This window comes from Triturus cristatus, chromosome 7 (assembly GCF_964204655.1).
Source record: "Triturus cristatus chromosome 7, aTriCri1.1, whole genome shotgun sequence".
NCBI lineage: Eukaryota > Metazoa > Chordata > Amphibia > Caudata > Salamandridae > Triturus > Triturus cristatus.
The window spans coordinates 1,780,458,164-1,781,611,596 of NC_140590.1; the positions used below are offsets into that span (position 1 = coordinate 1,780,458,164).

The following is a 1,153,433-nucleotide window of genomic DNA, read 5'->3' on the forward strand; positions in this document are numbered from 1 at the left end:
CCTCCATATCCTGTCTAACAGGTTGTTTGGAAAAGTACTGAAAGACTGAATATGGGTCACAGCACTTTGTATGGTTTCTCAGCTGCATCAACTGTGTGCATCTGTCAGCTGTAAATTGCCCGGTCATGAAGGTGTATATGCACATGGATATTTATTTACGTACATATTTACTACTCTACACCATTTGCTGCATACCATTTCTGAGTGGATTTACACCTCTGCATAGATGTATAAGTGTCCACCCCCTCCAGTGAGGGCTGGGCCCTCAGAATACAGAATCTCCCTGTCTTGTTGGTGGACATGTCCCTCACTAGGGCTGGCAGAATCCCTTTCAGAGGGCGATGGCAAGTCACGTGTGCCTGTGCTCAACTGTGGAGGCTGTGGCCCTTTGCTCCTGCTGTACCAGGGCCTGACCTACTATTGGTCCTGACCAGCTGTATTAAGTACCACCCCTTCAGTGCTTGACACTCATTAGTAGTGCAATTTGATCAGGCCAAGGTATCCCTGGAAGATGCAAAGCATACATAAGGTCAAGGCGCACAGTACGTACAGTATCCCCAGTAACTGATTTAAAATCAAGTACTCACTCTCTGACAAAGTAGCATTTAATAGGATACAAAGTATGTAGGCAGTACACTAAATAACATCCACATTTCCTTAAGCTTGGCATGTAAGTGTCTTCCTGGATAGAGTTCCCCCTCCTGTTCTAATGGAGTAATTGGGTTAGTCACTCCCCATTTGATAATGGAGGCAACTTTCATCAGTGGCCTGTACTAGTCAATAAGCAACAAAGTCTAGTTCTAGAGTCAATAAAGCAGTGCTCAGGGTTAAAATCATGCACGTCCCAGCCATGAATGGTGACCTAGAAGGATTGTACCACTGAATTCTGAGACCAACAATATAGTGTAGACAGACATACGAGGAAAAAACAATTGAAGGTAAGTGCATAAAGAATATAGATTTGCTAATCCCAACACCAGATCTAGGTACCTTGACCACGAAGGTACACATATACATAGTTAGGTATAGAAAATATTGACTTACTTTTCGATATTTTTCTTTTTGATATTCTGTCCTTGACATTCTGCCCCAATTTTATTTTGGGTTCAATATTCAGGATACACACCCAACCAAGGGCACAATGAGTTCAATGAGGACTCGTACACGTCCTCTTGTACTCGGCCTTTTGATGCAGGGGGAATACAGCATCGAGCAGACTCTCCCATATGATATTTTGTGGTGTCCAAATGACCCCCGTGGTGTCAGCCATTTCCTCTTCTGTCGTGTAGCTCCTAGGAATCCCCAGGACCTGCGAGTTTTGGATGACCTAAACTGAGGGCTTGGTGTCCCAACCACTTCCAGACACCGTCACAGGATATGTCAGCTGTTAGACCTGCTAGCTCTACAGTGCCACTACCACTGCCTTGTATCTTACTGTGGTGTAGGTGGTCTCTGGCAACCACTGAACATGACAACCCTGATTACTCAGGGATCGCGGAAAACAGTACAGTACTTTTCGCTCAGTCACTCATGCTTGCTTTCTCTCAGGAAATACACAGGATGACGATTAGGACGTTTCATTAAGTATTCATTGGTCCAGCGACAGCCTTGTGTAAAACATATGTGCTGTGACAATCGGGAAACAGAAGCATACGAAAGAGATTGCTTTACCAATATAGTAAGAAGTAGATACACTTCTACCATAGTGCTAATAAGAAGAACATAAGCAATTCGGATAAAAACAGTAGCACTTGCATATACCTAAAATGCGCGCCCTAAGTAATTTGCCTAAATGTACCTAGACTAACCTGGATGTGTAGGTGCATATGTGTATGTATATGTGTAGACCCAAGAAGCCCCTAGGGAAGCACCAACCCCCTCACCTGATGGTTGAGAATGAAGGACCCCGTCTCTGCGTCGAGGATCACAGCCCGCAAGGGGATGTCAGACTGCTGCATGTCGAAGATTCAGTATGCAGGACCCCGTATCAGCTTGGAAGGAATTCTATTATTTGTAGGGGGGATCAAGGGTCTTTTATACTAATGTAGTCACTTCAGGGTTTTTTCTAGAATCATTATGTTTTTGAAACAATCATGGATTTTTTTAAATGATCATAAATGTTTTGAAAACAATCACCAATGCTTTTTCTAAACAAGTGTGATCATGAAAAGCTGGCTGTTGGCCAAGGATGAAAAAAGTGGTAACGCTTATACAGAATAATTCTGCCATGCCTGGGGACATGTTTATGTAGGTCAGGTACAGGGATTATGATAGAATAATTAGAGCCTGGTGTCGAAGAGACAGGAGCAAGCTACTAGGTAAAAGGTCACCTGTTTAGAATCGTTATTGTCGTAAGGATGGAACAAATGTAAGTAACATAGGGTATACATGATAGGGTATCCTAAAGGACATGACACTGCGACTTCTTTGACTTTTGGTAAGTGTTACCTCGAGCAGTTCTCTCTAGGGCACTACCTTTATTGTAGATCTTTTCAGTGAGGATCTTCTTGGCATTATGTTCTAGGACAATGGCCCTAATCTTCAAGGTATTAGGGGGGGTCTTCAACTTGATGACGAGAGGGGCACACAGACTGACCTCGCAATGTTCTCAACTAGACCAGGCATCTCATACTTTACTTACTGGGATCCAAACACCAAGATCCAAGCTGGTATTCTCTCCCACCAAGTGCCCTTCTGCTCCTCACAGGGTGTGCCGATTTTGGCAGGCAGGACAAAGGCAAGTTCTCCAGCTCAGGGCAAGTGTTCTTGACTTCCTACGTGATAGCCACAGCAGGAGCTTCTTCACATGCCAAGGGAGTACCTAGGGACCACACAGGGCTGTCAGACTCCCTTAAAATATGTCTCACAAAGGTCTAAGTTCTTCCTTATATTATGAACCCCTATTCCTGCATGACTAAACCTTCTCAGACCGACCACCTGTCCTAACAATGAGCCCAGACCCCACTGACCAGGGATTTATTCCTGAATGAAAGTGACCCTTTGATATGCACAGAGAATGCTCTACTCCTTGTGTGTGCCTCTCGATTCCAGCCCTCTGGAAAGTCAGCAATCCACAGGTCTTGTATGGGGTTGTAGTCCTCAAATCCAACTAGCCTTTCTATCACCTGGCCTTCCTAAATGGAATACCCAATACTCCATTTTACCAAGCACAGGCACACATGTAACACAGCACATACACACCAGCATCACCAGCTGCATGGCACTACACACAGTCATCATGTAGGCCAAGGGTGAGTTAAGGTAAAAGCAGCAGAACTGTACATGAGTGGGCCGGCAGGCATCACTCCAGTGACACAACTGATTACTCCACAACCAAAATGGGAAAGCTGACACCATCATACTTATGTCACTTAACTCCTGGCAGGGGTAGTAGTCCTCTACCACTATGAGGGTAACGCCTAATGCACCTTTCCCAGTCTGACAAGGCAGCATTGCCATTTTACAGGCCTAGGTCATGGCACACATGCATGATCCGTTTTCACCCATGACCAAAAATCTGTACCGGTGGTCTAGATATCCTTATGGCGAACATGCTCAGGGTGAATGTCTGTCGAACAGTTTTAGGTCTGGCATTAGCGAAGACATTTTGTTAAAAACAATATTTCTACTATACATATGTAAAGGGGCTTTCAGTTAGCACTCTTGATTTACTGGTCTGCTTTACTGTCATTCACATTTTGCTCCCGCCCACCACAGTAGATGGCATGGAGCTCAGGGTCAGCCAACTTTAGCCATTGGATACCGGACTGTGAGTGATGGGAATTTTGTCTTGGGCAATGCATTGCTGGAAAACAAGTAGTGCCCTTCAGTTTTAAGGACAATAGCTGTGATGTGTCTTTTTATGTGTTGTTAAAGCTGCCACAATGATGTACTCATGTACTTTTTCAAAAAGCAGTTGTTTTTAAACTCTGTCGATGCCAGTGCAGGCAGACCATCAAAGCTCACACAGCTTCCGCCTGATTGCATGGTCGCCTTGGAGCAGCAAAATCTCATCAGCCGTGCACACTTCCACTTCAAAGAGGGGCATCGCCCTTGCCACCATCCCATGTAGCTGCTCTGTAATTGTGGGTTAGTTCATGCCTCTAAGGGGAGATCACTTCTCATGCTAAGGGGCAGAGGGCGAGCAGAACAAAGACTCTGCTGCCTCCTGTCATGCCACCCCTGAGTCGTCCCCACAGAGTAAAATGCTTGTGCCCCATTGAAAGTCTCAAACCAGAGGGGAAGGTTGACATATTGGCACCCACTTCAGGATGCCTCAGAGTCCTGCTTTCTTCACACTGGCTGGAATGTCAAATATATTCTTGTTTACGTTGCGTTTGTTGTACAGTGATGTAAGGAGCCATGCCTTGACTATCTATTAATCTTTACTTATTTATTACTGGCTTGTCAATATGGCTGTTGCATTTACTGCTGTTTTTGTTGTCTTTGTTGGTGTTGATGGGTGACTGGCTTTTTTTGAAACACATTGCCCCTGCTTCCATCTGTTTAATCTGTCCATAACTAAAGATTGTTCCTTTCTTATTGGTGTTATGTAGGTGAGCCCGAGGGCAGCAGTTTAGGAGGTTAACCTATACTTTCAAAATGGAAAAGGGTTGCTAAATGCCAATCTGTAAAAATGCCACGTTGTATATCAAGGTACCTTAATATTTATTTGAAAAAGTGGCACCTGCAATTCACTGACAGCAAAAGCTGTTCACTCATTTAGCCAGCAAAACCCACCTCACACCCAGCCTGAACCCTGCTATTCTTGGCATACTTCACAACATTGCAACCTTCAGTTGGTGCCAAACATTTTTTTCTTTTGTTAGCTCCTGCTGGGTCATCTATTATCACAAAGGGGCTTATGTACGAGCCCCTAGTGCTGCCCATACATCACTTTTTGGGACGCACCTGCAGCGCAGTGTGCTGCCCCATATTTACAAGGGCACGTAAAGCCACCCTGTGTGGCTTTTCATTTCCTTGTAAATATGGCCCCTTTTCACGCAGCATATTACGTGAAAGGGGCATTCCATTGGTGTTGCTGAGGGTTTTCCCATGGAACTTGACACATTCCCAGATTTACGAGAAATTGTAAACCTGGGAATGCGTCAGAATGCTACACCTTCCCAGGGAAGGCGCAGGGAGGCACAACGAGGAGAAGTGATTTCATTTTTCCTAGTTGTTTCCTGTTAGACTTGGGGGTCTCTAGTTGGCACAGGTATGCACTTGTGACATATAGGGACCCTCGCCTCTAGTCAGGGTAAGAGGGTAAACTCCTAAAATAACCCCTGCTCACCCCCTTGGTAGCTTGGCACAAGCAGACAGGCTTATCTCAGAGGCAGTGTGTAAAGCATTTGTGAACACATACAGTAATAAAGTGATAACACTACAGATGGACACCACACAGGTTTTAAATCACAAATAAGTATTCTTTATATAGATTTACCACAAGACCATAAACAACAAAAATCCACAATACTGTTACTTTAAGATGGTAGAATTTAGCTTAGTTCTCTTTAGTTATTAAATGCAGCACTTTAAGTCAATGTACCTTTTAGATGCGACACGCAGGGCAACGAAAGTGTTGCAATGATGTTGATGCGATGAAAGTTTTGGTGCAAAGAAATAAAGACGTGAAGATCTTCAAGATGTGGCACGCTTCTCCGATGTTGCGAAAAGACTCGATTCGATGCGTCAGCTGCAGCGGCGACACCACTCTACGCAATGCGACGACAGTGGATTTGGCGTCGACACACTTCTCCGACGTTGCGAGTCGCTTCCGCTCGAGGCGACAACTGCAGCGGCGACACATTTTATGCGATGCGATGACCACAGCTCCGATGGCGGCCCGCTTCTCAGTGGATGCGAGGTGCTTTTTTTGATGCGGTGCAATGCGACAGCAACAGCGGCGTCATCCAAGAAGCGACGGTAGCGGCTGCGACGGCGACACGCTTCTTCCTCGATGCGAGACTCTTTTCTTGATGCGGTGCAATGCGTCAGCTACGATGGCTGCAATGGCGATGGCGACACGCTTCTCCGGTGTTGCGAGACACTTCTTCAATGATGCGAGACTCTTCCGCTCGATGCGACAACTGCAGCGGCGGCACCCCTTTACGCGATGCGACAACAGCTCCAACAGCGGCACACTTCTCCTTCTTGAGTCGCGCTTCCAGCTCCTTGCGACATGCAGTCCCTCAGAAGGCCCCAAAACAGCAGCAGGCACTTCCAAAGAACTCTGGGGAGCTGGTGGTGGAAGTCTGTAGTCCCTGAGACTTCAGCAGGAGGCAAGCTCTTTTCCAAGCCCTTGGAGATCCTTCACAAGTTGAGCAAAAGTACACACAAAGTTCCTTTCTCCTCTCTTTGGCAGTAGGCAACCCCTGCAGGCCAATCCCCCAGTTTCAGGGATAGTCTCTCCTCAGTTTCTTCTTGGTTCCTCTCCTCAGCAGAGGTTTCTTCTTGTTTTCCCAAAGTGATCTAAATTCTTGGGATCAGGGTCCCAATACTTATACCCCAAAATCCTTTGTGCTCTGAGGGCAGAGGGGCATTTGCCTTGTTCAAACCGGGTCTGGTCAGTCCTGGAGCACTTTGTTTACCTGACTCCTTCTTTCCTTTCAGAGTGTAGGGCAGAGACATCAGACGCACCACAGGAGGTGGAGCCAGCATTGTGGAGGGAAGGAACAGCCCTATTCAGGTCCCAGGTGCAACTCCTCCGACCCATCTAAATAGAGATCTCTCTATTCAGCCCTGTGCTAACTCACCGTGTCTCCGGGAATTCCCCAGCCCCCTGGAATTCCCCATCCCCTGTCACTCAAACTCCAGACAAGGAATACACAGCCTAGCAGAGGCAGGTTTGAATGGTTAGACAAGAAAATACCTACTTTCTAAAAGTGGTATTTTCAAACACAGAATGTTACAACCAACTTCACTAACAGATGTATTTTATCATTCTGAGTTCAGGCATACTAAATTCGAATTTCTACCATGTTCCCTGAGTGAGTTAGGATTATAAAATGTAATAACCAAACTGCCCATTCTGGCCTATGGAGAACAAGTAGCCTTGCAATAATGAAAATGGCTGTAATTCACTATTAGAACATTCCACACGCACCAGGGCATGTCCTACCTTATCCTTACAATGCACCCTGCCCGTGGGCCTACCATAGGAGTGTCTGATATGACGAAAAGGGAAGGTTTAGGGACTGGCAAGTGGGTGCACTTGCCCAGTCAGCATGACAATACCAGACTGCATGCAGTCTCTGCAATGGCAGAACGTAGACACATTTTTACAGGCTGCTTCTGTGGGTGGCACAACCAGTGCTGCAAGTCCACCAGCAGCATTTGGATTTACAAGCCCTGGGCACTCCTGGTGCACTGTACTAGGGTCTGACAGGTAAACCAAACCAACCAATCATGGAATCACAAATTCGTACATCAATTTACAATAGGGAGAGCATATGCACTTTAGCACTGATCAGCAGTGGTAAAGTGCCCCGAGTCATAAAACAGCCAACAACAGGTCAGAAACAATATAGGAGGAAGGCAAAAAGTTTAGGGATGTCCCTGCAAAAAGGGCCAAGTCCAACACAACCCCTTCCAGCCAAAACGCAGGGTAGACCAATCAATACCTTGATGGGCTTCCCTGCTTTGGGCGATAGAACCTGGACCTGGCCTGCAATTGCAGGTGCAGACTCCAGTTCTACGCCAATCTGAACCTATTGGATTCCCTCTGTCCATACTCAAAGGGTCCACCAAGCTAATCCATGGGGAACCCTTCTCCTCACCTGTGGACACCATCTGTACAGCACCTAACCTTAGCTTGCTCACAGGTGTGTCCCAACAGACAGACAGCAAGCCACTGTGGCCACTGACTGTAGTCAGTGATGAGACCCAAGCCTTATGCCTCTCAGGGCTCTCAAACCTCTGTGGAGTCAGAGAGCGGGGGACAGTAGCCCCAGGTGCTTGGCACCCTTTGTCCATTCTCCCTCCTGTCAGGTCAGGTATGACATCCTGGCACTGACCCACCAGCCCCAGGCCTGTACCCGGCGGCAGGACAGGAGACTGGGGTGGGCATTCCCACACCCGGTCCTACTCCTCCTTGTAGGGGCTCTGTACCCTCCCACCTGGAGTGGTACCCCCTTCCAGAATTGCCAGGGCACCTGTGGCAGGTGTCCTGCTCAATTCGCCCACCGGTTCAGGGGTTCTATCCTGCAACTGGGCGTCCAGGTCAGGGGGGACACCCTGAACCTGGTCCTCCAATCTAGGGTCTAAACCCTCCAGTTGAACCGGGGTCAGAGGCAAGGACTCCCTCCCTCTGTACCCCCATCAAGAGTACTACCCCCTCCCATCAGGAGGGGTACCCCCAGAAGACAAACCCTTTCAGGACACTGTTTAAATGTTGTCCCACCCTCCAGGACAGACAACACCTGAACCTGGCTCTCCAACCAAGGGTCTAAACCCTCAGGCTGCACCGGGGTCAGAGGCGAGGACTCCCTACCGCTGCACCCCCTTCCAGAGTGCTGTACCCTCCCACCTGGAGTGGTACACCTATAAGCTACATCAGTCAGGACACTGATTACAGTTGCCCCTTCCTCCCGGTCAGACAACACCTGAACCTGGCTTCCCAACCCAGGGACCAACCACTGCGGTTGAACACTTGCCTGGCAAACCAGGACTTCCAGCGGAGTGCATATACCCTCCCCGAGGGTGACACATAACTCATGTGTCATGTGACAGTCTGCCTGGAGCAGATCTCCTGACCCCTGTCCATCTGACAGCACGTGAAGATCCCCCGGGACAGAAGTGGGGTCAAGATGGTTGTAGGAGAGTAAGATCTGCTTCACATGGGTACCCCCACTTTATGCTGGTGTTTCACTGTTTTTCGACCTTAGTCTGGCTGTGGCCCTGCTAATCAGGACCACAGCCTACCTGCTTCCTCTCTAAAATGGTTTCCATGTACATTAGGTACATATCTAATTGGATTCTGGAGTGCCTTATAAGCCCCTAGTATATGGTATACTATGTACCTAGGACATAGGTACCTCAGAGGTCTACCAGGGGCTGCAGCATTTATTATGCCACCCCTGGGAAGCACTTCAAAATGACACCACAGATCTGCTACTGCAACCTGGGTAAGGGTGTGCTTGAACCCCTTACTGTGGTATAGGCAACCTATACCACTACCCTATACAGACACATATAAACCTATAAGACACTCCTATGGCAGGCCTTGACAATCCTGAAGGCAGAGTGCTTGGTTTTATGTGAGAGGGTGCCCAAGCATGAGCTGAGCCCCTCTGCAGCTTTCAGAAATACTTCCTTATGGCTGTTCTGTGATACAGACATACCATATACTCTTAAGTGCATTATAACCTCGCGGTAAATGCTAACTTTGGAATGGCGGTAATAAAACATGTCGTGTTTGGTGTCAAACGCTTTGGAATACTACCCCCCCCACCAATTCTGGTGGCGGGGGTAGCATTCCACCCTTCTAGAGGGAGAGACATGTTCACACTGGCTAAACCCGGTAGGACTTTCCTGAGCCCTGGCATCACAAAATGGATGCCTCTGCCACAGACACGGGTCTGGCCTCCTGCTGCTGACCGAAACTCTGGCAGGGGAGGCCTGGACAATAGTTTTCCTGTCGAGTGGAGGTGTAATCACCTCCCCAGACAGGCTGATGTGTATTGGGGATGGGTGGGAGCACTCTCTGGTGCTTTGAAGTCCTGCACTGGGGGCACACTTGGTGTCCCTGTGCATACTCCAGTTCAAACTGGTTGCAGGGGCTACCTACCCCTGCTCTGGTGCAAAACTGGACAACGGAAATGGGTGTAACCACCCCTCTTTCCGTGCCCACCCATAGGGGGGCCTTAGAGTTAGTCCATCCCCTAAACTCACTATAAGTATAGGAATCCAGTCCCTAGGACTTTAGATTACCCTGGACAAAACTCTGCAATGTACATCCTGGACCTTCGACGTTCTAACCTGACTACAAGACTGAAGAGATCTCCCTTGGGGTCAAAGAGTGACTCCCCTGCTTGGCAGGCACCAAAAAAGCAACTGACCGGTCTGCAATTCTGAAGCTCCTGCCGGATGTTGAAGTCTCTGCATCCCCAGAGGTAGATTTCCAGACTTCCCCGATGCTACTCTGAGTCCACAGCAAAGCTGAGGTCCGTGGCTATCGTGGGTGATGTGGAACCGTGACCCCTGGACACCATGAACTTTTGCAGCAACACTATCTTCCTGGTCCTCCTTGAAGTTGTGCTTTGGGCTCCAAGTAGCCCAAGTCTTGAGCATCTCCTGCACTGAAGATTGTTGGCCTCCACTCCACGAGTGACCCGTGGGCCAGCTTCAAGTGCGACTGCTCGGGGCTCCTTCACGATCATTAGCCTGTTGGCTAGCAGGTCCCCATGAAGGCAACTCCTCTTTTGCTTGGGCTTCCCTGGTTGTTTCAGACGTGCCCTTACTTACCCTTGCTGGGTGAGTCCATCAGACCTTGCTGGTCTGCACCGCAGTCCTTTCTCTGATTTCCAGTGACTTGCCGTTGCCAATGTTTGTTAGGTCCAATCTGGTCGCCGACACCACAGCACTTGACAGACGTTGTGGGACAGCTCAAATCTGGCTTGTGGACTTCGTCAACGCATCCTGGACCTCGTGGCTGAAGAGTCAAGACACCCATCAACTCACCTGAAGCACCCGACATCTGTGGGCATTGGTCCATCCTGCCCTAGGTCACTGGAAAGTGACCCAGACGCTGTCCCCTCTGCTTTCAGGTTCCTTATATCCTAGATCCAGGCTTGCATCTCTGCGGACACTTCTCCTCTTCACGGCAGCAGCAGTTCTTTGCAGGCTTCCATTGGAATCGACGACCCGACCCGACACCAAAAGACACCTATGCACCCGGCTTCCGTGGGTGAGGTAACTTGAGTACTCTGGTGCTCTCGTGGGTGCTAGCCCTAGAACTTCTTAAGTCCAAAAGGGTTTGGTCCTGACTCCATTAGAAGTGTCCCTAATCTTTAAAATTCCAATCGCTACATTGCCCATAGAAGATAATAGGAACCCGCGGTTGTGTTTTCACACTGCATACAGTCCCCGTGGGTCCCCTTTTTCACTACCTTGGGTGGTTCCTTGGGGTCCCAGCGATTTTAGAGGCAATATGCCTAGTGCCTATTCCAGTCGTGGTTCTTATACCACTTTTTTGGTATATGGTTTGGTACGCCCCTAGGGCCCAAACGTGTATTTGTGCTTTTACTGAAGCTTGCTCACTTGTAAACTAAGTACTTCGAACTCCGGTCTCATAAAGAGACTAGAGGGGTGTGTTTTATCTTAAATACATATATTTTGAATATATACCTGGTGTGGTTGTCCTTTCATTTGATCATTCAGGAGATTATAGACTGGTAAAACAAGCTGCTTTACATTCCTTGAAGACTTAGCCTGAAGGCTGCCCTCCATAGCTACCACTAGGATAGCTTTCAATAAAGGTTGTCTTTAACCTATCACCATAAGGGGTAGTTTGGACTGATACAAGGTGCCCACTAGAACTAGTGGACAGCATATATCAGGCCACCTTCTCACATTGGTGTGCAGCGTGTGGGATTCCAGCTTGCTATTGTTTTTCCAGATAATCTCAATTGAATTGATCAACTGAAAACCACTAAAGGTACCTGAGGTACATATAATATCACGTTTAGCTACAGTAAGTTCTACTGAACTTAGAGTTGTGTGTTAAGGGATAGCACACCCTTTCTACAACTCAAGAGTTTAGTAGGCCACACTAGTGTAGGTAGTGCAATACACCACACCACATTAGTAATGTCTAACTAGCCAGGAACCAGTGGGTCCCTACCAGGAACCAGTGAGCTCCTTCCCTATAAATATGAGGATCTCTCCTTTGCTCAGCTTAGGGCCTTATGTTCCATTAGGATGCTGAATACAGGCAAAAGTCCATCCACACAGAATCTCATAAAGATACTGAAACTGGATGATATCACAGGGCCTAGTGGGCCTGATGATTTAGACAGTGTGGGTGGGGCAGCACCTGAGGGTGGGTCCAGGGGTGGAAACTCCCCTGACCCTAACTCTAATGCTGACCAGACTGGTGACAATGACCAGACTCTGGTGAAAACAGACCACCAGGATGAGGAGGATGACAATAATGCCACTATGCCACTTCCTTCATTCCTCCTGGTAGGCCTAACAACAGGGCTAGAAGGGATAGATATCTGTCAAGGGGATCTATACAGTCTAACTCCTCTATAGGAAGCTCTGTTTCTTCTCACAGAGCGAGGGAAACCTCCCAGGAGAGGAGAGAGAGACTGCTGAAGTATGAGCAAGACAAGTTCAACCTCAGAAATCAGCAGATGGCCTTAGATAGGGAAGCCCTGGAGCTCTACAGAGCTAGTAAAAAGGAGGGACTAGAGTCCCTTGGTGGCAGCAATTTCCCTAGAGATAGGGAGAGGTCTTATGACCATAGAAACCTAAGTAAGATTGTCCCTCCCTAGCAGAGTGGGGATGACATCCACAAATGGATAACTGCCATGGAGAGGACCTGTAAAGTACAGAAGGTCCCTCAAGGTCAGTGGGCAGCAATCTTATGGCTCTCCTTTTCAGACAAAGGTAGAGACATGCTCCTCACTGTAAGAGAAGAGGGTGGTGATGATTACCAGGTCTTGAAAAGTGCTCTAATAGATGGGTTTGGCCTAACCACTGAGCAATACAGGTTAAAGTTCAGAGACACCCAAAAGGCACAAAATCAGGACTGGGTTGACTTTGTTGACTGTGCTGCTAAGGCTCTGGGAGGTTGGTTATTGGGCAGTAAAGTGTGCGACTTCATAGGATTGTACAATCTGATAATGAGGGAGCAGATTCTTAATAACTGTCAAAATCAGCTGCTGCACCAGTACCTGGTAGACTCTGATCTGACCTCTCCCCAAGAAGGCAGACAAATGGGTCAGAACCAGGGTGAGGCAGAAGGTCTAGAACCAAGGTGGTGACTCAAAGAAGCAAGATTTCAAAAACTCTGATAAGGGTGGGGACAAGGGTAATGACCAGAAGTCTTCTCAAGGGCCCCAGAAATCTTCTTCAGGTGGGGATTCACAGTCATGAAAGAGTAAAGGCCAAAAGAAGCCCTGGTGCAAAATCTTTAAGCAGAAAACTCACTGGACTAGTGACTGCACCAAGGCCAAAGAAAATACTCCAGCCCCCACCAATGCTCCTAAAGCACCTGCTCCCCCTAGTACAGTTACAATTGGTGGTGGGAATACACAGAATAAGGGTGTAGTAGGGTTGATCCTGGGTTCTGAGATGGGCTCTGGCCTAGTCAGAGTACCAACTCGGGCTGTGCTTGTCAGTGATGTGGCATGGATATGTACCCCTTTGTGAGTCCCAATAACTTGGGCAAATACAGACAGCAGCCTTTAATTAATGGAGTAGAAGCTTGGGCATTCAGGGACACAGGAACAAGTGTCACAATGGTGACAAAAGATCTTATGGATCCTGGGAAGATTATACTTGGTGAAATGTACCAAGTGACCAATGCTAGCAATGTCAGAACAGACCATTCTCTGGCAGTTGTTATCTTCTCCTGGGGAGGGGTAACTGGCCTTAAGAAGGTTGTGGTAAGTGCGGACCTATCAGTACAATGCTTGCTTGGCAATGATCTAGAAACTTCAGCTTGGGCTGAAGTGGAGCTCAGGACACATGCAGAAATGTTAGGGATCCCTGCACATGTATTTGCTGTGACCAGGTCACAGGCAAAAATGTCAAAAGCTGGACAGGCCCTGGATTCTGGAATAATGGACCAGGTGCCTCAAAAGAGGAGGAGCAATACGGTCAAGGCAGAGCCTTCCCACCTGTCTCAGGATACTGATTAGTCTCCTCAGGGAGATGATCTTGAGCCTGCAGAAGGAACTGTCCCAGAGGAGCTTGAACTTGACCAGGTTGAGTTCTTGGGGACAGGTGGCCCTTCCAGGTCTGATCTGAGCCAGGAGCAGAAAACCTGCCCCTCTCTTGAAACCCTCAGACAGCAAGCTGCTGATAAGGCTGCTGGGAATGCTAGTGGCACCCATAAAGTTTATTGGGATGATGGACTTCTTTACTCAGAGAGTAGAGACCCCAAGCCTGGTGCATCCAGGAGGTTGGTTATACCTCTGCAGTTTAGGGGTTTCCTATTGACACTATCCCATGATATTCCCTTAGCAGGACACCTAGGCCAGAACAAGACTTGAGACAGAATTGTTCCTTACTTTCACTGGCCCCACATGTCTGAAGACACAAAGGAGTTTTGTCGCACCTGTGTAACCTGCCAAGCCAGTGGCAAAGCAGGTGGCACTACAAGGGCCCCCCTGATACCACTACCTGTGGTGGGGGTGCCCTTTGAACGGGTAGGGATTGACATTGTTGGTCCCATGGATCCCCAAACAGCATCTGGGCACAGATTTATACTGGTGGTAGTGGATCATGCCACCAGGTATCCAGAAGCAATTCCCCTAAGGACCACTACAGCACCTGTAGTGGCAAGAGCTCTCTTGAGTGTGTTCTCAAGAGTAGGCTTTCCTAAGGAGGTAGTATCTGACAGGGGTGCAAACTTCATGTCTAGTTACTTGACTGCAATGTGGAAGGAGTGTGGAGTGAACTACAAGTTCACCACACCCTATCACCCACAATGCAGTGGTTTAGTTGAGAGATTCAACAAAACCTTAAAGGGCATGATCAAAGGACTCCCAGAGAAGCTTAGGCGAAAAATGGGACCTGCTCTTGCCCTGCCTTTTATTTGCATACAGGGAGGTGCCTCAAAAGGGGGTTGGCTACAGCCCATTTGAACTTCTGTTTGGTCACCCTGTCAGGGGTCCATTGATTTTGATGAAGGAAGGATGGGAGTTACCTCTCAAGCCCCCAAAGCAAGACATAGTGGACTATGTACTTGGTCTCCGCTCCAGGATGGCTGAGTACATGAAAAAGGCAGACAAAAACCTTGAGGCTAGCCAGGAACTGAAAAAAGCCTGGCATGACCAAAAGGCTGTACTGACTGTTTACCTGATGTGTACAGGCCCCAGCTAGGCCCGCAGAATACAAGGGTTCGCTCTCCTGTAACGAAAACTAGAAGGAAGTTGGCACGGAAACTGCAAATACAAAGACAAAGTTTATTAACCCTTAAGGGTGGTCCTACAACCTATACAACACTCTTCAGTATTGCATAGAGTAGCACAAAGAACTTGCGTACACAGTCCCCTTTTATACACAACAGAGGGGCTCATAAGTGGGTGGATACAACATGAAGCAAAGAGTATTACCTTTTATGGACTTTCGATACAGAATCAATATGTGGGCGGGGTAAGCAATGCCCTGAGCCCGCGAAAACATGGTCAAGCAAGGACTAACTGATAACAGATGTGGTCAAGTCTGGGCATGCGCCAGACGGACAAAGGAGCTATTTATAGACTGTTACTAGGCAGATTACAAGAGCAACTAACATGAAGATAGGACTCTTCTCGTGCAGAGCACGTGGAGACACGACAATACAAAATGGAGTCCAGACATTAGTCAACATAAGAAGAGAAACTTGTTCTAAGGAAGGGGAATTCATGTCTTTAGTGAATGCTTAATCAGATCGCTGTTTTAGTTTTCAACAGACGACCCTTTCAGCATTTACTGAAGAAATTCGGCTTATTAGGATAATCATCATATATATCAATTTTCATCATCTCTTCCACTTCTTTGGTTAAATGTTTCTGATAGGTGACATTGGCAATAGCTTTCTTATCAGGAATACAGAATGACACACATAGAGAACAGAGTAAAGGACCACACTGGACACAGATGCAGCAGGAAAACAGAACTGCTACAATAATACAGAGACCAGTTAAAACCTTCCATCCCCATGTAGTGATCAAGGCCCTGAACCATCCAGAAAAGGTCCAAGTGCCCTTTTCTGTGTGAATCTCAGCTGCGATTTTATGCAATTTATTAATAGCGTTATAAACTGATGGCGTATGGTCAGGAATGAACACACAACAACTACTCCCGATAATTTTACATGCTCCACCTCGGTCAGCTAACACAACATCTAATACCATACGATTCTGCAATGCAACAATTCTAGTAATTTGTAATTCTTCCGTAAGATTCCCAAGAGCAGCAGCGGTTTGATTCGTCACAGCCTCTACAACTCTCGTTAATCTTCGAACCTTCCTACTATTTAGGGCAGCTCCAACAAAGAAAACAATCCTAAGTTAAAATCAACATACTGCTGTAAGCTAGTATCAGTTTGATCAACATCATCAATGGATAGAGTACGTTTATACCTATTTACAGTCACATTATTCAACAACTTCAAATCTTTATGATAAGATGCAGGTGCTAAAAATACAGGGGGTAATAAGAACGCTACATAACATACTCCGGACCAGCCGGCTGGTAAGCGATAATAGCCCTTATTCCCACATACGAAGTATGTGTTATGGGAGGCTAAGAAAGTACTATTATTTAATCCATCTATATTCAGGACAATAATACAATCGCTAACACCAACAGGAATATAACCCACACTATGAACACACAGGTCCGCTTGAGCTTGTGCCACTTGAATCACGAATTTCTCATTCCCAACAGTGTCTCTGGTGTTCGTGAAAATGTAGGGGATCGATTCATTGTCTGGTCGATATTCTTCCCATTCCCATATTGTCCCATTCGCTTGTGGATAGCCATCTTTATCTTGATGACATTCCCTATTAAGTCTGAAAAGTAATCGTCCCACTGTAGGTTTCCGTGTGGCAAAAAGCAAAGTATACCATTCTCTACAAGAGCCATTATGAGAGAAAGGAAGAGGTACGAACGGCGTTCCTCCTTTCTTCTGATGAGCTGGCATCATACCACATATCCAACAGTTCGTAGCATTTGTGGCAACATGGGTATGATGCAACATCTGGATGAAAGTGTTATTCAAATAAGACTGACGATGCTTCAATTCTTGATACGGAAGGGTATAAAAGTAGTGCTCCTCAGGCACTGGAGTGGTCAAAACAAGCAACTCACGGGCAGGAGTCACGTCCTCAACAAACCATGTGGTTATACCCACAATAGCCACAATAATAATAAAGCTTATCGCACAGAGAATCTTCTTCTTCTCCATCTTGTAGTAATAGATCAATATCTTCCTGAAACTAAAAGGTTGTCAGAACTCTTCCCCTTAGGCAGCCGTTGATTTCTTCACCAGCGGGCCAAGACGGGTGTCACTACACTAATGCAGGGCTGATCCCCCCCCCTTGCCTCATTGGCTCTCCGTTTCACTAACCTAAGGGCCGTTCTGACAACTTTGGATACAGCAATCACTTCCTTGGTCTGAGGTGATATCTTCCTCCTCCAGGAATCGCTTGGTCCGGGAAGAGCTCCTCAGTGTCGTTCGGTTCCACAGCACGGCCTTTCTCCGCAGTCAGGATTTCTCGATGGTCGGTCAACACAGCAGGCTCCACCAATGCAGGCGGCACTTTACGACAGTGCAAGGAGTGGATCCAGTTCTTCCGATTGGAAACCCGCACAGCTGTCCTCGTTGCGAGCAAGACTTGCTCAGGACCAACCCATCTCGGCTCCAGACTGTTCGTCCTTTCGAACACCTTGATCATAACCTGATCGCCAGGTCGGAGATTATGGCCTTCACCGGTGGACCGATCAGGGAGCGCCTCTCGAACCTGTTGATGAATAGAAACCAAATTATCCGTTAACTGTGCCAGATAATCATTCATCATTACACAAGGTACATCATACACTAACTTCGGTTTTGGTGGACCCCAAATATTCATTGGGCGTCCAAACACGATCTCGTAGGGTGTGAGACCGGTCCGAGAATGCGGTATCGATCTAATTGACAATAATGCCAGCGGTAAAGCATCTGGCCAAGTCAAAGAAGTCAAAGCTTGGATCTTCGCGATCTTAAGCTTCAAAGTACCGTTATATTTCTCAACCAATCCCGCAGACTGAGGGTGAAATACTGCATGGAACTTCTGAGTAATGCCTAGGCCTTTCAGGACATACTTGATAACGTCTGCTATAAAATGAGGTCCGTTATCACTCCACAACAATCTACAAACCCCATATCGAGGGAAGAACTCCTTCAATAGCATCTTGGCTGTAGTCATTGCAGTATTGTCTTTCGTAGGGTATGCCTCAACCCATTTACTGAAGGCACAAACCACTACTAGAACATACTTCAGATTGTTACAGCGCTCAAGCTGAATGTAATCCATCTGCAAAACCTCAAAGGGTGCAGTGGGTGTCGCAAATCCTCCTGCTGGAGTTCGTGTACCCTTTCCTGGGTTGTACCTCAGGCAAATCATGCAGGTCTGCGCTACCCTCTTTGCCGTACTAGCGATCTCCGGATGCTCCCAAACTCGTGTGAGTAATTTGACAATTGCGGAAGCTCCGACATGCGCTAGTCCATGTGCCATCTGAACCATAGGTTGTACGAAGGCTGTGGGTAACTTCCATTTATCCATCTGCTTACTTCTCCAACACCCTTCATCATCTAATTCTCCATCATTGGACCATTGCTCCCGTTCCTTATCGGAAGCGGTCCTCTGTATTTCCAGCACTTCTCTCCTAGCATCGTGCCATCTTTCTGCCTGCGACTTCATAACATACATTGCAGTAGCACCAGGCTGCATCGCAGTCTCTCGTGCCACCCGGTTTGCTAAAGCATTCCCCTCTCCAACTTTATCAACCACCTTCTTATGGGCACTACATTTAACTATAGCAATCTTCTTTGGATATGTTAATGCAGTCAAAAGATTGTGAACTAACTCCCCGTACATTATCTGTGCTCCATGTGACGTTAGAAACCCTCTCTCCTTCCAGAGTAGGCCGAAGTCGTGCGCTACTCCGAAGGCATAGCGGCTATCTGTATAAACATTCACACACAATCCTGTACTGAGCTCACATGCTCGCGTTAATGCTATCAGTTCCGCTGCTTGAGCTGATTTCTGCGGTATGCGTGCTGTCTCCACTATTGTTTGTAATGTGGTAATTGCATACGCTGCTGAAGTCGTACCATCTGGTAGCTTCAGGCATGATCCGTCCACCCACAGTTCTCCACCTACATCTGTAAAGGGCGTATCCTGGAGATCAATACGACCCTTTGTCTGTTCCTCAGTCACAAGAATACAATCATGTGCTTTCCGTGCTTCAGACTGAGTTTCCGGGAACGGCAACAATGTTGCCGGATTTAATGTTGCACATCTCTTTAACGTAATATGAGGAGCCAAAAGCGTCAACTCATGTCCCGTTAAACGAGCACTAGTCAAATGCTGCGTCTTTGTCTGATTAAGCAGGGCATCAACAGCGTGGGGAACTAATACCAACAGTTTGTGAGATAACACAATTCCCTCGCTTTGGCGTATTGACACAGCTGTCGCCGCAACCGAGCGAAAACAACCAGGTAATGCTCGGGCAACAGGATCAAGTACAGCCGAAAAATATGCACAAGGACGCTGCTTGTCGCCGTGCATCTGCACTAAAACTGATAGTGCACATCCATTTTTCTCATGCACATACAGTGAAAAGGGCTTCGTATAATCAGGGGTGCTGAACAAAGGGCTTGTCGTAATTGCTGGAAAGCAACTTCACACTCATTTGACCAGGGAAGAGGAATCGGTGTGTCTTTTGTCAAAAGGGCTAACAATGGTTTAGCTATGTGTGAAAACCCCAATATCCATTGCCTACAGAAAGAAGCAAGACCCAAAAATGCACGCACATCCTTCTGTGTGGAAGGCACTGGCGTGTCCAAAATTGCTTGAATACGATCTGGTGTGAGTGCACGCCCCTCCTTAGACAAAAGGTGACCCAAATAAGTCACCTTTGGTCTACAGAATTGCAATTTCTTCCTCGACACTTTGTGATTGTGCGATGCCAAAAAGGAAAGCAAAGATAACGTACACTTCTCACACAGCTCAGGTGTGTCAGCCGCCAACAAGATGTCATCGACATATTGGATAAGGGCGACACCCTCAGGCAGAACAAAGGAATCCAATTGCCTTTTCAATGCTTGACTGTAAATACTAGGGCTCTCTGTATAACCCTGAGGAACTCTACAAAATCTATAAGACCTATTATTCAAAGTGAAGCCGAAAAGGTATCGGCTATCAGGGTGAATAGGAATCGAAAAGAAGGCATTTTTCAAATCAATAACTGAAAACGTGGTCGCCGTTGGCGGGACCAGAGTAAGTAACGTCGTGATATCAGAAACCACTGGATACTGAGGTATCACTATCTTATTCACTTCCCTTAAGTCAATGATAAAACGATAAACCCTAGTATCGGTATCTTTCTTCAAAATGGGTAAAATAGGACTATTGCAGACATTATAGGGAACTTCCTCCACTACTCCCACCTTAATCAAATCCTGCACAATCTGTATGAGTGCCTCCTCCCCCTCCTGGGAAATACGATACTGAGGGAGGCGTGGTAACACCGCACCCTCCTGGACACTAATGTGGACAGGCGGAATCACCATCTGTCCCACATCAGTATCCGAAGTGGCCCACAAAGAAAGAGGGAGGGACGCTAATGCAGCCTCCTCCGCAACCACACACATCCGTTCTGTCATAGGGTGATTATCGTTTAAGATCACTCGCACTCCAGTAGGGGAGCAGTGGATCGTGGCTCTGAAGTGCTTGAGCATATCAAGACCCATAATGTTGTCAGGCGTGTTCGGGGCAAGCAAAAACGGACAGGGTGCAGAAAAGTGGTCAACATGGAATGCAAGGGGTCGGGAAAGAGGGCTTCGAGAGAGTGTACCATCAAACCCTACCGATGTAACCATTAAGCCAGATGGGGGAGCCCTCGGAACCAATCGTTTGGACAGTGCACTGCGAGTAGCTCCTGTATCAACTAGGAACCGATCAGTGGGGGCGCTAGGTGGCGCTAAACCAAGAGGGCCGCACTGTAGTGAGGCTCCTGCCCGACCGGGCACTTTCACTATCCTGCAGTCTATCCTGACCGTCCAAACGGGTTTCAAACCTGCACCGTTCTGCCTGCGAGACCCTGCTGACTCCAGCGGTGCAAAGATCGCCCCGCCCGCGCTATCGGGCGCCACGATACTTGCTGCTGATCCTGAGGGCGGGGAGCTGACCCTGCCGGTGACTGGCGGCCTGCCGGCATCGGCCGGCTACGCAACACCGAGGCCCTGGGGTCTGACGCGGACTGTGGCGCGGCTGCTCGCGGAGGCCGCCGGGACCCGGGAGACGGAGCGTGTGCCTCCCGGCTGGGGCCCCGCCTGCTGGACAACTGGGCAGACGGACTGGGAGAGGCGAATGCCCTGGAGACCCTGGCCCGCTACTGACTACCACCCTGTGCTGCGGATGCTCGTGACTGCCGCTCCGGCCTGAGGGCGCTGTTGGAGCCGGGAGCGGTGCGGCCTGCCTCGCTGCGATCTGCCGGCCATCGCGACTCCCTGTGTCTGGACTGCCTCGCGCTCTGGGGGTGAGGACCGCTGCCCTACTGCTGCCTGAGAGCTGGGACAACGAGGGACGCCGAGGCTGCGCTGCTTGGGGCGCTCTATCGGCCTCCTCCTGTGGGCGCCTCCTCCGCGACCTGCGGACATTTTGGGGTTGCCACCACTGATATCGGACTAGCGCCAGCGCCATTCAACCAGCCTGGAGTACAGTGAATACAGCGGTGGGACGCTGCGTGACCTCCAGGTACGTGCCGAGTTCCTTCCCCCTACACTGTGGCCTGGGCGCGCAGGATCGGCACCCCAAATACTGCCACTACCGTGTGGGGGTTGCGCCGTGGCTCCTGGTTGTGGTTGTGGACCCGCCGCGGCATGTAGTTTTCGGCCTGTTGTCCTTTCCACTCACGCTGCTTACAGCCTAGCTCCCGCATTGTGGACGTGGGACACTGGAGGGGGAGCCTCCCCCACCCCTGCTGACGGTCCTTGAGCGGGACAGAACCGTGTGGCCTGTGAGTCAGGGGGGCGACCCCCACCATAACGTCCGCCTGCCGGCCGTTCGGGGCCCTGCCTGAGTTGCGGACTTTCCGTGCTTTCTGTGCTCCTCGAGACGCCCCCCCTCTTCCTCCTGTGTGTGGCTGATCCGGCCCTCTTGCTGTCCGCCGGGGGCCCGTTGTCCGAGCTCTATCTTCAGCTGGCATATAGCTGGGGAGCGCTTGTGGAGGGACCCCCCTCGCATCCCGGCCGGCCCTGCCCCCCCTCTGGGCTGTATCTAGGGGGGTGCGCTAGATTGACGGCGCCATGGGCCGCAACGACACTCGCCAGTCCAAGCTTCCATACGAGACCAAGAAACACCCCCCGCCGACGCCCGGCGCGGAGGGAGGCCCTCCTGTCTCTGAGGCCCCAGACGAGGACTGGAAATCCCTATTACTGGGCATGAAGCAAAGCCTATCGACCATTGACTCCAAAATTGATACCATGAATGCCCGATTGGATGGGGTCGTGGCTAAACTAGACCAGCACGACACCCGAATCCGGGAAGCGGAGGAGCGGATCTCTTCCCTGGAGGACGGGGCCACCTCCTCGGGCAAACAGATGGCGGCAATGGACAGACTCCTCAAAATCATCGCGGACAAGAATGAGGACCTTGAGGCCCGGTCCCGCCGCAATAACGTCCGCATTCTAGGCCTTGCGGAGTCCACCAATACTGGGAAAATGGAGGCCTTTGTCGAGAACCTTGTGATTGAGCTCTTTGGGAGGGACTCCTTCTCCCCACACCTCATCGTAGAACGGGCGCACAGATCCTTAGCCGCCCGTCCCCCCCCTGGGGCCCTTCCACGGCCTATCATCACGCGATTCCTCAACTATAGGGATAGAGACGCCGTCCTGCGCCGTGTGCGGGAGATTGGTTCAGTACGATACGGCAATGCGACCCTATCCGTCTTTCCCGATTTCACGGCGGCTGTGCAAGAGTCCCGACGCAAATTCGCAGGGGTTAAAAAGAAATTACAAGTCCAGGAAATTCCGTATGCCATGCTTTACCCTGCAAAACTGAAAGTATCACACCAAGGAAGGCAATTCTTTTTTCAACAACCGCAACACGTGGAAGACTTTCTTAAGCAACTCAAGACTGACACGACTCGCGAGAAGACGCCGCAGAGGCGCTCTAGATCGTCCTCGCCGATGGAGCAGCGGGACTGACCACACCTGTGGAGGCAATTTGGACACTGGGGTAGGACTCTGCTGACCTTGCCTGATCGTACTTCTGCAGACTCCGGTGAGGTATTCTCTACCATCACTCATGCTCGAACTGGTCGCTGTTACATGTTGTGCCCGGTCACCCACCTCCGTCCCACACTGAGAGGCCGGACTTGTCGTCTGGGTTCTCGTGGGTGAAAGAAGGGGGATGGGAGGCAGGTTGGGCGCCCCTAGTCATTGCCCCCCCGATGGGTGAGCCCCTTTGCTCCCCCCCCCTTAGCGGGGTAGGGGATGCTCTTCTACAGTTTTTACTTGTTGGGTTGGTATTGAGGGGGATGGGGAGGGAAGGGTGGGGTCATTATTCCCGGCTAGTTGGGGTTGCCGGTGTGGGTGGGCATATGTTTTGTTTTCATTTTCTCTTCGCTGCCTCACGTGTGGTGACCGTGCGGAAAGAGGAAGTTGGGGAAGATTCTTGGGGGGCCTTTTTTGGTTGCTACATTGACTGCTGTAAGATGTTGCATTATATGAACACATGTCAAGCTTTATTGGGTCTGGATCAATGGGAGACGTAGGCGACACAGGGCCAACACAGCCGCTTCAGCTGCTCTCCTGGAATGTGCGCGGGCTAAATGATCCGCGAAAGCGTAGACAGGTCTTGGGCTACCTAGACAGGCAGGGTGTTTCTATTGCCATGCTTCAGGAGACGCATTTGCGGCCTGGGGGGAGCCCGCCTTTCGCATCGCGCTGGGCTGCATGCAGGGTGTTCTCGTCTTACTCGACCTATGCTAGGGGTGTGACCATATTGGTGCGACGCAGCCTGGGGTTTATACCGGCGGGAACTATTGTGGGGCCTTGTGGCAGATACTGCATGTTATGGGGGAGACTACACTCTCACACAATACTGTTTGCTTGCTACTACGGCCCCAATGTGGACGACCCGGGGACGCTTCTGGACATGTGGGGGAAGATACAAACACTGGGCGTCTCTCACGTCGTCTTGGGAGGGGATTTCAATACTGCGCTTCAGCCCGCGATGGACAGGTCACACCCCCACCCGTCCCATTACACTCATACACAACGCACTTTAGTAAACATAACGGACGAGCATCGTCTGGTTGATGCGTGGCGACACCTTCACCCCTCACTTAGACAGGGTACACATCACTCTGCTGTGCATTCAACTTGGTCTCGCATCGACTACATATTCCTGTCAGCTGGCGTCGCCCCGTGGCTGGTCAAGGCGCGCCACCTGGCTAGTACATTTTCTGATCACTCCCCTGCATTATTGTCGCTGCTTATTCCCCTCGACGTCTCCCCCTACCTGAACTGGCGCCTCAACCCTGCGCACCTCACAGATTCGGCCTTTCTGGCGGAATTAGGAGAAGACATAACAGACTTCTTTAACCGCAATACTGACTCAGTCTCCAAATTCACTACGGTGTGGGAGGCTTTTAAAGTTACTGTGAGGGGGTGGTGCATGGTGGAGGGGTCCTCAAGTACCTGCGCGGTGAAGTGCGCAAACGGGAGACTGAGCTGCTGCTTCTAGAGAACGAGATGGCGCGGAGCGCGAATAATCGGGAGGTCGCAGCTCGTCTCAGAGAGAAACTGAATGAGTACACTGACGCTGCTGCTAAAGAATGCAAGTTCCTAGGGAAGCCTTATGTTGCGCGGACATATGGCGAGGGCGACAGACCCGGTAGGGCATTGGCCTGTGCGGTCCGGCCCCCTAGGTTCCGTAACTACGTGTCCTCCTTACTGGATGGGCGCGGGGTTCTGCAGAGAGACCTAGCGGCCCAGCTCCAAGTCCTTACTGACCATTACAAGGGGTTGTACACCTCCCACAGGACAACGCCGCTTGCACTGCATGAATACCTCGATGACACCGCAATAGCGTGGCTGGGTCCGTCCCAGCAGAAGTTCCTGCATCATGAACTGGAACTGGATGAGATAAAAGACGCGATAATGTCCATGAAGTCTGGCAAGGCGCCTGGCTCGGACGGCTTGCCGATAGACTTCTACAAGGCCTTCATCCATATCCTTGCCCCTGTATTGAAGCAGGTGTACTACTCCGCCCTTGAGGAGGGTATCTTGCCGGGGACGATGCGCGAGGCACTCATCACATCTCTGCTGAAGCCAGGTAAATCCCCAGAGCATTGTGACTCGTACAGGCCCCTCTCTTTGTTGAACACGGATAGTAAGATACTGGCGAAGGTGTTAGCCACGCGGCTTAACCTTCTGATGGAGCGTCTGGTCCTTCCTGACCAGGCCGGGTTCATCCCGAATCGGGCAACCTCCCACAATCTGCGCACTCTGCAGGCGGTGATGCAGGACATCGACCCTGGGTGCGAGGCCGCGGCGGTCTTCCTGGACGCCACTAAGGCGTTTGACTCCCTTGAGTGGGACTACCTCCTGGCCCTATTGGAACGGATGGGGGTACCCTTTAACTTCCTGGACTGGATCCGGTTGTTGTACCACCAGCCCCAGGCTGCGGTCCTGCTCAATGGGTCCCGCTCTGCTCCCTTCATTATTCGCAAAGGCACCCGTCAGGGGTGTCCACTCTCTCCAGTCCTATTTGCTATCGCTATAGAGCCGCTGGCGGCCAAGCTCCGACAGCATCACAAGCATCGATCCCTTATTTATCCGGAGCGCCAATTACTGATTGCATTATATGCGGATGATATGACGCTGTACGTCCATAAACCGCGAGAGAATCTTAACCCCCTGTTGCGCGAGGTGACTAAATTCGGCGCTATCGCGGGCATACAAATAAACTGGGCGAAGTCTGCTCTGTTCCCCTTGACCGACAACACTGCGCAGTTCCTCTTGGATTACCCTTTGGTGTGGGAGGCGGACGAGATAACATACCTGGGGGTGAGGGTGACCAGGAACTGGGATGCCCTTATCAGAGCGAACTATGGGACTGTCATGGACAAACTCTCTGACAAGATCACACAATGGATCCATCTCCGGCTGTCCATGGCGGGACGCATCTCTCTGATTAAGATGGTAGTACTTCCCAAATTGCTATATCTCTTTACCAATATACCATATAGCCCGGGGGCATGTTTTTTCCGGACCCTCAATTCCCAGTTGTCCCGTCTGATCTGGGGCGGGAAGCAGGCCAGGATCGGCCTACGTACACTTATGTTGCCCTCTCATCAGGGTGGGTTTGATGTTCCAAATTTTCGGAGATACTATGATTGCGCCCAGGGCCACTTTGCAGTTTACTGGTTCCATCCCCCCCCCTTCATGGCTCATCTGGCAGTGGAAGATGGGTTTATGAGACCTGAGCAACCATCCGGGTATCTATTCACAGAGGCTTGAATGGGGACTCGCGACCCCACCACGGTGGATTGCACGGTGCAGGCCTGGAAGCGTATGGCAGATTACATGGAGGTTAAATTCCTGTACTCTCCTCGTATGGTACTGGCGCACGACCCCAGACTCAGTGTGGCCCGCGAGGAGCTTGGTCGTAGGCTGCTCGTGCGGCTAGCAATACATACTTGGGGCGACCTATACCACCAGGGGAGCTTCCGCTCTGCGGCTCACTTTTTTGGGGACACTGTCCCTTCTGTAATGGACACCTTCCTTTACACTCGCCTTCGTCAGAGTGTCAGGGCTGTCACGCCTAACTTCCCGGATGAACCGGAAACCGTTGCACCCTTACATGCTCTGCTCCAGGCGACTGCCCCGGCACATGTGGTCTCGCTGTTATATAAACACGTGCAGGTGGCTCCTTCTCCCCCCCCTCTTAGGGCGCGGACCGAGTGGGACGGCGATCTGGGTGCTCCCATGTCGGATGACCAGTGGGAGGAAAGTTGCTCTCATACTACGGCTGTGACAGGTAATGCCCGCCTCCGCTTGGTTCACTTTAAATTCTTACATCGCCTTTATTTCACCCCTGCCAAATTGTTCCGTTTTGGACTCCGGGACAATGATCGCTGTCTGCGCTGCCGAGGTCCGGGCGCGGATTTCATGCACTTGGCATGGTCATGCCGGGCGGCGGCTACGTACTGGACTGCTGTGTTCGCGGCCCTTTCCGTGATGGTCGGGGTGGATGTTGCGCCCTGCCCTATGATTGCCCTTTTGGGCCGCTCCTGTCCCGCATTAAAGGCGCATCGGAAATTTTTTGTGCTGGGACTCCTGCTGGCTAAACGCCATGTGGCTTGCAGATGGGGATGAGGGCGAGCGCCCAAGTTCAAGCTCTGGTTGGCCGAGATGTCAACCTGGCAGGAACACCTTCACAACTATGCTGGCCTCTTGCCTCACAAATCCCGTCCTAAAGACTTATGGGGACCCCTTATTGCATACCTCTTGCGGCCTCAGGGCTCGGTCGGGGTGGGGGGGGAGCTGCGGGGGTACCCAGTGGGAGATGGCCCACCTGCTGCGCGCTGCACTGCTCCTGCCCCCGCTGCGGCCCAGGGTTGATAGTTCTCCGCACCTTATTTGCTCTTTCCCTTCCAGCGCATGCCACACATAAAGGTTCCAGACGCGCCCTGCTTGGTTACACGCTCTCTGGGTCCTTACACACCACACGCCGGGCACCGGGTGGGGGTGGGTGTTACTTCCTACGACTCCACTGGGCCCTTGGTGGGGAGGCCCTAGATCCCTGATGGCTCATACAGCAGGACATTCTAGCGAGTAGCACCAAGTTTTGCTCCCTGATTCGTTCACGCTAAACCCTCCCAGTGCAGCTGAGCGGCTAGCCGGGGCGGAGCTGCGCTGAGCGCGGGATTCTCACTGCAGTGGGACGCGCGGTGCCGCGGCTCTGCGCTGCAATGTCCTTTATGCCACATACTGTGTATGGTGGACACATTCTGGGAGGGTACCGATGCTGGTTGTGGTTCAAGTTGGTTAATATGGATAATCGAAACCTCAAATACTTCCTGTGGACTTCACATTGCTATGCAACTACGCCTCACCGTACATGTAGACAACTTGAGTTCCTATACCGCTGCCGGCCCTTTAAGGGTTGTAGGCGTTTGAGCTGTGTAACATAGTCGGTACTAGCCAGATAATGTTTCCTGCTTTGATATTGAAATGTCGCTACCGGCCTGGCTTTCCCAGGATGTAGGTAACAAGGTGTGTAGTGCTTGATTATGATCAATAAAGGTTTTCCCAAAAAAAAAAAAAAACAAATCTAGGAACCGATCAGTAGAACCCAAAACATTTGCTGAAACATACAACCTTCTGATCAACCGGCACTTCAACTGATTCCAACCCCCATCCATCGCAATCCTACGCATGCTGTGAGTCATAGTACCCAGAACGGTCATTCCCAGACATCTGATACTGATTTCGCCGGTCAAATACATTAGGTCTATCTCGTTGCTGCACGTTAGGCTCAAAGCGAGCACGATCATTAGAATTCCCCCTGAAATTCGAAAAGCCCCCTCTACCTCTCAGTGGTCCCCGACCACGTCCCTGACGAGATGCATATAATACCGGACAATCTCTAGCCCAATGACCCGACTGTTTACAATACGCACATTGATTCCTATTAACATTTGACCGACCCGAAGGGGGACCATAGAATCCTCCTCTACCTCTTTCTACACCCCGACGAGGCGGACCATATACTTGTGCTAACATCACCTTAGTTTTCAAATCTTTCGATTTCTTCTCCTCATTCCCCTTCGCTTCTTGTTCCTGACGCTCATAATACTGAGCCATAGTCAGGAGGGATGCCGGAGACGAAGTGGACCAAGAACTTTCACTCGCTTTTAAACGAGCTGCTATTCCCGGTAATAAATTCGCCACATATTTATCAACAAAAAGATGTCGACCTGTATCATCCGTAAGCGACTGACCGCTGAAATCATGGAATGTCTCCTCAAAGCGTGTAAAGAAATCTGAAACTGATTCATCGACCTTCTGTTTACATGAGGCTAACATATTCCAGTCAATCTTTTTAGGGGGAATGATTGTTTTCAATTTAGTCAAGATAGCAGCAGGAAGGTCTAAAATAATCTGCAGTGGTTTTTGCGCGGGTTTTCTCTCCCTATCCTCATCCTCAATCTCGGACCACTTAGCCTTAAAAGCGGGAACATCATCCACCTTCCGCACAGATCTCCACATATCCGGTGGTAAAATGAGCCCAAAGAACAAATCTATATCCGCTAAAGTCATAGTACAAGAATTCAAGGCCCCTTCGACCTCTTCATAAAAGGCCGCTGGATTCTTGCGGGGGTCAGGCAATGCATTCTTTAATGCCATAACATCAGCCCTATGCCAGGGAGTATAAACCCAATTATACACAAAATATCCCTTAGCATCGGGGGAAGAAATATCTGAATTATTTCCCGCTCCTTTAGGAGGAACATACAAAGGTGCCGCCTCTCGCATCGGTTTAGCATGCACTAGTTCACTCTCATCTGAATGGGAGGTAGATGATTGGTCGCCGCCGATATGTGAATCCAATTGCTCCTTTTCCCCTGCCTGCAGGCGCGCTCTCTTTAAGTTCAAACGCCGCGTCCCGCAATGTAAACAGCCGTCGGACCGCATCAGGTACCTTAGAGGGAGAAAAAACACCGTTACGTAATGCTTTAGAATCTGATACTACATCATCAGGCTCGAAAACATCTGAATATTTCCGAAAGGCAGCAATCACGTCATGAGAAAAAGTTTCAAGAAAATACAGCTGCTCTTTATCCCGCCAATGTTCCAAAGATTCCAATAATTCAGAAAGAGATAGCTTGTTCTTAAGCGCACGAAGAGAAATTTTCCGAAGCTCACCCATACGCTCAGTTGATAACATGGACCGCGTGTCTACCTTATCCGAAACCGATCCAGAATCCTGTGATCTCGGGGCAGACGCGCCAACATAAGGGGGCGGAGAACGATCTAATAAATAAAAATCATCTTCAAGATTAGTAAGGACAGGATAGAGTGGCTGGCGGACAGCATATTGACCCGAGACTTGCAACCTACGCTCTTTCTCTTGTCTCTCCGCCAGTTCTCTTTCTTCCCGACGCTTCGCTTCCTGCGCTCTCACATGATCATTTTTCCGTTGCTCTTTATCAAACAGCGCTTTCTCACGTTTCTCTCGCTTACGCACTTCCTTCAACCATAACCGTACACATTCAAACATGTCTTGCCGAGCACGCCGTTTACACATACACTGTTCCACATACTCAATCTTTCGCATATCAAACGATCCATACAAAGGCCATCGTAACTCAGGATCCTTTTTAGTGTATTTCCTCCACACTGTGCTGTACATTATAGAGGAAAGACCATGCTTCACATACATGTCCCTATTAGGAGTCCCCTCTGGGGGGGCTGGAGCAGATTCCTCGAGATTTAACCGGTTTCCAAAGCAGCAGCACCACTTACGGAGTGCGCTAAAAGCAGGCATGCTCAAAAATAATGCAAAATATGCAGTATTATCAAAAAAATGGCACTTAAACTTTGCGCCGTTCAAATTTACACAACTCCGGAGAAATATCTCCACATTACCTGCCTATATGTGTTGCAACACATATATTCTCACAGTAATCAATACAAAATATGACCGGTCATCACAAATCAAACTCAAATAGCAAACCCAGGCTTCAAAACTCGGAGCAAGTACCGTACAACGGTTCTTACCAATCAAGAGTGTCCATATTCCAACTGCCAAGTTCCAAAATTCGCCCAAACGGCTGTCGCGGCAAACCGACAGAAGAGGTCTCAGTCGAGGACCGGCGCCACCCAGAAGGTCAGTTCGGAAGGGAAGGAAGAAAACCTCGGGATACCAGGGCTAAAACCGCCGCTGGCAGTGATCACATCCCCGGCCAAATTCCTCACCTTCGTCATGACCAATCCTTCGAGCATCCGAGTCGCCGATGAGCCCCACGTGACGGGCGCCAATTGATGTGTACAGGCCCCAGCTAGGCCCGCAGAATACAAGGGTTTGCTCTCCTGTAACGAAAACTAGAAGGAAGTTGGCACGGAAACTGCAAATACAAAGACAAAGTTTATTAACCCTTAAGGGTGGTCCTACAACCTATACAACACTCTTCAGTATTGCATAGAGTAGCACAAAGAACTTGCGTACACAGTCCCCTTTTATACACAACAGAGGGGCTCATAAGTGGGTGGATACAACATGAAGCAAAGAGTATTACCTTTTATGGACATTTTCGATACAGAATCAATATGTGGGCGGGGTAAGCAATGCCCTGAGCCCGCGAAAACATGGTCAAGCAAGGACTAACTGATAACAGATGTGGTCAAGTCTGGGCATGCGCCAGACGGACAAAGGAGCTATTTATAGACTGTTACTAGGCAGATTACAAGAGCAACTAACATGAAGATAGGACTCTTCTCGTGCAGAGCACGTGGAGACACGACAATACAAAATGGAGTCCAGACATTAGTCAACATAAGAAGAGAAACTTGTTCTAAGGAAGGGGAATTCATGTCTTTAGTGAATGCTTAATCAGATCGCTGTTTTAGTTTTCAACATACCAGCCAGGACAGAAAGTGTGGGTGTTGGAGCCTGTGGCCCCAGCAGCTCTCCAGGACAAGTGGAGTGGACCCCACACTAATGTTGAACCGAAGGGAGAGGTTACTTATTTAGTAGACCTAGGAACTCCCAGGAGTCCCCACCGGGTTCTCCATGTCAACAGGCTAAAGCCATATGTGGACAGGGCTGACATGGGCTTGCTCATGGCAACCGATGAGGGACAGGAGGAAGAGAGTGACCCACTCCCTGACCTCTTCTCACAGAACCCTGATGATGGGTCAGTTGATGGTGTAGCCTTGGCAGGCAGCCTCACTGCCCAGCAACAAGCTGATTGCAGACAGGTGCTCAATCCGTTCAGACACATGTTTTCACTGACTCCAAGTCAGACTACCTGGTGCACTCATAAAGTGGACACTGGGGACAGTCTGCATATTAAAAATAAGGTTTATAGGCCCTGACCATGTCAGGGACTGTATCAGGACAGAAGTCCAGAAAATGTTGGATTTGGGTGTTATTGAACCCTCAGATAGCCCTTGGGCTAGTCAAGTGGTCCTTGTGCCAAAACCTCACACCAGTGGTGGAAAAAGAGAGATGAGGTTGTGTGTGGACTGCAGGGGTCTCAATGCGGTCACTAGGACTGATGCCCATCCAATGCCAAGGGCAGATGAGCTTATAGATACGTTGGCCTCAGCCAAGTACCTTAGCACATTTGACTTGACAGCTGGCTACTGGCAGATCAGACTAGCTGATGTAAAGCCAAAGACAGCATTTTCTACCCATAGTGGGCACTATCAATTTGTGGTAATGCCCTTTGGTTTGAAGAATGCAGCTGCCACTTTCCAAAGGTTGGTGAATACAGTTCTCACAGGTCTGGAAGCCTTTAGTGCAGCATATCTAGATGATATTGCTGTCTTTAGCTCCACCTGGGAGGATCACCTGGTCCACCTAAGGAATGTTTTGGAGGCCCTGCAAAAGCAGGCCTAACTATCAAGGCTACTAAGTGCCAGATAGGGCAGAGTCAGGTTGTGTACCTGGGCCACCTTGTAGGTGGAGGCCAGGTTCAACCATTGCAGAGCAAAATCCAGACCATATTGGACTGGATTGCTCCAACTACCCAGACTCAGGTGAGAGCCTTCTTGGGCCTGATTGGGTACTATAGGAGATTTGTCAAAGGGTATGGATCAATAGTGACACCCTTGAATGACATAACTTCTAAGAAAAATGCCCAAAAAGGTGCAGTGGACAGCTAGCTGTCAAAAGGCAATTGATGATCTGAAGCAGGCCATGTGTACTGCTCCCATTCTGCAGAGTCCTGACTACTCCAAAAAGTTCATTGTTCAAACTGATGCATCTGAATTGGGGGTTGGGGCTGTACTGTCACAATTGAATGAAGAAGGTCAGGATCAGCCAATAACTTTCATAAGCAGAAGGTTGACCCCTAGAGAGAAAGGTTGGTCAGCCATTGAGAGGGAGGCCTTTGCTGTGGTTTGGGCTCTAAAGAAGTTGAGGCCATACTTGTTTGGTACTCACTTCCATGTTCAGACAGACCATAAGCCCTTCTTATGGCTAAAACAAATAAAGGGTGAAAACCCCAAACTGCGTAGGTGGTCCATTTCCCTACAGGGGATGGACTTTACAGTGGAACATAGACCTGGGAGTAACCATGCCAATGCAGATGGACTCTCTAGGTATTTCCACTTAGAACATGAAGACTCAACTGGTCAAGGTTAGTTTAATGTCCCTGCGTTTGGGTTGGGGGGGGGGTTGTGTAGGAGAGTAGGATCTGCTTCACGTGGGTACCCCCACTTTTTGCTGGTGTTTCACTGTTTTTCGACCTTAGTCTGGCTGTGGCCTTGCTAATCAGGACCCTAGCCTAGCTGCTTCTTCTCCAAAATGGTTTCCATGTACATTAGGTAAATATATAATTTGATTCTGAAGTGCCTTATAAGCCCCTAGCATATGGTATACTATGTACCTAGGGCATAGGTACCTCAGTGGCCTACAAGGGGCTGCAGCATATATTATGCCACCCCTGGGAAGCACACCAAAATGACACCACAGGTCTGCTACTGCAACCTGGGTAAGGGTGTGCTTGCACCCCTTACTGTAGTATAGGCTACCTATACCACTACCCTATACAGACACATATAAACCTATAAGCCACTCCTATGGCAGGCCTTGACAATCCTGAGTGCTTGGTTTTATGTGAGAGGGTGCCCAAGCATGAGCTGAGCCCCTCTACAGCTTTCGGAAATACTTACTTATGGCTGTTCTGTGATACATGAACTTATATATGTGAGTTAGCGCACACCAAATATATAATGACGGATGACAATTAATACAATTAATACAATTCCAGACATGAAGCGAATTTATAAAAATTGTTTCTTTCAAAAATCTTTGGCTGATTGTTTAATAGATTGCAGTTCTAAGAGTTAAAGCTCATGTTGTTTCTTCGTACATTGAGATTGAAAATTTGAGCTGACACCCTCACGTACTCATTATCACAAGCCAATGACATTTATTCACTCATACAAGATGCACCGTCCTTTAATGCTCAAACTGGTTCCGTGTCACAACAGATTCGTCAACTCGAATTTGTCACTCGCAGGGCCCTGAGCCAAAGACTACACGCTTCTACACTTATCCAGTACCACAAAGTGCAACGTATTCCACGTGGACTACGCTTGCCCATTAAACCACTGTTATACAAATTCCAATTCAATAAAGTTTTCATGGAGAAATGGCAGGCTGTGCTTAATAAATGCTCACTTGACCTTATCTTACTACTCATTGAAGAACTTGCTCGAACAATTTGAGAACTCGATGAAGAAATTGTTTCTCTAAAATCTGATCTTTCAACACGCTGCGAGGCTGACTACTGGAAATTGACCCTGGATGACATCAATAACAAACTCGACACCTATGGCAAAGAATTGCAAGAGCGCAAATTACGTAAGTTTCGGCGAGACACAATAGATTATAAACTGAATGAGGTTTACACCTGGGCGGAAGTATATGCCCGCAGAAGACCGTTCCAAAAACCCAATACCTTATCTCAGGAATCTGTTGTTTCAGACCGTGAGCTTGAAACTACACGCATACCAGTCTCACTTCCAGATGAGATACCAACCACAAGTTCTCAACCTTTGGCTAAGGACTCAACCTCTTCTTTTTTAGCCAGCGGCCCATCCTCCAGTCGACCACCAGACCCAAAAAAATCAGGAGGAGTAACAGAAAAAGAATCAGAAGCCCGGAACTTAAGGAGCAAAGGCAAACACTTACCATAAACATTTCGTCTGTCACTTTATCTCCAGCACAGGAAAAAGTTCTGGACAAAGGCATGTCCTTTGTACCTGTCTACCATACCAATCCTCTTGATGTAGAGGTCTCGGTTTTCAAATTCATGAGAAACTTGAGATTGAAACATTTCTTCTGTAACATAGTACCTTCTCAAGACGCTATTGACGGACAAACAGAGGACCTTGGTTCAGAAATGCAACGATTCAAACCTAAAAGCACCTTCATGCCACCAGTATCTCACAAAATTCTTGACTCGTTTGAAACGCTTATTCGTAGTGACCTCACTAAATTGAAATTCCGTCCACCTTTTTCCACCAATCTGAAAAAACACGAAGTTGCCATCATCAACAAATTAGCCAAGGATGACAGACTTACATTTCAACCCGCAGATAAGGGCGGTGCCCTGGTCATTATGGACCGTGCATTTTATGAACAGAAAGTCTGTCTTCACCTGCAAGATACCACCACCTACATAAAACTTGACAAAGATCCTACCACTCTACTTCAAAACACCTTGGCCCAGATTCTTGATCAAGCGGAAAAAATGGCTTGGATTACCCAAAAAATCCGGAGTTTCCTGACTGTGTCTCACCCCAGACGGCCTAAACTCTACATGCTCCCGAAGATACACAAAAATCTTCAAGATCCGCCATTTAGACCTATCGTTTCTGGGTGCGATTCTATTTTCATGCCTGCGGGCCAATTGGTTGATCATTTCCTCCAAATATTCGTACAGACGTAGAAAAGTTTCATTAAGGATACCACTCATTTTTTAACCCTCCTCAGTGAAGTCAACAACAATTTCTCAGAGTCATGGCTGCTTTGCACGATTGATGTTACATCTTTATACACATCGATTCCACTAACCGAGGGCATTCAAGCCAGTGAATGGGCCCTACTTCAACTACCAGAAATTGCCACAGAAAAAGTTTTTGTCCTTGAGCTCCTCACTTTGTCTCCAACATAGCTATCTACAATGGAAAGACGACTTCTACCTTCAGATAAGCGGTAAATCAATGGGTTTTTCTGGCGTACCTGCCTACGCTAATGTGTTTATGGCCAAGTTGGAACATGATCATATCTTTTCCAACGCCACATGGAGCGACAACCTAGTATTCTATGTAAGATTCATTGATGATATCTTTTTGATTTGGCGGAGTTCTGAAATTTCATTGATTCAACAAATTGCTGAATTGAATCTCAAAAACCCACGCATTCAGTTCACGCATAATATTAGCATTGAAAGCTTGCCGTTTCTTGATGTATTGATCACTAAAAAATCCAACACTTTGTCCACGTCAGTCTACTCCAAACCGACTGATAGAAATAACCTCTTGTTGCATTCTAGCTTTCATCCACCTTCTCTCATCTGCAACTTGCCGTACTCCCAGCTCATAAGGATTAAGAGAATTGTCTCTGACAGCCAACATCTGGATTTAGCGCTCCAAACACAAGTCACCAAATTCAAAGAGCGGGGTTACCCCCAGACTGTCCTTGAGTCTGCTATATCTAGAACTCTCACCAAAACACGGTCAGAACTCCTTTCTCCTGCAGTGAAAAGCGCCCACAATCGTCATGTTTTTGTATCCACATTTTCCACCAGTTCCCGACGCATTCGTCAAATCATCAAAAACAGATGGGACATTTTAAAACATGAACCAGATTTCAATGGGCTGTTCTCCACAGATCCATTATTTGCATACACTCGCTGCAGAAACATTAAAGATATGCTTTCATCTAGCTCTACAGTAAATTCTGATCAGTTTAAAGGCATGTCACAATTGTGTCAATTGTCACAATGTCATTACTGGTAACTCTATTCACCACCCACGCTCAGGTAAAACCATCAACCTTAGATTCACTGGCACTTGTGACAGTACTAATGTCATTTACACCATCAAATGTCCATGTGGCCTATTGTATGTTGGCAAAACTTCACGCAAAGTGAAAGTCAGGATTTCTGAACACAAAAGTTTAATCCGCACTAAAAGCCTCAAATCTCACCTAACCACACATTGGTTAAAACACCATCACACCATTGCACAATTGAGATACACCATTCTTGAAATTATGCCCTGCAAAACGCAAGTCAACACTGAGAGGTTATTAGCGCAGAGAGAAGTTTGGTGGACCAAGTTCTTACAAACCTTGTTACCTCATGGTCTCAATGACAAATTAGAAATGCAATGCTTTTTATAATGTCTTTGGCCGCCAGTGCGCCACATTCTTCCCCTCAGATTGTACGTCTTTTTCAGTCCGAGCAATTCAACATTCTCTCTCTTTTGATCAGTTACGTCTTTCTTTTCTTGCCACCAGTCATGTTATTCCCACCATCACACAATTCACACTATTCTCTTGCTTTTACGTCTGGTGACATCCCATGTTTTTTCTCTTTGTCCCCTTTCTTCACACAGCTTTCGTCTCTACTTTGATAGTTTCTCATCCGTTCTTCTTACTATTTCTTTTTATCACCTATTGTGAGTCCCTTTTCAGTCTGTCGTTATTACCCATCTTTACCTTTTGTGACCTTGATCTTTGAGTCTGTCCTGTCTTTTTCCTTTTTTTATATGTCCCTCTGCCAATAGCAGTAGTTTTTACTGTTTTTATTTTCCCACCATCTGGTTTCTTATTTTTTGGTCCTTATTTCTATGTGCCTCTATATTTGTGCTTCTGTCTTCTTCCAGTTACATTGCGTTGTTTGATCTATCTTATCTTGCTCCCATCGAGTCCTTCTTCTTTATTTACATTTCGTTTTCATGCCCATTAGCACTAACATCTCGCTGTCATTCAGGTCACTTTTTTTTTTTTTTGGTGTCATTTCATTACACCCCTTTCTCACCATCGAGGACACTGTTCATTTGGACACCACTGGTCTAATGGCGTTATACTTTTACACACTTTCTTCCGTTTTCATTGCTTTATCAGCCTTTCGCACTTCGTTGTGTGCACATCTCTTGGTTCTCGTTTTAGTTTGTTTCCAGGCCACGCAGTCCTCTCTCTATCTCTATGCTCACTGTACGGCATCATGTTACGCTGTGTGTGTCGCTTTTATTCACGTACACATACGCGAGTGGTTGCTTCTCCCCGGTTCTGGTTCGCAGCGGTCCCAGTTATCCAGTTTGACACAACGGCTCATTGGTAAGTTTCTCTCCGTTTCCCCAGTCATTTTCGTTCGCGTTTGCCCATGAACACAATGGCAACAGTTTGCGCTTTCTGTTTCTCATTTCAGCTTTTGCTACACTAGACGTACGCGGCATACTCTTGTTCAGGTACCTTCTTTGTCTTCCCTCAGCATGCATCCTTTGCCTCACTTGTGTTTCTATTTTCATTTTTTCCTGTACTTTTTCATACTTTCGCGTCATTTGTTTTCAGAGTAGTGACATTTTTGCCACGCTGGTTCTTAGTGCTCAACTATTTCCTGACCAGTTACCTTTGGACATTGCTTTCAGTAAGTCCTCTTTATTACATTACCCTCTGTAACCTCTTTGTCTCCCTTTACTTGGGCTTCAACCGTGCACTTTCTGTGTTTTAGCGTCTCATACTTTGAAGCATCCCTTTCTCCTGACTGACACTGCGAACTTCCTTGTTTAAAGGAATAGTTCTCTTCGTTTCTTCATATGCAGTAAGAGTCCATTGAGCTTTCTGGGAGTAATAATTTAATTTTTATTGTGTTTCACAGCATTCATGCATGCTTGACTATCATTATCGTTTATTAGATATTTTTCACGAATATTTTACCAGTACACTTCTTTCAGTCACTGTTGTCACTTTTTGCACAATTTTAACCTTTCACGCATTTTCCACCAGTGTGTGTGTGTGTTCGTTGTTTACCCATACGTTTAATGCGTGACCCTATTTCTTTTCATTCTTATGCACTGCGCATGTTGAATTGACTTGGTTTGATACAGACCAGCGGTTTCTTCCTGTTGTCCCACCCACAATGCATCTTGTATTGGTGTTTGTAATTGCGATTAAGACATTTTCAAATTGTTATGTGTTACAATCAAATTTCTTTTTTTCACAGCCGCCCCTGAAGAAGGGATGTTTTCATCCCGAAATGCATTGGGCACTCCTTCATGAATTGACGTCTAACTTTATTGCTACTGTGCAGTTTACACATTTGAATGTATTCTTGCTTGCAATGTTATTCCAACATTGCCGTTTTGTGCAATTCTTCTGTTCTTTTTGATCGATTTATAAAAATTGTTTCTTTCAAAAACCTTTGGCTGATTGTTTAATAGATTGCAGCTCTAAAGAGTAAAGCTCATGTTGTTTCTTCGTACATTGAGATTGATAATTTGACACACTTGTCTGCTTTAGTTTTTCTGCTGTGCACTCAGTACACTGGTGTCAGTTCACCAGCAGTTCATTTGTTCTGTGATACAACCATACCATAATCTCTTAAGTGCATAATAACCTCGCGGTAAATGCTAACTTTGGAATGGCTGCATCAAAACATGTCGTGTTTGGTGTCAAACGCTTTGGAATACTACCCCCCGCCAATTCTGGTGGCGGGGGTAGCATTCCACCCTTCTAGAGGGAGAGACATGTTCACACTGGCTAAACCCTAGAACTAGTGGACAGCATATATCAGGCCACCTTCTCACAATGGTCATTCACTGGTGACGCAGCCCTTCTGGCTGGCCCCTGACCCACTGGTTCTTCCACTGGGGACTCTTTCCTCCTCTCACCCCTCAATCTGGACTTCTGCACCTTCCACTTAGGAGTGGTACTGCCAGACACCAGAACTGATGGAGGCCTGCTTACAGACACTCCCAGTTCACTAGACACTAGGAAATCCCCCTCAACGGGCGGCCCCTCAGGACAGCCTAGGCTCCCCACCTGGTGTTCTCTTAAAGAACCATCCAGGCTCCGAGACTGGGTTTCGGGCACCTTGGGACACCCAGCCCCACACTCACTCCTTCTCCACTGAGACAGGACGTGAGTCCCTACACCCCTCCCACTACAAAGGGACATAGCTGGGCTACACTGAACCTCTTCCCCCACTCTGGGCGGGAAGATACCTGAACCACTCTCCTTAGGATCACCCCCAAATGCCTCTCCAGACCCTCTGGAATCCACCAAAAGGTCTGCCTCCAATGTGAGCTCCCTGTGGTCAGAGAAGTCACTCTCCAACAGGTGTTGGCATAGCTCTGGAAAACAGGGACTTACAATATGCTCTCTCACAATTGGATCACACAGCCCCCTACAAGGGTTAACCCAACTATCCTTCAACTCACCATCCAGTGCCTCGCACACGTACTCCACCTAACTCTCCTGAGATTGGCAAGACAGTATCTGACTGTCTGTCATTCAACCTACACTCTTCTGGGCAGTCTTCACATTCACACACCAGGACTTCAACCATGGGGGAACCCCTCTCCTGCACCTCTCATCTAGAGTCAGTAGAGTGTCCCTCCCGCCGCTAGGACTATGAAGCCCTGTGCCAGTTCCCCAATCTATCCCAGGGACACTGAGCACCACTGGAGCTACCTCATATCCTTGAACCTCCTGGTGTAAATTAACCCCCTCCTTCAAGTCAGGCGCCACATCTCTGGGTGTGTGTACTACTCTCTCAGCATTAGAAAATTCAATTTTGCTGCCACCATCTGAGCTGGATTCCTCCTCCAACTCAGCAAAGCACAATCTCTGAGCTACACACATTTCTTGTTGCTGGGTTGAGACACTCATGGCCTCAAGCCTCTCGAGCTCCAAATCAAGCTCCCCTCATACTCAACTCATGCTCAAACTGTATTCTCATTTCCTCTAGGTCTAATTTCCTAATTTGCAATTCCAATTCCAACTGCTTATTTAACTTGAGTTTCATCAGCTCCATTTCGTGCATCCTACACTCTTTTCTATCTGCCAACTCCTCTGGAGACAGGCTTCTGGCAGAAACACTGCTACCCGCTGGGGAAGGGGTTCTCCTTCCTCTTGGATCCACTGGCCCTTCCAGCTGCTCCTCTGCATTATCACCATCATTGGCATCCCTTGCTTCTACCCAGGCCATCAGCGCCTTGTAGAACTCTGGCTTATTTTTGCACCCAGTAGTGGAAACATTGAATTTCTGGCAGAAGAACTTCAGCTGTTTTACTTTGTAGCTTTCCAGTTTCTCTTCTTCCCACTCCCACTCATCATCACCAGAGACTACAGATTCTGCTCTCTCCATCATGATCAAACTTGGCAGTACTCAAAAAACTAGAAAGTCCCAAAAAGAAATCTACCAACAAGTATGTGGTCGCGTTTTGGTCTGCACTCACTAGTAGTGTTCACCAATCACTGTATATGAGTCACAAATGCAAGTCCAGAATCCTCACTGCTGACCACCAACGTTAGACTTGGGGTCTCTAGTTGGCACAGGTATGCACTTGTGACAAATAGGGACCCTCGCCACTAGTCAGGGTAAGGGGGTACACTCCTAAAATAACCCCTGCTCACCCCCTTGGTAGCTTGGCACGAGCAGACAGGCTTATCTCAGAGGCAGTGTGTAAAGCATTTGTGAACACATACAGTAATCAAGTGACAACACTACAGATGGACACCACACAGGTTTTAAATCAAAAATAAGTATTCTTTATATAGATTTACCACAAGACCATAAACAACAAAAATCCACAATACTGTTACTTTAAGATGGTAGAATTTAGCTTAGTTCTCTTTAGTTATTAAATGCAGCACTTTAAGTCAATGTACCTTTTAGATGCGACACGCAGGGCAACGAAAGTGTTGCAATGATGTTGATGCGATGAAAGTTTTGGTGCAAAGAAATAAAGACGTGAAGATCTTCAAGATGTGGCACGCTTCTCCGATGTTGCGAAAAGACTCGATTCGATGCGTCAGCTGCAGCGGCGACACCACTCTACGCAATGCGACGACAGTGGATTTGGCGTCGACACACTTCTCCGACGTTGCGAGTCGCTTCCGCTCGAGGCGACAACTGCAGCGGCGACACATTTTATGCGATGCGATGACCACAGCTCCGATGGCGGCCCGCTTCTCAGTGGATGCGAGGTGCTTTTTTTGATGCGGCTCCGTTGAATGGCGAAAACAAGTAGTTACCAGTCTCTGATGGCAGCGGATTATTAAAAGCCCGATTACGCTAAACAAATGGAACACGCGAACGCTAGACTAACCGACTAGTTGGGAAGGATTTGAAATCGTAGGCTCCAGGCACTAGCTGATTGAATCATCTTTTGGACATAAAGCAGGCCAAGACCACACGTGTATAGTTATTCTCAAGAATACATGGGTCCTGATGAGAACCTCATAATGTCAGAGGTTTGAAACGCGTAGACCAGTCGACCAGTCGGTCCTTTACACACTCCACACAAAAGTCTTGCCCTTGATGTCTTTTTTTGGGTTTGAAGTGTTTACTAAGAAAATAAATGTCTTAAAAAGTCTGACACGGATAAATAATCTGTGTCCAAAAGGGAGTAGTTGTTTAAGGACCTTTCAGTTTAGTAGAGTATGAGTCAGCTTTTTGGTATGAATGGATTGGCCAAGTATGGTAGATGATTGAATGTTTAAACTTTCTAGGGTGCGGTTTAATGTATTGTATTGTCATTTATATTGAATATATAAGTTTGTATTAGGTACGTTTGTCTTTATCACACAATAAAAGAATGTGTAATAAACAAAAAACTTTTTGAAGAATAGGCAATTCATAAAGCCCCATTTTTTGTGTTTCAATTCATGAAAGTGTATAAAAATATTGTGTTATTTAAACTAAATCCAGGTAGGACTAGGTGTTTTGTTCTTTAGTATTTCCGGCTCAGTTCTGCTGGTCTTTTGAGCCAAAGCCCAGTTTTGGTTTGTAGCTTGACTATATGCTGGCAGTGAAATTGTGGTTCATAGGGACCGGAGGCAGATCCTTCTCTTTTTTAGGGCCATCCACTTGGAATAAACTGCCTCCTGAACTTCAGGCCATCCCATCTATCCCCATGTTCAGAAATAAACTAAAGACATGACTTTTTAATTTAGGTTAAACCTGCTTTGGGTCCCCGATGTTGTAATTATAGAAGTGCTGAGCGCCAGGACACTCTCCGGAGTAACAGTGCACTATACAAATGCCCTTTCATTTATTCATTCATAGCTGGCCTGAAACTGGAACATTCATCATCCATATTTTCATGTGTTCATGAATATAACATGATATTTCTACATCCTGGGAAAGATAGCTACTGGAAAAAGTGGGGATTAATTTGGTACTGAGAATTGATAAGACAAATAATAGTGCTAGGCCAAAAGGATAACTGGCAGTATTTGTGAAGATCTCGAAGTTATGATATTGTCCAATTACTCGATGTAAGTAATTCCTTGAGTGCAATGAGTGTGTAGAGTCCATGGCTATATGTACCCATAAATGTAGTTTAATTTCACTGCCACTCTCTGCACAAGAGGACACGGGGTGACATATTATGAGCCTATCATGAATTTAACAAATGATTTCTTTACAGCTTAGGTGGCTTTGTTTGTCAGGGGAGCTTTAAACGAAACTGCCATCAGATGTACAGTGGATTTTGGATTTGGGTGAACTCTATGGATTAAGTGGCAATCCCTTTGATAATGGCAAACACAGAAAAAACTGCACAGTGCCCCAGAGATGGAAAAAGGCTGTGGTGAAAGCCCTATTGAAAAAACCAGGACTGGATCCATCCAATTTGACCAACTTCAGGCCTATTTCACTTCTGCCTAGTTTTTCTAAAATTGCAGAAAAGTTGGTCAACCGTCAGCTCTCTTACCATCTTGAGTCTAACCACCTGCTAGGAGACTCCCAGACTGGTTTACGCCCCGGCCATGGAACAGACACTGCCCTGCTGGCAGTAGTGGAGGAGGCAAGGAGCACTCTGGATACAGGAGGGTCAGTGGCAGTGATCCTCTTGGACTTGAGTGCTGCCTTTGACACCGTGAGTCATCAGGTGCTCCTCCAACGTCTGTCAGAGGTAGGTGTCTCAGGGACGGCCCTGAAATGGTTGGAATCTTTTCTTTCTGACCGTTTCTACCAAGTCTGGGAAGGGTCAGAGCAATCTGCCCTTATCCCTCTTCAATGTGGAGTCCCGCAGGGCTCATCATTGAGCCCTACCTTATTTAATATATATATGACTCCACTTGAAAGAGTGGTCGCCCCCTCGGGGGTGAAGATCATCAGCTATGCTGATGATACTCAGCTGGTGGTGGGCCTCACTCAGCTGGCGGAACATCCTGAGGTGTTACACGACTGCCTTGCCGATGTTTTTCGATGGATGTCTATCTCCGCTCTCAAGCTTAATGGAGGTAAAACTGAGCTGATGCTCCTGGGCAACTCCAGCCCCTCCATTATTGCTAGCTGCTGGCCCCGGTCTCTTGGCGACCCACCATCCCCCAAGAAGGAGATCAAGTCCTTGGGAGTATGGTTGGAAGAAGACCTGTCCTTCAGGACTCATGCCAGGAAGACTGCAGGGGTCTGCTTTGGCTTACTGAGATCAGCCCGAAAGGTGCTACCTCTGCTTCCTGATCCAGCAAGGAAGCTATTGATACGTGGCCTGATTCTATCGAGGCTCGATTATGGGAATGCGTTGTTTCTCGGTGCTCCTGAAGCGACCTTCAAAATCCTCCAACAGGTGCAAAATGCAGCTGCGAGAGTCCTTATGGATGTTTCCAGGAGGCAGTCTGCTGCCCCGGCCCTCAAAGCGCTTCACTGGCTCCCCGTGAAAGAGCGGGTGAGATTTAAAGCGCTATGTACAGCCCACAAAATTCTACATGGCAAAGGCCCCCCCATCCTTGCTAATATGGCCCGTTCTTACAAACCTCCACGTCTGCTACGTTCGGACCAAAAACACCTCTTGCAGTCAGCGAGAGTAAGAAGAGCTCGTTCTGGGGGCAGGCGCTTCTCTGTGCAAGTGGCCTCCCTCTGGAACTCTCTCCCCCTCAAGATTCGCTCAGAACCTAAGATCCTATCTTTTAGGAAACTTCTTAAGACTCATTTGTTTCCTTAGCAGTGATTAGCTGTGTCTTCCTTCTGATCTTTTGCGCCGGGATGCCCCTGGGTAAGCTGAGCGCATTATAAATTTCATATTATTATTATTATTATTATTACATTGAGAGAGTTTTTCATGATTTATACCCCTATGGGGAACTCAGTCATTGACTATTCTTGCCTTATATTTCAATGTTGACGCATATTGGATGTACCACTGGTTTTCGGTTCCAAGACGTTCTTGGTTTTTCGGGAGGGGGGAGGGGTTGGGTTATGCCCTTTTATGATGAGAAGATAATGGTAACACAGTTCTGACAGGAAGTAAAATGAGAGATTCGCGAGGCTGTACTACAGTAATTGTGGGATCCTAAGCTCTCTGCACTTTCTGCTGTTTGTTTGGAAAGCCTCACAGACTGGCATTGCCCAGGAGGGTATTAGACATGTCTGTAAAATTAAATGTGCAGTCTCCGTACGTAAACCAGGGATGCCTGCTTCACCTGGCACATCTCCTGAATCTGGAACATGAGTCTGTCTGAGCCCTACTTAAGAGAGGCAGAGAAGATAGATTACCCAGGAGGTGGACTGGTCTCGACCATCAAGGATGAGGTGCTGGGGGTAAAGTCAGACACTGCTGCTTTGTGAGGCCTTTGGACTTGACTCCTGTCTAAATACAAGGCTGGTTTCCCCGGTGCAAAGCCAAATAGCACTGCTCTGAGGCAGGAAACAAAGGCTTTTTCCCAACGTGAGGGATGAGAGATAACCACTCCCACTCTTGGATACATTTACACCCTCCTTAAAACTGATGTGTGCAGGCATGGTGGGCACACCATGGCAAAGTAGCAGGTGAGACCACTGCTCTGTAAGAGTGTGCAGAGCTCAATTCTATGAATTCGCAAGTGTGGCTACTGCATAAACTGCCTTTATTGGTATATAACATGGGCACAGACTGGCTAGGATACAGGAATTGGCTTTGATAAATTAAGGTTAGCTCTTTTGCGTTGTATATTTTCAGTTTTCGCATTGGCTGGAAAATATATCTGCATCACTTGTCTAATGGAATCCTGGCACTACGTTTCCAGACTAGGTAGGAATTTCAACTTTATTGAAGAGTATTTACGTTATGATTTTTCCTGAAGTTAGCATGGATGGCTGAAAGGCAGACCCGCCAACAATAAACCTAAACGTTTTAAAAGGAGACGACATCCCTAAGTTCAAACAAGACCAATTGGCTATGCCAAGCGGCCATGCGGCTGCGAAAGTGATCGCGATTAAACATCAAAGCGAAAGTAATCGCGGTCAAGCGTGGCGCGCGCGCCCCCGCCCGCGCACTTGCACTGTAGCTCTAGGCTGGCCTGGTAGCACTTTTTGGAGCCCTCTCAATAAGTCTCGCCAGACCAGCGCATGCGCTGGGTCAGGCGAGACCTAAAAATGTCCCAATAAGAGCTATTTGCAGGGTGAAATGTATCCGAAAGCCAAAGGCGTATTACTCAAATTAAAAACCTCGACGCTGGCTTTCTTCCTCTCCAAGGTGAGAGTGGTGGGTGAGATGTGAACTGGCGCAAGTTGCGCAGATCTGCGGGCGCAGCGGATGTCTGTCCCGGATCAGCAGCGTCTCTCTTCCCGACCCGTCTGCCACTTCCATCCAGTCACACGGACAGACAGCAGCCCCTACCTGGCTCCTCGCGTAGGGTCTTCACGAGACAGGTCGAGGGCACCCATCGCCCACGGTAAGAGACCCCAGCTGGCAGGGGTGAGAGAACCCCAGCGCTGCCCTGGAGCCTCCGCGCAGACAGTCCATCCTGGGCAGCGGTGAACTCGCGCGGGATCCGCACAATTACATCCGCTCGCAATTTAGACATGGATTAGCATGAACTTCTTTTTATATAATGGGGGGAGCAAAAAGGAGAAAGAAGTTAAACTAAACGCGGCAGTTATACAACAGCTTTGGGAAGAAGGTCATTTAGGAGACACTGGTGTATAATTAGGGGATAATTTATGCTATGGACACAAAATAAACCCCGTTCATAATGCATTGCAAACTCACTGTTTGAATTTTACAGCAGCAATTTCGAATAAAGTAGGGCGTGTCATCATGGAACATTTCCGCTCGATTCCTGATTAGGAGCATAATTGCTTCTCTTCAGATGCGGAAAATACCTACAATTGCAACAATTTAATCATTAATAGTCTTGGCAATGAAATAAAAAATCAATTGGGATTGTACGCTGCTGACACGTCCAGGAGGCAGCCACTTGCGCGGGAAAGTCTGTGCTGCAATTAAGGCTTGCTGGAAGCCCGGAACGCGAGGGTCATTTGCATACATTGGGAGCGTCGGGCGCGGCAGCCTCTGTGCCCTGCTGGCAGAGTATGGCTGCTGACTCACAGCTCCTCTTGCAGATAACCGAGTTATCCGACTGAAAGGGCTCTGGTGAAATTTTCGCATTAGGCGTCCATTATCCGCCAGGAGCTGTTTTGCGGGCGGTGGGACAGGTCTCCCGCAGGGACGGGCAATTAGAGCCCCTTTCAGAGGTATTGAGACAGGGGCGAGATGAGCTGCGCCCCTTTTCTGATCACACGCAAACGCTACTGTGCTTCGATCATGCTCGAGCTGAGTGGCCAAAAATCCACTGCATATGTAAAAGGAAAGTTTGCTTGAAAGAACCCAGGTAGCCGGGGCCACAGGGAAAGCAGTATGGGGTGCGCGCCCTCGTGCACATGCTGCAGGCCCTGGAGGGGCTGTAGGTCTGACAAGGAGCTGGCAGGCACCAGGGGAGGCTGATCATGAAGGTGGGCATAGCAAACAACAAATATGTGTGTGCAGCACACAGGGAAGCGTGCTCTCACAAGGTGGGTGCAGCACCAGAGTTTACAAGAAATATGTTAATGTGGAAACAAAAACAAGTGTATTAGGGGAAGGAGGATTCAAATGGGGTACAAAGTATCACAGTCCGCCAATGTCCATGAGTGGGGTGCTCTGTACCGGATTAGTGATTAGTTCTGGAGCAGGGTTTACTATTGAAAATTTATTGAGATTTAAACTCCAGTTTATGTTATATGTCATGATTAAAATTACTAATTTTTAATCATTAATATTAATTTTGTTGAAAGTCTTGATTAACCAACATTACTAATGAAGAGAAAATTACACGCGGGAATGCATATATGTTGTTTTTTTTAATATGTGAACTAAATTGGTGAGCAAATTAATTAAATGAGTGTCGTAAAAGTGCTATATGTTTCGTGTTTGCGCTTTAAAATAACGTGCTCTAATGCTTCTTTGTGTTGCAGACGGCTAGATAATTACATACACATAAGGGTATTAGTGGGGATTAACACTGTATAATCACTACGATGTGGTAACGTTGTTTTGTGTTTCTTTTAATTAAGATGGTCCGTTTTGGCCTAATCCAAGATGGCCGCTATTTACAGCCTGCACTCGAGTGACTGAGATTTGACAAGAGGCCTTGCTGAACATGGTTGAAAGTCACCTGACCACAGCCTCTGTCTGAATTAAAAGTTTCCGTGAGGACAGCAGCTCCGGGTTGCTTCCATTTGCCCTTGGAAAAGAATAAAGTCACAATGAACTGAGATAACTTGCGGTGGCTTCACTATGGTACCAAGGAAAAGCATTCATAAATGTATCGTTCTCTCAGCTCGAGTTTCCTTCTTCCGTGTTTTTATTTTTGTGGTTTTTCTGAGCGGAGGTTTTCTAAATGTTGCCAAGCGACATCCTTTCCTGCTCGCTCTGCTCAACGGCTTAACGGACATTCAGAGTTTGTTACTTTTATTTTGCAAGTTTTATTATAAATAATGTTAGACTAGGGAGGGTCTGAGGCCACTTCTTCCTGAACCTATGTTCGTGAGGATCGATGCTGATCGTGAGGACGGCGACTCGGGAGACTATACTGAAAGACCTGTCCTGACCCATTTAGCTAGAATAGGTAATTATGAGAATAATGATTTTGCTATTGCTTGACTTTCATTTGAATTAATTTAGATAAACAACCATTTGTTTGAATTCCAGTGTCGGGTGGTCATTTTCTTGTCATTTACTGAGTTTCAAATGTATTCCCTATGTTTAAAATCATGACTCAGGACAATTTCTTTATGGTCGCATTGACCTCGCTTTAGGTGCAGATTGGTTTAGATTTCTCTTATATTCAGTGTGGATAGAGTAATAGAATAAATGTCAGTGTGATGGGCCCTAGCGTATGATGAGTATGTGCGTGCGACTGTGGATATACTCTGTCCGTGGAAGTAGGGAGATTTTATATGCGTCGATCTGCAGCAGTTTCCTGGTAGCAGTATGATGGTTAGATTATTGTCTTGATCTGATAGATTGCTTGTACATAGGCTTTTGATTCATTGATTTATTGATTGATGTTGGTATATGTACTAATACTATATGTTGAAGTCGTCGTATTGAGTTCTATGTAGTGTGTACGGCTTCTGGAACGTGGGGAGCTGGTGACGGTTCCGTAGTAGGGCAGAGGGAAGTGAGTGCTGCTCTCGGGAAAAACGGGATTGTTGGCCCTGTACGTATGCGGGGAGAAACGTGTGACAATTGAAGTTGCGCGTCACATTGTCTGGGTTCGGAATCAGTGACATCGTCGTGTGTTACTATTAGGGACATATTTTCAGTATAAAAGGAGTGTGTATGGTAGCGAAGGTTATCTGTGAAATTTTGGTCTTAAGTCCCAGGGATCCGTAAGGTTCGCCGTTAAAGCTTACTGCTGGAGTAGTAATAGGTATTCTCTGAGCTTGTCTGAAGGACTGGGCAGAGGTAAGCGCTGCTTGGTTAACGCGTGTTATAATTCTGTAGTGGGACAGACTGTTCGCTGTTCTCGGGAAAGGCAGGATTCTGTGTGCATGTGCTACATTTTTCTGGTGTGAAAGTGCGTGAATGTATGAGCATTTAATTGATTGTGAGACTTTTAGGAGCAGTCCTAGAGGAAACAGTTAATGGATGCATGTTAGAAGGGCAGAGTAGAGGGATGTGCTACTGTGTCAACGAGAGTAATTATTCCGTGGTAGAGCAGAGGCAAGCGCTGTTCTAGAGAGAAGCGGGATACTTGTGAGAAAGACTTTTCTTTACTATTCTGTGGTTAGCGAAGCAGACAATGGAGATGTTTATATGTTGTAACTAATAGATTTTGTAGAATTCTGAAACGAAGTCTACTGAGAAGACTTTGTAAAGGAGGGGTAGACAAGTGACAGGAGACAGAGCAGAAGCGTTTGCAGCGACTGCTGACGTCATACAGACCGCACTGTGATTGGGCAGTGGATTAGAATAGTGTTCGCGCTGGGATTGGTGCGTTGGTGTGAGCCGCGCAGGGATTGGAAGGAGTACAGGGTGACGTAGACGCTCCAGGATTGGTGCGTTGGTGTGAGTCGCGCTGTTATTGGAAAAAAGATCGTACAATTGCGTAAAGGACTAGAGGGTTGTAGTAAGCGCGAAAATGTATTATCAACCGGAGGAAAAGAAAAATAAATCCTTGTTCGGTAAAATTAAAAGATGGTTCGACAAGGATAAGAACATAATAACTAAAGAAGGTGAATTGCTACCTCCGACAAGAACTCCTGCATCCTTCATGGTTGCAAAATATGGGTATCATACCTGTATATGGTTAGATAACTGGGCTAAGTATACTAAAGAAGATGGTGTCTTAGCGTTCCCGGAACATGGTTCATTTAATTTGGCCGTGTTGAGAAATTTACGGGAAAAAATGATGTGTCTAGAGCCTAGACCAAGGCCGACACAGTTCGAGGCGTTGGTGGAATGGGAAGATGAGGTGCATGAGCGAGAAAAGCAGAGGAGTGGAGGTAATTATAGGTATATGTTCAGGAGGAAATATGATCGTGAGACTCATCATGATCGAATGAGGAGATGCGAGATGCTAGTATGTCAGAAGGATTATATCCTATGAGAACTGTTGAAGAAGCGGAAGGGAGGAAAGGTGCAGAAAAGGTGCCTGATACAGAAGTGAGAAGGTATGGGCCTAATGATTATGAGGATGAGGTCTTGGATGACATGATTTACAAGAGACCACCTCCATATAGACCAGAACCAGAAGAGAGCACGCCAGTTGCTACTCCAATAAGAGATACTTTACGAATTGTTAAAACTGAGGTTGTGACACCTGATCTGAAAAGTGGTAGCTCTTTCATGGGAAGGGAGAAAGAGAGAGCGCGAGAGAATCGAAGATGAGAAAACAAGGGAATTAGCCAGAACCACATCTGAGCTGACTGAGAAAATTAGAGAGTTGACGAAAAATCTTGAAGCAGTTACAGTACCTGTAACAATTGGTCCGGTTGTGCCTATTTTTGATAAACAAAGAATGGGTGAAAACGGTTTGACGGTTCCCTATGTAGGTAATGGTTTGGTTGGTTCTTGCACTTTGGAGGAATCAAGAATGAGAATGGGAGAAAATAATTTGAGACAGTTGAGACATGACACCTGTAGTGGAGGATCAGATGTGCAGCCTAATTCAGGATTGAATATTGGTTGTTTAGGAGGAACGATTTTGGAACCACAGAGGATGGTAGAACAAGTGGGTGCAGTGAAAAAGTCTACTGAAATAACAGCTGAAGATTTGAATGATTGGTTGAAAGTTCTTCAAAAGAAGGATAAAGATTCACAGGCAATTGATGTAGCCAGGTTGCGCATAGAATTGGAGGAGCTTATTGCAGGAACAATTCCTACAGAAATATTAAACCATCATGATGGAGAGTTGTTATTTATGTGCAAGAGTATCACCTGGAGGGCTAAGAGTACACATGACAGGTTAAGGGCAATAGCGAGTGAACAAGGAGTTGACATGGATAAGGTGAAAGCTTTGCAGAAGCCTTACAGGGTGGATTTCACCGATAAAGACATTGAAAATCTAAATGTTGTTGGTAGAACAGGGCAGATTAAGGAAATGATTGCCTTATTGCGAAAATGAGGTGATGTGGAAATATGGAAGGATAGGTGGTACAAGAAAAGGGAAGATTCAGTGGACAGGACTTACTCAGCTTTTCCCATGAGAGAAAAAGAGAAAACAGTGGATGCTTATCCTATGAGAGAGATTCCTGGAGGAGGATACGTACATGTCCCATGGACTAGACAGGATATTTTATCATTTACAAATGATTTCCCTCGATTGAGAGAAAAGCCCGTCGAGTGGTATAGGCAGGTAGACAGGTTTGTGAAATTGTCAAAGGTGCTGTGGATTGACCTGAATAGTCTGTTTGATATAATTGTTCCAGCAGACTTGTGGGCAGAGTGTAAAATAGTTGTAGATTGGCCTGCAAAGGAGTATCCAAGAGATCCGAAAACGGGAGCACCAGACCCAGAGGTAATGAAGAAATACGAGCAGGTTATTGTGTTCCTGAAAAATAAGGTACCCCCGAAAGAGACAGACTGGGTTAAGATAGATCGAACACATCAGGAAGCAAAAGAATCAGTTCATGCTTTTTACGAAAGGCTGATACTGGCTTTTAAACAGTTCAGTGGAGATGAACACCTGGGTGACAAGGATTTGAGTCATTTTGTATAGAGATTTGTATATGGCCTGAGACCTGAAATCAGTGAAAGAATACGTGAGCATACAGTTGATTGGCAGAGTAAAAAGATTGATGAAATCTTGAGACATGCAAAGTACTTCAGTGATGAGATTGAGGCAAAACAGAGAAAGCTGAAAGAGAAAGCAATGTGGGCACAGGTGAAGGTGGCTGAAAGAAAAGAAGCACAGATGGTGGAACAAGCAAATAATCCAGGAAATAGACCCAGATATGCAGGAAAAGGGAAGGGGAATCTAGAAGAGGCAAAGAAAAAGTTCCCTTGTCACAACTGTGGACAATTGGGGCATTGGAGATCCGAGTGTACCAATCCACCATTAGTGAGTAATGAGAATAAACCCTTGAATCAACAGGTGCAGAACGAGGGGTGTAATCAATAGCAGCAACAGCAGAAGGTTGTCAGACAGCAGAGCCAAGAGCCAAAACCGCCCTTGCCGCAGAATAGAGGGTCCCAAAAGTATAACCAGGACTCAGGATTCTACAATGATGAGCAGGTAAACAAACCGAGACGTTCTAACCTGGTACAGCAGTACTGGTTAAAGAATGAGGGGAGTGAGTCTGAAGGGGACTATTGACGGTGCCGAAGAGAGGAGGAAGAGTGCATACTTGGTGCAACTCTAGAAATAGACCAGGCAGGACCATTTGTAGATGGGAAAATAAATGGGGAGAGTGTTACTTTTTTGGTAGACACAGGAGCGACGAGATCAACTGTCAGGTCAACAGATATTAGAAATCTTCCTCTCTCGGACGAAGCAATCCAAGTGGTTGGTGTAGCTAATACACAGATTAAGACTCGTCTTACCGAACCAGTAAGGGTAAGAATAGGGAAATTTTCAGAAATGCACAGGTTCGTAGTCTGTGACACTAGTCCAGTGAACTTGTTAGGTAGGGACCTATTGTGCAAGATGAATTGTGCAATTTTCTGTACTCCGGATGGAATAGCTTTTGAGACACCAGATGAGGATGTTTTGTACTGGATGACTCTAGATAATAGAGAGAGTGAGATTGTTGGTACATATGCTGTGTTTAATCCAGATGATTTACCTCATGAGTTGAGACACACAGTAAAAACAGCGGTTTGGGATTTTACTGGAGAAGATGTGGGATTGATGAATAATGTAGATCCAGTGAAGATTTCAGTGAAAGAGGGGATTGTTTATCCTAATATCCCACAGTACAGATTGACACCAGAGATAATTGAAGGAATAACTCCTATAATTGACAAGATGATTCAACAGGGTGTTTTAAGAGAGTTACTGAGTAGCCCGTGTAATTCACCGATAATGGGGCTAAAGAAACCTAATGGAAAGTTCAGGATTGTACAAGATTTGAGAAAAGTTAACAAAATTGTGGTGGCATGTTGTCCCATTGTGCCAAATCCGTCAGTGATTTTGTATCAGATTCCTCATGATGCCGAGTGGTACATGGTAATTGATTTGTGTCATGCTTTCTTTTCAATTCCATTGCATCATGACAGCCAGCCGATTTTTGCATTTCGGTTTGGACAGCGTATTTTAGCATGGTGTCGTATCCCACAGGGGTATACAGAGAGTCCTTCGATATTCACTCAGTTGTTGAAAAAATCGTTGGAGAGTTTGATCATGCCTGAAAGCTCAGTACTAGTGCAGTACATCGATGACCTACTTGTGGCATCGAAGACACGTGAAGCTTGTGAAGTAGATACCATAGCTTTACTGAATCATCTGGCAGATGGAGGGTTAAAGGTATCTCCAGCCAAATTGCAATTTGGACACAATATTGAGAAAGGTCTGAGAAAGGTGACCGATGACAGGATCAAAATTATCAGAGGAATGAGAGCCCCAATGACCCAGAGAGAAGTGAGGATGTTTCTTCGGATGGTGGGTTATTGTCGTCAGTGGATAAGTAATTTCTCCCTGATAGCAAAGCCACTGATTAAACTGACCAAAAGTGAAGTGAAAGACCCATTGGAATTGGATGCAGAACAAATGGCAGCATTTGAGGAGTTAAAGAGCAGAATGTGTGAAGCTCCTGCTTTGGGGATGCCAGACTATGAGAAAGAGTTTGAGTTGTACTGCAGTGAGAGGAATGGATGTGCACTTTCAGTGTTAATTCAGAAACATGGACAACTGAGAAGGCCGATTGCGTACTTCTCATCGACACTTGACCCCGTAGCTGTGGGTTTGCCAGGTTGCCTGAAAGCAGTAGCTGCTACATGCAGAAGCTTGGAACAGAGTGAGGGTATAATAATGGGATATCCTGTAAGGGTATTTGTACCTCATGATGTGGCAATTCTTTTGACAAGAAGCAGGACTCAATATATGTCACACAGTCGGCTGACTAAATATGAGAAAATCATTCTGGGAGCATCAAATGTGACTCTCGAGAGATGTGTGAATGTGAATCCAGCGACTGTTGCCAGATGCTGACAATGTGAATGTTGGAGATGATGTTCATCATGATTGTTTGTATGTGCTTGACTATTGCATGAAACCCAGACCCGACATAAGAGATTTGCCATTGCCAGAGAGTGATCATGTGCTGTTTGTGGATGGATCATGTCTGAGAACTGATGATGGTGTGCTGAGTGCAGCATATGCGGTGTGCAAGGTTTCAGAAGTTATGGAAGCTTCGTCTTTGAAAGGAGTAAGATCTGCTCAAGTGGCTGAATTGGTGGCATTGACAAAAGCTTGCAAGATTGGGAAGAATCTGAGAGTGACTGTGATGACTGATAGTCAGTATGGATTTGGAGTGGTTCATGATTTTGGCCAACTTTGGCTTCAGAGAGGTTTCTTGACGTCGAGTGGGACTCCAATAAAGAATGCTGAAGTGATTGGGAAGTTGCTTGAGGCGATACAGTTGCCTAAAGAGCTAGCAGTTGTGAAGTGTGCTGCTCATGGACAAGGAGATGATTTTGTTACTCTTGGTAATCGTTTTGCCAATGACATAGCACAGTATTGTGCAAAGAACAATAATTTGATTAACAGGGGACGAGAAAAGGAGATGTCTTTTTGTTCTGTGATGTTTACTAATGTCCTAGAAACGTGGGATGAAGTGAAACAGTTGCAGGATGAGGCAGGAGATGAGGAAATGAGAGATTGGATCAAGGCAGGTTGTGCCCCAAGAGAGGCAGATCATGTTTGGATCTATAGAGATGGTAGACCAGTCATGCCAAATAGCATGCTGTCAACAATGGCAAGGATGTACCATGGTCAGGGACATCTGGGAAGGGACGCAATGATTAGGTCATTCAAGCAAACCTGGTACAATGCAAAGTTCAGGCTAATTGCAGAAAGCATCTGTCAAAGATGTTTGATTTGTCAGCAGTTCAATACTGGGAAAAAGACAGTGGTGAGTCTAGGAACAATAGGCAGAGAAGGAGGTCCTTTTACCAGAATGCAAATAGATTTCATTGAAATGCCCCAAGTGAACAGATTGAGGTATGTTCTAGTGGTAGTCTGTTTGTTCTCAAGATGGGTGGAGGCCTATCCGACTAGGAGGAATGATGGGATAACAGTGGCAAAGTTACTGTTAAGAGAGTTGATTCCTAGGTACGGGTTCCCAGAGACAATTGAGTCAGACAGAGGTGGACACTTCTACAATGAGCTCATGGGTTTAATTTGTGAAGCATTGAGCATACAGCAGAAGCTACATGGTGCATACAGACCAGAGGCTTCTGGTGTCGTTGAACAGATGAATGGCACAATCAAAAAACGAATTGGTAAGATGTGTTTAGCCACTGGAATGAAATGGCCTAATGTCTTGCCTCTAGTGCTAATGACTATTAGGTCTACTCCGGATAGAACCACAGGGTTGAGTCCGCACGAAATATTAATGGGACGTGCGATGAGACATGCATTTGTGCCTGTCAACAAGTTGATGACAATAACTGATGACATGATTTTGGATTACTGTAAAGGCCTGGCTGACGCAGTTCATTCTGTGTTTCACCAGGTTGGAGAAGACGCTACCACACTTGAGAAGAAGCAAGCCCATGATCTGAGTCCAGGGGACTGGGTGAGGATTAAGGTGCACAGGAGAAGAAATTGCTTGGTTCCAAGGTGGGGAAGGCCAAGACAAGTCATTCTGACTACGACAACTGCAGTGAAGTGTGCTGGTGTGAAGAACTGGGTTCATGCAAGTCATACTCTGAGAGTTCCAAATCCAAAGGATGGGACTGGTAAGGAGTATTTTGAAGAGTCAGATTCCAGTGATGATGCAGAAACTGAACCAGTGAGAAGAAAAAAGAATCCTGAAAGGGGGGGAAGGAGAAAGAGAGTCAGGTGATTCTTTTTTCTTTCCAAGAGAGGCTTCAAGACAAACATTGAGGGTCTCAGAGGAGAGATCAGATTCTGTGAGAGTGCCTGAAGTTCCAACGAACAGTGGAGAAGAAAGAGGAGAAGAGAGCAATTCCACAGCGACTACACCTGAATCAGATGTTGAAAATCCACTTAAGATTACTCCTGAAGAAGTAGGGTCAGTAGAAGAGAGGGACAGATTGCGGAAGACCCCTGAGGAGGTGTAGGGAACACTTCTGATAAGCTAGGTGAAGGGACAAGTAGACAGCAAGAAGATTGCGTGTCGGAGACCCGAGGAGGGACAGAATTAGGGAAATCTCAATCAGTGGTGGAAAAGACTGGAGCAAAAGAGAATTGTTCATGGACAAGAGGCAAATGAGACAGAATCAGATGAGAGTGAGAATGAGAAATCAGAGGGTCGAGTTCTGAGAAAGAGAACTTGCATTGGAGAAAGAAATAATAAAGAAGTGAGACCGAAAAGGGTTGTAAGAGGAGATCTTTGGCCCAATAGAATAAAGAGGCTAAGGTACAGACTGACACGAGCAAGTGCAAGTTCAAGTTAATCGAAAGCTGAACAGGTAAACGAGGTGTCGAGTCAGAATCAAGCAGAAGTTGGAAAACAAAAACAAAAGGTCTCAAAAGAAACGGAAGAGATCAAGAGAGTCAGAAAACCTAACCAGAAGTATAGGTCACCGGAATGGACGTACTTGGCACTGTCTGAAGGTGAAGAGGCAGACATTCAAGGAAATCCAGAGGGGACCGTACGAGAAGTGGTTGAGGAGGAGAAAACTGTTGGAATCCTGAAAGTTATCCTGACTGACATTGGAGAAGAGTCGGATGCACAGGATGTTGTTGAAGATCTGATACAATTTGATGTTGCTGAAGAACAAGTGAAAAGTGATGAAAATCCAAATTGAGTGAGATAAAAGAGTCACTTGGAGAAAAAGTGAAAAGTAGAAAATCTCAAATTAACTGTTTGAAATAATCTAGAGTTCTAGAAACTCAGTAGTGGAGTAGAAGAGGCTAAGTCAAAAGACACTGCCAAAGTAGTAAAATGGCTAACACAGAAAATAATCAAAGTAGATGTGCCTTTTTGAAAAGATGGTGTAGAATGTGCTGCTGCTGTACTGGATTATTAATGCTATTATGGGGTGTGCTAGCTTTATTAGTTACTTTTAGGGTTACAATAGACACTTTTGGGATGCATACTGAGAATGAGACTAACACAGAGAAGAATTCACAAAAAGTAGTTCCAACTAGAAGTAGTAACATTTACATACATAAAGATAGGTCAATTAATGATTTTTCTAGCAATGTTTTTTCAAAGTTGTTGTACGAATACGTAAAGACAATGCAAGTTAGGGATTGCTACGTTTGTATGCAATTACCTGCATCCGTTTCAGAAGGTGTTACTTATCACCATTTACCAGCTACGTATGGGATTTCATGTAGTGTGCTAAGTAGTGTTTTTTATTTGTTAGGGAAAATAGATTATGAGATGTCTAACAAAGATAACATTTTTGGCCAGTTACTTATGGATAAGGAGCTGAATCCAGCTAAAGAAGCTAACATTTTTGGTGAGATTTTTATTGAGGCAGAAGAATTAACATTAGATTACATTTTTAGAAACAATTTAACTTGCAGTTTGAAGGAAGAGGAAAAGGCTTTCCTAGACTTGGTAGAGGAAAGGAGAGTGAGCATGCATGAGAAGGCAGGGAAATATGAAGTGAGTGAGACAATATGGGATATTGAGATGGGAAAGGAGTTGAAGAATGGGGCCAGTCCAACTTTGGCATTAGATGCACCACAGAAGGGTAAACTATGCATTACCAGAAGGAGATCCCAATATGATAGTCATTTTGTTGGGACTAGTGAGTGTCATGATACATATTTTATTGCAACAGGATGGGGTTTTAAAGGTGGTGAAGATCCAGTTTTCCTGGGAGTGTATTATATTTGTGGGAACAGGGCTTATTACAGGTTGCCTTACCATTGGTATGGCACGTGTTATGTTGGCCTGGTCTTTCCAAAGATTTTTCATATAGATAGGATAGAAGATGTAGAACACATTAATCTACTAATACGTTTTAAGAGAGAAACTTGGTCAGAAATTGTAGGTGATATTTTTGGAGCTTTGATTCCAGCAGTGGGAATTTCTTTAAATGCATATGGAATTCGGAAACTGTCGACAGTGGTGGATCGCTTATCGACAAGTACCGCTGGAGGGTTTCTTTTGGTAAATACGGAGCTGATTGCCGTACGTGCCATGTCTATGCAAAATCGACTTGCCCTTGATATTTTATTGGCCAGGGAGGGTGGAGTTTGTGCAATGCTGAAAGTTCAACATTGTTGCACTTACATTCCAGACGAAAGCAGAGATCTAAAGGTCTATATCAAAAATTACTGATTTGCATGAAGAATTAGTACCACTGGAAGCTGAAAGTATCTGGACTAAAATAGCTAATAAGCTACTAGCTGTTAAGAGTTTTATTGCTAAAATAGGTAGTACCATTATTGGTAAGGTATTATTTCCTTTGACATGTGTGATTGTTGCCTTATTGATGCTTAGATTAGGGTGTTTGTGTTGTAAAAACAGGGGAGGGAAGAAGAGAATAATTAGAGGTAATTCTGCAAAGAAACAAAAGAGGTCAAAGAGAGACCCACAAGAAATAGAATTAGAAGAATTGAGGGAGAGTGTTTATTTGGAGTCGAAGAGGGATGATGAAAGAGAACCTGGTGTTTAATGTTGTGTCATAAAACACATTTCCAATTTCTCCTAAAATTGGGACTAAATTTTTGTTTTTGGGTTGGTTTTTTGTGGTGATATAGATCACCAAAGGGGGGATTGCTGGAGCAGGGTTTTCTATTGAAAATTTATTGAGATTTAAACTCCAGTTTATGATATGTCATGATTAAAATTACTAATTTATAATCATTAATATTAATTTTGTTGAAAGTCTTGATTAACCAACATTACTAATGAAGAGAAAATTACACGCGGGAATGCATATATGTTGTTTTTTTTAATATGTGAACTAAATTGGTGAGCAAATTAATTAAATGAGTGTCGTAAAAGTGCTATTTGTTTCGTGTTTGCGCTTTTTAATAACGTGCTCTAATGCTTCTTTGTGTTGCAGATGGCTAGATAATTACATACACATAAGGGTATTAGTGGGGATTAACACTGTATAATCACTACGATGTGGTAACGTTGTTTTGTGTTTCTTTTAATTAAAATGGTCCGTTTTGGCCTAAACCAAGATGGCCGCTATTTACAGCCTGCACTCGAGTGACTGAGATTTGACAAGAGGCCTTGCTGAACATGGTTGAAAGTCACCTGACCACAGCCTCTGTCTGAATTAAAAGTTTCCGTGAGGACAGCAGCTCCGGGTTGCTTCCATTTGCCCTTGGAAAAGAATAAAGTCACAATGAACTGAGATAACTTGCGGTGGATTCACTATGGTACCAAGGAAAAGCATTCATAAATGTATCGTTCCCTCAGCTCGAGTTTCCTTCTTCCGTGTTTTTATTTTTGTGATTTTTCTGAGCGGAGGTTTTCTAAATGTTGCCAAGCGACATCCTTTCCTGCTCGCTCTGCTCAACGGATATTCAGAGTTTGTTACTTTTATTTTGCAAGTTTTATTATAAATAATGTTAGACTAGGGAGGGTCTAAGTCCACTTCTTCCTGAACCTATGTTCGTGAGGATCGATGCTGATCGTGAGGACGGCGACTCGGGAGACTATACTGAGAGACCTGTCCTGACCCATTTAGCTAGAATAGGTAGTTATGAGAATAATGATTTTGCTATTGATTGACTTTCATTTGAATTAATTTAGATAAACAACCATTTGTTTGAATTCCAGTGTCGGGTGGTCATTTTCTTGTCATTTACTGAGTTTCAAATGTATTCCCTATGTTTAAAATCATGACTCAGGACAATTTCTTTATGGTCGCATTGACCTCGCTTTAGGTGCAGATTGGTTTAGATTTCTCTTATATTCAGTGTGGATAGAGTAATAGAATAAATGTCAGTGTGATGGGCCCTAGCGTATGAGTGCATGTGCGTGCGACTGTGGATTTACTCTGTCCGTGGAAGTAGGGAGATTTTATATGCGTCGATCTGCAGCAGGTGCAGCACCAGAGTTTACAAGAAATATGTTAATGTGGAAACAAAAACAAGTGTATTAGGGGAAGGAGGATTCAAATGGGGTACAAAGTATCACAGTCCGCCAATGTCCATGAGTGGGGTGCTCTGTACCGGATTATATGAACAGTTGGTCTCTGGGGTCGCGTGCACCAAGCATCAGTGTGCACCGAGAAGCACTGGTTCCAACAAGGCGCTTTTGGGACAACAGGTAAAGGCACAGTCAGGGTACACTCTGTTCTGTTTCCAACACTGCATGACGGGTGAGGCGATAATGCACACATCTGACATGGAAAACAGCCGAGCAGTGATACCTCGTTGCACGCTGTTGTTCCCAAACTCCCCTCGGACAGCGTGAGCAGAGTGACCTCAACAGTCCCAAGCCAGCCTCCTCCTCCCAGATGGCATCGGCCGAGAGGCCCTGGTAAGCCCTGCCCACCTTCCCTCTCCACAGAAAGCACCAGCATAGAGGCCTCAGCAGCCCAGCCCTTTTCAGCCCCCCACCCCCTCCCCAACCCGCCTTACGGAGAGCATCAACAGAGAGACCTCGCAGCCCAGCCCTCTTCTGCGCCCCTACCCCACCTTCATCAGCATCAGCAAAGAGGCCTCGCAGCCCAGCCCTCTTCTGAGCCCCTACCCCGCCTTCATCAGCATCAGCAGAGAGGCCTCGCAGCCCACCCCTCTTCTGCCTCCCTACCCCGCCTTCATCAGCAGAGAGGCCTCGCAGCCCAACCCTCTTCTGCCCCCTACCCCGCCTGCATCAGCAGAGAGGCCTAGCAGCCCAGCTCTCTTCTGCCCCCTACCCCGCCTTCATCAGCATCAGCAGAGAGACCTAGCAGCACAGCCCTCTTCTGCCCTACTACCCCGCCTTCATCAGCATCAGCAGAGGGGCCTCGCAGCCCAGCCCTCTTCTGCCCCCCTACCCCGCCTTCATCAGCATCAGCAGAGAGGCCTCGCAGCCCAGCTCTCTTCTGCCCCTACCACGCCTTCATCAGCATCAGCAGAGAGACCTAGCAGCCCAGCCCTCTTCTGAGCCCCTACACCACCTTCATCAGCAGAGAGGCCTAGCAGACCAGCCCTCTTCTGCCCCCTACCCGCCTTCATCAGCATCAGCAGAGAGGCCTCTCAGCCCAGCCCTCTTCTGCCCCCTACCCGCCTTCATCAGCATACGCAGAGAGGCCTCACAGCCCAGCCCTCTTCTGCGCCCCTACCCCACCTTCATCAGCATCCGCAGAGAGGCCTAGCAGCCCACCCTCTTCTGCCCCCCTACCCCGCCTTCATCAGCATCAGCATCAGCAGAGAGGCCTCGCAGCCCAGCCCTCTTCTGCCCCCCTACTCCGCCTTCATCAGCATCAGCAGAGACGCCTCACAGCCCAGCCCTCTTCTGCCTCCAACCCGCCTTCATCAGCAGAGAGGCCTCGCAGCCCAGCCCTCTTCTGCCTCCAACCCGCCTTCATCAGCAGAGAGGCCTCGCAGCCCAGCCCTCTTCTGCCCCCCTACACTGCCTTCATCAGCATCAGCAGAGAGGCCTCCGCAGCCCAGCCCTCTTCTGAGCCCTTACCCCGCCTTAATCAGCATCAGCAGAGAGGCCTCGCAGCCCAGCCCTCTTCTGCCCCCCTACCCCGCCTTCATCAGCATCAGCAGAGAGGCCTCCGCAGCCCAGCCCTCTTCTGCCCCCCTACCCCACCTTCATCAGCAGAGAGGCCTTGCAGCCCAGCCCTCTTCTGCCTCTCTACCCCGCCTTCATAAGCATCAGCAGAGAGGCCTCACAGCCCAACCCTCTTCTGCCCCCTACCCCGCCTTCATCAGCATCAGCAGAGAGGCCTAGCAGCCCAGCCCTCTTCTGCCCCCCTACCCCGCCTTCATCAGCATCGAGGCCTCGCAGCCCATCCCTCTTCTGCCCCCCATCCCGCCTTCATCAGCATCAGCAGAGAGGCCTCCGCAGCCCAGCCCTCTTCTGCCCCCTACCCTGCCTTCATCAGCATCAGCAGAGAGGCTTCACAGCCCAGCCCTCTTCTGAGCCCCTACCCCACCGTCATCAGCATCAGCAGAGAGGCCTCGCAGCCCACCCCTCTTCTGCCTCCCTACCCCGCCTTCATCAGCAGAGAGGCCTCGCAGCCCAGCCCCTCATTCTATGCTACACCACTCAATACCCGTGTTTTTCTGTGTAATGGCCATGCAGCAGGCTGTAGAGATTCAGGATGTTTGCGATTGATGGAGTTGTATAAGGATTTCTCTTTATGATTTTTATATGGGAACTGAATATATATTGACGGTGAAGAGAAGCTTATTATTAGAGTGAGACAAACCCTGGAGCAGCATTTTTAAAGAAGCATTTGGTAATGTAAGGCTCAAAAGTACCACATTTGTTGTTGACTGTCAAGAAGTTCAGCTGACCTGAACAAAAGACTGTGGTAGAGAATTCATTAAGAGCAGGGGAAAGATGGTCCATTGATGTAAAGAATGGACTACATGGAGTGAATGAAGGTGGGCAGGTCTCCATAGTCCAACTCCTCCCATCCCCCATCAAGCGATATTACTGACAAGCAAGCTCAATTGAGCCTTAGAAACAGAAAATGCATTGAGGTCGGGAGAAGGGGGTTGAAAACCTTATTACTGTGATGTAAGATGCTCAAAGAGGGTTTCTTAGTAACGAGGCATAAGGGCTGACTCTTGTCTTGGGGAATTTTTTTACAGTTAATTGATGATTTTGGGGTACTTCTCAAGAGACAGTTTTTTTGCTGCTGCACTGTGTTTGTAGGCGTGTGTATGCAATGGTGTATCTGTGTGACCATGTTCTCGCGTGTGTGCATGCGCGCATAATTTCATGGTCTGTGTTGTAAACGAATTTCTTTGTCAGAAGTGCTGTGTGCAGGGCTAAATGGTGTTGGTGAATGAATGAATTAAAATAAGCTAATCACACCTGCTAATTGAAACTGCACTTTCAGCACTACTAGGCAGATATCAAAACAATGACATTGGTACACTGTGTACCTTTTGGTTGTGCTTCTTGTCCTCTCTCTCCCTCCCTATCTGAAGTACAACTACACAAAGCTCCATTGTAGAGGGAAATCCGAATACTCGACCGGTGCACAGCAGGTGTAGGCTGCTTTGCTTTTCATTTATCTTTCCTATCAGGACACACAGCCTTGTGTATGGATGCTGTTAAACGGATGCAATATACCTGTTCCCTAAAAATAATAAATAAAAAAAACTCCAGAGCAATGTTGATGATTTTTTATTATTTGTTTTAAGACCAGAACATTTTCAATTCAATTATACTTTATTCAGATAAGACCATATCCATAAAAGCACATCAAATGCGGCGAGTTAAAAACACAAATTCATATCACACTAAAAAATTTCAGTAGCATTGGTCAAAAATACACAATATTTTAAAACACATATGACAAGTTTCAAAAAGCTCTTTAAAGGTTACTCATCGTTTTGCGGGCCCACACAGCGGTTCTCAGAAAGGTGCCAACGCGAAAAACTAACTCATCATCTTCGCATTTAAGTATGCTCCTGTATGCATCTACTAATTGGATAGGCAGAGATTTAAAGAAAAAAACGGTATTAAAAGCCATTTTGCATACTTTATATAAAACTCACAGAAAAATAAAAAATGCGAGGTTGTTTGGCCACTCTGTCCAACACACGGACTAGGCAGGGAGTCGAGATTTGCATTATACCTGAGAGGGAAACAAAGCAGGAATTTTACAGTGCCCCCCTGTAAACGGTAGAGGAGACCCCTCTCTCAGTGACATATGGGCAAAGTGAGATAGCTAGGAGGGGGTACACAGTGTGCTCGATGGTCATAAAGTCATCAACATTAAGTTTCTTAGATTCCCTCTCCAATATTTCCGTACTATAAAGTGTATATAGTGCCGTCCTGAGGGCTTTTTTATGTACATTCTCAGTTGTGCTTGGACTTAAAAAGAGCTTGCCATAATAGTGCTTCTTAGGCTCTGGTTCACCCCGGCAAGCCACAGGTTGTCCATCCCTTTCTCGCAACTAATACAGTCACCTTTAATCTCTCTTGTGAGGGATGTTGCTGGATTTTTCCATATGGCGCACCAGAATAAGGCAGGCAGGCCCTTCTAAAATCCTCAATTTAACTTAATTTCTGTTCACTATGGCAAACATACTTAGAGGTGGAGATTGGTGCACCCAACAATTTCTGACAAAATCTATTTTCTTCTCGCCGAATGCTGTGACTTATAGCAATGCCCCAAACCTCTGCACCATAAGTGGCTGTGGGTATGCACTGGGATTAAAAAAAAAATTACATCGCTAAAATAGCCCCTGTTCTCTTTGGCCGAGGGAGGCTAAGAATAGAGTTGGTGGCCTTTGAGAACTTGTTCTTACAAAACGCCAAGTGTTCAGACCAAGAACCGTTCGCAGCAAACACCAACGCAAGATATGGAAAGTGCTAGTGCATTTCAAGTTTTGGCTACCCACAGATATGGAATTTAATACATTTTTTCTTGGCCCACAGGACATTATGAAAGATTTCTTAAAATTGGTACATAAATTTAAACTGGCCATAAAATCAGCAAATCCCTGAACTAAAGTGCGTAGAGCGTTGGGTGTGCAGCCCATAAACCGTGTCATCGGCATACAATAACACGTTCAGTGTTTTTCCATTTACTCTGGGAACGTCATTAGTCAATGTAATCTGGTATTGTGCAAATTAATATATATAAATTACAAAAAGAAGAGGGGCTAAGATGTACCCTTGCCTGACCCCTCTACTTACTTTAATATCATTTGAAACCTCACCCCCGCCACTGATCCTTTAGGTCTTTATGTAAGTATGCCAAAAAAATGCACCAATGCCTCATCCAAACCATAAGCTAAAAGAATAGACCATAGACGTGACCTATTAACAGAATCAAAGGCAGAGGTCAAGTTCATAAAGGCCAAATATATTGAAGATCGCTGGGCTATGGTATATTTTCGAATAATTAAATTAAGATTTAGGCATTGATTATTAGTGCCCAATTTGCTCCTAAATCCCAGTTGATATGACTCTAAAATACGATTTTTCTCGATCCAATCTAAGATCTTATTATATAAAACTCTGCCTAAGATTTTCAGGGTATTGTTTATCAAGGAAATTGGTCTGTTACAACTGGGTTGAGAGCCGTCGCCCTTTTTAAAAACAATGATGCTTGTTGACCATGAGCTTGGTAATGGGGTATTGGTTAAATTATTAAAAACATTTAACAGGAGCGGCGCTCAGAAATCGGGTTTGTGTTTGATGAGGTCGATGGGTAGCCGTCCGGGCCTGGGGCTTTATTACCCACGATCTGGTGGATGGCTTCCTTGACCTCAGACAACGATATTGAGATCTTGGTTGGGGCCCTGTGCTTAAAGGGGTCTACTTCTCGTGCGGGGCTGTGTAGATCGTAGAGAAACGATTTTCCCATGTTTCACTTGTTATGTTACAGCTTATCGGGGTATTAACTGTCCCGTTGCCCTCAAATCTTTAACAGCAGCTAGAACGTGTTCCCATTTTTTAGGCTGGCGACTTTGGCAAGTGCTTCCCAGCACTGTTTTAGTATTTCTTCCTTCCTTTTAGAGGTCGCTAGCTTATACTTCCGCCTTGACAATTTAACAAGTGAGTTACACCTCGGGCTGGTTGAGAGGGGCTTGCGTAACAGTCTATTGGCCTCCGAGCACTCGTGGTTAAACCATCTAGGTCCGCGTTGCATAGAAGTGATGGGCTTCGATAATAGGGATTTAGGAGCCACACAAAGTTTATTGAAAGAGCTGACAGCCTCAGGGTAGGGGTCCTGTGCTAACAAACAAGTGCTATTGTGGTAAGTTCCTTGTGATGCTGAAGGGAGGCAATACATTCAAATACATTTATCAAATTTCTATTTGGTATTGGATGAAAGTCATTGTTATAAAAATTAATTAGGCTGAGAGAGATGCCCTTTTCTACAATAAAACTAGAAAATTGTTACATTTAGAGCATAAAGTCTTAGCACTGCCACCTACAGCAATGTTTACCCAGATCAATAAGCCCCACGAAGGTCAGCCAAACTTGGGAGTGGTGGCTACAATGTTGTGGCATTTAAACCCGTCAATATGTAGTTCTTGGGTCACTCATGTCTCTTGAAACATGACTATGTCCTGCTGTCTTAGCAATTTTAGTCAATCCGGATCTTGCAACCTAGACTGAAGGCCGGCGACATTCCAGCTCAAGATGCTCAGATCTGAATTTGCCAAGAACTTGGGTGGGGCATATGAGTCATCAGTCTCAATTACAAGTGGGGGAAATGCAAGCCCATGGGAAATATCAGGAGATTCCAGTGGTGACAGTAGTCAATCCTGGGTGTTCAGTTCAGACAAGGCCAAAAACCTGTTGTTTGTGATAGGGAAGGGAGACTCATTTATGGGGGGACCAAAGATCGGTTTATAAAAATAGCCTAAAGGTAGTGGGCAGATGTTGGTACGGTTAGTTGTTGTGATCTCATGAGCTCTCAATAGGGATCTCACCATAGATGGTCTACTAAAATTGATCACAATACAATCTCCTTCAATGTTCTTGGGAGGCGTGCCAATCCACCCAACTCTGCGTGCCATGATGATCTCATTCATATCAGATGGGTGGAAGCTCCTATTCTTTGATAACCAGTCCACACATTTATTACCCAGGTAAACCCAGGACTCCCTCTGATCCCTCTTAAGAGTTGGGACACCTACCAGCACCAACACATCAGTGCAAGCGGCCGGTGGTAAACCTAAAACATCTGGGTTTGCCTCTGGGGATTTTTACTGAAAGTATCTGTTGCATTGCTACTTGGTATGCCTGACATTATCACTTGTGCACCCTCTGATCTGTTAATAAAGCCTGGGATAGAGTTGGGAGGCAAAATTGTGACTAAATCATCTGTAGGCGATAAGCCATTACTATTTGAAATACAATTCGGTACTGCAGTCACCTTGGATTGAAAACATTCTCTAACCTGTCTCCATGTGGTGCATGTGCTACTAACTAAAAGGCTGGGGGGGGGGGAGGGATGGCAGTGACAATAGCAGTGGTAGTAGAACGCTGATTGTCAATGGGAGCAATGCTAGCAATGAGGCCGTCCCCTGGAGTGGCCATAGTTTGTGCTGTTTCCAACGGTTGACTAAACTTTTTCATGGCTGTGTCCAGGTGATCTAACTATTCCAGAGGTGAACTGCGTTTTATATCTAACAACTTGTTAGTTCGCTTGGACATAGTATCTGTGACAATATTAACAATGATATCCCCAAAACCCCCATAGTCAGATGCCACTTCAGTCTGTGTGCAGGTGGAATGGTGCAACTTCCCATTTAACACTGCCTCAGGAGTGCCAGTCCTAAGGGATGACTGCATCCATGCAGACAAACAGGTACGGGAGGAGCCAGTTCGTGGGCGTTGTTTTCTTTTGGTACAAACAGGCTTCCCACTCTTCCTCTTACATTTGGCGGCCAGAATTGATGGGGAAATACTGGCACCCTCCCAGGAGCAAATTAATAAAACTCACCAGACATAGCAGGTTTGCTCAGAAACAGAGTGAAATGTATGTATTGGTACCAAAAGCATGCATCATTGCTAAATAGCAAGGAAGAAGTCAGGACTCCTGCCTTAGGGGCTCTCAGACCACTTCTTCCCAGAGCGGCTGGCTTCTGGGTGCTATATAGTTTGGTAATGCCATGTCAGCAGAACTAGAATAAGGCACCAAGCCAAATATGGCTAACATGGATGTGCAATGTCTGCACCATGCAAATTATAAAGAGTCAGATATGGGCAGACCAGAAAGGCTGGCTCGGCACTGTGTAAGCAACTTGCACAACCAGATTAAGAAATATCATGTAGTCAGGACAGGCAAAGTGACCTCTAAAGGGGTACAGAATAGCTTGTTGAAGCTTGTCCAGTCAAGGTCAGATAGGAAGCCCTTTGGAGCTCCAGGCCTCATGTTAATGTGATATATCTAAGCATGATATCTTTTGAAGTGCATACACATGAATTTATATGGAGACATATATATTTAGCAACAAGAATTGCCATGTTTATAGGGGTGTCTGTGTTTGGCTGAAGCTCAACTGTGTCACGATAATTTGGACTTCCACTTGCAGGCTGGATTTTATGGATACCTGTCCCGAGAATCTGTGGGAAATGCGATACAGTAACAGGTCCCGGTTCAGGTGCAGGATCGATTGAAGCCCCTCTAGGATGGGAGCTAATCAGTGAGCCCTCACTACCCAGAGACAGGCTGCCCTCCGTCATTTCAATCTCGCCTGATACAATGTTAACCACCCTTTCAGGCATGCTATTAACGCTGCTGGTAATGGGGCATGCAGATGATGCCCCAATGCGCTTTCCCATGGTGTGAAATCAGAGTCAATTCTTAGCAGTTATAGGTACTTAGATGATCCCAATGAATTGCGGCTAGCAAACACTGACCTGGTGAATCTTGGTGAATGAAGCTTGTAACTTGAAAGGGTGGTGGCCCTGCCCTGCCTCTTCCTGTCGCTGACGGGCACAGACGGGCCCTCCCTTGGCCGTGCTAGAGCAGCACGGGCATGGGAAAGACGGCGTCAGTGCCTCCTGGCGCTTGGGGTTGTGGGGCTTGAAGTCTCCCCCGGCAGAAGTGGCGTCAGTGTTGGTGGCGGCTGCACGACTGGCGGCTGGCTCCTCACCCCTCCTGCCTCAACTGGGAAGGATTCTTGTGGGACGAAGAGAGGGCCCGCCTTTTCACTGCGCCGCCCTTCTGCATTTGTTTAGTTTAATTGTCAGTGGTCATTGGGGCAGCTATAGAACATGTTAAAAGTGTTTTCTGCTTACATTTGCTATTTGAAGTACGTACTGATTCGATGAAAACAAAACCGGCTTTAGATGATTTTATAATTTTGGACCGGCATAAAAGCAGCCAAATGGCAAACCTAGTCGCAACTTCCACGATTCTGTTTTAGTTGCTGCCATTTCAAGCAGTCATCTGCTCTAATGCAAAGTTCAAGCTAAGTAAAGTGAGAGGGCCGATCACGCCACTGAAAAGTTTGGAAGATTGATAGCTATTGATAAATACAGCAGGACAGCCATGCGCAATGTAAAGAATGACAGCGGGCGAGCAGCCCTGCAGCAAAAAGCTCAGAATGCATAGATAGCTCCACCCTAAGCAGGCAGCAACCAGGGCCCTCCCAGATCTTTATCACCCTGCATCTACCCTCTGTCCCCTGACAAATCACATGGAGCCACTTTGGTACTCAAAGGGCAGTGAACATCAGACTCCCAGCCAGGCCTGGGACTCCCCCACAGGGCAGCATTTGGGAAGGAGGCTTCACCTTTTATTCCTATTTTATATATATTCAATTTAGTCCGTTTATGCCGCTAATACATGCCGCCTCTTAATTATTTCACCTCTATTTAGACGTATTTAACTTCTCACTACAAAGTGCACCCTTCAAGTTATTAACATCTCACGTGCACAACAAGTTTGCATATACCAGTTACTTGAACGGTCTTAACTGCGGCTCTGCAAATAGAGTTTTTATTCACCAATTCAATTGCACTCATTTATTGAATTTGGGAGGATAGAAGCCCGAGTCAGGTGTGTCTCAAACTCGAGAGAAGCAGGAAATACACCGGAAGCCTCAGCAAGCAACAACTCACTGAGCTGTCTTAACATCCCAACCGAAAGGTAAGATCCGGCCATCGGTCCCCAAACCGTGCTGAGCCTTGGCACCCTGCCAAGGGAACGCTGGGGTGGCAGATTTAACAGGGAAGCCGCAAGGGAACGCTGGGGTGGCAGATTTAACAGGGAAGCCGCAAGGGAACGCTGGGGTGGCAGATTTAACAGGGAAGCCGCAAGGGAACGCTGGGGTGGCAGATTTAAAAGGGAAGCCGCAGCTCTGTGGGCGGGACAAAGAGCGCCACATGCTTCCTCTATAGGGTCAAGCACGTTCAGGAAGAAGTCTCTGCAAGGTGGGCTTGGTTGTCAATCTTCCCAAACAGTACAAAGACGCCTGTGGTGAGAGACTGCCGAGGCTTGCATGCCTTCTTTCAAGATATAGAAAACAAGCATTTGCAATGCAAAATGTTCTCACGTTTATGCGACTTTGAGCTATTGACATTGTAAATTACAATGCCTTTTTTATGTTTTGGGTTTTAAAAAATAAATAAAAGGCATTGTCATTTACAATGCCAATAGCCTAAACTTGTGTAAATGCTAGACCTATTGCATTGCAAATGCTTGTTTTGGTCAATTATGAGCCAAGGCCATAAAAAACCCACTCCACTGTACCTGCGAAAGTGCAAGGTTCACTGTACCCCTGTCTGCAACCATGCTTCCTCATTCATACAAAAGAAAAAAACAGCAATTAGTTAAGTGGTTTGCAGGAAGGGTGTTGTGTTAACATGTATTACTAGTAATTAAGTGCCCCCTGCAGTACGTTTTAAAAAATTTGCAAGTCACCTCGGAATTCAGCGATCTTATAAAGGAATTTGGCATTCTACCTAACACAATTGTGGTCATGGAACTCCTCAGTGACTCCTCAGTGATTTGCAATATCTTTATGACATATGGCAGGGGGTACTTTATCCCATATATATTTACACCATTATATCGCTATCCTTCGGAATGCCCAGCACGATTATACTGGCACATTTTTTATAACAGGAAAAATATCGAGAAGAGTGGAGCCCATTGTTGCAGGAGAGAACTACATTTCACTGAGAGGCAAAACTTAAATTGTTTTTTTAAATATTGCATAACTGGTATTAGAGTAGACGCCTGAAAAAATGTATTGTGACAAGTTGTTTTCACATGTAAACTGTGGGAGGTGTTACAATGATTCCTGCGACGTATATCATTTTTACAGCCATTAGACGTTGCTCTGTTCTACTGGAAACAATAAAGAAAAAAAGGGAAATGTGTATTTTTCATCATAACACTTAATTCGGATTTGTTTACCCATTGTTTTCTTCAAATGTGCTAGGATAACTTCCAAGGCCATGGTTTGCATTTTATAACTGTGCATTAATTAATTAAATCATTCATTTCCTCTCAATGGGTGGTCTGTGGCTGGCTCCCTCATGATTCTCACAGGTAGCTCCACAGTTGCCCCCTTAAAGTTTCTCTCCTGGGTCACATTATTTTCCAATCCCAATAAATCACCAGATGTCAGATGTGATAACAACGTGTGGCATTGTCTTCTAGCATCCTACAATAGGTAACATTGCTTGTCCCGCAGTCCCGCCTCCCCTCTCTGCCCATTGGCTACCCAGCCTCCCGCCTCCCTGCTGACCCTCCCTCCGGGCTCCTACTTAGGGATCCTCACCGCGCTGGTCAGTGTGACCCCCCTGTGACCCACAGGCGGTCGCTCCTATCCCCTGCTGCTGCCTACGCCTGCCGCTGCCTACGCCTGCCGCTGCCTTTCACCCACTGCAACCCCCGTTGGCGCCACTTACCTCCTTCCGCCGCTCTCAGGTACCGGCCTCCGCTCGCTGCCTGCTTGTTTTTCTTCTTTTTCGCCGTTTCCGCCGCCACTGCCCCGGTCACTCTTTCCCCTCCTCCCGCTTCCCTGTTCCGGTCCCCGCAGTCCCGCCTCCCCTCTCTGCCCATTGGCTACCCAGCCTCCCGCCTCCCTGCTGACCCTCCCTCCGGGCTCCTACTTAGGGATCCTCACCGCGCTGGTCAGTGTGACCCCCCTGTGACCCACAGGCGGTCGCTCCTATCCCCTGCTGCTGCCTACGCCTGCCGCTGCCTACGCCTGCCGCTGCCTTTCATCCACTGCAACCCCCGTTGGCGCCACTTACCTCCTTCCGCCGCTCTCAGGTACCGGCCTCCGCTCGCTGCCTGCTTGTTTTTCTTCTTTTTCGCCGTTCCGCCGCCACTGCCCTGGTCACTCTTTCCCCTCCTCCCGCTTCCCTGTTCCGGTCCCCGCAGTCCCGCCTCCCCTCTCTGCCCATTGGCTACCCAGCCTCCCGCCTCCCTGCTGACCCTCCCTCCGGGCTCCTACTTATGACGCCCCTTCCGCGACCGCGCAGCGGACGCGCGCAGCGGGAGCGCCGATTGAGCGCCGAAGGTGCGCCAAAGGTAAGCCCGTCTGCGCCCGTCCGCGCCTGGACCGCGCCCAGCGCCAGACTCCCTGGTCCCCGCGCCCGCCAGCCCCCCCGCAGGATCTACGACTTCGCTACGCTCATCGCACTCAAAACCGCCCGAGCCCCCGGATGCTACCGAGCGTCCCCGCGACGCACCCATGGACCCTTCACCTGCCGATCCTGCAACTTCTCTTGCCTCCAAACAAGCACCACGCCCACCAAGACGGACAACAGCAACCACCTCAAGTGCATCCTGCTCAACACCCGCTCCGTCCACAGACACGCCGTGGAACTCTGGAACCTCCTCGACACCGCATCTCCGGACGTCGCCTTCCTCACGGAAACCTGGATGAACGACTCTTCAGCCCCCGACATCGCCATAGCCATCCCGGACGGCTACAAGATCATCAGGAAGGATCGCGTCAACCAGACCGGAGGAGGCATCGCCATCGTACACAAGAGCACCATTCGCATCTCGACTGACTCCATCGACGTATTCAACGCCGCCGAATACCTGCACTTCCAGATCCACACCGACCCCAAGACTACCCTCAGAGGCACCCTCATCTACAGACCCCCGGGACCACGCACACAGTTCTGCGAAGACATCGCCGACTTCATCAGCCCTCACGCCCTCCCCTCCGCCGACTACATCCTCCTCGGGGACCTCAACTTCCACCTGGAGAACAACAATGACCACAACACCACCGCCCTGCTGGATAACCTCGCCAACCTCGGACTTCAGCAACTGGTCAACACCCCCACCCACTTCGCCGGCCACACGCTCGACCCACTCTTCTCGTCCAGCAAGCACGTCACCTTCAGCCACTCCACCGGACTTCACTGGACCGACTACAGCTGCGTCCATTTCAGCTTCAGAAAGAACACGGTCCACAATCACCCGAAGCAGGCTCCCCACAGAAACTGGAGCAAGATCACCGCCGACCAGCTCGCCACCTCCCTCAGCCAGAGCCCACCTGCCAGGACCACGGACCCTAACACAGCTGCCCTCGACCTCACGCAGTGGCTGACCTCCTGTGCCGACGACCTCGCCCCACTGAAGAACCCCCCCTCCAGACCCAGAAGCAAGAAGGCCCCCTGGTTCACCGATGAACTCAAGGACTCCAAGAAGGCCTGCCGCACCCTCGAGAAGGCCTGGCTCCTCAACAAGACCGCCGACAACAGAACAGCACTCAAACTCGCCACTCGCAGACATCACCAGCTCATCCGCACCACCAAGAAGAAATCTCTGCGGGAACGACTGGACAAGAACGCCCATGACAGCAAGGAGCTCTTCAACATCGTCAAGGAGTTCTCCAACCCCAGCACCGGCAACAACGACATCACTCCCTCACAGGACCTCTGCGACTCCCTCGCCTCGTACTTCCACCGCAAGATCGCCGACATCCACAACAGCTTCGACATTTCACCCCCGCACCCATCGGTTGTACCTTCGCGCCCCGCCGCCACCCTCCAGACATGGACCGAGGTGACCCCCGAAGACACGTCACGCATGATGAACACCATCCACTCCGGATCTTCGACCGACCCGTGCCCCCATCATGTCTTCAACAAGGCAGCCTCTACCATCGCACCCCACCTCCGAGACATCATCAACACCTCCTTCAACACAGCAACCTTCCCGGAGAGCTGGAAGCACGCCGAACTCAGCGCTCTGCTGAAGAAACCAACAGCAGACCCGACCGACCTCAAGAACTACCGCCCCATCTCGCTCCTTCCTTTCCCGGCCAAAGTCATCGAGAAGGTCGTCAACAAGCAACTGGCAGCCTTCCTCGAGACGAACGGATCCCTCGACCCATCACAGTCCGGATTCAGAGCCAACCACAGCACCGAGACCGCCCTCATCGCAGCCACCGACGACATCCGAGCCCTGCTCGACAACGGCGAAACAGCGGCACTCATCCTCCTAGACCTCTCCGCAGCATTTGACACTGTCTGCCACCGCACACTAGTCCAACGCCTCAACGACACCGGCATCCAAGGGAAGGCTCTGGAATGGATCATCTCATACCTCTCCGGCAGAACACAGAGAGTACGCCTCCCTCCGTTCCGCTCCGAGGCCACCGAAGTCATCTGCGGCGTCCCGCAAGGATCGTCGCTCAGCCCTACTCTCTTCAACATCTACATGAAACCCCTCGCTGCCATCGCACGCCAACACAACCTCAACATCATTTCCTACGCCGATGACACCCAGCTGATTCTCTCCCTCTCCAGAGACCCCGACACCGCCAAAGCCAGCCTGCACGAAGGGATGACAGACGTCGCTGAATGGATGAACATCAGCCGCCTGAAACTGAACACGGACAAGACAGAAGTCCTCATTCTGGGACCATCACCCTCCGCATGGGACGACTCCTGGTGGCCCCCGGCACTAGGCACCGCACCTGAACCGACGGACCACGCACGCAACTTGGGCGTCATACTGGATTCCTCCCTATCGATGACCAGACAAGTCAACGCCGTCTCCTCAGCTTGCTTCCACAACCTCCGCTTGCTCCGAAAGATCTTCCGATGGATCCCGACCGAGACCAGGAAGACGGTCACCCACGCTCTCGTCACCAGCAGACTAGACTACGGAAACACCCTCTACGCCGGTACTACAGCCAAGCTTCAGAAAAGACTTCAGCGTATCCAGAACGCCTCCGCCCGACTCATCCTGGACGTCCCCCGACGCAGCCACATCTCGTGCCACCTGAGAGACCTGCACTGGCTCCCTGTCAACAAGAGGATCACGTTCAGACTCCTCACCCATGCACACAAGTCCCTCCACGACCTAGGCCCAGGGTACCTCAACAGCCGCCTCACCTTCTACACGCCCACCCGCCGGCTACGTTCCGCTAACCTGGCCCTCGCCGTCGTCCCTCGCATCCAGAGAGCCACCGCTGGAGGAAGGTCATTCTCCTACCTGGCAGCTAAGACTTGGAACTCCCTACCCGTCCACCTGCGGATGACCCAGGACCACCTGGCCTTCAGGAAACAGCTCAAGACCTGGCTGTTCGAGCAGTAGCAGACCCCCTTCCCCAAGCGCCTTGAGACCCTTACGGGTGAGTAGTGCGCGATATAAGTTCCATGATTGATTGATTGATTGAAAGAAAGGGAAAGAGTAGACTTGCTCTCCTAAAAAACAAACCTGTGAAAATTTAGTAATAACTGCAGCGTTTGACTACAGAAATTGCTTTAATTTCAAGCGGAGGGGAAGTTATACTAAATTGACAAACTCTGCAACTTTAGAAAGTGCAAAAGCCTCAAGGTTCAAATCTATTTTGGAGAAATTTCAGTTTCATTCTCCGTTAAGGTGGAAAACAGCAAAATGCATTATAAACACTAATGGCCGCCTATATCATACTCACCGCCACGATCCCATTTTTCAAATATTTTTATTAGGCTTTTAAATTATCCAATACAGCAATAAAATATGTCAAGCTTTTTTGCACTACATACATTAAGAGATATTAATTCATGAGATTCGACATTTACAACGCGGGCCTAACCAGGCGTGCCACTTCCATGTACGCAGAACGAGGCTCGCCTTAACCGCGCATGTGCGTGGTGAAGACGTCCAGCTCTCTAGATGCAGAGCGCATGGACCGGGAGAGGGACAGAAAGGATCGGGACAGCAAGGACTGGGACGCAACTTTGTAAGTAGGGCTGGGGCTAGGGGGAGCAGAGTATTTTTTAGTGCTGGGGCCAGTTTTAGGGCTTAGGTTGTGGGGCTGGGGTAGGTTTTAGGGCTGGGGCTGAGTTGTAGTGCTCAGTGTGGGGGAAAAGGTGACATTTTCAGTGCTGGGGCCAGTTTTAGGGCTTAAGACAGGGGGGCTGGAATAGCTTTCTGGGCTGGGAGCTGGAATTTTGGGCCCAGGGTAGGGGGCCGGGGTAATTTTTAGGTCTATGACAGGTAGATTGTAGGGCTGGGTGCCGGGTTTTGGGGCTCAGTGCAGGGGGTGGCTGGGGTGTGATCTTTACCAAGTATATATTCCTCTTCCAGTCATGCCTTTACAATGAAATTACTTTTAAAGACTTGAGTGGTAAACGCATGGTTGGTAAAGACGCGGTCGTTGTTAAGACCGCTTTGTAAGGCACGTGTGGTTTAGGGAGTTGTTGTTCCTTCATACAACCTAAATTCCTCATCTTAAAAGCATGTCATTCTAAGAGTAATAGCAAAATGTGGTATCTGCTTCCAGCTTGTTGCTCAGCCAGTGTATGGTGTAGAATGCTAGCATGAGTGTATGATGTCATAGAGTGTTGTGTGCGTGCATGAATGTCAGTTGAGAGTAGGGCCGAGCAGCAAGCAGGCTGCTCCTGTTGGGGTTTGGTTTCCTGTATCTTACTTCATTTATTTATTATCTAATAAACTACATGAAGATACCATCCTGAATACGGACCATTCTTCCATTACGACACTGGCGACGATCAGAAGAACCTACATGTGTTTCCTTAAGGACTTCTGAATTTTGAAAAACGAAGCAACTACAAGGTATGATCTTGTAACTACATATGAACTTTAAAGCTTACTGGCACCATCTTGCGAACCCCAACAGTGACCTTCCACCAGTCGCCCTCAACACCTACGTGCCAGTCTCCACTTTAATTCTTCCTTTCTGCCTACTGTAACTTACCAGGGAGTGTTCTTCCTATTTACGCGCATTAAGACTTTCAATACTGCTTTTACTGCTGCCCTGGAGCGTTATGGTACTACCTTGTGAATGCACTTTTTGAAACCAATATTTCTGTCTACCTTCTCCTTCTGCTATTTGCCGTCCTGATGCCAACCTTCCGTCCTCTCTTCTGATTCCTACTCACAGCGGACTCCTCTGAAGTTTATGCCAGGATATATAGCCTTTGTGAGCAAAGATTGAAACCCAGCTGGTTCTCGCAACAGCTACCGCTGTCAGCTGTGCGTTGTGTCAACCGTGGAATTTAGCGTTTTTGATGTAGTTTGCCTGCCGCGGATAGTTTGGAACTGTTCCACCCGTTTGTGTTGTGAAGATTATCATAGGAGATACAACGGTTGAGCTGCTAGTTTTGTGAACTGAAGACTTAGATCTACTTCTATCTCCCCTAATGTGCTTCGCTTCGGCAAACCTGTTTTAACTGATTAATACAACTAAAGGAAGAGGTCATCAGCACACGCATTCTTTCGTTTGTTTGAGATGAAGTTTACGGTGTTTGGAACATTGGCTGTGAGTACTTTGGTTATTTTTCATGGTTGTGCCTTGCCTCCTGTATGCACCCTTCCTTGGCAGTTGAACCGCCTCTGCCATATTTTCGAAAACGACACGAGCGCATACAGATCCGCGCGCTCTTACCTTCATTACTTCCACGCTGCAATACCTCATTTGTGACGTTCCAGAGAAATAGGGAGCTGCTTAAATGGCGTTTTGCTGCACTGGCGTGCAGTGAACCACCCGACGCGACGTCTAATTGCCTGCCGCCATTTTGGGTTTGTCCTTTCCTTCATTATGTGGTTTACTGTGTTCATCCTGCCAACCACGTTTTAACCCCTTCGATGCTCATGACGGAACGGTTCCGTCATGAGCATCGGTTGGGCTGTGCTCATGACGGAACCGTTCCGTCATGAGGACAGCCCCCGGGGGAAGCGCTGGCGCTCCCCCCCTTGTCCCTCGATCTTGGCCCCCTTTACGGGGGTGGCAGCGGAAGAGCTTCCGCTGCCACCCCCGACCCCCCCCGAGCCCCCCCACGCTTTCTGATGACGTCAGCGCGCACAGCGCGCGCCGGCGTCATCAGGAAGCGTTGGACGCGCTGGAATCCATTTCTTCCAGCGCGTCCGAGGGGAGCAGAGGTAGGTGTTTGGCGTCTGGTGGGGGCCGCGGCGGTGAAATCTCTAGTATTGAGGCATCGGGGGAGAGGAAAGAGTATTTCCTCTCCCCCGATCTCTCAATACAGGGCATTCCTGCTCCACGATCGCGCACAGCGTCGCGATCGTGGAGTAGGGATGCCCCACTAGACACCAGGGATTTTGTATTTGGAGTTTGGGAAGCGACCCCTTAGGCAAGGGTCGCTTCCTTGGGGACGAAAATTTTGCAAAGTCTTTTCTGCCCCCCCTGGGGGCAGATCGGCCCGCTTTCTGCGCGTTTCTGCCCCCGGGGGGGGCAGAAAAGCCCACTAGTCACCAGGGATGCTGTTCCTACTATGTAGGAAGCGACCCCTTGGGCAAGGGTCGCTTCCTTGGGGGCAAATTTTGTTGAAGTCTTTTCTGCCCCCCCTGGGGGCAGATCGGTCCGCTTTCTGCGCGTTTCTGCCCCCGGGGGGGGCAGAAAAGCCCACTAGACACCAGGGATATTGGTTATGCTATGTAGGAAGCGACCCCTTAGGCAAGGGTCGCTTCCTTTGGGGGCCAAATAATTTGAAGACTTTTCTGCCCCCCCTGGGGGCAGATCGGTCTTCTTTCTGCCCGTTTCTCCCCCTAGGGGGGGCAGAAAAGCCCACTAGACACCAGGGATGTCTATTTCGTTATGTAGGAAGCGACCCCTTGGGCAAGGGTCGCTTCCTAGGGTGGTAAAGTGATTAGGAGACTTTTCTGCCCCCCCTGGGGGCAGATCGGTCGTCTTTCTGCCCGTTTCTGCCCCCAGGGGGGGCAGAAAAGCCCACTAGACACCAGGGATGTCTTTTTCTTTATGTAGGAAGCGACCCCTTGGGCAAGGGTCGCTTCCTTTGCGGCCTAATTTTTTAGAATACTTTTCTGCCCCCCCCTGGGGGCAGATTGGTCGTCTTTCTGTCCGTTTCTGCTCTTTGGGGGGGGGCAGAAAAGCCCACTAGACACCAGGGATATAAATATTATTGTAGGAAGCGACCCCTTGGGCAAGGGTCGCTTCCTTGGGCCCCTAAATGTTTTGAAGACTTTTCTGCCCCCTCTGTGGGCAGTTCGGTTTTATTTTTTTGCCGTTTCTGCTCCCATTGGAGGCAGAAAAGCCCACTAGACACCAGGGAATTAGTTCAATTAGAAATAGAAGTGACCCCTCGCTTCCAGGGTGCAATTTGTTATATGTATTTGGGTCACCTGCCCCGGGACTGAATAGCCTTTTTTTTCCTGCTGTTTTCTGCCTGACCTGGCACACAAACCGATTGACCATTTGGGTAGTGACATGGCATGTTATAATGTTTATTGTTATATGTTTTGTGATTTCCAATTGTAATGTTTTTTTTGTTTACTTTTTTGTTCTAGGTGAAGGCTTTTCTTCTGTTCACGGTGACATTTTGGTTCTGGTGGTTTTGCTGTTTGTGTAGTTTGGTAAGAGACTGTTTTTTTGTACAATGCAAATGTGTTTGATTTCTCTGCCTGTTTTTTTTTGCAAATGGTGTAATAATAGCAGTATGTTTGGTTTTTGAGTTTCAAAAACTTTTTGCATTGGTGCATGATGTGTATTTTGTTGTCTTGTGAGTAATTTGTTTTTTTTTCTTCTTTCTAGTTTGATATCGTTGGTCTTTGCTGTGTCACTGCAGAGTTTGTTTCTGGTGAGTGTAGCTGTCTCTTTTGATTTTGGATTGTATAGTTTTTGAGTACATTGATCTTATTGATATAAGGTACACATTTCTTTACTTACTTGGTTTGCACATTGTTGGTTGTTGTTGACTTGTTTGTGCAGTCTTCCATCTTAGTAGGTATAATGGCTAGCCGCAGGATGACTGCTCAGCAGGTTGTTGGTTTGCTGTTTGAGTCTTCCTCTGATATTGGGTCAGAGACTGACTCTGCTTCTGAGGGAGAGGGGGCAGGGGACGATTCTGGCAGTGAGTTTTCTCTCCGTATGGGGTCATCGGATGATGAAGATACTCTTAGCGCGGATGAAGTGCCTGTGTTAGAGGAGGAGACTGATGTGCCGATAGTGCGGCAAGAGGCATCTGGGCTGCAGCCTGCGCCTGCAAGGCTTCCCGTTGGTGTAGTGCGGCAAGAGACATCTGGGCTGCAGGCTGGGACTGCAAGGCTTCCCGTTGGTGTAGTGCGGCAAGAGGCATCTGGGCTGCAGGCTGGGGCTGCAAGCCTTTCCGTTGGTGTAGTGCGGCAAGAGACATCTGGGCTGCAGGCTGGGGCTGCAAGTCTTCCCGTTGAAAGTGATGACCTCTGGGTGGCCCCTGGCATGGTGCAGCCGGAATTTCCTGAGTTTACTGGTGTTCCAGGGTCTAGAGTGAATACCGAGAACTTTTTGCCTGTAAATTTTTTTCAGTTGTTTATGGACGATGTGTTTTTGGCAGAGATTGTTGAGCAGACTAATTTGTATGCCGAACAGTTTTTGAGGGACAACAGTGCCAGTCTTAAGCCACACTCTAGAGCTACCCGGTGGACTCCCACAAATGTTGAAGAGATGAAGAAGTTCTTGGGTTTAACTTTTTTGATGGGCTTGCTAAGGAAGCCATCATTGGCTTCATATTGGTCTAGCAGTCCCTTGATGGCAACGTCTATTTTTCCGGCAGTCATGAGTCGTGACAGGTATTTGCTTCTGCTTCGGATGATGCACTTTGTAGATAATGGTTTAGCGTTGCCACGAGATCACCCTGATTGTGACCGTCTTTTTAAGATTAGGCCTGTCCTTGATCACTTTGTTGATCGATTTTCTGAGATTTATGCCCCTGGTAGAGAAATTGCAGTGGATGAGTCTTTGGTGTTGTTCAAGGGCCGCTTGGTTTTTAGGCAATACATTCCTAGTAAGAGGGCACGCTATGGAATAAAGCTGTATATGCTGTGTGACAGTAGGACTGGATATGTCTCTAATTTCAGGGTGTACACCGGTAAGGAATCTAGGTTTAACCTCCCTGGTTGTCCGTCCACTTTTGGAGTGACTGAGAAAATTGTTTGGGAACTTGGAAGAGGATTTTTTAACAAAGGCCACCATTTATATGTAGATAACTTCTACACTGGTGTACGGTTGTTCAGGGAATTGGCCAAAGTGGACACTTTTGCTTGTGGCACAGTCCGCTGTAACCGTAAAGGTTTTCCGAAAGAACTTGTTTGTCAAAAGCTTGTGCGGGGACAGTGCAGTGCGTTGCGTTGCCAGGAGCTTCTTGCTGTGAAGTTTACAGACAGGAGAGATGTCTACATGCTGACTTCCATCCATGATGAAAGCACTGCACCTGTGACTGTTTGGGGTCAGGTCGCTGAAGCGCGCAAACCTGTATGTGTTTTAGACTATAATAGGTACATGGGTGGTGTTGACAGAGTAGATCAGAGGTTGGAACCTTACACTGCTCTTCGTAAGGCTTACATTTGGTACAAGAAGTTGGCTATCCATCTTTTCCACTTGGCAATGTTTAATGCTTTTGTTGTGTTCCAGGATTCTTGCCCTGAGTCAACGATGACTTTTGTTAAGTTTCAGGAGTCTGTAATAGGCAGCCTTGTTGTAGTGGAACAGGCAAGTGTTCCTAGAGTTGGACTGGTGGAGGATGTTGCTAGATTGAAAGAACGCCACTTTCCAGATCACATTCCTCCCACACCCGCAAAAGATTTTCCCAGTAGGAGATGTAGAGTCTGTTGGCGAAGAGGTACGCGGAAGGAGTGTCGTATGTACTGCCCCGATTGTCCCTCTCATCCTGCACTGTGTCTCTCTGCTTGTTTTAGAGCGTACCACACGCGAAAAAATTTTTGGGAGGATTCTTGAGTGGTAAAGTGAACTGGCTGGTCTGTATTCTTTGGATAATTTGATTCTGTTTCAATGTTGGTGTTAGTGCAATGTATTTAGTTGCTGATTTTCTGTTAGAAGATTTTTATCTATTTGCAATTTGTTTGTGTTTTTATTTTTTTCTAAAAAAATCCAAAATGTGATGGCGGTGTGTGTAGGCTTGCGCTTGGCTGTTGGTGTGTGTGGACTGGCACTTGGTTGGTGGTGTGCGTGGAATGGTGCTTGGCTGACGGTGTGCGTGGACTGGCGGTGTGCATGGACTGGCGGTGTGCATGGACTGGTGCGTGGCTGGTGGTGTGCGTGGCTGGTGGTGTGCGTGGAATGGTGCTTGGCTGGCGGTGTGCGTGGAATGGTGCTTGGCTGGTGGTGTGCGTGGAATGGTGCTTGGCTGGCGCTGTGCGTGGACTGGTTCTTGGCTGGCAGTGTGTGTGGACTGGTGGTGTGTGCGGACTGGTGTTTGGCTGGTGGTGTCCGTGGACTGGAGCTTGGCTGGTGGTGTCCGTGGACTGGAGCTTGTCTGGTGGTGTGTGTGGACTGGAGCTTGGCTGGCGGTGTGTGTGGAATGGTGCTTGTCTGGTGGTGTCCGTGGACTGGAGCTTGGCTGGCGGTGTAGGTGGATTGGCGATTGGCTGCCGGTGTGCCTGGACTGGCGATTGGATGGTGGTGTGCCTGGACTGGCGCTTGGCTAGCGGTGTGCGTGGACTGGCGTTTGGCTAGCGGTGTGTGTCGACCGGTGCTTGGCTGGCTGTGTGTGAGTAGTGACTTTCTGCTGGTCACTACACACACTGCTAGCTGAGTGCCACTCCACGCAATCCTTCTGCCTGTGTAGTTGCTGTGTCTGGATTGTGGGCGTGTGAAAGTGATGGGCCCTTGAATGGCGCTGTGTGCCGGTGTGAGTTTTGTTATGTGATGGGCCCGCGGCTGGCGGTGTGAATGGTTTTGTATGTCTCACACGTATGAAAGGTGTATGAATGGCCTGTAAAGAGGTTGGTGCCTTGTCGTGGCTTTACAGCTCACGAGCTGTGAGTCAATGGTTCAGTTTCTTGCCCTTTCAATTATTACCAGTGCATTTCATTTTTTGTGAAATCACTTGGTAATACAATTTTATCTACTGAACCATCACTCACCCTCGTGCCAAATCCAACCAGTATGTGCGTGTGCTTGCGGGTTAGATGACTGTGCAGTAATATTTGTTTTTTTGAAGCAGGGTGTACCTTGTCCCTTTTTGGTGATTTTTGTACTGTGTTGCTTTTGTACCTGGTGGTGCGAATGGTCTTGTTTGTATCACGTATGAAAGGTGTGTGAATGGCCTGTAAAGCGGTTGGTGACTTGACGTGGCTTTACAGCTCACGAGCTGCAAGTCATTGGTTTGGTTTTTTGTGAATTTAATTATTGACAGTGCATTTCATATTTGTGAAATCTCTTGTTAATAAAATTTAATACACTGAACCATGACTTGCCCTCGTGCCAAATCCAACCAGTATGTGTGTGTGTTTGAGGAATAGATGGTTGTGCAGGAATCTTTTTTTTTTGTTTCTCTGCCAAGGTACACTTTCCATGTAAGAATAACCCACCAACTGTAGATATTGTCGAAAACCTTTGGGAGTTCATGGTGATGTCGCTCTAGTGATTTGAAAAATATTTTTTATCCCCATTGTCCTGTAAACCTCAAATTGTCTGCCACATTTTCTTTGCAGTATTATTCCTAAATTCTCACGCTGTAGTAACAATAGGTAATCTGGTTATGCAAGGGGGGTTACTTTTGTTTTTTGCCCAGGGCTCGGCGGCCATCTAGGGAAACCTACCAAACCCAGGCATTTTTGAAAACTAGACACCCGGCGGCTTCCAGGGAGGTATGGCTTGCGTGGATCCCCCAACGTTTCCTTACCCAGAATCCCCTGCAAACCTCAATTTTTGCCCAAAAAATCACTTTTTTCACACATTTTGGGGTGGGAAAGTAGTGGCATCACCGGGCTCACACAAATTTACCACCACCCAGCGTTCCCCCAGGTCTCCCGGTAAAAATGGTGCCTCACTTGTGTGGGAGGCCCAAGTACCCGCGGCAGGCAAGGGCCCCAAAGGTAGTGAGGCCACCTCAAGATGGCCTATCGCCAAACCACCTGGTTTTGCAAGGGGGGTCACTTTGGTTTTTGGCCCGGTGCGCGGCGGCCATCTAGGGAAACCTACCAAACCCAGGCATTTTTGAAAACTAGACACCCGGCGGCTTCCAGGGAGGTATGGCTTGCGTGGATCCCCCAACGTTTCCTTACCCAGAATCCCCTGCAAACCTCAATTTTTGCTCAAAAAATCACTTTTTTCACACATTTTGGGGTGGGAAATAGTGGCATCACCGGGCTCACACAAATTTACCACCACCCAGCGTTCCCCCAGGTCTCCCGGTAAAAATGGTGCCTCACTTGTGTGGGAGGCCCAAGTACCCGCGGCAGGCAAGGGCCCCAAACGTAGTGAGGCGACCTCAAGATGGCCTATCGCCAAACCACCTGGTTTTGCAAGGGGGGTCACTTTGGTTTTTGGCCCGGTGCGCGGCGGCCATCTAGGGAAACCTACCAAACCCAGGCATTTTTGAAAACTAGACACCCGGCGGCTTCCAGGGAGGTATGGCTTGCGTGGATCCCCCAACGTTTCCTTACCCAGAATCCCCTGCAAACCTCAATTTTTGCTCAAAAAATCACTTTTTTCACACATTTTGGGGTGGGAAAGTAGTGGCATCACCGGGCTCACACAAATTTACCACCACCCAGCGTTCCCCCAGGTCTCCCGGTAAAAATGGTGCCTCACTTGTGTGGGAGGCCCAAGTACCCGCGGCAGGCAAGGGCCCCAAACGTAGTGAGGCCACCTCAAGATGGCCTATCGCCAAACCACCTGGTTTTGCAAGGGGGGTCACTTTGGTTTTTGGCCCGGTGCGCGGTGGCCATCTAGGGAAACCTACCAAACCCAGGCATTTTTGAAAACTAGACACCCGGCGGCTTCCAGGGAGGTATGGCTTGCGTGGATCCCCCAACGTTTCCTTACCCAGAATCCCCTGCAAACCTCAATTTTTGCTCAAAAAATCACTTTTTTCACACATTTTGGGGTGGGAAAGTAGTGGCATCACCGGGCTCACACAAATTTACCACCACCCAGCGTTCCCCCAGGTCTCCCGGTAAAAATGGTGCCTCACTTGTGTGGGAGGCCCAAGTACCCGCGGCAGGCAAGGGCCCCAAACGTAGTGAGGCGACCTCAAGATGGCCTATCGCCAAACCACCTGGTTTTGCAAGGGGGGTCACTGTGGTTTTTGGCCCGGTGCGCGGCGGCCATCTAGGGAAACCTACCAAACCCAGGCATTTTTGAAAACTAGACACCCGGCGGCTTCCAGGGAGGTATGGCTTGCGTGGATCCCCCAACGTTTCCTTACCCAGAATCCCCTGCAAACCTCAATTTTTGCTCAAAAAATCACTTTTTTCACACATTTTGGGGTGGGAAAGTAGTGGCATCACCGGGCTCACACAAATTTACCACCACCCAGCGTTCCCCCAGGTCTCCCAGTAAAAATGGTGCCTCACTTGTGTGGGAGGCCCAAGTACCCGCGGCAGGCAAGGGCCCCAAAGGTAGTGAGGCCACCTCAAGATGGCCTATCGCCAAACCACCTGGTTTTGCAAGGGGGGTCACTTTGGTTTTTGGCCCGGTGCGCGGCGGCCATCTAGGGAAACCTACCAAACCCAGGCATTTTTGAAAACTAGACACCCGGCGGCTTCCAGGGAGGTATGGCTTGCGTGGATCCCCCAACGTTTCCTTACCCAGAATCCCCTGCAAACCTCAATTTTTGCTCAAAAAATCACTTTTTTCACACATTTTGGGATGGGAAAGTAGTGGCATCACCGGGCTCACACAAATTTACCACCACCCAGCGTTCCCCCAGGTCTCCCGGTAAAAATGGTGCCTCACTTGTGTGGGAGGCCCAAGTACCCGCGGCAGGCAAGGGCCCCAAACGTAGTGAGGCAACATCAACATTGCCTATCCCAAAGGTCGCCTCACTACGTTTGTTGTCCTGGCCTGCCGCGGGTACTTGGGCCTCCCACACAAGTGAGGCACCATTTTTACCGGGAGACCTGGGGGAACGCTGGGTGGTGGTAAATTTGTGTGAGCCCGGTGATGCCACTACTTTCCCACCCCAAAATGTGTGAAAAAAGTGATTTTTTGAGCAAAAATTGAGGTTTGCAGGGGATTCTGGGTAAGGAAACGTTGGGGGATCCACGCAAGCCATACCTCCCTGGAAGCCGCCGGGTGTCTAGTTTTCAAAAATGCCTGGGTTTGGTAGGTTTCCCTAGATGGCCGCCGCGCACCGGGCCAAAAACCAAAGTGACCCCCCTTGCAAAACCAGGTGGTTTGGCGATAGGCCATCTTGAGGTGGCCTCACTACGTTTGGGGCCCTTGCCTGCCGCGGGTACTTGGGCCTCCCACACAAGTGAGGCACCATTTTTACCGGGAGACCTGGGGGAACGCTGGGTGGTGGTAAATTTGTGTGAGCCCGGTGATGCCACTACTTTCCCACCCCAAAATGTGTGAAAAAAGTGATTTTTTGAGCAAAAATTGAGGTTTGCAGGGGATTCTGGGTAAGGAAACGTTGGGGGATCCACGCAAGCCATACCTCCCTGGAAGCCGCCGGGTGTCTAGTTTTCAAAAATGCCTGGGTTTGGTAGGTTTCCCTAGATGGCCGCCGCGCACCGGGCCAAAAACCAAAGTGACCCCCCTTGCAAAACCAGGTGGTTTGGCGATAGGCCATCTTGAGGTGGCCTCACTACGTTTGGGGCCCTTGCCTGCCGCGGGTACTTGGGCCTCCCACACAAGTGAGGCACCATTTTTACCGGGAGACCTGGGGGAACGCTGGGTGGTGGTAAATTTGTGTGAGCCCGGTGATGCCACTACTTTCCCACCCCAAAATGTGTGAAAAAAGTGATTTTTTGAGCAAAAATTGAGGTTTGCAGGGGATTCTGGGTAAGGAAACGTTGGGGGATCCACGCAAGCCATACCTCCCTGGAAGCCGCCGGGTGTCTAGTTTTCAAAAATGCCTGGGTTTGGTAGGTTTCCCTAGATGGCCGCCGCGCACCGGGCCAAAAACCAAAGTGACCCCCCTTGCAAAACCAGGTGGTTTGGCGATAGGCCATCTTGAGGTCGCCTCACTACGTTTGGGGCCCTTGCCTGCCGCGGGTACTTGGGCCTCCCACACAAGTGAGGCACCATTTTTACCGGGAGACCTGGGGGAACGCTGGGTGGTGGTAAATTTGTGTGAGCCCGGTGATGCCACTACTTTCCCACCCCAAAATGTGTGAAAAAAGTGATTTTTTGAGCAAAAATTGAGGTTTGCAGGGGATTCTGGGTAAGGAAACGTTGGGGGATCCACGCAAGCCATACCTCCCTGGAAGCCGCCGGGTGTCTAGTTTTCAAAAATGCCTGGGTTTGGTAGGTTTCCCTAGATGGCCGCCGCGCACCGGGCCAAAAACCAAAGTGACCCCCCTTGCAAAACCAGGTGGTTTGGCGATAGGCCATCTTGAGGTGGCCTCACTACCTTTGGGGCCCTTGCCTGCCGCGGGTACTTGGGCCTCCCACACAAGTGAGGCACCATTTTTACCGGGAGACCTGGGGGAACGCTGGGTGGTGGTAAATTTGTGTGAGCCCGGTGATGCCACTACTTTCCCACCCCAAAATGTGTGAAAAAAGTGATTTTTTGAGCAAAAATTGAGGTTTGCAGGGGATTCTGGGTAAGGAAACGTTGGGGGATCCACGCAAGCCATACCTCCCTGGAAGCCGCCGGGTGTCTAGTTTTCAAAAATGCCTGGGTTTGGTAGGTTTCCCTAGATGGCCGCCGCGCACCGGGCCAAAAACCAAAGTGACCCCCCTTGCAAAACCAGGTGGTTTGGCGATAGGCCATCTTGAGGTGGCCTCACTACCTTTGGGGCCCTTGCCTGCCGCGGGTACTTGGGCCTCCCACACAAGTGAGGCACCATTTTTACCGGGAGACCTGGGGGAACGCTGGGTGGTGGTAAATTTGTGTGAGCCCGGTGATGCCACTACTTTCCCACCCCAAAATGTGTGAAAAAAGTGATTTTTTGAGCAAAAATTGAGGTTTGCAGGGGATTCTGGGTAAGGAAACGTTGGGGGATCCACGCAAGCCATACCTCCCTGGAAGCCGCCGGGTGTCTAGTTTTCAAAAATGCCTGGGTTTGGTAGGTTTCCCTAGATGGCCGCCGCGCACCGGGCCAAAAACCAAAGTGACCCCCCTTGCAAAACCAGGTGGTTTGGCGATAGGCCATCTTGAGGTCGCCTCACTACGTTTGGGGCCCTTGCCTGCCGCGGGTACTTGGGCCTCCCACACAAGTGAGGCACCATTTTTACCGGGAGACCTGGGGGAACGCTGGGTGGTGGTAAATTTGTGTGAGCCCGGTGATGCCACTACTTTCCCACCCCAAAATGTGTGAAAAAAGTGATTTTTTGAGCAAAAATTGAGGTTTGCAGGGGATTCTGGGTAAGGAAACGTTGGGGGATCCACGCAAGCCATACCTCCCTGGAAACCGCCGGGTGTCTAGTTTTCAGAAATGTATAGGTTTGGTAGGTTTCCCTAGGTGCCGGCAGGGCTAGGGTACAAAATCTACAGCTAGTCACTTTGCCAAAAAAAGGGTCATTTTTCACTCCAAAACCACTTTGCGTTTTGCGCCGTTTCCTGTCGCGGGCACTAGGCTGACCCGCACAAGTGAGGTACCATTTTTCTCGTAGGACTTTGGGGAACGCGGGGTGGGTGGAAATTTGTGGATCCACGCAGATTCCAGAACTTTCCATCACAGAAATGTGGGGAAAATGTGTTTTTTTTTTTAATTTTTTACGTTTGCAAGGGATTCTGGGTAACAGACCATGGTGGGAGGCAGTCAAGTCACCCCATCCTGGATTCCCCTGGGTGTCTAGTTTTCAGAAATGTATAGGTTTGCTAGGTTTCCCTAGGTGCCGGCAGGGCTAGGGTACAAAATCTACAGCTAGTCACTTTGCCAAAAAAAGGGTCATTTTTCACTCCAAAACCACGTTGCGTTTTGCGCCGTTTCCTGTCGCGGGCACTAGGCCGACCCGCACAAGTGAGGTACCATTTTTCTCGTAGGACTTTGGGGAACGCGGGGTGGGTGGAAATTTGTGGATCCACGCAGATTCCAGAACTTTCCATCACAGAAATGTGGGGAAAATGTGTTTTTTTTGTCAATTTTTTACGTTTGCAAGGGATTCTGGGTAACAGACCATGGTGGGAGGCAGTCAAGTCACCCCATCCTGGATTCCCCTGGGTGTCTAGTTTTCAGAAATGTATAGGTTTGCTAGGTTTCCCTAGGTGCCGGCAGGGCTAGGGTACAAAATCTACAGCTAGTCACTTTGCCAAAAAAAGGGTCATTTTTCACTCCAAAACCACGTTGCGTTTTGCGCCGTTTCCTGTCGCGGGCACTAGGCCGACCCGCACAAGTGAGGTACCATTTTTCTCGTAGGACTTTGGGGAACGCGGGGTGGGTGGAAATTTGTGGATCCACGCAGATTCCAGAACTTTCCATCACAGAAATGTGGGGAAAATGTGTTTTTGTTGTCAATTTTTTACGTTTGCAAGGGATTCTGGGTAACAGACCATGGTGGGAGGCAGTCAAGTCACCCCATCCTGGATTCCCCTGGGTGTCTAGTTTTCAGAAATGTATAGGTTTGCTAGGTTTCCCTAGGTGCCGGCAGGGCTAGGGTACAAAATCTACAGCTAGTCACTTTGCCAAAAAAAGGGTCATTTTTCACTCCAAAACCACGTTGCGTTTTGCGCCGTTTCCTGTCGCGGGCACTAGGCCGACCCGCACAAGTGAGGTACCATTTTTCTCGTAGGACTTTGGGGAACGCGGGGTGGGTGGAAATTTGTGGATCCACGCAGATTCCAGAACTTTCCATCACAGAAATGTGGGGAAAATGTGTTTTTTTTGTCAATTTTTTACGTTTGCAAGGGATTCTGGGTAACAGACCATGGTGGGAGGCAGTCAAGTCACCCCATCCTGGATTCCCCTGGGTGTCTAGTTTTCAGAAATGTATAGGTTTGCTAGGTTTCCCTAGGTGCCGGCAGGGCTAGGGTACAAAATCTACAGCTAGTCACTTTGCCAAAAAAAGGGTCATTTTTCACTCAAAAACCATGTTGCGTTTTGCGCCGTTTCCTGTCGCGGGCACTAGGCCGACCCGCACAAGTGAGGTACCATTTTTCTCGTAGGACTTTGGGGAACGCGGGGTGGGTGGAAATTTGTGGATCCACGCAGATTCCAGAACTTTCCATCACAGAAATGTGGGGAAAATGTGTTTTTTTTGTCAATTTTTTACGTTTGCAAGGGATTCTGGGTAACAGACCATGGTGGGAGGCAGTCAAGTCACCCCATCCTGGATTCCCCTGGGTGTCTAGTTTTCAGAAATGTATAGGTTTGCTAGGTTTCCCTAGGTGCCGGCAGGGCTAGGGTACAAAATCTACAGCTAGTCACTTTGCCAAAAAAAGGGTCATTTTTCACTCCAAAACCACGTTGCGTTTTGCGCCGTTTCCTGTCGCGGGCACTAGGCCGACCCGCACAAGTGAGGTACCATTTTTCTCGTAGGACTTTGGGGAACGCGGGGTGGGTGGAAATTTGTGGATCCACGCAGATTCCAGAACTTTCCATCACAGAAATGTGGGGAAAATGTGTTTTTTTTGTCAATTTTTTACGTTTGCAAGGGATTCTGGGTAACAGACCATGGTGGGAGGCAGTCAAGTCACCCCATCCTGGATTCCCCTGGGTGTCTAGTTTTCAGAAATGTATAGGTTTGCTAGGTTTCCCTAGGTGCCGGCAGGGCTAGGGTACAAAATCTACAGCTAGTCACTTTGCCAAAAAAAGGGTCATTTTTCACTCCAAAACCACGTTGCGTTTTGCGCCGTTTCCTGTCGCGGGCACTAGGCCGACCCGCACAAGTGAGGTACCATTTTTCTCGTAGGACTTTGGGGAACGCGGGGTGGGTGGAAATTTGTGGATCCACGCAGATTCCAGAACTTTCCATCACAGAAATGTGGGGAAAATGTGTTTTTTTTGTCAATTTTTTACGTTTGCAAGGGATTCTGGGTAACAGACCATGGTGGGAGGCAGTCAAGTCACCCCATCCTGGATTCCCCTGGGTGTCTAGTTTTCAGAAATGTATAGGTTTGCTAGGTTTCCCTAGGTGCCGGCAGGGCTAGGGTACAAAATCTACAGCTAGTCACTTTGCCAAAAAAAGGGTCATTTTTCACTCCAAAACCACGTTGCGTTTTGCGCCGTTTCCTGTCGCGGGCACTAGGCCGACCCGCACAAGTGAGGTACCATTTTTCTCGTAGGACTTTGGGGAACGCGGGGTGGGTGGAAATTTGTGGATCCACGCAGATTCCAGAACTTTCCATCACAGAAATGTGGGGAAAATGTGTTTTTTTTGTCAATTTTTTACGTTTGCAAGGGATTCTGGGTAACAGACCATGGTGGGAGGCAGTCAAGTCACCCCATCCTGGATTCCCCTGGGTGTCTAGTTTTCAGAAATGTATAGGTTTGCTAGGTTTCCCTAGGTGCCGGCAGGGCTAGGGTACAAAATCTACAGCTAGTCACTTTGCCAAAAAAAGGGTCATTTTTCACTCCAAAACCACGTTGCGTTTTGCGCCGTTTCCTGTCGCGGGCACTAGGCCGACCCGCACAAGTGAGGTACCATTTTTCTCGTAGGACTTTGGGGAACGCGGGGTGGGTGGAAATTTGTGGATCCACGCAGATTCCAGAACTTTCCATCACAGAAATGTGGGGAAAATGTGTTTTTTTTGTCAATTTTTTACGTTTGCAAGGGATTCTGGGTAACAGACCATGGTGGGAGGCAGTCAAGTCACCCCATCCTGGATTCCCCTGGGTGTCTAGTTTTCAGAAATGTATAGGTTTGCTAGGTTTCCCTAGGTGCCGCAGGGCTAGGGTACAAAATCTACAGCTAGTCACTTTGCCAAAAAAAGGGTCATTTTTCACTCCAAAACCACGTTGCGTTTTGCGCCGTTTCCTGTCGCGGGCACTAGGCCGACCCGCACAAGTGAGGTACCATTTTTCTCGTAGGACTTTGGGGAACGCGGGGTGGGTGGAAATTTGTGGATCCACGCAGATTCCAGAACTTTCCATCACAGAAATGTGGGGAAAATGTGTTTTTTTTGTCAATTTTTTACGTTTGCAAGGGATTCTGGGTAACAGACCATGGTGGGAGGCAGTCAAGTCACCCCATCCTGGATTCCCCTGGGTGTCTAGTTTTCAGAAATGTATAGGTTTGCTAGGTTTCCCTAGGTGCCGGCAGGGCTAGGGTACAAAATCTACAGCTAGTCACTTTGCCAAAAAAAGGGTCATTTTTCACTCCAAAACCATGTTGCGTTTTGCGCCGTTTCCTGTCGCGGGCACTAGGCCGACCCGCACAAGTGAGGTACCATTTTTCTCGTAGGACTTTGGGGAACGCGGGGTGGGTGGAAATTTGTGGATCCACGCAGATTCCAGAACTTTCCATCACAGAAATGTGGGGAAAATGTGTTTTTTTTGTCAATTTTTTACGTTTGCAAGGGATTCTGGGTAACAGACCATGGTGGGAGGCAGTCAAGTCACCCCATCCTGGATTCCCCTGGGTGTCTAGTTTTCAGAAATGTATAGGTTTGCTAGGTTTCCCTAGGTGCCGGCAGGGCTAGGGTACAAAATCTACAGCTAGTCACTTTGCCAAAAAAAGGGTCATTTTTCACTCCAAAAACAACGTTGCGTTTTGCGCCTTTTCCTGTCGCGGGCACTAGGCCGACCCGCACAAGTGAGGTACCATTTTTCTCGTAGGACTTTGGGGAACGCGGGGTGGGTGGAAATTTGTGGATCCACGCAGATTCCAGAACTTTCCATCACAGAAATGTGGGGAAAATGTGTTTTTTTTGTCAATTTTTTACGTTTGCAAGGGATTCTGGGTAACAGACCATGGTGGGAGGCAGTCAAGTCACCCCATCCTGGATTCCCCTGGGTGTCTAGTTTTCAGAAATGTATAGGTTTGCTAGGTTTCCCTAGGTGCCGGCAGGGCTAGGGTACAAAATCTACAGCTAGTCACTTTGCCAAAAAAAGGGTCATTTTTCACTCCAAAACCACGTTGCGTTTTGCGCCGTTTCCTGTCGCGGGCACTAGGCCGACCCGCACAAGTGAGGTACCATTTTTCTCGTAGGACTTTGGGGAACGCGGGGTGGGTGGAAATTTGTGGATCCACGCAGATTCCAGAACTTTGCATCACAGAAATGTGGGGAAAATGTGGTTTTTTTTTCAATTTTTTACGTTTGCAAGGGATTCTGGGTAACAGACCATGGTGGGAGGCAGTCAAGTCACCCCATCCTGGATTCCCCTGGGTGTCTAGTTTTCAGAAATGTATAGGTTTGCTAGGTTTCCCTAGGTGCCGGCAGGGCTAGGGTACAAAATCTACAGCTGGTCACTTTGCCAAAAAAAGGGTCATTTTTCACTCCAAAACCACATTGCGTTTTGCGCCGTTTCCTGTCGCGGGCACTAGGCCGACCCGCACAAGTGAGGTACCATTTTTCTTGTAGGACTTTGGGGAACGCGGGGTGGGTGGAAATTTGTGGATCCACGCAGATTCCAGAACTTTGCATCACAGAAATGTGGGGAAAATGTGGTTTTTTTTTCAATTTTTTACGTTTGCAAGGGATTCTGGGTAACAGACCATGGTGGGAGGCAGTCAAGTCACCCCATCCTGGATTCCCCTGGGTGTCTAGTTTTCAAAAATGTATAGGTTTGCTAGGTTTCTCTAGGTGCCGGCAGGGCTAGGGTTCAAAAACTACAGCTAGACTCTTTGCAAAAAAAGTGTAAATTTTCAGTGTGAAAATGTGGTGTGTTCACCTTAGGTTTTGAGCCACTTCCTGTCGTGGGCACTATGCCTACCCACACAAGTGAGGTACCATTTTTCTCGGGAGACTTAGGGTAGTTCAAATTTGTAAAGCTACTGTTATTACCTGTTGATTTTTGATGCATTTCTCCCTTCCAAATGAAAGACATTGTGTAAAAAAAAAGTCATTTTGAAAAATGACCAATAATTGTCATGCAAATATGAGTATTCCCAATTTCGAAAATGTGCAAATATGCACTGTTTCTGAACTCTGTAATTTGTTCCCATTTCAGAAATACATAGGTGACTTTCATACCGATTTTTCCAAGTATACATTTTCCCACAATAATTGCTATATACCCGGACCAAAAAAAAAAAACATTACAAAATGCTGCTCATTTTTCTACTCTGGGTTCGTTGGGCTCTTGATGAACCTACAAGTCCTATATGTCCACACAACCAGGAAGGTCTACCGGATGTAACGGTACATTGCTTTCAAAGAGATGTCATAATTCGAAGAAGTTACAGGTAAAAACGTTGACTCAAGAGGCTGCTTTTTTCAACAAATTTTTAATTTCTCCTATATTTGCCTGTAAATTTCTATAAAGAAACCTTGATGGATCTACGCAAATGACCCCTTGCTGAATTCAGAATTTTGTCTACTTTTCAAAAATGTATAGCTTTCCAGGATCCATTATTGTTTTGTTACCCTTTTCTACCGTTAACTGGAAGGAGGTTGAAAGCACAAAAAATAGCAAAAATAGGGTATGTCCCAGAAAAATGCCAAAACTGTGTAAAAAATGTTGGTTTTCTAACAAAAGTCTGTCATTCCCTAAAAGCTGGAGAAATTGTGATTTCAGCCCCACAAACCCTTTTTTGATACCATTTGCAGAGAAAAACCCAGAAGCTTTCATTTGCAGCCCGTTTTTCACATTTTTCACAAAAAAAAAAAAAAATTACTGTATTTTGACTAATTTCTGTGACCCCTCTAGGAGAATCCACAAACCCTGGGTACCTTTAGAATCCCCAAGATGTTGGAAGAAAAGGACGCAAATTTGGCGTGGATACCTAATGTGGTCAAAAAGTTACAGGGGCCTAAGCGCGCACTACCTCAAATAGCCCAAAAAGGGCTTAGCACAGGAGGGGAAAAGGCCTAGCAGCGAAGGGGTTAATATGGACAACGTTTGCAGCGTTCCTCATTTCTGCATTCTGCAATACTTCGAGGTGGAGTTTTACAATTATTTGTTTTACGTTAGGGTTTGAAGACCGTGAGTATAACTTTTGCTGTTCTATTGATTACGGAGTAGTGCCATCTAGCGGTCATTCACCACCTCTGCACCTCTTCAAGGAAAATAAGTCTAGACACGTAGAATACATTTCCTCCAGTGTTTTGCTCGCATCAACTGTTCTTCAAAGGTCTAACGTTTCTTCACAAGGTACTGTTTCCGTATAATGCATCAGCTGCACACTACCAATGACAACGGTGACCACTTTATTTGTTTTATCTTATTTTCTTTATTGGAACCCTGCTTAAAGTTTAAAATGTTATCATTTCTCATATGAACCAGTTTGCAACTTGCATTTCTTTTGTTTTCCCATTACGCTGACATTTGTCACATTTTGTTAGTGTTATTTTACATTACGTTACAGTAATTTAGAGTGTTAGAATTTACAATGTCAGAATTTACATTGCTTAGCGCAATTTGTTTTAATAGCCTACTGGCTGTGTACCTTACTTTACAGTGATTCCTTTTCAATTCTTATTGGAGAATTTTCAGTGTTTTTATCATAGTTTTATTGCAACGTTTATAGGTTTAAAAATTCCATAGGGAATTTCTTATTGAGATCTAAGAGTGATTTTGCTCTTATGTTACGTGACTTGTCAGGTCACCAGTTTTAGGTATCATAGTATGTTACATTTCTATGTTACGTGACTTGCCAGGTCACCAACACTGCTATCCTTAATGGTATGTTACCTTGCCATGTTTCGTGCCTCGGGTTACCTTATTTTACATGTGCCTTATCCTTCGTGATTCCTGTTTCGTGATTCGTCAGGTCACTTACTATGTTATCCAAGGGTTACCTTATTTTACATGTGCCTTATCCTTCGTGATTCCTGTTTCTTGATTTGTCAGGTCACTTACTAGGTTATCCAATATGTTACCTTATTTTACATGTTCCTTATCCTTCGTGATTGTCATTCACAATGTTTCTTACATACATTAGTGGATACATTACTTTACGTTGCATTTCCTTACTGTGCCTTTCTTTAGGGCATATGTTGTGTATGTAATTGTGTTGTAATAGGTTATGTTTGTTAATTCTGGTATCTTATCTACATATTCTTGTTCTTGGGATCTATGTCACTCTGTATTTTCATCTTACATGGTACCTGTACGTTGATTTTACATTGTAACGCTTTACTATTTTACTATTCTCTTGTGTATTTTCTAATTCCAAATGAGTTTTCCTTTCACATCTCTTATTCATTTGAGAGTGTTTTATTGTCTTTGACTTTCACTGTTCACTGTCTGTTTTCTTTTGCTGTTTCTTCTTGCCATCTTCATTCTGGTATGGCCAACTGGTATGTTAGGTGGTGATTTAGAGCGTCAATTCTTTTTGTTATGTGCGTTTCATTTCTATTGCTACGGTATTGTTGTCCTTCCGTATTTTGTTAGTTTCTCCTTAGCTTGTTGACATTTCCTACTTTTCCTCTTCTTTTGCACTTCCTACACATGTTTTCTTTGTCGTTCTATTAAAGGGGGAAGATGGGTGTGTGTTATTTGGATTGTTCCTGTTATTCCTTGTCGAGGTTTGCATTCCCTTTTTGCTTCCTTATTTTAGTGTTTATCTTCTCATCGTTAGTCTGCATATTAATTCTATTGGGTTATTGCAGAAACCTCTATCATTATATTTGCTATGTATTCTCATTTAGTTACTTATGTTTATTGACATTCAGACTTCTTGCTTCTTCCCTGTAATGTCGCTATTATGCTTATTCTTCCATTTTCAATTTTGTGTTTTTATTAAAGGGGGAAGATGTGTGGTATCTGCTTCCAGCTTGCTGCTCAGCCAGTGTATGGTGTAGAATGCTAGCATGAGTGTATGATGTCATAGAGTGTTGTGTGCGTGCATGAATGCCAGTTGAGAGTAGGGCTGAGCAGCAAGCAGGCTGCTCCTGTTGGGGTTTGTTCATTGTACCTTACTTCATTATTTGTTACCTAATAAACTACATGAAGATACCATTCTGAATACGGACCATTCTTCCATTACAACACAAAATTATTTAAACCATTAATTACAAAATCTTACATCTAACCACCGACAAACAGGAATTAGGGGCCACATGTGGGAACGTTTGAAATTGCGAGTTCCTAATTAGGATTCCATTTGACTCACAATTAGGAAATCGCAATTTCCCATGCATGAAATTCTTTAGAGTTTCATTTGCAATTCCCAGTGGGTTGCTAACTAGGAATCGCAATAATCACAGGGATGGTGGCCAGATGGGGTCAGCAGACCACAATGTCTGTGATTGCTTTAAACAAAAAAAGATATCTTTTTTTAAATGCAGCCCCTTTTCCTTAAAAGAAAATTGGTGGTAAACTGCAATGTTTTGCGACTGCATTTGGGTCACGAAACATTCAAATATACCACTGCAATACGGTGTTTGGAAGGGACACCCTAACACACCCCTTCCTAATGCCGAATCACAAAGCCAAACTGTAATTCGATAACAGGTTGCCAAATTGAAATTTGCCCTCGGTACATACAAAAATGATTTTCAGTGGTCGCAGAAAGCACGATTCTGTGAATCGGACCGTTGTGACTGCTAAAGAGCTTTGTACATCTGGCCCAAGGTACCTTGAATGAACTAAAAGCTTCATGGCAGCCATCCGCACAAGGAAAATACACTCTCTTCCCATGGCCTGCACTCCACGGACTTAAAAGATAACAAGAGTGAGACTTCCATCTACTAAGTCAAGCACTATGTAATTACCCCCCACAGAATTTTTGGTTTTACCAGACTTGTTGATGATCCTCTTAGCCCAGTATATACCGAGACTTTGCTTAACAAACCATGGTAAGTGAAGAGAGTGAGACTTCAATAAGAATGAACCATTTTATGACTGGCGGTGGGAACAGTGATATAATAATAATAATAGTGCTATAGTACTACTACTACTACTACTACTACTACTACTACTACTAATAATAATAATATTAATAACACCTGTAAGCAATATCTAAGAAGTTGTGAGATTGTAAATTACTAACTTAACTGATCTGGTCCTATAAATATTTTGCCAAGTGTTTTTCACACCTGTTTAATAAAGATCAAGTGATAAAAACCATAATGCAGTGAGGTTGGTTTAGTCTGATATTGCAAGTAGTTTGCGTCAAACAGCATTACAAAAAAATAAGGTTGAATGCTATGGCTACCACATGTTGAGCATTTGCTCAGATTGGCATCATTGAATGCATAGTCTAGCTGAACTAGGGTGTCTGCCAGTTCTTGTTAAACCTGACATCATTAAGGTGGTCTTCCCCCAAACTGTACCTGCTTGCCTCATATTTTTGCTGATTCTTTTTGTTGGCCTTAGGACTCTGAGCACTTTACCACTGTCTACCAGTGGTAAAATGCATGTGCTTTTCCCCTAAACATGGTTTGATTGATGTATTAACATTTGGCACATTTAATTTATATGTAATACCCTAGAACAGTGCACTACCATGTGCCCAGGGCCTGTAAATTCAACGCAGTTAATGGGCCTGCAGCACTGTTTGTGCCAACCACACAAGTAGCACTTTAGACATGTTTTCAACCTGCCAGTGCAGAGCCTGTGTGTGCTGTTTATACTGCAATGTCGACTTGGCATTTAAAATCTCTTAACAAGCCTTAGGCTCCCCTGTTTGAACATATAAGTCACCCCTAAGTTAGGCCCTAGGAAGCCAATATGGCAGGGTGCTATGTAACTACAAGGAAATACATCTACATTTACATTTTGCATGTCCTGGTAGTAAAAAAATCCCAAACTTATTTTTCACTAGTGAGACGTCTACCCCTCTCATAAAGTTAACATTGGGGATGGCATTTTAAATTTAATAAGCTGTAACTCCTAATTTGAGAGAAGGTGGAGTTGCCATGTTTAGCACCTTTGGTTGGTAATCAAATAAACCCTCTTTAATGGTGAAGTTGGATTTGTTGTTACCCTTCTGAAAAATGCTACTTTTAGAAAGCTGGATATTTCCCTGCTCTTAGCCATTTGGTTTCTGTTGCCTGTCTGTAATCACTGGCTGGGATGGGTGACAGTTCAATTTGTGTATTCCCTCCAGACAGTCCTAGTCAAAGGATGCTGGATGTGATTTCATGCATCTTCCTAGGAGGAAGGGAGGGTGGAGCTTGACACAGCCTCACACTTACTCCTGAATAGGCTGGGCATTGAATACACAAAGGGCTGCATACCCCCCCTGTAGTGAGTTTGGAGAGAGGGCAGGAGGAAAGGACCTCTGTACACTTCAAAGACCCACCCTTCAAAGGCACAACTCAATATAAGTACCTCTGACCCTACCAACTAAGTATACTTCTGGGCTGGAAACCAATTTGCTAAGAAAAACAACTGCGTGCTTAGGATTGCTACACTGCCGGACCGCCGCTTTGGAAGACTGCTGCCTTGCTGTACTCTCTGCTGCCTGCTGCTCTGGAAGACTGAACCTTCATCACTTGGCCTAGAGTGACTCCAATAGCTAGCTGACTAGCCTCTTGTTCTTCCAAGACTCAGGGACATCAAAGTCATTAATCCTGCTCCTGTGCCTTTGGACATTGGAGGTGAACCCAGGTGCTTGCTCCAGTGGAACCGACGTATCTTCTGCTGCGATGAGCAGAACCGACTCATCGCCACTGCTGTGGGAACAGAACCAGCACATCGCACTTGGAACCGCTGCTTCGGCACGGCGACAGCGAGAGATGATCACCTTGTCTGCATGGAGCAACCCAACACATTGGCTTTGGAACCAACGGATCTTGGACCGACGCTTCAAAACCAGTGCATTGCCACTGTTGCATGGAGAAAATCCACGCATCTCCTCGACTGTGGGATCGACACTGATGCATCGCTCGACTACACCCCAAGTCTTGAAGTTTGCAACCAGGATTAAGGCACTTATGCTCAGCAAGCCCTGCGTAGGTCCTATATCCGGCACGCAGTTTATCGCAGTCAGCCTGAAATCTTGAAATTGTCCCACTCCAGCGAAACCAATTAACTCTTTAGGCGCCTATTGCTTCTAAACACTATTTTTGTATTTAATCTTAAAAAAATAATATTTTGATCTCTACTTATTGTTTTTTCCGTTTTGGTCTTGTTTTATTTTTAAAATCATACTTTATTTTTCTAAACTAGTGTGAAGTATTTTTGTTGTGTTTTCACTGTTTTACTGTTTGAAGTTTGCACAAATAATTTACACATTGACTCTTAAGTTCAGCCTGACTTCTCTGTGCCAAGCTACCATAGGGCGAGCTCAGGCTCATCAAGGGCCTCATGTAGGTAAATAAATTTTACCGGTTCTTAAATACCGAGCCGTACCGAATCGGTAAATTAGAACCGGTAAGTTATATGTAGGTAAAAATTCGGTAACAGTTACCGATTCGGTAACAGTCGGTAAATACGAATCGGAATTCACCGATTCGGTAAATACCGAGGCGATAATTACCGAATCGGAAAATACCGAGGTGGTATCTACCGAATCGGAAAATACCGAGGTGGTATCTACCGAATCGGAAAATACCGAATCGGTACGTACGGATTCGGTAAATAACATCACATGACTTGACGAAACAGCTAATCCTGTGCAACGACAGCCCACCCAACCAGGAACTGCCCACACCCAGGCAGGTGTACACAATTAGCCGAAGTGGCCACACCCAGGCAGGTGTACATAATTAGCCGACCCTGGAGAGGCTCGGAGTGCAGAGGAGAGGCAGGGAGCAGTTGCATGTGCGAGCGGGAAACGAACAGCATGTCCAGCCAGAGCACACAGAAAGACGGAGGGGAAAGGAGGAGGAAGCTCAAATTCAGCCCCAAGGAACTCCAGGTGCTGGTGGAGGAGGTGGTGAAGCAGCACCAGAAGCTGTTTGGGAGGCAATCCCTGCAAGTGCCTGAGGCCGAAAAGCGCAACATATGGCTGGCCATCCAGGCGCAGGTCAATGCTGTGGGAGTGACCCACAGGGAAATTGAGGTCCTCAAAAAGCGCTGGTATGACCTGAGGATTGTGACCAAGAGGAAGATGGGCGACATCCAGAAGGAGGCCAGCCAGACCGGAGGTGGAACCAACAGGGCACCTGCCCTCACCGAACTGGAGGAGCTGGTGGCGGCCACACTCGAGCAAGAGAGCGTCGTGGGTCTTGGGGACGCCGACAGCTCTGCCAGAGCCGCAACACACCAAGGTAAGACGAAAGCACAGCAATGTAGCCGCCCCTACCCCTATCCCACATCCCCCATTGTGACACGAGAATCACACTGCAGTCCACACGTGTCAGTGCAGACAGGCAATGCATTCCGGGAGATGTAGTCAGGGCAACACTAACCATGACGTAAATGTCACAGGGCAACAAGGCATGTCACGCACTCGAGGCACAAGGAGACAGAGGACAGATTGGAATGTGAAATGATTTATTGTGACGCTTGCAATGCAGCCCTTCGGGGACACTGAGCCAATGTTGTTTTTCTGTCCACAGATGTGACATCATGCAGTACAGGGCATGCTGCAGGGGAGACGGCACACCGGCCACAAAAATCACCGCTAGCCAGCACGAGTGCAGACCAGGGAGCAGGCCCACTTGCAGCCGCACCACCTACGCAGCCAGCCTCGCCGCACACAGAGCCAGCATCACCTCACCGAGAGCCAGCATCACCACCACCAGAGCCAGCATCGCCACTCATGTTCGATTCACCGGCCACATCTCCGCTTGCAGGTGTGAGAATGAGGAGGCGTCCAGCAGCCAGGCTACGAGCCTTAGACACCTCGTCAGACGACAGCATGGGCCCAGAAGACCGCACCGGGCCCCAGGAAGGGAGCCATCCCACTGTGCCCCAAACCTCACAGGCAGCACAGACGGGAGCAAGAGGGCGCCGCAGGTCGCGTGTCCAGAGTCCACCAGCACCCACTGACGGCCATGGTGTCTTCTCGGGGCTCGAGGGCCAAATGTTGAAGCAACAGCGCCTGCAATCAAAGGCAGTAATGTCAGTCCAGAGGCACATGCGGGTGATGAGGACAAGCTTAGTCAACATGGACACAAACATTGGCGGCATGGCTGCGGGCATTCGGGACATGTCCCAGTCAATCCAGCAGTTGTGCAGCAAATTAGATGCTGACATCGAAGCACGGCGCCGGGAACGCCAGAGAAGGGACACTACCAGCAGGGCACTCAACCGTCTGGCAACTGCGACTTCCCTACTTTGCCGGCGCTCTGTGACGATGCAGGAGGGCCTAACACAGTGCTGCAGCGACCTGTCACGGGGGATGGTGCAGGTGACAAGTGCACTAGGGGTGCTATTGACAAGTCAGGCGTCGACAACTGCTGCAGGGGATGCTGCGGAGAGCATCGACACCAGCAGCAGCATCACACCCCCCGTCCCAGAAGCACGCAGGAGCAGCAGGCGGCTTGGGGTTGGCTCTAGTGAGGATGCACAGGCCGTGCAATCCACCACTGCAGCGCGTATGCGCAAACATTGATGTGGCCCTGCTTATCCACTTGCCATTGGGTGACGTAACCCTGGACATACTCATTGTATAGATGGCATATTGCCAGATTGGCCTGTTCATGTGTTCATGGCGTGGTGCCACATTAAACTACGTCATGACTTCTCACGACTCGCTGTGTCCCCTCACTTACTCAGAAATAGTTGCATGTGATCTCTGCCCGTCTCTCTCTCCCATCGATTGCAGTTGGCACTCTAGCTGCGCTGCCCTCTGGCTGGCCTGACTCATCCTCGTTGTCCTCAAAATATGTTAGTTCCACATCTGTACCTTTTTTCGTGGCAAGGTTGTGCAGCATTGCACAAGTGGCAATTATCTTGCAGCAGGTGATGGGTTTGTACTGGCGTGCGCCTCCGCTCTTGTGGAGGCAGCGGAACCTGCTCTTCAGCAGTCCAAACGTGCGCTCCACCACATTGCGTGTAGATTTGTGGGCCACGTTGTATCGTCTCTCACTCTGGGTTGCTGGGTGTAGGTAGGGAGTGAGGATGAATGAACGGCATGCATATGCACTGTCGCCTGGATGAGTAAAAGGGAACCATCAGTTACATGCCTCTATACACTCTGATTTGCAGGTTTCAAGGGGCGTCACTGTTACTTACCCAGCAGGTATCCCTCTCCGAATTCTCCGGCTCTCAGTCGTGTGTAGATCCCACTATTCTGGAAGATGTAAGAGTCGTGGGTGCTCCCAAGAAACTTTGCAACAATATCTGTGATGATGTTCCCTGCATCACAGATCACCTGCACATTGATGGAGTGGGTGGACTTCCTGTTCCTGTAGATGTGCTCTGTGTCAGCTGGAGGACAGATTGGGATGTGTGTACCATCAATACAGCCGATGACATGGGGGAACTGTGCCATGTGATAAAAGTCTGTTTTTGTTTTCTGCAGTGCAGCCTGTGTGTTTGGGAAGCTGATGTAGTGGTGCATTCTCTGCATCATGGCATCCAGGAACTTCCTGAAGAAACGTGACAGGCAACTCTGGGATACCCCACCCACCGCAGCTATCACCACCTGATAACTGCCGGATGCCAACAGATGTAGGCTGCAGAGCACCTGCACATGTGGGGGTATGGCGTGCGCCCTTCTTATTGGCTGGTCCAGGAGTGGGTGAAGGTCCCTGATTAAGTCCATGATGGTTTCGGGGTGTAGCCTGTACCTCTCATGTATCTCTGCATCAGTCAGCTGGAATAGTGTGATGCGCTGTCTGTAGATGCGTTCCTCCCGTCGCCAAACCCTCAGTCCTGCTGCCTGTAGACGTAGGCGCCTTGCAATGACGTACATGGCGGCCATGTTGTCCACGCTGTTGCATTTTGGGATTGCTTATGTGCATTGTTGATGGTTACCACCTGCTTTCCATCCGTGTTAATTACCGACTCTTATTTACCGATTTTCCTGGATTTCTTAATTACCGACTGCTCCTACATGTCATTTTCAATTTTTACCACTTCATATTTACCACTTCATATTTACCGATTCGTTAATAATGTATTCGGTAAATATGAATCGGTATTTTAGTATTCGGTAACTATGAATCGGTATTTACCGCCTCATATTTACCGAAAAGTGGTTTTTGGACTCCTACATCTCACTTGTCTGAATACCGGTCGGTAACGGCATATTTACCGAAAATCGGCCGTTACCGACCGGTATTTGGCTACCTACATGAGGCCCTTAGAGTGTTATTTGACTTACCTAGACTAGGATTGTGGTTCCTGCTTAGACAGGGTGCTCACCTCTGCCAACCAGAAACCTAGGGGCAGATTTATGAGCCCCTTGCGCCACTTTTGCGTCACTTTTAACATGGGAAAAGTGACGCAAAAGTGGCGCAAGGGGCTCATAAATCTGCCCCCTAATTTCTAATACATGTACTCTGATTATAGACAGTATGCCAAAATAAAATGTTTGAAAATGTGGTAGAATGCCTTTAGGTGCTGCATCTGCAAAAGAAAAATTATCCTGTTACCTTTCTGGGCAGAAACACATTTCAACCTGAGTTATCACAGTTTGTTAAACTGTTGCATCTCAGGGTTAGTGAAGGTAAACTGTTCCTGTGATCCTACAGGCCTCTGCTCAGACTACATTAACTCACCCTCAAGCATGATTAGAAACAGTGTATTTAACATTGTTGGTAAAGGAGCAGTATTTCACAAAGTCTTGAAAAACTATTTACTTTCTATTCTCAGTTTTCTCAAATGTCCTTTATTTAGGTTTTAACACTTCCCTTTTTAGGTCTTGCCTACGCAGCGCGCATGCGCTGCATAGGAGGAGACCTTTAGAAATCGATTCCGTTTTTCAGGCAAAAACGTGCACGCATTGCATTGCTTTGAATGGCAACGCGAGCACGTTTGGTGATTCCCTTGCGGGAGTGAGCTTGGAAACCATCTGTTTGTAATTAACAGATGGTACCTGCTCGCTTCCGCAAGGGAAACAGGCGCAGGCCCCCTCCTCTCTCCCCTTCTCCCCGCTGCCTCCTCCTCAAACTTTTTTTCTTTTACTTTCAGCGCGAGGCGCGCGCGCTTGTTGTTTCTTTTACCAGTCATCATGCTCTGTAATGTATCCCCCTCACCACCCTTCTACTCCTTCAAAATTGCCAATAGAAAGAAAATTAAAGAGAACAAGCAGGAGGGGGCGCAAAATGTGGGTTTGCCCAGGGCGCTCTCTGAGGAGTAGACCACGACACCCCGAGAAAAGAGTGCATTCTTTGGCTTGGCTGGTGGCAGAAACTGGGCTAGCAGGGGCAGAGCTGTCTGTACACACAAACAGGTCGGTGTCAAAACTAAACAAACCTCTCTTCCACTAAGTGTTCAGGATCCGGGGAAGGAGGTGAGTAACGTGCTGCTAAGCGGTGGAAACTCTGACAAGGAGCATGATGGACTTTTGAAAATATTTACAATCTCGAGTCTAAATGAATGCCTGCATGCCTGGCCTTCTGTGCGGAGTGTGTCCGGGGCGGACGGGGCTGACACACCTTCAGTGGCTCCTCAAAGTTTGGGCCCCTCTAGCCTTGTGGGCATTTTCCCCTTGTCTACCCCCTCGCTCCCTCTGTCACGCTTCATGTCACTCCACTCTCTCCTCACGGCTTCCCCTGTTTCGCTCCCACTGCCAAACCCTCCTTTGTACCTCCCTCGCGCGCGTTTCTGCCTCGCCACCCCTGGCACGTTGCACTTTCCAGGTGTTTCTTTCCCGTCCCTCTCATTGTGTCACATGTTTCTCTCCAATCTGCTTCACGTTCCTGCTTCTCTCGTCTTTCTCTTCCCCCTCTACAGATTTCCCCGCCCTCTATTTCTGTAACCTCGTCTCCTGTTTCTCTCTCCTCCAATCTTGTAATGACTTCTCTCTCTTAAGCCTCTACCTTCTGTGTAGAGTTCTTCTCTCTTTGGGTTCTCTCTCCCCTCAACCATCTGTTTCTCTCTCCCCTTTACTGTCACCTTTCCGCTTCTCATTTGTTGACGATTCACTACACCCCACCCCTCTCTCACACACACACACAGGATTGTCTCTAGCTTTCCTTTGTTTCTCACACTTGTGTGGGGACCCGTCTTGCACTCTCAGGGCACGACAGTTCACTTTCCTCCCCTGCCTGTGTTTCCCATAATTTCTCACCAGCAATGCTTCTCACCCCTTATCCTCTTGGGTCTCTGTTGTAACACTTAATTCTCCACTATTCCATGGATCTGACACCCCCCTTACTCCATACTTCAGCCTCCGCCTGCACACACACAGTTATGCAGTTTCAACTTTGCGTCCGCGAGATCCCCCCCCCCCAGATATCCCCGGAACACTCTGCAACCCTAGCCCCTTCTTTTGTTTTTCCTCTTCTTTAGGGGTTCACACCTCTCTCACCTGCTTTTCACCTCACCTCTACTCCACCCTCTGATTCTCTACCTATCTCCACTCTCTTTCTGCCCGCTGTCTTGTGTCTCACTCTGTCTCCCCTCACAGACGGGTCTCTGCAGTTTGCCCCCCGTGTTCCCTAACACTCTCCAGATGGCGCTCTGCTGCACACCACCCTATCTGGGAGTTGTTCTTGGCAGCGGCGGCTGCAGCTGAATTGCAGGAATACTTTCCTTTATTTAGGAGCAACCAGGGGTTGGGAGCGCAGCTTTTCACATCTGGATCTCATTGGCACCCATTTGGACACAATGTGTTGCCCTTAGATATATATATATATATTTTAAATTCTTGTAACTCTTTGTCCTCCACGGGCTACGAACGTGAAGCCAAGAGCCACGTGTCCGGAGTAGGAAAGGGAGGTTGCGGTCAGAGATCAGGCCGCCTGACGGTCCTGTGATATCACTTAAAGAAGCTGTATGTATATTTATTTCTGTAATTTTTGTCAACTTCCTCGTAATATAGTGGTACAGTTGGGAATTTAGTGAACCAGGTCTGCTTTGGAGCAACAGGAAAGTGGGGAGTCTTAAACCCATCAATCGTGCAGATCCGAAAAGGAGCCCCCTGCCCTCATCCGCCATCTTAAAAGCTGGTCTCGTGTCTGTGCCATCTTAACTCAATGTGGCCTGCTACCAGCATCCCGGCATGTCATATTATTCTCACTAGTACATCAGTCTGGGTTCATTGTGCACTCAGGTGTGTCGTGTTCACTAGTACATCACTATGGTTGTTATTTATTCAGTATCTCAAGCAGGATGCACTCTGTTCACCAGTTTACGGCAATGGACGTTATTTATTGTATACCATAAGCATAGTGCATAATACATGACAATGCATTGTGTTTCCAAATTACCACCATCAGGCTACACTAGTGGATAACAATAACATTTTTCTACTACACTACATTCTGGGTGAATCACGCTCATTCGTAGACCATAATGCACTTTGTTAATTTATCACAATCATGGTGCAGTTATTCACTAGTGCATCAAAGTGCATTTGCTTCTTGGATACCAGAATGAAGGTGCATTGTGTATGCTAGTACATCATTGTGATTTTTCCTTACAGTATCAAGCAAGATACATTGAGTCTGGAGGCCATTACAATACCCTTTGTTCTTAGTATACCTCGATGACGTTGCCTTGTGAATGGTAGTACGTCAGACTAGTCTTTATTGATTGTGCTCCACATCAAATAGTACTGTGTTCTTTAGTATATCACAATGCCATGTTTTTATAGAAATTCCAATGATATCAGTAGTATATTGGGTATTAGTTGTGAATCGTCTACTACAAACAGTGTAAACTGTGCACAAAAGTACACTCGCAGGTCCTTTGTTCATAATAACCCACACACAGGATGCATTTTGCATGCTGTATCATTAGGCCCTTGTTTACATAACAATACAGACAAGGTACATTTAGCTCACCAGTATATCACAATCACCTTTGTACGAAATATACCACAATCCAGGTGCATTGTGCTCACTAGTGCATTGCAGTACCCTTCATTTATACCCCAATTTGGGTGAATTGTGTTTACTGGTACATCACAATGCCTTTTGTTTATATTACAACACAACCAGGCTACATTGTGCACACTAGTACACCACAATGTACTTTGTTTACACCAGCCACTGTCAGTGGCACAAGGTCTCTCTCTCTCTCTCTAAATCTCTCTCTCTCTAAATCTCTCGCTCTAAATCTCTCTCTCTCTAAATCCCCCCCCTCTCTCTCTCTCTCTCTCTCTCTCTCTCTCTCTTTCTCTCTCTTTCTCTCTTTCTCTCTCTCTTTCTCCCTCTCTCTTTCTCTCTCTCTCTTTAAATCTCTCTCTCTCTCTCTCTCTCTCTCTAATTCTCTCTCTCTTTAAATCTCTCTCTAAATCTCTCAATCTCTCTAAATATCTCTCTCTCTCTCTCTCTCTCTAAATCTCTTTCTCTCTCTCTCTCTCTCTCTCTCTCTCTCTCAATCTCTCTCTCTCTCTCTAAATCTCTCTCTCTCCAAATCTCTCTCTCTCTCTAAATCTCTCTTTCTCTAACTCTCTCTCTCTCTCTCTCTAAATCTCTCTCTCTGAATCTCTCTCTCTCTAAATCTCACTCTTTAAATCTCTCTCTCTAAATAGCTCTCTCTCTCTTTAAATATCTCGACATCTCTCTCTAAATCCCTCTCTAAATCCCTCTCTCTAAATCTCTCTCTAAACCTCTCTCTCTCTAAATCTCTCTCTCTCTAAATCTCTCTCTCTCTCTCTAACCCCTCGCTCTCTAAATCTCTCTCTCTCTCTCTCTCTCTCTCTCTAAATCTCTCTCTCTCTCTCTCTAAATCTCTCTCTAAACCTCTCTCTCTCTAAACCTCTCTCTCTCTAAATCTCTCTCTCTCTAAATCTCTCTCTCTCTCTCTCTAAATCTGTCTCTCTCTCTAAACCTCTCTCTCTCTATCAAAATCTCTCTCTCTCGCTCTCTAAATCTCTCTCTCTAAATCTCTCTCACTCTCACTCTGGTTGGTTGACATGCTAGCTGTCTATTTGGGAGTAGGATGTAGCTGATACTCAACAGTTACTATGTAAACAAGCATTGACATAGCCAATAGGTCTCACTTTTGGGACCTGTTGGACTTGGCCCTTCTGGCAAGGTTACCCCCAGAACTTTTTGCATTATCCTAGCCTTTTTCCTGTGTTGTATTAGTGGATTTAGGCCTCTAGGGGCTTTAACACGGTGAGTGCGGGCGTCCCCCTCCTCTGCTACGTGCTGATGTGGCTCACTGGTTAGAGGCTGCAGACCCGGAAGCAGAGGTCGGCCCGGGACCAGGGTTCGATTCCTGACGTGGCAGGGTCTTGGGCCAAGGTCAGCGGACTCGATAATTCTCCCCTCGGTGCCTACTCTAACCATGGATCCCACTCAGCAACTCTGGGCAATAGCTTGCTTAATCTCCACTTACGGCCCCATCAGCGCCAGGGATGCTTGTCTTCACCTTGGAGATGCCCAGTAGGGACCATCTCACAGAGAAAGCCAGGATGGGTTCCCCAGCGATATACAGCGCCGGGACGCCCCGTTGCTGGGGCAGCTGTGCGCTTTACAAGTATACAACATTTACATTTATTCAGAGCCAGAGAGGCTCCAACGTGGTCTGGGGCCGTTTTTTGGTTAGGGCTCACGAGCCCCGAGAAGGCTCCAACGTTACGGGGGCAGATTATGTGTTTAAGAGCCTAGGGAGGCTCCAACGAAGGGGCATTGTTTGTCTAGAGTGCTGGTGCGCTCCAACATACGCCGCATTGAGTTCCACGAGCCCAGTGAGGCTCCAACATACGGGGGCAGTTCTTTTGGTGGTAAGAGCGGCCCCGGAAGGCAGCGGGCCGCTCCAACGTGACTGGAGCATTATTCTTGTGGAGCTTGCACACTCCCACGGGTGGCATTGTTATGCCCAGAGCCTAGGTGGCTCCAGCCCAGCATAGTGTGTCCTAGAGCTTGCGCTCCAATGTGTGGCATAGTTCATTTTCCCAGCTGCCCAGCACTTAGTAGGCAGCTGCAACGTTAAGGTGGTGGCCTGTGCGCTTTGTCTTGACTGCGTGCGCAGTCTTGCCCTGACTCAGCTGGACAAAGGGCGTTTGAGCACCTGAAAGGCCAGGTTGGCGTGGGGACAGTTTTCTTGCGTTGTGCCCTCACCGAGGGTACATGATCATTGTTACCTGTGTACTTTTGCGCCTGTGCATTGCCGTTATGCTATGTTCATTCCTAATGTGATTTATGCAATGCTTTGTGTATACCTCTAAATGTGATCTTTTCTGGTCATGAGGTTGTTCTTGCTAGTGAGACTATGTCTCCCCATGTGCTGTACGCCCCTAGTGTAGTTAGCATTAGGTGGTTAGGTCTAATGCGTTAGGCTACTGAGAAATTGCATAATGTGTTTATGCCCCTGTGATTGATGCAGGATAGGTTTTATACCTGATGCTAGTGTGATGACGCTGAGGTCATTATTGTACCAGTAGTTACTGGTTGTGCTCTACCGTGCTAATTTGTGTTACAGTTAGTATATGTCCTATATGTACAAATTGGTGATTTGTGCTGATTCTGACAGTGGTCCATGTGGCACTGTCCCGTGTAAATAGTCCCTTGTAAAATTCTGCCCAGTGCCAGTTGGCACAGTGTAAATTGTGTGAATATTATCTAATGTGTTTTGGTATAATACAAAGGCTATTTTTATATAATACCTTGTGTGGAGTTTCCTTTGTGGTGGGCCTTGGGTGTTGTTGCTGGGTGCGCGCGCAAACGCTTTACACATTGCCTCCGGGATAAGCCTGACTGCTCCTGCCAAGCTACCAAGGGGGTGAGCAGGGGTTATCTTTGGCGTGTAACTTCCTTGCCCTGACTAAAGTGGTGGTTTCTGCTTGGCTTTGGCGCAAGCCCTAGCCAACCAGAAATCGCCATTTCTAACAGGACCTTATAAGTATTTAGTTATGCAGCACAATATCCTTGGTGCAACAACATCAACCGCTGCATGGCTAAACACTTATTAGATCCCCAAGGCGAGACCTATTGGCTAAGCCAATGCTTGTTCTATTATGTCCCTAACCTTGTGTTTCCTCTACTAAGGAACTGCTATAATTCTTAATCTTTATCTATCAGTTGATTTTTCCACATCATTTTATTTTTGCATTTAAATGAACTAATACAAATGATTATTTAAAAAAGGTGAAATGGCACTAAATATACAATGAAATCATTGTGTGTTGTTTATGTGGTAAGCGCGTCTGAGCTTATAAACATACAACTCCCTTCAAGAGCAGTCCTTGCCAGCTTATTGTCATTACCACCAATGAGTCAAAGCCAAGGTATAAGAAATGTAGTAAACGCCCAGTTTTAATTAGCACCTGAGTTTAAGGTAACATGTGTTGCATGGATTACCCAATGCATCTGGTGCCAGCAGAGCAGGATAAGCCCACTCCCCTTCTCATCATGTGTGCATCTTAATGAGCATGACATTGTGCTGCAGGAGCTCTAGCAGCCTCAAAACAATGTTATAATGGGAGACAATTTTTTGGACAGTGCATGAGGGGACAGCTCCTGTTTGGATTCCCCGCCCGCACCCTGGTGGAGTGTTTTGGCAGTGTGCATTTGGTCTTGGATGGGAAGTGTGGGCATAAGCCAGTAATGCACATAAATAAAGGAGTGAAGCAGTTACACCTAAAAAAATCCCTTTTAAAGTCAATAATAATTGGCCTCACACACTGCTCAGGGATTTGTCAGCTTTATATAAGATCTCTTACTGCATTCTGTTTGTCATATTGTCTCACATCAAGGACTTTCACAACAGCAGCATCACTTCTCATTTGCTCTTTTCATAAAACCAATGAGGTGGTTTGGGGGTGGGGCAGACTGCAAAGAGACACAGAGTGGCCTCCGTCTCACCACACAAGGAGGGGGAGGCAGATGGGACAAAATAAACATCTTGACAGCTGGAAATCACAATACAGGGTGTCACAGGAAAAGCTAGAGACTGTCGAAGTTTCTTTCATGTAAAGATTTTGGGAATAATAAATCACTTTGATAATAATTAATTTATGAAGTATTCTAGACGCCAATGATGAAGTAATAACGTGTCACTGGAAATGAGATAAATATGGTACTAAGAGGTGTTTATTAATGTGACTTTGTTGTGCCACATTTTCACAGTCACCTTTTTTGTGAATATGGATGCTGCTGTGATCCTCTCCCCCCCCCCCTCCATCAAGTCCCCCAGTGTCTCCTCTCCCCACAGTCTCTGCAGGGCACAGAACACTGTGACGTCACTGGTTATTTTCATTAGAATGCATGCACTGTGAATTACATGTCCTTGTGTTCCTAAGGTAAGGAATGTCCAAGCAGTTTTTGGTCCCTCTGTGGGCCTGGCAGAATACACTGATGTATTGAGTATTGTTTACATGATGTTTCATATTGTGTTGTACCTTGCCAGACAGCAACAGCACAGAAGTTGCTCAACCCTTTCTTAAAAGTGGGTTAATGTCATGTAGTTATTTCTTATGTGTCGTGTTCTGAAATGTATTATCTCTAGTCCTGCCTCTGTGAAACTTCAGTCTTTGCTCATTTTGCATTCTGAAAATGTTTGTAAAAAACCTTGGTTTTCGGTGAGCCAGATTCCTGTTCGACTAGGGACTCTGTCAATTTGAATGTAGATGGCATTCCGTTTGTGACAGAGACATCCCGATTTATTACAGAGATTTATAGACTTTCCCTTTTCCACTAGAGATGCTGTTGGTTTCCCCTTTGATTCTGACAGTTACATTGTAAGAGTGTTTCTTTTTCCTCTAGGGATGCTGTCCATTTCTTTTCTGTTTTTGCTGTTTATTTGGGGCTTAGAATAATTTTGATTACTGATTATGTACTCTGCAATCGTCTTCATAGCATTCACCATTTATTCTGTACCACTTGATTTTTGGACATTTTGGAATAAAACCATGTAACTTTTTCTTTATTTAGATCTCAGTTATTACTTGGTCCCACTTACTTAATTTTGTTAATCTGTTAATTAATGTTAAGCCACTCACCATCAACAAGATGCTTATGCTTCTTTAGGCCCCACCATGCAGGGGCACACTCCTTAGATGTAGGCAGTACTTTTTGGGCTACGCACAAGGTAATCCGGTCTCCAGGCACAATACTTAGATCCATGATCACACCGTACTACCAGTTGGAATCCAGCAGATGATGTGGGAGCCTAGTCACAAGTAGATGGTGTGGATCCCTCGCGGGAGGACTTTCATGTCCCTGAGACCTCCACAAGAAAAAAGGGGGCAAGCCAACAAGCCCTTGGAGAGCAAACGTCAGGGTGCCACATAGCAGTAGGTAGTCAGTGCAGGCCAGATCCTAATCTTTAGTGGGGCCATGGTCCGGCTTCCCAGAGGCCAAGTGTCAAAACCTCTCCCCCAATCAATCCAGCCTGGTCCTTAAATGGCAGAGGTCTGTTGTTCCAGTTGCATGCCCAATGTTTATAACTGTCTGAGTCAGACTAAAAGGCACACAAAGAGTTGTAGAACAGAAAAATGCCCAATTTCTAAAAGAGGCATTTCTAATCTATTAACCCCTTCAGTGCTCGCCCCTTTCCCCGCCCTGTGCCGGCGCTTTCATTAGCGGGCGGGGTTTATGACGAGCTGGTCTCGTCATGGGCACAGCGCAACCGCGGCCCATGACGAGACCAGCTCGTCATAGGCATTGAAGAGGTTAATGACAAATTACTATTTATCGCAGGAGAAGGTTTGTCTCTGAGAATCCAATGATTGGAAACATTATGAGGCTGCCCCACTGTGAGCCGCTTTTGTTGTTTGAAGTAATTTCACAGCTTCCTGCATGTTAATCTTTGGGAAAAGCAACCTCCGAGTCAGTAAAAAACCCATTATATGGGTATTCTTCACTACCTGGGCAGGTAAACACACATGTGTACCTGCCCTGCCTTTCACCCACCACTTGCTTCACCCTTTAAGACTTACCCCAGGGCTTCCCTAGTAGAAATGAAAGGTTCTGTCAGGATTGGCCAGTAGTTTAGAAAGGCCAACCTGAGCATGAAGACAATTGCGCACATACAAGCCTGAAATGGCAGGCTTGACACATGTTTAAAAACTTCATAGGTGTAAGTGTGCACCCACAGACCTGCAATGGCAGGCTTGAGGCATGCTTAAAAAAACATCAGGTAAGCACCACTTCCTAACGTGTGTAGTAAGGGCATGCACACTTTCATACTGCATTTACAGTGCAAAAGTTCCTAGAGCCCTAGGGCCACCAAAGGAGGATCAGCATTATCCCTGTATTGTCCCATGGGAAGAGCTAACCTCCTATGTAGGGAAAACCCACATATGGGCTCTACACTACCTGGGCAGGGAACACCCATGTGTACCTGCCCTGCCCTGCCTTTTGCTTACCACTTGCTCCACCACACAGGGTTTACCCTTGGGGCGCTCCAGTGGAAGTGGAAGGCCCACTCAGGGTTGGCTAACAAGTTAGAAATGCCAACATGAGCATAGGCCTGCAAAGGCAGGCTTGATACATGTTTGAAAGGCTATTCTGGTGGATGGCACAATCATTGCTGCGTCCCACTATTAGCCAGTGCAGTACCTGCCATGGGTATGTGGTGTACCTTTTCACAGGGCACTCACAGGTACAACACCTAAACCAATAAAGGAAGCACCAGTTCCTAGTATGGGTAGGAAGGATGTACACACTTTCAAATTGCATCACATCAAGAGAATCAGCAAAAACCAGGAGGACAAAAAGCGATGCCCACCAGCATGTCCAAAATAAGTTACAAACATTGCAGAATGTGGCAGCCCGTACACTCCTAAAAATTACTAAATACCATTTGGTTTTCATATCTATCATGAAACTTCACTGGCTCACTGTGGGGCACAGGGTGGTGTTTACGGCCCTCTGCATTGTCTACAAAGCATTGCATGATCAAAGTCCTGACCTTGTTAAGAATAGTTTCTCATGGTACTCACCACCTGGATGACTGCGTTCAGTCTCTGCTAAATTGTTGTCAGTATCCAGGTTCAAGCCCTCCACTTGGGGCGGCAGAGGCTTTGTGCTGGGAGCCGCGAAAGCCTGGAATAAACTACCTCTGCATATTAAATCAATTCCAAACTTGCTGGCGTTTAGGAATACGTTAAAAACCTGGGGGCAGATTTACAAGCCCCTTGCGCCTCTTTTACGCCGCCGTTGCGTCACTTTTGTGACGCAGCGGCAGCGCAAAACCAGCGCCATGCTGCGGGGTATTTACAACGTGACGCATCTGGGAGATGCGTCATGTTGTAAAGCCCTGCGCCAGAAGTAGGTGTTCCTGCGCGGGGGGGGGGGGCGTTCCGTCGCAGGAACGCCTCCTAAAAGTGGTTGAGTGAAATCTACAAGATTTCACTCAGTCACTTTTGAGCCCATGCTGCGTCAAAACCCTGCGCCTGCTTGAAGCAGACATAAAGATTGACGCAGCATTGTGAAGATAGAGCACCCCAGAGCCTTGCTGGAGCTGCGTTGCGCTTGCGACGCAACTCCAGCAATACGCTGCCTTTACGGCACAGATGCGTCACGCATCGGTCAGTTTTTTGCCCCATGGTGCGCCGCATTGTAAATGTGGCGCATCCATGGTGGCGGAGCCGTGACGCACAATAACTGGCGCATCCCTGCTGATATGCAGGGATGCGGCAGTTATTGTAAATCTGCCCCCTGGCTCTTTACGACCTACTAAAATAACATTTTGGATCCGTTTTCTGCAGTTTTCAGCCAGTGCCAAGACGCCTGAGGGATTCCAAGCACTTAATAAGACCATTTAACATAACATTAACATAAAATGTTTTAGGGAAATTCCCTAAGAAGGGCCATGTCCAACAGTCTGTGAATAGCAGAACAAACCGGGCCGGCATTGGTGGGGCCCTGTGCAACTGTCTTTGTAGACCCCCAACATTATTTTTTTAAAGGTATGTCCATGCAGGTATACACTGAGAGCCTGGTTTGCAAAGGCAAACGTATTCTTATGTGCATGTGTACGTTTTATTTGGTATTCACAAACTACCAGCTAATAGTATGTTTCTGATTGCGGACACTCCGCACATAAAACGAAGTCCGATAGTCCTGTCCTATCTTTCTATGCAGTCGTAAACGTACTATTAACTCATGACTTGTGAAGCTCAAACAAAATATAAACATGCACAAAAGCGTAAGTTTACCTAAGTGAATCAGCCGATCTAATGTCATGTTTATGTTGAGGAGTCATACCTATGCCTCAAGGCACATCATTGGATTTGAAAATGTAGCATTTACTACACTTCTTTAAACAGGATAAGCATTCGGACTTGAGGCATACTAAGTACAGGCGTGCCATGGGGTGTGCTCTGCTGAATCCAAGCAGCTCACACAGATGCAAGGCACAGCGCGGCGCACACCAGTGCACACTGCTTGAGCCAGTAAAAAGCATGCGTTTAATGAATAGATGAGTTGAAAAGGCAAACAACTGACATTTGTTTCTTCAGAGGGCACTAAAAGACACTAATATAAGTTTAGGCCCTGATGAATGGACACATTTCCATCTAGACTCTGAGGGTGCAAATTCATTTGGTACATTAGTAGGGGCCATATGTAGGTAACATACTATTTACCGATTCATAAATACCGAATTTTACCGATTCGGTATTTAAGAATCGGTAAATAGTATGTAGGTAATAATTCGGTAAATTTTACCGAATCGGAAAAATTTGGTAATTATGAATCGGTATTAACCGATTCGGTAATGAGGCATACCTTCCCATTGATTCCTATGGGCCTGGAGGCCCATAGCAATCAATGGGAAGCCATTCACTATTACCGATTCGGTAAATACCGATTCGGTAATGGGGGGAGCATATTCAAGGGTGGCAGGGTGTCACATTGACCCCCTGTTGCACCCCTGAATCGTGCATGTGTGGCGCACATACATGCCCTAAGGGCATGTATGTCTGCCACATGGCACTTTTAAATATGCAAAATATTATTTTTTGCAAGGTATTCGTTATTTATCACCAACCTGTATTTGGTGGTAAATAACGAATTCTTAATACTAATTTTCACTCTTTAGAGTGCTCCCTACATATGATTTCAGGATTCGTTATTTACCAAATCGGTATTTTACCGATTCGGTAAATGACCGAATCCTGAAATCATGCCTCCTACATCTCAAATAGCTAAATACCGGTCGGTAACGGGATATTTACCGAATTTCGGCCGTTACCGACCGGTATTTAGCTACCTACATGAGGCCCTAGGTCCTTAAAGCACTGAATCAACAGAGTTTTCCTGGGTGGGGTGAAGAGAGTGGAATAACATCGAAAAGTGTTTTAAGTTGTTCTGCCACCTGCTCCCAAACAAAAGAAAGTATTTAAATGACACCAGCAGATAACTGGTGGGAGCTCACATGGCATGTTGCCAAGTGATGGACATGTGAATAGCCAATAGACTGAAGTTACTTATGTCCAAGATGCCTCTATTCTGAGTTATGTGCCAGTTTAGCAGAATCATAATTAAAAACACCACCCGTATGAGCTTGTTCAGTGCTCCGTGCATTAAGAATTAGGACCATTCCACTCTGGTGTGTTTCCAAGCGCCTGGATCACTGTTTGCACTGCCCTAACGCTTGTTTGCACACATTGTACACCCTCTTAAGTACGCAATGTACCACAAGTATATACTTGCACACACACAATGATATGACCTTGCAGCACAAAGTTGTGTGTTCGCCTCAAGTCTTCATTAGCAACACTTCCTCATGAGTTTCGAGTTAGAACAACCTCTAAAAATCAGGGCTAGTAAAGAGCCCCCCCCCCCAAATAGACTGAAAGGGAAAATGTCTATACTAATTCGATTAATCAATTAATTAGAACCATATTAATTGTTTGAAGTGATTTACTAAACCAACCTTATTAATAACTGAAATACACGTAGGATTTGCATGTGCATGGCCAAATTAATACGTAAACTAAAATATGTACGCATACTAATATTAGAGAAATTAGAATATTGCATGTTATATGTTGCTTTGTGACGTAAATTGTAAGTCGCATAAATAGTAAGTATAACTGCTTTGAATGTTGCTATTATGCTAGATAATTACATACACATAGGGGAATTAGTGAGGCTTTAACATTTTATTAGCCATTTCTATGTATTAATTACGTTTTGTGTTTGTTTTGCTTAAGTTGACCATTTGGGCCTGCCACAAAATGGCCGCCTCCTGCACACGACGTGACCTAAGCCGCTCCATGAGGTTCTGGGTGAAGTGCGCCTGTGCCAATGCCAGCAACAGTGGCCTCGTCTTGACCCTAGCCAGACTGTACCCATCAAGGTCATCCTGGGAAGCCTGCCAGGACCCTGGGAACAATGGACTGTCTTTAAAACCGGAACCAGCAAGTGTGATGACAAAATGGACTAAACTTCATCAGAACTTCAACGGATGACGCTAAATCCTCCAATCAGAAAAGTCGAAAACCAATATTTGTTACTTTCTGACAGTGATTTTATTATAAAAGACGATAGAATAGTAAGGTTAATAAGGCTCTTTTTAGTTTCCTGATGTGATGCTGACGGAGAGGACGGTGACGCTGCAGGACAGCTGTTTTTCCCTGAAGCTTTGACGGACTGAATTGCTGCCCAATTTCCTGATGAACTGAACTTTCTAAATTTAATGGGCATAGATTGACAGGTACGCGCTTATGGTCTCAACCCAATCTATGGGACTGTAGCGTGCTGCAGAAAGACTGGAATTGACTTGGAGGACGACGATTAGCCAGAATAGGTAAATATGATGATTGGCGGTTTGAATAACAAATGATTTAACTTGCATTAATTAGATAAAGATTGATTTTGAATAATTACCAAATGAGTTGGGTTGTTTATTCATAGAGAATGTATTACTTCAAAGTAAATAGAGAATTAGATATTCACCCTACCAGCAACTAGCAGATTCATAGACACCGTATGTAAGGAATACCAAAGGTGGAATTTAGGACGAATGAGTTGAATAAGGTTATGTAGATTTATTGCTCTTTAGGTTAAAGGTATTTCCTTTCATGTCAGCGTATGGAAGAACAATCATCTCCCGAGAAAGACAGACCGATGATGAGTGAATGTAGGTGTTATGGGCCCCACCAGTGAATGTATTGATTCAGGGTGTTAGTGAGATCTTTGGTCTGTGACGGAGGGAGGGATTTTGGATTCCACGCTGCATCAGTTTTTCTGGTAGCAGAGTTATGGTTTGTTATTATTTTGGTTTAGTGATTTTTTGCTTGTACATTGCTTATTGCTTATTGATTGGTATTGGTTTATGTACTAACACTCTATGTTGAGTTGCGTTGAGTTTTATGTCGTTAGCACGGCTTCTGGGATGTAGAGATGGAAAACCACTTGAACGGTGAAGCTAGTCCAACTATGGCTTTAGATTGGCCTCAGAAAGGAAAATTGTGTATTAGAAGGAATCAAACTGTGTATGATAATTACTTTGTAGGTAACAGTGAGTGCCATGATACATAAATCATGGGTGGATGGGGATTTAAAGGTGGAAAGGATCCAGTCTTCCCTGGATTATATTTTATCTGTGGGAACAGGGCATATTATCGTTTGCCAGACCATTGGTATGGCACGTGTTACGTAGGCCTGGTTTTTCCAAAAATCTTTCATATGGATAGAGGAGGAGATGGTGTACATAGTTTAGGTAATCATTTAGTACGTAGTAAGAGAGAATCTTGGACAGAACTTGTGGGTGATATTTTTGGAGCATTGATACCATCAGTGGGAATATCTCTGAATGCTAATAAGATTAGAACATTATCAACAGTAGTGGATCGCTTGTCAACAAGCACCGCTGGAGGATTTTTATTGGTAGACACTGAAATGGTTGCCATGCGTGCTATGGTGATGCAAAATCGACTTGCCCTTGATATATTATTGGCAAAAGAGGGTGGAGTCTGTGGAATGTTGAAAGTTCGACATTGTTGTACTTACATTCCTGACGAAAGTAAAGATCTGAAAATTTATGTTAAGAATATTACAGAATTGCATGACGAAATTGCACCACTGGAGGTTGAAGGTGTTTTGGGAAAAGATCGGAAAGAAGATATCAGCTATTAAAAATTTCTTCGTCAAGCTAGGTAGTACATTTATAGGTAAAATATTGTTTCCACTAACATGTGTGATTTTCATAATATTAGTAATAAGGTTAGGTTGTATTTGCTGTAAAAATAATAAAAACCAGAAAAGATTAAAAAGAGAAAAGTTAAGAAGAAAAGACAAGAAACAAGAAAGAGAATTTGAGGAGATAGAATTAGAAGAGTGGAAGGAGAGCATGTATGAATCAGCAAAAAGAGGAGACATAGGGGAAACTGAATTATGATTAAGAGCAAGAAAGCATTTAAGTTCCGTAAAAGAAAATACAACATTTTTGTTGGGGGGGGATTGCTGGAGCGGGTAATGCAAAATTTTGTATACCCTCCCCAATTTGCATGTCTATAATAATTAGATTAATCAATTAATTATAACCGTATTAATTGTTTGGCAGGCGGGCCCGGGTGCTGCCTTTTCCCGTCTCAGAATCGCCGGACCTCACGGAGGTCTGACCGAGGAAACTCGGAGCAAAAGGACCATCGGGAAGGGGCTGAGAGGCATGTGCATACCTGGGGCCCTGGCGGGCGAGCCCGGGTGCTGCCTTCCCCTGTCTCAGGATCACCAGATCTCGCGGAGGTCTGACCCAGCAAACTCGGAGAAAAAGGACCGTCCCAAAGGGGCTGAGAGGCAGGTGCGTACCTGGGCCCCTTGGGGCCACGGCGGGTGGGCCCGGGTGCTGCCTTCCCCTGTTTCCGAATTGCCGGACCTCACGGAGGTCTGACTGACCCTCTCCCTAGTAATCCAGAGGACAATTACCCCCCTTTCTTGTAATCCGTGCACACGAGGTGACAGAGGGGACCCAAGGCATGAATGTACCCGACCTCCTGGAGCCCTCGCTGGGATCGTGGAGGCAAATGAGCCCTCATCGGGACTTCCAGGCAAGCCCGGCCATCTGGTCGCCCCACTGGAAAGCATTGCGGGTGACCAGATGGCCGAGGGGATAGGGGTGACCAGATGGCCGAGGGGATAGGTGCGACCAGATGGCCGAGGGGATAGGTGCGACCAGATGGCCGAGGGGATAGGTGCGACCAGATGGCCGAGGGGAAAGGGGCGACCAGATGGCCGGGCTCGAAAGGGAAGCTATCTGGTCGCTCTGTGCCCCAACAAAAGGGTGAGCGGGCGCCGGGGCATGGGGGACTGGAGGCCCAGGGCCCCAGCTGGGCCCCAGCCATGGAGGCTGTGAGGGGGACCTGACGGGTCCTCCGACCCGCGGTCCGCGGACACCTTGCCAAGCAGGGGAGGCCTGCACGGGACCGACGGACCCCAGTCCTGGGCCCTTGGTGGAGCAGCAGGCCGGGAGACGGGGCCCAGGGCCAGAGCACCCGACCTGGGGCCCGACGAGCCCCTGGACCCAGCTGGGGCTCCCAGGCCCGGAGGCACAAGGGAAGCCTCCCCGGGCCCACGGACCCCGTCCTGGGCACCCTGCCATGCGGCAGCACCGAGGGCGGAGCCCGGGGTGGGGAGGCCGCCCACCCCGGGGCCCTCAAGGGCCCCGGCAGGAGCTCCTGAACCCAGCAAAGCAAGGGGAGGCTCCCCGGGTGTAACGGAACCCCGTCCCAGGCCTTTGGCAGAGCGGCAGGCTGGGGGTCGGGGCCCAGGGCCAGAGCACCCGACCTGGGGCCTGGTGGGGCCCCTGGACCCAGCCGGGGCTCGCAGGCCCAGAGGCGCATGGGAAGCCTCCTCGGGCCCACCAGACACCATCCCAGGCACCCTGCCATGCAGCGGGACTGAGGACAGAACCCAGGGTAGGGGCCACCCTCCCCGGGGCCGAGGGAGCCCCTAAACCCAGCCGAGCAAGGGGAGGCTCCCCAGGCACAATGGAACCCTGCCCCAGGGCTGGAGCACACGAGTCAGGGCCCGGCGGGACCCCTGGACCCAGCCGGGGCTCCTGGAGGTGAAGGGGAAGCCTCCCCGGACCCGCGGGACCTCGTTCAGGTACCTTGCCATGATGCAGGACCGAGGACGGAGCCTGGGGTGGGAAGGCTGCCCTCCCCGGGGCCTCTGGACCCAACACAGCAGGGGGAGGCCCGCCGGACCCCATCCGGGGCAGCCTGCCACACGGCAGGCCCAGGGACAGACCCAGGGCTGGGGTGGCATCCTGGCCCGTCCAGCTGCCGGCTGAGGACTGCTAGGCCGAGAGGGCTTCCAGAGTACCCTGTCCCTAGTAATACGGAGGAAGGCTACCCCCCTTTCTGGTAACCTGTGCGCACCGCAAGATGGAGGGGACCCTAGGCGCGGATGCACCTGACCTCCTGGAGCCCTGGCTTGGATCGAGGAGGCAAATAAGTCCTCATCGGGACTTCCAGGCCGGCCCGGCCATCTGGTCACCCTTATTGGAAAGCATTGAATGAGGGGAAAGGTGCGACCAGATGGCCGGGACCAACAGGACTCCCATCTGCCCGCCCCAAGCCTTTGCGGTAGGACTCCCACCTGCCCACGCAGGGCTCAGGGGACTCTACTTCCCAGACGCCTGGTGGGGAGGACTGTACAGGGACCAATGAAGCCCGTCCCGGGCACTTTGCCACGCGGTGGGCCAGGGCAGGGAGCCCCGGACACCTGGGAGGTGTCGTACGGGCCCAGCCCATTTGGTCCCCGGAAGAGAACCTCCAGTCCGGAAGGGGTGTTCCCGGCATACACTGCCCCTACTAATCCGGAGGAAGGCTACCCCCCTTTCTGGTAACCCGCGCGCTCCGAGGTGCGAACGCGCTCAACCTCCTGGAGCCCTGGCTGGGATCCGGGAGGCAAATGAGCCCTCATCGGGACTTCCAGGCCGGCCCAGCCGTCTGGTTGCCTCATTGGAAAGCATTGCGCGTGACCAGATGGCCGAGGGGAAAGGTGCGACCAGATGGCCGGGACCTGAAAGGACTCACGTTTGCCCGCCCGAGCCTTCGTGGTAGGGTTCCCGCCTGCCTACGCAGGGCTCGGGGGGCTTCGCTGGGGAGGACCACCGGAGCTCTCAGGCCCGGATGCCCAGGGGAGGACTGCCCGGGACCCGTGGAGCCCGTCCCAGGCACTTTGCCATGCCGTGGGCCGGAGGAAGGAGCCCCGGACCCCTGGGAGATGTTGCCCGGGCATAGCCTATCTGGTCCCCAGCAGAGAACCACCAGCCCGGGAGGGGTGTTCCGGCATACCCTGCCCCTACTAATCCGGAGGAAAGCCACCCCTCTTTCTGGGAACCCGTGCATACAGAGTGACGGTGGGGACCCAGGTCGTGGACCAGCCCGGCCTCCTGGAGCCCTGGCTGGGATCAGGGAGGCGAATGAGCCCCCATCGGGACTTCCAGGGCAGCCCGGCCATCTGGTTGCCCCATTGGAAAGCATTGCATGCGACCAAATGGCCGAGGGGAAAGGTGCAACCAGATGGCCGGGACCGAAAGGACTCCCATCTCCCTGCCCCGAGCCGAGCCTTCCCGGTAGGGCACCCCGCCTGCCCTAGGAGGGCTCGGAGGCTCGGCTGCCAGGGGGCTCGGAGACCCTGGCTGGGCCTCAGGCATGGGGAGGCCCACAGGAGCTCTTGGGGCCCACACGCCCGGGGGAGGACGGCCCGGGACCCATGGAGCCTGTCCCGGAGGGGTGTTCTGGAATACCTTGCCCTTAGTAATCCGAAGGAAGGCTACCCCTCTTTCTGGTAAACCGTGCACACCCCGAGACTGAGGGGACCCAAGGCGCAGACGTGCCCGACATCCTGGAGCCCTGGCTGGGATCGGAGAGGCAAATGAGCTCTCATCGGGACTTCCAGGGAAGCCCGGCCATCTGGTCGCCCCATTGGAATCCATTGCGCGCTACTTTTCCAACACATTCCCTACTGGACTTGCTCTAGATGGTGCTCCAACATAAGGAATATACCAACACCTTCCCTACTGGACTTGCTCTAGATGGCGCTCCAACATAAGGAATATACCAACACCTTCCCTACTGGACTCATGTCGGCCGAAGCCTTCATGAGCACCGAACTAGATATTTGTTTATGTTGAGTATGTGTTGAACCACGGTGCTCATCGATCTGAATGCTAGACTATGTTCATGGTGGGGGGGAGAGGGGATTCTGAGGATCTCATGAGCAAATCCAGACATGCGGTGGGTCTCAGGCTGATTAATGGCGATTAATTCCTTATTGTGGAATGTGAGGGGCCTTAACTCCCCCAATAAGAGACACAGCATGTGGAAATTTCTGATTGACCATCATGTTAAAATAGCTGCCCTGCAGGAAACCCAACTTCAAAAAAGGGATGCGCAACGGCTGAAGCACAGAGCCTTCCCACAAGTCTTTCGCTCCTCAGCACATGCGAAGCATAGCGGGGCAGTTATACTTTTCACTTCTCAGTCCCATTTATCCTCCAGGCTTCCAGATCAGACAAAGCAGTGCAATTCCTGATGGTCAGGGGAGAGGTAACAGGAGGATCATGTACAATTGCTATGGTCTATGCACCCAATGAGAGGCAACAAGACTTCCTGGGTACATTTCTATCCATACTAGAAGGATTCACTACGGGTGACACAAACCTCCTGGGAGATTTTAATATAATATGGGACCCGACACTAGACACAACACATCCACATAGGGCAACAGGGTGGGTGTTCAGCAAAAAATTTAAAGCTGGTCTACAGGATTTTGGCCTCTTAGACGCGTGGAGGGGTCTTCACCTCTTGACTGTGAGAAGTTGGCCTGGCATATGCTGGTCACTAGTTATAGTGGCCACCTTGCACCAGTCCAATTCGACTCTTACGGTAGATGGGTTTAAGACAACCTTTTAAAGAAAGCTATCCTAGTGGTAGCTGTGGAGAGCAGCCTTCAGGCTAAGTCTCTGAGGAATGTAAAGCAGCTTGTTTTACCTTATAATCTCTTGAATTACCAAATGAAAGGACACCACACAGGTATATATATCAAATATATATGTATTTATTGCTAGACACACTCTACTAATCTCTTTATAAGATTAGAAGCCAGGTACACATTCAAATGTCAACAGTTCTCAATAAATTATGCACAAATATGGCTGGAGCCCTAGGGGCGTACCAGACCATATACTAAAAAAATGGGTTAACAAAGTTGACAAGGCCTAGGGCCTTGGGAATCGCTGGGGCTTCACTACTGCAGTGTTAGCAGGTAAGTAACAAGCCCACAGGAGACACGTGCAGTGTCAAAACACAGCTGCGGGTTTCCTATTGGTTTCAATGGAGCAAGTTGCGGTTTGTATTTTAAAGTTTTAGGGCACTTCGAGGAAGTCAACAAGCAAGCCACTTACAAGGTAAGTATTTCGAGGGACAACACACATTTGGGCACTGGAGTGCATGAGTTACCTCACCCAGGGAAGCCGGGTGCATAGGTGTCTTTTGGTGTCGGGTTGAGATGCTGTTTTCTATGGAGACCAATAAAGACTTGCTGCTTGTGACGACTGGAGAGGTGTCCGCTGGAATCCGAAGGTGGATTGAAGATGAAGAGGACCTGAAAATTGAAGGGACAGTGTTCAAGGTCACTTGCCAGTGACCGGTGGCCAGCAAGATAGATGACCACAGATGTCGCGTTGATTCAGGTTGTCGATGGTGTTTTGACTCTTTGCTCACGAGGTCTAGGAGGGATCGATGATGACCAGCAGTTGGATTCAGAGTGTCCCATAATGTCTGCAGCTGATGACAGTGTCAGCAACCAGATTGGAGCCAACAAGCCTTGGCAACTGCAAGTCTCGTGTAGACAAAAGATAGTTGATGATGCAGACCAGCAAGGTCTGGTGGACTCATCCAGCAAAGGTAAGTGAGGGCCGGCCTGGAGCAATCAGGAGAGCCCTTTTAGTCGATGAGAGTCTTCGGGGGACTCACTAGCTAACGGGCAAGTGACTGCAAAGATGCTGCCTCAGGAAATGCTTCACAGGAGCCCACGGTCACTCGGGACGAGGTAGGCAGCTGATATTTGGTGCAAGACCTGCTGGGGGCTTGGGCCACAAATGATCCAAGGCAAAAGTTTGTGGAACGTTGTTTAGGGTTTGCACTCGACAATAGTGCATGGTCTCAGGTATTGCTGTTCCTCGTCACTCGTAGGGTCCACTCGCCACAGCTTTGCTGGGGACTCACAGGGGCCATCAAGAAGTCAGGAAATCTATGTCCGGGGCAGCAGGGACTTCGAACTCCGGCGGGAGCGGGAAACTTTGCAACTGTTGATTCAAGTTACTGGTGCCTGCCAAGCAGGGGAGTCAATCCTTGACTCCAAGGGAGATTCTTCTGTCTTCCAAAGGTAGTGGAATGTCGAAGGGCCAGGATTCTTCTTTGTAGAGCGTCGTCCAGTGTTATCTGAATTGCATTGGCAATGCTTGCTATCTTATAGTGAAGATATGGGAGGGACTAGCTCTATGACCACTCCTCTAGGAGGGTCAGGGTAGTGGGTGGTTACACCCACTTCCCTTTGTCCAGTTTCACGCCAGAGCAGGGGCAGGTAGCCCCTGAACCGGTTTGAGCTGGCATATGCACAGAGGAGCCTACTGCTCCCCCAGTGCAGGACTTCAAAGCACCCAGCTCCAATACACTAAATCCTGTCTGGGAGGTGGTGACACCTCCCTGTGACAGGATGCCTTTTGTTGGGCTTCCTCCACTGCGAGTTTCGGTCAGCAGCAGGAGGGCAGCCCAGTGTCTGTGCTGGTGACATCCATTTTGTGATGCCAGGGCTCTTTTAGATTTCTACCGTTTAGTACAGTGGGTACATGTCATCCCCTCTAGAAGGGTGGGATCATACTCCCACGCCAGTTACTGGTGTGGGGGTTTGATTCCAAGTTGTTTGACAACAAACACAACATGTTTTGATGCAGTCATTCCAAAGTTAGCATTTACCGCGAGGTTATAATGAACTTAAGAGTATATGTTTAACCGCATCCACAAACAGCAGCAGAGAATAGACTCTGCCAGCTGCAGAGGGGTCCTGCTCAGGCAGAAGCACCCCCTCACATAGTAAACCAAGCACCCTGCCCTCAGGAGTGATAGGGCCTGCAATAGGGGTGGCTGATATGTGTGTGTATGGTGAGATATAGGAACCTATACCTCAGTGAGGAGTGCTAACACTACCTCACACAGGCTGCAGTAGCAGGCCTGTGGTGTCAGATTGAGAATACTTCCCAGGGGTGGCATAATACATGTTGCAGCCCCTGGTAGGCCTGTGAAGTACCAATGCCCTAGGTACCATATACTAAGGGCTCATAAGGTACCACAGTATCCAATCACTAGTGCATCTAATATGCACATCAAGTTGCTACGAGAGATCAGAGAGACTGGGGCCCTGATTAGCAGGGACCCAGCCAGACTATAGCCAGAAACCAGTGTATACATCAGAAACAAAGTGGGGGCAACATAAGTGCAAATCCTACTCTCCTACACAACCCCCCCCCCAAACGCAGGGACATTAAACTAACCTTCACCAGATGAGTCTTCATGTTCTAAGTGGAAATACCTTGAGAGTCCATCTGCATTGGCATGTTGGGTCCCAGGTCTATGTTCCACTGTATAGTCCATCCCCTGTAGGGAAATGGACCACCTGAGCAGTTTAGGATTTTCACCTTTCATCTGTTTGAGCCATAGGAGGGACTTATGGTCAGTCTGAGCTATGAAGTGAGTGCCAAACAAGTATGGCCTCAGCTTCTTCAGGGCCCACACCACAGCAAAGGCCTCCCTCTCAATAGCTGACCAACGTTTCTCTCTAGGGGTCAGCCTTCTGCTTATGAAAGCTACTGGCTGGTCTTGACCTTCATCATTAAGTTGAGACAGTACAGCTCCCACTCCCAGCTCTGAAGCATCTGTTTGAACAATGAACTTCTTTTTGTAATCAGTCAGTCATTAGGCTTTATTTCGATATGAAAAATATCTTAAAAAGCAGTACATAAACATGAGAACAATAAAACAGTAAAAGGAGCCAATACATAGGAAATAACCATACAATTCATACTACAAATGGCCCCAATAAATTAAATAAAATCATTTTAAGATACAGATTAAACAAGGTACAAAAGCCTAGCTGATCTAATGCGCCAAGCCCATCCTAGGAACTTGGCTAAACCGCAAGCAAAGAGGGGCCGTGGATCGTTTTTCAGTATACGTAGGGCCTCCTTGTGATTCCTTGTTCTAAGTTCTCTACAGAGTGGTTTTAACCATCTGTTGCGGGGAGCTACATAGGCCGGACATACAAAGAACAGATGTGGGACTGACTCTATCCTGTTGTCACAGAATGGGCAGGAAGAAATTGTTTGGGCCGGAGCCTTCCACTTACAAGTTAGTTCCCCAACGGGGAGTAGGCCTATCCTAAATTGGAAGTACAGAGCCTTATCCCTACGCTTTGTAATAATATCCAAATATGGTTCGCCAAAAGGCATGTCTTTTACCAAAAGGAAGTCCAAGGTGGTCCTACACAGGTTGGCATTGCTAATTCTGCCATCAGCTACCCAACTCCAGTATATTTTCTTCAGGACAGACTTTGGGGGAGCAGTTCTATTGTCCCAGGCATCGCCAAGGCCCAAGTTGACGAGAAGACGCTTGACTTCCCTCAACCAATGAATCTTGGACCAGCCGGGAGACCCCAACACATCGGTTAAGCCATCTGTGTAGCTAGCCATTTCTGGGACTCTCCAGATTCTCGCCCATAAAAGAAAAGGGTGCAGCCTAGCCTGATCACTAATTGCTCGAGTACCCATATCTAAAAGCAATGGGAGGGTTGGGGTACTATAGGGGAGCCCCATTAAATCTTTGAGGAATTTACTTTCTGAGCGGGATAACTGATCAGCCTTATGTACCCCCCAGAGTTCGGCCCCATATAGTGCTGCGTTAACACCCCTAGCCCTGTAGATATCTAGTATGGGTGCAATAGGTTTTAGGGTTGAAGCACGTTGTTCCTTTAGGAGGACGCCCACCACCCTCTTGTGAGTCAGCAACATCCTTTGGAGGTGGCATTTCCAACTCATCGAATCACAGAGGCGAATGCCAAGGTAATCGAACTCAGTAACCCTCTCAAGGGAAACAGAATCTAGGGTCGGTGGATTGGATATCTTTCTCGGTGGGTTGAGAACCAGGTACTTAGTTTTCTCTGTATCAATAACTAGCCCCCTTGTGTCACAGAAGGATTTGAAGTTAGTTAGCAGGCTCTGCAGGCCGACCGGGGTTTTAGAGATCAGGAGGGTATCATCTGCAAATAGAAGGGTAGGTATTCTACTGCCAGCCAGGGATGGTGCGTCCGCTGGAACTTTCAGCAGATGCTCCACCACTCCATTTACATACAATGAAAACAGAGTGGGGGCTAGGACAAATCCCGGCGTACCCCTCTATTTACAGGTATTCGAGCTGTTTTTTGTCCCTGATTACCCCACCTGATCTGTGCAAAATTATCGGCATGCAGTTTTACCAGTAGGCTTAGTAGGTATGGTGGGATGCCCTGGTCATTAAGCACACTCCAGAGTTGGCTGCGTGGGACCAGGTCAAAGGCAGTCTGCAGATCTATAAAGGCAAGATACAGACTGCCTTTGCCCAGAACAACCACTTTCCAGTAAAGCATCAAAAGACGGAAAGATTGCTCTATCGTCCCCATTCCTGATCTAAATCCGGCCTGAAAGTCAGAGAGAATACCTTTTTCCTCGACCCATTGTAATACCCTACCCAGAACCACTTTTCCCGCCACTTTCTGCGAGGAGTCTAAAAGGCTTATGGGTCGGTAATTAGCCGGGTCTGTCCGGCTCCCTTTTTTAAAGATTGGTACGACTTCAGCACCTTTCCATGAGCCCGGAAAGGTTGCCCCATCAAAACTAGCATTCAGTAGGGCAGCGATGAGTTTTCCCCACTCCGCCGGGTTGATGCGTAACAAATCCCCATGCCATCCGGGCCTGCTGCTTTGTTGGGGACAAGGCATTTAATCGCCCCTACCACTTCCTTAGCTGTGAACAGGTGCTCATCGTTAAACTCACAGGATACTAAAGGATACTGTTCTGGCAAACTTGCCCCCATACCCGGGACCACTGTGTAGAGCTGGGAGAAGTGGTCGAACCACGCGCCCTCTGGTATATTACATGTAATTAATGAGTCCACGGGTTTATCCCTAGCTCTTAGTAGGTCCCAAAAACCCTTTGAGTCCTTCCTTAGGCTAGCGGCCTTCAGGTCGTACCAAAACTGGTTCTCCCATTCTGCCTTAGCCTTTTTTTATGACCCTCCTTTGGTTGCCCCTTGCGACACTAATCAGGGCTCTATTCTTTGATTTCACCGCCTTAATTAATTCCCTTTTAGCATCTCGGCAAGCTAGTGAAAACCACCCAGCATTACCCTTCGTACCACCTCTTTTATTGAACCTTTTTCCCGCATTGTGGGCTAGGAACAGTTCGCCTAATGCGTGCGTGGTCTGGGCAAACAGTATGGAAACCTCCTGCGCACTGATAGAGGGAGAGTCTAAACGTGGAGGGATATTTGCCATTATAGAGTTTACCTCCAATATCTTCCCATCATTACCAACAATATTATTCCATTTCAGGCGCCTACCACAATTAGAGGGACACACTTCATGTGTAGTTCTCCACACGTGTGGAATTGGGGGAGGGGAGTGTCCCAACCACAGAGGGGACAAAGACAGGGACAGCGGGTTGTGATCGCTGTCAATGGACGGCAAAACCGCCATATCCAGCAAATGAGGCCACAAACAATAGTTCAGCAGAAGGTAGTCAATCCGTGAGGAATGCCCTACTCTGTTGAACGTGTGGGCCCCCAATTGGTCTGAATTAGATCTACCATTAGTTGCTCTGAGGCCATGCTCCAAACAAAGGGCATTAAGATCGATGGCACTTTGATTCCATCTCCTGATTGGCGTGATTTGCAGCGATGGAATACCTCTCCTAACGTCGTCATCTCTATTGCCCAGCACATCGTCCACAGCAAGGGGTTCAAACGTGCAGTTAAGGTCCCCGGCTAACATGACAAAGGAATCAGCTTTAGCATTTCTTAGTTCCACGTCAATGCCAGTTGATGGCAAGGTGGACGAACCGCCCCGTGCACCTCTGACATCTTTTTGTAATCTGGACTCTGTAAGATGGGGGCAGTGCACATTGCCTGCTTGAGGTCATCAAATGCCTTTTGACAGCTAGCTGTCCACTGAACCTTTTTTGGCATTTTCTTGGAGGTCAGATCATTTAAGGGGGTCACTATAGATCCATAGCCCTTAACCAACCTCCTGTAATACCAGTCAGGCCCAAGAAGGCTCTCACCTGTGTCTGGGTGGTTGGAGCTACCCATTCCATTATGGTCTGGATCTTGCTCTGCAATGGTTGAACCTGGCCTCCACCTACAAGGTGGCCCAGGTACACAACCTGACTCTGCCCTATCGGGCACTTAGTGGCCTTGATAGTGAGGCCTGCTTTCTGCAGGGCCTCCAGTACATTCCTGAGGTGGACCAGGTGATCCTGCCAGGTGGAACTAAAGACAGCAATATCATCAAGATAAGCTGAGCAATAGGTATCCATACCAGTCAGAACTTTATTCACCAACCTCTGAAATGTGGCAGGTGCATTCTTCAAACCAAAGGGCATTACCAAAAAGTGATAGTGCCCACCAGGGGTCGAAAATGCTGTTTTAGCCTTGGCATCATCAGCTAACTTGATTTGCCAATAGCCAGCTGTAAGGTCAAATGTACTGAGATACTTGGCTAAGGCCAGTGTCTATTAGTTCATCTGCCCTTGGTATTGGGTAGGCATCAGTCCTGGTGACTGCATTGAGGCCTCTGTAGTCAACACAAAACTTCATCTCTTTCTTACCACCCTGGGTATGAGGTTTTGGCACAAGTACTACTGGGCTAGCCCAAGGGCTATCTGAGGGCTCAATAACACCTAGCTCCAACATTTTCTGGACTTGAGTCCTGATACAATCCCTGACATGGTCAGGTTGCCTGTAGATTTTACTCTTTACAGGCAGACTGTCTCCAGTGTCCCCCTCATGGGTGCACCAGGAAGTCTGACTTGGGGTCAGGCTAAACATATATCTAAACTGATGTAGCACTTGTCTACATTCAGTTTGCTGATGTTCAGTGAGGCTGCTTGCCAAAGCAACACCATCAACTGACCCATCATCAGGGTTCTGTGAGAGCAGGTCGGGGAGAGGGTCACTCTCCTCCTCCTGGTCCTCATCAGTTGCCATGAGCAAGCCCATGTCAGCCCTGTCCATATGGCTTAAGTCTGTTGACATGGAGCACCCTAAGGGGGCTCCTGGGAGTGCCAAGATCCACCAAGTAGGTGACCTCTCCCTTTTTCTCAACAATTGTATGGGGGCCACTCCATTTGTCGTGGAGAGCTGCTGGGGCCACAGGCTCCAACACCCATACTTACTGGCCTGGCTGGTAAACAGTCAGGACAGCCTTTTGGTCATGCCAAGCTTTTTGTAATTCTTGGCTTGCCTCAAGGTTTTTAGTGGCCTTCTTCATATACTCTGCCATCTGGGAGCGGAGACCAAGTACATAGTCCATCACATCCTGTTTGGGAGGTTTGAGAGGTAACTCCCATCCCTCCTTCACCAAACATAATGGTCCTCTAACAGGGTGCCCAAACAGAAGTTCAAAAGGGCTGTAGCCAACCCCCTTCTGTGGAACCTCCCTGTATGCAAATAGAAGGCAGGGAAGTAAAAGGTCCCATTTTCGCCTAAGCTTTTCTGGGAGGCCTTTAATCATTCCCTTTAGGGTTTTGTTGAATCTCTCAACTAACCCATTGCATTGTGGGTGAAAGGGAGTAGTGAATTTGTAATTGACACCACACTACTTCCACATTGCAGTTAGATATCCTGACACAAAGTTAGAATCTCTGTCAGAAATGACCTCCTTAGGGAAACCCACTCTGGAGAAAACTCCAATGAGGGCTGTGGTAGTCCTTAGGGGTATAGCTTCTGGATACCTGGTGGCATGATCCACTACCACCAGAATAAATCTGTGCCCAGATGCAGTTGGTGGGTCAAGGGGACCAACAATGTCAATCCCTACCCTTTTAAAGGGAACCCCCACCACAGGTAGTGTTATCAGGGGGGCCTTTGTTGTGTCACCTGACTTGCCACTGGCTTCGCAAGTGACACAGGAGCGACAAAACTCCTTGGTGTCCTCAGACATGTGTGGCCAATGAAAATGTGGTACAAGCCTGTCCCAGGTCTTGTTTTGGCCCAAGTGTCCTGCTAATGGGATGTCATGTGCTAGGGTCAAGAGGAACCCCCTAAACTTCTGAGGCATTAACAACCTCCTGGTGGCTCCAGGGATAGGATCTCTAGCACAGATTAAAGGAGCCCCTCATCCCAATAAACCTTATGGGACCCACTAGCACTCCCAGCAGCCTCAGCAGCAGCCTGCTGTCTGAGGGGTTCAAGAGTGGGGCAGAACTGTTGCTCTTTGCTCAGATCTTCCCTGGAAGGTCCCCCTGCCCCCAAGAACTCAACCTGACCAGGCTCAAGTTCCTCTGGGGCAGTTCCTTCTTCAGGATCTCCTTCTCCCTCAGGAGGGGAATCTGAGATCTGAGACAGAGGGGAAGGCCCAGCCTTAATCCTACTGCTCCTCCTCTTTTGTAGCATCTGGTCCACAGTTTCAGGATCCAGAGCTGGTTCAGCTTTATGCATTTTGGCTTGTGACCTGGTCACAGCAAATACCTCTGCAGGTATGCCCAACATCTCAGCATGAGTCCATAATTCTACTTCAGACCAGGCTGAAGTCTCCAGATCATTGCCCAACAAACATTCGACAGGGAGGTCTGCACTGACTACTACCTTTTTGAGGCCAGTTACCCCTCCCCAGGAGATATTCACAACTGCCAGACTATGGTTGGTCTTGGCATTGCTTGCATTGGTTACCTGGTACATTTCACCCAGGATGATCTGTGCAGGGTCCACTAGATACTCCGCCACCATGGTGACACTAGCATCTGTGTCCCTGATACCAAAGCCTGTTTGCCATTTATGATAGGCTGCTGTTTGTACTTGCCAAGATTACTGGAGCTCACCAGGAAGGACATATCAAGATCTCCCTCACAAACTTGCAATGCCTGTGTCGGTACTCTGACTGGGCCAGAGTCCACATCAGAACTAGGCCTGGGCTAAAATTTCGTTCCGTTCGCGGAAATTGCGATAATTTGAATTCGGAAAGCGCGAAAATGTCAAAATTTCCGCATTCCGCAGCTTGGCGATAATTTGTTTCTTGCTCGCGCTGTAAAATAATACATTCTCGCGTGTGCGCGATCGCCTTACCTGAATCCCTGCGTTCGCCGACAAGTTTTCTTGATCCGGTCGCATTCTCCATGAGATGTTGTATTGTTTTTAGCCATTTGCACTGTCTCACGACAGTTCGCGCCCGCAGTGACGTCATGCGTCGCGCGATCACGTCTTTCTTCTCGCGATCATGCACCGCGAGACAACTGAAAACAAGATGGCCATGCTCGCAAGCAACCACATGGGTAAGTTGGGGAGCCGCAACCATGCAGAAAATCTCGCGAACATGCGGGAAAAAAACTTGCGCACCTTCGCGATATTTCCGCGTGTTTGCGATAATTTTTAACATTTTCACGATAATTTGCGAAAGTTGATTTCGCAAATTCCACCCACCCCTAATCAGAACCCAGGGTCAACCCTACTACACCCTTATTCTGAGTACTACCTTCACCAATGACTGCACTAGGGGGAACAGTTGCCTTAGGGGCTGGAGTGGTGGTGGTTTGGTCTTTGGACTTGGTACAATCAGAAGTCCAGTGCCCTTTCTGTTTACAGAATTTGCACCAGGGCTTCTTTTGGCCTTTTCCCTTAGCAGATTGTGACTCCCTACCAGATGCATATTTTTGGGGCCCTTGTGAAGACTTCTGGTCTTTTGACTTATCCCCACCTTTATCTGAGCCTTTAGGATCTTGCTTCTTAGTTTCACAACCTTGGTTCTGGGTTCTCTGCCTCACCCTGGTTCTGACCCATTTGTCTGCCTTCTTTCCCAATTCTTGGGGAGAGGTCAGATCAGAGTCCACCAGGTACTGATGCAACAAATGTTTTTGGCAATTATTAAGGATCTGTTCTCTCATTATAAGATTATACAATCCCTTAAAATCAGTTACTCTACTACCAACCAGCCAACCTTCTAGAGCCTTGGTTGCACAATCAACAAAGTCAGTCCAATCATGAGTCTGTGCTTTCTGGGTGTCTCTGAACTTCAACCTGTACTGTTCAGTGGTTAAGCCAAACCCATCTATTAAAGCACTCTTCAGGGCTTCATAATCATTAGCATCCTCTTCTCTAACAGTGAGGAGTTTGTCTCTACCTTTATCTGAAAAGGAGAGCCACAAGATTGCTGCCCATTGTTTCTGGGGGACCTGTTGAACTTTACAGGCCCTCTCCATAGCAGTTATCTATTTGTGGATATCAACCCCACTCTGGTAGGGAGGAACAACCTTGGACAGCTTCCTATGGTCTGGAATGTAATCTCTGCCTCTAGGGACACTGTTGCTGCCACCAGGGGTTTCTAACCCCTCTTTCTTGGAAGCTCTCTGGAGCTCAAAGGCTTCTCTATCTAAGGCCAATTGCTTGGTTCTGAGGGCAAGCCTAGCTTCCTCATACTGGAGCATCTTGAACCTTCTGTCAGAGGAGGTCTTTCTGGGATAGTTTGAGTTCCTTTGTTGAGCAGATTCTCTTCCAGAGTGATATGAATGGTCAGAGTCCCTTGAGGGGGACCTAGGCCTTTCTTCCACTCTGTCAGTTCTCTTAGGGAGAATTCCTCTGTTCTGTTCAGACCTTTCTGGGTCTGGCCCTTCACCCACAGACTCCAGGTCATCTTGATTTTCATCATCAGACCCAGAGACTATGGTTGACCCACCCCCTGATGCAGACCCACTAGCTCCTAGAGCTAGTCTAAGGTAATCTGCTACTAACAGATCTATCAGGTGCTGTGAGGAGGGACTCCTGCCTAGCCTCAGTTGTCTTTCAAAGCATAATGCCTTCAGGTCAGTGTAGGCTATGTCTTTGTACTGAGAAGGGGTGGACCCACTGGCTCCACCTTGGTAGGACATACTAGTGTTGTGCAGTGTTGTACTACCTACACTAGTTGAGGCCTACTGAACCTAGCTTGAGCTGTAGCAAGGGTGTGCTTAGCCCTTCACAAACAGCTCTAAGTTCAGTAGAACTTATTGATACTAGCTTGACTTTATATGTACCTTGAGTACCTTTAGTGGTTTTCAGTCAGTAATTCAAATAGAGATTTTCTGGTAAAACAATGGCAAGCTGGAATCCCACACGCTGCCCACCAATGTGAGAAGTTGGCCTGGCATCTGCTGGTCACTAGTTATAGTGGCCACCTTGCACCAGTCCAATTCAACTCTTATGGTAGATAGGTTTAAGACAACCTTTTAAAGAAAGCTACCCTAGTGGTAGCTGTGGAGAGCAGCCTTCAGGCTAAGTCTCTTAGGAATGTAAAGCAGCTTGTTTTACCTTATAATCTCTTGAATTACCAAATGAAAGGACACCACACAGGTATATATATCAAATATATATGTATTTATTGCTAGACACACTCTACTAATCTCTTTATGAGATTAGAAGCCATGTACACATTCAAATGTCAACAGTTCTCAATAAATTAAGCACAAATATGGCTGGAGCCCTAGGGGCGTACCAGCCCATATACTAAAAAAATGGGTTAACAAAGTCGACTTGCAAAATGACAAAGCCTAGGGCCTTGGGAATTGCTGGGGCCTCACTACTGCAGTGTTAGCAGGTAAGTAGCAAGCCCACAGGAGACGCGTGCAGTGTCTAAACACAGCCACGGGTTTCCTATTGGTTTCAATAAAGCAAGTCGCGGTTTGTATTTTAAAGTTTTAGGGCACTTCGAGGAAGTCAACAAGCAAGCCACTAACAAGGTAAGTATTTCGAGGGCTAACACACACTTGGACACCAGAGTGCACGAGTTACCTCACCCAGGGAAGCCGGGTGCATAGGTGTCTTTTGGTGTCGGGTCGAGATGCTGTTTTCAATGGAGACCAATGAAGACTTGCTGCTTGTGACGACTGGAGAGGTGTCCGCTTGAATCCGAAGGTGGATTGAAGATGAAGAGGACCTGAAAATTGAAGGGAGAGTGTTCAAGGTCAATTGCCAGTGACCGGTGGCCAGCAAGATGGATGACCACAGATGTCGCGTTGATTCAGGTTGTCGATGGTGTTTTGACTCTTCGCTCACAAGGTCCAGGAGGGATTGACGATAACCAGCAGATGTATTGGGAGTGTCCCATGACGTCTGCAGCTGATGACAGTGTCGCCAACCGGATTGGAGCCAACAATCCTTGGCAACTGCAAGTCTCGTGTAGACTGAAGATAGTCGATGATGCAGACCAGCAAGATCTGGTGGACCCACCCAGCAAAGGTAAGTGAGGGCAGGCCTTGAGCAACCAGAAGAGCCCTTTTAGTCAATGAGAAAGTCTTCGGGGCACCCATTAGCCAACGGGCAAGTGACCGTGAAGATGCCACCTCAGGAAATGCTTCACAGGAGCCCACGGTCACTCCGGATGAGGTAGGCAGCTGTTTTTTGGTGCAAGACCTGCTGGGGGCTTGGGCCACAAATGATCCAATGCACAAGTTTGTAGAACATTGTTTAGGGTTTCCACTTGACAATAGTGCATGGTCCCCAGGTATTGTTGTTCCTCGTCACTCGTGGGGTCCACTTGCCACAGCTTCACTGGGGACTCACAGGGGCCGTCATAAAGTCAGGGAATCTACTTCTGGGGCAGCAGGGACTTCGAACTCCGGCAGGAGCAGGAAAGTTTGCAACCATTGATTCAAGTTTCTGGTGCCTGCCAAGCAGGGGAGTCACTCCTTGACTCCAAGGGAGATTCTTCTGTCTTCCAAAGGTAGTGGAACGTTGAAGGGCCAGGATTCTTCTTTGTAGAGTGTCGTCCAGGGTTATCTGAATTGCATTGGCAATGCTTGCTATCTTATAGTGAAGATATGGGAGGGACTAGCTCTATGACCACTCCTCTAGGAGGGTCAGGGTAGTGGGTGGTTACACCCACTTCCCTTTGTCCAGTTTCATGCCAGAGCAGGGGCAGTTAGCCGCTGAACCGGTTTGAGCTGGCATATGCACAGAGGAGCCTACTGCTCCCCCAGTGCAGGACTTCAAGGCACTCTAAGAGTGCACCCACCCAGCTCCAATACACTAAATCCTGTCTGGGAGGTGGTGACACCTCCCTGTGACAGGATGCCTTTTGTTGGGCTTCCACCACTGCGAGTTTCGGTCAGCAGCAGGAGGGCAGCCCAGTATCTGTGCTGGTGGCATCCATTTTGTGATGCCAGGGCTCTTTCAGATTTCTACCGTTTAGTACAGTGGGTACATGTCATCCCCTCTAGAAGGGTGGGATCATACTCCCACACCAGTTACTGTTGTGGGGGTATGATTCCAAGTTGTTTGACACCAAACACGACATGTTTTGATGCAGTCATTCCAAAGTTAGCATTTACCGCGAGGTTATAATGCGCTTAAGAGTATATGGTTTAACCGCATCCACAAACAGCAGCAGAGAATAGACTCTGCCAGCTGCAGAGGGGTCCTGCTCAGGCAGAAGCACCCCCTCACATAGTAAACCAAGCACCCTGCCCTCAGGATTGATAGGGCCTGCAATAGGGGTGGTTTATATGTGTGTGTATGGTGAGTTATAGGAACCTATACCTCAGTGAGGAGTGCTAACACTACCTCACACAGGCTGCAGTAGCAGGCCTGTGGTGTCAGATTGAGAATGCTTCCCCGGGGTGGCATAATACATGCTGCAGCCCCTGGTAGGCCTGTGAAGTACCAATGCTCTAGGTACCATATACTAGGGGCTCATAAGGTACCACAGTATCCAATCACTAGTGCATCTAGTATGCACACCAAGTTGTTTAGAGATACCAGTGAGACTGGGGCCCTAATTAGCAGGGACCCAGCCAGACTATAGCCAGAAACCAGTGTATACATCAGAAAAAAAGTGGGGGCAACATAAGTGCAGATCCTACTCTCCTACATTGACGCAAGATTATTCAGTCTTCTCTCATTCCCACAGGACCTACTCCAGAATTGAACATGCTTTCATTAGCCAGTCTCTGTTCCATACACTCTCAGGGATCCAGTTCCACCCGATTTGTCTCTCAGACCATGCCCCCTTTGAGCTGGTCCTGGATTGTCCCGCCCCTCGCTCAAAACATGCTAGGTGGTATTTCCCCAACTTTCTCGACAGGGATCGACTTCTCAGGATCAAATTGAGGAAGGCAATTACAGAGTTTTTTTACATTAACAACCCCACACTGACTTCTCATGTGAATAACTGGGACGCATTCAAGGCGGTCATAAGGGGTAAATGCATTAGGTTAGCCACCATGCTTAAAAACCAAGGCAAGGGGGAGAGATTCCTCTTAGAGGGGGAGCTACAAAAAGCCAAAAACACACACAAGGTCAGTCCATCAGTTCAATCCCTACGAAGGGTCACACAGCTTAAGGGGAAGTTGCAAGCCATTTACACTAATGGGGCTTAAAAATGTATCCTGCGCCTGCAAGCCCAAAGCTACAAAGGGGGAAACAAAGTTGGTGCCCTGATGGCGCGTCAACTTAGAGCTAAGCAAGAAAAAGAATATATTACACACATAGGGGATAATTCTGGTATCTCCCAGCACAGCAAAGAGGGCAAAGCCAGAGCCTTCAGGGAATTCTACTGCTCCTTATATACCGCTGACCTGCTGGAAGCCCGGGATCAGGAGAGGTACCTTGAGAATCTTGCTCTGCTGCAGGTATCAGAATCCACGAATGATGACCTCAGCAGGCCTATCTCATGCGAGGAGGTTCAGAGTGCAATAGGCACGCTCAAATTGGCCCAGATGGGTTGAATGCTCAATTCTATCGTACTTTTGCTCCGGAGCTGATTCCTGACCCTGTTTAATGATATAGCGACCACACAATAGGTAACTCCTTCCAAGGGGTAGGCTCTGATTACCGTCATCCCCAAACCAGGAAAAGATCCTAAAAGTTGTGCCTCCTACAGGCCTATTGCACTTCTCAACCTAGACACCAATTTATACTCTTAAATACAGGCCACTCGCCTAAAAGACGTTATACCTTCCATCATTAAGGCAGATCAAGTGGGTTTTATTAAGGGAAGGCAGACTCATGATAATTTGCTTGAAAAGGTATCCCGGCTGCCCTTCTTTCGCTAGACACGGAGAAGGCCTTCGAACGGGTCGATTGGACCTTTCTGACTCGAACATTGAGGTTCTTTGGGTTCAACGAGACCTTTATAGGTATGATGCGGGCCAACTATCAGTCTCCCAGATCCCGGGTGCTGGTGAAGGGTGTGGCTTCGGAATCCTTTGATCTCTTGCAGGGAACTAGGCAGGGATGCCTGCTGTCCCCCCTGCTTTTTGCCCTCAGCATTGAGCCTCTAGCGGAATGAATCAGGGTTGATCCAGACATAGGAGGGGTTCAACTTTAGTCAGAGGAGCAAAAGAGATCTCTCTTTGCAGATGATGTCCTGATTCCAGTCACAAAGCAGATGACTTCTCTACCGTCCATCCAAACAGAACTTAACTTTTTCGAAAAAGCCACAGGTTTTAAAGTAAACCTATCAAAGTCCTATATACTCAAATTGACATTGCCCAGGGAAACTATGAGGGTCATAGAAGAGGCGTCCCCTTTTCATTGCACACATAAAGACATTACATATCTGGGCATCAAAGTTACCCCAAAGCTGTCGAATCTTTACAGGGCCAACTACCCTCCCTTGTTTGCGACAGCTTAAAGCAGACTTGGTCAGGTGGTGAACCTCCTACACCTCCTTGATAGAATTGATGAATGCCATCAAAATGAACGTCCTTCCTAGGCTGCTCCATCTCTTTCAAGGCATACCGATACTGGTTGAAAGGGGTCTTTTTTGTTGACCTGAAAAAGATGATCACTAAGTTTGTCTGGCAGGGTCAGAGGGCTTGATTGTCCCACCGTTTGTTAACGAAAGCACGCATGTAGGGGGGTTGGCTCTACCGGACTTCTTGGGGTACTACAGGGCGGCCTAGTTCCTGGTGCTCACAGACTGGTCCCTCCGAGAGTCTGAAAAACTTTGGCTCCATATGGACTGACCAATATCGGGCAGGAAAATATGGGACCTCTTGTGGAAACAGAAACAAAATTGGCCTTTAAATGCTTATCTTAGCACCCCACAGCTACCACCCTGCAGGTATGGGATGACCTCACTCGGTCTTTGCCCCTGACTACTTTCCCCTCCCCCTACACCCCCATTTACTTCAATCCCAAGTTCCCACTGGCTCACCAGGAGGGGCCTTTCGAGGGCTGGCGGGAGGGTGGCTGCCTTATGATATCCGACCTCTACAAAAAAGTGAAGTTCATGCCCTATGAGGAATGTGCTAAAACATTCAAGCTACAACCTTCTGAAAAATACCACTACATACAACTTAAACACTGGGTGTAGCAACCTCAGGTATGATTGGCCACAACCAGAGACGTGCTCCCAATTGAGAAATTCGCACAATCAGGAGCATCCACAAAGGGGAGCATCTCCTTCCTTTACTCACTTTTACAGGCTTTGAGCCCACATTTGCCTCTGAGACACCAAACATTTTGGGATTCCATCCTTGCTACTCCCCTGGGGGAAAAACAATGGGGCTCCTTATACAAGGGCATTTCCAAATACAACCGTTCCATGTTCCTCAGAGAGTCTCATTATAAAATTATGTATGAGGAGTATTTGCATCCCCAGAAATTACACAAAATATTCCCTAATACCTCAGATAGATGTTGGAGGGGATGTGGGCTCTTGGGGGACTTCTGACATATCTGGTGGGATTACCCCACAATTCAGCCCTTCTGGATAGAAATCATATCCAATTCTTTCCGCCAAAATGTATCACACTCTCCTGGGGATTCGTGACCCCAGTCTGAAACATCAAACGCAAGGGGATTGCTCCGCTATGTGGTTGTGCTTGTGCAAGATGGCAATAGCTGCAGCATGGAAGAAGGTGGGGGCCCCCTCCCTCATGCAATGGCATGCCAGGTTATGGAGAGCCCTGGCAATGGAAAGAATGGCATATATAGTGGAGGATTCTAGAAAAGGGTTCGACTATATCTTGGCCCCCCTACTAGAATATTTGTTGGAGGGTCTGCCTTTATTTGCTTGTGGTCCCAGACTGAGAGCCCTCCACATCTTTCATATTTAATAATCCAAGGGACCGCTTCTCCTGGGTAATGAGACTGGACAGACTCGGTTCATGCTCGGCCCTCGTTGGACAACCCTCACATATGGACGGCTTCGAACTATAATTGCCGTAATATATATGTTTGTTTGTATTTGTATTTTTTAGTCTTTTTCAAAGAACTTGTTTTGGTGGGAAGCACGAGCGCCAAATAACAATATGTCCCATATTGGTTCACAGGCAAGATGTGGTACATGGCAACTTCATGGCAACTTCAGAAGCAACCAGCACGGGACACAAAGGGTTGATGTCAATTCACGTTGAGACCTAGGACACAAGATTGATGGTTTTTTTTTAGTTTCCTGTAACTCTTGAATTGTAAGCTATGCTGGTGGCCTCCACCATTGTTTGTCTTGTACTGATTTAAAACCAATAAAAATTTTTTGAAATAAATGTTTGTGTATAGGTATGTGTGTGTTCATGTGTGTGTGTGTGTTGGTTACCTGATGACAAGAGGCTCTCAGCAGACAGCTAAATCTGTCTGTAAGTGATACCAAGAAAGGACAGTGCATAAATATGTATGTTTCCAAAGGGTCTTGGCTTCTTTAGTAATAAAAACACATCTTTGCTTTTCTGTCCAAGCCAAGGACAGAAAATATTGGCAAATACTAAAGATACTCTGGAGTTTAAATGGAGGGAAAATATTGCAATAACCAATAAGAGTGCCAGGGTTTTTTCCTATTTCTTGAAGTCACACCCAACCCAATCTGCAGCTGAAATTTGGTCTCCCATGCAACCTTGAGAGTCTGGGAACTTGGTTGCTTGCCCATCCATGCCTGGACCACACCCAGCTCAATCACCCTGGGCAACTACTCTCTAACGGTACTCTGCTGTTCCCCTCTGGTCCACTCAACCCAGGTTGCCTGTCCCCCTGTTGCTGCTACACCACACATCACAGACGGAGCCTTCATTTGCACGCACTATTGTTTTGCGTTCAGCAACCCACCCGTCATGCTAGCACCACCCATACACAACCAAGCTACACACAACATCCCTTTTACTCCCACTAGCAAACATGCACCCTTAGACAAGCTATCATAAATGTTCCTCAATACCCACTCGCTCAGAAAACACACCATGGAAATCTAGGACATTGTGCACAACAGCACCCTGAAATTCCTCTTCCTTACAGAAATGTGGCTGACCGATATGTAGGCACCCAACATCGCCATGGCCATCCCGGTAGGATACAAGCTCCCACAACAGGACCGCCCACACAAACCAGGAGGAGGAATCATTGTAATTTTCAAAGAAACCGTCAGCTGATCCAGAGTCACAGAAAATCGACCCCTTCATAGAGTACCTGCACCTCAAACTGTGGATCTCAGCAACTTTCACCGGAAACGGAACCCTTGTCTACCATCCACCTGGACCACAAGCTAGCTTAATCGACAAAATTGTAGGCTGTATCACCCCCCTAACCATCAATTTTAAAGGCTCTATCCAACTAGGAAACCTCAAGTTCCACCTTAAAGACCGGAATGACCCTAACTCAATCACTCTCCTCGAAAGCCTAGGAAACCTCACACTGACAGCATGTCACTAGACCCACACATTCTGCCATACACACCTTTGACCCTGTCTTCGCCACATTGAACTGCATCAAAATCACCGCAACCATACCTCTGACCTGGACGGATCATGCCATGTCCAAACCAACATCTCTTGCTAAATGAAGCCTGCCACCACCAGCCTGGCAATACCATGCTGCAACAATACCTCTGAATCAAATTGTTCCAACACCCTGCTCATGAACCAGCCCATCCCCACATGCTACCTAAACAGCACCATCAAACAGCTCAACAAGTGTATCTCAGACTGTGCTGACTCCCTTGCACCGGCAAAGCCAAAAGAGAACATGGAAGCAGAAAAGCTGGTACACTAAGGAACTTTGATCAGCCAAACAATACTGCAAAAACCTAGAAAGAAGCTGGAGAACACATCACAAAGAAACAGAAAGAGTGTTTTCAAAGCAGTGCTAGGACGCTATAACCTGCAGATCAGAGAAACCAAGGAGAAGGCCCAACTTGAGAGCACAGGTAACAGCTCCAATAGCTGTAAAGAGAGCTTCTTGATCGTTAAAGACTTCACCAAACCATCCTCCACCACAAACAGCACCCTCTCCCTCACAAGACCTACCCATCAACCTATTGGAATTTTTCAGTAACAAAATTGAAACCATCTATAACAACTAAAACAACCAAACCCTGGAAGTCTCACCTCCAGCCTTCCCACAAAAATCCTCAGAAACACCCAAACTACATTGATAACCATCACCACGGAAGAGACATCATGGACACCATCCATTCTGGGGCCCCAATAGTCCCTTCCCTCACCACATTTATGACAGGTTTGCCTGTCTGATAAGCAAAGTATTCACCCGCACCCGGAATACCTCCATCACACATTGCAATGTTCCCAGAAACCTGGAAATACTCAGTAGTCAGTGTACTACTAAGGAAACGCTTGCCAGCCCACACCCAGCTAGCAAACTACAGCCGATCTCCATATTACTCCACCCAACCAAGGTATTGGAGAAAGCCATCAAGAAGCATCTTGTCCACTACCTCAACATGCACAAACTTCTAGATACCACTCAATCAGGCATCAGGCCCAATCACTGTACAAAAACTCCTATAATTGCAGCAACTCACAACATCAGGGTAATCCTCAGCTGAGGAGAAACTGTGACCTTCTTCCTGCTCGACCACTCAGCAGCTCTTGACATGGTCTCCCATTCCAACCTGATCAGAAGACTCTCATGAAGAGGCATCCAGTGACTTGCCTTTAACTGGATCTGATAATCCTCACAGCAATTACAAAAGCAGAAATACTTGTCCTCAACATACCTAGCTGCACCCACATCATTCCACACCTCAGGAAACTTCACGTGCTTCCCATACACAAACGCAACCAGTTCAAACTCCTCAAACAGACTTACAAAGCACAGCATAGCATAGGCCCCACCTACCTGAACAGCGGCATACATTTCCATCAACCTTTCAGGCTTTCAGGCTCAGCTAGACTCTCACTGGCACATGTACCTTCTGTACACAAAAGTAGAGCCGGAGGTTGCGCCTTCCTGTACATCTCCCCCAAAGCATGGAATAACCTCCCACAGCACATCAGAGCCTCCTCATCCCTTCTTGAGTCCTGCGAGAAGCTGGATCTTCAAATATTTTGAAGTGGGAGGCCACAGCCTACCCAAATGCAATGCTCCTGGATATCCTCTCGGGTGATTAGCATACTGTGCAAATAGGAATAACATAAAACAACATGCATAAACTTCTATCCTAATGGAGGTGACATGAGGACGGTGACTAGATAGAATACAGTTATCACAGTTGCAATATGGATAGAGTATGCAAATGTATTTGTCATTTTGTATGACAACACCTTAAATTGATGGATATACGAGAAGTACAAATAAAAACAAACTAGAGAAATTATGATTCAACTAAGTACAATTTTTACAATCCTCTTTCCAAAAATGATGTGCTATTGAGTATAGTTTATATATCCTAAAACATGTTTGTAATAATTAGCTTATCACACATAGATAAAGAAAAGAAGAGTATAGCACAATAAACCCAAGTGTCTTAGTCTTAACTGCAAAGTTTTTCACCCAAGAAGAATGATTTGTTCCCAGCTTTAAAGTCACGGATGGATAGTGTGTCTGAAAGTAGATATTGCATGACCCTAGCATGTTAGTAACATTGGATCAGGGGATCCAGTCCAGTAAGACAGTCCTTTTGTACAGAAGTGGTAACCAGGGGCCTGACCTTTGACGAAATTGGAATGTAGGTTCCAGGTAAATAAGGCATGCTCACGCCAATGCAGGGCCTCTTCACTTTTTCTGGACCTTGCTAGTGGCCATGACGTCCAAGAGTTGAAGAACAGGATTAAAGGTTATAGTTCCTTCATCCTTTGTGACTCCTCTTCTGTCAGTAGGATGAAAACAGCAGCCCCTCCTAAGACCTCTCCTTAAAAACTTTGAGGAGCACTCTGACCAACTCAGTGCACTGTGGAGACCTCTCCAAGCATCATTTTTAGAACACATTTGGGCATCTTTATTTTGCGGTCTACAAAATCAAGGATTGATTCCAATGAAAAAAACACTAACGGAAGCAACTGCAAGCTTACTAGTTGAAACTGGATCTGTAAGCTTAGTTAAAGAACCGTGGGCCAGATGTCTGAATATCAGGACACAAAATACTGGTCACGAATTCTGAACAGTATTTTTGCAACCATTAAGGATTTTAAAGAACAGTCCTATTTACTTATAGGTATGTTCTGAAAAATACTAAGTTGTAGCGGATCGCGTTTCGATCTATCTACCTCATCAATTTTAGTGATGTACGTAACAAATTGTGACTGACAACCATGTCTTTGACTGCTTTTCATTATTTTTCAATGTAGCCAATTTTCTTTTCTAAAATAAATGGGTCTAGCTTTAAATAAAGGTTTTCTTTTATTTTGAAAGTTTGTTCCTATTATGAATGTTTTACCACCTCCTGTGTGGGGGTCAGTACATTTTGAATGGATTTCAGTAGCAAAGCATTGACATATAAGATACCAATTCTGTATTTGGAAGGGATGCATTCCACACACCAATTTCATAATCCCATTTTAGTCGTTGGAAAAACTAGCATTGGTACTTAGGAAACTGCATTTTTACAGTTGCAAAGAATGAATTGGAATATTTGTGAATGTTGAAATGCTTAGTACATCTGGCCCCCTTTCTCGTCATCTCTGCCTTGTTTATCAGTGAAAATTGATGTCCATGCCTTCTACTGCTCAGTGTACAATCAACATTTGCCAGCTACTAGGGCATTAATGAGAGGAAAGCAAGATGCCACCACGTTTTGGGTGAAGAGAATGCTAACAAAGAGAGCAAAGGTCTGGAGTAGGTTTATACCCTTACTGTATTGTGTAAATATTTCATTTCATACATAGGAGTAACTGTCGGTAGTCAGATTTCGAATGCCATTTCATTATTTCCAGTGAAAAAGTGTCAACCACATGTTTAACCTCTAGGAATCTAGGATGGTAAAGATCACAGAGAATACTGACAGGAGAAATGCAGTGATATGAAGGACTCCTGTAAATGAGCTGTGTCCGGTGCCAGTCGGAAACGTGTAAGTTGGAGTAGATGGAGATGGAGCATGACTGGTAGACTCTGAGCCGTTGCAGGAAGCTGTTGATGGGTCACTGATATTGTGAACATAGCCATAATTTCCCAAGTAAAATCCCTGAAAGGAGAAACAAAGTGGAGAGGATTCATTATCACAGAGCACATACATCAGCCACTGGGCATTATCAGTGTCATAAATATTGTCTCAAGTTTTACAAATTCCTTGCAGAGCGGCACAAATAAATGTACAGTCTAGTACATAGTTGCTTGGTGATGGTGGCTATTTACAATTGTGGATCTTCTTAGGCGAACAGAGATACTTGTGGTTGTCTTTTGAGGGGGTGACTAATGCAAATGTAACAGTAAGCCATAAAACCCAAGCTGACATCATCAAACAAAGGGGCATTCTGCAGAACCGTGTGAGGAGAACTGCTTTTTTCTCTAGACTGGATGCCTCCTTTAAATGCGCCAAGGCACTGCTCATGACGTCACATATTACATCACTCATGACATGGTCAGTGGCATCACTCATGACATCACTGATGACATCATCCTTGTGATAGAGTGGCGGTCGCGCGAGTTATAGTTATCTGAACTAACTATAACGGGGGAATTTCATTGGTTTTTTACGAGTGAAATGTCCACCTAACTATAACATGTGTGAAACCTATGGTTTTTAAAGTGAATTTGCAAGGTTTTTTAAATGCTAATTCCTAACTATAACGTGTGTGAAACCTATGGTTTTTTAAGTAAATTTGTAAGTTTTTTTAAATGCTAAGTTATGTATGTATTATTATATTTTTTATATATTTATTTTACAATAAACTACCTATGTATATAGTTATAGATTGACTGTATCCTGTAATATGGAATGGCTCGTTTAACAAGTTTTTTTTTTTTTTTAAGGTTTTTCACCGTGCGCGCACGGTGCGCACATGGTGCGCGCACCCCGCGATTTTTAAAGAAAAAAATAAAATGTTTTTTTCACCCTTCGGGGTCCTTCAGGGACCCCCTGACAAAGGCTAGGGGGTCAGGAACTCTCTACCCTGCCCCCTTTTCACGTTCGCCACCTCTCTTTTTCACTGTCGCACCCAAAACAAACAAAATGGCAGCCGACGCTTCCTGATTTCGACCGATTCGAACGTTGACTGACATGTAACCACCAATCAGAATTACTCTCACGCATATAGATATATCTGTACTTTTAACTGCAATTTTCTTAGGAACTACTAAACAGATTGACTCCATATATGCAAAAGGCACATGCCTGACCTTATGACTACCTCTTTGCCAAATTTCAAGTAATTCTGTTCAGCCGTTCGGGCTGTACCTTCAACTAAAGGTCCTATGGGAAAATGCATGGGGAAAACGCGTTTTGGGACCCCCCTTTTTTCTCAGCCCCCGCTTGACGAATCACCCCGAGACTTTCACGGTAGGAGCTGAGCGGAGCGCCCCATTAGTTTTGAAAATTTTGCGAGGATTCGTCAACCGGCGCCAAAGTTATTCAAAATAGAATTTTGAGATTTCCTATGGAAACTCGGTCCTAACTATAACTATCTACTGGCGACCGCCAGTAGATAATATCTATATATTATCTACTGGCGGTCGCCAGTAGATAGTTATAGTTAGGACCGAGTTTCCATAGGAAATCTCAAAATTCTATTTTGAATAACTTTGGCGCCGGTTGACTTATCTTCGTGAAATTTTCAATACTAATGGGGCGCTCCGCTCAGCTCCTACCCAGAAAGTCTCGGGGTGATTCGTCAAGCGGGGGCTGAGAAAAAAGGGGGGTCCCAAAACACGTTTTCCCCATGCATTTTCCCATAGGACCTTTAGTCGAAGGTACAGCCCGAACGGCTGAACAGAATTACTTGAAATTTGGCAAAGAGGTAGTCCCCAGGTCAGGCATGTGCCTTTTGCTTAAATGGTGTAAATCCGTTCAGTAGTTCCTGAGAAAATCAAAAGTAAAATCACATATATATCTGGGCGGAGCCTAACCACACATCTCATCGTGAGATCTGATTGGCTGTCAGCACTTCATCCAAGAAGTGTTGGCAGCCATCTTGGGACCAATATTCATGATAGCACCTCATTAAAAAGCATTGCAGTTAATAGAAGGTTTTAAGACTTTAGTTAAATTATAAATCATTTGTTGATGGTACCATACTCATTTTAGGAATTGTGGTGTGTTCTAAGGTGATTTTACCATGTGAAAAAGCCTTCTGCTGTGATATCATGAATCATGTTTGAGAGAAAACATTTTCCTCATGCTTTTCCCACAGAGGTTTGGAAGGTGATCTATAAGCTAACTGAGAGCATATTTTCTGTAAATTCACATTATCTTTCTTAGTCATGTGAGAATGAAGTCTGACATTCTCAGTAAAACATGTACATCCAACAAGTGCAGAGACTGTCAGTTGATTCCTTTGTGTTCTACTGCAGCTTCCCAGAGTGTTCTAAAGAACAACTAGAGCGCTAACAGTCCTACTTATGACAAACGTATGGCACACCTGAAGCCATCTTGGTTGGAATAAAGTGGTAATTCTTAAAACATTTAATTTAAAAAGGAACAAAATGAGGGGGTTCATTTTGCCATAGAAAGTATGATTAGTGCTGCAGAAAGAAAAATTAGTGCACATTTTGAGTGACTTCTCAAATCCTCTTCTATTTCATTAAAAAATTCTGACATGCAGACTGAAACATGCACTTTCAATACCAGCAGCAGACTTCCCTGGTGAGCAGTAGCTTTACTACAGTGATCTAATAAGCAACTAGAGTGCTAACATTCTGAATTTATGGCACATTTGTGACACATCTGAATGCCTTCTTGATGGAATCAAAGTAAAAAACTGAAAGTATTTCCTACTAAGGAGAATGTAGTAAATGAGGAAATTAGGAAACATCATAACAGATAAGTCTCCCAAAATGGCCACCAGAGACAAAAGAGCCCAAATGTAGCCCAAATATCACCCAGATGTAGCCCAAGTATAGCCCAATGACAGAATGTCCCAGAGTGTTCTAACGAACAACTAGAGCGCTAACAGTCTTACTTATGACAAAAGTATGGCACACCTGAAGCCATCTTGAATGGAATAAAGTGATAACACTTAAAACATTTAATTTACAAAGGAACACAATGAGGGGATTCATTTTGCCATATAAATTATGATTAGTGCTGCAGAAAGAAAAATTAGGGCACATTTTGACTTCTCAAATCCTCTTCTATGTCATAAAAAAATTCTGACATGCAGACTGAAACATGCACTTTGAATACCAGCAGCAGACTTCCCTGGTGAGCAGTAGCTTTACTACAGTGATCTGATGAGCAACTAGAGTGCTAACATTCAGAATTTATGGCAAATGTGTGACTCATCTGAATGCCTTCTTGATGGAACCAAGTAAAAAACTGAAAGTATTTCCTACTGAGGAGACTGCAGTAAATGAGGAAATTAGGAAACTTCATAACAAATAAATCTCCCAAGGTGGCCACCAGAGACAAAAGAGCCCAAATGTAGCCCAAACATAACCCAGATGTAGCCCAAGTATAGCCCAATGACAGAATGTCCCAGAGTGTTCTAACGAACAACTAGAGCGCTAACAGTCTTACTTATGACAAAAGTATGGCACACCTGAAGCCATCTTGATTGGAATACAGTGGTAACACTTAAAACATTTAATTTACAAAGGAACAAAATGAGGGGGTTCATTTTGCCATAGAAATTATGATTAGTTCTGCAGAAAGAAAAATTAGGGCACATTTTGACTTCTCAAATCCTCTTCTATTTCATAAACAAATTCTGACATGCAGACTGAAACATGCACTTTGAATACCAGCAGCAGACTTCCCTGGTGAGCAGTAGTTTTACTACAGTGATCTAATGAGCAACTAGAGTGCTAACATTCAGAATTTATGGCAAATGTGTGACACATCTGAATGCCTTCTTGATCGAATCAAAGTAAAAAACTGAAAGCATTTCCTACTGAGGAGACTGCAGTAAATGAGGAAATTAGGAAACTTCATAACATATAAATCCCATAAGATGGCCACCAGACACAAAAGAGCCTAAATGCAGCACAAATATCACCCAGATGTAGCCCACATGTAGCCCAATGACAGAAGTGTGCAAAACACAAATTTTTTGTGTATTTGCAGTTTTATATAGTGCAGACTTGTTAGGTATTGGAGTGCTTTACATGAGCATTGGTTACATCACACAAGTTCAAATTCATTTTGGTTGTAGACATGGGGAGATTAAGTGATTTGACCACAATCACAGAATGTTGAGCTGAAGCAGAAACTCCAACCTGGTTCCCCAGTTGCAAAGTCTGCAGCTCTGGAAGTAACACCACATCCTCTCGCCAAGGTGCAACATTTAATCAAGTGGTCAACTGGATAAAAAAAATAAAGATTACAAATAATTTAAAAGTTCTTTGTCGCTATTTGAAAACTCAGAAAATATGTCCTCATTTTAGTTTTTTAGAGCACTAACCATAATTTTGATGCAAATAAGACCCTCTCATATATGTAATTTCTAAAGGAAATGCTCTAGGTATTACAGTTTTGATTACATCAAGATGACGTCAGGCGTTCCACACTTTTTTAATAAATATAGAATGTTAGCAATCTAGTAGTTCATTGGGATACTGTTGAGAGGCAGAGGCCAGGGGCACGGACTCTGAAAATTGAAGGCAAGTAGGAGAGTGCAGAGGCAACAATTTGACCACACTGGGCAGGCAGGAAGGGCAGTGGCAGCACAACAGACTATGGAGGGCAGTGGAAAAGGGGGCAGGGGCAACAAACCAACAATACAGGACTGGCAAGAGAGGCTGTGGCAATATAATAGACCATTGTGGGCAGAAGGAAGAGGCAGTGGTAGTACAACTATACATGCCAACAGACCCGTTTCAGCCAGGAAACGTCCAATGTTTTTAAGCTCAAATGGGCTTTAAATCAATACCCCAGTTTTTTTTCAAAAAGTTCAAAATGTTCGCAAGTATGGTACATTGAATCATGGTAGGCAGGAGGAATTGGGGTTGGGGCATGGACTCGGATAACAGAGGACAGGAGGGACATGGAGAGGTGTACCAAACTGACCCTACAGGGCAGGCATCAGGGTTTGCAGCAGCACAATACACCACACAGCGCATGCGGGACGGGAGTGCAGCACAACAATCCATAGAAAGCAATAGGGAGGGGACAGGACCATGCACATGGACAACAGAGAACAGATAGGAAAGAGGCAATGGTAGCTAGCTGACCATAATGGACAGACAGGAGAGAAAGCTGCAGCATAACAGACCATAAAGGGCAGGAGGGATGGATCAGGGGCATTACAATGGAACAGACAAGCCAGGAGGGAGGGAATAGGGGGTCTGCACATGGAAACAGAGGGCTGGGGGCAAGGTGGCAGGGCAGGAGCAGCACGATGACCATGGAGGTCAGGCAGGATGGGCACTAGAAACAAGACACACCCTGGAGAGCAACAATGAGACTATGGTGGCATACACACAGACCATGGAGGGAAGGTGGGAGGGGGTCAGGGGCAGCTAGATGACCACACAGGGAAGGTGGGAGGGGCCATGGCAGCACAGAAGACCATGCATGGCAAGCGGGAGGGTTAGTGGCAACACAATGGCTATGACGGGCAAGAAGGAGGGTGCAGGGGCATGCACAAAGGACCATGGAGGATAGAAGGGAGGGTCAGGACCTGGGCACAGACAAGAGAGTTCAGGGGAAGGGGCCTCACAACAGACCGCGCAGGGCAGGCAGGAGGAGCAGTTGCAGCACAACAGATCAGGGAGGGCAGAAGGGTGTGGCAGTAAAATGGACCATGGAGGACAGGAGGAAGGGGATAGGGGCATGGCATGTGGACAGGCAGGGTGGAGGTGGCAGGGACAGGTTACAGTCATCTGACAATGCTAGGCAGGTGGGAGGGGAGTGGCAGCTCAACAGAACACTCAGAGTAGATAGGAGTGGCAGGTCCATGGAACATAGTGGGCAAAAAGGATGGAGCAGGGGCATGCACAAAGACATCGGAGGGCAGGGGGAAGGAGAATAGGGGAAGCAAGCTAAGCACAGAGGCTAAGCAGGAGGTCAATGATGGGCCATAGAAGTGGACAATGGAGGGCAGGAGGAGTGGACTGGTACATCATGCTAAATGGAGGGCAGTGGCAGCACATCAGACCATGCATGGCAGGAGGGAGGAGGCTAGTCCATGGATTCAGACAACAGAGGATATGGAGGAGGTGGCTGGGGCAGCAAGCTAACTGTTCAGAGAAGGTGGGTATTAGAAACTTTATTGTTTTTAAAATGTGTGTCTGTGCAAACTACTTAAAATATGAACAAGTATGCAGCATAATCTCACTTTTATTCAGGAAGAAGAGGACATTTGTGACTGTGACTCCGGGCTCACTTGGCAGAAACACCCCCTGACCCTCCACCCCCATCGCAAAATATAATGCCCGTGATAAGGGTAGGTGGACGCAGTGTTATATGGAACATAGTCCTGAGAGCACGATTGAAAATGAAAACTAGATGTAGTATATGGTATAAACTATGCACCAAAAAGTGTGATATAAGATGAACCGGGGCGTGAAATATAATATGCAATACATTGTGCGCAATGGCAGATTCATTGGCGAGCGCGAGATAGCACAGGCACAAGCGCGTGCTATGCGATATGCGCCTTGGAGTGTAATATGCACAGGGCAGTGTTGTGTAACATAACTAGTCTCTAAAGTTGTAATATAAAATATGTGCTGGGGAGTGTAACGTTGCATATGCACTGTGACCAAGATATGGATCCCAGATTGTAATATGTATGGCATAGCGCTGTGCGTTATAACATACACATCAAGGAAGGCACGATAGATGGGACAATAAAACCCGTGCGAAGGCAAGTGTGGCATGACATATTCACGGGTGGTGTTACAGTGCACATGGGCTAGAGAGTGTCATAGCATACGCACTAGCTGGTGGAATACAACACAGAGGTGTGAGGCAATCAGAGGGCACTGGTGGGTGTAACACAGCATTGGGCTCAGCCAGGAGCACGCTGTGACTCTCAAGTGAGGTTTGTCTCCTTTCCAGAGAGTAAAATAAAAAGTATTACACATCCGGCGGTGGATGTGTTTTTTATTAACCGTGAGGGGGGTTTCTTGCATAGTTTGGTCGAATTTTTGTCGAATCCCCTTTGAATGGCTTGGTGTGCATGTATATTAAATGTGCCCGTCAATAGCTACCCATGTTTGTATAAATAAACGACAAGGGTGTCTACTTGGAGACTACTCACCGGCGGGGGTGCCGGGATTAGGCACAGTAGGGCGTCAGACACGTCAGAGCTTCACTAGCGGTGTAAATACATTTCATGTGGATTCATTCTATGCATAGTCGCCTTTTAATGAATATCACGCAAATCGTCATGGTGATAGGTACATACAGTATGTCCAGCATGTCCTAGGTGTTTCTATAAATATATATATTTTTAAAATAATAAAAAACAAAGGCCGGCCCGGGGGGATGGGGTCCCTGGAGCCATAAGTGGCCTGAGGAGGGGGGCAACGCAGCCCCCTCCTAAAGAATTTAAATTAAAAAAAGGCCGTGACCCGGGGGTTGGGGTCCCCGGGGCCGATTAAGGCCTTGGGAGGGCCAAATTAATTTTTTTCAACAAAAAAAATTAGGGTGCAGGCCCTGGGGGATGAGGTCCCCAGGGCCAGTAAATTAGAAAAAGAAGGGGGGCCACACAGCCCTCCTTCTTAAAAAAATAAAATAAATAAAAGACCGGCATCACACTGGAGGCCATGCCCCCTCCTTGCAGCACTCTGCAAACGCGCCCCCTGGCCAGTTGTAAGTTGGGGAATTAATTCCTCTTCAATACTGAGGGTCCCTGAGGGCCAACTAGCCCAACAGGTATCTCCAGTGTGCGCCAGGGAGCTGCGTTGCAGACATGTGTTCTGAGGCCACGCCCCTTTTTACACCTCTATGCAACGCAGCTCTGTGGCGCTTACTGGAGGTACCTAGTGGGCTAGTTTGACACTAGGGACCCTTAGGATTCAAGGGGACTTAATCTCTCAACTTAGAACGGCCACAGGGCGCATTTACACAGTGGTGAAGGAAGGGGACGGGGCCTGAGGTGATGTGTGCAAACACGCCCTGTGGCGCGTTTTAAGTTGGGGAAATAATTCCCTTTCAATCCTGAGGGACCCTGGGGGCCAACTAGCCCACCAGGTGCTTCCAGTAAGTGCCACTGCTCTGCGTTGCAGAGAGGTGGTGCAGGCCGTGCCCCTTTTTACACCTCTCTGCAATGGCGCTTACTGGACGTACCGAGTGGGCTATTTTACCCCTAGGGATCCTCAGGATTCAAGGGGACTTAATCTCCCAATTTAAAAAACGGCCACAGGGTATGTTTACACAGTGGGGAAGGAAGGGGACGGGGGCCTGAGGTGACGTGTGCAAACACGCCCTATGGCGCGTTTTAAGTTGGGGAAATAATTCCCCTTCAATCCTGAGGGCCCCTGGGGGCTAACTAGCCCACCAGGTGCTTCCAGTAAGCGCCACTGAGCTGCGTTGCAGAGAGGTGGTCCAGGCCGTGCCACTTTTCACACCTCTCTGCAACGCAGCTCTGTGGCGCATACTGGAGGTACCTAGTGGGCTAATTGGACCCTAGGGACCCTCAGGATTCAAATTAACTTAATCTCCCAACTAAAAACGGCCACAGGGCGTGTTTACACAGTGGTGAAGGGAGGGGACGGGGCCTGAGTTAACGTGTGCAAACAAGCCCTGTGGCGCGTTTTAAATTGGGGAAATAATTCCCCTTCAATCCTGAGGGCCCCTGGGGCTAACTAGCCCACCAGGTGCTTCCAGTAAGCGCCACTGAGCTGCGTTGCAGAGAGGTGGTCCAGGCCGTGCCACTTTTTACACCTCTCTGCAACGCAGCTCTGTGGCGCATACTGGAGGTACCTAGTGGGCTAGTTGGACCCTAGGGACCCTCAGGAATCAAATTAACTTAATCTCCCAACTAAAAACGGCCACAGGGCGTGTTTACACAGTGGTGAAGGGAGGGGACGGGGCCTGAGTTAACGTGTGCAAACAAGCCCTGTGGCGCGTTTTAAGTTGGGGAAATAATTCCCCTTTAATCCTGAGGGACCCTGGGGGCCAACTAGCCCACCAGGTGCTTCCAGTAAGCACCACTCCGCTGCGTTGCAGAGAGGTGGTCTAGGCCGTGCCCCTTTTTACATCTCTCTGCAAAGCAGCTCTGTGGCACTTACTGGAGGTACCTAGTGGTCTAGTTGGACCCTAGGGAGCCTCAGGATTCAAGGGGACTTAATCTCCCAACTTAAAACGGCCACGGGGCGTGTTTACACAGTGGGGAAGTGAGGGGACGGGGCCTGAGGTGACATGTGCAAACACGCCCTGTGGCGCGTTTTAAGAGGTAGTTTTAATCCCCTGCCCTATTATATACTAGGGGCTTACAGAGGAGGTCATGCTGATCACAGGGGGACCCCAACGCATAGTGTTCCCTAGTGTATGTAGGTGTTTTCACTGTATTCTGAGTGTCTTTTAACATAGCACTGGCTCTAGGACTGGTTAGTCAGACTCGGTTACCACTAGTATCCGTCTGAAAAAGTTGAGGGTACAGGATGAATTTGCAACAAGGCTTCTTTCTGCTGTTCTGTTTGTTCTTTCTGCACGTTATCCTTCTTCCTGCACTTTTCTTCGTCTTTGAAGACTTCTGTTGCTTCTTTCTGCATTTCTTTTTTATCTTTCTGTGCGTTTTTTCTTCTTTCTTCACATGTCCTATCTCTGTAGGCATAGTTAGAAATTAGCATTTAAAAAACCTTTGAAATTCACTGAAAAAACCATAGGTTTCATGCACATTATAGTTAGGAATTAGCATTTAAAAAACCTTAGAAATTCACTGAAAAAACCATAGGTTTCAGGGGCGTTATAGTTAGCTGGACTTTTCACTCGTACAAAACCATTGAAATTCCCCCGTTATAGTTAGTTCAGCTAACTATAACTCGCGCGCCCGCAATGCACTGCTGATGACGTCACATATTACATCACTCATGACATGGTCAGTGACATCACTCATGATGATTATTAACCCTCCAGTGGGTTTTCAGAAACGAATCCGTTTTAAAATAGGAGCACTCTTGGTCTTTCCGCAATTGCGTGAGGGTTAATAATCATAACAAGAAGAAGATTGTAATGGCAGATAGCGAAATAAAACCTACAAGTCCCATGATGCCTTAGAACTGCACAACGGAGCCAGCCCACCTGGGGGCAGGTAATTACCATTTAAATGAGGGACTTGTAAAGAAAACATGATTCCTGCCATCAATCACAGTGCCGGTCCGTGAACAAGAAGCAGGAGCTTCGAAACGCGTAGGACCTCTTTAAACTGAACTTGTGAAAGGAATGCCGGTTTGCAGGAAAATAAAGGATCTTTTGCAAACAATGGGGCACTGCTTTGTCTTTGAGTGCGCCTCCAAGCAAGTGGCAAACATGTTTTGAAAGATATTACAGCCAGCCTCGGTCGTGGAGTCCGCACCACCATGAAAAATATATGGGCTGCAGCGTGATACTGGAACCACGCAATTGCGGAAAGGCCAAGAGTGCTCCTATTTTAAACCGGATTCGTTTCTGAAAACCTACTGGAGGGTTAATAATCAGAACAAGAAGAAGATTGTATGGCAGATAGCGAAATAAAACCTACAAGTCCCATGATGCCTTAGAACTGCACAACGGAGCCAGCCCACCTGGGGGCAGGTAATTACCATTTAAATGAGGGACTTGTAAAGAAAACGTGATTCCTGCCATCAATCACAGTGCCGGTCCGTGAACAAGAAGCAGGAGCTTCGAAACGCGTAGGACCTCTTTAAACTGAACTTGTGAAAGGAATGCCGGTTTGCAGGAAAATAAAGGATCTTTTGCAAACAATGGGGCACTGCTTTGTCTTTGAGTGCGCCTCCAAGCAAGTGGCAAACATGTTTTGAAAGATATTACGGCCAGCCTCGGTCGTGGAGTCCGCACCACCATGAAAAATATATGGGCTGCAGCGTGATACTGGAATCACGCAATTGTGGAAAGACCAAGAGTGCTCCTATTTTAAACCGGATTCGTTTCTGAAAACCCACTGGAGGGTTAATAATCATAACAAGAAGAAGATTGTATGGCAGATAGCGAAATAAAACCTACAAGTCCCATGATGCCTTAGAACTGCACAACGGAGCCAGCCCACCTGGGGGCAGGTAATTACCATTTAAATGAGGGACTTGTAAAGAAAACGTGATTCCTGCCATCAATCACAGTGCCGGTCCGTGAACAAGAAGCAGGAGCTTCGAAACGCGTAGGACCTCTTTAAACTGAACTTGTGAAAGGAATGCCGGTTTGCAGGAAAATAATGGATCTTTTGCAAACAATGGGGCACTGCTTTGTCTTTGAGTGCGCCTCCAAGCAAGTGGCAAGCATGTTTTGAGATATATATATGTATATATATATATTCACTGAAAAAACCATAGGTTTCAGGGACATTGAAGTTAGTTGGACATTTCACTCATACACAACCATTGAAATTCCCCAGTTGTAGTTAGTTGAGCTAACTATAACTCGTGTCCCCCCAATGCACTGCTGATGACGTCACATATTGCATCATACATGACATGGTCAGTGACATCACTGATGACATCTCAAATGACATCACTGATGACATCACTGATGACTTCATGCAGTGACTATGTGTTTCTATAAAATGTAAATATGTTTTCTATATATGCCAAAGTGTATTGAAGAATGAATGGGTGTATAAGAGTCAGGATGGATGATTCAGTAGGTGTGTGACTGACTGTATAAGTGAGTGATTAATTGTGTCTTACTGAATGCATGTGTTAGTGACTAATACAGACATTCACACAGTTTAGTTTGTCAGTTGGTGTGTAAGCGGTTCCGTGGGTTGCTGAGTACCTAAATGAGGATCTATATGGGTTACTGATTAGTTGTTTGAGTATCTCTATGGGTGCCTGAGTGTCTGTGTGGGTAGGTGGGGTTGGGTGTAACTGTCCATAAATGTGTGAGTGGATGATTCACTGGGTGAATAGGTTCAAGAGTGCATCTGTGAAGAGCTGTATGGATGGGTGAGTGTGTATGGGTGTGTTGGTGAGTGATTGGATGCCTCAGTGGTATATGTGTGAGTAACTGCATATGTGAAAGACAGTATATGTGAGTGTTGGAGTGTATAAATGACTATATGTGAGAGTGAGTGATTGTGAGAGTGGCTGTATGGATCCTTGTGTGCTTATAATAGTTATTGTATTAGAGTGTAAGTATGTGTTAGTATACGTTTAAACGAGTGAGGTGGTGTGTGTATAACTATACAGGTGACTGAATGAAAGTGTGATTAGTTATTTCCATGACTGACTAGGTGTGTGAGTAACTCTATGAATGAGAGGCGGTGTGTGAGTGTCTGTATAGATATGTGAGTGCATATGATAATGCTGTATTGATGGCTGACTGTATGTATGAGTGACTGTATGGGTGAATGAGTGGATGTGTGTGTAGAGCTAGGAATTAATGAGTGGATATGTACTAACTGGTATTGGTGTGTTGATGGTTTCAAAAATGATACTCTGTATTTTAGAGTGGGTGTATCAAGGGTTATATTAGGTGTGATGAGGTGCATCAGACTTTCATGTGGATGATGTAATCAGTGATGTCATTTGAGATGTCATCAGTGATGTCATCAGTGATGTCACTGACCATGTCATGAATGATGTAATATGTGACCTCATTAGCAGTGCATTGCGGGGGCGCGAGTTACAGTTAGCTCAGCTAACTATAACGGGGGAATTTCTATGGTTTTGTATGAGTGAAATGTCCTACTAACTATAACGTCCCTGAAACCTATGGTTTTTTCAGTGAATTTCTATGGTTTTTTAAATGCTAATTTCTAACTATAACGTGCCTGACACCTATGGTTTTTTCAGTGAATTTCAATGTTTTTTTAAATGCTAATTTCTTACTATAATGTGCCTGAAACCTATGGTTTTTTCAGTGAATTTCAAAGGTTTTTTAAATGCTAATTTCTGATTATAATGTTCATTAAACCTATCTTTTTTCTGTGTTTTTAAATTATCATCCCATTCTCAACCTGGTCAAAACTGCAAATCTCACCACTTTTCCATCAAAACCTTCCGCCCAAAAAATCATCACAAATGAGAGCCACAACTAAAGCTAATGATATGCAAAGTAGGCGTTCCCGTGGGAAAAAAAACCAAAACACCACTTCCCCATATTTTCAACGACCAGCCAAATCTGCAATGCAATCCAAAAAGCAGTCAATAAGCAGAGTTAGCAGTAAGAAATTTACATCAGCCTTTAACTGGTGGAAGGAGGTCAACTATCTACAACGTGAATTGGACCCAACTCACAGCCACATCTAAAGAGCAGCACGTGATACAGCTACTGATCATGCAGCTCCGACACCCAACAAGGCCACAACACCCACTGCCACCACCACCAGGACCTCCCCCCGGACCACTCCCCCCTACTACCACTGAGGCAGCGCAAAACAGGACAACGGACCTTTCCAAAACGCCATGGCCTCTCAGCCGCACAATAGCTGAATGTTGGGAGATGTGGGAACCAAGTATGTGTGAAGGAGGCAAGTCACCCATCAATAATAATGCACACAATACCAAGTATAGCGGTGATGTGCTGGACAGACCTCACTATGCAAAGCACAAACCTCTCCATGTGGACACATACTACTGATAATTGTAGTGTTGTGCACAGTGGACGCAACCATGTTACCTCAGGCAATGGGGAAGATCTCGGTCATGTAGCTGTGTTGTCTCCCCCTGGAAGCGTAAGCGGAGTGGGCTGGTCTAACGTATTTAACGTACGGCACTCCAGTGTAGGAGTATGAATAAATAGGCTGGGGCTCTGTGCATGGTTCACTTGTGAGAAGGCCAAAGTGTCTGCCAGAGCGGCGGCCCTCACCCTGCCACATGGCTGCTGCCATGACCACGGGCCTCCTCGACACAGGCCCCCTGCGAACCCAGCGGCACAGCACCACAGACTTATGTCTGTACTGACTACTGCCTTCGATCTACACTGCAGACAGCAGAGCTCACAATTCAGATGCAGTGGCGATTGCAGATGACGCAGTCCAGTAGGCAAGACACATTGCTGCCACTGTCGCCCGCCCGGACCACGCATGATCGCAGGCTTCATACACGCTGAGCGCCAAAGGTACCATTAACTCAGTGCACCATAAGTCATCGCAAGGAAAAGTGAACAGTTTTATGTCAGCAGTGAGGCATGCTATCACTCGAAAATCGAATTGAGGCAGAATTCAATAGACAAAAGACATTGGTCCGAGTGCGGCCCCCCCAGACCACGTGTCATCGCAGGGTACATACACGCTCAGCGCCAAAGGTACTTCTAACTCACTGCACCACAAGTCATCGCCACGTGGCCTTATTGAGGCAGAATTCAACGTAAGCATATGGTGCTACTAACCCTGTTTAAAAGAAGCTGGCGACACGTGGTGCTACTAACCCTGTTCAACACAAGCCACGATACGTGGTGCCACTAACCCTGTTCAACACAAGCCACGACACTTGGTGCCACTAACCCACGACACTTGGTGCCACTAACCCTATTCAACAGAAGCCGGCGACATGTGGTGCCACTAGCCCTGTTCAACACATGCCGATCCCACGTGTGGAACTGTGTCCTGAGTCCTGAATGGCAGTGACCCCAAGTCTGTGGCAGCGACCACAGCACCAGACTCCCTATAATCAGTTAGGCATATTTCCATATGCAAGGCCGGCGACACGTGGTGCCACTAACCCTGTACAACACAAGGCGCGACACATGGTGCCACTAACCCTGTTCAACACAAGCCGATCCCACTAGTGGAACTGTGTCCTGAGTCCTGAATGGCAGTGACCCCAAGTCCATGGTAGAGACCACAGCACCAGACTCCCTTTGATCAGTTAGGCATATTTCCATATGCAAGGCCGGCGACACGTGGTGCCACTAACCCTGTTCAACACAAGCCGGCGACACGTGGTGCCACTAACCCTGTTCAACACAAGCCAATCCCACATGTGGAACTGTGTCCTGAATTGCAGTGACCCCAACTTTGTGGCAGCGACCACAGCACCAGACTCCCTTCAGTTTTATTTGTTGTTGTTTTCTTTAAATAAAATGTTTTATATGTAAACCTATACATGACTAATATTCTTGTTTGTCTAACCGCCCAGGGACACTTCCGGGCCCAAGAAGGTTGTTGGGAGTATGTTGGTAATGTGGGAAGAGGGTGCGTTACCTGCTGATGTGGGGAGAGGCAGCGTGAAAGGGGTATCTCTCACAGAAAGAACTAAGATATGTTTTCAGAAATGACTCCTACAGATGCCAGCTGACGGACTGATTCACACAATGGTTTTTCAATGCTTATGCAGTGTGAGTTATTAACAGTTTGCACCCAGGCTCGCAGAGGGACAACTGCGGCCTGTCCGCTCGACTCACAGATGCAGTACTACGAGCCGTCCGCTCCCACAGGAACAGCAGCGTAGTAGCTCGCAGAGGTACAGGCACAGCAGCGTACTAGCTCGCAAAGGTAGAGAGCTGCGAGCCGACGGACTGGCTTCTAACGGCATAGCTGCGAAGTGGTGATGTTGGGCAGAGGGAGCATGAAAGAGTTATCTCGCTGAAACAGATCTCCAGTATATTAAATTTCCCCCGAGACCTTTCTTTTATATTTTCACTCGATGCGAGAAAGCGCGCTTTCTGGACCAAGACCTTTCTCCCTGCCAAATGTGGCATAATTCTGTTCAGCAGTTTGACCTGTAGCCTTGTCTAAAGTTTCCTATAGAAAATCCATTGAGAAAACACGTTTTCACCCCCCCCCCACATAGCTACTTGTAGCAGGCGTACTCGCTGTTGGTGTGCAGGTCAGTGGTCTAGTTGTCAACATGTCACTGCCACTCCCTGGGGGTAGGTTTGCACACACACCACACCCATCCGGCACATGCGTCACAGGCCATGTGACCACGCAAATATAATGGATCGACAACGTCACATCCTTTATTGCCGGTGGTGACTGGATAGCAGACGTTCCACGGGTCTCAATCATAAAGAGTCCATGAAAAGTTACGCAGTTGGTTAGTCGCACCCTAAGCTGTATATCCGCCAGGGGTCTACTACCACGTGGTGCGGCCTTGAGTTCCACAGGGTTAGTGCCACCCGAAGCTGATGTGGCCGTCAGGGGCCTACCACCATGTGGCGCGGACTTCAGTTGCCCAGGGTTAGTGCCACCCGAAGCTAATGTGGCCGTCAGGGGCCTACCACCACATGGAGCAGACTTGAGTTGCACTGGGTTAGTGCCACCCGAAGCTGATGTGGCCGTCAGGGGCCTACCACCACGTGGCGCGGACTTGAGTTGCACAGGGTTAGTTGCACCCTAAGTTGTATGGCTGTCAGCGGCCTACCACCACGTGGCGCTGACTTGCGTTGCACAGTGTTAGCGGCACCAAAAGCTGATGTGGTCTCTGCCATTTATGACTCAGGACTCAGAGGCATGTGTGAGATCTGCCAGGCCGCGGAGAAGCTGATGTGGTCTCCGCCATTCAGGACTCAGCGACATCTGTGAGATCTGCCGGGCCGCGGAGCTTTGAGGGGCACGTGGAGTGCCCACTGGTAGGCACTCCGGTGGCAGCAGGTAATTATTTGGTCATGGATGTGCAGGGGTGGCAGTATCTCTCTCTCTCTCACTTCCCTCTCTTCACTCTCTCTCTCACTCTCTTCCTTCCTTTCCTTCTCTTTCTCTATCTCCCGTCTCCCTTTCTCACGCCCTTTCTTTCCTTCCCTCTCTTTTTCTCTCTGGCTTTTTTTTTACTTCTCTGTGTCTCACTCCTTGGATATGCGCATTACACACGTCCTTATTTTGTGCTTTATTTTCCAGGCTATGTCGTCGACATTCATGGTCCCGACAGGAGTCTTCCGCCTTGTTGTTTTGTGTTCAGTTTGTTAAATTTAGTTTATTCTTTATATATACGTTTACAAAAAAATAAGGTTTGGTTGTTACTTAAGTGCTGTGTGACTCTTTCTTGTTCTTATTACTGTTATTTCGTGGTGTCCACCATGGTGTTAAATTTTGGGGCAGTTATCACGGGAATACTGGTGATGTCTGCAGTTTGCACCAGCTTCTGAATAGTGTGTTAGATTTATCTCAACTTTAGTTGCATTAAAGTGCTGATAATGAAATGCAGAGTAGGCGTTCCCGTGCAAAAAGACACGAGGTGCACCTTTGCGATTTATTCTAAACACTAAAATACTGTATTGAATTGCACTGTGGCAGTGGGTGCACTTGCAGTGTACACACAAAATCAATGAAGAAATGTCATTGTATTTATATTGATTGGGAATAGTGGGTCAGGTGCTGGATCTTGACGAGATACACTGCCCAGTTTGTTTATTTTTCTGTACACGAAAAAATCACGTCACAACTTTCACAACAACTGCGATGCGAAACAAATTCCGGCGATAAGCCGCGTTAGCACCAGGGATTTTACACCTGCTTTCTGCTGGTGTTAAGCAGGACGACTACCTGCAGCATGAAAGGGAACACAGCCAAGACCACACTGAAACACCCACAGGTGCCATAGAGTCAATGAGCATGATACACGGATAACCGTAAGGTCCACAACAGTCATCTCAACAACCCCCGAACCGCCAACGCCCCCCGAACCCGCATCTGAGCAAGTGTGTCTGTGTGGTCATTGTGTTAGCATGATAGACATGGGCCCTGCAACATCACAGTGTCAGCAGTTGTTACCATGTCACCTGAGCGTTGTCAGTGAGCCTGGACATGTAACTACGCATGCATCCTCCTGCATGCACAAGCGGCGTGTGCTGGTCCGGCGTACACAGGCAAAAAGAACTATTGATGGACAGAATGCAGAACAATGTCATACATTCACCTCAGTACAGAGATCTGGGCCTAAATCCACCGTTTTTTTGCTCACCATGCCATTCCAGTTTGGACCCAGCCATATGCAACTCAGTATTGACCCTGTGCCCAATGGGAAAAGTCCAGCCCGAACTGCCAGGCCAGGTCCTCCCTGGACTGGAAACAAGCATCCTAGGACCGGTTTCGGGGTTTCACCCCTCTTCAGCCAGGATAGCTTGATTCCAGTGGCATGGAGAGCATGGGACTCACGTCTGAGCATACCCGTCCTACTCAGGGAGACAAATGCAGAAAGAACTATTGATGGACAGAATTCAGAACAATGTCATACATTCACCCCAGTACAGAGATCTGGGCCTAAATCCATAGTTTTTTTGCTCACCACACCATTCCAGTTTGGACCCAGCCATATGCAAATCAGTCTTGACCCTGTGCCCAATGGGAACAGTCCAGCCCGAACTGCCAGGCCAGGTCCTCCCTGGACTGGAAACAAGCATCCTAGGATCAGCGCAGGGGTCTGCCTATCCAGCAAGGGGAACGGGCGTCTCGGACATGTCCTTGTTCAGGAAGTGCAGTAAGTGTGACTCTGTGTTCTGGTGTGGCTGCCACAAGGACCACAGCAGTCGATGTTGTAAAGTGGCATGCACCACCTCCAAACTGCAGTGTCACGTGTGGTTGGAATGCCGCAGGACATGCGCGAATAGTCATTACAATGGTGTGCCGTAGGAGTGCACGGGATACAACAGTGCACCGTACAAAAGTGTGGGGGCTTGTGGGAGGGAGGATCAGCTGTTTGGCAACGTAACACACAGTGAACCTGCCGATGTGCCAAGTGCTGGGCATCTCATCCATGATGACCAGGGTCGCAGACATCCCACAACACCCACGACTGGCCTTTGTACACATTCTTTATGAATGCAGCTGGAGAAGTTACTGTAGGGATGAAAGATTCTTTGTTTGAGCTATCTTGGGCTAGCACATCTGCTGCTCCGATAAGGAACTTGCAAGTGGCCAGCCCCCCGACAGATACGATAATATTTGCATCTTTCTCCCACACTATGCACTGCCCGATTTGAGGAACGAGTACACATCCCACACTCAAAAGTCCTTTTCGTAGTTAGTGTGCACGAAATGGCCTTCACACGTACTCCCACCACACCCCTACCCTGCACCCGTTGCACACAGACCCGGCTCATTGCACCAAGCTGTGCCATTTCATCCACAAGACTGGCACACAGCAAGCCAGTGCAGCTACAAGCGCAGCCACTGACGCAATGGTAGAGCATCCCGAACACATGGTCAAATCCATTCACGTCCACCTATACCTTGCACGTCTGCTGCATGTCCTGGGTGCACTGCCTTTGGCAGTACTGCGGATCGCTTACCGGCTGAGCTTCCACATTGCGGACGTCACCTGAGTTTAACCTGTATTGCAGTGTCTCACGTGCGTATCCGAGTGGTGCATGAACTTGTGCCTCTCCAACGAGTCGGTAGCTAACATGTATTACGATGGGTGTGTGCGCCCCCTGTTGGTCCACGACCAGGAGTGTCATGGTGATGCCCGTTTATGGTATGCATGGATGTTTGGCATGCATGTTGGGAACTGGGCCTGGGAGATTGCACGTGTCGTAGTATACAGTGAGCAAATTGACCCACTCCCTATTTCTGCTTTGGTGCACATTGGGTACAGTGGTTGGAGTCAGCACATCTGTACCGGTCAGCTGATGGATTACGTCGACGGCATGCCTAATATTGTGACCAACCATCACTCATTAGAGATAGGGGCTTATGCAGCTGCACGCACGTTCATGGACGAGTGACAAGGGACCTGCAACCATGACTCGATGTGCCACATTGCACGTGTCCCCCCGCATCATTGTACATTGCACATCTGGTCACATGTCCCAAAACAACAGTGGACATGGCTTCATTGGCGTCAAATCATGCCCGAGGCGCGGACAACCAACACTGCTTGATACTGACATGTGTTGGTGATGGACTACCCCGAGTTGCATATCGTGGCACTACTCTTGGCCGTACTGACACACACTTTTTTTAAAAAGATTCCACATTTTCACTTGTCTCCAAATGTGTTGTGTCTTCATTTGTATGCCAATGTTTGTGTCACGGACTATCTGGCTGCCTGCCATATGTGAATTGCTACCCCATCCGGACTGTGGGTCTGTACTTATGCGTGCTCATGTGCCTGTTTGTACTGACGCTTTTGGATGCCTATCCGCCACAGGCGAGTGCATTTGTGTCCTGTGTTCGATTGTGCGAATGTTTGTGTTTGGACAATATTGTGTTGGATGTTGGTGTACTCTGCTTCCTATGTGTGTGTGCTCCATTGTGTGTGAGATGTCGCTTCATATGAGCTTTTGTTCACCCTTCTCCTTTTCAGGCAGTGTGGTTTTCAATTCTATGCTTGTTCAGTGGTGTGATGTTGGCGGGTTGTGTGACTTGTGCTCCTTGTTGGTGTGTTTCATTTTGGCCATGGTTTGTCTATAGTTGTGCTGTACTTAATTGTGCATGTGTTCCATTGTGCCCATCTCCCCCCACTCCCTGCTTCTTCCTCTTCCTGGTGCTGTTGTGTTTGTAATTTTGTTGCTCCACACATAAATACATGTAATGAACAAATTAGAATAGTTCCTTGATTCTTTTAGGTTTCAAAACTTCTCTCTATTGTTTTTTTAAAATTTTCCATATAAACAGTTTTTTTAATACTCAAGGACACATAGAAGTCAGAAGTGCAACGTATTCTATCAACACACTTTCTAGAACATTCTACAACACGTGCAGGTTAAACGTTCATTCATTTTTTTAAACCTAACAATATTTTTTTGCAACATTTTCTCGAACCTTTAACGGCACGTGCAGGTTAAAAGTTCACGATTGTTTTAAATTCGAACAGTGCCTTCCAAATGCAAGTAGCAGGTGTGGTTGAGTTGAGCAAATTTTATCCTACTATATGTACTCCATGTTTAAACTGCTTTTTCTTAACCAATCACAAAGATGCTTTTCCACAAAACGTATGTGCACCCTACTTTTAAAAAACAATGTTTTTCATCTCCCAATCAGATATCGTTTGTATGGCAAAAAAAAGTAGTTCCCCATCTTTAAACATATCTCTTATTCTACAAACGGACTGCATGAGCTACAGACATCTATCCATTCCTCCCAGATATACCTTCAAAATGCTAGTGTAGATCGTAGGACATAGCTATTTTTTCTGGTGCAAGAGGTATGCAGAACAGAGACGTATTGACTTAGACCTAGGTTTACATAATGTGGACATTAAATGGTTTGGACAGAGAGGATTGAAGTGGCACCAATTGTTGCCTTTGGTTAAAACCTGTTTGCATCTCCAACACCCTGACCTCATGATTGTGCACTGTAGTGGAAACGACCTAGGCACATTGACTGGGGTAGGTTTGGAAATGCTAATGAAGGATACCTTTCGACAACTGATGTTGGTTTTGCCTCAAACTGTCTTTGTATATTCCAATATATGCCAAAGACAGAAGTAGAAATGGTCAAACAATTTTGTCCTCAGATTGAAAAATCTAGGAAGAATGTCAACAAAGCTGTGTCTGCATACCTCAGAGACCATAGAACGGGGTTGATCTACAACAACATACGTTTTCATATGGCTGATATCTACAGAAGTGATGGAGTACACTTCACACATCAGGGAAATCGAGTTTTTCTGAATAACCTGAAGCTGTGCATCCTCACTTATATGTAGCTCCAACTAATAAACACAAGGGCTCTTTTTAGAGCCGCCTTAAATTCCCAATATCGGTTCACAGAGTGACAGCTGCGATCCGGCTAGCACAGGGAGACCTGCGGGCTGTCAAGCAGCCTCGCAGAGGGACACCTGCGGCCCGTGGGCTCAGCTCGCACAGGGAGAGCTACGGGCCATCGGCTCGGCTCGCACAGTGTGAGCCACGGGCCGTCGGCTTTCAAGCACACACCAGCGTGCTGGCTTGCAGAGGGAGAGCTCTGATCTCACTCGCAAAGGGACCCCAACAGGCCAACGGCCCTGCTAGCAGAGACACACCTATCACCTAACGGACTGACTCGCACATGTACAGCTAGGGACACGACGGCTCGCAGACGCACAGCTGCAAGCCGACGGACTGCTACTGTTTTATGCTTTAGGGTAGTACAGTGGTGTTTGGGTAGTGTAGGGGGTTGTGCTGGGGTAGTATTTTAGGGTTTTGGGTAGTCCAGTGGTGTTTGAGTAGGGGGTCGTGCTGGGGGTAGATTTAGGGTTTAGGGTAATGCACCGGTGTTTGGGTATTGTAGGGGATCAGGCTGGGGTAGTGTTTTAGAGTTTACGACAGTGCAGTGGTGTTTGGGTAGTCTTTGGGTAGTGTAGAGGGTCGTGCCGACAGACTGACTCACAGAGCTCTGAGCTGACGGATGGGCTACTAAAGGCATACCCGCGACCTGGTGATATGAGGAGAGGCAGCGTAAAAGGCATATCTCACACAGACACAGATGCCAGTGTTGCCTCGCACAGGTAAAACTGCGGACCCGATGGCTTCTACACAGAGAGATGCGAGCTGATGGAGTAAATCATAAAATGGCTGCCAACACTTCCTGGTTTCAACCATTCACAGCCAATAAGCCTTAAGCTGGTGCTTGTAACCCCTAAGCCAATCACATGTCAGAATTCTCAAATTTTGATATCTGTTAAATTTGATATTTCTTAAAAACAACTGAAAGGATTTACACCATTTAAACAAAAATGTGCTTTTTGGACCATCACCTTTCTCCCTGCCATATTTGGCGTAATTCTGTTCAGCAGTTTCACCAGTAGTCTTCTGTAAAGTTTTGTATGGAAATTCCATGGAGAAAACACGTTTTAGGACCCTCTTTTTTGTCGGCCCATTCTACACCATTCACCCCCAAACTTTCAATATAGGAGCTAATCAAAAAAAGAGAAACTTTTTGGATAATTTCATAAATATTCGTCAAACGACGCCAAAGTTACAAGCACATAGAAGACTCCAGGAGGGGGGCCGCGCAACACCCCTCCCAACATAAGTGAAGCCCCAGGGCTGCATGGACCCCAGCAGACCCCCGCAACCCCTGCAAGCCCCTGCTATTATTTTTTAAGAAATACCTCCGCAACCTAGCCCACCCAAGGGCCTCATTAAAATAAAATGCGAGAACCCGCGATCCCAGAGAAAATTTTTGCCAATTTTTTATTTGAAAAAAAAAAGATTTTTGGGACCCCCTGAACAGACCTAGTGGGTCAGGTGTTTTCTACCCTGCCCCTTCTCTTGTTTTATACCTTTGTTTCTCTGTTTTCGGATGACTCGCTTCTACCGAGCCACAAGATGGCTGCCAACACTTCCTGGTTTGGAGTGCTAGCAGCTAATCACAGTGAAGCTCGCGCATGCGACTTAGGCTCCGCCCAGATATCTAAACTTTTATTTTTCTAATTTCTCAGCAACTACTGAACGGACTTACACCATTTTTAAAAAGGTCGCTTTCTGACCCAAGCACTACCTTTCTGCCAAATTTGGGTAATTTCGTTCAGCAGTTCGAGCTGTAGCTCGTTGCAAAATGTCCTATGGAAATTAACATAGAGAAAAAGAGTTTTGGGACCCCCCTTTTTTCTCAGCCCCCGCCTGACGCATCACCCCCATACTTTCAGGATAGGAGCTGACCTGGATAGACCTTTTTTTGGGAGAATTTCAGGAAGATTTGTCAAACGATGACAAAGTTGTTAGCAAATCAAAACATGCTTTTCCTATGGAAGCTAGGTTCTAACTATAACTACCTACATATATATATATTCACTGAAAAAACCATGGGTTTCACACACGTTATAGTTAGGAATTAGCATTTAAAAAACCTTAGAAATTCAATGAAAAAACCAAAGGTTTCACACATGTTATAGTTAGCTGGACATTTCACTCGTAAAAAACCATTGAAATTCCCCCGTTATAGTTAGTTCAGCTAACTATAACTCGCGCGCCCGCAATGCACTACTGATGACGTCACATATTACATCACTCATGACATGGTCACTGACATCACTCATGACATCACTGATGACATCTCAAATGACATCACTGATGACATCACTGATGACATCATCCTTGTGATAGAGTGGCAGACCTCCTCTCCCCCTAATATAACCATTGAAACACACATTCAAAAATAGAAACTAAAATGTTCAAAATAATGAACATATCAATATCAGTTACAACAACCTATTCAGTAATTCTAAGAACCACATACACATACAGTAATTCACCAACAGTCCTCTACAGTCACTCATACATGTACTCACTCATCATATGTACTCATACACCTGTACATCCCGTTACACAATGCCACTCATCCATAGAGTAACTCACACACATAGTCACTCATGCTAATAAAGAATCAATCATCCATTTACTTGCATATACAGTTATACACACACCACCACACTTACTTCTACAGAAACTTACATATACTTACTCTTTTAAACAATCACTTATAGAAACACATACTTATTCATACAGGAACTCTTCCAATCTCTCACTCTCACATATACTCACTTATATACACCAATAGTCACATATACTAGTTTAAAACATATGTAGTTACTCATAAAGACACTATTGAGACAGTCATTCACTCACTAACACACCCATGCACACACTCATCCACCCATACAGTCCTGCACACATGCTGTATTCAACACATACAAACAGTGAGTCACTCATTCATGCACCTATGCACTAAGTAATACCCCCCACCGAACCATACAGAAACTCAGACACTCATAGTGATAAAAAACCAACTAATAACCTATATAGACACTCATGTAGCTACTCACCAACCCATGCAGCCACTTATACACAAAGTAAGAAACTGATACAGATATTTAAATATTTAAAGATTACTCAGTAAGCCATGTATTCACTATGATACACTTAAACAGTCAGTTACACAAAAAAAATTCCCAAAAAAAGTATCCATTTAGACACTTATATACCCATTTATTCTTCCTTTGACCTTGAGATATACATAAATATAAAAAATATATAATTTTCATAAAAACACACAATCACTGGATGATGTCATCAGTGATGTCATCAGTGATGTCATTTGAGATGTCATCAGTGATGTCATGAGTGATGTCAGTGACCATGTCATGAGTGATGTAATATGTGACGTCATCAGTAGTGCATTGCGGGCGCGCGAGTTATAGTTAGCTGAACTAACTATAACGGGGGAATTTCAATGGTTTTTTACGAGTGAAATGTCCAGCTAACTATAACATGTGTGAAACCTTTGGTTTTTTCATTGAATTTCTAAGGTTTTTTAAATGCTAATTCCTAACTATAACGTGTGTGAAACCCATGGTTTTTTCAGTGAATTTCAAAGGTTTTTTAAATGCTAATTTCTAACTATGCCTACAGAGATAGGACATGTGAAGAAAGAAGAAAAAATGCACAGAAAGAAACAAAAGAAGTGCAGAAAGAAGCAACAGAAGTCCTCAAATACGAAGATAAGTGCAGGAAGAAGGATAACGTGCAGAAAGAACAAAAAGAAGAGCAGAAAGAAGCCTTGTTGCAAAATCATCCTGTACCCTCAACTTTTTCAGACGGATACTGGTGGTAACTGAGTCTGACTAACCAGTCCTAGAGCCAGTGCTATGTTAAAAGACACTTAGAATACAGTGAAAACACCTACATACACTAGGGAACATTATGCGTTGGGGTCCCCCTGTGATTAGCATGACCTCCTCTGTAAGCCCCTAGTGTATAATAGGGCATGGGGATTAAAACTACCTCTTAAAACAGGCCACAGGGCGTTTTTGCACACATTAACTCAGGCCCCGTCCCCTCCCTTCACCACTGTGTAAACACGCCCTGTGTCCATTTTTAGTTGGGAGATTAAGTTCATTTGAATCCTGAGGGTCCCTAGGGTCCAACTAGCCCACTAGGTACCTCCAGTAAGTGCCACAGAGCTGCGTTGCAGAGAGGTGTAAAAAGTGGCACGGCCTGGACCACCTCTCTGCAATGCAGCTCAGTGGCGCTTACTGGAAGCACTTGGTGGGCTAGTTAGCCCCCAGGGGCCCTCAGTATTGAAGGGAAATTATATCCCCAATTTAAAACATGCCATAGTGCGTGTTTGCACACGTCACCTCAGGCCCCGTCCCCTCCCTTCACCACTGTGTAAACGCGCCCTGTGGCTGTTCTAAGTTGAGAGTCCCCCTGAATCCTAAGGGTCCCTAGGGTCAAACTAGACCACTAGGTACCTCCAGTAAGCGCCACAGAGCTGCGTTGCAGAGAGGTGTAAAAAGGGGCTTGGCCTCAGAACACCTGGCTGCAGCGCAGCTCCCTGGCGCATACTGGAGATGCCTGTTGGGGGCGCGTTTGCAGAGTGCTGCACGGAGGGGGCATGGCCTCCGGCACGATGCCAGTCTTTTATTTATTTTAGTTTTTTAAGAAGGGGGGCTTTTTGGTTCCCCTTCTTATTCTAATTTATTGGCCCTGATGACCCCATCCCCCAGGGCCAGTCTCCTAATTATATTTTTTTGACCCCAATCCCCAGGGCCGGCCACTGTTTTTTATTATTTTTAAAAAATATATATTTTTAGACACATCTAGGACATGCTGGACAAACCGTACGTACCTATCACCTTGACGATTTGCGTGATATTCATTAAAAGGCGACTATGCATGCAATGAATCCACGTGGAATGTATTTACACCACTAGTGAAGCTCTGACATGTCTGATGCCCTACCGTGCCTAATCCTGGTAGACACCCTTGTCGTTTATTTATACAAACATGGGTAGCTATTGACGGGCACATTTAATACACATGCACACCAAGCCATTCAAAGGGGATTCGACAAAAATTCGACCAAAACTATGCAAGAAACCCCCCTCACGGTTAATAAAACACACATCCACTGCCGGATGTGTAATACTTTTTATTTTACTCTCTGGAAAGGGGACGAACATCACTTGAGAGTCACAGCGTGCTCCTGACAGAGCCCAATGCTGTGTTACACCCACCATTGCCTGCCGAGTGCCACACACCTCTGTGTTGTATTCCACTAGCTAGTGCATATGCTATGACACTCTCTAGCCCATGTGCACTGTAACACCACCCCGTGAATATGTCATGCCACACTTGTCTTCGCACGGGTTATATTGCCCCATCTAACGTGCCTTTCTCGATGCCTATGTTATAACGCACAGTGCTATGCCATACATATTACAATCTGGGATCCATATATTTGTCACAGTGCATATGCAACGTTACACTCCCCAGCACATATTTTATATTACAACTTTAGAGACTAGTTAGGTTACACAACACTGCCCTGTGCATATTACACTCCAAGGCGCATATCGCATAGCACGCGCTAGTGCCTGTGCTATCTCGCGCTCTCCAATGAATCTGTCATTGCGCACAATGTATTGCAAATTATATTTCACGCCCGGTTCATCTTATATCACACTTTTTGGTGCATAGTTTATACCATACACTATATCTAGTTTTCATTTTCAATCGTGCTCTCAGGACTATGTTCTATATAACACTGTGTTCACCTACCCTTTTCACGGGCATTACATTTTGCGATAGGGGGTGGAGGGTCAGGGGGTGTTTCTGCCAAGTGAGCCCGGAGTCACAGTCACAAACGTCCTCTTCTTCCTGAATAAAAGTGAGATTATGCTGCATACTTGTTCATATTTTAAGTAGTTCGCACAGACACAATGTTTTAAAAACAATAAAGTTCCTAATACCCGCCTTCTCTGAACAGTTAGCTTGCTGCCCCATCCCCTTCCTCCCTATCCTCTGTTGTGTGAATCCATGGACTAGCCTCCTCCCTCCTGCCATGCATGGTCTGATGTGCTGCCACTGCCCTCAATTTAGTATGATGTACCAGTCCAGTCCTCCTGCCCTCCATTGCCCTATTCTATGCCCCATCATTGACCTCCTGCTTAAACTCTGTGCTTAGCTTGCTGCCCCTATTCTCCTTCCCCCTGCCCTCCGATGTCTTTGTGCATGCCCCTGCTCCATCCTTTTTGCCCACCATGTCCCATGGACCTGCCACTCCTATCTACTCTGAGTGTTCTGTTGAGCTGCCACTCCCCTCCCACCTGCCTAGCATTGTCAGATGACTGTAACCTGTCCCTGCCACCTCCACCCTGCCTGTCCACATGCCATGCCCCTATCCTCTTCCTCCTGTCCTACATGGTCCATTGTACTGCCACACCCTTCTGCCCTCCCTGGTCTGTTGTGCTGCAACTGCTCCTCCTGCCTGCCCCGTGTGGTCTGTTGTGAGGTCCCTTCCCCTGAACTTTCTTGTCTGTGCACAGGTCCTGACCCTCCCTTCTATCCTCCATTGTCCTTTGTGCATGCCCCTCCACCCTCCTTCTTGCCCATCATAGCCATTGTGCTGCCACTAACCCTCCCACTTGCCATGCATGGTCTTCTGTGCTGCCATGGCCCCTCCCACCTTCCCTGTGTGGTCAGTTAGCTGCCCCTGACCCCCTCCCACCTTCCCTCCATGGTCTGTGTGTATGCCATCACAGTCTCACTGTTGCTCTTCATGGTGTGTCTTGCTTCTAGTGCCCATCCTGCCTGACCTCCATGGCTATCTTGCTGCTCCTGCCCTGCCCCCTTGCCCCCAGCCCTACTCCCTCCCTCCTGGCTTGTCTGTTCCATTGTAATGCCCCTGATCCATCCCTCCTGCCCTTTATGGTCTGTTATGCTGCAGCTTTCTCTCCTGTCTGTCCATTATGGTCAGCTAGCTACCATTGCCTCTTGCCCCTCTGTTCTCTGTTGTCCATGTGCATGGTCCTGTCCCCTCCCTCTTGCTTTCTATGGATTGTTGTGCTGCACTCCCGTCCTGCATGCCCTGTGTGGTGTATTGTGCTGCTGCAAACCCTGATGCCTGCCCTGCAGGGTCAGTTTGGTGCACCTCTCCATGTCCCTCCTGTCCTCTGTTATCCAAGTCCATGTCCCTATCCCATTTCCTTCCATGATCCAATGTACCATACTTGCGAACATTTTGAACTTGGTAAGAGGGAGATTTTGAAAAAAAACTGGGGTATTGATTTTCCTCTTTGAGTTACATTGAAAAAGAGGATATTGTAGACAGGAGACAGATCAAATAAAGCCCATTTGAGCTTAAAAACATTGGACGTTTCCTGGCTGAATCGGGTCTGTTGGCATGTATGGTTGTACTACCATTGCCTCTTCCTTCTGCCCACAATGGTCTATTACATTGCCACAGCCTTGAAGGAGGGTAGATTTTGTATCACAGGGGGCCCCTGGCCCGTTCTGTCCACACCTGAAGTATGAGACCCTTGTCCTTGCCCTGCCAGCTGCATTTGTAGGCCGTATTAAATTGACCAGCGGGTCCTGTATTGCTATATAATTATCCTGAGACATCCTTACCACTCAGCCAGCATAAAACCCCTGTGTAGGCCCTTCTGTTCAATATGTAGGCCTCTTTGTTAAATTGACCATAGCTCTGCAATTTTAGTGTATAGCAGTCTGAAGGCAGGTCTGCGAGGCCTTCTGATCCAAACTAGTAGCCCCCACCCTACCCGAGTGCTCCGTGCTCGGTATCAAAGTTCAACATCCCCCTGAAGCTGTCGACATACAGTAGGCTGCATCCTGGACTGGTACTTGCTTCCTGGGCAGGTTTCCCGCTTTTAAGGAAGTGGCAACCGCAGAGCGTCAAGTTAGGAGAACTGAGGAGATTTTATACATGAATATATTGAATTCCCGTACAATACCCATTATTTTCTGCTTGCTCTATGGAACTTACGATAAGCGATTGGCCTGAGAGACTGACCTTTTCACCCAGTCCATTGTCAGCATTAAGTGGGTAAATGACGAAATGTCTGGTAAAATCTGCAGTCGAAGCTTTTGGGTAGCATACGTAGGTAGATGTAGCGTGCAAAGGAGCCCACAAAATGATATAAAAAGGGAGCACCCACAGATATCGACGGACTACCTCGCCGTCTGTATGTAGGTTAACAGGCAGTGCAGGTTTTCCCCAAGAGCTGGGAGCTCTTGTCTTCCTTTGCTTAAAATGTCTTGCTCTGCTTTGCTTGAAGTATCTTATTCTATTTTACCTATATGAAATGTCATGTTATGTTTAACCATTGTTCTCTTTACTTTTGCATTTAAAAGATTTTGTATTGTAATTGCAGGAATGCTTGCTCTAAGAGTAAACGTGAGTGTTCCTAGGTAACATTTTCCTTGGTGTAACTTGTTTCTCATGATGCATTTATAGATGTGTTTTCTCTCTCTCTCTGTCAGTACATTAATTGAGATACAGAGAATATTATGACAGCTGTATGATTATCTGGATTCTGTTTTTTGTACTTTATGTCTCTATTCTGCGGTTTCTTTGAAGTTGCATCTTCTCATTAAACTGCCATTGTATTCTGCCTCCAATTCCATGTCTCATATGTCTGTTTTCTTCATTTTTGGAGCAAGCGTTCCTAGGCACCCCGGCTCAAATTAAGGTGCCCCTTTTGTCCCTGACTCACTCTCCTGCTCAGTTCTGTGGTGGCTCCCGGGGATCGGGGACCGCCCCTAGCTTCCTTGACCCGTAATAGATCTTCCCTCCAACAGCCTCTCTTGCAAGTCCTGTATTGTTGGTTTGTTGCCCCTGCCCCCCTTTCCACTGCCCTCCATAGTCTGTTGTGCTTCCACGGCCCTTCCTGCCTGCTCAGTGTGGTTAAATTGTTGCCTTTGCACCCTCCTACCTGCCTTCAATTTTCAGAGTCCGTGCCCCTGGCCTCTGCCTCTCAACAGTATCCTAATGAACAACTAGATTGCTAACATTCTATATTTATTACAAAAGTGTGGAACGCCTGACATCATCTTGATGTAATCAAAACTGTAATACCTAGAGCATTTCCTTTAGAAATTACATATATGAGAGGGTCTTATTGGCATCAAAATTATGGTTAGTGCTCTAAAAGACTAAAATAAGGACATATTTTCTGAGTTTTCAAATAGCGACAAAGCACTTTTAAATTATTTGTTATCTTTATGTTTTTTTATCCAGTTGACCACTTGATTAAATGTTGCACTTAGGGGAGAGGATGTGGTGTTACTTCCAGAACTGCAGACTTTGCAACTGGGGAACCAGGTTGAAGTTTCTGCTTCAGCTCGACATTCTGTGATTCTGGTCAAATCACTTAGTCTCCCCATGTCTACAACCAAAATGAATTTGTTCTTGTTTGATGTAACCAATGCTCATGTAAAGCACTCCAATACCTGACAAGTCTGCACTATATAACACTGCAAAAACACAAAATAATAAGTGTTTTGCACACTTCTGTCATTGGGCTATATTTGGGCTACATCTGGTTGATTTTGGGCTACATTTGGGCTCTTTTGTCTCCGGTGGCCATCTTGGGAGATTTATTTGTTATGAAGTTTCCTAATTTCCTCATGTACTGCAGTCTCCTCAGTAGGAAATGCTTTCAGTTTTTTACTTTGATTCAATCATGAAGGTATTCAGATATGTCACACATTTGCCATAAATTCTGAATGTTAGCACTCTAGTTGCTCATTAGATCACTGTAGTAAAACTACTCCACCATGGAAGTCTGCTCCTGGTATTAAAAGTGCATGTTTCAGTCTGCATGTCAGAATTTTTTAATGAAATAGAAGAGGATTTGAGAAGTCACTCAAAATGTGCCCTCATTTTCTTTCTTCAGTATTAATCATAATTTCTATGGCAAAATGAACCTCCTCATTGTGTTCCTTTTTAAATTAAATGTTTTAAGTGTTACCAGTTTATTCCAATCAAGATGGCTTCAGGTGTGCCATACTTTTGTCATAATGAAGACAGTAAGCGCTCTAGTTGTTTTTAAGAACATTCTGGGACATTCTGTCATTGGGCTATACTTGGGCTACATCTGGGTGATATTTGGGCTACATTTGGGCTCTTTTGTCTCTGGTGGCCATCTTGGGAGGCTTATTTGTTATGAAGTTTCCTAATTTCCTCATTTACTGCAGTCTCCTCAGTAGGAAATACTTTCAGTTTTTTACTTTGATTCCATCAAGAAGGCATTCAGATGTGTCACACATTTGCCATAAATTCAGAATGTTAGCACTCTTTTTGCTCATTAGATCACTGTAGTAAAGCTACTGCTCACCAGGGAAAACTGCTGCTGGTATGTATTGAAAGGGCATGTTTCAGTCTGCATGTCAGAATTTTTTAATGAAATAGAAGAGGATTTGAGAAGTCACTCAAAATGTGCCCTAATTTTTCTTTCTGCAGCACTAATCATACTTTTTATGGAAAAATGAACCCCCTCATTTTGTTCCTTTTTAAATTAAATGTTTTAAGAGTTACCACTTTAATCCAAGCAAGATGGCTTCAGGTGTGCCATACGTTTATCATAAGTCGGACTGTTAGCGCTCTAGTAGTTCTTTGGAACACTCTGGGAAGCTGCAGTAGAACACAAAGGAATCAACTGACAGTCTCTGCCCTTGTTGGATGTACATGTTTTATTGAGAATATCAGACTTCATTCTCACATGACTGAGAAAGATAATGTGAATTTACAGAAAATAAGCTCTCAGTTTAGCCTATAGATCACCTTCCAAACCTCTGTGGTAAAAGCATGAGAAAATATTTTTCTCTCAATCATGATATCCCAGCAGAAGGCTTTTTCACATGGTGAAATCACCTTAGAACATACCACAATTCCTAAAATGAGTATGGTACCATCAACAAATGATTTATAATGTAACTAAAGTCTTAAAACCTTCTATTAACTGCAATGCTTTTTAATGAGGTGCTATCATGTATATTTGTCCCAAGATGGCTGCCAACACTTCTTGGATGAAGTGCTGACAGCCAATCAGATCTCAGGATGAGATGTGTGGTTAGGCTCCGCCCACATATATATATGCTTTTAAATGCTATTTACTCAGGAAATACTGAACAGATTTACACCAGACCTGCAAAAGGCACTTCCTTGACCTTATGGCTACCTCTCTGCCAAATTTCTAGTAATTCTGTTCAGCCGTTCGGGCTGTAGCTCGTTCTAAAGGTCCTATGGAAAAATGCATGGGAAAAACGCGTTTTGGGACCCCCCTTTTATCTCAGCCCCCGCTTGACGAATCCCCCCGAGACTTTCAGGGTAGGAGCGGAGCGTAGCGCCCCACCTATTTTGAGAAATTCGCGAGGATTCATCGACCGGCGCCAAAGTTATTCAAAATAGAATGTTGCGGATTTCCTATGGAAAAGGGGTCCTAACTATAACTACCTACTGGCGACCGCCAGTAGGTAATATATATATATATATATATATATATTCACTGAAAAAACCATAGGTTTTACACACGTTATAGTTAGGAATTAGCATTTAAAAAACCTTGCAAATTCACTTAAAAAACCATAGGTTTCTCACATGTTATAGTTAGCTGGGCATTTTCCTCGTAAAAAACCAATGAAATTCCCCCGTTATAGTTAGTGCAGGCAACTATAACTCACGCGACCGCAATCCTCTGCTGATGACGTCAGATATTACATCACTGTATTTAGACACTTATTTACCCATGTCTTCTTCCATTAATTTTTAGCTATACATATATTACAAATATTTTTTTTTCAGAAAGACACATATGTCATCAGTGATGTAATATCTGACGTCATCAGCAGAGGATTGCGGTCGCGTGAGTTATAGTTGCCTGCACTAACTATAACGGGGGAATTTCATTGGTTTTTTACGAGGAAAATGCCCAGCTAACTATAACATGTGTGAAACCTATGGTTTTTTAAGTGAATTTGCAAGGTTTTTTAAATGCTAATTCCTAACTATAACGTGTGTAAAACCTATGGTTTTTTCAGTGAATTTCAAAGGTTTTTTAAATGCTAAGTTATGTATTTATTAATATATTTTTTTACACAAAACTTTTTCACGGCGCGTGCACCGTGCGCTTCGTGCACCGTGCGCGCGCGGTGCGCTTCGTGCACCGCGCGCCCACTTTACGCAGTTCAGGCCGTGCGCGGACCTTATGGCTACCTCTCTGCCAAATTTCACGTAATTCTGTTCAGCCGTTCGGGCTGTAGCTGCGACTAAAGTCCCTATGGAAAAATCCATGGGGAAAACGTGTTTTGGGACCCCCCCTTTTTCTCGGCCCCCGCTCGACGAATCACCCCGAGACTTTCAGGGTAGGAGCGGAGCGGAGCGCCCCATTAGTTTTGAAAATTTCGCGAAGATTCGTCAATCGGCGCCAAAGTTATTCAAAATAGAATTTTGAGATTTCCTATGGAAACTCGGTCCTAACTATAACTATCTACTGGCGACCGCCAGTAGATAATATATATATATATATATATATATATATATATATATATATATATATATATATATATATATATATATATATATATATATATTGGCAGTTTGTCCCTTTTGTTGCTGATTCTCGCTGAATCCAAAAAACGGAAACTGACTCCACTTTATTTCATGCGTTTCTTTAATATTTCTTGTGCTTTGCTGTCATGATGAGTTTCGGCCTCGTAGGGCCTTGATCACATGTTTTTTTTGTCATTTCCAACCAGTATTTAAAGTGCTATGTGCTCATATAACAAGTGAAGACAGGCTGCTTGTCCGTACTTCGCGTTTTACAGCACAATCCTAAATAGACATGAGACCTTGCTTCGAGCCTAAGTTCCACGCTTTTGCTACCATGTGCAAATTGTGCAATTTGTTAGCATAAATACATAATAGTTTTTTTTGAGCATTATTAATACACCATTGAAAGCAATTAAAAGCAATTAAAAGCAATCTAGGTGACACATTGACAAGCCTAAATGTGGGTTTTTAAATAGCAGTCCTATAACCTCCATGTTATCACTCTGCTAAATATTCCCAAAAATGTTTATATACAACGTGTCCTATAAATCACTTAAATTCATTGATTTTAATTTTTGAGGATCATAAAACCAATTATGTGCAAAATCTGCATAGACAGATTGACTATTGCCCCTGTGGGCCAGCCTAAATGTCGACCCAAGTCAAAGATTTTTGCTGCCCTATTGAAATTTTTTCATTGATATATATCAATACAGATTGAAAACTCTTTTAAAATTTCTGGTGTAAAATTCAAAGCAATAAACAGATGTGTTAAACCACTTAAATGCGAAAAGTATCTGAAATATTGCTGAAAATTAATTTCTGTTTAATTTTGCGGATCCCCAAACTTACTAAGTGCAAATGCTACGCTGGCAGGTAGCATTTGCCCTTGTGGCCATGTATTCATGTATTCCTGCTCTATGTACTGTAATGATCTAAAGTGCAATGTGCTAAAGTGTCCCAAAAAAGTGCTCATCTGCATACTGTTTGTATGCAGGTAAAGTGCAATTGTGCCATTTAAAAATACATTAAATTGTGAATTAAAATGGTTACTTAACCACTCATATCCATAAAAACAAAAGAGAGGGAAAGGAATTTTCTTCATATATTGCAGTTAGATGGAGCAGCGGCGAATACTATAATTGATATCCATAATGGTTAGTCTTAATAGGAACAGTACTATGTGTAGTAGCATGCTAGTCACTAGCTTTGTTTTTTTCTCTCCATTGTATTCTCCCCTCGTTACTTCAGAGCCAAGTATATAGGTCCTCCGTGGTGTTTAATCCTAGAGGACTCTTGCTGTCCAGTTCTAAAATATAATTGGTTTCTAGTCTTCTGAGACTAGCTTCCCTATTGCCACCTCTTCTTAGTGGGAGTATGCAATCTATTACAAAATACCTCAGGTGGTCAAGATTTTTATCATGGACATCACTGAAGTGGCGAGCTACCGGATAAGATATATCCGAATTCGTTATGGCTCTAAGGTGCTGGAGAATTCTTTTGTGGACCGGCAGTTTCGTGCTGCCCACGTACCGCAGCCCACAAGAGCACTCCAGCACATAGATTGCAAACTCCGTTTTACACTTCAGGTGCTTGTCAATAGTCAGATATCTGTCTCTGAAGGGAGCGCTGAAGGACGTTTTGCTGGTGCCAAATTTACAGGCCCTGGAAGCAGTGCACCTTACAAAACCCTTGCTACCAGTAAGCCAACTGGTGCCTGTTTTTCATTTCAGGACTACTGCTGACTAGAAAGTCACTGGTGATTAATGGCAATTGAGATAGTTTAGCTCCTAGGACAGGATCATTGTGAACCAGATACCAATTCTTTTTGATGATCCTAGCAAGGTTGTCTTTTTGTTTATTAAACGTTAAAATAAGCCTTGGGTTGCCTGTGTCTTGTCCTACCTTCTGTGTCTGTTTGGCCTTAGTCTTCGAAGGTTTGAATAAGAGGTCTTCCTTGGACATTGATCTAGTGCGGCTGATGGCAATATCAATAACTGATTTGCTGTACCCTCTGGCTAAGAACCTGGATTTGCATTCTTGCTGGGCCTCGATGAGATCTTGTTCATTGTTGCACATCCTGCGTATGCACAACAGTTCCCCATCGGGAATGCTGCATATGGTGTGTTTGGGATGCAAGCTACTTGAATGTAATATTGTATTACCCACTGTGGGTGTATGGTGTAGCCTGGTGTTTAAGCTACCTTCCCTCGTATAGACCTCCACATCTAAAAAACACACTGTTTTCGCACTAATAGTATGTGTGAGGTGCAAATTGATATTATTATTGTTCAATTGTAAAATGAATTCTTCTGCACCCTGTGCATCACCTCGCCAGATTACAAAAAGATCGTCAATATAACGAAACCATTTGACAACATGGTTATTTATGACATCAACATATGAGGTGGCCACAATTTTCTCCTCCCACCACCCCATATGGAGGCAGACGTAGCTAGGGGAAAAACTAGCCCCCATTGCTACGCCTCTGGTCTGATGGTACACCTGTTGCTGAAACAGAAAATAATTGTTTTCCAGGCAGAATTTAGTGAGATCAACAATCATTTTGTTGTGTGTATATAGTTCCATTGATCTTGTGCTCAGGAAATGTTCCAATGCCCTAATGCCATCACTGTGATTGATAGAAATATATAAGTTTGAAACATCCAAGGTTATCATCAGATAATCGTCTTGCCAATGAACCTCATGTACTTTTTTTTAAAAATCGGTAGTGTCCTTTACATACGATGGCAACGTTCTCACCAAATCCCGCAAAAAAGAATCAATATATATAGACACGTTTTCAAGTAGGCTTTGTTTGGCCGATATTATTGGCCTGCCTGGGGGTTTTAGTTTGTCCTTGTGAACTTTTGGTATAAAATATATGACTGGTAGTATGGGATAATATTTTTTCAGAAACTTATATTCCTCTTGATCAATCATACCCATACTCTTCCAAGCCAGCAAGTTTGAAAATAATTTGTTCTGTGCTGTTGTAACGCATTGTTTATTTGCCAATCTATAGGAACTCCTGTCTCCCAATTGTCTCATGGCCTCTTCCAGATAATATTGCGTGGGCCAAAGGACAACGTTGCCCCCCTTGTCCGAGTTTCTCACAACCACTGTGTCGTTCTGTTGTAATTTTTGAATCAACTGTTTGTATTTTTGTTGATGTTTGCTTACTTTTCTGTTTATAAGTTGACTTTTGCCATACAGCAATTTGACCTCTTTGGTGATTTGTTCATTAAATATGTCAATGTTATCTCGGAGCATGATGGGCACAAAAGTCGATTTTGGTTTGAAGCCTGACGGGACGGTGGCCATGATGTTAGTTTGTTGCCCGTCCATGAAAGACAGTGTGGACTCAAGTTGTTCTTGGCTTTCTACATTACGTTCCAGGGCTTGGAGACTGCATAATAACGTGACATCAGAGGCTGCTAATTTGATGACATTGCTAGGTGAGGAACATTTGAGGGTGTTTTCCGTATGTTTGTTATGTCTTAGGAGATGAAACTTCTGTAACTTCAGTTTTTGTATGTATTTGTAAATGTATATATATTTCCCCTTTTTGGTTCAGCTGCTGTGCTGAAAGTTTTGGGGTGAACCGTCAAGCGGGGCTGAGACCAATGAGAAGTCTCAAAATGCGTTTTCCCCATGCATTTTCCTTTATGCATTTTGAACCTGACTACAGCCCGAATTGCTGAGCGGAATGACACCTAATTCGGCACAAAGCATGATGTTGGTCCAGAAAGCATACTTTTTGTGATTTGGTGATATTTAAGTTTAAAAAATATAGATATCACGGGATGCAAGTCCTTGCAGTGGGCTCGCGGATCCTACTGAACTTTGTTTGGCTGCTAACACTTCAACCAGGAAGTTCTGGCAGCCATCTTGGCACTCGATGTGAAGTGGAGTCTCACAAAAAAAGTAAAAAATAAAGAAAAGAGGGCAATGTAGGCATACCCTGGTCCTCACAGGGACCCCATCAGGCATTAAAATAGAGATGGGCTTTTTTTGTTTACTCAAATTTTACGGTGGATACGTGGATTTCCAGAAAAATTGTAAAAAAAACAGCAGGGCTCTGGTGCATTTTTTAAAGGAAGCCACTGGGTGGGCCAAATCCACTGGCTTATGAAAAATAAAGAAGGAGGTACATAGGTCCCCCTCTCAGGTTTTAATGAAACCCCAGGGACCACCACATCCCTGGGGTTTTGTTTTAAATTATGTGGGGTGCCTGCATGGCACCCCTGTGCACCAGGGGCCACCACATCCCCAGGGATTCTTTACTTATTAAACGGGGAGGGCCTCTCTGACCACCAAGACACAGGGACCACCACCTCAATGGAGCTTTACAAGAAAAAATGGGTGAGGGCCACTTGGACTCCCACCTCTCTGGGGCAAAGAGTGAAGAAAGGAGGGTGTCCGTGTGGCCTCCCACCTGTAGCCAAAGATGGCCCTGGGGACCACCACTACCCATATATATATAGATAGTAATATATTCAGGTGTATCCCAGTTATTATTTGGCGTATGTCACAGGTTATCATCTGTTTTTGCCCACTTGGGCAGAATTGAGCACTTCAGGTGCATATATTATTTTGATGGCGACTGCTATGCCCACTGGGCCTTGATTAGTTTGACCACGTTGACATATGCTCTAAAACAGGCACAGTCAATAAGTGTATGCCTCAATACAAGGCATTACAGGTGAAGGGTAGGCGAATGACATTGCTAGTGCACACAAATTGTTTATTATAAATGTATTTTTTGCAATTACGGCTTACTTAATGACAATTTTAAGGATTGCTCTTTCGCATCGTTACGAAATTTTCCATGTGTGAAATTAATTTTTATGCCACATTGAACTGCTTAACTTTATTAACAAAACAAACATACAATCACAGTATTTTTTCTACGTTGAGGAATAATTTTGTACACCATGTTTCTTTAAATAGCCTGCAAAATGCGCACACGCCTAACCCGTGAGCAAGGAGTGTTTGGAACTCCGAAACACGTTGGGTTTGTTTCTTTGTTGCCAACATACGCTTCACAGTAAACCGAGTGGCAGCTCTGTGTATTTTTTCCTGGGTGACGTTTACTGGGAAGTGTTACAGTCTCCGTTGGATAATTAGAGGCTCGCTACCTCGCTGACCACTCCTCACCTGAAGAGGCAGGAGCTTTCTCAACTTTTTGGCTGGATATATATATATACATTTTTTACACTGAAAAAAACAAGTGTTACAGCATGGTTATTCACAAACCTTTCCCACAAAGTGCTGTTGTTGCATGCCCAAGGGGTGGGTTGGGTGATGAAAGTGGAGTGTAGGAGGACATGAAGCAGATGCAGGGTGTGGACAATAAAGTGAGGCTTCCCATGACTTCTGTCTGCCACCTATGCTCCATTCTCATGCATCAAGAATTAAAGTCAAAGCATTAGCTTATAATATAAAACATACTCCTGGACCTTTCGGCGGCCTTTGACACGGTTGACCACAAACTACTCATCAACATACTCAGAGAAAGGGTAGGAGCAGAAGGGGTGGTCTTACAATGGTTCACCTCCTTCCTGCATAACCGCTCTCAAAGAATACAAATCGGAAACTTCACGTCTGACCTACAGCCTATAACCAGAGGCGTTCCCCAAGGTTCAGTTCTCTCACCTGCACTGTTCAACACTTACATGGAGCCACTCATCATCATCCTCAAAAAAGCCAACATACCCTTCCACCTCTACGCTGATGACACCCAGATCTACCTCGAAACCTCCACCATAGCGGACATGCAAAGACTCAATGACACCCTAAGAGAAGTCCATAAATGGCTGTCCCAAAACCATCTGAAACTCAAACAAGATAAAACGGAAATCCTCCTCATAGCCAACAAAGAGCAGACCCCCCGAATCACGGAAAGTCTATCGATGCTCTCAACTGCACTCTCATGCTGGCAGACTCCGTGAAGTCACTGGGAATAACTTTAGACCCCAACCTTGACATGGTTAAACACATCAAGAACACCGCAAGATGTGCCTTCTTCAACTTAAAACTACTAAACAGAATTAAACCCTTCATCCCTCGAAATGACCTTAAGCAAGTCATGCAATCCCTCGTGCTATCCAGACTAGACTACGGGAACGTCACCTTCACAGGCAAGGCTAAGTTACACCTTGCTCCTCTTAGATCTACCCTAAATGCAGCAGCCAGAATGGTGACGGGAGTAAGGAAATACGAACACATCTCCCCCACTCTCAAAGAGCTCAACTGGCTCCCAATAGAATTGCGTGCTAACTTCAGAACTGCCTGTCTCACCCACAAAGCTCTCCACACTGGCAAACCCACCTATCTAGCCCCCAAACTCAACAAAGCGGGACAGACAAGAAATCCCAGGAGCACCAACACTATGCTACTCATTCCCCCGAAAACCCGCAAACAAAAGACCTTATCTCGATCTTTCTCTGGGAATGCACCCAGAATTTGGAATGTCATCCCTATACATATCAGGACTAACCCTTCCTTCAAAGAATTCAAAAGCCAGCTCAAAGTGCTCTTCCTCAATTGAGCTCTCTCGAATTGACAAAGGTCCTACAATTACCGATCCCACATAAACTGAGGATCCAGTCACTACGATAAGATCAACTCCTTAGAGCATCTTATTCTTGCCCGGCACATTACTCTCCCTGACTATTATCACCTTCACTACTACTCTGCATTTGAATGATACATGACTTATGCCGATCAATGACCCATCTTTGAACACTGTGTTTATTGTTCCGCTCTTTGTATACCCAACTGTTATTCGACAAATGTTGTAAAGCGCTCCGATACCTTCGGGTCTGGCTAGTGCTATATAAAACTCCAAAATAAATAAATAAATAAGAGATACTCATCTGGTGGCTGAATTCCAAAATGTGAAACCAGAAAACCTGGTATCAGTCCTGGCTTCTCCACTTGATGAAATTGCGTGATCCTAGGCAATTTTTAAATTTCACTTTGATTCCTATTTCTTTATTTACACATATGGGAACCCCTTAAAATGCATGAGTTCAGGAATATGATATGTACAGTACAAAACCTTCTCAAGTTTTATTTAATAAACTATAATGGTGTTCCAATTATATAACAACCAAGGCTACACACAAAGCGCATGAAATTTTCCAAGATCATGTTTGAAAACTAAAACTGCAAATAAATGCCTCTCAATGCAGTGACAATCTGATCTACTAAGGTAAAACTCTCATGCATGTTAATAAAATGCACTTGTTTGCAGAGAGTTTAAAACTAAAGGTGTCTTTAAAACTAAAGGTGTTCCTAAAGAGAAGTTGTTTAGGGCACTTTCTTTTCTTCCTTATGGTTACTTTAGCTAATGTGTAAAACATAAATGAAATATGCCCGTTTGTTTTGCAGCTTTCTGAATTTTCCTGCTCTGTTAAGTGAACAGGAGCTCAGCTCTGCTGTTCACCAGGGGACCCGCAATTAAAGGTCAGGAGGGCTGCATGCAGTCTCCGGGCCTTACTTTGAGTATCCCGGTGTAACAGGGACGATATAGTTAGGAATTAGCATTTAAAAAATCCTTAGTAATTCACTGAAAAAAACAAAGTTCAGAAGATATATATATATATATATATATATATATATATATATATATATATATATATTCACTGAAAAAACCATAGGTTTCAGGGGCGTTATAGTTAGCTGGACTTTTCACTCATACAAAACCATTGAAATTCCCCCGTTATAGTTAGTTCAGCTAACTATAACTCGCGCGCCCGCAATGCACTGCTGATGACGTCACATATTACATCACTCATGACATGGTCAGTGACATCACTCATGACATCACTGATGACATCTTAAATGACATCACTGATGACATCATCTTTGTGATAGAGTGGCAGACCTCCTCTCCCCCTAATATAACCTTTGATACACACATTCAAAAATAGAAACTAACATTTTCAAAACAATGGACATACCAATATCAGTTACAACAACCTATTCAGTAATTCTAAGATCCACATACACATGCACTCATTCACCAACAGTCCTATACAGTTACTCATACATGTATTCACTGATCATATGTACTCATACACCTATACATCCTGTTACACAACGCCTCTCATCCATAGAGTTACTCACACACATAGTCACTCATGCTAATAAAGAATCAAACATCCATTTACTTGCATATACAGTTATACACACACCACCACCACACTTACTTCTACAGAAACTTACACATACTTAGTCTTTTAAACAATCACTTATAGAAACACATACTTATTCATAGAGGAACTCTTTCAATCTCTCACTCTCACATATACTCACTTATATACACCAATAGTCACATATACTAGTTTAAAACATATGTAGTTACTCATAAAGACACTATTGAGACAGTCATTCACTCACTAAAACACCCATGCACACACTCATCCACCCATACAGTCCTGCACACATGCTGTCTTCAACACATACAAACAGCGAGTCACTCATTCATGCACTTATGCACTACGTAATACCCCTCACCAAACCATACAGACACTCAGACACTCATACTGATACTCAAAAAACCAACTAATAACCTATATAGACACTCATGTAGCTACTCACCAACCCATGCAGCCACTTATACACAAAGTGAGAGACTGATACAGATATTTACATATTTAAACATTACTCACTAAGCCATGTATTCACTAAGATACACTTAATCAGTCAGTTATACAATCTATTTTTCAAAAACAAATCATCCATTTAGACACTTATATATCCATTTATTCTTCCATCGACCTTGAGATATACATATATAAAACATATGTAATTTTCAGAAAAACACACATTCACTGGATGATGTCATCAGTGATGTCATCAGTGATGTCATTTGAGATGTCATCAGTGATGTCATGAGTGATGTCACTGACCATGTCATGAGTGATGTAATATGTGACGTCATCAGCAGTGCATTGCGGGCGCGCGAGTTATAGTTAGCTGAACTAACTATAACGGGGGAATTTCAATGGTTTTGTACTAGTGAAAAGTCCAGCTAACTACAACGCCCCTGAAACCTATGGTTTTTTCAGTGAATTTCTAAGGTTTTTAAATGCTAATTCCTAACTATAACATGCCTGAAACCTATGGTTTTTTCAGTGAATTTTAAAGTTTTCTAAAAGCTAATTTCTAACTATGGCTACAGAGATAGGACATGTGAAGAAAGAAGAAAAAACGCACAGAAAGAAAAAAAAGAAATGCAGAAAGAAGCAACAGAAGTCCTCAAAGATGAAAAAAAGTGCAGGAAGAAGGATAACGTGCAGAAAGAACAAACAGAAGAACAGAAAGAAGCCTTGTTGCAAAATCATCCTGTATCCTCAACTTTTTCAGACGGATACTGGTGTTAACTGAGTCTGACTAACCTGTCCTAGAGCCAGTGCTATGTTAAACAACACTCAGAATACAGTGAAAACACCTACATACACTAGGGAACACTATGCGTTGGGGTCCCCCTGTGATCAGCATGACCTCCTCTGTTAGCCCCTAGTATATAATAGGGCAGGTGATTAAAACTACCTCTTAAAACGTGCCACAGGGCGTGTTTGCACATGTCACCTCAGGCCCCGTCCCCTCACTTCCCCACTGTGTAAACACGCCCTGTGGCCGTTTTAAGTTGGGAGATTAAGTCCCCTTGAATCCTAAGGGTCCCTAGGGTCAAACTAGCCCACTAGGTACCTCCAGTAAGTGCCACAGAGCTGCGTTGCATAGAGGTGTAAAAAGGGGCGTGGCCTCAGAACACCTGTCTGCAACGCAGCTCCCTGGCGCATACTGGAGATACCTGTTGGGCTAGTTGGCCCTCAGGGACCCTCAGTATTGAAGGGGAATTAATTCCCCAACTTACAGCTGGCCAGGGGGTGCGTTTGCAGAGTGCTGCTAGGAGGGGGAGTGGCCTCCGGCGCGATGCCGGTCTTTTATTTATTTTTTAAAAAGGAGGGCTGTGTGGCACCCCTTCTTTTTCTAATTTACTGGCCTTGGGAACCCCATACCCCAGGGCCTGCACCCTAATTTTTTTGTTTAAAAAACATTTTTTGGCCCTCCCAAGGCCTTAATCGGCCCCGGGGACCCCAACCCCCGGGTCATGGCCTTTTTTAAAAAAAAATTCTTTAGGAGGGGGCTGCGTTGCCCCCCTCCTCAGGCCACTTATGGCCCTGGGGACCCCATCCCCCAGGGCCGGCCTTTGTTTTTTATTATTTAAAAAAAAATATATATTTATAGAAACACTTAGGACATGCTGGACAAACCGTATGTACCTATCACCATGACGATTTGCGTGATAATCATTTAAAGGCAACTATGCATAGAATGAATCCACATGGAATGTATTTACACCGCTAGTGAAGCTCTGACCTGTCTGACACCCTACCGTGCCTAATCCCGGCGCCCCCGCCGGTGGGTACTCTCCAAGTAGACACCCTTGTCGTTTATTTATACAAACATGGGTAGCTATTGACGGGCACATTTTAATATACACGCACACAAAGTCATTCAAAGGGGATTCAACAAAAATTCGACCAAACTATGCAAGAAACCCCCCTCACGGTTAATAAAACACACATCCATGTGTAATACTTTTTATTTTACTCTCTGGAAAGGAGACGAACCTCACTTGAGAGTCACAGCGTGCTCCTGGCTGAGCCCAATGCTGTGTTACACCCACCAGTGCCCACCGAGTGCCTCACACCTCTGTGTTGTATTCCACCAGCTAGTGCGTATGCTATGACACTCTGGGCACTGTAACACCACCCCGTGAATATGTCGTGCCACACTTGCCTTCGCACGGGTAATATTGCCCCATCTAACGTGCCTTCCTCGATGCCTATGTTATAACGCACAGCGCTATGCCATACATATTACAATCTGGGATCCATATCTTTGTCAAAGTGCATATGCAACGTTACACTTCCCAGCACATATTTTATATTACAACTTTAGAGACTAGTTAGGTTACACAACACTGCCCTGTGCATATTACACTCCAAGTCGCATATCGCATAGCACGAGCAAGTGCCTGTGCTATCTTGCGCTCTCCAATGAATCTGTCATTGCGCACAATGTATTGCATATTATATTTCACGCCCCGGTTCATCTTATATCACACTTTTTGGTGCATAGTTTATACCATATACTATATCTAGTTTTCATTTTCAATCGTGCTCTCAGGACCATGTTCTATATAACACTGCGTCCACCTACCCTTTTCACGGACATTACATTTTGCGATGAGGGGCGGAGGGCATGGGGCTGTTTCTGCCAAGTGAGCCCGGAGTCACAGTCCCAAATGTCCTCTTCTTCCTGAATAAAAGTGAGATTATGCTGCATACTTGTTCATATTTTAAGTAGTTCGCAAAGACACACATTTCAAAAACAATAAAGTTCCTAATACCCACCTTCTCTGAACAGTTAGCTTGCTGCCCCATCCACCTCCTCCCTATCCTCTGTTGTCTGAATCCATGGACTAGCCTCCTCCCTCCTGCCATGCATGGTCTGATGTGCTGCCACTGCCCTCCATTTAGCATGATGTACCAGTCCACTCCTCCTGCCCTCCATTGCCCAATTCTATGGCCCATCATTGACCTCCTGCTTAGCCTCTGTGCTTAGCTTGCTGCCCCTATTCTCCTTCCCCCTGCCCTCCGATGTCTTTGTGAATGCCCCTGCTCCATCCTTTTTGCCCACCATGTTCCATGGACCTGCCACTCCTATCTACTCTGAGTGTTCTGTTGAGCTGCCACTTCCCTCCCACCTGCCTAGCATTGTCAGATGACTGTAACCTGTCCCTGACACCTCCTCCCTGCCTGTCCACATGCCATGCCCCTATCCCCTTCCTCCTGTCCTCCATGGTCCATTTTACTGCCACACCCTTCTGCCCTCCCTGGTCTGTTGTGCTGCAACTGCTCCTCCTGCCTGCCCCGTGCGGTCTGTTGTGAGGCCCCTTCCCCTGAACTCTCTTGTCTGTGCCCAGGTCCTGACCCTCCCTTCTATCCTCCATGGTCCTTTGTGCATGCCACTGCACCCTCCTTCTTGCCCATCATAGCCATTGTGCTGCCACTAACCCTCCTGCTTGCCATGCATGGTCTTCTGTGCTGCCATGGCCCCTCCCACCTTCCCTGTGTGGTCAGCTAGCTGCCCCTGACCCCCTCCCACCTTCCCTCCATGGTCTGTGTGTGTGACATCATAGTCTCATTGTTGCTCTCCATGGTGTGTCTTATTTCTAGTGCCCATCCTGCCTGACCTCCATGGTCATCTTGCTGCTCCTGCCCTGCCCCCTTGCCCCCAGCCCTCTGTTTTCATGTGCAGACCCCTATTCCCTCCCTCCTGGCTTGCCTGTTCCATTGTAATGCCCCTGATCTGTCCCTCCTGCCCTTTATGGTCTGTTATGCTGCAGCTTTCTCTCCTGTCTGTCCATTATGGTCAGCTAGCTACCATTGCCTCTTTCCCCTCTGTTCTCTGTTGTCCATGTGCATGGTCCTGTTCCCTCCCAATTGCTTTCCATGGATTGATGTGCTGCACTCCCTGATGCCTGCCCTGTAGGGTCAGTTTGGTGCACCTCTCCATGTCCCTCCTGTCCTCTGTTATCCGAGTCCATGTCCCTACCCCAATTCCTCCTGCCTACCATGATCCAATGTACCATACTTGCAAACATTTTGAACTTGGTAAGAGGGAGATTTTGAAAAAAAAACTGGGGTATTGATTTTCCCCTTTGAGTTACATTAAAAAAGAGGAGATTGTAGACAGGAGACAGATGAAGTAAAGCCCATTTCAGCTTAAAAACATTGGATGTTTCCTGGCTGAAACGGGTCTGTTGACATGTATGGTTGTACTACCACTGCCTCTTCCTTCTGCCCACAATGGTCTATTATATTGCCACAGCCTCTCTTGCCAGTCCTGTATTGTTGGTTTGTTGCCCCTGCCCCCTTTTCCACTGCCCTCCATAGTCTGTTGTGCTGCCACTGCCCTTCCTGCCTGCCCAGTGTGGTCAAATTGTTGCCTCTGCACTCTCCTACTTGCCTTCAATTTTCAGAGTCCGTGCCCCTGGCCTCTGCCTCTCAACAGTATCCCAATGAACTACTAGATTGCTAACATTCTATATTTATTACAAAAGTGTGGAACGCCTGACGTCATCTTGATGTAATCAAAACTGTAATACCTAGAGTATTTCCTTTAGAAATTACATATATGAGAGGGTCTTATTTGCATCAAAATTATGGTTAGTGCTCTAAAAAACTAAAATGAGGGCATATTTTCTGAGTTTTCAAATAGCGACAAAGAACTTTTAAATTATTTGTAATCTTTATGTTTTTTTATCCAGTTGACCACTTGATTAAATGTTGAACCTAGGGGAGAGGATGTGGTGTTACTTCCAGAGCTGCAGACTTCCAGAGCTGCAACTGGGGAACCAGGTTGGAGTTTCTGCTTCAGCTCAACATTCTGTGATTCTGGTCAAATCACTTAATCTCCCCATGTCTACAATCAAAATGAATTTGATCTTGTGTGATGTAACCAATGCTCATGTAAAGCACTCCAATACCTGACAAGTCTGCACTGTATAAAACTGCAAATACACAAAAAATAAGTGTTTTGCACACTTCTGTCATTGGGCTACATGTGGGATACATCTGGGTGATATTTGTGCTGCATTTAGTCTCTTTTGTGTCTGGTGGCCATCTTGGGAGATTTATTTGTTATGAAGTTTCCTAATTCCCTCATTTACTGCAGTCTCCTCAGTAGGAAATGCTTTCAGTTTTTTACTTTGATTCCATCAAGAAGGTATTCAGATATGTCACACATTTGCCATAAATTCTGAATGTAGGCACTCCAGTTGCTCATTAGATCACTGTAGTAAAGCTACTGCTCACCACGGAAGTCTGCTGCTGGTATTAAAAGTGTATGTTTCAGTCTGCATGCCAGAATATTTTTATGAAATAGAAGAGAATTTGAGAAGTCAAAATGTGCCCTAATTTTTCTTTCTGCAGAACTATTCATAATTTCTATGGGAAAATGAACCCCCTCATTTTGTTCCATTGTAAATTAAATGTTTTAAGTGTTACCACTTTATTCCAATCAAGATGGCTTCAGGTGTGCCATACTTTTGTCATAAGTAAGACTGTTAGCGCTCTAGTTGTTTGTTAGAACACTCTGGGACATTCTGTCATTGGGCTATACTTGGGCTACATCTGGGTGATATTCGGGCTACATTTGCGCTCTTTTGTCTCTGGTGGCCATCTTGGGAGATTTATTTGTTATGAAGTTTACTAACTTCCTCATTTACTGCAGTCTCCTCAGTAGGAAATACTTTCAGTTTTTTAGTTTGGTTCCATCAAGAAGGCATTTAGATGTGTCACACATTTGCCATGAATTCAGAATGTTAGCACTCTAGTTGCTTATTAGATCACTGTAGTAAAGCTACTGCTCACCAGGGAAGTCTGCTGCTGGTATTGAAAGTGCATGTTTCAGTCTGCATGTCAGAATTTTTTAATGAAATAGAAGAGGATTTGAGAAGTCACTCAAAATGTGCCCTAATTTTTCTTTCTGCAGCACTAATCATACGTTCTATGGCAAAATGAACCCCCTCATTTTGTTCCTTTTTAAATTAAATGTTTTAAGAGTTACCACTTTATTCCTTTTTTTTTTTTTTTATTAAATATTTTTATTTTCATCATCACGGTAGGCACAAAATAAAATACAGTAATACAGAAGCATATATAGTAGTATACATCAACAGTATAATAAATTCAAAAAGACAATAAAATGAATAGCATATGACATGACATATGGACATATGGAGAAGGAAGGCAACAAAAATAGAGTAAGCAGGTAATCAAGAAGAACCATATAGTCACAAATTGAGATGATCACCAAATGATATAAAGCAATATAGTCATGAGGGCACACAGGAACATTTACTTCGCGAATTACAAAGCCACAAATATATAATAGATTGATCAAAAAGACATTGGTCGCCAAAGTGCTTCTAATTTAACCAAGGAGCGAAGTCCCCTTGTATTTGCTAAGGCAGCCTCCAAGCCGTAGGTGTCCTTAATTATCGACCAAAAATCCTCAACCTGAGGTGGTGTGGGGGAGATCCAAGCCCTAGCGATAGCTAGTCTAGCAGCCGCCATTAAGATTGAGAAGAGACATGCTAAGCCTGAGTTATTTTCTTTACAACCCAGCATGATCTCAAGACCAGTCAATGGTTGATTCAGACCAAGTTTTAGCTGAAGTAGCTGTTCAATTTTCTGCCAATAAACCGTCAATGAAGGGCATGAGATAAACATATGCAACAAGTCGGCAGCGTATAATCTGCATTTAGGGCAATATTTTTTATCTCCCGTCATATTACCTGGATCCCATTTTGCAATTCTAGCCGGTGTGTAATATAACATACAGGTAATACGTAGTTGCTGGAGTTGCAAGTTGACAGAGTGCACCGAGTCCTTTACATTAACTAGTGTTTGTTTAATCATACTAGGGGAGACCGTTAAACCCAGCGTTTGACTCCACCGTTCAGCTAATTTTACGCTACTATCGAGTTTAAAGCTAGACAAATGAATATACATCATGCCTATTAAAGACTTAGTCTTTGTGCTATATATACAATCCCAAACACTTGACTGTATAAACTCAGTTGGAGCCAGAGTTGTAGTCAAATAGTCTCTTATTTGCAGATACTTATAGAAGAAATTTACCGGTAGCTTATACCTTATGCGCAAATTTTCGAATGACATGATTCCCCTCTCGTTATAAATTTCGCCTAGGTATGAGATCCCATATTTACTCCAAGATTTGCCTGCCTGATCCTGGAAGATCTTAGGGAGCAGTGGATTCCCCCACAGAGGAAATTTGGCATGCATTTTGGGTAGCTTACACTTACTAGCCATATCTCTCCATATGAACACAATATCCCTCAGAGTCTTAAACTTAACTCTCTTAAAGTAATTTGGATCGTTTATCCCATAAAGAAACATGTCCCTTTGATTACCTAAAATAAGCTTGAATAGTGGATTTGGCTGGTCCAAGCCCAACAAGCATCGAAAACGAAAAATAAATGAAGACCAAAAATACATTTTAAAATCCGGAAAACCGAGCCCTCCCTGTTCGTAAGGAGATTTAAGTAGCTCGATTGCTCTTCTGGGTTTTTTATAACCCCACAGAAAGCTGCTACATATGCCCTCGAGTTTTTTAAACAAATTGTTAGGAATTTTCAGCGGGATAGAGCGGAACAAATATAAGAATTTGGGAAGTATTTTCATTTTTATTAGGTTAGATCTACCCAATAGCCCCAAAGGGAGCCTGTGCCAAAATTTAAATAACCTAGCGGTTTCCTGCAAGAGTGGTAAATAGTTGATGTCTATAATCTGTTTAACATTAGGAGTTATTTTTACCCCCAAATAAGTTACTGTAGTGTACGCCCCAACCGTCACATTATGAATCCCTGGAGTAGTAAGCACTTGAGTTTTATTCACGTTCAACTTGTATCCTGAGACGTTACCGTATTTCTCAGCTTCATCTATGATCTTATTCACGGCCTCAGTTGGATTAGTAGCATAAACCGCTATATCATCAGCATATGCTGTAAGCTTAAGTTGAGAGGTGCCGGAGACCAACGGATCAATGTATACACAAGATTGAAGGATACGTAAAAATGGCTCTATATATAGAGCAAAAAGTAATGGTGACAGCGGGCAGCCTTGCCTGGTCCCGCACAGTATCCTAAAAGATGTTGACCTAGAGCCCATATAACAGAGATTAGCTTGGGGATTACTATATAGAGCTTTTACACAGGACTGGAACTGCTTACCGGCACCTATCTTTGCTAGGATAGCCCAGAGAAATTCCCATCTGACACGATCGAACGCTTTTTCAGCATCTAGTAAGATCATGCCAAAATCGATTTTCTTTTGCTCTGCATAGTCAAATGAACTAATTGCCGTGTTAACGTGGGCAGTAGTATCCCTCCCTAATATAAATCCATGTTGACTTTCAGAGACTAAATCCGTCATGATCGGGGCTAAGCGATTTGCCAAGATCTTAGAAAATATCTTCGCGTCCGCATTAATAAGCGAAATTGGCCGGTATGAACCACACTCAGTCGGTGGTTTGCCCTTTTTTAAAAAAAACACAATCTGTGTCTTATTCCATGATGCCGGCACCTCACCGTAAATAGCTACATATTGGATTGCACTGATAAGGGGTAGAAGTATGATCTGTTTGAAGGATTTATAAAACTCTAAGGGTATTGAGTCAAAACCAGCCGCCTTCCCACTTGGTAGTAGTGACAGTGCAGATTCAACTTCTTCTTGCAGAATTGTTTCTTCTAATGTATTAATTTTCTCATTATCTGCAGACTGGAGGCCACTGTTATTGATATAGCCTATTATCTCTTCTTGTTTAGATGACCATGTCAGAGAATATAACTGTTGATAGAACTGCGAAAACTGATCTAAGATATCGGATGTTTCTGTGTACAGTATCCCATTTGTTCCCTTTATAACATCAATCTTAGTTCTAGCTTTTGCCTCTGCAGTCTGATATGCCAATACATGTCCTATATGTTCCCCATACTCATACCTCTCCAGCCGATGCTTACTGTACTTTGCGGCCATTTTCTCTCTTAAATGTTTTTTGACTGCAACTCTTGCATCAATTAAAGAAAGGAGCATACTTTCCTGGGCCTTTGAATCCTTACTCTTAACTACCTTCACGTGTTCTCTCTCAATATCACGCAAATTAAGTAATAAATTCTCCATTTCGCTTTTTCGTTTTTTGTTCTGTAAAAGAATATATTTCTGTGTGATACCGCGGACGAACGCTTTCATAGTATCCCAAACAATTATTGGAGATGCAGAGCCTATATTTATTCTAAAAAATTCCTTTAATTGCTGTGTAGTACTCGACAGATATTCAGTATCCGTCAGCAAATACCTAGGGAAAGAGAATTGCCTGATTTCCTTATCTTCAATTTTAACCTGAAAAGAAAAAATAATGGGGTTATGGTCGGAGGTCACCCGGGGGTAATATTTCCATTTTCGATGTTCTAAGTACTCTATCAGAGACCAAGGCCATGTCAATCCTAGAGTATGATTTATGAGGAGCCGAATAGTAAGTATAGCCCGGTATTAGAGGGTATATATGTCTCCAAGCGTCCTTGACAGACTGAAGCCTCATCATTTGCATTATCGCTCTACGAGTTTTGCACATTCTTACATTACGCCTATTCCCCGTAGAGTCTATATGATAGTCTAAGACGCAGTTGAAGTCCCCCAAAATTAATTTTTCCCCCTCCCAGTTTAATAATTCCAAATTGAGGAATTCGAAAATATTAGGATCGTCGACATTAGGGCCGTATATAGCACAAATCACATATTTCTTACCCCCTATAGCCAGCTGAGCTATTGCCCATCGGCCCCATTGATCTGCCAGTTTGTTGATAACTTCGCAGGCAAACTTTTTATCTTTTAAAATAGCTACTCCTTTAGTAGATACGGTTTGAGTTGTACTAATGACAACCTCTAGCCCCAGGTCCGCTAATAAATTCCGGTCTTTGTAAGACAGATGAGTTTCTGTCAGCACCACTAAATGAGACTGATAAATTCGTAACTCCTCCCGGACCAGCCTTCTTTTACCTGTGTTGTTGAGACCAGCGACATTACAGGCCAAACAATTAATCCAATTCATATTTAAGTTTTATCTTTTGTGTTAGTCCTCCTCCTCCTCCTACAACAATAATTATCAGAAAAATCAGATGATCTATGACATATAGTTTATTTTTTTTTTTTATACTGTTGACAACTGAAATAAAACACCTCCCCCATTCTTTAAGAGCGCAGTGCCGCAATGATGACGATTTTCTCCCCCCCTTTAACCTCATACACCCTCCCTAACCCTCACCAAACCTGAGCCCAATCTAAAGGTGACACCTCACCCCGTCTCCAAGAAGAACCCCCCCTTATTACCAGCTGCCGCTGGAAATGGCAGCCCTACCGAGCCACAGCCCAGTCAAACCTACCCTCACTTACATCTATTTATAATGTAGTTTATAGTGTAGTCATAAACAAAAACATAATGCCAGGCTTTAAACATAATTGACAATTTCTGCTAGTTTCTCCAGACTACTACAGTACTGCACGGAAGAAAGTTCCCAGTCGCAATAGAGCAAACCCTCCTTCTATCCCGCCTATCCCTGTTCAGCATCTTCTGCGCGCCATTTGGCTATTGCCGCACTTGTTTCTTTTTCTCCTAGAAAAATGTAGGTATGACTACCCTTGAGAACTTTCAAACGTGCAGGTTCTTGTAGGAAAGCTTGAGCGCCAAGAGCTTTTATAGGATCGATAAATTGGCGCAGCCTCCAACGTCTGTCCATTGTAGCCTTGCTCAAATCTGATCTAACAAAAAAAGAAAAAGAATCTACTGAGACTGGAGCGTTAGGTCTCGCTTTCATTGACACTGCTTGTCTCAATAAAAAGTTCCCAAAATAGATCAAAAAAGGGCGAGGGTATTGCCCCCCTTTATTCCTCTGAGTTAGCGGCAGTCTATGGACCCTTTGAAGTTGAGAGTCCCAATCCCAATCCGAGAGGTCAGGGAAAGCTTTCTGAAATAGTTTAACCAGAAACCCCCTCGGGTCTGACCCCTCCGCACCTTCAGAAATACCACTTTATTCCAACCAAGATGGTTTCAGGTGTGCCATACTTTTGTCATAAGTAGGACTGTTAGCGCTCTAGTTGTTCTTTAGAACACTCTGGGAAGCTGCAGTAGAACACAAAGGAATCAACTGACGGTCTCTGCCCTTGTTGGATGTACATGTTTTACTGAAAATGTCAGACTTCATTCTCCCATGACTGAGAAAGATAATGTGAATTTTGTCAAGAATTCCTGTCATGCGAGGGGAGGAAAACGGTAACCAGCGTAAACGGACTACATCTCCCAGGATGCTTAGCGGTTGAGAGGTTATGTAAACAGGAGAGCTGTTACATAACTCAAGGAAAACACGCCCTTATGTAAACAGGAGAGCTGTTACATAACTCAAGGGAAAACACGCCCTTATGTAAACAGGAGAGCTGTTACATAACTCAAGGGAAAACACGCCCTTATGTAAACAGGAGAGCTGTTACATAACTCAAGGAAAACACGCCCTATAAAGGGAGGAACCGGGAGGTACAAGGCTGTCGGATATTGTGTTTACACCGACGTACCTGCTTCGTGAAGAGCAGTGTTCCGGAGTGGTGCTCCAGTTAGGCAAGAACGGAGGTAGGTCGAGTCGTTACTCCCTGGGCCGTGTCTTGCCCCATCGTCACCTGTGAAGGACCCGGAAGCTCTACCGGTCAACCATTGAGCTTCGCTTTTTGACTCGGCTGAGTCAAAGCGCAGTGGCGCTTTTGCTGGTTGGAGTCGTAACTCCCAGCCCGACCAGAGATACAGGGACTGCCAGCTGTAACGCACACCAGGAGGTGTTTGCCGCGTTACAGACTCGGAAGTCCACAGGATCGATCGAGCGGCTGCTCTCGGTTCAGTCTTCTTGCTTTTGATTGGGGTATCGGTGACGCATCACCAGGAGGTGACTCCGCGTCCCGGTGCAGTCGGAGGAAGAGGTTGAGCGGCTGCTCCCTTCAGGTAGAGACCCCGGCTGGGTGTTTCCCTGACTCCTCGATTCTCCCCAACACTCGTCGTGCCCCTCACAGCCTACCGATTGGCATTGTCGGCCATTTCATTTCTGCCCTCTGTTGGCATACGCCGGGATCGGCGTATATGCAGAGGACGGTTAGGACCATCCGTGCTGTGGGCTGGTAACGTACTTAGCCTGGAGGATTCCAGTGACTATAACTTTTGTTTATTCGTTGTATTGTTTTTGCCTTCATTAAAATAACTAACCCTTCACAAGTGGTTGCGTCCTCATTATCGTGTCTGTTAAACGATCCTGAGACGTTCAGGGCGTTACAAATTTACAGAAAATATGCTCTCCGTTTAGCTTATAGATCCCCTTCCAAACCTCTGTGGGAAAAGCATGAGAAAATAGTTTTCTCTCAAACATGATTCATGATATCACAGCAGAAGGCTTTTTCACATGGTAAAATCACCTTAGAACACACCACAATTCCTAAAATGAGTATGGTACCATCAACAAATGATTTATAAAGTCTTAAAACCTTCCATTAACTGCAAGGCTTTTTAATGAGGTGCTATCATGTATATTGGTCCCAAGATGGCTGCCAACACTTCTTGGATGAAGTGCTGACAGCCAATCAGATCTCACGATGAGATGTGTGGTTAGGCTCCGCCCAGATATGTTTGTGATTTTACTTTTGATTTTCTCAGGAACTACTGAACGGATTTACACCATATATGCAAAAGGCACATGCCTGACCTGAGGACTACCTCTTTGCCACATTTCAAGTAATTCTGTTCAGCCGTTCCGGCTGTACCTTCGACTAAAGGTCCTATGGGAAAATGCATGGGGAAAACGCGTATTGGGATCCCCCTTTTTTCTCAGCCCCCGCTTGACGAATCACCCCGAGACTTTCAGGGTAGGAGCTGAGCAGAGCGCCCCATTAGTTTTGAAAAATTCACAAAGATAAGTCAACCGGCGCCAAAGTTATTCAAAATAGAATTTTCAGATTTCCTATGGGAACTCGGTCCTAACTATAACTATCTACTGGCGACCGCCAGTAGATAATATATATATATATATATTACCTACTGGCGGTCGCCAGTAGACAGATATAGTTAGGACCTATTTTCCACAGGAAATCCGCAACATTCTATTTGGAATAACTTTGGCGCGAAATTTTCCAAACTTTTGGCCAGCTCCGGTCCGCTCCTATCCTGAAAGTTTCACAGTGATGCATTAAGCGGGGGACGAGAAAAAAGGGGGGTCCCAAAGCGCGTTTTCCCCATGCATTTTCCCATAGGACCTTTAGCCGCAGCTACAGCCCGAACTGCTGAACGGAATTACACCAAATTTGGCAAAGAGGTAGTCCTCAGTTCAGACTCGTGCCTTTTGCTTAAATGGTGTAAATCCGTTCAGTAGTTCCTGAGAAAAGTACATATTTATCTATGGCCTCGGAGGATCCACACACACTCCCGATCACAAGCTGAATTTTAATTTGCTGCCAACACTCTGAATCAGGAAGTGTTGACAGCCATCTTGTGCCTTGGTAGAACTGAGGCACAAGAAACCCCCCCAAAAAAGGCGCAAAACGCGAAAAGGGGGCAGGGTAAAAACACCCTGACACCCTAGGCCTGCTCAGGGCCTCCCACAAGGACCCCCAAGGCCCAACTTTAAAATGTGGGAGGGGGGCCACGCGGCCTCCCTCCTGGAGCCTTGTACAGGCTCTGGGGACCGCCACCCCCCAGGGCTGGCTCCTGCAGTGTCCCCGGGTGCCCACCCCGGGACACTGCTGTTTGCAATGGCAGGCCGGGAGCCTCGTGGCTCCCACCCTGCCATTGCAAACTGCTTTGCTTCATTGAAGCGAGAGCAGGGACACCTGCTCTCGCTTCAATGAAGCAAAGCAGATTGCTTTTCCACATGGGGAGCCGCATGTTAGCTGCTCCCCATGTGGAAAAGCAATGCCGGCTCCCGCAGGAGGCGGGGAGCCGGCTGGGACCGTGGGGGAATTGGGGACCCCCCCACGGTCCCCAACAAGAGCCAGGCCCCGGGGGATGGGGTCCCCGGGGCCATAAGTGGCCCGGGAGGGGGGCCATGCGGCCCCCCTCCCCATTATTTATTTAATATTAGTTTTTTTTTTAAATACATCAATGGCCGGCCCCGGGGGATGGGGTCCCCAGGGCCTTAAAGAGGCCAGTGGAGGGGAGTAAGGCAGCCCCCCTCCAAAATAAAAAAATTAAACAAAAAAGGGCCATGCCCCGGGGGATGGGGTCCCGGGGCAAATTATGGCCTCGGGAGGGGGCCACGCCGCCCCCTTCCCGATTTTTTTTTTTTAAACAAATTGGGGGCAGGCCCTGGGGGATGGGGTCCCCAGGGCCAATAAATTAGAAAAAGAAGGGCCCCCCCTATTAAAAAAAGAAAAAATACGGGATCGGGCCGGAGGCCACGCTCCCTCCTTGCACCACTAGTTCCCCTTGAATACTGGGGGTCCCTGGGGGCCAACTAACCCACCAGGAACCTCCAGTATGCGCCAGGGGGCTGCGTTGCAGAGAGGTGTAATGAGGCCACGCTCCTTTTTACACCTTTCTGCAACACAGCTCCGTGGCGCTTACTGGAGGTACCTGGTGGGCTAGTTGGCCGCCAGGGGACCTCAGGATTCAAGGGGACTTAATCCCCCAACTTAAAACGTGCCAAGGGGCGTGTTTGCACAGTGGTGAAGGTAGGGGGCGGGGCCTGAGGTGATATGTGTGCAAACACGCCCTGTGGCACGTTTTAAGTTGGGGAATTCATTCCTCTTCAATCCAGAGGTCCCCTAGGGGCCAACTAGCCCACCAGGTACCTCCACTAAGCGCCATGGAGCTCTGTTGCAGAGTGTTGTAAAAAGGGGCGTGGCCTCTGAACACCTCTCTGCAACGCAGGTCCCTGGCACATACTGGAGGTACCTGGTGGGCTAATTGGCCGCCAGGGGACCTCAGGATTCAAAGGGACTTAATCCCCCAAGTTAAAACACGCCACGGGGCGCGTTTGCACAGTGGTGAAGGTAGGGGGCGGGGCCTGAGGTGATATGTGTGCAAACACGCCCTGTGGCGCGTTTTAAGTTGGGGAATTAATTCCTCTTCAATCCAGAGATCCCCTAGGGGCCAATTAGCCCACCAGGTACCTCCAGTAAGCACCACAGAGAGTGTTGTAAAAAGGGGCATGGCCTCTGAACACCTCCCTGCAATGCAGCTCCCTGGCGCATACTGGAGGTACCTGGTGGGCTAGTTGGCCCCCAGGGGACCGGAGGATTGAAGAGGAATTAATTCCCCAACTTAAAACGCGCCACAGGGTGTGTTTGCACACGTCACCTCAGGCCCCGCCCCCTTCCTTCACCATTGTACAAATATTCCTCTAAAATCAGCCAAACTACAAATTCTGATTTACTCACCTGTTATCAGGAGAGAACCCAGTGCTGCATCTTTTAGACCAGCACTGACCCTGGAAAGTAATTCTAAGCGTACTTAGCAGTAACTTGTATTTCCTTCCTTAGGAATCCATTGTGTGGTTTACAGAAGAAAAGTTTCTAAGTGTCCATTTTTGAAATGTACAAATATTCCTCTAAAATCAGTCGAACTACGAATTCCGATTTACTCACCTGTTATCAGGAGAGAACACAGTGCTGCATCTTTTAGCCCAGCACTGACCCTGGAAAGTAATTCTAAGCGTACTTACCAGTAACTTGTATTTCCTTCCATAGGACTCCATTGTGTGGTTTTCAGCAGAAAAGTTTCTAAGTGTCTATTTTCACAAACTAAAAATATTCCTAAAAGATTGTCTGTATGACTTAAACACATTCTTTCAACTGTTTACAGGAGATTCACCAGTGCTGGATCCAGGATCCACCACTGAGTAAGAAAAAGTAACGATAACACCACTTACCTGCTAAGTGAATTTTCTGGCATAGGATAACATTGGTGATTCAATGTGCAAAAATGTCTGTGTCAACTTTTAAAATACAATAAGATTCCTTAAAAATCACGACTGCAACCAAAACGCCTTTATTCAACTGTTTACAGGAGATGTCCAAGGACTGAATCTAGGATCCAGTCCTGTGGTTAGAAAAGTAATCCATAAAGTAACTAATTGCATTTGACTAGAAATTCACATTGAGCTCAATGTTGCATTGTGTTTGAAATTGTGTTGTCCATTGCAACAACTGTAACTACTGTACTTAAAAGTCTATTGCCTATTTGAAAAGTATTTAAACTAAAGCAATTCATTCTGAGAAAGTAAATTTTGTATTGTAATGTATAATGTAATTAAAAAAAATATATCTAAAAATAAATAGTTTAAAAAATGTAGTAAATCAGTATCAAAAAAATCAGCATAACAATTAATACATTAACAATTGTCATTTACAAAACCTTTGAAATTCACTGAAAAAAACATAGGTTTCAGGCCTGATATAGTTAGGAATAAGCATTTAAAAAACCTTTGAAATTCACTGAAAAAACCATAGGTTTCGGGCCTGATATAGTTAAGAATTAGCATTTAAAAAACCTTAGAAATTCACTGAAAAAACAATAGGTTTTAGGGGTGTTATAGTTAGCTGGACATTTCACTCGAACAAAACCATTGAAATTCATCCGATATATTTAGTTGTACTAACTACATCTCGCGTGCCCGCAATCCACTGCTGATGATGTCACATATTACATCACTGATGACATCTCAAATGACATCACTGATTACATCACTGATTACATCATCCACGTGACAATCAGATACACCTCATCATGCACTAGTATAACCTTTCATCACTCACTGTAAAATACAGAGTGCCAGATTTAAAACCATTGACACACCAATACAAGTTTCTAAACACCCACTGAGTGATTCCTACATCTATACACACATCTAATCACTTACCTATAGATTCACTCATACATGCTGTCAATGATCAATGGAACACTATCAAATATACTTATACACCTATATCGACATTACACACCAGCACACATCCTAATCACTTATGAAGTCATCCTACTCACTTATGCAAACAATGGATCATACTTACTTTTACTTAGCTATACACCACTTCATCTATTCATATAGATAATAACGCATATTTAGTGTGTTATAAAAACACTATTACAAGTATACAGTTATCCATACAGTCACTCATACAATCACTGAGTCTTATGTATACTTATTTATATACAACAACTGACACATACACTGGCTTTTGTTTTTCTAGTTTGTTGGACATGTACCATTGAGACATATATTGGCTCATCGCCACACCCATAAAGATATTCACTCACCCAAACAACTGTTATAACATGTAGTTTTAACTTCATATACCTACCGAATCAACTATTCACCCATCTTTGGGCAGTCAAACACCCCCCACCGAACCACACACACATTCACTCTCCCATACAACTACTCAGTTAACTAATCATTAACTAATATAGACTTTCACGTAGCTAGTAACCAACTGGTGCAGCAGTTTACACAACAACTGACAAAGTGATACAGATACTCACACAGTTTAGCCACTATCCAATATATTTAGTGAGACACTATAAATTGTTCAAGTAAACAGTCAATCACACTGCTACTAAATCCTCCATCCAGGTATTTATATTTATATATCCACTCATTCTTCAATGCAAATTGCTACATATATATAATACATATTTAAATAACGAACCAAACCACATTCACTGGATGATGTCATCAGTGCTGTCATCAGTGATGTCATTTGAGATGTCATCAGTGATGTCACTGACCATGTCATGAATGATGTAATATGTGACATCATCAGCAGTGGATTGCGGGCGCGCGAGATGTAGTTAGTACAACTAACTATATCGGATGAATTTCAATGGTTTTGTTCGAGTGAAATGTCCAGCTAACTATAACACCCCTAAAACCTAATTCCTAACTATATCAGGCCTGAAACCTAAGGTTTTTTCAGTGAATTTGAAAGGTTTTTTAAATGCTAATTCCTAACTATATCAGGCTTGAAACCTATGGTTTTTTCAGTGAATATATAGTCATCCGACTGTCAAATATTGGAATCTTCACCTTATGAATTATCGTCCTCAGATCTACCTGTTCTACAGGTAATGCAGGATTTATTGAAAGAAAGCAATACTCTGACACCAAAGGATGTGCTTTCTGTGACACAAGTGGAAAAACATAAATGGACAACGCCGTTTAAACCTCGGTCCAGTTTTACTCCCATAAGCATTCGGGATTCTATCGATGTATTTAATGAACAAGTCATCACTAGCATGAAGAAAATACATTGTACAAACAACGCCAACACCAGAAGGAAATATAACACACAACAAGAACAATATCATCAATTAATGGGCAAATAAAAAAACAACAAAAATGTGATTATTCGGAATTCAGACAAAGGCGGCAATTTGGTACTTTGGGACAGGTCTGCCTATATTGAAGAAGCCATGTCTCAATTAAGAGATAAAGAATGTTATCATCAGGTTGACCAGCAGAATCTAAAAAGCATGTACAATTGTTTTAACATGAAATTGGTGGCATGGATGAATGCGGGCCTTATAACAAGTGACGAATACAAATACCTAAGAAATGAGCATCCGGTTACACCAGTAATGTACTTCATCCCTAAAGTCCACAAGAACCCGACAAAACCGCCAGGAAGACCCATTATTTCGGCATGCAACAGCATGTTAGAACACACTTCAATCTATGTTGACTATTTTCTTCAAAACTTTGTGAGAGACCTACCTTCATATGTGAGGGATACAGGAGATTTCCTAGGAAAGATCAGGAATGTGATTTGGCAAGATGACTATCTCTTAATGACACTTGATGTCACCTCACTGTACACTTCAATCAGACACCAAGATGGCCTCAGGGCGCTAGGCCACTACCTTTCCCGTAGAGGATCTGATTATGCAACGCACAATACGATGTTGGCCAATATAGTGGAATTTCGTTTGTACAACAACCTATTCATGTTTGAGAATGTCATCTACCAACAGCAACGGGGAGTGGCGATGGGGGCCAGTTTCTCACCGAGCTACGCCTGTTTACACATGGGTTGGTGGGAGGTACTGGTCCTCATCAAAGAATTCCCGAACATTATGAATACTAATGTTGTAAAATGGTTAAGATACATCGATGACCTGTTTGTAATCTGGCAAGGTACGACCGATGAGGCTGAAAAGTTTGTTCAAAATCTTAACACCAACACTTTAAATCTCCAATTTACTGCTTCAATCAGCACCACAATGGTTAGTTTTCTGGACGTGGAGGTGCACATTTGTAATGATCAACTGCACACCACATTGCACAGGAAACCAACTGCGGGCAACTCAGTGCTACATGCCAGTAGTGCCCATCCTGATCATCTCATCCAAAGCATTCCATATGGAGAGATGATACGGTTAAAAAGAATATGCAGCAACAAGAAAGATTTGGAGATAGCGCAGGCATCCAGCAAAGCCAGATTTTTAGCCAGAGGTTATTCCCCCAAAAGTATAAACATTGCTATAGACAAGAGTAATCAGACCAGTCGAGACGCACTTCTTAATGACCATAGCAAGTCAGCAACCAAAAGGAAAGAAAATGATGGGGCATTCAGATTCATCTTTGGGTACAACAAACAGAGCAAAGAAATCAAAAAAATTATCAACAGAAATTGGCCCATTTTACTGGGAGATCCAGTAATAGGACACAAACTACCCAAAAAGGCCGTCATAACATATAGTAGGTCACCTTCTATGAAGGACACCTTGGTATGCAACGACTTAGAAGTCATCAACAAAGGAACCTGGTTGAGCCAACGTTGTGGGTTTTTCAAATGTAAGACTTGTAAGGCATGCCAACATGGTGTTAACACTACTGCCTACAAAACCCCTTTTAACACTGTTGAAATCCCCATCAAGAAATCCCTCACTTGCAAAACGACCCATGTGGTCTATGTGTTGGAGTGTCCTTGTGGCCTACGATATGTAGGGAGCACGATCTTACAAGGCCATAAACGTATACTCCAACCCATTAGGGCAATCAAGAATCAGGATCAATCCTATCCAGTGGCAAGGCACTTTGCTGAACACCACAAATCTGATTCTACCCTTCTGAGATACTTCCTTATTGACTGTATCCAGAATAAAAAGAGAGGGGGAGATCGAGTTCGTATACTGCGCCAACTAGAGACTAGATATATTTTAAATCTCGACACTAAGTATCCAGGGGGTCTGAATCAAACTGAAGATCTTTACACATATCTATAGCATTATATTTGACAATATATAGAAAATTGTTGCAGCATTGACACTTTGATTATAATGATAAGTTTACCACAATATTACATACATATATTTAAATTGACCTGAGTAAGAAGATCGGAGAATAACTAAACCTGTTTTATTCCAATCATTGGACTAATCTGTTGCATTCCCCCAAACAATCCCAAGTTTTAATTATTTAACTATTTACACGGTGGTTTTTATATACGGCTTTTTATAGGATTTTAGGAACATTTTGGTTTTTATGGTCAGTACTTTGCACTTGGCACTTATATACACAATGCACTTTAGGCAACCAGTAGTCAACGAATACCAGATAGATGCAAGCTAAAAGCACTATTGACCGGGCACAAGCAGGTCAATCAAAATACATGTCATGGTATTTAAACCTGGATTTTTTTAATACTTATAACATTTTATGAAATTTTATTAATTATAAAATTAGTGTTTTGAGAAAAAATATTATTGCATTTTTTCTGCGTGCTTACAATTCCAGCATTTGCATATTTGCACAAAAAATTGGCAGCTATATAATAATCCAATGTACGATATTTTAGAAACAAAGAGGAACTATTTTAATGTGTTATTATAACATTGTATTTGGTTTTAATCTGTATGTTTCTAATTTATACGTTGTGATTAGTATGGTATGTTTACTATGTCTATGGTTGCAACCTTATGGTGTATTTCGCATCTGTCACTTTAAAAACACAAAAAAACAAAAAAATGTAACATTCTATTTAAGCCTATCAAACAATGTAAAGCGCGTCATGTGATCAAGATCCCTAGAGGATCGAAACGCGTCAGGCGAGTGTGAGGGTGCAAGGAGAAGCATCAATAAAGTAACTTTGCACGTACCTGTGGTCCGTTCTCCAGTGGTGTCCAAACGCCGGCAAACTTTGGAGTTCAGCGCATATATATATATATATATATATATATATATATATATATATATATATATATATTACCTACTGGCGGTCGCCAGTAGGTAGTTATAGTTAGGACCACGTTTCCATAGGAAATCCGCAACATTCTATTTTGAATAACTTTGGCGCCGGTCGACGAATCCTCGCGAATTTTTCAAAATAGGTGGGGCGCTACGCTCCGCTCCTACCCTGAAAGTCTCGGGGGGATTCGTCAAGCGGGGGCTGAGATAAAAGGGGGGTCCCAAAACGCGTTTTTCCCATGCATTTTTCCATAGGACCTTTAGACAGGGCTACAGCCCGAACGGCTGAACAGAATTACTTGAAATTTGGCAGAGAGGTAGTCCCTAGGTCAAGGAAGTGCCTTTTGTAGGTTTGGTGTAAATCTGTTCAGTAGAATCTGAGAAAATAGCCTTTTAATCAATATATATATCTGTGGCAGCTTACCGTGCGCTTACGGTGCGCTTACCGTACGCGTACGGTGGCGTGCGCGAGCGCGATTCTGATTGGCTGTTAGATCTTAGTAAACATTCGAATCGGTCGAAACCAGGAAGCGGCGGCCGCCATTTCGTGTGTTTCACTCAGAAAAAAAAGAGTGATATCTTGAAAAGGGGGCAAGGTGGAGAGTTACAGACCCCCTAACATTTGTAAGGGGGTCAAAGAAGGACAGAAAAGTTCAAAGAAAACATTTATTATTTTTTAAAAAAAATCGCGGGGTACGCGTACGGTAAGCTTACGGTAAGCTTACCGTACGCGTACGGTAGAAAAAAAAAATAAAAAGAGAAATAAAATTCACATTTAAGTGTTTAGATATTAGGGGGCTCTAAAAAGAGCCGTTGTGTTTATGAAGTGATTTTTTAGTGGTACCTACAAGTAAGTACCGATGCAGAGTCTAAGGTTCAAGAGGAAGACTCTGTTCCCTTCATCATTGAAGTGCACACCATCTCCTCTATAAATGTCTTGCATGTCGTAACGCAAGTTGTTGTGGTAAATGGAACCCATACCATAGTCACGGAGGAAAGCAGAAACAGATTTGTTGACGTGCTTTCTTGCTTTGTCAATCTGCGGACAGAAATGATTGGACCAGTTCCATTTTTGCCTTTGGCATATGTTAGAAAACACAAAGGCAGTTTTAGGGAAAAGTGAAAACAGTTGTGCAAAGGTGTCCTTCATAAGCATTTCCAGACCTACCCCAGTCAAAGTGCCTAGGTCATTGCCACCACAGTGCACTATTATGAGGTCAGGGTGTTGGATTTGCATGAAGGATTTCACCAATGGCATCAATTGGTGCCACTTTAACCCTCTCTGACCAATCCATTTAATGTCTACATTTGGCAAAGCAAGGTCTCTCACCATACCTGTTTTCTCTGCAAACTTTTCACTCCAGAAAACATAGCTGTGCCCTACAATCCACACTGTGAACATCTTCCAAGGAGATCTGGATGCACTCAGGAGGTGTAATTCAGTAGAATGGGAAAATGAAATGAAAGACAGTTTGGAAATGGAGGAATACATATTTATTTCATAAAAAAAAGAACTGATTGGCTGTTTCATACCATTCTAGAATAAAAACTAGGCTGCATGTGTAAATTAATAGAAGCATGTTTTGTATTGGTACAGAAAAATATGTTACCAAAGAACAGTACTTTGGATTTGCTGTTAGGTTTGAAAAGTCAAGCACTCTTGCTCTGTGGAATTGAAACATTGTTTGGCGAACTTCTGACCTAACTCCACACAGCAGTGTTCCATGAGCTGTTGCTATGGTAGCAGGCAGAAGTCAAGTTGGGGGAAGGGTACTAGGCAGAAGTCAAGTTGGGGGAAGGGTACTTTTGGAAAAGGGTTGGTTTTCAACCAATAGAAATGTGTGATTACATTTGAAAAAAAGGGGGAAGCACTGAGATTTGAAATTAACATGTATATGTGTGGAAAAAGAGAGGGAAAGTTTGCCATTATCTGGTTCTGCTGAGAGGAGAGAGGTGTAAAGAAAAGAGATCCTGGCTCTGATAATCTGCTGTTTGAGTGCCACATTTCTTTCACAGCTAACTAATTTTAAAGGTGAGTTTAGAGTTTGAGAGGGGATGTATATGGTAAATTAAGAAATGAATAATAGAAATGGAATTCCTTTTGTTGAAGTTGTGTTTATCATTTTCTGTTTTGGGAGAAATTTAAATGTAAGGAACATGTAAAATAATATGGACTATGTTTTCACGATAAATTAAGGTGTACTGGTATAAAAAAAGAATAGTTTAAGGGTTTGAGGTTGGACTCAGTAATGCAAATACATTCAGCATCACTAAGGCTGGTTGCCCTTGCTGGAATGTAGGCAGTCACCCAGGTTACACATGGTGGTGGTCTGAAAAAGCAGTTTGGACATGTGCTTTTTAAAAAATCTGAAAAGTGGATTCATAATGTGTCAGTCTGTAAAAGTGATTATCACTTGTCAAAAAAAAGAGCAGTAAGTGTGCTTTCAAATTGGCAAAGAAATTTCGTTTTGTGACTAATGTGAAAACATGACTCTGTGTGCAAAGAGGAATTATAGGCAGAGATTTATTGCGTATTGCTCTGGTGATTTCACAGTTGCATTAGATGGAAAGGGGGTGCCATTTTTTGGTGCAGAAGCAGACTCTTAGCACACACCCAGCTGCTTACCATGTGGAATCATGCACAGTATTTACAAGCGAGTGGGGTTTGAGGTTTCAGTCAGTAATGCAAATACATTCAGCATCACTAAGGCTGGTTGCCCTTGCTGGAATGTAGGCAGTCACCCAGGTTACACATGGTGGTGGTCTGAAAAAGCAGTTTGGACATGTGCTTTTAAAAAAATCTGAAAAGTGGATTCATAATGTGTCAGTCTGTAAAAGTGATTATCACTTGTCAAAAAAAAGAGCAGTAAGTGTGCTTTCAAATTGGCAAAAAAATTCCGTTTTGTGACTAATGTGAAAACATGACTCTGTGTGCAAAGAGGAATTATAGGCAGAGATTTATTGCGTATTGCTCTGGTGATTTCACAGTTGCATTAGATGGAAAGGGGGTGCCATTTTTTGGTGCAGAAGCAGACTCTTAGCACACACCCAGCTGCTTACCATGTGGAATCATGCACAGTATTTACAAGCGAGTGGGGTTTGAGGTTTCAGTCAGTAATGCAAATACATTCAGCATCACTAAGGCTGGTTGCCCTTGCTGGAATGTAGGCAGTCACCCAGGTTACACATGTTGGTGGTCTCAAAAAGCTGTTTGGACATGTGCTTTTTTGAGAATCTGAAAAGTGGATTCAAAATGTGTCAGACTTTAAAAGTACTTAAAACAGCAAAAAAAAGGCAAAAAATGTTTTGGGAAAAATATGTAAATACGTGTACTGTGTTATATATTGATTTATTTAATATTAATACTTTTTTCTTTTTTTTCAGATTGTGAAAGAAAATTTTCAAGAAAAAACAAACCATTTTTTTCAAGTAAATACAATTACATTTTAATTATAAATTAAATTGTTGGGTGGGACAGGTAAGTGAGAAATTAGAAGGTCTCTTTCTTCCACTTTATCTCAAAAAGATTTTTAAAAATTAGTTATTAATTTCTCAAGGATCGTGAGATGTGGTAATTGATTTTTAGTGTTTTTTTAAAAAAAAAAAAAAAAGAAAAAAAAATACACTTACCGTGCGCGTACTGTAAAAAAAAAAAAAAAGTTTCAAAGAAAAAATAAAAAAAAGTTGAGAGGTAAGGTTGGCTCTTATAAGAGCCGTTGGGTTCATACAGGGATGGAGGAAAGAAAGAATGGGAGTATTATGAGCGTCTACAAACATGCTGGTCTATCTTATTGTTAATAAGGGGAAGACTGATCTCCCCAAAAACAATAAGACCACCACATCTTGTACACCTCATTTCAACCCTCCCAAATCGAGGGTTGGTGTCCACAGGAAAAGAAGAAGGTGATGCTCCAACATCAGAGGAAGGGCTCAGCTGAGCTGCCGATGATGTACTCGGCTGAGCATCTGAGGCTGGGCTCTGGTGACTTACTGAAGAGTTTTCTCCAGTATGTCGAGCAAAGGTCCTTGGGTGTCTGTCCTGGAGGTGTCTCTTCATAGAGTGATTTCCAAAGGAATATTTCTTCCTTGGATTTCCTCTTGATAAAACACGACCACAAAGTATGCAAGTGACCAATTGAGCATTCACCTTTTTCTCCCCCTCTGGAAAAGTGAAATACTCCCATACAAAAGAAGTCTTTTGTTTCCTCCTTCTCTGGATCATGGTGGTGCTGCTAGCCTCACTCTCAGAAGAGGTCTGCTGTTCTGCCATTGTATCCCAATGTCAATCCAGCTCCTGCTCCTAGAGAATCACAAGCAGAAATGAGGGGAATGGGTGTGGTGTGGGAAGAATCTGGAACTGAAAGTAGTTTCAACCAATGAAAAGTGTTCTTTCAAGCAGTAATGAGGGGAATGGGTGTGGTGTGGGAAGTTTCTGGAAGTGAAAGTAATTTCAACCAATAAAAAGTGTTCTTTGTAAGTCACATGACCTGCCGTGCGCGCACGTGACGCTTACGGTGCGCTTACGAAGCGCGTACGTCACACTTGCGCATGCGCATTACACGCCCCTGCGTAACTGCGACGTTGCTTCCGGGTGTACGCGTACGTCACGCACGTATCGCGTATCGCGCATGCGCATTACACGCCCCTGCGTACCCGCGACGTTGCTTCCGGGTGTACGCGTACGTCACGCACGTATTGCGTATCGCGCATGCGCATTACACGCCCCTGCGTACCCGCGACGTTGCTTCCGGGTGTACGCATACGTCACGCACGTATCACGTACGCGCACCGTACATATGACGTACGAAGCGCGTACCATCAGCTTACCGTACGCGCACAGAAAAAAATGCATAAAAAAAAAAAAACCTTTCCATAATGCAGGATATAGTACATATATTATTTTATACAAAGGCATACAAAAAATGACAAAAAAAAAATTGCATTTAAAAAACCGTACAAATTCACTGAAAAAACCATGGGTTTCACACACGTTATAGTTAGAAATTAGCATTTTAAAAACCTTGCAAATTCACTGAAAAAACCATAGGTTTCAAACATGTTATAGTTAGGGATTAGCATTTAAAAAACCTTGCAAATTCACTGAAAAAACCATAGGTTTCACACACGTTATAGTTAGGAATTAGCATTTAAAAAACCTTAGAAATTCAATGAAAAAACCAAAGGTTTCACACATGTTATAGTTAGCTGGACATTTCACTCGTAAAAAACCAATGAAATTTCCCCGTTATAGTAAGTTCAGCTAACTATAACTCGCGCGCCCGCAATGCACTACTGATGACGTCACATATTACATCACTCATGACATGGTCACTGACATCACTCATGACATCACTGATGACATCTCAAATGACATCACTGATGACATCACTGATGACATCATCCTTGTGAAAGAGTAGCAGACCTCTTCTTCCCCTAATATAACCTTTAATACACACATTCAAAAATAGAAACTAAAATGTACAAAATAATGAACATATCAATATCAGTTACAACAACCTATTCAGTAATTCTAAGAACCACATACACATCCACTCATTCACCAACAGTCCTCTACAGTCACTCATACATGTACTCACTCATCATATGTATTCATACACCTATACATCCTGTTACACAACGCCACTCATCCATAGACTTACTTACACACATAGTTACTCATGCTAATAAAGAATCAAACATCCATTTACTTGCATATACAGTTATACACACACCACCACACCTACTTCTACAGAAACTTACACATACTTAGTCTTTTAAACAATCACTTATAGAAACACATACTTATTCATACAGGAACTCTTTCAATCTCTCACTCTCACATATACTCACTTATATACACCAATAGTCACATATACTAGTTAAAAACATATGTAGTTACTCATGGAGACACTATTGAGACAGTCATTCACTCACTAACACACCCATGCACACACTCATCCACCCATACAGTCCTGCACACATGCTGTCTTCAACACATACAAACAGTGAGTCACTCATTCATGCACCTATGCACTACGTAATACCCCCCACCGAACCATACAGACACTCAGACACTCATACTGACAAAAAACCAACTAATAACCTATATAGACACTCATGTAGCTACTCACCAACCCATGCAGCCACTTATACACAAAGTAAGAAACTGATACAGATATTTTCATATTTAAAGATTACTCAGTAAGCCATTTATTCACTATGATACACTTAATCAGTCAGTTACACTAAAAATACCAATTTATTCTTCCATTGACCTTGAGATATACATAAATATAAAACATATTTAATTTTCAGAAAAACACACAATCACAAGGATGATGTCATCAGTGATGTCATCAGTGATGTCATTTGAGATGTCATCAGTGATTTCATGAGTGATGTCAGTGACCATGTCATGAGTGATGTAATATGTGACGTCATCAGTAGTGCATTGCGGGCGTGCGAGTTATAGTTAGCTGAACTAACTATAACGGGGAAATTTCATTGGTTTTTTACGAGTGAAATGTCCAGCTAACTATAACATGTGTGAAACCTTTGGTTTTTTCATTGAATATATATATATATATATATATATATATATATATATATATATATTTCCCCAACGTGCCCTGAAAATGAGGTTGCACTCAAAGGTAGATGACTCATCTGAATCATCTATTTTAAAACCAGCATTAGCATTCCAATTCCTTTCTTCGCCTGACACATTTCAGATCCTCCAGCTCCTTACTCATGGGCTGTGCTGGAAATACAAAGAGGCACTAACTCCCATTCTCTTCACTGCATGCTGATTTGCCCTCCAGTCGGCCTCCCAAGTGAGTCAAATTACTGATGCAGGCTAGGACTTGTAGTGCATTATACATTTATTCTTTCCCTCCAGTGAGTCCTGTGTATTTCAGCTGATATTTATCAAAGTTCATAGCCCTCCAGTGGGACTCAGAGGTGCAATCCATTTTTTAATTATAAATCTGCCATCAGGCTCAGTATAATTCCAAACCTCTGCAGCCTCACATAAATGATTTGGATGAGTCATCTGCCTTCTAGTGTGTCCTCATTTTCGGGGCAAGTTCAGAAAATATTTATTAAGGCAGTCCTGTCGTGGAGGACTGCACCACCATTGTAACATCATGTGAGGCTGCAAGGGCTTGGAAGTAGGCCCTCCATGGCCCTGGGGACTGTCACCCTCCAGGGCCGGCTCCAGCAATGTCCCTGGGAGCCCAATCCCAGGACATTGAAGCCATAGTAAACTCTGGTCCACTTCATGAAGCAGAGCAGAAGTGCTTTTGGACAGAGGGAGCTGCATGCTAGTATCTCCGTCTGTCCTAAAGCAATGCCAGCTCCTGCAGGAGGTGGGGAGCCGGCAGGGACCGCAGGGTCCTTGAGGCTACCCAAGTGATCCCAAATAAGAAGCCCGAGGAAGGGGGCCGCGCTAGCCCCCCTCCCCATGTAAAACAAAAGGTGAAGGCCTGGTCCCGGGGATGGAGTCCCCAGAGCCGAAATAGGCCTGTGGAAGGTTGGCACGTGGCCCCTCTTCCTTTTTATACATTTTGTTTTATAAAGGCCTGGCCCCTGGGGATGGAGTGCCATCATTGGCCCCAGGAAGGAGGCTGCGCTGCCCCCTTCCTTTTTTTAAAGAAAAGGGGGCAGGCCCCAGGGGATGGTGTCTCCGAGCCAAATATGACCCAAATACGGCCCCCTTCCTTTACTTAGAAAAAAGAATGAAAGGCCGAGCCCTGGTTAATGGGGCCCCTGGGAACCAAAATCGGCCTTGGAGGGGGGCTGCATGGCCCCCCTCTCCTTATATTTCATTTTAAAAAGAAATTGGTCTGGCCCCTGTGAATGGGGTCCCGGATCCCAAGATGGTCTAGGGAAGGGAGACCATGCTGCCCCCTTCAGAAAACATTTTTTTTTTAAACCAGCAACTTGTGGGAGGCCCCACCCTCTTTCGACAATAATCTCACAAGCTCGCCTCCTTGGGTGCTGCTGGTTGGGGGGTGAAGTCCCCCTGGCTGCTGAGGGTCCTTAGGGGCCAAGAGGACCTCTTGTTACCTCCAGTAAGCCCAACACAGTGGGATTGTTGAGGTGGTCGGAGGCCAGGCCCCTTTTTCCACCACTCTGTAAACTCACCTCTCGGGCACACTGCTGGTGGGGGGATGAGGTCCCCTTGCCTCTTGAGGGCCTCAGGACAAAAGTGGAGTTTATCCCCCAAGCAGCAGTGCACCAGGAGGCGTGTTTGCAGAGTGGTAGAGAAAGGGGGCATGGCCTCCGACCACCCCTCAGCAATCTAGCTGTGTGGGACTTACTGGAAGTAATAGGAGGGCTAGTTGGCCCCCAGGCACCCTCAAGACCCAAGGGGACTTCATCGCCCAAATAGCATTGCTCCAGGAGCCACTTTGCAGAGTGGAGAGAAAGAGGGCATGACCACCAAAAACATCTCAGCAAACCCACTGTGTGGGATTTGCTGGAGGTAACAGGAGGGGTAGTTGGACCCCAAGGACCCTCAATAGCCATGTGGACTTCATCCCCATACTAGTAATGAGTCAGGAGGTGCGTTTGCTGAGGGGTAGAGAAAGGGGACATGGCCTGCTATTAGATCTCAGCACTCCTGCTGTATGGGACCTACTGGAGGTAATTGGAGAGCTAGTTGGTCCCGCAAGGGCATCTTTGTGGGCCAACTACCCCTCCTGTTAACTCTGGTTAGTCCCACACAGCAGGATTGCTGAGAAGTTGTCAATGGCCATGTGCCCTTCCTCCATCACTCTGCAAACATGCCTCCTGGTGCACTACTAGTTGGGGGATAAAGTCCCCTTGCTTCCAGAGGGACCTTGGGGGCCAAGAAGCCCTCCTTGTACCTCCTGTAAGTCCTACAAAGCGGAATTCCTGAGAACTAGTCGGAGGCCCAGCTCCCTTTCTCCACCACTCAGCAAATGTGACTGCTAGTTAAAAAACCATAGAAATTCACAAAAAAACAAAGGTTACAGGGACGTTAAAGGTAGGAATTAGCATTTAAAAAACCTTAGGAATTAACTGAAAAAAACAAAGGTTACAAAGACGTTATAGTTAGGAAATTGAATTTAAAAAACCTTAAAAATTCACTCAAAAAATCAAAGGTTACAGGGACGTTATATTTAGGGACAGATTTTACTCATACAAAACCAGAGAAATTCAGCCGTTATAGTTACCCAAGCGAACTATAACTTGAGCCGCCTCAATGCACTGCTTATTATCTAACATATTACATCACTCATGACGTGGTCAGAGACATCACCGATGACATCACTGATGACTATCCTTGTTGATGAGGGGTGAAACCCTAAAACCGGTCCTAGGATGCTTGTTTCTGGCCCAGGAAGAACCTGACCTGGTAGTTTGGGCTGGACTGTTCACATAGGGAGCAGGGTCAAGACTGATTTGCTTATGGCTGGGTTTAAACAGAAATGGCATGGGGAGCAAAAAAAATGGATTTTGACCCAGATCTCTGTAATGGGGTTGAAGTTTGACATTGTTCAACATTCTGTCCAATAATTGTTCTTTTTGCATTTGTCACCCCAAGTGGGATGGGTATGCCCAGACGTTGGTCCCGTGATCTCTATGACACTGGAGTCAAGCTATCCTGGCTGATGCGGGGTGAAACTCTGAAACCGGTCCTAGGATGCTTGTTTCTGGCCCAGGGAGAACCTGGCCTGACAGTTCGGGCTGGACTGTTCCCATAGGGAGCAGGGTCAAGACTGATTGGCATAAGGCTGGGTTTAAACTGGAATGGCTTTGAGAGCAGTAAAACAATGGATTTAGGCCCAGATCTCGAATGTTTGACATTGTTAAAAAATTTTGCAACTTTCTAAAAGTGGCATTTTCAGAATTGTAACTTAATATATAACTTTACCAATAAATACGATTTTAAATTACAATTCATTTGAGTGCAAACATGATTTCTCTATCTGTTCCCAATCTGTAGTTATTTATTAAATGTCATAAGGCAATCCAGTACTATTGGATAGGAGAGACAGCTTTATAACAGTGAAACACAACTTCAGGACTTTTTCATCTCTATGACGTATAAAACTTAAACCCACATGTCTTTCTTTGTAAAACTAAGCTCCCTACTCTGGGACCTGTTAGGGCCTAATTTAGGGGTGACGTATAAATATTAAAAAGGAATGCTTAGATCTGACGAAAGGTTCATTTTGCCGGGTCGAAATGCCAGTTTTAAAACTGCACACACATGCCACAGTGGCAGGCCTCCAGACAAGATTTATAGTGCTACTTTAGTGGGTGGAAAAGTGAGTGCTGCAGTTTACTTGTAGTATTTAATTTACAGGCCCTGAGTACATGTAGTACTATTTAGTAAGGACTTACAAGTGAATAAAGTATAATAAACAGGTGTAGGTCAATTTTACTATATTCTAGGGCGAGAACACACACACTTTACCACTGGTATGGTCATCCTTTTACAAATTACACACTTTCATGTCAAAGAAATACAACACCACAGATGCTGTTTAAATGAAGAATGGCAAACATTAGCTTATCCTGTACAGATTAAACGATTTGTCAATTTTCTTTAAATGAACACTGAAACAAGCAACATTTGATTGCTACCATGCCAAGACCAAAAAGTTCCCAATTCACCAGCTTTGAATTGTAGTGACTGCAAATTGGTACATGACACAAGATAATTGAACATAATGAACTCTCTTCATTAATCCCTTAGTTCAGGCTTTGAAACCTTCTATAAAGAATTGAACATATAACAGCCCAAGCCTTGCAGTTCTACATCTACAGTTTAATACATCCTCATGCACAAATGTACTTTTTTTAAATTCTTCATATGGAAATAGAAAACAACTTACATTAGAATGAAACACTACATTATACTGAAGTGTTTCCTTTGTTGCCTTTTGCAGCAGTGCAATATTATCAGGGGTCCAGGGTATAGAGTTCAAAGCATTGGGATTCCTGCAAAGAAAAGACATATTGGTTAAAAAGGCCATTTGGATTCCTATATCACTTTGATTAAGAATACCCAAATGATGGTGAAATGAACTACCAGGAGCTTTCAAACAAAGTCCCCAATTGGGGGCTCAGAGCCAGGGCGGACTGGCAATTCCAGGCACCAGGCAATCCCCCGGTAGGCTGGATGGGGTGGGGGCTTGTTTTATGACAGGGGACCGGTTCTGCTGCTGGGGGCCGATTTGGCCATGTTGGACCGACCGTGCAAAGTAAAGTCAAACATAACATTGCATTAAGCACAACCCTCCGTGACGTGACGTGACGTGAGCAGTGACCCGCCGGCCAATTTCAATTTCATTTAGGCAGCAGCAGACAGCCTACTATACCTGACTCTTTATAATTTATTAAAAAAAACCTGACCATGTGATCATTGATCATGATGAGTGACGTAGACGCGTGTAGCACGCAGATGTCACCGCCTCCGTGTCTGCGCGCCGTGGTTTTAGTTAGTTGTGGGGTCTGCTGCCTGGTGATGCTCATGCGCATTTGGCTCGTGCATTAAAAAGTGCGTGTGACTCTCTGAGGCAAGGTCGAGGAGGCGAGGCAGGAATCTCAGAGGCCAGGGAGGGACTGGGAAAGAGCGAGGCACCCCATAATTGTATTCCCCCTGTCTGGACTGCCGCCCGCAGGTGAGTCTAGTCGCATAAATTACATGCAATGCTTAAATCCTCCTGCTCCTGGCCTGATCTGATTCATCCGCGGTGGTGGCCGGGGCCTAGGCCCCTTTTGTTTTTTAGGTCGAGCCTAGAGCAGCGCATGCGCTGCTAGCTCGACGTTTAGTAAGGGAGTTTTCAAAGTGCTACCCAGAAGCTTTTCCTGGCCTCAAACTTGCGTGCATTCTCGCGTGCACGCACGCACGCAGCTGCCATCTGCCTTTCTTATCTCATTAAGCCTTGCGTGCGCCAGCCCATCTGCAGCTGCACAATCTGTTTCTTACTTCTGTTTCCCTTATCTCTTCCCAGGCCTTGTCTTATCTTGCACAGGGCCTTATCAGAGGTTTTATTGCGTTTTTCTTCTATCTCTTATCCGTACTTCCTCTTAAGCTGGTGCCCCGCATTCCAGACTATCCACGGATCTGGTTACTTACCCAAACTCTCCCTGATGTATTTACTTTTCTTGTGGTGTTTGTTGTCAGCTAATCTATTTATGTTGTTGACTTTTTACTGTATACACGACTTAAATGTTCTCTCCTTTAACTTGGATCTGTTTAGTTTTCAACGTGCATTGTGGTGCAAAGTTTTCTCAGTACTTTTTCATGGAGCACATTGAAAAGCAATTGTGCAGCTGAATGTGGATTCTCAGTTGTAGTTTAAATTGTAGTTTTATGGCAAGGGAAAGAGAGGTGAGTAAAGCCAATTCAGTGAAGTGTCCAACTACAAGAAAATAATCTTGCTAGCCGGTAATCCGCCACGTACAGCCTCAGACACCCTGGCTACCAGAGGCCTCTGGAATTCCGGGTCGTTGTGTTTCTCGGAGTTTTCTTTGTACCGAAGCAATAGAATCTGGTGTTTCAGTACCACTTGAGTCAAAGCAATGGGGCTCAGTACAACTTCATTTGAATAAATCGTACTTGGGCGTCATTTCAGCTGAATTTAAGTATCAATCAGTGTGGTGAACAGGAATTCAGTGCCATTTCAGTCAGAGCAGATGTGCGCTAGTTAGTTTAGTTGAAATGCCATTGGCTTAAATAACATTATGAACGCAACTCCCATAATGCCGCAGGTTTTTAAACGGAAGCTTAGAGCTGTAAACATGATGCTGACGGTGGCATGGAATGTACCACTACACCTGCATGGTAGCCCTTTGTTGCGAGGTATCAACTCAAACCCCCACAACAGAAAAAAACCCTTCCAATGAAAAACAAACATTGGCATAGCCAATAGGTCTCGCCTTTCGGACCTGATAAGTGTTTAGTTATCCAGCACAATATTTGGTGCAACAACATCACCTGTTGCATGGCTAAACACTTATAAGGTCCCAAATGCGAGACCTTTTAGCTATGCCAATGCTTGTAATTCTTTCTGGCCCAGTCGCAAGTTCCGTCACGTGGCACTGTCTGTTGAGAGTCACAACCAGGCGACAGTGGTTGCCAATGCCCCGGTGGCACTGTCTGTCGCAACCGGGGCGGGCCGGCCAGAAGTTGAATTATCATGGCTGCATGCTCATATTATTGAAACATCACGCACTGGCTCTGTCTTCCTGTCGAACTTAAGTAAGTGTGCATTGTGCAGGCCCAGGGCCTTGTGACATGAGAGATTGGAGGGTTTAAAACATTCACGCATTAAATCACATCTGACCCCACCACTCACTTACCATCTAAACCCTCACGAACCACACATAGTTATTACATCAGTGCTCCCGCGTAGTCATTGGTTAGTAGCACACCGCATTCCGTAGAGGGATGCGAAGACCCCTATGATGAAGGATGACACCAAGGGCCCTTTTGGTGTGTGAGGGGTATTTAAAGAACACAGTGTGCTCCCCACCATTGTAGGGACCATACCAATCTCATTCAGGTGGATTCCTTTTGTTTGTCAGAATTGTGGCCGTGGAGATCGAATCCACTTGTGTGTCCAGATGGACACTTCCTCTCTCCACTCCCCCTTTTGTTATATTTATTGAGCTGTAGCACTAGTCTTCCACAGGCATCCCTTGTGAAGTGTATTTTAGATACATATTGTTCATACTGACTGCTGAGACATGGTTAGATAAGTCCTTGTCGACCTAAGATTTCTCCAAATTAAATGCAGGTTTGATCTGCTTTATTACATCTAAAGCCATTTTTGTTGGCCCTTAGGGCTCACTCCACTTTACCACCGCTAACCAGTGCTAAAGTGCTTGCGCTCTTTCCTTTAAACATGGTAAAATTGGCACATTTAATTTACTTGTAAGTCCCTAAAAATGTGGTTCTACATCTACCCAGGGACTGTAAGTTAAATGCTCCTGGTGGGCCTGTAATACTTATTGTGCCACACACGTAAGTAACCTATTTAAATATGTGTTAAGGCCAGGGCCTGTTATTGCAGTCTGCCTGTGTAGTTGTAAAACTGCCATTTTGACCTGGCAATTGGAACCTTTTGCCAGGCCTAAAAATATTCCCTTTTACTACATATGTCACCAGGATGTCACCACTAGCGCAAGCCCTAGTAGTGGTTGCTAACTGTTGCGCTTGCTCGCTACACACCATGTGGGGCTGGTCTCACTTTTACTTTGTTCTCTCTGGTTCACTTCTCGCGTCTATTTTTGGTGTTCTCTGTAAGAATGTCTATGGGTACATATGACTGGGTGGGTAACCTGGTGCTCTTTAAGGTCATCATCTACTATTTACTGTGCTTTGAAAGTTGATACAATTGAATATGTAATGAAAAATGTGCTGTAAAATTCACCATTTTGGTCTGTCTTTTACAAAAAAATTCTTGGGGGGAGACCTCCCTCAAACCCTCCTAGTAGCGGTCGGTCACACTTGTTGCGCTTGCTCGCTACACGCTGGACGGGAGCTGGTCTGGCAACATTTGCCAGGGCTGCTTTCAGTTCCCATTTCGGCCCTGCTCAGAGCCCTGAAGTCCTTTAGCACCTGGCGGTATCTCCTTTCACTGAGACTAACAGTGCACATCAAAGGTGGACCACCTCCTCTAAAACTATCCTCATAATATGGAGGTCACTGAGAGATGGGCAGAGGCAGCACCCCCTACCTCTGACATGCTCTTTTTTACCTCAGAGGCTGCCCCCATGGACCCAGGTATAAGGGATCACAAAGACAGAAGAAGGCCTCTAACCAGGGCTCAACCATGTGCACCCCTGATGAGAGGCTGCAGGAAGCACAAATCACCGAGCCTGTAACGCAACTTGTGGTCAATGATGTCACTTCCACTAACCCTGGTGATTTATAATGTGGCAAACAGCCCGGAAGTGCTATTCTGCCATTCATGGCCTTTGTACCTGTAACACTACTTTACCCATGGATTTGCTACTCATTTTAACTGTCTTACACAAGATTCAATTACTTATATGTAAGAAGTCTTAAATATTTACTTCCTTGTTCAATCTTTCTCAGCCCATTTTTGTTAATAATGGAACAATTATGTAATGCTGTTATATTAGCAAAAACGGACCGTCGACTAATTGTTTCAAATATTTCTTTAAGACCTTTCGATATAAGCAGCACCACACTCTAGCTGGATTCATCATAAACATCATTACGACCAGACAAGTGAGGTATGTCACTACAGGACACTACAGGCATCTTTTAGAGTTTGGCAGACAGGGCATGTCACCACAGCCGAGGCAGAGTTCTATGTCCAATATCTAGAGTTAGAAGGATCTTCAGATTTCTGTCGTTGGTACCGCCGGTGTCTCCTTTGGTTTAAACCTTACACTGATGGCCTGTATCAGCCTTTCTACCCTATTTATAGCAGACAGTGCTTTTCTTTTTGTACCATCAGGGAAACCCTGGCAGTCCCAAATAGAAAAAAAGAAAAATAACGTTGACACATTTAGAGAAAGCACCCAGTATTCTGGGTCATCATTGTTTTGTTTTTCAAAAAATAGTCCCGCTTTGGGAGTTTGTTTTTGTAAAACAAAAAAGTTGGGAGAATGGCAGCATGAAAAATGGCATCCACTCAGCAAACTTACAGCGCCTTCAGAGGAGCCGCCACGGTAGAGGCTCCTTTAAATGAACATGGAGATCCACCAGGCCTGCAGAGATTTCTAAATATGATGTGCAGGGCCATTGGCTATTTGAAAAATGTAAAAAAGACTGATTATAAAATTCACTCCAGTCAACACATAAGGGACTCTATGTTGATCAGTTTGGAGTGATAGTTTGATAGGACTGAAGAACAATATTTTTACCTTCATAGCCACCAGGTGGATACTCTATCTAACCAGAGATTCCTTAGTTTGCAAGTTTCTCTGCAAGCTCTGCACTGCATCTGAAACTTTTTCAGAAAATAATCCCATACGCCGGAATATGGTATTATCAGACTGCACAGCATTTTTGCACTGCCTTCAGAAGTGATGGCAATAAGCCAAATATATGAGTCAACCCGAAGCACTGAAATCAATTTTCTTTTGATACTCTTGTGAGCCTTTGGGCATGGATCAATTATGACAGATTACAAACATGACATAGTGGAGGACCTAACTTGGGGCCTTTATTGGAACATAAAAGCTCACTCCACAGAACGGACAGCTGGGAGGGTGGTGAGCAATCTGCAGTAGGGGAGAGTATCCACTAGAAAGAGCATTACTGAAGGTAAGTTATTTGTTCTTTTGATGGCTACTTCTACCTGAAGATTCCTCACTCTGTGAATAGATTTGAAAGTAGTATCCCACAGATGGTGAAGGATCTGAGGGATGGGCCTTTAATCAGTTCTGCAGAACCGTGGGGAAAATGCCCCTGCTTACAGACTTGAGAGTCGAGACAGTGTGGGCGAATGTGTTGACAGATGCACATGTAGAAGCCTGGAATATGTCCCCCACAGAACATGCTCCCCAGTGCCGTAATGATAGCCTTGATTATTGAGGAAGGGGCCAAAATGCCATCAGGAAGCTTTTTCTCTGCCAAGGTACAGCACATTTTTAGACACAGGATGATCCATTTTGGGAAGGTTTGTTTTGAAATGGCCCTTCCTTTCCTAGTACCACGGAATCTAGCAAACACTAGTCATCCACCATTTACACCATATTCAGTTGTATGTTGAAACTAAGGGCCCTCTTCAAATCCAGCTGATGCAGCCTTTCAACCTCTTTGGCAGGATGTGGAAGAGAAAAGTAGCTAGAAAGTGTGCTAGACTTCCACACGTATAAGGACCACACTACTGTTGGCAGAAAGAAGCCGAAGTTCAAAGCACCAAGTTGTCAGGGAAGACTGTGATATATGGTGGGTGTGCTGACAGCACCTTTAGCTCACTGACATGGAACACAGATGTCTTTGCAATAAGGAAATCATTCACAATGCACAGCTACATCAGAGAACAGCTATGCATAGGCTCAAAAAAGTGTATATCAAGAAAGTGAAAACCAAGTCAAGATCCGACTGTGGCATGATTGAAGGTGCAGGAGTAAGCATATAAGTATGCCGTTTCAAGAACCACATCACAAGAATAACTCAAACAACACAGCTTGGTGAGACAAATGAAAAAAGGCCTAAAGGGGTTGAAAATAACATTTTAATATGCTCACAGCAAATTCTTGCTGGGCATTCAAAAAAACAAACAACAACACCTCAGATAATTTGGCCTGAAGTGGATCAGTCTGCTGGTCCTCACACCAGGCTACACACGTTTTCCCGGAGGCAAGAATACAATTATTTAGTTCATTAGTTCCAAGCCTCCAAATTATGTCTACTAGTTCTGAGGGCAGATCAAAACTACTGAGTTGGTTCTAATCAAAGGGATGTGGGTTGTGAAAGTTTGAGTGTAGAAAATGATTTACTGCTGAGTCAGAACATCCCCCTGAAGTGGTAGATGGAGTGTAGGTTAAAGTCTCAGGCTCAGAAGATTTTTATGGTTCAGGGAAGGCCTGGCTTGGCATTTCGGGCTGGACTGTTCCCATGAGGCACAGGGTCAAGAATGATTTGCATAAGTGTGCTAAAGAATGGTGATGGATTCAACAAAGATTTGTGACTGGGGGTGAGTGTTTCAGCGCTCCGTTCATCATCTCCTTGGGGTTGCATCAGAAGATTGGAGTACCATTCTCTGGCTTAATACAGGGCAGTCAAAATAGGTGAACCTGGTCTCTCCTGACCTTCAAAACTGAGGAAAGAAGAAGCAGCAGGGGAAAGGCATGCAGATTGAATGTGTATCCCAGAGAGCCTTGAGGCAGAAACTCTAGTGTGCAGGAAGCATGACATGTGTTCTCTGCGGTAGCACAAAATCAATGCAAGGCATTCCCCACTGACCAAAGAGATGCTTTGAGACACTTTCTGGTGCCAATACCATTCATGCACCACCAGATGATGTTTACTCAGCTCGTCCACCCTTACATTGAAAGATCCCACCAAATGATAAGGAGTCAGAGAGATCCCTTGGCAGTTGAGCCACCGCTAGAAACTTAGGGCCTTATTACGAGTACGGCGGTCCTGGGACCGATGTACTCACAGTGGCAAACACCGCCACCACCCCAGTGTTCTGACCGCCGGATTATAATGGTGGTGGTGGGACTGCCACAGGACTGCCGCACAACTTGGATCAAAGATCCAGCTGTGGCGGCAGTCTGCAAAGGGCCTGAATATGCTGGTGGTGCTGATGCTTGCACTGCCACCCATATTACATGCAGGTAAGGGGGCCCTAACAGGGCCCCTGGCTGAATCTGGCCATGGGGGTGCGTGCAGGGGGCCACATGTTGTGTCCCCTCTTAAATTGCACCTTCATTTCTGCACAGTGTGGCTTGAACAATATGGTGCATGCCACACCATGCACAAACGTGCTGCAGGCTTTCTCATGGTGGCAAATGCTGTTTAGGCTCTCCTATGAGCCTACCATACCCACTGCCATGAGACCACCGCCACACCACTCAGTCATCCTCAATTTAAATCATAATCCTGCAGGTGGGTTCACCACGGGCTTGGCAGCAGTCCCAGATAAAGACAGCCAAACTCAAAAATAGACCCTTAGTGCTTCCTGGCACAGTGCTGTCAAACCAATGCCACCCTACTTGTTGCAGTACCAGTGGCGGTTTTGCTGACTGTCAGGAATGGCCACTGATTAATTTGGATGCATGGGAGAAAAGTCTTCAGGGCTGAATAAATAGCACTCAAACTGAAAATCATTTGACTTGAGCACAAGCTGAAGGAAACATCTGTGACAGGATGGACATATGAAACAATGCTTCCCTTAGATGCATGGGTGGAGAGGAATTTGTCCATCAAGGCCAAAATGTTTAACATACCATTCCAAAGGAATCTGTTCAAGAACGAAGCACTAGAATCAGTAGGAGCCTGACATCTTTCTCAGGCATTAGGAAGTAGTGGGAGCAACATCCTGCACTCTTGTCTACCTCTGGGACACTCTATGGGTGCCTTGTACAACAGATAACTTCTTGGGAGAGAACAGAAGTATTATCTTCCAAAATCAGGAGAACATGAGGGGGATAGATAGGAACAGAAGGGTGTAGCCATGTTGGATGGCCTGTGGAACTCACTGGTGTGAGGTAATCCCAAGACAGTCACATAGAAAAAGCATATGCTGCAGTTATGGCAGGTGTCGAGGAAGAAAAAGATTGCTGTCCCTGCTGATGGCTATGGCCTCTACCACCACCACATGCAGTGGGGGCACAAAATGCTGTGTAGATTGTTGCACATGCTGCAAAGACTGTGTTTGGCAATAAGCAATGTTACTCTGAATTTCCAGTATTGTTCGTGGAACGGACAGTCTGGAGATAGCAAGCCCGACTAATGGCCCTATCACAGGGATCTCCTTGAAGCACTAGAGGGCAGAATTGGCATTCACTCTAAAGGGCATTTTGCAGGCAGATTACAATGCAATGGTGTATAGTATGAGAAAATGAGAGAGACCAGGACCAGAAGAATGTACCATGACCTGCCTATTTTGCACACAATTTAGGAAGCCTGCAATGAGGAGGCCACTCAGGTCACTCTAGAATAGTGATTTTTGGATAGTAAGGTTTCTCAGACCTGAATAGAAAATGATACATTTGGACTGTTTTGTGAATGAAAATGGTCTGCAGAGTTTTAGCTGGCAGAGTCATGATAGAAAAGGCACAGCATTTGATTACAACAATCTTTGCAGTGGTGCTGGCAGTGCATCTTTAGGCCTATTTTTCTAAATTGTTTTGAGGTTTTTCTTTTCTTTAGCGATAATATGCCAGCCTGGTGCTGGTTTGTATCCATTCTATTTACAGGGGCTGACGACAGCTGGTGTTTTTTGGAATACCTATCAGAAGGGCGTGTCTCTAAACTGAGATAGATGTTGGGGTTCGGACTTATACATGGGTGAGCTGGCACCTTTTTGCACTCCTATTGGTTACCAGATTGTCTAGCTTTGGCTCCAGCTGGTGTGACGAGTGTCGGTGTCTGATTAACATCAAATCCAGGTCAATTTGCGTGCAGATGAATATGCATTTATAAAGCGCATGACTACCAGAAGGCCTCCCAGCGCTAGGAGCAGGGTCATCTCAGTCCTACAGTTAGGAATCAAGGAAACAGAAAGGTTTTAAGAAGTTTGCGTAAGGATACATAGTTGTCGTCTCTGTCCAGAATCAGAAGTTCCAAACATAGATTGCTTATCTTCACCACCCTAGCTCCACCCATGGACTGCCTTCCCAGGGCAGAGTAACACAATGCAGCGTTTTGAGCTATGTTGCATTACTCTAGATTTATCAATCCAGGCAGGGTCACAAAAGATTGCCTTGTTTGGCTTGATAACTCTAACTTAAGAATTGTGTCGCTCTTGCGCACCATTGTGTGGTGCAAGAGTGGCACAACTCTTTAATAAACATGCCCCTCAGTACTGGAATGACACTTTTCCCAGATATATGGTCAAGGGCCAAGCCCTCTTGATAGAGCCTTATAAAGGAAGGACAAGACAAGTAAGGCAGGTCATATGACATCGAATCTATTTCTTACTGATAACATTCATTACTCCAACTTCAGTTCTAGGTCCTCATGTCCCTATCTTCCTCTCTGCACACTCCCTTAGGGGTTGTGCCGTCCATGGCTGGTGTTAGCGAGATGAGGATGAGCCTTCCTTAATAACAGATGGAGTTAAAAAAGAAAGCAATAGTAAATATGCTTTTCTCTAAAATTCTAAGTGGAGAATTCACTTTTTGAGTAAGGGCTACAACATAACCTGTCTCAAAGAGGGGGATACACCTCACAGAGCAAAGAGCCTGACTGAAAGATTTCAGCTTGGAAAAAATAAAATTAACAGAAGGTTAATTGGTTATCTACATCAGATACAAGGTGAGTGCATACACATACCTGGTGATGTCGAAGCCAAGGAATTCTGAGACAGGGCTGTAATCTGGGAAGCTCAAACACTGAGCGATGTCATTCCTGGGGTAGTAGAAAAGGTAAGCAAGGCACATCTCATCAGTAGTGCTAAGACCACCCTGGAGGGAGACACAACCAGACAAGACTAGTCAGGCAGGTGCAGCTATTCCAATGCATTGACATACGGGTGATGTGACTTCTACCTCTGGCACACAAGGGAAACAAATAGGTTAGAAAGTGGCAGGCAGTGGCCACAGACATCAGTGCTGCTTGTAATGTGCCTGTGCCATAATATTTTTCGCTTTGCCTCATAACTGGACCTCTATGGTGGGATTCCAGTTCTTTATCACCCTGTACTCATAGGTCTCAGTGTGAAGTGGAAATTTAGCGACAAAGATTATTTTGCAGTGTGATGTTCCATTCCTATGGCCAGCTTTAAAACAGTCCAAATGATTTTCAAAGCACCTATGGCCCTCACAATAGTTCTCCAAAGACAGTCCCAGTTTCTTCATGCAGGTGCTCTCCCCAAAGAGCATCTGCTGCTGCCACAAGAGTAGAGAAGCAAAAATATTTAGGAGGAGGGGGGCCTCAGTAGTCCTTGATCGATAAGGTCACTATAGTCCTTGAGTCATCTTACCAGTTCTTTATTAGTTCACCTCTTATATTTCTTTAAAAACAGCCAAAGAGTTACAGTCAATGTATTTAGGTCACTGTACCTCTTCAGGGCTACAAGCGACATAATTCTATAATTAAGAATAATTATCAAAAAATACACATGAACATATAAAAGGTGTGCATTCAATCATTTTTAGGTCCATTTAGGACACATGTAATGAGGTGAATTGGAACACCGAACATACAAATTCAATAGACATCCCAACAATATTTATGATCATTAACCTCCTTCGTTCAACCCTGCTTTTTATTAAAATGATGTTCAAAATATAATTTCTAACCGCATCATGGCACAGCTATTTTTATACATAGGATAGACTGCAAAGAGTAAAGACTATCTTGGCATACAGAGATTCTTATCCTTTAGAATGCAACTAAGCACAATAAACCATACGTGCACTGTATTGTTCCATCAGATTGAAACCATTATTGGGTCACATTGGTCACCTTTTGCAACACCTGTGATAGATTCTATTTAAATGAAAGCAATTAGTAGATCACTCTATCTATTTCCTTATTTGTTTAAGGTCCTCACAAATGAGTAAGGAGTACTATTCTCCAGTTTTGTATAGGAGTGGATCCTAGCTGGAGAATCCCTGGCTTTAGAAATATGGGTATTGGTTCAGTGAGCTACAAATGTAATTCTCATTAATGCATCTCCCTCTAACTCATCCTGTCTTTTAAAGCAAGAGGGAAAGGGTCCTTTGTCCTCTATTAAGGAACCATGATATTAGAGCATGAAAGGATGCACAAGTCACTTTGGGCCATATTTATGACCTGGGTTGCTTCACGTTTGCACAAGGCAATTTGGTACATAAGCAACACAAACCTTAAGTGAGATTTATGAAGCCACGGACGGCTACTTTGTGTGGCACTGAGTGGCTCCGTAAATATGAGTAAAGCAACAAAGTGCAAATCACTGTGTTGCCTTAATCTGCCCTGGGAAGGCGTTCCATGGGCACTGCTTGGGTGTTCCCATGGATTTTGATGCATTCCCAGTCTTATTAGAATTGGTAAACCTGGGAATGGGCCAAAAAAGACTTGCCTTCCCAGGGGAGGCGTAACAAGGAGAAATACCTTTATTTCTCCTCATTACTTCCCCGTTCTATGTGTGCTGCAAAGAGAAATATACCTCCCTCAAGATATTTTGTGCAGTAGGTCATAGATTTGAACCACACACCCTTGAATAGTGCATAAATGTTTTTTTTCCCATTTAAATCACTGAATCGGTGATCCACTCAGTGATGTAAGGAAAAATGGTGGAGGGATAATATTCTGGATACTGATTCCTATAAAAGGAAACTAATTAGTACAATTACACCTACCACAAAAAAACATAAAAAAATAAAACAAGAATTTTCCAAATGTATGTAAACTGTTCCAGCACTGATGGACAGATACAGAATGTGACTGCAGTCTGGTTGGTAGTGGTGGGCGGGCCAGAAGAGGTATAAACAACATGAGAAATAAAGTACACCACAACACAGCAAAGGGGCATATCAACAAGGGCTTTATCTCTGCTTTTTTGGCTTTAAAAGCCAAAAAAGCAGAGATAAAACTAGCACCCTATCAACAACAGGGTGCTAACATGCAATTTTGCATGTTAGCACCCTTTTACTCTACGCTTCCCCTTGCATCTCTAATGAGATGCAAAGGGGGCGTTCCAGAGTAAAATAATAGGAGAAATGTCGCTAAGCGACATTTCTCCTATTATCAAGAATATCGCTAACCCTGTTAGAGACAAAAAAAGCAGCGCTAACCGCGGTTAACGCTGCTTTTTTACGTCTGGTATTTTTCTGATTTAGCCATGATATCCTATGGAAGGAGGATATCATGGCTAAGTTTGTCTGTCCCTATCAACAAGCTAATGTGAGATTATCGCTGGGTTTCCAGCGATAATCTCACGTTAGCCAGTTAGCGTGAGGATTTTTATCGCTATTGAGATAAGCCTTGCTAATAGCACGCTATCTCAGCGATAAAAATCCACGCTAGCCGGCGATAATTATCCTAGCACTAAGTGCGCTTAGCGATAATTATCACCGGTTGTTGTTGATATGCCCCAAAGTTAGCTATATAGAAAATAAAGGTAGCCACAACAGTATAAATAAAATATCCTTTACTGTAAGGTGTTCCTAACTTTCTCAGCTTAGACATGCAATGATATGCCCCCCCTCATCACAGCTGGTCCTTAATCTCTTTAACATCAATAGTGTGAGGAGATACTCACACCATTTTATCAGACTTGCAGTGGAATTCTGTCACATACAGACATCTTCAGCTGCATAGAGAAATCCTTGCTCACATGGATGTCTTGAAGTGCAAGAGCAATTGCACATTGACAGCGTTCTGATCCGATGACGCCATTGCTGAAGCTACATCGAATTCCTTTGTACGCTGTAGATGCTGAAATGTTCTTCTTCACGCGCTGTAGCATGAGACTGGTTCTCCTCCATGCACCATAGCAGCTGGCCCTGATGACGTCAGGTGTCCACTAAATGTGAACTGAAACTTGAATCATACCAAGCCGTTTCTAAGAACTCAGGTACTCATGTTTGTTCACGCACATGGTGTGCCAAAGATGTACTCCGCAAATGCCCACTGGAGGAAATATTCCATACAGCGCTTATCCATATAATGCTTCTCAGTGCACTTGAGTACCTTCAAAATCCCAAGAGACGCTCTCCCTCACAGGTCACCTTTTGTATTCTCCACAAGCCACAGATAGGTTCAATCCATGTATAATTAGTATGACGTGAAGTACAACCCCTTATCAATTGATGAATCCTCGCAAAGTTTTCAAAACTGGCTTGCCACATGCTTCAGCTGCTGTCTTAAAAGTTTCGGGGTGATCTGTCAAGTTAGGACAAAGAAAAGGGGGAGTCCCAAAACACATTTCCACAATGTTAATTTTCATAGGAACTTTAGACAGGGCTACAGACTGAACTGCTGAATGGAACAACACCAGATTTGGCAGAAAGGTAGATGATGGTTCAGGGAAGTGCCTTTTTGTAATTTGGCTTGCGAAGAAATTTTAGAGCCGCCAGCAGATGCTTCTTCTCATAAATTAAGTTGCTCCTTACCAAGTACGGTTCACAACACATCAAATACTATTCCTAAGATGTTTAAGAAATCTACCACCAAGAGCCATACAATAGGTGCCCCACGCCAACAAGCCCCACCATAGCAAAAGTAGTTACTTTGTATGAACCAGGCTTTTTAGGCTCATTAGATCCAGATATCATTTGTAGCAATAGATTCCTACCCCTCCAAAGTATGTCTGATGACCCTGGGAATGCTGAAGAGCAGGTGGGTCTGGGGCCCCTACAGCACCAGTAGTGGGTCTTCAACCCTCCGATCCCAATGTTCATAAGCACATCAGTGACCTCAGAGCAGAAATTGATGCCCCAAGGTCTCTGATAGATGATTTCATTGGGCTGGTGAAACAGTTTTTAGTAAGTAACCAGGGGGCTTGCATGCAAACTAAGGTACCGTACACCCAGGTTAATAAACTGGCAACCGGATGTCTTACAAACTATTACCCTGAGGCCATAGGGATCCTCCCTTCTCTCCATAGATCAGAGCATATATGCACAGTTAGAGGTTCTAACAATGTAGTTAACAGTAGGAAGCTCCCAGCAACCCTTTTGAGCCAATCTGGGCAGGTTTGGGTCACTCTGACTACAGTAGAACTAACCATCTAATGGAACCTCTGCCCACAAATGCAGCAAGCGGTAAAAAAACAATGGTTCGGGTGCGGCCAAAAGGTCCAATAATAAAGTGATCCTAAGGAGAGCACTTATGGTTAGAGAGTTGAAGATTAATTATTTTAAAGGAGCAAAACAATTAATAATGTACATAGGGACATAAGTCAGTTCATGTGAAACATTTCTTTCCACAACAATAGAATTCAGGTGCTCACACAATAAGTGAAAGAGGCGTGACGTGCAGAGTGATGGTGAAGTTTAAAATAACGGCATCGCATTGACAACAATAGTGTAAAACTCCTCACGCAACTTTATAGAATAGGAAGAGTTTTGTTGTAAAGGGTCAACGGCGTTTCGATCTCAACTGTTCGAGAGCCTCATCAGAACATATAACGGGTGAGCAAGCTGAATTGATGCAATTATTCGTAGCGCAAGGAAGAGAAATGGAGGGCTTCAGAAAACAGCTGAGGGTAGACGAGTTCACCCAGATTAATTCGCTGAAGGTACGAGCGTGAGAATATCACGTGTGTGTAAACTTGTAAGGCAGGGTCAGCTGTATAAGTTGCGCTTAACGATTTGCTGCCAATATGTTTAGTTAAAGTCACTTCCAGTTCATATTTGGAAAGTCTTGGGAGAGGAGCTCAGCGCGTCATGCTGCTTGAGCCGTCAGCGTTTAGTGCGAGGAAAATGCAGCAAGGTGCCAAACTCTGACTCAGGAGCTCTCGGCACCCTCCACTTCCTGGAAAATCTACATTGCCAATGTGCCAAAATTAGCCCCTCATAAGGGGCACAAGGGAGAAGACTCGCTGAGTAATAAGGTAATCCATTGGATTTGTCATGTGAGAGGATGCAGGTCAGTAATAAGAGAAGACATTGTTAGGGCCAGGAGATGTGAGTTCCATAATAGCCATACCGACTGTATTGAACTGCTTCTGGTAGATGGAAGGTTGGTCGAAAACGTGATAGCTTTGGACATTAGATCATGTCTTCTTGTATCACCAATATACATTTCAAGCACCAATCAATAACCAGCCCACCGGTACCTGTCCCCCATCGCCCAATAGTTTGCCCAGGACCTGACTCAACCTTGGGTGAAAATGACTGACTCCATAGCCACAGCCTTTTGGTTGACTTGGAACTTCCTATATCATTATCTAATCCCACTTTAAGAATTCCCTCTGAAGTAAGGACCCCAACTAATGATACTTCCTGGTTCGGGGAGGTGTAATAGTCGTGGTGATGTGGATAAGCAGGATTGGGCGGGATAATGCAGAACCCTTTCTCCAGTAACAACAGATGTCAATCTGTCCAACATTGGTACCCTGGAAGTTGACATCTATCCAGTTCCAAACCTACATCCTAACTCTGCTAATGAATCAGCACCCATGCTTTCAATAATGTCCTGGAATGTGGCAAGGGTACAGAGCAAATTGACCCTTCCGCATTGGAATCATTTCATAGAAACGTATGCTATCTGTATCTTACAGCAAACCTGGAGCATAGAGCAAGTGCACAAGGCTTGGCATGTGAGCTATGGCCTCCCCGCAAGCTCTAATAAACCAGGGTGCCCTGCTGGGGGTCTGTTGATATGGATCAGGATAGCCCTCTGTTGCATACCTTCGCAGCTCTCCTCTGGCAGCCCTGATATTCTGGGAATAGTATGTACAGATCGTTCAGGTTTTATTATTGAAATCGACAATGTTTATGCAAGAAGAACCACAGGGGGCAGACTATCAACTACAATACAAAAACTATAGGAGCTTCTGGATGAAAGAAATTCTACCCCCATCCTTGATATTAGCGGGCTATTTAATGTTACATTTGAACCTTTGGACAGGGATGACATGAGCAACAAGAAGGAGGTGGATGATCTGTGGTCAGTTCCATGTTTAGACCTACGCCCTGTTGAAAAATGGTTACAATGATAGGAAACTTTACATGCAGTTCAGGTTCGTTACACACCCCCTGAATGAATTCACGGTTAGATGACACAATAATCAATCGACAGCTCGGAATTGTTTTGGCTGTAAAGCATCTATCGAATCTGTTACCCGTGCTATGTTTGCTTTCCCGGGACACGCACATTCAAGAGCAAACTGGTTAAAACCTATTTGCAAGCAGCTGGGAACACGCAATCATGTAGAAGCCCTGCAAAATGTAAGATCTGATTCTAGACCTCTATTCGCCTGTGCCACTGACACATATGTGGGGCATCAGGAGAAAAGCTCTAAAGTCCAGAGTGTGTCAATTTTAGTATATGTCTACTAATTGCACATTTTATATTTCATCTGTTTAGTAAGCCCAGTGCTAACATTTTTGGGATACGCTTTCAATACATGTATTTTATTTACCCAGAATACAAGTTGCCATCCTTGTTGTTGTGCTGTTGCCAAATTAACAGGGATACAAGGGGGGAACTAAGAGATAAGCACAACCGTCTGGAATTTGTTTATTTAATTACATGTCTATCAACTATACATGTTTGCATTTAGATCGCTCTGTGTTTCTTTTTACTCATAGATATGTTCTTAAAGCTGTGGTTTTCTAAAAAAAGCTTTTAACCACGATATATGCTCTTATATTTTAACTCCCCTGTGTTTTATTATTGTATGGATAATGAAGATGTGAAAACGTTTATGGCATGGATGCTGAAATGAAGTATTTATGAGGTATCTAGTATTCGCACCCTAAGCCGACTTAGTTTGACTGTCACATTGCAACCAACCAGCTCACTGACAATACCTCTTAATTATTCATTCAGATATACAAATACATCATATGTTTCAAGGGCTACCTAGGGCATTTCTGAAAACACAGTTGCAAACCTGTACACTCACTACCAAACCTTAAAAGCAGTTCATGCACTCTCTTTTATACAGATTTAGACTACCTTAGAATCAGTAAAAGTGACAGTTAAATATCAATATACTTCCATAAATATAGAAAGAAAACCCCAAATAATAACTCACACACGGAATTACATATCTAGAAAGGCACTTACACTAACTACTCAGCCATATACAAAACTACCACATACACATACTCAGTTATACAATCACTTACAAAGCTGCATCATTTAGTTATAGAAGATATAACACAATAAATAACATAATCATATAGTCACAGACAACCTCATTCATACTTAGAAAATCTCATATATATACACACACATGTATACTCACACTTATACATTCACTTATTCAGTTAAACATATACTCACAGACACATTCATTCATTGATCAACAACAAATGGAACATTTCACTTTCATACACAGTCACTCACACACCCACTAACTCACTGATATACTCATATAGACATACAGATACTTGGATCTTATAGTCCCACTCTCATACAGCCACTGACCTTCTCATTGACTGACCCATATAAACACTCAGACAGTTACACATTGATCCATAGACCCACTCATACATTAACTCACCTATACAGCTGCTAATGCAACCACTAATTCACATTCATAGCTACTCATACACCTAATCACTAACCAATACAGTCACTTACACATCCACTCATATATATACTTTATACCAAGTCATACACCCACACACTAACACACTGAATCACTCACCCATTCAGCTACTAACACACCTGCTCACTCACCCATAGAATCACTCACACTGCCACTCACTCACCCATGCAGTTACTCACATGCCAATTTGCTTACTCATATATATACTAACACATATATTTACTCACCTATACAGTCACTCAGACAAACATGTACTCTTCCATATAATCTCCCTCACACTCATTTACTCATCCATAAAACCACTCACATACCCATTTACTCATGCATGCTCACACTGTCACTCACTTACTCATACATGCATTAACACACCCAGTCACTCATCCATACAAATACTCACACACCAACTCACTCATATATACAATCTATGACATACTCACTCACTCAACAAACACTCATATAAACACTGATATATCCACTCACACAATCAGACAGCAAGTCACACACACACTGACTCATATTTAGAAATACTCAGGTATCCACTCACTGTGGAATGAAACATACATCCACTTACTCACCCATATTGACACTTACACACCCTTTTATCAAACACATAGAAAAACTGATCCACTGTAGAAAAGTGCCTTTTTGCATGGTTAGCCCCCATTTCTTTGCCTGATGTAATTTTGAACTATAAGTGCACTGGGTCCCTGCTAAACAGGAATTGGTCAGATTCCTATGAGAGAGGTGCATATACAATTGGATTTTATGGCAGTGGTGAGGGAATTCCTTTGTTGTTTCTTAAATGCATCATGCAGAATATTGTGAATATCCATGCAGCAAAGAGAACTATGTACTTTCAATTTCTGTGTGACATTTAAACAACAAACATTCACGGTGCATTATAGCCATTGAAGGCAGAATGAACTATTATCTCACAAATTTGATCTATGAGGGTAATTAAAGCACTGGGAGAATGCTGTCATTTGAAATGGTAAAGAAATGAACACACACAGACATGGCTGCCAAGAACAGTGAATACCAAAAAGGATGGCAGCAGCCCTCTTTTGTGTGCAACCTTCAATCAGCCAACGGAAATGTTACCACTGAATTTAAAAGCATGGTTGCAATACTACATTGCTGAATTGCTAGTACTGAGGAAGGCGAAAGCTGAAGCACGTTTACTGGCATTAAACAACTATTGGAATTTAATCCTGTGAGTGCTCCTTGTTTTTTCCTTTGGGATTGTAAAATGCAGATATCGTGGGCTCACCACCACGTAGCAGAGGCACCCGCCCTGAGTGAAGTGAGCTGCAGGTGAACTTTGGAAATGTGTGTATGTATATATATATATATATATATATATATATATATTATCTACTTACGGTCGCCAGTAGATAGTTATAGTTAGGACCGTGTTTCCATAGGAAATCCGCAACATTCTATTTGGAATAACTTTGGCGCCGATTGATGAACCCTCACGAAATGTTCAAAATAGGTGGGGCACTCCGCTCCGCTCGTACCCTGAAAGTCTCGGGGGGATTCGTCAAGCGGGGGCTGAGAAAAAAGGGGGGTCCCAAAACGCGTTATTCCCCATGCAATTTTCCATAGGGACCTTTAGTCCAAGGTACAGCCCGAACGGCTGAATAGAATTACTTGAAATTTGGCAAAGAGGTAGTCCTCAGGTCAGGGATGTGCCTTTTGCATATCTGGAGTCAATCTGTTCATTAGTTCCTTAGAAAATTGCAGTTAAAAGCATATACATATCTATAGGCGCGCACCGTGCGCACACCGTGCGCGCACCCTAACGTGCGCGAGCGTAATTATGATTGGTTGTTACATGTCAGTCAACATTCGAATCGGACGAAATCAGGAAGTGTCGGCCGCCATTTTGTTTGTTTTCAGTGCGAGAATGTAAAAGGAAGGTGGCGAACGTGAAAAGGGGGCAGGGTGGACAGTTCCTGACCCCCTAGCCTTGGTCAGGGGGTCACAGGAGGACCCCGAAGGGCCAAAAAAAAGTTTGTAATTTTTTTTAAAAATCGCGGAGTGCGCGGACCGTGCACGCACGGCACGAACTGCGTAACGTGGGTAGGCGGTGCGCGAAGCGCACCGCGTGCTTAATGTGCGCGCACAGTGCGTGAAGCGCACCGTGCGCGCACCGTGCACGCAGGGTGAAAAACCTTTTAAAAAAAAATAAATAAATAAATACATAACTTAGCATTTAAAAAAATGTACAAATTCACTGAAAAAACCATAGGTTTCACAGACGTTATAGTTAGGAATTAGCATTTAAAAAAACTTGCAAATTCACTTAAAAAACCATAGGTTTCACACATGTTATAGTTAGCTGGGCATTTCACTCGTGAAAAACCATTGAAATTCCCCCGTTATAGTTAGTGCAGGCAACTATAACTCACGCGACCGCAATCCTCTGCTGATGACGTAAGATATTACATCACTGATGACATATGTGTCTTTCTGAAAAAAAAATATTTGTAATATATGTATAGCTAAAAATTAATGGAAGAAGAAATGGGTAAATAAGTGTCTAAATACAGTTTTCGCATCAGCAGAGGATTGCGGTCGCGTGAGTTATAGTTGCCTGCACTAACTATAACGGGGGAATTTCAATGGTTTTTCACGAGTGAATTGCCCAGCTAACTATAACATGTGTGAAACCTATGGTTTTTTAAGTGAATATATATATATATAGGCAAAGGAGGAAAGGAGAAATGTCAAACGCCGGAAGAGACACAGAGAAAGGCGCGAACAAAACAACGCATCTCCAACCAATCAAAAAACCGGCAAGAAGGAACTGGAAGCAGTAATAAAGCTCAAAGAACATAATGCAAAAACAATCATTAACCTCTCAGAAGTCACCTTAAGTGAAGCTGAACAACAGCTTCTCTCGCTGGGCTTATCTTACTGTCCGGAATCGAATTTTTAATACACACAAACTAGAGTGGATGTCTATAAATATATACGGAAGCTCAAACTAAAAAAGTCCTACAGTTCAAAACAAACCAAAACAGCTCCGTAAATCCTGAACCCTACAGCGCAAGAGACATCTTATCCACTGACAGTATCAGACACTGTCCTATTGTGTGATATGCAAGCCCTCGAAATGGATGCTTCTCCAACATTGTATTCTCAAACCATCAATCAAGTTTTTGCGCAGCAAGCAATTCAAACCAATTCTACTCTCAACTCAGGCTTAAAACCCAAGTCAACCTTTGTCCCAATACTATCAAGAGATTCTATTGACGTATTTAATGAAGCAGTTTTGACCGAGATAAAAAGAATAAATCACAAAACACAGGCAACAATTAAACATCAGTTGGCGTGCCAACACCAGTATCATCAACTAATTAAAAAATTACAAACGGACGACTCCCTAATCATAAGAAACTCTGACAAAGGGGGAAATATGGTGCTTTGGCTGAAGAATCTTTATTTAGAAGAAGCACTCATGCAACTTAATGATCGGTCGTGCTATAAACTCAGTAACAAACTAACAATTTTGACGGCACAGAACGAACTCTTTAAAAGACTGTTGGCATGGAAAAGTGCTGGACTCCTAAACCAAGATGAATATAAGTTTTTAAAAAAGGAATATCCTGTTACGCCTGTAATTTATTTCATCCCAAAGATTCATAAGGACATCAACAAACCTCCGGGAAGACCAATTATCTCTGCTAAACAAAGCTTGTTAGAAAATGTATCCATCTATATTGACTCATTCCTACGGGAGTATGAAAGAGCCTTACCTTCGTTCATACAGGAGTCAGGACACCACAGATTTTTTTTTTTAAATGTATGAATGTCAATGGTGTAATGACTATCTATTAATAACCATAGATGTCTCTAACTTATATACAAGCATACACCACAAAGATGGTATGCGAGCTCTAAAGCACTTCCTGGATAGGCGACCCATACAGTTTCTTAATCACAACAAAATGATAATTAGTTTAACTGAATTTTGCTTGAACAATAATTATTTCCTCTTTCAGAACCAAATTTACCAGCAAGTACGAGGAGTAGCTATGGGGGCAAGCTTTTCTCCAAGTTACGCTTGCCTCCATATGGGTTGGTGGGAGGAGGTAATAGTTAATGTCCTTTACAGCAATATTCTTAATAATCATGTGATTATATGGGTCAGATATATAGATGATCTATTCTTGATATGGCAAGGTAATAGAGAAAGTGCAGAAGCTTTCATTACTAGTCTTAACAACAATGACATAAATCTACATCTCACATACAAAATTAGTGAACAATCAGTCTGCTTTTTAGATGTCGAAGTATTTGTGATCAACAATAAGCTGGAAACAAGGCTGTATCGAAAGCCTACGGCGGGTAATACCCTACTACACGCATCCAGTTTCTATCCAAAGCATACAATACACAGTATCCCCTACGGGGAAATGCTTTGGATGCGCAGGTTTTGTAGCAGAGAAGAAGATCTTGTCCGGGCACAACAGGAATGTAAAGAACGCTTTTTAGCCAGGGGTTACTCCAGCCATTTGATAGCAGCGGCTATAAGGAAAACCAACCAACTATGTAGGGAGGAATTGGTGTTGTTGAAACCAAATAGTAAACCAGATCGAAATCCCAGAAAGCAAATATCTGAATCATCAAATCCAAGATTAATTTTGACATATAACAGACAAAGAGATGAAATATGTCGAGCTGTAAGGAAAAACAGGCATATAGTACGTAATGATCCTATAATTGGAGAACATCTTCCTAGAAGTCCAATTATCACGTACTGAAGGGCTCCATCTATCAGTGATTACCTAGTAAAAAGCAGCCCAGAAATCTCCCCTAACAGGAACTGTCTATTGGGATCAAAAGGGTTCAAGAAATGCTCTTCTTGCAAAGCTTGCAAATTGGGCATTAATAAAAGCTCCTACACTACTCCCTTTAAATCAGTTCCCACACTGATATCCAAATTGTTAACATGAAAAATCTGAATATGCCATTTATGTGTTGGAGTGCTCTTGTGGACTGAGGTACATTGGCAGCACGAAGCTGCAAGTCCACAAGAGAAATATTCAACACATAAGAGCTATTTCCAATTTGGACCCAAGCTATCCGGTGGCCCGTCACATCAAGGAGGTCCACAACAATCAATTACAAGATCTCAAATATTTTGTTGTGGACTCCATACCACCTCTGAGGAGAGGTGGTAATAGAGAGGCCAACCTTAGAAAACTTGAGACTCAATACATTTTGGAGTTTGACAGCAAAAGTCCGAACGGTCTTAACACAAAGGAAGACTTATATACTTGGCTATAAATGCATGAGAATCAATAAAGTATAGCTTCAATTTGCACTCATAGAGGAACTCGGATTCATATATCAAAGCAGCCAATTAAGATAAGGAAAGCTGCCTTTTAATAAAAGCACAATTTTAAACAACTGAACTTTACATTCCTGTAGAGTTCCTGTATTCACTTTCCCCCCAAAAACTTTTTAATCACTATATTTTTGTAACTGTTTTACTTAATCTTAAACAGTTCTTTGCACTGATGCACTTTACAAACACTGGTGAAGCACTTTAGGTATTTATTTATTTTATTTTATTTATTTATGGTTTATAACGCGCTAGAATCGACTCTATGCAGAGTATCTCTGCGCACAGAAGATAGAGAAGAGAGAGAAAGAAAGAAACCAGCAGCGGCAGTTAGCATACAGTACGGTTCAGTTAAAATAAAAATGTTTTGTGTTTTTTTCTAAAATTAAGATGTTCTGGACATTGCCTGAGCTCAAGAGGGAGTTTATTCCACAGAGTGGTCCGACAACCGAAAAAGCTTTACCACCTTGTCTGACCTTCTTTGTGGTTGGAATTTTCAGCAAAAGTTGGCTACTTGACCTGAGGGAACGTGTGGGATTGTATGGGATGAATTTATCTTTCCAGTGGGAAGGTCCACATCCATGTAAGCTCTTATGAATCAGACAACAGGTTTTAAAATTAATTCTCTTACGGACTGAAAGCCAATGCAGTTTATCCAAAAGGGGTTTTGATGGCGTTCTTGGAGGGGCATTCAACACAAGCCTCGCTGCAGTATTTTGTATTACCTGGAGTTTTGCAAGGACACTCTCATTGGCTGATAGCAAGAGTCCATTGCAATAATCCATGCGGCTCAACACTAGTGCCTGTACCAGGGTTTTTCTGATGGAGTCCGGTAAAATTGGAAAGACTTTTCGTAGGAGTCCAATAACATGGAAGCATTGGCCAACCACCCAGTTGCCATGTTGTTTGAACGTGAGCTCTCGATCAAGACGAACCCCTAGGTTTTTTACTACCTGTTTAGGTACTGGCACTTGGCCAAGCTCACATGGCCACCAGTCCGGTGTCCGCAACGTTCTTACCTCCCCAAAAAGCATGACTTCGGTCTTATTTACATTGCATTGGAGATAGTTCGATGTCATCCAGTTTGCCACAGCCTTCATGCCTTCGGAAAAGGCCATCCTTACTTCGTATGTAAGCTTTTTGAAAGGGAATAAGAGCTGGGTATCATCCGCGTAGGAGACGGGGATGAACCCAAAGTCTCTCAGAATTCTGGCCAGGGGTGCCACATAGATGTTAAAAAGAGTCGGGCTCAGACAGGAGCCCTGCGGCACCCCCTTCGTAATGCAGGTCTCAATTGACCGAAATAGGCCCATGTTGACAGCTTGGGTACGGTTAGATAAAAAACTCTTTAACCAGGCTAGTGCAGTGCCCTCAATACCGATCATAGTCAAGCGTTCGATTAAGATTTTATGGGATATCGTATCGAACGTTGCCGATAAATCTAGTAGTACCAGGATAACAGAATATCCTCTGTCCTGGTACATATGAAGATCATCTGTCACCGATAACAGGGCAGATTCGGTACTATGTTTTGGTCTAAAACCAAACTGAGAGCAGTCTAGCTTACCAGCCTGTTCAACACTGATACATGTTTATTGACATGTTTCTCTATAAGTTTCCCCAGAAAAGGAAGTAAGGAAATAGGCCTAAGGTTGGACATATCATTCCAGGGGATGGAAGGATTTTTCCTGATAGGTCTTACTAATGCTTTCTTCCATTCCATGGGAACTTGACCCACCATCAATGAAAGATTTACGAGACATTGAATCTGTGGGCTAAGAATCTTACCTACTATCGGCACAATTCTGGCCGGGATGATGTCTGAGGGACTCCCACTCTTAATCTGGCCTAAATAACATTCAATCTCTACCAGGGAGATGGGGGAAAGGAATACAAGGCCATTGATCCTAATTCTTTACCTTCTTCCCAGACTAAGGGCGTATCTCCAGTGATGGATAGATTGGATCTCGTAATGCCATCATGTATCCTATTTATTTGTCAGTGAAAAACTGAGCGACTTCGTTGCATAGATGTTGAGATGCTAATTCAGAAGTTTTGCAAGCAGCTGGTTTCACAAACGACTGGAGGGTTTGATATAGGATCCTGGGAGTATTTCCTGCGGCTGAGAGAAGAGACTCTATATGGGTTTTTCGGGCGCATCGAATTTCTTTATGATAGGTGGAGAGAGCTGCCCAATAACGATTCCTATCAGTTTTATCATGGGTCGTTCTCCACACCCTTTCAAGCTTTCTAGCCAGTTGTTTAAGAGATTTTAAATGCTCCGAAAACCATGCTTCTTGTTTACGAGCCAGGCGTGGTTTAAACGTTTTCATGGGGGCAATGCAATCGACTGCTTTAAGAATGGCCTGATTATAATTGGCTAAGACCATATCAACATCATCTGCAGAGCCAATGGAAGGGACAATAAATTGCTCCTGGAATGCTTCAGGGGAGACCTTATGCCATTGCCTACGTGTAGTAGGAAAGGTTAGCACCTGCGGGGGGCTTTACCTAGATGGGAGGTGTGAAATTCCAGAACAAAATGATCTGTCCAGTTTACTTGTGTTGAAGGAACGCATATCATGGTGGTAGATTTATTTGTAAAAATGAGGTCCAAAGTGTGGCCTGCTATGTGTGTAGGACCAGTGTTCATATGAGTTAGTCCAAATAAGGAAAGATCAGTCAATAGGGACTGAGCATCTTCATTTTCCTTCAGGTCGCTGTGCACATTGAAGTCTCCTAGGAGTATGAATTCATTCTCAGAGTCAATGTGTCTGGCTAATATTTCCAGCAATTGGATGTTAAAGCCGGCACAAGGACCTGGGGGACGATATACAAGTGCCCCCTTATAGCTGATTTTACTAGAAATGCAGTCAATGCAATTATGCAGGTATGCAATTAATTGAACAACCCAATATCAATGCCAACTGTTGCAGCTGTATGGGTATCCCAATTGGGCTTTAATTAGGTGATGTTTTTTCAATGACTTTGATCAGGCTCTGTACCAATTGGGATAGGTAGCAGAGGAAGAAATATGAAGAAATACATAACTGCATCAAGTAGGTGTGTCCTATTTGTAGTATTTATTTCCTATTCTCTATCATGAAAATAATGTACCCGAATGTTTTATCACGTAAATAATGCACCCAAATTTTACCAATTGATTCATAATGAGGTTTTTAACTATTGTTACATTTAATTTCTTATGGTCAATTTTGCATTTGTAAATAATAGATAATGCATTTTAGTTAAAACTAATATTGCGAATATACTGTATTTATACAACTATTAATAATGTTTACAATTGCATAATGGCGCAAAATACCATACTATGATGTATTTGGAAACATGTCTTTAATTTCAGCATTATGCTGCCAGTGGGCAAAATTAAAGACAGCTAGATAGTCTGTCTTCTCAGTCGTTTACTTGCACTGTCACTTTAAAAAGGGAAAAATGGTTGGTGTCATGTCATGTGATCAAGGGCTGTTGAGCCCGAAACGCGTCATGGCGGCATTTGCAGTAAATTTAAAATAACACAATGCAATTGGCATCTGTTTCCTGCTTGAAATATCTGACGTCATCAGCACTGGATTGCGGTCGCGTGAGTTATAGTTCCCTTAACTAACTATAACGGGGGAATTTCATTGGTTTTTTACAAGTGAAATGTCCAGCTAACTATAACATGTGTGAAACCTATGGTTTTTTAAGTGAATTTGCAAGGTTTTTTAAATGCTAATTCCTAACTATAACGTGTGTGAAACCTATGGTTTTTTCAGTGAATTTGTACGGTTTTTTAAATGATAATTTATGTATTTTTTAATATATTTTTTTTAAAGGTTTTTCACCGTGCGCGCACCGTGCGCACGCATTGGGCACGCTGTGCACTTCGCGTACCGCGCGCCCATGTTACGCAGTTTGTGTCGTACGCGCACGGTGCGCGCACTCCGCGATTTTTAAAAAAAATTATTTTTGGCCCTTCAGGGTCCTCCTGTGACCCCCTGACCAAGGCTAGGGGGTCAGGAACTGTCCACCCTGCCACCTTATCACATTCGCCACCTTCCTTTTCCACTCTCGCACTGAAAACAAACAAAATGGTGGATGACACTTCCTGATTTCGACCGATTCGAACGTTGACTGGCATGTAACAACCAATCAGAATTACGCTCGCGCATGTTAGGGTGCTTGCACCCTGCTCGCCTATAGATATGTATATGCTTTTAAATGCTATTTTCTCAGGAAATACTGAACAGATTTACACGAGACCTGCAAAAGGCACATCCCTGACTTGAGGACTACCTCTCTGCCAAATTTCAAGTAATTCTGTTCAGCCGTTCGGGCTGTAGCTTGGACTAAAGGTCCCTACGGAAAAATGCATGGGGAAAACGCGTTTTGGGACCCCCCCTTTTTCTCAGCCCCCGCTTGACGTGAGGGAGGAGTGGAATATGATGCCGAGGTTTGGGGCGTAGTCCGTGGGGGTGGGACGAGGGCAGTGGGCCACCACGTGTTGTCTCAAGCTGAGGGGGTGTGCCCGAGGATGAGGACTTCTGTCGTCTACGAGTTGAGCTTTAGGCAGCTGCTGCTCATCCAAGAAGCAATGTCTTTAATTGCTTCCTGGATGCTGAGTCTGGTGGTGTCGGGTTCCTTTGTGAGGGAGAGGATAAGCATAGGATACTATGCTGAGTCCATGCTGTCTGAAGATGACAGCAAGGGAGGCCGTGTAGATGTCGAAGAGCGTGGGACTAAGTGATGATCCTTGGGGTCCTCTGCAGTTGATCTCTGTGGACTCGGAGAGGAATGGCGGGAGTCTGATTCTTTGGGTTCTGCAAGTGAGGAATGAACATGGATTCTGGTGGTGAGAGTGCGCTGGGAGACGGTGTTGAAGGCTGCAGAGAGGTCTAGAAGGATGAGGGCTGTGGTGTGGTCTTGGTCGAGGAGCTTGCGGATGCCATCTGTGTTGGTGAGGAGGGCAGTCTTGGTGCTGTGGTTGCTGCAGAATCTGGATTGGGAAGGGTTGAGGATGGTTTTCGCCTCGATGAAGTTGGTCAGCTGGGTTTTGATGATCTTCTCAGTGACTTTGGCTGCAAAGGGAAGGAGAGAGATGGGTCTGTAGTTTTTCAGGTCCGTCGGGTCTGCGAGGGTTTCTTGATGCTACTGACTTCTCATCTAATGTATTAGTGACTTACCATTGCATACAGTTGACTAGTACTTTGGCGACAAGTCATATGCACATTAACTGTACCACATGGACAGCAAAGCCATACACTGGTCTTTTGGTCATGCACTGCCTGCACAAGTATGGGGAATGGTTGCCATATACTTACGTTCCAATTAATCATGAAGATTGGCAACAAGATTGCCCTAGAAAACCCATTGTGTAGTCGGACAGATAGCTGCAAAATGTAATGCACACGTATGAACAAAGTAGAAATCATGAGATGATAGCAGCCTTGCTGGGGTTTTCTGAAACTCTTAAAGTGTTATTTTACTTAGTTATCCCTATCATCATACTGGTCGAATGTCGACTTCCAGAAATAAACTTTGGTCTTTAACATATGTTAGAATCCATCATGGTTATCATATCACTCTGATCATGATGTGACTTTTTATAATTCCGTTCCCCTGAGCAAATCACAAACTTCCTACTTGTGGATCCAACAAGTCGGTTTAGGCCTGTGACAGCATTGAGAATGCAATCTATTCATCATGCGAATACGGCGGCCACAACGCGACTGCCCATTTTTTACTTTGTTTCAAGTAGACCTACATGTGGTGTTTAACCTATATCTGACTTTACTTTGGCCACATCATGAATCAGAACATGATGAAACTGCTAATAACTTTGCACCATGAAAAGTTATACAAACTCCCTAGGAGCAGGTGAGCTTATAGCTTCATATTTTACGTTTACACCCATGACAGCATTTGATACTTACCACACCAACATCTGGTTTACAATACAATCCGGTACATGCTCCGTATCCGTCCTCTACCAATTTTTTATAAGCACTACGAGCACGTGTCCTGAACCACCAGGACTTTCGCACGTGCTATATGCCTGGGGTCAACATACAGATAACGGGGTAAGAAAGTTACACCCTACTGTGTTCGTGAGTTATTTCTTTTTAATTTTTGTACTACCTCTGCCTCCTTATGCATGACAACACTTTTTTATGTAACTTTATTCAGCATGCTTATCAAGGTCCCTCAATCCAAATGTGTCACAGGACATATCAGTGAAACTCGATAATTTTTGAGTGAAGGTACATGGCTGCCCCGGGGGACATTACCGACATATAAGCACCCCAAGAATAAGGGGGTAAGTCCTTTTACATTTACTTTTTGAAAGATGGGGCGACTATATGTGTGTATACCGGCGTTTAGTGTATGGACACTTGTAATGATACCCTGGCATGCGAATGTCTCCATATACAGTTTCCACATGTGGGTCGTTTTTGACTATTACTAATTACCGGTTCAACAGCTGTCAATCAAAAGACTGGAATTTGACGAGTTGTACGGAATGCATAAGCAACTGAAAATCAATCATGAGTTGCACCAAAAATGAAAATACTGTTTTTTTTTCTTGGGTGTCACATTTTTTTTACTTTGGTTAATAAGCCTGTTTCTATTTGTTGCCAGTCACATATTAGGCAATCAAATTTTAAGCCTGACTTGGTGATAGATTTCAAACACTGCCCTTCCTCATGGCATTTCTTCTAATTGAATGCACTTTAAAAATCCACTCTGGGTGCTCTTCCTACACATTGGAGTGACAGCACATTCACGAGGTGGTGGCACTATATATTAATGTAAACTAATCAAACAAATAAATATGACAAATGGGGCCGTATTCTTAAGGAGCAATCGCCGAGTTAACGGCCCTTTATCTAACCCAAAGTTGCGATAAACATATCGCCCCATGCACAAGCTGGTGCTAACAGCCCATAGCTTACCTGCGATAGCAGCCGTAAAAAACATCGCCACAGATGACCCTGGCAACTATCGCTAATGAGATGCAGAGTAGGCGTTCCCGTACAAAAAGCCGCAACAACATCACTCCACAACATTCTCAACGACCAGCCAGATCGGCGATAAGATCACAAAACATGCGATAAGGTGCGTTAGCAGCAGGATATTAGCACCTGCTCTGACCTCGTGCAAAGTCGGACAACAACCGGCAACAGACAAGGGAGCACATGCAGCCTGGAGCTCCAAAAGGGCAACAACACCCACCGCCACTCCCCCTTGCCCCCACCCGGATCAACACTGAGGCAGCGCAGACAAAGACAGTGACGATGCTGAAAACACACCAACCTCACAGACCCAACACCTGGGAATGCCATTGTCCACTACAGGCTTAAAAGGACAACCATCCTACACATCCTGACCACCATTGGCCACAGGCCAACGGTACCAACACAGAGGACAACCAACATCCCTCCGCAGACAAAGCTGCTGGCTGTGCCGCACCTGATGGCCTCTGGGACCTGCCAACCAACAACCGCCAGAGTCCAAGGAGTCTCACAGCCAGCCACATCCAAGCCCCCCCCCCCACTGTCTTGGATGCCATAATCAGCTTGGTACCACACTACCTATCCTTCCCCCACACTGAACAGGAACAGCTGTAGACCAAGCAAGGTGTCAAAGCCATAGCTGGATTCCCTCATGTGTCAGGGGGCAATTGAATGCACACATGTCCTACTTGTGCCCCCCTGGTGACACTGCACACAATATCTGCAACCGAAAGCACATACACATCATCACTGTGCAGGCAATAGTGGACCACGTGGGAATCTCCACCAACCTCGACGCCAACCACCCACTCCGAGTGCATCAGTCCTCCATCTTCCAACAGCCCATCATCACCCGGCGCTTCCTGGCTGTCACCTACATAAATGTGCTGCTCGTTGGCAAGTACCAATTGAACACACTACCCTCCTCAACTCCACAACCATGCAACTCACAACACTGGGAATGCACATGTCACAAACTCACATACAACATGTCAAACAACATGCCCACCCACCAGACACGACTGCACAACTCACACTGGCAACCTGGGCCAGCCATGCACATAAGCCATCAACTGCATGGCACCTCACCCACACGATAGCAGATTGTGGGAAGAGGTGGGGACCAGGCATATTGCGAAGGAGGCAACTGACTGATGAATGACAATGTACACAATGCCAAGTGTGGCGTGGAAGCGATGGCCAGACTGCAGTAAGCAGACCACACACATATCCATGTCGACATACACTGCTGGTGTATGGAGTGCAGTGGACAGTGGACGCAACCATGTCACCCCAGCCAGTGGGGAAGATCCCGGAAATGCAGCTTGTTACATCCCTCCCTGTAACTAAGCGTGAGTGGAGTGGGCTGGCCCGGCGTATGCCGGGCATGTGTAGGGGTGTGAATAAAAAGCACGTAGCTCTGGGCGTGGTCCTCTTCCAGAATGCCCAATGACTCTGCCAGGGTGGCACCCCTCACCCCGCCATGAGGCCGATGCTGTCACCATGAGCAGTGTTGCCTGTGTTCCAGCGCGCCTGCTGCACCCTGGGCCACAGGGCACTGTACCAGTTCTGCCAGGCCCAGCGCATCCAGGCCTAAATGCACACCTGCCAACACCGGCGTGTGTTGATGAGAGCCCACTACGTGCCGGCGCAAGCTCCAAGCCACAGTGCAGTAAACCTGGCAGCCTCCTCAGACCATCACGCCCTCCGCGATACCAGTCCGCTGTACTCCCTTTTCGTTGAGGTACTCCACCTGCATGCACAGCGGAAAAGTAGGTCACACATTTGGAACTGAGTCTTGATTGCACTATGGCAGAGAACATCAATTATGGCAGATTTTATCTCACTATACTCCCATCGATATGGTGCCACTAGGGGAAGGCGGAATTTGCTACGCAAAGCTCCGCAAAACAATAAAAAATCCCAGCGAGCATGCAAAAGTTCTGCAAACATGCGGAATTGCTTGTTCTGCCCGATCGCGATGCTTTCTTTCTGTTCCCGAACGCTGTTTGCATGCTCGGGGAGAAATATCTCACAAACACGCATTTTGAAAGCGCGAACAAGCAAAAAATTCCGGGAAGCCGCGGATCGCTGAATTTTTGGCAATTACACGTTCTCCGCTGAATACAAAATTACCCAAATTACGTGAGCGGAACGGAATTTAACGCCCATGCCTAGGTGCTACCAAGTCAGTGCATAGCAGTCCATCCACAGGTGTCCGTGGGCCCACGCGGACTACTGCCCTCGGGCCACACTACGTTCGAGTCATTTGCACATGTGGTACTGGGTCTTGATTTGTCAGTGGCAGAGTACATATCATTGCACGCAAGGAGAGGTGTAAGAGGATGACGCGTTTCCGTCCGGTGGTTAAAAGGATCATCGTTACGAAGGTAATCAAACACTGCCGACAACTGCCCTGGTGTCGCTAACTGTGTATCGTAAGTCAACGACACGTGGCTGTGGGCCCTTGCTGACTGCTGCCTCCAGCCTTCACTGCGGGCGAGTAGGTCACACATTTGGGACTGAGTCTTGATCATACATTGTCTGAATACGCACATTAATGGAGAGTTTTCATCACTGTACTTCCTTTGATGTGGTGACACCAAGTATGTGCCTGGCATCCCAACCACATGTGTCTGTGGGCCCTTGCTGACCATGCTGTCGACCTCCACTGCGGTCGAGTAGGTCACACTATTTGAATTCAGTCTTGATTTATTTATGGCTGACTTGATGTCATTGTAAAGGCCTCAACGCAAACTGCATCCCCTTCTAACCCCTGTGCAACTAAGTCTGTTCCCTGAGACCCTTTGGACACTTTCTGGTTGAACTTTGGTGGCGACTGAGTCCATGGACTTTGGGTTGTCGTAGCCATCATGTCGTGATACTGACTTTGTGGCTAAAACGATGCAGTGGCATTCCACTCCTCCAATTGCTGCTTCCAGACAGCTTCCACCCTCTGCATCATGCCCTTTAGGACACCTTCCACTGTCCCCCGCAACCCTCCACCACATAAACCTCGGACATTGAGGAGGACCCGCTCAGCTCGCGTGGCCCATCTGACTGTACCGCAAGTCACCGTCGCGTGGCGGGGGGCCTGTGCTGGTCGCAGTGCATCCCGGGCCACTAACTCTGTGCTGGTCAGGTCTGAGACCCCTTCTTCTGATATGTTGGATGGCCTCTGAGGCGATGGCCTTGGGGTCATCAACACCATGTGTTTGTGGCCCTGCGCTGTCCGCTGCCTCCGGCCTCAAATGCGGCCCACCAGGGCTCACACATCAAATTGAGTCCTGACTGGCCCAGACATCGCATCACTGCAGGAGGCACACACCACCACTGCCAGGAGCAACTCCAACGACCAACTGCCAGTGTTGAAACGGTCATACTGGCAGACTGACGGAGTTACCCTCACCTTTCGTGGATGCCATCTTCTGCCTGATCCCCTGCTCAGCACTCCAGGTGCCACTAGCTCTGTGCACCATGAGTCATCGTCCATTACTGTTTTGGTTATGTGCTGTGGAGAGATCACACAGCAATGTCACCTCAGGCAGTGTGGGAGACCTGGGACGGCGATGAGGAAGATGATGCAGGTATGACACCCCCCCACTGCAGCTGCATCAGGAATGTACAGAAGGGACACAGTCCTAGACATTTTCTTCACATAAGCACGCTCAGCTCTGGGGACCCAGCCACAGTGCACTGAAACTCACAAACACTTCTGTTTGTATGTTGGGAGACCTCTGTACTTGCTCCGGCTCCCTCCATGTTGCTCAGCGGTTGACTCTGTTATGCAGGTGTTTTCTGTTTCCATTGCACTGGTGTCCACTGTTCAAGTTGTTGCCAGCACCAAGCACTCTGTGCAGGCTGCCTTATACTCACCCCACACACATCCAGCACAGGCATCACTGTACATGTGGCCCTGCCAATAAAAGGGCTGGGCGCACCTGCCCGTAGCCAGTTCAACATGATATCTGCATGTGTCCCTGTCGTCTTGTTGTATGCATGAGGGCCCTGGGCCCTAGGACATTACATTGTGCTGTGTACAGCGGATGCAGACATATCACTGCAGGCAGCAGGTTTGAGCTTGGACATGTAACTTTGTCGTCACCTACACGATTAGTAAGGGCAGTGGACTGTGCCGTCGCACGCAGAGCCAACGTGGGTGTATGACTGGTATGTGCGTGCCCCTGGGCGTGGTTCTGCACTGGGAATTTGCATCTGCATGTGTCTCTATGGCAGTGTGGGTCTCCTTTATGGGGTGTAGGTGGTCCCTGAAGGGTAATAGACACCCACGTATGCATATTCGTACGCTCTTATACAATCACTGATACAAGCACACACTCATCCGTATACCCACTCTCACAATCACACACTCTCACTTATAGCCATTTATATACTCCAACACACATATATACTGCCTTTCATATATGTAGTTACTCACACATGTACCACTGAGATATACATTCACCCACTAACACACCCATACACATACTCACCCACCCATACAGTCCATCACAGATGTACTCTTGAAACCATGCACCCAGTGAATCACCCACTCACACATCAGGCACCCATACAGATACTCAGACAACCAATCAATAACCCAAATAGACACTAATGTAACTATTCACAAACCCATGCAGCAGCTTACACACCAACAGAGAAACGGATACAGACATTCACATAGTTTAGTCACTAACCCATGCATTCAGTAAGATACATTAATCTCTCACTTATAGAGTCAGTCACGCACCTACTAAATCATCCATTCAGAGACGTATACACCAACTCATTCTTCAATACACCTTTCCCTACATATATTAAACATATTTAAACTTTACAGAAACACACAGTCACTGGATGATGTCATCAGTGATGTCATTTGAGATGTCATCAGTGATGTAATATGTGACGTCATCATTAGTGCATTGCGGGGGCACGAGTTATAGTTAGCTGAACTAACTATAATGGGGGAATTTCTCTAGTTTTGTACGAGTGAAATGTCCAAATAACTATAACTTTCCCTAAAACCTATGGTTTTTTCAGTAAATTTATATAAATATATATATATTCTCATGCAGGAAGGTGATATTTTTGTTAATGATATTTATTTTCTGATATTTTTGTATCTCGATATGTATACATCAATATTATGTCAGTGATCCATTGCAAGCCCTACCCACACAGATGCTCCTTAACCCAACTCCAAGAATACGCTTTTAAAATGTTCAGCTTGCCTATCATTGAAGCTGCAGATCAATGCCATTCTGCAAAAGCCACACAATATACATGCTAAACCCATCAACATAAGGCTCCAATGTAGATTACAATTCCTACCCTTAAAAACCAAAGGTAGTAACCATCTTGTAAAGTGATGCACAAGCCAGGACTAGAGGATATGAGATAGTCTTGCGGGAGATTATAACCAGAGCTGGAGAAACTATTCAGATGAAGAACAAACTGGTGGACAAACTGGCATGCTTTCCAGTCTCAAAAAAAGGAAAATAGTGTATTGCAACTAATCTAGAACTTTGTCTAATAAACCTAATGGTAGAAAATTACAACAAACGTAGATGACTCCTTCCTAGACTGCAAAAAATGGCATCTGGATCAATATTCTGGCCATATACTGTAGTGTAGTTCATAATGATACATAGGATTTGCGAGTATAGATAACATAAACTGAGGGATTAGTGTCCAGACTGATTCTAGAGACCCCCAAAGGATATGTTAGCCTTCAGACCAGCTAGCTCACAGTGCCACTATAAGCCCCCTAACGTTACCAAGGAGCGAGTCGTTTCTGTCAACTATCGAACATGACAACCCTTGATCCTTCAGGGATCGTGGAAACAATGCAATACTTTTCTCTCAGTCACTCATACTCACTTAGTCTCAGAGTTACAGAGAATAAACGATGAGGACATTTTCAATAAGGATTTCTTGAACCAGCGTCATTCTAGTATAAAACATATGTGCAGCAATAACCATTAGACTGAAACAGATGTATTAGATTACAAGCACCAACAGAGTAAATAAAAGGTAGAATTCTACCACGGTACTAAAACAGTACATATATGTGGGCATATCGATACATGGCAGTAATCGTGCCTATGATACAAACCCGATTTAAGTTTACCTAAGTGTAACTAGTCTGTATGTGGGTTTAAAGCCATGAATCCCCTAGGAAAGAGCCAACCCCATTGCCTGATGGGAGAGAACTAAGGACTCATCTTGGTCTCGAGTTGGAGATGTCAGACCACGGCGTGCTGGAGTGTCTGAGTGCAGGGACTTCAGTGTCTCGCGTTAGAATGGTGCTTCTCCTCTGGTTGTCCAGTGAAGATTTGGTTCTCTAATATCCAAAAGTACCCTCAGGGGTTCTACCTAGATGTGTAATGGTACTGTGGGTTTGTCGTTCAAGGATGACGATAGCGGTGACATTTGTACAGAGTTCTTATACAGAAGATGGTAATCCTGCTGTGCATGTCCTAGGCCAGGGATTAAGGTATGATACTAAGAATCCCCATCTATAATAAATTAGGCTAGATTTCAAAGAAAATCGCATGACATTTATTCGGCACATAAGTAGGTAAAAGATTAGTGCCAGAACCATTATGTAGAGTAAGTTAAGGCAATTGTAGGTAAAAGATTGTGCAGCTACCCAGGCCTATATTGGGGTACCTTGGGGTTCATAACACTTACTTCTCATCCAACTGTACAACAATATTAACAAATGCTAAAACATGCCTGTTTCAAAAGCATAAAAATATTGCTAAAGTATGAGTATAAACACATATAAAAACATGGCATTTGTTAAAAATGAATGCAAAAAAGTTTAAAAAGCTCTATAAGTGCTCTAAACAGTCAATATAGTGTGAGACCAATTGAGCACATAGACAGACATGGTGCCGAGTGAGAGCGGAAGAGAAATCAAAAGAAAATTGTGTTTTTGAATTTTAATTTGGCTTGTTTTGGAAAAAGGACGAATTGTTCCCCACACACAGAGAGCCAAATGTTTATGTGTCCTGTGTGGGAGACGCAACTTCACTGTCACTTGCAGTCACAGATGACGGTCCCTGTAACACCTCTTGGATCAGGTCAATGGAGCAGAGGTGATCAACTTCATTACCCACAGCAGCCACCATGGTAACACTTGATATATGTGTGTTAGTTGTACAGCCGGTGTCCGTCCCAAAAGGAGCAGAAGCATCCAGTGGAGGATTGGAGCATTGGAATAAGCTGGGGAAACTGTAACACATGGGCCTTTAAGTTTAAGGGGTCCAATGGTACATCAACGTCCGGTTGCGCAACCGATGGAAGGGTCAGACATATGTCCAACACCCATTTGTATCCGTAGAATAGGCAGCGGAGCACAGGCAAGATGCAGTCAAACAAGACTGATCTGAACGAAAGGAACCAATGCTCTCTTAGCTCCCAAAGCCGAGGTGCACCCAGATGGAGTATCATGCGCTCACAGCAATGTCACGCCAGGAACGCTTTTTCCATCTCTTTGGAAACTGGGCCGTCCATTGCGTAGCAGGAGAATTAAAGCAAGGATACCCACTACAAGTAGTGGGACCAATAGAAGCCCTCCAAAAACGCTTCCCAACACGGAGTGTATAAATGATGGAATAACTCAGAAGATCGCCTGAAAGGTGCTCAATAGTCCAGAACCTATGTTCTTAAGTAGGTGAACAATCCCACTCATATCAGACATGTTAAAGATATGATGTACCATTTTTCCGAAAATGGAGAAGGAAGTTTGTTTGGACTAGCTCCTGTATCTCAGCTGAAGAACTTGCAACCTGGAGATCAAATGTCTCTCGGGGTGAGGTTAAGGCTGCATACTTCTGCAATAGAATGGCTTTTAGTCTGCTCAGAGAATCAAACTATATAAGGGAAACATCCAACGAAGGCCATAGTGTTGCCTCCCTAACTGTGGGGGTTGATGGAAAAAAAACTTGCATACAACAAGTAACCCTGGAACTTACTGTGACCAGATATGCGATGCTTGGTACCATCCCACATTAACCTTGATCATTAAACATACAATAACTCCAATTCGAGAGCAGTTTGAACACCGGATGAATCACAGCAGCCGGAGATCCTTTCAAGTGACACAATAGGTTTGCAACTGAAGCATTACAGGCTCCGTGGTGCAAAATATCCTGACAAAAAAGAGAACCACTTAAAGAACTCTTACAGTTTGAACCACTGAGAAAAATCTTCAATGTCGCCATTACTGCATCTAAATCTGTATGGTAATTCCCAAGATTCATGTATGTACCCCTCTTTCAATGCTCCATACCGGCCTACCTGGCGATACTGTAGAAGTACTGATACTGGACATAAGGCTCCAATATAGATTACAATTCCTACCAGTGTAATATGGCCGTGGATTAACCTTATTGTATCTTTTTATCTCTTTGTGCTATAGTTATCTGTATTTCTGTCGGATTGTATTCAGAAAACAGAGACGTACTGTAGACATACCAGCAGGGCCAGAATGCAGTGATTGCAGCGTCCAGCTAAATAATAGAATGGATCGCGATTGCCCATGTTGAAGAACAGACAAATCCTGTTCTATTATATCTATTGCAGAAGACACAATGTTACCCAGTGAATAAATTCTGGATGTCAGTGTGGTCATGCCGCTGTCAACCACTGTCAAAGACTTTTCTAGGTTAACCCTGTCAATTTCACGTAGTCTCCCAGCAGCTTCCTGTTGGGAGATTTTCCAAACCTCGCTGTAAATAGTGTAAAGGAAGCGCTTCAGACGTGGCTTCTGGGGACCTAACAAAATATCCCAAAGATACATGTCACCTGGGACAGTTTTGAGGTTCTTGGCCACTTTAGGCATAACTTCCCAACACTGTAAGATGTCACCATCCCAGAGTGTTCTCTTTGTATGTAGCGTTGGTCAGGCATATGGATATTAAACCCGTCGGTGGTACTCCTGAATCTTGACTGACACCTATTTGTGTCGATAGGCCAAACCAACCACCCCTTCCAATTGGGGTCTGATGAATTGCATGAACCATCATGTAGAATGTAGCCTCATTATTGTGTGTAAAATTTTGCCATCCCTCAAAGTGTGAAAGCGAGGGAATCTGAGGTGTGTTCAAGTCCTTGATCTTGGGCTAGACAAGACAGGAAGTCTGCTGCACTGTGTCGTTCAGGAAGATAATTTGCAGTGGTATGAGGCATCTTCTAAATAAGCCTCAGTTCCCTGAACATGAAAATCTTTAGCCCTCCAGACAGATTTTGTGTCTATGGTGTCCCTCGAAAAGTCAAAACCCTGTAAAGACAGTTGGGAAAAAAAGGAAGCATAGTAGATCTGTTTCCTATTGGTGAGCAGGTGCAAGCTTATAATAATAGGATAACAGTTCTGAAGTGTTAAACCCAGAAGAATAAGCAAATTTTTGTGCAAATCTTGTTGAACTACCCTTTGGCGGTATTGGGGAATGTTCCCATTGATGGTAAGCTAACACATTCATGACCGTATTGTTGGTAACAATACATGGTGTCGAAATCAGATGTATCATCATACAACGCATTACTGAAGAATGCAGCAGATTGTTCTAAATTAGACAGCATATTATTTCCAGTTTCAAAGTCCCAGTCATCAGAGAATATACTGGTGATGATGATATCACTTATTGAAATTTTAAATAAATGTGGTATTTTCAAAAATTCAGTTAGACCATATACATTATATCAAACCCTGTCCCTGACTATTCCTTTATGAACTGGAACTGCTGCAATGTTTGCTAAGGACAGGTCTCTTTGTTTGCTGTGTGATGATGCATGCGATTTCAGGACCAAGTTCGCATTTTGTACTGCGGAGCATTCTGGGAGGAAATATCCATTCAGGAGCAGGATAAAGACAATCACAACACATATCCAAGGGACTAGGAAGAGTAGACCAATTGCAACCCAGAGCTGTAGCCAAGGAGAAGCAAATTAAGTCTTTTTCAGCCAAAGGAAGAAATCAAGTAATTTTTGTTTGGGGGAAGCATGAGCTGGTGGTGACTCAGGTTCACTTGGATCCAGAGAGTAGCCAGACACAGTTCGATCTATCTTTGGTAGCTCAGCAAGTTCTACAGAACTGGCAGATGCCTCATTTCGAGACATATTTACATAGATGTTAGTATTGGGCCAAATTGAGATCTGTGTTTCATTAGTATTTTGTTGTTGTTCAGTTTCAACAGGCACAAGTTCCATTCCATTTTTGGTAACTCCTTCCCTTAGGAGATTAGAATCTTCAAAGTGTATCAGTCTTTCTATCTCAACTTCCTGTATGCTAGCAGGAGGAGATTGGCGCTCCCCAGGTGCCCACATGGCCTACTTTTGAGTACCGGCCACATAGTGTGGTTTGATCAGATCAATTGAGATAAATCTCTTTTCTTTCTTGAAGGCAAGTGGCGGCAGAAGTACTGCTCTAGTTCCTTTAACAGTCAGGACAGGAAAGATGGCCCAAATTAGTTCTTGTCCACAATCTTTTCTCTGACCAGGTCCTCAATCTTCGGGACCAAGACATGTCTTACCGGGACAACTTTCACTTCCCCAGCAACGGTGCCTTATGTTTGGACGTTGCTTTGTAATGCCCGCAATTTATTGAGTTCCTGTAAAACAGCCAAACGTTTATTGTTGTCAAATGGTTTTTCATCTGCCACTGTGCTGCCACAATCGAGGTTGGGTACCCACATTCTAGTCCCAAACAGGACTTCATATGGAGTACAGCCCCCTAGGGAACTTCTTGGCATGGTATTAATTGCCCTCTTGACCCCATATAAGTGATTGATACAACTGCCACACATTCCTAATATACTTGCTGTTAAGGATTGGTTTAAGTCCCGTTTTTTTCTCTCTACAATCACATTTCCCTCGGGATGATAGGAAGAGGAGTACAGCAAGACCACACCCAAACTTCCCATGGCTTCTTTGTAAGCTTGTGAGCTAAACGCGGGGCAACAGTCAGAATGTAATGTGTTAATTGCATATGTCCCTATGAAGACTCGCAAATCCTTTATAGCAGTTTGAGTGTCAGCTGAGTGCTGTGTCTATACCAACAGGGCTATAGAGCATGAGTCCACTGCCACCAGAATGTAACCGTAAGATTGAAAGGGGCTGCAGTGTTCCAAATAGACACATGCTAATGGTCTGTCTGATATCAGCAGTGGTGTTTGTGGTGGACGTGCTACAGTGGAACCCTTCATCTTTTAACAGATGTTGCACTTAAGGACAAAACCTTTGGTCTGTTTGTTAAGAACTGGCCACCAATAATGATGTTTCAGTAGTGAAACCATTGCAGTAATACCTGCCTGTGCTGAACCCATAACCTTGTGTGTAACTAGAATTAAACCTAATCTGCGATTCATGTTTGGTACGACTCTATCTCCCACTCCTGGAATGTAAGCATACTGAATGTTTTGAGCTTCTAACTTGTAGAAGTACTTAAGTGGAAAACCTTTTGACAAGGTTGAGCTGTTGTTGTGTGTAGCGTTCACAGCTATCATTATCTGTCCGTATATCCTTGTACTAGAACAAGTGATTGCAGCAATGGCAGCAGTTCTCACTGTCGCCTTGGCTGCTTCATCAGCCAATTAATTCCCTTCAACGTGCACGCCAACACGCTGATGACTCAATGTATGAATTACTGGAGAGGTGTGGCTCACTAGTTAGAGGTGGCAGACCCGTAAGCAGAGAATCGGCCAAGGACCAGGGTTCAATTCCCGACGCGGCAGGGTCGTGGACCAGGGTCAAAACGGACTCGATAATTCTCGCCTCGGTACCTACTCTAACCAGGAACACACTCGGCAACTCTGGGCATTAAGCTTGCCTCATCTCTACAACGGCCCCCCACAGACGCCGGGGATGCCTGGTTTCACCTTGGAGATACCCAGAAAGGGACCATCTCACAGGGATAGCCAGGACGGGTTCCCCAGCGGTCTACAGCGCCGGGACGCCCCGTTGCTGGGGCAGCTGTGCGCTTTACAAGTCTACAACATTTACTTTACAAGTCTACAACATAAGCCTGTGGCAATTATTTTTTCAGCTCTGCCACTTCTTCCCAAAGCAACTTGTTCTTTTTTGCGCACCTTTTGGAACCTCTAAACCCATTTTGGCCCCAATAGTAAAGATATTCCTTGCGTGACTGGTCACAGTAAAACGAATCGCACACAATAAGTCTGGGGAATTCCCGCTCCGTATTTTTTAGTGCCAGTATCAGGGTATTTAGTTCTTTCAGCATAACCGTACAATCTCCTAGAGACTGTGTCTGTGTCTTGCTCGGACGGAACTTCCCGATCCGCATATGCCCCTTTACAATCACACATGCTACACTGTATTGCTGTTTACTACCTATGGTGGGCTGGGCAGATCCGTCAGTACAAATTATGTATTCATACTGATCTAGAGGCATTGTTTCATTTGAGAGATGATATTTGTGTTTGTACTTCAGAAATGCTTGTGTTATAAATATACATTCAAATTTGAAATCTACTTCTGTTGCAGTGAGAGAATTAGCCCATTGTATCCATTGTGGATGCAGTGCTTTTGTGTTTGGAATGCTTGCTTTTGTAACAGACTCCAAGCTTGATGCAGAAGTCACAACAAGTATTCATTTCCCCTGAGCTAGTGCTCTTTCTCTCACTACAGCAGTCTGTACTGCTGCCAGTTATTTTTTCTGTGGATTCAAAACGCATTTCAGTGTTTGTATACAAATGATATTTGAATGCAATGGGTACCGTTTCACCTTCATTGAAGGTTAGGTACGTGTAACCTGATTGACCCACTATTACACGGATCACCAAGTTCATAGTGTTAACACGTGTGTGGTGTTTGGAAGCTGTCATGTCTGCTCCTAAGGAATGGAGAATTTCTGCGTGTTTCTGTGTCCGATGTCGAACTGAAAAATCAGGTCGAATTAAGTTGTGGAAAGATTTCACTTTTTCTGCGTAATCCAAAATGTATGTTCTGCTAAAAATCAGGAATCCTAAAATTGATTGTAAGGTTTTCAGAGTCTTTGGAGGTTGGAGCAGCACACATTTTTCATCATTACCTGCCGGGCTTTTCCTTCACTTGAGAGTTCATATTCTAAAACTAGGCAATTTTTGATTTTATAAAGTTAAATTAGTAGCCTTCAATGGTGAACCCTAAGATTTTGATGTTCACCCTGTGCAAGTGATCCAATAATTAATCGTCCATCAGATAAATATCATTTACATAGGACATGCCTCCTCATCACAATTTTAAAGCAACTCTATCACTCTTGCTGAGAACAACCTGGGGCTATTTTATACCCTTGGGGCAGTCTACAGGATTGGCACTAATAGCCTAGGGCTGAAAATTCTTGCTTTCAGGTGCCATACTTTGTCAAAAAAATCCATTGGAGATATCGAGTGTAGTTTTGTATTTTTTCCGCACAATGTTATTCATTAATGCGGCACTGTGAGGATTTTGTACTGCAAAATTTTTCGTGCATGAGTTTGAATGCCTGTAGTCTAAAACTAGTCGGTATTAATTGTCGGGTTTCATTATGCGAAACATAGGTTTATTCATGGAGGAGGTGCAATTCTCAATTATACCTTGGTATTCAAGTTGATCTAAGATCTCCTTGACCTGTTTTTTTGCTTCATGTTTTATTGGGCACTGCCTCTTTGGTGTAGGAGTAGTTTTAACTGGGATTTTATAGTGAGGTGACTCAGCATCCCATCCTACATGATTGCGGTATAATGCAGGAGTGTGTGCTACCACCCACTCCTGCATGTATGTGTGTTTTAGGGATTCTGGAATGAGGTCGGAGAAAGCCGGTAAAATTACCTCTTCCCCCTCTTGGCAATCCATGATGAACTCATGCACCCAATCGCTTTCAGCCAAAAGGATATTGTATCCAAAAGTCAGGTTCTCCCAAAAGAGACCTTTCACTTTTCTCGGTATGTCTCCCTTCATTTGGAGCATAATTTCATATAACTGATGTGGGACATGTACCCTAGTATCAGGTGTTTCCACAGTGATATGTTCATTTAACGCTGCTGTCACCAGAAATTCCATCAGGTTCTGGTGAGCTATTGCTAATCCTGCTGCGCTGTCTAGCATCGTCAGAGCCCCCTTCTCGTTCAGTAGTTGAGTCCTCAGTAACCTGGGCATTATGATTTTAAGGCCAGCTACTTTATTCTTTTTAAATTGGAGTTTTTTCTTTGGTTTATCTTCTTTTTTGATAATGTAGTCTGAAGTGCGATGTGTGTCTCTTGGTTTGACATGCTCTTCTGATCTATGTTCTGACCGACCTTCCCTCTCAGAGTTTTTGGATGAAACCCTGAAAGGAGCGAGAGGAACGTGTATCAATATCCTGATACCTGTCAGTTTTTTTTAATATTATCATGGTTCCTGAGATTAAATTTTCAATCAGAGGGTTCCTGTTAAGGAGACTCAACCCGAGATTGTGGTGTATTCTGTTTGTTTTTGGATTGTTTATTATCCCAATTCTTTTTAGTAGATTCCGGTGCTTGCTTTGAGTCATCTTTTTCAGGATTACTCATTAATTAACTGAATCAACTAGCTCCCAAATTATCTCTACCCAGTGAAGCATAGGTCTCTTCAATAAGTTTAGGTAAGTCACGTTCTTGTTGTGCAGGAGTTCATTCCCTCAGGCGATGGAGTATAGCCTTGTTGCTGCCTCCCATTTTATGTTGGCTAACATAATCGTTGACACCTGGGCAAAATTACCTATCAATTTAATCCCGAAGTCCAGGACTCAGTACTCATTCTGTATTTGTTTCAATACTTTTGGTATGACTGCTAATGAGGGGTTACCATGAGTTCTGGTATAAACGGCAGCGAAAACTGTACCCCAAGTGGTACAATCCTCTATAGGGGAGCTATCCTCATAGGTAAGCAAATTGTCAGTGTTCTGTGTTTTTCTTGCGGGCCTGAGTGTGAAGAAACTGCCTCAAGCTGTGCTGTTTTCTGTGCTATCCAGAATGGCATTTGCTCACCTTTAGTGGGCATTCTTCTCATAATTGCGTTCAGCGTCTGTGGGGTAATTTTTATTGTAGTTGCCTGTAGCTGGCTCGCAGGAGTGATTCTTTTAGGTTGACATGTAAGTGATCTTGTCATGAACTGTGTAAGATTTCTGTATAGTTTCATTATCTCTTTGTGAAGTGGATATAAGTCTGCTGCAAACAGCTAAGACAGACCAAGTCACTCTGCTGAGCAGACCGAGTCTCACTTTTTCCGTGGTATGGTGGAGGGCGCCTTTAAACCAATGTATATGATCTTGGTAAATTAACAGAACTTCTATGTCCTCGTATGGAGAGTATTCTTCTGGTATTTCATCTGGAGTATGAGAATGAAACGTATGTGTGTGTGCATCTGCAGGTGGGAATCTAACCCAAGAATAGAATACCTCTGTTCTGAATGCCTCGTGTGTCTCAATCACGAAGATTACAGTCTTAACTAATGATGAGACCCCAAATTCTGCTAATTTCATAGTAAGTGCATTTCTGCAATTCTCTGAAATGTTAAGAGCTCCTTCAAGCTCTACTGTCTCCGCACCAGCATCACTTGTACCAGCATCTCCATTGTTAGACATTGTGAGAGGACGTATTTAAGAAAAGAGTTTAGGTTTTGAACACTTTGGGGAACTATAATACTTCAAGCTTGAACAAACCAACAGCTAATACATAGGATATAACTACTAAGCTGCAGCAGCTTATTTCCCTTTCCACCCCAGACGTCTCTGGGTAAATGTGAGTAGTGGTATCTGAGAAAGCACAACTGAACTATTCAGATTTGACAGTTAAAGAAGAACCAAACCAACGTTGGGTGCCATGTTGTGTATTTCCTAATAATACATAGGATCTGTGCATTTAGATAACATAAACTGAGGGATTGATGTCCACACTGATTCCAGACACCCCCAAAGGAAATGTTAGCCTTTAGACCAGCTAGCTCACAGTGCCACTAAGAGCCCCCTAACCCTTCCGAGGAGCTAATGGTTAATGACAACTATCAAACATGACAACCCTTCAACCTTCAGGGATTGTGGAAACAGTGAAATACTTTTTACTCAGTCTATTATACTCACATAGTATCAGAGTTACACAGAATAAATGAAGGGGGTGCTTTCAATAAGCATTTATTGAACCAGCGTCATTCTAGTATGAAACATGTGTGCTACGATAACCATTAGACAGAAACAGATGTATAAGATTACAAGCACCAACAGTGAAAGGTAGAATTCTGCTTGGTGCTCAAACAGTAAATATATGCGGGCATATCGATTCACAGCAGTAATCAAGCATACTCCCATGATGCAAACTCTATCTAAGTGTACCTAAGTGTATCTAGCAAGTATGTGGGTGTAAAGGTAAGAATCCCCTATGAAAGAGCCAACCCCATTACCTGATGGGAGAGAAAGAAGGACCCCATCTTGGTCTCGAGTTGAACACCTCGCAAGGGATGTCAGACCATGGCGTGCTGGAGTGTCTGCATGCAGGGACTGCAGCATCTCATGTCAGCATGGAAGCTTCTCCTCTGGCTGGCCAGTGAAGATGTGGTTCTTGTATGCCTGAAAAGTACCCTCAGGGGTTTTACCTAGATGTATAATGGTACTGTGGGTCTGTCATTCAAGGGTGATGATAGCGGTGACCTTTGTACAGAGGTATTATACAGAAGACGGTAATCCTGCTGTGCATGTCCTAGGCAGGGGACTAAGATATGACACTAAGAATCCTCATGCATTATAAATGAGGCTAGCTTTTGAAAGAAACAGTACAACATTTATTCGGCACGTAACTAGGTAAAAGGTCAGTTCCTGAGCCGTTATGTAGCGTAAGGTAGGACGAATGTAGGTAAAAGGTTGTGCAGCTACCTAGGCCTATATTGGGTTACCTTGGGGCTCATATGAATACGGCCCGATGGCTAACAACTTACAGTTTTGGAAACATTTAAATAAAACATTATCTCACCTCCCACAGCAGATAGGTATCATTATGGGGACATATTTAAATTCACAATGGGGACTTAGGCAGAGTTTCCCTCTGCAAATTTATACCCAAAAAATTACACAAAAATGATAAACCTCTACATGTTCCATGACATTTAAGTCTTTAGTGGCTGTGTAAGCAACCACACAAAAGACTTTACTTTATACTATAAACTGCACCACTCTTTCAATCACTACCTGTTACAAGGCAGCCCATACTATTATCAAAACATGAATCTGTGACACAACACAAACACAATTCGCAGTTTGCTGATGTGTGGTTCTGAACATTGTCTGGGATGCCCTAAAAGTCACTGTCAGAGGAACAAAAATTAGCTTAATGAGCAAGACTGTTATAAAATAGAACAATGGAAAAGACGGGTTCACAGGGGAAATCTCAGAACTAGAACAGATACTGTTCCATGAAAAAGGCAAAGAACATCTAAAGGGATTACGTGCTCTCAAGTAATAATTCAACAACAATTTTAGGTTCAAAAGAATATCAAATTATCACTAACAACAAAGCTCTCAAATACTATGGATGCCAGAGAGCAAGTAAATCACTCATTTGAAATTAAATGAACCAAAAGTGAAAATCTAGGTCATCAGAGATGAACTCGAATTGGTCCATACCACTCGCAGGGATATAATGTTGGTGTTTGCAAAATTCCATAATTGAGTATATTAAGTCAAATTCCCCATCAACTACGCATCTTGAGTATATTACCTAATGCCATCCCTACTGTATACCCAAAAGTCAGGGAGTTTTTCAATGGATCCTTAGAGATGATTGAAATTCAGACAGTTGTCCTCTAATAAAAGCTGGTGAATGCAGGATGGTTTTTCAGCGAGCTTCTGGCAAACTTTGAAACACAAACTCATCAACCCCCTAAAAACACTTTTTGGGATAGTGGCCAAAAGGGCAGTAGCATAGGATACATCCTCCCTCCACCGAACTGCTGTGAAGAGTCCCAGGGGCCTGCAACTAGAGCCACCAACATCAGAGATGTTGGCAGCGGTTGCCTGGAGGTAATTTTTGCCTAGGACCCCCGTGCCAGACAAGTAGGAGAGCAGGATGTGCTCACCAATAGCATCCCTAGTATTACAGAGGCCTTGGGACGTGGTGCAGAGCACCAGATACAGACGCAGTAGGGCGCCATGTGGGCACTCCATACTCAGAATGCCAGCAGATTAGCCAGTAGGCACCTCAATTGCAACTTTGCCCCTTGGCTAGTGAAGCTGCCTGTGCCTGCCCCACCGATCACAGACTCTACCTATGCCTGAGAGCAGGAGAGTATAGGGCCCAGTGGGGCTCAAAGACAGAAGCTGGTCACCCAGGACCAAGCAGGTGGAGCATCAGTGCCCTTCTCTCACCACAGCACCCCTTATCTTCCAGAACAGATGCAGATGCTTTGAGGAGGACACCTTGGCTGGTCTGGGATAGGGGTGAGCAGATCAGGTTTTGCTGCTGCCCCTGCCGGATACCGGGATCAGTGCCTCTAGCACAGCAGTCATGCACACTGCCCGGAGGCTCCCACATTGTTCCCCAGGTATGGTGCACCACTGGGTGGAGGGCCAGGCTCCTCTACTTATTCCTAGCATGCCTGCCTGGCTACTGGGGCCACATGGCCTGGAAGGACTTATCCCATTTCAATGCAAAGCCCTGAGGCTATGACCCCGTGGTCTTCACTTCAATAGCAATAGCACAAGGTGAGAAGCTTGAGGACATTTTGGGGTACATCCAATGTCCATTCTACCAAATCCTTGGAAAAGAAGATACAAACCCCATTCAACTGCACCACACACAGAGGGTGGGCTGAGCGAGCAGCAAAGGTTCGAGGCTAATGGACATTCTTACCTGTGTACATGACTTCCAACTCAAGAAGCGTATCATATGGACCATGCAGGGCAACCACCCGTCCTCTCCAGGGGATGCAAATTAGAGTTATACCAGGACCTTGTCGCCCTCACTCTACAGAAATATCGGAGCTTCCACCCAATCACTGAGCTCCTTAGAGGTAATGGCATTGAATAGAACTGGAGCCACCTGTTCTGGATCATCTTTTGGAGGGAGGACAAACTCTATCCAATCAGGACCTTGGAGAAGCCTCAGCAACTACTGTACCTCCCTGTTGATGCAACTAAGGCCTCATCTAAGACTGCCCAGGCACTCTTAGGGACCTGAGGCCAGCGATTACACCGAATCACAAAACCCTCCCTGGGCCTCCGCCTGGAACCCATGATTGTGGCTCAGGAATGGCAAATGGTGCTTGATAATCTCACCGGAGACCCATACCCGCTAGGGTCACTAAACCTTGGCACAAGAAGTACAGGATGTGGTCTTATTGTTTTCCTCTAGGCAGTGTAGGTGGGGGATGATGACTCTAGATCTTGGTGTCCTTTCCAGAACAGAGAGAGCTGGCGCTCCTCACCTGACGATGGTTCCGGCCTCCTAATTTCTTGTCCTTGGTTTCCTGGACTTTGGTGTTGTTTTATTCTTCATGTGTGTTTTTGACGGGGAGAATGAGATTGTACTCCCTTTGTCTATATACCCTCTGGACTCACAACATCCACTGGACAGTTGCTTTGTTTTTATGTTTATGTTCAGGTTTTACATTTAGATCACACTCACTCCATCTTACCAGCACTCTAGGCACTCTGAGCACACTCATCATAGGCACAGCTTATAGTACTTGCACTACCTCACATTAACACAGCCCCCCATATAGATTGTGTATCTCTGCCCAGAGGTGGACACCGGCACACGTACCCATACCCCCACACATACTGAATTGAAAATTATCTCCCAAAATCCAGTCAACTGTAAATCTATCTTGTCTTATACTAAGTGTAGCAAAAAGAACACGTGCCTCCTTCAGGAAAATTTCAAACATACTATCCCCTCTAGTCTGTGCAACAGTAGGGAAAGCATTGGACTTCACAGGAGTTTAATTTACTATTCCCACTCCAATCTGTACAATAGTAGGGAAAGGGTTGGACTTCGGAGGAGTTAAATTTTCTATTCCTACTTCAGTCTGTGTATTAGTAGGGAAAGCGTTGGATTTTAGAGAGGTAAAATGTACTATTCCAACTCCAGTCTTAGTAACAGTCACGAAAACGTTGGACTCCGGAAGGGCTAAATTTACTATTCACACTCCATTACGGAAAGTCTTTCACTACAAACCCATACTATATTTTAATAAACATAGATATATACAACTCCTAATATACCATTTAAATAGATGTATATAAAATTAAAAACACAATTAAACAATTTACATGATTATTAAAAAAATATGTCATTTTTTGTGAATGATAAAACAATGGTCAATTAACATATTCAATGATCAATTCAATATGTGTTCGTAAATGAATAGTTAATTATTGATTAATTATAGGGTAAGAAATGTCCTACTCTATGCCCCTACAAACACACCAGCCCCTACCTAATATATAATGTAAAAAATGTATAATTATCAGACAATTTACATAATTAATCATAAATGAAATAATCAATAATAAATGAATGACTAATTGTTATTTAATTATTATTAAAATAATTACCCACCCTATAACTTTACAAAGCTAACAAGCCACACCTACAAGACATCTTTGAAAATATATTAATTGCGCAATTTAAAATAAATTAAATAATTAATAATAAATTACTAATTAATTATTAATCAATAGTTACAGAAACAAGCTCTCCAACTTATTCCCCCACAAACCAAACTACCTGTACAAATATATTATTTAAAAAATATAATAATTACACATTTTACATAATTAATTATAACTTAAATAATGAATGCTAAATGAAAAATTTATTATTAATTAAATATACTTAATTAACTTCCCACCCTGTACCCCTACAAACCCCACAAACTTCTACGGCCCTATAAATTACTATTAACAATTGTATAAAAAATGATAACTAAGTTAAAATTGCAAACTATATTCAAATATATTGTCAACAATTATACAAACAATATTTAACATATAAAATTAATGAACTAAAACACATAAAGATAATTGAAAAATTATATTTTTAACAACCATATTATTGTAAACAATATGAAAAACACAGATATTCTTGAAAACAATATTACTTAACTTAAACATCAATATTCTTGTTAACACTATTTCTGCATCATGAAATGTATGTTTTACAATATTAAAAACTCTAGATTTGTAACAAAATATTTATAATTCAATATTTTGTCCAAATACCAGGAGGCGAACTAAACCTTCTAAATAATAATAGATGGGACTGGTATGCCCAGTGCCATGGCCAGACCAGGGCCCTCTCCCACGGAGGAGTCTACTGGTTAGAAGAGGTTCAACTGTGTCCGCTGTGGAGGGCGGCCCACTCACAGACACACTACTACACCTTCTACTATGTGGCACACAAAATCTATACTAGGTTAGACTACTTTCTAGGACCATTGGCCCTGCAGTCGTGGGCCTTGGGGGTCAAGATCACCCCTCAGTCTCTTTCAGACCAGGCTGCCCTTGAACTCACATTACAGATCAATATGCACAAACAGAGGGCTGCGCCCTGGCCACTGTGGAACAGTTTACTGAAGAGACAGGGTGCAGTCCAAAAACTCACACACACTGTCACTAACTTCCTTGCCACCAACGACACAGTGGACATATTGGACATGAGAGACGCTAAAGCCAATGGAGCGAGGGGAGATCATTGCCACCTCTGTATGAGAAAACAAGCTGCAGTGGGACCTGGAGGGATGGGTGAGGGATCTTGACGCCATCCATAAATGTATGGGGGAGCCAGGGTCTGATGGAGGCTTGAGGTGACAAGGGATCAGCTGTGTGGTCTCATCATGGATAAAGCAGGATATGCCAAGCTTCTCCTCCAGCATATATTTTACAATGGAGATGACAAATATGATAGGTTATTGGCTCATAAACTCCAAGTGCCAGGCTGAAAGCGTCAAAGTAATATGGACCGACAATGGGGCAGAGGTCACAGATGACCCTGGTATAGTATTAGAATTTTATGACTTTTACTCCTTTCTATAAACCCCCCAAAGCCTTCAGGCGAAAGATGCTTATTAGTACATTCAAGGGGCCGACACCTGCTGGTTAACCAAACAACAGGCTGACTCCCGTGATGCTCTTATCCAAACCAAGGAGGTAATCTCAGCTATATCTGGGTTAAAACCGTTAAAATCTCAAGGTCCAGATGGCTTCTCTGTGCTGTTTTGCAAAACCTTCCGTCACATTGTAGTGCTATTAAGAACGATATATTGACCATTGACTCCATCTTGTATAGCTGACTCCATCTTGTGTAACCAACTCTATTTTCTGTGTTCACACGCAGGTGCTGGGTGGGGAGGGCATGTTTTCACTCTTCACTTGTTTTCGGTCCTCACAGAGCAGAAGAAACTGGAACATCATGTGTGGGATGCGTACTTGGTACCTTTCAGGACAGAGATTCAGTTGTTAGAGAAATGTGTGGAAGTACAGCTCTGTCTCGGCGTCAAAATACAGGGGCCTAGACAGCTTCTGTCTTGACCTTGACACAGACCAGTACGATCAGCTCGGTTTTTTGTAATAGAAGAAAGGGGGAGAGATTTCTAGAACCTTCTCCTCAGGTTGAGTAAAGCTATTAAAGGAAGGAAATCTTAGCACCCAGACAGGAGCTCGCTTGCGGAGCAGAGGTGTTGCCGAAGGAAACTTGGGTCCCAATCGAGAATTCTGCCTGGGCGGACAAGGGTTTATCCAGTCGAGTTGGCAGAATGATGAACACTTGCTCAGTGATGTAGTCTTCTTACTTACTTTATGTGCATAGTCTCTAAGTTTCTTTGCTCTATGTATATATGCCATATGTTATTTCTATTTTGTGCCCAAGTTACTTGATATTTGGGAGTCTACATTAACCAACATAGTTTGCCTACCTTCTCAAAGTATTTTATTAATAAATATGTTTTTGTAACTTTAAATACACCTGAATCTGTTTTTCTTGCCTCGCCTTAAGAGAGTGCTGGGTCTTGTTTTATAACCTCGTCTTTGGGAGTGCTGATTTACATGTGTTGTTTAAAGGTGCAGCAATGCATTTGCCTCCCCTTGGGAGCTTGGTTGTGTCCTATTGTTTCAAATTAGAAGCAATACATTTGGTGTCACATTGCAGAATCTGAAAATCAAAAATAAAATTAAAAGGGGAAAGGAAAATGTTTTACAGAGAATCAAAAGCAGATTCCCAGATACCAGTTGAAATACCTGGGTGGGAACTAGCCCCCTATGGAATGCTTGACCACTAGTGGGCTCATTGCACTGGGCTGAGTGAAAATTAGAATGTGTGTTTTCAGCTGATGCTGAGCCAGCACAAGTGGTTGCATGTTTGTAAAAGTGCCTGTTGAGAAAGGGAAAGAGCTTAGCATGTTAGTGCGAAGAGTCTGGACCCTCTTATGTGCTTATCGTAAAATGCATGAAAATTGTGTTAATCTGCAGAAAGAACGTGAAAAAATGGAAAAACTATTTGTTGAAGCCAAGAATACCTCCATGATGTTAACTAGTCAGAATAAGCTAGTACAAGATGAGTTGGAAACTTACCAGAGTGTAACTGAGAAGGCTGCAGTATGTATTGCACAAAACAAGTATAAGAAAAGGAGGGGAAGGGTTAACAAGAGAGAAGTGTGTTTAGCTTTCACAAAGGTAAGAATTGACTGGGACCCAGAAACATGGGATGGAAATGTTTGGGATTCTTCAGAATTTTCAGACTCAGGGGGAGAGTGTGGCCAAGCTGATAGCCAGGGTGAGTTGGAAAAACGAAAGGTGGCTCAGGCACAGCCCATATACTGACGGAAGATACAGATCGGTCTAAATTATCCACAGGGTGTTGAGATGGATTCTATGGAGGATTTTACTCAAAAGGAGAATAATGACATTTTAGACAGATTCTGACAGAGATGTTTGATATGGGAGCCTCTGGGGGGATGTTAGATCATGGAGATGCAGTGAAAGTTTGCACGCTTAATACTGATCCTGCAGTGCAGGAGCAGTTTAGGAATTACATTGCCAAGAATCAAACCAGCTTGTTACAATTGGCAGTAGTCTGATGTAGACAGAGTTGGACTGGCCAGTAAATGATTGGTATACATTAAGAGATGCTATACAGAGGCTTGAGAAAGAAGAAATGAAAACTGCTATTTTATGGATAATGCACATAAATTGATATATGGGCTGTTGACTGCGTCCTTGCAAAATAAAATAATCTGTTTTTATCCCCCAGTTTACAAAGAGGTGATGATGACGTTGCTAATTAATAATTTGGCGCAGGCAATCCGAGAGTTGGGAGAGTTGGTGGACGGGATGAAGACTGAAAGAGCCTCCAGGTCTGAGACCCATACAGACAATTACAGGCTAACTAGAAGAGATATGGTTATGGCTTTGTTGATGAATGTAGTGAAGAAAGAGCAGATAGATGGAATAGAGACTAAAAGTCTGTTGGAGATGTATCGGAAAAAAGGATTGGACAAAAAAGAAGGAAACAGGAAGGTGAATAAACAGAAAAAAATGCAAAGAAAGCCAGAGTTGGCTGAAAAGTAAAAGGAGGGAGAGAGAACTGGTCATTTGAAGATGAAGGAAGGGAGAGACTCGGAAAGCGAATGGCTCAGTAAGAATTGGAGGGAGGAGGAGTTTCCCCGAAAGTATGAAAGGTTGTACCCAGATTTGACCTAGGCAATGGTTGACAGATTGAAAGCAGATTAGGAAATGGGCCAAGCTATGGTTCAGAGATGGGCTGGCAAAGATAATAGACCTTATGTTGACATAGAAATTTATTGGAAACATCATAACTTTCAAAAGGCCCGAGCCCTAGAAGACACTGGAGCGGAGGCCACTTAGATATATGGAAATCCGATAAAGTTTAAATGACAGTATTTCACTATCACAGGTTTAGGCCAAAAACAGACACCAACTGTGCAGACAAAGGTCTAAAGGAAAATAGGGAGAATAGCGAAAAGAGAGTACACTGTATTGACTGTGTCCCTCTTGAAGGGAATGACTTTGTATTTGGAGGATGGGTGCTACCAGTTTGGGTCAAAAAGATACATTTCAATTGCTGCCGTAAGGGTGGGCCACTTGAAAATTTCTCCAGTGAAGGTACAAAGGTAAATCATTTGAAACAGTACAGAATTTCAGGAGGGCATGAGGAGATCAGTGCAACCATGGAAGACTAGATAGAGGCAAGGTCGTGATTCCAATCACTACCACCTGGAATAATCCTCTGTGGCCTGTGCGCAAAAGTGACAATAGTTGGCGCATGACAGTTGATTATCGTGTACCGAACAAGCAAACACCTCCTTTGGCTGCCTCTATCCCAGATACCATTACCTTAATTAAGAATATACAGAAGCATCCTGGGACTTGATATGCGACTATTGATATTGCCAATGCTTTCTTCTCTATACCAATAACCCCTGAGAACCAAGAGCAATTTGTGTATCAAGCTTTCTCATGGGCCGGTAGGCATTTCACATTTAAATAACTGCCCCAGGGGTACTTGCACAGTCCTACTTTCTGTCACCGGCTGGTGGTGGAGCACGTAAATGACCTACCAGTTGTTCCTGGGGTACAGCTATGCCATTACATTAATGACATGATGACACAGGGAGAGAGACAAGAGCAAGTGCAGATTCAGCTAGACAGGATTTGGAACATTTGGAGAGAAAAGGGTGGGAGATAAATCCCGCAAAAGTACAAGGTACCTCTCAAAGTGTAAAGTTTTTGGGTATTCAATGGCATCAAGGACAGGGAGAGGTGGTGCAACAAGTGAAACAAAAGATCAAAGAATTTGCTGTGCTACGAAATAGAAGGAAGATCAGTTGTTCATTGGATTGTTTGATTTTAGAGACAGCATATCCATCACTCTTATCAGTCAGATCGTGGCCCCTTTCTACAAAGTTTCTACAAAGTTACGTGAAAGAAAAATGAGTTTGAATGGGGAATGGGGAGTTTGAATGGGGAGAGCATCAACAAATTTCATTTGAATTAGCAAAAGAGGCTTTACAGCGTGCTTTGGATTTGTGGCCAGTGCAGGAGGGGGATGTTGAGCTGAATGTGACAGTGCAAGGACCGTATGCTAATTGGAGTCTGTGGCAGAAACAAAGAAAAACGAGTGTGCCTTTAGAATTTTGGACAAAGACAGTACCAGATGCTGTAGAACGGTACACTCCCTTTGAAAAACAGTTGCCTGCATGTTATTGGGCCCTGGTGTATATTGAGCAGTTGACCTTAGGGCACAATATGATTTTGAGATCTGAGATTCCTATAATGCAATGGGTGATGACTTCCCCCAAGACTCACAGAATAGGAAATGCACAAAAAGCCAGCATAATCAAGTGGAAATGGTACATACAGGACAGGGCCTGAGTAGGTCCCAAAGGCACTGCAGTGTTGCATGAGCAGGTGACACAAGCCCCTGTGGGAGATAAAGAGGTGTTTCATGTTGTGCCTGAGATACAGGAGTCTCCTGTGGAGTGGGGTGAGCCATTTGCAGAATTGTTTTCAGAAGACAGGAAGCATGTGTGGCTTACAGATAGCTCAGCCAGGTATGTGGGGATTAAAAGGCACTGGAAAGCGGTGTTATACAATCCAGTGACCAAGACATTTTTGAATACCACTGGACAGGGAAAGAGTAGCCAGTTTGCACAACTATATGCTGTGTATCAAGCTTTGAATTAAGAATTGCCAGGAAATTGTCACCTATACACTGACTCGTGGTCCACTGCCAATGGGTTAGCCACTTGGCTTCCCACATGGCATGCCCATAACTGGATGATACATTCAAAGGAAGTGTGTGGTGAGGAGTTGTGGCAAGAGATCTGGGAAATGTTACCGCAAAGCGTAGTTACTGTGTATCATGTAGATTCTCACTGTCACACCGACTCACTCGACCGCTAGTTTAATTCTATTACAGATGAAAAAAATAATATTTCGGAGGCCGAGGTGGCAACGCCAGATTCCAATTTGGTTGGAAATGCTCATTGGGCACATTGGAAGTGCGGACAGTTTGGAGAGAAAGTTACTAGCAGGTTATCAGAGAATAGAGTGATACACATTCCCCTGGATTTGATAATAAAACACATTTATGGCATGTCCTATTTGTCAGTATACCTAACACAGAACAGTCCCACAGGTAGTGAGAGGCCAGCTTTGCAGAGGAAAATTACCAGCACAGATCTGTCAGATTGATTATATTGAGCCCATGCCAACTAGTTGGGAATGTCAATATGTGTGCATGGCTGTGGACACATACTCTGGATATTTGATAGCATTTCCATGTAAACGTGCTACTCAGTTGAACACATTGAAAACGTTAGACTTGTTGATTTTGTACTATGGAATTCCGCTGCAAATTCAAAGTGACAATTAGTCTCATTTTAAAGGTAAATTGTTGCAGGATTATTGCTCACAACACAATATTTAGCGGGTCTTTCACATTCCCTACATCTTTTGCAACCCTCTGTCGATATAGAAATAGGTAACCACATTTCAGTGTAGCCATCTCTACACAGATCACATATGGGATAAGCATGGGACATCACCTATTAGATGTTGCCACGAGTGATGCATGTTTAGTTCACTAAGATCACATTGAGATCTCAACTCACATCGCTTTAGTCCACCCTTGCACTGGACATAAGGTAACTGTTATAAAAACCATGCTAGTAAGTCTCTTTAGCACACATACTCCATATGACTATAAGTGGAATATGCTTTTAACCCCTTCGCTGCTAGGCCTTTACCCCCGTGCTAAGCCTTTTTTTGGCTATTTGGGGTAGTGGGCGCTTAGGCACCTGTAAATTTTTGACCACATAAGGTATCCACGCCAAATTTGCGTCCTTTTCTTCCAACATCATGGGGATTGTAAAGGTACCCAGGGTTTGTGAATTCCCCTTTAGGGGTCCCAGAAATTAGAAAAAATACAGCAAAATGTTGTTTTTTTGGGGAAAAATGGGAAAAACGGGCTGCAAATGAAAGCGTCTGGGTTTTACTCTGCAAATGGTATCAAAAAAGGGTTTGTGGGGCTGAAATCACAATTTTCCCAGCTTTTAGAGAATGACAGACTTTTGTCAGAAAACAAACATTTTGTATACAGTTTTGGCATTTTTCTGGGACATAGCCTATTTATGCTATTTTTTGTGCTTTCAACCTCCTTCCAGTTAATGGTAGAAATGGGTGTGAAAGCAATAATGGATCCTGGAAAGCTATACATTTTAGAAAAGTAGATACAATTCTGAATTCAGCAAGGGGTCATTTGTGTAGATTCATCAAGGTTTCTTTATAGAAACTTAAAGTTAAATAGAGGAAAATTGAAAATTAGTTGAAAAAACAGCCTTTTGTGTCAACGTTTTCACCTGTAACTTCTTCTAATAATGACAGCTCTTTGAAAGCAATATACCGTTACATCCGCTGGACCTTCCTGGTTGTGTGGCTATATAGGACTTGTAGGTTTACCAAGAACCCGACGAACCCAGAGTCAAAAACTGAGCAGCAATTTGCAATGTTTTTTTATTATGTTCCGGGTATATAGCAATTATTGTGGGAAAATGTATACATGGAAAAATCGGTATGAAAGACACCTATGTATTTCTGAAATGGGAACAAATAATAGAGTTTAGAAACAGTACATATTTGCACATTTTCTAAATTGGGAATACTCATACTAGCATGAGAATTATCGGTCATTTTTCAAAATGACTTCTTTTTTACATCATGTCTTTCATTTGGAAGCCACAAATGCATCAAAAATCAATAGGTAAAATAGTTGCTTTACAAATCTGAATTACCCTAAGTCTCCCGATAAAAATGGTACCTCACTTGTGTGGGTAGGCATAGTGCCCACAACAGGAAATGGCTCAAAACCCAACGTGAACACACCACATTTTCACAATAAAAATTTACCCTTTTTTTGCGAAGTGTCTAGCTGTAGTTTTTGAACACTAACTCTGCCGGCACCTAGGGAAACCTAGCAAACCTATAATTTTCTTAAAACTAGACACCCAGGGAAATCCAGGATGGGGTGACTTGACTGCCTCCCACCAGGTTCTGTTACCCAGAATACCTTGCAAACCTAAAAAATTGTAAAAAAAACGCATTTTCCCCACATTTCTGTGGTGGAAAGTTCTGGGATCTGCGTGAATCCACAAAATTCCACCCACCCCGCGTTCCCCAAAGTCTTACGAGAAAAATGGTACCTCACTTGTGTGGGTCGGCCTAGTGTCCGCAACGGGAAACGGCGCAAAATGCAACGTGGTCACACCTCAATTTTGCACTGAAAAATTACCCTTTTTTGGCAAAGTGCCTAGCTGTAGTTTTTGAAACATAGGTCTGCCGGGACCTAGGGAGACCTAGCAAACCTATACATTTTTGTAAACTAGACACCCAGGGGAATCCAGGATGGGATGACTTAGCTGCCTCCCACCAGGTTCTGTTACCCAGAATCCCTTGCAAACCTAAAATATTGTCAAAAAAACACATTTTCCCCACATTTCTGTGGTGGAAAGTTCTGGAATCTGCGTGGATCCACACATTTCCACCATTCCCGTGTTCCTCAGAGTCTTCCGAGAAAAATGGTACCTCACTTGTGTGGGTCGGCCTAGTGCCTGCGACAGGAAACGGTTCAAAACGCAACGTGGTCACACCTCAATTTCGCAGGGAAACATGACCCTTTTTTGGCAAAGTGCCTAGCTGTAGTTTGTGAACCCTAGCTCTACTGGCACCTAGGGTACCTAGCAAACCTATACATTTTTCAAAACTAGACACCCAGGGATATCCAGGATGGGGTAACTTGACTGACTCCCACCAGGGTCTGTTACCCAGAATCCCTCGCAAGCCTAAAAAATTGTCAAAAAAAAAATTTCCCCACATTTCTGTGGTGGAAAGCTCTGGAATCTGCGTGGATCCACAAATTTCCACCCACTCCGTGTTCCCAAAAGTTGTACGAGAAAAATGGTACCTCACTTGTGCGGGTCGGCCTAGTGCCCGTGACAGGAAACGGTGCAAAACGCAACGTGGTCACACCTCAATTGTGCAGCGAAAAATTACCCTTTTTTGGCAAAGTGCCTAGCTGTAGTTTTTGAACCCTAGCTCTGCCGGCAATTAGGGAAACCTAGCAAACCTATACATTTTTGAAAATTAGACACCCAGGGGAATACAGGATGGGGTGACTTGACTGCCTCCCACCAGGGTCTGTTACCCAGAATCCCTCGCAAGCCTAAAAAATTGTCAAAAAAACCACAATTTCCCCACATTTCTGTGGTGGAAAGTTCTGGAATCTGCGTGGATCCACAAATTTCCACCCACTCCGCGTTTCCAAAAGTCTTACGAGAAAAATGGTGCCTCACTTGTGCGGGTCGGCCTAGTGCCCGTGACAGGAAATGGCGCAAAACGCAACATGGTCACACCTCAATTTCGCAGTGAAAAATACCCTTTTTTGGCAAAGTGCCTAGCTGTAGTTTTTTAACCCTAACTCTGCCGGCAAACCTATACATTTTTGAAAACTAGACACCCAGGGGAATCCAGGATGGGGTGACTGGACTGCCTCCCACCAGGGTCAGGTTCTGTTACACAGAATCCCTTGTCAAAAAAAACAAATTTTCCCCACATTTCTGTGGTGGAAAGTTCTGGAATCTGCGTGGATCCACAAATTTCCACCCACCCCGCGTTCCCCAAAGTCTTACAAGAAAAATGGTACCTCACTTGTGTTGGTCGGCCTAGTGCCCGCGACAGGAAACGGCGCAAAACGCAACGTGGTCACACCTAAATTTCGCAGTGAAAAATGACCCTTTTTTGGCAAAGTGCCTAGCTGTAGTTTGTGAACCCTAGCTCTGCCGGCACCTAGGGAAACCTAGCAAACCTATACATTTTTGAAAAACAGACACCAAGGGGAATCCGGGATGGGGTGACTTGACTGCCTCCCACCTGGGTCTGTTACCAAGATTCCCTTGCAAACCTAAAAAATTGTAAAAAAAAAACACATTTTCCCCACATTTCTGTGGTGGAAAGTTCTGGGATCTGCGTGAATCCACAAATTTCAACCCACACCGCGTTCCTCAAAGTCTTACAAGAAAAATGGTACCTCACTTGTGTTGGTCGGCCTAGTGCCCACGACAGGAAACGGCGCAAAACGCAACGTGGACACACCTCAATTTCGCAGTGAAAAATGACCCTTTTTTGGCAAAGTGCCTAGCTGTAGTTTGTGAACCCTAGCTCTGCCGGCACCTAGGGAAACCTACCAAACCCACATATTTCTGAAAACTAGACCCCTGGGGGCTTCCAGGGAGATATGGCTTGCGTGAATCTCCCTATGTTTCCTTACCCAGAATCCCCTGCAAACCTCAATTTTAGCTGAAAAAATCACTTATTTCACACATTTTTGTGTGGGAAAGTTGTGGCATCACCGAGCTCACACAAATTTCCCACCACCCAGCGATTCCCCAGGTCTCCCGATAAAAATGGTGCCTCACTTGAGTGGGAGGCCCAAGTACCCGCGACAGGCAAGGGCCCAAAACGTAGTGAGACGACATCAAAATTGCCCATCTCAAAACCACCTGGTTTTGCAAGGGGGGTCACCTGGGTTTTTGGCCCCGTGCTCGTTGGCCATCTAGGGGAACCTACCAAACCCACATATTTCTGAAAACTAGACACCTGGGGGCTTCCAGGGAGGTATGGCTTGTGTGGATCCCCCCACGTTTCCTTACCCAGGATCTCCTGCAAACCTCAATTTTTGCTGAAAAAATCACTTTGTTCGCAAATTTTTGTGTGGGAAAGTTGCGGCATCACCGAGCTCACACAAATTTCCCACCACCCAGCATTCCCCCAGGTCTCCCGATAAAAATGGTGCCTCACTTGTGTGGGAGGCTCAAGTACCCACAACAAGCAAGGGCCCAAAACGTAGTGAGGCGACATCAAAATTGCCCATCTCAAAACCACCCGGTTTTGCAAGAGGGGTCACCTGGGTTTTATGCCCCGTGCTCGGCGGCTATCTAGGGAAACCTACCAAACCCACACATTTCTGAAAACTAGATACCCGGGGGCTTCCAAGGAGGTATGGCGTGCGTGGATCCCCCAACGTTTCCTTACCCAGAATCCCCTGCAAACCTCAATTTTAGCTGAAAATCACTTTGTTCGTGAATTTTTGTGTGGGAAAGTTGTGGCATCACCGAGCTCACACAAATTTCCCACCACCCAGCGTTCCCCCAGGTCTCCCGATAAAAATGGTGCCTTACTTTTTGCCCCCCGTGGGGCAGATTGGGGGCTACTGCCCCATCTGCCCCCCAGGGGGGGGCAGGAAGGCTGTAATTTTTGTGGGGGCGGGGGTGGGGGCATGGGCATGGCCATTTTGGGCTGCCCCACTCTAATTCAAATTTGCCCCTAAAAACACCCTGGCATCTAGAGGGCTAATGCCCCCATCTGCCCCCCAGGGGGAGCATAAAGCCTACTAGATGCCAGGGATTTTTTTGGGCACATTTTAATTAGGGTGGGGGTTGCCAAAAACGGGCATGCCAATGCCCCCACCCTAATTGAAATTTGCCTTAAAAAATCCCTCACAACTAATGGGCTTTTTGCCCCCCCGGGGGGGGCAGATTGGGGGCTACTGCCCTCATCTACCCCCCAGGGGGGGGCAGAAAGACTAATGGTGCAAAATATTTATGGGGGAGAGCAAAGGCCCTTGCCCAAGGGGCTGCTCCTCCCTCCCTGATGCCTAGTGGGTGGATCCCTGCTTGGGGATCGCCCTCCTGGGAGATTCTACCCTTTCCAACGATACCTCTCCTGAGTTTCTACATGCTCAGGGGGCTGAGATGGCCCCCTGAGCACGTAGAAACTGAAACTGAATTGAGCCTCTTGGCTCATTTCAGTTTCGGTTTCACTGAAATGACGTCAGCGCGACATGCGCACCGATCATCATTTCAGGGAAACCGGGGGGGGGGAGGGGCCTTGGGAGCTGGGGAAGCTTTTTTCCAGCTCCCGAGGCTATTTCAGCATAAAGGGAATCCCTCTGGATTTCCCACGCGATGTTTAATGACGAGCTGGACTCGACCACTGTGTGCCATGACGAGTCCAGCTCGTCATGAGCATCGTAGGTGTTAAATTTCCGATTTCTTCATTTTCCGTTTTCCCCACTGATCTGTACTGAACATAATTTATCAAGACGATTTGTTCTTTAACTTCAGTAAAATACTGAAACCAATTTCTGGCAACCAGCAAACATATGTGCATACATATCCCTATTTCTGCTTACTGTGTATTTCATGCAGTGAAAGTTGAGACTGGACCCTGATGAAGGCACCCTAGCTGAAGCGCGCATAGCTTCTACCTACCGCCAGCCTTCCCATCTTCCACAGCTAATTTGGTTGTCCCTACTTGTTCACAACATGCAATGAAACAAATTATTTGATTATTTGTCTATATCAATTGTACTGTTTCTAATGGAAACATGATTGTGTTGCATTGTTTTCTATGCATTGATGATTTTAATTATTTATCACGAGTTAAGAATAATGTTTTGATATTGGATATAAATATATACCAAAAAAAACAATTAAAAACTAAAATAAAATATTTTGATAATAAATAAATCAACATGGTCATGTTTTTCACCTTATAATAATGCACATTGTTTTATACATCATTATTGTTGTGTTGTCTTGAAATGTATAATTTCTGATAACTGTAAACTTGCTTCAAGTCCTTTTTTCCCTTAATACACAATGAGGTTTTTCATCCTTTCCCTTGCCGCATATGACTATTAATAGGCAGACCAGACTTTAACGATGGTCGCCACCCTATGGCCTTCTAGGCTTGGCAAAAGGCTGGCTATAGGTACATTGGGAACTTCTATGACACAAACAGTGCCGTTCCATTTGAGCAATTCAAAACAGCTTATGACACCCCAGAGTTGGAGTGCTTTAATTACTCGCAGATCTGACACTGGGGGGGTCATTACGATAGCAGGCGGATCGCCACTGCCCATATGGCGGTGGCGATCCACCCGCTAAACTCATCTGCTCGCATGACTTTTCCCCCCTGCCACATTATGACAGCGGGGGGACCCCGGCAGACGGAAAGACTGTACGCCGGTTTCCCGCTGATAGGCAATCCGCCCGATTGCCTACCGGGCAGAAAAGCCCAGGAATAGGGTGGAGGTGCCTTGCAGTGACCGCCATCCATATTAGGATGATGGCGGGGAATTGCCTTCCATGGCGGAGACTCTGCCATGGAAAGGCAGGCAGTTTTGGCTTTGGGGGCTCGGTGCGGGCCCCCAGGGTGTTTGGGGGGTGGGGGGTGCACAGGCGGGGTACCTATGGTACACCCATGTACTGTCATGGACATGGTGGCAGGCACCTCGCGGTGCCTGTCACCTTGCCATGACAATGCACATAGTGCATTCCCAGCATTGTGGCGGGCTGTGCTGTGAGCACCGCCTGCCACCATGCTGGGAATGGAGGATGCCACCACCACGGTGGCGGTGGAATCCTAATTGCAGGTGCGGGACTGCCGCACCACTGGTGGCCGGTCCCAGCACCGCTAGGGTGCCGGGCAGACTAAAGTCAGCTCGACATCCTAATGGGCCCCTGAGTCACTCACCCCGGGATTCAGGAAGGAGCTAGGAGACTGCTCTTCATGTTTGAGAGATGGCTCCTACTAAAAAATAACGTAAATGCATACTCACTGAGCTTTATGCCCACCCGCTCACCACCACAGAAGAAATCGGCAGGATAGAAGCACTGGGAAAAGGAGCTCGAATGCTCGCTCATTCACAATGAGTGGGATGACATACATTACTGTGCTTGCCACACAGCTAGTAATGCCTCAAGCGTGAAAACTGCCACTAAGATTGCAACATATTGGTATCTCACACCAGCCAGACTACACAGAGGCCTGCAGTGAAGATTGCTGGAGGGGATGCAGGGCACCTGGCACTCTTCTGCACTTGCTTTGGGCTTACCAATGTTGACAACATATTATGATGCAATTTGGGACCAGAAAGATTATTACAGAAGATAAGCAACTTTTTCATGTGATGGACACTCCTTCCTGCAGATTCATCCCCTTTTCAATAGACTAACCAAGCAGAATCTGACCAGGAGGTGGGTGCATGACTGGTCACACGAAAAATCGTGAAGGAATGAGGGTGCACATTTGCCTTCCCTCCGTACTTGAGAGTCAAAGCAATAATTCTTTGTGAAAGTGTAGAGGGAGGCTCAAGTTGCAGTTTTGAAAATTCCTGCAACTGGTATTCCTCTAGCCAGAGCCGAGGTAGAAGACTTGCCTCCAGTTAAATCTAGGGGGGAGTCCTTGTGAGCCAGGGCATAACACATTTTGATACACAAGACCATTCAACTTGAGAATGTAATCTTGTGAACTGCTTCGCCTTTCCTATTGTTGTCATAGCTGATGAAGACTTGGTCATCCAGTATCAACTTCTTTGCTCTAGTCACGTAGAAGCTGACCACTTACTCAGGATTTAGCCTGTGTACTCTCTCTCCTTCCTTCATGAGATGTGGAGTAGGAAAGAATGCCGGCACTATGATGAATTGTTCCAGGTTGAATGGACTATCATGTTCTCGTAAGCTGATGACACCCACCTGGTTGTTTCAATTGACCCTGACACTAGTTCCAGTTATCTTTCTTTGACCTCCTGCCTCCAAGCAGTAGCCAGGTGGATGGCTGGATGCAAATTAAAGCTTAATGAGGACAAAACGGAAGTGATGCTATTTGGGGGCCGATTCCGATCTCGTTCGGAAGGGCACCAAATCGGGTTCGGCTAGAAAAACTACGAGCCGTACGCGTGTTTTCCGGCCGACTTGTACAGCTGTACGAGCGAGCAAGTACGATGCGAGCAACATGAAATTCACCGACCGAGTCGTTTCCGGGTCCGAACTGCTCCGTATGTCCCGGTCGGAAGATAACCGTGGCGTGCAATGGATGCTATTTACAACCGAGCCGGTACGATGCACGCGGCGGACAGCCTGTGCAAGCCGGAGTGTCTGGCTCGCAAAAGCTCCCGGAGTCGGACTTTGGGGGTCCGCGTCGGACCCCCTGACACCCGCAGCCCTACCACTCGGACACAGGGGGAGACCTATGGGTCTCCCCAACACAGGCATGTACGGTGCGGATGACACCGACGCGTACCCACTGTAGGGGGCGCACTTGTTCGAGACGTACCCATTCAGTCAATGGGAGCCCAGGTACGCGTTGTACGAATGGCTCCCATTGACTTCTATGGGAGTGCGACCGAACCGAGTCCGACAGCATACGTGCGCATCGTACTCGCTCGGTCGGACTGTAGGGGTCCGGCTCGGTCGGAAAACACTCCGGATCCGACTCGGTCGGAGTGCTTTCCGACCCGAATCGGAATCGACCCTTGGTAGTAACTTACCTAGCAAACTCCAAAGTACTCTATCTGATGTCTTGAGCAAGTCGCCAGCTCCAAAAAATGAAATAAAGATTCTTGGGATCTGGTTAGACACCAGTGGTATTCAGACAAAATATTGATTTAGAAATGTTGACTTACACAAATATCTAGTTGTCAATATCGGGAACCAGAAATATCGACAGCAAGAATATCGTGGTCAAGAATATAGATTTTCAGGTGAGAAATATCGTTTTTAAAAATATAGAAGTCATTAACATCATTAGCAAAAATATAATTGTTTAAAATATATATTTTTTATTTAGTGTTATGTGTTTTAGTGTATATTTTAAATGTATGTGATGTGTTTTTTGTATAAGAATTGTTTATGTATTTTATTATATGTGTTACATTATTAGTAGTTATCAATGTTATTTTAATTACATGTTGTGATTTTTAGTTCAGTCGACAGTTGTGGGTTTATAGGGGAATAGGGTGGGAAGTAATTTAATTATAATACATTAATGATTATTTTGTATTCATTAATATTTATTTAATTGAGATTTTATAGTGTTAATTGTGGGAAAGAATGCATTATTAATTAATGAGTAATTCGTTGTTAATAAATATTAATACATTATATGGTAAATTATTATGGTAATTTTATTAGATGCGGGTTGTGGGGTATATAGGAGCAAAGGATGAGAAGTAATTGATTTTTAATTCGTTATCAATAAGTTGTTAATTGATATTAATTAATTCATTTAAAATGTAATATGGAAATTGTGTGAATAATTTTAGATGTGGGTTGCAGGGCTTATGGGGTAAAGGGTGGGAAGTAATTTATTTTTGATTAATTAATAATTAGTTGTTAATCAACATAAATTAATGTATTTAAAATTAATTATGGAAATTGTGTAATCATTTTAGGTGCTGGTTGTGGGGTTTATAGGGGTAAAGGGTGGGAAGTAATTTATTTTTGTTTAATTAGGAATTAGTTGTTCATTGATATTAATTAATTTATTGAAAATTAATTTTAGAAATGATGTAATTAATTGTAGGTGTGGATTGTGGGATTTATGGGGTAAAGGGTGGGAAGTAATGTATGTTTAATTAAATAATAATTAGTTGATCATTAATATTAAATAGTTAATTGATATTTAATTAGGGTAATTATTTATTTTTTGTGTGTGGGTTTTACTTTTATAGGGGTGGGGAATAAATGAATTTTACTAACTTTTAATTTTAGTTGTTAAATACTAGTAGATTTTTAATTGAAAATAAGTTTTAAAAGTGTAATTACTTTTTTCACAGTTTAATTTTAGCTGTGGGTTGTGGGGATTATAGGGGAAAAGTGTGGGAATTTAATTAATTTTAATGAGTTTTTTTTAGTTGTTTTTTTAATAATAATATGTCTTTAATTGGTAATTAAATATGTAAATTATGGAAGTAATTTATCTTTACATTTTTTACATTTTTACATCTGACCAGCTCCAATGCCAGCAAGCTTACAACCTCTTGATGTAATAGTATGACCGTGGGTAATTTTAAGAAACAAATTTTAATATCACTTTTCTTCTTTCTTTGCACAGGAGGAAAGGAAGGGTCGCCACATCAGCGGATTGTTCCATCTGTTCCGGTCACCCTACCCTTTTCATCCCCGTCCTGTGGGTCCATTTCAGATAAGATATACTCTTTATCTTTCTTTTTCTTTGTTCTATTTTGTTTACTTTGGGCACTTTCCTTTGATCAAGAGGTTGTAAGCTTGCTGGCATTGGAGCTGGTCAGATGGTTGTAAATTTGGTCGAATATTACACATGGAACTTCGTCATATGGACATAAGTATATTGAATGTAAAGATCATTATGAAGAATGAATACATTTATTGGTAATAATTTATCAGTTGAACTGTTACTTAAATTCTGATTTATTACTGCAATCAGTGTGATCTTATATACATTTGCGTGCTTGACCTGCCCTATAACCGTACCATCATGGTTCGTTTTTTAGGCCATATTGTACTGAATATGTTGAATATTTTGGCACTATGCCGACTTTAGGTTTCGTTTTGCAATTTTTGCTAAAAAGGAACAACTTTTGAGTTGCTTTTGTATTAAGTACGTGGCTTCCTAGCACTTACGTTACTCAGACTGTATTAACTGTCTTAGAGCCAAGCACTATGCTTGATATACTTATTGCACGCTCGATTTCAGTAATTGCTCACTTTACCAATGGTGTTAGTAGCAACATGCTAAAACGTAATTTTATGAAGAATCAGCACTTAATTACAGACTACAGTGCTCCAACATGTGTAAATATCACTATGGATGTGTATTCAGACATTTAGAAATGGCCGCCATGGTTAACTATACCATGTGTCAATTACTTGTGTGTCCTTTATTTCAGCAGCTATGTAATGCCTCTTGTGTTTTGCAGTATTTCGTGTGATCAAGTCAGTTTGTCTGACGAAACGCGTTACGAATAAAATATTGGTTTACTTTCCGAGTGCGAGTCCTTCTGTGAAGAAGACGCTGTGTGGAATATATATATATATAAATATATATATATATTCACTGAAAAAAACATAGGTTTCATGCAGGTTATAATTAGGAATTGGCATTTAAAAAACCTTAGAATTTTACTGAAAAAACAATAGGTTTCAGGGGCATTATAGTTAGCTGGACATTTCCTTCATACAAAACCCTAGAAATGTCCCCGTTATAGTTAGTTCAGCTAACTATAACTCGTGCCCCCGCAATGCCCTGCTGATGACGTCACATATTACATCACTCATGACATGGTCAGTGACATCACTGATGACGTCACTGATGACATCTCAAAATTAAAAAATATTATTTGTTTTTAATGTTTTTTTTTTTAATTGTAATTTTTTTGAATGTTTTTTAAAATATTTTTTAAAATATTTTTTAAACTATTTTTAATACTTTATTAATTATTTTTTTTCCTTTTGTTTTGGATTCGCGAACACTATACGCGCACCGTTCGCGATCCCTGCGCGAAAGCATCCACGTACGGTATGCGTTGGGTACGTGTTTCATGCGCGATTACAATGCGACCGGTACGCGATTCCAAGCCTATACGGGACACGTACGATGCACGTTACGCGACGCTTGCACGCTTCCGCGATACGTCATGTGCATGTATGACGCGGTGGGTGCGCAAATCCCACAAAATATTTCACATTTAAAAAAACATATTATATATGTATTTCATGTGAATATTGATTGAAGACAAACTCTAAACTACTCATAAAAGTTATATAGTTTTACTTCTAATCCTATATTCCTTTTAAATTCAATTTCGCGGATGCGCGCTGGGTGCGTGTTGCCTATGCACACGGTGCGCTTATCGCATGTGACCTGAAATAAAGAGATTTGATTGGTTCATTACACTTCCTGTTCTAACTATTTAAAGACCCCACCCATTTCAATCATTCTTCTTAGACCTTCTTTGGAGGAGCATCTCTCTGCTGAGAAGAACTTTTTTTGGCTAATTTTACACTTAGTTCAAACTTTTTGGGAAAACAATGGCTTCAGGGTAGGAGGCATCTCCAGCATCTCAACATTCTTCTGAAAATGAATTTCTGGTTGAAGCACCACGCCCGGAAAGATATTCATCTGTCGTCTGGAAATGTTTTACTTTTCCAGAGGGGCAATCCAAGACCAATGTCACCAAAGTGACATGCAAGATATGTCAAAGAGTGCTCTACCGTGGCGATCCAGCAAAGAAGTACTCATGTGGTACAGCCAGCATGAAAAAACATCTGAAAACCATGCATCCAGTAAACCCGGCACGTGAAGAGTGCCGAAGAATGAGAGTTCTTCCGGGACCTTCACGGACATCACAGCCAAGTACTTCTCACGTGCATCCATCGGACCAACACCTGGACATCCGTCCTCAGTTTGCCACACTGAAAGTCCTCTGCTTGAAGTGTAATGCAGTGCTATGCTACGGAGAGCAATCTATTGACTTAATTTGCAGGATGCAAGAAAGTCATCATTGTTAGTTATTTTTTGTGTTTTTTTCCCTGAAGTTCATTGTTTTGTTCCTCCAGTTCTGTTTTTTCCTTTTTTTCCAGAAAACCCCCAATTTTTTTTTAAAATTTCAGAAAACCAAAAAAATATAAAAGAAAAAAGAAGAAAAAAAATGTTCTTGTAAGAACTAACTTTTCTGGTTTAACAAAAGAGCTATATTTGTATGTTAGCGTGTGAAAGTTTAGATGAATGTATGTGTAGTGCATATTTTACTGAACGAATGCATTAGTAGCGCATGGTGAATGTATAAGTGCAGAACTATGAGGAAGTGCTGCCGCATCATACAGTAACCTCTTTAACTGCAGTGTGCTGTAGTACTTCCGAAGCACAGGGATGCAACATATGTACATAAATATGTTGCAAATCTATGCTTCTCTCTGCACGGCTGCTTAAACTGCAGCCATGTGGTGACACAGGCTCCCTTGCACCATGGTGCAAGGATATCTGTGCCATGTGCTGTTTGTTTTTGTGCAGGAAGACACACCTTCCTGCACAAAAACAATCAGAAAACGCATTTTTCTCCTTCAATGTATGCTAAGCATTTTAGCATGCATTGAAGATTTAAAAATGAGGAGAAATGAAAACAATTCTCCTTGTTGTGCTTTCATACACCAATTTGAGAATGGTGCAGCCTTCACACAATCATGCACAACAACACTTATAGAACACCCTTTCAATGCAAAGTGATGTGTATGATGAAGTTGAATTTACATGGAGTAGAAAAAGTACACAGTGTGCCTTTTCCTCTCTTTGTAAATATGAAAGAGTGTCTTGCACAATAACTGTGTTACAAAAAGTGACATATTTCTGTTTTTAAAATTGCTTGCGAATGATAGAAGCACAGAGTTTTGTCTGCAAAGATGCTCAAAGAAGAATGATTGAAATGATTGCGGTCCTTCAATAGGTACAATGGGAAATATTATGAACCACTCAAATCTGTTTTTTTGGAGGTCACATGATATCTGATAACAGAAAGATTTCAAAACTACATAGGTATAAACAGTGTGTTTTTAAAAACGTGTTCAAACTTTGTAGCTTCTTGCAGATCTCCCCATTCTGCATATTAATACTTAGTTAAACTTACCTTCACAGTAATAGAAATAAAAAATGGTATACATTTTTTTCTGATTTTTTTTGCAATGTAAATTGATGTAAATTGCTTATTTTAGAATTAGGATCTGTACGTACCCCCAGCGCGTATGTACACACCGTACCCCCATTGCGAATGTACGGTGCGTACCCCCAACATCGCGTATGTAAGGCGGATGTTGCGGGTACGCACCGTACATACGCGATGTTGCGGGTACGCACCGTACATACGCAATGGCGGTGTACGCACCCGCACCGTACATAAGCAAAGGAGTGTAGGCACTGTACATCCACTAGCATGGGGGTGTGTGGCTGTACGACTCGTACCCCTGTACCGTACTGAACCACGGACACTGTAAAACAGCACAAGGAGGGCCTATTCGACTCGCACAACACCACAAAACACGTCTACACTGCACAAAAAAATGGAAAGGACTGACCTGGACACATCCAGGCAAACAGAGGGCCAAACTCACAACCACCCCTTATAACACACCCACCAAAACTTCAAACTGAGCCCCACCCAAAAATGGACCAATAAAAAGGGCCCACACACACAAACCATGAGCCTTTGCAACAGACTCACTGCAGCTACAGAGCACACACAAACAACTGCACCCATCCACCTTAACATATACACCTTCACACACCCTCCTTCACACATTCCCCCTCTCCACATTAAGACACACACCGTCACATTCAGACCCACACACCCACAACCATCCACACCCTCACCCCACGCCCACCGACAAGAATCCAAAGGTCACAAGGGAGGAGCTGGAGATCCTTGTCAATGAAGTCATCAGAGTCGAGCCACAGCTGTTTGGAACATCGGTCAGACAGACCAGCATAGCTGAAAAATCACGCCTGTGGCAGAGGATCGTCGATAGGGTGAATGCTGTTGCACCCATCAGAAGGACCAGGAATGAATGTCAAGCCAGGTGGTACGATCTGCGGAGGGCGGTCAAGAGAAAAATGAATGAAGAGCACGCCCAGACCAACATCACTGGAGGTGGTGCGCCCCGCAGACCAGTACATTACTATCCCTGGGAGGAGAAGGTGATGGCCATGCTTCCGCCGGTGGGAGTACATGGACTCCAAGGACTTCTAGAGCCTGGTGAGTACACAAAAAATGTACGTAACATGGGGGTAATGGCATCCACACCCCAACTACACCAAATGCACGCAACTACCCCCAAGCCCTCACCCGCCAGAACCACAGTCACAAACAACGCGAATGCCAATAACATGTGTATGCCCCATTGAGAAAGCAAGGCCATGCTATGTCCCATGCTACACGAAGCACCAACCCAAGAATGGATGTCCGGTATGCTGGGAGGGTGGGTGCCCCAAAACGCATGTTTGAATTCCAAATCAGACACAATTGCCCTCATCCCATATGGCCCAGCTACATACCCATGCACCATGCGCAATGCACAGGGATTGGGAAAGTACTGACAAGATAGCTCACACTTGGCCCTGGTGTAGGCAGCACAAGGCCCTCCTGTGACCAGTGCAAACACAAACACCAACACAACAAGGTCAGATATCTAGGACAGGAACTCACACCCACTGTCATGGCAGCATGCTCCATGGGGGGACAGCTACATCACCTGGGAGCCCCAGTGCCAAATCACACTACACCCACCAGAAGGCCCTGTCACACACACCCCTTACACAAGCAGACACCACCAGGACAGGCAATGGATTTACCCACAGCCACAATGGACATGTAACACAACAAGACCAATACATAGCCGAAGAAGCACCCAAGCTACAAATCGACATGCCAAAGACTCAGGAGAACATATCAATCTGTCCCCCGCAACATACCCATACACAAGTGAACATTGAGGAGATTGCTAGGCACATACAACTACCTGGAGGAACAGTGCCAACTTGAATGTGTATGAAACATGCATGTTGCATGAAACAGCATTAACATTGTCTGTCTCTCACACACAGGGCAACATGATGAACATCCCCCCAACAATGGGGGTGAAGAATCACAGTCACAGGCTCGGGAGGAACCGGATCCCACCAGCAGCGACGCCTCTCAACACTCTGCGGATGACCCCGACCGACCTGGACCCTCTGGTGTCCAAGCCCCTGCAGAACCTGGTTCAGGAACATCTGTGCAAACCACCACCCCCATTCCTGCCACATCCCAGGAGACACCCAGGAGCCCTGCCCGCAGTGAACAGAGCCAGTCTGACCAGGAGGGACAAGGTGCGGCGGGCACCCAGGAGGAGACAGACAACACCGCCACTGCCATCCCTCAGGGGTCCCATCGACCTGATGTGCCCACAACGGCAGGCCAGGCTCGTGTGGGCAGGGGTGGTGGGAGTGGAGGCAGGCGGAGGCGAGAACCTGACCAGCCAGCTGAAGTGACCGGTATGTCACACATCCACAACATCATGGAGGCATACCGGCGTGACACCATGGACATCAGCCAGGTAGTGGTGACCCTCACAGAGATCAAACACCAGCAGGCCGAGCAACATGCCAGTCAACAACAACACCAAGGACGGATGGAGGCAAGACTGGCTGAGCTCCTGGAGGTGCAAAGGGACATAAGCCATTCACTCCGTCGGATTGCCGACAACATGGGCAACCCTCCCTTTGCCACCAGGCGCAGACCAGCACCAGCCACAGGGAGGGAGGAGGAGGAGGAATCGTCCGACGGAGCGTCCCAAGCATCGTCAAGGCCTGCATCTGAGGGTCCCCCCAGGAAGGGCGGTCGTCCATGGAAAAGACCTTGAGAGGCAGCGGGCCATTCACATCTCCCAGGTAACCTGGCCTGGCACCTGGCCTTCATGTGCGACAGCATCACCTCATTGACTGACATCATCTGCCACATGGACTTGCTGGTCACAGTCTGACCAATGATGCCAAACACTGTGGGCTGGACTCTGATGACTTCAAATGCCAAGGATACCATCTCCCCCTGTGAAATTTGGATTCTATGGTCCCTGCATTTCCCCTTTTTCTGTGCACAAATCACACCCCAGAGCTAGAAATTAAAAAATTAATAATTGAAATTTCATGTTGCAGTCATTTAGCATGAGTACACAACATACATGTGGGGATATGTCGAAGTATGCCTGAGTGTGGAACTAACTCCAGCCATCCATACACTTGGATATGAGTCCGGTCGAGGACACACATGGCTCACAATGTATCACAAAATACAGACATGGAGCCCAATACTCAACCGTTATGGCCTCAAGCTGCTGAGGGGGGGGCTTGCTATATTGCTCAGACAGATCAATTTGGAAGAGTTACATGAAGGTGTAGAGGTCATGGGTCATGTTGATGTGCCCGGGGAGGGAGTACCAGGTCTGTTTTGCGAGGTGGGAGAACTATCTCCTGCATGCAGGTTTTATGTGGATGTGATGAATGGTGGCCAGGGCAAGGTGGGCTGCATGGAGTTGGGCCACACGTCCAAGGTCGGTTTGGGTCTGGGGTTGTGGACTGCCTCCTGAGTGTGATTGAGGAATCTGAAGGTGATCCTGCAGCACACAGTGAGCCATTGCACCTCTCTCAGGTGGACGTTGATGTGGCTGGGGCAGGGGATGTTGCAGATGAGGTGTGCGGATGCACCCTGGATGTGGATAAGTTCTCCTGCATTTTTGCTGTTGTCCTCCATAGAGGCCGGGGCTGTAGTTGAGCCGGCTGGTGTCCAGGACCAGGGGGACTGTCTGTCTTGCCTTGGAGTGGATCTATCTGGGGGTCATTAGCAGCATGTGGAGGATGTTGCAGCATGAGGTACAGATGTTGGTGAGTTGCATGTTAATTGTGAGCGATGGGTCCATGATGAACACCAGCTTGCGTGCGTGGCCACTGGGTGCTGGTGCGGTGCACAGACCAGTGGGACTCAAGGAGTTGACCCAGCCGTAAGGGGACAATCCTCAGATGATGACCTCTGTCCTGTCCAAGTCCAGCCTCAGATGGCTGATGTTCAGCCATTCATCAACGGATCTCATGCCTCCTTGAAGTTTGGATCTGGCAATGGCTGGCTCTTTGGTGAGTTTGAGGAGCAGCTGGGTGTCAATGGCATACCAGATGATGATGAGGTTGTGTGCGCATGTGATGGTGGAGAGGGGGGTCATGGAGACATTGAAGATCGTCACACTGAGAGAAGAGCCCTGTGGCATGGGCCAGATGACCCCAGTGTACTACATGTTGCAGTGTGGAGGCAGACTCCTTGGGCCTTGCTGGTGAGCTACTTTCTGATTTAATCCTGGGCCCTCCTCTGGATACCAGTGTTGGAGATGTGTGAGCTGACAGTGTACTAGCACATTGTGTAGAATGCCGTTGAGAGGTCAAGGGTGGTGGCCTCACCATTGTTGAACAGGGCAAAGTAGTCGTTGGTGGTGGCAATGATGACGGTTGCAGTGGTGTGATTACTGTGGAAAACGGTCTGGTGCCGGTTGGCTGGAGCTGGTTGCATGGAGGAAATTGGTCAGTTGCTTATTGAGTGTCTTCCTGATGACATTTGCTGGGTAGGGAAGTAGGGTGATGTTCCAGGAGATCCTGCGGTACTGCTTTCCATTGTTTAAGAAGGGTCTGCAGCTCTGCATGCCTCCTGCACCCATGGAATGTGGCTAACTCAAAGGAAACATTCATGAAGCGCTGGACGTGGGCTTCAAGGATGGGGAATGATGTGGTTGAGATGTTGTGTGGGAAGGGGCCTGATTTAGAGCCAGAGTGGATGGTGCACATGATCCCGGTTGTGTACTTGCTGGTGACGGGAGTCCAGGACCTGAGGGGGGTTTGTCCAGCGGATAATAGTGCTGTCTGCCTCTGTGTGCCAAGGCTGTTGTGTATGGCCATGAGCTTGCAGTGGTACAAAGTTGCAAGGGATGGGATCTGCCTTGCAAGGGTGGGGTGTCTTGGATGGAGATCTGCTGTCAGTTCACTCACAATGCTGATGAGCTCCTTGATGTCGTGTGTTTGGGTGGCTCGGCACTATCTCCACTTGTCCTTGCTGATGATATGGTGATGGCTGTGTGTGGTGTTTTCCAGGGCTGTAAGGAAAATGATGTCTCTTTGTGTTGCAAGGTTTGCACAAGAGTCCGGCTAGGTCTGTAGGAGTCCAGTAGGTCTGCTTTGTCCCAGATGCCTTAACTGTTGTTGTGCTTCACAGGAAAGTCCGTCAATGTGGTAAGATTGTTGGATCCAGTGCGTGAGTTTGCAGGGTGTGGCGGTGGTGTTGTTTTGAGTGTCCCACACAGCTTGTCTGTGGCGACTTACATCAAGCATCTTTGGGGGATCGGTAGTGGGGTGTGTGGCACTGTGTTGCTTGTTGGAGACGTGGATTCAAATGTTGATGGACCAATGATGGATGGCGGTGTGTTTCCCCTCCAGCAAGAAGTTACTGGCCCCCAGCCACATGTAGCCTGTGGAGGTGAGGGCTTGCATGCAGATGTATGTGTTGATGGCTTAGCGGAATTGTGGGTGTAGGCCTGCAGATCTGGAGATGAGTGTTACTCCGAGGGTTGTCAGGGAGTTGCTGCGAACCCGGATTTGTGACTCTGAGGGTGTACTTGTGAATAAATAGCACTTCAGCCCCCGGGATTGGTGTTGGCGTCCCTGCGGGTGATCTTGGATCCGTCTGAGATGCCAATGAAGACGTCATGTGCTGAGGATGCTTTTGTCCATGTTACTGTCATGAAGGTGATGTGTGGGGCTGTAGTGTTGAGGAGGTAACAGAGTACAATGGCGTGCTGGTGGATGGAGCGGGTGTGGAGTAGGAGGCACATTACCTGGTTGTTCTGACAGGGTCTTGTAGGCTGGACAGCGCTGTGTAGGCAGTTGGAGTAGCACACTCAGCATGCGAAGGTGTCGTGTGTGTGCTTAGGGGTTGCCTGATGGCAGGCGGATGATTGTCACGAGGACATTGCTTGGAGAGTGGCTGCAGCATGAGGCTGTTGTGTGACGTGGGTCATGCAAAGACTAGAGGGTTGTGCACTGTGCATGTTGCAGGCGCAGACGGTCCTGCCTTTGGCACAGCGCTGGGGCTTCAGTGGCACAGAAAAGCTGCTGGCTGCATTTCGAATGGGTGGAGGGGGAAGGGCTGAGCATTTTTGAGGCGTGGGTGTTGCAGAATCAGGGCACTCGGAGTGGCGGGGTCGCAGGTGAGGCAGCAGCAGGCGGAAGGGGTTAGAAATTATGCAAAAATCAACACACAAAGACAAGGAGGTCTGCAAGGCACAGTGCAACAGGTGTATGTCAAGGAAGGAGTGTCAGGTAACTCATGGGTCACTCCCTGAAAGTGCATGATCACTCACCATAAATTACAGCCACTGTATCAGGCAACAAAATGCGGAGATGCGCAAAGGAGACACACCATCAGCAGGCATTCACGTCCCGTTGTGGGGAGCAACCTGCACAAATACATACACAACCAGGTACTTCATGCACAATAGAGATCATTAGCCATGAAGCACTGCATGCATGTTGCCAAAGTACACATACACTCATATGCTCAATCTTTGTCAATTATGCCATAGATGACGCATGCAAACTGGTAAGAGATCTGCAGTGACCGAGATGAGGCACTTTGGATTGTGCTGAACACCTTTATTCCACATACACACACAAAGGGATATGCATCCATACTAACAGACTCACAGGTCAGTTGACAGAACATGTGGGACATACGCTGGACCCCCCCTTCACAACATGGATGATGTCAATCCCAATGAACTGGCACCCAAGGTAAGGGGATGAGCAAAACACATCCTGCTGCACACGGAGAGGCTGCAATTCCCAATAGAGCATGTTGTTGTGATGTCCCCCACTATGTCCACCCGTAGCATCTGCAATGTTTTAGAGGCAAGATTCACACACATTGATGCCTTCATCAGAAGCCATATTCCACTACAGATGACTGTCAAGAAGGCTGACTATCATGTCATGGGAGTGATGCTACATGTTATATGCTCCATGGTGAGAAGACATGTATGCATGGTACCACAACATGCACAGAAGCAGTCACCACACATTCCCAACCTGTACCACCACCAAAAAGCCTTGCTGCAATACTTACCCAAACTGACATTTCCACATGTCCGTGCATGGAACGCTGATTCAGCACACGTTGCAATCAGCCGCGGCCCGTGGAGGGAGTTCCGTGGGGCGGTAAGGCGGGGCGGGTGGGGGAGGGGCAGGGTGGGGGGTTCTAAAAACCGGAATATGGATAATTGCAGGTAAGTAAACAATTAAATAAATAAAATGAATTTCATAGCGCGCGCTGCATCGCATTTTGCAGAGCCACAGATATCACCGGAGTGACACACAACCACATAGCTGCATTTGAAGGATGTCATCTCATACAGACAGCTGACTGCAAGGCACACGCACAGGTCACATGGAATGTCAAATGTACATATCAAACACAGTGCGATGAAGGGGTACACGTGACAACCCAAAGACACAGCCATTGAGACAACAAACACATGTATGACTGAAAATATATGCTGTCTGATGCACACAGACCCTACAGCCTTGGGAATGCACATGTGGCATGGTGTGCGTAGATGTGTTACATGCCCATCTCCACACAGACCGCTGGTGGATGCACCAACAGCAGATGCCATTAACGGGACACTGACATCAAGCTCATGGGAACACATGACACACACCTGACATAGTCCCAAAGGGGCACGCTGATCGTGACAGGTTAGTTGATAAAGTGTCCCTGTCCCTGGCATCAGGAGACAGGTGCGGGTGTTGATGACTGTGCCACCCACTGCTGCTATGCATGACACAGTTGGACTACAGACACACATGTGGCAAGTGTCAAGGTGATGTGTGCCACATCGTGCCCCATCACTCATGACATGTGTCCACAGGTCAGAACACATCAATTGTGCAACTAGATGAGATGACCTGTGCAATATCACTGGCTAACACACCTAGGGCCTGCACATGAAAGTATGCAATGACAAGTACTTGATGGACATCCATGTGCGACTCGTAGCCCTCCATTCCTGGCATGTGTATGCCTGTATTACCATTGTAAGCGTGTGAAATGCGTACCCGTACGTGTACGCACTGGTAGTACACGTATGTGTACTCCCTTAGTACACGTACATGTACAAGTACGTGTACGCACTAGTTGTATACGTACGTGTACTAAGGGAGTACACGTATGTGTACTCCCTTAGTACACATATGTGTACAAGTACGTGTATGCACTGGTAGTACACGTACATGTACTACCTTAGTACACGTACGTGTACGCACTAGTTGTACACGTATGTGTACTACCAGTGCGTACACGTACTTGTACACATACATGTACTAAGGGAGTACACGTATGTGTACTCCCTTAGTACACGTACGTGTACAAGTACGTGTAAGCACTTGTAGTACACGTACGTGTACTACCTTAGTACACGTACGTGTATAAGTACTTGTACGCACTAGTTGTACACATACTTGTACTACCAGTGGGTACACGTACTTGTACACGTACGTGTACTAAGGGAGTACACGTACGTGTACTCCCTTAGTACACGTACATGTACAAGTGCGTGTACTAAGGGAGTACCCGTACGTGTACAACTAGTACATACACGTACGTGTACTACCTTAGTACACGTACGTGTACAACTAGTGCGTACACGTACATGTCAAACGCACTGTGCCACTGGTGCCGTAGGGGTACGTGTGAAACGCACCGTACCTGTGTGTGGATTTCAAAATTACATAGGGGACACATAAGGGACAAGTATTAGGCCCTAAATGCATGCTGGTTGTCATGGATAGTGAGTTTTCAGTTCACATTTTTCCATCAGGTGTCCTGGAAAAGTCAGTTGGCCACAAAATACAATGTTGAAAAGTGGTTGTTGACTTGACATGATGCTCAAAATTTGAACGATGCAAATGCTGTCACTGGTGTATGTTTAAAGGGATTGGAGTAAACGTAAGATGCAAATGATTCTGACCAATCACTATGTACTCCTCAAAATGAATGCCCCTCAGCAAGACAGATATAAGGCAGCCAGAACCCATGAGAGGGCACTTGCCTGCACAACTTTCCTGTCGACAAAATTGCTGCTGTCTCTGCTTCCCTGGAACATGTCTCGTGCTGTGGAGAGGGCCCAGCCATTCACACCTGAGGAGAATGATGCCTTGCTGGACGTAATCCTCCCAAAGTACACCAGCCTGTATCGGAAACCAGGGGAGTAAGTGAGTGCTGAGTCCACTACCTTTGCCTATGCACCTGTTGTGTGACTGTCAATATTATGTCCAGGTGGGACTGACATGCAATGTTGTTTAGAGTGTGTCCCGGGGGGGTCATGCTTATGGCTCTCATGCAGAGCATCATGTAGTTCCTGTGTACACTCCTCACTTGCATAGTGCTTACAGTGACTTTCACGGCATAGTGCATGACACATTCAGCCTGAAAAATCCTTGGGGGCTTTTGTTCCTGTTGTCCTGAGGTGATTCAGTGTTCCCCCCGGTGTGACAGGTGACTGTACCCACAGATGTGTATGAGTTGAGTGGACCTGTGGTGAGAGTGTCCAAATGATGTGTACGACCTCATGGACATTGATGTGTGTGAATGTTCCTTGTCATGTGGCTGAGTGTCTATGTGAAGTGTTGCACCACAGCTGCATGTTTGAGGCTACAGATCTACCCATCTGATGTGACAATTGAGCCGTGCTTCATGTCTGACTTGCAGAGCTCAAGAGTTGGAATATCGCGCACACCGGTTTAATCTCTAGATGTGATTTAAGCTTAACAGGTAGTGGCGTGCTGCAAGAGGAGCGACCCCTAAACCAAGGTCGGTAAATAATTGTAGTTGCACTGTCCCATCCAGGGTGGTGTCCCTCTATGCGCACAGCGCTGTGGGGTAACAAAGTTACCAATTTTCGCAAAGGTTGAATCAAAGTTCATTTATTCATGATTAGAAATTCATTGTGCTGTGTAGCAAATTGTCACATGTTGTATCAACAATGGTACCAGCGGGTATCCTCAATGCATTTCGGGTAGAACCCTTCGTCAGAAGGAATCCTATAAACAGAAATAGGAGATAATGTAGCGTGTCCCCTCACGGGATTCCATGAATCAACGAATTAATGATAACAAACAAAATGATACCGCAGTTTTTAGCCTAGAACCATGTGAGGCTAAATGTGTAACATATCCCATCCGGGATACCAAACATAAAAAAAGTGTGCGAAAACATATGAAGGAACGCTATTGAAAAGAATCACCAACCTTGTGACGTTAAACCCAAGTTATCCGCTGTTTTCAATTTACCGCGTGTAAAGAGTGCGCCGGAATAAAATACGGTAATGGCAACATATTAAGTGAAATAGAACCACGTACCAAAGTCGGGTAAGATAGTTAGTCGCGTGTAAGGAGTGCGCCGGAATAAAATACAGTGATGGCAACATATTAGGTGAAATAGAACCACGTACCACGATCGGGTAGGATAGTTAGTCGTAGATGTTACCTCAGTTCACCCGTTTAAATGAGCATCTCCAAAATGCTCTGATCCGGAAGACGGTTATTGTGCGTGTGACCGTGTTAAGTAAAGGAATCCAGTGGTAAACAGAGAAAGAGGACTCGAAATGTGGCGGCCATCTTGGAGTAGGGAAATTTAGACAGTGTCAAAACGTAATTGGAAAGAGAATTGGTAAACGACAACTCGACGGAAAAACGTGAAATTAATTTGGTACGATGTAACCAATAACTGAATATGAGTTGAAATTATAAATTACAATGTCCAGTGTGAATTAAAGAAGAGAGTGTTGGTTGAAAAAAGTTGTGTTACAGAAACAATAAAGTTGTGGAAAATCAAACAACAGGTCCAAGAATAAAAAACATGGCGGAGGAAGCACATGAACAAAATGGGTTAAAAAATGGGTTAAAAAAGAGTTAAGTAGGTTTAAGGAAGAACAGATGAAAATAATGGCACAAAAGAGATTAGAGTATCTTTTAACTAAGGTGTGAAATGTATAAACATTTAAGCGTTCTCGCAGGCATCACTGCAAAGTCAAATAAAGCAACTCAGTTCGAGGCGGTCATTCAGTCCAAGGGGTACCATGGAGTTCATTTTGTATATCCAAAAGGTTTCTCTTTGGATCAGAAATTTTCTGTTGTCACATCCTTCTCTTAATGGAACTGTTTCACACACTAGGAAGCGTAATTGGCTGACATTGTGTTTATGTTCATTGAAGTGTACAGCTACTGTAGATTTGAGGTTGTTATTACGGATGTTGCTTTTGTGTTCATTTAGTCGAGTTTTCATTTTTCTTTCAGTTTTGCCAATATAAAGCAAGCCGCATGGACACTTCAACATGTAAACAACGTTTTTGGAGTCGCAAGTTGCTGAAACAAACAGTTTTATGTTGTGGCCCTTGGTAGGATGTTGTATGTTGGTACCTGTAATGATGTTGTTACAGTTCCCACAATTGTGGCAAGGTATGGTGCCCTTATATTCGGAAAAAGGCTGTGAGGAGCATGTTGGTTTTAATACCTCCATGAGAAAGGAGTAAAAATCTCATGGAGGTATTAAAACCAACATGCTCCTCACAGCCTTTTTCCGAATATAAGGGCACCATACCTTGCCACAATTGTGGGAACTGTAACAACATCATTACAGGTACCAACATACAACAGCCTACCAAGGGCCACAACATAAAACTGTTTGTTTCAGCAACTTGCGACTCCAAAAACGTTGTTTACATGTTGAAGTGTCCATGCGGCTTGCCTTATATTGGCAAAACTGAAAGAAAAATGAAAACTCGACTAAATGAACACAAAAGCAACATCCGTAATAACAACCTCAAATCTACAGTAGCTGTACACTTCAATGAACATAAACACAATGTCAGCCAATTACGCTTCCTAGTGTGTGAAACAGTTCCGTTAAGAGAAGGATGTGACAACAGAAAATTTCTGATCCAAAGAGAAACCTTTTGGATATACAAAATGAACTCCATGGTACCCCTTGGACTGAATGACCGCCTCGAACTGAGTTGCTTTATTTGACTTTGCAGTGATGCCTGCGAGAACGCTTAAATGTTTATACATTTCACACCTTAGTTAAAAGATACTCTAATCTCTTTTGTGCCATTATTTTCATCTGTTCTTCCTTAAACCTACTTAACTCTTTTTTAACCCATTTTTTAACCCATTTTGTTCATGTGCTTCCTCCGCCATGTTTTTTATTCTTGGACCTGTTGTTTGATTTTCCACAACTTTATTGTTTCTGTAACACAACTTTTTTCAACCAACACTCTCTTCTTTAACTCACACTGGACATTGTAATTTATAATTTCATCTCATATTCAGTTATTGGTTACATCGTACCAAATTAATTTCACGTTTTTCCGTCGAGTTGTCGTTTACCAATTCTCTTTCCAATTACGTTTTGACACTGTCTAAATTTCCCTACTCCAAGATGGCCGCCACATTTCGAGTCCTCTTTCTCTGTTTACCACTGGATTCCTTTACTTAACACGGTCACACGCACAATAACCGTCTTCCGGATCAGAGCATTTTGGAGATGCTCATTTAAACGGGTGAACTGAGGTAACATCTACGACTAACTATCCTACCCGATCGTGGTACGTGGTTCTATTTCACCTAATATGTTGCCATCACCGTATTTTATTCCGGCGCACTCCTTACACGCGACTAACTATCTTACCCGACTTTGGTACGTGGTTCTATTTCACTTAATATGTTGCCATTACCGTATTTTATTCCGGCGCACTCTTTACACGCGGTAAATTGAAAACAGCGGATAACTTGGGTTTAACGTCACAAGGTTGGTGATTCTTTTCAATAGCGTTCCTTCATATGTTTTTGCACACTTTTTTTATGTTTGGTATCCCGGATGGGATATGTTACACATTTAGTCTCACATGGTTCTAGGCTAAAAACTGCGGTATCATTTTGTTTGTTATCATTAATTCGTTGATTCATGGAATCCCGTGAGGGGACACGCTACATTATCTCCTATTTCTGTTTATAGGATTCCTCCTGACGAAGGGTTCTACCCGAAATGCATTGAGGATACCCGCTGGTACCATTGTTGATACAACATGTGACAATTTGCTACACAGCACAATGAATTTCTAATCATGAATAAATGAACTTTGATTCAACCTTTGCGAAAATTGGTAACTTTGTTACCCCACAGCGCTGTGCGCATAGAGGGACACCACCCTGGATGGGACAGTGCAACTACAATGACTTGCAGAGCTAGCACCACACCTGTGACTCCCCACTGGCAAGTGGCACATGTGCAGAGTGAGGGTTGTATCCGCTGTTGTCAATGACAGGCCAGTGATCTGTGGCTGGGTGTGTCTGTCTAGTCTGCTGAGGGTGCGTCAGTGGAGTGGGACATGTGACTGCATGGCACGTGCTGGCCATCAGCCTGCTGTTGCATGTGCTGCACAGTGTGTGGCATGTTCATTGAGTGTGTTGCACCCCTCATGCCACCTGTAGACTTTCAATGCCATGTACTGCATTGGCGCTTGCACACAGGCCAATTTCATGTTGTGAATGAGGCTATTCATGTCAGCATCCTATGCCCTGTTCAATATTTCAAAGATGTTCTAATGTGTGTCTCTGGGACATGGAGCAGGTGTATTTATGTTGTGCCACTTTGTCATCCTGACAGGTAACTGCCTACGAGAAGGGGGAGATCTGGACCAGCGTCGTCAGGGCCGTGAGGACTGCGGGAGGGCGTGATCGCCAGCTGGCCCAGGTCCGCAAGAGGTGGCAAGACATCCGGTGCTGGAACCGGCGGATCGCCCGGGTCCAGCTCAAGCTCTCCCCTCCTCGCCCCCACAGCGGCCGCCGACACCTCACCACCCAGATGAAACGTGTCCTGGCGGTGGTCTTCCCTGACCTCGATAGGCAGTTACAGGAGGGACTGCAGCAAGGAGGGGGTAGGTACATGGCTTTTTGTCGTGTTATGTGTCGCCAGCTTTAGGAAGTGCTATTTTGCATGAATACACTCCCAGAGTTCATATGTGCAGTGCATTTTCAGTTCCCAAATGTCACCTGGGGCTCTTTTTCCTCCCTTCCTCTCCTTGACATGTGTCGCCTGGTGTGTGTGTAATCACATTTGCACATGGTCATCTAGGGTGCCAGTACATCTAAGTGCACATTGCTTTCTGCATCATGTGGGAGGGTGGTCTGTGACTTGTGTTGGTACCTTGCCTGTGCCATGACCTGTTCACTATGTTGGGGGTCCTTAGTTGTTGTCACTGATGCTGATTCTCAACATAGGAGTGTGAGGTTTCAACTGGACACCCTTGCAGCATGCATGACCAATGTTGTGGCCTCAGAAATGATGTGCATAGTGCCATGTCGGTTGAACATGGGACAGTCAGCTCATTCCAGGACCATGAAGTAGTGTGCCCACTACAGTCCCCTGAGACACCCTGGCCTCCTAATCATGTGTGTCATCCAACACTGTGCACATTCTCTGTGTGTTCTGCATAGGTCTGCCTCCGTGGCATTGTTCCCTGGCCTAGTTTGTATTTTGCTAATGTGTGCTACATGTGTCCACTGGACAGGGATACACCATTTTGATTGTGCATACTCACACTGGGCAGTTCCTGTGTGGCTATTCACAACAATCTGTTGATGGTTGTTTGTCACAAATATGTGTTTCCAGCCCCACGAGGTGATGTGGTGTAAATGAAGCAATTTTTCAAGCAGAGTTGTTGTAACCCTGAATAAGAGGTGTCACTTCTTGATCTGTATCAATCACATTGACTCAGGCGAGAGAGGCTTACATGTGCAACCCTGATTTTTCATTGCCAGGTCTGACTTGTGTGTGAGAATTGCCTGGACTAAAATACACTGTGCAGTGCCCCTGTGATGCTGGCCAGTGCTTAATGTACGTGCTTTGCAGCCTGTGTCATTTTTTTACCAACAAGAATCCTGCTCATACATTTTTTGCACGTGTGTGGTTCTGATGCAACCCAGTTTGGACTTTGTGTGCTGACATCTGTGTGTACATTCTGGCTTGCCATGAGGGTGTCCCCACAGTACAGCTGGTCTTTTTTACCACCCAATTGCAGGCCCATTAGCTTATGCATTGTCCTGGGTGTGGACATGTGTGCCACTCCAGATGACAGGCAGTAGGTCATATGTGTAGCCAACTGTGTAATCAGGTGACAGATGGCCTGGTGACAACTGACATGATTCAAGTTGTTACTCTTCATAAATTGTACTTTGGCACTCACAGCACTTGTCAACAGTTGTTCATGTTTAACATGTGGAAATTTGATGATTTGTGTTAATAACACTGATGTGCCTGCATGCAATATGTTGCACAAGGCAGTGCACACAAAAGTACATTGACACTGTCATTGAAGAAGCTGGCACCTTTTCAAAGAAGCCACTGTTCTAAATAAATTGTGTTGCAGATTCTCCATAGACATGTTCCCACGGTGGTCTTGATCTTGTGAGACTCCTTAGTTGTCGGTGATACAAACTAACGAGTGTCAAGACACCAAGACCTCCGTGGGCCCATGTATATGTACTTTCTGCAACACCATCTATTTCTAACAGTGGCTCCTCAGAAAAGGTGGCAGCTTCTTAAATGACAGTGTCAATGTACTTTTGTGTGCACTGCCTTGTGTGACATTTTGCATGCAGGCACATGAGTGTTCTTTTCACGAAATGGACAATTGGCACATTCCAAACATGTAGATTGGGTAAAGTATTGTGAGTCCCAAGGTACCAACATTTGTTCGTTTTGTGTTCCAAAGGACTTACAGGTCTCTGAGTCTGGTGACACCTTGAGTATTGAGGTGTGTTATTTTACCTTGAGTGCACCACTACTTTCAGGGTAAACAAGACTTGTCATGACTTCATTGTATTGCTGTGCTCACCGGTTCACAGACACTAGCTTCTCAGTGTATTTCTCATTCAAATTGTGGGCTTTTGTGTATTTATTTTCCTGGTGTCCAAGTGGCATGGTGGGTCTACCAACTGGGCAGTACACGGCTTTCATACGTGCGGAGTAATCTAGCTGTTACTCATGATGCATTGCCTGATATGCACTGTGACCAATTGTTCTTGTGCTCATGTGTCAGATGTATACAGGTGACTGATGCTTTTTTGTTTCTTCTCCTTGCCCACAGCATCATCATCCACAAGCGAGGGAGACACCTGCATGGACCTTGAGGAGGGACCCAGCGACAGTGCCACCAGTGCTGTGGAGTCAGCAGGAGCCAGTGGCACGGAGGGCGAGGGGAGTCAGTCGGAGGACCTGTCCGGAGGCGAGAGCATGTACGACACCGATGGGTCCCAGGCTGACATCCTTGAGGAGGCGTAGGATGCAACAACATCTGGCAGCATCCCACCATCTGTACCCGCCTCCTCCATTGCCAACTCCGCCCTCCCAGTTGCTCCCATCCCTTCTGTCCGTGCAGGGTCCCACTGTGTCTCCTTCGGACCAGGCACCCCAGCCCCTGCCCCTGTCACCCCTGCTGCCCTCAGTGAAGAGTCTGTGGATACACTGCAGCAGTTGCAGGTTGGTCAGGCATCGATGCTGCATGTCCTCCATGAACACACTAGACTGCTCACACAGTTGGTGTCGTTCGTGGAGGGCATGTCATCAACGATGACTGATTAACGCAGGTCTCTGCGGTCCATGGACTCTTCACTGATGGAAGCAGTGTCTCTCCTGCGGCACTCCATCCCCCCCTACCCCGGACCCATCCACACTGCCCTCTCCCATGCCTGACCAAAGCACACACAGACAGTCACAGGCACGTACCCCAACAGACACATCCAGCACACCCCCAAGTAAGGCACAGCGCACATCTCCTGTCACGCACACTCAGGGGGATGTAGTCACACCCACAGAGTCTGGGGGCAAACGGCAGACACACAGCCACAGTCAGAGTCCGCAGTCCTCATGACCCACTTCCTCCAAATCCACTCCCCTTAGCTCCCCTGCCAAATTGTCACCCAAAGACACCTACATGGCTAGTCTGTCCCTGAGCCCCACTGTGACACCATCCTGCAAGCGGTCGAGGAAGTTCCCGGGCAGGGGAGTTGAGTCCCCCCCATGTCCACCCCCTCCCCCAAGAGCGCTGCACCCCATCCCTCGGACACCACCCCTCCGTTGGCCCTGGTGTTTCTTCCGGTGCAGGGGTTACTCTGGACGCCCTGGCAGCAGTGTGCAGCGAGGTGCTCACATCCACCTTTGGCGCTGCCCCACCCCCTGTGGTGGTTACGTCCAGCCCTGCACCTACCACACCTACCCAACCCACTCCTGTCCCTGCGGTGCCTGGTACTCCCACTGATGATGCCCCCCCGGTTGACAAACCTTGAGGTGACTTTGTGCAGGTAAGGTGTGGACACAGTCGCCTACGTCCACTCTTGGACTCGAACTATGGACTGGCCATTGGCCTTTGTAAATAGTGTCTTCTTAAAAAAAAAAAATTTGTGTGCTGAATAAAGCCTTTTCATTTAGCTTCAACACTATTGCATTTCAGGTACTTGATGTTGGTGATGAGGCCCATGAAGTTGGTGTTCTGGTAATGTGTTAGGGTTCTGAGAAATGTTTTAGTATGATGGTCATGAGGTGGATCATGGTATCTGTGTGTCATCACAATGTCTGTGAAAATATTAATTGGTAGTGTGTGTTCCTTTGGATTGGGAGACATTGTCCCAAGGAGTGTTCCTTCCTCTGTGGCACCTGACATGTTCCCTGCAAACAGTTGCACAATTGCTGTGCTGACCTGTGTCAACATATCCTTTGTTGGTGACGGATCCCTTCAACAATGGCCATGCATGCTCACTGATGTCTCCTGCTGAATCGTCTGTGCCATCCTTGCCAGTCACTGTACTTGTGTTTTGGGTATGTAGGAATGGCATCAGGGACCAATTGCCCCTTTTCAGCACTATGCATGTGTGTAATCACGGTCTAACACACAAATGGCACGTGTAATGCAGGGTATTTGGGGACCTGACTCACAATTGTGGGCATTGTATCTAGTCGCAGTGAACCCTATTCCTTCCATGAGAGACAACATCTGGGTGGCTGGACCAGCACCTGGACATTCCTATCACTGCTGTGATGTGCGTGACAGTGTGTGTTCCCTTTGGCTAACTTATTTTTGTATGCATTTCCATGACTATACAGTCTGTTGGCATGAAATCAGGGTTATATTGTGCGGCATCCGCCATGGGTGGGTATGCATGTGTTATATGTCCTCACACCCAAATGTGGTGTGTCATGCAGTGTGTGAAAGACATCCATCCTCCTGGGAGTGGGGCACTGCTGGGAGTCCTCTGCACCCACCCCCATATCTCTGTCCACTGCAGGGAGTCCTCTGCACCCACCCCCATATCTCTGTCCACTGCTGGGAGTCCTCTGGACCCACCCCTCATATGTCTGTCCACTGCTGGGAGTCCTATGCACCCACCCCTCATATGTCTGTCCACTGCTGGGAGTCCTCTGCACCCACCCCCATATCTCTGTCCACTGCTGAGAGTCCTCTGCACCCACCCCTCATATGTCTGTCCACTGCTGGGAGTCCTCTGCACCCACCCCTCATATGTCTGTTCACTGCTGGTAGTGCTATGCACCCACCCCTCATGTCTGGACACTGCTGGTAGTCCTCTGCACCCACCCCTCATATGTATGTCCACTGCTGGTAGTGATATGCACCCACCCCTCATATGTCTGTCCACTGCTGGGAGTCCTCTGCACCCACCCCCATATCTCTGTCCACTGCTGGGAGTCCTCTGCACCCACCCCTCATATGTCTGTCCATTGCTGGGAGTCCTCTGCACCCACCCCCATATCTCTGTCCACTGCTGGGAGTCCTCTGCACCCACCCCTCATATGTCTGTCCACTGCTGGTAGTGATATGCACCCACCCCTCATATGTCTGTCCACTGCTGGTAGTGATATGCACCCACCCCTCATATGTCTGTCCTCTGCTGGGAGTCCTCTGCACCCACCCCCCATATCTCTGTCCACTGCTGGGAGTCATCTGCTCCCACCCCTCATATGCCTGTCCACTGCTGGTAGTGATATGCACCCACCCCTCATATGTCTGGACACTGCTGGTAGTGATATGCACCCACCCCTCAAATGTCTGTCCACTGCTGGTAGTTCTATGCACCCACCCCTCATATGTCTGGACACTGCTGGGAGTCCTCTGCACCCACCCCTCATATGTCTGTCCACTGCTGGTAGTGATATGCACCCACCCCTCATATCTCTGACCACTGCTGGTAGTGATATGCACCCACCCCTCATATGTCTGTCCACTGCTGGGAGTCCTCTGCACCCACCCACGCACCCCCTTGGAGCTGTACACTGCTGGCCAGGACCTACACACACAACAATCTGAAGGTAACATGCTGGGCCAGTCCTCTATGCCCACATTCCTGGCATGTGTACGCCTCGTATCCAAAATTTACTGCTGCCGTAACGGGGTACATGTGGTACGGACCGTACCCATGCATGTATGCGTGGGTACGGTCCGTACCTGAGAACTCATGGGGCCGTAGGGGTACGCACCGTACCCACGCATGTATGCGTGGGTACGGTCCGTACCACTGTTGTAATGGTGCCGTAGGGGTACGTGTGGTACGCGCCATACCCATGCATTCATGCGTGGGTACGGTCCGTACCACTGTTGTCATGGTCCCGTAGGGGTACGTGTGGTACACACCGTACCCACGCATTCATTGATGTTCTCTGTAGTATTCCGTTTAAAAGTGTAGTTTTGCAGCACTTCATAGAGACACATGTTCTCAAGATGATGACTTCTGTGTGGGTAATATGTGTCCAACATATTCGTTTTTAAAATATCTGTACTTTCTAGTTCTTTTTCTGCTAAACATTCAATTTCTTGAACAGATTTCGGTACCTGATTTCACATTCCTGCAAGACCTAGACTCACCCAAATGATTCTTCTACTTTTGCAATATAGACTTGCAGATGATAACCGATCTGAACATTCATATGCTCCAATTGCGAGGGTACGGTCCGTACCACTGTTGTCATGGTGCCGTAGGGGTACGTGTGGTACACACCGTACACGTACACTTCCGTTGTTGCGGTATGCAGGGGTTGCTGAACATGCCCCCCAAGTGACCAGTCCCAGCTGGTAATGTATTGCCTCCATATTATAGGTTTGTGTTTGCGTATGGGGTATGTTTCCTGGCCCTCACCCCCACCCTGGCCCCTGGGTGGTGTTCTCACCTTCTGCGGCGTGTGCGTCGGGTGCGGTGCACCAGGTCGTAGGCCAAGAGGACCGGGATGACACGTACGATGGGGTTCATGGCTGTACATCGCGCACCGGGGCTCCGTGGCGTAGGGTTCTGCTTTCCCGGTAGTTTTTTGCTCCCGTAATCACAGCGAGGTACGTAGTGACGTCGGTACGAATCGTACTTGCTGGGCTGGAAAACGCCGCTGAAATCGCGTACAAGCAGTTCCGGATCGGAATCGTTGGTATTTTTTTGCTGTATGGTCTTTTGTACGATTCGTACAGAAAAAGGCTTTCTGTACGAATCGTACTTCCTAGGTTGTAGAATGAGTTTACCTGGTACGAGTCGTATGGAGAAAACGCTCCGTACGACTATTCGTACTGCCTTTTTCCATGATTGGAATCGGCCCCTTTGTGTAAATTGTGTAGAACCAGAATACACATCCAAAAGATTACGAACATCTGAAACAGATTGTATTTTACTTGTATCTGTTGTCAATTTTTCATAAACAGAATGCAACAGAGAACAAAATCTTTTTTGCCGATTTTGCATAATTTGTTCTTGCAAACCTTCAAGATAAAAAACAACATTGACCTCTACATTAGCATAGCAGTTGACACCTGAACTATTTTCAAACTGAACACCAACAATCTCTTCAACAGTGTTCGATTTCTTTTTACATTATCTTGTTTTTTTCCCTTCTCGACACCTTCAGAACAAATATTCTCAAACCTTTTTCGACCAACCACACGCTTTTCAAATACAAGATATTGACCTAAATTTGGAGCATACACCCTTCTTAACCTATTATACTCTTTTACACAGTTTGCATCTACAGTAACCTTTGTCTCATCAAAATCAATCAAAAACAAACCAGATAATGTTCTGACTCGCGACAAAGCAACATATGCCATACCCTCTTTAAATACGCTAGATCCAATGTTCACCAATGCACTGTCTACACATAATCCTTGAGATTTATGAATAGTCACTGCATATGCCAGAGAAAATGGAAATTGTTTCCTACAAACATATAAATCTTTAACAAGCAAAAAATGAAGTGAACAACGACCAATTTCTTTAACTTCTTCAATCGGATCAAATTAAATTTTTTTAAATTCAATTCCTTCTTTTTTCTGATACTTAACAAAATCCACCACTTTACCCATTGCGCCATTAACTAAACCTTTTTCTACATCCAAATTACGCCTTAAAATTACCCGACAGTTTACACATGCATATAGTGTCTTTTCTAAACCACCTGTTTTAGATATTTTTTTTCGAAAGAATCCAGTTTTGTTTTCAACTTTCCCGTAAAAATAATAGTGATTCCTTCATGCTCTATTTTATCGATGGCTTCCATTTTTATAATTTCTTCATTTTCCAGTTTCAATAGTTCTTCGTTAAATATGGAACACTTGCACAGTGTTGGCATTAAGCAGATCACTGATTTATTTTCTGCAATTTTCATGTACACTTTTGCAGGAACTACATTTTCATTTGGAAACACATTGCAAAGTAATCGACTCTGCAAAGCTTGTTTGCTATGTTCTGTAAGAATTCCAATTCTTATATCTTGAAAAATACTTCCATATTCAGCATCGTTTGCCTGTCGCATATTTGTTGTCAGTTCTTTGTATTCAAAATTAGGGGTGGGCGGAATTTGCGTAATCGATTTACGCAAATCTCCGCGAAACGGTAAAAAATCTCCGCGAACACGCAGAAATTCCGCGAACACGCGGAATTGCTTGTTCGCGATGCTTTTTTCCTGTTCACAATCGCTGTTTGCGTGCTCGGGGAGAAATATCTCGCGAACACGCATTTTGAGAGCGCGAACAAGCAAAAATTTCGCGAAGTCGCGGAAAGCGGAATTTTGGGCAATTTCGCGGTCTCCGCAGAACGCAAAATTACCTAAATTCCGCAAATTCCGCGAACGGAACGGAATTTACCGCCCAGGCCTATTCAAAATAAGTCCAAATGTTCACATTACCAACACTACCAAGAGACTTTCTGCTATCTTCATGTGCAAGTGTTTTAAATACTGGTTGTCCTTTTACCGGAGTCAGTTGCAGTAGATCTCCAAAAACTATGACGTGTTTTCCTCCAAATAACACGTCATACTCTGTTTTAAGAATTTGCTGCATTCTTAAATGCACAAAGGCAAGCATCAAGTTTGAGACCATGCTCACCTCATCAATAATGAGAAGTTACATTTTCTTCAGGACTCTTGAAACTTCACAACAAGCTTCTCCAGATAGCTTGTGGTATTCCAATTTGTTCTCATGCTCTACTGGTAGCATTAGTAAACAATGTAAAGTAATTCCTTTAATGTTATGTGCTGCCAACCCAGTTGGAGCAGTGACAACACAAGACAAATGCGACTCAGTTGTTTTCTGCAGATAACTTGTAATTACTTTAATTAAGAAACTTTTTCCTGTTCCAACTTGACCACTCACATACATTCGGATAGGTTGAAATGATGTACATGAGCACCCTTTCTTTTCATGAAGTAATCCATGGTCAATCTGCTCTTTCACTTGTTGATATATTTGTTTCTGTTCAACATTTAGTTGTTCTTCCAAGTTTCCTAACTGTATTACATTTTCTTGAGCTTGATACATTGCTGTTTCCACCTCATTCATGGCAGTTGCTGCTTCATTTTCAACAATTGGTTGTCCAAGTGGATCTTGACTCAGTGCAGCAGAACTTTGACTGTCTTTAGAACTGTCTCTAGCAATCTCAGCTGCAATTGTAGCTTCTTGATCAATTTCATCATTCAACATTTTCACATAATTTGCAAAAGCACTGCATTGTATGCTATCTTTACAAGCATTAAATGAATCTTCATAGCTCTGAAAATCTCCAAGTAATTCCAGTTCTGAACGCCATGGTTTGAACATTTGCAAAATATCTGTACTTTCTGGTTCTTTTTCTGCTAAATATTCAATTTCTTGAACTGATTTCAGTACCCGATTTCGCATTCCTGCAAGACCTAGACTCACCCAAATGATTCTTCTACTTTTGGAATATAGACTTGCAGATGATAACCGATCTGAACATTCATATGGTCCAATTTCACGAAGCGATAACATCTTCAAACTGAAACTGTATAATTTCTTACTTAGAGTCTTCTCATGAGAAATCTCTTCCCACATTTCTTTCAATTCAGTCTTTTCTGATTTAGTAATGTAGGACGTTACATATCGAGCAACAGGAATGGAATTGTCCGCAACATACTGAATATACATGTTAGCGTTCCACATGGATAAAATAACTGGATTGTAGTCATTTATGTATTTTGATTCTTCGCTTCTTCTTAAGTTGTAGGTATTTTTCGGAGACTTTCTTGTGATGGTATGTCGCATAGCTGACATAAAACTGTTCACTCTTCCTTTGGATAATACAGGACGTGGAAATCCAAAACGACATGTACTTTCGTCGACAGTAATTTCCACACCTATGGCTTTGGAATCGTAAGACTTGTTGTTTTAAGTTTTTATCTTCTCTGCTATTGGGTACAGCACATAATCTTCAATGAAAGACAAAACAGTTTCATCTGAATCTGTTCCAAATTTGGGGGCGTCCTTGATCCATAACAACATATGTATATGAGGAACACCTCTTGCTTGATACTCCTTTCTCCAAAAGAAATCCACAACTTCTCCAAGAGGAGGATTCTTTTTATTGCAGATGAAAGACATCATAGCTTCAAATCTATGATTGAAATATCTGCATACATTAACAGGATCCAAAGAGCACAATTCTCCAGGTGTCTTGTATTCAATATTTTTTATATTTGAATTTGCCTTTCGAAGAAATTCAAGTAAATCATCCCAAGCATACTTAGCACAGCTTAGTGTAACAAACCATGTAGGAGTTCCCAAGTTCCCTAGCATACATTTCAGTTCTCCATGACGACGGTACCAATATTCATTAGTCCCACGCTGACATGCCATCAGATTAATCAACTGAGATTCTAAATGATCATCTCTCTGATGCACTTTATCCATAAAATCCTTTGCAGTTACATTTTGCAGATGCATTCCAGTTTTTAAAATGTGATTTACTGCATATGAAATTCCAGACAAGTCACTTTCAAACAGAAAATGAAACATATTAGGGATACATTGTCGAAATCTTGGATCTTCTGCATATAATCTTGTTGTCCGATATTCAGATGCAGGAATCTGCACAGGACATTCATCATATCGTCCACCTTTTCCTGTTGGAAACAACTGCGGGAAACAACGAGCTTCCAAGCTCTCTTCCCATACACTCATGGGACTTCCTGTTGCTTTTTTCATTTGGAACAACTCAATCTTATTCCCCATCACCTCTTTGGAATGAAGTGGATGTACACTGTAATGTTCATAGATTTCTTCACATCTGGACATGTCCACTTTTTCAATTTGTCCACTTAATGTTTCAGTATCTTCTGCTAAATCTATTTCTTCTTCTCCTACAAACACATTTCTATAGTACTCATTATTTTTTATCAGATTCAATGATACCTTTTGCACTTTTCTAACATCCAACTAACTCTTGCCAGATTTTCTTATTCTTAGTAGGAACACCATTAACTAGAATGACTAGTGGCTCATTTTCTGCATGGTCTACACCAATAGTTTCAATATTTTTCCTTAAATCTAACGGTAAATACACAACTCTTCCTTTCAATCCTCTTTGCAACTCTGATGGAGGTAATTTACCTGTTTTAGGCTCCACACGAACAATTGCCTGAAACGGGTGAACACATTGAATGAGAATAGACTCATACGTATTTAAATCTATCAGCTCTGGAGGAATAGAAACCAACTCTAGATTATTATGAACAGCTCTAGCAGGCATTTTATTCTCATCTAAATTGTTATAACAATATTTGCAAATACGCTGCTCAGATCCCAAATCAAAACAATCCTCTTCCAACAAATTAGTTGCAAATTCCATCCACTTATCATTATCTTCTATTTCACTTTTTAAATACAGATTGACACCCCTAGTCTGATTTTTATAGTGACTTCGCCGACAACAAATACAAGAAACATTTGGTCTTTCACCTGAAATTACCTTAAACTTTGTGATTTCATACTCAAAATTTTTTGTACATACGGGTTCTACATTGTCTTCAACATTTTGTTCTACTAACGTGTCAGTTTCTGCACTCTCTTGCTGAGGACCAAGGTAACAAAACTCAATATCATCACAAACCTTCTTCACATCTGATACTGACCCACGCAAAAGAGCACTGTTGAACTCATTTAACTTTAGTGCTGGACTTTTTGTATAATACAATCTTCTCACTAACTTCCGCATTTGAGTATGATGTACTGCCAGCATCCTGAAATGGTGAAAAACACTTTGACAAACTTTCCTAGAAAGACAAGCCAGAGAATGACCTTGCAAACCAGTATTTTCTCTTACTCTGCAAGGGTCTAGTCCTTGCAACACCTTAATCTTTTGTTTAACACTTTGTTTACTATATGCTCATAAAAAACGACATAATTTATCAATAGATTCCTGTCGTACACTACAAATACTACTGCAATCCCAAGTGTACACAGGGTGTTTAGGACGTCTCCCTATAACTTCATCAGCTATCACTTCTTCTGTATTTCTTTCAAGCATTTTCTCTTTCTCAATTGGACAACCATCTCTAACCTGGTAACCGCTACCACTGGTGTCAACTGCATACAAAAATATTTTGCTCTGTAAATAATTCTCTTCATCAAGGAAAGGCTCTGAACTGGAACTGTGTTTCCATTCTCCCAAAAAAAATCACAAAAGATTTTCTATTAATTACTCTTTTCCTCCTACTTTTGGCCTTCATTAAATGGATTGGTTTATCTAGTGATCGAATTCTGTTTAATACTAAAATGAATAGTTTCCTTTTTACTTCAAAAGCCTTTTCAACAATGTTTTCAATATGCTTCTTCTTTTTATAAAATAGAGCTCTCTTTTTATATTTCTTCACATCTTTCTGCAAATTATGTACTACTCTCTTGTAAAATATTTTTTTGCGTAATTCCTTATACTGATTTTGCCTTCTTTTACCATACTTTGTCTCCTTTGACTGTCCATTTGCTTTTTTGCTTTTCCTCTTATTTTGAATTTTTTTTTCTAGTTGAAGCATTCTCAGAGGTTTCAGCATTCTGTACATTCTGTTTGGTCCTACAAACATTTTTAATAAATTGCTTTGTGATCTTACCAGAAGATTTTTTCTTTTTAGCCACATTATCTTGTTCATTCAATACTTGTGGTTGATGTTTCTTCAAGTAATTCTCCTGTCTCTGTTCTTTTCCTTTTTTTTCTGGCATGATTTCTCTATTTTAACATTGAAAAACAGTATCTGTAAGAAAGAATCACAAATAAATGTATATTAATAACTTTCAAATTTATACTATTCTATTACTGTAGAAATACATTTTATATAAATACTGACTATGAAACTATAGCCCTGAAACACAAGTGTGACGATGGTTAAAACACTACATGCATAGTGCATACTACTTTGAAGCAGTTCATGCCCTAAAGCCTACCTCACTAAAAGACTACATGCTAACTGACTGAATGATTACAGTAGTATAAGGAGACACACTGGGTGAGTGACAGGGTGTTTGCTAGAAGTGTATGAATACTGACATGGATATTGATGGTGTGAAAGACAAGTGTGTAGGTGATTATAGAACTACATGCATAGTGGACACGTGTTTGAATCCATCCATATCTTAAGGCCTGTCTCAGTCCAATAGTACTTGGATGCTGACTGAATGTTTTGAGTATTGCAAGGAGAGTGCCAGGATGAATTTATAAGTATTTGTATTTTGGTGCAGTAAATACATTAGTACATGGTGCTGAATAAGTCACTGGAGAAGTATAAGGGGAGTGAAAGAGTGTTTGCGGGAACTGTATGAATACTGTCTGGGATATTGAAGGTGTGAAAGACAAGTGTGTAGGTGGCTAGAGACCTACATGCATACTGGATAGATGTTTGAAACAGTCCACAGATTAACACTTGGATCACTGCAAAACTACCTGGAAGTGTATGAATACTGACTGGGGAATTGAAGATGTGAAAGACAAGTGTGTAGGTGGTTAGAGAACTGCATGCATAGTGGATAGGCATTTGAAGCAGTCCATGTGCTAAGGCCTGGCTCACTGCATGAGTACTTGGATACTGACTGAATGATTAGAGTACTGCAAGGAGAGTGCCTGGGTGAATTTATAAGTGGTTGTCTTTTGGCGCAGTGAATGGATTAGTACATGGTACTGAATGGGTCACTGGAGGAGTGCAAGGGGAGTGATAGGGTGTTTGCTGGAGTGTATGTATACTGACTGGGGAATTTAAGGTGTGAAAGACAAGTGTGTAGGTGGTTAGAGGACTGCATGAATAGTGGATAGGCGTTTGAAGCAGTCCATGTACTAAGGGCTGGGTCACTGGATGAGTACTTGGGTACAGACTGAATGATTAGAGTACTGCAAGGAGAGTGCCTGGGTGAATTTATAAGTGTTTGGGTTTTGGCACAGTGAATGGATTAGTACATGGTGCTGAATGGGTCACTAGAGGAGTACAAGGGGAGTGACAGGGTGCTTGCTGGAAGTGTACGGATACTGACTGTGGAATTAAAGGTGTGAAAGAGAACTGTGTAGATGATTAGAGGACTGCATACATAGTGGATAAGCATTTGAATCAATGCATGTGCTTAGGCCTGCCTCACTCCGTTACTACTTATTAACTGAATGTTTACAGTATTGCAAGGACAGGTTCTGGGTGAATACATAAGCAATGACTGCCTTCTAATTCTACCAAAACTTGAGAACAGGAAAGGTTTTTAAGTAGTTATGCGTATGCAAAGATGTCAAGTACTCAAATGCTTCTCTCACAGTGGTTCCCAAATGCACACAGACTCACAGTGTGATTCTAGACAAGCAACACTATCCTAGGAGTTTACCAAAACTCATTCACTAGTCTGGAAGGGGTAAGGGTACTGCACACAATCTACATATCTCAGTACTGCACTTTAGTGTCAAAGCCTGACTCATTTTATCAATGCATAAGCAAAGACAGGCTTGTAATGCTAGTAAAACTTGACAACATGACAGGTTTTAAAACAGTTATCTGTCAACAAATACACGATGTTACCAAATGCTTCTCTCACAATGGTTACCGAAATGCACACAGACTCACAGTGTGATTCTAGACAAGCAACATTATCCTTAGGAGTTCATCAAAACTCATTCACTACTGTGGAAGAGGTAAGAGAACTGCACACAATCTATATATTTCAGTACTGCACTTTAGTGTCAAACCCTGACTCATTTTACCAATGCATAAGCAAAGACTGGCTTCTAATGCTACTAAAACTTGACAACATGACCGGTTTTAAAACAATTATCTGTCAGCAAATACATGATGTTACCAAATCCTTCTCTCACAATCCTTACCCAAATGCACACAGACTCACAGTGTGATTTTAGACAAGCAACACTATCCTAGGAGTTTACCAAAACCCATTCACTAGTCTGGAAGGGGTAAGCGTACTGCACACAATCTACATATTTCAGTACTGCACTTTAGTGTCAAAGCCTGACTCATTTTATCAATGCATAAGAAAAGACTGGTTTCTAATGCTACTAAAACTTGACAACATGACCAGTTTTAAAACAGTTATCTGTCAGCAAATATACGATGTTACCAAATACTTCTCTCACAATCCTTACCCAAATGCAGACAGACGCACAGTGTGATTTTAGACAAGCAATACTATCTTAGGAGTTTACCAAAACTCATTCACTAGTCTGGAAGGGGTAAGGGTACTGCACACAATCTACATATTTAAGTACTGCACTTTAGTGTCAAAGCCTGAGTCATTTTATCAATGCATAAGCAAAGACTGGCTTCTAATGCTACTAAAACTTGACAACTTGACGGGGTTTAAAACAGTTATCTGCAAGCAAATACATGATGTTACCAAATGCTTCTCTCACAATGGTTACCCAAATACACAGACTCACAGTGTGATTGTAGACAGACAACTATCCCTTGTACAAAATACATTTACTAGTCTACAAGATCTAAGATGACTGCACACATTACAGAAAATGTTCTACTACACATTAGTACCCAAATGCTTCTCTTAAAATGATTCCTAAATGCACACAGACTCACTGTGTGATTCTAGACAAACAACACTATCCCTTGCACTATACCAAAACACATTTCTTAATCTACAAATACTACATTTTAATGTAGAAACATGACTCATTTTGCAAATTCATAAACAATGACTGCTATGTAATTGTACCAAAATATAAAAACAGCACAGTTATCTGTCTGCAAACACATGAAAAACACAAATGCTTATCACAGAATAGTTTCTACATGCACACACACTGGCAATAAGATTGTAGACAAAAAAAAGTACTCCCTGCACTTTAGCAGGAGAAACACATTAGTTTGATTAAAATCAAACTAGACCACATTCATCCCCTCGCAATTAAATAACTCACCTTTCAAGTTGTTTTGTAGATTAAGAAGTATATCAGTCACACACCAGATTTTCTTATACAGCATCTCTGCACTGTGCACCTGTCAGCAAAACCAAAGAATGGCAAAGTTTCCCTCTCATTTTCCACACATATACATGTAAACATCAAATCACATTCCTTCTCACATAAATTCAAAAGCTAACACACATTTCTATTGGTTAAACATTTCAACCCTTTCCAAATGACATAAATTTGAACCCTACCCCCAATCTGCCTTCTGCCTGTTACCATAGAAACAGGTCATGGAACACTGAACTGAGCACAGGGGTCACAAGTTCAGCACACAATGCTGTTAATCAAAACAGCAAGTGTGCTTGACTTTTCAACATATCAGCTTATCATATATAATGTTCCTTTCAATCAGTTTTTGTCAACCAATAAGAATCATGCGTTTAAAAAACAGAAACATGCACCCTTCCTTTCAGTGTAGAAGGTTGTCAAACAACCAATGATTTCTTGTCTTTTTTTCAAAACTGCATCTTAGCCACCATTTTAGAAAAATCTTACTTTTCAAACTGCCATTTCATTTACAGAAACCATCTGAGTGCATCCAGACCTCCCTTCAAGATGATTAGAGTGTGGATTGTGGGACACAGCTATATTTTCTGGAGCCAAAGGTATGCAGAAAACAAAGGCATTCACAAAGACCTAGGTTTGCCAAATGTAGACATTAAATGGATTGGACAGAGAGGGTTAAAGTGGCACCAATTGATGCCATTGGTAAAATCCTTTATGCATATCCTCATAATAGTGCACTGTGGTGGCAATGACCTAGGCGATTTGACTGGGGTAGGTTTGGAAATGCTTATGAAGGACACCTTTGCAGAATTGATTTCACTTTTTCCCAAAACTGCCTTTGTGTATTCTAACATATGCCAAAGGCAGAAATGGAACTGGCCCAATCATTTTTGTCCACAAATTGAGAAAGCTAGAAAACATGTGAATAAATCTGTTTCTGCTTTTCTCCGAGACTATAGAATGGGGTCCACTTACAATAACAATCTGCGCTTTCATATGCAAGAGATGTATAGGAGAGATGGAGTACACTTTACTGATGAAGGAAACAGAGTCTTCCTCAACAACTTTAGACTCTGTATAGGTACTTACTTATAAGTACCAAAAACTCTCAATGAACACAACAGCTCTTTTTAGAGCCACTCAAGAACAAAACACTTAAGCTTGATGTTTATCTCCCAAAAATTTCAGTTTTTTTCCTTGGATCTGCGCACCCACCGCGTTAGGAACCGCGCACCCAACGTGAGAGAAATCGTGCACCCAACGCGTTAGGATGCGCGACTCCTAATCCAAGGGGGGAGCCCCAACGCCCCTATGGTCCCAGCCGGCTCCCCGCGTCCTCCGGGAGCCGGCATTGCTTTTCCACATGGGGAGCTGCTGACATGCAGCTCCCCGTGTGGAAAAGCAATATCGTTTGTATTTTGAAAGAGAGAGCAGGTTTCCCTGCTCTCACTTTCAAAATCCTAATGAAGTTTGCTATGAGAGGGCAGGAGACTCCCGCCCTCTCATAGCAAACAACAGTGTTCTGGGGGTGGGCACCCCAGGACACTGTAGGAGCCAGCCCTGGGGGGTGGTGGTCCCCAGGGCCCTCGAGGGCTCCAGGAGGGGGGCCACGCAGCCCCCCTCCCCATTAATTTATAAAGATTTTGCCCCCGGGATTTGGCCCACCCGGGGGCTAATTATTAACTAAGCGTGGAAGCCTGCGCTTTGGGGTTTGTTTTTTTCCGGCTGGATCCGCGCGCATTTCGCCAGTTAAAAAAAAAAAAAGGGGGGCCCCAGGGGGTCCTTCTGGGACCCCCTAAGCAACACTAGAGGGTCAGAGTATTTCTACTCAGCCCCCTTTACATCTTTCACACACTTATTTCCCTTACTTAATCAGCCTTGCTTCTACTGAGGCACAAAATGGCTGCCAACAGTTCCTGGTTTCGAATGTAGACAGACACTTGACAGCCAATTAGCATTCAGCGTGTGATCGGGAGGGTGCGCGCTTGTTTCGCAGAGGGTGCGCTTAGGGTGCGCATAGGGTGCGCGGATCCTCCGAGGCCATAGATATATCTATCTTTTTTACTCTAGTTTTCTCAGGAACTACTGAACGGATTTACACCATTTATGCAAAAGGCACAAGTCTGAACTGAGGACTACCTCTTTGCCAAATTTGGTGTAAATCTGTTCAGCAGTTCGGGCTGTAGCTGCGTCAACAGGTCCTATGGGAAATTGCATGGGGAAAACACGTTTTGGGACCCCCCTTTTGTCTCGGCCCCCGCTTGACGAATCACCACGAAACTTTCAGTATAGGAGCGGACCGGAGCTGGACAAAAGTTTGGAAAATTTCGCAAAGATTTGTCAACCGGCGCCAGACTTATTGGGAATAGAATGTTGCGGATTTCCTATGGAAAATAGGTCCTAACTATAACTACCTACTGGCGACCGCCAGTAGGTAATATCAATATTTTGTATTACTATATTTGTGAAATCTATATTTTTTCTAGAATTTTTTGTACTTACCTGTTAAGTATAGGGAGTCAATATTTTTGCCTTCTATATTTTTGAGGTTGATATTCTATCAGTAAACCATATCAGTCTCACCATGGGTCATCAAGCGAAGAAGTCTGCCGTCGTGTGTTACAGCATTGTGAGCCTGCTGAGAAAGGTTCTCTCTCTTTTCCAGTTTACAGCCAGAAGACTGACTGTCCAGGCCCTGGTGCTGTCTTGCCTTGATTATGGAAATGGCCTGTATCTTGTCTTGCCTCGCTATGTTATTAGAAAATTGCAGACAGTGCAGAATGCTGGTGCCCGACTTTTGATGAAAATTCCTAAACACCAGTCTGCTAGGACTGCTCTCAAGGTTCTCCACTGGTTATCGGTAGAAGGCTGAGTGTAATTCAAGACACTCTGCATTCTGCATAGGGGTTTTAGCAGTAAAGGGCCAACTCTCTGCTGAGACCTTACATGCCAAGGAGAACTCTTAGATCCTCTTCTGCTCGGACCTTGAGGGTTGCTAGGATCAAAAGATCGCAATGGAGTGGTCGTTCCACCTTGTTCCTCACTCTTAAACTTTGAAACTACATGCCTCTGGAGCTGCGCTCAATGGAGCCAAAACTCCCCTTTCGCAAGGCACTGAAGACATGGCTCATATTCTCGTACCTGTTGCAATGCTAGGAGACCTTCGGCTAGCCATATGCTATACAAAAATACTAGACTAAACTACGATAAGCAGCCTTGTTTCTGACTGCCACCTTATCAGGGAAGAAAAAAGTAACAGGAGGCTTTACACTCAATGCTTACAATTGATTGACTCAAACATCATGCTTACTTAATGGCAATGAGTAACACTGTTTTAAAAGTAAGCAGTTGCAAAGAGCAAGTGCACAATATTTGAAACTGAGAACAATCAAAAACAAGAAGATTATTGTACCATTGTGGCCTTATAAATGGTGATGTAGTAAATTTGTATAGCCTTTCAAAACCCTCATAACAGTAGGAGATTTAAAGAGGAACTTCTGTTCAGGAAGACATACAGAGGTTGATATAGCTGATAAGTAACCCTTAATCATGTCCAATGTCCACCCTTGCTGAGGTAGCAGTAAGATGTCAGATAGCTGGGCCTGAAGAGGGTCTACTGAGTTTTTCTGCACTCCACTTTACAAACCTACTTCATCTACCTGAATATACCATTTTGGTGGAGTGTTTGCAGGCACATAAGGTGACATCCACTACTTCAGGAGGTAATGAACAGGTATGCAGGGTAACCAACTCAATCTCCAGGCATAAAGGTTGAGGCTCTGGAGGTTAATACATCGGGAAAAATTCAAAAATTTCTCAGCAATGCATTGCGACGTAGGAAAAGTGACATCTTCATAGCTCTGTCAGCAGATTTTGCAATGTCCAGGCCATACTGGACCACCTATTTAGCCACAGCTTGTTCATCCTCTATTAATCCTGAAATGTGGGTCTGCAAATGATTGGGTGGATTGGGGAGACTGGTCTGTGTCATGTCCCAGAAAGAGTTTACATATCGTCTGAGGCGACAGGTGGTGTTTAGCGACGTTAGAGCCAAGCAACCCACTGAGAAGGTTTTCTTAGCATATTGCTCAATCTTCTTGGATTCCTTATCTGATAGCATGATAGGGAAGGTGCCTGAGGAACATTTTGAGGTGCAGGATGCAGGAACTACACGGCTTTCTGGTGACAAATGAGACAGTAGGAAAGCTGAGTACCTAGGAGCTGGTCGAAAGCATCTTGCAAACGTTCTGTGGTGTGCAGTGGAGATTATGGGTTTTTCCCACATCACAAGGATAGGCTCTCTGACAGGCTCATTAAAGGGAAACAAGGGCGTTGTTCTATGTGCCGTAGAGTGCAGGATCTCTCTGAGATTGTTGGCTTAATGTTTGAAGAAGGGAGGTGGAGTTAGAGCATTTCTGCTGTCTTTTTTATCAGAGAGTGATAAGCAGTAAACTCAAGCAGAGATAACCCTGTTGGGGAATACAGGTCTCATTCAGGCAAGGTATCCAACCCAGTGGCATTTTTAACCCCTCAAAATTTGTGTTTAAAGTCATGGAGTGTCCATCCCCATCATCTCTATCCTGGCTGGGGCCTACATGAGGGTCAGAATCTCCCAAAAAACCTCTCCTCCCTTCTATGAGTTGCTGTGCCTCCCTGCATGAATATTGTCGGGGAAACTCTGACAGGGGTAATATTTAGGGGTGGGTGGAGCTCGCGTAGTTGTATTCTGCAGAATTTCACAGAGTTACTAGAAAACTAAGTGAAATTCCACGGAGGTCCTTGGCTGATGGAGTGCCCCTCTGCCCCTTCCCCCAGCCCGTGCTAAAGCCCTGGCCCTCTACCCCTCCCGCTAAAGCCCCGTTCCCCCTCATCCCCTCCCACATAGACCCCTTTCGCATAGTCTAAGTAAAGAATAGGAACAACTAAAGGTCCTGGATCCGCTGCTCCAGGAGAATTACAGGAAGAACTGCAGTGCGCATGGAGGGGTCAGGCATGCCTTCACGCAGTACGCCATGCGCACTGCAGTTCTTGCTGTAATTCTCCCAGAGTAGCGGAAGTAGCCTTCAAGCAGTACGCCATGCACACTACAGTTCTTCCTGTAATTCTCAGTGGAAGTAGTGGAGCCAGGCACAGCAGCAGGACAGATGAGACACCAATTGGGATGGCAGGTGAGTCTCCCTGCACTGATGAACTCTGCTCTGCTGTACAGGAAGAGTTTTGGAAAACTTTGCACTCCAAACGTGCCATTGACGCAAATCCACAGTTTGAATCTCCTCAGGATGTAAAGGTGATGTTAAGCAACATATATCATGCAAATTCTATTTTCTACTGTTAGTATGCGTACATATTTAATTACAAAAATTATTTAGCCATGCAAATAGCAAATCCACGTGTATCTCGTATATTAGTAATGTTGATTTAATACCATGGAAAACACATTAATAACATTATGATTAATTAATTATTCTAATTAGTATATTCATGCAGAATAGGGGGGTATACAAAAGTTTGTACTACCCGCTTCATCAATCCCCCCTTTGGTGATTTCATCACCACACCATTAAAATTTTGTATCACTTTTCATGGAGTTGAAATGAGTTCTTGCTTTAATTTACATCTCAGTCTCCCCAATATCTTCCCTTCTAAGGGCCTCATGTAGGTAGCATACCAGTTACCACTTCTAAAATACCGAACGATACCGAATCGGTATTTTAGAAGTGGTAACTGGTATGTAGGTAATGAGTCGGTATTTTTTACCAAATCGTTACTAGTCGGTAATTACCGAATCGGTATTTACCGATTCGGTAATGAGGCATACCTTCCCATTGATGGGAAGGTATGCCTCATTACCGAATCGGTAAATACCGATTCGGTAATGGGGGGAACACATACAAGGGTGGCAGGGTGTCACATTGACACCCTGTTGCACCCCTGATTCGGCCATGTGTGCACATGTGGCACACATACATGCCCTAAGGGCATGTATGTATGCCACATTGCACACTGCTACGCGCGTAAAAATGCATTTACACATACATTCATTATTTACCACCAACTATAAGTTGGTGGTAAATACCGACTCTAAAACACACACACACACTCCCCCTACATCTCGATTTTGCTTTCGGAATTTACCGAATCGGTAAAATTACCGATTCGGAAAAGTTACCGATTCGGTAACATTACCGAATCGGTATTTTTACCGAATCGGTAATTTTACCGATTCGGTAAATTCCGAAAGCAAAATTTGTACCCCTACATACCAATGGCCAAAATACCGGTCGGTAACGGTATGATTACCGAAAATCGGCCGTTACCGACCGGTATTTGGCTACCTACATGAGGCCCTAGCTGTCTTATACATACTATCTTTTACTTCCTCTAATTCTATTTCTTCAAAGTCCCTCTCTTGTTTCTTATCTTTTCTCTTTAAATTTTCTCTGTTTAACTTTTTCTGGTTTTTCTTCTTTTCATGACAGAGGAGAGAATCCAAATCTTAATATTAATACTAAGAAAATCACACAAGTTAATGGAAATACGATTTTACCTAAAAAGGTACTACCTAGGTTTAATAAGAAATCTTTAATAGAAGATATCTTCTTTCCAATCTTTTCCCAAACACTTTCAACCTCCAGTGGTGCAATTTCTTCATGCAGTTCAGTTATATTTTTAATATAAATTTTCAAATCTTTACTTTCGTCTGGAATGTAAGTACAACAATGTTGAACTTTCAGCATTCCACAGACTCCACCCTCTTTTGCCAATAATATATCAAGGGCAAGTCGATTTTGCATTACCATGGCACACATGGCAACCATTTCAGTAGTTACCAATAAAAATCCTCCAGCGGTGATTGTTGACAAGCGATCCACTACTGTTGATAGTTTTCTAATTTTGTTTGCAATCAGAGATATTCCCACTGCTGGTATCAATGCTCCAAAGATATCACCTACAATTTCTGACCAACATTCTCTTTTCCTACGTGCTAAATAACTACCTAACTTATGTACACCATCTTCTCCTCTTTCCATGTGAATTTTTTTTGGAAAAACCAGGCCTACATAACATGTGCCATACCAATCGTCTGGCAAACGATAATACGCCTTGCTCCCGCAGATAAAATATAATCCAGGAAAAACTGGATCTCTTCCTCCTTTAAATCCCCATCCACCCATGATTCGGTATGTATCATGGCACTCACTGTTACCTACAAAATAATTATCATAGGCAGTTTGATTCCTTCTAATACACAATTTCCCTTTCTGAGGCCAATCTAAAGCCATAGTTGGACTAGCTTTTCCCTTCAAGTGTTTCTCCATTTCAACATCCCAAACTGTCTCTTCCACTTTTCCCTCAGATGCCTTCCTTTGCATTTTCAACCTCCTCTCTTCAATCATATCCAAAAACGTCTTTTCTTCTTTCTTTAAACTGCAAGTCAAATTATTTCTAAAAATATATTCAAATGTTAGTTCTTTAGTCTCTAAGAAAAATTCATCTAATACTTTTGCAGGATTTACCTTGTTTAGCTTGTTAATTGATGGTACTTGTGAAAATATGTTGTCTACATCTGAAAAATAATATTCTAACTTTCCTGTTTGGTCAAATAAACTAGCTATTACACTACATGTTATTCCATAGGTTACTGGAAGGTGGTGATAAGTCACTCCCTCCGATACAGATGCAGGTAACTGCATACAAACATAGCAGTCCCTTACGTCCATTGTCCTTACATATTCATACAATAATTTCGAAAAAACATTGTTAGAAAAATCAGTTATAGATCTGTCTTTATGCAAGTAATTTCTATCTATTTTAGTCGGAACTACTCTTTGAACCTTTTCTATATTAGTTTGGTTTTCACTATGTCCTTCTATTGTATCTATGGTAACCTTAAATGAGATCATCAGAGCTAGTATACGCCACAGAAGCATTAGTAATCCTGTACAACAACAACACATTTTACACCATCGCTTCAAAAATATACATCTATCTTTTCTACTATCTGTGTTTGCCATTTTTGAAAAAATGAACAGTGTCTTTTGACTTAGCCTCTTCTACTTCACAACTAGTTTTCTAACCCAAGGCTCTAAGCACCTACTTGGTTCTACCAGATTTTGTCTTTTCTTGTATTTTATTGTCTTTCCAATAGCAACATTCTTGTCTTATTCAGTTCGGCATTTCATCGTCTTTCATTTTTCCTTCGTGATCTGAATACAGAATTTACTGAACATCCGTTTCTTCTCCAATATCGGACAAGAGAAATCTCAGGATTTCCGATTCTTCGTCTTCCTCAACCACTTCCGGTGCAGTCACCTCTGGGTTTACTTGGCTATCCGCCTCTTCGTTTATTTCAGGCAGGGCCAGATACGTCCATTCCAGCGACTTATACTTCTGGTTATGTTTCCTCGTTCTTTTGCTTTCCCCTATTACAACTATTTCTTCGTCTTCTGATTTCTCTTGACTTGTCACTTCATTCACCTATTCAGCTCTTGGTGAATTTACTCATGTCAGTCGATATCTCAGTCTCTTTATTTTGTTTGGCCAAACTTCATCTCTTGCTGATCTTTTCAGTTTACTTCCTTTATCATTCTTTTCAGTTCTCCAAGCTCTCTTTCTTAAGACTCGACCTTCTGGTACTTCGTCTTCACTTTCCTCCGACTCTGTTTCCACTTGCTTTTTACTTTCACCAGATTTTCTTTCCACCGCTTCTTTCGTTTTCCCTATGTTAGACCTGGCACCTTGGCGTGAGTTTCCCTTCCACTTTTTGCTGATGTGCCTCATGTGTTTTGTTGGTGTTAGCTGCTCAGGGCACTGTGCCACTGCCAATCAGTGCCACAGTGCAAGTGCTCCCTTTGAAAAGTGTATACATTGATTGGTGTCCATGATTGGTTTATTTAGTTTACTGTCAGCCCCTAGTAAAGTGCACCAGGAGTGCCAGGGCTTCTAAATACAAATGCTGCTGGTGGGCTTGCAGCACTGGTTGTGCCACCCACAGAAGCGGCCTAGTAAAATGTGTCTAAGGTCTGCCACTGCAGAACCTGCGCGCAGTCTGGTACTGTCGCGCTGACTGCGCAAGTTTACCCACTTGCCAGTCCCTAAACCTTCCCTTAACTACTTATTAGTCACCCCTCTGGTAGGCCCAAGGGCAGGGTGCATTGTAGGCATAAGGTAGGACATGCTCTGATGTGTGTGGCATGTCTTAATAGTGAATTAAAACCATTTTCGTTTTTCACTATTGAAGGCTACCTGCTCTCCATAGGCCAGAATGGGCTGCTGGAATTACTACATGCTGTAATCCCAGTGGACTCATAGAGCATGGTAGAAAGTCATGTTTAGTATGCCTTAACTCAAAATAATAAAATACTTCTTTTAGTAAAGTTTATTTTAATATCCTGCGTTTGTAAATATTACTTTTAGAAAGTTAGTATTTACTGACCTGGCCATTTCAGTCCGCCTCTGCGCTGTGTGTGTGTTCTGCCTAGTTACAGTGGGGAGCAGGGCCGGGGAATTCCAGGAGACAGGCTGGCGGCCAGGTGGTGGGTAGAGAGATTACACCAGGATGGGTGGGAGGAGTACACCTTGACTCTGAATAGACCTGTGCTCTGCCACCACAAAGCCGGCTCCGCCTCCTGTGGAGCGGCTGATGTCTCTGCCCTGCTGCTGAAAGGAAAGAGCAGAGTCACCACAACAAAGTGCTCCAAAACCGGACTGAGCCAGGCCCAGGCCCCCTGGCGACAAAGAACAAAAGAATTACTGTATAAAAGAAGGAGCCCTGCTCCTAAGAAATCAGATCCTGTTTGCGCCAAGAAGAAACTCTGCCTGAAGGAGAAGGACCTGGAAAAGCTGCATGGAGGAGTACTGTCTCTATGCCTGAGAGACTGGCCTGCGGTGGGTGCCTGACGGCTGGAAGGAGAGGAAAAGACTAAAGGAAAAGACTTTTGAATCAACTTGTGCTTTGAACAATCTCCAAGGGCTTGCTGGTGAACTTGCCCCCTGAACTGCGCCCCAGGAACAGTGGGCGCTACCTTTCCCCAAGAAGAAGAGAAGCTGCTTGAGGCGATCCTGTGACGCTGACCCCAGAGAACCTGTGTGCCCCTCATCTCACTGAGCACCGTGACTTCTGCCACCGGGGCTGCTGTGAGCACCGTAAAGGCCTGCCTGCCTGGCCCGTGCACAGCAAGCAACTGCCCCCCCGAGCCGTAGCTCGCAACGTAAGGAAGAGACTGACCAGGCTCCGAGCGCCGAGCCTCTATGACCCCCCTGGCCATGGAAGCCCCTGTAAGGACCTGTGAAGCCCTGTGTGCCCTCTGCATGAAGCCGGCAGCGTGACGCCCTGAAGAAATTGCCCCCGAGCTGCTCCTCCTGCTTCGGATCCCTGGTGCGAGTCCGGAAGCCTAGACGTGCCCCACAAAGCATCGCCATCCACTGACCTCAAGGGACAGCAACGCGACGTGGGACACCCCTCACAGACTTCTGGTGCCGCCAGGACATTTGCCCTTCAAGAAATTAAGGTACTGTGTGCAGCGCGCTTGAGTACGACCCGTCCGTTGCTTTGTTCGGGCCGTACTGGTGCTTTAGACCCGCTACGCTCTTCACGCGTGAAGCTTGAGTTTCGGCAACCCTAGTAGCGGCCGTGCGAAGCGATCCGGAAAGGTACGAACCGTACTCCATTGAAAGTATAGTACATTGCTCACACGAGAAGCGTGAGGTTTGGGAAGAGGCGTACCGAACGTGTACGACACGTACCTACGAGGGTACGGTCCGTACGGTTCACGTCCCGAGTACGCGTGCTCACGCGAGAAGCATGAGAAACGGCAAGAGACGTCCAAAACTTCGTACGGAGCATACCCAATGCGTTACGAAGCGCACAGAACCCCTAAGAAGCCTATTTTAAGTAGAAAACTGCCATTTTAAGATCTGTGGACTGCCTAAAAGCATTTAAAAGTAACTGGAACCTTATTTAAGTGAAAGAACTGTATTTTGACATCCTGCTTGAAGAAATCTTTTATATAAAGAACTTTATTTTGATATAAATACAGCCTTGTGTCTTTGTGTGGTGGGGTGGTGATTATTGTGTGGGACATCTTGAATGCTTAACCTAATGCCCTCTGGAATCTAGCCTGACTGATCGCGCCACGTTACCTAGAGGGTGAGCAGGGGTTATTTTTAAAGAGGTAATCCTACGCCCTGACTTAGAGGAAAGGGTCCCTGCTTGTCGCAAGTGCATACCTGCGCCAACCAGAGACCCCGGATTCTAACATTGGTGGCAGCGGTGAGGATTTACGGATTTGCATTTTTGGTGTCTGCGCAGTGATTACTAACCATTGCACAGTGAGGACAGTCCAGTAGCTTGAGCCACAGAACTTTTTAATTTTAATTTCGCTTGCCAAGTAAAGAGATCCCTTGCGGTTGAAGCCATGCCGGGCTCAAACAGCACAGAGAATACAGAATCTGGAACCTCTGAGAGAGAGGAACTGGAATGGGATGAGTCGAAGCTGGGTGACTACACAAAAGAACAACTCAAGCATTTTTGCAGGAAGTTCAAGGTTCCACGCAAAGGATGCATAAACAAAGGACACTTCTACACGGCGCTGAAAGCCTGGATGGAATCAAGGGGTGCAGCTGAGGATGTTGTACCTGTTGAGGTTGACCTAGTGGAACCAGCGGAGAGCATCCGTAGTCTTGGCAGAGGCCTGTCGCCAGAGGAGCTGGCAGACAGACAGGCGCAAGAGAGCAAGAGGTCACTTTGGCAAAGCTAAAATTAAATGGCCAATTGGAGCTAGAGAGCAAGAAAATGGCTCTTGAAGAAAGAAGAATGGAATATGACCTGAAAATGAGGGAGCTGGAGTTAAAGGCCAAAAGTTTGGACAACCCTCCCTCTGGTGGCAGCGCAACGGCGGTGCAGGTAGAGTCAAGGGTGTACATGCCAAAAGATGTAGTTAAGGAGTACTTTAAGAATGACGACATAGGGCAATGGTTCAAGGCCTATGAGGTAGCCATGTCTTCCCACCGGGTCCCTGAGAGAGATTGGGGAGCGGGGTTGTGGGGACGGTTCCTTAGTGAGGGGCGGGACACACTTTTAGATTTACCCTCTGACATGTATAATTCTTACCCCCACAAGAAAGAAGCTTTAATGACCAGATATGGGCTAACTCCTGAATTATATAGACAGAGGTTCAGGGGGTGTACCAAGATTGCGGGGAGTACGTATGTGGAGTATGTAACCTTTTTCTGCAGAGCACTGGATGGCTGGGTGAAGGGTAGCAAAGTTGATGATTACCAAGGTCTCTTTGATTTAATTGCATGGGAGCACTTGTCGCTTAATTGTTTTCCTGAGCTACGTCAACACCTGATATATAGCAAGCTGACTAACCCTCGGAAGCTTGCTGAGGAGGCGGACCGCTGGGTCAGCACCAGGGTCCACAAGGGTCAAGTGGGAGACTCCGCCAAGGGTGGGCAGGGTCCCCAGCAGAAGAGTGGGGGGGGCAGGGGAAAACAGAAAGGGTTTCCAAAAGACCCCCAAAGTAATACCCAAGGGAACCAGCAGAAAGGTTCTCAGCCTCCCCCACCCCCAAAGCCGACAGGGGCCCCGACAGGTAAACCTGTTCCCACGGGGCCCCCTCAATGTTATAAATGTGGTGAACTAGGTCACTTCGCCAGTGATCCCAAGTGTCGCCAGTATGTGAAACCAGCACCCACTGGTGCTCTACCGAAGCAAGTGGCTACAGTAGCCTTTGGGGAGGAGGTAGAAGTCCAAGGTGGGTGGGACCCCGTCCAGATGACCTTAGTCTCACTAGGAGACAGTGAGATGGTCCCTAACGCCGACTTGCCCTCTAACACTAAGAAATATGGGCAAGTGGTGACCGTCAATGGGAAGAAGGTAGAGGCTCTTAGAGACACAGGCACCAGTGTGACTGCAGTGCGGCAGCACCTGGTATCTCAAGAGCAGGTTGTACCCCATGCCTATTGTCGGGTTGTCAATGCTGACAACACAGAGAGTCATTGTCCAATGGCTCAAGTTCCATTTGAGTGGGGGGGGTCTCTGGTACTCTGCAAGTCGCTGTGAGAAATGCCAGGCCTGTAGACTGTCTCCTAGGGAATGATTTGGAGAGCTTCCCTTGAGAAAAGGTGGAGAAGACAGCTCACCTGCGGATGGTGGGTTTACCTGATTGGGCGTGCGTGACCACCCGGTCAATGGCAGCCAGTAGGGGTGTTGAAGGGACCCTGGAGCCTGAGGGAGAGGCCCAGGAACCTTCCTTAGAGAGAGGGCACGGGAGGCACGGGAAACCGGCTATTGAAGTTCCCACGGCCCAGGAGGAAGCAGACCTTGAGGGGGATGCCCTGGAGCCTACCGGGGAACAGATAGCCGAACTGGGGGACCTGCCTGAGCTGACCCATTGGCAGCCAGAAGGAGGCCCCTCCAGGGAGGAATTCTGCAGGGAGCAGAAAGAGTGCCCCTCTCTAGAGGGTATGCGGCAGCAGGCTGCAGCCCAGGCCAATGGTGATCAGTCCGGAACTCACTTAATCTACTGGGAGAACCACCTCCTGTACTCAGAGCCTAAGGTTACTGAACCTGGGTCAGCCCGTGCGCTGGTGGTACCCCAGAAGTTCAGAACCTTCCTACTGGGGCTGGTTCACGATGTTCCATTAGCAGGGCATTTGGGGCAGGACAAGACCTTTGAAAGGCTTGTCACCCACTTCTATTGGCCCCAAATGCGGAGGAGTTCTGACACTCACTGCAGGACATGCCAGACTTGCCAGGCAAGTGGTAAGAGTGGAAGGAAGCTGAAGGCTCCACTCCAACCTTTCCCTGTGGTCAGTACCCCATTCCAGCAAGTGGGGCTTGACATTGTGGGGCCACTGGACCCCAAGGCAGCCATGGGCAACAGGTTTATCCTGGTCTTGGTGGACCATGCCACCCGGTACCCTGAAGCCATCCCTCTGAGGACAGTGACGGCCCCCGTGGTGGGACGTGCACTGATGGGAATTTTCTCACGAGTAGGATTCCCTCTAGAGGTGGTGTCTGACAAGGGGACCAATTTCATATAAAAATATATGAAATCCCTTTGGCAAGAGTGTGGTGTGGCGTACAAGTTCACCACCCCTTACCATCCCCAAGGAAACGGGTTGGTTGAGAGATTCAACCGAACCCTAAAGGGCATGATTATGGGTCTTGAGGAACCCATGAGGCGTAAGTGGGACGTCCTCTTACCATGCCTTCTCTTTGCGTACCGTGAGGTGCCACAAAAGTCTCTGGGGTTCAGTCCCTTTGAGCTTTTGTATGGCCACCCAGTACGAGGACCTCTTAGTCTGGTCAAGGAAGGCTGGGAGCAATCTCCCAGGAAACCTCCCCAGAATGTATACAGTTACATGCTGTCTTTCCGGAACCAGACTAGGCGTTTCAGGCAACTTGCTGAGGCAAACCTGGAAGCCAGCCAGGAGGAAATAAAGCGGTGGTACGACCAGAATGCCACTCTGGTTGAGCTCCAACCTGGTCAAAAGGTATGGGTCCTGGCCCCTGTGGAGCCTTGTGCACTCCAGGACAAGTGGACAGGACCCTTTGAGATTGTGGAGCGCAAGAGTTCTGTCACCTACTTGGTGGACTTGCAGTCTCCTAGGAACCCCTTAAGGGTCCTACATGTCAATCGACTTAAGCCCCACTTGGAGAGGTCCGAAGTGGGCATGCTCTTGGCCACCGATGATGGGACGGAAGAGGAGTCTGAGCCTCTTCCTCACCTCTTGGTAGCCTCAGAGCGAGACGGGTCAGTGGCTGGAGTTAACCTCTCACCCACCCTGACCCCTGAGCAACAGGATGACTGCCGCCAGCTGCTGGGGCAGTTTCCTGACCTGTTCTCCCTGGTTCCTGGTATCACAGATTGGTGCATCCATGATGTGAATACAGGAGACAGCTTACCTGTGAAGCACAAAGCTTACAGGGTAACTGACAGGGTCAGAGCCTGCATCAAAGAGGAGGTCTCAAAGATGCTTGCTCTAGGGGTGGTTGAGTCCTCCAGCAGTCCTTGGGCCAGCCCAGTGGTCTTGGTCCCAAAGGCAAACTCCGGTTCTGTGTGGACTACAGAGGACTCAATTCAGTAACGAAGACTGACGCGCACCCCATCCCCAGAGCTGATGAGCTCATCGTTCAGTTAGGGGCTGCACGGTACCTCAGCACATTTGATTTAACGTCTGGGTACTGGCAGATCGCCTTCACTGATGGGGCCAAAGAGAGGTCCGCATTCTCCACACCAGATGGGCATTTCCAGTTCCGGGTTATGCCCTTTGGGATGAAGAATGCCCCTGCCACCTTCCAGAGGTTGGTCAACCAGGTGTTGGCTGGGCTGACCGAGTTCAGCGCCGCATACCTGGATGACATCGCAGTGTTCAGTGGCACATGGAAAGAACAACTGCAACATCTCTGGGAAGTGTTGATGGCACTGCGCAAGGCAGGCCTCACGATCAAGGCAAGCAAGTGTCAGATCGGGCAGGGTTCCGTGGTGTACTTGGGACACCAAGTGAGGAGCGGCTAGGTGGCGCCTTTCCAACCCAAGATTGAAACCATCCTGGCTTGGGAGCCCCCAAAGACCCAGACAGAGGTGAGGGCCTTTTTAGGACTCACAGGGTACTACAGGAGGTTTGTCAAGGGGTATGGCAGCATTGTTGCCCCCTTGACAGAGCTGACTTCGAAGAAGCAGCCCAGAAAAGTGAAATGGACTGACACCTGTCAGAAGGCTTTTGACACCCTGAAGACTGCCATGTGCACGGCGCCCGTGCTCTTGGCTCCTGACTTCTCCAAAGAATTCCTAGTGCAGACAGACGCATCAGAGCATGGTGTAGGGGCTGTTCTCTCACAGATGACTGAGGAGGGCTGGGACCAATCTATAGCCTTCATAAGTAGGAGGTTACTTTCACGGGAACAAAGGTGGAGTGCAATAGAGCGAGAAGCATTTGTTGTGGTCTGGGCGCTGAAGAAGCTAAGACCCTACTTGTTTGGGTCTCACTTCCGGGTTCAGACCGACCACAGGCCCCTCAGATGGTTGATGCAAATGAGGAGTGAGGTGGTCCATCTCCCTACAGGGTATGGACTTTACGGTGGAGCATCAACCTGGCACAGATCACGCCAATGCTGAAGGTCTGTCCAGGTTTTTCCGCCTTAGTGAAGAGGAACTCCCCCCACATTTCAGCTGGAGGGGACACGTGTTAGACCTGGCACCTTGGCGTGAGTTTCCCTTCCACTTTTTGCTGATGTGCCTCATGTGTTTTGTTGGTGTTAGCTGCTCAGGGCACTGTGCCACTGCCAATCAGTGCCACAGTGTAAGTGCTCCCTTTGAAAAGTGTATACATTGATTGGTGTCCATGATTGGTTTATTTGGTTTACTGTCAGCCCCTAGTAAAGTGCACCAGGAGTGCCAGGGCTTGTAAATACAAATGCTGCTGGTGGGCTTGCAGCACTGGTTGTGCCACCCACAGAAGCGGCCTAGTAAAATGTGTCTAAGGTCTGCCACTGCAGAACCTGCGCGCAGTCTAGTACTGTCGCGCTGACTGCGCAAGTGCACCCACTTGCCAGTCCCTAAACCTTCCCTTAACTACATATTAGTCACCCCTCTGGTAGGCCCAAGGGCAGGGTGCATTGTAGGCATAAGGTAGGACATGCCCTGATGTGTGTGGCATGTCTTAATAGTGAATTACAGCCATTTTTGTTTTTCACTATTGAAGGCTACCTGCTCTCCATAGGCCAGAATGGGCTGCTGGAATTACTACACGCTGTAATCCCAGTCGACTCATAGAGCATGGTAGAAAGTCATGTTTAGTATGCCTGAACTCAGAATAATAAAATACTTCTTTTAGTAAAGTTTATTTTAATATCCTGCGTTTGTAAATATTACTTTTAGAAAGTTAGTATTTACTGACCTGGCCATTTCAGTCCGCCTCTGCGCTGTGTGTGTGTTCTGCCTAGTTACAGTGGGGAGCAGGGCTGGGGAATTCCAGGAGACAGGCTGGCTGCCAGGTGGTGGGTAGAGAGATTACACCAGGATGGGTGGGAGGAGCACACCTTGAGTCTGAATAGACCTGTGCTCTGCCACAACAAAGCCGGCTCCGCCCCCTGTGGAGCGGCTGATGTCTCTGCCTTGCTGCTGAAAGGAAAGAGCAGAGTCACCACAACAAATTGCTCCAAAACCGGACTGAGCCAGGCCCAGGCCCCCTGGCGACAAAGAACAAAAGAATTACTGTATAAAAGAAGGAGCCCTGCTCCTAAGAAATCAGATCCTGTTTGCGCCAAGAAGAAACTCTGCCTGAAGGAGAAGGACCTGGAAAAGCTGCATGGAGGAGTACGGTCTCTATGCCTGAGAGACTGGCCTGCGGTGGGTGCCTGACGGCTGGAAGGAGAGGAAAAGACTAATGGAAAAGACTTTTGAATCAACTTGTGCTTTGAACAATCTCCAAGGGCTTGCTGGTGAACTTGCCCCTTGAACTGCGCCCCAGGAACAGTGGGCGCTACCTTTCCCCAAGAAGAAGAGAAGCTGCTGGAGGCGATCCTGTGACGCTGACCCCAGAGAACCTGTGTGCCCCTCATCTCACTGAGCACCGCGACTTCTGCCACCGGGGCTGCTGTGAGCACCGTAAAGGCCTGCCTGCCTGGCCCGAGCACAGCAAGCAACTGCCCCCCGAGCCGTAGCTCATAACGTAAGGAAGAGACTGACCAGGCTCCAAGCGCCGAGCCTCTACGACCCCCCTGGCCGTGGAAGCCCCTGTAAGGACCTGTGAAGCCCTGTGTGCCCTCTGCGTGAAGCCGGCAGCGCGACGTTCTGAAGAAATTGCCCCCGAGCTGCCCCTCCTGCTTCGGATCCCTGGTGCGAGTCCGGAAGCCTAGACGTGCCCCATGAAGCATCGCCATCCACTGACCTCAAGGGACAGCAACGCGACGTGGGACACCCGTCACAGACTTCTGGTGCCACCAGGACCTTTGCCCTTCAAGAAATTAAGGTACTGTGTGCAGCGCGCTTGAGTACGACCCGTCCGTTGCTTTGTTCGGGCCGTACTGGCGCTTTAGACCCACTACGCTGTTCACGCGTGAAGCGTGAGCTTCGGCAACCCTCGTAGCGGCCGTGCGAAGCGATCCGGAAAGGTACGAACCGTACTCCATTGAAAGTATAGTACGTTGCTCACGCGAGAAGCGTGAGGTTTGGGAAGAGGCGTACCGAACGTGTACGACACGTACCTACGTGGGTACGGTCCGTACGGTTCACGTCCCGAGTACGCGTGCTCACGCGAGAAGCGTGGGAAATGGCAAGATACGTCCAAAACTTCGTACGGAGTGTACCCAAGGCGCTACGAAGCGCACAGAACCCCTAAGAAGCCCATTTTAAGTAGAAAACTGCCATTTTAAGATCTCTGGACTGCCTAAAAGCATTTAAAAGTAACTGGAACCTTATTTAAGTGAAATAACTGTATTTTGACATCCTGCTTGAAGAAATCTTTTATATAAAGAACTTTATTTTGATATAAATACAGCCTTGTGTCTTTGTGTGGTGGGGTGGTGATTATTGTGTGGGACATCTTGAATGCCTAACCTAATGCCCTCTGGAATCTAGCCTGACTGTTCGCGCCACGTTACCTAGAGGGTGAGCAGGGGTTATTTTTAAAGAGGTAATCCTACGCCCTGACTTAGAGGAAAGGGTCCCTGCTTGTCGCAAGTGCATACCTGCGCCAACCAGAGACCTCGGATTCTAACACCCTACTTCTGTCTCGCCTCGAGTTTCCGATGCACAATCTTGACTACTTGTCCCTTCCTCTATCTGGATGTTGGAGTTCCCTACACCTCCTCTGGGGTCTTCCGCAATAATCTTTCCCTCTCTCTCTGTATCTGGCACCTGTCCATCTAATTTTGTTTCAGGTGGAATTTCTCTCAATTTTTCATCTGGACCTTCTTTATCCGCAATTTCTTTAATTGTCTTTCCACTGTCTTTTTCTCTTCTCGACCGTAGAGTTCCTTGTTCAGTCTCTGAGTCTGAGCTGGTATCAGAAATTTGTAACCTCCTTCTCAAGGAAAAATTTCTTGGGACAGCAGATAGATCTGATTCTGATTCCCCCTTTCAGGGTTTTCTCTTGTTCTTGTCTCTTCATCATCCGATTCAGTACTTGATTCTGACTCATCGAAATATTCTCTTTCTGTGCTATCCACTGGATTAGGAATTCTCAATGTGTGACTTGCATGAATCCATTCTTGATTCCAGCACACTTCACAGCTGTTGTCGTAGTCAAAATCACTTGTCGTGGTTTTTCCCACCTTGGGACCAAACAGTTCCTCCTTTTGTGTACTTTGATTCTTACCCAGTCCCCTGGGCTTAGATCATGAGCTTGCTTCTTTTCAAGGGTGGTGGCATCCGCTCCAACCTGATGAAACACAGAATGAACTGCGTCAGCCAGGCTTTTACAATAATCCAACACCATGTCATCAGTTATAGACAACAGCTTGTTGACTGGTATGAACACATGACACATTGCTCTACCCATGATAATTTCATGGGGGCTCAACCCTGTGGTTCTGTCTGGAATTGATCTAACTGTCATGAGTACCAGAGGCAAGACATCAGGCCATTTCATACCCGTGGCTAAACACATTTTCCCTATTCTGTTTTGTACCATTCATTTGTTCCACCACACCAGAAGCCTCTGGGCGATAGGCACAATGTAGTTTTTGCCGTACATTCAATGCTTCACAAATCAATTTTATGATCTCATTATGAAAATGTCTTCCTCGGTCTGACTCAATTGTTACTGGGAAACCGAATCTGGGAATAAATTCCCTCAAAAGCAATTTTGTCACTGTGATTCCATCATTTCTTCTGGTTTGGTATGCTTCCACCCATCTAGAAAACAAACAGACCATAACTAGAACATACCTCAACCTGTTACAGGGAGGCATTTCAATGAAGTCCACTTGCATTCTGATAAAAGGCCCTCCTTCTCGACCTATTGTTCCTAGACTCACCACTGTCTTTCTTCCAGGGTTGTACTGCTGACATATAAGGCACCTTTGACAAAGACTTTCTGCTACAAGTCTAAATTTTGCATTATACCAGGTCTGCTTAAATGACATGATCATGGCATCTCTCCCCATGTGTCCCTGCCCATGATATTTCCGTGCCATGGCAGACATCATGCTATCAGGCATAACTGGTCTTCCATCCCGATCAACCCACACATGGTCCTTCTCTCTTGGTGCACATCCTGCTTTTACCCACTGCTTCAGTTCCTCATCTCCTGCTTCTTCCTGTAACTGTCTCACTTCCTCCCAGGTACCCACAATGTGAGTAAACATTAAGTTGCAAGAATTCATATCTTTATCCTTCGCCCGATTCACGGAATTCTGGTTATGTGCACAATATTGGGCCATATCATTGGCATATTTGTTGCTGATGGCAATATAATCGCCAGACTGACTATGTGCAGCACACTTCTCAACAGCCAATTGCTTAGGCAGCTGTATCACCTCAAGCAATTTCCCACACACTTCAGCATTCTTAATGGGAGTTCCACTTGATGTCAAAAATCCTCTCTGTAGCCATGTTTTGCCAAAATCATGCACCACACTAAAACCATACTGACTATCAGTTATCACGGTCACTCTCACATTCTTTTCAATCTTGCATGCTCTAGTAAAAGCAACAAGTTCAGCTACCTGGGATGATCTTACTCCTTTCAGGTAGGATGCTTCCATTACTGCTGCAACCGTGCATACTGCATATGCTGCACTCAACATGCCATCATGTGTTCTCAAGCAAGATCCATCTACAAACAACACGAAATCACTTTCTGGTAATGGTACATCTTTTATGTCAGGTCGTGGTTTGGTACAGAAATCGAGTACATCCATACAATCGTGATCTGCTTCATCTCTGACTTCCACATTCTCAGCATCAGGCAACAACGTTGAAGGATTCACATTCAGACATCTCACAAGACTCACATTTGTTGCACCTAATATGACTTTTTGATATTTAGTCAGCCGACTATGTGTCATGAACTGAGTGTGACTCCTTGTTAAAAGGATTGCCACATCATGAGGTACAAACACTTTCACAGGATATCCCATGACAATTCCTTCACTCTGTTCCAAACTCCTACAAGTTGCAGCCATTGCTTTCAAACACCCAGGTAAGGCTACAGCTACTGGGTCCAACATAGATGAAAAGTATGCAATTGGTCTCCTCAGTTTTCCATGCCTCTGTATTAATACAGAAAGTGCAAATCCATTCCTCTCACTGCAATACAACTCGAACTCCTTCTCATAATCAGGCATTCCTAGCGCTGGCGCTTCACACAAACCATCTCTCAATCGTTTAAAAGCTGACAATTCCTCTTTATTAAAGTCAATAGGATCTCTCCCATCACTTCTTATCAAGCATATCAAAGGCTTTGCAATCAAAGAAAAATTGCGTATCCACTGGCGACAGTACCCAACCATTCCAAGAAACATTCTCACCTCTCTTTGTGTCATTGGGGCGCTCATTCCTTTGATGATCCTGATTCTGTCTATTGTTATTTTTCTCAGTCCTTTTTCGATTTTATGGCCTAAATAATGTACTTCTCTTTGGCAAAATTGTAACTTTGATGGTGACACTTTAAGTCCTCCATCAGCCAGATGATTCAGCAAGGCTATAGTGTCCATTACACAAGCTTCACGAGTTTTCGACGCCACAAGAAGGTCGTCAATGTATTGTACTAACACTGTATTCTCGGGCATTTCTAGACTCTCTAAGGATTTCTTCAATATCTGATTGAATATTGAGGGGCTCTCTGTATACCCCTGTGGGATTCGGCACCAAGCCAAAATACGTTCGCCAAAACTAAACGCAAAAATTTGCTGGCTGTCATGGTGCAATGGAATAGAAAAGAAAGCATGGCATAAGTCAATCACAGTATACCATTCTGCATCATGGGGAATCTGATACAAAATCACAGATGGATTTGGTACAATGGGGCAACATGACACAACTATTTTGTTTATCTTTCTCAAATCTTGCACTATCCTGAACTGTCCATTAGGCTTTTTCAGTCCCATAATCGGGGAATTACATGGACTACTCATTATTTCTCTCAAAATGCCTTGTTTTATCATTTTCTCAATTATAGGAGTAACTCCTTCAATTTAATTGAGGGACATTTGGATAGCTCATTCCTTCCTTCACAGTTATTTTTACTGGGTCCACATTTCTCATTAGTCCCACATCTTCTCCTGTGAAATCCCAGACGTCTGCCTTTACAGTTTGTTTAAATTCTTTGGGTAATTCATCAGGGTTAAATACAGTATAGGTTTCAGTAACCTTAGTTTCCCTGTTTGCCATAGTCATTTTATACAGCACATCTTCATCAGGGGTCTCAAATGCTATACCATCAGGGGTACAGAAAATAGTGCAATTTATTTTGCACAGCAGATCCTTACCTAACAAATTCACAGGACTTGTATCGCACACAACAAAGCGGTGCATTTCTGAGAATTTCCCTATACTAACCTTCACTGGTTCTGTAAGATAAGTTTTGATCCGTCTGTTGGATACACCAACTACTTGGATTGTTTCATCCGAGAGAGGAAGATTTTTAACATCAGCTGATCTAACAGTTGATCGAGTAGCACCAGTATCGACTAAGAAAGTAATATTTTCATTATTTATTTTTCCATCTACAAATGGGCCTGTCTGGTCTACTTCTAGAGTTGCGCCAAGTACGCACTCCTCTTCCACCCTTCGGCACCGTCAATAACCTTCGTCTGATTCGCTTTCATCACGTTGTAGCCAATACTGCGAAACGGCGCTAGCGCGCGGCAGCTTAGTTACCTGTTCTTCGTTGTAGAATCCTGTCTCATTACTGTATATCTGTGAATTTTTGCTTTGTGGAAAAGGCGGTTTTGGCACCTGATTCTGTTGGGTAACAACCTGCTGCTGTCGCTGCGGTTGACCACTCATCTCTTTCTGCACCTGGGGATTCAATGATGCATTTTCATTATTAGTTCTTGGGGGAAATTTACACTCGGATTTCCAATGCCCTACTCTACCGCAATTATGACATGGGAATTTCTTTTTAGCTTCTTCTATATTAAAGTTTCCCTTACCTTTCCCGGGAGTAAATTTTGATTTGGGGCCTGTGTTACTCGCTAGTTCCATTAACTGACCTTCCTGTCTTTCTGCTACCTTTCCCTGTGTTCACATAGCTTTCTCTTTTAATTTGCGCTGTTTAGCCTCGATCTCATCACTGAAATATTTTGCATGTCTCAATACTTCATCTATTTTCTTGTTTTGCCAATCAACAGTATGTTGTTTGATCATTTCACTAATTTCTGGACGTAAACCATATACAAATCTGTATACAAAATGGCTCAAATCCTTTTCACTCAAATTCTCATCACCACTGAACTGTTTAAAAGCCAAAATTAACCTCTCGTAATATGCATGTATTGACTCCTTACTTTCCTGATGAGTTCTATCAATTTTCACCCAATCAGTCTCTTTTGGAGGTACCTTATTTTTCAGAAAGGCAATAACCTGTTCATATTTCTTCATTACCTCAGGATCAGGGGCTCCTGTCTTTGGATCTCTAGGGTATTCTCGTGTAGGCCAATTAATCATCAGCTTACACTCTGTCCATAAATCTGCTGGTACTATTATGTCAAATAAACTATTTAGATCAGTCCATAATACTTTAGATAATTTTACAAATCTGTCCACTTGCCTATACCACTCGACAGGCTTTTCGCGTAGTTGAGGGAAATCATTAGTAAATGACAAAATATCTTGTCTTGTCCATGGAACATGTACATATCCTCCTCCTGGAATTTCTCTCATAGGGCATTCTGTCACTACCTTTTCTTTTTCTCTTACAGGGAATGCTGCAAAAGTTTTATCTGTAGCATCATCTCGTTTTCAATACCATCTGTTTCTTCATTTATCCACATCTCCCCATTTTCTCAACAAAATAATTATTTCCTTAATCTTACTTATTCGTCCTGTGGTATTCAAATTTTCAATATCTTTTTCAGTAAAGTCTATTCGATATGGTTTTTGTAGAGCCTTCACCTTTTCAATATCTATACCCATCTCATTTGCTACTTCTACTAATCTTTCATGCAGATTTTTTGCTCTCCATGTTACACTTTTGCACAAAAACAATAACTCCTCATCCTGATAAGTCTTTAACTTCTCTGTGGGGATAGTCCCTACTATTAATTCTTCCAGTACCATTTGTAGTTTAGCCACATCTATTGATTGGGATTCTTTGTCTTTTCTCTGCAAGCTTCGCAACCATTCGCTCAATTCCTCTGAAGTAGGACCTACTAGTTCCTCTGCATTACTTCGTTCTGAGTCACTTTGAGTTTCTAATACTGATTCCATTGTCATTGTATGTCTTTCCACTATATTTGGACCTAAAATCAGGTTATTTGAAACATTTGGCTCGATCATACTCATTGTCTGTCTCCATGGATTTTCATTTATATTTTGCTTTGGCCTTTCCATCTGTTTATTACTGTTATAAGGAACTGTTAAACAATGTTCACTGTCTTTCCGTTTATCAAAAATAGGCATCACAGGGCCTATAGTCACTGGAACAGTCACAGCTTCCAGATTTTTAGTCAATTCTCTTATCTTTTCAGTTAATTCTAAGGTTGTTTTCGCTAATTATGCTGAATTTTCACCACTCACTTTATTATCTGATTTTCTCTCTAGCTCTCTGATGGAATTATTTTTCCCTAATTCTTGGTGTACTGGTTCAGTCTTAATGATTCGCAAAGTTTCTCTCATTGGGGCACTTGGTGTTAACACTTCAGATTCTGATTGATACGGAGGTGGATTGTTATAACACATGTCATCAAGAACATCATCCTCCGATTCATGCACTCCATACCCTCCTGACTCTATATTATGTCTCTTTTCCGTACATTTCCTACCTCCAACTTCTTCAACATTTCTCACAGGAAACAGACCTTCAGTCATACTTGCATTTCTCCACCTTCTCATTCTGTCATCATGATTGTCATGCCCATATCTACCAAACATGTACTTATACCATCCGCCACTCCTCTGTCTCTCTCTGTCATGCATCTCATCTTCCCATTCTGTCAGTGCTTCAAACTGTGTTGGTCTAGGTCTTGGTTCTAGATTCATAATTTTCTCCCTCAAATTTCTTAAAACCGCTAAATTAAATGAACCATGCTCTGGAAATGCCAAGACTCCGTCATTCTTTGTGTATTTTTACCCAATTATCTAACTAAATACAAGTATGATATCCGTATTTCGCAACCATAAAGGATGCGGGAGTTTTCGGGGGGAAGTAACTGTCCTTCCCTAGTCACAATCGGTTTGTCCTTTTTAAACCACTTCTTGATTTTCCCAAACCAGGACTTGTTCTCCTTTTCGGGTGGATCGTAATACCTTCCGTGAATCGCTAGTCTTTCCCTTTCAACTATTCTGTTGTTCTAACCAATCGTAGCGCGACTCACTCTAACGCACCAATTCAGAGCGTCTATGTCACCTCTGCAATTCTCCAATCCCAGTGCGACTCTCACTAACGCACCAATCCGGAGCGTCTACGTCACCCTGTAATTCTCCACTCCGAGCGCGGCGTACACTAACACACCAATCAGGGGCGTCTACGTCTCTAGCTGATTGGCCAATCCCAGCGCGGTCTTTCTGACGTCAGCAGCCGCTGCTCTTACTCCTGCTTCTACTGACCCCCTCCTTTACAAAATTTTCTCAGTAAGATCTTTTTGCTTTTTCTAACTTACAAATCTGTTAGTAACAACATAAAACACCACCATTGTCCGCTTCGCTAACCAAAGAATAGTTAATGACCTTTTTCACAAGAATTCCGTCTTTCCCGTGAGCAGCGCTTACCTCTGCCCTACTACGGAATCGTTACTTCCGTTGATAAAGTAGCACCTCTACCTTACCCTTCTAGCAAGCATTAGCCAATTGTTTCTCCAGAATTAAGACACCTAGTTGGAGACCCAATGCTCCTGAGAAATAAAACTAGAGTTTCACAATTAACCCGAATGCCTTTTTAATTCACGCACTTTCACACAGAAAATGTAGTTCATTCACACAGAATTCTGCCTTTCCCGAGAACAGGGAACAGTCTGTCCTACTACAGAATTATGCTACTTGTTAACAAAGTAGCACTTTCCTCTACTTTATCATTCTAGCAAGCTAAGGGAACACCTATTACCTTTCCAGTGATAAGCGTTATCAGAGTACCTTCTGGATGCCTGGTACCTAAGACCAAAATTTCACAGGTGACCTTCGCTACCATACACTCCTTTCATACAGGAAATATCTCTAATGGCAACACACGGCAATGTTACCGAATCGAACCCAGACAATGCATCATGCAACTCCAATCGTCACACGTTTTCCCCGTGTACCTACAGGGCAACAACAATTCAGTCTTTCTCGAGAGCAGCGCTTACCTCTGCTCTACTACAGAACCGTTACAAACTTCCGACTTCCTACATCCCAGAAGCCGTGCAAACAACATAGAACACGACGCTGCTCAACATAGAGTGTTAATACATAAACCAATACCAATCAATAATCAATAAGCAATTTACAAGCAATAATCACCAAACCAAAACAATAAAAACCATACCTCTGCTACCAGAAAAACTGCTGGAGCGCAGAAACCTGGGTAACAGGAATCAGGACAAAACCCGTACCAAATATTCTCCCTTCGTCACCGACCAGATATCACATTAACACATTCACACATCATTCATTGGTGGGGCCCATAACACCAACATTCACACATCACTTCTACACTGGTCTGCACATACAGGAGAGATGAGCGGTTTGAGCGCTGACATGAAAGGAATACCTTATAACCTATAGGAAAACTTATTATATTTCATAACTATATATCAAATCCTTACACCTACAAATCTCAAATCTCCAACTTCTAGATACTCCTTCCACACAATCGATGGATCATTTAGTTGGATCAGTAAGGTGATTTAGTCCAGCTAAAACACTTTCAAGATTCTGATCTATCCTCTCTCAATAAATGACAAAACACATTTGCTTGTTAATCAATATATGTTTATCTAATTATTGCAAGAATTTAGTTCCATCTAGTAAGTTTATTAAACCTTATATAAATCACAGAACACCATATTTACCTAATCTGGCTATCGGCCGTCCTCTAAGTCATCAAATTTAGCCGTCAATCAGTCGGAATTCAAAAGCTCTTCATGCAGCATGCTACAGTCCCAAAGACTGGGTCAAGGACCAGAGACGTGCAAGCATCGGTCAGTGCCCATAAATTTTATGAAGTCCTCAGTTCATCAAGAAATTGGGTAGCATTCAGTCAGTCAAAGATTCAGGAACACAGCAGTCTTGTCGTGTAGCATCACCGTCGTCTCCGTCAGCAAAAAGGAAAGCATGCAGCACCCTCTCTATTCTACCGTCATTTTTATAATAAAAGTAACGTCAAGATGTACCATTTTCTCAATTTTGGGTCTCTCCTATTGGTGGGTTGGGATTGTCCGTTAAAGTTCAAGAGGTTATGACATCATCCATGATGTTTCCGGTTTCTTGTGACGGTCCTTTGTTACGATACTTGGCGGACTTCCCACCGTGGCCTTGCTTGAGAACACTGAGTAGGTCATGACGAGGCCATCAGAACACATTGTCGCAGCGGCGCACTTCGCTCCGAACCTCGTGAAACGGTGGCCATTACGTCGTGCCACATTGGCAGCCATCTTTGCTTTAGGCTCAAAGGACAACTTAAGTGAAACAAGCACAAAAGAGTAATTAATGCATAGAAATAATGAATAAAATGTTAACCCCTTACTAATCCCTGTATGTGTTTGTAATTATCTAGCATATAGCGAAATTTAAAGCATTCATATTCACCAATTTGATGTCATCTGGTGCAACATTACGGTAAACGTCACAAAAGCAACATATATCATGCAAATTCTATTTTCTACTGTTAGTATACGTACATACTTAATTACAAAAATTATTTAGCCATGCAAATAGCAAATCCCACGTGTATCTCGTATATTAGTAATGTTGATTTAATACCATGCAAAACACATTAATAACATTATGATTAATTGATTATTCTAATTAGTATATTCATGCAGAATAGGGGGGTATACAAAATTTTGTACTACCCGCTCCATCAGCTGCTTAAAAAAATGATCTCCAATTTATGAAAAAAACAGGGGTGTAGACAGTGGTGTCCTGGACCATTGCTAGTCTGCTGACACCTTTCTTGAAGGAGAAATGGTTGCAGCATCGATGTTGATTCACTAAAATGCCAGGGGTACCAGAAGAAGCATCACATGCCCTTCGAACTGTGACATCATTGTTAAGCCTGGGCAAAGCACTACGCTACGCTCGCGTAGTTTGTGAAGTTTGCGCTACTTCGCACTAAGCGAATTGCACATAGCACAGTGCAAACACGCGTAGCGTAGTGCAGCGGTCATTTTTTGCTTGCTCGTGGTCCTCAACGTCAAGTTGGCGACCGCGAGCAAGCAAAATGACATCCCAGTGAGACTTTTTCCTCGTTCGTGATCAGCAACATCAAGTTGCCGATCGCGAGCATGGAAAATAGACCTCCCGGGGAGATTCTCAACGCGGGGAGGTCAGGTTTCTCATTGCAAGTGGTTGCATATGCTCGCGGCCGCTCGCGATGAGAAACTACCAGTCTGCATTGAGAAAGCTGCCGCTCGAGTAAAAATCTACTTGAGATGCAGAAAACTACAGCTCGCACTGTGCAAGATGCTGTTTTCAATGATTGCAGAGTGCCGGATGCTTGTCCGCACTGTGCAATCATTGAAAACGGCATCTTGCACAGCGCAAACTGGGTACTACACAGTTCGCGAAGTGCTACGCGTAGCTTGCATAGTGCGAAGTGCACTTTGCGTAGCTACGCGTAGCACTACTTCGCGAACTACACCCAGGGTTAATCATTGGAGGAAGTTACCTCACATATCATCACACCTGGCAGCATTACTGGAAGCGATGTTGTGACTTTTGATACTAATGCTATCATAGGTAGCAACATCATCAATGTTTTAAAAAAAAAGATACAATAAGAGCAAAATTAAGTGATTGAGGAAGTACACATTTGTTTTAGTTATTACACATATGTCAACAGGGCTGCAATCATATCAGGGATGACACCATCACATACCCAATAGGCAGCCACTGTTTACCAGATGCCATATTATGCTGCCCAGTTGCAGCCCCTGCCATTAAATTACTCCCACAAAGCCAGCCTCAGCACCACACGAATGGAAACAACTATGGCTGAAAGTGCAGGTTTCAATCATACTCCAAGACATCTGCTAGGAAGGTTCGGGGGATTCTACCCTGAGAAAATGTTGAAAAAAATGCTGTCAAATATCAAACGAATTGGCTCAAAAGCTAAATGTGTGCCAAACCTATGTAGCCTGCTGCTACCCAGGATATGACCCTGTTTTTACATAGAGTGCAAGGGTTGTCCCCTGTATGTCAATTGCTAGACCTATCTATATGAAATGGGTGTACCTCCTTATATATAGAGTATGCCTGTTCCAGACGTTTGCCAAGAACTACGTACAATATGACAGTAACAGAATTGTCATTTTCACTCATACAATTGCTCACATGCCTTCTCTTTCTCTCTCTCTCTCTCTCTCTCACACACACACACACACACATACTCCCCCTCTCTCTCCCTATCACACAGTCAAAATACAGTTAAGTGATAAATAAAAGCAGAAACCAGAAAAAGTAACAACATTTTGAAATGTTTACCTATAAAGACTCCCTATGTCAGCATTGCCTGTTCCACGGAGCTGTTTTGTTCCTAGTTGACTTCAGTTAATTTGACACATTGTGTCCTGTGTCATACCAAATGCCTACACTGCAGGGCACCCTGGGCCTGGATGTGGGTTGTCCTTCATTTGACAACTTGTAACAGTTGCTGTGCAACTGTTTATAATCTCAGTGGAGAAGTACGCTCTGGAAATCGATTTCTCTTTTCCTGGTGAATCTTGGTCGCTACAGAGACCAGCTGTCATCTGAACAATGACAGGGGCTGCAAGGGAGAACCCAGTGGTCGCAACTGCATCCTCTGGTGATCCCTAAATGATATCCATGAGTCCCAGGAGGGTCCTTTCCACTTTGCAAATCAGTTACCATCTTCTTCGTCCACTAATAATTGTGATAGCAAAATTTTGATACATACCATTCTAAATTAAGCATTTCACACCCCTTGCTAATTGTGATTTGAAATGGGCCGGTAAACCCACTTTGCAAGTTGCAAATGATTTTTTGCCCCATAAAATGGGTTTAATACATATCAAAATGTCAGTGCAATTTTGCAGAAGCAAATTATGTGAGCTTGCAAATTGGAGGATTTGCAACTGCAAACTACCTGTTGAACTTCAACCCAAAGTTAATTGTTGAAGGAAACACACAGCTGGTAATATTCCTTTCATGCTCTTAATAATGGCGACTGAGGGTATGGTATTTAAAAATTAACTTACAAATGTTACATTGTGACGTCCTAATGTGTTGTAGGTGCACACCGTCTGCAACTCATCTCCCTGCAATCAGAGAATAAAGACATTGCTTATTGTCAAATCTAGGCAAAGATTTTGAAGAATTCAGTGTGTTACAGTTGAAGAGCAGCTTATGTAGCAAAAAAATGGTACAAAGGGAGTTATATAAAGTTTGGTGGATAAGTGGCCGTACTGACAGGGCAAAGGGGGTTATAACCTCAGCCACCCGCAGCCAACAACTCTCACGATTGAGAGATCTCCACCTTCCTGGTGAAGAACTCAGTGGCTTTAGGGCGGCTCCTCTGAACGCACTGTGAGTTTGATGAATGGCTGCAATGTTTTGAGCACGTTCTCAGCAAACCTTTGGCTTTTCAAAAAGCGTTCAACAGAATTTTGGGTTTTTCCAAAACAAATTCCCAAAGCAGAACTAGGTCAGGCGGTGTGAGGTACTTGGGCCAATGGCTGATGTCTATTGAGTCTTTAGTCTAAACCTTCCACTGGCAGAGCCATCAAGGACACCACCACCGGAAGCATGATGGTTTTTTCAACTGAAACTGGAACTTCAGTTCAGCCGAGATGGCAATACTCCGCATTTATCAATGACTACCCTGTCTTCCAAACTCTAAATAACCTCTTGGTTATTGATCCTGTGGAGAACTTAGTGATGATTCAGGAATATGCATAATAGACAGAAGAGGATAGAGGGGAGGAACTTATGTTTCAATTGATTTCTGTGCACACATAATCGGTACTACAAAGACACAAAAAGGTCCATACGACACAGAAGCTTGAGGATTCAGGTCTGGAGAAGGCCTGGAGCTTTCCTAAGATTAGTGGTAGAGAACTCTGCACATAATATGATAGGACATTCCTATCTTTCTATGTACAGAGTCTCCAACATGAGTGTGGAATCTCTGCAGTCATAATATTACTCTTGTAAATCTGGGATTGTGTGAAATCCGTGGGTGGATGCACAGGAACACCCATGCTCCATCCATAGGACGCCTTGTTGCAGTACATTTACTTAGGCACAAAATGTGGCACAAATCGCCCCTTTCGTGACTTTGTAAATATCTACTAGCATTTTGCTTCATGGTTGAGCCATAAAAGTGGAGCAACCATGATGCAAAATGTTAGTAAATCCGGCACAAGATATTTCTTATTCTTTAATGCAGCACCAGTTCCTTTAAGGCCCATAAACTGCTTTAGAAAAAAAGTATCCCTTTCTGGAATGCAAACACTGGGATAGTGGTTTGCTGTTCCTTAAAGACGACTGTCTCTGTGTTTGTAGCCAATCAATGTGGGTTGCAAATAATGAGCATCCAATCAATATTGATTCAGTGAGTCATTTTACAGTCCCCTATGACTTCAGATTTTACATTGTGAACTATTAGTAGATGGACATACTGTACATTCGCCGACATGTCACAAAATGTTGGTGCACTGTTTGCAATCACTTTTTATGACCTGTCTCTTAGTACATACGGAACTTATAGTCTGTAATGTTTTATTAATTTCAGTTGTTAATATTTTGTTTGACAGATATTTGCAATTAGGAACTGATCTGTTAAAAATACTTTTAAATTGAATTAATTTACCATACTGGATTGATGAATAAACCTGTTAAGCATGAATGTAATTGTGTAATGTACTACCAAATTAAATTCCTGAAGGAGTATGTTCCAGATAAAGTAGGTCGTTCAATGATAATAACAGCTCATTCAGTCTCAGGTAATGCACTTACCATTTTGATGGGCATGATTGCAGGAATGTATCTTGTCTCTTGTAGGCTGAAGTCGTAGGACATATCTCGGCCCAAGAATCCCGTCTGGGTTCCATTCCTTGTAGATATGAAAGGCTGTTAAGAACTTTAACATTCGTAAAACATCTTCAAAATATTATATTTGGGTTGGATTTATTGGAGTTTTTCCCTTAGATTTAGACAGCCTTATGGCTCCAGAAAAAAGGTTTAAAAATTGGGTCTCTTAATTTGATTGCACTGATTTTCTACACATGAGGTTTATACTCTGGAGTGCCCTTGAAGAGTGTTCCAGCATTTGATCATTTTTTTTGGGTGGAACTTTTTATAGCGCAAACTAGACCTAAAGGTATCAGTGCGCTTTACATGAGCATCAGTTACGTTACAGATGGACACTTTCATTTTTGTTAGGCATGAGGACTGTAAGTGATTTGCCCATAATCACAGAATGTTGAGCATCCCTGCCGAGACTCAAACCCAGTTCCCCAGCTCTGAGGTCGACTGACCTAGCTTTTAGGCCACATTCTCTCTCCAATGATGTACCCCCCACAACTTCAGATCTGATCAGCAAGTCCCAGAAACCATTGAGATACATCCAGCCCTTGAAGAGACACTAACATACATAGCATAACAAAATCTCTCCGACAATAATATTTGGAATCTGAACTTTCAGGCCCAGTTATGTTTGCCCCTTGATTGCTGATAACCTACTCTTATATGTATGAACCAAGCAGACACACACTTGCTTACTCCAACAGCAAATCTAATTCTTAGGAAGTCAAATCATGAAAAAGTCATCATCTCCTATACACTGTCTTATGTATGTGTTGTCCCAAGACCATATGTTTTGATTATTCAAGAAGCCATTTAATATTTTAGGGGCATCCTTGAATAAAGAGTTTCCTGTAACTGATTTTTCTGAACAAAGCAGCAAAATGTGCCTTTTCAGTGTCATGGAATTATTAACAGTGCCCTTACATCAGATCAAGTTATTTGTAGTATTTATGGACTCTTGATAAATTATACAGGGACACTTTAGTGGTATCTCCAGTATGTTGGCATTGTAAACAAAAAAACTGCTCCCTGCAACATCTTATACATTAATTGTCACTTATACTTGAATTTTAGAAGAGTGTTTGACAAAGTATTGTACTGATTCTGAATAATGTGTATATCTTGCATAGAGTACTAATGTTAATAATTTTATTTTTTTCTCCTCAGTATCCACAATGTAAGCAAAACTGTTTGATTGTTTTCATTTTGTCGGATCAGGTATTAAATCCAATACCACCACTGAGTTACTCTGATGACATTTCTGCAAATTTAAATAATGTCCCTTTGGACTACTAAACTGAAGTCTGGTAACAGAAACACATGGAACAGTGAAATTCTTTGGAGGTCTACATTGTGAGAATTTATTGTAAATGATAACGATAATAAAACAATATATTCAAATTCTTATTGGTGCGTCACTATTTTCATGCTGACCAGAAGCCTTAGTGATCACCCTTGGAGATGCCACCACACCACAGCTCTGCTTACCTGTACTGAACCACCTGTACTGCTGTTCCTGTCAGGTGAGTGTGGAGGAGGGTAGCAAACACCTGCATATCTGGAATCACCTGGTCGGTCACCTACAACAATAAAGGACACATCCCTTCAGGGAACTGTGCTGCACATCAGCATTCCTGCTCCAAGCCACTCCAAAAGCCTACAGCTGTTAGACTGGCATGTGCTAAAATAAGTATCAGAGGGTGGTTGGGGTGGATGAAAACGTTTTGGGTAAAGAGAGAAAGGTGCACTGAACATTTCCCCTCTGTAGTACAAGCATGATTTTAATTAATAAAACTAACTTCCACTGAAGAGAGTGGGGATACAAATATTGGGTCAATCAAAAGCAAGAAACTCATTCACCCAACCAATTCCGTGGCTTGAGCTTGTTATGTACGTAAATTTTCACCTATGCATGAGCTTACAGTTTTCTACTTAAGTGAAATTCAGGGCACTGCAGGGTGTGACTTACGCCAGTAGGAGGGGTTTGTGCTCTCACCCTCTGAGGAAATGGAGAAATGTACAACTCAAAATGGCACTTTTGTGCACAAAACAGCCCGAGGCGTTTTCTTCTTTCTATATGTGCTGCAGATGCATAATAGATAATAATCTATTTTTATAAACTTGTGGAGTATTTGTTTGTGTATTCATTGTGTTACTATGTCATTGTGTTGCACAAATAATTCACACATTGCCTCTTTAGATAAGCCTGACTGCTCTGTGCCAAGCTACCAGAGGGTGAAAACAGGTTATCTTTGAGTGCGCATTTAGCTTACACTGACTAGGATTGTGGCTTCTGCTTGTTTGGGGTGCAATTTCTAACAAGTGCAAAATCCAAGCCATAGTCCTGTAAACGCCTTAAGAGCCACCATATTGAAAGTTCACATGTTTAATCACAGAAAGAGGGATGATAGGAAGTGAAACAATTGATTAAGGACATATGAAATTAGTAAATTGCTGTAGCTAAACTTGTTCATAAAAGATTTGCACATCCAAAAAAGTGAGGATTTGCAGCTTAATGTAAGGGTGAACTTCAAATTGTGATCATGATTATTAAGCCATGGCAAGAAAGGCTCAGTGGAGTTTACATCTCCTGTCCATATAACCAGGTAGGTCATCAATGCAATATGGATCAGGAAGCAGACTCTTTACTGCAGGCTTGGCAGTAGGTACATGAGAACCATTCTCACGCAAACGATAATTTGAATCAAGCCTCAAAAAAGACACAAAGATTCTGCAATACAGGCTAGTGATATGTATAACAAAGCATGATCTTTGGAGCACACATTAAGGTCAGAACAACAATGGACTACATTTCCCATGTAACTAGTAAAAAACACACACAAATCCATCTGACAATGTAGTGACATAGGGACATTTTATGTGACACAGGAGAAACTTCTTTATGGACTTGCACACTACCCAACCATTAACATGCAGGGTCAAGCCGACACTTGTAGGTCAATACGCCTATAGGCCATTTGGTCTATGTAGGACACATGACAAAGTAAGCCTTGGGGGGGGGGGGGCTCTATTCCTGCTTTTTTCTGCATTGATGATGTTCCTAACAGAAATGAGAATGGGGCCATTTGCACAAAATTACGAGTAATGCTTTTTTACTTTGTACAGTGCAGCTTCAGGGCCGTCCCACCTCTTGGATCTTATGGAGCCCTAAAAAATATTAAACCAATGTACATCCAGGTTTTCGTTTTGCTTTTGTTTTCTCTGTATATTTTTTACACATAGGTGTGCTTCACACGTGTTTGTACGTACCAATATTGATCTCACCGTATCACTAAGGCAGTGAGTGTCTGCTTTCCACCATAAAATAAGATTACAATAAAATATGTTTAGCACCTACATCCAGTGTTTAATTTGAGCTGGGGATATCCGGTGCTAAGCACCGGCACTTAATTGGTTTCCGGTGCTGGCACCAAATTAACGACACCATACATAGAACAGCCTACCACATTGTGGCATTGCTTATCTAATTTAGAGCTGAGCAGAACAACGGTTGTTTAGGAATATAATATACATTAAAATTGCAAATACATGCCTCCACAGCCATTCCTTTATCTTTGGGGACCTGGAATAATCTGAGCTGTTGCATTTACATGCAAGAGACATGATAAGTAGCTGTTTTGGCAGCGATGGCAAGGGCGATGGGTGGTGCAAGCTGCAGTGGCCTCCTGGTCAGAGCCATGGCACCTAATATTTTACAAATTATGCACTTCCTACATCAGAATTTACTATTGTGGAGTGCTCAACGCATGTTCGTTTTGCATTTAAAAATGAGTTATGAACAGTAACGCAAATTTCTCTACCTATCTACACAGATTCAAAACTGAGGTAATTTCCTCATATATGGTTGGTTTAAGCAAGCACAGTGTGTCACAGGTGCACAAATGATGGAACCACACAAATAGTGTACAGTTTTTTTGTGTACAGTTTTTTTAATTTGAAAAAAGAAGCAGTTGACCAAGGCAATCTCTTGAGAACTGAAGGACTTTATTGTAAAACAAATTATATTTCTATGTACCACAAATAGAATTGCCATTTAAGTACTATATATGAATATTTAGGGACTAAAATGCCAAAATGTTTTAGTCTGAAGTGGGCTATGACTTAGGTTTGGGAAAGAAGCCCTTACAGATTGTATGCTAATTAGACCAACAGCGCATGGTTGCATATACTACCTACCGCAGAGAAATGTACCTAGAAATAAAAAATATGGAATTGGGACTAAAGATTTACTGTCCCATATCTCACCCATGCAACTTCATTTTTCAATTGATATGTTTTCAAATATATCATGCCTACTTATATATTGCAACAGATTATTGGAATGCAGTGAAGACCTACATTATATTTAATGTTTTAGTTGATGTCAGGAACAGTTGTTGTCAGAGTACCATTGTCACATTTGTTCCAATTTACCAGGTTGTTTCAAATCTTCTTTATATAAATACCACTTTGAACTGCACTTTGAACTACTAAATCACCATCACTACCACAAACATTGATGTTTTTGAAGGATGCTTTATAACCTCAAAGCAGAGGCCTTCTACTGCCTAAAGGCTCTTGATAAAACATAATGCTTTGTGAGAGCATGAACCCCTCACAAAGTGTTTTACCCTACCTGAAATCAAAATCCATCTCACAGACCCACACAGGTACATGATCTGTACAAAGTATGAGGTCAAAGTTCAACTTCCTGTATGGCAGCCATAAGATTTAAGTAGTGGGTCAGTAAGATCCTTGGACACTCAACCACTAAAATGGACAACAGCATGCAGACAACAGGTTAAAGAGCTTAGTGTAAGCAATGGAAACTTATGGAAGCTACGGTAACATCTATACTGATGATGACAATCCCCCCTCATTATTAGTTTTTATGAATCACTGGTCATCAAACTGGTTGTTGGAAATGGCCCTTTTTGCAGGGTTAGCCCCAAACGTTTTGCTTCTTCCTCCTACTTTATCCTGACCTGTGGTTGTTGGTTTTAGGACTCTGGGCACTTTACCACTGTTGATCACTGCTAAAGTGCATATGCTTATCTCTGTGTATATTGTTACTGTGATTGGTTATCCATGATTGGCATATTTGTTTTACCAGTAGGTCCCTAGTAAAGTGCACTGAGTGTGCCAGGGCTCGTAGCTCAAATGCTACTAGTGGGCTTGCAGCACTGATTGTGCCACCCACATGAGTAGCCCTTGAAAAGATGTCTCAGGCCTACCACCGCTATGCCTGCGCGCAGTCGTTAACTTCCATGTCGACCTGGCAGGTGCACCCACTTGCCAGGCCCAACCCTTCCCTTTCCTTGCACATAGGACACCCCTTTGGAAGGACCACGGTACCGCCTTGGGCAGGGTGCAGTGTATGTGAAAGGTAGGACATGTAAAGGTGTGTGTATCATGTCCTGATAGTGAAATATTGCCAATTTCGTTTTTCACTTTTGAAAGGCTATCTTGCCCATAGGACAGAATGGGGAATACTTTGTAACATTTTACAAGCATATCTTCCCATAGGACTAAGATAGACAATTGGAGTCTGGTATCCCTGAACTCATCATTTAATAACACATCTTTTAGTAAGGATGGTTTTTAAATTATGTGTTTGAAAATGGCACTTTTAGAAAGTGGCTATTTTCTTGTTCAACCATTCTTTGTGCCTCTGCCTGTTTGTGGATTGACTGTCTGGCTTTGGAGTGACAGGGGCTGGGGAGTTGCAGTAGCTCCAGGAGTCTGGATGAGTCAGAACTAGGCTGAATAGGCCTGGTGGCAGGAGTAGCATCTGTACCTGAATAGGGCTGTGCTTGCCTTCCACAATGCTGGCTCCGCCCCCCTGTGGTGCATCTGAAACCAAGGCTCACACTGACAAAGGATTTTGTAGTGAGGTTGCAGAGTGCCCCCAGAACTGGTTTGGACTGGGCTCAGAGCCCCTTGCACAAAGGGATCAAATACATTTTGGGTTATAAGTATCAGACCTAAAACCCCTGAACTTTAGACTATTGCTGGAATCAAGAGGAACTTTTGCTGAGGAGAAGAGCTGAAAAAACTGAGAAGTACTTCCCTTGCTGTGTGTCTGGGGTTAGCCTTCAGTTGCTGTTTCTGCCAAAGAAAGGAGAAGGACTTTGCTGTGTGCTGTATCACCTGCTCAAAGAAGAGCTTACCTCCTGTTTTGAAGTCACAGGGGCAAAAGGACTTCACCCCCAGCTCCCCTGAACTTCCTTGCTGGGAGTTCTCACCTGCCAGGAGGTGCCTGTAACTGTGTTTGGGCCTCTGGAGGTTGTTTCTGCTGTTGGGAGCTGGAAGAAACTGAAGAGAAGGAAGAAATCCTGTTTCCGAATGCCATCGATGCCGCTGCTGTGACACCGCTCCCTGCACCAAGGCCCGGGGAGCCGCTCGTGAAGTGAACGACGCAGCGCCCGGCCTGCTCCACAGGTCTGACACCCTAGGACACCTGCCGATGCCTGCAGTGATCAGCCATGCCCAACGCCAGCGCTCACATCGACTCTGTCTTTGCCAGTGCTGGCATCTTGTTATCGCGGCGCCAATAACCACCGAGAGTGACTCGAGGATCTTGCCGATGTCGCATCATCACCGGAGCCAACATTGGCCATCTTCAAAGCTGTGCATCGTCACAAACATCGTTCTCAAGGTACTGTTTGTTTGGGGGTCTGTGTGACTCCGTGCCCGACACTGCGATCCTCGAGGGCAGCACAGTACTTTGGATTTCGTTCTGTCCTGACGTCGTGATAGTCCCAGTTGGTGCTATTTAGCTTATTTTTGCAACATCCTTTTAAAGACATTTTACTGAGTATCTGTATGTTGGATTTTTGTCGTTTTGGTCTTGATTGGCTTAGATAAAGATACTTTATTTTTCTAAACTGGTGTGGTGTCCATTTGTAATGTTTCCACTGTGTTACTGTGAGTGTTGGTAAAAATACTTTACACCTTGCCTTTGGGATAAGCGTGGCTGCTTGTGCCAAGCTACCAAGGGGGTGAGCAGGGGTTAACTAAAGTTTGTAACCCCCTTACCCTGGCTAGAAGCAAGGGTCCCTATTTGGACAAAGGTACCTACTTCTGCCAACTTGAGACCTGCATTTCTAACACTGGTGAACACCCTTTTTCCACCAGTTCGAAAATACTCCTATTAGAATTATTCTTTATCATTTCTCACAATTTACTGGTGCACAACAAACACTGCAAAACAAATTAAATATGTAGTGTATTGATAAGCTTATTAAATGCCCACTTAAAATATATAAATTTTCTCTAGCCAAGTGACCTACTGAGTGCAGGCTTTTGCTTCCTTCACATTGTTCTAAAGAGCAAATTGGCACTTTAGTTCCACTTGCTTTAGCAATTCCAAAGTGTAATGGGGCTTCAGCGTTCTAGTATGCAGGTACGTTATCGTAAATATTCAGGGCAAACAATAGACTGTGACTCAATAAATACATGGCATTTATTCACCTTATTAAAAACATCAGTTTTGCAGAGTGAGTAAAGGTTGAATGATTCTGCCTTTGGAGGGATAAAGGTAAACTTGTCTGCTATAATCCCTGTTGACAGTACGCCAGCATCATGCTCTCTTAGTAATGGGGTGTAATACAGCCGGATCCCAGAGCTGTCTGTTTGCCCTGGAAGACAAGAGACACACAATACTTCCATTAATAAAAACAGTTTTAAAAGAATATTAGCAGAGTTCAGCAGGATATAGAATCCCCCTAATGGTTTGTATGTCACTGTTTTCATTGCCACAATGTTGGGTTACCATTACTTAATTACTTATTTAGGATTGCCAGCAATTTGGCCTGGTAAATATGTAAATGCTTACAGAGTTATTTCAGATTCTGAACTTCATTTCAGTTTTATTCTCTTTTAATATGTGATTTGCTTTTTTTGCTAACGACCCTGATGCATTTTGGCATGGCTGCCTTAATCAGAAGTAAGTCCGCTTCACAGTCCTCAGGTGCTTCTTCTAAGTTCACGATCACGTGCCTGTGGCGAAAAACTCAATGTCCCACAATTCATTGCACACTGCAGCTGATTGTCTGTCCTGCTTCATAGCGTTAATTGCTGCACTGCTAATACATACTTACGATGGCACGAGCATGAAATGTTCTGATAGAAGCCCTGTGGGAGCAAACAGATGGTATTGCTGCTGCCATAAATATGAAAATGTAACGCAGGACATCCAGAGCCTACCAAGTGAGGTGAATACCCAGCTTGTTTCCCTTTCTCACCTCCGAAAGGGAAAGTATCTGGGAAATCGGTTGATCCAGCAAGAGGCAAGCTGGTCATGCCCCCTTCGACAAGCAATCCATACATCATCTCTCCATCATGGGGGGCCCAGCTCTGGAAACTGCATGTCTTCATCAATGATGAAAGTGGCACACAATTTGTAACAACCCTGACCCATTTCGGCACGGCAGCCTTAATGACAGTTAAGTCCGCTCCACAGGCCTCAGGTGCTTTTAAGTTGACAATCAAATATATACATTCACTGGGTAAAACATTGGTTACAGAAATGTTATAGTTAGGGTCTGGTGTCACTCGTACAAATCCAGAGAAATTCAGCTATTATAGTTAGTGATCTAACTATAAATCACGCCCCTGCAATGCACTGTTTATGACCTCACATATTACATCACTCACAGCATTGTCAGCGACATCACTGATGACATCACTGATGACATCGCAAATTACATCACTGATGACATCACCTGGTGACTGTGAGTGTTTTTAGAAGGTTTGAGTGGTAAGTTATATACCAAAGGGGAAACAACCTTTACAACGCAGTCATTACATCACACTACATTTACAACGCAGTCATTACATCACAACATCCTTTAAAACACATGTCACTACAACGCAGTCATTACATTGCCTGTCACTACAGCGTATGGCACTACAACGCATGTCACTACAACTCAGGCATTACATTGCATGTCATTACAACACATACCATTACAACACATAGTACCCCTACACTATCCAACACTTACCCTACTGTTGCACCCCCTGGAGTTAGAATAGTAATTTTTACCCCTACACTATCCAACACTTACCTTAAATGCAATGTAATGGTATGTGTTGTAATGGTATGCATTGTAAAGGTATAATACGATGTAATGGAATGCGTTGTAAATGTTGTTTTAAAAAATTTGCTGTTAGGAACTCACATCGTCATGCTTGTATCATTTGTCGTCACCCTTCTGGCGTCTATACTAATCATGTCTCAATACCTGCATAGTTTGTTATTAATCATGTTTTGTTCTTTGAGTAATGCTGTACAGCTTTATTTCGTTGTGTTGTATTATATACTACTTTTGTGGAACCAAATGATAGTGCTCTATTCAGGAAAAAACACATTGCCAATGCTTGTTGGTTCCCTGTGTAAGGGATTGTTGATTCGTTGCCAAGGAAACTTTCTAGAAGGCACTTGGCACTTCCCTTACGTAAGAAAACACCACGCACTACCCAATGCCCTCTTATTTGGTATAAATACCAGCACCCATCACGTAACGTTGCTTGGCTTTTTGGATTCTATGTCAGGACCGGAGGCTCCGATTATGCTTCTCATTTTCTTTACTGAAAATTCTCAGCAGCCAATACGAAACTAAAAAACAGGATACACACTACAATACCCATAAACCCTAGTGGGTATGACATCACAACCATAGAGTAGACCCCTATAAAAGGTACACAAGAGAATACTACATCCTCTTTCTTTGCTGCTCCGCAGCCAGTTAAGTGCATTACTTATTACTCTTATACCATTTATATAATTGAATTTTGTATTGCTTACCTGTATCTTTGCAGCGCTGCACGCGCTCTGAGGCTACTTATGCTGTGCCCCTCACGCGCTGTTCGCGCGTCTCTTTGTTCTTCGTTACTGCTCTTCCTCTTGGTTGCCGGCGTTTTGCTCTTGTAGGCGGCTTCCCAGATCTGCCGGTATTTTTCTTTTTCTGGGCAGTGTTTCCGCTTTGTTCCATGAATGTTTAATTGGGAGCGCTCTTTGCCTCCTTCGCCGGGCGATGTGCGCCCGTGCGGGTTTGTTAGTGGAGCGGGAGACAAGGGTGAGGACGTGCGTCGTTCCGACGCGTAGTCCTCTTTCAGGCTTTACTTCCTGGTCGTTCCGCGCATGTGCGGCGGCCATTTTGTGCGTTTATTTTTCCCGATTTTGCCGTTTTTGGGTTCAGTGAGCGCGGGAGCAGCGCTGTATTAGCTCAAAAATACCCACCAGTAAATGCCACCCTCTCAAGACGCTCAAGTGCACATTTTATTGACTTGGGCCGTAAACTCTTGCATAGGCTTTGCCTAGAGTGGTGTATTTAGGCAAGCCCTCCCTCCACATTTGAATATATTTGCACACAGTGAGGTTGTGTTGCTGTGGCTTGCCTGGGGTTTTTTCTCCACTCCCCCTTTCTAATATCACTGTCAATACACGCAGTTTTATTGTGCTTTTTTCCACAAACAGTGCATATTTGCCCCTCCTTTGTTCCTCTGGTGGGTTTATCGGTCACTTTACTGTGCCATTATGTCTGACTATTACGAAGAAGAGGACTACTTTGAGGAGGGCCCTTCTGGGTCTTTTGAGCGTGAACTGGTGGAAGCTCTTGATGTGGGAGTCCAGCACTCCGTAAATAAGGCCATGGTCAGGACTATTGAACCCTTAACATGGCATTTATGTAATTATGCCAGACAGCAAGGCTGGCTTTCTGGGTCTTCTTCTCGTTCTTCCTCTGGAGGTAAAAGTTCAAAGAACCATCATTTTTCAGACTTTGCAAAATTGGCCAAGTCCTTCAATACGGACCACTCTTATGGCACCTCTTCTAGGGATACTCCTTCTAGCTCGCCTATCGGGGATGATGGCAATTCCTCCCCTGATACGACGTCGGAGCTGGAGGTTTCCCCTCCACCAGCTAAGGAGCTCCGCAAGGAACGTTTTGTTGATGCTCCTTCCCATCCTACCCTACTTAATTTTGAACCCACTGCCATTGTCCACCCTAACTCCTCCTCTTGGCTTCCCTCTACAGAGGTTGCAGAGTATGTACAATCACATCTGAGTCAAGCCTTTGATAAAGATGTTAGAGCGCAATTGCGTTCTGAATGTCCCAGACCAGATTTGGCAGATAAGGTAGCGGACACTCCTGAAGTGGACCCATCCATGCTGACCTACTTAAAGAAATATACAAAGGACCCTAAAAAGGGTATAGATCGTGCATGGCGGTCCTGTCAGGACAAACTCCTGGATTTGACAGGTCCCCTAACAAAAATTTTGGACTTAGGATATAAATCTAAAGCCTCGGGCCAAATCATTAATCTGGATGATCTCATTGGATGGGCTCAACGTGCCATCTGTCAATTGGGCAACGCCAATTGCGCCATGTCCTCAGAGCGTCGACGTTCCATTCTTTTAAAACTTGATCCCAAATTGGCTGAGTTGTCTAAATCAGAGTCAGGCCCCTTAGCGCAGGGACTTCTCTTTGGGCAGCCTTTTCTGAAGGAGCTTACAAAATTTGTCGCTACTTTCAGTGGCCTTGACAAGGCGCAAGGTTCCTTGAAACGGGCTTTCCGCCCGGTTTTTGGCCGGGCCGGATGACATCGGGGGCGGTCGTTCGGCCGCGGTTACCAGCAAGGCGCCCAGCGGGGATATTCCTCCAATCGTGGAAAATTTCAGGATTCCAACTCCTCAGCCTCCTTCTATCCCACCCATGGGTCCCACAACAGCAACAGAAAAGGATGCTATGGGGGCAACCAAGGAGGTCACCGTGATGCCGCACCTTCAGGTGAGCCTGATTCCTTTTTCAGGGGCTCAGTTGGGGGGCCGCATCCAGTTTTTTCTTGCCAATTGGCGAGGAATCTCGCAGGATGCGTGGATCCTGGATTCGGTACAAGGTTACAAGATAGAATTTTTTCGGTCCCCCTCTCAAACTGTCCCCCCTCGTCCCATACATTTTTCCCATCAAGACCGACTGTTTATTTCCGGCGAGATCGAGTCTCTTCTTCAGAAAGGGGCCATAGTGCAGACTTCTCGTCACCCTCGCGGTTTTGTCAGCAACGTCTTCCTAGTTCAGAAGCAGGGGGTGGATCACGGCTTGTTTTAAATCTCGGGGAGTTCAATGGATGGGTTGTATATCGTCACTTCAAGATGGAGGGGATCCATCTTCTTCGCGATCTTCTTCAGGAAGGGGACTGGATGGTCCGCCTCGATCTGAAAGATGCCTATCTGTCGGTGCCCATTTACAAACCGCATCGCCGTTTTCTACAGTTCCAATGGCAGGGAGTCTGGTACGAGTACCAAGTCCTTCCTTTCGGCCTCTCGTCAGCACCTTGGTGCTTCACGAAACTTCTGAGGCCTGTAGTCGAAGTTCTGCGAGCCCGGGGCGTTCGGCTCATAATTTATCTGGACGACATCCTCATAATGGGCCAGTGTCCTCGCCTTGTCATGCAGCATCTTGCCTGGACCATAGATCTGTTACAGAATCTGGGTTTCTTAATCAACCCTCAGAAGTCTGCGTTGATTCCTTCTCAGTCTCTCGAGTTCCTAGGTTTTCTTGTCAACTCCCTCACTTGTCAACTCCTCTTGCTGCATCAAAAGATCAGATCCATCAAGAGAGAGTTGAGGTTGATTTTGAGCAAGCAGACTGTGTCCTTGAGGTCTGTAGCCCGGGTCGTCGGGTTGTTAGCTTCTTCTATTCAAGCGATTTTCCCGGGTCCCCTTTATTACCGAGCACTTCAACGGCTCAAGATACGGCATCTCCAGAACGGCCTCAAATATTCCGATCAGATTCCTCTCTCCGAGGAAGCGAGGTGGGAGAAGTTGTGGTGGCTAGAACATATGGAGTCGTGGAACGGTCGAGCCCTGTTCGGCACAACTCCGGAGGTGGTGATCGAGTCCGATGCCAGTCGATGGGGTTGGGGAGCCCGGTGCGGTCCAGTGTCCACGGGCAGCCGTTGGTCTCTGGAGGAGTTGAATCTCCACATCCATTGCTTACAACTTCTGGCGGGCTCTTTTGCGATTCAGTGCCTCTCGCCCAGTCAGACAAATTGTTGCATCCTTCTACGCATGGACAATGTGGCGGCGGTTCGTTATGTCAACAAGTTGGGCGGGGCTCGGTCTTGTCTCCTAGCGGAGACTGCCAAAGACTTTTGGCACTTTTGCCTTCAGAACAAACTGTTTGTGGTAGCGGAATATCTTCCAGCGTGCAGCAACCAAATTGCCGATTGGAATTCCCGACATCTTTGGGATTTCAGCGATGAGAGGCTTCACCCTCGTGTGTTCCGAATGTTGAACACATTATGGGGCCCTTGTCAAATAGATCTGTTCGCCTCCAGACTCAACAAACAGATTCCGGATTTCTGCAGCTGGCGTCCGGATCCGGAAGCTCTAGCCACGGATGCTTTTCTGCAAGTGTGGCCTCCAACACTTTGTTACGCGTTCCCTATATTTGTAATGATTCCGAGGGTTCTCGCACGAGCCAAACGTTATCGCTCAGAATTGATTCTGATCACTCCTCTGTGGAGGGCTCAAGCGTAGTTCCCGGTTCTTCTGGAAATGTTATGTGCGGTTCCGGTTCTTCTTCCGCAACGGTGGAATCTGTTGTTAGACCCTGTCCAATTTCCACATCCGTTGATATCATCAGGTCAACTCCTGCTGGTCGCTTGGAGAATTTCGAGGGTCGTTGGCAAGTCCCAGGTCTTTCAACAGACGCTACCAGATTTATCAATGAGGCTTGGTCGCCCAACACACACAAACGTTATGCTGCAGCATGGAAACAATGGTGTGATTGGTGCTCTCAACGGGAGGTGGATCCCGTTGCAGCAGATGTCTCCTTGGTAGTAAATTTTCTTGCGTCCTTAGCCGCTTCGGGCCTTGCTCATCGTGCTGTCAACAATTTCCGGTCAGCCATCTCGGCAGGTCACGGGGCCATTGACGGCAAACCTCTTGGGGATCATCCATTAATATGTAAATTACTCAGAGGTATTCGGTTGGTAAAACCACCATGTCCTAGATATTCGGAACTTTGGGATGTCTCCATTGTCTTACGTTTCTTGGACTCCTGGCCTGTAAATCAGTGTTTGTCTCGTAAACAGCTTTCTGCCAAACTAGCTATGTTGCTTTGTCTGGTGTCATGCAAAAGGGTTTCTGATATTCGTGCCCTTGATCTGGCGGGTCGCAGATTCTCTCCAGAGGGTGTTACTTTTTTGATCTCTAGACGCACTAAATGTAACGCCACTTCTATCACTTATCCGGCTTTTCCTGACAACCCTAAATTGTGTGTGGTTCAAAGTATTCGGGATTATGAGGTGAGTACTGCAGGTTTTCGTCATGATCTGGCGGGTCAATTGTTGATTGCACTGCAGAAGCCTTTTCGTCCAGTGACTCCAGCTACACTGGCACGGTGGGTGCGTTGGCTCATGAGCGAAGCTGGTATTGATGTCTCCAAATTTGGTGCTCATTCTGCTCGTGGTGCTATGGCATCCAAGGCTTTGTCTGTGGGAGTCAGATTATTAGACATAATGAATGCAGCTGATTGGTCCTCTGACTCTACATTTATAACTTTTTATTATAAGCCTATTGTTAATGTTGCATCTGTTGTGGTGGCACAGCTTTGAACAAGCATAATCGGAGCCTCCGGTCCTGACATAGAATTAAAAATTTGCAAACATTCGTGACAAGAATTTTCAATTCTATTAAGGACACGGAGGCGAGGATTATCCCACCCTTAATTCAGTACTGTAATGTCTGATTTGAATTGTTTATACTGCTCTGTATATTTATGCTGTTTTTTACCCTTCCCTACTGTTTTTTATTTTCTCTCTTCCTGGGAGTGTGGTATTACGGCTTTATTTTATATTTCAGGTTCTGATCTCAAGTAAAGTGTGCTGATTGTCACCATTGAAGAGGATGTTCTTCATCTCCCAGAACCTACTGTTTCGTGGAAGCTGACTTCCAGTTTTGTTTCGTTGCTGTCCGTTGGCCTGTGGATTTCCTAGGAGGAATGGATTCTTCATTCCGGTTGCGCCCAATTATCAGACTGTGTTTATTTTGGACTTAACTGTTTTTTCACACAAAGAAAGAGGATGTAGTATTCTCTTGTGTACCTTTTATAGGGGTCTACTCTATGGTTGTGATGTCATACCCACTAGGGTTTATGGGTATTGTAGTGTGTATCCTGTTTTTTACTTTCTTATTGGCTGCTGAGAATTTTCAGTAAAGAAAATGAGAAGCATAATCCTCGCATCCGTGTCCTTAATAGAATTGAAAATTCTTGTCACGAATGTTTGCAAATTTTTTATTCCTCGCCATTAAGAACAGGCATCTTCGTTTCCAGGGAAACCTCGTAGGCGGATAAGAATCTTCGTCAGCTCCCTTGAAGGCCGGTCCTGACATCGGAGCTCAGTTCGTGGATATCTCAGCCCAGGACACAAAGCTAAGTGTCAATTTCACTTTTATTTACACAACGCGTGCTTGAGGATTAACGCGTGTGAATTACGAGACTTTCAGCAAGTGAATTTCTTGACCTTGAACAGTTAGAAAGCAACGTGTGTGTTTTTCAAGGGGAAAGCTCGTTCTGTTTTGGTACTAAGTGCAGTGCATATGCCAGAAATATTGTTAGTGCACTAACCAATGGCCCCACCCTGCATGTGTGTTTGTTCTCATGAAAAGCTTGAGTGCAGAGTTAATTATAATGTTTAATTTGAGTTGGAACTGCTTCAGACCCTGTTTGCTAAATGCTAGGTGTTGGAGACTTTTGAGACTTTTTGAGACTTGGTGATTCTTTGAATAAGGCTTGTTGAGACATTGGGAGTTCTTTTAGGAACAATAGGTGTGTAAGCAAGGGCATAAGAGTTAATGTGTTACGTGAATTGGTCATTGGAAAAGTACACCAAATTAATGTATCTTCTTACTGTTTCCTTGTTAGAAAAAACTGTTTCTTAATTGGGTAGAAATACAATAGACAATCAACCCCAGCTCTGTCCACATGATTTCAGTGTGTAACCTGTGACTCAACAGCAACACAATAGAGGTAACAGCAACACAATAGAGGTAAACCCAGTTTGTTTAATACATAATTTAGTTATTTGAGGGTAAGTCCAAGCTGCTAAATTTTATCCTCAGCTTACAGGCTGAAGATTAAGGTGCAACACTTCCCCTTAAAGAAAAGACAAATTCGTTCTGGTCCAGGTGGCAGGTTGTTGCAGTGTCTTCTCTCTCTCTTTGTCTTCCCAATCCCCTTCCCTCTTGGAACATCCGCCAGAGCTCCTGTTAACAATCAGTAGCTCTGAGGGTTGTCCTGCTAGGACTGGAGATCAAGCATCGCCCCTGCAAACATTCTTGGAATTCAGGTGAGTGGCTGGAGTCTCATCTGACATATAGTGGCATGCGATGTAAATGTATGCGTTTTAAAGGACGTTGTGATGTAAAAACTGCGTTGTAAATGTATGCGTTGTAACGTCATACATTCATACCAAAGTATATTGGTGATTCAGTGGATGTATGAGTGCCTGATTGGATGATTCATTGGGTGTGTGACTTATTGTATAAGTGAGTGATTAGATGTCTCAGTGAATGTATGGGTGAGTGACTAGCTGTGTGAATGTTTGTATCTGTCTGTCAGTTGGTGTCTGACTGTAGGGGTCTGTGAGTGAGTACATGAGTTTCTGTATGGGTGAGTGATTGTTGTCTGAGTACCTCTATGGGTGTCTGAGTGTCTGTGTGGGTGGGTGATGAGTGAGTGGGAGAGTCAGTGGCTATATGGGTTAGTGAGTGCATGTGTGAAGGGCTGTATGGGTGACTGAGTATGTGTATGGCTGTGTCAGTTAGTAAGTGTATGTGTCAATGGTATATGGGTGAGTAACTGGGTATGTGAAAGGCAGTATAGGTGAGCGATAGGTTATATGAGTGACTGTATGGGTGGGTGAGTGAATGGGTTAGTATCTGCATGAGTAAATGAGTGAGTGTGTATGTAGAGAAACAACCTTTACAATATAGTCATTACATCACACTACATTTACAACACAGTCATTACATCGCAACATCCTTTACAACGCATGTCACTACAATGCAGCCATTACATTGCATGTCATGACAACGCATGACACTACAACGCATGTCACTACAACACAGGCATTACATCGCATGTCATTACAACAACGCATACCATTACATCGCATAGTACCCTTACACTATCCAACACTTACCCTACTGTTGCACCCCCTGGAGTTAGAATAGTAATTTTTACCCCTACACTATCCAACACTTACCCTACTGTTGCACCCCCTGGAGTTAGAATAGTATATTTTACCCCTACACTATCCAACACTTACCTTAAATGCAATGTAATGGTATGTGTTGTAATGGTATGCGTTGAAAAGGCATAATGCAATGTAATGGAATACCTTGTAAATGTAGTTTTAAAAAAATTGTTGTAATGGCATGCAATGTAAGTGTATACATTGTGAAGGATGATGCGATGTAAACACTGTGTTGTTAAGGCATGCATTGTAAATGTATGCGTTGTAACGTCATACATTCATGTGTGTAACAGTATGGGTGAGTAAGTGGCTGTGTGAATGACTGTATAGGTGAGTGAGTAGGTATATGAGGAGCTCTATGAGTGACTGACAGTGTGTGAGTAGCTGTATGACTGGACATGACGTGGCTGTATTAGTGTGTGTGTGGGTGTATGAGTTGCTGTATGATTGAGTGAGTGGATGTGTGTGTTGATCTATGAGCAGTGAGTGGCTGTGCAATTACTGGTAAGTGTGTGTGAATAGTTTGGAGAATGGTAGTGTGGTATTTGGAGTAGGTGTATGAAAGGTTATATGGGGATATGAGTGGGTGCATCAGAGATTCTGTGGATGATGTCATCAGTGTTGTATTTGAGATGTCATCAGCGATGTCAACAGTGATGTCACTGGCCATGTCATGAGTGATGTAATATGTGAGGTTATATGCAGTGCATTGTGGCGGCGTGAGTTATAGGTAGCTCACTAACTATAACAGTTGAATTTCTATGGTTTTGTATGAGTGACCCCTGAGCCTAACTATAACATCTCTGTAACCTTTGTTTTTTTCAGTGAATTTCTAATGTTTTTTAAATGCTAATCCCTAACTATAAAATCCTTGTAACTTTTGTTTTTTTTTCAGTGAATTTCTATGGTTTTTTAACCAGTAGTCACATTTGCAGAGTGGTAGAGAAAGGGGGCTGAGCCTCCAATCAGCTTTCAAGAATCTCGCTGTATAGGACTCACAGGAGGTACCAGGAGGGCTTCTTGGCACACAAAGTCCCCTCAGAAGATAAGTGGAATTAATCTCTCAACCAGTAGTGCACCTTGAACTGCATTTGCAGAGTGGTGTAAAAAGGGGGCGTGACCTCCAAAGAGCACTTAGCAATCCCACTGTGTGGGACTTATTGGAGATAGTAGGAGGGGTAGTTGGCCCCCAAGGACATCCTTGGGGGTCAACCACCCCTCCTTTTATCTCCAGTAACTCCCACACAATAGGATTGCTGAGACCTAGTAGGAGGTCATGCCCTCTTTCTCTACCACTCTGCAAACACACCTCATGTCATACTGCTAGTAGGGGGGTAAAGTCCCCTTGTCTATTGAGGGTTCTTGGGGTCCAACTACGCCTCCTGTTACCTCCACAAAGACCCACACAACAGGTTTGCTATGAGGTTTTTGCTGGCCACGCCTAATGTCTCCATTGCTCTGTAAATGCACCTCCTGGTGCACTACTAGCTGGTGGAAAAAGTCCCCTTGGCTCTTGAGGGGCCTTGGGGGCCAACTAGCTCTCCGGTTATCTCCAGTTAGACCCACACAGCTGGATTGCTAAGCGGTCATCAAAGGCCATGCCCCCTTCTCCACCACTCTGTAAATGTGCCGCCTGGCGCACTGCAGCTTGTGGGATGAAGTCTACTTTAGTTCTGAGGACCTCAGGAGGCAAGGGGACCTCATCGCCACACCAGCAGTGTGCCGAGAGGTGTGTTTGCAGAGTGGTGGAGAAAGGGACATGGCTTCCGACCACCTCTCATCTTACTGGAGGACCCCCTGCCGCCAAAAGGACTTCATCCTCCAACCAGCAGAGTGCCAGATGGTGCATTTACAGAGAAGTGGAGTAAGGGGGAGGGCCTCCAATGAGCTGCTGGTTTACTGCACATAATATATTACATTGCATTTGTTTCTATTTACAATACCCAATCAAACATCTATTTACTAATAATTTCCAAATGCTACCAACTTTTTTACATACATACTTCCTCTACCCAATCAAATGTTTTGTTTATTTCAAACCACCAACACACATGCATTTTCACTGTCTTGCATATTACCAACTTTGATATTGAGCTGCAGACCTATCCTTTGTGCTACTCCTCCTCCCTACAAAATGGTTAGAGTGTGGATTGTGGGCAACAGCTGCATCTATTTGGCTAAAGAGCCTATACAAAGAGAAGTATTGATAGAGACTTGTGTTTGTCAAATGTGGAGATTAGTTGGTTTGGCCAGAGAGGGTTAGTTTCATCAGTTACTGCCTTTGGTGAAAACCAACTGTTAACATGCCGAGCTTCTCACCTCATGATTGTGCACTGTTGTGGCAGTGACCTAGGCACATTGACTGGGGTAGGCCTGGTAATCCTAATGAAGAATACCTTTGCAGAACTGATGTTTCTTTTCCCTCACACTGTCTTGGTGTACTCTAATATATGCAAAAGACTGAAATAGAAATGGTAAAATCTTTGTCTGTCTACAGATTGACAAAGCCATGAAACATGTTAATAAAACTGTGTCTGCTTTCCTTAGAGACCAGAACATGGGCTCTATCTACAACAACAATCTACATTTTGACATGCATGGGATGTTTGGAAGTGATGGAATTCACTTTACAGACAAAGGGAAAAAGGTGATTCTAAACAACCTGAAACTCTGCATACAGTGTTATCTATATCTGTCTTTTACACACTCTCAACACAAAAGCCCTTGTCAGAGCCACCCAAGACCCAAAAATCTTGTTCATTTTCTTGTTATATAAAAGTTTTTTGTGACTTTTTTAAATTCATGATGACGTTGTGATGATCGCGATCATGTCGCAAAAACTACTAACTACATCACTGCTTAAAAAACATGTCTGTACACATATTTTTCTAGCAATTTTTTTTTTAAACTCTGTTTGAACCCTATTTCTTGTCTTCGCGATGACGCAAAGAGTCGCAATGACTCCGGTAACCGCGACAATCAAGCCTTTTTTAAGAAGTGTAAAACACATATATGTACACATTTTACAGTATTTTAGACAGGGGTCTAATACTGCACTTTTTAAAGTCATATTTTTATAGGCAATTTGTATAAAAACAATTGTTTAAACTGATTTTCCGGGTTCGCTAGTACCCGAGAATTGCGAGGACTCAGGTAACTGTGACGATCGATCCTTTATTAAGAAGTGTAAAACACAAACATGCACACATTTTACAGTATTTCAGACACTAGGGGTTTATTGCTGCACTGTTTAAAGTGATATTTTTATAGGCCGTTTGTATAAAAACAATCATTTAAACCTATTTTCCACTTTTGTGAGTACGTTAGTAACTGCGGTGATGGCGCATTTTTGGAGAGGTGTAAAACAGATATATGCACACATTTTACAGTATTTTAGGCAGTAGGGGTTTATTAGTGCACTGTTTAAAATCATAATTTTCCAGGGTGTTTGTATAGAAACCATCTTTAAGACCAATTTTCCTTTTTCGCGATGATGCCGTGTACCGCGATGATATCCGTAGCTGCGATCACCTCGAAGACATCACAAAATTACAAAACAAAAGCAGACATTCAATAGCCACCACCACATTCAAAACTTCTAACTGCAAAATAGATCATAACCAACAAACTAAACCTATTACTATCTAAAAGAATCTATAATAGCATGTATAACTCCCTTGATATCTCTATAACACAATGTATAACTCTGTGACTGCATGTAACAAAGCTCTCATTCACTGTTTAAGTATTTCAGTGCACTTGTGAGATGGTGCATCAGTCTATCAATAGTTCTATAACGAACTGCGTAACTGTCTCAGTGCATCTATGAGTGGGTGTATCAGTCTCTCAATGGGTCTGTGATTCCTTGCATGAATGTCTCAGTCAAACTGTGAGTAGGTGCATGAGTGCCTTTGTGCATTTGTAAGTATATAACTGTCTGACTGGATCTGTGAGTGGATACATGAGTGTCTAAGTGCATGTCTCAGTGGGTGAGTGAGTGCTTGAGTATCTGAGTGGGTCTGTGACTGGGACCATGAGTGTCTGAGTGGTTCAGTGAATGGGTGTATGGGTCTCTGAGTGCAACTGTGAGTGGGTGCATGAGTCTCTGAGTGTATGAATGACTGGGTACATAAGTCTCTGAGTGGGTCTGTGAGTGGGTGTGTAAGTGACTGTGTAGGTATGTGAGTGGGTCTGTGAGTGGGTATATGAGTGTTTTAGTAGATCTGTGAGTGAGAGCATAGGTTTCTGAGTGGGTGAGTGAATGGGTGTATGCATGAGTATCGGAGTGGGTCTGTTACTAGGAGGGCAAGTGTCTGAGTGGGTCTGTAAGTGGATGCATGAGTATTTGAGTGGTTGAGTAAGTGGGTGCATGTACATAAAAGTGAGTCTATGAGTGGGTGTGTGAGTCTCTGATAGTATGAATGAGTGTCTGAGTGCATAACTCTCTGATAGGACTGTGACTGAGTGTGTGAGTTACTGTATGGGTCTGCAATGGGTGTGTGAGTGTCTCTGTGGGTCCATGAGTGCATATGTGAGTGTGTGAGTGGGTTTGCAAGTGGGCCCATAAATCTCTGACTGGGTATGTTCATGGGGGCGTGACTCTCTGAGTAAGTCTGTAAGTGGATGTATGAGTGTCTAAGTGGTTCTGTGAGTGGGTGCATGAGTATCTGAGTGTATATGTGACAGAATGTATAAGTGTGTGAGTCGGTATGTGAATTATTATCTAAGGGGCATATTCTCAAGCCCCTATTGCCATGGGAACGTCACTTTTTTTACGTTCCCGTGGCGATAGGGCCAGCGCCCTATTCTCAAGGCAGCGTTAACCCATTTAACGTGGCATAAAGCCACATTAAGTGGCTTAACACTGCCTTGAACTAAACTTAGTGTGAAAGGGGGCATGCAGGGGGCATGCAGTGGATGTTGCGGTGGGCGTACCACCACAACACTCATTGAATTCGACGCTGCCACCTATTATCAAGGGTGGCGATAATAGGTGGCAGCGCCAAACTTATGACCAGTAAAATCCTGGTCTTAAGGAGGCGAAACAAGGAGAAATGCTTAATTTCTCCTCGTTTTTGCTATTCCCATGTGTGCTGCCTTGTGCAGCACACATGGAAATAGCTAAATGCCATGGTTTGTTTATGTACAGGAAGGTGTCCCTTTCTGTACATAAACAAACCTTTTAAAAAATCAGTGATGGCATCAGTGATGTCACTGACCATGTCATGAGTGATGTAATATGTGACGTCATCACCAGTGCATTGCGGGTGTGCGAGTTATAGTTAGCTCAACTAACTATAACAGGCAAATTTCTCTGGTTTTATATGAGTCAAATGTCTAACTAACTATAACGTCCCTGAAACCTATGTTTTTTTCAGTGAATTTCAAAGGTTTTTTAAATGTTAATTTCATATGTTAATATTTATAAAACCTATATTTTTTCTATTTTTGTGGTAATATTTTGCAACTCTATAATCCTTTTTTTTTTAATTTGGAAAAATTATGTAATTTTTTTATATCTTCCAAAAAAAGTATGTATATATATATATATATATTTTTTAAACTAGACTCCCGTACCGGTAGTGCACCAAGCTCCATAACCATGTGAATCCTATGTGCGATATTGCGAAACTCGTTAAGGATGCGCATTTCGTATCCGACCGCTTTGTACCACCGTGTTCCGCCTAACATCATATACGTATAAGGTCGCGCCAGCGCCTAGTTTGGTATGCGACGGTTGTGCGGTACCAATACATGCGTTACGTCATCTATGTATAGGGTCGCTCCAGCTGCGCATTCCGTATGCGACAAGCGCACGCTGCCAGACCCTGTGTTATGTCATAGACGTATGGTATCGCGCCGGGTACGCCATTCCCTCATTTATTTTTTTTATGTCTCAAAACTATATCTAAATAAGTTTAAAGTGTGTATGAGAACAAGTGATAATCTAAAATATTTTCCACATTTATATATTCCTAACTGTAATAAACTTATATTATTGTAAATATATTTTCTCAAAATCGTGTCGGGTGCGGCCTCCTTGCGCGCTCGGTGCGCGCTTGCCATGTGACCTTAAAAAAAAGCTTTTGATTGGTTCAAACATTTCCCGTTGTAACAGTTGGAGGACCCCACCCATTTTAGTCATTCTCTCTACATCGTTTGGTGAAAGACACCTCTTCTGCTTACAGAGATTTTTTGAAAACTTTTTTACTGTGTACACATATCTTATAGTACACACAACATGCAACGATCATCTTGATCAATAATCATGCTCTGTTTAGTAGCCTTCCACGTGTGATAGCCATGCATCTGAAATGTTACATCAAAAACACAAATTTGTGTTACACGATGCCCCTGGTGTGTGTGTGCACGTATTATTGTGCTGCATTTCGGCCTGGGTATTGGTGGCTCGAAGGGGTATCATCAGCCACGGGCAGAGTGCACATCCTAGATCACATGTGACAAACAGTAAAGAGTAATGTGTAGATTTGTGTTGCAGTATGCTCTGTTGACAGGCTTTACCAATATAGTAGTGTGTCATGTGTGAGACTTTCAGATTCACATTTGACATGCATTGCTTGACTGTAATGAGCGTTATCACTGTGTATACCATAGCCTCACTGCTGATCCTCCCTTCATCCGAGCACATTCACATGTGTGCGATTCGCTATAGCAACACTTTCAATAATACCGCACAGCATTGACATGCGCGTCTGCGCATATCCACAAGCTTCACAACAACATGTGATGTTGTCCATTCAATGTTTTCGGACAGCATCTCATTAGCGATAGTTGCCACCCACCCGGTACATGAAACATTAATGTAAATTGCGGATTGTGGGATGTCAAAACTGCAACAGGGACACACACATGTACGGTTCCTGCCCAGGCAGGGAACTGAACAACGTCCAGGTCCCCTGGACTAATTATTCACACCCCTGCGCTGGCCTGGCGTACGCAAGCCCAGCCCACTTAGCGTACCTATAAATAGGATAACGATGATGCCACATGTCCCAGTTCTTCCACACTGCTTCAGGTGATGTGGCCGCATTCACCTCGCATATCACAATGCGCAATAAAAAAAAGGGATCCATGAGGTATACATCATCCTGGCAATCAAAACTATATCTGAATTGGGAACCCTACTGTCCGTCGTGTTTGGACACAAACCAATGACAGCAGGTGAGCAGTGGGGCCTGGGTGCACAGGGGCTGCAATTGAGCGCGTTCCGGAGGGAGGGATTGGGTGCATCAGCCTGGGTGTGCAGGTGAAAACAAGCGATGTTGCCGTGCGTAATGATGTGATCTCTGACCTCATTCAGTCACATCTCTGTCTCATTTTATGGCCCTGCTGGGCCATACTGTAAGCCTGAGCCAGCGGGCAGTGCTGCCTTACAGACACGTTGCATTGTCTTTTGGGGCACTGTAGTGAGCTGATTACTAAGTGTACATGCACACAGGCTTGCCCAACTCCATTGCACGTGCACATTATCCTTCTAGCATGCGCTCTGTTCCTTTGTATGTGAATGTTGGCATAGTATATTATTATTTACCCTTGTGTATTCTTGTGTACTCCAACTCCTCTTTGAACGATTAGCACTAACAGTTGGTAGATCGTACTTCAAGAAGGAAGGATGCACTCAACTGGTGTTCTCTCTTAAGCTTGAAATAAACCTTAATTTACCGTAAGACGTTTCCACCATTATATCATTTCTCCATTTTCAGACACTGAGTTAGTTGCACGAAAAAGCACTCAGCAGGTGCTCAACCGGTGCTGATGCTCTGGCCTTTCTGATGCCTTCCATCATGGTATCAAGACACCGTCCCCGAGGGAGATCTGCTGTGCCACCCTAAGAGCGGCACCCCAAAGTTGGAGCTCGCACCGGCAGGTCGTTGGACACACCGGTTGTGGCAGGTGAGCAGTGAAGCCTCGGTACGCAGAAGCTGCAATTGAGCACAGTACGGGGGAAGGGGCTGGTGTGCAGCAGCCTGGGTGCACAGGTGGCCTCATTCATATCTCTGTTTCATTTGAAAGACTTGCTGGACTGCACTGTTTCTCGTGGACCTCAGCATCTCAGTCATACGGGTGACGGGAGGTGATCAGTGAGGGCTGGGTGCTGTAGGCCGACGCTCTGTCTCCTCCTTCCTTTGTTCTTTTGACTCTCCCTCCCCTTCTCCCTTCCACCCACTCGCTCTCTGTCCCATTCTCACTTTCTTCCTTTCATTCTGACTACCTTTACTTTTTAGGGCTCGCCTACGCAGTGCACATGCATTGCATAGGAGATCTTTAGTCGTTGTGCAGCTCTTTTTACAAAGCACATACTCTTGCTTTTGGCGGCATATGGCTTGCGGGAGCGCGCAGCCACGCGCCACAAGCACGAGTATGTGCTTTGAAAAAGAGCAGGATGCGCAATCACGCACCCGCTCATCGCCAGCACACAAACTCAAGCACCTCTGAGCACCACTCGCCTGCTTTTTTTTATTTTCTTTTAGCGCGCGCGCACACATTTCCTGGGCTTGTTATTTCATTCTATTTATTTTGACGTTTTTAGAGTGCCTAAGTGGCACCTTACGAGAACTTCAGGGCGTGTGCTGGTATTGCCTCTTTTCTGATGCCAGCTCATGAGCACGGCTTAAGGCTGCCTCTGGTCTCATGCGGTGAGCCAATGGTGGTGAGTTTTAGGGATAGGAACCTCATACTGTGAGCAGGAGCCAGTGTCACTGGGCAGGGTGCCTTGGGTCAAAGGGCAAGGAGCCTTTAGTCTTGTGCAGAGGGCACTTGCTTGAAACGTACAATGTGCAGGGCTTTAAGTGGGCCGGGTCCCTCCTGGTTGAAGACCTGCCAGCAATTAACAAGCATTTGCAATGCAATAGGTCTTGCATTTATGCGAGTTTGAGCTATTGACAATGCAAATACCAATGCCTTTTATTTTTGTTTTCATTTTTAAAACATCAATAAAAGGCATTGTCATTTACAATGCCAATAGCTTAAACTCGCGTTAATGCGATACCTATTGCATTGCAAATACTTGTTCTCTTGGACATGGCACACATACCTATGTTTCTTTTTTCTCTTTCAGGTTTTGTACGCTGCTTCCGGAGGAGTCCCACCCACTTCTTTCATGTTTTACTATTGTTTGAATAAAGTTACGTTTCCATTTATTTGGGTTGTTTTAATAAAAAAAAAATGTTTTGCCAATAAATAAGTGAGTGTATGGGTTTTCTTTTTCTGACAACACTTGTCTGTAGTTTATTGTGAAAATCGGCGGTTGGTAGTAGGTTATGAGGGAAAACATTTTTTATTTTGCGGTGCACCTACCAAATATAAACCAACAGACTATTACATAAATGAAGCCTGGGTAATTCTACAACAGCAAGGGTTCTATGAGTGTATCACTTTATAACACCATGAGCACTGCCCGTGTGATTTCAGAACCAAGAAGGCACTGCCTAGGGCCACCGCGGCTTCAAGGACTGGCGAGGCCCACCCTGCATATTTAAGTAAAGCCCCGGAGTTTGCCGATCCCCTGTCTTGACTTGACCTTGAAGACCCCCCAACAATTCGTAAACAATACCCGGGGAGGTGACCATTCCCTAGTCTGCGAAACCTCGCTGTGCCCTCCTAATTTACATTTGAGATTAAGGTCCCCAGTGCTGCAGAGACCCCGCAATATAATAATAGGATTGGCCCCGGAACATTACCCACCAGTGGGCTCATTTAAATGAACGGGTGAGGCCCCGTTTCAGTTTTTTTCCTCCATTTTTACCATCCGGATCCGCTTTATTGAAGCGATATGAGGTTTTCCTCCTCTCGCTTCAACGAGGCAAACAAGAATTTACTATCACAGGGTGGAAGCAATGCTCCCGCCCTGCAATAGCAAACATAAATGTCCCGCGGATGCACACCCCGGGACATTCTATGACCTGCGCCTGGGAGGTGGCGCTCCATAGGGCCATGATGTATTGGTTAATGCATAACTACAGAATTAGTATAAGCGCATACTAACACTACTTGCACACGTGTAGTACAGCAACCAGAGTGTAGTGAAGAGACAGAGGAAGCACAAAAACAAAAAATATAAATCCTACCAGAGGTAGGATCACATAATTCGATCAGCTGACGACCCTGGGATGAGTCGAAACAGCTTCACCAAGAAAACGGGTCTTCAGGAGGACGCAAGCAAGCTCAAAATCTTGGTGAGTGCTGCCTTCTTTTTACCTTCTCCCGCTCATCGCCAAATTTATGTAGTGAAGAGGAAGACAGCAGTGGATCCGATAAGTAGATTTATTGAAATACTACACAGAGCACATGACTTTACAGCAGTGAGCTCACGGTTTAATCCCGAGTCTACAGACCAGTAGGGGTGAGTAGTTCGCTTCCCACTCCCTGTATAGTATAAACACATACTAACACTACTTACACAGTTATACTACAGCGACCAGTATGCTACAGCGCCCACAGCCCATCACTTTACAACAATGAGCATGATATGATCCCTGAGTCTTCACACCGGTAGGCGTGAGTACTTCGCTTCCCACTTCTGGTATAGTATAAATGCACAGTAGAGGTGAGTAGTTCACTTCCCACTCCCTGTATGGTATAAACGCCTACTAACACTACTTCCACAGGTATGCTACAAACACCAGAGCACATCACTTTACAGCAATGACCTCACGGTTTAGGCTCTCGGTTTCATACCCGAGTGTAGCAACATCTCATCTCAGTACCATGTCACTCTGAGCACCACCGCACTTTCAGTCCGGTAGGAGTGACTTCTTTGCTTCACACTCCCCCACAGAGGTTACAGTGCTTCTATCCTCCTGTTTACTACTCTTTTTGCCCTTAATCCCCCTTACTCGTTTCAACGGAATCACAAAATGGCTGTCAACACTTCCTAGTTGCAACCGCTCGCAGCCAATAAGCAGCAAGCTCGTGCTCCTAATGCCTCAGCCAATCAGCTGGCAGAACTCCCAAATATCGATATCTGTAAATTTACGGATTTACACCAAATAAACAAAAGCGTGCTTCCTAGACTAAGAACCTTCTCCCTGCCAAATTTGGGGTAATTCCGGTCACCCGTTCGACCTGTAGCCTTGTCTAAAGTTTCCTATGGAAATTAACATGGAAAAAAAACGTTTTGGGACCCCCTTCTTTTTTCGGCCCCCTCTTGACGAATCACCCCCAACCTTTCAACATAGGAGCTGATATGAACAAAGAATTTGTTTGGAAAATTTCATGATGATTCATCAAATGAGGCCAAAGTTATAAGCAAAACAAAAAATGCTCTTCCTATGGAAACTTGGTCCTAACTATAACGGATGTATGTCATTACATCACGTACTAATACCACACATGCCATTACAACGCGGGTATTACTACGCGATGTCAATGACATCGCATTCCATTACATCGCAAACTATTACCACGAATATGCCTTTACCATACATGCCATTACAACGCAAACGCATGCGTGGTAAAGCTATACTCATGGTTAGTTTGCAAGGTAAGTGACTACCCTACACCTACACAACCCTCCCCTGCCCCCAAATCCTCTCCCTACAATTACACTACACTACCATACATGACCCCCCACACTACCCTAAAACACTACACTACACACGCTCACTACAACACTACCCTAAACCCTAATGTACTACACTACTTAAACACTACTACAAACCCTAAACGACTACACTACACAAACTCTACAAGATGACCCTAAACCCAAAAACACTGCTATACTACCCTAAACCCTAAAGCACTACACTACACAAACACTACTTCACTACCCTAAATCCTAAAACACTACACTACCCTAAACCCTAAAAAACTACACTACACAATTACTACAACACTACCCTAAACCCTAAAACACTACACTATACAAACACTACTACTCTACCCTAAACCCTAAAATACTACGCAAACACTACAACATTACCCCTAAAACACTAAGACACTACCCTAAACCAATACACACACTACTCCCACCCCTCCACTAATCTAAAACCTAAGACACTACAGCACTACCTACACTACGCCCACCCCTACAGTACCCCTAACCCTAAAACACTACGACACTACCCTACCCTAAACCACTACCCATACTACTCCCACCCCTACACTACCCTAAATCCTAATACACTACAACACTACCCACACTACTCCCACCCCTACACTACACTACCCTAAAACCTACACTACAACCCTACCCACATTACTCCCACCTCGACACTACACTACCCTAAAACATAAGACACTACAACACTACCCACACTACTCCCACCCCTACACTACCCTAAAAGCTAAGACACTACAACACTACCCACACTATTCCCACCCCTACACTACCCCTAACCCTAAAACACTAGGACACTACCCCAAGCACAATCAGCCTTACCTCTTTCCTTGTGGTTCCAGCGTCGCTGTCTCTGCTCCTGGTTACTGCTTCCTGCTTCCAGGGGCGGTGCACGTCGTTGTGAGGAAACAGCCGCAGTTTCCTCACAATGACGTGGATAGCCATTACATCGCATGCGTTGAAAAAGCGCATGCGATATAATGGTACGCGGAGTAAAATCTGCGTTGTGATGGCTGTTCCCCAACTATAGCTACCTACTGGTGACCTCCAGTAGGTAATATATATATATATATATTATCTACTGGCGGTCGCCAGTAGATAGTTATAGTTAGGACCGTGTTTCCATAGGAAATCCGCAACATTCTATTTGGAATAACTTTGGCGCCGGACGATGAATCCTCGCGAAATTTTCAAAACTAATGGGGCGCTACGCTCCGCTCCTACCCTGAAAGTCTCGGGGGGATTCGTCAAGCGGGGGCTGAGAAAAAAGGGGGGTCCCAAAACACGTTTTCCCCATGCATTTTCCCATAGGACCTTTAGACACAGCTACAGCCCGAACTGCTGAACAGAGTTACTTGAAATTTGGCAGAGAGGTAGTCTACAGATCAAGGATGTGCCTTTTGTAGGTTTGGTGTAAATCTGTTCAGTATTTCCTAAGAAAATAGCATGTAAATCAATATATATATCTGTAAGCTTACCGTACGCGTACGGTGCCGTGCGCGAGCGCGATTCTGATTGGCTGTTAGATCTTAATAAACATTCGAATCGGTCGAAACCAGGAAGTGTCGGCCGCCATTTTCTCTCTCGCACTCTGAGGGGGGGGGAGAAAAACAAAGTTGGATAACATGAAAAGGGGCAGGCTAGACAGCTCCTGACCCCCTAGCCTTGGTCAGGGAGTCCCAGAAGGACCCCCAAGGTCAAAAATTAAAATTTAATTTTTTTTTAAAAAAGGCCGAGTGCGCTCACGGTACGCGTACGGCAAAAAAAATTAAAAAAAAAAAAAAAAACTCCATACATACTCCACCCCGTGTGCAAAAGGTGCCCGCAGGGCACCTTTTGTGCATGCCCTAATTATTGAAAACATTTAATAGAAAACCTTTCACAACGATGCGCTTAATATGTCCTCCGTGTGCGGATGGTGCGCGAAGTGCATCGTGCGTACATGGCCCATCGAGCGTAACGTGGGCACGCGGAGCGCGTAGCGCACCGTGCGCGCACGGAACGAACCTTTCACAACGATGCGCATAATATGTCCTCCGTGTGCGGACGGTGCGCGAAGCGCATCGTGCGTACATGGCCCATCCATGGCATGGCATATTTATTATGAACATTTAATAGAAAACCTTTCACAACGATGCGCATAATATGTCCTCCGTGTGCGGACGGTGCGCGAAGCGCATCGTGCGTACATGTCCCATCCAGCGTAACGTGGGCACGCAGTGCGCGTATCGCACCGCGTGCCCACCGTGCGTGCACGGCACTAAGTGCGTAAAGTGGGCGCTGTGCACGCACGGTGCGCGAAGCGCACCGTGCGCGCACGGAACGAACCTTTCACAACGATGCGTATAATATGTCCTCCGTGTGCGGACGGTGCGCGAAGCGCATCGTGCGTACATGGCCCATCCACATGGCCCATCCATGGCCCATCCAGCCATCCATGGCCCATCCAGCGTAACGTGGGCCCACCGTGCGTGCACGGCACTAACTGCGTAAAAAGGGCGCGCGGTGCGCAAAGCGCACCGCGTGCTCACTGTGCGCGCACGGTGCGCGAAGCGCACCGTGCGCGCACGGAACGAACTGCGTGAAGTGGGCGCGCACGGCACGAACGGCGTAAAGTAACTTAGCATTTAAAAAACCGTACAAATTCACTGAAAAAACCATAGGTTTCACACACGTTATAGTTAGGAATTAGCATTTAAAAAACCTTGCAAATTCACTGAAAAAACCATAGGTTTCACACAAGTTATAGTTAGCTGTACATTTCACTCGTAAAAAAACAATGAAATTCCACGTTATAGTTAGTGCAGGCAACTATAACTCACGCGACCGCAATCCTCTGCTGATGACATATGTGTCTTTATGAAAAAAAAATATTTGTAATATATGTTTAGCTAAAATTTAATGGAAGAAGACATGGGCAAATAAGTGTCTAAATACAGTATTAGCATCAGCAGAGGATTGCGGTCGCGTGAGTTATAGTTGCCTGCACTAACTATAACGTGGAATTTCATTGGTTTTTTACGAGTGAAATGTACAGCTAACTATAACTTGTGTGAAACCTATGGTTTTTTCAGTGAATATATATATATATATATATATATATATATGTATATATATTACCTACTGGCGGTCGCCAGTAGGTAGTTATAGTTAGGACCACGTTTCCATAGGAAAACCTCAACATTCTATTTTGAATAACTTTGACGCCGGTCGATGAATCCTCGCGAATTTCATAAAATAGGTGGGGCGCTATGCTCCGCTCCTACCCTGAAAGTCTCGGGGGGATCCGTCAAGCGGGGGCTGAGATAAAAGGGGGGTCCCAAAACGCGTTTTTCCCATGCATTTTTCCATAGGACCTTTAGAACGAGCTACAGCCCGAACGGCTGAACAGAATTACTCGAAATTTGGCAGAGAGGTAGTCCCTAGGTCAAGGAAGTGCCTTTTGTAGGTTTGGTGTAAATCTGTTCAGTAGATTCTGAGAAAATAGCCTTTAAATCAATATATATATCTGAGCCAGCTTACGGTACGCTTACCGTACGCTTACGGTAAGCGTACGGTGGCGTGCGCGAGCGCGATTCTGATTGGCTCTTAGATCTTAGTAAACATTCGGATCGGCCGAAACCAGGAAGCGGCGGCCGCCATTTTGTGTATTTCACTCTGAAAAAAAAGAGTGAAAACAAGGAAAGGGGGCAATGAGGAGAGTTACAGACCCCCTAACAATTGTAAGGGGGTCAAAGAAGGACAGAAAAGTACAAAAAAAACATTTATTGATTTTTAAAAAAATCACGGGGTACGCGTACGGTAAGCTTACGGTAAGCGTACGGTAAAAAAAAAATAATAAATAAATGAAAATCAGATTTAAGAGTTTAGAAATTAGGGAGCTCTAAAAAGAGCTGTTGTGTTTATGGAGTCATTTTTTTAGTGGTACCTACAAGTAAGTACCGATGCAGAGTCTAAGGTTCAAGAGGAAGACTCTGTTCCCTTCATCATTGAAGTGCACACCATCTCCTCTATAAATGTCTTGCATGTCGTAACGCAAGTTGTTGTGGTAAATGGCACCCATACCATAGTCACGGAGGAAAGCAGAAACAGATTTGTTGACGTGCTTTCTTGCTTTGTCAATCTGTGGACAGAAATGATTGGACCAGTTCCATTTTTGCCTTTGGCATATGTTGGAAAACACAAAGGCAGTTTTAGGGAAAAGTGTAAACAGTTGTGCAAAGGTGTCCTTCATAAGCATTTCCAGACCTACCCCAGTCAAAGTGCCTAGGTCATTGCCACCACAGTGCACTATTATGAGGTCAGGGTGTTGGATTTGCATGAAGGATTTCACCAATGGCATCAATTGGTGCCACTTTAACCCTCTCTGACCAATCCATTTAATGTCTACATTTGGCAAAGCAAGGTCTCTCACCATATCTGTTTTCTCTGCAAACTTTTCACTCCAGAAGACATAGCTGTGCCCTACAATCCACACTGTGAACATCTTCAAAGGAGAACTGGATGCACTCAGGAGGTGTCTTTCAGTAGAATGGCAATATGAAAAGAAAGACAGTTTGGAAATGGAGGCATACATATTTTTTACAAAACAAAAAGAACTGATTGGCTGTTTCATACCATTCTAGAAAAAAAACTAGGCTGTATGTGAAAATTAATAGAAGCATGTTTTGTATTGGTACAAAAAAATGTGTAACCAAAGAACAGTACTATGGATTTGCTGTTAGGATTGAAAAGTCAAGCACTCTTGCTCTGTGGAATTGAAACATTGTGTGTCGAACTTCTGACCTAACTGCACACAGCAGTGTTCCATGAGCTGTTGCTATGGTAGCAGGCAGAAGTCAAGTTGGGGGAAGGGTACTAGGCAGAAGTCAAGTTGGGGGCAGGGTACTTTTGGAAAAGGGTTGGTTTTCAACCAATAGAAATGTGTCATTACATTTGAAAAAAAGGGGAAAGCACTGAGATTTGAAACTTACATGTATATGTGTGGAAAAATAGAGGGAAAGTTTGCCATTATCTGGTTCTGCTGAGAGGAGAGAGGTGAACACAACAGAGATCCTGGCTCTGATAATCTGCTGTTTGAGTGACACATTTCTTTCACAACTAACTAATTTTAAAGGTGAGTTTACAGTTTGAGAGGGGATGAATGTGGTAACTTAAGAAATGAATAATAGAAATGGGAATTGTTTTTGTTGTAGTTACACATGGTGGATTCATAATGTGTCAGTCTGTAAAAGAGATTTTCACTTGGCCCGAAAAAAAAAGAGCAGTAAGTGTGCTTTCAAATTGGCAAAGAAATTTCGTTTTGGCACTAATGTGAAAACATGACTCTGTGTGCATAGAAGAATTATAGGCAGAAATTTATTGCGTCTTGCTCTGGTGATTTCACAGTTGCAGTAGATGGAAAAGAGGAGCGAATTTTTGGGGGAAGAAGCAGAGGCTTAGCACACACCCATGTGCTTGCCATGTATAGTCATGCACAGTAATTAGAAGCGAGTGGGGTTTTCATGTTTAAGTCTGTAATGCAAATACATTCAGCATCACTAAGGCTGGTTGCCCCTGCTGGAGTGTAGGCAGTCACAGAGAATACACACGGTGGTGGTCTGAAAAAAAAACAGCTTGGACATGTGCATTTAAATAAATTTAAAAAAAAGGTTTCAGAATGTGTCAGTCTGTAAAAGTGATTTCAAAGTGTAAAAAGAGATTTTCACTTGGCCCGAAAAAAAAAGAGCAGTAAGTGTGCTTTCAAATAGGCAAAGAAATTTCGTTTTGGCACTAATGTGAAAACATGACTCTGTGTGCATAGAAGAATTATAGGCAGAAATTTATTGCGTCTTGCTCTGGTGATTTCACAGTTGCAGTAGATGGAAAAGAGGAGCGAATTTTTGGGGGAAGAAGCAGAGGCTTAGCACACACCCATGTGCTTGCCATGTATAGTCATGCACAGTAATTAGAAGCGAGTGGGGTTTTCAGGTTTAAGTCTGTAATGCAAATACATTCAGCATCACTAAGGCTGGTTGCCCCTGCTGGAGTGTAGGCAGTCACAGAGAATACACACGGTGGTGGTCTGAAAAAAAAACAGCTTGGACATGTGCATTTAAATAAATTTAAAAAAAAGGTTTCAGAATGTGTCAGTCTGTAAAAGTGATTTCAAAGTGTAAAAAGAGATTTTCACTTGGCCCAAAAAAAAAAGAGCAGTAAGTGTGCTTTCAAATTGGCAAAGAAATTTCGTTTTGGCACTAATGTGAAAACATGACTCTGTGTGCATAGAAGAATTATAGGCAGAAATTTATTGCGTCTTGCTCTGGTGATTTCACAGTTGCAGTAGATGGAAAAGAGGAGCGAATTTTTGGGGGAAGAAGCAGAGGCTTAGCACACACCCATGTGCTTGCCATGTATAGTCATGCACAGTAATTAGAAGCGAGTGGGGTTTTCAGGTTTAAGTCTGTAATGCAAATACATTCAGCATCACTAAGGCTGGTTGCCCCTGCTGGAGTGTAGGCAGTCACAGAGAATACACACGGTGGTGGTCTGAAAAAAAAACAGCTTGGACATGTGCATTTAAATAAATTTAAAAAAAAGGTTTCAGAATGTGTCAGTCTGTAAAAGTGATTTCAAAGTGTAAAAAGAGATTTTCACTTGGCCCGAAAAAAAAAGAGCAGTAAGTGTGCTTTCAAATTGGCAAAGAAATTTCGTTTTGGCACTAATGTGAAAACATGACTCTGTGTGCATAGAAGAATTATAGGCAGAAATTTATTGCGTCTTGCTCTGGTGATTTCACAGTTGCAGTAGATGGAAAAGAGGAGCGAATTTTTGGGGGAAGAAGCAGAGGCTTAGCACACACCCATGTGCTTGCCATGTATAGTCTTGCACAGTAATTAGAAGCGAGTGGGGTTTTCAGGTTTAAGTCTGTAATGCAAATACATTCAGCATCACTAAGGCTGGTTGCCCCTGCTGGAGTGTAGGCAGTCACAGAGAATACACACGGTGGTGGTCTGAAAAAAAAAACAGCTTGGACATGTGCATTTAAATAAATTTAAAAAAAAGGTTTCAGAATGTGTCAGTCTGTAAAAGTGATTTCAAAGTGTAAAAAGAGATTTTCACTTGGCCCGAAAAAAAAAGAGCAGTAAGTGTGCTTTCAAATTGGCAAAGAAATTTCGTTTTGGCACTAATGTGAAAACATGACTCTGTGTGCATAGAAGAATTATAGGCAGAAATTTATTGCGTCTTGCTCTGGTGATTTCACAGTTGCAGTAGATGGAAAAGAGGAGCGAAGTTTTGGGGGAAGAAGCAGAGGCTTAGCACACACCCATGTGCTTGCCATGTATAGTCATGCACAGTAATTAGAAGCGAGTGGGGTTTTCAGGTTTAAGTCTGTAATGCAAATACATTCAGCATCACTAAGGCTGGTTGCCCCTGCTGGAGTGTAGGCAGTCACAGAGAATACACACGGTGGTGGTCTGAAAAAAAAACAGCTTGGACATGTGCATTTAAATAAATTTAAAAAAAAGGTTTCAGAATGTGTCAGTCTGTAAAAGTGATTTCAAAGTGTAAAAAGAGATTTTCACTTGGCCCAAAAAAAAAAGAGCAGTAAGTGTGCTTTCAAATTGGCAAAGAAATTTCGTTTTGGCACTAATGTGAAAACATGACTCTGTGTGCATAGAAGAATTATAGGCAGAAATGTATTGCGTCTTGCTCTGGTGATTTCACAGTTGCAGTAGATGGAAAAGAGGAGCGAATTTTTGGGGGAAGAAGCAGAGGCTTAGCACACACCCATGTGCTTGCCATGTATAGTCATGCACAGTAATTAGAAGCGAGTGGGGTTTTCAGGTTTAAGTCTGTAATGCAAATACATTCAGCATCACTAAGGCTGGTTGCCCCTGCTGGAGTGTAGGCAGTCACAGAGAATACACACGGTGGTGGTCTGAAAAAAAAACAGCTTGGACATGTGCATTTAAATAAATTTAAAAAAAAGGTTTCAGAATGTGTCAGTCTGTAAAAGTGATTTCAAAGTGTAAAAAGAGATTTTCACTTGGCCCGAAAAAAAAAGAGCAGTAAGTGTGCTTTCAAATTGGCAAAGAAATTTCGTTTTGGCACTAATGTGAAAACATGACTCTGTGTGCATAGAAGAATTATAGGCAGAAATTTATTGCGTCTTGCTCTGGTGATTTCACAGTTGCAGTAGATGGAAAAGAGGAGCGAATTTTTGGGGGAAGAAGCAGAGGCTTAGCACACACCCATGTGCTTGCCATGTATAGTCATGCACAGTAATTAGAAGCGAGTGGGGTTTTCAGGTTTAAGTCTGTAATGCAAATACATTCAGCATCACTAAGGCTGGTTGCCCCTGCTGGAGTGTAGGCAGTCACAGAGAATACACACGGTGGTGGTCTGAAAAAAAAAAACAGCTTGGACATGTGCATTTAAATAAATTTAAAAAAAAGGTTTCAGAATGTGTCAGTCTGTAAAAGTGATTTCAAAGTGTAAAAAGAGATTTTCACTTGGCCCGAAAAAAAAAGAGCAGTAAGTGTGCTTTCAAATTGGCAAAGAAATTTCGTTTTGGCACTAATGTGAAAACATGACTCTGTGTGCATAGAAGAATTATAGGCAGAAATTTATTGCGTCTTGCTCTGGTGATTTCACAGTTGCAGTAGATGGAAAAGAGGAGCGAATTTTTGGGGGAAGAAGCAGAGGCTTAGCACACACCCATGTGCTTGCCATGTATAGTCATGCACAGTAATTAGAAGCGAGTGGGGTTTTCAGGTTTAAGTCTGTAATGCAAATACATTCAGCATCACTAAGGCTGGTTGCTCCTGCTGGAGTGTAGGCAGTCACAGAGAATAAACACGGTGGTGGTCTGAAAAAAAAACAGCTTGGACATGTGCATTTAAATAAATTTAAAAAAAAGGTTTCAGAATGTGTCAGTCTGTAAAAGTGATTTCAAAGTGTAAAAAGAGATTTTCACTTGGCCCAAAAAAAAAAGAGCAGTAAGTGTGCTTTCAAATTGGCAAAGAAATTTCGTTTTGGCACTAATGTGAAAACATGACTCTGTGTGCATAGAAGAATTATAGGCAGAAATTTATTGCGTCTTGCTCTGGTGATTTCACAGTTGCAGTAGATGGAAAAGAGGAGCGAATTTTTGGGGGAAGAAGCAGAGGCTTAGCACACACCCATGTGCTTGCCATGTATAGTCATGCACAGTAATTAGAAGCGAGTGGGGTTTTCAGGTTTAAGTCTGTAATGCAAATACATTCAGCATCACTAAGGCTGGTTGCCCCTGCTGGAGTGTAGGCAGTCACAGAGAATACACACGGTGGTGGTCTGAAAAAAAAACAGCTTGGACATGTGCATTTAAATAAATTTAAAAAAAAGGTTTCAGAATGTGTCAGTCTGTAAAAGTGATTTCAAAGTGTAAAAAGAGATTTTCACTTGGCCCAAAAAAAAAAGAGCAGTAAGTGTGCTTTCAAATTGGCAAAGAAATTTCGTTTTGGCACTAATGTGAAAACATGACTCTGTGTGCATAGAAGAATTATAGGCAGAAATTTATTGCGTCTTGCTCTGGTGATTTCACAGTTGCAGTAGATGGAAAAGAGGAGCGAATTTTTGGGGGAAGAAGCAGAGGCTTAGCACACACCCATGTGCTTGCCATGTATAGTCATGCACAGTAATTAGAAGCGAGTGGGGTTTTCAGGTTTAAGTCTGTAATGCAAATACATTCAGCATCACTAAGGCTGGTTGCCCCTGCTGGAGTGTAGGCAGTCACAGAGAATACACACGGTGGTGGTCTGAAAAAAAAAAACAGCTTGGACATGTGCATTTAAATAAATTTAAAAAAAAGGTTTCAGAATGTGTCAGTCTGTAAAAGTGATTTCAAAGTGTAAAAAGAGATTTTCACTTGGCCCAAAAAAAAAAGAGCAGTAAGTGTGCTTTCAAATTGGCAAAGAAATTTCGTTTTGGCACAAATGTGAAAACATGACTCTGTGTGCATAGAAGAATTATAGGCAGAAATTTATTGCGTCTTGCTCTGGTGATTTCACAGTTGCAGTAGATGGAAAAGAGGAGCGAATTTTTGGGGGAAGAAGCAGAGGCTTAGCACACACCCATGTGCTTGCCATGTATAGTCATGCACAGTAATTAGAAGCGAGTGGGGTTTTCAGGTTTAAGTCTGTAATGCAAATACATTCAGCATCACTAAGGCTGGTTGCCCCTGCTGGAGTGTAGGCAGTCACAGAGAATACACACGGTGGTGGTCTGAAAAAAAAAAACAGCTTGGACATGTGCATTTAAATAAATTTAAAAAAAAGGTTTCAGAATGTGTCAGTCTGTAAAAGTGATTTCAAAGTGTAAAAAGAGATTTTCACTTGGCCCGAAAAAAAAAGAGCAGTAAGTGTGCTTTCAAATTGGCAAAGAAATTTCGTTTTGGCACTAATGTGAAAACATGACTCTGTGTGCATAGAAGAATTATAGGCAGAAATTTATTGCGTCTTGCTCTGGTGATTTCACAGTTGCAGTAGATGGAAAAGAGGAGCGAATTTTTGGGGGAAGAAGCAGAGGCTTAGCACACACCCATGTGCTTGCCATGTATAGTCATGCACAGTAATTAGAAGCGAGTGGGGTTTTCAGGTTTAAGTCTGTAATGCAAATACATTCAGCATCACTAAGGCTGGTTGCCCCTGCTGGAGTGTAGGCAGTCACAGAGAATACACACGGTGGTGGTCTGAAAAAAAAAAACAGCTTGGACATGTGCATTTAAATAAATTTAAAAAAAAGGTTTCAGAATGTGTCAGTCTGTAAAAGTGATTTCAAAGTGTAAAAAGAGATTTTCACTTGGCCCGAAAAAAAAAGAGCAGTAAGTGTGCTTTCAAATTGGCAAAGAAATTTCGTTTTGGCACTAATGTGAAAACATGACTCTGTGTGCATAGAAGAATTATAGGCAGAAATGTATTGCGTCTTGCTCTGGTGATTTCACAGTTGCAGTAGATGGAAAAGAGGAGCGAATTTTTGGGGGAAGAAGCAGAGGCTTAGCACACACCCATGTGCTTGCCATGTATAGTCATGCACAGTAATTAGAAGCGAGTGGGGTTTTCAGGTTTAAGTCTGTAATGCAAATACATTCAGCATCACTAAGGCTGGTTGCCCCTGCTGGAGTGTAGGCAGTCACAGAGAATACACACGGTGGTGGTCTGAAAAAAAAAACAGCTTGGACATGTGCATTTAAATAAATTTAAAAAAAAGGTTTCAGAATGTGTCAGTCTGTAAAAGTGATTTCAAAGTGTAAAAAGAGATTTTCACTTGGCCCGAAAAAAAAAGAGCAGTAAGTGTGCTTTCAAATTGGCAAAGAAATTTCGTTTTGGCACTAATGTGAAAACATGACTCTGTGTGCATAGAAGAATTATAGGCAGAAATTTATTGCGTCTTGCTCTGGTGATTTCACAGTTGCAGTAGATGGAAAAGAGGAGCGAAGTTTTGGGGGAAGAAGCAGAGGCTTAGCACACACCCATGTGCTTGCCATGTATAGTCATGCACAGTAATTAGAAGCGAGTGGGGTTTTCAGGTTTAAGTCTGTAATGCAAATACATTCAGCATCACTAAGGCTGGTTGCCCCTGCTGGAGTGTAGGCAGTCACAGAGAATACACACGGTGGTGGTCTGAAAAAAAAACAGCTTGGACATGTGCATTTAAATAAATTTAAAAAAAAGGTTTCAGAATGTGTCAGTCTGTAAAAGTGATTTCAAAGTGTAAAAAGAGATTTTCACTTGGCCCAAAAAAAAAAGAGCAGTAAGTGTGCTTTCAAATTGGCAAAGAAATTTCGTTTTGGCACTAATGTGAAAACATGACTCTGTGTGCATAGAAGAATTATAGGCAGAAATTTATTGCGTCTTGCTCTGGTGATTTCACAGTTGCAGTAGATGGAAAAGAGGAGCGAATTTTTGGGGGAAGAAGCAGAGGCTTAGCACACACCCATGTGCTTGCCATGTATAGTCATGCACAGTAATTAGAAGCGAGTGGGGTTTTCAGGTTTAAGTCTGTAATGCAAATACATTCAGCATCACTAAGGCTGGTTGCCCCTGCTGGAGTGTAGGCAGTCACAGAGAATACACACGGTGGTGGTCTGAAAAAAAAACAGCTTGGACATGTGCATTTAAATAAATTTAAAAAAAAGGTTTCAGAATGTGTCAGTCTGTAAAAGTGATTTCAAAGTGTAAAAAGAGATTTTCACTTGGCCCGAAAAAAAAAGAGCAGTAAGTGTGCTTTCAAATTGGCAAAGAAATTTCGTTTTGGCACTAATGTGAAAACATGACTCTGTGTGCATAGAAGAATTATAGGCAGAAATTTATTGCGTCTTGCTCTGGTGATTTCACAGTTGCAGTAGATGGAAAAGAGGAGCGAATTTTTGGGGGAAGAAGCAGAGGCTTAGCACACACCCATGTGCTTGCCATGTATAGTCATGCACAGTAATTAGAAGCGAGTGGGGTTTTCAGGTTTAAGTCTGTAATGCAAATACATTCAGCATCACTAAGGCTGGTTGCCCCTGCTGGAGTGTAGGCAGTCACAGAGAATACACACGGTGGTGGTCTGAAAAAAAAAACCAGCTTGGACATGTGCATTTAAATAAATTTAAAAAAAAGGTTTCAGAATGTGTCAGTCTGTAAAAGTGATTTCAAAGTGTAAAAAGAGATTTTCACTTGGCCCGAAAAAAAAAGAGCAGTAAGTGTGCTTTCAAATTGGCAAAGAAATTTCGTTTTGGCACTAATGTGAAAACATGACTCTGTGTGCATAGAAGAATTATAGGCAGAAATTTATTGCGTCTTGCTCTGGTGATTTCACAGTTGCAGTAGATGGAAAAGAGGAGCGAATTTTTGGGGGAAGAAGCAGAGGCTTAGCACACACCCATGTGCTTGCCATGTATAGTCATGCACAGTAATTAGAAGCGAGTGGGGTTTTCAGGTTTAAGTCTGTAATGCAAATACATTCAGCATCACTAAGGCTGGTTGCTCCTGCTGGAGTGTAGGCAGTCACAGAGAATAAACACGGTGGTGGTCTGAAAAAAAAACAGCTTGGACATGTGCATTTAAATAAATTTAAAAAAAAGGTTTCAGAATGTGTCAGTCTGTAAAAGTGATTTCAAAGTGTAAAAAGAGATTTTCACTTGGCCCAAAAAAAAAAGAGCAGTAAGTGTGCTTTCAAATTGGCAAAGAAATTTCGTTTTGGCACTAATGTGAAAACATGACTCTGTGTGCATAGAAGAATTATAGGCAGAAATTTATTGCGTCTTGCTCTGGTGATTTCACAGTTGCAGTAGATGGAAAAGAGGAGCGAATTTTTGGGGGAAGAAGCAGAGGCTTAGCACACACCCATGTGCTTGCCATGTATAGTCATGCACAGTAATTAGAAGCGAGTGGGGTTTTCAGGTTTAAGTCTGTAATGCAAATACATTCAGCATCACTAAGGCTGGTTGCCCCTGCTGGAGTGTAGGCAGTCACAGAGAATACACACGGTGGTGGTCTGAAAAAAAAACAGCTTGGACATGTGCATTTAAATAAATTTAAAAAAAAGGTTTCAGAATGTGTCAGTCTGTAAAAGTGATTTCAAAGTGTAAAAAGAGATTTTCACTTGGCCCAAAAAAAAAAGAGCAGTAAGTGTGCTTTCAAATTGGCAAAGAAATTTCGTTTTGGCACTAATGTGAAAACATGACTCTGTGTGCATAGAAGAATTATAGGCAGAAATTTATTGCGTCTTGCTCTGGTGATTTCACAGTTGCAGTAGATGGAAAAGAGGAGCGAATTTTTGGGGGAAGAAGCAGAGGCTTAGCACACACCCATGTGCTTGCCATGTATAGTCATGCACAGTAATTAGAAGCGAGTGGGGTTTTCAGGTTTAAGTCTGTAATGCAAATACATTCAGCATCACTAAGGCTGGTTGCCCCTGCTGGAGTGTAGGCAGTCACAGAGAATACACACGGTGGTGGTCTGAAAAAAAAAAAACAGCTTGGACATGTGCATTTAAATAAATTTAAAAAAAAGGTTTCAGAATGTGTCAGTCTGTAAAAGTGATTTCAAAGTGTAAAAAGAGATTTTCACTTGGCCCAAAAAAAAAAGAGCAGTAAGTGTGCTTTCAAATTGGCAAAGAAATTTCGTTTTGGCACAAATGTGAAAACATGACTCTGTGTGCATAGAAGAATTATAGGCAGAAATTTATTGCGTCTTGCTCTGGTGATTTCACAGTTGCAGTAGATGGAAAAGAGGAGCGAATTTTTGGGGGAAGAAGCAGAGGCTTAGCACACACCCATGTGCTTGCCATGTATAGTCATGCACAGTAATTAGAAGCGAGTGGGGTTTTCAGGTTTAAGTCTGTAATGCAAATACATTCAGCATCACTAAGGCTGGTTGCCCCTGCTGGAGTGTAGGCAGTCACAGAGAATACACACGGTGGTGGTCTGAAAAAAAAAAACAGCTTGGACATGTGCATTTAAATAAATTTAAAAAAAAGGTTTCAGAATGTGTCAGTCTGTAAAAGTGATTTCAAAGTGTAAAAAGAGATTTTCACTTGGCCCGAAAAAAAAAGAGCAGTAAGTGTGCTTTCAAATTGGCAAAGAAATTTCGTTTTGGCACTAATGTGAAAACATGACTCTGTGTGCATAGAAGAATTATAGGCAGAAATTTATTGCGTCTTGCTCTGGTGATTTCACAGTTGCAGTAGATGGAAAAGAGGAGCGAATTTTTGGGGGAAGAAGCAGAGGCTTAGCACACACCCATGTGCTTGCCATGTATAGTCATGCACAGTAATTAGAAGCGAGTGGGGTTTTCAGGTTTAAGTCTGTAATGCAAATACATTCAGCATCACTAAGGCTGGTTGCCCCTGCTGGAGTGTAGGCAGTCACAGAGAATACACACGGTGGTGGTCTGAAAAAAAAAAACAGCTTGGACATGTGCATTTAAATAAATTTAAAAAAAAGAGCAGTTTGTGTGCATTCAAAATGGCAAAGAAATTTCGTTTTGTGACTATTGTGAAAAGAAATGTAGTAATATATTTAAATACAATAAAGGATTTTTTTTTTAGTTTTTTTCAGGTATTGCTGAAGAACAGTGAACAAAATTTAAGATGCCTACAAAATCTCGAGTTCAAAAAACGCTAAAAAAAAACTATATTTGAAGACAACTGGAGGACCAAAGTTAGTAGAAGATGCTGATGTTGGGAAAAAGAAAAAATCTTCTGGTAAGCAAAAAAAACAATTCCTAAACAAAATATTGAAAACAAACAAAAATGTACAAAATGTCTGTTCTCGGAAAAATGTAACAAAACCTACAGAACAGCAAAAAATTGAGGATTTAGTTAATGCAAATATACCTTCTGCAATTGAAAAGTTTAACATAAACAGAAAAACAGCATTTAAAGAGATACGTAGAAAAATGTTTCAGAGAAGAGTTATGTCCAATTTGATAAAGGATATAAAGAAATATAAGCAAAAGGTTAAATATTACAAGAGAAAAAAAGAAATTGAAGCCATTGCAGCAAAAGCATTAGAATTAAAAAGGAAACTATTCATATTAATTTTGAATAGGATGCGTACATTAGATAAAATGGTTAATGTACTGAAATCACAAAGCAAAAGCAAAAGAGTAGTGAACAGAACAAACTTTTGTAAAGTGTTTTTAGGAAAGTGGATGCATAGTTCAAGTAGTGAACCTTTTTTTAATGAAGAAAGCTATTTTCAAAGTAATAGTTTGCTGCATGCAGTTGACACCAGAGGTCGTTCATACGAAGTAAAAAATGGTTGCATAATGGAGAAGGAGATAATGGTTCCAAGAGATGAGGTACAAGTGATGGCAGATGAGGCAATGGGGAGACGTCCTAAAGCCCCAGTGTACACTTGGAATTGTAGTAGTATTTGCACTGTGCGTCAGGAATCTATTGACAGATTTCGAGAGTTTCTAAGAGAATATAGTAAAAAAAGTGTAAAACAAAAGATTAAGGTGCTTCAAAGTCTGGATCCATGCAGAGTGAGAGAGAATACTGGTTTGCAGGGTCATTCTCTTGCTTGTCTATCTAGAAAAGTGTGCAATAGTGTTTTCCATCATTTTAGGATGCTGGCTGTTCATCATACTGAAATGAGAAAGTTTGTGAGACGGTTGTATTTTGCCAAAAGTCCAGCAATACAGTTAAATGAATTGAATAGGGCTCTGTTCCGAGGAACGGTATCAGATGTAGAGAAGGTTGTTGATGAAATTCAGTTTTGTTACTTTGGTCCTGAACAAAACAGTGCAGAGAAGGACACAGTAAATGAGGCAGAAGTGGAAGAGAATGTAGAACCTTGTGTAAGTAAGACATTTAATGATCACATAACAAAATTTGCAATAGTCTCTAATGAAAGACCAAATGTTACTTGTATTTGTTGCCGCAGAACTCATTATAGAAAACAAACTAGGAATGTTGATCTCTACAGAAAGAGTGAAAATGAAGATAATTATAAGTGGATGGATTTTGCCACATATATATTTCTTGAAAATTGTTTTGAATTGGGTGAAGATCAGCGTATTTGTAAATACTGCTACAACAAGTTAGAGGAAAATAGAATGCCGACCAGAGCTGTACATAATAATTTAGAATTGGATGCTATTCCTGCTGAACTTTCTGAATTAAATACATATGAGTCTATACTCATTCAATGTGTTCATCCGTTCCAGACCATAGTACGTATGGAGCCCAAAACTGGTAAATTACCTCCTTCAGATTTACTGAGAGGTTTAAAAGGTAGAGTGGTGTATTTGCCCTTGGATTTGAAAAAAAATATGGAAACTATTGATGCAGATACTTTGGAAACTGAACCATTAATTATTCTGGTTAATGGTGTCCCTACAAAGAATAAGAAGATTTGGCAGGAGCTGGTAGATGTGCGGAAAGTACAAAGAGCAAATTTGTATTTGAAAAAAAATAACAAATGGTATGAATCAATTTATATAGAAGAAGAAGAAGAAGAAGAAGATTTACAAGGAGACACAGAAACACCAACTGGACAAATTGAAAAAGTGGACAAGTCAAAGGAAGAAGAAATTTATGAACATTTTAGCATACATCCTCTCCATTCGAAAGAAGTTATGGGAGACAATATTGATCTCTTTCAGATGAAGAAAGCAAAAGGAAATCCCGTGAGTGTATGGGAGGAGAGCTTGGAAGCTCGATGTTTTCCCCAGCTGTTTCCTAAAGGAAAAGGAGGACGATACGATGAACGTCCGGAACAGATTCCAGCTTCTGAGTATCGGACTACAAGACTATATGCTGAAGATCCCAGATTTCGACAAAGTATCCCTTATTTGTTCCATCTTTTATTTGAAAGCGACTTGTCTGCACTGTCTTATGCAGTAAATCACATTTTAAAAAGTGGAGTACATTTACAAAATGTGTCTGCTAAGGATTTTATGGAGAAAGTGCAGCACCGAGATGATCATTTGGAAACACAACTGATCAATCTGATGGCTTGTCAGCGTGGGACAAATGAATATTGGTACCGACGCCATGGTGAACTAAAATGCATGTTACGCAATTTAGGAACACCAACATGGTTCCTTACCCTAAGCTGCGCCGAGTACGCTTGGGATGATTTACTGGATTTTCTACGAGAGGCCAATTCAAACATTGAAAACATCGAATACAAGACAGCAGGAGAACTGTGCTCATTGGATCCGGTTAATGTTTGCAGATATTTCAATCATAGATTTGAGGCTATGATGTCCTTCATCTGCAATAAAAAAAATCCACCCCTTGGAGAAGTAGTGGATTTCTTTTGGAGAAAAGAGTACCAGGCAAGAGGTGCTCCTCATATTCATATGCTGCTGTGGATCAAGGATGCCCCAAAGTTTGGAACAGATACTGATGAAGCAGTGTTATCTTACATTGAAGAATATGCAACATGTGCTATACCTAAAAGCACAGAAGAGAACAAGTTAAAGGAGCAAGTTCTACGTTTCCAAAGTCATCGGTGTGGAAAATACTGTCGACGGAAATACAAGAGCAAAGAAAAATACTACACTAAATGTCGATTTGGATTTCCTAGACCTGTTCTTACAAATGGAAGAGTCAACAGTTTTATGTCAGCTGTGAGACATACTATCACAAGAAAATCACCTAAGAATACCTACAACCTTAAAAGAAAAGAAGAATCAAAAAATATAAATGACTACAACCCAGTCATTTTATCCATGTGGAACGCTAACATGGATATACAGTATGTTGCTGACAATTCCATTGCTGTTGCTCGATATGTAACGTCTTACATTACGAAATCAGAAAAAACAGAATTGAAGGAAATGTGGGAAGAGATTTCTCACGAGAAGACTGTCAGTAAGAAGCTGTACAGTTTCAGTTTGAAGATGTTATCGCATCGAGAAATTGGATCCTACGAATGTTCAGATAGGTTATCTTCTGCAAGTCTCTACTCGAAGTCAAGAAGAATAATTTGGGCAAGTTTAGGCCTTGCAGCAATGAGAAATCGGGTACTGAAATCTGTTGGAGAAATTGAATATTTGGCTGAGAATGACCCAGAAAGTACAGACATATTGAAAACAAACATGTTGGACACATATTATCCCAAGAGAAGTCATCATCTGGAGAACATGTGTCTCTATGAAGTGCTGCAGAACTACATTTATTCACGGAAAGCTGCAGAAGACATCAACAGTGGAAAATATAAAGTTGTTGGTGAAGAAGGATGTTTGGTGAAGCAAACCAAAGGAAGTTTGATAAATCACCGGAAGCTGAGTTGCGACACTACCGACAAGAAAGAATTTTACTACTTGGCTCTTTTACAGTTGTTTAAACCATGGCGTACAGAGGATGAACTACTGGGAGAATTCCAGAGCTATGAAGATTCTTTTAATGCTTGCAAAGACAGCATACAATGCAGTACATTCTCAACTTATCTGCAAATGTTAAATGAAGAAATTGAACAGGAAACTACAATTGCAGCAGAAATAGCTAGAGACAGTTCTCAGGACAGCCAAAGTTCAGGAACATACAGTCAAGATCCCCTAGGACAACCAATCGTTGAAAATGAAGCATCAATAGCCATGAATGAAGTGGAAACGGCTATGAATCAAGCTCAAGAAGAATTTATAGACTTAGAAAATTTGGAAAGACAACTGAATCAAGAGCAGCAACAAATTTATGAAGAGATCAAAAACAAAATTGATCACGGATTTCTACATATCAAAAAAGAGTGCTCATGCACATCATTTCATCCAATCAGGATGTATGTAAGCGGACAAGCTGGCACTGGAAAAAGTTTCCTAATTAAAGTCATCAGAAGCTACCTAAAGCAAAAAACGGATTCTACTTTGTCTTGTGTGGTTACTGCTCCAACTGGGTTAGCAGCATATAACATAAAAGGAATCACCTTACATCGTTTGCTAATGTTACCAGTGGAGCATGAGAACAAAATACAATTCAACAAGCTAACTGGAGAAGCATCCTTGGAAGTGTCAAGAGTATTGAAGAAGATGCAAGTTCTCATTATTGATGAGGTGAGCATGGTATCAAACTTAATGCTTGCCTTTGTGCATTTAAGAATGCAGCAAATTTTGAAGACAGACTATGACGTGTTATTTGGTGGAAAACACGTCATAGTTTTTGGGGATCTTTTGCAACTTACTCCAGTTAAAGGACAACCAGTGTTTAATACTGTGACACATGAAGACACGAAGAAGTCATTAGGAAGCATTGGAAATACAAATATTTGGTCCTTCTTTGAGTACAAGGAACTTACAACTAATATGAGGCAAGCAAACGATGAAGAATATGGAAGTATTCTGAAAGATATCAGAATTGGACTACTCACAGAAGTTGGCAAAAAAGCATTACAGAGTCGGCTGTTACATAACTTATTTCCAAAGGAAGAAATAGTTGCAGAGAAAATATACAAGAATATTGCAGAAAACAAAAGTGTCATCTGCTTAATGCCAACTCTACGTGAATGCTCAATATTTAATGAGGAGCTTTTGAAATTGGAAAATGAAGACATCAGGAAATTGGAAGCAGTGGACAAAATTGAGGATGGAAGAATTACTGTCACAGTAACAGGCAAACTGAAAAATAAATTGGACTCACTAGAGAAGAATATCTCCAAAACAGCAGGATTAGAAAAAAATCTATATGTTTGCATGAACTGTAGAGTGTTTTTAAGGAGAAATTTGGATGTTGAAAAAGGCTTAGTGAATGGAGCGATGGGAAGAGTTGTGGGTTTTATTAATTATCAGAAAAAAGATGGAATTGAATGTTTAAAAATAAAATTTGATCAGATAGAGGAAGTTAAAGACATTTGTCGTTGTTCAGTTCGTTTCATGCTTGTGAAAGACTTATATGTACGTAGGAAGCAGTTTCCGTTTTCACTAGCATATGCTGTAACTATCCACAAGTCTCAAGGATTGACTGTAGATTGTGCATTTGTGAACATTGGTTCAACTGTGTTCAAAGAAGGTATGGCATATGTAGCTTTGTCACGAGTCAAAACATTATCAGATTTATTCATGATTGACTTTGATGATTCAAAAGTTAGTGCTGATACAAACTGTGTAAAGGAGTATAATAGATTAAGAAGAAGCTATGCTCCTCATTTAGGTCAGTATCCTGTGTTGGAGAAACGTGTAGTTTCTCGTAAAAGGAGAAATGAGAATATCTGTAATGAAGATGTAGAGAAGAGGAAAAAAAAGAGGAGTGATGTAATTGCAAGCAAAAAGAATAAGGAAAATGAAGAACAGGTTGTAGGATGTCATTTTGAAAATAGCTCTGGTGTCAACTGCTACGCTAATGTAGTGCTGAATGTTGCATTTTATCTGGAAAGTTTGCAAGAGCAGATAATAGTAAATCAGGGAAAAAGATTCTGTTCAGAGCTCAGTCTCCTTTTTCAAAAGCTGAGTAAAGATAAAACTCAAATAGAAAGTGCTACTGACATTAGAAAACTTTTAGATGTATGTTCAGGACGAACACAGTTTTCTCAAAATGAACAGCAAGATGCACACGAATTTTTGATGTATTTTCTTCAGGTAGTGGAAGAAGAAGGAGTTCCCATTGACATTTTTTTTGGTCTCTCTTATAAATGGGAACATAGTTGTGAAAATTGTTATAATATATGTGGCTCTATTGTTGATAATGAAAGGTTTATTTATTTGACATTGCCAGAGAGTAAAACAGTCACTTTTGCAAAATTAGTTAAAGATGCTAATCATAGCATGAAATGTGGTGAGTGTAATTCTGACATGTTTTCAACATTAATTTTAAGGGAATACGGACAGTATGTAATTTTAATGATGCAACGATGTAGAGCTGATGGTTCAAAATTGGATACTTTAATAAAGAAGTTTACAGGACAGCAATTATCAATTTCAGGAAAAACTTTTGTAACTGTTGCAATAATTTTCCATGATGGACCTACTGTTACTTCTGGACATTACACAGTTTATCTTAAATGTGAAAAAGGCTGGACACTGTGTAATGATTCCCAATTGATTTTCAAACAACGTTTGCCTTTTGATTTAGCAAATTCCTATCTAATCTTTCTGAAACCTAAATTTTAGAGAGACTTGGCAAGATCTGGACAAAATAATTTTACCATTTTACTGGATTACCATTGCAATTTTGTAGAAAAAATATTTTTTAAAATTATCATTTGGCCTAAAGGAAAGATAACCAATTGTAATGTGGACTTTTTAAATTTTTAATGCAATTTTGAAAAACCAATAATTTAGAGATAATCGGTAACTTCTGCACATTTTAAATTTTGGAATGCTATTGGACTGCCATTGGAAATTTTTACAAAAATGATTTAAAAAATTACTATTTGGCCATGTGGAAAAGTAAGCAATTCTATTGTGGACTAAATAAATTATTCAAAAAATTTTCGTGAACCAAAATGTTACAGAGAATCGGTGAGATCTGGACAGATTAAACTTTAGAATTTTAATGGTTTTCCCTTGGAAATTTATTCCAGGGAAAAAAAAAAATACTATTTGGCCTAAAGGAAATAAAATCAGATGTATTTTGGAGTTATTTGAGATATAATATTGTGATTATACTCCTGAAACAAAAATATCAGACGGTATTTTAAAGAAAAAAGTATTGTTTTTAGATGATATTTTTTTAGAATAATATGCATTTCTGTAATGATAAGTTTAAGTGAGAAGAGATTCTGGGCTTTTTTAATACAATCTTTGAGATTGTTATTTTTTTTTGCCCGCTGTAAAATGATGAATGCAATTGCTTTCACAATTTATAGTGAAATGCAATATATTCTGAAAACAGCAAAAATAAGGCAAAAATATTTTTTGGTAAAAAATGTAAATATGTGTACTGTATTATAAAATGGTTTAAAAATATTAATACTTTTTTCTTTTTTTTCAGATCGATATAGAAAATTTTCGTAAACTACAACCATTTTAAAAACTATTTTTTAAAAAAACAAATGAATAAATATTTTTTTGAGTGAGTATGGTAAGTCAATAGTAATAATTGTAGTCTCTCAAGGACCTTGTAATGTGATAAATGATTTTTAGTGTTTTTTTTAAAAAATAAAAAAAAAGGTACGCTTACCGTACGCGTACGGTAAAAAAAAAAAAAAAAAGTTTTTAAAAACATATGTAAAAAAAAGATGAAAGATAAGGTTGGCTCTTAAAAGAACCGTTGTGTTCATGCAGGGACAGAGGAAAGGAACCATGGGAAAATCATTCAAAGCTACAAATGTGCTGATCTATTTTGTTGTTCACTAGGGAAACACTGGTCTCCCTATAACAAATTAGAGCTTTACAAAATGTGCAATGAATATCAACCTTCCGAAATCGAAGGTTCATTTCCAGAGGGCCAGCAAAAGGAGATTCTCCCCCCACAGATGAAGGGCTCACCTGACCTGCAGAAGAAGGAGTAAGCTCTGCAGGTGATGGTCCAGGCTGAGCTGCTGTGGATGTACTGGCTCGTCTTTCTGAAGAGTTACCTCCAAAAAGATGAGCATGTGTCCTTTTGTGTACATCCTTGAGGTGCCTCATCATGGTGTGATTCCCAAAGGAATACTTCCTGTCAGGATTACCTCTAGAAAGTACACGCTGACACAGCTTGCAAGTAACTAAGGGTGCATTCACCTTTTGCTGGCCTTCAGGAAAAGTAAAATAATCCCATACATAAGAGGGCTTTACTTTCCTCGCTCTCTGCCTCAAGACAGTGCTGCTGGTGCTAGCCTCACTCTCAGAAGAGCTCTGCTGTTCTGCCATCGTATCCCAAAGACAAACCAGCTCCTTCTCCCAAGGGATCACAAGCAGAAATGAGGGGAATGGGTGTGGTGTAGGAGAGTTCTAGAACTGAAAGTAGTTTCAACCAATCAAAAGTTGTGTTTCATGATCACATGACCTACCGTACGCTTACGTTACGCTTACGGTACGCTTACGGCAAAAAGTACGCATGCGCGTAAAAAAGACACGCGCTTCCGCGCATGCGCATAACAGTCACTCCCCGGCACTTCCGCGTAACGTGCGCGTGTGGCGTAAGCGCGCACGCGTCCCACGCGCAGTACGCGCGGCTACGCAAAGTACGTAACTATACGCAAGCAGCGTAGATAGATTACGGACGTTGCGTAAACCGTACGCTTACCGTGAGCTTACGGTACGCGTACTATAAAAAAAAAAAAAAAAAAAAAAAAAAAATGGTAATAAATTTTACATGTTTATTTTAAAAAATATATATAAAAAAAATATTTAAGGATTTTATTAATTTAACCATAGTCTTTATAAAAGGTTAGAACATTAAATTAAAAATATGCTTAAAAAAATAGAAAAAAAAAAAAAATAGCATTTAAAAAACCTTGCAAATTCACTGAAAAAAACATGGGTTTCACACACGTTATAGTTAGGAATTAGCATTTAAAAAAACTTGCAAATTCACTGAAAAAACCATGGGTTTCACACACGTTATAGTTAGGAATTAGCATTTAAAAAACCTTAGAAATTCACTGAAAAAACCATAGGTTTCACACACGTTATAGTTAGGAATTAGCATTAAAAAAACCTTAGAAATTCAGTGAAAAAACCATAGGTTTCACACATGTTATAGTTAGCTGGACATTTTACTCGTAAAAAACCAATGAAATTGCCCCGTTATAGTTAGTTCAGCTAACTATAACTCGCGCGCCCGCAATGCACTGCTGATGACGTCACATATTACATCACTCATGACATGGTCAGTGACATCACTCATGACATCACTGATGACATCTCAAATGACATCACTGATGACATCACTGATGACATCATCCAGTGAATGTGTGTTTTTCGGAAAAATTAAATATGTTTTATATATGTATATCTCAAGGTCGATGGAAGAATAAATGGGTATATAAGTGTGTAAATGGTTGTTTTTTTTTTGAAAAATTGATTGTGTAACTGACTGTTTAAGTGTATCATAGTGAATACATGGTTTAGTGAGTAATGTTTAAACATATAAATATCTGTGACAGTCTCTCACTTTGTGTATAAGTGGCTGCATGGGTTGGTGAGTAGCTACATGGGTGTCTATATAGGTTATTAGTTGTTTTTTTGAGTATCAGTCTGAGTGTCTGCATGGTTCGGTGGGGGGTATTACGTAGTGCATAGGTGCATGAATGAGTGACTCACTGTTTGTATGTGTTGAACACAGCATGTGTGCAGGACTGTATGGGTGGATGAGTGTGTGTATGGGTGTGTTAGTGAGTGAATGACTGTCTCAATAGTGTCTTCAGGAGTAACTACATATGTTTTAAACTAGTATATGTGACTATTGGTGTATATATGTGAGTATATGTGAGAGGGAGAGATTGAAAGAGTTCCTGTATGAATAAGTATATGTTTCTATAAGTGATTGTTTAAAAGACTAAGTATGTGTAAGTTTCCGTAGAAGTAAGTGTGGTGGTGTGTGTATAACTGTATATGCAGGTGAATGTATGTTTGATTCTTTATTAGCATGAGTGACTATGTGTGTGAGTAACTCTATGGATGAGTGGCATTGTGTAACAGGATGTATAGGTGTATGAGTACATATGATGAGTGAGTACATGTATGAGTGACTGTATAGGACTGTTGGTGAATGAGTGGATGTGTATGTGGATCTTAGAATTACTGAAGAGGTTGTTGTAACTGGTATTGGTATGTCCATTGTTTTGAAAATTTTAGTCTCTATTTTTGAATGTGTGTATCAAAGGTTATATTAGGGTGAGAGGAGGTCTGTCACTCTATCACAAGGATGATGTCATCAGTGATGTCATCAGTGATGTCATTTGAGATGTCATCAGTGATGTCATGAGTGATGTCACTGACCATGTCATGAGTGATGTAATATGTGACGTCATCAGCAGTGCATTGCGGGCGCGCGAGTTATAGTTAGCTGAACTAACTATAACGGGGCAATTTCATTGGTTTTTTACGAGTAAAATGTCCAGCTAACTATAACATGTGTGAAACCTATGGTTTTTTCACTGAATTTCTAAGGTTTTTTTAATGCTAATTCCTAACTATAACGTGTGTGAAACCTATGGTTTTTTCAGTGAATATATATATATATATATATATATATATATATATATAATTCACTGAAAAAACCATGGGTTTCACACACGTTATAGTTAGGAATTAGCATTTAAAAAACCTTAGAAATTCAATGAAAAAACCAAAGGTTTCACACATGTTATAGTTAGCTGGACATTTCACTCGTAAAAAACCATTGAAATTCCCCCGTTATAGTTAGTTCAGCTAACTATAACTCGCGCGCCCGCAATGCACTACTGATGACGTCACATATTACATCACTCATGACATGGTCACTGACATCACTCATGACATCACTGATGACATCTCAAATGACATCACTGATGACATCACTGATGACATCATCCTTGTGATAGAGTGGCAGACCTCCTCTCCCCCTAATATAACCATTGAAACACACATTCAAAAATAGAAACTAAAATGTTCAAAATAATGAACATATCAATATCAGTTACAACAACCTATTCAGTAATTCTAAGAACCACATACACATACAGTAATTCACCAACAGTCCTCTACAGTCACTCATACATGTACTCACTCATCATATGTACTCATACACCTGTACATCCCGTTACACAATGCCACTCATCCATAGAGTAACTCACACACATAGTCACTCATGCTAATAAAGAATCAATCATCCATTTACTTGCATATACAGTTATACACACACCACCACACTTACTTCTACAGAAACTTACATATAATTACTCTTTTAAACAATCACTTATAGAAACACATACTTATTCATACAGGAACTCTTCCAATCTCTCACTCTCACATATACTCACTTATATACACCAATAGTCACATATACTAGTTTAAAACATATGTAGTTACTCATAAAGACACTATTGAGACAGTCATTCACTCACTAACACACCCATGCACACACTCATCCACCCATACAGTCCTGCACACATGCTGTATTCAACACATACAAACAGTGAGTCACTCATTCATGCACCTATGCACTAAGTAATACCCCCCCACCGAACCATACAGAAACTCAGACACTCATAGTGATAAAAAACCAACTAATAACCTATATAGACACTCATGTAGCTACTCACCAACCCATGCAGCCACTTATACACAAAGTAAGAAACTGATACAGATATTTAAATATTTAAAGATTACTCAGTAAGCCATGTATTCACTATGATACACTTAAACAGTCAGTTACACAAAAAAAATTCCCAGAAAAAGTATCCATTTAGACACTTATATACCCATTTATTCTTCCTTTGACCTTGAGATATACATAAATATAAAAAAAAAATTTTTTCATAAAAACACACAATCACTGGATGATGTCATCAGTGATGTCATCAGTGATGTCATTTGAGATGTCATCAGTGATGTCATGAGTGATGTCAGTGACCATGTCATGAGTGATGTAATATGTGACGTCATCAGTAGTGCATTGCGGGCGCGTGAGTTATAGTTAGCTGAACTAACTATAACGGGGGAATTTCAATGGTTTTTTACGAGTGAAATGTCCAGCTAACTATAACATGTGTGAAACCTTTGGTTTTTTCATTGAATTTCTAAGGTTTTTTAAATGCTAATTCCTAACTATAACGTGTGTGAAACCCATGGTTTTTTCAGTGAATTTCAAAGGTTTTTTAAATGCTAATTTCTAACTATGCCTGCAGAGATAGGACATGTGAAGAAAGAAGAAAAAATGCACAGAAAGAAACAAAAGAAGTGCAGAAAGAAGCAACAGAAGTCCTCAAATACGAAGATAAGTGCAGGAAGAAGGATAACGTGCAGAAAGAACAAAAAGAAGAGCAGAAAGAAGCCTTGTTGCAAAATCATCCTGTACCCTCAACTTTTTCAGACGGATACTGGTGGTAACTGAGTCTGACTAACCAGTCCTAGAGCCAGTGATATGTTAAAAGACACTTATAATACAGTGAAAACACCTACATACACTAGGGAACATTATGCGTTGGGGTCCCCCTGTGATTAGCATGACCTCCTCTGTAAGCCCCTAGTATATAATAGGGCAGGGGGATTAAAACTACCTCTTAAAACAGGCCACAGGGCGTTTTTGCACACATTAACTCAGGCCCCGTCCCCTCCCTTCACCACTGTGTAAACACGCCCTGTGTCCATTTTTAGTTGGGAGATTAAGTTCATTTGAATCCTGAGGGTCCCTAGGGTCCAACTAGCCCACTAGGTACCTCCAGTAAGTGCCACAGAGCTGCGTTGCAGAGAGGTGTAAAAAGTGGCACGGCCTGGACCACCTCTCTGCAATGCAGCTCAGTGGCGCTTACTGGAAGCACTTGGTGGGCTAGTTAGCCCCCAGGGGCCCTCAGTATTGAAGGGAAATTATATCCCCAATTTAAAACATGCCATAGTGCGTGTTTGCACACGTCACCTCAGGCCCCGTCCCCTCCCTTCACCACTGTGTAAACGCGCCCTGTGGCTGTTCTAAGTTGAGAGTCCCCCTGAATCCTAAGGGTCCCTAGGGTCAAACTAGACCACTAGGTACCTCCAGTAAGCGCCACAGAGCTGCGTTGCAGAGAGGTGTAAAAAGGGGCTTGGCCTCAGAACACCTGGCTGCAGCACAGCTCCCTGGCGCATACCGGAGATGCCTGTTGGGGGCGCGTTTGCAGAGTGCTGCACGGAGGGGGCATGGCCTCCGGCACGATGCCAGTCTTTTATTTATTTTAGTTTTTTAAGAAGGGGGGCTGTTTGGTTCCCCTTCTTATTCTAATTTATTGGCCCTGATGACCCCATCCCCCAGGGCCAGTCTCCTAATTATATTTTTTTGACCCCAATCCCCAGGGCCGGCCACTGTTTTTTATTATTTTAAAAAAATATATATTTATAGACACACCTAGGACATGCTGGACAAACCGTACGTACCTATCACCATGACGATTTGCGTGATATTCATTAAAAGGCGACTATGCATGCAATGAATCCACGTGGAATGTATTTACACCACTAGTGAAGCTCTGACATGTCTGATGCCCTACCGTGCCTAATCCTGGTAGACACCCTTGTCGTTTATTTATACAAACATGGGTAGCTATTGACGGGCACATTTAATACACATGCACACCAAGCCATTCAAAGGGGATTCGACAAAAATTCGACCAAAACTATGCAAGAAACCCCCCTCACGGTTAATAAAACACACATCCACTGCCGGATGTGTAATACTTTTTATTTTACTCTCTGGAAAGGGGACGAACATCACTTGAGAGTCACAGCGTGCTCCTGACAGAGCCCAATGCTGTGTTACACCCACCATTGCCTGCCGAGTGCCACACACCTCTGTGTTGTATTCCACTAGCTAGTGCATATGCTATGACACTCTCTAGTCCATGTGCACTGTAACACCACCCCGTGAATATGTCATGCCACACTTGTCTTCGCACGGGTTATATTGCCCCATCTAACGTGCCTTTCTCGATGCCTATGTTATAACGCACAGTGCTATGCCATACATATTACAATCTGGGATCCATATATTTGTCACAGTGCATATGCAACGTTACACTCCCCAGCACATATTTTATATTACAACTTTAGAGACTAGTTAGGTTACACAACACTGCCCTGTGCATATTACACTCCAAGGCGCATATCGCATAGCACGCGCTAGTGCCTGTGCTATCTCGCGCTCTCCAATGAATCTGTCATTGCGCACAATGTATTGCAAATTATATTTCACGCCCGGTTCATCTTATATCACACTTTTTGGTGCATAGTTTATACCATACACTATATCTAGTTTTCATTTTCAATCGTGCTCTCAGGACTATGTTCTATATAACACTGTGTTCACCTACCCTTTTCACGGGCATTACATTTTGCGATAGGGGGTGGAGGGTCAGGGGGTGTTTCTGCCAAGTGAGCCCGGAGTCACAGTCACAAACGTCCTCTTCTTCCTGAATAAAAGTGAGATTATGCTGCATACTTGTTCATATTTTAAGTAGTTCGCACAGACACAATGTTTTAAAAACAATAAAGTTCCTAATACCCGCCTTCTCTGAACAGTTAGCTTGCTGCCCCATCCCCTTCCTCCCTATCCTCTGTTGTGTGAATCCATGGACTAGCCTCCTCCCTCCTGCCATGCATGGTCTGATGTGCTGCCACTGCCCTCAATTTAGTATGATGTACCAGTCCAGTCCTCCTGCCCTCCATTGCCCAATTCTATGCCCCATCATTGACCTCCTGCTTAAACTCTGTGCTTAGCTTGCTGCCCCTATTCTCCTTCCCCCTGCCCTCCGATGTCTTTGTGCATGCCCCTGCTCCATCCTTTTTGCCCACCATGTCCCATGGACCTGCCACTCCTATCTACTCTGAGTGTTCTGTTGAGCTGGCACTCCCCTCCCACCTGCCTAGCATTGTCAGATGACTGTAACCTGTCCCTGCCACCTCCACCCTGCCTGTCCACATGCCATGCCCCTATCCTCTTCCTCCTGTCCTACATGGTCCATTGTACTGCCACACCCTTCTGCCCTCCCTGGTCTGTTGTGCTGCAACTGCTCCTCCTGCCTGCCCCGTGTGGTCTGTTGTGAGGTCCCTTCCCCTGAACTTTCTTGTCTGTGCACAGGTCCTGACCCTCCCTTCTATCCTCCATTGTCCTTTGTGCATGCCCCTCCACCCTCCTTCTTGCCCATCATAGCCATTGTGCTGCCACTAACCCTCCCACTTGCCATGCATGGTCTTCTGTGCTGCCATGGCCCCTCCCACCTTCCCTGTGTGGTCAGTTAGCTGCCCCTGACCCCCTCCCACCTTCCCTCCATGGTCTGTGTGTATGCCATCACAGTCTCACTGTTGCTTTTCATGGTGTGTCTTGCTTCTAGTGCCCATCCTGCCTGACCTCCATGGCTATCTTGCTGCTCCTGCCCTGCCCCCTTGCCCCCAGCCCTACTCCCTCCCTCCTGGCTTGTCTGTTCCATTGTAATGCCCCTGATCCGTCCCTCCTGCCCTTTATGGTCTGTTATGCTGCAGCTTTCTCTCCTGTCTGTCCATTATGGTCAGCTAGCTACCATTGCCTCTTGCCCCTCTGTTCTCTGTTGTCCATGTGCATGGTCCTGTCCCCTCCCTCTTGCTTTCTATGGATTGTTGTGCTGCACTCCCGTCCTGCATGCCCTGTGTGGTGTATTGTGCTGCTGCAAACCCTGATGCCGGCCCTGCAGGGTCAGTTTGGTGCACCTCTCCATGTCCCTCCTGTCCTCTGTTATCCAAGTCCATGTCCCTATCCCATTTCCTTCCATGATCCAATGTACCATACTTGCGAACATTTTGAACTTGGTAAAAGGGAGATTTTGAAAAAAAACTGGGGTATTGATTTTCCCCTTTGAGTTACATTGAAAAAGAGGATATTGTAGACAGGAGACAGATCAAATAAAGCCCATTTGAGCTTAAAAACATTGGACGTTTCCTGGCTGAATCGGGTCTGTTGGCATGTATGGTTGTACTACCATTGCCTCTTCCTTCTGCCCACAATGGTCTATTACATTGCCACAGCCTTGAAGGAGGGTAGATTTTGTATCACAGGGGGCCCCTGGCCCGTTCTGTCCACACCTGAAGTATGAGACCCTTGTCCTTGCCCTGCCAGCTGCATTTGTAGGCCGTATTAAATTGACCAGCGGGTCCTGTATTGCTATATAATTATCCTGAGACATCCTTACCACTCAGCCAGCATAAAACCCCTGTGTAGGCCCTTCTGTTCAATATGTAGGCCTCTTTGTTAAATTGACCATAGCTCTGCAATTTTAGTGTATAGCAGTCTGAAGGCAGGTCTGCGAGGCCTTCTGATCCAAACTAGTAGCCCCCACCCTACCCGAGTGCTCCGTGCTCGGTATCAAAGTTCAACATCCCCCTGAAGCTGTCGACATACAGTAGGCTGCATCCTGGACTGGTACTTGCTTCCTGGGCAGGTTTCCCGCTTTTAAGGAAGTGGCAACCGCAGAGCGTCAAGTTAGGAGAACTGAGGAGATTTTATACATGAATATATTGAATTCCCGTACAATACCCATTATTTTCTGCTTGCTCTATGGAACTTACGATAAGCGATTGGCCTGAGAGACTGACCTTTTCACCCAGTCCATTGTCAGCATTAAGTGGGTAAATGACGAAATGTCTGGTAAAATCTGCAGTCGAAGCTTTTGGGTAGCATACGTAGGTAGATGTAGCGTGCAAAGGAGCCCACAAAATGATATAAAAAGGGAGCACCCACAGATATCGACGGACTACCTCGCCGTCTGTATGTAGGTTAACAGGCAGTGCAGGTTTTCCCCAAGAGATGGGAGCTCTTGTCTTCCTTTGCTTTAAATGTCTTGCTCTGCTTTGCTTGAAGTATCTTATTCTATTTTACCTATATGAAATGTCATGTTATGTTTAACCATTGTTCTCTTTACTTTTGCATTTAAAAGATTTTGTATTGTAATTGCAGGAATGCTTGCTCTAAGAGTAAACGTGAGTGTTCCTAGGTAACATTTTCCTTGGTGTAACTTGTTTCTCATGATGCATTTATAGATGTGTTTTCTCTCTCTCTCTGTCAGTACATTAATTGAGATACAGAGAATATTATGACAGCTGTATGATTATCTGGATTCTGTTTTTTGTACTTTATGTCTCTATTCTGCGGTTTCTTTGAAGTTGCATCTTCTCATTAAACTGCCATTGTATTCTGCCTCCAATTCCATGTCTCATATGTCTGTTTTCTTCATTTTTGGAGCAAGCGTTCCTAGGCACCCCGGCTCAAATTAAGGTGCCCCTTTTGTCCCTGACTCACTCTCCTGCTCAGTTCTGTGGTGGCTCCCGGGGATCTGGGGACCGCCCCTAGCTTCCTTGACCCGTAATAGATCTTCCCTCCAACAGCCTCTCTTGCAAGTCCTGTATTGTTGGTTTGTTGCCCCTGCCCCCCTTTCCACTGCCCTCCATAGTCTGTTGTGCTTCCACGGCCCTTCCTGCCTGCTCAGTGTGGTTAAATTGTTGCCTTTGCACCCTCCTACCTGCCTTCAATTTTCAGAGTCCGTGCCCCTGGCCTCTGCCTCTCAACAGTATCCTAATGAACAACTAGATTGCTAACATTCTATATTTATTACAAAAGTGTGGAACGCCTGACATCATCTTGATGTAATCAAAACTGTAATACCTAGAGCATTTCCTTTAGAAATTACATATATGAGAGGGTCTTATTGGCATCAAAATTATGGTTAGTGCTCTAAAAGACTAAAATAAGGACATATTTTCTGAGTTTTCAAATAGCGACAAAGCACTTTTAAATTATTTGTTATCTTTATGTTTTTTTATCCAGTTGACCACTTGATTAAATGTTGCACTTAGGGGAGAGGATGTGGTGTTACTTCCAGAACTGCAGACTTTGCAACTGGGGAACCAGGTTGAAGTTTCTGCTTCAGCTCGACATTCTGTGATTCTGGTCAAATCACTTAGTCTCCCCATGTCTACAACCAAAATGAATTTGTTCTTGTGTGATGTAACCAATGCTCATGTAAAGCACTCCAATACCTGACAAGTCTGCACTATATAACACCGCAAAAACACAAAATAATACGTGTTTTGCACACTTCTGTCATTGGGCTATATTTGGGCTACATCTGGTTGATTTTGGGCTACATTTGGGCTCTTTTGTCTCCGGTGGCCATCTTGGGAGATTTATTTGTTATGAAGTTTCCTAATTTCCTCATGTACTGCAGTCTCCTCAGTAGGAAATGCTTTCAGTTTTTTACTTTGATTCCATCATGAAGGTATTCAGATATGTCACACATTTGCCATAAATTCTGAATGTTAGCACTCTAGTTGCTCATTAGATCACTGTAGTAAAACTACTCCACCATGGAAGTCTGCTCCTGGTATTAAAAGTGCATGTTTCAGTCTGCATGTCAGAATTTTTTAATGAAATAGAAGAGGATTTGAGAAGTCACTCAAAATGTGCCCTCATTTTCTTTCTTCAGTATTAATCATAATTTCTATGGCAAAATGAACCTCCTCATTGTGTTCCTTTTTAAATTAAATGTTTTAAGTGTTACCAGTTTATTCCAATCAAGATGGCTTCAGGTGTGCCATACTTTTGTCATAATGAAGACAGTAAGCGCTCTAGTTGTTTTTAAGAACATTCTGGGACATTCTGTCATTGGGCTATACTTGGGCTACATCTGGGTGATATTTGGGCTACATTTGGGCTCTTTTGTCTCTGGTGGCCATCTTGGGAGACTTATTTGTTATGAAGTTTCCTAATTTCCTCATTTACTGCAGTCTCCTCAGTAGGAAATACTTTCAGTTTTTTACTTTGATTCCATCAAGAAGGCATTCAGATGTGTCACACATTTGCCATAAATTCAGAATGATAGCACTCTTTTTGCTCATTAGATCACTGTAGTAAAGCTACTGCTCACCAGGGAAAACTGCTGCTGGTATTGAAAGGGCATGTTTCAGTCTGCATGTCAGAATTTTTTAATGAAATAGAAGAGGATTTGAGAAGTCACTCAAAATGTGCCCTAATTTTTCTTTCTGCAGCACTAATCATACTTTTTATGGAAAAATGAACCCCCTCATTTTGTTCCTTTTTAAATTAAATGTTTTAAGAGTTACCACTTTAATCCAAGCAAGATGGCTTCAGGTGTGCCATACGTTTATCATAAGTAGGACTGTTAGCGCTCTAGTAGTACTTTGGAACACTCTGGGAAGCTGCAGTAGAACACAAAGGAATCAACTGACAGTCTCTGCCCTTGTTGGATGTACATGTTTTACTGAGAATATCAGACTTCATTCTCACATGACTGAGAAAGATAATGTGAATTTACAGAAAATAAGCTCTCAGTTTAGCCTATAGATCACCTTCCAAACCTCTGTGGTAAAAGCATGAGAAAATATTTTTCTCTCAATCATGATATCCCAGCAGAAGGCTTTTTCACATGGTGAAATCACCTTAGAACATACCACAATTCCTAAAATGAGTATGGTACCATCAACAAATGATTTATAATGTAACTAAAGTCTTAAAACCTTCTATTAACTGCAATGCTTTTTAATGAGGTGCTATCATGTATATTTGTCCCAAGATGGCTGCCAACACTTCTTGGATGAAGTGCTGACAGCCAATCAGATCTCAGGATGAGATGTGTGGTTAGGCTCCGCCCACATATATATATGCTTTTAAATGCTATTTACTCAGGAAATACTGAACAGATTTACACCAGACCTGCAAAAGGCACTTCCTTGACCTTATGGCTACCTCTCTGCCAAATTTCTAGTAATTCTGTTCAGCCGTTCGGGCTGTAGCTCGTTCTAAAGGTCCTATGGAAAAATGCATGGGAAAAACGCGTTTTGGGACCCCCCTTTTATCTCAGCCCCCGCTTGACGAATCCCCCCGAGACTTTCAGGGTAGGAGCGGAGCGTAGCGCCCCACCTATTTTGAGAAATTCGCGAGGATTCATCGACCGGCGCCAAAGTTATTCAAAATAGAATGTTGCGGATTTCCTATGGAAAAGGGGTCCTAACTATAACTACCTACTGGCGACCGCCAGTAGGTAATATATATATATATATATATATATATATATTCACTGAAAAAAACATAAGTTTCAGGCCCATTATAGTTAGAAATTAGCATTTAAAAAACCATAGAAATTAACTGAGAAAAACTTAGGTTTCAGGAACGTTATAGTTAGTTGGACATTTCACTCGTATAAAACCATGGAAATTCCGGCGTTATAGTTAGTTCAGCTAACTATAACTCACGCCCCCGCAATGCACTGCTGATGACGTCATATATTACATCATTCATGACATGGTCAGTGACATCACTGATGACATCACTGATGACATCTCAAATGAGGTACAGCTTGAGGATTCTATTCAAAAGGTGAGGAATCAACAGGAAGAAGTATCCATCAGAAGAGCAAGTTACTTACCTTTGGTAAAGCTTTTTCTGGTGGATACAGTATCTGCCTGTGGATTCCTCACTATCCCACCCGCCTCCCCGTTGTCCACCTGTTTCTACCAAAATGATGCTTTTACTGTTTGGCATGAATGTTTTTAATATGTCTTAATCATGCTTATGTTTTAATAGTGAGAAATGCTTGCTCTGTTGCTATTTCTATATGCCTTTATTGGTTATGCATTTGTGTATATATATATAAATATATATATATATATATATTTAGTATACTATGTATACATGTGAAAATGTGTCGGTCCACCTGTTTACCTCGGTGGCACAGAAAAAATGGGTGGAACTGACGTCAGCACGCAGACGAGGTCCTCTTATGGCTCCTATGACGTCATACGGTGTCACGAGTGAAGCCGTGCTATTATGACATCGTCGTCGACGTGGGAGAGCTAGGAAAGAATTTTCGCAGAATGCTTGCGCAGGGGATATTCACCTAAGTGTTCTGGCTAGGCCTTTGGGAGCAACTGTTTATGTTACCACTCCAGAAACTGAAACCAGTGATGTGAGGGCAGAGGCCCTGCAGATGGCATACGAGGTGGGGAGCCCAGTTGTGCGCACCGGCGGGGCAGCGAAGTGACAAGCACTACAGAAAAGGTAACGAGGACACTGAATAACAAAGGATCTTCTCTTTGTATCTGGCAGGAACAACAAGGTTAAAATGCCCTAGTTCCAAAATGTAGAATGAGTTCTACAATGGTATTCAAGAGGACCTGCGATGGATGCTGCTTCTGCCTTCCGTACCACTGGAGGCAGCACATGGGTCACGCATTATGGTCATAATGTGGTGGGACGCATACTCATTGACCTCTCATGGCACTGCTCCACACTTCGGGGACAACGCTTTCCATTAGGTGTGTTTTCTGATGGCGTGTCACGCCGGACCCGTCCAACAGCAGAACCCCTTTAGATCCAAACAAACTCTTCCACTCTCTCACCGGAAGTGAAACCAAGACACTTTCACAATACAACAGCCGGGAATTCACTTTTCGGTAAAAAAAACACATTCCTTCCTCCTAATTTATAAAAAAAAACGACTCACTGAAGATCAGGGGCCAGCTTCGATCGGTAAACAGCCGTTACAATAACTTTTTTACTTCACGATACCATTACAACGCATGCATTACCACGCATGCGCTGTACATCGCGTAGTCAGTGCTACGCATTTTTTTAGAACGCATTGTCATTTACCACACATGCCTTTACAACAAATTTTGTTGTAAAGGTATGTATGGTAAATGACCATGAGTTCTAAAAAAATGTAGACGATCCTCGTCGTTGTAAGGAAACCGAGGCTGTTCTGTTTCCTCACAATGATGTGCACCGCCCCTCAGAGAGACGACATAAAGCAGGAACCATGAGGAAAGTGGAACCACGAGGAGTGAGAGGTAAGGGGGATTAGGCATGGGGTGATGGTTACTTTTCTAGGGTTTAGGGTAGTATAGTGGTGTTTGAGTAGTGTAGCGGGTCATGCTGAGGTTAGTGTTTTAGGGTTTAGGGTACTGCAGTGGTGTTTGGGTAGTGTAGGGGGTCGTGCTGGGGGTAGTGTTTTAGGGTTTAGGGTAGTGTAGTGGTGTTTGGGTAGTGTAGGGGGTTGTGCTGGGGTAGTGTTTTAGGGTTTAGGGTAGTGCAGTGATGTTTGGGAAGAGTACGGGGTGGTTTTGGGGGTGTTGTTTTAGGGTTTAGGGCAGTGCAGTGGTGTTCAGGTAGTGTAGGGGTCTTGCAGGGGTGGTGTTTCAGGGTTTAGGGCAGTGCAGTGGTGTTTGGGAAATGTGGGAGGGTTGTGGGGGGTGGTGTTTCAGGGTTTAGGCGAGTGCAGTGGTGTTCGGGCAGTGTAGGGGGTATTGCTGGGGGTTGGTGTTTCAGGGTTTCTGGCAGTGCAGTGGTGTTCGGGCAGAGTAGGGGGTTGCGCTGGGGGTGGTGTTTTAGGGTTTAGGGCAGTGCAGTGGTGTTCGGGCAGTGTAGGGGGTCTTGTTGTGGGGTGTTGTTTCAGGGTTTTGGGCAGTGCAGTGATGTTTGGGAAGAGTACGGGGTGGTTTTGGGGGTGTTGTTTTAGGGTTTAGGGCAGTGCAGTGGTGTTCAGGTAGTGTAGGGGTCTTGCAGGGGTGGTGTTTCAGGGTTTAGGGCAGTGCAGTGGTGTTTGGGAAATGTGGGAGGGTTGTGGGGGGTGGTGTTTCAGGGTTTAGGCGAGTGCAGTGGTGTTCGGGCAGTGTAGGGGTTATTGCTGGGGGTTGGTGTTTCAGGGTTTCAGGCAGTGCAGTGGTGTTCGGGCAGAGTAGGGGGTCATGTGGGGGGTGGTGTTTCAGGGTTTATGGCAGTGCAGTGGTGTTCGGGCAATGTAGGGGGTTGTGCTGGGAGGTTGTGTTTCAGGGTTTAGGACAGTGCAGTGGTGTTCGGGCAATGTAGGGGGTTGTGCTGGGAGGTTGTGTTTCAGGGTTTAGGACAGGGCAGTGGTGTTCGGGCAATGTAGGGGGTTGTGTGGAGTTGGTGTTTCAGGGTTTAGGGCAGTGCAGTGGTGTTCAGGAAGTGTAGGGGTCTTGCTGGGGGGTGGTGTTTCAGGGTTTAGGGCACTGCATGGTGATCGGGCAGTGTAGGGGGTCGTGCTGAGGCAGGTGTTTCTGGGTTTAGGGCAGTGCAGTGGTGTTCGGGCAGTGTAGGGGGTCATGCTGGGGGTGATGTTTCAGGGTTTAGGGCAGAGCAGTGGTATTCGGGCAATGTAGGGGGTCGTGCTGGTGTTTCAGGGTTTAGGGCAGAGCAGTGGTGTTCGAGCAGTGTAGGGGGACGTAGTGGGGGTTGTGTTTCAGGGTTTAGGGCAGTGCAGTGGTGTTCTGGGCAGTGTAGGGGGACGTACTGGGGGTAGTGTTTCAGGGTTTAGGGAAGAGCAGTGGTGTTCGTGCAGTGTAGGGGGTCGTGCTGGTTCTGGTGTTTCAGGGTTTAGGGCAGAGCAGTGGTGTTCGGGCAGTGTAGGGGGACGTGGTGGGGGTGGTGTTTCAGGGTTTAGGGCAGAGCAGTGGTGTTCGGGCGGTGTAGGGGGTCGTGCAGTGGGTGGTGTTTTAGGGTTTAGGGCAGTGCAGTGGTTTTCGGGCAGTGTAGGGGGTCTTGCTGTGTGTGGTGTTTCAGGGTTTAGGGCAGTGTTGTTCGGGCAGTGTAGGGGGTCTTGGTGGGGCTGGTGTTACGGGGTTTAGGGCAGTACAGTGGTGTTTGGTCAGTGTAGGAAGTCTTGCTGGGGGTGATGTTTCAGGGTTTAGGGCAGTGGTGTTCGGGCAGTGTAGGGGGTCGTGCTGGTGTTTCAGGGTTTAGGGCAGAGCAGTGGTGTTCGGGCAGTGTAGGGGGACATGGTGGGGGTGGTGTTTCAGGGTTTAGGGCAGAGCAGTGGTGTTCGGGCAGTGTAGGGGGTAGTGCAGGGGGTGGTGTTTTAGGGTTCAGGGCAGTTCAGTGGTTTTCGGGCAGTGTAGGGGTCTTGCTGGGTGTGGTGTTTCAGGGTTTAGGGCAGTGGTGTTCAGGCAGTGTAGGGGGTCGTGCTGGGGCTGGTATTTTAGGGTTTAGGGCAGTGCAGTGGTGTTTGGGCAGTGTAGGGGGTCATGGTTGGGGTGGTGTTTTAGGGTTTAGGGCAGTGCAGTGGTGTTTGGGTAGTGTAGGGGGTCATGCTGGGGGTAGTGTTTTAGGGTTTAGGGTAGTGTAGTGGTTTTTAGGTAGTGTAGGGGGTCATGCTAGTGGTTGTTTTTTAGGGTTTAGGGTAGTGTAGTGATGTTTGTGTAGTGCAGGGGGTCATGTAGGGGGTAGTGCTTTAGGGTTTAGTGCAGTGCAGTGGTGTTTGGGTAGTGTAGGGGGTCGTGCTGGGGTAGTGTTTTAGGATTTAGGATAGTGCAGTGGTGTTTGGGTAGTGTAGGGGGTCATGCTGGAGATAGTGTTTTAGGGTTTAGGGTAGGGCAGTGGTGTTTAGGTACTGTAGGGGTCTTGCTGGGTGTAGATTTAGGGTTTAGGGTAGTGCAGTGGTGTTTGGGTAGTGTAGGGGGTCGTGCTGGGGGCAGATTTAGGGTTTAGGGCAGTGCAGTGGTGTTCGGGTAGTGTAGGGGGTTGCGCTGGGGGTGGTGTTTTAGGGTTTAGGGCAGTGCAGTGGTGTTCGGGCAGTGTAGGGGGTCTTGTTGGGGGGTGTTGTTTCAGGGTTTCGGGCAGTGCAGTGGTGTTTGGGAAGAGTACGGGGTGGTTTTGGGGGTGTTGTTTTAGGGTTTAGGGCAGTGCAGTGGTGTTCAGGCAGTGTAGGGGTCTTGCAGGGGTGGTGTCTCAGGGTTTAGGGCAGTGCAGTGGTGTTTGGGAAATGTGGGAGGGTTGTGGGGAGTGGTGTTTCAGGGTTTAGGCGAGTGCAGTGGTGTTCGGGCAGTGTAGGGGTTATTGCTGGGGGTTGGTGTTTCAGGGTTTCAGGCAGTGCAGTGGTGTTCGGGCAGAGTAGGGGGTCATGTGGGGGGTGATGTTTCACGGTTTATGGCAGTGCAGTGGTGTTCAGGCAGTGTAGGGGGTTGTGCTGGGAGGTTGTGTTTCAGGGTTTAGGACAGTGCAGTGGTGTTCGGGCAATGTAGGGGGTTGTGTGGGGTTGGTGTTTCAGGGTTTAGGGCAGTGCAGTGGTGTTCAGGAAGTGTAGGGGTCTTGCTGGGGGGTGGTGTTTCAGGGTTTAGGGCACTGCATGGTGATCGGGCAGTGTAGGGGGTCGTGCTGAGGCCGGTGTTTCAGGGTTTAGGGCAGTGCAGTGGTGTTCGGGCAGTGTAGGGGGTCATGCTGGGGGTGATGTTTCAGGGTTTAGGGCAGAGCAGTGGTATTCGGGCAATGTAGGGGGTCGTGCTGGTGTTTCAGGGTTTAGGGCAGAGCAGTGGTGTTCGGGCAGTGTAGGGGGACGTAGTGGGGGTAGTGTTTCAGGGTTTAGGGCAGTGCAGTGGTGTTCTGGGCAGTGTGGGGGACGTACTGGGGGTAGTGTTTCAGGGTTTAGGGCAGAGCAGTGGTGTTCGTGCAGTGTAGGGGGTCGTGCTGGTTCTGGTGTTTCAGGGTTTAGGGCAGAGCAGTGGTGTTCGGGCAGTGTAGGGGGACATGGTAGGGTTGGTGTTTCAGGATTTAGAGCAGAGCAGTGGTGTTCGGGCAGAGTAGGGGGTCGTGCAGGGGGTGGTGTTTTAGGGTTCAGGGCAGTGCAGTGGTTTTCGGGCAGTGTAGGGGGTCATGCTGGGTGTGGTGTTTCAGGGTTTAGGGCAGTGGTGTTCGGGCAGTGTAGGGGGTCTTGCTGGGGGTGGTGTTCCAGGGTTTAGGGCAGTTTAGTGTTGTTCAGGCAGTGTAGGGGTTCGTGCCGGGGCTGGTGTTTTAGGGTTTAGGATAGTGCAGTGGTGTTCGGGCAGTGTAGGGTGTCGTGCTGGGGTGGTGTTCCAGGGTTTAGGGCAGTGCAGTGGTGTTTGGGAAATGTGGGAGGGTTGTGGGGGTGGTGTTTCAGGGTTTAGGCGAGTGCAGTGGTGTTCGGGCAGTGTAGGGGGTATTGCTGGGGGTTGGTGTTTCAGGGTTTCAGGCAGTGCAGTGGTGTTCGGGCAGAGTAGGGGTCATGTGGGGGGTGGTGTTTCAGGGTTTATGGCAGTGCAGTGGTGTTCGGGCAGTGTAGGGGGTTGTGCTGGGAGGTTGTATTTCAGGGTTTAGGGTAGTGCAGTGGTGTTTGGGTAGTGTAGGGGGTCGTGCTGGGGGTAGTGTTTTAGGGTTTAGGGTAGTGTAGTGGTGTTTGGGTAGTGTAGGGGGTTGTGCTGGGGTAGTGTTTTAGGGTTTAGGGTAGTGCAGTGGTGTTTGGGTAGTGTAGGGGGTCATGCTGGGGGTAGTGTTTTAGGGTTTAGGGTAGTGTAGTGGTGTTTAGGTAGTGTAGGGGGTCGTGCTAGTGGTTGTTTTTTAGGGTTTAGGGTAGTGTAGTGATGTTTGTGTAGTGCAGGGGGTCATGTAGGGGGTAGTGCTTTAGGGTTTAGGGCAGTGCAGTGGTGTTTGGGTAGTGTAGGGGTCATGCTGGGGTAGTGTTTTAGGGTTTAGGATAGTGCAGTGGTGTTTGGGTAGTGTAGGGGGTCATGCTGGGGTAGTGTTTTAGGGTTTAGGGTAGTGCAGTGGTCTTTAGGTACTGTAGGGGTCTTGCTGGGGGTAGATTTAGGGTTTAGGGTAGTGCAGTGGTGTTTGGGTAGTGTAGGGGGTCGTGCTGGGGGCAGATTTAGGGTTTAGGGCAGTGCAGTGGTGTTCGGGTAGTGTAGGGGGTTGCGCTGGGGGTGGTGTTTTAGGGTTTAGGGCAGTGCAGTGGTGTTCGGGCAGTGTAGGGGGTCTTGTTGTGGGGTGTTGTTTCAGGGTTTCGGGCAGTGCAGTGATGTTTGGGAAGAGTACGGGGTGGTTTTGGGGGTGTTGTTTTAGGGTTTAGGGCAGTGCAGTGGTGTTCAGGTAGTGTAGGGGTCTTGCAGGGGTGGTGTTTCAGGGTTTAGGGCAGTGCAGTGGTGTTTGGGAAATGTGGGAGGGTTGTGGGGGGTGGTGTTTCAGGGTTTAGGCGAGTGCAGTGGTGTTCGGGCAGTGTAGGGGTTATTGCTGGGGGTTGGTGTTTCAGGGTTTCAGGCAGTGCAGTGGTGTTCGGGCAGAGTAGGGGGTCATGTGGGGGGTGGTGTTTCAGGGTTTATGGCAGTGCAGTGGTGTTCGGGCAATGTAGGGGGTTGTGCTGGGAGGTTGTGTTTCAGGGTTTAGGACAGTGCAGTGGTGTTCGGGCAATGTAGGGGGTTGTGTGGAGTTGGTGTTTCAGGGTTTAGGGCAGTGCAGTGGTGTTCGGGCAGTGTAGGGTGTCGTGCTGGGGTGGTGTTCCAGGGTTTAGGGCAGTGCAGTGGTGTTTGGGAAATGTGGGAGGGTTGTGGGGGTGGTGTTTCAGGGTTTAGGCGAGTGCAGTGGTGTTCGGGCAGTGTAGGGGGTATTGCTGGGGGTTGGTGTTTCAGGGTTTCAGGCAGTGCAGTGGTGTTCGGGCAGAGTAGGGGTCATGTGGGGGGTGGTGTTTCAGGGTTTATGGCAGTGCAGTGGTGTTCGGGCAGTGTAGGGGGTTGTGCTGGGAGGTTGTATTTCAGGGTTTAGGGTAGTGCAGTGGTGTTTGGGTAGTGTAGGGGGTCGTGCTGGGGGTAGTGTTTTAGGGTTTAGGGTAGTGTAGTGGTGTTTGGGTAGTGTAGGGGGTTGTGCTGGGGTAGTGTTTTAGGGTTTAGGGTAGTGCAGTGGTGTTTGGGTAGTGTAGGGGGTCATGCTGGGGGTAGTGTTTTAGGGTTTAGGGTAGTGTAGTGGTGTTTAGGTAGTGTAGGGGGTCGTGCTAGTGGTTGTTTTTTAGGGTTTAGGGTAGTGTAGTGATGTTTGTGTAGTGCAGGGGGTCATTTAGGGGGTAGTGCTTTAGGGTTTAGGGCAGTGCAGTGGTGTTTGGGTAGTGTAGGGGTCATGCTGGGGTAGTGTTTTAGGGTTTAGGATAGTGCAGTGGTGTTTGGGTAGTGTAGGGGGTCATGCTGGGGTAGTGTTTTAGGGTTTAGGGTAGTGCAGTGGTCTTTAGGTACTGTAGGGGTCTTGCTGGGGGTAGATTTAGGGTTTAGGGTAGTGCAGTGGTGTTTGGGTAGTGTAGGGGGTCGTGCTGGGGGCAGATTTAGGGTTTAGGGCAGTGCAGTGGTGTTCGGGTAGTGTAGGGGGTTGCGCTGGGGGTGGTGTTTTAGGGTTTAGGGCAGTGCAGTGGTGTTCGGGCAGTGTAGGGGGTCTTGTTGTGGGGTGTTGTTTCAGGGTTTCGGGCAGTGCAGTGATGTTTGGGAAGAGTACGGGGTGGTTTTGGGGGTGTTGTTTTAGGGTTTAGGGCAGTGCAGTGGTGTTCAGGTAGTGTAGGGGTCTTGCAGGGGTGGTGTTTCAGGGTTTAGGGCAGTGCAGTGGTGTTTGGGAAATGTGGGAGGGTTGTGGGGGGTGGTGTTTCAGGGTTTAGGCGAGTGCAGTGGTGTTCGGGCAGTGTAGGGGTTATTGCTGGGGGTTGGTGTTTCAGGGTTTCAGGCAGTGCAGTGGTGTTCGGGCAGAGTAGGGGGTCATGTGGGGGGTGGTGTTTCAGGGTTTATGGCAGTGCAGTGGTGTTCGGGCAATGTAGGGGGTTGTGCTGGGAGGTTGTGTTTCAGGGTTTAGGACAGTGCAGTGGTGTTCGGGCAATGTAGGGGGTTGTGTGGAGTTGGTGTTTCAGGGTTTAGGGCAGTGCAGTGGTGTTCAGGAAGTGTAGGGGTCTTGCTGGGGGGTGGTGTTTCAGGGTTTAGGGCACTGCATGGTGATCGGGCAGTGTAGGGGGTCGTGCTGAGACCGGTGTTTCAGGGTTTAGGGCAGTGCAGTGGTGTTCGGGCAGTGTAGGGGGTCATGCTGGGGGTGATGTTTCAGGGTTTAGGGCAGAGCAGTGGTATTCAGGCAATGTAGGGGGTCGTGCTGGTGTTTCAGGGTTTAGGGCAGAGCAGTGGTGTTCGGGCAGTGTAGGGGGACATAGTGGGGGTTGTGTTTCAGGGTTTAGGGCAGTGCAGTGGTGTTCTGGGCAGTGTAGGGGGACGTACTGGGGGTAGTGTTTCAGGGTTTAGGGCAGAGCAGTGGTGTTCGTGCAGTGTAGGGGGTTGTGCTGGTTCTGGTGTTTCAGGGTTTAGGGCAGAGCAGTGGTGTTCGGGCAGTGTAGGGGGACGTGGTGGGGGTGGTGTTTCAGGGTTTAGGGCAGAGCAGTGGTGTTCGGGCGGTGTAGGGGGCCGTGCAGTGGGTGGTGTTTCAGGGTTTAGGGCAGTGCAGTGGTTTTCGGGCAGTGTAGGGGGTCTTGCTGTGTGTGGTGTTTCAGGGTTTAGGGCAGTGTTGTTCGGGCAGTGTAGGGGGTCTTGCTGGGGCTGGTGTTACAGGGTTTAGGGCAGTACAGTGGTGTTTGGTCAGTGTAGGAAGTCTTGCTGGGGGTGATGTTTCAGGGTTTAGGGCAGTGGTGTTCGGGCAGTGTAGGGGGTCGTGCTGGTGTTTCAGGGTTTAGGGCAGAGCAGTGGTGTTCGGGCAGTGTAGGGGGACATGGTGGGGGTGGTGTTTCAGGGTTTAGGGCAGAGCAGTGGTGTTCGGGCAGTGTAGGGGGTAGTGCAGGGGGTGGTGTTTTAGGGTTCAGGGCAGTTCAGTGGTTTTCGGGCAGTGTAGGGGTCTTGCTGGGTGTGGTGTTTCAGGGTTTAGGGCAGTGGTGTTCGGGCAGTGTAGGGGGTCTTGCTGGGGGTGGTGTTTCAGGGTTTAGGGCAGTTTAGTTTTGTTCAGGCAGTGTAGGGGTTCGTGCTGGGGCTGGTGTTCCAGGGTTTAGGGCAGTTCAGTGGTGTTCAGGCAGTGTAGGGGGTCGTGCTGGGGCTGGTATTTTAGGGTTTAGGGCAGTGCAGTGGTGTTTGGGCAGTGTAGGGGGTCATGGTTGGGGTGGTGTTTTAGGGTTTAGGGCAGTGCAGTGGTGTTTGGGTAGTGTAGGGGGTCATGCTGGGGGTAGTGTTTTAGGGTTTAGGGTAGTGTAGTGGTGTTTAGGTAGTGTAGGGGGTCGTGCTAGTGGTTGTTTTTTAGGGTTTAGGGTAATGTAGTGATGTTTGTGTAGTGCAGGGGGTCATGTAGGGGGTAGTGCTTTAGGGTTTAGGGCAGTGCAGTGGTGTTTGGGTAGTGTAGGGGGTCGTGCTGGGGTAGTGTTTTAGGATTTAGGATAGTGCAGTGGTGTTTGGGTAGTGTAGGGGGTCATGCTGGAGATAGTGTTTTAGGGTTTAGGGTAGTGCAGTGGTGTTTAGGTACTGTAGGGGTCTTGCTGGGGGTAGATTTAGGGTTTAGGGTAGTGCAGTGGTGTTTGGGTAGTGTAGGGGGTCGTGCTGGGGGCAGATTTAGGGTTTAGGGCAGTGCAGTGGTGTTCGGGTAGTGTAGGGGGTTGCGCTGGGGGTGGTGTTTTAGGGTTTAGTTCAGTGCAGTGGTGTTCGGGCAGTGTAGGGGGTCTTGTTGGGGGGTGTTGTTTCAGGGTTTCGGGCAGTGCAGTGGTGTTTGGGAAGAGTACGGGGTGGTTTTGGGGGTGTTGTTTTAGGGTTTAGGGCAGTGCAGTGGTGTTCAGGCAGTGTAGGGGTCTTGCAGGGGTGGTGTCTCAGGGTTTAGGGCAGTGCAGTGGTGTTTGGGAAATGTGGGAGGGTTGTGGGGGGTGGTGTTTCAGGGTTTAGGCGAGTGCAGTGGTGTTCGGGCAGTGTAGGGGTTATTGCTGGGGGTTGGTGTTTCAGGGTTTCTGGCAGTGCAGTGGTGTTCGGGCAGAGTAGGGGGTCATGTGGGGGGTGATGTTTCAGGGTTTATGGCAGTGCAGTGGTGTTCGGGCAGTGTAGGGGGTTGTGCTGGGAGGTTGTGTTTCAGGGTTTAGGACAGTGCAGTGGTGTTCGGGCAATGTAGGGCGTTGTGTGGGGTTGGTGTTTCAGGGTTTAGGGCAGTGCAGTGGTGTTCAGGAAGTGTAGGGGTCTTGCTGGGGGGTGGTGTTTCAGGGTTTAGGGCACTGCATGGTGATCAGGCAGTGTAGGGGGTCGTGCTAAGGCCGGTGTTTCAGGGTTTAGGGCAGTGCAGTGGTGTACGGGCAGTGTAGGGGGTCATGCTGGGGGTGATGTTTCAGGGTTTAGGGCAGAGCAGTGGTATTCGGGCAATGTAGGGGGTCGTGCTGGTGTTTCAGGGTTTAGGGCAGAGCAGTGGTGTTCGGGCAGTGTAGGGGGACGTAGTGGGGGTAGTGTTTCAGGGTTTAGGGCAGTGCAGTGGTGTTCTGGGCAGTGTAGGGGGACGTACTGGGGGTAGTGTTTCAGGGTTTAGGGCAGAGCAGTGGTGTTCGTGCAGTGTAGGGGGTCGTGCTGGTTCTGGTGTTTCAGGGTTTAGGGCAGAGCAGTGGTGTTCGGGCAGTGTAGGGGGACATGGTAGGGGTGGTGTTTCAGGGTTTAGAGCAGAGCAGTGGTGTTCGGGCAGAGTAGGGGGTCGTGCAGGGGGTGGTGTTTTAGGGTTCAGGGCAGTGCAGTGGTTTTCGGGCAGTGTAGGGGGTCATGCTGGGTGTGGTGTTTCAGGGTTTAGGGCAGTGGTGTTCGGGCAGTGTAGGGGGTCTTGCTGGGGGTGGTGTTCCAGGGTTTAGGGCAGTTTAGTGTTGTTCAGGCAGTGTAGGGGTTCGTGCCGGGGCTGGTGTTTTAGGGTTTAGGACAGTGCAGTGGTGTTCGGGCAGTGTAGGGTGTCGTGCTGGGGTGGTGTTCCAGGGTTTAGGGCAGTTCAGTGGTGTTCAGGCAGTGTAGGGGGTCGTGCTGGGGCTGGTGTTTTAGGGTTTAGGGCAGTGCAGTGGTGTTTGGGCAGTGTAGGGGGTCGTGGTTGGGGTGGTGTTTTAGGGTTTAGGGCAGTGCAGTGGTGTTCGGGCAGTGTAGGGGTTTGTGCTGGGGGTGGTGTTTTAGGGTTTAGGGCAGTGCAGTGGTGTTCATGCAGTGTAGGGGTTCATGCTGGGGGTGGTGTTTCAGGGTTTAGGGCAGTGCAGTGGTGTTTGGGAAGTATAGGGGGTCATGCAGGGGGTGGTGTTTCAGGGTTTAGAGCAGTACAGTGGTGTTTGGGCGGTGTAGGGGGTCATGTGGTGGCTGGTGATCGAGGGTTTAGGGCAGTGCAGTTGAGTTTGGGCAGTGTAGGGGGTCGTGCGGGACTGGTGTTTCAGGGTTTAGGGCAGTGCAGTGGTGCTCGGGCAGTGTAGGGTGTGGTGCGGGGGCTGGTATTTCAGGGTTTAGGGCAGTGAATTGGTGTTCGAGCAGTGTAGGGGGTCATGCGGGGGCTGGTGTTTCAGGGTTTAGGGAGGTGCAGTGGTGTTCGGGCAGTGTAGTCGGTTGTGCTGGGGCTGGTGTTTCAGGGTTTAGGGCAGTGCAGTGGTGTTCGGGCAGTGTAGGGGGTCGTGCTGGGGCTGGTGTTTCAGGGTTTAGGACAGTGCAGTGTTGTTCGGGCAGTGTAGAGGGTCGTGTTGGGGCTGTTGTTTCAGGGTTTATGGCAGTGCAGTGGTGTTCGGGCAGTGTAGAGAGTCGTGCTGGGGCTGGAGTTTCAGGATTTAGGGCAGTGCTGTGGTGTTTGGGCAGTGTAGGGGGTCGTGCTAGCTGGTGTTTCAGGGTTTAGGGTAGTGCAGTCGTGTTCGGGCAGTGTAGGGGGTCGTGCTGGGGCTGGTGTTTCAGGGATTAGGACAGTGCAGTGGTGTTCGGGCAGTGTAGGGGGTCGTGCTGGGGCTGGTGTTTCAGGGTTTATAGAAGTGCAGTGGTGTTCGGGCAGTGTAGAGAGTAGTGCTGGGGCTGGTGTTTCAGGATTTAGGGCAGTGCAGTGGTGTTTGGGCAGTGTAGGGGGTCGTGCTGGCTGGTGTTTCAGGGTTTAGGGCAGTGGTGTTCGGGCAGTGTAGGGGGTCGTGCTGGGGCTGGTGTTTCAGGGTTTAGGGCAGTGCAGTGGTGTTCGGGAATTGTAGGGGGTCTTGGTTCGGGTGGTGTTTCAGGGTTTAGGCACTGTTGTTCTGGTAGTGTAGGCGTTCTTTCTGGAGGTGATATTTCAGGGGCTAGGGCAGTGCAGTAGTGTTCGGGCAGTGTAGGGGGTCTTGCTGGGGGTAGTGTTTCAGGTTTTAGGCCAGTGCAGTGGTATTCAGGCAGTGTAGGGGGTCATGGAGGGGGGTGGTGTTTCAAGGTTTAGGGAAGTGCAGTGGTGTTCGGGCAGTGTAGGGGGTCATGCTGGGGGTGGTGTTCCAGGGTTTAGGGCAGTTCAGTGGTGTTCGAGCAGTTTAGGGGTTCGTGCTGGGGGTGGTGTTTAAGGGTTTAGGGCAGTGCAGTGGTGTTCGCTCAGTGTAGGGTGTCGTGCTTGGGGTGGCTGTTAGGAATGGCGATTTCTGGTTGGCTAGGGCTTGCGCCAAAGCCAGGCAGAAACCACCACGCTAGTCAGGGCAAGGAAGGTACACGCCAAAGATAACCCCTGCTCACCCCCTTGGTAGCTTGGCACGAGCAGTCAGGCTTATCTCTGAGGCGATGTGTAAAGCGTTTGCGCTCGCACCCAGCAACAACACCCAAGGCCCACCACAAAGGAAACTCCACACAAGGTATTCTATAAAAATAGCCTTTGTATTATGCAAAACACATTAGATAAAAACACACACTCTACAATGTGCCATAAGGCACGGGCAGAATTTACAAGGGATTATATGTACAGGGGACAGGGCCACATGGACCACTGTCCGAAATTAGCACTCTTAGAACATAGGATATAAAATTATTGTAGCACAAAATAACATATGTAGCACACAACCAGTAACTACTGGTATCAGGTAGTACCACCTACGCAACCCTAACCACCTTAGGAAAATATCGCGCAGGGAACTAGGACCTCACTAGCACCACCTGTACTAGGGAGAAAACAACCACCTAAGTATCACAATACCTATAGGGGTCTAAGCACATAAACACATGATGCATAAAATACATTCAGCGGTGTAGAACAGGGAAAACACATGATGCATGAAATAACACATTCAGAGGTGTAAAGCAAAGCACATGACGCATAAACACATTCAGAGGTGCAGGAAAGGAACTACTGCGCAAAAACTCACATTAGCCACCACTGTGGCAGTCCCTAGGCTAACTGGCCTTGACGGGGCTAGGACGCCCGGCGTCCAACAAAGTCAGGGGCAAGACTGCGCAGGAGGCGCAGTTTAAAACTCAGAGTCAGGGCAAGACTGCGCACGCAGTCAGGGCAAAGCGCCACGGGCCCCAACCTAAACGTTGCAGCTGCCCAATAAGTGCTGGGCAGCTGTGGAAAATGAGCGTGGGCACCACCGTGCCTTTAGAACAGTTATGGCCTCCTGAGCCTCTCTGGGCTCTAAGCAAATGACATGCCCCCTAGAGCCTGTCAGGGCTCAAAACAACTTTGTGGGGCAAGGGGGGAGCGGCCCGCTGCCATCGGGGGCCACTCTACCATGGAGGAACTGGTGCCCCGTTCGTTGGAGTCCCGCTCGGGGGACTCGTTAACAAATAATGCCCCCGCAAGCGTGGGAGCCTCGTGGGCTCTCAAAACAATGGGCCCCTTTGTTGGAGCCTCTCAGGGGTTCAAGGATCAATTATGGCCCCGCGTTGGAGTGCTACTCGCACTCGAGAACACTCCGAGCAATGCCCCCGAAAGAACTGCCCCCTCAGTGCAGCAGCCCGCACCTGCGGCGCTGCTGGGGGGGGAAGAGGGGCCGAACGGGCAGAATCTTCCACCGCGTGGAGCCCCACTCACCTGGGACTCCCGCGTTGTCTCTGGCTCTCTCGGGCTGCTCCCGGGTCTCAGCAGGCGGCGGACACGGAGCATACAACGCTCCGACCTCTCTGGGACACCGGGGCTCTCTCAGCTCACGAGGGCCCCGGGCAGACTTGCTAGCTTCTTTCCTTGGCGGGCCTCGGAGTGTCTGCGGGGCTCCCTACACACCGGGAGCACCGCTGGAGATCGACGCAGCCCTCGGGGTCCCTCAGCTTCCCGGCCGGAACTTCCTCGCGCTGGGCCAAGCCCCGCCCACGTCTCCTCAAGACTTGCCTGACTTCCTGTTGGCCGCGGCTCGGGCCGCTGCAGTGATTTCTCCTGCCGTAAGAGGGGTGGGCTCCCTCGAGATAATAAAAACAATATCCCGCGGGGTGGGCACCCGCTTACAGCCACAGCAATGTCCCTGGCAGGGTGGGCACCTGCCAGGGGACTTCAGAATCGCCAAGGACAGGGCAAACACCGGGTGGGCACCGGTTTTGAGAAATAAAGCGCTCTGAGCGCTAAAAGGCAATTAAAAGCGCTTCCAGGCGCTTGAGGGACACAAATAAAGCGCTCCCAGCGCTTAGGCAAATGAAAGCGCTCCCAGGCGCTTTGGGGGAGCAGGAAAGTACCAAAGTCCAGCAATGTTCTTCCCTGCATGCAGCAGGGAAGAGGTGGGGGGGCAAGGCTGGACCCAGAGCCAGCTCACTGGGCCTCCAGGCAGGGAGGTAGTCCAAGTGGCGGTCCTCTGGTCCAGCGGCAGCAGCAGCAGCCCCCCTCAGGTAAGATCCTGACAGAGAACAGATTCTGTGGGGACACAGCCCCATTTTTATACAGTAAAAACCCTTTGTTCTGGGTTCAGGGTGAGGGAGAAAACCAGTCGCAGCTGGTTGGGGAGCACCCTTGATGTGCTCAGCCCCTCACTCTATTCACTGGCAGGGCTAGGGTCATCAGTCGCACAACAGGGGGCGGAGCCAGCATTGTGTGGGGAAAACCCTGCCCTATTCAGGACCCAGGTGCACTCCTCCCCAGCCATCAGCATGCTAATCTCACACTCACCACTGGGGCAGACCCAACCAGACTCCTGGAGCCAGGCTCACCAGCCAGCTCCAGCCAATCACACGCCAGACACACTTTACACTAATATGCCAACTCCTAGAAGTGGCACTTCCGCACATGACACAATCACGCATCATACATCATTGCGAAGCATTCGATCCCACAAGTCCGCACATACCAAACTTGAGCCTGCACACCCCACGCATCAGGAACTACCAGGGACACATACATTCCCCATGCATTCCTATGAGAGGGCAGGCCTATCTCATCACATGCACTCAGAATGCGCACGCACTTTCCTCTGGGACACAGGGAAAGTGCGCAGAAACCAAAAATCACCACACCAAGTCACCAATAAAAAAGCAAAAAGCTCAGGGATGAACCTGCCAGAAGGGCCAAGTCCAACACAACCCCCTTCCAGCCAAAACGCAGGGCAGCCCAATCACCACAGTGATGGACTTCCCTGCTTGGGGCGATAGAACACGGACGCGGGCCCGCAACTGCAGGGACACCCTCCGGTTCTACGCCACGGTGAACCCATGGAATTCTCTCTAACACCACTGTCTGGACCAACTGGGCTACCCCACTGGTACTCCCAAGCTGTCCGCGGCCAAGACCAGGCCCTAGGCCACCCAGGTGCCACCGGTCTTTGCCTAATCACAGAGTGGGGGGTAGTAACCCCTGGCACATAGCGGCCATTCTCCACTCTTCCTCTCTGCAAGACAGGACTAGACTGCCACTGGTTCTCCAGCCTAGGGTCTACACCCTCAGGCGGACCAGGAGTCTCAGGGAAGGCTCTCCTCCCCCTACCTCTTCTCCTAGGGTTCCTCCTCCTCTGGCGAGGGGTACACCTAGAACGCCATTCCAACCCATGGTTTAACCCCTCAGGTTGTACCGGGGCCAGAGGTGGGCTCTCCCACCCTCTGCACCCCCTTCCAGAACCCTGCTCCCTACCAACTGGGGCGGTACCTCTGGAAGAAGAACTGGTCGGGACGCTGATTACAGACGTCCCACCCTTCAGGTCAGGCTGATCCCGAACCTGGCCTTCCAACCTCCGGCCTAGAACCTTTGGTGGAATAATTGCCTGGCACTCCAGGACTTCTGGGGATTTCCACTCCATCCCCCTGAGGCTATCAAATGACACATATGTCGAGCGACTGTCTGTCTGGCGCTGATCTCCCGTCCCCTGTCCACCTGACAGTGCGCGGAGATCCCCCAGAACAGAAGTGGTGTCACCCTGGTCACTACACGGGATCCTAGCCCAACTGGGAAGTCCCTGACCCACCGGCTCTTCCACTGGGGAACTCATCCCCCAATCACTCACGCTGGACTCCTGTACCCTCCCTACAGGAGCGGTACTGCCAGACTCCGGAACCACAGGAGCCCTGTTTACAGGCGCTCCAGGTCCTCTACTCACTAAGAAATCTTCCTCAAGTGGACTAACAGGACAGCCTAGGTCCCCAACTTGGTGTTCCCTCATGAAACCATCCAAGTCCTGAGGCAGGGTTTCGGGCATCTGGGGACCCTCTGTCACCCCCTCACTCCTGCTCCACTAAGCCAGGCAGTGAGCCCCTACACCCTCCTCGCTATCCTGGGACCTAGCTGGTCTACACTGAGCCTCCTCCACCACGCTGGGCTGGAGGATCTCTGACCCACTATTGTTGGAATCACTCACTAATGACTCTAGAGGACCTCTGGCCCTTTCCCAGCGCTCTGCTTCATCCGCAAGCTCAAATGGACAAAAAGAGTTATACCTCAACAGGTGTTGGCGAAACCCTGGCACACAACAACTGAGCAGGTGTTCTTTGAGAACCAGATTACACAGTTTATCAAAATCATCTTCTGCGGAACCTATCCAATCAAACAGTGCATCCTCACATTTATCCACAAACTCCTCCCAAGACTGGTGAGGCAGCTTCCTACTGCCCCTGAATTTTAACCTTAACTCCTCCTTCTGGGAAACAGGTACCAGACTGCGGGAACTGGCACTGGGATTTCCTACACTGGAATCTATATGGCTACCACCACTGGACTCAACCCTCCCTGGGGAGCCCAGAAAATTAAAACTGCGCGCAGGGGATAGTCTACCCTCCAGAGCTACTCTGCCTCTGGTGGAGGCCCTCTCAGCCTCCTCTATCCTCTCCTGCGCCAAGACCCTCTCAGTCTCTAGCTGTTGCTTCTTGACCTCCAGCTGCGCCATAGCCTGTGCATGCTCTAACCTGAGCTTCTCTAGCGTCAGCTGGTGCTCCCTTTCTTTCCTCCTATCTTTCCACTCCTCTGGGGACAGGGAAAGGGATGAGGCGCTGCCTCCTACGCTGGACCCAGCAAGGGACGCCCTACCTATGGGGTCCTCACTCTCTACTGGCGTCCAGGTACTGTCATCTTCTTCCTCCTCTTCGGAATCTTCAGGGCTCCCCACAGACCCACCACCCTCCAGGTGTGAGGCCCGGGCCCTTTCTTCCTCACTGAGCTCAAAAACCCATTGACCCTCTGGCCCTAGGAACAGGTGGTCCCTAAGTTCGTACAGGGTTTCTGACTCTCTCACCCTAATACCTCTCTCTCTACAGGCCCTTTCCAACTCCTGCCTACTGTACCCAAACATATCACGGGGCTCCCAAGCAGGCTCCATTCTGGCGGACGTTATGGTGAAAAGATTATACAGGGAACCTAGGGGTCTGAGCTTAACAGGAGCACACAATTCACAAAAAGATTCAGCAAGCTCTCTAACCCAGAGAACTCACACTCACTTGCCTAGTGCCACACACCCTTCATCCACACACAACCCTCCCCTCGGACTGGTAAGGCAGTTTCTACCACCCCTGATTCCTCAACCTGACCACAAGTGACACAGGTACCAACTCTGGGCGCAGGGCGGGGGACAAATGTACTGGACACTATTACGCTGCCACCACTGGATCCCACCCTCTGGTGAATCCAGAAACACAATGCACTTAGGGGGATGATCTACCCTCCCGAGCTAGGGACACCTAACTCACAGTGCACAAAAAACACATTTCCAAAGAAATGACATTTAAAAACAAACTTAAAACAATAATCCCTATACCATGTGATTTATCTAAATGCAGAGTTTTGTGGTGCAGCCAGTCGCCGCTGCGGTACAGCGCAAACGCAAGTCCAAATCCCACCGCTGATCACCAATGTTAGAAATGGCGATTTCTGGTTGGCTAGGGCTTGCGCCAAAGCCAGGCAGAAACCACCACGCTAGTCAGGGCAAGGAAGGTACACGCCAAAGATAACCCCTGCTCACCCCCTTGGTAGCTTGGCACGAGCAGTCAGGCTTATCTCTGAGGCGATGTGTAAAGCGTTTGCGCACGCACCCAGCAACAACACCCAAGGCCCACCACAAAGGAAACTCCACACAAGGTATTCTATAAAAATAGCCTTTGTATTATGCAAAACACATTAGATAAAAACACACACTCTACAATGTGCCATCAGGCACGGGCAGAATTTACAAGGGATTATATGTACAGGGGACAGGGCCACATGGACCACTGTCCGAAATTAGCACTCTTAGAACATAGGATATAAAATTATTGTAGCACAAAATAACATATGTAGCACACAACCAGTAACTACTGGTATCAGGTAGTACCACCTACGCAACCCTAACCACCTTAGGAAAATATCGCGCAGGGAACTAGGACCTCACTAGCACCACCTGTACTAGGGAGAAAACAACCACCTAAGTATCACAATACCTATAGGGGTCTAAGCACATAAACACATGATGCATAAAATACATTCAGCGGTGTAGAACAGGGAAAACACATGATGCATGAAATAACACATTCAGAGGTGTAAAGCAAAGCACATGACGCATAAACACATTCAGAGGTGCAGGAAAGGAACAACTGCGCAAAAACTCACATTAGCCACCACTGTAGCAGTCCCTAGGCCAACTGGCCTTGACGGGGCTAGGACGCCCGGCGTCCAACAAAGTCAGGGGCAAGACTGCGCAGGAGGCGCAGTCCAAAACTCAGAGTCAGGGCAAGACTGCGCACGCAGTCAGGGCAAAGCGCCACGGGCCCCAACCTAAACGTTGCAGCTGCCCACTAAGTGCTGGGCAGCTGTGGAAAATGAGCGTGGGCACCACCGTGCCTTTAGAACAGTTATGGCCTCCTGAGCCCCTCTGGGCTCTAAGCAAATGACATGCCCCCTAGAGCCTGTCAGGGCTCAAAACAACTTTGTGGGGCAAGGGGGGATCGGCCCGCTGCCATCGGGGGCCGCTCTACCATGGAGGAACTGGTGCCCCGTTCGTTGGAGTCCCGCTCGGGGGACTCGTTAACAAATAATGCCCCGCAAGCGTGGAAGCCTCGTGGGCTCTCAAAACAATGGGCCCCTTCGTTGGAGCCTCTCAGGGGCTCAAGGATCAATTATGGCCCCGCGTTGGAGTGCTACTCGCACTCGAGAACACTCCGAGCAATGCCCCCGAAAGAACTGCCCCCTCAGTGCAGCAGCCCGCACCTGCGGCGCTGCTGGGGGGGGAAGAGGGGCTGAACGGGCAGAATCTTTCACCTGGGACTCCCGCGTAGTCTCTGGCTCTCTCGGGCTGCTCCCGGGTCTCAGCAGGCGGCGGACACGGAGCATACAACGCTCCGACCTCTCTGGGACACCGGGGCTCTCTCAGCTCACGAGAGCCCCGGGCAGACTTGCTAGCTTCTTTCCTTGGCGGGCCTCGGAGTGTCTGCGGGGCTCCCTACACACCGGGAGCACCGCTGGAGATCGACGCAGCCCTCGGGGTCCCTCAGCTTCCTGGCCGGAACTTCCTCGCGCTGGGCCAAGCCCCGCCCACGTCTCCTCAAGACTTGCCTGACTTCCTGTTGGCCGCGGCTCGGGCCGCTGCGGTGATTTCTCCTGCCGTAAGAGGGGTGGGCTCCCTCGAGATAATAAAAACAATATCCCGCGGGGTGGGCACCCGCTTACAGCCACAGCAATGTCCCTGGCAGGGTGGGCACCTTCCAGGGGACTTCAGAATCGCCAAGGACGGGGCAAACGCCGGGTGGGCACCGGTTTTGAGAAATAAAGCGCTCTGAGCGCTAAAAGGCAATTAAAAGCGCTTCCAGGCGCTTGAGGGACACAAATAAAAGGCTCCCAGCGCTTAGGCAAATGAAAGCGCTCCCAGGCGCTTTGGGGGAGCAGGAAAGTACCATAGTCCAGCAATGTTCTTCCCTGCATGCAGCAGGGAAGAGGTGGGGGGGGCAAGGCTGGACCCAGAGCCAGCTCACTGGGCCTCCAGGCAGGGAGGTAGTCCAAGTGGCGGTCCTCTGGTCCAGCGGCAGCGGCAGCAGCCCCCCTCAGGTAAGATCCTGGCAGAGAACAGTTTCTGTGGGGACACCGCCCCATTTTTATACAGTAAAAACCCTTTGTTCTGGGTTCAGGGTGAGGGAGAAAAACAGTCGCAGCTGGTTGGGGAGCACCCTTGATGTGCTCAGCCCCTCACTCTATTCACTGGCAGGGCTAGGGTCATCAGTCGCACCACGGGGGCGGAGCCAGCATTGTGTGGGGAAAACCCTGCCCTATTCAGGAGACTCAGGTGCACTCCTCCCCAGCCATCAGCATGCTAATCTCACACTCACCACTGGGGCAGACCCAACCAGACTCCTGGAGCCAGGCTCACCAGCCAGCTCCAGCCAATCACACGCCAGACACACTTTACACTAATATGCCAACTCCTAGAAGTGGCACTTCCGCACATGACACAATCACGCATCATACATCATTGCGAAGCATTCGATCCCACGAGTCCGCACATACAAAACTCGAGCCTGCACACCCCACGTGTTGGACTTGGCCCTTCTGGCAGGTTCACCCCTGAACTTTTTGCTTTTTATTGGTGACTTGGTGTGGTGATTTATCGTTTCTGCGCACTTTCCCTGTGTCCCAGGGTAAAGTGCGTGCGCACTCTGAGTGCATGTGGTGAGATAGGCCTGCCCTCCCATAGGAATGCATGGGGAATGTATGTGTCCCTAGTAGTTCCTGATGCGTGGGGTGTGCAGGCCCGAGTTTGGTATGTGCGGAAACGTGTGATTGAATGCTGCGCGGTGATGTGTGCGGCGTGCATGTACCTAGTGTGGAAGTGCCACTTCTAGAAGTGGGCACTTCGGTGTGCAGTGTAAAATGTGTGCCTTGTCGCGTGATTGGCTGGTCATGTCATGTGACGGGCCAGGGATTCCCCAGAGTCAGGCTGAGTCACCCAGTGGTGAATGGGGAGATCAGCAGCTAGATGGGTGGGAGGAGTACACCTGGGTACTGAATAGGGCAGGGTTTTCCCCACACAATGCTGGCTCCGCCCCCTGTGGTGCGACTGACGACCCTAGCCCTGCCAGTGAATAGAGTGAGGGGCTGAGCACATCAAGGGTGCTCCCCAACCAGCTGCGGCTGGTTTTCCCCCTCACCCTGAACCCAGAACAAAGGGTTTTTACTGTATAAAAATGGGGCTGTGTCCCCACAGAAACTGTTCTCTTCCAGGATCCACTTGAGGGGGGCCTGCTGCTGCTGGGCGCCAGGAGAGACCGCCACTGGGGACTGCCTCCCTGTTGGAGGGCCCTGTGAGCTGGCCCCTGGGCCTAGTCCTTGCCCCCTGCCCTTGCAAGACTTTATTACTGGACTTTCCTTTGCTTATAGCGCCTGGGAGCGCTTTCTGGGCTTTGTATAGCGCTGGGGGCGCTGATTTGCCTTATAGCGCTGCAAGCGCTGTGACTTTGATTGCGGGTGCCTACCCCGCTCATTTTCGTGCCTCTGGCCGTGAGGACGACCGCGGGTGCCCACCCCGCATGGTGTGATCGTTGGCGGGTGCCCACCCCGCTTATTTACTTGTTCTTACGGCGGGTGCCCACCCCGCCGTATACCGCATCTACGAGGGAGCCCACCCCTCTTGTGACGAGGAAGATCACCGCTGCAGCCCGGTCCGGGGAAGCCCGGAAGTCAGGCAGCCTTCGTTGGGACGGGGGCGGGACTTGCAAGCAGGAAGCGGACGGGAGCCTACCCCGCGCTCCTGCACTGAAGCCGGAAACCTGTGGTGACTGACGCGGGGCTCCCGTGAGGTCGAGGGAAGCCCCGCGCCGAGAAAGAGGAACAGCGCCGTGACCGCCCCAGCACCGGAGCGGAGAGAGCCGACATCCAGGAGCGGAGCCGGCGCGGAGGAGACCCCGGTAAGGAGAGGGTGCACGGGGCAGCCTGCTGTGTTACTGAGCGCTGGTGCGCTCCATCTGGGTATCCCCGAACAAGGCTCCAACGAGGCGCCTGGTATTCCCTCAGAGTCCGGTGTGACTCCAACGTCGGGGGCATTTCTCTTGCATCCCGAGCGGCCCCGGAAGGCAGCGGGCCGCTCCCACGACAGGGGGCACTTTGGACAGAGCCCCGTGAGGCTCTAGGGGGCATTTTGATTGGCGCAGAGTCCAGAGGGACTCCAACGACGGGGCATTGTTCGTTTAGGGCCACGAAGGCTCTAGGGGGCATTTGGAAGGGACAGAGCCCGGAGAGGGCTCCAGAGGCACGCAGAGTACCTGAGTTCCGTTCCCCAGCTGCCCAGCACTTAGTGGGCAGCTGCCACATTTAGGTGGGGGACCATTTTCGTTTTAGTCTGCGCAGCTGGCGCAGCTTGACTGAACACAGGGCGTCCTAGCCCCTACCAGGCCAGTTGGCCCAGGGACTGCCACAGGTGGTGGCTCATGTGAAGTGTTGCGCTGTTGTTCCTACCTGCACCTCTGAATGTGTGTTGATGCATCATGTGCCTTGTTCCTACACCTCTGAATGTGTTGCGATGCATCATGTGTTATGTGCTTAAACCCCTACAGGTATTGTGATACTTAGGTGGTTGTTTGCTTTCTCCTAGTACAGGTGGTGCTAGTGAGGTCCTAGTTCCCTGCGCGATAATTTCCTAAAGCAGTTAGGGTTGCGTAGGTGAGACTACTTCCCTGTTGCCAGTGGCTACTGGTTGTGTGCTATGCTCTAAAGTATTATTTCTAAAGTATTACTTCTACAAAAAGTGCTTATTCCTGACAGTGGTCCTGGTGGCCCTGTCTTGTACATATCCCCTGACAATTCTGCCCGTGCCTGTTGGCACAGTGTAAAGTGTGTGTTTTTATCTAGTGTGTTTTGCATAATACAAAGGCTATTTTTATAGAATACCTTGTGTGGAGTTTCCTTTGTGGTGGGCCTTGGGTGTTGTTGCTGGGTGCGCGCGCAAACGCTTTACAAATTGCCTCAGAGATAAGCCTGACTGCTCGTGCCAAGCTACCAAGGGGGTGAGCAGGGGTTATCTTTGGCGTGTAACTTCCTTGCCCTGACTAGAGTGGTGGTTTCATCCTGGCTTTGGCGCAAGCCTCTGCCAACCAGAAATCGCCATTTCTAACACCACGCATCAGGAACTACCAGGGACACATACATTCCCCATGCATTCCTATGAGAGGGCAGGCCTATCTCATCACATGCACTCAGAATGCGCACGCACTTTCCTCTGGGACACAGGGAAAGTGCGCAGAAACCAAAAATCACCACACCAATTCACCAATAAAAAAGCAAAAAGTTCAGGGGTGAACCTGCCAGAAGGGCCAAGTCCAACAGTGGCGTTTTAGGGTTTAGGGCAGTGCAGTGGTGTTCGGGCACTGTAGGGGTTCGGTCTGGGGGTGGTGTTGTTGGGTTTAGGGCAGTGCAGTGGTTTTCGGGCAGTGTAGAGGTCATGCTGGGGGTGGTGTTTCAGGGTTTAGGGCAGTACAGTGGTGTTTGGGAAGTATAGGTGTTGTAAATTGCAACTACGATGTGATTAAGCATTTACTAAAGACATGAATTCTCCTGCCTTACACATGTCTCTTTCGTTATGTTGACTAAAGTTTGGACTCCATTTTGTATTGTCATGTCTCCACGTGTGCAACACGAGGAGAGTCCTATCTTTGTGTTAGTTGCTCTTGCAATCTGCCTAGTAACAGTCTATAAATAGTTCCTTTGTCTGTCTGGCGCATGCCCAGACTTGACCACATCTGTTATCAGTTAGTCTTTGCTTGACCATGTTTTCGCGGGCTTAAGGAGTATGTCAGCTCCGCCCACATATTGATCTTGTATTGAAAATGTCCATAAAAGGTAACATTCTTCGCCTCATGTTGTATACTATCCTCCCACTTATGAGCCCCTCTGTTGTGTATAAAAGGGGACCGTGTACGCAAGTTCTTTGTGCTACTCTATGCAATACTGAAGGGTATTGTATGGATTGTAGGACCACCCTTAAGGGTTAATAAACTCTGTCTTTGTACTTTGCAGTTTCCGTGCCAACTTCCTTATAGATTCCTTTACAGGAGAGCGAACCCTTGCGTCCTGCGGGCCTAGCTGGGGCCTGTATTCATCAATTGGCGCCCGTCACGTGGGGCTCATCGGCGACTCGGATGCTCGAAGGATTGGTCGTGACGAAGGTGAGGAATTTGGCCGGGGATGTGATCACTGCCAGAGGCATTTTAGTCCTGGCATCCCAAGGTTTTTTCCTTCCCTTCCGACCTGACCATCTGGGTGGTGCCGGTCCTCGACTGAGACCTCTTCTGTCGGTCCTGCCGTGACAGCCGTTTGGGCGAATTTTGGAGCTTGGCAGTTGGAATCTGGACTCTTGATTGGTAAGAACCGTCGTACGGTACTTGCTCCGAGTTTTTGAAGCCTGGGTTAGCTATTTGAGTTTGATTTGTGATGACCGGTCATATCTTGTATTGATTATTGTGAGAATATATGCGTTGCAACACATATAGGCAGGTAATGTGGAGATATTTCTCCGGAACTGTGTAACTTTGAACAGCACAACGTTTAAGTGCCATTTTTTTGATAATACTGCATATTCTGCATTATTTTTGAGCATGCCTGCTTTTAGCGCACTCCGTAAGTGGTGCTGCTGCTTTGGAAACCGGTTAAACCTCGAGGAATCTGCTCCAGCTCCCCCAGAGGGGACTCCTAATAGGGATATGTATGTGAAGCATGGTCTTTCCTCCATAATGTACAGCACAGTATGGAGGAAATATACCAAAAAGGATCCTGAGTTGCGGTGGCCGTTGTATGGGTTGTTTGATATACGTAAGATTGAGTATGTGGAACAGTGTATGTGTAAACGGCGTGCTCGTCAAGACATGTTTGAATGTGTACGATTATGGGTGAAGGAAGTGCGTGAGCGAGAGAAACGTGAGAAAGCGCTGTTTGATAAAGAGCAACGAAAGAATGATCATGTGAGAGCGCAGGAAGCAAAGCGTCGGGAGGAAAGAGAACAGACGGAGAAGCAAGAAAAAGAACGCAGGTTACAAGTCTCGGGTCAATATGCTGTTCGTCAGCCACTCTATCCTGTCCTTAATAATCATGACGATGATTTTTATTTATTAGATCGTTCTCCGCCTCCTTATGTTGGCGCGTCTGCCCCGAGGCCACAAGATTCTGGATCGGGTTCGAGTAAGGTAGACACGCGGTCCATGTTATCGGCTGAGCGAATGGGTGAGCTTCGACAGTTTTCCTATCGTGCATGTAAGGGCAAGTTATCCCTTGCTGAGTTGTTGGATTCTTGGGAGTCGTGGCAGGATAGAGAAAGGTTGTATTTCTTGGGACACTTTTCTGATGAAGTGATTGCTGCCTTTCGGAAATATTCCAGTGTCTTTGAACCTGACGATGTGGTATTAGATGCTAAAGCATTGCGTCATGATGTTTTCTCTCCCTCTAAGGCGCCGGAGGCGGTTCGGCGACTGTTTGCGTTGCGGGATGCGGCGAAAGATCTTAAAGAGAAAGCACGCCAACACCTTGAGGAGGAAAAGCGGTCGGATTCGCGTACTGGAGGCGGCCATTCATCCACCTCTCAATCAGATAAGAGCGATCTAGTGCATGCTAAACCAATGCGCGAGGCGGCGCCTTTGTATGTTCCTCCTAAAGGAACGGGGACTAGCTCGGATATTACCTCCGCCGATGCTAAGGGATATTTTGTGTATAATTGGGTTTATACTCCCTGGCACAGGGCTGACGTCATGGCCTTAAAGAATGCGTTGCCTGATCCCCGCAAGAATCCAGCGGCCTTTTACGAAGAAGTCGAGGGGGCCTTGAATTCTTGTATTATGACCTTAGCAGATATAGATTTGTTCTTTGGGCTTATTCTACCACCAGATATGTGGCGATCTGTGCGGAAGGTGGATGATGCTGCCACTTTTAAGGCTCGATGGTCTGAGCTTGAGGATGAGGATAGGGAGAGAAAGCCCGCGCAGAAACCACCTCAGATTATCTTAGATCTCCCTGCTGCTATTCTGACTAAGTTGAAGACAATCATTCCCCCTAAAAAGATTGACTGGAATATGCTAGCTTCGTGCAAGCAGAAAGCCGATGAATCAGTTGCAGATTTCTTTACGCGCTTTGAGGAGACGTTTCATGATTTTAGTGGTCAGTCCCTTACGGATGATACGGGTCGGCACCTTTTTGCTGATAAATATGTGGCGAATTTATTACCGGCGATTGCAGCTCGCCTAAAAGCGAGTGAAAGTTCTTGGTCCACTGCGACCCCGACAGCCCTCCTGACTATAGCTCAGTACTATGAGCGCCAGGAGCAAGAAGCAAAGGGGCAGGAGGAGAAGAAATCGAAGGATTTAAAAACAAAGGTGATGTTAGCACAAGTATATGGTCCGCCCCGACGGGGTGTAAATAGAGGTAGGGGAGGATTTTATGGTCCTCCCTCGGGCCGATCTGATCTAAATAGGAATCAATGTGCGTATTGTAAGCAATCGGGACACTGGGCCAGAGATTGCCCAGCGTTGCATGTTTCGCGTCAGGGACACAGTCAGGGACACAATCAGGGTGGCCCGAGAGGTAGAGGGGGCTTCTCGAATTTTAGAGGGAATTCTAATGATCACGCTCGGTTTGACCCTGCCGGGCAGCAACGAGACAGGTCTAATGTTTTCGATCGACAAAACCAGTATCAAGTGTCGGGGATTGACCGTTCTGGGTACCATGATTCTCAGCATGCATAGGAATGCGTTGGATGGGGGTTAGAATCAGTTGAGGTGCCGGTTGATCAGAAGGGTCCTTACGTATCAGCTGAGGTTTTGGGCTCTACTGATCAGTTCCTAGTGGATACAGGAGCGACTCGTAGTGCGCTGTCTAAACAATTGGTTCCGAGGGCTCCCCCATCTGGCTTAATGGTTACATCGGTAGGGTTTGATGGTACACTCTCCCGAAGCCCTCTTTCGCAGCCCCTCACATTTCAGGTCAATTCCTTTTCTGCACCCTGTCCGTTTTTGCTAGCCCCGAACACGCCGGATAATATTATGGGCCTTGATATGCTGAAGCACTTCAGAGCTACGATCCGCTGTTCTCCTGCTGGAGTGCGGGTGATATTGAATGACAATTACCCCCTGTCTGAACGGATGTGTGTGGTTACAGAAGATGCTGTGTTAGCTACCCTCCCTTGTGCTCTATGGGCCACCTCGGATACTGATGTGGGACAGATGGTGATTCCGCCTGTTCACATTAGTGTCCAGGAGGGGGCGGTGTTACCACGCCTTCCACAGTATCGTATTTCGCAGGAGGGGGAAGAGGCTCTTATACAGATTGTGCAGGATTTGATTAAGGTGGGAGTAGTGGAAGAAGTTCCCTATTATGTTTGTAATAGCCCGATTCTACCCATTCTGAAAAAGGATACGGATGCCAAAGTCTATCGGTTTATCATTGATTTGAGAGAAGTAAACAAGATCGTGATACCCCAGTACCCAGTGGTTACAGATATCACGACGTTGCTTACTTTGGTCCCGCCTACGGCGACCACGTTTTCAGTTATTGATTTGAAAAATGCCTTCTTTTCAATTCCCATTCATCCCGATAGTCGATACCTTTTTGGTTTCACTCTAGATAATAGGTCTTACCGATTTTGTAGAATCCCTCAGGGCTACACGGAAAGCCCTAGCATTTACAGTCAAGCTTTGAAAAGACAATTGGACTCCTTTGTTCTGCCCGAGGGTGTCGCCCTCATTCAATATGTCGATGACATCTTGCTGGCGGCCGACACCCCGGAGTTGTGTGAAACGAGTACGTTGTCTTTGCTTTCCTTTCTGGCATCCCACAATCACAAAGTCTCTCGGAAAAAGTTGCAATTCTGTAGACCAAAGGTGACTTATCTGGGTCACCTTTTGTCTAAGGAGGGACGTGCACTCACACCAGATCGTGTCCAAGTGATTCTGGATACGCCGACGCCGTCCACACAGAAGGACGTGCGCGCATTTTTGGGTCTTGTTTCTTTTTGTAGGCAGTGGATATTAGGGTTTTCGCACATAGCCAAGCCATTGTTAGCCCTTTTGACAAAAGACACACCTATCCCGCTTCCTTGGACGAATGAGTGTGACACTGCCTTTCAGAAACTGCGACAGGCCCTCTGTTCGGCACCAGTGTTAGGGACTCCTGATTATACCAAGCCTTTTTCGCTGTATGTGCATGAGAAAGATGGATGTGCATTATCGGTTTTAGTGCAGATGCACGGCGACAAGCAGCGCCCTTGTGCATATTTTTCGGCTGTACTTGATCCTGTTGCCCGAGCATTGCCTGGTTGTTTTCGCTCGGTTGCGGCAACAGCTGTGTCAATACGCCAGAGCGAGGGAATTGTGTTATCTCATAAGCTGTTGGTATTAGTCCCCCATGCTGTTGATGCCCTGCTTAATCAGACAAAGACGCAGCATTTGACCAGTGCCCGTTTAACGGGATATGAGCTGACGCTTTTGGCTCCTCATATTACGTTAAGGAGGTGCGTGACGTTAAATCCTGCAACATTGTTGCCATACCCCGAGACTCGGTCTGAGCCACGAGAAGCACATGATTGTATCCTTGTGACCGAGGAACAAACAAAGGGTCGTATTGATCTCCAGGATACGCCCTTTTCAGATGTAGATGGAGAACTGTGGGTGGATGGGTCATGCCTGAAGCTACCAGATGGTACGACTTCAGCAGCGTATGCGATTACCACATTGCAAACAATAGTGGAGACAGCGCGCATACCACAGAAATCAGCTCAAGCAGCGGAACTGATAGCATTAACACGAGCATGTGAGCTCAGTACAGGATTGTGTGTGAATGTTTATACAGATAGCCGCTATGCCTTCGGAGTAGCGCACGATTTCGGCCTGCTCTGGAAGGAAAGAGGGTTCTTAACGTCACATGGAGTACAAATAATGCATGGGGAGTTAGTTCATAATCTTTTAACTGCATTGACATATCCGAAGAAAATTGCCATTGTTAAATGTAGCGCCCATAGGAAGGTAGTCGATAAAATTGGAGAAGGGAATGCGTTAGCAGACCGGGTGGCACGGGAGACTGCGATGCAGCCCGGTGCTACAGCCATGTATGTAGTGAAGTCACAAGTAGAAAGATGGCATGATGCGAAGGAAGAAGTACGAGAAATACAGAGGACCGCTTCTGACAAAGAACGGGAGCAATGGTCCAGTGAGGGAGAACTGGATGATGAAGGTTGCTGGAGAAATAAGCAGATGGATAGATGGAAATTACCCACGGCTTTTGTACAACCTATGGTTCAGATGGCACATGGGCTAGCACATGTTGGAGCTTCCGCAATTGTAAAATTGCTTACCCAAGTCTGGGAGCATCCAGAGATTGCTAGCACGGCAAAGAGGGTGGTGCAGACCTGTATGATTTGCCTGCGGTACAACCCAGGAAAGGGTACTCGGACCCCAGCAGGAGGGTTCGTAACACCTACTGCACCCTTTGAGGTTTTGCAGATGGATTACATCCAGTTTGAGCGTTGTAACAATTTGAAGTATGTTCTAGTAGTGGTGTGTGCCTTTAGCAAATGGGTTGAGGCATACCCTACGAAGGACAATACTGCAATGACTACCGCTAAGATGCTGTTGAAGGAGTTCTTCCCTCGATATGGTGTTTGTAGACTTCTGTGGAGTGATAACGGACCCCACTTTATAGCGGATGTTATAAAGTATGTTTTGAAGGGTCTAGGCATCACCCAGAAGTTCCACGCGGTATTCCACCTTCAATCTGCAGGACTAGTCGAGAAGTATAATGGTACACTGAAGCTCAAGATCGCTAAAATTCAAGCTTCGACGTCTTTGACTTGGCCAGATGCTTTACCGCTGGCGTTGTTGTCAATTAGGTCGGTACCGCACTCTCGAATCGGTCTTACACCGTACGAGATTGTCTTTGGACGTCCAATGAATATTTGGGGTCCACCAAAACCTAAGACTGTGTATGATGTACCTTGTGTAATGATGAATGATTATCTGGCACAGCTAACGGATAACTTGGTTTCCATTCATCAACAGGTCCGGGAGGCGCTCCCCGATCGGTCCACCGGCGAAGGACATAGTCTCCGGCCTGGAGACTATGTCATGCTGAAAATCTTTGACAGGACGAACAGCCTGGAGCCGAGATGGGTTGGCCCTGAGCAAGTCTTACTGGCAACAAGGACGGCTGTGCGAGTTTCCAACAGGAAGAATTGGATCCATTCCCTGCACTGCCGCAAAGTACCGCCCGGATTGGTGGAGCCTGCTGTATTGACCGATCAACGAGAGATTCTGACCACAGAGAAAGGCCGTGCTGTGGAATCGAACGACGCTGAGGAGCTCTTTCCGGACCACGCGGCTCCTGGAGGAAGGCGATATCATCTGAGGCCAAGAAAGTGAATCCTTCAGTATCGGGACATGTTGTCAGAACGGCCCTTGGGTTAGTGAAACGGAGAGCCAATGAGGCAAGGGGGGGGATCAGCCCTGCATTAGTGTAGCGACACCCGTCTTGGCCCGTTGGTGAAGAAATCGACCGCTGCCCAAGGGGAAGAGTTCTGACAAACCTTTTAGTTTCAGGAAGATATTGATTCTCTATTTTGACATGGAGAAAAAGATCCTTTGTGCAACAGGTTTTATGCTCACAGTAGCTATTGTTGGGATAACCACATGGTTTGTGGAGGATGTGACTCCTGCTCGAGAGTTGTTTGTGTTGACCACTCCAGTGCCTGCGGAGCACTACTTCTATACCCTTCCGTATCAAGAATTGAAGCATCGTCAGTCTTATTTGAATAACACTTTCATCCAGATGTTGCATCATACCCACGTTGCCACAAATGCTACGAACTGTTGGATATGTGGTATGATGCCAGCTCATCAGAAGAAAGGAGGAACGCCATTTATACCTCTTCCTTTCTCTCATAATGGCTCTTGCAGAGCATGGTACACTTTGCTTTTTGCCACTCGGAAACCCACAGTGGGACGATTACTCTTCAGACTCAATAAAGAATGTCATCAGGATAAAGACGGATATCCGCAAGCGAATGGGACAACCTGGGAATGGGAAGAGTATCGACCAGACAATGAATCGATTCCATATGTTTTCACGAACACCAGAGACACTGTGGGAAAAGACAAATTTGTGATTCAAGTGGCACAAGCTCAAGCGGACCTGTGTGTCCAAAGTGTGGGTTATATTCCTGTTGGTGTTAGCGATTGTATTACCATATTAAACATCGATGGGTTGAATAACAGTACCTTCTTAGCATCCCATAATACGTACTTTGTATGCGGAAATAAAGGTTATTACCGTTTGCCAGCCGGTTGGTCCGGAGTATGTTATGTATCATTTTTGTTGCCTCCTGTATTTCTGGCACCTGCATCCTATCATAAGGATTTAAAGTTGTTAAATAATGTGACTGTAAATAGGTATAAACGTACTCTATCAATTGATGACGTGGACCAGACTGACACCAGTTTGCAGCAGTATATTGACTTCAATTTAGGATTGTTTTTCTTCGTTGGAGCTGCCCTAAATAGTAGGAAAGTTCGAAGATTAACAAGAGTGGTAGAGGCTGTGACAAACCAAACCGCTGCTGCTCTTGGGAATCTTACGGAAGAATTACAGATTACCAGAATTGTTGCATTACAGAATCGTATGGTGTTAGATGTTATGTTAGCTGATCGAGGTGGAGCTTGTAAAATTATCGGAAGTAGTTGCTGTGTGTTTATTCCTGACCACACACCGTCAGTCTATAATGCAATTAACAGGTTGCATAACATTGCAGCTGAAATCCATACAGAAAACGGCACTTGGTCCTTTTCTGGATGGTTCTGGGCATTGATCACTGCTTGGGGTTGGAAGGTTTTAACTGGTCTCTGTATAATTATAGCAGTTCTGTTTTCTTGTTGCATCTGTGTTCAATGTGGTCCTTTGCTCTGTTCCTTATGTGTATCATTCTGTATCCCAGATAAGAAAGCTATTGCCAATGTCACTTATCAGAAACGTTTAGCTAAGGAAGTAGAAGAGATGATGATAATTGATATATACGATGATTATCCTAACAAACCGGATGTCTTCAGTAAATGCTGAAAGGGTCGTCTGTTGTAAATTGCAACTACGATGTGATTAAGCATTTACTAAAGACATGAATTCTCCTGCCTTACACATGTCTCTTTCGTTATGTTGACTAAAGTTTGGACTCCATTTTGTATTGTCATGTCTCCACGTGTGCAACACGAGGAGAGTCCTATCTTTGTGTTAGTTGCTCTTGCAATCTGCCTAGTAACAGTCTATAAATAGTTCCTTTGTCTGTCTGGCGCATGCCCAGACTTGACCACATCTGTTATCAGTTAGTCTTTGCTTGACCATGTTTTCGCGGGCTTAAGGAGTATGTCAGCTCCGCCCACATATTGATCTTGTATTGAAAATGTCCATAAAAGGTAACATTCTTCGCCTCATGTTGTATCCTCCCACTTATGAGCCCCTCTGTTGTGTATAAAAGGGGACCGTGTACGCAAGTTCTTTGTGCTACTCTATGCAATACTGAAGGGTATTGTATGGATTGTAGGACCACCCTTAAGGGTTAATAAACTCTGTCTTTGTACTTTGCAGTTTCCGTGCCAACTTCCTTATAGATTCCTTTACAGGAGAGCGAACCCTTGCGTCCTGCGGGCCTAGCTGGGGCCTGTATTCATCATAGGGGGTCATGCAGGGGTTAGAGTTTCAGGGTTTAGGGCAGTGCAGTGGTGTTTGGGTAGTGTAGGGGGTCATGCTGGGGATAGTGTTTTAGGGTTTAGGGTAGTGCAGTGGTGTTTAGGTACTGTAGGGGTCTGGCTGGGGGTAGATTTAGGGTTTAGGGTAGTGCAGTGGTGTTTGGGTAGTGTAGGGGGTCGTGCTGGGGGCAGATTTAGGGTTTAGGGCAGTGCAGTGGTGTTCGGGTAGTGTAGGGGGTTGCGCTGGGGGTGGTATTTTAGGGTTTAGGGCAGTGCAGTGGTGTTCGGGCAGTGTAGGGGGTCTTGTTGGGGGGTGTTGTTTCAGGGTTTCGGGCAGTGCAGTGGTGTTTGGGAAGAGTACGTGGTGGTTTTGGGGGTGTTGTTTTAGGGTTTAGGGCAGTGCAGTGGTGTTCAGGCAGTGTAGGGGTCTTTCAGGGGTGGTGTCTCAGGGTTTAGGTCAGTGCAGTGGTGTTTGGGAAATGTGGGAGGGTTGTGGGGGGTGGTGTTTCAGGGTTTAGGTGAGTGCAGTGGTGTTCGGGCAGTGTAGGGGTTATTGCTGGGGGTTGGTGTTTCAGGGTTTCAGGCAGTGCAGTGGTGTTCGGGCAGAGTAGGGGGTCATGTGGGGGGTGGTGTTTCAGGGTTTATGGCAGTGCAGTGGTGTTCGGGCAGTATAAGGGTTTGTGCTGGGAAGTTGTGTTTCAGGGTTTAGGAGAGTGCAGTGGTGTTCGGGCAATGTAGGGGGTTGTGTGGGGTTGGTGTTTCAGGGTTTAGGGCAGTGCAGTGGTGTTCAGGAAGTGTAGGGGTCTTGCTGGGGGGTGGTGTTTCAGGGTTTAGGGCACTGCATGGTGATCGGGCAGTGTAGGGGGTCTTGCTGAGGCCGGTGTTTTAGGGTTTAGGGCAGTGCAGTGGTGTTCGGGCAGTGTAGGGGGTCATGCTGGGGTGATGTTTCAGGGTTTAGGGCAGAGCAGTGGTATTCGGGCAATGTAGGGGGTCATGCTGGTGTTTCAGGGTTTAGGGCAGAGCAGTGGTGTTCGAGCAGTGTAGGGGGACGTAGTGGGGGTAGTGTTTCAGGGTTTAGGGCAGTGCAGTGGTGTTCTGGGCAGTGTAGGGGGACGTACTGGGGATAGTGTTTCAGGGTTTAGGGCAGAGCAGTGGTGTTCGTGCAGTGTAGGGGGTCGTGCTGGTTCTGGTGTTTCAGGGTTTAGGGCAGAGCAGTGGTGTTCGGGCAGTGTAGGGGGACGTGGTGGGGGTGGTGATTCAGGGTTTAGGGCAGAGCAGTGGTGTTCGGGCGGTGTAGGGGGTCGTGCAGTGGGTGGTGTTTCAGGGTTTAGGGCAGTGCAGTGGTTTTCGGGCAGTGTAGGGGGTCTTGCTGTGTGTGGTGTTTCAGGGTTTAGGGCAGTGTTGTTCGGGCTGTGTAGGGGGTCTTGCTGGGGCTGGTGTTACAGGGTTTAGGGCAGTACAGTGGTGTTTGGTCAGTGTAGGAAGTCTTGCTGGGGGTGATGTTTCAGGGTTTAGGGCAGTGGTGTTTGGGCAGTGTAGGGTGTCGTGCTGGTGCTGGTGTTTCAGGGTTTAGGGCAGAGCAGTGGTGTTCGGGCAGTGTAGGGGGACATGGTAGGGGTGGTGTTTCAGGGTTTAGGGCAGAGCAGTGGTGTTCGGGCAGTGTAGGGGGTCGTGCAGGGGGTGGTGTTTTAGGGTTCAGGGCAGTGCAGTGGTTTTTGGGCAGTGTAGGGGGTCTTGCTGGGTGTGGTGTTTCAGGGTTTAGGGCAGTGGTGTTCGGTTAGTGTAGGGGGTCTTGCTGGGGGTGGTGTTCCAGGGTTTAGGGCAGTTTAGTGTTATTCAGGCAGTGTAGGGGTTCATGCTGGGGCTGGTGTTTTAGGGTTTAGGACAGTGCAGTGGTGTTCGGGCAGTGTAGGGTGTCGTGCTGGGGGTGGTGTTCCAGGGTTTAGGGCAGTTCAGTGGGGTTCAGGCAGTGTAGGGGGTCGTGCTGGGGCTGGTGTTTTAGGGTTTAGGGCAGTGCAGTGGTGTTTGGGCAGTGTAGGGGGTCGTGGTTGGGGTGGTGTTTTAGGGTTTTGGGCAGTGCAGTGGTGTTCGGGCAGTGTAGGGGTTTGTGCTTGGGGTGGTGTTTTAGGGTTTAGGGCAGTGCAGTGGTGTTCATGCAGTGTAGGGGTTCATGCTGGGGGTGGTGTTTCAGGGTTTAGGGCAGTGCAGTGATGTTTGGGAAGTATAGGGGGTCATGCAGGGGGTGGTGTTTCAGGGTTTAGGGCAGTGGTGTTTGGGCAGTGTAGGGGGTCGTGCTGGTGCTGGTGTTTCAGGGTTTAGGGCAGAGCAGTGGTGTTCGGGCAGTGTAGGGGGACATGGTAGGGGTGGTGTTTCAGGGTTTAGGGCAGAACAGTGGTGTTCGGGCAGTGTAGGGGGTCGTGCAGGGGGTGGTGTTTTAGGGTTCAGGGCAGTGCAGTGGTTTTTGGGCAGTGTAGGGGGTCTTGCTGGGTGTGGTGTTTCAGGGTTTAGGGCAGTGGTGTTCGGGCAGTGTAGGGGGTCTTGCTGGGGGTGGTGTTCCAGGGTTTAGGGCAGTTTAGTGTTATTCAGGCAGTGTAGGGGTTCATGCTGGGGCTGGTGTTTTAGGGTTTAGGACAGTGCAGTGGTGTTCGTCGGGCAGTGTAGGGTGTCGTGCTGGGGGTGGTGTTCCAGGGTTTAGGGCAGTTCAGTGGTGTTCAGGCAGTGTAGGGGGTCGTGCTGGGGCTGGTGTTTTAGGGTTTAGGGCAGTGCAGTGGTGTTTGGGCAGTGTAGGGGGTCGTGGTTGGGGTGGTGTTTTAGGGTTTTGGGCAGTGCAGTGGTGTTCGGGCAGTGTAGGGGTTTGTGCTGGGGGTGGTGTTTTAGGGTTTAGGGAAGTGCAGTGGTGTTCATGCAGTGTAGGGGTTCATGCTGGGGGTGGTGTTTCAGGGTTTAGGGCAGTGCAGTGGTGTTTGGGAAGTATAGGGGGTCATGCAGGGGGTGGTGTTTCAGGGTTTAGGGCAGTACAGTGGTGTTTGGGCGGTGTAGGGGGTCATGTGGTGGCTGGTGATCCAGGGTTTAGGGCAGTGCAGTTGAGTTTGGGCAGTGTAGGGGGTCGTGCGGGGGCTGGTGTTTCAGGGTTTAGGGCCGTGCAGTGGTGCTCGGGTAGTGTAGGGTGTGGTGCGGGGGCTGGTGTTTCAGGGTTTAGGGCAGTGCATTGGTGTTCGAGCAGTGTAGGGGGTCATGCAGGGGCTTGTGTTTCAGGGTTTAGGGAGGTGCAGTGGTGTTCGGGCAGTGTAGTTGGTTGTGCTGGGGCTGGTGTTTCAGGGTTTAGGGCAGTGCAGTGGTGTTCGGGCAGTGTAGGGGGTCGTGCTGGGGCTGGTGTTTCAGGGTTTAGGACAGTGCAGTGTTGTTCGGGCAGTGTAGAGGGTCGTGCTGGGGCTGGTGTTTCAGGGTTTATGGCAGTGCAGTGGTGTTCGGGCAGTGTAGAGAGTCGTGCTGGGGCTGGAGTTTCAGGATTTAGGGCAGTGCTGTGTTGTTTGGGCAGTGTATGGGGTCGTGCTGGCTGGTGTTTCAGGGTTTAGGGTAGTGCAGTGGTGTTCGGGCAGTGTAGGGGGTCGTGCTGGGGCTGGTGTTTTAGGGTTTATGACAGTGCAGTGGTGTTCGGGCAGTGTAGGGGGTCGTGCTGGGGCTGCTGTTTCAGGGATTAGGACAGTGCAGTGGTGTTCGGGCAGTGTAGGGGGTCGGTCTGGGGCTGGTGTTTCAGGGTTTATAGAAGTGCAGTGGTGTTCGGGCAGTGTAGAGAGTAGTGCTGGGGCTGGTGTTTCAGGATTTAGGGCAGTGCAGTGGTGTTTGGGCAATGTAGGGGGTCGTGCTGGCTGGTGTTTCAGGGTTTAGGGCAGTGGTGTTCGGGCAGTGTAGGGGGTCGTGCTGGGGCTGGTGTTTCAGGGTTTAGGGCAGTGCAGTGGTGTTCGGGCATTGTAGGGGGTCTTGGTTCGGGTGGTGTTTCAGGGTTTAGGCACTGTTGTTCTGGTAGTGTAGGCGTTCTTTCTGGAGGTGATATTTCAGGGGCTAGGGCAGTGCAGTAGTGTTCGGGCAGTGTAGGGGGTCTTGCTGGGGGTAGTGTTTCAGGTTTTAGGCCAGTGCAGTGGTATTCAGGCAGTGTAGGGGGTCATGGAGGGGGGTGGTGTTTCAAGGTTTAGGAAAGTGCAGTGGTGTTCGGGCAGTGTAGGGGGTCATGCTGGGGGTGTTCCAGGGTTTAGGGCAGTTCAGTGTTGTTCAGGCAGTGAAGGGGGTCGTGCTGGGGCTGGTGTTTTAGGGTTTAGGACAGTGCAGTGGTGTTCGGGCAGTGTAGGGTGTCGTGCTGGGGGTGGTGTTTTAGTGTTTAGGGCAGTGCAGTGGTGTTCGAGCAGTTTAGGGGTTCGTGCTGGGGTGGTGTTTAAGGGTTTAGGGCAGTGCAGTGGTGTTCGCTCAGTGTAGGGTGTCGTGCTTGGGGTGGCGTTTTAGGGTTTAGGGCAGTGCAGTGGTGTTCGGGCACTGTAGGGGTTCGTTCTGGGGGTGGTGTTGTTGGGTTTAGGGCAGTGCAGTGGTTTTCGGGCAGTGTAGAGGTCATGCTGGGGGTGGTGTTTCAGGGTTTAGGGCAGTACAGTGGTGTTTGGGAAGTATAAGGGGTCATGCAGGGGTTGGAGTTTCAGGGTTTAGGGCAGTGCAGTGGTGTTTGGGCAGTGTAGGGGGTCGTGTGGTGGTTGGTGATCCAGGGTTTAGGGCAGTGCAGTGATGCTTGGGCAGTGTAGGGTGTTGTGTGGGGGATGGTGTTTCAGGGTTTAGGGCAGTGCATTGGTGTTCGGGCAGTGTAGAGGGTCGTGCGGGGGCTGGTGTTTCAGGGTTTAGGGAGGTGCAGTGGTGTTCGGGCAGTGTGGGGTGTCGTGCTGGGGCTGGTGTTTCAGGGTTTAGGGCAGTGCAGTGGTGTTCGGGCAATGAAGGGGGTTGTGCTGGGGCTAGTGTTTCAGGGTTTAGGGCAGTGCAGTGGTGTTCGGGCAGTGTAGGGGGGCAAGCAGGGGATGGTGTTCTATGGTTTAGCGCAGTGCAGTTGTGTTCGGGCAGAGAATGGGGTTTTGCTGGGGGTGGTGTTTCAAGGTTTAGCGCAGTGGTGTTTGGGCAGTGCAGGGGTCTTGCTGGGGGTGATGTTTCAGGGTTTAGGGCAGTGGTGTTGGGGCAATGAAGGGGGTCGTGCTGGTGCTGGTGTTTCAGGGTTTAGGGCGTTGCAATGTGGTTCAGGCAGTGTTGGGGGTCGTGCTGGGGCTGGGGCTGGTGTTTCAGGGTCTAGGGCTGTGCGCTAGTGTTCGGGCAGTGTAGGGAGTAGTGCTGGGTCTGGTGTTTCAGGGTTTAGGACAGTGCAGTGGTGTTCGGGCAGTGTAGGGGGCGTGCTGGAGCTGGTGTTTCAGGGTTTAGGACAGTGCAGTGGTGTTCGGGCAGTGTAGGGGGTCGTGCTGGGCCTGGTGTTTCAGGGTTTAGGACAGTGCAGTGTTTTTCGGGCAGTGTAGAGGGTCGTGCTGGGGCTGGTGTTTCAGGGTTTATGGCAGTGCAGTGGTGTTCGGGCAGTGTAGAGAGTCATGCTGGTGCTGGAGTTTCAGGATTTAGGGCAGTGCTGTGGTGTTTGGGCAGTGTAGGGGGTCATGCTGGCTGGAGTTTCAGGGTTTAGGGTAGTGCAGTGGTGTTCGGGCAGTGTAGGGGGTCGTGCTGGGGCTGGTGTTTCAGGATCTAGGGGAGTGCGGTGGTATTCGGGCAGTGTAGGGGGTCATGCTGGGGCTGGTGTTTCAGGGTTTATGACAGTGCAGTGGTGTTCGGGCAGTGTAGGGGGTCATGCTGGGGCTGGTGTTTCAGGGTTTAGGACAGTGCAGTGGTGTTCGGGCAGTGTAGGGGGTCATGCTGGGGCTGGTGTTTCAGGGTTTATAGAAGTGCAGTGGTGTTCGGGCAGTGTAGAGAGTCGTGCTGGGGCTGGTGTTTCAGGATCTAGGGCAGTGCAGTGGTATTCGGGCAGTGTAGGGGGTCATGCTGGGACTGGTGTTTCAGGATTTAGGGCAGTGCAGTGGTGTTTGGGCAGTGTAGGGGGTCGTGCTGGCTGGTGTTTCAGGGTTTAGGGTAGTGCAGTGGTGTTCAGGCAGTGTAGGGGGTCGTGCTGGGGCTGGTGTTTCAGGGTTTAGGGCAGTGCAGTGGTGTTCGGGCATTGTAGGGGGTCTTGGTTCGGATGGTGATTCAGGGTTTAGGGCACTGTTGTTCTGGTAGTGTAGGCGTTCCTTCTGGAGGTGATGTTTCAAGGTTTAGGGAAGTGCAGTGGTGTTCGGGCAGTGTAGGGGGTCATGCTGGGGGTGGTGTTCCAGGGTTTAGGGAAGTTCAGTGTTGTTCAGGCAGTGTAGGGGGTCATGGAGGGGGGTGGTGTTTCAAGGTTTAGGGAAGTGCAGTGGTGTTCGGGCAGTGTAGGGGGTCATGCTGGGTGTGGTGTTCCAGGGTTTAGGGCAGTTCAGTGTTGTTCAGGCTGTGAAGGGGGTCGTGCTGGGGCTGGTGTTTTAGGGTTTAGGGAATTGCAGTGGTGATCGGGCAGTGTAGGGTGTTGTGCTGGGGGTGGTTTTTTAGAGATTAGGGCAGTGCAGTGGTGTTCGAGCAGTTTAGGGGTTCGTGCTGGGGGTGGTGTTTAAGGGTTTAGGGCAGTGCAGTGGTGTTCGCGCAGTGTAGGGTGTCATGCTTGGGGTGGCGTTTTAGGGTTTAGGGCAGTGCAGTGGTGTTCGGGCACTGTAGGGGTTCGTTCTGGGGGTGGTGTTTAAGGGTTTAGGGCAGTGCAGTGGTGTTCGGGCAGTGTAGGGGTCAAGCTGGGGGTGGTGTTTCAGGGTTTAGGGCAGTACAGTGGTGTTTGGGAAGTATAGGGGGTCATGCAGGGGTTGGTGTTTCAGGGTTTAGGGCAGTGCAGTGGTGTTTGGGCAGTGTAGGGGGACATGTGGTGGTTGGTGATCCAGGGTTTAGGGCAGTGCAGTTGAGTTTGGGCAGTGTAGGGGGTCGTGCGGGGTCTCGTGTTTCAGGGTTTACGGCAGTGCAGTGATGCTCGGGCAGTGTAGGGGGTCGTGCGTGGGCTGGTGTTTCAGGGTTTAGAGCAGTGCATTTGTGTTCGGGCAGTGTAGGGGGTTGTGCGGGGGCTGGTGTTTCAAGGTTTAGGGAGGTGCAGTGGTGTTCAGGCAGTGTAGGGTGTCGAGCTGGGGCTGGTGTTTCAGGGTTTAGGGCAGTGCAGTGGTGTTAGGGCAGTGAAGGGGGTTGTGCTGGGGCTAGTGTTTCAGGGTTTAGGGCAGCGCAGTGGTGTTCAGGCAGTGTGGGGGGTTGTGCAGGGGATGGTGTTTTATGGTTTAGGGCAGTGCAGTGGTGTTCGGGCAGAGTAGGGGGTTGTGCTTGGGGTGGTGTTTAAAGGTTTAGGGCGGTGGTGTTCAGGCAGTACTGGGGTCCTGCTGGGGGTTGTGTTTCAGGGTTTAGAGCAGTGGTGTTCGGGCAGTACTGGGGTCGTGCTGGTGCTGGTGTTTCAGGGATTAGGGCAGTGCAGTGATGTTCGGGCAGTGTAGGGGGTCGTGCTGGGGCTGGTGTTTCAGGGTTTATGGCAGTGCAGTGGTGTTCGGGCAGTGTAGAGAGTCATGCTGGGGCTGGTGATTCAGGATTTAGGGCAGTGCAGTGGTGTTTGGGCAGTGTAGGGGTCGTGCTGGCTGGTGTTTCAGGGTTTAGGGGCAGTGCAGGGCTCTTTGGGCAGTGTAAGGGGTCGTGCTGGGGCTGGTGTTTCAGGGTTTAGGGTAGTGCAGTGGTGTTCGGGCAGTGTAGGGGGTCGTGTTGGGGCTAGAGTTTTAGGGTTTAGGGCAGTGCAGTGGTGTTCGGGCAGTGTAGGGGGTCATTCTGGGGCTGGTAATTCAGGGTTTAGGACAGTGCAGTGGTGTTCGGGCAGTGTAGAGAGTCGTGCTGGGGCTGGTGATTCAGGATTTAGAGCAGTGCAGTGGTGTTTGGGCAGTGTAGGGGGTCGTGCTGGCTGGTGTTTCAGGTTTTAGGGGCAGTGCAGGGCTGTTTGGGCAGTGTAAGGGGTCGTGCTGGGGCTGGTGTTTCAGGGTTTAGGGTAGTGCAGTGGTGTTCGGGCAGTGTAGGGGGTCGTGCAGGGGTAGTGTGTCGAGGTTTAGGGTTGTGCAGTGGTGTTCAGGCAGTGTAGGGGGTCGTGCTGGGGCTGGTGTTTCAGGGTCTAGGGCAGTGCGGTGGTATTTGGGCAGTGTAGGGGGTCGTGCTGGGGCTGGTGTTTCAGGGTTTATGACAGTGCAGTGGTGTTCGGGCAGTGTAGGGGGTCGTGCTGGGGCTGGTGTTTCAGGGTTTAGGACAGTGCAGTGGTGTTCGGGCAGTGTAGGGGGTCATGCTGAGGATGGTGTTTCAGTGTTTATAGCAGTGCAGTGGTGTTCGGGCAGTGTAGAGAGTCGTGCTGGGGCTGGTGTTTCAGGATTTAGGGCAGTGCAGTGGTGTTTGGGCAGTGTAGTGTGTCGTGCTGGGGCTGGTGTTTCAGGGTTTATGGCAGTGCAGTGGTGTTCGGGCGGTGTAGAGAGTCGTGCTGGGGCTGGTGATTCAGGATTTAGGGCAGTGCAGTGGTGTTTGGGCAGTGTAGGGGTTCGTGCTGGCTGGTGTTTCAGGGTTTAGGGGCAGTGCAGGGCTGTTTGTGCAGTGTAAGGGGTCGTGCTGGGGCTGGTGTTTCAGGGTTTAGGGTAGTGCAGTGGTGTTCGGGCAGTGTAGGCGGTCGTGCAGGGGTGGTGTGTCAAGGTTTAGGGTTGTGCAGTGGTGTTCGGGCAGTGTAGGGTGTCGTGCTGGGGCTGGTGTTTCAGGGTCTAGGGCAGTGCGGTGGTATTCGGGCAGTGCAGGGGGTCGTGCTGGGGCTGGTGTTTCAGGGTTTATGACAGTGCAGTGGTGTTCGGGCAGTGTAGGGGGTCGTGCTGGGGCTGGTGTTTCAGGGTTTAGGACAGTGCGGTGGTATTCGGGCAGTGTAGGGGGTCGTGCTGGGGCTGGTGTTTCAGGGTTTATGACAGTGCAGTGGTGTTCGGGCAGTGTAGGGGGTCGTGCTGGGGCTGGTGTTTCAGGGTTTAGGACAGTGCAGTGGTGTTCGGGCAGTGTAGGGGGTCATGCTGAGGATGGTGTTTCAGTGTTTATAGCAGTGCAGTGGTGTTCGGGCAGTGTAGAGAGTCGTGCTGGGGCTGGTGTTTCAGGATTTAGGGCAGTGCAGTGGTGTTTGGGCAGTGTAGTGTGTCGTGCTGGGGCTGGTGTTTCAGGGTTTATGGCAGTGCAGTGGTGTTCGGGCAGTGTAGAGAGTCGTGCTGGGGCTGGTGATTCAGGATTTAGGGCAGTGCAGTGGTGTTTGGGCAGTGTAGGGGTTCGTGCTGGCTGGTGTTTCAGGGTTTAGGGGCAGTGCAGGGCTGTTTGTGCAGTGTAAGGGGTCGTGCTGGGGCTGGTGTTTCAGGGTTTAGGGTAGTGCAGTGGTGTTCGGGCAGTGTAGGCGGTCGTGCAGGGGTGGTGTGTCAAGGTTTAGGGTTGTGCAGTGGTGTTCGGGCAGTGTAGGGTGTCGTGCTGGGGCTGGTGTTTCAGGGTCTAGGGCAGTGCGGTGGTATTCGGGCAGTGCAGGGGGTCGTGCTGGGGCTGGTGTTTCAGGGTTTATGACAGTGCAGTGGTGTTCGGGCAGTGTAGGGGGTCGTGCTGGGGCTGGTGTTTCAGTGTTTATAGAAGTGCAGTGGTGTTCGGGCAGTGTAGAGAGTCGTGCTGGGGCTGGTGTTTCAGGATTAAGGGCAGTGCAGTGGTGTTTGGGCAGTGTAGGGGGTCGTGCTGGGGCTGGTGTTTCAGGGTTTAGGGCAGTGCAGTGGTGTTCGGGCATTGTAGGGGGTATTGGTTCGGGTGGTGTTTCAGGGTTTAGGGCACTGTTGTTCTGGTAGTGTAGGGGTTCTTTCTGGAGGTGATCTTTCAGGGGCTACGGCAGTGCAGTAGTGTTCGGGCAGTGTAGGGGGTCTTGCTGGGGGTAGTGTTTCAGGTTTTAGGGCAGTGCAGTGGTATTCAGGCAGTGTAGGTTGTCATGGAGGGGGGTGGAGTTTCCAGGTTTAGGGAAGTGCAGTGGTGTTCGGGCAGTGTAGGGGGTCATGCTGGAGGTGGTGTTTCAGGGTTTAGGGCAGTTCAGTGTTGTTCAGGCAGTGAAGGGGGTCGTGCTGGGGCTGGTGTTTTAGGGTTTAGGGCAGTGCAGTTTTGTTTGGGCAGTGTAGGAGGTCGTGTGGTGGTTGGTGATCCAGGGTTTAGGGCAGTGCATTGGTGTTCGGGCAGTGTAGGGGGTCGTGCGGTGGCTGGTGTTTCAGGGTTTAGGGAGGTGCAGTGGTGTTCGGGCAGTGTAGGGGGTCGTGCTGGGGCTGGAGTTTCAGGGTTTAGGGCAGTGCAGTGGTGTTCGGGCAGTGAAGGGGGTGGTGCTGGGGCTAGTGTTTCAGGGTTTAGGGCAGTGCAGTGATGCTCGGGCAGTGTATGGGGTCGTGGGGGGGCTGGTGTTTCAGGGTTTAGGGCAGTGCATTGGTGTTCGGGCAGTGTAGGGGGTCGTGCGGGGGCTGGTGTTTCAGGGTTTAGGGAGGTGCAGTGGTGTTCGGACAGTGTAGGGGGTCGTGCTGGGACTGGTGTTTCAGGGTTTAGGGCAGTGCAGTGGTGTTCGGGCAGTGAAGGAGGTTGTGCTGGGGCTAGTGTTTCAGGGTTTATTGAAGTGCAGTGGTGTTCGGGCAGTGTAGAGAGTCGTGCTGGGGATGGTGTTTCAGGATTTAGGGCAGTGCGGTGGTGTTTGGGCAGTGTAGGGGGTTGTGCTGGCTTGTGTTTCAGGGTTTAGGGTAGTGGAGTGGTGTTCAGGCAGTGTAGGGGGTCGTGCTGGGGCTGGTGTTTCAGGGTTTAGGGCAGTGCAGTGGTGTTCGGGCATTGTAGGGGGTATTGGTTTGGGTGGTGTTTCAGGGTTTAGGGCACTGTTGTTCTGGCAGTGTAGGCGTTCTTTCTGGAGGTGATGTTTCAAGCTTTAGGGAAGTGCAGTGGTGTTCGGGCAGTGTAGGGGGTCATGCTGGGTGTGGTGTTCCAGGGTTTAGTACAGTTCAGTGTTGTTCAGGCTGTGAAGGGGGTCGTGCTGGGGCTGCTGTTTTAGGGTTTAGGGCAGTGCAGTGGTGTTCGGGCAGTGTAGGGTGTCGTGCTGGGGGTGGTGTTTTAGAGTTTAGGGCAGTGCAGTGGTGTTCGAGAAGTTTAGGGGTTCGTGCTGGGGGTGGTGTTTAAGGGTTTAGGGCAGTGCATTGGTGTTCGCGCAGTGTAGGGTGTCATGCTTGGGGTGGTGTTTTAGGGTTTAGGGCAGTGCAGTGGTGTTCGGGCACTGTAGGGGTTCGTTCTGGGGGTGGTGTTTAAGGGTTTAGGGCAGTGCAGTGGTTTTCGGGCAGTGTAGAGGTCATGCTGGGGGTGGTGTTTCAGGGTTTAGGGCAGTACAGTGGTGTTTGGGAAGTATAAGGGGTCATGCAGGGGTTGGAGTTTCAGGGTTTAGGGCAGTGCAGTGGTGTTTGGGCAGTGTAGGGGGTCGTGTGGTGGTTGGTGATCCAGGGTTTAGGGCAGTGCAGTGATGCTTGGGCAGTGTAGGGTGTCGTGTGGGGGATGGTGTTTCAGGGTTTAGGGCAGTGCATTGGTGTTCGGGCAGTGTAGAGGGTCGTGCGGGGGCTGGTGTTTCAGGGTTTAGGGAGGTGCAGTGGTGTTCGGGCAGTGTGGGGTGTCGTGCTGGGGCTGGTGTTTCAGGGTTTAGGGCAGTGCAGTGGTGTTCGGGCAATGAAGGGGGTTGTGCTGGGGCTAGTGTTTCAGGGTTTAGGGCAGTGCAGTGGTGTTCGGGCAGTGTAGGGGGGCAAGCAGGGGATGGTGTTCTATGGTTTAGCGCAGTGCAGTTGTGTTCGGGCAGAGAATGGGGTTTTGCTGGGGGTGGTGTTTCAAGGTTTAGGGCAGTGGTGTTTGGGCAGTGCAGGGGTCTTGCTGGGGGTGATGTTTCAGGGTTTAGGGCAGTGGTGTTGGGGCAATGAAGGGGGTCGTGCTGGTGCTGGTGTTTCAGGGTTTAGGGCGTTGCAATGTGGTTCAGGCAGTGTTGGGGGTCGTGCTGGGGCTGGGGCTGGTGTTTCAGGGTCTAGGGCTGTGCGCTAGTGTTCGGGCAGTGTAGGGAGTAGTGCTGGGTCTGGTGTTTCAGGGTTTAGGACAGTGCAGTGGTGTTCGGGCAGTGTAGGGGGCGTGCTGGAGCTGGTGTTTCAGGGTTTAGGACAGTGCAGTGGTGTTCGGGCAGTGTAGGGGGTCGTGCTGGGCCTGGTGTTTCAGGGTTTAGGACAGTGCAGTGTTTTTCGGGCAGTGTAGAGGGTCGTGCTGGGGCTGGTGTTTCAGGGTTTATGGCAGTGTAGTGGTGTTCGGGCAGTGTAGAGAGTCATGCTGGTGCTGGAGTTTCAGGATTTAGGGCAGTGCTGTGGTGTTTGGGCAGTGTAGGGGGTCATGCTGGCTGGAGTTTCAGGGTTTAGGGTAGTGCAGTGGTGTTCGGGCAGTGTAGGGGGTCGTGCTGGGGCTGGTGTTTCAGGATCTAGGGGAGTGCGGTGGTATTCGGGCAGTGTAGGGGGTCATGCTGGGGCTGGTGTTTCAGGGTTTATGACAGTGCAGTGGTGTTCGGGCAGTGTAGGGGGTCATGCTGGGGCTGGTGTTTCAGGGTTTAGGACAGTGCAGTGGTGTTCGGGCAGTGTAGGGGGTCATGCTGGGGCTGGTGTTTCAGGGTTTATAGAAGTGCAGTGGTGTTCGGGCAGTGTAGAGAGTCGTGCTGGGGCTGGTGTTTCAGGATCTAGGGCAGTGCAGTGGTATTCGGGCAGTGTAGGGGGTCATGCTGGGACTGGTGTTTCAGGATTTAGGGCAGTGCAGTGGTGTTTGGGCAGTGTAGGGGGTCGTGCTGGCTGGTGTTTCAGGGTTTAGGGTAGTGCAGTGGTGTTCAGGCAGTGTAGGGGGTCGTGCTGGGGCTGGTGTTTCAGGGTTTAGGGCAGTGCAGTGGTGTTCGGGCATTGTAGGGGGTCTTGGTTCGGATGGTGATTCAGGGTTTAGGGCACTGTTGTTCTGGTAGTGTAGGCGTTCTTTCTGGAGGTGATGTTTCAAGGTTTAGGGAAGTGCAGTGGTGTTCGGGCAGTGTAGGGGGTCATGCTGGGGGTGGTGTTCCAGGGTTTAGGGAAGTTCAGTGTTGTTCAGGCAGTGTAGGGGGTCATGGAGGGGGGTGGTGTTTCAAGGTTTAGGGAAGTGCAGTGGTGTTCGGGCAGTGTAGGGGGTCATGCTGGGTGTGGTGTTCCAGGGTTTAGGGCAGTTCAGTGTTGTTCAGGCTGTGAAGGGGGTCGTGCTGGGGCTGGTGTTTTAGGGTTTAGGGAATTGCAGTGGTGATCGGGCAGTGTAGGGTGTTGTGCTGGGGGTGGTTTTTTAGAGATTAGGGCAGTGCAGTGGTGTTCGAGCAGTTTAGGGGTTCGTGCTGGGGGTGGTGTTTAAGGGTTTAGGGCAGTGCAGTGGTGTTCGCGCAGTGTAGGGTGTCATGCTTGGGGTGGCGTTTTAGGGTTTAGGGCAGTGCAGTGGTGTTCGGGCACTGTAGGGGTTCGTTCTGGGGGTGGTGTTTAAGGGTTTAGGGCAGTGCAGTGGTGTTCGGGCAGTGTAGGGGTCAAGCTGGGGGTGGTGTTTCAGGGTTTAGGGCAGTACAGTGGTGTTTGGGAAGTATAGGGGGTCATGCAGGGGTTGGTGTTTCAGGGTTTAGGGCAGTGCAGTGGTGTTTGGGCAGTGTAGGGGGACATGTGGTGGTTGGTGATCCAGGGTTTAGGGCAGTGCAGTTGAGTTTGGGCAGTGTAGGGGGTCGTGCGGGGTCTCGTGTTTCAGGGTTTACGGCAGTGCAGTGATGCTCGGGCAGTGTAGGGGGTCGTGCGTGGGCTGGTGTTTCAGGGTTTAGAGCAGTGCATTTGTGTTCGGGCAGTGTAGGGGGTTGTGCGGGGGCTGGTGTTTCAAGGTTTAGGGAGGTGCAGTGGTGTTCAGGCAGTGTAGGGTGTCGAGCTGGGGCTGGTGTTTCAGGGTTTAGGGCAGTGCAGTGGTGTTAGGGCAGTGAAGGGGGTTGTGCTGGGGCTAGTGTTTCAGGGTTTAGGGCAGCGCAGTGGTGTTCAGGCAGTGTGGGGGGTTGTGCAGGGGATGGTGTTTTATGGTTTAGGGCAGTGCAGTGGTGTTCGGGCAGAGTAGGGGGTTGTGCTTGGGGTGGTGTTTAAAGGTTTAGGGCGGTGGTGTTCAGGCAGTACTGGGGTCCTGCTGGGGGTTGTGTTTCAGGGTTTAGAGCAGTGGTGTTCGGGCAGTACTGGGGTCGTGCTGGTGCTGGTGTTTCAGGGATTAGGGCAGTGCAGTGATGTTCGGGCAGTGTAGGGGGTCGTGCTGGGGCTGGTGTTTCAGGGTTTATGGCAGTGCAGTGGTGTTCGGGCAGTGTAGAGAGTCATGCTGGGGCTGGTGATTCAGGATTTAGGGCAGTGCAGTGGTGTTTGGGCAGTGTAGGGGTCGTGCTGGCTGGTGTTTCAGGGTTTAGGGGCAGTGCAGGGCTCTTTGGGCAGTGTAAGGGGTCGTGCTGGGGCTGGTGTTTCAGGGTTTAGGGTAGTGCAGTGGTGTTCGGGCAGTGTAGGGGGTCGTGTTGGGGCTAGAGTTTTAGGGTTTAGGGCAGTGCAGTGGTGTTCGGGCAGTGTAGGGGGTCATTCTGGGGCTGGTAATTCAGGGTTTAGGACAGTGCAGTGGTGTTCGGGCAGTGTAGAGAGTCGTGCTGGGGCTGGTGATTCAGGATTTAGAGCAGTGCAGTGGTGTTTGGGCAGTGTAGGGGGTCGTGCTGGCTGGTGTTTCAGGTTTTAGGGGCAGTGCAGGGCTGTTTGGGCAGTGTAAGGGGTCGTGCTGGGGCTGGTGTTTCAGGGTTTAGGGTAGTGCAGTGGTGTTCGGGCAGTGTAGGGGGTCGTGCAGGGGTAGTGTGTCGAGGTTTAGGGTTGTGCAGTGGTGTTCAGGCAGTGTAGGGGGTCGTGCTGGGGCTGGTGTTTCAGGGTCTAGGGCAGTGCGGTGGTATTTGGGCAGTGTAGGGGGTCGTGCTGGGGCTGGTGTTTCAGGGTTTATGACAGTGCAGTGGTGTTCGGGCAGTGTAGGGGGTCGTGCTGGGGCTGGTGTTTCAGGGTTTAGGACAGTGCAGTGGTGTTCGGGCAGTGTAGGGGGTCATGCTGAGGATGGTGTTTCAGTGTTTATAGCAGTGCAGTGGTGTTCGGGCAGTGTAGAGAGTCGTGCTGGGGCTGGTGTTTCAGGATTTAGGGCAGTGCAGTGGTGTTTGGGCAGTGTAGTGTGTCGTGCTGGGGCTGGTGTTTCAGGGTTTATGGCAGTGCAGTGGTGTTCGGGCGGTGTAGAGAGTCGTGCTGGGGCTGGTGATTCAGGATTTAGGGCAGTGCAGTGGTGTTTGGGCAGTGTAGGGGTTCGTGCTGGCTGGTGTTTCAGGGTTTAGGGGCAGTGCAGGGCTGTTTGTGCAGTGTAAGGGGTCGTGCTGGGGCTGGTGTTTCAGGGTTTAGGGTAGTGCAGTGGTGTTCGGGCAGTGTAGGCGGTCGTGCAGGGGTGGTGTGTCAAGGTTTAGGGTTGTGCAGTGGTGTTCGGGCAGTGTAGGGTGTCGTGCTGGGGCTGGTGTTTCAGGGTCTAGGGCAGTGCGGTGGTATTCGGGCAGTGCAGGGGGTCGTGCTGGGGCTGGTGTTTCAGGGTTTATGACAGTGCAGTGGTGTTCGGGCAGTGTAGGGGGTCGTGCTGGGGCTGGTGTTTCAGGGTTTAGGACAGTGCGGTGGTATTCGGGCAGTGTAGGGGGTCGTGCTGGGGCTGGTGTTTCAGGGTTTATGACAGTGCAGTGGTGTTCGGGCAGTGTAGGGGGTCGTGCTGGGGCTGGTGTTTCAGGGTTTAGGACAGTGCAGTGGTGTTCGGGCAGTGTAGGGGGTCATGCTGAGGATGGTGTTTCAGTGTTTATAGCAGTGCAGTGGTGTTCGGGCAGTGTAGAGAGTCGTGCTGGGGCTGGTGTTTCAGGATTTAGGGCAGTGCAGTGGTGTTTGGGCAGTGTAGTGTGTCGTGCTGGGGCTGGTGTTTCAGGGTTTATGGCAGTGCAGTGGTGTTCGGGCAGTGTAGAGAGTCGTGCTGGGGCTGGTGATTCAGGATTTAGGGCAGTGCAGTGGTGTTTGGGCAGTGTAGGGGTTCGTGCTGGCTGGTGTTTCAGGGTTTAGGGGCAGTGCAGGGCTGTTTGTGCAGTGTAAGGGGTCGTGCTGGGGCTGGTGTTTCAGGGTTTAGGGTAGTGCAGTGGTGTTCGGGCAGTGTAGGCGGTCGTGCAGGGGTGGTGTGTCAAGGTTTAGGGTTGTGCAGTGGTGTTCGGGCAGTGTAGGGTGTCGTGCTGGGGCTGGTGTTTCAGGGTCTAGGGCAGTGCGGTGGTATTCGGGCAGTGCAGGGGGTCGTGCTGGGGCTGGTGTTTCAGGGTTTATGACAGTGCAGTGGTGTTCGGGCAGTGTAGGGGGTCGTGCTGGGGCTGGTGTTTCAGTGTTTATAGAAGTGCAGTGGTGTTCGGGCAGTGTAGAGAGTCGTGCTGGGGCTGGTGTTTCAGGATTAAGGGCAGTGCAGTGGTGTTTGGGCAGTGTAGGGGGTCGTGCTGGGGCTGGTGTTTCAGGGTTTAGGGCAGTGCAGTGGTGTTCGGGCATTGTAGGGGGTATTGGTTCGGGTGGTGTTTCAGGGTTTAGGGCACTGTTGTTCTGGTAGTGTAGGGGTTCTTTCTGGAGGTGATCTTTCAGGGGCTACGGCAGTGCAGTAGTGTTCGGGCAGTGTAGGGGGTCTTGCTGGGGGTAGTGTTTCAGGTTTTAGGGCAGTGCAGTGGTATTCAGGCAGTGTAGGTTGTCATGGAGGGGGGTGGAGTTTCCAGGTTTAGGGAAGTGCAGTGGTGTTCGGGCAGTGTAGGGGGTCATGCTGGAGGTGGTGTTTCAGGGTTTAGGGCAGTTCAGTGTTGTTCAGGCAGTGAAGGGGGTCGTGCTGGGGCTGGTGTTTTAGGGTTTAGGGCAGTGCAGTTTTGTTTGGGCAGTGTAGGAGGTCGTGTGGTGGTTGGTGATCCAGGGTTTAGGGCAGTGCATTGGTGTTCGGGCAGTGTAGGGGGTCGTGCGGTGGCTGGTGTTTCAGGGTTTAGGGAGGTGCAGTGGTGTTCGGGCAGTGTAGGGGGTCGTGCTGGGGCTGGAGTTTCAGGGTTTAGGGCAGTGCAGTGGTGTTCGGGCAGTGAAGGGGGTTGTGCTGGGGCTAGTGTTTCAGGGTTTAGGGCAGTGCAGTGATGCTCGGGCAGTGTATGGGGTCGTGGGGGGGCTGGTGTTTCAGGGTTTAGGGCAGTGCATTGGTGTTCGGGCAGTGTAGGGGGTCGTGCGGGGGCTGGTGTTTCAGGGTTTAGGGAGGTGCAGTGGTGTTCGGACAGTGTAGGGGGTCGTGCTGGGACTGGTGTTTCAGGGTTTAGGGCAGTGCAGTGGTGTTCGGGCAGTGAAGGAGGTTGTGCTGGGGCTAGTGTTTCAGGGTTTATTGAAGTGCAGTGGTGTTCGGGCAGTGTAGAGAGTCGTGCTGGGGATGGTGTTTCAGGATTTAGGGCAGTGCGGTGGTGTTTGGGCAGTGTAGGGGGTTGTGCTGGCTTGTGTTTCAGGGTTTAGGGTAGTGGAGTGGTGTTCAGGCAGTGTAGGGGGTCGTGCTGGGGCTGGTGTTTCAGGGTTTAGGGCAGTGCAGTGGTGTTCGGGCATTGTAGGGGGTATTGGTTTGGGTGGTGTTTCAGGGTTTAGGGCACTGTTGTTCTGGCAGTGTAGGCGTTCTTTCTGGAGGTGATGTTTCAAGCTTTAGGGAAGTGCAGTGGTGTTCGGGCAGTGTAGGGGGTCATGCTGGGTGTGGTGTTCCAGGGTTTAGTACAGTTCAGTGTTGTTCAGGCTGTGAAGGGGGTCGTGCTGGGGCTGCTGTTTTAGGGTTTAGGGCAGTGCAGTGGTGTTCGGGCAGTGTAGGGTGTCGTGCTGGGGGTGGTGTTTTAGAGTTTAGGGCAGTGCAGTGGTGTTCGAGAAGTTTAGGGGTTCGTGCTGGGGGTGGTGTTTAAGGGTTTAGGGCAGTGCATTGGTGTTCGCGCAGTGTAGGGTGTCATGCTTGGGGTGGTGTTTTAGGGTTTAGGGCAGTGCAGTGGTGTTCGGGCACTGTAGGGGTTCGTTCTGGGGGTGGTGTTTAAGGGTTTAGGGCAGTGCAGTGGTGTTCGGGCAGTGTAGGGCTCATGCTGGGGGTGGTGTTTCAGGGTTTAGGGCAGTACAGTGGTGTTTGGGAAGTATAGGGGGTCATGCAGGGGTTGGTGTTTCAGGGTTTAGGGCAGTGCAGTGGTGTTTGGGCAGTGTAGGGGGTCGTGTGGTGGTTGGTGATCCAGGGTTTAGGGCAGTGCAGTTGAGTTTGGGCAGCGTAGGGGGTTGTGCGGGGTCTCGTGTTTCAGGGTTTACGGCAGTGCAGTGATGCTCAGGCAGTGTAGGGGGTCGTGCGTGGGCTGGTGTTTTAGGGTTTAGGGCAGTGCATTGGTGTTCGGGCAGTGTAGGGGGTCGTGCGGGAGCTGGTGTTTCAGGGTTTAGGGAGGTGCAGTGGTGTTCGGGCAGTGTAGGGTATCATGCTGGGGCTGGTGTTTCAGGGTTTAGGGCAGTGCAGTGGTGTTCGGGCAGTGAAGGGGGTTGTGCTGGGGCTATTGTTTCAGGGTTTAGGGCAGTTCAGTGGTGTTCGGGCAGTGTAGGCGGTTGTGCAGGTGATGGTGTTTTATGGTTTAGGGCAGCGCAGTGGTGTTCAGGCAGAGTAGGGGGTTGTGCTTGGGGTGGTGTTTCAAGGTTTAGGGCAGTGGTGTTCAGGCAGTACTGGGGTCCTGCTGGGGGTTGTGTTTCAGGGTTTAGAGCAGTGTTGTTCGGGCAGTGTAGGGGGTCGTGTGGTGGTTGGTGATCCAGGGTTTAGGGCAGTGCAGTTCAGTTTGGGCAGTGTAGGGGGTCGTGCGGGGTCTCGTGTTTCAGGGTTTACGGCAGTGCAGTGATGCTCGGGCAGTGTAGGGGGTCGTGCGTGGGCTGGTGTTTCAGGGTTTAGGGCAGTGCATTGGTGTTCGGGCAGTGAAGGGGGTTGTGCTGGGGCTAGTGTTTCAGGGTTTATTGAAGTGCAGTGGTGTTCGGGCAGTGTAGAGAGTCGTGCTGGGGCTGGTGTTTCAGGATTTAGGGCAGTGCGGTGGTGTTTGGGCAGTGTAGGGGGTTGTGCTGGCTGGTGTTTCAGGGTTTAGGGTAGTGGAGTGGTGTTCAGGCAGTGTAGGGGGTCGTGCTGGGGCTGGTGTTTCAGGGTTTAGGGCAGTGCAGTGGTGTTCGGGCATTGTAGGGGGTATTGGTTTGGGTGGTGTTTCAGGGTTTAGGGCACTGTTGTTCTGGCAGTGTAGGCGTTCTTTCTGGAGGTGATGTTTCAAGCTTTAGGGAAGTGCAGTGGTGTTCGGGCAGTGTAGGGGGTCATGCTGGGTGTGGTGTTCCAGGGTTTAGGACAGTTCAGTGTTGTTCAGGCTGTGAAGGGGGTCGTGCTGGGGCTGCTGTTTTAGGGTTTAGGGCAGTGCAGTGGTGTTCGGGCAGTGTAGGGTGTCATGCTGGGGGTGGTGTTTTAGAGTTTAGGGCAGTGCAGTGGTGTTCGAGCAGTTTAGGGGTTCGTGCTGGGGGTGGTGTTTAAGGGTTTAGGGCAGTGCATTGGTGTTCGCGCAGTGTAGGGTGTCATGCTTGGGGTGGTGTTTTAGGGTTTAGGGCAGTGCAGTGGTGTTCGGGCACTGTAGGGGTTCGTTCTGGGGGTGGTGTTTAAGGGTTTAGCGCAGTGCAGTGGTGTTCGGGCAGAGTAGGGGTCATGCTGGGGGTGGTGTTTCAGGGTTTAGGGCAGTACAGTGGTGTTTGGGAAGTATAGGGGGTCATGCAGGGGTTGGTGTTTCAGGGTTTAGGGCAGTGCAGTGGTGTTTGGGCAGTGTAGGGGGTCGTGTGGTGGTTGGTGATCCAGGGTTTAGGGCAGTGCAGTTGAGTTTGGGCAGCGTAGGGGGTTGTGCGAGGTCTCGTGTTTCAGGGTTTACGGCAGTGCAGTGATGCTCGGGCAGTGTAGGGGGTCGTGCGTGGGCTGGTGTTTCAGAGTTTAGGGCAGTGCATTGGTGTTCGGGCAGTGTAGGGGGTCGTGCGGGAGCTGGTGTTTCAGGGTTTAGGGCAGTGCAGTGGTGTTCGGGCAGTGAAGGGGGTTGTGCTGGGGCTATTGTTTCAGGGTTTAGGGCAGTGCAGTGGTGTTCGGGCAGTGTAGGCGGTTGTGCAGGGGATGGTGTTTTATGGTTTAGGGCAGCGCAGTGGTGTTCGGGCAGAGTAGGGGGTTGTGCTTGGGGTGGTGTTTCAAGGTTTAGGGCAGTGGTGTTCAGGCAGTACTGGGGTCCTGCTGGGGGTTGTGTTTCAGGGTTTAGAGCATTGTTGTTCGGGCAGTGTAGGGGGTCGTGTGGTGGTTGGTGATCCAGGGTTTAGGGCAGTGCAGTTCAGTTTGGGCAGTGTAGGGGGTCGTGCGGTGTCTCGTGTTTCAGGGTTTATGGCAGTGCAGTGATGCTCGGGCAGTGTAGGAGGTCGTGCGTGGGCTGGTGTTTCAGGGTTTAGGGCAGTGCATTGGTGTTCGGGCAGTGTAGGGGGTCGTGCGGGGGCTGGTGTTTCAGGGTTTAGGGAGGTGCAGTGGTGTTTGGGCAGTGTAGGGTGTCATGCTGGGGCTGGTGTTTCAGGGTTTAGGGCAGTGCAGTGGTGTTCGGGCAGTAAAGGGGGTTGTGCTGGGGCTATTGTTTCAGGGTTTAGGGCAGTGCAGTGGTGTTCGGGCAGTGTAGGGGGTTGTGCAGGGGATGGTGTTTTATGGTTTAGGGCAGCGCAGTGGTGTTCGGGCAGAGTAGGGGGTTGTGCTTGGGGTGGTGTTTCAAGGTTTAGGGCAGTGGTGTTCAGGCAGTACTGGGGTCCTGCTGGGGGTTGTGTTTCAGGGTTTAGAGCAGTGGTGTTGGGGCAGTGTAGGGGGTCGTGTGGTGGTTGGTGATCCAGGGTTTAGGGCAGTGCAGTTGAGTTTGGGCAGTGTAGGGGGTCGTGCGGGGTCTCGTGTTTCAGGGTTTACGGCAGTGCAGTGATGCTCGGGCAGTGTAGGGGGTCGTGCGTGGGCTGGTGTTTCAGGGTTTAGGGCAGTGCATTGGTGTTCGGGCAGTGTAGGGGGTCGTTCGGGGGCTGGTGTTTCAGGGTTTAGGGAGGTGCAGTGGTGTTCAGGCAGTGTAGGGTGTCGAGCTGGGGCTGGTGTTTCAGGGTTTAGGGCAGTGCTGTGGTGTTCGGGCAGTGAAGGGGTTGTGCTGGGCCTAGTGTTTCAGGGTTTAGGGCAGTGCAGTGGTGTTCGGGCAGTGTAGGGGGTTGTGCAGGGGATGGTGTTTTATGGTTTAGGGCAGTGCAGTGGTGTTCGGGCAGAGTAGGGGGTTGTGCTTGGGGTGGTGTTTCAAGGTTTAAGGCGGTGGTGTTCAGGCAGTACTGGGGTCCTGCTGGGGGTTGTGTTTCAGGGTTTAGAGCAGTGGTGTTCGGGCAGGGAAGGGGGTCGTGCTGGTGCTGGTGTTTCAGGGTTTAGGGCAGTGCAGTCGTGTTCGGACAGTGTAGGGGGTCGTGCTGGGGCTGGTGTTTCAGGGTTTATGGCAGTGCAGTGGTGTTTGGGCAGTGTAGAGAGTCATGCTGGGGCTGGTGATTCAGGATTTAGGGCACTGCAGTGGTGTTTGGGCAGTGTAGGGGTCGTGCTGGCTGGTGTTTCAGGGTTTAGGGGCAGTGCAGGGCTCTTTGGGCAGTGTAAGGGGTCGTGCTGGGGCTGGTGTTTCAGGGTTTAGGGTAGTGCAGTGGTGTTCGGGCAGTGTAGGGGGTCATGTTGGGGCTAGAGTTTCAGGGTTTAGGGCAGTGCAGTGGTGTTCGGGCAGTGTAGGGGGTCATGCTGTGGCTGGTATTTCAGGGTTTAGGACAGTGCAGTGGTGTTCGGGCAGTGTAGGGGGTCGTGCTGGGGCTGGTGTTTCAGGGTTTATGGCAGTGCAGTGGTGTTCGGGCAGTGTAGAGAGTCGTGCTGGGGCTGGTGATTCAGGATTTAGGGCAGTGCAGTGGTGTTTGGGCAGTGTAGGGGGTCGTGCTGGCTGGTGTTTCAGGGTTTAGGGGCAGTGCAGGGCTGTTTGGGCAGTGTAAGGGGTCGTGCTGGGGCTGGTGTTTCAGGGTTTAGGGTAGTGCAGTGGTGTTCGGGCAGTGTAGGGGGTCGTGCAGGGGTGGTGTGTCAAGGTTTAGGGTTGTGCAGTGGTGTTCGGGCAGTGTAGGGTGTCGTGCTGGGGCTGGTGTTTCAGGGTCTAGGGCAGTGCGGTGGTATTTGGGCAGTATAGGGGGTCGTGCTGGGGCTGGTGTTTCAGGGTTTATGACAGTGCAGTGGTGTTCGGGCAGTGTAGGGGGTCGTGCTGGGGCTGGTGTTTCAGGGTTTAGGACAGTGCAGTGGTGTTCGGGCAGTGTAGGGGGTCGTGCTGGGGCTGGTGTTTCAGGGTTTATAGAAGTGCAGTGGTGTTCGGGCAGTGTAGAGAGTCGTGCTGGGGCTGGTGTTTCAGGATTTAGGGCAGTGCCGTGGTGTTCGGGCATTGTAGGGGGTATTGGTTCGGGTGGTGTTTCAGGGTTTAGGGCACTGTTGTTCTGGTAGTGTAGGGGTTCTTTCTGGAGGTGATCTTTCAGGGGCTAGGGCAGTGCAGTAGTGTTCGGGCAGTGTAGGGGGTCTTCCTGGGGGTAGTGTTTCAGGTTTTAGGGCAGTGCAGTGGTGTTCGGGCAGTGTAGGGGGTCATGGAGGGGGGTGGTGTTTCCAGGTTTAGGGAAGTGCAGTGGTGTTCGGGCAGTGTAGGGGGTCATGCTGGAGGTGGTGTTCCAGGGTTTAGGGTAGTTCAGTGTTGTTCAGGCAGTGAAGGGGGTCGTGCTGGGGCTGGTGTTTTAGGGTTTAGGGCAGTGCAGTTGTGTTTGGGCAGTGTAGGAGGTCGTGTGGTGGTTGGTGATCCAGGGTTTAGGGCAGTGCGTTGGTGTTCGGGCAGTGTAGGGGGTCGTGCTGGGGCTGGTGTTTCAGGGTTTAGGACAGTGCAGTGGTGTTCGGGCAGTGTAGGGGGTCGTGCTGGGGCTGGTGTTTCAGGGTTTATAGAAGTGCAGTGGTGTTCGGGCAGTGTAGAGAGTCGTGCTGGGGCTGGTGTTTCAGGATTTAGGGCAGTGCAGTGGTGTTTGGGCAGTGTAGGGGGTCGTGCTGGGGCTGGTGTTTCAGGGTTTAGGGCAGTGCCGTGGTGTTCGGGCATTGTAGGGGGTATTGGTTCGGGTGGTGTTTCAGGGTTTAGGGCACTGTTGTTCTGGTAGTGTAGGGGTTCTTTCTGGAGGTGATCTTTCATGGTCTAGGGCAGTGCAGTAGTGTTCGGGCAGTGTAGGGCGTCTTGCTGGAGGTGGTGTTCCAGGGTTTAGGGCAGTTCAGTGTTGTTCAGGCAGTGAAGGGGGTCGTGCTGGGGCTGGTGTTTTAGGGTTTAGGGCAGTGCAGTTTTGTTTGGGCAGTGTAGGAGGTCGTGTGGTGGTTGCTGATCCAGGGTTTAGGGCAGTGCATTGGTGTTCGGGCAGTGTAGGGGGTAGTGCGGGGGCTGGTGTTTCAGGGTTTAGGGATGTGCAGTGGTGTTCGGGCAGTGTAGGGGGTCGTGCTGGGGCTGGTGTTTCAGGGTTTAGGGCAGTGCAGTGGTATTCGGGCAGTGAAGGGGGTTGTGCTGGGGCTAGTGTTTCAGGGTTTAGGGCAGTGCAGTGATGCTCGGGCAGTGTATGGGGTCGTGGGGGGGCTGGTGTTTCAGGGTTTAGGGCAGTGCATTGGTGTTCGGGCAGTGTAGGGGGTCGTGCGGGGGCTGGTGTTTCAGGGTTTAGGGAGGTGCAGTGGTGTTCGGGCAGTGTAGGGGGTCGTGCTGGGACTGGTGTTTCAGGGTTTTGGGCAGTGCAGTGGTGTTCGGGTAGTGAAGGGGGTTGTGCTGGGGCTAGTGTTTCAGGGTTTATAGAAGTGCAGTGGTGCTCGGGCAGTGTAGAGAGTCGTGCTGGGGCTGGTGTTTCAGGATTTAGGGCAGTGCAGTGGTGTTTGGGCAGTGTAGGTGTTGGACCCGGCCTCGTAGAATGGCCCTACGTGCCCCCGCACCCCCGAAACCTGGTACCTGCAGCCCAAGCACACGGCCCAGCCGACCCTCCCCACCAGGACACACGCACCGACCCGGACGTCCCCGTCCATGGCCTCTCTCCTTTAGGCCACCCCGGGCCCGCGTGCCCACTTCATGCACCAAGATGGCCGCCGGCCCCAGCGCGACCCGGGCCTAGAAGCGCCACTCCGGCTGGAGGACATCACGCTTCCAGGGGATGAGAGAGGGAGGAGCAGTTTCTATCGCACCTCTGAACTCCCCTGGGACGATGGGTTTCGATCGGCCCTCCGGCCTCCCTGAGGGCTGGCTCCGTGCCTGCTGGGTGTCTGGGACTCCTCCCGACCCGGCCCCGAAAGGATCAAAAGACAATAGCAGGAAATCCCGACAAGCGACCCCCAGGTGACAAGACCCCTGCCTGCACAGACTCCGGACATCAAAGAGGGGTCGACCTATAACAGGGGGTGCTCTGGGTCTGTCCGGCAGATTCGACGCTGGAACAACGAGAGCCTGCCGACGTGGTCGCGGCTCCTGGAACTTGGACCCTCCTGAGCCCTGCTGAGAGACTCGCGGCTCCCTGAAGATCGTAAGACCTCCGAACTTGTACCTGAGCCTGCTGAGTGACTCGCGGCTCCCTGAAGATCGTAAGACCTCCGAACTTGTACCTGAGCCTGCTGAGTGACTCGCGGCTCCCTGAAGATCGTAAGACCTCCGAACTCGTACCTGAGCCTGCTGAGTGACTCGCGGCTTCCTGAAGATCGTAAGACCTCCGAACTTGTGCCTGAGCCTGCTGAGTGACTCGCGGCTCCTTGAACCTCGTAAGACCTCCGAACCTGCACCTGAGCCCGCTGAGTGACTCGCGGCTCCAACGGACTCTCACGGTCCCGCCGGACCCCGACTACAACCACGTAGCCCCCAGCTCGAGGATTGTGAGCTGTGCGCCGGATACGTCCCTGCCTTGAACCTTTACCAGAGACTGTCCCGCTAACCCCTACCCCTTCCGAGACTGATTGAGCACGTGCTCACCTTGTACATATTTGCAGTGATAACCTACTTGATAAAGATTGATTTCTAAGAATACCCGGTGTGGTCACTCTGTGTCGTGTGGTGCCAGAAGTACGATCCTAGATACGAGATTCCTCCCCCTGGGGAGTCTCCCGCCAGTGCCCGGCTACGATACTTCGAGGGTGGGTCTCAGGGTAGTCCGGACCCCTTCCAGGCTCCTCTGAGGTCGCCGTCTAACATTGGTGGCAAGCGACGGGATTCGGGCCCATCACCTAGAGATCGTACCGTGAACAACGGAAGCACTACCGACAAAGATGGCAGAAGGAAGCACCGTGAGCCCCGCAGAAACCAACGCCAACAGGGTGTTCCAGGTGGAGCATCTAGAAGAATATACACACAAAGAGCTAAAGCAATTTTGCAAAGAACTTAAAATCGCTACCACTGGTCTCAACACTAAAGAAGATTTGCAGAAAGCACTGAAAACTTGGGTGGAGACCGGGGCCTCCCGCCCGGAAGGCACGGGGGAGCGCCCCGACGAAGCCGAACCCCCCCAGAGTGAAAGCAGCAGCAATCAGGTGCGAGGCATCGTACCAGACGGGGGCCTATCCCCGGAAGAGCTCGCGGACAGAGAGAGAAGTCGCAATCATGAACTCGAGTTAGCCAAACTCAAAATCGAGGGCGAATTAAAGTTAGCGGAAAAAAAGCTAGCAGTAGAACAAATGCGTGTACAAGGCGAACTAGAAGAAAAGAAGCTCCAACGGGAGCACGAAGGAAGGAAGCTCCAACTGGAGCACGAACGCAGCTTGAAGGAACTCGAGCTCAAGGCCAGAAATGAGGAAGGGAAGCCCCCGGGAAACCGAGAGACGGCCTCCCCAGCGGAACAGAAGGTCCACATCCCCAAGGATGTGGTCAAGGAATATTATAAAAACGATGACATTCAGCAATGGTTCAGGGCCTACGAGGTCGCCATGACCTCCCATCGGATCCCGCAGAAGGACTGGGGGGCGGGGTTGTGGGGGCGGTTTCTGAGCGAAGGAAGGGACACCCTGCTCGACCTACCCCTCTCCCTGCAGACCTCCTACAGCCACATGAGAGAGGCTCTACTCACAAGATACGGCCTCACCCCAGAAATGTACCGTCAGCGATTCCGGGACTGCAGGAAGATCCCGGGCACCACCCGGGAAGAATTTTGCCGGGAACAAGCCACTTGTCCTTCCCTGGTCGGGCTGCGGCGCCAGGCCGAGGGCCAAGCCGCAGGGGACCAGACCGGGACGCACCGAATCTATTGGGAAAATAACATCTTGTACAGTGAGCAGAAGTCGGTGGAGCTGGGATCCGGACGGGTATTGGTGGTACCCCTCCGCTTCCGAGACTTCCTCCTGGGCTTAGCCCACGACGTCCCCCTCGCCGGCCACCTGGGTCAGGACAAGACCTACAGCCGTCTCGTGACCCATTTTTACTGGCCTAGAATGAGAGCAGCGGTAGAAGCCCACTGCAAGTCCTGCCCCACGTGCCAGGCCAGTGGGAAGAGTGGGGGGAAGCGCAAGGCTCCCCTCCAACCCTTCCCGGTCGTCAGTACCCCTTTTGAACGAGTCGGAATCGACGTCGTGGGACCACTGGACCCCCCCACCTCCCAAGGTCACCGTTTCATCTTGGTCCTAGTGGACCACGCCACCCGCTATCCTGAGGCTATTCCCCTACGCACCATTACGGCCCCCGTGGTGGGCCGGGCCCTGATGGGGATCTTTTCCAGGGTGGGTTTTCCCCGCGAGGTCGTGAGCGATCGCGGCACTAATTTTATCTCAAAATATATGACGTCCCTGTGGCAACAATGTGGGGTGTCCTATAAGTTCACCACCCCGTACCATCCCCAGGGGAACGGCCTAGTAGAAAGGTTTAATAGGACTTTGAAAGGGATGATCGCTGGCCTAGAAAAGCCCCTCTGGCGTAAGTGGGACGTCCTGCTCCCCTGCCTCTTGTTCGCTTACCGGGAGGTCCCCCAGAAGTCCTTAGGGTTCAGCCCGTTTGAATTACTCTATGGACACCCCGTCCGAGGTCCCCTCAGTTTGGTTAAGGAAGGGTGGGAGGCAGCACCCCAGACCACCCCCGAGATGTGTTCCAATACGTCCTGGCCCTCCGGAACCAGACCAGGAAGTTCCGAGAACTGGCCGAGGCCAACCTGGAGGCGAGTCAAGAAGAAATGAAGCGCTGGTACGACCAGAATGCCACTCTGGTCGAGTTCCAGCCGGGCCAGCAGGTGTGGGTCATGGCCCCCGTGAAGCCTGGCGCCCTCCAGGACCGATGGACTGGGCCCTACAAAGTGGTTGAGAGAAGAGTCAAGTCACATACTTGGTGGACGTCCAGTCGCCTCGGGATCCCCTCCGGGTCCTGCACGTGAACCGCCTCAAGCCTCACTTCGTGCGGACAGAACTGAGCCTCCTGCTGGCCACCGATGACGGGGCCGAAGATGAGTCGGATCCCCTCCCGGACCTCCTGTGTGTCAAGGAGCAGGATGGCTCCGTGGAGGGAGTGAACCTCTCCCCAGCCCTCACTGCCCAGCAACAAGCGGACTGCCGCCAGCTCCTAAGACAATTTTCCGACCTCTTCTCCCTGACCCCTCGGGTCACCAACTGGTGTGTTCACGACGTGGACACCGGGGACAGCCCGCCGGTGAGACACCGAGCCTACCGGGTTCCTGACCGGGTCCGGTCCTGCATTCAAGCTGAAGTCTCGAAGATGTTGACCCTGGGGGTGATCGAGCCCTCTGACAGTCCTTGGGCCAGCCCCGTGGTCCTGGTCCCGAAGGCAGCGGCCCCCGGTGTCGCCCCCGAGCTCCGATTCTGCGTGGACTACCAGGGGCTCAATGACGTTACCCGAGCCGATGCCCACCCCATTCCACGAGCCGACAAACTCATTGACAGACTAGGGGCAGCCCGGTTCCTCAGCACCTTCGACCTCACCTGCGGATATTGGCAGATTGCGCTCACCGAAGGGGCCAAGGAGCGGTCCGCTTTCTCCACCCCCGATGGGCACTACCGCTTCCGCGTGATGCCCTTCGGGATGAAAAATGCCCCGGCCACTTTCCAGCGACTGGTGAATAGGGTCCTGGCCGGGCTAGAGCAATTCAGCGCGGCATATCTGGACGACATCGCTGTTTTCAGTTCAGAATGGAGTGAGCACCTCCAGCACCTCCGGAGGGTGCTAACCGCCCTGCGCCAGGCAGGCCTCACAGTAAAAGCCAGCAAGTGCCAGATCGGGCAAGGATCCGTAGTCTACCTGGGGCACCAGGTCGGGAGCGGCCAGGTCGCCCCTCTACAGCCAAAGATCGACGCCATCCTGGCCTGGGAACCACCCATCACCCAAACGGAGGTCCGAGCCTTTCTGGGACTCACTGGCTACTACCGAAGATTCATTCGGGGGTATGGCAGCCTTGTCGGCCCTCTCACAGAACTGACATCTAAAAGACAGCCAAAGAAAGTGCAGTGGACGGCTGCCTGCCAAGAAGCTTTCGATGCCCTAAAAAAGGCCATGTGTACTGCCCCCATCCTCCAGGCTCCCGACTACACCAAGGAGTTCACAGTCTAGACCGATGCCTCCGAGCATGGCATTGGGGCCGTCCTGTCCCAAGTGAATGACCAAGGCCTAGACCAGCCCGTCGCCTTCCTCAGTCGGCGACTGTTGCCCCGAGAACAGAGATGGAGCACCATAGAGCGCGAAGCCTTTGCCGTGGTCTGGGCACTCAAAAAGCTACGACCCTACCTGTTCGGCACCCATTTCAGAGTCCAAACTGACCATCGGCCCTTGCGATGGCTCATGCAGATGCGAGGAGAAAACCCCAAGCTACTGCGGTGGTCAATCTCCCTCCAGGGGATGGATTTCACCGTAGAACACCGCCCTGGTACGGACCACGCCAACGCTGACGGCCTCTCCCGGTACTTCCGCCTCAGCGAAGAGAACCCCCCAAGATGATGGGCAGTTCTCTCCGGCTTTCAGCTGGGGGGGACGCGTGTTGGACCCGGCCTCGTAGAATGGCCCTACGTGCCCCCGCACCCCCGAAACCTGGTACCTGCAGCCCAAGCACACGGCCCAGCTGACCCTCCCCACCAGGACACACGCACCGACCCGGACGTCCCCGTCCATGGCCTCTCTCCTTTAGGCCACCCCGGGCCCGCGTGCCCACTCCATGCACCAAGATGGCCGCCGGCCCCAGCGTGACCCGGGCCTAGAGGCGCCACTCCGGCTGGAGGACATCACGCTTCCAGGGGATGAGAGAGGGAGGAGCAGTTTCTATCGCACCTCTGAACTCCCCTGGGACGATGGGTTTCGATCGGCCCTCCGGCCTCCCTGAGGGCTGGCTCCGTGCCTGCTGGGTGTCTGGGACTCCTCCCGACCCGGCCCCGAAAGGATCAAAAGACAATAGCAGGAAATCCCGACAAGCGACTGTTGGACTTGGCCCTTCTGGCAGGTTCACCCCTGGACTTTTTGGCTTTTTATTGGTGACTTGGTGTGGTAATTGTTTGGTCTCTGCGCACTTTCCCTGTGTCCCAGGGTAAAGTGCGTGCGTGCTCTGAGTGCATGTGGTGAGATAGGCCTGCCCTCCCATAGGAATGCATGGGGAGTGTATGTGTCCCTAGTAGTTCCTGATGCGTGGGGTGTGCAGGCCCGAGTTTGGTATGTGCGGACTCGTGGGAGTGAATGCTGCGCGATGATGTGTGCGGCGTGCATGTACCTAGTGTGGAAGTGCCACTTCTAGAAGTGGGCACTTCTGTGTGCAGTGTGTCTGTTGCGTGATTGGCTGGTCATGTCATGTGACGGGCTAGGGATTCCCCAGAGTCAGGATGAGTCACCCAGTGGTGAATGGGGAGATCAGCAGCTAGATGGGTGGGTGGAGTACACCTGGGTCCTGAATAGGACAGGGTTTTCCACACACAATGCTGGCCCCGCCCCCTGTGGTGCGACTGACGACCCTAGCCCTGCCAGTGAATAGAGTGAGGGGCTGAGCACATCAAGGGTGCTCCCCAACCAGCTGCGACTGGTTTTCCCCCTCACCCTGAACCCAGAACAAAGGGTTCGCCTGTATAAAAATGGGGCTGTGTCCCCACAGAATCTGTTCTCTGCCAGGATCTTACCTGAGGGGGGCTGCTGCTGCTGCTGGACCAGAGGACCGCCACCTGGACTACCTCCCTGCCTGGAGGCCCAGTGAGCTGGCTCTGGGTCCAGCCTTGCCCCCACCCCTGCCCTGCTGCATGCAGGGAAGAACATTGCTGGACTTTGGTACTTTCCTGCTCCCCAAAGCACCTGGGAGCGCTTTAATTTGCCAAAGCGCTGGAAGCGCTTTATTTGTCCCTCAAGCGCCTGGAAGCGCTTGTAATTGCCTTTTAGCGCTCAGAGCGCTTTATTTCTCAAAGCCGGTGCCCACCCGGCATTTGCCCCGTTCTGGGCCGATCCTGAGGTCCCCTGGCAGGTGCCCACCCTGCCCGGGACATTGCCGCCCTATCGAGTGCCCACCTCGATGTATAGCATTTTAAAAAGCGCCGGTGCCCACCCGGCATTTGTCCGCGAATCGCCCTCCGGCGCCCGACCAGGAAGTCAGGCGGGCCGGGGGCGGGTCTCCGGGACAACCGGAAACGGAAATAGGAGGGCGGGAGCCTACCCCGCCTCCCACCGAACACTCGCGGCTAATTTGAGCCCCGGAGCAGGCAGGAGCCTACCCTGCGCCCCGGGGCACTCCTGAGGAGAAGGGCACCAAGAGAACAGAGGCGACGCGGGAGTCACCAAGTCCCAGCCCGGTGAGTGCGGTAGGGCTGGGGTGGGACTCCGTGCGCGCACTGGCTGTGAGCGCGAGTACGCTCCAAAGACGAGGCCCGCATCCCAAGGAGTCCCCCGTGTGGGACTCCGACGTCTGGGGGCAGTGCTTCTAGACCCGAGTGAGGCTCCACCTGAAGGACTGGGTTATTCTTAAGACCCAGCGGTGCCAGGGAACAACACCTGAAACCTTCGTGGGTTACCTGTTCTGGCGTACCAAACACAGAGACACGGGACACTTCCAGCGACGTCAGAGATCAGCGTTTATTACTGCAGGGATACAGAAGTCACAAGAAGTACACAACGTGTAGGTTCTCGGAGACTGCTTCAAATTCGTAGAAGTGGGTCGCTCCTTTTATACACGTTTTTGCCATAGCACAGTATGGCGAACAAAGGCTACAGATCAGTTCCCACAATAAACTCAAAAGGGTCGCATTCATGTTTCAGGAGGCCGTAACATAATTACAACAGTCCTGCCGGTTCCCAACTGTAAAAACATATTCCCTCCGCAATAAACACATTTCCTCCCAACCATAAACGCATTAAGGAAGGACGAAAAACAGATGTAAGGAAAAGACAAGGATGCACAACAGGTTAGAAAAGAGTGTTAGGGGCAATAAAGGAAACTCGATAGAGGGATCAAAGACCTCGTGTCTAATGTATGCGTGACTGTAACAATAGACCGGAGCGGCAAGATGGGCCTTGAGCGGGGCCATCTGCCTCACTCGTGTCATTCCCCTCATCGTAAAAGTCACCTCAAGGAAACACGTGTCCTTCGTGCAAGCTTGAGAGTCCCAGGGTCACGGAGCGGACAAAAAACCCGTTCGCTGGCTACCTGAGGGCAAGAAACAAAATGGACGCTGTATCTAAAATGGAACCCGAGGGTTCGGATGAACGAACCCAAAAATGAGGCGAACCATACGTGGCTGTATTGCGAAACTTCGTACACCCACTATACTCGTCATTTGCGGTTCGCAGATACCAAACTCGTCCATATTCGTCACCACTCAAAAAGTGCCGTCCCGTCTCACACGGAACCTCAGACGCTCCTTTTGCCCTCATGTAGGCAAGCACTAGTCAAGATCAGAATCTATATCAATATTCATCAGATCGTTCAGATGCTGCTGGAACATCATTCTATTCATCAACGTCTCCTTGGTAACAGATGGCCGCCTTATACACGTCGCAGCACATAGGCCACATAAGGCAGGACCACACTGTACACAAAGACAACACGTGAACAGAAACGCTACAACAGCCCCTACGATCATTAGAATCTTCCAACCCCAGGTTGACATCAGGCCCCAAAACCATCCTAGGAGCGTCCAATTACCTTCGTCCACGTGTATGGACTCGGAAATCTTGTGCAACTTCGAGATGGCTTGGTAAACAGTTGGAGCATTGTCAGGAATAAAAATGCAACAACTCGAATGGATAATTTTACACACGCCCCCTCTATCTGCAAGAACGACGTCTAGAACCATACGGTTCTGCAACGTCATGAGTCTATCCGCCTGTAGTTCAGCTGTCAGATTACCAAGGGCATTTGCAGTAATATTAGCAGTCGACTCAACCACACGGGTCAACTGTCTTAGGTTCCTACTATTAACCATAGGTCCCCAAAACGGCAAGAAACCCTTAAAGAAGTCTCCTGCTTCTTGACCAGCAGTATCCTCTTTGCTAATGACGCCTCTCACGACTCTAGTTTTGTGGTAGTCCGAAGCAACTGTGAAAGTCGGAGGTAAGAGATTCGCAATATAACAGGTACCCGAAAAGTCGCGGGGTAACCATGTATATGCACGTTCATAACACACAAAATAGGTGCCCTTAGCAGTCAGAAAAACAGGGGAGGAGAGCATCGGTAGAACATACGTTTCAGTGCAAGCACTGTTCCCAAGTTGTGCTCTCGGATTTCGACCCAAACCTTGCAAGCAGAAATTACCAAGGTGCGGTACAATCCATATAGGGGACGAGCTCTTAAGCTGTCTATCACCCACTGATGTACTATATTCAGCCTCGCTCAGATCCTTATAAGCCTGCACTTCTTCATCTGGAATGAGTGATGCATCGAAAACATCTCTGTCCAGATCTGCTATGGCTATCGCCAAAGGCTTGTGGTACGGCCCAGGACCAAAGTTGACAGACCGTGGCTCTCGACTGGGGTAGGAATCTAGTGCACTGCGGAACATAGTTTGGAATGCTCGAGCTGAACCCTGGGAGCTGTATGGAAGGACCAAATACGGAATACCCCTATCCATAGTGTGTGGCATTAACCCACATACCCAACAATTGGTAGTATTCACCACCAACTGATGCTGATGTAGGAGTTGAACAAAGGAATTATTCATGAATTCCGCACGTCTAACCTGCTCATGTTGAGGCAAAGGATGAAAGGAATGTGGGGAGACAGTGGTGAGGGAACTTAGGTTAAGAGAAGAGGTAGGTGAAACAGAAGGCAAGAACAACGATACCCCGAAATACACTCCACCCACCAATAACATAGATACAGTTAGGAACAATAGAAACACCTGAAACAGAAAACATTTTGTTCGTACAACCCTCCATAACTCTGATCTCTGTGCCAACACCCTTTCTTCTTCCATCAGCTTAGAGAATGCCATCCTCTACAAACCGTCCGTGACGTACTTGACGCACTTCGTTCTGAGTAGCGATTATCAATCCCCAGGAGTTCCCAGAGATCGACAAAAGTAACCAACCTAGCGTCAGAAACCTGCTAAACAGAAAAAAGTACCCGCACGGCCCTACGGTAACCCGGATGGCGAGGTTTCCTCGAAACGTTCAAATTTTACTACAAGTCTCTTAGCAGTGGAAAGCACAAAAACTCAAAAAGAAAGGATGTAATTGTCCATAATATGCGTAATGTCAAAACCACTATATTGTCAATTTTTATTAGTCCTTGAAGTCCTTGAACGAAGAAAGTATCGACTTCTTCCAGGTCGAGTTTGCTCTACGAACAATTGTTCAGCTGGCGCAACAGTGTTCAATGAAACAGATGATGAGTCGGACCTTGGGTTCTCTGCTACTGATGACTCCACCTGTGGATCTGGCAATGACGAATCCTCCTCCACAAGTTGAGCGTCACTAAATGGCACAAAACGCGAAGGAGTCTCAGTTTCTTCGGTCGAAATCCCAGTTCTCACCCAACCGTCGGTTGGTAAGGGGATCGGTACCTTCTTTGTGTGACTGGCATGGACCCAATTTTTCCGGCCCTCCAGTCGAACCGCTGTCCTCGTTGTCAACAAGACTAGGTGGGGTCCGACAAATCTTGGCTCCAAGTTACGCTTCCGACCGAAGTTTCGGGTAACAACCCAGTCACCTGGCCGGAGCTGATGTCCAGGACCCTCTGTCTGCGCTGGTAGAGCTTCAAAGACCTGTTGATGAATTAACCGTAGTTTAGTGGTCAAATCATGCAAGTAATCGATCAACATTGGATATTCAAGACTATCAAAAGCCCTAGGTCTCGGGACTCCCCAAATATTCGCAGGGCGACCGAACACAATCTCATATGGGCTGAGCCCTACTCGAGAGTGTACAGTTGCTCTGGTCGATAGGAGAGCCAAAGGCAAGGCGTCAGGCCATGACAGACCAGTCGTAGCTTGAATCTTAGCGAGTTTCAGCTTCAGGGTACCATTGTACCCTTCGACCAAACCCGCTGCCTGAGGATGGTTGGCACTGTGGAATTTCTGACGAATTCCAAGGCCCTTACACACACTCTGCATTACACTCCCCACAAACTCACTTCCATTATCCGACCACACAATCCGCGGCATTCCATACCTAGGAAAATACTCCTTTAACAGGATTTTTGCTGTGGACAGGGCAGTATTATCCTTAAGAGGATAGGCCTCGATCCATCTGGAGAACGCGCAAACCACAACCAAAACATACTTCAGGTTATTGCATCTCTCCATATGGATAAAGTCTAGCTGGATAACCTCAAAGGGACAAGCAGGAGGAGCGAAATGACCAGGTGGAGTGGGGGTGCCTTTTCCGGGATTGTGCATCAAACACACCATACAATTCTTAACCACTCTTTCGGCACACTTAGCAATACCATCATTCCTCCATACAGGAGACAAGAACTTACATATTCCTTTCGCACTAATATGTGACAACCCATGAGCCATCGTCACAACAGCTAATACATACGCGTCTGGTAACATCCACCTCTGACATTCCGTCAGGTCAACCCAACATCCATGCATATCCAATTTCCCTGTACCTTCTTTCCACTTGGTCTTTTCAGCTTCAGTAGCTTCGTTCTGAATTTCTTTCACACTTTCAACAGTATTTTCACACATACCAGTCTCCGTCGGCCACCTTACTGAACTCGTAACATACATTCGAGTCGCAAGATTCTTAGCCGTTTCCTTAGCAATCTCATCCGCAAATGCATTACCACGACCAACATCATCCGTCACTTTCCGATGTGCACTACATTTGACGATCGCCACTTGTTTAGGCAACGTAAGTGCATCCAAAAGATCATTCACGAGATGCCTGTGTTGGATCTTCGTACCATGCGATGTCATAAATCCTCTTTCTCTCCACAATCTTCCAAAATTGTGCGCAACACCAAATGCATACTGACTATCGGTAAACACATTCACACGCTTCCCTTTCGACAGAACACACGCTCTTGTCAATGCAACTAATTCTGCCGCTTGCGCGGAATTCTGGTTCAATCTCGCAGTTTCCACAATCGTGCTCAACGTCACCACAGCATACGCAGTCGTCACATCGCCATTCGGCAATTTGAAGCAAGAGCCATCCACATACAAAGTACCATCGGGATCTAACAAGGGAGTGTTTTTCAGGTCCACACGACCTTTTGTTTCTTCCTCAGTCCGTAAATAACAATCATGGGGCAGCACATCATCTGATTCCATATTAATCGGCAACAATGTCGCCGGATTCAGTACATTACAACGCTTGATCTGTATATGACTTGCCAAAAGGGTCAGCTCGTACCCAGACAACCTTGCACTCGTCAGATGTTGAGTCTTTGTCCGATTCAAGAGCGTATCAACTGCATGCGGAACCATTACTATGAGCATATTGTCCATGACCAAACCTGCGGACTGCCGAATAGACGCCGCAGCTGCCGCTGTCGCCCTCAAGCAACTTGGCAACGCTCTAGCCACCGGATCTAAGGTCAAGGAGAAATATGCACACGGACGCTGCTTATCACCAAATTGTTGCGTTAGAACACTCAACGCACAACCGTCCCTCTCATGGACGTATAATGTGAAAGGCTTGCTGTAATCAGGAGTACCTAACACAGGAGCCGAACACAGCGCATCACGTAGTTCAGAAAAACTTTTCTGACATTCCTCCGTCCAAGGCAAAGGAGTTGAAACGTCCTTGCACGTGAGGGCTACCAATGGCTTCGCTAACAGTGAAAAGTTCGGGATCCACTGTCTGCAGTATGATGTGATACCTAAAAAGGCACGCACATCTCTCTGAGTTGCTGGCACAGGCATTCGAGCAATTGCTGCAATTCGTTCAGGGGTCAACCTTCTTCCCGCCTTTGACAATAAGTGACCGAGGTAGGTAACTTCTTGACAACAATATTGTAGTTTAGAAGGTGACACTTTATGATGCAAGTCGCAAAGATGCTGTAACAAAGACACTGTAGCAGCTTTACAGAGCTGTTCAGTGTCAGCAGTAATTAACAGATCATCAACGTACTGAATCAAGGCTGCACCAGCCGGTAACACAAACGCATCAAGCTGACTTTTAAGAGCTTGGCTGTAGATTGATGGACTCTCACAGTAGCCCTGTGGAGCGCGTTTGAATCTGAAGCTGCGACCACCTAATGAGAAACCAAACAAGTCTCTGCTTCCCTCAGCAATCGGAATGCTAAAGAACGCATTCTTCAGATCGATCACCGAGAACCATGATGCAGTGGCTGGAATCAGAGTCAGTAAAGCTGTAATGTCTGGCACCACAGGAAACTGCGGGACAACGACTTTATTTACCTCCCGTAAGTCGATAACTAGACGATACACGGGAGGCTTGGAGGGATCCGTTCGTTTCAGAATAGGCAACACGGGACTATTGCACACATTACCTCGTGTCTCCTCAATAACATCTTTGCCGATCAGATCGTAAATGATCGCTAACAGTGCCCTTTCACCATCAAGGGAAATACGATACTGAGGTATACGTGGCAAACGCGCACCAACTTTTAGTTGGACAACATAAGGTGGTATATCCAACAGGCCCACATCATTGGGACCTGTCGCCCACAAGGAGTCTGGGAGAGATCTCAATTCCGATGGGAACTTATCGATCGATAAATACATAGGGGAAACCACACTCTTACCCAACGTAAGCTCCACACCCGTAGGAGAACAGTACAAAGTCGCATGTAACCTTTTCAACAAATCTAAACCCAAAAGATTCTCACCACAACCAGTAGTCAAAATCAAAGGAGCTTCCAGCTCATGAGACCCAATCGTAAGGGGCAAAGGGCTAGAAACTGGATTGCTAACGGGGGAGCCAGAAAATCCAACGGAAACATTCGTTAAGCCAGACAAAGGCGCGCCAGGGAGTTTGGAATGCATGATGGAACTTTTTGCTGCACCAGTGTCCAACAGAAAAGGCTCAACAACGCCCAAAGTGGCTACTGCAACATAAGGCCCTCTCTGATCAACCGGAACTGATACTTCTCCCTTCCTTTGTCTATGGCTGTCCTAGTAGATACCATCCGCATCAACATCACATTCAACATAACAATCATCCACATGATACTGTGCAGACCGGCCGGACGATGGTTCGCGCCGATCGAAACAATTTTGCGAATCCGAAGACGTCGCAAAGCGTTCGGCCTGTGTCTGGGTAACTCCGCGACCTCTACCACGAGAAACCTGTTGAGGACCACTACGTCCTCCTCGAGCCGACACGCCATTAGTCCTATCACGGAGAACCGGACAGTCGAACTTCAGATGGCCTTCCCCACGACAATACGCGCACTGATTATATCCCAGCACAAAACGAGGCGCAGGCGAAGCATTGCGCGACTGTGATCTAGAGAACTGTGATTGCGATCTGTTTGGCTGCTGTGTATCACTGAAATTCGAACGCGGTGGGTAGGCTTGCTGCAACAAGACCTTAGTTTTGAGATCCTTAGTTTTCTTTTCTGCACGCTCATTTTCCTCTTTTTCTCTATTCTCGTAATATTGGGCCGTAGCCAATATTTGGGCAGTGGTAGAAACAGCCCACGCACTCTCAGAATTCTTCAACTTGTTGCCGAGGTCGGGCAACAAATTTGATACAAACTTATCAACGAACAGCCGCTGACCACCCTCGGAACCCATGTCCTGACCACTATGATCAATGAACGCTTCCTCAAATCTCGTAAAGAAATCAGAAACACTTTCATCCCTCTTTTGCCTGCATGCTGATAATTTGTCCCAATTGACGCGCATCGCTGGCATAAGCGTCTTCATGAGGGTAATTATCCTCTGGGGCAAAGCCACAATAATCTGTTCAGGTTTAGCCCCACCAACCTGCCGGGCATCTGCCGCTGTAAGGGCAGCCCAGTCACCGCCTAACTCGGCTACGTGATTCTCGTGACGAATTTTCGCCCAAATCGGCTGAGGCACCACATTGCCGAACAACATATCAATATCAGCTAGGTTCATAACAGTAGCATCCACCAATTGGGACAACTCCTTATAATAACCCGCAGGATTCTTACGGGGGTCAGGTAAGGATTGCTTTACTTGCAACACTTCCGATCGTTTCCAAGGGAGGTGTATCCACACTCTCTGGAAATGGCCTGGGACAGGAGGGATAGCAGCCTGATCACCTGGCATCCATACCGGGGGAACTTCCCGCATAGGATATTGACCAGGTTGTGCCATCCATTCCGCGGTCGCGTCCTTAAACAGCGCACGTGGTTGCACCGTACATCGAAAGGATAACAAGCGTTCCAAAGCCTCTCGAACTTTGTCACCTACAATTGTACCCGTGGCAAACCGAAGCTGTAGCTCGGAAACCTCAGGTGGTATATCATCAGCTACATCATCGTCCCACTCCTCTTTCAATGACTTACACAATTCTTCGAACACGAATCGCTGCGTGGGCACATTAAACTGAGAAAACGTTTCGAACACTACACGTGGGGTGTATTTAACAGGGTTACGAATCCATCTACGTGCCGTTTTCACCAACGATTCACGTTCCCTACCATCAGGAAGCTGGCTGCGTCTTTGAGCAACATCTGAAAGAGTCGAGCCAAGTATCGGCCCAAAAAGCGGAGAATAAAGAGAAGCAACAGCAGTCAAGAGACGACTACGAACAGAAGGAGAAGAGGAAGAAGATGCAGGCATAGCAGCCATAGGGGTGGAAACAGTAGAAGTAGACGCAGCAGCAGGAGTAGCGGGAACAACAGGCTGAGGAGGGACTTGGAGAGGCGCAATAGGGAGAGAAGCCGGAACAAGAGGATGTACGATCTGTGGCCCAAGGGGATTCGGGAGTACGGGAGGAACGGCAGGCTGACCAGCAGCCGCCAAAACAGCGGGTTGAGGAAGAGGTGGATGAACGGGACCCATAACACCAGGAGCATAGGGAGGTGGCGATTTCATCAGATAAGACAAAAGCGAATCTTCCACCGATTCTTCTCCTGTCTTATCGATCGTAGAAGGTAGCGCCGGATAACATTTGTCCACTGCCATATGGTGAAGCCGAGCACTAACTTCCTGCTCTTTCTCATCTTTGTCTAACTGATATTGTTCCGCATTGCGCATCACCGTAATGACACCTTCTCGTTTATTTTTCTTATTCTGTTTGATTTCTTTCTGTTTGGCCTCTTTCCGCCATAACCGGAAGGAATCAAACATGGCCGGCCTAACTTTCTTTTTAAATAATTTAGCTTCCAAGTTATCTAAAATGGCAGTCTCGAAACTACCATGAGGTGGCCAACTAAGGACGCCATCCTTTTTAGTATAACGAACCCAATATTCATTATATACGATAGGACCCACGCCATGGCGACTATAGAGCTCGTAAAGCGGAGTTCCAGCCGGAGGTATCGGACATGAATCCTCCAGCCGGGAATCCATGCTGCAACATTTAAGAAACCCAAACAAAGTACTACGGCCAGGCATCGTGCACACTAGCCAAGTATACAAACTTCAAGGGCTATCGAATTACGATGTCCTCGCAAAAATGCAAGACCCTCGGTTTTTGGCAATTGCAATCGTCAAATAAAACCCAACAACTAAGAACCACGAATGCTATGGAACCATGCAAACAACAAACAACACTGGGAGCGACCCACAAATACTTAACTGAGAGAGCAATGGCGTCACCAGGAAGGCCCGTTGATCGTCTCGCCGTACAAAGGACTACGCCAGGCGCCAAAACAGGTCGACAGTCAGGGCATCGGTCCGTCGCAGCCGTCAGGAGGCGGGGATCTTCGCGGGAAAAGACGTCGGGCCACTTATTTCGACAACTGGATCGATGAAGCGGGGTGCACCTTCCCTCGGAGATTTCACACGAAGTTCCTCACGATCGTCGGGCTTGGACCGGTACCGTTGATGTCGCCCCACGTTGGGCGCCAACTGAAGGACTGGGTTATTCTTAAGACCCAGCGGTGCCAGGGAACAACACCTGAAACCTTCGTGGGTTACCTGTTCTGGCGTACCAAACACAGAGACACGGGACACTTCCAGCGACGTCAGAGATCAGCGTTTATTACTGCAGGGATACAGAAGTCACAAGAAGTACACAACGTGTAGGTTCTCGGAGACTGCTTCAAATTCGTAGAAGTGGGTCGCTCCTTTTATACACGTTTTTGCCATAGCACAGTATGGCGAACAAAGGCTACAACTCAGTTCCCACAATAAACTTCAAAAGGGTCGCATTCATGTTTCAGGAGGCCGTAACATAATTACAACAGTCCTGCCGGTTCCCAACTGTAAAAACATATTCCCTCCGCAATAAACACATTTCCTCCCAACCATAAACGCATTAAGGAAGGACGAAAAACAGATGTAAGGAAAAGACAAGGATGCACAACAGGTTAGAAAAGAGTGTTAGGGGCAATAAAGGAAACTCGATAGAGGGATCAAAGACCTCGTGTCTAATGTATGCGTGACTGTAACAATAGACCGGAGCGGCAAGATGGGCCTTGAGCGGGGCCATCTGCCTCACTCGTGTCATTCCCCTCATCGTAAAAGTCACCTCAAGGAAACACGTGTCCTTCGTGCAAGCTTGAGAGTCCCAGGGTCACGGAGCGGACAAAAAACCCGTTCGCTGGCTACCTGAGGGCAAGAAACAAAATGGACGCTGTATCTAAAATGGAACCCGAGGGTTCGGATGAACGAACCCAAAAATGAGGCGAACCATACGTGGCTGTATTGCGAAACTTCGTACACCCACTATACTCGTCATTTGCGGTTCGCAGATACCAAACTCGTCCATATTCGTCACCACTCAAAAAGTGCCGTCCCGTCTCACACGGAACCTCACACCTGCGGGGGCATTTCTGTTGTGCCGGAGCAAGGCACCAAGGCATTCCAAGTGTCGGGCGGCCCCGGAAGGCAGCGGGCCGTCCCAACGTTGATGGGCTCCAATCCATTGTGGGGGCATATTTGTTTGGAAGCGCGAGGTCGCTCCCAAGTTGGGGACAGTATTGCTTAGAGTCCCGAGGGACTCCAACGTCTGGGGGCACCTTTCTTTGCGATCAGAGCGGCCCCGGAAGGCAGCGGGCCGCTCCAACTTTTTTTGGGCACATCCTTTTTCTCGAGCCCACGAGGCTCCCAAGGGGCATAGTAGTTCAGAGCCCAGAGGGGCTCCAGCATGCCACAATTGATGTACAGGCCCAGTGGTGCCCAAGTTCAGTGCCACAGCTGCCCAGCACTTCGTGGGCAGCTGCAACGTGTAGGTTGTGCGCAGTGACTTTGCGCTTTGCCCTGACTGCGTGCGCAGTCTTGCCCCTGACTTTGTTGGACGCCGGGCGTCCTAGCCCCGTCAAGGCCAGTTGGCCCAGGGACTGCCACAGTAGTGGCTAATGTGAGTTTTGGCGCCATTGTACCTTTCCTGCACCTCTGAATGTGTTTATGCGTCATGTGCTTTGCTTTACACCTCTGAATGTTATGCATCATGTGTTTATGTGCTTAGACCCCTACAGGTATTGTGATACTTAGGTGGTTGTTTTCTCCCTAGTACAGGTGGTGCTAGTGAGGTCCTGATTCCCTGCGCAATATTTTCCTAAGGTGGTTAGGGTTGCGTAGGTGGTACTTACCTGATACCAGTAGATACTGGTTATGTTCTACATATACACTTGGTAATTTGTGTTATGTTCTAAGTGCTAATTCCTGACAGTGGTCCATGTGGCCCTGTCCCCTGTACATATAATCCCTTGTAAATTCTGCCCGTGCCTGTTGGCACATTGTAGAGTGTGTGTTTTTATCTAATGTGTTGTGTATAATACAAAGGTTATTTTTATAGAATACCTTGTGTGGAGTTTCCTTTGTGGTGGGCCTTGGGTGTTGTTGCTGGGTGCGCGCGCAAACGCTTTACACATCGCCTCAGGGATAAGCCTGTCTGCTCGTGCCAAGCTACCAAGGGGGTGAGCAGGGGTTATCTTTGGCGTGTAACTTCCTTGCCCTGACTAGAGTGGTGGTTTCTGCCTGACTTTGGCGCAAGCCTTAGCCAACCAGAAATCCCATTTCTAACATTGGTGATCAGCGGTGGGATTTGGACTTGCGTTTGCGCTGTACCGCAGCGGCAACTGGCCGCACTACAAAACTCTGCATTTAGATAAATCACATGGTATAGGGATTATTGTTTTAAAGTTTGCTTTTAAATGTCATTTCTTTGGAAATGTGTTTCTTGTGCACTGTGAGTTAGGTGTCCCTAGCTCGGGAGGGTAGATCATCCCCCTTAGTGCATTGTGTTTTCTGGATTCACCAGAGGGTGGGATCCAGTGGTGGCAGCGTAATAGTGTCCCGTACATTTGTCCCCCGCCCTGCGCCCAGAGTTGGTACCTGTGTCACGTGGTGGTCAGGTTGAGGAATCAGGGGTGGTAGAAACTGCCTTACCCGTCCGAGGGGAGGGTTGTGTGTGTGGATGGATGGTGTGTGGCACTAGGCAAGTGAGTGTGAGTTCTCTGGGTTACAGAGCTTGCTGAATCTTTTTGTGAATTGTGTGCTCCTGTTATGCTCAGACCCCTAGGTTCCCTGTATAATTTTTACCATAACGTCCGCCAGAATGGAGCCTGCTTGTGATCCCTATGAGCTAGCTTGGCGCCAGAGGCAGGAGTTAGAAAGGTACTGTACAGAGGGAGAGTCCGACACCCTGTACGAACTTCAGGACCACCTGGTCCCATGGCAAAAGGGTCCATGGGATCTTGAGCACAGTATGGAAAGGGCCCGGGCCTCACACCTGGAGGGTGGTGGGTCTGTGGGGAGCCCTGAAGAGTCAGAAGAGGAGGTAGAGGATGACAATACCTGGACGCCAGTAGAGAGTGAGGACCCCATAGGTAGGGCGTCCCTTGCTGGGTCCAGCGTAGGAGGCAGCGCCTCATCCCTTTCCCTGTCCCCAGAGGAGTGGGAAGATAGGAGGAAAGAAAGGGAGCACCAGCTGGCGTTAGAGAAGCTCAGGTTAGAGCATGCTCAGGCTATGGCGCAGCTGGAGGCCAGGAAGCAACAGCGAGAGACTGAGTGGGTCTTGGCGCGGGAGAGGGTAGAGGAGGCTGAGAGGGCCTCCACCAGAGGCAAAGTAGCTCTGGAGGGTAGACTATCCCCTGCGCGCAGTTTTAATTTTCTGGGTTCCCCAGGGAGGGTTGAGTCCAGTGGTAGTAGCGATGTAGATTTCAGTGTAGGAGATCCCAGTCCCAGTTCCCCCAGTCTGGTACCTGTTCCCCAGGAGGAGGAGTTAAGGTTAAAATTCAGGGGCAGTAGGAAATTGTCTCACCAGTCTTGGGAGGAGTTTTTGGGGGAATGCGATGATGCACTGTTTGATTGGGTAAAAGTTACCGCAGAAGATGATTTTGGTAAACTGTATACTCTGGTTATGAAAGAGCAGATGCTCCGTAGTTGTTCGCCAGGGTTGCGCCAACACCTGTTGAGGTATGGCTCTGTTTGTCCATGGGAACTTGCAGAGGAAGCAGACCGCTGGGAAAGGGCTAGAGGTTCTCTAGAGTCATTAGGGAGTGACTCCAAAAGTAGTGGGACAGGTATCTTCCAGCCCAGCGTGGTGGAAGAGGCTCAGTGTAGCCCAGCTAGGTCCCAGGATAGCGAGGAGGGTGTAGGGGCTCACTGCCTGGCTCAGTGGAGCAGGAGTGAGAGGGTGACCGAGGGTCCCCGGACGTACAAAATCCTGCCTCAGGACTTGGATGGTTCCATGAGGGAACACCAAGTTGGGGACCTAGGCTGTCCTGTTAGCCCATTTGAGGGAGATCTCCTGGTGAGTAGAGGACCTGGAGCACCTGTAACCAGGGCTCCTGTGGTTCTAGAGTCTGGCAGTACCGCTCCGGTAGGGAGGGTACAGGAGTCCAGTGTGAGGAGTGATTGGGGGATGAGTTTCCCAGTGGAAGAGCCTGTGGGTCAGGGACTACCCAGTTGGGCTAGGATCCCGTGTAGTGACCAGGGTGGCACCACTTCTGTTCTGGGGGATCTCCGCGCACTGTCAGGTGGACAGGGGACGGGAGATCAGCACCAGACAGACAGTCGCTTGACGTATGTGTCCTTTGATAGCCTCAGGGGGATGGAGTGGAAATCCCCAGAAGTCCTGGAGTGCCAGACAATTATTCCACCAAAGGTTCTAGGCCGGAGGTTGGGAGGCCAGGTTCAGGATCAGCCTGACCTGAAGGGTGGGACGTCTGTAATCAGCGTCCCGACCAGTTCTTCTTCCAGAGGTACCGCCCCAGTTGGTAGGGAGCAGGGTTCTGGAAGGGGGTGCAGAGGGTGGGAGAGCCCACCTCTGCCCCCGGTACAACCTGAGGGGTTAAACCCTGGGTTGGAATGGCGTTCTAGGTGTACCCCTCGCCAGAGGAGGAGGAACCCTAGGAGAAGAGGTAGGGGGAGGAGAGCCTTCCCTGAGACTCCTGGTCCGCCTGAGGGTGTAGACCCTAGGCTGGAGAACCAGTGGCAGTCTAGTCCTGTCTTTCAGAGAGGAAGAGTGGAGAATGGCCGCTATGTGCCAGGGGTTACTACCCCCCACTCTGTGGTTAGGCAAAGACCAGTGGCACCTGGGTGGCCTAGGGCCTGGTCTTGGCCGCGGACAGCTTGGGAGTACCAGTGGGGTAGCCCAGTTGGTCCAGACAGTGGTGTTAAAAAGAATTCCATGGGTTCACCGTGGCGTAGAACCGGAGGGTGTCCATGCAGTTGCGGGCCCGCGTCCGTGTTCTATCGCCCCAAGCAGGGAAGTCCATCACGGTGGTGATTGGTCTGCCCTGCGTTTTGGCTGGAAGGGGGTTGTGTTGGACTTGGCCCTTCTGGCAGGTTCACCCCTGGACTTTTTGGCTTTTTATTGGTGACTTGGTGTGGTAATTGTTTGGTCTCTGCGCACTTTCCCTGTGTCCCAGGGTAAAGTGCGTGCGTGCTCTGAGTGCATGTGGTGAGATAGGCCTGCCCTCCCATAGGAATGCATGGTGAGTGTATGTGTCCCTAGTAGTTCCTGATGCGTGGGGTGTGCAGGCCCGAGTTTGGTATGTGCGGACTCGTGGGAGTGAATGCTGCGCGATGATGTGTGCGGCGTGCATGTACCTAGTGTGGAAGTGCCACTTCTAGAAGTGGGCACTTCTGTGTGCAGTGTGTCTGTTGCGTGATTGGCTGGTCATGTCATGTGACGGGCTAGGGATTCCCCAGAGTCAGGATGAGTCACCCAGTGGTGAATGGGGAGATCAGCAGCTAGATGGGTGGGAGGAGTACACCTGGGTCCTGAATAGGACAGGGTTTTCCACACACAATGCTGGCCCCGCCCCCTGTGGTGCGACTGACGACCCTAGCCCTGCCAGTGAATAGAGTGAGGGGCTGAGCACATCAAGGGTGCTCCCCAACCAGCTGCGACTGGTTTTCCCCCTCACCCTGAACCCAGAACAAAGGGTTTGCCTGTATAAAAATGGGGCTGTGTCCCCACAGAATCTGTTCTCTGCCAGGATCTTACCTGAGGGGGGCTGCTGCTGCTGCTGGACCAGAGGACCGCCACCTGGACTACCTCCCTGCCTGGAGGCCCAGTGAGCTGGCTCTGGGTCCAGCCTTGCCCCCACCCCTGCCCTGCTGCATGCAGGGAAGAACATTGCTGGACTTTGGTACTTTCCTGCTCCCCAAAGCACCTGGGAGCGCTTTAATTTGCCAAAGCGCTGGGAGCGCTTTATTTGTCCCTCAAGCGCCTGGAAGCGCTTGTAATTGCCTTTTAGCGCTCAGAGCGCTTTATTTCTCAAAGCCGGTGCCCACCCGGCATTTGCCCCGTTCTGGGCCGATCCTGAGGTCCCCTGGCAGGTGCCCACCCTGCCCGGGACATTGCCGCCCTATCGAGTGCCCACCTCGATTTATAGCATTTTAAAAAGCGCCGGTGCCCACCCGGCATTTGTCCGCGAATCGCCCTCCGGCGCCCGACCAGGAAGTCAGGCGGGCCGGGGGCGGGTCTCCGGGACAACCGGAAACGGAAATAGGAGGGCGGGAGCCTACCCCGCCTCCCACCGAACACTCGCGGCTAATTTGAGCCCCGGAGCAGGCAGGAGCCTACCCTGCGCCCCGGGGCACTCCTGAGGAGAAGGGCACCAAGAGAACAGAGGCGACGCGGGAGTCACCAAGTCCCAGCCCGGTGAGTGCGGTAGGGCTGGGGTGGGACTCCGTGCGCGCACTGGCTGTGAGCGCGAGTACGCTCCAAAGACGAGGCCCGCATCCCAAGGAGTCCCCCGTGTGGGACTCCGACGTCTGGGGGCAGTGCTTCTAGACCCGAGTGAGGCTCCACCTGCGGGGGCATTTCTGTTGTGCCGGAGCAAGGCACCAAGGCATTCCAAGTGTCGGGCGGCCCCGGAAGGCAGCGGGCCGTCCCAACGTTGATGGGCTCCAATCCATTGTGGGGGCATATTTGTTTGGAAGCGCGAGGTCGCTCCCAAGTTGGGGACAGTATTGCTTAGAGTCCCGAGGGACTCCAACGTCTGGGGGCACCTTTCTTTGCGATCAGAGCGGCCCCGGAAGGCAGCGGGCCGCTCCAACTTTTTTTGGGCACATCCTTTTTCTCGAGCCCACGAGGCTCCCAAGGGGCATAGTAGTTCAGAGCCCAGAGGGGCTCCAGCATGCCACAATTGATGTACAGGCCCAGTGGTGCCCAAGTTCAGTGCCACAGCTGCCCAGCACTTCGTGGGCAGCTGCAACGTGTAGGTTGTGCGCAGTGACTTTGCGCTTTGCCCTGACTGCGTGCGCAGTCTTGCCCCTGACTTTGTTGGACGCCGGGCGTCCTAGCCCCGTCAAGGCCAGTTGGCCCAGGGACTGCCACAGTAGTGGCTAATGTGAGTTTTGGCGCCATTGTACCTTTCCTGCACCTCTGAATGTGTTTATGCGTCATGTGCTTTGCTTTACACCTCTGAATGTTATGCATCATGTGTTTATGTGCTTAGACCCCTACAGGTATTGTGATACTTAGGTGGTTGTTTTCTCCCTAGTACAGGTGGTGCTAGTGAGGTCCTGATTCCCTGCGCAATATTTTCCTAAGGTGGTTAGGGTTGCGTAGGTGGTACTTACTTGATACCAGTAGATACTGGTTATGTTCTACATATACACTTGGTAATTTGTGTTATGTTCTAAGTGCTAATTCCTGACAGTGGTCCATGTGGCCCTGTCCCCTGTACATATAATCCCTTGTAAATTCTGCCCGTGCCTGTTGGCACATTGTAGAGTGTGTGTTTTTATCTAATGTGTTGTGTATAATACAAAGGTTATTTTTATAGAATACCTTGTGTGGAGTTTCCTTTGTGGTGGGCCTTGGGTGTTGTTGCTGGGTGCGCGCGCAAACGCTTTACACATCGCCTCAGGGATAAGCCTGTCTGCTCGTGCCAAGCTACCAAGGGGGTGAGCAGGGGTTATCTTTGGCGTGTAACTTCCTTGCCCTGACTAGAGTGGTGGTTTCTGCCTGACTTTGGCGCAGGCCTTAGCCAACCAGAAATCCCATTTCTAACAGCGACCCCCAGGTGACAAGACCCCTGCCTGCACAGACTCCGGACATCAAAGAGGGGTCGACCTATAACAGGGGGTGCTCTGGGTCTGTCCGGCAGATTCAACGCTGGAACGAGAGCCTGCCGACGTGGTCGCGGCTCCTGGAACTTGGACCCTCCTGAGCCCTGCTGAGAGACTCGCGGCTCCCTGAAGATCGTAAGACCTCCGAACTTGTACCTGAGCCTGCTGAGTGACTCGTGGCTCCCTGAAGATCGTAAGACCTCCGAACTTGTACCTGAGCCTGCTGAGTGACTCGCGGCTCCCTGAAGATCGTAAGACCTCCGAACTCGTACCTGAGCCTGCTGAGTGACTCGCGGCTTCCTGAAGATCGTAAGACCTCCAAACTTGTGCCTGAGCCTGCTGAGTGACTCGCGGCTCCTTGAACCTCGTAAGACCTCCGAACCTGCACCTGAGCCCGCTGAGTGACTCGCGGCTCCAACGGACTCTCACGGTCCCGCCGGACCCCGACTACAACCACGTAGCCCCCAGCTCGAGGATTGTGAGCTGTGCGCCGGATATGTCCCTGCCTTGAACCTTTACCAGAGACTGTCCCGCTACCCCCTACCCCTTCCGAGACTCATTGAGCTCGTGCTCACCTTGTACATATTTGCAGTGATAACCTACTTGATAAAGATTGATTTCTAAGAATACCCGGTGTGGTCACTCTGTGTCGTGTGGTGCCAGAAGTACGATCCTAGATACGAGATTCCTCCCCCTGGGGAGTCTCCCGCCAGTGCCCGGCTACGATACTTCGAGGGTGGGTCTCAGGGTAGTCCGGACCCCTTCCAGGCTCCCCTGAGGTCGCCGTCTAACAGTAGGGGGTTGTGCTGGCTGGTGTTTCAGGGTTTAGGGTAGTGCAGTGGTGTCCAGGCAGTGTAGGGGGTCATGCTGGGGCTGGTGTTTCAGGGTTTAGGGCAGTGCAGTGGTGTTCGGGCATTGTAGGGGGTCTTGGTTCGGATGGTGTTTCAGGGTTTAGGGCACTGTTGCTCTGGTAGTGTAGGCGTTCTTTCTGGAGGTGATGTTTCAAGGTTTAGGGAAGTGCAGTGGTGTTTGGGCAGTGTAGGGGGTCATGCTGGGGGTGGTGTTCCAGGGTTTAGGGCAGTTCAGTGTTGTTCAGGCTGTGAAGGGGGTCGTGCTGGGGCTGGTGTTTTAGGGTTTAGGGCAGTGCAGTGGTGTTCGGGCAGTGTAGGGTGTCGTGCTGGGGGTGGTGTTTTAGGGTTTAGGGCAGTGCAGTGGTGTTCGAGCAGTTTAGGGGTTCGTGCTGGAGGTGGTGTTTAAGGGTTTAGGGCAGTGCAGTGGTGTTCGCGCAGTGTAGGGTGTCATGCTTGGGGTGGCGTTTTAGGGTTTAGGGAAGTGCAGTGGTGTTCGGGCACTGTAGGGGTTCGTTCTGGGGGTCGTGTTTAAGGGTTTAGGGCAGTGCAGTGGTGTTCGGGCAGTGTAGGGGTCATGCTGGGGGTGGTGTTTCAGGGTTTAGGGCAGTACAGTGGTGTTTGGGAAGTATAGGGGTCATGCATGGGTTGGTGTTTCAGGGTTTAGGGCAGTGCAGTGGTGTTTGGGCAGTGTAGGGGGTCGTGTGGTGGTTGGTGATCCAGGGTTTAGGGCAGTGCAGTTGAGTTTGGGCAGTGTAGGGGGTCGTGCGGGGTCTCGTGTTTCAGGGTTTACGGCAGTGCAGTGATGCTCGGGCAGTGTAGGGGGGCGTGCGTGGGCTGGTGTTTTAGGGTTTAGGGCAGTGCATTGGTGTTTGGGCAGTGTAGGGGGTCGTGCGGGGGCTGGTGTTTCAGGGTTTAGGGAGGTGCAGTGGTGTTCGGGCAGTGTAGGGTGTCATGCTGGGGCTGGTGTTTCAGGGTTTAGGGCAGTGCAGTGGTGTTCGGGCAGTGAAGGGGGTTGTGCTGGGGCTAGTGTTTCAGGGTTTAGGGCAGTGCAGTGGTGTTCGGGCAGTGTAGGGGGTTGTGCAAGGGATGGTGTTTTATGGTTTAGGGCAGTGCAGTGGTGTTCGGGCAGAGTAGGGGGTTGTGCTTGGGGTGGTGTTTCAAGGTTTAGGGCAGTGGTGTTCAGACAGTACTGGGGTCCTGCTGGGGGTTGTGTTTCAGGGTTTAGAGCAGTGGTGTTCGGGCAGTGAAGGGTGTTGTGCTGGGGCTAGTTTTTCAGGGTTTAGGGCAGTGCAGTGGTGTTTGGGCAGTGTAGGGGGTTGTGCTTGGGGTGGTGTTTCAAGGTTTAGGGCAGTGGTGTTCAGGCAGTACTGGGGTCCTGCTGGGGGTTGTGTTTCAGGGTTTAGAGCAGTGGTGTTCGGGCAGGAAAGGGGGTTGTGCTGGTGCTGGTGTTTCAGGGTTTAGGGCAGTGCAGTGGTGTTCGGGCAGTGTAGGGGGTCGTGCTGGGGCTGGTGTTTCAGGGTTTATGGCAGTGCAGTGGTGTTCGGGCAGTGTAGAGAGTCATGCTGGGGCTGGTGATTCAGGATTTAGGGCAGTGCAGTGGTGTTTGGGCAGTGTAGGGGTCGTGCTGGCTGGTGTTTCAGGGTTTAGGGGCAGTGCAGGGCTCTTTGGGCAGTGCAAGGGGTCGTGCTGGGGCTGGTGTTTCAGGGTTTAGGGTAGTGCAGTGGTGTTCGGGCAGTGTAGGGGGTCGTGTTGGGGCTAGAGTTTCAGGGTTTAGGGCAGTGCAGTGGTGTTCGGGCAGTGTAGGGGGTCATGCTGGGGCTGGTATTTCAGGGTTTAGGACAGTGCAGTGGTGTTCGGTCAGTGTAGGGGGTCGTGCTGGGTCTGGTGTTTCAGGGTTTATGGCAGTGTAGTTGTGTTCGGGCAGTGTGAAGAGTCGTGCTGGGGCTGGTGATTCAGGATTTAGGGCAGTGCAGTGGTGTTTGGGCAGTGTAGGGGGTTGTGCTGGCTGGTGTTTCAGGGTTTAGGGGCAGTGCAGGGCTGTTTGGGCAGTGTAAGGGGTCGTGCTGGGGCTGGTGTTTCAGGGTTTAGGGTAGTGCAGTAGTGTTCGGGCAGTGTAGGGGGTCGTGCAGGGGTGGTGTTTCAAGGTTTAGGGTTGTGCAGTGGTGTCCAGGCAGTGTAGGGGGTCATGCTGGGGCTGGTGATTCAGGGTTTAGGGCAGTGCAGTGGTGTTCGGGCAGTGTAGGGGGTCGTCCTGGGGATGGTGTTTCAGTGTTTATAGAAGTGCAGTGGTATTCGGGCAGTGTAGAGAGTCGTGCTGGGGCTGGTGTTTCAGGATTTAGGGCAGTGCAGTGGTGTTTGGGCAGTGTAGGGGGTCGTGCTGGGGCTGGTGTTTCAGGGTTTAGGGCAGTGCAGTGGTGTTCGGGACTTTAAGGGGGTATTGGTTCGGGTGGTGTTTCAGGGTTTAGGGCACTGTTGTTCTGGTAGTGTAGGGGTTCTTTCTGGAGGTGATATGACAGGGGCTAGGGCAGTGCAGTAGTGTTCTGGTAGTGTAGGGGGTCTTGCTGGGGGTAGTGTTTCAGGTTTTAGGGCAGTGCAGTGGTATTCAGGCAATGTAGGGGGTCATGGAGGGGGGTGGTGTTTCCAGGTTTAGGGAAGTGCAGTGGTGTTCGGGCAGTGTAGGGGGTCATGCTGGAGGTGGTGTTCCAGGGTTTAGGGCAGTTCAGTGTTGTTCTGGCAGTGAAGGGGGTGGTGGTGGGGCTGGTGTTTTAGGGTTTAGGGCAGTGCAGTTGTGCTTGGGCAGTGTAGGAGGTCGTGTGGTGGTTGGTGATCCAGGGTTTAGGGCAGTGCATTGGTGTTCGGGCAGTGTAGGGGGTCATGCGGGGGCTGGTGTTTCAGGGTTTAGGGAGGTGCAGTGGTGTTCGGGCAGTGTAGGGGGTCGTGCTGGGGCTGGTGTTTCAGGGTTTAGGGCAGTGCAGTGGTGTTCGGGCAATGAAGGGGGTTGTGCTGGGGCTAGTCTTTCAGGGTTTAGGGCAGTGCAGTGATGCTCGGGCAGTGTATGGGGTCGTGGGGGGGCTGGTGTTTCAGGGTTTAGGGCAGTGCATTGGTGTTCGGGCAGTGTAGGGGGTCGTGCGGGGGCTGGTGTTTCAGGGTTTAGGGAGGTGCAGTGGTGTTCGGGCAGTGTAGGGGTTGTGCTGGGACTGGTGTTTCAGGGTTTAGGGCAGTGCAGTGGTGTTCGGGCAGTGAAGGGGGCTGTGCTGGGGCTAGTGTTTCAGGGTTTAGGGCAGTGCAGTGGTGTTCGGGCAGTGTAGGGGTTTGTGCAGGGGATGGTGTTTTAGGGTTTAGGGCAGTGCAGTGGTGTTCGGGTAGAGTAGAGGGTTATGCTTGGGGTGGTGTTTCAAGGTTTAGGGCAGTGGTGTTCAGGCAGTACAGGGGTCCTGCTGGGGGTTGTGTTTCAGGGTTTAGAGCAGTGGTGTCCGGGCAGTGAAGGGGGTCGTGCTGGTGCTGGTGTTTCAGGGTTTAGGGCAGTGCAGTGTTGTTCGGGCATTGTAGGGGGTCACGCTGGGGCTGGTGTTTCAGGGTTTATGGCAGTGCAGTGGTGTTCGGGCAGTGTAGAGAGTCATGCTGGGGCTGGTGATTCAGGATTTAGGGCAGTGCAGTGGTGTTTGGGCAGTGTAGGGGGTCGTGCTGGCTGGTGTTTCAGGGTTTAGGGGCAGTGCAGGGCTCTTTGGGCAGTGTAAGGGGTCGTGCTGGGGCTGGTGTTTCAGGGTTTAGGGTAGTGCAGTGGTGTTCAGGCAGTGTAAGGGGTCATGTTGGGGCTAGTGTTTCAGGGTTTAGGGCAGTGCAGTGGTGTTTGGGCAGTGTAGGGGGTCGCACTGGGGCTGGTGTTTCAGGGTTTAGGACAGTGCAGTGGTGTTCGGGCAGTGTAGGGGGTCGTGCTGGGGCTGGTGTTTCAGGGTTTAGGGCAGTGCAGTGGTGTTCGGGCAGTGTAGAGAGTCGTGCTGGGGCTGGTGTTTCAGGGTTTAGGGTAGTGCAGTGGTGTTCAGGCAGTGTAGGGGGTCGTGTTGGGGCTGGTGTTTCAGGGTTTAGGGCAGTGCAGTGATATTCGGGCATTGTATGGGGTCTTGCTTCGGGTGCTGTTTCAGGGTTTAGGGCATTGTTGTTCTGGTAGTGAAGGGGTTCTTTCTCGAGGTGATATTTCAGGGGCTAGGGCAGTGCAGTAGTGTTCGGGCAGTGTAGGGGGTCTTCCTTGGGGTAGTGTTTCAGGTTTTAGGGCAGTGCAGTGGTGTTCGGGCAGTGTAGGGGGTTGTGCTGGGGGTGGTGTTTCAGGGTTTAGGGCAGTGCAGTGGTGTTCGGGCAGTATAGGGGGTCGTGCTGGGGGTGGTGTTTCAGGGTTTAGGGCAGTGCAGTGGTATTCAGATGGTGTAGGGGGTCATGCTGGGGGTAGTGTTTCAAGGTTTAGGGCAGTGCAGTGGTGTTTGGGCAGTGTAGGGGTCGTGCTGGCTGGTGTTTCAGGGTTTAGGGGCAGTGCAGGGCTCTTTGGGCAGTGCAAGGGGTCGTGCTGGGGCTGGTGTTTCAGGGTTTAGGGTAGTGCAGTGGTGTTCGGGCAGTGTAGGGGGTCGTGTTGGGGCTAGAGTTTCAGGGTTTAGGGCAGTGCAGTGGTGTTCGGGCAGTGTAGGGGGTCATGCTGGGGCTGGTATTTCAGGGTTTAGGACAGTGCAGTGGTGTTCGGTCAGTGTAGGGGGTCGTGCTGGGGCTGGTGTTTCAGGGTTTATGGCAGTGTAGTTGTGTTCGGGCAGTGTGAAGAGTCGTGCTGGGGCTGGTGATTCAGGATTTAGGGCAGTGCAGTGGTGTTTGGGCAGTGTAGGGGGTTGTGCTGGCTGGTGTTTCAGGGTTTAGGGGCAGTGCAGGGCTGTTTGGGCAGTGTAAGGGGTCGTGCTGGGGCTGGTGTTTCAGGGTTTAGGGTAGTGCAGTGGTGTTCGGGCAGTGTAGGGGGTCGTGCAGGGGTGGTGTTTCAAGGTTTAGGGTTGTGCAGTGGTGTCCAGGCAGTGTAGGGGGTCATGCTGGGGCTGGTGTTTCAGGGTTTGGGGCAGTGCAGTGGTGTTCGGGCAGTGTAGGGGGTCGTCCTGGGGATGGTGTTTCAGTGTTTATAGAAGTGCAGTGGTATTCGGGCAGTGTAGAGAGTCGTGCTGGGGCTGGTGTTTCAGGATTTAGGGCAGTGCAGTGGTGTTTGGGCAGTGTAGGGGGTAGTGCTGGGGCTGGTGTTTCAGGGTTTAGGGCAGTGCAGTGGTGTTCGGGACTTTTAGGGGGTATTGGTTCGGGTGGTGTTTCAGGGTTTAGGGCACTGTTGTTCTGGTAGTGTAGGGGTTCTTTCTGGAGGTGATATGACAGGGGCTAGGGCAGTGCAGTAGTGTTCTGGTAGTGTAGGGGGTCTTGCTGGGGGTAGTGTTTCAGGTTTTAGGGCAGTGCAGTGGTATTCAGGCAATGTAGGGGGTCATGGAGGGGGGTGGTGTTTCCAGGTTTAGGGAAGTGCAGTGGTGTTCGGGCAGTGTAGGGGGTCATGCTGGAGGTGGTGTTCCAGGGTTTAGGGCAGTTCAGTGTTGTTCTGGCAGTGAAGGGGGTGGTGGTGGGGCTGGTGTTTTAGGGTTTAGGGCAGTGCAGTTGTGCTTGGGCAGTGTAGGAGGTCGTGTGGTGGTTGGTGATCCAGGGTTTAGGGCAGTGCATTGGTGTTCGGGCAGTGTAGGGGGTCATGCGGGGGCTGGTGTTTCAGGGTTTAGGGAGGTGCAGTGGTGTTCGGGCAGTGTAGGGGGTCGTGCTGGGGCTGGTGTTTCAGGGTTTAGGGCAGTGCAGTGGTGTTCGGGCAATGAAGGGGGTTGTGCTGGGGCTAGTCTTTCAGGGTTTAGGGCAGTGCAGTGATGCTCGGGCAGAGTATGGGGTCGTGGGGGGGCTGGTGTTTCAGGGTTTAGGGCAGTGCATTGGTGTTCGGGCAGTGTAGGGGGTCGTGCGGGGGCTGGTGTTTCAGGGTTTAGGGAGGTGCAGTGGTGTTCGAACAGTGTAGGGGGTTGTGCTGGGACTGGTGTTTCAGGGTTTAGGGCAGTGCAGTGGTGTTCGGGCAGTGAAGGGGGTTGTGCTGGGGCTAGTGTTTCAGGGTTTAGGGCAGTGCAGTGGTGTTCGGGCAGTGTAGGGGTTTGTGCAGGGGATGGTGTTTTAGGGTTTAGGGCAGTGCAGTGGTGTTCGGGTAGAGTAGAGGGTTATGCTTGGGGTGGTGTTTCAAGGTTTAGGGCAGTGGTGTTCAGGCAGTACAGGGGTCCTGCTGGGGGTTGTGTTTCAGGGTTTAGAGCAGTGGTGTCCGGGCAGTGAAGGGGGTCGTGCTGGTGCTGGTGTTTCAGGGTTTAGGGCAGTGCAGTGTTGTTCGGGCATTGTAGGGGGTCACGCTGGGGCTGGTGTTTCAGGGTTTATGGCAGTGCAGTGGTGTTCGGGCAGTGTAGAGAGTCATGCTGGGGCTGGTGATTCAGGATTTAGGGCAGTGCAGTGGTGTTTGGGCAGTGTAGGGGGTCGTGCTGGCTGGTGTTTCAGGGTTTAGGGGCAGTGCAGGGCTCTTTGGGCAGTGTAAGGGGTCGTGCTGGGGCTGGTGTTTCAGGGTTTAGGGTAGTGCAGTGGTGTTCAGGCAGTGTAAGGGGTCATGTTGGGGCTAGTGTTTCAGGGTTTAGGGCAGTGCAGTGGTGTTTGGGCAGTGTAGGGGGTCGTGCTGGGGCTGGTGTTTCAGGGTTTAGGGCAGTGCAGTGGTGTTCGGGCAGTGTAGAGAGTCGTGCTGGGGCTGGTGTTTCAGGGTTTAGGGTAGTGCAGTGGTGTTCAGGCAGTGTAGGGGGTCGTGTTGGGGCTGGTGTTTCAGGGTTTAGGGCAGTGCAGTGATATTCGGGCATTGTACGGGGTCTTGCTTCGGGTGCTGTTTCAGGGTTTAGGGCATTGTTGTTCTGGTAGTGAAGGGGTTCTTTCTGGAGGTGATATTTCAGGGGCTAGGGCAGTGCAGTAGTGTTCGGGCAGTATAGGGGGTCTTCCTGGGGGTAGTGTTTCAGGTTTTAGGGCAGTGCAGTGGTGTTCGGGCAGTGTAGGGGGTTGTGCTGGGGGTGGTGTTTCAGGGTTTAGGGCAGTGCAGTGGTGTTCGGGCAGTATAGGGGGTCGTGCTGGGGGTGGTGTTTCAGGGTTTAGGGCAGTGCAGTGGTATTCAGATGGTGTAGGGGGTCATGCTGGGGGTAGTGTTTCAAGGTTTAGGGCAGTGCAGTGGTGTTTGGGCAGTGTAGGGGTCGTGCTGGCTGGTGTTTCAGGGTTTAGGGGCAGTGCAGGGCTCTTTGGGCAGTGCAAGGGGTCGTGCTGGGGCTGGTGTTTCAGGGTTTAGGGTAGTGCAGTGGTGTTCGGGCAGTGTAGGGGGTTGTGTTGGGGCTAGAGTTTCAGGGTTTAGGGCAGTGCAGTGGTGTTCCGGCAGTGTAGGGGGTCATGCTGGGGCTGGTATTTCAGGGTTTAGGACAGTGCAGTGGTGTTCGGTCAGTGTAGGGGGTCGTGCTGGGGCTGGTGTTTCAGGGTTTATAGCAGTATAGTTGTGTTCGGGCAGTGTGAAGAGTCGTGCTGGGGCTGGTGATTCAGGATTTAGGGCAGTGCAGTGGTGTTTGGGCAGTGTAGGGGGTTGTGCTGGCTGGTGTTTCAGGGTTTAGGGGCAGTGCAGGGCTGTTTGGGCAGTGTAAGGGGTCGTGCTGGGGCTGGTGTTTCAGGGTTTAGGGTAGTGCAGTGGTGTTCGGGCAGTGTAGGGGGTCGTGCAGGGGTGGTGTTTCAAGGTTTAGGGTTGTGCAGTGGTGTCCAGGCAGTGTAGGGGGTCATGCTGGGGCTGGTGTTTCAGGGTTTGGGGCAGTGCAGTGGTGTTCGGGCAGTGTAGGGGGTCGTCCTGGGGATGGTGTTTCAGTGTTTATAGAAGTGCAGTGGTATTCGGGCAGTGTAGAGAGTCGTGCTGGGGCTGGTGTTTCAGGATTTAGGGCAGTGCAGTGGTGTTTGGGCAGTGTAGGGGGTAGTGCTGGGGCTGGTGTTTCAGGGTTTAGGGCAGTGCAGTGGTGTTCGGGACTTTTAGGGGGTATTGGTTCGGGTGGTGTTTCAGGGTTTAGGGCACTGTTGTTCTGGTAGTGTAGGGGTTCTTTCTGGAGGTGATATGACAGGGGCTAGGGCAGTGCAGTAGTGTTCTGGCAGTGTAGGGGGTCTTGCTGGGGGTAGTGTTTCAGGTTTTAGGGCAGTGCAGTGGTATTCAGGCAATGTAGGGGGTCATGGAGGGGGGTGGTGTTTCCAGGTTTAGGGAAGTGCAGTGGTGTTCGGGCAGTGTAGGGGGTCATGCTGGAGCTGGTGTTCCAGGGTTTAGGGCAGTTCAGTGTTGTTCTGGCAGTGAAGGGGGTCGTGGTGGGGCTGGTGTTTTAGGGTTTAGGGCAGTGCAGTTGTGCTTGGGCAGTGTAGGAGGTCGTGTGGTGGTTGGTGATCCAGGGTTTAGGGCAGTGCATTGGTGTTCGGGCAGTGTAGGGGGTCATGCGGGGGCTGGTGTTTCAGGGTTTAGGGAGGTGCAGTGGTGTTCGGGCAGTGTAGGGGGTCGTGCTGGGGCTGGTGTTTCAGGGTTTAGGGCAGTGCAGTGGTGTTCGGGCAGTGAAGGGGGTTGTGCTGGGGCTAGTCTTTCAGGGTTTAGGGCAGTGCAGTGATGCTCGGGCAGTGTATGGGGTCGTGGGGGGGCTGGTGTTTCAGGGTTTAGGGCAGTGCATTGGTGTTCGGGCAGTGTAGGGGGTCGTGCGGGGGCTGGTGTTTCAGGGTTTAGGGAGGTGCAGTGGTGTTCGGGCAGTGTAGGGGGTCGTGCTGGGACTGGTGTTTCAGGGTTTAGGGCAGTGCAGTGGTGTTCGGGCAGTGAAGGGGGTTGTGCTGGGGCTAGTGTTTCAGGGTTTAGGGCAGTGCAGTGGTGTTCGGGCAGTGTAGGGGTTTGTGCAGGGGATGGTGTTTTAGGGTTTAGGGCAGTGCAGTGGTGTTCGGGTAGAGTAGAGGGTTATGCTTGGGGTGGTGTTTCAAGGTTTAGGGCAGTGGTGTTCAGGCAGTACAGGGGTCCTGCTGGGGGTTGTGTTTCAGGGTTTAGAGCAGTGGTGTCCGGGCAGTGAAGGGGGTCGTGCTGGTGCTGGTGTTTCAGGGTTTAGGGCAGTGCAGTGTTGTTCGGGCATTGTAGGGGGTCACGCTGGGGCTGGTGTTTCAGGGTTTATGGCAGTGCAGTGGTGTTCGGGCAGTGTAGAGAGTCATGCTGGGGCTGGTGATTCAGGATTTAGGGCAGTGCAGTGGTGTTTGGGAAGTGTAGGGGGTCGTGCTGGCTGGTGTTTCAGGGTTTAGGGGCAGTGCAGGGCTCTTTGGGCAGTGTAAGGGGTCGTGCTGGTGTTTCAGGGTTTAGGGTAGTGCAGTGGTGTTCAGGCAGTGTAAGGGGTCATGTTGGGGCTAGTGTTTCAGGGTTTAGGGCAGAGCAGTGGTGTTTGGGCAGTGTAGGGGGTCGCACTGGGGCTGGTGTTTCAGGGTTTAGGACAGTGCAGTGGTGTTCGGGCAGTGTAGGGGGTCGTGCTGGGGCTGGTGTTTCAGGGTTTAGGGCAGTGCAGTGGTGTTCGGGCAGTGTAGAGAGTCGTGCTGGGGCTGGTGTTTCAGGGTTTAGGGTAGTGCAGTGGTGTTCAGGCAGTGTAGGGGGTCGTGTTGGGGCTGGTGTTTCAGGGTTTAGGGCAGTGCAGTGATATTCGGGCATTGTACGGGGTCTTGCTTCGGGTGCTGTTTCAGGGTTTAGGGCATTGTTGTTCTGGTAGTGAAGGGGTTCTTTCTGGAGGTGATATTTCAGGGGCTAGGGCAGTGCAGTAGTGTTCAGGCAGTGTAGGGGGTATTCCTGGGGGTAGTGTTTCAGGTTTTAGGGCAGTGCAGTGGTGTTCGGGCAGTGTAGGGGGTCGTGCTGGGGGTGGTGTTTCAGGGTTTAGGGCAGTGCAGTGGTGTTCGGGCAGTATAGGGGGTCGTGCTGGGGGTGGTGTTTCAGGGTTTAGGGCAGTGCAGTGGTATTCAGATGGTGTAGGGGGTCATGCTGGGGGTAGTGTTTCAAGGTTTAGGGCAGTGCAGTAGTGTTCAGGCAGTGTAGTGGGTCGTGCTGGGGGCGGTGTTTCAGGGTTCAGGGCAGTGCAGTGGTGTTTGGGCAGTGTAGTGGGTTGTGCTGGGGGTGGTGTTTCAGGGTTTAGGGCAGTGCAGTGGTGTTCGGGCAGTGTAGGGGGTTGTGCTGGGGTGGTGTTTCAGGGTTTAGGGCAGTTTAGTGGTGTTCGGGCAATGTAGGGAGTCATGCTGGGGGTGGTGTTTCGGGATTTAGGGCAGTGCAGTGGTGTTCGGGCAGTGTAGGGAGTCGTGCTGGAGTAGTGTTTCAGGGTTTAGGGCAGTGCAGTGGTGTTTGTGCAGTGTAGGAGGTTGTGCTGGGGGTGGTGTTTCAGGGTTTAGGGTAGTACAGTGGTGTTCGGTCAGTGTAGGGGGTCGTGCAGGAGGTGGTGTTTCAGGGTTTAGGGCAGTGCAGTGGTGTTTGGGCAGTGTAGAGCGTCGTGCGGGGACTGGTGTTGCAGGGTTTAGGGCAGTGCAGTGGTGTTCGGGCAGTGTAGGGGGTCGTCCTGGGGCTAGTGTTTCAGGGTTTGGGGTAGTGCAGTGGTGTTCAGGCAGTGTAGGGGGTCGTGCTTGGGCTGGTGTTTAAGGGTTTTGGGCAGTGCAGTGGTGTTCGTACAATGTAGAGTGTCGTGCTGGGGCTGGTGTTTCAGGGTTTTGGGCAGTGCAGTGGTGTTCGGGCAGTGTAGGGGGTCGTGCTGGGGCTGGTGTTTCAGGGTTTAGGACAGTGCAGTGGTGTTCGGGCAGTGTAGGGGGTCGTGCTGGGGATGGTGTTTCAGTGTTTATAGAAGTGCAGTGGTGTTCGGGCAGTGTAGAGAGTTGTGCTGGGGCTGGTGTTTCAGGATTTAGGGCAGTGCACTGGTGTTTGGGCAGTGTAGGGGGTATTGGTTCGGGTGGTGTTTCAGGGTTTAGGGCATTGTTGTTCTGGTAGTGTAGGGGTTCTTTCTGGAGGTGATATTACAGGGGCTAGGGCAGTGCAGTAGTGTTCGGGCAGTGTAGGGGGTCTTGCTGGGGGTAGTGTTTCAGGTTTTAGGGCAGTGCAGTGGTATTCAGGCAGTGTAGGAGGTCATGGAGGGGGATGGTGTTTCCAGGTTTAGGGAAGTGCAGTGGTGTTCGGGCAGTGTAGGGGGTCATGCTGGAGGTGGTGTTCCAGGGTTTAGGGCAGTTCAGTGTTGTTCAGGCAGTGAAGGGGGTCGTGCTGGGGCTGGTGTTTTAGGGTTTAGGGCAGTGCAGTTGTGTTTGGGCAGTGTAGGAGGTCGTGTGGTGGTTGGTGATCCAGGGTTTAGGGCAGTGCATTGGTGTTCGGGCAGTGTAGGGGGTCGTGCGGGGGCTGGTGTTTCAGGGTTTAGGGAGGTGCAGTGGTGTTCGGGCAGTGTAGGGGGTCGTGCTGGGGCTGGTGTTTCAGGGTTTAGGGCAGTGCAGTGGTGTTCGGGCAGTGAAGGGGGTTGTGTAGGGGCTAGTGTTTCAGGGTTTAGGGCAGTGCAGTGATGCTCGGACAGTGTATGGGGTCGTGGGGGGGCTGGAGTTTCAGGGTTTAGGGCAGTGCATTGGTGTTCGGGCAGTGTATGAGGTCGTGCGGGGCCTGGTGTTTCAGGGTTTAGGGAGGTGCAGTGGTGATCGGGCAGTGTAGTGGGTCATGCTGGGACTGGTGTTTCAGGGTTTAGTGCAGTGCAGTGGTGTTCGGGCAGTGAAGGGGGTTGTGCTGGGGCTAGTGTTTCAGGGTTTATAGAAGTGCAGTGGTGTTCGGGAAGTGTAGAGAGTCGTGCTGGGGCGGGTGTTTCAGGATTTAGGGCAGTGCAGTGGTGTTTGGGCAGTGTAGGGGGTCGTGCTGGCTGGTGTTTCATGGTTTAGGGTAGTGCAGTGGTGTTCAGGCAGTGTAGGGGGTCGTGCTGGGGCTGGTGTTTCAGGGTTTAGGGCAGTGCAGTGGTGTTCGGGCAGTGTAGAGAGTCGTGCTGGGGCTGGTGTTTCAGGGTTTAGGGTAGTGCAGTGGTGTTCAGGCAGTGTAGGGGGTCGTGTTGGGGCTGGTGTTTCAGGGTTTAGGGCAGTGCAGTGATATTCGGGCATTGTACGGGGTCTTGCTTCGGGTGCTGTTTCAGGGTTTAGGGCATTGTTGTTCTGGTAGTGAAGGGGTTCTTTCTGGAGGTGATATTTCAGGGGCTAGGGCAGTGCAGTAGTGTTCGGGCAGTGTAGGGGGTCTTCCTGGGGGTAGTGTTTCAGGTTTTAGGGCAGTGCAGTGGTGTTCGGGCAGTGTAGGGGGTCGTGCTGGGGGTGGTGTTTCAGGGTTTAGGGCAGTGCAGTGGTGTTCGGGCAGTATAGGGGGTCTTGCTGGGGGTGGTGTTTCAGGGTTTAGGGCAGTGCAGTGGTATTCAGACGGTGTAGGGGGTCATGCTGGGGGTAGTGTTTCAAGGTTTAGGGCAGTGCAGTGGTGTTCAGGCAGTGTAGTGGGTCGTGCTGGGGGCGGTGTTTCAGGGTTCAGGGCAGTGCAGTGGTGTTTGGGCAGTGTAGTGGGTTGTGCTGGGGGTGGTGTTTCAGGGTTTAGGGCAGTGCAGTGGTGTTCGGGCAGTGTAGGGGATTGTGCTGGGGTGGTGTTTCAGGGTTTAGGGCAGTTTAGTGGTGTTCGGGCAATGTAGGGAGTCATGCTGGGGGTGGTGTTTCGGGATTTAGGGCAGTGCAGTGGTGTTCAAGCAGTGTAGGGAGTCGTGCTGGAGTAGTGTTTCAGGGTTTAGGGCAGTGCAGTGGTGTTTGTGCAGTGTAGGAGGTTGTGCTGGGGGTGGTGTTTCAGGGTTTAGGGTAGTACAGTGGTGTTCGGTCAGTGTAGGGGGTTGTGTAGGGGCTAGTGTTTCAGGGTTTAGGGCAGTGCAGTGATGCTCGGACAGTGTATGGGGTCGTGGGGGGCTGGAGTTTCAGGGTTTAGGGCAGTGCATTGGTGTTCGGGCAGTGTAGGAGGTCGTGCGGGGGCTGGTGTTTCAGGATTTAGGGCAGTGCAGTGGTGTTTGGGCAGTGTAGGGGGTCGTGCTGGCTGGTGTTTCATGGTTTAGGGTAGTGCAGTGGTGTTCAGGCAGTGTAGGGGGTCGTGCTGGGGCTGGTGTTTCAGGGTTTAGGGCAGTGCAGTGGTGTTCGGGCAGTGTAGAGAGTCGTGCTGGGGCTGGTGTTTCAGGGTTTAGGGTAGTGCAGTGGTGTTCAGGCAGTGTAGGGGGTTGTGTAGGGGCTAGTGTTTCAGGGTTTAGGGCAGTGCAGTGATGCTCGGACAGTGTATGGGGTCGTGGGGGGGGCTGGAGTTTCAGGGTTTAGGGCAGTGCATTGGTGTTCGGGCAGTGTAGGAGGTCGTGCGGGGGCTGGTGTTTCAGGGTTTAGGGAGGTGCAGTGGTGATCGGGCAGTGTAGGGGGTCATGCTGGGACTGGTGTTTCAGGGTTTAGGGCAGTGCAGTGGTGTTCGGGCAGTGAAGGGGGTTGTGCTGGGGCTAGTGTTTCAGGGTTTATAGAAGTGCAGTGGTGTTCGGGAAGTGTAGAGAGTCGCGCTGGGGCGGGTGTTTCAGGATTTAGGGCAGTGCAGTGGTGTTTGGGCAGTGTAGGGGGTCGTGCTGGCTGGTGTTTCATGGTTTAGGGTAGTGCAGTGGTGTTCAGGCAGTGTAGGGGGTCGTGCTGGGGCTGGTGTTTCAGGGTTTAGGGCAGTGCAGTGGTGTTCGGGCATTGTAGGGGGTCTTGGTTCGGATGGTGTTTCAGGGTTTAGGGCACTGTTGTTCTGGTAGTGTAGGCGTTCTTTCTGGAGGTGATGTTTCAAGGTTTAGGGAAGTGCAGTGGTGTTCGGGCAGTGTAGGGGGTCATGCTGGGGGTAGTGTTCCAGGGTTTAGGGCAGTTCAGTGTTGTTCAGGCAGTGTAGGGGGTCATGGAGTGGGGTGGTGTTTCAAGGTTTAGGGAAGTGCAGTGGTGTTCGGGCAGTGTAGGGGGTCATGCTGGGGGAGGTGTTCCAGGGTTTAGGGCAGTTCAGTGTTGTTCAGGCTGTGAAGGGGGTCGTGCTGGGGCTGGTGTTTTAGGGTTTAGGGCAGTGCAGTGGTGTTCGGGCAGTGTAGGGTGTTGTGCTGGGGGTGGTGTTTTAGAGTTTAGGGCAGTGCAGTGGTGTTCAAGCAGTTTAGGGGTTCGTGCTGGGGGTGGTGTTTAAGGGTTTAGGGCAGTGCAGTGGTGTTCGTGCAGTGTAGGGTGTCATGCTTGGGGTGGCGTTTTAGGGTTTAGGTCAGTGCAGTGGTGTTCGGGCACTGTAGGGGTTCGTTCTGGGGGTGGTGTTTAAGAGTTTAGGGCAGTGCAGTGGTGTTCGGGCAGTGTAGGGGTCATGCTGTGGGTGGTGTTTCAGGGTTTAGGGCAGTACAGTGGTGTTTGGGAAGTATAGGGGGTCATGCAGGGGTTGGTGTTTCAGGGTTTAGGGCAGTGCAGTGGTGTTTGGGCAGTGTAGGGGGTCGTGTGGTGGTTGGTGATCCAGGGTTTAGGGCAGTGCAGTTGAGTTTGGGAAGTGTAGGGGGTCATGCGGGGTCTCGTGTTTCAGGGTTTACGGCAGTGCAGTGATGCTCGGGCAGTATAGGGGTCGTGCGTGGGCTGGTGTTTCAGGGTTTAGGGCAGTGCATTGGTGTTCGGGCAGTGTAGGGGGTCGTGCGGGGGCTGGTGTTTCAGGGTTTAGGGAGGTGCAGTGGTGTTCGGGCAGGGTAGGGTGTCGTGCTGGGGCTGGTGTTTCAGGGTTTAGGGCAGTGCAGTGGTGTTCGGGCAGTGAAGGGGGTTGTGCTGGGGCTAGTGTTTCAGGGTTTAGGGCAGTGCAGTGGTGTTCGGGCAGTGTAGGGGGTTGTGCAGGGGATGGTGTTTTATGGTTTAGGGCAGTGCAGTGGTGTTCGGGCAGGGTAGGGGGTTGTGCTTGGGGTGGTGTTTCAAGGTTTGGGGCAGTGGTGTTCAGGCAGTACTGGGGTCCTCCTGGGGGTTGTGTTTCAGGGTTTAGAGCAGTGGTGTTCGGGCAGTGTAGGGGGTCGTGTGGTGGTTGGTGATCCAGGGTTTAGGGCAGTGCAGTTGAGTTTGGGCAGTGTAGGGGGTCGTGCGGGGTCTCGTGTTTCAGGGTTTACGGCAGTGCAGTGATGCTCGAGCAGTGTAGGGGGTCGTGCGTGGGCTGGTGTTTCAGGGTTTTATGGCAGTGCATTGGTGTTCGGGCAGTGTAGGGGGTCGTGCGGGGGCTGGTGTTTCAGGGTTTAGGGAGGTGCAGTGGTGTTCGGGCAGTGTAGGGTGTCGTGCTGGGGCTGTTGTTTCAGGGTTTAGGGCAGTGCAGTGGTGTTCGGGCAGTGAAGGGGGTTGTGCTGGGGCTAGTGTTTCAGGGTTTAGGGCAGTGCAGTGGTGTTCGGGCAGTGTAGGGGGTTGTGCAGGGTATGGTGTTTTATGGTTTAGGGCAGTGCAGTGGTGTTCGGGCAGAGTAGGGGGTTGTGCTTGGGGTGGTGTTTCAAGGTTTAGGACAGTGGTGTTCAGGCAGTACTGGGTTCCTGCTGGGGGTTGTGTTTCAGGGTTTAGAGCAGTGGTGTTCGGGCAGGGAAGGGGGTCGTGCTGGTGCTGGTGTTTCAGGGTTTAGGGCAGTGCAGTGGTGTTCGGGCAGTGTAGGGGGTCGTGCTGGGGCTGGTGTTTCAGGGTTTATGGCAGTGCAGTGGTGTTGGGGCAGTGTAGAGATTCATGCTGTGGCCGGTAATTCAGGATTTAGGGCAGTGCAGTGGTGTTTGGGCAGTGTAGGGGTCGTGCTGGCTGGTGTTTCAGGGTTTAGGGGCAGTGCAGGGCTCTTTGGGCAGTGTAAGGGGTCGTGCTGGGGCTGGTGTTTCAGGGTTTAGGGTAGTGCAGTGGTGTTCGGGCAGTGTAGGGGGTCGTGTTGGGGCTAGAGTTTCAGGGTTTAGGGCAGTGCAGTGGTGTTCGGGCAGTGTAGGGGGTCATGCTGGGGCTGGTATTTCAGGGTTTAGGACAGTGCAGTGGTGTTCGGGCAGTGTAGAGAGTCGTGCTGGGGCTGGTGATTCAGGATTTAGGGCAGTGCAGTGGTGTTTGGGCAGTGTAGGGGGTCGTGCTGGCTGGTGTTTCAGGGTTTAGGGGCAGTGCAGGGCTGTTTGGGCAGTGTAAGGGGTCGTGCTGGGGCTGGTGTTTCAGGGTTTAGGGTAGTGCAGTGGTGTTCAGGCAGTGTAGGGGGTCGTGCAGGGGTGGTGTTTCAAGGTTTAGGGTTGTGCAGTGGTGTTCGGCCAGTGTAGGGGGTCGTGCTGGGGCTGGTGTTTCAGGGTCTAGGGCAGTGCGGTGGTATTCGAGCAGTGTAGGGGGTCGTGCTGGGGCTGGTGTTTCAGGGTTTATGACAGTGCAGTGGGGTTCGGGCAGTGTAGGGGGTCGTGCTGGGGCTGGTGTTTCAGGGTTTGGGACAGTGCAGTGGTGTTCGGGCAGTGTAGGGGTTCGTGCTGGGGTTGGTGTTTCAGTGTTTATAGAAGTGCAGTGGTATTCGGGCAGTGTAGAGAGTCGTGCTGGGGCTGGTGTTTCAGGATTTAGGGCAGTGCAGTGGTGTTCGGGCATTGTAGGGGGTATTGGTTCGGGTGGTGTTTCAGGGTTTAGGGCACTGTTGTTCTGGTAGTGTAGGGGTTCTTTCTGGAGGTGATATTTCAGTGGCTAGGGCAGTGCAGTAGTGTTCGGGCAGTGTAGGGGGTCTTGCTTGGGGTAGTGTTTCAGGTTTTAGGGCAGTGCAGTGGTATTCAGGCAGTGTAGGGGGTCATGGAGGGGGGTGGTGTTTCCAGGTTTAGGGAAGTGCAGTGGTGTTCGGGCAGTGTAGGGGGTCATGCTGGAGGTGGTGTTCCAGGGTTTAGGGTAGTTCAGTGTTGTTCAGGCAGTGAAGGGGGTCGTGCTGGGGCTGGTGTTTTAGGGTTTAGGGCAGTGCAGTTGTGTTTGGGCAGTGTAGGAGGTCTTGTGGTGGTTGGTGATCCAGGGTTTAGGGCAGTGCGTTGGTGTTCGGGCAGTGTAGGGGGTCGTGCGGGGGCTGGTGTTTCAGGGTTTAGGGAGGTGCAGTGGTGTTCGAGCAGTGTAGGGGGTCGTGCTGGGGCTGGTGTTTCAGGGTTTAGGGCAGTGCAGTGGTGTTCGGGCAGTGAAGGGGGTTGTGCTGGGGCTAGTGTTTCAGGGTTTAGGGCAGTGCAGTGATGCTCGGGCAGTGTATGGGGTCGTGGGGGGACTGGTGTTTCAGGGTTTAGGGCAGTGCATTGGTGTTCGGGCAGTATAGGGGGTTGTGCGGCGGCTGGTGTTTCAGGGTTTAGGGAGGTGCAGTGGTGTTTGGGCAGTGTAGGGGGTCGTGTGGGGACTGGTGTTTCATGGTTTAGGGCAGTGCAGTGGTGTTTGGGCAGTGAAGGGGGTTGTGCTGGGGCTAGTGTTTCAGGGTTTAGGGCAGTGCAGTGGTGTTCGGGCCGTGTAGGGGTTTGTGCAGGGAATGGTGTTTTAGGGTTTAGGGCAGTGCAGTGGTGTTCGGGTAGAGTAGGGGGTTGTGCTTGGGGTGGTGTTTCAAGGTTTAGGGCAGTGGTGTTCAGGCAGTACAGGGGTCCTGCTGGGGGTTGTGTTTCAGGGTTTAGAGCAGTGGTATTCGGGCAGTGAAGGGGGTCGTGCTGGTGCTGGTGTTTCAGTGTTTAGGGCAGTGCAGTGGTGTTCGGGCAGTGTAGGGGGTCGCGCTGGGGCTGGTGTTTCAGGGTTTATGGCAGTGCAGTGGTGTATGGGCAGTGTAGAGAGTCATGCTGGGGCTGGTTATTCAGGATTTAGGGCAGTGCAGTGGTGTTTGGGCAGTGTAGGGGGTCGTGCTGGCTGGTGTTTCAGGGTTTAGGGGCAGTGCAGGGCTCTTTGGGCAGTGTAAGGGGTCGTTCTGGGGCTGGTGTTTCAGGGTTTAGGGTAGTGCAGTGGTGTTCGGGCAGTGTAGGGGGTCGTGTTGGGGCTAGTGTTTCAGGGTTTAGGGCAGTGCAGTGGTGTTCGGGCAGTGTAGGGGGTCGCGCTGGGGCTGGTGTTTCAGGGTTTAGGACAGTGCAGTGGTGTTCGGGCAGTGTAGGGGATCGTGCTGGGGCTGGTGTTTCAGGGTTTAGGGCAGTGCAGTGGTGTTTGGGCAGTATAGAGAGTCGTGCTGGGGCTGGTGATTCAGGATTTAGTGCAGTGGTGTTTGGGCAGTGTAGGGGGTCGTGCTGGCTGGTGTTTCAGGGTTTAGGGGCAGTGCATTGGTGTTCGGGCAGTGTAGGGGGTCGTGCGGGGTCTCGTGTTTCAGGGTTTACGGCAGTGCAGTGATGCTCGGGCAGTGTAGGGGGTCGTGCGTGGGCTGGTGTTTCAGGGTTTAGGGCAGTGCATTGGTGTTCGGGCAGTGTAGGGGGTCGTGCGGGGGCTGGTGTTTCAGGGTTTAGGGAGGTGCAGTGGTGTTCGGGCAGTGTAGGATGTCGTGCTGGGGCTGTTGTTTCAGGGTTTAGGGCAGTGCAGTGGTGTTCGGGCAGTGTAGGGGGTTGTGCTGGGGCTAGTGTTTCAGGGTTTAGGGCAGTGCAGTGGTGTTCGGGCAGTGTAGGGGGTTGTGCAGGGTATGGTGTTTTATGGTTTAGGGCAGTGCAGTGGTGTTCGGGCAGAGTAGGGGGTTGTGCTTGGGGTGGTGTTTCAAGGTTTAGGGCAGTGGTGTTCAGGCAGTACTGGGTTCCTGCTGGGGGTTGTGTTTCAGGGTTTAGAGCAGTGGTGTTCGGGCAGGGAAGGGGGTCGTGCTGGTGCTGGTGTTTCAGGGTTTAGGGCAGTGCAGTGGTGTTCGGGCAGTGAAGGGGGTCGTGCTGGGGCTGGTGTTTCAGGGTTTATGGCAGTGCAGTGGTGTTCGGGCAGTGTAGAGACTCATGCTGGGGCTGGTAATTCAGGATTTAGGGCAGTGCAGTGGTGTTTGGGCAGTGTAGGGGTCGTGCTGGCTGGTGTTTCAGGGTTTAGGGGCAGTGCAGGGCTCTTTGGGCAGTGTATGGGGTCGTGCTGGGGCTGGTGTTTCAAGGTTTAGGGTAGTGCAGTGGTGTTCGGGCAGTGTAGGGGGTCGTGTTGGGGCTAGAGTTTCAGGGTTTAGGGCAGTGCAGTGGTGTTCGGGCAGTGTAGGGGTTCATGCTGGGGCTGGTATTTCAGGGTTTAGGACAGTGCAGTGGTGTTCGGGCAGTGTAGAGAGTCATGCTGGGGCTGTTGATTCAGGATTTAGGGCAGTGCAGTGGTGTTTGGGCAGTGTAGGGGGTCGTGCTGGCTGGTGTTTCAGGGTTTAGGGGCAGTGCAGGGCTGTTTGGGCAGTGTAAGGGGTCGTGCTGGGGCTGGTGTTTCAGAGTTTAGGGTAGTGCAGTGGTGCTCAGGCAGTGTAGGGGGTCGTGCAGGGGTGGTGTTTCAAGGTTTAGGGTTGTGCAGTGGTGTTCGGCCAGTGTAGGGGGTCGTGCTGGGGCTGGTGTTTTAGGGTCTAGGGCAGTGCGGTGGTATTCGGGCAGTGTAGGGGGTCGTGCTGGGGCTGGTGTTTCAGGGTTTATGACAGTGCAGTGGTGTTCGGGCAGTATAGAGAGTCGTGCTGGGGCTGGTGATTCAGGATTTAGGGCAGTGCAGTGGTGTTTGGGCAGTGTAGGGGGTCGTGCTGGCTGGTGTTTCAGGGTTTAGGGGCAGTGCAGAGCTGTTTGGGCAGTGTAAGGGGTCATGCTGGGGCTGGTGTTTCAGGGTTTAGGGTAGTGCAGTGGTGTTCGGGCAGTGTAGGGGGTCGTGTTGGGGCTGGTGTTTCAGGGTTTAGGGCAGTGCAGTGGTATTCGGGCATTGTACGGGGTCTTGCTTCGGGTGCTTGTTAGAATCCGGGGTCTCTGGTTGGCGCAGGTATGCACCTGCGACAAGCAGGGACCCTTTTCATCTAAGTCAGGGCAAAGGATCACCTCTTTAAAAATAACCCCTGCTCACCCTCTAGGTAACGTGGCGCGAGCAGTCAGGCTAAATTCCCAGAGGGCATATGGTTAAGCGTTCAAGTTGTCCCACACAATAATCACCACCCCACCACACAAAAGACACAAGGCTGTATTTATAAAAAGTAGAAGTCTTTATATAAAAGTGTTTTCTTTCAGGCAGGTTGAATAAATACAGTTCTCTTAGCGAATCTCAATCCAGTTACTTTAAAATACTTAAGGGCAGTCCACAGGTTTTAAAATGGCACAGTTCTCTTTAAAATAAGTTCTTTAGGTCTTCGGGGCCCTTCGTAGCGCCTTTGGGGTACTCTGGGCAAGGTTTTAACAGGACCTTGCCGTTTCTCACGCTTCTCGCGTGAGCCCGAGTACGCTTGCCGAGTCTCACGCTTCTCGCGTGAGCACCGGCAATGATTTTCAATGCGGGTACGGTCCGGAGCAGGTACGGTGCGAACTACACTGCTCCCAAGGCCAGTACGGTTCGAACCGAGATCAGTACGGTTCGAACCAAGGCCAGGCAGTACGTTTCAACAGCTGCAAGGATTGCAATCAGTATGACTCGGACTATGGTCCTGGCAGTACGGGTCGAACTAGGCCCAGGGCACAATGATAGTTCAAGGCAGTACAGTGCGAACAGTACCTGGCAGGCAAGTACGGCTCAAACCAACGGGCCGGACTTCACAGCTTCACAAGTAGGTATGGTCCGTACAAAAGCAAGTACGGGCCGTACTTCTGACGCGCTGGGCACAATACCTTTCTGAGCTTGGCAGGGGATGTTCGTGGCGGACTGTAGAGCGGTACACGAGTGTCCCACGTCGCGTCTGGGTCCCGGCTCCTCCGTAGACCGTGATGCTTCGTGGGGGCACTCTACAGTGGCTCCACACGCACAAACAGGGGCAGGAGCCGAGGGGGCAGTGTTAGAAAAGGTAGACGGACCGGGAGGGTCGGCCGGGGTCAGGAGGAGAGGTCTCCGGGGAGAGCCGTCTCCGGCGATCGTACAGACAAGTAACTTCCCCCCCACAGACGAATATCACACACGGATAAGGTTCAGTGATCTTTATAGGCACTTATTTAAGGTACAGTGAAATGGTACAAGGAGGTCTGGACTCAGGGGTCCCCTCGATTAGAGTCTCGCAAGGTAGGGAAGGGGGTAGCGGGACAGTCTATTTACCAATCAGGTAGTTCGGTTGAGGTGATGATGAGCTCACAATCCTCGAGCTTGGTGGTTAGGTGGTATGGGCCGCGGCCGCGCCAGCAGGTCCCGGTGTGGATGGTCGATACAACGGGCCGCGGCAGCGCCAGCAGGTCCCAGGAAGATGAATGTTGCAGAAGGCCGCGGCAGCGCCAGCAGGTCCCGGTGAGGATGGTCGATACAACGGGCCGCGGCAGCGCCAGCAGGTCCCAGGAAGATGAATGTTGCAGAAGGGCCGCGGCAGCGCCAGCAGGTCCCGGTGAGGATGGTCGTTACAACGGGCCGCGGCAGCGCCAGCAGGTCCCAGGAAGATGAATGTTGCAGAAGGCCGCGGCAGCGCCAGCAGGCAGGACGATGGTTCACAAGAGCGGGCTACGGCAGCGCCAGTAGACCGTCAGGGTTGAGTTCACTCGGTGTCTCTCGACTCCAGGATACAACTGCCTTCCTGCTCCGGAGCTGCCTCAGTTATAGGGCTGGTGCCCTTTGATGTCCGGACCCTCGCACTTGGAGGTCGGAGGGTCCGGGATGAAGGTGTCCAGACACCCAGCAGGGGGTGGAGCCAGTGCCTGGGGGAGCTGGGGGCGATCGGCACCTGGCGGGGGAGAGCCCTTGACACTTCGGTCTCCCATTGACCTGCCAAGTGGTCCGCTCACCTCCTGGGCGGATAGTGGTGCCGGGATGTCGGGGCCGGCCAGGCCCGGGGTTAGGGTCGAGGGGAGGCCATGCGGCCGCGTGGTGCAGGGCCCAAGATGGCGGCTTGACCCGGCCGGGAAAGCCGGTGGGGCTGGACCCCGTGATGAGTAGGGGTCCGAGGGCAGAGGGTCCGTCGGGAGACGGAGTACAGGTGCTTGTCGCGGGGATATGCCAGGTGGGCCGGAGTTCGGGCCTTGTCGAGCGGGGAGGGAGCGAGCCGTCTGTGAGGCCTGTCCAACATGCGTCCCCCCCAGCTGAAGGCGGGGAGAGTCACCCATCTCCTTGGGGACTCTCTTCGTCGAGGCGGAAAAAGCGGGACAGGCCATCCGCGTTGGCGTGGTCTTGGCCTGGTCGGTGCTCCACGGTGAAGTCCATTCCCTGCAGGGAGATGGACCAGCGCAAGAGTTTTGGGTTCTCCCCACGCATCTGCATCAGCCATTGCAGGGGTCGATGGTCGGTTTGTACCCGGAAGTGGGTACCGAAGAGATAGGGTCGGAGCTTTTTGAGGGCCCACACTACTGCAAATGCCTCCCTCTCGATGGTGCTCCAACGCTGTTCTCGGGCCAGGAGACGTCGACTGATGAAGGCCACCGGCTGGTCATGACCTTCGGGGTTCAACTGAGAGAGGACGGCTCCGATGCCGTGGTCGGAGGCGTCGGTCTGCACCACAAATTCCCGACTGTAATCGGGGGCCTGGAGCACCGGGGCGGTGCACAGGGCGGCCTTCAGCTCCTCGAAGGCCGCTTGACAATCAGGAGTCCAATTGACCCGCTTTGGCTGGTTCTTGGATGTGAGACCCGTGAGGGGCCCCACGATGCTGCCGTAGTCCTTCACGAACCGCCGGTAGTAGCCGGTGAGCCCCAAGAAGGCTCGGACCTCGGTCTGGGTGACGGGGGGCTGCCAGGACTGGATGGCAGCAATCTTAAGTTGTAGTGGGGCCACCAGCCCGCTCCCCACTTGGTGCCCAAGGTAGGTCACAGACCCTTGGCCAATCTGGCACTTGCCGGCCTTAATGGTGAGGCCGGCCCGCTGGAGGGCTTGTAGGACCTCTTGGAGGTGACGGAGGTGGTCGGACCAGTGGCGGCTGTATACAGCGATATCGTCCAGGTAGGCAGCGCTGAATTCTTCAAGCCCCGCCAAGACCTGGTTCACAAGGCGTTGGAACGTGGCGGGGGCATTCTTCATGCCAAAGGGCATGACCTTAAACTGATAGTGGCCATCGGGGGTAGAGAAGGCTGACCGTTCCTGAGCCCTGGGGGTGAGGCCGATCTGCCAGTAGCCCGCCGTTAGGTCGAAGATACTGAGGTAGCGGGCGGCCCCCAGCCGGTCGATCAGCTCGTCTGCTCGGGGGATGGGATGAGCGTCGGTCCGGGTGACAGCGTTCAAGCCCCGGTAGTCGACGCAGAATCTCAGTTCAGGAGCGGAGCCGGGGGCAGCGGCCTTGGGAACTAATACGACCGGACTGGCCCAGGGACTGTCCGAGGGCTCGATGACCCCGATCGTGAGCATCTTGGCCACTTCCTCCTGTATGCAGGCCCGTACCCGATCTGGTACGCGGTAGGCCCGGTGCCGGACAGGGGGACTGTCCCCGGTGTCTACGTCGTGCAAACACCAGGGGGTGACCCCGGGGGTGAGGGAGAACAGGGCAGCGAACTGCAGCAGGAGGTTCCGGCAGTCCTGGCGTTGCTCCGAAGTGAGGGCGTCAGAGAGCCGGACCCCGTCCACGGAGCCGTCCTTCTCCTGAGTCTTCAGGAGATCCGGGAGGGGCTCGGAGTCTTCTTCCGTGCCACTGTCTGTAGCCATCAAGAGGCTTAGTTCGGAGCGCACAAAGTGCGGTTTGAGCCGGTTGGTGTGGAGGACCCGAAGGGGGTTCCGGGAGGACCCCATGTCGATGAGGTAAGTGACGGGGCTTTTGCGCTCGACCACTTTGAAGGGCCCCGTCCACTTATCTTGCAGGGCACACGGTTCGGTGGGGGACATCACCCATACTTGCTGCCCAGGCTCGAATTCAACGGAGGAGGCATTGTGATCATACCACCTCTTCATGTCCTCCTGGCTGGCCTCGAGGTTCGCCTTGGCCATCTCCCTGAAGCGCCGGGTCTGGTTTCGTAAGGCCAGGAGGTATTTGAAGACGTCTGGAGGGGTCGTTAGGGGGGCCATCTCCCAACCTTCCTTGACTAGGCTGAGGGGCCCTCGCACAGGGTGTCCGTATAGGAGTTCAAAGGGGCTAAAACCGAGGGACTTCTGGGGAACTTCCCGGTAGGCGAAGAGGAGGCACGGGAGCAGAACATCCCACTGGCGACGGAGAGGTTCTTCCAATCCCCCAATCATCCCTTTGAGAGTGCGGTTAAAACGCTCCACTAGTCCGTTCCCTTGAGGGTGATAGGGGGTCGTGAATCTGTAGGTGACCCCGCATTGTTGCCAGAGGGACTTCATGTATTTTGATATGAAATTCGTGCCTCGGTCGCTGACGACTTCTCGGGGGAAGCCTACCCGGGAGAAGATCCCCATCAGGGCCCGGCCAACCACTGGAGCGGTCACTGTCCGTAGGGGCACCGCCTCGGGGTAGCGGGTGGCATGGTCCACTAGTACCAAGATGAACCTGTGTCCTTGTGCCGTACGGGGGTCCAGAGGTCCCACAATGTCTATCCCCACCCTTTCGAACGGGGTGGTGACCACCGGGAAGGGTTGTAGAGGGGCCTTCAGCTTCCGGCCACTCTTCCCGCTGGCTTGGCATGTGGGGCACGATCGGCAGTGGTTCAGGACGTCATTCCTCATTTTCGGCCAGAAAAAGTGGGTCACCAGTCGACTGTACGTTTTATCCTGGCCCAGGTGTCCAGCCAGGGGGACATCGTGGGCTAGGTTGAGCAGAAAGTCTCGGAAGCGGAGCGGTACCACCAGAACTCGACCGGCCCCCAGCTCGGCGATTCTTTGCTCGCTGTAGAGCAGGTCGTTATCCCAGTAGACCCAGTGGGTTCCGGTGGTGTCCCCGGCGTTTTGGGTGCTGGCTTGTTGGCGGAGTCCCTCGAGGGAGGGACAGGTCTTTTGCTCCTGGCGGAACTGTTCTTGGGTGGGCCCCCCTTCTTGCCGCCACTGAGCCAGATCCGGAAGGTCCTGGGGTTGCGCGTCTTCTTCGGTAGTCTGGTCCGGGAGGTCGGACTCGCCGTTGTCCTCTACGGGGGCAACCGGGGGCGGAGGTGCTGGCCATTCGGTTTCTTCTGAACGGGGGGCGGCACGGCCGGCCATGGATCGGGTGGTTATGCAGGCCCAGTCCGGAAGGCCCAGCATCCCCAAGTGCTCTCTTCTCTCGACGGTGGCCCACGGGGAACTCTCGAGGTCATTCCCCAGGAGGCAGTCCACGGGGGCATCGTCCCGGACCGTCACTTTCAGTAGGCCGGAGACCCCTCCCCATTCAAACGGGACGCAGGCCATCTTACACATGCTCTCAGAGTTATCTGCCGAGCGGACGGGGCAGAGAATGTTCGGCAGGATCTGCTCGGGCTTCACCAGGTGACAGCAGACGGCCGTCACGCTGGCGCCGGTGTCACGCAAGGCCTCGGCTCTCTGTCCATTAATGGTCACCCACTGACCGTATTTTCTGGTGTTGGCGGGTAGGGGAGCCCGCGGAACCATGTCTCTTCCCCCTAAGCATGCCAGGACCATGGCGGCCGGTTCCCACCCTTGCTGGTCCGGCTCACACTCCTCGGGTCCCTCCGACGACTGCTCTTCCCCCAGGGCAGCGGCAGCTACCTGGCGGGGCTTGGGTGTTTGGTTCAGCGGGCAGTTCGGATCGTTGGCGTAGTGGCCTACTCGCTGGCACCGGTGGCACGTGACGTTGGCTCGGTACCCAGGCCGCAACGGGGGGTTGCCCCGGCCGGCCGGAGGCGGGGTGCTGGCCACGGGTGTTGCTGGTAAGGCGTCTCTCCCTCGCCCCTGGCCCCCTCCTCCTCCCCGAGGACGGTGCTGGCCTTGGTTGCTTCTGTTCTGGTCGTGTGGCCCTTTCCGGCCCACCCGGGTGCTTTCCCACCGGTCAGCTTCGGCGGCGAGCTGCCGGGGGTCAGTCAGCTTACTGTCGAGTAGGTGCTGCCTGAGCTCGACGAAACAGTTGTTTGACAGGTGCTCCCATACCATAAGGTTGAAGAGTTGCTCGTAGGTGGTGACCTGACTTCCCTTGATCCAACCCTCGAAGGCCCGGCTGAAATAGTTCACGTATTCCACCCAAGTTGTACCTGGGATCCGGGTGCAATCTCTGAACCTCTGGCGGTACATCTCGGGCGTGAGGCCGTAGCGGGTGAGGAGGGCAGCCTTCATGTGGTCGTAGGACGACATTTGGTGATCGGGGAGCTGCAGCAGGGCATCGCGACCCTCGTTGATAAATCTCCCCCAAAGTCCGGCTCCCCAATCACTCCGGTCGATCCGGTGGGAGGTCATTGCGATCTCATAGGCTTTGAACCACTGTTGTATGTCGTCTTCTCGGACATACTCGCGGACCACATCCTTGGGGATGTGAACTTTTTTCTCGATTGGTCCCGGGGTGTGTGGTCGCTCAGGCACCCCCAGTTCCTTATTCTGTTTGCGCAGTTCTATTTCCGCCAGTTGGCGCTCGTGCTCGAGCGTTATTTTTTTCTCTTCCAGCTCTCTCTGTCTCTGCTTTTCTTCTCGTTCCTCTCGAAGCCGCATATGCTCGAGGTTGAGTTTCTGTTCAGCTAACTTGAGCTCCCCATCCATCTTGAGTCGTGCCATCTCTAATTCGTGTAGTCTGACTCTGTCTCTTTCTCGTATCTCCTCCTGTGAGAGGCCCGTTCCCCGCTCCTCGGGAGTCGTGGCGTTCCCCTCTGGTGCGATGCTGTTTTGGTCTGGTGTGACGCTGCTTTGGTCGGAGGGTCTTGCGACCCCAGTTTCTGTCCACGACTCAAGGGCGCGCTTTAGATCATCCTTGGTACTCAGGCCGGTGGTAGCAATGCCAAGTTCTATGCAAAATTGTCTCAGTTCGCGGTGGTTGTATTCTTCTAATTTCTCCATTTGGAACTTCTCGGTGGAGCTGCTATCTTTGGTCGACATCGTGCTTTGTCGTGGGGCGAGCTACTCTCTGTACGATTACGCGTTGATTCGGATCGCGCCGCTGGCCACCAATGTTAGAAAAGGTAGACGGACCGGGAGGGTCGGCCGGGGTCAGGAGGAGAGGTCTCCGGGGAGAGCCGTCTCCGGCGATCGTACAGACAAGTAACTTCCCCCCCACAGACGAATATCACACACGGATAAGGTTCAGTGATCTTTATAGGCACTTATTTAAGGTACGGTGAAATGGTACAAGGAGGTCTGGACTCAGGGGTCCCCTCGATTAGAGTCTCGCAAGGTAGGGAAGGGGGTAGCGGGACAGTCTATTTACCAATCAGGTAGTTCGGTTGAGGTGATGATGAGCTCACAATCCTCGAGCTTGGTGGTTAGGTGGTATGGGCCGCGGCCGCGCCAGCAGGTCCCGGTGTGGATGGTCGATACAACGGGCCGCGGCAGCGCCAGCAGGTCCCAGGAAGATGAATGTTGCAGAAGGCCGCGGCAGCGCCAGCAGGTCCCGGTGAGGATGGTCGATACAACGGGCCGCGGCAGCGCCAGCAGGTCCCAGGAAGATGAATGTTGCAGAAGGGCCGCGGCAGCGCCAGCAGGTCCCGGTGAGGATGGTCGTTACAACGGGCCGCGGCAGCGCCAGCAGGTCCCAGGAAGATGAATGTTGCAGAAGGCCGCGGCAGCGCCAGCAGGCAGGACGATGGTTCACAAGAGCGGGCTACGGCAGCGCCAGTAGACCGTCAGGGTTGAGTTCACTCTGTGTCTCTCGACTCCAGGATACAACTGCCTTCCTGCTCCGGAGCTGCCTCAGTTATAGGGCTGGTGCCCTTTGATGTCCGGACCCTCGCACTTGGAGGTCGGAGGGTCCGGGATGAAGGTGTCCAGACACCCAGCAGGGGGTGGAGCCAGTGCCTGGGGGAGCTGGGGGCGATCGGCACCTGGCGGGGGAGAGCCCTTGACACTTCGGTCTCCCATTGACCTGCCAAGTGGTCCGCTCACCTCCTGGGCGGATAGTGGTGCCGGGATGTCGGGGCCGGCCAGGCCCAGGGTTAGGGTCGAGGGGAGGCCATGCGGCCGCGTGGTGCAGGGCCCAAGATGGCGGCTTGACCCGGCCGGGAAAGCCGGTGGGGCTGGACCCCGTGATGAGTAGGGGTCCGAGGGCAGAGGGTCCGTCGGGAGACGGAGTACAGGTGCTTGTCGCGGGGATATGCCAGGTGGGCCGGAGTTCGGGCCTTGTCGAGCGGGGAGGGAGCGAGCCGTCTGTGAGGCCTGTCCAACAGGCAGCCTGGGGGCAAAATCACAGCGCAGCGCGCTGTCGGCTTCGTCTGGTTGGGGCGAGCAGTGCCCACGTCCTCACGGTGATTTCTGCGGCCCGGGGGTTGCAAAGCTCGATGTTCAGACAGGGGGTCTCCTCCTCACTTTGCGAGCGACGGCTCACGGGGGTAGTTGCTCACGTTGTTTAGGCTGGTGGGCCCTCACGGTGTTTACAGGCACTCCGGAGGCAGATGATCGCGTTGTTTGGGGGGGACCAGGACACAAGGTCTCTCCAGAGTCAGTGGTGTAGATTCACCCACGGCAGTCTCTTCTCCTAAAGGGGGGGTAGCGCCCACTGTTCCTGGGGCGCAGGTCAGGGGGCAAGTTCACACGCAAGCCCTTGGAGATTGTTTGTAAAATCACAAGTTGAATTAAAGTCTTTTTCTTCAGGCTTTCCTTCTCCTTCCAGCAGACAGGCACCCACTGCAGGCCAGTCTCTCAGGCAGAGAGACAGTATTCCTCCTTCAGCTTCTCCAGGTCCTTCTCCTTCAGGCAGAGTTTCTTCTTGGCGCAAACAGGATCTGATTTCTTAGGAGCCAGGCTCCTACTTTTATACACCAATTCTTTTGTTCTTTAGCGCCAGGGGGCCTGGGCCTGGCTCAGTCCAGTTTTTGGAGCACTTTGTTGTGGTGACTCTGCGCTTTCCTTTCAGCAGCAGGGCAGAGACATCAGCCGCTCCACAGGGGGCGGCGCCGGCTTTGTGCTGGCAGAGCACAGGTCTATTCAAGAGTCAGGGTGTACTCCTCCCACCCATCCTGGTGTAATCTCTCTACCCACCACCTGGCAGCCAACCTGTCTCTGGGGTTTCCCCAACCCTGCTCCTTACTGTTGCTAGGCAGAACACACACACACAGCGCAGAGGCAGACTGAATGGCCAGATCAGTAAATACTAACTTTCTAAAAGTAGTATTTACAAACGCAGGATATTAAAATAAACTTTACTAAAAGAAGTATTTTATTATTCTGAGTTCAGGCATACTAAACATAACTTTCTACCATGCTCTATGAGTCCGCTGGGATTACAGGGTGTAGTGACTCCAACAGCCCATTCTGGCCTATGGAGAGCAGGTAGCCTTCAATAGTGAAAAACGAAAATGGCTGTAATTCACTATTAAGACATGCCACACACATCAGGGCATGTCCTACCTTATGCCTACAATGCACCCTGCCCTTGGGCCTACCAGAGGGGTGACTAATATGTAGTTAAGGGATGGTTTAGGGACTGGCAAGTGGGTGCACTTGCGCAGTCAGCGCGACAGTACCAGACTGCGCGCAGGTTCTGCAGTGGCAGATCCTAGACACATTTTACTAGGCCGCTTCTGTGGGTGGCACAACCAGTGCTGCAAGCCCACCAGCAGCATTTGTATTTACAAGCCCTGGCACTCCTGGTGCACTTTACTAGGGGCTGACAGTAAACCAAATAAACCAATCATGGACACCAATCAATGTATACATTTTACCATAGGGAGAGCATATGCACCTTAGCACTGGTCAGCAGTGGTAAGGTGCCCAGAGTCATAAATCAGCCAACACCAGGTCAGAAAAAATACAGGAGGAAGGCAAAAAGTTTAGGGATGACCCTTCAAAAAGGGCCAGGTCCAACAGTGCTGTTTCAGGGTTTAGGACATTGTTGTTCTGGTAGTGTAGGGGTTCTTTCTGGAGGTGATATTTCAGGGGCTAGGGCAGTGCAGTGCAGTAGTGTTCAGGCAGTGTAGGGGGTCTTCCTGGGGGTAGTGTTTCAGGTTTTAGGGCAGTGCAGTGGTGTACGGGCAGTGTAGGGGGTCGTGCTGGGGGTGGTGTTTCAGGGTTTAGGGCAGTGCAGTGGTGTTCGGGCAGTGTAGGGGGTCATGCTGGGGGTGGTGTTTCAGGGTTTAGGGCAGTGCAGTGGTATTCAGGCGGTGTAGGGGGTCACGCTGGGGGTAGTGTTTCAAGGTTTAGGGCAGTGCAGTGGTGTTCAGGCAGTGTAGTGGGTCGTGCTGGGGGTGGTGTTTCAGGGTTTAGGGCAGTGCAGTGGTGTTTGGGCAGTGTAGTGGGTTGTGCTGGGGGTGGTGTTTCAGGGTTTAGGGCAGTTCAGTGGTGTTTGTCAGTGTAGGGGTGTGAGAAGTTGGCCTGGTATATGCTGTTCACTAGTTCTAGTGACCACCTTGTACCATGCCAAGCAACCCTTATGGTGTGGTTGTAAGTCAACCTTTTTGGACTAGCTGCCCTAGTGGTAGCGTAGGCTAAGCAGTCTTTGAGGCTAAACTCGTGATGCGTGTTAAGCAAGCTGTTTTACCAATAGTAACCCCCTTTTATACCAATGAAAGGACACCACACAGATATATATTCAAAATATATATGTATTTATTTCTCAAAGTAACCCCTAGTCTCTTTATGAGCACAGGAGCACAAATCGTCAAACAAGATTATCACAGAATACACAGAAGTTGCACTTTATATGGATAGGCCCTGGTGGCCACTCGAACCATATACTAAAATAGTGGTATAAGTACCACGAACAGAAAAGGAAAAAGGCCTAGGGCCTCTAGAATCGCTGGGCCTACAAGGAGCTAACGTCAGTTAGTGACCAGGGGGTCCACGGGTGGCGTGTGCAGAGCAAATAGTCACACGCGTGCTCCCATAGGTTTCAATGGGTGCGTAAAAAGTACAAAGTTACTGCAAAAGGAATCTTCCGGATGACCTAGGAACTTAAGATTTGGAACACAGGCACTAGAGATGTAATACTACACTTGGGCACCGGAGTGCCAGCTTTACCTCACCCACAGGAAGCGGGTGCATAGGCCTCGAAGTGCGTCGGGTTTCTTCTATCGGTTCCGTGGGGCCTGTAGACAAAAGTGCTGCAGGCGGTCGGTCGGGAAGAGATGCAGTGGATCCAAGAGTGGATCGGAGATGTTGAAGACCTGTAAGCAGAGGGGACAGTGTTCACAGTCACTAGCCAGTGACCAGCGTGGCACCAGGTGGGTACCAGGCGATGTCGGGTGCAAACAGGAAGGAAGGTGTAGCTTGACTCTGCAGCCACGTGGTCCCTGAAGGTCGACGACGTCCAGAAGTCGAGCCACGAGCTGTCCCACGCAGCCTCTCGCTGTCGGCGGTGTCGGCGACTTGATCGAAGCAAACAAGCCTTGGCAAAAGCAATTGTTGTAGGCAAGGAGATAAGCTGATGGTTCTGACCAGCAAGGTCAGAGGAACTGCTCCTTTGGAGGGGAGCAAGGGCCAGTCTGGGGCAACCAGACCAGCGGTGTTTGTCGTAGATTTCGTCGCCAAGATGGCCACTAGCCAGCGGGCCAGCAACCGGTTAGGCGCGTCGAGTGGCAAAATGCAGAAGGGCCCCACGCAGATCGTGGAGATGCTGGAGGGCTCACCTTTGGTGCAGATGCTGCTCGAGGGTTGGGCTTCTCAGGACCCAAAGCACAACTTGGAGGGAGCCTCGGTTGTTGCACTGGTCAGCTTGTCGTAGTCGTTTCAAGATGGCTGGCTCCACGTGTCTCGGTGCCTCCACGGGTCTCCTCTTTGCAGGGACTGTGGATCGGGCAGTGAAAGGTCTGGAGGTCCAGGTCTTGTCAGTCTCTGGGCTCGGGCTCCGGCGGGAGGCGGCGGCAAAGCAGACGTTGATTCGCTGGATGGTGCTTGCGTTAGCAAGGTGGTCACTCCCTGACCACAGGGGAGATTGGCTTCAGTCCTCTGTGCAGCAGAGCGTCGAAGTTCCCGTCTTCTTCTTAGTTTTAAGTTGATTCCAGGATGTCTGAAGTCTTAGGACACAGCTCCTACCTTTAAGCGGATTCTAGGGGCCGGACTACCTGCTAGGTCCCTCCCTATGGGTGGGACCAGGAAGGGGGGTGGTTACACCCCCAATCCTTTGTCCAGCTTGCCCCAGGCCCGGGACTGGGGTGCCCCAGGACCGGTTTGAACTGGCATATGCACCGAGGCTCCTTGTGAGCCACAGGCATGTCTGGTTTCTTTCAAGCCCTACCTGACCAATACACAAAATCCTGTCTGGGGTGGTGCACGCACCTCCCCTGGCAGGAAACCCTTTGTCCACACCTCCCAAGCTGGAAGGACTCCCAGCAGCAGAAGGGCAGACTTGTGTCTGTGGTGGCAGCATCCATTTTGTGGAGCTGAGGCTATGTCTGATTTTACCCGGGTTTCAGGTACTGTACATGTCGTGTCCCTCTAGAAGGGTGGAATGCTAACCCCGTCGCCAGAATTGGCGAGGGGTTAGTATTCCAATTCGTATGACACCTTACTCGACATGTTTTGATAAAGCCAAACCAAAGATAGCATTTAACCGCGAGGTTCATAATGCACTTAAGAGTATATGGTATGACGATATCTGGAAACAGTAGAAGGAAGCTGTTCCGACCACTGCAGACAGGCTCAGCTCATGCCAGAGCACCATCTCACATGGAACCAAGCACTCTGCCTTCAGGATTGTTAAGGCCTGCCATAGGAGTGACTTATAGGTTACCAGGTGTCCCATTTAAGGTTAGGTATAGGTATACTACACCTAAGTAAGAGGTGATTACACCAACTTACCCCAGCTGAGTGATCAGCCAGTTGTGTCAAATTGTTAGGCCAAGCCTGGGGTGGCATAATACATGCTGCAGCCCTTGGCAGGCCTTGGGTACACCAATGCCCTGGGTACCTAGTGTACACTGGTACAGGGGCTGACAGGGTGATCCACTTCCAATTGGTTATGCACCTAGGGTGCATAGTTTTAATTTAGTAGAGAGAACAGCAGGCTGGGGGTCTGGTTGGCAGGCCCACAGCCTCAATATGTCAAAAACCAGTGAAGCAAAAAGCAAAAATTTGGGGTGACCATAGGATAGCAGACCCTACTCTCCTACATAACCCCCCCCCCAAACGCTGGGACATTAAACTAGCCTTGACCAGTCTCGTCTTCATGTCCTAAGTGGAAGTACCTGGAGAGACCATCTGCATTCCCATGGTCAGTACCTGGCCGGTGCTCCACTGTAAAGTCCATCCCCTGTAGGGAAATGGACCACCTAAGCAGTTTGGGGTTTTCACCCTTCATCTGATTTAGCCACAAGAGGGGCTTATGGTCGGTCTGAATCTTGAAGTGAGTGCCAAACAAGTATGGCCTCAGCTTCTTCAGGGCCCACACCACAGCAAAGGCCTCCCTCTCAATAGCTGACCAATTCTTCTCTCTGGGGGTCAACCTTCTGCTAATAAAAGCAATGGGTTGGTCTTGACCATCTACATTAAGTTGTGACAGCACAGCTCCCACACCCAACTCAGAAGCATCTGTTTGGACAATAAACTCTTTGGAGTAGTCAGGACTTTTCAGGATAGGTGCAGAGCACATGGCCTCCTTCAGGTCATCAAATGCCTTTTGACAGCTTACTGTCCACTGAACCTTTTTGGGCATCTTCTTGGATGTCAGATCATTAAGAGGAGTCACAATGGACCCATAGTTCTTAACAAACTTCCTGTAGTACCCAGTCAAGCCCAAGAAAGCTCGAACTTGAGTCTGGGTGGTTGGAGGGGACCAGTCCTTGATGGATTGTATCTTACTCTCCAGTGGTTGAACTTGGCCTCCACCTACAAGGTGGCCCAAATACACAACCTTACTCTGCCCTATCTGGCACTTAGTAGCCTTGATAGTGAGGCCTGCCCTTTGCAGAGCCTCAAGAGCCTTCTTCAGGTGGATCAGGTGATCCTCCCAGGTGGAGCTAAAGACAGCAATGTCATCCAGATATGCTGCGCAAAAGTCATCCAACCCAGTAAGGACTTGGTTCACCAGCCTTTGGAAGGTGGCAGGTGCATTCTTCAGACCAAAGGGCATCACCACAAACTGGTAGTGCCCACCTGGGGTTGAGAATGCTGTTTTGGCCTTAGACTCCTCAGCTAATCTGATTTGCCAATAGCCAGCTGTTAAGTCAAATGTGCTCAAAAACTTTGCAGAAGCTAGTTTGTCTATGAGCTCATCTGCCCTTGGAATAGGGTGTGCATCTGTCCTGGTGACAGCATTGAGTCCTCTGTAATCCACACAGAACCTCATCTCTCTCTTGCCATCTTTGGTGTGAGGTTTGGGGACCAGAACCACTGGGCTAGCCCAGGGGCTCTCTGAGGGTTCAATGACACCTAATTCCAGCATTTTATGTACCTCAGCCTTTATACAGTCCCTGACGTGGTCAGGTTGTCTGTAAAGTTTGTTCTTTACAGGCAGACTGTCACCAGTGTCCACCACATGGGTACACCAGTCAGTTTGACTAGGTATCAAGGAAAACATATGTGAAAATGATTGTAGAACCTGTCTACATTCAGTCTGCTGATGGGCAGTGAGGTTGCCTCCAAGGGTCACTCCTTCAACTGAGCCATCTTCAGGGTTCTGAGACAACAGGTCTGGGAGAGGGTCACTCTCTTCCTCCTGTCCCTCATCTGTAGCCATGAGCAAGCCCATGTCTGCCCTGTCAACATATGCTTTAAGCCTGTTAACATGGAGTACCCTGTGGGGACTCCTGGGAGTTCCTAGGTCGACCAAGTAGGTGACCTCTCCCTTCTTTTCCAGGATTGTATGGGGTCCAGACCATTTGTCTTGGAGTGCTGCTGGGGCCACTGGCTCCAACACCCATACCTTCTGTCCTGGCTGAAACTCAACCAAGACAGCCTTTTGGTCATGCCAAGCTTTCTGTAAGGCCTGGCTTGCCTCAAGGTTTTTGGATGCCTTCTCCATATACTCAGCCATCCTGGAGCGGAGACCAAGTACATAGTCCACTATGTCTAGCTTAGGCTTTTTGAGAGGTAACTCCCAGCCTTCCTTCACCAAACACAGTGGGCCTCTCACAGGGTGCCCAAACAACAATTCAAAGGGGCTGTAGCCAACTCCTTTTTGTGGGACCTCTCTGTAAGCAAACAGAAGGCAGGGTAGAAGGATGTCCCATCTTCGCCTGAGCTTTTCAGGTAATCCTTTGATCATACCCTTTAGGGTCTTGTTGAATCTCTCAACAAGCCCATTGCATTGTGGGTGATAAGGGGTGGTGAACTTGTAGTTGACACCACATTCCTTCCACATAGCTGTTAAGTATCCTGACATAAAGTTGGTACCTCTGTCAGATACTACCTCCTTAGGAAACCCCACTCTGGAGAATACTCCCAGCAGGGCCCTGGCCACAACAGGAGCTGTAGTGGTCCTAAGGGGAATTGCCTCTGGATACCTGGTGGCATGATCCACTACCACCAGTATAAATCTGTGCCCAGATGCAGTGGGAGGATCCATGGGACCCACTATGTCTATTCCCACTCTTTCAAAGGGAACCCCCACCACAGGTAGTGGTATCAGGGGGGCCTTTGTTGTGCCACCTGATTTGCCACTGGCTTGGCAGGTAACACAGGAGCGACAAAACTCCTTTGTATCTTCATTCATATGAGGCCAGTGAAAGTGAGGGACAAGTCTGTCCCAGGTCTTGTTCTGGCCTAGGTGTCCTGCTAAAGGAATATCATGGGCCAAGGTAAGAAGGAAGCCCCTAAATTGCAGAGGTATAACCAACCTCCTGGTTGCACCAGGCTTGGGGTCTCTAGCCTCTGAATAAAGGAGCCCTTCATCCCAATACACTTTATGGGTACCTTGAGCATTCCCAGCAGCCTCAGCAGCAGCCAGCTGTCTGAGGGGTTCAAGAGAGGGACAGGATAACTGAGCCTGCCTCAAGTCAGCCCTTGAAGGTCCCCCTGTCCCCAGAAACTCAACCTGGTCAGGTTCAAGCTCTTCAGGGACAGTTCCTTCAGGGTCCTCTAGATCAGCTTCCTGGGAAGGCTGATCATCACTCTGAGGCAGGGGGGAAGGCACAGCCTTGACCCTCCTGTTCTTCTTCTTGGTAGGTGCTTGGTCCATTGTTCCAGGATCCAAGACCTGTGGTTCAGTGAGGCACTTTTTGGCCTGTGACCTGGTCACAGCAAGGACATGTGATGATATACCTAACATCTCTGCATGAGTCCTGTACTCCACTTCTGACCATAGAGAACTCTCTAGGTCATTGCCCAACAAACATTCTACTGGGAGGTCTGCACTAACCACAACTAGGGGTGGGCGGAATTTGCGGAATTAACCTCCGCAAATTATCGCGAGATTGCAGAAAATCTCCGCAAACACGCCGGAAATATCGCGAAGATGCGGAAGTTTTTTGCCGCCTGTTCGCGGTATTTTTTGCGTGTTCGCGGGTCGCCAACTTACCCATGCGGTCGCTCATGGGCGCGGCCATCTTGTTTTCACTTGTCCCGCCCTCTGGCGTTGTTTACTTCCTGTTCCGGGTCGCGCAATGCATGTTCGCGGTCGATATTTCCTGTTCGCGATCGCTTTTACTTGATCGCGTTGCTTTTTGCTTGCTCAGGGAGAAAATATCGCGCGAACTTGCCCACGTGGTCGCAACGGGCGCGGCCATCTTGTTTTCCACTCTATTGCATGGTTCTGGGGCCTGATTTTCAATCCTCCCTAAATCTTTTCAATCCTTTGTTTATAGCCACTTTTTTCGGATCTTTATTACTTATTATTTCTCTAACTATTTTCCTGCCTCTATATTTTTGGTTTTTGTGTACCTTTTTTTTTGTTTTTTAGCTACTTTTTCTCTTTGTATTGCCTGCTATTTATTTCCTTTACTCCTTTATTTATTTTACCTTTTCTTTCCCGCCCCGTCCCCAGAACCATGTCCAAGGGCAGGGCTGTTCGCCGGCGCAGCCAGAGCCGCGACCGCCTTCCTTGCGGAAGGCGGCGCCCACAAGGGGTGCATGCACGGGCCTTATTTGGGGAGGCGGAGTTGGCTGCACTAATTTTCTTTGTGCAGCGCCACCTCCCCTCAACCCTGGCAGCAGGTGGCAGGCCTGGGTCCGGGTACGGCCTCCGGGAGCGTCGGCAGCGGTGGGGGAAGGTGCGCCGGGCAGTGTCTCGCATCTCTGGGGTCCGGCGCACCCAGGCACAGCTGACGCACCGGTGGTCCGACATCCTGGACCGTGAGCAGGACCTGCTGGACCTGCTAGGAGTGGAGGTCCCGGGGCTTGGTGAGTACCTATTTAATTATTACAACTTTGTGTCTGTTCTTCTGCTCTATGTTATATATTGCGAATATCTTTTTTTCCTTCCAACCAGATAGAATGTTGCTGCTTGCAATACATTCCAGGTTAATAATGTTTAAAAGTCTTCTGTGATTATGACACAGGTGCTCTTCTGCGCTACTACTAATCTTACTTGTTTGCAGCTTTGCGTTTGCGCTTGCTTAGCGTGATTCTTTACGAGTTTATTTTAGAGAAATTAAGTTACGTAATGCTACAGTGACTCATGTCCACTCCTTACTTTGTCCTGTCACTAATAGATAGGGGCGGATTGATACATAGGTTTAGGTACTTTGTATGAGCTTCTAATTGGTTAGTGGTATGCGTGATGCCCCCTCACTCAGTTACGTGACGTGCTGCTAGTACGCCAGTCTTTAGAACCTTTCTAGTTTGTTCAATGAGTGGAGGTAGGCTTTGCAGTTACTTAGCAGTAGCAGATGAGCATCAATCAAACCAAAATTGTGTATATACAAAAAATGTAGTCATGTTAATGTGTCCTCCATGATTGGATCATACACATTGTTGAGGAATACAGTCGAAATGCATACTTAATGTACAATTGGCATGCCTGGAATAGGTGGGCTAGGTTGGGTGGTAGGTTGTACTAATACTTAGGCTTACTTGTAACTTAGTTTTCTGGAATCAGAATGGAAGAATGGATTACTGTTGATAAATAGTAACTTAAGTAGTCGAACTGCGAATCCCCCGATATTACATGTTGACCAGATGAGATCGGTCAATGTAGTTATTGCAATTGTTTACATTAGTGTTTTTTGACCGTTGTTGAAAAAAATTGTATTTGCTTAAGTTGACACCATCCATCAATGTTTGTCTTTCTTATATCTTTCCTGTTCATCAGCACCCAGGGGCAGACGGGCAGGGACTGGGCAGTCGGCGGGACAGGAACACCACGAGGAGGACACCGCTGAGGGCTCCTCTGCTGGCCCCAGTAAGTCTTCTTGTTTTTAATAATATTTCTTATTCCATAACTTTTACTGCCCCATTTCTCCCGAACTATAGTGTGTTTCCAAATGCTATTTTTTACCACCAATTATCCTTCGATCTGTACGGTTTCAAAAAGCTTATCCCTGCCTCCGCTATGATGACTGAGTACTACTACATACTATCAGTCTGTCTGTCTGTACTGTAGTAGCTAGTCTTGCCCAGTGCCACTCTTTGTGAAAGGTTGTAATATAAAACTCATATTCACCAGTAGCTCGTACAATCCGTTGGGTCGTTGTCTTGTACTACTTTTTACTCTTGTTGATGTTTAGGCTTTGAAAATTCACAGCAACAGCCCTACCAGATTTCTTAATATTTTGATATGATACCCTATAGGACATACAACTGTTGTAGGGATCTTGCACATACATTTGCACCAGAAAATAGGATGTTGGTGATGGTAGGTTGGACCTTCCTTGCACACCTCAATCAGAAATTCCGCACCCACCACAATTCCACTGCTTGACTATAGTACTGTCTTGTCATACCTATTAGGTCTCTGAACCCTCCCCCCAAGACAACCAACAAGTAGACAACCCAGAACATTAACACACCCAACCTCTGTCGTGGAAGCAATTCACATGCACACCCTTACTTTAATTTGCTCAATCGTGTAAGTTAGTCCACTCCACACCAAATACCACAAAGTCTATGTAAGTTTAAAATTTTTATTTCAATTTGAGAAGGTCTGTACACTGTTATCTTAGCAGCACCAACCGGCAAATCAATAACATTAAAACAAAATACATTGTTACACTAATACAGTTGGGAATTAAATCATGATAACTGAAGTGGTGGAAGGCAGCACCACCATCCCATAGCAATTTAGTTTATATACATTTATAAATGAAGATGTGAGTGAAGGGACCCCTCACCTCAGAAGAACCTAGTACTGGTAGTTGGTGCATCGTTCAGAAGCTCTGGTTCGTAGAAGCGAATCTTGCGTCTGTAATGCGAAAAAAGGAAATGGTGTGCGTTAGTATATTGCAACTTGCAAGCATTTCTCAGCCGTGCCAAAAAGTGTAGCATCTATGGATAAGCAATATGGACTAACAGTAACAGTAGTACACCAGTTCTTCCTAAAAAAGTGGCTTGTTAATGTTTGTTGACCGCCTGTACGCAGCGCGTAGACTAGACAGTAGCAGTGTGAGGCAGGTCATGTGGGCTCAAAGGTGTCTTAAGAAGCTGCAAGGTAAAGGTAACGTCACATGTGCATGGCTAGGGCTAATCAAGCAAATGCTACAATGATCATATAACTTAGTGTCTACTCTACTACTACCTGATTTGTACTAGTGATTTATGTTAGTATTAACTCATTTTTCAACCTTGCTACTGATCAATAGGGGGGAGGTGTATATGTTGCCTAATAAATGTGTAATGTTTTCTAGGCGCACTACCGACCACCATTGCTGGGGCCAGCGAAGGCGACGCAGAGGGCGAGGATGCGGCAGTTGCAGATAGCAACGGAGGGGGAGTGGCAGCACCAGTGGCAGGCGGTGGTAAGTTAGATTCATAATCTTTAACTATTGTTGAACTTGACAGCACACTCACTGCAAAGGTGTACTGTATGTATATGTATACTGTAAAGTTGTGAATTAGGGCCCCATTAGGATGGTGGGCGTATTGCCCCCGCCGGGCTGGCTGGAATTCACTGCCGTCACAGCAGGGGCAAACCTCCCGCCATCCCTGTAGAAAATATTCAGACATGTCTAGGCGGAAAAGGGTTCAATATGGCGGTGGTGTCTCTCTCACCACACCGGCAGCCATATAATCTGCATTTTGGAATGCCTTTGCGTGGCGGCATTACCGTCCGCCACGGAAAGGCATGCACACATTGCAGAGTATGCTTGGGGGCCCCCATGGAGGGTACCTACCGATGCTATGGTACCCCCCGACTTTCAAAGCAAAACGTGACAGGCTCCGTGCGAGGCCCGTCATGTTGTGCTTGGAAAAGCAGCACAACATTTTAGCATTGCTTTCAGCGTCACTGTGCCGGGCGCATCATCCTAATTAATTGTCCCCACGGGACCCCCACCCTTTTTAGCAGTCGGATGGCGGGCGGACAAAGTCCGCCCGCTATCCGATGTCGTAAGTAAGTATGAGTTCTTGGGGACGTTTGAAGAGTGAACTAGAAGACTAGAATTCCCTTTAATTGGTATAGGACTAGGAGCCAGAGTATTGAGTAACCAATGGCCTCATCTATCTGATTTCAACTCCGCTTTGAAAGTTTTATGGAGAAGAGCACCTGGTGCACTGTTCAACTAAAAAGTGTAAGACAGGTGGAAGGAAGAAGGACGGGCGACATTTAAAATGTTATGTACTACTGTGCTTTATTTTATAGTGCTACTCTACCATGCCACTATGTGTATAAATAATTACCTTGTCCTACTGTTTTATTAAGACTATATTTTACAATTGTCTTGTTTTTTTCTTTTTGATACACAGCTACTCCGAAAATCAACCGGAAGGAGTTGGCCGCCAAGGCACGGCGCCGGAAGCTGGAGGCAATCCAGCAGGAATACCGGCGGCTGGTGGTCCTAGCCGAGGAGGAGGAGGAGAGTGCAGCAGCAATTGAAGCCTCCTCCAGTGCCCCGGGCCCCAGCCACCGCCCTCCAGCGGTACGGCGCCACCGTCTGGCGGCTGCCCGCCGCCACCGTGCCATCTCCGGTGCCCCCCCCCACTGTGGTTGCAACTGCCGCGGCCTTAGACGCCGCGTCGCCCATTTAGAGGACCAGATTCGTGTCCTCCTCCAGTCCCGCCCCACCAGTTAGTCCCTGTCACTGCCCCTTTTTTAATTCCTGTTTGTTTCCTCACTCGTTTGGGCGTTCTCTATTTCTATGGACAGTCGTTGGGGTTAGAGAGGGGGGTGGGTCAGCTTTTGTGGGTTTAGTTTATTTGTTAGGGTCAATTAAATATATTTTTCTATGTTACATGCAATGTTGTTAATGTTTTGTAGGTGGGGTAACTGTTTTACATCACACTGTTTCTTTGCTGGTGCATGGCCGCCCATAGCGTGTGTTTGATTTCAATAATTTGCTGACTGTATAAGACACAAACAGATAGATGCGACACACCTCACTCATTGACTGGTCCTACTATGCATTCTTTGGAGTGGTGTTTGAAACTGACATCATTGACAACATGTCCATTATTGATTCTGCCTCCCCCAAACTTCTCTCTTACCGGTGCTTGATGTTTATGTCCAACTGTGGCACAGCACTGGCTGCATGGTGAAGATGGTTTCCTTTTTCATACATGCCATGATTGGGGTGGTGGTGGTAGTATAGTAGTAGTATACACTGGCAGGGTAGCAGCATTTCCAAAAAAAGAAAAGGAGATAGTCAATCGCCTTTGAGAGACTGTTAGAGGAGTAGTTGAATGAAGTACATCACAGAATTTACCGAGCAACAATTATATGCTCAAATATTTGACAAAAAAAATGAATGCTGGATATTATGAGGATAGCCTACTAGACAGAGTTACAAACTATAGTTTTGTCGACTTGGCTATGCCTACAGTCTAACAGTTAGTGCTGTATATGAGGAATGACAACAAACAAATCAAATCAATGCCGGCAATTCATGCTGAGGTATATGTTCCTTTGTTAAATAAAATAACTTGTGAAATATCCTACTCATGGGTGGGCAAGCAGAAGAAGATCATCGCTCTGCATTGAAATTGAAGTAGTGTTGCTTTCACCACATCCGCCCCAGCAAGTGTGTGATTAAGTATTGGTGTACATTTAATTTAGTTACACCTCGACAATAAGTCACACAGCCCGGGGGAAGAGGGTTAGGGTCCGTTGATTGGATGGGAAGGGGGATTTTGGGAAAGGTTTGACATAGAAAAACAGTATGCATACATAGACAAACAAACGACAATCATTGAAGACTACCATACCATATCCATTCCATATGTTAAGGTATAAAAAAGGAAATGCATGCATGATGAGACCCGGATTACATACACTTCTATTTCTTGTTCTGTTCCGGCCTTAAAACTTTAACAGATAGCAAATAGAAATTTTAAATATTGGTAGTGAAGAATCGTAAACACAGAGCAAACGTAATGATGATTGATAATAACAACTCCAAGAACACACTGTTGTAAAGAATGTATACAAGATATTAATCAAATTATTTAAAAGAAGTGAAAAGTGGATACTGTTACTGTGTTATCCTGGTCAAAAATGTGGACTGGTTTTTTGCATCTCGGCATTCCTCTTGCTCCTCTCGTCCATCAATCTTGGGTGTGTCGCCTCACCACTCGCCACTGCCCGGCTGGAATAAAAAGGTGATTGATTGGTAAGGTAATTAATATGCATTGTAATGTTTTACAAAGTTTTGGACAAGGCCCGGCCTGTAATTTTAGATTGAAAACCAAAGGGGATATTCAGAAAGAAAGTGAAAACAAATGCACAAGTGATGGTGTAGTGCAACAAGAACACTTTCCGAGGTGGCATGTATGCATATGCATCATCTCTACTGTAGTCTGTTTCCAGCATAGACCTTCAACAGTAACAGGAGAGATCAGGCCCACAGTGCTTACCATTAGCACATCCTACGTTAACACTTTAGAGTCCTTTTTTTTTTCTCTCAAAGAGTTGGACAAACGCAAAGCACATTATCCATTCCAGACATAGCATTTTACAGTTAAAGTTAGTAAAATCAATGCACTGCAGTCATCCCACCGCTACACTCTATTCAACTTCTACACAGACATTTGGGTGTGCTGTGGTTGTGGTTCACGTGTTTACCTTTAGGCTTTTCCGTTTTATGCCACTCATGAAACATCCTCCTGACTTCATCATCAGCTCTGATACTTCTACTGACTGAAGATCGGCCTGCAGTACAAGTGTAATTTTTAGAACACAACAAGAGTAGAAATATAAATATTACTGACTTGAGTCATTCTTTATTGTGTACAGAAAGATAGATTAACACTAGTACACTTTGACATCATTCACTTTGTGCACAACAAACAACGCAAACACAAAGATCAATAGCTCAGAGTCAGGTGTCCAATGCATGCCATTAATTATCATCATTTATTACCTGTTACTTCTCATCTTAAGTTAACGGGCCGTCTCTTTCGCCATCATCATGACGGACGGTGCTGTTTAAGTCACAGTCATTTGCATTGCGCAGCAGATTGAGTGAGTCCCCTTCCTGTATTGAATTAAAAGCAATGTATCACCAAGATGCAGGAGAAGTACACATTTCTTGTTTGCCAGAAGAGGAAAATTAGTAATTACTAGTGTGTTCTGTAGAAAGTTGATTAGTGGCAGTGCACAATTACATCAATTCATGCGAAACACACCACAAAATCTACATCATTCAGTCTGCTATTCTGCGGCCAATGCATGGCATCAATCATTACCTGTTGCATCTCATCTCGTTAACGCTGCAGGCCGTCTCTTTCGCCATCATCATGATGGACGGTGCTGTTAAGTCACAGTCATTTGCATTGCGCAGATTGAGTGAGTGCCCTTCCTGTATTGAATTAAAAGCAATGTATCACCAAGATGCAGGAGAGAAGTACACATTTCTTGTTTGCCAGAAGAGGAAAATTAGTAATTACTAGTGTGTTCTGTAGAAAGTTGATTAGTGGCAGTGCACAATTACATCAATTCATTCATGCGCAACACACACAACAAAATCTACATCACTCAGTCTGCTTTTCTGCGGACAATGCATGGCATCAATCATTACCTGTTGCATCTTATTTTCAGTTAATGGCCAGTCTCTCTCGGCTCTGAAGGAGGATAGCTATAGAAGTCATCAGATTCATGGTCCACTTGTTTTGGAAGGACGAGGAAAGTTTGAATTTGTTGTTACCATCATCCAATCATCATTCATGAGGGAAATGGAATTGACCAGGAGATGCAGTATGATCGAGCGGAGGAGCTGGATTCTGAGGACTGTAGTGTCAAATGGCAGACACCTGAAACTTGTATCTTAAATTAGAAGATTAGAAGACGGTGATAATGCATTGGTTGCGATTCACAAGTTTATAACCGGAACAACAGACACAAACAAAGGGGGAAAAAAGGGAGGAAGACAGTAAGTGCGAGCCTAATTGTCAGGGAAGTATAGCTCGTCCTCAAACTCTGGGGGATCGTCCAGTAGTAGGTAATCATCTGACACAATACTTCCGTCACCTGAGCCGCTGTCCTCATCTTCCTCTGTTGATTCATGCATTGTGTAATTCGGTGGTATGAAGTGCTGATTCATTTTGATCATTGTTAACCTCTCCACGTTTTTGGGAGATAGACTGGTCCTTCTCAAGGTTACAATGGAACCAGCAGCACTGAAAACACGTTCGGAAGAGACACTTGCGACAGGGCAAGCCAGATAGCTTATTGCCAGCCTGCTGAGCTGTGGCCATTCAGACCTTTTCCTATACCAATACTGCACTGGGTTTTGATCAACGTACACCTCTGTTGGGTCGTCCAGATAGGCCTGGACCATCCGCTCAATGTTCAGGGTTGCTGCTGGTAAGCTTTTGTGCTGTTTTTTCTGTGCATCAGCACTGTGCTTACGGCCCATCTTTACATACCAATCTGATAATGATTGTACTCGGCTGAATGATCCAGTTATTGTTTTTGTAGTCGATGGTGATGGTGAGTGTTGCGATTGTGAGCCAACCGCACTGCCCTCAGCCGACGAAGTTGCACTTGATTCTGCATGGCCTGCTTCAGTATCAGTACTTGTTGTGGGTTGATGTGGCGGGCTTTTAATTAGCAGCCCTTCGTTTTCAAACTTGATGGCTGCTTCAGCTATACAACTTTTGTAGCGGGCAACATCAGTGTCGGAAAAAGAAAGGAATAGTCCTAATTTTGCACGTGGATCCAGAATTGTGGCACAAATGTAATGGTCTTGTGACAAAATTTTATTTTGTATCCTTACATTTTCTGATAAGCGCCTGGATAAGCTCTCCACCAAGTCATGGGCTTGCCTTCTGTCCTCTACACCTTTGTAGGATTCAGACACATTATTCAGCTCATGCTCTAGCATTTGCAACAATGGGATCGCTTGGCCCATTGTACAGTCCTCCTTGCTGACTTCACGTGTGAAGACCTCAAAAGGAGACAGCATCTCAGTCAGGCATTGAATTAGGGTCCATTGCTCCCTCTGAAGGGTCATGCCTTTAACACTAGCATCACTGCTTCTGTACCAGACATAATCATTGAGTGACCTGTGCTGTTCGTACAGACGATCAAGCATGTAATACGTTGAGTTCCAACGTGTTGCCACCTCCTGGATGAGTGCCTTGACTGGCACCCTACGCTCACGTTGGAGGATCCTCAGCTGCTTCCGAGCTTTAAAAGAATGGCTGAAATGAGTGCATATTCTTCGGCAGATGGACAGTAAATTGCTTACTATGGGTTCTTTTTTCAGAAAGTCTTGCACTATAATGTTTATGCAGTGTGCCAAACACGGAACCCTGAAATAGGAACCAAGTTCCATGGCCTTAAGTACATTACTGCCATTGTCTGTGGCAACAAAACCAATACCAAGCCCTCTGGGCTGCAGCCATTCCAAAACCTTGGTGCGAAACTCTTCTAAAATGTTTTCAGCCGTATGAGATTTCTCCATGGCGAACATGGCTACAGTTGCATGTTTCCGAGTACCTTCAAAAATCGCAGCTGTGTCAACAACACCTCGTGCAGATAGTTGATCTTTAACCCCCACAAAAGAGATCCAGTGTGCAGTGATACACATGTAATCTGTGGCTTGGCAACTGGTCCACATGTCTGTTGTCAGGTGGATATTGTGCACAGCACTCTTCTGCAAAGCTTGTCCAACCAATTCCAGCACATCATGATGTAGTGCCGGAACAGCAATTCTTGCGAAATAGGACCGGCTTGGAACTTTCCATTTCGGGCAGATGGCAGACACAAATTCAAGGAAACCCACCCCTTCCACAAATGAAAAAGGAAGAAGGTCCAGCGCTAACATTTTAGCCAGCTTCGCATTGTACAATCGTGCCGTTGGGTGGTTGCGTTGGAACTGCCCCTCCAACCTAAACATGCTGTCAATGGTAGGCTGGCTTACTTTCCTTAGTGGTGCCATTAACCCACTAAGGCTCAACGACACAGATTGTCTCATTGAGGTACTCGCCGCCGGTCGCCTTGGTGTCTCACCCACACTCTGAGTATGGCTCTTACTGCGGTGCCACTCTGATGTTACTGAGGAGGATGTGGGCGTTACCACTGCAGTGACTGCACTACTGGAGACAGGGCTAGAAATGCCTCCCTGTTCTTCACCTGCCACCACAATAATATCGCTCCCTGATTCCTGACCAACTTCAAAGGGTTTAGTTTTCCTACTTTCTTTTAACTTAAGTAGGTGATCCTCCCACACAATAGTGTGGTGTATTCTGAGATGACTTGCTTGTCCTCCGGTACCATAGTTTGTACCAAGCTTACCACGCCGAACACCTTGCCGACAAATTGCGCATATAGCAATGTTCTCCTCCTTGGCGCTAACAGAAAAGAAGTCCCAAACTGGGGAGGAGAACTTTCTGGCACTGCTGGATGTGCCACTTTCAACACCAGATGAACTTGAGGGGGTCCTTGAAAATATGTGACCCTGTCCACCTACACTGTGACTTTTACTACCACTTCCTACTGAGGTGGTTGAGCTGGATGTAGGTCCCTGCCGGGCCTTGGAAAATATGGCAGCTGGAGGTAGTGGTGGTGTAACCTGTGTTGGTGAGATCCGTGCTGCATCCCACTCAGTAGCAGCCTTTCTGGATAGGGTTAGAATGTCGGTCTCCAATCCCTTTGGGGCGGGAGTAATGTGCGTGATGACTGGCTCGTCTTCATCAACATCATCACCCCCCTCTTCTACATCTACCTCCATAACTCTAAGTTTTTCTGGGACCTTCCTTTTCAGAAGCAATGTCTTGTGGCGTACTTCACTCTCAGACCGAGCTGGTGGGACCCAAGTGTCATCACGATCATCAGAAGCGGGGCTTGAAGAAGAAGATGATGGACTAAGCCTCCTTTTCCTTGCTGGTGGTCTGGAAGACAATAGATGTTCTGAAACAGTGGTTTGACTTCGCTCCGCTTTGTCTGCAGGAAGCTCGATTTCCTGAAATGCCCCTACGTCAGGAGCAACAACTACTATGGTGGGCTGTTGTGGCGGCTGCTGCTGTTCTGGTTGCGGCGGCTGCTGCTGCTGTTCTGGTTGCGGCGGCTGCTGCTGCTGGTCTGGTTGCGGCGGCTGCTGCTGCTGGTCTGGTTGCGGCGGCTGCTGCTGTTCTGGTTGCGCCGGCTGCTGCTGCTGTTCTGGTTGCGCCGGCTGATGCTGCTGTTCTGGTTGCGCCGGCTGCTGCTGCTGTTCTGGTTGCGCCGGCTGCTGCTGCTGTTCTGGTTGCGCCGGCTGCTGCTGCTGTTCTGGTTGCGCCGGCTGCTGCTGCTGTTCTGGTTGCGCCGGCTGCTGCTGCTGTTCTTGTTGCGGCGGCTGCACACTGATCTGCTGAGTTTGCGCCTGCGTTGAACTTGATTGTGTACTACTTTGCGGTAATGACATTTCTTCAACATCGCTGCCCGTTAGTAGACTGGCTACCTCTGCGACAGTAAAGCCCTTGGGCCTAGGTTGGTGGGGTTGCTGGACCGCTGTGCTGCTCCCAGCTTGGTTCCCGGACAACGCTTTGGTGCCAAAAAAAACCTTGGCCGGCACACCACCAGTCGTGGTTAATGGCACTTCCTTTTTCTGTTCCTTCTTCTCACCAGCAACTTTCTTGGTACTGGACCTGGTACCTTTCTTTGGGGCCATCTTATTCCGACGTCAGGCAGGAGGCAGATGCACAACAAGTTCTGGTCACACGTGGGCGTGATGCGCAGCAGGACTTCTGTCTGGCTGGCAGTACAACGGGTAGCCAGGTGATGCCGATGACACCTCCTACTCTGTCTTTTGTGCACCTAAAAGCAAAGAAGACAGGAGAAGAACATCAGTGAAATGTTGCATTTGTTTTTGTGGTTCAGTTACTTAGTACTGTACTAGTGCAAACAAAAGATAGTCTAGCCATTTATGAATTTTTTTTAACTAGAGCTATGTTATACTACTAGTACTGTGTACAGCCACACTACACTCTCAGGAAGGTGATGTCTAAAAATTCAACAGATCACATAGAAAACACTTGATCAATAAAGCTGTGGCTACCTGCTCTGGTAGCAGTGGATGAAAGCAGGCCTGCTGGCAGACAAGGCCAGGCAAGCTTGCAGGCCTAGGCCTCAAAATGGCCACCAGCCACATGGAGAGCCCCAACAACAACAGCAAGGCCACCCCAAAATACACACTTCCCCAACTCAATCCAATGCCATCCATGCCCAAAATGATGTCTAAAATCAACAGAACACACAGAAAACAGTAGATTACTAAAGCTGTGGCTACCTGCTCTGGTAGCAGTGGATGAAAGCAGGCCTGCTGGCAGACAAGGCCAGGCAAGCTTGCAGGCCTAGGCCTCAAAATGGCCACCAGCCACATGGCGCGCCCCAACAACATCAGCAAGGCCACCCCAAAATACACACTTCCCCAACTCAATCCAATGCCATCCATGCCCAAAATGATGTCTAAAATCAACAGAACACACAGAAAACAGTAGATTACTAAAGCTGTGGCTACCTGCTCTGGTAGCAGTGGATGAAAGCAGGCGTGCTGGCAGACAAGGCCAGGCAAGCTTGCAGGCCTAGGCCTCAAAATGGCCACCAGCCACATGGCGAGCCCCAACAACATCAGCAAGGCCACCCCAAAATACACACTTCCCCAACTCAATCCAATGCCATCCATGCCCAAAATGATGTCTAAAATCAACAGAACACACAGAAAACAGTAGATTACTAAAGCTGTGGCTACCTGCTCTGGTAGCAGTGGATGAAAGCAGGCCTGCTGGCAGACAAGGGCAGGCAAGCTTGCAGGCCTAGGCCTCAAAATGGCCACCAGCCACATGGAGAGCCCCAACAACATCAGCAAGGCCACCCCAAAATACACACTTCCCCAACTCAATCCAATGGCATCCATGCCCAAAATGATGTCTAAAATCAACAGAACACACAGAAAACAGTAGATTACTAAAGCTGTGGCTACCTGCTCTGGTAGCAGTGGATGAAAGCAGGCCTGCTGGCAGACAAGGCCAGGCAAGCTTGCAGGCCTAGGCCTCAAAATGGCCACCAGCCACATGGCGAGCCCCAACAACATCAGCAAGGCCACCCCAAAATACACACTTCCCCAACTCAATCCAATGCCATCCATGCCCAAAATGATGTCTAAAATCAACAGAACACACAGAAAACAGTAGATTACTAAAGCTGTGGCTACCTGCTCTGGTAGCAGTGGATGAAAGCAGGCCTGCTGGCAGACAAGGCCAGGCAAGCTTGCAGGCCTAGGCCTCAAAATGGCCACCAGCCACATGGAGAGCCCCAACAACATCAGCAAGGCCACCCCAAAATACACACTTCCCCAACTCAATCCAATGGCATCCATGCCCAAAATGATGTCTAAAATCAACAGAACACACAGAAAACAGTAGATTACTAAAGCTGTGGCTACCTGCTCTGGTAGCAGTGGATGAAAGCAGGCCTGCTGGCAGACAAGGCCAGGCAAGCTTGCAGGCCTAGGCCTCAAAATGGCCACCAGCCACATGGCGAGCCCCAACAACATCAGCAAGGCCACCCCAAAATACACACTTCCCCAACTCAATCCAATGCCATCCATGCCCAAAATGATGTCTAAAATCAACAGAACACACAGAAAACAGTAGATTACTAAAGCTGTGGCTACCTGCTCTGGTAGCAGTGGATGAAAGCAGGCCTGCTGGCAGACAAGGCCAGGCAAGCTTGCAGGCCTAGGCCTCAAAATGGCCACCAGCCACATGGAGAGCCCCAACAACATCAGCAAGGCCACCCCAAAATACACACTTCCCCAACTCAATCCAATGCCATCCATGCCCTAAATGTGATTGAAAATGAAATATATTCAAAAAACAAAAGGAACAGTTGCTTCATCATGCACACACACACCCATGAGGCCATGCCCATGGCTAGCTCGGGCCTACTACTACAACCCACAAAATTAAAATAAATTAAAAAAAAAAAAAAGGAATGATGATAATTAATTATCAAAAATAAATTGTAGTTACACAACAACTGCAATGCCCACAATCAAACACAACAACCACTTACTTGTAAAATATCCTATTCCAAAAATCCTGAAATCCAATTGCAATGATGCAGCAGACAAAAAGAGAGATCTTTCCAGCTCCAAATCCAAAGGCAGAATGAGCAGGAGATGGACAAAGCACTGGGAGGAGCCTGCTGGACAGGAACAGGAAGTTGGAGAATCTGTGTCACTTCCTCCCTCTCTCCACTTTGTAAAAAAAAAATGACTCCTGGAGTCCTTGCACAAAAAAGGAAAGCCAAATGTGAATGTAAGGAGTTCTTTTCATCCAAAATCAGTATTTGCAGATGGTTTCATGCTGCTAGAGCCGATATTCCTCTCCAAATTGTAAATTTTACATTGTTGAGTTCTCCAGCTTCACATTACTTCCGCCGGCGTGTCGAAAACGATATGATCGCGTTCTCTTCTTTGTCCCTGTCGCGTTGGATATGACGTGTTCGCGGTCTCTTTCTCCTGTTCGCGTTCGATTTCATGTGCCCGCGTCCTCATTCTCTGGCTCGCGATGTAGAATGACATGTTCGAGATCTCAATCTTCTCATACTCGCGCGGTGCATGATCGCGAGAAGAAATACCTGATCGCGCGACAAATGACGTGATCGCGTGAAAAATGACTTGAATGCGGCCGCGAACTCTCGCGAGACAGCGCAAAATGGCTACCAAAATCCAACATCTCGTGGAGAACGCGACCGGGTCAAGAAAACTTGTCGGAGAACGCAGGGATTCAGGTAAGGCGATCGCGCGCGCGCGAGAATGTATTGTTTTACAGCGCGAGCAAGAAAAAAATTATCGCTAAGCTGCGGAATGCGGAAATTTTGACATTTTCGCGCTTTCCGCGGAACGCGAGAATGCCAAAATATCGCAACTTCCGCGAACGGAACGGAATTTTGGCCCAGGCCTAACCACAACCCTTTTGAGGCCAGTTACCCCTCCCCATGAGAAGTTAACAACTGCCACACTATGTGAAGTAGTGGCATTGCTGGCATTGGTCACCAGGTAGTTCTCACCTGGTATGTACTGTCCAGGGTCCACAAAGCCTGGTGTCACCATAGTGACACTGGCACATGTGTCCCTGTAGGCTTGAGCCACTTTGTCATTAATTAAAGGAGTCTGTCTGTACTTGCCCAGGTTACTGGGGCTCACAGTCAGGGACAAATCAATGTCCCCATCACAGATCAAGACTGCCTGTGTCAGGGTTCTGTCTAAGTCAGAATCTCCTTCAGTTCCCATAGTGATTCCCACTACACCCTTTGTCTGGGGACCAACACTGCTAACAGTAGTACTGGGAGCAGGTGCCTTAGGGGCAACAGTGTTGGGGGCTCCACCCTTTTTGCAATCACTAGTCCAGTGAGTTGTATTTTTACAATGATTGCACCAGGGTTTCTTTTGACCTTCTTTCTTCTTTTTGGACTGTTGGGACCCACCCTCCTTAGCAGTAGTTTGGGGCCCTGTTGAAGACTTCTGGTCTTTAGGTTTCTGATCTCCACCCTTTTGGTCTGTTTTCTTCTGATCACCCCCTTGGCCCTGGTTCTGGTTCTTTTGCTTAACCCTGGTTCTGACCCATTTGTCTGCCTTCTTTCCCAATTCTTGGGGAGAGGTCAGATCAGAGTCAACCAAGTGTTGATGCAGTTGCTGGTTTTGACAGTTATTTAAAATCTGTTCTCTCATCATCAAATTATACAATCCTGTAAAATCAGATACCTTACTTCCCAGCAACCAACCCTCCAAAGCCTTAGTGGCACATTCAATGTATTCAGACCAGTCCTGAGTCTGTGTCTTTTGGGTGTCTCTGAACATTAACCTGTACTGCTCAGTGGTTAAGCCTAACCCATCAACTAGAACACTCTTCAGGACTCTGTAGTTTCTGACATCCTCTTCTCTAACAGTGAGGAGTCTGTCTCTGCCTCTTCCCTCAAAGGAGAGCCAGAGGATTGCTGCCCACTGGTCTTCAGGAACCTGCTGTACTTTGCAGGCTCTCTCAAGAGCAGTTATCCACTTGTGGATGTCATCCCCACTTTTGTGGGGGGGCACAACCTTAGACAGGTTCCTATTATCAAAGACCCTATCTTTGTCCTTAGGGACAATGCTGCCACCAGTGGGTATAGACCCACTCTCTCTAGGTTGCCTAGCCTTGTTCAGTTTTTCTTCCATCAGGGCTACTTCTAGCTCCTGCTTCCTGATCCTCAGCTGGGCTTCCTGCATTCTGGCCTCATGTTCCCTCCTCTGAGGGGTGGTCATCCTTCTCCTGGAGTGACCTTGAGAGCCTCTAGAGCCATGGGAAGCATTGGAGTCACCTGAGCGATTCCTTTGCCTTCCAAGCCCTGTGTTAAGTCCACTGGGGAGATCCAGTGGGGTGAACCCACTGTCAGTCCCCAATAGCCTTGGTTTAGCTGGGCCAAGTATAACACTTGGCACTGGGCTAGTTCTCCCTTCATCCTCACCACTGTCTGTATCCCCCTCACTTTCCTCCTCTGTAGTATGGTTTTCATCTAAGGGATGGCTATTGGAAAGGGGTACCTCAGTGGCATCTTCAGAAGGGGGGCCTCCTGTTCCTGTCCCTAAGGGGGCTAACTGGGAAGCTCTCTTGAGCTCTCTTTGATTCTCATCATCTTGCAAGAGTGCTCTGAGCACAGCAGAGGTAGGGTTCTTGGGCTGTTTAAGGCCTCTAAGAGTTGCCAACTGCCTGAGCTCATTCTGATTAAGGGTAGCAAAGATGGATGGTGCCCTCGGGGGGTCACTCTCAACAGAGATGGGTACAGTGGACCCCTCTGCCCCAGCCATTGCTCTTAAGTGTGGGTGGATGTGTTGCAATCTACCTACACTTGGGTTTACCTACCAAACCTATCTAGTAGTTGTAGTCAGGGTGTGCTACTCCCTTTGCTCTACAACAACTAAGTTCAGTAGAACTTAAGTATATCTAATCTTGTTTTATATGTACCTATAGGTACCTATGTGATCTTTCAATTGGTAACCAAGAGATTACAATGGTAAAACACAGCAAGCTCAAATCCAACCGCTGCTCACCAATGTGAGAAGTTGGCCTGGTATATGCTGTTCACTAGTTCTAGTGACCACCTTGTACCATGCCAAGCAACCCTTATGGTGTGGTTGTAAGTCAACCTTTTTGGACTAGCTGCCCTAGTGGTAGCGTAGGCTAAGCAGTCTTTGAGGCTAAACTCGTGATGCGTGTTAAGCAAGCTGTTTTACCAATAGTAACCCCCTTTTATACCAATGAAAGGACACCACACAGATATATATTCAAAATATATATGTATTTATTTCTCAAAGTAACCCCTAGTCTCTTTATGAGCACAGGAGCACAAATCGTCAAACAAGATTATCACAGAATACACAGAAGTTGCACTTTATATGGATAGGCCCTGGTGGCCACTCGAACCATATACTAAAATAGTGGTATAAGTACCACGAACAGAAAAGGAAAAAGGCCTAGGGCCTCTAGAATCGCTGGGCCTACAAGGAGCTAACGTCAGTTAGTGACCAGGGGGTCCACGGGTGGCGTGTGCAGAGCAAATAGTCACACGCGTGCTCCCATAGGTTTCAATGGGTGCGTAAAAAGTACAAAGTTACTGCAAAAGGAATCTTCCGGATGACCTAGGAACTTAAGATTTGGAACACAGGCACTAGAGATGTAATACTACACTTGGGCACCGGCGTGCCAGCTTTACCTCACCCACAGGAAGCGGGTGCATAGGCCTCGAAGTGCGTCGGGTTTCTTCTATCGGTTCCGTGGGGCCTGTAGACAAAAGTGCTGCAGGCGGTCGGTCGGGAAGAGATGCAGTGGATCCAAGAGTGGATCGGAGATGTTGAAGACCTGTAAGCAGAGGGGACAGTGTTCACAGTCACTAGCCAGTGACCAGCGTGGCACCAGGTGGGTACCAGGCGATGTCGGGTGCAAACAGGAAGGAAGGTGTAGCTTGACTCTGCAGCCACGTGGTCCCTGAAAGTCGACGACGTCCAGGAGTCGAGCCACGAGCTGTCCCACGCAGGCTCTCGCTGTCGGCGGTGTCGGCGACTTGATCGAAGCAAACAAGCCTTGGCAAAAGCAATTGTTGTAGGCAAGGAGATAAGCTGATGGTTCTGACCAGCAAGGTCAGAGGAACTGCTCCTTTGGAGGGGAGCAAGGGCCAGTCTGGGGCAACCAGACCAGCGGTGTTTGTCGTAGATTTCGTCGCCAAGATGGCCACTAGCCAGCGGGCCAGCAACCGGTTAGGCGCGTCGAGTGGCAAAATGCAGAAGGGCCCCACGCAGATCGTGGAGATGCTGGAGGGCTCACCTTTGGTGCAGATGCTGCTCGAGGGTTGGGCTTCTCAGGACCCAAAGCACAACTTGGAGGGAGCCTCGGTTGTTGCACTGGTCAGCTTGTCGTAGTTGTTTCAAGATGGCTGGCTCCACGTGTCTCGGTGCCTCCACGGGTCTCCTCTTTGCAGGGACTGTGGATCGGGCGGTGAGAGGTCTGGAGGTCCAGGTCTTGTCAGTCTCTGGGCTCGGGCTCCGGCGGGAGGCGGCGGCAAAGCAGACGTTGATTCGCTGGATGGTGCTTGCGTTAGCAAGGTGGTCACTCCCTGACCACAGGGGAGATTGGCTTCAGTCCTCTGTGCAGCAGAGCGTCGAAGTTCCCGTCTTCTTCTTAGTTTTAAGTTGATTCCAGGATGTCTGAAGTCTTAGGACACAGCTCCTACCTTTAAGCGGATTCTAGGGGCCGGACTACCTGCTAGGTCCCTCCCTATGGGTGGGACCAGGAAGGGGGGTGGTTACACCCCCAATCCTTTGTCCAGCTCGCCCCAGGCCCGGGACTGGGGTGCCCCAGGACCGGTTTGAACTGGCATATGCACCGAGGCTCCTTGTGAGCCACAGGCATGTCTGGTTTCTTTCAAGCCCTACCTGACCAATACACAAAATCCTGTCTGGGGTGGTGCACGCACCTCCCCTGGCAGGAAACCCTTTGTCCACACCTCCCAAGCTGGAAGGACTCCCAGCAGCAGGAGGGCAGACTTGTGTCTGTGGTGGCAGCATCCATTTTGTGGAGCTGAGGCTATGTCTGATTTTACCCGGGTTTCAGGTACTGTACATGTCGTGTCCCTCTAGAAGGGTGGAATGCTAACCCCGTCGCCAGAATTGGCGAGGGGTTAGTATTCCAATTCGTATGACACCTTACTCGACATGTTTTGATAAAGCCAAACCAAAGATAGCATTTAACCGCGAGGTTCATAATGCACTTAAGAGTATATGGTATGACGATATCTGGAAACAGTAGAAGGAAGCTGTTCCGACCACTGCAGACAGGCTCAGCTCATGCCAGAGCACCATCTCACATGGAACCAAGCACTCTGCCTTCAGGATTGTTAAGGCCTGCCATAGGAGTGACTTATAGGTTACCAGGTGTCCCATTTAAGGTTAGGTATAGGTATACTACACCTAAGTAAGAGGTGATTACACCAACTTACCCCAGCTGAGTGATCAGCCAGTTGTGTCAAATTGTTAGGCCAAGCCTGGGGTGGCATAATACATGCTGCAGCCCTTGGCAGGCCTTGGGTACACCAATGCCCTGGGTACCTAGTGTACACTGGTACAGGGGCTGACAGGGTGATCCACTTCCAATTGGTTATGCACCTAGGGTGCATAGTTTTAATTTAGTAGAGAGAACAGCAGGCTGGGGGTCTGGTTGGCAGGCCCACAGCCTCAATATGTCAAAAACCAGTGAAGCAAAAAGCAAAAATTTGGGGTGACCATAGGATAGCAGACCCTACTCTCCTACAAGGGGGTTGTGCTGGGGTGGTGTTTCAGGGTTTAGGGCAGTTTAGTGGTGTTCGGGCAATGTAGGGAGTCGTGCTAGGGGTGGTGTTTCGGGATTTAGGGCAGTGCAGTGGTGTTCAGGCAGTATAGGGGGTCCTCCTGGGGGTAGTGTTTCAGGGTTTAAGGGCAGTGCAGGGGTGTTCGTGCAGTGTAGGGAGTCGTGCTGGAGTAGTATTTCAGGGTTTAGGGCAGTGCAGTGGTGTTTGTGCAGTGTAGGAGGTTGTGATGGGGTGGTGTTTCAGGGTTTAGGGCAGTGCAGTGGTGTTTGGGCAGTGTAGAGCGTTGTGCGGGGACTGGTGTTTCAGGGTTTAGGGCAGTGCAGTGGTGTTCGGGCAGTGTAGGGGGCCGTCCTGGGGCTAGTGTTTCAGGGTTTGGGGCAGTGCAGTGGTGTTCGGGCAGTGTAGGGGGTCATGCTTGGGCTGGTGTTTAAGGGTTTTGGGCAGTGCAGTGGTGTTCGTACAATGTAGAGTGTCGCGCTGGTGCTGGTGTTTCAGGGTTTTGGGCAGTGCAGTGGTGTTCGGGCAGTGTAGGGGGTCATGCTGGGGCTGGTGTTTCAGGGTTTAGGACAGTGCAGTGGTGTTCGGGCAGTGTAGGGAATCGTGCTGGGGATGGTGTTTCAGTGTTTATAGTAGTGCAGTGGTGTTTGGGCAGTGTAGAGAGTCGTGCTGGGGCTGGTGTTTCAGGATTTAGGGCAGTGCAGTGGTGTTTGGGAAGTGTAGGGGGTCGTGCTGGGGCTGGTGTTTCAGTGTTTAGGGCAGTGCAGTGGTGTTCGGGCATTGTAGGGGGTATTGGTTTGGGTGGTGTTTCAGGGTTTAGGGCACTGTTGTTCTGGTAGTGTAGGGGTTCTTTCTGGAGGTGATATTTCAGGGGCTAGGGCAGTGCAGTAGTCTTTGGGCAGTGTAGGGGGTCTTGCTGGGGGTAGTGTTTCAGGTTTTAGGGCAGTGCAGTGGTATTCAGGCAGTATAGGGGGTCATGGAGGGGGGTGGTATTTCCAGGTTTAGGGAAGTGCAGTGGTGTTCGGGCAGTGTAGGGGGTCATGCTAGAGGTGGTGTTCTAAGGTTTAGGGCAGTTCAGTATTGTTCAGGCAGTGAAGGGGGTCGTGCTGGGGCTGGTGTTTTAGGGTTTAGGGCAGTGCAGTTGTGTTTGGGCAGTGTAGGAGGTCGTGTGGTGGTTGGTGATCCAGGGTTTAGGGCAGTGCATTGGTGTTCAGGCAGTGTAGGGGGTTGTGCGGGGGCTGGTGTTTCAGGGTTTAGGGAGGTGCAGTGGTGTTCGGGCAGTGTAGGGGGTCGTGCTGGGGCTGGTGTTTCAGGGTTTAGGGCAGTGCAATGGTGTTCGGGCAGTGAAGGGGGTTGTGCTGGGGCTAGTGTTTCAGGGTATAGGGCAGTGCAGTGATGCTCGGGCAGTGTATGGGGTTGTGGGGGGGCTGGTGTTTCAGGGTTTAGGGCAGTGCATTGGTGTTCAGGCAGTGTAGGGGGTTGTGCGGGGGCTGGTGTTTCAGGGTTTAGGGAGGTGCAGTGGTGTTCGGGCAGTGTAGGGGGTCGTGCTGGGACTGGTGTTTCAGGGTTTAGGGCAGTGCAGTGGTGTTCGGGCAGTGAAGGGGGTTGTGCTGGGGCTAGTGTTTCAGGGTATAGGGCAGTGCAGTGATGCTCGGGCAGTGTATGGGGTTGTGGGGGGGCTGGTGTTTCAGGGTTTAGGGCAGTGCATTGGTGTTCAGGCAGTGTAGGGGGTTGTGCGGGGGCTGGTGTTTCAGGGTTTAGGGAGGTGCAGTGGTGTTCGGGCAGTGTAGGGGGTCGTGCTGGGACTGGTGTTTCAGGGTTTAGGGCAGTGCAGTGGTGTTCGGGCAGTGAAGGGGGTTGTGCTGGGGCTAGTGTTTCAGGGTTTATAGAAGTGCAGTGGTGTTCGGACAGAGTAGAGAGTCGTGCTGGGCCTGGTGTTTCAGGATTTAGGGCAGTGCAGTGGTGTTTGGGCAGTGTAGGGGGTCATGCTGGCTGGTGTTTCAGGGTTTAGGACAGTGCAGTGGTGTTTGGGCAGTGTAGGGAATCGTGCTGGGGATGGTGTTTCAGTGTTTATAGAAGTGCAGTGGTGTTTGGGCACTGTAGAGAGTCGTGCTGGGGCTGGTTTTTCAGGATTTAGGGCAGTGCAGTTGGGTTTGGGCAGTGTAGGGGATCGTGCGGGGTCTCGTGTTTCAGGATTTACGGCAGTGCAGTGATGCTCGGGCAGTGTAGGGGGTCGTGCGTGGGCTGGTGTTTCAGGGTTTAGGGCAGTGCATTGGTGTTCGGGCAGTGTAGGGGGTCGTGCGGGGGCTGGTGTTTCAGGGTTTAGGGAGGTGCAGTGGTGTTCGGGCAGTGTAGGGTGTCGTGCTGGGGCTGTTGTTTCAGGGTTTAGGGCAGTGCAGTGGTGTTCGGGCAGTGTAGGGGGTTGTGCAGGGTATGGTGTTTTATGGTTTAGGGCAGTGCAGTGGTGTTCGGGCAGAGTAGGGGGTTGTGCTTGGGGTGGTGTTTCAAGGTTTAGGGCAGTGGTGTTCAGGCAGTACTGGGTTCCTGCTGGGGGTTGTGTTTCAGGGTTTAGAGCAGTGGTGTTCGGGCAGGGAAGGGGGTCGTGCTGGTGCTGGTGTTTCAGGGTTTAGGGCAGTGCAGTGGTGTTCGGGCAGTGAAGGGGGTCGTGCTGGGGCTGGTGTTTCAGGGTTTATGGCAGTGCAGTGGTGTTCGGGCAGTGTAGAGACTCATGCTGGGGCTGGTAATTCAGGATTTAGGGCAGTGCAGTGGTGTTTGGGCAGTGTAGGGGTCGTGCTGGCTGGTGTTTCAGGGTTTAGGGGCAGTGCAGGGCTCTTAGGGCAGTGTAAGGGGTCGTGCTGGGGCTGGTGTTTCAGGGTTTAGGGTAGTGCAGTAGTGTTCGGGCAGTGTAGGGGGTCGTGTTGGGGCTAGAGTTTCAGGGTTTAGGGCAGTGCAGTGGTGTTCGGGCAGTGTAGGGGTTCATGCTGGGGCTGGTATTTCAGGGTTTAGGACAGTGCAGTGGTGTTCGGGCAGTGTAGAGAGTCATGCTGGGGCTGGTGATTCAGGATTTAGGGCAGTGCAGTGGTGTTTGGGCAGTGTAGGGGGTTGGCTGGCTGGTGTTTCAGGGTTTAGGGGCAGTGCAGGGCTGTTTGGGCAGTGTAAGGGGTCGTGCTGGGGCTGGTGTTTCAGAGTTTAGGGTAGTGCAGTGGTGTTCAGGCAGTGTAGGGGGTCGTGCAGGGGTGGTGTTTCAAGGTTTAGGGTTGTGCAGTGGTGTTCGGCCAGTGTAGGGGGTCGTGCTGGGGCTGGTGTTTCAGTGTCTAGGGCAGTGCGGTGGTATTCGGGCAGTGTAGGGGGTCGTGCTGGGGCTGGTGTTTCAGGGTTTATGACAGTGCAGTGGTGTTCGGGCAGTGTAGGGGGTCGTGCTGGGGCTGGTGTTTCAGGGTTTAGGACTCTGCAGTGGTGTTCGGGCAGTGTAGGGGTTCGTGCTGGGGATGGTGTTTCAGTGTTTATAGAAGTGCAGTGGTATTCGGGCAGTGTAGAGAGTCGTGCTGGGGCTGGTGTTTCAGGATTTAGGGCAGTGCAGTGGTGTTCGGGCATTGTAGGGGGTATTGGATCGGGTGGTGTTTCAGGGTTTAGGGCACTGTTGTTCTGGTAGTGTAGGGGTTCTTTCTGGAGGTGATATTTCAGGGGCTAGGGCAGTGCAGTAGTGTTCGGGCAGTGTAGGGGGTCTTGCTGGGGGTAGTGTTTCAGGTTTTAGGGCAGTGCAGTGGTATTCAGGCAGTGTAGGGGGTCATGGAGGGGGGTGGTGTTTCCAGGTTTAGGGAAGTGCAGTGGTGTTCGGGCAGTGTAGGGGGTCATGCTGGAGGTGGTGTTCCAGGGTTTAGGGTAGTTCAGTGTTGTTCAGGCAGTGAAGGGGGTCGTGCTGGGGCTGGTGTTTTAGGGTTTAGGGCAGTGCAGTTGTGTTTGGGCAGTGTAGGAGGTCGTGTGGTGGTTGGTGATCCAGGGTTTAGGGCAGTGCGTTGGTGTTCGGGCAGTGTAGGGGGTCGTGCGGGGGCTGGTGTTTCAGGGTTTAGGGAGGTGCAGTGGTGTTCGGGCAGTGTAGGGGGTCGTGCTGGGGCTGGTGTTTCAGGGTTTAGGGCAGTGCAGTGGTGTTCGGGCAGTGAAGGGGGTTGTGCTGGGGCTAGTGTTTTAGGGTTTAGGGCAGTGCAGTGATGCTCGGGCAGTGTATGGGGTCGTGGGGGGGCTGGTGTTTCAGGGTTTAGGGCAGTGCATTGGTGTTCGGGCAGTATAGGGGGTCGTGCGGGGGCTGGTGTTTCAGGGTTTAGGGAGGTGCAGTGGTGTTCGGGCAGTGTAGGGGGTCGTGTTGGGACTGGTGTATTATGGTTTAGGGCAGTGCAGTGGTGTTCGGGCAGTGAAGGGGGTTGTGCTGGGGCTAGTGTTTCAGGGTTTAGGGGAGTGCAGTGGTGTTCGGGCCGTGTAGGGGTTTGTGCAGGGGATGGTGTTTTAGGGTTTAGGGCAGTGCAGTGGTGTTCGGGTAGAGTAGGGGGTTGTGCTTGGGGTGGTGTTTCAAGGTTTAGGGCAGTGGTGTTCAGGCAGTACAGGGGTCCTGCTGGGGGTTGAGTTTCAGGGTTTAGAGCAGTGGTATTCAGGCAGTGAAGGGGGTCGTGCTGGTGCTGGTGCTGGTGTTTCAGTGTTTAGGGCAGTGCAGTGGTGTTGGGCCAGTGTAGGGGGTCACGCTGGGGCTGGTGTTTCAGGGTTTATGGCAGTGCAGTGGTGTTCGGGCAGTGTAGAGAGTCATGCTGGGGCTGGCTATTTAGGATTTAGGGCAGTGAAGTGGTGTTTGGGCAGTGTAGGGGGTCGTGCTGGCTGGTGTTTCAGGGTTTAGGGGCAGTGCAGGGCTGTTTGGGCAGTGTAAGGGGTCGTGCTGGGGCTGGTGTTTCAGGGTTTAGGGTAGTGCAGTGGTGTTCGGGCAGTGTAGGGGGTCGTGTTGGGGCTAGTGTTTCAGGGTTTAGGGCAGTGCAGTGGTGTTCGGGCAGTGTAGGGGGTCGTGCTGGGGCTGGTTTTTTAGGGTTTAGGACAGTGCAGTGGTGTTCAGGCAGTGTAGGGGATCGTGCTGGGGCTGGTGTTTCAGGGTTTAGGGCAGTGCAGTGGTGTTCGGGCAGTATAGAGAGTCATGCTGGGGCTGGTGATTCAGGATTTAGGGCAGTGCAGTGGTGTTTGGGCAGTGTAGGGGGTCATGCTGGCTGGTGTTTCAGGGTTTAGGGGCAGTGCAGGGCTGTTTGGGCAGTGTAAGGGGTCATGCTGGGGCTGGTGTTTCAGGGTTTAGGGTAGTGCAGTGGTGTTCGAGCAGTGTAGGGGGTCGTGTTGGGGCTGGTGTTTCAGGGTTTAGGGCAGTGCAGTGGTATTCGGGCATTGTACGGGGTCTTGCTTCGGCAGCTGTTTCAGGGTTTAGGGCATTGTTGTTCTGGTAGTGTAGGGGTTCTTTCTGGAGGTGATATTTCAGGGGCTAGGGCAGTGCAGTAGTGTTCAGGCAGTGTAGGGGGTCTTCCTGGGGGTAGTGTTTCAGGTTTTAGGGCAGTGCAGTGGTGTACGGGCAGTGTAGGGGGTCGTGCTGGGGGTGGTGTTTCAGGGTTTAGGGCAGTGCAGTGGTGTTAGGGCAGTGTAGGGGGTCGTGCTGGGGGTGGTGTTTCAGGGTTTAGGGCAGTGCAAAGGTATTCAGGCGGTGTAGGGGGTCACGCTGGGGGTAGTGTTTCAAGGTTTAGGGCAGTGCAGTGGTGTTCAGGCAGTGTAGTGGGTCGTGCTGGGGATGGTGTTTCAGGGTTTAGGGCAGTGCAGTGGTGTTTGGGCAGTGTAGTGGGTTGTGCTGGGGGTGGTGTTTCAGGGTTTAGGGCAGTTCAGTGGTGTTCGTCAGTGTAGGGGGTTGTGCTGGGGTGGTGTTTCAGGGTTTAGGGCAGTTTAGTGGGGTTCGGGCAATGTAGGGAGTCGTGCTGGGGGTGGTGTTTCGGGATTTAGGGCAGTGCAGTGGTGTTCGGGCAGTGTAGGGGGTCCTCCTGGGGTAGTGTTTCAGGGTTTAAGGGCAGTGCAGGGGTGTTCGTGCAGTGTAGGGAGTCGTGCTGGAGTAGTGTTTCAGGGTTTAGGGCAGTGCAGTGGTGTTTGTGCAGTGTAGGAGGTTGTGCTGGGGGTGGTGTTTCAGGGTTTAGGGCAGTGCAGTGGTGTTTGGGCAGTGTAGTGTTGTGCGGGGACTGGTGTTTCAGGGTTTAGGGCAGTGCAGTGGTGTTCGGGCAGTGTAGGGGGCCATCCTGGGGCTAGTGTTTCAGGGTTTGGGGCAGTGCAGTGGTGTTCGGGCAGTGTAGGGGGTCATGCTTGGGCTGGTGTTTAAGGGTTTTGGGCAGTGCAGTGGTGTTCGTACAATGTAGAGTGTCGTGCTGGGGCTGGTGTTTCAGGGTTTTGGGCAGTGCAGTGGTGTTAGGGCAGTGTAGGGGGTCATGCTGGGGCTGGTGTTTCAGGGTTTAGGACAGTGCAGTGGTGTTCGGGCAGTGTAGGGAATCGTGCTGGGGATGGTGTTTCAGTGTTTATAGAAGTGCAGTGGTGTTTGGGCAGTGTAGAGAGTCGTGCTGGGGCTGGTGTTTCAGGATTTAGGGCAGTGCAGTGGTGTTTGGGAAGTGTAGGGGTTCGTCTTGGGGCTGGTGTTTCAGGGTTTAGGGCAGTGCAGTGGTGTTCGGGCATTGTAGGGGGTATTGGTTTGGGTGGTGTTTCAGGGTTTAGGGCACTGTTGTTCTGGTAGTGTAGGGGTTCTTTCTGGAGGTGATATTTCAGGGGCTAGGGCAGTGCAGTAGTCTTCGGGCAGTGTAGGGGGTCTTGCTGGGGGTAGTGTTTCAGGTTTTAGGGCAGTGCAGTGGTATTCAGGCAGTGTAGGGGGTCATGGAGGGGGGTGTTGTTTCCAGGTTTAGGGAAGTGCAGTGGTGTTCGGGCAGTGTAGGGGGTCATGCTAGAGGTGGTGTTCTAGGGTTTAGGGCAGTTCAGTGTTGTTCAGGCAGTGAAGGGGGTCGTGCTGGGGCTGGTGTTTTAGGGTTTAGGGCAGTGCAGTTGTGTTTGGGCAGTGTAGGAGGTCGTGTGGTGGTTGGTGATCCAGGGTTTAGGGCAGTGCATTGGTGTTCGGGCAGTGTAGGGGGTCGTGCGGGGGCTGGTGTTTCAGGGTTTAGGGAGGTGCAGTGGTGTTCGGGCAGAGTAGAGGGTCGTGCTGGGGCTGGTGTTTCAGGGTTTAGGGCAGTGCAGTGGTGTTCGGGCAGTGAAGGGGGTTGTGCTGGGGCTAGTGTTTCAGGGTATAGGGCAGTGCAGTGATGCTCGGGCAGTGTATGGGGTTGTGGGGGGGCTGGTGTTTCAGGGTTTAGGGCAGTGCATTGGTGTTCAGGCAGTGTAGGGGGTTGTGCGGGGGCTGGTGTTTCAGGGTTTAGGGAGGTGCAGTGGTGTTCGGGCAGTGTAGGGGGTCGTGCTGGGACTGGTGTTTCAGGGTTTAGGGCAGTGCAGTGGTGTTCGGGCAGTGAAGGGGGTCATGCTGGGGGTGGTGTTTCAGGGTTTAGGGCAGTGCAGTGGTGTTTGGGCAGTGTAGTGGGTTGTGCTGGGGGTGGTGTTTCAGGGTTTAGGGCAGTGCAGTGGTGTTCGGGCAGTGTAGGGGGTTGTGCTGGGGTGGTGTTTCAGGGTTTAGGGCAGTTTAATGGTGTTCGGGCAATGTAGGGAGTCATGCTGGGGGTGGTGTTTCGGGATTTAGGGCAGTGCTGTGGTGTTCGGGCAGTGTAGGGGGTCCTCCTGGGGGTAGTGTTTCAGGGTTTAAGGGCAGTGCAGGGGTGTTCGTGCAGTGTAGGGAGTCGTGCTGGAGTAGTGTTTCAGGGTTTAGGGCAGTGCAGTGGTGTTTGTGCAGTGTAGGAGGTTGTGCTGGGGGTGGTGTTTCAGGGTTTAGGGCAGTGCAGTGGTGTTTGGGCAGTGTAGAGCGTTGTGCGGGGACTGGTGTTTCAGGGTTTAGGGCAGTGCAGTGGTGTTCGGGCAGTGTAGGGGGCCATCCTGGGGCTAGTGTTTCAGGGTTTGGGGCAGTGCAGTGGTGTTCGGGCAGTGTAGGGGGTCATGCTTGGGCTGGTGTTTAAGGGTTTTGGGCAGTGCAGTGGTGTTCGTACAATGGTGAGTGTCGTGCTGGGGCTGGTGTTTCAGGGTTTTGGGCAGTGCAGTGGTGTTCGGGCAGTGTAGGGGGTCATGCTGGGGCTGGTATTTCAGGGTTTAGGACAGTGCAGTGGTGTTCGGGCAGTGTAGGGAATCGTGCTGGGGATGGTGTTTCAGTGTTTATAGAAGTGCAGTGGTGTTTGGGCAGTGTAGAGAGTCGTGCTGGGGCTGGTGTTTCAGGATTTAGGGCAGTGCAGTGTTGTTTGGGAAGTGTAGGGGTTCGTCTTGGGGCTGGTGTTTCAGGGTTTAGGGCAGTGCAGTGGTGTTCGGGCATTGTAGGGGTATTGGTTTGGGTGGATTTCTGGTTGGCTAGGGCTTGCGCCAAAGCCAGACAGAAACCACCACTCTAGTCAGGGCTGGGGAGTTACACGCCAAAGATAACCCCTGCTCACCCCCTTGGTAGCTTGGCACGAACAGTCAGGCTTATCTCTGAGGCGATGTGTAAAGCGTTTGCGCGCGCACCCAGCAACAACACCCAAGGCCCACCACAAAGGAAACTCCACACAAGGTATTCTATAAAAATAGCCTTTGTATTATACACAACACATTAGATAAAAACACACACTCTACAATGTGCCAACAGGCACGGGCAGAATTTACAAGGGATTATATATACAGGGGACAGGGCCACATGGACCACTGTCCGGAATTAGCACTCTTAGAACATTGGAAATAAAATTACTGTTGCACAAAATTACACCTAGCACACAACCAGTCACTACTGGTATCAGGTAAGTACCACCTACGCAACCCTAACCACTTTAGGAAAATATTGCGCAGGGAATCAGGACCTCACTAGCACCACCTGTACTAGGGAGAAAACAACCACCTAAGTATCACAATACCTGTAGGGGTCTAAGCACATAAACACATGATGCATAACATTCAGAGGTGTAAAGCAAAGCACATGACGCATAAACACATTCAGAGGTGCAGGAAAGGTACAATAGCGCAAAAACTTACAGTAGCCACCACTGTGGCAGTCCCTAGGCCAACTGGCCGTGAAGGGGCAAGGACGCCCGGTGTCCCAGTAAGGTTAGGGGACGACTGCGCAGGGGGGGGGCAATCCAAAACGCAGAGTCAAGGCAAGACTGCGCACGCAGTCGGCGCAAAGCGCAACGGGCCCCCAACCTAAACGTTGCAGCTGCCCACTAAGTGCTGGGCAGCTGTGGAACTGAACTGGGGCACCACTGGGCCTTGAACACCAGGATTGCAGTCACGTGGGGCCTCTCGGGGCTCTCTGATACGAACAGTGCGCCTTTTTTGGAGCCTTCTAGGCTCTTTCAATACTGTGCCCCTCCGTTGGAGCCTCGGGGCTCAAAACAACAACAAAAGCCCCCTAGAGCCTCTGTGGCTCTGTAAACTAATGTGGGGCAAGGTGGGAGTGGCCCGCTGCCATCTGGGGCCACTCAAACGCTGAAGAAATGCCCCGGTAACGTTGGAGCGCTCTCGGCGCTCTGAGCAATCACTGCTTCGTTGGAGCCTTGTGGGCTCGAGTACACGTTGGGGCGGCCCGCTGCCTTCCGGGGCCGCCCGACACCTGCACTGCCCCGGTGCCTGCCGGTGGAGCCCTCTCGGGGCTCAAGAAACTACTGAACTGCCCCCTACAGCATTGGAGCCTCACAGGCTCTCGCTCACACAGGCCCCCCCCCCTCAGCCCCACGGGGACTCTTACATCCACGGACGCCTCACCTGGCTTCCAGGATGCTCCCGCGGCCGCGTCGGGCTTCTGGGCAGCGGCCGGCACGGGACGGACACGGAGCCTGCACGGCTCCGTCGGCTCAGCTCTCGCGGTCTCCTCCCGCTCACCGGAGCACGGGGTGGGCTCCCGTAGACTTCCGGCCTCCGGCCGAGGCCCCGCCCACGTCACCACGAACTCTGCCTGACTTCCTGTCGTCCGGAGCCGGGCTGCAGCGGTGACTTTTGGATCGCGGTGATGTGGGGTGGGCACCCGCTAGGGGGGCGAGAATCCAAACGCGGCAAAGTCCCTGGCGGGGTGGGCACCCGCTAGGGATATTAATTTTCAATAAAGCGGGGTGGGCACCCGCTAACACGCTCGGCAATGTCCCTGGCAGGGTGGGCACCTGCCAGTGGACGTCGGAATCGGCAAAGACAGGGCAAACGCCGGGTGGGCACCGGCTTCCAAAAATAAAGCGCTCCTAGCGCTATGAAGCCAATGAAAGCGCTCCCAGCGCTACCAGTCGAATAAAAGCGCTCCCAGGCGCTTAGGGCTGCAAAAAGCGCTCCCAGCGCTTTAAGAATGATAATAAAGTCCAGCAACAAATGGTCCTTCAAGAGCAGGGGGGCAAGGCTGGACCCAGAGCCAGCTCACTGGGCCTCCAGGCAGGGAGGTAGTCCAAGTGGCGGTCCTCTGGTCCAGCAGCAGCAGCAGTCCCCCTCAGGTAAGATCCTGGCAGAGAACAGTTTCTGTGGGGACACAGCCCCATTTTTATACAGTCAAACCCTTTGTTCTGGGTTCAGGGTGAGGGGGAAAACCAGTCGCAGCTGGTTGGGGAGCACCCTTGATGTGCTCAGCCCCTCACTCTATTCACTGGCAGGGCTAGGGTCGTCAGTCGCACCACAGGGGGCGGGGCCAGCATTGTGTGTGGAAAACCCTGTCCTATTCAGGACCCAGGTGTACTCCTCCCACCCATCTAGCTGCTGATCCCCCCATTCACCACTGGGTGACTCATCCTGACTCTGGGGAATCCCTAGCCCGTCACATGACATGACCAGCCAATCACGCGACAGACACACTGCACACAGAAGTGCCCACTTCTAGAAGTGGCACTTCCACACTAGGTACATGCACGCCGCACACATCATCGCGCAGCATTCACTCCCACGAGTCCGCACATACCAAACTCGGGCCTGCACACCCCACGCATCAGGAACTACTAGGGACACATACATTCCCCATGCATTCCTATGGGAGGGCAGGCCTATCTCACCACATGCACTCAGAGCACGCACGCACTTTACCCTGGGACACAGGGAAAGTGCGCAGAAACCAAAAAAATTACCACACCAAGTCACCAATAAAAAGCAAAAAGTTCAGGGGTGAACCTGCCAGAAGGGCCAAGTCCAACAGTGGTGTTTCAGGGTTTAGGGCACTGTTGTTCTGGTAGTGTAGGGGTTCTTTCTGGAGGTGATATTTCAGGGGCTAGGGCAGTGCAGTAGTCTTCGGGCAGTGTAGGGGGTCTTGCTGGGGGTAGTGTTTCAGGTTTTAGGGCAGTGCAGTGGTATTCAGGCAGTGTAGGGGGTCATGGAGGGGGGTGGTGTTTCCAGGTTTAGGGAAGTGCAGTGGTGTTCGGGCAGTGTAGGGGGTCATGCTAGAGGTGGTGTTCTAGGGTTTAGGGCAGTTCAGTGTTGTTCAGGCAGTGAAGGGGGTCGTGCTGGGGCTGGTGTTTTAGGGTTTAGGGCAGTGCAGTTGTGTTTGGGCAGTGTAGGAGGTCGTGTGGTGGTTGGTGATCCAGGGTTTAGGGCAGTGCATTGGTGTTCGGGCAGTGTAGGGGGTCGTGCGGGGGCTGGTGTTTCAGGGTTTAGGGAGGTGCAGTGGTGTTCGGGCAGAGTAGGGGGTCGTGCTGGGGCTGGTGTTTCAGGGTTTAGGGCAGTGCAGTGGTGTTCGGGCAGTGAAGGGGGTTGTGCTGGGGCTAGTGTTTCAGGGTATAGGGCAGTGCAGTGATGCTCGGGCAGTGTATGGGGTTGTGGGGGGGCTGGTGTTTCAGGGTTTAGGGCAGTGCATTGGTGTTCAGGCAGTGTAGGGGGTTGTGCGGGGGCTGTTGTTTCAGGGTTTAGGGAGGTGCAGTGGTGTTCGGGCAGTGTAGGGGGTCGTGCTGGGACTGGTGTTTCAGGGTTTAGGGCAGTGCAGTGGTGTTCGGGCAGTGAAGGGGGTTGTGCTGGGGCTAGTGTTTCAGGGTTTATAGAAGTGCAGTGGTGTTCGGGCAGTGTAGAGAGTCGTGCTGGGGCTGGTGTTTTAGGATTTAGGGCAGTGCAGTGGTGTTTGGGCAGTGTAGGGGGTCATGCTGGCTGGTGTTTCAGGGTTTTTGGTAGTGCAGTGGAGTTCAGGCAGTGTAGGGGGTCGTGCTGGGGCTGGTGTTTCAGGGTTTAGGGCAGTGCAGTGGTGTTCGGGCATTGTAGGGGGTCTTGGTTCGGATGGTGTTTCAGGGTTTAGGGCACTGTTGTTCTGGTAGTGTAGGCGTTCTTTCTGGAGGTGATGTTTCAAGGTTTAGGGAAGTGCAGTGGTGTTCGGGCAGTGTAGGGGGTCATGCTAGGGGTGGTGTTCCAGGGTTTAGGGCAGTTCAGTGTTGTTCAGGCAGTGTAGGGGGTCATGGAGGGGGGTGGTGTTTCACAGTTTAGGGAAGTGCAGTGGTGTTCGGGCAGTGTAGGGGGTCATGCTGGGGGTGGTGTTCCAGGGTTAAGGGCAGTTCAGTGTTGTTCAGGCTGTGAAGGGGGTCGTGCTGGGGCTGGTGTTTTAGGGTTTAGGGCAGTACAGTGGTGTTCGGGCAGTGTAGGGTGTCGTGCTGGGGGTGGTGTTTTAGAGTTTAGGGCAGTGCAGTGGTGTTCGAGCAGTTTAGGGGTTCGTGCTGGGGGTGGTGTTTAAGGGTTTAGGGCAGTGTAGTGGTGTTCGTGCAGTGTAGGGTGTCATGCTTGGGGTGGCGTTTTAGGGTTTAGGGCAGTGCAGTGGTGTTCGGGCACTGTAGGGGTTCGTTCTTGGGGTGGTGTTTAAGGGTTTAGGGCAGTGCAGTGGTGTTCGGGCAGTGTAGGGGTCATGCTGGGGGTGGTGTTTCAGGGTTTAGGGCAGTACAGTGGTGTTTGGGAAGTATAGGGGGTCATGCAGGAGTTGGTGTTTCAGGGTTTAGGGCAGTGCAGTGGTGTTTAGGCAGTGTAGGGGATCGTGTGGTGGTTGGTGATCCAGGGTTTAGGGCAGTGCAGTTGAGTTCGGGCAGTGTAGGGGGTCGTGCGGGGTCTCGTGTTTCAGGGTTTACGGCAGAGCAGTGATGCTCGTGCAGTGTAGGGGGTCGTGCGTGGGCTGGTGTTTCAGGGTTTAGGGCAGTGCATTGGTGTTCGGGCAGTGTAGGGGGTTGTGCGGGGGCTGGTGTTTCAGGGTTTAGGGAGGTGCAGTGGTGTTCGGGCAGTGTAGGGGGTTGTACAGGGGATGGTGTTTTATGGTTTAGGGCAGTGCAGTGGTGTTCGGGCAGAGTAGGGGGTTGTGCTTGGGGTGGTGTTTCAAGGTTTAGGGCAGTGGTGTTCAGGCAGTACTGGGGTCCTGCTAGGGGTTGTGTTTCAGGGTTTATAGCAGTGGTGTTCGGGCAGTGTAGGGGGTCGTGTGGTGGTTGGTGATCCAGGGTTTAGGGCAGTGCAGTTGAGTTTGGGCAGTGTAGGGGGTCGTGCGGGGTCTCGTGTTTCAGGGTTTACGGCAGTGCAGTGATGCTCGGGCAGTGTAGGGGGTCGTGCGTGGGCTGGTGTTTCAGAGTTTAGGGCAGTGCATTGGTGTTTGGGCAGTGTAGGGGGTCATGCGGGGGCTGGTGTTTCAGGGTTTAGGGAGGTGCAGTGGTGTTCGGGCAGTGTAGGGTGTCGTGCTGGGGCTAGTGTTTCAGGGTTTAGGGCAGTGCAGTGGTGTTCGGGCAGTGTAGGGGGTTGTGAAGGGGATGGTGTTTTATGGTTTAGGGCAGTGCAGTGGTGTTCGGGCAGAGTAGGGGGTTGTGCTTGGGGTGGTGTTTCAAGCTTTAGGGCAGTGGTGTTCAGGCAGTACTGGGGTCCTGCTGGGGGTTGTGTTTCAGGGTTTAGAGCAGTGGTGTTCGGGCAGTGAAGGGGGTCGTGCTGGTGCTGGTGTTTTAGGGTTTAGGGCAGTGCAGTGGTGTTCGGGCAGTGTAGGGGGTCGTGCTGGGGCTGGTGTTTCAGGGTTTATGGCAGTGCAGTGGTGTTCGGGCAGTGTAGAGAGTCATGCTGGGGCTGGTGATTCAGGATTTAGGGCAGTGCAGTGGTGTTTGGGCAGTGTAGGTGTCGTGCTGGCTGGTGTTTCAGGGTTTAGGGGCAGTGCAGGGCTCTTTGGGCAGTGTAAGGGGTCGTGCTGTGGCTGGTGTTTCAAGGTTTAGGGTAGTGCAGTGGTGTTCGGGCAGTGTAGGGGGTCGTGTTGGGGCTAGAGTTTCAGGGTTTAGGGCAGTGCAGTGGTGTTCGGGCAGTGTAGGGGGTCATGCTGGGGCAGGTATTTCATGGTTTAGGACAGTGCAGTGGTGTTCGGGCAGTGTAGGGGGTCGTGCTGGGGCTGGTGTTTCAGGGTTTATGGCAGTGCAGTGGTGTTCGTCCAGTGTAGAGAGTCGTGCTGGGGCTGGTGATTCAGGATTCAGGGCAGTGCAGTGGTGTTTGGGCAGTGTAGGGGGTCGTGCTGGCTGGTGTTTCAGGGTTTAGGGGCAGTGCAGGGCTGTTTGGGCAGTGTAAGGGGTCGTGCTGGGGCTGGTGTTTCAGGGTTTAGGGTAGTGCAGTGGTGTTCGGGCAGTGTAGGGGGTCGTGCAGGGGTGGTGTTTCAAGGTTTAGGGTTGTGCAGTGGTGTTCGGGCAGTGTTTGGGGTCGTGCTGGGGCTGGTGTTTCAGGGTCTAGGGCAGTGCAGTGGTGTTCGGGCAGTGTAGGGGGTCATGCTGGGGATGGTGTTTCAGTGTTTATAGAAGTGCAGTGGTATTCGGGCAGTGTAGAGAGTCGTGTTGGGGCTGGTGTTTCAGGATTTAGGGCAGTGCAGTGGTGTTTGGGCAGTGTAGGGCGTCGTGCTGGGGCTGGTGTTTCAGGGTTTAGGGCAGTGCAGTGGTGTTTGGGCATTGTAGGGGGTATTGGTTCGGGTGGTGTTTCAGGGTTTAGGGCACTGTTGTTCTGGTAGTGTAGGGGTTATTTCTGGAGGTGATATTTCAGGGGCTAGGGCAGTGCAGTAGTGTTCGGGCAGTGTAGGGGGTCTTGCTGGGGGTAGTGTTTCAGGTTTTAGGGCAGTGCAGTGGTATTCAGTCAGTGTAGGGGGTCATGGAGGGGGGTGGTGTTTCCAGGTTTAGGGAAGTGCAGTGGTGTTCGGGCAGTGTAGGGGGTCATGCTGGAGGTGGTGTTCCAGGGTTTAGGGCAGTTCAGTGTTGTTCAGGCAGTGAAGGGGGTCGTGCTGGGGCTGGTGTTTTAGGGTTTAGGGCAGTGCAGTTGTGTTTGGGCAGTTTAGGAGGTCGTGTGGTGGTTGGTGATCCAGGGTTTAGGTCAGTGCATTGGTGTTTGGGCAGTGTAGGGGTCGTGCGGGGGCTGGTGTTTCAGGGTTTAGGGAGGTGCAGTGGTGTTTGGGCAGTGTAGGGGGTCGTGCTGGGGCTGATGTTTCAGGGTTTAGGGCAGTGCAGTGGTGTTCGGGCAGTGAAGGGGGTTGTGCTGGGGCTAGTGTTTCAGGGTTTAGGGCAGTGCAGTGATGCTCGGTGTGAGAAGTTGGCCTGGTATATGCTGTTCACTAGTTCTAGTGACCACCTTGTACCATGCCAAGCAACCCTTATGGTGTGGTTGTAAGTCAACCTTTTCGGACTAGCTGCCCTAGTGGTAGCGTAGGCTAAGCAGTCTTTGAGGCTAAACTCGTGAAACGTGTTAAGCAAGCTGTTTTACCATTTGTAACCCCCTTTTATACCAATGAAAGGACACCACACAGATATATATTCAAAATATATATGTATTTATTTCTCAAAGTATCCCCTAGACTCTTTATGAGCACAGGAGCACAAATCGTTAAACAAGACAATTCAATAATATACAGAAGTTGCACTTTATATGGATAGGCCCTGGTGGCCGCTCAAACCATATACTAAAATAGTGGTATAAGAACCACGACAAGGAAAGGGAAAAGGCCTAGGGCCTCTAGAATCGCTGGGCCTACAAGGAGCTAACAGCAGTTAGTGACCAGGAGGTCCACGGGTCGCGTGTGCAGAGTGTAAAGTTACACACGGGCTCCCATAGGTTTTCAATGGGTGCGTAAAAGTTAAAAAGTTACTGCAGAAAGGATCTTCTGGTTGGACTACGATCTCAAGATTTGAAACACAGACACTAGAGATGATTCTCTACACTGGGGCACCGGAGTGCCAGCTTTACCTCACCCACAGGAAGCGGGTGCATAGGTCTCGAAGTGCGTCGGGTTTCTTCTATCGATTCAATGGAGCCTGATGACAAAGATGCTGCAGGCAGTCGGGCCGGAAGAGCTGCGTTGGATCCAAGGGTGGATCGGAGTTGTAGAAGACCTGAAAGCAGAGGGGACAGTGTTCACAGTCACTAGCCAGTGACCGGCGTGGCACCAGGTAGGTACCAGGCGATGTCGGGTGCAAACAGGTGATGAGGGGTAGCTTGTCTCCGCAGCCACGTGGTCCCTGGAGGTCGACGACGCCCAGGAGTTGGTTCACGAGCTGTCCCACGCAGGCTCTCGCTGTCGGCAGTGTCGGCGACTCGATGGAAGCAAACAAGCCTTGGCAAAAGCAGAAGTCATGAAGAATGGAAGAAAGCTGATTGTTCTGACCAGCAAGGTCAGAGGTGCTGCTCCTTTGGAAGGGAGCAAGGGCCAGTCTGGAGCAACCAGACCAGCGTCGTTGTTGTTAAGTTTCGTCGCCAAAATGGCCACTAGCCAACGGGCCAGGGACCGGGCAGGCGCGTCGAGTTGCAAAGTGCAGAAGGGCCCCACGCAGATCGTGGAGATGCTGGAGGGCTCACCTTTGGTGCAGATGCTGCTCGGGTGTTGGGCTTCTCAGGACCCAAAGTACAACTTGGAGGGAGCCTCTGTCGTTGCACTTGCAGCTTGTCGTCGGTCTTTCAAGATGGCTGGCTCCACGTGTCTCGGTGCCTCCACGGGTTCCTTCTTTGCAGGGACTGTGGATCGGGCTGTGAGAGGTCTGGAGGTCCAGGTCTTGTCGGGCTCTGGGCTCGGGCTCCGGCGGGAGGCGGCGGCAAAGCAGACGTTGATTCGCTGGGTGGTGCTTGCGTTAGCAAGGTGGTCACTCCCTGACCACAGGGGAGATTTCCTTCAGTCCTCTGTGCAGCAGAGCATCGAAGTTCCCGTCTTCTTCTTGTAGTTAAGTTGATTCCTGGATGTCTGAAGTCTTAGGACACAGCTCCTACCTTTAAGCGGATTCTAGGGGCCGGACTACCTGCTAGGTCCCTCCCTAAGGGTGGGACCAGGAAGGGGGGTGGTTACACCCCCAATCCTTTGTCCAGCTCGCCCCAGGTCCAGGGCTGGTGTGCCCCAGGACCGGTTTGAACTGGCATATGCACCGAGGCTCCTTGTGAGCCTCAGGCATGTCTGATTCTATTCAAGCCCTACCTGACCAATACACAAAATCCTGTCTGGGGTGGTGCATGCACCTCCCCTGGCAGGAAACCCTTTGTCCACGTCTCCCAAGCTGGAAGGACTCCCAGCAGCAGGAGGGCAGACTTGTGTCTGTGGTGGCAGCATCCATTTTGTGGAGCTGAGGCTATGTCTGATTTTACCCGGGTTTCAGGTACTGTACATGTCGTGTCCCTCTAGAAGGGTGGAATGCTAACCCCGTCGCCAGAATTGGCGAGGGGTTAGTATTCCAATTCGTATGACACCTTACTCGACATGTTTTGATAAAGCCAAACCAAAAATGGCATTTAACCGCGAGGTTCATAATGCACTTAAGAGTATATGGTATGACGATATCTGGAAACAGTAGAAGGAAGTTGTTCCGACCACTGCAGACAGGCTCAGCTCATGCCAGAGCACCATCTCACATGGAACCTAGCACTCTGCCTTCAGGATTGTTAAGGCCTGCCATAGGAGTGACTTATAGGTTAACATGTGTTCCATTTAAGGTTAGGTATAGGTATACTACACCTAAGTAAGAGGTGGTTACACCAACTTACCCCAGCTGAGTGATCAGCCAGTTGTATCAAATTTGTTAGGCCAGGCCAGGGGTGGCATAATACATGCTTCAGCCCCTGGTAGGCCTTGCGTACACCAATGCCCTGGGTACCTAGCGTACACTGGTACAGGGGCTCACAGGGTGATCCACTTCCAATTGGTTATGTTATGTTATGTTATGTTAGCAGTTTTGTAAAGCGCAACAGCTGCCCTGGCAACGGGGCGTCCCGGCGCTAGAACCATCGTAACCAACTGGGAGAAAAAAGAAGGGAGAGAACCTACATGGGGGGGAAGAGAAGAGTTTTGATAGCTTTGCGGAAAGCCAGTAGGTTGTCAATACAGCGGATGTGGAGGGGTAGGGAGTTCCATAATTTGGCCCCTAGCAATCTGAAGGAGCGTCCTCCTATGCGACAGTACTTCGTGTGGGGGACCAGTACTAGGTGTTGCCCTTTGGAGCGGAGGTTGCGTTGGGGATTGTGGGGCGTTAGCAACGGGCGAAGGAGCTCTGGTCCCTCAGCACTCAGAATTTTATAGGCAAAGATAAGGGCCTTAAAATGGATACGGGCTTCTACCGGTAGCCAGTGTAGTCTTTGGATGGTGGCTCTCGCGGAGCACCTTCTCGGCAGACCTACTATAGCCCTGGCGGCGGAATTCTGAATTCGTTGGAATCTCTTGATCTCCGCTTTGTTAGCTCCTAATAGCAGGACACTCGCGTAGTCCAGCCTGGATAAGATGGTCGATTGTACGATGAGTTGTCTCGTTTTGGAATCGAAGAAGCCTAAGATGGGATGAAGGCTTCTCAGTAGTCCAATGCAGGTCGCGGCAACTTTTTTAGTGTGAGCCTGGAAGCTGAGTGTCGAGTCCAGCCAGACTCCCAGGTTTTTTGCCAGATTTTTAGGCGGGGGGGCTGGGCCCAATGAGTGGGGCCACCAAAGGTTGCTCCAGATGTTGGAATTTTTGCCCATGAGCAACACCTCAGTTTTACCTCCATTAAGTTGAAGGCAATTGGCTGTCATCCAGTTGGCGACGGCGGTCAGTCCATCCCTGAATCTAGTGGCATCGGGAGAGGGAGCCTCATTAAGGCTGATGACCAGCTGTGTGTCGTCGGCGTACGATACCATTATGAGGTCCCATTTTTTAGCAACTTCCGCCAGAGGTTGCATGTAAAGATTAAAAAGGGATGGACTGAGGGCAGAGCCCTGCGGGACTCCCTGGCCTATATCTTGGGGTTGGGAAATGAAGGGGGGGGCCGATACCTGGAAGGATCTGTTCGTGAGAAACGAACGGAACCATTCTAGTGCTGAGTCTATGATCCCTGCGTTTTCTAGTCGTTTGAGTAGAATGGCATGGGAGACCGTATCAAAGGCCGCGCTGAGATCTAGCAGTATCAGCGCGGCGCTTTTGCCGGTGTCCATGATTTTCCGTAGGTGTTCTGTGGAGGTAAGGAGAGCGGACTCCGTGCTGTGACCCGGTCTGAACCCATGTTGGGAGGGATCCAGGATGTTATTCTTCGCCATATGGTCATTAAGCACTTTGTTCGCGTGGGCCTCCGCTAATTTCGCCACCCAAGGTAACAGTGAGACCGGCCGGTAGTTCTCCGGCTTGGAGGGGTCTAGAGTGGGCTTCTTTATAATGGGTGTAACCCAGGCCTGCTTCCAGCAGATGGGTACCGTTGCCGTAGCGAAGGAGAGATTAAGGAGTAAGGTCAGAGGTGGAAGAAAGAATTCCAGGGCTCCCTGAAAGTAAGCTGGCTTCATGGGATCTGCGGGGGCGCCGGATTTTACCTTTTTGCATATTGCAGTTATTTCCTCACGCGAGATGGCTGGGAGGCAGGAGAGCTTAGAGCCCTCATAGGTGACGTTGGGAGAGTTCAAGTCCTCTGGCAGGTCGTGAGTGAAGGAATCGTAAATCTTCTTCACTTTTTCAGTGAAGAAGGTGGCTAGATCTTCACATTGCTGAGTGGAAGTGATGTGAGAGGCCGGCTTGTCTCCATGTTGCATTTTTTGGACGATTTTAAAGATTGTTTTCGTGGGGTTGGGGCGTGTTTTAATCTCGTTGGCGAAAAAGGCTGCGCGAGCCAAGCGAATGGCTTTATGATATGCTTTAAGCAGGACCAGGTATGCGTTTTTTTCCTCCCGCTTGTAGTCCTTCCTCCAGTGACGTTGTGCTTTTTACATGCTTTCCTCAATGTTTTCAGGTTCTCATCATACCAAGGGTTGGAGGGGGTGTTATGACCTTTGGTCCACTTGGCCGGTATTGCAGCATCCAGTCCCTTGGTGAGCCAGTCCTGGAAGGCCACACACGACGTTTCAATGTCGTTGATGCCCTCCAGGTTAAGCTCACCTAGGCTGTCAGCAAGGTTAAGATGTTGGAGTTTATGCCAGGGCCGTTTTAGGCACGCGGTGGGTGCCTTTGTTTCGGGAGGGGAACTACTCGGGATAGAGAACGTGACCAGCGAGTGGTCAGTCCAGGCCATAGGTTTGGGATCCTCGGCTGTGGCTGCTGGGATATTAGTGAACACAGGGTCGAGAAGATGACCAGCTATATGGGTGGGAGTTAGAACAAGAGGGGTCAGCTGCAAGGCTGCTAAGTCCGTTAAGAAGTTGCGGATATTAGCATCACCGGTGTCGTCAAGGTGGAGATTAAGATCCCCTAGGATAGTAAAATTGGCCGAGCTCGTGATCAGTGCAAGGGATGTCTCAAGGAGCTCTTCTATGAATTTCAAAGAAGGTCCCGGGGGTCTATAGATAAACAGGCCTGAAAGGGAGAAGTGAGGGCTCGTAGATATTTTAAAGCGTGCGTATTCACTGCCCGTGATGCTTTCTAATTGAAAGGAACAGGTGAAGGAAGATCTATAAATGGCGGCGATACCACCTCCTCTTGAGTCCCTATTGATGGTGGTCATAGAGAACCCGTCCGGTAGTGCTAAATTAGGGATGCTAGTTATGTCGTCTTTTAGCCAGGTTTCACAGAGAAACATAATGTCTGGGTTTTCATCTAATAAGAGCGTTCTTACCTCCGCATGATGTTTGACCAGGGATCTGACGTTGAGCTGAGAGATGGTGAGCGAAGCTTGGCTCCTACTGGTCGTTATGCGGCTGATTGGCCGTGGCTCGGGTATAGTCAGATTGCAGCTTTTACATTGAAGAGCTGTTCGACCCATACATCCTTCTAGATTGTGACATCTGGTGACGGGGTTAAGTGACCAGAGTAGGTTGTTATCGTATACGTATAGTGATTGAGCAGGGGGTCTGGCGAGAGGCGAGGTCTTGGCGAGGACGGGCGAAGACGGGCCCGCTCCAGGCGCGCCCCCGGCGCGCAAACGGCGCGCCCGCCGCGCCCGTCCACCGCGCGTACGATGGAAGCACATAATTTCTAGCCAGAATGGGGGCGGGGGGCGTGTCCTCTAAGTGGGCGTGGCCTCTTACCTCTTATGCACCTAGGGTGCATAGTTTTAATTTAGTAGAGAGAACAGCAGGCCGGGGGTCTGATCAGCAGGCCCACAGCCTCAATATGTCAAAAACCAGTGAAGCAAAAAGCAAAAATTTGGGGTGACCATAGGATAGCAGACCCTACTCTCCTACACTTGGGCAGTGTATGGGGTCGTGGGGGGGCTGGTGTTTCAGGGTTTAGGGCAGTGCATCGGTGTTCGGGCAGTGTAGGGGGTCGTGCGGGGGCTGGTGTTTCAGGGTTTAGGGAGGTGCAGTGGTGTTCGGGCAGTGTAGGGGGTCGTGCTGGGACTGGTGTTTCAGGGTTTAGGGCAGTGCAGTGGTGTTCGGGCAGTGAAGGGGGTTGTGCTGGGGCTAGTGTTTCAGGGTTTAGGGCAGTGCAGTGGTGTTCGGGCAGTGTAGGGGTTTGTGCAGGGGATGGTGTTTTAGGGTTTAGGGCAGTGCAGTGGTGTTCGGGTAGAGTAGGGGGTTGTGCTTGGGGTGGTGTTTCAAGGTTTAGGGCAGTGGTGTTCAGGCAGTACAGGGGTCCTGCTGGGGGTTGTGTTTCAGGGTTTAGAGCAGTGGTGTTCGGGCAGTGAAGGGGGTCGTGCTGGTGCTGATGTTTCAGGGTTTAGGGCAGTGCAGTGGTGTTCGGGCAGTGTAGGGGATCACGCTGGGGCTGGTGTTTCAGGGTTTATGGCAGTGCAGTGGTGTTCGGGCAGTGTAGAGAGTCATGCTGGGGCTGGTGATTCAGGATTTAGGGCAGTGCAGTCGTGTTTGGGCAGTGTAGGGGGTCGTGCTGGCTGGTGGTTCAGGGTTTAGGGTAGTGCAGTGGTGTTCGGGCAGTGTAGGGGGTCGTATTGGGGCTGGTGTTTTAGGGTTTAGGGCAGTGCAGTGGTATTCGGGCATTGTACGGGGTCTTGCTTCGGGTGCTGTTTCAGGGTTTAGGGCATTGTTGTTCTGGTAGTGTAGGAGTTCTTTCTGGAGGTGATATTTCAGGGGCTAGGGCAGTGCAGTAGTGTTCGGGCAGTGTAGGGGGTCTTCCTGGGGGTAGTGTTTCAGGTTTTAGGGCAGTGCAGTGGTGTTCGGGCAGTGTAGGGGGTCGTACTGGGGGTGGTGTTTCAGGGTTTAGGGCAGTGCAGTGGTGTTCGGGCAGTGTAGGGGGTCATGATGGGGGTGGTGTTTCAGGGTTAAGGGCAGTGCAGTGGTATTCAGGCGGTGTAGGGGGTCATGCTGGGGGTAGTGTTTCAAAATTTAGGGCAGTGCAGTGGTGTTCAGGCAGTGTAGTGGGTCGTGCTGGGGGTGGTGTTTCAGGGTTTAGGGCAGTGCAGTGGTGTTTGGGCAGTGTAGTGGGTTGTGCTGGGGGTGGTGTTTCAGGGTTTAGGGCAGTGCAGTGGTGTTCGGGCAGTGTAGGGGGTTGTGCTGGGGTGGTGTTTCAGGGTTTAGGGCAGTTTAGTGGTGTTCGGGCAATGTAGGGAGTCATGCTGGGGGTGGTGTTTCGGGATTTAGGGCAGTGCAGTGGTGTTCGGGCAGTGTAGGGGGTCCTCCTGGGGGTAGTGTTTCAGGGTTTAAGGGCAGTGCAGGGGTGTTCGTGCAGTGTAGGGAGTCGTGCTGGAGTAGTGTTTCAGGGTTTAGGGCAGTGCAGTGGTGTTTGTGCAGTGTAGGAGGTTGTGCTGCGGGTGGTGTTTCAGGGTTTAGGGTAGTACAGTGGTGTTCGGTCAGTGTAGGGGGTCGTGCAGGAGGTGGTGTTTCAGGGTTTAGGGCAGTGCAGTGGTGTTTGGGCAGTGTAGAGCATCGTGCAGGGACTGGTGTTTCAGGGTTTAGGGCAGTGCAGTGGTGTTCGGGCAGTGTAGGGGGTCGTGCTGGGGCTAGTGTTTCAGGGTTTAGGGCAGTGCAGTGGTGTTCGGGCAGTGTAGGGGGTCGTGCTTGGGCTGGTGTTTAAGGGTTTTGGGCAGTGCAGTGGTGTTCGTACAATGTAGAGTGTCGTGCTGGGGCTGGTGTTTCAGGGTTTTGGGCAGTGCAGTGGTGTTTGGGCAGTATAGGGGACATGCTGGGGGTGGTGTTTCAGGGTTTAGGGCAGAGCATTAGGGTTCGGGCAGTGTAGGGGGTCCTGCTGGGGGTGGTGTTTCAGGGTTCAGGGTAGTGCAGTGGTGTTCCGGCAGTGTAGGGGGTCGTGTTGGGGCTAGAGTTTCAGGGTTTAGGGCAGTGCAGTGGTGTTCGGGCAGTGTAGGGGGTCATGCTGGGGCTGGTATTTTAGTGTTTAGGACAGTGCAGTGGTGTTCGGGCAGTGTAGGGGGTCGTGCTGGGGCTGGTGTTTCAGGGTTTATGGCAGTGCAGTGGTGTTCAGGCAGTGTAAAGAGTCGTGCTGGGGCTGGTGATTCAGGATTTAGGGCAGTGCAGTGGTGTTTGGGCAGTGTAGGGGGTCGTGCTGGCTGGTGTTTCAGGGTTTAGGGGCAGTGCAGGGCTGTTTGGGCAGTGTAAGGGGTCATGCTGGGGCTGGTGTTTCAGGGTTTAGGGTAGTGCAGTGGTGTTCGGGCAGTGTAGGGGGTCGTGCAGGGGTGGTGTTTCAAGGTTTAGGGTTGTGCAGTGGTGTTCGGGCAGTGTAGGGGGTCGTGCTGGAGCTGGTGTTTCAGGGTCTAGGGCAGTGCGGTGGTTTTCGGGCAGTGTAGGGGGTCGTGCTGGGGCTGGTGTTTCAGGGTTTATGACAGTGCAGTGGTGTTCGGGCAGTGTAGGGGGTCGTGCTGGGGCTGGTGTTTCAGGGTTTAGGACAGTGCAGTGGTGTTCGGGCAGTGTAGGGGGTCATGCTGGGGATGGTGTTTCAGTGTTTATAGAAGTGCAGTGGTGTTCGGGCAGTGTAGGGGGTCGTGTTGGGGCTGGTGCTTCAGGGTTTAGGGCAGTGCAGTGGTATTCGGGCATTGTACGGGGTCTTGCTTCGGGTGCTGTTTCAGGGTTTAGGGCATTGTTGTTCTGGTAGTGTAGGTGTTCTTTCTGGAGGTGATATTTCAGGGGCTAGGGCAGTGCAGTGGTGTTCGGGCAGTGTAGGGGTTTGTGCAGGGGATGGTGTTTTAGGGTTTAGGGCAGTGCAGTGGTGTTCGGGTAGAGTAGGGGGTTGTGTTTGGGGTGGTGTTTCAAGGTTTAGGGCACTGGTGTTCAGGCAGTACAGGGGTCCTGCTGGGGGTTGTGTTTCAGGGTTTAGAGCAGTGGTGTTCGGGCAGTGAAGGGGGTCGTGCTGGTGCTGGTGTTTCAGGGTTTAGGGCAGTGCAGTGGTGTTCGGGCAGTGTAGGGCGTCGCGCTGGGGCTGGTGTTTCAGGGTTTATGGCAGTGCAGTGGTGTTCGGGCAATGTAGAGAGTCATGCTGGGGCTGGTGATTCAGGATTTAGGGCAGTGCAGTCGTGTTTTGGCAGTGTAGGGGGTCGTGCTGGCTGGTGTTTCAGGGTTTAGGGTAGTGCAGTGGTGTTTGGGCAGTGTAGGGGGTCGTGTTGGGGCTGGTGTTTTAGGGTTTAGGGCAGTGCAGTGGTATTCGGGCATTGTACGGGGTCTTGCTTCGGGTGCTGTTTCAGGGTTTAGGGCATTGTTGTTCTGATAGTGTAGGGGTTCTTTCCCGAGGTGATATTTCAGGGGATAGGGCAGTGCAGTAGTGTTCGGGCAGTGTAGGGGGTCTTCCTGGGGGTAGTGTTTCAGGTTTTAGGGCAGTGCAGTGGTGTTCGGGCAGTGTAGGGGGTCGTGCTGGGGGTGGTGTTTCAGGGTTTAGGGCAGTGCAGTGGTGTTCGGGTAGTGTAGGGGGGTCATGCTGGGGGTGGTGTTTCAGGGTTTAGGGCAGTGCAGTGGTATTCAGGCGGTGTAGGGGGTCATGCTGGGGGTAGTGTTTCAAGGTTTAGGGCAGTGCAGTGGTGTTCAGGCAGTGTAGTGGGTCGTGCTGGGGGTGGTGTTTCAGGGTTTAGGGCAGTGCAGTGGTGTTTGGGCAGTGTAGTGGGGTGTGCTGGGGTGGTGTTTCAGGGTTTAGGGCAGTTTACTGGTGTTCGGGCAATGTAGGGAGTCATGCTGGGGGTGGTGTTTCGGGATTTAGGGCAGTGCAGTGGTGTTCGGGCAGTGTAGGGGGTTCTCCTGGGGGTAGTGTTTCAGAGTTTAAGGGCAGTGCAGGGGTGTTCGTGCAGTGTAGGGAGTCATGCTGGAGTAGTGTTTAAGGGTTTAGGGCAGTGCAGTGGTGTTTGTGCAGTGTAGGAGTTTGTGCTGCGGGTGGTGTTTCAGGGTTTAGGGTAGTACAGTGGTGTTCGGTCAGTGTAGGGGGTCGTGCAGGAGGTGGTGTTTCAGGGTTTAGGGCAGTGCAGTGGTGTTTGGGCAGTGTAGAGCATCGTGCAGGAAATGGTGTTTCAGGGTTTAGGGCAGTGCAGTGGTGTTCGGGCAGTGTAGGGGGTCGTGCTGGGGCTAGTGTTTCAGGGTTTGGGGCAGTGCAGTGGTGTTCGGGCAGTGTAGGGGTCGTGCTTGGGCTGGTGTTTAAGGGTTTTGGGCAGTGCAGTGGTGTTCGTACAATGTAGCGTGTCGTGCTGGGGCTGGTGTTTCAGGGTTTTGGGCAGTGCAGTGGTGTTTGGGCAGTATAGGGGACATGCTGGGGGTGGTGTTTCAGGGTTTAGGGCAGAGCATTGGGGTTCGGGCAGTGTAGGGGGTCCTGCTGGGGGTGGTGTTTCAGGGTTTAGGGCAGTGCAGCGGTGTTCGGGCAGTGTAGGGGGTCGTGCAGGGCTTGTGTTTCAGGGTTTAGAGCAGTGGTGTTCGGGCAGTGTAGCGGGTCGTGTGGTGGTTGGTGATCCAGGGTTTAGGGCAGTGCAGTTGAGTTTGGGCAGTGTAGGGGGTCATGCGGGGTCTCGTGTTTCAGGGTTTACGGCAGTGCAGTGATGCTCGGGCAGTGTAGGGGGTTGTGCGTGGGCTGGTGTTTCAGGGTTTAGGGCAGTGCATTGGAGTTCGGGCAGTGTAGGGGGTCGTACGGGGGCTGGTGTTTCAGGGTTTAGGGAGGTTCAGTGGTGTTCGGGCAGTGTAGGGTGTCGTGCTGGGGCTGGTGTTTCAGGGTTTAGGGCAGTGCAGTGGTGTTCGGGCAGTGAAGGGGGTTGTGCTGGGGCTAGTGTTTCAGGGTTTAGGGCAGTGCAGTGGTGTACGGGCAGTGTAGGGGGTTGTGCAGGGGATGGTGTTTTATGGTTTAGGGCAGTGCGGTGGTGTTCGGGCAGAGCAGGGGGTTGTGCTTGGGGTGGTGTTTCAAGGTTTAGGGCAGTGGTATTCAGGCAGTACTGGGGTCCTGCTAAGGGTTGTGTTTCAGGGTTTAGAGCAGTGGTGTTCGGGCAGGGAAGGGAGTCGTGCTGGTGCTGGTGTTTCAGGGTTTAGGGCAGTGCAGTAGTGTTCGGGCAGTGTAGGGGGTCGTGCTGAGGCTTGTGTTTCAGGGTTTATGGCAGTGCAGTGGTGTTCGGGCAGTGTAGAGAGTCATGCTGGGGCTGGTGATTCAGGATTTAGGGCAGTGCAGTGGTGTTTGGGCAGTGTAGGGGTAGTGCTGGCTGGTGTTTCAGGGTTTAGGGGCAGTGCAGGGCTCTTTGGGCAGTGTAAGGGGTCGTGCTGGGGCTGGTGTTTTAGGGTTTAGGGTAGTGCAGTGGTGTTCCGGCAGTGTAGGGGGTCGTGTTGGGGCTAGAGTTTCAGGGTTTAGGGCAGTGCAGTGGTGTTCGGGCAGTGTAGGGGGTCATGCTGAGGCTGGAATTTCAGGGTTTAGGACAGTGCAGTGGTGTTCGGGCAGTGTAGGGGGTCGTGCTGGGGCTGGTGTTTCAGGGTGTATGGCAGTGCAGTGGTGTTCAGGCAGTGTAGAGAGTCGTGCTGGGGCTGGTGATTCATGATTTAGGGCAGTGCAGTGGTTTTTGGGCAGTGTAGGGGGTTGTGCTGGCTGGTGTTTCAGGGTTTAGGGGCAGTGCAGGGCTGTTTGGGCAGTGTAAGGGGTCGTGCTGGGGCTGGTGTTTCAGGCTTTAGGGTAGTGCAGTGGTGTTCGGGCAGTGTAGGGGGTCGTGCAGGGGTGGTGTTTCAAGGTTTAGGGTTGTGCAGTGGTGTTCGGGCAGTGTAGGGGGTCGTGCTGGGGCTGGTGTTTCAGGGTCTAGGGCAGTGCGGTGGTATTCGGGCAATGTAGGGGGTCGTGCTGGGGCTGGTGTTTCAGGGTTTATGACAGTGCAGTGGTGTTCGGGCAGTGTAGGGGGTCGTGCTGGGGCTGGTGTTTCAGGGTTTAGGACAGTGCAGTGGTGTTCGGGCAGTGTAGGGGGTCGTGCTGGGGATGGTGTTTCAGTGTTTATAGAAGTGCAGTGGTGTTCGGGCAGTGTAGGGGGTCGTGTTGGGGCTGGTGCTTCAGGGTTTAGGGCAGTGCAGTGGTATTTGGGCATTGTACGGGGTCTTGCTTCGGGTGCTGTTTCAGGGTTTAGGGCATTGTTGTTCTGGTAGTGTAGGGGTTCTTTCTGGAGGTGATATTTCAGGGGCTAGGGCAGTGCAGTAGTGTTCGGGCAGTGTAGGGGGTCTTCCTGGGGGTAGTGTTTCAGGTTTTAGGGCAGTGCAGTGGTGTTCGGGCAGTGTAGGGGGTCGTGCTGGGGGGGAGTTTCAGGGTTTAGGGCAGTGCAGTGGTATTCAGGCAGTGTAGGGGGTCATGCTGGGGGTAGTGTTTCAAGGTTTGGGGCAGTGCAGTGGTGTTCAGGCAGTGTAGTGGGTCGTGCTGGGGGTGGTGTTTCAAGGTTTAGGGCAGTGCAGTGGTGTTCGGGCAGTGTAGGGGGTTGTGCTGGAGTGGTGTTTCAGGGTTTAGGGCAGTTTAGTGGTGTTCGGGCAATGTAGGGTGTCATGCTGGGGGTGGTGTTTCGTGATTTAGGGCAGTGCAGTGGTGCCGGGCAGTGTAGGGGGTCCTCCTGGGGGTAGTGTTTCAGGGTTTAAGGGCAGTGCAGGGGTGTTCGTGCAGTGTAGGGAGTCGTGCTGGAGTAGTGTTTCAGGGTTTAGGGCAGTGCAGTGGTGTTTGTGCAGTGTAGGAGGTTGTGCTGGGGGTGGTGTTTCAGGGTTTAGGGTAGTACAGTGGTGTTCGGTCAGTGTAGGGGGTCGTGCAGGAGGTGGTGTTTCAGGGTTTAGGGCAGTGCAGTGGTGTTTGGGCAGTGTAGAGCGTCGTGTGGGGACTGGTGTTTCAGGGTTTAGGGCAGTGCAGTGGTGTTCATGCAGTGTAGGGGGTCGTGCTGGGGCTAGTGTTTCAGGGTTTGGGGCAGTGCAGTGGTGTTCGGGCAGTGTAGGGGGTCGTGCTTGGGCTGATGTTTAAGGGTTTTGGGCAGTGCAGTGGTGTTCATACAATGTAGAGTGCCGTGCTGGGGCTGGTGTTTCAGAGTTTTGGGCAGTGCAGTGGTGTTTGGGCAGTATAGGGGGACATGCTGGGGGTGGTGTTTCAGGGTTTAGGGCAGAGCATTGGGGTTCGGGCAGTGTAGGGGGTCCTGCAGGGGGTGGTGATTCAGGGTTTAGGGCAGTGCAGTGGTGTTCGGGCAGTGTAGGGGGTCGTGCAGGGGTAGTGTTTCAGGGTTTAGGGCAGTGCAGTAGTGTTCGGGCAGAGTAGGGGCTCGTGCTGGGGATGGTGTTTCAAGGTTTAGGGCAGTAGTGTTCGGGCAGTGTAGGGGGTCGTGCTGGGGGTGGTGTTTCAGGGTTTAGGGCAGTGCAGTGGTGTTCGGGCAGTGTAGGGGGTCGTGCAGGGCTGGTGTTTCAGGGTTTAGGGCAGTGCAGTGGTGTTCAGGCAGTGTGGGGGGTCGTGCTGGGGCTGGTGTTTCAGGGTTTAGGACAGTGCAGTGGTGTTCGGGCAGTGTAGGGGGTCGTGCTGGGGTTGGTGTTTCAGGATTTAGGGCAGTGCAGTGGTGTTCGGGAAGTGTAGGGGGTCATTCTGGCTGGTGTTTCAGGGTTTAGGGGCAGTGCAGGGCTGTTTGGGAAGTGTAAGGGGTCATGCTGGGGCTGGTGTTTCAGGGTTTAGGGTAGTGCAGTGGTGTTCGGGCATTGTAGGGGGTTTTGCTTCGGGTGGTGTTTCAGGGTTTAGGGCACTGTACTGGTAGTGTAGGGGTTCTTTCTGGAGGTGATATTTCAGGGGCTAGGGCAGTGCAATAGTGTTCGGGCAGTGTAGGGGGTCTTGCTGGGGGTAGTGTTTCAGGTTTTAGGGCAGTGCAGTGGTGTTCGGGCAGTGTAGGGGGTCGTGCTGGGGGTGGTGTTTCAGGGATTAGGGCAGTGCAGTGGTGTTCGGGCAGTGTAGGGGGTCGTGCTGGGGGTGGTGTTTCAGGGTTTAGGGCAGTACAGTGGTGTTCGGGCAGTGTAGGGGGTCCTCCTGGGGGTAGTGTTTCAGGGTTTAAGGGCAGTGCAGGGGTGTTCGTGCAGTGTAGGGAGTTGTGCTGGGGTAGTGTCTCAGGGTTTAGGGCAGTGCAGTGGTGTTCGTGCAGTGTAGGAGGTTGTGCTGGGGGTGGTGTTTCAGGGTTTAGGGTAGTATAGTGGTTTTCGGTCAGTGTAGGGGGTCGTGCAGGAGGTGGTGTTTCAGGGTTTAGGGCAGTGCATTGGTGTCTGGGCAGTGTAGAGGGTCGTGCGTGGGCTGGTGTTTCAGGGTTTAGGGCAGTGCAGTGGTGTTCGGTCAGTGTAGGGGGTCGTGCGGTGGCTGGTGTTTCAGGGTTTAGGGCAGTGCAGTTGTGTTTGGGCAGTGTAGAGGGTCGTGCGTGGGCTGGTGTTTCAGGGTTTAGGGCAGTGCAGTGGTGTTCGGGCAGTGTAGGGGGTCGTGCTGGGGCTAGTGTTTCAGGGTTTGGGGCAGTGCAGTGGTGTTCAAGCAGTATAGGGGGTTGTGCTTGGGCTGGTGTTTCAGGGTTTTGGGCAGTGCAGTGGTGTTCGTACAATGTAGGGTGTCGTGCTGCGACTGGTGTTTCAGGGTGTTGGGCAGTGCAGTATTGTTTGGGCAGTATAGGGGGACATGCTGGGGGTTGTGTTTCAGGAATTAGGGCGGACCATTGGTGTTCGGGCAGTGTAGGGGTCATGCTGGGTGTGGTGTGCCAGGGTTTAGGGCAGTGGAGTGGTGTTCGGGCAGTGTAGTGGGTCGTGCAGGAGTGGTGTTTCAGGGTTTAGGGCAGTGCAGTGGTGTTCGGGCAGAGAAGGGGCTTGTGCTGGGGACGGTGTTTCAAGGTTTAGGGCAGTGGTGTTCGGGCAGTGTAGGGGGTCTTGCTGGGGGTGGTGTTTCAGGGTTTAGGGAAGTTGTGTTCAGGCAATGTAGGGGGTCGTGCTGGAGCTGGTGTTTCATGGTTTAGGACATTGCAGTGGTGTTCGGGCAGTGTAGGGGGTCGTGCTGGGGCTGATGTTTCAGGGTTTACGACTGTGCAGTGGTGTTCGTACAGTGTAGGGGGTCATGCTGGGGTGGTGTTTCAGGGTTTACGGCAGTGTAGTTGTGTTCGGGCATTGTAGGGGGTTGTGCTGGGGCTGGTGTTTCAGGGTTTAGGGCAGTGGTGTTTGGACAGTGTATGGGGTTGTGCTGGGGCTGGTGTTTCAGGGTTTACGGCAGTGCAGTGCTGTTTTGGCAGTGTAAGGGGTCATGCTGGCTGGTGTTTCAGGGTTTAGGGCAGTGCAGTGCTGTTTTGGCAGTGTAAGGGGTCCTGCTGGGGCTGGTGTTTCAGGGTTTAGGGCAGTGCAGTGGTGTTCGGACAGTGTAAGGGGTTGTGCTGGGTCTGGGGTTTCAGGGTTTAGGGCAGTGCAGTGGTGTTCGGGCATTGTAGGGGGTCTTGCTGGGGGTGGTGTTTCACGGTTTGGGGCAGTGTTGTTCTGGCAGTGTAGGGGGTCTTTCTATAGGTGATATTTCAGGGGCCAGTGCAGTAGTGTTCGGGCAGTGTAGGGGGTCTTGCTGGACTTGTATTTCAGGGTTTAGGGCAGTGCAGTGCTGTTTTGGCAGTGTAAGGGGTCATGCTGGCTGGTGTTTCAAGGTTTAGGGCAGTGCAGTGGTGTTCGGACAGTGTAAGGGGTTGTGCTGGATCTGGTGTTTCAGGGTTTAGGGCAGTGCAATGGTGTTCGGGCATTGTAGGGGGTTTTGCTGGGGGTGGTTTTTCAGGGTTTAGGACAGTGATGTTCTGGCAGTGTAGGGATATTTCAGGGGCTAGGGCAGTGCAGTAGTGTTCGGGCAGTGTAGGGGGTGTTGCTGGAGTTGTGTTTCAGGTTTTAGGGCAGTGCAGTGATGTTCGGTCAGTGTAGGGGGTCGTGCTGGGGGTGGTGTTTCAGGGTTTAAGGCAGTGCAGTGGTGTTTGGGCAGTGTAGGGGGCGTGCAGGGGATGGTGATTTAGGGTTTAGGGCAGTGCAGTGGTGTTCAGGCAGAGTAGGGGGTTGTGCTGGTGGTGGTGTTTCAAGGTTTATGGCAGTGGTGTTCGGGCAGTGCAGGGGTCTTGCTGAGGGTGGTGTTTCATGGTTTAGGGCAGTGGTGTTCGGGCAGTGAAGGGGGTTGTGCTGGTGCTGGTGTTTCAGGGTTTAGGGCAGTGCAGTGTGGTTCGGGCAGTGTAGGGGGTTGTGCTGGGGCTGGTGTTTCAGGGTTTAGGGCAGTGCAGTGGTGTTCGGGCAGTGAAGGGGGTTGTGCTGGGGCTAGTGTTTCAGGGTTTAGGGCAGTGCAGTGGTGTTCGGGCAGTGTAGGGGTTTCTGCAGGGGATGGTGTTTTAGGGTTTAGGGCAGTGCAGTGGTGTTCGGGTAGAGTAGGGGGTTGTGATTGGGGTGGTGTTTCAAGGTTTAGGGCAGTGGTGTTCCGGCAGTACAGGGGTCCTGCTGGGGGTTGTGTTTCAGGGTTTAGAGCAGTGGTGTTCGGGCAGTGAAGGGGGTCGTGCTGGTGCTGGTGTTTCAGGGTTTAGGGCAGTGCAGTGGTGTTCGGGCAGTGTAGGGGGTCAAGCTGGGGCTGGTGTTTCAGGGTTTATGGCAGTGCAGTGGTGTTCGGGCAGTGTAGAGAGTCATGCTGGGGCTGGTGATTCAGGATTTAGGGCAGTGCAGTGGTGTTTGGGCAGTGTAGGGGGTCGTGCTGGCTGGTGTTTCAGGGTTTAGGGTAGTGCAGTTGTGTTCGGGCACTGCAGGGGGTCGTGTTGGGGCTGGTGTTTCAGGGTTTAGGGCAGTGCAGTGGTATTCGGGCATTGTACGGGGTCTTGCTTCGGGTGCTGTTTCAGGCTTTAGGGCATTGTTGTTCTGGTAGTGTAGGGGTTCTTTCTGGAGGTGATATTTCAGGGGCTAGGGCAGTGCGCAGTGTTCGGGCAGTGTAGGGGGTTGTGCTGGGGGTAGTGTTTCAGGTTTTAGGGCAGTGCAGTGGTGTTCGGGCAGTGTAGGGGGTCGTGCTGGGGGTGGTGTTTCAGGGTTTAGGGCAGTGCAGTGGTGTTCGGGCAGTGTAGGGGGTTGTGCTGGTGGTGGTGTTTCAGGGTTTAGGGCAGTGAAGTGGTATTCAGGCGGTGTAGGGGGTCATGCTGGGGGTAGTGTTTCAAGGTTTAGGGCAGTGCAGTGGTGTTCAGGCAGTGTAGTGGGTCGTGCTGGGGGTGGTGTTTCAGGGTTTAGGGCAGTGCAGTGGTGTTTGGGCAGTGTAGTGGGTTGTGCTGGGGGTGGTGTTTCAGGGTTTAGGGCAGTGCAGTGGTGTTCGGGCAGTGTAGGGGGTTGTGCTGGGGTGGTCTTTCAGGGTTTAGGGCAGTTTAATGGTGTTTGGGCAATGTAGGAAGTCATGCTGGGGGTGGTGTTTCGGGATTTAGGGCAGTGCAGTGGTGTTCGGGCAGTGTAGGGGGTCCTCCTGGGGGTAGTGTTTCAGGGTTTAAGGGCAGTGCAGGGGTGTTCGTGCAGTGTAGGGAGTCATGCTGGAGTAGTGTTTTAGGGTTTAGGGCAGTGCAGTGGTGTTTGTGCAGTGTAGGAGGTTGTGCTGGGGGTGGTGTTTCAGGGTTTAGGGTAGTACAGTGGTGTTCGGTCAGTGTAGGGGGTCGTGCAGGAGGTGGTGTTTCAGGGTTTAGGGCAGTGCAGTGGTGTTTGGGCAGTGTAGAGCGTCGTGCGGGGACTGGTGTTTCAGGGTTTAGGGCAGTGCAGTGGTGTTCGGGCAGTATAGGGGGTCGTGCAGAGCTGGTGTTTCAGTTTTTAGGGCAGTGCAGTGGTGTTCAGGCAGTGTAGGGGGTCGTGCTGGGGCTGGTGTTTCAGGGTTTAGGACAGTGCAGTGGTGTTCGGGCAGTGTAGGGGGTCGTGCTGGGGCTGGTGTTTCAGGGTTTATGGCAGTGCAGTGGTGTTCGGGCAAAGTAGAGAGTCGTGCTGGGGCTGGTGTTTCAGGATTTAGGGCAGTGCAGTGGTGTTCGGGAAGTGTAGGGGGTCATGCTGGCTGGTGTTTCAGGGTTTAGGGGCAGTGCAGGGCTGTTTGGGCAGTGTAAGGGGTCATGCTGGGGCTGGTGTTTCAGGGTTTAGGGTAGTGCAGAGGTGTTCGGGCATTGTAGGGGGTCTTGCTTCGGGTGGTGTTTCAGGGTTTAGGGCACTGTACTGGTAGTGTAGGGGTTCTTTCTGGAGGTGATATTTCAGGGGCTAGGGCAGTGCAATAGTGTTCGGGCAGTGTAGGGTGTCTTGCTGGGATAGTGTTTCAGGTTTTAGGGCAGTGCAGTGGTGTTCGGGCAGTGTAGGGGGTCGTGCTGGGGGTGGTGTTTCAGGGTTTAGGGCAGTGCAGTGGTGTTCGGGCAGTGTAGGGGGTCGTGCTGGGGGTGGTGTTTCAGGGTTTAGGGCAGTGCAGTGGTGTTCGGGCAGTGTAGGGGGTCCTCCTGGGGGTAGTGTTTCAGGGTTTAAGGGCAGTGCAGGGGTGTTCGTGCAGTGTAGGGAGTTTTGCTGGGGTAGTGTTTCAGGGTTTAGGGCAGTGCAGTGGTGTTCGTGCAGTGTAGGAGGTTGTGCTGGGGGTGATGTTTCAGGGTTTAGGGTAGTACAGTGGTGTTCGGTCAGTGTAGGTGGTCGTACAGGAGGTGGTGTTTCAGGGTTTAGGGCAGTGCATTGGTGTTTGGGCAGTGTAGGGGGTCGTGCGGTGGCTGGTGTTTCAGGATTTAGGGCAGTGCAGTTGTGTTTGGGCAGTGTAGAGGGTCGTTCGTGGGCTGGTGTTTTAGGGTTTAGGGCAGTGCAGTGGTGTTCGGGCAGTGTAGGGGGTTGTGCTGGGGCTAGTGTTTCAGGGTTTGGGGCAGTGCAGTGGTGTTCGAGCAGTGTAGGGGGTCGTGCTTGGGCTGGTGTTTCAGGGTTTTGGGCAGTGCAGTGGTGTTCGTACAATGTAGGGTGTCGTGCTGCGGGTGGTGTTTCAGGGTGTTGGGCAGTGCAGTATTGTTTGGGCAGTAGAGGGGGACATGCTGGGGGTGGTGTTTCAGAAATTAGGGCGGACCATTGGTGTTCGGGCAGTGTAGGGGTCATGTTGGGTGTGGTGTTTCAGGGTTTAGGGCAGTGGAGTGGTGTTCGGGCAGTGTAGTGGGTCGTGCAGGAGTGGTGTTTCAGAGTTTAGGGCAGTGCAGTGGTGTTCGGGCAGAGAAGGGGCTTGTGCTGGGGATGGTGTTTCAAGGTTTAGGGCAGTGGTGTTCGGGCAGTGTAGGGGGTCTTGCTGGGGGTGGTGTTTCAGGGTTTAGGGAAGTTGTGTTCGGGCAGTGTAGGGGGTCGTGCTGGGGCTGGTGTTTCAGGGTTTAGGGCAGTGCAATGGTGTTCTGGCAATGTAGGGGGTCGTGCTGGGGCTGAAGTTTCAGGGTTTAGGACAGTGCAGTGGTGTTCGTGCAGTGTAGGGGGTCGTGCTGGGGCTGATGTTTCAGGGTTTAGGACAGTGCAGCGGTGTTCGGACAGTGTAGGGGGTCGTGCTGGGGCTGGTGTTTCAGGGTTTACGGCAGTGTAGTTGTGTTCGGGCATTGTAGGAGGTTGTGCTGGGGCTGGTGTTTCAGGGTTTAGGACAGTGCAGTGGTGTTTGGACAGTGTATGGGGTCGTGCTGGGGCTGGTGTTTCAGGGTTTACGGCAGTGCAGTGCTGTTTTGGCAGTGTAAGGGGTCATGCTGGCTGGTGTTTCAGGGTTTAGGGCAGTGCAGTGCTGTTTTGGCAGTGTAAGGGGTCCTGCTGGGGCTGGTGTTTCAGGGTTTAGGGCAGTGCAGTGGTGTTCGGACAGTGTAAGGGGTTGTGCTGGGTCTGGGGTTTCAGGGTTTAGGGTCAGTGCAGTGGTGTTCGGGCATTGTAGGGGGTCTTGCTGGGGGTGGTGTTTCAGGGTTTAGGGCAGTGTTGTTCTGGCAGTGTAGGGGGTCTTTCTATAGGTGATATTTCAGGGGCTAGGGCAGTGCAGTAGTGTTCGGGCAGTGTACGGGGTCTTGCTGGAGTTGTATTTCAGGGTTTAGGGCAGTGCAGTGCTGTTTTGGCAGTGTAAGGGGTCATGCTGGCTGGTGTTTCAAGGTTTAGGGCAGTGCAGTGCTGTTTTGGCAGTGTAAGGGGTCCTGCTGAGGCTGGTGTTTCAGGGTTTAGGGCAGTGCAGTGGTGTTCGGACAGTGTAAGGGGTTGTGCTGGGTCTGGTGTTTCAGGGTTTAGGGCAGTGCAGTGGTGTTCGGGCATTGTAGGGGGTCTTGCTGGGGGTTGTTTTTCAGGGTTTAGGGCAGTGTTGTTCTGGCAGTGTAGGGGGTCTTTCTATAGGTGATATTTCAGGGGTTAGGGCAGTGCAGTAGTGTTCGGGCAGTGTAGGGGGTGTTGCTGGAGTTGTGTTTCAGGTTTTAGGGCAGTGCAGTGATGTTCGGTCAGTGTAGGGGGTCGTGCTGGGGGTGGTGTTTCAGGGTTTAGGGCAGTGCAGTGGTGTTTGGGCAGTGTAGGGGGCGTGCAGGGGATGGTGTTTTAGTGTTTAGGGCAGTGCAGTGGTGTTCAGGCAGAGTAGGGGGTTGTGCTGGTGGTGGTGTTTCAAGGTTTATGGCAGTGGTGTTCGGGCAGTGCAGGGGTCTTGCTGGGGGTGGTGTTTCAGGGTTTAGGGCAGTGGTGTTTGGGCAGTGAAGGGGGTCGTGCTGGTGTTTCAGGGTTTAGGGCAGTGCAGTGTGGTTCGGGCAGTGTTAGAAATGGGATTTCTGGTTGGCTAAGGCTTGCGCCAAAGTCAGGCAGAAACCACCACTCTAGTCCGGGCAAGGAAGGTACACGCCAAAGAAAACCCCTGCTCACCCCCTTGGTAGCTTGGCACGAGCAGTCAGGCTTATCTCTGAGGCAATGTGTAAAGCGTTTGCGCGCGCACCCAGCAACAACACCCAAGGCCCACCTCAAAGGAAACTCCACACAAGGTATTATATAAAAGTAGCCTTTGTATTATACCAAAACACATTAGATAAAAACACACACTTTACAATGTGCCAACAGGCACGGGCAGAATTTACAAGGGATTATTTATACAGGGGACAGGGCCACATGGACCACTGTCAGGAATTAGCACTTTGTAGAAATAGCACTTAGAACGTAGAAATAATACTTTAGAACATAGCACATACAATCACTGTAGCACTAAATAGAAAATGTAGCACACAACCAGTAACTACTGGTAACAGGTAAGTACCACCTACGCAACCCTAACCACTTTAGGACAATATTACGCAGGGAATCAGGACCTCACTAGTACCACCTGTACTAGGAGAGAAACAACCACCTAAGTATCACAATACCTGTAGGGGTAAAAGCACATTACACATGACGCATAAAAACATTCAGAGGTGTAAACACAAGGCACATAACGCATAAAAACACATTCAGGGGTGCAGGGTTAGGGACAATAGCGCAAAACTCACATTAGCCACCACCTGTGGCAGTCCCTAGGCCAACTGGCCTTGTTGGGGCTAGGACACCCTGTGTCCAGCAGAGTCCGGGCAAGACTGCGCAAAACTGGGCGCACAAGGCACAACCTACACGTTGCAGCTGCCCACTAAGTGCTGGGCAGCTGGGGAAGGAGCGTGGGCACCACTGTGCCCTTTAACACAAATATGCCCGCCGTTGGAGCCTTCTAGGCTCTGTACAACTATTTGCCCCGTCGTTGGAGTCCCTCTGGACTCAAAATGGCCAAAAGAAATGCCCCCTGGGAGCCTCCTAGGCTCCTAAAGAATGCGCCTGATTGGAGCCTCGTGGGCTCTGAGAACGAGAATGCCCCCCTGACGTTGGAGCCTCGATGGGCTCGTGCACAAATGTGGGGGGTAACGTTGGAGCGGCCCGCTGCCTTCCGGGGCCGCTCTGAGCACCAAAAGAACTGCCCCCGTATGCGTTGGAGCCTCGTGGGCTCCCAGGTAAAGAATGCTGGCCCCTTCGGTGGAGCCTCCTCGTGGGGGGGCTCAGATGCGCACAGAGACCACCCCGAGCCCTCTCCTTACCGGGGTTTCCTACGCGCCGGCTCTGCTCCCTGATGTCGGCTCTCTCTGAGGCCGGGCAGCCGAGTCGCACTGCCGGGCTCTCTCCACGGGCGGCTTGTGGGGCGTTGGCCAGAGCGGGGTAGGCTCCCGCCTGGCTTTGTGATGCTGCGAGGCTTCTCAGCTATGCAGGGCTCTCCCCACTGGCGGGAACCCTGCCGAGGAAGTCGCCGCACATCCTCTCTGGAGCGCAGGGTAGGCTCCTGCCTGCTCCGGGGTTTCAGATAGCCGCGAGTCTTCGGTAGGAGGCGGGGTATGCTCCCGCCCTCCTAGTTCCGATTCCGGTTGTCCCGGAGTCCCGCCCCCGGCATGCCTGACTTCCTTCGAGCCCAGCCGCGGCGGTGATCTTCTCCTTACACCGAAGCACGGGGTGGGCTCCGCCTTCGTATTAACGTCAAAGATGAGGAGATAAGCGGGGTGGGCACCCGCTATAAATTCAAGGCACCAGAGGCTACAAGAACGCGGGGTGGGCACCCGTTATAAAACATGGCAGAAAAGCGGGGAATCCCACGCCGGGGTTCCTGCGCTAATTATTGCAGCTCAGCGCTGCTGGGGTCCCAAAGGAAGCGCTTCTAGCGCTGTAAGTAAAATAAAAGCGCTTCCAGGCGCTTAGGGGTGCCAGTAAGCACAAAGTCCAGCCAAGTTCTCCCCTGCATGCAGCAGGGCAGGGGTGGGGGCAAGGCTGGACCCAGAGCCAGCTCACTGGGCCTCCAGGCAGGGAGGTAGTCCAAGTGGCGGTCCTCTGGTCCAGCAGCAGCAACAGCCCCCCTCAGGTTAGGATCAGCAAGAGAACAGTTTCTGTGGGGACACAGCCCCATTTTTATACAGTAAACCCCTTTGTTCTGGGTTCCGGGTGAGGGGGAAAACCAGTCGCAGCTGGTTGGGGAGCACCCTTGATGTGCTCAGCCCCTCACTCTATTCACTGGCAGGGCTAGGGTCGTCAGTCGCACCACAGTGGGCGGAGCTAGCATTGTGTGGGGAAAACCCTGCCCTATTCAGGACCCAGGTGTACTCCTCCCACCCATCTAGTTGCTGATCTCCCTATTCACCACCGGGTGACTCCTCCTGACTCTGGGGAATCCCTAGCCCGTCACATGACCTCAGCCAGCCACTCACGCGACAGGCAGTCATTTCACACTGCACACAGAAGTGCCCACTTCTAGAAGTGGCACTTCCATACTAGCTACACGCACGCCGCATGCATCATCGCGCAGCATTTAACCACACGAGTCCGCACATACCAGACTCGACCATGCACACCCCACGCATCAGGAACTACCAGGGACGCATACATTCCCCATGCATTCCTATGGGAGGGCAGGCCTATCTCACCACATGCACTCAGAGTGCGCACGCACTTTACCCTGCGACACAGGGAAAGTGCGCAGGAACCAAAAACCACTATCACCAAGTCACCAATAAAAGTAAAAAAAGTTCAGGGGTGAGCCTGCCAGAAGGGCCAAGTCCAACACAACCCCCTTCCTGCCAAAACGCAGGGCAGACCAATCACCACCGTGATGGTCTTCCCTGCTTGGGGCGATAGAACATGGACGCGGGCCCGCAACTGCAGGGACACCCTCCGGTTCTACGCCATGGTGAACCCATCGAATTCCTTCTAAAACCACTGTCTGGACCAACTGGGCTACCCCACTGGTACTCCCAAGCTGTCCGCGGCCAAGACCAGGCCCTAGGCCACCCAGGTGCCACCGGTCTTTACCTAATCACAGAGTGGGGGGTAGTAACCCCTGGCACATAGCGGCCATTCTCCACTCTTCCTCTCTGCAAGACAGGACTAGACTGCCACTGGTTCTCCAGCCTAGGGTCTACACCCTCAGGCGGACCAGGAGTCTCAGGGAAGGCTCTCCTCCCCTTACCTCTTCTCCTAGGGTTCCTCCTCCTCTGGCGAGGGGTACACCTAGAACTTCATTCCAACCCAGGGTTTAACCCCTCAGGTTGCACCGGGGTCAGAGGTGGGCTCTCCCACCCTCTGCACCCCCTTCCAGAACCCTGCTCCCTACCAACTGGGGCGGTACCTCTGGAAGAAGAACCGGTCGGGACGCTGGTTACAGACGTCCCACCCTTCAGGTCAGTCTGATCCCAAACCTGGCCTTCCAACCTCCGGCCTAGAACCTTTGTTGGAATAATTGCCTGGCACTCCAGGACTTTTGGGGATTTACAATCCATCCCCCTGAGGCTCACAAACGACACATATGTCGAGTGACTGTCTGTCTGGCGCTGATCTCCTGTCCCCTGTCCACCTGACAGTGCGCGGAGATCCCCCAGAACAGAAGTGGTGTCCCCATGGTCACTACCCGGGATCCTAGCCCAACTGCGAAGTCCCTGACCGACCGGCTCTTTCACTGGGGAACTCATCCCCCAATCACTCCTCACTCTGGACTCCTGTACCCTCCCTACTGGAGCGGTACTGCCAGACTCTAGAACCACAGGAGCCCTGTTTACAGGCGCTCCAGGTCCTCTACTCACTAGGTGATCTTCCTCAAATGGACTAACAGGACAGCCTAGGTCCCCAACTTGGTGTTCCCTCAAGAAACCATCCAAGTCCTGAGGCAGGGCTTCGTACGTCTGGGGACCCTCGGTCACCCTCTCACTCCTGCTCCACTGAGCCAGGCAGTGAGCCCCTACACCCTCCTCGCTATCCTGGGACCTAGCTGGGCTACACTGAGCCTCTTCCACCACGCTGGGCTGGAAGATACCTGACCCACTACTATTGGAGTCACTCCCTAATGACTCTAGAGAACCTCTAGCACTTTCCCAGCGCTCTGCTTCATCCGCAAGCTCAAATGGACAAAAAGAGTTATACCTTAACAGGTGTTGGCGCAACCCCGGCACACAACAACTGAGCAGGTGTTCTTTGAGAACCAGACTACACAGTTTATCAAAATCAGTCTCTGCGGGGACTTTTATCCAATCCAACAGTGCATCCTCACATTCATCCACAAACTCCTCCCAAGACTGGTGAGACAGTTTCCTACTGCCCCTGAATTGTAACCTTAACTCCTCCTCCTGGGGAACAGGTACCAGACTGGGGGAACTGGGACTGGGATCTCCTACACTGAAATCTACATCGCTACTACCACTGGACTCAACCCTCCCTGGGGAGCCCAGAAAACTAAGACTGCGCGCAGGGGATAGTCTACCCTCCAGAGCTACTTTGCCTCTGGTGGAGGCCCTCTCAGCCTCCTCTACCCTCTCCCGCGCCAAGACCCACTCAGTCTCTCGCTGTTGCTTCCTGGCCTCCAGCTGCGCCATAGCCTGGGCATGCTCTAACCTGAGCTTTTCTAACGCCAGCTGGTGCTCCCTTTCTTTCCTCCTATCTTCCCACTCCTCTGGGGACAGGGAAAGGGATGAGGCGCTGGCTCCTACGCTGGACCCAGCAAGGGACTCCCTACCTATGGGGTCCTCACTCTCTACTGGCGTCCAGGTACTGTCATCTTCTTCCTCCTCTTCGGAATCTTCAGGGCTCCCCACAGACCCACCACCCTCCAGGTGTGAGGCCCGGGCCCTTTCCCTACTGCGCTCAAGATCCCTTTGAGTCCTAACCCACCAGGTCAGGTTGCTTCTAAGTTTGGACTGAGTGTCTGACTCATCCACCCCTATGTCTCTCTCTCTACAGAACCTTTCCAACTCCTGCATACTGTACCAAGCTAGATCACTGAGATCAAAAGCAGGCTCCATTCTGGCGGACGTTCTAGAGAAAAGATCACACAGGGAACCTAGGGGTCTGAGATTAACACATGAGTGCACAATTCACAAAAAGGGTTCAGCAAGCTCTCTATCCCAGAGAACTCACACTCACTTGCCTAGTGCCACACACCATTCATCCACACACAACCCTCCCCTCGGACTGGTAAGGCAGTTTCTACCACCCCTGATTCCTCAACCTGACCACAAGTGACACAGGTACCAACTCTGGGCGCAGGGCGGGGAACAAATGTACTGGACACATATGCTGCCACCACTGGATCCCACCCTCTGGTGAATCCAGAAAACACAATGCACTTAGGGGGATGATCTACCCTCCCGAGCTAGGGACACCTAACTCACAGTGCACAAGAAACACATTTCCAAAGAAATGACAATAAAAAACAACCTTTGAACAATAATCCCTATACCATGTGATTTATCTAAATGCAGAGTTTTGTAGTGCGGCCAGTTGCTGCTGCGGTACAGCGCAAACGCAAGTCCAAATCCCACCGCTGATCACCAATGTTAGAAATGGGATTTCTGGTTGGCTAAGGCTTGCGCCAAAGTCAGGCAGAAACCACCACTCTAGTCAGGGCAAGGAAGGTACACGCCATAGATAACCCCTGCTCACCCCCTTGGTAGCTTGGCACGAGCAGTCAGGCTTATCTCTGAGGCAATGTGTAAAGCGTTTGCGCGCGCACCCAGCAACAACACCCAAGGCCCACCACAAAGGAAACTCCACACAAGGTATTATATAAAAATAGCCTTTGTATTATACCAAAACACATTAGATAAAAACACACACTTTACAATGTGCCAACAGGCACGAGCAGAATTTACAAGGGATTATTTATACAGGGGACAGGGCCACATGGACCACTGTCAGGAATTAGCACTTCGTAGAAATAGCACTTAGAACGTAGAAATAATACTTTAGAACATAGCACATACAATCACTGTAGCACTAAATAGAAAATGTAGCACACAACCAGTAACTACTGGTAACAGGTAAGTACCACCTACGCAACCCTAACCACTTTAGGACAATATTACGCAGGGAATCAGGACCTCACTAGTACCACCTGTACTAGGAGAGAAACAACCACCTAAGTATCACAATACCTGTAGGGGTAAAAGCACATTACACATAACGCATAAAAACATTCAGAGGTGTAAACACAAGGCACATCACGCATAAAAACACATTCAGGGGTGCAGGGTTAGGGACAATAGCGCAAAACTCACATTAGCCACCACCTGTGGCAGTCCCTAGGCCAACTGGCCTTGTTGGGGCTAGGACACCCAGTGTCCAGCAGAGTCCGGGCAAGACTGCGCAAAACTGGGCGCACAAGGCACAACCTACACGTTGCAGCTGCCCACTAAGTGCTGGGCAGCTGGGGAAGGAGCGTGGGCACCACTGTGCCCTTTAACACAAATATGCCCGCCGTTGGAGCCTTCTAGGCTCTGTACAACTATCTGCCCCGTCGTTGGAGTCCCTCTGGACTCAAAATGGCCAAAAGAAATGCCCCCTGGGAGCCTCCTATGTTCCTAAAGAATGCGCCTGATTGGAGCCTCGTGGGCTCTGAGAACGAGAATGCCCCCCCGACGTTGGAGCCTCGATGGGCTCGTGCACAAATGTGGGGGGTAACGTTGGAGCGGCCCGCTGCCTTCCGGGGCCGCTCTGAGCACCAAAAGAACTGCCCCCGTATGCGTTGGAGCCTCGTGGGCTCCCAGGCAAAGAATGCTGGCCCCTTCGGTGGAGCCTCCTCGTGGGGGGGCTCAGATGCGCACAGAGACCACCCCGAGCCCTCTCCTTACCGGGGTTTCCTACGCGTCGGCTCTGCTCCCTGATGTCGGCTCTCTCTGAGGCCGGGCAGCCGAGTCGCGCTGCCGGGCTCTCTCCATGGGCGGCTTGTGAGGCGTTGGCCAGAGCGGGATAGGCTCCCGCCTGGCTTCATGATGCTGCGAGGCTTCTCAGCTATGCAGGGCTCTCCCCACTGGCGGGAACCCTGCCGGGGAAGTCGCCGCACGTCCTCTCTGGAGCGCAGGGTAGGCTCCTGCCTGCTCCGGGGTTCCAGATAGCCGCGAGTCTTCGGTAGGAGGCGGGGTAGGCTCCCGCCCTCCTAGTTCCGATTCCGGTTGTCCCGGAGTCCCGCCCCCGGCCTGCCTGACTTCCTTCGAGCCCGGCCGCGGCGGTGATCTTCTCCTTACACCGAAGCGCGGGGTGGGCTCCCGCCTTCGTATTAACGTCAAAGATGAGGAGATAAGCGGGGTGGGCATCCGCTATAAATTCAAGGCACCAGAGGCTACAAGAACGCGGGGTGGGCACCCATTATAAAACATGGCAGAAAAGCGGGGAATCCCACGCCGGGGTTCCTGCGCTAATTATTGCAGCTCAGCACTGCTGGGGTCCCAAAGGAAGCGCTCCTAGCGCTGTAAGTAAAATAAAAGCGCTTCCAGGCGCTTAGGGGTGCCAGTAAGCACAAAGTCCAGCCAAGTTCTCCCCTGCATGCAGCAGGGCAGGGGTGGGGGCAAGGCTGGACCCAGAGCCAGCTCACTGGGCCTCCAGGCAGGGAGGTAGTCCAAGTGGCGGTCCTCTGGTCCAGCAGCAGCAGCAGCCCCCCTCAGGTTAGGATCAGCAAGAGAACAGTTTCTGTGGGGACACAGCCCCATTTTTATACAGTAAACCCCTTTGTTCTGGGTTCCGGGTGAGGGGGAAAACCAGTCGCAGCTGGTTGGGGAGCACCCTTGATGTGCTCAGCCCCTCACTCTATTCACTGGCAGGGCTAGGGTCGTCAGTCGCACCACAGGGGGTGGAGCCAGCATTGTGTGGGGAAAACCCTGCCCTATTCAGGACCCAGGTGTACTCCTCCCACCCATCTAGTTGCTGATCTCCCTATTCACCACAGGGTGACTCCTCCTGACTCTGGGGAATCCCTAGCCCGTCACATGACCTCAGCCAGCCACTCACGCGACAGGCAGTCATTTCACACTGCACACAGAAGTGCCCACTTCTAGAAGTGGCACTTCCATACTAGCTACACGCACGCCGCATGCATCATCGCGCAGCATTTAACCACACAAGTCCGCACATACCAGACTCGACCATGCACACCCCACGCATCAGGAACTACCAGGGACGCATACATTCCCCATGCATTCCTATGGGAGGGCAGGCCTATCTCACCACATGCACTCAGAGTGCGCACGCACTTTACCCTGGGACACAGGGAAAGTGCGCAGGAACCAAAAACCACTATCACCAAGTCACCAATAAAAGTAAAAAAAGTTCAGGGGTGAACCTGCCAGAAGGGCCAAGTCCAACAGGCAGTGTAGGGGGTTGTGCTGGGGCTGGTGTTTCAGGGTCTAGGAAAGTGCGGTGGTGTTGGGCAGTGTAGGGGGTAGTGCTGGGGCTGGTTGTTGGACCTGGCCCTTTTTGCAGGGTCATCCCTAAACTTTTTGCCTTCCTCCTGTATTTTTCTTGACCTGTTGTTGGCTGATTTATGACTCTGGGCACCTTACCACTGCTGATCAGTGCTAAGGTGCATATGCTCTCCCTATTGTAAAATGTATACATTGATTGGTTTCCATGTTTGGCTTATTTGATTTACTATCAGCCCCTAGTAAAGTGCACCAGGAGTGCCAGGGCTTGTAAATACAAATGCTGCTGGTGGGCTTGCAGCCCTGGTTGTGCCACCCACAGAAGCGGCCTAGTAAAATGTGTCTAAGGTCTGCCACTGCAGAGCCTGCGTGCAGTCTGGTACTGTTGCGCTGACTGCGCAAGTGCACCCACTTGCCAGTCCCTAAACCTTCCCTTATCTACATATTAGTCACCCCTCTGGTAGGCCCAAGGGCAGGGTGCATTGTAGGCATAAGGTAGGGCATGCCCTGATGTGTGTGGCATGTCTTAATAGTGAATTACAGCCATTTTCGTTTTTCACTATTGAAGGCTACCTGCACTCCATAGGCCAGAATGGGCTGCTGGAATTACTACACGCTGTGATCCCAGTGGACTCATAGAGCATGGTAGAAAGTCAAGTTTAGTATGCCTGAACTCAGAATAATAAAATACTTCTTTTAGTAAAGTTTATTTTAATATCCTACGTTTGTAAATACTACTTTTAGAAAGTTTGTATTTACTGACCTGGCCATTTCAGTCCGCCTCTGCTTTGTGTGTGTGAGTTCTGCCTAGTTACAGTGGGGAGCTGGGCTGGGGAATTCCAGGAGACAGGCTGGCTGCTAGGTGGTGGGTAGAGAGTTTACACCAGGATGGGTGGGAGGAGTACACCTTGACTCTGAATAGACCTGTGCTCTGCCACCACAATGCCGGCCCCGCCCCCTGTGGAGCGGCTGATGTCTCTGCCCTGCTGCTGAAAGGAAAGAGCAGAGTCACCACAACAAAGTGCTCCAAAACCGGACTGAGCCAGGCCCAGGCACCCTGGCGACAAAGAACAAAAGAAACTTGGTATAAGAGAAGGAGCCCTGCTCCTAAGAGATCAGATCTTGTTTGCGCCAAGAAGAAACTCTGCCTGAAGAGAAGGACCTGGAAAAGCTGCATGGAGGAGTACTGTCTCTAAGCCTGAGAGACTGGCCTATGGTGGGTGCCTTGCTGCTGGAAGGAGAGGAAGAAAAGACTGAAGAAAAGATTTTTATTCAACTTGTGCTTTCAAACAATCTCCAAGGGCTTGCTTGTGAACTTGCCCCCTGAACTGCACCCCAGGAACAGTGGGCGCTACCCTCCCCTGGAAGAATAGGAAGCTGCTGTGGGTGGATCTGCAACGCTGACCCCAGAGAACCTGTGTGACCCATCTCGCTGAGCAACGCGACTCCTGAATCGATTGTGCTGCTGTGAGCACCGTAAAGGCCTGCCCCGTCTGGCCTGAGCAAAGTAAACAACTGCCCCCTCGAGCCAGAGTTCGCAACTTAAGGAAGAGACTGCTGTGCCCAAGCGCCGAGCCTCTGCGACCCTCTGGCCGTAGAGCCCACTGTGAGGACCGGCGGCGCACTGGTTCGCCTGTCTGGACGAAGCCGACAGCGCGCCGCGCTGAAAGATCACCCCCGAGCTGCCCCTCCTGCTTCAGACCTCCGAGGTGCCCTGTGAAGTCTGGAAGCGCCCCACGAAGCATCGCCATCCACTGACCAAGAGGGACAGCAACGCGACGTGGGACACCCCTCGACGGACTTCTGAAGCCGCCACGAACATTGCCCCCAAAGAACAAGGCACTGTGAGCTTGCAGCGCCCCTGTACGAAGCTTCCTTCATTGTGTACGGTGCTGGCGTCGCGCTACGCTATTCACGCGTGAAGCGTGAGCTTTGGTACGGTTCGCACCAGCTGTACGAAGCGTCCCCGTCGAAGGTACGGTCCGTACAGCGTTAAATAAATAGACGTTGCTCACGCGGGAAGCGTGAGGTTCGGCAAGAAGCGTACCAGACTTGTACGACGCGTACCTACGAGGGTACGGTCCGTACGGCTTGAGTCCAGCGTACGCGTGCTCACGCGAGAAGCGTGAGAAACGGCACGACGCGTCCAAATTGCGGTACGAAGCGTACCGAAGGCGCTACGAAGCGCACAGACCCCATAAGAAGCGTATTTTGAGCTGAAAAGTGCATTTTAAGAACTGTGGACTCTCTGAAAACCATTACAAGTAACTGGAACCCCATTTGAAGTAAAGAACTGTATTTTTAAAGCCTGCTTGAAGAAACCTTTTATATAAAGAGTTTATTTTTACAAAAATACAGCCTTGTGTCTCTGTGTGGTGGGTTGGTGCTCGCTGTGTGGGACATCTTGAATACTTAACCTAATGCCCTCTGGAATCTAGCCTGACTGCTCGCGCCACGTTACCTAGAGGGTGAGCAGGGGTTATTTTTTAAGAGGTAATCCTTCGCCCTGACTTAGAGGAAAGGGTCCCTGCATGTCGCAAGTGCATACCTGCCCCAACCAGAGACCCCGGATTCTAACACTGGTGTGTCAGAGTTTAGGACAGTGCAGTTGTGTTCGGGCACTGTAGGGGGTCATGCTGGAGCTGGTGTTTCAGGGTTTAGGACAGTGCAGTAGTGTTCGGGCAGTGTAAGGGGTCGTGCTGGGGCTGGTGTTTCAGGGTTTTAGGGCAGTGCAGTGGTGTTCGGGCATTGTAGAGGGTCGTGCTGGGGCTGGAGTTTTAGGGTTTATGGCAGTACAGTGGTGTTCGAGCAGTGTAGAGAGTTGTGCTGGGGCTGGTGTTTTAGGATTTAGGGCAGTGCAGTTGTGTTTGGGCAGTGTAGGGGGTCGTGCTGGCTGGTATTTGAGGGTTTAGGTAGTGCAGTGGTGTTCGGGCAGTGTAGGGGGTCGTGCTGGGGCTGGTGTTTCAGGGTTTAGGGCAGTGGTGTTCGGACAGTGTAGGGGGTCGTGCTGGGGCTGGTGTTTCAGGGTTTATGGCAGTGAAGTGGTGTTCGGGCAGTGTAGAGAGTCGTGCTGGGGCTGGTGTTTCAGGATTTAGGGCAGTGCAGTGGTGTTTGGGCAGTGTAGGGGGTCGTGCTGGCTGGTGTTTCAGGGTTTAGGATAGTGCAGTGGTGTTCCGGCAGTGTAGGGGGTCGTGCTGGGGCTGATGTTTAGCGTTTAGGGCAGTGCAGTGGTGTTCGGGCATTGTAGGGGGTCTTGCTTTGGGTGGTGTTTCAGGGTTTTGAGCACTGTTCTGGTAGTGTAGGGGTTCTTTCTGGAGGTGATATTTCAGGGGCTAGGGCAGTGCAGTAGTGTTTGGGCAGTGTAGGGGGTCTTGCTGGGGGTAGTGTTTCTGGTTTTAGGGCAGTGCAGTGGTATTCAGGCAGTGTAGGTTGCCATGGAGGGGGTGGTGTTTCAGGGTTCAGGGAAGTGCAGTGGTGTTCGGGCAGTGTAGGGCGTCATGCTGGGGGTGGTGTTCCAGGGTTTAGGGCAGTTCAGTGTTGTTCAGGCAGTGTAGGGGGTCGTGCTAGGGCTGGTGTTTTAGGGTTTAGGGCAGTGTAGTGGTGTTCGGGCAGTGTAGGGTGTAGCGCTGGGGGTGGTGTTTTAGGATTTAGGGCAGTTCAGTGGTGTTCGAGCAGTTTAGGAGTTCGTGTTGGGGGTAGTGTTTTAGGGTTTAGGGCAGTGCAGTGGTTTTCGGGCAGTGTAGGGGGTCGTGTTTGGGGTGGTGTTTTAGGGTTTAGGGCCGTGCAGTGGTGTTCGGGCACTGTAGGGGTTCGTGCTGGGTGTGATGTTTTAGGGTTTAGGGCAGTGCAGTGGTGTTTGGGAAGTATAGGGGGTCATGCAGGGGGTCGTGTTTCAGGGTTTAGGGCAGTGCAGTGGTGTTTGGGCAGTGTAGGGGGTCGTGTGGTGGCTGGTGATCCAGGGTTTACGGCAGTGCAGTTGAGTTTGGGCAGTGTAGGGGGTCGTGCGGGGGCTGGTGTTTCATGGTTTACGGCAGTGCAGTGGTGCTCGGGCAGTGTTGTAGGTGGTCGTGCTGGGGCTGGTGTTTCAGGGTTTAAGGCAGTGTAGTGGTGTTCGGGCAGTGTAGGGGGTTGTGCAGGGGATGGTGTTTTAGAGTTTAGGGCAGTGCAGTGGTGTTTGGGCAGTGTAGGGGGTCGTGTGGTGGCTGGTGATCCAGGGTTTACGGCAGTGCAGTTGAGTTTGGGCAGTGTAGGGGGTCGTGCGGGGGCTGGTGTTTCATGGTTTACGGCAGTGCAGTGGTGCTCGGGCAGTGTTGTAGGTGGTCGTGCTGGGGCTGGTGTTTCAGGGTTTAGGGCAGTGCATTTGTGTTCGGGCAGTGTAGGGGTCGTGCGGGGGCTGGTGTTTCAGGGTTTAGGGCAGTGCAGTGGTGTTCGGGCAGTGAAGGGGGTTGTGCTGGGGCTAGTGTTTCAGGGTTTAAGGCAGTGTAGTGGTGTTCGGGCAGTGTAGGGGGTTGTGCAGGGGATGGTGTTTTAGAGTTTAGGGCAGTGCAGTGGTGTTTAGGCAGAGTAGGGGGGTGTGCTGGGGGTGGTGTTGCAAGGTTTAGGGCAGTGGTGTTCGGGCAGTGTAGGGGGTTGTGCAGGGGATGGTGTTTTAGAGTTTAGGGCAGTGCAGTGGTGTTCGGGCAGTGTAGGGGGTTGTGCAGGGGATGGTGTTTTAGAGTTTAGGGCAGTGCAGTGCTGTTCGGGCAGAGTAGGGGGTGGTGCTGGGGCTGGTGTTTCAGGGTTTATGGCAGTGCAGTGGTGTTCGGGCAGTGTAGAGGGTCGTGCTGGGGCTGGTGTTTCAGCATTTAGGGCAGTGCAGTGGTGTTTGGGCAGTGTAGGGGGTTGTGCTGGCTGGCGTTTCAGGGTTTAGGGGCAGTGCAGGGCTGATTGGGCAGTGTAAGGGGTCAGGCTGGGGCTGGTGTTTCAGGGTTTAGGGTAGTGCAGTGGTGTTCGGGCAGTGTAGGGGGTCGCGCTGGGGCTGGTGTTTCAGGGTTTAGGGCAGTGCAGTGGTGTTCGGGCAGTGGAGGGGGTTGTGCTGGGGGAGGTGTTTCAGGGTTTAGGGTAGTGCAGTGGTGTTTGGGCAGTGTAGAGGGTCGTGCTGGGGGTGGTGTTTCAGGGTTTATGGCAGTGGTGTTCGGGCAGTGTAGGGGGTCCTCCTGTGGGTAGTGTTTCAGGGTTTAAGGGCAGTGCAGGGGTGTTCGTGCAGTGTAGGGAGTTGTGCTGGGGTAGTGTTTCAGGGTTTAGGGCAGTGCAGTGGTGTTCGTGCAGTGTAGGAGGTCATGCAGGAGGTGGTGTTTCAGGGTTAAGGGCAGTGCAGTGGTGTTTGGGCAGTGTAGAGGGTCGTGCGGGAGCTGGTATTTCAGGGTTTAGGGCAGTGCAGTGGTTTTCGGACAGTGTAGGGGGTCATGCTGGGGCTGGTGTTTCAGGATTTAGGGCAGTGCAGTGGTGTTTGGGCAGTGTAGGGGGTTGTGCTGGCTGGCGTTTCAGGGTTTAGGGGCAGTGCAGGGCTGATTGGGCAGTGTAAGGGGTCATGCTGGGGCTGGTGTTTCAGGGTTTAGGGTAGTGCAGTGGTGTTCGGGCAGTGTAGGGGGTCGCGCTGGGGCTGGTGTTTCAGGGTTTAGGGCAGTGCAGTAGTGTTCGGGCAGTGGAGGGGTTGTGCTGGGGGATGTGTTTCAGGGTTTAGGGTAGTGCAGTGGTGTTTGGGCAGTGTAGAGGGTCGTGCTGGGGGTGGTGTTTCAGGGTTTATGGCAGTGGTGTTCGGGCAGTGTAGGGGGTCCTCCTGTGGGTAGTGTTTCAGGGTTTAAGGGCAGTGCAGGGGTGTTCGTGCAGTGTAGGGAGTTGTGCTGGGGTAGTGTTTCAGGGTTTAGGGCAGTGCAGTGGTGTTCGTGCAGTGTAGGAGGTCATGCAGGAGGTGGTGTTTCAGGGTTAAGGGCAGTGCAGTGGTGTTTGGGCAGTGTAGAGGGTCGTGCGGGAGCTGGTATTTCAGGGTTTAGGGCAGTGCAGTGGTTTTCGGACAGTGTAGGGGGTCATGCTGGGGTAGTGTTTCAGGGTTTGGGGCAGTGCAGTGGTGTTCGGGCAGTGTAGGGGGTCGTGCTTGGGCTGGTGTTTCAGGGTTTTGGGCACTGCAGTGGTGTTCGTACAATGTAGAGTGTCGTGCTGGTGCTGGTGTTTCAGGGTTTTGGGCAGTGCAGTGGTGTTTGGGCTGTATTGGGGGACATGCTGGGGTGGTGTTTCAGGGTTTAGGGCAGTACAGTGGTGTTCGGGCAGTGTAGGGGGTCATGCTGGGGTGGTGTTTCAGGGTTTAGGGCAGTGCAGTGGTGTTCGGGCAGAGTAGGGGTTCGTGCTGGGGATGGTGTTTCAAGGTTTAGGGCAGTGGTGTTCGGGCAGTGTAGGAGGTCTTGCTGGGGGTGGTGTTTCAGGGTTTAGGGAAGTTGTGTTTGGGCAGTGTAGGGGGTCGTGCTTGGGCTGGTGTTTCAGGGTTTATGGCAGTGCAGTGGTGTTCGGGCAGTGTAGAGAGTCGTGCTGGGGGTGGTGTTTCAGGATTTAGGGCAGTGCAGTGGTGTTCGGGCAGTGTAGGGTGTCGTGCTGGCCTGTGTTTCAGGGTTTAGGGGCAGTGCAGGGCTGTTTGGGCAGTGTAAGGGGTCGTGCTGGGGCTGGTGTTTCAGCGTTTAGGGTAGTGCAGTGGTTTTCCAGGCATTGTAGGGGGTCTTTCTTCGGGTTGTGTTTCAGGGTTTAGGGCACTGTTCTGGTAGTGTAGGGGTTCTTTCTGGAGGTGATATTTCAGGGGCTAGGGCAGTGCAGTAGTGTTCGGGCAGTGTAGGGGGTCTTGCTGGGGGTAGTGTTTCAGGTTTTAGGGCAGTGAGTGGAGTTCGGACAGTGTATGGGGTCGTGCTGGGCGTGGTGTTTCAGGGTTTAGGGCAGTGCAGTGGTATTCGGGCTGTGTAGGGGGTTGAGCTGGGGGTGGTGTTTCAGGGTTTAGGGCAGTGCAGTGGTGTTCGGGCAGTGTAGGGGGTCCTCCTGGGGGTAGTGTTTCAGGGTTTAAGGGCAGTGCAGGGGTGTTCGTGCAGTGTAGGGATTTGTGCTGGGGAAGTGTTTCAGGGTTTAGGGCAGTGCAGTGGTGTTTGTGCAGTGTAGGAGGTTGTGCTGGGGGTAATGTTTCAGGGTTTTATAGTAGTACAGTGGTGTTTGGTCAGTGTAGGGGGTCGTGCAGGAGGTGGTGCTTCAGGGTTTAGGGCAGTGCAGTGGTGTTTGGGCAGTGTAGGGGGTCGTGCGGTGGCTGGTGTTTCAGGGTGTTGGGCAGTGCAGTGGTGTTTGGGCAGTATAGGGGGACATGCTGGGAGTGGTGTTTCAGGGTTTAGGGCAGAGCATTGTTTTCGGGCAGTGAAGGGGGTCGTGCTTCGGGTGATGTTTCAGGGTTTAGGGCAGTGCAGTGGTGTTCGGGCAGTGTAGTGGGTTGTGCAGGGGTGGTGTTTCAAGGTTTAGGGCAGTGCAGTGGTATTCGGGCAGAGTAGGGGCTCATGCTTGGGATGGTGTTTCAAGTTTTAGGGCAGTGGTGTTCGGGCTGTGTAGGGGGTCTTGCTGGGGGTGGTGTTTCAGGGTTTATGGAAGTTGTGTTCGGGCAGTGTAGGGGGTCATGCTGGGGCTGGTGTTTCAGGGTTTAAGACTGTGCAGTGGTGTGCGGGCAGTGTAGGGGGTGGTGCTGGGGCTGGTGTTTCAGGGTTTATGGCAGTGCAGTGGTGTTCGGGCAGTGTAGAGGGTCGTGTTGGGGCTGGCGTTTCAGGATTTAGGGCAGTGCAGTGGTGTTTGGGTAGTGTAGGGGGTCATGCTGGCGGGTGCTTCAGGGTTTAGGGGCAGTGCAGGAAAGTTTGGGCAGTGTAAGGGGTCGTGCTGGGGCTGGTGTTTCAGAGTTTAGGGTAGTGCAGTGGTGTTCGGGCAGTGTATGGGGTCGTGCTGGGGCTGGTGTTTCAGGGTTTAGGGCAGTGCAGTGGTGTTCGGGCATTGTAGGGGTCTTGCTTCGGGTTGTGTTTCAGGGTTTAGGGCACTGTTGTTCTGGTAGTGTGGGGGTTATTTCTGGAGGTGATATTTCAAGGGCTAGGGCAGTGCAGTAGTGTTCGGGCAGTGTAGGGGGTCTTGCTGGGGGTAGTGTTTCAGGTTTTTGGGAAGTGCAGTGGTGTTCGGGCAGTGTAGGGGGTCGTGCTGGGGGTGGTGTTTCAGGGTTTAGGGCAGTGCAGTGGTGTTCGGGCAGTGTAGGGGGTCGTGCTGGGGGTGGTGTTTCAGGGTTTAGGGCAGGGCAGTGTTATTCAGGCAGTGTGGGGGGTCATGCTGCGGGCAATGTTTCAGGGTTTAGGGCAGTGCAGTGTTGTTCGGGCAGTGTATTGGGTCGTGCTGGGGGTGGTGTTTCAGGGTTTAGGGCAGTGCAGTGGTGCTCGGGCAGTGTAGGGGGTTATGTTGGGGGAGGTGTTTCAGGGTTTAGGGTAGTGCAGTGGTGTTCGGGCAGTGTAGGGGGTCGTGCTGGGGTTGGTGTTTCAGGGTTTAGGGCATTGCTGTGGTGTTCGGGCAGTGTAGGGGGTCCTCCTGGGGGTAGTGTTTCAGGGTTTAAGGGAAGTGCAGGGGTGTTCGTGCAGTGTAAGGAGTCATGCTGGGGTAGTGTTTCAGTGTTTAGGGCAGCACAGTGGTTTTCGTGCAGTTTAGGAGGTCGTGCAGGAGGTGGTGTTTCAGGGTTTAGGGCAGTACAGTGGTGTTCGGGCAGTATAGGGGGTCGTGCTGGGGTAGTGTTTCAGGGTTTGTAGCAGTGCAGTGATGTTCGGGTAGTGTAGGGGGTCGTGCTTGGGCAGGTGTTTCAGGGTTTTTGGCACTGCAGTGGTGTTCGTACAATGTAGAGTGTCGTGCTGGGGCTGGTGTTTCAGGGTTTTGGGCAGTGGTGTTTGGGCAGTATTGGGGGACATGCTGGGGTGGTGTTTCAGAGTTTAGGGCAGAGCTTTGGTGTTCGGGCAGTGTAGGGGGTCCTGCTGGGGGTGGTGTTTCAGGGTTTAGGGCAGTGCTGTGGTGTTCGGGCAGTGTAGGGGGTCGTGCAGGGGTGGTGTTTCAGGGTTTAGGGCAGTGCAGTGGTGTTCGGGCAGAGTAGTGGTTTGTGCTGGGGATGGTGTTTCAAGGTTTAGGGCAGTGGTGTTCGGGCAGTGTAGGGGGTCTTGCTGGATGTGGTGTTTCAGGTTTTTGGGAAGTGCAGTGGTGTTCGGGCAGTGTAGGGGGTCGTGCTGGGGGTGGTGTTTCAGGGTTTAGAGCAGTGCAGTGGTGTTCGGGCAGTGTAGGGGGTCGTGCTGGGGGTGGTGTTTCAGGGTTTAGGGCAGGGCAGTGGTATTCGGGCAGTGTAGGGGGTCATGCTGCGGGCAATGTTTCAGGGTTTAGGGCAGTGCAGTGTTGTTCGGGCAGTGTAGTGGGTCGTGCTGGGGGTGGTGTTTCAGGGTTTAGGGCAGTGCAGTGGTGCTCGGGCAGTGTAGGGGGTTATGTTGGGGGAGGTGTTTCAGGGTTTAGGGTAGTGCAGTGGTGTTCGGGCAGTGTAGGGGGTCGTGCTTGGGTTGGTGTTTCAGGGTTTAGGGCATTGCAGTGGTGTTCGGGCAGTGTAAGGGGTCCTCCTGGGGGTAGTGTTTCAGGGTTTAAGGGCAGTGCAGGGGTGTTCGTGCAGTGTAGGGAGTCATGCTGGGGTAGTGTTTCAGGGTTTAGGGCAGTGCAGTGGTGTTCGTGCCGTTTAGGAGGTCGTGCAGGAGGTGGTGTTTCAGGGTTTAGGGCAGTGCAGTGGTGTTTGGGCAGTGTAGAGGGTCGTGTGGGAGCTAGTGTTTCAGGGTTTAGGGCAGTGCAGTGGTGTTCGGGCAGTATAGGGGATCGTGCTGGGGTAGTGTTTCAGGGTTTGTAGCAGTGCAGTGGTGTTCGGGTAGTGTAGGGGGTCGTGCTTGGGCAGGTGTTTCAGGGTTTGTGGCACTGCAGTGGTGTTCGTACAATGTAGAGTGTCGTGCTGGGGCTGGTGTTTCAGGGTTTTGGGCAGTGGTGTTTGGGCAGTATTGGGGGACATGCTGGGGTGGTGTTTCAGAGTTTAGGGCAGAGCTTTGGTGTTCGGGCAGTGTAGGGGGTCCTGCTGGGGGTGGTGTTTCAGGGTTTAGGGCAGTGCTGTGGTGTTCGGGCAGTGTAGGGGGTCGTGCAGGGGTGGTGTTTCAGGGTTTAGGGCAGTGCAGTGGTGTTCGGGCAGAGTAGTGGTTTGTGCTGGGGATGGTGTTTCAAGGTTTAGGGCAGTGGTGTTCGGGCAGTGTAGGGGGTCTTGCTGGATGTGGTGTTTCAGGTTTTTGGGAAGTGCAGTGGTGTTCGGGCAGTGTAGGGGGTCGTGCTGGGGGTGGTGTTTCAGGGTTTAGGGCAGTGCAGTGGTGTTCGGGCAGTGTAGGGGGTCGTGCTGGGGGTGGTGTTTCAGGGTTTAGGGCAGGGCAGTGGTATTCGGGCAGTGTAGGGGGTCATGCTGCGGGCAATGTTTCAGGGTTCAGGGCAGTGCAGTGTTGTTCGGGCAGTGTAGTGGGTCGTGCTGGGGGTGGTGTTTCAGGGTTTAGGGCAGTGCACTGGTGCTCGGGCAGTGTAGGGGGTTATGTTGGGGGAGGTGTTTCAGGGTTTAGGGTAGTGCAGTGGTGTTCGGGCAGTGTAGGGGGTCGTGCTTGGGTTGGTGTTTCAGGGTTTAGGGCATTGCAGTGGTGTTCGGGCAGTGTAAGGGGTCCTCCTGGGGGTAGTGTTTCAGGGTTTAAGGGCAGTGCAGGGGTGTTCGTGCAGTGTAGGGAGTCATGCTGGGGTAGTGTTTCAGGGTTTAGGGCAGTGCAGTGGTGTTCGTGCAGTTTAGGAGGTCGTGTAGGAGGTGGTGTTTCAGGGTTTAGGGCAGTGCAGTAGTGTTTGGGCAGTGTAGAGGGTCGTGCGGGAGCTGGTGTTTCAGGGTTTAGGGCAGTGCAGTGGTGTTCGGGCAGTATAGGGGATCGTGCTGGGGTAGTATTTCAGGGTTTGTAGCAGTGCAGTGGTGTTCGAGTAGTGTAGGGGGTCGTGCTTGGGCAGGTGTTTCAGGGTTTGTGGCACTGCAGTGGTGTTCGTACAATGTAGAGTGTCGTGCTGGGGCTGGTGTTTCAGGGATTTAGGCAGTGCAGTGGTGTTTGGGCAGTATTGGGGGACATGCTGGGGTGGTGTTTCAGAGTTTAGGGTAGAGCTTTGGTGTTCGGGCAGTGTAGGGGGTCCTGCTGGGGGTGGTGTTTCAGGGTTTAGGGCAGTGCAGTGGTGTTCGGGCAGTGTAGGGGGTCGTGCAGGGGTGGTGTTTCAGGGTTTAGGGCAGTGCAGTGGTGTTCGGGCAGTGTAGGGGTTCATGCTGGGGATGGTGTTTCAAGGTTTAGGGCAGTGGTGTTCGGGCAGTGTAGGGGGTCTTGCTGGATGTGGTGTTTCAGGGTTTAGCGAAGTTGTGTTCGGGCAGTGTAGGGGGTCGTGCTTGGGCTGGTGTTTCAGGGTTTAGGACAGTGCCGTGGTCCCCACACATTAGAGAACACGGCAATCCCGCATACGGGATCCGACTCATACCGACCTTTGAAAGCCCAACGTACCCGTCCGGCTTTGGCTTACCGCCTTCACTCTCCTCGTTAGGATTTTTCCCACCTCCCCCCGCCGTGTTCTGGCCTCACCCGTGCCGCTACCTGGCTCTACGCATTTTCCATTCATCACAAACAGCCCTGAAGAGTCACAATTTTACACGTTGTGACGAAACACTTGTCGGCTGATTTATTTTTCATTGTGTATTGGTCTGAATTTACATATATAAAGAAGTTCTGCTCATAATACACCTGATGTCGACCTTCATGATTTCGTGAACATGAGATATTTGATATCTGTTTGATCCCTGTTGGGTACACCCAGAACATTATCCTCACATGTGTGCACAGGACCTAATTTCTAGGACAGTGCCGTGGTGTTCGGACAGTGTAGGGGGTCGTGTGGGGCTGGTGTTTCAGGGTTTATGGCAGTGCAGTGGTGTTTGGTCAGTGTAGAGAGTCGTGCTGGGGCTGGTGTTTCAGGATTTAGGGCAGTGCCGTGGTGTTCGGGCAGTGTAGGGTGTCATGCTGGCCTGCGTTTCAGGGTTTAAGGGAAGTGCAGGGCTGTTTGGGCAGTGTAAGGGGTCGTGCTGGGGCTGGTGTTTCAGGGTTTAGGGTAGTGCAGTGGCTTTCTGGGCATTGTAGGGGGTCTTGCTTCAGGTGGTGTTTCAGGGTTTAGGGCACTGTTCTGGTAGTGTAGGGGTTCTTTCTGGAGGTGATATTTCAGGGGCTAGGGCAGTGCAGTAGTGTTCGGGTAGGGTAGGGGGTCTTGCTGGGGGTAGTGTTTCAGGTTTTAGGGCAGTGCAGTGGTATTCGGACAGTGTAGGGGGTTGTGCTGGGGGTGGTGTTTCAGGGTTTAGGGCAGTGCAGTGGTGTTCGGGCAATGTAGGGGTCGAGCTGGGGTGGTGTTTCAGGGTTTAGGGCAGTGCAGTGGTGTTCGGGCAGTGTAGGGGGTCCTCCTGGGGGTAGTGTTTCAGGGTTTAAGGGCAGTGCAGGGGTGTTCGTGCAGTGTAGGGAGTTGTGCTGGGGTAGTGTTTCAGGGTTTAGGGCAGTACAGTGGTGTTCGTGCAGTGTAGGAGGTTGTGCTGGGGGTGGTGTTTCAGGGTTTTGGGCAGTACAGTGGTGTTCGGTCAGTGTAGGGGGTCGTGCAGGAGGTGGAGTTTCAGGGTTTATGGCAGTGCAGTGTTGTTTGGGCAGTGTAGGGGGTCGTGCGGTGGCTGGTGTTTCAGGGTTTAGGGCAGTGCAGTTGTGTTTGGGCAGTGTAGAGGGTCGTGCGGGGGCTAGTGTTTCAGGGTTTAGTGCAGTGTTGTTCGGTCAGTGTAGTGGGTCGTGCTGGGGCTAGTGTTTCAGGGTTTGGGGCAGTGCAGTGGTGTTCTGGCAGTGTAGGGTGTCATGCTGCGGCTGGTGTTTCAGGGTGTTGGGCAGTGCAGTGGTGTTTGGGCAGTATAGGGGGACATGCTAGGGATGGTGTTTCACGGTTTAGGACAGAGCATTTGTGTTCGGGCAGTGTAGGGAGTCATGCTTGGGGTGATGTTTCAGAGTTTAGGGCAGTGCAGTGGTGTTCGGGCAGTGTAGTGGGTTGTGCAGGGGTGGTGTTTCAAGGTTTATGGCAGTGCAGTGGTATTCAGGCAGAGTAGGGGCTCATGCTGGGGATGCTGTTTCAAGTTTTAGGGCAGTGGTGTTCGGGCAGTGTGGGGGGTCTTGCTGGGGGTGGTGTTTCAGGGTTTATGGAAGTTGTGTTCGGGCAGTGTAGGGGGTCATGCTGGGGCTGATGTTTCAGGGTTTAGGGTAGTACAGTGGTGTTCAGGCATTGTAGGGGGTCATGCTGGGGCTGGTGTTTCAGGGTTTAGGGCACTGCAATGGTGTTCAGGCAATGTAGGGGGTCGTGCTGGGGCTGGTGTTTCAGGGTTTAGGACAGTGCAGTGGTGTTTGGGCAGTGTAGTCGGTCATACTGGCTGGTGTTTCAGGGTTTAGGGCTGTACAGTGCTGTTTTGGCAGTGTAAGGGGTCATGCTGGCTGGTGTTTCAGGGTTTAGGGCAGTGCAGTGCTGTTTTGGCAGTGTAAGGGGTCGTGCTGGGGCTGGTGTTTCAGGGTTTAGGTCAGTGCAGTGGTGTTCGGACAGTGTAGGGGATTGTGCTGGGTCTGGTGTTTCAGGGTTTAGGGCCGTGCAGTGGTGTTCGGGCATTGTAGGGAGTATTGCTGGGGGTTGTGTTTCAGGGTTTAGGGGAGTGTTGTTCTGGCAGTGTAGGGGGTCTTTCTATAGGTGATATTTCAGGGGCTAGGGCAGTGCAGAAGTGTTCGGGCAGTGTAGGGGGTGTTTCTGGAGTTGTGTTTCAGGTTTTAGGGCAGTGCAGTGATGTTCAGGCAGTGTAGGGGGTCGTTCTGGGGTGGTGTTTCAGGGTTTAGTGCAGTGGTATTCGGGCAGTGTAGGGGTCATGCTGGGGTTATTGTTTCAGGTTTTAGGGCAGTGCAGTGGTGTTCGGGCAGTGTAGGGGGTCATGCTGGGGGTTTTGTTTCAGGGTTTAGGGTAGTGCAGTGTTTTTGGGCAGTGTAGGGGGTCTTGCTGGGGGTAGTGATTCAGGGTTTAAGGGCTGTGTTGTGGTGTTCGGGCAGTGAAGGGGGTCGTGCTGGGGGTGGTGTTTCAGGGTTTAGGGCAGTGCAGTGGTGTTTGGGCAGTGTAGGGGGTCGTGCAGGGGTGGTGTTTCAGGGTTTAGGGCAGTGCAGTGGTGTTCGGGCAGAGTAGGGGCTCGTGTTGTTGATGGTGTTTCAAGGTTTAGGGCAGTGGTGTTCGGGCAGTGTAGGGGGTCTTGCTGGGGGTGGTGTTTCAGGGTTAAGGGAAGTTGTGTTCGGGCAGTGTAGGGGGTCGTGCTGGGGCTGGTGTTTCAGGGTGTAGGACAGTGCAGTGCTGTTCGGCCAGTGTAGGGGGTCGTGCTGGGGCTGGTGTTTCAGGGTTCAGGACAGTGCAGTGATGGTCGGGCAGTGTAGGGATTGTGCTGGGGCTGGTGTTTCAGGGTTTAAGGCAGTGCATTTGTGTTCGGGCATTGTAGGGGGTCATGCTGGGGTTGGTGTTTCAGGGTTTAGGGCAATGCAGTGGTGTTCGGGCAGTGTAGTGGGTCATGCTGGCTGCTGTTTCAGGGTTTAGGGCAGTACAGTGCTGTTTTGGCAGTGTAAGGGGTCGTGCTAGGGCTGGTGTTTCAGGGTTTAGGGCAGTGCAGTGGTGTTTGGGTAGTGTAGGGGGTTGTGCTGGGTCTGGTGTTTCAGGGTTTAGGGCACTGCAGTGGTGTTCGGGCATTGTAGGGGTTTTTGCTGGGGGTGGTGTTTCAGGGTTTAGGGCAGTGTTGTTCTGGTAGTGTAGGGGGTCTTTCTATGGGTGAAATTTCAGGGGCTAGGGCAGTGCAGTTGTGTTTGGGCAGTGTAGAGGGTCATGCGGGGGCTCGTGTTTCAGGGTTTAGGGCAGTGCAGTGGTGTTCGGTCAGTGTAGTGGGTCGTGCTGGGGCTAGTGTTTCAGGGTTTGGGGCAGTGCAGTGGTGTTCTGGCAGTGTAGGGGGTCGTGTTTGGGCTTGTATTTCAGGGTTTAGGGGAGTGCAGTGGTGTTCGTACAATGTAGGGTGTCATGCTGCAGCTGGTGTTTCAGGGTGTTGGGCAGTGCAGTGGTGTTTGGGCAGTATAGGGGGACATGCTGGGGATGGTGTTTCAGGGTTTAGGGCAGAGCATTGGTGTTCGGGCAGTGTAGGGAGTCATGCTTGGGGTGATGTTTCAGGGTTTAGGGCAGTGCAGTGGTGTTCGGGCAGTGTAGTGGGTTGTGCAGGGGTGGTGTTTCAAGGTTTATGGCAGTGCAGTGGTATTCGGACAGAGTAGGGGCTCATGCTGGGGATGCTGTTTCAAGTTTTAGGGCAGTGGTGTTCGGGCAGTGTGGGGGGTCTTGCTGGGGGTGGTGTTTCAGGGTTTATGGAAGTTTGTTCGGGCAGTGTAGGGGGTCATGCTGGGGCTGGTGTTTCAGGGTTTAGGGTAGTACAGTGGTGTTCAGGCATTGTAGGGGTCGTGTTGGGGCTGGTGTTTCAGGGTTTAGGGCAGTGCAATGGTGTTTGGGCAATGTAGGGGGTCGTGCTGGGGCTGGTGTTTCAGGGTTTAGGACAGCGCAGTGGTGTTCGGGCAGTGTAGTGGGTCATGCTGGCTGGTGTTTCAGGGTTTAGGGCTGCACAGTGCTGTTTTGGCAGTGTAAGGGGTCATGCTGGCTGGTGTTTCAGGGTTTAGGGCAGTGCAGTGCTGTTTTGGCAGTGTAAGGGGTCGTGCTGGGGCTGGTGTTTCAGGGTTTAGGGCAGTGCAGTGGTGTTCGGACAGTGTAGGGGATTGTGCTGGGTCTGGTGTTTCAGGGTTTAGGGCCGTGCAGTGGTGTTCGGGCATTGTAGGGAGTATTGCTGGGGGTGGTGTTTCCGGGTTTAGGGCAGTGTTGTTCTGGCAGTGTAGGGGACTTTCTATAGGTGATATTTCAGGGGCTAGGGCAGTGCAGTGATGTTCAGGCAGTGTAGGGGGTCGTTCTGGGGTGGTGTTTCACGGTTTATTGCAGTGGTTTTCGGGCAGTGTAGGGGTCATGCTGGGGTTATAGTTTCAGGTTTTAGGACAGTGCAATGGTGTTCGGGAAGTGTAAGGGGTCATGCTGGTGGTTTTGTTTCAGGGTTTAGGGTAGTGCAGTGGTTTTTGGGCAGTGTAGGGGGTCTTGCTGGGGGTAGGGATTCAGGGTTTAAGGGCTGTGTTGTGGTGTTCGGGCAGTGACGGGGGTCGTGCTGGGGGTGGTGTTTCAGGGTTTAGGGCAGTGCAGTGGTGTTTGGGTTGTGTAGGGGGTCGTGCAGGGGTGGTGTTTCAGGGTTAAGGGAAGTTGTGTTCGGGCAGTGTAGGGGGTCGTGCTGGGGCTGGTGTTTGAGGGTTTAGGGCAGTGCAATGGTGTTCGGGCAATGTAGGGGGTGATGCTGGGGCTGGTGTTTTAGGGTTTAGGACAGTGCAGTGCTGTTCGGGCAGTGTAGGGGGTCGTGCTGGGGCTGGTGTTTCAGGGTTTAGGACAGTGCATTGATGGTCGGGCAGTGTAGGGGTCGTGCTGGGGCTGGTGTTTCAGGGTTTAAGGCAGTGCATTTGTGTTCAGGCATTGTAGGGGGTCGTGCTGGGGTTGGTGTTTCAAGGTTTAGGGCAATGCAGTGGTGTTCGGGCAGTGTAGTGGGTCATGCTGGCTGCTGTTTCAGGGTTTAGGGCAATACAGTGCTGTTTTGGCAGTGTAAGGGGTCGTGCAGGGGCTGGTGTGTCAGGGTTTAGGGCAGTGCAGTGGTGTTCGGGTAGTGTAGGGGGTTGTGCTGGGTCTGGTGTTTCAGGGTTTAGGGCAGTGCAGTGGTGTTCGGGCATTGTAGGGGTTTTTGCTGGGGGTGGTGTTTCAGGGTTTAGGGCAGTGTTGTTCTGGGAGTGTAGGGGGTCTTTCTATGGGTGAAATTTCAGGGGCTAGGGCAGTGCAGTAGTGTTCAGGCAGTGTAGGGGGTCTTGCTGGAGTTGTGTTTCAGGTTTTAGGGCAGTGTAGTGATGTTCGGGCAGTGTAGGGGGTCGTGCTGGGGGTGGTGTTTCAGGGTTTAGGGAAGTTGTGTTCGGGCAGTGTAGGGGGTCGTGCTTGGGCTGGTGTTTCAGGGTTTATGGCAGTGCAGTGGTGTTCGGGCAGTGTAGAGAGTCGTGCTGGGGCTGGTGTTTCAGGATTTAGGGCAGTGCAGTCGTGTTCGGGCAGTGTAGGGTGTCGTGCTGGCCTGTGTTTCAGGGTTTAGGGGTAGTGCAGGGCTGTTTGGGCAGTGTAAGGGGTCGTGCTGGGGCTGGTGTTTCAGGGTTTAGGGTAGTGCAGTGGTTTTCCGGGCATTGTAGGGGGTCTTTCTTCGGGTTGTGTTTCAGGGTTTAGGGCACTGTTCTGGTAGTGTAGGGGTTCTTTCTGGAGGTGATATTTCAGGGGCTAGGGCAGTGCAGTAGTGTTCAGGCAGTGTAGGGGGTCTTGCTGGGGGTAGTGTTTCAGGTTTTAGGGCAGTGAGTGGTGTTCGGACAGTGTAGGGGGTCATGCTGGGGGTGGTGTTTCAGGGTTTAGGGCAGTGCAGTGGTGTTCGGGCTGTGTAGGGGGTCGAGCTGGGGGTGGTGTTTCAGGGTTTAGGGCAGTGCAGTGGTGTTCGGCCAGTGTAGGGGGTCCTCCTGGGGGTAGTGTTTCAGGGTTTAAGGGCAGTGCAGGGGTGTTCGTGCAGTGCAGGGATTAGTGCGGGGGAAGTGTTTCAGGGTTTAGGGCAGTGCAGTGGTGTTCGTGCAGTGTAGGAGGTTGTGCTGGGGGTGGTGTTTCAGGGTTTAGGGTAGTACAGTGGTGATTGGTCAGTGTAGGGGGTCGTGCAGGAGGTGGTGTTTCAGGGTTTAGGGCAGTGGTGTTTGGGCAGTGTAGGGGGTCGTGCGATGGCTGGTGTTTCAGGGTGTTGGGTAGTGCAGTGGGGTTTGGGCAGTATAGGGGGACATGCTGGGGGTGGTGTTTCAGGGTTTAGGGCAGAGCATTGGTGTTCGGGCAGTGTAGGGGGTCGTGCTTGGGGTGATGTTTCAGGGTTTAGGGCAGTGCAGTGGTGTTCGGGCAGTGTAGTGGGTTGTGCAGGGGTGGTGTTTCAAGGTTTAGGGCAGTGCAGTGGTATTCGGGCAAAGTAGGGGCTCATGCTGGGGATGGTGTTTCAAGTTTTAGGGCAAAGGTGTTCGGGCTGTGTAGGGGGTCTTCCTGGGGGTGGTGTTTCAGGGTGTAAGGAAGTTGTGTTTGGGCAGTGTAGGGGGTCATGCTGGGGCTGGTTGTTCAGGGTCTAGGGCAGTGCTTTGGTGTTCGGGCAGTGTAGGGGGTCGTGCTGGGGCTGGTGTTTCAGGGTTTAAGACAGTGCAGTGGTGTGCGGGCAGTTTAGGGGGTGGTGCTGGGGCTGGTGTTTCAGGGTTTATGGCAGTGCAGTGGTGTTCGGGCAGTGTAGAGGGTCGTGTTGGGGCTGGTGTTTCAGGATTTAGGGCAGTGCAGTGGTGTTTGGGCAGTGTAGGGGGTCATGCTGGCTGGTGCTTCAGGGTTTAGGGGCAGTGCAGGGCCGTTTGGGCAGTGTAAGGGGTCGTGCTGGGGCTGGTGTTTCAGGGTTTAGGATAGTGCAGTGGTGTTCGGGCAGTGTAGGGGGTCGTGCTGGGGCTGGTGTTTCAGGGTTTAGGGCAGTGCAGTAGTGTTCGGGCATTGTAGGGGGTCTTGCTTCGGGTGGTGTTTCATGGTTTAGGGCACTGTTGTTCTGGTACTGTAGGGGTTCTTTCTGGAGGTGATATTTCAGGGGCTAGGGCAATGCAGTAGTGTTCGGGAAGTGTAGGGGGTCTTGCTTGGGGTAGTGTTTCAGGTTTTTGGGAAGTGCAGTGATGTTCGGGCAGTGTAGGGGGTCGTGCGGGGGTGGTGTTTTAGGGTTTAGGGCAGTGCAGTGGTGTTCGGGCAGTGTAGGGGGTCGTGCTGGGGGTGGTGTTTCAGGGTTTAGGGCAGGGCAGTGGTATTCGGGCAGTGTAGGGGGTCATGCTGCGGGCAGTGTTTCAGGTTTTAGGGCAGTGCAGTGGTGTTCGGGCAGTGTAGTGGGTCGTGCTGGGGGTGGTGTTTCAGGGTTTAGGGCAGTGCAGTGGTGCTCGAGCAGTGTAGGGGGTCGTGCTGGGGTGGTGTTTCAGGGTTTAGGGCAGTGCAGTGGTGTTCGGGCAGTGTAGGCGGTCCTCCTGGGGGTAGTGTTTCAGGGTTTAAGGGCAGTGCAGGGGTGTTCATGCAGTGTAGGGAGTCATGCTGGGGTAGTGTTTCAGGGTTTAGGGCAGTGCAGTGGTGTTCGTGCAGTTTAGGAGGTCGTGCAGGAGGTGGTGTTTCAGGGTTTAGGGCAGTGCAGTGGTGTTTGGGCAGTGTAGGAGGTGTTGCTGGGGGTGGTGTTTCAGGGTTTAGGGTAGTACAGTGGTGTTCGGTCAGTGTAGGGGGTCGTGCAGGAGGTGGAGTTTCAGGGTTTAGGGCAGTGCAGTGGTGTTTGGGCAGTGTAGGGGGTCGAGCGGTGGCTGGTGTTTCAGGTTTTAGGGCAGTGCAGTTGTGTTTGGGCAGTGTAGGGGGTCGAGCGGGGGCTAGTGTTTCAGGGTTTAGGGCAGTGCAGTGGTGTTCAGTCAGTGTAGTGGGTCGTGCTGGGGCTAGTGTTTCAGGGTTTGGGGCAGTGCAGTGGTGTTCTGGCAGTGTAGGGGGTCATGTTTGGGCTGGTGTTTCAGGGTTTAGGGCAGAGCATTGGTGTTCGGGCAGTGTAGGGGGTCGTGGTTGGGGTGATGTTTCAGGGTTTAGGGCAGTGCAGTGGTGTTCGGGCAGTGTAGTGGGTTGTGCAGGGGTGGTGTTTCAAGGTTTAGGGCAGTGCAGTGGTATTCGGGCAAAGTAGGGGCTCATGCTGGGGATGGTGTTTCAAGTTTTAGGGCAAAGGTGTTCGGGCTGTGTAGGGGGTCTTCCTGGGGGTGGTGTTTCAGGGTGTAAGGAAGTTGTGTTTGGGCAGTGTAGGGGGTCATGCTGGGGCTGGTTGTTCAGGGTCTAGGGCAGTGCTTTGGTGTTCGGGCAGTGTAGGGGGTCGTGCTGGGGCTGGTGTTTCAGGGTTTAAGACAGTGCAGTGGTGTGCGGGCAGTGTAGGGGGTGGTGCTGGGGCTGGTGTTTCAGGGTTTATGGCAGTGCAGTGGTGTTCGGAGAGTGTAGAGGGTCGTGTTGGGGCTGGTGTTTCAGGATTTAGGGCAGTGCAGTGGTGTTTGGGCAGTGTAGGGGGTCATGCTGGCTGGTGCTTCAGGGTTTAGGGGCAGTGCAGGGCTGTTTGGGCAGTGTAAGGGGTCGTGCTGGGGCTGGTGTTTCAGGGTTTAGGATAGTGCAGTGGTGTTCGGGCAGTGTAGGGGGTCGTGCTGGGGCTGGTGTTTCAGGGTTTAGGGCAGTGCAGTGGTGTTTGGGCATTGTAGGGGGTCTTGCTTCGGGTGGTGTTTCATGGTTTAGGGCACTGTTGTTCTGGTAGTGTAGGGGTTCTTTCTGGAGGTGATATTTCAGGGGCTAGGGCAATGCAGTAGTGTTCGGGAAGTGTAGGGGGTCTTGCTTGGGGTAGTGTTTCAGGTTTTTGGGAAGTGCAGTGGTGTTCGGGCAGTGTAGGGGGTCGTGCGGGGGTGGTGTTTTAGGGTTTAGGGCAGTACAGTGGTGTTCGGGCAGTGTAGGGGGTCGTGCTGGGGGTGGTGTTTCAGGGTTTAGGGCAGGGCAGTGGTATTCGGGCAGTGTAGGGGGTCATGCTGCGGGCAGTGTTTCAGGTTTTAGGGCAGTGCAGTGGTGTTCGGGCAGTGTAGTGGGTCGTGCTGGGGGTGGTGTTTCAGGGTTTAGGGCAGTGCAGTGGTGCTCGAGCAGTGTAGGGGGTCGTGCTGGGCTGGTGTTTCAGGGTTTAGGATAGTGCAGTGGTGTTCGGGCAGTGTAGGGGGTCGTGCTGGGGCTGGTGTTTCAGGGTTTAGGGCAGTGCAGTGGTGTTCGGGCATTGTAGGGGGTCTTGCTTCGGGTGGTGTTTCATGGTTTAGGGCACTGTTGTTCTGGTAGTGTAGGGGTTCTTTCTGGAGGTGATATTTCAGGGGCTAGGGCAATGCAGTAGTGTTCGGGAAGTGTAGGGGGTCTTGCTTGGGGTAGTGTTTCAGGTTTTTGGGAAGTGCAGTGGTGTTCGGGCAGTGTAGGGGGTCGTGCGGGGGTGGTGTTTTAGGGTTTAGGGCAGTGCAGTGGTGTTCGGGCAGTGTAGGGGGTCGTGCTGGGGGTGGTGTTTCAGGGTTTAGGGCAGGGCAGTGGTATTCGGGCAGTGTAGGGGGTCATGCTGCGGACAGTGTTTCAGGTTTTAGGGCAGTGCAGTGGTGTTCGGGCAGTGTAGTGGGTCGTGCTGGGGGTGGTGTTTCAGGGTTTAGGGCAGTGCAGTGGTGCTCGAGCAGTGTAGGGGGTCGTGCTGGGGTGGTGTTTCAGGGTTTAGGGCAGTGCAGTGGTGTTCGGGCAGTGTAGGCGGTCCTCCTGGGGGTAGTGTTTCAGGGTTTAAGGGCAGTGCAGGTGTGTTCATGCAGTGTAGGGAGTCATGCTGGGGTAGTGTTTCAGGGTTTAGGGCAGTGCAGTGGTGTTCGTGCAGTTTAGGAGGTCGTGCAGGAGGTGGTGTTTCAGGGTTTAGGGCAGTGCAGTGGTGTTCGTGCAGTTTAGGAGGTCGTGCAGGAGGTGGTGTTTCAGGGTTTAGGGCAGTGCAGTGGTGTTTGGGCAGTGTAGGAGGTGTTGCTGGGGGTGGTGTTTCAGGGTTTAGGGTAGTACAGTGGTGTTCGGTCAGTGTAGGGGGTCGTGCAGGAGGTGCTGTTTCAGGGTTTAGGGCAGTGCAGTGGTGTTTGGGCAGTGTAGGGGGTCGAGCGGTGGCTGGTGTTTCAGGTTTTAGGGCAGTGCAGTTGTGTTTGGGCAGTGTAGGGGGTCGAGCGGGGGCTAGTGTTTCAGGGTTTAGGGCAGTGCAGTTGTGTTCGGTCAGTGTAGTGGGTCGTGCTGGGGCTAGTGTTTCAGGGTTTGGGGCAGTGCAGTGGTGTTCTGGCAGTGTAGGGGGTCATGTTTGGGCTGGTGTTTCAGGGTTTTGGGCAGGGCAGTGGTGTTCGTACAATGTAGGGTGTCATGCTGCGGCTGGTGTTTCAGGGTGTTGGGCAGTGCAGTGGTGTTTGGGCAGTATAGGGGGACATGCTGGGGATGGTGTTTCAGGGTTTAGGGCAGAGCATTGGTGTTCGGGCAGTGTAGGGAGTCGTGCTTGGGGTGATGTTTCAGGGTTTAGGGCAGTGCAGTGGTGTTCGGGCAGTGTAGTGGGTTGTGCAGGGGTGGTGTTTCAAGGTTTAGGGCAGTGCAGTGGTATTCGGGCAGAGTAGGGGCTCATGCTGGGGATGGTGTTTCAAGTTTTAGGGCAGTGATGTTCGGGCAGTGTGGGGGGTCTTGCTGGGGGTGGTGTTTCAGGGTTTATGGAAGTTGTGTTTGGGCAGTGTAGGGGGTCGTGCTGGGGCTGGGGTTTCAGGGTTTAGGGTAGTACAGTGGTGTTCAGGCAGTGTAGGGGGTCGTGCTGGGGCTTTTGTTTCAGGGTTTAGGGCAGTGCAATGATGTTTGGGCAATGCAGGGGGTCATGCTGGGGCTGGTGTTTCAGGGTTTAGGACAGTGTAGTGGTGTTCGGGCAGTGTAGTGGGTCATGCTGGCTGGTGTTTCAGGGTTTAGGGCAGTACAGTGCTGTTTTGGCAGTGTAAGGGGTCATGCTGGCTGGTGTTTCAGGGTTTAGGGCAGTGCAGTGCTGTTTTGGCAGTGTAGGGGGTCGTGCTAGGGCTGGTGTTTCAGGGTTTAGGGCAGTGAGTGGTGTTCGGACAGTGTAGGGGGTCGTGCTGGGGGTGGTGTTTCAGGGTTTAGGGCAGTGCAGTGGTGTTCGGGCTGTGTAGGGGGTCGAGCTGGGGGTGGTGTTTCAGGGTTTAGGGCAGTGCAGTGGTGTTCGGCCAGTGTAGGGGGTCCTCCTGGGGGAGTGTTTCAGGGTTTAAGGGCAGTGCAGGGGTGTTCGTGCAGTGTAGGGATTAGTGCTGGGGAAGTGTTTCAGAGTTTAGGGCAGTGCAGTGGTGTTCGTGCAGTGTAGGAGGTTGTGCTGGGGGTAGTGTTTCAGGGTTTAGGGTAGTACAGTGGTGTTTGGTCAGTATAGGGGGTCGTGCAGGAGGTGGTGTTTCAGGGTTTAGGGCAGTGGTGTTTGGGCAGTGTAGGGGGACATGCTGGGGGTGGTGTTTCAGGGTTTAGGGCAGAGCATTGGTGTTCGGGCAGTGTAGGGGGTCGTGCTTGGGGTGATGGTTCAGGGTTTAGGGCAGTGCAGTGGTGTTCGGGCAGTGTAGTGGGTTGTGCAGGGGTGGTGTTTCAAGGTTTAGGGCAGTGCAGTGGTATTCGGGCAAAGTAGGGGCTCATGCTGGGGATGGTGTTTCAAGTTTTAGGGCAGTGGTGTTCGGGCTGTGTAGGGGGTCTTCCTGGGGGTGGTGTTTCAGGGTGTAAGGAAGTTGTGTTCGGGCAGTGTAGGGGGTCATGCTGGGGCTGGTTGTTCAGGGTCTAGGGCAGTGCTTTGGTGTTCGGGCAGTGTAGGGGGTCGTGCTGGGGCTGGTGTTTCAGGGTTTAAGACAGTGCAGTGGTGTTCGGGCAGTGTAGTGGGTTGTGCAGGGGTGGTGTTTCAAGGTTTAGGGCAGTGCAGTGGTATTCGGGCAGAGTAGGGGCTCATGCTGGGGATGGTGTTTCAAGTTTTAGGGCAGTGGTGTTCGGGCAGTGTGGGGGGTCTTGCTGGGGGTGGTGTTTCAGGGTTTATGGAAGTTGTGTTTGGGCAGTGTAGGGGGTCGTGCTGGGGCTGGGGTTTCAGGGTTTAGGGTAGTACAGTGGTGTTCAGGCAGTGTAGGGGGTCGTGCTGGGGCTTTTGTTTCAGGGTTTAGGGCAGTGCAATGATGTTCGGGCAATGCAGGGGGGCATGCTGGGGCTGGTGTTTCAGGGTTTAGGACAGTGTAGTGGTGTTTGGGCAGCGTAGTGGGTCATGCTGGCTGGTGTTTCAGGGTTTAGGGCAGTACAGTGCTGTTTTGGCAGTGTAAGGGGTCATGCTGGCTGGTGTTTCAGGGTTTAGGGCAGTGCAGTGCTGTTTTGGCAGTGTAGGGGGTCGTGCTAGGGCTGGTGTTTCAGGGTTTAGGGCAGTGCAGTGGTGTTCGGACAGTGTAGGGGATTGTGCTGGGTCTGGTGTTTCAGGGTTTAGGGCCGTGCAGTGGTGTTCGGGCATTGTAGGGAGTCTTGCTGGGGGTGGTGTTTCAGGGTTTAGGGCAGTGTTGTTCTGGCAGTGTAGGGTGTCTTTCTATAGGTGATATTTCAGGGGCTAGGGCAGTGCAGTAGTGTTCGGGCAGTGTAGGGGGTGTTTTTGGAGTTGTGTTTCAGGTTTTAGGGCAGTGCAGTGATGTTCAGGCAGTGTAGGGGGTCGTTCTGGGGTGGTGTTTCAGGGTTTAGTGCAGTGGTATTCAGGCAGTGTAGGGGTCATGCTGGGGTTATTGTTTCAGGTTTTAGGGCAGTGCAGTGGTGTTTGGGCAGTTTAGGGGGTCATGCTGGGGGTAGTGATTCAGGGTTTAAGGGCTTTGTTGTGGTGTTTGGGCAGTGTAGGGGGTCATGCTGGGGGTGGTGTTTCAGGGTTTAGGGCAGTGCAGTATTGTTTGGGCAGTGTAGGGGGTCGTGCAGGGGTGGTGTTTTAGGGTTTAGGGCAATGCAGTGGTGTTCGGGCAGAGTAGTGGCTCGTGTTGTTGATGGTGTTTCAAGGTTTAGGGCAGTGGTGTTTGGGCAGTGTAGGGGGTCTTGTTGGGGGTGGGGTTTCAGGGTTTAGGGAAGTTGTGTTTGGGCAGTGTAGGGGGTCGTGCTGGGGCTGGTGTTTCAGGGTTTAGGGCAGTGCAGTGGTATTCAGGCAATGTAGGGGTTGTGCTGGGGCTGGTGTTTCAGGGTTTAGGGCAGTGCAATGGTGTTCGGGCAATGTAGGGGGTGATGCTGGAGCTGGTGTTTCAGGGTTTAGGACAGTGCAGTGGTGTTCGGGCAGTGTAGGGGGTCGTGCTGGGGGTGGTGTTTCAGGGTTTAGGGCAGGGCAGTGGTATTCGGGCAGTGTAGGGGGTCATGCTGCGGGCAATGTTTAGGGTTTAGGGCAGTGCAGTGTTGTTCGGGCAGTGTAGTGGGTCGTGCTGGGGGTGGTGTTTCAGGGTTTAGGGCAGTGCAGTGGTGCTCGGGCAGTGTAGGGGGTTATGTTGGGGGAGGTGTTTCAGGGTTTAGGGTAGTGCAGTGGTTTTCAGGCAGTGTAGGGGGTCGTGCTAGGGTGGTGTTTCAGGGTTTAGGGCAGTGCAGTGGTGTTCGGGCAGTGTAGGCGGTCCTCCTGGGGGTAGTGTTTCAGGGTTTAAGGGCAGTGCAGGGGTGTTCATGCAGTGTAGGGAGTCATGCTGGGGTAGTGTTTCAGGGTTTAGGGCAGTGCAGTGGTGTTCGTGCAGTTTAGGAGGTTGTGCAGGAGGTGGTGTTTCAGGGTTTAGGGCAGTGCAGTGGTGTTCGTGCAGTTTAGGAGGTCGTGCAGGAGGTGGTGTGTTGGACTTGGCCCTTCTGGCAGGTTCACCCCTGAACTTTTTGCTTTTTATTGGTGACTTGGTGTGGTGATTTTTGGTTTCTGCGCACTTTCCCTGTGTCCCAGGGTAAAGTGCGTGCACACTCTGAGTGCATGTGGTGAGATAGGCCTGCCCTCCCATAGGAATGCATGGGGAATGTATGTGTCCCTAGTAGTTCCTGATGCGTGGGGTGTGCAGGCCCGAGTTTGGTATGTGCGGACTCGTGGGAGTGAATGCTGCGCGATGATGTGTGCGGCGTGCATGTACCTAGTGTGGAAGTGCCACTTCTAGAAGTGGGCACTTTGGTGTGCAGTGTGTCTGTCGCGTGATTGGCTGATCATGTCATGTGACGGGCTAGGGATTCCCCAGAGTTAGGATGAGTCACCCAGTGGTGAATGGGGAGATCAGCAGCTAGATGGGTGGGAGGAGTACACCTGGGTCCTGAATAGGACAGGGTTTTCCACACACAATGCTGGCCCCGCCCCCTGCGGTGCGACTGACGACCCTAGCCCTGCCAATGAATAGAGTGAGGGGCTGAGCACATCAAGGGTGCTCCCCAACCAGCTGCGACTGGTTTTCCCCCTCACCCTGAACCCAGACAAAGGGATTTGGTGTATAAAAAGGGGCTGTGTCCCCTTACAAAATGTTCTCGTTCTGTACTTGAATCTACCAGGGGCGTGCTGCTGCTGGGGCCCAGGGGAAGGCTTGCCTCCCTGGGCCCTGCCCAGCCCCTGGATGCCCTGGACGCTGAAGGACTTCTGGGACTATTCTTTGTGCCATTGCCCCTTTCTTTCTAAAGGCCTCTTTGCTGGAGGTTTTTGCTCCCTTTCTTTATGCCTCCAGGACTTGTGACCTAGCGCCTGAAATGCGCTATCTCTTCCCCCAGGAAGGAGGAACATGTGGGCCTGGGCAGCGCTGGGCTGCGATCGCCGCTGAGGGAATCCCGACGTAGGGATTCCCCCGTAATGCTGGTCTCGCGGGTGCCCACCCCGCTGCCTTTGCGTTAATTCTATGCAGGTGCCCACCCTGCGTCTTCGTGCTTCAGGAGGGATACGGGTGCCTACCCCGCTTATGGAGTCATGTAAAAATGACGGGTGCCCACCCCGCACTTTGCCCGCCAAAGAGATCACCGCCGCGGCCCGAGCTGCATTTAAAAACGGCCGCCGAGTCCGCGGCCCACCTGGTTGTGGGCGGGGCCGCGGGACGGAATCGGAAGTGCCGCCATTGTCCCCGGAGCCTCGCAGGCTCCACCAGAGAAGTCCCGGTCCCGAGATGGGGGACTGGGCGAAGACCGGCGCCTCCAGGGACGGAGCTCTCATGTGGTGAGAGAGCCCCGCGTGCAGAGGAAGCGGAGCGTTGTATGCTCCATCGTCAGCCCCGCAGGAGTCGAGGCGGGAGCCTACCCCGCCGTGAGAGGCGCGTCCGAGAGAGCCGGTGAGTGAGGGCTCTAAGGGGGTCCGGGCCGCCTTTCGCTCCCGCCGAGGAGGGAGCCGATACCATACTAAAATGCCTGTAAAGGCACCGAGTGCAAAGTTCTGGGGCGGCCCCGTCTGCTAGCGGGCCGCTCCCATGGGGGCATAGATTTGTTTAGTGCCCAGTGAGGCTCCCACGAGGCGGACATCCCGTATTTCGAGTCCAGAGGGGACTCCACCGCCAGCTCATATTATTACTTCAGAGCCGGGTGGCTCCAACACGTGGGCAAGTTTGTTTGAAGAGCCTAGAAGGCTCCAACGTTTGGCCCCCCCCCTCATTTCCTTGAGAGCCAGGGAGGCTCTAGCCCAGCATTAGTTGCACAGAGAGCGCCAGTGCGCTCCACAGTACTTTGGGGCAAGCCCCTTTGCTATATTTGCGCACCATTATTTTAGGAGCCCGTGTGTTCCATGGGGACATGTCATTTTCGAGCCTAGGTGGCTCCAACGTTCTGGATATTGTTTCAGGGGCTAGTGAGAGCCTCTGCCTACTATGTGCCTTCCACAGCTGCGCAGCACTTAGTGCCAGCTGCAGCGTTTAGGCCCTGCTTTGTCCCCAGCTGCCCAGCAAGTAGTGGGCAGCTGCTACGTTTAGGTTCTGGTGCGTCCTGGACTCTAATGTGATTGAGGTGTTATTGCGATTCATGCTAATGTGCTTTTGGGTGCTAGGAAATGTATTGTGTATAGCATGTTTTGCGCACCCTGTGTCTGATACCTCTAAATGTGGTTATTTCTGCCTAGAAGGTTGTTTTACCTGCTTAGGTTGATGGTAGGGAGAATGTACTTCCCTGTGCGATGTGCGCCCCTAGTATAGTTATAGCTAGGTGGTTAGGTCTAATGAGTTAGACCAATGAGAATTGCATAATGTGATTTATGCCCCTGTGATAGATGCAGGATAGGTTTTATACCTGATGCTAGTGTGATGACGCTGAGGTCATCATTGCGCCAGTAGAGACTGGTTGTGCTCTACAGTTACTTTGTGTTATGTTCTACGTTTACTAGTGGTGATTTGTGCTATGTTCTAAGTGCTAATTCCTGACAGTGGTCCATGTGGCCCTGTCCCCTGTATATATGATCCCTTGTAAATTCTGCCCGTGCCTGTTGGCACATTGTAGAGTGTGTGTTTTTATCTAATGTGTTGTGTATAATACAAAGGTTATTTTTATAGAATACCTTGTGTGGAGTTTCCTTTGTGGTGGGCCTTGGGTGTTGTTGCTGGGTGCGCGCGCAAACGCTTTACACATCGCCTCAGGGATAAGCCTGACTGCTCGTGCCAAGCTACCAAGGGGGTGAGCAGGGGTTATCTTTGGCGTGTAACTCTCCAGCCCTGACTAGAGTGGTGGTTTCTGCCTGGCTTTGGCGCAAGCCCTAGCCAACCAGAAATCCCATTTCTAACTTTGGTGATCAGCGGTGGGATTTGGACTTGCGTTTGCGCTGTACCGCAGCAGCAACTGGCCGCACTACAAAACTCTGCATTTAGACAAATCACATGGTATAGGGATTATTGTTTTAAAGTTTGCTTTTAAATGTAATTTCTTTGGAAATGTGTTTCTTGTGCACTGTGAGTTAGGTGTCCCTAGCTCGGGAGGGTAGATCATCCCCCTTAGTGCGTTGTGTTTTCTGGATTCACCAGAGGGTGGGATCCAGTGGTGGCAGCAGATGTGTGTCCAGTGCATGTATTCCCATTCCCAGTTCCCGGGGTAGTGGTACCTGTGTCACGTGGTGGTCAGGTTGAGAAATCAGGGGCGGTAGAAACTGTCTTACCAGTCTTGGGAGGGGTTTGGGGATGAATGTGTAATGCGCTGGATGGATGTGAATGTCCCATTCCAAGTTCCCAGAGTAATAGTACCTGTGTCACGTGGTGGTCAGGTTGAGAAATCAGGGGCGGTAGAAACTGTCTTACTAGTCTGGGGGGTGTGTGTATGTGGATGAATGATGTGAGTTCTCTGAAATAAGGAGCTTGCTGGTTGATTGGGTGTGAGTTCTCTGGGATAGGGAGCTTGCATTGGGGAGTGATTCCAAAAGTAGTGGCTGAGGTGTCTTCCAGCCCAGCGTGGTGGAAGAGGTTCAGAGTAGCCCAGCTAGGTCTCGGTGTAGGGGCTCACGGCCTGTCTCTGCGGAGAAGGAGTGGGTGGGACTGCGTGTCTCCAGGTGCCCGAAACCCAGTGTCAGGGCCTGGATGGTTTCTTTAGGGAACATCAGGTCGGGGGCCTAGGCTGTACCAATAGGTCACTTGAGGAGGATCTCCCAGTGTCTAGAGGACGTGGAGCGTCTGTAATCAGAGCTCCAGTAGTCCTGGTGTCTGGCGGTACCGCTCCAGTTGGGAGGGTGCAGAAGTCCAGAGGGAGGGGTGAGAGGGGGAGGGATTCCCCAGTGGGAACCAGTAGGTCAGGGACCAGCCGGGAGGGCTGTGTCGCCACTGAGTGACCGTGGTGTCGCCACTTCTGTCCTGGGGGGTCTGCACGCACTGTCAGATGGACAGGAGGTAGTGAGATCAGCGCCAGGCAGACTGTCACACGACCCATTAGTTATGTGTCACCCTCGTTAAGTCCTGGTTCGCCAGGCATCTGAACAAAGGATACGTCCCTCGGTTGGGGAGCCAGTAGTCGGTGTTTCCGGATCTGGACGTAAGGGCAGCTGTAGTCCTGAGGGCAGGTGGGGCTCATCTTAGGTGAAGAGACCCTGCTCTACAGTGGAAGGGGGTGCAGAGGGAGGGAGTCCTCGCCTCTGACCCCTTGGATCCCAGGTGATAGACCAGTTGGTGGAGAGAGGTCCTAAACTGGTGGGAGAGTTGTGTTCTGGTGGGTGCTTCCCTGGGAGGGTGCGGAACCCCAGAAGTAGAGGTAGGGTGGGGCATTCTTGCCCGTGACCTCTGGTCAGCCTGAGGGTGCGGACCCTAGGTTGAAGGATCAGTGGTAGTTGGGAACTACACTGAGAGGGAGAGTGGAGAATGGCTTGTACGCCAGGGGTTACTACCCCCCACTCTGGGTTTGGCAAGGACCAGTGGTATCTGGGTGGCCTAGGGCCTGGTCCTGGCCGTGGACAACTAGGTAGTACCAGTGGGGTAGCCTAGTTGGGCCTGAGTTCTTTTCGGTTGTTTTTTTTTTCAGATGGAACCATGTTGATTGAGAATGGCGTAGAACAGGAGAGTGTCCCTGCAGTGCGGGCCTGCGTCCGTGTTCTATCGCCCCAAGCAGGGAAGACCATCACGGTGGTGATTGGTCTGCCCTGCGTTTTGGCTGGAAGGGGGTTGTGTTGGACTTGGCCCTTCTGGCAGGTTCACCCCTGAACTTTTTGCTTTTTATTGGTGACTTGGTGTGGTGATTTTTGGTTTCTGCGCACTTTCCCTGTGTCCCAGGGTAAAGTGCGTGCACACTCTGAGTGCATGTGGTGAGATAGGCCTGCCCTCCCATAGGAATGCATGGGGAATGTATGTGTCCCTAGTAGTTCCTGATGCGTGGGGTGTGCAGGCCCGAGTTTGGTATGTGCGGACTCGTGGGAGTGAATGCTGCGCGATGATGTGTGCGGCGTGCATGTACCTAGTGTGGAAGTGCCACTTCTAGAAGTGGGCACTTCGGTGTGCAGTGTGTCTGTCGCGTGATTGGCTGATCATGTCATGTGACGGGCTAGGGATTCCCCAGAGTTAGGATGAGTCACCCAGTGGTGAATGGGGAGATCAGCAGCTAGATGGGTGGGAGGAGTACACCTGGGTCCTGAATAGGACAGGGTTTTCCACACACAATGCTGGCCCCGCCCCCTGCGGTGCGACTGACGACCCTAGCCCTGCCAATGAATAGAGTGAGGGGCTGAGCACATCAAGGGTGCTCCCCAACCAGCTGCGACTGGTTTTCCCCCTCACCCTGAACCCAGACAAAGGGATTTGGTGTATAAAAAGGGGCTGTGTCCCCTTACAAAATGTTCTCGTTCTGTACTTGAATCTACCAGGGGCGTGCTGCTGCTGGGGCCCAGGGGAAGGCTTGCCTCCCTGGGCCCTGCCCAGCCCCTGGATGCCCTGGACGCTGAAGGACTTCTGGGACTATTCTTTGTGCCATTGCCCCTTTCTTTCTAAAGGCCTCTTTGCTGGAGGTTTTTGCTCCCTTTCTTTATGCCTCCAGGACTTGTGACCTAGCGCCTGAAATGCGCTATCTCTTCCCCCAGGAAGGAGGAACATGTGGGCCTGGGCAGCGCTGGGCTGCGATCGCCGCTGAGGGAATCCCGACGTAGGGATTCCCCCGTAATGCTGGTCTCGCGGGTGCCCACCCCGCTGCCTTTGCGTTAATTCTATGCAGGTGCCCACCCTGCGTCTTCGTGCTTCAGGAGGGATACGGGTGCCTACCCCGCTTATGGAGTCATGTAAAAATGACGGGTGCCCACCCCGCACTTTGCCCGCCAAAGAGATCACCGCCGCGGCCCGAGCTGCATTTAAAAACGGCCGCCGAGTCCGCGGCCCGCCTGGTTGTGGGCGGGGCCGCGGGACGGAATCGGAAGTGCCGCCATTGTCCCCGGAGCCTCGCAGGCTCCACCAGAGAAGTCCCGGTCCCGAGATGGGGGACTGGGCGAAGACCGGCGCCTCCAGGGACGGAGCTCTCATGTGGTGAGAGAGCCCCGCGTGCAGAGGAAGCGGAGCGTTGTATGCTCCATCGTCAGCCCCGCAGGAGTCGAGGCGGGAGCCTACCCCGCCGTGAGAGGCGCGTCCGAGAGAGCCGGTGAGTGAGGGCTCTAAGGGGGTCCGGGCCGCCTTTCGCTCCCGCCGAGGAGGGAGCCGATACCATACTAAAATGCCTGTAAAGGCACAGAGTGCAAAGTTCTGGGGCGGCCCCGTCTGCTAGCGGGCCGCTCCCATGGGGGCATAGATTTGTTTAGAGCCCAGTGAGGCTCCCACGAGGCGGACATCCCGTATTTCGAGTCCAGAGGGGACTCCACCGCCAGCTCATATTATTACTTCAGAGCCGGGTGGCTCCAACACGTGGGCAAGTTTGTTTGAAGAGCCTAGAAGGCTCCAACGTTTGGCCCCCCCCCTCATTTCCTTGAGAGCCAGGGAGGCTCTAGCCCAGCATTAGTTGCACAGAGAGCGCCAGTGCGCTCCACAGTACTTTGGGGCAAGCCCCTTTGCTATATTTGCGCACCATTATTTTAGGAGCCCGTGTGTTCCATGGGGACATGTCATTTTCGAGCCTAGGTGGCTCCAACGTTCTGGATATTGTTTCAGGGGCTAGTGAGAGCCCCTGCCTACTATGTGCCTTCCACAGCTGCGCAGCACTTAGTGCCAGCTGCAGCGTTTAGGCCCTGCTTTGTCCCCAGCTGCCCAGCAAGTAGTGGGCAGCTGCTACGTTTAGGTTCTGGTGCGTCCTGGACTCTAATGTGATTGAGGTGTTATTGCGATTCATGCTAATGTGCTTTTGGGTGCTAGGAAATGTATTGTGTATAGCATGTTTTGCGCACCCTGTGTCTGATACCTCTAAATGTGGTTATTTCTGCCTAGAAGGTTGTTTTACCTGCTTAGGTTGATGGTAGGGAGAATGTACTTCCCTGTGCGATGTGCGCCCCTAGTATAGTTATAGCTAGGTGGTTAGGTCTAATGAGTTAGACCAATGAGAATTGCATAATGTGATTTATGCCCCTGTGATAGATGCAGGATAGGTTTTATACCTGATGCTAGTGTGATGACGCTGAGGTCATCATTGCGCCAGTAGAGACTGGTTGTGCTCTACAGTTACTTTGTGTTATGTTCTACGTTTACTAGTGGTGATTTGTGCTATGTTCTAAGTGCTAATTCCTGACAGTGGTCCATGTGGCCCTGTCCCCTGTATATATGATCCCTTGTAAATTCTGCCCGTGCCTGTTGGCACATTGTAGAGTGTGTGTTTTTATCTAATGTGTTGTGTATAATACAAAGGTTATTTTTATAGAATACCTTGTGTGGAGTTTCCTTTGTGGTGGGCCTTGGGTGTTGTTGCTGGGTGCGCGCGCAAACGCTTTACACATCGCCTCAGGGATAAGCCTGACTGCTCGTGCCAAGCTACCAAGGGGGTGAGCAGGGGTTATCTTTGGCGTGTAACTCCCCAGCCCTGACTAGAGTGGTGGTTTCTGCCTGGCTTTGGCGCAAGCCCTAGCCAACCAGAAATCCCATTTCTAACATGGTGTTTCAGGGTTTAGGGCAGTGCAGTGGAGTTTGGGCAGTGTAGGATGTGTTGCTGGGGGTGGTGTTTCAGGGTTTAGGGTAGTACAGTGGTGTTCGGTCAGTGTAGGGGGTCGTACAGGAGGTGGAGTTTCAGGGTTTAGGGCAGTGCAGTGGTGTTTGGGCAGTGTAGGGGGTCGTGCGGTGGCTGGTGTTTCAGGTTTTAGGGCAGTGCAGTTGTGTTTGGGCAGTGTAGAGGGTCGTACGGGGGCTAGTGTTTCAGGGTTTAGGGCAGTGCAGTGGTGTTCGGTCAGTGTAGTGGGTCGTGCTGGGGCTAGTGTTTCAGGGTTTGGGGCAGTGCAGTGGTGTTCTGGCAGTGTAGGGGGTCATGTTTGGGCTGGTGTTTCAGGGTTAGGGCAGTGCAGTGGTGTTCGTACAATGTAGGGTGTCATGCTGTGGCTGGTGTTTCAGGGTGTTGGGCAGTGCAGTGGTGTTTGGGCAGTATAGGGGGACATGCTGGGGATCGTGTTTCAGGGTTTAGGGCAGAGCATTGGTGTTCGGGCAGTGTAGGGAGTCGTTCTTGGGGTGATGTTTCAGGGTTTAGGGCAGTGCAGTGGTGTTCGGGCAGTGTAGTAGGTTGTGCAGGGGTGGTGTTTCAAGGTTTAGGGCAGTGCAGTGGTATTCGGGCAGAGTAGGGGCTCATGCTGGGGATGGTGTTTCAAGTTTTAGGGCAGTGGTGTTCGGGCAGTGTGGGGTGTCTTGCTGGGGTGGTGTTTCAGGGTTTATGGAAGTTGTGTTTGGGCAGTGTAGGGGGTCGTGCTGGGGCTGGGGTTTCAGGGTTTAGGGTAGTACAGTGGTGTTCAGGCAGTGTAGGGGGTCGTGCTGGGGCTTTTGTTTCAGGGTTTAGGGCAGTGCAATGATGTTCGGGCAATGTAGGGGGTCATGCTGGGTGTTAGACGGACCGGGAGGGTCGGCCGAGGACAAGGGGAGAGCTCTCCGGGGAGAGCCGTCTCCAGCGATCGTACAGATGAGCAACTTCCCCCCCACAGATGTACACCACACAAAGATAAGGTTTAACGTTCTTTATAAGCAATCTTTAGGTGCGATAGATTGGTACAAGGAGGTCAGGACTCAGGGGTCCCCTCGATTCTAGTCTCTTGGTTGGGAAAGGGGGTAGCGGGACAGTCTTGTTACCAATCTGGTAGATGCGATGATATGATGGATAGCTCACAATCCTCGAGCTCGGTGTTCTAGCTGGACGGGCCGCGGCAGCGCCAGCAGGTCCCAATGCAGGTGGTAGTTACAACGGTCCGCGGCAGCGCCAGCAGGTCCCAATGAAGGTGGTAGTTACAACGGTCCGCGGCAGCGCCAGCAGGTCCCAATTAAGGTGGTAGTTACAACGGTCCGCGGCAGCGCCAGCAGGTCCCGACGAGGATGGAGGATGCAGAAGGCCGCGGCAGCGCCAGCAGGCAGGATGATAGTTCACAAGGCAGGGCTACGGCAGCGCCGGTAGTCCGTCAAGGATGAGTTCTTCTCGGTGTCTCTCGACTCCAGGATACAACTGCCTTCCTGCTCTGGAGCTGCCCCAGTTATAGGTCTGGCGCCCTTTGATGTCCGGACCCTCGCACTTGGAGGTCGGGAGGTCCGGGATGAGGGAGTCCAGACACCCAGCAGGGGGGTGGAGCCAGCACCCGGGGAAGCTGGGGGCGATCGGCACCTGGCGGGAGAGAGCCATCGACACTTCTTTCTCCCATCGACCTGCCAAGTGGTCCGTTCCCCTCCTGGTTGGATGGTGGTGCCGGGATGTCGGGGCCTAGCCAGGCCCAGGGTTAGGGTCGAGCTGAGGCCACGCGGCCTCGTGGTGCAGTGTCCAAGATGGCGGCCAGGCCGGGCGAGGGAGCCGGTAGTGGTTCGGCCCCATGATACAGAGATGTCCGGGGGCAGGAGTCCCGTCGGGAGACGGGGTGCGGGTTGTTTCTGTGGGTAACACCTGGAGGCCCGGGGCTTGGGCCCTGTCATGCGGGGAGGGAGCAAGTCCTGCATGTGGCCTGTCCAACATGCGTCCCCCCCAGCTGAAGGCGGGGAGAGTCACCCATCCTCTTGGGGACTCTCCTCGTCGAGGCGGAAAAAGCGTGACAGGCCATCTGCGTTGGCGTGGTCTTGGCCCGGTCGATGTTCCACAGTGAAGTCCATCCCCTGCAGGGAGATGGACCAACGCAATAGTTTGGGGTTTTCCCCCCGCATCTGCATTAGCCACTGCAGGGGTCGATGATCTGTTTGTACCCGGAAGTGGGTACCGAAGAGATAGGGCCGGAGCTTTTTGAGGGCCCACACCACTGCGAAGGCCTCCCTCTCGATGGTGCTCCAGCGCTGTTCCCGGGCCAGGAGGCGTCTGCTGATGAAGGCCACCGGTTGGTCAAGTCCCTCGGAGTTCAGCTGGGAGAGGACCGCCTCGATGCCATGGTCGGAGGCATCTGTTTGTACGATGAATTCCCAACTGTAGTCGGGGGCCTGGAGCACAGGGGCAGTGCACATGGCGGCTTTCAGCTTCTCGAAGGCCGCTTGACAGTCTGGGGTCCAGTTGACCTTCTTCGGGTGGTTTTTGGACGTGAGTCCCGTGAGGGGCCCCACAATGCTGCCATAGTCCCTCACGAACCGCCGGTAGTAGCCGGTGAGCCCCAAGAAGGCTCGGACCTCGGTCTGCGTGACTGGAGGCTGCCAGGACTGGATGGCAGCGATTTTGAGTTGCAGGGGGGCCACCAGACCGCTTCCCACCTGGTGTCCGAGATAGGTCACGGACCCCTGCCCAATTTGGCACTTGCTGGCCTTGATTGTGAGGCCGGCCCGTTGGAGGGCCTGCAGGACCTCTCGGAGGTGGTGGAGGTGGTCGGACCAGTGGCGGCTGTACACAGCGATATCGTCCAGGTAGGCGGCGCTGAACTCCTCGAGCCCCGCCAAGACCTGGTTCACCAGTCGCTGAAAGGTAGCTGGGGCATTCTTCATGCCGAAGGGCATGACTTTGAAGTGGTAGTGGCCATCGGGGGTAGAAAAGGCGGATCGTTCTTGGGCCTGGGGTGTGAGACCGATCTGCCAGTAGCCCGCTGTCAGGTCGAAGATGCTGAGGTAGCGGGCAGCCCCCATGCGGTCGATCAGCTCATCCGCTCGGGGAATGGGATGAGCGTCGGTTCTGGTGACAGCATTCAAGCCCCAATAGTCGACGCAGAATCGGAGCTCAGGAGTGGTGCCGGGGGCAGCCGCTTTGGGGACCAGCACGACCAGGCTGGCCCAGGGGCTGTCCGAGGGCTCGATGACCCCGAGAGTGAGCATCTTTGATACCTCCTCTTGGATGCAGGCCCGTACCCGATCTGGTACTCGGTACGCCCGGTGTCTGATAGGGGGACTGTCCCCAGTGTCCACGTCGTGCAAGCACCAGGGGGTGACCCCTGGGGTGAGGGAAAACAAGGTAGCAAACTGCAGCAGGAGGTCCCGGCAGCCTTGGCACTGTTCCGGGGTGAGGGCATCGGAGAGCCGGACCCCGTCCACGGAACCATCTTTCTCACGAGTCTTCAGGAGATCCGGGAGAGGCTCGGAATCTTCTTCCGCTCCACTGTCTGTAGCCATCAGGAGGCTGAGCTCCGAGCGCACAAAGTGGGGTTTGAGTCTGTTGGTGTGGAGGACCCGGAGGGGGTTCCGTGGAGATTCCATATCGATGAGATAGGTGACGGGGCTCTTGCGTTCGACCACTTTGAAGGGCCCCGTCCACTTGTCCTGCAAGGCACATGGTTCGGTGGGGGACATCACCCACACTTGTTGGCCAGGTTCGAATTCGATGGAGGAGGCATTTTGATCGTACCATTTTTTCATGTCCTCCTGACTGGCCTCAAGTTTCGCTTTCGCCATTTCTCTGACTCGCCTGGTCTGATTGCGTAGGGTCAGGAGGTACTTGAAGACGTCTGGAGGGGTCTTTAGGGGGGCCATCTCCCAACCTTCTTTGACTAGGCTGAGGGGCCCTCGCACAGGGTGCCCGTACAAGAGTTCGAAAGGGCTAAAGCCGAGGGACTTCTGGGGAACTTCTCGATAGGCGAAGAGGAGGCACGGAAGTAGTACATCCCACTGGCGACGGAGGGGCTCTTCCAATCCCCCAATCATTCCCTTGAGCGTGCGGTTGAACCGCTCGACTAGTCCGTTTCCTTGAGGGTGATAGGGGGTCGTGAACCGGTAGGTGACCCCGCACTGTTGCCAGAGGGACTTCATATACTTCGAGATAAAGTTTGTGCCTCTGTCGCTGACGACTTCTCGGGGGAAGCCCACCCGGGAGAAGATCCCCATTAAGGCCCGGCCGACCACCGGGGCTGTTACAGTTCGCAGGGGCACAGCCTCGGGGTAGCGGGTGGCGTGGTCCACCAGTACCAGGATGAACCGATGTCCTTGTGCTGTACGGGGGTCCAGGGGCCCCACAATGTCTATTCCCACCCTCTCGAACGGGGTGGTGACAACTGGGAAGGGTTGCAGAGGTGCTTTGAGTTTGCTGCCGCTCTTCCCGCTGGCCTGGCACGTGGGGCAGGACCGGCAGTGGTTGAGGACGTCGTTTCTCATCTTCGGCCAGAAAAAGTGGGTCACCAGGCGACTGAACGTTTTGTCCTGGCCCAGGTGTCCAGCCAGAGGGACATCGTGGGCCAAATTTAACAGGAAGTCTCTAAAACGGAGGGGCACCACCAGCACTCGACTGGCCCCTAACTCCGCGATTCTCTGTTCACTGTACAATAGGTCGTTGTCCCAATAGATCCAATGGGCTCCGGTGGTGTCCCCTGCGCTCTGGGCGAGGGCTTGCTGGCGGAGTCCCTCGAGGGAGGGACAGGTCTTCTGTTCTTGACGGAACTGTTCCTGGGTGGGCCCCCCTTCTTGACGCCACTGAGCCAGGTTGGGAAGGTCCTGGGGCTGAGCGAGCCCTTCGGGGGTTTGCTCTGGGGGGTCGGTATTGTCGGTGTCTTCTACTGGAGCGATCGGGGGAGGAGGTGCTGGCCATTCTGGTTCTTCTGGTCGGGGGATGACACGGGCGGCCATGGACCGGGTGGTTACGCACGCCCAGTCCGGGAGGCCCAACATCCCCAGGTGCTCTCTTCTTTCTACGGCGGCCCACGGGGAACTCTCAAGATCATTCCCCAGGAGACAGTCCACGGGGGCATCATCTCGGACCGTCACCTTCAACATGCCGGAGACTCCTCCCCATTCGAAGGGGACGCAGGCCATCCGACATCGACTCTCCGAATTGTCGGCTGAACGGACGGGGCAGAGAATGTTCGGCAGGATCTGCTCTGGTTTTACCAGGTGACAGCGGACGGCCGTCACACTGGCCCCCGTGTCACGTAGTGCTTCGGCCCGGCGTCCATTAATGTTCACCCACTGACTATATTTTCTGGTGTTGGCGGGTAGGGGAGCCCGCGGGACCATGTCTCTTCCCCCTAGGCACGCTAGAACCATGGCGGCCGGTTCCCACTCTTGTTGTTCCTGCTCGTATTCTTCCTGTTCTTCTGAGATTGGTTCTCCCCCCAGGGAGGCGGCAGCTACCTGGCGGGGTCTCGGAGTTTGGTTCTGTGGACAGTTCGGGTCATTGGCGTAGTGGCCGACTCACTGGCATCGGTGACACGTGACATTGGCTCGGAACCCCGGGCGCATCGGGGGGTTGCCCCGGCTGGCCGGGGGCGGGGTGCTGGCAGCGGGAGCGGCCGGGACGGTGTCTCTTCCTCGTCCCTGGCCTCCTCCTCCTCCTCGGGGACGGTGCTGACCTTGGTGGTTCCGGTTCTGTTCGTGCGGCCCTCTTCGGCCCACTCGGGTGCTTTCCCACCGGTCAGCTTCGGCGGCGAGTTGCCGTGGGTCAGTCAATTTACTGTCGAGGAGGTGCTGCCTGAGCTCGACAAAGCAGTTGTTAGAGAGGTGCTCCCACACCATGAGATTAAAAAGTTGCTCGTAGGTCGTTACGTGGCTTCCCTTGATCCAACCCTCGAAGGCTCGGCTGAAATAGTTGACATATTCCACCCAAGTTGTACCCGGGATCCGGGTGCAGTCTCGGAACCTCTGGCGGTACATTTCGGGTGTGAGCCCATATCGGGTGAGGAGGGCCGCCTTCATGTGGTCATAGGATGACATCAGATGGTCTGGGAGCTGTAACAGGGCATCGCGGCCTTCATTGACGAACCTCCCCCATAGGCCGGCTCCCCAGTCACTTCGATCGATTCGGTGGGAGGTCATGGCGATCTCGTAGGCCTTGAACCACTGTTGTATGTCGTCCTCTCGGACATACTCTCGAACGACATCCTTGGGGATGTGGACTTTCTTTTCTGTCGCTCCCGGGGTGCGCGGTCGCTCGGGCACCTCTAGTTCTTTGTTCTGCTTCCGTAGGTCAATTTCTGCCAGATTGCGCTCGTGTTCGTACGCTAATCTCTTTTCTTCGAGCTCTCTCTGCCTCTGTTTTTCTTCCCGTTCTTCTCGGAGCCGCAGATGTTCTAGGTTCAATTTTTGTTTGGCTAATTTTAGTTCACCGTCCATTTTGAGCCGTGCCATTTCTAGCTCATGTAGTCTGCTTTTTTCTCTCTCTTGGATCTCTTCCTGCGAGAGACCCGTTCTTCGCTCCTCGGGAGCCGTGGTGTTTCTCTCTGATGCTGCAATGTTTTGGTCCGGGGATCTCGCGGCCCCGGTTTCTGCCCCCGACTCAATGGCGTGCTTGAAATCGTGTTTGGTACTCAGGCCGGTGGTAGCAATGCCTAGTTCAATGCAGAATTGTTTCAACTCACGATGGCTGTACTCTTCCAATTTCTCCATCTGGAATTTCTCGGTGGATCCGCTCTCTTTGGTTGACATCATGGTTTCGTCGTGGGGTGAGCTACTCTCTGTACGATTACGCGTTGATTCGGATCGCGCCGCTGGCCACCAATGTTAGACGGACCGGGAGGGTCGGCCGAGGACAAGGGGAGAGCTCTCCGGGGAGAGCCGTCTCCAGCGATCGTACAGACGAGCAACTTCCCCCCCCACAGATGTACACCACACAAAGATAAGGTTTAACGTTCTTTATAAGCAATCTTTAGGTGCGATAGATTGGTACAAGGAGGTCAGGACTCAGGGGTCCCCTCGATTCTAGTCTCTTGGTTGGGAAAGGGGGTAGCGGGACAGTCTTGTTACCAATCTGGTAGATGCGATGATATGATGGATAGCTCACAATCCTCGAGCTCGGTGTTCTAGCTGGACGGGCCGCGGCAGCGCCAGCAGGTCCCAATGCAGGTGGTAGTTACAACGGTCCGCGGCAGCGCCAGCAGGTCCCAATGAAGGTGGTAGTTACAACGGTCCGCGGCAGCGCCAGCAGGTCCCAATGAAGGTGGTAGTTACAACGGTCCGCGGCAGCGCCAGCAGATCCCGACGAGGATGGAGGATGCAGAAGGCCACGGCAGCGCCAGCAGGCAGGATGATAGTTCACAAGGCAGGGCTACGGCAGCGTCGGTAGTCCGTCAAGGATGAGTTCTTCTCGGTGTCTCTCGACTCCAGGATACAACTGCCTTCCTGCTCTGGAGCTGCCCCAGTTATAGGTCTGGCGCCCTTTGATGTCCGGACCCTCGCACTTGGAGGTCGGGAGGTCCGGGATGAGGGAGTCCAGACACCCAGCAGGGGGGTGGAGCCAGCGCCCGGGGAAGCTGGGGGCGATCGGCACCTGGCGGGGGAGAGCCATCGACACTTCTTTCTCCCATCGACCTGCCAAGTGGTCCGTTCACCTCCTGGGTGGATGGTGGTGCTGGGATGTCGGGGCCTAGCCAGGCCCAGGGTTAGGGTCGAGCTGAGGCCACGCGGCCTCGTGGTGCAGTGTCCAAGATGGCGGCCGGGCCGGGCGAGGGAGCCGGTAGTGGTTCGGCCCCATGATACAGAGATGTCCGGGGGCAGGAGTCCCGTCGGGAGACGGGGTGCGGGTTGTTTCTGTGGGTAACACCTGGAGGCCCGGGGCTTGGGCCCTGTCATGCGGGGAGGGAGCAAGTCCTGCATGTGGCCTGTCCAACACTGGGGCTGGTGTTTCAGGGTTTAGGACAGTGCAGTGATGTTCGGGCAGTGTAGTGGGTCATGCTGGCTGGTGTTTCAGGGTTTAGGGCAGTACAGTGCTGTTTTGGCAGTGTAAGGGGTCATGCTGGCTGGTGTTTCAGGGTTTAGGGCAGTGCAGTGCTGTTTTGGCAGTGTAAGGGGTCGTGCTGGGGCTGGTGTTTCAGGTTTAGGGCAGTGCAGTGGTGTTCGGACAGTGTAGGGGATTGTGCTGGGTCTGGTGTTTCAGGGTTTAGGGCCGTGCAGTGGTGTTCAGGCATTGTAGGGAGTCTTGCTGGGGGTGGTGTTTCAGGGTTTAGGGCAGTGTTGTTCTGGCAGTGTAGGGTGTCTTTCTATAGGTGATATTTCAGGGGCTAGGGCAGTGCAGTAGTGTTCGGGCAGTGTAGGGGGTGTTTTTGGAGTTGTGTTTCAGGTTTTAGGGCAGTGCAGTGATGTTCAGGCAGTGTAGGGGGTCGCTCTGGGGTGGTGTTTCAGGGTTTAGTGCAGTGGTATTCGGGCAGTGTAGGGGTCATGCTGGGGTTATTGTTTCAGGTTTTAGGGCAGTGCAATGGTGTTCGGGAAGTGTAAGGGGTCATGCTGGTGGTTTTGTTTCAGGGTTTAGGGTAGTGCAGTGGTGCTCGGGCAGTGTAGGGGGTTATGTTGGGGGAGGTGTTTCAGGGTTTAGGGTAGTGCAGTGGTGTTCAGGCAGTGTAGGGGGTCGTGCTGGGGTGGTGTTTCAGGGTTTAGGGCAGTACACTGGTGTTTGGGAAGTATAGGGGGTCATGCAGGGGTTGGTGTTTCAGGGTTTAGGGCAGTGCAGTGGTGTTTGGGCAGTGTAGGGGGTCGTGTGGTGGTTGGTGATCCAGGGTTTAGGGCAGTGCAGTGATGTTCGGGCAGTGTAGGGGGTCGTGCTGGGGGTGGTGTTTCAGGGTTTGGGAAAGTTGTGTTCGGGCAGTGTAGGGGGTCGTGCTTGGGCTGGTGTTTCAGGGTTTAGGGCAGTGCAGTTGTGTTTGGGCAGTGTAGAGGGTCGTGCGGGGGCTAGTGTTTCAGGGTTTAGGGCAGTGCAGTGGTGTTCGGTCAGTGTAGTGGGTCGGGCTTGGGCTAGTGTTTCAGGGTTTGGGGCAGTGCAGTGGTGTTCTGGCAGTGTAGGGGGTTGTGTTTGGGCTGGTGTTTCAGGGTTTAGGGCAGTGCAGTGGTGTTCGTACAATGTAGGGTGTCATGCTGCAGCTGGTGTTTCAGGGTGTTGGGCAGTGCAGTGGTGTTTGGGCAGTATAGGGGGACATGCTGGGGATGGTGTTTCAGGGTTTAGGGCAGAGCATTGGTGTTCGGGCAGTGTAGGGAGTCGTGCTTGGGGTGATGTTTCAGGGTTTAGGGCAGTGCAGTGGTGTTCGGGCAGTGTAGTGGGTTGTGCAGGGGTGGTGTTTCAAGGTTTATGGCAGTGCAGTGGTATTCGGACAGAGTAGGGGCTCATGCTGGGGATGCTGATTCAAGTTTTAGTGCAGTGGTGTTCGGGCAGTGTGGGGGGTCTTGCTGGGGGTGGTGTTTCAGGGTTTATGGAAGTTGTGTTCGGGCAGTGTAGGGGGTCATGCTGGGGCTGGTGTTTCAGGGTTTAGGGTAGTATAGTGGTGTTAAGGCATTGTAGGGGTCGTGTTGGGGCTGGTGTTTCAGGGTTTAGGGCAGTGCAATGGTGTTCGGGCAATGTAGGGGGTCGTGCTGGGGCTGGTGTTTCAGGGTTTAGGACAGTGCAGTGGTGTTCGGGCAGTGTAGTGGGTCATGCTGGCTGGTGTTTCAGGGTTTAGGGCTGCACAGTGCTGTTTTGGCAGTGTAAGGGGTCATGCTGGCTGGTGTTTCAGGGTTTAGGGCAGTGCAGTGCTGTTTTGGCAGTGTAAGGGGTCGTGCTGGGGCTGGTGTTTCAGGGTTTAGGGCAGTGCAGTGGTGTTCGGACAGTGTAGGGGATTGTGCTGGGTCTGGTGTTTCAGGGTTTAGGGCCGTGCAGTGGTGTTCGGGCATTGTAGGGAGTATTGCTGGGGGTGGTGTTTCAGGGTTTAGGGCAGTGTTGTTCTGGCAGTGTAGGGGGTCTTTCTATAGGTGATATTTCAGGGGCTAGGGAAGTGCAGTGATGTTCAGGCAGTGTAGGGGGTTGTTCTGGGGTGGTGTTTCAGGGTTTAGTGCAGTGGTTTTCAGGCAGTGTAGGGGTCATGCTGGGGTTAGTGTTTCAGGTTTTAGGGCAGTGCAATGGTGTTCGGAAAGTGTAAGGGGTCATGCTGGTGGTTTTGTTTCAGGGTTTAGGGTAGTGCAGTGGTTTTTGGGCAGTGTAGGGGGTCTTGCTGGGGGTAGTGATTCAGGGTTTAAGGGCTGTGTTGTGGTGTTCGGGCAGTGAAGGGGGTCGTGCTGGGGGTGGTGTTTCAGGGTTTAGGGCAGTGCAGTGGTGTTTGGGCAGTGTAGGGGGTCGTGCAGGGTGGTGTTTCAGGGTTTAGGGCATTGCAGTGGTGTTCGGGCAGAGTAGGGGCTTGTGTTGTTGATGGTGTTTCAAGGTTTAGGGCAGTGATGTTCGGGCAGTGTAGGGGGTCTTGCTGGGGGTGGTGTTTCAGGGTTAAGTGAAGTTGTGTTCGGGCAGTGTAGGGGTCGTGCTGGGGCTGGTGTTTGAGGGTTTAGGGCAGTGCAATGGTGTTCGGGCAATGTAGGGGGTGATGCTGGCGCTGGTGTTTCAGGGTTTAGGACAGTGCAGTGCTGTTCGGGCAGTGTAGGGGGTCGTGCTGGGGCTGGTGTTTCAGGGTTTAGGACAGTGCATTGATGGTCGGGCAGTGTAGGGGTCGTGCTGGGGCTGGTGTTTCAGGGTTTAAGGCAGTGCATTTGTGTTCGGGCATTGTAGGGGTTCGTGCTGGGGTTGGTGTTTCAGGGTTTAGGGCAATGCAGTGGTGTTCGGGCAGTGTAGTGGGTCATGCTGGCTGCTGTTTCAGGGTTTAGGGCAATACAGTGCTGTTTTGGCAGTGTAAGGGGTCGTGCAGGGGCTGGTGTTTCAGGGTTTAGGGCAGTGCAGTGGTGTTCGGGTAGTGTAGGGGGTTGTGCTGGGTCTGGTGTTTCAGGGTTTAGGGCAGTGCAGTGGTGTTCGGGCATTATAGGGGTTTTTGCTGGGGGTGGTGTTTCAGGGTTTAGGGCAGTGTTGTTCTGGTAGTGTAGGGGGTCTTTCTATGGGTGAAATTTCAGGGGCTAGGGCAGTGCAGTAGTGTTCGGGCAGTGTAGGGGATCTTGCTGGAGTTGTGTTTCAGGTTTTAGGGCAGTGTAGTGATGTTCGGGCAGTGTAGGGGGTCGTGCTGGGGCTGGTGTTTCAGGGTTTAGGACAGTGCATTGATGGTCGGGCAGTGTAGGGGTCGTGCTGGGGCTGGTGTTTCAGGGTTTAAGGCAGTGCATTTGTGTTCGGGCATTGTAGGGGGTCGTGCTGGGGTTGGTGTTTCAGGGTTTAGGGCAATGCAGTGGTGTTCGGGCAGTGTAGTGGGTCATGCTGGCTGCTGTTTCAGGGTTTAGGGCAATACAGTGCTGTTTTGGCAGTGTAAGGGGTCGTGCAGGGGCTGGTGTTTCAGGGTTTAGGGCAGTGCAGTGGTGTTCGGGTAGTGTAGGGGGTTGTGCTGGGTCTGGTGTTTCAGGGTTTAGGGCAGTGCAGTGGTGTTCGGGCATTATAGGGGTTTTTGCTGGGGGTGGTGTTTCAGGGTTTAGGGCAGTGTTGTTCTGGTAGTGTAGGGGGTCTTTCTATGGGTGAAATTTCAGGGGCTAGGGCAGTGCAGTAGTGTTCGGGCAGTGTAGGGGATCTTGCTGGAGTTGTGTTTCAGGTTTTAGGGCAGTGTAGTGATGTTCGGGCAGTGTAGGGGGTCGTGCTGGGGGTGGTGTTTCAGGGTTTAGGGAAGTTGTGTTCGGGCAGTGTAGGGGGTCGTGCTTGGGCTGGTGTTTCAGGGTTTATGGCAGTGCAGTGGTGTTCAGGCAGTGTAGAGAGTCGTGCTGGGGCTGGTGTTTCAGGATTTAGGGCAGTGCAGTCGTGTTTGGGCAGTGTAGGGTGTCGTGCTGGCCTGTGTTTCAGGGTTTAGGGGTAGTGCAGGGCTGTTTGGGCAGTGTAAGGGGTCGTGCTGGGGCTGGTGTTTCAGGGTTTAGGGCAGTGCAGTGGTGTTCGGCCAGTGTAGGGGGTCCTCCTGGGGGTAGTGTTTCAGGGTTTAAGGGCAGTGCAGGGGTGTTCGTGCAGTGTAGGGATTAGTGCTGGGGAAGTGTTTCAGGGTTTAGGGCAGTGCAGTGGTGTTTGTGCAGTGTAGGAGGTTGTGCTGGGGGTGGTGTTTCAGGGTTTAGGGTAGTACAGTGGTGTTTGGTCAGTGTAGGGGGTCGTGCAGGAGGTGGTGTTTCAGGGTTTAGGGCAGTGGTGTTTGGGCAGTGTAGGGGGTCGTGCGGTGGCTGGTGTTTCAGGGTGTTGGGTAGTGCAGTGGGGTTTGCGCAGTATAGGGGGACATGCTGGGGGTGGTGTTTCAGGGTTTAGGGCAGAGCATTGGTGTTCGGGCAGTGTAGGGGGTCGTGCTTGGGGTGATGTTTCAGGGTTTAGGGCAGTGCAGTGGTGTTCGGGCAGTGTAGTGGGTTGTGCAGGGGTGGTGTTTCAAGGTTTAGGGCAGTGCAGTGGTATTCGGGCAAAGTAGGGGCTCATGCTGGGGATGGTGTTTCAAGTTTTAGGGCAGTGGTGTTCGGGCTGTGTAGGGGGTCTTCCTGGGGGTGGTGTTTCAGGGTGTAAGGAAGTTGTGTTCGGGCAGTGTAGGGGGTCATGCTGGGGCTGGTTGTTCAGGGTCTAGGACAATGCAGTGGTGTGCGGGCAGTGTAGGGGGTGGTGCTGGGGCTGGTGTTTCAGGGTTTATGGCAGTGCAGTGGTGTTCGGGCAGTGTAGAGGGTCGTGTTGGGGCTGGTGTTTCAGGATTTAGGGCAGTGCAGTGGTGTTTGGGCAGTGTAGGGGGTCATGCTGGCTGGTGCTTCAGGGTTTAGGGGCAGTGCAGGGCTGTTTGGGCAGTGTAAGGGGTCGTGCTGGGGCTGGTGTTTCAGGGTTTAGGATAGTACAGTGGTGTTCGGGCAGTGTAGGGGGTCGTGCTGGGGCTGGTGTTTCAGGGTTTAGGGCAGTGCAGTGGTGTTCGGGCATTGTAGGGGGTCTTGCTTCGGGTGGTGTTTCATGGTTTAGGGCACTGTTGTTCTGGTAGTGTAGGGGTTCTTTCTGGAGGTGATATTTCAGGGGCTAGGGCAATGCAGTAGTGTTCGGGAAGTGTAGGGGGTCTTGCTTGGGGTAGTGTTTCAGGTTTTTGGGAAGTGCAGTGGTGTTCGGGCAGTGTAGGGGGTCGTGCGGGGGTGGTGTTTTAGGGTTTAGGGCAGTGCAGTGGTGTTCGGGCAGTGTAGGGGGTCGTGCTGGGGGTGGTGTTTCAGGGTTTAGGGCAGGGCAGTGGTATTCGGGCAGTGTAGGGGGTCATGCTGCGGGCAGTGTTTCAGGGTTTAGGGCAGTGCAGTGGTGTTCGGGCAGTGTAATGGGTCATGCTGGGGGTGGTGTTTCAGGGTTTAGGGCAGTGCAGTGGTTCTCGAGCAGTGTAGGGGGTCGTGCTGGGGTGGTGTTTCAGGGTTTAGGGCAGTGCAGTGGTGTTCGGGCAGTGTAGGCGGTCCTCCTGGGGGTAGTGTTTCAGGGTTTAAGGGCAGTGCAGGGGTGTTCATGCAGTGTAGGGAGTCATGCTGGGGTAGTGTTTCAGGGTTTAGGGCAGTGCAGTGGTGTTCGTGCAGTTTAGGAGGTCGTGCAGGAGGTGGTGTTTCAGGGTTTAGGGCAGTGCAGTGGTGTTCGTGCAGTTTAGGAGGTCGTGCAGGAGGTGGTGTTTCAGGGTTTAGGGCAGTGCAGTGGTGTTTGGGCAGTGTAGGAGGTGTTGCTGGGGGTGGTGTTTCAGGGTTTAGGGTATTACAGTGGTGTTCGGTCAGTGTAGGGGGTCGTGCAGGAGGTGGAGTTTCAGGGTTTAGGGCAGTGCAGTGGTGTTTGGGCAGTGTAGGGGGTCGTGCGGTGGCTGGTGTTTCAGGTTTTAGGGCAGTGCAGTTGTGTTTGGGCAGTGTAGAGGGTCGAGCGGGGGCTAGTGTTTCAGGGTTTAGGGCAGTGCAGTGGTGTTCGGTCAGTGTAGTGGGTCGTGCTGGGGCTAGTGTTTCAGGGTTTGGGGCAGTGCAGTGGTGTTCTGGCAGTGTAGGGGGTCATGTTTGGGCTGGTGTTTCAGGGTTTTGGGCAGGGCAGTGGTGTTCGTACAATGTAGGGTGTCATGCTGCGGCTGGTGTTTCAGGGTGTTGGGCAGTGCAGTGGTGTTTGGGCAGTATAGGGGGACATGCTGGGGATGGTGTTTCAGGGTTTAGGGCAGAGCATTGGTGTTCGGGCAGTATAGTGAGTCGTGCTTGGGGTGATGTTTCAGGGTTTAGGGCAGTGCAGTGGTGTTCGGGCAGAGTAGGGGCTCATGCTGGGGATGGTGTTTCAAGTTTTAGGGCAGTGGTGTTCGGGCAGTGTGGGGGGTCTTGCTGGGGGTGGTGTTTCAGGGTTTATGGAAGTTGTGTTTGGGCAGTGTAGGGGGTCGTGCTGGGGCTGGGGTTTCAGGGTTTAGGGTAGTACAGTGGTGTTCAGGCAGAGTAGGGGGTCGTGCTGGGGCTTTTGTTTCAGGGTTTAGGGCAGTGCAATGATGTTCGGGCAATGCAGGGGGTCATGCTGGGGCTGGTGTTTCAGGGTTTAGGACAGTGTAGTGGTGTTCGGGCAGTGTAGTGGGTCATGCTGGCTGGTGTTTCAGGGTTTAGGGCAGTACAGTGCTGTTTTGGCAGTGTAAGGGGTCATGCTGGCTGGTGTTTCAGGGTTTAGGGCAGTGCAGTGCTGTTTTGGCAGTGTAGGGGGTCGTGCTGGGGCTGGTGTTTCAGGGTTTAGGGCAGTGCAGTGGTGTTCGGACAGTGTAGGGGATTGTGCTGGGTCTGGTGTTTCAGGGTTTAGGGCCGTGCAGTGGTGTTCGGGCATTGTAGGGAGTCTTGCTGGGGGTGGTGTTTCAGGGTTTAGGGCAGTGTTGTTCTGGCAGTGTAGGGTGTCTTTCTATAGGTGATATTTCAGGGGCTAGGGCAGTGCAGTAGTGTTCGGGCAGTGTAGGGGGTGTTTTTGGAGTTGTGTTTCAGGTTTTAGGGCAGTGCAGTGATGTTCAGGCAGTGTAGGGGGTCGTTCTGGGGTGGTGTTTCAGGGTTTAGTGCAGTGGTATTCGGGCAGTGTAGGGGTCATGCTGGGGTTATTGTTTCAGGTTTTAGGGCAGTGCAGTGGTGTTTGGGCAGTGTAGTGGGGCTTGCTGGGTGTGGTGTTTGAGGGTTTAGGGTAGTGCAGTGGTGTTTGGGTAGCGTAGGGTGTCTTGCTGGGGGTAGTGATTCAGGGTTTAAGGGCTGTGTTGTGGTGTTTGGGCAGTGTAGGTGGTCATGCTGGGGGTGGTGTTTCAGGGTTTAGGGCAGTGCAGTGTTGTTTGGGCAGTGTAGGGGGTCGTGCAGGGGTGGTGTTTCAGGGTTTAGGGCAATGCAGTGGTGTTCGGGCAGAGTAGTGGCTCGTGTTGTTGATGGTGTTTCAAGGTTTAGGGCAGTGGTGTTCGGGCAGTGTAGGGGGTCTTGTTGGGGGTGGGGTTTCAGGGTTTAGGGAAGTTGTGTTCGGGCAGTGTAGGGGGTCATGCTGGGGCTGGTGTTTCAGGGTTTAGGGCAGTGCAGTGGTATTCAGGCAATGTAGGGGGTTGTGCTGGGGCTGGTGTTTCAGGGTTTAGGGAAGTGCAATGGTGTTCGGGCAATGTAGGGGGTGATGCTGGAGCTGGTGTTTCAGGGTTTAGGACAGTGCAGTGGTGTTCGGGCAGTGTAGGGGGTCGTGCTGGGGGTGGTGTTTCAGGGTTTAGGCCAGGCAGTGGTATTCGGGCAGTGTAGGGGGTCATGCTGCGGGCAATGTTTCAGGGTTTAGGGCAGTGCAGTGTTGTTCGGGCAGTGTAGTGGGTCGTGCTGGGGGTGGTGTTTCAGGGTTTAGGGCAGTGCAGTGGTGCTCGGGCAGTGTAGGGGGTTATGTTGGGGGAGGTGTTTCAGGGTTTAGGGTAGTGCAGTGGTGTTCAGGCAGTGTAGGGGGTCGTGCTGGGGTGGTGTTTCAGGGTTTAGGGCAGTGCAGTGGTGTTCGGGCAGTGTAGGCGGTCCTCCTGGGGGTAGTGTTTCAGGGTTTAAGGGCAGTGCAGGGGTGTTCATGCAGTGTAGGGAGTCATGCTGGGGTAGCGTTTCAGGGTTTAGGGCAGTGCAGTGGTGTTCGTGCAGTTTAGGAGGTCGTGCAGGAGGTGGTGTTTCAGGCTTTAGGGCAGTGCAGTGGTGTTCGTGCAGTTTAGGAGGTCGTGCAGGAGGTGGTGTTTCAGGGTTTAGGGCAGTGCAGTGGTGTTTGGGCAGTGTAGGAGGTGTTGCTGGGGGTGGTGTTTCAGGGTTTAGGGTAGTGCAGTGGTGTTCAGGCAGTGTAGGGGGTCGTGCTGGGGTGGTGTTTCAGGGTTTAGGGCGGTGCAGTGGTGTTCGGGCAGTGTAGGCGGTCCTCCTGGGGGTAGTGTTTCAGGGTTTAAGGGCAGTGCAGGGGTGTTCATGCAGTGTAGGGAGTCATGCTGGGGTAGCGTTTCAGGGTTTAGGGCAGTGCAGTGGTGTTCGTGCAGTTTAGGAGGTCGTGCAGGAGGTGGTGTTTCAGGGTTTAGGGCAGTGCAGTGGTGTTCGTGCAGTTTAGGAGGTCGTGCAGGAGGTGGTGTTTCAGGGTTTAGGGCAGTGCAGTGGTGTTTGGGCAGTGTAGGAGGTGTTGCTGGGGGTGGTGTTTCAGGGTTTAGGGTAGTACAGTGGTGTTCGGTCAGTGTAGGGGGTCGTGCAGGAGGTGGAGTTTCAGGGTTTAGGGCAGTGCAGTGGTGTTTGGGCAGTGTAGGGGGTCGTGCGGTGGCTGGTGTTTCAGGTTTTAGGGCAGTGCAGTTGTGTTTGGGCAGTGTAGAGGGTCGTGCGGGGGCTAGTGTTTCAGGGTTTAGGGCAGTGCAGTGGTGTTCGGTCAGTGTAGTGGGTCGTGCTGGGGCTAGTGTTTCAGGGTTTGGGGCAGTGCAGTGGTGTTCTGGCAGTGTAGGGGGTCATGTTTGGGCTGGTGTTTCAGGGTTAGGGCAGTGCAGTGGTGTTCGTACAATGTAGGGTGTCATGCTGCGGCTGGTGTTTCAGGGTGTTGGGCAGTGCAGTGGTGTTTGGGCAGTATAGGGGGACATGCTGGCGATAGTGTTTCAGGGTTTAGGGCAGAGCATTGGTGTTCGGGCAGTGTAGGGAGTCGTGCTTGGGGTGATGTTTCAGGGTTTAGGGCAGTGCAGTGGTGTTCGGGCAGTGTAGTGGGTTGTGCAGGGGTGGTGTTTCAAGGTTTAGGGCAGTGCAGTGGTATTCGGGCAGAGTAGGGGCTCATGCTGGGGATGGTGTTTCAAGTTTTAGGGCAGTGGTGTTCGGGCAGTGTGGGGGGTCTTGCTGGGGGTGGTGTTTCAGGGTTTATGGAAGTTGTGTTTGGGCAGTGTAGGGGGTCGTGCTGGGGCTGGGGTTTCAGGGTTTAGGGTAGTACAGTGGTGTTCAGGCAGTGTAGGGGGTCGTGCTGGGGCTTTTGTTTCAGGGTTTAGGGCAGTGCAATGATGTTCGGGCAATGTAGGGTGTCATGCTGGGGCTGGTGTTTCAGTGTTTAGGACAGTGCAGTGGTGTTCGGGCAGTGTAGTGGGTCATGCTGGCTGGTGTTTCAGGGTTTAGGGCAGTACAGTGCTGTTTTGGCAGTGTAAGGGGTCATGCTGGCTGGTGTTTCAGGGTTTAGGGCAGTGCAGTGCTGTTTTGGCAGTGTAAGGGGTCGTGCTGGGGCTAGTGTTTCAGGGTTTAGGGCAGTGCAGTGGTGTTCGGACAGTGTAGGGTATTGTGCTGGGTCTGGTGTTTCAGGGTTTAGGGCCGTGCAGTGGTGTTCGGGCATTGTAGGGAGTCTTGCTGGGGGTGGTGTTTCAGGGTTTAGGGCAGTGTTGTTCTGGCAGTGTAGGGTGTCTTTCTATAGGTGATATTTCAGGGGCTAGGGCAGTGCAGTAGTGTTCGGGCAGTGTAGGGGGTGTTTTTGGAGTTGTGTTTCAGGTTTTAGGGCAGTGCAGTGATGTTCAGGCAGTGTAGGGGGTCGTTCTGGGGTGGTGTTTCAGGGTTTAGTGCAGTGGTATTCGGGCAGTGTAGGGGTCATGCTGGGGTTATTGTTTCAGATTTTAGGGCAGTGCAGTGGTGTTTGGGCAGTGTAGGGGGTCATGCTGGGGGTGGTGTTTCAGGGTTTAGGTTAGTGCAGTGGTGTTTGGGTAGTGTAGGGTGTCTTGCTGGGGGTGGTGTTTCAGGGTTTAGGGCAATGCAGTGGTGTTCGGGCAGAGCAGTGGCTCGTGTTGTTGATGGTGTTTCAAGGTTTAGGGCAGTGGTGTTCGGGCAGTGTAGGGGGTCTTGTTGGGGGTGGGGTTTCAGGGTTTAGGGAAGTTGTGTTCGGGCAGTGTAGGGGGTCGTGCTGGGGCTGGTGTTTCAGGGTTTAGGGCAGTGCAGTGGTATTCAGGCAATGTAGGGGGTTGTGCTGGGGCTGGTGTTTCAGGGTTTTAGAGTTTAGGGCAGTGCAGTCGTGTTTGTGTAGTGGACAGCGCATGCGCTGAGTCGTTAGGCAAGACCGAAAAAGCATTGCACCAAGATGGCTGCCAACACTTCCTGGATTGAAGTGTTGGCAGCCAATTAGAGCCAATCTCGTGCTTGTGTAGTTAGGTCCCGCCCAGATATATAAAGATTTTTTTCCTTTAATATCTCAAACTACTGAACGGATGTACACCATTTAAAAAAAAGGTCACTTTATGAACCACGCACTACCTTTTTGCCAAATTTGGTGTAATTTCGTTCAGCAGTTTCAGCTGTAACCGTGTCTAAATTTTCCTATGGGAAGTTCATTTTTTGACCTCTATTTTTTTAATTTCTCAGGAACTACTGAATGGATTTACACCATTTAAAAAAAAGTCTCTTTTTGAACCAAGGGCTAACTTTTTCCTAAATTTTGTGTAATTCTGTTCAGTAGTTCGGGCTGTTGTCGTGTCTAAAGTTTCCGATGGGAAATGACATGGAGAAAACGCCTTTTGGGACCCCCTTTTTCCTCCGCCCCCACTTGGCGAATCACACCGAATCTTTCAGGATAGGAGCTGACCGGACTGGGACCAACGTTTTGAAAATTTTGTGAAGGTTTGTCAACCGACGCCAAAGTTATTGGGAAAAGAAAAAACGCTTTTTGAATAGAAACAAGGTCCTTACTATAACTACCTACTGGCGACCACCAGTAGGTAATATATTTCCACCAATATTTGCAGTGTCATTGTGAATATTACATGCAATCAAAAAAAAAAAATTGTACACATAACTTGTGTCACTAATACTCACATTTATCAAACTTGAGGTCAGAGTTTCTCTACCCTGATACCTTATCTTACCCGGGAGCCATTCCAGATTGATCAAATGGTGGGCCAAACTTTCTGTTCAGGTTGTGACCACCCAATCAGAGCAATCCGGCTGACGCTCACTTCCATGATTTACCTCGAACACGTCACGATTTACCATGATCACCATGAGACCGCCGCAACTTTCTGATCAAGTTGCGTCTAGCCCATCAGAGCATCCACTCTGATGCGGACTTACGTGAATTAAACAAACACGTCACAATTTCAGTGCGATCACTGCAAAACCACCATGAAATATCCATGGCCAGAGATATCACTATATTGTTCAGATTTAATTTCACAAAAACTAGTGAATTGATTTGCACCAAATAAAAAAAGCACATCTGCATACCAGCATCTACCTCTCGCCAATTGTGGTGTAATTCCAACCAGCGGTTCGTGCTGCAGTTCAACAACACTTTCCTATGGTAATTAACATTACAAACACACCCTTATGTTGTGTCCCTATTTCTCGGTCCCCACTGCAGAGATCACTCCCATACTTTTCATGACAAAGAACCTACTTTGACACTTTTGTGGGACATTTTCATGCAGATTGGTTAAATGATGCCAAATCCCCAAATAGAATGAAATATAAGAATCGGCGAATGACACAACCGCAGGCATAAACAGGCACTGAGCAAGAAAAATAAGGCTTCCAAATGGAGAGTGCGTATGTGATATTAAAGATCTAACCAGCTGCATCCAAACCCCAATTATGAAACAAGTTCGTGCAAACGTGAAACTGCTGCAACTGTAAAATAAAAGGAACTGTCAGAAACTACATAAGAGGAAAACTTCCCTGTGACTTCCCTGTGACTGCAATTTAAAACTACTAGTCCCATAATGCCTCATAACAGGCTAATATGGTCGAACAGTATAAATACAAAAAGTGATGATGGACTCATGATACCGTGAGCAAGACCTTTTGGGTTGAAATACGTTGGTGGTGGTTGTGGAGAAAATTGCACTACCAAAATAAATCAAGATTGAGCAAACTGATTCTCCTGGAGTGCGGTGAATTCCTTGGTGAGAGATATATGTGAGGTACAGTCCACCCTCGATACCGGCACCTGCTGTGCAAAGAGCGCACTACTAATGGACTAATTGGTGAAGAAATATATATAGCTATTGAAAGATACAAACATGGTAAAATATACCTTGAGATGATTGACCTCAGTTTACATAATTTCTTTTTGTGTAATAAAGACTTCTAACAACAAAGAAGAGGTGTCACCATGGGAGCCTGCTTCTCTCCCAGCTATGCATGTTTACATGTAGGCTGGTGGGAGGAGCAGGTCTTCAGGGTTACACACAACGAGGTGTGGGACAAGCATATAATTTACTGGATGCTTTTTTTAGATGACAGTTTTATGGTATGGAATGGATCGAAAGAAAAAGCTGTTACCTTTATTAACAATATCAAGGATAATGTTTTAAATTTACAATTTACTGCTGAGATAGACAGCAAGGCAAGACATTTTTCATATCTTCATCCATTAGGAGGATCCTCCAGTTATTTCTGAATATGTTTCTTACTGTGGCACTAGATGTGTTGAATTTCATTATGAATCTTACATCCTGGTCATTCTTGCCTTTGGTTTTCATTTGACTCCCAATTTGATGTGAGCAGTATCTCATTTTTTCATGTTGGCTCTCTGTAGAGCATCTTTTAAAACTGTTTCAGGATACTCTCTGATCAGAAATCTCTCATACATTTTCTTTGCTTGCTTTGTAAAGTCTTCCTCCTCTGAGCAGCATTGTTTAACTCTCAAAAACTCTCTGTATGGAACACTCCATTTCAGATGTAGGGGATATCCACTGTTGGCATGGAGGATACTTTTGGTTCTTGTGGGTTTTCTTTACTTTCTACTACAGATTCTGTTGTCTTTGATGTAAACTATAGTATTCAGAAAGTTGATCTCTTGGTTCTGGATGTCAAATGTAAATTGAAGGTTAAGCATGCTTTGATTCACGGATCTTAAGAAATTTTCGAGATCTACCTTCTCACCTTCCCAAATTAGGAAGAGATCAGCAATAAAACAAACCCACAGAACCATCTGTTTCATTTTTGTTTTGTTCACTCCAGGTTGTTTCTATTTCCCAACATCCCATGAGTAAATTTGCATATTTTGGGGCGAAAGATGTACCCATGGTTGTTCCCTGGGTTTGTAAATAATACTTGTTATTAAAAACAAAGACGTTTTGATGTTAACAAAAGTCTATCATTTCCATTAACATGTCTGAGTAATCCAATAGGGAGACTGAATGAGTTCTTAGGAAATATCTGCAGGCTTCCATACCATCATGATGTTGAATCGAGCTATACAATGAGACCACATCCACAGTTGCCATCAGGACATAAAGAACCCACCAGGCCATCAGGTAATTCGGTTTCCATGGGAGATCATTGATTCTATTGAGAAAATCTTGTGAGTCACGTAGGTAGGATGGTAAGTCCTTGAGTTATGGAAAGAGGAATATATATCTATGAACCTTGAGGTGTTTTCCACCAGGGCACCAATTGAACTTACTACCGGTCTACCGGGTGGGTTAGTTATGTCCTTGAGCTCCTTTGGTAGCAAATAGATTGTTGGAGTTATTGGATGCAGTGTGCTCAGATAGTTGTATTCATCTATATCTATCAGTTCTTTTTCCTACCAGCCTTTATGTTTTTGGGAGAACTGGATCATGTGATCTTGTATTGGATTGCCAGGGAGTTTTTTGTAATGTCTTCTGTTGCTGAATTGTCTATTAGCTTCAGCTAAATATTGATGTATACTCATAATTACAATATTTCCCCCTTTGTCGCTGGGTTTTATGATGATGTTTTTATCATTTTGAAAATCCCTTAAGGCTTCCCATTCCATTTTGGTTAAGTTTGGTTGAACTTTTTCCTTTCTTTTATCTGGTCTGATAGTTTCTGTTGAAACCATGTCCTTCAGTTCATCTGTTACGATCTCATAGAGCAGATCAATTTTGTTGCCAATAGATAACTGGAGGCATAATTTGGACTTTGGCTTACATCCACTCCTATATGTCATGTCTGTTGGAATTTCCAGATATTCACTCCAATAGTGTTTCAATAGGTAACATTTCTAACCCTGGTGCTTCTCTTTCCAGACTCATTAGTGATTATAGTGTACTTACATCGATCATTGTAATACTGGAAAGCTTTGCCTTGGGTTTGTTTTTGCTAGTCTGATTTTCCCATTCCTTGTTCTTCATAGAGTAGTATTTCTTTATTTTCCCCTTCCTTGTGAATTTATAGAAGTCTATCCTTGTATTTACAAAATCAAATCCCGCATTCTGACAAAAGCTTAGTCCCTTGTTTCAGAGGCTCCTATGGTTTTCATCAATGATTTGTTTGTGAGATTGATGAATAAATTATTGTCTTGTGCTCCTGTTCTTATAAGCACTATTTGCTTTGTGTTACTCTTCCTCTTTTTGTACCTCCCTTTTGCTCTTCTTGTTGTGCGGGGTTCTCCTGAGTTGTGATCACTTTTCCTCTTCCCTTCTGTCTTGTTATCATCTGGAAGAGCCTTATTTCCCCTGAAAAATCCAGTCAGGGGAGGGATATGGTGGGCTCCTCTTCCCCCGAACTCACGTCGGAGCGTTCTACGCTTGAAGCTGCTGATCTTATGTCCGTGATTTTAATGGCCGCTGTTTGCTTGGCATATAAATAGTCAAATTTTCTGGCAAATGGGTATATTCGACCAGTAGCATAATCTCTTTTGTCTCTGTTGAACTATTTAGCTTTTTGTTCAACTACCTCTCCGTGTTTTTCCAGCTTCTTTCCGTTTTCTATAATGCATTTTTCACATCTTCTCTATCTTGCATACTTTCCAGGACCTCTTCAAGTTTTTTGATCTTAGCGACTGCTTTTGTCAATTTTCTATCTGCATGTGCAATCAGTGTGCACATTAGTTTATTAGAGCATTCCGTTGTGTCTTCCTGCCAATATTTTTAGATGTTTGGGTCTAGGTCACTGAGGATAGGAAGCATAAAGATCCGTATACCTCTTGGTATTCTCTCGCATTCTAAATAGTTCTTTAGAGTTGTCATCTCCCACCATTTATTAATTTCTGTTATTCTTGTTTTCTCCAATTCTTTTACTAGCTTTAAGGGCAATATGCTCATGATTCGTTGTTCTCCACTAGCTGCTGTCTGATATTTACTGAATAGCTCCTTAGCTGTTAATTCCCTTTTGGCACGTCTATCCGCCATAATTCTTTTTGGTAAACTTGATTAGTTTGTTGGTTATAAGTATTTAATTAGTTGTTTCCTTCTTTATTATTTCCTTATCAGGACAGATGATACTTTCATGATTTAAAGTGCTTCCTTTCCACAAAAGAAGATAATCAAAATTAATTACAGCTCTAATGAGGTCCTAGGATCATTGAGTATAAGTGTTTCCTGTAAAATTCAGAGAAATCCTGTTTTTGTCTTTTACGAGTATAAACATTTTATGTGAATGTCTTTTACAAGTATGAGCATTTTCGGTGAAAATTAGAGAGATGCATTTTTTTTAATCTTTTACAAGTTTATAAGCTTTTGAAAGTATTCCAATTTTTCTTTTCGGATACATATGCCCGTTGCCTTGTGACGTGTGCAATGTGTAATGGTATTACTTTGCTACTGTTGATTTGTGGAAATAGGTAATTCAATTTTAATCAGTACAATACAGCCATTTTTCTGTCTGAAAACCCGGCCTGGAATGTGCCCATGAGATTTTGAAAGCCGAATCAGGAAAGTCTTAGTAAGCAGAGAGATACAGTGTATAAGCACGTACAGCGTTTCCCTTTTCAGAGTCAACGCGCCTGAAATGACTTACGGGATCCACCACTGCGATACTTCCAAGAAACGTTCTGTTTATGCAAGTTGCGGTATCGGTAAGGACCTACGAGCTCCTGTGACAGGTTTAGATTTTCTCGCAATGCCTCCACCGAGACGCACACCTCACAATCACCACCCCTTCCACGGAAACCAGCAGTTACCTCACTCTTAACAGCACACTACAAATTCCAGAATTCTTCCAACAGCGTCCCCCTCACTTCCAGAGTGTAGAAGAAAAGCAGCACAGCCAGGCACGGCAGGTTGTAAGTAGTCCTTTTTATTCTTCTTTTTTTAATCCATCGACAGCAACAAGACCTACGCATTTCGGCCGGAGCCTTCAATATACATATATATATATATATATATATATATATATATATATATTATCTACTGGCGGTCGCCAGTAGATAGTTATAGTTAGGACCACGTTTCCATAGGAAATCCGCAACATTTTATTTTGAATAACTTTGGCGCCGGTCAACGAATCCTCGCGAATTTTTAAAAATAGGTGGGGCGCTACGCTCCGCTCCTACCCGGAAAGTCTCGGGGGGATTCGTCAAGCGGGGGCTGAGATAAAAGGGGGGTCCCAAAACGCGTTTTTCCCATGCATTTTTCCATAGGACCTTTAGACAGAGCTACAGCCCGAACGGCTGAACAGAATTAAATGAAATTTGGCAGAGAGGTAGTCCTCAGGTCAAGGAAGTGCCTTTTGTAGGTTTGTTGTAAATCTGTTCAGTAGATTCTGAGAAAATAGCCTTTAAATCAATATATATATCTGAGCCAGCTTACGGTGCGCTTACGGTGCGCTTACCGTACGCGTACGGTGACGTGCGCGAGCGCGATTCTGATTGGCTCTTGGATCTTAGTAAACATTCGAATCGGCCGAAACCAGGAAGCGGCGGCCGCCATTTTCTCTCCCGCACTCTGACTGGGGCAGCATAAATGAAGCCAAAAAATGTCTAAAGGGGCAGTATATTGCGATCATAACCACCCAGCAGTGATATACTTTTAGAAAAATCGCCGATTACGCTTACCGTACGCGTACGGTAAAAATTAAAAAAAAAAAAATATATATCCACACTCTCCCCACCCCGTGTGTAAATGGTGCCCGAAGTGACCACCGTGCGTGCACGGCACTAACTGCGTAAAGTGGGCGCGTGGTGCGCGAAGCGCACCGCGTGCTCACTGTGCGCGCACGGTGCACGAAGCGCACCGTGCGCGCACGGAACGAACTGCGTTAACTGGGCGCGCACGCCACGAATGGCGTAAAGTAAGTTAGCATTTAAAAAACCGTACAAATTCACTGAAAAAACCATAGGTTTCACACACGTTATAGTTAGGAATTAGCATTTAAAAAACCTTGCAAATTCACTGAAAAAACCATAGGTTTCACACATGTTATAGTTAGCTGTACATTTCACTCGTAAAAAACCAATGAAATTCCCCCGTTATAGTTAGTGCAGGCAACTATTACTCACGCGACCGCAATCTTCTGCTGATGACATATGTGTCTTTATGAAAAAAAAATATTTGTAATATATGTATAGCTAAAATTTAATGGAAGAAGACATGGGCAAATAAGTGTCTAAATACAGTATTAGCATCAGCAGAGGATTGCGGTCGCGTGAGTTATAGTTGCCTGCACTAACTATAACGGGGGAATTTCATTGGTTTTTTACGAGTGAAATGTACAGCTAACTATAACATGTGTGAAACCTATGGTTTTTTCAGTGAATATATATATATATATATATATATATATATATATATATATTCACTGAAAAAAACCATAGGTTTCACACATGTTATAGTTAGCTGGATATTTCACTCATAAAAAACCATTGAAATTCCCCCGTTATAGTTAGTTCAGCTAACTATAACTCGCGCGACCGCAATACACTGCTGATGACGTCACATATTACATCACTGTATTCACTAAGATACTGTTAATAAGTTAGTTATACAATTAATTTTACAAAAAAAACATCCATTTAGACACTTATTTACCCATTTATTCTTCCATTAACCTTTAGATATACATATATAAAAAATATTTATTTTTCAGAAAGACACATATTCACTGGATGATGTCATCAGTGATGTCATCAGTGATGTCACTGACCATGTCATGAGTGATGTAATATGTGACATCATCAGCAGTGGATCGCGGTCGCGCGAGTTATAGTTAGCTGAACTAACTATAACGAAGGAATTTCAATGGTTTTTTACGAGTGAAATGTCCAGCTAACTATAACATGTGTGAAACCTATGGTTTTTTCAGTGAATATATATAAATATATATATAAATATATATATATCCAATGAACAATCAATCTTTCTTAGTGCAAAGACTGCGCCGAGCCCCAATTCTTATTCAAAAAGCGTGCTTTATTTCAAGCAAAGACAAACATTGTCCCGACGCGTTTCGGAACCGTAGTTCCTTGGTCACGGGTCGTCAGACGTAAGTATGCATCACATGATATAGTGCAACGAATAAACAATGCAAAAGAAGGACTACGGATATAGCGTGTTATCAAGATTGTATCCACCGCCATGTTGGAATGGTTAATAGGTATCACAAAGTAATGGAACAGAAAGTCAATCAATTTCATGCAAGATTGTTCTCTAGCATAATTAAATCATTGATCATTGACAAATCAAAAATTTGACTTCAGTCATATATCCATTTGATCAAACCCATTTCATAAAGGGTTTTCAAACATTGACTGGTTAAGATAATACCATGTCTAATCGTATCTCTATACCCTGGTGGGTCGAGAATAATAATAACAAAGATGTAATACTAGTGATGACAATCTTTCAAGGCGTTATTATACCCCAGTGGGTCAGGAATGTCTGATCAAGCAAAAAGCAGGAATACAATTTTAATAATAATAATGTTCAGGCAAAACAGCTATACCATGAAGAACACCTTTACGGTATTGAACCTTTCTATTTTTGCATTAACTAAAGAACAAAATGATGTACTTTCATTGGGACTCACTTTTTGTCCTACTAGAAGTTTTAACTATACTGATAGTAAGATTGACTTATTCTTTTTCACACGTAAATTGAAGTTGAGAAAGTGGTATGAAAACAGGATGAAACCTCTATCATATACTTCCCATGCCAAGGAACCCACATTATCTATTGGGGATATAGAAACCTTACACACATTAAGAGAATTAGTGGATGATAATTGGATTGATGATCCGTTGAATAGCTTGGCACAAGAGGAATTGTCGATTTATGACTCAGATAAAAGTGGTTTTAAACCAAAGTCCGTGTTTTTACCACAAATTCATGATGAGTCTTTAGAGGTTTTCGAAAAAGGTGTTCTTAACCCCTTCAGCGCTGGGCGAATTCCGCCGCGGTGCTGAAGGGTTCGAGCGCGGGCGGGCTCATGACGGAACGGTTCCGTCATGAGCACAGCTCAACCGTGGCTCATGACGGAACCGTTCCGTCATGAGCATGGAAGGGGTTAAAGAATTTAAAAAATTGGCCAAACACAAACCCAGATTATCCAATAATCTCACCAAAAAACAACAAGTAGCCATTAAAGAACTACAGAACAACAAACAGATAGTTATCAAAAAGGCAGATAAGGGTGGGAATGTGGTGGTTTGGCCTTTAGATATGTATCTGGAAGAAGGGAGACGTCAACTAAGTGATGAGATGAGTTACACAAAAAGTGATAGTAACTGCTATGAAAAAAGCAATGAAAAGTTTGTCAATGAATTGGTCAAATGGAAAAATGAAAATTTGATTTCTGAAGACGAATATAAATTTCTGTGTTGTAAGTTCCCGAAATTACCAGCTATGTACTTATTACCAAAAGTACACAAGAATAAAGACGTCCCACCAGGACGTCCAATTGTTGCTTCTATTGGAAGCATGTTAGAAAACACCTCAAAATATATTGATAATTTCTTAAGGCCCTATGTGGAAACCTTGCCTTCATATATTAAGGATACAGGCCATTTTTTAAGAATGATAAAGGATGTAATTTGGGAAACTGATTATCTTTTACTAACATTAGATGTTAACAGTCTGTATACATGCAAACCTCATGATTTGGGGATAGAAGCATGTAGATATTTTCTCAAAGATCGACCCATTTGTTATCTCATGCACACAGAGATGTTGTTGAACATGATGACAACATGTTTAAAAAATAACTTTTTTATTTTTGATCATGTGATATATCGTCAAGCCCAGGGGTCAGCGATGGGTACTTGCTTCGCCCCCAGTTACGCCGGTCTATACCTGGGCTGGTGGGAGGAGCAAGTGGCGAAAAACATCAGTGCCTTTGACCATCATGTTGTCCTCTGGGCAAGATACATTGACGATATATTTTGCATTTGGAAAGGTGATGAGACAGAGGCAGCAGATTTTGTTAATTCCTTGAACGAAAATGATCTCAATCTCACGTTCACATGCACACTGAGTAAGAACACAATTGAGTTCTTGGATGTAGAAATAACACCTTTAGAAAATCGTTTGGAGAGCAAATTGTTTCGCAAAAGTACTGCAGGAAACAGCATGCTTCATGCGGCAAGCTGCCATCCGGTTAATCTTATCAATAGTATCCCCTATGGGGAACTCTTGAGAGCTAGAAGGAATTGCAGCTCAGATATTACATTCACACAAGAGATGAATAGGATGAGAGAAAGATTTGAAGAAAGAGGATACTCTAGCAAAGTCATTAGAAAGGCCTGTGAGAAAGTGGCCAAAGTGAAAAGAGACACAATATTGGAAACCAAGATAAATACAGAAAAGGAGGACGCAACAGTAAGATTTATTACCACTTTCAGTAGCCAAGCAAAGGAGGTTAGAAAGTGCCTAAATAAATTCTGGAAAGTGTTGCGAATTGATGAAACCTTCATTAAATGTACAGATGAGTTTCCTAAAATAACATTTCGTAGGTGTCCAGCGTTGAAAGATGTACTCTGTAATAACATTCTTCCAGAGTCTGAAGTGAGATCCGCCATTCAGGGTTTCTTTACATGTACCTCTTGTAAAGCTTGTAGAAACAGCTTTAATTGTAAAGAGATAATTTTATCGAAAACTATGAAACCATTCACAATAAGAAAACATCTGAATTGTAAATCGGATTTTTGTGTCTATGCATTAATATGCCCCTGCCAGTTAGTATATATTGGCAGTACTATTAACCAGGTGAAATTGCGCATTCTAGAACACATGCGTGCTTTAACCAATGAGGACAGACAATACCCTATTGCTCGACGTTTCAAGGAATGTCATAATAAAGACAGTAGGTTATTGAGATTCTGTGCCCTTGACAGAATTGTAAAATCAGAAAGAGGAGGTAATAGAACGCTAGAATTGCGCAGATTAGAATCTCGACTGATAATTAAATATGAAACTATGGTCCCAGGGGGCATTAACAAAGATGAAGAATTGTCAGTCCACCTTGGTTAAAATTCATTGCGAAATAATAAGATCGATAACCTGCTGTTCATCTCATGTTTTTAATACTATGAATTTGGATTAGGTGCCTTGTATGTTAGATGTTGTTGCAATTTTAACAGTTTAAAATTAACAATCATTGTAATGATAAGTGCATTTGGTTTATTTTTATAGGAGACGGAGTGTATATCTGTTTGCGAAGATTTGCAGTATTTAAACGCCTTGGAGTAGTATCACTACTGGTATCACATATTTGTTGTGATCAGCCCACTCGGGCATTGGAACATTATTATTATTAAAATTGTATTCCTGCTTTTTGCTTGATCAGACATTCCTGACCCACTGGGGTATAATGACGCCTTGAAAGATTGTCATCACTAGTATTACATCTTTGTTATTATTATTCTCGACCCACCAGGGTATAGAGATACGATTAGACATGGTATTATCTTAACCAGTCAATGTTTGAAAACCCTTTATGAAATGGTTTTGATCAAATGGATATATGACTGAAGTCAAATTTTTGATTTGTCAATGATCAATGATTTAATTATGCTAGAGAACAATCTTGCATGAAATTGATTGACTTTCTGTTCCATTACTTTGTGATACCTATTAACCATTCCAACATGGCGGTGGATACAATCTTGATAACAGGATATATCCGTAGTCCTTCTTTTGCATTGTTTATTCGTTGCACTATATCATGTGATGCATACTTACGTCTGACGACCCGTGACCAACGAACTACGGTTCCGAAACACGTCGGGACAATGTTTGTCTTTGCTTGAAATAAAGCACGCTTTTTGAATAAGAATTGGGGCTCGGCGCAGTCTTTGCACTAAGAAAGATTGATTGTTCATTGGATTTGAAGGGGTCGCGACCCTGCCGGCAGCCCGCCACCCGAGAAGAGGCAGAGATCAACGCGAACAGAAGTGGTGAATATATATATATATATATACCATCATCAATTTAGCCAATGTCAACCTAGATAAAGCGGAACAACAACTTCTCACGTTAGGATTATCATTTTGTCCTGAAACAAATTTTGATTATGCACAAACCAGAGCGGATGTCTATCATTTTATACGTAAGCTCAAGCTACGCAGATTCCACTCTCAAACACCGAACAGGGAATCTGAACACCCCACTAAAGTGAACTCATCGGGGGAAACTATCCAGCTGGCTATATCCGATGTCAATCTTCTAGGGACATTACATGAATTAGAACAAAATGTATCTCCAAGTGCGGTATCACTGTCTTCTCAATCTATTTTGGCGCAACAGCATCTCAACACAAGTCAGAGACCAAACACCAACTTTAAACCTAAGTCTAAGTTTGTGCCAATTTTACCTAGAGACAACATTGATATTTTCAGCGAAACAGTGGTTGCAGAAATCAAAAAACTTAACTACAAAACAGCGGGCACAAAAAAGAAATATTCTTATCAAGAACAAAAATACCATCAATTGATCAAAAAACTCAAAGAACAAGACAAAGTGGTCATTCGTAACTCAGATAAAGGGGGAAACGTGGTACTTTGGCCCCTGCAACAATACACTCAAGAAGCATTGTCTCAACTAAACGACCGGTCATGCTATAAGCTAAGTAACAAACAAGCAACAACACAGGCACAAAATGAACTATTCTCTAAATTATTGGCTTGGAAGAGCATCGGCCTCCTTAATCAAGATGAATATAAATTCATGAAGAAAGATCATCCCATTATGCCAGTCATATACTTCATACCAAAAATTCATAAAGACACTCAAAACCCTCCAGGACGGCCAATAATATCGGCCAAACAGAGCTTGCTTGAAAACGTTTCAATCTATATAGACTCTTTTCTACAAGACTTAGTTAAAGGACTACCATCATACGTCCAGGACACATCTGATTTCCTGAAACAATTATACAACTATCAGTGGAAAGAGGACTACCTTTTAATAACATTGGACGTCTCCATCCTCTACACTTCAATTAATCACAAAGACGGGTTGAGAGCGGTAGAATACTTTTTGTCAAGCAGACTGATCCAATTCCATCAACACAACAAAATGTTGATCAGTCTCATTCAATTTTGTTTAAACAACAATTACTTTTGTTTAATCAACAAATCTACCAGCAACTAAGAGGAGTAGCCATGGGGGCTAGCATTTCACCAAGCTACGCTTGCCTCCACATGGGCTTCTGGGAAGAGACTATTTCAAAAACCAAGCATGTAATACCAATGTCAAATCATGTGATAAAATGGATGCGGTATATAGATGATCTTTTTATAATCTGGCGGGGCAGTGAGATGGAGGCTTTGAATTTCATAGAGGGTATCAATGATAACAATCTCAATTTGCACTTTACCAGTACCATTGACAAAACAGAGGTGTGCTTTCTAGACGTGCAGGTATATGTTGCCAACAACCAGCTTCATACAAAACTGTACTGCAAACCTACAGCAGGAAACACGACCTTGCATTCCTCAAGTTTCCACCCTAAACACACCATTCACAGTATTCCTTACGGAGAGATGTTACGGATTCGATGAATCTGTAGCAACAACAATGACTTAGTAACTGCCCAGCAAGAAAGCAAGAACAGATTCTTAGAAAGGGGCTACAGCATCAAAATTATTGATGAGGCCATACAGAAAACTAGGTCTATGAAACGTGAGGATCTGTTGTTCAAACCATCCAGAAACAACAAACAAATAACAACCAATACACAAGATGTATGTACTAATAAGACAGAGGAAATAAGATTAATTTTAACCTACAACAAACAGAAAGACAGCCTCAGTAAAATTATAAAAGACAATTGGTACCTTTTACACCTTGACACGCAACTTAGTGAAATCATTCCATCCAACCCAACTATTACTTTCAGAAGGGCTCCATCTACCAGTGACTTTTTAGTCAATAGCAGTCCAGAAATAAAATCAGGTTCCAACTGGTTGACCAAACGTAGGGGTTTCTTGAAGTGCTCCACTTGTAAGGCTTGCAGACATGCAACCAACAAAACTTCATATACAATACCCTTTGAGGACAAAGCTCACACGATCACGAAAAATATAACTTGCAAAACGGAATTTGTTATTTATGTGTTGGAGTGCTCTTGTGGGCTGCAATACGTGGGATCCACTAAGTTGCAGGTCCACAAGAGAATTCTCCAACATCTACGAGCAATTACCAATGTAGATTCATCCTATCCGGTGGCCCGACATTTCAGGGATTGCCATGAAAGTAACACTAAATTTCTTACATACTTTGCAATAGATTGTATTCCGCCTCTTAGGAGAGGTGGCGATCGTGAGGCTCTCCTGAGAAAATTGGAGACAAAGTACATACTAGAACTGGACAGCAAAAGCCCACACGGGCTAAACACCACGGAAGACTTATATACGTGGCTTTAGGAAGTCTATATATAAAAAATCAAGTAAACCAATATCACTTAAATAAGCAACATTAGATATAGACTTCCCTTTCCCAAGGTTCTCCAATATCAGCAAAATGAATAATTTTTTAACAATATATATTGATATATATGTTAGGATGTTCCTTTTTGTTTCCTCTCTCCTTCTTTTCCCCTCTTTTTTCCCCCTCTATTTACCCTCCTTTTTCTTATTCCTTGATTCTCATTCCATCTACATAAACAAAGTTTTATAGATGGTCATGTAAATTTACCTATTGGGTTGTAAATCGGATTTTGCACAAATGTTATATTGCACAGGGTTGCACAATTTTTGCACTTAATTGCTGTTTTTGCACAGTCAGACTTAACCATGCTGCTAGAGATTTCTCGAAATTTTTATCAATAATATTGGTTTTAACATGTTTTTATCGTTTATATTGCTCTGATTTTACATGTGCAGTCTATTTTATGTATTTATACAAATATAAATGCACTTTATAATATGTGAGCCAATTGCTCGATATTTATAAAATCTGGAGCCATGAGACTAAATTCATGTTATGTATTTTTACAGTTATAACAATCCACATTGATAAGAATTAGCGCGTAAAAAACGCTTTAATCATGGTTGTATTTTGTCTATGTCTATGGCAATCAACAATGCACTGTTAATAATGGGAGAAATGTAAGGGGCACGTCATGTGATCAAGGTCTGCTGAGCCCGAAACGCGTCATGGCGGCATAGCGCACGAACAAAAATAAAACAAATTGGGTACAAATCAAGTGGAGTCCGTCCCCTTCTTGATCCATGGCTGAGAGGATCGTTTGAAGAAAGGTTTACTGCGATATATATATATATATATATATATATATAGATATATGAAAGAAAAGGTTGCCCTCGAGTGGAACCGCACACCAAGTAGGTAACACACATTTATTGAGGGTTGCAGCGTTACAAGGAGGACACCAGGAAACATCAATGGCCTTGCGCGTTTCGGGCTTTGCGCCCTTGCTCACAGGCCTCCGGAGTCAGCATACAGGAAGCAGTCATACACGCAATTTATGTCCACTTCAAGTGAACTGCATGATGGTAATTGCAGTGCTGCCATTCGCCCCAGTGGGCTCCGCTGCTAACCCAAGCTTTCCAAATTGGTTTCGCCGCACAAGGACACGGACCACAGAATATGTGCAATATTCAAATATTTATTTTTGATGCCGCCATAACGCGTTTTAACTCGTTAAGAGTCTTGATCACATGGTGATATATATATAGTCACTGAAAAAATAACAGGTTTCTTGGATGTTACAGTTAGTTGGACATTTCACTCGAACAAAACCAGAGAAATTCTGCCATTATAGTTAGTTCAGCTGAGTATAACTCGCGCCCCCTCAATGCATTGCTGATGACATCACATATTAAATCACTCATGACATGGTCAGTGACATCACTCATGACATCACTGATGACATCTCAAATGACATCACTGATTACATCACTGATTACATCATCCAGTGACTGTGTGTTTCTGTAAAGTTTAAATATGTTTTATATATATATAGGCCAAGGTGTATTGAAGAATTTGTGTGTGTATGACTGTCTGAATGGATGATTTAGTAGGTGCATGACTGACTGTATAAGTGAGTGATTAAACGTGTTTTACTGAATGCATCGGTTAGTGAATTAACTGTGTGAATGTATCAGTCTGTCTGTTGGTGTGTAAGTGGTTGCATGGGTTGGTGAGTAGCTACATGAGTGTCTATATTGGTTATTGATTGCTTGTCTGAGTATCTGTATCGCTACCTGAGTGTCTATGTGGGTGAGTGGGGTGTGTGTGACTCACTGCATGGATGTGTGAGTGGGTGATTCACTGGGTGTATGGGTTCAAGAGTGAGTCTGTGAGGGGCTGTATAGGTGGGTGAGTATGTTTATGGCTGTGTTGGTGAGTGAATGGATGTCTCAGTGGTACATGTGAGTAACTACATATGTGAAATGCAGTATGTGTGAGTGTTGGAGTATATAACTGACTAGATGTGAGAATGATTGTGAGAATGGCTGTGTGGATGAGTGTATGCTTGTGTCAGTGATTGTATAAGAGAGTAAGTATGTGTTAGTATCTGTGAGAATAAGTGAGGTGGTGTGTGTGTGAATAAGTGAGGTGGTATGTGTATAACTGTACAGGTGAGTAAATGGGAGTCTGATTCTTTGCGTGACTAACTAGTTGTGTATGTAACTCTATGGGTGAGTGGTGGTGTGTGAGTGTCTGTATAGGTATGTGGGTGCATTTGATAGTGGCTGTGCTGATGAGTGAATGCATGTATTAGTGACTGTATGGGTGAGTGAGTGGATATGTGTGTAGACCTAGGAATCAGTGAGAGGGTAAATAGTCACTGGTATTGTTGTGTCTATGGTTTCGAGAATGGCGGTCTGTATTTTAGAGTGGGTGTATTAAAGGTTATATGAGGCTGTGAGGAGGTGCACCAGAGGATCACATGGATAATGTCATCGGTGATGTCATTTGAGATGTCATCAGTGATGACATCAGTGATGTCATTGACCATGTCATGAGTGATGTAATATGTGATGTCATCAGCAGTGCATTGTGGGGTCATGAGTTATTCTTAGTTCAACTAACCATAACTGCCGAATTACTCTGGTTTTGTACGAGTGAAATGTCCAACTGACTATAATTTTCCTGAAACCTGTGGTTTTTTCAGTGAATTTCTAAGTCTTTTAAAATGATGATTTCTAACTATAATGCCCCTGAAACCTCAGTTTTTTTCTTTGAATTTCTAAGTTTTATTAAATGCTAATTTCTAACTATAATGTTCCCGAAACCTATGTTTTTTTCAGTGAACTTCGAAGGTTTTTTAAATGCTAATTTCTAAGTATTCCTACAGAGGTAGGACATGTGCAGAACGAGGAAGAACGGCACAGAAAGAAGCAAGAGAAATTCAGAAAGAGGCAACAGAAGAGAAAAGTGCTGAAAGAAGCAAGAGATATGCAGAAAGAACCAACAGAGTTGCAGAAAGAGGTCTTGTTACAAAGTCATCCTGTGCCCCCAACTTTTTGCTGACTGGTACTGGTGGTAACTGACTCTGACTAACCAGGCCCAGAGCCAGTGCTAGAATACAGTGAAAACACCTACATACACTAGGGTAAACTATGGGTTGTGGTACCCCTGTGATTGGCACGACCTCCCCTGTAAGGCCCTAGTACATATTAGGGCAGGGGGATTAAAACTTCCTCTAACTCATAGGTGCAGAAAGAGGCAAGAAAGGAGCAGAAAGGGAAAAGAGGGGTGCAGAAATAGGAAAGACAGGTGCAGAAAGAAGCAAAAGAAGTACAGAAAGAAGGAACAGAGGTGCAGAAAGACATAGGAGGGGTACAGAAGAAAGGCAAGAGAGGGGCAGAAAGAGGGAAGAAGGGTACAGAAAGAGGCAAGAGGGGTACAGAAAGAAGCAAATGAGATGTAGAAAGAGGCAACAGACGTGCAGAAAGAGGCAAGAGAAGTGCAGAAAAAGAAAGAAATGTGCATAAAGAAGCAATGGAAATGCAGAAAGAGGCAAGAGAGGAGCAGAAAGAAGCAAGAGTGGCTTGCACACCATTAGTACCAATTTAACACCCACATTTAGCAATAAGTAACAGGTGACCATTCTTGGTTTGCAAAGGGCCTTTCACCACGCTGTAACACTTGTCGCTGCATTTTGAGCTAGAAACAAGGCGTTTTTTGTTCAAATCTGCAGATTAGAGAGCAGGTGATGGATTATGTGGCTAATGCGGAAAATGTTTAATTGTGCAAAAGTCAGTGCAGCCAAACAGTCACATAATTCCAGTGGCCCTGCTCATACCTCTGACTAGGTCCAAAAGTGCTCCTCAGTCATTCCTTCCTTTTTTTGTCTCACTGAGTTTATAGTTGAGCTTCTATGGAAACGAGGAAGACTAAACCTGACGTTACCAATCCACAACACAGACTACCATACCACATTATTACTCTACATAACACATAATCCCACTCTACATAATTCCTATACACTAAATACCACATACTTTCCATCCACAGAATTCCACTGCACAACATACCATATAATTCCACTACACACAACGTACATCCACTCTACTCCAAAAAACATTCTTCCAAATGTGAAACCTATTACATTGCAAACACTTCTTTAACTAGTAGTTGCATTTGTAGAGTGGTGGAGAAAGGGTTCTGGGCCTCCGACCAGCGCTCAGGAATTCCGCTGCGTAGGACTTACAGGAGGTACCAGGAGGGCTTCTTGGCCCCCAAAGTCCCTCAGGTGTAAATTGGACTTCATTTCCCATCCCGTAGTCTGCCACGACGTGATTTTGCAGAGTGGTGGAGAAAAGGGGGGCATGTCCTCTGAAGACGTCTTAGCAATCCCACTGTGAGGGACTTACTGGAGGTAATAAGAGGGTAGTTGGCCCCCAAGGACATCCTTGGGGGCCAACTACCCCTCCTATTACCCCCAGTAAGTCCAACACAGCAGGATTGCTACGTTCTCATTGCAGGCCACACCCCCTTTGCCCACCACTCTGCAAACACGCTCCCTGGCACGCTATTGGATGCGGATTAAAGTCCCCTTCACTGCTGGAGCTCTTATAGGGGCCAACTAGCCTACCTCTTACCTGCAGTAAGCCCTACACAGTGGGATTGCTGAGAGGTGGACAAAGGCCATGCCCCCTTTTTACACCACTGTGCAAATGCGCCTCCTGGCACACTGCTGCTTGGAGAATGAAGTTCACTTGTGTCCTGTGGTCCTCAGGACACAAGAGGACCTCATCACCCCACCAGCAATGCGTCAAGAGGTGCGTTTGCAAAGTGGTTTAAAAAGGGCGTGGCCTCAGACCACCTCTCAGCAATCCCACTGTGTGGGGCTTACTGGAGGTACCTGGTGGGCTAGTTGGCCCCCAGGGACCCTCAGAAATTAAGGGGACTTAATGCCCCAACTTAGAACGCACCAGTGGGCTCGTTTGCAGAGTCATGCAGGGTGGTGGGTGGGGCCTCTGTGAGTTGCCGGTTTCTTTTTTCTTTTTTATTTTATGGGAGGGGGCCACGTGGCCCTCCTTTCCTGGGCCACTTCTGTCCCCGGGGACCCAATCCCCAGGGGCCTGGCCGCCCTATTGTTTTTTTGTTTTTTTGGAGGGGGGCCGTGTGGCCCCCTTCTCTTGGTCACTTCTGGGCCTGGCCTCATGTTGGGGACCGGGGGGTAGCCCCAATGCCCCCATGGTCCCAGCCGACTACCCGCCTCCTGCAGGAGCTGGCATTGCTTTTGGGCAAGGGAAGCTGCTAACATGCAGCTCCCATGCCCAAAAGAAATTCTGCTTTGATTTTTGGAAGCGAAAGTAAGTTTCCTGCTCTTGCTTCCAAAAAGCAAAGCAGAGTTTGCTATGGCAGGGCTGCCATAGCAAACAGCAATGTCCAGGGGTGGGCACCCTGGGACATTGCAGGAGCTGACCCTGGGGGGTGGTGGTCCCCAGGGCCACCGAGGGCTCCAGGAGGGGGGCCATACGGCCCCCTCCCTTCATTTGCATAGCCCGGGGATGTGGTGGTCCCCGGGGCTTGGTGTCCATAACGGACCCCCACATTAGCATATTAAAAGCCCTGGGGAGATGGTGGTCCCTGGGGCAGTGTGGGGAGGGGCAGAAGCCCCTCCCCACACTTTTCTAAATTAAAACAGAGCCCCAGGGAGGTGGCTGTCCCCGGGGGCTGTGGGGGCGCATGAGCCCCCGCATATTATGAGGAAAGCCCCGGGGAGGTGGCGGTTCCCGAGAGCCACGTGCCCCCCCACATTATGAGGAAAGTCCAGAGAGAAGCTTGTGCCCAGGAGGAGTCGCAACTCCTCCTCGGTGCTCAGATATCGATATTATTATTTCTTGAATTTCTCTGTAACTACTGAATTGATTAACACCATTTAAAAAAGGGCGCTTTCTGAACCAAGAGCTACCCTTTTGCCAAATTTGGTGTAATTCCGTTCAGCAGTTTGGGCTGTAGCCTGTTCCAAAATTTCCTATGGAAATTAACATGGGGAAAACGTGTTTTGTGACCACCTTTTTTCTCTGCCCCCGCTTGATGAATCACCCCGCAACTTTCAAGACAGAAGCTGACCCGATCGGGCCATTAGTTTTGACAATTTTGCGATGATTTGTCAAACGGCACCAAAGATATTGCCAAAAGATAAAACGCTTTGTGAATAGAAACAAGGTCCTAACTATAACTACCTACTGGCAACCGCCAGTAGGTAATGTGTATATATATATATTTCTAGCGGTTGCCAGTAGGTAGTTATATTTCGGACCATGTTTCTATACAAAAATCATTTTTTGACTTGCCTATATCTTTGGAGCTGTTGATGAATCTTAAAGAAATTTTCCAACCAAAAAACTGTCTTAAATAGTGAGTCTTGTTGTGCATAGATATTTTGGGGTGATCCGTCAAGCGGGGGCCGAGAATACGAACACTTGAGCAAATTTGTCAGGAAGGTAGATTTTGGTTCACAGATCACGCTTTCAATTATCGGGTGTAAATCTGTTCAGTAGTTGTTGAGAGATTTAAGGGGAAGTTAATAAGGATATCTGGGTGGAGCCTAAGCACAGATCTTATGTTGGGATCTGATTTGCTGTCATTACTTCAACCAGAAAGTGATGATAGCCATCTTGGGACCAATATACACGATAACACCCAATTGAAATGCATTGTACTGAATGGCAGGTTTTGAGGGTCACAAAAAGGAGAATGTATAAAAGGTGATAACAGATTTTAGTTACAATATAAATAATATGTTGCTAAGTTAATTTTACCAAGTAAAAAAGCCTTCTCTTGAGATTTGAAGAATCAAGTTTGAGAGAAAAGTTTTCTCATGATTTTCCTTTAGAGGTTATGGAAGGTGTTCCAGAAGCTATTTTTTGTAAATTCACGCTATGTTTCTTAACCATATGAGAATGAAGTCTGACATTCTCAGTAAAACATGCACTTGCAACAGGAGCAGCCTGTCAGATGATTCCCTTGTGTTCTACTGCAGCCTCCCAGAGAGTTCTAACAAACAACTAGAGTGCTAAAAGTCTTACATATGACAAAAATGCAGCACACCTGAAGCCATCTTGATTGAATCAAACTGGTGAAACTTAAAACATTTAATTTAGAAAGGAACCAAATCAGGGGTTTCATTTTGTCGTAGAGATTATGGTTAGTGCTTTAGGGAGAAAATATTAGGACACATTTTAAGTGGGTTCTCAAATATCTTCCTCTTCTATTTCATTAAAACATGCACTTTTAACACCGGTAGCTGAGTGCCAGTTAACTCCCTAGGTGATCAGCAGTTTACTTCAGTAACTGGAGTGCTAAAATTCTGTATTCATGCCAAAAATGTGGCACATCTGTATGGGAAAGGAAGTTTACAACGCAGGTTTTATACAGTGTGCAAACACAACGCGGTCGTTAAAATGCTGTGCTATTACTACGGAAGTCATTACAACAAGTTCCGCTAGATGGCGCTCTAGGATAAGGAATAGTATGATTTACTATTCCAACACTTTCCCTAGTGTTGCACACACTGGAGTTGGAATAGTAAATCATACTATTCCTAAGTCCAGCTCACCATCTAGCACAAGTCGTTGTAACAACTTGGGTTGTAATGGTAGTGCAGTGTGACAATGCGGTCATTGTAACAACCACGTTATGTTTGCATTGCGGAGTAAAATCTGCGATGTAAGGAGACATATTCCATCTGAACACCATCTCAATGGAATTGAAGTGGAAAACTGCAACAATTTTCTACTGAGGATACTGCAGTAAACGAGGAGATTAGGGAGCTTCAAATCAAATAAGCCTACCAAGATGGCCACCAGAGAGAAAGGAGCCCAATTGTAGCACAAATATTAAACAAATTTGTTCCAAGTATAGCCCAGTGTCAGAAGTGTGCAAAACACCCCCAGACTACGGTGCCCTGACTTACAATCGGCAGGGGAATAAAAGAGGGGGAGGAGTTGCAGTATTCAGCCGCAGGGCCCTTACCACTGAGAAAATAGTTGAGGAGAGCCTAGATGGGGCAGAGGTACTAGGGATTAAGATCAGGCTTAAATCATCCTGCCTGATAGTGATAGTGGTATACCGCCCTCCTCGGTCAACCCCGCTGTTTAATGATCAGTTCCACAAAGTGGTTAGTGATCTATGTTCGAGATACCAGCAGATTCTTGTATTAGGGGACTTCAAGTACCACTGGGATCTGATACCAAGAGATGGTGTGTCTAGGAGGTTTGGAGAAGCTATGACCATGCTGGGGTTGAAACAAATTGTAGAACTCCCGCTCACAAGAAGGGTCATACTTTAGACCTCATTTGGACTACGTCTCCAGCCACACTACTAATAGAGTGTAGACCCTGTAGCTGGTCAGATCATTATCTGATCAGCTTTGAGATCCCTGTGTGTAGCCGACCTAACCACTTACCTCCAGTATGGAGGGTAGTACGGAATTGGCGCAAGATAGAGCATGCCAGGCTGGGGAAAGCATTAAAGGTGACAGTATACCCAGGGACACAGTCCAGCGATCCAGACTTGCAGTAGAAGAAATGTACATACTGGCTGAGGACAGCCATTGAGACTGTGGCTTCTGCCCGGAGGGAAAGGATAATGAATAGAATGAAGGATGCCGTATGGTACACGGAAGAAGTAAGAGGGGAAAAACAGGCGCTTCGTCAATGCGAAAGGCATTGGCGGAAATTATATGACCCAAAGGCCCCGGAGATATACAAAGCAAAATTAGTCCTCTACAAGGCATCAATTATCACAACAAAATCCGTGTATTATGAACTGAAGATTAGGGAGGCCACGGACACTCAGAAAGAGACCTTTAATGTACTCAGGGAGTTCAGTCAAAACAAAGAACAGAAGATGGTCACCAATCAGGATGACTGTGATAAGATACAGGACTTCTTTTTAGTTAAGGTTAAAGACATCATTATGTAATTAGGCAACACTCGTGTAAGTCCCTGCCCTCTATCAGTGGTGGATCCACCAGATTTTCAGGGCGACTCTCTCAGTCTTTCCTGCACTTGACTCAAATGGCTTAGCCCATATTGTGGCCAAAGCTAAATCTGGGTCACCAGAAGATCCCTGCCCTCCTAGGGTTTTTAAAATGTTCCTTCCCGCAGTAGGGCTAGAGGTGCTGTCCCTACTAAACCCGTCCTTGGCAACAGGGAAGGTTCCACACAAATTCAAGGAAGCTATGGTGACTCCACTGCTGAAGAAAGCAGGGGGGGACATCAATAACAGGAAGAACTTCCGACCCACTTCCACACTTCCATTTTTGGATGAAGGATTTGAGCAACATGTGCTCAGGGTTCTTTCGTCCTTCTTGGAAGAACATCGGCTGTTACATGCACGGCAAGCAGGATTTAGGGCCCACAACAGAACTGAGTTGGTGATGCTCTCAGTAATGGATGAACTGAGGCTCGCAGCTGACAAGTAGAACCCCTCAGCACTGATCCTAATAGACCTTCCAGCCATGTTCGACACAGTGAAACACAAGCAGCTGCTGGCCCGTGTTCGGCGGTTGGTGGTCACTGGGACGGTCCCCCAATGGATCACCTCCTCCTTGAAGGATTGGTCTCAAAAGGTCCAACTAGGGGAATGAACGTCTAGGTACAGTGCCCTGCCATGTGGGCTTCCGCCGGGCTCTGCGTTGTCCCCCCTCTTCAATATTTACCTTAAGCCATTGGTTGAAGCATTGGCAAAACTGGAATGTCAGGTGTTCAATTATGCCGATGATACCCAACTAATGTTTCGAGTAGACAACTCCACTCAGGCACAGCTTAATTTTCAGAACATCCTCCGGTTCACTATGAACTGGATGAGCTCTAATTCACTTAATGTAAATCCTGATAAGACAGAGGTGCTTGTCCTCACAACAGGGACTAACCTCTGGTCCAGCCTCTTTTGGCCACAAGAGCTTGGCACCACCCCAACACCGTTGCCAGCTGTGAAGAGCTTGGGTATCAGGCTAGACACCAAGCTAACTCTAAACAATCAGGTATCTGCTGCAGTGGGGAGATGTGTGGGCTTGATGAGGCAACTCCGGAAACTTGCAACCCTGTTGTTATTTTCCACCATGCGTACTAGAAACAAACTCTAGCCTGGTACGAACCAGCAGAATTCTTCGATCAAGAGGATCAAAGAAGGTTATCTTCTCCAGATTTAAATGAGTAAAATGTGGCAGAAGCAGCTTTGTCTCAGGAACTTCTAAGCACTGGAATCTTCTACCCTCCAACATCAGAGCCGACCCCTCACTGTTAACATTTTGAACACTCCTAAAGACCTGGCTTTTTAACAATTAATCACTACTACAGTCACTGTTCTTGTTTATGTTGAGCCAGTGCCAAGACACCTCAGGGTATACTTGTTCTTTACAAATGAATTAATATAACATATGTAGGCAAGTACTGAAATAGTCCTTTAAATATGGTTGATGACTACTATTGCAGACCCTGTCTGTGCACTCTCACTGCAAACTTCAGTTGACATGTTATAGGTCTTTCTGAAATGTCAAACCCACGTTTTAGTGCATATAACACACTTCTAAGATATGCTGTAGGTATGCCATATATGATGCTGTCTTGGGCTTAAGACATTGACGGATGTCATGTTAAGATGAATAATTTACTTGTGCACTTGCAGGCCTCTATGCCAAGTAATACATATAATATGCCATCTCTAAAACAATTGACATAGATGCACACAAAAGCATAGAGCCTTTCTTTCAGTTACAGAGACAGCTACAGAAGCAATTATATATTCAGTCACTCACCAGAAATTATTTATGTATGCAGCAGACTCTAAGGTTTTTGCAGTGATACCTACATAGCTCTCAATTGCCTATCACGGGCACTGAGGTATTTGTGCAGCCACTTATATACACATTTAGGCAGCCATAGAGGTACTATAGCAGGCAATTACATACCAGCAAATGTACTTAAACATCTCAAGGCATTAAGAGAGAGATGTATTGCTACACTCTCTGAGATATGTAGGCAAGTACTGACACAGCCATGTCAAGCATGTACAGAAATAGTCCTTCAAACATTGGTGATGGCTACTAGTGCAGGCCCTGTCTGTGCTCTCTCACTGCAAGCTTTACTTGGCAAGTTATAGGTCTTTTTTAATGTCAATCCCATGTTTTAATGTACATAATACACGTCTAAAATATGCATAGTTATGCCAGAAAGGATGGTGTTTTGTAATTAGAAGGTGAGAAATATCCTTTTGAGTTTTTTAGTATACTTTTGTACTAGCAGGCCTGTATGCCAAGTACTACATAGAGTATGTCATCCCTAAAACAATTGACATACATGTTGACAAAAGCATAGAGCCTCTCTTTCAGTTACAGAGACAGCTACAGAAGCACTTATACATTTAGCTATTCACCAGAAACTATTTATACATGCAGCAGACTCAAAGGTGATTGAATTGACACCTATGTGTATCTCTATTGTCTAACAGAGGCCCTGAAGTATTTGTTCCACCCCTTACATACAGATTTAGACAGCCATCACATCAGAAAATTAATAGAGTAATGTTAGCGATAGTATAATAATATATCTGTTTATATTGGTACTTCACTATTTTATATTATATGATAAAAAGCTAGAAATGTTGAAGTGATAGCTGAAGAGATACAGGGAAGGTGTAGACATGTCCCTGTATAAAAGTGGAACTGTAGCAGTATTTGTACTATTCGGCAGGAATTTATTGATATGTTAAAATGCGTTTTCCTGCAGACGCCTGAAACACAAAATAACTATGTTGCATAGATAGACCCATACAAAGGAAGTATACTAATTTACAGGGAGCACCTTTTACAATTTCAGAATGTTAGCTGTACACTATTCAGAAATGCGAACATTAGTTAGGAGGGTTTACTATGTCAAAACTCCTGCCTTATTTTTAGGAGAAATCAATAGAGTTCTTTTGCATGGTCCAGTGACAGAGGTAGAAAAGGTTTGTGATGAGATCCATTTGTGTGTACTTGGTCCTGAAGAGGAGTGTAGTGAAAATGAGGACTTGGTATCTGGAGGTGTATCAGAACAGGAGATAGGTATCACTGTTGATAACATCCAAGAAGAGATTAGAAAGTTAAAACAGTCAGTTCTGAGAAACCAAACGGTGCTTCTACATGTTGTAGATGCACTTACACCAAGAATCAAACTACTTATGTTGTTTTTCTTTCTGACAAAACTAAAGAAGATAACAAAGATACATTTCAAGAATTAGCAGCTTACTTAGTTGTAGAGGAACGCGTTGATTGTTCCACATGACAAGTTATTTGTAAGTACTGTTATAATAAGTTGGAGGATAATTAAATGCCAGCTAAAGCAGTCCTCAACAAGTTAAATTTAGCTGTAATCCCTGCTGAACTTCACAATTTTAATCTTTATTTATCAATTCTAATACAATATATCCATCCATTTGAAGCTATAGTCCGTATGGAGCCAAAGATATGTAAATTACCTCCATCTGAGCTCCAGAAAGGTTCTAACAGTAGAGCTGTGTACTTTCCATTAGAGTTCAAGCAGATTATCGAGACTTTAGGAGTGGAGAGAGATTTGGAAAAAGTACTTATAATTCTAGGGAATGGTGTCCCTATCAATAGTAAAAAAAATATGTCAGGAGTTAGTGGATATTAGTAAAGTAAAGAAAGCTATTTTATATCCGATACAAAACAATATTTATTATAAAAATGTAGATAACCTTCAAGACTTAACACATAGCGAGGGTGACATCATTATCGAGATGTTAGATTGGAAGGGTGGATCGATCACAATCAGAAGAAATTTATTAACACTACAGTGTCCACCCTTTCAATTCTAAATGTATTATTGGTGATACAATTGATCTCTACCAAATTAAAGAAGCAAAAGGAGTTACATTGAATGTAGTATCAACACCTTCGTCACGCAAGATGTCCCGAGTGGAAGGCGATTGTGACAACGATTGTAGTTCATGTAGGGTTCGAAAGTTTTCTGCATCTTTTACCCATAGAAATTGGTAGTAGGTATGGTGATCGGCCTGTACAGATATCAGCAGCTTAGTACAGGTCTGCTAGACTATACTCAGGATCCTAGATTTCATCAGTGTATTACAGCAAGGGAATTTGTTCACAAAGTTCAAGGAAAAGATGGTCATCTGGAATACAATTTGATTAATTTAATGGCATGTCAACATGGCACCAAGGAATATTGGTATCATCATCAAGGTGAGTTGAAATGCATGTTAAGAAACCTAGCAGCACCTACGTGTTTCCTAACACTCAGTTGTGCTGAGTATGCCTGAGATGACCTGCTGGAATTTCTATGAGAAGCAAATTCAAACATAAAGACATCAACTTGAAGACACCAGGAGAACTTTGCTTGCTTGATCCTGTAAATGTATGCAGATATTTTAAAAACAGGTTTCAAGCAATGATGGCGTTCATCTGCAACAATACTAATCCTCCTCTTGGGCAAGTACCTGATTTATTTTGCTGCAAAGAGTACTGAGCTAGAGGTGCTGCACATATTCACATGCTGTTATAGGTAAAAGATATCCCAAAAGTTGGTACAGACAGTGATGAGTCTGTCTTGTCTTTCATACAATAGTATGTGATATGTGCCATTCCAAAACATGATTGTGACAAGAGCTTGAGACAACAAGTTCTATTGTTTCAAACTCATAGATGCGGTAAGTACTGACGATGAATATACAGATGCAAAAGAAAATTCTACACAAGATGTTATTTTGGATTACCATGACCTGTCATCTCAGAAGAAAGAGTCAACAGCTTTTTTGTCTGCAGTCAGACATAACCTGACACAGATATTACCAACATATACTTACAACCTGAGAAGAACAGATGCTTCCAAGTCCATCAATTACTACAACCCTGTTATGGATCTACAATTTGTTGCAGGCAACTCCATTGCTGTTGCTCAGTACATGACTTCATATGTAGCAAAGTCAGAAAATATAGAGATGAAAGAGATGTGGGAGGAGATTTCTGAAGAGAAGAGTCTTATGAAGATATTGTTCAGCTTCTGCTTAAAAATGCTTTCCCATGAAAAAATAGGATCTTATGAATGCTCGGACACGTTGAGCTTGACTAGTTTGTTCTCCAAGTTAAGAGGAATTGTGTGGGCAAGCCAAGGCCAAGGCCTTGGAAGTAGTCAAAATAGACTACTAAAGTCTTTGCCAGAAATACAGTATCTCGCTCAATTTGGTCCTGAAAGTACAAACATTCTAAAAACTAACATGCTCGATACATACTGCCCAAGTAGAAGTCTTCATTTTGAAAACATGTGTCTCTATGAAGTGCTTCAGCAGAACACATATAGAAGTAATGTATCCAAAAACATAGAAGAAGGAAGATATGGGGCCATATTCTCAAGGAGCTATCGCCGAGTTAACGGCACTTTATCTCAGCCAAAGTTGCGATATATTTATCTCCCCATTCACAAGCTGGTGTTAACAGTCAATATCACCAGTTTTCCTGCGAAAGCATCCACAAAAATCATTGCCACATATGACCCCGGCAACTATCGCTAATGAGATGCAGAGTAGGCGTTCCCGAGCAAAAAGCCGCGACAACACCACTCTACAACATTGTCAATGGCAAGCCACATCGGCAATAAGATCACAAAATATGCGATAAGGCATGTTAGCACCAGGAAACTAACACCTGCTCTGACCTGGTGCCAAGTCGGACTTCAACCTGCACCACAAAAGGGAGACCAGCCCCGAGCCACACCTGAAGAACAACAGATGCCATGGAGCCACTGAACATGCATGCTGGACACCCAAGAGGGCCACAACACCCACCAAAACCACCCCCAGGACCACACCCTGCCGGGCCCCACCCCGGGCACCCCCCATCTCCCCATCAACGCACAAAAACATGAACAAAAGCACCTGCCTGATGTCGCACAATTGCAACAATCAACATACATGTGAGTACTGAAATCCTGAATCATACATTCACCGTTGAAAGACCAAACAAAATGTCACATCCTAATTTGTCATCAAACAACTATTCTGAAGAGTTATGGCAGGTCATCCCTGGACAACCTGTGACTCACAGCCTACAAGACAATATCCAAGATAAGGTGTGTCGGGCACTCATCAAAGGACAGGGAGAGAGAGAAAGAGACAGAGAGAAAGAAAGAGAGAGAGAGAAAGAGAGAGACTGAACAAGGAGCACAAGGCCAATCGGGCCCTTGGCTCATGCAAACATGCCAACAGCTGCGTGTGTCTCGAAATCTGTGCACCCCAAATCACAGGTGTGGCATCAAAGTCAGCATGAAGCCCACATCACATTCAAGAAATGCAAGCAGTAGTCTTATATCAGGAATGAAAGCCCCTTTGTCTCAACACACAAGGCAGAAGGCCAACCTAATCCCGACCTTGATCCTGAATGCGGCTGGCACACCCTGAGTGAGATACCATGCCAGCCTCCGACGACTCCCACACCACGAACTGCGCTAATGAAACACCAATGTGCCCACACACACTTGTCCCTGCACGACCTACACCTGCAAGGGATGCCCTTGACACATGTCAAAAACTACCCATACGTCCAAACGTCGCACACACATACAACTCATTGTCCAGAGCTGTGGATTATCGTCCACCGAACTTCCGCCGGTCTGAGGAGTGCCGGTGCCACGAGCTCAACAAACGCAATGGCAGGCATTCCCAGGCACATGCACAACCCCTGTCACATGGAACTGTACTGTGCACGAATGCTGCATCTGTTGGAATCCCTGCCAATGGCAGTGTTGTGAATCAGTTACTGCCTGAGTTTCTGTCTTGCCTATGTCACCTGCGTCCAGCCCTGGTTCCACTGTCGGACATGCACATTCGAGTGGGCCATGGAGATCTGCCTATCCAACGCAACGGTAGCTGACCTGGATTATGACCTGACAGTGCACCCCCTGGTGGCCCGTGTACTGGAGTGTCACCGGGATAGCCGTGCGTGGGATGCACTGATCTTTGGTGAATGTGCTGGCAGTTGCGCATGGGAGATTGCACAACTCCTTGTGTGCAGTGACCACATCGAGGCGCTCCCCTATTGGGCAGTGTTGCAGATTGGGGAAAGGGTGTGGACTGAGCACATCTGCCTGGACCAGTTAATGGATTGGCTCACACTGGTGGTCTTGAACCCGACAACAACGTACTATTGGAACACTTTGCACATGAGGCTGCACTTGCATTCATGGAGGAGTAACTACGTTCCTGCAGCCACATCGGATTGTCACCCACAGCACAGGTCCCAACAACTTGTTGCATCATGGGGAATACTCACATATCCCACCACAACAGAGGACATGTCTGCCTTCGCCTGGACTCTGAATGCATGTGCGTGAAACTTTGCGTGTGTACTGACACCTGTGCAAGGTGATGTTGTTCCATGGTCGGAGCAGTACAACGTTACCAATTCGGACAACCAGCTGGGGGAAGAGCACACACATGACAATGTGGCATGACATGTGACCTAGTCGGACCCTTTCACCTGATCACTGTCAGCAGAGCAGACAGTCGGCGAAGTCTGGTGGCAGAGAACTATGCAGATCCCATGGACTGTAAGCTGTGCCCCCTCACAAAGGGCAATGGGCAGATGCCAAACAACACATGACTCGTCCAGCAAGGCAAGGTGGACTGAGACCGTTGCCATCCGTAATGATTGGTGTTCATCCCCATTTCCTGCACCTCGAAAGGTTCCCATGCTGCATGCAAGTGTCTTAAGCATGTCCCTGACTATTGTGGCCCTTGCCTTGTCCGTACTGACACACACATGTCAATAAAGTCTGCGCAACTTCACTGGTGTCTAACTGTGATGAGTATTGATTAGATTGACCACTCGTGTGCCACAATGAGCATCGTCCCTACACAGGGAGGGTCTGACTGACGCATGTACAATGGGGGTGGGTCCCTTTTGACAGCTCCACCACTGCGAGGCGGACATTGTTTTGGGATAGTTGCTGGCAGACCAGTGCACTTGCGTGTCTTCAGCAATGTGAGTATGGTTTTCAGCCTCTGACCATGTGGAGCAATGTCATAAATCACAACAGAATGTGTCCACACAGATGTGTGTGAGTAGTTATGCGACTTGAAGCTCTGTTATCACATGTGATATAGGACACCACATGCTACTGATTTGGTCATTCCTACACACAGCCCTATTCAATACATGGAATTGTGCCTATGTTATGGGGTTCTGAGATTGCTGTTAATGTGCAATGGGGACACAGCTAGTACTCACCTTCACAGTCATCCAATTGGCCATGTGTCTCAGGGATAAACATGCGCATTGATGTAATTCACCAGGGTGTACCTTCTTGTGCAATCATTGTCCCAACATCCAGCCATACTTTTATACATGAGTGAACATATTCATGACACATCTGTGTGATTTTGAATATTTTATTCACATTCTGGTGAATGACGGAGCTGGAGCTGTACATGGCCATCCAAGCCCACATAACAGGGAAGCCCAGTGGTGGGCCAACCAGAGTCCTTTGGGGATAGAAAAGTGATCGGGAAGAGGGAGAGTGCAGTCCGCAGCAGGATTTCTGTGTAATTGTCAAGCAGTGAATATGTGGCAGTCCATGTCGGGGTCTGGGTGGATGTCGCAGAGTATTCCGGGACACAGTGGGAGGTGCTGTCCCAGGGCATGATGCATAGGGCTGAACCAGGTAGGAACAGGCCATCTGGTGGTGTTGGATGCTACTACCTCCTTCCTTACACAGTAATTACCATCCACATCTTACTCCTCTGATACTTCTTGTGTGTCCGGTGAGTCCGGTGTGTGTGGAGGTGTAATGGCTGCATCACTGGGTGCCACTGACACATCAGGGTGTGAAGGTGATGGGGCTGCATCACTGTGTGCCACTGACATATCAGGGGTCAGAGATGTCTGTGTCGAAGTTCCCGCTGCAGTTATCTGGGACTGGCTCAGTGGCAGCAAAGGATGATGAACTGCAGGGCATGGAAGATCCCAGCTACATCTCGCTGGTGTTCAGTCGTGGCAGCCCTACTTCCAGCCTGCATCTGCTCCATGGTCTCCATTGTCCTCCGCATCTGTACCAACTCTGTGCTGTCATCGCTGGTGCCTGTCTGACTGGACAGTTCCTGTATCCGAGTAATGGCCCTAGCGAGGTCGGCCATGGATTGTCAGTGAGCATGGTGCGGACAGGGGGTGTCCATAAGGGACTGTACGTGGTCCCTGATGGGACTCAGACACCCACGTATGGTCTCTTGTGTGGCTGCCGCAAGCTCAAAACTCACCCACACCTGATCCGACAACTCCACCTGGCAACCCAACACACAGTGTTGAAATTCCATGTATTGTTCGTGGGGGTCCTGGGAGACAGCCGTGGTTGTGTGTGTTTCCTGCTGTGTGGTCTGAGCATGTGGTGGGGTCACCTCGAGGCAGCTGGCCTGCCCTGCTCCTGGGGGTGGGGTGCAGAGGCTGTCCATTATCGGTTGGAGGGTGTCTTGACATATGTGCAGGTTGTCCTCTTCATCTTCACTGATGGGGTTTGTGGTCTGCTCTGCAGTAAGTGTTGATTGCCCCTCTGCAATGTTAATGGGAGATGCAGGTTAACAGAGTTTCCCATGTATGTTGACGCTTTGCAGATGTTTACATACAGACTACATGACAATGCACATTGTGACTGTTTTGGTGAAGCCGGCTGTTTGATGGCAGACAGTGGAATTTTCGACTACATGACGGATGTGTGGTAGTACCCGTACATTATCATCACACAGTGTCAGTCAATGCCAGATATGAGTGGCCAGTTGCAACGCACAAGTGGAACCTGTTGTGTCCTCTGTCCTGTGGTGTAGGTGTTGCACTTTAAATCACATTGCTGTCATTACTGATGTTCTGTGATTGCTATGTGTGTGTGCTGCATTGTGGCGGAGTTGTCCCTGCAGTTCTGATTTTGTGTACCCTTATCCCTTTGAGGCGGTTTGCCTTTGAATTGTGTGCTTTTCGGGGGCTGAAATGTTTGCGACTTGGGTCATATGTACTCCTGGACAGATTTTGGGGCCTTTTGCATTGTTCGTCTGCTGCATGTATTGGATGGCATGGGTTGTGGGTGCACGTGGATATGTCAGAGTGTGATTTGCTCCTTTACGGATGTGATCCGCACTGGGCCACCTCCATGTAGATTTGTGCACCATGTCATGTATTTTGGATGATGCCATGCTATCAGGCATGCAGTGTCACTTGCATATTCAGTGTGGCTCACACAGCCACTGCTTTTCTGTATTCATCACAAGTGCATGGCTCGGTTGTGTCGTTGGTGATTTGAAGGGGGCCCATATGTGCACATAGTGGAGGTGGGCCTACTTGGTGTTCCTCTGTGTGATGCAGTGTGCCAAGGGTGTCAGGGACATGTTCTACAATCATTGTGGGTGTGCAGTGTGCTGCACATAATTGTGCATGTGTGCCATTGTGGCCATCTTCCCCCATCCTCCAGTCCCTGGTGGTTACTCACCCTGTTGCTGTTGGGTCAAGTCATTTCGAGCTGTGTCCAGGCCCCCAACTCCTGCCACCGTCTCCACACTGATGACTGTGGCCACCATTTGCTCCAGCTCATCTAGCTCCTGCTGTGGTGCAGGAGGCCCGCCTCCAGTCGCCCTTGCTGCTTTCCTGTTGGCGGCGAGTTTCTCCTTGGTTTGGCTGTGCACTTCATGCCAGCGCCTCTTGACCTCCTCGACACTCCGACAGCATTGACTTTGGTGACGATGGACTGCCATATTTTCGTTTGGGTTGCCAGTGCCACAGTGGAGGTGACAAACAGTTGTTGATGGTGTTCTATCACCTCCGTGATGATGATCCGATCTTCCTGAGTACTGAACTCAGTCTTCCTCTTCTCCTTGCTATTCCCCGAACACGGGGTTCCTGGCTGGTCCTCCGTTGGGCTTGTGGAGATCGGCTTGTCCTCTGCAGTCTGCACTCGGTCCAGGTGCATCCATGGTGCTATGCAGTTTGATTAGGTGTTGGTGTTTTTTTTTGCTTTTATAGTGCATTTTCCCGCATCACGCGTGGGAATTGCAGGCCTGTCGCTGGTTTTCGCTGATTTTGGTATCTCGCTCTGTGGCATCGCAACTTTTTGGGCGTTCGTGTTTCGCATATGGTGCGTTATTCTGCTGCTATCGCATGGTGCTGCCGGGTTGGCAATTGGACGTTAAGATGTGTTATTTTACCGCGATGGACTGCGATATGCAAAGTTGCGTTAAACTAAATTTGCGATGGTTATCACACGTTCTTGAGAATATGCCCCATGGAGTACTAGATGGGATAGTTGTTTGGTCAGACACAACTAAAGAAATGTAATTAACGACCGACAGCTTATTTGCCAAACTCCCCCCAAAAAATTCTTGAACATTCATCAAACGCCCCCAAAAATATAGGCAAGTCAGAAAATGCTTTTCCTATGGAAACTAGGTTTTCACTACAATTACGTGCTGCTGACCGCCTGTAGGATATATATATGTTATGAAATGGTAGGAAGGCAAATTACTACAGAAGTACCGTGAAGTGGGGCGGGTTCCACATGGACTAAGACAAGTCTGATTATGATACTGGCCAAATCTTTAACTTTGCCAGAAAATACAATAATGTAAAGTGGCACAAACTAAATAAACTGGGCAATTTCACTCAGGGCGACAGAGGTAATATTCAGGAGGCAGATTCAGCCTCTATGTCTGACTGAAGTTTGGCCCTGGAGAGTGGAACTGACTCTGAAGACGGGAGAGACTGTCCTGGGCGAAGTGATGCAACTGTGTGCAACTTCAACCTAGCTGAGTTATTGGATTTTTTATGGTTGGATCTACCACAAACTCTACGTCCACGGTTGCCCAAGAAACAAGGCTCCTAAGAAACCAAAAGAGACGGGAAAGGAGAAAGTGCAGGCAATCCAAAGCCAAAGAACAGTAAATCGAACAACTGGAGGCAGAAATGAACTTGAACTCAAACACTCTAGTGAACCTCTCTGATATAATTCTCAGCAAAGCAGAGATGCAACTCCTTTCTCTTGGTCTAACTTCCTGTCTGGAGAGCAGCTTAAACTATTGCATGACTCGTATTGACATTTTTAAATTCATCATTGAGATAAAGTTGATTAAGTTCTTCAAATTTGAACATTCTAACCCTGCTATTACTCCTCTTCCCACTGTATCTTCATTAAATGATTGCAATCTGGCTGTATCTGACATTCCCACTAGTCGAACTCTATATGAACTACAATCGTTGTCTCAATCCCCTTCCACTCATGACATTTTGCGTGAAGAAGGTATTGACATTTATATCAATATAATGAGTCCGTTTAAACCTCCGTCTACTTTCACTCCGATGATGCCCAGGGATGCTACTGATACTTTCAATGATGTCTTTCTTGATGAGTCAAAGGAACTGCACCATAAAAGCACTCAAAAACAATTTAGATATCAGCACCGCACTAAGCATTATCTTACCCTGATTAGAAGACTACAAAGAAATAATCAGATCATGATCAACTAATCCGACAAAGGGGGTAACATTGTTCTTTTGCCCAGGTTGCAATATCTCGATGAGGCACACTGACACTTGAACGACGATTCCTGCTACAGGATATCTAACAATCAGGAAGTCACTAAAAAAAGTAAAGAACTGAAAAAGAAACTTAACAACTTTAAAATGGAAGGACTTCTGACTAAAGATGAGTTCCTCTTCCTCAATAACGAGACACCCGTGCTCCCGGTGTTGTACTTTGTCCCTAAAGTCCATAAGGGCAGCTCACCTGTTCCTGGTTGACTGATTATCTCAGCCTTCAATAGCTTTTGCAAACATATGTCCAAATATGTGGATTACTTCTTGTAGGATTTTGTCACTCAGGTACCATCTTACCTTCAAGACACGAGTGACTTTCCTCTTAAAATCAAGGATATTCTGTAGTCCAAGAACTATATATTTTGCTGTAGATGGACATTACCTCCCTGTACAAAAGCATTAAGCATTGTGATGGATTGAGAGCCTGTAAACATTTCTTAAAGGACAGACTAATACATTGTTATAGACATAATGAGCTCATTCTGTTCATGATTGAATGGTGTCTTAACATTAACTTGTTCATGTTTGACAGAGTAATTTATCAGCAATTGAGGGGTGTCGCAATGGGAGCCTGCTTCTCTCCTAGCTATGCATGTCTCCATGTGGGCAGGTGGGAGGAGCAGGCTCTCAAGGTAGTACACCAAGCAGCTTGGTGTGCACACGTAGTGTCATGGCTCCGATACATCGATAATGCCTTTGTTGCTTGGAACGAGATGAAGGAGAGGGGTCTTGAGCTCTTTGCTGCTCTAAATGTAAATGAATTCAATCTTGAGTTGAATGCCACCATTAGCGCTACCGCCATAGAATTTCTAGAGGCCACCATATATATAGAGAGTGATTCCATACATTCTAGGTTACACCGTAAACCAAGTGCTGGCAATTCCACACTGCATGCATCAAGTTTTCATCCTAGGCACCTCATAGCTAGTATTTCCTATTGGGAGATGCTCCGGCTCTGATGGATTTGCAGCTCAGATTGCGATATCAAAAAATGCCAAGATGATGCCTTCTATCGATTTTTAGTATGTGGGTACTCTGGAAAATTGATTACTAGAGTTATACCTAGGGAAGAACTGTTGACAGGCAGACAGTGTAATGAACTAATTGATATTTCTACTAGTTCTGATGCCAATGAGAATGGTAATGTTGACACTCACTTAATCATCATATACAGCAAAGAAAAACGTGTCATTAGATCTATTATCAACAGACAATGGTGTATCATTCTGACTGACCCCCTCATAGGTCCCTTAGTTACTAAGCAACCTGCGATTACGTATTAATTTGCTTGCTTGATGAGAGATGCACCTGTCAAGAGCAGTCCTGAGGTTATTGTAAAATCAAATTGGCTCAATGACATTAAGGGTTCTACAAGTGCAGTACCTGCACGGCATGCCGTTTTGATATTAACACCACCCAGGTTACCGCCACTTTCCGTACTCAACCCATAATTATCAATAACAGATACACATAAAGAACTGAGTACACAAAGTATGTATTACAGTGTAGTTGTGGTCTTAGGTATGTTGGCAGCACCAAGCTCCAAGTTCACATGAGAATCGTACAGCACTTCAAATACTTTGTCATTGATAGTGTACCTTCACTCAGGTGTGGTGGTAACTGGGAAAAAAGCTCAGGCAGCTGGCAACACGCTACATTTTGGAGCTCAATACCAAGATACCCTCAGGTCTGAATATCAGTGAGGATTTTTACAGCTATCTGTAATAACTCTGCCGTGTTCAATGAGCTTTGTTCTGTTGACCTTGAGCTTTGACCTCTATTTTTTTATTTTTCTGTATTCCATTTCTTCTATTACTGCATTTAAGCAATCATAACTGTATATACTTTCGATGTTTACCTAGATAAAGTGCACCAGTTGGTATGCTCTGTTTTAGTACTGCGCAGGCCTTGTAAATGGAATTTGTGATATGTGTTCCAGCCGGAACACCTTTACATCCGTTAATGGACTCGCTGTCTGTAGATACTTCAATTCCTGGTATTTCATACTAAATATCCAATACAAGTTCATTTGTAAGTTTATGTAATATTGTTATGTTACATTTGTATTCACTTGAGCACGTATTTTATTTAACACTTGCATGCCATTCATTTATTATGATGAATCAGTTTTTATACTTATCGATCGTCCCCAGCCCATCTCGCAACTGTGTCAAGCATCCTTAGCGCAGGTTATATTTGCTCATTAGCTGTTGGTTTATTTTATTTTGTTTTACATCACTAGTACATCTGTGATTCCCGCATTAGAGGGTGATGTGCTTTCATTGCTATTTGCGCTATGTGATCTATTTAAATCGGACATTAGCTACTATTTAAATTACTGGTGTCTGTTATCCATGTCTATCCTAGCAGACAACATCATTGTAGGTATTGCGAGAATTCTTTATATTTTGGATTTACCATAGCTCAGCACTGTACAGTCAGATTTGTGTATTTAGCTGGATATATTTGCCGATATATATATATATATTTTTTTTTTTGCTTTACTTATCGCTATCTGTGCTCATTCATTATGTTGCTAGTCTGTCTACAATGTCAATCAACTTACCTGTGTGTCATCCTACATGTGACTACCTGGGCCCTGCTCGTAAGTCACTCTGTGGTGAAACAATATGAAAAAAATATGTGAAAAAAAGTAAAGAAACTTACTTGGGTATATAAGAGGCTACTTGCAAGTAGTGCGTTATGTGATCAAGGCCCCAGGTCGGCGGCTGAAACGCATCGTCTGGACCATGTATTAATGCAATAAATCTGCACATAAATTGGAGTCTGTTACCTTGTGTTTTATCCTCAGCGGTTAAACGCTGGGAGTTTTTGGCGATATATATATATATATATATATATATATATATATATATATATATATATTATCTACTGGCGGTCACCAGTAGATAGTTATAGTTAGGATCGTGTTTCCATAGGAAATCCGCAACATTCTATTTTGAATAACTTTGGCACCGATTGACGAATCCTCACGAAATTTTCAAAATAGGTGGGGCACTCCGCTCCTTCCCTGAAAGTCTCGGGGGGAATCGTCAAGCAGGGGCTGAGAAAAAGGGGGGTCCCAAAACACGTTTTCCCCATGCATTTTTCAATAGGACCTTTAGTCCAAGCTACAGCCCGAACGGCTGAACAGAATTACTTGAAATTTGGCAGAGAGGTAGTCCTCAGGTCAGGGATGTGCCTTTTGCAGGTCTGGTGTAAATCTGTTCAGTATTTCCTGAGAAAATAGCATTTAAATCAATATATATATCTATAGGCACGCACCGTGCGCGCACGGTAATCCTTACCGTACGCGCACTACCGTGCGCGAGCGCGATTCTGATTGGTTGTTAGATCTTAGTAAACATTCGAATCGGTCGAAACCAGGAAGTGTCGGCCGCCATTTTGTCTCTCGCAGTCTGAGGGGGTGAAAAACAAAGGTGGAGAACGTGAAAAGGGGGCAGGGTGGACAGTTCCTGACCCCCTAACCTTGGTCAGGGGGTCCCAGAAGGACCCCCAAGGGCAAAAATGTATTTTAATTTTTTTACGAAAAATCGCGGAGTGCACATAGCGTGCGCGCACGGTAGAAACGGAAAAATTCCGCGAACTACGTAACGTGGGCGCGAGGTGCGCGAAGTGCACGGTGCGCGCACGGTGAAAAACCTTAAAATAAATAAATAAATAAATACATAACTTAGCATTTAAAAAAACCGTACAAATTCACTGAAAAAACCATAGGTTTCACACACGTTATAGTTAGGAATTAGCATTTAAAAAACCTTGCAAATTCACTTAAAAAACCATAGGTTTCACACATGTTATAGTTAGCTCGGCATTTCACTCGTGAAAAACCATTGAAATTCCCCCGTTATAGTTAGTGCAGGCAACTATAACTCACGCGACCGCAATCCTCTGCTGATGCTAATACTGTATTTAGACACTTATTTACCCATGTCTTCTTCCATTAATTTTTAGCTATACATATATTCCAAATTTTTTTTTTTCAGAAAGACACATATGTCATCAGTGATGTAATATCTTACGTCATCAGCAGAGGATTGCGGTCGCGTGAGTTATAGTTGCCTGCACTAACTATAACAGGGGAATTTCAATGGTTTTTCACGAGTGAAATGCCCAGCTAACTATAACATGTGTGAAACCTATGGTTTTTTAAGTGAATATATATATATATATATATATATATATATATATCTATATATATATATATCCAATTAGATTCCTTCTCGTTTCACCAGTCTCCCTTGGGCAAAAGAAAGAGCGTGGACCACCGTGGCTCATCAGCTGTATTTTATTTGAACCCTTCAAATGTTGCAGCAACCATAACGCGTTTCGTCCCTCGCAGGGGACTTGATCACATGACGCGCTGTCGGCCATACCAGTTGTTTAAATACTTTTGAGTTTTTTTAGAGCTATATGTCATGTGACTACACCTTTAAAGGAACAGTGCAAAGATAGGTAGCAAGTAAGGAATAGAGGTTGTGGTTTTGTTTTAAAATACCATAGGTTTATATTCAAAATATATATATATATGTATATATATATATATATATATATTCCACAAACGTGTTGTTTCTCACTCAAAAACAACACCACCATGGCCCAAACTTCTTTAAGCGTGCAGATTTATTTGGCAATACCTCTCTACGTGTTTTGGAGTATCCGCTCCTTGCTCATGAGTGTAAGCGGACGCTCTGAAATGCGTAGAGAGGTATTGCCAAATCAATTTGCACGCTAAAATAAGTTTGGGCCGTGGTGTTGTTCTTTTTTGAGTGAGAAACGACACGTTAGTGGATTATTTCGGGGCTTATAGTTATAGTTAGGATCAATTATCCATAGGAGAATCATAACATTCTTTTCCCAATAACTTTGGCGTTGGTTGATAAATCTTCGTGAAATTTTCAAAACTCATGGGGTGCTCCGGTCAGCTCCTATCTTAAAACTTTCAGGGTGATTCGGCAAGCGGGGGCCGAGAAAAAAAGGGGGGTCTCAAAACGTGTTTTCTCCATGTTAATTCCCATAGGAAACTTTAGACACGGCTACAGCCCGAACTGCTGAACGGAATTACACCAAATTTGGCGAAAAGGTAGCCATTGGTTCAGAAAGATCCCTTTTTGTTAAATGGTGTGAATCCTGAGAAATTAGAAAAAGAAACAGTTTCAATATCTGGGCGGAGCCTAATGACACATCTCATCATGAGATCTGATTGGCTGTCAGCACTTCATCCTGGAATTGCTGGAAGCCATCTTGGGAACAATATACATGATAGTACCCCATTGAAATGCATTGTAGTGAATTGAAGATTTTGAGGGTTACCAAAAGGAGAACTATAAAGGGTGATAACAGACTTTATTTGCATTAGAATTCATTTCTTGATGGTACCATACTAATTTCAGGAATTGTGGTGTGTTCTAAGGTGATTTTATCCTATCAAAAACCTTCTGATGGGATATCATGTTTGAGAGAAAACTAAAGCTAACGTGAGAGCATATATTCTGTAAATTCACATTATCTTTCTCAGTCATGTGAGAATGAAGTCTGTCACTCTCAGTAAATCATGTACATCCAACAAGGGCAGAGCCTGTCAGTTGATTCCTTTGTGTTGTACTGCAGCTTCCGAGAGTGTTCTAAAGAACAGCTAGAGCGCTAACAGCCTTACTTATGACAAAAGTATGTCACACCTGAAGCCATCTTGATTGGAATACACTGGTAACACTTAAAACATTTAATTTAAAAAGGAACAAAATGATGGGGTTCATTTTGTCATAGAAATTATGGTTAGTGCTGTAGAAAGAAAAATTAGGACATGTTTCAAGTGTGATCTCAAATATCTTCCTGTTATATTTCAACAGGAGCAGCCTGTCAGTTGATGCCTTTGTGTTCTACTGCAGCTTCCCAGAGTGTTCTAAAGAACAACTAGAGCGCAGTCTTCCTTATGACAAAATTATGGCACACCTGAAGCCATCTTGATTGGAATAAACTGGTAACTCTTAAAACATTTAATTTAAAAAGGAACCAAATTAGGGGGTTCATTTTGTCATAGAAATTATGGTTAGTGCTGTAGAAAGAAAAATGTGGACATGTTTTAAGTGAGATCTCAAATCCTCTTCTATTTCATTAGAAAATTCTGACATGCAGACTGAAACAATCACTTCCATGTCCATCAGTAGTCTTCCAGTTAACACCCTGGTGAGCAGTAGCTTTACTACAGTTATCTAATAAACAACTACAGTGCTAACATTCTGAATTTATGGCAAATGTGTGACACATCTGAATGCTTTTTTGATGGAATCAAATTACCAAACTGAAAGCATTTTCTACTGAGGAAACTGCAGTAAATGAGGAAATTAGGAAACTTCATAACAAATAAGTCTCCCAAGATGGCCACTAGAGAAGAAAGAGCCCAAATATAGCACAAATATCACCCAGATGTAGCCCACATATAGCCCAATGACATAAGTGTGCAAGCCACTTTTTATTTTTAGTTTTTCTGCAGTTTTATATAGTGCAGACTGGTCAGGTGTCCGAGTGTTACATCTTGCTTGGACCCCTTATTGCGTATTTTGCACGAAGTACATGAGATTGATCTTGCGAAACATTGAAGTTTACGATTCTGTTAACCTGAAGTTGCTCTGAACCGGGCATTGTAACACTCATTTTTACCTACTGGTTTTAATTAATTCTCACTGTATTGTTTTAGGAAAGAGGATATACTGTTTTTATGTACACTTTTATGATCTATGTTTCTAAATCAGATCGAATAAAGTTTAATTAATTCTATGGCAGGATGGAGGTGAGGATTATGCATATCTTTCCTCACTTAATTTGCATAGCAGTTCAAAGAAAATGTAACACAACAATCATTAAACAAAAGACTACACAACCCATGAACCATTAGGGGGCTAGTCTCCAAGGCAACTATAGTCCAATCATATCACAGTCCATCGTATATAATATTGTGACGTCCCTTCCGTTTCCTCTTTCTTCACTGCTCGTCAGTTAAGTGCAATCTTTACATTGTTGGCTTAATCTGACGTTGTTGCTGTTTGTATAGCAGTTTCTTGTGCACGTTATTAGCAATATTGCCTTGGTATTGTTTCATATTCCCTGCGCTGCAGGCTCTTGCCCGAGAGCATTCTCCCCTCGCAGTTTCTCCCGCTGTGCGTTCTGCGCACGGTCAGATCCTGTCAGGCGTGTCTGGTCCGAGTGAGGCAGCTCCGTCAAACACTCCCGCTGGTTTTACATGCATTTGGGAATCCGGTCACTCCTTTAGTGTCCGCTTGATTCCCGACCAACCCTCGCATAATTTTGACACCGCTACGCGGTAATTTCCCCACCCGCCCACGGTAATTGGTATTGCGTCTCAGTCTATTCTTATTACAGCTTCGGGGAAAGCCCAGCTGTTGGAGCGCCGGCGAGGGGGCTGACTTAGGGATTTTAAGGGCATTTGTTCTGTGCTCACACCCACTGCTATCATGTCTTCTCCAGAAAACTATTTTGACTCCTCCTACCAGGAAGTGGAGGAGGAATGGTCCCCCAACTTCTCCCTCCAGCAGTGGACCAAGCCCTCTCTCTGGCTATTTCTAGGGCGCTGGCTCCTCTTGGGGATCACGTTGATAAGCTGGTGAAAAGCATCCCTGAGGTGTTCAGTGACCCAGATCTAGTGGTGGCGAGTCCCAGTAGCTCCCAGATGGGTAATAAAAGGGCCGTTAAGCATAACGTGGGGCACTTGGAAGGATTTGATAAACTTAAGGAGACCTTCCTCAAGAGTGCGCAAATGCTAAAACATGCACCCTGCCTGGAGGAGGAGCAGTCCGGAGAAAATTGCAACGCTGTCACCACTATTGTAGACCCTGGCGGTAGGTTTCCCTTAGAGGGAGAGGGTGTATCGGAGGACGATTTCTCCTCCGATGAGGATAAGAACTCTGGGCGTCCCTGGCATCCAGAGTCCCACTCCTCCAAGGACTTCCCTGAGTCCTGGATAAAGGATTCACCATTCTTTTTTATTGGTCTCACCACAAGTGAAACAGACAAATGTCCACCCCAGACGCATTTCGATCGCACACAGATATCTTGATCACATGATGCTCCGGTGACGACTCACCACTCAAATATATGATGTGACCAGTCAAAACACATGACTGGTCACTCAACAGTGCAAGGATAGAGATAACAGACTCATGACTTTAGTTGATGGTTGTAAAACAGGCTCACACGTAGAATTGATATACAATGTGCGCACAAAAATTCATAGATATTTAAAAGCTGTTGATGAAAAATATATAATGGCTTGCCCAAGATAAAACTAGTAAAATATTTTGAATTGTTCGAAGGAGATCTTAAGACCATGCTATGTGCAGTGTACTGTCTCAGATAACATGATATATATCGATGCACAAAATAAAACTGGTAACAGGGCACCATGACAGGGAAATTCATGGTCAGTGCCAATAAATAATGAAGTGCAATTTTACCCAACAGTCTAAAATCTCCTTAGCAAAAATTCCACTAGAATAGCATCACAATGCATTCAGTATACTTGGCGCGTACAAAGAGTAAAAACATTTTGTTATTTCATCCAACACACCTGTGCAAATGTGCAAAAAGTGCCAAAAAGATATTTGCTCCCCCAGTATACACTAGCATATACAAAAAAGATTGTAGTGGAGCTGTGCAAAAGGTGCAATCATACTTAAGAAAAACAACCTTAGATTGCTATTAAAGTACCTGTGCTAAATATAGTAAAGTGACAGTGCCAGATTCTGCAGTACAGACAATATGACAATCTTCAATATGATCCAATTTAAGAAAATCTTAAAAAATAGTAAAACCTACTAGAAAAAGTGTAAACGTAGTTGGGAAGAAAGGAAGAGACAATGAGTCAGGGATACACAAGTGTCAGCCATATAGCACTAAAAACAGATCCAAAATAAAGCTAACAATGCTATAGGAAATGTTGTAAGTCCTCGATTGTGTTAAGCCCATTGGGCATCTTGGTATCGAGAGTCATGATAAAGAAGGACTCCAAGTGTCGCAACTTCCTTTCTCTGTTGCTGTTGCCCCCTCGGATGGAAATAGGGACCGGCCAATCACAGAATATTGTAACTCACTGACTTTGTTCTGGTGAATAGCTTTGAAATGCCGAGCAACTGGATAATTAGGGTCAGAATTAGTTATTGTTTGCAAGTGCTGTAAAATCCTGTTGAACACCAGGAGCTTGGTGCTGCCTAAGTATTTAAGGTGACATGTGCACTCAAGCAAATATACTGCATACTCTGTACGACATGTATAATGTTCTGTCAATGGTACAGGAGTGACACTGAAAGCTGGCAAATATTCAGACCTGTTGACCCCAAATTTTCAGGCACGGCAAGATGAACATTTGGAAAAAATAGATTTAGAAAGCCAAGTGGATTTGGGTAGCAATTCAGGACTTGATTTAACCAGAGCATCCCTCATAGAGTGTGCTCTCCTGAAAGTAATGGCAGGAACTGTTGGCAAAAGAGAATTCAAAGTTAAATCAGTCAGCACAATAGGCCAATGTGCATATATAATCTTGCATACATAATCTTGCGGATTTGATTTTCCTGCTTTATAAAAGTTGTTATAAGTGTGATTGGTTGTGTCTCAATAGTTACATCATCACTTGAAGGCTCCACTACCCTTCCAAGATCACGTTCACTCTTAGTTTTCAGATAGAACTTGCGTGGCTGGAAATTAGCCTTATCCAAGGCTATTTGTAAATCATGTAACTTGTACCCACGTGCTGGGAAACAATCAAGGGCCTCTGATTGGCACTGTTTTAGATCAGACTCTAAACTACAGATACGACGTAGGTGAAGAAATTCGCAATACAGTATACTGCGTATTAATTGCTGGGGTGGGAGCTGGTAGCATGTAATGTAGAGTTTCCAGCGGTACTCTTCCTATGCAATTTGGTATGAATGCTATTGTCACAAATATACACTTCCACATCAAGAAATTCTACCCTGTGCTCACTCATAGTGGCTGTGAAGTGCAAATTGAGTTGGTTGTCATTGATAGATGTTATAAATTGCATTGCTGTCTGCGTAGTGCCATTCCATACAATAAATACATCGTCAATGTACCTTCAAAAGTATTTGATATGGGTGCATCAAAGGTCTTTATGGAGTGTCCTGAGGATGTGCTCCTCCCACCATCCCACCAGTAAACAGGCATAGCTGGGAGAGAAGCATGCCCCCATTGCCACCCCACGCAATTGTTGGTACAAAATTTTGTTAAACAGGAACAGATTGTTATTAAGGCACACATCACTTATAGTCAAAAGCATACAAATATGATCATGGAAACAAATAGCACGGTCACTGAGAACATATGTCACTGCCTCCAGTCCATCAGTATGGTGGATACTTGTGTAAAGAGAAGCTATGTCCATCGCAATTAACAAGTAATCAGGATGCCACTCGACTTCAGTGAGTTTACACAAAAAATCTCCTGTGTCCTTGATGAAGGAGGGCAGACTGATCATATGTGTCTGAAGGAAAAAATCTACATACTTGGACACCGCTTCTAGAACACTGTTCCTGGCTGAGATAATGGGTCTGCCCAAAACAGGGGATGTCCCATTGGGCACTTTGGGAATGAAATATAGAATTGGAATTGTAGGGAGGTCATTTCTCAAGACATGACATTTGTTTTTAGATAAGAGACCTTGTCTTTTCCATTGCTGGAGATGTTTAAAGACTTTGTCTTTCACTGAGTTCAAATGTAAGCGAGTAACAATCCAATAGCAATTAGTGTCAGGGAGATGGCGTTGTGCTTCAGATAAATAGTCAGTCCGTGGACAGAGCACAATATTTTGCATTTCCGCTTTTGTCAGTGTGGTATCCGTGAGGTTAATGATGGTATTGTCCTCCTGGAGATTTATTATCTCCACCTCCTTGCTGCTCTTCCCCTGTTTGAAGTGCGTAATGCATTGCCGGCGCCTCTCCCTCCGGCATTGACACTTGCTGTTTCTACTTTGTTTTGGGGATTACGTGAGCGTAATGTTTGACGCCTGTCCATGATTAAAAATCAACTCCTCCGCTGGATTGTAACTTGTTTCAACCCTGGAATGTGATGTAGATGCTCTGCTTTCGTCAGAATCCAGAATCACTTTTTGAAGTTAGAGAATTTGCGTCTATTTCCTCTGGCACAATGCTGTTCTATACAAATATATATGTACTGGGAAAAAAGCTGAGCTCATGTGTGTCCAACCCACCCCATAAGGGCTTTTTCAATTAGTTTTTCACATCTCCAGAATGATTCCCGAGCCCAGTAATAAAAGATGCACATTTAGTGACTTTTTGTGGGGAAACAGCCATCACATCGCATGTGTTACAATGCATGCAAATACAACGCGGTCTAAACTATGGAATAGTATCATTTACTATTCCAACACCTTCCCTACTGTTGCAGACACTGGAGTTGGAATAGCAAATTATACTATTCCTAAATCCAGCGCGCCCCATAGAGCAAGCTGTTGTAATGACCACGTTGTAATCGCATGCGTTGTAAACGCATGCCATGTAAAAGGCTATATTCGTTTTTGTGGTTCACCCTACAAAAGTTTGTGGCTGTTGCTTGACCAGGGTTCACACCCCAGCCAACCAAGAACCCAATTTCTCACAAGGAAAACATGAGGCAAAACGCAACTCAGGATAGGGTGAGGAAAATTGTAAGCATGTTAGTTTTTTATCAGCAATAACAGTTATACCTGCTAAAACTCTTTTTGTTTTATCCCTACACACTCTCTTCAATTGCAATATTGTCTAAAGTGTAAGATTTGTACTCTATAATTGACATATTAATATGATCAGTTGCCGAATTTTATGTATTTATTTCACGAGCCTGGATGATTATCCTGCACTGCAAAACTCCCACTTCACACATCTCACTTAGATGAGGGAGAAGCACCAGGTTTCTGATGGTGCTCCAAAAACCAGAAAAGTTAAAGAAAAGTTAAAGGAATATCAAAAGAGGTAACTTTAACTTTAAAACAACACAGTAGATGTCACACTTCTATAAGTGTGGTGTTAATCCACATTTTATATATCCTCATTTTTTTAGTTCATGGAAGCTCTCTGAAGCAGTGAGTGGTGGGGCTGACCTATCCCTATTTGCAATTTGTTGCTCACTTTGCCTTTAATATTAATGTGCATCCTATCTCACATCCAATGTACCCCGCTCTTTACAAGTGTACTGCTACATTTCATGATTTAATACACTTGTCAATCTGTCACACAGCAAAAGAACAGGGCAATGAGCTAGCCAGTGACAAGAGCTGCCTTCCCATTCAGGTATCAGCTTGTAAGAGCACTGGACTCTGCTGGGGCTTCTTTTCTGTTCAGTGTAGAAAGTAATGAACAACTTGATCTTCCTCCCCTGAGCTCTCAAAGTGGGGACACAAAGTGGAGTTTATCCCAGATCATTATGTTAGTTGACTGCTTCAAAGATTGTACAATCCTAATCTGTTATCAAAAACTGTGCTACTTCAGAAAAACCTTTTGTTATACAGTTTCAAATAAGTTTTTAACTTGTATCTAATGCCTGTGTCACTTCCTTGATGACTGGGCATTTTATGTTCCTGCTGCTAGTCCACAGATGATGTCTTTTGGGAGGGTCGTCTGGTGGTATTAGCTCACCCCTCTCACACAACACTAAAGCTCCCTCACAGCTTGACAACGGAGTAAATAAAATATATGTAATCATATACTCTTGTATAGCTAGCTGTACATAGAAAGGGAGAAGGATGGCTTAGCCATCTGGACATGCTCCTCGCACCCTTCAAGTTGAAGGACTTGTTTAAAGACCTCAGCACACGGTTAGCTGTTTGGAAGGGCCATGAAGTAGCAGACCTCTAGATTACTCAACATCTATAGCTCATGTCTTTTAAATGACATAAAGATAAGACCCTATATCACATAAAACATGATTTGGAATCGCCATTCTAGAAAGGAAATGATGTTCATACTGATGGTTAGCAGTAATGCTCCAGTTGGGTTTTCCTTCTAGTTCTTGTCAAGCCTGTGCTGCAACCATACAATTACCCTATCAAAAAGGTGGAAGGGAAGTCTAGGGGCCTACCTATGTTATTGCCTACCTTCTCAAAAGTTGCCTCTCCCTCTGCCAGTGGTATTGAGGGTTTGTTAGTTTGGTCCCCTGAATTACTATTAAAGAGACATTTCAGGTTGATTATACAGTAGATGTGAAAACAAAGCAGCATCTTCATCGTTTACACCCAGAATAAACACTCCAAGTGGACCTAATGGGTTATTTGCAACAGAAACCTCAGTGGGACCTCAAATATCTTAAAGAATATGTTGATTCTTATTAAAGGAGTCAATATTCCCAGAATTCTTTGAACAAATACTTTGTTCAGTTGAACTGTTTTCAATGTAGATGCACATTTTAAAATTATATAACTCCAATCTACCTTTCTAATGTCTGCCATATCGAGGCCTCCGCCTGTCCTCATGTCAGGAAGCTTAGAAAAATATCTAATGTGTATGCTTATGCACTTGCCAAAACTCAGGTTCTCGCTATTGCTGGCATGGAAAAACATGTGGGCACCTTCCCTATTGCATCTAATTCCCTCCATTGCCTATGTCATTGCCATAGCTAATGGAACCCAAAAATGACGGGGTACTCGGCATATGGATAGTTATGCAGTTGTGCCGGGCTAAGTATTCTATACAACATAATTCAGGAAATGCCTTTGATTATCAAATAACTGGACCTTTTTAAGAGTCTGACTGTCTCTGCTCAGATTGCTCTTTGTTTGAAGCTTCCCTAATGTGTCAGGTATACACATTACTATTAACCCTTTGTTGACTGGAGCAGAGGTAAGCATAGTTATTTACAGACCAATTTCAAGGACCCTTGGCCATTCAAGGTATTCGCTATCACAATCCCATGATGCTATTGAGAGGGGGGTTTCCGACCAGAACACAGTTTGGGGGACTGTGCCCTGGTTTCAGCTGCACCATAATAGGAACATGACCAAACAATATAAATATTGAGCAAACCAACTAGCAGGGATTGATTGTTACGATTCTACTTTAATGATTTAATGTAACAGTTCACTATTGTCCAGGATGTTGTACAGTGATATATGGGTCTTAAGCTTTTCAAGGTTTAAGGACCATGTCTAATATAACGTGGATTTAGGTTCCACATGGCACACAGAAGAAGTTATTTGTCAGATTGTGAGAAACCAGGACCCTTTTGCAGTGTCCCCCTTTTGCCCCCATTTTGACTGCTCGGTGCTGGTTTCCCAACTCTAATTGTGCCTTGGGCACTGCTAACCTGTCCCAGGGCCTGTGCTCTGTTTAAAAGTACATGGTTAGGTATAATTAGAATTGGCAGTGACAGACCCCTGTAAGTCCCAAGTATATAATAAGGCAAGGAGGTTTAGATGCCCAGTAGATTCCCTGCACTAGAGAGTGCTCTACTGTGGTGTCTGCTGACATTTTAAAAGCCAGTCCTGCCCTACAGGCTGCCTTTAACTTGTAATTCTATGCAAACTCTACTTTGGAAATAAAGGTACTTGCAAAATCATAATCTACCTTATCTTTACATGTAGGTGTCCAAGGGGTAGGATACCATGTAACTATAAGCAGGGACGTTATAAAAGCTGTTGTATAAGCCCTGGTGACAGAGGAATAGCCCAATTTATTTTACCCCATTGTAGATAATGAGCTCTAAAAGTTAAAATTGGAATATTTTATTTAAGTATAAATATTGACAGGCGCGAGCTAAAAATATCACTTAAGGACTTAAAATGATGGTCATGATAAATCCAACAACTTGCCACTGTTAGATTTATAACAGAAATAAGTTATTAAACTTTATTTTCTGTAAGCCAAAATCCAGCCTTCCAGATGCCCTCTCCTGATTGGCTAGTCTCTGCCAGGCTGAGCTAAGCTGTCTTAATGAGGTGTGAAGTAGCTTACTAGAGAGACAATGGATTTCTTGTGTGAGGAGAACTGCAGCTTCAGAAGCTACAGGAAGGAAAGTACAGTGGCCAAACTGGTTTTCAAAGGGAATCCTTCTGGAAGAAGTGACAGCGGTTTGGTTCAGTTATGAGCAACTTTTGTGAAAAGCTCCATAAGCTGACCAGGTGCATTGTGGAAGTTGTAGTGCCAGACCCCAAGAAGCAAGCCAGCACATCTGAAACATGTGCTGGTGCTGTGCACCACTTTCCTGCATCAGGAAACACTACTAAAAGTAAGTGTAAAGAACTCTTGACTTTTGTTTTTTGTTGTTTTGGTGTCTATTTGTTCATACATAGATAATCTATGTTTATAAATTATTGTTGGATTTTGTTGTGTGTTGTCTCACTTATTTAATGTATTGGTGTTTCTAAATGCTTTGCACACCTGTCTCCTAAGTTAAGCCTTGCTGCTTGTTGCCAGCTCTCAAGGGTTAAGCAAGGGATTAATTTATTGAGACCTTAAGTGAACCTTTTATTGTTTTTGTGGCATAATTACTAGCGGTCAGTCTCTACTTATCACTACTAATAAATCACTTTCCAACACAGATGAAGCATATTTCTGTAAATTTCAAATCGATATAAGTATTGGCTTATGATTTTTGTCAAGTTTCTAGTTGTGTCCAGTAGTGCTTTCAGAGAAAAATAATGAAAATTATCCCTTTAGAAGCATAGGACCCCTGCACGAGTAGTAAACCTTTAAATAACATCGCATCTTCACTTAACTGGGACTCTTGTTAGGCCGTAATGTTTTTAAGCAACAGCTGGATATGTAGGGCAATAATTCTATGCTTTTCTTCAGGTGTTGTCCTATGTCAAGTTTTATTGTTCTTCTGGAAATAGCTTTTTACATTTATCTCAGATTTTCTACTGAGTCCACGTAATTTTCATACACACATTAATTCTTGTTCTGATCTGTAAGATAGAAGGCCAATGTGATTCATTTTAATCAATTTAGTATCTATGATCCAGAGATGATTGAAGTCCATGACAAAGTTATGAACTGGAGCTGTCTAACAACAAGATCAGTCAGTGCCACCTGGTTTCTTGACTAATTTGCTGTTAAAAGTCCTGCTTTAACACATGCTACTGAAAGAAGAAAATGGGCAAATATAAGATTGGGTGGGTCAAACAACCAAGGCACTATGATTTGCATGAATGGTCCTTTAACAGCAAGCTAAAGAGGTGAACAATTTTCTCCAAATAACTGAGACAGGAATAGGAAGCCTATTATATTCTCATACAAAAACCTACCAAGTGATGGGCCCAATTCAAGAATTGCTTCAAAAAACATCTTTGAACTCTGAATGTAATCACATGGCCCGGTCATAACTTACTCTCTTGGGCACTTCCCTTGTGTAAGCAGTTCTATGTTCTCAACAGCAAACATAAGCCTTGGGGTCACCAATGCCAATTACCAAAAGCAAATGTTCTTGGAGCTCCTACTCAGACAATGAAGAATCGTTCAATCTTCTTAACAAGTATTTCAAAATTGCAGATTCTTGTAAGTCTGGACAAGCACTCACTTCTGTGGTAAGCCTCAACATGAAGACACTATGGCACCTCCACTTAATTAGCAGAAATCTGCAGCGAGTGCTTGCAGCGAAGATTTGGCACAGATGTTCTTTGGTCTGTTCACACTGAAAACTGTGGGCAATGTCTCTTTTCAGAAGGAGATCAAAGCTGGTAAGGCAATCTATGAAAAGCACTATACAGTCTCACTCAGCAAATTTCACAAAAAGGTCCAAAAGTCAGTATTGCTAGCTCTCCGATAACAGCCATGTGTTAGATATTAGGAAGGCTAGAGGATAAGTAAAAAGAAGCTAAGGCTCATGCAATTGCCTACTTGAGCATGAAGATTTCTGATTTGCAGACCGTGCAAAGAGTTTCAATCTTACAAGGATTGGTTATCTAGACAGGTGGAAGGGTAGTGATACTCCAAATTTAGGGCAAATTTTAGATGATGCTTTCCTATATTTCAGATTGTGAACTTTTTACTGTTTACTATGTTAGCACAAAGAATTACTGAACAGACTTAAGCAAAAAGCAACAGGTTTCAGGTATAGTGAAATTGCTCTTGTTCATCATTCATAGATCTACAGATACAGACTGCATAATACACAGGTATTTATTTTGCCAGAACATTTTTGACATGAAGGTTACTGTCTTAATCACATGCAACTATTACTGAATTGCCCCAAGATAACCATCTTTCACAATGCAGCACTCTTTCACAGGGTCAATGTAAGGGTCCTCCAGTGCGTCTTATCTGCCCTGCAGCATGCCACTCCCAGTATTAGATTATATTCTGTGAAACTGTCCTTATCTTTGGATAGGTGTATGCCAAAATATTGAAATCTCTGTCTAGATTTCTGAAATGTGCAGTCATGTCATTAGCATATTATTTCAGTCATAGACAATGAAAGTACCAAATCGGCGATACAGCACAAGTATATCACACCTTAACAATGATTAAAAACAATTAATTAAACAAATATTTACAAACTTACGTAATAACAACACTGGTATGATAGGAACATTAAAGCCATACAATACAATATTAAAAATGTTATCTAAATGGCCTGGGAGCGGGGTATTGACTAACTGGGAGTGGGCTAGGGTTGTGGGGGCAGAAATAGAGAACAATTTACCAAATTGACCAAATATTCTATAGATACTTAGCAATGGAAAAACACAATGACAGGGGATGAGTCTGCTCTACATGCCCTGCACTGGTGGACACCTAAGAGACGACATAGAGGACAATCCAATGTTTAGCTGCTTACGATAATTTGTCAAAAGAACAATAAATGATCTTCGGTTTCTTCACCCCTCTACATGCAAGACAAATGTTTCTACCTTGAGGCTGCCTTTCCATTTGGTTGTAAATGTGGTAGGGGGGATTGTACCTATTCTAAAGGGCTTTTGTGAAAGGAAGGATTCAATCCTGTCCATTTAATTCTCGAAGCAGTCAAATTGTGATGAAAACAACTCTGTGGGAGTGAAATATGTCTTCTTGGGACAGTTTAACCGAAATCCAGAAGATAACCCTTTCACCTTAAGGGGCCGATTCCGATCCTGGAAAAAATTTCCCCGTACGAATCGTATCCAGATTTTTTTCCGACCGAATCGTACAAGTGCCGTACAAACTGGCAAGTGCGATTCGTATGGGGAAAAGTCCATACGAATCGCATTGGGACAATTTCCCCACACGTCCTCGTGTCGGAAAATGTGTCCGACACGTCCCCGGACGATTTACCCTACAAATGTGAACAGTGAAGTCCGAACGCGCAAGTATTATCCGTCCCGTGCGTTCGAAGTTACAACTGTATGGAAAAAACACCGTCCGAACCAAACTCCCATAGCAACCATGGAGACATGTGCCCGCATACGCGCCGAACACCCCCCCAGCACCCGTACGTACGCTCAGAGCACCCCCCCAGCCCCTGTATGTACGTGCCGAACCCCCCCAGCCCCCGTATGTACGCGTCGAACCCCCACCCGTGTATGTACACCCCCGTATGTACGGACCGTACCCCCACCCGCTTATGTATGGAGCGTACCCCCACCCCAACAGTGTATATACGGACCGTACCCCCACCCGCGTATGTATGGAGCGTACACCCACCCCAACAGTGTATGTACGGACCGTACCCCCACCCGCGTATGTACGGAGCGTACCCCCCACCCCCGTATGTATGGAGCGTACCCCCACCCGCGTATGTATGGAGCGTACCCCCCACCCCCGTATGTACGGAGCGTACCCCCACCCCGTATGTAAGGAGCGTACCCCCCAGCACCCCGTATGTATGGAGCGTACCCCCACCCGCGTATGTACAGAGCGTACCCCCCACCCCAGTATGTACGGAGCGTACCCCCCAGCACCCCGTATGTATGGAGCGTACCCCCACCCCCGTATGTACGGTGCGGACCCCCAGCGCTACGCGCTGGGGGTACGCTCCATACATACGGGGGGCTGGGGGTCCGCACCGTACATACGGGGGGGGTACGCTCCGTACATACGGGGGGCTGGGGGGTACGGCGCGTCCATCCGCGGGGAGGCTGGGGGTACGGCGCGAACATACGGGGGGCGGGGTACGGCGCGTACCGGGCCCCCTAATCAGCTCGCATCGCCACGTACTTAGCTTTTCCGGCACTTTTTGGGTGCCGTAAAAATATTCCCATCCGGACTGCAGTCGGTACTAATCGTACTTGCTGGTACGTAAAAACATGCCTAACTCCGTCCGGACGTCACGTCCGCGGTGTCCCGGATCACATTCGGATGTATTTTACTGTCGGTCGGTGTTTTTTCTGACTCGTACGAAAGGGTGTTTCCGTACGAATCGTACTTGCAAGTTTGTAGGGTTTTTTTCCCGGGTACGAGTCGGACGGAGAAAACGCTCCGACCGACGGTTTGTACCCGGTTTTTCCAGGATCGGAATCGGCCCCTAAATGTGTGAAGAAGTTATTTATTGGAGGACTTTGGAACCACAATCTATAAGAAAATAGTTCTGGAAACTCATGAACAACTTCTCCTACATACAAGGCATCATGATGACATACAAACTAATTAAAAGACCTTCAAATATCAAAAGTGAAGTTTGCTTCAAACTAGTATTCTGCTTCAAATTGCTGAAAGGCAATTTATAGTATTGTGCATCAGTGTATTTATGTATTCGTTTTTTGCGTATCTATCCTAATTGGGCACATTTTCACTTTCCACTTTGATGTGAAATAAATGCTGTAGTGTACCCTATACAGCAAGATTTTCACACTCATGGAGTCTTGAGCGTTAGAACCAGGAATTAAGAAGCCTATAAAAGAGGCAACATCTTTGATCCCAAGTGATCTGGTCCTTTCTAAAGTAGAACATACAGTCAAGGAAAGCGATGGATCCCACACCCAAGCACCTACCGCTTTGCAACATTACGTTGTTATAGTGGATTTCTAGTCTGACGTAGTTTGGAGCAAAACCTTTACCCAGTGGGATGCCAGCGTTGCTGGGGAATGTGAATGCCTGGCAAGAAGAAAAAATCATTATAACATAAAAGGGGACAAGAAATACGCTGATCACATCACCAATGTTTAAAAGATTTGCTTAGGCATTGAGGGATCGTTTGTAAAACATGAAAACAGTAAATATGACACTTAGGCACTTTCAAATTAAAATAAATTGACACCAATATGTGACAGTTTGAATTATGTAATACAAATCTTGATACAAAGCAATGGGTGCAGAAGAGGATAGAAGTTTTTACAGTGCATAGTCAAGTTTTGGAAAAGTAGACTGCATTATATGTAAAAGTTAACAGTCAAAAGAGGATGCATTCTGGAGAGTGGTTTACAGCAAGAGTTGAACATTGAGGCGATTAGTATAGGAAAGAACTACAACTGCACCAAGAGGTAACATAACTCATCAAGAAATAAGCAATAGAAAGAGTGCCACGAAGAGAGACAAGAAAGTGAAGTCAATTCTCCTGTTCCCTAGCATGACAACAGGAGATCACAAGAAGGCCATTTCTAGACCTAGGATTTTAGCACAAGCTCATAAGGATGCAACACTTCAACGTGGCAAAGTTGCAAGAGGTCATCCAACTCCTGAAGAAAGTAGACTTCATGGTCACAATAGATCTATAGGACACCTATCTACATTTCACAATTAATCAAAGACACAGAAAGTACTCAAATATGTAATAGAGAAGGTGCACTATCATTTGAGGATGGCACCCTTCCGCATAAAATCTACACTAAGGGTATTAATAAAATATCTAGCATCAGTAGCCGCACACCTGAGACAAGGCATGCACATCTACTCATACTTGGACAACTGGCTATTTTTGGCAAACTCACAAGTGTCAATAGGATATACAAACTGTCACCCTGACAGTCTACAATTTGGGATCTCAATAAACCAGGTGAAGTCTTTGCCACAGCCTAAAAAGGTAAAATTGTTCCTGAGAGCGATACTGAACTTAAGGACAGAAAGAGCCCACCCATTGCCAAAGACAGTCAAGGCATTCACAGAATAAACTTGCCTATACCTTAAGACCGGAAGGGTCAGCCGCTGACAGTGAAGACAGAAATGAAGCTGATGGGTATAATGACATCATGCATACTGCTCACATCACAGACCTAGCTTCCCCTGTGTCCATTACTAGAATGGATTAACAACAAATTGTCACCGACCACTGGGAGGTGGGATGATTAAGTGGTGTCACAGAGAGGAATCAAAAGGAGAAAAGCTGGTGGAGCACACACCACTTTACAGTGGGTTGATCATTGAAGCTACTAACAGTTATAGCTCCAACAGTGACCATCCCCACAGATACTTCTCAAGCAGAATGGGGAAAACACAAGGAGAATCTAAAGATCAAAGGTCTGTGTTACCCAGTAGAAGAAGTGAAACACATAAACCGTCTCGAACTCAAAACAGTGTTCCTAGCACTGAAGGCCTTTGAGGTGCAGGTGAAGGAAAAGACAGTATTGATCCCGGCCTACATTACAACAATAATGTTCTTCTTCAACAATCAAGGAGGGTTGAAATGTTTCCACCTGTGCCAACTAGCACAGGAGATATAAAGATGTGCAATTCAAAGACACACAACAGTGCAGATGGTTCACCTACCAGGCATTCAAAATGTAGAATCAGGCAGGCTAAACCTGCACTGAAATGCATCCCTCGAGTGAGAGCTAAAGCAAGAGGCCCTGAACAACCTTTTCAGGAGGTGGGGTCCTCCAAGCATGGACTTGTTCGCAAGCCCACAAATCACAAGATGCCAAAACATCTTATCCAGGTACACACACCCCTGAGGTGCGCAGTCAAAATATAGATTTTTTTATATCGACCTACACTAATATCGAGATTTTAATATCGCAGGGACAGAATATCGATGTCAAGAATATCAGTGACCAGAAGATCGACCTTAAGGTAAGTAGTATTGTTTTTTTTGTTATATCGAAGTAAGTAATATTGTTAGCAAAAATATCATTGTTAATAATATCGATATTTATATTAGTGTTATTTATTTTAGTATGTATTTTATATGTATGTCTAACATTTTTTTAAATGTATTTGTCATACTTTTAAATATATGTATTAAATGTTTAGAAATTTGTAATTTTTTTAAGTACATTTTGCATTTGAGTATCAGAGTGGGTTGTGGGTTTATAGGGGAATAGGGTGGGAAGTAATTTAATTATAATAAATTAATCAATCTGTTATTGATTATTAATGTAATTAATTATTAATTGGTAATTAATTGTTATAATTGATTAATTTATCATTATATTAAGTATAATTAATGTATTATTAATTGGTATTTATTGTTATTGTTAATTAATTTAGTGTTAATTAATTATTAATTGGTAATACATTTTGATCAGTTGATTAATTGATAATTTAAATAATCATGTTAATTTTTATGTGTAGCGGGTTGTGGGTTTACAGGGGAATAGGGTGGGAAGTAATTTAATTATAGTTAACTAATTAATATGTTTTTATTTATTGTCATTTATTATTAATGTATTGTTAATTATTAATTGGTAATTAATTTTTATTAATCGATTACATTATAATTATATTAATTGTAATTATTTTATTAATACTTGTTATTGTTCATTAGTTTATTGTTAATTTATTATTAGTTGGTAATTATTATTTTTCATTGATTAATTGATGAATAAATTAATGTTGTTATTTTTTAGGTGTAGTGAGTTGTGGGTTTATAGGGAAATAGGGTAGGAAGTAATTTATTACAATTAAGTAATTAATAATTTTTCTTAATTGGTATTGATTATTAATTTATTGTTAGTTAATTTTTCATTGGTAATTACTTTTTATTAATTGATTAATTGATGAGTAAATTAATTGTGTTATTTTTTAAGTTTAGCGGGTTGTGTGTTAATGGGGGAATAGGGTGGGAAATAATTTAATGTTATTTAAGTTAATATTAATTTAATTTTATTGGTGTTTATTATTCATTTTTTTTGTTAATTAATTATTATGTTATTTATTTCACAAAAATTATTTAATTAATAAGTATGTTAATTTAACCCCTACGCTATCCTACATTTTCCACACTGTTACACTCAATGTATTTAGAATAGTAATTTTAACCCCTGCGCCATCCAACACTTTCCCTACTGTTGCACTCACTGGCGTGGGAATAGTATTTTTTACCCCTACGCTATTCAACACTTTCCCTGCTGTTGCACTCACTGGAGTTGAAATAGTAATTTTTACCCCTACGCTATCTAATACTTTCCCTACTGTTGCACTCACTGGAGTGGAATTAGTAATTTTAACCCCTACGCTATCCAACACTTTCCCTACTGTTGCACTCACTGGAGTGGGAATAGTAATTTTTACCTCTACGCTATCCAATACTTTCCCTACTGTTGCACTCACTGGAGCTGGAATAGTAACTTTTACCCCTACGCTATCCAACATTTTCCCTACTGTTGCACTCACTGGAAGAGAAATAGTAATTTTTACCCCTACTCTATCCAACACTTTCCCTACTGTTGGACTCACAGGAGTGGGAATAGTAATTGTAAACCCTACGCTATCCAACACTTTCTCTACTGTTGCACACACTGGAGTGGGAATAGTAATGTTTACCGCTACGCTATCCAACACTTTCCCTACTGTTGCACTCACTGGAGTGTGAATAGTAATTTTTACACCTACGCTTTCCAACACTTTCCCTACTGTTGCAGTCCCTGGAGTTGGAATAGTAATTTTATCCCCTCATCTATCCAATACTTTCCCTACTGTTGCACTAACTGGAGTGGGAATAGTAATTTTAACCCTTAAGCTATTCAACACTTTCCCTACTGTTGCAGTCCCTGGAGTGGGAATAGTAATTTTTACCCTTACGCTATCCAAAACTTTCCCTACTGCTGCACTCACTGGAGTGGGAATAGTAATTTGTACCCCTACGCTATCCAAAATGTTCCCTACTGTTCCACTGTTTGGAGTTGGAATAGTAATTTTTATCCTTCGCTATCCAACACTTTCCCTACTGTTACACTCACTGGAGTGGGAATAGTAATTTTTACCCCTACGCTATCCAACACTTTCCCTACTGTTGCACTGTTTGGAGTTGGAATAGTAATTTTATTCCCTCCGCTATCTAATAATGTTTGTATTATTTTAGTTAATGTAGTATTTTTTAATTTGTAATATATGTTTATTTAATTTAAATTTATATTATTGTTTTATGTGTATTTATGTATTTATAAATAGATAGATATTTTTAAACAATTTATAAGTTATTAAAATAATTATAAAACATATTAATAAGTAAGTATATATATATATTATATTATATGTATATGTTTAATTTATGTTTATATTATATATATATTACTTATAATTTTTAAACATTTTAAAATATGTGTAACTGTTTATTTTAATTATATGTATTATTTACTTTATTTTACATTATTTTTTTAACTTGAAGAAAAAACGATATTTTTAACAACGATATTTTTGAGATCAATATTTGTTTTCTCAATATGTTTGTACTTACCATAATGTAGATAGGCTGTTGATATTCTTGACTTTGATATTCTTGTGTCGATATTTCTGTAGGTCGATATTCTGACCTTCGATATTCTGTCAGTGATTCCACCCCTGATACTCTGTCGATAGACTTGTCAGAGACATTTGTGTATGCCTTTCCACTGATACCCCTAATATGAATGTTGTCAGACAAATTCAGACACTCATTCTTGGCACCAGGCAAAAATGGTTCTTAGACCTTGTGGAAATATCAGGACAGAGAACTCCTCTCAAACCCACACACAACTGGCTCATAACATAAAGGGAACAATTATGCCATCTGGAATCAGTCACTCTTAGTCTAGCAGCAATTTGGTCAACTCCACCTTCCATCCAGAACAATGAAAATCAAAAAGAGCTAGTACACATACATGCTATACCACTAAGTGGAACAAATCTGTCCAATTGTGTGAGAGATAAAATATTTTAGAAAGCAGGATTCAGGGCAACGCAGTGCTAACATACCTTACTTTTATACTGAACAGCATATGCGTCACTCAAAGTCCACGACTGCCATTGTAGCCTACACCAGGGGATTGTCAAGAAAAGGTTTTTTACATTACCGGTAATGAAGAGGTTTCTGGAAGGTTCAAAGAAGGTAGCCCCGCCTAAGGTCACACCAACACCTATGTTAAATCCCAAAAACTTGCCCAGTCAACTAATGACAGAAACATTTGAGCCAACGCAAAAAGCAGAACTTCATTTCCTAACACTAAAAAAGGCCTTAATAATAGCCATCAGTTTTCTGCGTGGAGTCAGCAAATTACAAGTGTACACCATCCAAGGGCCCTACCCACAAACACACAAAGACAAGGTAGTTCTAAGAACCAATTCTTAGTTCATATCTAAGAAGGTGCCACAATTCCATGTCAACCAAACATTTCAATTACCTGTGTTCTTTCAAAATCCAAAAGCATATGCCAAAAGAGCACTACATAAATAGCATGTGCAAAGGGTGCTCATGTACTATATCCAAGAAAAAACAAGCCTACAAAAGGCAAATCAGCAGTTTGTCTTATTTGTAAGAGTGACTATGAGCACACCTGTAGCTAAGGGGACAATCACAGGATGGATAGTACAAATAATACAAACCTGCTACTTCAAACCTGGAGAACCTTTTCCTTCTAAACAAAGAGCACACTACACATGGACAAAGGGAGCAACATTGGCCTTTCTGGCAAATGTACCGAAAAATTACATCTGCTTGGCAGCAACATGGGCTTCTATGCACACCTTCACATATAATTACTGTATGGGTGTTCAAATACAGAAGGAGTCGCAGGTGGAACATGGAGATCTAAAACACCTGTTTTCTAATTCCACAACATTTCAAACCAACCCCACCAGGGGGGGAAGATACCACTACAATATCAATGCACAGTAAATGAATCTAGATTTTCAGACCCTTATTCACCTCACATCTGCAAAACACTCTTAACAACTTCAGCTGCCATTCCAGTCAGAACACTCGTCAACAACTTCTTAACGAGAGGAGTTTTCCCTGAAGACTTAAAAAGACATATATATGACTGTTATTAAAGAAAACACACCTGAATACTCAAGACTAGGCCTGGGCAGTGAACTCTGCTCCATTCGCCGAGATTACTGTTTTTTTATGCACTTTGTGCTCTGCAAAGCTCTTGGAGTGCAGAAAACTCAGCCCTGTGTAGTACAGCAGTTTTTTTACTCTGCTAGCACTTGCCAACAGTACATTAGCGAGTGCAAGCTGCTGCTGGGGTAGAATTTGTTCTCGAGCGGCAGGATAGCAGTGAATAGCAGTTCGCACTGCACGCAGCCACTTGCGGTACTCTGTAAAGTTTTTTGTCACTGCGCGGAGTTCCACATAGCAGAACTCCGCCAACTCCGCCCAGGCCTACTCAAGACCCTGAAAAATACAGATCTATAGCAAACAGAACATTCCTGGAAAAACCTATAGAAAGAGTAGCCATCCCCCAGATGGCAAATTCATTGATGGCAAATCCCTACTTTTGAAAAATCCAAACTTTATTCCGTCCAGGAAGAGGCACTAAATTAGCCCTACTCTCAATAAGGGATGGCCGTAAAAGTAAAGCAGACCAGAATGGGGTTGCTACATTACTTCTCTTTCAGCTATCTTTGACACAGTCAATCACAACCCTCTAATCCTACGACTCTAGGAATCCGGAATATAGGACAAAGCTCTCAATTTGGTACATCTTACCTTTACAACAGAAAAAAATCTCATCCATTATTGAAGAAAAATAAAAAGTAAAAGCAGGAGTCCCTCAAGACTCAATCATATCATCCATGCTTTTCAACTTCTAAATGAAATTGGTTTCAATACTCCTGCCATAACATTGTCGATGACGGCTATATAATTCTCAAATTGTAATGTCCCAAAGACATTTAAAAATCCAAAATCTTCACTTGCCTCTGGGCTATTAACCAATCATTGACATTGAGCCAAATCATGCTCAATGCCTCCAAAACTGAAATAGTCTTCTGTTGCAACTGTTACATTTTGCACCTTCTCTGTGTCTGGTCTGACGATCTAGGGCCACCAGCAAAATTGCTGGAGAGGATCTGGTAAACACAAGGAGATGATAGACTGAGCGTTTAAACTTTTCAGACACTTGCCCAAGTCAAAGATCTGGGTTGAATCCATCATCGTTCTTTGGGTCACTTTACCACTTCAGTTCAGAACCGACTATATGCAAATCAGTCTTGACCCTGTGCCTCATGGGAACAGTCTACCCGGAAATGCCAAGCCAGGTCTTCCCTGAACAGGAAACAAGCATTCTGGGACCAGTTTCAGTGTAACACCCCTCTTCAGCCAGGCTAGCTTGAACCCAATGTCAAAGTGAGTAAGGGACCCACGTCTGGGCATACCCTGCCAACTTAGGGCAAACAAAACAAACACAAGGTAATGATGGACAGAGCGCTGAAACTTTTCAGACACACACTCCAGTCACAGATCTGGGTTGAATCCATCATTGTTTCTTAAGCTCACTTTGCCACCTCAGTTCAGACCCAACAATATGCAAATCAGTCTTGACCCTGTGCCTCATGGGAACAGTCTACCCTGAACTGCCAAGCCAGGTCTTACCTGAACAGGAAACAAGCATTCCGGGACCAGTTTCAGTGTAACGCCCCTCTTCAGCCAGCCTAGCTTGCACCCAGTGTCAAAGTGAGTAAGGGACCCACGTCTGGGCATACCCTGCCAACTTAAGGCAAACAAAGCAAACACAAGGCGATGATGGGCGGAGCATTGAAACTGCCTGTGAGTGGGTGAGAGACTGCCTGAGTGATTATAAAAGAGTGTTTTTTCCTAAAGTGAATCAAGACTCACAGATCTGTCAGGTGCAAATTTACATGGAACTACGCTGAGTTCTGTAGATTTAAAAAGTGGAAAAAATGCTATAACTCAACTTTGTATGCAACATAAAGGGATCCCTGCCATTCCTCGAACAACCCCCCAGGGAATCAGGGTATCTCTACCTTGACCCATTTAATCACTTTGCAGAACAATTTTGAGGCCCCAGGACCATATCCCGATACTTAAAATGGCCTCCCACCCACATAGGTACTCACAAAGCCACTGACACACTAGGAGAAGCATTCATACCCATACTCATATACCCACAGAGCTACTCAAACACTCACTTACACATGCATTCAGCCAATCACACCCAAACAACCACTACACACAAACTCATACAACCACTCTCACAGCCACTGATATACCCATATTGCCACTTATACCACCATTGAGACACCCAGTCACACACTAACTCACCCACACACACCTATCCACTCTGTGACACACCTACTCACACACCCAAACAGCCAGTCATTTACTCACTCACCCAGTCACAGATGCAGGAACCCACTCATCAAAGTGAAGATTAAGAGGAACTAAAATGGAAGACAGCAAGTAGAATATAAAAGAACATATTTGATTGGGTGGTGGAAACGGTATGATGCTTACAGCACAAAATGTGTACTTTTGACCTAGTGGTAGATAGAGAGTGCTGCTAACATGGTCACCATGGAACCGTACTAAAAGAATATGGGAAATGGGAACAAAAATTACTGCACTTTGATCCTGAAAAAGAGGAGTGTGGAAACATTGGCAACTATGGAGTGTTTGGCTTTTAATTGATTCGATTTTACAAAGTAAAACATTAATGCAAACTATTAATAGTAGTTTGGTAATGCTCCCTGGGCTTCCATGTGAATCTGCAGGTCCACCGCAAAGTTACATGGGGGGATCACACTGAGCGTCACAGTGTATTCGCAGGAACCATAGAAAGGGTTAAGAGAAACTGACCATTTAGAAGTTGCATACGTATAATAAAGGTTAAAGAAGCCTGTGATTTGTTAACTACATGAGTATAAGTAAGAGCACATGGTGAAGAGAAGCCATATTTCCAAAGAAAACAGACTTAAACAGATATAGAAATTAAAGTTGGAGGAAAGCAAAAAGCTTTTATAGGTATGCTAATTAGGTTGTAGTATAAAAAGTCTATTTAGATAAAAACATTATGAGCGTATAGAAGATGAAAGTAAATGTGTACCTTCTAGACACCATACTAGAAGGCAAAACAGAAGGTAGCTTGGATGAGAAGATTAACTAAAAAATAGAGGGACTGGGAAAGGAGAAAGAGGAATTGGTATGCTGAAAATATAGTAATTTTATTACGCCAGTATGAATTAATGTGTATGCAATTAGATGTATGTGTTTTCTTATAGTGCATAATTTAATAGTATGTCGTTTTTACCCACTCACACAGTCAGGCAAGCACTTACATGCCCAATTACAATCCCATAAAAGCACGTATGTACCTATCACTCATATAGCCAGACAGTGACTGCCACACTACAAAACTGTTACTACACACCCATTTACTCACATTTATATACACTTAGCCAACTTGTTACACACTCATATAGGCACTGGTATGCCCACTCACATACTTGTACCAGCATACATGTACCCAGCATACATGTACCCAGCATACATGTACCCAGCATACATGTACCCAGTCAGTTACACATGCACTTACACACCTACACACCCAGTCGCTCATCCATACAGCCATGTAGCTACTCACATACCTATTTATAAAACCATAGAGCCATTCACATACCCAGTGAGAGAGCAACAGAGGCACTTACACATACATTCATACACCCACACAGCACTCATGTATATAGAAGTAACTAAGCTAGTTTCACACACAGTTAAATACCCCAAAACTCTCTAACACAACCAGTAAGCAATCCATACAGCCAAATACATAAACATTTACAGAATCATACAATTACTAATCCAGTCATATAGTGACATAGGTACTTACACACCCAGTGGATCTGATAGAGCCACTAAGATATGTACTCAATTAGTGACACTCCTACTCACCCATCTGGACACGTAACCCTTTAAACATTTCTCAGGCGTGCTACTGCCAAGCTCCTGTGTGCAGTTGTACTACCATGTTGACTTTGCATGTAAAAGCCCTTGCCAAGCCTTAAACTCCTCTTCCAGTACATACAAGACACCCCTATGATAGGCCATAAGTAGGCCATATGGCAGGGTGTTATGTGCTTAAAAGGTGAGACATGTATTTTAAAGATTCATTGAGTTACATGAGCACTTAGAGACCCATACGCCCAGTTATACATCCAGTGTCCCACCCATGCTGTGACTCACATATCTATCTACAAAAGCAAGGAGCCACTAACTCACCCATCCGGACAGAGAAAGAGGCACTGACACATTCACTCACAAACTCACATAGCACTTACATATCCAGCAGTAACAGAGACAGTTGCACACGTGTGATAATTACCGCAAAAGTAGCTTAACGCAACTCTTCACATTGCAGTCTATCACGGGAAAATAACTCAGTGTTAACGTGGTGTTCTCAACACGAAGGCACCATGCGATAGACCCACCATAACGCATCAAATGAACGCGTTAAAACCAATGCGACACCGCAAAAATGCAAAACACGAACGCAAAAAAAGCTGCGATGAGGCCAAGCGCGATACAAAAATCAGCGATAACCAGTGATAGGCCTACAATTCCCATGCGCCATGTGTGAAAAGGCACCATAAAAGCAGAGTACAAAAACGGTGAGATGACAATATACGAGCACAACCCCACATCTGTGACGTAGGACAAATGACCATTGTCCAGCATCACATAGGCATCTCTACACAGTCACAATGTACATTGACATGCAGTCTGAATGTAAACTGCGCCAATGCAGACACATGCATGGAACACACAGTGAAACCGCATCTCCTCTTCACATTGCAGAAGGACAAGCAAACCCCCTGCACACAGACATGTGATTGCCATGATCAATCAACAATGACAGAATGTAGGGGCAGTGACTCTCGCTTACCTACATGTTGCCCATGTTGTGGGACTTGAGTCACAGGGGGCATCCCTGCATCATGATGGTACATAACCGACCCCAAAAGGAGCCCTGCTGTTACCTGTAGGTCACAAATGGGAGCCAAAATGGAATGATCTAGGACACATGTGAAATTCCGAAGAGTGGGATACCCTACTAACCGTGACACACAGAACTGGCAGTTCGAATACGTGATACCCCAAACAGCCCCTCTGCACAGAGGTGACAGATCCCCCATCCACAAACACATCATAAAATCGTCATCAACACATGTCGCACTCACACTTGTCTGAGTGATGTGCCTGAACAGATGAGTGACATGCACTTAGGGAATGTTATCATGGAATGCATTTATTTGCACATGCTGTGCCTGTGAATATCCTGTACTGTCCCATGAGTGCCAAGGACTGTCACAATTTGACGTGTTCATCAAAAGAAATTTGCTATGATGGTGTCCCTGCGGGCAATTCCTGCTGTGGCTGCAGTGTGGTGTGGTCCACCTGCCTCACCTCGTCGGGTGCCTCTGGAACTGGTATCCATGGTACCTTGCTGCGTACACATATGTTGTGCAACACACAACATGCAACGATCATCTTGCACATGATGTCTGGGCTGTACAGGAGCCTTCCAACTGTGATTTCCAGACACCTGAAACATGACTTCAACACACCAAATGTGTGTTCCATGATGCCCCTGGTGAGTTTGTGGGCCGCATTGTACGGCCTCTGGGGCTGTGTGTTTGGGGCTCGGAGGGGCTTCATCATCCAAGCGCAGAGTGCATATCCTTGGTCACCTGTGACAGTGCAGAGACATGAGTCAATAGTTGGTCCTGCATGATGTGTTGGCAAGCTCACTGGTTCATTGGTGTTTGATATGTGTGATCTTGTGAGTCCTGTATGACATGTACTGCTTGTTGCATATGAGCGGCATCAATTTGTATTACATAGCCTCACTGCTGCTCTTCCCTCCCCCCGAGCCTATTCACCAGTGGTGTGAGTAGGAGTGTGCAGAAATAGTGACACACACAGAAGTTGGCATGTATGATCCTGACCCCGTGAGGGCTTGCTCACCCTCATGTACCCCTTGGCCGAGGCTGCAATCCATGGGCATGCTACATGGCAACATTGCACATTGTATGACGGCTGGCGCAGACACCACACCAGAGACACACACATCAGTTACCTCCTTGTCAAGGCCAAAACTCAACCACGCCCAGAGCCATGTGTTGAATGACCACACCCCTATGCCGTACTCCCATACACCGGTCTATTCACTTACGCTCACAGGGGGTCCTTCACACCTACATGTCCCAGGTCTACCCCACTGCCTGAGGTGACAATGTTACGCATGCTGTACACAGCACAATGTGATGTGGTATGGCCTGGGGCCCGCATGCATGCATAATGAACACACGGACACACTGAGAGAAATTGTGAAACTGGCTATGGGCACGTGTGCCAGACCCCTTTTATTGCCAGGGTCATACCTCCAGTGACGCCTGTGCTGGATGGGTGTTGGGTAGTGTAAGCAACCCCTCACGGGTTGGTTGGTGGTGGCAACAACAACAGTGGTCAGACAATCAGAAGTTCAAATTTCAAACAGTAAGGGTCCATGACGTGAGCTGCGCAGAGTTAGTGGTCCTGGATGCCCTGCGGCCTGCACAGGCACACCCGCAATGGATGGTGAGTTGTGGTACACTGAGATAGGGCCACGAGTCCTGAGTGGGTCCTCATTGATGTCCAAGGAGAATGTCGCGGAGTGTTACGGGGACAGTGGAAGGTGACCATCCAGGGCATGATGCAGAGGGCAGAAGCAGGCAGAAACAGGCAATATGGAAGAGTTGAATGCTACAGTCTTCTTTTTTCCCACCATGTCAGTATCAGCTATATGATGAAGACAATCCCCAAGCCATAGACTCAGACGCCAACAAAGTTCAACAGGAGAGTGCCCATGACGCCTGTGGCACAGAGTCAGTGGCACCAGAGCTGGAAGGGGATGCATTCTGTGATAAGCCTGTACAATGATGCCTGCAACCAGGATCCACTGTGTTCTATCCGTCATGGCGTAATCATGACTGAATACCTTCGTGCGAATGCAGTACCCAGGGGCCTCTGGGCACACAATGCTCCATGATTTAGCATTCCGAAAAGATTGGTCGGCCATTTCTTGGAAGTGTACTAGAGACTACCTAGTTCTAATAATAATGACAGCAACAAGACTAACAGAAGCCCTGACAATCAAAATACAGCTGAGCGAGGCAAAGCTGAAGAGTATGGTGCATATAACTGTCTATAAGAAAATATTAGAGGAAATCAACCGTGAAATGAATGAGACAAAAGAATACATAGCCAAAAACAAGAAATAGAAATTGGGTAAAGACCTCAAGCGTTTCTCCATAGAGAAAATGCACCCTTACAGTAAGGATGATTACGAAGCACCTGAAAACTCAACAGATAATGACACCAGTGCCAACTGAACGGATAACTCAGATTGGAGTGGTGACGAGACAAGACAACCAAGGAGAAATAGAGGAATGAACAGACGTCAACAGCCATGCAGACCCAACACATGGTGCAAACCACAATATGGGGATCAACAACCACCTCCCTTCCAACCTTTCACACCGAATTATCACGGATGGATGACCCCATATACTGCAGGACCACCACCAATGGGACCATTCATGGGACCATATATGCAACAACCACCTTTTTTAGGGAGATGCCAACCAAACCAAAGAGGATGAAGAAAATGAGTCACCTGGACAGACCAGGAGAGACAAGTCCTTACCAGGAGCATGTCAGGCATGTCGAAAGAAAAACCAGGAACAAGCACGACCTGCTTGTGATCAACTTGACGGACATCACCTTGACCAAAGAACAAGAGAATGTACTAAACAAAGGTTCAGGTTTTGTACCAACACCAACACTTAACATATTCAAATTACAATGTGAGGTTGCAGAATTCTGCAGGAAGCTAAAACTAAAGGCCTTCTTCAATGGGAAAGAGGACAGCACAACAGATGGTGACACTTCACTACGACCTAGATCCACCTTTTGTCCATTGAATCATCAGATCCCAATTGAAATCCAAACCTTTGAACAGGCTGTCATGAAAGAAGTTGGAGATATCAAGAAACAAACCAAAAAAACATTCATGAACACCACCAGGGCTGAGAAACAAGCCTTGGATGAATTGAGACAAAATAATGAACTCGTAATTAAACCCGCTAACAAAGGCGAAAGGATCGTGCTTCTGAGCAGAGACGGCTATGGCCAACAATGCCTTGAACTCCTTTCCGATGACAAATTCTATAGGATTATCAAAACCGACCCCACGCCTAGACTACAATAAACTATCAGAATTATGGTGGAGGAGGCTGAAATCAACAGATGGATCTCAAAGAATGAGGCTCACTTTCTGAGAAAAATTCACCAAAAGTACCCTACTTTTATTCGCTCCCAAAAATACACAAGGCAAGGAGACCTACACCGGGCCGCCCTATTGTGTCAGGCAGAAGGTCGGTCCTCAAACCACTTTCCCAATTCGCTGACCAATACCTGAGACCCATGTGACAAAAACACCAACCTATCTGAAGGACACTTGTGACCTACAAAATCTCCTCAAGGAAGAAACTTTCTCAAACGACACCATTCTCCTAGTCGGATTTGACGTAGAGAGCTTATATACTAGTTTGCCCCAACAGAAACACTGAAAGAGCTGCTCTTTGAACAAAATTGGTCTCACCAAACACCCAGACACTTTATCTTGGAATGTTGCAACCTCGCTCTTACAGAAAACTACTTCGAGTACAATGGAACTATGTACCAGCAATGCCACGGAACATCCATGGGAAGCACATTTGCCTCTAGTGTGGCTGGACTCTACGTTTGCAGTTTCGAGAAAACATTCATACAGAATGCTAACAATCCCTACTTGTCGAAGATCTGATTCTGGAAGCGGTATATAGACAACCTCATGGTAATCTGGGAAGGCGAACGAGACAGTCTACGCAACATTCACAAATGGATGAATGCACAGGATGAATGTCTAAAATTCACCTACACTGCTGACAAAAAACAACTGGACTTCCTAGACCTTACAGTTTACGTAGAAGACAACACAGACCTTTCTCAAACCAACCGCTAGAAATAGCCTCCTTTCTTACAACAGCTTCCACCCATGCCCACTCAGAGATAATCTACCTTACAGCCAGTTTCTTTGCTTAAAGAGAAATTGCAGCGAGCTAACAGAATACAAGACACAAGCCAAACATCTGTGCTCAAAACTATCTAGAAGGGACTACCCAGCCAAAACAGTGGCAAAATGTCAAGGAACCAACCGCGAGACAGTCTCCTTGAACTAACTCCTAAAACTCCCAAACAGAATACCTTGACATGCGTCACCATATACAGCATAGCAAGCAATGCAGTAAAAAAGATAATAAACAAAAACTGGGGCACAATAACATTGGGCTCACTAGATTGGCCAAAACCAAGGTTCGCCAATGGAAGAACAAGGAATATCAAAGACATCCTTGTGCACACATGCCCCCAAAAACCTCAAATGAACAAAACCACCAATACATTATGGAACATGCAACCAGTCACAGGTCACTACCCCTGCGGACTGTTCTCAGTATGCAAATTAAACACCACAAAAAGCATACAACTGACACCAGAGCACCAATGGACAATTAGACAACATACCAACTGTAACTCAACAGACGTTGTCTACATGATCACCTGTCCTTGCAACCTCAGGTACATCGGAATGACTTGTCGCAAAATAAAACAGAGGATCTGTGAGCATAGGAGTAATGTCAAATGCAAACGTGAAACAACCAAAATGAGCACACACTATATTGAACAGAAACACTCCATCGACGACCTAAACTGGGTGGTCATTGAGACACTAACAGGGACAACCCAAAATGCAGAGAAAATTCTATTTGCAAAAGAGCAGAGATGGGTACACCATCTAAGGACAGACTTATCAGGATTAGACGATAACATCCCCTGGCTCAGCATAAAATAATCCCTGTCTACCTGTCTACCTCTTTTTCTTGGGTGCTGTAATAATTACTGTAAACCACCCTTTCCTTAGTTGACGTTATAGTAATTACTGCACATAATTATCAATTGCCTACTATGAAGAAATTAACTCAACGTCACCTTTTATAACAGCACCAGCATATTCGAGTAACAACTCCTAGTATCAGAGTCTTTTTTAACCACTAATCTTTAGCTTAGACTCCAGTAAGTCTTTTTTCACTTGTTACTACGGATTATGTAACATAATGGCCACTTGTGAGATCTCGCGTCAACCGGGACACTGAAACCAGTGCCAGCAGAAGTTGTGCAACCTGCAAAAGAGGTACGAACACCGATGGACTCCACCATTGAAGACACGTAACTTACTAAAACCGCTACCGCTAACTGACAGCTTTGTTTAACACCCCACACCAGGATTTTGCGCTCTCAGCTGCCCATTGAAGCCCTATTAGGACTTCTCAAGGTATGCAAATTGGAACTTTTTTCACCACGCTCTGAACCGCTAGCACACACGCACAGAGCACATGCGTTTAACTGTAAGTCATTAGACTCGCGCCTACCGCACACGCCCTGGGGCGCTGCCATTCACGCAAAGCACATTTGCGCTTGACCTTAAAACCACTTTCTGTCTAAAACTGACTTTTTGCCGTCTACCACACACGCGCTATAACCTAAAGACAACTTTGCCACTATCAGCGGAGTATTTTTGAAAAACAAATTTGTTTCTCTTGAATATCACAACCATGTGGTTTCATGATACACGCACAACTCTGCAGGAAGCAGTTTGTGTAGATCGCAATACACCGCTAACACAGAGGGCATGTAATGATCTTCACCGATATACAAAGTACGGCATATACCCTACTTCAGCCAAGCGTGCCAACTAGGATAGCGATATACAGTTACTACAAACAAATAGACAGACCTAAAATGCACCATCCTTAGTAACACAATAATAGCACCATTACGATCAACTTGGGCCAGAGAAACACTGCACAGATGACAATACAAAAAACGCTGCGCAGATGACAACACCAAAAATAACTGAGCACGCAACTCTGAATTACTTGTCATATACATCATCAGTTTTATGGGCATATCTATTCGAGTCACTACCACACAGCTAGAGGACAACCCGTTTGTCTTTACCTACTGTAAGATACCGTGAGTCACTTCTTTCATTAGGAAACACAGTGTGTAAAGAATTGCCATTTTCACCTATTTGCTTAACTCTCATACCACATGTTCAAGTTGAACAAAGGTGAACATCATCATGAGACCTATAATTTTTTTTTAAACTGTTTTAAAATTCTTAACTCGCACTCATTATCAGCAATGTCTGTTTGTCTCTTCTCTTTTTTCACTCTAGGTACTATTGACCTTAAGTTCAGAGTAATCATACTTCGACTAATTCCACTCTGGATTTAGAAAATACCCAATTTCTATATCGTTTTTAGGTCCTGAAGAAAGCCCCCTGACCCCTTAGGGGCACTCAAAGGGGCTGAAACATGTCGACCATTGGATTGGACTACTATAGTGCAGTAGACCCATAAACAGTTCCTCGCTGCACGAACCATACACCAAATGGAATAAAATTAATTTTTAGGTAGTATGAGGACCACTTTTTAAATAATGCACTTCACTTGAGCACCTTTCACTCACCACTTATTACGGATCACTATGTAAAATCCAGTGGTTCCCTCCAGGTGGAGGAAGCATACAAAAAGAGACCCAATGATGATGCTTTCACGTATTTGATACAGGCGGAGAATCAAGATAAACTGCCACACGACCTGCCTACGTGAATGATTGCTTTTTAAGTACTGACGGATAGAACACAGTGGACCTGGTTGCAGGTACAAGTGATCCATTCCCCTTTGATTTTGACTGACTAATAGGAAGCTGAATAGATCACAGCTCCTTCTACCTCCCTCCTCCCTTGATTTGAATGCCTGTATAATGATGTCAACTCTGCAATTAGCAGATCAAGACTCAGTTCCAATTGTGTGTCCTACTCGACCGCAGTGTGTGCCGGAGGCAGCGGTCAGCGTGGGGCAACCGCTGTGCAGCCAGCTCCTCTTGGATCTCTAATACACGGCGTTGGAATGGCATTTTGAGAAGATTCCTGGTTGATGGAGGTGGGGGCACCAGAACTGAGCGGGTGTGCACCCTGCGACGATGCCGTGTCCTGCCTGGGATGGACTGGATTGGATTTGTCTGAGGCCTGCTGGACCGGTGTGTAGGTCTAAGGCAGAAGTCCTCAGGGGCCCACAGATACGTGTCGTTGGAATGCTATGCACAGAGGTGGTGGCACCACATCGAAGGGCATATAGGGATTTAACCTCTGCCTTAAATATGCACTCTGCCATTGAGTGAACAAGATTCAGTTCCAAATGTGTGACCTACTTGTCCGCTATGTATGTCGGTGGAGTACGTCAATGAAAAAGAAGTACTGCGGGCCTTGCTCGCGGAGGCTGTGATGGTCTGAGGAAACTGCCAGGGTTGCGGGCCTCAGAGCTTGCACCGGCACGTGGTGGGCACACTTGGAGACACGCTGGTGTCGGCAGGTGAGCAGTGAGGCCTGAAATGTGCAGGGGTGGACGAGACTGGTCCTGGGAGCAGCGGCCGGGGCTGCGGCAGGCACCCAGGTTCGCAGGCACGGCCGCACATGGCATCGGCCTCGTGGCGAGGTGAGAGGTGCCACCCTGGCAGAGACATTGGGCATTCCAGAAGAGGACCCCCGCACGCTAGTCCAGCGTATGCCTGGCCAGTCCACTTCACATACGCTTACAGGGGGACGTACCAAGCTACATTTCCATGATCTTCCCCACTGGCTGGGGTGAAATGGTTGTGTTCACTGTCCACAACACTACCACCACCAGCATTATATGTTGACATGGATCTGTCTGTCGTCTGCATACTGCAGTCTGTCCAGCACATCCATGCCACACTTGGCATTGTGTATATTCTCATTCATGGGTCAGTTGCCTCCGCACATGCCTGTTCCCACCTCTCCCCACATCCTACTATTTTGTGGCTGAGGTGCCATGCCGTTGATGGCTCATGTACATGGCTAGCCCAGGTTACCGCTGTATGTTGTGCTGTCGCGTATGGTGGGTGGGCATGTTGTTTGGCATGTTGTTTGTGAGTTTGTAATGTGTGCATTCCCAGAGTTGTGAGTTGCATGATAGTGGAGTTGCGGTGTGTGGTGTGTTCATTTGGTACTTACTAACGAACACTACATTTCCGTAGGTGCCATCCTGGAAGCGCTGGTTGATGATGGACTGTCGGAAGATGAATGAATCATGCACACTGCCTGGGTAGTTGGCAGCGGCATTGGTTAAGAGTCCCCGGTGGTCCACTATTGTCTGTCTATTGTTTGGAATGCGCGTGCTTTCTGTTGCTGTAATTGTGTGCAGTGTTGGCAGGGGGCACAAGTAGGACATGTGTTCTGTCAATTGCCCCCAACACGTGCGGAAATGCAGCTATGGCGTAATAGTCTTGCTTGGTCTCCAGCTGTTCCTGCACAGTGTGGGCTAAGTATAGGTACTGGGGTACCAAGCTGATGATGGCATCCAGGACAGGTTTGAGGAACTTGGATAGGGCTGGCTGTGAGACTCCTCCGACTCTGGTGGTTGTTGGTTGGAAAATCCCAGAGGCCAACAGGTGCAGCACAGCCAGCAGCTTTGTCTGTGGAGGGATGTTGGTTGTCCGCTGTGTTGGTGCCATCAGCCTGTGGGCAATGATGTTCAGGATGCGGAGGAGGGTTGTACTTTTGAGTCTATAGTGGGCAATGACATGCTCTGGTGTTAAGTCTGTAAGGCTGGTGCACTGAAGGTCCGCTGTCTTTGTCTGCGCTGCCTCTGTGATGGTCTGGGGGGCGGTGGTGGTTGCGGGGGGTGGCAGTCCTGGGGGTGGTGGCGGTGGGTGTTGTGGCCCTGTTGGGGCTCCGAGCTGCATGATGAGTAGCTCCATGGCATCTGTTGTTCTTCAGGTATGGCTCTGTGGTGGGCTCCTTTTATGCTGCATGTTGTCGTCCGGCTTTGCACCAGGTCAGAGCAGGTGTTAATTTCCTGCTGCTAACGTGCCTTATCGCCGGTTTTGTGTTCTTATCGCCGATGTGGCTGGTCGTTGAGAATGTTGTGGAGTGGTGTTGTTGCGGCTTTTTGTTCGAGAACTCCTACTCTGCATCTCATTAGCGATAGTTGCTGGGGTCGTCCGTGGCGATGTTTTTTGAGGATGGTATCATCGGAAAACTGGTGATATCGGATGTTAGCACCAGCTTGTGAATGAGGTGATACATTTATTATGACTTTGGCTGTGCTAATGTGCCAATAACTCGGCGATAACTCCTTGAGAATATGCCCCAGAGTTTCATACCCCAGCACTCACTAAGACAGCCAGTAAGCAATCTGTACAGCCACTTACAAACACATTTAAGGACCCATCAAGTTTTAGAGAGGCAGTCATATGCTGACATAGTTACTTAGATATCCAACGGCACATCCACAGAGGGGCTGATATACTCATTCAGATATGTACTCAATAACTGGTCTTAATAGTTAGCCCTTTAAATATGTCTTGGCCTGCTACTACAGAAACTGTGTGTGAATTCTTAATGCCAGGAAGACTTGCCATTTAAAATCTCTTGCAAATGTTTAAAATCTCCTTTTTTACCACATGCCACCCCTAAGGTATTCCCTATATAGCCCAATGGACAGGGTGCAGTGTAGTTAAAAGGTAAGACATGTACTTTTACATTTCAGTCACTTACACACACACACACTTACAGACCCATACACCCAATTACATAGCCAGTCACCCACCTATACAGCCAAAAATATACCTGTTTAGAAAACCATACAGTCACAGTCATAACCAGTCAGACAATGACAGAATCACTTAAACATCCACTCACACAGGACTTTTGTATCTGCTACTAATAGAACCACTTGTGCACATAGTTACACAGCCAAACATTGACTAACACAACTAGCCCATCTAGACACCCATACAGTCACAAACACACCCAGTCACATACTGAGACATAGTGGCAGAGTAAGTATATTTGATTCTTACGTATGGTTTTATTCACTGATCCACAATTGGGATATTTAATTGATCTGTAGACCCTAGTAGAGCGCCTATGCCCGAAGCCTGTAATTTAAATGTTAGTTGTGTGTAGTGGTACCTCTCAAGATTTGGTAGGCTGAAGTCTCATTGACAATATTCCGAGGAAAAAATATCCCATCCCTCGAACAAGTCAGAGATGGTAAGAGCCCCTCCCTCCAGCGATCGAACTACCTGTTGTAAGTGCCGGGGTAAAGGCTGGGTTAAAACGAATATGGGTAAATGGGGAGAGAAATGTGGCTCAAGGGGCAAAGTGGTTTTGTCGACCCAGGTTTTTAAGTTTGTTCTTGTAGGTAAGCATTAGGGGTCGGACTGCCTTCGGTTTCCATAGCAAGTCGCAAATAGATTGCCCCACTATTGCCCGGTCCATATGGAGCCAGTGTTTATCTGATTTCCCCAGAGTCCATTCAAAGATTACTATTAGCTCTGCTGCCTTATAATAAGAGGAGAAGTCTGGAAGAGCTAATCTGCCGGCCTCCTTAGGCAAGGACAGTAGTGTGTAAGGAAGTTGGAATCTATGATTCTGACAAATAAAATTGGTTACTAGAGAAAGTAATCTTGTGAACCCTTGATCCAATTCAATTGGTAGGCCCTGAAAGAGGTATGAAAACATCAGTAAAACAGTCATTTTGATTGCATGGATATGGCCAAACCACGATTAACCCTGGGCATAGTTTGCGTAGTAGCGCTACGTGTAGCTACGCGAAGCGCACTTCGCACTACGCAAGCTACGTGTAGCTACGCAAACTGCGTAGTGCACTGTGCAAAATGCTGTTCGCAGTGATTGCACAGTGCCGGATGCATGTCCGCACTGTGCAATCATTACAAACCACATCTTGCACAGTGCAAGCGGTCGTTTTCTGCTGCTCGAGTAGATTTGTACTCGAGCTGCAGTTTTCTCAACGCGGATTGGTAGTTTCTCATCGCGAGCAGTCGCGAGCATACGCAACCACTCGCAATGAGAAACCTGACCTCCCCATGTTGAGAATCTCGCCAGGAGGTTTATTTTACACGCTCGCGATTGGCAACTTGACGTTGAGGACCGCGAGCAAGTAAAAAATGCCCGCTACGCGTTTTTGTACTGTGCTACGTGCAATTCGCGTAGCGCGTAGTTGCGCAAACTACGCAAACTACACGAGCGTAGCGTAGTCCTACGCCCAGGGTTAGCCACGATAGGTATGTAGGGGTCCACCTTTTCAGGTCAGCTTTGAATTGTCTAAGCAACGGGAAATAATTAGCTATATACAGCTCGGATATCTTGAGAACAATTTAATCCCCAAGTATGCAAGCTCTTTTTTGACCCAGTGGAAAGGGATAGTATTTGTTAGTGTCTCCATCTTGAATGGAGGGGGAATCAAATACAAGATGAAGGAATTATGGAGGTTTATGCAGTACCCTGCCAATTTCTCAAAAGTGTCTAGTTCAGGGTGTAAAGCTGCTAAGGAGGTCATGGGCGAAGACAGAGAGAGTAGCACATTGTCCACAAATAAAGAAATGTTGTGGTGAATAGAACCAAAGGGTAAACTTTGTATTGCTTCCTCCTCTCCCATCACAACCAAAACATTGGGTACTCCACCCAGAATGTAGAGATGCTGCCAAAAGGGAACTCTACCCAGTTGAGACATTCTTAAGACAAGCGAAGGGGGCCAGGGGTACCATCTCCTTTCTCTATTCAATTTTACTGGAAACTTCCCCCAAAATCTGACCATGACACATGGACTTCTGGTCCACTGTACTTTGGGACACAATCCCTGAGGAGCGATGGCAGAAGCTAGGCGTTCTTTACCCAAGTTTTACCACTCGACGGGGATCGGAAATGCCCATTATAAGTTACTATATGATCGGTGCTTATGCACTACTAAACTCCCAAAAAAATCCCAATACAACTGATCTGTGCTGGAGGGGGTACAGGATGCTGAGAGACTTCCGACATATATGGTGGGACTTTCCTATAATCCGGCCTTCTTGGGCTGAAATATTAACACAAATTAAAGACATACTGGCATACCAATCTCCTCCATGCAGGGGTTTGCCCTACTGGGATTGTGCAACTAAATATTTAAACGATAAACTTCAGGTGACCGGTCAATTGTATGGTTATGTTTGGGAGTGGCCGAGATAGCGTTGGCAACCTCGTGGAAAAAAACAGCACTTCTTCGATCACACAGCGGTACTCCTGGTTGTGGCTAGCCTTGATAATGGAAAGCATGACTGACATACTTTTGGATAACTTTAAGTACTTTGAATAGAACTGGGGTCCTTTAGTGACCTTCCTATCCATTGGCCTCCTGTTCACAGCTTGCCCCACCCGTTCTAGGGCACCATTGATTCCAAATATAGTATCATAAGAAAACTGGTGAAGAACTTGGGAATATCTGTGGCCTGCTCCTCAGGCCTCATAAAACTACACTCATTTCCCAACATACAGCTCAGATGAGCTCTCTCATGGTGTTATAGTGCGCGGGGAGGTTCAAAGGGGGGAGGGTGGAATAATGGTGGGTAATCACTGTGACTTTCTGAGGCAAACTAATTGTTGACATTGGAGAATCTGACTACAATGGTGAATATCAGTACACATCAGAAACTGTTTGTACTAATAGCACTCAATGTATACTACTGATGATCTTGTTGATGCTTGTTGAAACTGTATAATGCTGTGCCCAGTTAAAATTCAATAAAGAAAGTTTGACTAAATTAAATGTTAGTAGTGGGTTTGCAGCCCTAATAGAGTAATCCTTCCAGGTAGCATGTTAAACCTGACTGAAGCCTGCCACTGCTGAGCCTGTGTATGCACTTTACTGCCACTTCGACTTGCCATTTAATTTGCGTTGGAAACGTTTAAACTCTCCTTTTTTACACTTAAATAACACCTAAGGTATGCTCTAGTTAGCCCAATGGGAGGGAGCTCTGTTGGAGGATGAAGTCCACTTGTGTCCTGAGGTCCTCAGGACAAAAGAGGACCTCATCGCCCCACCAGCAGTGCACCAGGAGCTGCGTTTGCCTAGTGGTGTAAAAAAGGGCGTGGCCTGGGACCACCTCTCTGCAACGCAGTTCTGTGGCACTTACAGGAGGTACTTGGTGGGCTAGTTGGCCCCCAGGGACCCTCAGGATTAAAGGGGACTTCATCCCCCAGCTCTGTGGCGCTTACTGACCCCATCCCCGGGGCCCGGCCATTAAAAAAAAAAATTGACATGGAGGGGGACTGAATGGCCCCCCTCCCAGGCCACTCCTGCCCCAGGTGACCCTATCCCCCGGGGCCGGCCCTTTGCATTGGGGACCGTGGGGGGAGCCCCAATGCCCCCACGGTCCCACCAGCTCCCTGCCTCCTGCGGGAGCCGGCATTTCTTTTGAGCAAGGGGAGCTGCTAACATGCAGCTCCCCTTGCTCAAAAGTAATCTTGCTTTGCTTCATTGAAGCAAGAGCAGGTTTTCCTGCTCTCACTTCAATGAAGCAAAGCAGAGTTTGCTATGGCACAGCGGGAGCAATGTCCCGGGGAGGGCACCCAGGGACACTGCAGTAGCCAGCCCTGGGGAGGTGGTGGTCCCCAGGGTTTGTGCGGGCAGCGAGACCCCGCACCTTATAATTAAAAATGCCCCGGGAAGGTGGCGGTGCCCGGGGCAGCGTGTGGGGGTTGGGAGCCCCCAAGCATTTACTAATGAAGTCCCAGGGATATGACAGTCCCGGGGGCTGCAGGGAGGCCGCATGCCCCCCTGCATTCAATTAACTAAGGCCCGGGGAGGTGGTGGTCCCTGGGGCTGTGGGGGCCCAAGGGTCCCCGCAAATTAATTACTGATTTAGGTTTTTTTTCAGTCCAAATTCACTAATGTAGCGCAAATTTGGCAGGTTTTTATTTTAAATGCTCTCTTTTTGGCCTGGGGTCCTTGTAGGACCCCTTGATCAGGCCTAGGGGGTCAGGTTTTTTTACCATGACCCCTTTTCTTGTTTTTAACCTTTATTTCACTGTTTTTTTGTGACTCGGTTCTACTGGGTCACAAGTTGGCTGCCAACACTTCCTGGTTTGCCGTGTTGGGAGCGAATCAGAGTGAAGCTCGTGCCGGGAGGGTTCGCGAACTCTCCTCGGTGCTCAGATATCGATATTTTTCTTTTTTTAATTTCTCAGGAACTACTGAACGGATTTATACCATTTTAAAAAAAAGGGGCTACCTTCTTGCCAAATTTGGTGTAATTTCGTTCAGCAGTTTGTGGGCTGTTGCCGTGTCTTAAATTTCCTAAGGAAATTATCATGGGAAAAGGTGTTTTGGGACCCTTTTTTTCTCGGTCCCTGCTTTACATATGACTCCAAAATTTTCAGGACAGGAGCTGACCAGAGCACCCCATAGTTTTGAAAAATTCCAGAAGATTCGTGAGACCGGCGCCAAAGATATTGGCAAAAGAAAAAACGCTTTTTGAATAGAAAAGAGGTCTTAACTATAACTACCTACTGGCAACTGCTAGTAGGTAGTATATACATATATACATATATTACCTACTGGCAGTCGCCAGTAGGTAGTTATAGTTAGGACCTATTTTCCATAGGAAATCCGCAACATTCTATTTGGAATAACATTGGCGTCGATTGATGAATCTTCGCGAAATTTTCCAAACTTTTGGCCAGCTCCGGTCCGCTCCTACCCTGAAAATTTCACTGTGATTTGTCAAGCGGGGGCCGAGAAAAAAGGTGGTCCCAAAACACATTTTCCCCATGCATTTTTCCATAGGACCTGTTGACGCAGCTACAGCCCGAAGTGCTGAACGGAATTACACCAAATTTGGCAAAGAGATAGTCCTCAGTTCAGACTCATGCCTTTTGCTTAAATGGTGTAAATCCGTTCAGTAGTTTCTGAGAAAATCAAAAGTAAAATCACATATATATCTGGGCGGAGCCTAACCACACATCTCATCGTGAGATCTGATTGGCTGTCAGCACTTCATCCAAGAAGTGTTGGCAGCCATCTTGGGACCAATATACATGATAGCACCTCATTAAAAAGCATTGCAGTTAATAGAAGGTTTAAAGACTTTAGTTACATTATAAATCATTTGTTGATGGTACCATACTCATTTTAGAAATTGTGGTGTGTTCTAAGGTGATTTTACCATGTGAAAAAGCCTTCTGCTGTGATATCATGAATCATGTTTGAGAGAAAACTATTTTCTCATGCTTTTCCCACAGAGGTTTGGAAGGTGATCTATAAGCTAAACTGAGAGCATATTTTCTGTAAATTCACGTTATCTTTCTCAGTCATGTGAGAATGAAGTCTGACATTCTCAGTAAAACATGTACATCCAACAAGGGCAGAGACTGTCAGTTGATTCCTTTGTTTTCTACTGCAGCTTCCCAGAGTGTTCTAAAGAACAACTAGAGCACTAACAGTCCTACTTATGATAAACGTATGGCACACCTGAAGCCATCTTGGTTGGAATAAAGTGGTAACACTTAAAACATTTCATTTACAAAGGAACAAAATGAGGGGGTTCATTTTGCCATAGAAATTATGATTAGTGCTGCAGAAATGTGTGACACATCTGAATGCCTTCTTGACGGAACCAAAGTAAAAAACTGGAAGTATTTCCTACTGAGGAGACTGCAGTAAATGAGGAAATTAAGAAACTTCATAACAAATAAATCTCGCAAGATGGCCACCAGAGACAAAAGAGCCCAAATGTAGCCCAAATATCACCCAGATTTAGCCCAAGTATAGCCCAATGACAGAATGTCCCAGACTGTTCTAACGAACAACTAGAGCGCTAACAGTCTTACTTATGACAAAAGTATGGCACACCTGAAGCCATCTTGATTGGAATAAAGTGGTAACATTTAAAACATTTAATTTACAAAGGAACAAAATGAGGGGGTTCATTTTGCCATAGAAATTATGATTAGTTCTTCAGAGAGAAAAATTAGGGCACATTTTGACTTCTCGAATCCTCTTCTATTTCATAAAAATAATTCTGACATGCAGACTGAAACATGCACTTTGAATACCAGCAGCAGACTTCCCTGGTGAGCAGTAGTTTTACTACAGTGATCTAATGCGCAACTAGAGTGCTAACATTCAGAATTTATGGCAAATGTGTGACACATCTGAATGCCTTCTTGATGGAACCAAAATAAAAAACTGAAAGTATTCCCACTGAGGAGACTGCAGTAAATGAGGAAATTAGGAAACTTCATAACAAATAAATCTCCCAAGATGGCCACCAGAGACAAAAGAGCCCAAATGTAGCCCAAATATCACCCAGATGTAGCCCAAGTATAGCCCAATGACAGAATGTCCCAGAGTGTTCTTAAGAACAACTATAGTGCTTACTGTCTTACTTATGGCAAAAGTATGGCACACCTGAAGCCATCTTGATTGGAATAAACTGGTAACACTTAAAGCATTTAATTTAAAAAGGAACACAATGAGGGGGTTCATTTTGCCATAGAAATTATGATTAGTGCTGAAGAAAGAAAAATTAGGGCACATTTTGAGTGACTTCTCAAATCCTCTTCTATTTCATTAAAAAATTCTGATATGCAGACTGAAACATGCACTTTTAATACCAGCAGCAGACTTTCGTGGTGAGCAGTAGCTTTACTACAGTGATCTAATGAGCAACTAGAGTGCTAACATTCAGAATTTATGGCAAATGTGTGACATATCTGAATACCTTGTTGATGGATTCAAAGTAAAAAACTGAAAGCATTTCCTACTGAGGAGACTGCAGTAAATGAGGAAATTTGGAAACTTTATAACAAATAAAACTCCCAAGATGGCCACCAGAGACAAAAGAGCCCAAATGCAGCACACATATCACCCAGATGTAGCCCACATGTAGCCCAATGACAGAAGTGTGCAAAACACTTGTTTTTTGTGTATTTGCAGTTTTATATAGTGCAGACTTGTCAGGTATTGGAGTGCTTTACATGAGCATTGGTTACATCACACAAGATCAAATTCATTTTGGTTGTAGACATGGGGAGATTAAGAGATTTGACCAGAATCACAGAATGTTGAGCTGAAGCAGGAACTCCAACCTGGTTCCCCAGTTGCAAAGTCTGCAGCTCTGGAAGTAACACCACATCCTCTCCCCTAGGTGCAACATTTAATCAAGTGGTCAACTGGATAAAAAAACAAAGATTACAAATAATTTAAAAGTTCTTTGTCGCTATTTGAAAACTCAGAAAATATGTCCTCATTTTAGTTTTTTAGAGCACTAACCATAATTTTGATGCAAATAAGACCCTCTCATATATGTAATTTCTAAAGGAAATACTCTAGGTATTACAGTTTTGATTACATCAAGATTACGTCAGGCGTTCCACACTTTTGTAATAAATATAGAATGTTAGCAATCTAGTTGTTCATTGGGATACTGTTGAGAGGCAGAGGCCAGGGGCACAGACTCTGAAAATTGAAGGCAGGTAGGAGAGTGCAGAGGCAACAATTTGACCACACTGGGCAGGCAGGTAGGGCAGTGGCAGCACAACAGACTATGGAGGGCAGTGGAAAGGGGGGCAGGGGCAACAAACCAAAAATACAGGACTGGCAAGAGAGGCTGTGGCAATATAATAGACCATTGTGGGCAGAAGGAAGAGGCAGTGGTAGTACAACCATACATGCCAACAGACCCGTTTCAGCCAGGAAACGTCCAATGTTTTTAAGCTCAAATGGGCTTTATTTGATCTGTCTCCTGTCTACAATCTCCTCTTTTTCAATGTAACTCAAAGGGGAAAATCAATACCCCAGTTTTTTTTCAAAATCTCCCTCTTACCAAGTTCAAAATGTTCGCAAGTATGGTACATTGGATCATGGTAGGCAGGAGGAATTGGGGTAGGGACATGGACTCGGATAACAGAGGACAGGAGGGACATGGAGAGGTGCACCAAACTGACCCTACAGGTCAGGCATCAGGATTTGCAGCAGCACAATACACCACACAGCGCATGCGGGACGGGAGTGCAGCACAACAATCCATAGAAAGCAATAGGGAGGGGACAGGACCATGCACATGGACAACAGAGAACAGAGGGGAAAGAGGCAATGGTAGCTAGCTGACCATAATGGACAGACAGGAGAGAAAGCCGCAGCATAACAGACCATAAAGGGCAGGAGGGACGGATCAGGGGCATTAAAATGGAACAGACAAGCCAGGAGGGAGGGAATAGGGGTCTGCACATGGAAACAGAGGGCTGGGGGCAAGGGGGCAGGGCAGGAGCAGCAAGATGACCATGGAGGTCAGGCAGGATGGACACTAGAAACAAGACACACCATGGAGAGCAACAATGAGACTATGGTGGCATACACACAGACCATGGAGGGAAGGTGGGAGGGGGTCAGGGGCAGCTAGCTGACCACACAGGGAAGGAGGGAGGGGCCATGGCAGCACAGAAGACCGTGCCTGGCAAGCAGGAGGGTTAGTGGCAGCACAATGGCTATGATGGGCAAGAAGGAGGGTGCAGGGGCATGCACAAAGGACCATGGAGGATAGAAGGGAGGGTCAAGACCTGGGCACAGACAAGAGAGTTCAGGGAAAGGGGCCTCACAACAGACCGCGCAGGGCTGGCAGGAGGAGCAGTTGCAGCACAACAGACCAGGGAGGGCAGAAAGGTGTGGCAGTAAAATGGACCATGGAGGACAGGAGGAAGGGGATAGGGGCATGGCATGTGGACAGGCAGGGTGGAGGTGGCAGGGACAGGTTACAGTCATCTGACAATGCTAGGTAGGTGGGAGGGGAGTGGCAGCTCAACAGAACACTCAGAGTAGATAGGAGTGACAGGTCCATGGAACATGGTGGGCAAAAAGGATGGAGCAGGGGCATGCACAAAGACATCGGAGGGCAGGGGGAAGGAGAATAGGGGCAGCAAGCTAAGCACAGAGGCTAAGCAGGAGATCAATGATGGGCCATAGAATTGGGCAATGGAGGGCAGGAGGAGTGGACTGGTACATCATGCTAAATGGAGGGCAGTGGCAGCACATCAGACCATGCATGGCATTAGGGAGGAGGCTAGTCCATGGATTCAGACAACAGAGGATAGGGAGGAGGTGGATGGGGCAGCAAGCTAACTGTTCAGAGAAGATGGGTATTAGGAACTTGATTGTTTTTAAAATGTGTGTCTGTGCAAACTACTTAAAATATCAACAAGTATTCAGCATAATCTTACTTTTATTCAGGAAGAAGAGGACGTTTGTGACTGTGACTCCGGGCTCACTTGGCAGAAACACCCCCTGACCCTCCATCCCCCATCGCAAAATGTAATTCCCGTGAAAAGGGTAGGTGGACGCAGTGTCATATAGAACATAGTCCTGAGAGCACGATTGAAAATGAAAACTAGATATAGTATATGGTATAAACTATGCACCAAAAAGTGTGATATAAGATGAACCGGGGCGTGAAATATAATATGCAATACATTGTACGCAATGACAGATTCATTGGAGAGCGCGAGATAGCTCAGGCACTTGCGCGTGCTATGCGATATGCGCATTGGAGTGGAATATGCACAGGGCAGTGTTGTGTAACCTAACTAGTCTCTAAAATATGTGCTGGGGAGTGTAACGTTGCATATGCACTGTGACAAAGATATGGATCCCAGATTGTAATATGTATGGCATAGCGCTGTGCGTTATAACATAGGCATCGAGGAAGGCACATTAGATGGGGCAATATAACCTGTGCGAAGGCAAGTGCGGCATGACATATTCACGGGGTGGTGTTACAGAGCACATGGGCTAGAGAGTGTCATAGCATACGCACTAGCTGGTGGAATACAACACAGAGGTGTGAGGCACTCGGCGGGCACTGGTGGGTGTAACACAGCATTGGGCTCAGCCAGGAGCACTCTGTGACTCTCAAGTGAGGTTCGTCTCCTTTCCAGACAGTAAAATAAAAAGTATTACACATCCGGCGGTGGATGTGGATTTTATTAACCGTGAGGGGGGTTTCTTGATTAGTTTGGTCGAATTTTTGTTGAATCCCCTTTGAATGGCTTGGTGTGCTTGTATATTAAATGTGCCCGTCAATAGCTACCCATGTTTGTATAAATAAACGACAAGGGTGTCTACTTGGAGAGTACCCACCGGCGGGTGCGCCGGGATTAGGCACGGTAGGGCGTCAGACACGTCAGAGCTTCACTAGCGGTGTAAATACATTCCATGTGGATTCATTCTAAGCATAGTCGCCTTTTAATGAATATTACGCAAATCGTCATGGTGATAGGTACATACGGTTTGTCCAGCATGTCCTAGGTGTTTCTATAAATATATATTTTTTAAAAATAATAAAAAACAAAGGCCGGCCCCGGGGGATGGGGTCCCCGGGGCCATAAGTGGCCTGAGGAGGGGGGCAACGCAGCCCCCTCCTAAAGAATTTTTTTTAAAAAGGCCATGACCCGGGGGTTGGGGTCCCCGGGGCCGATTAAGGCCTTGGGAGGGCCAAATTTATTTTTTTCAACAAAAAACATTAGGGTGCATGCCCTGGGGGATGGGGTCCCCAGGTCCAGTAAATTAGAAAAAGAAGGGGGGCCACACAGCCCTCCTTCTTAAAAAAATAAAATAAATAAAAGACCGGTATCGCGCTGGAGGCCACGCTCTCTCCTTGCAGCACTCTGCAAACGCGCCCCCTGGCCAGTTGTAAGTTGGGGAATTAATTCCCCTTCAATACTGAGGGTCCCTGAGGGCCAACTAGCCCAACAGGTATCTCCAGTATGCGCCAGGGAGCTGCGTTGCAGACAGGTGTTCTGAGGCCACGCCCCTTTTTACATCTCTATGCAACGCAGCTCTGTGGTGCTTACTGGAGGTACCTAGTTGGCTAGTTTGACCCTAGGGACCTTAGGATTCAAGGGGACTTAATCTCTCAACTTAGAACGGCCACAGGGTGCGTTTACACAGTGGTGAAGGGAGGGGACGGGGCCTGAGGTGACGTGCGCAAACACGCCCTGTGGCGCGTTTTAAGTTGGGGAAATAATTCCCTTTCAATCCTGAGGGACCCTGGGGGCCAACTAGCCCACCAGGTGCTTCCAGTAAGCGCCACTGCTCTGCGTTGCAGAGAGGTGGTGCAGGCCATGCCCCTTTTTACACCTCTCTGCAATGGCGCTTACTGGACGTACCTAGTGGGATATTTTGCCTCTAGGGATCCTCAGGATTAAAGGGGACTTAATCTCCCAACTTAAAAAACGGCCACAGGGCGTGTTTACACAGTGGGGAAGGGAGGGGACCGGGCCTGAGGTGACGTGTGCAAACACACCCTATGGCGCGTTTTAAGTTGGAGAAATAATTCCCCTTCAATCCTGAGGGCCCCTGGGGGCTAACTAGCCCACCAGGCGCTTCCAGTAAGCGCCACTGAGCTGCGTTGCAGAGAGGTTGTCCAGGCCGTGCCACTTTTTACACCTCTCTGCAACGCAGCTCTGTGGCGCTTACTGGAGGTACCTAGTGGGCTAGTTGGACCCTAGGGACCCTCAGGATTCAAATGAACTTAATCTCCCAGCTAAAAACGGCCACAGGGCGTGTTTACACAGTGGTGAAGGGAGGAGACAGGGCCTGAGTGAACGTGTGCAAACAAGCCCTGTGGCGCGTTTTAAGTTGGGGAAATAATTCCACTTCAATCCTGAGGGATCCTGGGTGCCAACTAGCCCACCAAGTGCTTCCAGTAAGCGCCACTGCGCTGCGTTGCAGAGAGGTGGTCTAGGCCGTGCCCCTTTTTACATCTCTCTACAACGCAGCTCTGTGGCGCTTACTGGAGGTACCTAGTGGTCTAGTTGGACCCTAGGGACCCTCAGGATTCAAGGGGACTTAATCTCCCAACTTAAAACGGCCACAGGGCGTGTTTACACAGTGGGGAAGTGAGGGGACGGGGCCTGTGGTGACGTGTGCAAACAAGCCCTGTGGCGCGTTTTAAGTTGGGGAAATAATTCCACTTCAATCCTGAGGGATCCTGGGTGCCAACTAGCCCACCAAGTGCTTCCAGTAAGCGCCACTGCGCTGCGTTGCAGAGAGGTGGTCTAGGCCGTGCCCCTTTTTACATCTCTCTACAACGCAGCTCTGTGGCGCTTACTGGAGGTACCTAGTGGTCTAGTTGGACCCTAGGGACCCTCAGGATTCAAGGGGACTTAATCTCCCAACTTAAAACGGCCACAGGGCGTGTTTACACAGTGGGGAAGTGAGGGGACGGGGCCTGTGGTGACGTGTGCAAACACGCCCTGTGGCGCGTTTTAAGAGGTAGTTTTAATCCCCTGCCCTATTATATACTAGGGGCTTACAGAGGAGGTCATGCTGATCACAGGGGGACCGCAACGCATAGTGTTCCCTAGTGTATGTACGTGTTTTCACTGTATTCTGAGTGTCTTTTAACATAGCACTGGCTCTAGGACTGGTTAGTCAGACTCAGTTACCACCAGTATCTGTCTGAAAAAGTTGAGGGTACAGGATGATTTTGCAACAAGGCTTCTTTCTGCTCTTCTGTTTGTTCTTTCTGCACGTTATCCTTCTTCCTGCACTTTTCTTCATCTTTGAGGACTTCTGTTGCTTCTTTCTGCATTTCTTTTTTTTCTTTCTGTGCGTTTTTTCTTCTTTCTTCACATGTCCTATGTCTGTAGGCATAGTTAGAAATTAGCATTTAAAAAACCTTTGATATTCACTGAAAAAACCCTAGGTTTCAGGCACGTTATAGTTAGGAATTAGCATTTAAAAAACCTTAGAAATTCACTGAAAAAACCATAGGTTTCAGGGGCGTTATAGTGTTGGACTTTTCACTCGTACAAAACCATTGAAATTCCCCCGTTATAGTTAGTTGAGCTAACTATAACTCGCGCGCCCGCAATGCACTGCTGATGACGTCACATATTACATCACTCATGACATGGTCAGTGACATCACTCATGACATCACTGATGACATCTCAAATGACATCACTGATGACATCATCCTTGTGATAGAGTGGCAGACCTCCTCTCCCCCTAATATAACCTTTGATACACTGATTCAAAAATAGAAACTAAAATTTTCAAAACAATGGACATACCAATATCAGTTACAACAACCTATTCAGTAATTCTAAGATCTACATACACATCCACTCATTCACCAACAGTCCTATACAGTCACTCATACATGTACTCACTCATCATATGTACTCATACACCTATACATCCTGTTACACAAAGCCACTCATCCATAGAGTTACTCACACACATAGTCACTCATGCTAATAAAGAATCAAACATCCATTTACTTGCATATACAGTTATACACACACCACCACACTTACTTCTACAGAAACTTACACATACTTAGTCTTTTAAACAATCACTTATAGAAACACATACTTATTCATACAGGAACTCTTTCAATCTCTCACTCTCACATACACTCACTTATTTACACCAATAGTCACATATACTAGTATAAAACATATGTAGTTACTCATAAAGACACTATTGAGACAGTCATTCACTCACTAACACACCCATGCACACATTCATCCACCCATAGAGTCCTGCACACATGCTGTCTTCAACACATACAAACAGTGAGTCACTCATTCATGCACCTATGCACTACGTAATACCCCCACCGAACCATACAGGCACTCAGACACTCATACTGATACTCAAAAAACCAACTAACAACCTATATAGATACTCATGAAGCTACTCACCAACCCATGCAGCCACTTATATACAAAGTAAGAGACTGATACAGATATTTACATATTTAAACATTACTCACTAAGCCATGTATTCACTAAGATACACTTAATCAGTCAGTTATACAATCAATTTTTCAAAAACAAATCATCCATTTAGAAACTTATATACCCGTTTATTCTTCCATCGACCTTGAGATATACATATATAAAACATATGTAATTTTCAGAAAAACACACATTCACTGGATGATGTCATCAGTGATGTCATGAGTGATGTCATTTGAGATGTCATCAGTGATGTCATGAGTGATGTCACTGACCATGTCATGAGTGATGTAATATGTGACGTCATCAGCAGTGCATTGCGGGCGCGCGAGTTATAGTTAGCTGAACTAACTATAACGGGGGAATTTCAATGGTTTTGTACGAGTGAAAAGTCCAGCTAACTATAACGCCCATGAAACCTATGGGTTTTTCAGTGAATTTCAAAGGTTTTTTAAATGCCAATTCCTAACTATAACGTGCATTAAACCTATGGTTTTTTCAGTGAATTTCAAAGATTTGTTAAATGCTAATTCCTATCTATAACTTATCTCTAAAGATATCATCAAAAGCATTCTTTTTTAAAAGTAGGGTGCACATTAGTTTTGTGGAAAAGCATCTTTGTGATTGGTTAAGAAAAAGCAGTTTCAACGTGGAGTACATATCATAGAATAAAATTTGCTCAGCACAACCACACTTGCTACTTGCATTTGGAAGGCACTGTTCGAACTTAAAACAATCGTGAACTTTTAACCTGCACGTGTCGTTAAATGTTCAAGAAAATGTTGCAAAAAAATATCGTTAAGTTTTAAAAAATTGATGAACCTTTAACCTGCATGTGTTGTAGAATGTTCTACAAAGTGTGTTGATAGAATATGTTGCACTTCTGACTTCTATGTGTTGTTGAATATTAAAAAAACGGTTTATATGGAAAATTAAAAAGAAACCAATAGAGAGAAGTTTTGAAACCTAAAAGAATAAAGGAACTATTCTAATGTATTCTTTACATGTATTTATGTGTGGAACAACAAATTATAGACACAACAGCACCAGGAAGAGGAAGAAGCAGGGAGTGGGGGGAGGGGGGATGGGCAGAATGGCACACATGCACAATTAAGTACAACACACATATAGACTAACAATGGCCAAAATGAAACACACCAACAAGCAGCACAAGTCACACAACCCGCCAACATCACACCACTGAACGAGCATAGAAGTGAAAACCACGCTGCATTCATACAGGATGTGTACAAAGGCCAGTCGTTGGTGTTGTGGGATGTCTGCAACCGTGGTCATCATGGATGAGATGCCCAGCATGTGGCACATGGTCGAGTTCACTGTGTGTTATGTTGCCAAACGGCTCCTCCTCCCTGACACGAGCCCCCACACTTTTGTACGGTGCGCTGTTGTATCTCGTGCACTCGTACGGCACACCATTGTAATACCTATTTGCGTTTGTCCTGCTACATTCCAACTACACCATCACAGTACCATTTGGAGGTGGTGCATGCCACTTTACAACATCGACTGCTGCGGCTCTTGTAGCAGGCCACACCAGAACACAGAGACACACTTACCGCACTTCCTGTACATGGACATGTCCGGGACACCCCGTTCCCCTTGCCAGATAGGCACACCCCTGCACTGAGCTGTGAACCCCAGACCAGCACACGCCAGTTGTGCATGCAGGAGGATGCGTGCGTAGCTACACGTCCAGGCTCACTGCCAACGCTGAGGTGACAGCACACTGTGATGTTGCAGGGCTCGTGCCTATCATGCTAAGACAATGACCACAGGGACACACTTGCTAAGATGTGGGTTTGGGGGGCATTGGCGGTCCTGGAGTTGTTGAGATGAGTCTTCTGGCCCTCATGGGTATCCCTGTATCATGCTCATTGACTCTATGGCACCTGTGGGTGTTCTGGTGTGGCTCTTGGCTGTGTTCCCTTTCATGGTGCAGGTAGTTGTTCTGCTTAACACCAGCAGAAAGCAGGTGTAAAATCCCTGGTGCTAACGTGTCTTATCGCCGGAATTTGTTTCGCATTGCAATTGGTGTGAAAGTTGTGATGTGATTTTTTTCGTGTGCAGACCAATATACGAACTGAGCAGTGTATCTCGTCAAGATCCAGCACCTGACGCACTATTCCCAATCAATATAAATACAATGAGATTTCTTAATAGATTTTGTGTGTACACTGTAAGTGCAGCCAATACCTCAGAGCAATTCAATACAAGATTTTAGTATTTAGAATAAATCGGAAAGGTGCACCTCGTGAACGGCTAGTCTCCATTTCATTATCACCACTTTAACAGAAGTAAAGTTGAGATAAATCTAACACACTATTCAGAAGTTGGTGCAAACTGCAGATATCACCAGTATTCCAGCGATAAGTGCCCCAAAATTTAACACCATGGTGGACTCCATCAAATAACAGTAATAAGAACAAGAAATAGTCACACAGCAGTTAAGAGAACAACCAAAAACGTTATTAATTTTTTTTCAAACTTTATTTTTTATATACGATGAACTAATAAACAAAATGTATCAAAAATAATACAAAACAACAAGGCGGTACACTCCTGTGGGGACCATGGATGTCGACGACAGACCTGGAAAATCATAAAGATTGTTAAAAAAAAAGCCAACATGCTATTCTCAACAAAATACCACAAGAAACAAATCACAGATATATAAAATGCATACAGCGAACAAAATTTTATAAGTTTAACTTACAAAAACTGTAAATGTTGCCGCTTTAAAATATTTACCGAATCTGAGGATTTTTTTTTGCAGAAGGCACCACGCCCACAAAGTTTTTCTTCAGTGGTGAGGTCATTTTTTACTTTTCCCAAGGGGCAAACAAAGACCAATGCCACCTTGGTCACGTGCAAGATTTGCAAAACAGTTCTGTCACGAGGGGATCCTAACAAGAAATACTCGTACGGCACGGCAAGTATGATGAAACACCTAAGGACCCTTCATCCGAACAATCTTGCACGAGAAGAGTGCAAACAGATGAGAAACACTCCTATTCTGTATCTGTAAAAAAGAATCACAAATAAATGTATATTAATAACTTTCAAAATTATACTATTCCATTACTGTACAAACAGATTTTATATAAATACTGACTAAGAAACTATGTCCCTGAACCACAAGTGTGACGATGGTTAAAACACTACATGCATAGTGCATACTACTTTGAAGCAGTTCATGCCCTAAAGCCTACCTCACTAAAACTCTACTTGCTAACTGACTAAATGATTACAGTACTATAAGGAGACACACTGGGTGAGTGACAGGGTGTTTGCTAGAAGAGCATGAATACTAACTAGGGAATTGAAGGTGTGAAACACAACTGTGTAGGTGATTAGAGGACTGCATCAATACTGCATAGGCATTTAAAGCAGTCCATGTGCTAAGGCCTGGCTCACTGCATGACTACTTGGGTACTGACTGAATGATTAGAGTACAGAAAGGAGAGTGCCTGGGTGAATTTATTAGGGTTTGAGTTTTCGCACAGTGAATGGATTAGTACATGATGCTGAATGGGTCACTAGAAGACTGCAAAGGGAGTGACAGGGTGTTTCCTTGAAGTGTATGGATACTGACTAGGGAATTGAAGGTGTGAAATACAATTGTGTAGGTGGTTAGAGGACTGCATGCATAGTGGATAGGGGTTTGAAGCAGTCCATATACTAAGGCCTGGGTCACTGGATGAGTACTTGGGTACTGACTAAATGATTAGAGTAATGCAAGGAGAGTGCCTGGGTGAATTTATTAGGGTTTAGCGCAGTGAATGAATTAGTACATGATGCTTAATAAGGTCACTAGAGGAGTGCAAGGGGAGTGACAGGGTGTTTGCTGGAAGTGTATGGATATTGACTGGGGAATTAAAGGTGTGAAAGACAAGTGTGTAGGTGGTTAGAGGACTGCATGCATAGTGGATAGGGGTTTGAAGAAGTCCATGTGCTAAGGCCTGTCTCAGTGCATGAATACTTAGGCAGTGACTGAATCATTAGAGTACTGGAAAGAGAGTGTCTTGGTGAATTTATAAGTGTTTGGGTTTTGGCACAGTGAATGGATTAGTACATGGTGTTGAATGGGTCACTAGAGGACCTCAAAGGGAGTGACAGGGTGTTTCCTGGAAGTGTATGGATACTGACTAGGGAATTGAAGGTGTAAAAGACAGGTGTAAAGTATGTTAGAACACTACATGCATACTGCATAGACATTTGAAGCAATCTATTTGGTACTTAGAAACTGACTAAATAATCAGACTACTTCTGGGACAGTGCTTAGGTAAAACTTTTAAATTTTCAGTTCTGCCACAGTGAAGAGAATAGTACATGGAACTGCACCTTAGTGTCAAACCCTGACTCATTTTATCAATGCATAAGCAAAGACTAGCTTCTAATGCTACTAAAACTTGACAACATGACAGGTTTTAAAAGAGTTACCTGCTAAAAAATACACAATGTTACCAAATGCTTCTCTCACAGTGGTTCCCAAATGCACACAGACTCACAGTGTGATTCTAGACAACAACCACTATATCTAGGAATTTACCAAAACTAATTCACTACTGTGGAAGTGGTAAGGGAACTGCACACAATCTTCATATTTCAGGACTGCACTTTTGTGTCAAAGGCTGACTCATTTAATTAAAGCATAAACAAAGACTGGCTTCTAATGCTACTAAAACTTGACAACGTGACCGGTTTTAAAACAGTTATCTGTCAGCAAATACACAATATTACCAAATGCTTCTCTCACAATCCTTACCCAAATGCACACAGACTCACAGTGTGATTTTAGACAATCAACACTATCCTAGGAGTTTACCAAAACTCATTCACTAGTCTAGAAGAGTTAATGGTACTGCACACAATCTACATATTTAAGTACAGCACATCAGTGTCAAAGCATGACTCATTTAATCAACGCATAAGCAAAGACTGGATTCTAATGCTACTAAAACTTCACAACATGACAGGTTTTAAAAAAGTTATCTGTCAGCAAATACATGATGTCACCAAATGCTTCTCTCACAGTGATCCCAAATACACGCTAACTCACACTGTGATTCTAGACAAGCACCACTATCCCTAGGAGTTTACCAAAACTCATTCACTACAGTGCAAGTTGTAAGGGAACTGCACACAATCTACATATTTCAGGACTGCACTTTTCTGTCAAAGCCTGACACATTTAATCAAATCATAAGCCATAACTGTCTTCTAATGCTACTAAAACTTCACAACATGGCAAATACACGATGTTACCAAATGCTTCTCTCACAGTGGTTGCCAAATGCACACATACTCACTGTGTGATTCTAGACAAACAACACTATCCCTTGCACTATACCAAAACACATTTCTTTATCTAGAAGAAGTACTACATGTTAGTATAGAAACATAACATAACTCCTTTCACAAATTCATAAACAATGACTGGTTTATAATTCTACCAAAATATAAAAACAGCACAGTTATCTGTATGCAAACACATGAAAAACACAAATGCTTATCACAGAATGGTTTCTACATGCACACACACTGTCAATAAGATTGTAGAGAAAAAAAGTACTCCCTACACTTTAGCAGGAGAAATACATTAGTCTGATTAAAATCAATATAGTCTACATACATCCCCTCACGATTAAATAACTCCTCTTTCAAGTTCTTTTGTAGATTAAGAAGTATATCAGTCACTCACCATATTTTCTTTTACAGAATCTCTGCACTGTGCACCTCTCAGCAAAAACAAAGAATGGAAAAGTTTCCCTTTCATTTTCCACACATATACATGTAAACATCAAATCACAATCCTTCACACATAAACTCAAAAGCAAACACACATTTCAGAGACGTTATAGTTAGTTGGACATTTGACTCATATAAAACCAGAGAAATTCACCCGTTATAGTTAGTTGAGCTAACTATAACTTGCGCGCCTGCAATGCACTGGTGATGACGTACCATATTACATCACTCATGACATGGTCAGTGACATCACTCATGACATCACTCATGACATCTCAAATGACATCACTGATGACATCATCCAGTGAATGTGTGTTTCTGTAAAGTTTAAATATTTTTCATAAATATCTATGCCAAGGTCTATTGAAGAATGAGTGGATTATTTAGTAGATGCATGACTTGACTGTATAAGTCACTGATTGAACGTATGTTACTGAATGCATGGGTTAGTGACTAAACTGTGTGAATGTCTATATTAGTCTCTCAGTTGGTGTGTAAGCAGGTGCATGGGTTGATGAGTAGCTGCAGCAGGGTCTATATGGGTTATTGATTGATTGTATGAGTATCTGTATGGGTGTCTGAGTAACTATGTGGGTGGGTGGAGGGTGTCTGACTCTGTGCATACATGTCTGAATAGCTGATTCACTGGTTGTATACATTCAAAAGTGCATCTCGGAAGGGCTGTATGGGTAGCTGACTGTGTGTACAGGTGTGTTGATTATTGAATTGATGTCTCAGTTGCATATATGTGACTAACTATATATGTTTTTAGACAGTATATGTGAGTGTTGGGGTGTATAATTGACTATACGTGAGAGAGAGTGATTGCAAGAGTGTCACCATACCAGAATGTGTACTTGTATTAGTGATTGTATATGAGAGTAAGAATGTGTTAGTATCTATATAAATAAGGAAGGTGGCGTGTGTATAAATAAGTCAGGTGATGTGTATATATCTGCATAGGTGAGTACATGGGTGTGATTGATTTTTGGCATGACTAAGTAGTTGTGTGAGTAACTGTATGGATCAGTAGCACTGTGTGAATGTATGTATAGGTATATGAGTGGATATTATACTGATGTAATGATGAGTGGCAGCAATTATGAGTGGCTCTATGAGTGTATGTCTAGCTTACAATATATAGATAGGAATCAGTGGATGGGTATCTAGTATCTGGTATTCTGGTATCTGGTAAAATGATAGTCTGTATTTTAGAGTACGTCTATCAAAGTTCATATTAGAGTGTGAGGAGGTGTGTCAGACTATCACGTGGATAATGTCATCAGTAATGTCATCAGTGATGTCATTTGAGTTGTCATCAATGATTTCATGAGTGATGTCACTGACCATGTCATGAGTGATGTAATATGTGACGTCATCACCAGTGCATTGCGGGAGAGTGAGTTATAGTTGACTCAACTAACTATAATGGGCACATTTCCCTGGTTTTATATGAGTCAAATGTCCAACTAACTATAACTCTCTGAAACCTATGTTTTTTTCAGTGAATTTCTAAGGTTTTTTAAATGCTAATTCCTAACTATAACGTCTGTAAAACCTATGTTTTTTTCAGTGAATTTCAAAGGTTTTTTAAATATCGAACTACTATTGTGTTATTTGTCATTAGTACTGTTTTTTCTAACTTTTCAAATACATAAAATAAACTGCAAAACTGCTATGTAATGTAATATATTTCACAAATTGCAGTGAGTTTTTAAATAATACAAAATAAGTCAACATTAAGAAAACAATTTTACTCACTTTTTTTGCTGTCATCAGTTTCTACTTAACTTCACTTTTCACAGTGATGTCAGTGTAGATTCATCATAAACAGCAGGGAAAAAAAACAATCAACTGTTAAAAAAAAAAAAATCCCTAATTCTCGCAAATATAATACAAAATCAACACAAATAACACATCCAATACTATTTCCAATCTTCAAATCTTACCTTTACTTTGTAGTTTCTGTTCACATTTTGCAATACGCCAAATAATGTATCAAAAATTTCGCTTTGAAATCATCCAGTATGAATTCCTTAAAGTATCTTTACACCTTCCCACTAGGCCGAATGATGTATCCAAAATCTTTGTTTCAGAAAAATCAAGTATGAGTTGGGTAATTCATAAGGCAATCTCCAACCATTATTACACTTTAAATAAACTGTATAATGTCCACTTGTGGTAGTTCTTCAAGCATGGAAAACAATAGCAACTGTTGCAAAAGTTCTTCCAGAAATAGATACTTGACTAGCAACAACATTTTAAATTTTGGTTTCCACTTTTCTTCCATTTCGTCTACAGCGTTGCAGCATTATAATCAAATATTTTCCATATCTTTGTAGGCATAATGTAGATAGCATTGTTGATTTACAACGAGAACAGATCATCTTGTGATCAACTTCTTTCACTAATTTGGAAAATGGTACAGATTTTCAGTCAGGTATTGTCAAATATAGAAATCGTTCTCTGTCAACTATAGTGCTTGAAGTTAATGAACACTGTTCACATTTATGTTCCCATACGTAACTGAGTCCAAATAAACTCTCAATCTGAATTCCTTCATCTTCTAGTACTCCAAGCATAACCATCAGAAATTCGTGTGCATCTTGTTGTATATTAGCACTGAACGTTAAAGATTCAGTACATGTATCCAACAGTTGGCGAATACCAGAAGCAGAATGGATCTTACTTCTATCAGTTCTCCATTCTTGAAATAAAGTATAAAGTGCCAAACATAATCATTTTTCCTTGCTTTCCATAATTTCACCATAAATATCTTCAAGATAAAATATAACATTTAGAATAACATTACCATAGCAGTTGACACCAGAAGCATTTTCTAATTGGTATCCGACAACATCATCACTTGTTTGTATTTTCTGTTTCTTTACATCTTTTTGTTTCTCTTGATTTTGTTTCTGCTTTCCAACCATAGTTGATTCTTCAACATGTTTGCGTTTTGAACACACAGCACGTTTCTCATAAATAGGATATTCACCTAAACTTGGAGCATAAAGCCTTCTCAAATGATTATATTCTCTTACACAATTAATATCTGCATTAACCTTGTTCTCATCCAAATCAATTAAATACAAACCAGACAACGTTCTAACTCGTGATAATGCAACATATACCATTCCCTCTTTAAACACAGTTCTTCCTACATTTACCAAAGCATTATCTACACTTTAACCTTGAGATTTATGAATAGTTATTGCATTTGCTAAACAGAAGGAAAACTGTTTTCTATGAACATACAAGTCTTTTACAAGCAAAAAACGTACAGCACAACACGCAATTTGTCTTACCTCTGTAATCTGATTAAATTTAACTTTCAAGAATTCAATTCCATTTCTATTTTGATATTTCACAAAATCAACAACTTTCCCCATTGCTCCATTCACTAAACCTTCTTCTACGTTCAGATTACACCTCAAAATTACCCGACAGTTTAAACATACATCTACATTTTTTTCTAAGCCAGCAGTTTTTGATACAGACTTTTCAAGAGAGTCCAATTTAGTCTATAGTTTTTCTGAAAGAAGAATTGTTATTCCTTGATGCTCGATTTTATCAATAGCTTCAATGTGAACTATTTCTTCATTTTCTAATTTCATAAGCTCTCTATTAAATGTATAACACTCTTCCACTGTAGGCATTAAGCAAACTACAGACTTTTTTTCTTTCATTTTCTTGTACATTACTTCTGCTGGTGTGTTTTCATTTGTAAACAAGTTTTTTAGTAGACAACTTTGAAAAGCTTCTTTATCATGTTTGCTTAGAACACCAATTCTTACATCTTTTAGAATATTTGCCTAATCTTCATCTCTTGCTTCTCGCATATTTTGAGTGAGTTCTTTATATTCAAAATGTAACCACAGATTCACATTTCCAATACTTCAAAGAGATTTCTTTGTGTCTTCAAGTAGAAGAGTTTTAAACACTGGTTCTCCTTATACAGGGGTTAGTTGTAGCAGATCTCCAAATACAATTAAATGTTTTCCTCCAAAGAGAATGTCATAATTGGAAGCATGTTATCTCATCTAGACAGCTGACTGCAAGGCACATGCACAGGTCACATGGAATGTCAAATGTACATATCAAACACATTGCGATGAAGGGGTACACGTGAAAACACAGCCATTGAGACGACGCAGACATGTATGCCTGGGAAAATATGATGTCCGATGCACACAGACCCTACAGCCGTGGGAATCCACATGTGGCATGGTGTGCGTAGATGTGTGCCATGGCCATCTCCACACAGACCCATGTTGGATGCCCCAACAGCAGATGCAGTTGATGGAATACTGACCGCAAGCTCATGGGAACACATGACACACACCTGACATAGTCACAAAGGGGCACGCTGATTGTGATATGTCAGTTGGTAGAGTGTCCCTGTCCCTGGCATCAGGAGACAGGTGCGGGTGTTGATGACTGTGCCATCCCACTGCTGCTGTGCATGACACAGTTGGGCAACAGACACACATGTGGCAAGTGGCAAGGTGATGTGTGCCACATAGTGACCCATCACACATGACATGTGTCCACAGGTCATCACACATCAATTGTGCAACTAGATGAGATGACCTGTGCAATATCACTGGCTGCCACACCTAGGGCCTGCACATGAAATTATGCAATGACAAGTACTTCATGGACATCCTTGTGCGACTCGTAGCCCTCCATTCCTGGGATGTGTATGCCTGTATTACCATTGTAAGTGTGTGAAACGCACCGTACAACTAGTGCTTACATGTACGTGTGAAACGCACCGTACAACTAGTGCCGTAGGGGTACGTGTGCAACGCACCGTACAACTAGTGCCGCAGAGGTATGTGTGCAGCGCACCGTACAACTAGTGCGTACCTGTACGTGTGCAACGCACCATACAACTAGTGCGTACTGTACGTGTGCAACGCACCTTACAACTAGTGCGTTCCTGTACGTGTGTAACGCACCTTACAACTAGTGCCGTAGGGGTACGTGTGCAACGCACCGTACAACTAGTGCTGTAGGGGTACGTGTGCAATGCACTGTACAACTAGTGCATACCTGTACGTGTGCAACGCACCGTACAACAAGTGCCATAGGGGTATGTGTGCCAAGCACCTTACAACTAGTGCGTACCTGTACGTGTGCAACGCACCGTACAACTAGTGCTGTAGGGGTACGTGTGCAACACACCGTACAACTAGTGCCATAGGGGTACGTGTGCAACGCACCGTACAACTAGTGCCATAGGGGTATGTGTGCAATGCACCGTACAACTTGTGCGTACCTGTACGTGTGCAATGCACCTTACAACTAGTGCGTACCTGTACGTGTGCAACGCACCATACAACTAGTGCCGTAGGGGTATGTGTGCAATGCACCGTACAACTAGTGCCATAGGGGTACGTGTGCAACGCACCGTACACGTAGTGCGTACCTGTACGTGTGCAACGCACCTTACAACTAGTGCGTACCTGTACGTGTGCAATGCACTGTACAACTAGTGCCGTAGGGGTACGTGTGAACCGCACTGTACACCCGCAATCATTGCATGTGTACGCTTCGTTTCACCATTGTACTGGTGCCGTAGGGGTATGTGTGAAACACACTGTACACTCGCAATCATTGCGTGTGTACGCTTCGTTTCACCATTGTACTGGTGCCGTAGGGGTACGTGTGAAACGCACCGTACCTGTGTGTGGATTTCAAAATTACATAGGGGATACATAAGGGACAAGTATTAGGCCCTAAATGCATTCTGGTTGTCATGGATACAGAGTTTTCAGTTGAAATGTGTCGATCAGGTGTCCTGGAACAGTCAGTTGGCCACAAAATACAATGTTGCAAAGTGGTTGTTGACTTGACATGATGCTCAAAATTTGAACGATGCAAATGGTGTCACTGGTGTATGTTTAAAGGGATTGGAGCAAACGAACGATGCTAATGATTCTGACCAATCACTATGTACTTCTCAAAATGAATGCCCCTCAGCAACACAGATATAAGTCAGCCAGAACCCATGAGAGGGCACTTGCCTGCACAACTTTTGAGTCGACCACACTGCTGCTGTCTCTGCTTCCTTTGGACCATGTCACGTACTGTGGAGAGGGCCCAGCCATTCAGCCTTGAGGAGAATGAGGCATTGCTGGACTGCCTCTTCCCACAGTACACCAAGCTGTATGGGAGACCAGGGGAGCAGGTGAGTGCTGACTCCACTACCTTTGCCTATGCACCTGTTGTGTGACTGTCAATATTGTGTCCAGGTGTGACAGACATGCAATGTTGTTTAGAGTGGGTCCCGGGGGGGACATGCTGATGTCTCTCATGCAGAGCATGATTTAATTCCTGTGTGCACTCCTCACTTGCATTGTGCTTACTGTGACTTTCACTGCATAGTGCATGACACATTCGGCCTATAAAACCCTTGGTGGCTTTTTTTACTATTGTCCTGAGGTGATTCAGTGGTCCCCCCGGTGTGACAGGTGACTGTACCCACAGATGTGTATGAGTTGAGTGGACCTGTGGTGAGAGTGTCCAAATGATGTGTACGACCTCATGGACATTGATGTGTGTGAATGTTCCTTGACATGTGGGTGAGTGTCTATGTGAAGTGTTGCACCACAGCTGCATGGAGGAGGCAACAGATCTACCCATCTGATGTGACAAGTAAGCTGTGCTGTGTGTCTGACTTGCAGAGCTAGCATGACACCTGTGACACCCCACTGGCAAGTGGCACATGTGCAGAGGGAGGGTTGTATCCGCTGTTGTCAATGACAGGCGAGTGATCTGTGCCTAGGTGTGTCTGTCTAGTCTGCTGAGGGTGCGTCAGTGGAGTGGGACATGTGACTGCTTGGCATGTGCTGGCCATCAGCCTGCTGTTGCATGTGCTGCACAGTGTGTGGCATGATCAGTGAGTGTGTCGCACCCCTCGTGCCACCTGTTGACTTTCAATGCCATGTAGTGCATTGGGGCTTGCACACAGGCCAATTTCTTATTGTGTATGATGCAATTCCTGTCTGCATCCTATGCCCTGTTCAACATTTCAAAGATGTTCAAATGTGTGTCTCTGGGACATGGAGCAGGGGTATTGATGTTGTGTCACTTTGTCATCCTGACAGGTAACTGCCTACGAGAAGGGGGAGATCTGGCAGGACATCGTCAGGGCCGTGAGATCTGTGGGGGAGCGTCATCAGCAGCTGCCACAGGTCCGCAAGAGGTGGCAGGACATCCGGTGCTGAACCCGGCGAATCACCCAGGTCCAGCTGGGGCTCGACCCTCCTCGCCCCCACGGTGGCCGCCGATGCCTGACCCCCCACATGAGCCGTGTCCTGGCGGTGGTATTCCCTGACCTTGATAGGTAGTTACAGGAGAGACTGCAGCAAGGAGGGGGTAGGTACATGGCTGTTTGATGTGTTATGTGTCACCAGCTTCTTGGAAGTGCTCTGTAGCCTGGATACACTCCCAGAGTTTATATGTGCAGTGCATTTTCTGTTCGCCAATGTCACCTTTTCATCCCTTCCCCTCCTTGACATGTGTCCCCTGGTCTGTGTGTGACACATTTGCACATGGTCATCTAGGGTGCCAGTAAATCTAAGTGCACATTGCTTTCTGCATCATGTGGGAGGGTGGTCTGTGACTTGTGTTGGTACCTTGCCTGTGCCATGACCTGTTCGCTATATTGGGGGTCCATATTTGTTGCCAATGCTGATGATTCTCAACATAGGAGTGTGATGTTTCAACTGAACACCCTTGCACCATGCATGACCAATGTTGTGGCCTCAGACATGATGTGCATGAGTGGGAGATATGCATAGTGCCATGACGGTTGATCATGGTACAGTCAGCTCATTCCAGGAACACGGAGCAGTGTGCCCACTACAGTCTACTGAGACACCCTGGTCTCCTAATCATGTGTGTCATCCAACACAGTGCACATTCTCTGTGGGTTCAGCATAGGTCTGCTTCTGTGGCATTGTTCCCTGGCCTAGTTTGTATTTTTCAAATGTGTGCTACATGTGTCCACTGGACATGGATACACCATTTTGCTGGTGCATACTCACACTGGGCAGTGCCTGTGTGGCTATTCACAACAATCTGTTGATGGTTGTTTGTCACAAATATGTGTTTGCAGCCCCACGAGGTGATGTTGTGTAAATGTAGCAATTTTTGCTGCACAGTTTTTGTAACCCTGAATAAGAGGTGTCACTTCTTGATCTGTATCAATCACATTGACTCAGTTATGGGTGGTTGTGCGGGAGAGGCCTACATGGGCAACCCTGATTTTTCCTTGCCAGGTCTGACCTGTGTGTGAGAATTGGCTGTACAGAGAATCACGTTGCAGGGCCCCGGTGATGCTGGACAGTGCTTAATGTTTGTGCTTTGCAGCCTGTGTCAGTTTTTTAAAAACATGATTCCTGCTCATACATTTTTGGCACCTGTGTGTGGTTCAGATGCAACGCAGTATGGACTTTGTGTGCTGACATCTGTGTGTACATTCTGGCTTGCCATGAGGGTGTCTCCACAGTACAGCTATGCTTTTTTACAACCCAAATGCAGGCCCATTAGCTTATGCATTGTCCTGGGTGTGGACATGTGTGCCACTCCAGATGACAGGCAGTAGGTCATATGTGTAGCCAACTGTGTAATCAGGTGACGGATAGCCATGTGACAACTGACATAATTCAAGTTGTTACTCAAAAAGAAATTGTACCTTGGCACTCACAGCACTTGTCAACAGTTGTTCCTGTTTTAAATGTGGTAATTTGATGATTTGTGTTAAGAACACTGATGTGCCTGCATGAAAGCTGTCTCCCAAGGAAGTGCACACCAAAACGACATTTCCACTTTCATAGAACATGCTGGCACCTTTTCAAATAAGCCACTGTTAGAATTAAATGGTGTTGCTGATTCTCCATATACATGTTCCCACAGTGGTCTTGATTTTGTGAGACTCCTTTGTTGTTGGTGATACAAACTAACAAGTCTCAAGACAGCAATACCTCCGTGGGTCCATGTATATGTACTTTCGGCAACACCATTTATTTCAGACAGTGGCTTCTTAGAAAAGGTGCCAGCTTCTTCAATGACAGTGTAAATGTAGTTTTGTGTGCACTGCCTTGTGAGACAAATTTCACGCAGGCACATGAGTGTTCTTTTCACGAAATGGCGAATTGGCACATTCAAAACATGTTGATTGTGTAAAGTATTGTGAGTCCCAAGGTACCAACATTTTTTCGTTTTGTGTTCCAAAGTACTTACAGGTCTCTGAGTGTGGTGACACCTTGAGTATTGAGGTGTGTTAGTTTACCTTGGGTGCACCACTACTGTTTCTTTCAGGGTAAACAAGAGGTGGCATGACTTCATTGTATTGCTGGGCTCACCGGTTCACAGCCACTAGCTTCTCAGTGTATTTCTCATTCCAGTTGTGGCCTGGTGTGTTATTTTTTTCCTGGTGTCCAAGTGGCATAGTGGGTCTACCAACTGGGCAGTACAGGGCTTACATATGTGCGGAGTGATCAAGCTGTTACTCATGATGCATTGCCTGATATGCACTGTGACCAATTGTTTTTGTGCTCATGTGTCAGATGTATACAGGTGACTGATGCATTTCGGTTTCTTCTCCTTGCCCACAGCATCATCATCCGCAACAGAGGGAGACACCTGCACTGACATGGAGGAGGGACCCAGTAACAGTGCCACCAGTGCTGTGGAATCAGAAGGAGCCAGTGGCACGGAGAGCGAGGGGAGTCAGTCAGAGGACCTGTCTGGAGGCAATACCAGCTACGACACCGACGGGTCTGACGCTGACCTCCTCGAGGAGGCGGAGGCTGCAACACGACCTGGCAGCATCCCCACATCTGTCCCCGCCTCCTCCATTACCATCTCCGCCCTCCCAGTTGCTCCCGTCCCTACTGTCTGTGCAGAGGCACACCATGTCGCCTTCGGCCCAGGCACCGCACCCCCTGCCCCTGTCACCCCTGCTGCCCTCAGTGAAGAGTCTGTGGACATCCTGCGGCATTTGCAGGTTGGGCAGGCATCGGTGCTGAATGTCCTCCATGTACACACTAAACTGCTCACACAGATGGTGTCATTCATGGAGGGCATGTCAGCAACGATGTCTGACCAACGCAGGATTCTGCGGTCCATGGACTCTTCCCTGATTGCAGCAGTTACTCTCCTGCAGTGCTCTGTCCCCCCTACCCCGGACCCATCCACACTTCCCTCTCCCCTGCCCGCCCAATGCACACCCAGACAGTCACGAGCACGCACCCCACCAGACACAACCAGCACACCCCCAAGTAAGGCAAAGCGCACACCTCCTGGCACGCACACTCAGGGGGATGTAGGCACACCCACAGGGGACATACGACATATTCGCAGCCACAGTCGCAGTCCGCAGTCCTCACAACCCTGTCCCTCCAAAACCACTCCCCTTGGCTCCCCTGCCAAACACTCACCCAAGCAGCACTTTATGGGTGAGCTGGCCCTCGCCCCCACTGAGACACCACCCCACAAGCGGGCGAGGAAGTCCCCGGGCAAGGGAGTTGAGTCCCCCACCATGTCCACCCCCTCCCCCAAGAGTACGGCACCCCATCCCTCACCCACCACACCCTCCGTTGACCCTGGGGAATCCTCAGGTGCAGGGGTTAGGATGGACGTCCTAGCAGCAGTGTGCAGCGCCGAGCTTGCCTCCACCTTCGGTGCTGCCCCACCCCTTGTGGTGGAGACGTCCACCCCTGCACCCACCACACCTAGCCTTCTCCCCTTGTCCCTGTGGTTCCTGGTACTGCCACAGATGATTCCCTCCCAGTCGACAAACCTTGGGGTTCCTTTGTGCAGGCAACCTAGGGGTAGACAGGGTCCCCTACATCCACCCTTGGACTTGAAATATGGACTGGCCATTGGCCTTTGTAAATATTCAAATTATTCAAATGTTTGGTTTGTGCTGAATAAAGCCTTTTGTTTTACGTTCAACACTATTGCATTTCAGGTACTTGATGTTGGTGATGAGGCTCCTGGAGTTGGTGTTCTGGTAATGTGTTAGGGTTCTGAGAAATGTTTTTGTATGATGGTCATGAGGTGGACCATGGTATCTGTGTGCCATCACAATGTGTCTGCAAAGAATCATTGGTAGTGTGTGCTCATTTTGTTTTGAGACATTGTCCCAAGGAGTGTTCCTTCCTCTGTGGCACCTGACATCTTCCCTGCAAACAGTTGCACTATTGTTGTGCTGACCTGTTTTAACATTTCCTTTGTTGGTGACGGATCCCTTCAACAATGGCCATGCCTGCTCACCGATGTCTCCTGCTGAATCGTCTTTTCCATCCTTGCTAGTCACTGTACTTGTGTTTTGAGTATGTAGGAATGCCTTCAGGGACAAATTCCCCCTTTTCAGCACTATACATGTGTGTAATCACGGCCTACCACACAAATGGTACTTGTTATGCAGGGTATTTGGGCACCTGACTCACAATTGTGGGCATTGTATGTAGGGGAATTCCACCCTATTCCTTCCGTGAGAGATAACATCTGTGTGGCTGGACCAGCACCTGGACATTCCTATCACTCCTGGGATGTGCGTGACAGTGTGTGTTCCCTTTGGCTATCTTAGTTTTGTAGGCAGTTACATGACTATACAGTCTAGTGGCATGATATCAGGGTATGTATTGTGCTGCATCCGCCATTGGTGGGTATGCATGTGTTATATGTCCTCACACCCACATGTGGTGTGTCATGCAGTGTGTGAAAGACATCCATCCTCCTGCTGTTAGTGATGTGTTGTTATAGCACTATCATCATAGTCCAAGAAGCCGGAATTCGGGACAAAGCACTGGACTGGACCTCCTCCTTCCTCACTGGCAGAACCCAGAGAGTCCGCCTCCCACCCTACAGAGCCGAAGCAACCGACCTCATCTGCGGCATTCCACAGGGCTCATCCCTCAGCCTGACACTATTCAACATCTACATGGCCCCCCTCGCACAAGTGGTCCGCCAACACGACCTGAACATCATCTCCTACGCCGACGATACCCAGCTCATCCTCTCCCTCACCAAGGACCCACACACCGCCAAAACCAACCTACACGAGGGTATGAAGGCCGTCGCCGAGTGGATGAGGAATTGCCGCCTGAAGCTGAATTCAGATAAGACGGAAGTCCTCATCCTCGGCCCTACCCCCTCCGCCTGGGACGACTCCTGGTGGTCAACTACGCTAGGAACAGCACCGACACCCACAGACCACGCATGCAACTTGGGATTCATCCTCGACTCCTCCCTCTCCATGTCCAAGCAGGTCAACGCCGTCTTCTCCTCCTGCTTCAACACCCTTCGCATGCCTCGCAGGATCTACAAGTGGATCCCGATCGAAACCAGAAGAACGGTGACCCAAGCCCTCGTCAGCAGCTGGCTGGACTACGGCAACGCACTCTATGCTGGAATCCCAACCAAACACCTACAGCGACTACAACGCATCCAGAACGCCTCAGCCCGCCTGATCCTCAACCTCCCACGTCACAGCCACATCACCCCCCACCTAAGAGACCTACACTGGCTCCCCGTCAACAAGAGGATCACCTTCAAACTCCTCACCCACGCACACAAAGCACTCCATAACTCCGGACCAACATACTTGAACAGCAGACTCAACTTCTACACCCCCACCCGCCAGCTCCGCTCCGCAAGCCACGCCCTCGCCGCCATTCCCCGAATCCAACGCACCACCGCCGGAGGCAGATCCTTCACCTACTGGTGCTGTAGGAGTACGTGTACAACGCACCGTACACGTCCACTTCCATTGTTGCGGTATGCAGGGGTATGCAGGGGTTGCTGGACACGCCCCCCCAAGTGACCAGACCCTGGTGGTAATGTATGGTCTCCAAATATAGGTTTGGCTTTGGGTATGGGGTATGTTTGCTGCCCCTCACCCCCACCCTGGCCCCTGGGTGTTGTTCTCACCTTCTGCGGCGTGTGCGTCGGGTCCAGTGCACCAGGTCCAAGAGGACCGGGATGACACGTACGATGGGGTTCATGGCGTGTACACCGCGTACCGGGGATCCGTTGCGTAGCGGTTCGCGTAGGGCTCTGCTTTTCCGGATGTGTTTGGCTCCCATAAGAAAAGAGCCGTACGGAGTGCCGTAGGGACGAATCGTACTTGCTGGGCCGGAAACTGCTGCTTAAATACGTCCAGACGTCGCGTACAAGCTGTTCCGGATCAGAATCGTTGTTTTTTTTTTTTCACCGTATGGTTTTTTGTACGATTCGTACAGAAAAAGGCTTTCTGTACGAATCGTACTTCCTAGGTTGTAAGAAACGTTTACAGGGTACGAGTCGTACGGAGAAAACGCTCCATACAACGTTTCGTACAGCCTTTTTCCAGGATTGGAATCAGCCCCTTAGTTGTTCTTCTAACTTTTCCAATGTAATATTCTCCTCGTTTGCTTGTTGCATTGCAATTTCGACTATTGTTTGTCCAAGAGGATCTGGACTACATTGACCACTACTTTGACTATCTTGAGAACTTTCATTAGCTATTTCAGCTGTAATCGTCTTTTCTGTTCAACTTCATCATTCAACATTTTTAAATATGTAGGGAAAATTGTACATGCAATGCTATCTTTACATGCATTAAAAGAATCTTCGTAGCAGTCAAAGTCTCCAAGTAATTCACTTTCGCTAAGCCATGGTTTAAAGAGTTGGAGAAGTGCTAAATAGTAAAATTCTCACTTATCTGGAGTTTCACAACTGAGTTTCTTGTGGTTTATAACATTACCCTTTGCATGTTTTACTAAACAACCATGAAATCCAACTACTGCATAGTTTCCTTCTTTTAAATTCTGTTTAACATTTCTTTTAAAGCTGTAATGTTGAAGTACTTCATACAGACATAGCTGTTCCAGATGTCGACTCATTTTCGTATAGTATGTTTCCAACATATTAGCTTTATGAATGTCTGTACTATCTGATTCATTTGCTGCTAAGTATTCAATTTCTTCTAATGATTTCAACACTCTATTCCATGAGCAGGCAAGACCTAAACTTACTCAAATGATTCCTCGTGACTTTGAATATAAACTTGAAGAGCACAAGTGGTCTGAACATTCATAGGATCCAATTTCTCATTGGGAAAGCATTAAATTAAAGCCGTACACTTTTTTGCTAAGGCTTTTCTCTTGTGCAATTTCTTCCCACAATTGTTTCATCTCTGTTTTTTCTGATTTTGTTATGTACGATGCAACATAACGTGCAACAGCAATTGAGTTAGCTGCAACATACTGGATGTCCATGTTCACATTTTTAAAATGACTGGGTTGTAGTCATTGGTATACTTTAACACTTCTGTTCTTTTTAAGTTGTAGGTATTCTTTGGAGATTTCCAAGTTATTGTGTGCCTTACAGAAGAAAAAAAAGAATTTACTCTTCCTTTACAAATGACTGGACGTGGAAAACCAAACCGACATTTGGGGGCCGATTCCGATCCTGTATTTTTTTTTTCCCGCACGACTCGTATCCGTAAATTTTTCCATACAAATCGTACAAGTCCCGTCCGACCCATGAAGTACGATTCATACGAGAAAAATACATACAGATCGGCCCGATCCGTACGAATTGGATCAGGAAAAGTTGTACGAGACGGACCCGGACACTTTTTCGTACAAATCGTAAAAATGCAGTCCGACCGTACTAGTACGGTCTGGACCGGCTTTCCGATTTACGATTTGTACGGAAAACATCCCGTACACGGGGAATGCCATTACCCGCTACGAAGCAAACTTTGTACGACTTGCATAAAGGGAAAAGTTTTTCCCGGGGTCCGAGTCGTACAGGGGTAGGAGTCATACAGGCATACACCCCTGTGCGTTGTGTATGTATGGTGCGTACCCCAACATCGTGTATGTACGGTGCGTACCCCAACATCGCGTATGTACGGCGGATGTTGGGGGTACGCACTGTACATACGCGATGTTGGGGTACGCACCATACAAGCACACTGGGGGTACACACCGTACATGCGCACTGGGGGTACGCACAGTACATGCACACTGGGGGTACGCACAGTACATGCGCACTGGGGGTACGCACAGTACATGCGCACTGGGGGTACGCACCGTACATACACAACGCACGGGGGTGTATGCCTGTACGACTCGTACCCCTGGGGACTCTGCTTTTACAGCTCTTTTTGGCTCCCGTAAGAAAAGAGCCGTATGGAGTGCCGTAGGGACGAATCGTACTTGCTGGCCTGGAAACCGCTGCTTAAATACGTACGGACGTCACGTACAAGCTGTTCAGGATCAGAATCGTTGGTTTATTTTAGCCGTATGGTCTTTTGTACGATTCGTACGGAAAAAGGCTTTCTGTACGAATCGTACTTCCTAGGTTCTAAGAAAAGTTTACCGGGTACAAGTCGTACGGGAAAAACGCTCCGTACAACGATTTGTACAGCCTTTTTCCTGGATTGGAATCGGCCCCTTTTGTGTAAAATTTTCCTTTAGACTTGTATTTTCTTCTGCAGTACTTTCCACAACTGTGACTTTGGAAACGTAAAACTTGCTGTCTCAAGCTTCTATCTCCTTCTTCTCTCGGAATCGCACATGTCACATTCTGTTCGATGAAAGAGAATACTGTTTCATCAGAATCAGTTCCAAATTTAGGTGCATCCTTGACCCATGGTAGCATATGTATATGAGGTGCACCTCTTGCTTGGTACTCCTTTCTCCAAAAGAAATCGGTAACTTCTCCAAGAGGTGGACTCTTTTTATTGCAGATAAAAGACATCATAGCTTGAAACCTATGATTAAAATGGTAAACGACCAAAATATAGATACCAAAATATAGACAGGACAGAATATCGACTCTAAAATATAGATAGCACAGAATATCGAATTACTAAAATATGGATTGGACAGAATATCGAAATTGGGGTATGAAATATCGATTTCCATGATATCAGATTTAAAAATAGAGATTTCCATTATATTGATTTATTTTTTTTAGTGTTATGTATGGTAGTATATGTGTTAACATTATGTATTATTTTTGTAATGTATGTTTAATATTTTTAAAGTAATGAATGTTATGTAATTTAATTTTTTTGTAATTTAATTCCGTAGCGGGTTGTGAGTTTATAGGGGAATAGGGTGGGAAGAAATTTAATTATAGTAAATTAAATATTAATTTGTATTTATATGTATTGATAATGAATTGATTGATAATTATTTAGTAATTGGTAATTAATTTTTATTAATTGGTAATTAATTTTTATTTATTGGTAATTAATTTCTGTAAACTGATTAATTGATAATGTTAATTTTATTTTTTATTAATAGGAGCGGGTTGTGGGTTTATAGGGGAATTGAATGGGAAGTAATTTAATTGTAATAAATTAAATATTAATTTGTATTTATGTGTATTGATAATTAATTATTAATTGGTAATTAATTTTTATTCTTTGCTAATGTTTATTAATCACTAATTAATTTTTATTAATTGATTAATTTATAATAATGTTAATTGTATTTTTTATATTTGGGGGTGGGTTGTGGGTGTATACGGGAATTGGATGGGAAGTATATTAATTGCAATAAAGTAATTATTATTTTTTATTTATATGTATTGATAATTAATTGATAATTAATTATTAATTGGTAATTATTTTGTATTCATTGGTAAATAATTTTTTTCCAATGGTAATTAATTTTTATTAATTGGTAGTTCTTTTTAATAAATGTTTTATTGGTATTGGTAATTAATGTAATCTTATTTTAATATTAAATCATTACTTTCCCGACTGTTGCACTCTCAGGAGTGGGAATAGTAGTTTTTACCCTCCCGCTATCCAACGCTTTCCCTACTGTTGCACTCTTTGGAGTGGGATTAGTAATTTTTACCCCTACGCTATCCAACGTTTTCCCTACTGTTCCACTCACTGGAGTGGGAATAGTAATTTTTACCCCTACGCTATCCAACGCTTTCCCTACTGTTGCACTCACTGGAGTGGGAATAGTAATTTTTACCTTCCCACTATCCAACGCTTTCCCTACTGTTGCACTCTCTGGAGTGGGAATAGTAATTTTTACCCTCTCGCTATCCAACGCTTTCCCTACTGTTGCACTCTTTGGAGTGGGAACAGTAATTTTTACCCTCCCGCTATCCAACGCTTTCCCTACTGTTCCACTCACTGGAGTGGGAATAGTAATTCATACGAATTGTACCTCTGCCTATGTAATCTATCTACTGAAGTGTCCTTGTGACCTAATATACCTTGGTATGACGACCAGGCGAGTTAAGATAAGGATCATGGAGCATAGGTCAACTTTCAGATGTCAACGGACAACAAGTCGTTTGACTAACCATTTCAAAGATAAGAAGCACTCGGCGGAGGACTTCTTCTGGATGGTTTTAGACAAACCTAACATTAATCTAAGCAGTGGTGATCCAGAAAGAGCCCTACTTCTATGGGAACAGAAATGGATTGATAGAGCCGGGAGCTCCATAAGGGGACTAAATGATGACATTCCCTGGAATAGCCTCCTGAATCCGTAGTTGAAACTGTAAAATGTTCCTGTTCTACATACCGATTTTTTGTGCTTTCAAGGGATAATTTGAGCTATGTTATCACTGGATATGAATTGCCAGGGTTTGTCCCTATCTTGGTTTCCTTTATCCCCTACTTTTTGGAATAACACACATTAGACTTTGAATACCCTCTGTCTAAACTAATGGAAACTCATTTTTATTTGTGTGATATTAAGGGCCGTTTTATATCGACTTCTACCGGACCCTCTTTTATCCAATATATTTCTTCCATTTTTAAGAGTTTTTTTGAGATATGCTTCACATCATGTGTAGCATATGCCTATTTACTCTACTTTTACGCATAGTCTTCATTATTAAGATTAGGTTGGATGAGAGGGGGGAGGGGCCATTGATAAGATGGATCCCTGTACGACTTGGCAGTTACCTGTCATAACCACAACATTGTTCCATTATGAGTTGCCACTCTAGTATATATTTTCTAGTTGTAATTTCACTCGACAGTCTAAATATAAATATAAATAAATATTTACACAATTTTGTAATTAGAATTTCCAAACGGAAAGGTCTTTTTCACAATCCCCTTTTTCTGTTAGGAGGTGCTGCCCTGGGGTCTCGAACTTGGATCCCTGGCGTTTGCATGCGAAGGAAAGAATCCTCTCCCCTTGCCATACGCGGTCTAGTGCTCCCACGTGATACCGTCACACGTGGCGAATCACGTGGGTTGATGCGCGTAGAGAGGTGTGACTGATATTTCCTCATAAGCATGGAGGATACGCCGCCGGAGTATCCTGCACGGCGGTGAAGGAGGCACGACAAATGGTGGTGGACAGCAGCCCTAGAAAGCAGTATGGGGGTCTCCCCGGGGGGATTAGCCTTGGAGTAGAAAACGTTAGGTGGTTAACACACCTCTGAGAACGCAGTATACTAGAGGAGATAATCAACTGAGGCATTGTCATTTTAAATACAAGGGTGCCGATTCCGATCCGTTAAAAAATTTCCCCGTACGACTCGCATCCGGTCTTTTTACCGTACGAATCGTACAAGTGCCGTACAAACTGCCAACTACGATTCGTATGGGAAAAAGTCCATACGAATCGCATTGGGAAATGTTCGCCACACGTCCTCGGGCCGGAAAATGTGTCCGACACGTCCCCGGACGTTTGACCGTACAAATGTCAAAAGTGAAGTCCGAACGCGCAAGTACGATCCGTCCCGGGCGTCCGAGTTTACAACCGTATGGAAAATACACCGTCCGCACCGAACTCCCATAGCAACCATGGAGACATGTGGCCGCATACGCGCCGAACACCCACCAGCCCCCGTACGTATGCTCAGAACCCCCCCAACCCCCGTATGTACGCGGCGAACCCCCACCCCAACAGTGTACGTACGGACCATACCCCCACCACCGTATGTATGGAGCGTACCCCCACCCCCGTAGGTACGGAGCGAACCCCCACCCCAACAGTGTACGTACGGACCGTACCCCCACCACCGTATGTATGGAGCGTACCCCCACCCCCGTATGTACGGAGCGAACCCCCACCCCAACAGTGTACGTACGGACCGTACCCCCACCACCGTATGTATGGAGCGTACCCCCGCCCCAACAGCGTATGTACGGAGCGTACCCTCACCCCCATATGTATGGAGCGTACCCCCGCCCCAACAGCGTATGTACGGAGCGTACCCTCTTCCCGTATGTATGGAGCGTACCCCCACCCCAACAGTGTACGTACGGACCATACCCCCACCCCAACAGTGTACGTACGGAGCGAACCCCCACCCCAACAGTGTACGTACGGACCGTACCCCCACCACCGTATGTATGGAGAGTACCCCCACCCCCGTATGTATGGAGCGTACCCCCGCCCCAACAGCGTATGTACGGAGCGTACCCTCACCCCCGTATGTATGGAGCGTACCCCCGCCCCAACAGCGTATGTATGGAGCGTACCTCTTTGGAACATTGGTCAGACAGACCAGCATTGCAGAAAAATCAGCCATGTGGCAGACGGTTGTCGATGCTGTGAATGCTGTTGGGGCCACCAGAAGGACCAGGCATGAATGCCAAGCCAGGTGGTACGATCTGCGGAGGCGGGTCCGAGCCAAAATGACGGAGGAGCACACCTATGCCAACATCACTGGAGAAGGGCCGCCCCGCAGAATCGTACAATACCATCCCTGGGAGGAGAGGGTGATGGCCACGCTGCCGCCGGTGGGAGTGCACGGAGTAGAAGGACACTGAGAGCCTGGTGAGTACACAGACAACTTATCTCACATGGGGGGAATGCCATCCACAACCAAACTCACAATCATGCACGCAACCACCCCAAATATATCGTCTGACTCAACCACACTCCAAAAACACGCACATACCACTAGCGCCACCATGCCCCATGCACCCAGCTACACAATGCCAAGTCACAGGCCACAAAAAACAACAACACAAGACACGGTAACCCAGATGGCGGGAGTGTGGGCCTCACAAATCACATAGTGCAACTCAGAAGCAGACAACAATGCCCTCAGCCCATATGGCCTAGGTCACAGCCAGACAAACAGTGTGTCCCCACACAGTAAACACTTGCCTGCTAATGGCGGACGCCTTGCATGAAGACATGGGTGTAATGGAACATGTTGCACATAACAGCAGCCAATGAACAGCCAACACTGTGAAAGAGTGGCAGCACACACCACCACAGCAGCAGCGCAGACACACACACTACACCCAATGGGTGCCTGGAGATCAGAAACTAACTCCCATGAACAAGCCAAGGGCCATTCAAAGACCTGCAAAATGTGTGTGCCTAGGAAGCTGGGCTGAGGGGACAGAGGGTGACAGACACAGGGAGGGACAGGGGGAGAGAGAGGGAGGGAGACACAGGGAGACGGACAGAGGGAGGAGGCTGACACAGGGAGGGAGGGAGGGAGGGAGAGGGGGACAGAGAGGGAGGGAGACACAGGGAGACCAATTCACCCTTGGGTGGTTTGAGAATGTCAGCTCGTCCGCAGGTGGACTGCGTGCATGTTCACAAGGGTGGCCAGTGCCTGATTCCCACTCTCTTCCCCATGGCAAAACACTGGGCCATGTGTCAACCTGTGCACTAGCACAACGCCAGCTACCTGCATCATCTAAGTGTGTGGAACCACTCCAGTTGCCCACGTACAGTGCAACACGGAAGGCGCCAATGCATGCCTCGCCACACCTGTCCACTCCACTGCTGACTGCAGTAACAATTGACGCAGCAAGTGAGACTGTGTCACACATAGGTAAAGTCTCTAAAGCTGTGTCCAAGGGACATACCCATGCACAAGTGCACTGTTAGTGGAATGCAAGACATATCCAAATACCCAGAAGAACTGTGCCAAGTTCGTCACAAATGAAACATGGATGTAGCATGGAACAAAAATAACATTTTCTCTCTCACACACAGGTCAACGTCGTCTATCTCCCCCAACACTGGGGGGGAAGACTCACAGGACCAGGCTCTGCGGGACGACGATCCCACCGCCAGCGACGACTCTCACCACTCTGTGGACGACCCTGACCAACCTGGCCCCTCTGGTGTCCAACCACCTGCAGCACCTGCGTCAGGTACAACTGGGCCAACCACCACCCCCACTCCTGCCACATCCCAGGAGACAACCAGGACCCCTGCCCCACCACCAACAATGCAGCCAGTCTGACCAGGAGGGTCACGGTGCACCGGGCACCCAGGAGGAGGCAGGCGACAACGCTAATGCCGCCCCTCAGGGGTCCCGGAGAGCCGATGTGCCCACAAGGGCAGGCCAGGTGCAAGTGGGCAGGGGTGGTGGGAGTGGAGGACGGCGGAGGCGCGAGCCTGACCAGTTGGCTGGGGAACCGGTATATTCCCATGTGAGAAACATCCTGAACACATACCGGCAGGACACCACGGGCATCAGCCAGGTTGTGTCCACCCTCAACGAGATGAAGGGGACCCTCGAGGAGATCAAGACCCAGCAGGCCCAGCAACAAGCGGAGCAACATGCCTGTCAACAGCGACACCAAGGACGGATGGAGGACAGACAGGCTGAGCTCGTGACGGTGCTCACGGGAATAAACCGTTCACTCCGTCGGATAGCCGACAACATGGGCAACCCTCCCTGTGCCACCAGGCGAAGAACATCACCACCCACAGGGAGGGATCAGGAGGAGGAGGATACATCCGACGGAGCATCCCAAGCATCGTCACGGCCTGCTTCCGAGGGTTCCCGCAGGAGGGCGGGTCGTCCACGGAAAAGACCGTGAGGGTCAGCGCAACAGCACCATCTCCCAGGACACCTGGCGTGGCACCTGGCCCACTGGCCCAACAGCAGCACATCAGCAAATGACATTCTCTGCCACATGGACTTGCTGGTCACTGTCTGACCAATGTTGACAAAGACTGTGGCATGGACTCTGATGATTCCCAATGGCAAGGATACCAACTCCCCCAGTGAACTTTGGATTCTACACACCCGGAAACCACCTCTTGTCATCCCCCCCCCAACACGTACCCCAACTAAAATAAATATCTTCACAATCAAGAGATGATGCCTACATTTTGCATTCTTCCATTACATGTGTGTTGTAAAGTCTAACCATGCCTGAGTTTACATATGACTTCAACCATCCATACCCTGGGGCCTGAGTCTGGCACAGGACACACATGGGTCACAATGTAGTAGCCAAGACTGACATGGAGCAACATACACAGCCGTGATGGGCACAACCAGCTCAGGGGGTGGGCGCACAACCGTGCCGACAGACATATGGAGTACAGCAACAGTCATGCGCAGAGGTCAGGGATCAAGTCGAGTGTCCGGGGGGGCTCCCAGGTATGTGTAGACAGGTGGCAGAACCATGTCCTGCAAGCTTGAGTCAGGTGGAAGCAGAGAATGTAGGCCTGGCCAACGTTAGATGCATGGGGATGGCACATGTCACAATACCTACACAGTCATGGACATCATGCACAATACAGATTCTAATCCCTGACAAACAGCTTGCATCTTGCTACTCTACACATAGACACATAGGCACCATCACTGAGAACTATGCCACACATGGCGTATGCACCGTGACAACACACCAGCATTGACTGAGAAGAGGCACCTTGGAGGCAGAGGGACACCTTTATTTGTCATGTATTCCGGAATGCTAAGCAAACTCGGATTACAAATACACAGGTCATGTGGAGTAACATGTGGGTCCAACACTGGCACCCCCCTTCTGCACCACACATGCTTGAAATCCATGGCACTGGCACACAAGTGACGGGCAACTGCTAAACACCCCCTGCTGCTCACGGAGAGGCTGCCATACACCATTGATCCTCTGATGTGGTAGACCCACACCATGTCAAGCCAATGCAAACCGTATGTTTCCAAGGGCAGTGTTACACACATTGATGCCGTCATCACAATCCACTATCCCATCACAGATGACTGTCAACAAGTCTGACCATCTAATCAGGTGAATCTACCGACATGTCATGTGTCCCATAGTGCTGCTACATGTCTGCAGAGGAACCAAACATCGACAGGAGCAGTGTGCACACATTGTAAACAACTGCCACCCCCAAAACACCCCTGATGCATCCCTTACCCTATGGAGACTTCCTAACTTGTCCGTGCGTGTAACGCTGAGTCAGCACACGATGACGTGTCCATGAGGAATAGCAGTGCCACAACAATGCAACCAGCAGACGGCATGCACAAGTACCTGTGGATGTGAGATACACAAGAAGTTATCCACAAGAAGCACATCCACTTGCATGTGCATGTACATGTACTCTACACATATAAGGATGACAACATGATAGGTCACAAATATGAGTCCGGTAAGACACTCATCATTGGCACCATCACTCGAGTGACACATCCAAACACACCTCTGACTCACGTGGCATACATGCAGATGGACACACACATTGCAACACATGCCACAGAAGGCCCAATGCATGCACACTCAGACACTGGAACTCACCACTAAGCAAAGAAGTCACGTATGAGCCCACTCCGGATGTCCCGTTGCGGCTCCACATCCTCCACATCACTAGCCCCATCGCCAAGCCCTGCGTCCTCCACGGGTGGATGGTCCTGATCATCTTGATCCAGGATGAGTGGCACAGCCTTCTCAACTGCCATGTTGTGCAGCATGCAGCAGACCATGAAGATTTTGCAGACCTTCAGCGGTGCATATGGGAGGGCGCCGCCGGTCTTGTGGAGGCACCGGAAGCGGCTCTTCAGGAGGCCAAACGTCCTCTCTATCACTCGCCTTGTCCGGCCATGGGCGGTGTTGTAGTGGAGCTGGGCCGGCGTGCTGGGGTTGCGGAGAGGTGTGATCAGCCATGCCATGTTGGGATAGCCAGCGTCCCCTACATGGAAACAACATGGACAAAAGTAGGTCAGGAGGAGCAGTTGGGCCGGAAGTCTACACAAAATACAGGACAGACAGAGTGTACCCACCAACAAGACATGCTCGTTCGTCGCGCAGCTGCGTCATGATTTCAAGCACCCTGCTACGCCTCATGATGTAGGCATCGTGTGCTGATCCTGGAAAACGAGCACAGACATGTGAAATCACCATTTTGGACAGACACACCACAAGGGCATTGATGGAGTGGTAGTGTTTGCGATTCCTGTACACAACCTCCTATGCCTGTGGTGGTACCAAAGCCACATGTGTCCCGTCTATGGACCCAATGACATGGGGCATCCCTCCCAGGGTATAGAATCCACGCTTGACACCTGTCAACTGTTCTGGAGTTGGGAAATGGATGAACTCATCCAGGTGAAGCAACATGGCCTCTAAAAAATCATGCAGCACACGGCTGAACATCGTCTGCGACATTCCACCAACCTGAGCTATGGTATATTGGAAGGTACCCGTGGCAAAAAAATGTAGGGCTGCCATTACCTTCATCTTGGGTGTCAGTGCCGTAGGATACCTGTGCAGCGGTTGCAGGTGTGGCGCCAGCCTTGCCATCAACTCCTCAATCAATCGTTGGGGGAAGCGGTAGCTGCGTATGCAGTCATTCTCCCGCATCTCAGCCAAGTCCGGAATTGGTCGGGGAAGAGGCGGAGCCCTGCAGTAATTTGGAAGTGACAAGGAAGAGTGAGTCCACTACTACAACAAGTTCTATGTACTGAGCACATGTCAATCTGTCAATACACATATGCTACATACAGAGTCAGGTATGTGCTACATGCCCTGGACACGTATGGCTGCCAGGTGACACTCCTACCAAGACCCAGCTACAAACGGGGATTGTGAACCTTCACATCACAGGGCATTGGACTACCTGTGGCCCAGTGTCAGTGAAAAGCCAGACGCAATACAGGAGTGACAGACATCCCCATGTCAGCAGATGAAGGATGTTGATTGCAGAGACAGGTTGCGGAACACTATTGCCACAGGTCACATGACATAACACTGGGACAGCCCACACACCTTGCCATGAAGGTGTACATGTCATGACTGATCACACATACAGGGAGAGAATGCTGAGAGGTCCGTGTTACGAGACTAGGTGTCTCATGCATACATACACACCTTATATCCGATTCCACATGTGGCCTGGTGTGTGTAACAGTGTGCCATGGCCATCTACACACAGACACATGTTGGTTGCAGAAATTGCAGATGCATTCGAGGGAACGCCAACATCAAGCTCATGGGAACACACCACACATACATGACATAGTCACATTCCGCAAATTGGGCATTCACATGTCAGGTGTGCTAACCCCTGTGGCGGGCATCAGGGGACACTTGCGTGTGTCGTTGACTCTGCCATGCCAGTGACGCATCTCTCAAGTGTTCAGGAACACATGCACACATGTCAAAGGAGTGAAGGGCATGTGTGGCACATACTGCACCATCACACATGACATCTGTACACATGTCATCATACATCTATTGCCTTCACAAGTCAGGAGTATAGTGTCACATGGCAGCCTTTCACACCTGTGCCCCACACATGTCGTACTGCACAGCCAATGCCTTGATGTCCAGCCTTGAACCCGTATGTCAGCTCTATTCCTGTCTGTCTGCTGCCTCTCACCACTGTCACGTGTGTCAGGCACCGTACATACGCCCTGAGGGCGTGTGTACATACCCTATCACTATGGGAGTGCTGCCGTAGGCCTACCCATAGTGAGAGGGAGCGTACACGCGTGTGTACGGGCCGTATCACTATGGGTACGCATACGCGAGCAAACCCATAGTGATACGGGCCGTACACACGCGTGTACGCTCCCTCTCACTATGGGTTTGCTCGCGTATGCGTACCCATAGTGATACGGCCCGTACACACGCGTGTACGCTCCCTCTCACTATGGGTTTGCTCGCATATGCGTACCCATAGTGATACGGACCGTACATGCGTGTGTACGGTCCGTATCACTATGGGTTTGCTCGCGTATGCGTACCCATAGTGAGAGGGAGCGTACACGCGTGTGTACGGCCCGTATCACTATGGGTACGCATACGCGAGCAAACCCATAGTGAGAGGGAGCGTACACGCGTGTGTACGGGCCGTATCACTATGGGTTTGCTCGCGTTTGCGTACCCATAGTGAGAGGGAGCGTACACGCGTGTGTATGGGCCCTATCACTATGGGTTTGCTCGCGTATGCGTACCCATAGTGATACGGCCCGTACACACGCATGTACGCTCCCTCTCACTATGGGTACGCATACGCGAGCAAACCCATAGTGATACGGACCGTACCCACGCGTGGGTACGGGCCGTTGCAATGCATTTGGGGTGCGCTAGGGCCCCGGAACGCACCGTACCTGTGTGTGAATATCAAAATTACATAGAGGACACATGAGGGGCAAGTATAAAGGCAGAGATGCATGCTGGTTGCCATGGAGATGGAGTTTAAATTTTGAAATGTGAGAATCAGGTGGCCTGCAAAGTCGGTTTGGAATATTCTACTTTGTTGCAAAGTTGATGTTGATGTAACATCATGCTCACTTTGAAAAAAATGCTAGCCCCTCACAGGGGTAGGTTTAAACGGATTGGAGGGAACATAGGATGCAAATGTGAGTGACCAATCACTCTGTACTCCTGTGCATGGAATAGGCCAGCAAGGCAGATATAAGGCAGCCAGGTCCCATGAGAGAGCACTTGCCTGCACATCTTTTCATTCAACTACACTGCTGCTGCTCGTGATTCCCTGGCACCATGTCAAGGTCTGTGGAGAGGGCCCAGCCTTTCACCCTAGAGGAGAATCTCGCTTTGCTGGATGTGATCCTCCCACAGTTCCCCATGCTGTATGGCCGGCCAGGGTATCAGGTGAGTGCTGAGTGCACTGGCACAGACTTTGTCCCTTTGTTGTGACTGTGACTTCTGGCATTGTGTCCAGGTGTGACACACATGCATTGTACTGTAGAGTGGGTCCCAGGGGGGGGGAATGCCTGTTGTCTCCCAGCCAGAGCATGCTGTGGCGCATGTCTGCTGTCCTCACTTGCATTGTGTACACTGTGACAATCACTGCATGGTGCATGCCACATTCTGCCTCTCTAATCCTCCTGGGAATGTTGTTTCTACAATCCTGATGTGATTCTGTGTTCCCCCCAGTGTGACAGGTGACTGTACCCACAGATGTGTGTTTGTGTAGTGTAGCTGTGCTGAGAGTGTCCACATGATGTGTTCGTACCCTGGACATCGGTGTGTGTGTAAGTCCCCTGTCATGTGGGTGTGTGCATATGTTGAGTGTGGCACCCCAGCTGCATGAGGGATGGGTATACCCTGGCCATCTGATGTGAGCAGGAAACAGTGATGTGTGTCTGTCGTGATGAGCCATCCCCACACCTGTTACCCCACCCAGTCTAGTGGCACATGTGCAGAGTGAGGTTTGTAGCTGCAGTAGGCAATGGCAGGTGAATGTCCTGTGCCTGTGTGTGTCTGTGTACTCTGCTGGGGTAGCGTCAGTGGCCTGTGGCATGTGACTGCTTTGAGGTGCCGCACATAATCCTGGTGTAGCTTGTGATGCACAGTGTGAGCCTGGATCATTGATTGTGTCATTCCCCTCATGCCACCTGTGTACTTTCAATGCCACGTACTGCTTTTGCCCTTCCCCAGGGGATCATGTACCTATGACAAAGGTGCAATGCTTTGGCTGCATACTATGCCTTGTTGAAAGCAGCAAAATTGTTCTAATGTGTGTCTCTGTGACATGTGCCAGGTGTATTGATGTAGTGTCACTTCTTCATCCTCACAGGTGGGCGCCTCTGCCAAGAAGAAGATCTGGCTGAACGCCGTCAGTGCCGTGAGGTCGGTGGAGGGTCGCAAGCGGCGCCTGTCCCAGGTGAGGAAACGCTGGCAGGATATCCGGTGCTGGACGCGGAGGATCGCACGGGTCCTGCTGGGGGACTCACCTGTGAGCCGTAAGAACCATGGGCGCCGCCGTCTGACCCTCATCCACAAGCGTGTGCTGGCGGTGGTGTTCCCGGACATGGAGAGGCGCTTACAGGAGAAGCAGCAGCAGGAAGGGGGTAGGTACATGTGTGTTTGTTGTGTGTCACCAGCATTTGTAAGTGCGCAGTTGCATTGATACACTGCCAGGGTTTAAATGTGCAGTGCAGATCCTGTTGCCCACAGTACAGCGGTGCTCTTCTACCTCCCTTCCCCTCCTTGCCATGTGTTCCCTGGTCTGTGTGTAGTCACTCTTTCACAAGGTAATCTAGGCTGGCAGTTTATCCACGTGACCAATGCTTGTAGCATCATGTGTGGGGGTGGTGTGTAACAGGTTTTGGGAAGTTGCCTATGCCCTGTCCAGTTTAGTACTTGCGGGGTCCATGTCAGTTGGCACTGATGCTGAGTCCAGACATAGGAGTGTGTCTCAAAAGTGTAATGCCTTACAGTATGCATGTCCTATTTTGTTGCCTGTGACATGATGTGCATGAGTGTGAGATATGCAGAGTGCAGGGATGGTGGCTTGTGTTGCAGTCATTGCCATTCAGGACCATGGAGTTGTGTGGCCACTACTGTCCCCTGGGGTATCTTTTCCTAGGTGTAATGTGTGACATCACAAAATGTGGACACTCTCAGTGTCTACAGCATAGGTCGTGCTCTGTGCCATTGTCCCCTGGCACCATGTATATTGACGTAAGATGTACTACAAGTGTCCACTGTACAGCCTGACCTGATTTTCCTTGTTCATACTCACGGTGGCCAGTGGCTCTGTGTCTTGTCACAATCATCTGATGTTGCCCATTTGTGCATGATATATGTGTACAGGCGCACCTGTGGTATTTTGTGTCCAATCTGCCTTTCTTGCAGCCCATGTGTATTCCACCCAGACTAAGAGATGTAAGTGCTTCCTGTGTCTCAACAAATTGTCTCATGTAGGGGGTGGTTGGTGCGGGCAAGGCCTACATGTCAAAACCTGTTTTCTCCTTGCTAGGTCTGGGCAGTGTGTGCTGTTTGTCTGGACATACACTCAAGGTGCAGTGACCCAGTCATGGTGGGCATGTTTTTCTGTATTACCTTTGCAGCATGTGCCTCAAGTTCATGGATATGGTCCCTGCTCATCCATATTTACGCCAACGCTGTGTGGTGCAGATGCAGTGCTGGATTGTCCCCAGGGCCTGGCTCCTCTGTCCAAATCCATATCATGTCATTTGCAATTGTGTCATGCTCTCCATAATTTTTTCAGTGGCATGGTGGGTGAACCAACTGTGTGTTGCAGGGCCTACATATGTACCTTGTATTGTAGATGTAACTCATCTTTCTTTTCAGGCTATGCACTGTAACCTATGTAGATTGGACTCATGTGACATATGTATACAGGTGTCTGATTATTTCCTGTCTCTTCACCTTGCCCACAGCATCGTCGGGGAACACGGATGGAGACACCGGCACAGACCGTGCGGAGGGACCAAGCACCAGTGCCAGCAGTGACATCTTGGCTGGCACATCAAGTGGAACTGAGGCGGAGGGGAGTGAGCCGGAGGACCTGTCCAGTGCCACCACAGATTATGAAGCTGACGGGTCCGAGGGTGATCTCTCCGAGGGGGCAGAGGCTGCTCCACCAGCTGACAGCAGCACACCATCTCTCCCCGCCCCCTCCCTTGACATCAGCCGCCTCCCACTTGCTCGGGTCCCTTCCTTGCGTGCGCGGTCACCACGTGTCTCCTTCGTGCCAGGCACCGCACCCCCTGCTCCTGTCTCCACTGCTGCCACCAATGCCGAGTCTGTGGACATCCAGTGGCAGTTGCAGGTTGGTCAGGCTGCGATGCTTAATGTCCTCCATGGCCACAGCCGAGTACTAAACAACATGGAGGCATACTTAGAGGGCATTTCAGCATCGCAGGCTGACCAACGCAACTTGCTGAGGTCCATTGACTCGACACTGACTGCAGCAGTGGGTTTCCTGCAGCGCTTCCTCCAACCCCCTACCCCTGCCCCATCCACACTTCCCACTCCCATGCCTGTCCCACGTACACCCAGACATCAGCATGCACACACCACAACAGACACAGGCACCACACCAGCAGGGAAGGTCCAATGCACACCTCCTGGCACGCACACACAGGGTGAAGTAGGCACACCCACTGGGTCGGGGGGCAAACGTAAGGCACGCATCCAGAGTGGGAGTCCGCATTCCGCAAAGTCCACTGCCTCCAAATCCACTCCCCTCAGCTCTCCTGGCCAAGATTCAGCCAAGGATTCCTTCGTGGCGGCTCTGTCCCTGAGCCCCAATGTTACACCACCCCGCAAGCGGGCAAGGGAGTCCTCGGTCAGGGTAGTTGAGTCCCCCCCCTGTCCACACCCTCCCCCAGTGGCGCTGTGACCCATCCCTCCGCCTCCCCCCCTCCTTGGGGCCTGTGGTTCCTTCGGGTGCAGGGGAGACACTGGGGGACCTTGCTGACGTGTGCAGCGCCATCCTCACCACCACCTTTGGCGCTGCCCCACCCCCTGTGGTGGAGTCCTCCGTCCCTGCACCCACGACGCCTACCCTTGCCCCTCCTGTCCCTGCGGTGCCTGGTCCTTCCCCCCCACATGATGCCCCCCCCCTGTGGAAGACACGGTTGTCTGAAGTGTGCAGGCAAGCTAGGGGACACGCGTCCCACTGTGTCCCCCATCCGTGTTGGACTAATGGACTGCCCAATGGGCTTTGTGATTATTGAACATTTGGAGCCAAGATTTGTATTCCTGCTGAATAAAGCACATCTTTTTTTTCCTTTGTACACTACTGCTTTTCTGCTATTGGTGTTGTTGCTGCTGCTCAAGGATTTTGGGTGGTGGTAATGTGTTGGGAGTCTGGGAAATGTAGTGGTGTGCTGGTCATGGGGTGGAGCCTGGTATCTGTATGCCATCACAGGGGTTTGGCTAAATAGCTTTGGTCATGTTGTAAGTTACTGCATATTGACATTGTCGCAAGGTGTTATCCTTCGTCTGTGTATCCTGACATCCGCCCTGCAGGGTGTTTACTATGTGTTGTGCTGAGCTGTGTCTACATTGGCTGTGTGTGTGCCGGCCGCCTTCATCTTTGGACATGCATGCTTAGCGATGTCTCCACCTGCATCATTCGTGGCATCCTTGGTGGTCACTGTACTTGTGTATGTAGACTGTTGAGATGACTTCATGTGGACATGTTCTCTTTTAGGCGCTATGCATGTGTGTACTCCCAGCCTCGCAAACATGTGGTACATGTACTGCAGGGTCTTTGTGCACCTGACTGACATTTGTGGGTATTGGATCTGTGGGTACTCCACCCTTTGCGTTACATGGGCACTGCTGGGGGGACTCTGCACCCACCCCTCTTATGTCTGGGCACTGCTGGGAGGAATCTGCACACACCCCTCTCATGTCTGGGCACTGCTGGGAGTGATAGGCACCCACCCCTCTTATGTCTGGGCACTGCTGGGAGGAATATGCACACACCCCTCTTATGTCTGGGCCTTGCTGGGACGAATCTGCACTCACCCCTCTTATGTCTGGGCACTGCTGGGAGTGATAGGCACCCACCCCTCTTATGTCTGGGCACTGCTGGGAGGAATCTGCACACACCCCTCTTATGTCTGGGCACTGCTGGGAGTGGTAGGCACACACCCCTCTTATGTCTGGGCACTGCAGGGAGGACTCTGCTCCCACCCCTCTTATGTCTGGGCACTGCTGGGAGTGATAGGCACCCACCCCTCTTATGTCTGGGCACTGCTGGGAGGAATCTGCACCCACCCCTCTTATGTCTGGGCACTGCTGGGAGGAATCTGCAACAACCCCTCTTATGTCTGGGCACTGCTGGGAGGAATCTGCACACACCCCTCTTATGTCTGGGCACTGCTGGGAGGAATCTGCACACACCCCTCTTATGTCTGGGCACTGCTGGGAGTGGTAGGCACCCACCCCTCTTATGTCTGGGCACTGCTGGGAGGTATCTGCACACACCCCTCTTATGTCTGGGCACTGCTGGGAGGAATCTGCACACACCCCTCTTATGTCTGGGCACTGCTGGGAGGAATCTGCACACACCCCTCTTATGTCTGGGCACTGCTGGGAGGAATCTGCACACACCCCTCTTATGTCTGGGCACTGCTGGGAGGAATCTGCACACACCCCTCTTATGTCTGGGCACTGCTGGGAGTGGTAGGCACACACCCCTCTTATGTCTGGGCACTGCTGGGAGTGGTAGGCACACACCCCTCTTATGCCTGGGCACTGCTGGGAGGTATCTGCACACACCCCTCTTATGTCTGGGCACTGCTGGGAGGAATCTGCACACACCCCTCTTATGTCTGGGCACTGCTGGGAGTGATAGGCACCCACCCCTCTTATGTCTGGGCACTGCTGGGAGGAATCTGCACCCACCCCTCTTATGTCTGGGCACTGCTGGGAGGAATCTGCACCCACCCCTCTTATGTCTGGGCACTGCTGGGAGGAATCTGCACACACCCCTCTTATGTCTGGGCACTGCTGGGAGTGGTAGGCACCCACCCCTCTTATGTCTGGGCACTGCTGGGAGGTATCTGCACACACCCCTCTTATGTCTGGGCACTGCTGGGAGGAATCTGCACACACCCCTCTTATGTCTGGGCACTGCTGGGAGGAATCTGCACACACCCCTCTTATGTCTGGGCACTGCTGGGAGGAATCTGCACACACCCCTCTTATGTCTGGGCATTGCTGGGAGTGGTATGCACACACCCCTCTTATGTCTGGGCACTGCTGGGAGGTATCTGCACACACCCCTCTTATGTCTGGGCACTGCTGGGAGGAATCTGCACACACCCCTCTTATGTCTGGGCACTGCTGGGAGGAATCTGCACACACCCCTCTTATGTCTGGGCACTGCTGGGAGTGATAGGCACCCACCCCTCTTATGTCTGGGCACTGCTGGGAGGAATCTGCACCCACCCCTCTTATGTCTGGGCACTGTTGGGAGGAATCTGCACCCACCCCTCTTATGTCTGGGCACTGCTGGGAGGTATCTGCACACACCCCTCTTATGTCTGGGCACTGCTGGGAGGAATCTGCACACACCCCTCTTATGTCTGGGCACTGCTGGGAGTGGTAGGCACCCACCCCTCTTATGTCTGGGCACTGCTGGGAGGTATCTGCACACACCCCTCTTATGTCTGGGCACTGCTGGGAGTGATAGGCACCCACCCCTCTTATGTCTGGGCACTGCTGGGAGGAATCTGCACCCACCCCTCTTATGTCTGGGCACTGCTGGGAGGAATCTGCACCCACCCCTCTTATGTCTGGGCACTGCTGGGAGGACTCAGCTCCCACCCCTCCTATATCGGGATATGTACGCTCCGAACATACACGGGTGTGGGTTCGCTCCATACATACGGGGGTGGGTGTACGGTCCATACGTACACTGTTGGGGTGGGGGTATGCTCCATACATACGGGGGTGGGTGTACGGTCCGTATGTACACAGTTGGGGTGGGGGTACGCTCCATACATACGGGGGTGGGTGTACGGTCCGTACGTACATTGTTGGGGTGGGGGTACGCTCCATACATACGGGGGTGGGGGTACGGTCCGTACGTACACAGTTGGGGTGGGGGTATGCTCTGTACATACGGGGGTGGGTGTACGGTTCGTACATACACTGTTGGGGTGGGGGTACGCTCCATACATACGGGGGTGGGTGTACGGTCCGTACGTACACAGTTGGGGTGGGGGTACGCTCCATACATACGGGGGTGGGTGTACAGTCTGTATGTACACTGTTGGGGTGGGGGTACGCTCCATACATACGGGGGTGGGTATACGGTCCATACGTACACAGTTGGGGTGGGGGTACGCTCCATACATACGGGGGTGGGTGTACGGTCCGTACGTACACTGTTGGGGTGGGGGTACGCTCCATACATACGGGGGTGGGGGTACGGTCCGTACGTACACAGTTGGGGTGGGGGTACGCTCCATACATACGGGGGTGGGTGTACTGTCCGTACATACACTGTTGGGGTGGGGGTATGCTCCATACATACGGGGGTGGGTGTACGGTCCGTACGTACACAGTTGGGGTGGGGGTACGCTCCATACATACGGGGCTGGGTGTACGGTCCGTACGTACACAGTTGGGGTGGGGGTACGCTCCATACATACGAGGGTGGGTGTACGGTCCGTACGTACACTGTTGGGGTGGGGGTACGCTCCTTACATACGGGGGTGGGGGTACGGTCCATACATGGCCGTACCCACGCAGGTTTTGGCTGCCGGAAAATATTCGCCGTGCGGGATGACGAATCGTGCTTCCTGGTTCGTGAAACGCAGCCTGCATGCGTCCCGACGTCACGTTGGCGCTTTCCCGGATCACATTTGTTCGTGTATTTTCGTTGGTGGCTGTTTTGTACGATTCGTACGGAAATAGCATTTCCGTGCGAATCGTACTTTGCTATTTGTGAAGTGTTACAACCGGGTACGAGTCGGACGGAGAAAACGCTCCGACCGACGGTTCGTACCCGGGTTTTAACGAATCGGAATCAGCCCCAAGATGTCTGAAATCTTCCATTGATTTAGTTAGTCTTTAAACTTATGATCGAAGTAATCATTACGAAGACCCTTGCAAAATCAGGGCGCAGTTTATCAACATTGCAGCATTGTCAAATATAAACCTATTTTTAGATGTAATACAAATCTGGGCAATGATATCACTTACTAGATGAAGAGAGAACTTTTACTTGAGACAACCTTTGTATTACAATACACGCCCCGATATTCGATCAAGCGCTTGACAGTTGAAGAGTTTTTTTGCGTGTGCAAAACATATCTCCTTTTAAAATCCAATATCTAAATCTTCATTGTTGGCATTTTCTTGTTCCCAGAGAGTGCGTGTGGGCGGCTGTCCTCACTCCCCCGCCATTTCGAGTTTATAAATTCAATAAACTCGGTAAGTTGTGTGTTGGCGATCGTTTGGTTGCTGTGGTGTCTTTCGAGCAATTGTAATCTTTTACTGGGTATAACTACACCTCCTGATAAGCGCTTTCACTGGAGGGAGTACATAACCAAGAACTTTATTGGCTTTTTGTTTATAAGCTACCACCTATATCCCTATTGGGGAAGGTTTTGTGTATGCTCTTGTGGAGTCTTGTATATGTGAGGTTGGGGAGTAACCACCATTGTTAAGATATTAGGTGGAGGTGAATTTCAAAATAAAATGTCACTTATATTTTGTTTTATTATCACTACAGGTTCCTCTCAAAAGGCGGGAGACCTCACTTGAGGTATTTCCTCCTCATACTTCCCTAATTGGGATAGCAGGAAGGTTTTTACAATTGGGAACAACAGTGGTGAAAAGTCCTGAGGAAAGCCGGGTTATATTTTTTAGTGCTGGCTGACATGTCGACATCTATGCAGAGTGGGGGGGTTGGAACCTCATAAGCTCTCCAAACCCATCACCCACGTTCTTTTGATTTTTCTAATCCAAACTGGGCATCTAATATTAAAATTGGATCAAGGTCTTCCCAGTATCGGTTTTTAATCACTGTCTATCACTGGTTCTGCACTTTTAAATCACTGTTTGGTTCCACACCAATTTGTATGTTGTATGTGTAGTTTTCCCCTCCCCTATTGCTCCACCTCCATGCGTTTGGCTGGTGCGGAGGTGTAGTAGCAGCCCTATGATGAAGCATGACACAGCTTGCTGTGTGTGAGGGCAGTTTTACAATTTTGGTTTATCTCCCACTCACTTATTGGTCCCCACGAAACATGTTTTTTATCCCTCTTCTTTTTGTGATATTCAATAGTAATTTTTCCCCCTACGCTATCCAACGTTTTCCCTACTGTTGCACTCACTGGAGTGGGAATAGTAATTTTTACCCGTACGCTATCCAACGCTTTCCCTACTGTTGCACTCACTGGAGTGGAATTGTAATTTTTACCTTCCCGCTATCCAAAGCTTTCCCTACTGTTGCACTCTCTGGAGTGGGAATAGTAATTTTTACCCTCCCGCTATCCAACGCTTTCCCTACTGTTGCACTCACTGGAGTGGTAATAGTAATTTTTACCCTCCCGCTATCCAACGCTTTCCCTACTGTTGCACTCTTTAAAGTGGGAATAGTAATTTTTACCCCTACGCTATCCAACGTTTTCCCTACTATTGTACTCACTGTAGTGGGAATAGTAATTTTTACCCCTACGCTATCCAACGCTTTCCCTACTGTTGCACTCTCTGGAGTGGGAATAGTAATTTTTACCCTCCCGCTATCCAACGCTTTCCCTACAGTTGCACTCTTTGGAGTGGGAATTAGTCATTTTTACCCCTACAGTATCCAACGTTTTCCCTACTGTTGTACTTACTGGAGTGGGAATAGTAATTTTTTCGCTCTCACTATTCAACAAAATCTCTACTTTATTTTACATTACATTTATTATTTTTACATTTTAAGCTTTTTTATATTATTTTAAGTATGTTTTATTTAATTGTTTTTAATATTTAATTACTTGTATATTATTTTTAATACATTTAAAAAATTCGATATTTTTGCTAACTATATTTTAACATTCTATATTTTGGAATCGATATTTTAGTACTTACCTGTTTGTAGATATGGATTATATATTCTGTAATTCTATATTTTGGAATCGATATTTTGGGCATTCTATATTATGTCCTTCGATATTTAATCACTGAACCAATTAAAATATCTGCACACATTTACAGGATCCAATGAACACAGTTCACCAGGAGTCTTTATTTCTACATTTTTTTATATTGGAATTCACTTTTCTTAGAAACTCAAGCAAATCTTCCCATGCATAGTCTGCACAGCTAAGTGTGATAAACCATATTGGTGTACCTAAGTTCCCTAACATACACTTGAGTTCTCCATGACGACTATACCAATACTCATTTGTTCCACGTTGACATACCATCAAATTGATTAACTGTGCTTCTAAATTTTCATCTGTTTCTTGAACTTTCTCCACAAATTCTTTTGCAGAAAGAATTGATTAACTCCAATTTTATGTATGTGGTTCACTGTATACTACAGAGAAGATAGATCACTTTCAAACAAAAGGTGAAATATGTATGGAATGCACTGTCGAAATCTAGGATCTTCAGAATATAATCTTGTTGACCGATATTCTGAAGCTGGAATCCGTACAGGTCAGTCATCATATCGTCCACCTTCTCCAGTAGAAAACAGCTGTGGAAAACAACGAGCTTCCAAGCTCTTCTCCCATACACTCATTGGAGTTCCCTGTGCTTTTTTAATTTGAAATAACTCAATGCTGCTTCCTATTTCTTCTTTTGAATGCAAAGGACATATTGTGTAATGTTCATAAATCTCTTCAGTCCTTGACTTGTCCACTTTCTCTATTTGACCACTTGAAATTTCACATTCATCTTCCAAATTTATCACCTGTTCATCCACATTTACAGTTTTGTAATAAATATTGTTCTCTATACGATATAAGGTAGCCTTTTCAACTTTATTAACATCCACAAATTCTTGCCATATTTTCCGACTCTTTGTTGGTACACCATTTACTAGAATGACTACTGCCTCATTTTCCTCTTTCTCTCCGGCAATAGTTTCAAAATTTTTCTTAAAATCCAAAGGTAAGTACACCACTCTTCCTTTCAGCCCTCTTTGCAAGTCTGGTAGTGGCAGTTTACCTGTTTTAGGCTTCATCCGAATTATAGTTTGAAAAGGATGAACAGATTGAATTAGAACTGACTCATATGTATTCAATTCTGCCAGTTCCTCCGGAATAGCTACTAATTCTAAGTTATTATATACTGCTCTAGCAGGCATTTTGTTCTCTTCTAATTTGTTGTAACAATATTTACATATACGTTGATCATTACCTAACTCAAATCGACCTTCCACTAACAAGAAAGTTTCAAATTCTTCCCACTTAGGTGCCGATTCCGATCCGGTAAAAAAAAATTACCGTACGACTCGTATCCGTATTTTTTTACGTACGAGTCGTACAAGTCCCGTACAAACGGCGAAATACAATTCGTACTGTAAAAATACATACGAATCGTATCGGGAAAAGTCTACGAGACGTCCCCGGACAGTTTTACGTATGAGTCATAAAACTGAGGTCCGAGCGCACAAGTCCGATCCGTACACAAGCGTATTGAAAACATCCTGTACGGAGCGAACTTTGTACGACCCCTACCCCGGGTACACTTGTGCCCGGGGTATGAGTCGTACGGCCCCCCACCCCACCCGCGCATGTCTGTGCCGTACCCCCCACCCCAGCACCCACGTATGTACGCGCCGTACCCCAGCACCCGCGTATGTACGTGCCGTACCCCCCACCCCAGCCCCGTGCATGTTCGCGCCGTACCCCCCACCCCAGCACCCACGTATGTACTCGCGCCGTACCCCAGCACCCGCGTATGTATGTGCCGTACCCCCCACCCCAGCACCCACGTATGTACGCACCATACCCCAGCACCCGCGTATGTACGCGCCGTACCCCCCACCCCAGCACCCGCATATGTATGCCCTGTACCCCCCACCCCAGCCCCGTACTTGGACTCACCGTACCCCAACACCGTACCCCAACATTGCGTATGTACGAATCGTACAACACCATTGCATATGTGATCACTGTGCAACAACATAGCGTATGTATGCACCTTACATACACGAAAACGACTCGTACTGAACCAGGACACTGTAAAACAGCACAAGGAGGGTCAATTCGACTCGCACAACACCACAAAACACGTCTACAGGACAAAAAACATCTAAAAGACTGACCTGGCACATCCAAACAGGCAAACAGAGGCCCAAACTCACAACCACCTCTTATAACACACCCACCAAAAGTTCAAACCCAGCCACACCCACAAATGGACCAATAAAAAGGGCCCACACTCACAAACCATGAGCCTTTGCAACAGACCCACTGCTGACAGACATCACACACAAAAAACTGCACCCATACACCTTAACTTACACACCTTCACACAACCTCCTTCACACATACCCCCTCTGCACATACACACACAACTACACATTCACACCCACACACCCACAACCATCCACACCCACACCCCACACCCTGCCCACAGACTAGAATCCAAAGTTCACAAGGGAGGAGCTGGACATCCTTGTCTACGAAGTCATCAGAGTCGAGCCACAGCTCTTTGGAACATTGGTCAGACAGACCAGCATAGCTGAAAAAACACGCCTGTGGCAGAGGATCGTCGATCGGGTGAATGCTGTTGCGCCCATCAGAAGGACCAGGAATTTATGCCAAGCCAGGTGGTACGATCTGCGGAGGGCAGTCAAGCGCAAAATGAACGAGGACTACGCCCAGAGTAACATCACAGGAGGTGGGCTGCCCCGCAGACCAGTACATTACCATCCCTGGGAGAGAAAGGTGATGGCCCTGCTTCCGCCGGTGGGAGTACACGGAGTCGAAGGAGTTCGAGAGCCTGGTGAGTACACAAACAACTTACGTAACATGGGGGGAATGGCATCCACACCCCAAACACAAGCACAACAAGCTCAGATATCTAGGACAGGAACTCACACTCACTGACATGGCAGCATGCGCCATGGGGGGACAGATACATCACCTGGGAGACCCACTGCCAAATCACACCACACCCACCAGCAGGCACCGTCAATCAATCAACAATCGATCAGGGTACTTGTAAGGCACGCTACTTACCTGTGAGGGTCTCAAGGCGCTGAGGGGGGGGGGGGTTCCACCACTGCTTGAAGAGCCAGGTCTTGAGGAGTCTTCTGAAGTCAAGTAGGTCTGGGGTCAGTCGCAGGTGGGTTGGGAGGGTGTTCCAGGTCTTGGCGGAGAGGTAGGAGAAGGATCTGCTGCAGGCGGGCATATGTTGGATGCGGGGGACAGCTGCGAGGGCGAGGCTGCCGGAGCGGAGCTGGCGGGTGGGGGTGTAGAAGCTGAGTTTGATGAACAGGTAGGCTTGTTCGGCGGTGTGGAGTGCCCTGTGTGCGTGGATGAGGAGCTTAAAGGTGATCCTCTTGTCAATGTGGAGACAGTGCAGGTCACTCAGGAGGGGGGTGATGTGGCTGTGGCGGGGGGCGTTGACGATCAGTTGTGCGGAGGCGTTTCGGAAGCGTTGTAGCCGCCGTTGGTGTTTGGATGGGAGTCCTGCATAGAGTGAATTGGCGTAGTCCAGTCAGCTGCTGACGAGGGCCTGTGTCACTGTTCTACTTGTTTAGGTCGGGATCCACCAGTAGATCCGGCAGAGCGTGCGTAGGGTGTCGTAGCAGGAGGAGGAGACGGCGTTGACCTGCTTGGACATGGAGAGGGAGGATGCGATGGATCAATCCTAGGTTGCGTGCGTGTTTGGTGGGTGTCGGTGATGTCCCCAGAGCGATCGGCCACCAGGAGTCGTCCCAGGCTGAGGGTGTGGGTCCGAGGATGAGGACCTCCGTCTTGTCCGAGTTCTGTTCCAGATCGCTGCTCCGCATCCAGTCGGCGATGGCCCACAGACTCTCGTGGATGTTGGTTTTGGCGGTGTGTGGGTCCTTGGTGAGGGAGAGGATGAGCTGGGTGTCGTCGGAGTAGGAGATGTTTTTGAGGTTGTGGTGGCAGGAAACTTGTGTGAGGGGGGCCATGTGGATGTTGAACTGCGTCGGGCTGAGGGATGATCACTCACCCCTTACACAAGCACACACCCCCGGGGCAGCCAATGGAGTCACCCACTCTCACAATGGACATGTGACACAACAAGATCAAACCACAGCCAAAAAAGCATCCAAGCCCAAATTCGACATGTCAAACACCCTGGAGAACATTTCAATCAGTCCCCTGCAACATACCCATCCACAAGTGAACATTGATGTGAATGCTAGGCACATACAACTACCTGGAGGAACTGTGGCAACTAGGATAAGTATGAAACATGGATGTCGCATGAAACAGCATTAACATTGTCTTTCTCTCACACACAGGGCAACGTCATGGATCGCCCCTAACACTGGGGGGGAAGTACCACAGTCCCAGGCTTGGGAGGAACCTGATCCCACCGGCAGCGACACCTCACAACACTCTGCGGATGACCCCAACCCACCTGGCCCCTCTGGTGTCCAAGCCCCTGCAGCCCCTGCTTCAGGTACATCTGTGCCAACCACCACCCCCATTACTGCCACATCCCAGGAGACACCCAGGAGCCCTGCACACACTGAACAACTGAGCCAGTCTGACCTGGAGGGACAAGGTTCGCCGGGCACCCAGGAGGAGGCAGCCAACACCGACACTGCCATCCCTCAGGGGTCCAGTAGACCCGACGTGCCCACAACGGCAGGCCAGGCTCGTGTGGGCAGCGGTGGTGGGAGTGGAGGCAGGCGGAGGCGAGAACCTGACCAGACAGCTGAAGGGACCGGTATGTCACACGTAGGCAACATCATGGAGGCATACCGGCGTGACACCAGGGCCATCAGTCAGGTAGTGGTGACCCAAACAGACATTAAGAATCAGCAGGCCAAGCAACACGCCAGTCAACAACAACACCAAGGACGGATGGAGGCAAGACTGGCTGAGCTCCTGGCGGTGCAAAGGGACATGAGCCATTCACTCCGTCGGATCGTCGACAACATGGGCAACCCTCCCTGTGACACCAGGCGCAGACCAGCACCAGCCACAGGGAGGGAGGAGGAGGAGGATTCATCCGACGGAGTCTCCCAGACATCGTCAAGGCCTGCATCTGAGGGTCCCCGTAGGAAGGTGGGTCGCCACGGAAAAGACCGTGAGAGGCAGCAGACCATCCACATCTCCCAGGTCACCAGGCCTGGCACCTGGCCTTCATGCGCAACAGCAGCACATCATTCACTGAAATTCTCTGCCACATGGACTTGCTGGTCACAGTCTGACCAATGATGACCAACACTGTGGTCTGGACTCTGATGACTTCAAATGCCAAGGATCCCATCTCCCCCTGTGAACTTTGGATTCTATGCACCCGGTAGAGCACCTTATTTTTTCTACCAAAACACGCACCCCACCGACAATAAAACTATTTATTTGTCATGAGATGTTGCTGTCATTCTGCATTAGTACACAACATACATGTGTGTAAATGTCAAACTATGCCTGAGTGTTGAACTAACTCCAGCCATCCATACCCTGGGATCTGAGTCCGGTACAGGACACACATGGGTCACAATGTATCATCCGATACAGTCTGGGATCTCAATACTCACCCGTGATGGCCTCAAGCTGCTGAGGGGGGGGCTTGAAATACACCAATCAGGAAGAGGATGATGAAGGCCTAGAGGTCATGGCTCATGTGGAGGTTCCCGGGGAGGGAGTCCCAGGTATGTTTGTCCAGGCGTGAGAACCATCTCCTTCATGCTGGAGTGCTGTGGATGTGAAGAATATTGTCCAGGCCAAGTTCGGATGCATAGGGTTGGGCCAACGGGGTCTTGGATGACAGACGTACAAGGTTGATTTTGGGGTATGGGGTTGTTGACTGCCTCCTGAGTGTGTGTGAGGAGTGTGAAGGTCATCCTGCAGCACACAGTGATCCCTTGCAGCTATCTCAGGTGGACGGTGAAGTGGATGGTGTGCGGGATGTTGAAGCTGAGTTGTGTAGATGCACCCTGGATGTGGACAAGTTTCCTGTGAGTTTGGATGTACTTGCTCCGTAGAGGGCGGGACAGTAGTTGACACGGCTGGTGTCGTGGACCTGGGAGATGGTCTGTCTTTCCTTGGAGTGGATCTATCTGAGGATCATGTGCATCATGCAGAGGGTGTTGCAGCATGAGGTACAGATGCTGGTGATTTGCATGGCAATTGTGAGTGACAAATCCATGATGCACACCATCTTGTGTGCGTGGCCACTGGGTGTTTGTGTAGGGCCTTGCGGGTGTGACACAAGGAGTTGAGCCAGCTGTAAGGGGACAATCCTCAGATGATTACCTCAGTCCTGTACAAGTCCAGCCTCAGGTGGCTGATGTTCAGCCATTTATCCATGGACCTCATGTCTTCTTGAATGTTGGAACTGGCAATGGCTGCGTCTTTGGTGAGGCTGAGGAGCACCTGGGTGTTAATGGCATACGACATGATGTGGAGGTTGTGTGCGCATGTGACAGTGGAGAGGGGGGTCCTGGACACATTGAAGATTGACACGCTGAGAGATGATCCCTGGGCCATGTGCCAGATGACACCACTATACCACATGCTGAAGGCTTGAGTCCCACTCCCATGGCCTTGCTGGTGGAAGGAGCCTGTGTGGAGCAGGAGGGACATGATCTGGTTGGTGTGACAGGGCCTGGAAGGCGGGGCAGTGCTGTGTAGGCAGTTGGAGTTGCACACTCAGCATGCAAAGGTGTTGTGTGTGCGGTTAGGGTATGCCTGAGAGCAGGCGGTTGAGTTTTGGATAGACATTTCTTGGAGGGTGGCTACAACATCAGACTGTAGTGTGACGTGGGTCATGCAAGGACATGAGGGTCGTGCAATGTGCACGTTGCATGTGCTGACGGTCCTGCCTTTCGCACCGCGTGGCCGCAACAGTGGCACAGACAAGATGATGACAGCCAAATGAATGGGTGGAGGGAGGGAGGGAGGCAGGGAGGAGAATCTTTGAGGCGTGTATGTTGCCGAATCCCGCTACTTTGTGGGCCCTTGCTGCAGGGGCTGCAGCAGCAGGCGCCATGCCCTGGAAAGTATGCCAAGAGTTGCACACAAAGACAAGTATGTCAGAAAGGACAACTGCAACAGGCGTATGTAAAGGAAGGAGTGTCCGGACACCCATGGCACACCCCGAGAAAATGGATGCACAAACCCTAAAGATGTCTGACACAGGATCAGGAACCAGAAGGCCGAGCTGCGCACAGGAGACACACCCTCAGCAGGTGTTGACGGCCCGTTGTGGGGACCAACATGCCCAAATACATACACAACCATGGACTTCATGCACAATACAGATTCAAATCCATGAAGAACTGCATGCATGTTGCTAAACTACACATAGACTCATCTGCACTATCTTTGACAACTATGCCAGAGATGCCGCATGCAAAGTGGCAAGAGACCTGCATTGACAGAGATGAGGCACCTTGGAGTGTGAGGAAAACCTTTATTACTCAGGCCCACACTAAGGGAAATGCATTAATATGAACAGACTCACAGGTCATTTGGCTGAACTTGTGGGACCTACACTGGACACCCCCTTCACAACACAGATGTTGAAAATCCAAATGAACTGGCACACAAGTGAAGGAGGTGGGCCAAACACCCCTGCTGCACATGGAGAGGCTGCAATTCCCCAGTGAGCCTCCTATGGGGATGTCCCACACTATGTCCACCGGTAGCATCCTGTATGTGTCTGAGTGAAGTTTTACACACATTGATGCCTTCCTCAGAATCCACAAACCATTACAGATGACTGTCACGAAGGGTGACTATCAATTCATGGGAGTCATGCTACATGTCATGTGCCCCATGGTGAGTCGACATGTATGCATGGTAACACAACATGCACAGGAGCAGTCCCCACACATTCAAAACACGTAACACCCCCAAAATGCCTTGCTGCAATCCTTACCCAAAATATCTTTTCAACATGTCCGTGCATGGAACGCTGATTCAGCACACGTTGCGATACTCATGAGGAATATCAGGAGACCAACGATGACACGAGCAGACAACATGCGCAAGACCCTGGGGATGACAGACACACAAGGAGACAGCGAAAATATTGTTATCCGCATGCATGGTCATTTACTCTACATGAATAATGTTGTCACCATGCTAATTCAATATTTAGTGTTTCAGCTAAAATGTGTGGAATTACATCATCACTCGAGTGACACATCAGAACACACCTCTAAGTCACTTAGCATACAGTCAGCTGGACACACACATTGCAACACCTGCCACACAAGGCTCCAAGCGTGCACACTCAGACCCAGTGACTCACCATCATGAGAAGAAGTTGCGTATGAGCTGACTCCGGATGTCCTCCTCCTCCTCCTCACTTGCCTCGTGACCAAGCTCTTCATCCTCCACGGGTGGATGTTCCAGCTTATCCGGATCCAGGATGAGTGGCACTGTCTTCTCCACTGCCATGTTGTGCAGCATGCAGCACACGAGGAAGATGTTGCAGACCTTTGCCGGTGCATATGGGAGGGACCTGCCTGTCTTGTGAAGGGACCAGAATCGGCTCTTCAGGAGGCCAAACGTCCTCTCAATCACTCGCCTGGTCTGCCCGTGTGCATCATTATAACGGTGATCTGCAGCTGATCTTGGGTTGCGGAGAGGCGTCATCAGCTATGGCATGTTGGGATAGCCAGAGTCCCCTACATGGAAACATCATGTGAAGAAGTGGGTCAGGAGATGCCGTAAGATACAAAGATACCGCAACACACAGGACAAACAGAGTATACCCACCAACAAGACATGCTCGTTCGTTGTGCAGCCGCAGCATCATTTGTGGCACCCGGCTATGCCTCATGATGTAGGCATCGTGTGCTGACCCTGGAAAACGTGCACAGACATGGGAAATCAGCATGTTAGCAAGACACACCACAAGGGCATTAATAGAGTGGTAATGTTTACGGTTGCGATAGGCTACCGCCTGTGGTGGTACCAAAGCCACATGTGTCCCATCAATGGACCCAATTACATGGGCATCCCTCCCAGGGCATAGAAATCACCCTTGACACCTGTCAACTGCTCAGGAGTCGGAAAATGGATGAATTTATCCAGGTGCTCCAACATGGCTTCTAAAACATCATGCAGGACACGGCTGAACATCGTCCAAGACATGCCACCGACATCAGCTATTGTGAATTGAAACATACCGGTGGCAAAAAAATGTAGGGCTGCCATCACCTTCATCTTGGGGGTCAGCGCTGTAGGATTCCTGTGTCGCGGTTGGAGGTGTGGTGCCAGCTTGGCGGTCAAGTCCTCAATCAACTGTTGAGAGAATCGGTAACGTCTTATGCAGTCACGTTCCCTCATGGCACCCAAGTCTGGCATTGGTCGGGGAAGAGGCGGTGCACTGCAGAAAATTGGAATGAATAACGAAGAGTGAGAACATAACAACATCAATGTCAATGAAGTGAGCACATGCTCAACTGCTAATACACATCTGCTTAATACAGAGTCTGGTCTGTGCAATACATCCAGGACACGTATGCCAGCCAGGTGATACTCCTACGAAAAGCCAGATACAACCGTTGATTGGCAAGTCTACATGACATGCCCTGAAACGAGCTGTGGGCCAGTGTAAGTGAACAGCCATAGACATCACAGGAGTGACATACATCCACATATCTGCATTTGAAGGATGTCATCTCATACAGACAGCTGACGGCATGCTAGACACACAGGTCACATGGAAGGTCAAATGTACAAATCACACACATTGCGATGAAGGGGTACACGGGAAAACTGAAATCACAGACATTGAGACAACGCAGATATGTCCTCATGTCAAAATCCCATGTTCAATGCATACAGACACACGTTACGTGGGGTTCCACATGTGGCATGGTGTGTGTAGATGTGTGCCATGTCCATCTACTCACCGTCACATGTTGGATGCAGCAACAGCAGATGCAGTTGATGGGAAACCAACTGCCAGCTCATGGGAACACATGACACACACATGACATAGTCACATCGTGGCACGCTGGTCGTTCTATGTCAGTTATTAGTGTCCCTGTCCCTGGCATCAGGCGACAGTTGCGGGTGTTGGTGACTGTGTCATACCAGTGATGCTGTGCTTGACACGTTTGGACTACATGCACACATGTGCAAAGTGTGAGGGGGAAGTGTGCCACATAGTGCCACATCACACATGACATGTATACACAAGTCATCACACATCTATTGTGCTCAAACATGAGGAAACATGTGCAATATCACTGCCTGACACACCTAGGCCCTGCACATAAAGGACATAAATGACAATAACTTGATGTACAGCCTTGTACGAGTCTGAGACCTCCATGGATTTCGTGTGCGTCCCCTATCACCAGTGTAAGCGTGTGAAACGCACCATACACACGCTCTGAGGACATGTGTACGGTCCATATCACTATAGTAGTGTTGCTGTAGGAGCAGGCCTGTTACGGGACGTCCACACGTACGTGTACAACTAGTGCGTACACGTACATGTACTACCTCAGTACACGTACGTGTAGGCACTAGTTGTACTCGTACATGTACTGAGGTAGTACACGTACGTGTACGCACTAGTTGTACACGTACATATACTGAGGTAGTACACGTACGTGTACCACCAGTGCCTACACGTACGTGTACACGTACGTGTAGGCACTGGTAGTACACGTACGTGTAGGCACTACACGTACGTGTACTACCTCAGTACACATACGTGTAGGCACTGGTAGTACACGTACATGTACTACCTCAGTACACGTACGTGTAGGGACTAGTTGTACACGTACGTGTACTGAGGTAATACACGTACGTGTACACGTACGTGTACGCACTAGTTGTACACGTACGTGTAGGCACTGGTAGTACACGTACGTGTACTACCTCAGTACACGTACGCGTAGGCACTGTAGTACTAGTTGTACACGTACGTGTACACGTACGTGTAGGCACTAGTTGTACACGTACGTGTACTACCAGTGCCTACACGTACGTGTACACGTATGTGTACAACTAGTGCGTACACGTACGTGTAGGCACTGGTACCTCAGTACACGTACGTGTACAACTAGTGCATACACGTACGTGTACACGTACGTGTACAACTAGTGCGTACACATGCACCTTTTGTGTGACTGTCACTTCTGGCATTGTGTCCAGGTGTGACAGACATGCAATGTTGTTTAGAGTGAGTCCCGGGGGGGGGGGAATGGCTTATGTCTCTCATGCAGAGCATGATGTAGTTCATGTGTGCACTCCTCACTTGCATTGAGCTTACTGTGACATTCACTGCATAGTGCATGGCACATTCAGCCTAGCTAATCCTTTGGGCCATTTTTGTTCTATAGTCTTGAGGTGATTCAGTGGTCCCCCCGGTGTGACAGGTGACTGTACCCACAGATGTGTGTGAGTTGAGTGGAGCTGTGGTGAGAGTGTCCAAATGATGTGTACGCCCCCTGGACATTGATGTGTGTGAATGTTCCTTGTCATGTGGGTGAGTGTCTATGTGGAGTGTTGCACCACAGCTGCATGGAGGAGGCAACAGCTCTACCCATCTGATGTGAGAAGTAAGCCGTGCTGTGTGTCGGACTTGCTGAGCTAGCCCCACACCTGTGACACCCCACAGGCAGATGGCACATGTGCAGAGTGAGGTTTGTATCCACTGTTGCCAATGGCAGGTGATTGATCTGTGCCTGTGTGTGTCTGTGTACTCTGCTGAGGTTGCGTCAGTGGCCTGGGGCATGTGACTGCTTTGAGGTGCTGTCCATCAGCCTGGTGTTGCTTGTGATGCACAGTGTGTGCCATGATCAGGGAGTGTGTCGCACCCCTCATGCCACCTGTGTACTTTCAATGCCATGTAGTGCATTGGGGCTTCCACAGAGGCTAATGTCCATATGACAAAGGTGCTATTCGTTGGCAGCATACTATGCCCTGTTCAACATATCAAAGATGTTAAAAAATGTGTGTCTCTGTGACATGGAGCAGGTGAAGTGATGTTGTCTCACTTTGTCATCCTCACAGGTAACTGCCTACGAGAAGGGGAAGATATGGAAGCGGGCCGTCAGGGCCGTGATATCGGTGGAGGGTCGCAGTCCGCGCCTAGCCCAAGTGAGGAAACGCTGGCAGGACATCCGGTGCTGGACCCGGAGGATTGCCCGGGTCCAGCTGAAGGACTCACCTCCACGCCCCCATGGCGGGCGCCGATGCCTGACCCACCAGATGAAGCGTGTCCTGGCGGTGGTCTTCCCTGACATGGATAGGCGGTTACAGGAGGGACAGCAGCAAGGAGGGGGTAGGTACATGTGTGTTTGTTGTGTGTCACCAGCTTTTGGAAGTGCTCCGTTGCCTTGATACACTGCCAGGGTTTATATGTGCAGTGCATATACTGTTCTCCCAAGTCAACCGGTGCTGTTCTTCCTCCCTTCCCCTCCTTGACATGTGTTCCCTGGTCTGTGTGTAATCACTATTGCACATAGTCATCTAGGCTGCCAGTTAATCCAAGTGCACACTGCTTTCTGCATCATGTGTGGGGGTGGTCTGTGACATGTGTTGGTACCTTGCCTGTGCCCTGTCCTGTTCAGTCATTTGGGGGTCCATATTTGTTGGCACTGATGCTGAGTCTCAACATAGGAGTGTGAGGTTTCAAATGAACAGATTTGCAGCATGCATGACCGATGTTGTGGCCTCAGACATGATGTGCATGAGTGGGAGATATGCATAGTGCCGGGACGGTTGCTCATGTTACAGTCAGATCATTCCAGGACCATGGAGCAGTGTGCCCACTACAGTCCCATGAGATACCCTTGCCTCGGAATCATGTGTGTCATCCACCACGGTGCCCATTCTCTGTGTGTACAGCATAGGTTGGCCTCTGTGGCATTGTTCCCTGGCCTCATTTGTATTTATGTAAAGTGTGCTACATGTCTCCACTGTAGTGGGTGACCCCATTTGGCTTGTGCATCCTCACAATGGGCAGTGCCTGTGTGTCTATGTACAACTATCTGTTGATGGTTGTTTGTCACAAATATGTGTTGGCAGCCTCACGAGGTGATGTGGAGTACATTTAGGAGATCTTGATGCACATTTTAGTAAACCCAGATTAAGAGATGTAACTTCTTGATCTGTCTCAATCACATTGTCTCAGGTATGGGGGGTTTGTGCGGGCAAGGCCTACATGTCCAAACCTTATGTCTCCTTGCCAGGTCTGACCTGTGTGTGATAATTGTCTGGACAGACACTCAACATGCAGTGACCCAGTCATGTTGTGCAGGGTTTAATGTTTGTGCTTTGCAGCATGTGTCAAAAGTTAAAATACATGGTTCCTGCTCATCCATTTTTGGCACTAGTGTGTGGTCCAGATGCTACGTAGTTTGGTCTTTCTGTGCTGACATCTGTGTGGACATTCTTGGTTCCCATGAGGGTGTCTCCTCAGTGCACGTGCTCCTTATTCCGACACAATTGCCGGCCCATTAGCATATGCATTGTCCTGTGTTTGGACATGTGTGCCACTCCACATGACAGGCAGTGGGTCAGATGTGTTGCCAACTGTGTCATCATGGTACGGATGGCCATGTGACAGGTGGCATGATTCAAGTTGTTAGTCAAGAAGTCTTGTACCTTGGCACTCGCTACACTTGTCAAAATGTCTCAATTTTTTCAATGCTTGACTTTGATGTTTTGTTGTGAAGGACAATAATGTGCCTGCATGACAGATGTCTCCCAAGGAAGTGCACAAGAAACCACCTTTACACTTTCCAGGGACTCGCTGGCACATTTTAAAGGAAGGCACCGTTCGAATAACACTTGTTTTCAGATTATACATATACATGTTCCCACAGTGTGGTTGCATTTGGGTAAGTCCTTGGTTGTTGCTGATACCAACTTATGAGTGTCAAGTCATCCAGACCGCCGTGGTGCCATGTATATGTACTTACTGAAACCCCATTTCTTCCTAACAGTGGCTTATTTGAATAAGGCTGGCAGCTCATACAATGACTGTGTAAATTTAGTTTTGTGTGAACCTCATTGTGTGACTTCTTTTATACAGGCACATGTGTGTTCAATTCACAAAGTGGCACATTCACACACTCTAAACATGGAGATTGTGTAAAGTGTTGTTATTCCCAAGGGATCACAATGTATTTCGTTTGGGTTTCCAAAGTACTCACAGGTCTCTGAGTGTGGGGACACCTTCAGCATTGAGGTCTGTTATTTGGCCTTGGGTGCACCAATACTGTTTCGTTCACAGTGAACAAGAGGTGGCATGCCTTCATAGTCTTGCTGTGCTCAACTGTTCCTAGACACTAGCTTCTCAGTTTAATTCGGTATCAAGTGATTTGCTGTTGTGTCCTCATTTTCCCTGTTTCCAAGTGGCATGGTGGGTCAACCAACTGGGGAGTGCAGGGCTTACATATGTGCGGAGTATTCTAGATGTTACTCATGATGCATTTCCTGATATGCACTTTGACATATTTTGTTTGGACTCAGGTGTCAGATGTATACAGGATTATTTTCTGTATCTTCACCTTGCCCACAGCATCATCGGAGGACACCGAGGGAGACACCTGCACGGACCTGGAGGAGGGATCCAGCACCATTGCCACCACTGCTGGCGAGTCTGCGGGAGCAAGTGGCACGGAAGACGAGGGGAGTCAGGCGGAGGACCTGTCTGGTGGCGACACCGACTACGACGCTGACGGCGGGTCCGAGGCTAAACTCCTCGAGGGGGCAGAGGCTGCTACAACACCTGGCAGCAGCACAACATCTGTCACCGCCCCCTCCATTCCCATCAACGCCCTCCCAGTTGCTCCGGTCCCTTCTGTCCGTGCAGGGCACCACCATGTCTCCTGCGTGCCAGGCACGGCACCCCCTGCCCCTGTCCCCCCTGCTGCCCTCACTGCAGAGTCTGTGGACATTCAGCAGCAGTTGCAGGTTGGCCAGACATCGATGCTGAATGTCCTCCATGGCCACACCACACTGCTGACACAGATGGTGTCATTCATGGAGGGCATGTCAGCAGCGATGTCTGACCAACGGATGTTGCTGAGGTCCATGGACTCTTCACTGACGGCAGCAGTGAGTCTCCTGCAGTGCTTCGTCCCCCCCTACCCCTGCACCATCCACACTTCCCCCAATAATTCCCCCCGAGGAGCATTTTATGCTGACACAACAGCGCTGGGACGCACTTGGGTAGCTACACGCTTTACAAATCCAAAATCGAATCAAATCAAATCACTTCCCACTCCCATGCCTGTCCCATGCACACCCAGACATTCCCAAGCACGCACCCCACCAGACACAGGCAGCACACCAACACGTAAGGGCAGGCGCACACCTCCTGGCACGCACACTCAGGGGGATAAAGGCACACCCACTGGGTCTGGGGCACACAGGCATACATGCAGCCACAGTCTGAGTCCGCATGCCTCACTACCCAGTCCCTCCAAAGGCACTCCCCTCGGCTCCCCTGCCACACAGTCTGACAAAGAGAGCTACTTGGCTGTGCTGGGCCTCAGCCCCACTGGCTCACCAGCCCGCAAACGGGCAAGGCACTACACAGGTAGGGGAGTTGAGTCCCCCCCTGCCCACCCCCTCCCCCAGTAGCGCTGCACCCCATCCCTCCGACCCCCCTCCTTTGTGCGTGTGGTTTCTTCGGGTGCAGGGGATACTCTGGACGCCCTGGCAGAAGTGTGCAGCGCCGAGCTCACCTCCACCTTTGGCGCTGCCCCACCCCCTGTGGTAGAGGCATCCAGCCCTGCACCCACCACACCTACCATTACACCTTCTGTCCCTGCGGAGCCTGGTCCTTCCCCACATGATGCCCCCCCCAGTCGACGAACCTGAGGGTTCTAATGTGCAGGAAAGCTAGGGGAGACGCGTGGCCATGTGTCCCCCCCAAGGACTTCTGATCTGGACTGGCCATTGGCCTTTGTAAATAGTGTCCTTTATTAATTTTTCATTTAATGCTGAATAAAGCATTTTCTTTTTACTTTGAACACTATTGCATTTCAGGTATTGATGTTGGTGCTGATGCTGCGGAAGTTGGGATTGTGGTAATGTGTTATGTTTCAGGGAAATGTTGTAGTCTGATGCTCATGGGGTGGACCATGGTATCTGCGTGCCATCACAAGGTCTCTGCAAATAATCTTTGGTCGTGTGTGCTATTTGTGTTTGGAGATATTGTCCCATGGAGTGTTCCTTCCTCTGTGGCACCTGACATCTTCCCTGCAGGGAGTTACACAATTGTTGTGCTGACCTGTGTCTACATTTCCTTTGTTGGTGACGGATCCCTTCAACTATGGCCATGCCTGCTCAGCAATGTCTCCGGCTGCATCGTCTGTGCCATCTTTGCTAGTCACTGTACTTCTGTATTGAGTATGTTGCCATGCCTTCATGGAGAAATTGTCCCTTTTCCGCACTATGCATGTGTGTAATCCCAGCCTAGCACACATATGGTACTTGTTCTGCAGGGTATTTGGGCACCTGACTCACAATTGTCGGCATTGTATCTGTGGGAACTCCACCCTATTCCTTCCATGAGAGAAAACATCTTGGTGGCTGTCCCAGCACCTGTACATTCCTATCAGTCCTGGGATGTGCGTGACAGTTTGTGTTCCCTTTGGCTCTCTTGGTTTAGTAGGCATTGACATGACTATACAGTCTTGTGGCATGATCTCTGTGTGTGTATTGTGCTGCATCCGCCAGGGGTGGGTATGCATGTGTCATTTGTCCTCACACCCACATGTGGTGTGTCATGCAGTGGGGGAAAGACATCCATCCTCATGGGAGTGGGACACTGCTGTCAGTGATGTGTTGTTATGGCACTATCAACAAAGTCGAAAATTAGGGATGCGTACATACACCCATGGAGTTGTGGTCATCTGATAATGATGTACACACTCCCATGACTCTGTCCACTGCTGGGAGTGATAGGCACCCACCCCTAACATGTCTCTATCCACTGCTGGGAGTGATAGGCACCCACCCCTATGTCTCTGTCCACTGCTGGTATTCCTCTGCACCCACCCCTCACATGTCTCTGTCCACTGCTGGGAGTGATAGGCACCCACCCCTCACATGTCTCTGTCCACTGCTGGGAGTCCTCTGCACCCACCCCTCACATATCTCTGTCCACTGCTGGGAGTGGTAGGCACCCACCCCTCACTTGTCTCTGTCCACTGCTGGGTGTGATAGGCACCCACCCCCATATCTCTGTCCACTGCTGGGAGTCCTCCACACCCACCCCTCACATGTCTCTGTCCACTGCTGGGAGTGATAGGCACCCACCCCCATGTCTCTGTCCACTGCTGGGAGTCCTCTGCACCCACCCCTCACATGTCTCTGTCCACTGCTGGGAGTGATAGGCACCCACCCCTCACATGTCTCTGTCCACTGCTGGGAGTCCTCTGCACCCACCCCTCAAATATCTCTGTCCACTGCTGGGAGTGATAGGCACCCACCCCTCACATGTCTCTGTCCACTGCTGGGAGTGATAGGCACCGACCCCTCACATGTCTCTGTCCACTGCTGGGAGTGATAGGCACCCACCCCCATGTCTCTGTCCACTGCTGGGTGTCCTCTGCACCCACCCCTCACATGTCTCTGTCCACTGCTGGGAGTGATAGGCACCCTCCCCCATGTCTCTGTCCACTACTGGTATTCCTCTGCACCCACCCCTCACATGTCTCTGTCCACTGCTGGGAGTGATAGGCACCCACCCCTCACATGTCTCTGTCCACTGCTGGGAGTCCTCTGCACCCACCCCTCACATATCTCTGTCCACTGCTGGGAGTGATAGGCACCCACCCCTCACATGTCTCTGTCCACTGCTGGGAGTGATAGGCACCCACCCCCATGTCTCTGTCCACTGCTGGGAGTCCTCTGCACCCACCCCTCACATGTCTCTGTCCACTGCTGGGAGTGATAGGCACCCACCCCCATGTCTCTGTCCACTGCTGGGAGTCCTCTGCACCTACCCCTCACATGTCTCTGTCCACTGCTTGCAGTGATAGGCACCCACCCCTCACATGTCTCTGTCCACTGCTGGGAGTCCTCTGCACCCACCCCTCACATGTCTCTGTCCACTGCTGGGAGTGATAGGCACCCACCCCTCACATGTCTCTGTCCACTGCTGGGAGTCCTCTGCACCCACCCTCACATGTCTCTGTCCACTGCTGGGAGTGATAGGCACCCACCCCTCACATGTCTCTGTCCGCTGCTGGGAGTCATAGGCACCCACCCCCATGTCTCTGTCCACTGCTGGGAGTCCTCTGCACCCACCCCTCACATGTCTCTGTCCACTGCTGGCAGTGATAGGCACACACCCCTCACATGTCTCTGTCCGCTACTGGGAGTGATAGGCACCCACCCTCATGTCTCTGTTCACTGCTGGGAATCCTAGGCAGCCACCCACCAACCCGCCCTCCCACACACTTGGTGCAGTACACTGCTCTCCTGGGCATGCACACACCCCAATATACTGGTTATATGCTGCACCAGGCCCTATGCCAACATTTGTGGCGTGTGTACGCCTTGTATCACAAATATACTGGTGCCCTAGTGGTACGGGTGATGCGGTCCATACCCCCGCATTCATAGGGTGGGTACGGTCCATACCACGCGTACCCCTACGTCACCACTACAATGGTGGTAAGGTCCGTACCACGCGTACCCCTACGTCACTACTACAGTGGTGGTACGCACCGTACCCACGCTCTGAGGGTGTGGGTACAGTCCGTACCACACGTACCCCTACATCACCACAACAATGGTGGTACGGACCGTACCCACGCTCAGAGGGCGTTGGTACGGTCCGTACCACGCGTACCCCTACATCATCACAACAATGGTGGTACGGACCGTACCCACGCCCTCAGAGAGTGGGTACGGTCCATACCACGCGTACCCCTACATCACCACAACAATGGTGGTACAGACCGTACCCACGCCCTCAGATCGTGGGTACGGTCCGTACCACCATTGTTGTGGTGATGTAGGGGTACGCGTGGTACGGACCGTACCCATGCCCTCAGAGCGTGGGTATGGTCTGTACCACGCGTACCCCTACATCACCACAACAATGGTGGTACAGACCGTACCCACGCCCTCAGAGCGTGGGTACGGTCCGTACCACCATTGTTGTGGTGATGTAGGGGTACGCGTGGTACGGACCGTACCCACGCCCTCAGAGCGTGGGTACGGGCCGTACCACGCGTACCCCTTCATCACCACAACAATGGTGGTACGGACTGTACCCACGCCCTCAGAGCGTGGGTACGGTCCGTCCCACCATTGTAGTGGTGACGGGTACGTGTCCACGTCCACTTTCGTTGTGGCGGTACGCAGGGATTGGTAGACACGCCCCCTGAAGTGACCAGTCCCTGGAGGTAATGTATGTACAGGATATATATTTTTTACATTGGGTAGGGGTTATGTTTCCTGCCCCTCGCCCCCCCTTTTCCCCTGGGTGTTGTTCTGACCTTCTGCGGCGTGCGCAGCAGTTTCGGTGCACCAGGTCGTAGGCTAGGAGGGCCGGGATGACATGTAGGATGGGGTCCATGGCTGTCCGTCGCGTACCGGTGCTCCTTCTTCGCGTCGTCCTCAATTTCCTGTGAGTTTTTGGTTGCCGTAAAAAATGAGCCGTGCGGAGTGACGTAGGCACGAATCGTACTTGCTGGTCCGTAAAACGCTGCCTGACTCCGTCCGGACGTCACGTCCGCGATGTCCTGGAACGGAATTGTGGGTATTTTTTTCGCCGCACGTAGTTTTGTACGAATCGGATGGAAATGGTATTTCTGTACGAATCGTACTTGCTGGTTTGTAAGGAGGATTTCCCGGGTACGAGTCGTACGGAGAATACGCTCCATACGACCATTCGTACCCGGGTTTTCCAGGATCGGAATCAGCCCCTTAATATTGTTCTCCTTTTCTCTTTTCAAATACAAATCAACATTCCTAGTTTGACTTTTATAAAGGGTACATGGACAACAAACACAAACATAGTTTGGTATTTCAGAACACACTACATTAAACTTTCCAATTTCTTCTTCAAACTGATTAGTGCTAATCACTTTCTCATCTCCTTCAACATCAGTAATTGTCAAACTTTCACTTTCTATGGACTGCTCTTCGGAACCAAAATATCGCATTTCAAACACATCACACTTTTTTTGAACATCTGATAAAGAACCATGTAAAAGACCTGTATTCAGTTCACTTAAACATAATGCAGGACTTTTTACATAGTACAGTTTCCTTACAAACTTCCGCATTTCTGAATGGTGTACTGCTAACATCCTCAAGTGATGAAAAACACTTTTACACACTTTCCTTGAAAGACAAGCCAGAGAATGCCCATGCTTCTCAGTATATTTTCTTACATTACATGGATTTAGTCCTTTCAACAACTTAATCTTCTGTTTAATACTTTTCTGTGTATATTCTCGTAGCAAATTTCGCATGATATCAATAGATTCCTGTTGAATACTACAAATACTGCTACAACCCCACTTATACACAGCAGCTTGTGTACGTTTCCCTTGCACTTCTTCAGCTATTAACTCTTCTGCACTTTTACCTTCCTCTTTTGGAAGGGGACAACCATCCTGAACTTCATAGCAATGACCTCCAGTATCAACTGCAAATGGTAAACTATTTTCCTTTAAGTAACTTTCCTCATTAAAAAAGGCTCACTAGTAGAAGTATGTTTCCAATGTCCACTAAAGGTTTTGCAAAAGTTAATTATGTTCACAAGTCTTTTTCTTCTACTTTTCTCTTTCACCACTTTGATTACTTTATCCAACACATTGATCCTCTTCAAAATCACAATGAATAACTTCTGTGTTAAAGTGAAAGCAGTATCCACTATACTTTCAATATGCTGCTTCTGTTTGAATTGCAGCACTTTCTTTTTATATTTGCAGCATGTTTTCATTAAATTCTGAATCACTCTAGTATGAAAAAGTCTTTGACGAATTTCTTGAAATTGTGTTTGTCTCCGGGTAACAGATACTGTTTCTTTATCATGTTTTCTTTTCCTGGTATTTGAAATTGAAGTCTCCTTCTCCTTACTCCTCTTCTTTTGTGTGTTATTTTCATTAAATGTTCATAATATTTTTTTCTGAAATTGTCTAGTGTTTTTACCAGAAGAAACTGTTTGTGTAGTACTCTAATTTTTTTCTAATTGAAAATCTCTCCTTTTCTTCAAATATATATTTTTTTCTCTTGTCTTTTTTTTCAGTTCTTCTAGGCATTTTCTTATTTTAATCCAAACGAAATAATTTTCTGAAAACAAAAATAGATTCAATTATTTTTTACATCAGTTCAATATATTAAAATAATAACATACAATTACATACGTTCTACTGACGGCTTCCAGAGGCAGTGCTGCAACATGATGGAGCAGGGCAGGGGAGCAGTAGGATGACGGGTAGTGCCATAGAACATACAGCAAGTATTTATTCAATTATTTACATACACCTTTACAATTTACATGTAACTGCACTACCTCATACTTTTCACCTATCCACCGCACCCCACCACCCCACAGCACTCCCTCTGCAACCCACCGCAGACAACTTTATAGATAGTATTTTAAAAAAATATAATCTATGTAATTAGGATGATATTATCCACCAAACGGCACACAGAAAAATTACCATTATTAGCCTAACAATTTTTTCTACAACTTTGCAAGAATAACACTGCACCCAAAGCTTTAAGTGGGGGGAGGGGGAATCTGTGGGGGTCTGAGCACTGGCAGTTTATTTTTGGGGGCCTCGAAACTGATCTCTATGGGACTCTATTTTCAGGCCTCGCAAAGGTAGTCCTTTTTTTTTATCCGACTGTAGTGAGACAGTGAGAGCATGCACATTGCTCACTACTGAGAAGTGAAGACATCATGCCAATGAGTCGCATTGTAGGAGAAAAGAAATCCTTTAAAGAGAGCAATTTTCTCTCACTATTTCCCTTCTCTTTTTGCAGCGCAGGAGCAACATCAACGCCCATTGTCCGGACTCCCTGAGACAGCTTCCCAATCGCACACACAGAGCCGCACCCAAGTACTTCACAGGTCCTCAAAAGACCACTTGCTTGTAAATGATGCTCTGTTCTTTTTCACCCCATTTTAGAGCCCCTACATCCCCACTCTGCCTATTTCTGAAAGAATAAGCCTCCCCCGAAATTTTGCTCTGGTTGTGCCTTTGGAGACGACCACACGCAGCCAACTCCAGCACAACCCTGCTTTTACCTTTCACAGTGTCTTGTTGTAGTGCTACGAAAACACATGCATTGCCTGGCTCACTTAGAGGCATAATATCAAGAACGGCGTTAAAATTATTGCAGCTTTAGCGGCAGGAAACTGCAGCTAAAGCGGCGATAATGAGCTTGATAATATCCCCTTGTGAATTCCCATAGAAGCCCAGCTTCACGCCAGAACCTGGGCTGCTATGGGAATTCAAAGGGCATATTATCAAGCCCATTATCGCCACTTTAGCGGCAATTTCCTGCCGCTAAAGCGGCAATAATTTTAACCCCGTTCTTGATAATATACCCCGTTGTGTTTCTAAATTAACATCTTAACCTGAAAAGCTGCTTTACATTTCTTTCGCTGGATCAACCTTTTATTAAAACCCCACCAGAGAAGGGTGGTGAAATATGGTCCACAAAGAGCAACTCAAAGCTTTCTTGTTCTTTATCAGAAACACCTGCCTGTCAATGATTATCGCAAGCCTTTTCGGCCCCTTAAGAGGCTGGGTGGATGAGTATAATACGCGGTATTTAGGATGAGGGGCGTAGGGGGTAAACGTAAATAAGGACGGATAGTTGAATAAAGTGCGAGTGGATGGATGGCCAGATGGATGAATGGATAGCTAAATGGATGGATGGATGGATGAATGGATGGAAGGATGAATGGATGCATGGACCAGTACTTAGGATAGACGGGTGGGCTGATAGATCCGTAGGATTGGTTCTGGGACAGATGTATGTATGGATATATGGGCGTATGACTGGAGGAATGGCACAGTGCTTACCATAGGCAAGTAGGCTGATAGATGCTTAGGATAAGTGCAGGGACAGATGTATGTATGTATGTAGGTAGGAATGTATGAATGAATTGAAAGATGGTTGGATGGCGCAGTGTTTAGGATGGATGGATGCAGGGCTTTAAGTGGGCCGGCTCTGAGCACCGGCAGTTATTTTCAGAAGGCCTCGAAACGGGTCTCTATCGGGCTCTATTTTCGGCCCTCGCAAAGGTAGTCAGTTTTCTTTTTTTTTTTTGTTGGACTGCAGTGAGAGCATGCACATCGATGTGCGCATTCTCATTTTGCTCACTACTGAGGAGTGGAGACATCATGCTACGTGAGCCACGTTGTAGGAGGAAGGGAAATCCTTTAAAGAGTGTGTTTTCCGAACGTAGGATAATTGGAGGGGATTTCCAATGCTAGTTATCTTGATGTAGACCATGCCCCTACCTGGATAGCCCGCACCCCTTTAACAGGTTTGCTCCACCCCTTTTAGAGCACCCCAAGTTTTTTTTCCACTTAAAGCCCTGACTGCACCATGGTAACAAAGAAATGGTCCAAGCTTCCATTTTAATGTACAATGGCACCAACTTTCATAGTTTGCCATCAATGCTGGCAGCCTTCTACCACAGTGCAAGAGTGTCTATCAGCACGAAGATTTGTTATCCACAGAAATGTTTGTGATTTGCGTAGCTGTCTGCTGGAACACTCATCACCAAAAGGTATTAAAACATGCAAATTTGCGAGTAAAACATATACCATACCATAAAGCGGTTCATAAATGGGCCCAGTTCTACTACACCACCCTCATCTCCATTCTTGCTTAACCTTACGAAATCAAAGAAAGAGCCCCAGCAAACCTGGTAGAGCCACTATAGCAATACAGGGACTTAATTTCAACAAATGTCTGCCGGAACGCTCAGCAACAAAAGGTATTAAAACATTTCCGGATAAAACATATACCATGCCATAGAGCGCTTTATAAATGGACCCAGTGGCAGTGCATCATCTTTACTAGCTACACATGTGGACATTACAAATGTCCATGTTATAATCAGCAACATACCCACCTCTCCCACCCCCACACCTGCCCTTGCTTAACCTCAAAAAATCAAACAACGAGCCCCAGCACTCCCGTTAGCGGCACTAAAGCCATACATAGACTTAATTTCAACAGGTGTCTGATGGAACGCTCATCAGCAAAAGGTATTGAAACCTGCAATTTTGCAAGTAAAACATAAAACATACCATAAGGCTGTTTATAAATAGTCCCAGTACCACTTCACCACCTCCTCACCCACCTTTGCTTAATTTTACGCAACAAAAAATAGAGCCCCAGCAAACCTTGAAGCGCCACTATAGCCATACAGAGGCTTAATTTCAACAGATGTCTCCTGAAACACTCATCAGCAAAACGTATTAAAACATGCAAATTTGTGGGTAAACCATATACCATGCCACAGGGCGCTTTATAAATGGTCCAGTGGTACTACATCACCTTTAGTAGCTAGACATCCTCACATTACTAAAGTCTGTGTTTTAATCACCAACATACCCACCTCTCCCACCCCCGCCCTTACTTAACAGTACGAAATCAAACAGAAACCCCCACCATTCCTAGTAGCGCCACTATACCCATACACAGGCTTAATTTTAACAGGTGTCTTCCGGAACGCTTATCACCAAAAAGTATTCAAACATGCATATTGGCGGGTAAAACATAAACTAGCCCATAGCACGGTTTATAAATGGGCCCAGTTGCACTACACCACCTTTACTAGCTAGACATCTGTATGTTAATAAGTCGTTTAAACACTCTGCAGAGTGTATAGCAGAGGATGGGGAGAGTAAACAAAGTTCTAATTCCCAAACTTTTGATATACCGTCCCTTTACTGTATGCATTTTAAGGATATTAAATGGAATAAAAAAATTGACGAGTGTCTCAAAAGGGATAGTGAAGCTGAGCTCCGGTAAAACCTAGACCACTTAAACACCTACGTATATTCAGCATAGGGACACAGCCTGACAATTAGTATCACTTATAATCACATGTAGTTTACTAATGTCAAGAAAGTCATACAGAAAATATATCGAACATTTTCATTTCTTTTTTATCTCTCACACATTTATAAAACATCTCTTCTAAAGAAACACTCCCCAACCACTTCTATTTTATAAGAACAGACAATCATTAATATGTTTACTACCATAAATTTTAGTATATCTACCTTTTTTATTATTCACTAGTCACAAACTACTAAAACTATTAACTATACCCAAATGCAAACCAGAAACCAGGTTCATATTATATCTCAACCTATGATCAAATGATTCAAACTATGCATACATAAAAAAGGAATGTATCACTTTTACTATCTTCTTCTCTTCTCCATGTAATCTCCAAATACTGTAGACGGCCTCACAGTACAACAACCTACCTAGACTTATATTCAAATCTAACTCTCACTGTCAAAAATGAGACCACAACCTGTCCACATAACATTTCTGGGTTTGGTATTCTCGCTTTTAACTTAATAACACATACATCTCCTACCCCCCTTTCCCCACTACTTCCACAAAAAGTATAATTTGGAAACGTGGGACATTTTGTTTATCTCACCTGAATACATTAGCACACCCAAATTAACGATGTACCTCATTTTCAAAACCATACAGTCCTTTGCAGATGACAAACTACATTTCTTCTTTGTAAAAAGTTCCTAAACATACATAAAGCACTTATTTAACAACAGGTCAAACTTTATGCATATTTTATAACCAATATGAAACACCACACTTCAAACTTAAACATATCACCTCAAATACTTAATCACTACTACAGAACACATAACACACCTTGTTCATTTCTACCTCACCTTTGTAGTTGGTATGCAGATTTCAAATGTCACACGCATGCAATTCTTTCTTTGTCACACAGTACATGTAATGCACCACTTTCATCAAGAATAGAACCAGTAATGGCACAATTTCTCTGTCACTCCACATATAAATACATGTAAAGAACAAATCAGAATATTTCATTCCTTCATCGACATTCCAAAACTTATCTCCATCGGTTATTTTTGAATTTTCCATCTGAAAAGCTACTGAATATTCCGCGCCACATACAGGTCAGAACTTCAACCTATTTTATCACCACACTTTCTGGAACATTCTACGACACCTGCAGGTTAAAAGTTCATGATTTTTTTAAACATAACTTTTTTTTTCAGCATATTCTCGAACATTTAACAACACCTGCGGGTTAAAAGTTCACCATTGTTGTAAGTTCCAATTGTACCTTCCAAATGCAAGTGGCACGTCTGGTTGAGCTGAGCACATTTCATCCTATCGTATGGACTCCGCGTTTAGACTGCTCTTTATTAACCAATGACAAACATGCTTTTTCACGCAACTAATATGCACCCAAGTTTTTAGAACCCAATGCTTCTTATCTTCCAATCAATTATCGTTGTTTCTGTGGAAATATTTTTCCCCATCTTTAAACATATCTCTTACTCTACGAAGGAACTGCATGAGCTACAGACATCTTTCCATTCCTTCCAAACATACCTTCAAAATGCTTGTGTGGATCGTAGGACATAGCTATATTTTCTGGTGCACAAGGTATGCAGAACAGAGACGTATTGACTTAGACCTAGGTTTACAAAATGTGGACATTAAATGGTTTGCACAGAGAGGATTGAAGTGGCACCAATTGTTGTTGGTTAAAACCTATTTGCATATCCAACACCCTGACCTCATGATTGTGCATTGTGGTGGAAACGACCTAGGCACACTGACTGGGGTAGGTTTGGAAATGCTAATGAAGGACACCTTTCGACAATTGATGTTGCTTTTGCCTTTGTATATTCCTATATATGCCAAAGACAGAAGTGGAACTGGTCAAACCAATTTTGTCCTCAGATTGAAAAATCTAGGAAGAATGTCAACAAAGCTGTGCCTGCATACCTCAGAGACCATAGAATGGGGTCGATCTACAACAACAACATACGTTTTGATATACCTGATTTCTACAGAAGTGATGGAGTACACTTCACAGATCAGGGAAATCATTTTTTTCTGAATAACCTGAAGCTGTGCAACCGCACTTATATGTAGCTCCAACTAATAAACACAAGGGCTCTTTTTAGAGCAGCCTTATAACTGACAACTTAGGCCCACTATTTTAGAGCCAGGTAACGGCAACTCCCGCACCCTCACCAAAATGTATTCTCCACACAGCTGTGGCACAGCGTCCACACCATCTGACTTTATTGCACAGAGCTCTTGCTTTGATCACCGACTCAAGCAAAAGCTCAGGATAGCACCATGTGTAATTTCCACGCCGGCCCCCAGTGCCTGCAGACCCCTACGAGTGAGTAGTTTGCACTTTACAAATACTGCATTGATTGGAAACGGCAGAATTGAACTTCACACTCCCTCTGTAGCACCCCCAATCACCCTATAGACGTCACACTGTTTAAAACAAAACTTCCTGCTAGTATGTATGCACACATGCTGACACTACTTAGACAGGTGTGCCGCAGCAGCCAGAAAACATGAGTTCAGAGCACAGGGCTCTCGGTTTAATCACCTGCTCCGGTAGCAGCTCAGCTCAGCACCATGTGACTCTGGGCAATAGCTCACTTAATAACTCACATAATTTTCACACCGGCCCCCAGGGAAATTCAGACCCATAGTGGTGAGTAGTTTGCGCTTTACCGTATTGATTTACCTTCGCACTCCCTGTATAACACCACCTAAGCACCATATAAAAATTACCATGTTCCAAACAAAACTTTCTCCTACTACGTATATAATATTACTGACACTACTTGGACAGGTGTGGCACAGCACCCAGAGCACATGACTTCACAGCATAGGACACACAGTTTGGGTACAGCAGCAGCTCAATTTAGCAGCATAACACTCTAGGCAATACCTCACTTAATTTCCGTACCCCACACTTTCAGACCTGTAGGGGTCAGAAGTTTAGCGCCTTTATCCCCGAGTCCGGCAGCAGCTCAGCTTACACTCCCAGCGCCATCAGACCCGTACGAGTGAGTAATTTGCACTTTCCAAATACCAAATTGATTTGATATGCGCGAATTTACCTTCGCACTCAGTGTATAACACCCCCTAAACACCATACACAACTCATAATATTCAAAACAAAAGTTCCTCCGAGTAGGTATAACTACATGCTGACACTACTTGCACAGATGTGGCACAGCGGCCAGAGCACATGACTTCACAGCATACCGTACCCAGCCCTTTCAGACTGGTAGGTATGAGTAGTTCACTTCACACCCCCTCTATAGCACACCCTAAACACCCCACAGAGGTTACAGTGCTCCTACCCTCCTCTTTCCTACTTTTTTTGCCCTTTTTTCCCCTTACTCGCTTCGACAGGATCACAAAATGGCGGCCAACACTTCCTAGTTGCAACCACTCGCAGCGCTCCCAACCAATAAGCAGCAAGCTTGTGCTCGTAACTCCTCAGCCAATCAGATGGCAGAATTCCCAAATATCGCTATCTGTAAATTTTGATATTTCTCAAAACCTACTGAATGGATTTACACCAAATAAACAAAAGCGTGCTTTCTGGACCAAGACCCTTCTTCCTGCCAGATTTGGGGTAATTCCGTTCACCCGTTCGACCTGTAGCCTTGTCGAAAGTTTCCTATGGAAATTAATATGGAGTAAACATGTTTTGGGACCCCCCTTTTTTCTCGACCTCCGATGAATCACCCCCAAACTTTCAACATAGGAGCTGATATGAACAAAGAATTAGTTTGGAAAATTTCATGAAGATTCATCAAACGACACCAAAGTTATAAGCAAAACAAAAAATGCTCTTCCTATGGAAACTTGGCCCTAACTATAACTACCTACTGGCGACTGCCAGTAGGTAATATATATATACACACACACACACACACACACACATATAGAGATATATATTCACTGAAAATAGGAAATAAAATTTTAAAAACTTTGAAGTTAACTGAAAATAAATAACATTTCAGGAATGTTATAGTTAGGCTGAGATTTCCCTTTTACAAAACCAGTGACATTCTAGTGGCCCCCCAACTGGGCCGATTTCAGCCCCAGGGGCCCCATCCCATGCAGCCTGGCCTCAATTGTGGGTACCTTGGTCCCATCCAGTGCATCTACTTCCAATGCCGGGGACCGCGGTCCCTGCAGCTCCCTGCCTCCTGCAGCGCCGGCATTGGTTTGACATAGATGGTGCTGCTAACTTGCAGCTCCCTCTATGTCAAAGCAATGTGCTCTACTTTGATCAAGCAAGAGCAAAATGCTCTCACTTTCTCAAAGTGGATTACAGTTTGCTATGACTTGGGGTGAGTGGTAAAGCTCCTGCCAAGCAATAGCAAACAGTTATGTTCTGGGGTGGGCACCCTGGGACATAGCAGGAGCTGGTCTTGGGGGTTGATGGTCCCCAGTGCCATCTTTGGCTCCAGGAGTGGGGCAACACAACCTCCCTTCAATCTTTGCTTTAGCCTTGGGGAGGTGTGTGCTCTAGGGCTGGGGGTCCACAACGGACCCCTCCATTATATAATTCAAGCCCAGGGAGGTGGTGACCCCCATGGCTTTGGGGGCTGTGCAGGCCCCCCAGCATTTCTATGTTACTTGCCTAGGGAGGTGACAAACTGGGGAGTCCACACAGCTGCCCCATTACTTGAAGCGAAAGCACCGGGGAGGTGGCGTCCCTGGGGCTGCAGCGGGCCCAAACGCCCGCTCATTTATTTTGTCAGAAGCCTGGGGATGTGGCAGCCCATGGGGCTGCAGGGGGGTCCATGCTTGTTTATACATAAAGCCCCAGGGAGGTGGTGGTGCCCGGGGCTGCAGGGAAGGCCAGACAGACCTTCCACCCTGTGAAAAACATTCACAGGAGCCCTTTGCGTCTTTTTTTTTCGATTTTCCCATGGATCCGCCGACCCACCAGTGAATTTGTTTCAAGTCATGTCCCAAAATGGTTGGCAACATCCTTTGGTTGAAGTGTTGGTACCCAATCTAATTTTGGTAGGATCTGCTAGGCCACTGCAAAGACTTAAACCCCCAAACATCTATATCATTTAAACCTAAATATCACTAAAACTACTGAATGGATTCACACTAAATCCAACAAACACGCTTCGTGGACCAACAGCTAGCTTTCTGCCAAATTTGGCGTAATTCCGTTCAGCGGTACCAACCTATGGGAAAATGCAGGGGGAAACGTGTTTTTGGACGGCCCTTTTTTCTCTGCTTCTGCTTGACAGATCACCCTGAAACTTTTAACATAGCACCTAAAACAAAAATAAGCCATTTTTTAAAATTCTGTGAAGATTCATCAAGCAGTACCAAAGTAATTGGGAAACAAAAAATGCTATATATATATATTTGTACAGCTCCTGCCAACTTGGAGCAGACTTCGTGTTTGCTTTTTGTTGTTGAGTGCTTGGAAATTGCTCCTGCCAAGTAAGAGGAAAATGCAGGTGTCCCTGCCTGTGCCAGGGAAACTGTTATAATAGGGGGTGGACAACCAAGGACATAGCAGGAGTCAGCCCTGGGGGATGAGGTTCCCAGAGCAATTAATGGCTCCAGGAGGGGGACTATGCAGCCCCCCTACCCTTTGCTATTGCAAGCCAAGCCCCAAGGATGGGGTCCCTGGGTCAATAATCTACCCAGTGAGGGGGCCGACGAGCCCCCCTTCTCTTCTCAATATCGTCTGGTCCTTGAGGGATAGGGTCCCGAGGCCGAAATAAACTCAGGATGGGGTCCCTGGGGCCAAATTCAGACCGGCAGGGGGCTGCACCTGCCCCCTCCCCATTATTAATTCCCCACCAAAACCTGGCTCACCTGGGGGCCATAAAAATATCAAGCATGGGTAACCACACTTGTTTTTCTTTATTCCAATTTCGCCATGAATCCTCTGAATTTGAGGAAATATATTTTTTCAACCTTTTGGTTCCGGGTGGGGTCGCCGTGGGAGCCAACCACCAGGCTTAGCTAGATAAGGTTTTCCTACCCTGCTCTCTTGTGTGTGTTTTTTATTCTGTTTTGGGAAAGGGCCAAGTCTCAAGATGGCGGGCACCACTTCCTGGTTGAAATATTTTCTTAAATAACTCCAAACTACTGAACGCATTTACACCAAATTACGAATAGAGATCTTTCTGGACTAGGATCCAGATTTTTGTCAAATTTGATTTCATTCGGTTCAGCAGTTCGGGCTGTAGTCATGTCTAAAATCCCTATGAAAAATTACATGGGGAAAAGCCTTTTGGGCCCCCATTCCTTTTTCTCTGACCCCGCTTTACAAATCACCCTGCAACTTTCCAGACACCAGCCGAAGTGAATGGCAAGCTAGTATTGAAAGTTTCATGAAGATTCCACAAACAGCCACAGTTATTAGCAAAACAAAAAATGCTTTTTCAATAGAAAGTAATTCCTAACTATAACTACCTACTGCCAACTATAATTTATTAAGACATGACAATTCATTAGCGAAGAAGGAGGTCATTAGAGGCACCAAACAAAATTGCCAGGCTTTGTGCACTGGGTGCCACCACATGAAAGATGCCCTGTATTTATGTATGAGTATCAATATATATTTGGAGGTGTGGATATGTCTCTATACATATTTAAGTTGCTTTCCGCTATTTGTTTTAAAAAGAAACATACTTTACCTTCAAGCTGTACCAAACCCTTCTCTCTCTGACTCAACCAAAACGTTTCTACCTACTATGAACTCAAACATCCTTTACAAATAATTCCCTCCATTTTATCCAATTCATCCAACTACTCAAAATAACAATTCACAACCTCCATTTTCTAATCCATTTCCAATAATTTATTCCTTATCAAAACCATACTAAACACATGAAACCTCAAGAATACAAACTTAACAGAAACATCAGAATACATTTGAATGGAAATCAAGATCTACACAAAATAAAAATTGGCCTTGTTTCCTTTCAATTAATAGTGGCCTCTCTATGGCCCAATCAGTCTGTATAATGATAAAAAGTAGACTGTCAGAACTCTTCCTGAACTAACAAGGTCCCCAACATGGATACCCCTTTTGCTTTTTTATTTGTCTTGGCAATCAAGCCACTAGCAAAAGGGATCATGTAAGATGACCTTGCTCTGTGTTTTTAGTGTGCGGGGGTATTTTTGTATACACACAACATGCTTCCCTTCCTCCGCTACCCTATGTGGACTGCTCAGGGGTTATTAAACATTTCTGACTTTATGGAGTATCCTCGGGCATTTTGGTCAACTGGAACAAATCAATCATGATCCCGGTGGTGAGTCAAGCTGAAAAATCTTAAACATCTGGGTATGCAAGTCTTGCTGATCTCCCACTTGTGCTGGGACTCATATACTTACCTAGCTGCATAAATTGTCGTATAATTTGCATAACTGAGACATCCTCCCTCTCGCTCCACTGGTTGACATAATGTTAATCTAAATAATTGTACTGGCAAGGATGCCTTATACACTCCAAAACTTTACAATATGCTAGCCAGCTTCCTCAACAGGGTGTTTGAACTGGTCAGCAATTTGCTGTGGGGAGGCAAACCATCAAGGGTAGCCTTTGCTACGCATTTGCATCTGTGTACAATAGTGGACTAGACTCACTACCTTCTGTCATGGTGGTCACACTGCAAATGAAGCATAGGGACCATACGTGGATATGCTAAGGAGGCAGGTTGATGCAGGAAACCATTATTTGTCAGGGCTACAGATTTCCCAATTGTAGACCTAGGATGGATTCAAAGACTGAGACTATATTGGGATCTCCAAACTGGGTGAAGTCTGGGATACAAGCCATATGAAACCTGCAAGGTCCAGTGGGATCATATGAGCAAAATCACTATCTAGACATATATCCCCCCTCTCCTACCTTCATTAGATGCAGCAGGAATGATGCTGCCTTGGAAGCTTTGGCTTTAGTGGCATGTGCATCGCCACAGTCAACACTGAATGTGTATCTCCACACTCTGGTACAGATCTGCTGGGTCTTGATGGGAAGCTATAAAACATTACCTTCAGCGGACATGACAACACAATGGTGATCTTTCATGATATTAAAAAATGTACAACTGTCCTTCATGTTACCGTGTTTCTATTATCAGATACATGCCTTGTATACACTGTCTGTTTTCTCCACGGAACATTTCCTAACACATTTTTGAAGAAAGAATTAGTGGCCTAAACACAAGGATGAATGTGATCCAATCAGATTAACTGAAGCTTTCTCTATACTCTGTACTCTGCAAAGACTGGTTTCTTCAGCTTTCTGTATGCGTTTCACACTGCAAAGTCTTATTTCTTCATCAAATTGTACTGTTTTTTACACAGGTGTTTTCAACATCAGTATAGGTAAGTCATAATTTAGAGCTATAATTGTCCTTGTGAAAGGGCAACATTTACATTGGTTTAAAGAGCACCTAAAAGAGAATACTGAGCCATGACTGCTAGCGTATAGTTTCTGTCCTGATTTATAACACAGATGCTGCTGTTTGTGTGAAGGTTTACTATCAGTCATTTTATTTTTTGTCTTCTTCTTGTCTTGTCACACTGTGACATAGACCTGACATATGCACTCCAATTTTTCTTGTCTTTTTTTTCCCATTGCCAGCGCCCCCCTTCTCTCCTTCTATACCCTAAGTTTAGCCCATTCAATCAGTTCTGTGTCTAATGACTGTTATTTAAAACAGTTCACTGTGGGGGGATGCTATTCAGTGGGTGGGACAAAACAGGAGGCGAGAGATGAGAAAGGGGGCATGTTACAGTTGAGCAACAGAGGCTACAAGAGAGGAGGTGACATTTGAGTAACAAGAGAAATGATTGTGATGCACAAAATTAAACATGTTTCATCAAATTAAAAGTGTCAGGTTGAGAAACATGGAAAGCTACCCTATGGCACCAACAATGCTGAGACAGCCTAAATTATAGTTGGCATAGAATCACCTGCCTCCTTGATGGAATCCCTCCAGTACTCAATGGTGCTAGTAACTATGACCACAAACTTTGTACAAGCCCAGTTGTTCATTCATTGACTTACCTTGCCACCAACAGCCCATCCAACAATCACCTCTGTACAGGCATAAAAGTTTGTATTGTTAATACAAATCCCAGGTGCAATGTTGACGTTGGTGGAGTTTGGACAGCCGTAGACCAGGATGTGATGAACCAGATTTTTATTGCTGTCTTGTATGATCGAATCAAACTGTGAAGGGGTCACAGAGTAGAAAACGAGTTATGGAAAGTACATTTTGTTTCTTGTGAGAAGAAGAGGAAAGATTCAGGTCAAATTTATACTATTTAACATGAGAGTCCATTTTATTTCAATACCTTTGTTTTTATACTCTCTTGAGAATTTAATCCAAGGAGACTGTTATCTAATTTGCTTGGATCTTGACTCTGTCCATCCCCTTTGAAATCAGACTCTAGCTATTTGTACATTAGAAGGTATCCTATTGTACATGGTGAATGCCAGCGAGAAGATACAAGAAAGCACATTTTCACAATGTCCAGAAATCAACACATTTGACTCAAGTGTATGTGCTTGAGAGGCACCATGCTGACTTAGACAATGCACAATGACAAGTGAAACACATATTGTGAGTATAAAATGCATATGTAAATTTTGTTAGTGAGAAGGTAAGCAAATATGTATTTATTTAAACCTACCAGGTAATAACATTCAAGTAAAAATATATTAGAATATGCATAGTAAAAAACACATTAAGTTATACTTACTATTAATCAGATTATAACATTTAACTAACAAGACTTCATTTACATGGGGGTCCACAAAGGCAGGAACCTTTTCAGGATTTCAGGATATTCACATGCGATAAATTAACATACATTTATCTTAAATGACAATCATCTACATCATCAGTGGTTGTCCTCACAATTTGGGATATATCCAGCACAAATAGATTAAGGTCTGACATTCAAAAATGTGTATGTATCCATATTGCTCTGGCCATTAACTCTAGAGTGGTTCAACCTTCAAATTGCTCTCTTTCTTTGTGTACTTAAAAGTAGGGTTGGTCAGAACTCACAGAGTTTCACTCTATGAAATTCGGCGGGGTTACCAAAAAACTCCATCAAATTCCATCAAGTTCCGCAAGCGGGCTGATTTACCAGATCCAGAAGGAGAGTCATTACGTGTTTGAAGTACATGACCAATTGAATGTAGTCAAGCCCGACTCGAGTGGTTGAGAAACAATTAAGGGGCAAGATGGCGTCCGCACGACGGACGTGTGTGTGAGGAGCTCCTGGGTGACTCGTCTCTCCCGTTCAATTTGCGGAGTTAGATGCGCAGCGATGTAGAAGACAACATCGGTTTATTCGGAGTGCGCTGGGATTCTTCAATGTGGATGTTTTCGTAGCTGTATAAGTATGTAGACAGGCGCGTGCTCACCCATACTGCTATACGGTGGCCACTGAGAAGGAGCGGGATCGGATTGCAGCCTCACCTGAGCTGGATTGTTAATGGCAGCCTGTGGAACCTGCAGCCCGCGGCCAGGCTCGTGGTTGGGCTTGGAAATCTGAGAGCAGCTGGGTGTGTAATCATGGTTGGTTTGCCGGCTTGGAGAGAACAGTGCATTTAGGTAAAGTTTCTGATAAACCTTCCGTAAAATAAAATAACTTGGTCTTGGCTGTGAGCTGGCAGATTACGGGAAAAACGGCAGGAAGAGCCTTTTGGACAAACTTTTTTTAATCTAATCAATTCTATATTAATCCTCTGTACTAAACCTGTGTAAAAAAAAAAAAAAGCAACAAAATATAACAGCTGGGGAATTTGAAATTTATTGATTTTGTGTGCTTTGGGACATTGCTGGACACTATTGGAGGCTTGATATGGCACCTAAAACTGCTATAGGAGGGAAAACAAGAGCCACTGGGGAGGCTGCGGTAGGAACACGTGCAGCACTTGCAGCAAAAGGCTCTAAAGAACTGTCTGGCGTCGAGTGTCAGGATAGTACTCCACAGGGTACTGTACAAGGGACACCTAAGATACCGCAGATTTTTCAAGCGGCTGCCGGCAAAAAAGCGGTGACTTCTGTGACTATTTCTTCAAAATTTGATACCCTTAACGCCCAACAAAGGGGAGGTGAGCTGCTTGGTTCATTTATTGAGGAGAGTTGCTTACCTTTGGAACATGCTGTACCACCACAGGGCATTATTGACACTCTTAATGAACCGGCATTAATGGATGAGATTGGTATTATTAGTAATGATAGGAATGAACCTATTATTAGTAGTAAGGATAGTGAATTTTATTCGCATTCAGAGCATTCGCAAGAATCGGAAGAGTCTGATTTAGAAGGAAATCTCCAATTTCACGAGGAGGGGCTTGGTGATGTTACCTCTTTGGTAGGCAACCACACTAAAAATTCTTCTTTGGGGGGTATGTCTATAGAAGTACAAACTGTACGGAAGAAAGCTAAGGGTGGAACGACCGGATTAGCGATGACAGAAACATCTGATTGGGAACTCTCCAGTGGAGGGCCACTGCTCAAAGGTCTGGACTTATCTGACCAAGCCAGTGGGGGCCCGGTAGAGGAGATACAAGGTCATGCATCACTGGAAGCGATTTATAGGTTAATCTCAGCGCAGAGGTCGGAAACGCGGGCCGAAAAATTTAAAACACATACTGCATGTAGAAAGCTGCAAAACACAGTTAGACGGTTGGCAAAAACTTGCAACAACTTTACTGCCCAGATGGGGGAAGCAGAGACCCGTATTTCGCTGCTAGAAGATCAGATGGTGGCTCAAAAGGATGCTGTTGCAGACATAAAAGCCAATAAAGATGATATGCATGATAAGCTGGTCTATTTAGAAAACCGCCTGCGTCGTAATAATCTGCGCATTTTGGGGGTGCCAGAAGGATTTGAGGGGCAAGACGCACAAAAATTAGTAGTCGAGCTGTTTTAGGAAGTATTCCCTGAGTTGAAAGAATGGAACTGGTCGCAGGAAATACAGCGGGCACATAGGTTTCCGTTTCGACAACGGCCCGTAAGGAGTGGGCAAGTATTGCAACAGCCAAGGGCTATTCTGATTTCCCTCAATAATTTTCTGGCTAGGCAGGCACTGTACGATTTGGCCAGACCAAATAAGAAGAGAGCTGGTAAAGGGACGCAATTCTTTGTGAGACCTGACTACTGTCATTCTACAGTGGAGAAGAGATGGCAGTTGCGGCAGTTGATTACTCCTTTTCAAGCAAAAAGCGCACAAGCTTTTCTATTACAACCAGCTACATTAAAGACTGTAAACAGGGGGCAGACCCGTTTTTTTACTTCTGATGTTGTAGCCAAAGAATATCTTCTATATTTGGGCTGAGGATAATTATATAGGCAATGGACTTTATATTGAACGACATGATTTTCTTTTTGGATTAGTTTTTGCTATTTTCTATTTGTCTGCTTTCTGTTTTTTTCTTTCTTAGTCGTATATACTTATATATATAAATGATGCTGGAGAGGCGAGTACTAGTGGGCTATTCACCAAGCATCACAAGGACAATTGGCCCTAAAGCCCTATTGTTTGGGGAGGGTCACGGTCAGGGTGGGTGGGGGGGATTTGTGGGATGGTGTCAGGGGGGTCTAGAGGGTCACCTGGGGAGTAGAGGATTGGGTGGGAAGGTGTTAAAGGGTAAAAACTCAGTTCATAGCATGAGTTGTAGGAATTATAGAATTTGTTTTTCGGGAATATTGATGGCCATGTGGTATTTATATAGTAATGGCAGATAGGAGGCTGCGCATATGTACATTTAATGTTTGTGGATTAAACAATGTTCTTAAGAGGAAGCGTGTTACTGCTGAGTTGCGGTTAATTAACTCTGATATTCTCTGTTTGCAGGAGACACGTCCCCTGGGATAATCGTAGGACTTTATCTGAGCTGGGATTTAAATTACTATCAACTTCCAAGCAATCTACTATGAATAGGGGGTGGCGATTATGGCACGTCATGGTATAACCAGCAAGGGTAAAGAGAGAGTGGATAATTTTGGGAGGTGGGCCATTACTGAATGTATTTTAGGGGGGATTAAGACTGTGCTATGCGCAGTTTATGGTTCGAATTTGGACGAGGCTGAGACTTTGGAGTTTTTAAATGTTGAGCTGGCTTTTTGGGGGACCCCATTGATATTAGTTGGGGACTTTAATATACACGGGGAAGCACAGACATGGGAATCATATTTTAGTAATTACAAAGGGCGTAAGCCTAAAGTGTTTAGGGCTTTGCAACAATTGTTACAGAATCATGGATTAGTTGATGGATGGACGATAGGGAATCATGGAGATGGTGATCTTGGGTATACATTTTATTCATCCCCACATAATAAGTTTGTTCGGTTAGATTATATTATTTTACCTCGTTTTTTGACTGTGGGCTCAAAGATACAGGTGTGGCTCCGTATTTCATCAGATCATGGACCTGTGGTTATGGATCTTGTTAGCTTTACCCTCTCAAGGGAGCAGCGACCTTTCACATTTAATTAAAAAACTTTTAAGTGATGAGGAATATATTCATCATATTCAAACTTGGGCTACATTGTTTCTAGAGAGTAATAAAGGATCGGCTGCTCAACCAATGATTCGGGATTCCTTGAAAGCAGGGCTAAGGGGTGAAACATTTAGTTATGGTTGGGCTAAGCAGAAAAAACAGAAAGAACAAATGCTGGGTTTATGTGAGGAATTAAAGAAGGCTGAATGTGAACTTATACAAGCGGTTAGAGCAAATGTGGATAGTAAAGAGATGCAATCTAAGACGGCCTGTTGCAAGGCTAGAATTAATGGGATATGGAGCCAAGAAATTGCTGCTCAGTTTAAAATCTAGACAGAAAGATATGAATATGGGGAGACAACTGGCAGATGCTTAGCTCAAAGGATGCGGGGCAGACAAACCTCCCAGTGAATAGACAGTTTGGAAGATAGTAAAGGGGGTGTAGTTGAGACTATGGAAGGCATAATGGAGGTACTTCATTCATACTATAAAGCACTATATACTCAAGATCCTGTGGCGCAGGGCATTATAGAGCGATATCTCCGCAACTTAGACTTAACTGAAATAGGACTAGCTGAATGGGAGGAGCTAGAGGCTCCTATAACCATGCTAGAACTTCAGACAGCGTTAGCGGGATTAGCGCTAGGGAAAGCGGCAGGGCCGGATAAGCTCCCTTTGGAGGTTTATCGGATAATCTTTTCAATCATCAAGGATGATATGCTAGCCACGTTTTTAGAAGCTCAATGTGGGAACCCCCCACCTTCTTGGGATCATGCCAATATAGTGATTTTTAAGAAGCAGGATAAGCCTCCTAGGCTCCCGGGGTCGTACAGACCGATATTATTAATAAATGCTGATAGTAAGGTGTATTAAAAAATCCTTGCAACTCGGCTAGCACAAGTTATATCATCGTTGGTATCTCGGTACCAGCATGGCTTTTTGCCTGGTAGGAGTACAGTAAATCATATACATAGGGTAATCTCGCTGATAGACTATGCTACCATATGCCAAAAGCATATAGGTGTAATTTTTTTAGATGCCATTTGATCGTGTATCGTAGTCGTTTTTGTGGGCTACAATGCGAAAGATGGGGTTTGGTCCCCAATGTTTGTTAGCATTGCAGACTATGTATAAACGACCCCGGGCAAGAATTTGTACGATGGGGAAAGAGTCATCTTTTGTATATATATCTAGGGGCACCTGGCATGGATGCCCCTGTTCACCTCTACTTTTTGCTATTTACATTAACCCATTGTTGGAAATACTGGAGTCCACCAATGGTATACAGTCGATGGTAGTGGGGCAATATCAGACGCGTGTCCTCGCTTACGCCGATGATATAGTGGTAATAACATCTGACCCAGAGCAAGCACTAAGGGAGATCGAGACTCAGACTCAGCAGTACGGGGAAGTAGCTGGATATAAGCTAAATGTTTCTAAAACCCAAGTTGTTTGTACTGAGGGACTTTGTCCTGGTGATGTCCGTGTCACACATGAAGCGAGATATTTGGGCATAAAGATCAGGATGTCACTTCAAGAGATAGTTGAAGTGAACTAGGCAGATATACTTGCTGCTGCAAAAAGTCAATTGGAAAAGGTAGAGTGTCTCCATTTATCAATGGTAGGACGTAGCAATGTTTTAAAAATGCGTATACACCCCTGGGTAATGTACTATTTTAGGACGGTATTGCTAGAGCTGACACGAGTACAATTAATGCAGCTCCAGTCTATTAAAGATAGGTTTATATGGGGGGTGGAAGAAAAATCGGCGTGCTTCAAAATATATGACGCTTCCACTGACACGTGGTGGATGGGGGGTGCTGAATTTTGTTTTTTATTATCTAGTTTCCTTTCTGCAGAATATGCAGTATCTGGTGATTGGGGCTGAAGCAAGGCCATTCAAAGATCCTAACATATATCAGATGCTGTTGGGGACTCAGGGAAGTGAGGCCCTGCTTAAGTTCTATGAACCAAGCTATTTTAAAGAACTCAATTTAAAACCGTATCTGCTGCATGTAGAGCCTGGAAGATGATACGCAAAATTGTATCTATAAATCGCATAGGTTACTATACACTGTTCAATTCTATGGAAATTTTTCCTTCGGTGTTCTGGGTTACAAAGATGGCTATTTGGAAGGGCAAGGGGATACAACGCCTAGGGGATATTTACAGGGATGGGATAATTATTCCTTTTTCTGATTTAGTGGAACGACATAAAATATCTAAGCATGACTTCTTCAAATATTTGCAAATTCTTGACTTTATTAACAAACATTGCAGATACACGTCTATAACAACCAATGATTTATTAGAGGCATTGTCTAAAAAAGCCAAAATTGGGGCACTGTATGACATATTATTGGCGACTCAGAGGGATGATATTGAGATGCATGATGTGAAGTGGAGAGATAGATTTGGTAATACTGGCTCATATGTGCAATCATCAATTGATATGGCAAGTAAAGTTATATTGACGGCAAATCTACGCACCCAACACTATAAAACCTTGTTTAATTTATATTATACACCTGTTAAGATGATGAAGTGGGGTGGGATGTACGATGAGAAATGCTTCAGGTGCCAGGCGGAGAAAGCTGATATTGTTATGTTATGTTATGTTAGGTTGTTTTTATAAAGCGCACAATTCACCCTGGGGCATCTAGGCGCTAACTGGGAGACTATACTGAGGAAGGAAGACACTGCATCTCAAAAGGGAGTCAAATTTGGAACAAGAACGCTTTTAGATGTTTCCTAAAGATGATTAGTGAAGGGATTTTTCGAACAGCTATAGGGAGCTTATTCCAGTAGCTCGGAGCTAAATATGAAGAAGCTCTCCCTCCAGTGCGGGTAAGACGAATTCTGGGGACCTGGAGAAGGTCTAAAGTGCTGGATCTAAGTTTCCTACCTGGGGAGTACTTAACCAGTTTTTTTCGCAGGTAAAGAGGGCCACTTTCCTTCAGTGCGTTGTATGTAAGGCAACAGATCTTGAAAAAAGATCTGTTCTTTATTGTTAGCCAGTGCAACTCCCTCAGGAGGGGGATTGAAGCTGACCCTGCCGGGCGATTCAAAATCAGTCGTGCTGCCGTGTTCTGAATCACTTGCAGTTTCGCCAGTTGAGTTTGACCCACTTCAGCCAGCAAGGCATTACCATAGTCCAGACGGCTAATAACCATCGCCTGGACCAAGGTTCTGCGCTGGGATGTAGGCAGATAGGGAAAGATTTTTCTGAGAAGCCTTAAACCATAGTAGCATGAGCTTACTGTCGCCGCCACATGACCTTTCATGGTCAAGGCCTGATCCAGTTTTAGGCCGAGATTTTTTACTGACTGTTTAGGGGTGGGGGCCTGACCCAATTGGATAGGCCACCAGTCATCACACCAACTATTTATGGCTTTTCCCATCAACATTACCTCTGTTTTTTCTGGGTTGAGCTGGAGGCAGTTTCTTGCCATCCAGTCATAGATGGTAAGCATTCCGGAGGCAAAACGAAATTTGTCGAGCTCTGGGTTTGGTCCAATGGTATACATAAGCTGAGTATCATCAGCATATGAAATAATCTCAAAACTCAGGCGCTCGACTATTTGTGCCAGCGGAGCCATGTATATATTGAAAAGGGTGGGACTCAAACAGGAGCCTTGCGGAACTCCCCTATCCAGCAACATTTTGCCTGAGGCGTACGGTCCCAGCATAACAGTTTGGGTTCTTTCAGACAGGTAATGTTCAAGCCATTTAAGGGCTGTCCCATTTATGCCACAATCCAGGAGTCTCTCCAACAGCTTCGAGTGTGAAATAGTATCAAAAGCTGCGGAGAGATCTAGGAGGATCAGAATGACTGATCCTCCCCTGTCGACAGTTAATCTAAGCGAGTCCGTTACCGCTAAAACGGCGGTTTCAGTACTAAAGCCTGGACGGTAGCTAGACTGTGAGGGGTCCAGAATGTGATTATCCTCCAGATACGAGCTTAACTGTCGATTGATGATACTTTCCAGGATTTTTCCTAGCAGTGGTAACAGGGAAATGGGGCGATAATTACCCAGAACCAAAGGGTTCCCTGAGGATTTTTTAAATATGGGGCGAACAATCGCCTCTTTCCAGGTGGCAGGAATGGTACCCGAGAGGATAGAGTGGTTGAACATATCTCGGATTGCCGTGGCACAGGTAGGTGCCAGTGACGCCATGATTTTCGGTGGGCAGATATCTAGTGGGGATCCCGATTTAGCCCCCGTAAGGTCTTTAATGACCTCCTCTAATGTGGCTAGTTCAAAACAGTTTAGGGAGCATGCTATTATCTTATTCCGCTCCTTGGATGTTTGTGAAGGAGCCACATCAAGAATAGTAGAAGGAGGAAAGTTTGCGTAGATATTTAGTATCTTTTCGCGAAAATAGATAGCCAAGGAGTCACATAGCTCCTGGGATTCCTGAGGCAGCTGTCTGAAGGCTTTAGGGGAGACAAAATCCCGGACAATACTAAACAAGGTTTTCTGGGAGTTGCTTGCATTATCGATATGACTGATAATAAATTGCCGTCTAGCGGCCTTTAGATTCAGATGGTAATTGGACAGTGCCTTCCTATACAAACCCCTATTTTCCTCGGTCTTGCTGGTACGCCATCTTCTTTCCAGTCGCCGGCAGCTGGCCCTTTATAGCTTCAATTCCACTGAATACCAGGGAGTGGAGGATCTTCGAGGGGCAGAAGTCACTTGTTTTTTTTGGTATGACTGCATCAAAGGCCACTTCTAAAGCGGTATTGAAAGTCTCCAATTGTTTGGAACTTCCATAGTATTGACTGTCTGATCAAGGGAGAATACCTCATTAAATGCCACGGGAGTGAGATTACACCAGGTCCTCCGTTGCTCATTAGGTTGTCTAATGGGCCGTTTTAAACTATTTTGGCCTGAATGCTGTATGTGGATCATGACCATATAATAGTCCATCCATAACAGGGGGTCTGGGGGATCGCATTGAATCCGATCAGAATTGGAAAAGACCAGCTCCAATAGATGCCCTGCGTTATGGGTAGGACCTTTGATTCTTTGGGTAAGTCCCATGAGTTCAAGGGAAGTAAATAATTTATTTACTTCAGAGTCATCCACTTTTTCCCCATGGAAATTAAAGTCTCCCAACAGAAGAAAAGTATTTGCTTCCAATACATGAAGTGCCAGATATTCCACTAGGTTGTCTGCAAATTTTGTTTTTGGTCCTGGGGGCCGATATACTAAGGCTCCATACCAGGTATCAGAAGGGGAAACGAAAACTTTGAAAATCCCTAGTTCTAAGCAGTCATTGCTAACCGTAAAAACCCATTTCACATCTAGATCTTTTTTAAAAGCAATGGCAATCCCTCCTCCTTTTTTGCTTTTCCGGTCCAGGTGGATACATTTATAGTTCTCTGGTATAGCCAGAGTGATTATGGCGTGATTTAGGGGATAGCCATGTTTCTGTGAAGAAACACAAGGTGGGATCATGTAAGATCATCATGTCCCATATTTCAAAAGGATGTTTAACTAGGGATCTAACGTTGCATAGAATATTTTTGTGGGACATAACTCCTGGCTCTACTGTATCGCCCCGAGGAGCGGAGACTTCTACAGATACTGTCATTTGAAATTGACAGTTATTGCAGGTGACAGGGCCTTCTAGCATAAGGGGACACATCTGCGTACAGTTGATAAAAGGACATTTATTCACTTGTGCCTGTATGTTTATTTGACGTAAGGCATCTGCGGAATAGCATACCGGTGGCGAATGAGCCCTGGGAGTGGCAGCATTTCTGGCCTCTGGTCTCGTTTGGGCGCGGACGGGCTTGCCTTTGGTGCGCCTTTTGCACATATATGTACATATATTCTTTGATTGTATAGTTTTAAAACAATTCTTAGCTGACATCTCAGAATTTCTATTGCAAACTACCGGGGTTGATGTCCATATCTCTAGAGAGATTATGTTATTAGGTGTGGGCGAGGATATTGAACCTACGCATATTCGCTATCCTTTTCGATATTTTATATTTATAGCTATGGCTGTTGCCCGATTATGTGTCGCTTCTATGTGGTTGCAATCAGAGGCGCCATCCATCATATGAAATGTGGCGTGCTAAGTTTTATAACGTGTTTAATCTTGAATTCAGCCTCTACCGCATAAGATCTTTGAGGAAGAAACAACTAGGGATTAAAATTTGGCAGCCGATGCTACAATATATGGAGTTGTTGACTTAAAATGCAGCTGCTTTTCTATTATTATTGTTTTCTCTCTTATGTTTGTTTTAATGTGATTTATGCTTGGCGCTACTACATGCAATTGTGCAATATTTCTATGATTTAATTGATTGATTCATATATGTTATTTGCTATGAACTGAATAATAAAGAAATAAAAAAAAAAAAATGAATGTAGTCAAGCCCTAAGCTCCCGCTCCAAAAAATCACCCACCAAAGTGCTTCAATAAATTGACAAAATCTGTAAATGAAATGCCAGACGTGTGGAAAGAAACAATGCCAACCAGCAGTGCAGTACCAGGAGGACTCCTGAGCTGAATGCTCTGTGCCCCAGCCGAGTGCTGGCTACCACAGAGGGCAGCCGGAGAAAGCACCCGAGCCCCAGACAGGTGCTGCCGCCAAGATGAAGCAGCCATGCACAAGGTATGCAACCGACCACCCGGGCACATCACAGAGGGTGGTGACCTGAACTTCGAATGGTTGAAGGAATTGTGTGATTGGATTGGCTCGAGAAGCTCCACATATCTGCTTAACACTAGACCACCAATCACAGTGGCCATTTTGTGTATACGCAGCCTATCCAAAACTATAGGTGCCAGATAGGTGGTGGTGAGGGTGCAGGTAAACTCTGCTCCACCAGTGGTAGGCAGAGTTTTTGCCAAACTCCGTGCCCCCCATGGAGCAAAAAGTAGCAAAACTGCACAAACTCCACATGTGTAGTGGAGTTTGCTGCCCACCCCTACTTGAAACCAGTCAGAGAAAATTCCTTCCTTTTTTCAACGGACCACAATGACTTCTGTTTGAGGCAAATCTATAAGTGAGTGAGATGATTTCTGGCCGACCAAAGCCTGATCTGGTAGTTACCAGGTATTAACCTATCTGCCTATGTTATACTTTTGAATCATAGTACACATTGCTGCAGAATTACATTTTTTATATACATATTTGTAGCAATATCTATTTTCTGAGGGGATTTGAGACATTTTAGCTAAACACATCCACAGTTTGGCCCATTTTTAAATGTTGGCCTTATACTTTCTAAGTAGCCCTTTACTGGGCATGCAATTGTATTCTTATTTCTGATCCATTAACTACCTTTTGAAAGTAATTAATATTCTAGAGCATAACTTAAAAAAAAATAGGGAACCACAAAAGATCTTTTGACTTGGATATTCCTTATGTCATAAAACAGTAAAAGCCCAGCCTGGCAACAATAAATATGCATCAGTCTTATGCCCTGATCACTTCCTCTTTCTCCATCTTGATTTCTGGATCCCACTGCCTTTCTGACCTCAATGGGGCCGATTCACAGAACGAACTTAAGACAAAATCCTAAACTTACTACTTTTGGTATTCACAGAAGTTAGGATTTTGTCTTAAGTTTGTCTTAAGACAAACTTAAGACAGACTTAAGACAGTCTTAAGACAAACTTAAGACAGACTTAAGACAGTCTTAAGACAGACTTAAGACAAACTTAAGACAGACTTAAGACAGACTTAAGACAGACTTAAGACAAACTTAAGAAAAAATCCTAACTTAAGTCTGTCTTAAGTCTGTCTTAAGTTTGTCTTAAGTCTGTCTTAAGACTGTCTTAAGTCTGTCTTAAGACTGTCTTAAGCTTAAGTCTGTCTTAAGTTTGTCTTAAGACAAACTTAAGACAAAATCCTAACTTCTGTGAATACCAAAAGTAGTAAGTTTAGGATTTTGTCTTAAGTTAGTTCTGTGAATCAGGCCCTATATATCTGCATTCTTGACTTTTCTCTCTTTTGGCTCTGACCCATAATCTGTTCTCATTTTTCCTGTGCCCAATGTTGTGTCTGCTTTTTTCCCTGTTATTTATGTTTCCAAGTCCCAGTTCTGCCTTCCTTTCATTAATGGTTCTCAGACTCCTTGTACTTGGCTCTTTCCCTGCACCTGTGCTCTTCCCCTGAGTCTCCAACTTTTCTGCCTGGTGATCCCAGAGTGCAGCTGCTAGTAACTGACCTTGCTACTAAGTCCCCTACTGCTCTGTTTGATCCTGCTACAACAATGCAGACTTGCCGTCTGATTTCTGGTTTCATAGTTGTTGATTCCCTGTTCCTGGTCTTATTAGTTATTTGTGTCTGTTGTTTGTCTCTTATTTATCTTGCCTTTTGGTTCCATTGCTTGTCTTGTTCCTATTTCTGATTGCACACATATAGACCTTTCTTGCATTTGCAGATTCCTTGTGTTGTCTTTTGCGTTCCTGTTCTGACTGCATATTCCTGTCTTGTCCTAGGTAGTGTGCGGTTCACACTTCTGTGTATCCCATTTCAGGCATGCATCCCTTTTCCAGTCCAGCTTTTCCCTGAGCTCAGTTTCTGTGTACCTGCCACTGCTTGTCTTCTTGTGTGTGATATTATGACCTTAATTTTCATTGCTTCCAAAGGGTGCCAGTTAAAGTCCAAGGCTTGTGCCTTGGCACTGAGAGCCACCCAGTAATTCTTCTGCACAGAAGCTCCAGGATGTTTCCCTAAACTATGCAAAAGTAATTCGCTCCTTGCCTTCATGTCAGATCTTTTCAGTATCCAGAAAGGTCACTACCAAGGAATAGACAAAGTATCATTTATGACAGTTTGTCTATTTTTCCCCTGCTTTCACCATTTCTGTTATTTGTACTAGTGTTATTGTAATAGTTTCCACTGCAGACTTTCCAGTTCACTGTTCACTACTTATTTCAACATGCTTGAATCCTCAGCTTTCATCCTGATGTCCTTCCAACCTTCAGGTACTCTCTTGTTTATATATAGCCCCTTCTCTGGAAAACGTTTGCCATGCATAGAGCAACAACCCCACCTGTTACCTTTCCTTGTTCTTAACTCTGATATAGTCCCTGACAGGTTGTCTTAAAAATCAGTAGATCCCCTGACAATGCTGTTTTTAGGTCAACTAAAATAATGGGCTTTGTTCAGAACCTTATATTTAGCCATGACCAAATACATTTTAGAGGTCTGCTCTTTGTTGGATCAACAAATGTAGTCAGTTTCATGTGCTGGACAGGCATATGTTATGCAAGTGTGTAACCAAACTCCATCATAAGGTAGTGGTTTGCAGTCAAATAAATTCACAACATTTTGGAGCAATAATGCTGAAATGTTCTTTTCTCGTGGTGATATAATAACAGTTGTAAAGTGAACTACATGGCAACTTGGTCTCATGGATAATGTAGTATATTGAGGGAGGTATAAAAAAATTACCTTATAGATATGATTTTTTTCAGTCAGTTGTGGCAGCGGAATGTATGCACATCCGTAGGTGGTTGCATCAGGTGGTAAAGAAAACTAAACATTGGAGAGAAAAAAGAATGATGTTATAATTTCAGCAACCTTCGCTGGCCATAATGAAGGTGATTCAAAGTGTCTGGTATTAAAGAGCCAAGAGGAAATAGTGTTAAGACAGAAATCCTATATGACTTAAAATTGAGTATGCATTTGAGAGAAATACTTAGTGCAACCTTGTTTTTAAAAATGAGTGAAAACTCTGATGTAACTTTAAAACACCTATCCAGGAGTCTTCCATCTTGGTTAAGTTAAAGCCCCAAATCATATGCAATGAAGTGCCAAGGGCCCGATGCACCTATTGCTTTGCCACCCAACCTACATTTTGCACTGCAACACATGCTGCAACTCATGTACACATCTATCACTGTGCAATATGACCATTCAATAGGATTTGATTAATCCAACCATATGAATATTATAGAGGCTTGCTTCCATTTTTGAAATCCTGCAGAAAGCCGATGAATACAGAGATGGAGGCCCGTAAGGTACAGCAGACCTTCAACCGTGCATTCAAAATCTTAAATTGCTATTTTTCTTAAGGAACAGATTCAGCATTCAGAATAAAATTAGCATGCTGCAAGTGGACATCATGGGGACCTATTTTTCCCTGTCTTCTCTCACCTGTGCCTGTAGCTGGTATCGTCATAGTGGAAGCTGACTGCCTTTAATGGTTTTCACTTTGTGAATGACTGTGAGGAATGTGATGTATTATATGGTGTGACTGTGCGTCTTCACCGTGTAATACACTCATCAACTTGTCTTGTTTCCAGTCAGGTTCACTTGAGAACCTTATCATAACCATGGGTAGCTGTGGCTTCAAGTAATCAGGCTGTGTAAGAGTGCAAAGCATTTCAATGTACCAACACAGCTGAACAAGAAAGAAACACAATAAGGAACTCCAACACCAATTCATAAAAACAGCAGTTTTTTAAATGAATTGTTAGACACTGAAACTAGGAAAATCCACTGAAGGGTTCTGGAGATATAAATATTCAAGAAATTCATAAATCATAGATTTCCACTCCAAAAAGTATTGGCCACTACCACGGCTAGCCATAAAGTAAAAAACCTCATAGAGACAAAATATGTTGTTTTTGGATACTCCAGCTTATTTAGCTGACTATCCGTGGCAGGGAGCAAGTCAAGGGGGCCTATGGGGCTTATGTGGACAGTTACCTCAAGGCCAAAGCTGTCTCCAGTGCTGTTCCAGTCCATAGTCACCAACCACTATGGACTCAATGGAGTGGTCCTGATGCAAGGTGTACAAGATGCTGAAAATGCTGAAGGATATTGATGGTGCTGCACTGAGGAAGGGGGTAGTTCTGGGGCTACTTCTCAGTCCACGGTCACAGTGAGATGACTTTAGCCGCAGCGGTCAAAGTCCTTCGAATTTGGGGTGAAGTCCAGCCAAAAATAGTTACCACTGGTCTACTGGTCTCCGGCCACAGTAAAACAATCTGAACAATACACATTGATTCTAATTTTGACTTGGTTACAGCATTTAAGCTAAAATACTGTCACGTGCAGATACTACATTCTGCCCAATTTACAAAATAGTTTTCTGCCTGTGAAGCATCCTTGATTTTCTACAATTTTCACCATTTTGTGTTACACAGGACACTGCATGATTTTCCCCTCTGGAATTTGGTTTTAGTAGAACGGTCTCCATCAGAGACATTTTCTTATTGAGCAAGACATTTATTGCTGCTTGTGTGTCTTTTGAAGGAGATGTTAGCCCTTGTGTGCATTTTTCGCATTGCGTGTTCACCAATGGTGTTCAGCAAAATACTTGCATCTTCACAAAGTTTTCAGGAAAATAACACATATTACTTAAATTAAAAGATTTTGAATTTTGCACTCCATGATTTAAAAACCTAAGCAGCTGGTCCATCTTGCCACTGGCTATGACCAAACTTCCTCCCTGTTAACTAGATTTCAGAGCTATACTATTGGCACATAGATTTGTCAACATTTGCCTAGAATCCAAAGACTTTTTTAAACTTATGTAGTGGTCTCATGAATCCTTGGAAGTATTCATGGAAGCCTGATGGTGAAGACAATACTTTCTTACTGCTATCTGACCCTACCTAAATTCTCTTAGTATACTCCTGCACTATTTGTATGTAAGCATTTCAACTGCCATATTACTCCATTTAGTAATGTGTGAGGGACCCAGTGGGAAACATTCAGTAGGTGTATCGGCAGAGATGTGGACTTGATGCGAGTGTGACTACAGGCTACACTGTACCCGGAAGAACCATGGGGCATTAGCCAAGTGATATAAATAAATACAGACGATGCTCTCCAGTTAGGTGGTATACATATATACACCTTTCAGTTGCGTGTAGTGAATGTATATCCAGTTAGATCTGAGCAGGAGGGGTACCAGGGATTTACTATCCCTAGGTCCTAATGAAAAGCCAATAGGGATACAGCTTGAAACATATAGAGCCTTTAAGAACCTGGTACATGACGCACTACTTTCCTAAGCCCCACCCCTCCCCGTTTTTAACCATACCGACTAGGGGTCAGATTAAATTTAAATAACCCACTAGATCAACTCCCCACCACTCCTTCACTTACACCAACTCCTTTCTCACTATATAGTCATCTAAGTGCACCCACACAATCTGTAGGTTGTAGCACGCCCTGCTCCACAGTAGAACTGGATGGACCCAATGATGAAGCATGCCACCAAGGGGTAACCCTGGTTAGTGAGGGCTTTTTTTTCCAGTGGAGGGTTCGTATTTCCTTGGCACTGTTGGGTTTTGCTACACTGATTTAGAAACTCCATTTAGTAAGCAATTGGTACATTTTTTAACCTAATTTAATTTAATATTTTTATAGTGTGATTATATTTCAAATTCCTGCCTCCATTATTTTCTATAGGAAGTATTAGAGTACTAGTGGTTGGCCATTTGCGGTGCTGGGCATACTCTGAGCTGGAGTAGATTTACTACTGTTTTTGGATTTTTTTGGCTGTAATAGTTTTAGAAGTGGAGTATGTGGATAGTAATGGGCTCACTATAGTTAGGTGAGTGCATGCCCTTCCCTAAACCTCCATAGTCATCTGTTAACCCCTTCTTACACTTCCCTAAATTCATTTATTTTGAATAAATACACTCCATTTTTCAACCACTCCTCCTGGTCCCTCCAATATTTACTATCAAGTAGTAAAATTACATGTGTGAGTATCTCCCTCTAGAAAAGATAGGGGAGATGGAGGTGGAGAATTACATCCGTTGGTTTGTGAATAGCATTTTGTAGTACTTTAAAAGTATTAATGTAGTACTACTAAACACACTACAACATGCAGTTTGTGAATAGGAAATCTATATCTGGTGATTTGTGCTCTGATGTTTGCAGTGGCTTGGGTACAATCCTGTTCTGGCATGTAATATAAACTCATTTAACCTCAACAGCAGCATCCTCGGGTGCCTTGTCATTCTTCAAATCCAAAGAGCTTCGGCCAGCACCGGAGGGCCTTAAAGACACTTAAGACCAGATTGGCACAATGTTCTCCCTCAGTAAAAGGTGATTTCTTAGTTCTAATTTCATCTTCTAGCCTTGATGAGATTCACCATTTTTGCTGTGTCAAACATGAGACCTGACCCCATAGTAATACACAGACAAGAGAGTTAAACATGTAGTTATGTTTAGACATGAGAGTTGATGTGAAGTTTTGTTAAGGCATGAGAGTTGAGCCTGTAGTAAGGTTCAGACATGATAGTTGAACCTGTCACAATGTTTAGACATGTGATTTGAACCTGTAGTTGTGTTCAGACATGAGAGATGAGACTGTAATAATGTTCAGATATGAGAATAGACCTGTTGACCCTATAATAATGATCAGACATTGAGAGTTTAACCTGTATTAATGTTCACACATTAGAAATGAACATCTAGTAATGTTCCATTTAGTTTAATCAAGGAATCTTTACTTGGTTGGGCCCAGGAATTCCATTTTAAAAGACGATATTTAGGGAGACTGAGGCCCCTTCCCATCTCATTCCTAGCATCCCATAGATTCTTAATGAAAAGATGTGCAGCTCTTTGTTATTTTTCAGTCTGCAACAGAATGAAGCTCCTCAAGAAAAAGTCAATGGGAAGCAAAATCTGTGACCTTTTGCAGTAGTGAGAAACTGACCCTGTGGCAGAAGTAGCTGCTCAGGGCTGCAGTGTAACTAGTGGCAAGAAGCACTCGGTTCCAGTTCTCCGGTGGGAGCCACACACTCACCCACAACAAAGTTATTACTAGTACATGAAAAGATGTGCAGCTCTTTGTTATTTTTCAGTCTGCAACAGAATGAAGCTCCTCAAGAAAAAGTCAATGGGAAGCAAAATCTGTGACCTTTTGCAGTAGTGAGAAACTGACCCTGTGGCAGAAGTAGCTGCTCAGGGCTGCAGTGTAACTAGTGGCAAGAAGCACTCGGTTCCAGTTCTCCGGTGGGAGCCACACACTCACCCACAACAAAGTTATTACTAGTACTGCACCAACACAGGCTCTTAACGCCTCGCGGCCCCCGCTTCGCGGGTGCCGCTCGCAGGCTTGCCATTGCTCGCTACATACCTGGGCTCTTGCTGCTGGATTTCGTGGCTTACTGTGGACCCTGCCGTGGACGCTGTGCTGATTGGGGGGTGTTTTAACTTTGTGCATTCCAATCCAGGACTGCGAGGACCAGGCTGCTTGGCGGTGTTCGCAGCTGCCTCCTCTTCCCGGCCCCTCCCTCCGCAGGCTCTTAACGCCTCGCGGCCCCCGCTTCGCGGGCGCCGCTCGCAGGCTTGCCATTGCTCGCTACATACCTGGGCTCTTGCTGCTGGATTTCGTGGCTTACTGTGGACCCTGCCGTGGACGCTGTGCTGATTGGGGGGTGTTTTAACTTTGTGCATTCCAATCCGGGACTGCGAGGACCAGGCTGCTTGGCGGTGTTCGCAGCTGCCTCCTCTTCCCGGCCCCTCCCTCCGCAGGCTCTTAACGCCTCGCGGCCCCCGCTTCGCGGGAGCCGCTCGCAGGCTTGCCATTGCTCGCTACATACCTGGGCTCTTGCTGCTGGATTTCGTGGCTTACTGTGGACCCTGCCGTGGATGCTGTGCTGATTGGGGGGTGTTTTAACTTTGTGCATTCAAATCCGGGACTGCGAGGACCAGGCTGCTTGGCGGTGTTCGCAGCTGCCTCCTCTTCCCGGCCCCTCCCCCTATTTCCCCCAGTCCTTATAGCTCAGCCTTGTTTCCACGCACAAGCGGGACGCGCGCGGGACGTAGCCCGGGCAAAGGGTGGGCCCTCTTAGGCCCTCAGAGGCCGAGTGAGGCCGGGCTGGGCTTGGTTATTAACCCGCTAGTACCTTGTAGTGCCTGCATACGCGCACACCCTGCGATACTCTCCTACCATGACCAACAGCTCTACTAAAGCTGTACATGAATTGACGGGGGTTATGTCAACCGGCCCGTTAGATACCTACTTTAAAAAGGTGCTACATGAGGAGGAAAAGGACAATACCTTGGCCAAACGTAGAACTGAGCGTCGTCGCTCCATTGAAAATCTAAAGCTTAGGACTCCTGAAAACTCTAACTTCCAGGTCCCCTTTTGTGTTGGTGACAGTTGTAATGCCATAGCTGACCCTCTTATACAGTCGAGTGATTCTCTCCCGCTAAGGGAACGTGCCCTCATACCTTCTGCTCCTAAAGAGCAGGACATTCATGAAAATCATGCCCCTGGATTTTCTAGTTCTCCCCAAGTTGTAAATAAATCTACGCCACCACTTGGTAAACAGGCCAAGAAGTATACTAAGCCGCTCAAAGCAGTTAAGACTCATGGTCCACCTCCGAGCAAGAGAAGATGCAAGAAAGGGGGAGTCTCAGCTAAACTTAAGACCAACCACTCTGATTTTGGGAAACATGCATTGAAAGCCATAAACTTAGCAAAAGGGACAGCAGACGAAGCGATTATTACATCTAAATCGCCTCCTCCAGCTTCAATAGCTACCCTTGAACCCGAAGCGCCCCCTATTGAGTTAGGTTTCATCTCTGTTGATTCACTATCATTAGCTACCCCTTCTGCTGTCTACCAGGACGTTTGGGGCCAGGTGATCAAGTCCCTTATTGCACCGCTTATTGAAAGTTTATTAAGAGTCGAGAAAAGACTTGCGGACTTAGAATCCGTTATAAGTAAGAAAACAGAACTGACTATAGGACAGGGGAAGGTGGTTGCTTCTAGTGGCTTAGATCCTATAGCTGAGGTACCTAACCCCAATCCCCACTTTTCCAAGGCTATAGTTCAGCCACCTAACCAGTTAGCTGCGATTCATTATGGGTCACTGCCCTCCACGACTGGGAGCACCCAGGGAGCGACCACATTGGATGATCTAGAGGGGGGGGGAATAAACGCCCACATAATCACTTTGCGGGACAAGAGGGAAAGTTCCAGTATTGACAAGCCCGTAATAAATAACATGCCACAAGTTGACCTGCCTCCCGAAGCTGTGCCCTTGGTGGTTGTTTTGACGGGGGTTCCACCTTTGATGGATAATAAAAGAGAAGGGTATACTGAGCTAAAAAATAAAACCATGTATTGGCTTAGTAGTCATAGACCAATTGAGGAGAACATCAACGGGGAGATATTACACGTCAGACGTCTCCCATGGCTGGGTGGTAAAAGTAAAAACATCGAGGGAGACATCGTGGTAGTAAACTTTAGAGACCCACGAGCAGTTAAGCACATCTTGGATTGGCCCCCCGAAAACGGTAACAATGGCATCATTCCACGTGCGTTAACTTACTTTTACCCCAGATCGTTGGTGTTCCCCCCTTCCCGTATAACTAAGCAGGTCTTATCGTACCCCACTCCAACAGGTACATTTATACCTAGCTATTTGACATACGCCCCACATACTACCCATGTTGTTGACCCTACAAGGTGGAACTTTATTCCCCCTAGATCCACCAGGAACTACAAGAGAGGATGGGACCATTTGAGGCCCTCCACTCCCTTAGAGACAGCGAACCGGTTCGAAGCTCTCTCTAGCTTGGCAGACTGTGATTGAAGGTTAATGTCCCCTCAGGGCCGAGAGGGACGAGTAGGTTCACCCAGTCTTGAGGTTGGCACTCGCGAGATGTGTCTGGAAGACTCTGGAGCTGTCCCTGTGATCACAGGATTATCCCCGCCAATTGGAATTGCTACTGGCAGGACTGTATCCCCCTACTCACTCGCACCCTCGGGCTATAGTGCTGCAGACCCCAGGTTGCTAGACCCCCAGTCCAAGTAGATTCTATAGGTGCCCAAACCTCGCCTGACCCGGATATGAATGTGGGGGTCCCTTCCAAACTGTATTTAGCAGATAATAAGGTCATACATCTGGTCTCATGGAATGTGGCTGGTCTGCAAAGAAAGTTGGCTCTACCTGAATGGAACTTCTTCATCGAAAAATTTGATGTATGTATGTTCCAAGAAACTTGGAGCATACTTCCATTACATAAATCAGGATATACCACTTTTTTTATACCAGCTCAGAGTAGTGGAAGGGGTAGACCAGCCGGGGGTCTACATGTATGGATCAAGACCGCCCTGAACTGGGCAGTAACTACTCATGATTCTGGGTGTTGGGACATCCAACACATTTCATTCGAGGGATTAAACAAGGGCAGTAGGATAGAGCTATTCAACATCTATGCAAGAGGGAACACAGGGGATACAAACTCAAGCACCGTATCTATCTTAGATCAGGCATTAGCCAATTGCCCCCCTTCCTCTAAAACTATTGTGGGAGGGGATTTTAACTGTACCTTTGAACCACTCGAAGGTGACGATCCTTTGGGTATTGAGGAGGCGGACTCTAGATGGTCTATTCCGACCTTGTCCTTGGCCCCAATTAAAAAATGGTCAACAAAGGTTATACAGATTAATTCCCTTATTGTGGAACACAACCTTAGAGCTCTTAACGGTAGGACTCCCTCCGACCCCGACGGTGCGATGACCTTTAACAGGCTAAGTAGCCCGTCAAGAATTGATTACATCTTACTAGATGTGACACTGTGGTGTGACTTAGTAGACATGGAGGTGACTCCTTCACAGGACAGTGATCACAACTCTTTATGTATGACGTTAAGATGGGGGAAGCGGAACAACAACAGGAGGTTAACCTACCCGAGGTCCACCAATGAGGTGATACCATTCCAGGGAAATCGTAGGTTGAAATGGGAGAAAGTTCAATCGCAGGTTTACAACTTGGTAAAGATCAGGGCGCATGTTGAAGACTTGACTACAGAATTGGCGGTGCTTGACCAGAAACCAGCGACCGCCCAGGGTACGTTCTTTGTACAGGCGTACAAAAACACTGTAGAGGAAGTAGGGAAATTCTTTTTAATTGAAAATAAAAAGGGCAGGGGAGGCAGCAGGGAAAATAACACAACTTTAGCAAGTAACCCCTGGTACTCGGCCCATTGTAAGGTTAAAAGAAATGAGATTAGAACTGCCCTGCGTAAAAAGAGTCAACCTCTGGTTAGTGTAGCCAGGAAAGAATATGCAAGGGCTCTGGAGCAAGCTAAACGAGAGTGGGAGGAACAACGCTGGCAAGACCTCAAGGCAGCTTCTAAAAGAAAGAACTCATCGCTGTTTTGGGATCTGATCAACAAAGCAAGGCTGAATATCTCTCGCCCTCTAGACAGTCACATAACCAGCCAGCAATGGCAATCTCACTTTTCTACCCTGTATGGTGGGTCAGAAGTGTCCCTTTCTCCCCCTGACTATGTTTTCAGGATCCCTCCCCTGCATCCGGTCAAGGAACCCTTTCTGTCTTCTGAGGTGGTGCTGGCTATCAGACATCTTACCCCGAAGAAAGCTGCTGGCCCAGATGGGATTCCCGGAGACCTCCTTTTGGAGGAACCGGAGCTATGGGCCAAACTTATTGCAAAAATAATGAACCTGATTTCCAACGGATACCCCGTTCCAGACTCGTGGAAGGGAGCGGAGGTAATCACGGTCTTTAAGAAGGGCGCCAGAGACGACCCTGCCAACTACAGACCAATCAGTTTGATTGATGTGTTACAGAAGGTGGTTGGCAGGGTAATTATTATGAGGGTAGGCATCTGGATGGAAGAGAGGCATGTTTTGTCCCATCTGCAAGCGGGGTTCCGCCAAAAGGTGGGCGCGATGGACCAGGTCTTTCGCTTCTTTGCGATCTATTGGAAGACGGTTACCATCAATAAAGGTAGTTTATACCTGGCTTTCATAGATCTCAGGATGGCCTTCGACCTGGTCCCTCGTGAGAGGTTGTGGGAAGTTCTGGAGAATATGGGGTTCCCAGGTCCCCTTTTGGGCTTTATTGTGCATCTCCACGAGGGGAACTATGCTAGGATCAGGTGGGGTACCCAAGGCCAATTGACTGAGAAGATACCCGTGAAGAGGGGTGTACGCCAGGGATGTGTTATGGCTCCAACGCTGTTCTCTCTTTTTGTGAATGGAGTGGTGGACCATCTGAGAGGGGAACCAGCTGATGCTCCATCCTTGGCAGGTGAAAAAATCCCCACACTCCTCTTCGCGGATGACACCATCTTGATCTCCAAGTCCCCGTCAGGCCTCCAAAAGCTTTTGAATCATTTTAGCACATTCTGTAGCGACAGAGGCCTCATCATCAACACTCTAAAAACCAAGCTCATGGCCTTGGCTCCTTCCACCAGATTCAGGAATAATTTTTTACTTAATGGGGAGCCCTTGGAGCTGGTAGACTCCTTTGATTACTTGGGTATTAGGGTCAACAATCGCATGAGCTGGAAGGACCACTTGGCCAAAATGCTGTTAAACTATAAAAGAGTTTCTGGGGCGGTTATGAGAGAACACCGGAAATCTAAGAGTAAGCCCTTATCACCGCTCCTTACTATCTATGAGGGCCAAGTTCTCCCATCCGCCTTATATGGCTCTGAACTATGGGGGTTCGAAAATACTACAGAGTTAGATAGATCTGAAAACAAGTTCTTGAGAGATGCGGTTGCCCTCCCAGTATCCACCCCGCTAATCCCTCTACGGGCAGATATGGGCAGGCGTCCTCTTAAGGCTCTAGTGCGCTTGCGCCCGTTACTTTTTTGGGTTCGCTTACGAAGGACAAGGGAGCTTCAGGAATATGCCGCCGCCCTAGACAAACTGATCCTGCTTAATTCCAACAATAGGATTAAGTGGCTGAGCAACCTGAAGCGGATGGTAGTCCTTCTGGGTTTGAGTGACTCTTGGGAAAGCCAATCACCTCCACCCAAGTTAGTGATTAAACAGCTGTACTGGGATCTAGTCCAGAAGGAGACCCTCTCTAGTAGTTTAGGGGGCCCTCTAACAGAGCGATTTTTGTCATTTAAATGGGTTAGGAGTTTCGAACCACTCCTGGACTACATCGAGCTGCCCTTGGACAGAGCTCTTTATCTGAAGGTTAGGTTTGGGATCCTCCCAGTAAATGATTTCACTTCGGGGTGGAAAAAGCAAGATGGCCGATCGAATTCATGCCCTGGCTGCGCAGCCCCTACAGAGTCTGTGGCGCTTTTTTTTTTGCTTGCCCAGCATACAGGGTAGCCAGGAGGATCTGGTTAAAGCCGCTATGCAAGGGGTTGGGCCTTAGATGCCATAGAATGGCCTTGCGGATACTCAGCACTGATACTTCCTCCATTGCTATGGTCTGTGGAGTCGCAAAATTCCTGGGTAGTGCTTGGCAGTCCCGTATGAGGCGTTGTAAAACCTCCCCTAGGTCCATCTATTAGCGAAATGTCCATTGCTAGGATTTCCACTATGTCTGATATGTTTTTAGTGTCTATTTTATAATGGGGCAATGAAAACCGTTGTATATATTTTAAACTTTATGTTTGGTAGCTTTACATACTGTACTGTATTGCTTATTTGCTTCTTTTATGATGAAATTCCATCGAATAAAGAATTGTAATGTATTAACCTTCTCATCCACCATTTCCTGCTCCATGGTGTCTTGCTGTTTTTCTTTTGCCAACAATGAAATATATTCATCTTTGCTTGTAATTACTGAAGGAGATACAATATTAACAGTAGAACATTATGAGAAACAATGCTGGATAAATATGAGAACTCCAACTGTAAAAAATACAGCCGTACAAAGAAAGGAGTTAGAAGTTGAGAGAAATGAGAGGCTCAAAACTTACCACTGTCCTTATCAGGAAAGGACAGGTGCTTAAAGGTAGCACTGAGCTGAAAACTACTGTTAAATGAGAAGATGGATGGGGAGTGCTCTAGCGGCAACATTTTACTTTGTCTGGGGCACCAAACAAACTTTATTTACATTGCATTGAGCACCAAAATACTTGCACAGCACCTATTACTGTTACATAGCCCAGTGAGTAACATTAACTACTAGTTTTCTTACCACTTGGGGCAGAAAACTATAAATCATGTCCTATTGCTGTGTTATAGAAGCAGTGCCAAGTCAGGAGAGTCTGTTCCAATACCTTTAAAAACAGGTGTTCAATGTCCAAATGATCCCACTGTCAAACATAGGAGGCACAGTTTCATATGAATATTTGGATACTAGTAATTGAACTTTAAATATGATGCTCACATTGGACATTTTTATGTCATAGGTGAAGGACGGCTCTGGAGCTGGTCCTGAGATGGGTGCTTCTGACAGCAACTGGACGGATGCCATGAAACGTTGACTGGGTCCATGGTAGCGAATCGTGTCAGAGTTCCCATACGCGGCGATGATGCGCTGGGTGTTTGCCTGCAAAGGGGAAAGGTAAAAAGACTACTGATCAACACTTCAACCTTTTATTAAATTGTTCTCTGGCGGGGGTTGGGTTGGGGTGAAACAGATAGAGTAACTTAAGCATTGCCCTTGTTTGTACTTTGTAGAGGTATATTTTCACCTATTATTGCTCCAAGTTCCCAATTACATCCTTTATATTGGTTACCTCTACTGCAGTCAGTTAACATCTAAATACTAAATACTCGAGAAGAGAAATTCTCTACCTATGCTGAATAATTATTATGCATTACGTCACAGTTGTGGGAACATCTGAATTTCTGGCCAACTGACAAGGACACACCAAAGTAGGATTATCAAGTCATATCAAAATTATTTTATTATTTTCAATTCATAAATAGATAAAAATGTTTTCAATAAGTGAAAAACGTGATAAAAATGAGGCACATTCCGCAGCATACACACTAAATCATCCACACATCCAGTTACATACCAACACATACTCATACGTCCAGGAGCTCAAGGATCCAGTAATGCATAATTAACATTTGGAAAAAACAGGTGGACCAATTCCCCTCGTAAGCATAAATAACATCAATTTTTGCTACATGTAGAGAGATGCAGAGTATTTTTTGTGAAAGACAAGATGAACAAAATAATTAATGAATAGAATGTCAAACACAGTATCATCAAATTAAGTATATGCTTCAAATCAATATTACAGAGGTAAATCTCTGAAGGAATAAGGGGAAAGAAGATGGACAGAAGGGGTCCAAAGTTATCTTTAAACACCGACGCGTGTTTCGGTGTTCGACCCAGGTCTGGGTCTCACCTTCCTCAGGGCGTAAATGTCAAAAGATCAATGACTAAGGGACGTGCTTCCAATTCAACAGGAAAGAACATACAGCATGGTGGTGGCAGAGATTCGAAGGAAATGAATGAAAAAATGGGTCCCAGAGAAGACCGCTCAAGGCTGCGCGGCAGAGTAGCAGGGGAATAAAATGGTCAAATCGATAAAAAGTGTCCGATTTAAGGGCATCTCAGGCTGGTATTTCCGACGGTCCTGCGTCTACAAGAAGACACCGATAGGCAGCTCAAATGATACGCAATCAACTCTGCTAGTTGGAACACCTCGATAGGGGAGCATCCTCGTAGTCCAAACAAACTCCCGGTTAAGAGGATGATTCCCAGTTTGAGCCAACGGAGGGGGACGTCTGCGTGTTAAACGTATTGCTTCGTCAATTTGTAGAAAAAAGGCCCCAGTGTATAAGTCTCTGTGGAATCAGCCAGAACACCGCCGTCGGTTTTATATACTTAATTTGATGATACTGTGTTGGACATTCTATTAATTATTTATTTATTTATTAATTTATTCATGTTATCTTTCACAAGTTATTTATGCTTACGAGGGGAATTGGTCCACCTGTTTTTTCCAAATGTTAATTATGCATTACTGGATCCTTGAGCTCCTGGACGTATGAGTATGTGTTGGTATGTAACTGGATGTTTGGTTGATTGAGTGTGTATGATGCGGGATGTGCCACATTTTTATCACATTTTTCACTTATTGAAAACATTTTCATCTATTTATAAATTGAAAATAATAAAATAATTTTGATATGACTTGATAATCCTACTTTGGTGTGTCCTTGTCAGTTGGCCAGAAATTCAAATGTTCGCACAACTGTGACGTAATGCATATTATTATTCAACATAGGTAGAGAATTTCTCTTGTAGAGTAGTTTGCTGACTTTCCCTGTTTTTCTCTACCATTATCCTCTTTTCAGGTGCCCCCTCTCATTTGAGTGGTTCACATCTAAACACTACACAACAGCAGCACAAGATCACCATCACGAAAAATTAAATTGCCAGGAAGCTGCTATCTCACACGATAGCGGCCATCACACCTAACCACTATGCTCGGGAACAGTGATCGAAAGAGATAAGGCTGAACATGCAAGTCACTATTTGGATTCTTCATTACATTACATGCACTTATATGGCATGGGCAACCATTTAACACTCATAAGATAACCACTTACTGTGACATCGACATCAAAGGGGTCACATGTTATGAACTTGCGGCTGAACCTCATAGTTGTAAGTCCTTCATTTTCAGACAAGAACTCAAGTTGGTAATTTTGAACAGTGTCCTGCACCGGAGGAACTTCCCCAATACCATGGTAGTCCTGAAATAAATGCACAATTTGCAAATTATCCTGCGGTAAAGAGATATTATGTTGTGGGTTTTTTATAAATAGAATGCATGCCTCTACCAGGCATGCCTTTTGCAATCAGCCTTTACCATGAAGATGCCTTTACTAGGTATGACTTCAGCACGCATGGTGAGTGTTAAAAGGTATCTGAACCTATAGATATATCTATCTATAGATAATATCTAAATATATTTTCCCCTAAACCTCCATTTTTATTAACTCCTAAAAATCCTTTATCACTGCCCACCCTTAAACCCTAAATGTACTCTTACCAACCTATATCCCTAAAATTAGCCTTACCACCCTTTACCACTATGCACCCCTAAGCCCTAAAATTACCTGTTACATCCTTTACCACTGTTCATCACTAAACTCTAAATTTACCCTTACCACCCTTTATCACTACTCTCAACTAATCCCCAAAAATACCATCCTTATCACTACCCACTCCAAAAACCACCTCGTCACCCTTTACCACTAGCAACACACTTACATCCCTAGGGTTCAGTGACTAAATATCGAGGGACAAAATATCGACTATACAAAAAATCGACACTAAAATATCGAGGGACAGAATATCGACTCCCTATCTACAAACAGGTAAGTACTAAAATATCGATTCCAAAATATAGACTGTCAAAATATTAATGTAAAATTAATTAAATATTAAAAATATTTACATAAAACATACATAATATAATATAAAATAGCTTAAAATGTAAACATAATATAAATAATTTAAAAAATGAGATTTTGTTGGATACTGAGAGCGTAAAAATTACTATTCCCACTCCAGTGAGTGCAACAGTAGGGAAAACGTTGGATAGCGTAAGGGTAAAAATTACTATTCCAACTCCAAACAGTGCAACAGTAGGGAAAGCTTTGGATAACGTAGAGGTAAAAATTACTATTCCCACTCCAGAGAGTGCAACAGTAGGGAAAGCGTTGGATAGCGGGAGGGTAACAATTACTGTTCCCACTCCAGAGAGTGCAACACTAGGGAAAGCGTTGGATAGCGCAGGGATCAAAATTACTATTCCCACTCCAGTGAGTGCAACAGTAGGGAAAGCGTTGGATAGCATAGGGGTAAAAATTACTATTCCCACTCCAGTGAGTGCAACAGTAGGGAAAATGTTGGATAGCATAGGGGTAAAAATTACTATTCCCACTCCAGTGAGTGCAACAGGAGGGAAAGAGTTGGATAGCGGGAGGGTAACAATTACTATTCCCACTCCAGTGAGTGCAACACTAGGGAAAGCATTGGATAGCGGGAGGGTAACAATTACTATTCCCACTCCAGAGAGTGCAACAGTAGGGAAAGCGTTGGATAGCGGGAGGATAACAATTACTATTCCCACTCCACAGAGTGCAACACTAGGGAAAGCGTAGGATAGCGCAGGGGTAAAAATTACTATTCCCACTCCAGTGAGTGCAACAGTAGGGAAAGAGTTGGATAGCGGGAGGGTAACAATTACTATTCCCACTCCAGTGAGTGCAACACTAGGGAAAGCGTTGGATAGCGGGAGGGTAACACTTACTATTCCCACTCCAGAGAGTGCAACACTAGGGAAGGCGTTGGATAGCGGGAGGGTAACAATTACTATTCCCACTCCAGAGAGTGCAACAGTAGGGAAAGTGTTGGATAGCGGGAGGGTAACAATTACTATTCCCACTCCAGACAGTGCAACAGTAGGGAAAGCATTGGATAGCGTAGGGGTAAAAAATACTATTCCACTCCAGTGAGTGCAACAGTAGGGAAACCATTGGATAGCGTAGAGGTAAAAGATTACTATTCCCACTCAAGTGAGTGCAACAGTAGGGAAAAAGTTGGATAGCGTAGGGGTAAAAATTGCTATTCCCACTCCAAAGAGTGCAACAGTAGGGAAAGCATAGGATAGCAGGAGGGTAAAAATTACTATTCCCACTCCAGTGAGTGCAACAGTAGAGAAAGAGTTGGATAGCGGAGGGTAAAAAATACTATTTCCACTCCTGAGAGTGTAAAAGTAGTGAAAGTAATGATTTTAATTTAAAATAAGATTACATTAATTATCAATACCGATAAAAAGTTAATTAAAAATAATTACCAATTAATAACAATTAATTACCATTAAAATATAATAATTATCAATTGATAAAAATGTATTACCAATTAATAATAATTAATTACCAATTAAAAATTAATTATCAATTAACAATACACATAAAGAAAAACATTAATATTTACTTTATTACAATTAATTTACTTCCCACCCAATTCCCCTATAAACCCACAACCCACTCCCAATAATAAAAAATACAATTAACATTATTATCAATTAATCAATTAATAAAATAATTTTGCTAATAATAAAAATTATTTAGCAATTCATACAAATTATTTAACCATTAATACAAATTAATTACCAATTATTAATTAATTATCAATTAATTATCAATACACATAAATAAAAAAATAATTATTTACTTTATTACAATTAATTTACTTCCCACCCAATTCCCCTACAAACCCACAACCCGCTTCTAATAATAACAAATACAATTAACATAATTATCAATTAATCAATTAATATAAATTAATTACCAATTAATACTAATTAATTACCAATTAATAATTAATTGTCAATTAATTAATTAACAAAACATATAAATATAATTAACATTTAATTAACCATAATTAAATTACTTCGCACCCTATTCCCCTATAAACCCACAACCCGCTACGGAATTAAATTTCGCAATAATTAAATTACATAACGTTCATTTGTTGAAATAAATTAAACATACATTGCAAAAATGATACATAATTTTAACACATATACTACCATACATAACACAAAAAAAAAATCGATATTATGGTAATCTATATTTTAAAATTCGATATTATGGTATTCTATATTTTTATAGTCTATATTTTGGAAATCAATATTTTGTACCCCAATTTCGATATTCTGACCTATCTATATTTTGTAGAGTCGATATTCTGTCCACTCTATATTTTAACTTCGATATTATGGGCAGTCGATATTTTGGAATCAATATTTTGGGTGTTTACCCATCCCTAGACCCTAAAATTACAGTTACTTCCTTCAATAGCTCACAAGGATTTTCACTGATCAGAAGTAGGTATCATTATAGAAAAGGTTGGCGACTCCTGAATTAAATAATTCATTCATTCATACATTTCCTCTCGATGGGCAGTCTGTGGATGACTCCTCATGATTCTCACAGTTAACACCCCAGTTACCCCCTCAAACTTTATCCACTGAGTCACTTTATTTTCCAATCCCACTAAAGTTATGAGATGTGGTAACAAAGTGTGGCAATGTCTTCTAGGCTCCTACAGTCAGTAACTTTTCTTGAAAAGAAAGGGAAAAAGAAAACTCCATCTTCCTCGAAAATACCTGTGAAACTCTACTTATAACTGCAGCATGTGTCTACAGAAATTGCTTTTTCCATTTCATCCAGTGGGGAAGTTGTACTAAGTTGACAAAACTGCAGCTTTAGAACGTGCAAAATCCCCAATCTTCATTAAAATTGTGGTGAAATTTCAGTTTCATACTCCATTAAAACACAACTCTCAATGATAAAGACAAGGGGGAAACAGCACAATTTATTATTATTAACACCAATGGACAAGAATAGCTGAACGGCACCTACGTCATCCTGCCAGCCGTAATCCCATAGTACAGAGTGAGGATGAGTGGTATAGCTGTGCTTCATGTCTGGGGTCACCGCGCACATACCATTGAGGTTCATCTTCTATCCACTCTATCACACTGGTCTGGTTATGGTGTACTCTCTTCTCACTCCTACCAGCATGGTCAGCAAGCACTGGTGGGTGGCATCTCAATGGAGTACAGAGAAGGACTAGAAGATGTCATTCTGTGCCGCACTTACACCTTTTCAAGCACCTAAAATTTGAGGAATGTAGTGTGACTTGTAACTTCTGTGAGGTGGAACAAACCATGTTGCATACCAAACACGGAAACTCCTTTGTTGCAAAAGGCAAATGCCATTCATTGTTAGTGATAATGCCTCTGGGAACACCATCCTCACAGTAAACCTCCATACTCAAAGCCAACATCTATGTTAATGGCCTCACACCTTTACCCCAGTCCACCCTGTTGTACGATGCCACTGATGCCAATGAGATTGGTGTTGCAAAGACCTTTATATCCCATCAGAGGGAAATAAAAGTTGCTTCAAAGCTTCCTGATAAGAGTACCTCTGCAGCATGCAATGCCTTGCCCTGGGTCTGTCAAGACACACACAAAATGGCATTACTAAATGACTTTGCTCTTTCTAAGTGTAATAGCAAAATTATTTAAACAATAAATTACAAATTCTTACATCTACCGCCGACAAACAGGAATTAGTTCCCTTGAATGAGCTAAAATCTTCATGGCAGCCATCCACACAAGGTAAAAAACACTCTCTTCTCACGGGCTGCACTCCACAGACTAAAAAGATGACAAGATGGAGACCTTCATCCACTTGGGCTAGCGCAATGTAATTACCCCCCACAGATTTTTGGTTTTACCAGACTTTTTGATGATCCTCTCAGCCCAGAATATACTGGGAATTTGCTTAAAAAATCATGGTGAATGAAGAGAGTGAGACTTCAATAAGAGTGAAGCATTTTATGACATCTGGTGGGACCAGTGATATACTAATAATAATAATAATAAGAAGAAGAAGAAGAACACCTGTAAGCATAAATTGTGAGATTGTAAATTACTCACTTAACTGAACTTGCCCTATGATTATTTTGCTAAGGGGTCAATTACGATGTCGGTCAGAAAGGCTCCGAATCGGATTCGGGTCTGCTGAATCGGAAACGGAACCTGTCTTTCCTACTAATTCGGAAAGCTTTCTGAATGACTGATTACGATGTTCAAATAGCGTTCAGACTTTCCGAGTCGGTTCCTCATGGCATTTAGAGGAACCAAGACGTTTGCAGGTGATTCGTGCAGGTCAACTGTCTGTGTTTAGGGGCCGATTACGATGTAGTTTGGAATGTGTTCTGACTGAATCGGTCCCGGAATGCTTTCCGATTGAATCGGATTCGGGGAGTCCGACTGATCGATTATGATTGTTCGGAATACAATACATAGGCTCCCATTGAAGAAAGGAGTGACTGGTGAAAATCGGGCACCCCATGGTGCCTGCCACACTGTGCATGGTTATAAATCTGGGTCACATGGGTACCCCCATGAGCCCTATTTGGAAGGCTCTGGGTGAAGGGGGGCCTGCTCAGGGCCCCCAACATCAGAGTCCGGCAGCCGATCCGTGTCAGAACAACCGCTTCGGAAAGGCTGTCCGAATCTGACATCATAATCGGTCGGTCCGAAACGTGGACAGTTGACCTGTACGAGTAATCTCCAAATTACTCGGTTCTTCCGAATGCCATTCGGAACTGACTTAGAAAGTCCAAACACTTTCCGAACATCATAATCAGTCGTTCGGAAAGCTTTCTGTCTCGGTCAGAAAGATGAGTTCTGAATCAGATTCTGCAGACCTGAATCCGATTCGGAGTCTTTCCAGCCGACATCCTAATCGACCCTGTAAGTGTTTTTAACACCTGGTCATGTTTATTAAAGATCCAGAGATAAAAACCATAATGCAGTAGAAACATGTGTGGTTAGTTTAGTCTGATTTGGCAAGTAGTTGACATGTAACAACAGCATTCAAATTATAAGGTTAAATGCTATGGTTTCCACAAGTTTATTATTACATAAAATGCACAACAATTAAGTATTTGGTGGAATTGGCATCCTTAAACATGTAGTCTAGCTTTACTAGGATGTTAGCCACGTCTGTGCATGTGTCTTGGGTCCTCTATTATGACTAAGAAGTCCATTAAGTCTTCCATTAGACCATGATATAAACAGGGGCCCTTTTCTCTTCTTGCCTAATGATATTAGGTACTTAAAAGGCAGTCAAGTAAATCAGTAAGTGGTTGTTTTGTGTCAGATTCAAAAAGCTTGTTGTCTAATTCCTACATGAAAGAGTACATATGACCAATTTATACATCATATTCTTAAGAGAAGCATGAAATTATACAGGAGAGGTAATTTTTCCTCACCTCAGTTATTTACCAAGTATCTGTATTCCCCCCCGCAGATGACATAAAATGACAAGTTGGATTAATGATCCAAGAAGAAGAGAAGGTGAAGCTGCCACTGATTCATGAAAATATCAAACATTGTAATGGCCCAAAAAATAATGTGTGTGATACCTGTGACTGTCATGGGGGCATACATTTGGATTGGCTGAAGGCTCCATGTCTTAGGATATTGACTGGGATTCAATGTCACCGACCCCTGCCCCCATAGACAGGAATTTGCTGTTTTGAACAACACTTTTGGTGTAGAATCCATGGGCTGGGTTATGACAGAACCACACATGCCATCACCACTCATGCCTTATGAAAGCTTTCATTATAACACATTAGGCTTTATCACACATGTCTTTACAACAAAGGTGCCGATCACGATCCTGTAAAAACCGGGTACGAACCGTCGGACAGAGCAAATTCTCAGTCCGACGCGTACCCGGTCGTCAAAATCTACCAACATGGAATTACGATTCGCACGGAAACACCATTTCCGTACGAATCGTACAAAAGCTCGACTGACGAAAAAAAATTTACAAATTCGATCCGGGAACGCGCCGACCTGACGTCGGGACGCTCGCAGCCTGCCATTCACGAACCAGGAATTACGATTCGCACCGACGTCATCCCGCACGGTGAATATTATCCGGCAGCCAAAAACTGCCGGGAAATCAGGACGACGCGAACAAGGAGTACCAGTACGCGACGGACAGACAGGACGACGCGAACAAGGAGTACCAGTACGCGACGAACAGACAGGACGACGCGAACAAGGAGTAGCAGTACGCGACGGACACACAGGACGACGCGAACAAGGAGTAACCGTACGCGACGGACAGACATGGACCCGAACCTACGTGTCATCTCGGCCCTCATAGCAGTCGACCTCCTCTACAGGTTACGACGCAGACGCCGCAGAAGGTCAGAACAACAAAGGGAGGGGGGAAAGGGGGGGGGGGTGGCAGGACCAGGGCAGGCCACAAACCCCCCACCAAAGTCACACAGCACACATGCCCTGGACATACCTGACTCCCAGGCCCTGGTCACTACGAGGGGGTGGGGGCGTGTCCAGCCAAGCCAGCGACCGCCACAACGGAAGTCCTTCATGACGCGAACCGGCAACACAACCAGACAGGTACGTCCCGTACCCACGCCTTAAGAGCGTGGGTACGAGTCGTACCACGCCCACACCTACGTCACCCCAACAATGGCGGGACAACTCGTACCCACGTGGCAAAGGCCTGGGTACGGGCCGCACAAGCATCACATAGCGTGGGGACGGACATGTACGGACCGTACCCCCACCCCATATGCATGGAGCGTACCCCCACCCCAACAGTGTAAGTACGACCCGTACCCTCACCTCGTATTCATGGAGCGTACCCCCCATGCCAACAGTGTAAGTACTACAACAAACAAATGATGGACGGAATGCTGACAATGCATACATTCTCCCCCAGTCAAGAGATCTGGGTTAAATCCATCGTTCTTTTGCCCACTACACCACCCCAGTTTAGACATGGCCATATGCAAATCAGTCTTGACCCTGTGCCTCATGGGAACAGTCCAGCCCGAACTGCCAAGCCATGTCTTCCCTGGACCGGAATCAAGCATCCTAGGACCGGTTTCTGGCTATCAGCCGTCATCAGCCAGGATAGCTTGACTCCAGTGGCGTAGTGAGCACGGGTCCCACGTCTGGGAATACCCATCCCACTTAGGGCGAAAAGCGTTACAACAAACAAATGATGGACGGAATGCTGACAATGCATACATTCTCCCCCAGTCAAGAGATCTGGGTTAAATCCATCGTTCTTTTGCCCACTACACCACCCCAGTTTAGACATGGCCATATGCAAATCAGTCTTGACCCTGTGCCTCATGGGAACAGTCCAGCCCGAACTGCCAAGCCATGTCTTCCCTGGACAGGAATCAAGCATCCTAGGACCAGTTTCTGGCTATCAGCCGTCATCAGCCAGGATGGGGAACAACCTTTACAACGCAACTTTTACAACGCACTACCTTTACAACGCATTTTTTACAACGCATAATCCATTACAACGCATGACATTACAACGCATGACACTACAACGCATTTTTAAAAACTACCTTTACAACGCATTCCATTACAACGCATACTACCATTACAACGCATACCATTACAACGCATAATATTACACAACACTATCCAACACTTACACTACTGATGCACCCCCTGGAGTTAGAATAGTAATTTTTACCCCTATACTATCCAACACTTACCCTACTGTTGCACCCCCTGGAGTTAGAATAGTAATTTTTACCCCTATACTATCCAACACTTACCCTACTGTTGCACCCCCTGGAGTTAGAATAGTAATTTTTACCCCTGTACTATCCAACACTTACCCTACTGTTGCACCCCCTGGAGTTAGAATAGTAATTTTTACCCCTATACTATCCAACACTTACCCTACTGTTGCACCCCCTGGAGTTAGAATAGTAATTTTTACCCCTATACTATCCAACACTTACCCTACTGTTGCACCCCCTGGAGTTAGAATAATAATTTTTACCCCTATACTATCCAACACTTACCCTACTGTTGCACCCCCTGGAGTTAGAATAGTAATTTTTAACCCTATACTATCCAACACTTACCCCACTGTTGCACCCCCTGGAGTTAGAATAGTAATTTTTACCCCTATACTATCTAATACTTACCTTAAATGTAATTTAATATTATGCGTTGTGATGGTATGCGTTGTAAAGGTAGTATGCGTTGTAATGGAAATGCGTTGTAAAGGTATTTTTTAAAAATGCGTTGTAGTGTCATGCGTTGTAATGTCATGCGTTGTAATGGATTATGCGTTGTAAAAAATGCGTTGTAAGTGCATGCGTTGTAAAAGTGTGCGTTGTAACGTCATACATCCGCCAGGATAGCTTGACTCCAGTGGCGTAGTGAGCACGCGTCCCACGTCTGGGAATACCCATCCCACTTAGGGCAAAAAGCGTTACAACAAACAAATGATGGACGGAATGCTGACAATGCATACATTCTCCCCCAGTCAAGAGATCTGGGTTAAATCCATCGTTCTTTTGCCCACTACACCACCCCAGTTTAGACATGGCCATATGCAAATCAGTCTTGACCCTGTGCCTCATGGGAACAGTCCAGCCCGAACTGCCAAGCCATGTCTTCCCTGGACCGGAATCAAGCATCCTAGGACCGGTTTCTGGCTATCAGCCGTCATCAGCCAGGATAACTTGACTCCAGTGGCGTAGTGAGCACAGGTCCCACGTCTGGGAATACCCATCCCACTTAGGGCGAAAAGCGTTACAACAAACAAATGATGGACGGAATGCTGACAATGCATACATTCTCCCCCAGTCAAGAGATCTGGGTTAAATCCATCATTCTTTTGCCCACTACACCACCCCAGTTCAGACATGGCCATATGCAAATCAGTCTTGACCCTGTGCCTCATGGGAACAGTCCAGCCCGAACTGCCAAGCCATGTCTTCCCTGGACCGGAATCAAGCATCCTAGGACCGGTTTCTGGCTATCAGCCGTCATCAGCCAGGATAGCTTGACTCCAGTGGCGTAGTGAGCACGGGTCCCACGTCTGGGAATACCCATCCCACTTAGGGCGAAAAGCGTTACAACAAACAAATGATGGACGGAATGCTGACAATGCATACATTCTCCCCCAGTCAAGAGATCTGGGTTAAATCCATCGTTCTTTTGCCCACTACACCACCCCAGTTTAGACATGGCCATATGCAAATCAGTCTTGACCCTGTGCCTCATGGGAACAGTCCAGCCCGAACTGCCAAGCCATGTCTTCCCTGGACCGGAATCAAGCATCCTAGGAACGGTTTCTGGCTATCAGCCGTCATCAGCCAGGATAGCTTGACTCCAGTGGCGTAGTGAGCACGGGTCCCACGTCTGGGAATACCCATCCCACTTAGGGCGAAAAGCGTTACAACAAACAAATGATGGACGGAATGCTGACAATGCATACATTCTCCCCCAGTCAAGAGATCTGGGTTAAATCCATCGTTCTTTTGCCCACTACACCACCCCAGTTTAGACATGGCCATATGCAAATCAGTCTTGACCCTGTGCCTCATGGGAACAGTCCAGCCCGAACTGCCAAGCCATGTCTTCCCTGGACCGGAATCAAGCATCCTAGGACCGGTTTCTGGCTATCACCGTCATCCAGCCGGTCCAGGGAAGGCATGGCTTGGCAGTTCGGGCTGGACTGTTCCCATGAGGCACAGGGTCAGTCTGAACTGGGGTGGCAGAGTGGGCTAAAGAACGGTGATGGATCAAACCCAGATCTGTTGACTGGGTGTGAGTGTTTGATTGGTTCTGATGCTCCGTCCATCACCACCCCCTTTTGTACCGCTTTGTTCGCCATAAGTTGGCAGGGTATGCTCAGACGTGAGTCCCTTGCTCACTTTGCCACTGGATTCAAGCAAGCCTGGCTGAAGACGGCTGAAATGCCAGAAACCGGTCCTAGGAAGCTTGTTTCCGGTCCAGGGAAGGCATGGCTTGGCAGTTCGGGCTGGACTGTTCCCATGAGGCACAGGGTCAGACTGATTTGCATATGGCCATGTCTGAACTGGGGTGGCAGAGTGGGCTAAAGAACGGTGATGGATCAAACCCAGATCTGTTGACTGGGTGTGAGTGTTTGATTGGTTATGATGCTCCGTCCATCACCACCCTCTTTTGTACCGCTTTGTTCGCCATAAGTTGGCAGGGTATGCTCAGACGTGAGTCCCTTGCTCACTTTGCCACTGGATTCAAGCAAGCCTGGCTGAAGACGGCTGAAATGCCAGAAACCGGTCCTAGGAAGCTTGTTTCCGGTCCAGGGAAGGCATGGCTTGACAGTTCGGGCTGGACTGTTCCCATGAGGCACAGGGTCAGACTGATTTGCATATGGCCATGTCTGAACAGGCGTGGCAGAGTGGGCTAAAGAACGGTGATGGATCAAACCCAGATCAGTTGACTGGGTGTGAGTGTTTGATTGGTTCTGATGCTCCGTCCATCACCACCCCCTTTTGTACCGCTTTGTTCGCCATAAGTTGGCAGGGTATGCTCAGACGTGAGTCCCTTGCTCACTTTGCCACTGGATTCAAGCAAGCCTGGCTGAAGACGGCTGAAATGCCAGAAACCAGTCCTAGGAAGCTTGTTTCCGGTCCAGGGAAGGCATGGCTTGGCAGTTCAGGCTGGACTGTTCCCATGAGGCACAGGGTCAGACTGATTTGCATATGGCCATGTCTGAACTGGGGTGGCAGAGTGGGCTAAAGAACGGTGATGGATCAAACCCAGATCTGTTGACTGGGTGTGAGTGTTTGATTGGTTCTGATGCTCCGTCCATCACCACCCCCTTTTGTACCGCTTTGTTCGCCATAAGTTGGCAGGGTATGCTCAGACGTGAGTCCCTTGCTCACTTTGCCACTGGATTCAAGCAAGCCTGGCTGAAGACGGCTGAAATGCCAGAAACCGGTCCTAGGAAGCTTGTTTCCGGTCCAGGGAAGGCATGGCTTGGCAGTTCGGGCTGGACTGTTCCCATGAGGCACAGGGTAAGACTGATTTGCATATGGCCATGTCTGAACTGGGGTGGCAGAGTGGGCTAAAGAACGGTGATGGATCAAACCCAGATCTGTTGACTGGGTGTGAGTGTTTGATTGGTTCTGATGCTCCGTCCATCACCACCCCCTTTTGTACCGCTTTGTTCGCCATAAGTTGGCAGGGTATGCTCAGACGTGAGTCCCTTGCTCACTTTGCCACTGGATTCAAGCAAGCCTGGCTGAAGACGGCTGAAATGCCAGAAACCGGTCCTAGGAAGCTTGTTTCCGGTCCAGGGAAGGCATGGCTTGGCAGTTCGGGCTGGACTGTTCCCATGAGGCACAGGGTCAGACTGATTTGCATATGGCCATGTCTGAACTGGGGTGGCAGAGTGGGCTAAAGAACGGTGATGGATCAAACCCAGATCTGTTGACTGGGTGTGAGTGTTTGATTGGTTCTGATGCTCCGTCCATCACCACCCCCTTTTGTACCGCTTTGTTCGCCATAAGTTGGCAGGGTATGCTCAGACGTGAGTCCCTTGCTCACTTTGCCACTGGATTCAAGCAAGCCTGGCTGAAGACGGCTGAAATGCCACAAACCGGTCCTAGGAAGCTTGTTTCCGGTCCAGGGAAGGCATGGCTTGGCAGTTCGGGCTGGACTGTTCCCATGAGGCACAGGGTCAGACTGATTTGCATATGGCCATGTCTGAACTGGGGTGGCAGAGTGGGCTAAAGAACGGTGATGGATCAAACCCAGATCTGTTGACTGGGTGTGAGTGTTTGATTGGTTCTGATGCTCCGTCCATCACCACCCCCTTTTGTACCGCTTTGTTCGCCATAAGTTGGCAGGGTATGCTCAGACGTGAGTCCCTTGCTCACTTTGCCACTGGATTCAAGCAAGCCTGGCTGAAGACGGCTGAAATGCCACAAACCGGTCCTAGGAAGCTTGTTTCCGGTCCAGGGAAGGCATGGCTTGGCAGTTCGGGCTGGACTGTTCCCATGAGGCACAGGGTCAGACTGATTTGCATATGGCCATGTCTGAACTGGGGTGGCAGAGTGGGCTAAAGAACGGTGATGGATCAAACCCAGATCTGTTTACTGGGTGTGAGTGTTTAATTGGTTCTGATGCTCCGTCCATCACCACCCCCTTTTGTACCGCTTTGTTCGCCATAAGTTGGCAGGGTATGCTCAGACGTGAGTCCCTTGCTCACTTTGCCACTGGATTCAAGCAAGCCTGGCTGAAGACAGCTGAAATGCCAGAAACCGGTCCTAGGAAGCTTGTTTCCGGTCCAGGGAAGGCATGGCTTGGCAGTTCGGGCTGGACTGTTCCCATGAGGCACAGGGTCAGACTGATTTGCATATGGCCATGTCTGAACTGGGGTGGCAGAGTGGGCTAAAGAACGGTGATGGATCAAACCCAGATCTGTTGACTGGGTGTGAGTGTTTGATTGGTTCTGATGCTCCGTCCATCACCACCCCCTTTTGTACCGCTTTGTTCGCCATAAGTTGGCAGGGTATGCTCAGACGTGAGTCCCTTGCTCACTTTGCCACTGGATTCAAGCAAGCCTGGCTGAAGATGGCTGAAATGCCAGAAACCGGTCCTAGGAAGCTTGTTTCCGGTCCAGGGAAGGCATGGCTTGGCAGTTCGGGCTGGACTGTTCCCATGAGGCACAGGGTCAGACTGATTTGCATATGGCCATGTCTGAACTGGGGTGGCAGAGTGGGCTAAAGAACGGTGATGGATCAAACCCAGATCTGTTGACTGGGTGTGAGTGTTTGATTGGTTCTGATGCTCCGTCCATCACCACCCCCTTTTGTACCGCTTTGTTCGCCATAAGTTGGCAGGGTATGCTCAGACGTGAGTCCCTTGCTCACTTTGCCACTGGATTCAAGCAAGCCTGGCTGAAGACGGCTGAAATGCCAGAAACCGGTCCTAGGAAGCTTGTTTCCGGTCCAGGGAAGGCATGGCTTGGCAGTTCGGGCTGGACTGTTCCCATGAGGCACAGGGTCAGACTGATTTGCATATGGCCATGTCTGAACTGGGGTGGCAGAGTGGGCTAAAGAACGGTGATGGATCAAACCCAGATCTGTTGACTGGGTGTGAGTGTTTGATTGGTTCTGATGCTCCGTCCATCACCACCCCCTTTTGTACAACAGTGTAAGTACGACACGTACCCCCACCCGCGAATGCAAGGAGCGTACCACCAACCCCAACAGTGTAAGTACGACCCGTACCCTCACCTCGTATTCATGGAGCGTACCCCCACCCCAACAGTGTAAGTACGACCCGTACCCTCACCTCGAATGCATGGAGCGTACCCCCACCCCAACAGTGTAAGTACGACCCGTACCCTCACCACGAATGCATGGAGCGTACCCCCTATGCAAACATTGTACGTACGACACGTACCCCCACCCGCGTACGTATGGAGCATACCCCCACCCCAACAGTGTAAGTACGATCCGTACCCTCACCTCGTATTCATGGAGCGTATCCCCACCCCAACAGTGTAAGTACGACCCGTACCCTCACCTCGAATGCATGGAGCGTACCCCCACCCCAACAGTGTAAGTATGACCCGTACCCTCACCTCGAATGCATGGAGCGTACCCCCTATGCAAACATTGTACGTACGACACATACCCCACCCGCGTACGTATGGAGCGTACCCCCACCCCAACAGTGTAAGTACGACCCGTACCCTCACCTCGTATTCATGGAGCGTACCCCCACCCCAACAGTGTAAGTACGACCCGTACCCTCACCTCGAATGCATGGAGCGTACCCCCACCCCAACAGTGTAAGTACGACCCGTACCCCCACCTCGAATGCATGGAGCGTACCCACATCCGTGTATGTCATGAGCGTACATATTGTGAAATAGGAGGGGTGTGTGCAGAGTCCTCCCAGCAGTGCCCTGAGACAGGAGGGGTGGGTGCCTATCACTCCCAGCAGTGCCCTGAGACAGGAGGGGTGGGGGCCTATCACTCCCAGCAGTGCCCAGAGACAGGAGGGGTGGGTGCCTAACACTCGCAGCAGTGCCCTGAGACAGGAGAGGTGGGTGCAGAGTCCTCCCAGCAGTGCCCTGAGACAGGAGGGGTGGGGGCCTATCACTCCCAGCAGTGCCCTGAGACAGGAGGGGTGTGTGCAGAGTCCTCCCAGCAGTGCCCTGAGACAGGAGGGGTGGGGGCCTATCACTCCCAGCAGTGCCCTGAGACAGGATGGGTGTGTGCAGAGTCCTCCCAGCAGTGCCCAGTCACAAGAGTGGTCTGTGCAGAGTCCTCCCAGCAGTGCCCTGAGACAGGAGGGGTGTGTGCCTAACACTCCCAGCAGTGCCCTGGACAGGAGGGGGGGTGCCTATCACTCCAAACAGTGCCCTGAGACAGGAGGGGTGGGGGGCTATCACTCCCAGCAGTGCCCTGAGACAGGAGGGGTGTGTGCAGAGTCCTCCCAGCAGTGCCCTGAGACAGGAGGGGTGTGTGCAGAGTCCTCCCAGCAGAGCCCAGAGACAGGGGGGGTGTGTGCCTAACACTCCCAGCAGTGCCCTGAGACAGGAGGGGTGGGTGCAGAGTCCTCCCAGCAGAGCCCTGAGACAGGAGGGGTGGGGGCCTATCACTCCTAGCAGTGCCCTGAGACAGGAGGGGTGTGTGCCTAACACTCCCAGCAGTGCCCTGAGACAGGAGGGGTGGGTGGAGAGTCCTCCCAGCAGAGCCCAGCGACAGGAGGGGTGTGTGCAGAGTCCTCCCAGCAGAGCCCAGAGACAGGAGGGGTGTGTGCCTAACACTCCCAGCAGTGCCCAGAGACAGGAGGGGTGGGTGCAGAGTCCTCCCAGCAGAGCCCAGAGACAGGAGGGGTGTGTGCAGAGTCCTCCCAGCAGAGCCCAGAGACAGGAGGGGTGTGTGCCTAACACTCCCAGCAGTGCCCTGAGACAGGAGGGGTGGGTGCAGAGTCCTCCCAGCAGAGCCCAGAGACAAGGAGGGGTGTGTGCAGAGTCCTCCCAGCAGTGCCCTGAGACAGGAGGGGTGTGTGCAGAGTCCTCCCAGCAGTGCCCAGACATAGGAGGGGTGGGTGCCTATCACTCCCAGCAGTGCCCAGACACAGGAGGGGTGTGTGCAGAGTCCTCCCAGCAGTGCCCAGACATAGGAGGGGTGGGTGCCTATCACTCCCAGCAGTGCCCTGAGACAGGAGGGGTGTGTGCAGAGTTCTTCCAGCAGTGCCCTGAGACAGGAGGGGTGTGTGCAGAGTCCTCCCAGCAGTGCCCTGAGACAGGAGGGGTGGGGGCCTATCACTCCAAACAGTGCCCTGAGACAGGAGGGGTGGGTGCCTATCACTCCCAGCAGTGCCCATGGAACGCAAAGGGTGGAGTAGCCACAGATACCATGCCCACAAATGTCAGTCAGGTGCACAAAGACCCTGCAGTACATGTACCACATGTGTGCGAGGCTGGAAGTATACGCATGCATAGGGCCAAAAAGAAAACATGTACACATGAAGTCATGTCAATAGTCCACATACACAAGTACAATGACTACCAAGGATGCCACGAATGATGCAGGTGGAGAATGGCTCAGCATGCATGTGCAAAGTTGAAGGAGTCCGTCACACACCCAGCTAATGTACACACAGCTCTGCACTAAATATTGGGAACACCCTGCAGGGAAGAAGTCAGGGTACACAGAGGAAGGAAAAAACTTTGGGACAATTGCAACATGCAGCAACTGCTTACATTAATTGAGAAAGCTAGCTAACACCGTGTGATGGCACACAGATCCCATGGTCCCCCCTATGAGCAGCACACTACTATATTTCCCACACACCCAACACATGAACACCACCCACAACCATGTAGCAGCCCCACCGACAGCAATGCCAGCAAAGCAGGAGTGTTCCAAGGGCAAAAAATAAATAGCTTTAATCAGCATGATCCAAAAACTGGTATGTAGGAAGTTCAATATTTACAAAGCCCATAGGGCAGTCCAGGAGTCACAGCTGGATGGGGGACACAGTGGGATGCGTGTCCCCTAGCTTGCCTGCACAGTTACAAGCCGTTGTCTTCCACAGGGGTGAGGGCATCAAGTGGGGGGGAATGAACAGGCACCGCAGGGACAGGAGGGCAAAGGGTAGGCGACGTGGGTGCAGGGATGGAGGACTCCACCACAGGGGGTGGGGCAGGCCAAAGGCGGATTCTAGGAGCGCGCTGCACACCTTGGCAAGGTGTTGGACTTGGCCCTTTTTGCAGGGTCATCCCTAAACTTTTTGCCTTCCTCCTGTAATTTTTCTGACCTGTTGTTGGTTGTTTTATGACTCTGGGCACCTTACCACTGCTGACCAGTGCTAAGGTGCATATGCTCTCCCTATGGTAAAATGAATACATTGATTGGTGTCCATGTTTGGCTTATTTGGTTTACTATCAGCCCCTAGTAAAGTGCACCAGGAGTGCCAGGGCTTGTAAATACAAATGCTGCTGGTGGGCTTGCAGCACTGGTTGTGCCACCCACAGAAGCGGCCTAGTAAAATGTGTCTAGGGTCTGCCACTTCAGAACCTGCGTGCAGTCTGGTACTGTCATGCTGGCTGGGCAAGTGCACACACTTGCCAGCCTCCAAACCTTCCCTTTGCCTCATGTTAGTCACCCCTATGGTAGGCCCACGGGCAGGGTGCATTGTAGGTGTAAGGTAGGACAAGCCCTGAGTGTGTGGCATGTCCTAATAGTGAATTACAGCCATTTTCGTTTTTCACTATTGAAGGCTACCTGCTCTCCATAGGCCAGAATGGGCTGCTGGAGTCACTACACGCTGTGACCCCAGTGGACTCATAGAGCATGGTAGAATGTCAAGTTTAGTATGCCTGAACTCAGAATAATAAAATACTTCTTGTAGTCAAGTTTATTTTAATATCCTGGGTTTGTAAATACTACTTTTAGAAAGTTAGTATTTACTGACCTGGCCATTTCAGTCCGCCTCTGCTGTGTGTGTGTGTGTTCTGCCTAGCAACAGTAAGGAGCAGGGTTGGGGAATCCCCAGAGACAGGTTGGCTGCCAGGTGGTGGGTAGAGAGATGACACCCGGATGGGTGGGAGGAGTACACCTTGACTCTTGAATAGACCTGTGCTCTGCCACCACAAAGCCGGCGCCGCCCCCTGTGGAGTGGCTGATGTCTCTGCCCTGCTGCTGAAAGGAAAGAGCAGAGTCACCATAACAAAGTGCTCCAAAACTGGACTGAGCCAGGCCCAGGCCCCCTGGCGCTAAAGAACAAAAGAATCACGGTATAAAAGTAGGAGCCTGGCTCCTAAGAAATCAGAATCCTGTTTTACCACAAAGAACCTCTGCCCGACTAGAAGGAGAAGAAGACGCTGGAGAAGCTGGCCTGCTGCTTGCCTTGCTGAGAAAGGAGAGGAAGAGACTACTGAGAAGACTTTGCTGCTTTGTGCTTTAAACATTCTCCAAGGGCTTGATCTGAGCTTGCCCCCTGAACTGAACCCCAGGACCAGTGGGTTCTCTGTGCTTTTGCTCGTCCTCCGATTCGAGCCGTGTGTGCATCCCGCTGGAAAGAGACTGCGCCCCTCATCGCCCCTCCTAGGGCCATGACACTCAGGAGCTTGCCTGCCTCAACCCCGTGAGAGCCCCGCTCCGTCCGGAGCCGCTCTCTGTCCCCGGGCCAGGTCGCCTGCACCCCTGTCACCGCCTGCCACTGGAGCGCGCTGAACGCGCTATCACCCCTCCCGCCGGAAACCGTCCGACGACTGTGATCTACGCCGGGTCATCCAGCTGCACCGACCGTGCCCTGTGACCCCGCTTCGCTATCCCCGGACATCTCAGGCCGCGCCGCCCCCGCTGTGGAGACCCCCCCTGCACCGCCGTGCTGAGGGTCGCTGGCCGCGCCTGCCTACCTGCCCACACCCGCTGATCGAGGACCCAAGACCACTCCCCAAGCTGAGAGTCGCACCGACCTGTGCCGACTCTCCACATCACGAAAGAAGTTCCAGTATCGGGCTCGGGGCCCGCAACGCCTTATTTCCCCGTTCGCAGGAGTCGATCTCTGTAAGTACTGGAACCACAAGTAACATTTGCAAGAGACTACAAAGTATCCATTTGAAGCTACGAACAAAGAACATTTGCCTGTTTTACAACCTGGTGGCATAGCGGAAACGTTATTGGTCTTGTGATAAGTCTGCTGAGATATATATACCTATTTTTACATAAAGAAGCGTATTTTTCTACATATCCAAGTCTGGCGTCCGTTTCTGGGGGGATTGATGTATTTACTGTGTGTGTGATTGTAAGTGCTTAACCAACAACGCCTGAGGAATCGCCTTGGCTGCTCACGCCGCGCACCTAGAGGGTGAGCAAGGGTCATTCAAAAGGGGTTATCCTGCGCCCTGACGTAGAGGAGAGACCCCCAAGTCTAACATTGTTGGCAGCGGCTGGGATTTCGGATTTGCACTTGTAATTTGCCTACAGTGAATTATTAATCACCAGATAGTGAGAGCAGACCAAGTAACGCAGCCACAGGTTTTCATTTTTTTAACTTTGTTGAGACATCTGCCATTACTGCAACCATGCCTGGCTCACTCCCTGCTGGAAGAGCACTCTCTGTGATTTCTGGAATAGATGAGGTGGATTGGGAGGGACTGGAAGGGTACACAGTAGAGCAACTGAAAGGCTACAGTGTAAAACTCCGAGTTCCCCATGCTGGATTCAAGAGGAAGAACCAGTACACCAAGGCGTTGAGAGCCTGGAAGGAGTCAAGGGACCCACAGAATGCGGGGGACATCATTCCACCCGACAACCTTGGGGAGCCCAGCAGAGTCCTGTCGCCAGAGGAGCTGGCAGACTGGGCAGCAGACAGGGCGCATGCAATGGAGATGGCAAAGTTGACAGGACAAATGGAGATGGAGAAGCAGAAGTTGGCCTTGGAGGCACAACAACGCCAAATGGATCATGACCTAAAAATGAGGGAGTTGGATCTCAAGATCAAGAGTTTAGACCGCTCTCCCTCTGGTGGCAGCAATATTGAGTTTTACAGTGCTGAGAGAGTAGTACGCACACCCAGAGATGTGGCGCCTGACTTGAAGGAGGGGGTTAACATACACCAGGAGGTTCAAGGGCATGAGGTAGCTCCAGTAGTGCGCAGTATCCCTGGAGGGAATAGGGTAACAGGCGCAGGGGTTCATAGTCCTAGTGGAGGGAGGGACACTCTACTGACTCTAGCTGAGAGGTACAGGGAGAGGGGTTCCCCCAAAATTGAAGTCCTGGTGGGTGAGTGTGAGGACCGCCCAGAAGAGTGTGGGTTGTGGGACAGAGACAGTCAGATACTGTCTTGCCAGTCTCAGGAGAGTGGTGTGGAGTACGTGTGTGAGGCACTGGATGGTAAGGTGAAGGCTAGTTTGGTTAACCCTGCTAGGGGGCTGTGTGATCCAATTGTGGGAGAGCATATTTTAAGTCCCTGTTTTCCAGAGCTATGTCAACACCTGTTGGAGAGTGAGTTTTCTGACCGCAGAGAACTCACATTGGAGGCAGACCTTTTGGTGGATTCCAGAGGGTCTGGAGAGGCATTGGGGAGTGACCCCGTGGGGAGTGGCTGAGGTATCTTCCAACCCAGAATGATGGAAGTGGTGCAGAGTAGCCCAGCTAGGTCCCCTGGTAGTGGGAGGGGTGTAGGGGCTCACGTCCTGTCTCAGTGGAGAAGGAGTGAGTGTGGGGCTGCGTGCCCCCAGGTGCCCGAAACCCAGTCTCCAAGCCTGGATGGTTCTTTAAGGGAACACCAGGCGGGGAGCCTAGGCTGTCCTGATGGGCCACCCGTTGAGGGGGATCCACTAGTGTCTGGTGAGCTGGGAGTGTTTGTAAGCAGGCCTCCATCAGTTCTGGTGTCTGGCAGTACCGCTCCAGTTGGGAGGGTGCAGAGGTCCAGATTGAGGGGTGAGAGGGGGAAAGAGTCCCCAGTGGAAGAACCAGTGGGTCAGGGGCCAGCCAGAAGGGCTGCGTCCCCCGTGAGTGACCATGGTGACACCACTTCTGTCCTGGGGGATCTTCAGGCACTGTCAGATGGACAGGGGTCGGGAGATCAGCGCCAGGCAGACTGTCACACGACACATGAGTTATGTGTCACCCTCAAGGGGGGCATGCGTGCTCCCTGGGAAGTCCTGGTGCGCCAGGCGAGCGTTCAACCGCATGGGTTGGTCCCAGGGTTGGGAAGCCAGGTTCAGGGGTTGTCTGACCTGGAGGGTGGGACTACTGTAATCAGTGTCCTGACCCATGTTGCTTCTGGGGGTACCGCGCCAGTTGGGAGTGGGCAGTACTCTGAAAGGGGGTGCAGAGGGAGGGAGTCCTCTCCTCTGACCCCGGCTCAACTGAAGGGTTTAGACCCTAGGTTGGAGGGCCAGGTTCAGGGTGTCCCCCCTGACCTGGACGCCCAGTTGCAGGATAGAACACCTGAACTGGTGGGCGAATTGCGCAGGACACCTGCCCCAGGTGCCCAGGTAATTCTGGAAGGGGGTACCACTCCAGGTGGGAGTGTACAGAGCCCCAAGGAGAAGGACCGGGTGTGGGAGAGGCCACCCCAGTCTTGGGTCCAGCTGCCGGGTACAGTCCTGGGGCTGGTGGGTCAGTGCCAGGATGTCATACCTGACCTGACAAGGGGGAGAATGGACAAAGGGTGCCAAGCACCTGGGGCTACTGCCCCCCGCTCCCTGGCGCCACAGAGGATTGAGAACCCTGAGAGGCATACGGCCTGGGTCTCATCCCTGACTACTGTCAGTGGCCACTGTAGCATTTTGCTGTCTGTCTGTTGGGACACACCAGTAGGCCAGTTAAGGTTAGGTGCTGCACAGGTGGTGTCCACAGGTGAGGAGAAGGGTTCCCCATGGATTGGCTTGGTGGGCCCTGAGAGTATGGACAGAGGGAGTCCAATAGGTTCAGATTGGCCTAGAACTGGAGTCTGCCCCTGCAGTTGCGGGCCAGGTCCTTGTTCTATCGCCCCAAGCAGGGAAGAGCATCACGGGGTGATTGGTCTACCCTGCGTTTTGGCTGGAAGGGGGTTGTGTTGGACTTGGCACTTTTTGCAGGGTCATCCCTAAACTTTTTGCCTTCCTCCTGTATTTTTTCTGACCTGTTGTTGGCTGTTTTATGACTCTGGGCACCTTACCACTGCTGACCAGTGCTAAGGTGCATATGCTCTCCCTATGGTAAAATGTATACATTGATTGGTGTCCATGTTTGGCTTATTTGGTTTACTATCAGCCCCTAGTAAAGTGCACCAGGAGTGCCAGGGCTTGTAAATACAAATGCTGCTGGTGGGCTTGCAGCACTGGTTGTGCCACCCACAGAAGCGGCCTAGTAAAATGTGTCTAGGGTCTGCCACTGCAGAACCTGCGTGCAGTCTGGTACTGTCATGCTGGCTGGGCAAGTGCACACACTTGCCAGCCTCCAAACCTTCCCTTTGCCTCATGTTAATCACCCCTATGGTAGGCCCACGGGCAGGGTGCATTGTAGGTGTAAGGTAGGACAAGCCCTGAGTGTGTGGCATGTCCTAATAGTGAATTACAGCCATTTTCGTTTTTCACTATTGAAGGCTACCTGCTCTCCATAGGCCAGAATGGGCTGCTGGAGTCACTACACGCTGTGACCCCAGTGGACTCATAGAGCATGGTAGAATGTCAAGTTTAGTATGCCTGAACTCAGAATAATAAAATACTCCTTGTAGTCAAGTTTATTTTAATATCCTGGGTTTGTAAATACTACTTTTAGAAAGTTAGTATTTACTGACCTGGCCATTTCAGTCCGCCTCTGCTGTGTGTGTGTGTGTTCTGCCTAGCAACAGTAAGGAGCAGGGTTGGGGAATCCCCAGAGACAGGTTGGCTGCCAGGTGGTGGGTAGAGAGATGACACCAGGATGGGTGGGAGGAGTACACCTTGACTCTTGAATAGACCTGTGCTCTGCCACCACAAAGCCGGCGCCGCCCCCTGTGGAGCGGCTGATGTCTCTGCCCTGCTGCTGAAAGGAAAGAGCAGAGTCACCATAACAAAGTGCTCCAAAACTGGACTGAGCCAGGCCCAGGCCCCCTGGCGCTAAAGAACAAAAGAATCACGGTATAAAAGTAGGAGCCTGGCTCCTAAGAAATCAGAATCCTGTTTAACCACAAAGAACCTCTGCCCGACTAGAAGGAGAAGAAGACGCTGGAGAAGCTGGCCTGCTGCTTGCCTTGCTGAGAAAGGAGAGGAAGAGACTACTGAGAAGACTTTGCTGCTTTGTGCTTTAAACATTCTCCAAGGGCTTGATCTGAGCTTGCCCCCTGAACTGAACCCCAGGACCAGTGGGTTCTCTGTGCTTTTGCTCGTCCTCCGATTCGAGCCGTGTGTGCATCCCGCTGGAAAGAGACTGCGCCCCTCATCGCCCCTCCTAGGGCCGTGACACTCAGGAGCTTGCCTGCCTCAACCCCGTGAGAGCCCCGCTCCGTCCGGAGCCGCTCTCTGTCCCCGGGCCAGGTCGCCTGCACCCCTGTCACCGCCTGCCGCTGGAGCGCGCTGAACGCGCTATCACCCCTCCCGCCGGAAACCGTCCGACGACTGTGATCTACGCCGGGTCATCCAGCTGCACCGACCGTGCCCTGTGACCCCGCTTCGCTATCCCCGGACATCTCAGGCCGCGCCGCCCCCGCTGTGGAGACCCCCCTGCACCGCCGTGCTGAGGGTCGCTGGCCGCGCCTGCCTACCTGCCCACACCCGCTGATCGAGGACCCAAGACCACTCCCCAAGCTGAGAGTCGCACCGACCTGTGCCGACTCTCCACATCACGAAAGAAGTTCCAGTATCGGGCTCGGGGCCCGCAACGCCTTATTTCCCCGTTCGCAGGAGTCGATCTCTGTAAGTACTGGAACCACAAGTAACATTTGCAAGAGACTACAAAGTATCCATTTGAAGCTACGAACAAAGAACATTTGCCTGTTTTACAACCTGGTGGCATAGCGAAAATGTTATTGGTCTTGTGATAAGTCTGCTTAGATATATATACCTATTTTTACATAAAGAAGCGTATTTTTCTACATATCCAAGTCTGGTGTCCGTTTCTGGGGGGATTGATGTATTTACTGTGTGTGTGATTGTAAGTGCTTAACCAACAACGCCTGAGGAATCGCCTTGGCTGCTCACGCCACGCACCTAGAGGGTGAGCAAGGGTCATTCAAAAGGGGTTATCCTGCGCCCTGACGTAGAGGAGAGGGTTCCTGCTTGACACAAGGGCAACCTTGCGCCAACCAGAGACCCCCAAGTCTAACACAAGGTCCTCCAGGGACTCCCCTGCACCCGAAGGAACCACAGGCCCCAAGGAGGGGGGGGGTCAGAGGGATGGGTCGCAGCGCCACTGGGGGAGGGTGTGGACAGGGGGGGGGGACTCAAGCACCCTGACCGGGGACTTCCTTGACCGCTTGCGGGGTGGTGTCACTGTGGGGCTCAGGGACAGAGCGGCCATGAAGGAGTCTTTGGGGGAGATGTGGCCAGGAGAGCTGAGAGGAGGGGATTTGGAGGGAGTGGATTGGGTGGAATGCGGACTCCCACTCTGGCTGCGTGTCACACGTTTGCCCCCCGACCCAGTGGGTGTGCCTACTTCACCCTGTGTGTGCGTGTCAGGAGGTGTGCGGCGGACCTTCCCTGCTGGTGTGGTGCCTGTGTCTGTTGTGGTGGGTGCATGCTTACGTCTGTGTGTATGTGGGACAGGCATGGGAGTGGGAAGTGTGGAAGGAGCAGAGGTAGGGGGTGGGACGTAGCGCTGCAGGAGACCCACTGCTGCAGTCAGTGTGGAGTCTATGGACCTCAGCAAGTTGCGTTGGTCAGCCTGCGATGAATGAATGCCCTCCAAGTATGCCTCCATGTTGTTGAGGACCTGGCTGTGGCCATGGAGGACATTAAGGATCGCAGTCTGACCAATCTGCAACTGCCGCTGGATGTCCACAGACTCAGCATTGGCGGCAGCAGTGGAGACAGGGGCAGGGGGTGCGGTGCCTGGCAGGAAGGAGACATGTGGGGACCGGGCACGTTGGGAAGGGACACGGGCAAGTGGGAGGCAGCTGATGCCAATGGAGGGGGCGGTGCGAGATGTAGGGCTGCTGTCAGATGGTGGTGCAGCCACCGCCCACTCGGAGAGATTATCCTCGGACCCGTCAGCTTCATACTCTGTTGTGCCAGTCGACAGGTCCCCGGGTTCACTCTCCTCCGCCTCTGTCCCACTCGAAGTGCCAGGCACGATGCCACCGCTGGCACTGGTGCTCGGTCCCTCCGCGCCATCTGTGTCCATGTCTCCCTCCGTGTTCCCCGACGATGCTGTGGGCAGGGTGAAGAGACAGAAATTATTCATACACCTGTATACATATGTCACATGAGTCAAATCTACTTAGGTCACAGTGCATAGCCTGAAACAAAAGAAGAGTTACAACTACAAAACAACGTACATATGTAGGCCCTGGAAGACACAGTTGTGTGACCCACCATGCCATGGAAAAACTATGGAGAGCATGACACAATAGCAAATGAGATGACATGGAATTTTGACTGAGGAGCAAGGCCCTGGGGACAATCCAGCACTGCATCTGCACCACACAGCGTGGCAGGCAATAGGGATGAGCAGGGACCACATCCAGGAACTAGAGGCACATGCAGCATAGGTAATACTGAGAACATGCCCACCCTGACTGGCACAATGCACCTTGAGTGTATGTCCAGACAAACATCACACACTGGCCAGTCCTAGCAAGGAGATGACAGGTCTTGACATGTAGGCCATGCCCGCACCACCCACCCCCTACATGAGACAAATCTGTGGAGACACAGGAAGCACTTACATCTCTTAGTCAGGGTGAAATACACATGGGATGCAAAACTTCAATATTGCACACAAACTACCCAAGGTGCGGCTGTCCAAATTATCATGTACAAATGGGCATCATCAGATGATTGCTACAAGACACAAAGGCAATGGCCACCGTGAGTATGTAATAGGAAAATCAGGTCAGGCTGTACAGTGGACACTTGTAATACATCTCACGTCAATATACATGGTGCCAGGGGACAATGGCACAGAGCACAACCTATGCTGTAGACACAGAGATTGTCGACATTCTCGGATTACACACATGATACCTAGGAAAAGATGCCCCTGGGGACAGTAGTGGCCACACAACTCCATGCTCCTGAATGGGAATGACTGCAACACACGCTAACATCCCTGCACTATGCGTAACGCACTATCATGCACATCATGTCACAGGCCACCACATGGGACATGCCTGCTGGAAGGCCTCGCACTCGAGAGATTAACTCCCATGTCTGGAATCAGCATTAGTGCCAACTGACATGGAACCCACAAGTCCAGAACTGGACAGGGCACAGGCAAGGTCACTAAACCTGTTACACACCACCCCCACACATGATGCTGCAGGCATTGTACACTTGGAGGAGGTGCCAGGCTACATAACTTTGTGATGGAGTGACTACACAGAGACCAGGGAACACATTGCAAGGTGGGGAAGGGAGGCAGGAGAGCCCTGCAACACTGTGGGTAACAGGATCTGCACAGCACCATAAACCATGGAAGTGTATCCATGGAACAGTGCACTTACAAATGCTGGTGATACACAACAAACACACACATGTACCTACCCCCTTCCGGCTGCTGCATCTCCTGTAGGCGCCTGTCCAAGTCAGGAAAGACCACCGCCAGCACACGTTTCTGGATGTGGGAGAGACGGCGGCGCCCGCGGTTCTTATGACTCTCAGGTGAGTCCCCCAGCAGGACCCGTGCGATCCTCCGCGTCCAGCACCGGATATCCTGCCAGCGTTTCCTCACCTGGGACAGGCGCCGCTTCCGACCATCCGCACTCCTCACGGCACTGACGGCGTCCAGCCATATCTGCTCCTTGGCAGAGGCGTCTACCTGTGAGGATGGACAAGTGACACTACATCAATACACCTGGCACATGTCACAGGAACACAGATTAGAACACATTCGCTGTTTACAACAAGGCCTAGTATGCATCCAACGCATTGCACCTTTGTCATAGGGACATGATCCTCTGGGGGAAGGCCAAACGCAGTACGTGCCATTGAAAGGATACAGGTGGAATGAGGGCAACTACACAATCAATGATCCAGGCTCACACTGTGCATCACACCCACCCCTCCTGTCTCAGGGCACTGCTGGGAGTGATAGGCCCCCACACCTCCTGTCTCAGGGCACTGCTGGGAGTGATAGGCCCCCCACCCCTCCTGTCTCAGGGCACTGCTGGGAGGACTCTGCACACACCCCTCCTGTCTCAGGGCACTGCTGGGAGTGATAGGCCCCCACCCCTCCTGTCTCTGGGCACTGCTGGGAGGACTCTGCACACACCCCTCCTGTCTCAGGGCACTGCTGGGAGTGATAGGCCCCCACCCCTCCTGTCTCTGGGCACTGCTGGGAGTGATAGGCCCCCACCCCTCCTGTCTCAGGGCACTGCTAGGAGTGATAGGCCCCCACCCAACCTGTCTCAGGGCACTGCTAGGAGTGATAGGCCCCCACCCCTCCTGTCTCAGGGCACTGCTGGGAGTGATAGGCCCCCACCCCTCCTGTCTCAGGGCACTGCTGGGAGGACTCTGCACACACCCCTCCTGTCTCAGGGCACTGCTGGGAGTGATAGGCCCCCACCCCTCCTGTCTCAGGGCACTGCTGGGAGGACTCTGCACACACCCCTCCTGTCTCAGGGCACTGCTGGGAGTGATAGGCCCCCACCCCTCCTGTCTCAGGGCACTGCTGGGAGTGATAGGCCCCCACCCCTCCTGTCTCAGGGCACTGCTGGGAGTGATAGGCCCCCACCCCTCCTGTCTCAGGGCACTGCTAGGAGTGATAGGCCCCCACCCCTCCTGTCTCAGGGCACTGCTGGGAGTGATAGGCCCCCACCCCTCCTGTCTCAGGGCACTGCTAGGAGTGATAGGCCCCCACCCCTCCTGTCTCAGGGCACTGCTGGGAGGACTCTGCACACACCCCTCCCGTCTCAGGGCACTGCTGGGAGTGATAGGCCCCCACCCCTCCTGTCTCAGGGCACTGCTGGGAGGACTCTGCACACACCCCTCCTGTCTCAGGGCACTGCTGGGAGTGATAGGCCCCCACCCCTCCTGTCTCAGGGCACTGCTGGGAGGACTCTGCACACACCCCTCCTGTCTCAGGGCACTGCTGGGAGACATCAGGCATTCCCCCCCCTGGGACCCCCCCTACAGTACATAGCATGTGTGTCACACCTGGACACAATGGCAGAAGTCACAGTCACTAAAAAGGGACACAGTCGGTGCCAGTGGACACTGCACTCACCTGATAACCTGGTCGCCCGTACAGCATGGGGTACCGTGGGAGGATCACATCCACCAAAGCCATGTTCTCCTCCAGGGTGAATGGCTGTGACCTCTCCACAGCCCTTGACATGGTTCCAGGGAATCAGTAGCAGCAGCTGGGTCGTGGAATACAGAGATGTGCAGGCAAGTGCTCCCTCATGGGACCTTGCTGCCTTATATCTGCCTTGCTGGCCCATCTCATGCACAGGAGTACAGAGTGATTGGTCACTCACATTTGCATCCTATGTTTCCTCCAATCCCTTCAAACCTAGCAGTCTGTGGGTTCTCAATCTGTTTTTTTGTCCTGCATGATGTCAGCCCCACAAACACACTGCAACAAAGTAGATTTATTCCAACTGAATTCTGCCGTGCAGCTTCCTGAACAAATTCAAAATTTGAACTTGGTCTCCATGACAACCAGCATGCATGTAGGCCTTAATACTTGTCCCTCATGTGTCCCCTATGTAATTTGGAGCTTCACACACAGGTACGGTGCGTTCCGGGGCCCTAGGGCACCCCAAATGCATTGCAACGGCCCGTACACGCGTGCCTACGTTCACTATCACTCTGGGTGTCCACGCGTATGCGTACTCGTAGTGGTACGGGCCGTACGCGCGCCTGTACGCTCCCTATCACTACGTGTACGCATACGCGAGGACACCCAGAGTGATATGGAGTGTACAGGCGTGTGTACGGTCCGTACCACTACGAGTACGCATACGCAAGAACACCCATAGTGGTAGGGCCGTACACGCGCCTGTACGCTCCCTATCAGTATGGGTGTCCTCACGTATGCGTACTCATAGTGGTACGGACCGTACACGCGTGCGTACGCTCACTTTCACTATGAGTACGCATACGCGAGAACACCCATAGTTATACGGACCGTACACGCGTGCGTACGCTCACTTTCACTATGAGTACGCATACGCGAGAACACCCATAGTTATACGGACCGTACACGTGTGCGTACGCTCACTTTCACTATGAGTACGCATACGCGAGAACACCCATAGTTATACGGACCATACACGCGTGCGTACGCTCACTTTCACTATGAGTACGCATACGCGAGAACACCCATAGTTATACGGACCGTACACGCGTGCGTACGCTCACTTTCACTATGAGTACGCATACGCGAGAACACCCATAGTTATACGGACCGTACACGCGTGCGTACGCTCACCTTCACTATGGGTATTCTCGCGTATGCGTACTCATAGTGATAGTGAGCGTACAGGCATGTGTACGGTCCGTACCACTATGGGTGTTCTCGCATATGCGTACCCATAGTGGTACGGACCGTACACGCGTGCGTACGCTCACTATCACTATGGGTACACATACGGCAGCACTCCCATAGTGATAATGGAACGTACACAGGCCCTCTTAGCAGCAGTACGGCGGTTTTCACACATCACAGTGGTGACAGGCAGCACACAGGAAGGAATAGGGCTGACATACTTGTCCATGGATGGACATCAAGGCATTGTCTGGGCAGTACTACATGTGTGGGGCACAGGTGTGACAGGCTGTGATGTGGAACATTACTCCTGAGTGGAGAAGGCACCAGATGTATGATGAGATGTGTACAGATGTAATGTGTGTTGGTGCAATGTGTGCCAGGCATGCCCTTCACTCCTTTGACATGTGTGCATGTCGTACTGCACACTGGGGATGAGCGTCACTGGCATGGCACAGACACCAACACACGCAAGTGTCCCCTGATGGCCGGAACAGGGGTTACCACACCTGACTTGTCACTACCCACGGTGCACGATGTGACTATGTCATGTATGTGTGGGGGGTTCCCATTAGGTTGATGTTGGAGCACCCTCAAAAGCTGCAGCTGTTGCAGCAACCAACATGTGTATGTGTGTAGATTGACATTGGACACTGTTCCGCACACCATGCCACATGTGGTATCGGATGTGAGGTGCGTATGTATGCATGGGACACGGATTAGCGTGACAAGGACATGTCTGCATCCTCTCAATGAATGTGTGGTGAGTCATTACATGTGCACCTTCATGGCAAGGTGTGTGGGCTGTCCTAGTGTAATGTCATGTGACCTGTGTCTCTAGTGTTCCGCTACCAGTCTCTGCAATCGGCATCCTACTTCTGCTGATGTGTGGATGTATGTCACTCCTGTGTTGCGTCTGGCTGTTCTCTTGCACTGGGACACAGCTAATCCCATGGCATGGCATGTGGAGGTTCTCAATCTCCGTGTGTAGCTGGGTCTTGGTAGGAGTGTCACCTGCCAGCCATACGTGTCCAGAGCATGTGGCACATACCTGACTCCGTATGTAGCATATGTGTATAGACAGATTAACATGTGCTCAGTACAAATTATTTGTTGTTGTGGGGCACTCACTCTTCCTTGTCACTTCCACATTCCTGCAGAGCGCCGCCTCTTCCCCGAGCAATACCGGACTTGGCTGCCATGCGGGAGAATGATCGTATCCGGTGCTACCGCTTCCCCCGACGGTTGATTCTGGAGTTGACAGCGAGACTGGCACCACACCTGGAACCGCTGCACAGGTATCCTACGGCACTGACACCCAAGCTGAAGGTAATGGCAGCCCTACATTTTCTAGCCACGGGTACCTTTCAAAATACCATAGCTCATGTTGGTGGCATGTCCCAGAGCATGTTCTGCCGTGTGCTGCATGATTTCTTAGAGGCCATGTTGATTCACCTGGATGACTTCATCAAGTTCCCAACCCCTGAAATGTTGACTGGTGTCAAGCGTGAGTTCTATGCCCTGGGAGGGATGCCCCATGTCATTGGGTCCATAGATGGTACACATGTAGCTTTGGTACCACCACACGCACGGGAGGTAGCGTACCGCAATCGGAAGCACTACCACTCCATCAATGCCCTTGTGGTGTGTCTGTCCAACATGGTGATTTCACATGTCTGTGCTCGTTTTCCAGGATCAGCACACGATGCCTACATCATGAGGCGTAGCAGGATGCCTGAAATGATGATGCAGCTGCGCAACGAACGAGCATGTGTTGTTGGTGGGTACAGTCTGTCTGTCCTGTATTTAGCATAGCCTACCAGCACGACGGCTTCAACAGTTCTAACGATGTCCATGTGCTTCCCATGTAGGGGACGCTGGCTATCCCAACATGCCATGGCTGCTCACACCTCTCCGCAACCCCATCACGCCGGCCCAGCTCCGCTACAACACCGCCCATGGCCGGACAAGGCGAGTGATAGAGAGGACGTTTGGCCTGCTGAAGAGCCGATTTCGGTGCCTCCACAAGACCGGCGGCGCGCTCCCATATGCCCCTGCGAAGGTCTGCAAAATCTTCATGGTCTGCTGCATGCTGCACAACATGGCAGTTGAGAAAGCTGTGCCACTCATCCTGGATCAAGATGATCAGGACCATCCACCCGTGGAGGACGAAGGGCTTGGCAATGGGGCTAGTGATGTGGAGGATGTGGAGCCGCAGGAGGACATCCGGACTCGGCTCATACGCGACTTCTTTACTTAGTGGTGAGTACCAGTGTCTGAGTGTGCACACATTGCTCCACTTGTGGCATGTGTTGTGATGTGTGTCTCCACCTGCATGTATGGCACGTGAGTCAGAGGTGTGTGTTGGTGTGTCACTGGAGTGATGGTGGCAGTGATGGTTGTATTTCCCCAGTCATAATTGTGACCTAGCATGTTGTCATTCATACATGTGTCGAGTTCATGCACATGCAAGTGGCTGTGTTTTTTGTGGCTGACTTCTTGTGTGTCTCTCTTGCCCAGGTTCTTGCGCATGGCGTCTGCTGGTTGCATTGTTGTGGCACTGCTATTCCTCATGGACACGTCATGGTGTGCTGACTCAGCGTTACAGGCACGGACAAGTTTGGAAGTCTCCTTAGGGCAAGGGATGCATCAGGGGTGTATTGGGTGTGGCAGGTGTTCACGATGTATGCACACTGCCCCTGTCGATGTTTGGTTCCTCTGCAGCCATGTAGCATCACCATGGGACACGACATGCAGCTGTGTACACCTGAATAGATGGTCTGACTGGTTGACAGTCATCAGTGATGGGATAGTGGATTGTGATGACGGCATCAATGTGTGTAACACTGCCCTCGGACACATACGGTTTGCATTGGCTTGACATGGTGTGGGACTTCTACATCAGCGGATCAATGGTGTATGGCAGTCTCGCCGTGAGCAGCTGTGGGTGTTTAGCTGTTAGCCGACAATTGTGTGCCAGTTCCATGGCTAACACGCATTTGTGCTGCAGAAGGGGGGTGCCAGTGTTGGACCCACATGTTACTCCACAAGAAGTGTTCATGTGTAATTCAAGTTGCCTCTGCAATCCCGAAAACATGACTAATAAAGGTGTCCCTATGCCTCCAAGGTGCCTCTTTTCAGTCAATGCTGGTGTGTTGCCACGGTGCATCCAGCATGTCTGGCATGGTTTTCCCGGATAGTGGCTATGTGTCGATGTGTCGAGTAGCAAGATGCAAGCTGTGTGTGTGGGCTGAGACTGTGTATTGGGCATGATGTCCATGACTGTGTGGGTATTGTGACATGTGCCATCCCCATGCATCCAACGTTGGCCAGGCCCCCATTCTCTGCATCCACCGGACTCAAGCTTGCAGGACATGGTTCTGCCACCTGTCTACACATACCTGGGTGCCCCCCAGGACACTCCACATGATCCCTGACCTCTGCGCATGACTGTTGCTGTACTCAATGTGTCTGTCAGCACAGTTGTGCGGCCACCCCCTCAGCTGGTTGGGCCCATCACGGGTGTGTATGGTGCTCCATGTCTGTCTTGCCTAATACACTGTGACCCGTGTGTCCTGTGCCAGACTCAAGCCCCAGGGTGTGGATGGTTGAAGTCAAAAGAGAACTCAGGCCTGTTTAGACTTTATAACACACATGTAAGGTAATAATGCAACCAGCAGGCATCTTCTCTTCATGGTGTGATATTTTATCTTTGTGGGGGGGGGGGGGTATAACGTGAGGGGCTTTCCGGGAGTTTGGAATCCAAAGTTCAGTAGGGGAGTTGGTGTCCTTGCCATTGGAAATCCTCAGAGTCCATGCCACAGTCTTTGTCAACATTGGTCAGAGAGTGACCAGCAGGGCCATGTGGCAGAGAATGTCTCTTGATGCTGTGATGCTGTTGCTCCAGTGGGCCAGGTGCCAGGCCAGGTGTCCTGGGAGATGGTGATGTAGCGCCGACCCTCACGGTCCTTTCCGTGGACGACCCGGCCTCCTGCGGGGACCCTCAGAAGCAGGCCGTGACGATGTTAGGGATGCTCCGTCGGATGTCTCCTCCTCCTCCTGATCCCTCCCTGTGGGTGGTGATGTTCTCCGCCTTCTGGCACAGGGAGGGTTGCCCATGTTGTCGGCCATCCGACGGAGTGTATTGTGAATCCCCTGGAACACCGTCACTTGCTCAGCCTGTCTGTCCTCCATCCTCCGTTGGTGTTGTAGTAGACAGGCATGTTGCTGGGCCTGCTGGGTCTTGATCTCCTCGAGGATGGACACAACCTGGGCCATGCCCGTGGTGTCCTGCCGGTATGTGTCCAGGATGCTACGGACATGGGAATATACCGGTTCCCCAGCCAACTGGTCAGGCTCGTGCCTCCGCCGTCCTCCACTCCCACCACCCCTGCCCAATTGCACCTGGCCTGCCCTTGTGGGCACATCGGGTCTCTGGGACCCCTGAGGGGTGGCATTGGCGTTGTCGCCTGCCTCCTCCTGGGTGCCCGGGACACCGTGTCCCTCCTGGCCAGCCTGGCTGCATTGTGGTGTTGGGGCAGGGATCCTGGGTGTCTCCTGGGATGTGGCAGGAGTGGGGGTGGTGGTTGGCACAGTTGAACCTGACGCAGGTGCTGCAGGTCGTTGGACACCAGAGGGGCCAGATCGGTCGGGGTCGGGTTCGTCCACAGAGTGGTGAGAGGCGTCGCTGCCGGTGGCTCCGTCATCCTGCAGAGCCGGGTCCTGTGAGTCTTCCCCCCCAGTGTTGGGGGGTGATCCACGACGTTGACCTGTGTGTGAGAGAGACAATGTTAATTTTGGTCCATGCAACATCCATGTTTCATCAGTTTCAAAGTTGGCACATTTCCTCTTGGAATTAGGATCTGTCTTGCATTCCACTCACAGTGCACTTGTGCATGGGTGTGTCCCTTGGGCACCACTTTGGCCCCTTTAACTATGTGTGGCACAGTCTTACTTGCTGCGTCAAGTGTGACTGCAGTAAGCAGTGGAGTGGGCAGGTGTGGCGAGCCATGCATTGGCGCCTTCCGTGTAGCACTGTACATGTGCACATGGAGTGGATCCACACACTTATATGATGCAGGTAGCTGTCGTTGTGCTCGTGAACAGGTTGTGACATGGCCCTGTGTTTTGCCATGGAGAAGAGGGGGGGTTCTGGCACTGGCCACCCTTGGCTACATGCACGCAGTCTACCTGCTGACGAGCAGACATTCCCACACACCACATGGCTGATTTGCTCTCCCTGTGTCTCCCTCCCTCTCTGTCCCCCTCTCCCTCCCTCTCTGTCCCCCTCTCCCTCCTTCTCTGTCCCCCTCTCCCTCCCTCTCTGTCCCCCTCTCCCTCCCTCCGTGTGTTAGCCTCCTCCCTCTGTCCGTGTCCCTGTGTCTCCCTCCCTCTCTGTCCCCCTCTCCCTCCCTCTTTGTCCCCCTCTCCCTCCCTCCGTGTGTCGGCCTCCTCCCTCTGTCCGTGTCCCTGTGTCTCCCTCCCTCTCGGTCCCCCTCTCCCTCCCTCTGTGTGTCAGCCTCCTCCCTCTGTCCGTCTCCCTGTGTCTCCCTCCCTCTCTGTCCCCCTCTCCCTCCCTCTCTGTCCCCCTCTCCCTCCTTCCGTGTGTCAGCCTCCTCCCTCTGTCCGTCTCCCTGTGTCTCCCTCCCTCTCTGTCCCCCTCTCCCTCCCTCCGTGTGTCAGCCTCCTCCCTCTGTCCGTCTCCCTGTGTCTCCCTCCGTCTCTGTCCCCCTCTCCCTCCCTCTCTGTCCCCCTCTCCCTCCCTCCGTGTGTCAGCCTCCTCCCTCTGTCCGTCTCCCTGTGTCTCCCTCCCTCTCTGTCCCCCTCTCCCTCCCTCCGTGTGTCAGCCTCCTCCCTCTGTCCGTCTCCCTGTGTCTCCCTCCCTCTCTGTCCCCCTCTCCCTCCCTCCGTGTGTCAGCCTCCTCCCTCTGTCCGTCTCCCTGTGTCTCCCTCCCTCTCTGTCCCCCTCTCCCTCCCTCTCTGTCCCCCTCTCCCTCCCTCCGTGTGTCAGCCTCCTCCCTCTGTCCGTCTCCCTGTGTCTCCCTCCCTCTCTGTCCCCCTCTCCCTCCCTCTCTGTCCCCCTCTCCCTCCCTCCGTGTGTCAGCCTCCTCCCTCTGTCCATCTCCCTGTGTCTCCCTCCCTCTCTGTCCCCCTCTCCCTCCCTCCGTGTGTCAGCCTCCTCCCTCTGTCCGTCTCCCTGTGTCTCCCTCCCTCTCTGTCCCCCTCTCCCTCCCTCCGTGTGTCAGCCTCCTCCCTCTGTCCGTCTCCCTGTGTCTCCCTCCCTCTCTGTCCCCCTCTCCCTCCCTCTGTGTGTCACCCTCCTCCCTCTGTCCGTCTCCCTGTGTCTCCCTCCCTCTCTGTCCCCCTCTCCCTCCCTCTCTGTCCCCCTCTCCCTCCCTCTGTGTGTCACCCTCTGTCACCTCAGCCCAGCTTCCTGGGCACACACTGTTAGCAGATCTTTGAGTGGCCCTTGGCTTGTTGATGTGAGTTTGTTTCTGATCTCCAGGCACCCATTGGGTGTAGTGTGTGTCTCTGCGCTGCTGCTGTTTTGGTGTGTGCTGCCACTCTTTCACAATGTTGGCTGTTCATTAGCTGCTGTCATGTGCAAAACAGTGCCTTCACCCCCATGTGTTGATGCAAGGCGTCCGCCATTTGCTGGCGAGTCTTTCCTGTGTGGGGACACACTGTTTGTCTGGCTGTGACCTAGGCCATAAGGGCAGAGGGCATTGTTGTCTGCTTCTGAGTTGCACTATGTGAATTTTGGGGCCCACCCTCCCGCCATCCCGGTTACCGTGTCATGTGTTGGTGTCTTCTGTGGCTTGTGACTTGACATTGTCCAGCTGGGTGCATGGGGCATGGTGGCGGCAGTGGCATGTGCGTGTTCATGGAGTGTGGTTGAGTCATGCGATAGCTTGGGGTGGTTGCGTGCCTGTTAGTGATTTTGGTTGTGGATGACGTTCCCCCCATGTGAGGTGCGTTGTTTGTGTACTCACCCGGGTCTCGGAGTCCTCCTAATCCTTCGACTGCCTCCACCGGCTGTATGGCCATCACCCTCTCCTCCCAGGGCTGGTAGTGTACGGGTCTGCGGGAGGGCCCTCCTCCAGTGGCGTTGGCCTGGTTGTGTTCCTCCAGCATCTTGGCTCAGACCCTCCTCCGCAGATCGTACCACCTAGCTTGGCATTCCTGCCTGGTCCTTCTGGTGTCCCCAACAGCATTCACAGCATCGATGATGGTCTGCCACATGGCTGTTTTTGCTGCCATGCTGGTCTGTCTGGCCAATGTTCCAAAGAGCTGTGGCTCGACTCTGAGGATTTCATCGACAAGGACCTCCAACTCTCGGTTACTGAACTTTGGATTCTTGGTAGTGGGCATGGTGAGGGGTGTGGGTATGGATGGTGGGGGGGGTGTGTGGATGGTGGGGGGGTGTGTGGATGGTTGTGGGTGTGTGGGTATGGTTGTGCAGGTGTGTGTGTGTGTGAATGTGATGAGGGGGTGTTTGTGAAGGTGGTTGTGTGAAGGTGTGCAAGTGTAAGGTGTGGTGAAGCTTGTAGTATGGTGCTGTAGGTTGTCTGTGGTGTCTGGCAGCAGTGAGTCTGTTGCAAAGGCTCATGGTTTGTGTGTGTGGGCCCTTTTTATTGGTCCATTGGTGGGTGTGGCTGTGTTTGAAGTTTGGGTGGGTGTGTTATAAGGAGTGGTGGTGTATTGGCCCTCTGTTTGTTTTTGGCAGTTGCAGGTCAGTGAATGTGTTATTTTAGTGGTTGTTGGACATGTTTAGTGGCTTTGTGCCATTCGAATGGTGTATTCTTGTGTTGTTTTGGTTTGTCCTGGTTGTGTACGTGCGTTTTTAGCGTGTGTACGGTGTGTACATGGGCCATTTGGTTGTACGGTGCTGTCCTTGTGTGTGGCTTGGTACGACTCGTACATGCGGTTGTGATGTTGGGGCATGGGGTGCGCTCCGTACTTAGGAGGTTGTGGTGGGGGTGCGACTCTGACGTACAGGGGTGTACATACACGGTGGTACGACACGTACAGGGGTGGGGGTAGGACTCGAACGTACAGGGGTGTGGGTACACGGGGGTACGACACGTACAGGGGTGGGGGTACGACTCGAACGTACAGGGGTGTGGGTACACGGGGGTACGACACGTACAGGGGTGGGGGTAGGACTCGAACGTACAGGGGTGTGGGTACATGGTGGTACGACACGTACAGGGGTGGGGGTACGACTCGAACGTACAGGGGTGTGGGTACACGGGGGTACGACACGTACAGGGGTGGGGGTAGGACTCGAACGTACAGGGGTGTACATACACGGTGGTACGACACGTACAGGGGTGGGGGTAGGACTCGAACGTACAGGGGTGTGGGTACACGGGGGTACAACACGTACAGGGGTGGGGGTACGACTCGAACGTACAGGGGTGTGGGTACACGGGGGTACGACACGTACAGGGGTGGGGGTACGACTCGAACGTACAGGGGTGTGGGTACACGGGGGTACGACACGTACAGGGGTGGGGGTAGGACTCGAACGTACAGGGGTGTGGGTACACGGGGGTACGACACGTACAGGGGTGGGGGTACGACTCGAACGTACAGGGGTGTGGGTACACGGGGGTACGACACGTACAGGGGTGGGGGTACGACTCGAACGTACAGGGGTGTGGGTACACAGGGGTATGACACGTACAGGGGTGGGGGTACGACTCGAACGTAGAGGGGTGTAGGTACACGGTGGTACGACACGTACAGGGGTGGGGGTAGCACTCGAACGTACAGGGGTGTGGGTACACGGTGGTACGACACGTACAGGGGTGGGGGTAGGACTCGAACATACAGGGGTGTGGGTACACGGGGGTACGACACGTACAGGGGTGGGGGTAGGACTCGAACGTACAGGGGTGTACATACACGGTGGTACAACACGTACAGGGGTGGGGGTAGGACTCGAACGTACAGGGGTGTGGGTACACGGGGGTACGACACGTACAGGGGTGGGGTATGACTCGAACGTACAGGGGTGTGGGTACACGGGGGTACGACACGTACAGGGGTGGGGGTACGACTCGAACGTACAGGGGTGTAGGTACACGGGGGTAGGACACGTACAGGGGGGGTAGGACTCGAACGTACAGGGGTGTACATACACGGTGGTACGACATGTACAGGGGTGGGGGTACGACTCGAACGTACAGGGGTGTAGGTACACGGTGGTACGACACGTACAGGGGTGGGGGTAGGACTCGAACGTACAGGGGTGTGGGTACACGGGGGTACGACACGTACAGGGGTGGGGGTAGGACTTGAACGTACAGGGGTGTGGGTACACGGGGGTACGACACGTACAGGGGTGGGGGTACGACTCGAACGTACAGGGGTGTGGGTACACAGGTGGGGGTTCGACACGTACACGGGTGTACATACGGGGGGGGTGTACATTCACGGGGAGTATGACTCGAACGTATGGGTGCTGGGGGGAGTGTTGGGCGCGTATGCGGGCACATGTCTCCATGGTTGCAATGGGAGTTCGGTGCGGACGGTGTTTTTTCCATACGGTTGTGGGATCGGACGCACGGGTAGGATCGTGATTCCTCGGTCGGACTTCACTTTTCACGTTTGTACGGTAAATCGTCCGAGGACGTGTCGGACACATTTTCTGACCCGAAGACGTGTGGGGAATGATTCCCAATGCGGTTCGTATGGACTTTTTACCATGCGAATCGTGATTGCCAGTTTGTACGGCACTTGTACGATTCGTACGGTAAAAAGACCGGATACGAGTCGTACGGGGAAATTTTTTACCGGATCGTAATCGGCACCAAAATGTTTTATCATGCATAAACCTTTACCATGCATGTCTTCACAACGTACCTGCAATAATTAATTTATATGTATATAGATTTATATACACAAGCATCATATATATGTGTATAAAACCCTTACCCACCCTTAATCCTAAAAACACCTTATTTAGGGTATTTTTAGGGTTAAGGGTAGGCATAGGGTTTTGGGTGGCAAGGGTATTTTTAAGGTTTAGGGTGGATATGGGTTTTTTGATGGCAAGGGTATTTTTAGGGTTTAGGGTGGGAATGCATGTTTGGGGAGCAAGGTATTTTTAGGGTTTAGAGTGGTTATTTGTTTTTGGTTGGCAAGGGTATTTTTAGGGTTTGGGATGGTATGGGTTTTTGGGTGGCAAGGGTAATTTCAGGGCTTAAGATGGGTGTGTTTCTTTGGTTGGCAAGGGTATTTTTAGGATTTAGGGCAGGTATGGGTTTTTGGGTGGCAAGTGTATTTTTAGTGTTTAGGGCGAATATGGGTTTTAGGGTGACAAGGTTATTTTTTAGGTTTTAGGGAGGGTGTGGGTTTTTCGGTAGCAAGGGTATTTTTAGGGTTTAGGGTGGATATTGTTTTTTGGTTGGCAGGGCATTTTTAGGGTTTGGAGGTATGGTTGTTTGGGTAGAAATTATATTTTTAGGGTAGGTATGGGTTTAGGGGATGCATGCACTACATATCTCCCTTTCTCTCTCACCCTCTCTCTCTCTATATATATTTTCCAAGGTGGCTTACTTGGATCAGCGGACCCCCTACTTCGATGTGGTAGCAAGACGCAAAGCCGATCTCGGTTCGTGAACCGGAAGCAATCCCTTTCCATGAGGAAAAGATACTGTAACCCCCAGACGGCGGAACAACTAACTGACTGCGGTGCATATGAACCGGCCGGGTCGTAGGACGCGTACGAGTCTGAGAAGCGCCGCACGAGGTAGGAGACACCAAGATTGTCTGGTGAGAGGTGTGCTGCGAGCAAGGCAATTACCAAAACTCGCGCAAAAATATCCTATTGCAAATAGAAATGTCAGCCGACATGCTGCGTAGTAGGGAGGAAGCTGCGGATGCTATGTTTACCGAGAGCCCTAACTCCCAAGCTCAGATACCGGTATCGGACACAAGAATGTACAGCCAGCCATCAAGTTTGAAGGAGTTATAAAAACAGTTGGAAAAGCTCATGAAAACAGAGCAAGCTAAATGGTGGGAACACAGATCGTTGTCTAAATATCTAGAAGTGGGCAGAATCCCACGAGGTCTCCGAATCATGCTCGCTCCAAGTTATGAAAACCCTAATCCGAGCATGTTGTGAGAGTGGGCGGAGAGCAATTTGGAGGCTTCTAAAAATCTAATGTGTATCCTCATCAAATATGCTGATAGTGACAGAGCCGAATTACAAACTAAAATCGATGAGATCAATGAACAGATTATGGCCTTGGAAACCAGCACTGGCCTGTCTAAATTACGAGAAGAAATGAACACAAGACTTAAAAAGGAAGAAGATATAATAAAGAAACGTAAAACATATGTTTCAACGAGACAAACTTGATTACGAGAGAGGACAGATCTTCACTTTTGCCCACAAATATGACGCTGTCAAGATGCCGCGCAAAATAGTTAGATTTCAAACAAATCCTGATAACAGAGTGGGGCAAACAATGGAAATACCAACGGCGTCATCTGTATCAGACCTTAGCTCGGCAATGGACAGCGAATCTGATGCGGAACAAAGTAGGGGAGCAACAACCTCCAGTATCTCAAAACATTCCTTGAGTGAAGAGATTGGTTTTTTACAAGAGGAACGGCACTTCAACTTACGCCCCAGGAATACAAACATGAGAGGAGGAAAAGGAGAAACATCAAACGCAAGGAAAGACGCAGAGCAAGGCGTAAGCGAACCATTGCGTCCCCAATACAACAACAAGAAACCGATAAGAAAGAATTGGAGGCAGAAATAGCTCACCAAGTGTCCAATGAAAGATCAGTCATCAATCTCTCCGATATCAATTTAAGTGAAGCTGAACAACAACTACTTTCCTTAGGATTATCGTACTGTCCGGAATCTAATTTCCAGTATACACAAACAAGGGTAGATGTTTATAAATTTATACGGAAATTAAAACTCAAAAAATTCCACAGTCTACAAAAATCTAAAATCTCCCTTCCAATTCCAAACTTGGCAACCAATGAACTGCCGCAAGGTTTAGCTGTATCAGATACCGCTCTCTTGTGTGATATGCAAGCTCTCGAATCAGACAATTCCCCAACATTAGATTCACAAAACATCAATCTAATCTTGGAGCAACAAGCCATTACAACCAATGCCACGATTAACTCTGGTCTCAAATTGAAATCAACCTTTGTCCCTATCCTCCCTTGGATTCCATTGACGCTTTCCATGAAGTAGTTTTGAATGAAATAAAAAAGCTCAATCATAAAACCCGGAATATTTCCAACTATCAAAAAGCACGCCAGCACCAGTACTACCAACTGATCAAAAAACTACAAAAGAATGATTCCCTGGTTATAAGGAACTCTGATAAAGGTGGCAATGTTGTGCTTTGGCCCAAAAAACTATACTTGGAAGAGGCCCTGCTGCAATTGAATGCTAGATCATGCTACAAATTAAGCAACAAATTAACATTAGTGGCAGCACAAAACGAGCTCTTTAAATGCCTACTAGCATGGAAAAGCGCAGGTCTAATCAACACGGATGAATACAAATTTCTAAAAAAAGACTAACCCGTCACGCCCGTGATATACTTCATCCCAAAGATCCATAAGGACACTAACAAGCCTCCGGGTAGACCCATCATTTCGGCCAAACAAAGTTTGTTGGAGAAAATTTCCATTTACATCGACTCATTTCTACAGGAGCATGTCAGAGCCCTTCCATCATACATAAAAGACACTACAGACTTTCTAACAAAAATCTATGAATGTCAATGGTATAAAGAGTATCTACTGATTACTATAGATGTGTCAAGTTTATATACGAGTATACACCACAAAGATGGAATACGAGCTCTAAAACATTTTTTGGACAGGCGACCAATTCAGTTCCTCAATCATAACAAATTGTTACTAACTTTGACTGAATTCTGCCTAAATAATAACTATTTTCTCTTCCAGAACCAAATCTACCAGCAAACTCGAGGTGTGGCTATGGGGGCAAGCTTTTCACCAAGTTATGCTTGCTTCCATATGGGCTGGTGGGAGGAGGAAATAGTACATACCCTGTATGAGGACATAGTCAACAAACACATAATCAAATGGGTCAGATACATAGACGACCTATTCCTGGTTTGGCACGGCAACAGGGAAAGTGCAGAAACTTTCATTACCATGCTCAATGATAATGATATCAATTTGCATCTCACTTATAATATCAGTGAACATTCGGTTTGCTTTTTAGATGTAGAAGTTTTCATACACAATGAGAAAATGGAGACTAGATTATATCGTAAGCCGACAACCGGCAATACCATCTTACACGCCTCTAGTTTCCATCCGAAACATACTATACATAGCATTCCGTATGGAGAAATGTTGCGGCTACGCAGGATATGCAGCAGAGATGAGGATTTGGTTCAAGCACAAGAAGAGTGCAAAAATCGTTTTTAAGCGAGGGGCTACTCTACACATACAATCTCGGTGGCTATAAATAAAACCAACCAACTACGTAGAGATGATTTGTTGTTTCCCATTTCTAGCACAGAATCGCCCACGATTCCTAGCCAAAATACAAAGGAGCTTTCTAGTCCAAGATTAATTATGACATATAACAAACAAAGAGATGTAATCAGCCGTGTTTTAAGAAAAAATTGGCACATCGTGTGCAATGATCCAATAATTGGTGAAAACCTCTCGGCTAATCCAGTCATTACATATAGAAAGGCTCCATCATCCAGTGATTTCCTAGTCAAAAGCAGCCCAGAAATCTCTGTAAACAAAAATTGGCTAACAAGCTCTAGAGGTTTTAAAAAATGCTCCTCATGCAAAGCCTGCAAATTGGGTTTAAACAAAAACACCTTTACAACCCCATTCAAATCGGCCCCTACCACAATCTCCAAATCACTGACATGTAAATCAGAGTATGCAATTTATGTGTTGGAATGTGCTTGTGGATTGAAATACATCGGTAGCACAAAGCTACAAGTCCACAAGCGAATTCTTCAACACACCAGAGCTATTGCCAACGCAGATCCTAGTTATCCTGTGGCCCGTCACATAAAGGAAGTCCATAACAGTCTTGTAAAAGACCTCAAATATTATGTTGTGGATTCAATACCACCACTGAGGAGAGGGGGTAACAGAGAGGCCCAATTGAGGAAACTGGAGACAAAATACATCTTGGAGTTCGATAGTAAGAATCCGAATGGCCTCAATACAACGGAAGACTTATATACCTGGCTCTAAAAATATAATTGTGCAATTGTCATTTAAAGAATTTTAATAATCAAGACAGCTGGCACTCAATATGAAGCTAGTGGGCCTGTATACTCTACTCCAGTCACAAAATTGAGGTATCCCATAGCATCCCAGCTGAGTCCCCTCAATCCCAATTTTAAACTATATATTTTTTCCTTTTTTGGCTAAAAAAGGAATATGTCTTTTTAAGCACCGAATTTTAATTGTTTCATTAGAAAACAGTTTCAAAGCACTCTTTGCACTTTACTTATTCAGGTGTTGCACATACTTTTAGCACTTTACAACATATGACTTAGCCTAACATACGCTGATTTTTCATTATGGGACAAGAAATCACTTTAAAAACAAAGTAAGGAAATGTAATCCCAACAGCATACAATTGTTTTAACCCTGAGTGTCTTATGTCAAGAATGTTTTGCGCACTCGTAAATTGTATATCCTCTTATTTATTTCCTGCCCCATTGTTTAGAAATTACACGCTATATAATGTACCATATGTCCATGTTGTACTGATAATTTAAGAAGTTTTCTTATATTCCTTTTTTATATTGTTAAATTCTAAACTTTTGAACGGCAATTCATATGCCACATGGTCACGGTACTAGCACATCAATAACGTTGTACATTTTTATTGTATTTATACAGTGAGTGGAATTGTTTACAATCACACAGTGATGCAAAAGCAACCGTCTTTCGGCACTATGCCGCAAACCGGAATGTATGAAGACAGACATACATAATCTGTCTTCAAAGTCGTGTTTTTTGTACTAACAGAAAAATTATGCTGCACACTTTATTGTATTTAAACAGTGTATGGATTTGTTTACAAACAAAGAGGGGGTCCCAAAACGCATTTTTCCCATGCAATTTTCCATAGGGACCTTTAGTCCAAGCTACAGCCCAAACGGCTGAACAGAATTACTTGAAATTTGGCAAGGAGGTAGTCCTCAGGTCAGGGATGTGCCTTTTGCATATATGGTGTCAATCTGTTCAGTAGTTCCTGAGAAAATCAAAAGTAAAATCATATACATATCTGGGCGGAGCCTAACCACACATCTCATCGTGAGATCTGATTGGCTGTCAGCACTTCATCCAAGAAGTGTTGGCAGCCATCTTGGGACCAATATACATGATAGCACCTCATTACAAAGCATTGCAGTTAATAGAAGGTTTTAAGACATTAGTTACATTATAAATCATTTGTTGATGGTACCATACCCATTTTAGGGATTGTGGTGTGTTGTAAGGTGATTTTACCATGTGAAAAAGCCTTCTGCTGTGATATCATGAATCACGTTTGAGAGAAAACTATTTTCTCATGCTTTTCCCACAGAGGTTTGGAAGGTGATCTATAAGCTAAAGTGAGAGCATATCTTCTGTAAATTCACATTATCTTTCTCAGTCATGTGAGAATGAAGTCTGACATTCTCAGTAAAACATGTACATCCAACAACGGCAGAGACTGTCAGTTGATTCCTTTGTGTTCTACTGCAGCTTCCAAGAGTGTTCTAAAGAACAACTAGAGCGCTAACAGTCCTACTTATGACAAACGTATGGCACACCTGAAGCCATCTTAGTTGGAATAAAGTGGTAACTCTTAAAACATTTAATTTAAAAAGGAACAAAATGAGGGGGTTCATTTTGCCATAGAAATTATAATTAGTGCTGCAGAAAGAAAAATTAGGGCACATTTTGACTTCTCAAATCCTCTTCTATTTCATAAAAGAATTCTGATATGCAGACTGAAACATGCACTTTGAATACCAGCAGCAGACTTCCCTGGTGAGCAGTAGCTTTACTACAGTGATCTAATGAGCAACTAGAGTGCTAACATTCTGAATTTATGGCAAATGTGTGACACATCTAAATGCCTTCTTGATGGAATCAAAGTAAAAAACTGAAAGTATTTCCTACTGAGGAGACTGCAGTAAATGAGGAGATTAGGAAACTTCATAACAAATAAATCTCCCAAGATGGCCACCAGAGACAAAAGAGCCCAAATGTAGCCCAAATATCACCCAGATGTAGCCCAAGTATAGCCCAATGACAGAATGTCCCAGAGTGTTCTAACGAACAACTAGAGCGCTAAGAGTCTTACTTATGACAAAAGTATGGCACACCTGAAGCCATCTTGATTGGAATAAAGTGGTAACACTTAAAACATTTAATTTACAAAGGAACAAAATGAGGGGGTTCATGTTTCCATAGAAATTATGATTAGTTCTGCAGAAAGAAAAATTAGGGCACATTTTGACTTCTCAAATCCTCTTCTATTTCATAAAACAATTTTGACATGCAGACTGAAACATGCACTTTGAATACCAGCAGCAGACTTCCCTGGTGAGCAGCAGTTTTACTACAGTGATCTAATGAACAACTAGAGTGCTAACATTCAGAATTTATGGCAAATGTGTGACACATCTGAATGCCTTCTTGATGAAACCAAAATAAAAAACTGAAAGTATTCCCACTGAGGAGACTGCAGTAAATGAGGAAATTAGGAAACTTCATAACAAATAAATCTCCCAAGATGGCCACCAGACACAAAAGAGCCCAAATGTAGCCCAAATATCACCCAGATGTAGCCCAAGTATAGCCCAATGACAGAAGTATGCAAAACACTTATTTTTTGTGTATTTGCAGTTTTATATAGTGCAGACTTGTCAGGTATTGGAGTGCTTTACATGAGCATTGGTTACATCACACAAGATCAAATTCATTTTGGTTGTAGACATGGGGAGATTAAGTGATTTGACCAGAATCACAGAATGTTGAGCTGAAGCAGAAACTCCAACCTGGTTCCCCAGTTGCAAAGTCTGCAGCTCTGGAAGTAACACCACATCCTCTCCCCTAGGTGCAACATTTAATCAAGTGGTCAACTGGATAAAAAAACATACAGATTACAAATAATTTAAAAGTTCTTTGTCGCTATTTGAAAACTATGTCCTCATTTTAGTTTTTTAGAGCACTAACCATAATTTTGATGCAAATAAGACCCTCTCATATATGTAATTTCTAAAGGAAATACTCTAGGTATTACAGTTTTGATTACATCAAGATGACGTCAGGTGTTCCACACTTTTGTAATAAATATAGAATGTTAGCAATCTAGTTGTTCATTGGGATACTGTTGAGAGGCAGAGGCTAGGGGCACGGACTCTGAAAATTGAAGGCAGGTAGGAGAGTGCAGATGCAACAATTTGACCACACTGGGCAGGCAGGAAGGGCAGTGGCAGCACAACAGACTATGGAGGGCAGTGGAAAGGGGGGCAGGGGCAACAAACCAACAATACAGGACTGGCAAGAGAGGCTGTGGCAATATAATAGACCATTGTGGGCAGAAGGAAGAGGCAGTGGTAGTACAACCATACATGCCAACAGACCAGTTTCAGCCAGGAAACGTCCAATGTTTTTAAGCTCAAATTGATCTGTCTCCTATCTACAATCTCCTCTTTTTAAATGTAACTCAAAGGGGAAAATCAATACCCCAGTTTTTTTCAAAATCTCCCTCTTACCAAGTTCAAAATGTTCACAAGTATGGTACATTGGATCATGGTAGGCAGGATTAATTGGGGTAGGGACATGGACTCGGATAACAGAGGACAGGGGGGACATGGAGAGGTGCACCAAACTGACCCCACAGGGTAGGCATCAGGGTTTGCAGCAGCACAATACACCACACAGCGCATGCAGGATGGGAGTGCAGCACAACAATCCATAGAAAGCAATAGGGAGGGGACAGGACCATGCACATGGACAACAGAGAACAGAGGGGAAAGAGGCAATGGGAGCTAGCTGACCATAATGGACAGACAGGAGAGAAAGCTGCAGCATAATAGACCATAAAGGGCAGGAGGGATGGATCAGGGGCATTACAATGGAACAGACAAGCCAGGAGGGAGGAAATAGGGGTCTGCACATGGAAACAGAGGGCTGGGGGCAAGGGGGCAGGGCAGGAGCAGCAAGATGACCATGGAGGTCAGGCAGGTTGGGCACTAGAAACAAGACACACCATGGAGAGCAACAATGAGACTATGATGGCATACACACAGACCATGGAGGGAAGGTGGGAGGGGGTCAGGGGCAGCTAGCTGCCCACACAGGGAAGGTGAGAGGGGCCATGGCAGCACAGAAGACCATGCATGGCAAGCAGGAGGGTTAGTGGCAGCACAATGGCTATGATGGGCAAGAAGGAGGGTGCAGGGGCATGCACAAAGGACCATGGAGGATAGAAGGGAGGGTCAGGACCTGGGCACAGACAAGAGAGTTCAGGGGAAGGGGCCTCACAACAGACCGCGCAGTGCAGGCAGGAGGAGCAGTTGCAGCACAACAGACCAGGGAGGGCAGAAGGGTGTGGCAGTAAAATGGACCATGGAGGACAGGAGGAAGGGGATAGGGGCATGGCATGTGGACAGGCAGTGTGGAGGTGGCAGGGACAGGTTACAGTCATCTGACAATGCTAGGCAGGTGGGAAGGGGAGTGGCAGCTCAACAGAACACTCAGAGTAGATAGGAGTGGCAGGTCCATGGAACATGGTGGGCAAAAAGGATGGAGCAGGGGCATGCACAAAGACATCGGAGAGCAGGGGAAAGGAGAATAGGGGCAGCAAGCTAAGCACAGAGGCTAAGCAGGAGGTCAATGATGGGCCATAGAATTGGGCAAAGGAGGGCAGGAGGAGTGGACTGGTACATCATGCTAAATGGAGGGCAGTGGCAGCACATCAGACCATGCATGGCAGGAGGGAGGAGGCTAGTCCATGGATTCAGACAACAGAGGATAGGGAGGAGGTGGATGGGGCAGCAGGCTAACTGTTCAGAGAAGGTGGGTATTAGGAACTTTATTGTTTTTAAAATGTGTGTCTGTGTGAACTACTTAAAATATGAACAAGTATGCAGCATAATCTCACTTTTATTCGGGAAGAAGAGGACGTTTGTGACTGACTCCGGGCTCACTTGGCAGAAACACCCCCTGACCCTTCACCCCCCATCGCAAAATGAAAAGGGTAGGTGGATGCAGTGTTATATAGAACATAGTCCTGAGAGCACGATTGATATGGTATAAACTATGCACCAAAAAGTGTGATATAAGATGAACCAGCGCGCGAAATATAATATGCAATACATTGTGCGCAATGACAGATTCATTGGAGAGCGCGAGATAGCACAGGCACTAGTGCGTGCTATGCGGTATGCGCCTTGGAGTGTAATATGCACAGGGCAGTGTTGTGTAACCTAACTAGTCTCTAAAGTTGTAATATAAAATATGTGCTGGGGAGTGTAACGTTGCATATGCACTGTGACAAAGATATGGATCCCAGATTGTAATATGTATGGCATAGCGCTGTGCGTTATAACATAGGCATCGAGGAAGGCACGTTAGATGGGGCAATATAACCCGTGCGAAGGCAAGTGTGGCATGACATATTCATGGGGTGGTGTTACAGTGCACATGGGCTAGAGTGTGTCATAGCATACGCACTAGCTGGTGGAATACAACACAGAGGTGTGAGGCACTCGGCGGGCACTGGTGGGTGTAACACAGCATTGGGCTCAGCCTGGAGCACGCTGTGACTCTCAAGTGAGGTTCGTCTCCTTTCCAGAGAGTAAAATAAAAAGTATTACACATCCGGCGGTGGATGTGTGTTTTATTAAGCGTGAGGGGGGTTTCTTGCATAGTTTGGTCGAATTTTTGTCGAATCCCCTTTGAATGGCTTGGAGTGCGTGTATATTAAATGTGCCCGTCAATAGCTACCCATGTTTGTATAAATAAACGACAAGAGTGTCTACTTGGAGAGTACCCACCGGCGGGGGCGTCGGGATTAGGCACGGTAGGGCGTCAGACACGTCAGAGCTTCACTAGCGGTGTAAATACATTCCATGTGGATTCATTCTATGCATAGTCCCCTTTTAATGAATATCACGCAAATCGTCATGGTGATAGGTACATACGGTTTGTCCAGCATGTCCTAGGTTTTTCTATAAATATTTTTTTTTTTAAATAATAAAAAACAAAGGCCGGACCCGGGGGATGGGGTCCCCGGGGCCATAAGTGGCCTGAGGAGGGGGGCAATGCAGCCCCCTCCTAAAGAATTAAAAAAAAACAAAGGCCATGACCTGGAGGTTGGGGTCCCCGGGGCTGATTAAGGCCTTGGGAGGGCCAAATTTATTTTTTCCAACAAAAAATATTAGGGTGCAGGCCCTGGGGGATGGGGTCCCCAGGGCCAGTAAATTAGAAAAAGATGGGGGGCCACACAGCCCTCCTTCTTAAAAAAATAAAATAAATAAAGGACCGGCATCGCGCTGGAGGCCACGCCCTCTCCTTGCAGCACTCTGCAAACGCGCCCCCTGGCCAGTTGTAAGTTGGGGAATTAATTCCCCTTCAATACTGAGGGTCCCTGAGGGCCAACTAGCCCAACAGGTATCTCCAGTATGCGCCAGGGAGCTGCGTTGCAGAGAGGTGGTCCAGGCCGTGCCACTTTTTACACCTCTCTGCAACGCAGCTCTGTGGCACTTACTGGAGGTACCTAGTGGGCTAGTTGGACCCTAGGGACCCTCAGGATTCAAATGAACTTAATCTCCCAACTAAAAACGGCCACAGGGTGTGTTTACACAGTGGTGAAGGGAGGGGACGGGGCCTGAGTTAACGTGTGCAAACAAGCCCTGTGGCGCGTTTTAAGTTGGGGAAATAATTCCCCTTCAATCCTGAGGGACCCTGGGGGCCAACTAGCCCACCAGGTGCTTCCAGTAAGCGCCACTGCGCTGCGTTGCAGAGAGGTGTTCTAGGCCGAGCCCCTTTTTACATCTCTCTGCAACGCAGCTCTGTGGCGCTTACTGGAGGTACCTAGTGGTCTAGTTGGACCCTAGGGACCCTCAGGATTCAAGGGGACTTAATCTCCCAACTTAAAACGGCCACAGGGCGTGTTTACACAGTGGGGAAGTGAGGGGACGGGGCCTGTGGTGACGTGTGCAAACACGCCCTGTGGCGCGTTTTAAGAGGTAGTTTTAATCCCCTGCCCTATTATATACTAGGGGCTTACAGAGGAGGTCATGCTGATCACAGGGGGACCCCAACGCATAGTGTTCCCTAGTGTATGTAGGCGTTTTCACTGTATTCTGAGTGTCTTTTAACATAGCACTGGCTCTAAGACTGGTTAGTCAGACTCAGTTACCACCAGTATCCGTCTGGAAAAGTTGAGGGTACAGGATGATTTTGCAACAAGGCTACTTTCTGCTCTTCTGTTTGTTCTTTCTGCACGTTATCCTTCATCCTGCACTTTTATTCGTCTTTGAGGACTTCTGTTTCTTCTTTCTGCATTTCTTTTTTTTCTTTCAGTGCGTTTTTTCTTCTTTCTTCACATGTCCTATCTCTGTAGGCATAGTTAGAAATTAGCATTTAAAAAACCTTTGAAATTCACTGAAAAAAACATAGGTTTCAGGCACGTTATAGTTAGGAATTAGCATTTAAAAAACCTTAGAAATTCACTGAAAAAACCATAGGTTTCAGGGGCGTTATAGTTAGCTGGACTTTTCACTCGTACAAAACCATTGAAATTCCCCCGTTATAGTTAGTTCAGCTAACTATAACTCGCGCGCCCGCAATGCACTGCTGATAACGTCACATATTACATCACTCATGACATGGTCAGTGACATCACTCATGACATCACTGATGACATCTCAAATTACATCACTGATGACATCATCCTTGTGATAGAGTGGCAGACCCCCTCTCCCCCTAATATAACCTTTGATACACACATTCAAAAATAGAAACTAAAATTTTCAAAACAATGGACATACCAATATCAGTTACAACAACCTATTCAGTAATTCTAAGATCCACATACACATCCACTCATTCACCAACAGTCCTATACAGTCACTCATACATGTACTCACTCATCATATGTACTCATACACCTATACATCCTGTTACACAATGCCATTCATCCATAGAGTTACTCACACACATAGTCACTCATGCTAATAAAGAATCAAACATCCATTTACTTGCATATACAGTTATACACAGACCACCACACTTACTTCTACAGAAACTTACACATACTTAGTCTTTTAAACAATCACTTATAGAAACACATACTTATTCATACAGGAACTCTTTCAATCTCTCACTCTCACATATACTCACTTATATACACCAATTGTCACATATGCTAGTTTAAAACATATGTAGTTACTCATAAAGACACTATTGAGACAGCCATTCACTCACTAACACACCCATGCACACAGTCATCCACCCATACAGTCCTGCACACATGCTGTCTTCAACACATACAAACAGTGTCACTCTTTCATGCACCTATGCACTACGTAATACCCCCCACCGAACCATACAGACACTCAGACACTCATATTGATACTCAAAAAACCAACTAATAACCTATATAGATACTCATGTAGCTACTCACCAACCCATGCAGCCACTTATACACAAAGTGAGAGACTGATACAGATATTTACATATTTAAACATTACTCACTAAGCCATGTATTCACTAAGATACACTTAATCAGTCAGTTATACAATCAATTTTTCAGAAACAAATCATCCATTTAGACACTTATATACCCATTTATTCTTCCATCGACCTTGAGATATACATATATAAAACATATGTAATTTTCAGAAAAACACACATTCACTGGATGATGTCATCAGTGATGTCATTTGAGATGTCATCAGTGATGTCATGAGTGATGTCACTGACCATGTCATGAGTGATGTAATATGTGACGTCATCAGCAGTGCATTGCGGGCGCGCGAGTTATAGTTAGCTGAACTAACTATAAAGGGGGAATTTCAATGGTTTTGTACTAGTGAAAAGTCCAGCTAACTATAACGCCCCTGAAACCTATGGTTTTTTCAGTGAATTTCTAAGGTTTTTTAAATGCTAATTCCTAACTATAACGTGCCTGAAACCTATGTTTTTTTCAGTGAATATATATATATATATATATATGTACAGGGTTTAGACTTATCTGTAAAATAGTAAAATTATTGTGGTAAATGCATGCGTGGTAAAGACATACGCATGGTAAAATCTATTGTGGTAGAAGAATGAATGGTAAAGATGACTGTGTTGTATTGACCTCATTGTAAAGGTATGCATGGTAATAGAATGTGTGGGTCCATCATATATAATTGTTTTAAAATTTTATTTTCTTACATTCATTTTTTATTGTTTTAAAAAAATATACATTGTTTATTGTTTGTTTGATTATTGTAATCCATGTAAATATTACCTATAACTGTTTGATACATTCAAAATATATGCTTATTTAATGCTTTTAAATATTTAAAATCATTTTTGTTTCTGTGGTCTGTGAAGAGTATCACAACGATTACAGTCACATAGGATAGATTTCCATGCCACAACTCCACACAAAAAAAGAGAGATCCACAACAAAAGGTGATGAGGGTCTTGCAAAACCGGTAGCGATGCTTATATGAATGGTAATGGGCTGTATCATTACACAATTGCAGACGTTGTTTATCTGTTAAATGAACTCCTATCTATGCTTCTTGGTTTGATCCTGAATTGTATTGAACCAACAATGACATTGTAACATGTTTTGCTGCTGATAACTTATAGTATTGTTAATACCTATACATGCCTGCAAATTGTAACAGGATATGTTAGACCTGGCACCTTGGCGTGAGTTTCCCTTCCACTTTTTGCTGATGTGCCTCATGTGTTTTGTTGGTGTTAGCTGCTCAGGGCACTGTGCCACTGCCAATCAGTGCCACAGTGCAAGTGCTCCCTTTGAAAAGTGTATACATTGATTGGTGTCCGTAATTGGTTTATTTGGTTTACTGTCAGCCCCTAGTAAAGTGCACCAGGAGTGCCAGGGCTTGTAAATACAAATGCTGCTGGTGGGCTTGCAGCACTGGTTGTGCCACCCACAGAAGCGGCCTAGTAAAATGTGTCTAAGGTCTACCACTCCAGAACCTGCGCGCGGTCTGGTACTGTCGCGCTGACTGCGCAAGTGCACCCACTTGCCAGTCCCTAAACCTTCCCTTAACTACATATTAGTCCCCCCTCTGGTAGGCCCAAGGGCAGGGTGCATTGTAGGCATAAGGTAGGACATGCCCTGATGTGTGTGGCATGACTTAATAGTGAATTACAGCCATTTTCGTTTTTCACTATTGAAGGCTACCTGCTCTCCATAGGCCAGAATGGGCTGCTGGAATTACTACACGCTGTAATCACAGTGGACTCATAGAGCATGGTAGAAAGTCATGTTTAGTATGCCTGAACTCAGAATAATAAAATACTTCTTTTAGTAAAGATTATTTTAATATCCTGCGTTTGTAAATACTACTTTTAGAAAGTTAGTATTTACTGACCTGGCCATTTCAGTCCGCCTCTGTGCTGTGTGTGTGTGTTCTGCCTAGTTACAGTGGGGAACAGGGCTGGGGAATTCCAGGAGACAGGCTGGCTGCCAGGTGGTGGGTAGAGAGATTACACCAGGATGGGTGGGAGGAGTACACCTTGACTCTGAATAGACCTGTGCTCTGCCACCACAAAGCCGGCTCCGCCCCCTGTGGAGCGGCTGATGTCTCTGCCCTGCTGCTGAAAGGAAAGAGCAGAGTCACCACAACAAAGTGCTCCAAAACCGGACTGAGCCAGGCCCAGGCCCCCTGGCGACAAAGAACAAAAGAATTACTGTATAAAAGAAGGAGCCCTGCTCCTAAGAAATCAGATCCTGTTTGCGCCAAGACGAACCTCTGCCTGAAGGAGAAGGACCTGGAAATGCTGCATGGAGGAGTACTGTCTCTATGCCTGAGAGACTGGCCTGCGGTGGGTGCCTGACTGCTGGAAGGAGAGGAGGAAAAGACTAAAGGAAAAATACTTTTATTCAACTTGTGCTTTGAACAATCTCCAAGGGCTTGCTGGTGAACTTGCCCCCTGAACTGCGCCCCAGGAACAGTGGGTGCTACCTTTCCCCAAGAAGAAGAGAAGCTGCTGGAGGCGATCCTGTGACGCTGACCCCAGAGGACCTGTGCGCCCCTCATCTGAGCACCGCGACATCTGCCACAGGGGCCACTGCGAGCACCGCAAAGACCTGTCTACCTGGTCCAAGCACCGCAAGCAACTGCCCCCCGAGCCGTAGCTCGCACTGCAAAGAAGAGACTGATCAGGCTCCGAGCGCCGAGCCTCTGCGACCCCCCTGGCTGTGGAAGACCCTGCAAGGACCTACGAAGCACTGTGTGTCCTCTACGTGAAGCCGGCAGCGCGACGCGCTGAAGAAATTGCCCCTGAGCTGCCCCTTCTGCTTCTACCCTCTGGTGCGAGTCCTGAAGCCTAGAAGTGCCCCACGAAGCATCGCCATCCACTGACCTCAAGGGACAGCAACGCGACGTGGGACACCCCTCACGGACTTCTGGAGCCGCCAAGAACTTTGCCCTTCAAGAATTTAAGGTACTGTGTGCAGCGCGCTGAAGTACGACCCGTCCGTTGCTTTGTTCGGGCCGTACTGGCGCTTTAGAACCGCTACGCTGTTCACGCGTGAAGCGTGAACTTTGGCAACCTCCGAAGCAGTTGTGAGAGGCGACCCGGAAAGGTACGAACCGTCCTCCATTTAAAGTATAGGACGTTGCTCACGCGAGAAGCGTGAGGTTTAGAAAGAGGCGTACCGAACGTGTACGACAGGTACCTACGAGGGTACGGTCCGTACAGTTCACGTCCCGAGTACGCGTGCTCACGCGAGAAGCGTGAGAAACGGCAAGAGACGTCCAAAACTTCGTACGAAGCGTACCCAAGGCGCTACGAAGCGCACAGAACCCCAAAGAAGCCTATTTTAAGTAGAAAACTGCCATTTTAAAATCTGTGGACTGCCTAAAATCATTGAAAGTAACTGGAACCTTATTTAAGTGAAGAACTGTATTTTGACATCCTGCTTAAAGAAATCTTTTATATAAAGAACTTTATTTTTACATAAATACAGCCTTGTGTCTTGTGTGGTGGGTTGGTGATTATTGTGTGGGATTCCTTGAATGCTTAACCTAATGCCCTCTGGAATCTAGCCTGACTGCTCGCGCCACGTTACCTAGAGGGTGAGCAGGGGTTATTTTTAAGAGGTGATCCTACGCCCTGACTTAGTGGAAAGGGTCCCTGCTTGTCGCAGGTGCATACCTGCGCCAACCAGAGACCCCGGATTCTAACATTGGTGGCAGCGGTGAGGATTTACGGATTTGCATTTTTGGTGTCTGCGCAGTGACTACTAGCCTTTGCACAGTGAGGACAGTCCAGTAGCTTGAGCCACAGAACTTTTAATTTTAATTTCGCTTGCCAAGAAAGAAGATCCCTTGTGTTTGGAGTCATGCCGGGCTCAAACAGCACAGAGAATACAGCATCTGGAACCTCTGAGAGAGAGGAACTGGAATGGGATGAGTCGAAACTGGGTGACTACACAAAAGAACAACTCAAGCATTTTTGCAGGAAGTTCAAAGTTCCACGCAAACGATGCATAAACAAAGCACACTTCTACAAGGCGCTGAAAGCCTGGATGGAATCAAGGGGTGCAGCTGAGGATGTTGTACCTGAGGAGGTTGACCTAGTGGAACCAGCGGAGAGCATCCGTAGTCTTGGCAGAGGCCTGTCGCCAGAGGAGCTGGCAGACAGACAGGCCGCAAGAGAGCAAGAGGTCACTTTGGCAAAGCTGAAATTAAATGGCCAATTGGAGCTAGAGAGCAAGAAAATGGCTCTTGAAGAAAGAAGAATGGAATATGACCTGAAAATGAGGGAGCTGGAGTTAAAGGCCAAAAGTTTGGACAACCCTCCCTCTGGTGGCAGCGCAACGCCGGTGCAGGTAGAGTCAAGGGTGTACATGCCAAAAGATGTAGTTAAGGAATACTTTAAGAATGAAGACATAGGGCAATGGTTCAAGGCCTATGAGGTAGCCATGTCTTCCCACCGGGTCCCTGAGAGAGATTGGGGAGTGGGGTTGTGGGGGCGGTTCCTCAGTGAGGGGCGGGACACACTTTTAGATTTGCCCTCTGATGTCTACAATTCTTACCCCCACATGAAAAAAGCTTTAATGAATAGATATGGGCTCACTCCTGAATTATATAGACAGAGGTTCAGGGGGTGTACCAAGATTACGGGGAGTACGTATGTGGAGTATGTAACCTTTTTCTGCAGAGCACTGGATGGCTGGGTGAAGGGTAGCAAAGTTGATGATTACCAAGGTCTCTTTGATTTAATTACATGGGAGCACTTGTCGCTTAATTGTTTTCCTGAGCTACGCCAACACCTGATAGATAGCAAGCTGACTAACCCTAGGAAGCTTGCTGAGGAGGCGGACCGCTGGGTCAGCACCAGGGTCCACAAGGGTCAAGTGGGAGACTCCGCCAAGGGTGGGCAGGGTCCTCAGCAGAAGAGAGGGGGGGGACAGGGGAAAACAGAAAGGGTTCCCAAAACGCCCCAAAGTAATACCCAAGGGAACCAGCAGAAAGGTTCTCAGCCTCCCCCATCCCCGAAGCAGACAGGGGCCCGACAGGTAAACCTGTTCCCAAGGGGCCCCCTCAGTGTTATAAATGTGGTGAGCAGGGTCACTTTGCCAGTGATCCCAAGTGTCGCCAGTATGTGAAACCAGCACCCACTGGTGCTCTACCGAAGCAAGTGGCTACAGTAGCCTTTGGGGAGGAGGTAGAAGTCCCAGGTGGGTGGTGTTGTAAATTGAAACAACGATGTGATTAAGCATTTACTAAAGACATTAATTCCCCTTTTATAGATCGTGTTTTCTCTGTTATGTTGACCGAAGCTTGGACTCCATTTTGTATTGTCATGCTTCCACGTGTTCCCCACGAGAAGAGTCCAACCTCTGTGTTAGTTGCTCTTGCAATCTGCCTAGTAACAGTCTATAAATAGCTCCTTTGTCCATCTGGCACATGCCCAGACTTGACCACATCTGTTATCAGTTAGCCTTGCTTGACCATGTTTTCGCGGGCTCAAGGAGTGCGTTAGCTCCGCCCACATATTGATTCAGTATCGAAAATGACCATAAATGGTAATGTTCTTCGTCTTCATGTTGTATCCACCCACTTATGAGCCCCTCTACTGTGTATAAAAGGGGACCATGTACGAAGGTTCTTTGTGCTACTCTATGCAATACTGAAGAGTGTTGTGTGGATTGTAGGACCACCCTTAAGGGTTAATAAATGCTGTCTTTGTACTTTGCAGTTTCCGTGCCAACTTCCTTATAGATTCCATTACAGGAGAGCGAACCCTTGTGTCCTGCGGGCCTAGCTGGGGCCTGTATTCATCAATTGGCGCCCGTCACGTGGGGCTCATCGGCGACTCGGATGCTCGAAGGACTGGTCGCGACGAAGGTGAGGAATTGGGCCGGGGACGTGATCACTGCCAGCGGCGTCTTAGCCCTGGCATCCCGAGGTTTTTCTTCCTTCCCTTCCGAGCTGACCGTCTGGGTGGCGCCGGTCCTCGACTGAGACCTCTTCTGTCGGTCTTGCCGTGAAAGCCGTTTGGGCGATTGTGGAGCTTGGCAGTTGGAATCTGGACTCTTGATTGGTAAGAACCGGTGTACGGTACTTGCTCCGAGTTTTTGAAGCCTGATCTGGCTATTTGAGTTTGATTTGTGATGACTAGTCATATTTTGAATTTGTCTTTGAGAATATATATGCGTTGCAACACATATAGGCAGGTAATGTGGAGAGATTTCTCCGGAGCTGTGTAACTTTGAACGGCGCAACGATTAAGTGCCATTTTTCTATAATATTGCATATTTTGCATTATTTTTGAGCATGCCTGCTTTCAGCGCACTCCGTAAGTGGTGTGGCTGTTTTGGGAACCGGTTGAACCTCGAGGAATCTGCTCCAGCTCCCCCAGAGGGGACTCCTAATAGGGATATGTATGTGAAGCATGGTCTTTCTTCCATAATGTACAGCACAGTATGGAGGAAATATACAAAAAAAGATCCTGAGTTGCGATGGCCTTTGTATGGATCGTTTGATATACGTAAGATTGAGTATGTGGAACAGTGTATGTGTAAGCGGCGTGCTCGTCAGGATATGTTTGAGTGTGTGCGGTTGTGGGTGAAGGAGGTGCGTGAGCGAGAGAAGCGTGAGAAAGCGCTGTTTGATAAAGAACAACGGAAGAATGATCATGTGCGAGCACAGGAAGCGAAGCGTCGGGAGGACAGAGAGCAGACGGACAGGCAAGAGAAGGAGCGTAGGCTACAAGTCTCGGGTCAATACGCTGTTCGGCAGCCACTTTATCCTGTCCTTAATAATCTTGATGATGATTTTTATTTACTAGATCGCTCTCCGCCCCCTTATGTCGGCGCATCCGCTCCGAGGCCGCAAGATTCTGTCCCGGGTCCGGGTAAGGTAGATACGCGGTCCATGTTATCAGCTGAACAAATGGCTGCGCTTCGGCAAATTTCCTTCCGTGCACTTAACGGCAAGATATCCATAGAGGAATTATTTCATACTTGGGGGGCGTGGCAGGAGAGAGATAAATTGTATTTTCTGGGTCATTTCGCGGAGGAAGTGATTGATGCTTTCCGGAAACGTTCTGGTGTTTTTGAGCCCGACGAAGTATCATCGGATGCTAAAGCATTGCGTAATGGTGTTTTCTCTTTTTCTAAGGCTCCAGATATGGCTCGGCGGCTGTTCGCCTTGCGGGACGAGGTGCTGGTCTTTAAAGAGAAAGCGCGCCAGCGAGCAGGGGAGGAGAAGCAGTCGGATTCGTGCACAACAGAGGGCCACTCATCCACCTCCCAGTCAGATAAGGATGACATAGTGCATGTTAAACCAATGCGAGAGGCGGCGCCTTTGTATGTTCCTCCTAAAGGAGCGGGGACTAGCTCGGACATTACCTCCGCCGATGCTAAGGGATATTTTGTTTATAATTGGGTTTACACTCCGTGGCATAGGGCTGATGTTATGGCATTGAAGAATGCGCTGCCCGACCCCCGCAAGAATCCAGCGGCCTTCTATGAAGAAGTCGAGGGGGCCTTGAATTCTTGCGTTATGACTTTAGCAGATATAGATTTGTTCTTTGGGCTTATTCTACCACCAGATATGTGGCGATCTGTGCGAAAGGTAGATGATGCTGCCACTTTTAAGGCTCGATGGTCTGAACTGGAGGATGAGGATAGGGAGAGGAAGCCCGCGCAGAAACCGCCCCAGAATATTTTAGATCTCCCTGCTGCTATTGTGGCTAAGTTGAAGACAATTATCCCCCCTAAAAAGATTGACTGGAATATGTTAGCTGCATGTAAACAGAAAGTTGATGAGTCAGTTGCGGACTTCTTTACGGGCTTTGAGGAGACGTTTCATGATTTTAGTGGACAGTCGCTTACCGACGATACGGGACGCCACCTCTTTGCGGATAAATATGTGGCTAATCTGCTGCCGGCAGTTGCGGCCCGTCTAAAAGCGAGTGAAAGTTCTTGGTCCTCCGCTACACCGACGGCCCTCCTGACTATCGCCCAGTATTATGAGCGTCAGGAGCAAGAAGCAAAGGGTCAGGAGGAAAAGAAATCGAAAGATTTGAAAACAAAGGTGATGTTGGCACAAGTCTATGGCCCGCCTCGACGGGGTAGTAATAGGGGCAGGGGAGGATCTTATGGTCCTCCCTCGGGCCGGTCTGATTTGAATAGGAATCAATGTGCGTATTGTAAGCAATCGGGTCATTGGGCTAGGGACTGCCCGGTGTTGCATGCATCGCGTCAGGGGCATACCCACGGTGGCCCGCGAGGTAGAGGGGGTTTCTCGAACTTCCGAGGGAATTCTAACGAACAGGCTCGTTTTGAGTCTGCTGGGCAGCCCCGAGATAGATCAAATGTTTTCGATCGCCAGCATCAGTATCAAGCGTCAGGGATTGACCGGTCGGGGTACCATGACTCTCAGCATGCATAGGAATGCGTTGGATGGGGGTTAGAATCAGTTGAGGTGCCGGTCGATCAGAAGGGCCCTTATGTATCGGCTGAGGTTTTGGGCTCTACTGATCAGTTCCTAGTGGATACTGGAGCGACACGTAGTGCGCTATCTAAGCAATTGGTTCCGGGGGCTCCCCCATCCGGCTTAATGGTCACATCGGTAGGGTTTGACGGTACACTCTCCCGAAGCCCTCTTTCACAGCCCCTCATGTTTAAGGTTGATTCTTTTTCTGCACCCTGTCCGTTTCTGCTTGCCCCGTACACACCGGACAATATTATGGGTCTTGATATGTTAAAGCATTTTAGGGCTACGATCCGCTGCTCCCCTGAGGGTGTGAGGGTGATCTTAAATGACAACTACCCCCGGTCTGGGCGGATGTGTACGATGTCAGAGGATGCGCTGTTAGCTACCCTCCCTCATGCTTTGTGGGCAACTTCGGATACTGATGTGGGACAAATGGTGATTCCGCCGGTCCACATTAGCGTCCAGGAGGGGGCGGTGTTACCACGCCTCCCACAGTACCGTATTTCCCAGGAGGGTGAGGAGGCTCTCATACAGATAGTGCAGGATTTGATAACGGTTGGGGTAGTCGAGGAAGTCCCCTACAACATTTGTAACAGTCCGATTCTTCCCATACTGAAAAAGGATACGGATGCCAGAGTTTATCGGTTTATAATTGATTTGAGAGAAGTGAACAAGATCGTGATACCTCAATACCCAGTGGTTTCCGATATCACAACGTTGCTTACCTTGGTCCCGTCTACGGCGACCATGTTCTCAGTGATTGATTTGAAAAATGCCTTCTTTTCCATTCCCATTCACCCTGATAGCCGATATCTTTTTGGGTTTACATTAAATAATAGATCTTATCGTTTCTGTAGGATTCCTCAGGGCTACACAGAAAGCCCTAGCATTTACAGTCAGGCTTTGAAAAGACAATTGGATTCTTTTGTTCTGCTCGAGGGGGTCGCCCTCATTCAATATGTTGATGACATCTTGCTGGCGGCTGACACCCTGGAGTTATGTGAAAAAAGTACGTTATCCTTACTTTCCTTTTTAGCGTCCCACAATCATAAGGTATCTAGAAAGAAATTGCAATTCTGTAGACCAAAGGTGACTTATTTGGGTCACCTTTTGTCTAAGGAGGGACGTGCACTCACACCGGATCGTATCCAAGTAATTCTGGATACGCCGACGCCGTCCACACAGAAGGATGTGCGTGCATTTTTGGGCCTTGTTTCTTTTTGTAGACAGTGGATACTGGGGTTTTCGCACATAGCTAAGCCATTGTTAGCCCTCTTGACAAAGGACACGCCTATCCCAATCCCTTGGTCAGATGAGTGTGATACTGCTTTTCAGCAACTACGACAGGCCCTTTGTTCAGCACCAGTGTTAGGGACCCCTGATTATGCAAAACCCTTTTCGTTGTATGTGCATGAGAAAGATGGATGTGCATTGTCAGTTTTAGTGCAGATGCACGGCGATAAGCAGCGCCCATGTGCATATTTTTCGGCTGTACTTGATCCTGTCGCCCGAGCATTACCCGGGTGTTTTCGCTCGGTTGCGGCGACAGCTGTGTCAATACGCCAAAGCGAGGGAATTGTGTTATCTCATAAGCTGTTGGTATTAGTCCCCCATGCCGTCGATGCCCTGCTTAATCAAACAAAGACGCAGCATTTGACCAGTGCCCGTTTAACGGGATATGAGTTGACGCTTTTGGCTCCTCATATTACGTTGAAAAGGTGCGTAACGTTAAACCCGGCAACATTGTTGCCATACCCCGAAACCCAGCCTGAGGCGCGGAAAGCGCATGATTGTATTCTCGTGACTGAGGAACAAACAAAGGGTCGTATTGATCTCCAGGATACGCCCTTTCCAGATGTAGATGGAGAACTGTGGGTGGATGGATCCTGTCTGAAGCTACCAGATGGTACGACTTCAGCAGCATATGCAATTACCACATTACAAACGATAGTGGAGACAGCACGCATACCACAGAAATCAGCTCAAGCAGCGGAACTGATAGCATTAACACGAGCATGTGAGCTCAGTACAGGACTATGTGTGAATGTTTATACAGATAGCCGCTATGCCTTCGGAGTAGCGCATGACTTCGGCCTACTCTGGAAGGAGAGAGGGTTTTTAACGTCACATGGAGTACAGATAATGCATGGAGAGTTAGTTCATAATCTTCTAACTGCATTGACATACCCAAAGAAAATTGCCATCGTTAAGTGTAGCGCCCATAAGAAAGTAGTTGATAAAGTTGGAGAAGGAAATGCGTTAGCGGATCGAGTAGCACGGGAGACTGCGATGCAGCCCGGTACTACTGCCATGTATGTAGTGAAATCACAGGTGGAGAGATGGCATGACGCGAAAGAGGAAGTGCGAGAAATGCAAAGGACCGCTTCTGACAAAGAGCGGGAACAATGGGCTAGCGAGGGAGAACTGGATGACGAGGGTTGTTGGAGAAATAAGCAGATGGATAGATGGAAATTACCCACGGCCTTTGTACAACCTATGGTTCAGATGGCACATGGGCTAGCACATGTTGGAGCTTCCGCAATTGTGAAATTGCTTACCCAAGTCTGGGAGCATCCAGAGATTGCTAGCACAGCAAAGAGGGTGGTGCAGACCTGTATGATCTGTCTGAGGTATAACCCGGGAAAGGGTACTCGAACTCCAGCAGGAGGATTTGTGACACCCACTGCACCCTTTGAGGTTTTGCAGATGGATTACATCCAGCTGGAGCGCTGTAATAATCTGAAGTATGTTCTAGTAGTGGTTCGCGCCTTCAGCAAATGGGTTGAAGCGTACCCTACGAAAGACAATACTGCAATGACTACTGCGAAGATGCTGCTGAAAGAGTTTTTCCCCCGATATGGCGTTTGTAGACTTCTGTGGAGCGATAATGGCCCTCACTTCGTAGCGGATGTTATAAAGTATGTCTTGAAGGGTCTAGGCATCACTCAGAAGTTCCACGCCGTGTTTCACCCTCAGTCTGCAGGCCTAGTTGAGAAGTATAATGGTACACTGAAGCTTAAGATCGCCAAAATCCAAGCTTCGACGTCTTTGACTTGGCCAGACGCTCTGCCACTGGCGTTATTGTCAATTAGATCAGTACCGCACTCTCGAACTGGCCTTACGCCATATGAGATCGTTTTTGGACGCCCAATGAATATTTGGGGTCCACTAAGACCTAAGGCTGTGTATGATGTACCTTGTGTAATGATGAGTGATTATCTGGCACAGTTAACGGATAACTTGGTTTCTATCCATCAACAGGTCCGAGAGGCGCTCCCTGATCGGTCTACCGGCGAAGGACATGGTCTCCGGCCTGGTGACCATGTCATGGTGAAAGTCTTCGACAGAACGAACAGTTTGGAGCCGAGATGGGTGGGCCCTGAGCAGGTCCTCCTCGCAACGAGGACGGCTGTGCGAGTCTCCAACCGAAAGAATTGGATCCACTCTCTGCACTGTAGGAAGGTGCCGCCCGGATTGGTGGAACCTGCCGTGCTGACCGATCAACGAGAAATTTTGGCTGCAGAGACAGGCCGTGCTGCGGAGCCAAACGCCACTGAGGAGCTCTTTCCGGACCACGCGACTTCTGGAGGAAGGCGATATCATCTTCGACCAAGGAAGTGAGTTTTCCAGTACCGGGACATACTGTCAGAACGGCCCTTGGGTTAGTGAAACGGAGAGCCAATGAGGCAAGGGGGGGGATCAGCCCTGCATTAGTGTAGCGACACCCGTCTTGGCCCGCTGGTGAAGAAATCAACCGCTGCCCAAGGGGAAGAGTTCTGACAGACTTTTAGTTTCAGGAAGATATTGGGTTTTATTTTTGCTTTGATATGGAGAAAAAGAAAATACTTTGCGCATTAGGGTTCATGTTGACAGTAGCCATTGTTGGGATAACCACATGGTTCGTGGAGGATGTAACTCCCGCTCGGAAGATTCTTGTGTCGACAACTCCGGTGCCTGAGGAGCACTACTTTTATACATTACCGTATCAAGAGTTGAAGCATCGACAATCTTACTTGAATAACACTTTCATCCAGATGCTGCATCATACCCACGTTGCTACGAATGCTACGAACTGTTGGATATGTGGGATGATGCCAGCTCATCAGAAGAAAGGAGGAACGCCATTTATACCACTTCCTTTCTCTCATAATGGCTCTTGTAGAGCATGGTATACTTTGCTTTTTGCCACTCGGAAACCGACAGTGGGACGATTGCTTTTTAGACTTAATAAAGAATGCCATCAAGACAAAAATGGGTATCCACAAGCGAACGGGACAATTTGGGAGTGGGAAGAGTACCGACCAGACAATGAATCCATTCCCTACATCTTCACGAACACAAGAGACACTGTGGGAAAAGACAAATTTGTGATCCAAGTGCCACAGGCTCAAGCGGACCTGTGTGTCCAGAGTGTGGGTTTCATCCCTGTTGGTGTTAGTGATTGCATTACTGTTTTGAATATTGATGGGTTGAACAATAGTACCTTCTTGGCCTCCCATAATACGTATTTTGTGTGTGGAAATAAAGGTTATTACCGTCTGCCGGCTGGGTGGTCTGGGGTATGCTATGTATCATTTCTATTACCTCCTGTATTCCTAGCACCCGCATCTTATCACAAGGATCTGAAATTATTGAATAATGTGACTGTAAATAGGTATAAACGTACTTTATCAATTGACGATGTAGATCAGACCGATACCAGTCTGCAGCAGTATATTGATTTTAACTTAGGACTGTTTTTCTTTGTTGGAGCTGCCCTGAACAGTAGGAAGATCCGAAGGTTAACAAGAGTGGTAGAAGCTGTGACAAATCAGACTGCTGCTGCTCTTGGGAATCTTACGGAGGAATTGCAGATTACTAGAATTGTTGCATTGCAGAATCGTATGGTGTTAGACGTTATGCTAGCTGACAGAGGAGGAGCATGTAAAATTATTGGAAGTAGCTGTTGTGTGTTTATTCCTGATCATACGCCATCAGTTTATAATGCCATCAATAAACTGCATAAAATTGCAGCTGAGATCCATACAGAAAACGGCACTTGGTCCTTTTCTGGATGGTTTTGGGTGTTAATTACCGCCTGGGGATGGAAGGTTCTAACTGGTCTCTGCATTATTGTAGCGGTTCTGTTTTCATGCTGTATCTGTATTCAATGTGGTCCCTTGCTCTGCTCATTATGTGTATCATTTTGTATCCCTGATAAGAAAGCTATTGCCGATGTTGCCCACCAAAAACGTTTAGCTAAAGAAGTTGAAGAAATGATGACAATTAACATATATGATGATTATCCTAACAAACCGGATGTCTTCAGTAAATGCTGAAAGGGTCGTCTGTTGTAAATTGAAACAACGATGTGATTAAGCATTTACTAAAGACATTAATTCCCCTTTTATAGATCGTGTTTTCTCTGTTATGTTGACCGAAGCTTGGACTCCATTTTGTATTGTCATGCTTCCACGTGTTCCCCACGAGAAGAGTCCAACCTCTGTGTTAGTTGCTCTTGCAATCTGCCTAGTAACAGTCTATAAATAGCTCCTTTGTCCATCTGGCACATGCCCAGACTTGACCACATCTGTTATCAGTTAGCCTTGCTTGACCATGTTTTCGCGGGCTCAAGGAGTGCGTTAGCTCCGCCCACATATTGATTCAGTATCGAAAATGACCATAAATGGTAATGTTCTTCGTCTTCATGTTGTATCCACCCACTTATGAGCCCCTCTACTGTGTATAAAAGGGGACCATGTACGAAGGTTCTTTGTGCTACTCTATGCAATACTGAAGAGTGTTGTGTGGATTGTAGGACCACCCTTAAGGGTTAATAAATGCTGTCTTTGTACTTTGCAGTTTCCGTGCCAACTTCCTTATAGATTCCATTACAGGAGAGCGAACCCTTGTGTCCTGCGGGCCTAGCTGGGGCCTGTATTCATCAGTGGGACCCCGTCCAGATGACCTTAGTCTCACTAGGAGACAGTGAGATGGTCCCTAACGCCGACTTGCCCTCTAACACTAAGAAATATGGGCAAGTGGTGACCGTCAATGGGAAGAAGGTAGAGGCTCTTAGAGACACAGGCGCCAGTGTGACTGCAGTGCGGCAGCACCTGGTATCTCAAGAGCAGGTTGAACCCCATGCCTACTGTCGGGTTGTCAATGCTGACAACACAGAGAGTCATTGTCCAATGGCTCAAGTTCCCTTTGAGTGGGGGGGGTCTCTGGTACTCTGCAAGTCGCTGTGAGAACTGCCATGCCTGTAGACTGTCTCCTAGGGAACGATTTGGAGAGCTCCCCTTTGGAAAAGGTGGAGAAGACAGCTCACCTGCCGATGGTGGGTTTACCTGATTGGGCGTGCGTGACCACCCGGTCAATGGCAGCCAGTAGGGGTGTTGAAGGGACCCTGGAGCCTGAGGGAGAAGCCCAGGAACCGGCCTTAGAGAGACGGCACGGGAGGCACAGGGAACCGGCTCCTGAAGTTCCCACAGCCCAGGAGGAAGCAGACCTTGAGGGGGATGCCCTGGAGCCTACCGGGGAACAGATAGCCGAACTGGGGGACCTGCCTGAGCTGACCCATTGGCAGCAAGAAGGAGGCCCCTCCAGGGAGGAATTCTGCAGGGAGCAGAAAGAGTGCCCCTCTCTAGAGGGTATGCGGCAGCAGGCTGCAGCCCAGGCCAATGGTGATCAGTCCGGAACTCACTTAATCTACTGGGAGAACGACCTCCAGTACTCAGAGCCTAAGGTTGCTGAACCTGGGTCAGCCCGTGCGCTGCTGGTACCCCAGAAGTTCAGAGCCTTCCTACTGGGGCTGGCTCACAATGTGCCGTTAGCAGGGCATTTGGGGCAGGACAAGACCGTCAAAAGGCTTGTCACCCACTTCTATTGGCCTCAAATGTGCAGGAGTTCTGACACTCACTGCAGGACATGCCAGACTTGCCAGGCAAGTGGTAAGAGTGGAAGGAAGCTGAAGGCTCTACTCCAACCTTTCCCTGTGGTCAGTACACCATTCCAGCGAGTGGGGATTGACATTGTAGGGCCATTGGACCCCAAGACAGCCATGGGCAACAGGTTTATCCTGGTCTTGGTGGACCATGCCACCCGGTACCCTGAAGCCATCCCTCTGAGGACAGTGACGGCCCCTGTGGTGGGACGTGCACTGATGGGAATTTTCTCACGAGTAGGATTCCCTCTAGAGGTGGTGTCTGACAGGGAGACCAATTTCATATCGAAATGTATGAAATCCCTTTGGCAAGAGTGTGGTGTGACGTAGAAGTTCACCAACCCTTATCATCCCCAAGGAAACGGGTTGGTTGAGAGATTCAACCGAACCCTAAAGGGCATGATTATGGGTCTTGAGGAACCCATGAGGCGTAAGTGGGACGTCCTCTTACCATGCCTTCTCTTTGCGTACCGTGAGGTGCCACAAAAGTCTCTGGGGTTCAGTCCCTTTGAGCTTTTGTATGGCCACCCAGTACAAGGACCTCTTAGTCTGGTCAAGGAAGGCTGGGAGCAATCTCCCAGGAAACCTCCCCAGAATATATACAGTTAAATGCTGGCTTTCCGGAACCAGACTAGGCGTTTCAGGCAACTTGCTGAGGCAAACCTGGAAGCCAGCCAGGAGGAAATGAAGCGGTGGTACGACCAGAACGCCACTCTGGTTGAGCTTCAACCTGGTCAAAAGGTATGGGTCCTGGCCCCTGTGGAGCCGTGTGCACTCCAGGACAGTGGACAGGACCCTTTGAGATTGTGGAGCGCAAGAGTTCTGTCACCTACTTGGTGGACTTGCAGTCTCCTAGGAACCCCTTAAGGGTCCTACATGTCAATCGACTGAAGCCCCACTTGGAGAGGTCCGAAGTGGGCATGCTCTTGGCCACCGATGATGAGATGGAAGAGGAGTCCGAGCCTCTTCCTGATCTCTTGGTAGCCTCAGAGCGAGACGGGTCAGTGGATGGAGTTAACCTCTCACCCACCCTGACCCCTGAGCAACAGATGACTGCCGCCAGCTGCTGGGGCAGTTTCCTGACCTGTTCTCCCTGGTTCCTGGTATCACAGATTGGTGCGTCCATGATGTGGATACAGGAGACAGCTTACCTGTGAAGCACAAAGCTTACAGGGTAACTGACAGGGTCAGAGCCTGCATCAAAGAGGAGGTCTCAAAGATGCTTGCTCTAGGGGTGGTTGAGTCCTCCAGCAGTCCTTGGGCCAGCCCAGTGGTCTTGGTCCCAAAGGCTGCAGCGCCGGGTGCCACACCCGAACTCCGGTTCTGTGTGGACTACAAAGGACTCAATTCAGTCACGAAGACTGGCGCGCACCCCATCCCCAGAGCTGATGAGCTCATCGATCGGTTAGGGGCTGCACGGTACCTCAGCACGTTTGATTTAACGTCTGGGTACTGGCAGATCGCCTTGACTGATGGGGCCAAAGAGAGGTCCGCATTCTCCACACCAGATGGGCATTTCCAGTTCCGGATTATGCCCTTTGGGATGAAGAATGCCCCTGCCACCTTCCAGAGGTTGGTCAACCAGGTGTTGGCTGGGCTGACCGAGTTCAGCACCGCATACCTGGATGACATCGCAGTGTTCAGTGGCACATGGAAAGAGCACCTGCAACATCTCTGGGAAGTGTTGATGGCACTGCGCAAGGCAGGCCTCACGATCAAGGCAAGCAAGTGTTAGCTCGGGCAGGGTTCAGTGGTGTACTTGGGACATCAAGTCGGTAGCGGCCAGGTGGCGCCCCTCCAACCCAAGATTGAAACCATCCTGGCTTGGAAGCCCCCAAAGACCCAGACAGAGGTGAGGGCCTTTTTAGGACTGACAGGGTACTACAGGAGGTTTGTCAAGGGGTATGGCAGCATTGTTGCCCCCTTGACAGAGCTGACTTCGAAGAAGCAGCCCAGAAAAGTGATATGGACTGACACCTGTCAGAAAGCTTTTGACACCCTGAAGACTGCCATGTGCACGGCGCCCGTGCTCTTGGCTCCTGACTTCTCCAAAGAATTACTAGTGCAGGCAGATGCATCAGAGCATGGTGTAGGGGCTGTTCTCTCACAGATGACTGAGGAGAGCTGGGACCAACCTGTAGCCTTCATAAATAGGAGGTTACTTCCACGGGAACAAAGGTGGAGTGCAATAGAGCAAGAAGCATTTTCTGTGGTCTGGGCGCTGAAGGAGCTAAGACCCTACTTGTTTGGGTCTCACTTCCGGGTTCAGACCGACCACAGGCCCCTTAGATGGTTGATGCAAAAGAGGGGTGAGAACCCAAAACTGTTGAGGTGGTCCATCTCCCTACAGGGTATGGACTTTACGGTGGAGCATCACCCTGGCACAGATCACGCCAATGCTGACGGTCTGTCCAGGTTTTTCCGCCTTAGTGAAGAGGAACTCCCTGGGGTAGGGTAGTTCCCCCCACATTTCAGCTGGAGGGGACACGTGTTAGACCTGGCACCTTGGTGTGTGTTTCCCTTCAACTTTTTGCTGATGTGCCTCATGTGTTTTGTTGGTGTTAGCTGCTCAGGGCACTGTGCCACTGCCAATCAGTGCCACAGTGCAAGTGCTCCCTTTGAAAAGTGTATACATTGATTGGTGTCCATAATTGGTTTATTTGGTTTACTGTCAGCCCCTAGTAAAGTGCACCAGGAGTGCCAGGGCTTGTAAATACAAATGCTGCTGGTGGGCTTGCAGCACTGGTTGTGCCATGCACAGAAGCGGCCTAGTAAAATGTGTTTAAGGTCTGCCACTGCAGAACCTGCGTGCGGTCTGGTACTGTCGCGCTGACTGCACAAGTGCACCCACTTGCCAGTCCCTAAACCTTCCCTTAGCTACATATTAGTCACCCCTCTGGTAGGCCCAAGGGCAGGGTGCATTGTAGGCATAAGGTAGGACATGCCCTGATGTGTGTGGCATGTCTTAATAGTGAATTACAGCCATTTTTGTTTTTCACTATTGAATGCTACCTGCTCTCCATAGGCCAGAATGGGCTGCTGGAATTACTACACGCTGTAATCCCAGTGGACTCATAGAGCATGGTAGAAAGTCATGTTTAGTATGCCTGAACTCAGAATAATAAAATACTTCTTTTAGTAAAGTTTATTTTAATATCCTGCGTTTGTAAATACTACTTTTAGAAAGTTAGTATTTACTGACCTGGCCATTTCAGTCCGCCTCTGCGCTGTGTGTGTGTGTTCTGCCTAGTTACAGTGGGGAGCAGGGCTGGGGAATTCCAGGAGACAGGCTGGCTGCCAGGTGGTGGGTAGAGAGATTACGCCAGGATGGGTGGGAGGAGTACACCTTGACTCTGAATAGACCTGTGCTCTGCCACCACAAAGCCGGCTCCGCCCCCTGTGGAGCGGCTGATGTCTCTGCCCTGCTGCTGAAAGGAAAGAGCAGAGTCACCACAACAAAGTGCTCCAAAACCAGACTGAGCCAGGCCCAGGCCCCCTGGCGACAAAGAACAAAAGAATTACTGTATAAAAGAAGGAGCCCTGCTCCTAAGAAATCAGATCCTGTTTGCACCAAGACGAACCTCTGCCTGAAGGAGAAGGACCTGGAAAAGCTGCATGGAGGAGTACTGTCTCTATGCCTGAGAGACTGGCCTGCGGTGGGTGCCTGATTGCTGGAAGGAGAGGAGGAAAAGACTAAAGGAAAAAGACTTTTATTCAACTTGTGCTTTGAACAATCTCCAAGGGCTTGCTGGTGAACTTGCCCCCTGAACTGCGCCCCAGGAACAGTGGGCGCTACCTTTCCCCAAGAAGAAGAGAAGCTGCTGGAGGCGATCCTGTGACGCTGACCCCAGAGGACCTGTGCGCCCCTCATCTGAGCACCGCGACATCTGCCACCGGGGCTACTGCGAGCACCGCAAAGGCCTGTCAACCTGGTCCAAGCACCGCAAGCAGCTGCCCCCGAGCCGTAGCTCGCACCGCAAAGAAGAGACTGATCAGGCTCCGTGCGCCGAGCCTCTGCGACCCCCCTGGCCGTGGAAGCTCCTGCAAGGACCTACGAAGCACTGTGTGTCCTCTACGTGAAGCCGGCAGCGCGACGCGCTGAAGAAATTGCCCCCGAGCTGCCCCTCCTGCTTCTACCCTCTGGTGCGAGTCCTGAAGCCTAGAAGTGCCCCACGAAGCATCGCCATCCACTGACCTCAAGGGACAGCAACGCGACGTGGGACACCCCTCACGGACTTCTGGAGCCGCCAAGAACTTTGCCCTTTAAGAATTTAAGGTACTGTGTGCAGCGTGCTGAAGTACGACCCGTCCGTGTCTTTGTTCGGGCCGTACTGGAGCTTTAGAACCGCTACGCTGTTCACGCGTGAAGCGTGAACTTTGGCAACCTCCGAAGCAGCTGTGCGAGGCGACCCGGAAAGGTACGAACCGTCCTCCATTTAAAGTATAGGATGTTGCTCACGCGAGAAGCGTGAGGTTTAGAGAGAGGCGTACCGAACGTGTACGACACGTACCTACGAGGGTACGGTCTGTACGGTTCACGTCCCGAGTACGCGTGCTCACGCGAGAAGCGTGAGAAACGGCAAGAGACGTCCAAAACTTCGTACGAAGCGTACCCAAGGCGCTACGAAGCGCACAGAACCCCAAGAAGCCTATTTTAAGTAGAAAACTGCCATTTTAAAATCTGTGGACTGCCTAAAAGCATTGAAAGTAACTGGAACCTTATTTAAGTGAAGAACTGTATTTTGACATCCTGCTTAAAGAAATCTTTTATATAAAGAACTTTATTTTTACATAAATACAGCCTTGTGTCTTGTGTGGTGGGTTGGTGATTATTGTGTGGGATACCTTGAATGCTTAACCTAATGCCCTCTGGAATCTAGCCTGACTGCTCGCGCCACGTTACCTAGAGGGTGAGCAGGGGTTATTTTTAAGAGGTGATCCTACGCCCTGACTTAGAGGAAAGGGTCCCTGCTTGTCGCAAGTGCATACCTGCGCCAACCAGAGACCCCGGATTCTAACAAGATATAACTGAAAATTAACTGGAGATGCATATTTTGTATATTTATAAAGAAAAAACAAGAAAAAGAAGGAGACCGGGTCAGGACACTCCCAAGTGAGTATTTGGGTTGCTTCTTCTGCACTACACTACACTAATGCACTGCCACAAAACTATAAAATGCACTGCAAAGTGTACTTTTTGCCTATATATATATGTGCAGAGTTTTCAGCTCCTACAGTGGAGTTTCTGCACATATAAGTATAGAGCTTAGTAGAAAACGTGGGAGAAGCACAGGGGAAATGGAGCAGACTTACTACTGAAGGGGATTGGATTTGTGAGGAGTAAGATAGTTTAGGGAGGATCTTGGTGGGGTTTAAGGAAGGACATCATCTACCTGCAAAAGAACAAGTCAATTGAATTACTATGGGGGAGGAGACATGTACCTTACACTTTTGTAGCAAGTTTACGCACGGAGATGTGAATACTGAAAGTAGTAAACTTACTACAAAGTGTAAACTTACTCAAATCATATCAAACAAATGTTATTGAGTAATCTTCATAGAAAACCATAAAAGTACAACAATATAAAAACACAATGTTTCATCACAATGTAACTTCACAATATAAAATCACAGGCACTAACCTTAATATAATGAATACAAATTCAAGTATCATAAATAACAGTCACATGCCACCATAAATAGATGAAACTAAAATTCTGGTTGAAGTTAAGTTTCCCCTATTCATTCCTACAGGCATAGGTTTCAATATATCAGCCAACAGACAGCTGACCTACCAATTACAACCTTTCTGAAATGAAAGCACAGGGGAGCACCTTATTAAGGGATACAGAAATGTCATTGTGATGTATAGACTATAATGTCTGACTCCATCTTAAGTAGGCTGAGACTCCATTTTCACTATGTTTGAAAAATGATCACCCTGTCTGTCTTTCACGCAGATGTTTTCTGTTCTTATCATTCCAAGAACCTGTGTAAGTGCCAAGTCACTCTGACATAGGCATCAATAACATGTATCTTATTATCTCTATTTCAAGGTCCCACAAGAACAATGGCCAAAACAATCTGAATTGCCGTATTTTTACCATATTTGATATATTATAAATAAAAATGCAGCTTAGACCAGTATCTTGATGCTCATTGGTTATACTAGACATTCCTAAGGTGGTGTTGAAAAATCTGTCTCAGGTAGGAAATAGCATTAAAGCACTGTCCCTTGACCATCCTTTGCCCCAGACTATCATGTGAGATACTGCCAGAAGAGATCATGACAGCCAGAGATGCTGCTGTATTGCACTTTCTACTGAAAGGTGATATCGAGCTGCCAATTCTGGGAGAGGTGTAGCTGGTGCAACGTGTGCTTACCCTTCTCAGTGAATAGGGCCTCCCTTAGTTTTGACAACTACTGCGCTTTACTGTAAACATTCAATCAGTGCACTGAATCTCCCTAAGAAACTCAAGATGCAAGTTTTACTCCACCCTCTCCTGGATTAGTGCACAGAAGTAGGTTTTAGGATGTTTTTAGATGACATTTTAACCATGGTAGAAAAGTTTGTTTCATTTTTGTTTTTTGCATCATGTATTTGTGCTGGTTGAATTAAATTTTGAGGGGTTGTTTTAGATGTGTTAAGCAGCAGCATGAGCCTACTGAAATAAACACTTTTTTAGTAAAGTGTCTTTTTCTTAGTGCAATGTAGGCTTGTTTCTAATCACCATGCTGACCCCTGGATCCCTGTTTAGGGATTGTTAGTAATCCAAAAGTATTGATGATAATTCAACTATTTATTGGGTGTGGTTCTGGAGCACTAAAAAACCTGTCTTCAAGTATTAGTGCATGAAACTAAGTTCACTTGTCAACCGTGGGTGTTTAAACAAACATTGTACAGCTGAACCGGAGACTCAGCTTATGCTGCAATCTATAGGGCTGGAGCAAACAATAGAAAAGTGAAGTAATACACTGAATGATGTTAAAAAGGCTACCTTTCAGGCCAAGTTCATCAACCAGCAAGAACTTCATGCCAACTCCTTCTACGATAGAGGGCATCTCTAATGAAAACTAATACTACTGCACAGGTCTTGGCAGTTTGCAACTATTGCGGAAAAACTAAGGCTGACTTGCAATTTCTAGTAATTGTTTCAGCATTACTAGCCTTTCTCATATGGACTAAATAAAACTCACAGGGTAAAAAAATGAATAGTACACTGGGTTGATCTTCCATCACATAAACAGCATGTATGTCTACATGCCAAATCTTTTGATTTAGGCAAAAACAACCTGGAAGGGAAATATATTCAGTCGGAAGTGGATCAATAGTGACCTCTGGTAGCTGTAATTCACACATTTCAAACAGGGCTGAAGCCCAGCATAATGCAACCATTCCAGACAAATGCTAACCTTTTGCTTTTCCCCTTCTTTCATTGGCCTCTCTTCTGCAAAATGGAGTGCACCTAACCACTGATAATCTTCCTTGCTTATTGATCTCTTTTAACTTCTGAGGATAGGCAAATAGGTTGGGTCCTCCCAGGCTAGCACACAATATTGTAAAAATTTTCAGCCATCTGTTATGTACTGCTTCCTCACATGTGTAGATCTTATGCCACAATCAAAAGGGGCATAAGTGAACAATGTAATTTAGAAAGCTTAGCCCTACTTATTGATGTTATGTTAATTACATTTGTATCGCGCACAGATACTCGAAAGTGTCCCGGCGCAGAGCAGAGAGGGGCAACCATCAGAGATTTATGCAAAGAGATATGTTTTCAGGTTCTTCTCGAAGATCAGCGAGTCCTGAATGTCCTGGATGGCGAAAGGGAGAGCGTTCCAGGGAACAGCAGCTTTCCAAGCTAGAGAGCTGCCTCCAAGCGTCAGACATTTAAAGCAGGGGACCTGGGTGAGGCGCTGGGACAAGGAACGCAGATGTCGCGCTGGAGTGTAGAAGGCAGAGCGTTTTTGCAGGTAGATGGGGCCACGCCCATGAAGATTGCGATGGGCCATGACCAAGGATTTAAATTTGACCTCGTCGGCTTCAGGAAGCCAGTGTGGAGAACGCAGGTGGGGTCTCATGCTAGTCCTAGCGGGAATTTCAAGAAGGTGTCTGGCTGCCGCATTTGGACCACCTGGAGTTTTTTTATAGGATAGCCCGGGATGCCCACATAAAGGGCATTAGCGCAGTCCAGCCGAGACAGAAAAAGGGCACAAATGACCGACTCTTTCACCAGGAGAGGGAGAAAGTTCCTCAAAGATTTCAAAAGGCCAAAGCAGGTTCCAGCAAGTTTCTTAATCTGTGTAGCGAAGGAAAGATTCTCCTCAAACCACACCCTTCAGGTTCTAGGCGGGCTTCCCTATAGAAGTGGGGATAGGGAACTAGGGGGGCCAAAGAGTTTCTCTAAAATTGGAGGGAAACTTTCCATATAGGAGAATCTCCTAGAAAAAGCTTGACTGCAGGGTTGACAGTAGTTGCCTCAAGAACCTATTTTCTGTGATTTGAAAAGCACTAATCTTTTTATGGCCCTCACACCAGCCCAATAGGTGACCATGCTCACACACTTTGGGGGTGATTTCGATGGGTAAGTTCAGTATGACAAGATCAACTCTCAACTCCCCTATCAAAGCCCATACATTTCATGATGTACACAATCAAAAGCACATAAAAGGTCAATGAAACCCATATAGAGTGCTCCCTTTCACTGTGTACTTATCATTTATAAGGGTAAGATTTAAACAATGTTCCACTGTTCCAATACCCCTTCTAGCCCCATGTTGTATCCCTGAAAGGATCTTAAGCTTTACTTCCCAGCATTCTTATCTTGTTAGCAGGATCCTACTTGAGACTTTGAGTAGAGAGTCTCATGGAGATATTAGACTCAACCTGGTTTCTCTTGTTGAAGATATGAACAGTAAGTCACAGTGAGCATGAATCAAGCTTCACTGTCCTGCATATGGCATGCAGAACATTTGTCGCAAGAGGTGCCCACAGCGTAAGAGTGTCCTTAAACAGGTCTACCCAGATCCCTTTGGGTAAACTAACTCTAAAATGACAACTAACCTCTGAATCGGGCACATTGTTGGGGACGTTTGTTTTCACAACTGTTAACCTAGACTAGCAACTGGAATGTAGATGAAATGAGAGGGAAATATGTTCTAAGGAGGGGGCTGTCGAGTTCCCATGCTACTTCCTGGTGTTCTTCATTACTCCAAATCTGCTTCCATGCCCCATTGCTCACTCCTTCAGGACAAAAGCTTGAGAGAATTGCAACACCGCAGGCAGACCTCCATAATGCCTGCTCCAAAACAACAGCTGGGTGCTATGACTCATAGGCTAACAGGCATTTGCATATGTATAATGCTGAAATCACTGCCTAGGAAAGGATTTACCAGGGGCGGCTCCTCCGTTGAGACGGAGGAGCGTCGCCCCACTAAAAGTATTCCCCCAGGGATAAAAAAATAAAATGGATTTTTTTTACAATATAATTTTTTTCAAAACCCCATCCCGAGTCGAGCGCCAGGATGGGGGTGGGGCATTCGGCTGGGTTAGAGACAGCATAGGGCTCCAGTGCTCTCGGGAGCAGCAAGAGAGGCCGCTCGCTACAATCCTGGCGCCGCTCTCATTCAGCAAGAGACAGTGCCAGGATTAGTTACCGTAGTTTCCTGGAGACTGCCTACTTGGAGAAGACCCGAGCGAGGAGGAGTGCGTCGCACATTGAAGGGAAGTGGGATTATTTTTTATTCATTTATTTTTGTCGCCCCACCACCTTCCTTACATGCCAGCCGCCTCTGGGATCTACCGCTTCACGCAAACACACTGACAGGGCTACCATTCTGTCATGGCTGTCAAAAGGGGTGGCAGAGGGGGAAATTATTCCTCATGCGTGTGCTTTTTAAAGGCCCTGTGCTGCAAACTGTACATATTGATTTTGAAGCAGCCTGCCCTGTTTATCACTCATAGCAGCTCGCATGGGTTAGTAAGAGGCAGCTACAGATGTTGGAGCAGATACTTTTTCTTAATTCAGCTCATTACAACTCCAAGTGTTGGAAGAACTGTTTTTTCATTTTTATTTAATGTGTGAAAGTTTCTACAGGTGTTTCCCTGGCTATTCAAAATTAATAACACATAAATTAAAAACATACAGTAGGCTGAAGCATTAATTGCCTATAGCACATTCTATCATGTACAACAAGGAAACACACAGAAAAATGTGCCCATGTTACTTCCCATGTTACATTGCACTATATGTTTTTGTCCCTGATCGACAATAAGTACATCACTATATTTTTAAACTGGACTGGATTTGAAACATACTTTCATAATTATTCGCCATGAATTGAACACACAAATAAGATAACATCCCTTAAAATATATGTCAGCATTAAAAACAAAAATGCTATTCTATCGCAAAAACTATTTAGCTTGGAGAAGGTGTACATTTCTGCCAGGTATTCTTCTCTATAAATCTTAAAAATAAAGATTTTAATTAACACCGTTGTGTGGTTGTGTGGAATTGCCCATGTTTCACCCACTGTAAGGCCTCCTGGGTGCAACACTGCTTTGCACTAATTTCTGCAACTTTCCAAACCAAACGATGAATTGAATTAGAAAGTAAATTCACTCAGCACTTTGCCCTGGATTTGCATCATTGTTGTGACTGAAACCCAGTGCAATGTTTTAGTACATATATGGTTTTATTTATACATTATTTTCCTTGAGATTTCAAAAGGAAATTCCAATCCATGAAAATGTGAATGTGAACGATGTTTCTACATATGGATTGAAAATGGAATAAACTTAGAGGTTCATTAGGATGGCAGGCAGACTTCAGTCCGGCCGCCACCCTAGTGGTGCTGGGACCGGCTGCCAGTGGTGCGGCGGTCCCGCCATGACAATTAGGATGCCACGGTGGCGGTGGCTTCCCGCATATATTACATTGTGGTGAGCGGTGCTGTAAGCAGCACCCGCCACAATGCAATATATGCATGTTGTGATTTAGCATGCACAACGTGACAGGCACCACGCGGTGCCTGCCACCTTGTGCATGCCAATGTTGGGAGGTACCATGTGTACCCCCCAATTGCAGCCCCCCACCTCCCTGGGGGCCCGCAACAGGCACCTAAAGAGAACTCTGCATGCCTTTCCATGACAGAGTCTCAGCCATGGAAAGGCATTGAAAATGCCTCATACTAACATGGATGGCAGTGCCTGCAAGGCACCGCCACCATTTTATGGGCCTTTTCCACCTGGTAGGCAATCGTGACAAATGCCTACCGGCGGAAAAGCGGCAGATGGTCTTTCCACCATAATAATGTGGTGGGGGGTAACAGGCCATCCGGCGGGGTGTTTTGGCGGACGGGCGGACCGCCATCGCTAGTCGGGCGGTTGCGATATGCCCATCATGCTAATGACCCCCTTACTTTTGCCTCAGATATAGTTTCATCTAAAAAGAACTAAAAAAATTATGTGAAATCAGATTATGTGATGTTGGACCCGATGCATAACCATGTGCTCCCCTGGAAACCACCTATATTTCTAAACTGCATGGATGGAAAATGAAGTCACTCCATCTGTTTGCAACTTTGCTTAACTGGACAACTAGAATCAGGTTCGGTGTCAGCTCCATGACCACCCCCCCCCATTAACCCTCCCCCCCATGGCCTCATAGCTGCTTCATCCCTCACCTCCACCTGCTCCTCTTCTTCATTCTCTGCACTGTCTGTAAAGGGCTGTCCTCTGTCTGGGAGTACACATTGTGTAAGGTGATGGGCCGCTGCAGTTTAATATGAACATTTGGTCCCACTAAACCACACTTTAAATAACCCAGGTCCCCCGGGAATCTTTGGAGCACTTACTGCAAAATAGGTGGATGGATTTGATGCTGGTGACACTCCACCAATCACGATGTCTGCCCCCGTCATGCCCCCGCTGGGGCTCAGTCCGAATCCGATCCACCCAGTGGCCGCCACTTGAAGTTCAAAGGTGATCTCCTCGGTGGTCTTGTTGAAGTCCCACCGCAGGACGACTCTTCCCTCGGTGTTCAGGGTCAGAGAAAACCTCAGGTCCGCCAGCTGGCCCAGGACAAGGGGCACCAAGGAGAGGAGTAAGAGCGCGTGGGGGCTCATGGTCTCTGGGGGCCCTTCAGTATCAAACAACTGTGCTGCTCTGAGAACTGTGCTGCTCTGAGGACTGTCACTGGCGCGGCTGGGATTTATCACCCGCTCCCCGACGACAAGCAAAGTAAAAAATGGTTTGTCACATGAGTGTGCAATGGAAACTCTTTGACTAATGATCCCCCAGGCCACTTCACTGGAATTCTTGAGCTTTTTCAGTTTCTGAAGAAATGTCCTCCATTTCCTGTGTAACGGGTGGTTTGTAATAGCAGTGAAAGAGCGACCCTGGGTCACAGGGCTGTGCATTGCTTCTCAGCTGCATCAACTGTGGACATTTGACAGCTGTAAATTGCATAGTCACGAAGGTGTATATACACATGGACAAGTATTCACATACATATTTGCTTCTACACCTAGATGTAACTCTACACTTTTTTATATTGACAATGTATGAGTAGATTTGCACCTATGTATAGATTTATAAGTGTCCACCCCCTCCAATGACCCTCCTATTTTTTTATTTATTTAAATTATCTGTAGAGCGCAGCATTCATCCCCACGGGTTATCACAGTGTTGGAACGTCCACTACCTTCCAACCTGCCTCATACTCAATTATATGGGAAATAGCCAGGTCCTCAAGCAATTCCGGAGCCTAGCATGGTCTGTAGTCAGAGAAAGATCTACAGACAATGAATTCCAGTGCACCGCAGCCAAGTGGGTGAAAGAGCGGCCACCCATTCTGGTTTTCCTGATGTATTTAGCGCTGACCAACACTAAATTAGCCGAGCGATGAGCTAGTAACACCTCAAAGCCCAAACTTTATCGATATCAGCCAAAGTGGAGATATATACATTAAATAGAGTGGGACTGAGAAAGGGACCTTGCGGAACCCTACATTTAGATGTATAGGGAGTAGAAGTAAAATTGGCCTTTTGAAGTGACTGAACCGCAGCCTTCCTCTGGTCAACTTCAGATCTGCCAACAAGGTGGACTCCTACAACAGAATCTACTTGTAACTTTACAGCTGTACTTCACAATCTGTCTTGGTGGGTATGTCCGCCACTGGGGCTGGCAGAATCCCTTTCAGAGGGCGATGGGAAGTCAGGTGTTACTGGGTGCAACCGTGGGGTTTGTGGACCTCTACTCCTGCTGTTCCAGGGCCTGCCCTACTACTGGTCCTGACCAGCTGTGCCAAGTACTACCCCCTCCGTGCTTGAAACTAAGTGGCAGTGCACTGCAATCAGTCCAAGGCTTCTCTGGAAGGCGCAAGGCATACACAGGGGCAAGGCTCAAAGAAGGGAAGGTTACCGCAATAACTGATTTCCGTGTCAAGAATCCCTGTCTGATAAAAGTAGTGTTTAATAGGATACAAAGTATATGCACAGAACCCTAAATAATATCCACAATCTCCTAAGGTCGGCCTGCAAGCGTCTGCCTGGCTAGAGTCCTTGAGTCCCTCCTTCTCTTCTAATGAAGTAATGGAGTTAGTTATTCCCCATTTTATAATGGAGGCAACTTTCATGAGTGGCCTGCACTAGTAAACACATATGGCCAGATATACGACTGGGGCATTTTGCAACTCGCAAATTGCACTCAATTGTGACTCGCAATTTGCGAGTCGCTAACTACCATGTACAACAGTGTCAGAGACACTATTTGCGATTCCCAATGGGGTTGCAAATTGCATGCCTCATGAATATTCATCAAGCACTCGCAATTTGCAACCCCATTGGGAATGGCTGGCCCTCCCAGGGATGGTGGCCTGCTCGGCTTGGCAGACCTCCATGTCTGGGACTGCTTTTAAATAAAGCATTTTTTTTTAAAAACTCAGCCCGTTTTCCTTAACCCCTTCGGTGCTCATGACGGAACGGTTCCGTCATGAGCCACGGTTGAGCTGTGCTCATGACGGAACCGTTCCGTCATGACCACGACCGCGCAGGAAAAGATCAGCACAGCAGGGGAATCCGTCCAGCATGGAAGGGGTTAAAGGAAAATAGGATGCATATAAAAAAAGAAAAATGAAACGTTTTTGTTTCATTTTTCAAGGGCAGGTAGTGGCCCCAGAGACCACTGCCTGCTCTTAAAAAATGTTTGCACATGCATTGCCAAAAGGGAAGGGGTCCCCTGGGGACCCCTTCCCGTTTGAAAGTGGTTTACCACCCTCTTGGGGAGGGTGGTAAACTGCAAGTGTTTTGCGACCGCAATTGCGGTCGTAAAACATTCTTACATGGCTCGTGGGGTCACTATTAGGAAGAGAATGCCCCTTCCCAATAGTGAGCCGCAAAACACTATTTTGCAAGTCACAAATTATTTGCGAGTCGCAAAATAGTGTTAGTACATGGCCCACAGGAGTTTTGGAAGCGCAAAATGGTCACAAACCCGTTTGCGTATGTAATTTTCCATCGTACATCTGGTCCATAAAGTTTTGATTCTGCCTTAAGAGTCAATAAAGGTGGGCTAAGGGTTAAAATCATGCAAGACCCAGAAGGATTGTACTACTGAAAATTGGCACCAGCAATATCGAGATAGAGGGATATTGTGGACAGAATTACAAGGGATAAAATATCGACAGGTGAATACATAGAGAATATATATTTACTAGCTACCACAAAGGTACATACATGTACACTCTATGACATGTATTGCTATTGACAATTTTGACCTAGTGTATAGATTTTATAAGTCTCCACCCCCTCCAATGAGGGCTGGGCCCTCCTACAACAGAATCTCCTTGTAACTTTACAGCGGAATTTCACATTCTGTCTTGTTGGTGTGTATGTCCGCCACTGGGGTGGCAGAATCCCTTTCAGAGGGCGATGGGAAGTCAGGGGTTACTGGGTCCAACCGTGGGGGTTGTGCCCCTTTACTCCTCTGTTCCAGGGCCTGACCTACTATTGGTCCTGACCAGCTGTGCCAATACTAAGAGGTAGTGTACATTAATCAGTCCAAGGCGTCTCAGAAAGGTGCAAGGCATACCCTGGGACAAGGCTCAAAGCACAGACAGTAACCCCAATAACTAATTTACAGTCAAATACTCACATTGTGATAAAAGTAGTATTTAATATGATACAAAGTATGTACATAGCACCCTAAGTAATATCCACAGTTTCTTAAGAATGGCCTGCAAGCGTCTGCCTGGATAGTGGCCTTAAGAGTCAATAAAGCAGTGCTAAGGCTTAAAAGCGTGCAAGAATGGTGAAATCGAAGGATTGTATTACTAAATATTGACATTGACAATATTGAGATAGAAGAATATTGTAGTCAAAATAAAGAGTGACAAAATATCAACAGGTAAGGCCATAGGTTTACTATTCCTAGCACCACATCTAGGTACCTTGAAGATGTATATTATTTCAGTCTTCATTGTTTGTCACTGGGGGTAACCAACACCAAAACCATTGCCCGCTACAGTAATCACTGATAATCTGTGTAACAAAATCCTTTTCTGGATAATTCACCACTAAATGGATTGGTATTAACATGTGCTTTACACAAAGCATATCTCACGCCTACTGCTTATTGTAAAATTACATGAAAAACAGGTCATACATGATAATTGTTTTACCACCGTAACAATCCGAATCATGTGTTGAGTATAAACTATGCTAAAAATCAAAAAAATGTAATGCAAGCACTCTTTTCAATTGAGGCATACAACTTTGACCCAATCAAATCATGTACTCTGGGGAACCAACATGTTTGTGGATCCTAAGCCTCTTTCTCACTAGTACTCTGAAAACTCTTTTTTGTTCACCACATAAGGTATAGCAACAGCTGTGCTGTCAAGCCAGACCTACAGATGAGAGGTATTGAGATGGAAATGGCTTAATAAGAGTCAGCTGAAATGTTAATTGGCTGTGGAATTTTAAAAATCGCACGTTTTGTATATATGCATAATTTCCTTAAAAATGATTACACGGCCCTCTAGGCCATATTATCTTTTTTCCATGATAATGAAACATTTAGTAACTCCCTTCAATTATGAGAATAGCTGTTGCACACTGTAACTTGTCTTCAAAGCACAAGTAAATATGTGTGTTTAAGTAGCTTATGGTTTTGTATAGCCATTGAACAGACCCTTTAGGAACGTGTATATTAGGGGTGGGCGGAATTTGCGTAGTTGAGCTAAGCAAAGCTCTGCAAAACGGTAAAAAATCTCCGCGAGCACACAGAGATCCGCGAACACACGGATTTGCTTGTTCCGCCCGTTCGCGATGCTCTTTTCCTGTTCGCGTGCTCAGGGGGAAATATCTCATGAACATGCATTTTGAAAGCGCGAACAAGCAAAATATTCCGCGAAGCCGTGGATCGCGGAATTTCTGGCAATTCCGCATTCTCCGCGGAAAGCGAAATTACCCAAATTCCTCAAGCGGAACAGAATTTACCGCCCAGGCCTAATGTATATGCTGGCTGCGTGGAAGTCAGGCTTCAGAGAACCTCTGTGGGGATGCTAGCTGCTCTCTGGAATTTGTCTGTGCTGAGTGATTCTCAAAAGTCAGAGTTTTCAAACTTCTATCTCCCCTAGGAAATTACCTCCAAATGATTCCAGTGATGTAGAAACAAGCAGGCCATTACAGCTATTAACTTGGTTTTCGGGTGTCAAAATTAAGTGGTACAATTCAGGGGAACATACACTCCCCTTTTGTATATGCAAATTACCTTCAACCATTTTCAAAAAATATTACATTTGATAAAACAGAAGATTTAATAAGAAGTCTTCCTTTTCTACAGTATTTGTAAATTATACCCAGGAATTTGGGTTGAATTAGGCAAAATAAAGGCCATTTGTTTGGCATGGAATATTAACCAATTAAAATAAAATTAAGAATACTCAGCTCTTAAAATATGCTGGTATTTAGGTAATCTGTATCTTTAATGTGCTTTATAACATACCCAGTGTTTTATGGAGGTATAGTAACCAAAACAGCATCAATAACACATATGTTACTATGAGGGTGAATAACACAAGTTGTAGAGTTTAATTTTAGGGAATTAAAGGACATTTAGGCTTTACCACTTGGCCACATTTAATTCAATACCAATGCAAAACTCTTTGCTTATCCTACAGGTAGAAGAGTATGTACGGGTACGACTTCTGGTCATTACTGATTTTGTAGGATTATTTAGATTTTTATTAAGGTCCTCAATTGCATTATTTTAGAACAAAAACAGCCAGACTGAAAAGCCTTGTCTGTTTATGTGAGTTGTATATCACTAACATGCCTTCTTCAGAGCACTGTAAGGACACCAGCAGGTAAAAGGCCAGGTGGTACCTAGACAGTCAAAGAGAGCAGAGTGTGCCCTGTGGGTCCAGTGTATACAGTCGGAAAGTGTGCTCTCTCCCAGTTGCATTTGAAAGACTCCTAGTGACTCCAGAGGGACAAGAGAGGCAGGCTCTAAATGGAAGAAAGCAATAGGGTACACACAGCACCATCAGACAAGGGTCATCTTTAGTTTAAGGGTCCTCTGAGTGAATACCGTGACCTGGATAATTGGAACCACACTTTGGGGGTGACTGTGGTCAGCGCACCTTTAATACCTGTAAGATGGGAAATGAACTTAAAACAATAGATTTCGCTTAAGGTTCTTGGACAAAATATGGACAACTCTCCATTCGGTTCCCTATACAGCCCAACTTGATGACCTGATTGGTTTAGATAGGAATTGTTCCATACCGTGGCTCAGGGCTGTCAAAGCCCTGTGTGCGATGGGAAAGACAGAGGGTGGATGGAGCGAGCTGAGCAAAATGGGAGCAGCACAGACAACAGGGTTAGGGGCATTTATTGGGATCATATTCTTCTGGAAGTATGGCGTGAAATGAGGTCTGATGGTTTGATTGATACAATTTTATCTCACAAATGCAGCCACAGATTTGAAAGAGTTCTTTATAGAATCAGCCGTTCCAAGGCCAAGACATTATATATACATTTTAAAATTGGCATGCTGCCCCTTTAATATGTTTACAGTCAAATGGAACAAGGATAGAGACACAATAGGGGGGGGGTCCTTTTTCCCAGAACCCTCAAGTAACAGAAGAACATTTTGTATTGTTTCGTACCAGATATAAGAAGCAAGAGGTAAGTGGGTCATTCCACTTTGTTGGTCCTTGGGTGTAAAACAGTTTTCTGAGGGGTGTTAGGCAGTACCCTGAGGGGTATAAAGTGGTATCCTGAGGGGTGTAAGGCGGTATCCTGAGAGGTGGTTTGGATGCACTCAGTTCTACGCAACACAGTAACACAATTTCCTTCCTTTTATAACTTGTTGAAATGACATCCTTTGATGACGAAAGAGACAAACTCCTACAGGAACTTATCTTGGGTACAACTGATAATGTAGTACGTCCAAAACCTAATAACATTCAGGAAGGCCTCAAACAAAAATGTATCAAATTGGAACGTTTGAGGAAACAGGAATTATCCCGATGGTGGGACGCCACTATATTGAAAAGATACTTAGATATCAAACAAATACCCCGTGGGCTGCGGCTGCTGATCCACCGCCCTACAGGAGGGTTACTGTATTACACCCTCCATCTCTGTAATTCATGCTTTTTGAACCAAATGTATTGAGAACTTTGCCGAGTCTGTGTATCACATATACATTAAATTGAACTTCTTGAACCAAATGTATTGAGAACTTTGCAGAGTTTGTGTATCCCATACACATTAAATTGAACTGCAAATTATTCATTGCTCCTTGTCTAAATTGAGTATCACAGAATAGGATAACTCTCTATGAATAGATTATTGAACAGGTCAGAGTGCCGAGGTTTATTCCTATATATAGTATCCTGAGAGGTGTAAGGCAGTATCCTGAGTGGTGTAAGGCAGTATCCTGAGGGGTGTAAGGCAGTATCCTAAGGGGTGTAGGGTGTTATCCTGAGTGAGGTGAGGCCGTATCCTGAGGGGTGTAAGGCAGTATTCTAAGGGGTGTAATGAAATATCTTGAAGGGTGTAAGACGGTATTCTGAGGGGTGTAATGCAGTATCTTGAAGGGTGTAAGGCGGTATCCTGAGGGGTGTAAGGCAGTATCCTAAGGGGTGTAGGGTGGCATCCTGAGTGATGTAAGGCGGTATCCTGAGTGATGTAAGGCGGTATCCTGAGGTGTGTAAGGCGGTATCCTGAGTGATGTAAGGCGGTATCCTGAGGGGTGTAAGGCGGTATCCTGAGGGGTGTAAGGCAGTATCCTGAGGGGTGTAAGGCACTATCTTGAAAGGTGTAAGGTGGTATCCTGAGGATTGTAAGGCGTTATCCTGAGGGGTGTAAGGCGGTATCCTGAGGGTTGTAAGGCGGTATCCTGAGGTTGTAAGGCAGTATCCTGAGGGGTGTAAGGTGGTATCCTGATGGGTGTAATGCAGTATCTTGAAGGGTGTAAAGCGGTATCCTGTGGGGTGTAATTCAATATCTTGAAGGGTGTAAGGCGGTATCCTGAGGGGTGTAAGGCGGTATCCTGAGCGGTGTAAGGCAGTATCCTGACGGGTGTAAGGTGGTATCCTGAGGTTGTAAGGCATTATCCTGAGGGGTGTAGGGCGGTATCCTGAGGGGTGTAAGGCAGTATCCTGAGGGGTGTAAGGCAGTATCCTGAGGTTGTAAGGTAGTATCCTGAGGGGTGTAAGGCAGTATCAAAAGGGGTGTAAGGTGGCATCCTGAGTGATGTAAGGCAGTATCCTGAGTGATGTAAGGCGGTATCCTGAGGGGTGTAGGGCGGTATCCTGAGGGGTGTAAGTTGGTATCCTGAGGGGTGTAAGTCAGTATCTTGAAAGGTGTAAGGTGGTATCCTGAGAAGTATAAGGCGTTATCCTGAGGGGTGTAAGCCGGTATCCTGAGGGGTGTAAGGCGGTATCCTGAGGTTGTAAGGCAGTATCCTGAGGGGTGTAAGGTGGTATCCTGATGGGTGTAATGCAGTATCTTGAAGGGTGTAAGGCGGTATCCTGTGGGGTGTAATTCAATATCTTGAAGGGTGTAAGGCGGTATCCTGAGGGGTGTAAGGTGGTATCCTGAGGGGTGTAAGGCGGTATCCTGAGGTTGTAAGGTAGTATCCTGAGGGGTGTAAGGTGGTATCCTGAGGGGTCAAAATGCACAAAAGAAGAACTCTACCTATATTAATTTACAATATGCTAAACGTCATATACTTTCATTGACCACTCAGGCTAGACCATCATAAATATTGACATGATTCAAACAAATGTAGTCATTGTTTAATTTATTATTCTTTTGATTTTTCTATACAAAAAACATTAATATATTCATAAATACTGACCAAACAGATTTTTTAGGAAAAATAGATCCTATTGCACAACTTACATTCAACAGCATACAGTCACCTTCATACCCAAACATCCTCACGCGAAACCACAAATACATACATCACATATATACCAATACAGCAAAATATGCCCCATTTCAGTTCTGAATTAGTTCCCTTCTTCATTTGTTCTTAAAACTGATTTATCATATTTAAAAGCTCTTTATTGATTTGAGAATATTTTTTTCTGATTATATTCAGCCTAAAAAATGTGTCTTTAATGATATCACATTAACTGTTAAATCAATTTGTGAATCATTGTTTGTCCCAGTTGAGAGAAAATTCTCACTGCGCACTGGTGCTTATTGAGAGGGAACTAGGGGTATATTTTGCTGTATTGGTATATATATGATTTATGTATTTGTGGTTTTGCGTGAGGATGTTTGGGTACGAAGGCGACTGTATGCTGTTGAATGTCACCTGGACTGCAGGTCTTGGAAGGAGGGTATGTGGTTGATGGTCCATATATCCCTGAGCTGGGAGATCCCAATCAGGTCCCAGTACCAAAAACTCTTTAGAGCGTTACCTTCCTACAGCCACGCGCCATGCCAGAGTGGAGTGTGTTGGGTCAGTTTGTTTGTCCACCGGGAGTGACACAGCGAGGCTCGCCAGGCCAGGAGGATGGATTGTGTCACCCCAGGTAGTGTTCTATGTATGGTTCCCCCAAACATCATCGCCTGAATTCGAGAGAGGCCCAATTCCCCCAGCTCGAGTCTGTAGGCCGAGTCCGACCACCCCCCAATTAAACCAGTCATGCAATACAAGTAAAGCAAAACCAAAGGGGATGATGGACGAAGTGTTGAACATTGCAAGCGCTCACCCCCAGTCAACTGATCTGTGTTTGATCCATCATCATTCTTTAGCTCACTCCGCCACCCCAGTTCAGACATGGCCATATGCAAATCATCCCCTTTGGTTTTGCTTTGTTCGCCCTAAGTTGGCAGGGTATGCCCAGACGTGGGTCCCTTGCTCACTTTGCCACTGGATTCAAGCTAGCCTGGCTGATGATGGCGGATTAGCCAGAAACCGGTCCCAGGATGCTTGTTTCCGGTCCAGGGAAGACATGGCTTGGCAGTTCGGGTGTTGTGAATCAGTCCCAGGTCCGATACTCCTCAGGATTCGGGCGACGCTATATGGGGTCCACCTCTCGACGTCACCAACTTCCTGCACTAAAGGCACGGAAGACTGGAGCAATCAAGCGAGCGAAGGGAAGGATGGGAACAGCGGGGAGTAGAACCTGTAAAGAAAGTTAACATACAAACAATAATAAAAATACAATGCAATACCACTTAGCTACTCTCAGTAAGTCTCACTAACCAGTTATCTGTTCTCTTAAAGGAGTTTCCTTAGTTCCTCTTAAACACGCACACCACAACTCGTTTGCGTAACCATACACCACATGACCAATCACAAAAGATCACCATAATTCTTGGGTTGTTGTGTACCTCAACATTTGTATGAGTGAGAGGCTCTGGTTATTGGCTGATGGATATCAGAACGCTGTGGATGGCACTCTTATAGCGTACTACACTCACTCTCGGGGTGCACACTATCAGAAAGCCATAATTGTATGTCTTCACGTGAACCATCAATGGCTGCCGGAATTTCCTTTCCGCGCTAGACCGTTTGCGATAGTTCTACATGCCACCCAGCCTGATTGATATACCTGTCCTATACCTGTGCGCGGTCACAAGAGATCTTTACCGCTTTTGATCTATGATTCCACCTTTTGTAAGGTAATCCAGAATTTTCAGTTTTTTGTATGGGCTCTGTCTCTAGACCTTATCTGAGGTCTATGTGCCCCTCGAAATGAGAACATGTATTGTTATGCGAGTAATAGCCTGTCTCGGGGATCCGTGCGCAACACACCCCCCAGGGATCAGCGCATATCACCCCTTGATACTTGCAGTTTGTAAATTCACCGGACGCCGCCCTTGGTCGATCACGCTGCCTTCGCGTGTACCACAGACTCCGTCAGCTGAACCATTCTGGTGCCGTAGCGATTCGGAAAGGCCTCCGGTCCTGTCTCGTTGCGTTGAAAACAAATACCGCCGACAAAGCAACCCAAGATTCTCCACCTCACCACCAGACTCTGATGCCGAAATACTCGGCTGAAACAACCGCAATCCCAGCGGCTTGCAATCCAAATGCGGGAAAACCCAGGTACGAGCATCCGCTCGTTGATTTCAAAATTTCGTCAATTACGCACAACGTAGTGCGTGTGTCCTGGACGTTTTATGCCCTTTGGCTCCTCCCCCTCATGCACAGGGGTTTCTGGGAGTTGTAGTTATTGTAGGCGCATTGGGCCTGGATCCTGACATCGGGCTGGTCTGTTCCCATGAGGCACAGCGTCAGACTGATTTGCATATGGCCATGTCTGAACTGGGGTGGCGGAGTGAGCTAAAGAATGATGATGGATTAACCTCAGTTCAGACTGGGCGTGAGTGCTTGCAATGTTCAACACTCTGTCCATCATCCCCTTTGGTTTTGAAATGCAATACAAGTAGGAGAGTCGCCAAATAGTATAAGTATGGGTTGGTAATTCCCATACCTCCGTCATAGTGAAGTACTGGGTATTTTAGACCCAGCGGTGCAGGGGCACACACCCTATGACTTCTGGGTTCACCCTGTTCCGGACCTACAGAAACACAGAGTCTTCTGGGTGAAGTCAAAGATTCGTTTATTGGCTGCAGACCAATGACAGGTATCCTAGAAGTACAACAGCGTGTATGTTCTCAGGAGACTGCCGAAAATCATAGGAACGGACTTCTCCTTAAGTACAAAATATCATGCTCCAGGCACACATTCCTTGGTTTACGATATGGCCATTATAAGTATACATTACAAACGAAAAAGCAGAGTCATGATGACCATCCCACATTCCAGTTCGGCCAGCCCACAATGATTTACACAGTAAGGTTCAGATCCCACATCGTATGTCAATAGACCCCCCAATAAACATGAGCATCTCCTGTTTTGGGAAACAAGTCATAAAGCAGGAACAAGCAGGTGTGGAAGAGATTAGCCGGGGGATTGTGTAGGATGAAAGGGTTTTATGACGGGTCAAGCCCTGATGCTAATCACAGGTGGACGGAGGAAGGGGAGCTCGTGAGACCGGTTTGGCCTGGGGCAGCAGAGCCAGCTGCCCAGGTCACAGAGAAGTCAGAGGGAAAGCCCATGTACTGTGAGGCCCGTATTTACTCCATTATAGCCTATGTGAGGGCAATGACAAGATGGCCACTGCTTCCAAAATGGAACCCGCGTAGTGAAGCAGAATAACGTGTACACAGTGCATTCATAGCTAGAACGATATATAAAGCACTCGTACATGCCGCATTTACCATTTGCGGTTCGCAAATACCAAGATAGACAGGGGTAGGGCCCTGTCCCCTACGCGGTCCCGAATATTAAAGTACGACAGACCCTCCTTTTGCCCTTACATAGGCAATCACTATACTCATCTTAATCCGAGTCTAGGTCAATGTCCGCAAAGTCATGGAGATGTTGCTGTAGCATCATCCTATTACTTAGCTCGTCCCTCGATACAGGTTTCCTTACACATAAGGTAGTACAGAGACCACATATCGCGGGAGCACACTGTATACACAGACAGAACAGGAAAAAAATGGCTAAGATCATTCCAATGACCATCAGAACTTTCCAACCCCAGGCAGATATCAATTCCCAGAACCACCCCACCAGTGACCAATCTCCCTTATCCACGTGTCTGGCTTCAGATATTTTATGGAGCTTGGAGATGGCTTGATACACTGTTGGAGCATTATCTGGTATGAAAATGCAGCAACTGGATTGGATGACCTTGCATACCCCACCGCGGTCTGCAAGAATAACGTCTAGAACCATGCGGTTCTGTAGAGTCATAAGGCGATCCGCTTGGAGCTCAGCTGTCAGATTACTAAGGGCACCAGCCGTTACATTGACAGTGGATTCAACCACACGTGTCAGCTGTCTCAGGTTCCTACTATTGACCATAGGTCCCCAAAACGGCAGGAAACCCAAGAAGAAGTCTCCTGCTTCCTGACCGGCAGTATCCTCCTTACTAATCACACCTCTCACAACTCTGGTCTTGTGATAGTCAGAGGCAGCAGTAAATGTCGGCGGTAGCAAGTTCGCAATATAACATGTGCCCGAGAAATCAGGGGGCAGCCATGTATATGCTCGGTCATGACAGATGAAATATGTGCCCTTAGCAGCCAAAAACGCAGGGGAAAACTGTGACGGGAAAGTGTACGTTTCAGTACAGTCACTCCTTCCCAGTTGAGCTCTAGGATTCTGACCATTACCCTGTAAGCAGAACCGACCCATGTGGGGTACGACCCAGATTGGAGATGAGATTTTTCGCTGTCTTTCACCCAAACTAATACTATACCCCGTCGCGTTCCATCCTACATAAGGTCTCAACTCTTCTTTGGGAATGGATGAGTATGCATCAATATCCCTACTCATATCGGCAACTCCTTTCATCAAAGCCTTATTATTGGTGATAGGTCTGATGGAACGCGGTTGGCGAGGGGAGTATGTATCTAGAGCATAGAGAAACATGGTTTGGAATGCCCATGACGATCCATTGTAACTATACGGCAGCACTAGATAGGGAATACCCTTGTTAATGGTATGTGGCATTAACCCACATACCCAGCAATTGGTCGTATTCATTACCAGTTGGTGCTGGTGCAAGAGCTGGATAAACGAGTTATTTACGAACTCTGATCGTCTGGTCTGTTCGTGCTCAGGCAAAGGGTGAAAAGAGTGAGAGGAGGCAGTAGAAAGAGGTATAGGCTGTTCAGTGGGTTCAATGGGCTTTTGAGCGGAGAAAAACACAAATCCTACAATAAACATTATGATACTACACAGTGTAAAAAGGCACAAAAAGACAAAACATTTACTTTTTACTATTCTACACATCCTTGCGTTAAAGTTCATTTCCTCAATCGGTCTCTCCATCTTAAAAAACTCCATCCTCTACTCGGGCCGCTCGCGGTGGATGAGTTTCTTCTGCTGAGGGGCACGCCTGTCAGTCCAGGGAAACGCCCTAGACCAACCAGAACCGTTGACCTAGCGTCTTCGGCCTGTACCCCAAAGTCTTGGCACCGCGACCCTGCGGCAGAACCCGGATGGTGGTTCGAAAAACAAAAATCAAGAAAGTCCTTCAGATGGGAGAGCAAAAATATCAAAAAGAGGAAATAGTAAGGAAATCTTTATTTGTCCATGGGCCTAGGTCTCAAATTATAGCGGAGACGGCCAGGTGCTGTTTGGTCTTGAAACAAAAGTTCAGGCTCAGTGGTGTCCAGTCGACTTGATGGTGGCACAGCTTCCTGCAGAATATTGTCACTCTCTTGGTCTGAAACTGTGCCTTTTATGCGTGCGTTACTGAATGGTACAAAGCGAGGTACAATGTCTGTCTCTGAGTCGGCGATACCCTCCTTGACCCACTGGTCATATGGCAGAGGCAAGGGGACTACTTTGCAGTGGGTACCATGAATCCAGTGCTTCTTCCCTTTCACTCGCACTGCTGATCTTGTCGAAAGAAGAACAAGATGAGGGCCGATCCAGCGAGGCTCGTCGTTGCTCTTGCGCTGGAAATTTCGGACTAGCACCCACGTACCAGGGTTGATAGGGTGTCCAGGAGGTTCAGAGGCTTGGGGAAGAGTATCATGTACCTGTTGGTGCAAAACACGCAGTTTAACAGTCAAATCATACAGGTAATCGAGCAGTACTGGATGTTCTATCTCACTAAATTTCGCCGGTCTTGGCACGCCCCATACATTAGCCGGGCGGCCAAAGACGACCTCATAAGGGCTAAGCCCCACTCGTGAGTGTATGGTCATTCTGGTGGACAGGAGTGCTAAAGGCAGAGCGTCAGGCCATTTAAGACCGGTGCTCGCCTGGATTTTGGCCAGCTTGAGCTTTAAGGCTCCATTGTAGCGTTCTACTAATCCAGCTGATTGGGGGTGATTTGCAGCATGGAACTTCTGCTTTATCCCTAGCCCTTCACATACATTCTTCATCACTTTACCCACAAACTCACTTCCGTTATCACACCACACCATTCTTGGCATCCCAAACCTAGGGAAAAACTCTTTCACAAGGGCTTTGGCTGTTGATAGGGCAGTGTTATCTTTCAGAGGATAAGCCTCTATCCATTTTGAGAAAGCACAAACAACCACCAGTACATATTTCAGGTTGTTGCATCTTTCCATGTGAATAAAGTCCAGCTGCAAAACTTCGAATGGACATGATGGGGGTGCAAAGTGACCAGCTGGAGTTGGGGTTCCCCTACCAGGGTTGTACTTCAAGCATACTATGCAATTCTTGACCACATTCTCTGCACACTTGGGAATCCCAGCATTCTGCCATACTGGAGCCAACAACTTACATATACCTTTCGTACTGATATGTGCCATTCCATGTGCCATAGTAACCACTGGAAGCACATATGCATCAGGCAACAACCACCGCCTATGTTCTGTCAGATCAATCCAACAACCATTCTCATCCAACTTACCCATACTTTCTCTCCACTTGCTTAACTCTTCCTCTGTGGCTTCAGCTTGAAGCGACTTCACACTCTCTATTGTGTTCTCACACATTCCCACATCATTAACCCATCTTGCGGGACCTGCAACATACATTCTAGTCTTCACATTCTGTGCTGTTTCTTTCGCGGTCTCATCAGCAAACGCATTCCCACGTCCAACATCATCTGTGACTTTCCTGTGCGCACTGCATTTCATGATCGCAACTTGCAACGGTAGGGTCAGTGACTCAAGGAGATCATTCACCAACTTGCCATTCTGAATTTTAGCTCCATGCGACGTCAGGAACCCACGCTCCTTCCACAGTCGCCCAAAATTATGAGCCACGCCAAAGGCGTACTGGCTATCTGTGTATATATTCACTCTCATTCCTTCGGACAACACACATGCTCTCGTGAGGGCGATTAATTCCGCTGCTTGGGCCGAATTATGTGGCACTCGTGCAGTTTCCACGACCGTGTGCAAAGTCGTGATAGCATATGCAGCAGTCGTGTCACCATTAGGGAGCTTGAAACATGCCCATCTACCCATAAAGTGCCATCACACTCAGTCAGGGGAGTATCTTTTAGATCTACCCTCCCTTTCGTCTCTTCTTCTGTCCTGAACAGACAGTCATGTTGCTCAATCTCATCTGAGTCTGCTGGAATTGGCAACAATGTGGCTGGATTCAGCGTATTGCATCTCTTTATGTGTATGTGATTAGCTAACAGTGTAAGTTCATAACCTGATAGCCGCGCACTAGTCAAGTGTTGCGTCTTGGTCCTATTTAATAATGTGTCTACAGCGTGTGGAACCATAACGATCAATGTGTTGTCCATTACTAAACCAGCAGATTGTCGGATAGACATCGCTGCAGCAGCTGTCGCTCTCAGACAGCTTGGCAATGCCCTCGCTACAGGGTCCAAGGTAGATGAAAAATATGCGCATGGGCGCGGTCTGTCACCAAAAGGCTGTGTTAACACTGATAACGCACAACCATCTTTCTCGTGAACATACAATGTAAAAGGCTTACTGTAGTCGGGGGTACCCAACACAGGTGCTGAACATAATGCATTACGCAATTCCACAAAACTTTTCTGGCACTCTTCAGACCATGGGATAGGATTCGGTGTGTCTTTGCATGTTAAGGCTAACAAAGGTTTTGCCAATAAAGAAAAACTAGGGATCCAATGCCTACAGTATGAAGTGATGCCCAAGAAAGCACGTACTTCTCTCTGTGTTTTCGGCACACTCAACTGTGCAATGGCTTGAATTCTTTCTGGGGTCAGTTTCCTTCCCTCCTTCGATAAGAGATGACCTAAGTAGGTCACCTCGTGTCGACAATATTGCAGCTTAGAGAGAGACACTTTGTGATGGAAAACGGATAAATGGCGCAACAGTGACAATGTGGCTTCTTTACAGATCTTGTCAGTATCCGCGGCGATCAATAAATCGTCCACGTACTGAATCAGGATAGCGCCACTAGGTAAAACAAGTGCATCAAGCTGCGCTTTCAAAGCCTGACTGTATATGGATGGACTCTCACAGTAGCCCTGTGGAGCGGGTTTGAAGCGGAAGCTTCGGCCTCCCAGACTAAAACCAAAAATGTCTCTGCTCTCTTCTGCAATTGGGATACTAAAGAAAGCATTCTTTAAATCAATCACTGAAAACCATGCCGCAGAGGCTGGAATCATCGTTAACAAGGCAGTTATATCAGGGACAACCGGAAACTGTAGCACAACAATCTTATTAACCTCTCTAAGATCAATCACAAACCTGTAAACAGGTGGCTGTGAAGGATCCGTTCGTTTTAAGACAGGTAAAATCGGACTATTGCAAACGTTGCCTCTTGTCTCTTCAATCACACCCTTATTAATCAAATCGCTGACAATGTCTAACAATGCTTTCTGCCCTTCATTAGAGATCTTGTACTGGGGAATACGTGGCAGTCTGACATTAGCCTTTAAAGTCACCACATATGGCGGTATCTCCAAGAGGCCCACATCATTGGGACCAGTAGCCCAAAGGGCATCCGGAAGGGATGACAATTCAGGCGGCATTGTATTTTTAGACAAATACATTGGGGAAATCACTTTCTTGCCTAGTGTAAGTTGTACTCCTGAAGGAGAACAATACAGTGTAGCGTGCAATCTTTTCAACAAATCTAATCCCAGCAAATTCTCACCACAACCTGTTGTCAGGATCAGGGGTGCTTTCAGCTCGCAAGGTCCAACAGAAATTGACATGGGACTAGAAATCGGGTTCCTAACTGGGGCGCCAGAAAAACCTACTGAAACATTGATATCGCCAGACAAAGGTGCGCCAGGGAGTTTTGAATGCATGATTGAACTCTTTGCAGCACCAGTGTCTAGCAGAAAAGGCTCCGTTACATTTGCTGTAGTCACCTCAACATACGGTCCACTCTGATCCACTGGCACTGAAACAACTCCCTCTCTCTGTCTATGGCTGTCCTAGTAATCATTACTTTCTGCATCACCGTCCTCTACATAATAATCATTATTATAATACTGGGCCGTATTACTAATCGCGTTAGCTTGCTGATCAAAGCTATTGATGGTATTTTGAGGCGGCAGAGGACGCGCGTTCTGGGGAACACTTCCACGCCCTCTGCCTCTAGGAGCTTGCTGACCACCCCTACCTCTTGCGCCATACACATTACCGTTCCGCTGCATTAATTTAGGGCAACTGTATTTAAAATGACCTTCCTCTTTGCAGTATGAACATTGGTTGGGACCTACAGGGACACGTGGTTGATAATACCCGTTCATTTGCTGGTTGTTCTGAAACTGTTGGGGTTGGTGATAGACACCTTGGGGTTGCCTATAATTATTCTGACCTCCACATGGCGGATAGGCCTGCTGTAAAAGGACCTTTGTCTTTAATTCCTTCGTTTTCTTTTCTGTCCTATCTTTCTCGTCTTTATCTCTGTTTTCATAATACTGTGCAGTAGCCAGTATTTGCGCTGAAGAAGAAACAGCCCAAGAACTTTCTGAATCTTTTAACTTTTTACACAAGTCAGGAAGTAAATTCTGCACAAATTTATCCACAAACAGCCGTTGGCCACCCTCAGTACTCATATCTTGCCCACTGTGATCAATAAACGTCTCTTCAAACCTAGTAAAGAAGTCTGACACTGTCTCATCTTTCTTCTGCTTGCATGCAGATAGCTTGTCCCAGTTGACGTGCATCGCAGGCATTATCGTCTTCATATACGTGATGATTCTACCAGGCAATTCAGCTACTAAAGGTTCTGGGTTTCGCACCACCAGTTTGTCTAGCATCAGCAGCAACAATGTTAGCCCATGTATCCCCTAGTTCTGCATTGTGATCTACATTACGAATTGATCCCCATAGAGGCTGTGGAACAACATTACCAAACAACATGTCTATGTCGGCCAGATTCATAATGCATGACCCTGCCGTCTGTGACAACTCTTTATAATAACCTGCTGGGTTTTTACGGGGATCAGGCAAGGACTGCTTAAGCGCTAACACCTCAGAGCGCTTCCATGGAACATGCACCCAAACACGCTGGAAATGCGCTGCCACAGCGGGGTTACCACCGGCAGCTGCAACCGCTTCCTTCCATACCGGGGGAACTTCTCTCATAGGGTATTGTCGCGCTTTTGCCTTTTTCCCCACAAGGACCTCTTGTTCAAACAATGATTGTTGGCAATCATCATTCCTAAAGGACAATACAACCGCAACTGCTTTATCTACTTCGCGGTCCACAATTATACCAGTTCCAAAATCGAACCTCACTCTACACAATTCCCGCGGGTTCGGATTTTTACCACTATCCTCCAATTCTTCACAGAGAATTTCACACATTTTCTCAAACACATATCTCTGTTTCGGGGCATCCCATTGATGGAAAACGTTGACAACTGATTCCACATTATACAGTGAAGGAAAAACGATCCATCTACGCGCCATGTTATCTATTACCTTTTTCTCATCGGGGTTAGGCAATTGGCTGCGCAACTGCTTACGCTGTAAACCAGGAGTCGCACCAGATGACTCAAAGAGAGGCGACATTAATGTAGTAACCACATTAGCTAAGCGCTGTCGCGCTGAAGGAGAAGCTGAGGCGAGAACAGGGGGAAAAACAGAGGGAAGAAAAGAGGATGTAGAGACAGGTACTGGAGTGGTGGAAGGAAGAGTGTTAGGGGAGGCAGTTGCTGTATTAGGCAAAGTCGCAGGAAGTGCGGGGGCAGTTGGAAGCACAACTGGCGGCGCTTGAGAGGGCTGCGCTACAGAGATAGCAACCGGCTGCAAAGCAACTGGCGGTTGCGGCAAGGCTTGCAGTATATGCACTGGAGGCGGCATATTTACAAGCTGCGGAGGCGCCGTGGCAGTTTGAGCATACGGGGGTGGCGAACTCAACAGATGTGACATCAGGGGATCTTTCTCCTTTTCTTCGGACTCATTCTGCTTAGAATGTGGTAAAGCTGGGTAACATTTGTCAATCCCTAACTTACGCTGCCTGTGCAATTGCTCACTCATCTGCTCCTCTTCATTGTCTTTAAATTGTACAGCTGCTTGCATTACTGTCATACCTTTCTCTCTCTTATTCTTTTTCGCTAGCTTAATTTCCTTTTGTTTGGCTTCCTTTCACCATAAGCGGAAAGAGTCAAACATCGCCGGCCGGGCTTTCTTCTTAAACAATTTAATTTCCAAATTATCTAAAATATCGGTATCAAAACTACCATTTTGGGGCCATTTTAAAACACCATCTTTCCTGGTGTAGTGGATCCACACTTCGTTATATGCAATGGGGCCTACGCCATGTTTTACATAGAGCTCATAAGTTGGAGTTCCAACCGGAGGAACCGGACATGATTCTTCTAGCTGGAAATCTTTTCCACAACCCAAACAGAATATTCTACCAAATAGTCCAGAACCAGGCATCTTTGCTCACTAGTCTAGATCCAAACGTCAAAGGATTATCGAATACGATATTCTCGTGAATACACGAGTCCTCTGGTTTTGGCGTTTGCAAACTCCAAAGTACCAAATTACCAAATCAAACGATCCCGAAGGATACCAAAAACAAACGGGAGACGCTCCACTTATACTTAACTGAATATTGCTGATCGATGGCGTCACCAGAAGACTCTCTCGATTGTTTCGCTCTCTCAGATTCGTCAAGGGTCCAAAACAGGTCGATTAATCAGGGCAGCAGTCCTTCGTAGCCGTCGGGACGCGGAGAACCTCGCAGAAAAGACTTTCGGACCACGTCGACATGCAGGGGTCGATGAAGTGGCGGCCTTCCTCCGGAATTTCCACACGAAGCTCCTCACGTGCCTCTGGCTTGGACTGGTACCGCTGAAATCGTCCCGAGTTGGGCGCCAAACTGAAGTACTGGGTATTTTAGACCCAGGGGTGCAGGGGCACACACCCTATGACTTCTGGGTTCACCCTGTTCCGGACCTACAGAAACACAGAGTCTTCTGGGTGAAGTCAAAGATTCGTTTATTGGCTGCAGACCAATGACAGGTATCCTAGAAGTACAACAGCGTGTATGTTCTCAGGAGACTGCCGAAAATCATAGGAACGGACTTCTCCTTAAGTACAAAATATCATGCTCCAGGCACACATTCCTTGGTTTACGATATGGCCATTATAAGTATACATTACAAACGAAAAAGCAGAGTCATGATGACCATCCCACATTCCAGTTCGGCCAGCCCACAATGATTTACACAGTAAGGTTCAGATCCCACATCGTATGTCAATAGACCCCCCAATAAACATGAGCATCTCCTGTTTTGGGAAACAAGTCATAAAGCAGGAACAAGCAGGTGTGGAAGAGATTAGCCGGGGGATTGTGTAGGATGAAAGGGTTTTATGACGGGTCAAGCCCTGATGCTAATCACAGGTGGACGGAGGAAGGGGAGCTCGTGAGACCGGTTTGGCCTGGGGCAGCAGAGCCAGCTGCCCAGGTCACAGAGAAGTCAGAGGGAAAGCCCATGTACTGTGAGGCCCGTATTTACTCCATTATAGCCTATGTGAGGGCAATGACAAGATGGCCACTGCTTCCAAAATGGAACCCGCGTAGTGAAGCAGAATAACGTGTACACAGTGCATTCATAGCTAGAACGATATATAAAGCACTCGTACATGCCGCATTTACCATTTGCGGTTCGCTAATACCAAGATAGACAGGGGTAGGGCCCTATCCCCTACGCGGTCCCGAATATTAAAGTACGACAATAGGGCAGAATCTGGCAGCAGGCTAATGCTTTGCGGGGTCGTCAGACACCCCAGAAAAATTTAGTAGCTAGGCTGCGAGATCCCTAAACCAGGCCAGCGAAAAACAGAAGGGAGTGTTCTGCATGACATAAAGGAATCCGGGGAGGATCATCATTTTAAATAGGGCGACCCTGCCCAGGGGGTTGAGCGGCAGCTTCTGCCATCTGCAAAGATCTTCTTTAAAGCCAAGTCCTGTGCACACGTTTGTACAATAAAAACAATGTTTGTTGATGTTTCGAGCTTTTGAAGAGTTGTTATTTAAAGTCCACTCAAATAGTAAATGTTTATAGTTTTAATCTCAACAGCAAAAGGACAAAGGACAACCAGCCAACACGTGTTTCGTCACAATGGGAAGTATCCCGTGACTTCTTCAGTGCTGTAAAGGAAAACGTCGATGTCTTTGAGGAATCGCTCCACCAGTGATAGTTCCTACACGGCTGGTCTAGTTAAAAGAATGTAATAATGAAATCCAAAGTGCTGGTGGGGAAGCTCCAAATTACTGAGATCCTATAAGTGAGTGACTGAATATCCGTGGGTCGGTGGGTAAAGTCTTAACAGATCTTAATTTGTAAGGAAGTCCTTTGTGGAGTGAGTAGGGAACAGAGACGAGCCGGTGCTTGCCGTCCATATTACATTTGCGCTAAAGATCCTTAAGATTCGCTGACCTGCCCTTCTACTGCCTGCAGGCACTCCTTTCTGGATCTCTATCACCCTGGAGCTTCCCTATTCACTCCACAAAGGTCTTCCTTACAAATTAAGATCCGTTGAGACGTTTACCCACCGACCCACGGATACTTAGTCACTCACTTATGGGATCTTTGAGATGCCCCTGAGGAGGATACATATATCCCTAATCAGTTGGCAGTCTGTAGGGGGGACAAATATGTCTATCCGGGCTTGGGTGCAGTGTGCTGCTGATGTATGAGTGAATTGTCTCTCCTGGGGGTGCAAGACTCTCCAGGCATCGCACAAGCCTTGAGAGTCTGCCCAGTATGCCAGGTGTTTGACTTGTGTGGTTCTGGCAGCGGACGATGAGCTTGCAGTGTCGAGGATGGGATTGAGGACTGCATTAAAGTCACCCAAACTATTGTTGCACCTAGGGGCAGGGATGCAATGAAGTCGATGGTGTGGTAGAGAGTTGCTGCAAGCCTAGATGGTGGTGAATATATAGAAACGAGGTTGAGAGAATTGTCTGCTAACATACCAGTCAGAGCTATGAAGCCACCCTGGGGATCGTGGGTGGCCAGTGTGAGCACAAATGGGAGATTACGCCGTATGATGATAGCCATCCCCGAGAGCCCCGAGCGAACCCGGAGTGCCAGACCCTGTCGTACCCATACCTTGCGAGAAAGGGGCACTGATTGCCCAAGAGATGAGTCTCCTGGAGGAGGAGAATGTCTGCCACCTGGCGTTGGGCAAAGCATAGGACAGCCATCCGTTTGACCGTGTCGAGGAGTCCATTGATGTTCCAGGATAATATACAGAGGGAGGGTCCGTTATCATTTACACTTGTCAAGGCGGGCGCGGGTGGAAACGGAGGGCCACAAGACCTTGGTAGCTGTGAGTGTGACTAAGGTCTGGTGCAGAAGAAGATCAGTATGTCTGACTGTGGATCGGAAGCAGTGGAACTGTCATTGTGTGCAGTAAAAAGGCTGGTGCAGTAACACAAGAAGACAACATCAACTATGGGACAACGGTTCCAATCCCCCCTCCCTACCCCCTCTCCCCACCCAATACTTCATGGACCGGAAGCATCAGTCGACCAAGTTATATAAGTAGATAACCAAACTAAAACGTTTGGGTTGGATTGCGTGGAGGACCCTCCTTACATACGGATGCACTTCATCTCGTCGGAGGTATTCCAGGTTGCAGCAAGAACCCTGCCAAGGCACCCTGGTTGAGGAAACAGTGAGGACGTGACACTGATCAAGTCTGTCTCAGCAGGTGGACCGGACCACGAGAGAACCAAAGCTAGCCAGGTGATGCTGACATGCCAAGAGGGCGTAACATGGACCAGCGCGGCCAATAAAGATGGATTGCCACAGGGAACGGGACACGCCCATGACTTGTGACCTCTAGAGCGCAGGCCGACTTCTGCCCCAATGTCGAATGTAGGGGTGCCACCTGAAAATACTTCAAGGACCACAGCTGGACATCATGCGACTCGAACCTTTGAACCGGCGGGCAGCATTGATCCCCCCAGACATCACCCCCCACAGGGCATCAGATCACTAGGCTGCGGGAGAGGTCCGACTTCATGGCAGCGGGGTCCAGGGAGCCCAGTGGAAGGCGTTCTCTGGATGAGAGGCCGGTAGAGCGGTTTGTTTGGCGAGATGGAGTGCCCGGGGGGCTGGCCATGTTCCTGCACTCGCGGGAGGCCAGGTTCTGTGACCTGGATGTCTCCGTGTGGGATTGATGTCCCCTGCTAGACTGTGTGCACCTCCTGCGCTGCTGTCTGGGGGATCGAGGCCCTGTGGTCTGGGAGCCTGAAGGCACCAGCGAAGAGCTCGGCCTTGGCCCCAGGGGGCATTCCTCCGTCAACCAAGTCCAGGCGGCCTGTGGTGAGTCAAAGAACTGTGACTTGCCCTGAAAGATGACACGAAGGCGAACTGGGAAAAGGAGGCGATATTGAAGGCCAAGAGCGAGCATTTTCTTCATGACGTCAATATAGGAGCGATGCTGGTCCTGAACATCCCAGGTGTAGTCTGGGAATACCATAATGGTGTGGTTCTGGAATTTCAGGGGACCCAGGGACCTGGCCTCGCGCAGGATTGCGTCCCTGTCTTTGAAGTTAAGGATCTGAGCTATTATTGAATGGTGCGGGGCTCCAGGTGGCGGTTTAGGTGCGAGGGATCAATGGGCTTTTTCCACCGTGAACCATGGCGAAGGGGTTCCCTTGGGCATCCAATAGGAGAGACAGGTTTCAACGAAGGTGGACATCTGGTCTTTCTCAGCACCCTTCGGAAATCCCACGAAGTGGAGATAGTTGCAGCACAAGCGATTTTCAGCATCTTCCGCTCGTCTGTGGAGTTCCTTGGTTTTGGAGTGTAGGCGGGTCATTTGCTCCTTCAATTGGTGAACGTCGTCCTCCACCGTGGAGAGACAGGATTCAGCTTCTGTGATCCAGGCCATGGCATTGCGTAATGCCTGCCGGATAAGAGACATGTTGACCCGTACCTCCCCAATCTTCCCTTCCACCGAGGCCTGAGACGCACTGATCACCTGTAGGATCGCAGCCAAATCCTTACCCTGGAGATCGGGCAGTCCTCGACTTGCCCTAGAGGGTTGTGGTCAGCGGTGGCAAATTGGTCAATCTTCATCTGCGTGTGGGTGGCAGCAGACTTGGGACCCCGGTCCCTCCCCATGGCTCGTTCCGGCAAAGGTACCAGTGGGGGCTGGGAGCAGGGTGATTCTGCGGCAGGTCCCTATAGGTTGAGACAAGGTATGTGCACCCCCGGTCCCAAGCAAGAGTCTGTGGGGGTCTGAGACCCAGGGCAACAGACCATGCATCCCCAGTGACCGCAGAGGTGAGTTCGGCTGTGGGCGGGATCCCCTTAAGTGAGTGCTGAGGTCCAGGACCAACTGGGATCAGGAGGGACCCCAAAGCCTCAGGGTGCTGAGTTGTGTGTCAGGGTCCAACACACCCCGCTGTGTCTGGGATATTGCTCACAGCTGGGGCACAGATCAGTCAGTGCAAGTGGGGAGGGTTAGGTGCAGATCAAACATGCCCTCCCCGGAGAATGCAGTCCATCGCCCGCAGGCCCCAGTCATCGACACTGGTCCCCTGCACCGCTTCACAGCAAGCCAAGACTCAGAACAAGCACCACAGTCCCCACAGCGCAGGCGGCTTGTGCGGATCACATTGTGAGGCCCAAGGCATCCGGCCTGGCCCAGTGGCCCGATCCTCCATGCAGCACCACTCAGACCGGTCCTGCTGTGGCTCAGGCAGGTAACGTGCCCAGCAGCAGGTCCAGGATCAGGGCTAATGGCCTCGCAAGGCGGGGCAGGGGGCTCTTCAAGGGTCTCCAGGTGCCGCCACTACGCGATTCCACCATCGACCCCCTCCCCGCCTGCCAGGAAGCGAGGCATGGCAGGGGCCCCCCAAGGAGCACGGGGGCCAGCTGGGGCCAGCGACCGGCAGAGCACCACAAGGAAAAGGCACTCATCAGTGTCCCCAGGGGGTCGCGCCAGGCCTGGGTAGGAACCAGCTCACAGAGCAGCTGGGGGCTGCGCTGCACAGTTTAGGCCCAGATGCCTCGCCCCTCCTGGGGCCCACTCGGTAGGATTCCCTTTGACAGCCGTCGGCAGCTCGGGTGAAGCCTCGGGCACTATCTGGCTCATAGCAGAAGATGGATGAAGGAGGAGGGGGGAAGGGCCGAGGGGGCCAGAAAGTGCACCGTCAGGGACCCCCGGTGCCCGATGTGTACAGCCAATCCCGCCACCGCTCTCCCACCGAGAAGCAGCTTTGGATGTGCAGCAGGCCGGGGACCTCTCCCCAGACGGCCCTGCTCACCGTGATTCACTGGACTCCTTTGTCTTCTGGGGCACCGCTGGGCACCGCACATCACCCGGCCTCTGTAGACCCCATCAGGCCCCGGGACCCCTTGCTCCCAGAAGGATCACGTTCACAGAGGGGGAACCCAGTCACAATAGCTGCCCTGCTGCACGAACAGGCGGCCGACCCCCGCCCGATCACTAGCAACAGCAAAGAATGGCAGGGACCCACAGTCACTTCAAGAATGTGGCCCAAGAGGGTGACCCAGCCCGGGCCGCATGACCTGCCATCCTGCCCCAGCGTGCAGAAGTCATCTCAGATCACCTCACCGCTGTCTGGGCCGTCAGGTCAACAGGCCAACACGCAGGGTCCCCGATTTGCCGGCAGAATGGATCCACCATCTGTCCCACCACCAAGGGCAGGGATCAGGCCTCTGGGAGTCCGGAAGCAGGCGCCACCATATTAGGAGTGATGACAGAAGAGGTGAGTGGTACTCATGCTCCGTTCACCGCACACAGCGAATGCCGCCACTGACAGGTAGCACAGGTTGTGTAGAAGCCCAGGGTGCGGGTTGCAAGGTTGGATGGCTGCTGATGTTGGCGGATCTTGGTGCGGATGACGGAGGGGTCCAGAGCAATCTTGACGCTCCAAGCCATGCCCTCATTGCAGAGTTTTTTAAGGTTGTTTATTTCAAGAAGGTTGGAGAGGTTCTGGACTGTGGTGTCTTTTGGGTTGTTCAGTTGATATTGAAGTCGCCCAGGAGCACGTCTTTCATGTCTGTTAGGGAGAATCGTGTAACTAAGTCAAATTCTTGAGGAATGAGATGACCTCCTTCTAGGCAATTTGATTTACAAAATTCTGTGAAAATTTGATAGAAATCTTTATTTGAAGATTTAGCATTTTGAGTTCTATTTGAGTATTATTTTTTCTTAGTTTTTTTGATTGATGACTTGTATAATCTGTTAAGTTTCTGTATGTGAAGTTTGTCTTGATTGGTGTTTCTTTTGAGCCAGGTGTGTTGCAGCGTTCAAATTTGTTGTTTCATCTCCTTTAGCTCTGTATTTTTCCAAGGAGCTTATTTTTTTTTGTTCTGTTGTGTTGTTCTCAATGGTATTAGGATATCAAAAACTTCCTGTAACCAATCATATAGTTTTTGAATGTACAACAAAGTCCTGTGCACACATACATAATACAATACATAGATGTAGCATTAAACACAAATGATGCGTTCCGAGTACTTTGGAAAAACTGGGAATTCTTTATTCTTAAGAGAAACGCAACCAGCCAACACGTGTTTCGTTGGGGATGAGTAATCCCACAACTCTTCAGGGCTCTGCACGGTCGCTTGAGCGAATTGTAGTCCCAAGGCCGGTGATAATTCCAACCCGGCTGGGTACAAGGTTGTAGTGAAGTAAATTGGGATAGCACAAAGGATCATGAGGTAGAGTTTCTTAGGTAGTGATGCCGCAAGTAAGAAGGGAAGTGGTTCCAAAAGTAGTACTAAAATTCACACGTAGATGAATTCCAACCGATTACGTTGAAATTAAGATTCAGAAAAATGTCAAGTAAGTGGAACACGGGTGTGTGTTCTCCATTAGTATCTCGGAAGAGTAATCCTAGCGCGTCCTGGTGGCAAAAATCCAATCGCGTTTGGATTTTTGCCTAGATCTGTATTTGATGATATTTGTGTTTCTAAGTGTTCAAAATTGAGTTTGTTCCATGGTCGATAGGTGGATGCATTAAAAGTTGTTTTCGGTGTGTTGCTTTGTGGTGTTTAATGCTGGAAAGCAAGCTAATGGTGGACTGACAATGTGACTGGAGTAATCGTTTGAAAGACAACAAGTTCTGTAATTACATCTAGGATTTGTCCAGCGATGTGTGTGGGATTGTGGACAATTTGATGTAGGTTTGGTGTGTCTAAGGCCAGGAATGATTGTTTTTGGATGGGGGTATATTTTGTTAGTCATACCAAATATTTAGGTCACCAAGAATGCATAGATTGGAGTTTAGGGTCATCAAGTTTGAAACTGTGTCTAGAATTGTGTCTGTGAATGTTGCATTGCTACGTGGAGGTCTGTAAAGGAGTAGGAAGTTACAGGAGGAAGATGGTGTAGAGTTGCAACTGGTAAAGAGGACTTCAAAACCTTGCATGGAGACATTATCAGCTTTAGTGATATTTAGGTGCCGATTACGATCCTGTAAAAACCGGGTACGAACCGTCGGACGGAGCATATTCGTAACAAAATACGAACATGTAAGTACGATTCACACGGAAACAACAGTGCCGTACGAATCGTAAAAAACCCCGACCGATGAAAATATACATACAAATGTGATCCGGGAAAGCGCCGACGCGACGTCGGGATGCACGCAGCCTGCCATTCACGAACCAGGAAAAACGATTCGCACCGACGTCATCCCGCACGGAGAATATTTTCCGGCAGCCAAAAACTGCCGGGAAATCAGGACGACGCGAACAAGGAGTACCTGCACGCGACGGACAGACATGGACCCGAACCTACTTGTCATCCCGGCCCTCATAGCAGTCGACCTCCTCTACAGGTTACGACGCAGACGCCGCAGAAGGTCAGAACAACAAAGGGAGGGGGGAAATGGGGGGGGCAGGAGCAGGGGCAGGCCACAAAACCCCACCCAAGTCACACAGCACACATGCCCTGGACATACCTGACCCCCAGGCCCTGGTCACTACGAGGGGGTGGGGGCGTGTCCAGCAAAGCCAGCGGACGCCACAACGGAAGTGGTTGACGACGCGAACCGTTAACACAACAATACAGGTACGTCCCGTACCCACGCCTTAAGAGCGTGGGTACGAGTCGTACCACGCCCACACCTACGTCACCCCAACAATGGCGGAACGGCTCGTACCCACGTGGCAAAGGCCTGGGTACGGCCCGCACAAGCATTCCACAGCGTGGGTACGGATATGTACGGACCGTACCCCCACCCGCATATGCATGGAGCGTACCCCCCACCCCAAAAGTGTCAGTACGACTCGTACCCTCACCCGCGTATGTATGGAGCGTACCCCCCATGCCAACAGTGTACGTACGGACCGTACCCCCACCCCGTATGCATGGAGCGTACCCCCACCCCAACCGTATATGTACGACCCGTACCATCACCCGCGTATGCATGGAGCGTACCCCCACCCCAACTGTGTATGTACGACCCGTACCCTCACCCGCGTATGCATGGAGCGTACCTCCACCCCAACCGTGTATGTATGACCCGTACCCTCACCCACGTATGCATGGAGCGTACCCCCCACCCCAACAGTGTCAGTACGACTCGTACCCTCACCCGCGTATGTATGGAGCGTACCCCCATGCCAACAGTGTACGTACGGACCGTACCCCCACCCCGTATGCATGGAGCGTACCTCCACCCCAACCGTGTATGTATGACCCGTACCCTCACCCGCGTATGCATGGAGCGTACCTCCACCCCAACCGTGTATGTACGACTCGTACCCTCACCCGCGTATGCATGGAGCGTACCCCCACCCCAACCGTGTATGTACGACCCGTACCCTCACCCGCGTATGCATGGAGCGTACCTCCACCCCATCCATGTATGTACGACCCGTACCCTCACCCGTGTATGCATGGAGCGTACCCCCCACACCAACAGTGTCAGTATGACTCGTACCCTCACCCGCGTATGTATGGAGCGAACACACACCCGTGTATGTCCTAGGCGTACATATCCTGAAATAGGAGGGGTGGGTGCAGAGTCCTCCCAGCAGTGCCCAAACATAGGAGGGGTGGGTGCAGAGTCCTCCCAGCAGTGCCCAGACACAGGAGGGGTGGGTGCAGAGTCCCCCCAGCAGTGCCCAGACATAGGAGGGGTGGGTGCAGAGTCCCCCCAGCAGTGCCCAGACATAGGAGGGGTGGGTGCAGAGTCCTCCCAGCAGTGCCCAGACACAGGAGGGGTGGGTGCCTAACACTCCCAGCAGTGCCCAGACACAGGAGGGGTGGGTGCCTAACACTCCCAGCAGTGCCCAGACACAGTAGGGGTGGGTGCCTAACACTCCCAGCAGTTCCCAGACACAGGAGGGGTGGGTGCAGAGTCCCCCCAGCAGTGCCCAGACATAGGAGGGGTGGGTGCAGAGTCCTCCCAGCAGTGCCCAGACACAGGAGGGGTGGGTGCAGAGTCCCCCCAGCAGTGCCCAGACATAGGAGGGGTGGGTGCAGAGTCCCCCCAGCAGTGCCCAGACATAGGAAGGGTGTGTGCATATCACTCCCAGCAGTGTCCAGACACAGGAGGGGTGGGTGCCTGACACTCCCAGCAGTGCCCAGACACAGGAGGGGTGGGTGCAGAGTCCCCCCAGCAGTGCCCAGACATAGGAGGGGTGTGTGCCTATCACTCCCAGCAGTGCCCAGACACAGGAGGGGTGGGTGCAGAGTCCCCCCAGCAGTGCCCAGACATAGGAAGGGTGTGTGCCTATCACTCCCAGCAGTGTCCAGACACAGGAGGGGTGGGTGCCTAACACTCCCAGCAGTGCCCAGACACAGGAGGGGTGGGTGCAGAGTCCCCCCAGCAGTGCCCAGACATAGGAGGGGTGGGTGCAGAGTCCTCCCAGCAGTGCCCAGACACAGGAGGGGTGGGAGCAGAGTCCCCCCAGCAGTGCCCAGACATAGGAGGGGTGGGTGCAGAGTCCTCCCAGCAGTGCCCAGACACAGGAGGGGTGGGTGCAGAGTCCCCTCAGCAGTGCCCAGACATAGGAGGGGTGGGTGCAGAGTCCTCCCAGCAGTGCCCAGACACAGGAGGGGTGGGTGCAGAGTCCTCCCAGCAGTGCCCAGATACAGGAGGGGTGGGTGCCTAACACTCACAGCAGTGCCCCTGGAAATAAAAGGGTGGAGTACCCACAGATCCAATGCCCACAAATGTCAGTCAGGTGCACAAAGATCCTGCAGTACATGTACCACATGTGTGCGAGGCTGGGAGTATACACATGCATAGCGCCGAAAAGAAAACTTGTCCACATGAAGTCATGACAACAGTCTACATACACAAGTACAGTGACCACCAAGGATGCCACGAATGATGCAGGTGGAGACATCGCTCAGCATGCATGGCCCAAGTCTAACGAATCCGTCACACACCCAGCCAATGTAGACACAGCTCAGCACCACATATTGAAAAGACCCTGCAGGGAAGATGTCAGGTTACACAGAGGAATGAACACACCTTGGTACGATGTCACCATGCAGTAACTGCTCACATGAACAAAGTGATGTAGCCAACAGCTTGTGATGGCACACAGATACCAGGATCCACCCTATGACCAGCACAAGACTACAATTCCCACACACCCAACACATAATCACCACCCAAAATAATGGGGCCGGTCCACCAACAGCAATACCAGACAGACAGTAGTGTACGAAGGAAAAATAAATTGCTTTATTCAGCATCCATAAATGTTTTGGTCCCTTGAAAGTTCAAAATGTACAATGCCCATAGGGCAATCCACAGTTCACATCCAGGTGGTGGACACAGTGGGACGCGTGTCCCCTAGCTTGCCTGCACAGTCAGACTCCATCGTCTACCAGAGGGGTGAGGGCATCATGTGGGGGGAAGGACCAGGCACCGCAGGGACATGAGGGCGAAGGGTAGGCGTCGTGGGTGCAGGGATGGAGGACTCCACCACAGGGGGTGGGGCAGGGCCAAAGGCGGAGGCCAGGATGGCGTTGCACACCTTAGCAAGGTCCTCCAGCGACTCCCCTGCACCTGAAGGAACCACAGGCCCCAAGGAGGGGGGGGGGTCAGAGGGATGGGTCGCAGCACCACTGGGGGAGGGTGTGGACAGGGGGGGGTCTCAACTCCCCTGCCGGTGTCCTGCCTCCACCGCTTGCGGGGTGGTGCCACACTGGGGCTGATGGACAGACTGGGCAGGACTGACCCTGTATCCGACTCTTGGCCAGGAGAGCTGAGGGGAGGGAATTTGGAGGGAGTGGATTTATGGAATGCGGACTCCCACTCTGGCTGCGTGTCTGACGTTTGCCCCCCGACCCAGTGGGTGTGCCTACTCCACCCTGTGTGTGCGTGCCAGGAGGTGTGCGTTTGACCTTCCCCGCTGGTGTGGTGCCTGTGTCTGTTGTGGTGGGTGCATGCTGACGTCTGGGTGTACGTGGGACAGGCATGGGAGTGGGAAGTGTGGATGGGGCAGGGGTAGGGGGTTGGACGAAGCGCTGCAGGAGACCCACTGCTGCAGTCAGTGTTGAGTCAATCGACCTCAGCAAGTTGCGTTGGTCAGCCTGCGATGAGTAAATGCCCTCCAAGTATGCCTCCATGTTGTTCAGCACTTGGCTGTGGCCATGGAGGACATTAAGGATCGCAGCCTGACCAACCTGCAACTGCCGCTGGATGTCCACAGACTCGGCATTGGCGGCAGCAGTGGAGACAGGGGCAGGGGGTGCGGTGCCTGGCAGGAAGGAGACATGCGGTGACCGGGCACGCTGGGAAGGGACACAAGCAAGTGGGAGGCGGCTGATGGCAATGGAGGGGGCGGGGAGAGATGTTGTGCCGCTGTCAGCTGCTGGTGCAGCCTCCGCCCACTCGGAGAGATCATCCTCGGACCCGTCAACTTCATATTCTGTCGTGCCAGTGGACAGGTCCTCGGCCTCACTCTCCTCCGCCTCAGTTCCACTCAATGTGCCAGCCACGATGTCACCGCTGGCACTGGTGTTCGGTAGGGGTGGGCGGAATTTGCGGAATTAACCTCCGCAAATTATCGCGAGAATGCAGAAAATCTCCGCAAACACGCCGGAAATATCGCGAAGATGCGGAAGTTTTTTGCCGCCTGTTCGCGGTATTTTTTGCGTGTTCGCGGGTCGCCAACTTACCCATGCGGTCGCTCACGGGCGCGGCCATCTTGTTTTCACTTGTCCCGCCCTCTGGCGTTGTTTACTTCCTGTTCCGGGTCGCGCAATGCATGTTCGCGGTCGATATTTCCTGTTCGCGATCGCTTTTACTTGATCGCGTTGCTTTTTGCTTGCTCAGGGAGAAAATATCGCGCGAACTTGCGCACGTGGTCGCAACGGGCGCGGCCATCTTGTTTTCCACTCTATTGCATGGTTCTGGGGCCTGATTTTCAATCCTCCCTAAATCTTTTCAATCCTTTGTTTATAGCCACTTTTTTTGGATCTTTATTACTTATTATTTCTCTAACTATTTTCCTGCCTCTATATTTTTGGTTTTTGTGTACTTTTTTTTGTTTTTTAGCTACTTTTTCTCTTTGTATTGCCCGCTATTTATTTCCTTTACTCCTTTATTTATTTTACCTTTTCTTTCCCGCCCCGTCCCCAGAACCATGTCCAAGGGCAGGGCTGTTCGCCGGCGCAGCCAGAGCCGCGACCGCCTTCCTTGCGGAAGGCGGCGCCCACAAGGGGTGCATGCACGGGCCTTATTTGGGGAGGCGGAGTTGGCTGCACTAATTTTCTTTGTGCAGCGCCACCTCCCCTCAACCCTGGCAGCAGGTGGCAGGCCTGGGTCCGGGTACGGCCTCCGGGAGCATCGGCAGCGGTGGGGGAAGGTGCGCCGGGCAGTGTCGCGCATCTCTGGGGTCCGGCGCACCCAGGCACAGCTGACGCACCGGTGGTCCGACATCCTGGACCGTGAGCAGGACCTGCTGGACCTGCTAGGAGTGGAGGTCCCGGGGCTTGGTGAGTACCTATTTAATTATTACAACTTTGTGTCTGTTCTTCTGCTCTATGTTATATATTGCGAATATCTTTTTTTCCTTCCAACCAGCTAGAATGTTGCTGCTTGCAATACATTCCAGGTTAATAACGTTTAAAAGTCTTCTGTGATTATGACACAGGTGCACTTCTGCGCTACTACTAATCTTACTTGTTTGCAGCTTTGCGTTTGCGCTTGCTTAGCGTGATTCTTTACGAGTTTATTTTAGAGAAATTAAGTTACGTAATGCTACAGTGACTCATGTCCACTCCTTACTTTGTCCTGTCACTAATAGATAGGGGCGGATTGATACATAGGTTTAGGTACTTTGTATGAGCTTCTAATTGGTTAGTGGTATGCGTGATGCCCCCCTCACTCAGTTACGTGACGTGCTGCTAGTACGCCAGTCTTTAGAACCTTTCTAGTTTGTTCAATGAGTGGAGGTAGGCTTTGCAGTTACTTAGCAGTAGCAGATCAGCATCAATCAAACCAAAATTTGGTGTATACAAAAAATGTAGTCATGTTCATGTGTCCTCCATGATTGGATCATACACATTGTTGAGGAATACAGTCGAAATGCATACTTAATGTACAATTGGCATGCCTGGAATAGGTGGGCTAGGTTGGGTGGTACGTTGTACTAATACTTAGGCTTACTTGTAACTTAGTTTTCTGGAATCAGAATGGAAGAATGGATTACTGTTGATAAATAGTAACTTAAGTAGTCGAACTGCGAATCCCCCGATATTACATGTTGACCAGATGAGATCGGTCAATGTAGTTATTGCAATTGTTTACATACGTGTTTTTTGACCGTTGTTGAAAAATATTGTATTTGCTTAAGTTGACACCATCCATCAATGTTTGTCTCTTTCTTATATCTTTCCTGTTCATCAGCACCCTGGGGCAGACGGGCAGGGACTGGGCAGTCGGCGGGACAGGAACACCACGAGGAGGACACCGCTGAGGGCTCCTCTGCTGGCCCCAGTAAGTCTTCTTGTTTTTAATAATATTTCTTATTCCATAACTTTTACTGCCCCATTTCTCCCGAACTATAGTGTGTTTCCAAATGCTATTTTTTTACCACCAATTATCCTTCGATCTGTACGGTTTCAAAAAGCTTATCCCTGCCTCCGCTATGATGACTGAGTACTACTACATACTATCAGTCTGTCTGTCTGTACTGTAGTAGCTAGTCTTGCCCAGTTGGCCAGTGCCACTCTTTGTGAAAGGTTGTAATATAAAACTCATATTCACCAGTAGCTCATACAATCCGTTGGGTCGTTGTCTTGTACTACTTTTTACTCTTGTTGATGTTTAGGCTTTGAAAATTCACAGCAACAGCCCTACCAGATTTCTTAATATTTTGATATGATACCCTATAGGACATACAACTGTTGTAGGGATCTTGCACATACATTTGCACCAGAAAATAGGATGTTGGTGATGGTAGGTTGGACCTTCCTTGCACACCTCAATCAGAAATTCCGCACCCACCACAATTCCACTGCTTGACTATAGTACTGTCTTGTCATACCTATTAGGTCTCGGAACCCTCCCCCCAAGATAACCAACAAGTAGACAACCCAGAACATTAACACACCCAACCTCTGTCGTGGAAGCAATTCACATGCACACCCTTACTTTAATTTGCTCAATCGTGTAAGTTAGTCCACTCCACACCAAATACCACAAAGTCTATGTAAGTTTAAAATTTTTATTTCGATTTGAGAAGGTCTGTACACTGTTTTCTTAGCAGCACCAACCGGCAAATCAATAACATTAAAACAATATACATTGTTACACTTATACAGTTGGGAATTAAATCATGATAACTGAAGTGGTGGAAGGCAGCACCACCATCCCATAGCAATTTAGTTTATATACATTTATAAATGAAGATGTGAGTGAAGGGACCCCTCACCTCAGAAGAACCTAGTACTGGTAGTTGGTGCATCGTTCAGAAGCTCTGGTTCGTAGAAGCGAATCTTGCGTCTGTAATGCGAAAAAAGAAATGGTGTGCGTTAGTATATTGCAACTTGCAAGCATTTCTCAGCCGTGCCAAAAAGTGTAGCATCTATGGATAAGCAATATGGACTAACAGTAACAGTAGTACACCAGTTCTTCCTAAAAAAGTGGCTTGTTAATGTTTGTTGACCGCCTGTACGCAGCGCGTAGACTAGACAGTAGCAGGGTGAGGCAGGTCATGTGGGCTCAAAGGTGTCTTAAGAAGCTGCAAGGTAAAGGTAACGTCACATGTGCATGGCTAGGGCTAATCAAGCAAATGCTACAATGATCATATAACTTAGTGTCTACTCTACTACTACCTGATTTGTACTAGTGATTTATGTTAGTATTAACTCATTTTTCAACCTTGCTACTGATCAATAGGGGGGAGGTGTATATGTTGCCTAATAAATGTGTAATGTTTTCTAGGCGCACTACCGACCACCATTGCTGGGGCCAGCGAAGGCGACGCAGAGGGCGAGGATGCGGCAGTTGCAGATAGCAACGGAGGGGGAGTGGCAGCACCAGTGGCAGGCGGTGGTAAGTTAGATTCATAATCTTTAACTATTGTTGAACTTGACAGCACACTCACTGCAAAGGTGTACTGTATGTATATGTATACTGTAAACTTGTCAATTAGGGCCCCATTAGGATGGTGGGCGTATTGCCCCCGCCGGGCTGGCTGGAATTCACTGCCGTCACAGCAGGGGCAAACCTCCCGCCATCCCTGTAGAAAATATTCAGACATGTCTAGGCGGAAAAGGGTTCAATATGGCGGTGGTGTCTCTCTCACCACACCGGCAGCCATATAATCTGCATTTTGGAATGCCTTTGCGTGGCGGCATTACCGTCCGCCACGGAAAGGCATGCACACATTGCAGAGTATGCTTGGGGGCCCCCATGGAGGGTACCTACCGATGCTATGGTACCCCCCCGACTTTCAAAGCAAAACGTGACAGGCTCCGTGCGAGGCCCGTCATGTTGTGCTTGGAAAAGCAGCACAACATTTTAGCATTGCTTTCAGCAAAGCCAACCAGAATTTAAATTTAAAATAACAGGGTGCGCCCGCCACTGTGCCGGGCGCATCATCCTAATTAATTGTCCCCACGGGACCCCCACCCTTTTTTAGCAGTCGGATGGCGGGCGGACAAAGTCCGCCCGCTATCCGATGTCGTAAGTAAGTATGAGTTCTTGGGGACGTTTGAAGAGTGAACTAGAAGACTAGAATTCCCTTTAATTGGTATAGGACTAGGAGCCAGAGTATTGAGTAACCAATGGCCTCATCTATCTGATTTCAACTCCGCTTTGAAACTTTTATGGAGAAGAGCACCTGGTGCACTGTTCAACTAAAAAGTGTAAGACAGGTGGAAGGAAGAAGGACGGGCGACATTTAAAATGTTATGTACTACTGTGCTTTATTTTATAGTGCTACTCTACCATGCCACTATGTGTGTAAATAATTACCTTGTCCTACTGTTTTATTAAGACTATATTTTACAATTGTCTTGTTTTTTTCTTTTTGATACACAGCTACTCCGAAAATCAACCGGAAGGAGTTGGCCGCCAAGGCACGGCGCCGGAAGCTGGAGGCAATCCAGCATGAATACCGGCGGCTGGTGGTCCTAGCCGAGGAGGAGGAGGAGACTGCAGCAGCAATTCAAGCCTCCTCCAGTGCCCCGGGCCCCAGCCACCGCCCTCCAGCGGTACGGCGCCACCGTCTGGCGGCTGCCCGCTGCCACCGTGCCATCTCCGGTGCCCCCCCCCCACTGTGGCTGCAACTGCCGCGGCCTTAGACGCCGCGTCGCCCATTTAGAGGACCAGATTCGTGTCCTCCTCCAGTCCCGCCCCACCAGTTAGTCCCTGTCACTGCCCCTTTTTTAATTCCTGTTCGTTCTTCACTCGTTTGGGCGTTCTCTATTTCTATGGACAGTCGTTGGGGTTAGGGAGGTGGGTGGGTTAGCTTTTGTGGGTTTAGTTTATTTGTTAGGGTCAATTAAATATATTTTTCTATGTTACATGCAATGTTGTTAATGTTTTGTAGGTGGGGTAACTGTTTTACATCACACTGTTTCTTTGCTGGTGCATGGCCGCCCATAGCGTGTGTTTGATTTCAATAATTTGCTGACTGTATAAGACACAAACAGATAGATGCGACACACCTCACTCATTGACTGGTCCTACTATGCATTCTTTGGAGTGGTGTTTGAAACTGACATCATTGACAACATGTCCATTATTGATTCTGCCTCCCCCAAACTTCTCTCTTACCGGTGCTTGATGTTTATGTCCAACTGTGGCACAGCACTGGCTGCATGGTGAAGATGGTTTCCTTTTTCATACATGCCATGATTGGGGTGGTGGTGGTAGTATAGTAGTAGTAGTATACACTGGCAGGGTGGCAGCATTTCCAAAAAAAGAAAAGGAGATAGTCAATCGCCTTTGAGAGACTGTTAGAGGAGTAGTTGAATGAAGTACATCACAGAATTTACCGAGCAACAATTATATGCTCAAATATTTGACAAAAAAACTGAATGCTGGTTATTATGAGGATAGCCTACTAGACAGAGTTACAAACTATAGTTTTGTCGACTTGGCTATGCCTACAGTCTAACAGTTAGTGCTGTATATGAGGAATGACAACAAACAAATCCAATCAATGCCGGCAATTCATGCTGAGGTATATGTTCCTTTGTTAAATAAAATAACCTGTGAAATATCCTACTCATGGGTGGGCAAGCAGAAGAAGATCATCGCTCTGCATTGAAATTGAAGTAGTGTTGCTTTCACCACATCCGCCCCAGCAAGTGTGTGATTAAGTATTGGTGTACATTTAATTTAGTTACACCTCGACAATAAGTCACACAGCCCGGGGGAAGAGGGTTAGGGTCCGTTGATTGGATGGGAAGGGGGATTTTGGGAAAGGTTTGACATAGAAAAACAGTATGCATACATAGACAAACAAACGACAATCATTGAATACTACCATACCATATCCATTCCATATGTTAAGGTATAAAAAAGGAAATGCATGCATGATGAGACCCGGATAACATACACTTCTATTTCTTGTTCTGTTCCGGCCTTAATACTTTAACAGATAGCAAATAGAAATTTAAAATATTGGTAGTGAAGAATCGTAAACACAGAGCAAACGTAATGATGATTGATAATAACAACTCCAAGAACACACTGTTGTAAAGAATGTATACAAGATATTAATCAAATTATTTAAAAGAAGTGAAAAGTGGATACTGTTACTGTCTTATCCTGGTCAAAAATGTGGACTGGTTTTTTGCATCTCGGCATTCCTCTTGCTCCTCTCGTCCATCAATCTTGGGTGTGTCGCCTCACCACTCGCCACTGCCCGGCTGGAATAAAAAGGTGATTGATTGGTAAGGTAATTAATATGCATTGTAATGTTTTACAAAGTTTTGGACAAGGCCCGGCCTGTAATTTTAGATTGAAAACCAAAGGGGATATTCAGAAAGAAAGTGAAAACAAATGCACAAGTGATGGTGTAGTGCAACAAGAACACTTTCCGAGGTGGCATGTATGCATATGCATCATCTCTACTGTAGTCTGTTTCCAGCATAGACCTTCAACAGTAACAGGAGAGATCAGGCCCACAGTGCTTACCATTAGCACATCCTACGTTAACACTTTAGAGTCCTTTTTTTTTTTCTCTCAAAGAGTTGGACAAACGCAAAGCACATTATCCATTCCGACTTGTAAAGATTTTAATTAATCATGTACAAATAAAATATTTACTTACATTATCCATTCCAGACATAGCATTTTACAGTTAAAGTTAGTAAAATCAATGCACTGCAGTCATCCCACCGCTACACTCTATTCAACTTCTACACAGACATTTGGGTGTGCTGTGGTTGTGGTTCACGTGTTTACCTTTAGGCTTTTCCGTTTTATGCCACTCATGAAACATCCTCCTGACTTCATCATCAGCTCTGATACTTCTACTGACTGAAGATCGGCCTGCAGTACAAGTGTAATTTTTATAACACAACAAGAGTAGAAATATAAATATTACTGACTTGAGTCATTCTTTATTGTGTACAGAAAGATAGATTAACACTAGTACACTTTGACATCACTTTGTGCATAACAAACAACGCAAACACAAAGACCAATAGCTCAGAGTCAGGTGTCCAATGCATGCCATTAATTATCATCATTTATTACCTGTTACTTCTCATCTTAAGTTAATGGGCCGTCTCTTTCGCCATCATCATGACGGACGGTGCTGTTAAGTCACAGTCATTTGCATTGCGCAGATTGAGTGAGTCCCCTTCCTGTATTGAATTAAAAGCAATGTATCACCAAGATGCAGGAGAAGTACACATTTCTTGTTTGCCAGAAGAGGAAAATTAGTAATTACTAGTGTGTTCTGTAGAAAGTTGATTAGTGGCAGTGCACAATTACATCAATTCATGCGCAACACACCACAAAATCTACATCATTCAGTCTGCTATTCTGCGGCCAATGCATGGCATCAATCATTACCTGTTGCATCTCATCTCGTTAACGCTGCAGGCCGTCTCTTTCGCCATCATCATGATGGACGGTGCTGTTAAGTCACAGTCATTTGCATTGCGCAGATTGAGTGAGTCCCCTTCCTGTATAGAATTAAAAGCAATGTATCACCAAGATGCAGGAGAGAAGTACACATTTCTTGTTTGCCAGAAGGGGAAAATTAGTAATTACTAGTGTGTTCTGTAGAAAGTTGATTAGTGGCAGTGCACAATTACATCAATTCATGCGCAACACACCACAAAATCTACATCATTCAGTCTGCTATTCTGCGGCCAATGCATGGCATCAATCATTACCTGTTGCATCTCATCTCGTTAACGCTGCAGGCCGTCTCTTTCGCCATCATCATGATGGACGGTGCTGATAAGTCACAGTCATTTGCATTGCGCAGATTGAGTGAGTCCCCTTCCTGTATTGAATTAAAAGCAATGTATCACCAAGATGCAGGAGAAGTACACATTTCTTGTTTGCCAGAGGAGGAAAATTAGTGTGTTCTGTAGAATGTTGATTAGTGGCAGTGCACAATTACATCAATTCATTCATGCGCAACACACACAACAAAATCTACATCACTCAGTCTGCTTTTCTGCGGACAATGCATGGCATCAATCATTACCTGTTGCATCTTATTTTCAGTTAATGGCCAGTCTCTCTCGGCTCTGAAGGAGGATAGCTATAGAAGTCATCAGATTCATGGTCCACTTGTTTTGGAAGGACGAGGAAAGTTTGAATTTGTTGTTACCATCATCCAATCATCATTCATGAGGGAAATGGAATTGACCAGGAGATGCAGTATGATCGAGCGGAGGAGCTGGATTCTGAGGACTGTAGTGTCAAATGGCAGACACCTGAAACTTGTATCTTAAATTAGAAGATTAGAAGACGGTGATAATGCATTGGTTGCGATTCACAAGTTTATAACCGGAACAACAGACACAAACAAAGGGGGAAAAAAGGGAGGAAGACAGTAAGTGCGAGCCTAATTGTCAGGGAAGTATAGCTCGTCCTCAAACTCTGGGGGATCTTCCAGTAGTAGGTAATCATCTGACACAATACTTCCGTCACCTGAGCCGCTGTCCTCATCTTCCTCTGTTGATTCATGCATTGTGTAATTCGGTGGTATGAAGTGCTGATTCATTTTGATCATTGTTAACCTCTCCACGTTTTTGGGAGATAGACTGGTCCTTCTCAAGGTTACAATGGAACCTGCAGCACTGAAAACACGTTCGGAAGAGACACTTGCGACAGGGCAAGCCAGATAGCTTATCGCCAGCCTGCTGAGCTGTGGCCATTCAGACCTTTTCCTATGCCAATACTGCACTGGGTTTTGATCAACGTACACCTCTGTTGGGTCGTCCAGATAGGCCTGGACCATCCGCTCAATGTTCAGGGTTGCTGCTGGTAAGCTTTTGTGCTGTTTTTTCTGTGCATCAGCACTGTGCTTAAGGCCCATCTTTACATACCAATCTGATAATGATTGTACTCGGCCGAATGATCCAGTTATTGTTTTTGTAGTCGATGGTGATGGTGAGTGTTGCGATTGTGAGCCAACCGCACTGCCCTCAGCCGACGAAGTTGCACTTGATTCTGCATGGCCTGCTTCAGTATCAGTACTTGTTGTGGGTTGATGTGGCGGGCTTTTAATTAGCAGCCCTTCGTTTTCAAACTTGATGGCTGCTTCAGCTATACAACTTTTGTAGCGGGCAACATCAGTGTCGGAAAAAGAACGGAATAGTCCTAATTTTGCACGTGGATCCAGAATTGTGGCACAAATGTAATGTTCTTGTGACAAAATTTTATTTTGTATCCTTACATTTTCTGATAAGCGCCTGGATAAGCTCTCCACCAAGTCATGGGCTTGCCTTCTGTCCTCTACACCTTTGTAGGATTCAGACACATTATTCAGCTCATGCTCTAGCATTTGCAACAATGGGATAGCTTGGCCCATTGTACAGTCCTCCTTGCTGACTTCACGTGTGAAGACCTCAAAAGGAGACAGCATCTCAGTGAGGCATTGAATTAGGGTCCATTGCTCCCTCTGAAGGGTCATGCCTTTAACACTAGCATCACTGCTTCTGTACCAGACATAATCATTGAGTGACCTGTGCTGTTCGTACAGACGATCAAGCATGTAATACGTTGAGTTCCAACGTGTTGCCACCTCCTGGATGAGTGCCTTGACTGGCATCCTACGGTCACGTTGGATGATCCTCAGCTGCTTCCGAGCTTTAAAAGAATGGCTGAAATGAGTGCATATTCTTCGGCAGATGGACAGTAAATTGCTTACTATGGGTTCTTTTTTCAGATAGTCTTGCACTATAATGTTTATGCAGTGTGCCAAACACGGAACCCTGAAATAGGAACCAAGTTCCATGGCCTTAAGTACATTACTGCCATTGTCTGTGGCAACAAAACCAATACCAAGCCCTCTGGGCTGCAGCCATTCCAAAACCTTGGTGCGAAACTCTTCTAAAATGTTTTCAGCCGTATGAGATTTCTCCATGGCGAACATGGCTACAGTTGCATGTTTCCGAGTACCTTCAAAAATCGCAGCTGTGTCAACAACACCTCGTGCAGATAGTTGATCTTTAACCCCCACAAAAGAGATCCAGTGTGCAGTGATACACATGTAATCTGTGGCTTGGCAACTGGTCCACATGTCTGTTGTCAGGTGGATATTGTGCACAGCACTCTTCTGCAAAGCTTGTCCAACCAATTCCAGCACATCATGATGTAGTGCCGGAACAGCAATTCTTGCGAAATAGGACCGGCTTGGAACTTTCCATTTCGGGCAGATGGCAGACACAAATTCAAGGAAACCCACCCCTTCCACAAATGAAAAAGGAAGAAGGTCCAGCGCTAACATTTTAGCCAGCTTCGCATTGTACAATCGTGCCGTTGGGTGGTTGCGTTGGAACTGCCCCTCCAACCTAAACATGCTGTCAATGGTAGGCTGGCTTACTTTCCTTAGTGGTGCCATTAACCCACTAAGGCTCAACGCCACAGATTGTCTCATTGAGGTACTCGCCGGTCGCCTTGGTGTCTCACCCACACTCTGAGTATGGCTCTTACTGCGGTGCCACTCTGATGTTACTGAGGAGGATGTGGGCATTACCACTGCAGTGACTGCACTACTGGAGACAAGGCTAGAAATGCCTCCCTGTTCTTCACCTGCCACCACAATAATATCACTCCCTGATTCCTGACCAACTTCAAAGGGTTTAGTTTTCCTACTTTCTTTTAACTTAAGTAGGTGATCCTCCCACACAATAGTGTGGTGTATTCTGAGATGACTTGCTTGTCCTCCGGTACCATAGTTTGTACCAAGCTTACCACGCCGAACACCTTGCCGACAAATTGCGCATATAGCAACGTTCTCCTCCTTGGCGCTAACAGAAAAGAAGTCCCAAACTGGGGAGGAGAACTTTCTGGCACTGCTGGATGTGCCACTTTCAACACCAGATGAACTTGAGGGGGTGCTTGAAAATATGTGACCCTGTCCACCTACACTGTGACTTTTACTACCACTTCCTACTGAGGTGGTTGAGCTGGATGTAGGTCCCTGCCGGGCCTTGGAAAATATGGCAGCTGGAGGTAGTGGTGGTGTAACCTGTGTTGGTGAGATCCATGCTACAACCCGCTCAGTAGCAGCCTTTCTGGATAGGGTTAGAATGTCGGTCTCCAATCCCTTTGGGGCGGGAGTAATGTGCGTGATGACTGGCTCGTCTTCATCAACATCATCATCCCCCTCTTCTACATCTACCTCCATAACTCTAAGTTTTTCTGGGACCTTCCTTTTCAGAAGCAATGTCTTGTGGCGTACTTCACTCTCAGACCGAGCTGGTGGGACCCAAGTGTCATCACGATCATCAGAAGCGGGGCTTGAAGAAGAAGATGATGGACTAAGCCTCCTTTTCCTTGCTGGTGGTTCTGAAACAGTGGTTTGACTTCGCTCCGCTTTGTCTGCAGGAAGCTCGATTTCCTGAAATGCCCCTACGTCAGGAGCAACAACTACTATGGTGGGCTGTTGTGGCGGCTGCTGCTGTTCTGGTTGCGGCGGCTGCTGCTGTTCTGGTTGCGGCGGCTGCTGCTGCTGCTGTTCTGGTTGCGGCGGCTGCTGCTGCTGCTGTTCTGGTTGCGGCGGCTGCTGCTGCTGCTGTTCTGGTTGCGGCGGCTGCTGCTGCTGCTGTTCTGGTTGCGGCGGCTGCTGCTGCTGTTCTGGTTGCGGCGGCTGCTGCTGCTGTTCTGGTTGCGGCGGCTGCTGCTGCTGTTCTGGTTGCGGCGGCTGCTGCTGCTGTTCTGGTTGCGGCGGCTGCTGCTGCTGTTCTTGTTGCGGCGGCTGCTGCTGCTGTTCTTGTTGCGGCGGCTGCTGCTGCTGTTCTTGTTGCGGCGGCTGCACACTGATCTGCTGAGTTTGCGCCTGCGTTGAACTTGATTGTGTACTACTTTGCGGTAATGACATTTCTTCAACATCGCTGCCCGTTAGTAGACTGGCTACCTCTGCGACAGTAAAGCCCTTGGGCCTAGGTTGGTGGGGTTGCTGGACCGCTGTGCTGCTCCCAGCTTGGTTCCCGGACAACGCTTTGGTGCCAAAAAAAACCTTGGCCGGCACACCACCAGTCGTGGTTAATGGCACTTCCTTTTTCTGTTCCTTCTTCTCACCAGCAACTTTCTTGGTACTGGACCTGGTACCTTTCTTTGGGGCCATCTTATTCCGACGTCAGGCAGGAGGCAGATGCACAACAAGTTCTGGTCACACGTGGGCGTGATGCGCAGCAGGACTTCTGTCTGGCTGGCAGTACAACGGGTAGCCAGGTGATGCCGATGACACCTCCTACTCTGTCTTTTGTGCACCTAAAAGCAAAGAAGACAGGAGAAGAACATCAGTGAAATGTTGCATTTGTTTTTGTGGTTCAGTTACTTAGTACTGTCCTAGTGCAAACAAAAGATAGTCTAGCCGTTTATGAATTTTTTTTAACTAGAGCTATGTTATACTACTAGTACTGTGTACAGCCACACTACACTCTCAGGAAGGTGATGTCTAAAAATTCAACAGATCACATAGAAAACACTTGATCAATAAAGCTGTGGCTACCTGCTCTGGTAGCAGTGGATGAAAGCAGGCCTGCAGGCAGACAAGGCCAGGCAAGCTTGCAGGCCTAGGCCTCAAAATGGCCACCAGCCACATGGCGAGCCCCAACAACATCAGCAAGGCCACCCCAAAAAACACACTTCCCCAACTCAATCCAATGCCATCCATGCCCTAAATGATGTCTAAATTCAACAGAGCACACAGAAAACAGTAGATTACTAAAGCTGTGGCTACCTGCTCTGGTAGCAGTGGATGAAAGCAGGACTGCTGGCAGACAAGGCCAGGCAAGCTTGCAGGCCTAGGCCTCAAAATGGCCACCAGCCACATGGCCAGGCCCAACAACATTAGCAAGGCCACCCCAAAAAAACACACTTCCCCAACTCAATCCAATGCCATCCATGCCCTAAACGATGTCTAAATTCAACAGAGCACACAGAAAACAGTAGATTACTAAAGCTGTGGCTACCTGCTCTGGTAGCAGTGGATGAAAGCAGGCCTGCTGGCAGACAAGGCCAGGCAAGCTTGCAGGCCTAGGCCTCAAAATGGCCACCAGCCACATGGCCAGGCCCAACAACATCAGCAAGGCCACCCCAAAAAACACACTTCCCCAACTCAATCCAATGCCATCCATGCCCTAAATGATGTCTAAATTCAACAGAGCAAACAGAAAACAGTAGATTACTAAAGCTGTGGCTACCTGCTCTGGTAGCAGTGGATGAAAGCAGGCCTGTTGGCAGACAAGGCCAGGCAAGCTTGCAGGCCTAGGCCTCAAAATGGCCACCAGCCACATGGCGAGCCCCAACAACATCAGCAAGGCCACCCCAAAAAACACACTTCCCCAACTCAATCCAATGCCATCCATGCCCTAAATGATGTCTAAATTCAACAGAGCACACAGAAAACAGTAGATTACTAAAGCTGTGGCTACCTGCTCTGGTAGCAGTGGATGAAAGCAGGCCTGCTGGCAGACAAGGCCAGGCAAGCTTGCAGGCCTAGGCCTCAAAATGGCCACCAGCCACATGGCCAGGCCCAACAACATCAGCAAGGCCACCCCAAAAAACACACTTCCCCAACTCAATCCAATGCCATCCATGCCCAAAATGATGTCTAAATTCAACAGAGCACACAGAAAACAGTAGATTACTAAAGCTGTGGCTACCTGCTCTGGTAGCAGTGGATGAAAGCAGGCCTGTTGGCAGACAGGGCCAGGCAAGCTTGCAGGCCTAGGCCTCAAAATGACCACCAGCCACATGGCGAGCCCCAACAACATCAGCAAGGCCACCCCAAAAAACACACTTCCCCAACTCAATCCAATGCCATCCATGCCCTAAATGATGTCTAAATTCAACAGAGCACACAGAAAACAGTAGATTACTAAAGCTGTGGCTACCTGCTCTGGTAGCAGTGGATGAAAGCAGGCCTGCTGGCAGACAAGGCCAGGCAAGCTTGCAGGCCTAGGCCTCAAAATGGCCACCAGCCACATGGCCAGGCCCAACAACATCAGCAAGGCCACCCCAAAAAACACACTTTCCCAACTCAATCCAATACCATCCATGCCCAAAATGATGTCTAAATTCAACAGAGCACACAGAAAACAGTAGATTACTAAAGCTGTGGCTACCTGCTCTGGTAGCAGTGGATGAAAGCAGGCCTGTTGGCAGACAAGGCCAGGCAAGCTTGCAGGCCTAGGCCTCAAAATGGCCACCAGCCACATGGCGAGCCCCAACAACATCAGCAAGGCCACCTCAAAAAACACACTTCCCCAACTCAATCCAATGCCATCCATGCCCTAAATGATGTCTAAATTCAACAGAGCACACAGAAAACAGTAGATTACTAAAGCTGTGGCTACCTGCTCTGGTAGCAGTGGATGAAAGCAGGCCTGCTGGCAGACAAGGCCAGGCAAGCTTGCAGGCCTAGGCCTCAAAATGGCCACCAGCCACATGGCCAGGCCCAACAACATCAGCAAGGCCACCCCAAAAAACACACTTCCCCAACTCAATCCAATGCCATCCATGCCCAAAATGATGTCTAAATTCAACAGAGCACACAGAAAACAGTAGATTACTAAAGCTGTGGCTACCTGCTCTGGTAGCAGTGGATGAAAGCAGGCCTGTTGGCAGACAAGGCCAGGCAAGCTTGCAGGCCTAGGCCTCAAAATGGCCACCAGCCACATGGCGAGCCCCAACAACATCAGCAAGGCCACCCCAAAATACACTCTTCCCCAACTCAATCCAATGCCATCCATGCCCTAAATGATGTCTAAATTCAACAGAGCACACAGAAAACAGTAGATTACTAAAGCTGTGGCTACCTGCTCTGGTAGCAGTGGATGAAAGCAGGCCTGCTGGCAGACAAGGCCAGGCAAGCTTGCAGGCCTAGGCCTCAAAATGGCCACCAGCCACATGTCCAGGCCCAACAACATCAGCAAGGCCACCCCAAAAAACACACTTCCCCAACTCAATCCAATGCCATCAATGCCCTAAATGTGATTGAAAATGAAATATATTCAAAAAACAAAAGGAACAGTTGCTTCATCATGCACACACACACCCATGAGGCCATGCCCATGGCTAGCTCGGGCCTACTACTACAACCCACAAAATTTAAATAAATTTAAAAAAAAAAAAGGAATGATGATAATTAATTATCAAAAATAAATTGTAGTTACACAACAACTGCAATGCCCACAATCAAACACAACAACCACTTACTTGTAAAATATCCTATTCCAAAAATCCTGAAATCCAATTGCAATGATGCAGCAGACAAAAAGAGTGATCTTTCCAGCTCCAAATCCAAAGGCAGAATGAGCAGGAGATGGACAAAGCACTGGGAGGAGCCTGCTGGACAGGAACAGGAAGTTGGAGAATCTGTGTCACTTCCTCCCTCTCTCCACCTTGTAAAAAAAAAATGACTCCTTGCACAAAAAAGGAAAGCCAAATGTGAATGTAAGGAGTTCTTTTCATCCAAAATCAGTATTTGCAGATGGTTTCATGCTGCTAGAGCCGATATTCCTCTCCAAATTGTAAATTTTACGTTGTTGAGTTCTCCAGCTTCACATTACTTCCGCCGGCGTGTCGAAAACGATATGATCGCGTTCTCTTCTTTGTCCCTGTCGCGTTGGATATGACGTGTTCGCGGTCTCTTTCTCCTGTTCGCGTTCGATTTCATGTGCCCGCGTCCTCATTCTCTGGCTCGCGATGTAGAATGACATGTTCGAGATCTCAATCTTCTCATACTCGCGCGGTGCATGATCGCGAGAAGAAAGACGTGATCGCGCGACAAATGACGTGATCGCGTGAAAAATGACTTGAATGCGGCCGCGAACTCTCGCGAGACAGCGCAAAATGGCTACCAAAATCCAACATCTCGTGGAGAACGCGACCGGGTCAAGAAAACTTGTCGGAGAACGCAGGGATTCAGGTAAGGCGATCGCGCGCGCGCGAGAATGTATTGTTTTACAGCGCGAGCAAGAAAAAAATTATCGCTAAGCTGCGGAATGCGGAAATTTTGACATTTTCGCGCTTTCCGCGGAACAAGAGAATGCCAAAATATCGCAATTTCCGCGAACGGAACGGAATTTTGGCCCAGGCCTAGTGTTCGGTCCCTCCGCTCCGTCTGTGCTCATGTCTCCCTCCGTGTCCCCCGACAATGCTGTGGGCAAGGTGAAGAGACAGCAATTAATCATACACCTGTATACATATGTCACATGAGTCCAATCTACATAGGTTACAGTGCATAGCCTGAAAAGAAATATCAGTAACATCTACAAAACAAGGTACAGATGTAGGGCATGCAACACACAGTTGGTTGACCCACCATGCCACTGAAAAACTATGGAGAGCATGACACAATAGCAAATGACATGAAATGTACTTTGACAGAGGAGCCAGGCCCTGGGGACAATCCAGCACTGCATCTGCACCACACAGCGTTTGCGAATATAGGGATGAGCAGGGACCAAATCCTGGGCTCTTCACCCTCTGCCTGGGACGACTCCTGGTGGCCTCCCGCCCTGGGCATCGCACCCAAACCGACAGACCATGCACGCAACCTGGGCTTCACCTTGGACTCCTCCCTCTCCATGACCAGGCAAGTCAACAACGTCTCCTCGGCGTGTTTCAACATCCTACGCATGCTACGGAAGATCTTCTGGTGGATCCCCACCGAGACCAGGAAGACCGTCACCCAGGCCCTCGTCACTAGCCGACTGGACTACGGCAACGCCCTCTACGCCGGTACCACCGCCAAGCTCCAGAAGAGACTCCAGCGGATCCAGAACGCCTCAGCCAGACTCATCCTCGACATCCCACGAACCAGCCACATCTCCGGACATCTGAGAGACCTTCACTGGCTCCCCGTCAACAAAAGAATCACCTTCCGCCTCCTCACCCACGCACACAAAGCCCTACACGACCAAGGCCCGAGCTACCTCAACAGCCGAATCAACTTCTACGCTCCCAAACGCCACCTCCGATCAGCCAACCACGCCCTCGCCGCCGTCCCCCGCATCCGAAGAGCGACTACAGGAGGAAGATCCTTCTCCTACCTGGCCGCCAAGACCTGGAACTCCCTCCCAACCGACCTGCGCCTGACCCAAGACCACCTCTCCTTCAGGAAGAAGCTGAAGACCTGGCTGTTCGAGCAGTAGCGGCACCCCCCCCCCACCCCCAGCGCCTTGAGACCCTACGGGTATGTAGTGCGCTCTATCAATGTCATTGATTGATTGATTGATGAACTTGAGGCATATGCTGCATAGGTAATACTGAAAACATGACCACCATGACTGGCTCACTGCACCTTGAGTGTATGTGCAGACAAACATCACACACTGGCCAGACCTAGCAAGGAGATATCAGGTTTTGACATGTAGGCTTTGCCCGCACCAACCACCCCCTACATGAGACAATTTGTTAAGACACAGGAAGCACTTACATCTCTTAGTCTGGGTGAAATACACATGGGCTGGATAAATGCAAGATTGGACACAAAATACCCAAGGTGCGCCTGTCCCAATAATCATGGACAAATGGGCATCATCAGATGATTGTAACAAGACACACAGGCATTGGCCACCGTGAGTATGAACAAGGAAAATCAGGTCAGGCTGTACAGTGGACACTTGTACTACATTTTACGTCAATATACATTGGGCCAGGGTACAATGGCACAGAGCACAACCTATGCTGTAGACACAGAGATTGTCGACATTTTTGGATTACACACATGATACCTAGGAAAATATGCCCCAGGGGACAGTAGTGACCACACAACTCCATGCTCCTGAATGGGAATGATTGCAACACACGCTACCATCCCTGCACTATGCGTATCGCACACTCATGCACATCATATCACAGGCCACAAGATAGGACATGCGTGCTGTAAGGCCTGACACTTGAGAGACTAACTCCCATGTCTGGACTCAGCATCAGTGCCAACTGACATGGAACCCACAAGTACTGAACTGGACAGGGCACAGGCAAGGTCCCAAAACCTGTTACACACCACCCCCACACATGATGCTACAGGCATAGTACACGTGGAGAAAGTGCCAGCCTACATAACCTTGTGAAGGAGTGACTACACACAGACCAGGGAACACATTGCAAGGAGGGGAAGGGAGGCAGGAGAGCACCGCTATACTGTGGGTAACAGGATCTGCACAGCACCTTTAAACCCTGGCAGTGTATCCATGCAACTGTGCACTTACAAATGCTGGTGACACACAACAAACACACATGTACCTACCCCCTTCCTGCTGCTGCTTCTCCTGTAAGCGCCTGTCCAAGTCTGGAAATACCACCGCCAGCACACGCTTGTGGATGTGGGTCAGACGGCGGCGCCGGCGGTTCTTATGGGTCTCAGGTGAGTCCCCCAGCAGGACCCGTGCGATCCTCCGCGTCCAGCACCGGATATCCTGCCAGCGTTTCCTCACCTGGGCCAGGCGCCGCTTGCGACCCTCCGTCCTCCTCACGGCACTGACGGCGTTCAGCCAGATCTGCTTCTTGGCAGAGGCGCCTACCTGTGAGGATGAACAAGTGACACTACATCAATACACCTGCCACATGTCACAGAGACACATATTAGAACAAATTAGCTGGTTACAACAAGGCATGTTATGCAGCCAACGCATTGCACCTTTGTCATAGGGACATTCTCCTCTGGGGAAGGGCAAAAGCAGTACGTGCCATTGAAAGTACACAGGTGGAATGAGGGCAACGACACAGTCAATGATCCAGGCTCACACTGTGCATCACAAGCCACACCAGGATTATGTGCAGCACCTCAAAGCAGTCACATGCCACATGCCACTGACGCTACCTCAGCAGAGTACACAGACACACACAGGCACAGGACATTCACCTGACATTGCCAAATGCAGCGACATACCTCACTCTGCACATGTGCCACTAGACGGGGGGGCTCACAGGTGTGGGGCTGGCTCTGCACTTTAGACACACAGCACTGCTCCCTGCTCACATCAGATGGGCAGGGTATATCCATCCCTCATGCAGCCCGGGTGCTACACTCCACATATGCACTCACCCACATGACAGGGGACTTACACACACACACCAATGTCCAGGGGACAAACACATCATTTGGACACTCTCAGCACATGTACACTAAACAAACACACATCTGTGGGCACTGCCACCTGTCACACTGGGGAGACCACAGATTCACATGAGGACTGTAGTAACAACATTCCCAGGAGGATTAGATAGGCAGAATGTGTAATGCCACATGCAGTGATTGTCACAGTACACACAATGCAAGTGAGGAGAGCAGACATGCACCACAGCATGCTCTGGCTGGGAGACATCAGGCATTCCCCCCCCTGGGATCCCCCCTACAGTACATTGCATGTGTGTCACACCTGGACACAATGCCAGAAGTCACAGTCACAAAAAAGCGACACAGTCTGTGCTAGTAGCCTCTGCACTCACCTGATACCCTGGTCGCCCATGCAGCAGGGGGTACTGTGGGAGGATCACATCCAGCAATGCCAGGTTCTCCTCCAGGGTGAAAGGCTGGGACCTCTCCACAGACCTTGACATGGTTCCAGGGAATCAGGAGCAGCAGCTGGGTCGTAGAATCAAAAGATGTGCAGGCAAGTGCTCCCTCATGGGACCTGGCTGCCTTATATCTGCCTTGCTGGCCTGTTTCATGCACAGGAGTACAGAGTGATTGGTCACTCACATTTGCATCCTATGTTTCCTCCAATCCCTTCAAACCTAGCACAGTCAGTGGTTTTTCATATTCTTTTTTCTTCAGCATGATGTCAACTCCAGAACCACATTGCAACAAAGTAGATTCATTCAAACTGACTTCTGCTGTGCACCTTCCGGAAAAAAATCAAACTTTTAAATTGGTCTCCATGACAACCAGCATGCATGTAGGCCTTTAGACTTGTCCCTCATGTGTCCCCTATGTAATTTGGAGTTTCACACACAGGTACGGTGCGTACCGGGGCCCTAGGGCCCCCCAAATGCATCGCAACGGCCCGTACAGGCGTGTGTACGGTCCGTATCACTATGGGTACGCATACGCAAGCACACCCATAGTGATAGTGAGCGTACGCGCGTGTGTACGGTCCGTATCACTATGGGTACGCATACGCGAGCACACCCATAGTGATAGTGAGCGTACGTGCGTGTGTACGGTCCGTATCACTATGGGTACGCATACGCGAGCACAGCCATAGTGATAGTGAGCGTACACGCGCGCGTACGCTCACTATCACTATGGGTGTGCTCGCGTATGCGTACCCATAGTGATACGGACCGTACACACGCACGTACGCTCACTATCACTATGGGTGTGCTCGCGTATGCGTACCCATAGTGATACGGTCCGTACACACGCGCGTACGCTCACTATCACTATGGGTGTGCTCGCGTATGCGTACCCATAGTGATACGGACCGTACACACGCGCGTACGCTCAATATCAGTATGGATGTGCTCGCGTATGCGTACCCATAGTGATACGGACCGTACACAAGCGCGTACGCTCACTATCACTATGGGTGTGCTCGCGTATGCGTACCCATAGTGATACGGACCGTACACACGCACGTACGCTCACTATCACGATGGGTAGGCCTACGGCAGCACTCCCATGGTGATAGTGCACGTACACACGCCCTCAGTGCGAATGTACGGTGCCTTACACACATAACAGTGGTGATAGGCAGCACACAGAAGGTAATGGAGCTGACATACTTGTCCATGGATGGACATCAAGGCATTGTCTGGCCAGTGCTACATGTGTGGGGCACAGGTGTGAAAGGCTGTGAGGTGCCACATTACTCCTGAGTCTTGAAGGCAATAGATGTATGATGAGAAGTGTACAGATGTCATGTGTGACGGTGCTATATGTGCCAGACATGGCCTTCACTCCTTTGACATATGTGCATATCATACAGCACACTTGAGATGGCCGTCCCTGGTGTGGCACAGTCAGCAACACACGCAAGTGTCCCCTGATGCCCGCTACAGGGGTTACCACACCAGACATGTGACTACACACGGTGCACGATGTGACTATGTCATGTATGTGTGGTGTGTTCACATTAGCTTGATGTTGGTGTTCCCACAAAAGCATCTCCTATTGGTGCAACCAACATGTGTCTGTGTGTAGATGGACATGGCACACTGTTACGCACACCAGGCCACATGTGTTATCGGATGTTAGGTGTGTATGTATGCATGGGACACGGAGTAGCGTAACAATGACCTGTCTGCATCCTCTCAATGTATGTGTCGTCAGTCATGACATGTACACCTTCATGGCAAGGTGTGTGGGCTGTCCTAGTGTAATGTCATGTGACCTGTGGCTCTGGTGTTCCGCTACCTGTCTCTGCAATCAACATCCTACTTCTGCTGATATGTTGATGTATGTCACTCCTGTATTGCGTCTGGCTGTTCACTTACACTGGGACACAGCTAGTCCCATGCCATGGGATGTGGAGGTTCACCATCTCCGTGTGTAGCTGGTTCTTGGTAGGAGTGTCACCTGGCAGCCATACATGTCCAGGGCATGTAGCACATACCTGACTCCCTATGTAGCATATGTGTATTGACAGATTGACATGTGCTCAGTACATACAAATTGTTGTTGTAGTGCACTCACTCTTCCTTGTCACTTCCAAATTACTGCAGAGCGCCGCCTCTTCCCCGACCTATTCCGGACTTGGCTGACATGCGGGAGAATGACTGTATACGCTGCTACCGCTTCCCCCAACCGTTGATTGAGGAGTTGACGGCAAGGCTGGCACCATACCTGCAACCGCTGCACAGGTATCCTACGGCACTGACACCCAAGCTGAAGGTAATGGCAGCCCTACATTTCTTTGCCACGGGTACCTTTCAAAATACCATTGCCCATGTTGGTGGCATGTCCCAGAGCATGTTCAGCCGTGTGCTGCATGATTTTTTAGAGGCCATGTTGCTTCACCTGGATGAGTTCATCCATTTCCCAACTCCTGAAATGTTGACTGGTGTCAAGCGTGGATTCTATGCCCTGGGAGGGATGCCCCATGTCATTGGGTCCATAGATGGGACACATGTGGCTTTGGTACCACCACAGGCACAGGAGGTAGCGTACAGGAATCGCAAGCACTACCACTCCATCAATGCCCTTGTGGTGTGTCTGTCCAACATGGTGATTTCACATGTCTGTGCTCGTTTTCCAGGATCAGCACACGATGCCTACATCATGACGCGTAGTAGGGTACCTGAAATGATGACGCAGCTGCGCAACGAACGAGCATGTGTTGTTGGTGGGTACACTCTTGCTGTCCTGTATTTAGCGTAGACTTCCAGCCCGACCGCTTCCCCTGTCCTACTTATGTCCATGTTGTTTCCATGTAGGGGACGCTGGCTATCCCAACATGCCATGGCTGATCACACCTCTCCGCAACCCCATCACGCCGGCCAAGCTCCGCTACAACACCGCCCATGGCCGGACAAGGCGAGTGATAGAGAGGACATTTGGCCTCCTGAAGAGCCGATTCAGGTGCCTACACAAGACCGGCGGCGCCCTCCCATATGCCCCGGCGAAGGTCTGCAAAATCTTCATGGTGTGCTGCATGCTGCACAACATGGCAGTTGAGAAAGCTGTGCCACTCATCCTGGATCAAGATGATCAGGACCATCCACCCATGGAGGACGAAGGGCTTGGCAATGGGGCTAGTGATGTGGAGGATGTGGTTCTGCAAGAGGACATCCGGAGTAGGCTCATACGCGACTTCTTTGCTTAGTGGTGAGCACCAGTGTCTGAGTGTGCACGCATTGGTCCCCGTGTGGCATGTGTTGCGATGTGTGTGTCCATCTGCATGTATGGCACGTGAGTCAGAGGTGTGTGTGGATGTGTCACTCGAGTGATGGTGCCAGTGATGTGTGTATTTCCCCAGTCATAATTGTGACCTAGCATGTTGTCATCCTTACATGTGTCGAGTACATGCACATGCAGGTGGCTGTGCTTTTTGTGGCTGACTTCTTGTGTGTCTCTCTTCCCCAGGTACTTGCGCATGCCGTCTGCTGCTTGCATTGTTGTGGCACTGCTATTCCTCATGGACACGTCATCGTGTGCTGACTCAGCGTTACACGCACGGACAAGTTTGGAAGTCTCCTTAGGGTAAGGGATGCATCAGGGGTGTATTGGGTGTGGCAGTTGTTCACGATGTGTGCACAATGCCCCTGTCGATGTTTGGTTCCTCTGCAGACATGTTGCATCACCATGGGACACATTACATGTAGCTGGATACACATGAACAGATGGTCAGACTTGTTGACAGTCAACTGTAATGGGATAGTGGATTGTGATGATGGCATCAATGTGTGTAACACTGCCCTCGGACACATACGGTTTGCATTGGCTTGACATGCTGTGGGACTTCCACATCAGAGGATCAATGGTGTATGGCAGCCTCTCTGTGAGCAGCAGGGGGTGTGGAGCTGTTACCCGGCACTTGTGTGCACCTTCCATGGATATAACGCATTTGTGGGGCAGAAGGGGGGTGCCAGTGTTGGACCCACATGTTCATCCACATGACCTGTGTATGTGTACTCCGATTTGCCTCTGCATTCCGGAATACATGACTAATAAAGGTGTCCCTATGCCTCAAAGGTGCCTCTTCTCAGTCAATGCTGGTGTGTTGCCACGGTGCATATGACATGTCTGGCATGGTTTTCAGTCATAGTGGCTATGTGTCTATGTGTAGAGTAGCAAGATGCAAGCTGTTTGTGTGGGATTGGACTCTGTATTGTGCATGATGTCCATGACTGTGTGGGTATTGTGACATGTGCCATCCCCATGCATCCAACGTTGGCCAGGCCACCATTCTCTGCATCCACCTGTCTACACTTACCTGGGTGCCCCCCAGGACACTCCACATGATCCCTGACCTCTGTGCATGACTGTTGCTGTACTCAATTAGTCTGTTGGCACGGTAGTGCGGCCACCCCCTCAGCTGGTTGGGCCCATCATGGGTGTGTATGGTGCTCCATTTCTGTCTTGCCTAATACATTGTGACCCATGTGTGTCCTGTGCCAGACTCAGGCCCCAGGGTGTGGATGGTTGAAGTCATTTGAGAACTCAGGCATGCTTAGACTTTACAAGACACATGTAAGGTAATAATGCAAGATGTAGGCATCATCTCTTAATCGTGTAAGTTTTTATTTGTGTTGGGGTAGGTGTGGGGGGGGGGGTATGACAAGAGGGGCTTTCCGGGTGTGTGGAATCCAAAGTTCACTGGGGGAGTTGGTGTCCTTGCCATTGAAAATCGTCAGGGTACATGCCACAGTCTTTGTCCACATTGGTCAGACAGTGACCAGCAAGTCCATGTGGCAGATAATGTCATTTGCTGCTGTGCTGCTGTTGCTCCAGTGGGCCAGGTGCCAGGCCAGGTGTCCTGGGAGATGGTGCTGTTGCTCTGACCTTCACGGTCTTTTCCGTGGACGACCCGCCCTCCTGCGGGAACCCTCAGAAGCAGGCCGTGACAATGCTTGGGAAGCTCCGTCGGATGTATCCTCCTCCTCCTGATCCCTCCCTGTGGGTGGTGATGTTCTTCGCCTGGTGGCACAGGGAGGGTTGCCCATGTTGTCGGCTATCCGACGAAGTGAACGGTCAATTCCCGTGAACAGCGTCACGAGCTCAGCCTGTCTGTCCTCCATCCGCCCTTGGTGTCGCAGTAGACAGGCATGTTGCTCCGCATGTTGCTGGGCCTGCTGGGTCTTGATCTCCTCGAGGGTCCCCTTCATCTCATTGAGGGTGGACACAACCTGGCTCATGCCCGTGGTGTCCTGCCGGTATGTGTCCAGGATGTTTCTGACATGGGCATATACCAGTTCCGCAGCCAACTGGTCAGGCTCGCGCCTCCGCCGTCCTCCACTCCCACCACCCCTGCCCACTTGCGCCTGGCCTGCCCTTGTGGGCACATCGGGTCTCCGGGACCCCTGAGGGGTGGCATTTGCGTTGTCGCCTGCCTCCTCCTGGGTGCCCGGTACACCGTGTCCCTCCTGGTCAGCCTGGCTGCGTTGTGGTGGTGGGGCAGGGATCCTGGGTGAGTAAGTAAGTAAGTAATAATAACTTTATTCGATTGTAGTCTTTACAATCATAAAAGCACAATACATAAACATACATTCATAATTATATTTCGTGAATAGTTTAAAAAAGAGCTATCCAGTTCCTTAGTAAGACAGGCAAAATATGTAAACATCATAAACAAGAGCATCAGGCAGGATGAACGACTTAAGAATATAAATAATTGTACAGAATTAAAAATCATTAAAGGGTACAACAATAATAACAGCATAATTATCCCTCCATACTTTTCCTAAAAGTAATAGCTGATTTCAGAAAACTGCATACATATAAAGTGCAGTCACAATTCAAAAGTTGAAGGAAATAAAGTGCTGGGTTTAATCTGTGTAAATTTTAATTTCTTTAGGCAAGGCTTTAAATATAACCTTCGAGGTACTGAGTAATAGGGACAAACAAATAAAAAGTGCGCCAAATCTTGCGGAGACTTTCCGTCGCAGCCGCAAGCAGGCAGCACTTGACCACGATGGGTCCCTCTTGGTACTGCCAGTAGGAGGTGAAACAGGTCAAAACGGAACCTTGTCAGCAAAAAGCGATCGTAGCCAGACATAGGCCATGATAAATACGGTTCCAAGTGTAAACATGTTTTAAGTAGAGCGTGTTTCCTGACACTGTCTTTCAAAAGCTCACCCTCCTCCCGGGCAAGGTACCTAGTTGTTGTAAATGCTTTTTTCACAAATGTAACATCAGTTTTAGTTATAGTAGTTGGGGTTAAAAACAGGTCCGGCCGTCCCAGTTCAGTGAGGCGGTCTTTTATATATTTCAGCCATGGGACCTTGAGTCTGCCATCCCAAGTTAGGGCTTCTCTTAATATGTCGTGGGTAAGAGGTATATCATCATTTAGCCAAGAATTCATCCAACAAAGTATGGGGTTTGCTGCTAATCTATCGCTAAGAAAGGGCACGCCTAACTCCTCATGAACCGAGAAGTTTCCAGTTCCCCTTGGCAGCCTCAAAATCTTCTTTAAAAAGTTATTTTCTGTAGCCTCTAGGTCTCGCGTCTGGCTGTAGCCCCAGAGTTCGCAACCGTAGCAAGCAACGACAATGCTCTTTGCTTGATATAGTTTAAGCAAAGCAGCCACCGGGCTGTTGCCCATTTTTCTCGCAAATCCAAGTATGGCTGCGTTAACGCGAGTCACTTCGCCCTTCTTTTTAAGGACTGCAGGGCCCCAAGATAATTGATCATCAAGAAGGACCCCGAGGTATGAGAAGGTTTTGGATGTTGGAATTTTTTCCCCATTTATAATGAAGGAATTTGGTTTTCGTGAACCTTGGCCAATTTTCATAACAAAGGACTTGGAGTTATTAATGCTAAGGCCTCGAGACTCCATAAAAAAATAAAATGAATTTAAGAGTTTCTGGAGACCGATTGCTGTCCTTGAAATCAGGACAGCATCATCTGCGTAGAGCAGAACCGGGACACCTCTTCGACCTACATAAGGATAGTCCGCACCTGTTCTTAACAAATAATCCTCTAACTCATTAATATACAGGTTAAAGAGGAATGGGGCCAGGATGCATCCTTGTCTAACACCCCGATTAATTCTTATGTCCCCCGTCACTTTCAAATCTTGGGTATAGCGAACGTTTGCTCTTGTGTCAGAATGCAAATCAGCCAGTAAGTGGATTAGGTTCTGCTCAACGCCCATCTTTAGCATAATGTCCCATAATTTACCTCTGTCCACACAATCAAAGGCGGACGATAGGTCCATAAATGCCATATGAATAGTTCCCTGCCGGGCCAAAGTATATTTACCTACAATCAAATATAGGTTCAGGCACTGGGTTACTGTTGAATGTCCAGGTCTGAATCCATATTGTATTGCGGATATGATTTTGTTCTCGTGAGCCCATGTTGTTAGCCTATTCAAGATTACACCCCCTACTACCTTTGCTACAGAATTAATCAATGAAATTGGTCTGTAGCATGATGGATTACTACGGTCGCCCTTTTTAAACACAGGAACTATAGTCGAATGCCCCCATGACTTTGGACAACCCGAAATCGTAGCTGCATTTATTACATTGGTGAGTACAGGGGCCCAAAGTGAGGTGCAAGATTTAAAAAGATCCGGAGGTAAACCATCCGGGCCTGGTGCCTTATTACCAGTTAGCCCTTGAATAGCCTTTTCTACCTCATTGACCAAGAAACACAGAGAGTTCACCCTTGGAGTTAAAAGATCATATTCTGCCTGTTGCTCATTGCTTTTAAAAATTGCGCTAAAATGATTAATCCAGTCCTCCTCTGGGATATTTGTTCCTAAAGCAGTGTCACTGGGATTTTCAAATAAAGGTTTATTGATGATTTCCCAAAATTTACTACTATTACCCAGAGTTAAGGGGTCAAGCAGAGATTCCCAGATACAGGCCTTAATTTCCTTTTTGCGTCTTTCAAGTGATTTTTTATAAATCAATCGGAGATTTTTAATTAGACCTGAATCTCTAGGTTTAATTTTTAAAGCTTTTCTTAAATCTTTGCTTGCCTTGGAGCAAGTATGGTCAAACCATTTAGGGTTATTTCTGGCTTGTCCCTTCACTGGAACTAGCAGCATAGAGCCTACAGTGGACACCACAACCTCAAAAATGGCTATGGTTTGCTCTGGAGAAATAGATGTTAATACGCAAGCCGCAAGTTCCTGGCCGCATAACTTATTGATTTCATTATAAAGATTTTCATGATTTACCAAATTCCATTTCAGGCGACATTTTCCGTTTATACATTTTAAAGTCCCCCGATCTTCACGGTGCCTTCGCAATTCGAATACACCCCCACCCAATCTAATAGTTAAGGGATTGTGATCACTAGAAGCCTGGGTGGCGAGGTCTGTAGATAGGAATATGTGGTCTATAAAAGACCCATAGCCTGATCCTTTAAAAGTTGGAACATCATGTACCTTAGTCTCAGGCACCATAGACATAGCTACAGACAAATTGTTTTCGTTTAGCAGATCATTTAGGAGAAGTCCACACCTAGTGTGGTTAAAATGAAAACCATTCGCGTTGTTACATCCCAGAGACCCCATGGGAGTAACTCGTGGGTTACCACAAGGGTGTACGTTAAAGTCTCCTGCTATCAGTAAGTTACATGACATTACACCTGCACCTTCTCTCAACATTTCTTTCAGAGACAATATATTACAATCCCCTCGATGGGATATAGCATTGTAAAAGTTGATCAGAGTCAGAGCGTATTTACCTCTCTTTAGTTCAAGTATTTGGACATTTCTATTTGCATGATGTCGGTTACATATAAGACAAGAAAGAGCCAAGTTTATAAAAATAGCCAAGCCTGCCTTTGCTCTACCGCTAGCTGAGGGGGCTGCTGGTCTGATGAAACTTTGATATCCTTCAATGAAGACGTTGTTATCTTCCAACCATGTCTCTTGGAGACATATAACAGCGTATTTTTTAACAAATGCCAACCATGCAGGATCACTTATTTTATCAGCTAAACCTGCTACATTCCAGGAGACTAAACTCATGTTGTAAACGTCATCAGTCTCAATACCAGTGAAAACTACAGTAGGAAAAGATTCTGATAAACAGTTTGATTGATCAACATGTATAACTCCCGAGTTTTCCATAGTAGAAGGATTTGGTTCTACAGGGGCAGGATGAGGATTAAAAGTTTCAGACGGATAATGCAATATGCTGTTGTGCTCGTAACCGACTGATACAGGGATATCTCTTGAAAAAACTATGTCTGACTCATCATGGTTATTATTAACTGGATCAGCAATTAAAAGGGGAGGGATTGCTACTTGTATGGACTCGATTTTACCATGGGTAGAAGTGCTGGGCTTGTGAACAGTATATCTGGGTATGACTCTTATATCATGCAGTCAGTCAACCCTCTCTAGGTCATTCTGTTCATATAAGGCATCAAATCTATTTGAAATAGGTACATTATAGCCGAAATCAGGATGTTTTATTGGAAAATGATTACGGCGATAATGCAGACCGTGTGGGGCCTCCCATTTTTCATAGTGGGATGTTGAATAATTACCCTGTCTAAAATCCCCTGATACATCAGTCCTATATTGCATATAGTTTCTTTTAGTATAGGGAGCATAGTTCATTGGTATTACATCATTATAGTATGAATTACGATTATCATAGTTTGCCTCCTGTTCTCTATTAGGGTTTGGAAACAGTTTGTTAGAACTATAAGCACTTGGGGGATAAAAATAGCTTAGGTCCATGGTGCGAATCAAGCTGTTAATCGGGCCTTCCCTCCAACTGGTAATGTGCTTTACTGCATGGGTATCCTTAAAGGTAACAACAATACAATCACCCTCGGTAGATTTATATCTATGGCCCACCCAATCGACCCTCCTGACATTGGTTATTTTACCACTAATATGACAAGGGATCGGTCTATGTGCGGTTAGCCAGTGGCTGACTTTATTTTTCAGGTCCCCGTATCTCTCAACCTTACCCTTTTCTAGTTGTGGAACACCTATCATTACTATAGTGTATGGGTAAGATTCAGGAGGAAGATTAATATGAATGAATTTCTTATTTTGTTGTCGCAACGTAGGTGATTGTACTGATGGTATATTAGTAGCTACGTTTTCTATTAATATGGGCCTTTCAGGTCCAGCCTGGACAACAGGTGGAGCAGGAGATAAACCTTCCGTGGCCCATTCGCTTTCATCACTACCCACTGATGGGCCGACTATAGTGGTAGACATAGTCGATGCTACTATTATTCCGTTGTTTTCACTTAAGGGCGGTTTTAGTTCATTACGAACTATTACACCTGGAGAAGAAAGAAATGACGTGTTAAGATCGACAGTTTCTACATTGTCAATCTGTATAGATGTAATAAGAGATTTGGGCATGCTAATGAAATCCTTGCTCTGAAATTTCTTAGACTTCACCAAAAGTTGCTCAATACTATGTATTTTATCTCTTATAGGGTGAAGAAGGGAACTAAGTAACTGCTCCAGATCTGTTAGATGTAATTCCTCTAGTATACCCATCCTATCAGTTTGACTTGACTGGTCTATTAAGATTTTGATATCCTCTAATTGTTTTTCTTTGGGGAGTAATACATCTTGCTTTGAAGGTTTTACACTCACATTAGGAGTTTTTTTGGTTAATTTAGCCAGTCTAAAGTTTTGCCAGACGTCTTTTGCTGAGGGCTTATGATTTCCTAGCGGTCTATAAGTTTTCCGCACAATTGATTTTGTTTTTTTGCCATAACGCCGTTTCTGCTTTTTTGGGGGAGATGAAGTATCTACTATTATACTGTTAACTAGGGGAGGACTATCTGAAAATGCTTCCCCAGAGGGATTTGATGGTAAGTTTCCTGGGTAAGATAAACATGAATTATCTCGACAATTAGTAACAGACACGGAGCTTCCTTCTATGCTGATCGGTGGCACAGGTGAAATTAAAGAAGTATTATTTAAACAACTTTTGGCGCTAGGTAACCCTGTGAAAGAATGCACTAAAAATGAATCCTCAGCGTTAGAAGAGGACTCCTGAGTAATATTATTAACAGTTGTGTGCAGGTCGAGATTTGGAAAGCACATATCTGGAGTTAATGAAAGACGCCTTTCCGTGTTTTGAATGGCGTCAGCGACTGCACCTATGGTTTTTTGTAGCATTAAATCTATTGCCGTGAGTGTTGGTAGTGGTGTAGATGATGCATTTTTATTTGTAGTTGTTGATCTTGTTGCTACTGGAGTCTTTCTTGCTTTAGTCATTCTGTACGGGATGGCCAAGGAAAAGGCCACCGCACTAGGCAAGTAAATGAATAAAGCACCCCTTTAACAGTTATACGATCCTTCACAAACACTCATATAACCTATAACAGAAATACCACAATCACCTCGGTGCTTCGGTCCAAGCTAGCGAATGTCATAACAGGGGGGTGGCCCGTCCCATCTCCTTTGGTCCCCTGAGGGCCACAGAGGGCCCGCCCTTTGCCCGGGCTTAGCCCGCGCGCGAGACCGCGATGCGTGGAGTGTTCCCAAATTTAAAGCGCCTCCTGGCGCAGCTTCCGGGATGTTGGGGGCCGGGGAGGCTGGGTATTGTAGTTCTTTCCCCCTCCTTGCTCCACACAGCGGCCACGCCATGGGAAGCGCGGCGGCAGGAGGGAGGGAACGCCGAAGACAGCGATCTCAGCACCACGCTGACAGACCCAAGGTGAGGCTTAGCAGGGGCAGGCAAACACACTGTGAGAACAGGACACCCGCTCCACCGGGAGTGCTCCCAAATTTAAAGCGCCTCCTGGCGCAGCTTCCGGGATGTTGGGGGCCGGGGAGGCTGGGTATTGTAGTTCTTTCCCCCTCCTTGCTCCACACAGCGGCCACGCGATGGGAAGCGCGGCGGCGGGAGGGAGGGAACGCCGAAGACAGCGATCTCAGCACCACGCTGACAGACCCAAGGTGAGGCTTAGCAGGGGCAGGCAAACACAATGTGAGAACAGGACCTGTGTGTCTCCTGGGATGTGGCAGGAGTGGGGGTGGTGGTTGGCCCAGTTGTACCTGATGCAGGTGCTGCAGGTGGTTGGACACCAGAGGGGCCAGGTTGGTCGGGGTCGTCCACAGAGTGGTGAGAGTCGTCACTGCCGGTGGGGTCATCATCCCGCAGAGCCGGGTCCTGTGAGTCTTCCCCCCAGTGTTGGGGGGTGATCCACCACGTTGACCTGTGTGTGTGAGAGACAATGTTATTATTGTTCCATGCAACATCCATGTTGCATTAGTTTCAAAGTTTGCACATTTCCTCTGGGTATTTGGATATGTCTTGCATTCCACTCACAGTGCACTTGTGCATGAGTATGTCCCTTGTCCACAGCTTTTGAGACTTTACCTATGTGTGACACAGACTTACTTGCTGCGTCAATTATGACTGCAGTCAGCAGTGGAGTGGGCAGGTGTGGCAAGCCATGCATTGGCGCCTTCCGTGTTGCACTGTACGTGGGCACATGGAGTTGTTCCACACACTTATGTAATGCAGGTAGCTGTCGTTGTGCTCGTGCACAGGTTGAGACATGGCCCAGTGTTTTGCCATGGAGAAGAGAGGGGGATTCATGCACTGGCCACCCTTGTCTACATGCACGCAGTCCACCTGCTGACGAGCAGACATTCCCACACCACCCAAGGCTGGATTGTTCTCCCTGTGTATCCCTTTCTCACTCTCTCTCTGTCCCCCTCTCCCTCCCTCCCTGTGTCAGCCTCCTCCCTCTGTCCGTCTCCCTGTGTCTTCCTCCCTCTCTCTCCCCCTACCCCTCCCTCTGTGTGTCACCCTCTGTCACCTCAGCCCAGCTTCCTAGGCACACACATTTTGCAGATCTTTGAATGGCCCTTGGCTTGTTCATGTGAGTGTGTTTGTGATCTCCAGGCACCCATTGGGTGTATTGTCTGTGTCTGCGCTGCTGCTGTGGTGGTGTGTGCTGGCACTCTTTCACAGTGTTGGCTGTTCATTGGCTGCTGTCATGTGCAAAAAGGTGCCTTCAAGCCCATGTCTTAATGCTAGGCGTGCGCCATTTGCAGGCAAGTCTTTCCTGTGTGGGGACACACTGTTTGTCTGGGTGTGACCTAGGCCATATAGGCAGAGGGCATTGTTGTCTGTTTCTGAGTTGCACTATGTGATTTTTGAGGCCCACACTCCCACCATCCGGGTTCCCGTGTCTTGTGTTGGTGTTTTCTGTGGCCTGTGACTTGGGATTGTCCAGCTGGGTGCATGGGGCTTGGTGGCGCTAGTGGCATGTGCGTGTTTATGGAGTGTGGTTGAGTCATGCGATAGCTTGGGGTGGTTGCGTGCATGATTGTGAGTTTGGTTGTGGATGACGTTCCCCACATGTGAGGTGAGTTGTTTGTGTACTCACCAGGCTCTCGGAGTCCTTCTACCCCGTCGACTGCCACCACCGGTAGTATGGCCATCACCCTCTCCTCCCAGGGCTGGTATTGTACGCGTCTGCAGGGCGGCCCTCCTCCAGTGATGTTGGCCTGGTTGTGGTCGTCGGTCATTTTGGCTCGGACCCTCCTCCACAGATCGTACCACCTGGCTTGGCATTCCTGCCTGGTCCTTCTGGTGGCCGCAACAGCATTCACAGCATCGACGATCCTCTGCCACATGGCTGTTTTGTCGGAGAAGCTGGTCTGTCTGACCAATGTTCCAAAGAGGTGTGGCTCGACTCTGAGGATTTCATCGACAAGGACCTCCAACTCTCGGCTAGTGAACTTTGGATTCTTGTTAGTGGGCATGGTGAGGGCTGTGGGTGTGGATGGTTGTGGGGGGTGTGGGTGCGGATGGTTGTGGGTGTGTGGGTGTGGTTGTTTGTGTGTGTGTGTGAATGTGGTGAGGGGGTGTTTGTGAAGGTGTGTGTGTGAAGGTGAGCAAGTGTAAGGTGTAGTAAAGGTTCAAGTATGGTGCTGTAGGTTGTCTGTGGGGTCTGGCAGCAGTGAGTCTGTTGCACAGGCTCATGGTTTGTGTCTGTGTGCCCTTTTTATTGGTCCATTGGTGGGTGTGGCTGTGTTTGAACTTTGGGTGGGTGTGTTATAAGGAGTGGTTGTGTTTTGGGCCTCTGTTTGGGATTTTGGCAGTTGCAGGTCAGTGAATGTGTTGTATTTGTGCTTGTTGGACATGTTTTGTGGCTTTGTGCCATTCGAATAGTGTATTCTTGTGTTGTTGTGCTTTGTCCTGGTTGTGTACGTGCGTTTTTTGCGTGTGTACAGTGTGTACTCTGGCAATTTTGTTGTACAGTGCTGTCCTTGTGTCTGGCTTGGTACGACTCGTACATGCGCGATGTTGTGTGAAGGTGCTGGTGTTGGGGCCTGGGGTGCGCTCAGTACTTAGAATGTTGGGGTGGGGGTACGCTCCATACATACGCGGGTGAGGGTACGAGTCGTACATACATGGTTGGGGTGGAGGTGCGCTCCATGCTTACGCGGGTGAGGGTACGGGTCGTACATATACGGTTGGGGTGGGGGTACGGGTCGTACATACACGGTTGGGGTGGGGGTACGGGTCATACATACACGGTTGGGGTGGGGGTACGGGTCGTACATACACGGTTGGGGTGGGGGTACGCTCCATACATACGTGGGTGAGGGTACGGGTCGTACATACACGGTTGGGGTGGGGGTACGCTCCATGCATACGGGGTGGGGGTACGGTCCGTACGTACACTGTTGGCATGGGGGGTACGCTCCATACATACGCGGGTGAGGGTACGAGTCGTACTGACACTGTTGGTGTGGGGGGTATGCTCCATGCATACGCGGTTGAGGGTACGGGTCGTACATACACGGTTGGGGTGGGGGTACGCTCCATGCATACGCGGGTGAGGGTACGAGTCGTACATACACGGTTGGGGTGGAGGTACGCTCCATGCATACGCGGGTGAGGGTACGGGTCATACATACACGGTTGGGGTGGAGGTACGCTCCATGCATACGGGGTGGGGGTACGGTCCGTACGTACACTGTTGGCATGGGGGCATGCTCCATACATACGCGGGTGAGGGTACGAGTCGTACTGACACTGTTGGTGTGGGGGGTACGCTCCATGCATACGCGGGTGAGGGTACGGGTCGTGCATACACGGTTGGGGTGGAGGTACGCTCCATGCATACGCGGGTGAGGGTATGGGTCGTACATACACGGTTGGGGTGAGGGTACGCTCCATGCATACGCGGGTGCGGGTACGGGCCGTACGTACGGGGGTGTACATACATGGGTGGGGGTTCGACTCGTACATACACGGGTGTTCATACACGGGTGGGGGTTCGACTCGTACGAACACGGGTGTACATACACGTGTGGGGGTTCGACTCATACATACGGGGGCTGGGGGGGTGTTGGGCGCGTATGCGGGCACATGTCTCCATGGTTGCTATAGGAGTTCGGTGCGGACGGTGTTTTTTCCATACGGTTGTAACTTCGGACGCACGGGATGGATCGTACTTGCGCGGTCGGACTTCACTTTTCACATTTGTACGGTAAATCGTCTGAGGACGTGTCGGACACATTTTCCGACCCGAGGATGTGTGGGGAATAATTCCCAATGCGATTCGTATGGACTTTTTCCCATGCGAATCGTACTTGGCAGTTTGTACGGCACTTGTACGATTCGTACGGTAAAAAGACCGGATACGAGTCGTACGAGGATTTTTTTTACCGGATCGTAATTGGCACCTTAATGTTTTCTTGAATACCACAGTTAGGCTAACTCCTCTTTTGCTGATACAATTTTGTATGATAGATTGATAGCCTAGAGGAATGGCTTGAAGATTCATGCAACACTGAAACCATGTCATCTTCCAACCATGATTCAGTTACGAAGATTAAGTCAGGCTGTGTGTCAGGTTGTGCGTCAGTGAGAAGGTCGTAGATGTGATGCTTGTTTTAGAGTGATCAAGCATTAATTAGCAGGCAGTTTAGCGAATGTGTTTTTGTGATTGTGTGACTTTGTTTTGTAGAAGAGCAAGCAGTGTTTTGTGGACTTGTAGCACGTGTGTCCTTAGTGCTGGCATTAGCTGTATGAGGATAGCAATAGCAGAGTTGTTCTGCATCGTATTCCTCGTTCAGCAGGCTAAGGAGGCATTTTGATGGATCTGCGTGTGTAGGTGGTGGAGATGGTGGTTGAGAGTGAGTTGGTGAGCTGTGTTGTTTTTGTAGAGGAAACTTGTTGTGCAGCAAACATGGCGATGCAAAGTTGTAAAGAGTGGCATGTGGTTTGTGACGGAAAGTATTATGAGGTATTGTATGTGTGTGTGAGTGTTTGTTGTGCCAGTGTATGTGTTATGTTTTGTTTTTGAGTAGTGAGAGGAGATGATGATGTTTTTATTTTCCGCAAATTATTTGTATGTAAGTATTGTTGGCGAGTGGATGTTCCAAGATAAAGGGCCTGGTGCTATGTATTGAAAAAGAGTTTATGCAGTGAGTGAGGCTGAGTATAGGTTTGGTGGTGATAGAAGTGGGTCTGTTAGGAGCAAGTAGAGGGTAAAGCTGGTGCTTTGTGTGAACAGGGAGTGTGTCTGGATGGATTAAAGTTATGTATCATGTGGATTTGTGTTGCATTAGTGATGTGTAGATTTGTTAGTGGTATAGGACAGAGTGGTGTTTTGTGGGAGAGTGAAGGTGCCATTGTGTGGCAGGTGGGGTAGGGGTTATATAGGTGTGGGTTGTGTGGTTTTGTAGTAGATATTGAGACATTGAGATATGTTTGAGATTTGCTTGAAGTAAATGCGTTGAGTGCATTTACTAATATTGTGTTAATATGGATCTGGATGTGGTTAGGTTAAGATGGGAGCTGGCAAATAGAAAAAATGGCAACATTTCTGGCCCTAAACCACATCAGTCCCGAACAGGCCTTCTCTGCCCTTAGCCTCAACATCGGGCTAAGACGCCCTGAACCATGGCCTTACTGATCAGGTGACCCCTTCGGCCAATGGGATCCCTAGCCCTACCCCTAACCAATAAAAACACTAGCCCTAAGACATATGACCAATAGGAGACCAAACTCTTGCAACTAATCACAGCCCTAGTCCTAGCAGCCGATCAGAAAGCAAATCCTTAGTCCTAAATCCAACAGCAACACTAGCCCCAGGGACCAATCAGAACACAAGACCTATCAACCAATAGGAAGCCTAAGCCAAAGCCCTACGCCCAATAGAAACACCAAATACAGGAGCCAGCAGGGCACAGATGTAACAACCAGTAGGAAACTCATATAAGGGGCATGTGACCTTAATCTCAGTCTGCTGGGTAGGGGGCTGGGAGTTGCTCCTCAATCCAGAATAACTTTGGAGACAGACAGGCTCAATCCATTCTCTGGAGTTCATGTTCAAACCTCTGCAACCTCTGCAGGTAAGGGCCAAATTTAAACCAACAATAATGATTTTCCTACACTTAAACAACTTATTCTCCCAGCCATAAACAACTGCTACAGACACTTTCCAAACACAGTTTGAACCCTAAGACTTACTCGCCTATTAGTTTGTCAAAATAGCTTCACCTGAACCCTTGTGTGGTACACTGTATGGAAATGTTTCAACGGGGCCAAGCGGAAACCATAAGTTGTTGATTATTCTTGGGGTTTCTGCATATAAATCCTATCATAACCCATTTATATTGGGCCCATGTCTTTCTCCATCTGGCTTTGATTCTATTTTTTTTTTTTTGTGGACCATTAAGGTAATGACAGCAATATTGATTTTGGGTCATTCTAGCCTCTAATATCCTTACTTCTTGAGGTGGCACTTCTAGCTTTCCCATCAGCCCCTAAATGCTCGAAGTAGCAGTAGGCTTGAGCTGGTAGCATTTAGAGGTATGGCTGTTTTGTAACCTAAATTTGGTTTGCAATTGTGTAAATGGCACTCAACATTTATTAACTGAACTCAGGATAAAAGATGCTTTATTAATTCTGGAAAACAATATTGCAGTGGCTATACTAAATAAACGCTGCTTACCCACTCATTTAAAATAAAGATGTCAACAGTATATAAGGGTACAATGGCTATCCACTATGAGCTACACAACATATTTCATAACTGTACTGAAATACATCAGTTAAGGTGATTCTGAAGCAAAATAGTGCTATATAAAGCATAATTTAGTAACAATTAAGGTATTTTGTATAGAGTTATTGTTAGATTTGATGGTCTCTAGTTGGCAGAGGTACCTTTGACCAAATAGGGACCCTTGCGTCTATTCAGGGTAAGGGGGTACACTTCTAAAATAACCCCTACTCACCCCCTTGGTTGCTTGGCACGAGCAGACAGGCTGATCTCAGAGGCAGTGTGTAAAGCATTTGTGAACATCTACAGTAATCAAGTGACAACACTACAGATGGACACCACACAGGTTTTATATTAAAAATAAGTATCTTTTATATAGACTTAACACAAGACCATAAACGACAAAAATACACAATACTATACTTTAAAAATGGTAGAAATAGCTTAGTTCTCTTAAGATGGTAAATGCGACACTTTGAGTTCAATGTACCTTAGGATGCGTAAACAAAAGTGTTGCAGGGAAGGTGATGCGTCGGTTCCTTACACGCAAGAACGTGATGCGTCGGGTCCCTACTGATGCGTCGGGATGTGTCGGTTCTTCTCTGCGAGGGGAGGTGATGCGCTTCCGCTGCGGTGCGACCCGCGACGCTGTGATGTGATGAAGATCCGGTGCAATGAAACAAAGATGGCATCTTCTTCTTGATGCGACACGATGCGAGCTGCAACAGGCCCTGCGACACACTTCTCTGTGATGCGGCGGCATCTGATGCGATGTCGATCCTCTTCTCCGGCGATGCAAGACGCTTCGGCACCGATGCGACGGCCCTGCGGTGACTCAATGATTCGTCTGAGCCACGACAGGCCCTGCGACATGCTTCCTGGTGATGCGGCGGCGTCTGATGCGACATCGATCCTCTTCTCCGGTGATGCGACGACAACGACTGCGGCAGCGACACGCTTCTTCTTCGTGAGTCGCTCTTCCAGCTCCTTGCGACACGCAGTCCCTCAGAAAGCCTCGCACAGCAGCAGGCACTTCCAAACAGACTCTTGGGGAGCTGGTTGATGAAGTCTGTTGTCCCTGAGACTTCAGCAGGAGGCAAGCTCTATTTCAAGCCCTTGGAGATCCTTCACAAGTTGATGAAAGTACACACACAGTTCCTCTCTCCTTTCTTTGACAGTCAGGCAACCACTGCAGGCCAATCCTCCAAGCAGCACTTCAGCTTAGGGATAGTCTCTCCTCATTCTCTCTGGTTCCTCTCCTCAGCAAAGGTTTCTTCTTGTTTCCCAAAAGTGATCTAAAGTTCTGGGGTCTGGGTCCCCCTTGTTAGACACAGTTTCTCTTTGATCTCTGAAGGCAGAGAGGCCTTTGCCTAGTCCAAACCAGTTCTGATCAGTCCTGGAGCACTTTGTTGACAAGACTCCTTCTTTCCTTTCACAGTGCAGGGCAGAGACATCAGACACACCACAGGAGGTGAAGTCAGCATTGTGAAGGGAAGGCACAGCACTGTTAAGGTCCCAGGAGCAACTCCTCCCACCCATCTACATGCAGATCTTTCTATTCAGCCCTGTGCTGACTCACCCTGTCTCCTGGAATCCCCTAGCCCCTGTCACTCAAACTCCAGACAAGGAATACACAACCTAGCAGAGGCAGGCTTGGATGGTTAGACAAGAAAATACCTACATTCTAAAAGTGATATGTGAGAAGTTGGCCTGATATATGCTGTCCACTAGTTTTAGTGGGCACCCTGTATCAGTCAACACAAACCCTTATGGTGAATAGGTCAAAGACAATCTTTATTGAAAGCTATCCTAGTGGTAGCTATGGAGAGCAGCCTTCAGGCTAAGTCTTGAAGGAATGTAAAGCAGCTTCTTTTAACAGTCTATAATATCTTGAGTGATCAAATGAAAGGACAACCACACCAGGTATATATTTAAAATATATGCGTTTAAGATAAAACACACCCCTATAGTCTCTTTATGAGACTGGAGTTTGAAGTAATTAATTTACAAATTAGCAATCAACAGTAATAGCACAAATACACGTTTGGGCCCTAGAGGAGTACCAAACTATATACCAATAAAGTGGTATAAGAACCACGACTGAGCTAGACACAAGGCCTACAGCCTGTAGAAGTGCTTGAACCACAAGGAACCACCCAAGGTAGTGACACAGGGGACCCACGGGGGACGCGTGCAGTGTGGGAACACAGCTGCGAATCGCCGTTTACTTCTATGGGGAATGTCGCGGTTGGAAATTTAGAGTTTAAGGACACTTAGAAGATATCTACGAGCGAACCCTTTTGGACTTAGAGGTGTCTAGGGCCAACACCCACGGGAGCACCGAAGTACTCGAGTTACCTCACCCAGGGAAGCCGGGTGCATAGGTGTCAAATGGTGTCGGGTCGCGTCGCTGTTTTTAATGGATGCTGCTCAGGAAGTGCTGCTGCCGTGAAGAGGAGAAGTGTCCGAAGTGATCCAAGCCTGGATCTAGGATGGAAGGAACCTGAAAGCAAATAGGACAGAGTCTGTGTCACTTCCCAGTGACCAAGGGCACAATAGACTAATGCCCACAGATGTCGGGTGCTTCAGGTGAGTTGATGGGTGTCTTGACTCTTCAGCCACGAGGTCCGGGCAGTGCCGATGATGACAAGGTGCTGGATTTGAGCTGTCCCACGAAGTCTGTTGAGTGATGCGGTGTCAGCGACCAGATTGGAACCAACAAGCCTTGGCAACGGCAAGTCACTTGGAATCAGAGAAAGGACGTCGGTGCAGACCAGCAAGGTCTGGGGGACTCACCCAGTGAAGGTAAGTTGGGGCACATCTGGAGCAACCGGGAAAGCCCAATTAGAAGAGGAGTTGCCTTCGTGGGGACCTACTAGCCAACGGGCTAGCGATCGCGAAGGAGCCTCGAGCGGTCGCACTGGAAACTGGCCCACGGGTCACTCGTGGAGTGGAGGCCAGAAATCTTTGGTGCAGGAGGGGCTCAAGGCTGGGGCTACTCGGAGCCAAAAGCACAACTTCTAGGAAGACAAGGAAGTTGATGGAGCAGCAAAATATCATGGTGTCCAGGGGTCATGGTTCCACATCACCCATGATAGCCACGGGCCTCAGCTTTGCTGTGGACTCAGGGTACCCTCAGGGAAGTCTGAAAATCCACCTCCAGTGATGCAAAGACTTCGGCGTCCGGCGGTAGCTTCAGCGATGCAGACTGGTCAGTTGCTTCTTTGGTGCCTGCCAAGCAGTGGAGTCACTCCTTGACCCCAAGGGAGATTTCTTCAATCTTCTAAGCAAAGTAGAACGTCGAAGGTCCAGGATATATATTGCAGAGTTTTGTCCAGGGTAATCCAAAGTCGCAAGGACTGGGTTCCCATACGTATACAATGTTTAGGGGTTGGACATACTCTAGGGACCCACCTATGGGAGGGTTTAGAAAGAGGGGTGGTTACACCCATTTCCTTTGTCCAGATTCATGGCAGAGCAGGGGCAGGTAGCCCCTGCAACCGGTTTGAACTGGACTATGCAGAGGGACACCAGGTGTGCCCCCAGTGCAGGACTTCAAAGCACCAGAGAGTGCTCCCGCCCAGCCCCAATACACATCTGCCTGTCTGGGGAGGTGGTTTCACCTCCCTGGTACAGGAAACCTATTGTCCAGGCCTCCCCTGATGGAGTTTCGGTCAGCAGCAGGAGGCCAGACCCATGTCTGTGGCAGTGGCATCCATTTTGTGACGCCAGGGCTGTAGAAAGTCCTACCGGGTTAGACCAGTGTGAACATGTCTCTCCCTCTAGAAGGGTGGAATGCTACCCCCGCTGCCAGAACTGGCGGGGGGGTAGTATTCCAAAGTGTTTGACACCAAACACAACATGTTTCTGTGCAGCCATCCCAAAGTTAGCATTTACCGCGAGGTTATAATGCACTTAAGAGTATATGGTCAGGCTGCACCACAAACAGCATCAGAGGAGGTACACTGAACACTGCAGAGGGGCTCTGCTCATGCAGGGGCACCCTTTCACATAAAAACCAAGCACTCTGCCTTCAGGATTGTTAAGGCCTGCCATAGGGGTGACTTATAGGTTTTATATGTGTGTGCAAGGGTAGTGATATAGGTAGCCTATACGACAGTAAGGGGTGCAAGCACCACCTTATCCAGGCTGCAGTAGCAGACCTGTGGTGTCATTTTGGACTGCTTCCCAGGGGTGGCATAATATTTGCTTCAGCCCCTGGTAGGCCTCTGAGGTACCTATGCCCTCGGTACATAGTATACCATATACTAGGGGCTTATAAGGCACTCCAGAATCCAATTAGAAATGTACCAAATGTACATGGAAACCATTTTACAGAGAAAGCAGATAGACTAGGGCCCTGAATAGCCGGATCCCAGTCCAACTAAGTCATAAACCAGCAAAACAACAGGCAAAAAGTGGGGGCAACCATATAGTCAGATTCCACCTTCCTACATGGTATTTTCAAACACAGAATGTTAAAACCAACTTCACTAAAAGATGTATTTTAACATTCTGAGTTCAGGCATACTAAACTTGAATTTCTACCTGGTTCCCTGAGTCAGTTAGGATCATAAGATGCAATAATCAAACTGCCCATTCTGGCCTATGGGAAAGGTAGCCTTGAAATAGTGAAAAATGAAAATGGCTGTAATTCACTATTAGGACATGCCACACGCACCAGGGCATGTCCTACCTTATACTTACAATGCACCCTTCCCTTGGGTCTGATATGAAGAATAGTGAAGCTTTAGGGGCTGGCAAGTGGGTACACTTGCCCAGTCAGCATGGCAGTACCAGACTGCACACAGGCTCTGCAATGGCAAGCCTTAGACACACTTTAACAGGCTGCTTCTGTGGGTGGCACAACCAGTGGTGCAAGCCCACCAGCAGCATTTGGATTACCAGCCCTGGGCACTCCTGGTGCACTGTACTAGGGTCTGACAAGTAAACCAAATCAGCCAATCATGGAGTCACTAATCCATACATCAATTTACAATAGAGAGCATATGCACTTTAGCACTGACCAGCAGTGGTAAAGTGCCCAGAGTCAGAAAACAGCTAACAACAGGTCAGAAAAAATACAGGAGGAAGGCAAAAAGTTCAGTGATGACCCTGCAAAAAGGGCCAAGCCCAACAGTTATAATGTGTTTTCTTTTTGTTTATAAACTCAACTGATCTTTTTTAGTGGTTTTTAGATTGTGTTGTAACCTGCTGCATATGTAACTTCAACATCCATTGAAACCTTAGTTTATTTAATCTTAAAATAATTATATAAGCATTTGTTTTTGGTCCCACCTGAGATAGCGCACGTGCTAGTTCATGTGTTCTTGCTTGTGAAACATTTTATTTACAAAAAGGACATTGGAGTCCTCCCAGTGCTTAACATTTGTTGGAGTCATTGTCGCTCTTATTTGATGCCTTCTAATTGGCTGGTGTATCCTTATTTCACTTCCTCTTCTTTTATTTGGTGCAAGGTCCATTCACTTAATCCCTTATGTTACTTTTTCCATGCTGCTTCTGCCTACCCACCTCCTACCCTCCTGTCGTGTGTTGCTTCTTGTAGTCCTTGTTGCTTCTTTCCTCCCAGCTCCCATTTTCTTTCTTTTCCTGTGTAGATTCTTTTTTCTTCCTGTGTTTCTTCTTCCCTCCTACCTTGCAAATTCTTTCCTCTTCCCCTGTGTCATTTCTTTTTTCTTCCCCGATGATGCTTCTACCCATGTTGCTTCTTCCCTCCCACGCTTCTATCGACTGTGTTGCTTCTTCCCCATTGTCCATGTTACATCTTCCCTATCACCCTCCTTCTCAATGTCCATATTAGCAAACCTCCCATGCTGCAGTGTTTACTTGTGCCATTGTTTAATTCCAATATTTAATTATACAGTTTCTCCGAACAATTACAACTAGCAGAAATTGCTATTTGTTTTGGTAGTCTAAGGTGAAAGGCTAAGAGTTGGATGGGTTTCAATTTGAAAGACTCCAACCATGGGATGTGGTTTATTATGTGTAACCGTTGGTGCTGCAAGGATTCAATGCAGTAGAAAGCTGTCCGTGTGTACAGGCTTATGAAGAACCCAATAATTGTCACAATCACAATAATATAGCTATCCAATTCAAATGTCTTGTTTTATCTATCTCACACGGATAAACATTTCCTGACCAGTATTTGATTCTGAGAACTGGTCCAGGTGACACAAAGATTGCTGCAGCAGGCAGTTCACCAACTCAGCTGTTTTACACGCCAGTAGAGGGTCATGGCTCCACTTGTTCTGGTCACATCTGCAACAGGACCTCAAAAAAATATGTCACAGCCAAATCTGTTTATTAGTTTTTACAGCAGGGTAAACACCCCTCTCTCAAAGACCCCCCTCAGACTGGCCCTTATTACCAAGCAAAAGTGGGTTAATTTGACTACTTACTACATCTAGTTAATCTGAAATCTACATTTACAAATCCTAGTGGGGACAACTCAAACTACCTTCCTTGTGAGGTTAATTATAAATACAAGTAAAAAAATATCAATATACCCATTAACGGAACCTGGAAAAATCTTTTATGACTGGTAACCTGGTAACACCAGTGGTGGTTAGAAGCCAGAAGCAGACAAGCCAAACGTGAAATTCCATGGGTACCCAGCTTGCCACTTGCTGTGGCCTTCAGTTCCTGCTTGTTCCAGCCTGATCCAGTGACATCTCAGCTTCCCTGGTTTTCCCACCTGGGTTTCCCTGAACAAAAGCCCCACCCACTCCATGACCTACTTGATACAGGCTGCAGCCGACCACACAGTGGATGCGAGTAGCGGGTACACCAAAGGCAAGCCTCAGCAATTGGCCCTCCCCCCGCAGACACACTATAGATGAGCTCTACACCCTCAACCCTGGACGCTTCAGAAATACAGCCACCGCATTGACCCATGCGCTACGGTAGGATCTTTCATCTACACCCGCTTCCACTTCACCCGCCACAGACACACACCAGCCTACCATCCACCCCCACCCTTAATATACCACAGACAACCCCTAACCAAAGATACCAACTTGTATGCACTTTTCTCAACAGTACTCACTATGCAATCACACCAATGAAATTTGGTTCCTCATCTCCACCCTCACACCCAATATTCTCTTCCTCACTGAAACCTGACTCAACCTCAGTTCTCCACTCAACATCACTACCGCAATACCTGAAGGATACAAGATCACCAACCCACCTTCAGGGGCACCATCACCTACCATCCTCCAGGACGACGTCCAGCCTTTTACAACTTCATCGCCAACTTCATCACCCTTCTCCATAGTCTCTAACAACTAAATTTCCCTCAATTACCTCAGCTCCCATCTCGATGACCACAATGACATCAACACTTCCCTCCTCCTCAACAGCATGAACAACATTGGGCTCTCTCAACTCATCTATGACCCCATGCACACCACAGGTTACATGTTAGACCCCATCTTTATATCCAGGGACCACATCAAGTACAGCCACAGCAAAGTCTCAAAGGACACATGGAGCAAGGTTCAGTGACTTAATATCGAGAGACAAAATATTGACTACACAAAATATCGACGCCAAAATATAGAAGGACATAATATCGACTCCCTATCTACAAACAGGTAAGTACTAAAATATCGATTCCAAAATATAGAGGTGCCGATTACGATCCTGTAAAAACCGGGTACGAACCGTCGGTTGGAGCATATTCTCCGTCCGACGCGTACCCGGTCGTCACAAAATACAAACATGGAAGTACGATTCGCATGGACACAACAGTTCCGTACGAATCGTACTAAAGCCCGACCGACTAAAAAAACCATACAAATGTGATCCGGGAAAGCGCCGACGCGACGTCGGGACGCACGCAGCCTGCCATTCACGAACCAGGAATCACGATTCGCACCGACGTCATCCCGCACGGTGAATATTTTCCGGCTGCCAAAAACTGCCGGGAAATCAGGACGACGCGAACAAGGAGTACCTGTACGCGACGGACAGACATGGACCCGAACCTATGTGTCATCCCGGCCCTCATAGCAGTCGACCTCCTCTACAGGTTATGACGCAGACGCCGCAGAAGGTCAGAACAACAAAGGGAGGGGGGAAATGGGGGGGGGGGCAGGAGCAGGGGCAGGCCACAATACCCCCACCCAAGTCACACAGCACACATGCCCTGGACATACCTGACCCCCAGGCCCTGGTCACTACGAGGGGGTGGGGGCGTGTCCAGCAACGCCAGCGTCCGCCACAACGGAAGTGCTTGACGACGCGAACCGGCAACACAACCATACAGGTACGTCCCGTACCCACGCCTTAAGAGCGTGGGTACGAGTCGTACCCCGCCCACACTTACGTCATCCCAACAATGGCGGGACGGCTGTACCCACGTGGCAACGGCCTGGGTACGGCCCGCACAAGCATCACATAGCGTGCGGGCGCATATGTACGGACCGTACCCCCACCCCCGTATGTATGGAGCGTACCCCCACCCCAACAGTGTAAGTACGACCCGTACCCTCACCCGCGGACGTATGGAGCGTACTCTCACCCAACAGTGTAAGTACGACACGTACCGCCACCCCAACAGTGTAAGTACGACATGTACCCCCACCCGCAGACGTATGGAGCGTACCCCCACCCCAACAGTGTAAGTACGACACGTACCACCACCCGCGTACGTATGGAGCGTACCCCCACCCCAACAGTGTAAGTACGACACGTACCCCCACCCGCGGACATATGGAGCGTACCCCCACCCCAACAGTGTAAGTACGACATGTACCCCCACCCGCGGACGTATGGAGCGTACCCCCACCCCAACCGTGTATGTACGGACCCTACCCCCACCCCAACAGTGTAAGTACGACCCGTACCCTCACCCGCGGACGTATGGAGCGTACCCCCACCCCAACAGTGTAAGTACGACACGTACCCCCACCCGCGGACGTATGGAGTGTACCCCCACCCCAACAGTGTAAGTACGACACGTACCCCCACCCGCGGACATATGGAGCGTACCCCCACCCCAACAGTGTAAGTACGACACGTACCCCCACCCGCGGACGTATGGAGCGTACCCCCACCCCAACAGTGTAAGTACGACATGTACCCCCACCCGCGGACGTATGGAGCGTACCCCCACCCCAACCGTGTATGTACGGACCCTACCCCCACCCCAACAGTGTAAGTACGACACGTACCCCCACCCGCGGACGTATGGAGCGTACCCCCACCCCAACAGTGTAAGTACGACCCCTACCCTCACCCGCGGACGTATGGAGCGTACCCCCACCCCAACCGTGTATGTACGGACCCTACCCCCACCCCAACAGTGTAAGTACGACACGTACCCCCACCCGCGGACGTATGGAGCGTACCCCCGCCCCAACAGTGTAAGTACGACACGTACCCCCACCCGCGGACGTATGGAGCGTACCCCCACCCCAACAGTGTAAGTACGACATGTACCCCCACCCGCGGACGTATGGAGCATACCCCCACCCCAACAGTGTATGTACGACAGGTACCCCTACCCGCGTATGCATGGAGCGAACCCACACCTGTGTATGTTCTAAGCGTACATATCCAGAAATAGGAGGGGTGGGTGCAGAGTCCTCCCAGCAGTGCCCAGAGACAGGAGGGGTGTGTGCAGAGTCCTCCCAGCAGTGCCCAGAGACAGGAGGGGTGGGTGCAGAGTCCTCCCAGCAGTGCCCAGAGACAGGAGGGGTGTGTGCAGAGTCCTCCCAGCAGTGCCCAGAGACAGGAGGGGTGGGTGCCTATCACTCCCAGCAGTGCCCAGAGACAGGAGGGGTGGGTGCAGAGTCCTCCCAGCAGTGCCCAGACACAGGAGGGGTGTGTGCGGAGTCCTCCCAGCAGTGCCCAGACATGAGAGGGGTGGGTGCAGAGTCCTCCCAGCAGTGCCCAGACACAGGAGGGGTGTGTGCAGAGTCCTCCCAGCAGTGCCCAGACATGAGAGGGGTGGGTGCAGAGTCCTCCCAGCAGTGCCCAGACACAGGAGGGGTGTGTGCAGAGTCCTCCCAGCAGTGCCCAGACATGAGAGGGGTGGGTGCAGAGTCCTCCCAGCAGTGCCCAGAGACAGGAGGGGTGTGTGCCTATCACTCCCAGCAGTGCCCAGAGACAGGAGGGGTGGGTGCAGAGTCCTCCCAGCAGTGCCCAGAGACAGGAGGGGTGGGTGCCTATCACTCCCAGCAGTGCCCAGAGACAGGAGGGGTGGGTGCAGAGTCCTCCCAGCAGTGCCCAGACACAGGAGGGGTGGGTGCCTATCACTCACAGCAGTGCCCAGAGACAGGAGGGGTGTGTGCAGAGTCCTCCCAGCAGTGCCCAGAGACAGGAGGGGTGGGTGCCTATCACTCCCAGCAGTGCCCAGAGACAGGAGGGGTGGGTGCAGAGTCCTCCCAGCAGTGCCCAGACACAGGAGGGGTGTGTGCAGAGTCCTCCCAGCAGTGCCCAGAGACAGGAGGGGTGGGTGCCTATCACTCCCAGCAGTGCCCAGAGACAGGAGGGGTGGGTGCAGAGTCCTCCCAGCAGTGCCCAGACACAGGAGGGGTGTGTGCAGAGTCCTCCCAGCAGTGCCCAGACATGAGAGGGGTGGGTGCAGAGTCCTCCCAGCAGTGCCCAGAGACAGGAGGGGTGTGTGCAGAGTCCTCCCAGCAATGCCCAGACATGAGAGGGGTGGGTGCAGAGTCCTCCCAGCAGTGCCTAGACACAGGAGGGGTGGGTGCAGAGTCCTCCCAGCAGTGCCCAGACATGAGAGGGCTGTGTGCAGAGTCCTCCCAGCAGTGCCCAGACATGAGAGGGGTGGGTGCAGAGTCCTCCCAGCAGTGCCCAGAGACAGGAGGGGTGTGTGCAGAGTCCTCCCAGCAGTGCCCAGAGACAGGAGGGGTGGGTGCAGAGTCCTCCCAGCAGTGCCCAGAGACAGGAGGGGTGGGTGCCTATCACTCCCAGCAGTGCCCAGAGACAGGAGGGGTGGGTGCAGAGTCCTCCCAGCAGTGCCCAGAGACAGGAGGGGTGGGTGCCTATCACTCCCAGCAGTGCCCAGAGACAGGAGGGGTGTGTGCAGAGTCCTCCCAGCAGTTCCCAGAGACAGGAGGGGTGGGTGCCTATCACTCCCAGCAGTGCCCAGAGACAGGAGGGGTGGGTGCAGAGTCCTCCCAGCAGTGCCCAGACACAGGAGGGGTGTGTGCAGAGTACTCCCAGCAGTGCCCAGAGACAGGAGGAGTGGGTGCAGAGGCCCCCAGCAGTGCCCATGGTTAAAAAAGGCTGGAGTACCCACAGATCCAAATGCCACAATTGTCAGTCAGGTGCACAAATACCCTGCAGTACATGTAACACATGTGTGCGAGGCTGGGAGTACACACATGCATACAGCCGAAAAGGGAACATGTCCACATGAAGTCATGTCAAGGGACTACATACACAAGTACAGTGATTACCAAGGATGCCACGAATGATGCCGGTGGAGACATCGCTCTGCATGCATGGCCAAAGTTGAAGGGGTCCGTCACACACCCAGCAAATGTAGACACAGCTCTGCGCTAAATATTGGGAACACCCTGCAGGGAAGATGTCAGGGTACACAGAGGAAGGAATACACCTTGGGACAATTTCACCATGCAGTAACTGCTTACATGAACAGAGAAACCTAGCTAACACCTTGTGATGGCACACAGATACCAGGCTACCCCCTATGACCAGCACACTCCTACATTTCCCACACACCCAACACATGATCACCACCCAAAATCATGGAGCAGCCCCACCAACAGCAACACCACAAAAGCAGTAGTGTTCTAAGGAAAAAAAAAAGGCTTTTTTCAGCATATCCAAATGAAGTGTGTGTGGATAAAGTTCAATATTTACAAAGCCCATAGCGCAGTCCATGAGTCACAGCTGGATGGGGGACACAGTAGGACGCGTGTCCCCTAGCTTGCCTGCACAGTCAGACTCATTTGTCTTCCACAGCGGGGAGGGCATCATGTGGGGGGGAAGGACCAGGCACCGCAGGGACATGAGGGCGAAGGGTAGGCGTCGTGGGTGCAGGGATGGAGGACTCAGGGGGTGGGGCAGGGCCAAAGGCGGAGGCCAGGATGTCGCTGCACACCTTAGCAAGGTCCTCCAGAGACTCCCCTGCACCCGAAGGAACCACAGGCCCCAAGGAGGGGGGGGGGCGGAGGGATGGGTTGCAGCGCCACTGGGGGAGGGTATGGACAGGGGGGGGACTCAACCACCCTGACCGGGGACTCCCTTGACCGCTTGCGGGGTGGTGACACAGTGGGGCTCAGGGACAGAGCGGCCATGAAGGAGTCCTTGCCGGATATGTGGCCAGGAGAGCTGAGGGGAGGGGATTTGGAGGGAGTGGATTTGGTTGAATGCGGGCTCCCACTCTGGCTGCGTGACTTACGTTTGCCCCCCGACTCATTGGGTGTGCCTACCTCACCCTGTGTGTGCGTGCCAGGAGGTGTGCGCTTGCCCTGCCCCGCTGGTGTGGTGCCTGTGTCTGGTGTTGTGCGTGCATGCTGACGTCTGGGTGTACGTGGGACAGGCATGGGAGGGGGAAGTGTGGATGGGGCAGGGGTAGGGGGTGGGACGTAGCGCTGCAGGAGACCCACTGCTGCAGTCAGTGTCGAGTCTATGGACCTCAGCAAGTTGCGTTGGTCAGCCTGCGATGAAAAAATGCCCTCCAAGTATGCCTCCATGTTGTGCAGCACTTGGCTGTGGCCATGGAGGACATTAAGGATCGCAGCCTGACCAACCTGCAACTGCCGCTGGATGTCCACAGACTTGGCATTGGCGGCAGCAGTGGAGACAGGGGCAGGGGGTGCGGTGCCTGGCAGGAAGGAGACATGTGGTGACCGGGCACGCTGGGAAGGGACACGAGCAAGTGGGAGGCGGCTGATGGCAATGGAGGGGGCGGGGTGAGATGTCGTGCCGCTCTCAGCTGCTGGTGCAGCCTCCGCCCACTCGGAGAGATCATCCTCGGACCCGTCAGCTTCATATTCTGTCGTGCCAGTCGACAGGTCCTCGGCCTCACTCTCCTCCGCCTCAGTACCACTCAATGTGCCAGCCACGATGTCAACGCTGGCACTGGTGCTCGGTCCCTCCGCTCCGTCTGTGCTCATGTCTCCCTCCGTGTCCCCCGACGATGCTGTGGGCAAGGTGAAGAGACAGCAATTAATCACACACCTGTATACATATGTCACATGAGTCCAATCTACATAGGTTACAGTGCATAGCCTGCAAAGAGAGATCAGTAACATCTACAAAGCAAGGTACAGATGTCGGCCATGAAACCCACAGTTGGTTGACCCACCATGCCACTGAAATTCCATGGAGAGCATGACACAATAGCAAATGACATGAAATGGAGTTTGACATAGGAGCCAGGCCCTGGGGACAATCCACCACTGCATCTGCACCACACAGCGGTGCCGAAAAGAGGGATGAGCAGGGACCATATCCATGAACTTGAGGCACATGCTGCATAGGTAATACTGAAAACATGCCCACCATGACTGGCTCACTGCACCTTGAGTGTATGTCCAGACAAACATCACACACTGGCCAGACCTAGCAAGGAGAATTCTGGTTTTGACATGTAGGCTTGGCCCGCACCAACCACCCCCTACATGAGACAATTTGTTGACACAGGTGGCACTTACATCTCTTAGTCTGGGTGAAATATACGGGGGCTGCATAAATGCAAGATTTGACTCCAAACACCCAAGGTGCACCTGTCCAAATAATCATGTACAAATGGCCATCATCAGATAATTGTAACAAGACACACAGGCACTGGCCACTGTGAGTATGAACAAGGAGAATCAGGTCAGGCTGTACAGTGGACACTTGTACTACATTTCACGTCAATATACATGGTGCCAGGGGACAATGGCACAGAGCACAACCTATGCTGTAGACACTGAGAGTGTCCACGTTTTGTGATGACACACATGACACCTAGGAAAATATGCCCCAGGGGACAGTAGTGGCCACACATCTCCATGGTCCTGAATGGGAATGACTGCAACACACGCCACCATCCCTGCACTATGCGTATCGCACACTCATGCACATCATGTCACAGGCCACTACATAGGACATGCGCGCTGTAAGGCATGACACTTGAGAGACTAACTCCCATGTCTGGACTCAGCATCAGTGCCAACTGACATGGAACCCACATGCACTGAACTGGACAGGGCACAGGCAAGGTCCCAAAACCTGTTACACACCACCCCCACACATGATGCTACAGGCATAGTTCACGTGGACAAAGCGCCAGCCTACATTACCTGAGTGACTACACACAGACCAGGGAACACATTGCAAGGAGGGAAAGGGAGGCAGGAGAGCACCGCTATACTGTGGGTAACAGGATCTGCACAGCACCTTTAAACCCTGGCAGTGTATCCATGCAACTGTGCACTTACAAATGCTGGTGACACACAACAAACACACATGTACCTACCCCCTTCCTGCTGCTGCTTCTCCTGTAAGCGCCTCTCCAAGTCTGGAAATACCACCGCCAGCACACGCTTGTGGATGTGGGTCAGACGGCGGCGCCCGCGGTTCTTATGGCTCTCAGGTGAGTCCCCCAGCAGGACCCGTGCGATCCTCCGCATCCAGCACCGGATATCCTGCCAGCGTTTCCTCACCTGGGACAGGCGCCGCTTGCGACCATCCGCACTCCTCATGGCACTGACGGTGGTCAGCCATATCTGCTCCTCGGCAGAGGCGCCAACCTGTGAGGATGAACAAGTGACACTACATCAATACACCAGGCACATGTCACAGAGAGACATATTAGAACACATTTGCTGTTCACAACAAGGCATAGTATGCATCCAACGCATTGCACCTTTGTCATAGGGACATGATCCTCTGGGGAAGGGAAAAAGCAGTACGTGCTATTGAAAGTACACAGGTGGAATGAGGGCAACAACACAATCAATGATCAAGGCTCACACTGTGCATCACACCCACCCCTCTCATGTCTGGGCACTGCTGGGAGGACTCTGCACCCAACCCTCTCATGTCTGGGCACTGCTGGGAGGACTCTGCACCCACCCCTCTCATGTCTGGGCACTGCTGGGAGGACTCTGCACCCACCCCTCTCATGTCTGGGCACTGCTGGGAGGACTCTGCACCCACCCCTCTCATGTCTGGGCACTGCTGGGAGGACTCTGCACCCACCCCTCTCATGTCTGGGCACTGATGGGAGGACTCTGCACCCACCCCTCTCATGTCTGGGCACTGCTGGGAGGACTCTGCACCCACCCCTCTCATGTCTGGGCACTGCTGGGAGGACATCACACCCACCCCTCCTGCGTCTGGGCACTGCTGGGAGGACTCTGCACACACCCCTCCTGCGTCTGGGCAGCACCTCAAAGCAGTCACATGCCACAGGCCACTGACGCCACCTCAGCAGAGTACACAGACACACACAGGCACAGGACATTCACCTGCCATTGCCAAATGCAGCTACAAACCTCACTCTGCACATGTGCCACTAGACTGGGGGGGCTCACAGGTGTGGGTCTGGCTCTGCACGTCAGACACACAGCACTGCTCCCTGCTCACATCAGATGGGCAGGGTATATCCATCCCTCATGCAGCTGGGGTGCTACACTCCACATATGCACCCACCCACATGACAGGGGACTTACACACACACCGATGTCCAGGGTACGAACACATCATGTGGACACTCTCAGCACAGGTACACTGAACAAACACACATCTGTGGGTACAGTCACCTGTCACACTGGGCTGACCACAGAATCACAGGAGGACTGTAGAAGCAACATTCCCAGGAGGATTAGACAGGCAGAATGTGTAATGCCACGTGCAGTGATTGTCACAGTACACACAATGCAAGTGAGGAGAGCAGACATGCACCACAGCATGCTCTGGCTGGGAGACATCAGGCATTCCCCCCCTGGGACCCCCCCTACAGTACATAGCATGTGTGTCACACCTGGACACAATGCCAGAAGTCACAGTCACAAAAAAGGGACACAGTCTGTGCTAGTAGCCTCTGCACTCACCTGATACCCTGGTCGCCCATACAGCATGGGGTACTGTGGGACGAGCCCGGATCCCGCACCCGCGCGCCGTGATAGGTACTAGACCTGATAATTTTTGGCAGTCTACAGCACCCCGCTGACGAGAGGCAATTACCTCGAAACACGTGTCCAGGGATGGCATTTTAAACTTTTACTCGTGGCATAGGTGTACCCGCCGCTGTCACTACATCCTCCAGAATCCTACGGGGCTATTTGCTAGTATGACGAGCGGTGTGCGACCCACTTCGCATTTTGTATTTAAAGCTCCCTGAGCTATGGGTTGACGAGCCCGGATCCCGCACCCGCGCGCCGTGATAGGTACTAGACCTGATAATTTTTGGCAGTCTACAGCACCCCGCATACGTACCTGCTCCCTGCTGACGAGAGGCAATTACCTCGAAACACGTGTCCAGGGATGGCATTTTAAACTTTTACTCGTGGCATAGGTGTACCCGCCGCTGTCACTACATCCTCCAGAATCCTACGGGGCTATTTGCTAGTATGACGAGCGGTGTGCGACCCACTTCGCATTTTGTATTTAAAGCTCCCTGAGCTATGGGTTGACGAGCCCGGATCCCGCACCCGCGCGCCGTGATAGGTACTAGACCTGTTAATTTTTGGCAGTCTACAGCACCCCGCATACGTACCTGCTCCCTGCTGACGAGAGGCAATTACCTCGAAACACGTGTCCAGGGATGGCATTTTAAACTTTTACTCGTGGCATAGGAGTACCCGCCGCTGTCACTACATCCTCCAGAATCCTACGGGGCTATTTGCTAGTATGACGAGCGGTGTGCGACCCACTTCGCATTTTGTATTTAAAGCTCCCTGAGCTATGGGTTGACGAGCCCGGATCCCGCACCCGCGCGCCGTGATAGGTACTAGACCTGATAATTTTTGGCAGTCTACAGCACCCCGCATACGTACCTGCTCCCTGCTGACGAGAGGCAATTACCTCGAAACACGTGTCCAGGGATGGCATTTTAAACTTTTACTCGTGGCATAGGTGTACCCGCCGCTGTCACTACATCCTCCAGAATCCTACGGGGCTATTTGCTAGTATGACGAGCGGTGTGCGACCCACTTCGCATTTTGTATTTAAAGCTCCCTGAGCTATGGGTTGACGAGCCCGGATCCCGCACCCGCGCGCCGTGATAGGTACTAGACCTGATAATTTTTGGCAGTCTACAGCACCCCGCATACGTACCTGCTCCCTGCTGACGAGAGGCAATTACCTCGAAACACGTGTCCAGGGATGGCATTTTAAACTTTTACTCGTGGCATAGGTGTACCCGCCGCTGTCACTACATCCTCCAGAATCCTACGGGGCTATTTGCTAGTATGACGAGCGGTGTGCGACCCACTTCGCATTTTGTATTTAAAGCTCCCTGAGCTATGGGTTGACGAGCCCGGATCCCGCACCCGCGCGCCGTGATAGGTACTAGACCTGATAATTTTTGGCAGTCTACAGCACCCCGCATACGTACCTGCTCCCTGCTGACGAGAGGCAATTACCTCGAAACACGTGTCCAGGGATGGCATTTTAAACTTTTACTCGTGGCATAGGTGTACCCGCCGCTGTCACTACATCCTCCAGAATCCTACGGGGCTATTTGCTAGTATGACGAACGGTGTGCGACCCACTTCGCATACTGTGGGAGGATCACATCTAGCAATGCCAGGTTCTCCTCCAGGGTGAATGGCTGTGACCTCTCCACAGACCTTGACATGGTTCCAGGGAATCAGTAGCAGCAGCTGGGTCGTCGAATACAAAGATGTGCAGGCAAGTGCTCCCTCATGGGACCTGGCTGCCTTATATCTGCCTTGCTGGCCTGTTTCATGCACAGGAGTACAGAGTGATTGGTCACTCACATTTGCATTCTATGTTTCCTCCAATCCCTTCAAACCTAGCACAGTCAGTGGGTTCTTAATGTGTTTTTTTCTTGAGCATGATGTCAACTCCAGAACCATATTGCAACAAAGTAGATTCATTCAAACTGACTTCTGCTGTGCACCTGCTTAAAAAAATTCAAACTTTAAACTTGGTCTCCATGACAACCAGCATGCATGTAGGCCTTTATACTTGTCCCTCATGTGTCCCCTATGTAATTTGGAGCTTCACACACAGGTACGGTGCGTCCCGGGGCCCTAGGGCACCCCAAATGCATATCAATGGCCCGTACAGGCGTGTGTACGGTCCGTACCACTATGAGTACGCATACGCGAGAACACCCATAGTGGTACGGACCGTACACACGCTTGTACGCTCACTATCACTATGGGTGTTCTCGCGTATGTGTACCCATAGTGGTACGGACCGTACACACGCGCGTACGCTCAATATCACTATGGGTACGCATACGCGAGAACACCCATAGTGGTACGGACCGTACACACGCGTGTACGCTCACTATCACTATGGGTGTTCTTGCGTATGCGTACCCATAGTGGTACGGACCGTACACACGCGCGTATGCTAAATATCACTATGGGTACGCATACGCGAGAACACCCATAGTGGTACGGACCGTACACACGCGTGTACGCTCACTATCACAATGGGTGTTCTCGCGTATGCGTACCCATAGTGGTACGGACCGTACACACGCGCGTACGCTCAATATCACTATGGGTATGCATACGCGAGAACACCCATAGTGGTACGGACCGTACACACGCGTGTACGCTCACTATCACTATGGGTGTTCTCGCGTATGCGTTCCCATAGTGAGACGGACCGTACACACGCCTGTACGCTCACTATCACTATGAGTACGCATACGCGAAAACACCCATAGTGGTACGGACCGTACACACGCGTGTACGCTCACTATCACTATGGGTGTTCTCGCGTATGCGTTCCCATAGTGATACGGACCGTACACGCGTGCGTACGCTCACTATCACTATGGGTACAGATACGGCAGCACTCCCATAGTGATAGGGAACGTACACAGGCCCTCTTAGCGAAAGTACGGTGCCTTTCACACATCACAGTGGTGACAGGCAGCACACAGGAAGGAATAGGGCTGACATACTTGTCCATGGATGGACATCAAGGCATTGTCTGGCCAGTACTACATGTGTGGGGCACAGGTGTGAAAGGCTGTGATGTGGCACATTACTCCTGAGTCGAGAAGGCACCAGATGTATGATGAGATGTGTACAGATGTTATGTGTGACGGTGCAATGTGTGCCAGGCATGCCCTTGACTGCTTTGACATGTGTGCATGTCGTATTGCACACTTGGAATGAGCGTCACTGGCATGGCACGGTCAACAACACACGCAAGTGTCCCCTGATGCCCACTACAGGGGTTACCACACCAGACATGTCACTACCCACGGTGCACGATGTGACTATGTCATGTATGTGTCAGGGGTTCCCATTAGCTTGATGTTGGAGCTCCCTCAAAAGCATCAGCTGTTGCAGCAACCAACATGTGTCTGTGCGTAGATGGACATGGCACACTGTAACGCACACCAGGCCACATGTGGTATCGGATGTGAGTTGCGTATGCATGCATGGGACACGGAGTAGCGTAACAAGGACATGTCTGCATCCTCTCTATGAATGTGTGGTGAGTCATTACATGTACACCTTCATGGCAAGGTGTGTGGGCTGTCCTAGTGTAATATCATGTGACCTGTGGCTCTAGTGTTCCGCTACCAGTCTCTGCAATCGACATCCTACTTCTGCTGATGTGTGGATGTATGTCACTCCTGTGTTGCGTCTGGCTGTTCACTTACACTGGGACACAGCTAATCCCATGCCATGGCATGTGGAGGTTCACAATCTCCGTGTGTAGCTGGGTCTTGGTAGGAGTGTCACCTGGCAGCCATACGTGTCCAGGGCATGTGGCACATACCTGACTCCGTATGTCGCATATGTGTATTGACAGATTAACATGTGCGTAGCACCAAAAAATTGTTGTTGTAGTGCACTCACTCTTCCTTGTCACTTCCAAATTACTGCAGAGTGCCGCCTCTTCCCAGAGCAATTCCGGACTTGGCTGACATGCGGGAGAATGACTGTATCCGGTGCTACCGCTTTCCCCAACGGTTGATTCTGGAGTTGACGGCGAGGCTGGCACCACACCTGCAACCGCTGCACAGGTATCCTACGGCACTGACACCCAAGCTGAAGGTAATGGCAGCCCTACATTTTCTTGCCACGGGTACCTTTCAAAATACCATTGCTCATGTTGGTGGCATGTCCCAGAGCATGTTCTGCAGTGTGCTGCATGATTTCTTAGAGGCCATGTTGCTTCACCTGGATGAGTTCATCCATTTCCCAACCCCTGAAATGTTGACTGGTGTCAAGCGTGGATTCTATGCCCTGGGAGGGATGCCCCATGTCATTGGGTCCATAGATGGGACACATGTGGCTTTGGTACCACCACAGGCACAGGAGGTAGCGTACAGGAATCGCAAACACTACCACTCCATCAATGCCCTTGTGGTGTGTCTGTCCAACATGGTGATTTCACATGTCTGTGCTCGTTTTCCAGGATCAGCACACGATGCCTACATCATGAGGCGTAGCAGGGTGCCTGAAATGATGACGCAGCTGCGCAACGAACGAGCATGTGTTGTTGGTGGGCACACTCTGGCTGTCCTGTATTTTGCGTAGACTTCCAGCACGACCGCTTCTCCTGTCCTACTTATGTCCATGTGCTTTCCATGTAGGGGACGCTGGCTATCCCAACATGCCACGGATGATCACACCTCTCCGCAACCCCATCACGCCGGCCCAGCTCCGCTACAACACCGCCCATGGCCGGACAAGGCGAGTGATAGAGAGGACATTTGGCCTCCTGAAGAGCCGATTCCGATGCCTCTACAAGACCGGCGGCGCCCTCCCATATGCCCCGGCGAAGGTCTGCAAAATCTTCATGGTGTGCTGCATGCTGCACAACATGGCAGTTGAGAAAGCTGTGCAACTCATCCTGGATCAAGATGATCAGGACCATCCACCCGTGGAGGACGAAGGTCTTGGCAATGGGGCTAGTGATGTGGAGGATGTGGTTCCGCAAGAGGACATCCGGACTCGGCTCATACGCGACTTCTTTGCTTAGTGGTGAGTACCAGTGTCTGTGTGTGCACGCATTGGTCCCCGTGTGGCATGTGTTGCGATGTGTGTGTCCATCTGCATGTATGCCACGTGAGTCAGAGGTGTGTGTGGATGTGTCACTGGAGTGATGGTGCCAGTGATGGGAATTTCCCCAGTCATAATTGTGACCTAGCATGTTGTCATCCTTACATGTGTCGAGTACATGCACATGCAAGTGGCTGTGCTTTTTGTGGCTGACTTCTTGTGTGTCTCTCTTCCCCAGGTACTTGCGCATGCCGTCTGCTGGTTGCATTGTTGTGGCACTGCTATTCCTCATGGACACGTCATTGTGTGCTGACTCAGCGTTACACGCACGGACAAGTTTGGAAGTCTCCTTAGGGTAAGGGATGCATCAGGGGTGTATTGGGTGTGGCAGTTGTTTACGATGTATGCACACTGCCCCTGTCGATGTTTGGTTCCTCTGCAGACATGTCGCATCACCATGGTACACATGACATGCAGCTGGGTACACCTGAATAGATGGTCAGACTTGTTGACAGTCATCAGTGATGGGATTGTGGAATGTGATGATGGCATCAATGTGTGTTACACTGCCCTCGGACAAATACGGTTTGCATTGGCTTGACATGGTGTGGGACTTCCACATCAGCGGATCAATGGTGTATGGCAGTCTCTCCGTGAGCAGCAGGGGTTGTTTAGCTGTTAGCCGACACTTGTGTGCCAGTTCCATGGCTATCACGCATTTGTGCTGCAGAAGGGGGATGCCAGTGTTGGACCCACATGTTACTCCACATGACCCGTTCATGTGTACTCCGAATTGCCTCTGCAATCCCGAATACATGACTAATAAAGGTGTCCCTATGCCTCCAAGGTGCCTCTTCTCAGTCAATGCTGGTGTGTTGCCACGGTGCATCCGGCATGTCTGGCATGGTTCTCAGTGATAGTGGCTATGTGTCTATGTGTAGAGTAGCAAGATGCAAGCTGTTTGTGTGGGATTAGACTGTGTATTGTGCATGATGTCCATGACTGTGTGGGTATTGTGACATGTGCCATCCCCATGCATCCAACGTTGGCCAGGCCACCATTCTCTGCATCCACCTGACTCAAGCTTGCAGGACATGGTTCTGCCACCTGTCCACACATACCTGTGTGCCCCCAGGACACTCCACATGATCCCTGACCTCTGCGCATGGCTGTTGCTGTACTCAATATGTCTGTCTGCACGGTTGTGCGGCCACCCCCTCAGCTGCTTGGGCCCATCACGGGTGTGTATGGTGCTCCATGTCTGTCTTGCCTAATACAATGTGACCCAGGGTGTGGATGGTTGAAGTCAAATGAGAACTCAGGCATGGTTACACTTTTCAAGACACATGTAAGGTAATAATGCAATCACTAGGCATCTTATCTTTATGGTGTGACTTTTTATTTTGTTTGGGGTGGGGGGGGGTTTGACATGAGGGGCTTTCCGGGTGTGTGGAATCCAAAGTTCACTAGGGGAGTTGGTGTCCTTGCCATTTCAAATCCTCATAGTCCATGCCACAGTCTTTGTCAACATTGGTCAGACAGTGATCAGCAAGTCCATGTGGCAGAGAATGTCTTTTGCTGCTGTGCTGCTGTTGCTCCAGTGGGCCAGGTGCCAGGCCAGGTGTCCTGGGAGATGGTGCTGTTGCGCCAACCCTCACGGTCTTTTCCGTGGACGACCCGCCCTCCTGCGGGGACCCTCAGAAGCAGGCCGTGACGATGTTTGGGATGCTCCGTCGGATGTCTCCTCCTCCTCCTCCTGATCCCTCCCTGTGGGTGGTGATGTTCTACGCCTGATGGCACAGGGAGGGTTGCCCATGTTGTCGGCTATCCGACGGAGTGTACTGTGAATTCCCGTGAACACCGTCACGAGCTCAGCCTGTCTGTCCTCCATCCGCCCTTGGTGTCGCAGTAGACAGGCATGTTGCTCCGCATGTTGCTGGGCCTGCTGGGTCTTGATCTCCTCGAGGATGGACACAACCTGGGCCATGCCCGTGGTGTCCTGCCGGTATGTGTCCATGATGCTTCTGACATGGGCATATACCGGTTCCGCAGCCAACTAGTCAGACTCGCGCCTCCGCCATCCTCCACTCCCACCACCCCTGCCCACTTGCGCCTGGCCTGCCCTTGTGGGCACATCGGGTCTCCGGGACCCCTGAGGGGTGGCATTTGCGTTATCGCCTGCCCCCTCCTGGGTGCCCGGTTGTGGTGGTGGGGCAGGGATCCTGGGTGTCTCCTGGGATGTGGCAGGAGTGGGGGTGGTGGTTGGCCCAGTTGTACCTGACGCAGGTGCTGCAGGTGGTTGGACACCAGAGGGGCCAGGTTGGTCGGGGTCGTCCACAGAGTGGTGAGAGTCGTCGCTGCCGGTGGGGTCGTCATCCCGCAGAGCCGGGTCCTGTGAGTCTTCCCCCCCAGTGTTGGGGGGTGATCCACCACGTTTACCTGTGTGTGTGAGAGACAATGTTATTATTGTTCCATGCAACATCCATGTTTCATTAGTTTCAAAGTTTGCACATTTCCTCTGGGTATTTGGATATGTCTTGCATTCCACTCACAGTGCACTTATGCATGAGTATGTCCCTTGTCCACAGCTTTTGAGACTTTACCTATGTGTGACACAGTCTTACTTGCTGCGTCAATTGTGACTGCAGTCAGCAGTGGAGTGGGCAGGTGTGGCAAGCCATGCATTGGCGCCTTCCGTGTTGCACTGTACGTGGGCACATGGAGTTGTTCCACACACTTATGTAATGCAGGTAGCTGTCGTTCTGCTCGTGCACAGGTTGAGACATGGCCCAGTGTTTTGCCATGGAGAAGAGAGGGGGATTCATGCACTGGCCACCCTTGTCTACATGCACGCAGTCCACCTGCTGACGAGCAGACATTCCCACACCACCCAAGGCTGTATTGTTCTCCCTGTGTATCCCTTTCTCCCTCCCTCTCTGTCCCCCTCTCCCTCCCTCCCTGTGTCAGCCTCCTCCCTCTGTCCATCTCCCTGTGTCTCCCTCCCTCTCTCTCCCCCTCTCCCTCCCTCCCTCCCTCCCTGTGTCAGGCTCCTCCCTCTGTCCGTCTCCCTATGTCTCCCTCCCTCTCTGTCCCCCTCTCCCTCCCTCCCTCCCTCCCTCCCTGTGTCAGGCTCCTCCCTCTGTCCGTCTCCCTGTGTCTCCCTCCCTCTCTCTCCCCCTCTCCCTCCCTCCCTGTGTCAGGCTCCTCCCTCTGTCCGTCTCCCTGTGTCTCCCTCCCTCTCTGTCCCCCTCTCCCTCCCTCCCTGTGTCAGCCTCCTCCCTCTGTCCATCTCCCTGTGTCTCCCTCCCTCTCTCTCCCCCTCTCCCTCCCTCTGTGTGTCACCCTCTGTCACCTCAGCCCAGCTTCCTAGGCACACACTGTTTGCAGATCTTTGAATGGCCCTTGGCTTGTTCATGTGAGTTTGTTTGTGATCTCCAGGCACCCATTGGGTGTTGTGTCTGTGTCTGCGCTGCTGCTGTGGTGGTGTGTGCTGCCACTCTTTCACAATGTTGGCTGTTCATTAGCTGCTGTCATGTGCGAAAAGTACCTTCACCCCCATGTCTTCATGCAAGGTGTGCGCCATTTGCAGGCAAGTCTTTCCTGTGTGGGGACACACTGTTTGTCTGGGTGTGACCTAGGCCCTATGGGCTGAGGGCATAGTTGTCTGCTTCTGAGTTGCACTATGTGATTTGTGAGGCCCACACTCCCGCCATCCGTGTTCCCGTGTCTTGTGTTGGTGTTTTCTGTGGCCTGAGTCATTACATGTACACCTTCATGGCAAGGTGTGTGGGCTGTCCTAGTGTAATGTCATGTGACCTGTGGCTCTAGTGTTCCGCTACCAGTCTCTGCAATCGACATCCTACTTCTGCTGATGTGTGGATGTATGTCACTCCTGTGTTGCGTCTGGCTGTTCACTTACACTGGGACACAGCTAATCCCATGCCATGGCATGTGGAGGTTCACAATCTAAGTGTGTAGCTGGGTCTTGGTAGGAGTGTCACCTGGCAGCCATACGTGTCCAGGGCATGTGGCACATACCTGACTCCGTATGTCGCATATGTGTATTGACAGATTAACATGTGCGTAGCACCAAAAAATTGTTGTTGTAGTGCACTCACTCTTCCTTGTCACTTCCAAATTACTGCAGAGTGCCGCCTCTTCCCAGAGCAATTCCGGACTTGGCTGACATGCGGGAGAATGACTGTATCCGGTGCTACCGCTTTCCCCAACGGTTGATTCTGGAGTTGACGGCGAGGCTGGCACCACACCTGCAACCGCTGCACAGGTATCCTACGGCACTGACACCCAAGCTGAAGGTAATGGCAGCCCTACATTTTCTTGCCATGGGTACCTTTCAAAATACCATTGCTCATGTTGGTGGCATGTCCCAGAGCATGTTCTGCAGTGTGCTGCATGATTTCTTAGAGGCCATGTTGCTTCACCTGGATGAGTTCATCCATTTCCCAACCCCTGAAATGTTGACTGGTGTCAAGCGTGGATTCTATGCCCTGAGAGGGATGCCCCATGTCATTGGGTCCATAGATGGGACACATGTGGCTTTGGTACCACCACAGGCACAGGAGGTAGCGTACAGGAATCGCAAACACTACCACTCCATCAATGCCCTTGTGGTGTGTCTGTCCAACATGGTGATTTCACATGTCTGTGCTCGTTTTCCAGGATCAGCACACGATGCCTACATCATGAGGCGTAGCAGGGTGCCTGAAATGATGACGCAGCTGCGCAACGAACGAGCATGTGTTGTTGGTGGGCACACTCTGGCTGTCCTGTATTTTGCATAGACTTCCAGCACGACCGCTTCTCCTGTCCTACTTATGTCCATGTGCTTTCCATGTAGGGGACGCTGGCTCTCCCAACATGCCACGGATGATCACACCTCTCCGCAACCCCATCACGCCGGCCCAGCTCCGCTACAACACTGCCCATGGCCGGACAAGGCGAGTGATAGAGAGGACATTTGGCCTCCTGAAGAGCCGATTCCGATGCCTCTACAAGACCGGCGGCGCCCTCCCATATGCCCCGGCGAAGGTCTGCAAAATCTTCATGGTGTGCTGCATGCTGCACAACATGGCAGTTGAGAAAGCTGTGCAACTCATCCTGGATCAAGATGATCAGGACCATCCACCCGTGGAGGACGAAGGTCTTGGCAATGGGGCTAGTGATGTGGAGGATGTGGTTCCGCAAGAGGACATCCGGACTCGGCTCATACGCGACTTCTTTGCTTAGTGGTGAGTACCAGTGTCTGTGTGTGCACGCATTGGTCCCCGTGTGGCATGTGTTGCGATGTGTGTGTCCATCTGCATGTATGCCACGTGAGTCAGAGGTGTGTGTGGATGTGTCACTGGAGTGATGGTGCCAGTGATGGGAATTTCCCCAGTCATAATTGTGACCTAGCATGTTGTCATCCTTACATGTGTCGAGTACATGCACATGCAAGTGGCTGTGCTTTTTGTGGCTGACTTCTTGTGTGTCTCTCTTCCCCAGGTACTTGCGCATGCCGTCTGCTGGTTGCATTGTTGTGGCACTGCTATTCCTCATGGACACGTCATCGTGTGCTGACTCAGCGTTACACGCACGGACAAGTTTGGAAGTCTCCTTAGGGTAAGGGATGCATCAGGGGTGTATTGGGTGTGGCAGTTGTTTACGATGTATGCACACTGCCCCTGTCGATGTTTGGTTCCTCTGCAGACATGTCGCATCACCATGGTACACATGACATGCAGCTGGGTACACCTGAATAGATGGTCAGACTTGTTGACAGTCATCAGTGATGGGATTGTGGAATGTGATGATGGCATCAATGTGTGTTACACTGCCCTCGGACAAATACGGTTTGCATTGGCTTGACATGGTGTGGGACTTCCACATCAGCGGATCAATGGTGTATGGCAGTCTCTCCGTGAGCAGCAGGGGTTGTTTAGCTGTTAGCTGACACTTGTGTGCCAGTTCCATGGCTATCACGCATTTGTGCTGCAGAAGGGGGATGCCAGTGTTGGACCCACATGTTACTCCACATGACCCGTTCATGTGTACTCCGAATTGCCTCTGCAATCCCGAATACATGACTAATAAAGGTGTCCCTATGCCTCCAAGGTGCCTCTTCTCAGTCAATGCTGGTGTGTTGCCACGGTGCATCCGGCATGTCTGGCATGGTTCTCAGTGATAGTGGCTATGTGTCTATGTGTAGAGTAGCAAGATGCAAGCTGTTTGTGTGGGATTAGACTGTGTATTGTGCATGATGTCCATGACTGTGTGGGTATTGTGACATGTGCCATCCCCATGCATCCAACGTTGGCCAGGCCACCATTCTCTGCATCCACCTGACTCAAGCTTGCAGGACATGGTTCTGCCACCTGTCCACACATACCTGTGTGCCCCCAGGACACTCCACATGATCCCTGACCTCTGCGCATGGCTGTTGCTGTACTCAATATGTCTGTCTGCACGGTTGTGCGGCCACCCCCTCAGCTGCTTGGGCCCATCACGGGTGTGTATGGTGCTCCATGTCTGTCTTGCCTAATACAATGTGACCCAGGGTGTGGATGGTTGAAGTCAAATGAGAACTCAGGCATGGTTACACTTTACAAGACACATGTAAGGTAATAATGCAATCACTAGGCATCTTATCTTTATGGTGTGACTTTTTATTTTGTTTGGGGTGGGGGGGGTTTGACATGAGGGGCTTTCCGGGTGTGTGGAATCCAAAGTTCACTAGGGGAGTTGGTGTCCTTGCCATTTCAAATCCTCATAGTCCATGCCACAGTCTTTGTCAACATTGGTCAGACAGTGATCAGCAAGTCCATGTGGCAGAGAATGTCTTTTGCTGCTGTGCTGCTGTTGCTCCAGTGGGCCAGGTGCCAGGCCAGGTGTCCTGGGAGATGGTGCTGTTGCGCCAACCCTCACGGTCTTTTCCGTGGACGACCCGCCCTCCTGCGGGGACCCTCAGAAGCAGGCCGTGACGATGTTTGGGATGCTCCGTCGGATGTCTCCTCCTCCTCCTCCTGATCCCTCCCTGTGGGTGGTGATGTTCTACGCCTGATGGCACAGGGAGGGTTGCCCATGTTGTCGGCTATCCGACGGAGTGTACTGTGAATTCCCGTGAACACCGTCACGAGCTCAGCCTGTCTGTCCTCCATCCGCCCTTGGTGTCGCAGTAGACAGGCATGTTGCTCCGCATGTTGCTGGGCCTGCTGGGTCTTGATCTCCTCGAGGATGGACACAACCTGGGCCATGCCCATGGTGTCCTGCCGGTATGTGTCCATGATGCTTCTGACATGGGCATATACCGGTTCCGCAGCCAACTAGTCAGACTCGCGCCTCCGCCGTCCTCCACTCCCACCACCCCTGCCCACTTGCGCCTGGCCTGCCCTTGTGGGCACATCGGGTCTCCGGGACCCCTGAGGGGTGGCATTTGCGTTATCGCCTGCCCCCTCCTGGGTGCCCGGTTGTGGTGGTGGGGCAGGGATCCTGGGTGTCTCCTGGGATGTGGCAGGAGTGGGGGTGGTGGTTGGCCCAGTTGTACCTGACGCAGGTGCTGCAGGTGGTTGGACACCAGAGGGGCCAGGTTGGTCGGGGTCGTCCACAGAGTGGTGAGAGTCGTCGCTGCCGGTGGGGTCGTCATCCCGCAGAGCCGGGTCCTGTGAGTCTTCCCCCCCAGTGTTGGGGGGTGATCCACCACGTTTACCTGTGTGTGTGAGAGACAATGTTATTATTGTTCCATGCAACATCCATGTTTCATTAGTTTCAAAGTTTGCACATTTCCTCTGGGTATTTGGATATGTCTTGCATTCCACTCACAGTGCACTTATGCATGAGTATGTCCCTTGTCCACAGCTTTTGAGACTTTACCTATGTGTGACACAGTCTTACTTGCTGCGTCAATTGTGACTGCAGTCAGCAGTGGAGTGGGCAGGTGTGGCAAGCCATGCATTGGCGCCTTCCGTGTTGCACTGTACGTGGGCACATGGAGTTGTTCCACACACTTATGTAATGCAGGTAGCTGTCGTTGTGCTCGTGCACAGGTTGAGACATGGCCCAGTGTTTTGCCATGGAGAAGAGAGGGGGATTCATGCACTGGCCACCCTTGTCTACATGCACGCAGTCCACCTGCTGACGAGCAGACATTCCCACACCACCCAAGGCTGTATTGTTCTCCCTGTGTATCCCTTTCTCCCTCCCTCTCTGTCCCCCTCTCCCTCCCTCCCTGTGTCAGCCTCCTCCCTCTGTCCATCTCCCTGTGTCTCCCTCCCTCTCTCTCCCCCTCTCCCTCCCTCCCTCCCTCCCTGTGTCAGGCTCCTCCCTCTGTCCGTCTCCCTATGTCTCCCTCCCTCTCTGTCCCCCTCTCCCTCCCTCCCTCCCTCCCTCCCTGTGTCAGGCTCCTCCCTCTGTCCGTCTCCCTGTGTCTCCCTCCCTCTCTCTCCCCCTCTCCCTCCCTCCCTGTGTCAGGCTCCTCCCTCTGTCCGTCTCCCTGTGTCTCCCTCCCTCTCTGTCCCCCTCTCCCTCCCTCCCTGTGTCAGCCTCCTCCCTCTGTCCATCTCCCTGTGTCTCCCTCCCTCTCTCTCCCCCTCTCCCTCCCTCTGTGTGTCACCCTCTGTCACCTCAGCCCAGCTTCCTAGGCACACACTGTTTGCAGATCTTTGAATGGCCCTTGGCTTGTTCATGTGAGTTTGTTTGTGATCTCCAGGCACCCATTGGGTGTTGTGTCTGTGTCTGCGCTGCTGCTGTGGTGGTGTGTGCTGCCACTCTTTCACAATGTTGGCTGTTCATTAGCTGCTGTCATGTGCGAAAAGTACCTTCACCCCCATGTCTTCATGCAAGGTGTGCGCCATTTGCAGGCAAGTCTTTCCTGTGTGGGGACACACTGTTTGTCTGGGTGTGACCTAGGCCCTATGGGCTGAGGGCATAGTTGTCTGCTTCTGAGTTGCACTATGTGATTTGTGAGGCCCACACTCCCGCCATCCGTGTTCCCGTGTCTTGTGTTGGTGTTTTCTGTGGCCTGTGACTTGGGATTGTCCAACTGGGTGCATGGGGCATGGTGGCGCTAGTGGCATGTGCGTGTTTATGGAGTGTGGGTGAGTCATGCGATAGCTTGGAGTGGTTGCGTGCATGATTGTGAGTTTGGTTGTGGATGACGTTCCCCCCATGTGAGGTGAGTTGTTTGTGTACTCACCAGGCTCTCGGAGTCCTTCTACTCCGTCGACTGCCACCACCGGCAGTATGGCCATCACCCTCTCCTCCCAGGGCTGGTAGTGTACCGGTCTGCGGGGCGGCCCTCCTCCAGTGATGTTGGCCTGGTTGTGGTCGTCGGTCATTTTGGCTCGGACCCTCCTCCGCAGATCGTACCACCTGGATTGGCATTCCTGCCTGGTCCTTCTGGTGGCCGCAACAGCATTCACAGCATCGACGATCCTCCGCCACATGGCTGTTTTGTCGGAGATGCTGGTCTGTCTGACCAATGTTCCAAAGAGGTGTGGCTCGACTCTGAGGATTTCATCAACAAGGACCTCCAACTCTCGGCTAGTGAACTTTGGATTCTTGTTAGTGGGCATGGTGAGGGGTGTGGGTGTGGATGGTTGTGGGGGGTGTGGGTGTGGATGGTTGTGGGTGTGTGGGTGTGGTTGTTTGTGTGTGTGTGTGAGTGATGAGGGGGTGTTTGTGAAGGTGTGTGTGTAAAGGTGTGGAAGTGTAAGGTGTAGGAAAGGTTCAAGTCTGGTGCTGTAGGTCATCTGTGGGGTCTGGCAGTAGCGAGTCTGTTGCAAAGGCTCATGGTTTGTGTGTGTGGGCCCTTTTTATTGGTCCTTTGGTGGGTGTGGCTGTGTTTGAAGTTTGGGTGGGTGTGTTATAAGGAGTGGTTGTGTTTTGGGCCTCTGTTTTGGATTTTGGCAGTTGCAGGTCAGTGAATGTGTTGTTTTTGGGCTTGTTGGACATGTTTAGTGGCTTTGTGCCATTCGAATGGTGTATTCTTGTGTTGTTATGCTTTGTCCTGCTTGTGTACGTGCGTTTTTAACGTGTGTGCGGTGTGTACTTCGGGCATTTTGTTGTACAGTGCTGTCCTTGTGTCTGGCTTGGTACGATTCGTACATGCGCGATGTGGTGTGAAGGTGCTGGTGTTGGGGCCTGGGGTGCGCTCCGTACTTAGAATGTTGGGGTGGGGGTACGCTCCATGCATACGCGGGTGGGGGTACGCGTCGTACATACACGGTTGGGGTGAGGGTAGGGGTCGTACATACACGGTTGGGGTGAGGGTAGGGGACGTACATACACAGTTGGGGTGGGGGTACGCTCCATGCATATGCGGGTGGGGCTACGCGTCGTACATACATGGTTGGGGTGGGGGTACGCGTCGTACATACACGGTTGAGGTGAGGGTAGGGGTCGTACATACATGGTTGGGGTGAGGGTAGGGGTCGTACATAGACGGTTGGGGTGGGGGTACGCTCCATGCATACGCGGGTGGGGGTACGCGTCGTACATACACGGTTGGGGTGGGGGTACGCGTCGTACATACACGGTTGGGGTGAGGGTACGGGTCGTACATACACGGTTGGGGTGGGGGTACGCTCCTTGCATATGCGGGTGGGGGTACGCGTCGTACATACACAGTTGGGGTGAGGGTACGGGTCGTACATACACGGTTGGGGTGGGGGTACGCTCCATGCATACGCGGGTGGGGGTACGCGTCGTACATACACGGTTGAGGTGAGGGTAGGGGTCGTACATACACGGTTGGGGTGAGGGTAGGGGTCGTACATAGACGGTTGGGATGGGGGTACGCTCCATACGTCCGCGGGTGAGGGTACGGGTCGTACATACATGGTTGGGGTGGGGGTACGGTCCATACGTACGCGGGTGAGGGTACGGGTCATACATTCACTGTTGGGGTGGGGGTACGCTCCATACATACGCGGGTGATGGTACGCGTCGTACATACACGGTTGGGGTGAGGGTACGGGTCGCACATACACGGTTGGGGTGGGGGTATGCTCCATACGTACGCGGGTGAGGGTACGGGTCGTACATACACGGGTGGGGGATTCGACTCGTACATAGGAGGGCTGGGGGGGTGTTGGGCACGTATGCGGGCACATGTCTCCATGGTTGCTATGGGAGTTCGGTGCGGACGGTGTTTTTTCCATACGGTTGTAACATCGGACGCACGGGATGGATCGTAATTCCGCGGTCGGACTTCACTTTTCACATTTGTACGGTAAATCGTCCGAGGATGTGTCGGACACATTTTCCGACCCGAGGACGTGTGGGGAATTATTCCCAATGCGATTCGTATGGACTTTTTACCATGCGAATCGTACTTGGCAGTTTGTACGGCACTTGTACGATTCGTACGGTAAAAAGACCGGATACGAGTCGTATGGGGATTTTTTTTGCCGGATCGTAATCGGCACCAGAATATCAAAATATAGTTAGCTAAAATATCGATTTTTTTAAATGTATTAAAAATAATATAAAAGTAATTAAATATTAAAAACATTTAAATAAAACATACATAATATAATATAAAAAAGCTTACAATGTAAACATAATAAAAGTAATGTAAAAAAGGTAGAGATTTTGTTGGATAGTGAGAGCATAAACATTACTATTCCCACTCCAAAAAGTGCAACAGTAGGGAAAGCGTTGGATAGCGGGAAGGTAAAAATTACTATTCCCACTCCAGAGACTGCAACAGTAGGGAAAGCGTTGGATAGCGTAGGAGTAAAAATTTGTATTCCCACTCCAGTGAGTGCAACAGTAGGGAAAACGTTGGATAGCGTAGGGGTGAAAATGACTATTCCCACTCCAGTGAGTGCAACAGTAGGGAAAACGTTAGATAGCGTATGGGTGAAAATTACTATTCCCACTCCAAAGAGTGCAACAGTAGGGAAAGCGTTGGATAGCGTAAGGGTAAAAATTACTATTCCCACTCCAATGAGTGCAACAGTAGGGAAAACGTTGGATAGCGTAGGGGTAAAAATTACTATTCCCACTCCAAAGAGTGCAACAGTAGGGAAAGCGTTGGACAGCGGGAGGATAAAATTTACTATTCCAACTCCAGAGAGTGCAACAGTATGGAAAGCGTTGGATAGCAAGAAGGGAAAAATTACTATTCCCACTCCAGTGAGTGCAACAGTAGGGAAAACGTTGGATAGCGTAGGGGTAAAAATTACTATTCCCACTCCAGTGAGTGCAACAGTAGGGAAAGCGTTGGATAGCGTAGGGGTAAAAATGACTATTCCCACTCCAGTGAATGCAACAGTAGAGAAAACGCTGGATAGTGTAGGGGTAAAAATTACTATTCCCACTCCAAAGAGTGTCACAGTAGGGAAAGCGTTGGATAGCGGGAGGGTAAAAATTACTATTCCCACTCCAGTGAGTGCAACATTAGGGAAAGCGTTGGATAGCGGGAGGGTAAAAATTACTATTCCCACTCCAGTGAGTGCAACAGTAGGGAAAGCGTTGGATAGCGGGAGGGTAAAAGTTACTATTCCCACTCCAAAGAGTGCAACAGTAGGGAAAGCATTGTATAGCGGGAAGGTAAAAATTACTATTCTCACTCCAATCAGTGCAACAGTAGGGAAAGCGTTGGATAGCGGGAAGGTAAAAGTTACTATTCCCACTCCAGAGAGTGCAAGAGGTGGGAAAGCATTGGATAGCGGAAATTTAAAAATTAATATTCTCACTCCAGTGAGTGCAACAGTAGGGAAAGAGTTGGATAGCGGGAGGGTGAAAATTACGATTCCCAGTCCAGTGGGTGCAAGAGTAGGGAAAGCGTTGGATAGCGTAGGGGTACACATTACTATTCCCACTCCACTGAATGCAACAGTAGGGAAAACGCTGGATAGTGTAGGGGTAAAAATTACTATTCCCACTCCAAAGAGTGTAACAGTAGGGAAATTGTTTAATAGCAGGAGAGTAAAAATGACTATTCCCACTCCAGTGAGTGCAACAGTAGGGAAAGAGTTGGATAGCGTAGGGTAAAAATACTATTCCCACTCCTGAGAGTGCAAAAGTAGGGAAAGTATTGACTTAAATTTAAAATAAGATTACATTAATATCAATACCAATAAAAAGTTAATTAAAAATATTTACCAATTAATAACAATTAATTGCCATTGAAAAATAATCATTATCAATTAATAAAAATTATTTACCAATTAATACAAATTAAGTAGCAATTAATGATTAATTTTCAATTATCAATACACATAAATAGAAAAAAAAAATATTTACTTTATTACAATTAATTTACTTCCCACCCAATTCCCCTATAAACCCACAACCCACTCCCAATATTTAAAATATACAATTAACATTATTATCAATTACTCAATTAATAAAAATAATTTTGCAATTAATAAAAATTAATTAGCAATTCATAAAATTATGTAACCATTAATACAAATGAATTACCAATTAATAATTAATTATCAATTAATTATCAATACACATAAATAAAAAAATATTATTTACTTTATTACAATTAAATTACTTACCACCCAATTCCCCTACATACCCACAACCCGCTACTAATAATAAAAAATACCATTAACATAATTATCAATTAATATACATTAATTACAATTAATAAAAATTAATTACCAATTAATAATTAATTATCAATCAATTAATTATCAAAACATATAAATATAATTAATATTTAATTAACCATAATAAAATTACTTCCCACCCTATTCCCCTATAAACCCACAACCCGCTACGGAATGAAATTACGCAAAAATTAAATTACATAACATTCATTAGTTTAAATAAATTAAACATACATTACAAAAAAAATACATAATTTTAACACATATACTACCATACATAACACTAAAAAAATGTTGATATTATGGTATTCTATATTTTAAAATTCGATATTATGGAATTCTATATTTTTTAATTCTATATTCTGGAAATCGATATTTTGTACCCCTATTTCGATATTCTGACCTATCTATATTTTGTAATTCGATATTCTGTCCTATCTATATTTTGGAGTCGATATTCTGTCCTGTCTATATTTTGGAATCGATATTTAGGGTGTTCACCATGGAGCAATGCCTTGAACACCACCCACTCCATCTCCTTCAACAAGCTAGACAAGAATGTCAGAAATATCAACAAGTGGATTGCCATTGACAACAACACCCACAGAAGGTCCACCAAGCAGGCTAGCTGGAACACTGAAGACCTCAGAGCCACTCAACGACATTGTAAACAACTAGAAAGGAGAAGGTGCACTAGAGCCTACAAGACCGACGAGACGGCCTTCAATGCAGCCCTCAACCTCTACCACCAACAGTTGAGAGAATCAAAGAAAAAGGCCTTAGCCTCACGCATTGAATCAAGCTCCAACAACAGCAAAGAACTCCTTGACATCATCAAAGAATTCTCCAAACCATCAGCTGCAACACATAACATTACCCCCCTCATAGGAACTCTGTGACAAACTTGAAACTTATTCCACAACAAAATCACCAACATCGACAGAAACTTCAAACCCCAGCCCAAGGTCACCAGCTTCTTCAATCAACTCAATGACCCCTCTACCACTATAGACAACCGACTAACCAATTGGAGCCAGCTTGCATGAGAGGACACTGCATCCATCATGAATTTTTTACACTCAGGGGCCCTAACGACCCATGCCCTCAGTAATGTTCAATCTAAGTGAAGCCAGAATCAGCCAAATACTCGCCACCTTGTTCAACACCTCAATTTCCACAGCCACCTTCCCCAAGGACTGGCAACATGCAGAAGTCAATGGCCTACTTAAGAAGCCATCGGCAGACCCCAGCAAGCTCAACATCCAGCAACCAATCTCCCTGCTCCGATTTCTGGCCAAAGAATTAGAAAAAAACATCAACCAAGAGCTCATCTGGAACAGAATCTCCTACTCGACTCCTCCCAATCCAGATTTCACAGCAACCACAGCACTGAGACCGGCCTTATTGTGGCTTCCAATGACATCCAAGGCATACTTGACAGAGGAGGGACTGCAGCTCTGATCCTCCTTGACCTCATGGCAGCTTTTGATAAAGTCTCCCATCACACACTCATCACAAGGCTCCACAACATCGGCATCCAAGGGGCCACTCTCAAATGGATCGCATCTTTCCTCAGCAGGAGAATGCAAAAATTCCTCTTTCCCCGTTCACCTCTGAACCAAAGGAAATCATCTGTGGAGCACCTCAAGGATCCCCACTTATCCCCACACTCTTTAGCAGTTATATGACACCTCTATCCAACATCTCCAAAATCCATTGACTCAACATCATATCCTATGCCAAAGACACACAACTCATCCTCTCCTTCTCTGAAGACACTACCAACACCAAGACCAACTTCCATAACTGCATGACAGACATTGCCAACTGGTCAAGGACAAGTGCCTAAAGCTCAACTCAGACAAAGCAGAGGTACTGAGTTTCAGAAACCACAGCTCCCAATGGGACGTATCTTAATGGCCCTCATAACTTGGACCTCACACTAACCTAGGAACCTAGGCATCATTCTGGACAATAGGCTAACCATGACAACACAGATCAACTCTGTCTCCTCTGTCTGCTTCTTCATCCTAGGCATGCTTCGTAAGATATTCAAATGACTACCCTAAAGCTCAACATGTGCCATCAACCAGGCCCTCATCTCCAGCCTACTGGACTACGGCAATTATCTCTCTGCAAAGGTATCGCAGCTCACCTTCTCTGATGACTACAGATTATACAGAACAGTCAAACTCATCCCGGATTTCCCCTGACAAAACCACATTGCCCCCTACCTCAGGGAACTCCCCTGGCTTCCTGTACAATTCAAGCTGATGACCAATGCATACAAGGCCCTACAAAACTGTGGACTCACCTTCTTGAACCACCATCTGAACTTCCATCGCCGACCAGACACCTTTGCATCCATTTGTCTAAAACTCACCTCCTCATACGACATAGCTGATGCAGAGGTCACACCTCCTTCTACCTAGCAAAAAAGACAAGGATGAGCTATCCTTTCACCTACAGACCTCCCCATCTCTTTCAAAGTTCTGAAAGTCTCTGAAGACCTGGCTATTTGGCTAATCAACAGAACCCTGCCATCACCTGGATACCCTCACGGGTGACAGAAGTCATGGGTTCACTGCACGTATAAGTGACATTCAATTACCAATGACACTTAAAGTAACACATTTTTATTAGGAAAACCAAGCAGTGAAGTGCATGGAAAGAGAAAAATATCAGAAATTGCTCCCTTTTGATCAATGAGGAGTTCTAAAAACATTTTGAAACTGCTGAAAAACACCTGAAATGGAAGATTAGCACTTGCTTTTTAAGGAACACAGGGGGGCATATTTGTAAGGAGTTAATGCCACCAAAACATCACTTTTTCGGCTGTTCTGGTGGCGTTTAGTTCTTAGTTAGCAGAAATAGGTAACTTTATCCAATTAGGGACCCTTGCTTCAAGTCAGGGTAAGGGGGATCAACACTTTAGATAACCCCTGCTCACCACCTGGGAAGCTTGGCACGAGCAGACAGACTTATCCCAAAGGCAATGTGTAAAGTATTTGTACTCAAAACACACATTAATACAATGATAACACCACAAATGGAAACCACACCAGTTTAGGAAAAATAAAGTATCTTTATCTAAACTTCAAAAAGACCAAAACAACAAAAATCCAACATACATGTAATAAGAATATGACTTTAGAAAGGTTTCAAACAACTTTGTTCATAGAGAACTATGGATGCATGATTTCTCACCAAGTACCTGAAGATGTGTCAAGACTAACAAGGCCAAACAGCCGCAGAGAAAGGAAGCATTGGAAAACATAGTGATGTGTCAGTTCCTGAGTCCACGGGTAGGTGAGGTGACAGTTCTGCTGCACACAGGAAAAGTGATGCATCGAATCTGAACTGTAGGGGGGTAGTGAGGCATCGAAATCCAAGACGATTTTGGTCTGCGGGTGATGCGTTGAAAACTTGATGCACAGGTACGATGCATGACACACCGGAGTGTTGCAGGGATTCTGTACATATACAGAACTATGCGCAGGAAACCAGGACCTCAGTGTGTAGTGGTGTACCAAAATACACACCTCAGTACCCAGATCCCCTATCCGACTAGCTACAGTGTCTCATTCATTCTCCATACTACAGCAAAGCTAACAATGATTTGACATCCTATAACATGTTACTCTCTCCTCTCTCGGGATACGTGGGAACAAGAACACTCTTTCGTTCAAACTCTTGTACTTGTCCACAACATGAGTAAATAGAGTCGAAGTATAGTTTAAAATGTTTATTTTAACTAACGTGCTCTATAATGCAATACACGTGCCAGTACTAGCAGCAAAATGCATAGGATCAAACAAATCAGCATAGTTACAATTCCATATTGAACAGAGGGAGAAATCATATTACAATGATAGCGGAAACAGGACTACAGCTCCTTGCCATCCTCCCCTTGGTAGAAGCTAGTTTATTATAATTATAGAAGACCTACAGGCTTTGTCAGGGGACCCCATACCTCTGAGTTCAGATGCAGGAATTTACATCTCCGGACTAGCCCAGCTCTTCTATCCTGGAAAGCGTTTTCTCCAAGTGTGTTAACATGCATGCACAACAATACTAAAAGCACCAGATTTCCAGGGTAGCAGCTGTGTTCTATGTTATGGCTAGGGACGTGAGACTGACCAAAGCAATTCAACAGAGCTCCTTGTTTGTTGACCTTGAACACGCTGTGCAGACAAGGAGCAGAGTGTTCAACCAAATACATGAAATAAAGACAGTTCTCATGTGAAAGCAAGCGAGCAAAGTGTTTACCAGAAATGGTCCATGTAGCAATGTGAGCAAAAGCAGCAAAATGGCGTCCAACTTATGCTAACTTAGCAATGTCTGTAGGTGTGTCCTTATTCTCACTACAGGAGGTGATACATTGCTTTGCGAGGCTTTGTGCTGTCCTGTGTTGGTGCTGGAGGCTGTGCAGCAAGGCTTTGCGTTGTCCTGGGGGATTCAGCGAGGCTTAGAATAGTCCAGCGTTGGTTCCGAGAGACTTTGCACAGCTGCGCTATGCTTCGCGACGGTTCTTGCAGAGATTAGCTGAAAAACCCACCTCTGAGGCCCTGTACCTGGAAGGAGGCACCTCAGGCAAGGGTAGGACTCACAGATGGCGGAGTCCAGCAGCACCACAGATTTACAAAAAGTATTTTGTGTCCCTGAGACTTCTTAACAGGAGGTAAGCTCTACTCTTGGAGATCTTCTTCAAGCAGGGGACAGAGTGCACAGCATAGTCCTTCTCCTTTCCTTGGCAGAAACAGCTACCTGCAGGCCAACACCAGACACACAGCAAAGGGGCAGTACTTCTCAGTTTCTCCGGCTCTTCTCCTTTGCAAAGGTCCCTCTTGATTCCAGAAGTAGTCTAAAGTTCTGGAGTTTAAGGTCTACTACTTATACTCCATTTTGTTTTTTGTTCTCTTTGTGCAAGGGCCTCTGAGCCCAGTCCAAACCAGCTCTGTCCTCACTGGTGCACTATGACCACAGGGGGTGGGGTCATCATTGTGCAAGGGAGACATGCCCTATGCAGGCGCAAGGAAATCCCCTCCCACTACTCTAAATGCAGCCAAGCCCCATTCAGCTCAGATTTGAGTCATCCAGGAAGGGACAGGTACACCTCAACTCCCCCAGTTGCTGTCTACAGTGAATGCACATCCGCAGCCCATGTCACTCCAAAACCAGACACTCAATACACAAACAGGCAGAGGCACATAGAATGGTTAAACAAGAAAATGCCTACTTCCTAAAAGTGTCATTTTCAAACAAAACAATTTAAAAACATCTTTACTAAAAGATGTGTCATTAAATTCTCAGTTCAGAAAGCCTAAACATTATTTCTCCATCGTGTTCCAATGGGAAGTTATATTTATAAGATGTTATGATTAAACTCCATTCTATCCTATGGGGTAAGATAGCCTTTCAATAGAGAAAAATGAATTTAGCAGTATTTCACTGTCAGGACATGTCACTAACACCAGTACATGTCCTACCTTTCACATACACTGTACCCTTCCCAGGGAGGCACCTTGGGCCTACCGTAGGGGTGCCTTCCATGTAGAACATGGGAAGGTTAGGGCCTGGTGTTCTTTGGCAACCTTTTGGATTGATGCACTTGTTGCATTATTCATAGACCTCTTCTTTTTATTAGGCCTGGGCTAAAATTCCGTTCCGCTCGCGGAAATTGCGATAATTTGACATTTTCGCGTTCCGCGGAGAGCGCAAAAATGTCAAAATTTCCGCAATCCGCATTTTACCGTAAGTTTTTTGCTTGCTCACGCTGTAAAATAATACATTCTCGCGTGCGCACGATCGCCTTACCTGAATCCCCGCGTTCGCCGACAAGTTTTCTCGATCCGGTCGCGTTCTCCACGAGATGTTGGATTGTTGGTAGCCATTTGCGCTGTCTCGCGACACTTCGCGCCCGCAGTAACGTCATGCGTCGCGCGATCACGTCTTTCTTCTCGCGATCATGCACCGCGAGACAAGTGAAAACAAGATGGCTGCGCCCGCGAGCAACCGCATGGGTAAGTTGGTGAGCCGCGACCACGCAGAAAATACCGTGAACGGGCGGGAAAAAAACTTCCGAATCTTCGCGATATTTCCGCGTGTTTGCGGAGATTTTTAAAATGTTCGCGATAATTTGCGAAAGTGAATTTCTCAAATTTCGCCCACCCCTACTTTTTATGCCAGTATGTCCCCACTCAACCAGTACGCTACTGATATTCTGGAGGTGGGGCAGATGTAATCATTCTAATGCTCTGACCATGTGTGATCTTCAGCAGCACTGCGGAAACTAATGTACACCATACTTTATACATAATGTACTTTTTGGCATGCAGTCAGCATCAGATTGGGAAGGCAGGCAGTTGGGCATTGGGCAATCACCCAGTGCCTAAGGATCACCTGTGGCCAATTTTTGTTAGGAGCTTCGTCAGTCAGCCCATGGAGCCTTTCTGTCTTCCCCACCAGGCCACTGTAATGTGGGGCCAGCATCATGGGCAAACAGGCTATGAGGAGTAGTTTTCAGCAGCATTGCTAGGCCAGTATTGTTCTACCCACTTTAGACTTTATCTTGCACCCCTGCGGGTCCAGCACAGACTCCCAGAGCCAGTGTCCCACTCCTCTGCCGTGCTGTTAAAGTGAGGCGGGATATTAAGGGGTATTGAGAGTGCAGCAGCCTGGCTGGGAGAGGGGATCTGACGGTTGGCCCATCATCACCTCAGCTCCCCTGGAGCAGCAGCAGCTCTGTGCTTTTCTTCACCCTTCCCCTACCAGGACATCGCCATGAGGCTTTAGCAGTGAATTTCAAAGGTTTTTTAAAATGCTAATTTCTAACTATAACGTCCCTGAAACCTATGGTTTTTTCAGTGAATTTCTAAGGTTTTTTAAATGATAATTTTCAAGTATAATAGTCATTATACCTATGTTTTTTTTACTGTATTTCTAGAGTTTTCTAACTGTTAATTTGTAAATATAATATTTATTAAACAATATTATATACTTTTCTGGAAATTGCAATTCTTTAAAAAGTTTTTTATAAAAGTGTAATATTGTATAATTATTATTTTTATTTTTATTTTAATATAACTATGTAATGTCCTTTTTTTTAAAAAAATTATATATTTTTTCCCCAAAACTTTTTGGAGTCACGCAACCAGAGCGCACCTAACGCAGCAGGTGCGCGTATTGTAGCCGCCATTTTGTAAAAATCGTGAAGGATCTGCGTATGGTATGCGACGGGTGCGTGGCTTTGCTGGAGCAGGGTTTTCTATTTAAACTCAAACTTCAGTTTATATTTTTGTATGTCATTTCTAAAAAAATACTAATGATTAATAATTAAGTACTAAGTTTATCGAGTGTTTTATTAACCAACCTTACTAATGGAAAAATTACACGTGGGAATGCAATTGCATGGCTAAATTAATAAGTGAACTAAGTTGGTGAGCAAATTAATTAAATAAGAGTGGCTTATGGGACATTTGTTATGTGTTTGCGCTTTGAAATAATATGCTTTAATGCTTTTTTATTTCGCGAATGGCTAGATAAATACATACACATAAGGGTATTAGTGGGAATTAACACTGTATAATCAATATAATGTAGTAACGTTGTTTGTGTTTCTTTTTAATTAAGTTCTCCATTTTGGCCTGTTGAGAAAATGGCCGACATCTACAGCCTGCATTTGAGTAGATGGAAAATGAAGAGAGGCCTCGCTGAATATGGTTAAATATGACCTCGGCCTCGCTCTGAGCTAGTTATGAAAAGACGACAACTCTGGGATGTTCGCCAGATATCCTTGGAGGAGAACGTTTGTCACAAATGAACATTTTGATAAACTTGTGGTGGCTTCACTGCGAGTGAAACAATTCAGGAGAAGAGCATCCATGGATGTTGCAACTTTAGTTTGGGCTTCCTATTTCCGTGTTTTTATTTTTGAGATATCCAAGAGCGAAGATTTTCCTAAATGTTGCAAGCCAACATCCTTTCCTGCTCAATGGACGTTTAGAGCTTTGTTTGTAACTTTTAGTATGGTAATTTTTAGTATAAATATTTCTAGACTAGAGAGGGTCTTACGCCACTTCTTCCTGAACTTATGCTCAAGAGGATCGATGCTGACTGACGGCAACACGAGAGACTCTAATTCTTTGCCGAGAGACCTGATCTGACTTAGAGAACAATATTTAGCCAGAATAGGTAAATATGAGAATAATGATCTTGTAATTGAATGGCTTTCATATGAACTAATTTAGATAAATAATTTTTGTTTGAATTTCAGTGTCCGGTGGTTATTTCTTTGTCTTATTATTGAGATCTCAAATGTGTATAAATTGTTTAAATCATGACTCGAGACAATTCAATTTGGTTGCATTGACCTCAAATTAGATGCAGATTGATCAAGGAGTTCTCTCTTATATTCAGTGTGGATAGAGTAATAGAATGAATGTTGGTGTAATGGGCCCCACCAGCGTATGATGAGTGTATGTGCGTATGACTGTGAAATTACTCTGTCCGTGGAAGTAGGGAGAATTTATAAGCTCTGATCTGCAGCAGTTTCCTGGTAGCAGTATGATGGTTTTGATTATTGTCTTGATCTGATAAATTGCTTGTACACAGGCTTTTGGATTTATTGATTGATGTTGATACATGTACTAATACTAAATGTTGAAATCGTTGTATTGAGTTATATGTAGTGTGTACGGCTTCTGGGACGTAGGGAGTCGGTGACAGTTCCGTAGTAGGGCAGAGGGAAGTAAGTGCTGCTCTCGGGAAAGGCGGAATTGTTGGCCCTGTACGCATGCAGGGGAAAATGTGTGACAATTGAAGTTGCGCGTCGCATTGTCTGGGTTCGACAAGGTAGAATCGTCGTGTGTTGCCATTGGAGATATTTCTTGTATAAGAGAAGTGTATATGAAAGCAAAGGTTATCTGTGAAACTCTGGTCTTAAGTCCCAGGGATCCGTATGGTTTGCCGTTAAAGCTTACTGCTGGAGAAGTAATAGGTATTCTCTGAGCTTGTTTGAAGGACTAAGCAGAGGTAAGCGCTGCCTGGTTAACGTGTGTTATAATTCTGTAGCAGGACAGATTGTTCGCTGTTCTCGGGAAAGGCAGGATTCTGTGTAAATGTACTACATTTTCTGATGTGAAAGTGCGTGAATGTATGGGCATTTAGTTAATTGTGAAACTCTTAGGAACATTCCGGGAGGAAACAGTTAATGGATGCATGTTAGAAGGGCAGAGTAGAGGGATGTGCTACTGTGTCAACGAAAGTAATAATTCCGTAGTAGAGCAGAGGTAAGCGCTGTTCTAGAGAGAAGCGGGATTCTCGTGGTAAAGATCTTTACTATTCTGTGGTTAGCGGAACAGACAATGGAGATGTTTATATGTTGTAACTAATAGTTTTGTCGAATTTGAGACAAAGTCTACTGAGAAGGTTTTGTAAAGGAGGGGTAGACGAGTGACAGGAGACGGGAGTAGAAGCGACTGCAGCGACTGCTGACGTCAGGAAAAGACCGCGCTGTGATTGGACAGTGGATTAGAACAGCGAAAGCGCTGTGATTGGTGCGTTGGTGTAAGCAGCGCAGGAATTGGAAGAAGTACAGAGTGACGTAGACGCTCCAGGATTGGTGCGTTAGTGTGAGTCGCGTTGTTATTGGACAAAGGATCGTACAGTTGTAGAAAGGACTAAAGAGTTGTGGTAAACGCGAAAATGTATTACCAAACAGAGGAAAAGAAAAAGAAATCCTTGTTCAGTAAAATTAAAAAGTGGTTTGACAAGGATAAAGATATAAAAACTAGAGAAGGAGAGTTACTTCCTCCGACAAGAACTCCTGCATCCTTCATGGTTGCGAAATATGGGTATCATACCTGTATATGGTTAGACAATTGGGCTAAGTACACTAGAGAAGATGGTGTTTTAGCATTCCTGGAACATGGTTCATTTAATATGGCTGTGTTGAGAAATTTACGAGAAAAGATGTTGCGTCTAGAGCCAAGACCAAGGCCGACACAGTTCGAAGCATTGGTAGAATGGGAAGATGAGGTACATGAGCGAGAAAAGCAGAGGAGTGGAGGAAATTATAGGTACATGTTCGGGAGGAAATATGATCGTGAAACTCATCATGATCGAATGAGGAGATGGCGAGATGCTAGTATGACAGAGGGACTATATCCTGTGAGAACTATTGAGGAAACTGAAGGGAGGAAATGTACAGAAAAGGTACATAATGTAGAAACAGGGAGGTATGGGACGAATGACTCTGAGGATGAAGTCCTAGATGACATGATCTATAAGAGACCACCTCCATATAGACGAGAACCAGAAATGGGAACACCAGTAGTCACTCCAATAAGAGATACCTTGCGAATTATAAAGACAGAAGTTGTGTCACCTGATTTGAAAAGTGGTAGCTCTTTCGCGGAAAGGGAAAGAGAGAGAGAGCGAGAGAGAGAAAGAGAGAATGAAATTGAGGATGGAAAAACAAGAGAATTAGCAAGAACAACATCTGAGTTGACAAAGAAAATCAGGGAATTAACAAGGAACTTAGAAGCTGTTACGGTGCCTGTAACAATAGGTCCGGTTATGCCTATTTTTGATAAACAAAGAATGTGTGAAAGTGGTTTAACAGTTCCATATGTAGGAAATGGACTAGGTGGTTCTCCGGGAGAGTCAGAAATAAGGATGAGAGAAAATAAGTTGAAGCATACCATATGTGATGATGAGTTAAATGTGCAGCCTAATTCAGGATTGAATACTGGTTGTGTGGGAGGATCAATTTTGGAACCACAGAGGATGGCAGATCAAGTGAGTACAGTGAAAAAATCTACAGAAATAACGGCTGAGGATTTGAATGATTGGTTGAAAGTTCTTCAAAGGAAGGATAAAGATTCTCAGGCAATTGATGTAGCTAGGTTGCGTATAGAACTGGAAGAGTTCATAGCGGGAACAATTCCTACAGAAATGTTAAAAAATCATCACGATGGAGAGTTGTTATTCATGTGCAAAAGCATCACATGGAGGGCTAAGAATACACATGACAGATTAAAAGGAATAGCGAGTGAAATGGGAATTGACATGGACAAGGTGAAAGCTTTACAGAAGCCTTATCGAGTGGATTTTACTGATAAGGACATTGAGAATCTAAATAATGTTGGCCGAACAGGGCAGATTAAGGAAATGATTTCTTTATTGCGAAAATGGGGTGATGTGGAAAAGTGGAAGGATAGATGGTATAAGAAAAGAGAAGATACAGTGGACAGGACTTACTCAGCATTCCCTATGCGAGAAAAAGAAAAAACAGTGGAAGCTTATCCTATGAGAGAGATTCCTGGAGGAGGATATGTACATGTCCCATGGACCAGACAGGATATTTTGTCATTTACGAATGATTTTCCTCGACTGAGAGAGAAGCCTGTCGAGTGGTATAGGCAGGTAGATAGGTTTGTGAAATTGTCAAAAGTGCTGTGGATTGATCTGAATAGTCTGTTTGATATAATTGTTCCGGCAGACTTGTGGGCAGAATGTAAAATAGTCATAGATTGGCCTACTAAAGAATACCCGAGAGATCCAAAGACAGGAGCTCCAGACCCGGAGGTTATGAAGAAATATGAGCAGGTCATAGTGTTCTTGAAAAGCAAGTTGCCTCCTAAAGAAACAGATTGGGTTAAGATAGATCGAACACATCAGGAAGCGAAAGAATCAGTTCATGCCTTTTATGAAAGGTTAATACTGGCTTTTAAACAGTTCAGTGGAGATGAACATCTGGGTGATAAGGATTTGAGTCATTTTGTATACAGATTTGTATATGGCCTGAGACCTTAAATTAGTGAAAGGATACGGGAGCACACAGTTGATTGGCAGAGTAAGAAGATTGATGAGATCTTGAGACATGCGAAGTATTTCAGTGATGAAATAGAGGCGAAACAAAGAAAGCTGAAGGAAAAAGCAATGTGGGCACAGGTGAAAGTTGCAGAAAGACAAGAAGCACAGCTGGTTGAACAAGCAAATAATCCAGGAAATAGGCCTAGATATGGTACAGGAAAAGGAAAGGGAAACCTTGAAGAGGCGAAGAAGAAATTTCCGTGCCACAACTGCGGAAAATTAGGGCACTGGAGATCCGAGTGTACAAATCCACCATTAGTGAGTAATGATAATCAATCCTTGAATCAACAGGTGCGGAACGAGGGATGTAATCATCTGCAGCAACAGCAGAAGGTTGTCAAGCAGCAGAATCAAGAGCCGAAACCGCCCTAGCCACAAAACAGAGGATCCCAGAAATACAATCAAGACTCGGGATTCTACAATGATGAACAGGTAAACAAACCGGGACGTACAAATCCAGTACAACAATATTGGCTAAAGAATGAGGGAAGTGGGTCTGAAGGGGACTTCTGACGGTGCCGAAGAGAGGAGGAAGAGTGCATACTTGGAGCAACTCTAGAAATAGACCAGGCAGGACCATTTGTAGATGGGAAAATAAATGGGGAAAGTGTTACTTTTTTAGTAGACACAGGAGCTACGATATCAACTGTCAGGTCAGCAGATATAAAGAATCTTCCTCTCTCGGACGAAGCAATCCAAGTGGTTGGTGTGTCTAATACACAGATTAAGACTCGTCTTACTGAACCAGTAAGGGTTAGAATAGGGAAATTTTCAGATATGCACAGGTTCATAGTGTGTGACACTAGTCCAGTGAACTTGTTAAGTAGGGACTTGTTGTGTAAAATGAATTGCACAATTTTCTGTACTCCGGATGGAATAGCTTTTGAGACACCGGATGAGGATGTCTTATACAGAGTAACTCTAGATAATAGAGAAAATGAGATTGTTGGAACATATGCTGTTTTTAATCCAGATGATTTGCCTCAAGAATTGAGAAACACAGTAAAAGCAGCAGTCTGGGATTTTACTGGAGAGGATGTGGGATTGATGAATAATGTAGATCCAGTAAAAATTACAGTGAAAGAGGGAATCTCTTATCCTAATATCCCACAATATAGATTGACACCAGAAATAATTGAGGGAATAACACCTATAATTGACAAAATGATTCAGCAAGGTGTTTTGAGAGAGTTACTGAGTAGCCCATGTAATTCACCTATAATGGGACTGAAGAAACCTAATGGGAAGTTCAGGATAGTGCAGGATTTGAGAAAAGTTAACAAAATTGTGGTATCATGCTGTCCCATTGTGCCAAATCCATCAGTGATTTTGTATCAGATTCCTCATGATGCTGAATGGTACACAGTAATTGGTTTGTACCATGCTTTCTTTTCAATTCCATTGCATCATGACAGCCAGCCGATTTTTGCATTTCGGTTTGGACAGCGTATTTTGTCATGGTGCCGAATCCCACAGGGGTATACAGAGAGTCCTTCAATATTTAATCAGTTGCTGAAGAAGTCTTTGGAAAGTCTGACAATGCCTGAAAGCTCAGTACTAGTACAGTATATCGATGACCTACTTGTGGCATCGAAGACACGTGAAGCATGTGAAGTAGATACCATAGCTTTACTGAATCATTTGGCTGATGGAGGATTAAAAGTATCTCCAGCTAAATTGCAGTTTTGCAAGAAAGAAGTACATTATCTTGGACACAATATTGAAAAAGGTCTAAGAAAGGTGACCATTGACAGAATCAAAATTATCAGAGGAATGAGAGCCCCAATGACCCAAAGAGAAGTGAGAATGTTTTTGGGAATGGTGGGTTACTGTCGTCAGTGGATAAGTAATTTTTCCCTGATAGCAAAGCCACTGATTAAGTTGACTAAAAGTGAAGTAAAAGACCCATTGAAATTGAATGCAGAACAAATGGCAGCATTCGAAGAATTAAAGAGCAGATTATGTGAAGCTCCTGCACTAGGAATGCCAGACTATGAGAAGGAGTTTGAGCTGTACTGTAGTGAGAGGAATGGATGTGCACTTTCAGTGTTAATCCAGAAACATGGAGATCTGAGAAGGCCGATTGCGTACTTCTCATCAACACTTGACCCAGTAGCTGTGGGTTTACCAGGTTGCCTGAAAGCAGTAGCTGCTACATGTAGAAGCTTGGAACAGAGTGAGGGTATAATAATGGGATATCCTGTACGGGTGTTTGTACCTCATGATGTGGCAATTCTTTTGACAAGAAGCAGGACTCAATATATGTCACATAGTCGGCTGACTAAATATGAGAAAATTATTCTGGGAGCATCAAATGTGACTCTTGAAAGATGTGTGAATGTGAATCCATCAACACTGTTGCCAGATGCTGAAAATGTGAGTGTGAGAGATGATGTTGATCATGATTGCTTGGATGTACTTGATTATTGTACAAAACCGAGACCAGACATAAGAGATCTGCCGCTACCTGAGAGTGATCATGTGTTGTTTGTGGATGGATCTTGTCTGATAACAGAAGAAGGTGTGCTAAGTGCTGCATATGCTGTATGCAAGGTTTCAGAAGTCATGGAAGCTTCACCTTTGAAAGGAGTTAAGTCTGCTCAAGTAGCGGAATTGGTGGCGCTGACAAAAGCTTGCAAGATTGGAAGAAATGTGAGAGTGACTGTAATGACTGATAGTCAGCACGGATTTGGAGTTGTTCATGGTTTTGGCCAACTTTGGCTACAGAGGGGTTTTCTGACATCGAGTGGAACTCCTATAAAGAATGCTGAAGTGATTGGGAAATTGCTTGAGGCGATACCGCTGCCTAAAGAATTAGCAGTTGTAAAATGTGCTGCTCATGGACAGGGAGATGATTTTGTTACTCTTGGTAACCGGTTCGCAAATGACATAGCCCAGTATTGTGCAAAGAACAATCATTCCATTAACAGGGGGAAAAAGAAAGAAATGTCTTTTTGTTCTGTGATGTTTACTAATGTTCTGGAAACATGGGATGAGGTGAGGCAGTTGCAAGATGAAGCAGGAGATGTGGAAATGAGAGATTGGATCAAAGCAGGTTGTGCACCGAGAGAAAAAGATCATGTGTGGATCTATAGGGATGGAAGACCAGTCTTGCCAAATTCTATGTTGTCAACAATGGCAAGAATGTATCATGGCCAGGGACACCTGGGGAGGGATGCTATGATTAGGTCCTTCAAGCAGACCTGGTACAATGCAAAGTTCAGGCTGATTGCAGAGAGCATCTGTCAAAGATGTTTGATTTGTCAGCAATTCAATACCGGAAAGAAAACAGTGGTGAGTCTAGGAACAATAGGCAGAGAAGGAGGTCCTTTTACCAGAATGCAAATAGATTTCATTGAAATGCCCCAAGTCAATAGATTGAGGTATGTTCTAGTGGTAGTCTGTTTGTTTTCAAGGTGGGTGGAAGCATATCCAACTAGGAGAAATGATGGAATAACAGTGGCCAAGCTACTTTTAAGAGCGTTGATTCCTAGATAAGGGTTCCCAGTAACGATTGAGTCAGACAGAGGTGGACACTTCTACAATGAGCTCATGAGTTTAATTTGTGAAGCATTGAGCATACAGCAGAAGCTACATTGTGCATACAGACCAGAGGCTTCTGGTGTTGTTGAACAGATGAATGGCACAATTAAAAATAGGATTGGCAAAATGTGCTTAGCCACTGGAATAAAATGGCCTGATGTCTTGCCTCTAGTGCTAATGACTATTAGATCTACTCCAGACAGGACTACGGGGTTGAGTCCACATGAAATATTGATGGGACGTGCAATGAGACATGCATTCGTGCCTGTCAACAAGCTGATAACTATAACTGATGACATGATTTTGGATTACTGTAAAGGCCTGGCTGATGCAGTTCATTCTGTGTTTCACCAGGTTGGAGAAGACGCCACTACACTTGAAAAGAAGCAAGCCCATGATCTGAGCCCAGGGGACTGGGTGAGGATAAAAGTGCACAGAAGAAGAAATTGCTTGGTCCCAAGGTGGGGAAGGCCAAGGCAAGTCATTCTGACTACGACGACTGCTGTAAAGTGTGCTAGAGTGAAGAACTGGATTCATGCAAGTCATACTTTGAGAGTTCCAAATCCAAAGGAATGGACTGGGAAAGAGTACTTTGAAGAGTCAGATTCCAGTGATGATGCAGACACTGAAACAGTGAGAAGAAAAAAGAATCCTGAAAGGGGGGAAGGAGAGTTGGAAAGAGAGTCAGGTGATTCTTTTTTCTTACCAGAAGAAGCTTCAAGGGTTTCAAGGGGAGCATTGAGAACCACAGAAGAGAGTTCAGATTCTGGAAAAGTGCCTGAAGATCTAACGAGCAGTGAAAGAGAAAAAGAGAAGAAAGAAGAGAGAGATTCCACAGAGACTATACCTGAATCAAATGAAGAGGTTGAGAGAAATCCACCTGAGATTACTTCTGAAGAAGTAGGGTCAGAAGAAGATAGAGAGGGACAGATTGCGGAAGACCCCCGAGGAGGTGTAGGGAACATCCATGATAAGCTAGGTGAAGGGACAAGTAGACAGCAAGAAGATTGCGTGTCGGAGACCCGAGGAGGGACAGTAGTAGGGAAATCTCAATCGGTGGAAAAGAAGACTGTGGAAAAAGAGAGAGTTGTTGATGAACAAGAGGCAAATGAGACAGAATCAGATGAGAGTGAGAATGAGATACCAGAGGGTCGAGTTCTGAGAAAGAGAACTTGGATTGGAGAAAGGAACAATAAAGAAGTAAAACAGAAAAGGAGTGTAAAAGGAGAACTTTGGCCTAACAAGATAAAGAGGCTGAGATATAGGCTGACACGAGTGAATTCATCGAAAGCTGAACAGGTGAACGAAGTGTCGAGCCAGAATCAAGCAAAATAGGAAGAACAAAAAGAACCAAAGAAATTGGAAGAGGTCAGGAGAATCAGAAAGCCCAACCAGAAGTATAGGTCACCGGAATGGACGTACGTGGCACTGTCTGAAGAAGAAAAAGAGGCAGAGAGTCAAGGAAATCCAGAGGGGACCTTACCGAAAGTGGTTGAGAAGAAGGAAACTGTTGGAATCCTGAAGGTTATCCTGTCTGACATTGGAGAAGAGTCAGATGTTCAGGAGCTGATACAATTTGATGTTGATGAAGAAGAAGTGAAAAATGATGAAAATCCAAATTGAGTGAACTAAAGGAGTCACTTGGAGAAGATTGAAGACGAAGAGCCTTAAAAATTTACAGATTGTAACGATCTAGTGTCCTAGAGATTCAGTAGTGGAGTAGTAGAGTCTAAGTCAAAAGACACAGTCAAAGTAGTAAAATGGTTAACACAGGAAATAATCAAAGTAGATGTGCCTTCTTGAAAAGATGTTGTAGAATGTGCTGCTGCTGTACAGGACTATTAATGCTACTATGGTGTGTGCTTGTTTTATTAGTTACTTTTAGAGTTACAATAGATACTTTGGGAATACATATCGAGAATATAACTAACATAGAGAAAAGTTCACAGAAAGTAGTACCAACTAGAATTAGTAATATATACATACATAAGGATAGGTCAATTAATGATTTTTCTAGCAATGTTTTTTCAAAATTATTGTATGAATATGTGAAGACAATGGAAGTAAGGGATTGCTATATCTGTATGCAATTGCCTGCATCTGTTTCAGAGGGAGTTACTTATCATCATCTCCCAGCTACGTATGGAATTTCATGTAGTGTGTTGAGTAGTATTTTTTATTTGTTAGGGAAAATAGATTTTGAGATGTCTAATAAGGATAACATTTTTGGGCAATTGCCTGTAAATAAAAAGCTGAATCCTGCTAAAGAAGCTAACATTTTTTGGTGAGATTTTTATTGAAACAGAAGAATTAACATTAGATTATATTTTTAGGAACAATTTAACTTGTAGTTTGAAAGAAGAAGAAAAAGCTTTCCTGGACATGGTAGAGAAAAGAAGGATGAGTATGCATGGAAAGGCAGAAGAATATAAAATGAGTGAGACAGTGTGGGACATTGAGATGGGAAAGGAGTTGAAGAATGGGGCCAGTCCAACTTTGGCTTTAGATGCACCACAGAAGGGTAAACTATGCATTACCAGAAGGAAGTCTCAATATGATTATTATTTTGTTGGGACTAGTGAGTGCCATGATACATACTTTATTGCAACGGGATGGGGATTCAAAGGAGGAGAAGATCCAGTTTTCCCGGGAGTGTATTATATTTGTGGGAATAAGGCTTATTACAGGTTGCCTGACCATTGGTATGGCACATGTTATGTTGGCCTGGTCTTTCCAAAGATTTTCCACATGGATAGAATAGAAGATGCTGAGTCAACTAATTTACTAACACGCTTTAAAAGAGAAACTTGGTCAGAAATTGTAGGAGATATTTTCGGAGCTTTAATACCAGCAGTGGGAATTTCATTAAATGCATATGGAATTAGGAAACTGTCAACAGTGGTGGATCGCTTATCAACAAGCACCGCTGGAGGATTTCTATTGGTGAATACAGAGATGGTTGCCTTACGCGCTATGTCTATGCAAAATCGACTTGCCCTTGATATTCTATTGGCCAAGGAGGGTGGAGTCTGTGGAATGCTGAAAGTTCAACATTGTTGCACTTACATTCCTGACGAAAGCAAGGATCTAAAAGTTTATATTAAAAATATTACTGATTTACATGAAGAATTGGTACCACTGGAAGCTGAAAGTATCTGGACTAAAATGGCTAATAAGATGATTGCTGTTAAAAATGTTATTGCTAAAATAGGTAGTACTATTTTTGGTAAGATAATATTTCCATTGACATGTGTGATTGTTGCTTTATTGATTCTTAGATTAGGGTGCTTATGTTGTAGATTTACGAGAAATAAGAAGAAAATAACAAAAGAAAATATTAAAAAGAGACAAAGGAGGTCAGAAAGAGACCCACAAGAAATAGAATTGGAAGAATTTAGGGAGAGTATGTACTTAGAAACAAAAAGAGATGATGAAAGAGAAACTGGAGTTTAATGTAAAAACAAAAAGACATTTGAGTTCTTCCTAAAAGGGGAATTACATTTTTTGGGTTGGATTTTTGTGGTGATAATATATCACCAAAGGGGGGATTGCTCATGGGGGCGGAGCTAGCTGGCGGCTATGGCGGACGTGTGAGCGCGGAGCTCCCGCTCGAGACCCCTTTCTATCCGTACATATGATCCTGAATAGCAGCATTGCACTGCGCGCCGGTGCGGAGGGTCCCCCCTGGCACTGAGTGGTGTCACCCCGGAGGTCCGGCGGAGCCGCTTGAGCCCTGGAGCACAGATCCCGGCGAGCTCGGGGCGAGGAGACGGGCTGGGCCGCGATCCCCGGACTGGCCTGCGGCTCGACCCGGCGTGCGTCAGCCGACGTGCGGCTGCCAGGCACGAGGCGGACCCGACCAACGGGGTCCGACCGGCTGCGAGGCGCGGTCGAGCGCCCTGGACCCGAGTGCGGGGGGTCGTCTGCGGTGGCGCCCCCCCCCCCTGGATTGCTGACTGAGTGGGCAGCTAAGTGCGGCCTGCGGCCTGCGCCGTGTCGGTCTTCGGGCGCCCCGGGGTCGCGGGCACGGAGGCCCTCACCCGAGACATCTTGGCGCTGGGAGACGCCACACTTGGAGTAGCGGGGAACCACCTGCGCAGGCACGGCGTGCCCCCCTCGCTCCCGCTCTGAGGAGGTGACCGGACACTTGCAGTAGCACATAGCTGCTGGAGACCACGTGGCGGGGAGGTCGACATCGCGTGGAGACGGCGGTGGTCAGCCGGACTGGGCCTCTGTGCAGTGGAGGCGATCTCGGGCCAGCGGCCGTCCCCAGGCGCAGTCATGGGCAAAAGTGATAAACTACAGTCCAAACTGTCTTTTGATCCCCGCAAGCCGAAGGGACCGGTCGATGCCTCGCCGGCGAGACCCCCGGACGGGGCGGCTGCGGAGAGCGCCATGTGCGCCGACATCAAAGCAACACTGGCAGCAATGGAAAAAGGGCTGCAGGGCAGTCTGACCGAGATAGACACTAAGCTTGACGCACTCACGTACCGCATGGACCGCATGTCGGAACGAGTGGATAAGAACGCAGAGCGGCTGGACGCGACCGAGCAGAGGATAATGCAGGTGGAGGAGATGCAGGCGGCGTGGGACGCAGACCGCCGGCAATTCAGTAAACTCCTGCAGGTCATCCAGGATAAGTCCGAGGATTTGGAGGCCCGTTCAAGGAGATCGAACGTCCGTATCACCGGCGTGGCGGAGTCGACGCACACGGGCCGAATGGAACTATTTGTGGAAAAACTACTGCGGGCCCTGCTCGGAGAGGAGGTGTTCTCCCCTATGTTCGTGGTCGAGCGGGCCCACCGCTCGCTGGGCCCTCGACCCAAGCCTGGAGCGCCTGCCAGACCTATTATTGCAAAACTGCTCAATTACAGAGACAGAGACACGGCCCTGCGGTTGGCGCGAGAAAAGGGGAAGCTGCAATATGAAGGGATGGATATCTCCATCTACCCTGACTTCACGGCGAAGGTGCAGGAGGAACGCAGGCAGTTTGCACCCTACAAAAAACAGCTCCGCGACTTGGGCCTGGACTACGCGATGCTGTACCCGGCGCGGCTCCGTATCAACAGGCAGGGGCAGTCGCACTTCTTCACAGACCCGAGGGAGCTGCAGCGCTCCCTGAAAGAGTGGACGAGGGAGCAGCGGCGTGGAATGCAGGACGACGCGACTGCCCCCACGGAGGTCTCCGACCCGGGGGACCAGGACTAGAACACTGGCGGTGGCTGCTTGATCTGTTTTGTCTCCGGGTGAGTGGACACCGACCCGTGCGGGGGGCTGCCGCTCCACAGGTGGCTCGGCAAACAGCGGGGACTATGTTGGCGCGCACGAGGCGACGAACGCCATGGAGGACGCTGAGGCTGCAGCTGGGTGAGGCCATTATGCCGTGTTGGGGGAGCCCCGGGCTTCGCTGCCCTAGTGCCGGTGTGGGGGCGAGAGACTGGACTTCTGCTGCGGCTCTGATCGGGGGCGGGGGAACCCGGGGTCCCTAGGCATTGCGAGACTTTAGTGGGGAGGGCAACTGGAGCGCGCCGCATGGATTGATCTGCGAGCAATGGGCCGCGACCTGGTTGGCTGCCCGGGGGAGGCTGGGGGGTGCTGTGCAGATTCGGATAGACTGGGGCGCTTGCCACTGAGGTGAGGTGTTATTCGCTAGAGCTGCGTTTAGCTTCGTTTGGGGGTCTGGAGGCGGGGGCACGGCCGCACGGCGGACTCTCGAGAGTCTTGAGGAGCAGCCCCACAGAGGCCCCTGCCCCAGCGCTAATGGCTCTCTTGGCCCCCACGGGGGCTGGTTTGGGGATGATTTTGTATGGTTGTTGTTGGGGGGTAGGGTGGGGGGAGGGACGGGGGATCTGTCTGGCCAGGTTGGGGACGGTCGGCTGTGGGAGGGGGGCTGGGAAGTTTGGGGGACGTTCGGCGTTGTGCATATGTGCTTGGTACTGTCTCTTGCATGGCAAGTTATTTGATTTACTGATGTGTGGCTGTTTCGGACTGTCTGAACTAGAGGGGCGGGAGGGTACTTCCTGCTGCCCCACGTGCTGTGCTGATATTAGAACGAGTAACTGGGATGACTGGAACGGATGAACGAATGGATGCCTCTGACGGGGAGGTTCTGAGAGCGCTGACGTGGAATGTCCGAGGGCTGAATGACCATCGCAAACTCAGAAAGGTCTTAAACTACCTCCACCGACATCACATCGACCTGGCACTGCTCCAGGAGACTCACCTCCCACTTACTAGTAGGTTGCTGGCGGCAAGGGGCCTGGCGGGTTCCAGTGCGGCCGCGGGCTTCACGTCGCATTCTAGGGGGGTGATTACCTGGGTGAACCCACGATCGAGACTCCGGTTGACGTCGCTGCTTGCCGACCCGGACGGGCGATACTTAATAGTGCGGTGCGTGGGTAAAGGCCATGACCTGATAGTGGTCAATGTGTACGGCCCTAACTATGATTCCCCAGACTTCTTCGACGCCCTGGCGGCACAGTGCAGGCGGCACGTGTCCTCTGGCATGGTGTGGGGAGGCGACTTTAACTTCACATTCAGCCCAGAGCTGGACCACTCATCGGGGCCGGCCCGCCGCCCAGCGGCCGCCGCCTTACACATGCAGGCGGAGCTGATCAGGCTTGACATGCTAGATGTCTGGCGACACCGTCACTCGGGTAAAGGGGGGTTTACGCATTACTCGGCTTTCCATGATGTGCACACCAGAATAGATTACTGGTTGGTGTCCCGGGCACTGCTCGCGAGCGTCGCGGACTGCAGGGTGCTGTCACACACGTTGTCAGACCACTCTCCTCTGCTACTGGCCCTGACCACTCCGCGTCGGCGGCCACCGCCGTTCACGTGGCGACTACCGCCATACGCACTGCTGGATGATGTGTTCCGCGGGGAACTGGCGGACGAAATAGACACGTTCTTTAAGGTAAACACGGGCACAGTCCAGAGTTTCTAAATAGTGTGGGACTCGTTTAAGGCCTATATCCGTGGTGTGGCGATGACTAAGCATTCGGGAGTGCTTAAGTCCATCCGGCGGCAGCTCGGGGCACTGGAGTCGCAGATAGCTCAAATGGAGATGAGACAGGGGGACTCGGCGGACCTGGAGGTGGCCACGCGGCTGCAGCACCTGGTTGCTGAATTCAATAGTGAAGCGGACCGAGAGGTGAAACATATGGGGAAGTATGCCACGGCCCGCACGTACGGGGAGGGTGAGCGCCCGGGATCCGTGCTGGCGGGAATACTGCGCAATTCTAGGCGACCTCTGGTCATTGACGAGCTCGTCACGGCCGCGGGCGATGTGATCTCCGAGGAGGAGGGGGTCATAGAAGAATTCAGGGCCTATTACGCTGGCCTATACAAATCACAGTCCTCGCGTATGGAGGCAGAGATAGACGACTACCTCAGTTACCTCAAAATGCCATTTTTGTCTAACTCGAGGCGAGAATTCTTGGCCCTGCCCATACAAAAAGACGAGATCTTGGAGGCATTGGGGAGTATGCGGGCGGGCTCCGCCCCGGGAGCTGACGGGCTGACGGTGGCCTTCTATAAGGCCTTTCAGGACCAGCTCCTCCCGCATCTTCTGACCCTTTTTGATGACATTTGCCTCGAAGGCAGTATGCCCGAGACGATGCGAGAGGCCCTGCTCGTTACAATCCCTAAACCCGGGAAACCCCCCAACCAGTGCGGATCCTATAGACCACTCTCACTGATTAATGTCGATGCCAAAATATATGCGAAAGTGCTGGCCACGCGCTTGGCGCTCCTGGTCCCGGAGCTCGTGGCGCCGGAGCAGGCGGGCTTTGTCCCAGCCAGGAACCTTACGTATAACATCCGCACGGTCCTTGGCGTCATGCAACATGTGCGTCCAGAGAGTAAGGCCATAGCGCTCTTCCTCGATATGGAGAAAGCGTTTGACTCCGTGGAGTGGCCGTTCATGGTGCGGGTTCTCAGGAAGCTCGGGTTGGGGGAGCCTTTCCTACAGATGATAGGGGCTTTGTATTTCAGACCTACTGCCAGGCTTCGCCTCGGAGATCGAGTCACGGAGCCGTTTGCAAACTCTAGAGGGACCAGGCAGGGCTGCCCTCTCTCCCCACTTCTCTATGCGCTAGTGGCCGAGCCCTTGGCGTGTGCGATAAGGGAATACCACAGACTCGAGGGCATTAATTTTCCCTCCTACAAGATAGGAATCTCTACCTATGCTGACGATACGCTACTTTACATCAGAGACCCGGAGGAGAATCTCGCCTCTATACTGCGGGAGGTGGTTAGATTTGGGGCGCTATCGGGCCTCAAAGTCAACTGGAGCAAATCGCTGGCATTCCCGCTGACCACAGCAACATTACCGTTCCCAATGGAATACCCACTGCAGTGGACAACAGACTCTATTCGCTATCTGGGCATTAGACTGCACAGGGACCCGGAGGTCTTGATGAGGGAAAACTATGGGGTGGCTTATTCCAAACTCGTGGATGAGGTGGAAGTGTGGAATAGACTGCCCCTCTCGCCGATGGGCAGGATAGCCATTATGAAAATGATCATCCTACCGCGCTTTCTGTTCCTATTTGCCAACATTCCTATAGTGTTGCCCAGGTCTTTCTTTGCGCGGCTGACTCAGACCCTCCTCCGGCTGGCTTGGGGAGGTAGACAACCGAGAGTTCAGTGGAAAGTGCTAACGTTGCCTTATGAGATGGGGGGGCTTGGAGCCCCGGACCTGGAGAGTTATTACAGGGTGGCGCAGGCGTCCCATCTGCATTCGTGGATACACGCTGACCCAGAAGTCCCACATGTGCTGCTGGAGCGCTTGTTCGCGGAGCCGGTGCCACTCCCGGCGACGATATGTCTGCCTGTGGACCGACGGACTGGACTGTTGGACTCGCTCGGATCCACTAACCACGCGTGGCACATGCTTATGAAACGGCAGGACTGTGCCATCTTGTACTCGCCGCTGATGCGGGTGGAGTGGGCGGTTTGGCTCCCTCCTCTGCGAGAAGCGGGGGTGACGCGGGCTCTGGGCGCCCTGGGTATAGCGAGGATGGCAGACCTGTTCCAAAACGGCGTGGTTAAGACGCTGGAGAGCGTCGTATTGGCACATCCGGGGTGCACGTTACTCCAACGCTTCCAATTCCACCGGGTTAGGGGTGCACTGCTGTCTCTTCTGGGGCCGACTGCGGCGGAGCCGCCCGAGATCCCGGAGCTCACCTATGTCATTAAAGCGGCGGCGCCGTCCAAGCTGGTCTCGACACTCAAAAAAATTGGGGATCAACACAGGGAGCCTCAGTGCTCTGCCGCGCGGCGAGCCTGGCAGACGGACCTCGAAATGGACATCTCGGATGAGATGTGGAGATACTGCTGCTCCAGCACCAAAAAGGTCTCTTTGAACGGTCGTCACCGTCTAATACACTTTAAGTTCTTGCAGCGGGTATACTATACCCCTGAAAGACTACACAGATATGGGCTGCGCCCCTCGGCGGAATGCGAGCGGTGCCATGCTCCTGTGGCTGACTTCCTACACATGGCCTGGCTTTGCCCGGGAGTGGCCCGGTTCTGGACGGCTGTATTCCGAGAGTTGAGCAAGATCTTGGAAAGAGAGATCCCCCCAGACCCGGCTCTAGCGTTACTGGGCTACTCCAAGCCGCTTCCGCGGGCGCTGCGGCGACTGACGGATGTGGCGCTGCTGATCGCGAGGCGAGTTGTGGCGGCCTGTTGGATGAGAGGGCCGCTTCCCACTAAGAAGAGGTGGGCAAGGGATATGTTGTACTGTAGCACGCAGGCGGAAACATACAGCGAACTGCTGCCCCCTAGAAGTCGCCCTAAGAACTTCTGGGCGCTGTACAGCACCTACATATCCGCGGAACAGGCTGAGGAACCTGGCGGCGGGGACACGCAGCAGGAAGCCCCGGCGGTGTGCGGTGGGGTAGTGGAGAGTATGCCTCCGGACTAGAGTGCGATAGTGGTGAGATAAGCCATGAGGCCTGTGTGATGTTCGAGAGAGAGACTGGTTGGCGGGAGGAAGGAGGGGGCATCCCTTTTGTGAGGCGAGGGTTACCTAGAGACGGGCCCTCGTGGCGGGCACCGGAACCGCAGGATTGGCCAGGTCCGGAGACATGGGTGGTGAGGTCGGCCCGGAGTTCGGTACCCTGGACAGAGACAGCGGGCGTGAGTATGCACGAAACGAGTGAAGATGGATGCATGATGGCGAACGAGGGGGGAGGGGAGGGTGTTGAGACTCGAAGTGCGAAGTTACGGGTACTTGAGCAGACTGCCGGCAGGTGGGCCGAGATGGTCGATCACATTATGGCGCGGTCCGGTGGGGCACCCGTACCATATGCATTGGAAGCGTTTCAGCCCGAACTGCATTATGTAAAACTGCAATGCCGCCGGTCCTCCGGGATGTCGGCTAAATGGCTGTGTGAGAGCTGCTGGACTACAATGGCCGTTTTTTCTGCAGTAACGAACTGCAGGAGGAGCACACGGCAGTCTGTTATGTATATTTACTGTGTCTCAATAAAGGTTTTTGAAAAATCAAAAAAAAAAAAGAAAAAAAAAAAAAGGGGGGATTGCTGGAGCAGGGTTTTCTATTTAAACTCAAACTTCAGTTTATATTTTTTTATGTCATTTCTAAAAGAATACTAATGATTAATAATTAAGTACTAAGTTTATCGACTGTTTTATTAACCAACCTTACTAATGGAAAAATTACACGTGGGAATGCAATTGCATGGCTAAATTAATAAGTGAACTAAGTTGGTGAGCAAATGAATTAAATAAGAGTGGCTTATGTGACATTTGTTATGTGTTTGCGCTTTGAAATAATATGCTTTAATGCTTTTTTATTTCGCGAATGGCTAGATAAATACATACACATAAGGGTATTAGTGGGAATTAACACTGTATAATCAATATAATGTAGTAACGTTGTTTGTGTTTCTTTTTAATTAAGTTGTCCATTTTGGCCTGTTGAGAAAATGGCCGACATCTACAGCCTGCATTTGAGTAGATGGAAAATGAAGAGAGACCTCGCTGAATATGGTTAAATATGACCTCGGCCTCGCTCTGAGCTAGTTATGAAAAGACGACAACTCTGGGATGTTCGCCAGATATCCTTGGAGGAGAACGTTTGTCACAAATGAACATTTTGATAAACTTGTGGTGGCTTCACTGCGAGTGAAACAATTCCGGAGAAGAGCATCCATGGATGTTGCAACTTTAGTTTGGGCTTCCTATTTCCGTGTTTTTATTTTTGAGATATCCAAGAGCGAAGATTTTCCTAAATGTTGCAAGCCAACATCCTTTCCTGCTCAACGGACGTTCAGAGCTTTGTTTGTAACTTTTAGTATGTTAATTTTTAGTATAAATATTTCTAGACTAGAGAGGGTCTTACGCCACTTCTTCCTGAACTTATGCTCAAGAGGATCGATGCTGACTGACGGCAACACGAGAGACTCTAATTCTTTGCCGAGAGACCTGATCTGACTTAGAGAACAATATTTAGCCAGAATAGGTAAATATGAGAATAATGATCTTGTAATTGAATGGCTTAAATATGAACTAATTTAGATAAATCATTTTTGTTTGAATTTCAGTGTCGGGTGGTTATTTCTTTGTCTTATTATTGAGATCTCAAATGTGTATAAATTGTTTAAATCATGACTCGAGACAATTCAATTTGGTTGCATTGACCTCAAATTAGATGCAGATTGATCAAGGAGTTCTCTCTTATATTCAGTGTGGATAGAGTAATAGAATGAATGTTGGTGTAATGGGCCCCACCAGCGTATGATGAGTTCATGTGCGTATGACTGTGAAATTACTCTGTCCGTGGAAGTAGGGAGAATTTATAAGCTCTGATCTGCAGCAGTTTCCAGTTACGTCATATACATATATCACGTTGTGTGCGCGATTGGCATGCGACTGATGTGCGACTCCTTCTCCCGCGTATTCTCGACACATGCGCATTAAGGTACGCTATATTTGCATGGTGGCGGGCCCCGCGTGACATCATATACGTGCTGGGGTGCGCTGGGTGCGCGACTTGCTTAAAAGTTTTTATATTCTTAAATGATATGAATGTGTCTTTAATGTACATATTAGGGCAAGAGATTATCTAAATTATTCATAAAAATAATATATTTCTACTTGTAATAAACTTATTGTTAAATATATTTTCGCGGAGTCGGGTCGGGTGAGTTCTTCCTGAGCGCTGGGTGCGCGACTCCCATGTGACCTTAAAAAAAAGGATTTGATTGGTTCATAACATTTCCCACTGTAACTATTGAAGGACCCCACCCATTTTAGTCATTCTTGTTGGAGCATCTTCAAAGAAACATCTGTTCTCCCACTTGAACCTCTTTGGCTATTTTTTGGTGTTTTTTCAAACTTCCAAGGAAAATGGCATCAGGACAGCAGCACCAGTTGCAAGTATCTTCAGATTAAGAACTGGAGACACCACCTAAAGAGAGACCAGAATCTGTTGTCTGGAAGTTTTTCACTTTTCCTGTAGGTCAAAAAATAGTGAATGCAAGGAAAGTGACCTGCATGATTTGCGACAGGGTCCTCTCAAGAGGGAGTGAGAAAAAGTATTCATGTGGCACTGCCAGCATGTACAAGCTTCTGCGCACTCTCCATCCTTGCAATCTTGCTCGGGAGGAAATGAGGCGAGCTGCTCAAAATCCATCACCAGCTGTAGCAAGCACATCAGGAGCGTCATCAGCAATACCTCCTATGGACATAAGGCCAGAATTTGCCTTCCTGGAACAACACTGTGTAAAGTGTAAAAAAATCATCTGCTATGGCGAACAGTCGGGTGGATGCTGTTTGTGCTGCCCAAAGAAATCACCGCTGTTCATTTTTTTGTTTGTTTTTTGCTTTTGAAATGAAATTTAATTCCAAAAGTTACCTGTTTACTTTGTTCCTTTTTTTGTTCAGTTTTTAAAAAAACAGCAAAAAAATACAAAATTGTTCAAAAACTACGAAAAAAATACAAAACAAAAAGGAAGAAAAATAAAGTTCTTGTCAAAACTTATCTGGTTAAAAAAAAGAAAAATATATATATTTTTTTGCAGAGTTTTATATAGCGCAAAATTGACCCGAATCCAATCAGGTATCAGAGTGCTTTACATAGCACCAGTTACGTTACATGAGGACATACATTCATTTTTTTTGTTAGACACAGGGAGATTAAGTGATTTGCCCAGAATCAGAGGATGTTTAGCGTCATTACCGAGACTCGAACCCAGTTGCCCCAGGTCTGAGGTTGAGCGCCCTAACCGTTAGGCCAACCCCTCTCCCCTAATTGCATGGTAATGTCTGAAAGTTTGTGTGAATATATGTGTAGAGCATGATTGACTGAAAGAATGCATTAGTAGTGTATGGTGAAGTTATAAGTGCTTAGGTATTGGCAGAGTGATAGGATAAGAACATAGGGGCAGATTTAGAAGCCCCCTGCACCACCAGTACGTCACTTTTTGTGACGTACTGGTGGTGCAGGGGGTTCCTCCATATTTACAAGGAGAAGAAAAGCCACCCTGCGTGGCTTTTCCTCTCCTTGTAAATATGGCCCCTTCACATGCAGCACTTTGTGTTGAAGGGGCGTTCCATGGATGTTGCTGTGGGTGTTCCCATACAACACCCACGGAACAAGACACATCTCCAGATTTACGAGAAATCGTAAATCTGGAGATGCGTGTGAATGCTACGCCACCCTAGAGGTGGTGTAGCGAGGTGCAATGAAGAGAAATGTTTTCATTTCTCCTCGTTTTTTAATCTTTCAATGCATGCTGCATTCTACAGCACACCTTGAAGGAGGAAAATGCCTGTAGTGATTGTTTTTGTGCAGGAAGGTTCCCCATTCAAGAACAAAAACAATCTTACCGCGACGCAGGCATTCTTGCACCATGGTGCAAGGGAGCCTACGCCAGCGCATGGCTGTAGTTTGTGCACCAGCGCAGGGGGAAGCACAGAGATGCGACATATTCTTCTAAATATGTCGCATCCCTGTGCTTTGGAAGTGCCGCAGCGTGGCGCAGCCAAAGGGCTTGTGGTGCCACACTGCAGCACTTCCTCATAGATCTGTCCCATAGTGCTGGATGGGTGATTGAGGAAGTGCATGAGATTGACAGGAGGAATCCTAGGCTGCATGGGTACTACTTCGATATTTAGAGGAGTGTACCAATAGTATGTATATGGTTAGAGGTTTGTAGGAATTGTCCACAGAATATTGTAGGTGTACTTGTGTTACTGGCTAGGCCACTCCTTAAGTACATCACTAGTAATTGGAATGATTACAGTGCTGGAAACAGAGTGCATGGTAAAGTTATAAGTGGATAGGTATTGGCGGAGTGATAAGATAAGTAGATAGTGCTGGATGAGTGATTGAGGAAGTGCATGGGACAGACAGCAGGATTCCTAGGCTGCATGGGTAGAACCATAGTATTTATAAGAGTGTTCCAATAGTATGTACGTGTTTAGAGGTCTGCATGCATACTGCACAGATTATTGTAAGTGTACTTCTCTTAGTGGCTAGGCCATTACATAAGTACATCACTAGTAATTGGAATGATAACAGTGCTGCAAACAGAGTGCATGGTCAATTTATAAGTGCTTAGGTATTGGTGGAGTGATAGAATAAGGACATAGTGCTCGATGGGTGATTGGAGAAGTGCATGGGGCTGACAGGAGGATTCCTAGCCTGCGTGGGTAGTACCTTGGTATTTATAAGAGTGTTCCAATAGTATGTATGTGGTTAGAGGTCTGCATGCATACTGCACAGAATATTGTAGGTGTACTTCTCTTAGTGGCTAGGCCATTCCATAAGTACAACACTAGTAATTGGAATGAATACAGTGCTGCAAACAGAGTGCATGGTTAATTTAGTGCTTATGTATTAGCAAAGTGATAGGATAAGTAGATAGGGCCCAATTCACAGAACTAACTGAAGACAAAATCCTAAACTTACTACCATTTTGGTATTCACAGAAGGCACTTACTCATTTCGGTATTCACAGAAGTTAGGACTCCTAACTTTAGGACTCCTAAATGCCTTCTGTGAATATCAAAAGTCTTAAAGTTAGGATATTTCTCAGTTTAGGAGTAGTAAAGTTAGGACTTCTAACTTTACTACTCCTAAACTGAGAAAACTCCTAACTGTAAGACTTTCGGGATTCACAGAAGGCATTTAGGAGTCCTAAAGTTAGGAGACCTAACTTTACTGCTCCTAAACTGAGAAAACTCCTAACTTTAAGACTTTCGGTATTCACAGCAGGCATTTAGGAGTCCTAAAGTTAGGAGTCCTAACTTTACTACTCCTAAACTGAGAAAAATCCTAACTTTAAGACTTTCGGTATTCACAGAAGGCATTTAGGAGTCCTACAGTTAGGAGTTCTAACTTCTGTGAATACCGAAATGAGTAAGTGCCTTCTGTGAATACCAAAATGAGTAAGTGCCTTCTGTGAATACCAAAGTGGTATAAAGTTTAGGATTTTCTCTTAAGTCAGTTCTGTGAATCGGGCCCTTTGTGCTGGAGGTGTGACTGGAGAAGCGCATGTGAGTGACAGGAAGATTGCTAGGCAGCATGGGTAGTAAGTGGGTATTTGCAAGAGTGTATGAAAACTATATACCTGGTTGGAGGTTTGCATGCATACTGCACATAATATTGTAGGTGTACTTGTGTTAGTAGCTAGGCCATTCCATAAGTACATAACTAGTAACTAAAATGATTACTGTGCTGCAAACAGAATGCATGATCAATATATAAGTGCTTAGGTATTGGTGGAGTGATAGGATAAGTAGATAGTGCTGGATGGGTGATAGGAGAAGTGCATAGGACAGACAAGAGAATTCCTAGACTGTATGGGTACTAACTTGGAATTTAGAAGACTGTTGCAATAGTATGTATGTGGTTAGAGGTCTGCATGCATTGGGCACATAATATTGTAGGTGTATTTGTGTTAGTGGCTAGACCATTCTATAAATACATGACTAGTAACTAGTATGATTACAGTGCTGTAAACAGAGTGTCTGGTGAATTTATAAGTGTTTAGGTATTGGTGGCGTGATGGGATAAGTAGATAGTACTGGATGGGTGATTGGAGATGTGCATGGGACTGACAGGAGGATTCCTACACTGCATAGGTAGTACCTTAGTATTTACAAGAGTGTTCCAATAGTATGTAGCTGGTTAGATGTCTGCATGCATTGTGCACATAATATTGTAGGTGTACTTGTGTTAGTGGCTAGGCCATTCTATAAATACATCACTAGTAATTGGAATGATTACAGTGCTGCAAACAGAGTGCATGGTCAATTTATAAGTGCTTCGGTATTGGTGGAGTGTAGATAGTGGTAAATAAGTGATTGGAGTAGTGCATGGAACTGACAGGAGGATTCCTAGGCTGCATGGGCACTACTGCGGTATTTATTGGAGTGTACCAATAGTATGTATCTGGTTAGAGTGCATGGTCAAGTTATAAGTGGTTAGGTATTGGTGGAGTGATAGGATAAGAAGATAGTATTGGATGGGTGATTGACAAAGTGCATGGGACTGACAGGCGGATTGCTAGGCTACATGGGTACTAAGTGGGTATTAGTAAGAGTGTATCAATAGTATGTACCTGGTTAGAGGTCTGCATGCATAGTGCATAGAATATTGTAGATGTACTTGTGTTAGTGGCTAGGCCATTCCATAAGTACATAACTAGTAACTAAAATGATTACTGTGCTGCAGAGTACATGATCAATTTATAAGTGCTTAGGTATTGGCGGAGTAATAGAATAAGAAGATAGTGCTCGATGGGTGATTGGAGAAGTGCATGGGACTTACAGGAGCATTCCTAGACTGTGTGGATAGTACATTAGTATTTACAAGACTTTCCCAATAGTATGTATGTGGTTACAAGTCTGCATGCATAGTGCATAGAATGTTGTATCTGTACTTGTGTGGATAAGTAGATAGTACTGGATGGGTGATTGGAGAAGTGCATGGGACTGACAGGAGAATTCCTAGGATGCATGGGTAGTAAGTGGGTATTTGCACGAGTGTATCAATAGTATGTATCTGGTTAGAGGTATGCATGCATTCTGCACAGAATATTGTAGCTGTACCTGTATTACTGGCTAGGCTGTTCCATAAGTACATAACTAGTAACTAAAATGATTACTGTGCTGCAAACAGAGTGCATGGTGAATTTATAATTGCTTAGGTATTGGCAAAGTGATAGGATTAGTAGATAGTGCTGGATGGGTGATTGGAGAAGTGCATGGGACTGACAAGAAGATATCTAGACTGTATGAGTACTATGTGGATATTTACCAATAGTATGTACCTGGTTAGAGGTCTGCATGCATTGTGCACAGAATATTGTAGGTGTACTTGTGTTAGTGACTACAACATTCCAACAGTACATGACTAGTAACTAGAATGATTACAGTGCTGCAAACAGAGTGCATGGTAAATTTATAAGTGCATATGTATTGGCAGGGTAATAGGATACGTCGAAGTGATTGAAGAAGTGCATGGGATAGACAGGAGGATACCTAGACTGCATAGTTAGAGTGCTGGTAGTGGACAGCAGGGTGAGTTTATAAGTGCTTGTGTTTCAACAGAGTGATTAGATAAGGACATGGTTCTGTCAGACTGTTTTCAGGAGTAGACAGAGAGTGACAGTGTGATTGCTGACTTGCATGGCTACTACCTGGATTTTTGCAAGAGTGAACCAGTAGTCTGCAGAGAGTTAGGGGACCTCATAGATTGTGCACATTTGACTGTAGCACTGCGTCTCTTAATGCCTGAGGCATTGTACAGGTGCATGGACAGTGACTGGATAGGTAGAGTGCTAATAGTTGACAGCAGGGTGAGTTTAAAATTGCTTGTGTTTCAACACAGAGATTAGATAAGGACATTGTTCTGTCAGACTGTTTTCAGGAGTGGACAGGGAGTGACAGTGTGATTGCTGAACTACATATCAACTACCTGGATTTTGGCAGGAGTGAATCAGTAGTGTGCAGGGGGTTATGGGACCCAATAGGTTGTGCATATTTGACTGTAGCACTGCGTGTCTTAATGACTAACTCATTGTACAAGTGCATGGACAGTGACTGGATAGTTAGAGTGCTGGTAGTTGACAGCAGGTTGAGTTTAAAAGTGTTTGTGTTTCAGCACAGTAAATAGATAAGGACATGGTTCTATCAGGATGATTGCAGGAGTAGAGAGAGAGTGACTGTGTGACTGCTGACTTGCATGTCTACTACCTGGATTTTTACAGGAGTGAATCAGTAGTCGGCTGTAGGTTAGGGGACCACATACATTGTGCACATTTGACTGTAGCACAGCATATCTTAATGCCTGAGTCATTGTGCAAGTGCATGGACAGTGACTGGGTAGGTAGAGTGCTGATAGTTCACAGCAGAGTGAGTTTATAAGTGCTTGTGTTTCATCACAGAGATGAGATAAGGACATTGTTCTATCAGGATGATTGCATTAGTGGACGGGGAGTGACAGTGCAATTGCTGAACTACATACCTACTACCTGGATTTTGGCAGGAGTGAATCAATAGTGTGCAGGGGGTTATGGGACAACATAGGTTGTGCACATTTGACTGTAGCACTGCGTGTCTTAATGACTGACTCATTGTACAAGTGCATTGACAGTGACTGGATAGTTAGAGTGATGGTAGTTGACAGCAGAGTGAGTTTATAAGTGCTTGTGTTTCAGCCCAGTGATTAGATAAGGACAGGGTTCTGTCAGGATGATTGAAGGAGTGGACAGAAAGTGACAGTGTGATTCCTGACTTGCATGTCTACTACCTGGATTTTGACAGGAGTTATGTTATGTTATGTTAAAAGAATTTATAAAAGCGCACAACTACCCGGAGGTGTCTTGGCGCTAGGACGTGCAGCCTCAGACTCGCACCTAGTACTGAAAGAGCCAGGTTTTTAATTGCTTTCTAAAAGCCGTCAGAGAACTAGCATTCCTAAAATGAAAAGGAAGGGAATTCCACAGTTTCGATGCACTATAGTAAAAGCTACGGCCTCCCCAATGAGCCGTATAAATTCTTGGTACCAACAGTAAACGTGCCCCCATTGACCGAAGGTGTCTGGTCGGTTAATACCATGTGAAAAGATTCTGCAGAAATGAAGGGCCTAGATGATGTAAAGCTTTAAAAACAATACATAATGTCTTAAATTCAATACGCTGAGGCACCGGGAGCCAGTGCAGATAACGAATTTCATTAGAAACTGAACTGTGTCTGGGGATGTCGAGCAAGAGGCGAGCTGCAGAATTCTGAATCATCTGGAGTTTCTTCAGACACTGCTTCTGGGCGTTAAGATATAGACCATTACAGTAGTCTAATTTAGATTGAATAAGGGAGGAAACTACTGTTTTCCTGGTATTATCAGGGAAGTATGGAAACATTTTCCTTATCTTCTTTATGAGAAAATGAGAAGCGGACACCACGGCATTGGTTTGTTGGCTGAATGTCAATCTATTATCCATCAGCACACCCAAATATTTTACTTTAGCCACTGGATTAGGTGGTAGACCCATCTCCGCTGGCCACCCCAAATTGTTCCAGGAGGGCTGTAAACTGCCAAAAATCAAAACTTCTGTTTTATTGGAGTTGAGTTTAAGGCAGTGTGCTGTCATCCAACTATTGATGGCACTCATGCAGCATCTAAACTGCAGAGCAGGGGAATTTTGGAGTTTATGTGCCGCTACCACGATCTGGGTGTCGTCGGCATATGTAGTCAGGTTGAACCCAAATTCCCGGATAAGAGGGGCCAGTTCGGAGACGCAGATATTAAACAGTGAAGGGCTCAGCGAGCTGCCCTGAGGGATGCCACAAGGTAAAGTATAGGGGTCTGAGTTGAAGCCGTCAATAGATACGGTGGATTTTCGATCAGTTAGAAAGGAGGAAAAAAGTGCCCGCGCCACTTCCCCTACTCCCAACTTGTCCAGACAACCTTGCATGAGGGAGTGATCAACCGTATCAAAAGCGACAGATAGATCAAGAAGCACGAGAGCCGCCGCGCCTCCTCCATCCATCACCGCTCTGATCTCCTCTGTTGCTTTGATAAGAGCGGTCTCCGTACTATGATCTTTGCGGAAACCGAACTGGGAATGATCCAGCAAACTGTTCGCATTGATAAATTGCGACAATTGAGTGTTCATAATTTTGCCCACTATTTTCGCAGGCAGAGGCAATCTAGCGATGGGTCGGGAGTTAGTGGGATTAGTGGCATCTAATGCAGATTTTTTTAATAGCGGCAAAATGGATGTCTCCTTCCAGCTGGTCGGAAAGACACCGGAGGTAAACATCAGATTAAAAATATCTGTGAGACCTGGACTCACAAAATCTACCAGACCTTTGAGGAATGCCGGTGGACATGGGTCTAAAGGTGACCCTGACTTAGACTGATTTACGTGCTTTCTTACTTCTTCTATAGAGACCGGGGAGAACGCGAATAAGGTGTGATTAATGATGTCAGAGCCACATGAGTGCGGAAGGGGGTAAGAATCAGGGGCCTCCTTGAAGGCTTGAAAAATTTCTAAAACCTTTGATTTAATAGTGTCAGCAATGTCATTACAAAATTTCTGATTGATCTTCCTGCCTGTATTGTTGGGTGTAGCCAGTTTGTTAATCACCGCAAACAGTTCCTTGGGTGAATTAACAGCCGAATCAATCTGCTGTGAAAAATATTTTTTCTTCTCTGAGATAAGAAGTTTTTTGTTATTCAGGAGAGCTCTTTTGTAGGCTAATTTACCCGGCTCATCATAGTTTAAACGCCAACGCCGTTCTAAACGGCGGCACATCTGTTTTTCTATTCGAAGAAGTTCAGAAAACCACGGGCAGAAGGCATAGTCCTATTGCCTGAAAGTGTTTTTGAGGGAACAGAGGCGTTAATTACACCCTAAATCCACTTAGTGTAGTTGGTAACGGCTGAGTCCACCTGGTCCTGACAAGGAGGACGAAAGGTTTCCAAGTAGGTATAAAGGGTTGGCTTGTCCACTTTATTCTAAACTTTACAGGTGGAGGCAGACCGTTTGGTGATGCAGCTCTCTCCTACCCTAAAGAAGGGAAGGCTGAACTTGATAAGTGAATGATCGGACCATGGTAACGGGAGAATTTCCTTTACAGTAATGATGAATACAGGCCCCAGCTAGGCCCGCAGGACACAAGGGTTCGCTCTCCTGCAATTGAATCTATAAGGAAGTTGGCACGGAAACTGCAAAGTACAAAGACAAAGTTTATTAACCCTTAAGGGTGGTCCTACAATCCATACAACACCCTTCAGTATTGCATAGAGTAGCACAAAGAACTTGCATACACGGTCCCCTTTTATACACAACAGAGGGGCTCATAAGTGGGTGGATACAACATGAGGCAAAGAATATTACCTTTTATGGTCATTTTCAATACAGAATCAATATATGGGCGGAGCTGACACACTCCTTGAGCCCGCGAAAACATGGTCAAGCAAGGACTAACTGATAACAGATGTGGTCAAGTCTGGGCATGCGCCAGACGGACAAAGGAGCTATTTATAGACTGTTACTAGGCAGATTGCAAGAGCAACTAACACGAAGATAGGACTCTTCTCGTGTTTAGCACGTGGAGACATGACAATACAAAATGGAGTCCAGACTTTAGTCAACATAACGGAAGAAACTTGGTCCTAAAGGGGAATTCATGTCTTTAGTGAATGCTTAATCACATCGTTGTTTCAATTTACAACAGACGACCCTTTCAGCATTTACTGAAGACATCCGGTTTGTTAGGATAATCATCGTATATGTCAATTGTCATCATTTCTTCTACTTCTTTAGCTAAATGTTTCTGATAAGTGACATCGGCAATAGCTTTCTTATCAGGAATACAGAATGATACACATAAGGAACAGAGCAAAGGACCACATTGGACACAAATGCAACAAGAAAACAGAACTGCTACAATAATACAGAGACCAGTTAAGACCTTCCACCCCCAAGCAGTGATCAATGCCCAAAACCATCCAGAAAAGGTCCAAGTGCCGTTTTCTGTATGGATTTCAGCTGCAATTTTGTGCAACCCGTTGATAGCATTATAGACTGAAGGCGTGTGGTCAGGGATGAACACACAACAACTACTTCCGATAATTTTACAAGCTCCACCTCGGTCGGCTAACATAACATCTAAAACCATACGATTCTGCAATGCAACAATTCTAGTAATCTGTAATTCTTCCGTAAGATTCCCAAGAGCAGCAGCGGTTTGGTTTGTCACAGCCTCTACCACTCTTGTTAACACACCATCCAACATGTGTCCAGTTATGTGTGTTGGTGACTGCACCAATTGAGTGAGTCCCAGTGATCTTAGGGTATCTAATAACCCCAATGTGCCTTTATCTTCTAACTCTTCCAGATGGAAGTTGAAGTCTCCAAGAATCGTGAAGTCCGAATTTAAAAAAACTGGCTCAAGCAGAGTATCCAGATTAGTTAAAAAGGTGTTACGAGTACCTGGAGGACGATAGAGAAGAATTCCCTTAAATGTCACTTTGGGATTGAGTGTAAACGAGAAATGAAGAGCTTCATAAGAAGGTGTGGACACAGGATAATGTGTGGCCAGAAGATGATCCCTAAAAATAATAATAGGGAAGACCTATCTACTCTAATCACTCTGAACCCAGCAGGTGTAGCAGTGATAAAATCGGGGTCTGATGCGGCATCTGCCCAGGTTTCTGTTATAAATAGTATATCGAGACCCAGGATTTCTATGCTGTGAGCGATTTCATATCTATGCTTACCCAGTGATCTGGCATTAATAAGGCCGCCAAAAAGCGTAGTTTGTTCATGTGCGATGCCATTCGCCAAAGGCTGGGATAATTGCAGAGCGGAGATAAGTTGTGGGTCGGGGAGAGCAAATCCACAAACACAACTTGCCATGTCAACCCCAAGACTCATAACACAACAGTTTTCCCAGTTTAGCCTACAATGCTTGTCCAAGGCATGCAGGTCGCCACTAGTATATTTAATGGTTGGTGGGGGCCACGGTTCAGAGATGAGGGTCCTAGGCACAGACTTGGCGCGGACGGGCGCAGACGGGCTTGCCTAAGGCGTGTCAGCGGCGCGCCCGCTGCACGCGTCCACCACATGAGTGCTTTAAATCCCTTCCGACGGACGTCTAGAGCGCGTCCTTACCGGAAGTGGGTTGGCCAGAATACTGTGAGCTAAAGGGTTTGCCCTCCGCTCAATCGGCACGTCAGCCGTGGCGGAATGGGGCAGCCCTAAACAACCAGCAAAGACAGTGCAAAATAACACGAGGAGGAGCAGGGCGGACTTTAAAATAGAAGTAAGTCAGTGCAAAGGTATAACAAGTTAAAAACCCCCTAGCATCAAACAGCCCTCCCCAGCATAAAATGACAAGTGATAATATTAAAACAAGTAAACAGCTAAAAAAATGATTCGGTCAGTTGTGCGAGGTGCGAGCAGGGCTAATAAAGTCCGCTGCATGTCCGCACCATGAGTGCTTTAAATCCCTTCTGACAGACGTCTAGAGCGCGTCCTTACCGGAAGTGGGTTGGCCAGAATACTGTGAGCTAAAGGGTCCGCCCTCCGCTCAATCGGCACGTCAGCCGTGGCGGAACGGGGCGGCCCTAAACAACCAGCAAAGACAGTGCAAAATAACACGAGGAGGAGCAGGGCGGACTTTAAAATAGAAGTAAGTCAGTGCAAAGGTATAACAAGTTAAAAACCCCCTAGCATCAAACAGCCCTCCCCAGCATAAAATGACAAGTGACAATATTAAAACAAGTAAACAGCTAAAAAATGATTCGGTCAGTTATGTGAGGCACGAGCAGGGCTAATTAAGTCCAGGAGTGAATCAGTAGTATGCAGGGGGTTAGGAAACCGCATAGGTAGTGGACATTTGACTGTAGCACTGCATATCTTAATGCCTGAGTCAATGTACAAGTGCATGGACAGTGAATTGGATAGGTAAAGTGCTGGTAGTTCACAGCAGAGTGAGTTTATAAGTGCTGGTGTTTTGACACAGAGATTACATAAGGACATGGTTCTGTCAGGATGACTGCAGGAGTGGACAGAGAGTGACAATGAGCCCGATTCACAGAACTAACTTAAGACAAAATCCTAAACTTGCTACTTTTGGTATTCACAGAAGTTAGGATTTTGTCTTAAGTTTGTCTTAAGACAAACTTAAGGCAGACTTGAGACAGACTTAAGACAGACTTAAGACAAACTTAAGACTGACTTAAGTTAGGATTTTGTCTTAATTCTGCTCAGCAGTTCGGGCTGTAGCCGTGTCTAAAGTTTCCTATGGAAATTAACATGGAGAAAACACGTTTTGGGAACCCCATTTTTTGCCGGGCCCCGCTTACCAAATCACCCCGAAACTTTCAAGATAGGAGCTGACCGGAGCGCCCCACTAGTTTTGAAAATTTCGCGACGATTCGTCAACCGGTTGGGAAAAGAAAAAATGCTTTTGAATAGAAACTAGGTCCTAACTAAAACTACCCACATACGAGTCAAAACCAGGGTGGTTGTGAAATCCTCCAGTGTCATTGTGGCCATCGGATGCAGCCGTAACAAGGTACTTGACCGAATAAAGGCTTTAGAAGCATTTGGTAAACAGTGACATTTTGGTAATTTTTTGCCAAGTTCCACATTGGAGAAAAAATTAAGGTTGGAATAACAACAAGAGGAATTGTGGGCTTTGAAGTCCGAATAAGGAGTAAGGAAGTAAGAAGAACACAAAAGTTATGGTGGACTTTAAAATATATGAGAAGAGACTTTCGTATTAACATAATAAAAGAATGAAGCAAGTACTCATAACCTTAACTGAACATAATGATTTGAAAACGAAAAAACAGATTGCGTCTTTAAGTAAATGGACATTGGTCCTTCTTCAATGTTTAAGTTACGTTTGAACTAGCTAACGAACCCACCCTTGAACTGTGCAGATGATTAAGAGGTGCTCTACCTCGAAATGGGTCATGCTGTTTTGCCTGAATAAAAGATTTGGAAGTATGCTGGTGTGGCCGGTTTCACGCTGCTGAGGGTTGGCGTGTGCTTTGTTTGGATTTATGAGGTGTCTGACACACCTGAGACCGGCACGACTCGAAATGCTGTGGCGCTTTACTTGTCAGAATTTCGGTGGATATATATATATATATATATATATATATATTCACTGAAAAAACCATGGGTTTCACACACGTTATAGTTAGGAATTAGCATTAAAAAAACCTTGCAAATTCAGTGAAAAAACCATGGGTTTCACACACGTTATAGTTAGGAATTAGCATTAAAAAAACGTTGCAAATTCAGTGAAAAAACCATAGGTTTCACACACGTTATAGTTAGCTGGACATTTTACTCATAAAAAACCATTGAAATTTCCCCGTTATAGTTAGTTCAGCTAACTATAACTCGCCCGCCCGCAATCCACTGCTGATGACGTCACATATTACATCACTCATGACATGGTCAGTGACATCACTCATGACATCACTGATGACATCTCAAATGACATCACTGATGACATCACTGATGACATCATCCAGTGAGTATGTGTTTTTGAAAAATTTCAATATGTTTAATATATATAGGGAAAAGCCTGTTTAAGAATGAGTGGGTGAACAAGTGTGTAAATGAATGATTTTGTGTGGTGCATAACATGATTCTTTAAGTTAGTCATTAAATGTATCTTACTGCAGATTAGTGACTAAACTGTGTAAATGTGTGTTTGTGTCTGTATGTTGGTGTATAAGTGGCTGCATGGTTTTGAGAACAGCTATATGTTATGTTATGTTATGTTAATGATTTTTGTACCGCGCGCAGCTGCCCCAGCAAAGGGGCGTCCTGGCGCCAAGAAAGGTGAACACAACATCACAAAATGCAGCCAAGTCAGTTAGTGTTATTAAAAAGGAGCGTATTGATGACACGTCGGAACCTGGTTAAGTCTTCCAAAGCGCGGATGTCATTAGGGAGGGAGTTCCAGAGCTTGGCGGCTACTACTCGAAAGGAGCTGCTGTTCCGAAAACGGGGAACAGCAGCTAAATTCTGGCCCATCGATCTCAAAGAGCGAGAGGGGATGTATCGAGTCAGGAGATTCATGAGAATAGGTGGAGCCAGGCCTTTCAAAATTTTAAAGGCCAGGCAAAGCACCTTAAACTCGATCCGCCGCGCAACAGGCAGCCAATGGAGTGTTTGCAGTGTTCCGGACACTGAGCAACGTTTGGGCAACCCAACTATCGCTCTTGCGGCAGCGTTCTGCACTCGTTGTAACCGCAGGAGTTCAGCCTTGTTCGTGCCTGCAAGTAGAGCACTGGCATAGTCTATCCTAGATAGTACCGATGCCTGGACCACGAGCTGTCTAGTGCTGGCATCAAAAAATTTAAGCACCGGCCTGATGCTCCTAATAATGCCAAAGCAAGACGCAGCCACCTTCTTAGTATGGCAAATAAAACTAAGTGACGGGTCCAGCCAGACCCCGAGGTTTTTTAACTCCATAGCAGGAGAGGGGATCATTCCTAACTCGGGGGGCCACCAGCTGTCATTCCAACATCCAGGTTGCTTCCCAAATACCATCACCTCTGTCTTCTTTGTGTTCAATTGGAGACAATTCTGGTTCATCCAATTGGCCACCGAGCGCAACCCCTCACAAAATTTGAGGGCGTCCAAAGCTGAGTCCCCACTTAGTGTGACCGCCAGCTGCGTGTCATCAGCATAGGACACCATTGTCAGGCCCCAGCCTTTGACTACCGCAGCCAGCGGCTTCACATAAAGATTGAAGAGAGTGGGGCTCAGAGATGAACCCTGTGGGACCCCCAGGGTGAGCGGGTGAGAGGTGGATTTACCAGGAGGTATCGCAACCTGAAAGGATCTATTGGAAAGGAAGGAGCGGAACCAGCCTAATGCCGACCCCCTAACCCCAGCTTCCTCTAAGCGCCGCAACAGGATATCATGTGACACTGTATCAAAGGCGGCACTCAGGTCTAGCAACAAGAGTGCCGCTGTTTGTCCGGTGTCCAGCACGGAGCGCAGATGTTCAACCATGTATAACAAGGCAGTCTCCGTGCTGTGGGCTTTACGAAAACCATTTTGCGTGGGATCCAAGATGTTAGCTTTATCGAGATGGTCAGCCAGGATCCCATTCACGTGGGCTTCGATGACTTTTGCAGCCCACGGCAGCAAAGAGATGGGACGATAGTTTTCAGGTTTTGTGGGGTCGAGGGTAGGCTTTTTTAGGATGGGGGTGACTACCGCTTGCTTCCACTTGGTGGGTACAATCCCTGAGCCCAGTGACATATTGATAAGGGCAAGCAAGGGTGCACGACATATAGCCTGCATGTTTTTAAATAGGGCCGGTTTAAGGGGGTCTGCAGGGGAGCCAGATTTAATTTTTTGGCTCAGAAAGTCAAAGCCCTCCTCAGAAAGGGGGGCCAAAGAATCCAGGATCCTATCGTTGAGCTTAGGACACCCAAGTGAGTCCAAGCAGTGCATGATAGTTGGAAAAGAGTGGTAAATTGCTTGCACCTTATGAACAAAGAACAGAGCCAGACTCTCGCAATGAGAGTCTGTGCAGATTTCAGCCGCAGAGGCCCTCTTAGTTATAAGGTCCTTTAGGACCTTAAAGATTAATTTGGAGGGATTAGGGCTGTTCCGGAACTCCTGCGCATAAAATGCGGCACGTGTTCGACACACCGCCCTGTGATATGCCTTAGTTAGAGTGAGGTAGCAGGTCTTAAGCGCGGGATCATAGGCTTTCCTCCATCGCCTTTCCGCTTGCCTACACTCTCTCTTAAGAGACGCCAAGGTCTCATCATACCACGGGCTATGTGCCTTGGTCCGGCACTTAGAACGTACAAAAGGAATAAAAACGTCCAAGGCCGTGCCAATCCAAGTGCAGAATGACTCATACCCACCATCAACATCAGCGAGGAGAGGTAGGGGAGTTTTCCTTAATAAGAGGTAGAAGTCTTCAAGTTTTACTTTACTCCACTGGCGGGAAACAGACGTTTTGTTCAGTGTCACAAAAAGAGGATCTGCCACAGTGAGAGCTGCTTTCACCAGCATATGGTCTGTCCAAGTCAGCTGAACAGGTTGACATAAGGTAATCTCCTCTAAGGAGGAAAAGAACGGGTCCAGAATATGTCCACCCGAGTGAGAGGGGGACGTCACTCTCTGTGTGAGCTGCAAGGCTTCTAGATCTGCAAGGCAGCTTTTAATGGAGGATTGGGAAGGACAATCGAAGTGCAGGTTGAGATCACCTACCACATTAAAATTTGCACAGCCAAGAGCTTCTATACTAATGACGTCCGGGAGAGCGGCCCTAAAGGCCGCATCGCAGCCCGGAGGCCGGTATATTAAAAGACCTGAGAAGCTAAAGCAGTGAGACAGAGAGATTCTGAAACGAGCACATTCACAGCCTGGGAGTTTTAGTTCTTTCCATTCACAAGGAAAGCGACGTTTCACCGCCATTGCAATTCCGCCACCTCTCGAACCACGGTTGAGAGTTGCCACGGTATAGTCAGGGGGGAAGGCGAGGTTTAAAATCGCAGTATCAGCCTCTTGAAGCCATGTCTCGGTCATAAAAAACACATCAGGGGAGTCATTGGTGACAATATCAAAAATCTCCGCCTGATGTTTGACCAGAGATCTGACATTAAGGCTATATATATTGACAATATTCACCCCCGACACATTAATCTGCCGGGATGAAATTTGCATAGAGCGGGCGCGGGACGGGGGAGGCAGGCGCCAGCAGCAACAGGTACACAGATAAGGGCCCCTTAGCGGTGCAACAAGTGGAAGTGGACAGATGGGAAAATGGTCACGTATCGCCAGTAAGTCTGCTCTACCGTACCTGAGGATGGAAGCAGCCATAATGAAGATGAAAAAGGTCGGCCGCACCCCGCACTTCCTTAGCGCTGACGGGCGCAGACGGGCAGACTCTGGCTTGACTCAGGCGAGAGTCAGGCGCTACCGCTGCGCGTCACCGCTGCGCGGCCCGTACGAGCATTAAGTACCGGCTCACCTGGAGTCCTGGCAAGCGCTAGAGCGCTCGAGCCGATGGCCCAGTAAACAAAGCACCCCCCAAGATGGCGGCCAAGCGCCACACGAAGGAGCACAGGAGCTGCCAGAAGAGGACAACAGACTCCGCTAAATGCGGTGAGGGCACAATTTAAATGCAAGAGTGTGGGCAGAGTAGTTGCAGTATTGCAATTGCAGAATTTAAAAGCTAAAAAAAACCGATTACAGAAAACAAAAAAACGCTGTCTAAAATGTAGATTAAAAGCGCACCACGCTTCACTAGCTAGCAGCAGCAAGCGCGAGCATGCACCTTTCTGAGTCTCTATATGGGTAATTGATTGGTTGTCTAAGTATCTGTATGGGTTCATGAGTGTTTGTGTGTGTCACTCTATGCATAGATGTGTGAGTGGGTGATTCTATTGGTGCATGGTTTTAAGACTGCATCTGTGATGGACTGTATGGTTGAGTGAGTGAATGTATGGGTGTGTTAGGGATTGAATGCATATGTCAGTGGTACATTTGTGACTTACTACATATGTAAAACGCAGTATATATGTGTGTAACAGTATATAAGTGGGTAGATGTGAGAGTGTGTGATTGTTAGAGTGGCTGTATGGATGAGCGTGTGCTTGTATCAATGATTGTATAAGAGCATAAGAATGTGGTACTTTTTATGAGTAAGTGAACTTGTGTGTGTATAACTGCATAGGTGAGTAAATTGGAGTGTGATTATTTGCATGACTGACTTGGTGTGAGAGTACCTCTATGGATGATTGGTGGTGTGTGAGTGTCTATATAGGTGTATAAATGCATATGATAGTTTTGTATGGAGTGACTGTAAGTATGAGTGACTGTACAGGTGAATGAGTGGAGGTGTATGTAGACCTAAGAGTTAATAATTGGGTACGTAGTTATTGGTATTGGAGTATGTATGGTTTTGATAATGGAACTCTGAAATTTTTAGTCGGTGTATCAAAGGTTATATTAGAGTGTGAGAAGATTTGCTACTCTATCACAAGGATGATGTCATCAGTGATGTCATCAGTGATGTCATTTGAGATGTCATCAGTGATGTCATGAGTGATGTCACTGACCATGTCATGAGTGATGTAATATGTGACGTCATCAGCAGTGGATTGCGGGCGCGGAGAGTTATAGTTAGCTGAACTAACTATAACGGGGAAATTTCAATGGTTTTTTATGAGTAAAATGTCCAGCTAACTATAACGTGTGTGAAACCTATGGTTTTTTCACTGAATTTGCAAGGTTTTTTTAATGCTAATTCCTAACTATAACGTGTGTGAAACCCATGGTTTTGTCACTGAATTTGCAAGGTTTTGTTAATGCTAGTTCCTAACTATAACGTGTGTGAAACCCTTGGTTTTTTCAGTGAATTTGCAAGGTTTTGTAAATGCTAATTCCTAACTATAACGTGTGTGAAACCCATGGTTCTTTCAGTGAATTTGCAAGGTTTTTTAAATGCTAATTCTTACCTATAACGTGTGTTAAACCCATGTTTTTTTCAGTGATTTTGTATGTTTTTTAAAATACAAATTCTTATATTAAACGTGTGTTTTTTTTTTTGCCAGGTTTTTTACATCTTTTTATATTCTCTTTTAACACTATGCTTAATTTTTATAAATTCTGCAATATATTATTTTTTCTATTTTTTTTTTTACCAAACAGGTAAGATATATTAGTATAACATAGTGATTCTTTTTTTTTTTTTTTTTACGTGCGCGTACGGTAAGCTTACGGTAAGCGTACGGTTTTGCGCAATGTACGTAATATTTCTACGCTTTTTGCGTATGGTTACGCAATTTACGTAGTCGCGCGTACTGCGTACGCGGCGCGTAAGCGCATACGTCACACGCGTACGTTACGCGGAAGTGGTCAAGCGTGCCTGTTATGCGCATGCGCGCGCGCGAGTGTTTTTTTTACGCGCATGCGTACTTTTACCGAAGCGCACCGTAAGCGTAACGTACGCGCACGGTGGGTCATGTGATCAAGAAACAACACTTTTGATTGGTTTAAAGTACTTTGAGTTCTAGAACTCTCCTACACCACACCCATTCCCCTCATTTCTGCTTGTGATCCCTTAGGAGTAGGAGCTGAGTTGCCTTTGTGATACGATGGCAGAACAGCAGAGCTCTTCTGAGAGTGAGGCTAGCAGCACCACCATCAGGCAGAGAAGGAGGAAACAAAAGAGCTCTTTTATATGGGAGTATTTTTCATTTCCAGAGGACAAGAAAAAGGTAAATGCTCCTTTGGTGACTTGTAAGCTTTTCCAGTGTGTATTATCTAGAGGTAATCCTAACAAGAAGTATTCCTTCGGGAATCACACTATGTTACGACACCTTCATGATGTACACCCTAGGACACATGCTCGACATACTGGAGCTAACCCTTCAGTAAGTCGACCAAGCAGATCCACAGCAGCTCAGCCGAGTACATCTTCGGAAGGTCAGCTGAGCCCTTCATCTGTGGGGGGAGAATCACCTTTTTCTGCTCCTCTGGAAACTAACCATCGGTTTGCGAGGGTTACAATGCGGTGCACCACTTGTCATGGTCTAATTGTTCATAGGGAGACCAGTGTTGCCCTAGTTAACAGCAAAATAGACCAGCACATTTGTCCTACCGACTAATATTCCCATTCTTTCTTTCCTCTGTCCCTGTATGAACACAACGGCTCTTTTAAGAGCCAACCTTACCTTACAACTTTTTTAAATTTATTTTTTAAAACTTTTTTGAATTTTTTTACTGTACGCGTACGGTAAGCGTATTTTTCTGTTTTTTTTTTAAAAACACTAAAAATCAATTACCACATTACAAGGTCCTTGAGGGATTACAACGAAAAACTGAAAATGTGATTGAGGAGAAGTGGAAAAAAGGGACCATGAAATTTCTGACTTACCTGACCCACTCAAAAAATTTAATATCAATTAAAATTTTATTTAAATTGCTAGAAAAATGGTTTAATTTTTCGAAAATTTACTTTCTCAATCTGAAAAAAAAAGAAAAAAGTATTAATATTTAATAAAACATTTTATAATACAGTACACATATTTACATATTTTCCAAAAACAATTTTTTGCCATTTTTTTGCTGTTTTCAGAATATATTGCATTTCACTATAAATCGTGAAAGCAATTGCATTCATCACTTAACAGCGGGCAAAAAAAAAATAACAATCTCAAAGATTGTTTAAAAAAAGCCCAGAATCTCTTCTCACTTAAACATAACATTATAGAAATGCAAAATATTCAATAAAAATATCATCTAATAACAATAACTATTTCTAAAAAATACCGTCTGACAATTTTGTTACAGAAGCATAATCACAAAAATAATATATCTCAAATAACTCCACAATACATCTAGTTACCTTTCCTTTAGGCCAAATGATAATTTGAAAAATCTTTTTTGATTAAATTTCCAACGGTAATCCAATAAAATTCCAAAATTTAAATTGTACAGATGTTACCGATTCTCTCTAAAATTTTAGTTTACGAAAGATTAATTAGGAATTAAATAAGTCCACAATACAATTGGTTACCTTTCCTTTAGGCCAAATGGTATTTTTAAAAATCTTTTTTGATTAAATTTCCAATGGTAATCCAATAAAATTCCAAAATTTAAATTGTACAGATGTTACCGATTCTCTCTAAAATTTTGGTTTCCGAAAGATTAATTAGGAATTAAATAAGTCCACAATACAATTGGTTACCTTTGCTTTAGGCCAAATGGTAATTTTAAAAATCTTTTTATTTTAAAATTCCAATGGTAATCCAATAAAATGGTAAAATTGTTTTGTACAGATGTTGCCAATTCTCTCTAAAATGTAGGTTTCAGGAAGATTAGATAGGAATTTGCTAAATCAAAAGGCAAACGTTGCTTAAAAACCAATTGACAATCGTTACACATTGTCCAGCCTTTTTCACATTTTAGATAAACTGTGTAATGACCAGAAGTTACAGTAGGTCCATCATGGAAAATTATTGCAACTGTTACAAAAGTTTTCCCTGAAATTGATAATTGCTGTCCTGTAAACTTCTTTATTAAAGTATCCATTTTTGAACCATCAGCTCTACAACGTTGCATCATTAAAATTACATACTGTCCATATTCCTTTAAAATTAACGTTGAAAACATGTCAGATTTACACTCACCGCATTCCATGCTATGATTAGCATCTTTAACTAATTTAGCAAAAGTGACTGTTTTACTCTCTGGCAATGTTAAATAAATAAACCTTTCAGAATCAACATTAGAGCCACATGTATTGAAACAGTTTTCACAACTATGTTCCCATTTATAAGAGAGACTAAACATATTTTCAATTTGTTCCTCTTCTTCTTCCAGTACCTGAAGAAAATACATCAAGAATTCCTGTGCGTCTTGCTGTACATTTTGAGAAAACTGTGTACATCCTGAACATACATCTATAAGTTTTCTAATTTCAGTAGCACTTTCTATTTTAGTTTTATCATTACTCAGCTTTTCAAAAAGGAGACTCAACTCAGAACAGAATCTTTTTCCCTGATTTACTATTATCTGCTCTTTCAAACTTTCAAGATAAAATACAACATTCAGCACTACATTAGCGTAGCAGTTGACACCAGAGCTATTTTCAAAATGACAACCAACAACCTCTTCAACATTTTCCTTTTTCTTTTTGCTTGCAATTACATCACTCTTCTTTTTTTTACTCCTCTCTACATCCTCATTACAGATATTCTCAATTCTCCTTTTTCGAGAAACAACACGTTTTTCAAACACAGGATACTGACCTAAATGAGGAGCATAGGTTCTCCTTAATCTATTATACTCCTTTACACAATTTGCATCAGTACTAACTTTTGAGTCATCAAAGTCTATCACAAATAAACCAGATAATGTTTTCACTCGTGACAAAGCAACATAAGCCATACCTTCTTTGAACACAGTTGAACCAATGTTCACAAAAGCACAATCTACAGTCAATCCTTGAGACTTGTGAATAGTTACAGCATATGCTAGAGAAAATGGAAACTGCTTCCTACGTACATATAAGTCTTTCACAAGCATGAAATGAACTGTACAACGACAAATGTCTATAACTTCTTCTATCTGATCAAATTTTATTTTTAAACATTCAATTCCATCTTTTTTCTGGTAATTAATAAAACCCACAACTCTTCCCATAGCTCCATTCACTAAACCTTTTTCAACATCCAAATTTCTCCTTAAAAATACTCTACAGTTCATGCAAACATATAGATTTTTTTCTAATCCAGCAGTTTTGGAAATGTTCTTCTCTAGTGAATCCAATTTATTTTTCATTTTGCCTGTTAATGTAATACTAATTCTTTCATGCTGAATTTTGTCCACTGCTTCCAATTTCCTAATCTCTTCCTTTTCCAATTTCAAAAGTTCCTCATTGAATATTGAGCATTCACGTAGAGTTGGCATTAAGCAGATTACACTTTTCTTTTCTGCAATGTTCTTGTATATTTTCTCTGCAACTATTTCTTCCTTTGGGAATAAATTATGTAGCAACCGACTCTGTAATGCTTTCGTGCCAGCTTCAGTGAATTGTCCAATTCTGATATCTTTCAGAATACTTCCATATTCTTCATCGTTTGCTTGCCTCATATTAGTACTAAGTTCCTTGTACTCAAAGAAGGACCAAATATTTGCATTACCAATGCTTCCCAATGACTTCTTCGTGTCTTCATGTGTCACAGTATTAAACACTGGTTGTCCTTTAACTGGAGTGAGCTGTAAAAGATCTCCAAAAACTATGACGTGTTTACCCCCAAATAACACGTCATAGTCTCTCTTAAGAATTTGTTGCATTCTTAAATGCACAAAGGCAAGCATTAAGTTTGAAACCATGCTGACCTCATCAATAATGAGAACTTGCATCTTCTTCAATACTCTTGAAACTTCCAAGCATGCTTCTCCAGTTAGCTTGTGGTATTGTATTTTGTTCTCATGCTCCACTGGTAACATTAGCAAACGATGTAAGGTGATTCCTTTTATGTTATATGCTGCTAACCCAGTTGGAGCAGTAACCACACAAGACAAAGTTGAATCCGTTTTTTGCTGTAGGTAGCTTCTGATGACTTTTATTAAGAAACTTTTTCCAGTTCCAGCTTGTCCGCTTACATACATCCTGATTGGTTGAAATGATGTACAAGAGCACTCTTTTTTTTCATGTAGTAATCCGTGATCAATTTTGTTTCTGATCTCTTCATACATTTGTTGCTGCTCTTCATTCAGTTGTCTTTCCAAATTTGGTAAGTCTATTAATTCTTCTTGAGCTTGATTCATAACCGTTTCCACTTCAGTCATAGCTATTGCAGCTTCATTTTCTCCGATCGGTTGTCCTAAGGGATCTTGACTGAGTGTTCCAGAACTTTGGCTGTCTTGAGAACTGTCTCTAGCTACTTCAGCTGCAATTGTAGTTTCCTGTTCAATTTCTTCATTTAACATTTGGACATAAGTTATGAAAGTACTGCATTCTATGCTGTCTTTGCAAGCATTAAAGGAATCTTCATAGCTTGGAAATTCTCCCAGTAGTTCGTCCTCTGAACGCCATGGTTTAAACAGCTGTAAAAGAGCCAAGTAGTAAAATTCCTTTTTATCAGTAGTGTCGCAACTCAGCTTCCTGTGATTTATCAAACTTCCTTTTGTTTGCTTCACCAAACATCCTTCCTCACCAATGACTTTATATTTTCCATTGTTGATGTCTTCTGGAGCTTTCCGTGAAAAAATGTAGTTCTGCAGCACTTCATAGAGACACATGTTCTCCAGATGATGACTTCTCTTTGGGTAATATGTGTCCAACATGTTTGATTTCAAAATATCTGTACTTTCTGGGTCATTCTCGGCCAAATATTCAATTTCTCCAACAGATTTCATTACCCGATTTCTCATTGCTGCAAGGCCTAAACTTGCCCAAATTATTCTTCTTGATTTCGAGTAGAGACTTGCAGAAGATAACCTATCTGAACATTCGTAGGATCCAATTTCTCGATGCGATAACATCTTTAAACTGAAACTATATAGCTTCTTACTGACAGTCTTCTCGTGAGAAATCTCTTCCCACATTTCCTTCAATTCCGTTTTCTCAGATTTAGTGATGTAAGATGTGACATACCGAGCAACAGCAATAGAATTGTCTGCCACATACTGAATATCCATGTTAGCATTCCACATCGATAAAATGACTGGGTTGTAGTCATTTATAAATTTGGACTCTTCTTTTCTTTTTAGGTTGTATGTATTTTTGGGAGATTTTCTAGTAATAGTATGTCGCACAGCTGACATAAAACTGTTGACTCTTCCTTTTGAAAGAACAGGTCTTGGAAATCCAAATCGACATTTTGTGTAGAATTTATCTTTCCTCTTGTATTTCCGTCGACAGTATTTTCCACACCGATGACTTTGGAAACGTAAAACTTGCTCCTTTAACTTTTTCTCTTCTGTGCTTTTTGGTATAGCACATGTTGCATATTCTTCAATGAAAGATAACACTGATTCATCAGTATCTGTTCCAAACTTTGGGGCATCCTTGATCCACAACAGCATATGAATATGAGGAGCACCTCTTGCTTGGTACTCTTTTCTCCAAAAGAAATCCACAACTTCTCCAAGAGGTGGATTTTTTTTATTGCAGATGAAGCACATCATGGCCTCAAATCTATGATTGAAATATCTGCAAACATTAACCGGATCCAATGAGCACAGTTCTCCTGCTGTCTTGTATTCAATGTTTTTAATGTTTGAATTTGCCTCTCGTAGAAAATCCAGTAAATCATCCCAAGCGTACTCGGCACAGCTTAGAGTAAGGAACCATGTTGGAGTTCCTAAATTCCGTAACATGCATTTTAATTCACCATGGCGTCGGTATCAATATTCATTTGTCCCACGCTGACAAGCCATCAGATTGATCAGTTGTGTTTCCAAATGATCATCTCGGTGCTGCACTTTCTCCATAAAATCCTTAGCAGACACATTTTGTAAATGTACTCCACTTTTTAAAATGTGATTTACTGCATAAGATAATGCAGACAAGTCGCTTTCAAATAAAAGATGGAACAAATAAGGAATACTTTGTCGAAATCTTGGATCTTCAGCATATAGTCTTGTAGTCCAATACTCAGAAGCTGGAATCTGTTCTGGGCGTTCATCGTATCGTCCTCCTTTTCCTGTAGGAAACAGCTGGGGAAAACATCGAGCTTCCAAGCTCTCCTCCCATACACTCACGGGAGTTCCTTTTGCTTTCTTCATCTGAAACAGATCAATAGTGTCTCCCATAACTTCTTTTGGTTGAAGAGGATGTATGCTAAAATGTTCATAAATTTCTTCTTCCTTTGACTTGTCCACTTTTTCAATTTGTCCAGTTGGTGTTTCTGTGTCTTCTTGTAAATCTTCTTCTTCTTCTTCTATATACATTGATTCATACCATTTGTTATTCCTTTTCAAATACAAATTTGCTCTTTGTACTTTCCGTACATCTACCAGCTCCTGCCAAATCTTCTTATTCTTTGTAGGTACACCATTAACCAGAATAACTAATGGTTCACTTTCCAAAGTATCTGCATCAATAGTTTCCATATTTTTTTTCAAATCCAAGGGCAAATACACCACTCTTCCTTTTAAACCTCTCAGTAAATCTGAAGGAGGTAATTTACCAGTTTTGGGCTCCATACGTACTATGGTCTGGAACGGATGAACACATTGAATGAGTATAGACTCATATGTATTTAATTCAGAAAGTTCTGCAGGAATAGCCTCCAATTCTAAATTATTATGTACAGCTCTGGTCGGCATTCTATTTTCTTCTAACTTATTATAACAGTATTTACAAATACGCTGATCTTCACCCAATTCAAAACAATTTTCAAGAAATATATATGTTGCAAAATCCTTCCACTTATAATTATCTTCATTTTCACTTTTTCTGTAGAGATCAACATTCCTGGTTTGTTTTCTATAATGAGTTCTGCGACAACAAATACAAGTAATATTTGGTCTTTCATTAGAGATTGTTGCAAATTTTGTCATTTGATCATCAAATTTCTTACTTACAGAGGGTTCTACATTCTCTTCCACATCTTCCTCAATAACTGTGTCATTATCTGCACTGTCTTGTTCTGGACCAAAGTAACTAAACTGAATTTCATCAGTAACCTTCTCTACATCTGATACCGATCCACGGAACAGAGCCCTGTTCAATTCATCTAACTTTATTGCTGGACTTTTAGCAAAATACAATCGTCTCACAAACTTTCTCATTTCAGTATGATGAACAGCCAGCATCCTAAAATGATGAAAAACACTTTTACACACTTTTCTAGATAGACAAGCCAGAGAATGTCCCTGCAAACCAGTATTCTCTCTCACTCTGCATGGATCTAGACTTTGAAGCACCTTAATCTTCTGTTTAACACTTTTTTTTACAATATTCTCTTAGAAAGTCACGTAATTTCTCAATAGATTCCTGACGCACACTGCAAATACTACTACAATTCCAAGTATACACTGGGGCTTTAGGACGTCTCCCCATAACCTCATCCGCCATCACTTGTTCCTCATCTCTTGGAACCATTTTCTCCTTCTCCATTATACAACCATTTTTCACTTCATAAGCACGACCTCTGGTGTCAACTGCATGCAGCAAACTATTACTTTGAAGATAACTCTCTTCATTAAAAAAAGGGTCACTACTTGAACTATGCATCCATTCACCTAAAAACACTTTACAAAAGTTTGTTCTTTTCACTAGTCTTTTCCTTTTGCTTTGTGTTTTCAGTACATTGACCATTTTATCTAATGTACGCATCCTGTTCAAAATTAAAATGAATAGTTTCCTTTTTAATTCTAAAGCCTTTGCTACAATGGCTTCAATTTCTTTTTTTTCTCTATAGAATTTCGATTTTTTTTTATATTTCTTCACATCCTTTATCAAATTGGACATAACTCTTCTCTGAAACATTTTTTTACAAATCTCTTTAAACACTGTTTTTCTTTTTAAATTAATCTTTTTTGTTTCTGAAGGTATATTTGCATTAACTAAATGCTCAATTTTTTCCTGTTGTTTTCTATTTTAAACATTATTTCCAGTACAGACATTTTGTACATTTTTCCTTTTTTTGAAGATATTTTTCAAAAAATCTTTTGTCTGCTTACCAGAAGACTTTCTCTTTTTCCCAACATGAGCATCTCCAACTAACTTAGGTCCTCCAGTTGTCTTCAAATATAGTTTTTGTTGTTGGTTTTTCCTTAGTCTTGATTTTGTAGGCATCTTAAATTTTGATCACTGCTCTTCAGCAATACCTGAAAAAAACTTTTAAAAAAATCCTTTATTTTATTTAAATATATTACTATATTTTTTATGATCTTTTCAAATCTTAAAATACTATGTACCCCTTTCCTACAAGTGAAAATCACAATTAATCCATCACAAATTAAATATCTAAAAACAATTCCTGTGTGCACACAGAGTCATGGTTTGATATTAGGCAGAAAACGAAATTTCTTTGCCAATTTGAAAGCACATTTACTACTCATTTATTGGCAAGTGATAAGTACTTTTACAGTCTGACACATTTTCAATCCACTTTTCAGAATCTGAAAACAGTACTTCTCCAAACAGCTTTTTGAGACCAGGAACATGTGTAACCTGGGTGAATAACTACACTCCAGCAAGGGCAACCAGCCTTAGTGATGCTGAATGTATTTGCATTATTCACTGCAACCTCAAACCTCACTCGGTTGTAAATAGTATGCATGATTCTACAGAATAAGCAGCTGGGTGTGTGCTAAGAGTCTGCTTCTGCAGAAAAATAGCTGCTCCTCTCCTACTAATGTCAAATCTAAAATTACCAGAGTAATACGCAATAAATCTCTGTCAACAATTCCTCTTTGCACACAGAGTCATGGTTAGAAATTAGGCAGAAAACGAAATTTCTTTGCCAGTTTGAAAGCACACTTACTACTCATTTTTTGGCAAGTGATAAGTACTTTTACAGTCTGGCACATTTTCAATCCACTTTTCAGAATCTGAAAACAGCACTTCTCCAAACAGCTTTTGGAGACCAGGAACATGTGTAACCTGGGTGAATAACTACACTCCAGCAAGGGCAACCAGCCTTAGTGATGCTGAATGTATTTGCATTATTCACTGCAACCTCAAACCTCACTCGGTTGTAAATAGTATGCATGTTTCTACAGGAAAAGCAGCTGGGTGTGTGCTAAGAGTCTGCGTTTTAAAGAACACATTAAGTATCTCAATGTTCCCCATATCGTTTTAAAGAATACATTAAGTATCTCAATGTTCCCCATATCTGGTTTTAAAGAATACATTAAGTATCTCAATGTTCCCCATATCTAGTTTTAAAGAATACATTAAGTATCTCAATGTTCCCCATATCTGACATACAGTGGTTTTGCATTTTCAGAATAAAAGTAGCCCCTCTACGGTTTTAATTCTTTGATGGTCCTGAGGAAGGTGATTCTAATCATTCTATCACCGAAACGTACGTAGACCAGACCAACTATCTCACAACTGGAAAATAAACTCTTATGGATCAACTTAAACCGAATGGAAAAAAGAAATTCAGTCTGAGAAAAATGTCATCAGAATAATACTTTGACAACAATAATCAAAAGAAGACCTTTCCAGTTGCAATATATATGTTTTATAATCTTCTTTTTGTATATTTTGTGGCATGTGGTATGGATGTTGGTATGCGAGATTAGTTAGCAAGATGTTTATGTATATATTTTTTGTTGTTCTTTGAGGGGCACTGCCAATTATTTAAGCATTGTTTTGCTTTAGATAATAATCTAATTGGTGTTCACATTTATTGATCACGTATATTCATTTTTCTTTATAATTTATGTAAAGCACAAAACAAAAAAGAAAAAATTGAAAATGCTATATGAATATATATTTTTGATACAAAAAAAACTATGTTTGCTTCTGACTAAATAATAAAAGCAAAGAAAAAGCATCTATGTTGTAAAGACATTGTATTTATGGGGAACATTTTGGTGTTTGTTACATTGATTTTTGAGAGTTTTCTACCCACTAAAATAAGATAGGTCGGTTAAGAGGCATACAACCCAATATTCTCAATTTTTCCCCCCTCTTGGACCTTAAATTAACCGGGGAATACCTTTTTTTATAGTCTCTAAGAGTCTGCTTCTGCAGAAAAATAGCTGCTCCTCTCCTACTAATGTCAAATCTAAAATTACCAGAGTAATACGCAATAAATCTCTGTCAACAATTCCTCTTTGCACACATAGTCATCTTCTGATTCTATGCAGAAAACAGTTTTCCTCATTTATACCAGTACACCTTAATTTATGGTGAAAACATAGTCCATAATATTTTACATGTTCCTTACATTTTAATTTCTCCAAAAACACAAAATGATAAACACAACTTCAACAAAAGGAATTCCAATTCTATTATTCTTTTCTTATTTTACCACATACTTCCCCTCTCAAACTCATAACTCACCTTTAAAATTAGTTAGTTGTGAAAGAAATGTGGCACTCAAACAGCAGATTATCAGAGCCAGGATCTCTGTTCTCTACACCTCTCTCCTCTCAGCAGAACCAGATAATGGCAATGTTTCCCTCTCTTTTTCCACACATATACATGTTAATTTCAAATCTCAGTGCTTCCCCCTTTTTTTCAAATGTAATCACAGATTTCTATTGGTTGAAAACCAACCCTTTTCCAAAAGTACCCTTCCCCCAACTTCACTTCTCCCTGCTACCATAGCAACAGCTCATGGAACACTGCTCTGTAGACTCAGGTCAGAAGTTCACCACACAATGTTTCTTTTTCAAATTGCAAGAGTGCTTGACTTTTCAAACCTAACAGCAAATCCATAGTAATGTTCTTTGGTAACACATTTTTCTGTACCAATACAAAACATGCTTCTATAAATTTACACATACAGCCTAGTTTTTAGTGTAGAATGGTGTGAAACAGCCAATGAGTTCTTTTTATTATAAAAAAATATGTATGCCTCCATTTCCAAACTGTCTTTCATTTCTTTTTCCCATTCTACTGAAATACACCTCCTGTGTGCATCAAGATCTCCTTTGAAGATGTTCACAGTGTGGATTGTAGGGCACAGCTATGTCTTCTTGAGTGAAAAGTATGCAGAGAAAACAGGTATGGTGAAAGACCTTGCTTTGCCAAACGTAGACATTAAATGGATTGGTCAGAGAGGGTTAAAGTGGCACCAATTGATGCCATTGGTGAAATCCTTCATGCAAATCCAACACCCTGACCTCATAATAGTGCACTGTGGTGGCAATGACCTAGGCACTTTGACTGGGGTAGGTCTGGAAATGCTTACGAAGGAGACCTTTGCACAACTGTTTTCACTTTTCCCTAAAACTGCATTTGTGTATTCTAACATATGCCAAAGGCAAAAATGGAACTGGTCCAATCATTTTTGTCCACAGATTGACAAACAAGAAAGCACGTCAACAAATCTGTTTCTGCTTTCCTCCGAGACTATGGTATGGGTTCCATTTTCCACAACAACTTGCGTTACAACATGCAAGACATTTATAGAGGAGATGGTGTACACTTCACTGATGAAGGGAACAGAGTCTTCCTCTTGAACCTTAGACTCTGCATCGGTACTTACTTGTAGGTACCACTAAAAATTCACTTCATAAACACAACGGCTCTTTTTAGAGCCCCCTAATATCTAAACACTTTAATCTAAATTTTATTTTTATTTTTATTTTTTTTTCTACCGTACGCGTACGGTAAGCTTACCGTACGCGTACCCCGCGATTTTTTTTTAAAATGATTAAATGTTTTTTTCGTACTTTTGTGTCCTTCTTTGACCCCCTTTCAAATGTTAGGGGGTCTGAAACTCTCTTCCTTGCCCCCTTTTCACGTTATCTCCCTTTTTTTTCCGTGTGAAACACACGAAATGGCGGCCGATTCGAATGTTTACACTCATGTGACAACCAATCAGATTTGAGCTCGCACACGCCACCGTACGCGTGCGGTAAGCTTACGGTAAGCGTACGGAGCGCGCTTACAGATATATATATTGATTTAAATGCTATTTTCTCAGGAACTACTGAACAGATTTACACCAGACCTACAAAAGGCACATCATTGACCTGCGGACTACCTCTCTGCCAAATTTCAAGTAACTCTGTTCTGCCGTTCGGGCTGTACCTTCGACTAAAGGTCCTATGGGAAAATGCATGAGGAAAACGCGTTTTGGGACCCCCCTTTTTTCTCAGCCCCCGCTTGTCGAATTTCAGGGTAGGAGCGGAGCGTAGCGCCCCATTAGTTTTGAAAATTTCACGAGGATTCGTGAACCGGCGCCAAAGTTATTCAAAATAGAATTTTGAGATTTCAAATGGAAACATGGTCCTAACTATAACTATCTACTGGCGACCGCCAGTAGATAATATTTATATATATATATATATATATATATATATATATATATATATATATATATATTACCTACTGGCAGTCACCAGTAGGTAGTTATAGTTAGGATCTATTTTCCATAGGAAATCCGCAACATTCTATTTGGAATAACTTTGGCGCCGGTTGACGAATCTTCGCAAAATTTTCAAAACTTTTGGCCAGCTCCGGTCCGCTCCTATCCTGAAAGTCTTGTGATGATTCGTGTAGCGGGGGCTGAGAAAAAAGTGGAGTCCCAAAACGTGTTTTCCCCATGCAATTTCCCATAGGACTTTTAACCGCAGCTACAGCCGGAACTGCTGAACGGAATTACACCAAATTTGGCAGAAAGGTTGACCTTGGTTCAGAGTTGTGCCTTTTGCTTAAATGGTGTAAATCCGTTCAGTAGTTCCTGAGAAAATCAAAAGTAAATTCACATATATATCTGGGCGGAGCCTAACCACACATCTCATTGTGAGATCTGATTGGCTGTCAGCACTTCATCCAAGAAGTGTTGGCAGCCATCTTGGGACCAATATACATGATAGCACCTCATTAAAAAGCATTGCAGTTAATAGAAGGTTTTAAGACTTTACTTACATTATAAATCATTTGTTGATGGTACCATACTCATTTTAGGAATTGTGGTATGTTCTAAGGTGATTTTACCATGTGAAAAAGCCTTCTGCTGGGATATCATGAATCATGTTTGAGAGAAAACTATTTTCTCATGCTTTTCCCACAGAGTTTTGGAAGGTGATCTATAAGCTAACCTGAGAGCATATTTTCTGTAAATTCACATTATCTTTCTCAGTCATGTGAGAATGAAGTCTGACATTCTCAGTAAAACATGTACATCCAACAAGGGCAGAGACTGTCAGTTGATTCCTTTGTGTTCTACTGCAGCTTCCCAGAGTGTTCCAAAGAACAACTAGAGCTCTAACAGTCCTACTTATGATAAACGTATGGCACACCTGAAGCCATCTTGATTGGAATAAAGTGGTAACTCTTAAAACATTTAATTTAAAAAGGAACAAAATGAGGGGGTTAATTTTGCCATAGAAAGTATGATTAGTGCTGCAGAAAGAAAATTTAGGGCACATTTTGAGTGACTTCTCAAATCCTCTTCTATTTCATTCAAAAATTCTGACATGCAGACTGAAACATGCACTTTCAATACCAGCAGCAGACTTCCCTGGTGAGCAGTAGCTTTACTACAGTGATCTAATGAGCAACTAGAGTGCTAACATTCTGAATTTATGGCAAATGTGTGACACATCTGAATGCCTTCTTGATGGAATCAAAGTAAAAAACTGAAAGTATTTCCTACTGAGGAGACTGCAGTAAATGAGGAAATTAGGAAACTTCATAGCAAATAAGTCTCCCAAGATGGCCACCAGAGACAAAAGACCCCAAATGTAGCCCAAATATCACCCAGATGTAGCCCAAGTATAGCCCAATGACAGAAGTGTGCAACACTTATTTTTTGTGTTTTTGCAGTTTTATATAGTGCAGACTTGTCAGGTATTGCAGTGCTTTACATGAGCATTGGTTACATCACACAAGAACAAATTCATTTTGGTTGTAGACATGGGGAGATTAAGTCATTTGACCAGAATCACAGAATGTCGAGCTGAAGCAGAAACTCCAACCTGGTTCCCCAGTTACAACGTCTGCAACTCTGGAAGTAACACCACATCCTCTCCCCTAAGTGCAACATTTAATCAAGTGGTCAACTGTATAAAAAAACATAAAGATAACAAATAATTTAAAAGTGCTTTGTCGCTATTTGAAAACTCAGAAAATATGTCCTCATTTTAGTTTTTTAGAGCACTAACCATAATTTTGATGCAAATAAGACCCTCTCATATATGTTATTTCTAAAGGAAATGCTCTAGGTATTACAGTTTTGATTACATCAAGATGACGTCAGGCGTTCCACACTTTTGTAATAAATATAGAATGTTAACAATCAGGGGCACGAACTCTGAAAATTAAAGGCAGGTAGGAGGGTGCAAAGGCAACAATTTGACCACACTGGGCAGGCAGGAAGGGCCGTGGCAGCACAACAGACTATGGAGGGCAGTGGAAAGGGGGCAGGGGCAACAAACCAACAATACAGGACTGGCAAGAGAGGCTATGGCAATATAATAGACCATTGTGGGCAGAAGGAAGAGGCAGTGGTAGTACAACCATACATGCCAACAGACTCGATTCAGCCAGGAAACGTCCAATGTTTTTAAGCTCAAATGGGCTTTATTTGATCTGTCTCCTGTCTACAATCTCCTCTTTTTCAATGTAACTCAAAGGGAAAATCAATACCCCAGTTTTTTTTCAAAATCTCCTTCTTACCAAGTTCAAAATGTTCACAAGTATGGTACATTGGATCATGGAAGGCAGGAGGAATTGGGGTAGGGACATGGACTTGGATAACAGAGGACAGAAGGGACATGGAGAGGTGTACCAAACTGACCCTGCAGGGCAGGCATCAGGCTTTGCAGCAGCACAATACACCACACAGGGCATGCGGGACGGGAGTGCAGCACAACAATCCATAGAAAGCAATATGGAGGGGACAGGACCATGCACATGGACAACAGAGAACAGAGGGGAAAGAGGCAATGGTAGCTAGCTGACCATGATGGACAGACAGGAGAGAAAGCTGCAGCATAACAGACCATAAAGGGCAGGAGGGACGGATCAGGGGCATTATAATGGAACAGACAAGCCAGGAGGGAGAGAATAGGGGTCTGCACATGGAAAAAGAGGGCTGGCGGCAAGGGGGCAGGGCAGGAGCAGCAAGATGACCATGGAGGTCAGGCAGGATGGGCACTAGAAGCAAGAGACACCATGGAGAGCAACCGTAAGACTATGATGGCATACACACAGACCATGGAGGGAAGGTGGGAGGGGGTCAGGGGTAGCTAGCTGGCCACACAGGGAAGGTGGGAGGGGCCGTGGTAGCACAGAAGACCATGCATGGCAAGTGGGAGGGTTAGTGGCAGCACAATGGCTATGATGGGCAAGAAGGAGGGTGCAGGGCCATGCATAAAGGACCACTGAGGATAGAAGGGAGGGTCAGGACCTGGGCACATACAAGAGAGTTCAGGGGATGGGGTCTCACAACAGACTGCACGGGGCAGGCAGGAGGAGCAGTTGCAGCACAACAGACCAGGGAGGGCAGAAGGGCGTGGCATTAAAATGGACCATGGAGGACAGGAGGAACAGGATAGGGGCATGGCATGTGGACAGGCAAGGTGGAGGTGGCAGGGACAGGTTACAGTCATCTGACAATGCTAGGCAGGTGGGAGAGGAGTGGAAGCTCAACAGAACACTCAGAGTAGATAGGAGTGGCAGGTCCATGGAACATGGTGGGCAAAAAGGATGGAGCAGGGGCATGCACAAAGACATCGGAGGGCAGGGGGAAGGAGAATAGGGGCAGCAAGCTAAGCACAGAGGCTAAGCAGGAGGTCAATGATGGAGCATAGAATTGGGCAATGGAGGGCAGGAGGAGTGGACCCGGTACATCATGCTAAATGGAGGGCAGTGGCAGCACATCTGACCATTTATGGCAGGAGGGAGGAGGCTAGTCCATGGATTCAGACAACAGAGGATAGGGAGGAGGGGGATGGGGCAGCAAGATAACTGTTCCGAACTTTTTTGTTTTTTAAATGTGTGTCTGTGCGAACTACTTAAAATATGAACAAGTATGCAGCATAATCTCACTTTTATTTAGGAAGAAGAGGATGTTTGTGACTGTGACTCCAGGCTCACTTGGCAGAAACCTGACCCTCCACCCCCCATCGCAGAATGTAATGCCCGTGAAAAGGGTAGGTGAACGCAGTGTTATATAGAACATAGTCCTGAGAGCACGATTGAAAATGAAAACTAGATAAAGTGTATGGTATAAACTAAGCACCAAAAAGTGTGATATAAGATGAACCGGGCATGAAATATAATATGCAATACATTGTGCGCAATGACAGATTTATTGGAGAGCGCGAGATAGCACAGGCACTAGCGCGTGCTATGCGATATGCGCCTTGGAGTGTAATATGCACAGGGCAGTGTTGTGTAACCTAACTAGTCTCTAAAGTTGTAATATAAAATATGTGCTGGGGAGTGTAATGTTGCATATGCACTGTGACAAAGATATGGATCCCAGAATGTAATATGTATGGCATAGCGCTGTGCGTTATAACATAGACATCGAGGAAGGCACGTTAGATGGGGCAATATAACCCGTGCGAAGGTAATTGTGGCATGACATATTCACTGGGTGGTGTTACAGTTCACATGGGCTAGAGAGTGTCATGGCATAAGCACTAGCTGGTGGAATACAACACAGAGGTGTGTGGCACTCGGCGGGCAATGGTGGGTGTAACACAGCATTGGGCTCAGCCAGGAGCGCGCTGTGACTCTCAAGTGAGGTTCGTCTCCTTTCCAGAGAGTAAAATAAAAAGTATTACACATCCGGCGGTGGATGTGTGTTTTATTAACCGTGAGGGGGGTTTCTTGCATAGTTTTGGTCGAATTTTTGTCAAATCCCCTTTGAATTGCTTGGTGTGTGTGTGTATTAAATGTGCCCGTCAATAGCTACCCATGTTTGTATAAATAAATGACAAGGGTGTCTACTTGGAGAGTACCCATCGGCGGGGGCGCCGGGATTAGGCACGGTAGGGCGCCAGACATGTCAGAACTTCACTAGCGGTGTAAATACATTCCACGTGGATTCATTGTATGCATAGTCGCCTTTTAATGAATATCACGCAAATCGTCATGGTGATAGGTACGTACGGTTTGTCCAGCATGTCCTAGGTGTTTCTATAAATATATTAAAAAAAAAAACAACAATGGCCGGCCCTGGGGGATGGGGTCCCTGGGGTCATAAGTGGCCTGAGGAGAGGGGCAACACAGCCCCGATCCTAAATAATTTTTTTTTAAAAAGGCCTGGGGTTTTCACCAATAAAAATTAGGAGGCAGGCCCTAGGGGATGGGGTCCCCAGGGCCAATAAATTAGAAAAAGAAGGGGGGCACACAGCCCCCTTCTTAAAAAAATAAAATAAATAAAAGACCGGCATCGTGCCGGAGGCCACGCCCCCTCCTTGCAGCACTCTGCAAACGCACCCACTGGCGAGTTGTAAGTTGGGGAATTAGTTCCCCTTCAAGACTGTGGGTCCCTGAGGGCCAACTAGCCCAACAGGTATCTCCAGTACGTGCCAGGGAGCTGCGTTGCAGACAGGTGTTCTGAGGCCACGCCACTCCCCTTTTTACACCTCTCTGTAACGCAGCTCTGTGGCGCTTGCTGGAGGTACCTAGTGGGCTAGTTTGATCCTAGGGACCCTTAGGATTTAAGGGGACTTAATCTCTCAACTTAGAATGGCCACAGGGCGCATTTACACAGTGGTGAAGGGAGGGGACGGGGCCTGAGGTGACGTGTGCAAACACGCCCTTGGCGCGTTTTAAGTTGGGGAAATAATTCCCTTTCAATCCTGAGGGACCCTGGGGCCAACTAGCCCACCAGGTGCTTACAGTAAGCACCACTGCGCTGCATTGCAGAGAGGTGGTGCAGGCCGTACCCCTTTTTACACCTCTCTGCAATGGCGCTTACTGGACATACCTAGTGGGCTATTTTGCCCCTAGGGACCCTCAGGATTCAAGGTGACTTAATCTCCCAACTTAAAACGGCCACAGGGCGTGTTTACACAGTGGGGAAGGGAGGGGACCGGGCCTGAGGTGACGTGTGCAAACACGCCCTGTGGCTCGTTTTAAGTTGGGGATATAATTCCCCTTCAATCCTAAGGGCCCCTGGGGGCTAACTAGCGCACCAGGTGCTTCCAGTAAGCGCCACTGAGCTGCATTGCAGAAAGGTGGTCCAGGCTGTGCCACTTTTTACACCTCTCTGCAACACAGCTCTGTGGCACTTACTGGAGGTACCTAGTGGGCTAGTTGGACCCTAGGGACCCTCAGGATTCAAATGAACTTAATCTCCCAACTAAAAATGGCCACAGGGCGTGTTTACACAGTGATGAAGGGAGGGAACGGGGCCTGAGTTAACGTGTGCAAACACGCCCTGTGGCTCGTTTTAAGTTGGGGAAATAATTCACCTTCAATCCTTAGGGACCCTGGGGGCCAACTAGCCCACCAGGTGCTTCCAGTAAGCGCCACTGCGCTGCGTTACAAAGAGGTGGTCTAGGCCGTGCCCTTTTTACATCGCTCTGCAACGCAGCTCTCTGGAGCTTACTGGAGGTACCTAGTGGCCTAGTTGGACCCTAGGGACCCTCAGGATTAAAGGGACTTAATCTCCCAACTTATAACAGCCACAGGGCGTGTTTACACAGTGGGGAAGGGAGGGGACGGGGCCTGAGGTAACATGTGCAAACACGCCCTGTGGCGCATTTTAAGAGGTAGTTTGAATCCTACCTGCCCTATTATATACTAGGGGCTTACAGAGGAGGTCATGCTAATCATAGGGGGACCCCAACGCATAGTGTTCCCGAGTGTATGCAGGTGTTTTCACTGTATTCTAAGTGTCTTTTAACATAGCACTGGCTCTAGGACTGTTTAGTGAGACTCAGTTACCACCAGTATCCATCTGAAAAAGTTGAGGGTACAGGATGATTTTGCAACAAGGCTTCTTTCTGCTCTTCTGTTTGTTCTTTCTGCACGTTATCCTTCTTCCTGCACTTTTCTTCGTCTTTGAGGTCTTCTGTTGCTTCTTTCTGCATTTCTTTTTTTTCTTTCTGTGCGTTTTATTTTATTTCTTCACATGTCCTATCTCTGTAGGCATAGTTAGAAATTAACATTTAAATAACCTTTGAAATTTGCTGAAAAAACCATAGGTTTCAGGCACGTTATAGTTAGGAATTAAAATTTAAAAAACCTTAGAAATTCAATGAAAAAACCATAGGTTTCAGGGGCGTTATAGTTAGCTGGACTTTTCACTCGTACAAAACCATTGAAATTCCCCCGTTATAGTTAGTTCAGCTAACTATAACTCGCGTGCCCGCTATGCACTGCTGATGACGTCACATATTACATCACTCATGACATGGTCAGTGACATCACTCATGACATCACTGATGACATCTCAAATGACATCACTGATGACATCATCATTGTGATAGAGTGGCAGACCTCCTCTCACCCTAATATAACCTTTGATACACACATTCAAAAATAGAAACTAAAATTTTCAAAACAGTGGACATACCAATACCAGTTACAACAACCTATTCAGTAATTCTAGGATCCACATACACATCCACTCATTCACCAACAGTCCTATACAGTCACTCATGCATGTACTCACTCATCATATGTACTCATACACCTATACATCCTGTTACACAATGCCACTCATCCATAGAGTTACTCACACACATAGTCACTCATGCTAATAAAGAATCAAACATCCATTTACTTGTATATATAGTTATACACACACCACCACACTTACTTCTACAGAAACTTACACATACTTAGTCTTTTAAACAATCACTTATAGAAACACATACTTATTCATACAGGAACTGTTCCAATCTCTCACTCTCACATATACTCACTTATATACACCAATAGTCACATATACTAGTTTAAAACATATGTAGTTACTCATATTAAGACACTATTGAGACAGTCATTCACTCACTAACACACCCATACACACACTCATCCACTCATACAGTCCTGCACACATGCTGTCTTCAACACATACAAACAGTGAGTCACTCATTCATGCACCTATGCACTACGTAATACCCCCCACCGAACCATACAGACACTCAGACACTCATACTGATACTCAAAAAACCAACTAATAACCTATATAGACACTCATGTAGCTACTCACCAACCCATGCAGCCACTTATACACAAAGTGAGAGACTGATACAGATATTGACATATTTAAACATTACTCACTAAGCCATGTATTCACTAAGATACACTTAATCAGTTAGTTATACAATCAATTTTTCAAAAACAAATCATCCATTTAGACACTTATATACCCATTTATTCTTCCATCGACCTTGAGATATGCATATATAAAACATATTTAATTTTCAGAAAAACACACATTCACTGGATGATGTCATCAGTGATGTCATCAGTGATGTCATTTGAGATGTCATGAGTGATGTCATGAGTGATGTCACTGACCATGTCATGAGTGATGTAATATGTGACGTCATCAGCAGTGCATTGCAGGCGCGCGAGTTATAGTTAGCTGAACTAACTATAACGGGGGAATTTCAATGGTTTTGTACGAGTGAAAAGTCCAGCTAACTATAACGCCCCTGAAACCTATTGTTTTTTCAGTGAATTTCTAAGGTTTTTTAAATGCTAATTCCTAACTATAACGTGCCTTAAACATATTGTTTTTTCAGTGAATATATATATATATCTATAAATATATATTTTTTTAATAATCTGATCGCTGTGGGTTTGTCCAACGTAGTAAGCCGCACTTGAGTCAAGGTCTGCTTTCCCCAATGCCTTTATTGGTATGTACAGATGTGTTTACTAGTCAATTAAAACACCTGACGGCAGCCCAACGCATTTTGGGATACTCCCTTCCTCCAGGGCTTTAAGCAGTCAGTAGAGCGCATGGCGATTTTTAGCCCCCCTCGTTCTGCCAATATCATACTCCATGATTGGATGCTCCTTATGAGGCTGTGTGGTGCATTTTGGGAAGTGTAGTTTCGCTAATGAATGCACTCGAACATTAGTGCCAGATAGAAGCTCACCATGAGCTCCAGGAAGCGCCCCGTACTCATCCATATATATATATATATATACACTCACAGATAAAAAACAAAGATTACTAGGATGTTATACTTAGTCTGACATTTCACTCGTACAAAACCAGAGAAATGTAGCCGTCATAGTTAGCTACGCTAACTATAACTATCACCCCGCAATGCACTGCTTAAGACCTCACATAATACATCACTCATGACATGGCCAGTGGCATCACTTCGCTGCTTGGGGTCCTCAGGGGTCAACTAGACTACCTGTTACCTCCAGGGTGTTTCTACCCTGCCCCCTTTTCTTAATTTAAAAAAATAATTGACCCTTTTTCTTGTGACTCGTTTTAACCGAGTCACAAGATGGCTGCCAACAATTCCTGGTTTGAAGTGTTGGCAGCCAATCAGATCTCAGGCACGAGATTTTGCAATGTATTCAAGGAGATAGTGTCTATTGATATCATCACAATGCCCAGAGTGACTGCGAAAACTGAAACCGGCGGACAAATTAGCATTAGCCGCCCAAAAAAAATTACTGCGGGGGTATTTGGCCCAGAATAAGCGCCCGTAGCGGGCAGAGATGGCCAAAATCCATCCGCGGCGGTCGGAATCGCGGCGGAAAAACAACAACCTGCCGCAAGTATAGCGGAGACACCGCCCCGCAAATTAGTATATCCCCGACGGTCCCGCGGTCACACAATGGGATGAATGGGAGAGCCAGCGGAAGAGCTGAAGCACAGCCACCGCGGCGGACGTACCGTCAAAAATATGGCGGACGAAGCCAAAACCCCACAAGAAGGCCAAAAAGTGCACACAGAAAACTAGACATGCCTCCCAAATACACAAAACATACCCCAATGACCCAACCACATGGAAAAACGAAAAATACAAATCCCAGGACAACACACCTGTCAGCAACACCCCAATTGGACACACCCACATAGCTGTGTATAAAACCAGCCCCTTCACTGACCACAATCCCTTGCAAAACTCAAGGAGAGAAGGGACACATACCCCAGCTGACAGGAGAGGCAAATGACACAACATCACAAGCCACACCACACACAGCACCACCACCACCTCCAAACCTGCACAACTAACCCCCCCTGCACAACACACACCATATAAAGCACAACCACAACCACCACTCACACCCCAGCACCCACAATCACTTTGCACACCACACACCATGGCCAACAGAAAATGCCCATATTCACTGAGAGTGAGTTGAAGGTCATGGTAGATGAGATAGTCAGAGTGGAACCACAGCTTTTTGGTACCCTGGTCCAACAGACACCATTAGTCACAAGGACAAAAATGTGGGCTAGGATAGTCCAAAGGGTCAATGCAGTAGGGACCACCCCAAGATTAAAAAAGGAGATCATGAAGCAGTGGCATGACCTGAAGAGGGTGGTCATGGAGAGGAGGAGCAAGAACCATGAGCTGGCTCAGAGGACTGGCGGTGGCCCTCCCATTCCGCTAAAAACATTCACACAATGGGAGGAGAAGGTGCTTGCCATACTGCATCCAGAGAGTCTCACAGGAGTAGCGGGAGGAGTGGAGGCTGGTAAGTACAAACAAATGACTACCGCCACTGTACTGCCTTGCACAACTACAAAGCTACACCACCTAGGACACACACCATCCATCCTCACCCCACACTCGCAAAAACATTTCTCACAGATCCAACATTCACCCACTCCCATTCACCACAAACATAGCTAACAACATAGCCATGGGGGCATGTGTGCAGGCAGACAGCACTACAACAACCACCAGGCCCCCTGACCCACACCTGAGCAGGATGGATCCCTCCCCCACCCCACCTAGGAGCAGTTGGAAGCCATTGCATTACAACAAACAAACGTACAGGTAGGTAGCCATCTTTACAATGAGGGTGTCTGGGGATGGGGGGCCTGCACCACTACTCCCACCATGCCCCCTGTCCCACAGCCTAGCAAGATGGATCCCTCGCCCACCCCACCCAGGAGCAGTGGGAAGCCATTACAGTACACCAAACAAACTTACAGATAGGTAGCCATCTTCACAATGAGGGTGTTTGTGTCAGGGAGAGCTCCACTACTACACCCACCATGCCCCCTGTCCCACACCTCAGCAGGATGGATCCCTTCCCCACCCCACCCAGGAGCAGTTAGAAGCCATTGTAGTAGAACAAACAAACTCACAGGTAGGTAGCCAGTACGTGCACCCACACATTTTCCCCAAATTAAATGGTGCCATATGACAACACCAGCCCTCACATTGCACAAAGAGCTATACCTACCCCATTGCCAAGCACAGTGTGCACACAGGTAAGCCAAGGAAACTGTCACAACCACCAAAGTGTGACACACCAATGCACAAGTAGAAGAAAGCCTGGGCACATTCATGCACAGCAACTAGTTACATGTGCATCACCATGGGGCAAGTGCAAAAGGACCATTCTCAAAATATGAAAGCATGTGTGGTGGCACAAATCAAGATATGCACATGACACGACAAAGGGATGCAGGAGATGACAATGGCCAGTCCATGGCCAGATGTGACGACTGCTAGGTCAGACAACTAAACCATGAGTCCACAATTAAACACATGTTGTGCCAGGCCCTAGATGAAAACAAGTCCCAGTAAACCTCAATTGGACACGGTTCGCATGGTATGCCATGACACCTTGCACCATGGACAAGTAATGCTTGTACCACTAAATCATGTCAGGGAGCACAGTACTGCACACAGTCAACAATGTGATGATATGTCAATTGTGCAGCGTACAAAATGTGAATGACACACAGCTAACCCAAAGCTTGCCGGGTGCACTGCAATGACCATTTCCCATCTGACCCACAGGTGACCAAGAACTCACTGCAGATGACAACACCAGCAACCTGCAGATCCAGCCTCCACCCCGGTACAAGGACTCTCGGATGTTGACTCCCAGGATTCCATGGACGATGAGCTCGAGGCCGGCCCATCTGGTGTGCCAGGGAGCAACAAGTCCCAGGACCCCCGTGTCACCCCACCACATCTGTGGCAACAACAACTCCACAGCAGACCCCTGCTGTCACGGCCTGTGCAGCCACAGCCACCACCACCACCACCACCAGTGCTGCCGGCAACACCCTCCCTGTCACAGAGGATGCCCCGCACACACCACCCATGGAGGAGGGCAGGGAGAGGATGCGGGTGCCCACAGTGGTGAGGCAACAGTTCTGTGGCAGCAGGGCAGGTGGGAGGGGCAGTGTCACCCAGGGACACCAGGAGGCTGGGACCCATTCCCTGGAAAACATCACCAGAGTCCTGGGCGCATATGAACAGGCCCAGGGACGAATGGGCCAGTTGGACGATCTGTTGCAGGAGCTAATCCTGCTGATGAGGTCCATCGACAGACGCATGGGGCAAATCGTGGACCTCTTGGGCCAGCAAGTGTCGGTACTGAGGGACAGGCATGCATCCCAGACAACACCTCCACCTCCCTCTGGTGGGCTGCACACTGACAGTTCACCATCCTCCCCAGCGCCCACAGAGAGGGATGAGTCCTCAGACCCCACTGGCCCTGCAGCAGGGCCCCCCCTGCCAAACGACAAAGGGGCCATCTCAAGAAGACCCTGGGAGTATCTGCAGGCAAAGCACCTGCCAGACACAAGTCACGGAGCCAGCCATGATGGCAACCCTCTCCACCACTGCATTGACTCTTTGGACTGTCCTACCCCACACTGCCTTGTGAATGGCATCTGCCTGTTGGACTGAGTCACCACAGCAATGTGGTGACTACTCGACCATCTCATCTACCACGACTGTGAACTCACTCCCCCCAATGGAAATATACACCCCCATTGAATCTCACCATAGTAAATAAAATATCCTCACACACATGTTGTTGTGTCTGCTCCGTCTATATTGCAGGGTGTACAGTCTTCAACATGATCACAATGTACCCGGACCATGGGTTGTATGTAGGTAAGTCGAAGGCACCTAGGAAAACACAAGAGAACAACTGTCACTGGTCTGGGTGTGGCATCACAGACATCACACAAGCCCTAACACCTGGATAACCCAACATGAACATGTCACAATGGCCCCCAAGTGTCAACATACATGTCCCGTTGATGTTCCCAAATGACATGTCCTAGAAACATTTCCAACCACCACTGAGTCTACAACTGGCTGACTCTACAATTCGCACATGCCTCTTCACGACAAAAGCAATCAAATCAGACAATGGGTGTGTTGCATATTGCCACCCACCGTCAAGTGAAGTAGCGGGTGATGAGCTGTTCACGCAGGTCAACACCTTCCTCCTCTCCACTGTCCTCATCACTGGACACGGCTTGGTTTGCAGGCTGGGGCCTTGGGTCCTCACCATCATCCAGGAGCAGGGGAATCTCCCTGAGAATGGCTAGGTTGTGGGGCATGCAGCATGCAACAACAATCTGACACACCTTCCCGGGCGAGTATGCTAGTGCACCTCCGGTCTTGTCCAGGCACCGGAAATGTGACTTGAGCAGGCCAAAAGTGCGCTCCACCACACGACGTGTCCTACCATGGGCCTCATTGTAGCAGACTTCAGCCGGGGACCTGGGATTCCGTAGTGGGCTCAGCAACCAGGGACGGTTGGGTATGCAGAGTCACCTAGGTATGACAAACACAAATAGACATTGCAATGTCGCAGAGTCTCAGGGGAGCAGGTCACTCACATAGCATGCCACACGACTAGGTATACTCACCCACAATCCATGCACGCTCTGGAAGAAGATTAGCCATCAGCTGGGGCACTATGCTGTTCCTCAGGATGTAGGAGTCATGGGCCGAGCCTGGGAATTTGGCACACACCTGCGAGATGATCATTTCTGCCAGGCACACCACCTGCACATTGATGGAGTGGTAATGCTTGCGATTGCGGTAAATGTGCTCACTTGCCTGTGGTGGCACAAGAGCGCCATGGGTGCAATCAATGGCCCCAACAACATTGGGGATGTGTCCAAGGGGATAGAAGTCTCCCTTCACAGCTGGCAATTCAGCACCCCTGGGGAAATGGATGTATCTGTAGTTGTATAGCATCATGGCGGACAGTACATCATGCAGCACCATGCTGAACATCGGTTGTGACATCCCACCAGCGCTGGCCACAGTCTCCTGGAACGATCCTGTTGCAAAAAAAATGCAGGGCTGCCATCACCTTATAAGTAGGGGTGAAAGCTGTTGGATATGTCCTGCGTGGCTGCAGGTGGGGCTCCAACAGATCACAAAGGGTATTCAGGGTGGCTCTGTGCAAGCAGCATTTGCATATGATCGCAACATCCTCCATGTCCTCCAGCACCGTCAAGTGACGAATCAAATTTGGCCTCACCTATTGGAGTTGATAGTGGACACATGTCAATACAATACACCTTCAGCTACACAAAGGGCACACGTGTCAACTTACACAAGACAAGTACCTCAAACACCACCTTTGGCTACGTGAATGCATATAGGGATATGGCCACAGTACACATGTGCACGCCTGGGAGTCAAGCATCCAGCATATGTGTAACTAATCAAAACCACTGTCTCCTAACTAGCTGCTGTACCGGTCACACCTTGATACTTCATTACAACCTGGCACACATCCACCACACAATGACCACAGTCGGTGCTGGAATGATGAATGTGTTCATGAGCAGACATGAGACGCAATGCTAATTAGATCAACATTCATCGAAACGAGCATAGCTGTGATTGTCACTGGACCTCAATACATTGGCATGTGTACATATTGTACAGTCCAGGACTACACTGTCCTGCCTACACCAACATCAAATCCTCAAGTGACATGTGAGTGGGTACAGACAAATGTACGTTACACACACACAAACATGTCAGTTGAGTAAATTGAACATTGGCATTGTGTGCACAATGATGTGCCATTGAACATGTTGGCACTATGCACTGTTGATGTGTGACAGATTGACATTGCCATTGCATGGCACCCATATCGCGGTAGCTACCACCTGGCACCGGCGGTGTTTTGACCAGCATCCCCATTCACACCAGTGCAGTACTCATAGGCATGAAGACATTTGGAAATGGCGGTTGGCATGCTCCGCCGCCAGAATGGCGGTGCCTCGTGTCAATGCATGGCACCCATATCGCGGTAGCTACCGCCTGGCACCGGCGGTGTGTCACCAGCACCCCCATTCACACCAGTGCAGTACTCATAGGCATGGAGACATGTGGAAATGGTGGTTGGCATGCTCCGCCGCCAAAATGGCGGTGCCTCGTGTCAATGCATGGCACCCATATCACGGTAGCTACCACCTGGCACCGACGGTGTGTCACCAGCACCCCCATTCACACCAGTGCAGTACTCATAGGCATGGAGACATGTGCAAATGGCGGTTGGCATGCTCCGCCACTAAAATCGCGGTAGCGCACCCTGGGCCCTAGCGGTGTTACACCGCCATGGAGCTTGCCCAAGAGCCAATGGGAAGCTTGATAGCGGTGGCATGATACAATTTTGAACATCGCGATAGGCGTGCTCTGCGGAGGCGGTCATTGGATGCATTTGAAAGAGGCAGACATGGACCATCAATTGCTGCAGCTTGGCACCTTTGTAAGTGCTGGCATCCTGCATGTGTGTGAAATGTGCAGGGACTGTGTTCCCCCTCACACCTGCATGCTTTAACATCAGCTTTTCCCATGCAGGGGTCACATGTGGGCTGTACTATAGTCTCTGATTAATCTATAGTTGGATATGTGATTTGGTTGTATCTTGCTTCTATACTGATAGATGTCGTTACATGGCACTGTATACCTGATCATTTCTCCCTCTTTTCTCCCATGCCTGCAGCTTAAGGTACACCAGTGAGAGGCCGTGTGGAGGGCCATTGCAGCGAAGGTGTGAGCCCTGGGGGTCTCAAACCGACGGCGCACCCACTGCCACAAGAGATGGGATGACATCAGCCAGCTGGCAAAGAATGTGGCAGAGATGACCCTGGGGCTGCTTCCTCGCACTGGGCGTCTGGCACGGCGCAGCATGACACCACTAATGGGGCGCAGCTTGGCGGTGACACAGCCTGAGCTGGATGCACGTTTGAAAGAGCATCAGCAGCAAGCCAGGGGTGAGCATTTGGGGAGTCTGACTTTGGATGGGAGTGGCTGCATGTGTACAGAGCCTTTGCCAGCGCTGGCCTCTGTGATGTTGGTAGTGTGATGCTGTGGCATGGAAGTGGCTGCTGGCCTGGGTGCCTGAGGCATGCATTTGCCCTACCTGTACTTACAAAGTTGATTTGGAAGTTGTGCCTTCACATTACATTCTGGGTTGTGCTCTTCAGGTTTCTTCTGCATTGATGTAGTCTTGGGAATCCCATGGGAGGGAACGGCAGTGTGCTCAATCTGACTGCGTACATCAATGCGTCCATTGCATGCACCCATATTGGGGAGGGCTAGATATCTTACAGCAATGTGCAGCATTCTATCGTCCCCAAGGTACGACATGGTGGGTGGCATGGGCTAATGTCTATTGTGGACTGTCATGTTGTAGATTGGGTCTGTGTTGTCCCCTCCTGTTACATCCAGTTCTGTCATTGGCAACAAGTTGTGTGCCCCCATCATGTCCCTAGGTGGGCTCAGAACTAGTTGTGTGCCTGTTAGACGGCGACCTCGAGGAGCCGGGAAGGGGTCCTGACTACCCTGAGACCCACCCTCAAAGTATCGTAGCCGGGCACTGGCGGGAGACTCCCCAGGGGGAGGAATCTCGTATCTAGGATCGTACTTCTGGCACCACACGACACAGAGTGACCACACCGGGTATTCTGAGAAAACAATCTTTATCAAGTAGGTTATCACTGCAAATATGTACAAGGTGAGCACGGGCTCAAGAGTCTCGGAAGGGGTAGGGGGTAGCGGGACAGTCTCTGGTAAAGGTTCAAGCAGGGACGTATCCGGCGCACAGCTCACAATCCTCGAGCTGGGGGATACGATGTTGTAGTCGGGGTCTGGCGGGACCGTGAGAGTCGGTTGGAGCCGCGAGTCACTCAGCGGGCTCAGGTACAGGTTCGGAGGTCTTACGATCTTCAGGGAGCCGCGAGTCACTCAGCAGGGCTCAGGTACAAGTTCGGAGGTCTTACGATCTTCAGGGAGCCGCGAGTCACTCAGCAGGGCTCAGGTACAAGTTCGGAGGTCTTACGATCTTCAGGGAGCCGCGAGTCACTCAGCAGGGCTCAGGTACAAGTTCGGAGGTCTTACGATCTTCAGGGAGCCGCGAGTCACTCAGCAGGGCTCAGGTACAAGTTCGGAGGTCTTACGATCTTCAGGGAGCCGCGAGTCACTCAGCAGGGCTCAGGTAGGTCCAAGTTCCAGGAGCCGCGACCACGTCGGCAGGCTCTCGTTGTTCCAGCGTCGAATCTGCCGGACAGACCCAGAGCACCCCTTGTTATAGGTCGACCCCTCTTTGATGTCCGGAGTCTGTGCAGGCAGGGGTCTTGTCACCTGGGGGTCGCTTGTCGGGATTTCCTGCTATTGTCTTTTGATCCTTTCAGGGCCGGGTCGGGAGGAGTCCCAGACACCCAGCAGGCATGGAGCCAGCCCTCAGGGAGGCCGGAGGGCCGATCGAAACCCATCGTCCCGGGGGAGTTCAGAGGTGCGATAGAAACTGCTCCTCCCTCTCTCATCCCCTGGAAGCGTGATGTCCTCCAGCCGGAGTGGCGCCTCTAGGCCCGGGTCGCGCTGGGGCCGGGCGGCCATCTTGGTGCATGCAGTGGGCACGCGGGCCCGGGGTGGCCGAAAGGAGAGAGGCCAGGGACGGGAATGTCCGGGTCGGTGCATGTGTCTTGGTGGGGAGGTTCGGCTGGGCCGTGTGCCTGGGCTGTAGGTACCAGGTTTCGGTGGTGCGGGGGCACGGAGGGCCATTCTACGAGGCCGGGTCCAACAGTGCCTGTTTGAACAGAGCCATAAGCAGGGTGTTGTGCTGTGTGGTCATCACATGGCTCACTCATGCCTGAGTTTCCAGTTTCCATGCACTGCTTGAGTCTATGTAGTGAGTTGGCATGATGTGATTGCACAGGGTGCTGTGCAACATGTAGATTGCTCAACTTTTGTCATACATTGCTTGCATATGTTTGTTCTGTTTTTGCCACTGACCTGACCCTACATCTCTCTCTCCCATGCAGCATCACCTGTGGTAATGGAGGGACAGGAGACGGACACCAGTGGGGTTGAAACTAGCACCTCAGCTGCCCAGGAGCCCAGTGACACAGATGTCACCAGCGCCTCAGAGGGGGACAGGAGTCTGCTGGAGGAGTCCCAGCCTGAGATGCAAAGCACCACATCATCCAATGCCAGCGGGGATGCATCCATGTTGGAGGGCACAGGAAATGGGGACTCTGCATCGACTTCCACTACACAGCGGCCATTGCCCACCCTCCCCGCCACTTCCTCTGGTGCTGCCCATGTCTGCCTGAGTAAGAGTGGAAGAGTGTCTTTCACCCCTGGCACTGCTGCCCCTGCATGACAACAACAAAACCAAATAGTGGAGGGTCCAAGGGATGTATTTTAAAGACCAGCAGAGCGGGTGTCCCCTATTGACAACATATTCTAACACATGTCCTCGCTGGGTCTAAACTTACAAAGTGTGTGTAGGGTAGCAAATTTGGAGGGGTATTGAATCTCAATGCAGAATTTTCAGAAAAATCCCTTAAGGACGATTACCCTCACTCACCAAAGGTGACATGCTTCATCATTTGGGAATCTCCTTTCAGTGGAAAAACCTAGTTCCACTGAGGGCTACAACCCCCTCACTGTGAGGGAGGAGCTCAGGGATGTGTTTTGAAATTGAAGCTGCTAACCTCACAGGGATCCTAAGTCCCGTGGCAAGTAAGGTAAAATGCAAAAACACGCAGCACAAATATTAACAAATGTGATCTAAAACTGCCTAGTTAACAACAAATTGATCTAGCTTTATTGGTTTGTTCCCACTGGCAGGTATAAAAAGCAGTGCAACAGCAGTATGGAAATTAAACTGCTGGTTGTAAACAAAAGGTCAACATGTTTCAGCCCTTCTGATCATAAAAGTATCTGGGCTTTCGTCAGGACCATAAATAAGTGCAAAGCTGAAAAATCATAAAGGTGCAACATAACACAAAATTATTGTGATACTGAACCATCCTCCATTGTATCCATCAGTGATAGTGGAAATACCCAATCTGTTGGATATAATGAGCCTCACCTCAACCTGGCAACAGCTCAGGGAAAGGAGCCCCGCTCTATCCGTAGGTACCCCGTCGCAGACTGAGGCTGTGACCGGGGTACCCCTTTCCCTGAGCTGTTGCCAGGTTGAGGTGAGGCTCATTATATCCAACAGATTGGGTATTTCCAGTATCACTGATGGATACAATGGAGGATGGTTCAGTATCACAATAATTTTGTGTTATGTTGCACCTTTATGGTTTTTCACTCTAGCAGCAGATTTGCACTTATTTATGGTCCTGACGAAAGCCCAGATACTTTTATGATCAGAAGGGCTGAAACATGGAAGCGGCCACGTCTCATGATAGTGACCACATACATCAAAGTCACAATACAGCACACGAAGCACACAACAGCAACAGTCCAAGCGGTCCTGAGCGCAGACACCATCCCCACAGAAGACCAAAGGCACCCCAGTACGCAGGGAGAAAAGCCCGTCAGGAGAAACCAGAGGACAATTAGCAAGGCAGCAGACCTCAGGCACACATGCCTCAGTGGCATCCCCATCCAAGGACTCTCCTGCCCCTAAGGCATCACGCAAAGATAATCGCACAGTGTCTGTGTCCACCAAGGAGCTGGTGCATGCCAAGGGTTCACCTGGGAAGGGCTCAAAGGCAGTATCACCAACCACCTCGACTCCCATTCCAAGCCCAGTGAAGCAGGGGCCAGAGGGGACTGTAGGGGTGGCACCTAGTAAACAAGGGAAAGGGGCAGAGGCGAAGCAAGGCAAAGCGTTCCGCTGGGTCCAGCACATCCCCAGAGGGGCGGCCAGCGCCTGCACCTGCTGCAGCAGTGGTGATGAGTGTGCCTGTTGTGCCCACACCACTTCCAATTCATCCACAGTCAGTCAAGCCATTTAGGATCCCCAATAAGTGGAAGGGCACCCCTCCACAATCTCCCAGCCACACCGTGACTCCTGTCTGCATGACTCCACCTCAACGTGCCACTACACCACCTGGTCCAAGCAGCCCTCCAGCCTGCCAAGACACTGATCGCTCTACCTCAGCTGTTACGCTCTCTCCCCCTTTAAGTGCCCTGACAGTCCCCGAGGCACAGCCAGCTCCCAGTCTGCCTGACAGCCAAGTCTGAGTGGTAGTCACCCTCACACACCTGTGTCTCACACAGGAGGGCCTGTACTGCACATTGTTGCCCCCTGACTGTGTTGCTGGCCATGGAAAGGTACAGTCGCACACATTTCTTGTGCAGCTTCTCATGGACATGCTCTGCACTCTGCCCTGCCCACTGGCCTTGTTGTTCACTGCTGTGTTGGACCCTTGCCTGTGCAGCTTCTAATGGACATACTCTGCATTGTGTGCCTTACTCTTCTCTTCTCATGGTGCCTATCTGTGCAATTTGTGAATAAAACCAGTTGCTCCAGTTGTCTATTTTGTCAGTGTCCTTACTGAATAAAGTTCTTTTGTTGTGTGTAAATGGTTTACTGTGCCACATGGTATGTGTGGCACTTCAACATGATCAATATTTGGGCTCACTTGCTCTCTTTTGTTCAGGGGTGACAGGGGCTTCAGTTCTTCTTGGCCCAGATACTTGTGGTGGCAGTGGTGTCAATTTCAAATGTTTAGCAGTAGTAATTTTCTTGATCAGTTCATGTTGGCTCTATTGTACACATGTCAGGTTGGGGGGCACTGCCAGCTCAGGGTGGGTTTCTTCACACAGTATTTCAGTCAGGCTGTCCAGGGTCATCATGTGTGTGTTCTTCCTATATGTGTGCCCAGTGGTGCATGTGTGGGGTCATCTTGTGATGGCCAATCATCCTAGTCCCATGGCTTACTTTCCATGTGTGCTCTTGGATGGCCAGGTATTGTGCAGTGTGAGTTTGTGGGGAGTGTTGATGTGTGCATGCCTCTGCAATGTCAAGTACACACATGTGTTACCCAGGAGTTGTGTGCCTGTTGTTTTGATTGTTCATCCCTGTGGATGTGGTTGTATGCCCATGTGTGAGTTGTATGTTGTGCACTGTGCAGTGTGTTGGTGTGTCCTTGCAGTTCTGTCTGACTCCTACTTGTTGTTTTAGTCACTTGTGAGTATGCAGAGGGTGTTACTGGCAATTCAGTGTTGTGTTTTGTTGCACATCCCTGTGTCTGGTGGCTGTTTGTGCGGTCTATGCAGAGCTGCTGCTCCACACTGCCATTGTGGTTGTGTTTTCTCATGCCTTGCTGTCCCATGGAGCCTTCTTGCCTCCAGTGTGGCATGTTGTGTGTGTTGTCATGCCATCCCCTATCTGTGCTTCAGCTGCCTACCCATTGTGGGTCTGCACTCCCTCTCTTTGTGTATGGTACACTCCTGCCATGTCCCCTACTGACATGCAGTACACTTCACTTTGGTGTGTGCTGTCCCCTTGGTTTGTATGTGTGTGCGCCTCCCCATGACTTCATTTGTGCCACTGTGCTTTGTGGTACAGTTCTTTGTCCGTGGTCAATGTGTCACTCCCCAATAGGTCATGTGTGATGTTCTTGTGCTGTTTGTCAGTCATGGTTGCTGCTATGCATTTCAACTGTGTGTGCTGCCCAGTCCTGTGGTCAAGTTGTTTCCACCTTTGTGTCCCAGACTTGTGCATCTATTGGGTGTTGGGTTGGATGTATGTATGTTGTTTGTGTTATTGCTTCACTTCCTGGGTGTGCTGTTGTCTTTGTGCCGTGCTATATGGTGTTGTGTGGGTTGCTGTTCGGTCACTGATGTCTGTGTGTGTCTGGTATGCTTGGTGTGCACACACAGCTTGTTGTGCTTGTTGTGCTGTGTGTATATTGCCTGTTGTGAATCCCCTGATGTCGTGCTATGTTTGCTATGTGATTGTTCTGCATGTGCATCTGTTGTTTGTTTGCTGTGGCTGTGTTGTTCTGTGATGGTGCACTTCTTGTGTGTGTTGTGGAATGTTGTCTGTGCATTGTTCCTGAGTGATGAGGTTGTGCACTCCTGTTGTGTCTGTGCTCCCATTGCCTTTCCCCAGTTTAGCTGCACAGGGCATGTCTGTTGTTGTTGTTGTGGCTCTGTGTGTGTTTCAGTTGGGCTATGTGTTTGCCTGTTGTATTTGTTTCCACATTTGTGGTGGCATCCCTGTGTGTGTGTGTGTGTGTGTGATGTTTGTGGCTGAGCCCAGGGCATGTGGTTGTTTGTGTGTGTATTGCCTGTCAAGTATTGCCAGCCTTCAGTGTGTTTGTCACTGGTGTTGTGTGCTGCTGGTGTGAGGGGCGTATGTGTGTAGATTCTTACTGGTGTTTGTCAGTCCTGAGGTGTGTAGATGGTCACTGTGTGTGCTGCTTGTGTACTCCTGTGAAGTAGTTGTATGTATGTGTGGCTGTTCCCAGTTTGAGTTCAGGGCCTTCCTTTCATCCTTTCATCCTTGTGCCTATAAATGGTTTGCCTTGCTGTCTCCCTGTGTGGTTGCACTGAGCTGTCTGTGGTTTGATTTCACTGACTGTGCCAGCCATGTGTGATTTGATGGTGTGAGGGTGTTGTGCTCTGTTCATTGTGTTGATGTGATGTACACATGCTTGTTGTGTGTCTCCATTGCCTTCCATTTGTGTGCAGCCCACTTTGGTTTCCCTACGTGTTGTGCTCCATTGCTGTTGGCATGTGGGGTGTGTTTGTGTGTGTGTGTCAGTCTGTGATATGTATGTGTGACTGTGCAGGCTGTGTGTCCATTTGGATGTTGCTTCCTTGCGTGTGTTCATTTGTTGCTTGTCCTCATTGCTTTTTCCCTGAGTGTGGTGTAGTGTGTGTTTCCCTGGCCCTGTGCTACTGTGCTGTGTGTTGTGTGTTCCTGTGCAGCCACTCCTGCATTGTGTGTCTCCATGATTGTTGGTTGTGTGGTGCAGGGTATGTATTGCCCTGGCTTGTTCTTGTGCATGGGGTGCACAGGGGGGGCACATGGCATGTGCCTTCATGGGATGTGCTAGTGTGTGGGTGTGGCCCTGTGGTCTTTGTGCCCTGCCCATGCCTGGCACTGGCCCTACCTTGTGCATTGCGCATGTATTTGATTGTGTTCGCCGCTGCGGTGATGTGACCGGGATATTGCTGCATGGCGGCAGTAGCTGTGTGTCCAGGATGCAGCGGGGTGAAATTGTGGCAGGTGGGTGATGTGTGGGTGCCCTTGGGGAAGTATCCCTATCCCCCCTAGAGAGTCTGATGTGAATTTGGACCCTGTGTCAGGCCATGGGTTGTGTGTTTTGTGTTGTGTTATTGCGCACCTGCGGTGGCATCTGCGGCGGTCCATGAGTTTCTGGTGATGTAGCAGGTACAGCACCGGAAAGACGTGTAGATCTGGGTCCATTGCGGTCGGGTCCGGGTGGTGTGGAACAGGACTCTGGTTTCACGCTCCGCTGTCGAGTTTCCGCTGTCTCTGGTTGGGCGGTGTCTCCGCTGCGGTGCGTCTGCTTGCTTGAGCCATCCTAATTTGTGGACCATGGCGGACGTTGGTCCGCACGGCGGAAGTTCTCCATTGGCTCCCACCGCCGCGGTGGCGGGCGCACTTTGATGGCGGTGCACGTTGCATTGCGGCAGTCGGGAATTGGCCTATGTTTGACCATACTAATATGGCGGACGTGATGTCTGCTGCTGGCGGGCGGAAAAGGGCATTTTTGGTTCCACCGCCCTATATCCTAATGGACCCCCTAGTGTCTAAAATACCATAAAATGTGTGCATATATGTGTTTGAACCCGCTAAAAAAGGCACGATCATCGCAGTTAACGTAGTCATCACTTAAAAAACTTACTAGAATAATATGTGCACAAATATGTTTTCAAAGCAATAATGTGGTTAGTAATGTGTGTACTGTAATAATTAGAATTAATTTTGAAATTTAAAATTTCAGAATGCGGTGGTGGTCGTTGAATGTGTGCTTTTGTTTTGTGGTTTCACGATGTCACCGTGGGTATCGCGACATCATTGAGAATATAAAAAAATGTGAAGAAAAAAATGACACTTATTAATCCCCTGAAGAAAATACAAGGTTATAAAAATGCATGTTATAGAGCCATTTTAGATAGAAAATTCAATTTCAAAACCTTAAAAATTCAATAAAAAAATCATAGGTTACATGGACGTTATGGTTGGGAAATAGAATTTGAAAAGCCTTAGAAATTCACTGAAAACACTAAAGGTTACAGAGAAGTTATAGTTATATATTAGCATTTAAAATACCTTAGAAATTCATTTTTTTTAAAACAAAGGTTACAGGGCCGTTATAGTTAGGAAATAGAATTTAAAAAACCTTAGAAATTAATGGAAAAAACTAAAGGTTACAGGGACATTATAGTTAGGCTGACATTTCACTCGTAGACATAAATTAAACGGAGACAAAACGGAGCTTATGTTCCTAGGCAATGGACCGGGTCCGAGGGCTGAGATTAACTGGCCAGTAAACTGGGGACCAGCCCCAACTCCTAAAACTGCCCTAAAGAACCTGGAGATGTGATTAGACCAACATCTAGCCATGGAAACTCAGGCCAAAAAATGTTGGGATAATTGTTTCGGCATCCTTTGGATGATCTGAAAAATTCTGAGCCTTATCCCAGAAAAATCCAGAAAACGGTTGTACTGCACCTGGTAGTCTCGCGCCTGGATTACAGCAATTCTCTGTACCTCGGCTCCCCTAAATATGTTACAGATAGGTTGCAGGTGGTGCAGAACGCAGCTGCCAGGCTGCTTCTCAAGTTCCCCAGACATCATTCAGTGAGAACATCGCTGAGGAAGCTCCACTGGTTCCCAATCCAATCCAGGATCAAATTCAAGGAACTCTGCCTGACCCACAAGGCCATGCATGGGAGAGGCCGACCATAATACAATCCTTGGTCTCCCAGTATGCTCCTGCAGATACCTTAGGTCAAGAGCCAGCTTAATGATGAATACACCTAAAATAAGGAGAACAAGATGGGGTGGAAGATCCTTCTCATACCTAGTCCCAAACCTCTGGAATAGCATGGATCTAGAACTAAGAACAACCAAGTATGAACACCGTTTCAGAAATAAACTCAAAACTTGGCTGTTCCCATGAAACCTCACTCCTCGTTTGCTCCTCTCTGCAGCGCTGGGAATCCTGCAGGTAGCCATGCGCTTTATAAGTCCCTTAAACTTAAATTTAAACTCATGCATCCACACAACCACTTACATACCCATTCAGACATCCATACAAGCACTCACAAATCTACTCACTCAATAATATTGCCACTCACACTGACATTCTATCTCCAATAAAGCCACTCGCAAACCCCCTAATTTAACCAAACACCCACTTGTACAGCCACTCATTCACTCATAAAGCTACTTATACATCCAGTCACTCACCCATAAAGCCACTCACACAGCCACTCATTTAACCATACAGCCACTCACACACCCACTCACTCATCAGTACAGCCACTCCGACAGCCACTCACTGGCCCATATAGCTAGTCACGCACCCACATATTCACCAATATACCTATTCATACACCTACGTATTCACCCATATAGCCAATTCACTCACCCTTACAGCCACTCACAAACCCACTTACCCACAGATACAGACAGTCACATAACCACTCATATCACATTGGTTAGAAATGGTATCACTTATTAGCAATGCAGATAGAACAGCAATTGACTTATGCAGTAGCTTAGTATATATCTTTAAGTCACAGGAATATTTACAAAATACTTACACTCACTGGATGATATCATCAGTGACCTCATGAGTGATGCCATTTGATAAATCATTAGTGATATCACTGACCATGTCATGAGTGATGTAATATGTGAGGTCATAAGTAGTGCATTGTGGGGGCTTATGCTATAGTTAGCTCAGGTAAATATAAATGCTGAATTTCACTGGTCTTTTACAAGTGAAATATGAGCATAACAATAATTTCCCTTTAACCTTTGTTTTTTTCAATGAATTTCTAGGGATTTTAATATTATTTCCCAGATATAACGTACCTGTAACCTTTGTTTTTTACTGAATTTTGAGATTTTTTTAATTACATTTCCTAACTGTAACTTGTAACCTTTTACAGTAGGTGCCTTAGCGTCTATTTGGTTCTGTGAGTGGGTAAGTGAGTGGCTGTATGAGTCAGTGAGTGGATGTCTGGTTGGCTGTATGGGTCTGTGATTTGCAGTATGGGTCTGTGAAAGGGTGTGTGAGTTTATTTATGGTTCTGTGAGTGGGTGTGTGAGCGGCTGTATGGGTCAGTGAGTGGGTGTCTGAGTGGCAGTATGGATCTGTGAGTGGGTGCATGAGTGGTTTTATGGCTGTATGGGTCAGTGAGTCAGTGTTTGCTTGGCTCTATGCGTATGTGGGTAGGTGTGTGAGTGGCTGTATGGGTACTGTGGTTGCAATGACCTAGGCACACTTACTGCGGAAGGTCTGGAAATCATAATGAAGGATACGTTTGCTCAATTAATGGTACTTTTCCTTCAGACTGCCTCGATATTCTCTAACATATGCCTAAGGCAGAAATGGAAGTGGTCAAGCGAGTTCAATACACCAATAGACAAAGTCAGGAAACATGTCAATAACACTGTTTCTTCATTCCTCAGAGACCATAACATGGGATCTATCTACAACAACAATGTATGCTTTGACATGGTGGGTATATACAGTAGCAATGGAGTTACATTTACAGAAAAAGGCAACAGGGTGTTGCTCAGCAACTTGATACACTGCATCCTGTTTAATGTGTAGTTATCATCTACACACAATAAACACACAGGCTCTTAACAGAACCACCCTTTTTCCCAAACACTGGTACATTCACTTTTAAATACCTTTTTTTTTTTTTTAATTTTCAAATACATTGCAAATACGCAAAACAAAAGCATACAGTCAATAGACACCAGCACATTTAAAATTAACAACTATATAAGTGATTCTGTACATTAGACTAGGTGCATTAGTCAGATATTGTCTGTGAGTGGGTGTAAGAGTGTCAGTATAGGTCTGTGAGTGGGTGTGTGAGTCTCTAAGTCAGTCTGTGAGTGTGTGTGTGAGTGTCTCAGTGGGTTTGGGAGTGAGTACATGAGTCTCTGAGTAGGTCCGTGAGTGGATACTTGAGTCTGCAAATGGGTTTCTGAGTGGGTGACTATGAAAGTGCCTGTGTGGGTCTCTAAGTAGGTGCATGAGTCTCTAAGTGGGTCTGTGATTGGGTGAGAGAGTGTGTCTGTGAGTGGGTGTGGGAGTGTCTTTGCAAATGTATGAGTGGGTACTAGAGTCTCTTAGTGTGTGTGGGTATCTAACTGGGTTTTTGGGTGGGTGGGAGTATGTGAGTGGGTGTCTGAGTGGGTGTATGAATCTCTGAGTGGGTCTTTGAGTGGGTGCATGAGTGGATCTGTGAGTGGGCGTGTGAGTCTTTAAGTGGGTCTGTAAGTGGATGTGTGAATCTCTGAATGCATCTGTGAGTGGGCAAGTGAGTGTCTGATTGTGTCAGTCAGTTGGTATGTGAGTGGGTGCATGAGTCTCTGATTGGGTCTCTGAATGGGAACATGACTATCTGAGTAGGTCTTTGAGTGGGTGCATGAGTGTCTGAGTAGATTTGCAAGTGGGTACATGAGTCTGAAAAGGTCTGCAAGTGGGTGAGTGAGTGTCTGAGTGGGTCTGTGTATAAGTGCATGAGTGTCTGAGTAGGTTTATGAGTGGGTGCAAGAGCCTCTGAGTAGGACTCTGAGTGGGCGTGTGAGTGTCTGAGTTGGTCTGTGAGTAAGTAAATCTCTGAGTAGGGAAGTGAGTGGATGAATGATTCTCTGCATGGGTTTCTGAGTGAGTGCCTCAGTCTGTGGTTGGGTCTGTCAGTGGATATGAAAGTGTCTGTGTGGGTCTTTGAGTATGTACACGATTCTCTCAGTAGGTTTATGAGTGGGTATGAGAATGTGTTTGTGAGTGGGTTTTTGAGTATCTGTGTGAGTGCTCAAATGGGTGCATGAGCCTCTCAGTGGTTCTATGAGTGGGCCGTGGCTACATCCTAAACAAAAACCTAAAGAAGAGAAGAGGGCAGGGTAGGAATAAAAACAATTGCAATAGATTCCAAAATTTGTGGCAAAAAGTTTTTGAAAAACAAGCATGGGCTCCCGTGCTTGTTTTCAGAAAAGCCCCAGTTGGGCCAGATCCCAGGGGCATTCACATACATTGAATCAATAAAGAAATGGGCTCACTGGCCCTACCCCTGTGAGGCTCTTATGAGCCCCGGACACCACCACATCCCCTGCTTTATTAAAATTAGAGATGGGGCAGCACTGACTGCCCTCCATTGGCTCTAAGAGCCCTAGGAGCCACCAGCTTCTGGCCTTTAATTATAATAAAGGAGGGGGCAACATGGACCCCCTCTTGGGGCTGACATATGCTGCCGGGACCCCCACCTCCCTGGTGTTAAATAAATACTAATGGGGGCCTTGCGGACCCCCCAGGCACCAAGGACCTCTACTTCCTTGGGGCCAAATATATATTAAAGAATGGAGGGGCACGTGGTCCCCCTCCTGGGCCATATACAGCACCGGGGGCCACCACCTCCCTGGGGTCAGCCAGTTTATAATAAAGAAGCGGGGCTATGCGGCCCCATTTCTGGAGCCATTGATGGCCATGGGGACTGCCACACCCCAGATATTTCTATCTCCTGAGGTTCCCACCCTCGGGAGATAGCTGTTTGCTTTTGCTTGATGGGAGCTGTGACAGTTCCCACCAAGCAAGAGCAAACTGTGCTTCCAGCAAGCATGAGCTGTCAAGCAGGCAGGGAAACAGATGGAAGGATTGCTCCCACATACATATTTAGTAGGAAGTGTGTGGGAGCAATACTGACTTGCGTGAAGGCGGGGAGCCATCTGGGAGCATGGTCGCCTTGCAGCTTCCACCATATTCCTCAATGATATACACCTCGCACACCCACTCACAGACCCATTGAGATGCTCACTCACTCACACACTCAATCAATCAATCAATCAATCAGGGAATTGTAAGCATGCTACTCACCTATGAGGGTCTCAAGGTGCTGAAGGGGGGGGTGTCCGTAGGTCTGTTCAGCTGAAGAGCCAGGTCTTGAGGGTCTTCCTGAAGATGTTCAGGAAGAGGGAGGATCGATGTCTGCTGGTAGCTCGTTCCAGGTCTTAGCTGCAATTTGAGAGAAGGATCTTCTGCCTGCTCTTGCTCTGTGGATGCATGGGGTCTCGTCCAGTGCGAGGCTGTGGGATCAGAGGTTTCTTTTATGTACGTGGAAGTTGATTATGTCATTGAGGTATTATGTTCATGGTGAGTGATGAGTCGAGTACGATGCCAAGGTTTTTGTCGTGGTCTGAGGGGGTTGGTGGGGTTGCGAGGGTGGTCGGCCACCAGGTGTTGTCCCATGCTGAAGGGGTTGTTCCAAAGACGAGGACTCCTGTCTTCCCAGTGTTGAGTTTCAGGCAGCTGTTGGTCATCGAGACTGCAACGCTTTGCATTCCTTTCTGGAATCTGAGTTTGGCGGTAGTGGGGTCTTTGGTGAGGGAGAGGATGAGCTGGGTGTCATCCGCGTAGTATACAATGTTGAGGCTGTGTTGTCGGATGATGGCTGCAAGGGGGGCCATGTAGATGTTTAAAAGAGTCGGGTTCAGTGATGACCCCTGTGGGACTCCGCAGGTGATTTACATGGGATAGGAGAGGAAGGGAGGGATTCTGATCCTTTGGCTTCTTCCGGTGAGGAATGATCTGATCCAGTCCAGGGCTGCCCCTTGTATGCCGGCATCGTGTAGTCTGACGACTAGTGTGCGGTGGGAGATGGTGTCAAAGGCAGCTGAGAGGTCAAGTGGGATGAGGGTTGGGGAGTGGCCTTGGTCCAGGAGGGTGCGGATGTCGTCTGTGGCAGCGAGTAGGGCAGTTTCGATGATTTGGTTGCTTCTGAATCCAGATTGGGATGGGTCAAGGATGGCGTTCTCTTCGATGAATCGTGTCAGTTCCCTGTTGGCTGTTTTCTCTGCAACTTTGGCCGTGAAGAGGAGGAGCAAGAAAAGGCCGGTAGTTCTTGAGGTCAGTGGGGTCAGCAGTGGGCTTCTTGAGCAGGGGCCTGACTTCTGCACACTTCCAGTCATCTGGGAAGGTGCCTGTTGTGAAGGTGGTGTTGATGGTGCGATGGCGACTGTGGCTCTGTGGTAGATGTAAGGAGGGCAGGGGTCAGTGGGGGTCCCAGAGTGGATGCCATTCATGGTCAGGGTGGTGTCTTCAGTCGTGGTCGGTGTCCAGTTGGAGATGGTTGGCTGACTGGTGTCTCTGGTGGGTGGGGAGTCTGCAGTGGTGTCTGGTGGATATACAACAAAGTTGTAGTAGAGGTTTTTGATCTTGTGGTGGAAGTAGGCTCCAAGCATCTCGCAGAGGTATTGGGACGGTGTGATATCTGTGGCTTCGCTGCGTAGGTTGGTGAATTACAATCCTGAATGACACTGAAGAATTCCTTGGAGTTGGTGGAGTTGGCAGAGTTGGCGAGGATTTTCTTGTGGATGAAATTCCTCTTGGTGGTTATGATTTGGTTGTGGTAGTCTGTCATGGCGTCCTTGTAGGTGGAATAGCTTTTGGTAGTCTTGGTGTTCTCCGGTTCTTCTCCAGGTGTCTGCAGGTGCGCCTGGCTTCTTGGAGATTGGTGGTGAACCAGGAAGCTTTCCTGAGGCGTTGTTTGTCGAGGTTGTGTAGTGGGGCGAGCTCTTCTGTGCATTTGGAGATCCAAGTTTGGAGTCCTCTGGCTGCGATGTTTGCGTCAGGTGACCAGGGGAGGTTGTCTCAGATGAGGGTGGAGTTAAGTTGATTGTCGGTGACCTTGCTCCAGGTCCTTCGTGGTGGGCGTGGGGCTGGTTTGAGTGCCTTGGGTTTGTTTACGGCAAAGTGTACGCACTGGTGGTCAGTCCATGGTGGTTGCATTGTGTGACTGAAGTGAACGTTGTTTTCTCCCGTGAAGATGGGGTCGAGAGTGTGTCCTGCTCTGTGGGTCGGTGTGGTGATGAGTTGTTTGAGTCCGATGTTGGCTAGGTTGTCATGAAGGATGGTGGAGTTGGGGTCACTGGGGTTGTCGAGGTAGAAGTTCAGGTCTCCAATCAGTATGTAGTTCATTGAGGTGATGGCGTGGGGTGCGATGAAGTCAGTGTTGGTGGTGGTGAAGGGTGTCCGGGGGCAAGGGGGTCTGTAGACGAGGGTTCCTCGAAGTGTTGCTTTGGGGCTGATCTGGATCTAGAAGTGCATGTGTTCGGCAGAGGGTAAGGTGTCGATGGAGGTGGTGAGGTGGAGGGTGCTCTTGTGGGCGATGGCGAGGCCCCCTCCCAGGTGGTTGGGGCAGTCCTTTCTCTGGATCTTTTATCCGTCCGAGATGGCAGTGTTGATGTCGGGGGCGGAGGATGTGTTGGTCCAGGTCTCTGTGAAAAAGGCGCTGTCAGGTGAGAGAGAGTCGAGCAGGTTCCAGATTTCCATGCTGTGTTTGTGTATGGAGCGCACGTTGAGGAGGATGCATCTTAGGGTGTCATCGGTGCAGGCGTCTGCGGTGCCAGGGCCGGAGTGGTAGTGAGGGTCTGACGGCGGCGAAGGCTGGGGAACTGACCGTGGGTCGTGTTTGGTGAGGCCTGTTGGCAGTCTCTGAGTCTTCCGGGGTTGAGTGCGAGGAGGCCAGCTAGGTCGTAGCGGTAGAAGGCCGTAGATCCAGGGTTCCTGGCGCTGGTCAGAGTCGGGTCACGGATGTGGGCAGACGGGCTTGCCTTAGGCGTACCAGCTGCACGTGTTCGCTCCGCGGCCGCACAGCGGCCGCCATTAAGTAGGGGGAAGGGACTCACAGGCTGGGAGGCAGAAGCGGGGGAGGACAGGGGGGAGGAGTCAGGGGGTCAGAGGTGTCAGCGGGAACAGGTAAAAAAAAGGAAAAATAAACCAACAACAGATCGCAGTACAACAGATGGGCACAACAACAGATAGTAGAAAAAAACAGATGGGCACAACAGCAGGAGAGCAAAACAAAGACGGATGGGCACAGCAAATAGGAAGCTAGTCAATAGAATGGGCAGAGTGCAGGGACGAGCAAGTTAGAAAAATACCAGCACACCAAGGGGGCAAGAACTGCAACGGGCACCAGCGAGCTGCATGAGGTGCAGCGGGGTCTCGCACCCTAGCTGGGGGGATGAGAGACAGGACAGAGCATAGTAGAGCTGCTGGGGAAGAGCAGATCTCAGACCGAGGGTGAGAGGTCTTGCTCCACGCACTCACACATCGACTGATATACTCATATACTCATATACTCACTCACACACTCAATCACACACTCACTCTCAAAGTTGACAGGCTACAGTTAGGAAATAAAATTACAAACAACCCTAGAAATGTACTTAAAAAACAAATGTTACAGAGACAATATAGTTAACATATAGCATTTGAAAAACTTAGAATTTCACAGAGTACTTTACCACTGCTGACTAGTTCTTAAGTGCATGTGCTTCTCCCCTAAACATGGTAATATTGGTGTATACACAACTGGCAAATGTAATTTCCTTGTAAGTTCCTTGTAGATTTGTATGCTATATATCCAGGGCCTGCAAATTAAATGCTACCACTGGGTCAGCAGCACTGATTGTGCCATCCTTGCATCGTCGACTTGGCATTTAAAAACCCTTTGCTAAGCATTAAATTCCCCTTTTATTACACGTAAGTCACCCCTAAAGTAGGCCCTATGTAGCCCATAGGGCAGGGTGCTATATATGTTAAAGGTAGAACATGTACTTTCAAGTTTTCTATGTCCTGGTATTGAATGATTCATACATTGTTTTTTTCACTACTGTGAGGCCTACTCCTTTCATATCTTTACTAAGGGTGGGCGTAGTGGGCGTAGTGGGGCTACGTGAAGCAGCACGTAGTGTGCCCAAATCTACGCACACTACGCGCTTCGCGTAGCCCCACTACGTGCCACCCACCTCCCGCCCGCCCTCCTTTTAAATAATATCAGCAATGTAAAATAAATTAAAGTAAAGCGACTTACCGTAAGCGCGGCGTCTCCGGGGCTCCCTCTTCTTCGTTTCTAATTTCTTCTGACAAATGCGCATGCGCGGACGCCCGCGCATGCGCATTTGCCAGAAGAAATTAGAAACAGAAAGAGGGAGCCCCGGAGACGCCGCGCTTACGGTAAGTCGCTTTACTTTTATTTATTTTTCATTGCTGATATTATTAAAAGGAGGGCAGGCGGGAGGTGGGTGGCGGGTGGCAAGCAGCTACGCTTCGCCCTCGGCGTGTGCGTAGCGCTGCCCTGCTTCGCCTACTTCGGAAAGTGCGAAGCAGGCAGCGCTACGTACACTACGTGGGCGAAGCGTAGTGCTACGCCCGGGGTTAATCTTTACATTGGGAATTCATTAATGAACTTTTAAGCTCGAATTCCTAATCGGAAAATAGGTGTTGTGTCATGTTTTATATCTTTGGAATAATAATGATAAATCTTCTTTACTGGTAAATGGGGGTTTAACTTTACTATTTTAAAAATGCCACTTTTGGAAAGTGGACTTTTCTCTGCTCTCACAGCTCTGCGTTCCTTCAGCCTTTCTCTAATACTCATCTGGGATGGGGGATAGCTACACCTTGTGCATTCCCTTTAGACAGCCACACACACAGGATGGTTAGGTGTGTCTGCGTACTCGTCTACATTCTGAGGGCTCTTCAGGGCACAAAGAGAAGGAGGAGCTGACACTTACACCGAAATAGGCTGTGCCTGTCCCCACACAGTGGGGCGATTACTCGCTACTGATAGTTTGAATCCAGGGCTGGGAAGGAAAAACCTCTGTACACTTCAGAGACACTTCTTTGAAGTCACCCTCACTTCAAAGGCACAACTGGCTGGGTACAAGAACGTGGGTCTATGACCCAACCAAGTGAGTCACTTCTGGACCTGTAACTGAACTCTGCCAGACTGTTGAGCTGGAGGACCTGACTTTCTGCTGTGCTGCCCTGCTGCCTGCTCCTCTCTAATCCTGCTGAGGGAGAGCTGAACTTTGCCTTGTGACTGAGGTGATTTCCAAGGGCTTGTTGGCTTGCCTCCTGTTGCTTGAGACACTGGGCTATCAATGTCTCTACATCTGCTCCTATGCATGGTTCACCGGAAGTGGACCAAGATACCAGAGAAATTGTCTCCATTCTGTGGGAAGCAGAACCAGTGCATCAACCCTGTCGAGGGAGTTGGCGCATCGATCTCGGAACCAACACATCGCCTTGAGAGCCCAAAGCACTGGAACCACATATCGCTGTGGCTGTTGTTTGGAGAGATTGATGCATCCCCTTGACTGCGAGAAGAAACCTGCACATCTCTTTCATAAACAAGACATTTTTGCACAGTGTTTCATCTTAAGAACCAGTACATCGCTTCCACTGCATGGAGGAAATTGCGATTCTCATATTAACATGACTAGAGAATCTAGATTTCATTAAAGACACGGAGGCTATCATTATGCATTAATCCATTAATGCAGATCACAAGCAGCCGCACTACATCATAAAGGCAAAACAGTTCTAGAATGCGGTGAGCAGAAGCAACAAAAGGCATGAGAGACAAACAGACTGCCTCTTTTAAATGAAGCGAAACAGCGGAAGTCCAAAGAAGAAATCCAACTTGAACTTGAGACTGAAGAAGGAGAGATGTAACTTGAGACTGAAGAAGGAGAGACGTCTGAACCTGGATAAGGAATGTAGCAGGACATCATGTGGAGCGGTCTGAAAAGAAAGATGAAATGTAAATACGCTAAGAGGTAGATGTAAAGAATTACAAGCACATGTAAATACAAATAAGCCAAGTTCTATTAAAATAGTTCAAGAGCAACTCTGTCCAAGGGTGGGACGGGAGGGATAATGATAGCCTCCGTGTCTTTAATGAAATCTAGATTCTCTAGTCATGTTAATATGAGAATCGCAATTTCATTACAAGACCGGAGGCTACATTATGCATGTTGGTAGCCCTGAAGGACAACATCAGACATGTGCTCGATAGGTTTACAGTAGTGGTTGGCGAAGGTAGAAGCATTTGACCAATCAGCAGCTTTAAGGATATCATTCAACTTACCACCAGACCAGAAAGATTTGCTTGCCATGGCACCTCTGAGAGAGTGTGCTTGGAATCTAGAAAGGTCAATACCAGCTAGCTTCATAACTGACTTGACCCATCTAGCAATGGACGAGGAAGAAACAGGTTTAAAAGGCTTAACAAAAGAGATAAGGAGTTGATTAGCATTTAAAGGGCGAAGGTCTTTAAATCTCTGATCATATTCTTTCATACAGTCTACAACACACAGTCTTTTGCAGAGATCAAAACGAGGATAGAAAATAGAGTCTGACATAGTTTTAGTCCTTCTAAATATATCAAATTTAACTCCAAACATATCATATTGTCTATAAGAAATATCTAGGCATTTCACATCAGAAACTCTACGACAAGAAACTAAACATAAAAGAGTAGCAAGTTTGAGCGAAAGGCATTTCCTGTTAAGAAAAGCATTATCAGGCCAAGCAGAGAAAAGGTCAAAGATAGCTTAAACATCCCAAATAGTCTGGTATTTAGGTCTAGGTGGTCTTTTGAGTCTAATGCTTTTCATAACTCTACAAATAATAACATTTTTACCTACCGTCTTATTGTTGACAAGGGAGTGTCCAGCGGAAATTGCTGATCTGTAGCAATTGATAGATCTATAAGCTAATCCTCTATCGAACTGTTCGACAAGAAAATTAACTATGTTGACGATAGGAGCTTCCACGGGATCCAGGTTCCTCTCCATGCACCAACAAACCCATCTTTTCCAGATGTTATTGTACCTATAGTGCGTTCCAGGTGCCCATGATTCACCGAGGAGAGTGAGAGCTGATGACGAAAGTCCAGACAAATCGTTGGATTGCCTGACACTTTCCAAGCAAGAAGGTTCAAATTCCCTGAAATGATTAGGTGATGATCTTCTCTGTCTGCGTTGGAAATCAGACCTTTGCTCGCTGGGATGAGAAAGGGGATGTCGCAGGACAGTTCCAGAGATGTCGGGAACCATGCTTGAGAAGGCCAAAAGGGGGTTATCAGAACCAGAGTGCATTGGTCTATTCTGACCTTCTGTAGGACTCTTTGGATCATGGCAAAGGGGGGAAAGGCGTAGCCCTGAAGGTTCGACCAGCATTGGAGGAAGGCATTCACCGCTAGAGCTCCAGGGTCCGGCATCCAGCTGAAATATTTCGGAAGTTGGAAGGTTAGTCTGCTGGCGAACAAGTCCACATTCAGTGGACCCCAAAAGTGAAAGATAAGATTGAAAACATTCACGTTGAGTTTCCAATCGGTAAGGTCTGAAAGGAATCTTGAGTTCCAGTCCGCAGAAAGATTCGACTTTCCGGGAAGGTATTCCGCCTTGAGAGAGATCTTGTGTTCTAAACAGAACATCCAGAGTTTCTTGGCTAAGGCGGATAGGTCTGCAGATTTGGTACCGCCGAGGCGGTTGATATAAGAAACTGCGGAGATGTTGTCCATCTTCAGAAGGACGGATCTCCCTTGGAGAGAGTGTTTGAAACTCATTAGAGCGTACATGCCTGCAGTAAGTTCTAGGAAATTTATATGACGGGAAGATTCCTCGAGAGACCAAGCGCCACCAGTGTTTTGGTCGAGGAGGCGAGCACCCCAACCGTGAAGGCTGGCATCCAATTCCAGGATAAATTCCGGTGAAGATCCGAAGATAGCTTTGCCATTCCATGCATCCAAGTTTTCTAGCCACCATGAGAGTTCGGATTTGGCTTCCAGGTCTAAGGTCACAGAATCTCCATACCAGAGGCCAAGCTTGAGCGCCTTTGCTTTTATTCTTTGAAGGGCACGGTAATTCAGAGGACCCGGAAAGATAGCTTGGATGGAAGAGGAAAGTAAACCTAGGAGTCTGGCTAATTCCCTGAGTGAGATTCTTGTTTCAAAACGTATCTGATCTCTTTTCGAATTTTCGCAATTTTCTTGGAAGGGAGAAGGAGAAGGCAGTTCGAGGTATCTACAGTGAACCCTAGGAATTCTAGAGATTTTGAGGGAGTTAAGATAGATTTTTCCCTGTTTATAATGAAACCAAGACTTTTGATAAGATTCATTGTAGAATTGAGGTCTTTTAAAAGTTGGGAGTAGAGCTGGGACATGATGAGGATATCGTCCAGATAGATGATGAGGCGAATACCCCTCTCTCTCAGAAGAGAGACGATAGTCCTCGTGATCTTGGTAAAGCACCAAGGGGCAGAGGAAAGCCCGAAAGGAAGAGCTTTGAATTGAAAGAGGCGATTCTTCCATATGAATTGGAGGTAGGGCTGATGTTTTAAGGCCATAGGGATGGTAAAGTATGCGTCTTTTAAATCTAGTTTGACTAACCAATCTCCTTTCAGGAGAAGATCTCTGAGAAGGTGAATGCCTTCCATTTTGAAGTGTCTGTAAACTAGGTATTTGTTCACTTCCCGAAGGTTTATGACCGGTCTCCATCCTTTTTCCTTTTTTTGTACGAGGAAAAGAGTGCTGACAAAGGTTTTTAGTGACCATGGCACTTGAACGATAGCTCCTTTTTGAAGCATTGAAGAGATTTCCTCTTCTACAATCTTTTGATGTTCTTCCGAAAGTGTTTGCGGTTGAGGGGGATTTGTTTGAAAAGGAATATCTATGAAATCTATTTTGAAACCCTGCACGGTTTCGAGAACCCATGGATCTTGAGTTATAGATTCCCAAATGTGGTAAAAGTATTTTAGTCTGCCCCCTACTTGGGAAGAAACGGAAGAAAGAGGGAGACTTACTTTGAGGATTGGAGCTGTTGGCATTTCCTCTGGACCTGTAGCCTCTGTTTCGTGGTCCTCTGCCTCGTTGTGGGTAGAATTGTTGGTTAGATGGGTAGAACCCTCTTCCGGTACCCCTGAACGATGAGAAGGGCCTTTGGATACCACGGCCGAAAGAACGCCCTCTTCTTCCGGCCTGTCCAAAAAGGTTTGCGTTGAAGACTCTTTTCATATTGGATTGGGCCCTGTCAAGGGCGGTAAAAGTAGCAACGTACTTTCCGATGGATTTAATCATGTCCTCTCCGAAGAGGAGCCCTTTGGGGTTATCAGAGGGTTCTTTTTCCGCCAGGTCACCCAGTTTCGGGTTGATCTTGGTGAGGATAGTTCTCCTTCTTTCTATGTTGTGGCTAGAGTTTGCGTTGCCAAGGAGAACTATCGCCCTTTGGCTCCAGCCTCGAATGAGGTTAACGTCAAGGGGGGTATTGGAGATATGCAATTCCTCGGCAAGGTCGAGGATCCTAGTGAGTGGACCAAGGATGTCGAGTAGGCGGTCTTGACAACCTTTGAGGGCTCTCTCTAGACATTTTCTAGGGTCCTTTCCCAATTTAAATAGAAATTTAATAAGGTCAGGGTCAAGGTTGGGGGTTTGGGAGACCTTATCTTGGATAGAGGGTCTAGGACACTCTGATCTCAGGGTGTTTCTTGTCTCTCTTTCGAGATAGTTTCTCAGCCACCTAGTGATAAATTTAGACACATGTTCTTGTGGGAACCATTTTGAACTATTGGGGTGTGAAATATTAAGGGGGGAGAACATTTCCTCTCCAAGAGGGTTAAGGATAACATTTTTTGAGGAAGGGGAATCGAGGTCAAGGGTGTTGTTGAATTCAAGGTCTTGGTCATCTAAGTCTAATACGAATTCATCGTAGGGATTGTTAAAATTTTCTTCCTCTTCTTCAGAGTCAGAGACTGCGTCAGATTGCCTTGAATTATAGTTTGTGCCGCGAGGGACACCCATCAAGTTTGTGCCGCTGGAGGCACCCATCACATTTGTGCCGCAAGGGACACCATAGTCATTTGAGGCGCGATGACCTCCCATCATAAATGAGGCGCTACGACCTCCCATATCGTTTGAGGTGCTTTGACCTCCCAAATTGCAATCAGAGGGATAATCGCAGTTCTTAGATTTTTTACTTTTTTTGCGATGAATACTCGGATCATCTGTAGAATCAGAATTGGGAAGGGAGAGAGATCTTTTTGAGGACATAACTTCCTTGAAGGTAGAGAGCATACAGGATCTCATTTCTTTTTGTAGAAACATTTTAAAAGAATTATCGTCATGAATTGGAGAGCTTGCGGTAGCCTCGTCTGAGTCTAAGTCAGACATAATGGGAAAGGTTAAGGATAAGCTCTAAAGGAAAGTAGCTGATAAAGGCTGAAATACTCTCTTTTTTTTTGCTAAGGTAAGTATATATATTAAAATTATTAGTTAATATATTTTTACTTTTTTTTTATTTTATGGTATGGTAGGTATATATTAAAATTATTAATAAATATTCTTTTTTTTTTATATATAATATAGAAGGGGGGCTAAAATAAGAGCACCTTGACCCTGAAATGAATATTAGGGGTGTGGAACCCTATTTATATGACAGGAATCGATTGAAAAATATTTGATTACAGTTGAGGCTTCTCCGGCAGCAGCTGATCGTGAAAGCGAAGTAACTGAAAACTTCGCTCGAGATCAGCTGCTGCCGGTGAAGAGAAAAGGCCGTGAGGAGAAGCCTGACGTTTTAGCGCCGTTGCTAAGGTACTTTCCTTAGTTGAGCCTGTTAGCAACGCGCTCGCGAGGTGGAAGCGAGCGCGTCTAAGAAAATACCGGAATTACGAAAAATTCAAAGGCAAGGAGCGCGCTGGCCTAATGAACGAGGTGTCGGCAAGGAGAGTTGCACACACAAGCACGTTTGACACACCAGCGCATTTGACATTTGTAAGCGCTCACGGGTAAAAAACGAAGTAAAGCTTGACGAGAGACAGGAGAGAGGTAGGAGTGAGCGGAGGGAAGCGACAACCTTAATGGGAAGTCGTGTGAGGAGGGGTGACGGGGAAAGGGGAACCATGGTCACCCATGAGGGCGAGGTGGGAAACAAGCGCCAGATATAAGAATCAAGGTTGAGAATGGTGAGGGGAATATAAGAAAAGGTAAATTAAGGCAAGGAAATATATAAAAGGGGGTACAATGATTAAGACATTGTGATATTAATAAGCAAGTAAAAGATAGACTTATCTGCTTGTGAGCCGCATTAAAAAGAGGCAGTCTGTTTGTCTCTCATGCCTTTTGTTGCTTCTGCTCACCGCATTCTAGAACTGTTTTGCCTTTATGATGTAGTGCGGCTGCTTGTGAGCTGCATTAAAGGATTAATGCATAATGTAGCCTCCGGTCTTGTAATGAAATCAATGCATCACCTTGACTGCAGGGCACAATATCCATGGATTGCTCACATGTAGATGTTGCAACCAGAATCAAGGTACTTTGTTCACCTGGTCTGCATGGGTCCTGTAGCTGGAATGCACTCCATGCCTGAACTTTAACTTTGCCTTTGTACAGCGTGATCAGATAACTATCATTGGCGCTCATTGCTTCTAAGCACTACACTTCTTTTAATTCTTTAAAAATCCATAACTCAATTTGTTGCACAGATTAGATTTTTGTCATTCATATCTTGATTTATTCATACAATAATTGTTTATTTTTCTAATCCAGTGTGGAGTCATTTTGTGTTTTTTCATTGCGTTACTGTGTTTTTGTGTGTTGCACAAATTCTTTACACTTTGCCTCGTTAGATAAGCCTGACTGCTCAATGCCAAGTTACCAGAGGGTGAACACAGGTTGTGTTTTAGGGTGTATCTAGCTTACCCTGACTAGAGTGGTGGTTATTACTCGGGCAAGGTGCCTACCTCTGCCAACTAGAGACTCCGGGCCTAATTACAATGCGATCGAAAATGTCTCTGGCCTTCGGTCAGAGGCGTTCCGACCGCATCGTAATATGCCGGTCGGATTCCTTTCTGACCAACCAATTATGATGTGGTCGGTCGTAAAGGAATCCGCACGGGCTTTCCGACTGGCTTCCAACTGGCTTGGAGAGTCTGTCTGCCAGTTGGAAAGCGGCCAGTAATCCAGAGGGCAACTCTGTCCTCCCGAGGGATTACGATGTCGGGTTGACACAGCCTTTCTGTGATGGTCTTTCCGACACAGAAAGGCTGTCAGAACTCGACTTTGGGGGCCCCCAGCAGGGCCCCCTTTGGTGCACTGCCTCCAGTTGGAGGCTGAGGGGGCACCTATTGTGCCCACCTGTTGATCCCTGTACCTTGTGGCAGGCACCATGAGGTGCCCGCCACTGGGTGCAGGGATGAACTGCACCTCACATTTTACAATGGGAGCATGCATTCTGGCTGGAATGCATACTCCCATTGTAAAGTTTAGTAGTGCGACCGAACAGTAGTTAGCTGCTCGGGACCGCCAACCGGGTGTCAGTCGGTCTCTTGACCGAAGTGATGAAACCCCGCCTGACATCGTAATTAGGCCCTCTATTTCTAACAGTAGTCAAGTGCTGTTATAAGTGGCCGCAGTGTTCTGAGGCTCAGCATGGGTATGACACTTTATAACATACTAAGCAAGGAACTTTGGGGGAGATTTACCAAATCTCCACACAACGCAGTGCAGCCTCCTGCATGGCTGCGCTGCATTGCATGACAGGGAAGGAGCAAGGGAACAACGTATTTTCAAAGATATGTCTATATCCTCCCCTTTCCCTAATGCAGGTGCTAATTACAGCTGCAGTGCACCATGCACCACCTTAGCGCCAAAGAGCTAGGGGGTGTGTGTGAGTCTAGCATAGGTTTTGTACAGGAAGGGTACCCTTCCCGTACAAAATACTATGCCTAGACACGAGGGAAATCTTTTACCTCTATGTATGCATGCTGCAAAGTGCTGCACGTAGAAAAGACAGGAGAAATTAAAGTATTTCTCCTTCCTTGCACCTATTTTAAACCCAATCTACTGTATTTAGTAAATTGGGTTTAGCATGAGAAACCTTGGGTGGTTGCATAGGAATGCCCATGCAACACCCTTGGCACAACCCCATGGCACAAAGTAATGCAAAGCAGCGCTCTGCACTGCTTTGCATTACTCTTACGTTATTCCCAGTGCTAAACAAGTTTAGCGTTGTAAAGTAAATTAGGAAAAAATTATTTTGCGCTGTTTTACGTCACTTTTGTGACACAAACATGGTGCAAAATCTTAGTAAATTTCCCCCTTCATTTCTGTATTCATTGTCCACTGCAGTGGGTCTTATCTTATTAACATCTGGAGGATTACGGGCAGTCTCTGTCTTACTAGAGACCTACATGATACTTGTGAATCTACCTTACAAAGCCTGTCATACACTTTGCGATTACACCAGTATTCACCGCTGAGACAGCCAACATCATGGGCACCATCCATTCCGGTGCCCCAATAGTCCCTTGCCCTCTCAGATCTATGACAGAGTCACCTGTTCGATAAGCAAAGTACTTACCCACACCCTGAATACCTCCATCACACATTACAATGTTCCCAGAGGCCTGGATACATTCAGCAGTCAGTGCACTACTAAGGAAACCCTAGCCAGACTACACCCAGCTAGCAAACTACCCCTGACCTCCCTGTTACCCTACCCAGCCATGGTCTTGGAGAAAGCCATTAACAAGCAACTTGTCCACTACCTTGACATATATAAACTTCTAGATACCACTTAATCAAGCATCAAGCTCAGTCACCAAAACTCCTCTAATTGCAGCAACTGACAACATCAGGATGATCCTCGTCTGACGAGAAACTTTGAACTTCTTTCTGCTCAGAAGACTCTCATGAAGTGGCATCCAAGGACCCGCCTTCAACTGCATCTGCTAATCCTCACAGGAAGTACAAAAGCTGCAAGACCTGTCCTCATCCTACCTCACTGCACCCACTTCATTACACACCTCAAGGAACTTTACTGATTCCCCATACACAAACACACCCAGTTCAAATTCCTCAAACATACAAAAAACTGCTAACATAGGCCCCAGCTACTGGAATAGCTGCATACATTTCCATCAACCTTTCGGGCATCTCTGCTTAGCTGGAGTCTCACTGGCACATGTACCTTGCATACCCAAAAGCAGAACCGGAGGTCACGCCTTCCTGTACATTTCTCCCAAAGCATGGCCTAACCTCCAACAGCAACACCAGAGCCTCCTCATCTCTTCTTGAGTTCCTCTAGAAGCTGGCTCTTCAAATATTTTGCGCTAGGAGACCACCACCTACCCAAATGCAAAGCTCCTGTATAACCTTACTGGTGATTAGTTCACTTTGTAATTAGGTATAAAATAAAATAACATACATAAAACTCTGTCCAAATTGAGATGACGTGAGCATGTTGACTAGATAGAGTATAGTCATCACAGTTACAGCATAGGTAGTGTATGGAAATGTTATTTGTTATTTTGTATGAAAAGAAGAAGACTTTCATAACACCTTAAACTGATAGATATATGATAAGTACTAACAACAACAAACAAGAGAAACAATAATTCAATTAAGTACATTTTTAATTGTTATCTTTCTAAAAATGCTGTTCCATTGATTATCCTAATACATGTTTGTGATCATTAGATTATCACAACTTAAAGGATGCAGCACATAGATAAAGGAAAGAACAGTATAGCACAGTAAAACCAACTGTCTCAGTTTTAACTGCAAAGTTTTTCACCCAATAAAAATGATTTGTGCCCCGCTTTAGATTCACGGATGGATAGTGTGTCTGAAAGTAGATATCACATGATCCTAGCATGTTAGTGACAGTGGATCAGGGGATCCAGTACAGGAAGACAATCCTTTGTACAGAAGTAGTAACTTGAGGAAATTGGAATGCAGGTCATAGGCATTTAAGGCATGCTTACACCCATACAGGACCTTTTTGCTTTTCTGGAACTTGCTAGTGGCCAGAGGTCCAAGAGGCAAAGAAGAGGATGAAAGGCTATAGTTACTTCTTTCCCTGTGAGTCCTCTTCCTTTAGTAGAGTGAATTGAGCAGTTCCTCTGAAGTCCGCTATCTAAAAACACTCTGACAACCCAATGCACTGGGTGGACCTGTCCCAGCATAATTTTTAGAACTGATTTGGATAGCTTTATCTTGCAGACTACAAAATCAATGATTGATTCCAATGACAAAAACAAAAACAAAGGGAAGCAGCTACAAATTGAAACTGGTTATGTACCCTTAGTTAAATAACTGTGGACAAAATTAATGAAAATCAGGTCGCAAAATACTGGTTGCGAACTCTGAACAGTTTTTTTGCTACCATTAAAGATTTTAAACAATTGTCCTATTTACTAATACGTCTGTTCTAAAAAATACAAATTGTAGTGGATCGTAATTCAATGTCTCATCAATTTTAATTATGTGGGTATCAAATTACGATTGACAGCCATGTCTTTGACTGCTTTTCATTTTTTTTAAATGTAGCCAATTTTCTTTTATTAAATAAACAGGTTGAGCTTTAAAAAAATTATGTTTTCTTTTATTTTGAATGTTTGTTTAAGACTTTTTATCCATTCATGAAGAAGAAGTTGTCCCGAAAGGGCTCCCTTCTTATTGTGAATGTTTTACCACCTCCTGCATGGGGGTCAGGTAATTTTCAATGGATTTCAGTAGCAAAGCATTGACATATAAGATACCAATTCTGTATTTTAAAGGGATGCCTATAACACACCCCTTCCAGACACTAATTGGTATTCATTCGGAATCCCATTTTAGCAGATGGAAAACTGTTTCTATGTCCTAAAACTAGCATTTGTACTTAGGAAACAGTGTTTTAACAGTTGCAACAGTAGCAAAGGCTGAACTAGAATATTTGTGACTATTAAAATGCTTAGTACATCTGGACCCCTTTCTTCTCTTCTCTGACTGGTTTATCACTGAAAATTGATGTGCATACCATCTGCTGCTCAGTGTACAACTAACATTTGCCAGCTACTTGGGCATTAATGAAAGGGAAGCAAGATGCCACCATGTTATGGTTGAAGAGAATGCTAAAAAAGAGTGCAATGGCCCAGTGTAGGTCTATGCCTGTACAGCATTGTATAGATATATAGTTTCATACATAGGAGTAACTGTCTGTAGTCGGATTCCGAATGCCATTTAATTATTTCCAGTGAACAGTGTCGACCACATGTTTAACATCTAGTAAACTAGGATGGTAACAATCACAGACAATGCTGACAGGTGAAATACAATGATATGAAGGACTCCTGTAAATGAGCTGTGTCCGGTGTCAGTCGGAAATGTGAAAGTTGGCTTGGATGGTGTATTTCTTGGAGTAGATAGAGATGGAGCATGACTGGTAGACTCTGAGCCAGTGCAGGAAGCTGTTGATGGGTCACTGATGTTGTGAACAAAGCCATAATTTACCCAGTAAGATCCCTGAAAGCAGAGAACAAAGTGGAGAGGATTAATTATCACAGAGCACATACATCAGCCACCGGGCATTATCAGTGTCATAAATATTGTCTTACATTTTACAAATTCCTCGCAGAGCGGCACACATAAATGAACAGTCTAGTACATAGATACTTGGTGATGGTGGCTATTTACAATTGTGGATCTTCTTAGGCAAACAGAGATACTTGTGGTTCTCTTTTGAGGCTTAAGGGGGTGGCTAGTGAAAATGTCACACTAAGTCATTAAACCCAAGCAGACAACCTCAAACAAAAGGACACTCTGGAATGCCTACTACTGGTAAGGCAGGATCATGAAAGGAGAACTGTTTTTTTTCTCTAGACTTGATGCCCCCTTTAAATGCCCCAAGGCATTATCATCAAGCCATGGATCCTGAAACCAAAAAGGCCATGATATGTTATTAGTGGAGTGCTTTTGTTTTCAGCCCCTCTTTATTTCCGGCCTCTTCATGGATTGCAGAAGCACAATATCTTGCTCTACACCAAATAGATTGTGTTCTTTAATTCATCACGGTTCCTACAGTTGTGGAAATACAGAGGCTTTGTCACGTTCCTTTATGAGTTACATTCAGAGGTTCTGAGTTTCATGGTTTCTTAAATAAGTGAAATTGTGAAGGATATTACTTAACCCAGTCTTCCACACACCCAAAGCACTATAGTTCTGGGTACAGAGGGACGTCTGCGGAAGAGGGTAATCAAATCAAAAAATTATCTCTAATAGTGAACATGTCATAGGTCTAAAAACATTTTAGCTATCATGGAACATGGGAACAACAACCTGGGATTATATTATTTGTCAATCTCCTAGTGATCACACTAATGTAAAATCACAGCCTGGATGCTTGAATATACCCCTTATAGTGTACTATCAAAGTTTATTATGGAACCCATCCAGAATGTCCTTGCTTAACAGAAATTTATATGGATGGCTATTTTCTAGTATAACCGATATTGTGTTTGGACACAACAGGTAGTGCCTCTGTAGTGCTGAGAGGGAACCCAGGAGCAGTGGCGGGTCCCCACGCCCACCTTAAAGTCCCCATATATGGCACCCCAAGTCTCTTATTGATACCAAGATAAGTTGAATGGTATTTAAAGTTTCCTGGGGCTGACTGTGTGGTATGCTCAATGTGTGCATGGAACCGATTGAGCTTGTGTGGTCTTCTGTGGATGCTAGATGAGCTGGTTTATTAGCATTTATAAGAGGTATTTTTTACAATGCTCATCATTTTGTACTGCTTATTATTGCAAATTATAAATGTATGAATATTGAGGGAGGATCTGGAAATGATTACCAGTGAAATGTTTGTACACTACAGTGGAATCTTTGATGGCAAAATGTGACAAAGCCAGCAGTCCTCTACAACGTTGTATTTACCACACAATGCCTTTAAAACTAATCCTTTTCCATGCAAACATTGTCTGTACCACGAATACTTTACCTTTACCATGCATATTACATATGCCTTTACCATGCACACCTTTACCACCCATGCCTTCATATATACATACATATATAAATAAATAAATATATATGTGTGTGTGTGTGTGTGCGTATGTGTGTGTGTGTGTATATATGTGAGTGTATATATTATCTACTGGCGGTCGCTAGTAGTTATAGTTAGAACCTAGTTTCCATAGGAAAAGCGTTTTTTGATTTGCCAATAACTTTGGCGTCGTTTGATGAATCTTCGTGAAATTCTCACAACTAATGGGGTGCTCCGGTCAGCTCCTGTCTTGAAAGTTTCGGGGTGATTCGTCATGCGGGAGCCAAGAAAAATAGAGGGGTCGCAAAACACCTTTTCCCCATGTTAATTTAGAAACTTTAGACAAAGCTAAAGCCCGAACTGCTGTACGGAATTACACCAAATTTGGCAAAAATGTAGGTCTTGGTCCAGAAAGTGACGTTTTTTTAAATTGTTTAAATCCGTTCAGTAGTTCCTGAGACTTTAAAAAAGGAAAAATATCAATATCTGAGCACCGAGTTGGAGTAGCGGCTCCTCCCGAGCACAAGCTTACCTCTGATTGGCTGCCAACACTCCTAACCAGGAAGGGTGGGCAGCCATCTTGTGACTTGGTAACCAAGTCACAAGAAAACAGAAGAAAAAAGGTAAAAAAACAAGAAAAGGGTGCAAGGTAGAAACACCCTGACCCCCTACGCCTGCACAGGGGGTCCCACAAGGACCACCCCCCCAGGCAGAAAAGAAGCATTGTTTTTTAAATGGCCGCAAATCCGGCCGAGAAAATAAGCACCCGGGTGGGCCAAGTCCTGAGGGCTATGTCCAAATAATTAGCAGGGGCCCACGGTGGCCCTGGCAGCCCTGGGGACCGCCACCTCCCCGGGCTTTATTCAATATGTGCGGGGGGCAAACAGCCCCCTGCAGCCCCTGGCACCGCCACCTCCCCGGGGCTTCTAATAAAATGTGGGGGGGGGCTCCTGTGACCCCCACGCTGCTCCAGGGACTACCACCTCCCCGGGGCATTCATTAATATTGAGGGGGCCTCACGGGCCCCCCAAGCCTTGGGGACCGCCACCTCTCTCGGGCTTAACTTGAATTTAAAAAAAGCATGGGGGGGCTCCTGTCCCCACCCACACTGCCCTGGGGACAACCACCTCCCTGGGGTACTAAATATTCAGATACAGGGGTCCCTTGCCGACCTCCAGGGCCAGGGAGCACCACCTCCCCAGGGCTTTAAACACTTGGCAGGGGGGCCACACGGTCCCCCTCCAGGAGACCTTCATGGCCCTGGGGACAGCCACCTCCCAGGGCCAGCTTCTGCAATGTTCCTGAGTGCCCACCCCTGGGACATTGCCGTTTGGTATGGCAGGGCGGGAGCCATGCTCCCGCCCTGTCATAGCAAACACTGCATTGGTTTTTCGAAGTGAGAGCAGGAAACCTGCTCTCGCTTCCAAAAACCAAAGCAGGATTGCTTTTGCACAAGGGGAGCTGCATGTCAGCAGCTCACCTTGTGCAAAAGCAATGCCGGCTCCCTCAGGAGATGGGAAGCCGGCGGGACCGTGGGGGCATTGGGGCTCCCCCCACAGTCCGCAACGGTGAGGCCAGGCCCACGGGGATGGAGTCTACAGGGCCAGAAGTGGCCCGGAATGGGGGCCATGCGGCCCCTCTCCCCTTTAATTATAATTTAAAAAAAATTAAGGAACAGAAAGGCTGGCCCCAGGGATGGGGTCCCCCTGGCCATAATTGGCCTAAGGAGGGGGGGCCACACGGCCCCCCTCCAAAAATAATTTATAAAAAAGAAGGCTGGCCAGGCCCCGGGGGATGTGGTCCCCGGGGCCATAATTGGCCTTTGGTGTGGGGCCACGCAGCCCCTCCCCAAAATAAAAGGCCCAGAGAAGGGGCGACCATGTGTCCCCCCTCCCATAAAATAAAAAAAAGAAACTGCCAACTCGTCGGAGGCCCTACCCCCTAACTGTATGACTCGGCAAACACGCCCCTCTGGCGCATTCTAAGTTGACGAATTAAGTTCCCTTGAATACTGAGAGTCCCTGGGGGCCCAACTAGCCCACCAGGTACCTTCAGTAAGCACTACACAGCTGGATTGCAGAGAGGTGGTCCGAGGCGACGCCCCTTTTTACACCACACTGCAAACACTCCTCTTGGTGAACTGCTGGAGGGGCAATGTGGTCCACTCTTGTCCTGAGAACCGCAGGACACAAGTGGACTTCATCCGTTGAGCAGCATTGTGCTGGGAGCCCTGATTTCACAGTGGTGTAAAAAGGGGCATGGTCTCGGACCACTCTCAGCAATCCAAGTGTGTGGCACGTACTAGAGATACCTGGTGGGCTAGTTGGCCCTCAGGGACTCTCAGGAATGAAGGAAACTTAATACCCCAACTTAGAATATGCCAGGACGGGTGTTTGCAGAGTGGTGGGAAAAGGGGGCATGGCCTGTGTTCACCTCTCAGTAATCTCAGTGTGTGGGGCTTACTGGAGGTAAGAGGTAGGCTTGTTGGCCAATAAATGAACCCCAGCAGTGAAGGGGACTTCAATCCCCATCCAAGAGCACGCCAGGGAGCGTGTTTGCATAGTGGTGGGCAAAAGGGGCATGGCCTGCTATGAGAACTTAGCAATCCTGCTGTGTGGGACTTACTGGTGGTAATAGGAGGGGTAGTTGGCCCCCAAGGTTGTCCTTGGGGCCAAATACCCCTCTTGTTACCTCCAGTAAGTCACACACAGTGGGATTGCTGAGACATCTTTGGAGGGCATGCCCCCCTTTCTCCACCACTCTGCAAATGTGCCTCCTGGCAGACTACGGGATGGGGGAATAAAGTCCAATTTACTCCTGAGGGACTTTGGGGGCCAATAAGCCCTCCTGGTACTTTCTCTAAGTCCTATGCAGCGGAATTCCTGAGCGCTGGTCAGAGGCCCAGCACCCTTTCTCCACCACTCTGCAAACTTGACTCCTACTTAAAGAAGCATCTTTCTGCACTTCTAGCTTAGAGGTAGTTTTAATCGCCCTGCCCTACTACGTACTCGGGCCTTACAGAGGAGGTCTTGCCAATCACAGGGGTACCCCAACACAAAGTGTTCCCTAGTGTATGTAGGCATTTTCACTGTATTCTAAGTGTCTTTTAGCATACCACTGGCTCTAGGCCCGCTTAGTCAGAGTCAGTTACCACCGGTACCCGTCAGCAAAAAGATGGGGGCACAGGATTACTTTCAACAAGGCCTCTTTCTGCTCCGCTGTTGGTTCTTTGTAGACATCTCTTGCTTCTTTCTGCTCCTTTCTTTGTCTTTCTGCACTTGTCCTACCTCTGTAGGCATACTTGGAAATGAGCATTTAAAAAACCTTTGAAATTCACTGAAATAAACACAGGTTTCAGGGATGTTATTTTTAAAAATTAGCATTTTAAAAAACTTCAAAAAACACAGGTTTCAGGGACGTTATAGTTAGTTGGACATTTCACTCATACAAAACCAGAGAAATACGGCTGTTATAGTTAGTTCAGCTAACTATAACTCGCGGCCCCGCAATGCACTGCTGATGATGTCACATATTACATCATTCATGACATGGTCAGTGACATCACTGATGACATCACTGATGACATCTAAAATTACATCACTGATGACATCACTGATGGCATCATCCACGTGATAATCTGATGCTACTCCTCATACTCTAATATAACCTTTTAATACACCTACTCTAGCATACAGACTACCATTTTCGAAACTATAGACACACCAATACCCACTCACTGATTCCTAAGTCTACACACACATCCACTCATTCACCCATACAGTCACTCATACATGCGGTCACTCATCAGTACAGCACTATCATATGCACTCATACACCTATATAAACACTCACACACCACCACTCATCTATAGCATTACTCATACACCTAGTCAGTCATGCAAAAAATCAATCACACTTCCATTTACTCACCTATAAAGTTATACAAACACCACCTCACTTATTCATACAGATACTAACACATACCTACTCTCTTATACAATCACTGATACAACCACACACTCATCCATACAGCCCTCTCACAATCACTCACTCTCACATATAGTTCATGTATATACTCCAAAACTCATATATACTACCTTTCACACATTTAGTTACTCACACATGTACCACTGAGACATCCATTCACTCACCAACACACCCATACACACACTCACCCACCCAAACAGCCTTTCAGAGATGCACTCTTGAACCCATACACCAAGTGACTCACCCACTCACCAACCCATGCAACCGCTTACACACGAACTGACAGACTGATACAGACATTTACACAGTTTAGTCACTAACCCATGCATTCAGTAAGGCACGCTTAATCACTCACTTATACAGACAGTCAGGCACTTATTAAATTATCCATTCAAACACTTATACACCCACTTACTCTTCAATACACCTTGGTATGTATATATATATATATATATATATATATATATATATATATATATATATATATATATATATATATATATATATATATATATATATATTACCTACTGGCGGTCGCCAGTAGGTAGTTATAGTTAGGACCCTCTTACCATAGGAAATCCGCAACATTCTATTTTGAATAACTTTGACGCCGGTCGACGAATCCTAGCCAAATTTTCAAAATAGGTGGGGCGTTGCGCTCCGCTCCTACCCTGAAAGTCTCGGGGGGATTCGTCAAGCGGGGGCTGAGATAAAAGGGGGGTCCCAAAACGCGTTTTTCCCATGCATTTTTCCATAGGACCTTTAGACACAGCTACAGCCCGAACGGCTGAACAGAGTTAAATGAAATTTGGCAGAGAGGTAGTCCTCAGGTCAAGGAAGTGCCTTTTGTAGGTTTGGTGTAAATCTGTTCAGTAGATTCTGAGAAAATAGCCTTTAAATCAATATATATATCTGAGCCAGCTTACGGTGCGCTTACCGTGCGCTTACCGTACGCGTACGGTGACGTGCGCGTGCTCAAATCTGATTGGCTGATAGATCTTAGTAAACATTCGAATCGGTCGAAACCAGGAAGCGGCGGCCGCCATTTCGTGTGTTTCAGTCAGAAAAAAAAAGGGAGATAACTTGAAAAGGGGGCAAGGAAGAGAGTTACAGACCCCCTAACATTTGAAAGGGGGTCAAAGAAGGACAGAAAAGTACAAAAAAAACATTTATTAATTTTTAAAAAAATCGCCGGGTACGCGTATGGTAAGCTCACCGTACGCGTACGGTAGAAAAAAAAAATAAAAAAAGAAATGAAATGCAGATTTAAGTGTATAGATATTAGGGGGCTCTAAAAAGAGCCGTTGTGTTTATGAAGTGATTTTTTAGTGGTACCTACAAGTAAGTACCGATGCAGAGTCTAAGGTTCAAGAGGAAGACTCTGTTCCCTTCATCATTGAAGTGCACACCATCTCCTTGTTGTGGTAAATGGAACCCATACCATAGTCTCGGAGAAAAGCAGAAACAGATTTGTTGACGTGCTTTCTTGCTTTGTCAATCTGTGGACAGAAATGATTGGACCAGTTCCATTTTTGCCTTTGGCATATGTTAGAAAACACAAAGGCAGTTTTAGGGAAAAGTGAAAACAGTTGTGCAAAGGTCTCCTTCATAAGCATTTCCAGACCTACCCCAGTCAAAGTGCCTAGGTCATTGCCACCACAGTGCACTATTATGAGGTCAGGGTGTTGGATTTGCATGAAGGATTTCACCAATGGCATCAATTGGTGCCACTTTAACCCTCTCTGACCAATCGATTTAATGTCTACATTTGGCAAAGCAAGGTCTCTCACCATACCTGTTTTCTCTGCATACTTTTCACTCCAGAAGACATAGCTGTGCCCTACAATCCACACTGTGAACATCTTCAAAGGAGAACTGGATGCACTCAGGAGGTGTAATTCAGTAGAATGGTAAAAAGAAATGAAAGACAGTTTGGAAATGGAGGCATACATATATATATTTTTTTTTTAAATAAACTGATTGGCTGTTTCATACCATTCTACAATAAAAACTAGGCTGTATGTGTAAATTTATAGAAGCATGTTTTGTATTGGTACAGAAAAATGTGTTACCAAAGAACAGTACTATGGATTTGCTGTTAGGTTTGAAAAGTCAAGCACTCCTGCTCTTTGGAAATGAAACATTGTTTGGTGAACTTCTGACCTAACTCTGCACAGCAGTGTTTCATGAGCTGTTGCTATGGTAGCAGGCAGAAGTCAAGTTGGGGGAAGGATACTAGGCAGAAGTCAAGTTGGGGGAAGGGTACTTTTGGAAAAGGGTTGGTTTTCAACCAATAGAAATGTGTGATTACATTTGAAAAAAAGGGGGAAGCACTGAGATTTGAAACTTACATGTATATGTGTGGAAAAAGAGAGGGAAACTTTGCCATTATCTGGTTCTGCTGAGAGGAGAGAGGTGTACAGAACAGAGATCCTGGCTCTGATAATCTGCTGTTTGAGTGCCACATTTCTTTCACAACTAACTAATTTTAAAGGTGAGTTTAGAGTCTGAGAGGGGATGTATATGGTAAATTAAGAAATGAATAATAGAATTGGAATTCCTTTTGTTGAAGTTGTGTTTATCATTTTCTGTTTTGGGAGAAATTTAAATGTGAGGAACATGTAAAATAATATGGACTATGTTTTCACGATAAATTAAGGTGTACTGGTATAAATAAGGAATACTTTAAGGGTTTGAGGTTGCACTCAGTAATGCAAATACATTCAGCATCAGTAAGGCTGGTTGCCCTTGCTGGAGTGTAGTCAGTCACCCAGGCTACACATGTTGTTGGTCTCAGAAAGCTGTTTGGTATTGCTCTGGTGATTTTACATTTGCATTAGATGGAAAGGGGGAGGTATTTTTTTCTGCAGAAGCAGACTCTTAGCACACAGCCAGCTGCATATCCTGTGGAATCATGCATAGTATTCACAACCGAGTGGGGTTTGAGGTTTCAGTCAGTAATGCAAATACATTCAGCATCACTAAGGCTGGTTGCCCTTGCTGGAGTGTAGTCAGTCACCCAGGTTACACATGTTGCTGGTCTGAAAATGTTGTTTGGACATGTGCTTTTTTAAGAATCTGAAAAGTGGATTCATAATGTGTCAGGCTGTAAAAGTACTTATCACTTGCCAAAAAAAAGAGTAGTAAGTGTGCTTTCAAATTGGCAAAGAAATTTCGTTTTGTGACTAATATGAAAACATGATTCTGTGTGCAAATAGGAATTACAGGCAGAGATTTATTGCGTATTGCTCTGGTGATTTTACATTTGCATTAGATGTAAAGGGGGAGCTATTTTTTTGTGCAGAAGCAGACTCTTAGCACACAGCCAGCTGCTTATCCTGTGGAATCATGCACAGTATTCACAACCGAGTGGGGTTTGAGGTTGCAGTCAGTAATGCAAATACATTCAGCATCACTAAGGCTGGTTGCCCTTGCTGGAGTGTACTCAGTCACCCAGGTTACACATGTTGCTGGTCTGAAAATGTTGTTTGGACATGTGCTTTTTTAAGAATCTGAAAAGTGGATTTAAAATGTGTCAGACTGTAAAAGTATTTATCACTTGCCAAAAAAAAGAGTAGTAAGTGTGGTTTCAAATTGGCAAAGAAATTACGTTTTCAGACTAATATGAAAACATGACTCTGTGTGCAAAGAGGAATTACAGGCAGAGATTTATTGCGTTATGCTCTGGTGATTTAACATTTGCATTAGATGTTAAGGGGGAGCTATTTTTTTATGCAGAAGCAGACTTTTAGCACACACCAGCTGCTTATCCTGTGGAATCATGCACAGTATTCACAACCGAGTGGTGTTTGAGGTTGCACTTAGTAATGCAAATACATTCAGCATCACTAAGGCTGGTTGCCCTTGCTGGAGTGTAGTCAGTCACCCAGGTTACACATGTTGCTGGTCTGACAAAAGCAGTTTGGACATGTGCTTTTTTAAGAATCTGAAAAGTGGATTTAAAATGTGTCAGACTGTAAAAGTATTTATCACTTGCCAAAAAAAAGAGTAGTAAGTGTGGTTTCAAATTGGCAAAGAAATTACGTTTTCAGACTAATATGAAAACATGACTCAGTGTGCAAAGAGGAATTACAGGCAGAGATTTATTGCGTTATGCTCTGGTGATTTAACATTTGCATTAGATGTTAAGGGGGAGCTATTTTTTTATGCAGAAGCAGACTTTTAGCACACACCCAGCTGCTTATCCTGTGGAATCATGCACAGTATTCACAACCGAGTGGGGTTTGAGGTTGCACTTAGTAATGCAAATACATTCAGCATCACTAATGCTGGTTGCCCTTGCTGGAGTGTAGTCAGTCACCCAGGTTACACATGTTGCTGGTCTCAGAAAGCTGTTTGGTATTGCTCTGGTGATTTTACATTTGCATTAGATGGAAAGGGGGTGTTATTTTTTTATGCAGAAGCAGACTCTTAGCACACAACCAGCTGCTTATCCTATGGAATCATGCACAGTATTCACAACCGAGTGGGGTTTGAGGTTGCAGTCAGTAATGCAAATACATTCAGCTTCACTAAGGCTGGTTGCCCTTGCTGGAGTGTACTCAGTCACCCAGGTTACACATGTTGCTGGTCTGAAAATGTTGTTTGGACATGTGCTTTTTTAAAAATCTAAAAAGTGGATTCATAATGTGTCAGACTGTAAAAGTACTTATCATTTGTCAAAAAAAAGAGTAGTAAGTGTGCTTTCAAATTGGCAAAGAAATTTTGTTTTTTGACTAATATGAAAACATGACTCTGTGTGCAAAGAGGAATTACAGGCAGAGATTTATTGCGTATTGCTCTGGTGATTTTACATTTGCATTAGATGTAAAGGGGGAGCTATTTTTTTGTGCAGAAGCAGACTCTTAGCACACAGCCAGCTGCTTATCCTGTGGAATCATGCACAGTATTCACAACCGAGTGGGGTTTGAGGTTGCAGTCAGTAATGCAAATACATTCAGCATCACTAAGGCTGGTTGCCCTTGCTGGAGTGTACTCAGTCACCCAGGTTACACATGTTGCTGGTCTGAAAATGTTGTTTGGACATGTGCTTTTTTAAGAATCTGAAAAGTGGATTTAAAATGTGTCAGACTGTAAAAGTATTTATCACTTGCCAAAAAAAAGAGTAGTAAGTGTGGTTTCAAATTGGCAAAGAAATTACGTTTTCAGACTAATATGAAAACATGACTCCGTGTGCAAAGAGGAATTACAGGCAGAGATTTATTGCGTTATGCTCTGGTGATTTTACAGTTGCATTAGTAGGAAAGGGGGAGCTATTTTTTTATGCAGAAGCAGACTTTTAGCACACACCCAGCTGCTTATCCTGTGGAATTATGCACAGTATTCACAACTGAGTGGGGTTTGAGGTTGCACTTAATAATGCAAATAAAAACATGTAAAATAATATGGACTATGTTTTCACCATAAATTAAGGTGTAGTGGTATAAATGAGGAATACTTTTAGGGTTTGAGGTTGCAGTCAGTAATGCAAATACATTGAGCATCAGTAAGGCTGGTTGCCCTTGCTGGAGTGTAGTCAGTCACCCAGGTTACACATGTTGCTGGTCTCAGAAATCTGTTTGGTATTGCTCTGGTGATTTTACATTTGCATTAGATGGAAAGGGGGAGCTATTTTTTTATGCAGAAGCAGACTCTTAGCACACACCCAGCTGCTTATCCTGTGGAATCATGCACAGTATTCACAACCGAGTTGGGTTTGAGGTTGCAGTCAGTAATGCAAATACATTCAGCATCACTAAGGCTGGTTGCCCTTGCTGGAGTGTAGTCAGTCACCCAGGTTACACATGGTGCTGGTCTCAAAAAGCAGTTTGGACATGTGCTTTTATCAGAATCTGAAAAGTGGATTCAAAATGTGTCAGACTGTAAAAGTACTTATTACTTGCCAAAAAAGTAGTAGAATGTGTGCTTTCCAATTGGCAAAGAAATTTCGTTTTCTGCCTAATTTCAAAGCATGACTCTGTGCACACAGGAATTGTTTTTAGATATTTAATTTGTGAATGTGTTATTATGATTTTCACTTCTAGGAAAGGGGTACTTAGTATTTTAAGATTTGAAAAGATCATAAAAAATGTAGTAATATATTTAAATATAAAAAAGGAATTTTTTTTTAGTTTTTTTCAGGTATTGCTGAAGAGCAGTGAACAAAATTTAAGATGCCTACAAAATCCAGAGTAACGAAAAACCACAAAAAAAAAACTATATTTGAAGACAACTGGAGGACCTAAGTTAGTTGGAGATGCTCATGTTGGGAAAAAGAGAAAGTCTTCTGGTAAGCAGACAAAAGATTTTTTAAAGAACATCTTCAAAAAAAGGAAAAATGTACAAAATGTCTGTACTGGAAAGAATGTTTTCAATAGAAAGGGACAGGAAAAAATTGAGAATTTAGTTAATGCAAATATACCTTCTGCAATAACAAAGATTAACTTAAACAGAAAAACAGCGTTTAAAGAGATACGTAGAAAAATGTTTCAGAGAAGAGTTATGTCCAATTTGATAAAGGATGTGAAGAAATATAAGAAAAAGGCAAAATATTACAAGAGAAAAAAAGAAATTGAAGCTATTGCAGCAAAGGCATTAG

At 47.5% G+C, this 1,153,433-nt stretch overlaps 2 protein-coding genes across 2 annotated transcripts in view; both read right to left on the reverse strand.

The window, feature by feature from the left end:
• Positions 1–146,436: 146,436 nt before the first annotated feature.
• LOC146813095 (putative DBH-like monooxygenase protein 2) lies at positions 146,437–932,556 on the reverse strand. Its single transcript, XM_085620073.1, has 13 exons — positions 932,198–932,556; positions 852,771–852,917; positions 850,585–850,746; positions 838,943–839,026; positions 825,058–825,222; positions 713,692–713,794; positions 364,697–364,863; positions 358,712–358,803; positions 357,155–357,251; positions 355,396–355,455; positions 233,314–233,444; positions 223,214–223,319; positions 146,437–148,239 (listed from the first exon to the last, which is right to left on the reverse strand). Exons 1-13 carry the CDS (start codon positions 932,465–932,467, stop codon positions 148,021–148,023), a joined length of 1,803 nt encoding a protein of 600 aa, XP_085476199.1. The 5' UTR covers positions 932,468–932,556; the 3' UTR covers positions 146,437–148,020.
• Positions 932,557–1,139,435: 206,879 nt separating this feature from the next.
• The window catches only part of LOC146813096 (putative DBH-like monooxygenase protein 2), a 334,342-nt gene continuing 320,344 nt past the window's right edge, over positions 1,139,436–1,153,433 (reverse strand). The window contains exon 13 of the mRNA XM_085620074.1: positions 1,139,436–1,141,326. Within this exon, the coding sequence (XP_085476200.1) occupies positions 1,141,087–1,141,326 (240 nt within the window). The 3' untranslated portion in view covers positions 1,139,436–1,141,086. The remainder of the gene's footprint in view (positions 1,141,327–1,153,433) is intronic.

What these genes read in the sequence shown, in the direction of transcription:
- LOC146813095 (XM_085620073.1), bottom strand. Translation starts at nt 932,467, where the DNA reads ATGAGCCCCCACGCGCTCTTACTCCTCTCCTTGGTGCCCCTTGTCCTG. An exon ending in ATCCATCCACCTATTTTGCA is followed by an intron (nt 852,918 to 932,197) that starts GTAAGTGCTCCA and finishes CATTTATTTCAG; the next exon opens with GACTACCATGGTATTGGGGA. An exon ending in CCTTTGATGTCGATGTCACA is followed by an intron (nt 850,747 to 852,770) that starts GTAAGTGGTTAT and finishes TCCCCTTTGCAG; the next exon opens with GCAAACACCCAGCGCATCAT.